At 41.7% G+C, this 956,341-nt stretch overlaps 70 protein-coding genes and 12 long non-coding RNA genes across 159 annotated transcripts; 39 read left to right on the plus strand and 43 right to left on the minus strand.

The window, feature by feature from the left end:
• Window positions 1–86,399: 86,399 nt before the first annotated feature.
• Window positions 86,400–94,538, minus strand: Limk1 (LIM domain kinase 1). 2 transcript variants are annotated; one of them, XM_070671145.1, is made up of 8 exons: window positions 94,463–94,538; window positions 93,640–93,751; window positions 93,103–93,543; window positions 92,712–92,804; window positions 91,822–91,954; window positions 91,505–91,737; window positions 91,199–91,427; window positions 86,400–90,995 (listed from the first exon to the last, which is right to left on the minus strand). In XM_070671145.1, exons 1-8 carry the CDS (start codon window positions 94,482–94,484, stop codon window positions 88,689–88,691), a joined length of 3,570 nt encoding a protein of 1,189 aa, XP_070527246.1. In that variant the 5' UTR covers window positions 94,485–94,538; the 3' UTR covers window positions 86,400–88,688. The 2 variants fall into 2 exon arrangements, with proteins under 2 accessions (XP_070527246.1, XP_070527247.1); XM_070671146.1 differs by lacking the exon at window positions 92,712–92,804.
• A 524-nt stretch (window positions 94,539–95,062) lies between these two features.
• Window positions 95,063–100,312, minus strand: LOC139111088 (acidic phospholipase A2 PA4). Of its 2 annotated transcripts, none has more exons than XM_070671159.1 (4): window positions 98,874–99,010; window positions 96,712–96,966; window positions 96,188–96,525; window positions 95,063–95,562 (listed from the first exon to the last, which is right to left on the minus strand). In XM_070671159.1, the coding sequence occupies exons 2-4, from the start codon at window positions 96,964–96,966 to the stop codon at window positions 95,466–95,468; spliced, it is 690 nt and encodes a 229-aa protein (XP_070527260.1). In that variant the 5' UTR covers window positions 98,874–99,010; the 3' UTR covers window positions 95,063–95,465. The 2 variants fall into 2 exon arrangements, with proteins under 2 accessions (XP_070527260.1, XP_070527259.1); XM_070671158.1 differs by lacking the exon at window positions 98,874–99,010 and adding an exon at window positions 99,828–100,312 and having other exon boundaries at window positions 95,065–95,562.
• Window positions 96,425–98,991, plus strand: LOC139111089 (uncharacterized). The gene is made up of 6 exons (XR_011547149.1): window positions 96,425–96,537; window positions 96,740–97,004; window positions 97,538–97,892; window positions 98,004–98,129; window positions 98,441–98,662; window positions 98,859–98,991. It is a non-coding gene; the product is annotated as an uncharacterized lncRNA (long non-coding RNA).
• A 113-nt stretch (window positions 100,313–100,425) lies between the features above and the next one.
• On the minus strand, window positions 100,426–103,181 carry LOC139111086 (apolipoprotein D). Its single transcript, XM_070671155.1, has 5 exons — window positions 103,027–103,181; window positions 101,935–102,059; window positions 101,742–101,868; window positions 101,483–101,578; window positions 100,426–101,213 (listed from the first exon to the last, which is right to left on the minus strand). The coding sequence occupies exons 1-5, from the start codon at window positions 103,157–103,159 to the stop codon at window positions 100,732–100,734; spliced, it is 963 nt and encodes a 320-aa protein (XP_070527256.1). The 5' UTR covers window positions 103,160–103,181; the 3' UTR covers window positions 100,426–100,731.
• Window positions 103,182–103,534: 353 nt separating this feature from the next.
• On the minus strand, window positions 103,535–106,153 carry Cdk1 (Cyclin-dependent kinase 1). 3 transcript variants are annotated; one of them, XR_011547148.1, is made up of 5 exons: window positions 105,691–106,153; window positions 105,055–105,347; window positions 104,634–104,953; window positions 104,250–104,554; window positions 103,535–103,674 (listed from the first exon to the last, which is right to left on the minus strand). XR_011547148.1 is itself a non-coding variant. In XM_070671156.1 (4 exons), the coding sequence occupies exons 1-4, from the start codon at window positions 105,725–105,727 to the stop codon at window positions 104,311–104,313; spliced, it is 894 nt and encodes a 297-aa protein (XP_070527257.1). In that variant the 5' UTR covers window positions 105,728–106,153; the 3' UTR covers window positions 103,535–104,310. The 3 variants fall into 3 exon arrangements, 1 of the variants encoding a protein (XP_070527257.1); XR_011547147.1 differs by having other exon boundaries at window positions 103,535–103,868; XM_070671156.1 differs by having other exon boundaries at window positions 103,535–104,554.
• A 117-nt stretch (window positions 106,154–106,270) lies between these two features.
• On the minus strand, window positions 106,271–109,573 carry LOC139111084 (arginine/serine-rich coiled-coil protein 2). 3 transcript variants are annotated; one of them, XM_070671152.1, is made up of 5 exons: window positions 109,378–109,573; window positions 109,036–109,116; window positions 107,788–107,912; window positions 106,935–107,601; window positions 106,271–106,842 (listed from the first exon to the last, which is right to left on the minus strand). In XM_070671152.1, exons 1-5 carry the CDS (start codon window positions 109,438–109,440, stop codon window positions 106,543–106,545), a joined length of 1,236 nt encoding a protein of 411 aa, XP_070527253.1. In that variant the 5' UTR covers window positions 109,441–109,573; the 3' UTR covers window positions 106,271–106,542. The 3 variants fall into 3 exon arrangements, with proteins under 3 accessions (XP_070527253.1, XP_070527255.1, XP_070527254.1); XM_070671154.1 differs by lacking the exon at window positions 109,378–109,573 and adding an exon at window positions 108,474–108,531; XM_070671153.1 differs by lacking the exons at window positions 109,036–109,116; window positions 109,378–109,573 and adding an exon at window positions 108,474–109,032.
• Window positions 109,574–111,702: 2,129 nt separating this feature from the next.
• On the plus strand, window positions 111,703–125,934 carry LOC139111116 (uncharacterized). Of its 2 annotated transcripts, XM_070671233.1 has the most exons (14): window positions 111,703–115,800; window positions 116,838–116,950; window positions 117,036–117,212; window positions 119,852–120,241; window positions 121,712–121,938; window positions 122,023–122,351; window positions 122,539–122,784; window positions 122,845–123,151; window positions 123,298–123,799; window positions 123,922–124,080; window positions 124,208–124,383; window positions 124,449–124,658; window positions 124,733–124,756; window positions 125,043–125,934. In XM_070671233.1, exons 5-14 carry the CDS (start codon window positions 121,824–121,826, stop codon window positions 125,120–125,122), a joined length of 2,148 nt encoding a protein of 715 aa, XP_070527334.1. In that variant the 5' UTR covers window positions 111,703–115,800; window positions 116,838–116,950; window positions 117,036–117,212; window positions 119,852–120,241; window positions 121,712–121,823; the 3' UTR covers window positions 125,123–125,934. The 2 variants fall into 2 exon arrangements, with proteins under 2 accessions (XP_070527334.1, XP_070527335.1); XM_070671234.1 differs by lacking the exon at window positions 124,733–124,756 and having other exon boundaries at window positions 111,707–115,800.
• Window positions 125,935–127,416: 1,482 nt separating this feature from the next.
• On the minus strand, window positions 127,417–131,065 carry LOC139111115 (uncharacterized). The gene is made up of 5 exons (XM_070671232.1): window positions 130,528–131,065; window positions 130,317–130,418; window positions 129,941–130,102; window positions 129,622–129,859; window positions 127,417–129,500 (listed from the first exon to the last, which is right to left on the minus strand). Exons 1-5 carry the CDS (start codon window positions 130,616–130,618, stop codon window positions 127,472–127,474), a joined length of 2,622 nt encoding a protein of 873 aa, XP_070527333.1. The 5' UTR covers window positions 130,619–131,065; the 3' UTR covers window positions 127,417–127,471.
• A 162-nt stretch (window positions 131,066–131,227) lies between these two features.
• LOC139111117 (fumarate hydratase, mitochondrial) lies at window positions 131,228–134,189 on the plus strand. 2 transcript variants are annotated; one of them, XM_070671235.1, is made up of 7 exons: window positions 131,228–131,458; window positions 132,251–132,385; window positions 132,475–132,675; window positions 132,755–133,037; window positions 133,126–133,388; window positions 133,478–133,867; window positions 133,988–134,189. In XM_070671235.1, the coding sequence occupies exons 1-7, from the start codon at window positions 131,342–131,344 to the stop codon at window positions 134,114–134,116; spliced, it is 1,518 nt and encodes a 505-aa protein (XP_070527336.1). In that variant the 5' UTR covers window positions 131,228–131,341; the 3' UTR covers window positions 134,117–134,189. The 2 variants fall into 2 exon arrangements, with proteins under 2 accessions (XP_070527336.1, XP_070527337.1); XM_070671236.1 differs by lacking the exon at window positions 131,228–131,458 and adding an exon at window positions 131,546–131,908.
• Arg (arginase) lies at window positions 134,161–136,090 on the plus strand. The gene is made up of 7 exons (XM_070671238.1): window positions 134,161–134,469; window positions 134,594–134,666; window positions 134,787–134,992; window positions 135,083–135,246; window positions 135,321–135,436; window positions 135,512–135,634; window positions 135,715–136,090. The coding sequence occupies exons 1-7, from the start codon at window positions 134,161–134,163 to the stop codon at window positions 135,948–135,950; spliced, it is 1,227 nt and encodes a 408-aa protein (XP_070527339.1). The 3' UTR covers window positions 135,951–136,090.
• A 2,429-nt stretch (window positions 136,091–138,519) lies between these two features.
• LOC139111120 (E3 ubiquitin-protein ligase TRIM9-like) lies at window positions 138,520–144,164 on the plus strand. Its single transcript, XM_070671239.1, has 2 exons — window positions 138,520–140,875; window positions 143,462–144,164. Exons 1-2 carry the CDS (start codon window positions 140,387–140,389, stop codon window positions 143,768–143,770), a joined length of 798 nt encoding a protein of 265 aa, XP_070527340.1. The 5' UTR covers window positions 138,520–140,386; the 3' UTR covers window positions 143,771–144,164.
• A 35,051-nt stretch (window positions 144,165–179,215) lies between these two features.
• On the minus strand, window positions 179,216–181,773 carry LOC139111123 (uncharacterized). Its single transcript, XR_011547155.1, has 3 exons — window positions 181,177–181,773; window positions 180,388–180,987; window positions 179,216–180,103 (listed from the first exon to the last, which is right to left on the minus strand). It is a non-coding gene; the product is annotated as an uncharacterized lncRNA (long non-coding RNA).
• Window positions 181,774–205,628: 23,855 nt separating this feature from the next.
• On the plus strand, window positions 205,629–209,252 carry LOC139111122 (E3 ubiquitin-protein ligase TRIM9-like). Its single transcript, XM_070671241.1, has 2 exons — window positions 205,629–205,814; window positions 206,565–209,252. Exons 1-2 carry the CDS (start codon window positions 205,797–205,799, stop codon window positions 207,036–207,038), a joined length of 492 nt encoding a protein of 163 aa, XP_070527342.1. The 5' UTR covers window positions 205,629–205,796; the 3' UTR covers window positions 207,039–209,252.
• A 6,303-nt stretch (window positions 209,253–215,555) lies between these two features.
• Window positions 215,556–224,760, plus strand: LOC139111121 (E3 ubiquitin-protein ligase TRIM9-like). The gene is made up of 4 exons (XM_070671240.1): window positions 215,556–216,430; window positions 219,615–219,753; window positions 220,752–220,982; window positions 221,773–224,760. The coding sequence occupies exons 1-4, from the start codon at window positions 216,350–216,352 to the stop codon at window positions 222,099–222,101; spliced, it is 780 nt and encodes a 259-aa protein (XP_070527341.1). The 5' UTR covers window positions 215,556–216,349; the 3' UTR covers window positions 222,102–224,760.
• Window positions 224,761–271,418: 46,658 nt separating this feature from the next.
• Window positions 271,419–276,244, minus strand: Vps28 (vacuolar protein sorting 28). 2 transcript variants are annotated; one of them, XM_070670897.1, is made up of 5 exons: window positions 274,092–276,244; window positions 273,833–274,032; window positions 273,731–273,790; window positions 272,079–272,308; window positions 271,419–271,965 (listed from the first exon to the last, which is right to left on the minus strand). In XM_070670897.1, exons 1-5 carry the CDS (start codon window positions 275,384–275,386, stop codon window positions 271,546–271,548), a joined length of 2,205 nt encoding a protein of 734 aa, XP_070526998.1. In that variant the 5' UTR covers window positions 275,387–276,244; the 3' UTR covers window positions 271,419–271,545. The 2 variants fall into 2 exon arrangements, with proteins under 2 accessions (XP_070526998.1, XP_070526997.1); XM_070670896.1 differs by lacking the exons at window positions 273,731–273,790; window positions 273,833–274,032; window positions 274,092–276,244 and adding an exon at window positions 272,615–273,432.
• Window positions 276,245–277,227: 983 nt separating this feature from the next.
• On the plus strand, window positions 277,228–279,758 carry LOC139110918 (uncharacterized). Its single transcript, XR_011547118.1, has 2 exons — window positions 277,228–278,132; window positions 278,660–279,758. It is a non-coding gene; the product is annotated as an uncharacterized lncRNA (long non-coding RNA).
• Window positions 279,759–283,202: 3,444 nt separating this feature from the next.
• LOC139110915 (organic cation transporter 1) lies at window positions 283,203–294,489 on the plus strand. 3 transcript variants are annotated; one of them, XM_070670877.1, is made up of 9 exons: window positions 283,203–283,577; window positions 283,964–284,332; window positions 290,724–290,982; window positions 291,295–291,386; window positions 291,825–292,028; window positions 292,190–292,427; window positions 292,546–292,677; window positions 293,309–293,666; window positions 293,788–294,489. In XM_070670877.1, exons 1-9 carry the CDS (start codon window positions 283,452–283,454, stop codon window positions 294,050–294,052), a joined length of 2,043 nt encoding a protein of 680 aa, XP_070526978.1. In that variant the 5' UTR covers window positions 283,203–283,451; the 3' UTR covers window positions 294,053–294,489. The 3 variants fall into 3 exon arrangements, with proteins under 3 accessions (XP_070526978.1, XP_070526979.1, XP_070526980.1); XM_070670878.1 differs by having other exon boundaries at window positions 283,204–283,577; window positions 293,312–293,666; XM_070670879.1 differs by having other exon boundaries at window positions 283,488–283,577; window positions 283,960–284,332.
• Window positions 294,490–294,612: 123 nt separating this feature from the next.
• On the plus strand, window positions 294,613–297,246 carry LOC139110917 (tubulin beta chain-like). Its single transcript, XM_070670882.1, has 3 exons — window positions 294,613–294,821; window positions 295,111–295,775; window positions 295,889–297,246. The coding sequence occupies exons 1-3, from the start codon at window positions 294,765–294,767 to the stop codon at window positions 296,496–296,498; spliced, it is 1,332 nt and encodes a 443-aa protein (XP_070526983.1). The 5' UTR covers window positions 294,613–294,764; the 3' UTR covers window positions 296,499–297,246.
• Window positions 297,247–297,250: 4 nt separating this feature from the next.
• LOC139110916 (tubulin beta-3 chain) lies at window positions 297,251–302,881 on the minus strand. The gene is made up of 4 exons (XM_070670881.1): window positions 302,563–302,881; window positions 299,674–299,782; window positions 298,477–299,050; window positions 297,251–298,359 (listed from the first exon to the last, which is right to left on the minus strand). The coding sequence occupies exons 1-4, from the start codon at window positions 302,617–302,619 to the stop codon at window positions 297,729–297,731; spliced, it is 1,371 nt and encodes a 456-aa protein (XP_070526982.1). The 5' UTR covers window positions 302,620–302,881; the 3' UTR covers window positions 297,251–297,728.
• A 3,128-nt stretch (window positions 302,882–306,009) lies between these two features.
• Window positions 306,010–313,954, minus strand: LOC139110913 (tubulin beta-1 chain). The gene is made up of 2 exons (XM_070670876.1): window positions 313,732–313,954; window positions 306,010–307,810 (listed from the first exon to the last, which is right to left on the minus strand). Exons 1-2 carry the CDS (start codon window positions 313,786–313,788, stop codon window positions 306,524–306,526), a joined length of 1,344 nt encoding a protein of 447 aa, XP_070526977.1. The 5' UTR covers window positions 313,789–313,954; the 3' UTR covers window positions 306,010–306,523.
• Window positions 313,955–314,186: 232 nt separating this feature from the next.
• LOC139110947 (uncharacterized) lies at window positions 314,187–315,752 on the plus strand. Its single transcript, XR_011547126.1, has 3 exons — window positions 314,187–314,759; window positions 315,098–315,220; window positions 315,631–315,752. It is a non-coding gene; the product is annotated as an uncharacterized lncRNA (long non-coding RNA).
• A 53-nt stretch (window positions 315,753–315,805) lies between these two features.
• On the plus strand, window positions 315,806–318,307 carry LOC139110946 (uncharacterized). Its single transcript, XR_011547125.1, has 3 exons — window positions 315,806–315,895; window positions 316,169–316,350; window positions 316,429–318,307. It is a non-coding gene; the product is annotated as an uncharacterized lncRNA (long non-coding RNA).
• Window positions 318,308–321,433: 3,126 nt separating this feature from the next.
• On the minus strand, window positions 321,434–323,505 carry LOC139111134 (valacyclovir hydrolase). The gene is made up of 5 exons (XM_070671255.1): window positions 323,036–323,505; window positions 322,828–322,918; window positions 322,105–322,425; window positions 321,753–322,008; window positions 321,434–321,650 (listed from the first exon to the last, which is right to left on the minus strand). The coding sequence occupies exons 1-5, from the start codon at window positions 323,135–323,137 to the stop codon at window positions 321,548–321,550; spliced, it is 873 nt and encodes a 290-aa protein (XP_070527356.1). The 5' UTR covers window positions 323,138–323,505; the 3' UTR covers window positions 321,434–321,547.
• A 278-nt stretch (window positions 323,506–323,783) lies between these two features.
• Vih (ubiquitin conjugating enzyme vih) lies at window positions 323,784–325,336 on the minus strand. Its single transcript, XM_070671256.1, has 4 exons — window positions 325,094–325,336; window positions 324,687–324,801; window positions 324,325–324,529; window positions 323,784–324,242 (listed from the first exon to the last, which is right to left on the minus strand). The coding sequence occupies exons 1-4, from the start codon at window positions 325,195–325,197 to the stop codon at window positions 324,103–324,105; spliced, it is 564 nt and encodes a 187-aa protein (XP_070527357.1). The 5' UTR covers window positions 325,198–325,336; the 3' UTR covers window positions 323,784–324,102.
• Window positions 325,337–325,418: 82 nt separating this feature from the next.
• On the plus strand, window positions 325,419–328,022 carry LOC139111136 (kxDL motif-containing protein CG10681). Its single transcript, XM_070671257.1, has 3 exons — window positions 325,419–326,053; window positions 326,147–326,346; window positions 326,453–328,022. Exons 1-3 carry the CDS (start codon window positions 325,905–325,907, stop codon window positions 326,626–326,628), a joined length of 525 nt encoding a protein of 174 aa, XP_070527358.1. The 5' UTR covers window positions 325,419–325,904; the 3' UTR covers window positions 326,629–328,022.
• On the plus strand, window positions 326,453–366,274 carry Nvy (CBFA2/RUNX1 partner transcriptional co-repressor nervy). Of its 2 annotated transcripts, none has more exons than XM_070671252.1 (8): window positions 326,453–326,584; window positions 347,153–347,540; window positions 355,880–356,301; window positions 357,096–357,242; window positions 361,053–361,327; window positions 362,953–363,608; window positions 363,683–363,981; window positions 364,166–366,274. In XM_070671252.1, exons 2-8 carry the CDS (start codon window positions 347,174–347,176, stop codon window positions 364,415–364,417), a joined length of 2,418 nt encoding a protein of 805 aa, XP_070527353.1. In that variant the 5' UTR covers window positions 326,453–326,584; window positions 347,153–347,173; the 3' UTR covers window positions 364,418–366,274. The 2 variants fall into 2 exon arrangements, with proteins under 2 accessions (XP_070527353.1, XP_070527352.1); XM_070671251.1 differs by lacking the exon at window positions 326,453–326,584 and adding an exon at window positions 333,828–336,283.
• A 137-nt stretch (window positions 366,275–366,411) lies between these two features.
• On the minus strand, window positions 366,412–368,850 carry LOC139111133 (nucleolar protein 9). The gene is made up of 2 exons (XM_070671254.1): window positions 368,407–368,850; window positions 366,412–368,343 (listed from the first exon to the last, which is right to left on the minus strand). Exon 2 carries the CDS (start codon window positions 368,331–368,333, stop codon window positions 366,510–366,512), a length of 1,824 nt encoding a protein of 607 aa, XP_070527355.1. The 5' UTR covers window positions 368,334–368,343; window positions 368,407–368,850; the 3' UTR covers window positions 366,412–366,509.
• Window positions 368,851–372,564: 3,714 nt separating this feature from the next.
• Window positions 372,565–376,686, minus strand: LOC139111029 (choline/ethanolamine transporter flvcr2b). Its single transcript, XM_070671064.1, has 7 exons — window positions 375,798–376,686; window positions 375,491–375,722; window positions 375,047–375,284; window positions 374,322–374,533; window positions 374,035–374,138; window positions 373,803–373,913; window positions 372,565–373,674 (listed from the first exon to the last, which is right to left on the minus strand). The coding sequence occupies exons 1-7, from the start codon at window positions 375,998–376,000 to the stop codon at window positions 373,329–373,331; spliced, it is 1,446 nt and encodes a 481-aa protein (XP_070527165.1). The 5' UTR covers window positions 376,001–376,686; the 3' UTR covers window positions 372,565–373,328.
• Window positions 376,687–377,111: 425 nt separating this feature from the next.
• LOC139111033 (uncharacterized) lies at window positions 377,112–434,063 on the plus strand. Of its 6 annotated transcripts, none has more exons than XR_011547136.1 (5): window positions 377,112–378,774; window positions 379,805–380,569; window positions 406,093–406,632; window positions 433,763–433,856; window positions 433,972–434,063. It is a non-coding gene; the product is annotated as an uncharacterized lncRNA (long non-coding RNA). The 6 variants fall into 6 exon arrangements; XR_011547138.1 differs by lacking the exon at window positions 377,112–378,774 and having other exon boundaries at window positions 379,465–380,569; window positions 406,093–406,409; window positions 406,589–406,632; XR_011547135.1 differs by lacking the exon at window positions 377,112–378,774 and having other exon boundaries at window positions 379,465–380,277; window positions 380,525–380,569.
• Nrm (neuromusculin) lies at window positions 385,458–507,500 on the minus strand. 7 transcript variants are annotated; one of them, XM_070671054.1, is made up of 23 exons: window positions 506,749–507,500; window positions 440,652–440,841; window positions 436,740–436,894; window positions 426,419–426,595; window positions 425,468–425,629; window positions 418,857–419,041; window positions 415,389–415,539; window positions 413,218–413,329; window positions 412,805–412,983; window positions 412,048–412,392; window positions 411,299–411,565; window positions 410,494–410,850; window positions 409,875–410,135; window positions 409,319–409,576; window positions 408,931–408,948; window positions 408,252–408,392; window positions 405,233–405,269; window positions 399,273–399,706; window positions 397,621–397,731; window positions 396,395–396,516; window positions 391,333–391,947; window positions 388,107–388,912; window positions 385,458–385,595 (listed from the first exon to the last, which is right to left on the minus strand). In XM_070671054.1, exons 1-22 carry the CDS (start codon window positions 506,846–506,848, stop codon window positions 388,109–388,111), a joined length of 5,181 nt encoding a protein of 1,726 aa, XP_070527155.1. In that variant the 5' UTR covers window positions 506,849–507,500; the 3' UTR covers window positions 385,458–385,595; window positions 388,107–388,108. The 7 variants fall into 7 exon arrangements, with proteins under 7 accessions (XP_070527155.1, XP_070527157.1, XP_070527160.1 ...); XM_070671055.1 differs by lacking the exon at window positions 385,458–385,595 and adding an exon at window positions 385,710–386,999; XM_070671058.1 differs by lacking the exon at window positions 385,458–385,595 and adding an exon at window positions 389,600–389,654 and having other exon boundaries at window positions 388,634–388,912; window positions 506,749–507,496.
• Window positions 507,501–508,272: 772 nt separating this feature from the next.
• LOC139111034 (uncharacterized) lies at window positions 508,273–509,446 on the minus strand. Of its 3 annotated transcripts, none has more exons than XR_011547141.1 (3): window positions 509,114–509,446; window positions 508,481–508,998; window positions 508,273–508,364 (listed from the first exon to the last, which is right to left on the minus strand). It is a non-coding gene; the product is annotated as an uncharacterized lncRNA (long non-coding RNA). The 3 variants fall into 3 exon arrangements; XR_011547140.1 differs by having other exon boundaries at window positions 508,289–508,788; window positions 508,904–508,998; XR_011547142.1 differs by having other exon boundaries at window positions 508,289–508,575; window positions 508,694–508,998.
• Window positions 509,447–514,275: 4,829 nt separating this feature from the next.
• LOC139111027 (SAFB-like transcription modulator) lies at window positions 514,276–522,482 on the plus strand. Of its 2 annotated transcripts, none has more exons than XM_070671062.1 (15): window positions 514,276–515,007; window positions 515,482–515,557; window positions 515,659–515,789; window positions 515,872–516,105; window positions 516,223–516,247; window positions 517,337–517,490; window positions 518,547–518,587; window positions 518,694–518,962; window positions 519,045–519,204; window positions 519,293–519,522; window positions 519,635–520,137; window positions 520,308–520,481; window positions 520,562–520,698; window positions 521,399–521,555; window positions 521,676–522,482. In XM_070671062.1, exons 1-15 carry the CDS (start codon window positions 514,885–514,887, stop codon window positions 521,836–521,838), a joined length of 2,577 nt encoding a protein of 858 aa, XP_070527163.1. In that variant the 5' UTR covers window positions 514,276–514,884; the 3' UTR covers window positions 521,839–522,482. The 2 variants fall into 2 exon arrangements, with proteins under 2 accessions (XP_070527163.1, XP_070527162.1); XM_070671061.1 differs by having other exon boundaries at window positions 514,279–515,007; window positions 519,293–519,546.
• Window positions 522,483–522,630: 148 nt separating this feature from the next.
• LOC139111028 (proclotting enzyme) lies at window positions 522,631–530,307 on the plus strand. The gene is made up of 8 exons (XM_070671063.1): window positions 522,631–523,390; window positions 526,698–526,772; window positions 526,859–527,161; window positions 527,287–527,608; window positions 527,736–527,959; window positions 528,040–528,232; window positions 528,423–528,694; window positions 528,818–530,307. The coding sequence occupies exons 1-8, from the start codon at window positions 523,369–523,371 to the stop codon at window positions 529,111–529,113; spliced, it is 1,707 nt and encodes a 568-aa protein (XP_070527164.1). The 5' UTR covers window positions 522,631–523,368; the 3' UTR covers window positions 529,114–530,307.
• On the plus strand, window positions 529,631–530,741 carry LOC139110907 (uncharacterized). The gene is made up of 5 exons (XM_070670869.1): window positions 529,631–529,709; window positions 529,779–529,897; window positions 530,070–530,263; window positions 530,345–530,504; window positions 530,580–530,741. Exons 1-5 carry the CDS (start codon window positions 529,631–529,633, stop codon window positions 530,739–530,741), a joined length of 714 nt encoding a protein of 237 aa, XP_070526970.1.
• Window positions 530,323–533,255, minus strand: LOC139111031 (coiled-coil domain-containing protein 149-like). The gene is made up of 5 exons (XM_070671066.1): window positions 533,184–533,255; window positions 532,953–533,122; window positions 532,627–532,870; window positions 532,271–532,437; window positions 530,323–532,198 (listed from the first exon to the last, which is right to left on the minus strand). The coding sequence occupies exons 1-5, from the start codon at window positions 533,241–533,243 to the stop codon at window positions 531,574–531,576; spliced, it is 1,266 nt and encodes a 421-aa protein (XP_070527167.1). The 5' UTR covers window positions 533,244–533,255; the 3' UTR covers window positions 530,323–531,573.
• On the plus strand, window positions 533,246–534,943 carry Trf (TBP-related factor). Its single transcript, XM_070671065.1, has 5 exons — window positions 533,246–533,665; window positions 533,739–533,845; window positions 533,973–534,216; window positions 534,302–534,500; window positions 534,586–534,943. The coding sequence occupies exons 1-5, from the start codon at window positions 533,567–533,569 to the stop codon at window positions 534,660–534,662; spliced, it is 726 nt and encodes a 241-aa protein (XP_070527166.1). The 5' UTR covers window positions 533,246–533,566; the 3' UTR covers window positions 534,663–534,943.
• Window positions 534,944–535,515: 572 nt separating this feature from the next.
• LOC139110972 (ubiquitin-fold modifier 1) lies at window positions 535,516–537,835 on the plus strand. Its single transcript, XM_070670976.1, has 4 exons — window positions 535,516–535,931; window positions 536,055–536,114; window positions 537,396–537,526; window positions 537,598–537,835. The coding sequence occupies exons 1-4, from the start codon at window positions 535,924–535,926 to the stop codon at window positions 537,666–537,668; spliced, it is 270 nt and encodes an 89-aa protein (XP_070527077.1). The 5' UTR covers window positions 535,516–535,923; the 3' UTR covers window positions 537,669–537,835.
• Window positions 536,124–537,219, plus strand: LOC139110967 (uncharacterized). The gene has a single exon (XM_070670970.1). The coding sequence runs from the start codon at window positions 536,164–536,166 to the stop codon at window positions 537,121–537,123; it is 960 nt and encodes a 319-aa protein (XP_070527071.1). The 5' UTR covers window positions 536,124–536,163; the 3' UTR covers window positions 537,124–537,219.
• Window positions 537,836–538,094: 259 nt separating the features above from the next.
• Pod1 (coronin pod1) lies at window positions 538,095–548,769 on the minus strand. Of its 3 annotated transcripts, none has more exons than XM_070670932.1 (18): window positions 548,639–548,769; window positions 547,824–548,038; window positions 547,590–547,738; window positions 547,290–547,476; window positions 546,926–547,220; window positions 546,576–546,831; window positions 546,319–546,471; window positions 544,595–544,975; window positions 543,757–544,384; window positions 543,546–543,659; window positions 543,301–543,471; window positions 542,768–543,206; window positions 541,558–541,696; window positions 541,245–541,451; window positions 541,028–541,163; window positions 540,823–540,959; window positions 540,350–540,439; window positions 538,095–540,109 (listed from the first exon to the last, which is right to left on the minus strand). In XM_070670932.1, the coding sequence occupies exons 2-18, from the start codon at window positions 547,981–547,983 to the stop codon at window positions 540,101–540,103; spliced, it is 3,651 nt and encodes a 1,216-aa protein (XP_070527033.1). In that variant the 5' UTR covers window positions 547,984–548,038; window positions 548,639–548,769; the 3' UTR covers window positions 538,095–540,100. The 3 variants fall into 3 exon arrangements, with proteins under 3 accessions (XP_070527033.1, XP_070527034.1, XP_070527035.1); XM_070670933.1 differs by lacking the exon at window positions 548,639–548,769 and adding an exon at window positions 548,223–548,241; XM_070670934.1 differs by lacking the exon at window positions 544,595–544,975.
• A 139-nt stretch (window positions 548,770–548,908) lies between these two features.
• On the minus strand, window positions 548,909–552,267 carry LOC139110957 (TBC1 domain family member 19). Its single transcript, XM_070670953.1, has 11 exons — window positions 551,425–552,267; window positions 551,216–551,338; window positions 550,925–551,132; window positions 550,762–550,849; window positions 550,630–550,690; window positions 550,325–550,555; window positions 550,167–550,241; window positions 549,843–550,077; window positions 549,541–549,742; window positions 549,281–549,467; window positions 548,909–549,197 (listed from the first exon to the last, which is right to left on the minus strand). The coding sequence occupies exons 1-11, from the start codon at window positions 551,674–551,676 to the stop codon at window positions 549,129–549,131; spliced, it is 1,731 nt and encodes a 576-aa protein (XP_070527054.1). The 5' UTR covers window positions 551,677–552,267; the 3' UTR covers window positions 548,909–549,128.
• An 85-nt stretch (window positions 552,268–552,352) lies between these two features.
• Window positions 552,353–558,017, plus strand: LOC139110966 (acyl-CoA:lysophosphatidylglycerol acyltransferase 1). Of its 2 annotated transcripts, none has more exons than XM_070670969.1 (6): window positions 552,353–552,841; window positions 555,044–555,305; window positions 555,407–555,621; window positions 555,772–556,045; window positions 556,283–556,434; window positions 556,525–558,017. In XM_070670969.1, the coding sequence occupies exons 2-6, from the start codon at window positions 555,185–555,187 to the stop codon at window positions 556,759–556,761; spliced, it is 999 nt and encodes a 332-aa protein (XP_070527070.1). In that variant the 5' UTR covers window positions 552,353–552,841; window positions 555,044–555,184; the 3' UTR covers window positions 556,762–558,017. The 2 variants fall into 2 exon arrangements, with proteins under 2 accessions (XP_070527070.1, XP_070527069.1); XM_070670968.1 differs by having other exon boundaries at window positions 555,088–555,305.
• Window positions 558,018–559,137: 1,120 nt separating this feature from the next.
• LOC139110949 (uncharacterized) lies at window positions 559,138–576,137 on the minus strand. 2 transcript variants are annotated; one of them, XM_070670930.1, is made up of 15 exons: window positions 575,858–576,137; window positions 575,050–575,161; window positions 574,624–574,785; window positions 569,257–571,719; window positions 568,478–568,572; window positions 567,913–568,042; window positions 567,617–567,720; window positions 567,316–567,493; window positions 566,920–567,163; window positions 566,660–566,837; window positions 566,450–566,576; window positions 566,102–566,275; window positions 565,793–565,875; window positions 565,444–565,482; window positions 564,876–565,016 (listed from the first exon to the last, which is right to left on the minus strand). In XM_070670930.1, the coding sequence occupies exons 4-14, from the start codon at window positions 571,453–571,455 to the stop codon at window positions 565,461–565,463; spliced, it is 3,534 nt and encodes a 1,177-aa protein (XP_070527031.1). In that variant the 5' UTR covers window positions 571,456–571,719; window positions 574,624–574,785; window positions 575,050–575,161; window positions 575,858–576,137; the 3' UTR covers window positions 564,876–565,016; window positions 565,444–565,460. The 2 variants fall into 2 exon arrangements, with proteins under 2 accessions (XP_070527030.1, XP_070527031.1); XM_070670929.1 differs by lacking the exon at window positions 565,444–565,482 and having other exon boundaries at window positions 559,138–565,016.
• A 174-nt stretch (window positions 576,138–576,311) lies between these two features.
• LOC139110953 (DNA helicase MCM8-like) lies at window positions 576,312–580,662 on the plus strand. Its single transcript, XM_070670939.1, has 14 exons — window positions 576,312–576,631; window positions 576,763–576,858; window positions 576,956–577,197; window positions 577,662–577,797; window positions 577,973–578,223; window positions 578,296–578,400; window positions 578,504–578,659; window positions 578,741–578,960; window positions 579,051–579,214; window positions 579,322–579,534; window positions 579,605–579,714; window positions 579,913–580,129; window positions 580,202–580,354; window positions 580,465–580,662. The coding sequence occupies exons 1-14, from the start codon at window positions 576,553–576,555 to the stop codon at window positions 580,660–580,662; spliced, it is 2,340 nt and encodes a 779-aa protein (XP_070527040.1). The 5' UTR covers window positions 576,312–576,552.
• A 544-nt stretch (window positions 580,663–581,206) lies between these two features.
• Window positions 581,207–582,275, plus strand: LOC139110971 (uncharacterized). Its single transcript, XM_070670974.1, has 3 exons — window positions 581,207–581,312; window positions 581,383–581,458; window positions 581,631–582,275. Exons 1-3 carry the CDS (start codon window positions 581,224–581,226, stop codon window positions 582,123–582,125), a joined length of 660 nt encoding a protein of 219 aa, XP_070527075.1. The 5' UTR covers window positions 581,207–581,223; the 3' UTR covers window positions 582,126–582,275.
• An 892-nt stretch (window positions 582,276–583,167) lies between these two features.
• Snx17 (sorting nexin 17) lies at window positions 583,168–586,570 on the plus strand. 2 transcript variants are annotated; one of them, XM_070670966.1, is made up of 8 exons: window positions 583,168–583,299; window positions 584,043–584,209; window positions 584,311–584,676; window positions 584,746–584,839; window positions 584,923–585,173; window positions 585,253–585,456; window positions 585,532–585,714; window positions 585,792–586,570. In XM_070670966.1, exons 2-8 carry the CDS (start codon window positions 584,150–584,152, stop codon window positions 586,047–586,049), a joined length of 1,416 nt encoding a protein of 471 aa, XP_070527067.1. In that variant the 5' UTR covers window positions 583,168–583,299; window positions 584,043–584,149; the 3' UTR covers window positions 586,050–586,570. The 2 variants fall into 2 exon arrangements, with proteins under 2 accessions (XP_070527067.1, XP_070527066.1); XM_070670965.1 differs by lacking the exon at window positions 583,168–583,299 and adding an exon at window positions 583,526–583,667.
• On the minus strand, window positions 586,505–592,681 carry Hpo (serine/threonine-protein kinase hippo). The gene is made up of 10 exons (XM_070670957.1): window positions 592,426–592,681; window positions 591,833–591,913; window positions 591,563–591,743; window positions 591,253–591,480; window positions 590,876–591,194; window positions 590,664–590,797; window positions 590,406–590,568; window positions 590,242–590,333; window positions 589,990–590,187; window positions 586,505–589,620 (listed from the first exon to the last, which is right to left on the minus strand). The coding sequence occupies exons 1-10, from the start codon at window positions 592,437–592,439 to the stop codon at window positions 589,462–589,464; spliced, it is 1,569 nt and encodes a 522-aa protein (XP_070527058.1). The 5' UTR covers window positions 592,440–592,681; the 3' UTR covers window positions 586,505–589,461.
• A 517-nt stretch (window positions 592,682–593,198) lies between these two features.
• Window positions 593,199–611,235, minus strand: Toc (toucan). Of its 2 annotated transcripts, XM_070670936.1 has the most exons (11): window positions 611,000–611,235; window positions 606,109–606,313; window positions 605,901–606,009; window positions 604,967–605,825; window positions 604,458–604,885; window positions 604,177–604,286; window positions 600,974–601,096; window positions 599,356–599,451; window positions 597,102–597,277; window positions 596,786–596,981; window positions 593,199–595,827 (listed from the first exon to the last, which is right to left on the minus strand). In XM_070670936.1, the coding sequence occupies exons 1-11, from the start codon at window positions 611,006–611,008 to the stop codon at window positions 594,611–594,613; spliced, it is 3,528 nt and encodes a 1,175-aa protein (XP_070527037.1). In that variant the 5' UTR covers window positions 611,009–611,235; the 3' UTR covers window positions 593,199–594,610. The 2 variants fall into 2 exon arrangements, with proteins under 2 accessions (XP_070527037.1, XP_070527036.1); XM_070670935.1 differs by lacking the exon at window positions 611,000–611,235 and having other exon boundaries at window positions 606,109–607,667.
• Window positions 611,236–612,598: 1,363 nt separating this feature from the next.
• Window positions 612,599–619,401, plus strand: Ttv (exostosin glycosyltransferase 1 ttv). Of its 8 annotated transcripts, XM_070670946.1 has the most exons (9): window positions 612,599–613,010; window positions 613,842–614,114; window positions 615,961–616,995; window positions 617,071–617,272; window positions 617,357–617,476; window positions 617,548–617,778; window positions 617,875–618,141; window positions 618,220–618,470; window positions 618,548–619,401. In XM_070670946.1, the coding sequence occupies exons 3-9, from the start codon at window positions 616,112–616,114 to the stop codon at window positions 618,726–618,728; spliced, it is 2,136 nt and encodes a 711-aa protein (XP_070527047.1). In that variant the 5' UTR covers window positions 612,599–613,010; window positions 613,842–614,114; window positions 615,961–616,111; the 3' UTR covers window positions 618,729–619,401. The 8 variants fall into 8 exon arrangements, with proteins under 8 accessions (XP_070527047.1, XP_070527045.1, XP_070527048.1 ...); XM_070670944.1 differs by lacking the exon at window positions 613,842–614,114; XM_070670947.1 differs by lacking the exon at window positions 613,842–614,114 and having other exon boundaries at window positions 615,964–616,995.
• Window positions 619,402–621,230: 1,829 nt separating this feature from the next.
• Cda5 (Chitin deacetylase-like 5) lies at window positions 621,231–680,383 on the plus strand. The gene is made up of 16 exons (XM_070670977.1): window positions 621,231–622,153; window positions 661,969–662,143; window positions 664,512–664,607; window positions 666,635–666,956; window positions 667,733–667,788; window positions 668,357–668,511; window positions 668,798–668,967; window positions 669,093–669,142; window positions 669,862–669,993; window positions 670,667–670,708; window positions 670,974–671,167; window positions 673,671–673,896; window positions 675,250–675,379; window positions 677,366–677,673; window positions 678,009–678,207; window positions 678,539–680,383. Exons 1-16 carry the CDS (start codon window positions 622,102–622,104, stop codon window positions 678,701–678,703), a joined length of 2,472 nt encoding a protein of 823 aa, XP_070527078.1. The 5' UTR covers window positions 621,231–622,101; the 3' UTR covers window positions 678,704–680,383.
• Window positions 655,493–676,656, minus strand: LOC139110975 (uncharacterized). 2 transcript variants are annotated; one of them, XR_011547128.1, is made up of 7 exons: window positions 676,576–676,656; window positions 676,139–676,335; window positions 675,937–676,044; window positions 675,784–675,824; window positions 660,113–660,251; window positions 659,304–659,938; window positions 655,493–659,009 (listed from the first exon to the last, which is right to left on the minus strand). It is a non-coding gene; the product is annotated as an uncharacterized lncRNA (long non-coding RNA). The 2 variants fall into 2 exon arrangements; XR_011547127.1 differs by having other exon boundaries at window positions 676,552–676,630.
• Window positions 676,654–682,633, minus strand: LOC139110970 (adenylate cyclase type 10-like). The gene is made up of 6 exons (XM_070670973.1): window positions 682,403–682,633; window positions 682,234–682,318; window positions 681,598–681,691; window positions 681,222–681,503; window positions 680,681–680,842; window positions 676,654–676,887 (listed from the first exon to the last, which is right to left on the minus strand). The coding sequence occupies exons 1-5, from the start codon at window positions 682,548–682,550 to the stop codon at window positions 680,687–680,689; spliced, it is 765 nt and encodes a 254-aa protein (XP_070527074.1). The 5' UTR covers window positions 682,551–682,633; the 3' UTR covers window positions 676,654–676,887; window positions 680,681–680,686.
• On the minus strand, window positions 682,498–686,286 carry LOC139110958 (adenylate cyclase type 10-like). 2 transcript variants are annotated; one of them, XM_070670955.1, is made up of 9 exons: window positions 686,054–686,286; window positions 685,812–685,964; window positions 684,571–684,800; window positions 684,264–684,459; window positions 683,981–684,181; window positions 683,685–683,876; window positions 683,372–683,607; window positions 683,196–683,283; window positions 682,498–682,586 (listed from the first exon to the last, which is right to left on the minus strand). In XM_070670955.1, the coding sequence occupies exons 1-9, from the start codon at window positions 686,187–686,189 to the stop codon at window positions 682,576–682,578; spliced, it is 1,443 nt and encodes a 480-aa protein (XP_070527056.1). In that variant the 5' UTR covers window positions 686,190–686,286; the 3' UTR covers window positions 682,498–682,575. The 2 variants fall into 2 exon arrangements, with proteins under 2 accessions (XP_070527056.1, XP_070527055.1); XM_070670954.1 differs by lacking the exon at window positions 682,498–682,586 and having other exon boundaries at window positions 682,982–683,283.
• On the minus strand, window positions 686,281–692,180 carry LOC139110954 (adenylate cyclase type 10-like). Its single transcript, XM_070670941.1, has 14 exons — window positions 691,548–692,180; window positions 690,624–690,807; window positions 689,863–690,074; window positions 689,504–689,702; window positions 689,283–689,362; window positions 689,044–689,180; window positions 688,623–688,837; window positions 688,290–688,396; window positions 688,046–688,170; window positions 687,664–687,799; window positions 687,372–687,515; window positions 687,069–687,275; window positions 686,690–686,964; window positions 686,281–686,621 (listed from the first exon to the last, which is right to left on the minus strand). Exons 2-14 carry the CDS (start codon window positions 690,751–690,753, stop codon window positions 686,321–686,323), a joined length of 2,268 nt encoding a protein of 755 aa, XP_070527042.1. The 5' UTR covers window positions 690,754–690,807; window positions 691,548–692,180; the 3' UTR covers window positions 686,281–686,320.
• A 590-nt stretch (window positions 692,181–692,770) lies between these two features.
• LOC139110976 (uncharacterized) lies at window positions 692,771–716,878 on the plus strand. Its single transcript, XR_011547129.1, has 3 exons — window positions 692,771–693,069; window positions 693,258–693,299; window positions 716,787–716,878. It is a non-coding gene; the product is annotated as an uncharacterized lncRNA (long non-coding RNA).
• On the minus strand, window positions 693,309–701,707 carry LOC139110956 (protein hunchback-like). Of its 2 annotated transcripts, XM_070670952.1 has the most exons (5): window positions 701,135–701,707; window positions 699,539–699,682; window positions 698,525–698,763; window positions 697,096–698,432; window positions 693,309–694,075 (listed from the first exon to the last, which is right to left on the minus strand). In XM_070670952.1, the coding sequence occupies exons 2-5, from the start codon at window positions 699,671–699,673 to the stop codon at window positions 693,960–693,962; spliced, it is 1,827 nt and encodes a 608-aa protein (XP_070527053.1). In that variant the 5' UTR covers window positions 699,674–699,682; window positions 701,135–701,707; the 3' UTR covers window positions 693,309–693,959. The 2 variants fall into 2 exon arrangements, with proteins under 2 accessions (XP_070527053.1, XP_070527052.1); XM_070670951.1 differs by lacking the exon at window positions 693,309–694,075 and having other exon boundaries at window positions 694,105–698,432.
• On the minus strand, window positions 710,402–729,345 carry Yki (Transcriptional coactivator yki). Of its 5 annotated transcripts, none has more exons than XM_070670959.1 (8): window positions 729,185–729,345; window positions 727,406–728,696; window positions 715,162–715,370; window positions 714,703–714,905; window positions 714,426–714,612; window positions 714,166–714,225; window positions 714,014–714,099; window positions 710,402–713,925 (listed from the first exon to the last, which is right to left on the minus strand). In XM_070670959.1, the coding sequence occupies exons 2-8, from the start codon at window positions 728,065–728,067 to the stop codon at window positions 713,827–713,829; spliced, it is 1,506 nt and encodes a 501-aa protein (XP_070527060.1). In that variant the 5' UTR covers window positions 728,068–728,696; window positions 729,185–729,345; the 3' UTR covers window positions 710,402–713,826. The 5 variants fall into 5 exon arrangements, with proteins under 5 accessions (XP_070527060.1, XP_070527059.1, XP_070527061.1 ...); XM_070670958.1 differs by having other exon boundaries at window positions 728,818–729,345; XM_070670960.1 differs by having other exon boundaries at window positions 714,703–714,890; window positions 728,818–729,344.
• A 304-nt stretch (window positions 729,346–729,649) lies between these two features.
• Spindly (spindle apparatus coiled-coil protein 1 spindly) lies at window positions 729,650–732,466 on the plus strand. The gene is made up of 6 exons (XM_070670964.1): window positions 729,650–730,642; window positions 730,753–731,044; window positions 731,118–731,247; window positions 731,312–731,624; window positions 731,710–731,866; window positions 731,950–732,466. The coding sequence occupies exons 1-6, from the start codon at window positions 730,377–730,379 to the stop codon at window positions 732,286–732,288; spliced, it is 1,497 nt and encodes a 498-aa protein (XP_070527065.1). The 5' UTR covers window positions 729,650–730,376; the 3' UTR covers window positions 732,289–732,466.
• A 26-nt stretch (window positions 732,467–732,492) lies between these two features.
• LOC139110959 (E3 ubiquitin-protein ligase RNF8) lies at window positions 732,493–735,974 on the plus strand. The gene is made up of 4 exons (XM_070670956.1): window positions 732,493–733,057; window positions 733,256–734,303; window positions 734,467–734,898; window positions 735,062–735,974. The coding sequence occupies exons 1-4, from the start codon at window positions 732,953–732,955 to the stop codon at window positions 735,091–735,093; spliced, it is 1,617 nt and encodes a 538-aa protein (XP_070527057.1). The 5' UTR covers window positions 732,493–732,952; the 3' UTR covers window positions 735,094–735,974.
• On the plus strand, window positions 735,842–743,701 carry Mcr (macroglobulin complement-related). Of its 2 annotated transcripts, XM_070670928.1 has the most exons (6): window positions 735,842–735,974; window positions 736,351–736,536; window positions 736,697–740,738; window positions 740,944–741,137; window positions 741,265–741,545; window positions 741,634–743,701. In XM_070670928.1, exons 2-6 carry the CDS (start codon window positions 736,358–736,360, stop codon window positions 741,834–741,836), a joined length of 4,899 nt encoding a protein of 1,632 aa, XP_070527029.1. In that variant the 5' UTR covers window positions 735,842–735,974; window positions 736,351–736,357; the 3' UTR covers window positions 741,837–743,701. The 2 variants fall into 2 exon arrangements, with proteins under 2 accessions (XP_070527029.1, XP_070527028.1); XM_070670927.1 differs by lacking the exon at window positions 735,842–735,974 and having other exon boundaries at window positions 735,999–736,536.
• A 111-nt stretch (window positions 743,702–743,812) lies between these two features.
• Morula (anaphase promoting complex subunit morula) lies at window positions 743,813–747,365 on the minus strand. Of its 2 annotated transcripts, none has more exons than XM_070670938.1 (8): window positions 747,172–747,365; window positions 746,459–746,903; window positions 745,998–746,233; window positions 745,742–745,922; window positions 745,443–745,668; window positions 745,160–745,344; window positions 744,437–744,982; window positions 743,813–744,358 (listed from the first exon to the last, which is right to left on the minus strand). In XM_070670938.1, the coding sequence occupies exons 1-8, from the start codon at window positions 747,250–747,252 to the stop codon at window positions 743,919–743,921; spliced, it is 2,340 nt and encodes a 779-aa protein (XP_070527039.1). In that variant the 5' UTR covers window positions 747,253–747,365; the 3' UTR covers window positions 743,813–743,918. The 2 variants fall into 2 exon arrangements, with proteins under 2 accessions (XP_070527039.1, XP_070527038.1); XM_070670937.1 differs by having other exon boundaries at window positions 745,998–746,236.
• On the plus strand, window positions 747,358–749,136 carry Alc (5'-AMP-activated protein kinase subunit beta-1). Of its 2 annotated transcripts, none has more exons than XM_070670971.1 (5): window positions 747,358–747,486; window positions 747,769–747,971; window positions 748,039–748,311; window positions 748,433–748,663; window positions 748,761–749,136. In XM_070670971.1, the coding sequence occupies exons 2-5, from the start codon at window positions 747,777–747,779 to the stop codon at window positions 748,905–748,907; spliced, it is 846 nt and encodes a 281-aa protein (XP_070527072.1). In that variant the 5' UTR covers window positions 747,358–747,486; window positions 747,769–747,776; the 3' UTR covers window positions 748,908–749,136. The 2 variants fall into 2 exon arrangements, with proteins under 2 accessions (XP_070527072.1, XP_070527073.1); XM_070670972.1 differs by having other exon boundaries at window positions 747,367–747,486; window positions 747,735–747,971.
• LOC139110974 (pancreatic triacylglycerol lipase-like) lies at window positions 749,055–750,601 on the minus strand. Its single transcript, XM_070670978.1, has 5 exons — window positions 750,354–750,601; window positions 750,134–750,282; window positions 749,882–750,058; window positions 749,538–749,813; window positions 749,055–749,464 (listed from the first exon to the last, which is right to left on the minus strand). Exons 1-5 carry the CDS (start codon window positions 750,581–750,583, stop codon window positions 749,220–749,222), a joined length of 1,077 nt encoding a protein of 358 aa, XP_070527079.1. The 5' UTR covers window positions 750,584–750,601; the 3' UTR covers window positions 749,055–749,219.
• Window positions 750,602–751,087: 486 nt separating this feature from the next.
• On the minus strand, window positions 751,088–753,235 carry LOC139110965 (F-box only protein 22-like). The gene is made up of 4 exons (XM_070670967.1): window positions 752,800–753,235; window positions 752,372–752,544; window positions 751,949–752,276; window positions 751,088–751,836 (listed from the first exon to the last, which is right to left on the minus strand). The coding sequence occupies exons 1-4, from the start codon at window positions 752,979–752,981 to the stop codon at window positions 751,383–751,385; spliced, it is 1,137 nt and encodes a 378-aa protein (XP_070527068.1). The 5' UTR covers window positions 752,982–753,235; the 3' UTR covers window positions 751,088–751,382.
• A 3,643-nt stretch (window positions 753,236–756,878) lies between these two features.
• Window positions 756,879–760,497, minus strand: Tsen54 (tRNA splicing endonuclease subunit 54). Its single transcript, XM_070670883.1, has 5 exons — window positions 760,356–760,497; window positions 759,827–760,166; window positions 758,971–759,738; window positions 757,768–758,867; window positions 756,879–757,653 (listed from the first exon to the last, which is right to left on the minus strand). Exons 1-5 carry the CDS (start codon window positions 760,394–760,396, stop codon window positions 757,512–757,514), a joined length of 2,391 nt encoding a protein of 796 aa, XP_070526984.1. The 5' UTR covers window positions 760,397–760,497; the 3' UTR covers window positions 756,879–757,511.
• Window positions 760,498–760,504: 7 nt separating this feature from the next.
• Window positions 760,505–762,064, plus strand: LOC139110921 (uncharacterized). Of its 4 annotated transcripts, XM_070670889.1 has the most exons (5): window positions 760,505–760,638; window positions 760,703–760,898; window positions 760,967–761,054; window positions 761,241–761,543; window positions 761,631–762,064. In XM_070670889.1, the coding sequence occupies exons 2-5, from the start codon at window positions 760,765–760,767 to the stop codon at window positions 761,961–761,963; spliced, it is 858 nt and encodes a 285-aa protein (XP_070526990.1). In that variant the 5' UTR covers window positions 760,505–760,638; window positions 760,703–760,764; the 3' UTR covers window positions 761,964–762,064. The 4 variants fall into 4 exon arrangements, with proteins under 4 accessions (XP_070526990.1, XP_070526987.1, XP_070526988.1 ...); XM_070670886.1 differs by having other exon boundaries at window positions 760,967–761,543; XM_070670887.1 differs by having other exon boundaries at window positions 760,546–760,638; window positions 760,690–760,898; window positions 760,967–761,543.
• On the minus strand, window positions 762,025–765,605 carry Puml (pummelig). Of its 2 annotated transcripts, none has more exons than XM_070670885.1 (7): window positions 765,429–765,605; window positions 764,904–764,980; window positions 764,583–764,789; window positions 763,741–764,070; window positions 763,524–763,641; window positions 763,236–763,422; window positions 762,025–763,137 (listed from the first exon to the last, which is right to left on the minus strand). In XM_070670885.1, exons 1-7 carry the CDS (start codon window positions 765,458–765,460, stop codon window positions 762,898–762,900), a joined length of 1,191 nt encoding a protein of 396 aa, XP_070526986.1. In that variant the 5' UTR covers window positions 765,461–765,605; the 3' UTR covers window positions 762,025–762,897. The 2 variants fall into 2 exon arrangements, with proteins under 2 accessions (XP_070526986.1, XP_070526985.1); XM_070670884.1 differs by having other exon boundaries at window positions 764,904–764,983.
• Window positions 765,606–765,859: 254 nt separating this feature from the next.
• Window positions 765,860–766,496, plus strand: LOC139111066 (uncharacterized). Its single transcript, XR_011547146.1, has 3 exons — window positions 765,860–765,986; window positions 766,066–766,234; window positions 766,305–766,496. It is a non-coding gene; the product is annotated as an uncharacterized lncRNA (long non-coding RNA).
• A 1,759-nt stretch (window positions 766,497–768,255) lies between these two features.
• LOC139111064 (synaptic vesicle membrane protein VAT-1 homolog-like) lies at window positions 768,256–792,654 on the plus strand. Its single transcript, XM_070671116.1, has 7 exons — window positions 768,256–768,864; window positions 781,537–781,666; window positions 783,421–783,636; window positions 787,311–787,459; window positions 787,608–787,767; window positions 788,013–788,439; window positions 788,578–792,654. The coding sequence occupies exons 1-7, from the start codon at window positions 768,554–768,556 to the stop codon at window positions 788,601–788,603; spliced, it is 1,419 nt and encodes a 472-aa protein (XP_070527217.1). The 5' UTR covers window positions 768,256–768,553; the 3' UTR covers window positions 788,604–792,654.
• A 249-nt stretch (window positions 792,655–792,903) lies between these two features.
• Window positions 792,904–830,136, minus strand: How (protein held out wings). 3 transcript variants are annotated; one of them, XM_070671117.1, is made up of 8 exons: window positions 828,955–830,136; window positions 812,388–812,521; window positions 809,927–810,043; window positions 808,828–808,971; window positions 808,106–808,208; window positions 806,663–806,965; window positions 800,517–800,764; window positions 792,904–795,935 (listed from the first exon to the last, which is right to left on the minus strand). In XM_070671117.1, exons 1-7 carry the CDS (start codon window positions 829,079–829,081, stop codon window positions 800,679–800,681), a joined length of 1,014 nt encoding a protein of 337 aa, XP_070527218.1. In that variant the 5' UTR covers window positions 829,082–830,136; the 3' UTR covers window positions 792,904–795,935; window positions 800,517–800,678. The 3 variants fall into 3 exon arrangements, with proteins under 3 accessions (XP_070527218.1, XP_070527220.1, XP_070527219.1); XM_070671119.1 differs by having other exon boundaries at window positions 808,106–808,205; window positions 808,831–808,971; window positions 828,955–830,122; XM_070671118.1 differs by having other exon boundaries at window positions 808,831–808,971; window positions 828,955–830,121.
• A 2,224-nt stretch (window positions 830,137–832,360) lies between these two features.
• On the minus strand, window positions 832,361–840,619 carry LOC139111063 (protein argonaute-4-like). Of its 4 annotated transcripts, none has more exons than XR_011547144.1 (19): window positions 840,318–840,619; window positions 840,205–840,247; window positions 839,881–840,011; window positions 838,524–839,727; window positions 837,730–837,812; window positions 837,041–837,439; window positions 836,715–836,906; window positions 836,328–836,463; window positions 835,783–836,153; window positions 835,588–835,704; window positions 835,242–835,515; window positions 834,960–835,109; window positions 834,710–834,881; window positions 834,523–834,613; window positions 834,287–834,450; window positions 833,849–834,116; window positions 833,413–833,597; window positions 832,577–833,324; window positions 832,361–832,393 (listed from the first exon to the last, which is right to left on the minus strand). XR_011547144.1 is itself a non-coding variant. In XM_070671113.1 (18 exons), the coding sequence occupies exons 2-18, from the start codon at window positions 840,215–840,217 to the stop codon at window positions 833,234–833,236; spliced, it is 4,041 nt and encodes a 1,346-aa protein (XP_070527214.1). In that variant the 5' UTR covers window positions 840,218–840,247; window positions 840,318–840,619; the 3' UTR covers window positions 832,361–833,233. The 4 variants fall into 4 exon arrangements, 2 of the variants coding, with proteins under 2 accessions (XP_070527214.1, XP_070527216.1); XR_011547145.1 differs by having other exon boundaries at window positions 832,361–832,440; XM_070671113.1 differs by having other exon boundaries at window positions 832,361–833,324.
• Window positions 840,620–840,812: 193 nt separating this feature from the next.
• Window positions 840,813–841,976, plus strand: Elob (elongin B). Its single transcript, XM_070671250.1, has 3 exons — window positions 840,813–841,009; window positions 841,090–841,183; window positions 841,389–841,976. Exons 1-3 carry the CDS (start codon window positions 841,007–841,009, stop codon window positions 841,643–841,645), a joined length of 354 nt encoding a protein of 117 aa, XP_070527351.1. The 5' UTR covers window positions 840,813–841,006; the 3' UTR covers window positions 841,646–841,976.
• A 677-nt stretch (window positions 841,977–842,653) lies between these two features.
• On the minus strand, window positions 842,654–843,957 carry LOC139111130 (esterase OVCA2). Its single transcript, XM_070671249.1, has 5 exons — window positions 843,693–843,957; window positions 843,468–843,630; window positions 843,187–843,381; window positions 842,927–843,067; window positions 842,654–842,796 (listed from the first exon to the last, which is right to left on the minus strand). The coding sequence occupies exons 1-5, from the start codon at window positions 843,717–843,719 to the stop codon at window positions 842,654–842,656; spliced, it is 669 nt and encodes a 222-aa protein (XP_070527350.1). The 5' UTR covers window positions 843,720–843,957.
• A 153-nt stretch (window positions 843,958–844,110) lies between these two features.
• Hspbap1 (HSPB1 associated protein 1) lies at window positions 844,111–846,023 on the minus strand. The gene is made up of 4 exons (XM_070671248.1): window positions 845,522–846,023; window positions 845,115–845,428; window positions 844,650–845,016; window positions 844,111–844,562 (listed from the first exon to the last, which is right to left on the minus strand). Exons 1-4 carry the CDS (start codon window positions 845,723–845,725, stop codon window positions 844,200–844,202), a joined length of 1,248 nt encoding a protein of 415 aa, XP_070527349.1. The 5' UTR covers window positions 845,726–846,023; the 3' UTR covers window positions 844,111–844,199.
• Window positions 846,024–846,163: 140 nt separating this feature from the next.
• Window positions 846,164–868,703, plus strand: Rat1 (5'-3' exoribonuclease 2 Rat1). The gene is made up of 17 exons (XM_070671247.1): window positions 846,164–846,381; window positions 846,577–846,704; window positions 846,929–847,040; window positions 847,117–847,290; window positions 847,495–847,657; window positions 847,741–848,201; window positions 848,539–848,745; window positions 848,830–848,970; window positions 849,098–849,267; window positions 849,390–849,558; window positions 849,636–849,725; window positions 849,824–849,980; window positions 850,543–850,771; window positions 850,854–851,060; window positions 851,256–851,335; window positions 867,132–867,343; window positions 867,646–868,703. The coding sequence occupies exons 1-17, from the start codon at window positions 846,307–846,309 to the stop codon at window positions 867,745–867,747; spliced, it is 2,877 nt and encodes a 958-aa protein (XP_070527348.1). The 5' UTR covers window positions 846,164–846,306; the 3' UTR covers window positions 867,748–868,703.
• A 7,367-nt stretch (window positions 868,704–876,070) lies between these two features.
• LOC139111093 (homeobox protein Nkx-2.4) lies at window positions 876,071–902,006 on the minus strand. Its single transcript, XM_070671179.1, has 4 exons — window positions 899,785–902,006; window positions 895,574–895,875; window positions 887,026–887,112; window positions 876,071–878,992 (listed from the first exon to the last, which is right to left on the minus strand). The coding sequence occupies exons 1-4, from the start codon at window positions 900,560–900,562 to the stop codon at window positions 878,645–878,647; spliced, it is 1,515 nt and encodes a 504-aa protein (XP_070527280.1). The 5' UTR covers window positions 900,563–902,006; the 3' UTR covers window positions 876,071–878,644.
• Window positions 902,007–902,622: 616 nt separating this feature from the next.
• LOC139111092 (luciferin 4-monooxygenase) lies at window positions 902,623–906,456 on the plus strand. Its single transcript, XM_070671178.1, has 5 exons — window positions 902,623–904,364; window positions 904,524–905,323; window positions 905,408–905,583; window positions 905,686–906,093; window positions 906,197–906,456. The coding sequence occupies exons 1-5, from the start codon at window positions 904,251–904,253 to the stop codon at window positions 906,316–906,318; spliced, it is 1,620 nt and encodes a 539-aa protein (XP_070527279.1). The 5' UTR covers window positions 902,623–904,250; the 3' UTR covers window positions 906,319–906,456.
• An 861-nt stretch (window positions 906,457–907,317) lies between these two features.
• Window positions 907,318–908,663, minus strand: Tbp (TATA binding protein). The gene is made up of 5 exons (XM_070670870.1): window positions 908,397–908,663; window positions 908,107–908,237; window positions 907,796–908,039; window positions 907,529–907,727; window positions 907,318–907,394 (listed from the first exon to the last, which is right to left on the minus strand). Exons 1-5 carry the CDS (start codon window positions 908,661–908,663, stop codon window positions 907,318–907,320), a joined length of 918 nt encoding a protein of 305 aa, XP_070526971.1.
• On the minus strand, window positions 908,584–925,796 carry Dap160 (dynamin associated protein 160). 10 transcript variants are annotated; one of them, XM_070671166.1, is made up of 36 exons: window positions 925,324–925,792; window positions 924,943–925,137; window positions 924,591–924,744; window positions 924,357–924,505; window positions 924,159–924,299; window positions 923,681–923,776; window positions 922,890–922,958; window positions 922,445–922,606; window positions 922,201–922,377; window positions 921,784–922,126; window positions 921,492–921,705; window positions 921,272–921,423; window positions 921,082–921,204; window positions 920,847–920,985; window positions 920,437–920,751; window positions 920,014–920,367; window positions 919,758–919,924; window positions 919,467–919,668; window positions 919,096–919,383; window positions 918,813–918,908; window positions 918,550–918,645; window positions 918,098–918,235; window positions 917,899–918,025; window positions 917,651–917,815; window positions 913,081–913,202; window positions 912,776–912,882; window positions 912,611–912,683; window positions 912,320–912,526; window positions 912,099–912,182; window positions 911,855–912,010; window positions 911,645–911,782; window positions 911,332–911,566; window positions 911,052–911,126; window positions 910,282–910,455; window positions 910,026–910,167; window positions 908,584–908,796 (listed from the first exon to the last, which is right to left on the minus strand). In XM_070671166.1, exons 2-36 carry the CDS (start codon window positions 924,962–924,964, stop codon window positions 908,718–908,720), a joined length of 5,481 nt encoding a protein of 1,826 aa, XP_070527267.1. In that variant the 5' UTR covers window positions 924,965–925,137; window positions 925,324–925,792; the 3' UTR covers window positions 908,584–908,717. The 10 variants fall into 10 exon arrangements, 8 of the variants coding, with proteins under 8 accessions (XP_070527267.1, XP_070527264.1, XP_070527263.1 ...); XR_011547150.1 differs by adding an exon at window positions 909,049–909,134 and having other exon boundaries at window positions 908,657–908,796; window positions 912,320–912,683; window positions 925,324–925,793; XR_011547151.1 differs by adding an exon at window positions 909,049–909,134 and having other exon boundaries at window positions 908,687–908,789; window positions 912,320–912,683; window positions 925,324–925,793.
• LOC139111094 (uncharacterized) lies at window positions 914,797–916,838 on the minus strand. The gene is made up of 2 exons (XR_011547152.1): window positions 916,564–916,838; window positions 914,797–916,100 (listed from the first exon to the last, which is right to left on the minus strand). It is a non-coding gene; the product is annotated as an uncharacterized lncRNA (long non-coding RNA).
• A 115-nt stretch (window positions 925,797–925,911) lies between the features above and the next one.
• Orct (Organic cation transporter) lies at window positions 925,912–938,769 on the plus strand. 8 transcript variants are annotated; one of them, XM_070671173.1, is made up of 13 exons: window positions 925,912–929,109; window positions 929,279–929,360; window positions 930,086–930,229; window positions 930,835–931,014; window positions 935,236–935,680; window positions 935,757–936,006; window positions 936,178–936,436; window positions 936,546–936,714; window positions 936,794–937,027; window positions 937,113–937,327; window positions 937,560–937,741; window positions 937,892–938,028; window positions 938,118–938,769. In XM_070671173.1, the coding sequence occupies exons 5-13, from the start codon at window positions 935,538–935,540 to the stop codon at window positions 938,236–938,238; spliced, it is 1,710 nt and encodes a 569-aa protein (XP_070527274.1). In that variant the 5' UTR covers window positions 925,912–929,109; window positions 929,279–929,360; window positions 930,086–930,229; window positions 930,835–931,014; window positions 935,236–935,537; the 3' UTR covers window positions 938,239–938,769. The 8 variants fall into 8 exon arrangements, with proteins under 8 accessions (XP_070527274.1, XP_070527275.1, XP_070527277.1 ...); XM_070671174.1 differs by lacking the exons at window positions 929,279–929,360; window positions 930,086–930,229; window positions 930,835–931,014; XM_070671176.1 differs by lacking the exons at window positions 929,279–929,360; window positions 930,086–930,229; window positions 930,835–931,014 and having other exon boundaries at window positions 925,912–927,265.
• A 973-nt stretch (window positions 938,770–939,742) lies between these two features.
• LOC139110945 (uncharacterized) lies at window positions 939,743–942,089 on the minus strand. 3 transcript variants are annotated; one of them, XR_011547123.1, is made up of 6 exons: window positions 941,837–942,089; window positions 941,139–941,305; window positions 940,800–940,956; window positions 940,488–940,683; window positions 940,134–940,330; window positions 939,743–939,979 (listed from the first exon to the last, which is right to left on the minus strand). It is a non-coding gene; the product is annotated as an uncharacterized lncRNA (long non-coding RNA). The 3 variants fall into 3 exon arrangements; XR_011547122.1 differs by lacking the exon at window positions 941,837–942,089 and adding an exon at window positions 941,488–941,756; XR_011547124.1 differs by lacking the exon at window positions 941,139–941,305 and having other exon boundaries at window positions 939,744–939,979.
• Window positions 942,090–947,173: 5,084 nt separating this feature from the next.
• LOC139110943 (uncharacterized) lies at window positions 947,174–948,640 on the minus strand. Of its 2 annotated transcripts, XM_070670925.1 has the most exons (3): window positions 947,955–948,519; window positions 947,731–947,878; window positions 947,174–947,548 (listed from the first exon to the last, which is right to left on the minus strand). In XM_070670925.1, exons 1-3 carry the CDS (start codon window positions 948,163–948,165, stop codon window positions 947,359–947,361), a joined length of 549 nt encoding a protein of 182 aa, XP_070527026.1. In that variant the 5' UTR covers window positions 948,166–948,519; the 3' UTR covers window positions 947,174–947,358. The 2 variants fall into 2 exon arrangements, 1 of the variants encoding a protein (XP_070527026.1); XR_011547120.1 differs by lacking the exon at window positions 947,174–947,548 and having other exon boundaries at window positions 947,559–947,894; window positions 947,955–948,640.
• Window positions 948,641–956,341: the final 7,701 nt, after the last annotated feature.

Consider the following 956,341-nt stretch of genomic DNA (forward strand, 5'->3'; position numbering starts at 1 on the left):
GGACGTGTATATCGCCAAGTTTTGACGGGGGAAAAAAGAAGAGGCGACGCGTGGCTGACTCGGCGATCGAAAATATACGCGAAAAAAAAGAGACAAAAAAAGAAAAAAAAAAAAAAAGAAAAAAGGAAAAAAATAATAAAAAAAAAAAGAAAGAAAGAAAAAAAAAAGCTTCTCGATATAGCGACTTGCCGAAGTTACTTTGCCTCGCGTGGCCAACAGTTTGCGGAACGCAAACGTCGTTCTAGCTATAGACGTGCTCTAGTTTAAGTCATGGAATTTGTGCAAGCGAACGAGGACACGGCGACTCCGGCCATCGGTGGTTTTCAGTCCGGGAGAACTGAACATGGCGAACAACCGGAATCGACGGACACGACCGGTTCATCGAATCGTCCGAATCTAGATCAGAAATTTGGCGTTCCGCGCATTACGAAAGTGAACGCGATCGCGCATTCCCGATTCGCGAAAGCCACCCGCGATAACAGCACCGCGGCGAGAATATTTATTGAATTATTCCAAAATGCGAAAATACTTGGAATAAGTAATATAGATACGCCCGATTGATTTTCTTTCTCCATTTTCGGCGAAACCATTCGCGCGTACATACAGCCGACTTTACTTCCCGCCGGCAATTTCTTATCGACGCACTTATCTGCGCGCATAAGACAGCAATATAAATATCATAAGTTACACAAAAGTTTCGCTCGGTAATTTCTCAGGTGGAGGTTTGCTCGCCGCGCGCGCGCGGGCGACTTTTTAACTTTTAAAGTGTGCAGTCCGATAGCGCGAAACCTGCAGTGCAAAGACGAGACAACGGACTGCCAGGGCGGCGAAGTTTTCACCCTCTCTTCCGCGATTTGGCGAGGCAAGACTGCCGGCACTTATAGTTGTCGCGAACAATTATTCCGCGTCCGAGTATCGAGGACGTAAGAGGGACGAAGGAGGCGTTTTGTTACCTCCTTTCGAGCTGTCTTTTAAATGACGTGTTTTCTAAGTTCGCCGAAGTTTAGCTTACCGCCGCCGGCGGTTTCGCAGCGGCGATTTGCCCGTCCATTTGCGGGGCTTGCGATGCACCCGTTTAAACCCTTTCCATTTATACGGCTAGAACCTTATCTATAGCCGCCGTATACGTACGGACGGCGATGCCGACGTGCGCTCTCGGCATCTAAATAAATTAAAGAGTCTCTCCATTCGCAGCGCTCTCCGCCAATCGAACCCGCGCATACTGTCACTGCGAGGAATTCCGTCCCTATACATACCGTGAGAGAAAATGCCAACGGTTGAAGTCACTGCGACGAGCACCGCGCGTCTCTTTCGAGTTCGTTTAATCATTTGATAACGGAGATGGAGAATATTCTTTCGCAATAAAAATATGTACATCTCGCCCGGCAAAGCAGCGGCTTTGCAAAATCTTTTTCACTCACACAATCTCACCTACATGCATATATAAAGTCCGAGGCTGAACCGCCGAAGCTCGTTATCGGTGTAAAAATTGAGGAGTCGCGTGGAAAGCGCGACGAGCCGCATCACAATGGGCCATTCAAACCGTCGCGCACTCGCGAGTCGCTCGGAAACGCGAACCTTGTCTACGATATTTTCCTTATTAAAAGGGTACCCCGAGATTTTTATCCCTATGCACACGTATTACCTCGCCCGCGGTCGGCCCCTCCTCTCCTCGCGTAGCGAAGAGAGGAAAATCACGCAGGAGAGAGCCGCGGGGGCACACGGCGTGTCGTAAAGAGAGAACCCCCGAAATACGATCTCCCTCGCGCCGCTTGTGAAAACGTAGGAAAAGATGGAGGAAACTATGAAATTCCGGCCATTCTTCGCCCGACAATGGGACGCACGGGGATATATATTTCGGAAATTCCCAATGGCACACGCGTGCACCGCCGTCCGTATGAAAAGGGGGGTCGCGAAAGGGCGGACGAAGGAGGGCAAAGAGGGGTGGCTCCGTTTCCATTATGAGCGACGCGTTTTTTTTTTTTTTTCCTCTCTTTCTCTTTTTCTTTTTTCCTTTTTTCTCCAAGGGTGGGTTTTCTAGCGTCGTGCCCAGCCGTACGTGTATTAGCGCGAGGCGCGTTTTGTGCCGCTCGTGTGCGAAGGGGCCCTTTTCTTCGGGGCAGCTCGGCCAAAAACCACCCCTGGCGGTAAGCACCAATGGAAATTCGGCCGACCGCCTCCCCGAGCCCGAGATATCCCCGGGATCGGTCGGGAACCCGACCTCTCGATTTATGTCGCGCCATGAAAGCGCCGCTGGCCGAACGCTGCACCGATGATGCGATCGATATCGTAAATATTTAATTAATAGATGCGAACGGTTACCGTTCTGAAAATATTCTACGCTCAAATTAGTGAGAGTTGTATCGCCACCGAGAGAAGACCCCTTTCCCATTCGCCGAACAATTTCTCTGTGTTAATTAAATTTTATTTAATACTTTATTTATCTCGTATTCTAAAACCACCGTTTCTTCCGAATTCGATAAAGGTTTATCTCGCGCAATTTTCCCGAATATTTTTCACGACGTGAGACAGATAATCGTAATGATCGTCGCGACGGCGTCACTGGTGTCGAATTTAATTATTCAATCGTCGCTTGCGTTTTTTTATTCGTTTGTTCATGTATTTCGCTGCGTTTGAATACGAATGTCTCCATGTCCCACAATTTTTTTGTAAGTGAATGATTTAATCGGTATTGACGTTGATCACGTCGCGAGATAAATTACGGACAGGAGTAATTAACCGGTGATAGTTCCATAAGGCAGTCGGGAACAATGTCCCGTCGTCAAAAGTACGCTTAGATGAACAATAAATTCCCGTGCCCACGAAAAACCTATCTACCATTTCATTGATACCATCGGGCGTATTCAAGCTGAGCCGTGAGAGGTGAGATTTGTGTACCGCGCTCGGATTTAATTAATAATGCCAAAAACTCCGCGGGGGCGCAGCGATTCTTTTTTTTCTTTTTTTTTTTTCCGCCGTAGTCGCGAGAATTCGCAAAGTTCCGCGAGTACCGCGGTTTTGCCGGCATTTGCGAGCGACGCGTGAATATTTCATGGAAATTATAAATTACACGGCACGCGCGGAATGCCCGAGTGGGAGGCCGGGGCCGCCCGCGGATCGCATCAAATTTCTGACGTACAATCGCTGTCAGTCGACATTTGCCCGCGGACCGCCACCGCGGAAAACGCGAAATTTCAATCGCATTCAAATAATTATTCGCGATCCATTTTCGACGCCCGGGACACCGTGAATTCGCGCGATAAAATTGTCGTTAATTGCCGTCAATGATCCGGTATAGCGAGGCGCGAGCCGGTGGTATTTTCATTCCGCGTTTTGTTACCTTCGCGTAATAAATGCGTGACGTCGGCGCGGCGAAACAGTTGACCATACCGCGCGCGGATCTTTTGTTTCGAGTATTTCGTGCGTATGCATGTATGCATGTGCATACTTTTTCCCAGGTATTTCCCTTGTTACCCGCTTCAAACGCGAAACCATGCTCGCCGAATGTAAACAGACGCGCCTTCGGGATTACTTTCAAGCCCTCCCCCCCGAAACCGCCGCTTTCGTCGGATTAATCTCGGATACATTTTAATTTTCCTGGGGTAATTACGTTTGAAATACGGGAAGCACGCACCCCACATGAATTTTTCACGCTCCAAATTAATCAACTTAACGCATGCGAATCGATTCATCAAAAAATCCCCCGTGTGACTTGATATTTTCTTTCACGATTTTTTTTTTTTTTTTCTATGTTTTACTTCTTTCTTATTTTTACTTCTTTTAACTTTCTTAATTCTTTTTACTTCTTTTAGCGATGCTTAATATACTAATCGCGTTTCTTTCTCTCATCCATCTGAGAAATACGAAATAGAAAATAAAAAAGTTGCGATATCGGTGACAAAAAAAAAAATAAAATAAAATAAAATAAAATTTTATCGATTTTCCTCCGCTGCTTTTAATTTCAGAGACACGACAGACGTACTTAGGGAACAGTTCTTCCATTCTCGTCGCGGCTAGGCTTCGCAGCGGCGTTTTAAGACTTCTCAGCGTTACGTTAATCTCGGCAAAGTAATTTTAAATTTCGAAAGTACGTTTATGTGCGGCAAATACATATCTGGGCCGTGTGCGTAGTGTCGCGTAGAATCTCTCCCCCTTTTACGTACATGCAACACCGCTACTGGCAACAACCCCTTATTATCCCGGGCACTCCTACCGCGATACATAACTGCCATTCGCATTATAACCTGCACCTCGGCCATTGTGAAACCGTAGCCTGTGTTTCCACGGCTCTTCTTCGACGTCTGTCATTAATTCAGCTTTACTCCGTTGACGTGTACCTCCGTATCATTATACCGCGCGCATACTCTCAAAGCAGGAAGGAGCACGGAACTGGCAATTCAGAATGTCGGAAAGAGCACGGGAAATCGGCACCGGGAATTTCATTAACCTTAGACCAGATCCGTATTAATTGGCGTGCAGCGCGAGATTTGCGCTCGCATTCAACATCCGCCGAGTGGTTTTTTCCCTGACACTGATATTAAACGTTTAAAAAAAAAAAGGAAAAGAAAGGTATTCAACCAGATCCACACATTTTCACGATTTAATCTTTTTGCGCGGATATTTCTCCCGAATTACGGTTATTCGCGTAAATTACACGATCTTTGACCAATTTCATGTCGAAGCCCACTTAAGTTTTGTCCCTTTTATTTTTCGTTTTCTCTTTTTTTTTTTTTTTAAACACACGATTGGGTTACTTCGCACAAATTACTATACATTTTGTCTGATAAACGAGAACGAGAAGTTCCGTTAATTTGGCAACGGCAACCGAGCTGCTTGGAGCGTCGACTAACGTTTTCTCGACGCCGATGGGGGAAGATTTAAACGGTAGGTTGTGTGGACAACCCAGAAAATTAGTCACATCCGCATTCAGCGCTAAATCGTTCCCGTGTTCTGCTCTTCCTATTGTCGCTGGCTCCTCGACTGTGAAACTTTTGTTGAGGTTTCGCCCGAGGGTTTTCCGCGGAATTCGTGGCCAGCAAAACGACGACGAGCGCCCGCCCGTCCGAGTTCTTGGTCCAATGAGATCTCGGCATTGAATAATACCACAAAACATCAAGTCGAGAGGATAAGAGTAATCGCGCGATCTAATTTCACATCGCACCCGATTTTTCGTCCGCGCGCAAAAATAGAAATTTAAAATGGAGGAACTTGCCAAAGTCGCTATTTATGTTCGTCTCGAGACAATGATTAATGGTCGCCGAAAAAAGGAAGAGGGAAGAAAAAAAAAAAGAAAAGAAATTAATGCTCGTTATCGAAACCACGTTGTAAATTGAGATCCATTTTTCCATCTGCTCTCGGGAAATTTTTCTCTCGCGGCACTACGAGCACGTACGAGGAACGGGATTTAGGTCACTATTTCTCCACTTCCGCTTGTAAAGCTCGAAGAAGCGCAACGTCAGGCGCAAAATCGTGGAAGCCGCGGTGGTCAGAGGAAAATGAAAAAATAAACCAGGAATTTTCTCCGCAGAATTTTCGTGGAGACGCTAAATTTTCGCGCGACAGAGTCCAAGAGAGTGAGAGAGAAAAGGGAAAAAAAAATGAAAAAAAGAAAAAAAAAAAATAAAAGCTACGCGAGCAGAACACGGAGAACGAAACGGAGAGCGAGGGGACAAGATCTTTGGGGTTGGTTTTTACGCACGAACTACATCCCGATACCGGGGATGAAGGAGGAAACATCGATCCCGGGGTAACCCATACGCGGCCGCACACAGCTACACGCACACACGCGAGTGCGCGTCGCGAGCGCTCCTTCGGGGGCGAGAACGTTCCGTATAAAAGGGGATGAAGTCTTATGGGGTTGCGTCTTTATGTGAAAGCATTCCGCAGGTTCTCATGCCGGTCTACGAATTCTAGTAAGCGCCCTTTCGCCGACGCCCGGAATTCTTTCTCGCTGTTCGGTTTTAAGTTTTGCGCGGCGACCGAAGCGCAAAATATAAAAAAGACGCGCGCAAATTATTTATACATTCTCGTAAAAACAAAGAGATATAAAAAAAAAATTATTTTTTAATTGTTCTCGGTGATACCGCACAATGTAAAAAAAAAAAAATTGCACACTAATGGAAAACGTCTTAAAGATTTCGGCAAGTTCGGTACTTGGAACTTCTCGACGCTGTCGGATTATATAATCATAAAATAAAAAAAATATAAAAAAAAGGAATATCCTTAAAAAAAGTTCATACTACCGCAAACGAAAGAGTTAGAAGGCAGCGCGTTTCTCACGGTTGTGTGTCGCGTATATTTCGCATAAAATACTATTAACGTTCCCGTCGCCGGCTCGCTCTCGTAGAATTCGGACGCGGATGTCTCAATCATCTTTGAGGAAATGAGTTTGGTCGTGGTCACGTGACTTCGTCCGCGAAACTAAAACCGCAGAGATTATTAATTCCCGTATAACAGTGATTACGGATCCAGAACCAATATCATTATGGCTCTCGTGGCCCTCCCTCTCTCTGGCTTTCTCGTTTCTCTTTCTCTCTCGCTCTCTCTCACCCTCGGCCACCTACGGTCAATCCTCTAATACTCGCTGACCACAGCTGCGCACGCACACTCGCCCTCACGAACACGCGCGCGCTGGTTTATTTATCCCTTTTACCGGGCCCAGCCTGGCCCTGGCGCCGGGATAGTAAGGGCTCGAGCCCGGTGAAACTCCCTCGAGAGAGTTTCAGCCCTGCGGAAAAGACGAGCCCGTTCGTGGCTGATATTCTTTCGCGTTTCTCCCGCCGCGCGCCCACGTCCCGTTTTTCCGCGTACCCTTCGTATTCCACGAGATTGGAAATTCCCGCGACGGTGCGTCACGCTCCAGCTCGCGCAAATGTATAAAACACGACTCGTTTCGTTGACTCCTGGCCGCGCGAAGACTAATGGCGATTAATCGATTTTCTGGTCTCCCAGCTTGCCAGCCGGAACTTCCGTAAAATTCCCGCGGCTTTTGTCACTGTCGCTTGGTACCTCCGCGAGACTTTCATCTCCGGCTCGATACCGTCGCGCTCGCGAAGAGGAAGGAAGCCAGTGCGAGGTCAAAGGTCGGGACCTCGTCAGACACTTCGAGAAAAGATACCGAGAGATAGAGAGAAAGAGAAAGAAAGGAGCGCATCGCGATAGAAGATGGCGTACACGGACGAGCGAAGTTTCACTCCGCGGAATCACCGTGCTATCTCTTACGAGACGCAGTCACGACAATTCGTACTTTTCTCGAGTTACTATTCTTCCCCGGGGAGTTATTAGAGCCATCGCTCATATACAGAGAGGGAGAGAAACGCGAGGGGTCAATCGAGGTAATTGCGCGTGGCGAAACAAACGGGACGCTTTGTTAATTTTCAACGACCGGCTGATTAATAAATAACCGGTGGTTAATTAAATCGCCGAGAAAGATATTCATATCGCAAAGTGCGTGCGACGTGCGAATAAAAAAGTAAGGAAACCGGCGATATAATACCTAACGTTCGACGTAATACTATAAAAGTCCAAGAATCAACGGTGAGATACGTTACTTTTGCGCGTCCATTATCTAATCATACGGCAATCGATGTCATTAGAAGCAGTGCACACGGTCGCTTCGAGGGTGTAGGAGGAAAGAGAAAGAGAGAGAGAGAGAAAAAAAAAGGGCAAATTGTCTCGACCTTAGCGGAGAGCTTTCACTACCTCGGGAACTATATAATGTACTCCCTAAAATAATGGAGCTCCGCAATAATTCAGCGTGGGCGATTACGTTCGCGCTACCACCGGCTACGGGCTTTCGCGATTATTACAGCGATCGCTGGCGCATCCCGCGCATGAAGTTGATATATCGTTCCCACGATTGCGCGGCCAATGGAAATATCGCAGAAGAATGTTTAATGCTTCAATGTGTTATAAGACGCGGGAGATAATCGATTTCAGATGGAGCCGCGCGCGGAGGTGATCGTTCTCTCCCGGTTTTTCGAAGCGTTCACCGGCGTCTGTTATCGCGCTAATTCCGCGCAATCAGCCGGCGAGTCATCAAGCCGGCGATCTCTCCTACGGCGATGATAGTGCCGTTGCGAGAGTGAATAGGATTTCCCGGGGCTTGATACGGCGCAGCATCCTTACGGCCCTTCGGCTTCTCTCTTTCCTATCTCTCTGTCTATATCGCTCTCTCCTTTTCCATTTCTTTTTTCTTTATTTTTTAATTTTTTTTTTTTCTCTCCCTCGCGCGCGGTTAAGAGCGCTGGCCATGGCGCCACTATACGCAGAAGAGAATCGAACCCCACGGTTGCACCGAGAATGAACGGACGAACGAAAGTGCGCTCGGCGGTCGTTTTTTAAAAATAAAATGGTGGCCGCGCCGGCCGACGTCGCACGGGGACGAAGAAGCGAGAGACGCGAGGGGCCCCCGGGGTCCAAGTGGGAGGAGGGACGCGGAGACGCGAAGGGAAACCGCTGCGGCGGTAGACGGAGTCGAGGAGGACCACCGGAGAGCCGTTCTGCGATTAGACTTACAAAACAAACGGCCCGGCGGTCCGGACCATGCAGACCAATGGCGTAGCACGCTGATCCCGACAAGGGACACGAGATAATTGGATCAAGACCCCGGCGAGCACGAGCCGCGCGAGAGCGGAGCGCCTCGTAATTTTCGATTGGCCGCGCGGGTCAACGACCTTGACTCTACCGATACGCCAACGCGGATTTTTCGCGTCGCAGTTATCATTCACGTCGCCGTAAAGGTGCAACGTTTCGTCGCCGGGCAGCTTGTTGTTCGAGAACGATAACGAGACTCGCCCGGGTCTTCGAGAAGGCCGCGGACAACGTTACCGAGACGAGAGAGCAAGAACAAATGTCGCTTTAAAAAAAAAAAAAAAAGAAAAAAAAAGAGAAGAAAAAAAAGAAGCACGCTATCGCGGTGAGCTCTTGAGAAACGCCAAGCGAAATTTTCAGATAACGATGCCTTGCAGGAACGCTCGGCAAGGGGGAGTCGGGGGAGAGGCACCGGCGGAAGAAATTGCGAGACAAGAGCGACGAAAGGCGGCGGTATCGCATGGAAGGTGGCACGGCGCGATCGTCGTCGATGGCATATGCGAGGGGCGGCAGAGAGCAGGGTGTCCACCTCCTAGAAACGTGTAGCCTCTACCCTCTATTGATCGAACTGCCCTGGGCTCCACTGGAGTGGACTGGACACACCAGCAACCCCTAACCGTCGCACCATCTCGCAGACCCCCACCTCCACCCTGCCTTATGTACGTAAGAATATATGTGTACGCGACTATATATATGCGCGAGCGGACGTGTGTGTACGCGCGCACGAGACGAGAGAGAACTCGGCAGCCAAAAGACGCCCCAAAATGCTGCGCCCAAGGGAGGATGGTCATCCCGGGGGTGGCTCGTACGATTTCGACGTATACTTCGAGAAGACTATCTCCGTGTGGGTGTTCCCCCGGCGTTGGTGTGCGTTCTGGCACGTACGAAGCCTTATTGGACACTGGATATTGAACGAAGGTGATCGTCCGGAAGGTGAACGGCTGGAGTGGCCACGAATATGAAATTTTCATACGCGATTTCGATTGCCAAGCGAACCGAGCACCGAATTCTGTCGCCCGTTAATTTTTCCTCCCTCCTCCCTCGCGGATAGACGGACAGATACGTGGAGCGAAGTTTGCATTTTGTGAAATAAAAGGTTAAAACAATGGGAAGAAGAAAAGAAAAAAAAAATGAAAAAGAAAGAAAAAAAAAAAGGGAACCAAGTATTTTTACACGTGGAATTAACCATTCGTCGAACATAGAATGCGGTAATATATTCCAATGAGAGACTTCCGCGACGTTATTTTTCCGCGCTTCCCTTTTTGCGCTCGACTTGCATTTATTAAAATGACATGTTCGCTCTTCGCGGGTATCGGAATCCGGGCTGGACGGTTTATTCGGCGAAATCCCGAGGACCCGAGGACTTGGCATTGTAGGACGAAACCCCTCCTCCACCCTCCCCCCTCCCGACTATGCTCAACGTGCTTGCGAAATTGCATCGCCCCGACATAGTTATTTCTACGTGCCGTGCTGCCGGTCGTTTCGAATAATTCCCGATTCGCTCGGCGGGATTCGTCCTCAAGATCGAAAGAATCTTCCGTGGAAGCGATCTCGAAGTACGACTTCCGGGAACCGTCTTTGCCGGTCAAGGCTGAGGGACGAGAGGATGATCGGGGACGTGGAGACGCGACGGCAAAAACGTCAACTGCCTCTATCACGGCAAGGCGGAATTTTTATAGGGCGCGTTTGCGAGCCGCCTTAACCGATTAATCGACTCGGTGATGCGCGTATCGTTGCCAACATATATCGTGGATCACGAAAATGATTTCGAGACTTCGACGACCGACAATAAATAACGTAGGAAAAATTAATCTCACCGAGGAAAAAACTACCCGGCATAAAATTCAATAAATCGATAATAATTTCCGATTTATAGTGCTCGCGTGATATCTCCTGTCCGGTTTAAATTATCGCAGCAAGTACCGACGCCGTTTAAAAGTCCACCGCCGCTGGACAGATGTATTCGATTTTGCATCGAGGCAATAGTAGCGTGACCGTTAATGAGCGTTTCTTCAAAATGCCTCCGCCGGGGTGTAGCCCGAGGCGATCGTTCGAGTATCTCGGTTCCCGCGCGCGACTTTCATCGACAGGAATTTGCATCCGCGATAGTCTCGCTCGAGCGGGAGCGTGCAAATCGCACGATTCGTAGGTAGCCCGTACACGCTGTGTGATGCAACCTCGGTGCATTAAAGCACTGCACGAGCGGGCATTCCGCTCTTATAAGCGAGTAATGCCGTGCGGGCGGGCGCAATCGCGCTGTCTGCCGAGTTCTTTATGATACCACTCCCGTTCTCGCCGTATTAAACAATAACGAGCCCAACGACAGCCGAGCACCCCGTTAATCCGCGCGGACACGTTCGCGATCGCGGCCGATTAGCCGCATCGTGAGACGCGATAATAACGAACCGGCAGCGGGCATGCGAGCAAGATTAATCTGACGCTATCGGGCGAGCGATATCTCCCGTTTCTTAGAAACCGATAACCATTCGATACGTTGATATTAATTAGATGCCTCGATAAAAAAAAAGAGGGGGGAAGAAGTATGTTGCTTATTTTCTGCCATTTAAATAAATTAATTCCCGAGTTTTGGAATTTTCCTACAAGCTTAATAGCTCCGTACTTCGTTAAGGCGTTCCGAATACGGGTCAAACTCTGGCCGCAAAATAAAGCAACGGTATTTCGGTAAGCATCCCTAGACGGTACTCGCGGGTAAATGGCTCCGGCTGTCTGCGGTGAGCCATTCGTGATACGGGTTGTCGTGACTGCGCTTGATAGCAGTTCGAGTGAAAAGCTATCCCGAATCCGCGGGGTCGTATTTACATGGTGGAGACCGAGGTTTCGTGTTCGGATTTAAGTAGCCGTTGAGTATCGATTACGGTGCCGCCCGTACACGTTTGTTTTAACGTCGTACGTAACGGCCGTTTAAAGTGAGGGTGCGCGGCGAAAAGCGCGCCCGCGCCGTAAAACCGCGGAGCCGATAGCTTCGTCGTCGTCGCCGTCGTCGTCGTCTCGAATCGATACCGCGTGCGGCGCGCTATTTTGTTTACAAAGCGGTCGAAATAGCTGTCTAATAATCTCGCGGTGGGTTCGCGAAAAGGCAAAAGTTTTCTTTTCGAGGAGCAAGCGCGCGGCATGGAGGACTTTTTATAGACCGTTCTCCGCGCGCACGTGAAACTACGAGTTTTCTCCGTGGATTTGCAAAGTTTAAAATTCAAGATTCTCGATGTTAGTTGTACTTTCTTTTTTTGCGAGTTTTTTTCTTTTTTTTTTTTTCCTTTTTTTTTTCGCAACCGTGCGGTTATAGATCGCGGTTATAGATCCTTCGCGCGCTGCGAAGGGCGCAGGTTAACATCCTCGGGGGCTTAATAGCTTCTATAGATTTGAACTTGTGCAAAGTTTTTTCTTTTTTGTTGGCTATACCAACGTCGGTCGACGCGCGGCATGATTTCGCCGCGGATATACGGACGAAGATCGACGACACGTGGCGCTCGAAAGAAGCGGAAAGATTGGATCAAATATTCATTCAAAATAGCATTATATTTCTCCGTGAAATTAAAGGGATATTAAGGATGGGGAGGAAAAAAAAAAACAGAAGAAAAAAAAAAGTTTCTGATCTTTACGGGGGTGTCGCGAGGGAAAACGTTTTACATCGAGCGGATCGATTCGCCAATGGCACGTTTAAATGATACGACGGAGAGAGAGACTGCCGGAAAGCCGCGGCTTAAAAGCGCTCGTAACCGATACGATGTAGATCGACACGCGCCCGCCGGACGTTTATCTCGCGGGCAAAGCGCGCGTGGCGAAACAGCGCCGGACACAATGTGTACCGCCGAGTGTACTCTAACGTATACGAAGTTACCGTCGCTATACGTTACATGGCCGGGTCCGGCCTAGCTCGCCATTAGAAGCAGACCATGCGCACCTAACCGATGCGAGCGCATTGTCCTGTGGGCGACACGGCCGTTATTGAATCGCCGTCGAGTTATGTGAGAGATCGTCGTCGTCTCTCTCTCTCTCTCTCGCGTTCCCGGGTTCCCGCGGCTCGCCTACCGGCGCTTGTGTTCGCGCGGTCGGCGCATAAAATACACACGCTCGCATAACCGCGTTACTACCGCTCGCGCGTGTAACTATGCACCGCATCGCTTGCTCCTCGCCCGGCTTTTGTGCCCCGAGGTGGACAGTAAAAAAAAAAAAAATTAGGCGAACGTTCGACGTCGCGGCGGACGATCGAGGCTTTTCTCGGACTTCGCGGAGGGTATACCTACCTCCTCCCCGGAATTAATGCGGAATATTGAACGCTGCGTGTAAAAACGTATCGCGGTTCATAATGCATGGCGACATTATCGCGGAAAGCCGACCTACCCAGCGCCGTCCGCCGATTTACAACCGTATTTGCCGAGCGATCAGTCGAATAGAACTCCAGTCTTTCCACCTTTACCCTCCTGCCACCACCCGATATCGTACGGACTATTCTCCTCGCGGCTAAAGATCGATGCGTGCCCATGTGCGTGAACGTCTATGAAGACGTTCCCTTTGAGGGGTGGAACAGCGTTCTCCCCCGTGTTTATGTGTGTCGGAGCAGACCGTAGCACTCTCCAATCCTCGGAATGGAAGATGCTAGGCGTCCCTCCGAGGCGCCTTTCCCGTCATCTATCACCCCCTAGTAGCCCACCCTCTTAATGTCGTGAACGAGGCCGCGGTTACAAGCGAGCGGGGCGGCCGAGGGGAAGAACTCCAACGGCGACTCCGCATCGTAAGTCGAAAGGGGGACTTATCAGAGCGTGGAGGATACGCGGGGCGCAGACATCGCGGAAAAAGAGTAATAATTCGGGGCTCCGCTACACGCTTTTCGCGCGTCGGCTTTTCTGCGCGAGTAAAGCTCGCGAGGCAAAATCACGGAGGATTAATTAACGCGCAGACTCGGTGATCTTGACCCTCTCAGCTGCGGGACGATATTCCTTTCGCCGCCGGTAAATGAACCAAGTCCGACGGCAATGCGTTAAATTTTCATCAACAAAGCGACACGTAGCTAGAGCGACAAAATGCACCATCAATTTCTTTTTTTTTTTTTCTTTTTTTTCTTTCCACTTATAAATACCCGTTTGAAATGTATCGCGTGACGGTTTCAACGGTTTTCCTGAAATATCATCCCGCGGAACATAATATCGGCCCCGAGTTTGCCTCGCCGGTCGATAGCCGATGCTTACCCCAAAGTCATTGTATCGCGGGTAAATATCGACGTTCGGTGCCCGCTCGCGGAGAATTGAAAGACAAATAGCGGTGCGCGAGGCCGGCCGATTCGCCATCGCATTCGACTTCTATCTAGCTCGCCGGTGCGATATCCCCAGCGTCGAAAAATAACGGCGGTAATCAGACGTCTTTCGCACCTCAAAGATTTTTGTTTAACATAAATCGTAATTATTCAACGCGGTGAAAAGCGCGCCGAAGATGCGATAGTTTCGGTGAGTTTCGCAATTTATTTTTCTATTAATTAATAGAAGAACGACCGATTAAATAAACTGGTTTAGAAATAATTTAATTTCACGAGCCGCTGCTATCGATTATAAGACGCGGGGTGCGCAACAACGTCGAGAGTTCGCGGATAGTCGCTACGTACGGTGTCACCCACAAAGCTCGCCGCAAGCATCCAACCGACTTTATTCCGACGCACGAAAACAACTCCCCCATCAACGTTTCTGTCACTCTCAGCCGTTTCATTACGGATTCGTACGTACGAACGCGTTTTCCGTAGTGAAGGACTCGTAACTCGTACAATTTCGAATCCCATCGCAATCCCCTGCAGCCGTGACTTTTAAACGGAGAGACGGCTCGCTCGAAATGCGTTCGCGGTCGGGATATTTTAGCGGTATCGCGTTAGACGCGTAAAGTAAATACTCTCAGCGCGTGCTTCTTAAGGGAAAAAAGGGACGCGATGTAGACAAAAAAAAAAAAAAAATTACACTCGTTATCTCCCTGTTCGCGCGAGTCAAAGTGTCAGCAAGGAGATTTGCATCTTTTGATTCCCTAATAAGCGTTACAGGCCCGTTTTCACGGGCGCTGCGAACCGGCGTGGAAGACGGCGAAACGCGGAGAAGGAACGGTCGGCCGTGCGTATGGGTGCCACGCTTACTCACACACGCGTAAAACCCGCGTGGCGAAAGGGAGCAAAAAGCCAGCGGGCTGTTCTCGGGCGGTCGGTCAAATGTTTAAACAAACGAGCAATTATCTTAACTCGATCTGGGATCTCTGGGGTGTTCCAGCCCTCGGAAAGTATCGCCCTCCTTCTCCCACCTGCGTCCCTTTAATCCGCAAGGCCCTTCTGGGCCCGCTAGCGTCCGTCTCTTTTCTTCGTTCGTTTTTGGGCTTCCCCGCCGAAGATGTCGCCGGTCGGGCTCCACGTAAAAAGCACAAGACGCGCATTTCATTCGCTGCTCGTGTTGAGTCCCAGTTCCCCTTTATGTCCCGCCGATCCCGACCGGCAACCCTTTCTGGCTTTCTCCCTAATACTCCCTTCCCCCTTTCTTCGTCTCTATCTTTCCCACAACTCTTTCGATCGTCGCGCAATTACGAAACGCGTTTAATAATTTCGCAAAAAATTGAGAAATAATTTTAGTAATTATACCGCCTTCAAAACTTTTACGGATATTTCTTTTTTTTTTTCTTTTTAATAAAAAAAGTTTTTTCTTTAGTAACACTTCTTTTTCTTACTCCCACCTGTATTATTTAATTGTAATTTAATCTCGATATTATGTACGTTCTTATCCGTTGTTGCCAGGAATTAGTTGCAAGTTTCCCGAGTGAATTTACAATATCGTATACAAAATTACAGTTGCAAAATGTTACGTACATAAACATTTGCAGTTTGCAAGATCGAATGTCGCCCACCTGAGCGGCGCTTCGTCCCAGTGAGTTTCGACCGCGGCAAATTAAAGGATAACTCGCGTAACTGGACTCGCAACCAACCGTCGTATCCTTTCGACGAGGTCCCAGATCAGGCGGCTGATCCTCACACGCCTCGCTACACCGGAGCGGTACCCCGGAGGATACCTAATGCGAGAACACAGGGAGCATACGCCCGAGTCCTAACAGTCCTAGAAACCATTTTGCGGACGGTTGATAATAATAAAAAAAAAAAAGAAATATAAAAAAAATAAAAAAAGACACGGAAGAAAAGGAGACGCCAAGAAGCGGGCGATGCGCACGGCTAAGAGGAGGGATCTGTTTAACCGGATGATCCGAGCGGAAAAGAAAGACATTTATACATACTCTCTTCAGCCGCGGAGTATTTCTGCCCGGCATTTCAGGCCTAATTTCTCGCGTACAAAGGGGCCCGCTGCCGATGCGCCTCCCTCGGCCTAAGGCCGGTTTTGCGCGTTTCTATTTTTGTTATATACGTCAAGCGTCGCGCCGCTTTTCCGACTAGACGGATCTCCGACCCGCGTAATCGCGTCGTGGTGCCCGGCTCCGAAATATCGCCCTCTGAAGTCGCAACGTTTCCCTCCCCGGGCGGCGTTGCACGCGCGCGTCACTCCTCCACGAGTTGTCTCGATGTCGGCGTGCAGCGATTCCCCTTTGATGTCCCCGTCCGCTTCTCTCTCTTCTCCGTGCGTTCTCCGACTTTCTTCCCATTCTCTTCTACTCCTCCGCGCTCGCTCTCGTTGCTCGTATAATGATTACGCCGCGCCGCGCCACGTCCCTACCGCGTGTGCGTTTCTTTACGACTGATAGGCCTGACGGCCGACATATATTGCGCAAAGGGCACCACGCGATAAACTATGCGCTTGAGAAGCGGCGGGAGCCATCCACCGCGGCCCGTGGTACATCGTTTACCTCGCGAATTTAAACGGCGGTAGCTCTTTATAATATCGTATGAAATATGTAATATAATTATAGATTTTTTTTTTCTTTTTTTTTTTTTTTTTTTTTTTTAATTAACAGAACTCGAGCCATAAATTTTTTGCAAATCGGAAAAACGGTACTCTATCATTCCCGTTCTTTGCGAGTCCATGCATAAATTTTCGCAAGACTTTCCCTCAATACTTAACAAAGACCTTATTTCGCCATCGTCGGCCATGCAGCGAACTTTTCGGGGACGGCGGGCCGAATAATTTCGGAGCGCCGCGTCGGGTCAGATAGAAGGCTCGTCGTTTTGTTTCGACGTACCGAAAACGTCCAACGCAGCGCTCCAGCGAGCCGGAAATCGGACGAGTTCGAAAACAGAGGCCGGAAAAGAAAGAAGATGTCCTACGTTTCGGCATTTCGCCTATGTGTCTTATACTAGCGGCGAAATCAAACGGTCGGGCCTCGAGCTGGATTGTCTGAGATTGCCTAATTCCACTCTAGAAAGTTATGCGGATAATCTGACCGAGGTAAAGGGCATTGTACCGAGATGAGAGAAAAATGAGTGACATCCGATGAAATCTGAATAACGAGCCCCGGCATCGAATAGGAGTCGTAGGAGGACTGCTCGAAGCGACAATAGTAATGGATACGTTTAATCCAATTGGTACGGAGGGGCTAGAAAGATCCTCCCGACAATAATCTGACCGTACCTGAGTTCTATCGCGACAATGTCGGGAAATATTGGATAGGCGTGGCGGGGGTCCGCTCGAAGCTCCAGATAAAAGCGACACGCTTAACCAATTTCGTGAAGAATGGTTCCTAAATTTGCTTAAAATTAGGCCTTTCTAAATCTCGCCGGGCTCCACCTTCGCTCGAAACTCCCTTTCGTACCGTGACGCAAACTTGGAGACTGAATTCGCCGAGTAACGTCTTACCTAGCGCGATAAACGGAAACGGTCTCGTTTGCGAATAGTTCTGTATTTGTCTACTAATAAGCGGCATTTATTATTTCAGAGATGAAGATTCGAATAAACGTAAGGTGTAACGCGTTACGACGGACCCCCATGGTGGTTCGATAAAAGCACCGCGATCGTAGGGAGACGCGATTCTCTCGCCGCACGTGTATGTGCACCGAAGTGCAGATATAGCGTGTTCTGCGGCGACAGCGGCTAGCGTACGCAATTCTAAGCGACAGAGACGGGGGATGAGAGAACGGGAAGAAATCAGTCATCGGCAATCCGGCCGGCGCGGTACATACATGCGGTACATGTGAAACGCGACGCACACGACGCTAAAATCACGTTCGCTAGCTGGCATCGCCATATCTGCCTTTCAGCGTACGTACCGTCGTTCCCGGCGCGTAACGGTGAAACCTACGATGATCGATCGCGCCGATTGATCGCGCCGGTGCCGATCGCGAGGGGGCTGCTCGCTTTGTTCTCCGTTACTTACATCGATAATCCTGACGCTCGAGCGCAATATCCCGGCTACGCGGAGGGCGATTGTTATAGAAGAAGGAAGTCAGAACGACTTCTCTCGCTGGCAGCAACGACGGCGCTGCCACTAAACACGGCGTTCGAGGGGCTCTATCGGGAAGGAAAGAGAGAACGGGCACTTCGCCATCCAGAAGATCCGCTATATATTTCTCTCTCTCTCTTTCTCTCTCTCTCTCTCTCTTTCTCTTTTCCTTCGAAGCTAACAAGAGGACTCACCATTCACCTGTCACCGGCTCGCGGAGGGCGGTTAGTTATAGTTTATTTATCGTTTCCACGTAGGCTGGTGTTTGAGATACGTTTACACCGGCCGCCGCTCGTATGTTCACCCTTTCTTTTGGTGTGGGTACGGCGCCGGCGTGTGTGGTCCGGCGCATACCGTGTGCCCGGGCAACTATAGTCCCGATCGGGCCGGTCCACGCAGAGTCGATCGCCGGACAATAGTTTGGCACGTAGACGCGGGACGCCCAGTAGATGTCTTAACCAGATCGCCTAACCGGCGCATGCGTTCGTCCGATGGCTCTTACGCACGATACCACCATGGAAACTTGGTAATTTTCGTAGATTTCAGGGTAGGCGTAACCACACGTACCCGCCACGCGTGTTTCATTTCCTTCCACCCTCCCCCCTGCCGACCCCTTGCTCGTCTAGCCCGCGTTAAAGCCCGGTTCTACGTTGCTTTCATCTAGTGCGGTTAGCGTTGTTATCTTTGTTCACCCTGGCGCTAACGGTGCCCGTTCCGTTGGTCACCCTCGAGCGTATCAACCTCACGAACGACGGTTATTGAGGTCGATTTACTCCATTCTCTCCTCGACTCATTGACGAATCTCATTTATTTCTCCGGGCGTAATGCGGCAGGGTAAAAAGCACGGGGATCGGAACATCGGCGGATGTCGGTGATATACGGTTTTTTTTTTTTTTACAAAATATTTTACCCCAACAATAAACGTCGACGTAAAAAAGAAATAAAAAAAAAAATAATAAAAACGTATTCAACGATACAAGATTATTTCTGTTAGAACGATCAATATTAAGATTCGACTTCGCGAAAAGGGATCGAGACGCGAGTTTTAATGGTACGTAAACGTTGAGATTTATCTAACGCGTAATCTCGAGAAGAATGACTGCCGAACGTCGAGTGGATTTGCGATATGCCGAGACGCATCACGAGGGAAAGAGTAGCCGCGCGATCGAACCCGGCCGGGGGTGAAGTTCGATTCTACCTGGATATCATAGCTAAGCATTTGACACGTGATGACAGCTTATGGCGCCACCAACCCCCCGGAGTTTTTTTTCGCGCTACGGGGGGTTTATCTTCGAGCCGAGGGATTCTTTTGTTTCAATCTCATTAACGTGTCGCCAAAACCCTCTTCCAACTGCCTGAGAACGTCGCCTGCCGTCACCGACTGACTGACCTGGTCAAGGCAGACCTTTCGCTATTGTCTGCCTTGACCATCTTACGTTCTGTTTGACTGTTTGTATTTCTAATAAACACGAGCTATTAAGGCCGACAACGCAGCTGTGCTTTGTCTTAGCACACCTAATGGTACCATTATCGCGTTTTACGTTAACGACGTTGCATTTTTTCTTTCTATTTTATTTTATTTTATTTTATTTTATTTTATTTTATTTTATTTTTATTTTATTTTATTTTTTTAATTTTGGAACGTACTATTTTGTTGCGGTATGTTTGAATTTTTTAAAAATTATTTACGTAATATAGAATTGTAATAATTGATAATTTATTTATTAGCCTCGTTATTAATTTTACGCATTCTATTCTGAAAGAATTTTAATTCCTATGCGAGTAATGAAAAATTAATAATGTGGAAAGTAAACACATGTAAAACATTTTGTAAGTTACATAAAATAAAGACAAAAAAAAAATTAAATTAATCAATCTATGTGAGAGAAATTTTTTTTATCCCATCCAATCTAATAATTCGTTTGACAGAGCGTCAATAAAATATTGCCGAGCATCGTTAGCTGAGCGTCACTGTCCCGAGACAGTCTTCGTTATCAAGAACCTTCTTATGTCCGGTCGGCGCTCAGCTTTTCTTCCACGATATCCGCAGAAGATACTTGCGGATATTTATCTACCGCGCGGGTTTTCAAAGAAGAACGGTGTCATTACGCGAGTGTTTCTTTTCCCGACGAGCCAGTCGGTGCTCTCTCATCGTCTCTTCACGGGGTTCATCAGCGTAATTTCGATTGTCAGTCCGGACGTCCTATCGATTCAAGTGTTTATCGGTACGACGAATGGTCGGGGTTCCAGCTTACAAGTCCGCGTTACAAGCGCCGGTGCTTGTACGTCGTGTCGTACCGGCAAATCACCGAATCTCCTCTCTCCGGCGGGACGTCGTGGAATCTGTACTATTCCCCGGCGGTTCGAGCTATACGCCGGCATTCGGAGGAATCTCTGTCGCGACTTCGATTCGATGCCGCCACGGCGCGGCGTGCGGCCTGTCTCCGAAAAGTGAAGGATTCTAGCGTGCCGCACGTACGGCCTCCGTAGTCCGGAATCGATCCGGCTTGACAAAACCACGGAGTGAAGACGCCCATCGAACGGAACCGTCCGTTTGTTGCACCTCCGAAATACGCGGTTCTACTTCGCCGGAGAAGGTCGCCGGCTCGAGCGAACCGGAGCAAGATTAAATACCGCGCCGTTCCGTACGCCCGCAATTTCGATTGATAAGAGACGGTCGGCTTTTTACCGCCGTACACGCGGCTTTCTCGCCGATCAAGGTCGATTCCGGGGCGGCGAGAAAAGTGCCGACGGCGTAGCAACGGCGATCGAGCTACGTTCTCTAGGTGGTCCAATAATAAGACAATAAGTTAGGCGCACTCGGATGAGACCGGCGATATCAGTGTGGGATCGAAATGCAGGACGAGAACGCGGGCGAGGGCGCGCGCGCGAGGGAACGAGGGAGAAGAGATCGTCCCGAGCCCATGCCGAAGCGAACGAAGCGAGTGAACGGTATGCCAAGAGTGGCGCCAGGATTTCTCCCTGCCCCTTGCCCCGGACCCTCCGCTCTCTTCTTTTCCTATTCGCCGTCCCTGTTCTCCGTTCGCGGCCTAGTATATTCTTCTCCGTCCCGCTGCCTTCGTCCATTATCCTGCGGTAACGGCCTAACGCTATCTTCCTCGTCGTCGCGCTCTCGGGGAGAAGAGCCGTCGATCCAATTCTCTCCGTAGCCTCTTGGGAGAGCCGTTTCGACCACGGGAACAGAAATTAATAATCTCGACGAAGAGGTGCACTCCTCTAACTGGCTGCATTCCTCTCGTTAAGGACGGGGAATCCGCGTGAACGCCGCCGTGGATTCCGATTCTTATGTAGCCGGCGTCAGTCCCTTTCAAGAGTGACTAATTAAAGAGGATTCGTCGTAAAGGGGACTTTTAACGATTGGACCTTCGAGCGGCGCTTCGCCGGGCATCGATGGAATATCGATGGCACCGTTCTCGCTTTTTAGAGACGCTGCGTCGAATTTTTCATCAATTCAAAGTCCTTCCTCTCCCTCCGCCGTCCCGTCGTTTGTTCCGCCGCGTTTATGAATCTCCTCTTTACGTATCCGGCGTGACGCTGTTGATCTGAATTCGCGCTCGACGGTCGACGATGAATTTGCAAAATCGCACGGATGCGCATTGAGAGCCAAAGGGTCTTTTTTTCTTTGTCTTTTGTCCTTTTTTCTTTTTTTTTTTTTTTTTTTTCTTCAACGCCTCCTCGTTTCTTTTTCGTAAATTAATTAAGCGTCCTGCTTTCGCACACACTTTCCGAGCGGCCTTGGAGCAATTAATAGCCAACCGGTGATCACGGACGATTTCTTCAACTCACCGCGGAAATCGGCCGGCGGAACGAAACTGAGAAGGAGAGACGGCGATGGAAAGAAAAAGAAAAAGGGAAAAAAAGAAAAAAAAAAAAAAAAAAAAAAAAAAGATGTTGCAACGAGGCCAGAAGAAGACCGGAGACGGTGTGTCGCGGGAGGAGAGACAAAGATGAAGAAAGAAACTGCCAGACAAGAAAGGGAAACGGGCTCCGAGGAGGAAAGACCGATCGAGCGAGAATTATACGACTGGACATTTCGGGCATTTTTACGAAAGGGACGCGCAGGAACGCGTGTTCTATTAGCTAAGACAAAAGAGCGGCGCCTAGGCGGAGGCCCGCCGAAAACGGGGCCCCCGAAACTGTCCGACGGCGTTTATTTATGCGCCGAACTGCGGAAAAAGATGTAAGTCCCCGGTGCCTGCTACATTCCTGCCTTCGATCCAGCACGCCCCGACAGGGATATTATCTCCCGAGGGATATATAATCGACGTGTCCTCGAGATCGTAAGGACGCATTTTTGTGCGGGCGGCGAAAGGGATGGGGTTTTAGCGCGTGCACTATTAACCCCCGCGATCGCTTATCTGGCCGCACGGGTGAAAAAGACATGCACGCGAAAACGGCACGGGAACGGTAACGGGATCGCGCCTGGGCGGATTAATCGCGATAAACCTGTTAATTATGAAGTATTAGCCCGGGGAAGAAAAAAAAAATGGAGTAAGGACAACGTACACCGGGGGGGAGAAAATAAATTTAGATCCGGTGTAACAAACATGATTTACCGCCGATGTTATTGAATCCCGTGAATTAATTACAGATCCGTCAAAGGAATCGCGACCAAAGAAACGTTCAGCGGAACGTGAGACAACGCGCGCGTTTCAACATTTGTGAAATTTCCATTTCAATGGCACGAGAAATGTAAAATAAATGGCTTGTTAATTACAACGTGAGATAATTGACTCTCGAGACATGAGGAATCACCGGCCACAAACGAAACTTCCGTCAGGTACGGCTGATCCCTTCAAGATACAATTTAATTTGAACGGTCCCTTCACGCTTATATTTTTTCGTGATACGCTTTTTCCGGCTTCATTAATACAAATCGGCCGTAGTTCGGAGTAAAAGCGAACGATGGGGGAAAAGAGGGGGCGAGAGGGGGAGGGAGAAGATTCCTTTCTGTCGTCGATCACGGGTGCACGGTGGCGTGCAACGACTTTCAATTCACGACTGCGCGACGGCACAACACGAACGTTACGTGCTTTCGCGCCAATTATAATTATCGGTGCTTCTACGGAGCGGCACGCAAAAATCGACTCGAAACGCGCCCGTTCAAACGCTCGCGGTGCATCGCTCGGTTCGCATTTAAAAGCCGAACAATGTCTCGTTAACAGTGGCAACGGCATAAACACTCGGCAATGTATACCGAATGGGTAATGAAAAAAAAAAAAGGAAAAACAAAAAGAAAAAAGAAAAAAAAAGAGAGAGAGAATCCCTCCCTCTCGTTTTGAATAACAAAAGAATCGTACACTTCACAATTACGTCTTTTCTTGAAAACGCACTTCAGCGTTAACCGCCAATATTCATCACAAGAAGTAAGTAAAGTTAAAGGAACTGCCGTAAAACTCACGCGAAAATCGACGTTTTCGTTTGTTTTCTTTTTTTCCCTTTTTTTTTTTACCGTTCTTTGAAGCTCTTACGTTTACGGAGTAAGGTTTTTACATTTTATTACCGCAGCGTTATTAATAGCAGAAGGTACACGCGAGTCAAGAAAAAGAGACAGAGAGAGAAAAAAAAAGAAAAAAAAAACTAGCGATTAAATTCAGACGTAACGTACAAATTACGAGGATATATTTAGAATGTTATAATCATTACGCACGTAAATCGCGTTAATACGTTAAGCGCAATAATCTAACAGGCGAAACATATGTTTCTCAATTTAAAACGCGTACCGAATACCACTCGTCTGGCCTTTAAATCTCGTCTCGCCCTGAGCTTATCAGCGATCACGGTGGTGCGAATGACAAATGTCCGGCGTGTTCCGTGCCACGCACGGTCGTCGTTATTCGATCAAAATGCAAAGCGCGGCATTGGCGAATGTCTTCTTCGCATCCGTACACGAAATCACCTCGCTCCGTTTCTCCGGTCGTCTATCACTCTTTTATTTTTTATATACGTTTCTTTTTCTTTATTTTCTGCTCTTTTTTTTTTTTTCTTTTCTTCTCTTTTATCGTGCAAACACCATCGTTCCGAGTGTCTCGCGACGGTATCGCACGGCTCGGACGGATGGAGCCAATTCGCTTATCTCGAGCGGGACTTGATAAATTAATCGGCATTAAGATAGATAAGGAGAAGAGGCGCTGCGCCATCTGATACGTCGGAATTGTGTCGATGTATCAGGCCTAAAAACGGCCTCGGTCGCCGACTAGAGCGGGTGAGCCCGGCGCGCTCGACTGCCGCGGCAGATCCGTCCCGGGGCACCGTGAGATCATCAATATCTATTCGCTCATCTACGCATACCGGCGCCGCGGTGCTGGAATTATCGGTTAATCTTCCCTACCTCGACAGATGATACGTCCACTTCGGGGGACCGGCGCGACTTCGCAGAAGCCCGAGGGACGGATTTAATTAGCGCGAAACGATAGCCACGCTGCTCTCGCGGCTTACGTGCCCCCGGAATCGGCGGGGCTAACCGCGAGCGTTGCCCAGGCGTCCTCGCTCTTAATCATAAATCTGGAGAATCGACGCTGTTACGTCGGTACTAAAATTTTACTTCCTCCTAACAGTTTTCCGTGGCTCTCGCGAAAGGGCATAAATCTCGCGGTGGTACGGATCCCGGGCGAAAGTAGCGCAGGCGCAATTAATTCTGTGCCTTCTACGCGGTTTACAACTCGCGCGATGATTTACCGCTCCGAGAGAGAGAAAGAGAGAGAGAGCGAGAGGGAGAGCGAAGCGTCGAGACGCTTATATATTCTCGCGGGACGTGAGACGTTTCGCCGATCGCAGCGAGGAAAATTTTAACGGCGCCGTAAACATCGCTCTCGCAATCTAGTTGCCGTCACGGGAAATACTTAGAAACGTAAAGTATAAAATATTACGATGCAGCCACACCGGGAGTTAAATTATGCGCGTTTGTCGTCGATGCGTTAAGCTCGACGAATTTAGTGCATCGATCTCGAAATGCTGCCGCGTACCTATACACGTATACAACACCGTAATAAGTAATAAAGAAGTTAATAATATCTCGAATTTCCCATTTATATTCTCTTGTTTCCCAATCGCTTTTTTTTTTTTTTCTTTTTCTTTTTTGTCCTCCCCCGCCTTGAATCTTTTCTGCTGCTGACTAAACAAAATCGTGCTCCGCTCGTGACGGACAGACATGCAATAAATGGATGCACCGGCGCGACGGAGAAGCTTTACGTCTCCATAATGCGAGCACGTTAAACGCGGGGAGCGGACGCGAAGCGACCCGCAGTCGCGATAGTCGAGTTTATAACGCAAAATTAATAGAGCTTATCCCGTGCCGCTCGTGCCGGCGCGGCCTTTTGGCAATTTATCATGGGATTACGGTGCAAATACGTCAACCAAGGGTCGAACCTTCCGAAGGCGCACCCTTCACCCCTCGTGTCGTAGGGCATGGCGCCGTTGCCGTGGCCTCCCCCCCCCCTCTCGCCCCCCCATCTGTCGACCCCGCGCGCGTCATGGGCGCAGCAATCACTTCCTGTGTCAATAAACACAGCTCTTCCCGTTGGCTCACCCCTAATTCGAGCCAGCACCCAAGGGGACCGGCGAAGCGACACCACCCTTTCTCCCTAATGTTCCTTCCTGAATTTTACAATCTTTCCTTTCTTTGATCCCGCGACATTGATTCTTTCTTGCCAATGTGTTATTCCCTCCCCGTTCTCTGGAACGGGGTCCGACGTTTCCCTTTCGAGCGCAACGTAATCGTACGTTTTTTGCTAAGAAAATCGAACCTATACACGCGCAACTTTTTTTTATATAATTTTTTTTCATTATTTGTTAAGCCAACAAAATGCGTGAATGTCTAACGTAATTCTGATTCTAATTTACCTTCGACTATGCCGCGAAATAAAACGGAACAAAAAAGAAAATAAAAAAAAAAAAATTAATAAATAAATCTCAACGTTCTCGTCGAGTTGGAAATTTATTTTGAACGTAATGTCGAATGCTCACCGGCGCCTATGACGAGTCGGCGGCGAATTGCGAGCCGGGGATGCGTTATACTGGCACGCGCACCACTTTCGCATTATCCATTATTCCCGTCGGCATTACAATGACAATGACCGCAATAACGATCGCGTCGAGATCGGAAGAGACGCGAGAGATGCAGAACCGACACGTGGGGTGGAGGGCACACGCGCACGTCGGCGGCGCGTCGCGCCGGCCGACAGCTCGGAAAATTGCTAACAAATAATACTCCCGGGGATAACGATACGGGGTGTCGTCGTCGACCCCCGCGGGGTAAGATCGTCCGTCCTTTTTTTTTCGACACAATCACCCGTGAGATTCCGGCCGATCCTTACTTCGGGACGTGCGCTCGGCTCGGAAACCGCACCGGCCCGTAGCGCGCGCGTGTCGGCGCGAAAAATGCGCGCGGGATGAGAAAGCGTCGGGGCTCGAACGTAACGACGTTATGTAATTAAACGTTTTTATATCGACAGATAATCGTGCACGCGGCATAAATTCGCAATTTATCGCCGTCAAGCCAATTTTGCAAAATACATATCGCGGTGAAAATTACGTCACGAGATGCGTGAGCGATAAAGCTCGACGTGTAAATGTCGCATTGTCGATAAATAATACGGTCTACACGCGCGTCGAAATTACACCGAGGTTTGGACGACGGGAGGAGAGGTAGGAGGTGGTGCGCGAACGTCTCGCTTCATAATTTCGATCGTTAAAACCATCGAGGGAATTATCCACGGCGTATCGGTCGACATGGGTAAGTACGAGCCGGCGTACGACAGGTATATAAAGATATAAGTGCAGTCCGGCTCACTTCCAGCCGTGCGAACTGCAATTCGATCCACTCTGGACGTATAATCAGGTATGCAAATGCCGGGATGCGTGCGTGTACGTGAACGCGCGCGCGCCCGCGTCGGCGTGTCCAAATAACGCGTAACTGTCAATATCGCGAGCAGCTTTTGCGACGAGTAATGCGCAACATTGAAAGAGAAACGACTTTGCAATTTTCAAGTACAAGTAGCTCGAGGTTCTTCAATCAGCGTCCATCTGGAGCGCATGCATCTACTCGCGGATCTCCCTAACGTCTACAGAGTATTCCAAACAACACGTCACTCTCGAAAACTGCCGGTAAAAATTCAGAATCGGAGACAAAAGTCATATATAATTTTACAAAATTATTCATCGATATTCAGAAAAAAAAAAAAAAGGAAAAAAAAATAAAAACGTTTTTCTTATCCAGTTTTCCGGAGCGACGTATCATACGAAACATTCCGTATAAAAAAACTTTCGTAACGCGATTTTTCATTCGATTAAATAGACTTAGTTCAATTGAACGGGATCAATTAAAGCCGGACGATAAGAAAAAATAATAATTTTTTTTCGCCGAGAGATTCATTACGCGATGTCAAACCGTACGATTACGCTTCAACCTGCCAGTTACAACATTCAGTTCCATAACAACGCTCGTAATCGAGCGCCTAATACGCGGTCTTGAAACCCGCGCGCGTTTCCGTGCGTCTCGCGCGAGTAATTTGCAACATCGTTACCACCCAGCATCTCCCGGGGAAGTTTCTCGTAATTTTGCAATGCCGCGGCAACGTGAGGCGCGGCGCGCGCGGCGTTTCCCCCGAGCTCCGCGCAACACTCGGCCGCGCGAGCCGCGCTTTATTAACGCCCCGGGCTGAACTTACCGCGAATTTAAACGTCGTCGCGCCGACAACTAATCTTCCACGGCGACAGCCCGCTCTCGCTTGAAACGAGAGCCGACAGTTTCGCGCTTAATGTAACCCGGGCACCTCGCCCTCCGACCATCGGCTCTCAATAGCGCGATAAAGACCGAACTCTGAATTAATCGCCTCGCTCGATTGCATTATCATAAAATAATAAGTTGGGAAATAATTGACCGAATCGTTGATCATCGTTACGTACGAAAATTATTACTGATACGCGCTCACTGTGCAATTTCGCTCGTCCACGCAAATATATCTTACACGTACGGCGTTATCATTTAGCATCGTGTATCATCGTGTTTGACCCCAGGCAACGTTTAATTCCCCCTTCACTTCCACGGACCGGTTGCGTCTGGTAAAGCCAATAATTCCTATCATCCGGAAGAAGCCGCTCTCGGCTGGTTCGGTCTCTTAACACGACGCTACCCCTATCGAGACAGTTGGGAGAGGGTTGGTCCACGTCCGATGGGAGCCACGTTTCGATACACGTATTCGAGAGAGAAAGAAAGAGAGAGAGAAATAAAGAGAGAGAGAGAGACAGAGAAAGAGAAGGGAAAGCGAACTATAGATCTGTCAGGAGGGCATAAATCAATGGACGGCTCCTGGATTGCCCTGGGAGAGAGCGTGTTGCGTTTCCACGGACAGATAGAGCCGATGTGCTTTATTATGCCGGACACAATTGCGTGTTGCCTAAGCCACGTGACCGGCAACTTCCGGCCGACGCTTGGGTTCCGCTTCGTGATGTCCTCGCGCGCACACGTCTCCCCTGGTCTCTCGCTATTCTTCCCCCCTCCCCCCTCGGCCCCACCTCCTCCCCCATTTTCGAGGTCCTGCTTCTTTTCGTCCCGGCGCTGATGACGCGATCAGTTACAATAATCATCGCGTGCCAGATCCGCGGCGACGATCCAACGCGACGGCATCGTGACATTTGTAAACCTCGACCGTGGCGCGCGAGGACCTCGATCTCACGGTACGCGACCGGTCGCCACGAATAAAAGTACAAACAATGAGATACGAGCGCGGCGGGCCGAATCTCTAATCGCTAATTAAAATATCACGATTTTCCATGGATTATCGTGCCTCTATATAAAATTCTCATAGATCGAGATTACCACGGGCCCATTGTCCGTGACTTCAACAATGGTGCGAGAACCGCGTGGCTTTTCAGCACACGGGCGAGCGCACGTAGGCGAGCAAAAAAGAAATTTCGCGTAATAAAGAGATCCGAGGGAGTATGGTGTGCCGAATCGATTGGCCACGGTGTTCTCATGTTAATGCCGGCGACGGTTCTGCTTCGGTTTTCCATTGGCGCGCGTTGGGGGAGCCGATCCGGGTCGTCGGCACCAGCCGTGGCGAATTCACGGGTTTATCGTCGGGGTGTGTAGCCACTGTGACCACTAAAACCGACGTCGGGTACCGGGGCGGGGAACGAAGACGACGCGCGAGACGCCGTAAGGGAGAAAAAAAAAAAAAAGATCCGCTCTCTCGCGCGTCATGGGAATCGTAAAACGTCCCGGGTAGATCTAACCCGGCGACGCACACGTGGACGATAATACGCGGATAGGTACGCGACAGCGCCGTTATTCCGTCCTCTCCAATTATATCTTCATTTTGCGTAGGCGTCGCCTGGCGACATGCGGGTCTATATGTCGAAGAGTATCGGAAACATTACGCTGAAGTAAGATGATAGCGAGGAAATGATATATCATTAAACGATTACGCGTGTAAGTATGATGAGCATCGTTCTTATCGGCGGTACTTGGCGAGATTGGCGCAGGCATATCCGCGTAACAAGACCGATTCGCGGCACCGGCCGTGCATTCGCGAAATCCAATCTCGACCGGTATATACGATTATAATTAGGTACGTATTACTAATTGGAGTTATTATCCCTCGTGTGTCGCTTGTTGCGCGCTCATGTATTATCGCGGAGACGGAGAACGCGGGACGAATCTTTGCACGCTAGCGTGATAAATTAAATAAAAAGTAATAATGAAAAAAAAGCGCGAGACACACCTTAATTGCAGCGGGTTTATTTTACAAGGCAGTTTATTTATTAATAATTGCTGTATGCTATATTTCTTCTGGAAATAATTATCGCAGGTGTTACGCTGATACCAATTTCGCATCGTACGTTTCAAATGGAGGTAAGGTAATCATATTGCTTTATCGCACGATATAAAATTATCAAAGAAAGTCTTGTAAATTAAATAAATCGCAAAAAGTTGTTTCATAATTTTTGTACAAATTGTGAATTTTAGATTCCACCGTGAAAATAAAATTGTCAATTTTATTAAAAATTCTCAAACTTGAAACAAATTATAATAATTATATATTTAAATTTAATATTTCTTAGATATCGTGTTTTAATTAAAATCAAAGAGTCAATTCGCGAATCGATCGAGTCGGGGCCAATTTCTTACGCGTTAACGCGCGATCGAGAATTATTTTAAATCTCACGCGACGCGTTTCCGCAATCGCAAGCGCGAGGGGCATTTCCGTCGCGTTGCCGCCGGCCGTGAACGGCCAGCGAGAGGAAGAATCACGGCTTCGCGGCTTCCATCCCCTCGATCTAAGATCTCGAGAATGCCGAGATCCGGCGTCGTACCCCGCGGTGGCCTGACTCCGACACGGTGGTCCAGGTCAACAAATCATAATCGTGCCCCGCGACCAGGTAACGAGGGAAGGTCTGAATGCCTACGCGAGGTTCGGCGCGGTTCGCGGCGGAGCATACGCGGTCAAAGCGATGCGAACGGCGAAGAAACGAGACGTCGGGGCGCCGTGCGGCGTCGAGGGCCCGCCGCGAGATCGGCGAGGTGCACCGCGAGCGCGAAGAGATGGAGGATACGTAGACGATGGGAGGAAAAAGACGAGGAGGGAAGTAAGAAGGGCGGTATGGGTGATGGCCGTGAGCGAGAACAAGAGCACGAACAAGAAAGGCAGTAGATTGTACCGGGTAACGTGGCGCACGGAGCGTCCGGGGCCGTACGCTCTGTCGCGCCGCGACAAGGTGGTCCGTGGACCCAACGTGTCCTGACTTACGAACGTCGTGCCCCGCACGAATACCCTCTTCCCGTTTACAAAACACCGAGTTAAACACCGCGGGTCCTAGAACACGGTCCTAGACGCGAAAGACATCGGCGGCTCTACGGGGTCGCGAGCTACTCGCGCGGCGTGTGTTTTAACACGGGCTCCGAGCGATTAAGCTAACAACGATTTTAATTTACAAGTGGATTATTTAGCTGGAAATTAGCTCATAGAATCGGAATTACAATCTAAACGGTCGAGCGTGGCGCATCAACCGTTCGCCCATTATCCCTATCAGGATATTCGACCATCTGCCGCGCTCCGGGGCACCTCGGTATCAGTCGGTCGCGCAGCATCTCTAACGAGCCGTAACGATATGCATTTTGAAAATCCGGAAGATCGATGAAAAGAGAGGGTCGTGTGTGAGTGCACTGTGCGCGCGCGTAAAAGATGCCCCGAAGGTCGGCGGGCAGCTGGCCCCCACGATGGAACGGGAGGACCTCCTCATTAGCCATGCATACGCCTAAAACCAATTCTAGTTCTCTCTCTCCGGTCTTCGTGTGCGAGGGTTAACGAGACGTCTATATTATTATACTACAGCTAAATGGAGAGAAAGAGAGAAAGGGAGCGAGCCAGTCGCGCAACGCGTCGGGGCCTTCGCTCGAAAACCGAATAGGATGGGTTACGTTGGATATTAGCCGCGGGGGCCCCTCTCTCTCTCCTGCGAGGGGGCCCTCACGGGAGATAAAGACGAGGAGAGCCACTCGGAGTTGCGGACCACCGTGAAAGAAGGGAGTACTCCCGGCCGGCAGCTCCTCCTCATCCTTCTTCTCTCGTGCTTACCTCTATCTCTTTCCCTCCCGGCCACTTTATCTCCCTCGCGCTTTCGCTCCTATCCCGCGTGGTGGCTTTTCTTGCCCTTCGAGGGCCCCGAACCGCCAATAACCGCAAACACCGTAATTCCCTACAGCACCTACCATACGCATTACGTCGGTTATTTGCCCCCTAACCAGGTGGAATTTATTGCGGGGAAATGTCAGTTCCGTGGCGCGGCCGCTCGCCACCCTGTGCGATCGACCGACGCGACTGCACGCTGCACACTGTTGCACGCTGCAACCTAGGCCGATCGTTAGATCCTCGCAGCAGAAGATGGCCGCTGACCCGACGACATCGCGGTGAGACCAGCCGGTCCCACGGAACTCCGCGCGAACTCTTGCCGCGAAAAACGTCACGTCAATTACGAACAAATCTGAGAAGAATTATTCATCGTTCTATGCAAATCAACGTATTTGGAAACGATCGAGAGATTTGTATGCGAGAGACTGTCCCCGGATTTCTTTGCGAACGCAAACCGCGTTAGAATATCAAGGCGAGATAAAGAGAAAAAAAGGAAAAAAAAAAAAACAGCGAACAAAGATGGCTGATTGACTTATTAATAATTAAGAAAGTGGCACGAGCGTTCGCGCTCAAGATGTCCCGGCGATGCATTCCCGTCCCAGATGTTTTATTACAACATCCGGTAATCAACTGCGGGCGCAGTTGCGCGAGATTAATGAACGATGGGGAACTAATGAAGCAATAATTCTCTTGGTGGCAAAAACGCGACCGTCTCGAAATCTGAATGTTCGATCCGTCGCAACGTATCACGACGCGGTGGACCAAGTGCGAAAAAACGTGGGACGCTATCGGCGCATTAACATCTCGATCGCGCGCACTTTCCGAACGACGACGGTGTTCCGGGAATCCCGTGATAGGCGCAATTCGTGAGTTCCTCGACGTGGGTTTTTGCCATATAGAAAAACAGGTTTCAATCCGGGCGGAAGGTGGCGTCATTCGTCGCGATTGCACCTGCACGGCAGGTGCTCGGCTGCGCTCACGAGCTACTCACGATGATTATTAAGCATCTAATCGCTAATCTTAGAGATTATCCTCGAAGCGCGGAGTGATGATCCTCGGACCGATTACCATAGCGCCGATCAATTTTCGAGTCGCGTGACGCTGTCGACACCATAACATCGATCGTTAATTTTTTCTCAAACTGTAATATGCCGTTTTTAATTTTTTTTAATATTTTTTTTTAATTTATTATACGGATTTGTAACTTTATACTAGAGATTAAGTTTATATTCGCAAGTTGTTGCGCGAAATCTTACCCCGCTCTCTGCTAATCTTGTCGTCTCTCGGACTCATTTATAATCAAACCCGAGTTTCCCACGATCAGATCACGAAGGCAGAAAATCTGATCGTCATCCTTTAAAAGGCTGACGAACATCGAGGGGAATCGCGCTCGGCGAGGAAGAGAGACAAGAGTGAGGCAAAAAATTTTATGAGGTTTACGTGTCCCATCACGAACCGTGTCGACGCAATGGCTTTCGTTTTAATAATTAAAATAAGCAATTGTCGCAAAAGCGAGCACAAAATTAATATTCGTCGTCACAATTTCATGCCGGGTTTTTTCTTATATCAACTTCACGATTATGTCAATTCGGCCGACTATCAATGGAAAAAAAAAAAAAAATTAATAATATTAAATAAAAAAAGTTTTTTTTTAATAAAAGAAAAAAGTGTAAATTAATTTCTACCCTTTACAATAATCCTTATTTCAAGCCTGCCACCCCGACACTCCACGAAGACTCTTAAAGCGCCTCCACCTTCTCCCTCTTTCTTTCTATTTATTTCTTTTCCGCCTAACATCCTCTTCTTCGGCTTTTTCACCCACTTGAAACTGCCACCGTTATCTTTCAAGTATCCGAATCTGCGGTCGCTTTAAATCTCCAGGTGTCTACCGTTTTCGCACTTTATTTCTTTATAAATTGCTATCGAGATAAAAGCCAATCCGCGCGTCGGCTAATTTTTTAATTACGACTAATTCGGCACCGACCGGCTACGGTACGACGAGCTTTCAGTCCTCGACTGCGCGCGGGACCGCTTAGCAGAAGCGCGTTTAACAGAGATATCGCTTAAATTCGCCCGGGATCAGGATGACTCTGCATTATCGCTGATTCCAAGCCAGCCACGGGATTTCCATGTCCGGACTTGGAACCCACTACCGCCATCAGCATCGGGATGAGACCCCACAGCTCGACTTAGCATAGATTAAAGTCGCGCATACGCTCTGCGAAGCGAGACCGCGAGCGTCTACGAGCGCCGGATGCGGGGAGAGAAGCGAAGATGGAAGAAGATTGGGTTAGATAAAAATCGAGTCGATCCACCACGAGTCTCCTCCACCTTTACGAGGTAAGGCACTAGAAGAGACACCGCGGGTAAAAGAAGGGGCGGGAGAGGGGACAGATGAGATCCTTCTGAATATAAACTGCCGCGAATGAAAGGAATCCGAATAGTTTCGTCATAATCTTTTATGAACTGATTGAAATTGGGCGATTTATTCGGCTAGCTTCGAAGTCGAAATTGCGAAGTCACAAATGAAGTGAACGAAGCGAATTACTCACGGAACCGTACGATTTCTCTTTTATTTCTTTCTACCGCGATGTCGTTTATTTTTTCTTTCTCTCTCTCTCTCTCTTTTTAAATAGTCTTCTATTTCATAAAAAATAAAAGAGGAAAAAAAAGAAGTTTGCGAAACAACGTAACGCGCTTGTCGTGTAGCGGTGCAAACAACGTTCGAAAATTCGCAGCCAATTCCAATTCCGCCCTTACACTGTGTCCAAGTGGTATAGCGAAGTGGCATTGCGGGCGAAGGTTGGCGGTGAATTTTGGCGCCCGGCCAGGTTCGTCGAGAGGATTTACGTCTATTTAATTTTATGGCGTTTGACGGTCGGTACCGGAGATAGAACTAGTCTACGAGATAGTCGACGTTATTCGTCTACAAAGAACGCTTTGTTCTTCAGGCGCATCTCTTTGTAATACAAATGCGTACAAATAGGTAGGACGACAATTGAAACGTTATTATTTATCAGTCTCGAGTAATTTAACGTGCGAGTATCTTCCGCATATACAACTTTAATTGCTAGAACGCCGAGTTTCGAGAGTTTAATATCGCGAGAAAGAAAGAAAAAAAAAAAGAAAAAAAAGAAGAAAAAAAATTGTAGTTCTATTTAAAATATATCGTAAAAAAAATGTCGTATGTTATTACATCGCTCAGTTATAAATTTATAACCTGATAATTGGCGATAAAAATAGTACGCCAATGTTTGCAGCTTATAGCACCAGCAAATTTGCTTTGACGGTGATTAATTCGAAAGTGCACCGTAGATTGCCGAGAGTACAATCTCGCAGCGCCTACGTGTTCCTCGTATATTAATCAAGCCGACTGTAATCCTAACGTGTCATCTACATCTCCTTTTGCGTGCATTTTCACTAGCGGCGGCCTTGTCATCATAATTAAGGATCGCTCCGTGCACTTAAGGTGTTATGGACCCGAGCACGATATTTATTACGAAAGTAAGCACGACGGTAACTTAAATATTCGCTATCGAAGACACGCGCGGTATTTTGGAAAATAATTGTCCTCCGCTTCGATATCAAAAGCTATTCTTTATTTTGCCGCAATATGCCACGTTAACGCCCAATCTACAACGCCTTTTCCACACCACAAAAAAACGTTCTCTTATTAAATCTACAACGTGAAAAAAATCGCGCGGAAATGTTCGGCGAAATAAAAGTTTTAAATCTCGAGTTAAACGAAAAAAAAAAAAAAATCCGTGTTTTTTTTTATTTAATTTTTTTTTTATTTTTAAATAAAATGGTATCGCGTTATCGCGATCATCCGTACCTACTGTAATTTACAAGGAGATGAGTAAGAAGCGGTTAGCTCATCTCGCCAGGTGTTACGCCGACGCGTATTCTCGAGCCATCGCGCTCGGCGGGCACGAAAGAGCCACCGCGAAAAGACATCTCAGCTAATTGCGGCATCGCTCACCGAGTTTATATCATATCCTTTTCTGCGTACCGCCATTCTTATCGCGCCGCGCGGCGAGAGGAAGGACACGGGGATCCTCTCCCGTGCTACTACAGCCCGCCGTTCTTGGTATGTGGTACCAAGAAGCGCGTCCTTAATTCACGACGATCGCTCAACGTTGCGACTCGCCGTCGAAATAATAAATAACGCGCGTATGCTGCGTGACGCAAAAATCTCCGCGGTGCTCGTTCCGTAACTTATTAAAGGCGCGCTCGCGGTTACGTTTCGACTTCGAGTCCTCTCAATTATTTTTTGATAATCTCGGATAGCGCGTCGCGCAAGAGGGAGCCCCGTGGCTCGACTTGTAGCGGGTAATATCTTCGCGGAATTGTCGCGATGGCGCAACGCAAACTTCGTTACCACCGGGGGAAAACGTAATGCAAAAAGCAAGCCGGGGAAGAAGATGACAGAAAATGACTCGCCGTATTACCGCGAAATAGGTCTTTAGAGTTCTTGCATCGCCGGGGATAAATTATCCAGGCGAACGCACGCGTAACGTCCGCGGATGCAGAAACGAGCGAACGAAGAGGGCACGGGATTCATTTTACGCGAATCGTCCCTCTGTGGGGACAGTAATACGTCGCCGGTCCTCCGTCGGAAGATTAAAAGTTTCCGAAGGTAGTGTTCACGCGCTATAATCAACCCCGAATTTCCGGGACGGTGCGCCTGGCCGGTCCAATTACTTTCATGCCCCCTCGCTCTCCTCGTCCCTCTTTATTTTCCCCGTTCTCTCCTCGCGCTCCCGGCGTTCTTCTTTTCGCAGCGAGCTGGCTGCTCCTTCACCGCGAGCTCACCTAGCCGCCTTTACCGAGCTCGTACCGAGCAACCCGACCGAAGATCCCTGACATCTTCCTCCGCGGGGTGTAATAAAAAGAAACCACCCACTGCGCGCTCACCGACGAGGCGTACGTACACCGACGCCGACGCGCGCGCACACGCGTGAGTGATATACCGGTGGCGCGCGCGTGCACGCACGAAGGGTATCGCCAAGATTGCCGCCGAGGCCGGGAACCACCCTCCGGACAAGTAACGAAATTAAATTCAAATATAATCAAATAAAATTTAAAATTTAAATCCTCCTCGCCCGCGCGCGCTGGTTACGTACAACATCTCCCTCTCGTTTCTTCCCTATATCTTTCCTCCTCCTCTGTTCTACGGAAAATTTAGTGGCTGCCACATCGCGTTCGTATTCCTCCTTTTCTCTTTCTCGCCGGTCTCCACCCCTACGGGGACCACCCCCTGAATTCGAGCCGAGATTTAACGGGTCAAACCGCGGGGGTTGATCCGCGAGGAGTCGAGAAAACGGCGCCGCCGCGCGAGGAAGGGTGGCCTGATTGAGAACACTGTTTTGTTTGTTCGGTCGACGCCGCTCCGCGACGCGACAGCTCTCGGATGAAAAAGGGACGGAAAAGATAGATGCGTTTTACACTGGCGCTACAACTCATCGCTCATCGTCCTTTACGGGACTCTCGAGACTTACCGAACGTTTAATCGGTAATCGTTCTAATCAAATTGTCTCGTTTCAAGTTTTTATTACAAGTTACTTTTTGCGCTTTGAGTTAATAGACGGAGTTTATCAAAGGCTCACCGACCGTTCCCGCGCATTCCTTACAAGAAGCAAATAATAGAACGCCGCTCGTAATTTAATTGCTATATAGTATTACGCGTAAATTTAAAATATTACTAAAATTTATCGAAAATTAATTATCTCTTTTACGTTTTTTTATATATTCTTTCGTCAGCTATTTCGCCGGTAAATGTCATATACTTATTCGAAATATCTTTCTCGCTTTATAAGTACCGGGGACGTGTTGTAGCTCTTAATTACATCGTTTCTGTGCTCAAGTATTAGACAATTCGCGTTTTACATTCTCTCCAAGCGATTTCTTGACTACGACAGAGACGAGAGAGAGAGAGAGACGCTAAACGCGATACGTGTCCTAAGTCCGCCCGATGTAAAGCAAGGGAATCAATTAGTCGCGCACGTAGCTCGGAGTGTTCGATCGATCGAAAGATTCTCATCTAGGATGCGTCTCCGTTCCTCTACACGTCCACCCCTGGTGGTGACGACTATTCCGCTACGGGGTAGCTCGGCTGTGTATACCGCCGTCGCCGCGCCGTTGGTTGGGGGAGGGTGTCATTCTGTGTCAACCACAGCGCCCTCTGACGATGACACCGCGGAACGCGAAAGGGGATGAAACTGGCTGCGTATAACTCGAGCTGGCCTCGGCAACCGAGCTAGTTGCAGGGTTTACTTTGCCCGTACACTCCTCCATTCTCCTTTATACATCGCGCGCGTGTGTGTGCACGGGAGGGCGAGCGAGCGAGCGAGCGAGCGAGCGTGCACGCGCGCGCGTTCCGGAACGGCCTTATACGAGTGTTGGGTGTATTTTCGAGCTTGCACGTGCACGCAAACGGCGACACACGTACGCGGCCCCGGCGATGTGGGAGACGCGCCTAAAACCTCCACCATCAGAGTCGTCGACTCAAAGCGAGGGGGCTGGTTGGTCTTATTTGGAGACAAAGTGGATCGGATTAGAGATACAGATTTCAATTTGTTTGCCCCTTTCGACCCGCGCGCGCAGACACACCCCTCCCGCGGAAGCGAAAAGTTATCGGGTATATATTCGGGTCCCCAACTTCCACCGAGGGTAAACGCACGGATTTCTGCCCCGGATGGACTCCACAGAGCGAACGGACGTTTGTCGTCAGTTAAGTCACTCCGCCCCGATGTAAACGTTCGCGACAAACGCCGATAACGTATCCCTCCACCTCGGAAAACGGCTTTTCCTCAGCAACGGCAATAGCATTCGATCGCAGGGCTATTTTATTTGCAGCTGTTCGCAAGAGTACTCTATTTGCGCGCGCGGCCGCACTTTCCGTCACTCTTCGCTCAAGGTGGCGAAGATATTTGATTACGTTATGTTAATTTATCCCCCATCATCAATCCCCCCCACCGGTTATTTAATATGAGCGTGATATATGATTACGTTGATAACGATTCATGTCAACCAACACTGCTAACTTTTTTTTTTTATATAAAGTAACTCATTAAACATTAATAGAAAAGCTCATTTTTATGCAATGCAACGTAAAGAAAAAGAAAAAAAAAATAAAATACGACAGAGATGAAAAGGAAGTGATTTCGTACATTTTAAGTTAGTGTTAATTTTGTGGGTCTCTCGCATGCTGGGTACGAATGACGAGAGTGCGCGAAGTAAAAGCGAGGAACGGAGACGAGATTACACACACCCCCGACGGAAGCATTGTCGGAAGTCAGATCTCCGCAGTCTGCGCTATTTCCTTTGAACTCTTTTTTTCGGCAACGCAAGAGCTAATTAATTTCTCTCTCTTCAGTCCCTCTCTCCTCCCTCCCTCCCCCCCATCGTTCCCGTTCCTCATCGCGGCACGACGCACCACCACCGCGTCGCCCGCACCCTCCGCGCTATTTATTTTTCTGGAAGCGTATAGACGGCAAGGGGCGGCCGGAAACAAAAAGAGGGACGCGACCGGTAAATACGGATGAAACGGTAGCATATTTCGGCCGTAAAAGAGTCGAGCGTGCGCGAGTTCGTATCGCGAGGAAATAAAGCGCCTCAACGTGTGCGACTCTCATTATCGGCTGTTTAATCTCGGCGTCGTAAAACGGACCAGCTAACGCGCCGAAGTTAATTCTCCGCATGCAGCACGCATATTGATTCCGGTAAAGATACAAGTGAGCAAGCACGTGGCGCCGCGCGGGCCAGCCGCCGATTCCTTATCGCCCACAGCGAAACGAAAAATGATAGTCCGCCAAAGTTTTGTATCTCATTCTTCGCACGACGTAACTTCATTACGTGCACGCGGCGCGGCCGGCTCTCGCGATTAAAGTAACTCGAAACTAATTGCGAACGCGACCAAAAGAAATTTTGTACGAAACCCGGCCCACGAACGCGCGCGCCTCTTATCGGCGCGAAGCCGCCGCGCCGCGACGTTTAGAGTTACGAACGGGCGATGCAGTTTTCCGCGCGCCGTGGCAACTTTACGTATCGCACGGAGACGCGGCGAGTGTATATACATCCGATATCACACATAATCGCGGTTTCCGCGAAGTCCGCGCTTCTCCTTCGGCCCTCTCCTCCCCTTCTTTGCCACCCCTCCTCCCTCCCTCCCACCCCCTGCCGGCGGTTTCCGCTCCGCGTTGCGCAATCGCGAATAGAAATTCGTGACGAGCTCCTCGGGCGCGCGGCACGAGTCGCAATTATCGGTGAGAAACACGAAGTGGATAATTGGAACGCTTGCTAATTAGAATACTCCCGCTATACGACCACCTGTGCAATAATGGGGCTTTGATACAAAACCGTGTGCTCGAGGAACGACAATCGGCCGCGGCGCGACGCATTCTACGCCGCCGGTCGAAATCTCAGCTGGCGACAATTTAGTTCCCGTTTCCTCGATACGTACTCGAATACCGCGGTCTGCATTTCGCGAGAGAGAAAAAAGAGAGAGAAAGACAGAGAGGAAAAGAAAAAAACGAGAACCGCTCGAATCGCTAATTGTACCGCGCATTAAATATTCACGCATCCGCGTAGCGCGTAAAAGAACTTACACACGTGTACGTTCTTCCGTGAGTTTTATAAAATTATATATTAATCGATTCCATTGAGAAATAGAGATAAATAATAGCTACGTATGTAATTCATTAATGTTTAATGTTGAGTGTGCCGTCTGAGACGCTGCCTGCGATACCCTACGGTAAGTCTACATTCGAGGCGCTTGCCGACGGAAAGATAAACTTCTCTCGGGCCAGATAAAAAGTGATTTTTCTGTTTCACAACCGGCGAGTTTAAGTATTGTTAAAATACTTTTTAATCGGCTCGTCCACAGTCCCGTTTAAATCAACATAAATCCATTAACAAGTGTCACGTGCGTCGTCAAATTAAGCATTAATAAAGAAAGAAACGACGGTCGGCGTAACAGACTGTCTTTTGCTCGATACTTATGCGATTTGTAATCATGTGCCTTCACTGACTGAAATCAGGGAGCAGCCGGACGATGAAAAAAAAAGAAAAAAGAAAAAAAAAAGAGAGACAGACTCTTCTGGAGCAAAGGGCGAAGAAGAAATCGCGAATCGAATTTTGAAGCCGCCGACAACTTGCCATGCGATCCCGCAGAGGGCTCCAGCTCTCATATCTGACGGTCGCGGAGCGCCGAAAAAAATCTTCGCGGAGTCTGGGCACGGTACGGCGGGCCGAGAGAGAAAGGTCGGTGGAAGCGCGACGGGTACGAGCGAGACGAGAAGACGAAGAAGCGCGCGAAGGGTACGGGGGCACTCGAGGGAGAAGAGGAATCAAGCTGGTTGCAGAGGTGTGGCTATGTGAACGTACCAGAGTGGTTCTTCTGGTTTCTGGTTGGCTCCAGGCCGACGGGAGGCCTAACCGACACTGGAAACCGGGCTCGGTCGCCGTGGTTCTTTCAGTACTTTTTGCCGTAGCGCGTCTCATGGCCAGTCGTAGGTGTCAGAATGCGCCTCGCTCGCCTCGGCCGAGTGACGTCGAAGGGGTTGGTAGGACGAAAGAGGGAAGGTAGGCCCCGTTGGGAGACCACACGCGGGGGTTAAGGGATCGGGGAAACGGAGTTACCGTGGAATTACTCGACTATTGAGATCGGCAGATAGTCCCGAAGAAATCATAGCGGCCACCCACGTCCTCCGATTATGGTTACCGTGCGCGTCCCCTCGTGCGCTCGCATCGATTCGCAAAGGTATACAGAGCGCGCGGCCGGAATCGTCGCGAAAGCACGGAAAGCACGAATTAATTGCCGGGCGGGAATGGATTTCCGACGCAGCCGAAGGCGTTTTTTCTCTATCGGCGATTGCCTACCGTCGATTCGCTCTCGAATGGCAGTCGTAATTGGTTTCGACGCCGAACGGATGTATCTACCCTTGCGATGAATTCCGAGTGCAAGGAGAAATTTCGATGAAGTGGAGCGTAATCGGTAGGGAAAATAATACTCGATGGATAGCTGCACGTTAACGACGCAATATTTTCTTTTTTTTTTTCTCTCTTTTTTTTTTCGACGATATACAATAGTTTGTCGCGTATAATGTATGTATGCGAAACTTTATAAGATGGTATAAAATAAAATAAAAAAATTAACCCTATACCGTAAAATTTACTCTTGTACTCTTTTTCCCTCATTGTGTCCGGCATACATGATAATATTTTAACGCGTATTATGTATGTCGTAATTTAAACATAATCGATATATATTTTGTCAGCTTCATTAAATCGCGGCAATAACGAGACATTATAATTTCATATTTGTCATGAATAAATATATAAAATTTACTCGTTAAAATATATCTCTCGATATTAATTTTATCACTTTAGCGTTTAAACTTCGTGTATTATTAAATATCGCGTTATAATATCCTCTTCATAAGTATATCTCACCTACGCGTTCTCACCTACGGCTTTTTATTTCGCGATACCTCTAATTGCGCGGCCGCTGATTTAGAAATAACTAACACGCGACTCGCTTCCGTACACCGCGAGAGATCCCAAGTGTTAACGGCCGCATTAATTACCTCTAAAATTGCCCCACATTCGCTATTTACGTCCGTTCTGACGCGGGATGCGTTGGAATTTATTAAACGTCGACACCGCGCCCGGATACGCTCCGCGGATGTACGAGAAACGAGGGTTCCTCCGCGCGAACTGACAGCTCGCCCATCAGAGATGACAGTCTAACCATACGCGAAATTATAGTGGCCCGACGGAAATTCACAGTTCAAATGAGAGACCCTCGCGAAAAGCGATCGTTTGCGACAGATTATTATTTCGGGCGAGTGCGCTTTGCCTCCTTTATCCGGTCTCCCTAATTCCATTAATTTTTAACACCGAATAAACTCGCGCTTACGCTCCCTCCGTCGAGCTCGCAGAAAAAAAAAATAAAAAAAATAAAAAAATGAAGAAAAAGAAACCGACTGCAAATCTCTCGAAAGAAGAAGCCAAGGCTCTGGGTGCGTTTCGTATATACTCCGATGCGAGCACGAGTAATGCTAACGACGCAGAAACGTAGACGCGGAAAAGAACGCACGGTAGTGTAAGAAAATTACAGCTTTCCGCAGGACGGGTCGCATCGCTGAGATTGATCTGATCGCGAAAGGGTTAACGCGCTTGCCGCACGGCGATCGAAACGGGGTTTAACTCCGTCGTATCTAGAAAAGCGTTTGACCATCGGCAAATTGAATCGATCCGTCACGCAAACGCGGAAGCGTGTGCCGAGAGAGCTTCGTTCCCGCCGCGCTTCTCGCAGGAGATGAAACATTATTTATTACCCCCCCGCCTGCCCTGATGACGTACGCGCGGTGCGGCCAACTATCGCCCGCGCAAACTTTTTTTCTTTTTTTTTTTTTCTTCGCCACCGGCCACCCCGGCGTATTTTCCCCACCCCGTCGTTTTCCGCGCGCACCCCCTTTCCTCTCCCCCGCCGGACATACAAGCGGATATACGTACGTAGCGCCGCGATACGCCGGGGATACTGATTTAAGTTTCTATAGTCAGGATCTTAATGCACATTACGCAAATCCCTCTATAAATTTCATGCGGCGCAAGTTTATTTTACTGCGTAAGAAAAGTTGGAACTATAATACACTCTTGCCTTCGATTTAAACGTAGAAGACAGAGAGAGAGAGAAAAAAAAAATAATTCAAAACGAATAACAATCTGAGGCAAATAACGGAGGCGAATTTGATCAAGAAAGCGAGCAAACTCTTTTCCTTGATCGATAATCATTAATAATTGCACCGGTCGCCGCACGTGCACGTGCGTGCACACGCAAACGGTAAAATTGCCCAACTATTATTGCTCATCTTGCTTGCGTTACGTTGACAGTCTGCTCCAGAATTCGATCGCTATGATTACGAAATTGCGGCTGAACGATAGCGCTTTGCGAAATAAAATTTCCACGTGATCCCGCCGTCCACGGTAATGTACCCCGACGATGACGAGTTTGTAGATCGTCGCGCGGAAAGAAGTCGGATTATTTCTATTTCTCAGCAGCGAGTCGAAAGAGCCTGAAACGCACAGCGCGAGATTGTTTCATGCGGCGATCGCCAATAATAATCCACCGTGACTCGCGCGTGTCAGCTGCACGAGGCGCAGGGTTTCGGGTATTAACATCTCGCCGCGGACATGAATTAAAGTTATCGCCCCGAGGCACCTGGAGCCGTGGATGCTCGCCCCGACGTGCAACGATACCCGATCGAGCGAATCGACTTTACTTAGTGCCTTAGCACCGAACTCAGACGGACGGCGAGCCGGACTCCGTATTTCAAAACGGCTATAAGAGGCAATAAGTGTAAATAACGCGCGTGTAATTTACTAGCCCGATGCGCGTTAATCGGCGGCCGTGAGCTTCGGTGCGAGAACTTCATAACTCGCGTGTAAACTCGAAAGGGAAACGAGGAACGCCAGTTAAGGTGATTTTTTTCGAGAATAATTGTCTCGCGCGTAAGTCGCTAATCGCGCACGGGAAAATTATCGCCACGATGAGAAACGTTCGCGAAAATCGCGTTCGGAAGATGAGTCCGGCTGAACTTTGAAAAGTCTAATTAAGTTGCGTTTAATCTAAATTATATACGATAAGTAAATGCGTAATTCCCACGTGCGATATAAGGTATTGATAAATTTAACAACGACAAGGATGATTTTTATATTAAAGGCGGGTACGGTCGTAGAATCTATCGTATATTAGTTTCGCACAAAAGCGTGCTTTGGTGATACTCGAATTCACGCGATGAAGTGATCGACACCGTCGGTTCGGTGTCCGATCCGGCCTCGCCACCGGAAACCGAGCGTGAACCGTATGAACGACCGAGTCGGCCATTAGCTTCGCGCCGCTCCACCTCGTGCGTGTGTCCACATGCGTTTATATTATACCCCGTGGTCTTATTGCCGACCGTACGTGACGAATAAACCTCGCGTTGCAAGGAGACTCGAGAAACGGAGAGTAGTTTCGCAGGAAGGCAGAGGGGTAGAGTGAGGCATGCATCGGGCATATTATAGTGTCGCGTTGTCATAATGTCCGGTAGCCGCGACGCGAACCCGGCCTACGCTATCGAAGGAAACAGGACTGTAAATCGCGACGTCAGCCAGCGAGCTCCCTGCTTTAGACGTTGCGAAACAGGCGGCGAGCCCCGCGGGAACATTATTTCCACGCTATCGGAATAAAAGTCGCCCGAACCGTCGTCCGGTGGAATTCTAATAAATTATAAGCGCGACACCGATCGCGAGGAGAGGACAAGATCTCGCGTGGCCTACCGTGCGATCAAAAGACTACGCAATATTAAATTTATACTCGAGAAAAGGAGACGTTACGGAAAGCTCGCCGGTAATAAGCTCGGGCTTTGCCCGAGAACGAATTTAGGGCAATGGAGCAACCGACAAGTATAATTGTACTACGAGGAACGATTGTCGAACTAACCGGGGCAGTGATCGACCCCTAGGCTTCCGTGCCGTGGTCGTCATTTACGAGGAAGTGTGGTTAGTCGCAGGCACCCTCTGATCGAAGTAGAGTATTCGTTATAGTTATAACAGGCCGGCTGCGTAATCGCGCGCGCGGTCGTGACGGCACGTCGAAAACGGAGAACGCGGAGGGCGGGCCGGGGGTGCGAGCCGCCAGGATGCTCGCCGATGGATAGTCGCACGGTTGTTGGCGGCGGTGGCCGCGCCGCGTTGCGTCGCGCGCGCGATGCGTCGCATCGCGTTGTTGTAGAACGATGCTTCGGCCGGTCGTTCATTCGTTCGGTCACGCGAGCTCGTTTCTCTATCCTCCTCTCTCCCTCGCCACTCTGTTTCGCGGGTCTCGCGCGGCTGCCCCCAAATTGCCCGAAATTATTGGCTTCTTTTGTTTTCCCGTCATACGCCGCATGGCTCGCTCGCTCGCTCGCCCGCTCGCCCGCTCGGCTCCGCCGTTCCATGTCATTTCTACCTGTCCTCGTGACGCTCTCCGCTTCCACATATACTCGTTTGTCGCTTTTCCTCTTTCTTTTCGCTCGTCCCCTCTTCAACCACCCTCCACCTTCCCCCCTGAGCCCCCCTTTTTCCCTCCGACAACGCCCCCGCGACTTCTGCCGCGACGTATTCCCTCCCGTCGGTTTTCCTCCGAGGAGAATGCTCGTCCGAGTTCAATATCCTGCGTCACACGCTGCGCCTATTTCCCTGCTTTTGTTAGCCCCGCGGTTTCTCGCCACAGAATACTGTTATTAACCCTGATATCGAGCAAAATGAAGAGGGCGACGAGGTGCACGACAACCGTATCCGCTAAGACGGGAACTCGCGAGAATCGCCGTGTCCCGATGGAAAATTATGCGCGCGCGTTGCGGTTAAAATTTTTCGACGCTCAACTTTAAGAACCGTAAGTGGAAAAGCGTCGGACCACGCGAATGTAAGTAACGGTAATATTCCACAAGACGATATTAAGTCCGGGTTACAATTTTTTGGCAGCGTTGCTTAAGGACTCCCGTATACGTATCCCTACCGTGCTTTTGCGCGCATCCGCAGCCCGTGACGAATTTAACGAGTTTCGGGAATCAAAAATTCACGGCGAATGCGCGCCGCGCTTTCGCGAAGTGAAGGAGGGTACCGGAGGCGCAGGTAGGAGTAGTTTCTTGGCCCGAAGCGCTCATTATTGCATCTATTGTCGTCGTTAACGTGCGGCATTGTGCCGCAAATGGCCTGTGAATATTACGTCCTTTCCGGGGGGAAGGGGAGGAGACCGGCACGGCTGTAGTTGCCTCCGTGCTTCGATCACGGACAGGCTTACGAAAAGGGCGAAGTAACGATCTGATTGTGAAAAATTCCGGACGAGTATTAGAAGTTTTCGAGATTTACGCGCTTCCGACTTCCGGGAATGCGTCGCGACGCCGTCGAATTTACGGCGGCTTTCCAGCGCCCGCCGCATTCTAAGGATGCCTACGCCGCGCCGCCGGGATAACGCCGCCGAGTCCCGTATAATACTTCGCATTTCGACGTCGCGGCGGCAGCCACTCGCGCTCGAAAATATCACCCGAGGTGGGAGGGGAGGGTAGAGAAATGACGGAAAAATTGAAATTCAACTAAAGCAATCGCGAGAGCACAGAGCCAAAAATATATTTATAGTCTATTATTTATGAAACGTAACGCGTACAACTCACGCAATAAATTTTTCGTTATTAACAAAAAATGAATTAAAAAATCTCTTGCCTCGCCTTTGACGCGCAACCCTTTTTTTTTTTTTCACGGAATCGCGCTTTTCCGTGGGCGCCAACCGTGCAAGCTGTCTATTGCCGCCGATGACTGTTCCGCCACGTATTAATATTCGATATCTCGGTCGAAGGATAATTAATAAATAACGTTAATCCGTAGATAAAACGGACGAGCGCGGCGGGAAGGGAGGGGGCGTGCGAACGAGCGGGCGAGCGCGAACGGAGGAACGAGATTACGAAAGATAGGGGGACGGTCAGAAAAAAGAAGCAGGACGAAGAGGCGGCAAAACGTTCGACGGAACGAAGATTGACTCGGTGCGTGTGGGCCGCTCTCCCGGCATCAATTAGACGGCATCTAAAGCGTGTGCGCGTGCACACGTGCGCATGCAAGCGGACGCGCACACGCATGCACATACACGCGCGCGAATGCAGCGAGATGAACGCGGATCGTCCATTGTGCTCCGCGTTCGCCAAGATGGCCGGTATCGGTTCGCCACTGCCTGCGAGCCATCGCCGGGCCACAACGGCGCAGGAAATGGACAAAAAGTGCACGATCGGGTTCCCTAAGTGTCTCCGAGTCGCGACAACCACGACAATTAATGATCCGCCGGGCGAAAATCATTTTATGTTTTCATCTTGGCCGAGCAAAACCCTTCGGCTTTCGCGCGACCGAAATTCCCGTCATGAAAATCCGCCGTCGCGACGTCCCGTCGATCGGGGAAAAAAAAAAAATCCAATTTGTATCGAATATTATAAGAATGTATAGCGTGATTAAGAAAGGTGCGTAATATTTTTTTTCAGAAATCTAACAATCTTTTATTTAAATTACTCCTAAACCGCTTAGAATGTCTAATAAAAATAAAATTGTTCGGCTACTGTGCTCTCACAAGTTTTTTTTATAAATGTATTCAGTTTCGCATACCTAGTACAATCACTAATTAACCGCAGAAATTAATTGAGTAATTAATTATTGTTCTTAAACCCTAAACCTGTCTACGAAAAAAAAAAAAAAAATATGTATATATATTATGCAGCTCTTTTTTCCCACCCTCAAATTCCACAGTCTTCTAATTTAAATTTAAACGGATGGTAATAGAGGCAAAAGACGTATACCATCCCGTCCGATTTGCAAGCTAACATTTCCGAATAAATTTAAGGCGATGCCCTTCATTTACTTACTAAGTACGTAACAGTGGCTCGCTAAAATGTGCGCGTGCTGTACAAAATAAAATAATAAAATGCAGTGGCGCGCGGAAGAATATAAATGGAAAAATTAGTCAGACCTGCCCTGCTTTAATACATTCCTAGGATGTGCAATAGTTTGCGGTAAATTAATTAACATTTGCCTGCTAGTGAAATCGATAATATTCCAAATTAGACTAATCAAGGAACGAAGGAAGATTGACACGTTGGCGAAGCACTCCGCGCGATATGATCTCTGCAGTGACTTTTTATGATTTAAAAGAACACTACATTAACAAATGCAATATGCATTAATTCACGTTAAAACCAAAAAAAGTTAAGTAAACGGTTAAATTTTAATTAATTTTTTAATACGTTTTTTTACTGAAAAATATACAAAAAACGTAAAAAAAAAAAGTATTATTTTAAAAAAATTTATTCTTTATGAGAAACATAATTAAAATATACATTTTGTATTTTATTTTTGATAGTCTGCTGTAATTATTATTTAATTTTAATTAGTTATGATAGTTTCGTTGGTATATAAATACATATATCATTTTAATTCGTGCATAAAAAGCAACACTGCAGTCACATCGCGTTTCTTTCCTATTACTTTTCTTACTGCAGGCGCCGTTTCCACGAAAATTTCTTTCGTTATGTTACCGGTGCCATTTCAAAGGCGCGACGATCCCGATTTCTACCCACCGCAGAGATCTAGCACGCCTAAAGACGCTTAAAAGCGCGTGAGTAGCGCGGCTCAATTCATTCCTTTTGGATTTCGCAGTAGTAAGGGGGACGCGAGGACACGAGTCTTTCTCTCATGGTCGAAAATAATACCGAGAACGGGTTCTTTGGCGGTGACGGTTTCTGCATAGCGCCGGCGCCTATGTTTTTGCTATGCGTCCCGTTTCCTGCACGCTTTCTGGTTCCCTTTCAACGCCGCGAACCTTTTCTGCGGACTAGATATAAGTACCTACTCTGCGCGACATATGAACATTGGTTCACGCGTGATTTTATGCAAGTGCAAGATAAGCACTCTCGCATGTCGTACATATCTCGTGCCGCAAGTGGCTGAGAAAGTCTCTTCACTTGCAGACTAACTACTTTTCTAGCAAAGCTACTTCTACTGTAAAAATCATAGGCAACATATCCACAATTTGTAATATATATTTTAATATTTAATATTTTTTTTATTATTTAATTTTAATATTTAATAATATATATTTTAATATATCAAAATACATTTTTTAAAACTGTAATATTTTCTTGTGGATTCGTTGCCTTTATGTAAAAAAAAAATGACTCACATTAGATGCGACGCGGGCGGAGTTCGGCAACGATGATGCCATGGGATGATGAAATCCTGTAACAAACAAGTAAAAACTACAATGAAAAATTTGCATCGAATAATAATTATTAATAAAAAAAATATTTTTTTTAATTTGTTATTTTAATATAATTAAAAAAAGAATATTTACCAAAACGTTGCTCCGCCGATGCCCGATGTCCATCCGGGACCTGCTCCTCCTCTCAGAATTCAGATCCACAGGTCACATCATCCACAGGTCACTCGCGACACTCGCGGATACGCGCGCGAATTGTTATATTATATAATATGCTTCTATTATTCGCGCGAAACTGGCGGCTCTCCCGTTTAAAAAGTTTAAATAATTTTCGGACGCCCGAATACTTTTGCGGTATTCGCGACGAACCCCGACCGTGGTTCGTTTATTCGATCGGCGACGAGCTGTAAGAAACTGTATGATATGGTTTTACCATTCATTGGGATTATTATTTTTTTTTACATATTTATATTACAATATTACATATATTGGGTTTGAACAAAATTTACTAATTCTACTGTTAATATTTCTAATATTTCTAATTTAATCTACAAGCGTTACGCGAAGTACGCGATTGCCGGGGAACACTCAATTTACGCGGAATATCGAATTTTTACGCGATTTTCCTAATATCCCGGTTTACGCGGATTTTTTTTATTGAAGTTAGTAAAAAAAAAGTCATGCGACCTACTATTTGATGCGCCGCAGCGGAGGTTATACCTAAAGATGATCCTGCAACAAAAAAATATAAAATTTAATTGTAGAGATGCTATATAAATTAATTTCTACTGTAAAAAAAAAAAGCAAAAAAGATTTCACGTGCCTTTAATTAATTTATTAATAAAATAATTAAAAATAAAAGTTTCTATCATTGAAATGACAAAACTATTAATATCGTGTAAAAAAAAGAAGTGATATTTACCTCTGGGTTGCTCCGCCGGTGCAGGATGCCCATCCTGGGCCTCCTCCTCCTCTCAGGATGTTCATCATGTAAGACTGATTCTCTTCCAACGTATGTAGGCCAGTCCCTCTTTGGATTTTTTACTAAAAAAGAAAATAAGAATTTATTTGGTTAATAACTTCTCAATATTAAATACAAAAATCAAATAAGAAAGTGATATTTACCTATGGGTTGCTCCGCCGGAGCAGAATGCTCATCCTGGACCTCCTCCTCCTCTCAGGATGTCCATCATGTAGAGCTGATCCTCTTCCGACAAACGTAGGCCAGTCCTCCTTTGGATTTTTGCCTGAAACAGAAAAAAGAATTTATTTGATTAATAACTTCTCAATATTAAATACGAAAATCAAATAAGAAGTGTTCGAAGTAACTACATTTATTCTGTATTAAATATCCGCTTCATAGATGCTTCTACGTGTATAGGTCATCGATCGCGAAAACGTATACAAATCAGACGATATTAGAGAATTGTTCAAGTGTTGTACAAGTGTTATGTTACGCGTACATAAACAACCTTGCGCTCGGTCACCGGCCGGGCGATCGGCCGGCGAAGCATTACAGCGCTATCACGTTAACACGCAACTTATACACGTAGCCTCTCACGCAAACGTTAGAGGTGACCGCTGTTCATCCCTCGCCCGCTACGCAGCAATATGTAGCACGTTGCACGAAGAAACCGTGGCCCTGATTATATTCAATGTACCCTCGATATACGTCTCCCGAACTCCTACTGTGCTAATCGACGGAAAATTTTCGGCGAGACGAAAGTCACGTATGATACCTTATGATACGCACTTACATACATACGTATAAGGACGGAACTTACTTTACGAGGAAAAGAGACGATCGCGGGTGCTCTTCGTGTATGGAGGATTGATGGGAGAAGGCATCTTGGGCGTCGGATTTTCCCTGTCCACCGTAATTACGCGTATTTCGGCGAGCACGTGCGGAGCGTGGCGTAGTGCGTGTGAGCTGCTCCAACGTTGGGACGGAATGGAAGGGGAAGGCTCTTGCGCTCGCTCGCTCGCGCGCAAGTCTCTGCCGCCCGCACCCCTCTTCCTCACCTGCCCTCTACTATTCAATTTAGCACGTTAGACGATTAGACAATAATTTATACGGCGAATATAATATTAGATATTAATTTAAACGTATTACAAAGAATATCACGACTGATGTACGTAACTGTACATTGTATATTACATTCGAAAGAATCAAAAAGTATTTAAAATGACACGCGAGGTATAAATATATAAATTTGCAGTTTTATTTCGTTAAAAATTGTTACGATAAATCAGTCTTTTATTTTTTTAACGTAGGAGAAGAGTAAATGTCGCGCGTGGAGTACGCGTTTTGTAATATCTAATATTCGAATAAAACGCGAACGGGGAAAATATACTTTTTTATTTTTTCTTTTCCGTTTTGTCTTGAGAAAAATTCTACTTTGCATAAAATATAACAAAATTTTATGTTTCAAAGAAAAAAAAAATGCTACTCTAGATTTAACTTGCTTAATATTATTTCTTAAGTAATATTTTCTTAATGTTGAGATCTCGCTTCTTCTTTCTCTCTCTCTCTCTCTCTTTCTCTCTCTCTTTTTCTCTTTCTCTCTCCCAGAGAAAAAGACGTATTACATCATTACACATCCATTTCTCAGAGAGCTATCTTTGAACACGTGAACAGAGTTTTGCGCAAACTTCTCCTTCATTTTATCATGAGAAACGCGTCGCGCTTGTGCGACAAATTGTCGCGCGACCCTTCGCCGACCCTTCGATGGGGGTGTAAAAGGAGGAGGAAACCACGATATTTCTAGCCGATAGCCTGAGAAGAAACAAGCTGCGAAGTTTAACTATTGTGTGCCTTTCTCGGGTCGTAGCGCGTCACAAAACACGGTTTCGAAATTATCTCGATGATATAATTATGGCTTGGCAGTTCTCTCTGCGGCGATGAACGTGAACGATGGATACCCAAACGAGGCCCGACGCGGGACTAAATTTCAAAAAGGTGTCCATCGGAAGACTTTAGCTGGCTGTTGTAATTATAGTTTCGTGAAATGAGGAGCGAAGTCTCGTCCTTCGCGAAGAAAATGCGTAAAATTACAGGGTAGGCGCGGCTTCTTTAACTTCGCGTACTACAATTTGGAAAATCGGTTGGAAACCAACTAAGCTGACCCTCGCCTTCCACAGGAAGTGGGCATAACGAGGCTGCACGAGCGTACAATTTTTGTATCAAGAATAGATCACACGCGCTTATTCTTATAACAAATAATTACAATGCTTACTTCGGGCTTCTCACGGGTTTAAAAAAAAAAAGAGACAAAGAAATTCGTAAATCTACTTAACGAAATGCACAAAAATCTCTAATTTCAAGTGTTTAAAGAATGTTTCGAGCCTTTCCACAATAATAGATTGCGCGACGACAGAACTTTTCATTAGCATTTGTTTCTTTTTTTTCTGCGCTTTCTCCTTCCTGTTAGGACGTAACCAGGACGAAATTAATAGTATCGGGTCACGGGGACGCGAGCAGGATAACGAGGAGACTCCGATCCTCTCCATGGGTCCTTAACGAGGAAATAAATGTCCGCCAATTTTTCACGAACGACAGCGGCACGCCCTTAAGCGAGACCACGCGAGGTAGATGAATTTTTAATTTCACGGCTCGAAGTTTTTCACCGGCAGGAAAAACCCGAAAAAGCCGGCCGTCGTCGTCACGGGACAAGATTACACGGCTTGCACTCCGACGCGAGATATTAATTCTTTCTTTCCACCCTTGTGTTTTTCAGCCATCGCGCGCCGTTTGTTACGCACGCTTAATACCTCGGGAAGGAAAAAACATTATTTTTCACCGACGAATTTTTGGTTTGCTTAATCTCACTTGGGGCAAACTTTTAACGAGACTGCAGACAGCGCGACAAAAAAGTCGCTTTTTTTCTTTTCTTTCTTTCTTTCTTTTTTTCTTTTCTATTGATTTTAATTTTCGCGATGATGTGAACGTTACGTCAGGGTTACACGAAGGTTTACACGTTCAAAAGAGATGACACCTCACCACAAAATTGACCGAATTGCGACAGTTACGAGCATATGCGGCGTTAAGAATCATGTTCCCAGAAGAAGTACCGCAGTATCCTTCCGGTATGTCGAGAGGGCATTCAATTCTTACCGACCAAATATTCGCCGACTGACCAATGACTCGAGGTTCGTAAAGCGAGGAATGGATCTGGTACCGGTGTACAGCAGACGTTACATTGCTCGAACGCGGATGGTTGGAACGTGCACGATTTAAAGACAAAAACACCGGGATGCCACCGGAAGCAACGGTAGTTTAATGCTCGATGCACGCGCTACATACTGAATTTCAGTTTCCTTTACACAAAATGCGATTTGATTAGGGTCGTAATTTACAATATTAAATCGCGCGAGCACATACTCGCCGTGCACTGTTATTTCACCGTGAGGCAAAATTAATCCTCATTTATTCATAATCGTAAAAATATCAACCGTGTAATTTTCGTGAAAATATTCACGGTGCGTTTAATTTACTTTTGCAACGAAGCGGGGTCAGATGTTGTGAGAGACAGCTTAAAGTGACGGATCCGCAGTTAGTGTCCCGTACCCTCCCCGTTCGCGGGAACCTCAAAATTTCGTGGCGCGCGTCTATGGACTGCTCGGCGCCCGCAAAACCGCAGAAACGACATGCCGGCCTTTTGTCATGCCGCGGCTGTCTGCGCAACGAAACTAGGACCATTATTATTACGTCACGCGAGCGTGTTGCGCTGCGGTGCCGTTTTTATTGACGAGGAAGTCGCAGATGGCGGGATATTGTACGCACCTTTCAGGTATCCGCCGGAGGCGATCGCCGAACAATTTTTCGCGCCAAAATCATCGCCTTCCGGATTCGGAAGCCAAATGGCTCACTCGGGGAAGAGAGATAAAAGAAAAGGATACTCAACCCGGAAGGAACGTCACGCAAGCCGCAATTGTTTGCCAGGAAGATACTTCGAACTCTGCTTTATTTAGGAGAATTGAAAAGGAATAACGTATGAATCTGAGCCACGAAGAGTGGCGACAGTTCCGGGGCAATCTGTGCGAAACGTTGGAGGCGTCTAGCCGGTGCCACCGACACTCTCGTATCGATCATCCTCGCGTCTCGCGCAATGGAGGTCTCTCGTACCGTGGAAATCTCTACAGCGAAAATTTTCGGCTCCCCGAAACGCTTTGCTCGTCGCAGAATCACGCTCTTTTTCGGTGACCTCTTCGTGGCCATCGATCACTGACAATTTCTTTGGGTTTCTTCCCAAGATCCTTGGCCCCTTTCTCTCGAGAAAGCGACTATAATAAAAAATAAAAAAAAAGCCCTCGGCCGGAGAGAGAAAAAAAAAGAGAAGCTTGAGAAGAAAGAAAAAGAGAGAGAAAGAGAGAGAAAAATAAAGAGAGAGAGAAAGATAAAGAAAAAGATAGTTCTGACCATGCCAAAGCACACAAGCTCCAGCGAGCCGTGAAACTCTCGTAAATTGTCGATTCATTAGCGGGGCTCGAAAAAAAGCTCCTCTCTGCGCGCTGCCTTTTTCGTAGCTCCACCCCCTTGGAATATCGAATTAAACGGGCCGTGGCCAGGTTATACCTCGCTCATTATACAAATATATATACATATATATGTATCCGCGTGCTTATACGCGTGTGCGTCACCTGCGCGCGTGTACACACGGTCATTTGGCGAGTACGCGACGAAAAATCTTCCCGGCGATTATAATGTCATTTGCGGACGACGCGAGGCGAGGCAACGCGACACGACGCGCCGTCACGCCCCTTCCTCCACGGTTTTCCGCATGTGAACAACTCGTGAAACAACCGCCGCCGCTATTCCATTATGCGACAGGATGGAGACGCCGACGACGCTGCCAGGAAGTGCCGCGGACACACGAGCGAAATCGTTTCGCGGATTCCGCGATTTGCGGAAACCGTCGCCTCCGCGCCGTCCACCCAGAGGTGTTCGCCGGTCGTTACCGTAGAAATCCGCTCGCGATTCATCGCGGTCTGAGAAAACAACGGTGAAATGCACCCCGCGAGCGTGCGATACAACCGTCGCGCCTCGTTTTCGCGCATCATTAAAATCCGACGCGATTAATTTAATTTCGATAGTCGAATAGAAAAGAAAAAAAATGGGAAGAAAAAGAGAAGAAAAAAAAAAAGGAGGGGGAGAAGAGAAGACGCCACTTCAACGAGGGCCTAATGATTTCGAGCTCAATAACGCGAGGCGTATCGGATGGCCCCGATTAAATGTAATTCTCGAACTAATTTAATTCCCGACCGCGAGCAAAAAGCACGCGAGGGGAAAGGTAGAGGCGGGAAAGGCGGCCGACCGAGGGGGAAATGAAACGGGAGACGTTCGTTAGGAGTCGCGCAGACCAGAATTTCACGGTCGGTGTCTGCCGATGTTCTTGGCGACCCGGGGGCAACGAGGAGCGGAGGAAGGCGATCGCGTAAGCACCCGGCTATCTCGAATTGGCGGACGGCCACGCATAGTTATTTTCACGACATCCGCGCGGCAAAAGAAGCGACTATTCGCCATGGTCCGGTGCGCGGCGATGACAGTGGTTCGGGTGAAATTGGTCACTATGCTGCCGCGACGAAGGCCGTCGCGGATCGACCGCAGTTACGGTTAAGCAGCGTCCGCGCGTAATTTCTATAGTTACCTGCCGTTCGTCCGTTCGTCGTGAAACCGTCGGCCGTCTTTCGGCCGCTTCGCGATCTCGGGTGTCTGCGGTCGTGCCGGCGCCGATTTCCGCGTTTTAATTCCGCGTTGCGCGGAACATTATCCTCCCCCAGGGGAAGGGGGAGGGAGGAGAGGGAGAGCAGATTAAAAGAACGCGGTGACGGACGGTAACGCGCGGCTAATTGAAAATTTCGCAATGACCCACGGGTGTCTCCTAACGGAGGTAGAAATAATTAGAAAGTAACGTTCGGCAAAGTTATGCCGGAATAATCCGCCTCATTATAACTGTGTTTTAACCACTGTATCCCGCGTATCTCGAGTTTTCCCCCCTCCCCCGGCGGGGATGTTCAGACACGTCGAGCAGCGCGGCGCGTCGCGAAACGCAGTTGCACGGCCGGAACGATTCGCGGTTAATTGATCGATCCGAGCGGAGGGCGAGTTATCAATACGACGGCCGGGAGGCCTCCGGGACGTTTCATTAAGCGATAACGATCTCTCCCTCTTCGGTGAGTTATGATCGCGAGACGACGATCGCGCCTGAGCGCGAGGCATTTACGTCGTTCGCGATTAACGGCGCGTTAATTACTGCCGCGCACGTGACAAAAATACATCCGCACGTCCGTCCGTTTACCGGCGTCGGCCGCACGAACGCGGCGGATCCCGAACGAGATCGACCCTCCCCGCGTTTTCGCCGGCGTGTGTCACACGTTTTCCCTCCACCCTCGCGCGCTTCCCATTTCCCGTGAAGGCTAGCAGCCGGCCGGCCGTAGTAGGGGGTGCTTTAAAATGAAAAGGTAATGACTTGTGACCGGAGATGATTTCGAGTGGCCGCGTATCGGCCGGACAATGGTCATTGTTGGCCAACACGGTTACGCTTCGCAGGGGGATGATCGCCGGCGGCCGCGCGAATGGCATGATTTATTTTTGGTCCGCTCTTAGCGCGCCGCCCGCGCACCACCGGCGCTAAACACAATCGACCCATCGTTCCGCCTCAATGAACTAACCGTAGTTACCGAAATCGAGTGTCCAGTCTACGTGACGGACGGCTTTAACGCTCCTCGACTCGGACCGATCTAACATAAACGGTAATTGCGATACGTAACGTTGTACTAAATTATTAATATCTATACGCATCAATTTATTCGTGCTATAATTACTGTGTCATTAAAATGTATATAATTTAGGAAAAAAAAAAAAAGAAAGAACGTCTAATTTTTTTTTTTTTTAACAGAATCTCGCTGCACACATTTAGCGACTAAATAAAACTATAAATTATGTCACGAAAGGTTCGCGCTATTCGCAATCTATGATATGTTTTACGTTTGATTCATCTCGCCACGACCGCGCCAGTCAACATCCCACGTATCACTTTCTATACGATGTTAGCAACGAGGACACGGGATCTACTTCACTGGTTTGATCAACATACATATTTTCGCATGTAATTGAAACCATGGACCGCGGCGAGAATGATCTCATCCGTAACAGATGTCGATCACCATAGCCGTTATGCGTTTAATTAGATAATTGCGAAACAACAAGGCGAACTATCTATTAATCTATTAATCTCAAGCTTGAGAGAAATTGTCTCGAGCAACTATTTTCAATAATGTCAATTGTTTTGCTAATAAACACTTTGCGAAATAATTGAAGCAATTTAATTTTTCTTTCTCTTTTAAATAAAATCAATTATTTTATAAAAGCTACGTTATTTTTCTTTTTTTTTTTCTTTTTATCGTCGGATTATCATTTTAAAAATAAAACAATTATTCCGCCTCGGCTAATTCAAGTCCTCTATCTCTTTATACAGTTCCTATAAAATTTCAAATCGTGAATCATGTCCTTTTGTGATCTCACCGACTCAATTGGTAGAAATGCTATTACGTTTCGCCGTGTAACTGCTCGCGGGGTTGACAGACACTCGCGTGTAAGCCTCCGGGAGAACTTGTCCCCGGTGCTCGCGAAGTAAATCTCCTATCTATCCCTACGGTCGCGGATGTCGGAGGAAAAAGAGGAGGCTGCATCTCGGTAAGATGCTGCCGCCTTTTCAGAGGACTTGTAAAAGGGTTCACGGCGCAGCGCTCGATCGCGTGATTTATGGGACTCGCGACGGAGACGGGGCAAGACGGACCACGCCACCGGCCGATGAGAACCACTGTCATGGAGGAGACAAAAGGACCTCCCGATACCAAGTACGGACGGACTGTCTGTCGTCGCGCTGTCAGTGAGAGTCTGCACCGCCGTTTTGTATATCCCACGAGCCCGAGTGGAGACGAAGAGAGAAAACGAGAACGGCGATCGGGACGGGAGAATGAGAAAGTGAGAGCGACGGACTCGGAGGCGCCATTTTAGTCTGCATTCCATTGTTTTAGATGATTCATACGCGGGCCCGGCCCCGGAGGGCCTCCTAATTTATTAGTTTGAATATCGAGCGTAGCCAGCGGGAGGAGGAATACGTGAGGGCAAGATGGGAAAGGAGGCGAAAGGGAGAGAGGAGATCGAGAAGGAAGAAGAGGAGAACGAAGAAGTCGGGCCAGAAGAACGACGGAGAGCGAGAGGAGGCTGCTAGCTGGGTGGCCGGGGACCATCTCTTGTTTATACTCTTACCTCCCCTCCTCCCTCCCTCCCCCACCGCCTCCGGGGGCCCATCTTCTGCCTCTCTCCTCTTCGTTCCATCGTTCGCCTCTTCTTTCTCTCCGCCACCATCATCTCATTTTCTACTCCACGCTTCTTCCTTCGCAACAGATTTCTCTACGGGCTATTCTCTCCTCTCGATTCAGGTGTCTAAACCTCGTTTATGACTAATCCGATGCTGACAGCGGAAACGTATCGCGCTGATTAAATACGTACACATATGCCACGGTTATAAAGACATCACGATATAACTGTCCGGGCACAATTAGCGGGGGAGATAAGATCGAGCCGGTGCACCTCTTCATAATGGACTTCAGACATTTGAGACTTTCGTCCCGCTGGTTATCGAAGGCGATAACATAATCGGCCCTAATCAACGTTCGTCACGGCGCTACTACGATTTTCCACGCCGCCGTAACGAGCCGCGCGCTTCTTTTTGCCCTCTCACCGGGTTTTGCTTTACTTTCTTAGTCACAGTCGATTGTCCCTTCCTCGCAATGATCCCGAGCGTTACAGAGGCGCATCACGTACTCCAGATGCGCCGCGGAACCGAAACCCGCCGCGTTTGAATGACGCTCCTTTCTTAGAATTTAGCGAGCAAATCGTGCGTCGTGGTAAACGTGATATGCCGCGCGTAGCACTCGAAGGGAATATCGAAATACCCTCGGTGAACCGAGACTCTCATTCTCGAAAAGTAACTTGCGCTGTCATTAAACCTCTTCCCTCCCCCCTCTTTTTTTTTCAAAGAGAAATTTTGACCATCTCTGGTCTTCGAGCGTTTGCCCCCTCAATCTCAGCGCTTCTACAGATAGAGCCGTTACGTCCGAACGCATTTTTCTCTTAATCGGATTCCCAAACTTTTCACGGACACGAATTTTAGTCATGCGCCGCGCCCGTTATTCTCGATAGAAGGCTATATTTTACGCGCCGCGCGGAACTTTTGAAGAATTCCGCGGAAGACGTCTTAGGGACATCGGCCGACGAGAATGGAAATAAAATGCAGCGACGTGCAACGCGAGACGCTGTCAAACGATTTAGCCCCGTGGCACGTATCCCGGTGCCTTAGATACGGATCTCTTCCCGGGAACGTTTCTTTCCGTCGCGCCTAGAAAAAAAAATTCGAAAAAAGATTCGTGCCCGCGGACGAGAGAAAGGAGGAGGAGATGAAAGGCGAGCGGGGGACCAGCGCGAAAGAAAGAGCGAGACGGAGGGCGAATGAAGGGCGTATTGCGGCGAACGTAATATTCATCTCGGGTCCACGTCGAGGTCAGCGAGGCCATCAGCAGACTGGAGATGAATGAAAACTAGGCCCGCGCGCGGCGAGCGAGAGAGAAAGAAAATAGTGGCAGAGGCGAAGCTGAATGGGGCCTCACGATAATGGGACTGACCGCTCGTAAACGCCCGCGTAAAAAGAAAAGGCGCGGACGAGAACGCTAATTTGGCGACAATGAGGCTTCTTGTTTGACAACGGGGCGAGTCAACGGTGTAAGATTATTTTTGCCGATATACTTCGCAAATAAGCGGCGCGTTTCTCGTAATTAATTACTTGAAATTAAATTCGAATAACGTTATTGCATTAAAAGAAAGAAAAAAAAAAACAAGAGATTCGTTATAATATACATCAAAGAATTATTTTCAAATTATCACAATATTTAATATAATTACATAATATTTTATTTAATTATGTGTATTTCCTCATATGCGTATTAATTTGCTCGATTATTTTAATGTTAATTTAGAAAAATTAAAGTGAATATTATTATAATATATACTTTTATAAAGCTTTACCGGGCTTGCGCGGTGACAGATAGTCGATAACGGATACGATGGCAGACCTTTCGGTGACTCGAGTTTGTCGGCCATGTTTTTTCATCGCGAGCTGGGGGATGCAGGTCTCGAGTGCATCGCTCTTTGGCGAACCTCTCAGCTTCCACCTCGCCTCCTAACGAGGGGTGCACTCTACTCCGACGTTCTGTCTCTTTCTTTTTCTTACTCTCCCTTACTCTCTTTCTCCCGAGCTCTTATTTCGCCTCTACCAGGCCGGTCTCTCGAAGAACATGGTCGCCAAAGACTTGTCTCATTCCATTCTCTCTTTACTATTTCCGCAAAACAAAGATGCTTACTTTATTCGCGTCTTTCGCCTCTAGCTAATTGTTAAATTTGAGAAGCGCGGTCTGAACGTAATCTGTTCTCTTTAACTAACATAAAAGAAGTGATTGACGCTAAGTATTATTAATTTCACGTTTCAGATACTTCAAGATACTCGATCGAAGCTCGAGATCACGCCGTAATAAAGTAACGATTTTAATTTACTTCGCTCGCGTTAGCATTCAAATTCATGGCGAGCCGGTAAAAACGTATGAAAAACTCAATTCATGCACGATGCGTCTTCGAAACGCTCTGCCTAACATCACCTGCGGGCCAGACCGCGGGTGCTTGCCGCAAATCATGCTCTCCGATGAAATAACGACTCTCTAGTGGCGCAGGGGTTACATCTCCGCGGTTAATCCTCGGTAGCGCGGGCACGGTGGCGAGCGTCGTTTATGGTCATTCGAGAGGAAGTATTGCCAATTAGTCAAGTCGGCCATCTCCGATAGTCCGGTATTGCGAACGGCGTCGCCGTTGGCAATCCGCTCACGTAGATAGCAGAGTATCGTATCGTTCGTGCTCCGCACCGGTACCGCGATAGGCGGAACGAAATCCGAAAACAACCGGTCGTGGTCACGACCACCCGACAAATCCCATTGATTCTCTCTTCCTCTCTATCTCTCCATTTCTATCTCTCCCGACCCCCGTCATCTTTCGTCTCTACCTTTTCCCTCCCTCCCCCTCTCCCCTCCCCCCTTCCTCTCCCTCTACATACGTACGCGACCGGACGCGACTCGATCCGTTCATCCTTGTTCCGCAATCAAGCTGCGTAGGCCGGTCAGTTTGTTCTAATCAGCGCTGACCGCGAGAGAGCGGGCTAACTCAATCAGCTAACGAACCTAGTTTTGCGCCGCCAAACTGACCAATTTCTACGTCAAACGTACCTCGGACGCAACCCTAACCAGTGCAAACACTTACCTCCCCGGCATATCGGAGGCCCGTGCGGCATCGGTATCACGATCACGTGAATAGCTTCCGCTAAGAAAGAATATCGTACCGACGATAAACCACAGCTACGATCCTCCGCGAAAGAGTTGCGAGCCCGAAAATTCAAGAAAACTCGCGATATACAGAGGATACGACAAAATCATCTACTCATATTTGAAATTCGTCCTCGATAGAAATTTTAATAAATATCTACGAATTAAAGACACCTTCTTACTCAAACTTTTTCTATAAAAAAAAAAAATTAAATTAAAAAATGCTGGATGTGTTTAATTTTCAAAATTTTACGAGTAGCGAGTAAATTTATTTTTCGAGAAACTTTAATTTCTAATTTAATAGAATTTTTCTTTTTTCTTACCTTCCGATTCGATGGTATTATTTAATTTTATTTATAATCCGTGGAATCTCTTTGCGTATAAAGAATAAGGTTTTATAGCGGCGCATCGAGCAATTTGCATGCGTGGCAAACGAGCAGACTTTGCCATGCATAAATCCAAATTTGAGTGCACCGAGGACAAATCCTGGCGGAGCAACGTAGCGGCGTTCTTTCATGTTGGATCATACTTCTGTTTGTCCCCCAGGGTCCTTTCGGACCGCGACTGCTTACGGATTGCGAGCATGGTAAAGAGGTGAAGAGGCGGTCGGAGCCAGAGCAAAGGAGCTGGCATTGTCCTACCGGATCTGTCAAGATCACCCGCCGGATGTGCGGCCCCGACAAACATGAAATTGTCCCCTACTCGGCCACCGATCCCTTCGAATCAACCACCCCGTCACTGTTTCATGAATAATCATGAAATCGTGACGTTCAAGCGAGCCATACGGCGCGGGGAAAAAAAAAAAAAAAAAAAAAAAGAAAGAAACTACATCTGTAATTACGTTATTACTCGGCGCTATTCATTTACAGAGAAATGCGTAAAAATAACTCCCACGTCGCAATAACTCTATCTGCCCTTCGGCAGCAAATTGGTTCGCCTATAACACGATAAATCGTTTACGTCTATCTAACACTCTAACAAATCCTTATGTGAATTTTCAGGCTCAAGCTGAAGCAATTACGAGCCGGTGGATCGACGCAGAAAACCGCGATCGATGACGATCAATAAATCAGTAGCTCTTTGACGGGCACGCTCGAGTGCACCGTCGTATCGCCGTGCGGTAGCTTTCGAAAAGCAGCGGCTAAACGATCTCGCGAGGCGCGCCGCTTTTCCAGCGCCGGGTACCGGGCGTAATGCAATCGGTTCCCATGCCCATCACGAAGCCGGGCGCAGCCCCGATGCGGCGGCGGCGGACGACGCGATGTGCGTAGGAGAGATGCGGTCCTTTGATCCGGCGCCGAACCTACCTGTGCGCGCGTGCACCAACTGAACTGACCGCGCCGGCTTGTAGAGACCGGTATTAAACACGCTCGTTTACGAGTTTACGCGCCACGCCGCCCGAATTTCAGCTCGGAAAGGTCGTTACCGGGAGTATTTGTCCCTCGCCGAACGCCACGGGAATACGCTACGACGGCCGATCGACCTGGGACAAGAGAGGAGACGAGGTGACGAGAACCAGCTCGATCGTGGATGTCATTCGATCGTGACTGACATTCCGAGATGGCCGAACGATGTCGAAACGACACGGGTCGGCAACGCTCCTGGCTCTCGCGGCTGTTGGCGTTTGGCCGACGACACGTTTTCGCTCGAATCATACTTCTGATTCATCGACAGTAACATCGCGTCAAAAAAAAAAAAAAAAAGAAAGAAAGAAAGAAAGAAAAAGAAGAAAAAAAAGAAAGACTCGATCGCTCGGGAGAAAATAAAATATAATAAAACACATTGTCAGGTAAAAGTAAAAATTAATTAAAAAGCGTGACGAACGGGCTTTGATGAAATAAACATTCCTTTCATAAACTCCGACGGGCCCTTATTAATAACCGGATGCTCCGATTCTCGTCAAACTCACGGGAGACGTATAAAAAGAAAATACTTGGACCAATCTGGCGACAATGGCAGCTCCAATTAGCGTTAATATCGGTAATGGGCCAGACTCGGGGCGCGCGGCGGAGAAACTTCACCGAGAACGGAGGGTAGCGATCGTAGAAGCGAAAACCAATCGGGATATATATCCGTCGTACGTGCGTGAGACCAGCCCCTTCTCTCTGCTGGCGTGACTGCTAAGAGATTACTTGACCTAATACCTTTTCGGTGGGATGCATCGTGATACCTCGTTCGGTTACACAAGAGCATTAATCCGCCGTACAATCGATCCCCGACGAAAGTTCTGCCCGGCAATGACACCTGCGACACATATCTCCGCGAAAGGCAGCGAGGGACGCCGACTCTTCGGTACAATTAAGGGAGAGGGGAGGAGAGCCAGAAAAGGAGACGAAACTTTTAACGACGTGAAACAGCCGCGACCGCAATCGCTCGTTGAATAATACCAGCGCGTTACAAAATCGCGACTTTCGTCGTGGCGAAACGTCGGGCACATTGCCGAAATCAGACCGGAGCGCGAACGAGGAACGAGATCTCTGCTCCGCGAGTACGCCGTTGGTAAGCGCGTCGCGGGTCGATCGCAAATCGCGATTAACGACCGCCATCGGCTTCTTCGGGCCAGAAAATGCGGCGGCGATCGGCACGGAGATAATTAGCGCGGCCACGGTGTTTCTAAGCTGCTATAATCGTACGCCAGGAAGCCGGCGGCACCCGCGCGAAAATGTACGCACGTGTTTCTCCCGGGACTGATTTCGGAGCAGCGCGGAACGATACGACGACGACGATGACGACGATAAGACCGCAAGATTTTCGCTGGCAAGGCGTCCGAGCAAGCCGCGCGACATAGATCATCGTATCTGCCCGAGCAATCGGCACGACGGCCACGTCGCCGACAAAACAGAGCTAACGTTGTCGCGCTGCTCGCTTCGTGGAGTGCGTAAGAATGAAAAGGCGCGAGAGCGCATTCATAGTACGAGCGGGCCCGGCCCGAGAGGAGGTGAGCTTTATCTTATCAGATCGAGGGCGGCTTCCGAGGCGAGCTCAAAGTGCTAAGCCAGCCGACCGACCGCGATTCTCTCTTTCTTTCCTTCGCTTCCTTTTCTCTCCTGGCGCAGGCCTATCCGATAACCTCCGCCTCTTACCTCTCCGGAATATCTCCGCGCTTATCTCGCGTCTTCGTCGCGCTCGCCGCGAGAACGGCTGATCTTCTAGCCCGCCTCATTATCGTAATTAGCCCCGGAACTCTCGCTGGCGATCTCGGCCTAGCATCTCCGCGCGAGTTCTCAGCGCGCGGGAAGAGGAGCCCGAAAAGAAGGACGCGGCGAGAGAGAAGTCGCGTGTCCGATAGAACGGGAGAAGGAGAAAAGACCAGAAAGAAGGCACGGCCGAGGGAAGAAACGCGCGCTAACCCAGAAAAAGAGTCGGCCACCTACCGACGCCTTTATTTATAAGACTTATCGCCTTTACGCGCATCGACTTCGTTCGCTGCTGGAAGCGTTTCCAGACTCGCCAGCGACTACGTTTTTTCTTTTTTTTTTTTCTTTTTTCTTTTCTTTTTCGCGAGTCCACTCGATCGATATGGAAGTTGCTTAATGTAACGCGTAATAATTAAAAGACTTCGAGCACCCCGCGGAGTGCTTTTTAGTCGGTCGAGTTCTATTTTAAGTTGTGTGTTACAGATCGACGCGGATCAAAGCCACACTGCTGCGCGCCGATTATCCGTGAGTTTAATAATTATATAAATAATTCGTACAAGTAAAAAGAAAATAAAACGATAAAGAAATAATATATTCTGCTTCGCCGACGCCTAATGCCCACCTCGTCCTCCCCCAACGTCGTTCCGTTTCTTCTTCACGCCACTCACTCACGTTAATTACGATCCGCGCGTGCTAATCGTCGGAATACGATAAACGGGTATTTTGTACCGCCGCTCCTGACGTTAATCGCACACGGATGCGCATTTTCCCACATCGTGATAGACAAATAACGCGAGAAAACGTAATCGCAGAAGCTACAAACTACTTGGCACTCAAAGCTAGTCAGGTAACAGCTCGCAAATTAGCGCCGAGGATCGAAGAATCTCGGACAGGGGGGGAGGGGAGATTACAACCACGTATTTTTAAATCGACGAAGCCATTTAAAGCGCGCCGCGAAATATATTCGGATCCAAGCGGATCGTTAAAGGGTCATTAAGAAGCCCGCGAATACCCGCGACAAAGCGATACCGGTTGAAATATTCCGTCATTCGAAGTGCCCGCAGCGACTGAATAAATTACACGAAATATACGCGGCGATAAATAATCACCGGGGCTGATAACGTTTCGCGGGGACCGAGGGAGTTGGTCAAATACGCGGGGCTGATAATCATTAAGTATTCGCGGCGGAACGATCGCGTTTCGCGTCTTTTAGTACTCGCTGCTATCGTGTCTCGCGAGATAATGATACAGAAGCGGCTCGTGCCGCCGCCAGCCGGCTCGCCTCTCACCGCGAATGACATCAAGGTGCCCGTGTATGTACCAGCCTGCCGTACGCGACAAAAAAAAAAAAACTAGCACCGAGAACCCCTTCTCCTCTACCCGCGTATTATTAAATTCGTTGCTTATTAATTAATCGCGAGAATACGTCATTAAAATAATTGTCGTAATGACTATTGTGGTACGTTCTCCGGCGATGTCGGAAGACGGGAATAAGTCTCCACAAATGATCAATCTTTCGTAAATCTAGTTAGCAAGAACGTACGTTTCGAACTATCGACGAGATGCATTTAAAATATTCCAAACGAAGAATAATCATTCTTGTCTTCGCGGTGCACTTAATTATTTGTAATGAAGCCAAATGCCCATCTATCCGAAGCTACGGGGGAGAAGCGGGGGTCGAGCCCGCTATACGAAGTAATCCATGTAATTAATGGCGTCTGAAAGAATTGCTCGGGGAATGGATACTTATGGCGAGGCGGCCACGGATCGAAGGCAATAAAAACTGCTAGTCTATCCACTCCGATCTGGCTTATCCGCGCTGATTTTAGGGAACACCGACGAAGTCCATTAACATGCAATAATGCGGACGTAAGCTGTTACTGACAAATGAGTTCCCGATAATTACATTGCGAAGGTTTTTACGAGCGATTGAAACTTCGACCGGTATACGGCAACCGCTTCGATCGAAGCGTAACAAAATGCCGCGCTAATAAATTTCGAGCCGGCGAGAAGTCCTCGGTGATAATTAATATATTACGCGCGGATTCTGACGTGTCTGCTTTACGATCGGCAGAAGTCGCGCGTATTAGCGACTGCATCTTCATCATTTCATCAAAACCGATATTGAAAAAAAAAAGAGGGGGGGGGGGAATAAAAATTCTCAGAACAGGGGGGGAGTAATTAATATAGAAGAGGATCGATAAATGCATGCGCGATGTAAATATATGAGCACGCGAGAGATATAAATACTATTCAGTACGAATGGCAAAAGCGACAAAAAATTGATACCAGTATGACAAAAAATAATGATATAGGTATCATTTGCGGTAAGTACGTTTCTGTTGAATAAATCGAAAAGGGGGAAGAGAGTGAGTGTGAGAGAGAGAGAGAAAGAAAGAGCGAGATAAAAAACGAAAAAAAAAAATACGCTTTTACTTCCCGCTGCGAAAAGGGAAACATATTTGTGATTAATATATTTCTCTGAATCATTCTCAGATCATCCCTTTCGCGATTCCGCGTATAATGTTGCATTTAATACGGTCGCTTAATTACAAGAAAATATTATTCGCATGTGAATTCCTGCTCCGGCTCCGTTATTCGGCGTTCACGCGCGCGGGGACTTGGAATAAGCGAGAGAGAGAGTCGGTCAATTCTATTTCTAGGCGGAACAGTCCTCACGGATCCGCGCATCTCGTGGTTGCATCACGCGCGGAATATAACGAACCGAGCCGGTGAAGGAGGATACGTCACGGCGAGCCTCGCGTACGCTATGGGCGCATCGGCAGATGCAAATAACGGCGATGACGATTGGCGTCCCGGCGACCCGGCGACCCCACGGTCGGTGGTCCAATTTGCGGCTAGCTTTGTCCAATTATCCGCCATTAGGCATTAGCCGAGCGCTGGCGCAAGACTCCTACACCACTTCCCTGTCGGCTAACCACCGTTCCTCGTCGACGACCGAATCGTCCGGCCCCCCTCCCCCCCTCCTTCCTGATAATCCGCGTCCCCTTCGTTCTCCTCGTATTCTGGGTCTCGGATCCGGGGATACTAACGCGTAATACCGGTTGTTCGCGAGGCATGGCCGATCGTACACGTCACTTTCCACGAGTCTGGAAAAAAAGCTACGAAGCCTCAGCGCCGAGAAAGTTGCCGGGCCCGATATTCAGCCGTATTCGCGAACACGAACGCGCGAACCGAATCGAATAATCACCCCGGGTACAGATTTTGGCTCGCTCCCGTGTTGCTTTCGCGAACGCTAACGAATATTAATGATCGAAATAATTATCTCATCGGAGGCGCCGTTCGCGTCACGACTGACGGCTATTGGCACGGCTAGACCGTAGGGTATTTATAGACGGAGATATCGAGAGCGTTCTCTACGTTCGCGCGTAAGACTCGCGGAAATTGTTCGTCAAGTGAACGGATGGCGGATACCGAGGAAGAAAATTTCTATTTAAAAGCACAGCGAGCAATAGCGCGCGAGAGAAGGCGAGCTTCCGCTTGTGTCGCGAGAGTGACTTGGCGCGCGCAGCCCTGACACGACCGCCGGAGGAAATAACTTTGTCAATCAACGAACAAGCGACCCTTATTTTCTTAAGTCCGCAAACGTAGTTTTTACGATCGCGCCATTATTTTGTGGAAGCGCGAGGGAAGAGGATCGCAGGTACGGGGGAGTGACGACAGTAATGGTGGTTGCGGGCATATACTGCATCGAGAGGTAAGAATTCCGGGAATTTCAGGCAATTTTAACGGCGTAGGCGCCAGGACTCCTCTGGGAGAGAAGAGAAGATCCTGAATGAGAGTGGCTGGATATGGTCATGGGGGCCCACTGGGCTAACAAGGTGGGCCCGCCTCGCGTAATGACGGGTTTCGCACGGGGCCCCCGCACTTATTGCCTTTTATTTATTTTTAATCTCCCGTACACCACACAGAGACCCGTACGTGAACGGATGGACGGACAGGCGGACAGACGTATCGCAGGAGGGCACATCCGGGCCCAAGGGCTTCACCGCGCGGGCCGCCTTCGCCGCGATTCATTAGTCTTATTGGAGCCCGCGACCGATTAACGGCCGATCTGCGCGATTCCGGCCGATTTACGAGCAGCTCTTCAGTCAGGACTACTTCATTCGTCGCTTTCTTCACGAGTCAATGGATCGATCGCCGTTCCTCCTCGCGACTTATTAACTCTTTGACTCCTTAATTCGATGATAATTATCTCGTCGGGCCGGCCAACAAAGAACAGCTATCGACGAATATAGACTTTTAACGACTATTTAATAACAATTCCGAGGCTTTATCATACAGCTTAATTTTCTTTTTTTTTTTTTTTTTTTTTTTTTCCCGAACGATCTGTCAATAAAGACTTGAGCTCTATCGTGAAGACATCATCGACAGAAGTGTTCAGGGAACTGCTTAGCAGGCAAAAACGTCAGTAATAAAATCTTTCATGTTTTACGGTTTAATAACTTCGCGAATTTCGTCGTTAATCAAGATAATAATTCCAGTCTCTTTAAGTTTAATTTCGACATAGTAATCGTAATCGCCGTAATTGTTTGCCATCGCGCTTGTCGTCGTGTCGTCACGGTGATGACACTCGGATGTGACGATTGTGTCTTTAATGATTCCGCGGGTAAGTCACTCATTCTCTCTCTCTCTTTCTCTCTCTCCCTTTCCCTCTTCCATCTCGTCTCTTCTTCAGTGTGTTTTCTTAACGACACCATGGGCCCGAGGATGCTCGGCAACGTATAATCAACACATTTTTATGTCCCGCAGCCAAACTCCTTTTCTGAATGGTCTGCACGCCCGGTGGTGAAGCGCGCGCCCTTCCTCCCTCCCCCGTCACAATTCTAGCTGCTCGTTTTTCTGAGCCTTTTTTCTTCCTGCCTTCCTGTCTCTTTCTCTTCCTCGTTCTTCTCGCCGTCCCTCCCGTTTCCTCAATTTCTTTTTTTTTTTATTTTTCTCTCTCTCTTTTCCACTCTCCGGACAGGGAAAGAGGGAGGCCACGCGAAATTACTCGACCACCTTGGGCGCCAGCGTGGCCGTCGCGCGCGCAGCGTAGCCTTCTCTCGCAATTTGCCAATCGGGCCCCGGGCCCACGGATCGTTCATTTGCATTTTACGATTTTTCGAAGTGAAATTAACACGGCGCCTTCCGCTCCCCACTACAACGTCCCTTCGTGCACAATCTCTCTCTCTCTCTCGCTCTCTCGCTCTCTCTCTTTTTTTTCTCTTTATTTCTCTCTCCTGTGCTCAGGCTGCGTGGATCTTTTCGTTTCGTGCCGGGCCGGCTTCTGGGCCAGTCCCCGCGGCACGGCCCACCGACCTAGAAAACCGACGACGCGGTCGCCGTCCTTGCGAAATATCGAGAAGCATGGAAATTGATGCGGACTCGCCTATCGGCCGATCGAACGATCGATCGCGACGACAGTTAATTATTAAGAAAGCGTAAGGATGTTTTTCTGTGCCCGAAGGGTAATCAAGTATTTTCACCGAGCAACTATAAGACCACCGTTGGCGAGAGAATTTCGATTCTACTCGTGCGGGCGAGAATGGGATCACGCTATTGCGAAACGTCGATGTAATGGTGATAATCACCGGCGAGGAACTCGTCGCTGGGAGACCGAATCTGCTAACGACATCCTCGTCAGCCGTGGGACGCGTCAGCGCGCGATGCAATAGAAAATAAACCCTAATCAAGGCACCATGAGCGACGAATTGCGGGACGAGGAGCGAGAGACCGCCGATTGGCAACTGGCAATTCGGGGCAATTTTTACGGGATACCTTCGACCATGGGGGCCCACCTCCTCGTTTTCTAAGGTAGCATTCCCGATAATTCCGCGGAAACAAGATAATCGGACTGTTAACCACGACCACGAGCAGTGACCCATCGTCGTAAAACGTTTAACCACGAGTTCCTCGGCGATTCGTTCGCGGAAGCGAAACGTCCGTTCGAGGCGAAGGGAGGGAGGGAAAGCAAAAAAAAAAAAAAAAGGAAAGAAAAAGGGAAAAAAATAGAGAGAGAACGGAGACGCCCTCCGGGCATTAGCTCGTTCGACGGAATTGTCGAAACCGTCGAAAACGGCTGTCTTCGGGCGACGTGCCGGATGACCGATCGAAAATTAATTTCTATGAACGTACCCGTCTACTTTTCGTATCTCCGGAAGCGACGGAACGAGTCGCCGTGGGCGCAATTTCGAGATAAAAAAGTAAAGAGACCGCTCGCGCACGCATGACAAAAATCCTTATGTCTGTCACAAATTTAATACCGACTACAATTCGCGTTACGTCCGACGTGAGAATTTAAAGTTAACGATTGGTATTTACCGCTAAATGTATAAGATTTCTAACGAGTGTGGATAACTTGCTCTTTTTCTTTCTTTTTTTTTGTTTAATTTCTTTTTTTATTACGTGCATATTAAATGCTGAACTTGAGTAAAATTGATAACCGGCACAAGAAGGATTTTATAAACGCGGTAATAAAGGCGTAGCCGAAGGAATTACGCGATATTGCAAAGGTTTCGTATTCTCACGATATATTAAGAAGGTCTTCGCCGAATGTTAAGGACGCGATTTGTCGCAGGGATGCGGAGCTATAATAGCACGACGCGGAATACGACAATAACGGTTTTCTGTAATAGCGGAGCATTCGAAGCGAGATAAGCGCATTCTGGTCGATTCCCCGCCTGCAATCTGGTGACGGTTACTGTCTGGCTTAACATCGCGGCCCGGTTAATAACGCCGATGGAACAAGGAGAACGTCTTTTCCGTGACGATGTGAGGTCCGGCGTTCGTGACCAGACGAGTCCGGGCGCCTCGCTACGGACGCGCTAGAACGAAGGACGCAGAAACGGATGGGAGAAGAGAAGAGAGAGAGCTGAGGAGCGCGAGTCAGCCTCGTTACGCGGTTGTTACCTGGCCATTGGCGTATTCATTTGCTCTGTCAATATTTTCGAAAATTAATTTAAAGCAAGACAAGTAAAAAAAAAAAAAAAAAAAAGCTTTGTCCTCTGATAAGCTCGACTTCTTACGTTGTATAACGATTTAAGATTGTTGTCTGACGTACGTCAAGTCCACAGGTATGTCACGATACGTAACTCGAGAGTTCCCAAGATCTCAATTCGATAGACGCGGGGATGCAGCCGTTGCGAATACTCCGAAGCAGCGAAGTAAACTACAGCCGCGGATACGCGAGATTAAAAAATTGTGCTAATTAAAAATGTATTTTTATATGCAGGGTAATAAAATATAATTTGTTATTACGCTGAATATCAGTGGATCTAGGCGGATCAAAGTGCTCGCGCACGAAAGCTTAATCAAAGTTCTCCACCTACGTAGCCGTTGCAGCCGTCGCGGATGCCTCGCCGCGCAATTCCACGTCGGGGAAAGCCGCGATTCTCTCTTTGTAATTGTATATCATATCTCAGACTTCGCGTGGTCACGACGCCAGAAGCTCGACGAAACCGTTTCATGCGCAGCAAACATGCCCGGCGCGATGCTCTGAAGGAGATTGAGATCTCCTTTCGCGTCCATCCGGAGCTGTGATTACTTACCAGCCGCGGATCACGATGGGGTATTAATAACGCGCATTTCGCTCGTCCACGTGAATAGAGCCGGCTCGCCTAATTGGTCGTAATGGCAGCTATTAGACCGCCGTTTCATATATATTTCTATGCGGTTTATGCGCGCCGGAATTTACTCTCCCTCTCGGTTTTTAACCTACGGATTTATTCGGAAATGCCGAATAACACGAACTATCTTTACGCGAGTTGACGCGTACAATAAACGAATACGGGAATCAAGACGTTTCCTCGCGATATAAACATTTCGCCGATTTAAAATCACTTCTTTTAATAATTATTAATTAAAACGTTTCCCAGGTGACGCGCACGATTTTCTCTGCTAAGTTTTAGACACCGGGCACGGTATTGAAATATGTCCGCGTATCTTGACTCCTCCTGTAACGGAGAAGACTCGCCATCGGGGCCTGTGCAGGGCCCTTCGGAAGGTACGAAACCCACGCCAGTGAGAGACCACCAGGGAGCCGCCACGCCCCCAGCAAACCGTGCTTACCTACGCGATCCCTTACACGCACGTTCGTTCGCGTGCACGTACGTATGTATGTGGTGGCAGCGTGCCCATATTGCCGGTCTCGTGCGCGTGCAAACGATTCGAATGTACCGAGAGACGGAAGGTGGCGGATCCAGGAGGACACGCGGCGCAATGGCAGTCCTCGGATATCGTTCCGTGAGTGGTGCACGCGTCCTTCCAACGCGAGGTCGAAACGAGAGAGGACAGGGCGAACGGGAGGGACGAAGAAGCAGTGTCGACAGCATAATCGTCGAGGGTCAGCGCCAAGATTTACCCCGTGCAAATATCCGCGCCAACGCGACCGAGCAAGACAGATCCTCTCGCGGCCCTCGGGCTACCGGAGGTCCAGGGATGGGACGATCTCTTCGCGTGCGCGAGGAATTTCGAACGAGAGCACGCCTCGCGCGAGGCTCTCCCTTTCTTTTTATCTTCGAACGGCGCGAGGAGACGAGTGCGATTATTTTAATTAATAATTAGCGCTCCCGAGCGCCGCGACGTAATCGAAACATTACGGCGACATATCAATTTATTCAGATAAGCGTTTTGAGTATTAATTTTTTTTTTCCGACCCTGATGGATCTCGCCGCAGCACAATAGAAAAGGTTCTTCACTTACCTTCTTCCGCTCCGGCCCGGTGATTCCATGCCGATGATTTATCGCCTCGACGATGATCCTGAGACCTCGATTATTCCGCAGGCAAATGTCTTTGTTACGCGAGCGCAGTCGACGTAGAGGCGTTACACCTGATCGGGTGATGCATCGCGGTGCGTGCTCGATATCTCACGGGAGCCTCGTGTGGGATGACGGCAGGTGGGAAGGTCAGGGGGTGTGGATCAAAACATATTCTTCTTACGAGCTCGCGGACCTGCAATTAGAACAGACGTACGGTGGGTGAGTGCGGTCCAGCAGTAAATCAGAATTCATTGCGCGCGATGACAGCCTCGTGAACGGAAAATAACATCTCTAAGCGTAACGTGGTGGTACGTTACATTTGCCAAATCGCAGACAGGCATATACATATATATATATACATATATATGTATATATACAAAATATGTACTACATCACCGAAAAAAAAAAAAGAAAAAAAAAAATTTTCATCGAGAAATTACTAACAGGCAAAAATGTTTACCTTGAAAATAAAAAATAATTAAAACATTTAAAAATAATTCAGAAAGGATAGGGCCACTTTATATAATAACAAAAATAATAAAATAGCAATGAAAAAAAGTGCTTTAAAAAATAACAGTTAAATAAATACTTTTTTTCCAATTTTTTTTTTTTTCAACTAAATTTTCAACGAGGCGTGCAATAACGCGTACCCGACTGCGTAAACAAGGGCTACGTCATATTACCCCGGTAACTTATCGTGATTCAGCGCCGAAGAGACAATGACATATCGAGGGAAATCGCACCGAAAATCAGCTGCTTTCCCGGATCGCGCGTCGAACGTGAAATCACGGACGGTGGATATTCGTCACGGTCGCGCCGATAATCTACGGCGCGAAAATTGGTGCCGGTCCCCTCGCGACAAAGAGAATAAAGCAGGATGATTCCTAGCGAATTCATAGGCGGATAGGAATGCAATATTGCCCGCAGTCTGTCACGCATTCGATCCGGTCGGACGATAGCGATAGCGCGCGAGCGAGCGAGCGGGCGAGCTCACGCAAGAACCCCAAACAACGGGATGCGATCTCCTCGTTTTATTACGCGGTGGCCCGCAGACGCATATCGGGCAATAAACTATGACTGTAGTTTGGGATTTGTGCGCCGCGTATTAATCTCGGGCATATTTATGTCACGGTGCGGAGGAGCGCGCTCGCTCTTCTCTTCGTGACCGGCAATTCAAGTGAAAATGTTTGTTTTGAGATAAAGCCGGTGTCCGTGCAGGCCCGTGAAAAATTTATTCCGTTTCATCAACGCGGTACAAATATATATATATATTTTTTTTAATAAATTCCTATTAATATCTCTCTCTAAAAAATTTACAAATTGTCCATGACAAGTATACGGATAATGCAAAACTGTACAAGTCTCAGATTTAATTGATTTAATTAATTTGAACGTCTCCAAAAAAAAAAAGAATTAGAAAACTCTGAATCAAAGACTGTCTCTCGATGAATTGAGACAAGTTATCGTGTTAGAGGAAACAATGGAGCTTAAGAAAGCTCTCACCCTAACGTTTTTCGTTCGTTTAACGTCTCTACCGAGCGGAGGAAGCGTTTAATACAGCACTTTTCTTTCCCCTGTGAAGGAACCTGATCGATCGTCGTCGTTAGAAATCGCGCAGGAGGGAAGAAAGTGTCGTGGAGAAAAGAGACGTGGTAACGACAGCCGTTCCGAGTTCTCGGGAGAGCAATCGACTTAGCTACCACCACGCCTCGTTCTTCTCTCGCGTTTTTCGTGAAGCAGGTGGAGATCGACGTTATGTTAATGGAGTTTCGAGAGATCTCAGCTAACCATATGTTATCCCGGGCTGCGGCTGCGGAGGTGGGCGGCAAGGCTTGCCCGAGCCAGAAGTACTAATAGGAGCCCTTCTTCGCAGAAGCAACCTTGTGGCGAACGAGACCCCTCACCCTCTCGGCTGCGCCGATCATCCCGAGCGGCAATCTCCCCACGGCCGGTAGGAACGGAAGCTAATTTGTAAATCATCTAGAAAAATCGCGCGTTTCGGCGCCGCCCCGAATTACGCGCGATTCCCAACGCCGGAGTTCCTGCCGAGCTGATGATACTTGTTACAACTGTTCCGGTCTCCGTTAAGAACGCGATCAGGATTAACCTGGGTCTGCGCGAGCACCTGCGCGAGCGCGCCCCGATAACAGGAATTTACGGGACGTAAAGACGGAAACGCGTACCATTACTAAATACGGCGCGAAAACACTGGGCTAACGAAACCTCCGGGACCGGCATACCATTTGCAATTAACCGTGATTAACTTAATCGTCCCTCCACCGTTGCATAATGCAACGAGCGGCGCCATTAAAACTGCCACGGCCGCGCAACGCGGCCGAAAATTAATCCCCTTGTCCGGTGGTAGGGGCTTGAGATAAAGGGTGCACAACCGGAGAGGAGTGATAGGACGTCGTGGAGTGAGAAAGGCGAAGTCGGCGTTTTTGACCGGGACACCCCGTGGCGCGCGACATGCCTGGTCTGACCGCCATTTAGCGTGAACCTGTCTCTGACTGGACCCGCTCGAGCCAAAGAGAGACTGCTTCTTCATTTTCAAAAAATAAATTCAAGTGTGTGCGTAGAGCGCGCGACCGCTCATTATATTTAACTCTTATAAAAGCTCGATCGACCTTCGGCTCGAGTTAACACTACCATTTGCATTTAACAAGATCTAATCTCGGAGCGTGAGCTGGAACGCTTTAAATATGCGAAACATATATACATATATATATATACGCACATGTAGATTGACTTTTTGCACGTCCGTGCCACCTTCGGCCAATCATATCGTCACGCGAGTCGAATTTTATTGAGCAGACGGCATCGGCTGTGGAACGCGCGACAATCGGTCCACTGCGCGACGGCCAAGCGACGATTGATAACGCTAACCGCGAGGAAAAGTCCGGCGGAAGTTGGGATTTTTACAATCGAAGACCTCCCGTCGTGTTCCGGACGATTTACGAGGAATACCGAGTACATCGCGTGTTCGTACCGCGCTTAAAACGCTTGCCGGGCGGACACCAGAGCCCGTTCCACCTACGCGAACTCGTCCCGCGTTGGTGATCGGCCACGAAGAGAGGAGAGGAGAAAAGTTAAAGCGGCTGCCGCGAGCGAGCCGCCTAGGGCTGTACTGGTGGCGGCAACGGTCGCTGGTAGTAGGTCCGGAGTTATGTTACGACCGGCCATAAACGAAATGAGAAAACTGTCCAGCCGCCGTTGAAAAATCTCCGCGGAATACAAATGCTTAATTTTTTGACTGGCCGACCGCGTTTCGTCGGTCGTGCCTAGTACGCGCCGCGGTGTCGTCTGCGGGAGGAAGATAACGCGCCTCGTCGCGACGCGCACTCGAAATCAGAGCATGCCGAAAAAAAACAAGTTAAATGAATAATAGAAATTTAAATAAGTAATTTTTTAAATGCACGTCAGCGAAATGATCTCGATATCGTGAAGATGCGTATACACTTGGCGTTAAAATTCATTTACTGATTTTATTAATTAATTTTTTTTTTTCTTTCGTTCCCGGGGCTTTGTTCGCGAAGAAGACGAAGAAAGAAAATTACGAAAGATCCGCAATATCGCGGCTAATTGCACCTATTAGGTGATAATATCTCTGGTATCCGAGCAAGTTAATCACATTCGTTGTATAATATTTCGATTAATAAACTCATTGTGCCGCGTCACGGGATGCGCTTTCAATTACGCGCCATTATCAGGCCATGTCAATTTCGCAGAGCCGAAACTCGGTAGAATACGAATCGCGAGCGTCGATTCTTAAAGGCCGCCAAAAAGGGCATCTTCCCTCTTCCTCGTCGCGGCTCGCAATTAATCTCGATCGTTCCGTAACTCCCGCCGGCCGTTGCGCGTACCGTGCTCTTCCGATCGTTAATTCGGCGCGCACGGAAAGGGGGTCTCGCGGAACGGGAGAAAGAGAGGACGGAGCCCTCCCCGGTTCCGCTCGTAAGAAGCGAACACGATGACATTCGTACCGGGCCCGAGAAAACGAGTCTGAGTACATGGAAGTCTGCACGAACGGACGAGGGAGCGAGCGGGCGAGCGAGCGAATGATTCGGAATCAGATATTATCTTTGACGAGGCCCACGACCCGCCGTTGGTGGAGAAGGGCCGACGAAGGAGCCCTTTCTCGGGGCCTCGCGCCAGATACGGATCTCCTTGGCGCCACCGTCTCGGAGCCCTTCGAGAGCAGGCCCTCTCGTAAGTCCTCTTCCGAGCCGGGGGCCCGCCGCCCGGCTCGCACGAAAAGCCGCGTTTCGAGAGCCTTATAAACGCGGTTTAAGCGTAACCGATACCCCAGCGGGGGGGCCCTAGCAGCCCGGGCCGTGGCCCCGTCCCGCTCGGTATCAACGAACGAAAATTTCCCCCGTGACGATTGACACGGGAATACCGGGATTTTCGTCTCGTGCGCGTGCTCACGCGGCGGAAATTTTAATTTTTGAAAGATGAAATATATCTAAACATCCGACAGCCGAAGGCATTCCCTCCCCAGACGGCGGTGAAAATATATTACACGTGAAACGTATAAATTCTTTATCGGGCTTCGATTACGGTCCGTGCGTTCCGTACGCGCTGCGTCGCTCGCGCGCGTGCACTTGGCGAATGTAAAAGATCATTTTATTTAACGAGGAAAAGAAAATGCGAGCGAGTGTGAACCGATTGAATTGCGCGCAACTAAATCAAGCACGCGAAATTAAGGCGAAAAATAATTACTATTATTACTCATGTTATGCCGAGTTATGTAATTTGAGATATATTATTAAAACATCGCGGTTACATTTTGTTTATCGATATGTACGACTAAACGCCCGAAAACAGAATACGGTTCGATTGGTTCAATTTATTGCATATTTAATCGCGTAACTATTAACTTGTTGATTGTAAATTAATATGTTAACAGAGAGCAGCCCGCAATTCATTAATTATTATATGAATTTCGTGGTAACAAGAGTATCAAAATATAGAATACATGGCGACCCATAATCAATCGGTACATATTTTTAAAGAACAAATTGATATAACGTAAATTTCTGTAATCATATATATAAAATCAGTTTCTCGTATCATTAAACATCGGTTGCCGGCCGAAAGCAAGATCTTCGGGCACCGGTATAATAATTCTCGTGCACGCGAATTACACGTATTATATAAATTAATGATAAATCTGCCCTCGCGAGGTTCTTGGAAACGCGACGCGAACGTTCGCCGAGGCGCGGGCATAATTGCCGACGGGTTAACCGAATTATTAATATGATCAAGCGGAAGCAGGGACAAGCGTCGCGCATTAAAACCGCGCACGGTCCCGAGATGGAGAAACCTCCGGCGCCGGTGAAGCGGCCGAAACACGCACGGGAGAACGCCCCGTCTAGGTAGCATGACGTAGTAAATATTTGCTGTCATCGGCGGGGCACTGTCGAGGGGCCCATCTTGTCCCCCCCCCTCCCCCTTCCACCTTAATAAGGGTACCTTTTCGGAAAGCGTGTCACCTGAGCCTAGTATCGGACACTGATGGTGCGGATAGCGGCGCTTTGTGTCTTTTCCGTGTACCTCACCCCGGCCCCGAAGATCAACCGCTCAAAAGACCTGCCCGGGCTATCCGTCACTTCCGTCCTTGCCTGCTTTCGAAGCCCCGAGACGAGTGACAAAGTCGATCCGCAAAATCCGCATTGTACGCGATTCGTATACCCCGGGCTAAAAGAAGTGGCGCCGGGGGCCGGTAATAAAGTAATAATCGCGTTTTTTCCCTTTCGAATGCCTCGTAAATGTGCCGGCTTGCGTCTTCACTTTTAAAGGAAAGTTATCTCTCTATCCCGCTAAAAGCACTTTTAAGAAAACGCACGTTTTATATACGCGAGGGGGAGAGAGCGAAGGGGAGGGAGGAGGGCCAAAAGTTCGTCCGCCGAGCGCCGCGTCGTTTCATTTTACGGTAACAATTACGACTGCTTTTGCCGTCCGCGGGAGGTGAATTCTCATGGAAATTTCAAGGCTGTTAGACGATACTATCGCGCGACCAGAAATGCAACGTTCGAAGCGAGAAAATTTCCCGGCGACTATCGGCCGTGGTCGAGGGCGATACATCAACCGGCGCGGAGATCACGTCTCCGAAGTCTCGTCACGAGAGACGCGTCAAAACGTCACCCCCGTCGCGTCTCCTTTCCGAGGAGAGGCGGGGCACTTCTTTCTTTTACCTGGTCCCGCGCGCCCGTGACACGCTTTGTCTCTGTGTGCGGAGGGTAAACCCGGGGAGATAATTAAAAACCGGATAAAGACGACAGGTCTAGCCAGCCGGAGAGATGTAGGAGTCGGTAGATCCAGCCGACGGAGGACAGTCGGAGATGCTATCTCGAGTTTACACCCATCAACCGCCACCTCCTCCCTTCTCCTAGCGGCCACCTTCATCCATCTACTTGCGTGTAAGCGAGCAGTCGCCCCCGGGCCCGGCGATACGCGCGCGTTTCTGATCCTACATATATGTTGTCCCCTGCGCTGTAAAACCCGCTGTTCGACAGCCGTCCAACCGTGGTACGGACACACGTAAATATCATCGAAAACGTGGATACGACGTGCTTCTTTTCCCTCCCCTCACCCTCCCCCTTAACGTCCCTCCTTCCTCCCCGTCCTTTCTCTCGAAACGATCGGAACGTACATCATCCTTCCCTGTCCGGGGGTATCCTTTTCTTTTAAAATCTCGCTGGAATTCGACGTGGCATCGAAGATACCTTCGAGATCCCTCGCGTCGATTGCGCGCGGTCTTCGGCGTGGTTAGCGGTAGTCGCCGGCGACGATATCGCGTCGATACCTCGCTATTTCGGGAATTCAAGCTCGAAGAGCACCGAGAATCGGGCGCGCTTAGGTCGCCAAGCGCGTGACGAGTTAATTAAAAATCGGGGAACGCGCCCGGGGGGGAGTGCGGATCGCGCTTATTTGTCTCCTCGTACCCGGCAATTTGTAGATCGAGAAATATATTGGGCTAGAGATTCGCGGGCCGGAATAATTACCGCCGAACGGCGGACGTGCACTCGTGTGCGCGGATCGAGTTCGCTGAAACTACGTGCGTAAGCACCGCCCGCGATAACAACTACAATACGATACCCAAACTGGTTGGTTTATCTCGCCGACCGTTCGTGATTTCGCCTAAGAATTTAGCTGCCCGAGCAAGAAACTACCCGCGCGTGCATAGGTTTTGATCTCCTTATCTTCGACAACAGGTTAGGGAAACGTGTATCGATCGCGGGTGGTCTTTACGTAACGGAGGTGTGCTCGGCGGCGCGGCTGGATGTGAAATCGATGCTGTTTGTCGTTTTCGCTGTGTTTCGCGTTATCGCACCGGCGCGGCGCGGCCCCGGCTATTTGTCATTAGACGAGCATTACGGGCGCGCGCGCGCGAGCGCGGACCTCATTATCCGAATAATTAAATCTTATTATATAATGCGACGAATGCGAGCGCGCGAGCGGCTCGTTATCTAACCGGTTTTCGTCGATGCGCGCCGGAGATAAACTTATCCGGCGTGTAGGAGCGCTTGTAACGTATCAATTATAATATGTTAGGCCGTCCGTTTCGCGCGCGCACTCCCGCGCCTCGCTTTATCGCGTCGTAAAAGGCGCCGCGAAAAACGCGTTCCGCCCGAGCGCCGATAAGCCGGCCGAGGATATTATTGGGAAAGAAACGAGGAAGCGTGTAAACGAGCCTGTTCAATTTTCCCTCCCCCGAATCGCGCGCGGGGAAAAAATAAAATAAAAGACAAATTGACGATTACTTGGCGCGAACAATTGCGTGACGTCGGAACCCCGCGTTGATTTCAGTTAATCGCTCGGAAAAAAAAAAAAAAGAAAATCTAAGCCCGGAATAAGCCCGCGTGCTCGAGAAGTAAAAATAAAAAAAAAGAGAAAAAAAGTGCCGGTGTCGTCGATTTATTTTAACTTCCACCGGCGATACGAACAATGCGATTGATCGCATCTTATACGCTTAACGAGCGATGTAGCGCAGTTTGTGCCGCCGACGGTTCCAACATGCTGAATATTAACGCGAGACAAAGGCGGGCTCGTATCGGAAACCGCGAATCGCATCAATCCGTCGCGCTATATGAGAGACCAGAGAGATGTTGACTCTTCTCTGGACTTCGTACGAGCGAGCAGCCGGCGAGGCGCGTCGTTTGAAGTCGCGGGAGAGCCGCGAGGTGAATTCAGCTATCTCGCCGTCGCCGCCGTCGTCGCCGGCATCCCACCGCGATAACGCCATTATGCGAATTCGCGCGATTTGCATATTTCAGAAAGCGCTGCACAGGAAAGCATAAACAACTCCGTTCGCAACGAGAGCGCCGCGCGCGGCTTCCTCGTCAGATGAGTTACACGCATGGAAGATTTACGAAGAGAAAAGAGGGTGGAAAGATGGGGGGAGGGGAAGGGGAGAAAGAAAGCCCACGCTTCCTTTTTCTTTTCCCTGCCTTTTTCGCGCTTTCTCCCTTTGCATCGGTGCATTTTGAATTCAAGCTCGCGTCATTTTAATCAATCGCAAAACGCTCGGCGGAGATACGTAAATATTTTAACGTTCCCTGCTTTATACGAACGAAACAATCGTTGGCGGATTATATCTGCGGATAATTAAAAAGTAAAATAAAAAAATTAATTTGTTGTATAGAGACAACGTAATGAATTATGCACCGAAATTAATAGCTCGTGAGACAAATAGAGTCGAAAATAAATACTGGCTCGGTTTTTAAGCGGCCGAACGAAACCGATTTGGCACAATTAACGTCAGAAGTTATTACCGAAGCCGTCCGCGCGGTCGGAGCTCCGCTCGAATTTTTTAAATCCGCCGCACTGCGTTTCTCCTTATTTCGTAAAATGCATTTTGTGCACTATGGTCCCTCCCCCTCCCGATCTTTTATAACGCCATCGTTTTACGGCGTTACGGCGCAGTCGAGCTCGATCCGGCGGCGAAATTACTTAAACTTTATTACACTATAACGCACCGCCGACGAACCACAAAAGTTTTAGATAAGCATCGGCTGTGCGACCGACCGTCCCGGAACATTTCCTCAACGATCAATCCCAGAAAAGAATCTTCGCTATACCCCGGTGTCTTCCTCCAAAATTGTTTACCAAAAAAAAAAAATTTACTTTCCCCGCTTTCATTACTACTTACAATACTATTTTCTCTTCATTTTTCTGTTTCATAATTATCTCTTAATTACAAACGACAGATAAAAGCCGTCCTGCTAAGCGACTAGCCGCCGTGTCGATAATTGACTCGAAAACGTACCGGCGCAAAATTGCAACGCGAGCCTGATTTTACGAGGATCATCGCGAACGGCAGTCTTGATCGTCGTCGTCGTCGACGTTGGCGTCACTGTGGGTGGCAATGGCGCAGCCTCGAGAATGGCCCGAAATACGGGAAGCCAGAACGCGACGAAACGCGTTCGCGTCGGCGGGACGCGGTTTATTATCATTTTATTCGCGGGTGCCCCGGCGCGGGCGAGAGCGAGACGGACGCCGCCGCGTTATAACCCGCCGCCGCCTTCCTTTCCGCCAACCTCTCTCTTCCCCTGTCCCCCCCTTTTCCCAACAGCGCGACGCGGCGCGCCCCCGGGATCGTAATCCCCCTTTTCTAGGTCCTTAAACCGAGCTCGGAGGGCCGGAGAGACCCCGACTGCGGATCGCTCTCTCGCGCGACACGGGGAACGTTAAAATTTAAGGTTTCCGTCGACACGTCGCGACTCATAAATTTCCGCGCTCGAATCCGATGTAGAGTTTTTTTCTTACCTTCTTACCGCCGCCGTCGCCGCCGTCATGTCTCCCGTCGCGATCCTCTCTCTCTCTCTCTCTCTCGTTCCTGCTGCTTTCGCCGCCGGCGCGATCATTCGCGCGTCGTCCCGCACTTTCCGCCGTCCCCCGACGTTTCCTCATGCTCGCGTCCTCGCCTCGTAGATAGAAACCGCCTCCGTCCTGTTCTCGAGCCACTTGTCACACGATTTTTTCCAAATTTTCACACGCGAACTTTCCCGTTCGCGACGAGTGCAACCGGCGCGTTCGAACCGCCAACGGTAATGAGCGCCACCGCCATCTGCAGAGTAATGAGATCAATGTCGATCAATCGATACAGGTCTGGTAACTTGACGCGCGACAAATTTCTCGAGCGTGCTGATCGACCGATAAGTTAAGACGGTTGAATTACCGAATTTTTTTTTTCAAGCTAGAACCGGCTATATTTCGTGGTCAATCAATGCACCGGAAAAAGGAAAAATAATTGCGCCGTTGCGGGAGATATTTTTCCGAAAAGCCTACGACCTCTTTCTCGCGGGTGATCCGCCAACGATTCGAGGGCGATCGACCATTTTCAATTTCGAAAAATCTAAATTGAATTTCGAATGTATGCCGTGCTGGTTGTTTCCTCGATCTCCTCAACATTGACGCTTTGAGCTCGGAGGTTTCGAGTTTGTGCATGCCCGCGATCGCGTTCAGGGCATACCCGCGAGTCACATGCTCGCGAATATCAGCTCTCGAACAAAAAAAAAAAGAAAAAAAAACGAGGCAAAAAAAATGTGCTACGCGCGGAGTTTTTGCTGTACCCGGTTTCCACCGGTTAAAACAATTCTGCCCACCAAAGAAAAAGCCCCTTACAAAGGGATTCTTTCGGACAAAGAACTTGCCTTTCCTCCGATAGCGAGAACGTTTTCTTGTCTTGAGCCAGTGGCCGTGGAGGGGTAGATTTTTCTCGTCGTTTCGCCCGGCTGCCTCAGGCCGATCGCCAATATAGCACTTACGCAATTTATCGTCGATGTAGACTCGTAAAATGTCCGAAGATTACTCCTCACGAAGTGCAGCGAGACGATGTGCGGTCGTTGCGAGCGCGGTGCGTGCAAGCGCGGTACGTGCTGCCACCATCCGGAAGTGGATTACATCACAGTCGAAGTTCGTATTAATCGATTGGTAACGCGCGTAACCACAAACAAATAAACTAGAACAAATACATACACTTTTACATTATTTTAAATATTTTATAACATCATGTAAACTTTAAATAATAAAAAAAAGAACATTTGAAAACTAACAAGCCTGATTTCTTGATTTCAATTCCTGTTAAAATAAATATTTCTCTTTTAAATAACATACATGTAATAAAATAAAATAGCGCTTCTCGTGCAATTACATTTTTTTTAAAAAAAGCATATACTTAAAAATAATTTCACAAATTTACGATCGTGCTAAATAAAAGACTCAAGAAAGGACCATTGTAAGGAGAATCATGTATACTGTCAACAGTATTTTATTTTATATTATTTTTTTTTTTTTTTCTTTTTTGTTTCGCTAAGTTATCGGAATGTGTTAAATGAAACGCATGTCTCATTACGTCGAACTCTGAAAACTTAAATATTCGTAGACTTACAGGAATGGGTATGCACTAAAAGTGGCATTAAAAAAGAAAAAAAGAAACCGTTTTTTTTTTTCTCTGACGTAGAAACAATTATCCTTCAAGTGATCGAGATCGTTTCGTCACAACGGCAAACAAACGTCTCGGAATCGCAATCTCGATCTCGCTCGCGAGCTTGCACGAAACAATATGTCATTCTCTGGAGATATAAATAACATACATAGACGATAACGTACATAATTATTGTTCCTGTTAGAAATTCGATGATTTCGAGGTGGTTGCGAATTTAAGTGCGCATCAGTGCGGATGCGATAATCGTCCTCTCGAGGCTGTTTTTCTATTTCCTTTTTTTTATTATCTTCTTTTTCTTTTTCCCTTTTTTTTTTTTTTTACTCTACCAACAGCCACGAATCTGGACAATATCCTCACATCGTGCTAAAATTTCCGACGTTTGCTCGCTCACAGCGATAAATATTAATTAGACGAGTATTTGCGTTAAATAGAGAGACCTAAAGTGTCACGCACGACGAGACTTTCGTTGTGCCTGGCCGCGCAACATTTAAATCGGGTCCACACATTCGTATAAAAAAATAACTCGTAATTTGATTGCTAAGTCGAAAGTTGCGTGGTGAAAAATTACCTCGGGGGGGGCTCTATGCAAAATTAGGCCAACAATAATTACAAGAATATCTTTTCCTTTACAAAATTATCTCGTCAATTAGATATTGGAGTTTCTCTCTAGGTGTCTATAAAAAATATCTGTTCGAGACTAAGTATCTGATCGTTAAACGAATAGATTTTACAGGTAAAGGTAGAGGTAAAGTGAGAGAGAATAAAAATATGTGATGATCGGGTATTATGCAGGATGCCCCCGTCATTACGGTTTTAATTAATTATCACGAATTAACGAGCCGCTAATGAGCCGGGCATCCTGCATATCAATCTGTCGATGGTCGTGGCTATCAAAAATTTACAGGGGCTATAAAAATAACGTTTACTCGTTCCAGATATCTCTTTGTAGGTCTTAACGCGATTTTTTGTGCCCGCTAAGTATTAAGGAGTTACGATAGCAAAACGTACACGTCACTACCAAGCAACAACATGTAGCGAGTAATGTTAATACTGTCATCCCCCGTTACGTTGCAATAAACGTCCGTTTCCTCGTCGCATTCCCGCATCGCCGAAAAAGTCCAAGCGATCAAATATGATCGCGTATATTTTCAGATTTACGTAGATTGCTTCCTTCGTCTCGCAGTTCGCAACCGACACAGTGATCCAAACGAGTTCGCGATTATCTTTCTTTCTTCTTCTTTTTTTTTATTCTTTCTTTCTTTTTTTTATTTTTTTCATCTCGCGTTTAATTAGAACATCGAACATGACCCATCGTCATCGCAGAACCGTCATCGGATGACCGCGTCTCGTTGGCGAACGCAAATCCTTTCCTTATCCTCGACTCCTTATCTCGTAATCTCGCAATTTCACGGAGCAGTCTATCCTAGGTCGCTAATTAGTTTACTCTCACCAACTAATGACAAGCCGTGAATAATCTCTTAGGCTAGCTCTACCGTGTACATATTTATAGCAAGCTGCATAATTATTGCACATAACGTCCGTCTTTAAGACTGGACTCGCGTTTAGTGATACTTCGGAATTCGCACTACGCTGATAACAGCTTGCGATATCGTCGAATAACATTTAGCGATAATATTCCCTCTATATATCACATACACGAGAAGAAAAAGTCGGGGTTGTTCGACTGGGCTCCTTTCATGCATTCAATTGTAGTTTCAAAGAAAAAAAAAAAAGAAAAAGAAAAGCGACCCCGGGACTAATAACAAAACCTGTTACGGAAACGCGTGTTATGCTAACAATTTAAGAATGCCTATTATTACATAAGTAATAAACGTTTATTTTAAAAACAATATATTAATCAAATGTTTAACTGCGTCCGAGAGAAACTTATTTTCCGGTGAAGAAAAACAGTCTTATTACTTGCATGCGATCTGACGTGAAATAATCTTGGTCGGCGACGAGATGAAAACAAACGTGACGAAATTATAAGTATTAAAATTGTTGCTCGAAGCATTCACGTCGAGCGTGTAATTTCGTCTAAACGTCATGAATTATGGTCGACATGCGATTTAAAAAAAAAAAAAAAAAAAAAAAGAAGAAGTACGGCATATATGTATTTCGGAATAGAGAGAATATTGAGAGGTAAACTAGTGGCGTATTTACGTCGCAAGTATAAAACTTATTGTTACGCAAATATCTCGATCGGTGTGTTCTGCAAATTACAAATATTTGAATATATACAAACTTATATACAAATTATTTGTTCTTTTATACACACGATATTCACTATTCTGCTATCGTTTATATCCTCGTTCAAACGTAAGCGCAATAATATCGATAGAAATATATAGAAAAGCGAATAAATATAATTTTTTTTTTTATGTAATATACACGTAATCTCGTCTTATTAAATTACACCGAAAATGGTCACACTAATGTAACGAAGATATAAACGTCGCATGTATATGTTCACATATATTTATACGCACGTATGTATACACACATATGTAATATACCAATGATCTGTACATATACAGCAGTATTACAAACGTATACAATATTTTACACTGTGATGTACATACATCCGTATGCCCTGAAACAAATATAACAATTTTTACATTCTCTATTCTACAAGAACGAAGTCTACATGGTGTATTCACAATTCAAGAGAAACGTACATAATCGTGCAGTCTCATGGGAAACTTATGTTGCACCAATTTACAAAGACAAGATATTTAACTTCTAATTCGTATTTTTTGACGGGCTTTTGATTCTGTAGTCGTGTGTGACTCGTAACTTGCAAAAATCGACGTATTCACAGTGCTGCGTTTTTTTTTCTTTTTTTTTTTCTCTTTTTTTTTCGAGCACACTAGTAATATCGTACTTATCAAAATCTCGGTTCTATAAGTATTTTGGATGGAATGGCCTTTGTTAGGGAGCCACATTTTTTATTGCCTAAGCTCCCACTTTTGAAAACCGCGTGGCAAGATTTTCTAGGAATGTAATAGAATCCTTATGGCTAATTATAGCTGACGTCATTACGACTTAAAATCTCGTACAAATCAGCAAATAAAATTCGTTAATACTGAGTATTGTGTCATCGTTACTTTCTTCAGCAAGATAACATTTTGATTTATATTTTATTGAAACGTCTTTAGCCCGAAGTTTTATGTTTCTCTTGCACATATAAAATCAGTTTAGAAAATTTCAACAATAACATGATATTACTTTTCTTTTTTACAAAGTTTTTCAAAATAAATATTGTGCTCAAAATTGCATTCGTTAAAATCAATACTTCATTTTTCCTTGCTCAGTGCACTAAAAATAATGGACGAAATAGACTCTGGCTAAAAAGTTAATACTGCAAACTAAGCACGTTACATATATTCGAGCCTTACTGAATATAATTTATGTATTATGAATAAAGAGATCAAATTAGTAGCAAATGAGATTCCACTCATCGTCGGGGATTACGCACATTATCTCGATTAAACCGTTATTCTCTTATATTGTACGCGCATTTTGATTTATAAAGCAGTGCTTTCTATAGGTGATGTCGGACGATTAGGCGTACAGCATCTTTCGGGTGTATGGCACAAGTCCGGCGTGTGCCGACCATCCCTTATCTGCGCGAAATCGACATCCGCGAAGAAATCGCTCTTCATAGTACCGAGTGCGCTATCGGAACCGAAACTGTCTTGTCTACAAATATCGACGCCCTTATAACATTCATTATACTCCGCCAGACAGTTCGGCGTCGCCTTTAAATCGCTGCCATATATAGACGAAGTCATCACCGGATCTTTTAAATCCTCTTTCATCGATTTCGTTCCTACGCCATCATTTTTATTCTGTCTATTGTTTATACTGAAAAGATCATCCTGTTTTGAAATACTGGAATTGGAATAAAGACTATCTGTATGATACAGACTTGAACTTTGCTTTCCAAAAGAATGACCGTCGCGAAAATCATCTTTTGTAAAGGTATTAAATGGCGAATAATCTTTGTATTTAGATGTGCAATCTAATACTGTGAGGCTTCCCTGTCTCGATAAAATACTGCCGATATCGGACACGTTACTCTCTTGTCTAGACAATTTATCTTTAATATTCTTTTCGTTTCCCACAACATTTTCTTGACTCGATGAGGTTTTCGTCTCTATGAATTTTTGTGGAGGCAAAATTCCATCAACTTTATCTTTGCCAGTTTCTTTATTAGAAAATGCGCTCTTCGATGTTTCTTTGGTCGGTGATATTTTTGTCCTTCGCAAATACAATCCATTAGAAGATTTCGTGTTTTCACCAACTACTTTTTTTGAATCGATATCACCGCAATTTGCTGTATTATTAATTGCTTTATTTTCCTTCTCCACAGCGCCGATAGATTTACCGATTTGCTTTAAATAAGAACCGACAGAGCTTGCAGCATCCGGTATTTTAAATTTATTCTCCGACTTTGTTTTGTGTCCACTTGTTTCATTACACTTCTCTGCTGATTTATGTTTCAAGCTTTTGACTTTGTACGAGCCTTTGCTATCAATTATATATTCTGGAGAGTCGGACACTACACACGGGCTCGCACTTCCCACATACTTAATTTTCTCTGTAGGTGCTCGAGTTAAAATATGTTCAATCGCATCGATCTGCTTCGGATACGTTTCTTGCTTCGAGTAAACGTAGGTATTTAAAATGTCGGGAGAGGTATCTTTCGATTTGATATTGTTATTCCTCAAATATCGTCCGCTAAAACCGCTGGAGTCAGGTGATATTACGATATCAGGTTTTTCCTTGTCGGACACAAAATCTTTTGACTTCGAATTTTGCCTCGAATAACGTCCCACGTTAGCCGAACTGTCGTTACTCTTGCTATTCTGTCGCATATATCTGTTGCGTGGACTCACAATTTCAGGCACGTGAAGTGTGTTATCTGACGGAGGTTCTATTTCACGTTCTAGAGTACTATCATTGCAACCACCTAATCGCTTTTTGTCTTGATGCACCTGGCCTTCTTTAATAGGCTTTAATTGCGGTGCCAAAGTTTCTGGAGTCGTGGATTCACTACTGCTTGGACTTGGTCCTTTGTAATTCCTGATGTCGAAGTCCAGATCTGCTGGTAATTCAGCACCTACTGACAAGTGCATTGCCAGACCCTCTAGCCAGACTTCCATAACTTCGAACGGTGGTCTCTTGTCAGGATTTAAATCGCAACAAAGAAACGCGATCATGTAAAAAGTCTCCGGGCAATTAGAACAGAATTTTTCCTTAAAAACATTTTGATTTAAACCGAAATCTGAAGATCTCGGTAAATAATCAGGATCTGCCTGAACTCGGCCTATAATCTCACAGACAACAATGCCAAAGCTGAATATGTCTACTTTTTCGTCGTATTTGTTGCCTTTCATCATTTCGGGAGCCATCCAATAAGGATTCCCTACCACTGTATATCGTTTCTTTCGTTCTTTTTTTGAAGTCTTCACCTCTCCATCAGAATGTCGATTATACTTGCGATTATCTGGCGAACTGCCGTTCTGAATAATCCTCGCAAGACCAAAATCAGCGACGACAACAGTCTTATCTTCGCGAACGAGACAATTGTGCGAATTTAAATCACGATGAATAATGTTCATAGAATGCAAATAGGCCATGCCGGCAGCGATGTCTTTCGCAAAAGACGTACGCTGTTCCCACGGCAATGGTTCGTTCGTATCGTGAAGCAGGGCCTTTAAAGTACCCCCTGCTATATATTCGGTAACCAAATGCAGTTTTTTGTCCTTATAAAGAACACCAATAAAACGAAGAACGTTGTTATGATGTAATGACCGCAATACCGCAACCTATTAAATTGTTATTAAAGAGAAGAATACGTAAGATCAATAAAATCTAAAAATTATTTAATATTAAAATGCTCAGAAAAAGCAAAATCTGAGCAAACAAGCATTAAATTATTCATATAAAATGTATTCACGTTTTTCACATTCTTTTATCACATATGTATATATTATATAGCTTGAACAATTTTAATATTAAAAAAATTTACCTCTTTTAGAAAGTTCTTTTGTGCGTCCTCGTCCACTCTGTACAATTCTTTGAGAACCATCACCTCGTTCGTATCGCGATGCGTAACTTTAAATACTTGTCCAAAGAATCCCTTCCCTAGAAGTTCACCCTTCACCAAATCGCTCGCTCGAAATATTCTCTGATTCTTTGGCTCTACACGGAAGGATCTGGTACGGCTTAAATCGTAAGTAGGATTCGTTGGAGATGATCTGTAATAATGTTCGATTCAGTAAATCACGTTGCAATTTATTAAGCGATTATTAAATATATTCTATATTAATCCTACCCATCGAGCAATCGCGACATAGAACTGCTCCGTTCTTTATGCATAGGATCTCTCGTTCTTCGTAATTGTCGGCTCCGCGCACCGCTAATGTAACCCTCGTCCCGGCGTTTAAATAATCGTTCTTTGCTCTCGGGACTTGTCCTAGGGCTGCCAACACATGTCAACATCGCCGAGGACGGCGAGGAAAACGTGGGCCGTCGTGACACCGCATCTGGATCGTGCTCGATAGTCAACTGAAACGACAAACGCATTTATCGTGAGTTTAATCCCTTTATGCAACATATAAAACAATATGTATTTTAAATCTTTCAGCTTACTTGTAAAACTGTGTCCGAATATTGTATGAGATTTTCGATACTTTCCACCGGCTGGTCTTTAACGGGAGTGCCATTTACTTCCAAAATTCGATCGCCAATATGTAACGATATCAGATCACTCGACATATTCAACCTGCAACATTAATTTCACAAATATTTTTAATATCATTGAGCTGCAAAGAGAAGACATGCAAACATTTGCATGCATTTTACTTTCTTTCACTGTAATACAATCACATAAAAACAGAAATAATAACTACCAGAATAACGAGATAACTTCAAACATCGATAATAAATATAATAAGCAAATGTAACTGAAAATTCTTAATAACAATTTTTTTATATAATATATAATTTGAAACCTCTCTCTCTCTCTCTCTTTCATACTAATTTATTATACATATAAAATAAAATATAAAAAATTATCGACATACCTACATACAAGGTAATGAGACGCGGTATTCAGAAATAATATTACTAACTATTAAATATTTATTTGTAGTTAAATCATAAAATAATCTCGCACCAAATCCGTTATATATTTATACACGATGTGCATAAAAGCAGTTTAATATTTGCATTACTTCAATAATTATCTAAATTTATTCTAGCATGAACTACATTTCGTGTTGAGCTACATTGAGCATGCACATGATAAAAAATTATAATTACAATTTAATCAAATATGAATTTGTTCAAATAATTATTAGTTATTAAATAATTATATTCTAATCAAAAAGTATATTAAAAATTACATTTATATATTACGGAAAATTGCACGAGAGTATTTTTAAATTGTTTTACGTGCAATTAACATAACTACTAAAATGGGAGCAAAGTTTGTAGAGTTAGCAATTTCTAGTGCATATTATTGATTTGTTATGCAATACCTATGATTAGAGAAGTGGCAGCATAGCCTAAATAGAACCTCCATCACAGAGGCTAGCAGCTTACTGATCTTTCCACGAATATTTCTCATTAACCTGCATTTTAGTTAAATGTTATTAGGCTAATATACATTTATACCGACTCTCTTAAATAATTAGAATTATCATGCGCAGTTAAATATTTAAAAAAAGCAACTGTTTTAGACATAATTATAAGGAGCAGAACAATCGAAATATTCACTTTTATCGTAAAAAATAATTACTGCTTGTACATAAAAATTTGAAACAAGTCTTAAGAAATTTCGCTTCCATGTATAGCGCATTTTAACTTAAAAATAACATACAAAATATAAAATACATTAACTCATGATTAAAATAAGTAAAATATACGTACTCTGATATGCGCAACAAAGCACCACAACTGCGGGGACTGGGAGCTGTATCTAGCGTGAGCTTAATTCCTCTCTGTTTATCTGGATCTGTCGTGCTGGGAGGTATTTCGACCAACCTGATGCTGTGTGGTTTTCTGGCGAAAGGATAATTTGCCGCCCTGTTGAGCGGCTGCATCTGCCGCTTGTAACAAACCCCGCAGTACAATTTGGACCGTTCGACAAGCGCGTAACTCTCGCCGTCTCCGATGAAAGCTCCGCACGAAGTGCAGGCGAAACACTCCGGATGAAACTTGTGATCGCCCGCCAGCATGACAGGGCCTGTGATGATTTGGCCGCAGTCCTGACACGCTTCGCCGTAAGCGGCCCAGTAATCATCTTTACAAAATAGCAAGCCATCTTTCTCAAAGTACCAGGAGGATAGGCCAACGTCGCATGCTGAACATCTGAAAGATGTTGTTATCAGTGCAATATATTGTATAAAAATATTATTAATCTTTTACTTCGAAATATTTTCATAAAACATATGTTAGCATTTTTACCGAAAGCAATCAATATGCCATTCTTGATTCAATGCCTGTATAAATTCATCGTCGATGGCGTTAAGACAGCCGGCGCATATTAACGTTCCTCTATTTTCCCCACCTCCTGGGTCTGAAAAATAATAAAATTATGTAATAAACGAGTATACATACAGTAAACCATAATAAATAAATTAATCTCGACTTTTAATCTTTTCTTTTTAAATGGAGTGACTTAAAAAAAAAAAAAGATTGTTTTAAATTTCGGCACAATAACATTTGTTGATCCTACGTTTTCGTAATCGTACCAAACATTATGCACACTCATGCGCAAAAATGTCCTTCGCAGGTTTATATCGACCGATGAATGCACGCGTGCGGTCATCCTAAGCGAAAAAACAGACGAGCTCCGAAAGGGACGTGCCTCGGGAGGGAAACATGAATCACGGTTGACATCGGGCTATCGGGCGGGCGGGCGAGCAGCTGACGGCGGAGACGAGAACTCCCGGGGTACGTCGCGAGGTTTTCGTGACGCGAGTCGTCGCGGATGGGAACTTGTCGCGGGCCAGTCGCGAAAGGATAACGCGACGGAACGCGCAAGTAAACTTATTAATTCGGGAGCGTGGGCAACGGGAAGAAAGATTGCGGAAGAGGAAAAGAGAGAGAGAATGCGTGAGACACACGCACACACGGAAGGTAGGACGCCCACGCGATGCGCGTCGCATTCAATCGTCGTCGTTTCGTCGACGGCGCGTCGCGCGAACGGCGGGCCGTTATTCGCAATGCCGCGTGCAATCGTCGCGATGTCACGGTGCCGTTTTCTCGTAGTGAAAAGAAACCTTACCGCTCGTCGTGACTTCGTCCATCACAGCACGCACGATTGACACATTCCCACTCCACTCCCGTTGCCATCTATTCGACCACTGGGCGCTAAACTCGCGTAGATTCGAATGGCCATGTCGGCCATTATAATCGCGATCGAGGCACCGCCGCCAGCAAGCGGCCGTATCGAAAGGCTTCAACAAGCGGGCGTTCAAGATGGTTCGAGTAACGAGATACTTGAATTTTAGACAAAATTAATCCTCTACAAGTAAAATATAATGACTTGTACTTAATATGCAGATAATGTACGATGGTAAGAAATCGGGTAAAGAACGTCATGCCCAACATTAGCCTGTTTCTATAAGTAAGTTATCGTGCTAGGTTAGGTTAAACCGTCGATTTAATTTTTCGACTATCCTAATTGTAATAGTTTTTTTCAGTTGTATTACCTGGAAAAAGAATCGCTTAAACATATAATAAATAGATTATGATGCGTAATTTCGCAATTTACGAGAGATTAAATGTATTTACCTTTGAATGAAGTACCAGTAAGTATAATTAAGAAATGTAAACAATGTATTCATACAATCATCCTATTAATTAAAAATATATTTTTTCAACAACTAGGCTATATAACTCAGTACAGTTATAGTAAATGAAAAATTAATTGTAATAAATTATGGCACTCCTACAATTAATATACTTATATGTATAGATGAGCTATGCAAAATACTATCACCTTTAAATATATTAATTAATACAATTAACTATCGTACAAATTACGTTCAACAGCAATAGCAAAGGAAAGGAATTAACATATCGTATCGTTACATTCCACCGTCCGTAAGCTCTGAATAATATTTGCAATAATCGTGAAGGATTTAACGTAACTTAATCTCTAATAAAATAAAATATTCACTAGCACGCGACAAGGACGGTAATTTTTGATATGAAATAAATGATATGATCGATACACCGCATACTAGTAATTAACTTTTCGCCAACTTTTCAGGAAGCTTCAGAACTTATTTATTCAAGGGCATCATGGGCACGTACTTGTCGCTGGGTCGGAACTTGTATTGAGAGCACAATCGATCGGAAACAGCTTCCGCATAACCGTTCCTGTAACAAAGTTCATCGATTAATATTAGTTCAATTTCATCGGTATGGTCCTTCAAATTAAAAGACTGCGTCAGGACGTTAAAACCAAGCGGAGTTAAGGACCCTTGACCACTAGCATTGATTAATTAATTAAATAAGTATTGGGAGATAATTATGAAACGTAGAACCATCACCAGAAGCAGCACATTAAAGTTAAAAACAATTTTTTTTAATGTTTACAATGAGATCCTTTTTTATATTTCGAAATATCTTCAAACAAACGGCATGACGTCTCGGAGGAAGTTTCTTCGCCTGGCCATGAAATCCCAGAATGCGAAGGAGACGGTCATCAATAGAGGTCTTCGCAATCCTCTACTCTCCGACACACCGTTTGGCAAATAATTCGACGGGGACCTCTCCCATTCTAAATCACAGCTAAAACGGTTCTACGCTGTAACTGCACGTATGCATACAAAATTGTTATATTTAAAAATGGATTTACTGAAATATCCGGCCTACTTCTCTTTAACCGCGTAATAGAACGTAAAAATATAAAACAGCTTTTTTATTATAGTATAAAAATTGTATGTGAAATATGTTAAGATAAATTAAATTTATACATTTTCAGAGATTAATTTTGGAATACCTTTGCCACTGCGAGCACGGCCGTCTCTCTTTGAAGCAGGTAACTTGAATCACATTGAAAAAAAGTGCACCGAGGGTATTGGCCACCTCGGTATTGAGATTCTGTAAACATCTGCGGAATTTGGCGTCGCAATCACAATGCGAGCGAGTAAATGGTGAGCTATTGCATATGCCATGTATGCATTGTTGCGGCGCTATCGTGAATGGGCAATGGTCATGTTCCCTGCAGCAAGCATCTTCGAGCGAATGTTGGCCCAAATCCTCGTAGGAATTGGCCACGTTACCTGGTCCGCACCACTTGGTCCCCGGATATATTAAACCACCGCCAGGCGCTTGATTCTGAAGAAAACGGTAGAAATAATTAATCTATGAATTATTTAAATAATTTTTAAAAGATTTTAAAAATACGGCATGCATGTTTTATTTCAAATATAATAATAATAAGTATTTAAAGTAGATAATTCATAATTACTATTACCAAAGAATAATTTAAACATATCATTAAAAGCGATCAATGAATTTCACCTTTCCTTTATCTCGTGACGCTTTGCAGGTCTCTTCCAGGTCGGCGACGAGGTTGCTGGAAATTTGTCGAACTTTTCTGGGATCAGCACCAAGAACCATCCTCTGAATGACTCCGCGATCATTGTAAAGAGCGCAAAAAGGTGCGTCAGCATTTAGCTCAACCATTCTCGACATGGTAGTGTCGGCAACCAGCACGCTTGCTTCAACTCTTTCGGTCCAGAGAATCGGCAAGACGCCGAGCAGAATAGCAAGCATCTACGAATAATGTGAAACCACAGATTAGACCACATAATGTAAGTCGTAAAAATAATTAATGTTTCGGCAGAGGTTTTGTTATGCACCAAACAAGAAAAATACATGAAAGTTAGCGGTTGACCTCCGTCTTGAGAGTCTGCGCTGCTGGGGATCCGTACTGACAAATGGCTTTTAAGAGAAAAATCAAGAAATCTATTCATACGTCTGTACGTCTGATCGAAATTAATTCTTGACCGCGATTTTAAAATAACACATTTCGTCAAGGCTACTATTGATCCAATCTTTTCGTAACAAACGAAACGAAAATATCTCTATACAATGCAGCTTGACTTAATTATGTAACATAAATTAACATAATTATACAACTTCTCGATTAAGCAACCATTTACGATTTTGTTTAGCATTCAGTGTGAATTTAAAATGACTTCTCATAGTGAAAGTCTTAACAGCTACGTGTGAATCGTTTACTTGTTATGTTGCTATTCAATACTGTAGAATCGGTAAGGTGGACAAAAGTGTATGTATCATTCATCACTTCAAGTGTGTATCATTCATGTATCATTCATTAAAGCGTAGAGAATGGGCACCGGCAGATGACAAAGAGTCCTCATCTTTGAGCGGATACATTTAACTCGGAGAATCGAACTAGCCTACGACCTCGGTTGGGTTTCGGTCGTTTCAATTCAGGCCGATCGCGAAAGCGAGAGTGCGCTCTGAAAAAGACTAAGCATCCGTAATGTGGGTCAACGAAGTTTATTGAAGAACTTGTCTCTCGAACCTGTCTTCCAGAATGCCAACAATAAGATCTCTTCGAAAATTAATTCCGGACCTAATGTATGTTACCAGCGGTCATTATTCATCATGAATCATCATTATCAACAAAACCGCTTGCCCACCCACTACACCTCGAAAGGGAAATACGCAAGGTAACATAGTTCTTTTGTGAATATGTATTAAACTTGAGTTTTCAATACTTTTTGATTCCAAAGAAATTATTTTAATTTAAATGATATAATAAACAAATTTTTCTTTTTTAGTTTTTAAATATGAAGATCAAATCTCTGCATTTCGAAACAATGTACATATTAACTAATTAAGCAACCGCTACTAATGGCTCGACAAATTGGAAGTTGCATCGTATTACGACATGAAGTTTTAAAGAAGTAAGTCGATTATCATTTAAATGATAAAATCACTCGTCTGTCTTTTTTTTTTCAGAGATAATTATATTCGAATGTGAAATAAAGTGCAATAAGTCATTTTACGTTGTACGAAATATTCGAAATCTTTTGCAAACGGGAGTTATTATCTTTGTATTATTTTTTATCAAGAAAAATGTTCTGCAGTAAAAGCTTTAAAATTTCATTTGTTTAAATTATACCTTTATTTTCGGTCGTAAATTTATCCATAACGAAAAATGTTTGTCATTGCACAACTATAATATAAGAAATATTACATTATTATCTTTTTACAGACTTTGATATAGCCTACATTACTGATATGGGTCAATGAAAATTATTATCGAACTTGTCTCTTGAACCTGCATACCGATGTATGTCACCAGGACAGCTCTATTATAATCGGATGCAGACTGAACGATTGTGACGTATCTATACCCCCAGCGGTCATCATTTATCGCGATTATTATCAAATCAGTTTGATCGACAGAAACCATCGTAGCGGATACTGCCATGACGTAAATCATAGAATATAAATAAAATATATATTTTATCACACTTTTTATATCACATTATTTATACTTTAATTTTATATACATATAATAAGTAAAAATATTGATGTGTCAGAAAATCTAGAAGTATAACGATGATTAATAATTTAACATTTTCACTACGTTTCAACAAAAGACAATAAAATGTCAAAATTTGTTATAGGTATTAAAAACTTACGTTACACAAAGCTTACAAAATAAATCAAGACACAATCACAGTTACGTGATAATGGATTGCCAAGGATGTGACTAAATCGTGATCGTAGATATGACTAAAAAAGGGGAGCAAAAAAGTGGTAAGCACGCGAAATCACCGGTGCAAATCTAAACTGCGCACCCTTGTAGAGTTCACTCCGCGAGTTTGCTGTGCTGATCGCACACTGCAGTGCGTAACGAACGAGAAGTAGGGAAGAAAGGGTATAGTTATAATCTTTAAGCCCATGCAAAACAATTTTACCAAAGAATTAAGATTAATTAATACCTAACTATTGTGCAAGCACGCAACAATATTTAATTCTAATTTAATTTAATTTTAAATTTAATTATTTTAATATTATGGATACTCTTTAATAAAAAAAATTAAGGTTGAAAAAAATAATTTCAAATAGTTCTTTGGGAAAAAGAAAATTATTTTATAAACTAAGTTAAGACTTTAGTGTAAAAAACATTGTATAGTTAATATCTTGGCAGCGTTATTGAACCGGAATGCTTAATGCCGTACCGCAGCAATAAGAACACGTCATTGCGTGAGGGTAGACCACCACACGAATGTATATCACGCAAATCTTTACAACAGTTTTTAATAAGCTTTGGATTATTTAACACAATGTTTTTTGTCTTATTAAGTGTTTGCAAAATTTTGCAACATATGAACGAAATAATTTTGAAATTAATGTGTAAAAGTATATTCGTAAATAAAATATCACTGCGCTTGTAAAAAGATTTAACAATAATATATCTATATTTTATAATCTTTTAATTTTTAAATATATTTAATCTTCTAACATAAAATATATATCAAAATCAGATACAAATAAAAAGTTTTACAATAAAAATTGTTAAGTGTCGTTTTACTAATGAGAGAAAAATATTGTTAAAATAATTGTAAACGTTTTAATGTGAGCGTACTTACGTTGAAATTTAATATTGAACTTCTTGAGATTTCTGTGAGACGCTGCGAAGTCACGTAAAAGTATTGAAGATAAAACGTGCTCTTTGGAACCACGAAATCCGCTTGTCCCTCCGCAGCAGTTACTATCAGACTGATGGTTCGTACGAGACGTCAGAATACTAATATTCACAGCCACGCATATACAAACGCGTGTAACGGTCGTATTATGCACCCGTTGGGGGAGATTCTAAATTATGCGATGGTGACTGTTTATATGGAACATCCCGCAATTGATTTTTTTCCATCGTGAAACGTGTTGTTGAGAGAAACTTGTTTCTACACCATTACGAATTCCAAGTAAACAAATATATATGGGTAATTTTAATATTAGAATAATTTTAATGGGTTTATATTATCACAATCACGTATCACATCATAAACCATCACGTTCTTTTAATAAAAATGAATTAGCATGACTGATATTTTATCACATTATACTGGATGTTTAAATGTAGGAGAGAATCGAACCAATAAGGTAAAAAGTTAATAATAATAGATTAAATAATTATGTTCTTATAAGATAAAATATTAAATATATAAATTTAAAAAAAAGTATGTATTATACTTTTATTTTTAAGTTTTATTTTATAGATTTAACCATACATATCATTAGTGCATTCTCATTTTTTAAATCACATTCATAATGTAGATTAAATCGGTCAATCAAATAATTAGTTAATGAATTTAATTCCTATCTTTTTAGTGTAATTTTATTTACGTTAAAAATTTATTATACGTCGTCGAGTGAAATTATATAAAATTGAACATGCGTTAAAAAGATTACTTTAATAAATCTATTAAACGAATAATAAGGACACCAAGTTTAAGAGTAATAATAAAAAGTGGTGACAAATTCACTTAGATCTTAAGGAATCCACTCCACCTCGTTGGTCTCTAATCTTTCGCCGTTATTCCTTGTCGAAACGCGGCTGTTACGTTCTGTCGTTGAAGTTATCTCTTCTGAATCTTTCCCGGCTATTTTGTGATAAACATTACTTCCGGTTTGAGCGATCCACTGGACACCGTCGCCGATCTTTTCGCCAGCTTTACGCACTACGCTGCCTAAGTTCTCAGACGTAAAGGTGTTGGGGTCGATGTTAATGTCTAGAGTATTGTTGCCGTGTGGGCATTCAGACTGAGAGATAATGCTCAAATCGTATGGATCGACGCCGAAAATACTCAATCGCTGGCGTATATTATCCACTTGTGACTGATCTAGAGTCTTGGTCCTCGAGAGGATCGTCGCGCTCTGTCGATGGGCGAACGCCAGCTTCTGGCAGGTGAATATGCCGGCGTAGGTGTCGTAATCCGTCATGAATACCACATGGGACGCGCTTCCGGCCACATCTAAATCACAAGTACGAATTTTAGTTGCACAATCCGATAGGTTGACTTGCAATTCGTAAATTATTAAGCAAGAACGCATTGTTTATCTCGAGATTAGTACGCAGCAAATTTATCTTTAATTTGTCTAATATCTCGTCATTGTAACAAATTGAAGAGGAGAAGCTGCAGCTATATTTAAGCTTAAAATTTGCAAATACATATTTTTCTATCATTTTAAATAAAGAACGTCTCTCCCTTTATTGAATATTATATTAACTGAAGACACTTACTGAGAGGAAAACGAACATCCATACGACCCGGAGTACTTGGTTCAGGTACAGTCAGCTGGCCAGTATAATGATACTCATGCTTCAATGGCGTAAGACCTGTACATAAGCATCAAGCAATTACGGATAATTCATCCCACTTGGTAGACATTTATCCCATTGACGGGCTTTTATAACTCGATGGAGCCCGATACGCGCTTCGTAAAAGCTCATGCATCGTCTCCTTTCTTTACCAATTGCGCTTGTTTTTTAATTGCCTCACCTAAGATTAGATGATCCGAGTCCTGCGTTATCACATACTCGCCCGGTTCCTCTCCTCGTGTATAATTGTAAGTGATGCACTTGCTACCCGTTGATGTTTTTTGGACGACGTACCACAGGCCCAGGAACTAAAATTTTAAACAATTATTTATTTCCGAAACAAATTAATGTAGTTCGTAAAATTTTCAACTTACTTTACTCATTTGGAAACCCTGCATAGGTTCCACAAGGGGACAGGCGCCCATATGATACGTATGAGCCTGAGCAAGAGCGAGGCATCCCGCCAATAACACGCACCAGGTCAAGGACTGCATCTTCTCTGAAAAAAAAGAAAAGAAAATGAATAACAGCATAAGTAATGAACTCCCAGATGATTATTACACATCAGGTTTTCCCGCAAATTTGATATAAGTTATCAATATCAAACAACTGTTTACGTATTTTCAATATTTGATAAAAAAAATTCGCTCATTAATCACTTATTTTAATTATTTAAAAAAAATTTTCTGATTATTATAATAATTATACAATAATAATATATTATTATAACTGCAATAATAGAAAAATAATAAAGGAACACGTTTATTAATAACAAGCGTGTTGTATAAGGGCTGTGAGCGACATAAATCGGATGTCATTTTCAACGCAATTACAAAGATTTCGACGGATGTGATGACGTCACGCATTTCTCAGTATTTTATTGCGACTTCCTGGTGTGCGTAACAATCTGTTTGTATATATAATTCGCGTTCAGGTAAAACGATTTTTAGATACGTGATACAGCCATGATCTAAAACTAAAAAGTACAATAAAAGTACCAAGTATGATTCATATGCATACCTTGAACATTACATAGCAAGGATAAACTTCCGATTTACGTTTTCATGTTATTAGAAAAAGACTGTACAAATTTCACATCCTTATACTTTACATGACAATAAGTGTGCAGTGATGACTGACGAATATATGATTAAAATCGACTCATGACGACCTTTCACTTCACAAAACAGCTGCTTTGTTACAAACGCCAAATCGGAACTTCATAAAAAAAAAAAAAAAAAAGATTGAAGTAATTTTTAATCACTGTCCCTTTCTTGTTTGTCTCACGTATAAAAAAAAAAATAATAAATGTAATTTTTCCAATTTACGCAAAGAATAAAGCAAAAAGTTTAGTGTGAACAAATAGAAATTTAAATAAAACTACAGTCGCTATAGAAACACATGATAAATAGTTAAAAACACGTTAAAAGGAAAAAAGATTAGAACTGGTTGGGAAATTTACTTACTCACTATGGAGGCTGCTGCCGATCTCTGCGTTGCACTATAAACACAAGTCTCATTGGAGAGATGGACTTTATGTGGCTGGTGCCCCACTCTCGGAATACTCCACAAGTCACACATACACATATACACCTTCATCAAATATAAAACACAGCCAGAATTCAGATACAAAATGTTTCTCTCTATAAATCGGTTTGTAATGATTCATCTTACATTTTTTGTGATAAACTTACTATCTTATACGGTCGTAGTTTTTTATTTTAAGTGGAATTATAATTTTTACTGACGTTCAATTACGTCCAATGATCACGATGACGCATCTAGTACATGAACACATGATGCTAAATACTTTCTGAGAATTACTAACTCCCCGCATATGACAACGTGCAAGTTCTTTCAGATTCTCTTTTAATAAAAAAAACAAATGTAATTTAAAACGAGCTTAATGTGACTACATATAATAATTAAATTAATAATTTTTATCTTTCTTATGCGATAAATTTATACGATGTGTTACCGAATAAAATATTATTTATTTGTTTAAAATACAAATTTTTACATTAAATTTTACATCAAATACTTAATGCGACCAACGTTCACATTACGTAAATTTTCTGCACGTTTTAAAGTACGTGCGTGCAGTACAACATATTCTGTAATAGATATTTATACATTAGATATCCTGTCTCTCATTAATAACCAGTTTATGATTTTATAGATTTTAGACCAAAAAGTAAGGCACAAAGACGACCAGAATTTTTTAACTTGTACACACACTTCATGTAAAATTTTTCTTCAATTAATTGTATTAAAATAACACTTATCAAAGACTTTATATTATATTATGCTGCAATAAATGAAACATAAGAGTAAATAAAAAAGTGGATAATATAGAACGTTTCAATACACTAGTAATATTAACATTTTTCGATCAAAGTTCAATGAAATGTTAAACACAGGAAAATATATAAAACTGGCATCATTAATTAAAATAATTACAAATGAACTATTACATAAAACTTATTTAAACGCAATACTGTTATTATATTCCAACAGTAACTTATGTATATATGAAATTTGTGTAATTTAATGAAAATTATACGTTTATTAACATACAAAATGAGTTTTACTAAGAAAATATAAATGTAAATTTCAATGACTAAATGATTGAAAAAAATGGTTGTTATTGAAATAAATTAATTTTTAATAAACCTTAAGAAATACATACTTTTCACGTAGACACACGATTAAAAATGCAAAGTCTCCTCCCTTTTTTTTCAGCTTACATTTTACGCAGCGGGTATTTTGCGTTTATCTAAATCACTGAAATAGGGATGTTCCATTGCCGCTCGTGCGGATATTCTGTACACAGGATCGTATGTAAGCATAGATTGCAACAAATCCAATCCATCTGCATTTAATGTTTTAACTTGAGACTCCAAATTGTTTGTCATCCAATTCGGAAATGTTGCTTTGTAATCCGACAATTGTGTTACACCTGGCCATATGTCTTCAGTGGGCGTTCTTAGTATTCTGCAACAAAAAAAAAAATTCTCAAAGTTAATTAATTTATTAACAAAAGAATCATTTTCCCTATGGTAATAAATTTTACCGGAATATCCTAAAAAGTTGATCAATCTCGCTGTCTCCTTGAAACAATGGTTTCTTGGTTGCCATTTCTGCAAAGATACATCCTATACTCCACATATCAATCGCGCATGAATATCTAGTAGCACCAAGAAGGATCTCAGGTGCCCTATACCACAGAGTTACAACTTCGTGCGTATATATTCTCACTGGGATTCCAAATGCTCTTCCAAGTCCAAAGTCTGCTACTTTGATTATTCCACTTTTATCAATCAATAAATTCTGTGGTTTTAAATCGCGATGTAGTATTCTACGTTTGTGGCAGAACAGAATTGCACGTGTAATCTGAAACAATGATCAATTGCATTAGTATACAATTGACTTTCATAAAAGAGAGAGAACAATATTTAATACTCAATAACAGAAAGTTGATTGAATAAACAAACCTGATACAAATATGACTTAACTACAGCTGGTTCTATCATTTTGGTACCCAAACTATCCATATATTTTTTAAGATCCATAGTAAGATACTCAAAAATAAGGTATAGTTTTGACTCTTCCATTAATACATCGATCAAGCTCACTATATTTGGATGAGTCAATTCCTTAAGCAATGAAATTTCCCTAATGGCAGTTGATGGTATTCCTTCATCATCACTTTCTAAGCGAATCTTCTTCATGGCTACAATTTCTCCAGTCTTCTTATGTTTTCCTTTATATACTACTCCATATGTACCTATAAGAAGTACAATGAGTAAAAGAACAAACTTTGTCATACCTACATTTGAGAAATATTAAAAAATATTTGTATATATTTCTGTTTGACTGGATATACAGATATTACATACAGATATTACATGTGCAAATATAACATATAAAACGTGCTTATTTCAAACATATTGTAAACAAAAAAAATAGATATTTATTAATACAATTAATACAATGCATATACGATTTCAGGACTGAAATGTGATACCCAAGAAATGCTCAAGAAATATTTATTAATTACTATCGCATGTTCCCGCGTGTCATAAGACACGCTTGGCAACAACAGCTTCCCGTACTTTCCATGCACTTACCTTCACCGATTTTTTCTATTTTTATGAAGTTATCCATTGTGGTCGAGAAAACACGAGTGCCGGTTCAACAGCAATCGCCAAGATTTCACGAGATTCTTCTTACGATTTAGATCGGGTACTCGGCCCTCGCAATCTCACACCACAGCAGCTTCGTCGTGTCTGGTCGTGTCGCCAATGACCTAACGAACAAATTCAAATCAAACAGCACGCCATTTTAGTAAACACTGAAATGTGTTACTGCACGATAGCGCTCCTATAGGATTTACAGCACACTTGTGCTTTGAGGATGCCGTCGACAGATGGCACATGTTTTAATAAAATTGTAACCCGCAAATATTCGAAACTTTAAATCGTCGGCAATAGAACTTTAATTTCTTTTTCTGTAATTAATACTGAATAATCGAGTAAATCCAATTAAAATATTTATGGAAAAAAAAAATTAAAGTTTATTTTTTTGTACAACATAACCATAAGTCAATTTATTATTATTCTTACTTCTATATTTGTATATAAACTTAAGCATACGTAGGGCCTAACAATAAAAAGAAATTTTGTATTTAGCTAAACGATATAACCCAGATTTTTAGATAATCTTAATAAATTTATTTTTAGTGTTTACAACGCGCAAATACATAACTTTATTGCAATCATACTGTGAACTCTGAACCTGAATTGGTTGTAACTATCATCTTTATCTTTATGACTCACAGGAAAGACTTAGAAATAATGCGATTCGGTTTAAGATAACCGAAACGACGTAAGGTCGCTGAACTGACGAACGTAACTCTATCCACATATTAATATCTACCAATATTAAATATAATTAAACAGTGGGAGCAAAATTGCAACACACTATCGTGGAAATTGATAGCCGCCAGTTGCGTAACCCAACCCTACGCCACGTTGTGTGTGCGTGGTGGCACGTGCTACTTCGTATTGTTGCTCCATATTATTAAACATCTCTTCTTGCTTTTTTAAAATATCTGGCTTGGCCCCTACTGTTGGCGCGCCAGGTAAATCGCCTTTAATACCCATCAGTCGTTTGAACTTGGCCGACACCTTTCCATCCTGATCATGAGTAAAAGTCGTGCCCATCCATGTGTTGGCCGTGCCAGCTGCAGTCGAAGTGCTTTTACTATCGTCTGGTTTCGACTACAAAAAAAAAAAAAAAAAATACATGTAATTCTAGAACAAGTTTATTAAACAAACGATTAAAGATATGATTATTGCTGGATAATTATCACCTTGTTCGCCCACAGCAGTTTCCGCTTTTGAATCTGCTCCGCGTACTTGCCCTGCGTCGCCGTCGCCAATGGATTGTAGTAATTCTGTTCACCTTGAATACTACCAGGAGTCATGATGTCGCCGCCTTCCGGTGGCTTCAGTTCTATACCTAATTTTTCCAACTGAGCCAATTTATTTCGGCCTTTTTCTTCCCGATAGCTCATCGCCCTGAATGGTACCTGCGGTGCACGATCCCTCGATCGCGATCTCGATCGCGTGCGATCTCTCTCCTTGTGATAGCCCGAACGCTCGTCACGATATCGATCCTTTGAACGGTCATCCCTGGAATGCCGTCGGTCCCGTTCACTGCGATCGCTACGATCTCTGCGTCTGTCCCTGTCGCTTCTATCGCGATTACGATCCCTACGATCATCCCTATAATGACGATCTTTGTCGCTTCTGTCTCTGTCTTCGCATTTTTCATCCTTCGGAGATCCAGCGGATGTTTTGCGCTTGTCGTCATCCCGACTCCTACGGTCTCTGCTTCGGTCTCTGTGACTGTTGCTACTATCACGTTGCCTCCTATCGTCATAACGACGATTTTTATCGGATGAGTGACGGCTTCGATCACGGTCTCCGCGCCTATGGTCATCTTTTGAACTCGTATGATTTTCATGATCAGTTCGCCTGTAAAACGATTACGTTCTGCAGGGGTATACCACACAGATTCGTATTATTATTCTGGACATTACAGGTGTATAATTTGATATAATTTTAATGAAACATAGCAATTTTACTGTTTTCAAAAAAAAATTTGATAAAGATAAATTATCATTAGCACCTGTACTATACGTAATTAGCAAACCAGCTTACCTCTGGTCTGACGGAGAAGAGAAAGCCCGGGAGGATTCTGTTCTCGAGGCAAAGACGGGTTGAGCCGTAGGACTGTTCGCACGTTCGCTACTGGATTCCCTTGACGAATTATTGTTGTTGCTTTCCTAGAGAAAAGAAAAATTATCAATTTTAGTATGGATCACTCTTACATATTCCACTAAAAAATAGCTCTTATTTTCTATGACAAAAGCTATTTTAGAATGTGTAACTTCAATACACGCAAAGTTGGATTATCTAACAACGAATAATATGTATTAGAAAAACCTATACTTTACAAAGAGAGAAAATGCTCTTACATGATGAATATAAAAAAGTAATATAAACTTGAAGACTTTCTCTCTAGAAAAAGTAAATATGCAATATTTTTCGCATTAGTTCTTCTTGGTTGTACTTGATACAAAAGTTTTTAGTGACACACGACTAATTTTTGTGTATCACTGTATTTAATAATATAATTTTTATACATTAATTATCGACAGATAAAGTAAAACCAATAATGTGAAATAACCATGTCACAAAAAGGAGAGATAGAGAGAGGAATATGAGGGCCCTTCATATCAATCTGCCTCCGCGGTTAGTTATCACCCGCGTATACTTATACACATGATTTTCTTTGATGATTGATGTTTTGTTAGTGTTACCTTCTGCCAGCTTCCTCTACTCACCTCTGTCTTCTGAATAGGACTTGGGGGTAGTCTTGAAAGACCCTCACACAGCATAGACCTTGCCGAGATGCGTAGATATTGTATCATGTATTACCAACAGAGCTACGTGTTAATATTGTCTCACGAAATGGCACTATTCCCATTTACTTATCATTTAAAATTTAATTATGTGAATGATAGCCTGATTATCCTGCATTCGGTAAGATTTCAAGGTCCTGTCTTTATTTATAATTAAGCTATGAGTGCTTACTGGATTTTGCTCAACTAATGCTTAATAACGAATACTGCAGTTTGTACTCAATCATATCCCAATTAGAACTATCATCAATACACCAATTGCTTCCATATCTCGTACATTGTAATTTGTCAAGGATAGCTATAATAGATTCGACAATGTGACCGTGCAAAACTGGATATAATCCTCTTTATCATTTCAGGTCTAAGACTTTGCATGTATATACAGCACCCATAAAGTCACTGAGGTATCCTCTTAGGCATTGTCCGAATATTTCATACTTAAAAACTACGAATTAAAAATTATCTACATGTGGTTTCACTATACCTCACTCATGTCCATTTGTACTGGGTCGTAGTTTGCATCGCTCGCCCTTCTATTTGCCTCTTCCTGTCCCCGAGGTGGTGTCTGCAAAACAAAAATTCGTTATTCTCAGCCGTTAAATAAATTCGCAAGTCGCATATTCGCAGACTGCACGCTAGTTCGTTAAGGAACGCGAAAAGTAGACTCGATCGTGTCGAATATAGGGCCGTGTGAATCGCGCTGGACGAGCAGGCATACGAAGCCATGTCGAGTGGTGTATGTGCCAATAATTCGAGGCGTCCTGACGACGACGACGACGACGACGTCGTCCATGGCAAACGGATACGACGGCGAGAGCTCGCTTACCTTAGCGTCGTCCGAATTGTTGCTGTTGTCGCCGTCACTGGCGTAATTCGCCAGCGAATCCATAATGGCGCAAGAAACGCTCAACTGTCCCGCTGAACTGTTGTTGCTTCCAATATTCCAATTGATTCCAATCGAGCCCGTGGTGGCGGCCGCAGCCGAGTGTCGCAGAGTCGCTTTATCTACCGTCCACGACGCGGCGCCACGTGCCGATCTTCTTTGGGTGAAACACGTTCGCGCATGTTCGCTATTCCTGGGTCGAAATGCCGCTGAACGGTCTGAAACGCTGCACCACGTCCTGAGACCGTTTCATTAGCCGCTGGTATTCCTCGTAGTCCGCCTTCGTGCATCGAAAACTTTTTCCGCTCTAAGGAAGATCCCTTCTTGTCGCGGAGAAAGAAGGTATAATCATTTTGAGAGATCTAAGCTACGTTCCGAAGCGTCCGCGAGGAAAATTTTACTCGATGTCCGTTACAAAATCATTTTTAAAATGGCTTCGTAACAGACGAGTAAAATTTTCCTCACAGAAGACGATTCGGAACGTAGATCTATTACATGAATCTGCCTCGACCCTTTTTCAAACTTTCTTTTATTGAAGCAAATTAATTAAGCTGCTCATTGTATCTCGAATTCACATTCGACACGGAAGCTGAACAAGAAAGGTGAAGTCTATATCTACTTGAAAAATTTCCATTGCTCTACTTAGTTTAAATATTTTTACACATGGTATGTATCGCGGTCTTATCGATTTTTATGCGAATACGCTATACTGGTTTTTATTCCCACAATTAAAATTATTTTCTTTTAGGCTTGCAAGTAACTATATTTTAACTGAAAGACACAATAAGAAAGTATTCTCGCCTCTCGAGTAAAGGAAACGCGTGATCAAGTTCCGTGAGTTCCTGCAGGAGCTAAGAGATATAATATCTGAAGGATCGCAATTTGTACGAGCAAAACATTCGCGAGAAGAAGCGGTAGCTGATCCTCGCGACCGTTCACGCTCGCACGTACCGGGTTCCCACCGTGCGTCAAAGTAAGTATGCCGAAGGGGTTAACGAGCGTTCCCCTCTCCGCCTACACCACTTGCAGGGAAAACTCGATCGACGGTGTAAAAATAACAAACTTTTTCCATATGACGTTGGCGGACGAAAGCGCAAGATGCGACGCGCTTTCTCGTCTCCGGCAATCTCGGTCGTTTACGCTATGATTGTAACTTACAATCGATAGCACGGGAAGAGCAAGGAGGATAGATAAGGAGAGAAGGGAGAAGAGATTAAGGAACAGCTTAATAGATATATACAGGTTGATACTCGAGTAGAAGATTAATCAACGGGCCGAAGTGTAAACACGCGATATTTCTCAGTTCTCATTTCCTCTCGGCACAATCGCCGAAGACGGAATTAATTGCAGCTTTCCTGTTTGCCTGATTTCTATTGCATTTTCTTTTTTTTTTTTTTCTTTTTCTTTTACGTCTTATCGTCAAACATTTATTTCTTACGCAATTTAATGTTCATTCAACACTTTAAACTTATTGCAGCTCGATCGACGCTCATTTATGATTCTAATGAATGAAACTGTTTACAGGTAATGAAAGAGTCAATCATCTCTAGAGGATGAAGGGCAGCCAATTCACCGAGCTGATTAATCGACGATATTGATTCTCCGTGAGGTCGCATCTCGGAATACCTCCATAAATCAGAGAACGCCCGATCACATGTCGTAAATCAAGAAAGATACGCATAATTAAGGACGCCGTGGGAAAGCGAAGAGGAGGAAGAGGATAGCCGAGGGTTGATAAACGAAGGTATGCGACTACAATGATTCGAAGGGTATATACGTCCTGAGCCGGAGAGTGCCGCGCCAAGATCAGCGAAAAATTTGCGGGAAAGGTGCGCGAGGGAGACACGGCGGAGGCGGCATACGCGATATGTATACATGTACGTAACCGTGGCGTGGGTACGATGCAACCCACCTCTCGCATTGACGAGACCCGAGTCGCGCCGAACCGGCGGCAGCGCGCCGCTTCGAGCGGCCGACAGGAGGCCAAGCCGAGCTGTGCCGCGCGCGGGGCAACAGAGTCGCCGGGACGCAACGCAACAGTCGCTCGTTGGACTTCGCGTTAGTAACGTTGTCGCGGCATGCGCGCCTCCGTGCACGCGTACGCGTCCGTGGTAAGGTCTCGTGATCCTCCGCCGTGTATCGTTGCTCTTCTCTTCTCCCCGTCTTTGCCTCCTCGCTCTCTCCCTCCCGCCTGGTCGTGAGAGTCCGCAGGACCCTTTGGTGCTTCCCCTTGGCGCGCACACCGTCGCTTCCGGATCGTAAGTACCTATAAATCATCTAATTACGCGTTGATTTCTGTCTCTTTCATTTGCGGAGCGTCGGGGATCATTCGTCGGAGGGATGATGCGATGCATCGCGCGCGCTGCCTCCCGGATTGCACCTATGACCCGGAGAGGGTTGGTTGCACTGTGCAATGTGGGTTACCGTTACACCCCGACTCGCTTATATACTTTCCACCGGTGTGACAGCGAGCCAGAGCAGCTTCTAGCTGATCGCCCGAAAGGAGAGGGATGAGACCTAGGCTTAATGAGAGAACAAGGTGGTAGAATAAACGGTGTAACTGACCTCAAAGGGTCCATGGTGCGATGTGGGTTAACGCTCACTAGCGATTAACTAATCTACCTCTTCTCTATTTATTACATGGGTACAGAAGCCGCGAGATAGAGAATGAGAGCGATATCGCCCAATCGCAATTGGATAACTATGTGTGTGACTGATCCGAAGGGCTGGTCACACTAATGTAACTTACCACCTAATCTCGGTTCAATCGATCTTCCTACTTTTGCATTGAAGCGCTTTAATGTCGCATAACGAATCGTGCGTGAAACACACAACGAGTTACAATAATTTAAGATAAGCAATCCGCACTAATGGCTTCATTCAAAAGCTGCGAACATCGTTCTGTCCACGTGCGAGATTTTTGGCAAAGCTCCAATTGTGCGATACACTTCCAAGATTACATTACGCCGTTCTGTTTTATACATATACATTTTATACATTAACAGTCAGTACTTTTGGCGAGATCAGCACGGCCGTATTTTCATAAAAGAGATTCGCGCAAACGATTTCTCACTGGAAGCTGCGTGCGCTGCCGTCTAAATCAATTTACCGTGGGAAAATCGGAATTTTGGAGGGTCAACGTTCCCTCGTTGATGAAATCCGTTGAAACTTAGTTTTCGCCGACGAGGCTGCTCTCGAACGGCGGACAGCTTCGATCGAACGGAACCCGGCAGTAAAACGACTGTTTGTCGATTCATTCTCGTTCATTCTCTCGTTCATTCATTCTACTCGCGGGATGACCCGCTTTTCGACCCGAATCCGAACCAATTGTTTTTACCGAACCCGCATCCTCCGAGCAGTTTCGACCCGTCCGTCCATCCGTCTGTTCGTTCGGCTGCGGTTTCCGGAATCTCTGCCGTGTTAATTAACTCCTAGTTCGGTGTTGCGAAGCCCGGGGGAACAGTTTATTTCGCCTTTCCTCTTTGAAGGAGTTTATTTAGGCTCTTAACTGTATAGTTTCGGAATATTTTTCAAATAACTCAGAATTTTTTATATATTAAATTACAAATTATCTTGTAATATTATAAAAAATGTATTAATATTTTGTATAAAAAAAATTGGCGTGCTAAAATTTTTTGCTAATTTTACGTTTTAACGTAATGCAAAAATATATTGAAAAAATCGAATAATTTATATATAACAAATATTCTAGTTTTGGTTAATAAAATTAACGCGATAATTAGGGATTGAAATTTGAGATGTTCAGCAAAATTCGATTAGACACTAAGTCTGCTAACGTCAAATGGAAACTTACGTTTTAATCTGCAAGATCGTATATGCTCGCGATATTTTCCTCTTGTATTGTCAATTGGTTTCGCCGAGATGGTGTCGAAAGACTAAATAACACTCGCGACAGCCTAATCAACGTTTGTAGCACGAAGATATCAAAGCTACATGCGATCACTGGTCTCTACCAGGGATATCGACACGCTTAATTTTAACGTCGCGTCAGCTCATTCCAACAAAGTCCTTGGATATTAATCGAAGCTTGTTCCATTGAATCTGGACCTTGCGAATGACATAATGTTTCTCTCATTTGCATCGTTTGCATCGTTTATCAATCTCCGTTATTGCAAAAGGCAGACTTATTAGACTCGAGTGAGACCCCCTAGTGAATGGAAAACCGTATATATTATTGTTGAAATAAAATACCGTATAGAGACTAGGTAACTCGCGTGGAAGCGACGACTTTAGAATCCAATTTGTCTCAACCACGCATTTAACGTTGGGGGGGGGGAGATTTCGCGATATTGGGCTGTAAGATATAAGAGTAGATTACGGAGGAATGATACACGAGTTTGTATCGATTGGCAAGCAGGTACCATCCAGTTCCATCGACGAAAGCAATTCGCGAGACATTTGTAGGATCATTAACATTTTCCTTGAAAATAGTTTGGGGAATAACTCGATTCGCCGCTTGCCAGGGAAATACGATATAGAAGCTAAGATTCATTATTATCATAATCGAAGCATATTGTGTTCTCAACATATTTTTTTAATTTAATATTATGAAAACTTTATTGTTAGAAAATGTAATGTATATTGATTGAGTATATTGATTGTCAGATATTTTTATATATGAATCAATGCTCTTTAATTTGAGTATATAACTTTTAATCTGATATTAATGTTAGTTTAAATATTTTTCAGTGTGCGTAACATCGTGTATGTGCAACGTCGTATTCGCAAGTTCAATCAGTCGATTCAAGTGTCACTCCTCCAGAAGTCTTGATCGAACCGACATCGGCGACGCGGGCATTATTGCGAGCCAGTTCGTAGGACTTCTATTATGCGCCGCCTCTCCTTATCACGCGAGATCTTCCCGGTCTAGCACATACGTGCCCATGGCGTGCGTATGGTGTGCCATTGTGCCAGCGAGCAAAAGTAACGCTCGTGTCATTCCGCGCGTAACGCGAGCGTTCGCCTCGCGACTCCGAGTATTCGCCTAGGTAGCCACTTAGCTAGTTGTACACCGGTGAACGCACTCACCGTGACTCGAAAATGACCATTTTTTCGACAAGTATCTGCTCGTACAAGCGGTAAAGCTTCCGTAAAACGTTTAAAAATAATCACTTATTAAAGAAAAAAAAAAAAATTATTAATTTAATATTTTACATTAAACGCAATTCTCGAGTTTGACGAACTCAACTAGACTCAAAGTTGTTAGAATAATTATATTAAAAAATAATTTACGTCTGCAACTTATAAAACATGTTTTAAGTACGAGACCGTGTTCAAAGCTGATTTTACAAATAGTAGACTCCATTCTGTACCGAATCGTTTAAATTGACTCTTCGTTGTTATATCTTTATCAATGTTAGAGCCAAGCATTGAAGTTACGTTTCTTTTATCGACGTAAAATCGGACATTGCGGCGTCTTGCTATACAAGTTCTTCGTTTCCTTCAAGTTTCTACCTACCTACCCACCTTCTTTCTATCGGTTGCTTTTCGCGTCGCTCGCACCTTCTCTCTCTCTTTTTCTCTTTCTGTTTCTCTTTCTCTCCTTCCGTTTCTCTTTTCGCTCTTCTCTTGCCTGTACTCCGACATCACCGCGGTTCCGTTATCCGTGGCAAATACATGCCGAGCATCCTGTACGCTTTACCTCTGAAGAAAATAAACAGCGCGCGGCATCGACCGTGCGTTATTGACACCCATGTATGCAATCGGGTTGAGAAATAGAGCGTCGAGACGAAATCAAGTATTTTAGGTTGCATTTAAATCAACAAAACTTTAGGCAAGAAAACATGACAAAATAATTGAAATTTAACTTTTTTTCTTCTTCTAGAGACTATATATTTTTATAAACTATATATTATATAATCGGTAATAAAGAGAAGTCAGAGTCATTTCACAAGTAGGTCATTTTTTCTGCCGGATTATCTTCTTTAATATCTAATTTTATTATCTACCACGTTCGTCTCTCTTTTTTTTTATCCGCGCGATGTAATTCTTTCATCGAAGCGCACAATAGAGTACCTTTTGGTGCATACCAAATATGTTTGAATTGCTAACTGTAGGATCGATCGTTTCCACAGGGGTTTCCGGAGGATGTCTTTGTATACTGAGGATCACAACGTCGGCGATGACGGTGGCGACGGTCTAGTCTTGCGATAGAATTGTTATTATGCTATGGAACTTGACGGAATGAACGTGAAATCGGTTATTGGAAAAGTACTACCGTCTTCGTAGTGGCCTTACGTACCGTGATACCACAAGAATTCTTCATTTATTTCACGAATCAAAACTTTCAATAATGTTCATCACGTTTCTGGATTTACGGAAGAGCGGGAGCGCCGACCGCTTCAAGTAAGCCCCATATTATTGTTTCGCATTTATCGCGAGGAACAACGCGCAACGTCGTCACCACAAAAGTTCTGAGACTGTAAGATAATTTCCTCTTTCTATGCTGAAAATTTCTTTCGATCGATCAAAGGTGACGCTTGCACTTGCGTAAAGGCGTCGACTTTTCGAGCTGCGTTCTGTTGCATCCGTATTGTTCCTCCGCGTTTGATTTAACGTCATATTGTGATTTAATTAATTTCAACGTCGTTAAGATCACTGGAATTGAATCTTAACAGCGTCAAGCTTTTAACTTTAATTAATTTATGTTTTGTAAATTAGTTTGACGGGCGTTCATGAAGAGACCTCAACAGGTCGAAACGCGCGTCGTTGAATCGCACGAGCGGAACTGCGCCACAGAATCAGACGATTATTCGGCGCGTCGTATTTACCATTTCTATAGAGGTGTGCTGGGGAAAGCGAGTTCCCCTGTTGGGATTCCACCCGGAGCACCATCATCCATGGGGTGCAGCCTGAAGGCATCGTGGCGAGGGGAGGGAGGGGTCGATAGGGCGGAATTTAGTTGCCTGGTCGTGCAACGGCCTGAACGAGTAATTCTCATCGATCGCGAGATCTGTCCCGTCATGTTCCCCCGCGTCTCACACGGCTGCTTCTCAATTGAATCACTGATTCGCAGTGGTGACAGGGGTGCAGGTCTACTTTTGGAGCCGGTGTTTAGCGTGCGCGCGAGAACAATGTTCCTACGTCTATGCGGCCTCTGCGTAAATCAGCGGATGATGCTTGGATAAAAATAGTCCCCGTGTATCTATAAGCCGTGAAAACTATCTATTTGCGCACGAAAGATCTATATGACATAATGTGCTTCGTAGATTTTGTAAAAATCTATTTTTGCTGGTTTCCTCACTGCTCCTTCTATGTAAACTTCTTATTTTCCACCCCGAAAGTTAATTTCGTATTAATTGCGAAGCTATCTCTCTCCTCTGTACAAATTACTTATATCGAAAACCCTCCTGTTTAAATATTGACCTTTTATCTTTTTCCAGATGAGTGAAAGAGATCCATCTACGTTTCTCCATAAGTTTCCGTTACACTGACGCGTTTCCTGTCTACATCCCAACGCAAACACACATATTTGCGCTTTATTCCGGCCGCTAATGTGAGTTTTCCATTATCACTCATCGTGTGACTTATAAAAAAAAAAGATAAAAAAAAACAATTATTCTGTTTCTTTTTCCTAAAAGACTCACGTTCATCATACGGAACGCGGAGGAAGAAGTTTGTCAAGCATGAAGAAGTATAGAAGAAGAAAAATGATGTCGACGTAATTTACCTATACTTCAAGATCGGTGCGCAAAAATCAACTCTCCGAACAAAGCGATTTCACGGAACCGTGGAAAAAGGGCGATCGCGATCGACGGGTGAGCTCACGCCGGTAGTTGCCTTCCCCCCGCTACGACTTCATTAACCCAATTTTGTTAGTTGTACGTTAAATTAATCCGCGGGAACGGCCAGAGGCTACACACGCGTGATGACACGGCGTGTTCCACGTAATAAGGGTAATAGCCATGCGGAACACGGTTGCGTGCCGCGCGACGACCCGAGAATGCGCGCAAGACAGCGGCAATTGTTTTGTAACGCGATGCACACAGCCGGAAGTAACATTGTAAAAGTTCGTCTCCGAAGCACAGCCACTCTAGGTCTTATCTTGTGACAAAGGCGATCGATTATTCGTAAGAGCGTCACTGGCATACTTCGGAATGCTCGAATTTGATAAACTAGTCGCTCGGATTTCGATATGCAAAAAAAAAGCGTTACTTGTAATGTTTGTTATATTAGTAAATTACCTTATTTTCTTTGGGAGGGTTATCGAACAACGGTTACGCGTCAATTTCTCACGCCTCATTTAGTCTCGCCACACGTGCGCGTAATTGAACCGTGAGCATAATAAAACGGGCTATATTTAGAGAATCGAAGCACGTCCAATCTCGTGTGCACACGCGAACTGCATGCTTTTGTAAAGGTTTAATCGCCGTTTTCGTAGACTGAGAGGTCGTCATTGAGGAAAAAGCTTTTTTGCCTACGAGAAGAGCGAACTATAATTTTTTTTTTCTTTTTTTTTTACACCGCGAAGCAAGACTGTGCCATTATCGGAATCAAGAAAATGAGAAGAAAAGATCGCGCGAATATCTATTGTCCAACCTTTCGTGTGAGGATGGATAATAACTCACTATGGAAGAGCTGACTGCTCCTTTTCGTTCGGTATCTTTCACTTCCCATTAAGGAAAAGTACTCTCGATTTGGGCAGTCGATGCATCCCCTCGAGAACCCGTCCATCAAAATTACGTTCATTCGCGTTCGATTTATAAAGTAAGATGAGCAATTATTGGCTCTTATCGTTATTGACGTCTCGCCAATTGAGATGTATTTTAACAAATTTAAAACTTACGGTATCGGACACTAAAATATTCTTCGTACCGAGCATACGAAGTAACGAGGAACGTTCTCTGTGCGGAAACCGGCAATTTTCACGATTGTTCATGCATCGCGTTTTAAAGAAGCAGTCGGAATATTAATTGAGATACACGTAAACTTTATCAAATGCGTAAGAATTATTTTTAGGAGCGTGTTTAAAAACCGTGCACCTGTATGCAATCATACGTGTAACCAAAACCTAAACTTATTCGATGTCTCGCGATACGGAGACTGGATATTGACGTAACCGGAAACCTGTTCTCGGTGACGCAACGTGACAGTCTTGCGGAGGATACCTAAATGTAAAACAAAAAAAGAACACCTAATTTTAGTCTGAAGTTGACGTGTTATACTCGCTCAAAAGTTATCGTTCGTGTTGAATTTCTTTCTAGTCCGATATCAGTTCCAAACAGATGTATCTGTTCAGCGATTGTTTCAATTTCATTTATAAAATGAAAACGTCAGTTAAATTATACATTAACATTCAAGGTATACTTTTTACAAGAACACAATTTTTTAGAATGAATGAAAAAGAAATTATCTGCAATTAGATTAAATTAAAAAGATATCGAACGTATTATCGTGCTTGATGCATACTTAATGATTTCCGTTTATTATATTAAGCTTTCCGTAACGTGAGATTGAATACAAAGTTACATTAGATGAATCCTGCTAAATCATCTATACACGCTTATTTATAGCTGCTAGTTATAATGTATGTAGAAAACGCGTGGAAATCCTTAAGCAGCTTTTTGTAGCGGCAAATTACGCCTCGTAAACTGCGTCAAGCAATCGCTCGGCGTTCAAGCGAAACGAACAGAGTTTGTGCTACTCGCTGATGAGATTAGATCGAGTAATCAATATATGGTATACGCATGTTGATAAATAGCTTGGACTTCTCAGAAGGGTGCTTATGTGTGTTCTGCACATGAGATTAGAATTTAGATTTTTTTTTTATAACGCGCTGCTGTGTGCGGATTTCGTGTCAGAATCACGTTTATGAGAAGCGAACACGACAGGCTCGCCTCTTTAAAACCGGGGAAACATTCGAGGCTTCCGTAACTTGTCGTTAACCCAGTTAGGAATGCCACCGTGCCAGTACATACGCACCGCCCGCTTTAGCCCGTTTCGCAATCGTACCAAGACCAGCGAATTGATTCCCCGGATAAGAGTGGCAATTAATGATCGCAATTGCAATCAATTGTGCCCATAACTTGCAGGATTGAGCGGGAAAAAAAAAGTGCTGTCGCTTACGCATCACGACATATATTAACGCGCGTACGAGCACGTGTGAACGAACTGTCTCTTCCGTAAAAAAATTAACAAATTACGCGTACAAAATTTATAATCAAGTATACGATAATTACTTAAAGTTTGTTTATTAGTTACCTTTTTTTTTTCATCGCCAGGAAAGATAATTATTCTTTTGACTTTTCGTGTAAGATGAAAGAAAAAGGTAATTGCCGAAGACTAAAAATTTGATTAATTTGATGTAATCTTTTCTCCTGAAAGATTGTTTTTTTTTCCAAAAATGCGCACGTGTTACTTTGCTTCCGCAATTGCTGACCGCGTAAAAATTTTGCAGGGCGGAAGGTGCTGATCGACCGAATGAAGAGGAGGCGGACGTTTAATTGTGAATCGGCGTAGGAGGAGAAACACGCGCGTGAAAGAACGGCGAGATAGCTTACGTAGCTAAACTACGTAACCGAGTTTGCCGCTTATACACGTAACGACGACAATTACGACGGCGACGTAATCAATCCGGAAAGACAAGGGGACACACGAAGATAAACTGTGACCGTTCAACTGCTTTCACTCCCCACCTCGCGCAGTTGCAGTTATTGAATGGAAGTAATACTGAATGAGAAATCATGTGAGAATCAGAAAGAAAGTATACGTTGAAGAGGAATTCGCTGAATGGCAAAGCTGAGAATCGACTTTTGAGCGAAATACTTCACGCCACTTATCAGAAATCGTAAGAAAACGCCATAATCATTTTTTTTAAATTTCTACGGTCGTCTGGAAAAGCTCGTCTGAGAATCGAAAGACCGCTGTCGCACTTCTGACGCGTATCGCTTTAATTAATTTAATGTAAATAGGGTAAAACTATATTGATCGTGCGGAAGGTACGAAATTGGATTTTGGCTTTGCAAAGGTCGGCCTTTAATGAAAGCGACACGGTCGCGAGGAAAATAGAACAGTTTGTTGTAATATAATTAGTATATCATCGGCTTCGCGCTTGGTGAAAATCGATTGTCACGGCAAGTACGCACGCTCACTCTCATAGAAATGACACGGGCTGCATTGCGCCTCGAATGCCCCGAATTCGTTGCATCTGGATCGGAAGATTGATATGGCAATACTTCAGAAGCACGTCCATGTAATCGTACGGGCGCCGTTCGCCTTGGCATGAATTCTCAACGCGCAAAATATACCTATATGCATTCATTCATGGATAAACGTCACGTTTCGAGTACGTGGTACTTGAATAGAACCGAATGCTTCAAGTATCACGAATAGCCTCTCCCTACGGATACAACGTTGGGGAAATTTTAGTGTCAGAAAAAAAAAAAAACGTCGCGTGTAGAATATTAATTGACGACCTACTGTCTTTCTCGTCGTCGACTGAATTACCATCTTTATTAATCCAGTAGACTTTTCCAATATGATATCTAATAATAAGCGCCAATTCTTGTCGAAGGACGAATCGAAATGCGTTTTAATCGGACGTTTCATCAACCTCATTAGTGTCACAATTACATCTCTTGTTCTAGATTATTTTTTTATAAGTTTTTTTTTTGTGCGCTTTAGAAAATATCTATGTTAGATTTCGTATACGTTTCGCGAAATATAGAAGAGAAAGGTTCTTTTTATACGATACCTTATACGATACATACCTTTTCGTGTCGGATCGATGTGTTCGATATACGCTGAACATTTTGCCTCTGAAGCACGTTCATCGACGGGCTGAGGTACAAATATGGTGCAATGATTCCGTTGTCGCGCTACGAACCCACGTGGCGTCGATATATCACATCCGTGCGGATTGCCTTTGATGTCTCGCACGCGCGTGCAGGTGCGATGCTCTTCCTGTCCGATTACACGTGGTCAATTCGCATGACGACCTCTTTTGGTTGACCGAGATGCCGTCACAAAGTTCACTCGTCAACGTGTTGAACGAATAATTAATTTATACAATTAACTCGATAGCAATTAAATCAACTTGATTCGACAATTAACGTTTTTATTTTATATTATTTTTAATTTGGAACGTTTGTAGAAGTAGCGTTTTAAAAAAATGTACTTAATTGTCGAAATATCGCTTTTCGTGACAAAGTAGGACAAGTAGCTTGCTCTTCACCCTATCGTGTTTGTTCATAAACATTTATAAATAGCCCTATTATCTGTAATTGTTCCTTTGAAGTAATCTTAAGCGCATCCGCAGGATGGACGCACCGTGATGGAGATAGGTGACCAGTCAACGTAGTAGACGACTACAGGTCGTTCCGGTACGCTCACGATCATCCCTAGTAAGAGAGACCGGCCATCCATTCGCGATGGCCACGACGGCGTCAACGGAGAAGATGGACTTGGAGAAGGATCTGCCGAAAAAGAAACTCATCAATACGAATCTGATATCTCTCAAGTTTCTTTTGTTCATTTTTTTCGGAGGTAAACGTGGATAAGTCTATCTTAATAATCATTTTAATTTGAGTGCTCGTGGATGTCGTAACTTACACTGTGCTTTCTTTTTAGGTGTCGGCTGTCTCTTCCCGTTTCTTCCATTGCACATGACAAAAGTGGGGCTGAGCATTGAGAATGTCAAGTTCGTGTCGATGGTCTCGCCGGCGATAGCGATACTGGGGCCGCTAATAGCGGGCCCGATCGCCGACAAGCTTGCCGCCCGTCAAAGTAACAATGATAAATCGTCAACCGGTCGTTACCTTCGCGTGATGATCGCCGTAGCCTGTATTTTCTCGGCACTTTTCTATTCGCTGCTGATGCTGGTGCCCACGGTGAGCCGTGCATTACCAGCTGGAAGGGGTCCAGGTCTTAAATTCAATTGCGATCGACACGGAGCGATGGTGCGTTTGACATAAAAAATAAAAGAAAGATTAAGAGATAAAAATGTTTGAAAAATATTGGAAATTTTTTTAATTTTAATTAGTATTTTTCTCTAATTATGATAGCGTTAGTTTGCGTTGCGTTTACTATATATTTTCACTGGCAATAAATATTAAAACGTAGCCTAAATCATATGACTTACATTAGGTGCGGCAAGAGAGATGCGAAGATCGTTTTGGTTGCCATCGCTGGATTGATGATGACAGTGGCGTGGGTGCTATGTTGTTGGAAAACTGTAATTATGCCTGCTACCCAACCAACTGGCGACGACGGCATTTATCAGAATTGGCACGCGCGACGACGTTTCGAAGTAACATTGAAGTAGAAGCCGATCTCTTCGACGGCAGTGGCGAAACCACCGTCGTACCGTTGGAGAGTGAGCTTTTCGCGCAGGTAAATCATTAATTTATTAAATACGTATGTGTGTAATTACATAAATTATTATCCCTGCAGGAAACTCGTGACGAGACCAAAAAAGCTCGTCGTTACGTCATGATGGAGAATGAGCCGCCACATCTGTGCTACAAGGACGAGAACGATAATGTTGTCTGTCACGTTTACACAGAGTATTCCGGCACGCTATCAGTGAACGGTAGTCTCGGACAGGCATTAAATCCTGAAAACGAGGACGAATGGTGTGCGTATCCCGTGGCGGAGTACTTTGCCTGTCGCGTACCATCCAAGCTGGAAATTGAACAGGCCGCGTTCAATCAGAGTTGCTCCATAGAATGTGACCTGGTCGATCCTTACACTCTTCCGGGTAACGACTTATTAAATATTAAAATTTAAATTTGCGATATTTCCTAAAATTTAACCTAAAACATAAAAAAATTAAATAATTAGAAATGCAATATTATAATATTATGATAATGTTATGATAATATGCTGATAATACCGGCGTTTCAGGCGGCGTGCTGGCAGAAAGCCAATGCCAACGTGTCGGAGATTGGACGGAAGCGGCATTCTGGATGTATCTGTTTGTGCGCTCGGTCGCAGATATTTTTCCGACAACCGCCGTTGCTTTACTCGACGCAGCGGTGGTGATTGCGACCAGGGAGACGTCGTGCGGTCGTGGCGACGTAGGACGCCAATTGGCTTTCGGATCCCTTGGTTTTGCCTTGTTTGGACCATTATCTGGCTATCTCAGCACTCTGACGAGGGATATTGGACCAGCTTATTGGCTGCCGCTTGTCCTGCACGCTGCATTAATGATCCTTTCGGCTATCATTGCTCTGTCAGCAAACGGCATGCCACTTAGTCCTCCAGAATGGTGGTGGCACACAAGAAGCGGCATGTTAGCGCTACCGATGAGCGCTGTCAAGAGATATGGCTGCGAGACTGCCGCTCTGGTTTTCGTCCTGTTAGTCATGGGAACATTTTGGAGCGCGATGGACAGCTTTCTGCCTTTGTACGAATTTATTTTAATTAAATTCGTCTTTCAAATTATTATAGAATTTATAAAATATAAAATACAGAAATAATTTAATAAAGATAACGCATTTGTGATAAAAATTTTTTTCTGCAATCTAGGTATCTACAGAAATTAGGAGGTGATGAACTTTCCATCGGTGTCGCTATGACAGTCGGAGCAGTACTTGCGTTTCTATTTCTCTGGAAGTCCGAGCATCTTGTAGATTATTGTGGACACAGTAATCTTCTCATCACTGCCTTCACGGTGTACATAATCAGGTAGGTAAGTTTTTCTAATCTGATAATTGCATGATAGCTGTCGATCTAATTAAAAATTGATTATTAAATTTTTAATTATCCATTTTTGCTTGTTTTAAAAAATGCTAAATGTTATTACTGATATCAGGTATACCGGACTGACTCTCGTATATGACCCTTGGTGGTCTCTAATCTCGGAAGCTTTAGAAGTATTCACCTTAGGAATAATGTGGGTTACTGCCATTCTCTATCTGAGACACTTGGTACCGCGTCATTTAACTGTGACTGCCCAAGCGCTACCTGTGATAGCTCACTTTTGCATCGGTACGTTTTCAAGTTAATCATTGTAATAATTAAAAGTAAAACTAAGTTTTTTCCTATTTACACAGGCCGGTGTCTCGGAGCCGTCATTGATGCTTATATCGATATCGGTGATCATCATGACATAATACAATCGCTAAGATTTGTGTATCATTGTATGGCGGTAGCAGCGGCCGTCATTGCTGGCTTGTATTTCGTACTATATCATGGTCTACTAAAGCCGAGATGTCACGCCCATACTATCCAGGGTCCTCGTCAACCTCTCACAATCGTGCAAGGTAAGCGGTATTTTAATGTACATATACTAATCAAGTCTTGACGTTTTCTCTAACTTTTACTTTAATTTTGCAAGCTGCTATAAGAGATTATGAACTGAGTAAGTGATCGAACACCCTCGAGATTTTCCAATTCAAGTTCTTCCTAACATAATTTACATATGTAATTTACATATTACATTAAATAATATTTTATTTACATGAGAGTCTTCAAAACTGGCTTTTTTTCGGTTTCACGATAAACTGAATTTTATTACTATTTAAAGAGATCAGTTTTTTCCTCAAAATTCTTCCCTTTTCTGCATGTATCATGCAAAATTGTGTTGTTTCCAAATGTGTGTTATTTTATAATTTCCATCGTTTTCATAATTTTTTTTACAAATGTAGCAATGAACGGAAATGGAAATTACACGCCGCTGAGAGTGTACCATAATGGAATGGGCAAAAAAGGTCAATTTCGGTACTGAGACGTTATCTATAAGAGTGAAAATGAAGAGTTCTAGGAACAACACTGCAACAATAATTCCACAATGCAAGTGCTGTCGTGTATTTTGCGTTGCATCGTATTTATCGTTAATTTGTTAATTTAAGCCGACTCGACATTATCGTTTTTGTTTCTAACATTATTTAAATAAACCATTATCGTAAAGATTATATCACTTGCTCAAATACGTTCTACGAGCTATATCATCAGTTTCTATATTTGTAACGAGTGTATCAATAACATTGAGCAACATAATGCGAATTTTTCGCAAGTAATGAAAAGATAGATAAACCTTTATGTACAAAACACGTCCATAAAAAATATTTTTTTAGTTATTTTTTTTCTAATATATTATATTAGGTATTCAGAAAAGTCCTTTCCTATTTTTTTGATAAGACATTGTTTTTATTTTCCAGAAATATTTTTATTAAATTAAGTTTTCCATTTATGATCTATGGTCTTTGGTCACCGATATAATTATTATATACAAGAATAAGCGCGGTGCCAAAAATCAGCAGTGGCTATCTATTGGAATAAAAGGAAGGGACTTCCGAGTATCTAACACAATCGCTATGTTTATAAAACTCTAAAATTATATACAATTAAAAAATGGATAATGTTCTTTGATGAAATTATTACAGCGAAAGTTACATGCGTCTCCACATGTAATATAAATCGAATAAGTATCAATAAAAATAAGATGTCTATTTAATTAGACGAATGTTATGTTTCTGTGAGTTGATATATATGTATACAAAAAATTAAATAAAAATACGTTGGAGAAAATTAATTATATATATTTGTCGTTATTGATCTTCAATTGACCGTTGTCCTCGCGCCTTTCACAATTCCGAGATCAACCGACACCTATTTTTTTTTAGATAGGATAATTATGCGTCGCTTAAATTGTATTCATTAAGTTTATTTAGAGGCAATGCTAAGCAAAATTTTAACAAAATTGAAATTTTAATAACTGTTCAACGAAAATATATACAATGATCTAATCGTCGAATTTTACATTCAATAAATTTTACTAAGTACTAAAGAAGCCTATCATATATAAAACAATTTAACTGCTCCGTACTTTCCTCTTTTTTATAAAATTTTAATGTATACACTGTTTGCATATATGCATTCGCGCACAGTTTGTAATTACAAATATTTCAAAGTATGAAAGATACGATATATTTGTAACTATTAAATAGCATATATGATATAATGGTAAAAATTATAAATATTTAATGACACGTTATACGTTACACAATGAAACTTATCAGGATAATATAGTACAAGATAAAACATAACATCTTATTTTTAAATTGCATGCATAAATTTTTTACATCGACTTAAAAACTCTTACATATGTACAACTTTATGCAAACTGCATAATTACGTAATATAGGTTATATATAATTTAATAAAAGTAATTTGTAAATTTTTAATGGAAAAAATTATATTTTATAATTTGTTTTACTTCAATTTTTTTACTACTTGTGAATTAAACAAAAAATACATTAATTTAATATTTTAATTTGTTTCGTATTAATTTTTAATTGATGTATTAATATTGTATATACAAAGTATTGTGAATTGATTATTACGGAAATTATAATAACATTATAATAGTCAATTATTACATGTATATACTAAATTAATACAGATATAATAGTTTACATATAAAAAATGTTGATTAATAATTTCTTTATGCTGTGAAATATTTAATAATAAAAAAATTAAAAATTAAAAAATGTATATATAACATAAAAAATATTAACCTGCTTATTAATATATTTTTTCACTAGAGTTTTAACTTTCAGTTTCAGACTCTTTTAAATAAATCTATTTTACTAAACAAACTTTACTTATTAATTGAAACATATATCGTCAATAAAGGTGATTTTAATTTTATTATTACATAGTAAAAACTTGTAAAAAAAAGTTGAAAAATGTGTATATTATTAATTTTTATAAGTTCCAAGAAATCGTATTGTTTAATTAATAATGCCCTAACTAGATACAATTTTAAAATTTTATTTTTTATTATTAAAGCTAATTCTTGAAAAAACTGTTGATTTATTTAAAATATCATACATATTAAAAAAATGTATTATATAAAACCAATATTTCTATATAAAGTATAAACAAAATTTTTTTTTACATTGGATTTGTATCAAATGTGAAAATAAACGTATAACTTTTATCAAATATTAATTGTCAGAGGTATTGCAATATCAAAAATTTAAGTCAAAATGCATTTCTGTCAATAATTAATTACAATTAGATCATAAGAGTATTTAATCACTAATTATATATTAATAAACAATATATTTCATTAATCGTCGATAATAGTACAATCTTCTTCACTTTCTGTGGAAGCAAGTTCTACATTTATTATATTAGCATTTTTATTTTTCAATTTTGTTTCATTATCTGACATTACCACTTTTTCATCTGTTGCATCTGGATGAGTTTTTTGTGATTCCATTTGTTGTAATTTATTATCTAACTGTATATTTATGTTTTGTGTGTTAGTATCGGAATTAACAATAATTTCTTCGTTACTTTTAATTGATGTATCATTTTTATCATTTTCAGTTACTGAATTAATGTTATCACTTAAATCTTTTTCTGGACTATTGTTTGATCGTTTTGTAGATATAAGAGATAAATCTTGGGACACTTGGGAAGTAAGTGGTGAACTTGTTTGTACCGTTTCTTGAAGTGACATTTCACCCGAGTCTGTTTCATTTGTAATTTCGTTATTAATATTATTTTCGGCATGTTGCAAATAAAAAATAAATTGTTCTTCATATTTGCCAAAATGTTTGTTAGATGCAGTTGGTAGATCTAACGTATTATCGTCTGTTTTTTTCACACTAGAATTAGTTTCCATGCATACTGAATAACTAATACATTTTTCGTAATCCCTTGAGACAGTATCATACACTTGAATTGCTTTGTCTATAGACAAATGCACACTATCGTCACCAACCGCACGATGCACAACACTCGGTCTACAAAATAAATCTTTAATAAAATTACTATCTTTAATTAAACCAGATGGCCCTATGACCTGATCCTCAAACTCGGATTCATTATCAGAATCGTTAACACAAACCATATCTAAAGAAACATCTGTTTTAGACATTTTGTTATTGATTGAAAATGGATCTCCTTCTCCCATTTCAATTTTTCGATATCTTGTCCATTCAGCAAATTGGCGTACTACTCTATCATAAATGTTAACTAATTGAAAAACTGTGTTACGCATATTACTGCGATATTGCTTAATTCTTTGTTTGACTTCCACTTCAGTGTTTCCATTATTTAAGTTAAGCAAATTACACATTTTTTCTTTCCTTTCACTTAAAAGTTTGTCGAGTTCTTGACTATGTGGTAACATCATTTCACTAATTGAAGTATTCTTTTGGATAGTACTGCAAATTTCTCTCAAAGGTTGCTCCTCCCATTTACCATCGTCATCGTTAATTCCCCAAGTGAGAGCGACAGGTACAACTTTATTAGAAGAAACATTAACGTCTATATTGTTACCTTTGTTGGCTATTAATTTATTTTGCTGGGCAACAATCCTTGGTTCATCATCCGAATCGCTATCAAGATCAATTATATTAGGAGTCAACGTCACATCTGATTCTTTTGGTTTTGGAAGAAGAAATACAGATCTTCCATGCTGATCTACTGGTTTCGGTATGGATACCATTGTGTTTGGCGTAGATTGCAGGGGCTGTGAAGACGGCGGTTGCTGAAACGAGCTCGCTGGTTGTGATGGACATGAATTTGCTTGATGAGATTGATACGGCGTTACCTGCGATTTCGACTGTGAAGGAACAATAATTCGAGTTGAAGAATTTACAGCAGCAACAGGTGTTTGAATGTAAGTACCAGCCCCTGGGGAATTCATTAGCGTGTGATACAAAGCGGACTGCTTTTTTAGCAAATTCGGGTCGACTCTCGAATGATTAGGCGAAGGTGAAATGACACTGTCAGGTTTAACTGCCTTTTCACTGGATGCTTTCTCAGATTCTTTACCAGGTGGTGGACGCGGTCTAATGGGAATTGGTGGTTTGTAGACGTATTCTTTTTTAACAATACCATTAGCAGGCTGGGTAGATGGTTTCACCTTCTTTCTTATATACTTTTTTTTTATAAACTGTCTTTTAAAAGGTGGTGGTACATATCGCCAATTAAGTTTATTTGATAATGGTTCGTCCTCTTCTTCGGAATTGGATTCTTGTCTTCGTCGTTTACGACTTCTTTTGCGCCCACAACAATGTGATTCGTCCAAATTCATTTTTTCCTCAACTTCTTCAGTAGACATTGTCTTATCATGTATAAGTATTCTAAAATATACACATGATAAATATGAACGTCAATATTTATAATTTTTATAATAAAGTGATATATTTATTTATTTAATTAAATAAAAATTAATACGTTTTTATATTTATATCTTTGTAATACCTTGTTACTGTTTGTACATGCTGAAGTAAAGCCCAGCATACACCCCTTGCACTATACAAAGCGCTTGGGTTACATACAAAACACTTCCATTTTTCATCTTCTTCAATATTTTTTCTTACTAGAGGAATAAAATTTCTTTTTATACATTTACTACAAAATGTATTGCTGCAATAAGAGCAACAGTATAGATTGCCACCATTGGCACACCATCTACAGAACATATCTGTAGCATCATCACCTAAATAATAATAAAAAAATTTAAATCTTTGTGCATTTACTGTATATTAATGTTGTGTGCAATATAAAGTTGCTACATTACCTTGTTCAAAAGTACCATCTCCATAAAAATCACGACATCTTGCACACAATAATGTACGCAGTACAGGATGTTGGTGCATATTATTAATTTGACCTGGAGCAGATCCAATGTGAGCATCACAGGCTGTACAATGAAGTTTACGAAATCTGACAGATGAGACATCTAAAAGCAAAAAATCAAGTCATTAATACTGTAATGCATAGATCTTACAGCTTTGGAAAAGCTACCTCCATCTTTCACATAATTTGTATCCTTTGTAACAAACCTCAGAGCGTTACAGCGTAATTAAAGAGCCAGGCTAAATTAAAAACTAAACAAACAACTACACACGATAAGCTAAAAAATATAAATTCTATAAAAAAAAAAAAAAACTCACCGTTGTCGAACATAAGTTTATAGAAATTCATCTCGTCTTGAGAAATCGGTGGTGCGGGTGTGCTGGTTCCTTCGCTGGGTGTTTGCTCGGTTGCTGGTGTTGCTGAACGACCGAGAACGGATAGGTATAGGTTAGAATAACTATTCATAAAAATCACAGATACGGATGCCATGCGTTACTACTGTCGCTCATTCTTTAATATTTTACTCACCGTTCCCCTTATTTTCCGTCTCCTCCTTCACTTGGACCTCGAGCATGCTCGAAATGTCCATATTGCTCGATTCTTGAGCTGGCTCACTCATCGCGAAGAATGTATCCGAACGCACCTTTCGAATCAACACACCGTGCACCGGGTTTACCGCACCGCCATTTTCCTACAGAAAAACGTAGCCGGCCACAGCCGCGAATCGACTGGAATCGACTGAGGAAAATGGGTTAGGTGGGTCACATTTTGAAGCAGCTGGAGTCTGCGAAATAATTTTTTCGCGCAGCTTCAAGTCTTCGGAAAGGAAGTTCCAACAAGTTCTAAGTATACATACGTGTCGTATCGAGAAAGAGATAGAACGAGCTAGCGATAAAGCGATTGACAGTAGCGGTCTTTAGAATGCGAAAACATGACGCTTTTCGATCGTGCTTGATTTTTTTGAGGCCAGTATCCGATTGATTAGCAATTCAGTCAACTTTTGATTAAGTCCTTTTATTTCTTTTTATTTGATTTAATTTGTTGTGTTTGAAATTAGAAATCTTGTCCGATTTATTAGGCGTACGTACTACTGATTGGTCTTCACTAAATATATGGCTGACTAGTCGTTGACTCGTACTAGTAAGGAGTCAAGACGGTGGCGGCTCGAAGCAGATTTCCTGAAAACTAAATTGTCGTCAGCCATTGAAACCACAGACTATAATATAGAAGTCTGTGATTTGCGCCAATTGCGCCTGCTGTTGTTATTCTAGTCTACTCTGTTGGTGTCTGCTCCGATTAATTGCCGGATAAAGTGCAGACTGTCAAAACTTTGCTTAAAAAAATGATGTCGAGCGTGTTGAAGTGGTATCTTTTTAATCATGGTTTGCGTCAACTGAAAAAATTGTCGGCTTATTCTTCACTAAAGTTGTACTTGTCCACTTCAACCATGGTCAACAAGGTACATTACACGATCACACACATTTTAACAAAAGTATTTTAATCCTATTTTATATATATATCTATATGTCTTTTATGTAACATTTAATTACTATGACAAATTTTTTTTGTTATATTTCTACCGGCATCTTACATTATCAATTGTATTTGACATTTAATTCAAGAATGCATTTTGAATTTTTTTTCTTTTTTTAATGAAGAAAGAGAATTATTTTATTGTAAACAAATTATTAAGAATATCTTTGAAAATATAACACTATTAAATGTGTAATAAACGAATAACTTTAAAATACAACTTTTTATCTGTATGTAAGATGCTTCCAAACAGGTTTCCTTATCAAGCTCCATAATCTATGCAGAGATTACAGCATTACAGAAACTCCTGTTTCTGTTGACTCTCAGTCTTCTTCATGCTAACGTGACACTCACTACTTATATAATCCCTATAATGGTGAACAGTTTTACAAGCTATTTTTTATTATATTTCTTTATAGGATAATAATTTATCAGCTGAATTATCATCTTTAATGTCTTCAAAACAGTGAAAATAATAAAAAAAATTTATTCAACAAATGTTGCATAGTAATACAAACAATCGCCATATGGCCATATTTGCTTTTAAGGTGGAGTCACTGTCAAGGTCTAAAAGCTACAAATTTGTTTCTTTAAATTTTGCATAGTGCAACTTTTGTTCAATACATTTTTTTTACATTACATTTTAATTAAATATATGTACTTAAATTATATCTTAATGTTAGGGGTAATGCTATAATTATTTGCTTTGTGTGTACAGGAGGAATCCAAAAATTACAGACTTGAAAGGGACACATTTGGAGAATTGAAAGTCCCCGCAGATAAATATTATGGGGCGCAAACTCTTCGAGCATTGATGAACTTTCCAATTGGAGATACGTTCGAACGTATGCCCGTAAGCAATAGTAATAAATTAATAAACCGAGTTATATTAACGCGCCTTTCTTTTTCTCACAATTTTGAATAAAATTATTTCTTTTACAGTGCAGGTTGATCATGGCTATGGGTATACTAAAAAAGGCTGCTGCTGAGGCGAATAAAGAATACAATTTAGATCCTAAAGTTGCCGATGCCATTAGCAAAGCAGCAGATGATGTGATAAGTGGCAAATTGTACAATGAACATTTTCCTTTAATTATCTGGCAAACTGGTTCGGGCACGCAAAGTAATATGAACGTCAACGAGGTTAATTAAATGCTATATAATTATTCTATGATACTCTTGTAGATATATTTCAATATTGAAATTTATTAAAAATGTTTAGGTCATTGCCAATCGCGCGATCGAGATACTCGGTGGCGAGCTAGGTTCAAAGAAACCTGTACACCCAAACGATCATGTTAACATGTCGCAGAGTAGCAACGATACGTTCCCAACTGCAATGCACATAGCCGTGGCTTTAGAAATTCACAAAGTATTAATCCCAGGCTTGGAAGAGTTGCATAAAGCACTAAAAGAAAAAGCAGACGAATGGAAAGATATAATTAAAATCGGTCGAACGCATACTCAGGACGCGGTACCGTTGACGTTGGGTCAAGAATTTTCAGGTTTTTATCCGCGTGAATTGTTTTGATTTCGAGAATGCAGCTCGTGAGGTATAGACATTAAAATAAATTTAATTCAAATGTTTTACAGGATATACTACGCAAATTGAATATGGTATTAAAAGAGTGAAAGATACACTCCCGAGATTGTATCAATTAGCTCTTGGCGGCACTGCAGTTGGAACTGGATTAAACACGCGGAAAGGCTTTTCGGAAAAGGCAGTAGCGAAAATTGCTCAAATCACTGGATTACCGTTTGTTCCCGCTCCAAATAAATTTGAAGCGTTGGCTGCACATGACGCAATTGTTGAAGTGCACGGTGCTTTTAATACATTAGCTGCATCTCTTATGAAAGTAAGTACTCGTGTATAAATTAACAATTTAAAAAATGTGCTTATACTCTACTGATTATTTGTGTCACGTTAATATTTTTATGTACATAGATCGCAAACGATATTAGATTTCTTGGAAGCGGACCTAGATGCGGTTTGGGAGAGTTATCTCTTCCAGAAAATGAGCCCGGGAGTTCTATTATGCCTGGTAAAGTAAATCCTACGCAGGCTGAGTCAATGACTATGGTGTGCTGTCAAGTGATAGGCAATCACGTAGCAATAACCGTCGGTGGTAGTAACGGCCACTTTGAACTCAATGTCTTTAAACCAGTTATTGCTGCAAATACTTTGAGATCCGCGAGATTATTAGGCGACGTCTGCTCTTCGTTTACGAAAAATTGTGTTGTAGGCATCAAACCAAATATTGATAATATAAACAGAAATTTGAATGAAAGTTTGATGCTCGTTACAGCGTTGAATCCACATATTGGTTATGACAAGGTATTTATAAGTTCTTAATTAAAAAAATTAATATAAAAATAAACATTATTATATTATAGTACATATAAAAGTTAATAATATTTTAGCGAATATTTATCTTTATGATTTTTATTTCTGCAGGCTGCTGCGATTGCGAAATATGCGCACAAGGAAAAACTTACGTTAAAAGAATCTGCAGTAAAACACGGAATAACAGCAGAACAGTTTGATCAATGGGTCAGACCTGACCAAATGCTCGGGCCGAAATAATTTGTACATTTAAATAATATTTAATAGAAATATAAAAAATAAATATGTACTGTTATGTACTTAATTTACAGAATTTTTATTGCTTTTGTATTCGATTCGAAATTTCCCTCCGTTTAAAATTTGTCATCCCAACCTGTAGAATTCAACGTTTATGGCGTAAGATTTCCATATCAGACTGCGGGTCAAAGAACATACTACTTTTTTATATAATACCAGATAACTTTGCAGCAAGAGAGAATTTAAGGTTCAAAATGAATATTCTAACTAAAATCCGTACACTTTCTAGTAAATTAGGCACTCGTCATTACAACGGAAAAGTTGGTATAATTGGAGTACCTTTTGACAAAGGGCAGGTAAATATAAAGTATGCGTATAATAAACTTTCGGTATTTAATACCGTATGCGTCTTAAATAAAGATTGATAGAAGTAACAGATAAAAGTAGATTTAAGTATTATAAAAACAATAAATTTTACAGGAAAAGGAAGGAGTAGCTCGTGGACCCGAGGTGATCAGAGCAGCAAAACTGATAGATGAATTGAAAATACTAGGTAAATCTATACAGTAAAAAAAAAAAAAAAAAAAAAGTGCGATATTTTTCTTGTTTTAGAATTTCCACATATATTACAACTACAAATTGATTTATATGCATTAATTTTTCTATTTTAAAGAGCTGGATGTGCGAGATTACGGTGATGTGTTATACAATCCAGATAATATAAACGATATAAAAAATATGTCACATTTGAATCATGTGGCCAGTTGTACGAGCAGTTTATCCGAACAAGTCCAGCAAGTGTTACGCGATGGCAGACAGGCGTTAATAATTGGTGGTGACCATAGCTTAAGCATCGGTTCAATCGACGGACATGTCAAGGTGCAAAAAAGAAATATTTTTTTTATAGAAAAATTAACGGTGTAATAAATCAATTCATTAAATTCGAATATTTTTTTTTTTTTTTTATAGGAAAGACAGGATGTGGCAGTAATATGGGTTGATGCTCACGCAGATTTGAACACTAACAAAACCAGTGAGAGCGGTAATGTGCATGGGATGCCCGTAGCATTACTGACTTCGGAACTAGCTGATTATTGGCCGTATTTGCCAGGCATGGACTGGCAAATACCTGTGTAAGAATATCACAGTATTTATGCAAATTAATTTCTTTTACAGTTAAACTAATATATACAATTTTTTTTTGTAGCTTATCCATCAGAAATGTAGCTTATATTGGTTTGAGATCCATAGATCGCTATGAAAGATTAGTAATCGAAAAGTTTGGCATTACTGCTTATGGCATGGAAGACATAGAACGCTATGGTTTGAGTATAAACTAAACAAATGTTGTCTAGCATACAAAAACGTTAAACGAATTTAATATCTATGTGATTTTAGGTATTCATGACGTGATACATATGACCCTCAATAAAATAGATCCTCATAACACGAAATCTCTACACGTCAGCTTCGATATCGACGTGTTAGATCCTCTTGAAGCACCTAGTACTGGAACGCCAGGTTTGTAAAATGTGACTAGTGCATGTAAACGATTTTTATCACAAATTTGTGTATAGATCTATATGTATGAATTTGTGTAGTGCGTGGAGGACTGTCACTTAGAGAAGCGATTCACCTAATGGAGGAGGTGCATAGAACGCAAAGACTGAGTGCTATCGACATAGTGGAAGTTAATCCGCAAATCGGCGACGAGCGAGACGTGAAGAAGACTGTGCAAGCAGCCATACACATTATTCAAGCAGCTCTGGGCTACACACGACGCGGCTTGAAAGTACCCAAAGATATCACCGACATGCCTTTACAAACGTTCCGTTAACAATAACTATTTTTATATGTAAATCAATAATCATTGTCTTCAACTTGTAGCTTTATATAAATATAAAATCTATTTTTCTCTTAATACAAATTTATTTTAATTTACTTCGTATTGTCTTATAATAAATGTTTTCCCAGGAATATTGTCAAACGTAATTTCAATCTTAGATGCCTCCGGTTTGTTTTCGAGCTTAGGATTCAGCGTTACCTCGTAATATAAAGTTCCTTTAGTGTTTTCACCTGTAAGTGGTATCTTGAACCACTTGTAATTTTGCGTAATCGTTGCGTCCTCGTATTCACGCGTGTGGCATCCGTCCCCATAAGCGATGCGGCCGATTTTTATGGGCTTCCCGAGATACGGCACGGCTTTCTTATGCGCGTGTACGGTATTAAGCACATCTTTGAACGTCTCGGTCTCTCTGATATCACGTTGTATGCGAAAATAAAAAGCGTAGCCTGTACCCGCTAATACGAATCCCCCCAGGCTCGCTATTTTTACGAGCGTTTGATTTGACACCATCTGCAAATTAACAAGCGTGATTCGGACTAAGAATAATTTATTTAATTGTATGCATTCGTAGACTAAGTCCTTTCGTTACCGTGCAACTTAACTTCGCGAAACTCCTTCGAGCACCGGCGATGTGATCACCTTTATCGTTAGCGGAAAGTTTAGGTTTAGTTAGGTTAGATTTATGATAAAGCAGCGATCGTGAACTTTTCTATTAGGACTGAAAATGAACTGAAACGCATGAAAAGTAAAAATAAAAATGCATAAATGTATTTCTCCTCATAAAAAGAGAGAGAAAGAGAGAGAGAGAGAAAGAAAGAGAGAAAGAAAGAGAGAGCGAGAAAGAGAGACAGAGAGAGAAAGAGAGAAGCAGAAAAAGAGAGAGAGAAAAGAGAGAAGAGAGAAAGAGAGAGAAAAGAATATACGATTCCTTGCTACACATGATATCGAGGAAGAAACGAAGGACTACGACGTCGATAAGGCAGATATTGTTTCGTCGAAGTTTCCTGCAGTGATAAATGATCACGTCCACGTTCCTCGGTTCCTCGTTGTACGAGGATGTATGATCTAGAATGAAGTCGGACGGTCGAATGGTCGAAGAGTAATTGGCAGTTACGCGGTGGACGTAAACCAATATATCATTTGACGAAGGAAAACGGGATATCTCCGTGGGAGATAACGCGGTACGAGCATTATGTTCAACTACGGTCGCTCGCACAGTTCGTACCTTTAACCTTTCAACGATGGCGCGGAGAGCTTTTTTTTATTATATCCCTAACTTCTGCACAGATTTTGAAGACCAGTTTCATCCGGCTCGATCAAGAAAACGTTCCAGCGAAAGGCTCGATTCGTTGTAAAAAAAATTGTACAGCGATGAATAAAAGAAAAAGGAATATACTTGATTTGTTATTTTAATAATATAGAATGTTACGCAAGTGGCTCGACTCGCCGTAGAGGAAAAAGTCTCTTCGATCACCCTGAGGGTGAAGGCTTATTAACGATCAAGCGGTTTCATCGGAGAAAAATAGATACCGCGCGAGTTATCCGGAGAATAATCTGCGGACCGTACGCGCGACAGGAGAGAGCAAGCGCGGCTGTTATTTGTATTCGCGCACGTATCAATATTTTATCGTTCTAAATGCAACTCCGCGCGCGCTTTCTAAGCAACGCCCTTAATCTCGCCTCTCTATAATCCGCGCGGCTGAGTATTGGGAGAGGCATTATTTTCAAGGCGGGTACGCCCGCGCCGTGGCCGAGCGGAGATATAAATAAATGATCGTTTAATAGCGCTGGCACGGCGCCCGGTGAACAATTTCGATGCCGCGGTGTGATCCGTGATGCGGTTTCGCGATTATTAGCGGCAAGTTTCGTTATCTCTGCTCTTCGCAACCGGGACCGCGAGAGAGCCCGTCGGGGGGGAGAGTCGATGGATGGTAGAAAAACGGAAAGGGGGTACACCGAAGAACAGATATGCATTTTCGCGATATAAAATTACGGCTGAATTTCACGGAAGTTTATCCGCGCTCTTCCCCCTCCCCGGGGTCGTTCACCCGTTCGCGAGCGGAGCTGCGCGTGTCCGACGGTTTGATTAAAAAGGATCGGGAAGCTTCAGGCGGAAAGCCCGCGTTTGAGCAATCCGCCGGGTGCAACGCGGAGCGCGGGACCGTGTCGCACCTGGCCGCGGTATTATATCGGGCCAAAATCTAGGATCCCAGGGATCCCCTGCCCTTTCCGAACCCTCCGCCCCATTATCCCCGGCGCTCTTAAATCCCCCTCGGAGAAACCGGAGAACCGGAATTCTCTTCGCCGCGCGAAACCGGGCTGTTTCATTATTTTATTATCTGGCACATTGTCCGAGCGCAATACTCTCGTCGAGACGGTATTGTCGCCGAGTTACTTACGCGGTTCGCAATAAGTTATCGCGGACGTATCCCGCTGGAAGTCCCAGTCCCTTCGCGATAAGGCTCGCAATACTTTCGTCGATGCGGGAACGTCTTAACTTTTATTCAAATAGCCGCGTCGCATTCTACTTTCCGCCGAGAGACGCCTGTCCCCTTTTGCTAACGGTTAACTAGCAGCTTGAACTTTTCTTAATTAGATGTTGAAATATTTTAAAGGTACGCGAGATAAAGATCGATACGAGAGGCGCGAGCGGCAGCCTTGCCTCTCCTGAAAGCGAATGCGCGTATAAAATAATTACGTATGTAATTAATATATTACGGTATCGGTCGCGGGCGTAATTAGCGAATGCCTTCGAGCATCCGTGAATTTATTTTCAACCAAGTCCACGCGCTTGATTCTCGAATGGCCTCGATATAACTGCTTCACGTAGGCGCGTCCCTGAAATATGCACTCGGAGCGTGAAACCGGTTCCACATGGCGAGTAATTTCACAATAATACAGTTGCGCGAAAATAAGGCTCGCGTTAAAAAGGAAACGGCCTCCCCGTTGGAAAACGAAGGCAAAGTGGATTTTATCAAAATAGACTGTCCTAAAACCGCGCTATTTATACTCAAGGTACACGAAAGTTTCTAAAACATCTCTCCCCATCAAACGAAACGGGCACCGCTGCCTCGAAGGGAACGGCGCGTTCGTTCCTTCCAGCTCCCTATTTTTTTTTTTTTTTCACCAAATCCATGTGGATTCGGTCTTTGATTTACGTTAAACGTACGGAACGTTCGGTTTAAACGGACGATTCGAAGGATGCAGTATTAGAGGTAGAAAAGAGACGGAGACGAAGACGAAGGTGCGGATGAAAAAGAAGAAAGAAATACTTGCGGCGTCGTACGATACCTCTCTCTCTCGTTTTCCCCCGCGCGATCACGCTCCTGGTGGAGTGTGCGTGGTCGTGGTGCGCGACGGTTCTTTGACTCTGTGCCGGGAGTCAGTCAACCCGGTGACGGCTCGCAGGCTGCGTGTGCTCCGTCTTTGCCAAGCAAGCGGCTGGCTCGAGCAAGGAACGGCGAGCGCGCGGTCACGTCGCGCGTGTGCAGAACCGTCGGGTCTCTAGCGCGCGCGGCGCGTGGATTCGACCGAAAGCAGACTCGGTCAGTGATTTCGCGGTCGTCGCACGTGAGAAAACCCCGGGAGTAAAGGTGGCATTTAAAAAGCCCGCAATGCGCGCGATCGACAGGTGACACGTACCCGTTGAAAATTCCCGTGAAAGAGCTCTCGCGCCTATCGCCCGTCAATTTATCGAAGTGCATTTCGCGGCGGTAGATCCGCGATGCATCGTCCACGGGCACGACAGTGAGAGAGCGATACGAGGGTTTTCTTTTCGGCGTGAATCGACGTATACGCGCGGTAGCCGTCGCGCGTGTCCCACGTGCAGCGGGGATTATTGTGAGAGCCGAACGAGGCCAGCGGCCGGTTTCGTTAATTCCGTGTGTGATGGTGCGCCGATGATGAAACAAAGAGGCCCGAGTGCGACGTTCGTGAGTTGAGATCGATCTAATGGTAATTACATATAATTGTACTACCGAGAAAGTGATTTTTTTCTACGGCGCGTTAGGTGGACTGAGAACAAAGGCCCTCGATTGATCTACGACCGACCGTTTTCGGAGGATCTACAGGACCACCTTTCCGTCGCGTTCGACGTGAACAACCTTCGAAAGCGGATTGGGAGAAAACGTTTACCGACCGATTGCCTCTCCGAGTGATCTCCGAGTAACCGTACCCGGTGGACCCCCGGAAAACTAGCGAGAAAACCCGCCGACGGATCCAGATTATTTTCTATCTATTCCGACGCGCTCGAGTCTCGGCCGATCTCGACGCCGGCAATCGCCACGTCGTGCCAGCGGCATTCTCAAGGAATCCTGCAGACCCGGACGCAGAGGCGGCCCGAGTTGCCGCGGCTCGAAAAGATACACGAGGAATCGGCCGCGGGGTCCAGGACGATCGGCAGACGACGCACCACCGGCGCATCCGCGATGGAGGACGAGCTACGGTGTCCCTGCTGCAAGGAGCTGTTCGCGGAGCCTGTGCTGCTGCCCTGCTGGCACACGCTGTGCTTAGGATGCGCGGTGAATCTTCAAGCGCCGCCGGACTCGCCGCCGGAGTCGACCGCCGACTCCGCGAACGCGCCCGGCTCCGATCAGGAAGCCGACAAACTCTCGATTCTATCGGAAACTGATTCCGGCGTGGTATGCAGCAGCACGTCGACCAGCTCGCGGCCGGGCAGCTACGTCGGCACCCCGGGGAACGGCGGCTTTCCGCCGTCCGGCGGCACTCTCTGCCTATCCTGCCCGGTATGCCAGAAGACCGTCTACTTCGACGAGGGCGGTGCCCACAACCTGCCGAAATACCGCGCCATGCAACACATCGTCGACAAGTATCAGGAGTCACGAAACTCGCGGCTGCAGTGCCAGATGTGCGAGGGAGAGCCGCGCGACGCGACCGTCGCGTGCGAACAGTGCGAGGTTAGCGCTAATCGCCACCTGAAATTTGATAAGCGGCGAATGCCTTCGAGATCGATTCGTTTACTTATTTCATAAGAAACGTCACTTTCCTACCGAACGCGCGAGATTAAACGTTCACGCGGCTGAGCCGGGCTCGAATAAAACAGCTTACGGACCAGGCGATCGAATAAAATCTGTAGCGCGTAGAATCGGGAAATTTCTGATTAAATAGTCGTTTGAATTAAGATCGCTGGGAGTAGTCGGAATTGTTGGCACGTTAATATTGATCTAAACCTTTGTTTGCAAGCACCGCGCGCCTGTTTAATCAGAATCGAGAACTTCGCGGGGGGTGGCTGAATAAAGTTATGCTCTAAGCAAAAATTCTATTAAAACTCGTTAATCCCGACATTTCACTGCGTTTCATTTTATTTTCAGCGGTATGTTGTAATTATGATTTGCTTTCCCTAAACATTTTTTTTTTAGAGAGATGTTTGATGCTACATTTTCTTGCAACAAGTTCTGTTTATACTTTTAAGTTAAGCAGCTCCTCCAAGTTTGATAAAATTAAAAGAGAAGTTTGGAGTAATTGAATAGTCTGCCTCCCCTCCTGTTTTTTAATTCACAATTCGATACGACTTTGATTTGTAATTAAAATAATAATTTTCGCCCTTCCCGCACGCTTGTTAATCTCTCCTTTTTACGTTTCTACGTTTCTTCCACTTGGTCTGCAAACATGTATAGAAATATCTGTACCTTGTAAAAGAAACTAAACAAAAGATCACGCAGTGTAATATCCGTGCGAGCTTTTCATTATTTTCATTTTTCCGCTTTCGGCTCTGCAGAAAGCTTTCCTCTCCTCGGTCAAAGAAAGGAAAAAGTTTCCGAGACACTCATCGGCTTTGCTTAAAAATATATATCCGTGAAAGCCGGTCTACCCTGAAAACGTCGCTAAAGTATTGTCGAAATTTAACAAACCGATATTTTTAATTAAAATCAAAGGGACGAAGCGAAAGTAAATATTTCGTACGACAATCATTTTTTTATAAATTTAACATTTTAGCGCGTTCTATCTCGTAACGATCGTTCGATACGGTTCGTACCGTTTTTACCGAATAACGTTATTTTCCTCCGGCAATGTCTAATCCGTCTTTTGTAATTTTTTTTTCCTCTTTCTTTTCGGTATTTCTATCCCGAAGCTTCGATTCGATCATATTCCCCGCGAGAACTTCCATCGCGCCGGCAAAGATCGGCAAAAGTTCTCAAGGCTACCATTCTTAACGACCGCGGCATCAACCGTGTTTATTTCTCTTGTGTGCTTTCCTCATCTAGAGGCTCGTTAACTCCCCCTCGTTCTTCCTCGAAGTCCACTTCATAACTTTTCTCTTCGCGTTATAAGCACACTAGAGCCCGCTCTCGGTTACAAGAGCCGCCTTCTATATCTTTATCGGTATTAATATCGAACGTCATGGGCGTGTCGTGCTCGAGAGATAGGAAATTTGGAATGGTTCAAGTCAAATGCGAAAGGACCCCTTTTTCGAACGGGGTGCAACGAATTTGTTCACTTAATTCCCGAGCAAACAGACGGGAGCTGGTGTTAATATCGCATCGAGCACACTTTTCGAATATCACAATTGTTATTACTACAAGAGATATCTCGTATTTAGCGCCTCTGGCTAGAAAACGGTAAAATATATCGTTGTTTGACAAACACCGTGCTCCAATGTATCTAGCGTTAAATCAAGCGTACTATTTTTTGTATTTTTGTACATATATATTTTTTTTTTTCTTTTTTGCAAATTTTTGATTGCGCTGTTATTGTAAATTTTTGGTTGTATTATTATAATGTGGCTGGAATAAATTTTCTTAATTTCAATCAACGGTTATTTTTTTTTTTTTCTGACGATTGTCAGTTTTGGCTCGTGCGAAGTGTTTGCGCGACATGTATACGCGCAAATCGTCACCACGTTGCATTCACACCTCGACAAAGAGAGCGATTTTATATTGTTCGGCGTTCTGTTTGAAAAGATCGAGTTACCGACGCTTCAGAGTTTCGCGTCGCATGAAATATCTCGTTGCGCGACAACGTACGCCAATCGCACGCTCCTCTCCCCCGTCTCGTCTCTTGCTCGCTTTCCTCCGAAGTGTTAAATTTCATTTTCAGCCCTCTCGTGGTGGTCCCTCCGGTACACCGCGTTGCGAGACAAGTGGCGGATATTTTTTTCTGTGATTTTACAGTCCGCGCCGGTCGTTCCTCGTTGCGCAAAAAAAAAAAAAAAAAATGGGAGGGAAAAAACGAAAAAAAAAAAGAAAAAAAAGAAAGAGAGAATCGACGGCGCCCTGCAATTTCATTCGTTGCTGGCAACATTTCCGCGCGACGACAATACCTCCGCTATCGATAATCGAAATGATATTATTTCCGAGAAGGAAGCACCGAGAGCGAACGAGGAATATTCCGATGGCACCGTGCAATATCGCCAAAAATTGCTTGCCGGGTGGAAAGTCACGATTTCTGAAATTAATTTACCTCTAATTAATACAAGACGGGCGCAGTTTAATTTCCGCGTGTTAATATTTCTCTGCAATATGCCCGGGACTATTTTCTTTCAGGTTTTGTACTGCGACGCCTGCAGGGAGTCTTGCCATCCGAAGAGGGGCCCGTTGGCAGCCCACAATCTGGGACCACCGAGGGGCAGCTGGCAATCAAGCGGGAACAAGGGAACCCGGCCCGAAGGCACACCGGTTTGCAACGATCACAATGGCGAAGCGGTGACCCTCTACTGCGCTCTTTGCAAAATCGCGATATGCGCCCTGTGTCTTCGCGATCGTCACGCAGCGCATCCCCACGACGTTCTACCGCTGGCCGCCGCTTGCAAGGCGCAAAAAGTAAATAAATTTATTTCCAAAGCTTTCAACTAGTATAGTAATGCATGAAAAGCGACGCGATCGATCAAAATCGTGCGAGAAAAAGGAGAGGGTTCCTTGAAGCACGAAGAACTTGAAAGAACGCGGAAAGAGTCGCTCGACCGCCGCCGCGAATTGTGCTATTTGCGGAGGTGACGTAATTCGTAATTAGATCAACGCAATCAACGATGACGCCGCGACGCGGATACGCGAGAGCGTTGGAATCAAAACCTCAAGCGATTAACGCCGGATATCGTGTTCGCCCGGTCGCGGGGGAGACGCAGGGGACCCAGGGGGATTACTATAGATTTTGTATATATACTAAAGAATGACGGCTACGCGGGCGAAATGCACGGCGCGATAATATATGTATATTTGATGATGAACTCCCAGGCGCGTAATTCATGTGCCTAGCCGCACACGGGGAAAATCCGAAAATAATGGATGATGCGGTGCCAAGCCCGTTAACACGACCAATAATTGAGTTTCAATCTACCCGGTTCGTACACATACTGCACGCACTTTCCGCGCGTTTCGAGCGAGACTCCAGTGTTGTTCTCCTATTCGCATTATTTTGCATGCCGCGCATTTCTGCACGCGAGTCATTAGCAGACTCGATAAAAAAAAAAAAAAAAGAACAAAAAAAGTACCCTGCTGTTTTACTAATCGCGCGTGTTCGCGCACAGCTCCCGCCGAAACGCGAGCGCAATTAAATCCGCGTAAGGGCCGATTTCACCAAGTTTAATTAACAATTTTAACCGTCGTTAAAGGACGGTTAACGCCAGTTAATTTATAATCAATTAAGGCCAGGAACGTGATCGAGTCTGGGGTATCGATTATAATGATTATTAATATTATTACCCGCGGTCCCTTCGCGGCCCACTCGGTCGTCAGTCGGCGGCGTTGTCCTCCGTTTAAAACCAATCGAGAACCATCGGCCGTAGTTATTAGCGTGTCGATTAAGCGCCAACGTGCAACTTACTCGAAGGACGCGATTCGATCGTAGGCAGGCGCGATACAAACGATAACGGCTACGGCAATTTTCCAGCGTCGCAATAAGAACGATCATTATCTGACTGATAAACAGTAGGTTTTCTTTTTTATTTCTTACACGACTCGCGTTCAGAGAAAACGTGTTATTACGCGGTGTAACGGGCTCCAATCTATTATTACGAAATCGCAAAATTATACAGATCGGAGCCTTGAACGTAGGCTGGAAGCTCGCGCGGAGGAAAACGGTGAGCACGGGTGTCGGAAAATAACTCTTTTTGACGCACCGCCGCGCGTGTGCGCTGAAAGAATGCCCGGCTGATCAGACGCAGATTATTACCTATTATTTGCGATCTCGAGTCCGACGAGTACCCGCTTACGCACGTACAATACACTCGCACGGCGGGGGAATTGCATTATCGTGATTGCGGACACGAACGCCCGTTGCCTCCGTGCATGTACACGGCATTCCTGTGATTAGCCGGTGAGCGGGGCGGACTAATTACCGAAATATCGGGCGCGACGCGCGAGTATTACCCCGTACGTCAACATTAATGTGTAATAATGGTCGGGGCATCGTTGCGCAAACCTCCCGACACACGTGCGCGCGCGATTCGTCGGAGGAGAAGCGGAGTGAAATAGAGAAGACAAAGTGACGGATGATTACGTGTCAAAACGCGACATAACGTTTCGCGACGGGGAAAGGGAGGCTGACATGATTGCGACCCGCACCCGGATCTACGGATCGGCTACGATCCCGCTTCCCGACCCCTAGGCCCCTCTTTCCCCCTCCCCCCTTCGTTCGCTATCTTCGCAGCCCCCGTTGATAAACGAGCCTGTTGCAAATTACTTTATCGCGAATGCACTTTCAGCGGGCCCCTCTCCCCCCTTCGCTCGGCCCTCGATAAACGCCCTCGGCGAGATGCATTATTCAGAAGACGCTATTCGGCTAAACTGCGTACCGACTAACCGGTGAAAGTGCTTAACGGCGAGATTGACAAATAATCGGATTACTCGTAATTGCGCGGGAATCGCGACTTTGTCCGCGTTAATGGCAGTAACTGCACGGGCAACACCGGCTTGCGTGATTTTCTAGCCGTTTAAAAGTGACGGGGGAGGAAATAAATAACGCGTGAATCAATATCGAATGGGTGGCGGAGTTGCAACGTTAACTTGCTTTCGAAACTACCGATGTTTCCGCGCGGTAGACAAAGCACGTGGAAAACGAACCGCTGTTCTCGTCCGCGGAGCCGGGCCACGCCGGAAGGTACGAACGGCCGGACGTCGGCAATTAATAGAGCGCGATTTTCACGCCGGTTTTACCTCGCGGCGCGAGGTATATCGATCTTAAGAACCACGGTCGGCCGTCTCGGGGTACAATAGGTGGCGAGTGCAATCAAAAGCGGTCCACGCGCCGGCCGATCCGACGGGCAATCAATTACGGAATTGCTGGGAGTCAGGCGGTTTTGACTGGACCGTGCGGGCAATTTATCAGATTAATCGCGGGAGGAAGTGATTCCCGGCGGATGATGGGACCAAACGCGGGCGGGCGAGCGAGCTCCATATGTCAGGAAGTGACCAGGTGTCGGCGTCCAGACCGGCCTGGAGAGCGAAACGCGACGGGGGCAACGTGCGTAGCGCATAGAGAGGGATAGAGGTGGGTGGCGCAGGCCACGCGGGACACGCGATATCGAAACCAGCTGTCGATCCCGACGTATCCACGAGTATCGCTCTTGCCCGTGCTCGTCCCGGTGTCGCGTCCTGCCGGTTATTCCCAATGCGAGGAAGGATGCAGACGAGAGGCGCGATTCAAAGGCGATACGTATCGCCGCGAGATCGCCGACCCTACGCCGGCGCAATTTGCGCGGGTGTTATCTCACCGCGGCGACAACGAGCGATACGATAACGCCCGGTTGGCGCTTTCAAGTAGGAAAAGCGCGACGGCGCTACGTTAATGCGACGTCGGAAAGACGTCGCCCATCCGCCACCGCGGTGTTATGAAATACGCTTCCCGACAAAGTGGATGCGCTAACGGTATCGCGCGCGATAACACGAGCGAGACGGGGGAATACCGCGTATCCAGTACACGACGGCGCGCGTATCCGATAACGTAGTCGTTGGTTCGTGCATTCTCGGCGACTCTAATTACTCGGGGTTGATATCTAATCGCGCAATTATATTATCATCGACCGCGCGATTTTATTACGCGTTTTATCTGAAAATTTCGCCCGCGGAAAAGCTACGGTTTTACCGGAAAAGCGCATCGGTGTTTGCTTTCATCGACGTATCTTTTCAGCGAAATGCATAAACTGGGAGATCCGTTTTAAAAATAAAATACGGGCCTTTTTTTTTTTTTATTCGAGTACTAATAAAGTTCGCAGCCGTAGAGTGTAAAAAAAGAAAACTCGCATATTTTGTCGGACAAGTGAGAGGATAATCTATACGTATAATGTTTTATTGTATATACGGGATTCTAATTTTAATCTTAACTCTCCCCTTATTAATGACGTGAGTTTCTGAAAAGACTACAGGACGTAGACTAAAAATATCAAAGATCGATTTCCTCTAATGTTAATACACTTATAACAAAGTTCTACCCCGGCAAATATATTTATATCGTACAACACCAATTTTTAAAGTCTCAACATTTCTAAAATAATCAATTCAACTCCGTGCTTGTATAAAATCGAACAATTAACATTTCTCTCTACATTTCTTGCTATCGGAGCTCAGTTATACGTATATTGCATCGTCAGCCAAATGGCAAACGAGTAATAAGATAGCGGTTGCCGTGGCTCGATTGCACAGCCAGTGTCGTTACAGTCAATAAAAGAAAAAGAGAGAGAGGGAGAGAGGGGTCGTTACTCCATGACGGTCTTTTACCGCATCTTTAAGACCGGCCACCGTATGCAATACACTCGAAAGAGCAGAGTGTGCACCTCGTGTCTGTATTTAAGTACGCGTTGCAAACGATCTGCCTCTCGGGTATGCACGAGAGAGACTCGAGTTCCCTACCGCGGCAAAAAGAAGACGAGCCGACCTTCCGCAGTGGTGGGTGGAGGGAGGACTCGGGGGGAGAGAGAGAGAGAGAGAAAGAGAAAGGAGAACGGGAGGACGAGGAGAGGAGGCAAAGGACCCGAAGAAGAAAAGAAAGAGAGAAAAAAAAGGAAAAAAAAAAAGAGAGAAAAAAGAAAATACTCAGAGCGGAGTATGTTGCGGCTGTCTCTCCTCGTGTCTGTAAGGGTGCCACGTACACGCGGTTAAACACACGTACACACCCGCCCGCGCGCGCAGGCATGTATCGAAGCCGTGATACGTAATACGTGATATCGGAGAATCATCGCGACCTGGGCCGGTTTGTGCTTCGGTTCTCACCCCCTCGTCCGGCTACGTCACCGCGAACCCCGGGTACCCCGCTCGTATTCTTCTCCCTTTCTTCCGCCCGGCGTGCCCCACGGCACTTTGAACCTTCCTGTGCCGCGCGATATCACGAGCCACGTCGTGGTATACGCTAGCAATCAACCGTGTGCACTACCTTCGCGTACTCCTCCCCGCCTCTCCACCCTCCCTCCCCCTGTGATCCCCCCGTCCTCCCCCATCGTGCACCTTCGCCCTTTCAGCTGCCGCGTCGACTTAAGGTCCGTTCAGACCTAACGACTATCGAAGGCTGCCGTGTGAGAGCAACCAGCGCGTGACATAGAAAAATTTACCGATTTTTAGGACGATATACGGTAACGAGATAATTTTGTTGAACTGCTAATTATTATCCGATAATGTTACGAGCGAATTTTCAGCGCGGCCGAGCGTTTTGTCTCTGTAGAGATTTTTTTTTCTTTTTTTTTTTTTTTGGGATCGTTAAATAAGTTTATATGTACACGCTAATTATGCTGCGGTATAATATCGATACAGAAACAAGACGCGAAATAAAATGCAACTTTTCTGCGGCGATGCATTTAATCGGTCGCAGCGTCCCGCGTATCGAGATACACCGCCGACGCGGAATATGAAATACATTTAATCGGGATATTTCCAATCACATTCTGCACATCTTTTTTTTTTTTTTTTGCAGCGCGCATTTTATTTCAATAAAATAAGAGATTTATCCAAACGAAAGGAATTAAAAATCAAATATAATTCCGCGTCGTTACTAGCACCGATATTTTAATCCTGCAAGATAATTAAAAGTGACGCTCGGGCTACCTTTATATGAAAGCTACTCACTTAACGGAGCGAAATTTCGAAAGGTATAAATGCGGCTCGTAGCTTCCTATGTTATGGAAATGATCGCATTGATTTCAGCTCGGCTTTCGCATTTTGAAAAGAGTTTAAGAAAAGAAAAACGAGAGAAAAAAAAAAAAAAAAAAAAAAATTAGAGAGAAGCGAGTCGTGGAATCTGTAAAGATCGTATTGTCTAAATGGGCCTTTACTTTCTCGCGCTCGCCTCGCTTATTCGTTCACTCCGTTTCCTCGCTCTCATCCTCGCTCGCACTCAACCTCCTTTACTCCCGCGCTACCTCGTCCAACTTTTCCGCCGCCTTAAGGGGCCACGGTGCGCGGATACGCTCTTTGTGACACGCGAATCGAGGCGTGGCTGTTTAAGGCAGGCGAGCAAGCAAGCCCGGGCGAGCAGACAAGGCAGACGCGGCTCCGTCAGCGCGGCGCGTTTTCCTCCCCTCGATCAGGAAATTGCGAACGTCGCGGCGCGCTTACCCGTACCTTGATTTTTCGACAGCGACTTTTCCTCCCCTTTCCCGTCGCGGCTTCCGGCATATCCTTTTTACCTGCCCGCCCGCCGCGTTGAAGAAAGAGCAGGCAGATTTCAGTCGCCTCGAGGACACTCCTCGACGGCGCCGTGCGCAAAAGAACCGAACGAGAACCGACTTCTTCCCTCGCTCGACGCTACACGTAACGATGTGGGGAAAAAAAAAAGAATAAAAAATAAAAAAAAAGGAAAGATTGAAACTCGAAAATTTCAGGGCGTGGAACGCGTATCTCGAAGAAGGGAACGGCGACTCGGTTCGTTTTAAAGAGGCATTCTAAGCGCAATCGAGATGGACGATTGTCAAACTAGAAGATCGAGGAGGTTGCAACGACGTCTGCGGAATACCCTTCGTAAATAATCGATTCCGCGCGAGTAGACTTGACGGTGAGGATCGGGATCAACCCTTGTCTATTTACCGCTAACTACTAAGTAATCGAATCTTGTAATACACCGCCGTAGACTTGGGCCATTAGGTACACAGCGATACGCATATTTATGCATATCTACGCAGGCTCATGCAAGATTCATCGAGCTCGCAAATGTGACATTCGACTGGGGGGGTACACGCACAGTTGGGTTTCTCATCCGCGAAATTCTAGCGAAACGAGCGGGTTCCCTGCATCTCGCAAAAGAAATTGTCTTACGATAAATCGTAACTCATTCGTCGTATACTTCTTTTGTTTTTTTTTTTTTCTTAATACTTTTAAAAAGTATAATTTAATAATTTTATTTAATGACTCGCGCAACTGTTTTTCGTAAATAAGACAAGCTTGTCTTTTTAATTACTATGCCTCTCAGGTATCTTCCGATGCTATTATTCTTATTACTGATGTACTTACAATATTAAAAGCAAGAATTTGCAATATCCTCGTGAAATTCAATAAAGACGTCGTTTGCAGGACTTTAAATGCCCAGAAAATTAATGGGAACGGAGAACGACGGGCGTTCCATCGTCACGCGTCAGACGTCTATTAAAACGTGGTTTATTATCGATTAAAACAGTGGTCTGTGGTTCTTTAAAGCTCCAAATACCGAATGCCGGGGTGGCTCGGGGTGAACCGTTGCCTATGCGTAAACGCGCGCAATACGACGTCGCGATCGGATATTCGCACGCGCGTGCATCGGTGAACGCACACGCGGGCATCGATGCCGCGTGGTCGAGTGCTTTGCCACGGGCGTGGTGCAGCGAACCGCGGAATCCCAGTTGGACGGGTCAGTGACAATTTTTGCCGGTAATATACGCGAAGAGAGACAGAGACAGGAGAGGAAAAACCTCCCCTCGGTACGCGGTACTCAAACGCAACACGGAAGCGAAGGATAATATCGCCGCGTGCTTCTTGTCGGTGTGCGTACCCTCCTTTTCCCCTCCTTTCCCCCCCTCCCCCTCCCCGTACCCTTTATTCCATTGCGCCCGCAATGTCGAGTGCCTTTATTGCGTTCCTTGGCCCTCGGTCTCGCTACCTTCTGCCCCTCGTCGTCGCGCGTTTAATGCGTTTTCGCGAAATTAACTCCTCACTCCTCGTCGTCACCGCGAATGCCCGGGTAATGTCTTTTACACGCGTCGGACTTTTCCGCGGTACTTGCGCGACTGTTTGCCCAGGATTTTACACTGGGCGAAGCCGTGCACTTGGAAATTTTTTCTTTTTTTTTTTTTTTTTACACACGCGCGCGTAACTACATGCATATGCAATCGGAGACAGTAGTGGATACGCTGGTAAATGCAAAAGCATGTTTTATGCAGGAGATGACGAGAGAATGCACCGTTTTTATTTCAATTTGCGACATCGATTTGTCGTCCCGCTCGCATTAAAAAAAAAAATTGTTCTTCTCTTTAATTTGATTACACTATTATGTTACGCGAAAAAATAGCCGGAAGAAGATGCGTCAATGATTCTCAAATAACAAATTCAATACTTTTCCTTCTTTTTTTCCCCTTTTCTTTTTACTACCAGTCCGTGTAATAAGATGTTCACTTTTAACGAAGAGTTCGCGTTTTATCGTGCGAAATAAACGCGCGCAAGATGGATTCGTCGGCACTTCACTCTCCCCGTGTTTGCCCTTTTATCTTGCCCAGTGGCGAGAACGATAGCGAACGATAGCGAACGATAGCACTCTCGAGCGCCGCAAACGTTTCGCCGAGAGTACCTTCAGATTGATGAAAACTAAGGGCGCGCGCGGAGGAGCGGGCGAGAGCGTAGGGACGGACATTTGTGCGCGTTTGCTGTTTATCGAAGGGAATTGTGGTGGCTTTCACGTGCGCGCTCGCCGTCCGAAACGGTCGAACGCACTTCGAAAGGGAAGCGGCTCGAACCGTCGAGAATAATCCGCCTCGGCGAACAAAGTGTCGAGGTCGGACGCGGGAGACACGTGCGACTGAACAGCGATGCAGTTTATCCGACTGCACTTTGCCAGAAGATGAGGCCCAAGTATTCCAAGGCGAGGAAAACAAAGAGTGGCAGAGAGGAGAAAAAGAGCGATCGAAAACTCGGATTAAAAAATAAAATAAATAAAAAACCTATTTTTATTCAAACGTTTTAATTGATTACTTGTGAAGCTGTCTTAAAATTCTCGGTGTACAAGCGAAAAGTATAAATTGCGTGCTCGAGCGATTGAGATTGTCTACATTTTTTATTTTATGAATAAAAAAATTAAGGAACAAAATGACGAGTCGAGTGAAATTTTATAGCTCGCGGAAGCGCGCGGTACCATTTTAGCTTTAATGCATTTAGGTTGTTTTAATCGCAGGCGTTTAATTAAAAGAAGACGGTGTTGTATTGCCGGTACGAAATTTGTGCTTGTGCGCTAAGAAATTTTGCGTTGCATTCTTGACATTACTTGCTCACCGGTATTCGAGTTCGTTGAACTGCGGAATGCTAGCGTATCATAAGTTTTCTCCCCTTACGTACATGGTGGCCTGTGCTTTCCTAACGGATTAATCAGCAAACACGTATCTTTAATGAAATATAATACGGCGCAAGCATTTATCATTTTCTTCTCTCTTTCTCTCTCTCTCGCTCTTTTTCTGCGGTGATAGTCTTTGAAAGAAGACACCGAAGAAAATATTCTAAGCATCAGCTAATAATATCCGAGAATTAGGTTGTCGGAAAGCATTGAGATCTTTATTGTCACCAAGCGTATGTTGATTTTAATACCTCACGTAAAAGTTAATGACGGAGCTCGACTCGTTAAAAAAAAAAAAAAAAAATCTTAAGCTTGCACTTTTAAGTCGGATCGAAACGGTGGTGTCGTATTACAACTCGCTGGTTCGTTCGCGACCGAGATGAAATCCTCCACGGAACTCGTCGTCGGTGCAATTTTTCTGGACGCGCTCTGGGGTTTTGCGCGTATTGCGTGAACGTTATGACGCGCGATATTTCGCCTTACCGGATTCGCCGCGAGTAAGTTCGGACGAATTTCTCTCCAGACCGTCTTTCCGCGGCCCTCGTCTCGACATAGCTGTCACGATTCGCAGCCTCGAAATACACTTCTCTCTTATTAGAGCTTAACGTTTCGTGGGGATGGTGTGCTTGCGGGATGTGTGACGCCCGAGGGATTTGTGCAGACGCGGTGTTATTCTCGGAAACTGTTGCAACGAGATGCGAAAGCTTTGACGTATTAATTCACCTGACAATCATAATGAGCGTAACATGTTTAGCGTAAGGTCTTATTAGAAAAATAGCAACATTGAAATTGCACTTGTACGTAACCACTTACACGGCGTTTTAACATTAATGCCTTTTTAGAATTTTAAATCCGACAGGTATTAAAAGATAACGACGGGAAGATTGCGCCTTATATTTTTATAGAAGTTTATGAGGCGCGTTCCGTCGGGACGGGTTTGTCAAAAAAAAAAAACCCGCTTAATTTTCATTCGTTGGCGGCTCGTTTACCTCGAGTAAAAGGCAGACAATATAGCACCGAGAAGAAAAGCTCCGTGAAAAGAAAATGCACGAGAGTGCATTTAAATCGTACATTTTAGCGCACATGCTAAGTACACCTTAGAAAAGTTCGTACAAAGGCGCGCATGTAGATTCATTCATTGGCAAGTCCGGGAAGCGGCACCTCGTTCTTTATTTCTTTTCCCCTTCCTTTTGCAAAAAAAAGGAAAGAAAAAAATAAAAAAAAAAAAAAGAAAAAAAATACGTGGCTTTTAAACTTCTATTAAAATTCATCATAAATTACGAGACCTTTCGCCGCTATTTTGTATCGTCAGTCGCGTCGTCGGTCTGTAAATTACTTTAACGGCGTACGTTGGAGACGTGATGACGACGAAATTTTATTTTCGGTCTGTCGCTCGCAAGAGCCGGGCGCTCGATTCCTGTCGGAAAGTTCGATCATTCAATTAATGTCCGGGGCGGATCTGGCGCGGTGAAATTGAATCATTTGGCCTCGCGCTAGGCAACGAGAAACGGGAGTTGGCCGCGGGATCGACGGGAGCCCGACGGAGAGACTTCCCCGGGTCTCAGAACTTCGTAATCAAATCACGGGCTATCGTTAATTGCTTCCGCGTGTTCGATCGTAAACAACCGCATCGGCGATCGAACCTCTTAGGTCACGACGCGAGGTCTCGGCGCGCTCCACCGTTCCCTCTCCCTCTCACCGTCGGGCTTATTAAACTTCTTGACGTTTATCCGAGCGCGAAGTTGCGCGTTTCCATTCCCGGGAACTTCTCACCTCGGACAGTAATAGGAAATATCTGCCGGCCCGATGAAAGTCGACGAACGAATTGCGGTTACTTTACCTCCCACGGGGTCTCACCACCGGCGACCCCTCTCACCCCACCTCCCGATCGAACTTAATTGCGCCGCCGTCGGCGGCCGCGTGCTATCCTCATTATCCGCGTCGAAACCTTTCTTAATAACGCGTCAACCGAGTTAACAACCCCCGTTGCGATAATTTGTAGAATCGGCAGCGGCAATTGGCGCCGGGCATTTCGAAATGAAAACGATATTTAAAACTTAATCGACGTGACGGGCCGCGGGGATTATTGACATATTGACAAGGAGCGATGTTCAGAGGGGGTGGGAAGGAGGAGGGAAAAAGGGCCACTTTATGCGACCCGATACGTCGCTAAAATATTTACGATCGTCTCTCGATGTCCGTTTTACTCGCATGTCTGCGTGCGGGATATTCGCGATAATTTCGCAATGACGGGTGATTTGCCATTCGGACATTTTGATATTTTTCCGAGCCGCGGGTTAACCGAGCTTATAATCGCGGATCAACGGCGGAGCCCGCCCGACGATCTCGCTCGTCGTCGTTCCGACGACGAATTCGTTCTCTTCTCCCGTTCTTTTTTTTTCCCCACCGTTTTCTATCGCACGCGCCCCTCGGCTACGTCGACTTCGGCGACACTCCCAGCGAGCGCAGTCTATCATTCCGCGTCCGTCGTCCGCATTTTCGCTTACTGACTGCCACTCTTATTTCGCTTAAACGCAATTAGTAGCGAAATAACGAGAAACTCGGAATTTGCCAAGTCTCCACCGCGATTTGCGAAACTGCGAAGCTTTAACGAGAGGTATCATCGAGAAAAAAAAATATCTCGTCATTAATCTCAACAGATCATTAAAATCCTAGACGTCGCATTTCAAACGACGTGAACACGATCAGCCGGATATCATCGAATCATTATTGACAAAAAGGGCAGAATTAACGAAGAATTAGCCTGGACCAAGTATTATCCCTCTGCGATAATTATAAACGGGTATGGAATTCGCGGTATCAGCCGTTACGCCACTGTTGCCCTGCGCAACCCTTTTCGCTTTCCCTTTCCACGATTTACTTTCATCTGACGAATTTACCTCGCGTCGAATCAGCCTCGATTACTCGCTACCGATTAAAACTACCCCTACACAACTCTCCCTTCATTCACCTCCGCCCCCTTCGTAGCCCTCGACACATGGTAGCTCGATAAACATTTTTGAACTCACTCCCCTGTAACAAGCAACGTCGGAAACGAGCACCCTGCCAAAAGCGGGGACATATTTCCCGATAAAGCAAGTAAAATATAAGGCGATCCACAAACGTGATTTCATATACTAGAAATATAGAGTTTTATTTCCGCCTTTATCGAAACGAAAAATAAAAAGTAAAAAATAAAAAGGCAAAGATGAGGAGGTGCGATAAAACGCGAGATCTATAATAACGTCCCTTGTATCGAAAAGAATCAAGATCGAGTCGACGTCCTCGCTCTTAAATCTCTATGGAGCCGATATTTTCTTTTCTTCCTAGCTTTATTATCGCTCGGACGATTTTTTATCACGCTCGCTGAAGTATATTAAAAATATTAATTTAATTCGATTTTTATAATTTTTTTAAATAATTCAAAATTACTTTTTAAAATATTGAGATATATTTATTTATATTTTAATGGACATCCGAGTGGAAATTAATTTGTCGTCGTAATTTAGATTTAACAGCTGGTGGCTAGATCGCGCAGATTAGGTATATTTCTCAGATAGTAAACAGCTAGGACTAGTCTACTGCGCGTGATGATCTATGTCAACGCGCGCTCGACTCCATCGCGCCGAGCCGCTGGACCGTCGCGGTCAACGCGAGCACGTGCGTGCTTACATCAGCTGGCAGTCGATATCTAACTTTTCCCGCTTGATATTAAACAGTAATAATTATTTAATATAATACCTAGACGTTTTGGGAGTTACATTTCTGGCTCAGTGCTGGACAGTTTCGTTAGACAAAGATAAACCACGGATTGGACGGCTGGTCATTGGATAACGATTAGGCTAAATTTCCCACTCGGGTTCTTTTACCCTTTCGTATAAATACGTTTAAACCTGATGAATTAAAATTTATTGAGGTAGAATTAAATAAAAATATCTCCCGTATGTCTCTCATTGCCGGGTGGAAAAGAAACTTGATCTCCTTCCTCTTAAAATACGTTTCTTTACACCCTGAAGAGATCGTCGTTTATATTCGCGGCTTTAATTTCCCGAAAACGATTACTTTAGACAGCTACGGCGCAAAAATAAGGATACATCGTCGGGTATCGTCTGTGCGCGGTCGGTCAACCGAGGGTTTAAATATTTAGAACTCTTCAAAGGAGTTTTCGAGGACGGCACCAAAGCGACTCTAACGTAGGGGGAGAATCAAGAAATTTCTTCTGGGCACTCTCTTCCCCGCGTAATTAAAAAATTCCGAACCGCGGCGGTTTTTATTGCGTTTTTACCTCGAGAGCTTGTTGTCTTCCAGCCGGGCGGAAAGAATTATTTAATTGCGACATTACTTGTAACGAAACGTGCGCGGAGAATAATTTTAATACCCCGTGCAGATCGCTCGTTCACGAAAACAGAAACATGCTTATTATAAAAGATTGACAGCGAACGCTTACTAGCTGAATAAAAATTCGGCATTATATTAAAATTCTTTTTTAAAAACAGGACGGTTATTTATTGCGAAAAACTGTCGAGTATCGAAAATAAATTAAAGAGAAGCCCGTTCAGTAATTCAGACAATTAAATATTTTTTTTTTTTTTTTTGATAATTGGAAACTATTTAACATAATTAATTGAAATAAAATCTAATTTTACGTATATGTATTTTTATATTCGCGGCACACGTTGTATTAATTATTCGTCACGATACGACGAAGGGAAATTTATCCGAAGGAGTCGGCGAGATCAACGGTGGAATAGTCAGCCGTTTGGCACGGAACAACCGTCCGATTCCTCGCAACTTTAATTCTTTTCACGCGTACAAATATTTTAGCCCTTTAATGCCCGTTTAAGGGAGCTGCGTTCCTAAAGTTTCCCGCGCGCGGCTCTTTAATTTTATTAGGGCCGAGCTTTCTTCTCTCGCACGGAAGGAGGACAACGACGTCGTCCTCGTAGCCGCCTTTTTAGCATCTCCCTCCGGAATTCTCCGAGCTTATTAAACGTTCGAGTAGGCAACGGCGGCGGTACCTAACCCCACGTTCCGCCTCCACTTACGACTTTTAATTAATGAGGCAATATCGATCGTCGATGGTCACAGGGGCTTCGATACCGGAGGTGCACTTCCAATTTGCAGAAGTACCTTCATAATGACGGCGATAACGTCCTTTTCGGAAATACGATCGAGGCATTTATTTTCCTAAAATCACAAAGCGAATTTTCCTTTCCGGCGCACGGCGCGATTCAACGGGTCTCTTTTCCCTTTTCCCTTCCTTTCGTCAAGTTTATAATGCTTTACATTAATGCTTTGTTTGAATTATCCCTATCTAAAGAACGAGATGTAGAGATCTAATTTTTGCCGCTTTATCGCGATGCTAATTTGTCCCACCCGCTTGTCTTACTTTGTGCCGCGAGAGAAATCTCCGGGAACATTTTTTTTTTGCACAACGCATTTCCTGGCGGACCAATTAATTGGTTTACGTATACGAGTTCTTTATATTCCGAATATTATACAATATGCCAAATATTTATTTTATCTGTCGCGAATCTGTGATTGATGAATACGTATCGGTATTTATTGTCACCACAACTTACGTATTACGAAAAGAATTACGACACCACAGCGAGTAGATGGAATGTTCCCCGTTGAAAACGTTTGAGACATTCGTATCGCAGTATTTTCTTTATTTTATTTTCTCAGAGTTGATCCCGTTGTTTCGGTGGCCGTCGATAATTCTCGCCGCATTGTTGATAATTTTCCAGTAAATTCAAGGAGTAGTAGGTAAGGTAGGAGGGTTTCGAGGTAAATACACGAAGTGGATAATCTCCTTTCAACGGTATTACTCAAGAGTGCTGGCAGGTTCCTTTAGACAGGATGGCCAAGAGGTCCTTCCAGACTGGCGGAGATTCTTTCAGCCACTGTTATTCGACTCGAGGTGAGTCGGGAGGATTTCCTACGGGAAATTACTTTTCCAGGAAATCGCGCCTAAGGAGGCGACTGCTTGCGCAATGTTCGGGAAATCGGTTTCCTCGGAGTTCGCAAAAACGACGAGTCCCGCCATCACGTCGAGATGAGCCCCCCTCGTCGTCTTTTTCTCATCAAAGCCCCGAGCATTTGCTCCCCGGCTTAGCGTCCACTAACGGAGCGTTATCGTTTGTCGATCTGATCGTTCGAATATCAGGTTAGCCTTTTGTGTTAATGTTCCTTCTTTCGATTATCAAAGAGAAAAAAAAAAAGAAAAAAAAACCCGATTATTGGAGGGAGAGAGAGAGAGAAGGAGAGAGAGGAAGAGAGAGAATTTCATTTGTATCGAGCTGAATTATACCCGCGGATTAAATTGGTCGCATCGGGAACGTACGGGGTACTTTTTGCCGACTGTTTCGGGGCTCGAGAAATATTTTTGGTCCAATTCCTCGGTAGCTAGCTTAGCTGTCGGCGCCGCGGACGCAGTCTCAAGTGGCCGGATCACTTGACCCAGCCCCGAACTCAAGCTGGCAAATGGAGCCAAGGAACGAACGAGAGTGGAAACTAGTACGATTTGGCAGGTGCTCTTAGAAAGAGCCTCGGCGCTAAACACGCATGTTTTGGCGCAACCGGGTGCAGCGCGTATCGATCGTTTGCGTGCGAGTGACTCGCGTGGGAAAAGCTGTCTTGTGCCAGGAAGGGGGCTTATTTTGCTCCGGATTCAGAAATACACGCTCCATCAGACTGTAATAATCACAGTAGAAAATCCGAAATAACATGGCGCTAATTAAAACCGCGCGGTCGATATCGTCATTCTCGCCTGTTCTTACTTTTCAAATTAGCTCTCTGACAAATTTTTTTTCCCCGTCTACTATTTTTTTAGTGACATTATCTAAAAATCGGACACGCTCGTCCTCCATCCGACTCAAGAGAAATTGATTAATAATTAAAAATAATGAAAATAATAATACGCGATATTCGATTTGTCTTATTGGATCAATTGGTATTTTCGTACACAAGCGAAACAGAATTTCACCCGCGTTCGATATTCTCGCGCCGATACAAATTAATTGCTAGTCGGCGTGCATAAATAATTTTCGTATTTTAATAATAGGTTCGCGCGCGCGTTGCAGATGCAGAATTCCGCGATTAGATCTCGTTGATCAAATATTAATCCGCGCCGGTTAGTGGAAATCTCTCCGTTTGTACGGATGCCGCGTGCTGACTTTGCTATTCTTACTTGTCTGCGTGCACGGCGCGTAATTAATTATCGGACTTTAATACGGACTATAGTCACTCCGAAAAACTTGGCTAAATTACCTGGCGAGCTTAATTGAGAATGACGCTCATCTCGTTAGACGACCGTCGTTCGTCGACCCTAGCTTCTGTCGATTCGCATGCGTTATTAACGGACAACGTTCGAAATAGCAAAGTTTTCCGAAAGAAGCCGCCGAGAGATCGACATTTCCGATCGTGCTATTCACTTTAATGTTACCTAATTAATTAATTAACGTATAGATTTTTTAAATATATTTTTCAATTGATAAAATTATTACTTTTAATATCATTTATAATTTTGCAATTAAGATTACATTTTACACTTGACGTTTACACATTATTATTTTTAAACGACTCGTAAGGGACGTGCTTAAAATTTTCGAGGAGACGTGCATGCGACGGGGCATATTTGAAATGTTATTCGAAGGCTCGAGGGCAAGGGTTAATTGTCATTGAGGTCGATATCACCGTGTGTTATTCGGGTAACCCGAGGGGTTAAACGAAACTGCAAGACTTTCTAGCGAGCTTGTACTATTAGATTCCGTAAATGGAAACCCGCCGGCAAATGGCACCGGACGCGACGCGGAATAAAGCACCTTTCACGTGCACGGTCATCACGCGGTGAGATAGAAGCCGCAGGGAAGATTAGGCGTGGAAAGATGGAAGTCAACTTTGCTCTTCATTAACCTTTTCCCGTTTTGTTTTGCAAATTAATTCAACGGCGTGTTCTCATCCCTTTTTCGCGCGGTGGCCCCGGTCGCCTAGCGGCGTACGGATATCGCCGGATATCACCGGTTGCACATTATGCAAATGCACGCGGACTCGTCACGATCGAGGAGAATTAATACGATTTCTCTTGTAGTTACGAGGCGTGGCTCGAATAGCTTGGAAATTATCCGCCGCTCAATATGTTTCACGAAAAAAAAAAAAAAATATTATAACTTCAACGACAAGATCATGCATTTATTACTGCGAGCAAAAAAAAAAAGGTCAAAGCGCGTGTATGTTTTATATCGCACGAGTACGTTTTTTTTTTTTTTTCAATTAGACGAGTTCATCAATCACGCTCACTCACTCGACAATAAGCGTTGTTAGGCCCTCGTTAGTCTCGTTAAAAATGGAGCCTCGCTCGCTCGCGGCCTTGCTCGGTGATTATTCACACTTTCTTCTCTCTCTTCTCTTCGAATAAGCGTGGTCGGGAACACTGCCGAGAGAGCATTAACCGTGCTTAACATGGAATAATAATGCTATGTTTGGCCGGCCCAGAGCTCGAACGCCGCAAAGAGGATGCTCTACGCACGAAAATCCTTACTCACCCGCGCCTCTCACGAAAGCATCTCTCTGCACCGTCTCGACGCGGTATTACGTTTAAAAATTCATCGGGGGATGAAGTTCGGTGCCAAGAAAACGCTCCTACTCATCTCTCTTATAACATGTACAGCTAGAAACGGTTTACCAACTGCAATTCCAATATTTTTAGACCTTTTCTCGCTCGGTTAAATTAACAGCATGTTACAAAAAAAAAAAAAAAAAAAGAAACACTCCAATTTCAAGAAATTTTTTAATTAATTAACGTTATGCTCTTTAGAGTTATACGGACGACAAAAAGAATTTAGCGGCACGCGTTTCTCTTTCCTGTTTTCTCGCACCGATGTTTGCCGCTCCGAACGACGACAAAATTGCACTCGTTCGCAAACAAGCCAGACGTAGGATCGGACGAGCCTTCAAAGGGAAAGGGGGAGAAAAAACAGAGAAATCAAGTTCGCCGAGCAGCGTCGCTTTAATAAAATTAGTTTGTCCTACGGATTGGCTTCGTTCAAGGAATATAGAAGCACACGGGGCACCGCGGAAATAGGCTCCCCGAGGGAGAAACCGACGGGCAAATATTTATCCCAAAACGATATCGCGTACGTAATAGCAAATATGACTATTCCGGCGTGGCCTATCGGATATTCGCGCTTGAACGATCCTGCCGATCAATTTTCGCTTATTATACCCGGCAGTATTGTTGATCCCTTTGTTTCGCGGATTTCATAGTGGGCGCGAGATCCAACATTGATTGCGCATTAAAGAGCGGGCTCTGCGATTCCGCAATCCGTTGCGAGCATAATGGCTTCCGATAATGGGGCCTGAGCCTCGACCGTTAAAAGTAACGCTTACGATACGTATATAATAATTTATCGTCAATCCGCATATACGTAATATTCGCCCATTAGGCTAACTGAATTTTCCTATTATCATACCCCGAACTTGTAAACGCGACCCCCCCGCTTATTGATTACTAATGAATAACGCTTCTTCGTCCATTCGTGGAAATAACGAATTACACATGTTGCGCGCATCGAAATATAATTTTCAACATTTTCGCGTGCTTCCCCCGAGTTATTAAAGGGCGACACGAACTTGATTCGCGTATCAGTTAGCTCGTTTTAGCTCGCATTTCGTTAATTTTTACGTAATTGCGTTCGCTAATTAGCGCGGGTTGATGAGTAACTTTCATACACGATATATTTCAATGTAAGTTGTAAAAAAATAAAATATTTCAAATACACCATAATATTTAGATTAACCCCGTTTCGCTTCATGCCGCGGTTGCAATAAAAAAAAAAAAGATCCCTCACCTCGAAAATACGAAATTCGACGTGAATACTAAAATATCGTCTCCCCGTAATTATGGTGTGCGATTTGAATGCAGGATAATTTTTTAATTGTGACAATAATTCGGACAGCGCCTCATCGCGGCTTTGAATACATGTATAATTAAACAAAGCGACTGCTAAGAAAAAAATATATAAAAATGATCGGGAGCTCGTCGGATCGGAATTTCGCAAAGCCGTTTCTTTTTTTTTTTTCCTCCCCCAGCCTCGCGTGGAATTCGTATCTCGAATTAATGAAAATCCTGCGCGTCTGCGGGATCGCGACGATATATAGGAACCTTCTGACGCCGAAACTTTTTATTCCGCGCGCGTCTAACTTGCGGGCGCACGCGGAAATTATTCGAAATACCGGTATAGTTACTATCCTTTGCGCCCACTAAGTTTCATAGCCCTTATGCCGAACATATACATATCCCAAGCTACTTCGCTCGCCAGGGCAAACGTTCACCATGCATGATGTAACGTGTCCTAAAATAGCTACTAAAATATATTACGCTGACGCTTAAATAAATCTCTATCTCGTTATTTGTGCAGAATTACATATATATATATTTTAGCATTTAACGTAAATCTTTACGAGAACGAAAAACGTGGAAAAATATTTGTCGAAGATATTAATATATTAAATATGCAGCTGCGAAAATTAATATTTTTAATGTAAGAAGCCTCGTTCAAAGGAGACATTAATTACCTCCCTGAATCGCAGCATCGGGATCACGACTCGATAACGGGACGTAATCGCGGCTGCGTAAAAGTCGCGACCGCTATGGTTTATCGCTCTTGTCAACCGACCACGTCACGGGCGCCGCATAAAGTATTTCCGCGTTTTGTCGATCCGCGCGAGATTGCGAGTTGATTTGCCGCCGGAGTGTGTCGGCCGGCACACCGTGGCGGGTTATATCAGCGAGATATCTTAGATATTTATAATGCATACGCGAGTGCACCTCGCCGCACGGGCGAAAGCCCCCGCGGGGGTCGGCCAGGATATATGTATAAGGACGAGAGAAGCGTGTTACATAGTGCCGCGGTGCACGACATATGCCGTGACGTTTCGCACACTCACCCTTGGCCTAGCAGTTAACCCACCCTTTTAGCCTCCTCTATCCTATTTCGACTCTCTTTCTTCTCTCCTATCCGGCCCTACCTGCCACCCCCTTGCCGATCTTTCTCTTTCCGAATTTAATGGCGGAAAATTCAGCCAGCCGGAGTCAATAAGTCGTCCCCTACGATTCTACGGGGCACCATTCCCGTCGCCTGGTATGTTGCCTGTCCTCGTACGCAATAGCGTAGCTAGATAATATGCGCGGAGGTGATTTATATTTAAATCCCCACGTGCGGTCCCTGTATCTTCTTGAGCGTTATTACACGAGCGCGATGAAAGGGTTATTGTTGTCTGGAGAGAATGGAGAAAGCCACGATTGTAACTGCTCTATTTATTTCCTTCGCTTGATCTCGTGCCTTTGAGATTTAATTTTTTTTCTTTTCTTTTTTTTTTTTTTTTATTTTTGAGGGGGAGGGAATTTGAAGGATAAATTGACTTCGCTTCGATTGACGTACGCGGATGAAAATAATGCAGTTCGTAATTTTCGCGCGTATCGCGCGCGTTAGAGGACTTTGTTTGCCGCGAAAGGGGGATGAAAAGAAAGAAAAAAAAAAAAAAGGGTCCGCTTTGTTCTCATTGAAAACACGATATGAATTACACTTTAATTGAAATTGGATGATTGTGACGTTGTCGCGTTTCCACGACGGAAGAATGTTGACGCGTATACAACGTGTTTTCGCAATGAAACTTTCTACGCCAGTGCGTTCGACACATTTGCAAAGAACGAGGGGAGACCGAAAGCAATTCGTGCCCTCATGCAGGTTTTACATTTCGCTTTTAGGCATATACATATATATATATATATATATGTATTATTGCACATATATATTGTGCAATATATTGTGAATAAGAATAGGCCCGTACTTGGCTACGCTTTGAATTGCCTCGAAAGAAACGCGGTTTTGCATAAAGACCATAAGTTCTTTTTCTTGTCTTCTTTTCCTTTTATTTTTTTCTTAAAAAATCGGAGAAGTCAGTATTCTCATTGTCAAAAAATTGCTTCTTGAAAATAATTTTATAAAATTTCTGTCGCGCGAACTAAAATCGTAAACTAATACTTTGTCCCTTTTTTTTAAGTCCCTCTCTTGTATACGTATATACTTTATTATAATATTAAAATGTTTATAATTGAGTTTTATGAAAAAGGTAGATAATTTTGATTAAAGTATACCTCCAAAAAAAAAGGAGTAAATAAAAAAATAAAAAGAACTCAGCCTTCTTCGCGTATATTCGATATTTACCGGAAAATAAAATTGAATTTCAGAGGTCGCGGATTTACAACCTGCGTATAAACACTCCGAGCCATCTCGCGTGTCGCTCGGTCGCTCTGGCTCTTCCCTTTCATCTTCTAAAAATAACGCGGTTGTGTTCGCGAATCCCTTGCCCATGGATTCGAAAATACCGGAGCACCGTGACACCGCTTTCGTTTTTACTCGGCTCCATGCGCGCGATGGATATGGTCGAGGCTAATCCCGTGCCAAAATCAAGCCGCCTTTCCACGTATCCGAAGAGCGGGCTCTGACAACCGTGGCCTGTGCGATTCAGATGCGATTCCAAGGAAACCGCGAGCAATCCGTTTGGCAACGGTCGTAATTGAGGCACCGAAAATATCGTAGAGCCGGCGGTGACGTTATTGCGCACGCTATTAAAAATATCGCGGGAGATAAATCAGCCGCTCTAATTAGCCTGTCTTACCGATTCGGAAAAAGAGCCGCCTGGTTCTCTTAGGAAAAACAAATATGCCCCCCTTTTACTGTTACGAGTTCGAGAACGAGGAGTAAAGGGCACGGCCGCGCACTTACTGAAGCAGAGGGAACGCGTGGACGAAGAAATAAAGAGTGGCGGGAGTGGCGGTTTTTTTTTTTTCTCTTTTTAATGCAATCGTGTCGGGCTATCATATCGGTGAGGTGGCTTTCGAAACCCCTTTGTGCAGTCGGTTTTACGCCGCCCGCGTTTATAAGGTCGCCAAAGTGCAAGAGTTCACGAGGAGTAAATCACGTGGCATTAAGATTAAAAACAGTGGGAGTTATCAACCACCTCGGCTCGGAGCGGCGTATATTTAGCACGTTTCATCGGGTAACCGTTTATATCACTTTGCAGCGGTTTTCCCTTTCCTTTTTTTACTTTTTTAAAATCTTTTATTTTATCGTTTTCACCGACCGCGCGAGAATCAGTATTTCAACACGGACCTATCATATATTTACCGTAACTGTAACTGCTTACCGTACAATTTTCAGTTTTCGTCGTTGGTCTCTCTTTTTTTTTTCTTTATTTTTTACGGAAAAACGCGACTCTTTATACGGCTCGTTTAATACCGTTTACTTTATTTTCCGCTTACTATTATTCTTTCCATTTCCGAATTCCATTTCCAATTCCAATGTTATTTCTTTTTTTTTTTCCCCTGTTTTCCCTACGCAGTGATATCTCTGTACATATCTCTTACACGCATATATTTTTTTCTGTTCTACATTTTCCGAGTTAAAAATACGATACTGTATTAAAGTGTACGTTATGCACATAGATACAATGCGCTTCTATTTGCCGTGCTTCTTTCGATCTCCAGCGTGGATCAGACACCGCGCAGCGCAGCCGTTCTGTAAAGTATACACGGTTGAATCCACGTGCTGCTATTGTCAGGCATGCATACAGCCACGGTAGATTTCTCTTTGAGCGCCGAAAGAACTCGGGCGTTTCGTCTGATTCGGATCGCATTGTTGCCTCTCGCTTACTCCGAATCTTTTCGAATTCAGCTCCGGCGACGGATATGTAAGAACATTCGAAATGCAGCTATTGTCGGCGCCATGAATAATCCTCCCTTTGCAGTTTAAGTACATGAACTAATACTTTGTGCATAACGGACCGCTCGCGAGAAAATCTAACTCGCGGCAATATATTTTTAAACAATTAATATTTATTTAATAACGCTCCACGCTCTTTTAAATATTATTTTCTGTTCTTTTTTTTTTTTTATTTTTCTAATTTATTTATTGACCTACTGCTTTTATCTTTACGAAGCTACTTTTTACGAGACTCTCTCGGTTTTCTTGCAAAAGCGTCGGGGACATTATTCAGCGTTAATTCTTAGTATTTCTTTTCTCGTACTAGATTAAATACTTCCACTTCCACGTTTATTAATTCATTATTATCCACGGATCTAAAGTATATACCATAAACCTTTAACGTTCGCGGAAGTACTTGAAATCGAGATTACCGCCGTCGCGCCCGTAAAATCGATCGGCGCTCGTTTTCGTCGTGATCGTATTATCTATCTTATTATGTCGTGGGGCGTCGTTATGATAACAGCACGGGTATTTTCCGCGGTTATCGGTCTCCAAGCGCGAAGGGGAAAGAAAAGGCGAAGAAAAAAAAAAAAAAAAAAAAATAAAAGGGGAAAAAAATCATGAATGAGGCTCGATGCGCGCAAAGGGATGACTCACTCCCTTTCGACCCGCTGCTCTCCCTCCGGTTTTTTACCGCGAGCCGCGTATTTATGTGCATATATATATCCCACCGGCTGCATCTCTTACGCGCGCGATGTTCGCAGGCAAAACACGTGCGCGACAGCGAAGAGCTTATACATCACCTCCTCGGCTCTCCAAATTTAACCGCGGCCGTCGAGTCCGCGGGCCCGCACGAAAACTTTACCCGTGAAAGCGGCCGCGCGTGGCAAGAAGGTAGGATGACAGGGCGCATCGTTCCAGATTCAACGTGATTTCGTAATGCGAGCCGAAGGAGAGAGGAGAAGAAAGGGCCGTCTCTCGCGCGCGTTCTCGTTTTCCTTTGCTCGTCACGCACGTGCGCCGATTGTCCTCGCGAGCCGTCGATCACTTTGACCGTGGACATTTATCATCGGTGCGTCGAAAGACGCTGCTCAAGGTCCACCCGGGGTACTCGACCGGTGAAACTTTGTGACGTGAAAATTTCAACCGTACGGAATTTTCAGCGCCGGTTCTTCGCGCGTATTTAGCGCGGTTTAATTACCGGAATCCGCGGATCGGTCTCGCTTTTCTTCAGCGTACAGTTTTGGCTGGTCTTTGAATACTTTCGTGTGCCACGTTACGAGTAATAACTCTCTGTCCGTCTGGTTAATTGTACGTTACCGCGGAACAAGTGTCGGAACGGTCGATTAATTTCTAAGTAATTCGACAGTCGGTGAGATTAATCGCCGAGACGACCGCGCTTTGAGGCAAAGAACGCAATACAGAGAAGAATGTCCTGACTTCCGTATAAATGGCACGGTTAATTTTTTTTCTTCTTTTTTTTTCTGCGGTATTGTATAGCGCACAAAGAATGCATTTTAGCATCGTTTGAATGAAAAATTTGCAGCAAAACGCGCGGGGAACAGTAACGAAGGGATACAAGCGCGAAACTGTCAACGCCGATAAATATCTCGGAATGAAATTGCGCGTTCGTTTGACGCTTTCATTAAAAAAAAAAAAAATAAAAATAAAAAAAGAGAAAGAGAGGGAACGGAGGAAAAGTTGCATGTACTAGCCATCGGGTGTTTGCATGAGAACGAGGAAGGAAATATCGTTCGCTCGCGACCGCGAAACGAATCTCATCGGCGCGCGGTCGGCCGCGCGAAACTTTTTCATTGCCGCGGCCGCGCGATTTACAATTTTCATTTCATACCACATTAACCCCTCCCCAAGTGAGTTTAATTTGAATCGAGCTCCTGGAAGTAAAGGTTTATTTTTCCTTTTCGCCGCGGGCGTACAATGCGTAAACGAACGTCCGGGCGATCCCGCGAACGCCGGCCGCGTTCTCGTCGCCGATTGCCGGCTGGCCGGAATTTTTTCAATTAATGGCCCACGCCGCCCACGAGAATATAACCGTTCGACGTTGGGAGTGACGGGCGCTCGCGGACACGGTCATAAAAATATCGCGAAATGCCGGGGCCAGCGATCGAAACGAACCGTTTGTTCGCAGTTGATGGAGGAAATTTACGCCGACACGGTCTACGACGAGAGCACGTCACCGCGTTCCCGTCTGGCTCTTTTCTCGTTTGAATTTCCCATACCGCGACGCTACCTTATTTTGCCGCGACGCTCCATAAATGCGGTCGTGCAAATATTCACGCTATGAGATCTCCTCGTTGCATGCGCATTAGTGCTGTTTCTCTCCCCTGGTATTTAATCCTTAATCGGACAGCCGTCACTTCTTTATCGCGGCACAACGCTTCGCGCTTTATTATACGTTTCGGGTTGCACGTCATAACGACTACGCGCTCCCGTTGGACAACGGCCGGGCGTCACGTATGACTTTTATACGCGGCCAGGCGCTTTAATTAACAAGCTCCGCGATCGGCGGTCGAAGAATGTCTGGGGTGTTCGAAAAAACGTATGAAAATATTCGAGCCCTGCTCCGGCGCGGCCGACACGCGAGGGTGGACTGTTTGGTCGATGAAAATCAACGCGTTTTATAACCCTACGCGGGGGTGCCAATTAGCGTTACAGGACGATTCACAAGTGAATCAACGTGAGATTGTAATATTTAATACGCTATCCGTTTCGCCAGGCGTTTATTCCGCCGCACGGCATGATAAAAAGTCTCTCGCAAAATATCAAATAAACGTGCGTTAATTGGCGTAACCGTCAAAGGAAAGAGATTTCTGGTAACGTCAAATTTTTAGGTTTGCAATTTGTATTTGAAGCAAAGTAAACAACTGGCAACGAAAATTGTACAGCAGGGAAAAAAGAAAAAAAAAAATATATATATAAAAGTAAAAAAATAACGTGGATAGAAATACGTGACGGTAAATGTCAAATTTATCTTGCGCCGATGAAAGACAGACTTTATCCGCGATTTATTTAATGTTCGACGCCGATCGTCGCCGACCGACGCTACTGCGGACGAATTTGCGGCGTACCGAAATGAAAGCCGGAAGTGATCGGTATATAAATAGATGGCCAAACACAAGGAAACACGTTGGTATGCACTTCGACCCCTTGACAAGCCCCTGAAGACCGATATTGCGTTATAGAATTGACCGGCCGGATCGCGTTAACGCTACGTCGGTTTGCTAAATTGCACTATTAATTCCGCGCCCGGAAACGAAACCTATATATCGACGAAATCGCATCTGCGCGCGGTAGTAATAGTAGTCGCGTCGGTTATGCGAAACTGGACAGTATTCCACGAGTAGAGACACAGCCTTGGCGCACCGAACGATACTGTTTATTCGAAATATTTTTCCATACCGCTCCAGTTTATTTTTACTACTTGCATGCAGTTTATTCCACGCAGATATGAATACGAAAAGAACGCCGGGAGCGAGAAGATTCTTTTTACATTTGTGCAGCGGGATATTTCGCATTGGAAACTGAAAACAATTGTTTTCTCGTTGCTAGAGCGAAACGTAAACTGCTTGCGAGGTATAATCGACTAAGATGAAAAACAATTTGTAGGATACGAAAAAGAAGAATTTAAAAAAAAATTTGATACACGCATACGCATCTGTAATTAATAATAAAAATAGTTATTTTATTTTATTCGCCGATCGCAAGACTAAACGGAACCGGCGCCGGAACTTAACATTTTGCTCTCGCGTGTCGCGTAACGCACGCAACAAGTAACTCAATCGACGACACATCGGGGAAAGTGTCAAAAGCCTCGCGTGAGCTGAAAAATTTCAGCGACGGGCTTTTCCTGGCACGACGGCGATAGAGGAGGACACTCCGGGCACGACCGGAAATCGAGCGGGGCGCCTATAGTTATTCTATTTCGACGTTCGCGCTTTAATTTCCCACGAGGAATCACCTTTTAAAATTGCTCCCACTCTCCTCCCCTTCAATGCGGGTATAACACGTGCCGCATATATTACGCGCGTGCAGCGTGCACGATGTAGCCGGCTAGATAAGCAATTGATGCCGCGGCGCGATAAAACCCACCCGCGAATCGCTGACGCTCGTATATTACCGTTGATTGCCGATAGAAAAGATGATAATAATGCACGTTGAAAGCGCAATAATTTACGTCAATATATCCCGTACATAATTCTGATCCTTAACTGATCCCAACGAAATGGAGTTTCCGTTCCGTTATTGACGAGGTCTCGACGGGGCCGGATATTATATATTGCGATAATGTTGCAAGTATTTTTTTTTTTTTTCGAAGATAAGATTTCGAAGATAAAGAATTTTGCCAAACTAATATTTGGCACTAACGCGGGTGGGAGCTACGAAGATTTTGAGCGCCTTCGTCCAGACTGACATACAAATTGGAAAATTATTTAAATTTCTATATGACGTAAAATTTTCCGGTGGATTCCAACGAGATTAATTAAAATATGAAAAGCTTGAAATTCTATATTAAGTATTCCAAGGAAAATCTTATCTTTCCCAAAGGCATTTCCCCCAGGCGGAGCATCCTTCGAGTAAAATCGAAAGCTTTACACAGCTTTCCGAATTTTCGGCCGGTCTTTTATCCTACCCTCGATCTAATATAGACAGCATATCTTTACCGAGACCCCCTTGTTGAGTCAACAAGAAACGATGGTTCCAGAAGGGCGCTTGCTCCTCGTTGGTACAGTGAACGTTATTTTAATGCTCGAGTCGTGATATTGAAAAATCGATGCTCGAACGCAACGCGTGCCTAACGCGCGACGACAATCCTATTATCCTTCCACGCATAATATCTTCATTCGAAATCCAATTTGGAACAGCGATCGAAATTTCATATATAAATACCAACGCGTGTGAATATAATTTAGCGATTACCATACGTACATATCTAAAATGCTTATCGCTCCTATATATCACTATTAAATACAAAAATTAATTTGGGACACTGATTGACGTTTCGTACACGATTTCGCATATTCTCGAGCGCAGTTAGTTTGCCCGTGAGAAAAATTGTCTCTTTGTCATTATTCTCGAGCGAAGACCCAACCCCCTTACGTGTCGATGTATAGAGCGCACCTCAAGCAAATGATTAATGCGATGCCGCTCCGCGTTACCAAACTTTACGTAGCAATTTATTCGCAGGAAGCTACTTCGTAGTTGATCTCACGGCGAGAATCGAGATAGACCCAAGTATCACGGCAGTGAATGCGAAAGTTCAATTGCCACGTACACGGCGTCGCGATGTATATAAAGTAGGTTTGCACGGCGTATACACGGGGTACACCGTCGGCGAAACCCTCCGTTGGATCAAGGGAAAATAATGGCTCGTGGGCCCGACTGATCCCTGGCCGTTACGGCGTACTTTATTCTCGTTTCCGTGACACGCTCGTCGACGAGTCGTACATACGTAGGATACGTGCATACGTGGGATACGTGCACCTCGTAGGCGACCCGAACGGGGTGGAAGTAAATTTCGCGCTGAATTAGCGATGACTCATTAATCGGGGACGGATAAAACCGGCGAGAGACACCGCGCTACGCGCCGCACCGTTTTCGTGGGGGCGAATTAATTAATTAATAATTTTTATTTTCTTCTTTTACGAAACGTCACCGTTTGTCGCACGGCGCGATAAATGCGATCGGCAAAACGGTTGCGCGCCGCGAAATCCATGCATTTTGTCGGAAATATAAATAACGCTAGCGCTGCATTTGCGACTTGATTCCCGCGAATTTATACATTCGCGTGGACCCCTGACGCACCCGATTATATTTTATCGAGCATATTTAAATAATAAAATGCGTAGCTAAAAAATTAAAAACTATTAGCTCTCCGAAACACGAACGTGCAGCGTAACTCAATTGCCATTTTTTTTTTCTTTTTTCATTACGTGAAAAATATTGCGTTACGACTTTTATAACGCGGCCGTTGTGTGCTTTACCATCGCCCAGGTATCGGCAGGTGAACAAGCCGTATACTTAGCAAAGTAAAAAGAAACACCGACGTTACGCAAACACATTTTCGAACACCCCGAGATCGGCCGGCGAGCGCGCACGGGGGATGATGCAGTCATGGGGAACGGCGGGATTGCTCGATGAAAAATTAAGCGGCGTGTATTAAAAAGGGGCTTTCGGGCACGAGGGGGTGCTTTTACCCCCCTCCTTCGCCGTTGTAAGCTACCGTAAGTTCGAGTGGCATCGCAGACTTGGACGAGGCGACGACATAAAGAAGGAAGCGAGCGGCGGGATGGGGTAATAATAATGGGAGAACAAACCTCCGCGCCGCGAGAGAAGGACGGGAGAAGCGAGAGGAGCATGGGCTCCATTCCGCGGGACGTAGGCAAGGCGAGGTATCCTCTCGAGGTACCGTGGGAACGGGATGGAAATATTCGCGGGAGGATCCGAGAGCGCCAGATGCCGGGAGAAAAGACATAATAAGGACACTCGTCGAACGGAACGGATGATTATGCGTTACGAAAGCGGGGCACGCGGGCGGTGTTAAGCCCCCACGTGTCTTTTTAACCCGTTTTATTGAACGCGGCGCCGAATGCTTTTCTACTTCGCAGACGCGGAACAATGCGGGATAAAAAAATGCCGCGCTCAAAAGATCCCCGGGGTCGCGGAGTGATCCACGTATCCGGAGCGGAACGTGAATTATGGGCTTGCAAATTGCGCCTTAAAGTGGTGGAAAATCGGCGAGCGAGCACGAGGGTGCACGACGAAATAAGTGAACCGTCTGACATTTATGGCTCGTCTCAGCAGGACGGGTGCATCTTCGATTTTGCCTTTCAATGCGAAAAGATATTTTAGTCGCGTGCGAATCGACGAGAAAGATTATCCGCGGTATTGTACAAAAATAAGAACTATTTCGAAACTTTATTTTACACGGTAATATTTTTTTATGCACGGCAAATAAAAAAAGGAAACAAAAAAAAAGAACAGGGAAAAAAATAGAAAAAAAAAAAGAGTACAAAATTGGATTAATTTCTGTTTAATCCATTTCGTTTAATTTCATGTCGAAACGTCGACCGTAATAGCAATTTTAGAAGATAAATTTACAATAAAATAGGAATTATAGATTCACCGCGCGCGCGTATATTTGTAAACCGCAAAACCATTACCCGACGCAACATTATCCGACGACTGAAGTTTACAATGGAACAACCAATTTGCAATATTTAAGCTCTGCTAATTTATACGGCCGGATGGTATCGCATATCTCGCCGTGGCATTTACGTTATTTGGAATTTCAAACGCAGGGCACTACTCTATTACAATACCGCGGACGAGATCGATTATACAGCTGGAAGTGAGAGAGCGTCTGGGTGCCCGGTTCCACGAGCCGGGAGGAATATTTCTATGTCATCGTAAAGAGAAGAGGGAAATGAAGGCGGCGCGGGTCCTCCGCGAGGCCGTGCGAGTGATTCGTGTTTTCTGTCCCGCATCGAGAGCTTTATAAGGGTTCTCCTTTCCTCGAGTGCGATTCTTGCGGTGCACATCGAGTGTTCGGACAGAAATAGGCAAGGGGGAGAGACGAAACGAAAGGGGGTTGCGGTGATTAAATACGAGAGCAAGAGAAAGACGACGATAAGTCAGACGAGCGTGAAAAAGAGAGCCGACGCGGGACGCCGATAAATTTACCCGGACGGAGGCAAATCGGCGTATGAAATGGTAATTTCGGTCGCGCGCGTTGTAAGGGAGACCAAAGAGGAGGTAGTTGATAAATCGCAACGCCACCGCCCTCAAAACGGAGACGTGCAGGGACACCGAGGTGAGGTAATCGCTGGTGGTCCCGAGCCCGTCGGAAATACTAGCTGCTGCCCGATTTCTGGTCAGATTGTCAGGGACAAAGATCCACCTCTCTTCGTCATTTCTAAAGATTTATCCGAGCCTTTCAAGCTTCTGACGCGTTTCAAACGCAGCACGGACCGTTGCGATACACCGCGCGATATTACGTCGCCTAGTCGCCGTAAAACGCCATTAATAACAAGATACAAATAATTGTTTTACATCTTGATCAAATTTCCACGCGCGCGGTTAATATTTTAAACGGAGAATATTAAATGTTTTCCTAGCTTTTGAACGTTAATGTTTTTTCAAGCAATCTGCAACTCCCTACGATTTCTCAAACCGTTTCTCGAAAGTTTAATAAAGCCATACGTAGCGTCGTGATTATGCGAGTGATCATGGTGCCGTTTCTTGTTTTCAAGAGTCAGAATTGACTTGTAATAGAAAGCAATTTCGCTTGCCGGCAAGTAAATTGACAAATTGCCAGTGGGCAATTATGAGGACCGTCGAATATAACCCGTGATTCACGCGGTTGTTATCCGCGATAAATCCATCAACGCGTCTCCCAGACCAGGAATCACATCCGAATAGAGCGATGTGTCTCGACATTGATTTCATTAAGTATTGATTTTCCGGAGGGTGCAGATTCGGGGACGAATATATGAATGCTGATGGCGAAACGTAGCTTCGCTTCTGTCGCATCGTGCCATACATTTCGTGCATAATGTAGCCTCAAACTTTCAAGTGCATTTTGTGCCTACTTATCGATGTCTTATCGCTATCGTGTTGGCGTTGCAAACAAAAAAAAAAAAAAAACCTCCGTTTCCAAATATTAGCTAAATGTCTTTACACGCCCGAGAAAAATATCGCGTATCTTAGACACGTCGAGATTACAGCGGACCTGCTAACTACCCGCCTGATATGTGCCGCCTTGCAAGGCGTCGCATTATTATATTTTATTTATTTTATCTCGCGGATTTTCAACTCTTTAAACGGCGCTTATCCGATAGTGCTCGAGTAATTTGCCCGGATTTGTAAAAATGGAATTTTAATCTATTCAAACGCGATAACAAAAGAATGTGTCATGAATATTCATCAAGCTTAATATTAATCATCTTTATAAAGATGACATAACGGGGACGCGCAGGAAAACGAAAATGCATAAAATATAAACGAAAAGGAGGCATGGCTTCGTAAAATTTGGCTTTTACTTGTCGGTTTAGCGAAGAGAAACTCTTACGAGCTTTTATACGATCTCGTAATCGTTTGAATACGTAAATATCACGACATCCGAGAGCTTTCCTTCGGGCGCAGCATCAACAGGAACTCGCGCAGGAAAAACGGCTGGGGCATTCTGTCGCTACCGGGGGTTAATAATTTATTCGGAACGCTGTTCGGCGCTCTCCAGGCATTTACCCGGCGATGGATGAGAACGCGTGTGCTTTTCGCACGCGCGGCGTTTATTTAGGAACGTGAGTATACACGCGGTATCAAAGGCTGGCGATGTTTCAAGAACTATTTTCGTTTTCAGGGGTGTCCCCCAAGCCCTGGCGCTTCCCTTTTACCGTAGTCGCATTCTCGCACGAAGATAAGATGCGAAGATACGCCACGTATCTCGTAACGCGTTTTCCGCGCAAGAGGCGACCCGCTAGCGTAAATTATTCCCTCGTGAAGAAAGAAAAGAAAAAAGGGGGAAAAAAAATAATAATGATCTCCCTCCTTCCTTCCGACGGCGAACGTGGAAGGTAGATTTGCAAAAGCTTCTTATCTACCGTAGTCTAACTTCGTCCTACACGATTTTAAAATTATAAATATGGATGAATCGAGAGTGGTTTTTACTCTTGATAATTAGGAATAATATTGGGCAAAGATAATTGGATATTTATACATTTAAATGTATAAATATCACGTTCTAGCAATGAAGCATGTCGAAATTATACCCTGGCGAGCGAAGTAGCCTGGGATATAGTATATATGTTCGGCATAAGGGCTATCAAACTTAGTGGGCGCAAAGGATAGTAACTACTCCGCGATAATATACACATACTCGACGTAATCTCTAGAATTAAACATTTAGAGGGCCGTGTGATAAAACGAACTAACGGAGTTTCTCCATCGCGTGCGTTTGCCGAAGAGAGCGTTTTCCCGGAATTTTTAACAACGGTGCTCGAGAGAAAGATAAAGAGAGAACTCATGTTTTAACAAGCCTAAGACTATACATCCGCGTAGCCACATTAAGCGTAACTATAATTGCATATACGCGCGATAACAATTCTCTCTCTTTCTGGCTGCGCGGCGCGCTGCCGGGTACAAAAAAAAAAAAAAAATGCGGGGACGCGAAGATGCGGCTGCAATATCGGGAGCCTCACGGTGCGCGTATGTGTTTTTCAAATGAGATGTTCCACCAATCTGCAAGGCTTATAAATATTTGAGGATACCGCAAGAGTATACTGCGCTCTTCTGGCAAACAGCAGCGTGCGCCGACAAGTCTACCCCATTTCTTTTTCTAAATAGAACGCCCCGACCCCTCACCCTCTCTCCTCCACGTCTCGCCGTATCATTCCAAGAGATTTACGTGCCTGCAAATTATAATTTTTCCCCCTCAATTTCTTTTTTTTTTCTACTCTGCCTGTTCTTCAACATTTATTCACCTGACTCCGTTATCGAATTGCCGGCTAATTGTCCTCAAATAATATAAAATTTTGTAAATTGACGCGATAATAGAGAGACGGGTTAAATGAATTAATTGGAAACACGTTTTTGATAAAGGGAGCGAAAGAGAAAAATCGTACAATTTTCTCAGTATTAAAAAAAAAAAAAATAAAACAAATTAAATTAAATTAAAAATTGCATATTGCCGTGGAAAAGAAATGTTATTTTCTTAGCGGTGTAAATGCTGCGTTCGTAGCGTGCGCGCAATTTCCGGAGTTAATTTCGACATGCCTATCGAATCCGCTTCATTGCTTCAAACGCGCTTTTTCAAACTAACTTTTGTTATAGCATTAGAATGGCGTTGACCAAGCAAATATTTGCCGTGCGAAAGTTAGCGACATGGTAAGGGTATTACGATACTTCGGCGCGGAACCCTTTGTGGCAGCAGCCGGGCCTCGGAACCCTATGCCTCCACCCGATTAATTAATCCACCTTAAATAATCAAGCCGTTTCATGGCGGAACGATAACAAGCGCGAAACTTCGTCTGTTTCTAACGTATGGGCAGAATTGGTACCGATCGCAAGATCCATGTCCGCGGAGAATGACGCGAGACCGGAAGACGACGAGAAATCGAAGCCGCGGATAGAGAACGGTGCATCTCGAACTGAAGAGTCGCGAGAAGGCGACGTGACAGGCGAAAGGAAAGCCCACAAATGAGGATAATTGCCAAACGCGAGTCAACAAAACTAAATTAATTATTATTATAAAAATTAAAATTTTTATAAATATATATATATTTTTTTTTCTTTTAATTTTAGTAACAGATAGGTGTATATTTATTTATCAAATAAAAAGAAAACGGCGGGAGAAAAATATGATAATAGCATGGTCGTGGTTAAACGTCCGGAAGAGTCGAGGGTGAAATATTTTTCGCTGACATTCGTGAAAAATTAAAGGGGTCCATTGCTCGAAAAACACAACGTGCCCGCGGTGTTCAGTGAAAAAAATTTCGACGCGCGTAAAAAATCGGCCGGGCGACGCACGCACGATTATCTTTTCGTTGCAAATTGCAGAGAATATTCGACTAATCTCACCAGAGACGACGTTACTTCGCGTTCCTGATATAATTATCAATTATTAATGTCCGTTAGCGCGGAACAGCTGTCCTTTATCGCGGCTCATTTGCCAAATTGGCCCTTTCCGACCCAAGAGGGAGGGTCAGCGAGACGGGGTTTAAAGAGCGAAGAGGATTACGCTCGCCGCGCGCTGAAAATTAAAACGCGAATGCATAATAGCCGACGTAACGTAACTGGGCTCCGTTGCGTTTATTAATTTCTTCCGCGCAATGAATAATTCGCTTGCTTTATTTTGCGATGCTTGAAAATATTTTTTACCGCGCCGCGGGTACCATCGGTGAGCGCGTTTATTGTTTCCACGGCGCACTCGCGGACTGGAAATATACCGAGCGATATCATTTGCATTAATAGAGATTCGAGGGAAGGTTTTTTCATAATTGTTGAACGTGTAATATTGGCGCGATACATAGCTACACTGGAATATTTTCTTGTAATTTAAACGGATGGTAATAGAGGCAAAAGACGTATACTATCCCGTCCGATTTGCGAGCTAACATTTCCAAATAAATATAAGGCGATGCCCTTCATTTACTTACTAAGTACGTAACAATGATTCGCTAAAATGTGCGCGTACTGTACAAAATAAAATAATAAAATGCAGTGGCGCGTGGAAGAATATAAATGGAAAAATTAATCAGACCTGCCCTGTTTTAATACATTCCTAAAATGTGCAATAGTTTGCGGTAAATTAATTAACGTTTGCCTGCTAGTGAAATCGATAATATTCCAAATTAGACTAATCAAGGAACGAAGGAAGATTGATACGTTGGCGAAGTACTTCGCGCGATATGATCTCTGCAGTGACTTTTTATCATTTAAAAGAATACTACATTAACAAATGCAATATGCATTAATTCACGTTAACATAAAAAAAAATTAAGTAATCGGTTAAATTTTAATTAATTTTTTTAATACGTTTTTTTTACTTAAAAATATACAAAAAACGTAAAGAAAAAAGTATTATTTTTTAAAAATTTATTCTTTATGAGAAACATAAATAAAATATACATTTTGTATTTTATTTTTGATAGTGTACTGTAATTATTATTAAATTTTAATTAGTTATAATAGTTTCGTTGGTATATAAAGACATATATCATTTTAATACGTTCATAAAAAGCAACACATAAAAATGCAGTCACATCGCGTTTCTTTCCTACTACTTTTCTTACTGCAAGTGCCGTTTCTACGAAAATTTCTTTCGTTATGTTACCGGTGCCATTTCAAAGGCGCGACAATCTCGATTTTTGTTCGCCGCAAAGATCTAGCACGCCTAAAGACGCTTAAAAGGTCTGCAAGTTTGACTTTAAAAAAACGATACATTTTACAGTTGTAAGCTGCATCCAAAAGCAATACATAGGAGCAGCATATGTCTTCCTCCAAATTGTAAATCTCCCCAAAAAATCTTGTATAATTTTATTCCCACCGACAAAGGATTAAAAGGAAAATTAAAACGTAGGAAAAGTGATTTGGTACATCAAAATAAAATAAATAACACAATCAATGACCGGATGGCAATAATTTAAAAAAAACAGAAAACCTTTATAGCAAGTAATGTATATTTACAAAAAGATATTTTTACAAATCGATTTTTATAAATAATAATTACAAATAATTTTATAAATAATAATAAAAATTTCAACTGCGCCATACATAGAGTATACATATGTCAGCAAGTTTTCCGCCAAATTGTTGATTATAAATTATTAAAAAAATGCGCTAAAAAAAATTTTGTCAAATTTTATTCCCACCCAAATTGTTAATTAAAATTCAATGTTTAAAAGACTGTTTTAAATTAAACCGAATATTTATTCCTATCTCGCATTGCTGACTGGGTTTCTCGTTTGGTCACTCCTTACAACGAGAGTGAATGTCAGCTTAGTTTATTACTATTTTGTAAATTTTTATTTTACGTTCGAGCTAAATTTTTATTATTAAAATTTAATTTATTATACGTATTGTAAACGAATTTTTTACGAAATGCTGAAAAATCGAAAACGTCGACTGCGGCGCAAGTAAACGAGAAAGACGAAAGAATACGTCCTTCTATTCTCAAGCTAATTACAAGCTGCTACGTTTCAAAACTACGCTACTACTACTACAAGGCTACAAACTTACAAGATGTAATTTATTTTTTAATTCTACAACGATCAATTAATATATTTCAATACATACAATAGACAATATACTTTCTTGTAAATTTGTCGCCTTGTTAAAAAAAAATCGACTTACATTCGATGCGATGCGGGCAGAGTTCAGCTACGAAGACCAAGGAAGAGCGATGATATTCTGTAACATAAATATAAAACTTACATGAAAAATATGCATAAATAAGTAATAATGGATTTTTAATTTAATTTTTATACTCAATTTTTATTTATTACTTCAAAAAATTAACTACTTTCCAGAAAAGATTTACAAAAAAATTTTTTTATTTTTAATCATTTTCTTTGTACAATTATTTCTCAAATTATTATCAGAGTGATAAATTGATTCAAATAAATAGAAAAAAATTTTATTTTAATTTAAATGAGGTAAGATTTATTTTAATTTAAATGAGGTAAGATATTTACCCCAACGTTGCTCTGCCGATGCCCGAAGTCCATCCAGGACCTGGTCCTCCTCTCAGCACTCAGTCAGTTCGTCATCATGCACCTCATCTCCAGGTCACATCATCCACAGGTCACTCGCGACACTCGCGAATACGCGCGCGAATTGTTATACTATTCGCGCGAAACTGGCGGGTCTCCCGTTTAAAAAGTTTAAATAATTTTCGGACGCCCGAATACTTTAGCGATATTCGCGACGAACCCCGACCGTGGTTCGTTTATTCGATCGGCGACGAGCTGTAAGAAACTGTATGATATGGTTTTACCATTCATTGAGATTATTAGTTCTTTTTTTTTACATATTTATATTACAATATCACATATATTGAGTTTGAAAAAATATTACTAATTATACTGTTAATATTTCTAATCTAATCTACAAGCGTTACGCGAAGTACGCGGTAGTCGCGGAACACCCGAATTACGCGGAATACCGAATTTTTACGCGATTTTCCTAATATCCCGGTTTATGTGGTTTTTTTTTTTTTATTGAAGTTAGTAAAAAAAAAGTCATGCGACCTACTATTTGATGCGCCGCAGCGGAGGTTATACCTAAAGATGAACCTGCAACAAAAAAATAGAAAATTTAATTGTAGAGATGCTATATAAATTAATTTCTACTGAAAAAAAAAATCAAAAAAGATTTAATGCGCCTTTAATTAATTTATCAATAAAATAATTAAAAATAAAAGTTTCTATCATTGAAAAATAACAAAACTATTAATATTGTGTAAAAAAAAAAGTAATAATTACCTCTGGGTTGCTCCGCCGGTGCAGGATACCCATCCTGGGCCTCCTCCTCCTCTCAGGATGTTCATCAGATAAGGGTTCTCTTCCGACAAACGTAACCCAGTCCTCCTTCAGATTTTTGCCTGAAAAAGAAAAAAAAATTTATTTCATTAATATCTTCACAATATTAAATACAAAAATGGTATACGAAGTGTTCAAGGTAACTACATTTATTCTTTATTAAGTATCATATAGTTAAGTATTATATTCGTATCGTATAATATGAGAATCATTAAATACAAGTGTTATGTTACGCGTACATGAATAACCTTGCGTTTGGTCACCGGCAGGTTGGTCGGTCGACAAAGAATCTCAGCGCAAACACGTGAACGTGCCGTGTATACATGTAGCCTCTCACGCAAGCATTGCGGGTGACCGCTGTTCGTTCCATGCCCCTTACGCAGCAATAGAGCACGTTGTGTAAAAGAACCGTGGCCCTGAATATACTCAATGTACTCCCGAAACACTTTTCCCGAGTTCCTCCTATGCTAATCAATGGAAAATTTTCGGTGAGACGAAGGTCACTGCTATGATACGTAGTCACGTACGTATAAGAACGAAACTTACTTTACGAGGGAAATAGGTGATTGCGGGTACTCTCCGTGTATGGAGGATTGATGGGAGAAGGCATCTTGGGCGTCGAATTATGTCTGTCCACCGTAATTACGCGTATTTCGGCGAGCACGTGCGGAGCGTGGGGTAGTGCGTGTGAGCTTCTCGAACGTTGGGACCGAATGGAAGGGGAAGGCTCCTGCGCTCGCTCGCGCGCATGCCACTGCCGCCCGCACCCCTCCTAACCCGCACCCACCGACCGATGGACCGACGAGGAATCCCAGCGCAATCACGTGAACATGCCGTGTATACATGTAGCCTCTCACGCAAGCATTGCGGGTGACCGCTGTTTGTTTCTTGCCCCTTACGCAGCAATAGAGCACGTTGTGTAAAAGAATCGTGGCCTTGAATATGCTCGAAGTACTCCCAACACACCTATGTTAATCGACGGAAGTTTTTGGTTAGACAAAGATCACGACTATGATACGCAATCACGTACGTACAAGGACGGAACTTACTTTACGAGGGAATGAGGCGATCGTGGGTGCTCTTCGTGTACGGAGGATTGATGGGAGAAGGCATCTTAGGTGTTGGATTATGTCTGTCCACCGTAATTACGCGTATTTCGGCGAGCACGTGCGGAGCGTGGGGTAGTGCGTGTGAGCTGCTCCAACGTTGGGACGGAATGGAAGGGGAAGGCTCCTGCGCTCGCTCGCGCGCACGCCTCTGCCGCCCGCACCCCCTTTCCTCACCTACCCTATGCTATTTAATTTAGCGCGTTAAACGATTAGACGATTATACGGCGAATATAATATCTAATATTCGAATAAAACGCGAACGGAAAAATGTACTTTTTTTTCTTTTCTATTTTGTCTTGAGAAAAATTCTACTTTGCATAAAATATGACGAAACGGCTTTGCAGTTCTTTCTGCGGCGTTGAACGTAAACGATGGACCCTTAAACGAGGTCCGGCACGGGACTAAATTCGAAAAAGGCGTCTATCGGAAGACTTTAGCTGGTTGTTGCAATTATGATTTCGTGAAATGAGGAGCAAAGTCTCGTCCTTCGCGAAGAAAATGCGTAAAATTACAGGGTAGGCGCGGCTTCTTTAACTTCGCGTACAATTCGGAAAATCGGTAGAAAACCAACTATGTAACGATTTACCCGACGACGAGGATATGTCGCGGCTGCTGAATTTTTACGAGCCCGCGCAATTGCCGAGGGAAAAGTCGGGAATTGTGCGCGACGTCGAACGGGCGCGCGAAAAGCTGGCAGGGAAAAGAAAAAATTACATGGTACCTGCGAGGTACGGATTATTCGAGAGCGATTGTCGCGCTTTTTCCTTCGCGAAGGAACGATAGAAAATCATTTTTCCCGCGGCGAAAGATCGAGAGATAAGAATCGCTTCGTGTTAGCAAGTAAAAATAAAAGATCGATTAAGCTTTAATTAACTTAATAGTTTTCCGCGAGCAGTCCCGTCATTCTTTCTCATCCTGCTCCTCTCCCCGTTAAAAGATTAGCTCGTAAACTTTAATTAATTTGCAGGAAATGAGAGAAACAAATTGAGAAGTTAATTTGGAATTAATACGGAAATATTTTTTCATACGCGATTATGTATTCAAGCTTCATAATCACGCTTGTAATAAAAATCATATACGACTTAATATTAAAAAAAAAAAAAAAAAAAGAAATACAATTATACTTTTATTTTAATAATTAAATTTCTTTTGCTTCTCGCAACAATTAACACGTGGGTTTTCCGCTCAAACTATAATTTATGCTTCCAATATCGCACTATATATTATATAGAACAAACTATTACAGGTGGGAGAGGGGGAGAGGAGTTAGATGTTGTTGCAAATTATTATCACCACAAATTCGCGTTTATATAGAAATACAAAGTTAACTCGATCCGCCGAGTAAATGTCATTAATTACGAAAATTAATCAAAGGGAGAAAGCGCGGTACCATTGCATCGCATGTATCGCGACCCGAACGGCCAATATAATATGCCGCGCGTGTTTTCCATCGGTCGCGTCTATTTAGTTTTCCCTTCCTGACTTCCACTCGGTGCCGCGTGCTCCGTTGTACATATATATATATATATATATATATATGTATATACGTAACGTGCAATTGCGAGTCAGCTTTGTACTATTTTACTCGCACGGAATTCTGCAAACAACCGCCGCACGGGGAGAATGGCCGGATATTTGCACGGTTTCCGTACGAATAAACTAGTCCGATGTGGATAATAACACGGGAGGTGTACCTAGATCGAGAAATTGCGTCGGCAAAAATCAACCGGGGGGCGGGAAGGACCAAGTAGTAAATAGGGAAACTTTCCCGGCGTGTAATCTCCGCGGGATTTAAAGGCTCGCGGCAACGCGCCTCGCGGTTGAGGCTAACTCGTACCGCGCGTAGGGTATCACTTTGCGTTACGGAAATCACGGAAACGCAACGCGGGAGGGGAGGGGGAAGGGGGATGGAAAATGAATGCCCGAACGAATGTTTTATCTTACGAATGGGTGGCGTTACCGTACTATCGCGCACTCCGTGCCGCTCGCGCCGCGGCGTTGGCGGACGATAAGAGGATACGAGGGTAGGGTGAACATTTTCATAACACGAGAACTTTTTTCCCGAGCGCTATCGAGAGCGTGGGCGGAAAGGGGGGAAGGGGGGGAGGAGGGGAGGGAAAGAAAAAGATCGGCGGCTGTCCGCTAGATGTTTGCCAAAGTTCGGCGCGTGTGTGCTCGGCGCTTTTTGCTCTCCCCTTTACCACCCCACCTCCCCTTTCGGCATCCGATTTCCCGTTGCCCTCGCAGCATCCTGGCTCCTGGTTACTCCCCCGCGCGCAAACAATGTGATGCGCGCAGCTGCGGCTCTCCCGACGGAGTGACTTTTTTCCGCAAACAAACCGCACTGCCACCCCCGCGCGCGCGTACCTCCCTTCGCGCCGGTACGAGGGCGAACCGGGGGCGAGGGCTGGGATACAGAGGAGAGTTAGTTTTCCTCTCGCTTAAATATTCGCCGGCGTAACGTCGGCCGGGGCCTCGCCAACCGGAAATGCTCTCCGCTGCCGCGGACGTGTTCTGTCGACGGGGCGAAATAAAAGAAGCTCAGGAAAAAAAGAAGGGAAAGATCGCCGCGGAAAAGGGAGAAAGAGAGAGTACCCGATGAAAATCGCGAGCGCGGAATTTCATTTGCGCGACCATTCTACCCCTTCGTTTTACCGTGATGTATCTCGCGACGCGCAACCCTCGCGTTTCCTAGATGAACGTGCGTTCCACGAGAATCGACTTGCTGATTCGCGATTTGCAGCGTGCCCCTTCGTTCGCATAGAGTTCACGGCCACTAAAGTGACATACATTCCCGATTTCATAAGCCATACACTAGCCCGATATCGCGGGTCCAATCATGTGAGTAAAATTGGTTGAGTTTTGTAGAGTCACAAGAGATCTCGGTCGCCCGGAGGGAAAAACTTGCTTAATGGTACTTCATTGTAATTTCATCATTCCGATACTCTGAAAATACACTTTTGCGAGGAAATTTCTGTCAAGTCGCGCGGCTTTCCGAGTTTTCAGACATTTCACCGTCGAAGAATTGGACGATCGCGCATACTACGGTCTCATCCATAAAAGTCGCCATGCTCCGATGTGACCTTTGAACTTCGTAGGGAATTCTGCGAGACACTTCGTGGAAACGCATTTCTTTTCCGCTTCTTTTTTCTTTTCTCTTTTTTTCTTTTTCACGAGAAAGAATATTCGTCAGGTCTCGGCGACTCCGGAAGTTTCCCGTCGTCTGAAATTTCGCGGCAAACGATCGTCCGATCGATCACGGTTCTCGCGAGTGTTCCCAACCTCGGATATAAAACTAAGACGATTCAACTGTTTCGTGATCGAACGAAGATCGGTCTAATAATCGGACGGGACGTCGTGCGCGAGGTAACGGAAATAACTGGCGTCGCGGTGGCGGAGAAGAAGATCCAGGACGTAAATGAAACGCGTCATACGTCCGGCATCGACGGATTCGATAGATCGCGCGTTTGCGAAACGAGGTCACGTCGTTCGCCGATGCTTTTACGCCTTCTCTCTCTTTCTCTCTCTCGCTTACGGAACTAACGGACGCGTTAAGAACGCGCGTCGCCGTTTACGACGTTTGCGCTTCCTTTTACGACGCTCATATCCCGCGTCGTTGATCGAGAAATAGAACAGCTACGTTTTCGCGAATCACGTTCCCTCCCGAAACACCGCGGCCCTGCACCGCAATCCAGAAAATCGACTCACGTCCGTTCATGACACTGGGTGCATAATGGGAGAAAGTCGGGCCGATTACACGCGGAATTGTAGAGACACGACACAATTTTAGTTCTTCGCTGTACGCCGCGATGGAAAAACGTTTTACGTCTTACGTGCGTAGTTTTCGAAAGAGATTGACGTAAAAAAAAAAAAAAAATGTTTTTGGTTAAATGCAAGTTACAAAGCTTACATAAAACTTGGACTATATGCGCGCTATTAAGATATACATTTTTTATTTCAAAAAGTTTTCAGATTTACGAACAAAGTTTTAAACAAACGCCTTGAAATAGATAATTTTATTTTTCTTTTTAATAAAAAATTAAAATAGACTTTATTGTTAAAATAACTTTTTTTTTTTAATTTTATTAAATGAGGACAAATTGAATATCCTCGGCTCGCTGCATGCACGGACACGCGGGCGGACTAATTATTGCGGAAATAAATGCAGCGATCTGAGTTCTCACCGCATCGATCGGTGCGCGAAGGGTACTTAACCGTGAAAAACGTGCTCGGTGCGCCAATGTCGAACTCGGAAGCTCGAAGGGCTCGCGAAAAGTGTTCTCTCTCTTTCTCTCTCTTTTTCTTCCTTTTTCTCCCTTCGTCGCTGCAGCAGGGCGGCGTCCCTTCCGCATCGGCGCGAAAAATACAAGCCGCAGCTGCGGATACACTTGTGCAATTACGTGTTACGGAACAGCCGTCCAAGTATTGGCCGGGGCCGAGCGTGTTGGAGCGTGGGGATGCATTAAAAATGCAATCGGCGGCCTCTCGTGACCGTCGTTGCACATGACACCCGCTTTTATGCACGCACGCGTCTGTTTATACGGCCGCGCGCCGTATTACGCACGCGGCCATTTGCGTTTACAGCCCCGGATCGGGGTTGGGCAGCGAGGGGACGAGGGGACAGGAGAAAACGCAATATTTTTACATCCACCGGAGGTCTCGGCGATACCGGCGGATTTGCGGCGCCCCGTCAAACGCGGACCGGTCGAAACGCCACGAGTGCGCTTGATGTATCGCCCCGTTACAATTATAAACGTTTTAAGCACATCTTGCTATGATAAATTGCCGCGATGAACAGATATGGCCGGCTCCGGAATATACACACCGGTGCTCTTCGCCCGCGCGGTTCGATGAGGGGGTGGCAAATATTTTTTCAAATGACACGCGAAATTTCTATTGGCGGCTCTTTATTTGGTATTTCGAATGCGCGCGGTAAATAATTGAGCCCGTGGCGCTTTTGAATGTTTATTTCGCAAATATATTTGTCGATGTTATACCACGTGCGAGCCTCCTCTTTCACTAGGCACTGTTTAAAATAAATGTCGGCCATTTGTTCGTGAAAGCTGCACGTTATTATCGCGATAAAATTCACGAGCGCGGACCCGTCAACCGTTAACCGGTATTAACGCGAGGAGTTATTTTATTTTCTATTAGAACGTAGCTGTCGGTAAACCGCGAAGCGCGTGGGCGAATAAAAAACAAAAGGAAAAAAAAAAACAATTTATAGTTGATTACTGTTCTATATATTTGCGTGGATTCTCTTGCGCAACGAGCGAATTGCATCCAAAGTCCCGGTCGGGTATCAGTTGAATACATATTCCGTTTGTTCGCGTTACACGTAGACGTAATCACAAGGACGCGTTTCAAAAAAAAAAAAAAAAAAGAAAAAAGAATTATTATATGTACCTACGGCTGACCGAAAAAATCCGCGTGGTCGTAAAAATGTTGTACCATCGGTTTGTTCGCTTTATATTCCTATCAGCCGTGTATAAATAATCTTGTGCGCAAAAGCAAAAATAAAAAAATAAAAAAAAATAAAAAAAAAAAGAGGGGAAAAAAAGCAGAAGGCGTAATGGATTTCAATTTTCTAGCGTGTAACGAGTTATTCCAATTTTTTTGTTAACGTTGAACGATTTGCCTCGGCCAATCGCCGCGAAATTGGATCTTCAATTTGACGGCTGAATAATTTGTAAGCTATCGCGGCGTGCTTCTTACGTGGGTAAACTTGAAATTTAAGAATTCGTCCGGGAGAAATCTCCACGAAGGATACCTTCCGACCGTTCCATATGTCTCGCGACGCGTCGGCAATAGGAAGGCTCTTCCATTGCATTTAATTTCGCATCACGCGCTCGACTTAGCGTCACGTAAATACCGAAACGGTCCGCGGCCCGATCCCTTTGCGTTTATTTGTTCTTAGTCCGGAGTTCACCGTCCTTGGCCGGTGCCGCTATCGGTCTGCCCTTAACTATGTAAGTTACGGGAATGTTTTACGACGGCGAGCGCGACTCTTGCGAGGGAAAATCGGGAGTATGGCGAGTAATGGCCGGTGTTCGATAAGCGCTGAGTAACGACTCGAGGGAAGGGTGCCCTCGTTGTCGCGTGCGCTGGCTGGGTGCACCGTTTGCAGTTTGCCTCGCGAATATCGCCGCGTGACTTCCTCGCGATTTTCTTCGGCGATCTGTCTTCTACGCTTTCGGGACTTCGGAGACAATGTGTCCCGGTGAAGGATTAATGTTCGCGCCGGTCTTATACGTATATTCCTGTTTCCTTACGGGACTGTCAGGTGTTGTCTCAAAATTTAAATAAGAGAGAAAGAGAGAAAGAGAGAGAGATAAAAAAAATGCAATATTTTGAAATAAACATCTTTTTCTCAAGACCGAAAAATTCCATTTGGTATTTCGGATAAGATTGATTAAATAAAAAATTTATTATTGTACCATTTAATTTCTTTTTTTTTAATATTATATTTTTATTATATGTATTATATTATTTTATTATATTTTAATACTATAACTGCGATCTGTGCGATAATTAAATCTAAAACGCGAAGAGTCTAACCCGCTGGGTGCGAGAACGAATCAATTTTTTGTCTGTCACGTGTAAAGAACGTTTCGAGCACGCAAAACGGCCAGCCGTCACGCTGACGTATCGTACAGGACGGTAACAAAGCAAAAATCTAATCTCCGTCGCGGAACCCTTTTCCCGAAGAGTTCAAAGGACGCGCGTCGTGTCGGGGCGGCGTAATAGCGCGAAGTAAATCACCCGACACAAACTTCGTTTGCGTGGGTAATTGGATAATGCGCCACGCGCGGACGCGTGATTTGCGGCCCGCGGCTCGCTCGCGTGACGGCGTACATTTATATGACACCGCGACGATCGGAGCGGCGAAAATTCTGCGCCGTGCAAACCGCTAATTGCGACCGTGGCCCTAATAATCGAAGACGAATCAGCAGGAGTGGCCGGCCGCGAATAAAAATCGAGACGCGAAAGCAAAAGGAACAAAGTAACGACTTGCGATGTACACGTTATACAGTCAATTACAGCTTAGCGTAATTATATCGACGATTAAAAAACCGAGAATAAACGTCGAACGTCGTATAAAACTAGCGCTCGTAAAAAGACAATTAATATTCATATATTAAACGATCGAGATTACATTTACGAGTGAACGCAGGCGTTGAAACATCGCGAAATAATCACCGCAACAGGATGAGAGGGTCTTGAATTAAAAAGGGTTCGCGTGAAATATTGTAAAACAAAAGAGAACAATGGATTCTTTTTTCGGGTAGTTTTCGCGGAGTAGTTTCTCTCCCGGCTTTAGGGTTGTTTCTTACTTCCCAGGGCGAGGAAGAATCTTTTTCGCGCACGTTCATGCAGCTTTTGTCGCTAAGAAGGCTTCACGTAGCAAGAATACGTGACGGACAAACGTTTAGGGTCGAGCACGCCGTGAAGAAGCGAGGGAAAAGCGGAAGAAGGAGCTCGAAACACTCGACGGAAACGGACACGGGCGCGTGTTGAAACGCGAAAATAAAAAATGCCGGGGGGTAACAACCTCTAATATTTCGATTATATCAATTTTCTTTTTTTTCTATTTTTCGTTATGTTCATTAACTAATTTCTTTCAAATCTCTTAACGAGAATATAAAAATTATAATACATTTATTTAATAGAATAAAATTGTTGTATAATATAAAGTGTAATTTTGTCGCGGGACGTAATTATATCCCGCCGTGATTTAGAATATTCTATCTGCTGCAAAGTGTAATAAAGCATCGGCCTATCAGCCTATCAGATTTGAAACGAGTCGAAGGACCAGGAAATTATCCAGACGAGGAACGAGCTGTCTGACGGCCTCAGGTTTTCGACTGGTCTCCCTGCGCGAACGAGGCTCCCTTGGCTCGTTACTTCCCAATCGCGATAATTACTCTAATACGTGTTAATAGGGCCAGGTACACCAGGTGCCTTTTATCACGTGCCATTTTCTAAATTATCTGACGAGGATACGACCCCGTCTGAAAATCCACCCGTCGCCAGGGGAGCATTTCATTTCAACCCTTTCGGCGTTGTAGCTCGCCGAGCGAACGTCTGCGCGTTTTGCGCCGCGCGAAAGGAGTCGTCGTGGGGCGCGTAGCGTTGCGACGTCGGAGGGTTAATTATATATTTGTTCTACCTATCTTGGGTAAGCCAGACACGAGGCTATTACCCCGTCCTCCTTTCACCCCCCCCTCCCCTCCCGTCGTCGAGCCCGAGAGTCGGAGTTAAGCAACGTGGTTACGCTCGCGCGAGCTTCTCTTTGATTTCGGCTGAAATGCCGACGTTCGTATCGCGAGCCGATTCGCAATGCGATATCGCGATTATTTGCAATCCTCAAACGGTTAAGCGACCATCCGCTCGAGCAGCGAACACGAACGGGATAATGAGAGCAATTAAGAGATAACTGTCCACCGGTGCAAAATAAAAAAAAAAGGATAAAAAAATTAAAAAAAAATATATTACTTTAGTTTCCCTCGGTAAATCTTTGCGCGACGAAAACGGTGGTTTTCATTCGCCGCGACAATTATCAGCGCGCTTAATTGCGTATACAGCGTCAGGTGTTTCTTATCCCAGCTCATTTTCCAAATTGTCCGAAGAACCGCGGGAGGATAAGTTCGGATAATGCCGGTAAGGCCGGTGCATTAAGGCCGCCGGATAAACTCGCGGCGAACAAGGGCGGACGAAAGTGCTTCGTTAACGGCGGTGAGGCAACTCACTTTAATTTCCACCGCTTTCCGTGGCCCCACCTGCTATTTGATTGAAATATGAATCCCTGAAGGAGGATATCGATCATTCCGCGTAGCGTATAAACGGCGAAATTTATTTGGGACGCGCAATCGGGAGAGATAATCCTTGCCTTATTGTTTCAAATATTCTTTCGTGGAAAACTCAAAGCGGTTTCGCGTGAGAAAAATCAGCGGAGCTTCGGCGATAGGAATTTATTTTCTTAATACGAGCGAATAAATTTCCTAGCGTAAAAAGAAGCTATACGGAGAATTGATAAAAGAGAAGAAAAAAAAAAAAGAAAAAAAAAAGAAAAAGAAAAGTCACATTAGAGCGATATGACGCTGCTGTCAGGGCGAGAATGAGCGATGGCGGGTCTCAATCAAGTTAAAACGTTGCCGGAGACAGCTCGTGTCCATAACAGGTGTGAGCTATCGAATTTCGTGATTATGCTCAAGTCAAAATTTGCCTCTCGCCGTAATTGTACATATTGCTGAAAATATCACGGCGCGAATGATAAATCGGGCAGGCGAAATACGCGACGTTCCTTTGTCATCGCGAGTGGAGATCTTTAACGGGATTTTATCGCGAAATAATGAAATTAGCTTTACAGCGCGGTAGTCGACGATATAAATGAAGACGTCGTAAAATCACTTCAATATCTCTGCGTTATTACACGGTAATTCTGGCCGAAATCATTTTCGAGAATGCCATTCGATTATCTCGAGGAGACGGCATAAAGATGCCCGTTGCAGGGAGAATTGCCCGCGTTTTCCAGCGTAACTTGGAGGAGTTCCCGGAGCACGAGTGCGCAATTGGTTCCTCGACTTTGTGGAACGAGAGGACGGAATGACCCTGCACGTCGTTATTTTATGACACGAACACGTGGAGACTGCGGGACACGGACGGGCCGGAATGATCCTCGGGAGCCACCGAGGGAGAGGCCGCGATGCATAACGATGGCGATATGAACGCGCGTAATGAGCGGTTTATAAAAATAAATTGGCGATCGGGAGCTCCCCCTCCTGTTTTGGGTACCACGGGCTATAAAACACCACGCTTGTAATTCCGCGAAACCTCCACGAAGAAATTTCCCTCGCGAGTCCTGGAAGGTTTTCAAACGCTGCACATAAATTGGCTATACATTTCTTGCGCAAACGACACGAGGACTTTTGTCCTATATCCCTTTAGTAAAAGAAAAAAAATAAAAATAAAAATTAAATTAAATTAATAAATACGTGATTTTCAAGACGTCGAAACGAGACGGCCGGCCACCGATTAAACTTACTCGCGCTCAATTTTTTCCGCAATCGATTCTTTACCGGGTCTTAAAGCTTATCCGGTTTTGTTTGAGGCCGTTGCTAGGGTCGCTATTTATTATGTCGGACGAAAAGCTGCACGGTAAACTTGCTAGGGAGACGAAATACTCAGGAGCCGCCGCCTCGCGTAGTGGCATTAGACGCCTGCGAGGCGGTAATTGGCTGTGTTACGACTGCGCTTCCGTCGTCGACGTAACGCGGGTGATGCCGCCGCGTCCGGAGCGGAATGATTTATGAGCGTCACGTCGAGGAGAAGTAAATTACGAACGTCGGATTGAAATCGCAATAATTCAAGAAATATCACGATGCCGCGCGGCTTGCAGGCTCGCCCATCTCGCACACGGGGGGGTCTGAGGCTCGTATCAGACGCGCATTCAACATGACGGAATACGTTGCTAATGAAAGCATCGAAGTCGAAGTAACGCGGAGAGTTAGGCTAGCGCGTCAACTGACCTACTTGAAAAAGTACCGCGTGGCCGGCGAGTCGGGGTATCACGCCCGATGTAAAAAACGCACCCGAGTCACATTGCCCGCTACGCGGCGGTAATAATATACAAATTAATGCGGCACGGCCTGATCGCGGAAACTCCGTTGGTGTTATAAAATATTAAAAACAAAACTGTTTTCTTTCACGTGGAAGAAACGGTATATATATATATATATATTTTATATAAATAACTAATTAATTGTAAATAAATAATTTCACGAGCGGCGGACGTTTTTACGAGTATACTTTTTTTTTTTTTTTAACTTAAAAGGATAAAAAGTTAAAAATGTATAAAAATATTTTATGCGGCAATTGCGAAATTTCGCGTTTTCTTATTGAACGAACAAATTGTAATTTGAGTAATAGGAACATCGCGAAGCGAAATATAATACGTGCAATGTGTGCAATTACATGTTTTTGTCCAAAACAGGTTTGCAGCTCGTAATCCAACGTCACACAGGGAATAAATTGAACTTGCGCGGGTGCGCGTATTTTATTTACATTTCGTTCGACACGATTTATATTCCGTAGTGTTACGAGCGCAATATCACATGCGGCGAGCTCTTTGATTCGAGCGTAATCAACGAGATGGTAATTTATATTTGCATTACATATAAAAACGATACGCCGCGATACTTTGTTGACCGCTTTAGCGACAGTTCGCCCGCGTTATTTATTAATAATTCCGCTCGGCGAAGTATTCCCAACGCAGAGGAGCTTTCACGGTTTAATACTTGCGCGTTAAGCGCGCATAACGCGCATATTACAACTATTTTCGAGAGCGATATCGCGCGGCATGCCGTCCTCCCGGTTACATTTACAAAGCTTGGCTTCTCCGGAGGGGTCGCATTATTTTTGCAAGCGCGAGGAAAGTGCCGCTCTAACATCACTGCTGTATTATTCAGACTTTCTAAGCGCGTGGGTCCACGTAAAACTTTTCAAAACCGGCTGATCGCCGCAATTTTAATACTCGCCACTAAACGCAGGTAGCTTACTATAAACGTGCGAAAGTCTTCGAGAGAGGCTGACGGAAAAACGGCGCGAGAAATTTATTTTCACCACGTACCGGCCGTAAACGTCCGGAATACATGCTCGCCAGGTGTACTTAACTCATGGTATTCCGCGGCCCGATCCTCAGATAATGTACCGCGTTCACCAGTCATCCCGAGAAAAATGATTATCCCACGGGTTTTCAATCCCCTGACGACGTCTGAGAAGCAAGTTGCTCAACGCGACGTGCATACCTCACGCGGTCCGAGATCAGATATCCCTTCACGCCGGCTAATGCAATTTATATTGCAGTTTGGCACGCGCGGAAATATTGCACGCTTTGCGGGAAATGATCATTGGAAGAGAATAAGGCAGTACGAACGGTACGAGAAATATTTTTCCTACGGAAAATTTAACTGGGCTCGCGCAACGCGAAATGTTCCAAGACGTTCCCCGCCGCGTGGAAAGTTGTAACGTATGCATCTGCATCTATTTGTCTCTTGATATAGCAATGAAATAACGTAGCGGCGGCGGTACCGGTTGGCTTGAAATTTTCATAAGAGACGCGGGCGGTGAATGTAACGTAAATAAAACTGATTGAGTTTTGCCCGTTGTTTCCTGAAAAATATTCGACGTGGAAAAAGCGTCACCGGAAAAATATCGGAAAACGCTGTTCGCATTTTCCTTCTGTTTTCGAGGCACAATGCTTGGTTTCTCCCCTCCCTCATTTATTTTTTTACGTTTTCTCGTACATACGTGCACTTTGTTTCTGTCTTTCTCGTTCGATCCGTATCTCTTTACGTCGTATTCGGCGGCAAGATGGAGGGAAACAAAGGGAATGGAAAGACGAGAGTGAGATGCCCCCCTCTGCGATACAAAAGCCACGCGTCGCGTCGTAATGAGCTTCTTGCACCCTTTCGTGCCATTCCATCCCTTCGTAGCTGGTTTCTGCGAGTGTTTCAACGCGACACGCTATCTGCGGCCGCGTCGAGAAAGCCGAGGCTTTCCGCGGCTTTCACGCGAATCAATTCTGTATGATTATTTCGCGGATGCCATATACAGGGTGTTTAAACAAGTTTGAAAATAGCAAAAGACGAAGTGAAATATTTAGGAAAACTTATTTAAAAACTTATTTAAAAACTTAATAATAAACATACGTAGCTTGTAATATTAAAATTTTTTTTTTTTACATGATGTATTTGTAAAGTTTTTAATTATTTTTTTTTTAATTTAAATTTTTGGACGGGTTGTTTTTTATTTTTAATTAAAATATTTAAAATATTTTACGAGAACCAGGAATTTTATGTTTTCCGAACAAATTATTCCGTTCGTTACATTACGTTAATTTACGCCCTGTGGATACTCCCGATTTTTCTCGAGGAAAATCTGGCAAGAAACACGGTAATTTCGTGAGCCGTAACGCAATTAATTCCGCACAGCTGCACTCGGCTGCACCTGGAGATGAACGCGTCGATCGTGATAATTTTCATCCCTTGGGAGAATATGCGACTTCTATTAGAGGCTGTTAATTGAACAATGTCTTTCTTCCTACCTTCAAGGAGTGAGGTTGAAGGAAATTTAACATTGCTCTTTACCCGAGATCGCAATGGCCTCGGTGGATGCGACTAATTAATGTACTAATTAAATGGCCCAAGTATATCGTCGCGTGTTTTTCAGCGTATTTATATATAGGAATAGTTTCTTTTATCTTTAGAACTATGTAAGTGCGGGTACACCACAAGCTCATAAAGTCGCGAACGTACGGTTACGATCGTTATTTTTTTTTTTTCCCTCGGTGCAAGTTGCAGGCGTTCGCATGTATGCAAAGCGGCGCTTCTTGAAAGAAATATGTTATCGGTCATGTTTCTCGGGATACGTTGGGCTTCTTTTATAACCGGTCGCTAAATCTCCGTTGTAAATCCCGGAGTTACGAGGCGATGAAATCGCGGCCGAAGACAGAAAAAAAGCTCAAAAATACGAAAAGAATTAGAAGAACTAGGCAATATCGCGACAGGATAAAAATTAATAATATTAAGATAATTGAAACGTCTGTCGCGTGCAAGTACCTACAATGTTATATTACTAATTACTTACGTAGCAATTATGCAATCGAGACGAGAGGGAATAGCGCGCAGCGTAATTATTCCAGCGATACAGTCGATATCAAATATTAATAGGCCTATTTCTCTAAACGTTGCCAATTTGCCGAGATTGTAATACGCGCGATACACAGGGGTATGATGCTAAAACACGTGGCCTGGGATAGCCGCGGTGCTCGACGGTAGAAAAATTCCGAAAGTACGACGAGATGTCGACAGCGGATTTTGAAAAATCCCGGTATCCGATTTGAAAGCTCGCAGTTTACGGACAGTAACCCCAGTTGAACGTTGCGGCTCTCACTTACGATTTGTAACCACGCTACCAGCACACGGCATATATATAGTATACAATTTTTTTTCTCTATTTTTTTTTTTTTTTTTTTTTGCGCTACTCGCGAAATGCAGAAACGGTTGTGATTTAGTGACAGCGCCCCGGCGAGATACCGTCGCTCCCAGCCGACATTGAGCGTCGGATTTATAAGTCGAAACGCGGGAACGTTCGCGAGCATCAAAGTTCACCAGCGCGTTCTCGTATCAGGCCGGCCGATATTTCGGATTTATCAATGCTCACCGGTATTTATGAGCGCGCTGTTTGCATCGTGATAGCGGCACGATATTGCGTATTTTACTGCGCAACGGCGTACACGGCGGCGCGATACGTTTGACCGAGATCTTCCTACTTATCGCGGCGCGTTTGATATGACGTCAGAATAATTGCGCGACGGAGAAGCGGAGCTTCAAGATCTCTCGCGAATTAAAAGTGCTCGCTCTCGTAATCGACGAGGAAAAGAAAAAAAGAAAAAAGAGGAGAGCAAACGCTTTCGAATCTCCCGTGTGCCAGGAAACTCTTTCCCAACTTCGCTCTTTTCCATAAATCTTGCCGAATGGACAACGCGAGTTTTGCTTCTGCATTCCTGAATCGCTGAGTGGTCGATATTTCCTTGTCGGCTATTCCGTTGACTGCCACGAGAATTGAAGTACGTATAAGGTACGGAGCCCATATACCCAGAAGTTCTTACGTTACTTTTACGTACGTGAATTGCAAGTTTCAATGGATCTCGGAGAAAAACTGATCGCGTGTATCAAGAACGTTTGAATAGATAATAATGTAACGATACTCTATGCTCGATTGCTTCGCTCGGAGGAAGAGTATCGTTTTCCGTAACCGGGATATTGAAAATTCATAGTCGTCCCGGAATCATAGTCATCCCTTACTCGAGTTCATATGTCACGATCGCGTACGAAACACGCTGAGACGTGACGATACGCAGTCGGCTAAAAAAAAAAATTCTCGCCTCGCGCAACGAGATACGCGGCACGATAAAGGGAAAACGGACGTTCGCGTGAACTCCGCTCTTGATCTAATCTGGCACCGGGGGATCGAAACACGACGTGTCGATGGCAGCAACATTTATTTCTCAACGATATAATCGTCGACATGTTTATTAGCGACCGCAATTTTCTACCCCGTGTTAATTTTATTCCGCAAGCTTTTAAATCGGAAATTAATGCTCGATTGTGCTCGCAATAAAAAAAGAGAGAAAAAAAAATGTAAATCGCGGGGAAAGCAGAACTTAGGCGTCTCGTCCGTGTTCGCAGACGCACTTTTACGCCGCCGAGGTCACGGCCAGTGCGAAATGCGGGTTTCACAATCGGCCGCGGTATGTCGCGGAAACGCAACAGTGAATTTAAAAGGGGTTTTCGTCGCGTACAACATTGCGGTCGGCCAGACACAGCAGATAGTGGATTGCATGGGGGTATTAGCCGTATTTCCCGGCGTTCCCCCTTGCATTTCGCTCATCCCGCTAAAAGAACACGACATTCCCTAATGGACGTAAATTGTCTCGTCGTCTCGCTATCGTGGATTCCTCTTTTATTCGTCCGATCCCGCATCATCATATTGTTACCTCTTTCTCTCTTCATCCTCCCCCTTCCCCACCTCCCCCATGGTCGCAGTATTGTTCGTGAGCGCGTTAGGTATATTTCAACATCTTGCACGTGATAGTAACGACATCTCGTAAAAACGTTTGCTGTCGCGATTCATTCTAGCGAGGGAGCAACCGCGTTTCGCGCTAAAATTGATATATTAATGTCCAAACGATAAAAAGAAAAAAAGAAAAAGAAAAAAAAAAATGTTTGCGGCAATAAAATTTACGCGGTTGACAATTTTTTAACCAATATGAGAAAAATATCTTTTACGCTTGTTTTTTTGTTTGTGACGTTATGATATATATATATATATATATATATATATATTTTTTTTTGTTAGGAAAAAACGCCAGAGTTTATACGCCATCATCACCATTTATGCGCTTCGACGCGCTGTTTGCGAGGAGGGACGAGGTTTTTGCCTCGCAGTTGATTAAAAAACGTAGATACCGTGACTGGGGAGGGAAGAGGGGACCCAGGTCTGACGAGGTCTCCCGATGGTGATCGTGAGGCAGTAATTCAGAGGGTGCTCTACTTGTATACCGAGGGTGCAACGTGCCCTGTGCAAGCGAAAGCAAGCAACGTTTTTGGCGCGGTTCGTAGGGAACATAATGGCGCTTTAACAGTCGACTCATGGTGAACTTGAAATTATCCGTGAATCCCGCAATCCATTTCTTGTTTTACCGTGCTACGCTTCATCGCGGAACGGCGCCGTAAAATACAAACTGCGCGAACGTAACGAAAGGAGAGCGAGAAGAAAAAAAAAAAGATATCTCCGTTAGGAAAATAAAATTGAAAACAATACCAGATAGTCGCGATGTAATAAAATAACGTTTAATTTTAATGCGGAACACTCCGTCAGAGTTATCAAGTATTAAAGAGGTTTTGTGTATAACGGGAGCATCTCTCTTTGAAAGCCACGTAATAAAGCATCAAAGCGATCTTCGTGCGGCCACCCTCGTGCAGGCTAAATCCGACGCATCGGTTTCTCTCAGATCTTCATTCAACGCGCGCGTTGCTTCGGTGTCGCGTGTGCATCGAATCGTTGCATTCATGCGAGCTCGCCATTCGGCGCATCTACGTGGCGATAGTGGCCCTATCGTGTTTACGCAGGATAGTATTCATCGCGAGCCCGCTCGTCCCTTACGGCGGGCACGAGCACGTTTTCGGTAAGGGATAAACGAGCCTCCGTGACGATAAATGGACGCGCGGGGGTAGCACCCTCTAGGTGGGACCCGGTGGTGCCCGGTGTATTATTTCGAAAATCGATACAAGAGAGCGCTCGTTATTTAGTCTATACGCCCGAATCGATATCGCTGTGCTACCAGATTATACGCGGACAAGCCTCGAGCGTGAAAACTTTTATTGAGATATCACCGCGCTGGATTTTTATTTATTAGGACACTTATCGCAACGGTCGCGTAAATGTTACCGGCAACATTTTCTGCTGGGAAATCTCTCTTGTACGTCGACTTGTCCCCTCCTCGTGTCCCGTTTTACTCTCGCGCTCGCTCTTTCGAAAATAATCTATTCCAACGTACCGCACTATTTCCGCCCCCAGGGTGAACAGCGAAAATCACTTCAGACAGATGACCTCGCACGAGGAGGGTGGCACTATCTTCGCCTTTCCTACCGCACCGTCCACCCTTCCCCTCCCCTTAAGTCGAGGGGTGAATCGCGTGGGCTGCGACTATATGATAACGGGCTCGCGCCGCGATCTTACGTCGGACGGCGAAATGTATATGCGCGCGAGAATGAATATCTCACCGTGAAACGGAAGGAACGGTAAGGGCGGTAAGGGAAAGCTGAAAATCAAGACTAACGGCGCGCGGGGATGGCGTTCGAGTGACCAATTATTCCGGCACACGAAACCGATTCTCCGACGACTGTCCGGCCACGCCTGGGGTGAATGAGGGACAACTGGGTGATAAAAGCAAACGTCCGGACTTTCATTACGATGGAATGACTCGAGACACGTGACGAAACGGCGCCGGTCACCGACACAGTCATCGAAAAAAAAAGAAGAAAAAAATGTATATTCTCGCGCGTCGCATGCCCTATTAACGCAACAACCCCCGAGATAAAATGTGCCCCGACACTTTTTTAACTTAATATCTCCCGCGCGCGCACTTGCCGGGCAACGCACTCCCGCGTTTTATATAGTAACTTCGTTTCGGCGTTAACTAACTTTGACTGCTACTTTGATGGATAATTCTTCAATATCTGACTCTGCCGAGAAGAGTGAATTTGCCTGATGCAATTAAATTTTCGTCATTATTGATAGAAAAAGAGTAGAAGGGGGAGAGGAGAGGGATATTTTTGTTAAAAGCATACTCGATCAACGCACCGAGTGTGACGCGTTAAATGAAACGTGCGATGTACCGCGGTAAAATAAATCTGGCAATCGTTGCGGCGAATAGTTACGTTATATCGCTCGAATCAGACAGAACCTAAATGTTTCGGGCCAAATCGCGATCGATCTGGGAAAACAATAGCGGGACTCTCGAGCTTAATAAGTGCAAGGAGGGTGCTTTCCGGTACGTTGCACCGGGTGAAAATCGCCTCGAGAGCCGCTCGAGTGCGCCCTCGACTTTTGTAATTATACTCGTGACCTCTTGCGGCTTTGATTGGCGGCCTTAATTAACGAGCACACTCGCGGCATTCTGTCGCGCAAACTAGACGTCCGCTGTGTCTCGATGGGAGAGTGGACTCGGTTCGCCAAGACCGTCCGCCCGATTCTCACCTTCTCGCGCGGAAACGAAATCCCATCCGATCGGCCGGACAAAATTTCCCGCTTCGCTTTCGCATCCGGGCCTCGATTTTGGGCAAAATCCCAGTATTAAACTCCCCGGGCAAAGGAAAAGTCATGAAAATTCATAGTACTTTGCGGGAAAACGTTATTTTCTGCAGGGAGGACCCGTATCGCGCAGGATTACACGACGGCCGAATAATTTAAGCCACAGAAAATGGAATATATCATCGCGTAATATTTGTTTATTAGCGACCCTCCGAGCGTGACTTCAAAAGATGAATTTTTATCATGCAAAGGGACAGCCGCGGCGCGAACGAATTGGAATAAATATTAAATTCCCGGCGTCATCTTTTACAGCTCTAATCGCGGCATAAATATTAATATTTCTTAGAGGATTATTAATCGTATAAATATATAAAAAAGAATGAATAAAAGAAAAAAAATAAATAAATAAATAAAAAATTAAATTAGAAAGTGACGACTTTGCTGCGCGTTGAATTTAATACGAGAAACGCGCGCGCGGAAAACGTCCCAATCCGTCGCCGTTAAATTAGATTTAGCACACCTAAATTTTCCCGAGTTTCTCCCCTCGTTTCTTTCCCGACCGCGGCTCAGCCGAAGTAACGGAAGTGCCGAGGAACCTTAGCGGACTTTAATGGAATTACGCGTGAACCGCGTGAAAGTATTAAGGATCGATTATTAAAGCGAGATCGCACCCTCCCCCCTCTCGAGTTCGCTGCGAATCTGACGAGGTCTCTCCCTCGCGGCTTCCCTTTATAGGTGTACAACGCGGTGACTGCGGTAATTAATATAACAAAGGGTTGGGGGAGGGCGTTAAAGGGACCGCATGTCGGGAACAATCTCGCGGCATTCTCTATCGGGGTGGCGCGGTCGCCTCTCGCGCGCGGCTCGAACTTGCGGCGGAAAGTTGCGCTGAAAACTGCGGAAATTACCGGGCGCGGCCGACGTTAACTCGAAAGGAGTAACTTAATTACGCTCGAGCACGAATCGCCGTTGGAAACTTTCCGTTTGTGTCGGTGCGCGCGGATCCGCGCCGTGTACGTGTACGCGGGACGCGGGCGGCAAAAGGACTCGGGCCGTAGAAAACGCCCGAGGCAACGGAGATACTTGCCGCGAACTTTACGGGCAAAAATTCATTTTAGTTCGCCATTACAGCAATAATGAGCTCTGACAAGCCCTTAATTCGTAGCTTTGTTGTTGCGAATTAAGACCCAGGACGTAAGATTATTATTTTCGTTATACCTGCCAGATATCTCCCGACGCCGTGCTCTTTTCCCGCGTCGCAGATATTTTTTAATTATTAATATACTCGGAGTGCGGACAATTAATCTGATATTAATACAGTGATATTTGCGAGGTAAATAGAGAAATGTGCGAGCCGCAGGGGAGGGGGGATTCTTTGCGTGTCCGAAACTGGGAAATCCGCCGATTACGTGGGCGCGGGTTTAATCGAAAATTAATCCAAGCCGCGCGCGGCGGTGCTCGAAACTTTGCGAAGGACACGATTCCATTATCACGACTGCTTTCGGGGCCATCTCCAGTACATGCCGTTCGGGAGACACGCTCGTTTCGATGTAAATTGAAAACGGTCAGGTGGCGATCACGGGTCGACGCGACCGCGGGAATAATTGCAAGATTAATCGAACCTCCGTTCGCTGGAGAGAGATATCGCAGAGTTTCGTGTTTAATTTTTCTGTATCTTTTTTTTTTTATTTTCTTTTTCTTTTTTTCTTGTTCCCTCGACAAAAGTTCTTCCGAACCGGTTGCACCGTTCGCTCGTACGCCCGTCGGGATTAATCGACACGAGAGCCCTTCCGGTAACGTCTTTCTACCTTTTCCGTTCGTTACCGTTAGCCCTGTAAATACGACGTTTTCTGAAAAGCGCTTGCTGAAAAGCATCGGCCAGATTTAATAAGCTTTTGCGTGCCGTTCGTTAGGATTTTAACGAAGCTTTCATTCGGCACGGCGAAATTCTTCGCCGTGCGATCTCCGCGAATTTGATAAATTCAAGCTGCTTTTTTTCTTTTTTTATTCTTTTGGGGAAGAGAAGGTTTTTTTAATTTTTTAATAGATGCCTCGATATTATATGATAGCGTTTGAAAAAAGTTAGCGGCTTCGCCGGGTTCTTGCCGACTTCTTCCGCTTATTATAACGAGCGTCACCAGCCGATGTTAACAAAGTCTTTGTGGATCGACTCTTGGCCAATTAACATCGTCGAGAAAGTCGTGCCGTAACCGAGACAATTCCTGAGGCGCGTTTCGCATTAGACTCGTCGAACGAGAAGTTTAAACAAATTATTCTTGAAAGTTACGACACAGGAAATGCTTTGCAAGTCCTGGAATTAGTGCGCGTGCTTGCAATGAGAGAAGAGCAACCCGACTGCATCAACATTAAAGAAACGTTCTCGCGTATAAGTCTTTGTGTTTATGGAAATTCCAGACGAGCTATTAGAACGACGGTTCTTTTAACCGTCTTTTGTTAAATTTCTGTTAAACTCTGCGAGTTTTGCATTATTATCGCGAGTGTATTTTACCAGATAACTATCGGCGGAAGTTTGAAAATAAAGTTACTAAACATTTTATTAAACCGTGACGCGACATATCCTCTCTTACCTTTTCACAATGGTATAATAATTTCCCAATAATTTCCCAATAACTTTGCGATATTTAAATTTACTCTGGGAGGCTGCGTGTTTGTTGATCGACTGACAATCCGCGGGGAATGTTCCGTAGATGTTCGCGGGATAATCGATCGAGGGAACATCTCGGAGCACGGGCGCGCACAGAGAGAGAGAGAAAGAGAGAGAGAGATAGAAAGAAAGAGAGAGAGAGGCGGCCGGATAGCTCGTCGCCCTGATGAAATCCCCGAGAGCTCTTTTCATGCTAATAAGATTTCGCCGGTCGCGCCCAATGGATACGCGCCAAAGCGCGAGGGAAAGACACCGCCACCGTCGCGTTCGGCGCGCCGGAGACACCGAGAGAAACGTACAAAGGGATACGCGCCGCTTCGACGAAGCCGAACGGGGAAAATCCCTCGACATGGTACTTTTGTCGGCGCTATAATTCGATATTTTGCGCGCGCGCGCGCGCGCTGCCGCCGCCGCCGCAGGTGAGAAAAGTAACGAGTTTCGGCGTAAATGGGACTCGAGGACGCCGTGGTCCGCCCGAAGGCATTAATTTTCAAGTCTACAAACCCCGCCGTCGGAGGAAAGGCGGAGCTAATCCTAAACAAATCCGCGCGTTCGGCTGATAAGACCGTGGCTGTCGACGGTTCGCAACGTACGCAAATATTACCTTGTGCAACGCGCGAGATATTTCCCCGCGCGTTATTCCCCCGCTAATCGTTTCGCGAAGAATGTAGGAAATGAATGGCATTCAACGTCGAACGTGCTCTGCACGTCGCCCGATATTTTCCTGCAATCCGTCGAGGCTTTATCGCGAACTCGCACGAGTAAATCCCCGCGTCTTCCCTTGATGAATGCCAGGCCCTGTTGTCGGTATCGCGCGTGCATACTGCATACGCGATCGCATCCCATTTCGACTAGCACACATTGTCGTGTTAAATGGAAACTGCCAACGACGCGCGTACGGTCTCCGGTGAATTCGACCAAGTATACACCGGTCCGCTCAACCCGCTCGATCGATCTGAAGGCATTGTCCGGCCGAGGAAAGTCGAGAAATGAGGAAAATGATAAACGAGAACTGTGGGAACGATTCGCGATATTGCGAGGCGATCCCGGGAGGCGGGAAGGGGGGGGGGGAAACATTCGCATTCTCGCTCACTGTAAAATGATAAATTATCGCGATTGTAAATGCGTGCCGGATTATAAGTTCCTCCATGTTCATCGCAAGACTATTAATCTCGAACAAAGTGTTTTACGTAAATATGTGGCAGAGCGGGTTGTATTCCGTCGAGGCAGCGGATGCAACTTCGAGTCGCTTCGAGATAAAGGTGGAAAGGATCGGTGAGAAATATAAGAAGTAGCGAAAAAGTAACTAATCTATCTGTACGAAACTCGAGCGGTTTCACTTAAGCGGTCGTTCTCGAAAATAATTTTTATCACTCGATTTAAATGATCGGAGTATCACGTTACGTATATCTAAATATATAGCCTGATTTTATCAATATTTCGGTAAATGATATCTAGAATCTTTCGTTTACGTTCTACAACTGCATCGAGGAGTTCAGAAAAATCAGATGTGTTTGTCTAGAATATATATCCCCACGAGTTTGGTGCCCCCGAGATTTTTATCTCGAAAGAAATAACGCCGGTTCCCTCTTTCCGCAACGAAAGAGGAGCACTTTATGTCGTTATTGAACAAACAACGATATGTACTTAATACGAGCTCGTTCACGAAAGCGTGACTGCGCCTATGTACCATAAGCTCAATGTACAAACTCTCTACATACGGGAGCTGTTTATCCATTGGAACCAGTGTGACATATCGATCCGGTATCGAGCGCTTACTGTACATAATTCGTCTTCATTAGTCACCTCTATCTGCCAGAACGCGGTTAATAGAGATATATTTTTATTTTATTTTGTATTGTCACGCTGGTAAAAATTATATATAATTAATATAATAAATTTATAAATACTAGAACAAACCATGCGCGCGCTATTTTTCAATATAATTTTAGTTTTATTTTTCAAAAGAAAACCAATCTAAAAGATGTTTTAATGAAATTAAAAAAAGAAACCAAAAAAAAGCCTGGTTTGTTTTAGTCTCCTATCTTAAAAAGTTGGTGCGTTACGCAACAATTAAGAAGTTAATTGATGCGTAACGCACCAACTTTTTAAGATAGGAAATAACATACGTGTATCCCGTATATATTTTAATTATTTAATTTTACGTTATATAATTTTTATTATATTCATGACGTGTTGCGCTTTTCTTTTTTTTTTTCTTTTTTTTGTCTTTCACCGTCTTCAGTTACGCAAACGTCCACGTATCACGTCCGCCGAATTTTTCCCCAAGTACCGCACGTTCCCTCACGTGTCGCGAATTTCTGCTGTTACAGACGGAGCTGTCGCAAAATCTGCAGCAGCTGTCGGAAAGGGCCCGGTCGACGACAGAGTTCATTCAAAGGCTCAAAGGAATGACGGATAAAGTACACGTGAGTATATACGTCGCCTTTGGCGCTTGCGTTTTAAATCCGGTGTCGACGGGAGTGTCAACGCGATATACGATGTCGTGAAATTGCGAAAAGATCCGCGTGTTAATTACATTAGCTCATCGCGGGATAAAACACCGATGCGAATTCATCTACGGGAATGCCCGAAGAATATTCAAATGTGGAAAGGGTACCCGAGTAACTTATACAATCAGTATTTGAACTCCAAACGTCGATTGATGAAATTTTCTTTTGAAAAAGTCCCTTTTTTTTATACACGGATCGCATATGAATGAATTTGATATTGGATTTTTCGTACAATATCTGCATGCATTGTCTTTTAGATTCGTATATCGACGTACGTGTGTATGTGTGTGCGTGCGCAATAGTACAAAGATTTATACGTGCAATATTTTTGAAAAAGTTATATGAACATTAATTTTATAAGAATACTAAAAAAATTTACATTGCTATAAAAATTATTTTACAAGCTTTCTTACGAATTCTAACTTTTCCAAAGAGATGGAAGATAAACTTTACAAAAACAAATTCAAATATACATATAATTAACTATAAATTATTTCTTCCACATTAAATGCAGAATTTAAATTTTTCGTATAAAAACAAAAGTAATAATAAAAAAATAAATAAAATCGTGTCGCGAAAAAAATTTCACGCGCGAAACGTAACGTCGAGAAAATGATTCCCTCAAAGGCGTAATTAAAAACGGATTAATCTCGCTGTCTATCCTAGGAGGAATGCGTGACGCTCGAAGAGGAGGTCGAAGATCGGGTGACGAACTTGGTGAGCCTGCTGCAGGCGAGGAAGTCCCGATTGATCGAGGCCGCTCGGCAGACCAGAGAAGCCAGAGTGCGCTCGTTGCGAGACCAAGTGGCCAGATGCGCCACGCATTTACAGACGACCACGGCATTGCTCACGTTCTGCATCGAGGCGCTGAAGGAGACCGACAGCGCGGCCTTCCTGCAGATCGGCGGTATGTTGTCGGTCCGAGCGGCAACGGCAGCCGGATCTTGGGGCGGCGCCGAGGGCGTGCAGGAGATCGCACGTCTGCCGTTGCTCGATCTGACCCTGGACGACAAACCGCTACGCCGTGCCATCGATCAGCTCACCTTCGTCCAGCTCAAACGTGAGTACGCCGTTCGTGATGGGCGGTGCGGTACACGCGGTTTACTGCAGCCGTGCGCGACGCCCGTAGACGAGCGTTAGATCAAACCCCGACTTGGTCGATCCGTTCGGCGATGATCGCGAATAAATTTCACGGACGGAGCCCGGGGCTTCCCGATAGTAACTACGTCGCATTAGGACGAAATGAGAAATGGCATGAATTTTTATTCACCGTGCATGCTGAAGTAAACGAGCTTCTTGCACGCCATACCATTCCCATTTGATAGATTAGACTTGCGCAACGCGGCAGTATATAAAATCCTCTTCCAAAAGAGAAAAAAAAAAGCAAAAAAGAGAGAGAGAGAGAGAGAAAAGGAATTGGATATCAAGTTTTAATTTATATTACACGTACTCGAACGAACGAAAAACTGCATATTTTTACAACGCGAGCTGAAAATGTTGCGGGAAAATAAATGCAACTTTGCTCTTAATATTATTGGTTTCGTTGCGCTTGCGAACTATCATTGAATTAATTGTCGCAGAACTCAGTCAAAGTATCGTAGATCTACGGTGTGTACTAGAGACGAAGTTAGGAGCCAACGATTAGAACTAACGGCAAATAATTTCATTGCAGAAATTTGTAGTCTGTATAGTTTACAATAAGACATTCGATTCCTTGATGTATGCTCAAATTAAATTGTAACAATAAAGTAAAGAGTTTAAAGGATTTTCTCCTTTCTCAAGCGGCCTTTATTTAACGTTAAAAAAATATTCAATAAATCACGCGTGTGTTTCAATAATGCGATAACTCGTTAATAATTTTCCAAGTCATTTTATAATCGCGCTTTCCGAATAATCGCCGTAACAATTAAGCCGCAATTTAATCAATTAGATATTTCTCAAGTGCAGCCTGAGATCACTCGCAAAAACATCTCGTTGGCTCCTTATCCTCGCCGGAAAACCATCCGTTTGGTTCGTTATGCTGACTGAATCGTTTGCCAAATCCTAGCTCGCTACATATAGCTCGATGTATATATGTATATGTACACACACACACATTCACACACACACACAAATGCATACAAATGCGCTCAGTAAAACAACGGGCGTAAAAGCGACGTAAACTCGTTCGAAAGACGCCTCCGTGCCACGCTTAATTGACTCGTAGCTCCTCGTTCCGCGACTATCGGGGATTTCGCGGGGAGATTTATCTTTACGTAGTCGTTGCTGATCGCGCAACTTCGTGCTAGTTTTACCCGTTGATAGTCGTTTACCGCTGAAATCGGTGAAAACGGCGGTTACGCACGCTAGCATAAGCATCGGCTTTCTCGTTATTGCGTAACTCCAGAAATGACAATTGCCCGAAACGACTTCCGAAACGACGGCAATTAGAGTTCTGTCATACAGACACTTAAATTGGCTCGCGGTTGCATCTTACGTGCGTTTCTTTTTCGAATTATTATTATTAATTAATTTTTACGATACATTCAATAGTAACGGCTATATAAAGGAAATAACTTTGATACGCGGAGTAATGAACTGTCGTAAATTAACGGAGAAAGAAGAAAAGAAAAAGTAAGGGATGCCGGACAAAAATAAGAGACGACTTTCGAACGAGTTTCACTCGACGTGTTGTGCTTGCATGCGATGTATATAAATGGTATGTGAATATTTTCATCGATTATAAATCATTCTACTGTTGGACGCAGCGTCGGAAGGTGAAGAACGATTTCCTACAGCAGGTAAAACCCAATACTAAATGCAGTTGTAGACGATATATTAGCGATAACGGAAAAAAAAAATAGCGATAAGAAAAATTAAAGAGAAATAAAATTTTTTTTTTTTTAACGAAAAGAACGTCATACACACAATCTCACTCGTTAAAGTCGTCTAGACAGTCGGGAGGGAGATGACGAGGGCGATGTGAATCGAAGAGAGGCGGGGGAGAGGGGGGGACTGCTTAATAATTTTACCTAGCCCCCGGGGGTGGCTCCTTTAAGCATGCTTCCTTGCTCGCGCCGCCATAGCTTTACCGTACGCTAAAACGTTTCAAAAGCGAATTAATTAGGTACCGGCTTTGCAGTAACTGCTGTAACGATCTGCAGGTATTAACTAGTTACAAGGAGACATCTCCTTACCGCTCTCTAGTAGTACAGGCGACTCTCCGTTACACGATCCCGGGTGTTACAGGCCCGAACGTCGGGTTGGGAAACGTTAATCACGTCTGATTAACGTGTTTACGGATGTATGGATAACTTAATAACGTACCGGGGCGGCAGCGCCAGGAGTCACGGTTAAGGCAGACGGTAGTTCGAAATTCGATTCGCTCGAGTGGTAAATAAAATTATCGATTTTGCCGATTCAATTTGACGACAGAATCAACTCAGAATTGGTCAGAGCATCTGCCGGTGTAATTAAGATACGTGAGGGGGGAGGAAAGGGGGATGAAGGTGGCACGCCGTAATTCGCTCGTTATTTCAACAAATTCCCAACCGCACACGTTTTGACGGAGAATTAGGGAGAGGCGACGGCTTCTAATGAAATATGAGTCTATATTTGATGAAATTCCAATAAACGGCTACCGTTCCCGTAGGTGCAAACTCGTTTCTTTCCGCCAGAGGTATTTCACTTTCGTGCAGTTTTGATACAAATCGCGGGATGATACCGGAAAAGTTTCTTCGTTACGCACAGTTTGCACGTCAAAGAGTGGCACGTCTCGGTTCGTTAAAATCTACGATTGGCAGTCATACGGAATTTCATTTACTTAACCCGGCTTTGCAAATAGCAGGAATGTACCTCGTGGAAACTTTCAAGTTCACGAGAATTCCGTGTAAAGTTTTAACCCTCCCGACAAAATCGCTCGAGCGCGTTTTCTATATTCTAACGAATATGATACATTTAGAAACCTATACATGTCGTTGTGTCACAAGACTTTTCGTTTCTTTAACTTTAAATAATATGTAATATTTTATAAAATTTAACAAGGACAATAATTTTCTTTTCTTTTTTTTTTTTTCTTTCCTCTTTAATTTCTTAAGAAACTTGATATTTTACATTATCTATTTTAAATTTAATATTTCGCTCCAAGTTCGACAAGAAATTTAAATATTGATGAATATCGAACTCCCGCGACAGAATGACGTAATTCATTATTAATTTTAAAATCTACTTTTCGCGCGGAGTTACGGCGGACGGAGATTGGTAAATCTGCGATCGTAATTGTAGCAGCTGTTTAACAGCTTACGGTTATGAACGGCGGGGCGGTGCGAAAATGGGAAATTTATTTTCGTATTTTACGAGGCCGTTACCGTGCGCGCGCCCGGCGCCGTTTCGATTCTCGGCAGCGCGGACTTAATTGAACATAAAAATTCCATCGCGTTGAGACGAGGGAGAGACAAGTGGTCGAAGATGAACGACGGGTGTTACCGAACAGGTGTTCTGCCGTCTTACGTTTCTAATTTTATTGCGCCGTGCGAATCGCCGGTGTTCCGCGTTTTACGGCACGAAAAATTTCTCGGTCCGCCAGTTAAATCTCGTTATTATCCGCCGGTGTGGTTTAAAGGTCGTGGCGTTCGAAAAAAATTAAAAGTTTGCTATCGCTGAATTTGTACGTCTTATCGTATTCGCTTTACAACGCGGTAATATCGGATTATGCGGGAGAAGGGTAAATTTTTATCGCCCGGTAAAACGTTACATTTACATCGAATGTCGTAAACGTAATAGGAATGTAAAATAAAAATTGCATTCCTTCGTTGGGATCGCCTTCGGGGGGGATTTTAACGCGGAGAATACCGATAAAGTTATTTCTTGTCGAGTTTAAAAGTCGGCGCATATTTCTGGAATACCGACGCCCCTCATTTTCGCGATTTGATCGATAGATTTCTTTTCGTGACCGTCATTAAGGACGGAAAAAAAAAAAAGAGAGAGAGAGAGCGCGGAATCAGTCTAGACGTCCGGGTGGAAAATTAAACGCGGGCTTGTCGCGGACGAGGCTGACGACCGTACAATGCGACGTTAATGTCCCGTACGTATGTCCCGCCGAGATAACATGGGTAAACGGGAATTCTACCTCCTCGACGCTGGCAGATTAATTCGCTCATTAATTTATGCGCCTGCGATGCCGCAATCGCTGCTCCATCGTCAACGACCGTTCTTTTAATAACAACGCGACGATTCTCTTAGCGAGCGAGTAGGTACTAGAGTTTCCATATATCGATCCAAGTGTCGCTTAAGCGAATATTTTATTCAGAAGAAGAATTTAATTGCATACCTTAATTACACGTCTATCTTAACATATATAGAAAATAATGAAATATGCCATTTAGAGTCGAAGCTTTTTGTATATTTAACGCAAGATAAATTAGAAAGTGTATACTATAATTTTTATTTAAATACAAAAAAGTAGTTTAATATTCTTTCACCAAAGCAAGGAAAAATTCCTTCTATTATATATAAATTATTAATATATTTTATATGTAATATAAATAAAAAAATTAATACATTAATTTTATTTAATTTAAACAGTCGGCTTTCTATCTTCAAAGTATTAAAAAAAAAAAAATGTACAAAGAAAATAATATCTGCGAATGTAATAAAGAAAAAAAAATTCTTTACGTACTTGCATTAAACTGAATCAATAGTCGAGGATTGTAAAGAGTTCGAAGGAAGTCGGAGTCGTATCTCGCGCGCAAACAGCTGTCTCGCGTTTCTAGAAACGAAAGTGCCGATGCGAACGTGATTGTTTCGAGGATGCCATCGCGTTTCGAGCGAAGCGTAAAAGATCGCCCACGGCGAACTTGATCGAGATTCACCGTCGAGTCTCGCGAGAAGACCATTTTTCGCCGAGAAGCCGAGAGGAGCCGTCCTGTTCTTCGCGAACTTTATTTTCACCTGTCGCTAAGTTTTATCAGCGAGATATATTTCGCGCGCGATACATTTTAACGGACTATCGGCGCATTCTTCGCTTCGTCATGCCGCGCTCTCACTCTCTGTGCAACCCTTATCGGTTCACTCTTTTTCCACGTTTTCCTCACAAAGCGAACAGAATGGACGGAAACGGGAGAGGAAGGAAAAGAGATAGAGAAAGAAGAGAGATAGAGAAGAAAAAAAAGAAAAAAAAAAAAGAGTACGTATCGGATATCGGTGCGGCGTGGCGCGACGCGCCTCGCGTCGTTCGATAAATCATTCCGATATGGGCATAAAGTTTCGCCGGTGTGTCGATTCGCGTCGAAGCCTATTGTAAAGCTGTAAAAAAAAAGAGCAGCCGTAACAGTTCTTCTGTGTTTTTTTTTTTGTTTTTTTTATTCGCGTACGTACCGTTGTTTCTACGCGTCTCTGTCACACGCGCCTCCTTCCGCGGCGATCTTCGACGAGTCACTCTCGCGTGCACCTGTCCTCTCCCATTAATTCCCCGCTTTTACGAGCACGCCCTCGTAAAATGCGAATGATCGATATTGCACGTGCTACCTCGCGACTTCTTTTTTAAGCTGGCTTTAATTGACGCCGCGACGTTACCGTTATGTCGTCTCATGGATTCCCGTCGTTGCTCGATCGAATCGTCAGCTTTACGAGCGCGGGTACAGGTGCTTTAAATTTGTTAGCCCGCGCCGTTCGGGAGCTCGGGTAAGCCGTCCCTTTAAATGATCTTTACCGACCCCGGAAAATGCGCTGGGACATATCACGCACGGCCGTTGGAGACAATATCGAAAGAAATAACCATCCACGTCCGGCTGTACAATACCGAAAGATTATGGACTCGCGCGCGTTGATATCGCCGACGGTGAAATCCGACGAAATCCGGGATAATCGATAGTAATGTCGACGACATAGAGCGACGGAGCGTGGCTGCAACGGAATTTATCGTGTGAACGGCTTCATCGACGCACCACGTCGGATTACATGAGTTTTTTGGATCGCGATAAGCGGTGAAACTGCGAGCGGGTTTATTCTACGCCACGTCGCTCTTTTTCTATTTGACATAAACGACTTTTCCGCCCTTCGATTTTCGCGTCACGTCGCGCGTCACGCAAAATTTACAGGACCTTGCCTAATATTTTTCCGCCCCGAAAGTTAAATCGTCAACTTCTACATCTTTCGTGTATCGAAATAACTTCTTATTTTACATTTTTCGCATTGTTCTTTCTTTCTTTTTTTTTATATTTTATCAGATAAAGTAACTTTCAAATCGCCGTGGAATATTAAAATAAATGTTTAGCGTCATTTACATTACCGCCTTCTCGTTCGACGTACATTTGAATGAAAAGTAACGCTGCTTGCCATTTGACCGGGAGTGAAATAGGAAATGATAAATGTCTCTCAAGATGATCTTAATTTGGATTAGAGCTCTTGCGGTTTGACGCGGAACATAGTTATGTAACGCTAGTGCCATTAGCCTAATTTCATAATGCGAATACCAAAGGGACCCGTAAAGTTCTCGTGCTACAGAACGAAACGGTTCTCTCCAAGGATACGCTGAACTCTCCGTGACGATTCGCTATTAAGCATCAAGTCAATTATTGTGCATACGCGTGTTAAATCTTCCGTGACGTTGTTAGAGGAAATATTATTTTCATGCCGCGTTTCTTCATATTAATACACATAAAATTAATAATTAACGTCAATTACACAAAGATTCGACAAACGTGAGTGAACAACACTCTTACAATATAATTTATTATTTAATATTTTTTTTTAATTATTGATCCGTGTTGTAATATATATCAAAATATATTTAATATTTGAAAATAAAATTGAATTTCTCTTATTGACGCAGCGTGAATCATTTTTTTATTTTTCTTTACATATCGCGGTATGTTTGCATCGAGTCCCCATAGGACGACGGAAAAATTGCATTTTTTTTTAATCCCACGTGTGAAATAATATTTCTCTATATAGAAGATTACGTCTTTTGTCCAGAAAAAATGTGATTTCTCCTACATCATGTGTATTGAAAAAACGTATTAAGTTTCGTACATCATTGAATTCACGAGTCAATTTTGCTCGGAATCGGAAAGATGATTAGTTTTCCGCGGAATCGCAATTTCTACCAGCTTTTATCCCTCCCCCCTCAAAAAAAAAAAAAAAAAATTATGGAAGAGAATACGTTTTCATTTGCGTGAAATGCATAGGACATCCATTGAAAAATTTCACCCGGCAAAATAACTGTATATTTCTCTTACCACGGTTCGCTAGTGATCAATGGTCGTTCATTAACCGATCCACTATTTCTACTTACGAGAAGAAATCACGCGCGCGTCATTATATTTGGGGACATTAATTAATTATAATAATTTCTTACGTTAACTAATCCATCTCGAATCGCCGTGACGACGAGCAGGGCTCGGGCTTGGAAAGAGCAACGCGGTAAGGATCGTCGACGCCACGTGCATACGTGCAATTTTATCAAAGCCGCGGCTTTTTGCGACCCGGCGATGTCCAGCGACGTCGGCGAAAAGAGCAGCGGTAACTTTCGGGACGCCACGTCTCTTTTTATCCGACCGCGCATCGCGACGTAACGTACGTGTGTGCCAAAGCCTCGAGGGGGGTCCTGCTCCGCCTTTTCGTCTTTTCGGCGCGTGTTTACTTCTCGGTCACGGCTGCGAGACCGTCCGATCGGATTATGCTGCCGGCGCATCCGGAATCGACGACCGAAACGGACAGGAAGTCGGACGGGCACACCGGCTGTCGAGCGCGCTTTCGAGAGATAAGTTTGCGCGAAACCGCACGCCGCCGGCGGACAGCGCGCCACCGAGAGGAAATGCTTTTGGTTTATTAGCATGCCAACAAGTTAACCGACGAGCCGACGACCCGCATCGCGACACGGCGGGCTTCCACTGAAAGCCAGATAATTGCATGTGGAAGCATCAACGGCCGCCTGCAGCGTTAACGCATCCAAAAGCGGACGATTCCTAACATTTGCGCAGTCTGTAACGAATTAGAACGACCCGGTCTAACGTGATCAATATCGCTCCCCGAACGATCGCTCCTTTATTTTTTATTTATTTCCTTTTATTAGTTTCCTTTTTTAGCGAGAGCAACGTGCGGATAACACTTTAGACTTCCCAAACAAATTAACGTAGTTATTCGTAAAAAGAAAGACGCGACGCATTTTATTTGATTTCTCTTTTGCTTTCTTAATAAATAGCTGTAATCCTTCTATTGTAATATCGCGTCTTGATGAGAAATTAATATCGGCTGTTAATTTCGGCGAGTTCCGGTAGGGAGGGATCAATTTGATTTTAACGTTCTGTCGGGAGAAGGTATATGTGCCTCGATCGATTTGGCAAATTGAGATATGGAGCCCTGCACCGGCAGCTCAATACATTTCTGCGGGACAGAAATCTGGATAGCGGCGCTGTAATTTCCGCGGCTTCAACTTCTACCTTAGGCAGTCAGAATCGAATAGAATCGTGCGGTCGCGCGGCAACGACCAAGTTCCCGTTCTGTCGTTAGGAAACTCTCGCAGCGAATTCGGTAGGTTCCCCCGAAACCTGTTTAAATCGTGAAATTATTGCCGCCGAAGGTCATCATCGGCGAGCCGGCTTCGTGGCAAATCGGATTCGTGCCAAATACCCAGTGCGGTTTCAAATCATATTATGCCCCAAAGTCGCCGGTAATTAAACCTGCCAACTGAAATCATCCACGCGCGAATTCGTTTTCTTTATCATGTTTCTAGTTCGCAATTTCGTCCGGGCTCGTCACGCATTGCGAATACGTGTTATCTCGGTCGAAAAAAGAAAAAAAAAAAAATGTATATCCCACCCTAAAATTCGTTTATCGCATTTTAATCTACTCGCATAACTTCCTACTTATTTATCAGCTTATTCACTTGCAAAATGATTTACAAGCAAACTTTATTGGCTTGAAATCTCCAAAGTTAAATGCCTTCACCTCAATCCTTTCGTTACGAAAATACGAAATGTTTAGTTACTTACCCGAGAAACTTCTTAAGTGTGTACAAAGTTTTACCGAAGTAGAAAATTTCAGTATTGGAAGCCTTCGTCCTTAAGCAAGTGCAACAACTAATTTATAGTCAGCTTATAACTTTATTTTTACGAGACAACTTTGACCTAGCCGTATCTACTTTTCCGTCACGCGAGGGAAATGTTCTTTCCGTTACCGTATCAGAAGAGAGAGTTTACTTCGACTTAGCGAAGAATCTAAAATTTTTCTTTAGATTCGTTATAACATTAATATCTCGAGCATCGTTGCGGAGGTTATCGTCTATAAATTTATTATCAAGTCCAAAATGTTTTTCTTTTTTCCTAAACCGGATGGGCATTAAGAAACGCTATTAAACCGTCTAAATATACGTATTTTTAGCACCCGGAGCGCCTTTACTGATCCCCGAAGAGTGTAGTGCCGAGAACAACAGTGTCACCGTTGCATGGCAGCCGCCACCTGGACACGGAATTATGGGCTGCGCCGGGCAGAGGGGTCCCGCTATCGAGGGATATCTACTGGAGCTGGACGACGGCTGCGGGGGAGAGTTCAGGGTGAGTAAACATCCCGAGTCCTTATATCTCCTCCCCAAGAGATTGTATTCCCTCGTACACGTCGCCGGGAGAAAGTGCTATCGCGCGCCCAAGCTCGGATTTTCAAGGTTTGTCCCCGGGATCGCCCGCGAATTTTTCGATGACACTTTTACCCGTCGCCGGAACCTCCTATCGCTTTCGTTTCTTTGCCGACGCGACGTCCGGTCTCGATGTTTCTTTATCGCGGGCCCTTTCGCCGGGCTGTATCATCTTCGCGACGTCGGCGACGCGACTTTACCCCAACAATGGGACACTTCGACGTTCTCACGATGTCTTCCGCGGAATTGTTCTCCGATCCGGCGCAGACGAGATGACATCGAGAGAGAGAAACCCATTGGCATTAAGCAATATTTGACGTCTGTTATTCTTCCCACGGAAATATTGAAAAGTAGCCATATTCGTACAATAATTCTTTATTATTATTATTATTATTATTATTTTATAACTTCTTTTTCAGGCACGATTCGCAAATGACATATATTTTTCTTTAAACGAGGGTGGAAAATATAAAATCTGCCTTTGAATTCATCGAAGGATAATACTGGTCATCGACGCGACATCAAAAGGGGATTGAGAAAAAAAAAAAAAAATTGACGGAATCATAAAACCCTCCCCTTTGTTGAGAATTTGTTCCTGCACGTCGCGAAATGAATATTGATGCCGATCGTCCGTAAGTTGATTTTTTTCGTGGAGATTTTTGTTACGGTACTTTGTGCCGGAACGAATCGCTCGCGCGCGAATATCGCTCTTCGTAAAGGGTCGGCCACGTATCAATTCGGGGCGCGTTTCCGGATCGGCGAGGTCGTTTGTCGCGTTTATTCTCGAACCAGTCTCCTCCCGGCCGGACTCGAAAGCCCCCCGCCCGTCTTTCGCGTTTTATTGATCGTAAACGCGGGTGGCAGCGGGCACCCTGAAACGCGATTACAGCTAATAATTCAGCCTAAGTAGCGCGCGTAAGCCGCGACATAAAAGTCGGGATTAAAAGGCGGCCTCGCGGCGCCGAGCTCGCGGGTTTAAAAAATTTGAAGATTATCCTGCCGAATAAAAGCAGTCTAACGCGTAACATTAATCTATTCGCAACACCAAATCGACGATAATATTCTTAATTATTTGCGGAAAAATTTTACGTTTCGTGCTTTTTCCTTTTTCTTTTCACTAACATGTCATACGCGAATTGAAAAACGCGGCTCGTGAACTAAGATTCCTCCTCTGGTAAATGAAGATTCGGTATTGAGAGCGTTAATTGAAGTCCATAACTTCGAGAGTCCGGGCTTACAATGAGAAATGACCGATCTTCTCGGGCGATGGCAATTATTAATTGCCCCCAGCGATATCGTCCCGTTCATTAGAAGTTTTTATCAAATGACGGCAGTTCGAACCGTCGTTTGCCACATAATCCACGAAATTAATGTGAGGCAATTTACCGGCGTTCGTAGAGTATCATAGGGTTTTGTCTTCCGCCGATGTAAGAGGAAATAAAATTGCACGAAGCGGAAAAGGTAATAGCGTCGTAAAGCCTCAGCATTTTTACACGAAATTATTTTTATACCATTGAATTTAATTCTTTTAAATATTAACGAGCAGTCGAAATTAGTTTTAAAGCGGCGCCGTTATTTGCCGTAATTGGTACCATTAATTAAAATACGAAAGTATCTCGTTCCTGGCTTTTACGTGACCAATATAATTTCATTTCACTGATTACACCGATTGATTTCGTCAAATTAAAATTTATATTTACAATACATTATTTTATTACAAGATTGCGTTAATCTTTCTCGTGTTTTTTTCTTTTTTTTTTTCTCTTTTTTAATTAAAATTTCAGACAGATGCGCGAGGAGGAATCTATACAAGTAAATCTACAATAAAATCAACGAAAGTAGCGTGTATCGCTGCGCCGCGAATAAATTCCTATTCACGCACACGTATTTCAGGTCGTTCTTGTAAATCACGCGTCTAAATTTTCATGCTTTGTTAATAATGCACCCACCGCGGCGGCGTTGCGATATGGCGCTCGTTAACGAACGGAGCGATACCGCGAATATAAATCGTCCTGGTTGCTCGACGCTCCTTTCCACCGCCTTTCGCCCGACCTATCAACCAGTCCTCTCGGCGGCCATCGGGATAGCACAGTCCATCCTCCTCCTTTTAATATTTAAATCGCGTTCGTTCTCGCGGCACGGGTTACCTTGGGTCTTTGGTTTCCGTTTCCTAGCTGTCGCTTTTCGAATCTCGCAGCGAAGGGAATCGCGAAGGCTAACGAATAGCGATTAAACTTACCGGAAGGCTCACGTTAATTTATAATTAATTCCTTTTGCCCTATGCAATTTTATGATTTTATTTTGAGAAAATACAAGATACGCAGAAATCTTCTTGCATTCAATGTAAAATGTATGCGGAGTTTAATAATCTTTTTTTTTTTTCACGTTTAACGTAAGTTAATAATTGGATGTTTTTGTCTTTATAATATTATCAAGATAATATTATATTGTAGAAGAAATATGTATAATGAGCGATAAAAGTTTTACCGAAAATTATATCGAAAGAAAAGGGTGACGTGTTGAAAAAAAAGGGCAAAAAAAAAAAAGATAAATCTAATAACGTATCCCGCTTGGGCTTATCCGTCGGTCCAATCGATGCTATCTTGACGGTTCTTTCAAGAAAGTCGACATGACAGGTAAACTCCGCTCTTTATCCACAATTTTCGTTTATCTACCACTCAAACTAGCAACGTCAATACTTGCCTCGGCACAGTGAACGAGAATGTTTGAACTGAGTTAGACATTTCAATTTGTGTTAGTTATTATTCAGTGCAAAAGCTGGAACGTTTAATTTTTTCCACGTATTTTTTTTGTACAAATTAATTAATTTTTTTTAAGGATCTTTAATTTATTAATTTACGTTAAAATAGTAATTTCGTAAATTTAACGATAAACTTTTTTTTTACACGGGCATTTATTTATGAAATAAATTTTGGGGAGAGACGAGAAAAAAAAAAAAAGAGTTTCGTAAAACAAACATTTCTTCTGATACCTACGATCCGTATTTTCGCGAAAATTGTTTGCCCCGTTAATTAATAGGATAGGTTATCCGGCTACAATTGCAGTACACGAATTCATGGATGCCCCGTTTGAAATCTGATTCGCAGGAGGTGTACTGTGGCCGCGAGACCATTTGCACGGTAGATGGGCTGCACTTCAACTCGCTCTACAACGCCAGGGTGCGAGCCTTTAACAGCGCTGGTGAGGGCGAGTACTCGGAGCTGATCGGCCTTCAGACCGCCGAGGGTGAGAAACTTTTCTTCTTTTTTTTTTTTTTTTTTTTTTTTTTACGGCTTTCCGAGCGCACCGCGGCGCGGAGGCCTCGGCCGGAAAATCGGCGTCGGTGTCGCGTGGAAGACGAACGATCGTAAGCGAAATCGATTTTCCAGTCGCGCGTATTTTTTCTTTTTTTTTTTTTCCTCTCTTTCCGTGGCACGATCGCGTGATCGATTAGATGGACGGTAGACGCACAGAAATAGTCGCGATAGAATGCCCATCCGTGTGGCGTTTGCGGAATAATGCGGGCGACAATTACAAATGACTCCGAAAAGACATTTTTACCTTCGCGATAATTCCCGCGAGGAAATGGATCTACCGAAAATTTCGTTTCATCAACGTTGTATGTACGTATAACTTCACGACGGAAGTGCTTGAATTATTGAGCACCACAGAAAATGTAGCACGAGTTTTAATTCTTAATGTAAACTGATCGACAAATTCGATAGATAAAATTACTTGTAACTTAAACAATTAAAAAAAAAAAAAACAATTTTTTTTCTTTTTAACACGTTCCCGGATCGTGGCTCGATATTCGCCGAGCGGTAGCTCGACGTTAAACCCGGACAATCGGTGTCGTGTAAGAAATTCCATATCGAGATTTTAAATTATTTAACGCAACCGCGAAAGATAAAACATCCCGGTTCCCTTTGCATGCGGCAGCTTTCGCAGTGGCGTCACGTCGACTTTCCATATCAAATTCTTAAATTATTTAACCGCATAGAAAATCAGATCCCCCCCTTCTCCTCCCTACCATTTTCCTTTCCCACATTAAGATTCTACAATCCTGTCACGTCGTTATTAACATCGAGCGCGGCGGCGACGTCGAATTCCCAATAACCCGGCACTCGATAACCCAATGCTCGTGCCTGAACGTGTAGTTCGTTAAGCGTGCTTGCGGATCCGAGTCAGCGGAATATTAATCGATGCTGGTATTACAAATCGCGTTCTCCTCTCTTGCCTGACAGTTGCGTGGTTTTCGTGGGCTACCGGCGCGACCGGCATACCGCAGGAAGTGTCCATATCCGAGGACGCGATGAGCGCGTCCTGCGAGGGCTACGAGCACCGAGTGGTCCTCTCGAGCGTTGGCTTTTCGCGGGGTGTGCACTACTGGGAGCTGACCATAGATCGATACCACAGTGACACCGATCCGGCCTTCGGCATCGCTCGGGCCGACGTGTCGCGCGATCAGATGTTGGGTAAGTTCTTTCTATCTTTCTCCATTCGCCCCTATTTTTCCTACGTTCCCTCCCCTCACGCGGAAAATATCGTGCGGTTTATCCGACCCCGATGAAATATTCATGCGCCCACCCAGCACGCCCCCGGAGATCCCCGGTTTGTTCGGAAATTCCGAACGGGAGAGACGTATGTACCCAGTTTTCTCCGCGGCTCTACTTTTTTCTTTTCTTTTTTTTTTTTTATCTTTCTTTTTCTCTGTCTTCTTCCCTTTGTCTCTACATCGCATCGAATGAGAGAAAACGACATTTAAGAGATTCGGTCGAGATCGCAAAGTGCGCGACCGCGGTTGTGCGACACGCTAGAGGAGGAGGACGCTTTAACCCTTGGGCGCACACGTGGAAATCGGGTCAACGCTCTTAGAACTGATGAAATCCGACAATCGATCGCACGCTTTCTTACAAGGACAAATAGAAATTTATGGGATAGATATTCTGCAATCATGTCGCGAATTCTTTTTCCTCTTCGTAATCGTCCCAGAATATTCTTCACGTTAACTAAATACGTTTATTAATGGCGCGATAATTATTTGTCTCTTAAAATATTAATACGATTTCAATTAGGCAAATAATTTCTAATATACTCCAAGCATATCCATTTCTATCTAAATCAATTTCTATTTAAATTTCTATCTAAATTAAACATATCTGAATATTTCGAGCAACGTGCAATGTGAAATGAATAAAATCTAGTCCGCCCAAAAAGCAATTAATCTCGTGTTCAATTTTACGAACTGTTTACCCTCGTTTTTAGGTAAGGACGACAAGGGCTGGAGCATGTACATAGATCGGCAGCGGTCGTGGTTCATGCACGGCGGCGGTCACGCGCAACGCACGGAGGGTGGCGTACAGCAAGGTTCGACCGTCGGCGTTCTTCTCGACCTCGACACCACGCACACGCTGCGCTTCTTCGTCAACGATCAGCCGCAAGGCGGCATCGCCTTCCGCGATCTCTACGGCGTCTTTTACCCGGCGATCAGCCTAAATCGCGGCGTAACCGTTACCCTACACACCGCCCTCGACGTACCGCGTCATCTCCTCGCGCTCCACGAGGAATACGTAAGCGATATGATTCAGAGCTAGGGGTACCTAAACGTCCTGAAGAAAGGCCTGCCGCAGGAGATCGGCTCGCCTTTAGGCCCGGCAACATTCACCGCGGACAGGTGCAGGGACTACGAGTCGGGTCAACTGCTGGAGAAAATTGTCGAGGAGAGCCCGGTCGATGTTAACTGATCGGTAGATACTTTAAATCTTCGACCACGAAGCGTTGTCTATGATCTCGCTTGGCAAAAAGCGTTACGTAATAACACACGTAAAAGTGTCTGAAAACGCTTCGTGGTGTCGGTGTTAACGAGAACACTCTGAACCCTCCGCAGTTTGTATTGGCGTGACGAAAGCGGTTTTAATGTCTTCAGGGGTTTAGCGCGATACTCTTTTTTTTTTTTTTTGAATATATTTGCTATTTACTTAGAAGTATATAAATATATATATATATATTTTTGCGAGATTTTTTCCACCTAATTGTAGCACGTATTTTATACCCTGCATTTGATATACTATTAATAAGACAGTGAGCTTTTATTTATAATAGAACGTACGCGATCCCTGGGGATGTTAATCCGGGCGAAATTCGCCTCGCGCCGTTTGTCTGAATATAAACGGGTTCCACGAGGAATAACGATTCAACAGGTCCAGAAACTTTGCCGAGGAGGTTTCCGTGGGAGGCGCTAACCCGGTGGACCCTTTTGAATCCGGCTTGTTTGAGAAACTAAAACTTAGAATCCGGACTCTAGCTAGGAAATCGGGATTTATACTTTCCTATCTCGTCCGCGCGATCGACGTTCGCGTTAAGCGTAACCAGCCAATATCAATCGAAGAGCGCCGTACGTACCGTAATGTCGAACGGCGGCGAGTCACTCGTGGGAGTGAACGGGATACTTTATTCCGAATAATTAACGAGACTGACGTAACTCACGCACACCTAATACAATCCATAAATAATACCTCCCCGTTTGAGAATAGGAGAACCACGTACACTTAAATAACGCTCCCTCCGCTGAGAATCAGTCCATTTTCTATTTATACCGCACTTTATATTAAAAGCGGAGAAGAAAAGAGAGTATTTTTTCCTACACGTTTCTTAAATTTATTTCACGAAAGAAATTGTCTCGATGTAAAAGAACTCGATATGCTTTTGAGGCTCGGCGTCCCCGACCTTCGGTCAATTAACTTGAGTCTCCTGTCTACGCTACAACCGACGCCGTGATCCAGAAAGAGATACAAGAGAAATTACCGAACACTCAGCCGAAGGTAGAACGGCCGACCCTCGTAAGTAAGGAGACGTCCATTAGCAAAGAGCCAAGTATCGTCGCCGACAAACTTTGTTGAAGACCGTGTCCGAGTGGAGACGATCAATCGGTTAGCTCGAGAGATCGTGCCGAGAGAGAGCCGCGGAATAAGAGAGAGCGTTCGAAATTCATCGCTCGACGGACAGAGAGATGCACGAGCGGGAAATAGCGCCCGGTATACGAGGCGACAATCTTTCTCGATGTTCCGCGACAAGATAGTGATTCCTGATAAGTTCTTTTGCCCCGGAAAAAAGTAATCGAGTCGCGCAAAGGACATACGGTATCGGGGAGGATCTCGGGGTAGTTTTTCTCGCGGCGTGTCTCTAGAATCTAAAGTCTAGATAGTCGGTAAAAAAAAAAGAAAAAAAAGAAAAAGAAAAGGAAAGAAAAGACGGTCGGTCCCATCGGGCGGCGTCCGGTTTCCATCGATCGCGTAATTAACTCTTTTCAGCACCTGCCGCCTTCCAACATACATCGATAGTCTTTTAAAGACGCAAGAGAACTCGGTCTACGAAGGTGAAACTTGGAAAAAATTTTTGACAATTTTTGCACTTTTTATAACGCAATAATCTGATAATAACAATAAAAAGAAAAAAAATAAATTAATAAAATTAGCGAATAATAAAACGCGTCTGTTTTAAATGAAATTAATCGAAAGAGGAGTTGACGATTCAACTCGGTTCGGTGCTGAAAGAGTTAATGAACGCGTAAAGCCGCGAGCTTGTCGAGTTTCCAATCGAGTGCTGATGAGGCGCGACAATGAGAAGACGAAAGATCGGCCGTGGTAAGACCAATAATTATCCTACAGGACCGAGAGACGAAATTTCGCGCCAGGACACGCTGATCGGACGAATATTTCGTCCTGCTGCTAGTGCGATCGACCGATCGCTCGATCGTCCACCCATTATCCATATCGAAACACGTATAAGTGTAATCGCGTTGTAGGCGTTAAGCTCCAATAAAGCGTATAAGTAAGGCGTATAAAATAATGCTGCCGCGGCTTTAGTGTACAATAACGAGTATACGTTTTCTAGTCCTCGATAGAGACCCAATCAACACATCCCTCCGTTTGCCACCCTCACTTCGTCCCATCTACCCACCCCCCTCCTGCCCTTCGCGTCGAAGCCCGCCGGTTCTTTTTTACGACTTTGTATCTCTCGACGGTCAGGAATTGTATAAGACGCACTTTTCGTGCTCGACCTCGCCCCGTTATACCTAACGATAACCCGGAAGCATTATTCTGCGCCGGGCGTCGTTTCTGCGAGCGCTCGCCTTTCGGCGCCGTGTACATAAGTGTATATATACATATAACTATATCGATTGTACCGCCGATGAATTTGCCGATTGTACCATTTACGACTGTATCGGATCAATAAAACGCAACGAAAACGCCATATTCGTGTGTGACCCCTTGATTCTCCCCTTCAAAGGACTTTCTCTCCCCTCGCAGCGGTGGATTGACGTACTTGGAGGATATTAGAGAAAATTTAGGACCGAAAAGATTTTTGTCGCAAGCGTTAAACGTCATATTTTATTTTTTTTTCTTTAATATTTAATATTTTTATATTTGACACGGAATTATTCAATTTACGTCGAGTTGAAATTCATACTTGGACTTTTTAGACTTCAAGAGAAGTCGAAAGACTCGCAAAATTGACGCTCCCGTGCTATAATCCACCGCTATTCTTCGCGTCGCCTCACTCCCCCTTTTCCGCCGTTTTTCATTCATTTGATCCGAAACTTTCGCAACACCTCTTCAGGAAGTTCTCTCGCCGTTGCGCCGGGCTCCCGCAAATTGCGACGAGTGGCTGAACGACGGTGGAAAAGACCGACGGAAAGCGCACTGCGTAGTCGGCGGGAGGGACGAAAGAAAAAAAAAAAAAAAAAAAAAAAAAAGGAAGCGGAGAAACGAGCGGCGCGAGAGAAGGACGTACTTTCCCCTCGGTGAAGAAAGCACTAACGCGGTCTAGGCGGGCCCCTTTAACGAATGCAATTAGTTGTCGCGGCTATGGCTGCGAGGTACGGGATCATTTTTCCCCCTTTGGGCGTTATTTTATATCGCCTGTGTCGTAAGCTCGTTCAAGCACGACGCTCGATTCGATTCGGAGATTGGAGGAAGAACGAAGTCGCGCGACCGCGCTTAAGGGCTAATCGATTTTCGTTCCCCCCCCTTCTTTTTTTTTTTTTTTTTTTTACTGGTTTGTCGTTTCGCACAGAATGCAGCAATCCTTTTGTCGCCAATGGCATTTCCCTGTTCGGACGAAAAAGGGACGAGACTACCGAGAAATGCTCTCGCATTTGTGTAATGATGTAACACGTGGGAGATTGTCGATATACTGTAGGGAAATCGAAATAAGACAATTCGGGCTTTTACGGAAATTATTCAAGACGATGAATAGAAGGATGAACGATTACTTGAATTGCCAAGTACTTGCAAAACGATGCTCTTTCTTTTTGCCTCTGCGCTTTATTTTATTTTATTTTATTATTATTTTTTTTTTGTTTAAATTGAGTTAAAAAAAGAATATTTCTAGTCATTTAAAAGTTTGTTCAGTAGCATCGCGAACAGTGACACGACGTTAAGACAGATAATTCCTGCTTATCTTTTTGTGTACCCATATAATCTTAAGAAAAGCGATAATATGAGAAAAAGTTAAGATCACATCGGTTTACGGCACGCAAAAAACATTATAAAAGTTGTTCAATGCCTCTCCGGGAAGTTCTTGTCCTCCACAAATTACAGCCGGCAGTGCTGTTAGGAAGAAAGATGGTCGTGGCTATAAGTCGGGGGTTAAAGTAGAAAGAAAAAAAAGAAAAGAAAAAAATAAAATAAAATAAAAGTATTAAATGTAGCGCGAAAAAGAGACCCCTCCAGAATATTGTTATTATTAAAATCGTTTGTTCCTAACATAAGAAATAAAAAAAAAAGGCGAAACAATGATAATGTGCTATCTATATTTTAGTATTAATTCGTTTTTATCTAATTATTTTTATTAAATATGTAACAAAAAAAGAGCCAAGCTTTTATAATATTCAAGCAATATAATATTCAAGCCAATCTAATTCTTTGAAAATTTCTTGAAAAAAATATCCATTTCTAAATTAAATTAGATAACGCACTTATAAAAATTGCTACGAAACTTTAATTCTAAGTGACCTTTTATGGAGACATTTGACAAGTCTGCGGAGGGATATCGAGTTCTATCCTAAGAAGCGGTAAGTAAGCCCATGTATTCTACTCTCTCGTTGACAATAACGATACCGGGGGATTTCAGAAGTATAAAAGTTTTGCTTTTTTACGTTCTTCTTTTGAGGAAAGTACACCGCGGCTTACGCGAGCTTAAAAGTTAGCCTCGAGGAGAATTGGCGGCTACATGCGTTGTATGACCGTGCAGATTTATGTAATGACTAGAAATCTTCTTATGCCGTTAAATAAAAGTATCTCGTTACGCATCGCCCGTTGTGTAAATTCGTGTTCTCTAAAATGTTCCGCGCGGAATCGGGGGAGGGAGTTCTGTGAAATGCCAGTAAAATTTTAGCGCTCCTTATCATCTGTATCCCACTGCAGTGTAAGTAACATGTACCGGGTTAAACTTTCCACTTCTACGTCTAATTACAAAGCCCTTTATTATACGACGCTAATAAGATATTCCAGGTACGGTGGAACTAGCCTGCCACGCGAAGAACATGATCGAGAATTATTAACTTAATAATAATATCATAAAAATTATAATTGAAACTACGAGTGTCGTAAAATATAAAAAAATTTATACTACTAAAGAATCTCTTTTTTTTATTTAAATATTTTGTTAGCGAGCTATGTGTCTAATAAGACACAAAATATTTTTTTACACATTTAAATTTATTGTAACATTATTAAAATTATTTTATTTCTTTTTTAGAAAAAAAAATGAAGCAAATAAAAAATTTTTCAAATAACTTTCTACAAATTACCGTCGCACTAGGTCTGAATTCAATTGTTAAAATTCTCGATCAGTTTCTTGTCACAGTTTCTATGGTCAGTAATCCAATGTGACCGGACGACAATAGTAAAAACAAGGGAAACGCGCGTTTCCGGTTGGTTTTATTCGCGGTAGGCCGGCCGGAAGGGAGAAAAAGGGTGGCCATCTGCTGGGGTGTAGTAAATCCAGCGTTCTTTTTGGCGGTCCTATCTCTGGCTGGTAATGGCCCGAATTCTCGGGACGTGGAGCGTGGAAACGTGACGCTCGTTTCGATCGGGGAGACGAAAAGGACTAAAGCACGTCGCCTAACTCCGCTGTTGGCGGCTTGTTCCTCTTCCGCGCACGATCTCTTATTTATCCCCGCGAGATTAAGCAAGACTATCGTCCGCGCGTGATCGCCGAAGCGTACAGAAGGGGTCGTCTGATCGCGTAGCCGTGCGTACTCTCCTTCGATCAGCGTATTAAAAAAAAAAAAGGAGGGACATAAAAAAAATGCAGAGAGAAACCTAGCGAGGGGTTCGTTAAGCCTGGGCCAAAGTGCCTTCTAGTATCAAAGCTGTCTTCGACAAAGATCCAATAAAAGTAAATAAAATAAACGTAACGAGTATCGTTAAGAACAAGTGCGGTCTATGTCAGTTCTATAATTAATTATTTTGCGAAATAATAAACTATCGAATTCATTAATCGTCGCGATAAGCGATGAATCAATTAAATTTTCCAAAATAATAAAAATGATTAAACTGACAATTGCCCTCGCGGCAAGACACGAGTCAAATAAAAGAATCAAAAGAATTAATCGGCATTGTGAAAAAGCAGGATGTGTTGTACGCGATAATAATAATTTTTTTTTAGTTTAATTTTTATTACACACAAAAACGTAGAAGCGAAATAGGTATAAGGGCTCCCTCGTAATTCTTTCGCGTGTCGCCATATTTCGCGCTAACTTGTAGAAATATTTCTAAAAGAAGACACATTTTCTCGTACCGAATCTTTCCTCGTGCCAGAAGGCCGTGTAACTTTTTGCCGTTTCTCTTTGGCGTTATTCGCCATTTTCCACGACACTTCTCTTTCGCGCCCGCGGTCGAAAACTCACCGTTTCCATCGCATGAGAAAACGTAACAGCAATTATTTTATGAGACCTCATTAGCGTACTCTCTGCGCAATCTTCTTCTGAATAAAATTATGGTTAATTGTGTCAAGTAATATCACGCTATTAACTTAACTTAAGGAAAAAATATCGCGGGCTAGAAATTGATAATTCTCGTAAATTCCCCCTACTCCCATATGAGAAATTTATTTTTGATTAGCAGCAGAATGTCGGGGGAAGGGGAGGGGGGGCTCGCCGCGTGATTACGATTACCCCATATAGTTCTCCAATAGAGAAATCGCAAACCTTCAAATTAATAACCCCTTCCTTCCTCGGTGACGTTGCCGACAATTGTCGTTCCGGCGCGGCGGAAAGGGGTAGGCAGAGGGATATTAGAGGAGCGCCGTGTTTCGAAACGCAATTTCCGGGTTAACGAGGCCCCGGCCAATGGAGCGAGCGTCATTTGTGGAAAGGGCCACGCGAGCGGAATTAGCGCGAATTTTCGTGCCGATAACCGGGTCGAGTGCGAAATAATTATCGGGCGCCGATGAGCCGCGTTATTATTCCAGAATCCGGGAAATCCCTGGAAAACACGGTAACACGCGTTTTCAATTAAAAGCCCCGATAACGCCGGGCGCGGCGTTATGCCGCGCGGAACGGCGCGTGCAGCGACCCGAATGATTTTTCGACCGCACCGCTGGTAAATCTTATTTAATCGTTCACACGTACGAGGATTAAATTCGATGCTTTTCGTGCGGCTTCTCACTCCGTCCGGCGCGCCGGCCACGTTGTTACAGCCGAAAAAAAAAAGGAAAAAAAAAAACAGCCGTACGACAGGGCGCATTATAATCATAATGCATTTCGTTAAAACTTAACGTCTGATAATACTACTCCCGTCGCTAAATATTCCCCAACTCCCTGATCTCGTCGGGGGCTTTTAAAATTCGACAAGCTGTAATTACGCACGATTACCGGAGGTAAAAGGTGAAAGAGCGTTTCGCGGAACGACGCGTCGAACGTTTCTTCGAGTGCCTTTGAAATTCAATGAAAAGGTTCTTCTACGGCTCTACTCAGACGTGTCTTTCTTCGATTCACGGGGTAGGATTTATTAACTGGGATTATTTTCGATGCATCCCCCGCGTTGTGGTAACCGCGCATTTTATTCACGATGTAAATTCTCCTCGATCTGACAAGCAATACGTTTTGAAGTTTGTAATTACGCGATCGAATGCGAGATATATACGCCGCGCCACACCGAGCGTGTATGTTACACGGATAGGGTTACAAATGGCCAGACGGCGTCGAATTCGTGTAGTGACCGTATCAAAGCACAAATGGGGAAATCGATGCTACGGCTTAAACTACGGCGTGTACTCGAAACTCGGAAGCTCCCGATAGGAACAAGAGGAACTTAGTGCCGCGCAACCGCCGTCGAATCCTCGGCGAACTTTTCCGGGAGTAATACATCGAAGAAAAAGAACGAAGATCGCGAACAAGTACCCTTGTTCGGCTCTCAGTGTCGAAAGCCCCGGCACGGCCGGAAGATAACAGCGACTGCCTTACTGCACGCGATACGCTTACTTTCATGCAGCGGGAATAAAAAGTACTTTAACATTTCTATTTAACGCGGAGAATATAAAATATTTCTACGGGGTATTTATAAAAGAAATAAGCGGTCGAGAAATATAAAAAAATTAAAGGAAAAATTATTCGCGGAACAAACGCGTCGGTTTGTAGCAAGATTTCTACATAGAATACTTTTTTCTTTTTTTTTTTTTTCTAATACGTTATTTTTTTGGTTGTTTTTTTTTCTGATGAGAGAAAATGCAGACGTTGAAATGGCAATGTCGACAAGACGTTACTCTGGAGAATGTCTCCCTAGGAAAAAACTATCCCCGTAATAATCTCCCGAGACTACACTGCCGGCATGTGAAGTTCGCCAAAGTTCTCTAAGTCCGCTTGGATAGCTAACGGAAATTTTTGATTGAGGCACGGAAAGTGGGTTTCAAACTTCGCTAAAATAACGCAAAAAAAAAAAAAAATAAAAGGGTATCTCTCCGAGGAATATTTTTTTTTTCTACGGGAGTCCTAACGTTCTTCTGGGAACACAATGAAAGGAACACGATTTTTCTTTGTAAGGAAACTTTATCTCGGAGCCGCTAAAGCGCGAACCGCGAGTTTTTAAACTGTCTCATTAATGAAAAGGAAAAAAAGAAAAAAAAAAGGGAGAGAGAAAAAGAAAAGAGAAACAAAAGGGTTTTATCCCGCGGGAACGTTTCTCTCGAGAATCCCCGTGGGACTCGAGATTGCCACGCATGGTGTATCCGATGTGTCCGCGTAAATAATAAATATGCAGAAGGCAAACATTCGAGCCGCGTGCTTGCGCCCGGATAAAATAAACTTTCCTTACGTTAAACGCAGTCACCGATGTTTGCGATTGAATGGCGAAATGCCGCTGCGAACTACAATTATACGCATTTAGCGCGCGGGGCAAAGAGCAACTTTGCCGTACCGTATTGGTTTGCGAAGGGAATTGTCCTGCTATGGTTAATCAGTATGTTTCCCCGTAAGTTCATTACTAAAGTGACTCTCGTGTCAATTGCACTCCGTCGACTCGAATCATCCCCCTACCAGGTTGTTCGCCTAACAGTGCGCTATTGCTTCCTAAAGACGTCGTCGCTTTCATTAAGCGTTTTGCATTTACATATCGATTATTGAAAGAAGGGACAATGCCCCCCTCCCCGTTGTCCCCTTCCCTCCCCCCCCCGCTCGGGACCGGTATTAAGTCACGGGATTCTAATTAAAATAATAATTTCTTTGTGCCACGTCGAACGAACCTGGGTGTTATATCCCGAACAAAGGTATAAAATATGATTTGTTATCATTAAGCCGCGAGCATTAAATATTATAAAAAGAAAATAAGAATGTATAATCCATAGATATATACAATTGCAGAGTTGTCATAGCCGTATTTTCCGTTGAGAAAATACAATTTGTTATTGCGGAATGCGAAAGCGGATTATGCATATGAATAATGTAATACGCGGCGCAAAAATCATTATTCATCCTACGCCAGATTAAGATTATGCACTCGGAATTAATGATATACATATACATTGGTTATGCCCGTTAGAAATATCACGCTGGGTTTAGCACACATACGAGGTGACCATTATCCTTGTAATATACGTTTTCATTTCATTAAGTGTAACCCGCCAAGTTACAGGTAGCAGTTTTCGAGAAAATTTGTAGCTCCCAAACGTACATTTCACTTCATAAGCTGTCCTACGTCTCACCGCGTATGTCGGATGTATATACGCGGTTTCCTGTTACAGAAACTGTTGTAGAAGCCCACCCTTTAACACGGCGCGATAAATTCTTCAACAAATTTGTAGCCGAGCTTCACTCGAGCTATGGGCGTTTGAAAAATATTTATCGAGAGCTTGAATAAAATATCGATAAAAACAGCTTTGCATAACGTGATTTTAATTAACAGTGTGTTATTAATCTAATTAAGCTCGTATTAAAGCTAAGTAGCAACCATTATCTCACTTTATTTCAAATTATTATCAATCGATTGTATTAATTTTAATTTATCATTTTTTTAATTTATAAAAATTATAAATCTAAAAGACAAAAAAAAAAAAAAACTACGGAACTAGGTGGTAAATAAATTTTGCTGTTAATTTTGCCATTTCCTTCGAAATTACACGATGTTTAGTTGGATTTAAAATGAAACGGGTGATTTAAATGTAAGAGAATGTAAATAAACTGCAACTTTTGCATGCCGAAATGGATCTTAAGCAAGAGTAGGTACTCTAGTTATTCTCTCTCGCAGTAAAGCGACTTTATGTCTTCCCGAGTTGAGCGATATTATAAAGTTGACACATTATTTATGGGCGGTAATGAAAATTTTTGAAAGGACGGACCGTAACGTCGCGCCGTTACGAAAGACACCTGAAACATTGAAGTTACAGACAGCCGGAGTTTCCGAGTCTACGTTTAACGACGTTAATGAAGTGCACTTAGACTCTGCGAATTACGTCGGACACGCACAGATATTCCCGCCGAGATACCTTTGCGACCTCGCCGTAGCTTTAAAAGCCACCGTAAGTTCGGCGTCGCGTCGCCGCCGAAAAGCGCTCCCCGTCGTTGCTTATTTAAATTTTCATGGTCCTAACTGCAGTAAAAATACTTCCTTACCAGCGGCTTAACTCTAGGAGATATGTACCCGACACTCCCCCGGATCGATACCGCCCCAGGTACATATTTATGAGCGTAATGCTGAATTATTGCGAGATTCCTCGAGAACTCAGTTAGGGGCTTTAAAGTCAGCGCGGCGGCGATGACTGAAATACTTGAAGTCGACTTACGAAAAAGGAAATAAAAAGGAAGAAAAAAAAAACCCAGCCAAGAAAAGTAAAATCCGCAGCAATAACCCTTTAATTTCTAATTGTCGCAATAAGCGATGAATAAATTATCATATCTAGATCATAACGCGCGACACAAGTCGCCGCTACATAAATCACGCGATCACTTGCCAAAGTTCGGCACATGCATTTAACTAATTAACGAGCAAACATCAACGACAACGTACATCCGCTATTACGCGCGAATTTTCGCGTTACTTCGCCGCATAAATACATTTCGTTAATAGTTGACGATGCCGCTGCCATACCTACTTCACAAGAGTCATTCGTGCAAAAGTTACACGAGTTTCCCCCCCTCATACGCTAAACGTCACGTTTTCCTTGCAGTTATCAAAGCGATCTTAGACTTAACTTAACCAAATTTATGCAGGAAAGGGTACTGCCGATTTAATTAGACACGCGAGAAATTTTGATAGATAAAATATGCGCGCGATTCAATAGATTATCCCTACCGAAGATCAAAGTTTTATGTGTACCCACCCGAATTTTGTCATTAAAAAATTGTTATTAAATAAGAAAGAACAGGACTCACCGATAGATGCGCAGCAGCGGAGATTCAGTTGCTGAATCTGTAACATAAAAAAAGAAAAGTAATGTAGAAGCGTCTTAAATGTTCATTGTTACAAAAAAAATAATTTTTGTACAGAAAATTTATTTAATAAAAATATAAAATAATTCTTACCACAGGGTTGCTCCGCCGATGCATGTTACCCTTCCTGGGCCTCCTCCTCCTCTCAGAATATACGTCCGGGTTGGATTTTTCTTCCAAGCACTCGTAAAAGCCACAGATTCATAAAAATCGGCGGGAACTTTTCACTTTTCACTTTCTTCTCCGAGTCCTAGCCTGAAATAAAAAAAAAGATTTTTTTTATTAGTGATAAATAAAATATTAATATGCTAGAATAATGATATTAATATGCCAGAATATAATTGATTTTGTACGGATTCTTTCAGAAAATAAATTTCACATAATAAATTTATTTAATAAAAATATAAAATAATTATTACCAAAGAAATGATCCGACGACGATTCATGTTACCCTTCCTGGGCCTTCTCCTCTCAGAATATACGTCCGGGTTGGATTTTTCTTCCAAGTACTCGCGAATGCCACGGATTTATAAAAATCGGCGGATACTACTTGCATCACTCCCAAGAAAAATCGACGAGCCGTTTTCGCTTCGTATATCACATTCCGGCGACGGAAACACTTTCCGCTTCTTCTCTGAATCCTAGCCTGAAACAGAAAAAAAGAATTTATTTATTAATCACCAATAAAGTATTAATTTGATGTAAAAAATGTATAATCAGTTCGTACGTATTCGTCGCGGAAAAATATTCAGTGCGAACAGATACTTACCAATGGCTCTTGCTACGTAATCAGCCATGAACGACGCAGTGATGTGAACGTCGTGCCCGAGTCTCGTACACCAAGAAAATGTCCTCCATGGCACGGTTGTTGCAAATTTCACGCGACATCATCGTCCGATCAGCCATCTTGTCTTGTAGCGATGGAAAATTACTGCGCGCGCGAGTCACGTATGCCGCAAGTACCATTAACCTTGTCCTTGACTGCCGGCTACACACCGATGCTGCGTTCCACAAAGAAATGTCTAATAAATATTACACTTCCGAACTTCTCACCGTGAATACGTCGCGATTCTAGTCGGTCTAATAGTCTTACTCCGCGCGAACTTCGACCGAACTGCACGACTAACTTTCAGGACAGCCAACAGCGTTTCTGTCGGTCGCGTTACGAAAATTCTACGCCCGGCGGAAACGCCGTCGGCGGAATTAGAATCAATTGTCGATCTGATTGCTCGTAGCGCGATTAAAGTGAGCCTGAAGTAACCTTTCGTGTGGGTTACGCGACCGGCGCGGAGAACAGAATAGAATTAATCGAGAGGCCAGACTCACCTCACGGGAAAGTAAGGTGATCTCGGGTGCTCCACGTACGGAGAGGATGGACAGGAGAAGGATATTTCGCCTGAATTGTACCGCGATCCGTCTGTTATGCGGGAGCCGCTCTTCCGCAGGTCCTTCGTCGACGCAGGCAGAGGCCAGAGTAACGAGAGGCCGTCTTGCAGCCGTACGTGCCGTGCTTTGGGTCGTACGACCGATCCTTGTCGAGCCCGTCCGAGCGCAACCGAGCTTTATTCACGTATTTTCCTTACCGTCCTAGCTAGGTCAACGCGTTTGCGAGGAAAATTCCAGGGTTATGCGACACTGACTCGAAGTACAAAATATAATTAATCGAGGAATAATCTCACCTCACGGGAAAGGAGGATGATTTCGGGTACTCTATACACGAAGAGGACAGACAAGAGACGGATATTTCGCTCGAATTGTACTGCAATCTGTTCGTTATGCGCGAGCCGCTCTTCCGCAGATCATTCCTCGACGCAGGCAGAGGCCAGAGTAACGAGAGGCCGTTCTGCAGCCGTACGTGCCGTGTTCCGGATCGTACGACCGATGCTGGTCGAGCGCGCCCGAACGCACCCGAGCCGTGTCGCTGCATATCGGCCTCTCGTTACTCTGGCTTCTGCCTGCGTCGACGAAGGACCTGCGGAAGAGCGGCTCCCGCATAATGGACGGATCGCGGTACAATTCGAGCGAAATATCCGTCTCCTGTCTATAGTACCGAGATCATCCTCCAGTAGTTATTTCTTGATTAATTATATTTTGTACTTCGAGTAATGTCGCATAACCTGAATTTTCCTCGCAAACGACAATGAAAAATACGTGAATAAAGCTCGGTTGCGCTCGGCTTCGATCTCGCATAAGTCGCACACTTTCCTGCTACAGGCTGCGTGGCTCCCTGCGACGGCTTTCCCGTCATCTCTCCATCCTCTCGAGCACCACTTTCCCGTGAGGTTGATCTCTCGATTAATTGTATTCTGTTCTCCGCGCCGTCACGTAACCACGCGAAATCGCTGAAAATGCGCGCGGCAATCAGATCGACAATATTCTAATTCCGACGGCATTTCCGCCGGGCGTACGTAACGCGACAGCCAGAATGTTGTGTCCTGAGATTGGTCGTGCAGTTCATTCGCGCCTAAGACTACTAGATCGACTAGAATCGCGACGTCACCGTGAGTTCGGAAGATATTTATTGACATTTTGTGGAACGCAGCATCGGTGCGCAACTGGCAGTCAGGGACAGGTTAATGGTACTCCGCGGCTGCGCGCGTAATTTCCATCGCTACAAGACTGATCCCGATGATGTCGTGTGAGTTTGCAACGTGCCATGGAAGACATTTTCTTGATTGTGACTGGCGACGTTCATCACTGCGTCGTTCATGGCTGATTAGCGAAGCCATTAATCTGTTCGCACTGAATATTTTTCATGAATACGGCCTGATTATACATTTTTACATCAAATTTACTTTGGTGATTAATAAATAAATTTTTCTGTTTCAGGCTTCAGAGAAAGTTTCCGTCGCGAAATAATAAACGAACCGAAAATGGGTCGTCGGTTTTTCTCGGGAGTGATGCGAGTAGTCTCGGGCGATTTTTATATATAAATCCGCGACTTACGCGAGTGACATGTGCCTGGAGGAGGGACTGCTTGACGTCTTGGACATCTTGCACCTTCCGGATATCTTGGACATCCCGGACATCCCGGACAACCTTGACGTCTCGGAAAAATCATTCTGCTTTACGGAAGCAATTACCAAGTAAGCACTCTTTTTTTTTTCTTTTTTGGTAAACGAGATACGCACGCAATATTCGCGCCTGAAATTATTAAATATAAAATTCTTCTTTTACGTAAAAAAAAACAAAAGTAAATATCGCGCTTTATAATATCTAGCAGCATATAAAATACGTTTATTATTCATATGCATGTAGCGAAATATATAAAACAAGCAAAGAGCAGTTTTCATTACGAAAAATCCAAACAAAACATACACGTCAGTGATACAACCAGATTATTGATCGACGATATTTTATCTTTCTGTAATTTAAGCTAAAACCAAGTTCAAGACCTTGTTCCGATTTGAATCCGAATATTATGATAAATGTATCCGGACTGTCGCGCGTTTCGCAGTTCGATTTTTCGCTTCTTCCGGAAAAGCTGAGTCCCGCCGATCTTTTTATCTTAATTATCGCGTATCGATTCGTACAGGAACGGCAGCAAGAGCAAAACGGTGCCGTGTCGAGGATCGGATAATGCAAATTTAAACGAGTAGTATAATTTAACGGTGATTGAGTTCCGTCGAGACCGTGCGAGTCCTCTTGTTCTCGGACAACATCCTCGTTTCGCAGTTGCCGATGACGTGGTACCACCGAGATCTTGTAACGCGATTCCCGACCCCGCCGAACGGCGTCCCGTTCTCGTTTCGTTGTTCGAGGGAGACGGGAAGTACGACACGGCGAAGTAGACACAGCGTGATATTGAGGAGACCGACATATATCGATAACGCACTCCATATGCAAAATAATGGCAAAGACCGAATACGGTATACGAGCGACGTGCTTCCGTTTTTCGTTTTACATGCAAAACATTGGATAGTGGATGAAGCATGAAATAATATCTGTTATTGCCGGAGACTCATCGTTTTTTTTTTTTTTCTTTTTTTACCAGACCAACGGGGAAATCCTTCGTCCCCTCCCCCTTTTTCCCCTTTCCCCTCGCCCGTTTTCAAACAAACTAGAAATTGAAAATATAAACACGAAATGAAGCTCGCGCGTGTTGAAAATTACATATAAATCAATCGGGCTTTGTTTCGGGATGGTAGAGTTTATTATCGCCATCGAGTCATTATTGTTACGATAATATTCAAGAGCTCTTAAAAATAATCCGTATAATACCGCGCTGAGAGAAACCTAATTCCGCTAATTTTTACAGACATTGCACATCCGCGAACGCTTGCAACAGCTATCGTATAATTTATTTCATAGTTTATTACGGCAGCTACCCCGCGGCTAATATTATCGTTTACTCGCTTTAGTCTTCGGTTTTTTTTTTTTTTTTTTTAATCCGATCATCTAAACGAATAAAGTCGAACGACGTACGGGTATATCGAGCGACATGACTCGGAGGCAGATAAAAATGAAGGTACGTGTCTTCCGGAAGACACGACAGCGCAGCGAGGCTCACATTATATTAGCGAGATGCAAAACCGGCAGACAGTGCCGGTCGCGAAAAAAGGAGCGGATCGTGCCTGATACACGGATAACGTGGGTATAAGGGAACAGGGAAAATCTAACGAGCTTCGAGTCGGCTGCGAGATCGAGGAAGGCGGCTGCTGCCGACTGTCGCTCCCTTTCTATCTGAAAATCGGGAACAGCCTCAGGGCCCTGGGGGTTGGCTTCATAGATGCCCCTTCGTGCCTGCCACCCCTAAACGTCGTAATTGGAGTCTACTCCCTTCTTGTACCAGACTCCGCTCTCCGTTTGTCGCGTCCAAGCCGCGCCATTCCGTTCTCCTCGTTCTGTTACGTATCGTGTACATACAGTTGGCGTCGGTATAACCGAAGCATTTTCTTCGTTAATGAATAGAGATACGGAAATTAATATCGGCACGATTATTTTTACAAATTACATGCAAATTAAAAGTAATAATTAATGATTGAGGTTGAAAATTATCTAATTAACGTGTTGAAACAATTTACCTTGCCATGGATAGTTTAGAAGTATTGAATATTTAAGCGCAAGCACAATATAACTGCAGCGTACGAAATATACAAATTTGACCGAACAAAAAATTAATTTGAATAATTCCGTATCGATTAAAGTTATATCGCGTAATGAAAAATTAATGTACCCTACGTCTCATTTATTTATCACAATGTCGAAATGTAGGAATATGTCACCCCGTATAAATATTTCAACGAATTATACAAACAAATCGCATTGATTTTAAATTTTAAACGGCACAGGCCGTATATTTGTCGGATAAGCGCGCGTAACGTTTCATAAAGGATCGCAGACAATCGATATGTAATTTACTCACTAATTCCATTTAATTCGTTGTCAATGTCGCGTCGTTTCTAGGGTATTAAGTTGGAATTACCTCCTGACCACCACGTGCGATAGTTCTCACAATCTTGATGATATAAACTTGCGCCGCAAACAGTGACAAACTTGGCGAATGCACAAGATTAGTTAATGCCCAAGTAAACCGTTAAAATCTCGCGAAAAGTCTCTGTTAAGACTGAAGGAAGTAAAAGCAATGGCAATTACTCGCCGAGTCAAAGAATATTGTTATTAAATTTGTTTCCCCAGCGCGTAGAAAAAAAACTAATTAAATGGCGAGGAATAATCGCGGCTCAACGTGTCTGTTCTGCAACGATTGCCATTGTCTCGCATACACGTCACGTACGACTACAAAGCTTGTTAGCTCCTATTTGTCACAATTAAAGGATTGATAGGTACACACGGTGGTACGTATTGTCTAATTTCATTACCGAATGTCGAATTGGAGCTTGCAAATTACACGAATTAATAAGTAATGCTTCGGGCCGCGCGATGCAATTATAATTGTCCTTCGTAATAGTTTAATTCCCGTAACGTGCGCGCGTAAATTAATATAAAATTAATACAATCGGCGCGATTATTAGAGTCAACGGTTTGATTGTTCGAAATGTAAAACTGTACGAATAGCGCGATGAATTTTGCGCGCTGGCGAAAAAAAAAAAAAGTTAACTGTTCGTTTGCGCACGATAGGGTGCCGTCGAAAATCTGGAAGAGTAACGCCTCGTTCGCGTTTTAACATTCAACAGGAGATGCATGTGAAGTATTCCGTACCCGGTATAAATTCTGATTTATCGCCATGGCGGACGGTACTTTATGGAACTACGTGCATGTGCGATCGCTGTTTTATAATCCACCCCCCTCCCCCTTCCCCTCGGTCGCTTCCTGCGGTAATGAGCAGATAACGATAATTGCGGTAATAAACGTAATGGTAAGAGGGCAACTTTCTCCTTTTCTCTCAAACTAACACGCCGCCGTCAGATGCTGTTATTATTTATGATGACGGTAATAAATGCCAATTGTATGGTAAAAAGGCACAGCGAGCGCGATACTTTAAAACGGTAACGAGGTCTGTCGCACGTTTAGTTAATTATCACGATTTAAGAATTATTGACTCAATTATTATAAATTTGCCACTAATTCGGCATTTATTCAACATAGGGGATAAACAAGCAAGACATTTCACAACGTGAATTTTCAACGTCGCAAAGTATCGCGACGCGATAATTAATATATTTATACGTAAATTTTCGCGAATGTAACGACAAATTATTTTTTAATCTAACGAAATAGAGAAAATAAAAAAAAGAATACTGAGTGGACGTATTTGTTTTAATACGTAACGCATTGTTGTGACATTTTACATTTTATGAAACGTAGCGTTTTTCGAATATATTACTTATTATTAATTAAATAATAAAAAATTAAAACTGAGGTAAAAATAAAACTGACAAACAAAGTGCCGACAGTTTTTAAAAGCGTCAGGCTTTTGTTTAATTTCATTTACGTCGTGTAATTTACATCTCGCACTGGTAAAGCTTGAAACGGAATTGAAATAAAATATTTATGTATGCGCGTGCAATAAAATTAATTAACGATAATTTGTAAACGTAGGAAAAATCTTCTTATATTTTATTAACTACAGAGTGTGTTCTCTATTTGTATTTTTTTTTTCCTGTTTCTCTTTTTAAATATCTCTCCAGTTTATATTCAACTGTTTTGCAATATTTTATACCACATTCACTCATATTTATTGATAATTGAATATGTTATATTGCGTTTGAAATGCAAGCTGATATGAAAAATTGAATATTTTATTTAAAACAAAAATTTTATATATGTATATATAAATTATCTCAAAGTGAATCATTTTATACATTTATATTAAAACGCTTACTGAAATATGTAATTACTCTCTTATTGTGGCGTGTATTAAAAATAATTCAGATAGCTTATATTGCAATATAATAAAATATTTGCATCGAAAACTCAGCTAAAAACGCATGCTGCAGAAATACATAAAATGTAACTGCAATATTTAATGCAGGAAAAGTGTCATTTACTTTAAATTTATATTATTTCTTGTTAACCAATCAGAAATAGTATTAAAGTAAATTTTAAACATTATGAATAATTTATCACAAATCCGTGTATATTTTGAAATACTTTTAGAATAATTAGTTTTAATAAATAAAAATAATTAATAAATAAAATTAATTATATTTTATAATTTTATACTTTACGCCGACGATTTCAGATATTTACTTTTCACTTATCGTTAATATTAGTCTCGTCTTATATCAATATTAAAATAAATGACACTAAATCATCCGACAAATACTTTAATTATAAACAAAAAAATATTTTATAGATTGTTTTATAAGCTATCGCAGTTTTAAATCCACAATTGATTCGCTGTGCATACATGGTTTACGAGTACCGTTCTTTAACTTTTTGCCGGATTAAAAGATTCGACTTTCTTAATGGTCATTAGATTAAATTAATATTAATTCAGTACTTGAATTTTTGATGTCTCAACGGTACGTGATTTCATTAGGGCATTGCTCGGTCATTACGATGTTCTCACGCCAAGTGCATTGGACACGAGGTGATGTCAGCCGCGAAATGTCACGTCACTCGCAATGTACATATCCATTGTTGTTGTAACTTGCCACTAAATCGGTTAATTGTGACCACAGCGGCAGTAGATTCCCTGTATCTTCTAAGAGACTAAACATTGATTTTGGCAAGTGCCGACATCTCGTCAAGCAAGACACTTGATAAATGCTGTTTAAAAAGTTACTGGTAATTATTAGTAATAAATAATTAATCAATTGCCAAATATTGGCCTCTCGCTAATAAAATTAAACGCCCGACGGAAATTTAATATTTTTAATATTACAAAATAGCGAGTGCATTATGAAAATTACTGCGAATTATTTGGAATTTGAAATTATCGACGGTAACTGCGAAATCAGAATTTGCAAAATCAGATGCTTTACCTCGTCCTCAATTCATATACCTATTCGTTTGATATTAAACATATTTCACAAATTTGAATTAAATGTCTACTCCGAAAAGTTTCTAAATTACATTCCGCGGTAAATAATTGCCAGAAACAATTACATTCACAGTATATTTGTATATACGATATATTTTTATTACGTCCATATTTTCATACCTTAATCATATTCCTTTATTTAAGTTCGTGTCAATTACAAGTGGTTGATTTAATTACCATGTACGGTCAACGCGTCCGTCTGTGAAAAACTCGCGATACATTGAGGTTAGATTAAATATAATATTCAACGTGTAAATTCTTTTGAGGTATGAATACCGTGTAGAGATGAGGTAGGTATGTGTGTATATAAACAAAGGCGGCAGGCGAGCGCGCTCGGCGTATGTGGCGAGCACGACTTAATAATAATGCTCGCATTCTTCGACTGAGCTACGTGGTTTGTAAAAGCAGAGCTTCACCCGTATGCGACCGACATGTAACTATATTTAATAATTAAGGTTATATTTTTTAACGCGAGTTAAATTCTCAATCACTGTGCCTTCTACGCGCACGGTATTTCCGAAGAGAATACTTTATTCTCACAAAATACACATGTAAATTAATTTATAACGTAGGATATTTTTAATTTGGTGCGTGCTCAATTTATGAACTTTTTTAAAAATGTTGATTACTTTTGTTTAGTATTGTAAAGTTTTTTTTTTTTTTTAATAAGTACGAATTTGTAGCGGTGGGTGAGGTTTCGAGAATATTATCTAATCACAATTGTTTTTTTCTCCTTTCTGTTTAGATTGAAAGTCCAGGAAAAGCTCACACATCCTCGTCGTTGATAATAGAAGAAGAAAGAACCGCAGCAAGTTCATAGATTTTTATGCTGAGTGCCGTAACTAGGTCGCGCAATTTTTATTAATTAAACGCCGCTTCAGCTTGGGAGAAGAATCCAACCCGGTTTACAACTCCGCTGAAGCTCATTGGTGAAGCAGATTGGTGAGTCACACGATTTTTTTTCGTAGTTTGGAATTGGGTTTTTTGAATCGGCAACAAATCGCCAATCATATATTACTCAATTGTAATTATTGTATAAAAATTATTATAATTAAATAATGTCCCCATTCACGATAACGCGCACGAATTAAGATAAGACTTTTCGAAAAATAGCGCGCGCGAAGCATCTTTGTGATTCTTCACGCGTTGAAGTTTCACACCAGGAAGTAATATAGTCCGCGTTAAAATGTAAAAAGTATAGTGAAAGACGAGAAAGAGGCAGGTGATGAAATTGCGTCATTCTAAGCGTGACACAAGCGTGACGAGACAGTAGGCCTCCCGTTATTTACTCTTTTGATGCAGCATGGAAGCCAGGAAAGTGGTGCAACAGTAGACTCGCCGCGGCGTTTCATCTTTCACCGCAAAACCACGTCGGCAGGAAGTAAAGCCCGGTCCCGTCTTTGTAGTGACTTTAGAAACCGGCCAAGTAGTTTTATTGTGATACGCCTGGCGTCCGGATATCTCTTGTTTTAATATGTCCCTCTTTTCTCCTTATCCCCTTATTAATATAAAACACTAAACCGCGATTTCATATTAATTATTTACGATTCCAAAAAAGTAAGAATAATAAAAAGGAAATAGCTTTTCGGAGGTGTACAATGGCGCGGATAAAATATTACAGACAAACGACAGGGTGATTCTTTCACGACTACCGTTGTAAAAAAATAGTTTGCGTGAAAAAAAAAGAAAAAAAAACAACGCGATTGTTCATTGAGCAGTAACAATAAAAAAAGACTCTATCGTTCTTTCTCGTTCTCTCTCACTCGTTTTCTCTCTTTTTTGGTTTACGAAATTAGAAGCGTAATTAACAAACGTGACCGGTAGCAACGAGAGCGCGAATCAAACATCACGAAGGACACCCATCGCAAATTGATTTCTCTTCAATCACGGAAAAAATTCTAAGCGAGATGAATGTTTTTCGCAATATCGCGAAAATCATTTTCCACTGTTGGAATTCGATTCGGTCATCCGCGGCGTTTTTTTTTTTTTTTTATGCCGTCTGCGCAAATATTTCGCGAGCGGAACGAGATAAAAGAGTGCGTGCATTCCATAATCCTTGCGATTTCAACAGCGGCCGGTGCCAATTCGCAGCAATATGACGGTAATGCACTTCATTCGGGATCCTCGAGGTATCATTTATCACCGCGTGTAGCGCAATAAAAAGTGGCGACGTGCACGAAATTGGGCTGTCGATCGGATTCAACGCCGGCGGTTTGCTGTCGCCATTACGAGATAACATCAGCTTTCGAATAAATGGAAAGAAATTAATCGGGAAATTAGGAGATTGCGGGGGCTAAACCGTCAATGGAAACCGATTCGTCGGTTACGATAGTTGACACGCGTGAGAAATGGCACTCTCGGTGTTTGATCACGCGATAATTGTTCACGACCGCTGAGCCAATAAAGCCACGATATTTAATAAAGCGGCGAGAGACTTTCAGACGCGTTCCTCCACTCTCTTATAATATTTTACCCAAACAAGCTAAACTGTTATTTGTCATAAAAAAAAAAAAAAAAAAAATACGATTGTTCGCTGGATATGCGTCCGCGTAAATGGGATTTGCAGTGTGGAGAGACTTTCTCAGCCATTTGCGGTACAGATAACGTTCTCAGTTACTTGCCGCACAGATAACGTTTTCGGCCACTCGCGGCACACACAATTAACATATTCGCGGAGTTAATATTCGTATTCCAACGTCTGTTCGGGGCGTTATCACGTGCCGTGCGATTACGCGGAACTCAATACTGTTCACCTTCGCTCTGCGTGCCGTCAGAAATTAGTTCTAATTATGCGGCTTTTATGCATTACTTCCTTGGCAGTTGCATCACGTTTTTCATCGGGGCTACGCACCGCGGAGCCCAGTGAGCGATCTAATTTATCACAGTGACCGGTCGGACAGTCGCGAAATTGCATTCTCGCGAATACCTGCCCGACATAACGTTCCTCTATCACCGTTGAAGCTTGCATTTATCACTTGCAGATCGCATTAATGTTACGCGTAATTATCATTGTTATTATCGCGCCGTTACCAGCGGTCCGCCAGTTTAATCAAGCTTTTATTATCGCAAAACGTTTTATCTGCGCGATGCGCGATTTTATGCGCCCCCGGAAATTCATTGCGTTTTGTTCTCTTTGTTCGCGAGCTCCCTGGAAAGCAAGAATAAAAAAGAAAAGAAGGGATAAAAAAAGAGGAAGAAGAAAAAAAACGAGCGGTCCCTTTAATCTAATGCCCGGCAAAATTAAACAGAGTAGGATAATGATTTTCTTAGAGCGGGCCGTAACTTTCGCTTCGGATAAAACACATTTTTCGTACACACCTTTGCGTTTGGCAGATTTGCATATCGTAACGAAGATTTATGGTCTCACTGCGATCTTGCTTCTGCGAGTTTATATTCATTAGCCGTCCCGCGAAATAAGACATGCAATAACTTAACGCGCTCTGTTTAGAGCGGCCTTCATAAAGGGAGGTCGGTTCGAGAGAATACGGTCGTATTTGACGGAAAAATGCCCTTACATCGCGAGTTAATGGCCCGACGTGGCGTGCTGCGAGGTCTACGAGCGCGATCTGATTTATTGCCGGCCGAATGCGGAGACCATTGAACGCGCGGGAACGCCCTCGATTTTGTCGCTTCGCGATAAGTTCGCGGGGCTTGCAGCTTAGCCGTTTCATAAATTGTATCACGCGACTCGCGAAATGTCATTTATATGGAAAACAGACTTCGACAGTTACCGTGATAAACTCGATTCGCGGGCGAATAGATTTCGATTCGATTGCGCACGAGCATGTCAGAATTCCGATGGAGCAATTACTCGTTAATACAGATAGCCGAGTTGCGTTATATGAATTTGGAACAGAGTGGGCATATTTAATTCATGCGGTTACCGCGAAGCGTGCAGCATAGTTTGTTCTAGTTACTCTAAATATCGCTATTAAATATTACTAGTTATTCTAAATATCTAAATATCAGTTCGGTTTTATGCCATTTTATCAGACACCTATCACCGTCGGATCTTTATATATTCGAATTTGAAATTGGAAATATCGCTTCGGGCTGCTGGGGGGGCTTCATCATTGTTTGCCGCGGAGCTCCGGCCGGCCACGGTATGCACATATGTGGATCGCGTACCAACGTACGAGACAATATGTAATACCGCGCGTCATACAGTTTAGCATATTGATCGCACAACACGGCAGTATAACGGACGAAATTATCTCCGCGATTCTGATACAATACCTGTCCCTAGGTGATCAAAATATTTGCAATCACAGCTTGTAGCGGCGACATTTTAGCAAGTACACCCGAGCAAGCACCGGACGATGTTATCGCGCCCGTACAATTTTCGCTTAATGAAACTTTCGAGGGGGCGAAATTACCCGCGATTCCACGGGCAGTCACCTGTCACCGGCCACGACGGGGGGGAGGGGTGGGTATTCGCAGCCGGTAGAATGCAATATTGACAAGTGTTCGTTATCAAGGATATTATTTTCCGCGCGATAGCTATCGAACGAAGTTACGCCAGACGGAAACGGCTCGTAACGCCGTACAATGCCTGCTCGCCCGGGTGATGAAAATATCGGCAGCTGTAGACTGTAATATTAACAAGTAGTCGACAGATCGCAGGACCCCCGTTATCAAGGATATTATTCTCCGTGCAGCGGGTATCGATCCAAGTTTCGGCAGGAGTTACTCCTGATATTGTACAATACCTGTCGCCGGATGATGAAAATATTGGCAGTCATAGGATGTAACGCCTCCCTCCCCCCCCCCTCCCCACTCTCTATCAACAACAGATATTGATTAAATTGATGAGTATTGAAATAACAATGCGTTACTCGGGAAGGTAACGTTAGATTCTACGAAAATTGAACGAAAGTTACGTACGCGCCGAGCGATTTGTTTTTTTTTTAATTATTTTTTTTTTTTTTACCGTTAAATAATAAAAATGTCTATAACGCGCTATCGTGTAATAAAAATGTTGGAGCTCGTAAAATTTAATTACAAACTTAAATGTATTCTACAAGTTGCGGGCAGGGAGTACTGGCATTGTTTTCCCGTATAATTTTTTGCGAAATGTTACATGTACCGCGAAAAAAATATTTGCTATCATAAATAAAAAATTAAAAAAAAAAAAATAAAAAAAAACTCCCGCAACGGATCAGAAGATTTATCAGCCATTTCTGCCTACAATTTTCGTCCATTTTTATATTATAAAATCCATTCGTCCGAATTAAATAGCCTCTCTATATCTGTCCGTACAAAATCCAATACTATTGAACCGTGAATTTTCAACGGGAAGAACGATTAGGGGATAGTTTTAAATCATGATTTATTCGCACTATATCTTCCAACGAAAATGTTATCTATCCGTGCCACGCTAGAGAAATTGAGCGTTTTGGATTTTTTAAAATATTACATCTCTTCCGAAAAGATTATGTCGTAAATTCTTTTCTTCGCTGATCCAACTTCCGTATGCGCCGCTCACGAACGAACACACGTGAGTTAAAATAACACAGATGAGCGTGTAATTTTAAAATTACACGAAAAAAAAAAAATATGTTAAATTAACGCATTTGGATTTGCAGCTCAGTTATTATCATTTATTCGCGCGATACGTTATACCGATGTGTTTCATCGGGGAGTTCACCGTTAGCAGCATATTTTGCTGCATTCGGGCCGTCTGATTTACGACCGTGACTGGCCATGCAGTTTATGAAACCGTACTCGCGCGAACATACTCCCGGTTAGATAATACCGTCGTCACTTCTGACTTCCCTCCGCACTGCACATTCCATCGTGAGTGTCAAAGCGATCGTCAAAGCGCGATCGGCGGACGATAATCAGCGATCGCGACGCGATTAAATTCTTTCCTTGTCCTCGAAACGCAACGAGACGAACGAGAGGTGATTCTTAAATTACGCGAAAGCTCCCGCGCGATTGCGCTCTCAAAGCGATTGACAGTTTATTGCCGGGCTTTTGCCACTAGATTGCCTCGGGAGTATCGCGACGGCAACGCGGTGAGTAAAATATGAATATGAATGCGGAACGGCGCGCTTGCTCTCGCACAGTTGATTCGGCCGTGTAACCGATTGTAAATAACTCGGAAATTATGGAAAGTATTCTGCATAATTTGCACAATAACGGCGATAATAACTGCCGGAAGCGAGCCTGATTAATTGCGCGCCGCGGATCGGCTCTCTCTTTCCCTCTCTCGCCCTCGATTTTCAGCGATTCGCCCTTTGCTCGCGTATTTTTTTTTTCCCTCCCCCTGTTATATTCCGCGATACCCATCGTTTGCTGTCGCGGACTCGCGGATGCGTCGTCGTTTCACGAGCTCGCACACGGCGTGCAAAACGTCCCCGTAATCTGATTTATCGTCACGGACGACGGAACAGTTTATAAAACTGGGCGCGCTCGAATACCTCCTATATCGTGCATAGGCTTATTCAGTTAGTATTACTATATCTCGACCAGCCCTTCGTGCCGGAAAACCTCGCGTCCGCGACTTTTCAAAATCTGCTGCCGCCAACGGAGACGCTGACAGTTGATATTTTAACACGAACGAATCACTTTACACGTTGCACTTTTGTAAAGACAATAAGAATTAAAAAGAAAATAGAAAAAAATAGCATTGCAATTGTCTGTGATATTATCCAACGCCAACGGGAAATTACGTACAATTTAGTAGATACACGGAGAATTTTTTTTTTTTATAACCATATAATTTAAATTAAAAATCTTTGTTGGTAATGTATATCGTGATTCGCGCACATCTCATGCAAATTTATCGTGCGTTGCGGTGCTATTTACTGCTCACTATTGAATATCCCGCTGTGTATACGTTATCTGTATATAATAACGATTATTATTCCCGTTGTAACATATTTGAATTACGGGGAAACAATCGTCTGCACATTAATACACGATGGAAATTGTTTTCGGCGTTTAACGACAGCTCGCGCTATTAGGGAGGGGTTTTTACGACCTTTCTCTCACTTTTTCGTGGCTCGTACTTCTTTTTTTTTTTTTCTCGCCGCTGACAATTATTTGCCTTTTCGCGAGTGCGGACTTCGCGATGGTATACGGCGCGAGAAATGTTGGCGTAATCTGATTTATCGTCGTGGTTAAGAAGAAAGAAGAGGCAGTTTATGGAGACGCGTCTCCTCCCGCGAATGCTCGCTTTATATCAGGCGGTCGCATGTTTTACCTTCTTTCGCAAAGGCAAACTCTTATTCTTCACGATCAAAGTCCAAGCACGATAAGAAATAATAAATTAAAAAATATAAAAAAAAAATTTTTAACTGCGTCAAAAATAAACGCGAAACAACGTAACGACGAAGCGCGGAAAAATTTAATCAACTCGCGCGAGGATCTCGCGTTAGGTTTCGTGTTTAAAGCTGGCTTTGCTTTCAAGCACTTTTCACGAGAAAGAAGATCGTCGATCACACAGGCTCGATTCCGTACATCTTTCGGAATGCGGTATTACCTACCGTGTACACTCGAAATTAATTTCGGAACTAAAACGGCATCCCGCTGCGCGATTCGACGTGCATGCCAATTAACGGGGGAGCGACTATAGCGGGCAAATTTGCCGGCGGACAGACCGGCCGGATATTTACGATCGATCGAATTACGAAACGCGAGTATCATAGAGTTCAGTTTAAATAACGCGACGCGGTGCTAAGTGAACGCGCCACATAAAACTCTGAATTTTCTACTTACGTATTGTTTATGCAGAGCTCACGACGCGCGACGAGAGAATTTTGCAATTCCGCGGCTGCGATTAGTTTCGCTTGTCGATAGATCGTTACACGTAATCATTATTAAATCATCGTATAATTAATTATATCGTTATGTATATACAATATATATTTCCTTTTCGTTTTTTTTTCTTCTTTTTTCTTTTTTCTAAACAATATTGAGTTGACGCAAATCCATAATGCGATAAATCCGATATCGGCGATATGATAAACAACGGGATAATCGCGCGTGCCACGAAATGTGGAGCATAATTTTATCGTCGTTTGTTAATCGCGGCGGAAACGACCGCGCGGAATTGATCGTCACGCGCGGATCGGATTCCTTCGATCGGTTCATGATTTTCGAGCCAGCGTAATGCGCGCGGGGGGGGTCCTTCTTTTTAAAGGCCGTAAGATACGAGCAATCTCGGTGTGATAATCGCGCGATTACGCAAAATCTCGCGATCTTTATCGCGGTCGTTTCCGCGATGAGGCACCAGCCGGTGACGGATATCGTGGATATTATGTCGAGACGGCTCGGCATCGTGGCACTTCTCCAGCCGGGGTAGGTGCCGATAAGGGGCCATTAGGAGACGCGTTTGGAATCTCGAGCACCTAGGGCTGATCACTAAGGAGCATTATCACTTGCGATCAAGTTCCCGCCGGGACGTGCCCGACCCCGGCGAATGCATACAGGGTCATGCATGCACGCCCGTCCCTTCTCACTTCGCCCTTCGACGATTCCACAACCCGGAATATGATCCCGTATCGTTCACTCACACGCGCAGAACTTACGCGATCGTTACTAACGAACTGGCATTTCTTGCGCGTTTCGGCTAGCTGCCGCGGGCTCGTGCCGGAATTCCGCGTAAACGAACATTCTCGCGTGGATAAAAGGGGGAATATCGCGCGAGATCATCAATTCAGCGCGATCTGAATTCGGCGAGGGAATTATTCAAACGTCCACGGAAACGTTAAATTAAAAGGAAGAAACGGGAGGGAAAAAATAAAATAAAATAAGCCGCTATGAAACAATTAATCGATTTTAAAATGTATTTAATTTATCCGAACGTGTAATGTTCTTTTAACGCACACGTATATTTTATGGTGCGATTTTTTAATTCGGAAATTACATGTTTGCGAGCTTTAAAACCCGGCGTAATGATAAATTATTAGCGTTTGGCCACGTTGTTAAGCACTCGCGACCCTGTCGGGGAAGAGATGGGTGACCCTAGGCGCGCCGACCAATCACAGCGCTCTATCGATCGCCTGATCCCGAAGGATCTACGCGAGCCGTCGCGCAGTTGAACAGATACGCCAGCCACGTGCTCCACGCGGAGAAATTTTCTAGACGGATATTAAAGTACCTGCGTATGTTTTACGCAGTCTTGTAGTCGGGCGACGATACGGCGAGTGCGGAATCTTTCTGTCTAACAACCGAGATCTCTGTCGATCAATCTAATTGCGGAGCTTCGAGCGCGAGCACGTGTTACTAATCGCTCCGCAATTTCGCGTATTCTCGAACGCAGTAAGGACAGTCTCGCGTACGAATAAGTGTCTACGTCGTCGACTCGGGTACGAACGATCTTTTTCGGTACTTCTGTGTTACTCCACTCGTCGTTCCGTGCTTCGTTTCGTGCCTCGAAAAAATGCTCCGGAACGACAAGGTTACGCATGAACGCAGCGTGCGCGGAGCGTTCGTGTATCATTTTATCTTGGGCATTTTCGACCGGCTCTCATTATAATTTTCTTTGGGAAGTTCCGGCAATCGCTATTGCACGGGAGGAGCGGGAAGACGTCCGCACCTCGCCCGTCTTCTTCGTCGTAGTCGAGATTTTCATCCCGTTCTGAGCAAGCGATTTTTGAGGAACTTTAGAAAGATAAAGTGCGCGGAGAACATTTAACGAGAGTGTCGCGAACCATCCCGCGAGCGTCCAGTGTGCGGGAAGGCTGCGGCGGAGCAGCCTCAAGGTGCACGGGGAAACGGGGAAAGGGGACGGGTGCTCGCCAGCGGCAGTAAGCCGGGTCGTATTGCGTAGGTTCGGGAGTCGACGGCAATAGGCGCGGGGAGCGCGGGGAGAAGGGGGGACGGTACGCGCTAGCTCTGCTAGCGCTGGATTTTGCGTTCGGTCACCCTCACCAAAACACGCACGCGGTACGATAAACAAGACGCGCTCAACAAGACCTTGAATAGAACAGAATATTAACAGTGATTTTTATGTTTCAGATAATATTCTATCTATTGAATAAGGACCAACTCGACATCCCGCAGACATTCTGAGAGGAGGAGGAGGTCCAGGATGGGCATCCTGCTCCGGCGGAGCAACCCATAGGTAAATATTACTTATTATTTGATTTTTGTATTTAATATTGAGAGGTTATTAACCAAATAAATTCTTTTTTTCTGTTTCAGTAAAAAATCCAAAGGGGGACTGGGTTACGTTTGTCGGAAGAGAATCCTTACCTGATGAACATCCTGAGAGGAGGAGGAGGTCCAGGATGGGCATCCTGCACCGGCGGAGCAACCCAGAGGTAATTATCACTTTTTTTTTTTACACAATATTAATAGTTTTGTTATTTTTCAATGATAGAAACTTTTATTTTTAATTATTTTATTGATAAATTAATTAAAGACGCATTAAATCTTTTGTGATTTTTTTTTTTAGTAGAAACTAATTTATATAGCATCTCTACAATTAAATTTTATATTTTTTTGTTGCAGGATCATCTTTAGGTATAACCTCCGCTGCGGCGCATCAAATAGTAGGTTGCATGACTTTTTTTTACTAACTTCAATAAAAAAAAAAAACCACATAAACCGGGATATTAGGAAAATCGCGTAAAAATTCGGTATTCCGCGTAATTCGGGTGTTCCGCGACTACCGCGTACTTCGCGTAACGCTTGTAGATTAAATTAGAAATATTAACAGTATAATTAGTAATATTTTTTCACACCCAATATATGTGATATTGTAATATAAATATGTAAAAAAAAAGAACTAATAATCTCAATGAATGGTAAAACCATATCATACAGTTTCTTACAGCTCGTCGCCGATCGAATAAACGAACCACGGTCGGGGTTCGTCGCGAATATCGCTAAAGTATTCGGGCGTCCGAAAATTATTTAAACTTTTTAAACGGGAGACCCGCCAGTTTCGCGCGAATAGTATAACAATTCGCGCGCGTATTCGCGAGTGTCGCGAGTGACCTGTGGATGATGTGACCTGGAGATGAGGTGCATGATGACGAACTGACAGTGCTGAGAGGAGGACCAGGTCCTGGATGGACTTCGGGCATCGGCAGAGCAACGTTGGGGTAAATATCTTACCTCATTTAAATTAAAATAAATCTTACCTCATTTAAATTAAAATAAAATTTTTTTCTATTTATTTGAATCAATTTATCACTCTGATAATAATTTGAGAAATAATTGTACAAAGAAAATGATTAAAAATAAAAAAAAAATTTTTTTTTGTAAATCTTTTTCTGGAAAGTAGTTAATTTTTTGAAGTAATAAATAAAAATTGAGTATAAAAATTAAATTAAAAATCCATTATTACTTATTTATGCATATTTTTCATGTAAGTTTTATATTTATGTTACAGAATATCATCGCTCTTCCTTGGTCTTCGTAGCTGAACTCTGCCCGCATCGCATCGAATGTAAGTCGATTTTTTTTTAACAAGGCGACAAATTTACAAGAAAGTATATTGTCTATTGTATGTATTGAAATATATTAATTGATCGTTGTAGAATTAAAAAATAAATTACATCTTGTAAGTTTGTAGCCTTGTAGTAGTAGTAGCGTAGTTTTGAAACGTAGCAGCTTGTAATTAGCTTGAGAATAGAAGGACGTATTCTTTCGTCTTTCTCGTTTACTTGCGCCTCAGTCGACGTTTTCGATTTTTCAGCATTTCGTAAAAAATTCGTTTACAATACGTATAATAAATTAAATTTTAATAATAAAAATTTAGCTCGAACGTAAAATAAAAATTTACAAAATAGTAATAAACTAAGCTGACATTCACTCTCGTTGTAAGGAGTGACCAAACGAGAAACCCAGTCAGCAATGCGAGATAGGAATAAATATTCGGTTTAATTTAAAACAGTCTTTTAAACATTGAATTTTAATTAACAATTTGGGTGGGAATAAAATTTGACAAAATTTTTTTTTAGCTTATTTTTTAAATAATTTATAATCAACAATTTGGCGGAAAACTTGCTGACATATGTATACTCTATGTATGGCGCAGTTGAAATTTTTGTTATTATTTATAAAATTATTTGTAATTATTATTTATAAAAATCGATTTGTAAAAATATCTTTTTGTAAATAGACATTACTTGCTATAAAGGTTTTCTGTTTTTTTTAATTATTGCTATCCGGTCCTTGATTGTGTTATTTATTTTATTTTGATGTACCAAATCACTTTTCCTACGTTTTAATTTTCCTTTTAATCCTTTGTCGGTGGGAATAAAATTATACAAGATTTTTTGGGGAGATTTACAATTTGGAGGAAGACATATGCTGCTCCTATGTATTGCTTTTGGATGCAGCTTACAACTGTAAAATGTATCATCTTTTAAAGTCAAACTTGCAGACCTTTTCAGCGTCTTTAGGCGTACTAGATCTCTGCGGCGAGTAGAAATCGAGATCATTGCGCCTTTGAAATGGCACCGGTAACATAACGATGTTAGATAAGTCGCATGATTGTTTTTCGTAGTTTGGAATTTGGTCTCTCGAATCGAGTACAAATTTCACGCACTCTGTAAAGCGGTCTCGAATTTCATTTCGTACAAGTGTCGCGCTCGTGTCGACACCCAATATCATGGGGAAAAGGTATCGATATCATCTATCGGCAGATTAGCGTCAACGGCAAAAACATCCACAACTGATGGCCGAAGCGATATCGATGTTGTCAAAGCGTCGACAATACGCGTCTCTAATCATTGCCGATGATTACAACGTCGAATCGAATTCGTTCCCTTCCGCGCCGTTCCTTTTCAGAACCGTTGAATTAACGGCGACGCTCTGTCGCCGATCCCGGCCGGAATTATCGGACCTACGTGCGCGAATATTCGAATATTCGGGCGACTGAATTCTCTGTGTGTTCGATTAAACGCGGCGACGCGATTGGCGGTAAATTCCGCAACGGAAGCGCAAAAGATCGTGCAATTTTGTTTCCTTCTTCCCTTTTGTCTTTTCCCTTTTTTTTTCTATCCGCATTAAAAATAGGCTTTCGTAATATATTTATATTTCGTCGTACTGCAATCTTGAAGCGACACCCGCAAGTTACGTTTGCTAAAATTACATCAGCTTTGAGAATCTCGGCGGCATTTGGTCGCTCTTTCCCCCCCCCCCTTTTTTTTTTAAACGATATTTTCGCGTTGGCGCTTGTTCTCCCCGAGGAATATCCCGGTGAATTTTCGGATTTGAAAGTTTGCGGCACCCGGGGTCGCGGAGGATCAGAGCGCGACGGCTTGGGACTGTCTTCCGCTTATCCTACGAATGGCGCTGTGAAATCAGCGTCGGCTATTCGAAGAGGGCAACCTCGTGCAAACCGACGAGAGTCCGTGTAGTAGTAGTTTGCCGTTGTAGGGATGCCAAACCGCCAAACTTCGCCTCGAAACCATTCTCGTCGGCCACCCTTCCTTCATCCGCACCCACTCGACTATACCGCTCGCTATCTTTCTCACCTTCTCTCGAAGTCTTTGCATTCTCTTTCTACCTCAGTTTCTGCTTCTTCTCTACTTCCCCTCCCCTCCCTCCCGGTCGCCCGTCTTCCTCCCTACATACAAAATAAATGTGTGGGAGTTAAAATATATACATGTATATACATATAGGTATCTTTGCTTCGCGGTCCCTCAAGCACCATCGTAAGGCTTTTCCTTTATTTGCATTTCCTTCCTGCGCGATATCTTCCTCCGCGCTTTTCCATCCCCCGCTTTCATCCGCATCCCTTTATCTGCAATCTTTCTTGATCCTCCGGTTGCCTCGTCCCCTTTTTGCGAGCCGGAGTCCGCAACACATTTCCTTCATCCGTTATTTCTTGCTACCCTCCCCACGTCATTTCCACTCTCTCTCCGGTTTATCCTATTCTCTTCATCTTGTTTACTCGCATTTTTTGGCCCGGAGTATTATTGCCGCGTCTCCACCCTTTTTCCTCCCCCTCCTCCCTCTCACCCGGCTCTACCCTCTACTTCGATTTTAATTAATTTAATGTGTCGGCATTTCTCATTTTTGTATCCCTTTTTTCCGCCCTCCTCCCTTCCCTCCGCTTTGTCGTATTTATACTTTTTCGTCTCCGTACCCGCCTTTACACGGTTTCTCATAAAGCGTTTGTTCCGAAAACTGACGAGGCGCCTCCCGATTTCTCGCTTCACTCCGCGCCCTTGATTTCCTGCCTGGTGGATTTTGCCGCGGGGCGCGTACGCGTAACGTATGTACGTACAACACCGTGTGTACCGAGGGCAACGAGCCCCGGCGTGAACGTATAAGCTATCGAAGGAGCTCCGAAACAGCTACGAGCCACGGTTCAGCTCCTCTCGTCAGACTTCCACTTAATACTAATGTAAGCATCGGCCAATTAACGTAATTGTGTTATGGCCCGCGTGGAACACGGATCTCCGAGCTGCCTGACGGCTTCTCAACCCGGTCGCTCCGCGGATCGATAACTCGCGCGCGTTATACATCGACGGCCGTCGTGCAGACATGCGATAGCGCGCGATAAACGGGAACCGTGAACGATATTAAAGTAACAGAGCGAATGGGATTGAACGATGAATCGAACTAAAGCTGGGGGGGGGAGAGGGGGTGTATTAATCGTGCCGAAAATCTAGAAATTTAGGGATAAAAAGTGTGAGCTTCTGCCGAACACGAAAGCCACTTAAATAAATTGGAGAAGTAAAAAGGAGATTCGTTTGAATTAATTAATAAAAGCTTTTTAACATCGTTAGTCATTTTTTTCCTTTTTTTTTTCTTTTTAATATACTAAAGGCAATTAATTTTTTTGCTTTAATTTCTATCTGCACTTCTAAGCAATTGCTGATGCAATCAAATTTAACAAACGGTTACTGCAATATTTATTATAATTACATTAATATCTTTCTGCAACGCGGCATTACTCTTTTTATGAATATTAATGTGAAACTCAATCTTATCCACCATTTTACTAATTTTCCTGCCCCGCGGTTTCTTGACTGAAGAAAACTCCGCGACGGAATATTCTCTCTTCTTATGCGCCTTAACAAGGTAAAAATACCCGTCAGGTTTTCTTGTCGTATAATATGTCCGCGCGGTAAAGTTCGCTCGCATTTCACTCCGTAATTCAATGACGCTGTCTCCTTCCTCAAATTAGTGCAAATATTTGTTTTTTTCTTCTTCCTTTTTTTTTTATTCCCTTTTTTTTTATTGCGTTTCGCAGCTTTACCGCGAGAAATAACACGAGAAGAATAATACCTGGGGGCGAGTTAATCTTGCTCGGTTCTTCGCCACCGCGACCGGTATTAGCGACAACTTATCGCGTCCATGCGACTAGCGATTTGCAACAAGAAGCGAATTAAATGCCGCTCAGTGAATTGCCACCGTTGGCGGATAAAGTCGAAGCCGTGAGATCACGGATGCCGGCGAGAAAAATTGCCACCGGATCTCTTTCTCTTTTTTTTTCTCTCTTTTTCTCCTCGACGACGGCGACGGATTTAATTTCCGATTAAAAAAGCATCAGCTCGCGTCGATACCCTCGAAATTGCTTACACAGCTCTTCGATCCGCTTGGCACTTTTTCTTTTTGGCGCGATTTTTATTTTTGGAAAAATCTCCTGCGAAAATATATAAATAAATAAATATTTAAATGCAAAATATGACGCGGCAATCTCTTTGCTCAATAGTCGAGGGAAAAATTGCGCAGCTCAAGCTTGAAAATCAACCTTATATTTACGTACATCTTCTCCTTTATTCGGCGATAAAATTTTATATTCGCGCGAAGTGACAGAAGGATTTGCTTATTTCTATTTGAGAAAGTAGTTGGAAGAATTCGGACAGGTAAAGTTGCGGAACAATCGATTTCTACGTGACCCAAAAGACACTCGATAAATTCGGTAGCAAACGGGGCACCGTCGCTGGATATCGTCCAAAGCTGCCATAAAAAAAATACGAGCGTCCTAGAACGAGTCCCTCGGCGCGCAGGAATTACGTTTCTCGGCGCCGTTTCGGCTTCCAAACCTCATTTTTCCGATCGGATCGAGAGCTTCTCGCCGCCGATATCTCGCTTTCTTCGACAAAAGCGGCAGCGCGATGTTGCCCTCGGTTCCTCTTCGCGCGCGACGTTATATGCGACACGAGACAGTAAAAGTGGCGCGTCTTCTCCCAGGTGCCAGGTACATAAATTCACCGGCGTGTCCTCCAGGATATTTGAAAACTTGGATAGACAATCGAGACACGCGACGCCGCCCTCCATCGTCTCGAAACTAACGGCAAGTCTCTTCTTCGCGCCCGGGTATCGCTCGAGTTTCTTATCATTTTCCCTCGGATCGAACAGGGATCCCGTCCGCGTTCGACAAAGTGCAGGTTTACGTCGCTTTCAGGCTCTCACAGCGGCGGATGCATATCGACAACACGGCTGCTCTTACAATCCATTTCCGAAGTTGCACGGCGCGATACGAAACGGTCGTTCCGTTCGTCAAACTTTAAAAATATGCCGGAGAAACTCGGGGTGGTATACACGCATGTATATATTTCGGGCGGTCGCCTTTGTCATCATATTCCCACGGCGATTATAACGAAAAATTAAATTTTACAACTTGCGAGAAGAGCGATACGCTGCCCTCCCTATCTGCGTATCTGTAATATTGTACCCTTTAACAGCACCGCGCTCGCGTAAAGGCCGACCGCGTTTTTATAGAGGCTCGCAACGAATGCAAATGTACGAAACGTTTTACTCGCGGGGAAAACTGTAATCAAGAGCACGTGCATAAACGCAGCGACACGGAAGCGATTTCACGGTAAAATCACGGCGCAGACTTTGCGCTCGCCGGCTAATTTCCCGACGTGAGCGAGCGTGAGACCGAAAGAGTTTTCGGGGCCGAAATTTAAAATTCATATCGAGCGTGTAAGAGTTCCGACGACGGGGCAGGGGGCTCGTTCGAAAGCAAAACAAGATAAAAATTCTGCGGGAGCCGTAAGTAAAATTTCCATTACACGGGGCAAGTTATTAACTCGATCCGTCCAATTTGTTCAATTACACGTTTCTCGTGTCATCAATTTACGGGAAATCGTCAGGGAAAAAAAAAAATATATATATATATTAATGCAATAGCAAAAGCGAAACATCGTCGGCCCGGAAATACGTATTATGATTGATTATCGAAGATCAGTGTTATATTGATATTGATCGCCGCAACTGCGTTTTACGATCGTGTCAAAGAATGAAGTATCGATAAATTTTTGCGCGAAATTGCGCCAATCAAATTTACATCGCGGCCCGATACGTCTACTGATACACATACCTCGCGGAAAATAATGAATAAATTCCGATGCGCTATTTCCATTTGCGGGGTTGATTTTGCAAATTGGCAGATTGCAGAAATTGCATGCAAAGAGGCAACATTGGCGTGATGAGCGCGAAACATAATTGACAGTTATTTAATCGAAATTATCACATCATTACTTAACAACAAGGGCATCGGGCGACGATCGCGAAATGTAATCGTACGATTAATTGAGCGCGGGGACGAATTGAAAAACATCTGCTTATAGACGTTTCTTTTTTCTTTTTTTTAATTAAGTGCGTAAACAAAGCACGTCGCGGCGCAAATTCGTGGTGTTGCCTGGGCACGTAGGCTATGAAAGCGGGAATTATTCACGAGCCTGACTCGCGGCGTATCCCGTATTCTATTGCGATTGGAAATTCTACGCGACTTAATGCCGAGAATATGGAATAACGGTGTCCACAATGCTGATATAATGAGCAGCGTGCCGGCGGTATAATGAAACGAACATCATGGCGCGCTCTCAGATTTATGGTAATGATCGAACGTGCCGCGTACGATTCCCTACCGTGGATACCCTGAATCGAAAACCTTATCGCGAGCGATTAAAATTCCTCGATAAAAAAGAAAAATTTCCCGCTCGCCGGGAAAGAGCGAGCGGCCGCGGATTGGAATGTTAATATTATCGCAATTGCACTTCGCGCTTCGAGGAGTAATTAAGGTAAACGAGATCCGGTATTGGAGGTTGCAGCGATAATGGGAGGGAATAGTTAGCGAAAGTTTGTCGTGACTTAGTCCGGCAATGATGGATAATCGCGTGAACTTTGTATGAAAAAGAAGGAAAGGAAAAAAAGAAGCATTTTTCTCTTTTCTCTTTACCGAAATAAGAAAACAAATTTTCGCAAATAATTAATTAATTACAGTTAAATAGCGCTTTGTGCCTCTCCGCGCGTGTAAAAGGCATTTGATTATGCAAAGCATATTTACATATCAAAAACAAGCTTAACCAGCAGCAGTAATTTCCGCAAATAGCGATAGAGCGCAATAACAATTGTAGACAAATGATATTGATACAGCGGCATTAATGCCAGAAATAATATTAATCCGTTGGATCGATCTGCCGCGCAAGCCCGTTCGTTACAAATCGCGGTCGTCATTTTCCACAGCGAAGCCTTTATGTATAAGCGGATATTTTCGAGGAGTCAAGAATCGCGAGGGCGCGGGATATGAAATGGGATAACTTGAAGAAGTGGTTGCCTGTCACGCTCACAAATGTCGGCGATTTGCGTGGCATTGAGAGCGGAGTTTCCACTTTGCGGGCCATCGATATTTGGATACAATGGCCGTCGGAAATTTCGTACGACCTGGCACGTAGAAAAATAACGCGGAGGAGAACAAGGGGGCGGAGGGGTGGAAGAGGGGGACGGGTTTGGGATACACAATACAGTCGCAATAAAGGCTGACTCGTCAAACAATGAGGTTGCATATTGCAAAAAAAAAGTGTAGGCGGGGGAGGGAAACAATCGCGGATACTGAATGTCAGGTATCAAAAAGTTTATTCTGGATGTTTGGAATGCTGAATTTCTAAAAAAAGGAAAAAAAAAAAATTACTGACCAATTTTTCTAAAACTTTACGTTTAATTAAAAACTTTGTTAGTATTTCGTTAAATCTACCTTTGCCATTTAAACCAACGTACGACGTTACTTTTATTAAAATATAAATTTAGTAAAAAAAGAAATTAGCGATTTAAAGAGAATTAATTATTAGGATTAACTCATCGTCGTATATGAAAATAGAATCAAAGGCAGACTTCAACTCTAAGTCGCGTAAAATCGTCCGTTCGCTCCAACGGAGGCATCTAACGACTTTCTCTTTTCTCAATCCGCTTCGCGTAATTTAACATTTCTCTCCAATTTATTCTTCTCGTCCCGAAACGCTTTGTCACTGACGCGTGTTTCGTTGATATATTATTTTTCTAGCAACTGATTTGCTTGGGGAATGTTCGCGTCCAGCTGTTCGCTCAACGTTACAAACGATATACACCTTTACGACCCCGCGATCGAAAAGCAAGACACGTTTACGTCCTTATTATATTTCCGAAAGTGTCGAGTATCGAGTTTTAGATAAACGTCGCGACGAACACGCTGATAATATCCTCCATCGGGGGAGAAAACCTCGACACCGAGGAGCAGTAATGAAGAGCGGTGGGAGGGGTGGTAGCGTAGTAGTGGCCCGCGGGGGAAAAACGCAAGGTATCTTTACACCCTCAATTCCGTCCCGATACGCGCCAACGGGCGTAGGAACGGCGCGGCGCGGCGCGTTTTAACTTCGTACGCTCCCTTCGTGCAAGAAACGTATAAGAAGCGTTTTACGGAAAGAACCGGAGCGACGGTACGGCGCCCATCTCGACCCACCCTTCCTCCTCCCCCAGCCCCGTTATATCAAGTTGCACAAAACTCGTTAAAATTCCGCCGGTCTGTCCGTCCTTACAGCCGGCACAATGCGGAAATCATTTGACGGGAAAAGAGGGTGAGGGAGGGAGGGGGAGAGAAATCGCGGCGCAGCCGCCCGATCCTCCTCTTTTTCCGCCACCCCGTTCTCTTTTTCCACCCTCGATAGGATACTACGGAACGGTGGCTCGCCGTCTGTCGGCCGTCTACCGTGCCGCGGAACGAAAAATTTTTCGCCCGTGTACAATGAGCTCGATACGTGTGGACACGCATAAGCGATTGCCCACGCCGCACGCTTTGATACCGGATATCATTCACGGACGATGCGGCGCGATAAAGCGTGGCGGGGAGCGCGCGGGTGCGTCACATGCGTGAGCGCGGAACGTGATCGAATTGCTCCCGCGCCTTTTAATCCTTTAAAAATGATAGGTATTACGAGGGCTGTATAAATATGTATCTACCTTCGGCAGCGGAGAAAAATAACAACTGGCGAGGTGAATAAATGTTAATAAAAGATACAGCGAAGGTATTATTTTTACGATTAAATAACGCGGTTGTAATTATCGATTTTTTTCGTAAATATGTTTTTATGAGAAGCATTATTCCGATGAGGTTACCAACAGTTTTCGTTCGGTGACGTTTAGCCGCGAGTACGCGGAACGTGAATAACCGGCGGTGCATTTGCAAGCTCGAAAATTGTAGTCGGAAACGTTTCCGCGCGCCCCGCCGCCGCCTCAACTCCGGGATAGCTGATAACGAGCGGATCTCGAGAGGCAAAGTAGCACCAGACGCGGTGATTAAGATGTTAAATACGCGTCATAAATTAACGGGCGCTCGCGCGCGCCGTCCGCCACGGGGCGACGAGGAGGAAATCATTACGAACGAGCAATTATCGCCGCAATCGGTTTTCCCGACGCGGGAAAACCGCGCCGGGGCGGATCTTCCTCCGGCGATTGGTCCGCGGCATCTCACAATGCCGCGGCACAGGCATGGCAATTTTCCAACCGCGGGAATTAATTTCCGCGTCCGTCTCGTCCGACTTGACGCGCGTATGCGGGCGTTAAACCGCCGTTCTCTTCCCTCCGTTCATTCCCGCGCCGATTATTTGCGAGGATAGAAGAAAAGGGACGTACGTCGCGCGAAGAGCGTGTTTCGAGAGAGAGACGACCCCTTTCCTCCCCCTCCCCTCTCTTCGTCGGTACCTCATGCACGAATTTTCGGCCGATTTCATCCTGTAACACCGAACGTGCTAAAAATTCCAACGGAGTACGATGGGAAAATTCCCTTCATCGCGTTAATCCATTTTGTTGGACGGCGCCGCCGCGATTTCGGAGTTACTCGAAAATTCCGGGCAGTCGTGAAATCCGCGAGATTTAACTTCTCGGTAAGAAAAAATCCAGACGTGAATAAAAAAAAAGAATCTTTTTAAAAATTGGAAATTGTCCTTCCGTTTAAAAAAAAATTTCTTTTTTTTTAAATTCTATTTGCAATGTATTATTTTTAGTTTTATTTGTATCGATACAAGTAGATCTTTGTGAAAAATGACAACGCGGAAGAGCGATAACAATCACGCAACAATGAAACATCTTTATAAATAGAAATCCTTTTTTTCTTTTTTTTTTTGTTAAAAGAGAGAGAGAGAGTTATTTTATATGCGCACGTAATTGTTATATTCGCATTTTCTTTTTTCTATCTGCTTTTGTTAGCATCGCAGTTTCTTTTTGACACAGTCAAAGTATTACATTGCAAAATAGATGACATTTGTTATTCATCGCATGTCACGTAGAAAAGCGCGGCATCCACGACACGTGCCGAACTGCCGACTCGAGCCTCGACTTTCATAGATATCCTTTTTCCTTCTTTACGTTTGCTGCCGGGAATATTGATCGAATTTATGTTAGAAATCTCACGTATTCAAAGAATCAATAAATCGTAACGCGAACTAAATTACATCCCGAGGTAGTTGTTAGAAAAAATTTATTCGCAATCAATACGAAACTAATAGCTGGGAAAGCGAGTGTTATTTTATAAATTACTGGATTTAAAGAAAAGAGATATCGTAGCTTTTAGTAAATAACTCTAAAAGTAAAAAAGACGAAAAAACATAGCTGTAGTATCACAAAAGTTATTATAAAATTATATTTTATTAATATTCTTTAGAGACGAATATTATGAAAAATGGTATTGCGCTTCGTTCGATTTAGCTCACGTAGCGCAGTTATTCCACTCGCGGGCGATATATTAATAAAAGAAAGAAAAGAAAAAAAAAAAACAGATTCGAATAATGTGAAATAAATATGAATTTAAATCCGTGGAAAAAAAATTTGTTATAATTCCCAGTCGCGATCGTATTTTTCGGGGAGAAGGAGAAGGTGAAATTCTCAACGGCCCGACATGCGACATATTTGCAATTTTAAAACGGTTTTATCCCGCGTCACGCACGAATGCCGTGCGAGGGCCATGATGCGTAGCGAGGACTCGCCGTGAATATCCCTTCCCGCCTTTTTTATTCGCTACCGGGAATATTGACGTTATATTAAATCTCGCGGAGTCGGGAAAGTGATTTATCGGTAGCTACGGCGAGAGGAAGCGACCGGGTGAGGTACAGGCGGAAGAGCGGGAGGCTCCAGACGGCAGAGAACCTCGTAAATTCTTCCAATCACCGACAAATGTTACCAATTCCAAGACGGCACGGTGCTGTTGGAAAGCCCGAGTGCCGACAGTGTATACTTCCGTCGTGCCTACGCTTTTACCAATAAAATAGTCCAAGTACAGAGCCCTGCACGGGATCAATCGATTGGCCGAGTCCGCGGAACATACGATTTGAGAAGTGATTATTTTCCAACCGACGCAATCCATTTTTTTTCTTTTTTTTTCTTTTTTTTCCAAATTTTCATGCGAGGCGAGAAATTTTTCCGAGAATATTTCGATATAAGCGCGAACAAATTTATGGTTTCTCGATAGCGAACGGGATAGATGTCTCGCGGCTTTCGCAGACGTATGGAGCCATTCTGATTGCGAGTATTATCGTTTCGTACATCAGAAAACGAAGAATTTCGCGATCGTATATTTTTGTATTCTCGGCAGCGCGTCGACGAAGTTACTTTCTGGTACGTTGTTGCGATAAACTGCATTGCTCGATACATCTTTAACGTATTTCGTTGTTAGGACCGCGGCGGCCCAACTGACGGAATAGAGAAAAAAAAAAAACTTGGTAGCGGCGATACGAAATATATATACCGAAACATTTTTCAAGCGAAAAGTTCTGTCGTCATACTGGCTATTTTGAATAATTTCACGTAAATTGTATTTTGTAACTTTTTACGAGATGACGCTCATAACTTTCCCTGCCGATATTACGCGCGAAATGGATTGCTGCGATGCTTTTACCGGCTTGCACTCGTATTCCGCTGATAGAAAACCATCTTCTTTTTTTTTTATCAACCTGAGATTGATGACCATCGAATCTGCAAAGGAATTTATAAGACTCGTAGCGGCTCTTGAAACTTGGCCTTTCTAAAAAAACAAGAAACGTAACTGTAACTCGTTTTCCCTATTTCCTTCTCTCTGCGCGCCGTATTCATCTTCCTCGGAAACGCACAAGTTACGCACATTATAAAAATTAGTTCCGCCGCGATTCTCGAAGATGACATTCCGGAGGTCGGGATTATCGCGTAAGATAATCTCTATTTTAATTCCTCGCAGATATATACACACATACTCGCGCGTCCCTATTTCAACTTAATAAATTGTTTCCCTCCCCGACCTTTTGTCGGCGAACTCGCGTGTACAAGTTAATTAGTCCGTGGAGACGGCCGCGGGACAAACGCGGGCATGCATGCGCCTCCTTGCATCCCCCTTCTGTTCTTCGGCCGTGTGGCTCACCTGTTTCTCCCCGCGTGCTGTCGGATTAATTCGCGCGGCCCGGCTTTGTATCTGCCCGACGGAATAGACGTACGACAACACAGCCCGGGGCAGGGCGTAAACTTTTATTGAACCGAGCGGAACCGGTACAGGAACCCAGGCGTTTTGCTATTGATCCTCCCCTCGGAAGCGCGTGCATCGGCACGGTATCAGCAAAGAACGCATTATTAAATCCCCCGAACTCTTTGTTTCGCGGCCGCGTACGCCGCCGCAACGGCGCGCTTACGTTTCTCTGATCGCGGCGCGCATCGCGCGACCGGGGTGCAATTTTTTCTTCTTCTTTTTTTTTTTTTTTTTTCTTTCCTTGTTTTTTCGGGGAGGGCTTTTAAAACGTTACCTGCCCGTCGGCGACGGCAGATACCTGTACTCGGCCGATTACAAAGGAATCAACAGCGAACAATTGGATTTCTCTGGCTGAGCAGCGCCGCATTCCCGAGGGCGAAGTTCACGGGCGCATCCAGAAATTCGATTGCCGCATGAAGGAGCAGCGCAGGCGGAGGACTGTATTGCGGCTTTCGTCGCGGCGCATTGTTCGGCAACATTCTGCGCAGCCGGATGTCACGGCGATAGTTTATGCGTTAACGCCGACGAATTTTTCCCGTATATACGATTCGCGAAAAGGTGCACGCGCCTCGCCAGCCTGTCCTCGAGTTAAATAAAGTAACAGCAAAGTCGATTAGCGGATCGGGCATCGGTAATGAAAAATCGACCGACGAGTTACGTAACGACGGTTTACTTAAGAATTTATCAAACGCTTTCGAAGTAGGACATTTTACATGCCTCGTCGTGTTGATCGATAAATATACACCGAGCGTTATCTACGTTTGGTGTTATTCGCTCGATACAAAGTCCGATGTAAAATTAGTTGTAGCGAGTATCTAGCTGCGTCATTAGCTTCGTCGCGTTACGAAATACTAATTGCCACGCGTTTCGTGGCGAGTTGTTGATAAGCGTGGCGCGTTGCCGCCGTCCGTAGATACATCGGCGCAATAATTGATTCGGGGCTCTTCGTTCGCGTGATGTTCGACGTTCGCGCGCCCAACGATGTTCGGTGACCGTCGCGCCAAACGGAAACGATTTCGATCTCGAATTCGTTCGGCCCGCAGGGGACGAATAGTCCTCCCCGGTTGAACATTAAAAGCTAGCGGTGGTGTGCGTCGCGACGATGGGCGATGGACCCCGCGGCACACAAATAGCTCCCTGGTGGCCCCGTTAGAACTGTATTCATTCCCCAGGAAGTGAGATTGCGCGGAAACCCCCGACGGGCGAACGGGCATTCGACCCCGCGTGTAATTTCGTCATTTGGGGGAGACTTTACGAAACGGCAGTTTTTCTTTCGCGCAGTTACGTCCGTTCGACGAAGCAGGAAGCGGCGTCAAATTAGTGTTTCTGGGGGAAACAAGAAAATTTAGCCGAGCGAGCAGCTCTCCGGGATTCCGTTGCTTCGTCTAAAAAGATATATAAATAAAAACGTATCTTACGTAACACGAATAAGAAATGAGTAGGTTTATTTTGAAAAATCGAGGTAGGGATTTTTTTTTTCTTTTTTTTTTTTAAACGTCCTTGCCTCGTCGCACTTAAATTCTCATTAGCACGTTAGACTCATTAGAGAACATCATTATGTATATCTGTATTTTTATCAGACTTTCACGTATTCGTTTCGTTATTAAATTAAAAAGTATATATATTTCTTTCGCGCCGTTCTACGTGGATGCGTATAATACTGTGGGAGGGTTTTTTTTTTCTCTTTTTCCGTGCGTGGCTAATAATGTCTCGAATGACTCGAATACATCTTCCAGGAAGGGTAAATATCACCGTTCCCGCTAGCGTGCCTGTGAGCGGAAGGCGGCGCGGTGTAATTTTGGTAATTGCCACGGTTCATTACACACGCGTACACAAAGGAGCCGACACGCGCGAACGCAATGATCGTACTTTGTACACAATTTTTCCCCGGTATTGGGTCGACCGGTCGCGTTGGGTGTGGCGTTCCAAGAGTGCATCTGCAGCACGCGAATGTGTCCCTTGAGGGCTCATTAAAGCGCCGCGTTAGCCCGATACTGCGGTGGCGCGAAAGCACACGTTGCGAATATACGCTGCTTTTTTTTTTTTTTTTTTTTTCTTTACTTTGCAATGTAGATTATTATCTGGGACAGCCGCCCGGATATCGCACCGAGATACGCTCTTTATTTCTTTATCAGCGGAGTCACGACCGCAAATTGTCCCGGGCAGCGGATAAAAATTCGACGTTTAATTTGCGATCACAACGTGTACGCGTACACGTTTACACGCGCATTTATTTATTCCCTCATTACACACACATACGCGGGACATACACGCGCGTTTATAACACTTGGACGATTTTCTTTGAAGTTAAAGTTCACATCCTGCCTCTTTCCTTCGCTTCTCCTAAATTCCGAGATTTAGTCACCGAGTAAAGGCGAGAGAATTTCATTTACGTCGTTCCGATCCGTTGCATATTCGAACGATGTAAGATTTTCGAGGAACGAGCCAATCGTGTATCCGCGTTCCGTGCAGGTGTGCGCAGTGGAAGGAAGAGAGGAAAAAAAGAAAAAGAAAAAAAAAAAATAAAAAAAAAGAGGATAGAATCGATATCAACGTCGTCTCGTGCAAAATCGGTAAAGGGTGATCGCGAGCCTCCCCCTTTTCGTGGTGACTCCCTTTGATGTCACCGGACGAAGTGGAGGATTTTGAAATTCCGACCGAGCTGTCGGAAAAAGCGAGAATTTCACTTACGTCGTCGATCTTCGCGCTTATCCGGAGCCGCGTAAAATTTTCGAAGGCGGGAGGGAGGGTAGGAGGAAATACACGAATGCAGGCGCATGCAGGAGTTGCCGGGCCGCATATTCGAGAGAGACCAGGTGCACCGTCGCCATCGGGGGACGATCGCGCGCGGCGAGAAAACCCCAAGCATTACCTACCCTCGGCAGCCCTCACGTGCCGTCCCTTTTTCTTCGTTCCGCCGGGCATATCGGCCACGATTTTTCAAAGCGACTCACGTCCTCTCAATGTGTGATATGCCTCTCAAGCGACACGAAAGCCGAGGGAGAGACACGCGAGCGCGCTGCGTGTGCGTATCTACGCCTCAGCCATATATTAATGCATATATGCGGGGGTATTCCGCTAAAAAGAATGGAAACGGGAGGGGGGGAAGGGGAGAAAAAAAAAGGGGAGGGAAAAGAAATGAAAGGATCCACCGAGTCACTTTTTACTCGCGGATTTTCAAAGCAAAAATATGGCACCGACCCTTTTCTTAGGTGGCCACCGAGGCCAAGAAGTAAGCCCGGAGCCGCTACGTGATCGAAGATAGGGAATTTTTTTCAAAGGCCAAGCTTTAAAGCGCAAACGGAATGAAACTCGCGTTACTTTAAGTCAAAAGACAAGTTTTACAACCGAAGCTAAAAGCATGGACGGTTCAGTTTCGAAAGATTTACACCGACTTTGAAGGGGGAGAAGAGGGTGGATGGAAAGAAGGACTTAGGTGTATATCTCACTTTCCATAATCCGGTGAGATCAGAGGGACGCGCGAGAAAGTTTCGGCATAACGACTTTTTGAATTTGTCTTGTTCGGAATTTAGCGTCGCCCGCGATCCGGTTCACTTGAATGTAGTTCTCGGCGTTTTTCCTCCGAGAGATCTAACGAGCGAGACGCGGCCGCGATTGCACAAAGCGATATGAATGGATATTAATTGACGTGATAATTCTACACGACGGCTACTAAATTGTTAGCCTGGCGCAAAAACGATTTTCCATGTAGACGCGAACGCCTCGTGGCTTCTTTCGTTGGGAAACAGCGATACGAAATGCTTTCGTCATACTCGCGCGATAATCGCGCTTGGCTTTTTTTTCTTCTTTCTTTTTCTTTTTTTTTTTTTCGGCACAATAACGAACGGCTACGACGATAAATCCGTTCTCGCGGATCTGGCATACGGATCTAGATGCGCGTTACAACGCCGAGGGAGACCGGTGCATATACATCAAAGTCTTTGATATTCCGCGGCTGCCGAATCGCTCCGCGAAATCTGAATTTTTATACGAAGGCAAAAGTGAAAGAGGCTAAAATCGGCCTGTCAAAGGCAAGCGTATTCGCTCTAGCGCGACCGGAGTGATTTATATTGAAATAACACCGTCAGGTAAACGAACAGATTGACGGATAAGCCGGTGAGCGAGTGCGCGTGTGTGACCGTGTGTATATTTTAGCATATGTGCGTATATACATACATGTTATATCGCCGAGACGTATGCGGGGAGGGAGGGTGCTATATCCCGGAATAAGAGTGGCTCCGGCAATGTTCGAGCTCGTTGAAATAACTCCAGGATTGCCTTGAGAGGATCATCCTTATTTGAAAGTTGAATGAAAATCTCATCGTCTTCGGGTCGCGCTAGTACGTTCCCGGAAGAATGACCCCGTAGATCCCCCCTGCTTTTGGCATTGATAAGACGCAATCGAGCCCGGATTTCGAGTAGATTCTAAAGCGGCATTTAAAGACACAGCTTGATTTATTTCGAACGCAGACCCTTGCGAAAACCGTGGCGGAGTTCTCGTATCACTTTAACGAAGATACACATGTATATAAAATTTACGCGGGTACGCAGAGTAATTTCTCCTCGTCGTAATAAGCCCGCGGTTAAGCTTGAAAGTAGAAAGAAATTATTTGCATGTCGAAAATAGTCCCAAAAAAAAAAAGAAAAAAAAAACACGGACTAGTCTCGCTTTTCCGCTCACTACAGGACAAAGAGATGCGACTAATTTTGCGACGCCTGGCTTCTTCGGGTGGAGAAACTCGTCCTTCGGTCTTGGCTCGCGAATAATAGCATTCCTATTGCATGTAAATTTTCCCGCTGCAAGCGCGTAGGGCTACGACGGCGAGGTCGGTTGCACCCATGCACACGGACGTCGAACGCGACGAACTGCCACGGCTGGCAGATACAACCTGGCTGTTAGTTTAGCTCAGTTTAATTTAGTTTAGTTTAGTTCAGTCAATAGTTCAGCCGTTATTGTACCCCGACGTGGCGGGACGGAGGACCGCCCCGCTTCATTTGCATACCGGGTGTTGCCCGCGTAAATACTCGGGCTCGGGGAAAAGTCTGCTCCTGGCACATCAAAGGGACGCGGCGCGAATTAACCCGCGCGTTACCATCCCGCCCGCAAACAGAACCAGCGGAATATCGGCTTTGAGCGCGGGGACGTTCATTGTTGCACGTTAAACGCGCCGCGCGCTCAGAGAGGCGAGTCGCGCCTTGGCGCGCGGCGATAAAGCACGCGTCTGTTGTCGCCGATGCCGTTGGAAAGTTTCGCGAATCTCTTGGCACGAAAGACAATTAACATTTCCCCTTTTCCCCCCCGATTAAATAGAGCGAATTTAATAAACAGCCGCTTGTAGGTAGACCGTCTGCGAGTAGTGAATATCACAGCTATTTAAAAGTATAGGTGTTTTTATTGGCTTAACTGGTAATATAATATACAAGCATCGCGTTCGGCGTTTCATCCGTCGGTGTTTACAAAGAATTGCATATAAAATAGTTTGTTGAACGCATCTATATATTTATTTATTTATTTAAACGTATATCTGATAGTTTTATTCATTAATAAAGATCGCAAGCACTGCGCTTTTCAAAGCACGTATACGCTTTGCGAACGGACACAGCGACCGCAAACATTCATCGGTAATTAGTATTGTTTAATTTATTTATTAATTTTTTTATCTGCGCTGTTTGTTCGATAAGTGTACGCACACCTTTATATACGATTCGAAGAACAATGCAAAGTGACATAGCATTTTATTACTTATTAAAAAAAAAACCGGTAATATTGCAAATATTTCACTCGAATGAACTAATACAATCTGCGGTAAAAAAAAAAAAAAATAAGCATTTTTTGATATTTTGTGGTAAAATTAATTAATGATAACAGTATGTACAAACAATTATACATTTTATATTATATTATAATTTCGTTCAAGTACTATATCTGATATATACATCAAAGCTTGTTATTAGACAACGCTAAATTAACTCAATTCGACAAAAAAATATAAAAAGAAATTAAGAGTTATGGAGTATCTTATTAAAAGCATTATAGGACGTTTCTAAATCAAATATTAACTGCCTGACTTGAGTATCCGACAATTCGTCAGAGGCGGACATATTATCAAGCGTCTGCAGCCACTCGGCAACTTTTTCTTTGCCATCAAAGTCACTCGGTAGTATACTCAGGCGATTCATGGTATCCATGAGATCTCTTAGATCCGGGTGCAGTTGATCCATGGCTTTTATTTCCAGTCGCAATTTATCCATAAGCGTGATAAACAGCGAAACGATATCGGCGATGCATTTGGAGGTGTTGCCTTTGTCGTCTTTAATTGTGATAGGTCTGTCTTCTTTGATTCTCTCGAGTGCAGCAGGGCAATCCAAACGGAATGCTCTGGTAAAAGAGTCAATTGTTGGAAACTGATCGCTTTGTACCTGTGACAAAAAACAAGGGAAAATTAACATTCTTTGTTACGTACATTAATTGCATCGCACGCGGCAGGCTGTGTTTTAATTTTATTTCTTTAATTATTCTTTTTTACGCTCACCTGCTTAAATGCCGCTCTGTATTGCACCAATAGTTTGCTACATGCTGCCGTGTATTCTTTTGGCGTGACGCAATCTCTGATATAAGCCTTTTCCAAATGTTGCAACGTATTTACCACGGCATAAAGATCCGCCTGGTTGTCATGCTTCTCTCTCTCCCTGGCGTTCTTATAGAGCTTAACTTCTTCGTATAATTCCGGTCGATCTTGAGTAATCGACATCGCTTGAGTACCTGCAAAGAAAAACTGATACTGAATGATGTGACACTAGAATTTTTTTTTTAATTTTGGTGTGCAATGTGACACTAGAATGTACTTTTGAGGTTAGGTTAACGCTCGCGCGATAAGAATTAAGTCGTCGTGTCTATCGTTGAGAGATTTCGCCCGCTTTGCTAGATTGTGGATGTTGCGCTAACATGTCAGAGTTGTAAATGTTATTTTTTGGAATTCTATAAACTTAATTACGGCAACTGAATGGGACTCGATTAATCTGACGCGATAACACGATGGTTTCGACAAATGTAGCTCTTTTTACGTACCTTTACGCTGCAGTATCGTTAATTTCACGTCTACTTGCAACGACAATTATTCTGCACTTTACTGAGACGTCGAACACGAGATCAAAGTAACTGACAGCTTATCACTGTACATTTGTACAACAATCAGATTATCAGAACACTGACAAATCAATGGGAGAGAACTCAGAGAACAGAGTGAAACAGAGCCACCTACTGCATGTGTGGCAGAATATAAGACTGAAAGCTAGCAGTGGTCGACTTTATCTGTTGCAAATTTATTTATTTATAATTTTAAAAGATCCGCATTTTATGTATTTTAATATTGATTCTCAACTACGTAATTTATTCTGTGGAATGCACTATCTTTGGTGAATAATATACATAAGTATTTTAATACAAATTTAATACAAACAACTTGGTAATTAATTCAAAAATATATTTATTAAATATAACAACATTATTATATATATTAATTTTCTTAATGATTTATGTAAATTTTTATTAAAAAACAGTAAAGTATATATACAAATTGCACAATTATATTTTTTTAGTAGATTACTGCAGCAATATTTTAACAAAAATGATCACAGTTATATACATATATCTAATTATAATCAGAGCTGTATAAGTAATGTTTACTTTGATAATGAATAATTGAACAATTTCAATTACAAGTAATTGTAATTGTGGTGATTACTTTTTTTTACAGCTCTGATTATAATCACTAACATTAAAAAAAAAAAAAAAACATAAGCGAAAAATGTGTTTTTGCTACAAGATGTTCTCCGTGAATATTAGAAAATCCTGAAATATATATATATACAATATCGTGAACATATGAAAGTAGATTGAAATCAAATTAAAAGTTAAATATCTGTCGCATCACGTCGGGTTTATTACTGCTAGGCTTTCTCGAGCAGAAAGGTAACTCTCTCTGCTCTTCTATACAGGGACAATTAAACTCTTTCAGAACTCGCGTTTTGCGCTCGCACAATTTTTTAACGTTATCAATATCGATCACCTTGCTATCGTCATTTATATCTACATACGATGCTTCCAGTACAAGATTATCTTTGTCTAAAATATTCCAGGGCGGATAAACATTTATCACAACGTCGGATATCATTTTTAATGTACCTACTATATCACAAACTAGCATAATTATTATGTTCTTGCGCGAAGGCTCCTTCGGTCGGGCTTGAACGTCAGCTGTTTCCGCCTCTTCGATCTGTAGATCACTTTGTAAGAGATTGTAAGGATCCTCGAGCAGCACACCTTCCAAAAATTGAGTACCGAATTGCTTCGTAGAACTACGTACAAATACGCTGATGTATCGTGATGATGTGGCGTCGCGGTTCTTGCTCATCCTGTGACGCCATATACGTATGTCGGATATTTGCGCGTTGATCAAAGACTGCAGTTTCGCAACCATACTGTTTCTGTAACAAGAGCATGACGTTAGAAATCACGTTTGTAAGAACGTACTATTGATACTTACTTCTTAGGTTTGCGACGTTTTTTCCCGGAGTCCAAGAGATGCGCGTGTATAATTCTATTCGGAGATTTTTTCGACGGTGTTGTTATTGTACTAATAATGACATCAGTTTGGGTTGACAGATGAGTCTTTTGCGTGGGTTTATTTAAAGACAGTACTTCAGAGATCTTTGCAGATGTATATGTACTTTGATCCTGCGCTATTTCTGCTTCCGGGCAAAAAGTTTCATTTATATCGTCGATAATTATTTGCCAGGCTGTGAAATGTTGCTTCAAAGGAGTCAGATTTTTATCCACCTTTGAAAGTGGTGGTGTTTTCATTGTTTCCTGGGTATCAGTGTCCTCTATAAAATTAGTCGAATTGTTTGTACTGCTAGGAGTTATTATAATCTTCTTATGTTTCTTATTTTTGCTGCTACTGCTTGTATCCGTTTCTATGTTGTCATTTTTATCAGTGACATCACTTGAACTGTCAGCAAAACTCAATCTATCCAGTGTTGGTGACAAAAGTGTCCCTTTGTATCCCTGACATTTATCTGCACTTTTCCTTACTGTTTCAGCTTTGGTATTTAATTTTTCTTCTAGTTTATCACGATCTACAGGTATTTCTCTCAGATTATTGAAATTATCATTGCATTCTGTCATCAATTCTATATTTTTTTCTGCGAGCTGGCAGTTGTGTAACTCTGAATACTTCAGAGAAACACTATTCTCTGGTTCATACTGCAATTTTCTTTTCTTTCTGTTAAAATTATATCGCGCATTGGTTTTAAAAACAGGAGATGTTTTCTCGATTGCATTTTGTATACTAAGTGGTGTGTGTTGCGTCTCGTTTTTACATCTCTGGGTCTCATTCTTATCTTCATGTCCACGATGCTCAAATGACGCACTGCTTGGAGAGTGCTCCAGGCGATCCGCATCACCCAGACCTTTCTTCGCAGCGTTTCTATTTATATAGATCTTTCCTCTAGGTCGTTTCCTACCACTGTAAAGTATAGGCGATTTCTGGGAGGTCGGAGATTTCGATGTCTCTAGAGGAGAGGACGATATAGGCGAGTCGTATCTGTCGTGAATTTCGAGCCACTTGCGCACGTAGTCTTCCTTTTCGGTGCACGGTATGCGGGAGACATTCTCGTTGACCAGGAGAACGCGATTCTGTGCCTGACGTTGCTCGATGGTGTCGAGATCAAGGATAGATCGCCCGAAATTTAACGATCTCACGTGCTTGGGCTTGTCGTCGTGATGCGCCGACGCGTCTTCGTGATAACGACTGCAGCTCGGCTTGTTGGAATCCGACATCGCGAACAAATTCGATTATTTATATACCCGGATGGCGCGGAATTGCACAATCGCACGTGTACGTACATCGCAGCGTCGAAATTGCACACACTGCTCGCCGCCATGTTGCTTCGTTACCGTGACGATCAGGCCTGTATCTTGAAGTTTGCTTCGAAACAAAGATAAACGCGCGAAAGAATAATACGAAATTTTATATATTGTACTTTACGCTTAAAACCGCAAAATTATACGTATCTTTTAATAATAATTTATTTCATGAAGAAATAAATTAATAAAACCCACGATTTCCAAAACAAATTAAAAAATTCTAATCTAATTTAATAAAAAATAAGATTATTATAATTTCGTACATTATACGTGTTGCAATAATTCGTATCCTCTAATTATTCTAATAACAGCAAAATTCCGTATTAAGATAAAATTATAAAAACAATATTTAGAAGAAATTAAAAACACAGAAGGTATCATAATTTAATCGAGAATGAGCAAAATGTTAATAAATCCAATTCTCCCCCAATCTTTTAAAAAGTAACGATACGAAATCGATCACTTGAAAAAAACAAGTTTACAATCTCGGTCACTTAGAACGCTCTGCTGTGTAATAATTTTATATTCGGTTCTCCGTGCCTTCGACGACCGGTTAAACGCACAAATGCGAGATTTAGTGCGATAATATCCTGTGCCCCGCAAACCTGCCTCAACAGCATCCGCTATAGCCCTGATTTGAGCATGCGGATGTGATGCTCGGACAACTATCTTACCCCGATGCCGAGTGCTCTTATTCAAATGGAGCGACAAGGTGTTCCTTCCGATCCCGTTCGGCCGTGATTGAACCCTTCGCGCTCGCGTAGAGTCATCATTGACCGCGTTCAGCAGAAAAAGCTCTTTTGCAACTGTTGCGAAAATCGCGAGTCTACTCCGCGATCGTGGATAAAACTTTCGGGCACAGGTTCATCCGTGGAAGTCGAGAAAATCTTTTCTTTCGCGAGTAAACAACGACGAGTAAGCGTTTGTAATTTATTGCTCTCGAAAATGGTATATATCCTCTAATTTGCGAATTATTTTATAATATTACCGACTCGTTCAGGCGAGAAATTGTTCTACCGAACGCTTCAGCGGTCCCACGTCGAACTGTCTTTTCTCTCGTTTTTAAATAAATTTACAGCGGCGCGTTATTGTCTGACCTCACGGTGAAGCTCCGCCAACGAAGCCGAGGCCGATTGATGCTTTTGCGGCACGTTTGGTGCCCAGGAAATTTAGTATATGCGAAAGCTAGGTGGGCAGATAGAAAATGAGAAAGAAAATGAGAGGGCGGGCGGAAAAAGAGGGCGAGGGAGAGAAAGAGAGACCGCGAGAAAGGGTTTAGGCCGGTGTGCAAATTTAAATCGGCGAGAGAGCACCGCGCTGTGCTGGCCGCGCGGTCACAATTACCGGGCGGCGAGTGTCGAGGAACCCCATTTTATATATTAATAGTCGAGATAGCCGCCTGTGTGTCACGTTACCGAGAGGGCCACCTCGGTTAGGACGGGGCGAGGGGGAGGGACGGGCGATCTCGGAGGATCGTTGTTGGGAAGTGGAAGAGGATCGGGAAGGGAGGATCGGCCGCGCGAGAGCGAGACGGCACGAGGGTCACCCACGATCGATCGAGGGAGATCGAACGATCGGATCCGCGGGACGGCAGAGGGGAGACCTCGAGGGGAGCCTCGAAATGATAGATACGAGGACGGTATAACGCGCGGACCCCTTGCATCTACATGCCTCAGTTCCAGTTCGTGACGGAGGCTACTTGCTCCTTCTGGCACTAGGTAGCTGTGGACTCCTTGCCGAGGGTGTGAGGGTAAAGCGTGCTCGGAGGCGAGAAGAAAACCGGAAGAGCGAGATAGGACGAGGGAGTCTAGGGGAATAGGGTGAAGGTAGTGGAGAGAAGAACGATACGAAAGGGGTAAAGAAAGAGAGAGAGAGAACTGGAAGTCGGAGGAGACAGGAAGAAAGCGAGAAACGAAACGGACGGCAACGGACGAAGGTACTGAGAACTTGTGACTGGGGGGATGAAAGAATAAAAAGGGATCACGAATCTCACGAAGTGGCGTCGATCCAGGTCTGTTCCATATTTCGGGGCGCGCCTCCTCGTGCTCGTCCCTCGGCGTCCCGTCGGCGGTGCGCACAAGGGATGACGACTCGCGGTCGCGGTCCAAGACGGGCGTCGCGAAGCCGCGTTATTTTGTCGCGGATGATCGCGCGCGCGTAATATTTCCATACACGTTGGCGTCGTGGCGGAACGGAGGTGACCGGATGCCGGGCGGTGCAGTGATTCGATTGATTCGCTGAAGAGTGTTCGTGGCTTCCACCGAACTTCCGAGTGCCGCGTTAAGTGAACGTACGTGTGCGTACGTTGCGTGCGTGGGCTGCGTGCGTGTGCGTGTCTATCGTCGCGCGAATATGTACGTGCGTGCTTGCGTACTTGCGAGCGGGCGATCGCCGATCGGGGGGCTTATACAGTGACGCCTTGGGCGCTCTTCTGTGTACGCGCGGATTCGCGAAGACGGCGGCGAGTCTCGACTGGCCGTCGAGGTGGTCCATCCGAGTGAGAGCGTCGTCAACGACCTCGCCATCAGACCCCATTCAACGCGCTGTCGCATTTCAATCAGCGCGACGCAGAGGAAGCGGCGGCCGGACGCGCGCGCCTTGTCGAGCTTTCTTCGTTTCTTCCGCGGTGGAGGTCCGCAGGACGTAAGATCGGCATCGGGTAAGATGGAATGGGAGGGGGGAAGACTTAGTTTACTGATAAAATCGGACCGCCAGGCTAATTCGCAGGTGTCCCTTCGCGAGATCTTATCTGGCGAATTTTTGATAAATCGAGGCGCTCCCTTTTAACGCGGCTCTATTAAATACTTATCTAAGTTCCAGTCCCGACGAAGATAAAGAAACTGTCGCGTTGAATCGAAACTGATTAATTTGATTAATTTGAAGTCTAATAAAATAACATAAACCGATAATCTTACTTCTAGATAATCATTCGTAAATACATTTGTAAAGATTAAAAATCGGTAATCAACCACAGCTATGTTGTTAACAAATAAATTACACGAAAAATTAAAAATTGTTACGCGTCGCGAAACGGTATTAGGCTCGTAAAAAAAATAATTAATAAATAAATAAGAAAAAAATAAAATAAAAGATAAATATTTTTAGAGTTTTTGCCAGTGGCATAAGCTGATATTTGAATTTTGTAATATATCTAATTAATTTCTGTTCGTATTTCGATGTGATTAGTCGGCTGGTATCTGCATTTGGAGACATGTCCGATTAGTTGACCGCGTCAGAGAATCCACGTCATAGTGAGGTACGTCATCCGCCATCATTTCTCTTATCAGGCGCAGCTATTATACTATCGTTCGAATAAACGTGACTACATCCTTAATTTTGCCAGGTGCAAAAGTACATAAGGAGGTCTCTCGGTATTTAAGGTTGATCCTTACATCAATCGGAATATACGAAAATTTCCTGTAACATATTGATTTTTCTTTCCACATTTATTATAACGATGTAAGATGTTCACGGACACCACAGTCGATTATATTTCTTTGCGCGTCTTACAATTAAAACAACGCAAGATGAATTATTTATTACGTCACATTAAACCGACGCGGAAACTTGAGCAGTTTCTATCGCGTCGAGAGAGGCATTTGGTAAAAAATCCACGAAGTAAACAATACTTTTTTATCCACCTTTAAATAAAAGTTTAATAATTATCGTTATTGATTATTGATTTTATCGGATGTTACGAATAATAATGTGAAAAAATTTTATAATAACGTCTTTATGAAAACAAGTTATTTTTAATCTCAATTGAAGCACGTGACAACTATTTTCTTCAGATATTTTTTCAGAGTGACTTTGAAAGAAAAAGAAAAAAAAAATAGATGTATAATTTTTTCACGTTCACGTAATTTAGACAATTTACGGAAAGGTGGAAGGGAGGAAGATCAAGTAAAAAAATTAAGGAACGTGTACTTGAAATTGGGGGGTTAAAAAGTAAAATTGCGAATGTCCTATATCAGGAGCGATGCGAATGTAAGATGAGTCGCGTAGGCGCGCGGATTCGCGTGCATCGCGAACGCGCAGATAATAGAAATAGCGAGGGGGACGCGCGGGGAATCGCGCCCAGGGAAGAAAGAGAGGGATAGGCAGAATGCGAAGGCGTGCGAAGCGGAATGACATTGTTTGCACCCGTGACGTCACTCGTAATTGTAATGAACAATGAGAGAGGCACGACTGTGCGCTCGCGAGCGGCATATGTCCCGAGGTCTAGGGTTACCTGACGTCAGTGACGGCAAGCTAGCTAAACAGGGGAAAAAAAAAAAAGAAAAAGCAGATCTCGCTTAAATTCTAAAGGACGAATCTTGCTTTAATCCAAGAACAGTAGAATTTATTTTAATCAATTTTCTCTATTTCGCCGTCTTTAAAACGAGATTTTTTTTTAATTAGAATAAAACGCGAAATGTAGAATAAAATATAATTTTTTAAATTAATAATTTAATAATTATATGTATTAGTTTTCTTGTTTTATTATAATTAAAAAAATTTCGAGAAAGAATATTGTGTATCGTTCACGATAAAGCTAAATGTGACGTTGCTTATAACTTGCTCGATTATCCTTGTAGTATTCCTATACATAGCTACAGTTATATCATTATCAAAACGGTATAAGCCGAGTACAATTTTGCAAATACGGAGGCACTGTTTCCTTATTCAAAAAAAAAAAAAATCCTTTATCAGTTTAATTGCAAAACTGTTGGTTCTGTCAGACAAATGTCAACGCATTCGTATCAACAAAAAATCTCCAATTAAATTGCATACACGTGATCACGCGACGTCTTAACAAAATCCTGGTAGATTTTTTTCTTAAGATTCCAGTAAATAACATCTTGGCGACATTCTAAGTTTGCGCGAGTCTTTATCGCTATTGTTTAGCGAGAAAAGATTACTTTAAGAAGAAGATGGGCACACTCTACGAGCTCGATAATCGACGATTTCGTGACAATATTAATTTATTGGCAAGCACGTAGGCACGTCATGGTCTTATCTAGCCGTAACTTGCATGTGCGATTATTTCGTCCACTTTACTACGTTTCACTATCTTCAAGAATGATTTCAACAACTCCTTAGAAAAAAAAAAAGAAAAAAAAGCCTTACAGATATTAAAAAAAAAATTATGTGATATATTATTATTATTTTTTTTACATATTGAGAGTCATTAAAATATTTGAAATTACGGCAAAAGCAAATTTTACATTTTTCGTGATAAGAAATCTGTAGCAAAAATATTATTTATCTTAATGTTAAAAATCAAAAATTACTGTGACATTTACGAAGCTTAACACACATTGTTAAATCGTATATATAGACAATTTCTTTACTTCATTAAGCGGTTTATGGCTGAACGTATCGTTTTAAGTACATAAGGAACTCTTAACAATGTCGCGCGTGAGTCTCGGAAATTTTTTTCTCCGCGAAGAAGTAATTACATATTGACGTAATTTACTTGCAATTATACCAATAATCTGGATCTATTTATAAACATACGGGAAACGAGCGACAAGATGTGTTTGCACCTGTATTCATCGTAACGTGTATCAAGTGACGTAAATTTCGAAACATTGTTATTATTCGCGTGGTCGCGTTTTTGCACCCGGAACGAACCGATTGCGGCAAGAATTTCCTTATTCTAGTTATCGCCACGTGCGCTTAATACGCATGACATTTCACCATTTAGAAAATTTGCGTGCACGCTGGATCCAATTTATACTAAATTGAATTTAAATTCGCGCTAACTGAATAAGGATTCAATCGAATCTCATTTCATTTTAATTAATTATTACGGGACCGGTTAAGACATAAATCTTTATAAACGTCGCCCTTTACTTTACGCAGCTACTTAATACGACAATCAAATCAATTCTATTCTAGTTCACAGTTACAGGTCAATCCCTTTTTTTTTTTTTGAAAATATATTTTATATAAAAAAAATTGTATTATTATACATTTTGTCTTCAGACAGCATTTGCACAAAGAAAATTGTAAGAATTATGTAAGGTTCTTTTTCTTTTTTTTTTTTTTTTAACTTACGAGTCAGCGAGATATTATCACTCAAGTTACATAATAGAAGATATGTAAAAATGATTTATTGAAAGGTGCAAATTTATATCTTCGTTATTGGTGTCTGTGAATATTTTGTCCCGCAGTTTCTTTGCGGAATATATTTTTTTTATTTTTTTTTATTTCTCGCGAAGACGCGGGAGAGATTCTAGTGTGAAATCCGCCGGCGCTATACGCTCGTGGTTGCTCGTGATCGCGCGCGCGTGACATACGGAAGCCACCAAACAGCGGAGTACTTACGATGGACAATAGCGTTCGCTAGAAGGGAATTTCATTTGCAGAAAGAGGAGGGAGTGAGGGAAGGACGGAGAAGTGGCGAGAGACGGACGAGCGTTTGGAGGCTGCGGCGACGGCGGCGGTTCTCGATCGGCCGCGAGAGAGGAGGCGGAGAGAGACACCGACGAAGATGATGTTCGGTAGGATTGGAAGAGAGGAGGTCTTCTCCGGCAATGGCTGATCGTCGTGGCCGCGATGCCCGCGGCGTATGAGCCCGCACTGTCGCGAGGACGACGGCGTTAACGCTTGCCGGTGGCAATCGGATCCGCGCGGGATCTACGCGCTCGTGATCGCGATCGTGACGTGGCGGGCGGACGCGGTGCGTGAAACGAGGATGAAGGGACGGTCCCTCGAGCCGCGAAACGAGGAGCCGCTGCGCTGTCGCGAGTGAGTCGCGAGCGGTGCCGAGGAGTGTTCAATTGCAGCGAGTTGCGGCGAGTGCAGGAGAACGCGCGCTCGTTAATAAAACCACGCACGTTAACAAAGAGAGAGAGAGAGAGAGAGAGAGAGAGGGAGAGAGGGAGGAAAAGAGACGGCGGGTCAATCAGACACTTCCGTAAACAGTCAAGAGCGAATGAGCACGGCGATGAGCGGTACGATCGAGTAAAATCGGGATCTCCAGTGAAAGAAGCCTCGCGCGAGATCGATCGTAAGAACATTTAAATCGCGAGTAGGCTTTCGATGACCGTTCCTCGAGGCCCCCGCCGAGATCATTCGAGATAATCTCCTTATTACCGCGAAGAGACGTGGCGAACGGTCCCGCCAAGCGATTTACCCCCCCGGGAAGGTTGTTGAGAAGCAGAGAGACCCTCTCGAGACGGCGGGGAGAGCGCGAGTAAGGAGCCACGCCAAGTGGAAAAGGTACGATTGAGATCAGACCCACTCGGGGATCAGAGCGAGCGCCGATCGCTTCCCTTCCGCTCGGCTTCTCGAGGACCTTCCGCTAAATTCAGGACGAGACCGATCGACGTTCGCGTCGCGATCGACGCTGGGCTCTCTCGACGAGAGCTTTTAGAGAAACCTCGTTGTTCGGGACTTAGACAGAACTCGCGCCTATAAACGATGAAAGATGGAGTGCAACGCGCTCGTTGCAGCCGGATGCAGACCTCGGACCCGATCAGCCGCGACTCGTTAGGTTCGACAGTGATCTGGTGGTACCGCGCGCGACCTTGAGCCCAGTTAACTTCCGGTGGCGTAGACGCGCGTTGCGGCTACGCGTGAATCGTGGTTGAAACCGCCGAATCTCTCCCACTTGAGAGAGAGTTCGATTTGGTGAGACCTCGGGGGGTACGTCGGAGGGAGACAGTGGGACAGCAAGAGGACGAGGGGACCGACGAGGAAGACGAAGAGAAAAAGGAGGAAGGAGGAGGAGGGGGAGGCGGGGGGTGGACGAGACGAGGGAGGGTGAGCAGTGCCAAGGAGGAGGAAACTTTCTCGGGTTTTCGGACGAAAGGGGCGCGAAACGTGCGTTCGTAATTCGGCGTGGCTGCCTTCGAGGATGAGCGACGGCGGTCATGCCGTGTAATTCGAAGGTGTACCACGCCAACGTCGCATCGTGCACGATCGTCGTCGTCCACATCGTCGTGGTCAAACTGTTGAGACACGGCAGAATCGCGGCACCGCCGAAAAGATGAGCTCGATCGACTTCGACGAGGTGCTGGTACACGTGGGTGAGAAGGGCCGATACCAAAACATCATGTACTACTTGCTGTGCATACCCGCCACCCTGCCGGCCGCCTTCCTGGCGTTCTCGCAAGTAAGCACGTTGTCTGAAATCAATTTCGCGGGGATGCTTCCACCGGGTTTGAGTACGGACGCCACGTGGACGAATTAGAATAAGAACGGCACCGGGTAACCCAACGTGTAACCCAATCTTATTAAATTACGCCCGCTATCTTCACACGTGCAGATAAAACTTAGTACCGAGTTGTTGTTACGTAAAAACGAGTTACGTAAAAACGAGTTACGTAAAAAGAATTTTGAGTAAAGGCAACACGAGCAAATTGTAAACTAATCGTCGCTGAAAAATTCATACGCGATCGTCATCGAGTGATAATTAAACGTCAGGCCTCGTGTGCATGCGAACGCGTTTCTGCGGGTCCGAATAATTAATCTTAATTGAGATTCGCGATTTCGAGATAGGTGTTCGTGAGCGCCTCGCCAGAGCACTGGTGCAAGGTGCCGGAGCTAGACAACTTCACGGATCTGATGTCGTTGGAGGAGAGGAAGGCGCTCTCGTTGCCCTATTCGATTAAGTCCGACGGCAAGAAGGTTTATTCTAAGTGTCATATGTACGACGTGAATTACACGGAGATAATCGACTCGTGGCTCGAAGGCGCCAATCTGTCCAACGCCACCGACAGCCCGTCATTGACCACGTCCCCGTCGTTTGACTTGCTCTCGACTCGGCTGCCATCGCCGCCGATCAGCGATCCCGACTGGCCGGTCGTCAAGTGCCGATACGGATGGAACTACGATACCAGGGACTACGATAGCACCCTCGTGACCGAGGTAAACTCGACTTTTTCTCTTTCACCGAAAAAAAAAAAGAAAAAAAAAATAGAAATGACCGCGTGCCGGCGTAACGAGGCCACTCGAGCCACGCATGTTTCGCACTGATTGCGAGTGGGCGAAAGTTATCCTTCTTTTTTTTTTTTTTTTCAGGGGAAAAATTGCATGAATGACTTCGATGTAGATTTAGAAAAATTTAGATAATGAAGTTCTGGCTGGAACAACTTCTATCGCTTATAATTCTTATTATTTCAATTTTTTTATATTTTTTTATTTAAAAAAACCTCAATTAAAACCCGATTAAATTTGTACTGCTCCGAGTACTTTTTCCCGGCACTCCGCGTAATTAACACTCAATGATGATGTCTCTATTGTTACCTGGCGTTATGTAATACTTATAACGCATTGTAAAAAAATTTAAATCATTGCAGTTAATGGTTTCGAGCAGTTCCCTGATATTCTCGCGTTCTCCTAAGTATCGCAACCAATTTGCAGAACAAAACGTAATTACGTCGCCATTAAAATTAATCTCGGCGCGAGATATACTTTGGCGATTTTTTTTTCCCCCGACATTCCTACGGCATTCTAGTCGGTGAAATTTTTCTCTCGCGTCGGATTTCACCCACGTCGCCTTGGCCTTTGGCTCCGCCGTGTACCCCAGCATCCGTGCCGCACGATCGCGACCTATCGCTCGACGAATTTTTTGCGGTCCCGTTCGCAGAACGAAGTTACGTGTCTCATCACGGTCCCGCTTTCCGTGAACTGTTTGACAATGACGAGCACGATCAGCGCGAACGAATTAAATCCTCGCTGCTCGGATTGCGCGTGATTAGTTCCGATTAAGCGGTACGTCGCGGAACGGCCGAACGTTGAGACGTAAAACTCCCGCGTACGTTATACTTCGCGTCGTGGCAATTTCACGATGTATTCAAATATTAAAGGGGAAAAAAGAAACGACTGGACTCGACGAATGAACTTGGCGATCACGTGCCGGTGGCCGTAAATGTTCATTAAGACGTTATTAAATTGCCACAATTAGACAACGCGGTGAACCGTAATAGGGAACCGCGATGTACGGGGTCGAGGATCTAGACCTGTGTTGTATTTTATTTTTACTCTTCTTTTTTTTTTAAATTAAAAAATTTTTTTATTTTATTTTATTAAAAAAAAATTATTTATTCTTTTATTCGATTCCAACGGTTCTGCTACTTAGAGACCGTAATGAGACGAAGCCGTGAAATAATTCTCGCGGAAACAATAAGTGTCTCCGTAGTTTTAAAGACTCGCAACACGGACGAAATTGTATTGCCAAAATGCGCGAGGTGATGCTTTCCAAGGTGAAGTACATTTGCGCATCGCGAAGTTTAGGAATCGCGTGAAATATTTATTTTTCATATCGCGATTGTTGATCCGCGAATATTCCGTTTTACGACCTAGCGTCTGATAAATCGTGAAATTGTATCACGTACTTCACGAAATATCTTTGATAAGCGCGACGTTAAACCTATCATCAGGCTAGCGTTTCATGCGCGCTAGGTTTATCGTTGTGTTTGCTCATTTTATTCCGGTTCTTCTCGATGTTTGCGCGCGTTTTTATGCAGCGCCACCCACGATTACGCGAGTTACGGTCAATTGCATTTCCGTTCCCCCCATCTCCCTCCCCCATCTCCACCAATTAATCATCCGCAAAATTTGTTTAACCGACGCGAAATACAACAACGGAATTCAGCTCCCTTTTCCACCTGGATTTAATTTAATGCGATAAACGTGGGAAATAAATCTCGTTGATTTGTATGCGCGTCACGTTTCGCTACACCATTATCGAGTTAGCGAATTAAATTATTACCGGAATTAATGTACCGGCCGTCGCTTCTAGGGGGTTTTTCTCCAAATTATTGCGTAACGAATCGCCGCGTATACTGATCGGGTACGGGCGGCATTAAAAATGTCTATAATCTTTAATTTAAATCGCGGTCCGTCAACGTCACCGGCGCGATCGGCGGAATCGTTGCGCGCCTCCCCGAAATTTCCGGGGACAACGTGGCGCGTTTCGCGTTAATCGCTTTCCGAGACTTCGTCCGAGGGGCTCTCCGGATACGCGGGAGTTCGAGCAACGAGAATCGTCAACAGGTGAACAAGGTTGCCGCGAGCGACCGAGTGACTGGCCGATATGTTGCAGCTCTGGTGGCGTCAGCAATTGCCGACCAATTTACCTACCCCCGCATCCGGTCATGTGATATGTCACATCAAACGCCTCGCGCAAACTGCTAGCTCTCTTCATGCAGAGGGTATATGTTCCTACGTACTTGGCTGCTGCCGGATTCAACGCGATCGACTTCCGCCCCGCGTTTTCTTCGTCCCGTTCCTCGAGCCTTCGCGGCACGATCGTTTTCACTTTTTTCGTTTTACACGCATTTTTTGTTTTTCTTTTTAATTTTTATTTTTAATTATTATTATTTTTTTTATTATTATTTTATTTTATTTTATTTTTTTGAAAGATATTTCGGGCGACAAACAGTAATTCTGAAGACTTATTTGGGTTGAAATTTTCTAATTATGTAACGCACGCGTTTGCTTGAGTAATACTACACGCGACACGGACTTCCTCGTTGCGAAACGACGAAATTATTCTCTCGGAGCGACGTTTGATCGGCTTAAAAAAGTGTTTGTTTCCTTTTTCCTTTTTTTTTTTTTTTTTTTTTCACAAACGTACGCTTTGACTAGGGAGAAACGCTGACAGAGCGTGTGTGGGCAGTCGCGCCTGTACGTTTTACTTCCGATCCGATGATTTATTGTGCCCGATTTAAGAGCTTTGCTCTAATGACACCACGCCGCGCGAGATCGTGGAACGGGTCGTTGTCTTTTCCGTGTCGACATGCGACGAGCAGGCTCGTCGAAGACGAATATTCCGCTGCTTTTTATTTAAACCGTAAAACTGTAGAAAAATTCAGACAAAAAAAAATTATTTTAATTAGTAATACTAATAATTTAATTGCCAAGGTAAAAAAAATCAATAAGCTTTACTATTAATTTTACTGCGTTTTTTTTTTTGCAAAACACTTTAGCTGATTCATTATAGGTAATATACAGCAACATAAATTAAATATGTTTTATGAAGTGATTGTTTCTTGCTTGTACCACTGCAGGTTCCTTGAGATGTCATCATTCTCAATATTATACGGTCCCAGCGAGCAGCTAAATGAACATATGAATATGTATAGTATGCATACACGAGAGCGCTTGAAAATCTCTTACTTTAGATTAACACTGGAATCAAATAGAAACCGGCGGAGTTTTCCACTTTAACTGCTAGGAGCATGCAAAGCATCTATCTTAAATCAATAGGTAGAACGACTCGAACGATAGGGATTGCGATCAGAGACACTGTGCAAAGTCATACGGAAATAATTCGTGATAAAATAATTTATATTAAAACAAAGAAAATTGTAATAGACGAGAAAAATGCATGTCCGTGTTTTAACGTGACTTTTTTTTTTCTTGCAACGAAACGATATACATATATATACGAGAAAAGGGGTGATTGAAGCATCAGCGCACGGTAGAAAGTGATAGCGATTAAGAACGGAAAACGGAAGGACAGGATTTGCCTCGATGGCTCTTTGCGTCACGTGTCTACGTAAATCCGGAGTGTGTAAATACGCTCACCCGAACGCGTAGACGAAACTAGCGCGCAGTCCCAGATAAATATCGCGCGGCGAGCAAAGCCTTTTGAATCCCGTGAAATATCGGCTTTCTTTCAAGAGCTTAAAAAAAAAAAAAAGAAGGAAAAAAAAGAATTAACTAATTACAATTATAAATCGCGTGTCTAATTAGTCGTCGATTCTCGGACCGCGTAACTAGCACCGGAGTGTTGTGTCCCTGCGTGTCCTCATCCAGCATTTGGTCCAGCTTATCCGCAAACGGCGCCGCCGTAATTGAGCCGCGGGTGCGCGAAATTTAATTTTGAATCTGCGCCGCAAACAATCGCGGTAACGAACGTCACTGCGGCCGGATTAATATTGATTTCGAACTGTGTCAGGGTGATGAAATGCATGCGTGTTATTAGTGTCCTTATGAACGCGTGCGTTGCCCTTGACAATAACTCGATAACTCCATCATCAGCGGGCGTACCTCTCCTGTCTTTCCGCGCAATTTATCTTTTGCGCGTTTCGCGCAGACCTCGAAAGTCCGTGAGTGGCAATTTGCTTAAATCAGACTTCATGTCAAAACTATTAACACTCACCGGCGGTGCTTTATTTGCCGAGGCTAATAGCCACTTCGATCGATATTTCGTTTGTGTTCGCGTGACATTAACTCGCCACGGCGCTTTCTGGCGTCGCGCGATTAATTGCATCCTCGTGTTAAATGGAAAGTCTTAAAGAGACGCGGATTCTAAGTACGTAAGATTCATCATCTCGAAGTTCACATCTCGAGACTCGCGATGCAGTCTCTCATCTTCATCGATATGATAAAACACGATAAGATAAAAATCAGTTAAAAAGTATTGGCGAGAATTTTTCTTTTCTCTTTATACAATTTGTCCAAGTTTGTCGAATGTCAAGAGGCGATTTTAATTTAAATTACAAACCGCGGGCGGCTCCTTTCACTTTTCAAAGGGAGATAACTTCCAAAAAGAAAAAAAAAAAAAAAAAAAAAAACAGAAAAAAATATACGTACGCTCACGCGCAATTCCCTACGGAGTATCAAAATTGCATATCCAGTTGCATGCGAAATGTGTCGCATTTATCATCATTTGCAGCAACAAACACACAGTCATTGAGGTGCCCGTGTCGGGTTCGCCGTGCGAGATCGTGCCGGAGAAGAACGAAAGAGACGAGGGGGAGTGGCACAGGGGGCCAGGGGGTTAAGAGGGAAGGGGGGGCTTTAAAGGGCGCGAGGGGAGAAGATCGTGTTCCTCCTGTCAAACGAGGGTGATGGACACCTCTCGCTGTGGGAAGCTCACCAATACACCTTGCCGTCTTTCGGACTACGCGCGCGTACGGATACGCGTACACACGCGCCGCGTATGCGAGAGCTGCCCTGGGCGAGCTCTTCGTGCTGAAAGCTCGCACACGTACATGCGCGTGCCTCCCACTCGCGATAAACACGTCGGCAGCCTCCTGCGTAAACGCAGCGAGATGAAACGCCTCCCCCGCCGTCACGCAGCTCGGCCGGTCCAGCAAACGTCCCTCCGCTCTCCTCCACCTCCCCCGCGATTCCTCCTCGCGCGTGTGTCACCGATGCTGAACCGACGAGCAAATGACGCTCGGCCGAGCGACGCGTGTGTTCACACGTGTGCAAGCACGCACTCCGGGTACGCTAATGCTGCTCGCACAGCTCTGCATTCTGCATACGCATTCTACAGACGCACCGGAACGCGCTCCGCGGTATTAAATAGCGCGTTCTCGACGATAAACTCGCGGGGCCGAGCTCCTCCCGACGAGGAACGACGGTTCGCGTAATATTCGACGTTTAATATCGAACAGAAATCGTCCAGTTTACGCTCGATGCTCGTAGCACACTTTCCACGTTCAATTGTTAATAATAGGAAATTTTAATTATATTCTAAAATGTGCTAATTATTTTTTTTTTACGTATCTGAAGCTATTAAAATAAATCTTGCGTATTGGATTTTCATACTTGAAGCTGCGAATGTAAGGGTTTCCATCAGTTTGAACTAGAGTTCACGCATTCTAGAATTACCGCATCTTATATTCTTAAACCATGATGTAAACCTTACGAAACGTGTCACGTTCTCTCGTGGTCGTGTTCATCAGAATCGCGACGGCCGCAATTGCATATGTCATGCGCGTTAGAAACGTACACATTCATGCGCTAATAGAAGGAAAAAAAAAAAGATTAATAACGATTTGATCTAATCACTTCTTCAAATTAATTAATTCTTTGATACCATTCGCTTTCCCCTCCTCGCGCACTTGTACTCTCGACGGTCGCGCGGAAATTTTCGTGCTTGTAAAATAATCTAATTCCGGTTTTCGCGTTCTGGTTTTAATTAAATCAGCGAAAAGAAATTTAAAAAGGGTTTAATTAATTAAAGCGTATACACTTTTAATTCTTTTCGAGTAGCTCTGTTATTAATTAACAAGACACATACATTTATCTTAAAAAAATATTCTCCACGTGCAACGTAATTAATTATATTATTATTATTATTCTTATTAATATTATGCTTTGTAAACAAAGTTTTCTGCCAGGATGACAGAGGTGATGATATCTTGTTGCGCCGAACGTTGTTTTTTTTTTCTTTTTTTTTATTATTTATTACTTCGGTTTCTCTCGTTTATTACTTTTAATCAATGGCTTGCACTTCCGTCGCGATATACAATTTCACGCTGGCAAAGTAATTTAATGGCGTTGTACATCCACATAGCTAGATCTGGTATGTGACAACAGCTGGTGGCCTTCCACGTCGACGACGTTTTTCTACGTGGGTAGCCTCTTCGGCAACGTCGTGTTCGGCTGGATCGCGGACAAATGGGGCAGAAGGACGGCCTTCTTCGCCATCCTCTTTCTCGAAGTGATATTCTCCATCGCCACGAGCTTCAGTCCGAACTACGTGGTCTACACCGCACTGAGGACCGTGAACGGTCTCTTTTTTCCTGCCATTTATCAGATACCTTTTATACTCGGTACGTTCGGTGCGCGTAACATCGCAGCCCTGATTAACTTTAAATTAAAAGAAAAATAAAAGAAAAAAAGCTTTGCGAAGTACGGGCCTTGGGGAGAATTTAAATACACGGAGAACATTTTATAATTGCGGATCTATCGCCGCGAGGTCGTGGTATATAATTCTTAATATAAAATGTTTTCCGTGCGTTGTGGATAAGGAATGATTTTTTTTTTTTTTTAGTCAAAACGTTATTACGCGAAACGTGATCGCGCGTAAATTAAAATTGACGCTACCGCGAAATGCAAAGCACAGTAAATGTCGTCGTTTGCAGCTCTCGAGCTGATGGGCCCGAGATACCGTACATTTGCTGGAATGGTGATCTCCATGTTCTTCGCCTCGGCGATGTCTCTCCTGGCGTTGCTGGTAAGTCGCCTGATTTATGAATACGATAGAGCGGAATAACGCGTACGTTATCCTCATCTCGAGAGAGAAGTATCGGTATATCTTAAAAACTTCGCGTTATCCCCGCGGATCTCGCGACGGAAGATTCAACGCGAGGGCATGCGACGCGGATTATTTTACGGGCGATCCATCGATGTACATCATACGGTGCAAGCGTATGCAAATACGAGTAGGTCGGTTGCATGCTAATGCGATAGAACATTATGCGTTCGGATGCTCGCGTCTACGCGCAGTAAATCTCACGAAACTTTAATTCAACTTTAGAAAAAAAAAAAAAAAAGAAAAAGAAAAAAAAAATACCGCGATTAAAACGAACGAAATTACGTTATTACTTCCATTTATTTTATTATTACTCTGTTATCATTACATGCTTTCGTTCTCTTCCTTTTGTCTTATTAGGGTTACTTGTTAAGAAACTGGTATACCCTATCGTTAGCCACATCGGTGCCTTTCATTCTTCTCTTCAGTTACTACTGGATCATCCCCGAGTCGCCGCGGTGGCTTCTCAGTAAAAATAGAATAGACGAGGCGGAAGTGATCGTCCAACAAATGGCGAAAGTCAACGGCAAAACAGTGCCGACGAATTTTCTCAGAAAGATGGAGGTAACTTTCAATCGCTTGATCGGCAAACTCCCACCGCTTAGTTACTTAGAAAGTCTCGGCCGAGCCGTTGCACGCTTTATAATTAACTCAGCAAGTCGAGAGGAGAAGACGGGGAGGGGAAAGGGAGCTGTATGTAAAATCATTAGCGACGTTACTTGCAGGTAGAAATATTAAAGAGGCAGGGGATATCGTGTAACGGTAGGAACGCCAACGACGTGGAGGGCGAGAACCGAACGCAGCCGCCGTCCGCGACGCCCATGGACCTGATAACAAATCCGAACATCAGGAAGAAGTTCTTCATCCTCGCGTTCGACTGGGTCGCGAACGCGGTGGTGTACAACGGGCTGTCTTACAACACGACTAACTTAGGTGTTTCCGACTACCTGGCGTTTTTCATTGGTAAAGGCTCCTTTACTCTCAACGGCTCACGGGCCCACGCCGTCGCGCTTCCGACGATGCGCTGAAGTAAAAAGGTATTAACGTGGCCCCACCGGAATAATATATCTCTTCTTTGCAGGAGGAATCGTGGAGATCCCGTCATACTTTATCACGTGGTACGCAATGGACAGATTGGGAAGGCGGTGGGTGTTGTGCGTGACCATGATGCTGGGCGGGCTTGCCTGCGTCTCCTGTATGTTCGTGCCCGAAGGTACTACTTCGTCGATTTACGTCTAATCGAAACGTACGGCACGGAGAAATAATTTCGCGCGATTTTAGGACCACTTGCGGTAAATTAAAATCAATCGTTTCGTTTCGTCGCGCTTCGCGTAACACACGACGGATAACGCGGAACGCCGGATATGATACCCTCCCTCCCCCCTTCCTCCCCTTAACATCGGCGGGAGAAAATGCATGATGACGACCATTCACCACGTTGCTCATCTTCGCGTTATCCGATTATCTTCGCGGGATAAAATTGAATAAAAGTATTAAGCCGAATCGCACGGCTTTGCGTCATGACGGCCTCAACGTCATTACCTTATTGAATTCGTCATGATATTATCGCGCACGTTCAACGGTGTGAGAGGCAATTACTGCTGCCGACGTCACGGCGTTTATGAATAAACGTTCGACCTGCTTATAAATTAGTTACCGTCACGCCGCGCGCATAGTTTTTCCCATCGGGAATCCCCCGCGGTATCCCGCGGTAAATAATACGTTTTTGCCGAAAGACGAGGCTAACGGGGTACCAAGGCGGAGCGGAGATAATATAAAGAATAAAGTCAGGACTTCGGATCCGCGGGGCGCGTTCTGTATTACATGATCGGCCTTTGTCGCAGCAGACGCGGTATGGGTGACTGTGAGCTTGGCGATGATCGGCAAATTCGGCATCGCCGCGTCCTTCGCCGTCTTCTACGTCTTCGTCGGCGAGCTGCTGCCGACCGTGCTAAGGTCTCAAGCTATGGGTATAGCCTCTTTCATCGCCGGTATCGGCCTCCTCACTTTCCCTTACATCATTCACTTAGCTGTCTACTCGAGAGTTTTACCCCTGATCGTGATGGGATCGCTGAGCGTCGCCGGCGCAGTCACGTCGATATTCCTGCCGGAGACGCTCAATATCCACCTGCCGCAGACGGTCGAGGAGGGTGAGCTCTTCGGGGCCGACTTCAAGCTGTGGTCCTGTCCGACGATACCAAAGTTAGTAATCCCCGCCGACGCGGCGGCGTTTTGTAGAAATTAACTCGCAAGAAACGATAGCATTGAGTTTTTACGTGTATGTATTAATAAACGTGGCGCCGGTGCTCGATAATGATTTTAGGAAAGGTTCAAGCAAGACCGAGTCCGTGCCGTTGAGGTACTTAGTGAACGGCGGACCGGGTAGCCGCTCGTCTACCTCGAAAGTCACGGCGCAGGAAGGCGCGACTACCTCCGGGGGCGAAAAGCCAGCTGCCGTGCTGCCCTCGAAGGAAGATGAGGCGAAGAACTTAAGCGCGAAGACGGGGGAGCTAACGAACGTCGAGGTTGTCGGGCCGAAGGCGGCCAGCGCGGTAATAGAAGTGACCATGTGCCGGAAGTCGCAGTGAGACGACACGGGATTAACAGTCTTATAATTAACTCTTTACAACGTTGTATCATAATTGCCAGTATAGACAAGCATTGTATTTATTTTTATTATAATGTACTTCCTTTGTAAAACCTGCCTGAGAGTTTGTTCGGCTAAGCACGACTCGATATCCCGGTCTCTTCTATTTCTTTTTTTTTTTTTTTTAAATCTCTTTTTCCTTTTTTTCTGTGCTGCTGAAAAGTGCCTCTAACTCGTCGCGGTGTGTGTGCGTGTACATTGCGTGTGATTAATACGCCGTGCGAGGATTAACGTTCCCGGGGATCCGCATGAACTCTAGTGTGTAACGCTATACTTTTTTATTTGTCCAGATAAACGTCGATTTTACATTGTGCCCTTATTGAGAGAGTCTTGTTGTGATTTTAATTAGTTTAAATAAAATATCTTAATATCCATCGAGACAGAACGTCCGCTTGAGAAACCTTGCACAATTTCGTCGATTGCGATACCGTTTAAATTAACGCGACGACGGAATAATAAGTGAAAAATTATACGAGCGATCGGACAGTCGCCAAGGTGAACTCCGCAGTCGCCTGTTTCTGTTTGAATGACGTTTTAAACAAGTCCGCGATCTCCCTGATTTTCTTTATCTTTGATTTTTAAAATTAATTTTTACGTGGAATTATTTTATTCTATAAAACTTTACGGTGACTAATAAAAATAAAAAATAAAAAATGCGTGAAATTGTTCATATCCAAGCCGGTCAATGCGGCAATCAAATTGGTGCCAAGGTTAGTGTTCCTAAAAAATATAATACGATAATATCAATATTAATCAATTAATTTGTCTGTTATCAATTATCTATATTATACTTGCGTTATGTTTTAAATGACAAACGTCTTTAAAATATTTCATTTTTTTAACGTTTAATTAAAATTGCTATTTTATCAAACATGTAACACTTACCGCAAATCCCCCCCTTTTTTTTTTAATTAATAATTGAAGTTATTATTTTTTTTTTCTCTGGCATCGTCTTTTCAGAATTTAACTTTTAATTATTTTTAATTATTTCATTTATAGTTTTGGGAAGTGATTTCAGACGAGCACGGCATTGATTCTACGGGTACCTATCACGGAGATTCAAATCTCCAGCTGGAACGAATCAACGTTTATTACAATGAAGCCTCCGGCCCGAAATATGTACCAAGGGCAATTTTGGTGGACCTTGAACCTGGGACGATGGATTCCGTGCGCTCAGGGCCCTTCGGGCAGATATTTCGGCCGGACAATTTCGTGTTCGGCCAGTCAGGGGCCGGTAACAATTGGGCTAAGGGTCATTACACCGAGGGTGCCGAGCTCGTCGACTCCGTGCTCGATGTAGTGAGAAAAGAGGCCGAGAACTGCGACTGCTTGCAAGGGTTCCAGCTTACGCACTCTCTGGGCGGCGGCACGGGATCCGGAATGGGCACCTTGCTCATCTCAAAGATTCGCGAGGAATATCCCGACAGAATCATGAGCACCTTCTCCGTCGTGCCGTCCCCGAAAGTATCCGATACCGTCGTCGAGCCATACAACGCGACTCTGTCGGTTCACCAATTAGTGGAGAACAGCGATCAAGCTTATTGCATCGACAACGAAGCACTCTACGATATCTGCTTTCGCACTTTGAAACTTACTACTCCTACGTACGGCGATTTAAATCATCTCGTGTCGGCGACCATGTCCGGTGTAACAACCTGTCTAAGGTCTATAACGTAAAAATGATGGTTATTAAATTGAAGTAAATTTGAGATAATAATAGAATTATCGGAAACAATTGATATAAATCGATGTGCTAATTTATCTTAAACGGCCGCAGATTTCCCGGGCAGTTGAACGCGGATTTGAGAAAGCTCGCGGTGAACATGGTACCGTTTCCGCGTCTCCACTTCTTTATGCCGGGCTTCGCGCCTCTTACGTCTCGAAAAAGTCAGCAGTACCGGGCGCTCACCGTGCCGGAGCTTACCCAGCAAATGTTCGACGCGAGGAACATGATGGCAGCTTGCGACCCGCGGCATGGCCGTTATCTCACCGTGGCGGCTATCTTTCGCGGCAGGATGTCGATGAAAGAGATCGACGAGCAGATGCTCAACATCCAAAACAAGAACAGCTCGTACTTCGTCGAGTGGATACCGAACAACGTGAAAACAGCGGTGTGCGACATCCCGCCGCGCGGCCTCAAGATGTCCGCGACCTTTATCGGCAACTCCACCGCGATTCAGGAACTGTTCAAACGCATCTCCGAGCAGTTCACTGCCATGTTTAGGAGGAAGGCCTTCCTTCACTGGTACACCGGCGAGGGCATGGACGAGATGGAGTTTAACGAGGCGGAATCGAACATGAACGATCTGGTGTCGGAGTACCAGCAGTACCAAGAAGCGATCGCGGACGATTACGAGGAATTAGACGAAGACGAAGTAGAAAACTAAAAGAAGGAGAGATTTATCACAGAAGATCGCGCGCACTTGCAAATATTTTCGATCAATTTTTTTTTGTCCACGTTTTTGTGTTTGTTACTTTTTTCTTTTTTTTTTTTTAGTATATTTTACATTATTTTTTATTATATACACGAATTATTTATATACTGATTTTAACGTATTTATATAAAAGACGATACGTACCGGTAGAAGTTTAATTTAATCTCTCGACTTAACGTCAGTAGATTTTCTTAAGCACGCGATAGTTTAATTCTTTGATATCTCACGCGAGTCAATTAACGCTTGTTCATTACGCCGACGTCGACATCGTTATCAGTTAATGATATTAGTAGTCCGATATAAATAAGACGAGTGGATGCAAGTCTCGTTATCGAACTCGCTGTCGTCCTTCTGGTCAACTGGCATTGATGAAGCCAAGGCCTCGGCAAAAATTGGCGATCGCGTATTATCTCATCGGTGCCCCGAGGGCAAACACTTTATTATTGCGTACAATAAAGGAGAACGCGTGTTATTGCGCGACAGTTTCGCACCGTCGCTGCATATCTTCAGAGGTGATTCTTTAAATAACGTAAAGAACGTAAGTGAGAAGATAAGGTAACCATTCAATTTTCAAGTATAGAAAATTCATAACGTATTAAACAAACATTGTTTAAAATTACACCGTAAATAATTGCTGCATATAAGACCGCGTATTATTTTCCCCCGCGTTTTATTACACCGTGGGGTATTAATGGAGGAAACGCTTGATTCGTCAATAATTTTTATTATAATCTAAATCCATGCCACATATTCCTTCGAATAACACGTCGAAATTCTTATTACTAATAAAGCTGAATATAACGTAGGCGTATCGCAGACACAATACAACAAGATCAACAAAAAAAAAAAAAAAAAAGAAGAAAAAATTCCGAGTAATTATTCTTTGCTCGTTATAGTTTACTACTCGTCGGAATTTTTATTTTGCCACCGGATATCAGTCGCGAATACTTGGGGTATCACACAATTCGTCAAAATGTACTCCCGATCGCCTATATTACGTCCGTCTCAATTATAAGGCGCGTCGTACGTTACGTAACTATATAAAAGTATCAAAAGGCGACTTTTTCGTGAGCTTTATACGATCGGTCACGCGGGATCCTATTACGATAGGACAGAGACAGAGGGTAGCTCTAGGTAGAAGGTAAACTCTAGTAGAAAAGAGAACGTCGCCGGGAGCTTGTCTCAGTTCTCCTGCTCGCAAGTTTCGAAGTCGTCGGCGCACTCCTCCGCCTCGAAGTCCTCCTCGGCCGTGGCCTCTTGATACTGCTGGTACTCAGACACTAGATCGTTCATGTTGGACTCGGCCTCGGTAAATTCCATCTCGTCCATGCCCTCGCCGGTGTACCAATGCAGGAAGGCCTTCCTCCTGAACATGGCGGTGAACTGCTCGGAGATCCTCTTGAAGAGCTCCTGAATGGCGGTGGTGTTGCCGATGAAAGTCGACGACATCTTTAGGCCCTTCGGCGGGATGTCGCACACCGCCGTTTTCACGTTGTTCGGTATCCACTCGACGAAGTACGAGCTGTTTTTGTTCTGGACGCTGAGCATCTGCTCGTCGACTTCCTTCATCGACATCCTGCCGCGGAAGACCGCCGCCACGGTGAGATATCGGCCGTGGCGCGGATCGCATGCCGCCATCATGTTCTTCGCGTCGAACATTTGTTGCGTGAGCTCCGGCACGGAGAGCGCGGAATATTGCTGCATGGACCGGGATGTCAGCGGCGCGAAACCCGGCATGAAGAAGTGCAAGCGCGGGAAGGGTACCATATTCACCGCGAGCTTTCGTAAATCGGCGTTCAGTTGGCCGGGAAACCTATAACAAGAAGAAAAAAAAAAAAAAAAAAATAGGTAAAAATTGCATTATGATTCTATAGTTAAAAAAATTGTATTTCTTTCGGCAAGTCTTTTATTTTCATTCACGGATGCCCACCTGAGACAAGTAGTCACCCCGGACATAGTAAGCGATACCAGGTGATTAAGATCGCCGTAGCTCGGGTTTGAAACCTTCAAAGTGCGGAAGCAGATGTCGTACAGGGCCTCGTTGTCAATACAATAAGTCTCGTCGGTGTTCTCCACCAGCTGGTGCACCGACAGAGTGGCGTTGTAGGGTTCGACGACGGTGTCGGACACCTTCGGCGACGGCATCACCGAGTAAGTGTTCATTATTCGGTCGGGATACTCTTCGCGGATTTTCGAGATTAACAAGGTGCCCATTCCAGATCCGGTGCCGCCGCCCAGCGAGTGAGTCAGCTGGAAGCCTTGCAGGCAGTCGCAGTTCTCGCACTCCTTGCGAACGACGTCGAGAACGGAGTCGACTAATTCGGCGCCTTCGGTGTAATGGCCTTTCGCCCAATTGTTACCAGCGCCGGACTGACCGAAAACGAAGTTGTCCGGTCTAAAGAGCTTGCCGTAAGCTCCGGAACGGACAGCGTCCATCGTTCCCGGCTCCAAATCCAGTAGAATCGCGCGCGGTACATATTTCCCCCCGTTCGTAGACGTCGCGACTGTAATACGAAAAAAAAAAAAAAAAAGAGTCCAGTAACTTAATAATCAATACAATTTTAAAATAAGATATTTAAAACTCTGTGTTTAATCGCGTACATTTTTATTTGTTCTTAGCAACAAATCTCGCGCGACGACGAGCGCGTACATTTTGCTCGTTAGTTAATTAAGCTGTTTCTATCGCGGAGCACGTGCCAGATGCAACGTTCTCGGAAATAATCATGTTCTCGCGACTCGAACGAGAAAGGTCTTGAAATCGCGTTAGAGTTGGAAACTCAAGACCGCGGCGAGCGGTCTATTTTCAGCGTAAAATTCGCTCTTCACTCATCGTTTTACAGAAATTGAACGCATACTTTTCTATTTTTTTTTTTATTATTACTTTTAACGCGAAAGCAGAAGTCGCCAAAACATTTTCAGTTAAAAAAAATAAAAGAATTATCTTTAACATTATTTTAATTAATCTTAATAAAGATACCATACTCAGTATTTCTCTCGTTAAAATAATTATTAAAAAGTACTCGTCGCAAATATAAAAAAAAATTTCTTTTAATTTATCTAAAAAATCCTAAGTAACCGAAACTTAAAATAAATTATATTCCGCTTTTCTGTAATATTCGCGACTTACCAGACGCTTCGTTGTAGTAAACGGAGATTCGTTCGAGCTGCAGATCGCTGTCACCGTGATAAATGCCCGACTGGTCGATGCCGTGCTCCTCAGAAATAACTTCCCAGAACTGCAACGTGATTCATTAACATTTAACGCCCTGGAGACCAACTGTTTAAACAGCCCGCGCGCGTTTTTTTCTTTATTTTTTTCTGAATAACTAATAACCCAGCTGGGAAGAATAGCCCGATGCGAAAATAGAGCGGGGGCGCCTCCTTAACGTTTTGTAAAGAGAGGCCGTTTATTTTACTTCGCTTTTACCCGCGGGCCACTTTACGCGGCCGAAAGGGTGCTTCGTCTCGAAGCCGGGCGCCCCGAACTCCGACCGCGAGGACAAGGATAACTCGCGCGACATCCAAAAATAGAACCGCACGAAATTAAACGCGGCCTGTGCCCCCTCGCCCTGGCTCACGTCCACCCTTCCTGTTAAACATTTCTTCTCTCTCCATTTGTCTTATCTTCGCTATTTTCTCTTCCTATTAATAGCGGAGTCGCGGTGTGCCGGTCGCCACGGACGCCGCCTCGGCAAAACGAAACTCCCCCGATTATTTCGAATGCATCCCCGTCGCACTTGGGTGCGTCGCGTACGCGACGTTATCATCTCGGGTGTAAATAGGAACTGGTTATCATTCCTCGCGCGGAAGCAAGTCTAGGTTTGAACGATCTCGGGGAGAAAATTCGAGGATGTATTTGTTTTATTAATTGGTACACTTTGTTGGGAACACGTGCGTTGTCGCGCATGGAAAAGAAAAAGAAAAAAAAATATTGTTAGGTAAACTGACACTCGGAATCGCGTAAGACACGAAACTATGACGCAATTATTTATTTATTGTCCCACCGCGAAATTATCTCGGAACACGTGGTGTTTCTCGACGATCAAACGAGAAGCGTCGTTCTACTATTGTGCGAATCACAACTGTGGAATACAGGAACTTCGGTTTCGCTCGGTGCGATCGTTAAATTCTTTCGAGCGGAAAACAACACCGTAAAACTGACGATAGACAGGTGAAGAGAAAGGAAGACTCCTTTCGAGAAGGTAATTGTTCGGGAGCGGAATACTTTTTGGATCGACAAAAAAAAAAACGGCGTGATGATTCCGAACAGTAGAAAAGATAAATCGACTTTGTACACTACTTTATGAATTTTCTTTGTTAACATTTTATTCGTTATTTTTCAACGATACATTTTTCATAAAGTAAAATACTTAATGAACAAGATATTCACGTTTCAGAAATTAATTCACTCGGGTTTTATCACTCTGTGTAATTTGCTTGCATACCGTACTCTTGTTATAAAAAAAGGTCTCTGACTCATTGAGTACTCCATATACCAAATCACAATCTGGGTGTGTCACCGCCTGATGAGCAAGACCACACGAACTGTCGAGAAATGTCTCTTAATTCGTGGACGGAGTTACGCGGAAATTTGATAAGGCATTATTTGTCGACGATAAAGCTCGAACAGAGCGGCCGACTTTGTCGATTAAAATTAAAAGTACATTCCAGAGCGATTTCTTTTATTGCATGTACTTAATTTTAATCGACAGCTTAAACTGTTTAATCACGTTTTATCACGGCGATGCGCAAAAAAATGTTTTATTAAAGCACAAATAAATTAAAAAAAAAAATTCTTAAATAAATAAATTAATAAATAAAAAAAAAATTAATTTAAAAAAAAAAAAAAAAAGAAGAAGATATTTAGAACGTGCAAACTCATGTCCACTTATTTTCACGCCAATGGACATTGGACGAGGTTGCTGCGGAATCTTAAGTGTCTCTCCAAGATCGTCGTTTCCTGCCGGCGCGATTAAAACTTGGATCACTTCGTGCACTCCGGCCGCGGCGCGAAATAGAAAGAGAAGGGGCCTCCTCCTGTCGAGACGAGTGCAGTTCTTTAAATTCCATTCGTTCCGCACCTCCTTATCTCTCATTCGATTAAAGCCGTGGTCAAACGATATCATTAAATATGATTGCCTTTTTTTATGAGACGCAGTAACGCTCGTGGTTTCTCTCCCTCGCTTCACGAATTTGCTAATCGACTTCTACGGAAGGAATTCACAGGGATAGCAGAATATTATTATCGCCGTGCGTTTTATTATTAAAATAATGGAAAACGTTGGACGGAATTACGTTTGTGAAATTTTATTTGAAGAGGGCCAAGTGTCTTTTGATAAATCTCGGCTGCGTGTGCGATTAGAATTCGATACGCGCTTCCTTCCTCATCTTTCGCCGATTCAGGCAGGCGTGCTAAAAGAACCCGAAGAATTTCCCGGAAACCATGAGAGTGCCCCCAAGCGAGTTTCCGATCGATACCCCGAAGACGATGAATCACAATACTCGTCTTGGTCGCGTTTTAATTGACAGTCGTCTATCGCCTTCGCGCAACGTGTAATGGATTTACAGTTAATTTCCGGACATCGCGTATCTTTCGACAGATAATTTATTCTTGTCCGATCGCCTCCACAATGCCCCGCACACGTCCCGGAAACTATGCGCCCGAATAAATCGCTTCCACTGATGCTCCCGAGCTTAAACGTTAAGTCAATTAGCTGTTCGTACGCTTAATTGGATCCCCATATTAAACATTCAGATTTAAAACTGTTCCGTCGAGTATCGCGCCACTCATCCGGATTAATAAAACCTCTCCAATTGCCATAAAAAAAAAATATTAAAAAAAATATTTAAAAAATAAAAAAAATAGTAATTAACTCTAAAATTAGATGACGCGTTTTGCGAAAATATCTCCAGACATCTTCGTGCATTTTATTGAAATTCTTTTCAGCGCTTGAAAGTATAGTACAAAGACTACAAACCGCAGGAAAGCGTCTTTCTAAAAATTATACTGACTTACCTTTGCGCCGATCTGGTTGCCGCATTGTCCAGCTTGTAGATGCACAATTTCCCTCATCCTGGCGTTCCTCTCGGCGCGGAAAAACGACGCGGAAACGGTGGGAGGGTGAAAGGGAAAGCAGGCTGATCTCTCCTCCTGGATCCGCCCGGGAATTCTCTGTCCTGCCGTGCGGTACGCGGCTCGGCGTGTCGGAACGGAGTGCGTGTGCGGCCGAATGCAGCCGTGCCGAGAAGTGCAGCCAGCCGAGTCGCGAGTCGAGCCTGAGAATGAGCCGGCGAGGCGGTATTCGTGAGGGAAACGCACTCGTGCCGGCGTCCTGAACTCCACTCTCCCGAGGCGAAGCTTCACTCGACGACATCGGGATTAAGAGGAGAGGGTGGGCAGGGGGACGAGGGGGAATCCGTCGCCGCGACGGAGAAAGGAAAAAAAAAAAGGAAGGCGGGAGAAGAGAAAGGAAAGAGGCCGAGAGAACGAACGAGCGTTCGGGTGATAAACGGTGCGAGGGCAGCGAATAAAGAAAAAAAAATTTAAGGGGGTTTGTTCTAGAGTTCAGGGGGGGCTACATCCCCCGAAAAAGGGTAGGAGGCGCGTGCGAACCCCGGTGGTTGCTCGCGGCAAAGCCGGTCAAGCCGCTTCCAGTTGGATTGCCTCCTCTCGTCAAACGCACTCCTAGTCATCAGGACAAATGGTCCTTTCTTTTCTTTTTTTTTTTTTTCTAATCGGCGTAATTAATCACCGTCCAAAATTAATTCCCGGAAGCTAACTGTGATTGCGTGCAAAATACTGTTCGATACGTCGCGACGGTATGATTGTTCTTTCGATCGAATTACCTTGAAGTTCAGTCACCGGAACCGTAACAGGAGATAGAACTGTCTTTTTTTTCCCATATTTATTTTTTTTTTCTTTTTTATTTTATTCTTTTTTTTGGAAAGTACTTCCTCCTGGTTGAATGCTGGCGACGGTATCACGTTTAACGGAAGCGTTTCGGTCACATGAATTCTGGGGCAACGCACACGCGTGTCCCGGTAATGTCTATAATTACCACCAACGCATGCAAACGTCGGGATGAATAAATGAAATAATAAGATCAAATGTGAAAGAGTATACTTAATTATTATTTTATTCATCGACTCTACTGTTTAACAATTTAAAACTTGCCTCTTGTTTTCTGTTCAAAATCATATATAAAATTATATAAAATCCGAAGTAGACAGCCGGCGAATTAAATCGAGATTAAAGTTAATCAGCGCTGATGGAAGTGGTCCATCGCGCACCGTCTCCAGTTTCGAACTTCTCTCACGTCGCTTTCCTCGACGTCGCGAGAACAGACGTCTCCGTCTATTATTGCAGCCTCCGTCCTCAGCTCCCGTTATTAACGTCCGTGTTTGTCGCCGACATGTGCGCGGTCGTGAAAGAAACGGCGATGGTTCCTCATCCAAAAATCCCGGCCGACGTCAAACGAAACGGCGAGCCTTGCCGTCGATCTCCTGCCAGAACGATTAAAGGGAAACGCGCTCTGCTTTTAGGGAACACGCCGATAAACGTTCAAACACCTTCGGAACAAATCGACACGCGTCGCTTTCCATTTAGAATTTTATTTGACAGACTTGGACTCTGCTCGGAGGAGAGTTGGAGGGAAATTTATTATTTTTGTTTATTTTTATTTTTTAATTAATTCTGAAATAATTCTAAGACACTCTTGCCGAAAGTTTTGAATAGAACGACTTTTAGAGGGAGAAGTTCTATGATGTTAAATGAAGTTTTGCGGAGAAACTACGCGACTACGGTATTTGGCACAGTAGGCAGGAAACGCCGCGTGTCCTCTTATTTCTTAATGAGTTAGGCACGTACGCGACGCATATATACTTTGCCATTGCGTGCGGCGCCTGAGCGATGGATCGAATTCGTAAGACGAGACGGTCAACATACAGCGAGACATCGTGTGAGTCACAACGTAGCCTCTATTAAGGTCGACGGCTGCTTTTTATCCAAGGCGAACGGCTAGAATCAAAGCTGACCATTTTCCTTATCTACAGGTCGTTTCAATAGTTACAATAATTATAATTATAAAATAATTTACATACAATTACATATCGCGTTACTAAACTAATTATTTAATTTAAATCTCTTTTCTCTCTTTGCTCAACGAAGTGCGAGCGAGGAATCGCGGAGAGAGAGTCAATCGTGAAGCTGGACCGATCGTGAAACGACAGAGTTAATTTAAGGGAACCGAAGGTCGTGGGAGAGTGTCACGCGGGCCACGGAGGCGGTGGTCAATTGCGCGAAATTAGGGGAACGGGATAAGGTAATGGTCTCGGTAGGGGCGAAGGAGGCGCGACCGGAAGCGCAGGGTCGCAACGCGGTCGCGGTTATTTCCAACTCGTAAAGCCGGCTCGAGTTTCTCGCACGCCCGAGCGTCATTCCCGAAAGCGCGACGGCGTACGTTACCGCGGAATCCCGGCGGGTTTGGCCCACGGTACGCGCGTATCGATCCCCGGGCTCGAAACGCGCTGATTCCACCGGCTTAACTGTATCTCTCGTTAATCCGTTATCTTCCTAGCCGGAGCTATGTGCTCGACATTCCTCGGTTACCGCATCGCGGATGCTGAGATCCTGCTGGGAACGTTGGGATACCCCGCGGACGCTATCGCCGTTCACCTTGGGTGCTTATTAAAACGAAAGACGGTAAACGAAATTAGCGGGTCTCGGGATTAACATACGTAAATAAGTAGGGTGGTCTGTAAACGTTGTACCTGGAGTTTACAAAATTGGCCTGTAACTTCTGTTGGTAAGACGCATTGCGGGCCGATACTTCCCATTTTTGCTAGGACTGATAATTACGTTTGCAGCTAATGAGATTCTTAATTATGTTGCTCGACGAAATCATAGATGTCTATGTAGAACGTATAAAATACAGATATTATTGGCCTGTTTTAGTATTAGGATTTTTACCACAGTCTTGGAAACAGTCATTAACGAGTAGCATATCATATTATCAAATCGAAAACATTCTGTCTAAATTAATTATACATATAGTGGTTCGTACATGATTTCTAATCTTTCGTGACAAATATTAAAAAATTAATCTTAATCAATTGTCAAAGTAAATATAGATATCACGAGTTAATTAGTAATTTATCAGAAATTTGTAAAAAGCTGATGTATGAAATTGATATACTTTCTTACATTAGTGACTTATCAAAAATGAGAAAAATAAAAGAAAAAAAGAAATGCCGCACATTACAATGTTTAATACGAAAATATACAATTAAAAAAAATGTAATATTAAGTTTAATCGACTTATTTCTATTGATCCAAGTATCAAATCATTCCATGCAGTTACTGGTCGTACATATATTCAAATTACTTTTCTTTTCTTTTTTTTCTTTTACAGACAACTTTAAATTCGTTTTAAAATAACTGAATGTCTAATCAATACTCTCGTCGTATATTTCATGAATATTTATTCACATCTATTTTATCATGGTATATAAAACTGCGTATGACAACAGACAAATATAAATATATATGAAGTCTCCGAAAATACAAAACTCAATAGCACTAGTCTAAAGGTCTGTGTAATAATCAGGGGATAGTGCGAGTGACCACAGATTTATATGATAATAATTTATTCAAGTATGCAGCGACCGCACTCAGCGGTTGTACAGTGGATGATGATAGGGGCGCGCAAAAATTGATAACCAAAATAACGAATTTAGTAGAAAGACGTATTCAAAAATAAGAAAATTATTCCTCGCATTATCGCACTGAGTACGATGCTGATAAAGAAAAGCGCGCGCACTTTGCAAAAATTCGAAACAAAGTCCATAAAAAAAAAAGAAGATACAAAAGAGAGATAACGAGTTAAGAAGCATAGGTGAAGTATTGCGTTATCGCTCGATCGAGAAAGAGAAAGTAAGGGGAGGGTGAGAAAATTTCGCTTTCGTCGCGAGGGGTTTTCTTAGTTTTCGTCAACCTCGGCTTCCTGCTCCTCGTCGAACTCCGCATCCTCATCAGCGGTGGCTTCCTGGTACTGCTGGTACTCGGACACCAGGTCATTCATGTTGGACTCGGCCTCGGTGAATTCCATCTCGTCCATACCTTCGCCGGTGTACCAATGGAGGAAAGCCTTTCTCCTGAACATAGCAGTGAACTGTTCGGAAATGCGCTTGAACAGTTCCTGAATGGCGGTGGAGTTGCCAATGAACGTGGCAGACATCTTCAGACCGCGTGGTGGGATATCGCACACGGCGGTCTTCACGTTGTTCGGTATCCATTCGACGAAGTATGAGCTGTTCTTGTTCTGAATGTTCAACATTTGTTCGTCGACCTCCTTCATCGACATTCTACCGCGGAAAATGGCAGCAACTGTAAGGTACCTGCCGTGCCTGGGGTCACACGCAGCCATCATGTTCTTCGCGTCGAACATCTGTTGAGTGAGCTCCGGTACGGAAAGCGCTCTGTATTGTTGGCTGCCGCGAGATGTGAGAGGAGCAAAGCCAGGCATGAAGAAATGAAGACGAGGGAAGGGTACCATGTTTACGGCAAGTTTTCTAAGATCGGCGTTCAACTGGCCAGGGAACCTCAAACAGGTAGTGACACCGGACATCGTAAGAGAGACGAGATGATTTAGATCACCATACGTTGGCGTTGACAATTTCAGCGTGCGGAAACAGATATCGTAGAGTGCCTCGTTGTCGATACAGTAAGTCTCGTCGGTGTTTTCAACGAGCTGGTGCACGGATAGAGTTGCGTTATACGGCTCGACGACTGTGTCGGAGACCTTCGGCGACGGCACGACGGAATACGTGTTCATGATTCTGTCGGGATATTCCTCGCGAATCTTTGAGATGAGCAAGGTGCCCATACCGGAGCCAGTACCACCGCCCAAGGAATGCGTAAGCTGGAATCCCTGCAAGCAGTCGCAGCTTTCGGCCTCTTTTCTCACGACATCGAGGACAGAGTCGACCAATTCGGCGCCCTCGGTGTAATGGCCCTTGGCCCAGTTATTTCCAGCGCCGCTTTGACCGAATACGAAATTATCCGGTCGGAAGATCTGGCCAAACGGTCCCGAGCGTACAGAGTCCATCGTGCCAGGTTCCAAATCAACCAGGATGGCACGCGGCACATATTTTCCACCGGACGCCTCATTGTAATAGACGTTGATTCTTTCCAGCTGAAGATCGGAGTCACCATGGTAAGTACCAGTCGGATCAATGCCATGTTCGTCGCTGATGATCTCCCAAAACTGAAATATACAAAAATTTCGTTAGAAAATTTTGCCACTAGAAAAAGTAATATTTTTATATTATAATATATATCGTCTTTCATGATCAATGAAAAATTTATCGCGCAATTTTTCGATAGAGTAAACAGGAGTGCATATTTCCGACGTACTCCTTCGTCTAGCAAACCTTATCTGTGCCGTAACGAATCGGCGTTGGCACAAAACTTAGATACGCATTCTGAACCACGCATCATCCGCGCGCGTGTACACGTAGGAAGGAAGTCTCGCGCATCAGCTCGCTTTCTCCCTGCAATTATCCTCGCATCCGTTTTCCAGCCTTCCATTGTATCGAGCGCGAACGAAGCTGCCGTTCAACGACCTCGCGCGCACCGTGTACCTCGCGTGTAATTAATCGTAATATCCCGAGTCCCGTGTATCGAATTACGTTTCTCTCTCTTTTTTTTTTTTTCGCTTTTGCATCTTTCAAATCAAACTCGCCTCGACGTTGTAACCGAATCGCCTGAGCGATAATCGCGATTAATTAGTCCCGTAAGCTCGGTCACGTTCTCGTCTCGGAACGGCCGGTTGGTCGGTTCGACGAAGCGGATCGCGATGCAACGAGATACGATGATACTCGAAGCCATGGACCATCGCTGTATAATCTTCCGGAAGCGCTCGTTTTATCGCGTTTAATCGTAATCGGTACTTCAGACTGAAATGTCAATCACTCGGTAAATGTCTTTCAATTTAACGTCGCTACGGAGAGTATAATTTTCAAATTAAATGCTCGTGCAAGGCAACTACGAGCAATCGTGAAAAGCGCGAGTTTTCGGAAACGTTTTAACGCGCGTAAATTATTAATTAACACCGACAAAACAATTTTCTTATCGGCTTAAACGCACAAAAGGAAAAGAGTGTTTTTGAGATCCTTTCTCCTTCTTGATTAGCAATTCAAAGTACGACCGCGCGTGTCTGATGCAACTCCTAATTTGCAAACAAAAGGACAAGTTAATTACGAAACCGTCGGCGCGCCGCGTGCGCGGTCCATCGTGCATCTCCATTTCATCTCGGGGGAAACGTGGTTCAAAGACCCCGCGGTATATTTCTGGAAATCGACGTGCAAGAGACACGCGCGTCTTATTGTTGGAGCACAAAGGCGCGCAAATAGAGCGGCTAGACTAATGCAATTATACCGCCTTGATAGTTAAACCGTCTTTATCGCGAAGAGTCCGATTACGTCCGAGCGCGGTAAAATACTAAATTACACGTCACTTGGCAAAATTACTGGTTTCTCTAGACACGTTACGCAATCAAGACATTTCGGAAGTATGCCTCAGATTCGTTCACCTCTAATTATAAATTCGCAAATTATCTCAATCGTAATCTTTAGCTCATGCTAATCGCACTTGATAACTATCCATCATTACAACCCAAAAGTCTAATTAAAGGTACATTTTACTATTGCCACGTTTTAAAAAAAGACGACTTTAATTTGTTCTCGCTTTATATCCGATTGAATTTAAAATTAAATACAGTCTCCACGAATTCGGTCAGAGTTTCCCTTTTTTTTTTTTTTTCTTTTTTTCTTTTAAGGAGCTAAATAATTTCCAAGTTTAATATACCAGCCTGCGTGAAAGTAAGTCGTCGCAAGAATAAAATAAAATAAAAAAAGAACCGTCCGCCTATCGTTCGGTACATACGTCCCACATGGGAACGATGGGTGAATTAACCAGTGACCATATATGATCATCGTCGTTCGAAAGCTAAGATCACCCAACCCTATCTTGCCCTCCCCCCACGCAAGCCTGTCCACCTCCTTTTCCTTCACGCAAGTTGTCCGGCCTGATTGCAATGTATATGTTACAGTCAGATATGAGTCACCAATGTCACCGCTATATATAGAGATGATTGTAAAACGACTGTGCGATTAACATGAACGGGCGATCAACGGCGACACGGTTTGTCCATTTACGTTTACGAATCTTTCCCTTCGTTTTTCCCGAAAGTCGGTTCCTCGCGGCCGGGACTTCTTTCTCCTCTCTTAAGTCTTCGGCATCTCCCCGAGTCGACAGCTGACGGACGGACGAACCCGTCTGTCGTCCGCTAGACCGGAAGGAGTGCGAAAGGTCGCACCGTTATTCTAAATGCAGCCCGGCGCTGCGCTTACGGATTGCGTAACCGAGCGAGCGGATACGCGATGCAATTGGTTCACGAGGGTTCCCGCACAAGACTTTAATAGATCGCCGCTTATGACAGATGAGAGATGTAAGAGGGTCAATTCGCCCAAGGGCTGGTCTACCTAGACTGCGCAGAAATACCGATCCCGGCGAGTGAAGCCGGAGGAAACGTTACGGTGCACGTCGAGTATTAAAAGTCCAAGTATCATTCGAGTTGTCGTACCGCAAACTGCCGATAAACGCCTTGAAACGAGATAACACAATCTAGCTAATAATTAACGAGAAATATTAAGGACCAGTATTTTTTCTTCTTTGTTGCAAAATTATTTTACGGGCAGCGATCGATCGAGCAAAATGAAATGTATTACAGCTGCGTGGAATAAGTAAAAAATCACGAGGTAAACAAAAGTAATAAACTACAAGAGATCTTGTTTCGTGTAATCTATGTAAAGTGAATCATATGGGAAAAAAAAAAATAATAACTATAATTACTGATCCCGCGTTCTATTTAAGTGCAAACCGAGAACGGATTTTTCTTGTAAATTAAAGTTAATATAAACGTCATAGAATCCTGTAAATGAGAACAGATAATCGCGAGAAGTCTCGGTTATAAATTCATCTTGATAGCGAGTAAATATCTTCTTTTAAAATATTGGAAAATAAAATTACATATTTCCAAGATAGCTTCAAGCCGCATTTAATTTCTAATAAAGTTATTAATAGCTAGATTGTCGTTTGTAGATAGCGTCAACAGACGACGGGACATATTATTAATAGCCGTCAATTACGCCTATCTCGCGGTGAAATCTATTTCGAAGCTGGATAAAGGGGAGAAAATAAAAAAAAAAAAAAATATATACTGGAAATAGTAAAATGGCAATCGTCATCGAGTCGGCGGCAGTAGGCGAAACCCAGCCTGCGACTCGACGCGATCGATACAGCTGGCTATATCCAGAGAGGAATAGAGAGGGCCGCCGACTCGTCGGCAACGCGAGAGAAACGATTCGAAGCGGGGCCGGGGTGATGCGAGGGAAAATGGCGAGAGGATATCGCGGGGCCTCCTTTATTTGGGAGCACGTTGCCGCGCTACGCCGAGACTCGGTGTCCTTGGACTGGAAGGCGTCGCTGAACAGACACATTCATATACCCAGGCAAGCGAACGCCAAGGGACTCAATGTGGTCGGCTGAAAGGTATACCTCTGCCGCTCTACGCCAATTTTTACCTGCAATTCGCCATCGATTTTCTTTAATCGCATTTTGGAGAGGAAGGGGAGTTAGGTTCTTTCTCGGTACGTTTGCATTTTTCAATAAAAAAAATTTCCCATTTCCTTCGGTACGCGTTGGGAAAAGAATATTGAACGAAGTCTTGAATTAATTTTTGTTTATTAGATTTATGTAATATAGATGAATTTAATTATTGGCGCGAGGATTTTTTTTATTTTTTTATTTTAGGAAGAAATTCTAAAGTTTAAAGGTATTTGTTTTGCAAAAAATAAAAGAGACTTTTGAACCGATTTCTTTCATATTGATTTGCGAATCTTTTGCGATAGCTCGGATATCAATAAATTTTATCAGAGATTCTAGATAACTTGCAATTTAACGAAGTGCTGGAAAGTTGAACGCGGCAGCGCCCAGTGCTTAGGTAAAAAATTTTCTGCTTAATCGATACGTTCTCGTTTACTAGAAGACTGTTAAAAAAAAAGAGAGAGGGAGGGAGGAAGGTAAAGAAAAATAGCCTTTGATATTAACGCTACCATGACGTCGAATCGAATAAGATAGACAGTTCGAGAAACGGGGCATTGACTTGGTGCAGCAGCCTTAAAAATTACGGAAGCGTGACGGCGAACGTCTCGATCAGTTTTTGCTTCGATCTTTACTCGCTTTCATGCAAATCTATACAGCCGATTATTCAGATAAGATTAACAATTGGTAACAACGACCAATAAACGCGATTGCGTCGTCTTACGTAATTCTCGCGTTAAAAATTTAAGCGTAAAAAAAATTTGTTCTTCCAAGACAACTCATTAAAAGAAAAAAAAAAATTAATAAATAAAATAAAACAATAAATCCGCCAAAAATCATAAATAAAGTTTCTGTGAAAAGGTTCTCGAATAAATTAACGAAAAAGTTAATAAAAAACGCAGAGATTGATAAGTTAAACAGAAATGCGCGTGGCGGAAAAAAAAAAAATTAAAAATAATAAAAATAAAGGGAGCGGTGCGGTGTGTCCGCATGCGAAAAACCGAGACGCCGGTTCCTACGATTAGCAGCCGAGGCTGCAAGCGTCCGAGCGTGTCCGCTGGCGATAACGCGGCGTCGTCTGTCGACCGTTAACGATGCGAGAATTTCAAAACGCACCCGCGATGCGTCCGGCGAATGGACGCTGGCTTGGCCGTTAAAACGATTGCGACGCCACGCCGCGCGGCCTAACGGACGCGGCGGAATTCCAGCTGCCTCAAGGAACGTCCACACGGAACGATCGTGAAAACGCGCGCGACTGTTCCCGTCCGCGTCGCGTTTCGGAACCGCTTTGTCGAAAGAATAAACTTGAGCTCTGGAAGGTTCAATAAATTTGTAAACCGCGAGAACGCGAAAATTAGTAATATTTAATATTATTATTTAGTCGGGATTAGTACCAGCGTCGGTGTGAACGCGTCTTTAATTCACATCGGTCTGAACAGAGCGCGGGAGAGGAACGAGAGGGAAGACGACCCTAAAGGGAAAAAAAAAAAAGAACGACAAAAACAAGTGCATTTCATTTGCGACCGACTGGCGTGGCTAAAGCGTTCCATATTTCTTTTTTTTACTGCACGCGAATATATCTCTCTTTCTATCTTCCGCATATTGCGCGAACAAACGTCAGGTAGACCGAAGCGGCATTTGCACACGGCCGGGATTGTTACGGGATGGAAAAGAAGAGAACGTCAGGAGAATGAAAAAAGAGAAAGAGATGCGCGCGCAGTTGGTCGATGCCGTCGACCGTCGCGTGAGTGACGATCTCTCTTTGCCCTCGCCCTCTCTCTCCCTCCCATCATCTCTCTCTCTCTCTCTCTCTCTTTCGTCGCAGAGAGATATGCCACACCCAACGTCATTCCACGACCAGGACAGATAAATCAGATAAATTCTAAAGACGTTCGCGAAGGAATCCGTCCGCTCGTCTTCGTTTCGCGGTCGGTCGGCCGACGGCGTGCCGCGAAATCTACATGGTATAGAGGCGACGGGAGAAGATGGCCGACGTAACATGTTCACACGGGAACACGCAGAGGAAGAGACTAGGGAGAGAAAAAAAAAAGAAGCGAGGGGAGAGGGGAAAAAAAAAACCGTTAAGCAGCGCCGGCCGGCCGGCGAGGTTCTGTCGCCATGACAGGTCTTCGACCGGGCGAGGCCCGTCGTTTCCGCGGGCTCGCCAGCGTGCCCGTCGGGTAGGTCACCGGGAAAACGCCAGCGCGAACGTCCCCGTTACGCCGCGCGAGTTCTCGGCTTCGCACGGCGGGTATCGAGCGGCGCGAGGAAACATGGCGAACGAGGTCGAGAACGACGCCCTCCATCGACTACCCGACGCCTCGTCGTCGACGGCCCGGTGCCGTGTCTAGGTGATGCGAGAGCACTCGAACGAGGTACCGCGGCGCGAGACGGAATACCCGGTGGACGAGCGTCCACGTCGACGAGGAGCACCCGGTCGCGAACAAAGGACAACGCGAGCCGCGCGCGAGATCTCGCCACCGATCGCGATCTCTTTCAACGAGGCGTAGGCAACTTTCCTACCTTCGCTCCAATTTGGTTGCCGCACTGGCCGGCCTGGATGTGGACGATTTCCCTCATGTTGCTCGTGCGGAGTTTGGCTTTGTAACCTCACGGGATTGAGACCCTCGGAATTATATCGTGATGCGAGGGCGGCGACTAAACGGCGATCGCTGATCGGAACTCGAGAACAGACTAGCGCGTCGCGAGAGCCCAGAGACGAGTATGCGACGGTTGCGGTGTCCGTTACAGATTTTCAAGCCTGCACTGGAGCGCCCGAGGGGAATCGCGGGGAAAGGAAACGGAGGGCATACGATTGGTGGAGGCGCCGCGGTCGCGCCGCGACGATTGGCGAACGCGGCGACGCGAGCGCAGCGCTGCCAACCGTTGAGTTGCTAACTCGTTGTCGCAGTCGTCTCATCTCACATCGTACGGCGTCGGCGACGCAGGCGGTCCACGGTCCACTCTTCGTTGAAAGGAGATACTCGGATTTCTCCGAATTTTTTACAGAGAAAATCACAGCGTAGCATTATTATCCTACCGGCCGTCCGGGACATCGGAATCCCGTACCGCGAGCGATCCTTCGATATGGTAAAAATACGAAACAATTGCAAATTTATTTCCGATTCGATTACTTTCACGAAAAAAATTGGAGGGAGGGGAGGAGGAGGGAGGAAATTCACCTCTCTATTCACAAAATTTACAACAATTCGGCTTAGTTTTTACTACCAAATGCGATTAAACGATCTACTGTATCCCAGGCTGCGAAGTTTTTAGTATCACGACGCGATTCACGTACGTGGAATATGATATTAATTTAATATTAGACTTCAACCGTTGATTTCAAAAATTAACCGTCCCTTGGCGATGACCCCGTGATGCCGTGAAATGAAAGGGCACCCGGCCCAGCGACAGTCTGGCAGACACGGGTGAGGCTAGGTTTGCCCGCGAAAAGGCCTATCGTCCCTATTGTAAAGGAGCATTGTAAAGGAGTAGGGTACATACGTTCGATCGGTTGATGAAGAGGCGCGCGGGAGAAATGCTTTCTCAGGGTACGCGTATGTATTGTACATTTCCGTTTCTCCTAGCATCTCGAGCGTGCATCTCGCGGGAGATGCAGCCACCGCTTATCGATTCGCAGGCGTGGCCGGTAACGCCAAGCTGTGCCACAGAATCACAATTGCAGATGCGAATTGCGACACGTAATTGTCGTCAACGGCAATCTTTTCGCGAGACAAGTAACGCTCGCTAGGCGTTTATCATCGAATTAGAGATTAAGATTGAGATCGAATTGGAATTCAATTACATGAAGTAGAGACAACTAATATCTGGTTTACTAAACTGTACTATGATTCGTTAAACTTGAGTCTAATCTAAAATTTTTTTTTAGGACTTTAGGCGCTAATTCGATTAATTGGAGCCGTGGCTTAATTAATTCAGCGAGCGGACGCCAGCTGCATCGAGCAGAGTAACTCGACGTATCGAGCTTGACCGCGGCCTACTCAAGATTCAAGTAAAAAAAATTATATGATTTAATTAAGCGATTGAAGGAGACTGGGAGATTTTGCTCGATTTTCGCATTCAGTTCATTAGCACGTCCTGTTAATAGATTTTCTTTCACTTCTGGCGTTTTGCCAAAAAAAACTTGCAGCGAACGAACATCTTGCAAGAATCTATTCCTGATACACTTGAATGTTTACTCTAATGCCCGTGGATACCCAAAAAATATTTCTAGTTACATGATTAGAAAATTAAATTTTATTATATGAAAAAAATATTTTTTTTTTAATTAATAGTATTCTGGTTTTATTTAAAGTTCTTAAAATAATTTTTAAATGAACGCATGTATATCATCTGTAATTATTTCATTGTTATCTTATTGAGAAAATAACGTTATGCTCATACTTCATATTTCTTTTTCAGCTGTATCGATGGCGCAAGAAGTTTACAGTTAAAAGCGTTTGTCGAGGAATCTTCGCGAGATGCTGGTTCTTCGCGAAGCAGGCAGTACCGTATTCGTACACAGTTACATATCCGTGCGACGTTACGTTGCTTTAACGACGGCCTTCCGTCTTGCTTCTCCATGAGATGTGGCGACGCGCCATATGTAACGCCTCTGCAAAAACGCGTGAAATACGAATCCTGTTAAGAAGTTTTATGCGGGACGAGCATTTACATCCGTATGCCAGTACGTAGCTTGAGTATGTATATATTCGTTCACAAACTGCGGGAAAAAGCTATTGTTTCTGTACGGTCCTGTACTTCGTGACCCACATTATATCAGATAAATACGAGTAAAGTATAATATTGAAAACGAAATGTTATAGTTAAACGTTTAGAATAATTTTGTCCAGCTGAATTATTATTTGAGTTTAAAATATTATTTTTTAAATATATATTTACAGTCTTTTCATTTTGATTTATTGTAGCATTTGTAGTTTACATTATTGATAATTTACAGGACAGCTTGGGCGTGGTAAAAAAATTTTGGCACGCTGATGTAACTCCTACACGTGAGGTCTACTCACGTTTGGACGGACGGTAATGGTTCATTCATTAAAAGCGATGAGTCAACTGACCTGCACACGACGTCTTTCTAATTATCCTGCTAAAACATGCACGCCGTGGATAGAAATTACACAAGTATGGCAGTAGTAAGAACTGCGTATAAAAATTGTTGTTTTTTTTCCTTTTTCTAATTAATCTTTTTTTTTTTTTTAGCTTTAAATTTACAACACCAAGTGTTCACGTGAGTCTAGGACGGAGGAAACGCTAATAGGATTGGCGGACTATCGCGTGGCTTTAATGCAAGCAGAAACAAGCCATTTGGGAAACAAGATCGAACAGCCTTCCACCCTTAGGATGGATTGGAACACCTGTAAAGTAGCACAGTACGGTAAGTGATTAGTTCTGACCCGCTCCACCCTTACCTAGTAGTCGCCTTAGACTCGTCCTGGCTACCGAACGCAGGAGAAAGTCGATAAGTGACTCATGGGTGTGTATGTACACACCCGCAGCGACCTGGCAGGCTTAATTAATGAACAAGCAGCGTATTATGTGTGTACACTATTACGCTGTTCATCCCGAGCTACCGAGGCTTCCGTTCGCGTAACATAGCTCGTCGAGTTAATTCGTATCGTCATTCGACTTAATACATGCACGGAGAAAATTTTATACTGAGTTACTGTGATGTCACAGTAGTTGCGGGCCATCTACTAGATTAAGTACTAGTGCAAAAAATTTATTTTATAACTCGGTGATGGTTCACAATTACTGTGACATCATAGTATGTATCAATATAAAATTGTCTCTGTAAAGGCGTGATCGGCGACGGCGACGACGACAACGGGGTGTAGCCGGTCCTGCCTCGCTCGTTGCCTTGTATGGATCAACCTCGGGCGCCGTCGTCATCTCGGAGAAAAGAAAATGAAGAAAAAAAAGGTCGCGCACGCATAATCGTTCGACCCGCGCACGCGTGCGACAACGTGGCCTCGCGATAACGCGGTTTCGTCGGCATCGATCACGGGCGTATCTGGCAGTTTTTATCGTAATTATGTGGCCGGTACGATTTCCTTGTCCGCGCGTGCCAAGATCATCCGTTAGCCTTTTTTCCCTTCGTCTCGATCGTAATTTGACACGTACAATTACGCCCGATCATCCTCGACGCTTCCGCAGAAATTTTTTCGATCCTAATCGATTATTGATTGACAGTTTTACCGCGAAAAATTGTCGAATATTTTTTATAGACTTGTTAGGACATCATACTTTTGATAGATTGTATTTTTCAAGTTTTAATTAAAAAATTAATATTACACATTGCTTGCACAAGTGTTTGTTTTATAAAATCTATTCGTTTGTTATTTTTATAGTTTAGGCGAGGCGAAAAGATTTACTGCGGCGCGTCAGAGGTTTGACGTAAGTCGAAAAGCCTTTCGTCAATCTTACCACGAGAGATTGCGCAATATCCGACCGAAGAACAATTCATGTGGATACGCTCGGCTTAATATCTCGCGTGTATTGTCCTTCGTTGGCTTTGCTATTAAGCAGCGAGTCCGCGAAACGTAAACGCCGGGTGACATCACGTCCTCTTTAAAACCAGATTCGAGCATCGGCGGGAGGTGTCTTAATGAATACTCGTGGCTAGAAATATCATAGAATTATGGTCGAGGCTTCTGAATTTTTTTTATCCGGCGCGTACACCCCCCAGCCTTTTAATGTCAACCCTATATAGTTGATTACGCTTGAGTGTCGCGAATGCCGAATTTGCACCTGGCAACAGACGGACATGACGTTTCGTACGCATGTCACAGTGCGGGGGTGAACGTGAGTCATGGTTATCGACCTTGATGGGTGGCGGGTGCCTAGCCCGACACAGGTACCTCGGAATTTCCGCGAGCGAGGAACGCACCTCGCGATAAACCGGTGAGGGAACTGTTGCAGGAAACTACCCCCTGAGTTAGAAGCGGCGTTGAGTCATCGCCAAAACGATCGATTGTCGTCTATATATACGTTCCGAGGGTGAATCGCGTGCAGTTTCCACTTTTGCGGATGATATCGAAGCGGTTAAAATCTACAAATAATCCTGCATTCGGTCGTACTTAAATATCGTAGCCTGGCGTTCCTCGCCGATTAATCTCGTTCTATTAAATTTCCTCGAAATTTGTATCGATACAAAACTTTGCTAATGAATCGTTAATCTTAAGGCAAAAGATGTACACTTTGAATCAAATGTCGAGCAGCTCTAGCGGCTCCGTTCTCCTTCGTCGCGACCTATACATGCTGGCGACCTCAGCGATGGAAAACGAAGCCATTTACGGCAAGCACGTGGACGTTGTCCGTTTGTTTTCGGACTCCCGTGTCGTTCGATCCTACGAGAAAGTGACCGTGTGACAAAATCTTGGCCTGGATATGAACGGCGTCTCCAGAAAAACGCAAAATACAATAGATACAATGTATACGTTATATTAAAATATTATTATTGATAGATTTATTTTTAAAGGAACATGTATAATTAAGCATTCGCAGGTATTGATCATTTTAATTGTGATTTATCATGCAAAGCATATGTTTGCAGGGTGTCTACAATTTTTTTCAGTTTAGTTAATAGAATAATAATGTGTTGGTTCTTCATGTACTTCTCATCGATCGTTGAACAGGTAAAAAAATGGATAATACAGCACTACCGACATATGGAACACAATAAATATCGCGAGAGCATCACAAAGCAGATTAATTGTTTATGCAATAAAACGGAATTATTCCGTATTTTTCTGGAGACGCCGTTGATATCCAGGCCAAGATTTTGACATACGGCCACTTTCTCGTTGGATCGGACGACACGGGAGTCCGAAAACAAACGGACAACGTCCACATGTTTGCCGTAAATGGCTTCGTTTTCCATCGCGGAGGTCGCCAACATGTATAGGTCGAGACGAAGGAGAACGGAGCCGATAAGAGTTGCGCGACAATTGATTCATAAGATTATACGACATGAGATTACATCTCATGTTTTAAGACTGATGATTCATTAGCGAGATTTTGTATCGATACAAATTTCTAGAAAACGATAAAGTGGCAAAGACAGTTACATGCGGAGAGAAAAAATTAAAAGGTCTGAAAATAAATCAATTTCACGTCGCGAATTGAGCAATCGATATAAATAAGCGGTGACTTAAAAATCTTTGAATTGAACGGAGTCCACTATTTTATCAGATAATTGTGATTAAGTCAAAGTTAGTTTCTTAAATAACGTCCCTCTGTTACTTCCCGCTGTCATTTATCGCCTTCGTATGCGGACTTAACGCCGACATTAAGTGTACGTTATGACAATCGCTATTCGATCGCTAACGCGTCATTGCGTAACGCGTCGCAAAACCACTTTGATGCCATTTAAAGGCAATAAAAGCACCCCACTTAATGAAGAAAGGATCGAGAGCCGGGAGCATTCGCCTAAAACGAAGCGCGTGGGCCGTACAAGGAGATCTCGTTAGTCGCTTTTGTATACTGCCACGTCGTCGGTGGAATGCATCATCCGCGTACCAAATTCAGAACGATTCGGGACGTCCGATATCGTCGAGCATTAAAAATTAATTTTACAATCGCATTAAAATTATAAATACAGCGCTCGAACGTGCCGCTTACCGCGTGAAATATTAATTGTCTATCACGAGCTGTTTGTTGCAAGTTACATTTTGGTTTGACTTGTTTCTTACGAGCACGAATGATGCTCTCTTCGCGACGACGAGAGGAGAAAAATAACGGAAGCTTTTGCTCGAAGAGCAAGAGATCTCTCGGCCGTATTTGGCTACACCCGCATGCAGTTTGCATGCTTTTTATTTTTTTTTTTTTTTTTTTTTGTTGCCCTCTTTCGATTGCCCGGCCTATGCCGCGCCTCCGTTACATCGGCTGAACATGTCTCTGCGATTTTGCACGTACCGTCTTCCCCGTGTACTTTTATCACGCCGGTGAACGTGACTTCAGCGTTCCCGAAGACCGCGGCATAATCTTCGCGTCGCGTTTGGTAGATTACAACTGTCAATAATACAAAATCCATTTGTTGTTCCGTCGATTAGATATCTATGAGGAAAATCTGAAGTAGAGGTAGGTCACTGTTAGCGCGCAGTTTCATTATCGTCATTTTCTTTTTCATCAAGTCGGAGCAGATTGATTAGATTCGCGAGATGACGATCTTACAGTTTAGTCGGATGTTTCGTTGATATTTCCAGGGAACGTTCCCGTTGATTAAAATGACTCGGCGGGTTAAACAATTTATGCTTTCAATTACTGCTTTCGGTCTGTGCTGTCGATTTATGCTAAGTTATGAGATCTCTAGAACGTTATTCGGGGTCGCGTGCTGTTTGGTCAATTCCTGTTCGATACACCGGCCGCATTTAATAAATCGAACGAAAGAACGCCCCGTGCTTGGCTCTCTTTCGGCATAAAAGCACTTGTATTATAATAAGTGGCACACCGCTTTCTATAGCGAAGGATTTCTCAGCACATATCTCGAATGCTGCGAGCAGCAAAAGATTCGTAGGTGAAAATGCGATATAATATTTGACATACAAAAGAACTCGGGTGATAAATTATTTCAGTCATTAAAAATATGTATTTCTTGAATAAATTCGGTGCAATAAAAAATACATAAAAAAAAAAACATTAAGGAAATAACGTGAGGTATTAAATAATTATGGTAATTAAAATGTCGATTCAGTACTCCTTAAACGTAACGTGTGACTGTCGAGATATATTTCCTCGCGGTTGATGTCATCGATATATCCAGCTGAAATTAAATGTGAATGCATCACTTCAAACACCGGTGCACTTTGCGCCTCGCGAGCATACGATTCAAAGATTAAATCACACGTATTAAATAATTTTACGCAGTTAACGTGTATGTAATTTTACGTGGTATGCATAACAAGAAGAATAACAGCCTTGCCTGCGATATTGCGCAATAACTGGATCATTTACCACGGTATATCATTATCTAGAAGTGGGATTTCAATATTTCGAATGCTGTGTATTAGTAATCGTGAGCTTGGGATCTCAGATATATTTTAACTTGTTTTTGATCGACCGATAGATTATTTAATTTACTTAATTAAGTAATTGGCAACAGGAGCTTTAAATTTCTTTTTTTTTTTATTTTTTCGACGATGTATAATTCATCAGAGATGTTATAACAAATTATCAAATCTAAAGATAAAGTATAACTGCACGGGAGTACAAAAATAATTTTATTTTATTAAAAAATTGTATAAAATAATGCGCGATACAGAGTAAAATACCATTACGTGTCATCACATAAAATGATAAATCATTGCGTGTTATCAAGTTATCACATTTTCGATTGATTGTCAAGAAAATCCATAACTAGGTTGTTAAATTCCTCAGGGTATCTCAAGTGAAGATTGTGTGCGCCTTTTTCGAAGATGTGCAGTCTGTAAAAAAACAGAAAAAAAGAAAAGGTGTAGATATTGGCAAAAAAAGATTTTCCAAACTACTTTGAATTTCTTTTTTAAAAAATCTATAAAGGCACGAACTTTGAGTTGGCGATATGTTGCTTCAGATACGTTGGATGTTCCGGGAGGACCATCGCGTCTTTAGCTCCGTGGATGATTAAAGTCGGACACTTTATCTTCGATAAAGACTCCTTGCACAAATTGCCGTTTTGCTTCTCGTACAATCTCACTACGCCGTCCACCCAATCCGACCATGTCTTTTGAAAGTAATCTCTGCCGTAAACTTGAATCATAGACGCTTTCATTCTTTCCGACCACTTGTCGATGTCCCTGATACCTAGACAGTAAAACATGTTCGATTAATTGTTGCACAAGCAGATCAAATGCTTAACGTATTCTCAATAGCAATAATATCGTTTCAGGAGAGTCATACTTTCATATATTTTCGTCTCGTCCGGATGTATGTACGAATTTGCCCCAAAGACGACCATTTTACGGACGTTGTCGGGATACATAGCTGCGAGTAAAAGCGAGGTAATGCCGCCGTCGCTCCAGCCGATCAGGGAAAAGTTCGTGTAGCCGAGGGTCTTCATTAAATTGCGAGCGTACGTGGCATCGCGCTGGAAGAAGTCGTCCGGGAAAGTTCTGTCGGGCGGCCGCGACTTTCCGTAACCGGGTGGATCCCACGCGACTATGGTCAGCTTGTCCGCGTTCAGGTTCTCCATTTGCGGCTTGAAATCGGTCCATATCGTCCCTGAAACCATTTCGTTTACAGTCTTTTTTTCTTCACAAGTTTAATTTCGGACTTTGTATACAAATATCATTCGGATGTTCGTTACAAAGCAAATATTATGATTAGCAAAATAGCAGAGAACGCTAACGGCAATGGAGAGAGAGAAAGAGAGCGATTAAGCCGCGATAATTAAATAGAAGTTATCGTAAAAAAATTGTTATAAAAATTCGATATATTTTTTTAAACGATCCAACGTTGAAGAAAACAACGTTATCTCGCTCTTCATCAAACAGTTCAAACACCATATTCGTGCTAGCAGCCCCGGTAGATGGCGGCAAGTACTGATTACGTGAACATGCGAATTATCACTGTTTTAATACATACAAAAAAAAAATACAGATTGTTGCACAATTTGTTTTTTACCTAGGGCACCAGGTAACAGCAAGACCGGGTGATCGCCTCTCCCGACTCTGGCGTAATTGATTTCCGCGTCGTCCACTTTGACCTTCCGTTCCTGTTAGGGAAAAATACATTCCTTTTACCAAGAGTAACAATGGTTCGTGGCAGGATCGACCGAGTAAAAGGCAAGTAGCGGTCGCTTTTCGCTTTACGCTCGCGTCTCTCTACGTACCTCCATCTCACGAGTTTTACTCGATGCAGTCGACAGCTGCCGGCTTCGCACGGATCCGGATTTCACGATTCTGCATAACGCACTCGCGAAGCGTACGTACATCTTGCACGTGCCAAGTGTGCACTTTGGCAGCTTGTGATCGGCTGATGAACAGTGAATGGTGTGCTGCAGGGTCCGCAAGCAGCGCGCATCAGTATAGCATTAGTATCGTCGTTACAGCATGCGTGTAGTTTAAATTTAAATTTCTGTGCCGCGATAATAACGGTGATGCGATAACGCGCTGTTGATAAGGCGAAGGAGCCTTCGCCTTTTTTTTATTTCTTAATATTTGTTTCTCGTCGTTAAAAAAGTCGTCAATCATCGTAAATAAATAATTTTTCCCCATTTATCTTCTTCTATCTCATATTTATCGGTTTTTAAAAATAAAACTCGTTTGCGCTTTGTTTGTTTAATTCCATATGGCGCGACTGCTTGTGAAACGAAAGCGATGCACTTGGGCGCAGAATTGAAATTAATATCGATCGAAGCGAACGTGTATTACAGAAATGATAAGCCATGCTTCGAAGAAAGTTGGAAATTAGATTTTTAACAGCCGTGTGATCATTAAAATATTTATTTTAGAACTATACAGTAATAGTAAAAATGCAAACAAATATCAAATGTAGATATAATATACAGTCGATGGCGATAATGATTGAAAAAACCAACGCACAGACTATTGTGTGATAAATAAATAAATGTAGTGCGGTTTTCGGTGATTACATAAATTTATAATTGTTCTTACAAAAGTTACTACAAAAGTCTTGCGGCAGCAAGAATTTACAAGCTAAATGCAATGTAGCATATATATATATATATTTGTATATGATTTTTAGATTTTTATCATTGTCATTTCAAAAGGAAAAAAATATAAAAAAAAAAAAATAAAGAGATCTAGTTCAAACTTGATATCACTCAAATGCGTTGTTGAGAGAAATGCAGATAGTTCTGATTAATCATACACTTAATTATAATCCTATCACTGATAAAAAATAATGTTAAATGATTCGAAATGAGGTCATGGCTTATCATGAATCCTGTTGATTGCGATTGCTCTGCGTTCGATCGAGCGCTCTGTGATATTCTTCCATGAGATACTTTTTGTATCTTGTCTGATTGTTCCAAAGCTCTGCCGCTTCATGATTTAGTGGGCTCTCGTTGTTAGGCTCTGTATAATAAAATGCAATTTGCGAATTAGTGTCTTGCACCGAAGGCCGATTTGTCGTGCGGTTATTCGACTTGTTACTTACCACCAAGAAGAGATTGTATAGAGAGTAAAATTGTACGAACGTCGTACAATGCGCTCCATTTGTCTTTCAATATATCTAGACAGATGTTCCCACCGTTATCTACGTTCGGGTGAAAGCAAGGTGTGGCAAAACGTACTATTGGAGCGCTATACGGATAGCTGTGTGGAAATTCTAAGGTCAGCTTAAAGGTGAGACCGTCGTATACCTACAACATAAAGGAAATATAGAATCTTCGTCAACTTCTTATATTGAAAATATTAACATGATCAAACTTTTTATCGATAACAATATTTCTCAACAAAAAAAAAAAAAAAAAAAAAAAAACAGAATAGTCCAAGGAAACCTGTGTCAGGCAACCCTACCGTATCTCTTGGTCCTGTGATAGTCCCGATCCATTTGAACAAGTTTTCTCCTTCTGGGAAAGCAGATACTCCTTGCTCAGTGCTCATCATCAGTACCATGAGTTCCTTTTGCAACCTGAACATTCAACACGAAAGAAATAAACGCAGGTCGATTCCCTATGAGATAAATTAAAAATATCAACGACGGAAACGTTGTAGAATATCGCAAACTAGAGTCTCGTCAAGAATTGTTGACGGAACGCGTTGAGTCCGAAACAACTCGCTAGGTTATGTGACCCGAGGTGACGTCGATCGCGTCGCGAATTCTTGGATAGGGAAACCAGAGAGGTTGGGAACGGGTCGCGAATGGCACGGCCAGGTCGTACGATTCGCGATCGACGCCTGAACGGCCTTGGAATCACTCGTACCGTTTGCTAACTGCATGATTGTCCTTCGGCAGGCTCTGCTTCTCCTCGGCGGCCTTGGTCGGCGTGTTCTGCATCGAGCTGAACGGGTTGACGTTCTGTGCCATCCTGGTGGCACCGGGTGTTCCTTGGCGTGAGTCGATCGGGCAAGAAGTATCGTCTTCGAAGCGAGGGTCCCCTCTCTCTTTCCGTCTCTCTCTCTCTCGCGCTGATTCCAGCTCCGATTGACGGCCACAACAGCACAGCGGAAATTTGAATGCTGCCACGCGTTCTACTGTCAGGTCTGAAAACATCGGGCGACAAAACAGCTGTTGTTTCGTCGGGTGGCGGCGCGCCGCGCGGACTTGCGTCGCTCTCGCGAGTCTTCGTTCGAGGCGTTCGAGCCTAGCTTCAGGATTCTCGCGGGCCAACCGTCGCGAGATCGCGCGGATCGACTTGACGACCGCGTTCCGGGAAATTGCCAGTGGCCGAGCGGTGCGATCGATACCCTCGCCGTGGCCAGCATTCGGTCCGGGAGCCCAAGTCGTCGTCCGAGACACGAGAAGGTGAGAGGGTACTGAAGTGGTCGTCGAGGGGTCGAACCTGGGGTTTTAGTACGGGGTATATCGATCGAGAGTAAAACGTCTTACCTCCCATCGACGTGATGACCAAGGTGACGCGCCGTGAGTCGGCACGAACGGACAGTTGCGGTCCGGACTCCCGCGACACGTAGCGCTCAGGGTGCGTTTCTCGGCGGACGAAGGGAGCTGTTGGCGATGGCCTCGATCGAGAATGATTGCTGATTTGCGGCCCGATCCCGAGGTGGTGCGAAAATATGGCAGCGGCGCAGAGCACACCGGAGTCGGACACCGGCAGCTTCGAGTGTTTCAGAAATTACACGGCGCCGGAGGTGTTCGTGCAGGGCCTGGCCGGCATCGTCGATCAGCAGGATGTCGAGTCGATGATACGCGCTCAGAAACAGATGTAAGTCCTCGACCTTGAAAAGATACTGGTACTTGGTAGCTTTCTTTCGGTTCGTCATTTATATCGTTTACTCTTTATCTTGCGCGTTTTTAGGTTACAAAGGTTTGAGAAAACCAACGAGATGCTGACTAACTGCAACCAGCTGTCGGTGAACAGGCTGAAAACCGCCGGCACGGAGTTCAAGAAGCACACGGCTCTTCTAGTCGAGATGAAGAGGGACCTAGATTATATCTTTAAGAGAATCCGCCTGATAAAGAACAAGTTGAGTCAGCAGTACCCGCAGGCGTTCAATGGTAATTAATTATGTGATAAAATAAAAAAAAAAAAAAATAAGAAATGAGAATATATAATATAATTAATTATTATCTATTAGTAACATTATTTATTTCGAATATGCAGAAGCAGTGAGAAGCAGCTTGGCGGAGGAGGTTATTGTGGAGGACGTCGATTGCCCAGTGAAACCCCTCGAGCCGGAAGTCGTGCCACTGCCGTCTGGGCCGGCTCACGCCGATCAAGATCCCGATTCAGACGGTAATGAAACCTCCATTAAAAATAGTCATACCGCTAAGGAATGAGCTGCCGGCGACGGTTCAAGTGTAAAACAATTTGAGAATGAACGTGTGGAACGAACGGCCGATTAATTCAGGTAACGCGCGCTAGGCTTCTATCAGACTAGAGATTGAGATCAAGATTGAATTTAATCTCAATCATAATCTCCAGTCCGATGCGGGCTTTATATTTCTACACCGGCGGAGACGAATTGCGGTACGAGAGTACGTCCGCGCTTTGTTGCGAGAGACCAGAGTGACCTATTTAGTCTGAACCAATTGTTTCGAGATATTCAAATGATTTTATTGTTGCAAGTTGTATATGTGAACTACATTAGCTATATGTGAATGCATAAGAGACTATTTTAGAAAGGGAGAGAGAGAAAGAGAGTATTTCTACTAGAAATCGATGTTAAAGGGAAGCGACGTGTTGATCGTTTCTTGAAATTGCGCCCTACCTGACGCTCTACGCCCCTCCCCCCTCCCGTCGAGAATGGGCTACTAGTACAAATCCGCTGTAAGGAGTACCAGTCGCGAAACCGACATTTTCCGACTGTTTGCGCATATTTTCGTTAGCACTCGCATGTGTAAAACTGAATCGCATCGCTGACAAGTATAAGCTCGCAATACGGAGATGGTACAAAGTAAATTTCCTTACTAGCTTAGCTTAGTTTAGTTTAGGGAGGAGATTAATAACTAACATATTGTGCTGATACCTTTTCTATCTCGAGTAAGTAGCGACGTGTCGCGCTTGATTTTCCGACACGCCGCGTAGATATCAGAAGACGTTGAGTACGGAAGTTTACTCTTTTGAGTGTCTTGAATGTTCTCTCTTTATTACGTAACTTTCACCTCGACTCGCCGAGTAGGTGTGTACATATCGTGGAACAACGGACGCTTTCGATGTACGATTTATCGCTTCACCCGGCGTTCGGCAAGGAAGCTTATTCATGTTACGTAGTGGATTATTGTAAATAAAGATCGTCTACCTCGTCGCACACAGAGTCGTCTATTTCACGCTACTCCGATAGGTATGTCTACGATTTATAGTTTTGGTCGAAACCCTTTTTGAAAGAGAAATATATCCTCGCGACTCTTGAGTTGAAGTTCGGTAACGTGCCTGCGAGGACGTGTAAGCCTTAGGGGTGTGATACGCGTTGCTACATCGACAGTCTAAAAAGTCGTTTCTAGCGTTTATGTCTCTTAGAACGTACGCACAGAGCACGTCAATTCTGCACTCTGCGAGCTAGAGTCGTTCTCAAGGTGCTCAAGTAGATCTGTTACATGCGCACATTTCACTGTAATGTTAAGCGTTTCGGTCAGTCGAGAGGAATAGAGAAAGAAAAGAGAGAAAGAGCGAAAGAAAGAGAGCGACTGAGAGAGAAAGAGAGAGAGAGAGAAATATACGAGTGTTCTTTGTTCGTTCTCGTTTTCCTGCGGTTTGACTCATCCTTCGATCAAGCTATCCTTGTCCTTTCTGCGAGGTGGATTAAAAGGCCACAGTAAAGTAAAAACATAAAGAACTTAAAAAAAAAAACAAAAACGGCGATAATTAGCTAGAGAATTAATAATATAACTTCCATTGTTGGTGTACAGTGCCGGTCGAGGAGTTTCAGTTTGCGAAGCTGCGCAAACGGCGAATAAAGAGTAACGACAGCTCGTCGACGGAGAGCAACAACGATCAGAGTAACGCCGACACGTCGTCCTGCACGTCCGACACCGGCTGAACGTAAGCCGGGGCAGTAATGAGAGTATGTGGGGAGGGAGACCGAGAAACGCTCGTCGTAATAATTGTCCTCGGCCGTCTCGAGGGTTGCTCGAGAGCGCCGTGGGCTAATCGATCGGCCGGATCAATCGGTCAGGCGATAAGGGCCGTCGGGGATCGCCCGTGCACAGCAGCCTATCTTCGATATCTCGCTGTGCGAGCTGCGAGTTTGTGAACACTGTGAATGTTGAGGATAAATAAATTCTTTGTACATGGTAGAAGCGGTGTTGGTCAATTTCGTGCGACTGTTTCTGGTGACAGGGCGGAGGGAAAAAGAAATGGATCAGTGCACTTGCGGACACTCGGGAATCTTTAATTCGGGATCGGGAGGATCGCCGCCACCTGGGGCGTTTCATTAGGGAGGACGCGGCCGTCGACGTCGTGAAATATGTCTCTTCCTCCGGCCGGCAAAGGTGGCGCCGAGATTAATGCGGGCGCTCTTCACGGCTGCATCCGCGCCTCCGGGCTCGCTATACTTAGCCGGCGCGGCTCACGTCTGGGAAAGATTCACGTGACTTCTTTCGCCGCGTTAATTCAGGAAGAAAGACATTTCAAGTGTCCGCCGCACGTGTTCGGCGCAACGAGGGTACGTAGTGAGGCGACGTCGATGTCCTCGCGGCACTTTGGAATGCGAGGCGGCGTCGTGAACCGCCGCCTTCCCTTTCGCTTATCGACGTCAAACCCCCCTTCTCCCCCCTAAAAAAAAAAAGACAATATACCGCGAGACCGAAAAGGACGATGCGAATTTAATTGCCAACATCTTACCGAAATACGAACAAGAGGACTGAGAACAGAATTGTACAAATAATTTTGTAAAAACGAAATCCTTCGTTTCCGTCTCTCTCCTTTTTTTTTTTTTTCTCTTTCCTCAATTCAAAGTTTATTTGCTAGTCTTTCCGCGGATTTCAGATATTTGCTCCGCGACCTCCGGCTTTCCAGATTCCCCTGCGTAATCGCGCTGTAACCGGCGGCTGTAATTATTTACGGATTAACGGGATCCGCTGCAAGCTGCTGCCGGGAAATCGCGCGGCCGGTCGCGAATGTTAATTTTTCTTTTGCGGTTTGTTATCGTCCGCCGTGAAATATTGTCGGGCGATCGATTTCTAAGCTCTGTTTTCTGCCATCGATGGGCCCGCACCGCGTGCGGACGTGTGCGTCGCACGTGTGCGTGTACACGCTCGCGCGAGTGCGATGCTCTCTCTTCGCGCGCGCCGGGGAAGAGACGCCAGCCGTCGCGATGCCAGAAACCAGCTGCGCCTCAGCTGTTTTCTATCCATTTCGCCTTCGCTTCCTTTCTCCCGGCAGCGATTGGGCACTCCGAAATAAAATCCTAGATAGACGCGACACGTGGGGCGCGTATTCGCGCTGCGCGGAATTCATCCTGACGATTCGTGTATGTATAATTAAACCGCGCGGCGTATTCCGCGCGAAAACTCCGCTCTGGGCAGTGCCGGTTTCAAAGATTATTATTATTTAATTTTTTTTTTATTCTTACAAAGCGTATTTAGAGCAATTTATTTATTACATTTTTTTATTCAGACACTCGTGAATATAGTTATTCGAGATTTTAAATTCCCGCCGTATATACGTTTAATGTAACGCACGCGGGAGTATGCGAAACGACATGCAAACCATCCGAGAGGCATTTCGCGTAGAGTTTATTCGCGTTATTGGACTATCTTCCTCTCTTAAAGTCCGCGGTCCCAACTGCTTGCGCGGGGCGCAATTCATTTGCGCGGGCCGCTGTTGCGGATATTGCACGCGCGTGCTAACGCACCCGAGAAGAATGCATTTCGGCGAGGGGCTCGCGAGGGAAGGAGGGAGGGCGGGCGGCCGCGGCGGTTAACTACACTCCCGATAAAACGCGGAAACAGCTGTTTAATCTTATCCGGTCCACCTGCGCCGCGCGCTCGATATTTACTTTCATTCTTCTAGCGCGTCGCGTGCAGCACGCGCCTCTGAAAACACACGTCTTCTGTTGACATAAGCATAACAAAGCTCGTTTCCACCCGTCTTAGCGCACGTGTGCCCCGCTGATAGCCCCGGTGCGCAAATTTGACAATATCACAACGCGTCCGTTTCCCGGCGAGCCGCGGAAAAACTCTCGAGACGCCTTTTTTTCCCCGTGCACAAGTCCAGATATTTTCGATTTAAAGCCGAAGACTTTTTTTTTTTTTTTTTTTTTTTTTAATTAAGACAGTAAATCTCGGGAATGTTTAACATCCGATTAATTACAACGATCGTGTTTTACTGTTCCGCGTTTCGGTGGGGAAAAAGTGTGTCGCGTTGAACGCGACCGCGGATTACGGCGAAGCTCGATGGAAGTAAAGAGACGCGGCGGAAGCTACGGGCGCGCGAAGCAGCCGGAGAAAGACCGACGGTGTTTTTGAAAGCTGCGATATTTCCCTCTCCCCCCTCCCCCCCGGTTCCCCCTGTGCACCCGCGTGCCGTTGCCCGGATTACGTCTAGTTGACGCGGGCACAACGGCGACCGATGCAAAGTAATACAAAAGCGCGCTCGCTAACTCGTCGGAGAGTGTCACTGGCAGCACTTCGGATTGAACTTTTCCAAGAGCCTCGGATGAGCTAAAGAAAACGCGCGGGACGAGAACGGCGACCGGAAGATGCGGCTTACTCGGGAGAGCAAAACTCTCTCCGGGAACGATTAAAACCTCCGGGGTCTCCCTCCCGCGGATATCTACGAGATAAGAGACAGGCACCCTGCCTTTTCAGTCTTTTTTTTCTTCTTTTTTTTTTTTTTATATTTTTTAATAACGCCGACTGATGATCCGCGGATGCGATTCCCGAGAAGCTCTCGATCCATCACATTTACATGTCGGAAAATTTAATTTCCATCGTACATACTCTTTTTTGTTGTTGCTCTTCGTTGACGAGGCGTCAACTACTGGTTTCTCCGAACTGACCGTGCAAAAGTTATAAATGTAAGTTATTCTTAGAGGGTGAACGGGGTTTTTCACGCAAGTATGCACTATCTCCGGGGGACCAATTAAGGCATACGTTTTGCAAGTCTTGTTAGTCACATCGACCGAAAGGAGCGTCTTCCAATAGAGTGTCTGCAATAAAACCTACTCGCTGAATTCGCTCTCTATCTCCCAAGGCAAAGGACCTTTCAGTCGCTCTCTCGGCTAAACGCAGGATTTATTTATTTTTTTTTTTTTACTTTTTCTCTTTTTTTTTTCCGCCAGCGCGTACGGGCGACAGAGCGGGCGGGAGCTTTGTAAAATCGGCGGATGCGGCGGCCTCTCCCTCGCCGGAGGAGTGACTTCGTGCTATTGACATCCGCTTCTCGTGGTATCGACATCCCGGTACATGCCCGCCCGTGCCGGGAGCACGATCTCGCGTCACTTCCAGAGAGCGAGAACGCGCGCGAGAGAGAGAAAGAGAGCGCGGCAGGAAGGGCGAGGAAGGGGTGGGCGCGGGGGTGCGTTCGCTGACTCTGCGTCGGTGTAATTTTCGCACTCGTGCAAAATTACACCGTGCCGCGGTGCCGATAAGTCGTAAATTACGGGCACCGTAGGTGGATCGTGTAAAACGCGGCCGCGGTCAGACCTGCGATTGACGCCATCACTGCGCTTAAACTTACGGCCGTACGTCGAATAAATCGGAATTAGCGTTTAATCACACACGTCCGTTCGATACGCGCCGGCAGAGTTGGTAATTGGGTCTCCGAAAATTCCCGTAACAGCACGTCTTCACCGTTTGCCTCTCCATTGTTTTACCGGCGGTTTTTATCGTCTTCTCTTCTCGTTTTTTCTCCCTCCGCGTTCGAACTCGTGTACCTCCCTCCCCGCGGCGTATAAAAAAATCCCTTTTATTTTATCTCTTTCCTTCCTCGGCGCTTCTTTGTGCGTTAGGCTCCATTCTACATGTTAGCTTTTGTTCCATATCTGGTTATTTTCGAGGGACTGTTACTTACAGAATGGCTTCGAGGACTGCTTTACGCGTGACGAATATCGAGTCGCGCTTGACGCTTCTTTTGTATGCGCCGCGGCTGTTTATAATAATATATATCAAAATTAATTGACGCCGTGATTTATAGACGGCACGTATATCTATTTACATTGTCGCGTCGTTCGTGTTCCATATTCGTGTTAGGAATTGATGAATATCAATCAGGTGCGGTACAATAGGACTTTTGTCCCGGCGTAATGCTCTTCGGAGGGCTCGGTCCGACGTAAAAAATATAATTGAATCGCCTACATATATATATATATATATGTTCTGTTAGAAATATAATAATGTAGCTCGAGCAAAATATAATTTTCTTTTTCTCTCCGCGCGACGACGCGCGAATTTCCGCTTCGCCGTCAGCCACCGTGAGGGTGATCGGTGACCACGCGCGAAAGGGGGTGAATTTACCGTCGCGGGCGCAAGACTTGGTCCGCGTAACCGTTGCACCGAGTCGTCGAATGATTTGCTATTCGCGCCCGGCTCCGGCCGCCGAGGGAAACTTAGATTGCTTCGCCGACTAATTCCTATCCGAGCGGCCGCGTTAATTCGACGTCGAAACTCGCGGCGCGTCATACCTGAAGCGGCTCGATAAATTACTCCGCCCGTCCATCCAATTACCTGCAGCCCCGCTCCGTCATTCACGGTGACTGCGGCCCGAACTCTCGTTATCTGTTTTGTCGCTTCTTAACCGCGACGAATAAGCCGGACGAGCCGTTTCTACCGTCGTAGATTAATTTTAATCGCGGTTTAACTTACCCTTCGCCTTTGCTCCGATACTTGGAATTAAAAAGAGATAAAAAAGAAAGATAAAAAAAAAAACATTGGCTAGTTAAACCGAGATTAAAATTAATTCCGCGTTGACGGGAATTATATTTATTATTAAGAGTATCATAGAATTAGGAATAAGGTATTCTTTTCTCAGGTTGTCGTTTAATGTTTTTAACTTTTACGCTCGATTATTATTATATTTTTTTTCTTAATTAAACAGTATTCTGTCGGGCTCGGTCTTTGACCACGGCGACAGGCCCCGAGGTAAGCTCCGACGTCCTGGCATCCGATCGCGTGCAGACGGGATCCCGGGATCTCGCGTCAGAGCGCGTACGCACGAGTGTGTACGTGGCGATGACAGGGTGGCGTGACGGAGTGCTAATAATACGTATAATGGGTCGGCGGCGTGGTGTGTGCGCGCGAATTCGTGCCGATAAACGCGCGCGTCCACTCCGGTCCGCAATCTCGGCGTGTACACACGTGTCATCCTGAGCAACGGGCCACGAGTGCACGCACGTGTCCGCGCATTCGGAGACGTTAATTCCGCCGCGCGACAGGCTTAGATCGGATATCCGAGAAATTCTAAAACGGGATCCTTAAATTAATTCTTACGACGCCGGACGGCGCTAACGAGATCCCCCTGAGCGGCGTGTTCGATTTTTAAGTCAACCGCGCGTTTGAGTTTGCACGTAAAATAAACGCTTTTATCTTCTTTCTCTTTTTTTTTTTTTTTGTTTTACATTTTTGGACGGAAGGTTTGTAAATGAAATTTACTTCGCGGTTCGAAGGAAAGAGATAATTTATTTTGAATACAATGGAGCTTTGAGATTTTTGTAATCGCGAACTTTTCTCGGCACGGTGCGTTTTTTTATAATTATTATATTAAAGTGTGTATGCACTTGGTGAACGAACACCGAACGAACACAGCGACCGGAACATTCGCCGGTGATGTGTGCCGTTATCGTCGGTGGGGTGTTATTTTTGTATTGATTGATTTGTTTTTGAATGTTCGCGTTTGCTGTTCGTTCGGTGTTTATTTGCTAAGTGCACACACACCTTTACAAGTCGCGAATTATGTAATCCCGTGCGAAACTATGCCGGTTGGACGGCGAGTTTCGAGGATCTCGCGATCGATCTATCAATGCCGGAACGTCGGCGCGTCTTCCTGCGTCCTCCAGGAAGACAGCTGGCGCGATCGTGGGTCGTCGAGCATTCCTCGTCAACGGCCGAGTTTGGAAATCGGGTCTGTACTCTCGAGTGCCTGACGAGATCCTCTCGAAATCGAAATGAACGTGCCTCGCTCGAGCAGTAAGAACGATGAGAAATATCGCCGCTCGGGCCAAGTTTCTTAAGCTCGCTTTTTCGCAACTCGAACACGTGCGGGACGTAATTACAATTTTCATTATTTCCGCGATTAGACTCTTAGGCTACCTTGCGGAAACCCTTGCAGGAACCCTCGCCAGAAACCCTCGCAGAGTCCTCGCGTCTGATTTGTAAAAAGGCGGCCGTATTTTTCCACTTCCGCGTGTAAATTACGGCAGTATTGTCTAGCTCGACTGCGCCGATTTGCGCGTGTAGTTTTTTATTATTTTTTTTTTTATATATATATATTTTTTTTCCCCCCATACCTTCGTGATCTCGCGCCGAGATTTCGGTGCACAGCACCGGTGATCGATGTCGCGCGTCGCTGAAAACGGAGCGGCAAAGGAGCGTGGCGCAGGATTCAAAGTGCCGAGGTGAGGTGAGGCTGCACCACTCGCCGGTGTCGGGGCCGAGGGGGGGGGCACGGGAGGACCAAGCTATTTCTCAGCTTCAGCGGCAGAGCCTTTCTTCGCGGGAATATATCGACACGTCAGGAGCACACTGGCCCGTTTACAATATCGCGTATAGGAACGTGCGCGCGCCTAGATTTCGACCGTCTCGCACCTCGTCGTGCGAGGAACCATCTCCTCGAAACGATTCCCGCATCGATCGCCCTCCTGGATCGTCATCAAAAATTATCGGGAAGCTCTCGAAAGGTTATTTTCTATAGCGCGACGTAACGGCGCAGGGCGAATATTTCAAGTGACGTTATTTCCAAAGAGTAAAATTTTGAAACGTTATTTATGATTGTTAAATCACTCGCGGGAACTAATTTTGAAGTATAAACGCCGCGTTGAAATAAAAGAATACTTTACAGGTCGAGAATTTTGATAAGAAGCGGAGAGCGCAATAAAGCGGACCGCGGTGCGTCCGCTCGAGATCGTTCTTTCAAATCTAAGTTCACCGAAGTTTCCTATAGTCTTCGGAGCGTTATCAAAATCCTGCTTGATCGTCTCGATCGCGTAATCCGCGGAAATCCCCATATCGCCGGGGCTCGTTCCGGGGATCTACGTAGAGCGCGTAAACGGTCCGAAATAACTCTTGCCAGGTGTCTCGCGAATTGTTACCATCGCTGCACTTCGGGAAGTCATCGCCGGATATCATAATCATCGCGCCCGGAGATAGAGGCGTCGCGGGTTAAGGCTGGCCGGAGGTTGCGTGGTGGATTCACCACCTCCGCCACCGGCTGGCTGGCTGCCTGGCGTCATCCTTTCCGTTCTCCAGCGAGACTCTCAGTTGGCCGCCGACTGCCGTCCGTGCGTCGCGCACGCTCGCGCCGCTTTGCCGTAGTGTCGGGACCTCTCGCGTCGTCGCATCCCGTCGTCCTCGACTCCTCTTTCGCTTTACCGCGCGGATCCAAGTATCTTCGAAGACGTATCTTCTCTCATTTCGCATCGGAATTTCTTTCCCCCTTTCTCCCTTTCTACTTCCGCGGGTTTTTCAAGATTGACTCCGATCTCGATAACGTTTGGAAACTTCTGTTTTCTCGATACTTCGAAACTTTTTCCCTCTCGAGATATAGGATCCTTCTTCTCTTTCCCCCGTTTTGCATTTGGATCGCACGGACGGGACGTCCTCGCTTGTCTATTGACCGGTGCCGAAAATCGGAGAAAGAGTGCCAATCCCGCGCACGATGAAGCGTATCGTCGACGCTCGCTCGCAGGAGCATCTACGGCGCTCGTGAAAAAAACCCGCGTACGCGAAACTGTGACTGATCGACAACCCGCCGCCTTCCCTGGATATTTTTTTTTTTTTTATTTCGTTCTTTTTTTGCGGTTTAATCTGGCACGCCGATTGATCGTCGATCAGGCAGGAGGTGAGAATCCGCTTAAGTTATATGACACTCAAGTTCTATCGAGCAAGTATTTTTTTTTTTCTTCTTTCTTTCTTTCTCTAGCGCTTGCGATAATTATTGTGCGACTTCGCGAAGGAAACGAAGATAAAACTCGATACGTGACACTTGGCGCGTCGAGTACAAAGGCGTTACATTATTTTTCAAATTAAAGTACTCGCGTCTTTTGAAATTTAATTCCCTTTGTGCTCTCGCACAAAGAGCAGTCGTTTCCCTCGATCGTTTCCGTCTCGATAATTAGAAACGAATTATCTTAATATTATTCATAAAACGAAGTGGGAATGTGATTTTAATAATTAAATGAAGAACCTACGTACGCGATGGGTTGCTGTCGCATTTGTAACATAAGCTGCATGCTCGCATATGCTTACTGGCTCGCTAGATCTTGCACATGCACATGAGGCGATATTAAAAATGGCTGGCATGCGGCCGTACGTGCACCGCGGGCATTAATTTGTACGCCGGTATTCTCGCGACGTGAGAAATAATTGCTTGATTATACGTAGCGGCCGCGAGGGGCCCAGCGTGTAACACGACGGGCGGGCGCGGGAGGGGTTTTGAATATTGAAACAAATTTTTTAAGTACATAATCGCACGTGGCCATATGCTCGCAAAATTCGCGCCGCAAGGTTCGTGGATTCCCCGACAGCACCGAGATAACTAGGATATCGCGTGCCGCGTACGAAGCCGCTGTCGTTTTCGCCGACACTGCCGACGATTACGATTGCACCGCAATTTTTACGAAAGTAACTCCACGTGCATGACACTCGTATCGATTCCGTTATTAATGAGAAATGCCACATTTTGACCTTTTCCTTCGCGTACAACTGCAGCGCGGGGGTAGCTCTGCCGCGCACGAGTATCATAAAATCGTGGAATTAAAACGGACGCGAGATTATATAATATAAAAAAAAAAAAAATATATATATATATATATATAAATTAGTTATTGTTAAAGGGGAAAAATGTAACGATTTAACAATAAGATTTCTACATAAATAATCCCCCTCGAGCTTGCTCGAGGCAAAAAGTATTCGTTCCGTTGACGAAGTCGGACGAACCGTAAGAAGTAATCGCTCGTAATACCTTCGCAGAGAATTGTATATCTATATACCGCGCCGAAGGGGGAGGGGAGGGGGAGGGAACTTATCGCACCAAACACCGGAGGAATCAAGCCGCCGGGGTGCAAAGAGTACGTATGTAATGCCGGTAGACTGCGGGGGGTGCGGATGAGTCGCCGCGGGGCAAAGACTACCCGAGGGGAAACTTGAAGTTTTCTTCGACAGCGGCACGGAAGATAAGGACCGAACAGCGCGCGACGAAAACCCCTGTCAGGTGCACCCTTTCGCACGGTGTTTGCCAATAATCGGTTCCCCGGCGGCGTATAGCGCGATTAACCGTGGCGGAAGCGCCGCGGCGGGTACGAATTCGCAGCCGCGCTTCCGCAATGTTCGCGCGAAGCCGCGCTTGTCGATCTTTACGCTCTCATCCCTCTCCGGCCCGCTCATCCCTTAGCATGCACCGTCGTTCTCCCTCGATGTGCGTCACTTACAGCGTTTCGAATCGCGCAGTTCCTCTCTCCGGTGCTCGCGTCCCTCGACGATTACACGAGGCTGCGATTACGAGACGCGGATACCACGCGTATATCGTAATATCTATTTATTTTTATTTTTCGTTTCTTTTTTATTCTTTTTCTTTTTTTTTTTAAGTTAGACTTTTATAGAAGACTTTCGAGGCGCTCGCTTTATAAATCGTTAACGAATCGGTCGCGGCCGAGATACCGCGGGAAGGAAGCTCGTTAAGCTGCGGGCACCGCTCGCGGGGCGCAGCGCCGGTGCAGGTACCCCCGTGGTCCATGGGGTGCCTCGCGCGTGTGTACACGCGTGCTGCAAGGAGCGCGTACCGCGCGTGCACGTACACTCTCGCCGGTGCGGCGTGTTATACCGAAGTATTATATCGATTAACTGTTGGCAACAGAAGAGAGGCGGAGGAAAGCTTGTCAGGGGCTGCGGCGTGGCTTTGGCTTTCCTATATTATTAATCTTTCTCTTTCTGCCTCCCTTCCACTTCCTCGCGCTCTCGTTCTCTTTCTCTCTCTCTCGCTCTCTCTCGTTTTCGCCCTCTGTCTCTCGCTCTCCCGCGGCCCACCCTGGTGGCTGCCTTCCGCTTTTGCCCGTCGTCTCACCCCTCGCCCACCTCACCCCCCCTCGAGCGAGCTCTGTCTGCCGCTGCTGCTCCGCTCGACCTGCCATATACGCGTCCGTCGAGTCAGTCAGGTGTTGCGGGCAGCTTCCGCGCTTCAAAGAGAATCAAGAGTTACGGCCGGAGAGAGACTCGACCTCGCCGCTTGCTCTCGTGGTCTCCCGACGGTGCCTTCCGGTCTTTCCCTGGTATCTCCGGTTTCGTTGCGTTGCGTTGCGTAGCGCAACTCACAGCGGTACCAAATCCGAATCGCCTTTTCCGGCTAGCATGCAATTAACCCGCGTTAACAGTGGCACGTAAGTTCCACAAACTTGACGTTTACATCACAGATCGCTTTGTGGAATAACGGCGCAATCTGTGGACGTACAATCGTATAATTTTTGTTTCTTGTAAAGAGATATTAAACGAAGCGGAGATTAATTAATGGCGGATGACGTTGAAGCGGTGTTCTTTAATCTTTATTCGCTCCTTTTTTTTTTTTTTTTTTTTTTTCCTGTAGTTTCTTTAAGAAGTAATCGGCCGAGTCCGAGCCAAGTGACGCAGGGTTTTTAAATTGAAAAGCCACGTATACAGAAAATGTTATCTATTCGCGGATGATCGAACGGTATCGTGTCGTCGGTTACAGAACGCAGCGGCAAAATAGATTCATACCTCACTAGCCCATAGAAGTGCCGGCAATTGCGTCGGTATACTGTTACTACCTATCCGCGTATCTAAACGTTCACCAGCCCCCGCATAGTTAACCACGTGTCCGACAATTTTCGCTGACACTGACGAACCGGCCGCACCATCGGCACACCTGCGAACGCCATCCGATATTTCCGTGGATATATTAAGTGCCGATCGATCGGTAGTTGCATCGTTTACCTGAACGGAACACTTAGAACGAGGGAATAATTCGCGTGTAAATAATATCCTTCAATTATATACTTTAGGCAAGTCTATTTAATCAATTTCGTAATTTCTTAAATCTGAAAAATTAACTCGACAACTGGTATTTTTTTTTTTTTTTTTAATAAACTTTGTAATCGAAAAATAGATTAGCAGTTAATAATGAAATTTGTCGTGCACATTAAATGTATATAAAACTATCATCCGGAGCCGCGAAATCGTATTTATGATAATTCCCTGGCATGGCCGTGACGGCCACGAAACCGAAATTGTCAAAATTTGGGCTTAATTATCAGCGAGAAATGACGTGCAATTACATGCACCCTGTAATTCGTTGACTGTTATTACTAATATTGAACAACGCGGTCATCCAATTAAGCTACAATATTATTTTGTCCCGAAAAAGAAATACCCGCGTTTTTTTATATATTTTATTTTCGACGTTAACTAAAAGCCAACTTTTGTTTCGCTCCAAAAATTTCCGCAGAAATTTCTTTTTTTCTTTTTTGAGAAATTTATATTCGATCGCGAACTTTTGTTTAACACGCGCGCGCGTCTTTTTTTTTTTTCATTTCTTTCTTGTTTTCTGGTGCTCTTACCAATACCGCGCGTAATCCCGCGCCGGCATTAGTCACGGGTTTCGTCTTATCCGCGTGACAGACCGTTTAAAAGATAAAACTGCGTGTAGAAAACGCGGGGTGACGAATGTTGATGGACCGGGCGCGGTGATTAATTATCCGTGCACGCGATGACGACGTCCCCCGATTATCTTCTCGTTAGCCCCGTGGAAAAAGTTGGTTCGTTTAACACGCTTGTGCCCCGCTAACCCGATACACCCGCGTAAATGGGACAAATCGTTTCGTTAATTGAAAACGCGGAGGGGGTGGCTTTTTTCCTCCCTACCTCCCCCCCCCCCGCTCTCTCGCCGCGCCGGGATTAGGCGGACGCAGTTGAGAAAAGTTATCGATATTTTCGATCACGGGGAGCGCTATCGGCCGCGCGTGTCGCCCGCGAAATAAAAGAGTTAATTGCGAATATCGGAGCGACATTCGGCGTCGTGAAATTTGTTTCCGTTTTAGCATTTCATAATTTTCCCCGGCGTGCACCGTGGCCGTTCCGGTTTAACGCCAAGTGTGTATACAACGCGGGCGGGGACGTCAAAAGCGGGTATAACTGCGACGTACCTGCGCATGACATCTTTGTAATGAAACCAAGCAGAACCTTCGCGGGGTAAAGCTTCGATACCATTAACGATGTAACGGTTTCACGTCGACTCCAAAGAGCGAAGTATTTACCGTTCGGTCGTTTTTCTCTCTTTTTTTTCCCCTCTTTCACTCTTCCACTTTTGTTCTTTCTTCGTCTGTTAAAAATTTCATAATGTGCAAAGTCGATCGACCAGCCCGCGTGCTTTCGCGGAGGTGAAAATCGCAACGAAGTATCCACGTTGACCGACGCGTTTATCATTCTACCTCTCGTTAAAAATTAATTGGCATCGCGTATCTAGTCGACGCGCACGAGTTTTAAATATATTTGTCACGCGAGCTGACGCGATAAAAAGAGAAGAGAGGAAAATAAAAAGGGGAACTTTGGCGGATACCGGGTGCGCAATAGGGCGTCATTCGCACGCGATCGTCCCGAAGATATCCCACCCTTCAAACGCGGCCGATGATCTCGTGGAGGATTTCACGCGGACGGTTCTGCCGAGCGCGTTAATTGGCGGCGGCTGCTGGGTCGCCGTTCCAAGATCAGGTCGACAGCTTTCGCGATGACGGCGACAACGAAAACGGCGAGCGAGAGATCGGGGTGGAGAGGAAAAATAGACGGAGAGGGAACAGCGGGCGAACGCATCGTCGAGAGGTCGACGACGACGCGGTGCGAGAGCGGAACGGGGCTCGCGCGGCGCGGAGCGGAACCGGAGCGGCGCGGCGCGTCGCGGCGCGGGCTCTGTGCGTGACATTTTTGTAATGAAACCATGCTAAACGCACGTCGCCCGCGCTCTCTCGGCAGTCAGTACGGTAGACATCTGGCCTGCCTCTCGCCCGGCCGTTCTAATATTGGAAATTTCAGAGTACGTCTCTACCCGCCCGCGCCTCTTCTCTTCGGGGGCGCCGTACCATGTGCGGGACATATGTATAAACATAAGCCCGCGAGACGCCGTAGGCCCCCGGTCTCTGCCAAAATGTGGCCGCGATCGATCCGCCGATTATTCGCCCGCCATCAGATTTCCGGCCGCTTCCGCTTTCGCCTTCTCTTTCTTATCGCGCGGGGCACCCTCGGCGGGACACCCCCAAAGACGTTCGCGCCGGGACGCTCCGCTACGTCTAATTTGCATTTCTTATTATGCTAATTCCGCCGTGGATTCTTTCGCAGCGAGAGCTTGTTTTCACCCTGTAAAATGAAAAAAAGATATATATATATATATATATATGATAGGATTTGAGATAGCAACGAATGTTTCACCGAGATGAAACAATCGGCTGACCACCTTGCGATAAGTAACGTTCCTTTTTCGCGAGTTCTTTTTGCCCGCTGGAAATATAAATCTATCTATTTATCTATCTATCTATCTATCTATCTATCTACGGCGCTTATCTTTCTCTCGTTCTCTCTCATCCCGAGCTGCTTTTTTCCCCACCGGCCGTTCTGGCCTCTGTCCGGCGCCTTTTTCCACCGTTCTTGCGCCGCGTCGCCGCTGAAAGTGCAGAGCGAGTTCAAGCGAAAACGCTTGATAGAGTCGCCGTCGTCGTCCCCGATGGGTCCTCCGCTTTATTTCGAAATTCCGCGAACGACAAATAATTGGACCGCCGAGGGAAACACTAGGGTGGGAGGGGGAGGGCGGCGGGCTGTGTGTTCTTGCTTATTACGGGCCAGTCGTTGCAATTATAATAATATAACGATTAATTAAATACTGCCCACAATCATTGTAATATTATTCGCGACAATAAATGCCGGCAATAATTACATTGATTGCAAATATAATTATTAAAATTAATTCGGTACCGCCGACATTATTTGCAACCTATCCTCGGCACTCGTCTTCCCTCCCTCCCGCCCCCCCCCCTTCGTCGCCTGGCTCTTTTAAAGAGACCGAGGAATTGATCGTCGGCGCATCCCGGCTGCAAAAGAGAACGAAGAATAAAAAGGAAGACAAGTCGGGCGGAGGGAGGGGGGGTACGGTGGAGGGATGGCCTCGCGCCCTTAACGTCCAGGCCGGGATCTCGCGTTCGCGCGCGAATTGCATTACCGCGCGCGCGGCGCCCGAGGCTCTTTACATCCGCGCGGCGCGTAACCGCAGCTGCGCGCAATTACGTGCGGCAGAGCCGCGGATTTTCTGCCGCGGCACGTATATCACTTTGCCGAGCGGCGCCGCTCTTGTTTGCTTAACTAAGCGTCTTAACGAATTGCCGGAGACGCGCGTCTCCGGCAAGTCGGAGGCGGGGGGGTGGAGGGCCAAAGCTCACCTTAACGACAACGAGGGGCGGCAGGGGGGAGGGACAGTGGGTGGTAAAAGCGGGACACCTCGCGGCGGCGATCGATCGCAGGTGACATCCGAGTTAATTGCGCCCCCGACGTTGGGCGCGCAACGATATAACCGCCGGCGGAAACGTTTTCGCGGACGCGCGGCAATTGATCCCGGGCGATTCTCGGCCCGGCGCAGTTTCCGTTCGATTACTCGCGACGCGAAATTTTCAAGTGACCGGACCGGAACGATTAGACACCGTCGCCCTAAAAAAAAAAAAATCTCCCACGTGCTTAACTTCGACCTACGTATTTTTTAATAAAACCCGATCAATTGCGCCGGAGCCGCGTATCAACGTGATACGGCAATGTTATCTCGCAGTAACGAACTTTTAATTACAGTTCGCATTTAACCGAAGTCTCGTGTAACAGACGGCCGGGGCGGGTTGGTTATAAACAAAGGAAAAATAAATATCCTTTTGCACAAACAAATGGCGAAAATCAAATTATTTCAAGCGTTAAGCCAGGCAATTAAGCGAGACGCTGGCCGCTGTTATAGGAACGTTTTATGTTTTATTTAAAGCACGGCGGCTTTCAGTCGATCTCGCGACCGAATTATTTTACTGAATCTTTCAAGGATCCATTATGTGCTTCTATTATTATTATTATTATTATTTTTTTTTTGAACAGTACAAAAGCGAGCTTAGCCTCTCCCCCTATTTGTTTGACGGTATAAATTAATATGTCGATTTAATTTTAGATAAACGTCGCGATTGAAATTTTCGAAACTCTTCAGTGAACGATAATCACTGTTTTATCAATCAAACGGGTTGCACTCGTTTCTATCGCAGCGGTACGTACCATCGAGTGTGACGCAAGATCGCGAATAACACTTGCGTGTATGCAGCGAGCGATTTGCGGACAACTGTAACAACAGAAGAAGGCGTCAATTAAAATTATGGTGGCCATCTGTCACAATAAAGACCGACACGTCGCGACCGCGAATTGTTCCGTGCCGAAATCCGGCGAAACTGCGTAACGCAACCTTTTTTTTTTCTCTCTCTCTTTCTCTCTCTCTCCCTCGTCGTCCGCGCGAAACGCGGAGGGTGGATTGATTGATGAACGACCATAGAAGAATCGGAGAGCGTTGTTACGTGACCAGAATATGGGCTGTTGACGTTTTTATTGATAGTAATCGCGGGTGGTGTAATAACGGCATTTGTTATTATTTCCCACCCTCCGCCCCCCTCCTCGATCAGATAATTGAATCGTTCGTAATTAGAGCAAGTCCGGTGCCGCCGGTTCCCTTTCCCGATCGCGCGCTGTGAAAATTTCAACATCGCGGCTTGTCGCCGTGCAGAAGTGAAAAGTTAATTGGGTACTTTTCCCTTGTAAAAAAAAAAAATTTTTTAGAGCCGGAAAAACCGTTTTTACATCTAGACAAAAATTATTTCACCACTTTGTTGTTATTGCACCGGACCTTTTTATTGCACCGCGGGCTTACATCCCGGCCCTCCCTCCGCTTTATACTCCATTGCGAACTTAAACAATTATTCACCCGGGCGTAAAAATTATACGAGCGGATTTACGCCGGGCGATGAAATTGTGCGCGATAGTTACGAATTTGTTATTAGCCCCGGACTTTGTTTTTTTCTTTCTTTCTTTCTTTCTTTTTTTTTTTTCCGTTTGCGAAGTGCGAACCGGGATTTCGCGAAGCGCGAGAACCGAACGGCGCCGGCGGGCTCGCGCCGAATTTTTTCACCGCGTGTCGAAAAGTCCGGGCGACGCAGCTTCCGCGCGGAAAAATTATAGCGAGTCATCCGCGCGGCCGTTCCTTGGACGCAACGAAGGGCTCGTTTGCATTTCACGTTAATAACGGGACCATGTGGCACCGAAGGCAGCCTGCTGCCAGAGCGCGCGCGTCAATAAAATAAAATTCTATCCGGAAGGGAACGGGCGCGACGGCGGTGCGCCACGTGGATCTTAAAGATTACTCCCGTTTCCGCATTCGTGCCATTTAATTTCCCTCTCCCCCTTCCTCCTCGTCCCTTCTGCGTAATTTTGCCCGCGTCAAACCGAAAATATTACCGCGGCCATGCAAATCGATTTATACATACGCGACGTTATAAATCGCGGAATCGCATAACTTTTTTCATAAATCACGGGTACGGTTGCGCGAACGTCTACCAATCTAATATCATCCATTAAATATTGGTTCGGATCCGTTCGATATATAATATTTGCCCTCGGACTAAGAGATATTTTTATAATTGTATTTATTTAAATTTTATCGTATTGATCAAACTTTATTCAGTTGATCATACTGAGACGTTTTTAATTTCTTTCTCTCTTCTGTATTTTTTTTTTCTTTTTTTTGGGGGGGAGAGACAGGAGCGAAAAACCGATTTTCGCGTATGTGCACCGAAAACGTGACGCGCAAGGAGAAAGGCTGATTACTATAATCCAACGTATGCGGCCAGTAAAAATGGCGCAGCTGTTGGATTGCTCGTTATGATTATTTCATTCAATGAAACGCTATTCAATTTCCTTACAGCCGTGCTCTTTCCGGTGACATGGTTTTGTCTTCGGGCATTGAGTGGCGCGTGCACGAAACGCAGTATCGACGCACGTGATTCCGTTTCGGATAATATCGCCGTTGCATCCGGCGTAACGTTCCATGTGCGCGAGTAGATTAATCCGTTTATCAGAAAGACTCCTTCGCCGAAGCCGGATATAAAAATGTCGGTCGAAAAGAGTCCATTTACCTTCGTAACGATAATATCTCCGATAAGAATCCATTTTACGTAAGAAAAAAAAATAAATAAATTTACACATACAGGGCGTATATTTTTATTAATGAAAAGTTAGCTGTACATTTTGTAGAAAATCGGAGTATAATTAACGGCCTAAAATTGTGACGATAATCTGTGGGAAAATTTATTCGCGAATTCACTTGCGCGCAGCTCTCGCGAAATTATATATAAAAAAAAAAGAAATAATAATAGAAAAAGAAAAAGGAGCTGAACACGTTCGACTACTTTTAATGCCGAGAGTAGCAGTCGGCGCGGAGCACCGCGCTCGTAAAAGTCCCGGCATCGCGATTACCGTAATAAATATGAAACGAGATCCTGCAGTGTAAGCACGGGCCAAAGAAGAAGAACCGCGGGGGCGCGAGCGTAAACGGAGAAAAGAAGCTAAGTGCGCGGCATTGCGTACAAAACGCGAGATGCTTACGCGGCGCGATATTACTCTGCGGTACCACCTGTCAACCCGATGTAAATCTTTATATCTAATGTTTACGGCTCCTTGCGCGTGTTCGCGGCCAGCAAACGTCACACAGTAGAGAAAAAAGAATTGCAATGAAAGAAATTAAAAAAAAAAGAAAAAAAATGCAGCTTGCGCGAAATTAATATTCGTACGAATTGCCGGTCTTTTCAATGACGTAATCACAGATGCATTGGGTGTACGCTTTGTAATGAGAGAATGCTTCAAAAGTGTTTTCCAATAACTTATAACATTGCAAGCCCACAGTCGACAGTAAACGACGTTCCATTTTACCGCGCTGTCTGAAGATTTATTTCAATACGGCTTTGAGGGATTTAAAATCTCGCGCGTTGAAATTTCTTGGTTGTAGAAGCTTTAATGCGTCGAAGAGTTTAAGTTTTTTTCTTAGTGGAATTACTTCTTTTTTTTTTATTTTTTCTTTTTTTTTATATTTAAAAAATTTTTTTATAGTGAAGGTTTTGATAGAGAAAAATCACGCGCGGCACGACGTGTACGTATTTACTCCAATCGGGCGGACATACGCCGGAGGTTTTGGTCCATTTGTAGGCTGCGCGCCGAGCGCTGCCAAAAACGACGCGATCAGTTATGGACGGCAGCGTCCGTGGATCCCCAATAATTCCCCGCGCCGTGGCGGATCTTTGTTGGTTTGTAAAACTAACGTCCGCGCATTCCATTAAAACGGCCATCGGTATGCGCGGCAACGATCCCGTCTCGCCGGGCACGTAGACGAAACATGGGGCCGGGCGACGCGACGCTCTCATGAAATGGAATCAATCAAATATGAATCGGATGCACGCGCGATGACGTGCGTACAGACGCTTCTATCCTTGCTCGGGTTTTTTTTTTTTCTTTCTTTCTTTCTTTCGCATGGCGAAAGCAGGCAGCTTTCTCGATCCTAATTAATTTCTCAGTTTAAGGTCTTCAAATTACGTCGTCCACCTTATCACCCGTCCTCGTTACTATCAGTTTGTACTAATTCACGGTGCATTGTTCGCAGGTGAGACAGCGGCTCGCGAGCATGAAAGTAGAGGGCGGAGTGGCAACGACGACGGTCCTCCACAAGGTCAAAGTCAAGGAAGAGACGAAGGAATGCTGCGGCTACCAGCAGCCCTCGCCGTCGTCTACGTCGACGGCCACCACCGCGACCGTCGCGACGCTCACCGTCTCGGCCGTCTCGACGGCCACGGCGATCACCACGACTGTCACCAACAGCAACGGGGTCTCCACCGTGAACGCGAGCCCTTCGGCGACCACCACGGTCGTTGTCACCGCCGCTGCCACCCCCGCTCTACAATCTTCCAGTATTATTTGCCACCCGCCGACGACCGTCTCCAACGCCGTGGATTCCTTTCCGGTTGACCTCGACCTGAAGACCAAGAGCAAAGGTGAGTACCCTTAACTCTAAAAGAAATTTTACCCGCGTGGCGTTAATCTTGACCTCAGCCAAGATCGAAAATTAATTGTCTCGAAGGAGAAGCACTCGATCGTTGACAGTCGTTGTCGTTCTGAAAGACAATCTTTATTAAAAAAAAAAAAAAAAAAAAAAAAGGGTAAAAAATAAAAAGCGTTCGTTGAACGTTTACGGATGAGATTTCTTCGAAAATAAGTATTTCTAATTCTTAAGAAGACTGACGGATCGGTCGGTCAGGCCGACCCCATTTGCCAATGTGCAAATATCATTTGTATTGACCCATCGATTCCTCACCGCGGACTAGTTTCGCGTAATGTCATGCCTTGCAAAATGTAAACTGACGTATTGACAGATCCTCGACATGACATAGTGGAATTAAGTAGACTGTTGTTTCGCGGTACGCGGTTATTGCGGCGAATCCTTTCGGTCCGCGTTAAAAGGCGCAAAAATAGGTTTCGCGATATTGAAATACATGAAACTTTAATCGGCGATGTTAACCCCCGAACAATCGGTATCATTATTGCTTCGCGTTTAATTATTATGACGCCGCGAATATCTCTCGTTGCGCGCGATATGCCGACGTTGAGTTGTTAATATCCTCTTCACTTCCATCACAGTCGGCAATATGTTGTAATAACACGACGACGGAGTGACACGTGTCGTTTAAAAATTAACAACGTGGCCACTCTAGTCCATTTGATCTATCGCGCGGGCCGTAAAAAACCAAACCGTTCGATACCCGGTGCGATTCGTCGCGCAATTGCGAGCTCGGTGTTACCGTTAATTCAGAACTCGACTTATCGTTCGCGGCCGCTGCGCTGGACGGTGCAGGTAGCCGAGAGTCCCGGCAAAGTGCAGTTTATCTAATTTCAGATTCGTATCAGGGTACATTACCATTTTTCTTCTACGCTTAACGCGGATTGCAGCACTCGACGCAGCCGTCAGTCGTCACGCTGTCGTTTACGATCTGTCACTCGGCCAAGATCGCACTGCGCGACAGCCAATTTTAAATCGCTGACGAAATTATTAAGTTTTCTTTTTTTTTCTTTTTTTTTTTTCTTTTTTTTATCGAAAGTAAAACAGGCGCGGAGAGCGGCGGAAATCGTGGAGCTTAATATAATTTTAATTGAAATTGAACAAGACTGCTCCGTAAACAGTTTCAACGCTTCACGGCAATGTTAAATTTATAAGCGTGATAGAAAAGAGAAAAAGAGAAGAAAAAAAAAAAAAAAGAAAGAGAGAAGGTTCTAATTTTGAAATATATAATTCTTTTTCAACGTTTCGCCGCTTGTCGGTTTCAATCAAAGAATCGGGTCAAGTGACTGGTGGGGTCAGTTCTAATTTAATCATTTCGAAGGCACTTCAAAGATCGGATCCCGGCGGAAGCGCTCTTTTCGGGTCTCCGGAAGTTGACCCCGATCCTCGAAACTGAAAATTAAAAGGAACGACCTCGCCGATGTCCGCGCGAGAGCCCACGCTGTGGGCGCGTCGTACATTAGTTCGGAATATTGCATGGCGGTACCCGTATATCCAGTCCACGCGCTCTCGCTCGAATCGTACATTCAGCCCGAGCCGGTTATCTAGACGAGCGGCGAGCCCGCAGCTAACTTGGAAACCGGGGCTCAGGAAAAAAGCCCCTTCTGGCACATCAAAGCCCGTCATCGCGTCGTCCGAGCCCGCGGGTACTTCCCCTCCCTCCCTCCCTCTCCCTCCCCCCCCCGCTTTACCTCCTTTCCTCGTCTCGGAATCGGTTTTTGTTGATATAACATTACCTAAAATCGTCATGGAAGCGTTCGGCGCGAGGTGCGACGGCGATCGATATGAAAAATCCCTCGGAAAATGTTGACGGACGTTTTCCCGACCTCTCGCGCGGATGCGCCGGTGATTTCCCAATTAAGAGGAAATTAGAAGGAGAACTATGTATTTTACATTAATTATTATGTACCCCGTTGACAGCTAATAGAGCGGCTTGGCGGCTCCGTGCACGTCTATCACGGTCTTTAATACGCTTTTGGGTGCACGGGGGCATACGTGGGGATACGTGTGTGTACGTGTGCGAAAACGCGATACAAGAGATTGCCGACGAGAGTGGAAAAGAGAGAGCGCAGGGAGTGGCGAGAGGGAGAGGCAGGCGGGTGGAAGAGAGATAGGATGTGTTCCGTGGGGGATGATGGCGAAACTCCTGCGAGCAGTCAGTCAACTTGGTTGGCTTGGCCCGGTGTGTGTCGGTTAGGTTCGCTGCCTGACTGCCTGGTCCAGACGCGATAAGGCACGTCCGACACTTCCACTGGGATTCTGCTCGGGGCTGATATCATATCCGCCCCGCGCTACCGAGCCATCCCCGACGCTACGCCGTTCGAGGCGTATTTCGCGATAGTCACCCGCACACCTCGCGCGCTCGCGGGAACTTGCGGCTTACGACCTGGAGTTCGTCCCCGATCTAGGTCCGTCCTTCGACCTCGCGACCGAAGATTTTGGAGGAAAATTAACGGGGCTCGACGGTACCAGGTTACCGATGCCTGGTTATCGGGATAATAAAGTCAAAAGAGAAAGAGAGAGAGAGAGAGAGCTTTATTTAAAGCAGAATTTTTTTTTTTTTTTTTTTTTCTTTTTTTAGTTTTAGGGAACCAGCCTGCGTACGCGTTCTTTTCTGCGCTTATTCGAGTTTGAAGACATTTAAAAAAAGCGGCATTAGGCATCGTGACGCGGTGACTTTCAAGTATGCAACCGATCAGACGGGTGACCGGGCTGAAATCCGAGGATGACGTCCTCGGTTCTTAAGTAGCGCGCTTGCCTGCGAGATGAAATTGAACACATGGAGTCGCGGAGACGTCGGGATCGAGTCGGGGGGAGGGAGAGGAGGTCCCGCGAAGAAAGACGCGAGAAAAACGTCGGCGGCACCGAGGAAACGGCGTTCTCGGCGCGCGAGGGAGAGGAGGAGGAGAGAGAGAGAAAGAGAGAGGACGAAGGAGAATTCGAGAGCGGGAAGAGACCCGGTAGGGTAGGGATTGCGATCAAAGCCATCTGTTGCATTGTCCCGGCAATTAGGAGGCGACAGCTGAGTCCCACCGTACTTACTTCCAGCCAGGGACTCTCAGCCGCGTGGAGCACGTGCGCTTTATCGATCTCGCTCTCTTCGTACCCCCGTCGAACATCGCCCACGAAGACCACCTTGCCCCGTGCGGTTATACCTTGCGTACGGCTTGGGTGCGTAAGCCCGGATGCTAATCCGAGCGCAGTTGCAGTCGGCAGTTTGCGATTAGTACGCTCGCGTGTTCTTCTGTAAGCGAGTACACTCAACGTATCAGCGAGTCAAATAATTTTCGAGTTAACGTTACCCGAGCGATTTCAGGATTAATCGATAACGTTGATTGCGAGGATTACTCGCTCATTTAATATTTTCTTATATCCAGATAATCCAGAACTTGAGATAATATCAGAAATTTATTAATCTCGTCCTTTCGTTCTCTCTCTTTTTTTCTTTTTAATTTTTTATTTTTTATTTTTTTTTTTTTTATTAGGAGAGTTAAAACTTTATTATTTTTTTCTTTTTTTAATATTAGAACTCCGCGAGACTATTTGATGAAGGATAAAGATTGCTCGCGTTAACAATCGTTATAGTTTCGTAAAGTCATAGGAGTAAGAATCGCTGTAAGCGCTGCTAATTGCACGAACGGCTTACGTCAGCAGCAGCGAAAGTAACTCGGGAGAAGGTACGGTTGATTGACGTAACAGTTTGCGGCGAACTTCTTTATCGTTGCGGAATGCCTTAGCCGTAATGCGTGCCGCGAAGAACTTTAGATTCTCGAGGAACAGTCTGACGAGCGGGAAGGGCCCATTCGGCGCGTTCAAAGCGCGAGCATGAAGATGCACTTTTTATAATTCATACTTAGCGTAAAAAACAATCGTACCTAACAATTATACGTCGTTTATCGCGGCTCGAATCCTGTTTGTGCAAGCTAAAGCTGCGGGACGCTGGACACTCCGTTGGAAACGTGGCCGCGACGTCGAGTTTTAAGCGTAAGAAAAAAGAAAAATAGAAAATTCGGATTTGCGCGACGCGGATTTACGGGCGAAATCGTGCATCGCTCGAATATGCAGATATTATCACGAATAACGGATATCTTCGAGAACTCAAAGTAAAGTTTGGCATCGGGCGGTCGTGACGCTTCAGACGCCGCCTCGGGTTTCGCACGTATGCACGTATGTGTGTGTTTGTGTGCGCGCATATGGTCCGCAGGACCAGCCCACATGGGTAAACTTTGATTTTCTACTGCCGACGAAGACAAACGGGGCCGCGCGGAAAAATGGCTCGCGGCTACCGGTCACAATTTTCCACGGCATAGGATTCGTTTATGCGCATAGAGATATTCCATGACGGCCCGTGCTGTAAAAACCCCGAGGAGACGCCTGCACGTTTAACAATTATCAATTTCCACGTGCACTCGAAGTGGGAGGAGCTGTTTGAAATAAATTTGCACCAGGAGCCAAGCCCCGCGGAGCCGGTTCGAATATGCCCGGAATGTAGATTCGCTTTTTTTGACATTTAGGTTTTTTTTTTTTCCTCCCTTCGGAACGGCCGCGGCTAATCGCTGTATCTCCCGCGGTTCGCCAAGTTCTCAACCTTCCGGCTCAGCTTCCGTAATCGGGACGCGGTAGCACAGGTGACCCGGGTGAACGCTGCGCCGATCTGCTCGGCGGCGTCGGCCGCGACGGCGAGGGTGCTCGTCGCGATCAAACGAAATCGGGTGAAGAGACCGTTTCTCCCGATAAGCCTTCCGGGGGAGGATGGAGCACCGGGCGGGGAGATAAGGACGGAGAACCGCTGCAGGAAGTAACAGCTGGCCGAAGGGATAGCAACATCAGCAACAGCAGCGGCAGCGGTGGAGGCGGCGGTGGTAGCAGCCAGTACCATTACCATCACCCGGCTAGATACCTTCTCTCCTGGTTTCTTGTACATACGTGCACATAGGCGTGCACCGCGGCGCGCACACAAACGCGAAAGACGCGCGCGGCTGCACCGGCGCGCCCGAGGAAGATTGCACTCGTCACAGGGAAGTTGAGTGACAGTCGTGCGCAATCACAACGCGACGCTGATTAAACATTCGCGTGTCGCGCACATGCTCTCGCACGCCGACGGTCTTTAACCTTGGTGCACACGCACGTAGAGAGAACTTTGATAAACGTTACGGCGATGCCCGGCGCGGCATCTGCATCCAATAGGACGGTCCAATCCCGTACGTCTTTCTCTCGGCGCGCGGCTGATCCCTCCCGTTATTTACTTCCTCGGCTATTCCACTCGGTTATCCCGAGGGACTTTTCTTCTTCTTTTTTTTTTTTTTTTAACGATTCAGAGAGACCAAAACGATGATACGCCATCGGGCGCGTACGACAATTGATATTACAATTATTTATCTGCTTCGGTAACGAAATGATAATACCGCGGTATCGTTCCACGCGATAATCATGTTTGTTAATTACTTCATTACAATCTATTTACATAATTACATCGTTCACGTATTATTTGTTCCCGTATTATTATAAACACCGCGTGCATAATTGTAACTATAATTTTGTTTGGCGAATCCATTTAGCGCCGGCGCGCGTGCGAATTTTTTCAGATATAGGAGAGAGGAGCCGCTGGTCCGGCGAGAGTACGAGCTCTCCTCGCACCGGACCGTGATCAATCTTTGTTTTAATCGTGTGGACCATCCACTTAATCGGCGCATCGAGGCGTTCGCGATGCGAAAACGAGCGGGCTCCCGAATCCCCGCGCCCGCATAGATGCCATCGTTATGCCGCGGAGATGCACCGTCGGCTGATCTCGTATTGTATATAAAGTAATCGTCATTAGCGGTGCGTCCTATCGGCCCCGGCTAATTAAATCGTCCCGAATGGAAGCGTAACGGGAAAATCGTCGGGCGTACAGCGACAAATTCGGCGCAGTTCGTTACCGAAAAGGGGGGGGGGGAAAGGGAGGAGGATGTGCGAAGAAAAGCCTCGCAGCGGGTGTAATTAATTAAATCCGCGTCTGGCGTTTTACTTTGACTTTGCGCGCGGCTGTCGGGACGTAAAGCGACATCAACGTTAATAAATCGTGGGCGAGTAAACATTCGAAGTGCAGCGGGGGGAGGAGAGGCAACGTTTATCACATATTTACGGCGCGTCGCGATCGAATATTATTATTCCAAATGTTACGCCCGAATTTCGCCAGGTCGCAATTAACAAACGTTTCTATCGCGCGTCAGCGAATTAAATTCGCCGACAGATAACGGAAAGGAGCGCGCGACAGGCCGAACAAATCGACGGGGCCGCGGAGGGGGAGTGTACGGGATTTATTTGCACGTTACACGGTGAGATTCGCGTAGAGGCTGAACAAAAGAGCGGTACGCTGGCCGAAAGGGCCGTAGGTAATTTTCCCCTCTGCGATAATAATTCGCGTCGAATCGACCACTTCTTCCCGGCTCCGTGTCCTCGGGTATCGTCGGTGTGCAAACGCTATTTTCGCAATCGCCCTTTCCCGATCTTCGCCGCAGCCTCGCGTTTTCTGGGCTCGCCGAGACGATTTTTTCCGTGGGATATCACGGCGACGCGATTCGTTTAACTATCTCGCTTTTACGCTAAGCGGCGGAAGGCGACTGTGTGTACTCAGGCTCCTCGTCATATCGCATAAGCCGTGAGGTAGTTTAGTTTGTCGAGAGTTCAGGTACAGGTAATTACCTACTGGCTACCGGCGTCAGGTGGTAGTGACACGGTAGCGTCGACCTCCTCCTCGTTCTCCTTCTTACTTGCTCGCACCATCTTCTCTTCTCTCGTCTCTTTCTTTCTCTTTCTCTCTCTCTCGCGTTTTCTCTTCCTCCGACACGCCTCGGCTACGTATCTGCACGTACTTGCGCAAAAATAATTTGCGAGAATCAATTCCATTAGCTTAATGAGACCCGCCGCCGATAGATCGACCGTCTTATTTGACAGCTCTCACGCGCGCAGAGTTCCGCATTAATTATTCGGCCGTCTCGTTCGATGTCGCTCGCAATCTGAGGGTTAATTATTTCAACGACGGCAGGGGGAAGAGAGGACGAGAGAGAAAGAAAGGACGCGAGTTAGTTTTCAGGCAAACCAATAATTAGTTGCAGAAAAAAAAAATAAATTGTTTATTACCTATAAGCCCGATAGCTCGCGCTGAATTAATTACCAGCGTCGACTCGTAACATGTTTCATTGCGTCGACTCGTGTAGCCTTACGTTGTACGTTTCGCGAGATACCCGGCACTTTGATTATGAGTAAATTATACGGCCTTGTATAAACGCTGCGGCCAGTAAAAAAAAAAAAGTTCCTTAACGCGCGAATTTATTACGGTAATAATGCTTCGCGGAAGGGCAGCGGTCTTACTTCGATAACGCTGTCATATCGCGCGGTACACTTAAAAAAAAAAAAAACGAAATATACTCAAGTGGCAATTTCGGTTTAAATTTCGCCGAGGAATTTTACGCGCGCGTGGGAAACCTCGAGGACGGTTTTCCTCCGGATCAGTCTCGGACGGAGCGGAATTGAAAGAGCAGCTCGCCGGCGAGAAACCCTTCGTCGGGATCCGTCGATCGGCGTTGTTTGTGCGAGCGTCACAGGGAACCCGGTGCGCCTGTAACGTTTCGTTATCGGGGTGCTCGGCTTGCTCTCGCCGTTTTCGCCACGCATGCCGCAAGCGTTCCACGGGAGATAACGCGCCGCGCGCGCCGCACAGAACCGGGACAAGACAAGGCGGATGACACGGCCCGTAATTGCATGTTATCCGCTGCGTCCACGCGCGGGCGTGTCCGCGTGCATACGAGACGTGTATACAGAACGTCGTGCGCGGGTATGCACGGTTGTACGTACGCGCGCGCTTGTTCGGAAGAGTGTTTGCGCTACCGGATCCCCGGTCTGCCCGTTCCACGTGCCCTCGGTGCTTGACGTTCCACGGATACGCGACACAAAGGCCGCCTGTGGCACCGCCGCGCTTTTCCGACCTCGGACTAACTTTTTTTTTTTTTTTTTTCCCTGACCCTTCGAATGTAAATGATACTTTGCGCGCTGGTGCCCGCCCCGCGGCTCCGCCGAATGCATTGGACCCAAGCGCGATGGGTCAGCTTCACTCTTTGGTACCGGTCGGAATAATGTTGAACCCTGGCAAAGTCTCTTACTCGAAAACGTTAATCGCGAACGCTTCACGTCCTGGAATTCTTAATCGGGATGAAAATAGTTTGATTAACGATCGAAAAACGAAAAAAAAAAAAATAAAGAACCAAAATGCCTGAGGGATGGTGATTCTCGTTGCAGCGTCTACTGCAACGCGAGAGAAGTCTTCGCGGGAGGAAACGGCTCAGCCGGAGGCGCATTCGCCTTCCTCTCAGCATCAAAGGGCCGGTCAGCAGAAGCAAACAAACGGCCCTCGATCGGAGTACAAAGGCGCGTCCGGTTGCTCTAGGTCTTCTGACAACGACAGCCCTTTACCTTCGCAACCGCTCAAGCCCGAGGTGGTCGAAGAAGGTGCGCCAGGTGCCGCGAACGTCGGGCCTAGGACGACGGACGAGCAGAGCGATGGGGTTGCCCTGGCGAACGGCACCGCGTCCAGATGCGTTAGCGGGATTTTTGCTGGCCACAGCAAGCTCAAGAGGCTGCTGGGCACTCTGGTGCAATTTGCCACCGACATCTCCGCCGACACGGGCGACACGGTGCGCACGCTGGTGCTCGCGCTTCTGGTAGGTGCACATTAAATTATCCGCGCTTTATTATTATAAATTTATTGTAAATTTATTATAAATTTATTATAAAATTATTAATTAATTTTTCTTTCATTCGATTCGCGTATTACACCGCGCTCGCGAAACTATATTCCAGGATAATTTTTTTTTTCTTTTTATAACGATCAATAACAGGATTGAAATTTTTTTTTCCCCAGATACCAGTTTTATATTACCAAGGTTGATTAAGAATTTTTATTTTACTGTCGGACGTAATATTAATTTGATAGTTTGATATCGATGAAGATCTCATCGTGACCAATTCGACACTACCGGTAACACCGCCGCCGCGAGAAATGCAATGCGTGGCAGCTTTTTAACGGCATTTCCCCGGTCACATTTCGGCGATGATAACGTCACGAAAATCCGCGGTCCAATTGTAACAAGCGTCAGATAAAACAATTCCGGTGCAGTGTGCATGGGTGCATGCGGCGGCGGGATGAAAAAAAGCATAGTTAATCGATGCCGGCCGTACCGTGTCGTTAAACAGCTCGTAAATATTCAAAGTACGTACATAATGCATAATGTCGTCGTGTGTACCGAGCGTGCATACGTCCCGGAAACGTGACATCTGGTGACCGTGCTTAACTGTAAAACGATCGCGGCACGTGACAAACGCAAAACCAAATCCAACCCGAAGCCGAGCGCGGCGCCCGCGCAACTCGTTCCGGAAACGCGTTACGCTTCGGGATCCGTTCTTTTTGCCGAGGATTGAATTACAACGCGGCACCCGCCGTTGTCGTTAATTGCAGAGCGGCAGCATGACCGCGGAGGAGTTCCACTCGGCGTTGCAGGAGGCTACCAACTTCCCGCTGCGAAGCTTCGTCCTGCCGTACCTCAAGCACACCCTGCCCTCCCTGCAGAGGGATTTGAATAATGCGGCCAGAGCGAGCAATCAGGTAAAGTCAATTTGCTACATTTTTACTTTATCTATTAAAAAAAAAAATAAATAAAATAAGAGAACAAAAAAAAAATACTAAATGGTTAAAAATCGTCTTGAGTCACCGGGGCCAAGTGTTCCATTTCAAGATCAATGATATACGAGCGACGTAACGCGATGCGAGCATTACGAAATAGGGAGAGACGGACGGGATATCCCAGCGCGACATTACGCCGACGTCCTAAGATATGCGGTCGCGATCTTGAGCAAAGGAGGATCACCGCAGTTTGTTATGCAGAAACCGGCTCATACTCTCCCGAAGATGCCGCACGTGCCTGATGTCTCTCTCGCTTTCCATCTCGGCCCCTTTTTCCTTCGCTCGCTTAGGTCGCGCGCCGGACCATAAATTTGTATGCACTACTGCGCTCGGGCGAGTGCAACCGCCCTGAATTCTTTCGCGCGTCCGTTTTCCCGCGACATCGCGGCCACGAAGCACGCCGTTGAAAATAATAGACGGGCGGATTCATCCGAGGGGACTAGGGGTATCTTTATTTCTCTTTGTCCTTTCACGTTCTTGAGAACGAGCCGTTTCTTCAATTTTTCTTTTTTTTTTTTCCTTTTTTTTTTCTTTAACGTCCGCGAAATAAATTATCGTGAATATTAACGTGGACGCCGTTCAAATTCCGAACTATCGTCGATTTCGTTACCGCGATTTCGAAATGTCACGCAACGTAATGCTTGAATTTAGACTTCGTTTGTAATGAAGTTAATGTATTAATTAATAATTCATTAGTTAAATTTTAAACCGAGCTCGGAGCGCCGGCACGTCAGATGTCAGTTTCCCAGATTATAAAATTCATTTTCCAAACCGGCTATCACGACGGTGAGCGCGCCGTCCGCCGCTTTATTTCTTTGCGCCGGTTTCAGATTTCAGTCTCCGATTGCGAAATAATTAATCCCAACGACGTTCGAGAATTTTACAAAACACGTGCGGGTTTCGAACTTACAAATGACGCCGGCAGCGTCTCTATTTTTTTTTTCCCTCTCCCCCTCGTTTTATCAATCGCCAATCGTGTCGCCAAGTGCCGAATAATGCAAGAATTACAAACTGCCGCCGCGAGCGGCGAATCGATTTTAAATACATTCCGGAATCTGCGTGAGAAATTGCGTGTCAGGCTCGGGATACTTGTAACGAGCGCGACGCGAGCGGCGCGGGAGGACACGGTAAAATCAACAGAGGCAAGGCTGACCGGCTGGCAGATTGTTTTAATTTCCCAGGCTACTTTCCGATCGTCGGGTGGGAGCACGCAGCTCGGTTCCAAGATGGATGGACGGATGAACAGGCTCGATGTGTAGCGCGAAAAGGGACGGAGGACGCGGCGGGCGAGGGGTGAACAAAAAAAAAAAAAGAGAGCGCTACGATTTCCCACCCTTCATCTCGAATCTTTCGCCGACCCTCCCTCGTCGCGAGCGCACGCGAGATGCGGGGCCTCGATAATTCGCGCGACATCACGCGTGACACGCGATGGCTTTCAGCGAATTACATCTGATTACCTCCGATAGCATGAAAAATAGCACGTCCGGCCTTCTCGTTGATCCTCGCCTCGGCGAAGCGTTTTTCTGCGCGGCGAATTACGAAAACTTACGGGAAGAAAAAAAACGCGAACGACGTCACTTTTCTTTCTTTTTTTTTTTTTTCCTTTTTTTGTGTCGTGCGAAGTAATAACTTAGGCTTTGGAAAGAATCGCGGTCGGGGAGGAACCGATTAAATAACGTTGCATTTTGGAGAATTATAAGGGAGCTCGGAACTGTTCGTCTGTAATGTATATAATCTCGTCCTTAAAATTACCCCTCGCATACAATTTCTCGCGCTGAATCCGTGGATGTACGATTTAATCCGGTATACCTTGGCCATCCGTGCACGCATCGGCTGGTCTGAATCTGGTACTTGCAATTATTTATCTGTTAGAAAAAAAGAGAAAGAGAGAGAGAGAGAGAAGGGGCTTCTATGTCGTATTTTATATCGGGCGTTTATGCAAATTTACGGGGAATTAACGTGAGAGAAAATGCATTAACGCTTTTATATGCGTTTCCACCGCGGTTATCACAATCCGCGGCGTATATTAAAATTAAAACTATTTGCGAAAAAGTATCCCTTCGACTTGTATATTTTCACCGTGCACTCGAACGTGCACGAATATCTGCAGCCAGGTGAACTCGGGCTATTTTTTAGAATAAAAAAAAAAAAAAACAATCTACAGCAATAATTTATTCGCGCAATCGTCAATCGTGAGAATAATAAAATATTAAAATTATATGACACTATTTAAAAAATAATAATAATTACTTTCGCAAATAATAAATTGCGATTAGATGAGCTTTGGGCGATCAAGCTTGCAATCGATTGATTTGCGGAGCATTGTTGGGGTTGAATTTCGTCGTGCAACGCGAGCCGTGTGAAGCTCATTGCATTCGATCGATTGATACACATCGCCACCTTTAATTTCCACGACGCCGCGAAATTCGAGCCCGGTTGAGGATTAATGAGAGTCTTCTCTCGCTTACGCCGCTGCCCGCAGCTGTTGCCCGTCTCGAAGGCGAGCGAGAAGCGGAAAGAGCGAGACGCGTCGCGCCGGGCGACAGAGAGCTCTCTCCGGTGGAGTAACGAATTGCAAATTAATAGCGAGCATTTACATTTCTGCCGGCGGGATGAAGGCGCACGTGAGGATCGAAAGTCGCAGGCGCAGCGGCTTGCTTTTCCGGTTTCCACTCTCTCTTTCTCTCTTTCTCCCATCGCGATATCTTCCCCGACGCATCCTCGGTCTCATATACATGTAAATCGTCGAGATTTTGTCAGACCCGTTCTTTAAAAAGTCACCGAAACTATTAGGAGTTTGTATCTAGTAGATCAGGACTTTAATACGTGGCGCGCATTAAAATTGATACTTAAAAATTTCCTTTCTTTTTAATTTTTTTTTTTTTTTGCTGGTATTTTTATTATCGCGAGCTTGGCGAGGTACATGAAAGTGAAGCCTCTTGGTTCTCGTTGCCTCCCAGACGGAAACTTAGGTCCTCCGGCGAACCTTCCTCGGCTGCGAATATTTTCGCGCACGGTACAGCGCGAATGGTCATCACGTCTACCTGGGGGCGTCGATCGATGATCGTTAATTGCGAGCCGTGAAAACGAAAGAGCTCCCGAAAGTAAAGGAGGGAAAAGTGGCGAGGGGGTGACGAAGGGTTCGGAGGAGAGAGAGCGGGTCGAAAGGTACCGATATTGAATTAGAAGCGATAAATCCCACCCTGCCGTGCCGACTTCGGTATTGGGGCAAAGAGGAGGGCATGGAATAAGGGGCTCGACGAGAACTTCGGGCCGGGTGGTCGCGAGTGGCGGGAACGGCGATAAAGAAAGCAGTGAAACGAATATTAAAAGTCAAAACCGATGTGATCGGACGGGCCGATCGGTCTCACCAGCCCGTGCAACCTGATTCAGGGAAAAAACTTAGCACCCCGTCTCTCCTTGATCTATTAAAACTTATTCGATAATAAATAATTGAGCTCCCTGTTCCCTTCGGACGGTATTACTTGCGTAACATTAATGCGCCTCGAAGACATTTATACCAGCGTTTTACAAGGAAAATAAAAATGTAAACCAGAGTTCTATTCAGAATCAAATCGTCGTGCTACCGAGCAAACTTTATATTCACAAAACATTTGCGTATTATATATATATATATTAAAAAAAAAAATTAAATTATAGAATTACGTATCCATTTAGTGAGAGGAGATAGCTAAAGGATTAATGAGATCACGGTCCTTTTTGTGTTCGCAGAGCTGCGTGCAGTTTCTACGGTCCAACGAGTCCACCGTTCTCGAGGCCGTAGGGCTGGCGCCGTCCGGCGAGTCTGTCGAGGCCTTCGGCGAGCACGGGGGTGCGAACGGGATCGGCGGTGGTAATCAGTGCTCTGCTCATTACGCCATGCGCTCAAATTCTAATCCCGGCGTCGGCGCCATTCAACATGCGGTGGGCAGCAGCAATGCCGCGGGCGCGCTGCACCATTATCCTGGCGCTACTCATGCTCCAAAACGCCGTGCCTCCGACACCCCGTGAGTGTGAACACGCATCGCCTTGTATTCCCAGATGCACGCAGGAGGGTGGCTTTCGCTCGAATTAATTGCCTCGGGCTCAAGATGACGATTAACAGAACTTTTTTTTTAATTCTTGATCGGCGAATCCGTCACTAATTGCGCAATGATTACCGAGATACTGGATCCGGCGTGGTCTTAGGCCAGCATTGAGAAAACAAACGCGGATTGTTTCCTCACCGCGCGATCGACGTAGAAGATTATCGATAAACAGATACGTGCATAAATTATGACGAAAATTGTTCCTCTCATGTGGCAAGATCGCGCGGAATCTTCCCCCGTCCATAACGGTAATTCACACGATAATAAACGCCGTGCAGCTGCGGCTTGTGCGTATATACGTACGTGTAATACGTTTGCCAAACCGCAAATGCCGTAATTTCGGAAAAATCTTGGCCGCCGGCCTGAATACCTCGCCGATATTTATCGCGATCGAATACCCATTAATGCGAAACCTAATCCGCTTCATTTAACTCGCCGCTAATACTGAAAGTGTCCCTAAATGTTAAAAGGAACGACACAGTAATTTAAACGGAAGCTCACAATTTATGTAGATTATTAATTAATTTTTAATATGCAGATACACGAGGGAGAGAATTTTTCTTCAACCAAGTAAATATATTTTCTTGAAATTTCGCTAACGAAAAAAATGCACCTCGGTAAATATTTCATAAAATCGAAGTATAACAATAGATATTCGATTTGAAACAGCGTAAAAATATTTTTTACACATACGTAAATAAATGTTTAAATCAAAGCATACACACGTTAAAAAAAAAAAAAAATACGTGATCAGAATTCCGCGAAATAAACTCTTCCCGAATTAAATAAAAGAATTTTTTTTTTGTTCTAAGCCGTCTTTCTCCCTCGGCGATTAATATTTACGAGTTCCGAGCCGTTCGGTGCGACCGGTGGGTGATTTCGAATCGGGATTTCTTAACGCGCCCTCGTTGTTTCCCGCCGACGAACCGAGGCGTTGATGAAATCAACGCCGGACAGCCTGGGATTTCCGGTCAGGATGATATGCGCGCGAACGGAGAACGGGAGAGAAAGGGGGCCGCCGCGAAGCGAATACGAAGGCGACAAAACGCGGTGCGCGTCCTGGCCTCCTCTCGATATGTCTGCCGGTGACGTTTCCATATATCATCGGGGCACCACCTTTCCCGAACACCCCGTCTCGCCCTGCCGCGCACCCCTTCGCCCACGAGCGCGGACGAACTTGCCTCGAGTGCCTATTGGCATCCGGCTAATACATACCGCATCGTAGCGCACACGTGTCGGCGACCGTAGGTGTACACGTAGACGTCGTCTTTAATTCCCAGGCAATCCCCCGAACCTCCGAACGTCCAAACAATTCGTTGTACAAAAGCGAAAGCGTTCCGTGTATTTCGTACTGAGCAATACCGGGCTGCGCATGTTGAAGAATGTGCTCCGATGATCGAGAAACGGTTGTAAAGCTCGGAATAACAGCCTGTGCGGAATATTAATTCTGTTAGATTTTAACGCTTTTTATTTTTCCGCACGTATATCAATAATTTCTACCTGTTTCATTTTGCTAACGTTAACCAATCTGTATCTTTATTTAGATACTACGAGAATGGCGTTCTCTTGGACGATATGCCGGTGTACGGTAAAAGATCCGTCAATCCGTGGAGCCATCATCATCAACCGCAGCAGCAGCAGCAGCAACAGCAGCCGTCGACGGATCCGTCCTATTGCTGGTATCATCCGTTGCACTCCTCTGGTGGATCGATTCAAGGTCACGCGCACGGTCATGGCCACGGGCCGAGTCCGGTACCACCTAGCCTCGTGCAAATTAATCAGATAAACGCGTTCTCCGCGCCGCATCATCTGACCCAGCAGCCGCAGCCGTCAATGGGTCACGGCTTGCAAACGCCGAACGGCGGCAGCCTCGACGACGAGTGGAAGAACATCCACGTGATGCTCAACTGCATCCTCGGCATGGTCGAGAAAACGAAAAGGGCACTGGCGATCCTTCAGCGGCGGGGATGTTCTAGCCCGGCGGCGGCGGCTCCTCCGCCGAACGTGGTCGCAACGCAAAACGGCACCGGCACTAACGGCGGCGGCGGTAACGGTAATAATCCCACGTCGACTAACGGTGTACAGGTCGAGTCGTCCACCGGAGACCGAGACGGCAGCCTGAAGCGATTGTCCGGCGAGATTGTCGCGCAAACGATTAGGGTAACCGAGGACAGAGTGGCCGAAGTGAAGCGGAGAGCTGGTAAGCTTAATCATCGTTCGAAGCATCGACGGTAGGCATGTTAACCGAGAATTAATTTATTTGGATTTTTCCAGAGGAAGCCGTGCTGGAAGTGAAAAGGGCTGCAGTAGCAGAAGTGCAACGCGCCGTAGCGGTTGCGGTTGCGGAGTCGAGGGCGAACGAGCGCTTGAGGGTCCATCGATTGTTAGATCTCCCGCTGTCTCAAAGAAATCCGAGCAGTCTTCGCCAGGGTCCTTTTCTGAGACTTCACGGGAGTTCCGGCGCGGTCGAAACCGGCGCTAGAAGCGTTACGACGCCGACAACGACGCCGAACTCGGTGCCGTCGACCACTGACGACGAAAAGGATATCCATCTCACGAGCATGATGGGATCTGTAAGTGAAGCGGTTGAATGATACTATTGAAAATATTTTAAAATGCCGCGTATACATTTTTTACATTATTATATTTCTCTTCCCACAGGAGAAAAATCAAATTTTGTATTAACGATAAATTTCTACACATTGTGGAATTAATTCTATCGTGACATGTGAATAATCTTCTCACTCGTTATTTCAGAGCTGTTGGAATTGCGGCAGGCCCGCCCTGGAGACCTGCGGTGGCTGCGGAATCGCCCGGTATTGCGGATCCTTTTGCCAGCATCGCGATTGGGAAGCCGGTCACCATACGACATGTAACAATCTGCCGCCGCGCGAACCGCGAAGATCGGCGTCGCGTAGTCCGCCAAGGGTCGCCGCAAATCTCTCGACGAATGTTAATGAGGTTGAGGCCGCGCCGGTGCCGTCCGCCGGGGTAACAAAAGGAAAGTGACGTCGCGGTCCTAGAAACAGCCAGCGATTAATAAGATCGATCGACTACGAGTCTCGCTGATCGCTCATTTCCCGCAAAGATTCTCCTCTGTAAAGAATGTATGAATTGAAATGAGCAGAGAGGAACTCGTCCCTGTGAAACTGAATGCCTGATCCTCGAAATCGACGATTGACTTGCAATACCGGATGTTCGTTTGTCCGCTACGCTTTCTGATTGTCTCCCCACGAATTAAGACAAAAGAAGAAGAAGAAGAAGAAGAAGAACGAAGGAAAAAGAGTCAATATTTAATTTGGATAATTAGGTATTCATATATTCACAAGATTTCCGCGGCCATTCCCTTTATTCATTCATCACAGCGTTTTCACCGATCATACATCTTCCGCGTACACTTATCGCTGTGTCCTTTCCTTTCCCACGAAACTGACCGGAAATTTGTCTTTTAATATAATGCTTGAATACGTGGAATAATCAAATAGTCCATCAATAATTTGATACATTAATCCCTTGATTATATTAAAACATAATTTAAATAGTACGTGTACGAGAGTTCAAGGCTAAAGGATTGGAGCATTTTAAAAAAGTTTATGTTGCTCAAGTGCAATTAAAATAATAATAATTTTAATGATTTAACGTTATACATAATAATCAGCTAATAACCAAAACAATAAAAAAAGAAAAGCATGATAGTGAGAAGTGAGTTTCAGTTCCATGTTTCAAATAAAAAAGAATGTAACTAAATTCATAACGAGCGTTTGCGTTTTCCGAAATGAATTTATAACGTCGGCGAGATACTTACGCATAATGTTATAGTGAATGTATACGTTTATCAGCACCGTGCCAGAAGCCGTTCTCTCCTTCTTCTCTTCCGAGAATCGCAGATTTTCAATCCATTTATTATATAGGATTAAACCGAACAATAGAAATAATGAGTGTCTCAAACGATTTCTGCAATTGAACGAGTAATAGATAACCGTGAATCCGATCGATGAAACGCGGATGTGCGTTTCGCCATGTTCTGAATCGATATTAGCGGTAAATGTAGCTTTACGAAAAATAACTCCCCTTATTAGTGTAGACGTTTCTTCATTTCGCAGCTAACAAGGTTGAACTCCTTCGACGTAGGCAGTGCCGGAGAAAACGCGCTCGTCCAAGTAGGGGACTTCATCTGGACGTAACTTAGAAAACGCACCTCTTCCCTCGCTTTATCCGAAGCTAATTAACGGAACGCAAAACTCTTACAGTTTCTCGATACCGGTCGAATCTACGATGCATGCGGAATTACGACGTTGCGCGAGTTAGTTTCTCCTCTCCTCCTCGAACGATTGAATGGTATATGTTCTCTCACATCGATGTAACTTTTCGCTATTATCTCGATATTACGCCGTCAGGATGTCGTCGTGAAAATATGTACCGCAAATAAGGTTGATACGTGCATGCACAACAGCGACACATAGCCCCCACAGTATACGCGAGGTGTTTTGATTTGACTGCATGTTGAAACTCATGTCTCGATGTTTCGTGTGTGAACGAACGGCGTACATCGATTTTTATCCTAGTCAATTGATAGGTTTAAACGACCGTAACGTAACTCGAGAATTCTCGAGTGCCCTTTACTTTGCGCGCACGCATCTCAGGATATGATTGTCACGTACATTTAAGGTCTAGTCAACACGGGAAAACGAAGCGGAATGGTGTCGATCACACGCGCGTTAGGGAACTTTGCTCAAATTTAGACTTACGAATTATTGTAATTTTTCCTAGGCACGTTGCGTTGCGGGGATGTATGATGGATCCTATAAATTGTATTTATAAACTAACGAAATACATGATTATTCTATGTCAGAATGTAAGAAGCAATACCGGCGTACTTACTTTTAATCGTACCCTGTATTGTATTAAGAGATGGTACGTACACACATTCGACAGACGAACTCAATCATACAATCTCACAGGCTTAATTATTTTCTGACAATATATAAAATACACAATTAGCATTCGAGATCTCGATAATGAAACATATATGTCATATACAGATATAACAGATTTTTCTCATATTATAACGTGGCGATTATTATACACATTTTACAGACTTTTATTTCGCAGGTTTTGCAATAATGTCTTCAAACAATTCTTTCGTTTTATTTTTTTTCTCTTCAAACGTCATCCACTTCTTCTGATTGAACGCGAACAGGGGGAGATTTAGCTTTGCACAAATATACTTGCTCGGGTGCTTCAATCGCAAGGAATACTCGGACTTGACGAGCTCATTCATAATGGCAATTTTTTGATTCATATTCGCCCGTGCCCACATTTTATCCACGCATCTAGAGCCGTATACGTTACACACCAATGTCACCCACGTGCCTTGTAATCTTTTAAATAATTTCTCTCTGCTTTTCTCACCAACGTACGCGCTGTCCATGAAAGCATCCACGACCCGGCTGCCTTTCGGATCTTGACACAGTTGCAATAAATGTTTCTCGTTCATCTCCAGCAAAGAATTTACGGCTATAATAGGCTTGTTGAATTTTAATATAGCTTGTGTTATCAAACTTCCGTGTAAATGAAAAGGTGGAAGCGGATCTGCTTCGGACAGTTGAGATACCGGCTTCAAGGTAATTAAACATTGTACAATCTGCTTTTGGTTCTCTGACGACAAGGACGCTAGCTTCATCATCGCGTAGACAAATGGACCTTGCTCTGTCTGCAATCTCAAGCAGGCATTCGCGGTGCTGAGTAATATCCCGGTAAAGCCTTGCTCGAGAATCTTTGAAAAGTGTGGCGTCAATTGGGCGAATATTTCTTGGAAGATTTTCGTATCGTTGCAGTTATCCAACAATTTCTGCACACCGAAATTAGTACTGTGCGTCAAGCACAAATATTCTAAATTGTCAGCGAATAAAGTTTTGTATACTTTCTTGAAGGTTTTCGGCTGGGCTATCGTCAGGCAAGCTTCTACTACTCTGTTGGAACACTCTGCGTTAAATATATTCGACAGCTTACTTTTTTCATCTGTTTTAAAACTTTGCTTAATGATCTTCTTGACAATAGTCTTCGTTAAATCTGGATCGACATCTTTCAGCGAGTATAAGATACACTGTAGTACGCCAGAAGTCATTTGATCGTGGCCGAACTGACAGAATTGTGGCCACTTCTGTAATCGATCGCAGCTTTGCACCAGCAAATCTTTATACTCCTGTATTACAGAACGTCTTTTTGTGAGATCAGGTACGATAAACTTCTTGTTCCATTCGTTCGGACTCTCTATCAGTCCTCCCAGGCATTGTATGGCTGTTCGCATTATATAATTTGCATAAGCGTCAAATATGAATTCTTCTCCGTTGTTGAGGACAAATTTGCTCAATTTTAAAACAATCTCGTTGTAAGATTGTACCTCGAATGGCTGAACTTCCACGACGCTGTCAGCCGAGTCTTTTGATTTCGCGTTGGTCTTCTCGTCAAGGGAGTTCGAACTGTCCGGTGTCGAGACTCTGTTGCCTCGGTCGGCGCAAACTATTATTACTTTCTGCAAAACGTAGCTGGCGAATCTCTCGCTGACCAGGCGCCTTAAAGACGTCTCGAATGTTTGAACCAGATTCTGAATTGTCTCCAAGTTGACGTAGTTTAACATACGGTCTATGACGAGAGATCCAATTCTATTACAGGCGCATTCGATCTCGTGTCCAGATATCTCCCCATAAACATTCTGCATGAGCATTGTTTTCTCTTCCAACTCCAACGAATCGTCGCGTATCACGTCGAGAATACGAATCAGGTACTGATAAGTGTCCTGGTCCAGGCCTGCGCTGTAGCTTTCTCGACGAGCGAATTTCTTCAACGTCTGCCCGTAAGAAAGTTTCTTCTTACGTTTCCTATTATTCGAGATAATCTCGTTGGTGTTTACCGCTTTCTCCATTGTGTCTGATCTATTTGATTAATAATTAAATTACTTCTCGGTTAACCTCCAACTTTATCTAATTAATAAATACCTTTAATAAGTCAATAAGCTTCTCTTATTTCCACGCCGTGAGTTCTTGTTCGTGGCCAGGCCAAGTCAAATAAATGAAAAAATAAATGCATGTAAATACATTTAAATACATGCGGCGATTGGTACGGGCACGTGGGGTACGTGCAAAAGATGCTGACAAGTTTAGAACAGAGTGGACTGAACGGTCTGAACCTGCATCAGCTGCTTCACCTGCATGGGCATACTTCACATGTTAGGTTAGGTGCGCGTCTCGGACGTCTCGGATGAAACTCGACGCATCTGTGTAACCGTTCGCAAACTACCTAGTGACGTTCTCGAAGATTCAACAGGTAATGGACTTTGTTTCGCCGACGGGATGTGCCTTGATGTGCCTCGCCGACGATCTGACGCCGATATTGACGAGACGCTACAGCGCGGTGCGAAAATTGGCAGAAACGAGGATCCTCCTTCGATGGAAGTACATCTCTGTAACCGGTAAGTTCGTATCTACACCTGTTTAAATTTTATCTTTTCGATGCGCGTCTTTCGAATACGCGATGCGAACTGTAGGCTCCTGACGAGGCTATTTTTTAATATAAACCGAGCGCGCGGTAAAAGGGACCTTTGCTTTCGTGCTTTATTACATTTATTTCGTCCACTGTCGATAAAGTGACCGAGTACAGTAAAACTCCCAGCCTGCTAGGTTAGGTCATAGCAGCGGCTTAACTTACCGGTACGATTTGCACGCGTGAAAAAAATTTCACCCGCGACCGTAAAGCTGACGAGAAACGTTTAATTACTCCATACGCAATTAATGCATCACGATTGAAACGAATGAGACACCGCAGGGTAAAGTAGAAAATAATTTTTAATTATCGAACATATCAATTCTTCCGCATACATACATATAATATACATATACAAACATATTGTACCAACATTTATTTTTCTCACAAATTTGTAAATGATTTAACGCTCGATCGCAAAAAAAAAAAAAAAAGCTCGAGGGATTTTTCTCATCTTCGTATAATCGCACGCGTTTCTTTCCTCTATATAATTAAATCTTTAATTCTTTCGTCGTTCGGTATTCGCGTGGCGAGCGACATTCCTCTCGTTTTGCACGGCCGCTTTACGCGATAAATTGCGCCGGCAGAAACGGGAAGGTGTTGTAGACGTATACTGGTCGATTGAACGCGAAAGAATTCGCAATCGCCAGCGCTGGATTCGCCTCGAAATTGTCCTCGGGCTGCTCGCTCGGCGCCGTGGTCGGCTCCCGGGTGCGGGGTGTCGTCGTCGCTTTCACGGCGGCGGTGGTGGTGCGCATTGTCGTGGTCGTGGTAAATAACGGGTCGCGATAGGCAGCCGCGGTGTCCGGTGGTCCGTAGCTTTGTAATCCTGGAGCACGGTAATACGCGTGCAATCGATTGTTGTTGGGATTAAAACGCCGGCCATTAGGACGCCAGCCCCTGGGCTCGTATCCCGATAAATCTGACGTCACCGCCAGCCCGATATAAAGAAAGACGAGGATGAGCTGGGAATAAAAAAAAAAAATAAAAAAAAAATGCGGAATCGATTTAAATAGCGACAGAGGCTACCACGCGCGAAAGGGCAGCGCGGTTCGAGCGAGTTTGAGGGAGAGAGACCTCCGCGTTTATTTACTGACCGGCGGTTCGGGTACCGTCAAGAGTTCCCGTCGGCCTTTTTGTCCCGCGATCTTTATTTTATACCCTGTCGCGCGCGCGTACCCGCAGGTTTTAAATAAACCGTCGGATTAATAGTCGTCCGGAGCTCCAGGTTGCGTTTTTCTTGATCGAGCGGATTTTCGTTAATGCGGTGCCACTCGGTTCCGGTAAAAATGCACGCGAGCTTAAAAACGATCCCGATGAAAGAAAGAAAGAAAAAAAAAAACAAAGGAGGGGGGGAAAACAAAAGCAAAAAAAAAGGAGAATAAATTATTTTATCGCGAACCTTTTTTTGCCCATTAAAACGCCGAGATATCTCGTCCGATAATAATTCGTCGCTCCGAACGTTTCGTTTACAATATAAAGGAATTATTATCTCGAGTTCCGTTTCGCCAACGGCGGATCTAAACTCTAGGCGGAAGTACTTTGAGCACTATCGTTGCATTACTATCGTTATCCCTCGATCGGATTGTTCGCGATGTCCCCCTCCTTCCCCCCTTCGTCGCCACGGTAGATCCGCCGTTAACGAGGCCGGATAGTTTCTTCGACAACGAGGTGCGCAGTGCCACCCTGCCCGCTCGAACACGGAGGGAAAATGAAACAAAGTGCCGCTTTTACCGTCTCCCTCATTCCGACGTTAATTCCACTGTCAAACACGCGTCGAAAAACCGCGGACTGGTTCTCGCCGCGACGTCGATCCCGCCTTTATATGCGACAGCACCGATATACGAGATCGCGCGGCTAAGCCCCGTGAATGCGAAACAAGGTGAAGACGAAAACGATTTCGTTTCTTTTTTTCCTTCCCTTTTTTTCTTTTTTATTTCGTTACCGTTTCGCAACGTTACCCATATTACGTGTTAAGAATTGTACGCAGCGGCGAAGCGAAGTCCGTCGTTACGCGCGAATCAGCCGCGTAATTTCTAATTGCGGTAATTATCGGCGCGCTTATCATTGACATGCCCGGAGCGGCGCCTCGCTAATTCAATTCTTAGTTGGCAAATTTTTTTTCCCCGCGTAAGTCTCGACGCTTTTCCCTCGGTGGGATAAAAAAGGAAAAATTTAAAGAAAAGAATAGAAATAATGAAAAATATCTATGTAATTTCTTGATAAAAAAAATTGAATAAATGTTTTTTCATTGCGCGGTTTAAGCCGAGAACGCGCTCATTGTAGTAACGGGTGTTGTAATGGCTTGCGTGAATTAAGGACGTGTCTGGAATCTAAAATCGCTAGCAGCTGTAATGCATACCTTATGAATTCGCAAGAATCGGCGGGTCGTTGCACACCCCGCCGGTGCGAAATTCGTTCGAGGCGATTTAGAAACGTGGCGCGGGAATTAATTATCGGTTCGGCAACCGGGACGCCGCGTGACGTTGATTAAAATTTCGTTGTATCGCGATTAGAAGCCTTCGACCGATCGTCACCTGTCGATTTAGTATTAGAACGCGAGATTTAAATAGATGTCAATCGATAGGCAGATCCCTTCGATTATAAAGATTACAAAGTTAAAAAGAATCATTCAGGTCTCTTATCCAATTTTCGCGGAGAAAAAGAGAGACGGAAACGGAGATAGAGACAGAGAAGCGCTTCCTTACTTTCTTAAAACGGTAAAAATATTTTCGCGCAAGCTTCACGATCTAACTCGCCCTCGCGTGCAAATATTTACTGCAAATAAGGGAGGGAGAAACAATGGGAATAATTTCAGTCGGGAAAAATTCCGACGGGCACGACTTACGTGCACGCTCGGCAAGAAAGATAAATAGAAAAGACGAGCGGGCGTCGTGCTATCGTGCGAAATCGCGATAACAACGCTGTCGCAGACAGACGACATGAGTGTCGGGTTGATCGAAAGCATGCGATATAATAGCCCCCGCGCGTTGAGAGAACTTTTGTCCTCTGATTGAGTATATCAAGTATTCTGGTCGAGTAACAAGTGGTGGACGCGTTCGTCATGTCACGCGTCAAACGCAGCGTATTATGCGGCGTTCATTTCCATGGCTTTGTGTTATCTAAAAACAACGCTGAGATTGTCCTCCTCCCCGTCGATAAAAGCTCCAACGTTGGCGCTCGGAAATGGCTTTTCTCCTCCTTCCTCCCTCTCCCCTGATTTTATTCGGGTCCGCGGTGAAATTCGACATTAAAGCGACACTTTTGCGCGCCGATGTTTTTGACGAGCCGCGTTGTTTGAAGGTAATTATCGGAGCGACATGGATTTGTCGTCTGGATAAATTGTAATTGGCGGTGCAGTTTACACGTTTAGCGAGGAAGAAAAGGGATCGGGGGGAAAACCTCGCCAAAGGAAAAACGTATCACGTTGCGATTATATTTGCAGTGGGAAAGTAATATTTATCGTTAATAAGCGTAATATTTATTCTCTCGCGATCCACGATTACCGATAAGCTTTACACGACATGTTTTAACGTTGCGTAAAATATGAGAAATTTATACAGTGTTTTGTGACCGTATATTTACCCGGATTTTAATATAAATTTATTCACGTATTTAAATTGCTTAAAAATATATTTTCAATTTTAGCGAAATACATCTGTCGCAATCGTCATTAATTTGTATTCATATCTTTCTTTTTTCTCTTTTTTTCTCTCTCTTTTTTATGTATAATTTTATATTGGTTTTTAAACATTTATGCGTAAAAATAAACGAAAATTTTGTGGCGTTAAAACTAGCAAACTTTTTCGGGTATCAATTAATTTTACATAATCAATTATCTAACGTATATGTATAATTTATATCAGAATGTTAAAGCTAGTTAAAGTAGAAATTAAATCAGATTGATGATCATTTGCAATTTTTAAGATTAAGTTTTAATTTTAATATTACGCAAAATTCTTTTTTTTTTTAGAAGCGCTATGTGGTCTTAAGTTTGTTTTTTCTTTTTTTTTGTACTATATTGTAAAATTAATCTTGTTGGAGTAATCTTCGTTCCATTTTATGGTAGAAGTAATATCATTGTGTATTACATTACTTGTTGGTAAGAACTCCTCTTGTAAAAAAAAAAGAACACTAAAAAAAAAACATTTTAATATACTTACGTTTCTATGTTTTCATAAAAAGCAACGTACAATTTGTATCCGCGCGCCACGCGAGATTAATTTTTTCTTTTTTTTTTTTTACCAGGCATTTATTGAAATACATATGATTGAGATGAAAATATTTCCAATGATGAATTAAAATATGAGCTCACTAAAAGATATTTGAAAACTTATCAACTAATACATTCGATATTACTTGTCTATCTATCTAATAATTAATTAATGTTGTAAGTTAATTGATTAGTTTCTGGAACGCCGTCAATGTTTTTCTCGATCCTCGCTATTCCCTCGTACTGTGCCTTCTTCCTCGCATCCTGTCGTCTCTGCTCGTCTTTCGTAACAGCGGTCAGAATTAAACCGATTAATAAAGTCAGGCAGAGGCCAACGTGCACCGGAATGTCGCCATATGCGTTCAACAATAATCCAAATATTATAATAAGTATAATGCCGTATATGCTGGTCGTAACATTGAGCAGTCCGGCAGGTATATTCTCCGATTCTGGGTACGTGTATTCGGTGCACAATTCATATCCCAGTGCCAAATATCCAGACATAAAGAATCTAAAATTACGATCAGAAATGACAATTTAAAATATGAATTATATTAAATCGATTTGACATAATAGAGAAGACAAATAATATATAATTTCCCATTATGCGCAATTAAGTAAAAACGGTATGAGCGTTACCCTAAGAAAATCGCTGACACGTATACCATCCATTTAATGCCCATGCAAGTAAACACTGCGAATAGTATTTGACCACATAACGTAAGAAAATATACAGTTACAGCAGTTTCTCTGGAAAAAAAAAAAAAGGAAAAAGGAGGGAAAAAAAGAGAGAGGAAAAAAAAGATTAGTTGATGCGACAACTGCAAGATTCTAGTTTATCTTTCAACACAATTGTAAATGTCTCTCTTACTTGAACTTATGCGTTTTATCAAGAATGATACCGAAGCTAACAGAACCGGCCATGCCGGTTAGAATTATAGCTAAGCCAATTCTGCCTGCATCTTGTTCTCCGTTCTAAAATACACGCGCAAATGTACGTCTTTATTTTAGATATACGTGGAAAATAATTATATATGTATATAACTACGTGTGGATAAGATTTTTTTTTTTTTAACGTAAATTCATAAGTATTTGCCGAAATCTCTTTTTTTTTTTTTTTTACGTTTGATCTCTCCGCATCGAGATTCGCCGGCTTACCTCGAAGTGTGCCAGGAATATCTGATTGAGTAACGTGGACACGGCATTCAGCACGCCGACGTTTAAACCATAGGAATTACAAAGTATGATATAGTTTTTGTTTTTACAAAGCCTTTTAATCGGCGCCACGAATTCCTCCTTTTTCTTCATCCGATTCATTTTTTGCAGCGCTCGCGTCTCGCTCGGCGGTAGTTTCGGCTCGTTCTGAAAAACTGATGCGAGAGAGCACATTGAGCAGATTAAAACGTGATAATCTTTCCCCGGAACGCGGCGTTCTTTAATTAATTAACGGCTCGTCCTCCCGCGGTCGACTAAGATAAATAAAAATAAACTTGGATAAAGAGACTGAGATTAAAGTGGATTATCGGCTGTATTGGAAAATTTAGTTACGTCGAAAATTTGACGGCCACGTTGGAGAAACCTCTTTTAATTAATATCTATAAAAGATTACGCTGGGCTCTTTCAGCAGATATCAATTATCAGTTTGAAAATATGCATTTAAATCGGATATTTAAGTTAATTTTAATTATTTATTATTTTACTTAATTAAGAAAAGTTCTTTCACACGTGGGCGATTATAAAGTAAAAAAGCTTGAAAATAATTTTTACATTAAATCTTTGTTCGTAAGCAGTTATTTGTTATTATAATATCACATTAACTGAGTATTGCTTGCTTACGCGATTGGTGAATTACTCGTTCTATTTCTGACGTATTGCGAACTTACATATTAATGCCACGGCGAAGACGATCGTGCCTAAAATCGCGACGATCCAGCATAAACGTGACAAATCTTTGCCGACGTCATCCAAGCTCTCGTGATTTTTCACTATTATAGGCCCTAAGAGAAAGCCGAGCGATACTCCCAATTGATTGCCGAAAATACCCAAGGAAGTGGCGGTCGAGAGTTGGGTGGAGGGAAACCATTGCGCGGCTATGCGTCCTGGTAACGGCAGGACCATAGTCTGATAAAAGAAATCAAATAATTACTATTCCCCAAGGATGCACAGAGAAGCAGAGTAAAGTAATAGGACGGCGAAATAAAAAAAAGAAAAAGAAAATTAAAAAAAAAAAGAGAAAAAAAAAGAAAAAATAAAGAAAAGAAAAAGGAACTGTAACGGTGCCGAGACTTTTAAAGAGTTTCATAATAGAATTAATTAAGGGATGTAACCTGTGCGAGCGCGACGACCGAATGACCGATGAAAGCGACGTAAAACCTGTCGGGGTGAATGGAAAAAGTTTTTATCCAACCGCCCAGGCAATTTAAACCGCTGCCTATGATGGTGATCCGTCGCAGGCCGACCCTGTCCGTCACATATGACACGGGGAATATAAACGCCGCGTAAAACACCATGAACGACATCGAGGTCCAATCAACCATTAACGAAGACACCCCGTAGTACCTGAATATCATACGGGGAAGGTGCTGATGTGTTCACGTGCGAGACATGATACGTATTTCGAATGGTGTGCCATACCTGGTGACCACGTTTGTTATAATCGAGTACTGTATCCATTGAGCTGAGTTCGCTCCGGCGTAAATCATGTAGATGACCAGCATCAGCCATCTCTTTTTGTACACTTTTAACTTAAACGGTCCGACGTCGACCGGTGTGTCCGATCTCGTTATTTTCGCCGGGTCCCTCGTCGCGAGCGCCTCGCTTAAACTCTTATCTTCCATTACCGTTATATTTACGTACACTTTCGCATTAATTGTTGCGAAAAGAAAAAAAAAAGAAAAGAAAGCCCGCTCGCCGAGCTCGAGATCGGTACGGCGCGAATTTAGAATCGTTTTTTCCAAAGCTGTTCACATTTCGTGAATTAACTTCACAATGTCGCGGTGATGAAAAAGGTTGATGCTAATTGATATTGAAGTAAAATGCAACTGCATGACGTTATCGTTATTAAGTCAGCCCTGAGTTAGTATCAAGCGAGTTTACCTTATCTATATGTGAGCAAATATAGCATGAAATAATTAGCTTGAAGGTTTGAGAAACCTGCCAGTCTTATCAGACTTTTTTTTTTTTTATCAGCCGCTGAATGCATCGTAGCTCAGCTCTAAAACAAATATGTGACAGTAAGCTCGTACGCTTTATTCTTGCACAATTGAGCGACTTACGTACGCGATGGTACAGTATTGTATTACATTGCGACATGAAATGTGTGTTATTGTGTTTCCGTTCGAGCAATTGAGAATATTAAAGGCCACGAAAGTTTGATATAAATTACGTGAAGACTTGTTGGATCTAATAGGATTATACGAGCGATGATAAAACGTCTAATTTATACGACGGTGACATTTTCTAATACGTAAATTCTCAAAGATAAGATTCGTATATTATACGTCATTTTATTGAATTCTGATATGCTAAAAAAAAAAAAAGAGAGAGAGAAACGACTGATTATCATATTAACTACTTTATAAATAAATTTACACGTGACTTTAAGTATCATTAATTATGATTTAATAATGTATAACGTAAGGTGAATATATATTCGGTAATGTGACGTTAAAATGTATCGTGCAAAATTGTATATGATAATGTTATCACAAGGTGCCTGTATTTCGCACTTTAACATACGAAATACGTATAAATATTACGATACACCCGGCGAATAGCCCCGTGGAGAGTTAATTAGTATCAAAACTAGAAAATTTGGTACAATCGTCGTGAAGTACGGCTTATCGCGCGCTTAATTGTAACGCAATACGTTATATCGCTTCGGGAATTTGCGAGGAGAGAGAAGAAAAAAAAGAACAAAAAAAATAAAAAAGAAAAAAAAAGGGAAACGGGACGCAGAGGGAATTACGAGAATATTGCGGTACTCACTTTTCGTTGGAGAGCACACGTCGTTCTGGAATAAGCATGAAAATATATCTTACTTCGCGCGCGAGGTAAGCTACTAAATTGAACTTTATGCATTGTACAACGGGGGATTTCGGTATCGCGATATCGGTCTTGCCCCGCGGGCTCCTGTGAGGAAAAGGATGCGCGAGCAACACGCGTAATACGTTTTCCATCGACGTGAGAATTTTCACGTGTCAGAATATTGTGACACTGGAAAACCCGACGCGCCGCATTCCTCCAGAGCCGTTTTTCGGGAGATGAAACCGTGAGCGTTGTTCGCAATCGGTTTAATGACTTTAATGGATGAGGGATCGGAGAGGCGCGGCAGATTCAAGTGTACTCGTCAAGTAAGCATGAGGACGTGAATTGTTGTATATGTATATTTTATATAGTATTTTAAACGATTATCGACGCTTTGAATGTATTATACGCAGATAGATATTAATTATATTAGTTGCTTTAAAACTCATTATGTGAATTAGAGATAGTTGATTTAATTGACAAATACGGCAACGCGTTTGCCTGTTGAGAAGTCATGATACATTCAAGTTAATATTAATTATAATATTCAGCGTGTGAATTGTTTTAAGGTATTAATACTGTGTGGAGATGAGATTGGTATATATGTGTGTATGTGTGTAAAACAAAGACGGCAGAGAGAACGCGCTCGGGGCAAATGGCTCGCTCGACCTGATAATAGAGCTTGCATTTCTCAGTCGAAAGTCGAGATAGGCGGTTCGTAATATAGCAGAGCTTTCAGCCGTAGGCGGCCGACAAGTAAATAGATTTTATGATTAAAGCTGTATCGGTTTTAACGCAAGGTAGATTCTCAAATCCCTGCGCGCGAGATGTTTGCGCAAAGAATATCTCGCATAGCAAATATTAATTAATTTGTATATAACGCAGCGGTTTTAGATCGATGTGTACTTAATCTATGCATTCTTTTGGACCGCTCATTACTTTTATTCATTTCCTGAATAAGTATGAATTTCTCGCGGACGCGTGATCTTGCCGAGAAAATGAGGGAGATGCGCGAATAAAGGTCGGGCGTGCTCGGGCGCGCTCGGACGGGATCGGTCGGCACGTACGGCTGCATTACCGCTTCATCTCATTCTGCCCTCAGCGGTCGCCGACGTAGGATCTGCGGAAGATCGGCTCACGCATTTCGGACGAATGGCGGTACAATTTGGGCGAAACATCCTTCTCTTGTCCATCCTCTTTGCACGTGGAGCACCCGAGATTATCCTACTTTCCCGTGAGGTAAATTTGTTCCTCAATTAATTATATTTGTTCTCCGAATTTATTGCGTAACCTACGAATTTCTCACGAACGCGTTAATTTACTTAAAGGGTCAGTGGAGTACACGAAGAGAGTTCAGGAATGCTTCGTCGGGATCGGTCGTATGATTCCAAGCTCAGCACGTAGACACGTAGGACAACGCAGCCGCCTCATCCGTACTCTGTCCTCTGCAGGCGCCGACGTAAAATCTGCGGAAGATAGACTCGTGCATAACGGGAGGATTGAAATAAAATTCGAGTGAAATATCGTTCTCCTGTGCATCCTCTTTGTACATAGAGTACCCGAGATCATCCTCCTTTCCCGGGAGGTAAGATTATTTCTCGATTAGTTATATTTTGTACTCCGAGTCAGTGTCGCATAACCCTGGAATTTTCCTCGCGAGCGCGTTGACCTAAGCTAGGACGGTAAAAAAAATACGCGAATAAAGCTCGAGCGCGCTCGGGCGAGCTCGACAAGGATCGGTCGTACGATCCAGAGCACGGCACGTACGGCTGCGAGACGGCCTCTCGTTACTCTGTCCTCTGCTTGCGTCGACGAAGGATCTGCGGAAGAGCGGCTCGCGCATAACGAACGGATTGCGGTACAATTCTGGCGCGATATTCTTCCCCTGTCCATCCTCTCCGTACGTGGAGCACCCGAGATCACCTTACTTTTCCGTGAAGTGAGTCTGGCCTCTCGATTAATTCTATTCTGTTCTCCGCGCCGGTTGCGTAACCCACGAAAGATCGTTTCAGGCTCGCTTCAATCGTGCTCCAAGCAAGCTGATCGACAATTGACTTTAATCCCGCCGGCGGCGTTTCCGCCGGGCGCGGAATTTCCGTAACGCGACCGATAGAAATGCCGTTGGCTGTCCTGAAAGTTAATCATCGTGCGGTACGGTCGGAGCTCGCTCGGAGCTCACTCGGAGGTAGGATTTAATCGACGAGAACCGCGACGTATTCACGGTGAGAAGTTCGGAAGTATAATATTCGCTGGGCATATTTGCGTGGAACGTAGTATCGGTGTGTAGCGGGCGGGCAAGGACAAGGTCAACGGTACAGGCGGCGTACATAGCTCGCGCTCGCAGTAGTTTTCTATTGCTATATCGGATAAGATGGCTGATTCGGCGTCTACGTTGCGTGAATTTTGCAACAACCGTGCAACGTAGGATAATTTCGTGGCGTACGAGACTCGCGCGCAACGTTCACATCACTGCTTCGTGCAAAACGGCCGGACTTAGATAACGAGCTCCGTTAGCGGGTTTCTGTTCGACGACTACGTACGGACTAATTATACGTTTTTACAACAAATGAATATTTAAGTGTCCTTAATTAATAAAGTATGTTCTTCTGTTTCAGATTAGGACCCGGACCCAAACGTATATTCTGAGAGGGGGAGGAGGCTCAGGATGGACAACGTGCATCGTTGGATTAACCCTTTGGTGAGATATATTTTATATTTTCGTTAAATTAATTTTTCATGTTAAAATTATTGTTTGAAAGAATTTGTACGACACCAATTATACATTATTCTAGCATTATTAATATTTTATTTATCACTAATGAACAAAATCTTTTTTTCTGTTTCAGGCTAGGACTCGGAGAACAAAGTAAAAGTGTTCTCGTCGCCGGAATGTAATGAACGAACCGAAAACGGTTCGTCGGTTTTTTTCGGGAGTGGCGTAAAGTAGTGTCGCACGTTTTTTTTTTTTATTAAAATCCCCGGCTTTCGCGAGTTTCCAGTGCGCGGAAGGACGACTCGTCACGACATCCAAACTGAGAGGAGGACGAGGCTCAGGAAGGGCAACATGCATCAGCGGAGCAACCCTTTGGTAAGAGTCATTTTTACTCCCCAAAAAATTACCAATTTTGCGCTATCAAGATCGCTTCAATAATAAAATAACAGAGTTCAATAAATTAGTAACGAGAAAAATTTAATCTCTTAGAAATTTTATTCAAATAAATATCTTTAATTTTTTTTAATTGAAAAATTTATTAGAGACGCGTAAAATATTTTTTAATATCATGAACATTATTTTGCTCTCTCTATAATGTAATTTTTATATTTTTTTGTTACAGAATCGTCGTTGCTGTTGCTACAACTCCGCTGCTGCGCATCGTCCGGTAAGTCGTACAATTTTTTTCTACAATATTCAGCAGCGATTAGGTTTTCTTTATGAAATAAACGAGCGCACACGTAAACGTAAATAATTTTTTTTTAATAAGAATTTAAATAATCCTATTTAAAACTTAAAAAAACGCAATTATTTTTAACGGGAAGCAGGGAAAGTTTTCAAACATAATAAAGTTAATCTGGAATCAGGCGCCTTGCGAACGAAACGTTATAGCAGCCTAGCCGATGTAGTAACGAATCACGGTTAACGTACAGAAATCGCGCGTTGAAATTATGAAAAGTGAATTACTTTATCACTTTATTATCTCGGAATTACTACAGCTCTTTTTATTAAAATAATTAATTATTTATTGTCTCCGTTTCAATGATAAAGACCAAATTCCGCCGGAAGAACTTGAACATTACTGTTCCAAAAAGAAATCAATTTTCTCAGTTCAACGCAAACACGAAGCAAAAGCGTGTATAGAGTAACGAAGAAAATAACGAGCTTAAAAAAATGTCTTAATTGCCAGTTAACAGTAGCGACGCCTAATAAAGATACCTAAATCTCTCTCGGCGCGCGACGAACGGCATGTAATGAGGCGTTCTTTAAGTTAAACCAACATTTACTCTCGTAACTCGAAGCGAGCCAAACGAGAGGAATTAATCGGCATCGCGTCGAACAGCGGCGGATTTCGCGGATAGCAATGAAATGTCTACATTTTTATTTTAAACCGAGATGATACAAGTATTCACACGCCACTTGAATTTTTATAGACGCTTTAAAATTATATTAATTAAATTAATTTCATATTACATTTATAATAACGATGATTGATTTTTGAAATAATATATACGAAGTAAATTTAATGCTTTGCATATAACAGAATTTTATTGGACGTTACATGTTAACAGTAAAGGCGACGCAAATGTAATCCTCTTAATCTTACATAAAGCTAAAATTTATTACAAAATTGAACATCTCTAATGCAACTTTCTCATTTTAATCCGATCAATTTCCTTTAAATGCATTAATATTACATTAGTACTTTGTATGTGATGATGTGTATCACGGAAAATGGCTGAGGCTTGAGAGAACAAAAAAAAAAAAAAAGAAGTCGCAATAAAAATGTGTAATTTCATTGTAAAAATATGTGATTCGTGCTCGTTGCTTCCGTGTAAAACTGAACGTCGCGCATACGTTTAATATATTTAGCTCGACAAAACTTTATCACTATCTATACCTTTCGTTTACCGCACGTCCCCCGATTATCTCGTTCTCGATCGGAGTCCGGGCGAATATGTTTTAAACGATTGATTATTGTTTCGGCTCTCAGTTAAATGAACGTTCGTTTGGAGTTATATAAATGTTTGGTTTAATCTATACACATACTCTAAGAATTATTTGACTCTTATTACGGCTTAGTGTTCTTAAACGCTTGAGATCGCGACACGCGGTCTTACAATTAGTATTAAAGTATGTATACAGTATTCGTTACAAACTATTCAATTCACCGAGCAACAGTTCACAGGGCGATGTTTCGAATATAAAAATTAGTGAAAAATCACTTTACATTCTTACGCGTTAAGTTATTACACAGATACGTTCATACAAGTTTATGCGTACATTAGGTGGCTAGTTTTCGAGGGTGTATAATTGTCGTCAGTCGGACGTTTCGCGGTGCTTAAATTAATTTTAAAAATTAGCTGTTTGCATTAAAGAGGAAAGAAAAAAAAAAAAAGAAACTCCGCGAAAGAGATGTTGTACATTTTGTATAGAAATGCTGCCTCTCAGGCTTTGCAGTTTCGGGTAAATATTAATTTGCTAAATTAATAATTTAGGCCGCAGTGATTAACAAATATTTGAAAATATCGAGTAAATTAAATAGTGTCGTATTAACCATAAAATCGATTTGCACTTTAATAAAGAGGTCCGAATCAATATCGTGTTTACGAGAGCGAAGCCTTTTATAAAATTGGCAGACTCTATACTGGTAGTTTACTCTTAATATCGGTCAAATTAATCAGATTTAATTTTTCACAAATTGTGCGCTTTAGTGGCATATTATATTGCACTCGCGTCGGCGATAATAAAGCTTTGTAAACACATCTGTATTTGAACGCTGAGTGAATGCATCACATGATAATTGGATATCGATGCAAAACAGATTTCCGTGTTCAATCGTTCCATTTATTTAATTTTTTATGCACCTTCGAAAGTCTGTGTCTCCCAGATGATGATACGTATCGCCCGTACTTTTTAGATCGATGTAAAATATTTTACATTAATCTTTTTTTATTTTTTATTTTCGGGAGGGAATTTATTGTTACATATTTTTGGAATATGTAACTCGTCCGAAAGCAATAAAAGTGTAAAAGTACAATATTTTACGCATTGCTCGTACAGAATGAAGCCCCGGCGCGTTATGAACACATTTTCGAACGCGTTTTATCTGCTTCGGAAAGAAAAAAAATTATACCTTGTGTACATGTCGTTCGTAAAAGTTACTCGATCGTGAGGTAAAACCCTGTAGAAACACTTGATATATAGAGATACCGAGATTTATCGCTAAACCTTTGGCTTTAGAATCGTTTCACGAATTTTCAAATCGATTACTTTGCAAAAAAATTTTTATAAATCCCCAATCCCGAACAATTCCTCGCGCAGCTAGGTACAAATCTTGATAAAAGTGCGAATAATAAAAATTCGTTGAAATAACAAAAATTCTAATTAAATTGTCTTTTAAAAGAAATCCAAAACGTTTCGTTGAAACTTTGCAGAGATTGAATATTTAATAAAAAGAAAAAAAGGAAAAAAAAGAAAGAAAAAGAAAAATAGATGTAGAAGAGAGATTGGCGATCAATTGAATTTTCACCGCGATAAAATCGACTTTAAGTTGATCAAAGTGAAGGGAAGGGGGAAAGGGAGAGGGAGGGGCATTAAGATTCTCAAAGGAATCTATGGCACCTGACGTATATATCGATGAATAGAACCGAATCGTGGTCCGAACGCAAAGTGACGCGATTGAATTGATCGGAATACGCGGGCGGTAAAAGAAAAGCGCTTCGCAATGGACCGTGGAGGGATGAATAAAAAAGACACGATAAGACGTATCACCGTGGAAGCGCGATAGAGTCTCGTTCCATTTAGTTCTACTTAACATTTACGCCGTAGCGAGAGGAGAATCACGATTAAAATCGTAGGCGCGATCGAATTTATCAGATTGAAGTTTTATTATAACATCGAACGTTTATCTAATAGACGTATATTTATTTATATATATATATATATTTTTTTTTTTAATTTTTTTTCTTTCACGTAGCTTATGCTCTCGCGTAAAGTAACTGAACACCATTCTACAATCGCAGAGTTAGTTAACTGTAAACGAGAAAACGTTCCGTTATAAATTATTCGCGAGCGACGAAAAATCGATGACGTTAATTACTAGTCGTAAGAATATATTATTTACAAGATGAGAGACGCGCGATGAAACGTACTTACTGGACTGTGATCCGCGATTAAGCGGTTTAGTTCGGAGTTAATCTGTACAAATAACTACTCGTCATTCTCGTAACGTACAAATTTACAAACGTATATACGAAGACTAATACGCATCAACAGAATTATATATTCTAACGCCGCTTAGCAATAATTATATAACAGTAATCCGCGGAACAAATAAATGGGAATTACACTTTTCGACTGCGATATGTTCTTCTTTTTTTTTTCTTCTTTTTTCTTTTATCTTAATTCAATATTTAACAAGATTTCCTTTTCTACCGTCACGGTTCGTGCGTTACTTCCATAATTTGATCCCGGAGCACATGCCGATATAGCTTATACAAAGGTACATTATATCAATAATCTTGTATAAAGGCGTTTACAAATTTACAGATATTCAAAAACCTCTTTTCTTTTCCTTTTTTTCTTCTTTTTTATTTTTCTTTTAATTTTGCCATACGTTCTACTAAATTCGTACATTCTCGTGTCCGGTGCGAGAGAACGAGTGATTTTCAACCCTCAAACGTTTGAATATGTAACCGAACTTCTAACTCCGTCCGAGAAGGGTCTAATTTGTAATATATAGACGTGGCATACGAAATGCTACGGAATATTGAAAGCAGCGTAATAACATAAATAATCGTCGCGCGTGGAAAGGGAATATATTAAACGTACATTTATCCGAACAGACGCTTCTGGATTTTCCTTTAAAGCATTGAACATTGCACATTATAATGCGATGGAAATCTAGCTTCTTTTTTTTTTTATTTCTGTTTTTTGCGTATCGAGCAAATCCAAATCGTGCTCGCTTTAATTATGCAAATACGCGTAATGGAACCATAAGTGGTAAAAATTGGATTTCGAGTTGCGGCAAAATATAAATGAAATATTGTTTCCGGCAGGAAACTGCCGAGTCCCGATGTTTTTAGACGCTGCCGGGACACAAGCGTTTCTTCGTTCCGCGTTTTAGAACTATCCGGTTGAAGTGCGGGCTATTTAATTAATCGGCAAAAGGAGGGCGGGGAGCGGAAAAAATAGGCTTTTTTCGCACGCGTCGAATAACGCTCGGCGCGAGATAAACGCATTATGCGCGTCGCAGAGTCGCAATAGTAACTCGTTAAATTCGTTCCGCCGTGAAGGATCACAATCCTAGAAATTTATTATGGCAACGTGTCCCAGGGAAATCGAATTTAACGGGTTTTAACGAGCCAATCGAGATTATTACTCGCGAATGTGCCTTATCGTTGCATCTCCCCGGGCAAGCTGAAATAGGATCGGTTCAAATGAAAAATGAACGGGAAAGAGGGTTAAAGCAGTTCCTCGTTATCGTCCGTAACACCGTACATCTGCGGCCGCCTCTCGAAAAGTCGTTGCTGTTGAGCTTGTTGTTGTTGTTGTTGCTGCTGCTGCTGCTGGTGTTGCTGCTGCTGCTGTTTTTGAAGGAGCGCAATACTGGCGGCTTTATAGTTAATCGGCCCGTACGACTTGTAGTCCACGTCCGCATAATCGAGATCCGAGAATTCCGGCTTGAACGGCTGCATAAACAGAAAAGCGTGACGAATATGACGAAATGAAAACGACTCAAACAATACAAATGTCTAAAAGACATTCCAATTTTTTTTTTTTTTTAATTTTTTTAAATTTAAATTTGTTTCTTTTTTTTTTTTAAACACTTTTGGCCTTTTAATGTCACAGCAAAGGAACGATTCCTCTTTAGAATTAAATTTTATTTCAATAAAATTTCTCGATACGTCATTTTTAATTATTGCAAAGCATAGAGAGCATACAAATTGGAGCAAAGTAAATAAAAAATTTTTTTATATCAAAGACCTGTGCAAAATGACTTCATCTTATTAATAAAGAACTTAAAGGCTCCTTGAACTTTCGTATTGTTTGAGTTCCAATTGCGCCGCGCGGACGATTGCGCACGTAAGTGTTTTATGGAGGACTGTTTGTGAAGTCCCGTAACAGGCCCGCCGTGTAAGCGATCGACAAACGACCAGCCGGCATCGCGGATATTAGCCCTCCTCGCTCCGCGATCGAAGTCAGTCAATTAGACAGCGACGCGCGCTCAAGGCGAGTAACGTCGCGAGTTTAAAGCGGGAGGACCATTGAACGGGTGGGAGAATTGTACGTATAAACCCAGGCTATTCATCGCTAAGCTAATCCGACAGATAATCCTCTTATTATCAGCTTATCAATTGTTAAGACTAATCGTGGCCGTAATGAGTGTTATCGTGCTGCATGCCGACTAGCTCTATACATATACAATTAATTGATATGCGTTGGAAACTGAGAGGGATTCGTTGGTCGGACCGTTACACTCGATACCGTCTAATTGGTTCGAAGCTCTTATTGTTGCCCGTAGCAAGAGCGACGATTGTTGCAACGTATAACGGTAATCTACAGCCCGCGAAATAAGTCACACGGCGAGCGAACGATTATCTCGAGGAAGAGCGGTGCAAAAGCCCATGCGTCACAATAAATTGCAATCTCGATTAGTCGAAAATTATTTACTTAGCGGGAGCTGCGCCACGCAACTTCTTTATTAACGAGGCGAACTCGCGGGGCGAAGTGGTATGCGCTGATGGAGATATCGCGGTATTCGCCTCCAATAGAGAGCTCGAGTAATTTCGGTGAACGCACTCGGAGAGATAGAGGAGAGCTATGCGTAAGCGGGAATTGAAAACAATTTGCAAGGGAACGGCGTGTAAACAGTATGTTAATACGAAGATATTGAGATCGTTTACTTTACGAGTAAAGCTACGAGAGCTCGAGTTCGGCATCCCTTGCGCGCGACATTTCGTATTTGCAGTATCTCGAATTACGTTATGTGTGTAAGCAGCGTGACATACTCCGTACAATGTACCTACGGGGTTTTGTCGGACGCCAAATTGTCCTTAGTAAATGTATGTATCGCTCTTTGTCAGCGGACCCTCCTACGAACAAACATTGAGATATACAGCAATTGGTATGATACGGCATGCAGGCGATTCTTTTTCATATATTTCGCTGCCCCGCGAGGGCGGTGCGCGGTGCCCGCGGTACAGGTAGAGATACATGCAAGATGTACGGGGGAGTCGAAAATTGTTTCGACGATTAACTCGTTTCGTATGCGGTCAAAAATAACACAAAGTTATTGGCAGTTCGTACGAGAAAATAAAAAAAAAAAAAAAAAAAGAGAGCGCGAGAGAGAGAGAGAGAAATAGTTAATTTTTAATAGAACGAAGCTACCGCGAAATGAAATGTTCGACTGAAATCGATATTGCATTTTATCAAATAAATTTCTTTCGACTTCAGACAATATTACGTCGTTCTTCGCTGCTTAAAAGAATGAAGGGAGGGTCGAAAAATAAAAAAAAATAAAATAATTCAACATCACTCGTAGAAGTTTCGCAGAGTCGAAACGCAATAAAATAAAGCGGGGCAAACTGCATCAAGTAGTCTAGACTGTATACATTGTGCATTCGGATCTAGAATAGTCTCGAAGTTCCGTTAGCTTGAAACTTGATAGAAAATACTAACTTGATATTATTGCTCGAGTCTTTTGGGATATTCCGCGTACGTATTTCGGGCCGCATTTGTTAATCCAACTTGCCTGCTGTAAACGAAGTCGACGTAATACACGTCAATATATTATCTCGATATATCAGCGAGCGGTATCGCTTCGCAATCTCGCGAAGTTTCTCTACGACGGGGATGCCCAAACCGACGCGATTTTAATCGAAAAGCAACGGGGGGAGGAGCGGCTGAGGATCGAATTTAAAAGTCAAAGATTAGACATAGGAACGCATGGAACGATTCGGCGTAGAATAGAAAAGAAAAGTACATTAGTCTGTCGTCCCTACCTTTGAATACGAAGTGCGTGGAGTGCATCTCGGGCGAGATCCGTACGTGGGTGGGTGCGTTACCTTTAACACGTGCCACGGAGCCTTAAACAAATTGCCTCGGCATTCCTTGGAAGCGGGTAGGAGGAGGGGGGAAAAAAAATGCGATCGCGTTCTTCGGGAGCGCACGCTCCCGTACCATAGCTGCGATTCACTAACCTTTAGACATCGATCTCCTGACCGACATCCCGGAAGTGAAACTCGGCGTACTGCATTATCGTGGGCGCGGACGGTATGCTGCGGGTGTCGCCGGGTCTCGCCTTCGACGTTTTGCTGCGACTTTTCGCGTCGCCCGCGTCCGCCGCGAACTGGGGCGCGTTATTGCCGCGGTTAGGCTGGTGCTCCCACGGGGGCTGCTGCTGCTGGCGCACCACCGAGTCCGGCTCGTGGTACTCGTTAGAGCACTCCGCGATGTCGTCTTCGTAGTAATGCGGGTACGAGATCTTGTACGTCGTTTCGGGCAGGCCCAGATCCGAGATCTGGTGGAAGCTGCTCTCGCAGCCGGGCGCCTCGGCGAAAGAGGCGTTGCCGCGACGCGAGGACACGTCTCTGTCCCTTTGCCGGTTCTGCTTCGGCGGCTTGCTCCGCTCGCTCGACGTTCGCTCGTGCTTCCGATACTTCCGATTGCGCTCGTTCCGACGATTCGTCGAGTGTCGGCGCGACGACGATTGCCTCGCGTCGTGATTGCCGTAATTCGGTTGCTGCTCCTCCTCGTTCCGATGCACCGCGGGCAAGTGATTGCCTAGGGTGGCGGCCTCGTGGTGCATCAGGGTGGACGGCCGGCTGTTGTTAGTGTGGACGAGGGAGGTCTGCAGGGGACTAACTATCGAGGAATGGTAGAGGCTGCGCGTTAGTGGCAGTGTTAGTTGATTCGAACTGTTGCTCGGTAAGGGGTAGCTGTACTGCTGCATCTCCTGCCGATGCTGCTGCTGGTAGTGTTCTTTGTAGTTGTATAGGCTGTCGGTCTGCAACAGGCACGGTTAGTAGTTGGAACCAGGCGATTCGGGGGGCTGCGAGTGGTTAACGCGACGCAGTGTGCACGAAAAAATCGGACGGCTGGAGACGTTACTTCTCGGTTTTTACATTACGCGATAAGGGCGGCGGGGGAGGGGTGGAGAAACATGCGTGTCATCGCGTTGCGTAAGAATTTCACGATGTAACTACACAGTCAGGGTAACGCGCTTGAAATCACACAGATTGGGGACTTTATCGAGTAGCGGCTTGGCACGAGAATTTTTTTTTTTTTCTTTTTTTTTGTTTTTTTTTTTTTACTTTAAAAATTTCGAGCTGCGAAGAACGTAATGGGAACGAATGAGATAAAATCGAACTTTTTTTTGCATTCACATTTTATTTTACAAATTCTTAGCACGACGCCGGTTTTAAGTATCGCACGCTCGAAAGATTCTCGTTGCTCCGTCTGTATTCGATACGGCATGCGGGACGTGCGGAAACTTATGCCGCAGGTCGTGAGATGCGAGACGTGGGAGAGTGAGCGTTGATTCATCGCGTCGCGATTTTTTTTTCTTTTTTTTCCGTTCCTTGCGAAGCGGATCCGCGGAGTAAACCTCGAAGTAACATCCCAGGCTGATCGGCGTTCGAAATAATAAAGAGCACGTGTTACTGGTTAAGCGTGTGTGACAGTGGAAACTTACTTGACGCGCGGCCAACATGCACAAGGGCGGTCGCTACATAGATGCCCGGATCCAGCTTAGCAGGGAAAATATGATTTCCGATTATAACTCGGCTTCCAGCAACGCTATCTCCTACTTGCTCGAGAAGCTGCTGTTTTATATCTATTACGGACACGTAAATCGTACTCATGCAGTAGGCGCGAGACGCTAAACGTTACTCGGTGCTTAAAAAAATAAGAGGGGGGAGATGGATTGACGCGATCGCTCGGCGGACGTTGTCACTTCGATCGCGCAATTTACGCGATCAGTTGCAAGCAGTTTGATTAAGAAAGTTACACGGGGAGGGTGGAGGGAGGTAATCACGTTTCTGACGTGAGAATCGGGCGAAGCGCCGATAACGCGGCGTTCGCAAACGTTCGTAAAGTCGCCGCGAGAGTTCACGGATGATCAGATTACAATCAGGCCGGTGTAATAAAGATTACGGTGATAAAGGGGGACAACTACGCAGGGAAAATACTTTCGCGGATTACGTATGTACAGCTTGGCTACGATTCGAATTGCGGCGAGCGATGTAAGAAATAATTAATAAAACGGTAGCGCATAAAAGCTAGAAGCTTTCGCAAACAAAACGAACAGCGGGATATTAATTGGAATTTTAAATAAAATTGTAAAAGTTGCTGAAATTACGGGAATGATTGTCGGCGCTGTTAAAATACCGAAAAGAGAAGTAAAAGAAAGAGAGATATTATTTTTTAAACTTTTCCCGGGAAACAAGTTAACGCGGAGTGATATCGTTTGAAGACTAAATTCACTATAGATAGATATTGCCTATGTGGCTATAACATTGCGTAATTGGACGTAGCCTGCCATTGAATTTTGTATTCTACTTATAATTAGTTCATGGCAATTATTATTAATTTTAACAATCCGTTTTGTTGCACTGCCCCGAATTTAATGTGTTTCTAATTAATTAGATATTAATACGCGATGTACTAACGACGACTTAGGTAATAAATATCGAAGGAAGCAACTTTTATATCAAGTTATATTATAACTGATGCAGGAAGTTAAATTAGAGGTCTAGCTAATTCACGTTACCGTGCGATGTCAATCAAATTGTGTGACATAAATGAAATCGAATTTAATATTTCTTGCAGCATCGCAGTTTGCGCCTCAAATTAAAATCAATTTACAGCCAATCTTTATTTATTTATTTGTATATATATATTTTTAAATTTTCTTAAACGTATTTTCCCGTTATTTTATATATTATTATATCCTCCCAAGTTCTGAAGTAACATCCTTATTCCGCGTCGCCATAAAAAGCATTGTGTCGCGACCGCAATTCAACATCACAGAAAACCCCGTGTATAAAGCAACTTCGATCAAAGCTGTTGGAAATATTGAATTCTACACATCTTCTTTCCAGACTTTCTACACATAACTTTCCGTTCAATTCTATCCGTTACACGTCACATTTCTTACCCGACGATAAATATTCGGGGCGCAGGGGGTTGTAACGTAGACGTGCGTGTTTAACAACGATCCGGAAGTGACGCGGAGTCGGATCAAAGAGGCGGCGATCGGTCTTAAATCTCCGCGCGACAAGTAACGGCAACGATCGCCGAGATTAGAATTAGGAAAGGGATAGGCGACGGTACGAACGAACGGCGAGGGGATCTTGGTTCGCGGCAACGTCCACGAGCGCCGTCGGATGCAGGGGGGTCGTTGTAAATTATTAATAGTCGACAAACCTTAAGCTTAGGCAACGAAGCGTTTTTCGGCGGAAAAACCGGGGGAGGGACGTTTTGGTAGGTGTGTTTGGACGGATCGGTTTTTTTCGACGTCCTCGGCGCTGGCACCGGCGGCGTCGGCGTCGGCGTCGGCGTCGTTGGCGACGGCGGTATCGGCGTCGACGGCGCCGAACGGCTGATCAGGCTGATCGACGCTGAGCCCTGGCTAAGGGTCAGGGATGGTGCGTCCTCCATCGACCGTACGATCGTCGCGATAGTCGCCGTGCTGTCGCTTCTATGCGGGCACGTCTTATAGATCGGTATCGCGTAAAGCTCGTACTTCCTGCGGATGTTCTCGTGCCGGCGGCAGAGCCGCAGCGAGTAGAACTGCTGCGAATGCTTCTGCTTGCGCCGCCGCGGCTTTAGGGTGTTGTACTTGAGCACCGGCGAGTTGCTCCTGGGCACGTTGTAGATGTTGTAGTGCGGTCCTAAGTGGCTCATGGTCGACTCGTACCCGGAACTGCCGTCGCATAGACTGACAGCGCGGCTGGGCGGCCGCGAGGAGCACGGCGAGGTCGTGACGGAATGCAACGTGCCATGCAAAGCCGAAACTCGGGCAAACTTAGGAGTAACCAACTAAAACAAAACGCAGCCAGCGGCCATTCGCATATATATACACACACACGGTCCCTTTAACTCCCCCCCGTCAGTTTGGTATGTTTTGCTTTGGATATGGTGTTAATTAACGTTCGATTATCGCGCATCGTCGGCACTGCCGGGTCCCCTTATCCCCGAGGGTAATAGCGTTTCGGCCATCGCGATAATTTAATTAGCTACGTTGAAGTCGGCCTCTCGTGCGCCAGATTGGCTGGAACGACGCTTAGCCGCCGTAGGATATAAGGAGGGCAATTTACGCCAATTTCTGAGCTGCTATTGGCATGCTCGACGAGTACCACTGATACAGTTACATCACTTCCTTGTTGCTGATTAAGAGGAAGTTATTCTAACGTTGTGCACTTGGTAACGACATTTCGACGGGGCCGGCGCGATTGTAACGGTATTACGCTTTTACCGTCATCGTCGATTACAACCGACAGACGTTACGTCATAAATATCGAAGGGAAATTTTTTAGAACGGCATTGTAGACACATCGATTGCTCCTTAAATAATCTCAGATTTCTGTCGCGCAGAAGATATTAGATTATATGATTTATTAGATTACCGATTGAGAATCGTATATTTATCTCCCACTGTCTTTATTTAATAACAATTTGAGAGCCAGGCTCTTCTCTCGCGGGAGGTTACTGCAAGTAGAAATTAAAAAATTTATACGTATCTTTGTTTATTAACAATTCCGAAGTCGAATATTTTCTCCCGCTTGGTAGTTACTATAATAGAAAATTAAAAATTATACGTACGCGTGCACGTGAGAATAGCGATATAAATGAATTTAATATTTATCGTTTCCGAGGGAAAATATATTTGTTTCCGGGTTCGGCAATAATTCCAAATTAAAATTTCACCGGATCGATAAATATTGACGCGCGGTTGAAATTTCACGAGTGTATCCGAAATAATGTTGTCGAATAATTACAATTAATTGAAATATGGCGTGGCGACGCAGTTGGAAAATGATGCCCGTACGTAGGACAATTCCTCGATTGGGCATCGCCCTTGATTATCGAGTGGTCCGTGCCAGCAACAGTGCTTATTGCCTCTCATTGAATTATACGTTGATTGATTCGGATTGCGCGCGGATTGTGAATACTAGCGAATTAGGTAAACCGATTCGGCTAATTTCGCTCGGGCGCGCCTGCCAAAATGAGCTTTGCGCTTCGTGAATGTTTGTGATATCAAACTGGAGAGATTTTCCGTCAAACAAAGTTAGTACAATCGAGAGTTACAGGATGGTCCATTAAACGGCAAAGTTCGAAGTTCGATTTAGGAATTTGCAGCGCGAGCAACGATTTTAGAAAGCCACGTGTAACTGTATCAGGGAACGATCGGCATTTATAAATAATTTTCTCGGAATTCGAGAATCGCGTCGCAGCACTTTGCTTACGGCTTATATCTCGTAATTAATTCGATTTGTCTAGCGGCGTGAAATTACTCGTTGTAATTTCAGCCGAACTTTTAACGAATCTAGATAAATTTCTTTGTTTTTTTTTTTACGCAATCCGTACAAAAGGCCGATTTAACGTTGCTAAATTATTTTCCCTGCTCAATGGATGTTTAACGAAATAAATTGAAATAAATTCACCGCGGACTTTTAAAAAACAGGTACCGAACGCGATGCGACGAAATGCACCAGGGTATATCTCATTACATTCTCGAGCGAAGAGTGCAAGTGGCGTTAACATTTATTTTTCATTTGAACGATGACAAACAATTTCGAACGTTAATTGACACAAAGCCGTAGATATCGGCTTTGAAAATAAAATCGCTCAAGTCAATCGTGGTACTTTTATCGTAAAATGCAAATTATTGATAACTTCGTCACCACAATTGGTCCTTTTAGATAACTTTAGTGCGAGCACGAACAAAAGTTAAAAAAAAAAAAAAAAAAAAAAAAGAAAACACGTACGGTGCATTTATTTCTGCCAAAGTAGCAATGCTTGTTACAATCGCACAGCACTGAATTACCTGTCCACGACGATGCCTTTCTTTTATTCTCCCCCGGCTATTGATTGGGCTATGAGACTTCCTATAGCTAAATGATTTGTCCGGGAGCTTTCGCAAAATAATATATGTAGGCAACGCAAAGAATTAATAGCATAGCCACTTACTTGCTAAGAATTAATACAATTTCGTTTACTTCTCATTGGCAAATTATCCCCGCAATTTTATCAAACTGTTAAATTATCGTTTTGCGATTATCTGTAAGACAATCGACAGAATGTTATTGCACAATTTACGGATATCGCACGAAATTACGTAAGAAGCAGTAAAAGAAAACGGCGGTCAGTGCGAGGTGCAAAATATTTCAATAATTAATAGAAACAAAAAAGACTCATACGTTAGACGAACAAAAAAAAAAAAAAAATTTTTTTTTAATCGGAAAAAGAAATCAACTCAATGCGTCAACGTAAAACATTTCAGAGAAGCGTGTGTATCTAATTTTTAATAAAAACATTCTGGTTTTGATCCGCAGTTATTTTGCTGCGTGCAGAATATATATATCGCTATAAAGTTTCACACGAATGAAACGCTTTGATAATATACTGAACGATTCAATGTTTCGGCATGCCATTTCAGCAACATCGGTTTCGTACGATTATTGCTAAAAGCGGTGCGATTACGAACCTCAAATTTGCAACTAGATTGACGAACGACGAGTGTTATGTATATTTATTACCGCGAGATAATGACGGCGAATTGTGTGTCAGTCGCCTGGCATTGATTATTTTTTATCCGTCTGCTAATTCGTCTCAATCGAAAACGCTGCGGGTTGAAATTTTGCGCGTGCATCAAACGTTGCGGATAAAATTTAAAAGGCCCTGAGAAATAAAAAAAATAGATATACATAAGCTTATAAAATATAATTACGTATTACAAGCATATTTTATATCGTTTCTCTCCCCCTTTTGTCGGGGTCATATCGATTCTGCATTTCCATCACGGTAAATCCGGGTACAAAGAATTTATAGTGTTCGTTCAGTCGGCTTGGTGCTACGGGAAGTAGAATATCCTTTTGTAGAATACCTGACGATTCAAGAGAACGATATATTTATGCGCTCAATGGGAACGCGATGCGCTGAGGTTGCTCGAGATGGTTCAAATTTGCATTGTAAGAGATCTGTACAACGTAATCGAGTACGTTTGTAAGGCAGAAGGAGCTTATGTGTTAGACAATAATAGATATAATATTAAGAGTATTTCGGTACATAAAAATATAGCGCTTTATAAAAAGCTTGCGTTCCACGCAATATCTATTATTTATTATTATTATTATTTTTTTTTTTATTATTGGACGGGCCAGAGGAATTAAAAATCCGCGGCTGCGTTTTAATTTACGAGACACTTTTCCGTATAATCGCACCGAGTGCATAATTTGCAAATAACTTATCTATTATCTCGGAAGATTTCACGGCACTTCTGGCACGGAAAAGCCTTAGTTCCGATTCCAATTATTCACACGCAAAGAAAAGGAAGTCAGTTGTGAAATGGTGAAATTAATTATTTAAACGTCTGCTCGGCGAATCAATTAACCGCGATAACGGGTCGGGGCGCGGCGGAGCGAACGAGAGCGCGCTCCTTCGAGAAGGGGGCGGCGGAAAGAGAGGGCGGGTAAGGGGATGACAGATGCGTTTGTGCGACGGCTCGATAAGGCGAATATCATGAGCGCGGAGGAGGCTGACTGTGACCTCTTAATTGCGAAATAATGCCCCGGGAAAGTCACCGAGAAGTAATAGCGCTTGCTGTTTAAAGGGTTGAAAGGGGTTTCGGTAGCGTAGTTCGGTAATAACTCTTATAACGTGAAGCACGAGTGATACCGAGTATGTGGGAGAGAGAGAGAAATGTAAGGCACTCCTAAGTGCCGTGGGTCTTCGAAGCGCTGAAGGGGATGCACGGTCGAAGGGTCGCGCTAATATCTACCCTCTTGGCCTTCCACCGCATTTCACTTGCTATCACCTCTCGAACGTATTTGATCAGAAAGGGATACCGTTAATCGACGAACTGTTCACGAAACTTGGCTAGACTAACTGGGAAATGCATCGAGTAGAGCATCGGTCCTCCGGAGGTCGAGCTCCTTTAATAGGGTTCTCTCGAATCGCTCCTCCGGCACGACTCCGAACGGAAGTCAAATATCGATGTACTCTCGATTTGAATTTTCTTCTCTCGCGGGTTAAATTTCAAGAATTACTTGGAATATCTTCGCTCCTAGCGTCTACGCGACGCGGATTGATCTTTCGTGACTTTCGCACATTCGCCGTCATTATTCTTATTATTATTATTAATCTTTTTTTTTTTTTTGCGACAGTCGCGGTGATACGCAGTTGCAAATCGAGTCTGACTCATGCATGGTTTGATAAAATGCCGTCTGTTTTTAATATTTATATCCTTTTATGAACTCGTACCAACCTTGTTAGGCGGAGCTTGGATCCCGTGGAAAGGTAAATTTTCGTAGAACGTCTTTGTCCCGGAGTCGGGTAGGACTTCCGACACGCTGTTCACGTGATTGTTATTCGCGGCTTGATTGGGATCTGCAATTGCAAAAAGAGATTGTTAGTAACGTTGCATTAATTTTCGCGAGGTAAATTGACGACGATGGTTAACCCCCGGCGATCCATAGAAACTGTTCCACTCAGCCACATTCCGACTTAATTTAATAAAACGATGAGCTTTTACTATGACAAAAAAAGAAATACATATACATATATATACATATATATATGTACGAAAGATTGAAAAGTGTAACGAGATAATCGTGAAACTCCAAACATATTGCAATTTCGAATTGGTTTCCACAACGTGGAACACGAGGCCAACGAAATCTGTTCGAAAGTAATTAGTCCAACGTCTGTATACATATATTCCAATCTCGAACGCATGAAATGCACATTTTACTTTCGAGACGCTCCGATTTATTTCCCTTCGTTTTCTTACGACGTATTATATAAAATAATTTTTACCCGTAATATCAGGGTCGGGAGGGAAGGAAAGGAACGTAACAGAGTAATAATATCGTATAACGTGTACGGTTGATCATTATCATAATCCATTCGGCAGCGGTATCCTCTTCAAAGGATTTTGACGTTGCGCACGGTAAGAGGATTTATATGGTTTTGATAATGTGAAAAAGATCGAGGGGAGGAAAAAAAAAAAATATCGCGATGAATGTTACAGAAGGTACCCGCGGAATTATAGCCGCGGTATAAATCAGAAAATCGATAACATCTGTGATTAATAGTTGTTGTGTGATAAGTGAAATTTATGTCGGCCGGATTTGCCGTGTGTGTTTTATGCGGAACTATGAATTCTTGCGTGCGGGCGTACGTTATCACCCATACGGCTAAATATTTCCCTCCATTGCGCTAACGATTGCGCCGTTCTGCGCGTACGGGTATTATCTCCGTTTGCCGCGTTACACTCTTTCGCGCGGCGATAAATATGTACTTCGCGCAGTGTACGGTCGTAAAGTGGCGGAATTTTTTTTTTTTCTTTCTTTTTTTTTTCAAAACGTAACCTGCCGAAGGGAAAGAGGATGGGTTTTCCGGGAAAGGTTTTAATTTTCAGGTACATGTATGCGAGCAAACGAAGTCGCGGGTCATGCGGTCCGCGCGTATAAAAATTCCTTTCATACGTACCTGCACCGGGTTTTTTTCGCTTACGAGACATATTGCCGCGATTCGGCTCGCAGGACGGTTCCACGGTGTGCAATATCCGCTGCCGGGGCACAATTCTCTTGTAAGTCACAGCTACAGAACATACAATTAACAAGAAGCGATATCACGAACACATAAAGCCACCCTCTCATGCGACAAGTTTAAGCGAATGTGAATTACACTGACGAATACATTTAAGAATAAATGGAATGAATGTTTTACGTCGGGTCCTAAGAGGTCCTCTCGTAAAATCGCGGACGAAAATAATATCAAGCGCGACTTAAATGTGCGCCGATGTTTTTCTTTTTCTTTTTTATTTTTTTTTATATTTTTTTAAGCTGAGGTTTACTTCGTATTTAAAAAGTAACGTTGGAACATGAAGTAGGAAGTGTACGAATACTTTTTGCGTTAATGGAAAGTACATGAGAATATTTTTGTGTTAAATGTAGAACGAAAGGTTTTAGTTTTTTGAAGCTTTCGCGCTTACTGGCTTCAACGGAATTCTGAAAGCCTTTATTTTTATATACACATATATATATGGAAATATTTAATGAGTATTTTCTAATTAAAATTTCTTTATTATGTTCGCGTACTTGATAGCAGAATAAATTAAATTTTAACACGCGTCCTCTGCTAAATACTCTATTTTCGAATATAATAAATATTCTCGACTTTTAATTTGTGACCTAAGCGAATAATAAAATTCTTAAGTATAAGTGTCGCTTAAAGTAGAGTTTAACTAAGGTTGAGTATTTCCCGGGATGGTGAAGCTCCCGCCGGAATCACCGTGGAAAAGTTGGAATTAATTACATGCCACATACGCAACTGTATGCTTAATGAGGCTTCAAAGTCGCCCCGCGACGTGTGTAGAAAACACGCACCATGTACTTTCCAGCAACGCTGCGATGTTTTCATTAACTGAAACGTTAACGTTAACGTTCGCGTAAAAGGGCGTAAAAAAAAAAATTGTAGGGGAAAAGTTGCAAATAATTATCAAACGTCAAGGTTCTATTATTACGTAACGACAGTCGGGGGAGAGAGAAAAAAAAAAGAAATTAAAAAAAATAAAGAAAAAAAAAAGAGATGCAGGAAGTAACGCGAAACGAGGTTCGACTAAGACACGGTAAACATTATATTGAAGTAGCATCGGTTATATGTAACAAAAAGATAACTTATTTGCGGCGATAATAAACCGAAAAGAAACCGCGGTAACTTTTCTCCGAGTCTGGCGCAATAAGACGCGCTTATCCGACTTACTGTGCTAGGAAAATCCGGCGTCTCGCAGAGCGCGAATACGGGCTAGGAGTACATTCGGCTGACTCTCGATGCGCTCGTTCGTCCAATTCATTTAGGTATACGCAAATATTTGCGTCGGTTAGCGCGAGACCGAAACGTTTACGCCACCGCGAACCGTTTAGGCGTCGCGTAACTTTTTACGATTATATATAAAATCGGAATCCCAGCGGCTTTCAAGCGCGGGGGTTTGAAAGAAGTGACGGCGAAACACCGTCAAGCTTCCTCGCGTGCAAGGGGGAAGTAAAGTCGCGAATACAAACGGTTCCAGTCGTCGAGAAACCGGCAACTCGGCAAAGTCGTGAGTAAACAGTCCGTCTCCTTTCCCGTTTAGCTCTTACCTGTCTTTTCCCTGGATATACCGGGCAGGGTGGCCTGCTCTTTGAGCTGTACGCCAAACATGGCTTTTATCTTGTTAGCCCGCGCGAGCATACCGTCTTCGCTCAGACTGATCATGCTGGTCGTCCTCTGCGCGGCCGCCTGGTCTTTCCTACCGCGGCGGAAAACCGTCCGCGCCGGGTTACGGGCAATCGACGACAGCGACGTCTCGTCGAGGAACCTTTGCCTGAGCGGTTCGTCGTTATGTTTGCCCACCAGCTCGTTACGCAGATTAGCCTCGTTCGCGCGAACGCTCAGGCCGGATCGCAGGCTGTGAGCTCGATTGATGTGCACCAGCACGCCCGGCTTCAAGGGCCACCTTGGCGCCGGGGTTGGCTGCGCCGGGGTTTGCACAGAGTGCGAGGACACCGTCGGACTGGGCGGCCCACCGTCTGGACTGTATAACGATTCAGGTCATATAGGATAATTGAGCCGGGGCGAGCTCAAATGGGAGGGACGGCAGTGAGTTCTCAGTGATAAAATTAGAGGGAAGATAGATATCCATTATAGGCGACCTTATAATGATAAATGAGACGTCCGTTATAACCGTTGACCTGGGGGAGGGTTTTAAAGTGGGTGCGATGCGTACAATTGAGCGCGCGAGAAAGAGAGAATTTATCATGCATCGCGCGTCGATATGAATAAATTGTGCAGGCGAGTGTTGAAAATTTTTTTACGTACTTCTTCTATTGGAAACTAATCTCTTTTATGCAAGTTTTATTCAAGTTTCTTTTTTTTTTAATTATTTTATTATTATTATTATTTTTTTTTCACTGTTAGAAATTCTGAGTGATTCATAGCCAAATCTTTCGAGCATTACATCTACTAGGTTTATCGTCGGAAAATCATTGCATTGTCCCGTTTACTCAAGTGTCTCAATTATCCTCCACTTGACCCGAGAGTTGTCGAGTGAAGCTGACTGCACGGACGGCGGAGACGAGAGATTAAATAAGCGAGGGAGCGGATAGAAAGATAAATCAGTTGCCGAGCGGTCAGGCGTATTGCATTTGGCAAGATAATGAATAATGCTCTTTTAACAATTTTTTTGAAACAAGCAAACCGGTCCGGTATACCGAACAAAATGCTATAAAGTTGTGATAAACGAGCATCTCTTTTTTTTTTTTCTCCCCTCTTTTTTTTGTGTCAAAATAATCCATCTGCGAAATAAAAATTCTCGTCGAGCGTCTCGGTGATGTTTTATTTTTAAGAAAAACAGCGCCCCGCGTTTTTTGCATTCAGCTATCATACGTCCCGAATTGCATTATCTAAATGGGAGAACATCGTGCGGCACACGTCGTGTCTCCGGCGGGATCAGAGGACCTAAAGACGGAAATAAATCTCGCCGCGAGAGAAATCCCCGCTGTAGTTCCGCAAAGGCGGTTTGTCTTTCGTTTCCATTTCGTAAGATAAAGAAATTCTGATAAAGCGTAAGTTTGATCGATATCGAATCCCGCGAATAAATTCATCCGCGGGTGAAACAAAGCCGCCGGGCGATTAAACGAAAGTTCGTCCCCGGGCGAATCTTGAGGGATAGAAGTGGACCCGCGAGCTTTAATAGATCGTACTCTTTATTTCATTATACGCCTCCCCCTAAACTTGGCCTAATGAATATAATTAATGCAACTAAGCAAAGCTAATTACGCTAATTGTAAGAAGCGCGTCGTAACAATTACGCGCACTTTAACCCGATTATAAATCACCTCGAATAAGTTGGGATGATCTTCGCAGTTAATCTCCGCGGGAATAATTTCAAGAATGCCGTTGAAAAAAAAAAGAAAAAAAAAAAAAATTACTTTGACGTTTAGGCTCGTTAAGCTCGGCGGAGGAGCGCGAGCAGCGATATTGAAAATGACACCGCTGGCCGGGGGAGAAAGTTATCGGGAATATTTCGCGAAATTATATATAATTAGTACCACGAGCAATCCCCGCGCGGCAGTACGTCGTAAAAATCGAAGCGGCTTTTAAAGTCGAACTCGAATTGCCGTTTGAATTGTACGGCGAGCTTTATCGCACGAAATTTCGTGAGCCACGCGGAACGAAGTTCTCTGGGGGAATGGCGGAAAAATGTCGAGAATACGAGTCGGAAAAGCGTCGTCGAGTATCGCCGTCAAGCGCGCGTAAGGTATAAAAGATTGCATCGCGAGGAGCTTGCGATTGCTCCGGCACGATTCGTCGTCGTACAGCGTTTTCCATTCGGTATATTTCCACCGGCATTGACGTAGCCCCCCCACGGTTTACGAAGTTCTTCCGGTAGATGAACTTAAAGAAAATCCTTTTCACCCATCATTTCGAACAATGTCGATCTTCGCCACCATCCTTTCCTCCGCCTTTTTAGTTCTCCCGTTTCTTTTATTTTTCCTGTCGCTTTGTCTCCTATCTTTTTTTTTTTTCCTTTCTTTTTTTAAATGTATTTTTCTCCTTTTGCGCCTCTTACATTTTTCCCGTCCTCTTTTCTGCTTTATTATTTTTTTTTTCTTCTTCTTTTTTAATATCTTTCTTTTTATTTCCGTCATCTGTATCTCGTTTCATTACTCTTCGCTTTTTCCTTCGAAATCTTTGGTTACGCCCTTGCTTTTTTTTCCCCCCCTTTTTGTTTTGAAGATTTCTCAGCATTTAAGTTTTATTTATCGTACCAACTCGTTTAAAGCTTGTCGTTAGGAATAAGCCGTGTTACGTCTCTCGAAATCCGATCGAACTTCTCTCGGCGCTTAACTCTCGGCGCGTGCGATAATTATCGATGCGCGCGGCGCGTGCACGTGCTCGCTCGCAGGTACTAATTTAATGAACCCCGTATCAGGTAAATCGGCACGGCACAAAGGGGGAGTCTTTAGAGCCTATCTGGAAATAAAATAATTTGTCGAATGCGAGGGACGTGCGGCGGCGACGTGCTTTCCGAGATTCCGCGCACGTGTATCAAATGCACTGATACGAGAGTGCGGCTGCAATCCATCAAAAAGGACTTATCGCGATGTCATACGCGGGCATATTTCTTGTTCGATTTATCACAGGGGCAGTGACAAATGAATGCCGCGGGAAGAAGTTACGGCGCGCGATTGCGAAATTGCGCGCTTCCAGAGATCGGGCTGATACCCGACGAAGGCAAGCATACGCACGTTAAACCGTGAAATCGAGCTAATTTAGAAAATGGAACAATTATCGCCCGCTCGTTATGCGAAATAGAGTTACGCGCTCGGCGGTTTAATGTTTGCTTCGTTTACGCAACCGTGTAATTCAGCACGTGTTACAAGCCGGGCTATATATATAAATCTGGCACAGTCAATTTAGAGATATTTTCCAAAATTACATTTTCTTTTCCGATAAAAAAAAAAAAAAAAAAGCGCGGAAGGATCGATCCTTTTCTTTTTGACAAGCGTCTTATCGTCAATCTATTCGCTCATAATCACGATCACGTTTTAATCAAACTTTGCTCGAATTTTGTGATTCAATATTTTTTTTTCTTTTTTTCCTTCCTTTCTTTTTTTCCAATTTTAATATCGATTGACCATTTTTCATTACACTAATACTTGCTGCCGGAGAAAATCTATTCCGCTCCAGCGTTCTGTCTCGCCCTTGTGCAATTTCGATTTACCGTGAACAGATTTCTCTCCTACGTCCTTAAATGCCGCGCAGGAGTGAGTGCATCGTTCTACGTCCCGCTTAGAAACCCAGGGAAACAATTTGCAGTCCCTTTTGTCACGGCATTTCTCCGTCGCGTGAAGTACGCGATTGTTGAATAATGCCGTAATCAATATTTCAACAATAAAACATCACCGACGTGTCGCACGCTCGCGGGCCGATCACGGCGGCAGAATAAACACGTGTATTTTTTTTTCACGAACCGAAACATTTTCTACGGCGCGTTATTTTTTTAAAATCACGCCAGCATCGTCTGGTTGGGCGTAAGACCGGCAGGCATTACGTGTTTATTGAACACGCAACCGGAGGGGAAAAGGGAGGCTCCCCGTTATGCATTTGTTATGAACTGTTTCTTGCAAACTTCCGCGGAAATGCAACAATATTTCGAAGTAGAACCAACATCGATAAGAGAAAAGACTAAATTAAATGTAAACTCGGCGCGCAGCTCGTAGACTTGCGCGATAAGGTGCGCTGCCGTATCACCATGTGCATCGGAAAGGTTGCGGCGTGCGATAGGAGATAGAGAGAAAAAGGAGGAAAGAAAAGAGGGAGATATGGCAAAAATGCGGATGCATTCTTTCTAAAAATATCGCAGCAAAGAGGCCTCAAGCGTCGGCGTTTAAAAATATTTTCCAAGCGCTCCTTTGTAGTAACGTAACTCGTAACATTGCAAGAAGGTTACAGCGCAATTTTCCAAACAATAAAAGGTTATACTCCTAGAATAATAATCTATAGATAGGTTGAAAAATAAGATAATTTTAATCGCGATAAATGCTCGCGGGGAAAACTTTTTGCGCGGTCGAACTTTAATTACGCTTTTTCCCTCGCGCACGTTATGAATTACAACGACTTGATCGTTCTTGTCATTTTTTTTAATTCTTCTTTTTTCTCCTTTTCAATATCGTTTAATATTACTGAATATATTTATTTAAACGCCTCGGCTGATGGCATTCGAGATCGGCAGGCTCGGTAAGCGTTCATCTTGATCCGTGCAACCCCTCACCTACCTTGTATTTCCCCGGCAACATCGCGTGGTCATTACAAGCGGTATTAACAATTACAAGCTCTCTTTGCTGAATTATGCAAGAAGTTACATCCCGCGCCGCGGTAACTGCGCCACGGTGAAAGAGGCAACCCCCGTGTAGAACACCCCGTTCGTTCTCTCGCGAACAACTAAACTACCTACCTTGCTCGTACCAAGTTGACAGTGCGCTATTGTAAGCCGGAAGTAGCCGTTAAATAATGCAATGGGATATGTATTCAGGTGTGCTGAGAGAGAATCGCTTCCACCGAGATTTCAGATCGTGGGTGGAAGGGGGAAGGGGGGGAGGGGGAGAGAGACAAACTTGCATGCTTGCAGCGTACACCGGGGCCGCCAATGGGACCCGGTTGTTCCACGGGCAAATCCTCCCTTTATGCTTTCCATTGATCACCGCGAGCTATTTAACGCGCGAGATATTAGCGTTATTAGTTAATGCGAAAAGTTGATGTATGACACAAAAGGGGTAACATCGTAGTAAAGCCGATAATCAAAATGATAAAGCAAATGAGATATCGAATGGTGATTACATTCCCAACGAGTGCACGACTCTACGTGTGTGTCGGAACGGATCGTGCTCGCGATCGTGATTATCGAATTATTTCTGCAAACACTTTGTTAATCCGCAAACCGCATATTTAATCTAATTAATTTAAATGGCACGACTGTTTTTATTAATCGGTACCTGAATGAAGTTTACTCGAGGGTCATTAATTGCATGCATCCGCGTGAAAAAAATCTTTGGCGACGTGCTATAGCGACGATGCACAAGATCGTATGTAATTCTTACATTTTGTGCATCTTCTAATTATATTCTCTACATAATGCAAGTAAAAAGTATTAGTTGTTAATTTTTCTAAAGCGTATTTACTGAGGAAATTTATTTTAAAAGTTGTTGGAAGATTTTTCTTTTCTTTTCTTTTTTTTTTTTTTTTTTTGTTCAGTTACGATTAAATGTATCTAATTATTTTGAAGAATATGCAGAAATAATAATTAACAAATTATCTATATACACGGGCAATGTACAAATACATATAACAAAGCATGCATCCTACTTTAATTACGGGAAGCTTTGTGTTATATAAATTAAAAAACGCAATTAATCTTTAGCGGGTTAATAGAACTTCTTTTTTTTTTCCCTCGTATGTATAAACGAGAGAATCTAATAAGCTGAATGATAGTGAATTAGAAAACTGGCTTTAACTAAAAAGAACATAAAAAACGCAGTGTGCTGCGGTTTGTACTTACTGTTCGCGTTCCTCCAGATGGACCACCCGAGTACTGTCTGTGTTTTGTTTAGCAAGTCCAAATTAAAAAGTAGAGCAGAAACGAATCAGTTTCGTGTTAGTGAAAACTACTGAGCGAACACATGCTAGGCTGCTATGACGTTACGACGATTATCTTACGACCCATTCGAGTAGAAATTAATCCTATGCGTTATCTAATAAGACTAGTTAGTCAAAAAAAAAAAAACTGTTCAACGCTGAGCCCAGAAATTTAACGTTTAAAACGTCTAATAATAAAATATACTCGACAATTATTTCTGCCTAATAACGAGCTGGAAAGTTTAAGATTTCGATGTTTTTCGTCGCGTACTAGTCTATCGGGCATATTGACCTTTGTTAAAGTGCTCTCGATCGCCGAGTTTGTTGAGTCAGCCGAGTTTCGCAACCCTCCCCCGCCCCCTCCACCCACGCGGCCCGCGCCACGTGCACCTTGCCGCGCGCGCGGTAGCTGCCGGCAGGTGTACACGTGATCGGAGTCGTCCGCGGTGGTGGGGCATGCGCGACGGAGTGAGACGGGCCCACCGCTGGCTTCCGGCACTCGGCAGTCGAGCACGTGTTGGTTAAGGTTAGAATACGTAGTAGCCTAATACGCAAGGAGAGCATTGACCTCTAGCGTCTCCAGCTTCGTTACCACGGCTAATATCGAACTGTTCGCTTGCTAAGGAATGTATCTAATCTGCGCGATCGAATTATTAACTGCAAATTCAGCCGAATAGCTGGATGAACTTCCACTCGGGTAATTTGTGACGATATATGTATAATTATTTTCAGCGAGTTTTCGAAAAATCCGTCTGATCTTGTTCTTGTTCTGTCTTTGTTTAGGTGGATACACGGATTGGCCAACGTGCGTTCGTCGTCGATATTGAAGAATATACGAACCCGTGGACCGGTTCGTCGGGTTTGTTTCGGGAGTGCCGATTAAATAATGGGCAAGTTAATTTGTCGAATAGTTTTCCTGAACAGGACTGCCGAATAATACTGCGCGAAAGTTATTTTAATTAATAAATTAGCCCACGCGCGATTATAGCTTATTCGCGATCTTCACAAGTGTCTAGTGCGCGGAAGGATGGCTTCACGTCCCATCTGAGTGGAGGAGCAGGCCTCGGATAGGCATCCTGCTTCGGCGGAGCAACCCCAGGGTAAGCATCGCTTTTCCATTACATAAAATTAATACCGTTGCTCTTTGTACAATAAAACTTTTTATTTTTAATTGTTTGATCAATTGAAATTACTTAGAAACGCGTAAAATATTTTTTTTCTCAAATACTAAATATTTTCAGCACGTCTACAATTTAAATTTTATTTTTCTTTGTTACAGATCGTCGTAGCTGTGTCGTCAACTCCGCTGCACAGTACCAGTCGGTGAGTCCCATACCTTTTTTTTCTTTTTTTCTAACATGAAAACCTCGGGTGGGCAAATAATTCCGAATACGGGAAAAGTATTTGAAAAAAAGAATCGCGTTATCGGTACTTCGCCTAATTCGGTACGTGCGATTAATTAAAATAATTGCGGAAAAGTTAGAGAAATGAGGTAAAAAAGAAAAACTCCGGCAATTAATTAGTACCGCGGATGCGAACGTACTTTTTGCCTCAATTATTATGGCACAATCGACTCGAACTAAAACTGTGTTGAGGAAAAAAAAAATAAAAGAGCAGAGTAGATTTCATTGTACTTTATAACTCTTTCTGTTGTTAATTATATTGCACTTGTTATAAATTTAATCCGCGAAATAATATTTAGTGAAAATATTATTACGTCTCTTGACAAGCTGAAACTTGGCGTGTATATTGATCGTCGTCGTCAGTTTTTATTCTCCTTTGTTCCCCCGTTAATATTTAAAATTATTGATAACGAGTCTGTCCTACATCGGAGATGTGACACTAATCTGTGTTAAATGAGTATCAACGTCATAGCAGAGTAGCATGTATTTCGTCTTAATTCTTCATATATGTTTCCATCTAAATGGAATTATTTTTTTTAACTACTTTATACGAAAATGTCAAATAGTGAGCATGCTTTTATTCTACTTAGCATAAACTATAAGATAATATAATACTGATTACACAATGTGTAATATATCTACACATTGATTTGCGCGAACGGAATTAACAAAACTTTATTTAAAAAAAAAAAATTTCTCCGAGCAATACACTTGCTTCTTTTTATTAACAAATAATTATTACATGAATAAATCAAATTAATGACTTGTATCACGTGATAAAAAAAACTTTGAAACTTCCTAACGAATCAAGCCTAAAAGCTTTACGACATTTAATTAATTAAATTCTCAAAAAATAATATAAATATATATATATATATAAAGTGAATGTAAAACTTTGAAAGCTCAAAAAGAGAATTGGTGTGTTAACTACAGAGGTAAAATACTTTTTACATTAACAAAGACAATGCCAAATAAACTAGGAACGTGAACACAGAAATTACAGTACGTTTTACTGGAATGAAATCGTCAGGGCGCACGAAAGAAACATTATTGTTTCCGCGCGATATTATCGTCTGCGTTCGATCGTAGTAATTATGGATTTAGAATATAATAAGTATGCTTTGAGGCACAGACGTATCGATCGCGTTTAGGTGCTATTTTAAATATATGTATATACAGATGAAACATATAAATATATATTTCAGTCATATTAGACCGTTTTATCATAAAATATTAAATCGGTGCTGTTAGGTTGGATTTCCTCGAATACTTATCGAACACATATGTTACGAAATTAAGTATATCGGAGATTTCGATTGTTTGAAATAACTCGTTTCTTGAAAACGTAATAAAATAAATTATTCACGCGTAACTAAATTTCAAATTTATACTATTTTCACGTTCGTTAAAATAACCGCGTTGGGTATCGATCCGTAATTAAGTGGACTCGAAGAAATCCCATTTTACGATCTACGCCATGCAAATCGCTGCGACGAGAACGATCGCAGATAGCGACGTAATGTATCAGAGATAACTTACATTTCATTTGACTGCGTTTCCGTCGGCACACGATGTAAATGGTCACACAGATTAGTATTAGGACCAGTATCATGACCACCGCTACTATGATAATAATCAGTAGCAGATTACCCTCCAATTGATGCCACCAAGGTATATAACCTGTAACGCGATAGGTTGCAATGAAAATTAATAATCGATAACGGTACGTAAGGATAATAATTCATAAAAGGTTCTCTTTTGTTTTTTACTCAAATATATAACAAGCATTTTTCTTTTCTTTTTTTTTTTAATAGTACGTTTAATTTATGACGATTTTTGTTGCAAGTGAATATGTTAAATAATATGAAATATTTATCGTTGAGACGTAAAGGATTTTTAAAACTTAGTATTAAAATATAAATATAATGAAAAAGACTAGAGATGATAAAAAAGTGATTAAATTTTAAGTTCATGTAGCTTATTTGTTGTCTATCACGATGCAAGATTTTATAAAGCATCTTTTTTTTTTTTATTTTTTTTATTTGATTATTCTTTTGTAGCGCCGTGGTATATTACGTTTAAAACTGCAATTAAATTTTTATTAAGAATAAGAAAAATATATATTTATTATCCTTAATTAACTATATTAAATTTCGTGTAATTATAATAAAATGTGTCAAATTAAAATATAAAAATTGAAGTAACGTAGGCGACTTACTTTTAGTCCCATGGTGGGCTGCAAAGCGATAAATTGTACTGAATATCTCTGATCACACCCATTCTCATTACAAGTTAAACAAATAATTATATAAATGTATTACAATCATATTAATGCATTAAAAATAGTTATTGGATATAAGTAAAGAGTTATCCAGGAGTAAAAACTTAAATATTACGTTACCGTTATTAGAAGAAATTTTTGTATTTTGCTATTATTAAAATTAATATTTTTGTTTATCCGCGGTTTTTGCAAACTAAAAAAAGAATTTCTCGAGCGCAATAATATTTTCTAATAAGTCAATCTAAAACGCGGAAAAATACTGCTGTTATTTCTGCAAATATAAATTGCGGTATTAGCAAATCAATGAAAAGTTCGTTGTACCAACCAGGTATGTCGCGCTCGCACGATGCGGAATAGCCGATTGTGTTGTTCGCCACGCACACATACGTCCGGAAGTAAGTAACCGAGGTATCCAGTAGCATGTAACTTTTTCCGTTTCGCATTTCCGCGACTTGCTCCAACGTGTCGTTTTCGTTCTTCAATGACCAGGTGAAATCCGTCTCTTTCGGGTTGGCAACAGCTGAGCAAACGACGTAATCCTGGCCCTCGAATCGTTCTTTCTCTATGTGACACTCCGGTTTAACTAAATAAAAAATATAGCATCGCTTTTAGAAATGTAAAGGGAGGGAAAAAAAGATTGAAACTACTTTTCGAAAAACGTACGATTAATAATTCGATAAGAAAAAAAAAAAAAAAAAGAGAGATGTAAAATTTTGTTTCAACAAAATTTCCCGAAGCTCGGATGCATTTAGAGAAATTAGAAAATAGAATTGTACCATTTTAAATATTCAGTATATTGTTACTTTTCATAAGTTGCATAATAATAGATTGGAGGTTTTTCAATTATTCATATAAAAATCTAAAAATGTTTCAAAACGTACATTGTACATTCATGACCATTGAAATATTTAAGAAGCCATGACGATTCGATGCTTCGCAGTAGTAAGTGCCACTACTTCGTCGTGGTACCGTCGTTTTCAAGTCAAACACGTGCCCATCTATAATGGTATCGGTGGATCCTTCGCGGAACCATCGGAAGTTCGGTTTCGGTCGTGCTTTTGCGTTGCACTCGACGGTTTCTGGTATCGTGTCCACTATTACATTAATTATCTTCCTCGATATCGTGATATCCTCTGGCGGAACTTGAATAAATAATTAAAATACACTTAGCTACATGTCGGATGTACAAAAATACCTCTAAGAAATTTTACATATATCTTACATATATTTTTACCAACAGACATACATATATATATAAAAAAAAAAAAAACGTTAAGTTAAACGTCTTGTGTATTTGTACAACATTATAGTTCTTAAAAAAAAAACTCTCTTGAACAACAAGAGAAGAAGATCTTTGTTCCTTCCGCAATCTCGTAAGATAAATGTACCGTTATAAAATCGAATGTAAGCAAGTAGAGATATTCTCGCGCAAAAAAAAAAAAAGAAAAGAAAAGGGAAAAAAAAAAAAGAAATAGAGAAAAGATTCGAATGGGAACGTACACTCGACATGAAAGTGAGTACTGCTCTCCACGCCCGCGCCGATCTCGTTGGCGCTGCTCTTGCAGGTGAATTTGACGTTATCCTCGGCACGGTCGAGCTGGCCGTTTGGCCATACCGGGAGATTCCATACAAGGGTCGATTGGATGCTCTCGAAGTCGTTCGTCCTCGGGTCGGGCGGATGATAAACGTTCGACACGTAGTATCGATTCGTTTTCGTGAAGTCCATGGGAATGTCATCCCTCAGCCAGGAAATATTGCAGATCGGGGCGCATTCGACCCAGCACATGATGCTTACGTTAGGCGAGTTGTAGACGTAGCCGCGATACGAGTGTAGCTTCTTAATGAACGTCGGGGCAGCTAATGAAAGGCGATAGCTCACAGTTAAGCGTAATGGGATTTGCTTTAAATAATTATGAGAGAAAATTCGGAACGATCCGCCGTTGTCGCGTACAAAAATAAAATAGCCCTGCTTAATACCAAACCTTTACCAGTTATATCAAATTCATCGCGTGTATGCTCCGGGCTCTATATCCGGCGGTCTTAATGAAAATAAGAAATAAAACAGTCCCGGGGTAGCTCGCGATTTCGCTCAGCGATTTTCTGGAGTTGCAGTTTTGACCGAAATAAACGATTTAATATTGAGGGCCAGGGGGAGGAGGGGGAGGTGTACCCGCGCGAGAGGTAAACTAAATTATTCGGAGCTTTAAATATGTCATCGGTTTGACCGGCTTCCTAAAACCGACCGCCGTTCGTCCCGTAATTTGTTGGATATACAATTTTCGATGTATTGACACGTGTCACTCACCGGATACATCGATAAACGTTGTGGCCGGCTCTCCGTCGCCGGCCTCGTTGTAAGCCAGACACGTGAAATTCGCCTCGGTTTCCAAATTAACCGACTCGATGAAGAGCGTCGCTTCGTTCTCGTCTGGAAGTCGGTGCCAGCCGCGCAGCCACTTGAAGCCCGACACTCTCGGTCGGCCGGGGTCCAAAACGAAGCAGGTGATGGATAACGCTTGTTTCTTCACCACTTGCCGCGGCTCGTACGTTATCGACGCCGGGCCGGGCTTATCTGCGAAAATGTTTCGGGGATGGAGATAGGCGCCGTGGGATAATTAGTATCCGCGCCGAATATAATCCGATTAATGTAATAAGATATCGGCCGCGTACGCAAGATAAAGTCCGCAATTTATCGTCACCGGTAATTAGTATCGAACGCAAATGACCGTTTTCGCGATACGTTGTTTAATAATACGTTGCAGGTGCTCTTGAGATTATTTGTTAATAACTATATGCATATATCGTATTACGAATGTATGTTTGTAAATTTTTATTAATATGACGGTTAATGTAAGATCCAGCTTTCGGATACGTGCGTATATGCGTACATAAATTTGGACATATAAAACGGTAAACGTTTTCGTATGAAACTCGAAACAGGCGTAATGGATGCGGTGTATTATATTTGGAAACGTAATAGGTATACCCCCGATTTATCTTCCGTCGTCGCGTAAACGCGAGCGAGTGACAGGTGACGGGGTTGGGCGGACTTACAATAAACAATGACAGGGGTGCTCGGAGATACCGGTCCCCAACCGGCCTCGTTTTTCCCCTCGCAGGAGTAGTTGCCGTGGAAAGTGCGACCGACAGATTCCAGGAGTAGCTTGCTCGGGTCGATGTCGCAGAACGCCGACGACTCCTCGGAGCTCGACGGCGTTGCGGTGCCGTTCCTCGTGCAGTCCGGAAGTTCTTTCAATAGATCCCCGTCCAAATACCAACGCACGGCTGTCAATATCGCCGGATTACCCGCGTCGACCTCGCACGTTAACGACACGTTCTGACGATCCGCCTCGTTTACGGGTGTTTCCGGGTCCATTATCACCTCCACCACCGGCTTATCTACATCATGAAACGGAATATATGACGCCGGTGTAAATCTCGTGCGAATTCGCGGGTACGTTGCTCGTTTGCAAACTTTTTCTTTTTTCTCTTTTCCCACCCCGAACTTTAATCCCGTAATCGCATAGCTTTCAATGAAGCCGTCGTTTTCTAATATAAAAGGATAAACCGCGCCTCGCTGAAAGTTACCGCCGCGAGAAATAAGAAGGTAAGGGGGAGGCATCGTCGAAAGGGTTTCAACGGATTCCTTTGGATTTGGATTTATTACTATCGAAGCTTTATAATCCGCGCGAGATCGCAGCAATTTCCAGTTTTTTTTTTTCTTTTTTTTTGTACTTTTTTTTTTATCGATCGTTCTACATTAAGCTCGGCGATTGACTGGGGTTACTGTCTGCGCCTATGCGATACGTACAAAAGACCGATACTTGCACGGCGTCATCGGATACGGTTGAACCGGCGCTGTTCTCCAGGATGCATTTGTAAGAACCCATATCGCTGGGGGTTGCGTTTTTAATCATGAGCCCGGCTTGTTCTGTGGTTCCACCCTCGTAATGCTCTTCGTTTAACGCCAACTCGTCGTCGTCTCGTAACCTGCGTCACGCGATTAGAAAAAAGAAATTAATTGGGCGGAGTAGAGTAACAGTAATTAATTTTTTTTTTTTTTCTTTTTAAGATGTAGAAGTAGCGATAATTAAAAAAAAAAATGCCTGTAAATTTTTGCCGCTAATTCATCTAACGCAAACAACTTTAATTCTTAGAGGAATAATTTCAAAATGTTAATTCTGTATTATTTTTTTTATAACGAGATTAATGCACGTTACTTACCACGTCACCTTTATCAGCGTGGCTGGATTTGCCTCGTAATTGCAGAATATTAAAAAGTCATCGGTGTCATTAACAGTTATGTTGTTTGGCTTCATTCTAATTATCGGCGGATCTATAATGAAGAAAGATAAATATTACAAACGAAGCGAATGTGAATTTAATCGCGCGAAAACGGCAGCTTTAAGAAAAAGGAAAAAGAAATGCGATAACACCTAAATGAATCTTTGATTAATTAAAGACAAATAATCCTTATCATTTTCGAACGTTAGTAAGTTCACAATTTTTATTAGCGTATATTAATTTACGTTTATAGAGTCAATATTAAAAGTCGATTTTTTTAATTAAAAAAAAATAAAATAAAATAAAATAAATAAATAAAAAATTAATTAAATCCACATCTCGCTGTTGATTCGAACAAATAATCCTATTAGCGGAGGAATAAATTGCAAAGTGACAGTTCAATCTCTCCTCGAATCGTGTCTTATTTCAAGAATTAAAGCTTCACTCTTTCTAACGCGAAGATCCTTCTTCTCGTAGCGCCTATAAAAAGCCCCTTCGTCATTCCAATTGCTCACCAAGATGGATAACGCGAAACTTAAATTGAATGTAAAATTTAGATGCACTCTGGTCACAATATTATGCACTTAGCGGGTCCTAGAAAACGGTACCGGGGATATATAAAACAAAATTCTCGTAAATACGTAGACGCGGGAGAGTTGCTGTCACGATGCAAGCTGGAGAGTTGGAAACGTGCCAAACTCGATGTCTGGAGTTTCTCGTTTCCAATCCATGGGTAGTCCTCGTTCTGGCAGCAAAACGAAAGTTTCTCTGCCATTTCGCACTGTAACTGGAAACATCAGGGAGATACACAGCCGTCCGTCCCTTTTTGTCTGCCCCCGTTACTCGCGTAATCAAGACATCACGTTCTCGATGAAAAAAAGAAAATAAATAAATAAAGTTTACGTTCTTGATTTTGAAATTACACAAGTTGTAAATCTATAGGGACTAATTTCGAAAAAGGTGAGCTGCGTGTAAAGAAATTACGGGATCCTAGCCAACGGATAATATAATACTTTCAGTTATGCGACATGTAAGATAATTGTTTTTAATTCTTTTAACTGAGAGTTTTTCGAATAATCAATGTCTTAATAAAATCAAATTTTTATATAAATGTACACAAAAAAAATAGGAAACTAAAATTGTAAAAGCATTCGCAAGCATATGTCAATATAAGTTGTCCGTTTATAACGTATCGACGTTGATTTATCGAAGCATGCAACCGGAAAATTGTATAAACGTTGCGCGACTTATACGAGCCAACCTCCGAAAAAAAAAAAGAAAAAAAAAATACAAGACAAATGTTTATCAAACGGGCAAAAGCAAGAATAATATTAAATTAAAAAATTTTTTTAACTTCCACCGATACAAAAATTTAAAATCGTTCCTTTGAACACGCTCGCTTTGATTTTTGTACCGTAATTCGAAGCATAAAAGCTTCTCATTTATAGCTCCGTTCCCCATTTCTCTGGCAAAATTTGCGATTTACTTTCGGAAAATTGTCTTTGGGTCGACAAAAATACAGACCGCTGTGGGGAAGTTTTGAAAAAGGGGTAATAAAATAAGAGATAGTTAAAAATTGCAGTTTCGCCGCCGCTTCACTAGAAACGTCGAGTGATCGCCTCTGAAAATGTCGGTTTATTCCGTCACGAATATGCGAGGGTTCAACATTTTATTACGGCGTAGGGGTGAGAAATAAGTTTCTTTTTAATTTGACGGGCGAGTTAAGATTCCACCGATTGCTCACGTTTGCCAACGTTATTTTGCATAGCATTATGCTGATGAATAGCGCACGGGGTACGTATAGAGTTATTTATTTAAAGGATTTAGTTCATAAGGGGTAAGTGTATGCAAATGTTAATAACCGCTCTTGTAGCTAACAGTTTCCCGTGGATGCACAATATGCCGGCTCGCTGCGGCACGGAAATGTGTGAGTTTCGGGTTACAATGCAATCTTATTGCAACAGTCGTTGGTTTAACACCATTACACCGCGAGGTAATTCTAATTAGTAAAAATTTTACGAGCGATAAATTTATGGGCCTTTATTATTACTTATAAAATAGACGATGGTTTACCGTTACAATTCGGCTTATTCGTCTCGATTCATACTTACATAATACTTCGATCGTCGTTGCTTCTTTCATCGGTTTCAGATCTTCGGTACGGGTAACTGAATTCTCGGCGTAGCACTTGAACGTTTTGCCATTATCGTATACCGATGCTGTAAACGCGAGATAACTTGTCGTCTGGAATGTACCGTCCTCCTACAAGTAGATAGTTTTTTAACGATTAGCGCCAAACATATCTATCTAACTTAAAATATATTTGTACTGTTAAATTTGAACAGCAAACGCTAGGTTAAATACTCGAGCTTTATCAAACGCTTTTCTTTTTTTTTTCCCCTCTTTTTTTGTGGTAAAATAATGTTTACAAAAGCAAGCACGACAGTTTAGAAATTTATAAATTGCTTTATTTTAAAGTCATAAAACTCACGATAAATAATAAACGTCGTGCAATTATTTTTCAAGCTTCAGAAAATTTAAATCCCCGGGACTGACAAATGGAAAACAAAAAGAAAAATTGAGTTTAATTAATTTTTATCTGTTTTCGCGTGTATTAATTAATCGCATCGTGTATTGAGAATATTCACGTTATCAGATTTCTATGATACGTTTTGATCGATGTCGAATATCCACTGATTCATCGAAAAAAAAAAAAGAGAAAAAAAAAAAATGTTGGATCTCTATATCAATCTTCAATTTACGTAGAGAATAAAAATAATACAATACCGCAAACGCGCGTTTAAAGCTCCGCGTAACTTTAATAAATCTGTAATTGCATGGTGAAATTGAAAATGCACTAACAAGCCGATGTATGTAACGAGAATGTATACCTTGTTACATATTCACGATAAAATTAATTACTTTCTTTCGGATGAGTGTACATTTCATCCGTATTGCATATATGCTAATTTAAAGTATCGCAAAGTAAGTGATTACACAAATATTCAACTTATATACATATATATACATTCTGTCGCAGGAATATTTATTAATTATTTTTACAAAACTTTATTGAACTTTATCAATAATATAAAATCCTTATTAAGAAAGAATTTTTTTTTAATTATAAAAATTATAAAAAAATTATATATACGTAGTATTAAATTTTAGCTTCGTACTTTTTTCTATCTTTCTTTTTTTTCGGTAATTCTTATCTCTCTTCGGTATCTTATCAATTAAAAATCTGACGGAGAGCGCCATATATTACCGTAGACGGCGCGGATCGATTTACTCGAAGAATACATGAAAGTGTACAGGAGAGCCTGAGATAACGCTTGTCGAGGAATTATTGCAAAGCCATTTCCCGCCGAGCGTGTAATATCCTCCCCAGGGCGAAAGAGTGTACTCGAGCTTAAAAATTGTGATCCTCTTAATCCCGTTATGACGGCGCCGCTCATGCCCGGCCGGAATTCGCGGCGTGTAATTGCTCGGCCGTATCTACGGCTAGCGTGTGGCAATGTCCCATATTAGATTTAATCATATCGTCGCCCGTTTCATAATCAGGCTCACTTGGTAAACAATGCTAATTGTGACGGTTCCAATCATATGGAATTGCAAATAAAGGAATACGCGGTCGCAATTATGCGGACGGGGCGGATCAATTAACAGCGATTAACTATGCTAACAGCGTGTCGAGATGCGACAGTTCGTCTACAAATATTGTTACTTAACGTCGCATTAACTTCGCGCTACCAAACGATGTGTTCTTCGCGAGAACGTTATTTGATTAAATATTTTTTTTTCTCTTTCTTTCTTTCTTTCTTTTTTTTTTTTGTTCTTCTTTTTTTTCTTTTTATTTGCGAAAGTAGATACTACGGCGCAAGGTCGTTAGGTTCGCGCGCGAGATAACAAAGGATCACGCCTGATATGCAAATAGACTTGATACAATAGCGATTACGAATGTTGGTTTGGGAATTCGACTAATTTAGTTTCGATTTAATGGCGTTTCGTAATATCAGTCCACCGTTTATGCATGCGTTATAAACAAAGAGAGCGGAAAAAAAAAGAGAGAAAATTGATTAGACGTGAATGTTTCTGTGCCGCTAGGCAACACTTTTCGCGCATAAAGAACCCTTTGTTATCAAGGCATAACGGTGTTTTATCTTCCTTACTTTTAACTATGACGGTTTTTTTTCCCCCCCCCTTTTTTTTTTTTTTTCTTTTCCACTAATTGCATCACGTAGGCGCGAGCTCGTATACAGTCATTTTGCGTGCACGCGACTTTATAGCTTTAGATACTTCCGTAATGGATTTATGATAGCTGCGTGACGCCTACGACTTCTGCATGCATATACGTATACGCGATAGCGCAGCGACACGATATGTAGTGGGGTCTAATGATTTTTCGATGCCGCCGCTGCCGCGCAGCCACTCGTTCGAGCATGAAATTGATTTTTTACAAGTCGAGAATAAAACAGTGCCACGTGACTCGAAAGTAAATGACGATTCCTTGACGTTAATATCTACAAACGGTCTCGCTTTGTTCCGCGTAGATTATTTTACAAATAAAAATCAACTCGACGCGTACGCGAATTAGCGAAGAATCTTTGTAACTGAGATACTTGGGAATTTTTTTTTTTTTTTTTCGCGGTCTCTTTTCGTTGTACCAGCGCCAAGAATTTTTTTGTTTTACACGAAACAAATTATAAAACGAAGAGAAATCGTGCGCGCTCGATCATTCTCATCCCGCGGCGGAGAGGATTAGTTTCAAGTGATAGGGTTTTTCTTTTCCGCCCGAAATTCCGTTTTTAAACAAACCTAAATCGTGCCTGATAAAAACCGGGATATAATTTAAAACAAAGTTTCCCCGGGAGGGTACATCGATCGATAAACTGTCGAACTTCCTGGATTCTAAATTCGTTTCGACTCCACCGCGCTCTTTTCGGGTCGAACACGAAAATTTGTTGGCCCGCAAAAACGTTAAATGGGAATTAAAATATACGGTGGGCGCTGTACCGATCGACTTAAAATTTCCACCGGTAGGTAGTTTTGAGGAAGTTTACCGTGCCACTTGCGAGTCGGTGGCGCTTTCGCCAGGAGTAAGTAACTGAATCAAAACTTTCGCAGGGCGCTCCTCTCATTCATTGTCGCGTACCACCGAACATGCTTACCCTCCGCATTTATTTAGATGCAAATGACGGTGAGGTGGGTGCGAATTGAATCCTATTAAGAATCTATTGTGGAAAATCCATGTCATAGTATTGAACGCGTTCGGTGAATAGGAAAAACTATTTAAAAATTAAATCTCTTTTTTGTTTTATTTATGAAAAAAGGAAAAAAAAAAAAGAGCTCTGACGATTTCGCCAGATTTTAATTGTATTTTTAATATCCAAGCTTCAAACAAAAATGCCAAAATTGTCTCGTTATTGATCGACGGTTAAATACATAAAATTCTTTTCTTTAATTCCACGTGGCTTAATCTGAGAAAGCGATGACTGGATCTCTTTTAACGCAGATTGAAATATGATCTGACGTTTCGCCTGAGGTATAGCTTTTACAAAGTCGTCGCGTTTACTCACGTTTTCCTGCATCTTCGTTTCAAACATTTCGAATCTCTCGTCGTTCTCGTTTAAGTAGTGAGTCCCGTTTTTCCACGTCACATTGGCCGCCGGTCGCGCGGCGTGCACCGTACACTGCAATAAAATCTTTGTCCCCTGTACGACGTGACCAACCACTCCGTCCAAGTCCATCTTCAACGGGCGTACTGGAAAAAAAGAAAGAAAGAGAGAGAAATAAAAAAAAGAACGGAATAAAAAAAGAAGAAGAGAAATAGGCAAATGTTAGAATAATGGGTAAAAGAAAAGAAAAAAAAAAAAAAAAAGGGCGTAGTATTACTGAGCGAAGTTGAGCTGATCGCGACAAGCGCTCCATTATTTACTGATTATTGTTTACGATTACTCGATCGTGTGAATCGATCATTTGGCGGCGGCCCTTTGTACTTTGTGGTAAAGCACGCGGGTCGCATTTAACGATTTCCATACTTGTCCGACTAATACTAAACGCCGCCCGTCGTTCCTGTGTATCGACCGCACGAAACACAGCCATTAACAGTCAGTCATAGGCGCCGTGTAATGATGATCGCGTGGTATCTAGGCTTCGCATGGTACCGAAGCGACATTAGCGTTGGCATGTGTAATTGAGGATAGATCGACATGATTGTGGACACACGTGTGAGACGCGCGAAATGTCAATTTTGACTATTCATATCGGAGCTTCCGTTGCCTTTCGGTGTGCATTCGAGCTTGCGTAATCTAAAATTTTAATTAAAATACACGAAAGTCGACGCGCGTTAGCAGTTTGGATAGTTGAAGTATTTTTTTTAAGTTACACGGGAAAATAGACAATTAGAAATTAAAGAAAAAAGTATGTCGCAAAGTGTGAGAAAGCTCTGAAAGCTTGACGATGATATTGGCCTCTTAATTGTATATAAATCATTTCAGCCATGATAAGAACAACAATCTGATAACGGCTAAATACACAGGATTCGCTGTTTGCTCAACTAATTACAATTCAATTGTTTATATAATATTGTTTGTCCAGCGAGCGCGGCGAAATAATTGTTTTGGCCGATAACCGTTTATTTAACATTTGGCCGAGAATGTTTGTATGCCCGTCCTGGCGACAGGGATAGCGGATAGACAAGCCGGTGATAGACAACTTTTCAGCGCTCTCGCCGCCGCTTACTCCGGAAACTCACGGTTAATGGAATATTCGAAAACTGTCATTTCGATATCGTTAAATCGATCCGGAAGCTCTCCTACGGGGGACACGCGCAGCTTACGATAAAAATGGCTTATAGAACCGTGTTAATCGGTGACGATGCATATCCACCCCGTTGTATATCCATGTAGGTATATCCATTAGCGCCGATAGATTTCGCAACGGGTAGCGGTCCGTCACGTAGATCACCCCGTGCGCACCCGTGAATCCCGCTCGAGCTTTCCACCCCACGCCCCCTCCCCCCCGTCGAGCTATTATCGCGTACTTGGATTTTTGTACGCGCATTAACCAGAACTTGGGCAAAAATATCTTGCGAGCGAGCTATTTTCCATTTAAATAGAATTTACAAGCACCGGCAAATAATTACACGCGTACCTATGAATAAATTAAGCCGGTATCGTTTCCAATTAATGTTTTGCCAATGTTCTTGTAAGTGAGCTTGGAGCTGCTCGTAAAGGGTTTTTTTTTTTTTTTTTTTTATTAGAAGAATTTGACAGATGCTCCGCGGGCTTCTATAGGTTCGCGCGGGATAGGAATTTATTTTAATTACGCGTGTTAGGTTTAACTTGACTGACGTCGCGATATTTCTTAGAGAAGTTTGTAATGATTATTGAAATTAATGTTAGGCGGTCGCGTATTATAGGGTGTCTTGATGTTAGCGCGTTATTAGTCATTGATGGCACTGGCGTAAAGTCATGCAGAAAACATCGTACGATAATTCACCGGCCAAACTCGGTGAACGGTATTCAATACAAGAAGAATACGGGAAGAAAAGGCGCAGGATCCGAATAGTGAACGAATGGCGAATCTAATATCGGGAATTGCATTTGCCTTCAATTGCACTCCCCCTGCCTGACGGCACAACGGATGTAGAGAAACGAAGAACGAAAGAGAGAGAGAGAGAGAGCATGATGATAAAAACGTTAGAACAAAAAGTGGTAATGTATTTTAGTTTTTAAACTAAATAATATAATTTTTTTAATTTTAATCAGAAATAAAATTGCTGGCGCTTTTGGCTTCGAAACGGGTTCATTTAGTAAAACTAACTTGCTTCAAAAGTTCACAAGAAAGTTCTTTTTTATAACCAAATTAAAATAAAATTATCGGTACTACGTTATTGATACTTGTAATTAATGAATATTAATAGCTATTTAAATTTAACACATTAAAAAAAAAAGAAGAATAGTAAATAAACGGAGGATTAAATTTTCTGGTACAAAAAAGACTTGAGGTATTTCAAGAGCTTAAATAATTTCTAATGGATATAAATTTTTACTTAAATATCAATTACGCCCGTCAGGAAACACGAATGCAAAATAAAAAACAATTAAAATAATTAATTGAAATATCGGATTATCTGTAAAAGCGGATAAGATGAATATAAATTCTTGAAGAATAGTTTTATCTGCGACTCTCTCTCTCTCTCTCTCTTTTCTTTCACGACGGGAGCTTTCAAATTTTCAGGAATGTTCTTTAATAACAGCCATTTTCGAGATACGTTTAACATGACAAGGGATAGAGATTCCACGTCCATTCTCATGTAATTTTACCGTAACCGCCGGTTTCCCCGTCCAAAAATGTCTGAGTGCTCGCGACCCGATAAGCTAGCTGGCGAGACTTTTTAAGTCCCGCACCCAATGGCAATGCGATTTCCTGGTTTTTGTTTGCTTATAAGAAAACGCCGTGGCTGAAAACTCTGTCAGGTGCTCGCGAGTTCTTGTCACTTCCGCAACCTTCCACGACTTTCAACGAGCAGCTGCGGGGGCCGTGAGATTTTTCGCAGATATCCCGCGGGCATTCGCGCGACATTTCCTCTTTAAATTCACCGCAGATCGTTAGAAACGATTCACTCGCGGAATTTATTTATATTTTCTATACCAAAACCGATCGCGCTGAAGAAATTCAACTTGCCGTTTCCCGGTTGAAGCCCCGACGATTGTTATCCTCTCGAATCTTTAGAATTTTACGCGATGCTCGCTAAGATTTCCTATCTAGTCTCTTATTCTGCTGGGATACCTTATATTTATATCTATATATATATATATTTTTTAATACGGAATGGAAATGACTGGCGCCGTCACATTAATAAAACCTTTCGCTTACGTTTTATAATTTCGATAAAAATGATTTTAATTCTATGTACTTGTCTGCTCAAGTACTTTAAAGTTTAATGAAACAAATAATCCCCGTAGCATGTAATCTAATTCTGGGTAGATAATTTGCAACCATACGATCCGTTGACCTATAATTGAAGAATTCATGCCGTCGAAATGGATACTTTTCACGACATAAAACGGATTTAACTATATCAATGCACTTTCTGCAATCTCTCTCTATCTAAATAATATGTTATTAACCCCATTAACTATATTTTTATCTCTTTAATTGCACTTTTATCGGTTATCACGAAAAGCACGCAACGCGTTTTCTAGCTTATTGTTTTCTTTTTTTTTAGCGCGTAATAACTTTTCGTTCACCTATACGCCGCCGCCGTTTTTATATTATTAAAGGAATCTATTATACAAAATTTATTATTTAATGAAAATTAAAACGGTTAGTATTTAGGAATTAATTAGTACAATTATGGAGTGTTTATCAAACGTCGGGAGAGAGTCCCCATTTTATTCTCATTATATTCATTATGAACATGCACGTCAGCGAAAGGAAGGAAATTAATTTCGATTTCACAGTCGGTAACGCGTTTAGATATATCGATACCGCTGAAAATTATCCAGCATTCGTTTATTTATCTACGACATTAATATTTATTTGAAAAATTTGATTAACAATTTTTGTAATCGGTGAAACAGGCACCGGCCTTATGCATATGTGACACGCGAGTTTCGTAAATTCGTCCAGTGATTTTACACGCGCGCGGGATGCGCGGATATCTCGCCCCGGCACAAAGTGATGGGCATTTAATTACTTACACCATGGAAAATTCGCCCGCGTAGGTGGATGCACGCTTAAATAATGTTCAAATAACGGATATGGCGTGCCGTAATTACAAATACCGCTGTAATGGCGAGGGTGTACTTTAATCGGTGTGCTCATGCCACGGCGACGCACGCACCTCGCAAAGTCATATCTCGGTAAAATATAAAATTTTACTTCTCGATGTTAAAAGAAGTGCGAGCGTGCTTCGTTATTATAGTTTGTTAAAATTTCAAGGAATACGTACAGCCGAGGAAAGGGTTTTTTTTCATTTTTTTTTTTCTTTCGTCATTTTCGTATTACTTCAATCCGATTTAGATAAACGAAAGGAAAAGGAAGCGTATTAAAAATTGCTTCATGATGACGGTAAATGACGGAGTGGCGACGCGGAGTTCAAAATTCTACGTTAAATTTCACGTCGCTGCATTACGTGCGAAATTAGTTTTATCTGGATATGAAAAAGTGCGCGCGAGTTACGCTCCATATAAAATTCTGTAGCGAAGTTTAAAAATATGTTCCGCCAGTTTTTATCCCCCTTCTCCCCCACCCTTCTCTTGTTTGAAAAAAAAAAAAAAATAAAATAAAAATTCGGCGGCGATTTCAGAACTGTAGGCGCGCCGCTGCCCCGCGCGGAAATTCAAATTCGAGATGCAAAACCACTTTTTCGCGTGCGAAATCGAATTCCGGCGTGCTCTCGTTTTACAGAAGGGGGGTGGGACCTTTCAAAGCACGGTGTCTCTGCGTGCGCTCGCGTACTCTCCTCGTGCGATTTTTAGGGATTTTAAGCGCCGACCCGTCTCTCAAAGCGAATTCCGAATCCCGCGTTCTATAGATCGTCCGAATTGCATTATTGTGCGGTGAAATATGGAAGCGCCGCGGTACGGCCGCTCTTTCCTTTTTCAGATGTTTCTTACGGGTAAAATTTCCGAGGACGCGGCGTGTATATATATATATATACTCGGAGCGGAACTGTGAAATTCAGCTTCAGCCCGGGCGTTATCTCACGTGTTAAATAATTTGAATGAGTAACGTCGGTGGGTAGTGCCTTCACTTTAACTACGTTATTCCACCGAACGGTACGACCGGTTGACATCTGAATTCCACGTACTGAGAACACTTAACGATACATGGACCCCCGTGAATATAATATACTTAGCTTGTTTTACAGTGCATAATAGTAACGTCGGCATAATACGAACGTTGAGTTAGTTCAGCGCGCATGTAACACACCGCTGAATCAGTTTATTGCGAATGTAGCATACGTTATCGAAGGTGTTGGAGAACACAGGAAATATCGATCGTCAGCAAACTGCATTCCGCGCGCTGTATGCACACGTTAAATACATGTGTGTGTGTATATATATATATAAAAGATAGAAACTATTACTGAATACTTAATATACATGAGGATTTTAGCGGCGAATTTTTGGTTATTACTGGCAAATTTACTGGCCGCTCTGTTTTAAAACTAACTAGACTTGAAATTGCGCGTCGAAAAGTGCCGCCAGACGTTATTAACTAAAGGAAACAAATTTCTTTTCGCCCGATTAAGAAATAAAATTAATAAAATTTCCGTCCTTAACATTTTTTTTTTTTTTTGGGGGGGGAGATCTCAAACTCGCTCGAACTTTTTAATCTTCCGGCTATTACGCAACTTACTCCCGACTCTATTAGGAAATGCTAATTGACATTGAAAGTTGGATCTATTTCGTATTCTACGGCGAGGAATACACTCTGCGCAAAAATTTCCCCACCCGGTTTTCGCCGCGTTCATATAGTGCCCAGCTCGCGGTGTCATTCATATTCATACCCCAACGACGAGTTTATGATGTTACCCGTGTTTTGATTTAATGAATAAACGATACCCAGCGGAATTGTTCCAAATTTAGGTCGAAATACCCACATTCGTTCATTCTGTTACTATGCTCTCGCGCCGAGTTTACAGCGGCCGGTTATCGAATTGCATACTATCGTGTGCAAATTATATCGCGCGATCGAAATTGCGAGCGATCCCGACATATAAGATACGCCCTCCCGATCGATGATGAATTATGCGATAATCGATTCACGTATAATCAATATTCCGCGCGATGATCAATGTACGATTTCTTTTTTCTTCTCTTTTTTTTTTTTTAATTGACAACACGTATATTGGAAAGTTTCAGCGTTGATAGCCTACCATATTGAAAGGTTTGCTATTACGTAATGATAGACTATAGTAATTGAAAAAAAAAAAAAGATTGTCAGATTGTTCATCTGATAACTTTCGAATGCAATTAAAAATGAAGCATGTAGAGAGCCTCGGGCGCTCGTGTAAGTTAATAAAAATCAGCGAATAAAAGCGCTTTCCGTTATAAAAGGTATTTAAATAATTCCGCGTACCTGTAACTCGCGAATATCTTTCGCTTGATGGCTCGTAATTATCTTATTATTATTATCATTTTTTCCCCTTTTTTAAACGTGTCTATCTACTCACCGTACACGTCTAGTTTAATATCAACTGTCAGTGGTTCCACGAGGGCAACGCTGTTGACTTTACACGTGAATGTTACTCCTAACTCTTCTCGTGTAATTTGCATCTCCAGTAAACTGCTGCCGGTACCAACTCCGGTGTCGGTAATAGTTGACGAGCTCGTTGCTGGAATAAAATACTTCTTAATTATTTTATAAAATTATTCTTAAATATTCTATTTAATAAAAGGATGGTATCGTTATGTATTTTGGGAACGAGCAGCATTTAGAATAAAATGTATAATTGAAATACGCGAAAAGTAATGTAAATACCATTTAAATTCAGTTCACGTAAAATGATTGATGCGTTGAAAAAAAAAAGAAAAAGATAGAAAAAAGAAGAGAAATTCTTGATCGAATAACCGATTAATGAAACAAGAGCTAAGGCTTCTTTTATCCATCAATATCTGCGTTTGAATAATGATTCAGTGGTAATGGTTACCTCCTATTTTAATTCAGACGCAATTCTGCTAAAGCGCGGAAATAAAATTACACATTAACAGCGTTTCATTAATTTTATTTAGTTTAGCACGTTATTATGTAGATACAAGATAAAATTTTACTAAATTATTATGTAGATAAAATTGCGCTCGGTTCAATTATATTTCATTTCGCATAACTAGATTATAATTGCATGCACCGAGGTATTAGATCGATATCATGAATTTATTATTACGCAACGTATTTATTGGAAGAGCGATTATTAATTCAAGAGGGATAAAAAAAATATGGACTTTCCTATCGAATTATTTACCAAAACTGTATGTAGGAAGTGTTAATTAAAAAGAAAACCACAATTTATCATAAATATTACAATTTTTTTTTTTAATATGCGAGAAAATGATATAATAGGAGAAGAAAAAAAAAAAAAATAAATAAGTATCGATTTTAACGTAAGCGTATTGAAAAATCTTACCTTCGAGTGGCTGGTCCACTCCATCTCTAAACCACTCGACCGCGGGTACAGGTTTGCCCTCGCCGCTCTCGCAGTACAAAGATATCGTCGTGCCCTCGTTCATTGGGCCTAGAGTAGCCCCGGTGCTCAAGGTGTTCTTTGAATTTTCATCGATGACACGTACGAACGCTGGTTGCACTGGAACACATACGAACCCCCGTGGCGGATCATTTATTCCGTAACGATTGCTTTCATTAGCTCCCCCGCGGGCGTATCGCGTAAATTAAATGAGACTATCCGCGATTCTCGTCTCCACGGGAAGTACGATGCTTATTGAGTTAGCTCACGAGATTGTGCCATATTATTTCTTCCCCCTTCGTCGTTTCTCCTTTAATATGTATTTTCGCGGCAAAATGGCGTGTTTCTTTATGTCTCTTATTTCCTGCTCGAATAAATGCATTCTTTATATAAACCCTCTGAGAAAATGACGTTTATTATGGAATTTCTTAACAAGAATGCGCGCCGCTACACTCACTATTATGCACAAAGATAGCGGGAAAACTATTCATTTTACTTTGACGTTCGCGGCAACAGTGAGAATGTTTCGGGAGGGGAGAATAAAAAACCTCTTTTCCAAAAAAAAAAAAAAAAGAATTTTTATCCGCGATACCTTGGTGATAAAACGTTGGTTTCGTTTAAAGTTATATGGGAATCAATCGTTTCACGTAAATGTCAACGTTTAAAAGTTAATCCGTTGTTTTGCGTTTGTGTGTTATAAATAACGGTATACTGAACAATGGGATCGCAGACGTACGTTATTTCAAGCGTATCGACATTTTCGAGCGTTTCGTTTTACGCAAATCGATGAACAGATCCGATATATTGCTCCATCGGTTTCAGCGTAAGCAAATTTTATCCTCGACGATTTATATTTGTTCTATATATTCTCCAGCAGGAAAAAAAAAATAAAAAGAAAAAAAAAAGGAGAGAGATAATAAAATAAATAAACTCCATTATCTTTTGTATCTGTCGCGTCGATATTACTTTGATGCTATCGGGTTAGACAATTCCCGGAGCTCTCCGTCTCCTTTTCCAATTAAAACGGCACGTTACCAACAGCATACGTTAAAACAGCGCTTATAAACGGCAATGTATATTAATTTTACGGTAACACGGGCTCTTTTATCAATTCAAAAAGGCTTCTCTCTCTTTTTTCTTTTTTTTTTTTTTTTTTTTTTTTCGACAATAACTTTCCCGCGGCGATTGAATTTAATCGCGCGAATGCTTAGAAGTCGTCAGCGCCTCGGCTCTTTTTCCCCGGCACGTTCGATCTGATAAATCTTTGTCTTCTTCGCGGAGGCGAATGAAAGTAAACCCGCGTGCCCTGAAATTCTCTCAACTATCGATTTTCTCGGCGCGAGGTGGTCTCGTAACTTTCAACAATTTCTGCGAGGCCAAAGTGACTTCCACTTATCGAATAGGCGGCATGTTCTTAGGACACTATAAATCAGATCCGCGGGTAACAGCGGAGTGAATGCGCTCGGGCCGTAGTGTTCTATTACGCTAACTGTCGGCGGTACAAGTATACGCACACGTGAACGCAAACGGCGCCCACGGTATATCGCATGCATGCACGTGTAGCCACGCGGGTGTGGCATTAAGGGTGCTTAAGCGCAAATACTGTTTTTAAGGGTAATCATACGGCAAAAGTGATTCAAAGAATATCTAATGACGGAAAGTACATTCACGTGCATAGAAATTGCTTTTTACGGAACGGGGTTTTGGTTATATATTTATCATCTTTTGATATTCAGGGCTCAAAAATATTTTATTCATATGAAAAGACGTCGGGGCAGACTTTGCAACACTGGCAATACATTTTTGCAGGATTAACTATCGTTCGTGCAGATAGGCTTGCTTGTGAAAATAGATTTAATGTTATTCAGATGTTGATATTATATATGCATGATTTTATGAATCGTATGGATGTAAAAGAAAGTGTCAGATTCTGTTTTATTATAGTTTTATAAAAATGTCGATTTAAATATGGCAGGTGCAAATTTTTACTTTTAATTTATGATAATTAATTTAGCATTTTCTGCACCGTTTATCAAATTATACGATTTATAAGTGATTGAAAATGGGAATTTTATTAAAAAAAAAAAGGATCTTATTTGGAAAATCCATTAGTTATTAAAGTCGTTAAATAACTCACGGTAAAATTATTCGATTTGTGTTTAAAAAAAGAAATCACGGTGTAATATGGAATTAGTACAGTGTAGAAATGATATCGATGCATTAAATGTAAGTCTGGATTAAAATATAACTGATGTTATAATTTCTGTCAGCTGGAATAGATTTTTTTTTTTTTTATTGAACGTTAGAAGCGTAGAAAATTTTTAAGTAAAATTTTAATTTCCACCAAGAATTATTCTACTTATTATTCTACTTTTAATAGGATGTCTTTACTTTGCTGCAGTTAATTATATCGAATTCGCACTGCTACGGAGAGTGCAATTTAACTTTATGTCATGTGCGAATATTCTAAAATGTATAAAAGCTTTTTTTCCCCCTTTTTTTCATAATAAATGTGAAAAGCTTTTGCAAAAGTAGACTGAAATTCACGCTCGCTCTAGAATATTAATATGAGTTTAACATTTATTTAATCAATATATTTTTTTTCAAAGTTCTGCATCTTAATTTCAAATTTGTCATATCTTATATATTTCTTTATAATTATAATCTTTTATAAAAAAAAGCATTAACAAAATACGAATGTAACATTTAATATTAAATGTCCGGGTAGTTCAAAATAAATTGTCTTTTATTTTTCAAATATTTTTTATAGGATTAACCGATAAGTTAATTATTTTTGTGAAATAAACCGAAACAATGTATGCCCTGCAGCGTAATATAAAAATCTGCCTACAGTGTGAATTTAAATCCGTCAATCGAATTGCTCAGTGTAATCTTTTAATACTAGAAAGAGAGCGTGCGACTGTTGTCGATTAAAAATCTACCGCCATTCCGGTCAGTACGAGAAACGAGATTGAACGGAAACTGCTACAGTGGGCAAACGAAAAAAAAAAGAAAATAGGAAAAAAAAAAAATTTCCGTACCCTTACACGAAACACTCTCGGAGCGAACCGAATTCGATAGAGAAATTGAAGGGAAATTTTTATATACGGCAACGAAACAATGGTTTCGTTGCCGTATGACCGAAAATAACTCGAGTAATTATACAACCGATTGTTCTTACGGGATTATTTTAAGTGATTCAAAGCGGTGAGCCACGGCTACTACCCCATTCAATAAATATCGGAAAACGCGTTTGCGACGCATTATTTCTTACTCTACGGAAAACAGATGCGATCCGCGATATTAATCGCGAAATTTGATACCTTTTAATTGTTAAAAAAAAAATTGCGGAAAAAAATTTTTGAACAAAAAGAAAAAATTCTTTTTTTTTTTTTTGCATTTCGTCGGTATGCAGCTGATTTGTCATTGTCAAACCCCGGCATTCCCAGAAAATTACGACGTAAAGCGATCCGGCTTGTGAACATTCCAACGGCGCGTTTTAACAGCGATAAAGTTTATGAATAATATACTTGAAAACGACTTTTAAAGTCCCTCCGAACGACCCGCAGCTACGACAGCAACTTTGTACGACTATAAAGAGAGAGATTACTTCTAAAGTAGAAGGCGGTGTCATTAGATCGTAAGTAGCTTTCGTGATTTTTTATAAGACGGTTTCCGGACTTTTTTTTTTTTTCTTTCTTTCTTTTTTTTTCTCCGGCGCGTCTTCGATATTTTTCACCCGGACATCGGCGTGACTTACGTAGCGAGGCGTTTATGAAGCTTGCCGATCTCTCGCGCTGGTCTTCGGTCCTGACGATCGAAATGAAATGATATTTCCGTTGGTTGCGCCAGGAAAAGCACAGAGGAGCCCTTTCTTCAGCGTACGTCGAATAACAGAGTGGAATTCATTGGTATTGTAATGCCGAGCGCTAATGCACATGCAGTACGCGCAGCAATCCTCGCAGTAGTTTCGCTCAATAAACTTGGATACATGCATTGTCCGATTGTCGCGATCTTTTGTGTGTATCGGAAAAGGACGGTTGCGCAGATATATCCTATTGTTCTACCAAATAATAGCTTACATTATCGCATTGTAGATCCGCAAGTCCCATCCTTTAGTTCTACATAAATTCATGTAATTTACCGGATTTGAGGTGTAATTCGAATTATAACAACTAAGAAAATTATACCGGGCCTGGAAAATTAATAACTCGCAATTAATATCGAAGTGATCGAAAGGTTTCTCCGGATTAAAAGCAATTATTTGGCAATCGGCTACGAATTCTCTTCGGCGATATTACTTTTTTTTTTTTTTTTTTTATTTATTTAATAACGGCACACATTGCGATACGTTAAAGTGCAAAGTAAACGGTGTTCCTCTTCCGTGTAAATACAAATTTTCAAGCGAAAGAGATTCCACTCAGAAAGAAAAATTGCGAGCCAGAGGACGAAATTGCGCGATTTAAAGAGCAGAACGAAACAAAGTCGGACGTTCTACGTCTTGTAGAGTTCGCGAAAGTGATTCTGATAGGGCCTTTGGTGATTTCAGACATTGAATCCGAGCATCTGCGACGCGCCCCGGCTTCACCGTCGCCACTTTGAGAAAAGCTATCGCGATTGTCTCGTAATTTCGCCCGGCAAAACGTTAGAACGTTTCGCAAAACGAAAGGCACACACACACACGTATATCGCGAAATAAGAAACAACGCTTCGCGTGCCCGTGTACCTTTAGCCTCGCTATCTAATCTCGTATAAAAGCATACCCCATGCGCCGTCGAGTTAAAACTGTATGGCGTTCGCTAACAGTTATTCTGCAGAGCTTTACCGCGAGTTCGCAATGGCACAATCTAGCGAGTGAGCGACTGGACAGAAGAACACAAAGCGTTACGTCTGCGATGTCCGACGTAAAAATTAATGGCGCTATTATTTTCGTAATACAGCTGTAATTCTCATGCACAGCGCAAAAACTTTTGCGTGATATAAATTCATTTATTTTTATATAAATATATATATATTATTTTTTTTTTTTTTTTTTTTCGCTTTCTGTTCTCCCGTCTGCGGGCATATAATCTCATGAGCTAGAAATATATTAAAGCCGAGGGGTGGGATGGGCTTCTTAAACTTCCGTCCGTTACTTCTTCCCGGTAAAAAGTAATCGAATCTGAAATTCGTTACTCTCCCTCGTCACCGTGATCCTGTTTGCGCGCGTTCTACTTTCCTGACAATATTATCTATTTGACGATAAATCTGCAGGCTTGATGTCCTACCTAGAATGAGGCGTTCGGATAATCCAGGCGGCGCGCAGCGCCTGTGTACGTAAGTACAGATATGGGTGTGATACGTGATACCGTTTCGCGCACAGCTTCGTCCTGCGCTCTCCTCTATGTAGATTAATGTCGACGCCTGTCGCAAGAGAGCTCGCAAGCTACTTTTACGTTGTCGCTTCACCACGCCGCGGTATAATGGGTACGACGTGTATCTCGTATTTTATCGAAATTGGCGCTGCTTTAGTCGGCGAATATTTTTTATAAATTCTTTAATCCCGCGAATTGAGATAAATTAACAATTTAGCCGCGCAATTTTTTACAATTATCCCTTTACGCAAACCGTATTTTTCAGCGGAGGGAAGAGGGGGCGATATTTTTATCTTTCCCTTTATTAAGTCCATTATTTCCGAATTTTTTTCGGCGTGTATTCTTTTTTTCTGAGCGCAAAAACAAATTGCGCTGATGTTAAATGTTTCGTTGATAAATTTATTATTATTTCTTTTTTATTTCCGTACATCTCGTTCGTTCGCTGGTGACTTGTAATTGTAAAAAGTATTTTTTTTCCCGTAACTGACACGTTGAATACTGAATATTTTCAGTAGGTACTTGATAAGTATTAGGCGACGTAATTTGTAAGGCACTACAGATTCGACAAATTGAGGCCACCATCAGCTATACGTCGAGAACAACTTTTCCTCCCGAGTTTTTCGTTTCGTTTTGTATTCCAATTGGTTTCGCGATCAAAATGATAAAAGTTGGCGAATCTCTTAAAACAACCGCACGGGAAAGAGCAATCCTATCTAAAATCCGGCAAAGCTCTTATTTCATTGTTGAAAGAATAATACAACTTCCTTCCTCGGCGTGCTCGTAATAACAAACATAATAATATTAAATGATAATAAAAACTATCGTGTGGAATTAATAAACGACTTTCTTTTTTTTTTCTTCTTCCGTATAATTTCCGCTCTTGAAAAAATTTTTCGGGAAGCGGGGGAGGGTTAGTGCTCGGCTTTGTGTTTTTAATTAGACCGCAAAATTAATTTCCCGGGCAGCCTTTGCTTCTGAAACTTTAAGAATACGATCCCCCTATTGTGAAGGACGGAAAGTTTTTGAATGTTGCTTACGCGTTATTATGTACCTAAGAGCATACTGTCACGATTATGTACTTGAAAACTCCTCTTCTCTCGTTTAACTCGCGCACGATGTTACGAGGCATGGCGCACGACAGCGAAGAAGACAGATCAACAGCCAGAATATCGTATACCCTATTCCGTTCACGTCCGTCGCGATGAAGACTCCCGCATATGTGTACGCGGAAAATCGCTACGTTCGCTGAATAAACCACTCGAGGGGGAGGATGGAGGATTATTTCATTCTTCATAAATTTTCCAAAACTAACGCACGATATTTAAAAGGCATGCCTCGCAAGGAGCTTACGGCGGGCAAAATCCTCTCTGTCAAGTTGAATTTGGAGATCTTCTTATATCTAAAATTCAAGTGCAAATCCTGCTACGAAATTACTTAATAACGCAATTAAGCCGTAATTCCCCGCCGCATAATTAGAAACCGCTAATGTTCCTCGCGATTTCAATGTAGCTTTCACTGTCTACTTTAAGAAGCTTTCTTAAGAAAATATCTGATTTTTAAAAAAATTTATATATATATATATTTTTTTCCCTTCAATGTGAAAACGATTTCAGACGTTACGTGCATGTTTTTGTAGTCTGTTAAATTCCAGAGCGATGATAAAGTCGGTGGCCTTTGGTCAGGCGGCAGAGGTTCGCGTGATAAACGTACACATGTGGTGGAAAAGTAAGCCGCGTAAGGATGAGAGGGGTAGGTAACGCGAGTTTCATTGTCCTGGCGCTCTTTCGTACGAGACGTTCGGTTTATAAATGATACGCATAGTAATAAGTAATATTTGCGATTCTTTAATGATTAGTAATTTATACATATATGTATATCATATGTATATCATACATACGTATGATACTAACCACGTATACTTTTTCTGTTTCAGATCGATCCTGGGGAGGAAAGAAATATCCCACTGACATCCTGAGAGGAGGAGGAGGCCTCGGAGAGGCATCATGCTTCAGCGGAGCAACCTCGGGGTAAGAATCATTTCTTTTTTTACTTAACAGATTTATTCTTTTGATATCAGAAAACGTTTTTATTAAATATATTCGCAGTATCTCTACAATTAAATTTCGTATTTTCTTGTTACAGAATCATCCCCCAACTCCGCTGCTGCGCATCTGTACCGTGAGTCGCATGCCTTTATTTATTTAAATAGTTTAAGATTTTCGGGTGGGAAATACACTGCTTTTAATAAAATAATATACAATAAATTGTGTAATAAAACAATACGCGTCGTATAGGAAATAATAAAATACACGAAAGAGGAACAATAATTTGAAAAAGATACACCTCATTTATATAACATGTTTAATTATGAATTTTTACAGCTTGCTCCTAGGATTTTATCGAAGCAATACTCTCTTGTTTTGCTTGGATCAAAGTCCGAAGGATAGTACCGTCACCGCCGATATTAATAATGAAACGAACTGCAGCCAGTTCGTCGGTCGTTTTCTTCGGGAGTGCCGTTAAAGTACTCGGACGTCTAGATTTATTATACAATTTTTTTTTTTTTTTTAACGGGAGTGCCGTACTTCATCGCGCGAGAGAAGTGTTGAACAATTAGCTGTCGCGTAAATAGTAAATTCACCCGGTCGCGAGTTTCGCGAGTATCCGGTGCGCGGAAGGATGACTCGGCACGTCCCAACTGAGAGGAAGGAGCAGGCCTGAGACGGCATCCTGCATCGGCGGAGCAACTTTTAGGTAAGGATTAATTTTATTCTTCAATAAAAAAAATCGTTAGCTTCGTTTCACCAACAAATAACTTAATTTTTATTAATTTTTTATCATCGAAGTATAAATTAGAGACGCGTAAAGTTTTTTTTTCCCTTCTTTTCAAACTGAATACATTAATCTACATTAATTGTTTTTATATTTTATGTTACAGTCACCGGCAGAAATCAACAACTCCGCTGATGCTCATGCAGATCGGTGAGTCGCATGCTTTTTTTTTCATTTCTTTTTTTTTTCTTTTTTTTTTTAATATAGTTGGGGAAAAAATAAAATACATGCTTAAAAACAATAATAGAAATTTATAATAAACTAGTAAAATAATAAATCTTGAAAATAATAAAAATTAAATTGAGATTTACTCTCGCGGCACGAGTTGAGCCCGAGCGAGAGGATAAATTAGCATCGCGTATTTACCGCTTAATAATCATTAAGTTTAAGATACTAAATTTAATATTAATATTCGTTGAAAAATTCAACACCGATGTTTATTACGTTTTGGATAGTACATATATTATTCCAAGATTTTTGACGTCTCGTAATTTTCGCGGCTTCTACTAATTTCCAAGGATCTCATATGAATTTGATATGAGATAAGTTTAAGCGAGTGAACTATGATACACCGTGATAACGATAAAGCGTTAACATAATTAAATAACATCGCGTAGCAATGAGACTATTTAGCTGTTAAACGGTTCCATAATACGTTTACGAGATTAATGTAAACGTTAAATCAAGAATTATGAAATTAACTTTGCGTATTCGAGGTACGTGTGATATCGTATCGGCGAGAGCCTAACTTAAGCCCAACTTGTCTATATTAACTCTTCGGAGAGTTAGGAGTCATCCGGTATAACTCGAACTATCGATGTATAATTTGACATGGATTTAACCCAGATCACTGTTCGCGGTTATCAAGAGCTTCCGCGAAAATTAAGTGCCTAATGCATAGAGAAGTACACACATTTGGACGTTTCAATCCCGTTCGATTTTCAATTGCGATCAATTTAGTGCATATAATCGCGGACAAGTATTTTGTAACGAGGTAGAAAGAGAATTTAACGTAAAAATATATTACAGCTAAATTAAAAAAGAAATTTTAAGATCGTTAATTGTTATTATTAATTTTTTCTGTTCCCTCATTAAATTTTTTTCTTCGTTCACAACTGTCTTCCCACGAGTTTGAAACGTTTAAAATGCGTGTTTTGACGCACAACTTGAGGAGGAAAAATACAAATAGTATAATTACTGACGTTGAACATAGGTAGCCGCGAAATAGTGGCAAAGGGTTTTTATTCTCGCGAGGTGTTCCGAAAGTAAACACGTCGTTACTTTCCGATCTTGCGGAAAAAGGCCGCTCGTAACGAGGAAGTCGGTCGTTCCAGCGCGTCTCGCAAAATTGAAGCATTTATGAGAAAACGGTCAGGTGTAACCATTAGTTTAAAATAATCATCGCCCCCGACACATGGAATATGAGTTCTGCGATATATTCTGATTTTCGCGCGGTGTTTTCGCCCTTACGGATACAGTGCAGGCGTCATAAATACGTTTCATTCGTAATGTCGCAGTGGGTTGCCATTGTATTGCCGCATTACTTCCGCAAAATGTCGAGCGAAATTTTTTATTCTTCCCCCACACCCCTAAAGGGTAATAGAAATTTTCCGCAATCGGGAGAAAGGGAACGCAAGTGCACAAACAGATTTCCGTATGAATGATGAAACGCGCTACTTCGTATCCTGTATTGCCTTTTCAATAACGCGGGCTACTTTCGCGGCCACGTTTTTGACGTATGGACGTAATGCACCGCTGGAGAGGTTGCATAACAAACAGAGGTCTTACGGCTAAAAATATCGCGTGCAATTTATGGAGGGAAGTTAGGCGAGAAGTTTTAAAATAGTTTCCGTAAATCTTTCGGTATCTCTCTATGAACTATCCAGGCAAATCCCTTTTATGCCCCGTACAAAGCGTTGAAAACGGTCGCATTATTACCGCATTGTATTTTTAAGGGGGACAAACTTTTACGCCGCGCGCTCACTCACTCTTCTCCGCATCCGGTGTTTAATAAAAATTTAATTTCGTCCCCGGGAATGATAATCCGCGGTAATAATGCATAATGTAATACAACGCACCTGTGACGTTAAGAATAATGTGCTGCACGTTGTTACACTCGCGGTTGACGCGAATGTACGTAGCCTCGCACCTGTACAGACCCTCGTCCTCCAGCTGAACCTCGGGTATCTTCAAATACGTTTTCGATGAGTTCGACGAGTATTCAATATCCGCCCTGAAACATTCACACACGTAGCATATTAGATAAGAAGGTTTATTAAAAGAGGAAAAAAAAGAAAAAAAAAAATAGAATTGAAAATAAAAATACGACCCAGTAATATTTCAAAACTATTACTTTAATTAATCCGCAAGGTTGCCTCGTTTAATTTAACATGCAAGATTCGTTGGCATTAAAATTATAATTAGGCGACGACAATAGGACGGGGAACGTTTTAATGAATATTTTTAATCGGCGCACCCGCGAGATGACAAATATTCCTTTGGGATAAATTTCGTTTAGCCCACTGCCCCCGTCAATTTTATTTTCGTATAAGCCGGTTCGCGGGCGTGCGGGTTTCATTAATCGTAAATACGTTGATTGTTTATGCACTTTATTAATGACGATCGCGCCGTATTATCCTATTATGCGGTTCATGCCGACGCAAATGTAATGACCTCACGTAATGTCAATCTCACATTGCGATTAACACCGGGCAATGAATCGGACAATCAATGAAATTAATCTCCTCGTTATCCTGCCTGAGTAGCATAATCCATTTACGACGATAAGGCGGCGATATTATCGTCACACATGTTACTCGATCACATCCTATTCGTAACCGTTTCTATTTACACGTGCCGTACGCATATCGGATGCACCTGCGCGTCTATATTTCAGAGGTATTAACGCATTCGCGTTGAAAGAAAACAAAAAAAAAATAGTTTATCTATCTTAATTATCATTCCCAGGCACTTTTAACGAGTAGTAAATATTAATCAACTCGATGATTACGACTGTGGAATTATATATGGTATATTTATTTCTAAAATTATAGCTGAGGGAGTCAAAAGTAATTATATTTCTCTCTCTCAGTGCGCGAAATCTTTCGAGACAATTATATTCATTATTAATTGATAACGGGAATGAATTGCGCGAAGCAAGCTTTCGCGGAAGTATCAGAAAAAGAATTTTCCAATGCTCGTAATTGAATCATAAATCCTTTGCAAGGTCATTAATGCGCGATAAAGTGTGAAGCAGACGTCGAGCGAAGGTCTCGCCATTTATATCAGTGAATAGCGAGCAAACGCACAGTCAAGGTATGTAGGTCGCGTTCGATACTCCGTCAATAGAGGCCGAGTATGTTCATCGACATATAAATGGAATAGCTGGTACACATCTTTATTAAATGCGCCAGTTTCGTTACAAATTTGCGTCATCAAATTAACTACTTGCCATCTAAAAATAAAAAGAAATGTGTCCGCACTAAAACGCGAAAAAAAAAAGAAACAGACATAATAAATTAAACATTTATTTTTTTTTTTTTTTTACTTAATCGTATTTATTTAATTTATTTATTAATAAAATTATCGCGTGCATTTGTTAAAAATGTAACGGTAAAATGTCGAACGCGCTTCCACACGTATGTATATACGCGTACGTAGACGCAGTACGTGTATAATTATTCAACGTTTCGAAATCCGCTTTTATTAACCAGGTTAAACATTGACACGAACAATTTTCAACAATTTCCGAAAGGGAACCTACTGGTTTTATTCCCGCTTTCCTCGTTTAAACGTACGGCGGTGTGACGAATCATTTGTTTTTGCTGGCCGCGAATTCAGCGTTAGTATGAAACGCGGGTGATCGCGGTCAACCGACATTTCGGCGTGTTGTTTGATCGACGAACCGTTTACGGCGTCATTAGCGCATTGTTGATACAACGATGCGCCGCACCGCTAATCAGCGACATCGTGCTACATGAAACTATGTATCTTTTCCGTTCACTTGCAATTAGATCATCAACGATACAAATTGCGTGCGTTCACATTGAAATATGCAATAATCATATTATTAAAATGTTCTCAACGTCGCCTGAGTCGCTTCTTTCACATTTCGACTGAAAGTGTCCGGTAGGAATAATACAATCGCGCGAACATATTTAAATGAGAGGAAAGAAGTCGTTCCAAGCCAAGATTTTAAGAGCGTCATAAAAGAAAATATTCTTTTTAATAATAACGTTGCGAAAGACGTTCCTCGCAGCGTCCATAAACTAATAAAATGTAATTTTTTTTTTTTATAACATTGTTAAGATACTTATTGTTTGTAACGTCCCAAAGTAATGATATAATGTACATGTACGATGACACGGCATACACAACGTTACTTTATATTTTCTGAGTTTTAAATCCGGATTTTAACTAATCCGGATAATAGCATATTGTATTATAAAATTCTAGAAATAAGGGGCATATTTTGCGTTATTATTATAAAAACTGTAATGTCCCTTGAAGCTTTTTACTTAAATAATACATTAGTATATTATATTCTTACATTAATAACATATGTTATTTTCAACACCGCGGATTTACGTTATTATATTTTTTCATGCTTATACATAAAATAACGAGTTAATAAAAAACACCCTTTTCTTTTTGTCTTTTTTTGTCTTTTCTAAGATTAAATATTTCGTACCGTTACTTTCATTTTTAAGAATTTATTATCGAAGGAAATTCTCACGAACAAAGTTCAACGTAGGTACTTCCCGTACCAATGTAATGCGAATATATCGTATGTAATTCATGAGCGTATATTATTCACGATATAATTATCGAATATTGCATTGCTATGCGCAACGCACGCAAATAACGCGTAAAAGTAGATTGTACCTATTAATTTGCCTTTAATCCGCGGAGAAAGAGCAAATTTCATTAAAAAAAAAGGGGGGGATGTTTCACTCACAAGAACACAAAGTGTTATTATATTTTATAGTATCCGCTACACTGTTTCTAAACAATACTGTTAAACAGTAATTAATAATAATAAAGTTTTCCATCTAATTATTATTATTATTATTTTTTTTTTTTTTACATAGCAACTCTTCTTCATGTTGCATAAAAAAATAGAATCAGGCTGTAACAGCTTTCACGTTCAATATATATTTTATATTAAATAATTTAAATGTTTATATTGCTAATTGCTTTATCATTTACTTGTTTATTCGTAATTATATAATTATTTTAAAAAGTCTGACACATATCGGTTTGAATTAATGATTTTGCACGCAAATAACAATAGTCCGTACCGAATCGACTAAGAATAAATAGAATATTGTTAAAACAATCAGATACTACGGTAATTACCAATTGGAAGTTTTATGCTCGAAATATTCACGTGTACATGTTCACCTGCGCATTTAACGCATTTGACGTATTCGCAGCTACACGGTTTCTAAATATAGACCGCGAAACCACAAAACGCAATTACAGGGTGATGATCCTAAAATGAGCATAATTGCGATAGTTAGAAATCGCGGAAACAGTTAATTACCGAAACCAAAAATGGTTAAAGAAAATTTTTTAATACCTAACGATAATTTAATGTTTCTTGAACAAAACACGGAGATACTAAAAGCGTTAATTATGAATAACAAAATCGGAAAATTTTAATGATTTATAAAATACAAATATAATACGTAAAACTTACCCGATTATTATAATTAAGTTAATAATTATTACGGAGTAGAAAATAACAGGATTTCTTTAGCCGGCAAATAAATCATTTAATATAATAGTATTTTAGTTAATCAAAATTAAGTAAGTTTCTTGGACTTGAATTAATATCGCCAAATACGTCGCGGTAATAATGAAATTTAGCTTAGTTGGTCAAGAGAAAAGAAAGAAAAGTCCAAACGAGGCGGCCTAATTAAGCCGAGGCACGAGCTTGAACCCCACTAGCATTATGCATTCAAGTCTCAATATAATACTTTAATTACCTGGCAGCGATGTCGTTATTGCCGCGTATAATCCCGGCGTCCTCGCTGAAAATGAAAATCCTCCTGGGTCCGTGGTACCACTTGATGCTGTGCAGACCCTCGCATTGCGGTGATTTCAGGACACAGGGCAGTAAAATCTCCGTACCGAGTTCGGCGTGCTTCTCGCTGCTCAGCCACGGCTCGCCGCTCCCTGGGAACAAACATACATTAGCGGCGATTCGTGTGAAATTGAGTCCGTAATTGGGATTCTAAATATCGATTGCGCCCGACAAAACATAATCGGCGGGGCAGAAATTGTTTTATCGCGCGATTTTCCAGCGCGTAGCGATCGCGTTAGCGAGCTTATGCATATCCTATGTCCCCGCGCGCCGTAAATATGAAGATTTTATGCTCGATGGGAAATACTCGCGAGTTGTTGCAGCGATATTTCCCATTACTCGCTTGCATATAAATGCGATTTACGTTTTATTATTATCCCGGCGGAAATTATTGTAGGTATCCTTTACGCTGGCAAAGGGATCGCGTTAACTAGCAGAATAATATCGATGTCGCGGAGTGAGGAGTCGTACCGAGAAGGAATTGGATTTCTGCATCGTACGGCGCGGTAAACATTGCGTACAGAAGAAGTAATGGGGATTTGCCGTAGCGAAGCGCGTTACGATTTCTTCTCGTCTCGTCGCGCGTGTGAAAAAGTTACCTCCAGGCTTGGACGTCACGGGATAACTCTTCATTCGCTCACTTCGCTTCGAAGCGTTCCCTCGAAGAGAAAAATTTATCTCGGCCTTTTCGCACTCTGCGCAAAGATCATAAATAATGGGTTGCTTTTCTTTCTCGCGAAATTCATCCACGGCGCTCCATCCCGGGACTTTAGCTTCGCAAGCGGCCGCGATTAACATTGTCGAGATACTGAACTGAGTTTTTAAAAGCGTCGCGGAGGTGAGGGGAAAAGACTTCTACATTAACGACATTACACGATTCTCGTAATCACGAGCTTTTTTATTATTATTATTATCTTTCGCGACGTAAAAAAAAAAGAAGCAACCGCGGGATAAAAAAAGAAATAAGCTTTATTTCTTGCTATTATTCTTGACAAATTGATTGCGCCAGTCAATCATTTGCGATCGTAATTATAAGATATGATACGAGAAGTGCAGTTATTGACTTATTTATTATATTTATTAACATGTACAAAGCATTTTAAAATTTATTATTTGTAATTTACGATTTAATATCTTTTACACTATTGCATTAATTCCGCGAGTTTAACCTGCAAAAGTTTAAATGACAAGAAAAAAAAAAAAAAATATATATATATGAAATAAAATAAAATAAAAGGAATAGTAACCGAGATATATTTATGATAGCTTTTCGTACCAACTGTCACTTGCGAAATTGAGAGAACATATGGCGCATGAACATTCGAATACGGAAGGATTACGATTTATGGGTTTTGCACGAATATCTACAAACATTGATTTATTCGCCGAATATGGATGTCCATCACCGCGATTGAATTTCTGGCCTTAGCGCAGTTTAAGTGATTTCGATTTTACGCCCTGGGGTGGCTCCGCTGAGATTCGTCGAAAAAGAAAAATCGATTAGGAAATTCGCGCGCAGATTAATCCAGCGTGTTGTCGTTTATATTCCGTCATTATCACGCCGTGGCAATTCCCGCGTAACTTTTTGCATCGGCATCTCACGGAGGTGGCTGTGCAAATTTATGAATATTACATAAAGAGATTGATTGCGTATGCGTGAAGTTGTCCTCGTGGATATTACGAAATTATTGGGTTAGTTAAAGGCGAAAGGTAAAGTAATAAAACTTAAGTACGTGTGCCTTCAGCGCGCCGCTGAAAACTTTAAATTAGACGTTAATTTGACGAAGTCAAATAATTTTGTTAAAGATAATATCCACCGCGGGAGTAATAAATATTTTAACGAATCGCAAATCGAGCGTCAATTTTCGCAAGCCATTTGTCTGGAAATTTAAATGATAACTAAATATTATATCAATTAACCCGCCGGAAAATATTGGACTTTATGATTTTGAAAACATTTTTTTTAATACTATTTTTTTTTTTCTTTCCACAAAGAGACGGCGATATTGTGTCACATTTAACGAGCGTCGCGAAAACTGCTTCAAGTATTATGTGGAAGCGCTGTTTGCGTTTGTGAGCATCCGTTGCATTTAACGCCGCTAATTAGTAGCGCTCGCAGTTAAATTTTGCTGCGTATGCATAAAGTTTTTATGAGCGCAGAAACGGGCTGTAACAATGATAATTATTGCACTTGGTGGCACTTATAGCCCCCCACGTCGGTTTTCGTCGGCTAGAAACTTCTTGCGGGGAAGGAGGCCACGCAAGTACGACAGTCCAAAATACCATATGTGTAGTTAGTCGTCTTTCAAGCTCGTAATAATAATTCGACAATTATACGCGTAATTTGCAACGTAGCGTATTACCATAAATTAAAATACTTCAATCATGTTAATGCATTCGAATACATGCTCGAAAAAATAAATTTAAAATAAAAAAAAAATAAAATAAAATAAAATAAAATAAAAAGAAATTAATGTAGGGTCGTACGACGTGAAATAAAATTTTTGTCTCCTACGTTTTAAGGAACCCTTCCCTTAAGAGGGATATAAAATAATTATTATTAGGCAATATAGTATCGATCATCGCAGCGTCTTAACGCATCAGCAATCACGATTAAAGCCGTTAATACAATGCTTCCTGACTGACGTCATTATCCATTCAAAACCACTCGATTGGAATTGCTATTGTATCTTGACGGTTTAGCTATCCCCGTGCAATTATGGTTGCAACCAATATATGTCAAAGGATGCGCGGCAAGACCGAGGCGATTACCATAATTTTTTTTTTTTTTGGCGTAAATTGACGGCCGGCTCGTATTTTACCCGGACGGCGTGTACAGCTAAGAAGGCGTGATCGGCGAGTTTACAGTTAAAGGTCCGTGAAATTAGTAGCACTTCGAGATGTCGACGTGACTCCGGAGACATTAAAATGTAAAGTAAGCACTATGCTTTGGAACGAGCGCCGTTGCGGAAGAGCACGTGCAGATAACGACGTTCTATCGCGGAGGTAGAAAAAGTTATCGACCTCGGGATGCTCCGACGCGTGCTTAACCCATTTCGAAATTATACAAATTGCAGCCTGCATTAGCATGGAACCCGGTCTGAGAGACAGAGTAGGCCGAGACGGGCGGACGGGAATTAACCGTGAGGGAGATTTAGTGCCGAGACAAACAAAACGATACGCGTGTAAATATCGGAAGCGGAAAATTTATGACGCGCGAGGCTGTGTGTCGCAATTAAAATATGCATATATAGGGCCGCACACTGAAACGATACGTAATAATCTCCACGGTCTTGATTTAATTTGCTTTATATATATATATATATATATTTTTTTTTTTTTTATTTAAAAATTACTCTCGCTTATTCTACGAGAATTAGACTTTGCAGCGGATAAAATCGCACGTCCACTTAGTTTGTTGCGGTAAGCCGCAAATGTACGTAAGCATACAATAGCACTTGATGTATATACGAAGTGCTATTGTAACAGTTCTGAGGATTACCGGGATTAACATTCAGAAACCTTCTTGAATTCTATGAGCTGGAATGGCAAGACGAAAGTTTTGATTCGAAACGTGATGGAGGTGAATCTTTTTCGCGATATAATACTTCGAGAGGGAGAAAGAGGGAGAAAAAGTTCAAGTGGTTGTCAGAACGAAAGTTTCTTTTACTTATTTCCTAAGTACGAGATGTATATTTGAAACGGTAATTGATTGAATCGGTCTTGATTTCTTAATTATTATTCATCGACTAGTTCATTTATTAATATCTGGACGTTCGATAGGACTTAGACCTAGTGCTGCCTTTTTTTTTATATTTTTTTTTTTATTATTGATTATTTCACGCATGGTCAAGGGTGTAACTTTAAAGTGACTTTATATCGCGTGCATATGCTACCACCTTTCGCTATAACTTTTTTTTTTCTTTTTTCGCATAAAAAGGCTAATGAGACACCCTTTGACTGTGATGCCGTAGGCTTTTCCCCTCCCCTTGTCTTTAATCATTGAACTTTTGTGAAGGCACATAAGAGTCTATTATTGTGTTATATATATTAAGTAGCTGTCACACGTGCGTATACGATGGAGTGGCGTCAGAAATTAAGTGGCTGCGCATACTTTTGCAAAAAGAGTTTATTGGTGTCATAATGGAAATTAATGGTAAAATTGCTGTTCAAAGGGGCGACATTATGGTCTATTCTGAAATAAATTGGCTTGCATTCTCTGTGAAAGGTGGCGACATAAAAGCTTTATTAATACAGATATTTCTATGTGGCGGTGAGATAAAATTGCGAAACCCGTGATAGACGTTAAAGAAAAAAGAAAAAAAAAAAAAAGAGAATGAATAAAAGTTTGCTGTTTACAATGCTGTTTATAATCAATGCACTTTTGTCAAATATATATATGTACGACCATGTTCTGCATTTTGCATTATACAATTTAGAACAAAATACTGTACAAGGGTTTTTTTTTTTTTTTAATAATTTCTTTTTTGACGCCACGACATTCTTTAAATTCTTTATATTTTTATACGTTAATAGTTAAGATAAAACATTTTTATTCTGGTAGAGAAAGGTACAGCTCAAAGCTCTTAAAATAACAATTTCGGCATAAATCGAAATTGAACATTTAAATTTGATGACGCGTGAATATTTCGTTTTGTTTTGCCATCACAGTGCATTATGGTTTTAGAGTAGATTGTTCCACTTGTGATGAAATTAACACACCCAATAATATGTAATAGAATTAAAATTGCTGACGTGATCAATTTAATCGCATTTATGATCATAAAGTGAGACAGCTATTAAATAGCGTTTCACATTTATATGAATATTAATTTATAGTAGATAATGCGTACGATAATTGCCGTATAAATGTATGGTATATTAACTTATATTAACACTTACAAACGTTAATCTTTGTTACAGAATTGTTTATTAAAGTACGTAATATTAAAATACCCTTTAGCTTTTGCTCTTTTTTTTTTTTTTAATTCGTTTTTCTTCTCCTATCCGTGTAAAACAAAGACAATAATAATTTTAATATATTATTACATAAAAATTATATTTTATAATTTTAACAATATTTTCTGCAGCGCGTTAACATTGCCAATTATTCTTAACTGCATCTTTATAACCGTTGGTGATAACGTGAGTTGTTCAAGAAACGCGGAAATGTAGGCGGAAACGTTAGAAGTTCCTGTTTATCGCGCCTTGTAATTGAGACCATTTAACAAAGCGACGCAATTATAGTTTGTCAGAATAACCTATTTTTTTTTTTTTCTTTAGTCATTTTTACTGTAAGCAAAAAGTAATCTAACTCTTATCAAGAAACATAAATGTTTCGTATCAATTATTTATGCATCTTCTTAATTACCTGTCAACTATAAAACTGTACTTGTAGTTATGTTTTTAACGCACGTTATACGCTCGTTATTCTTTTTATTATGATTCAGATTTTTCTTACGTTTCATATCGTCTTGTTTTTTTTTTTTTTTTTTTTTTTTCCGTGTCAAGACTTTTATTACGTTGTTTTTCATATCTTCGCGAAAGATATTGTTCCCAAAAGACCGCCGTGTGTTACGAAAAGTTGCACCGTGTTCGATTATCGATTTGCGAGGACATCAGTTCCCCGCCATTTTAAAAGTAAAGGCTTAACGCATACTAGCCCACGTGTCTCAAACAATGGCACGTTATATGTATACGCTCGAACTGAAAGTCCCTTAAGCTTAGACTTAAGCTCCAGCGGAAAATCCGGTTTTCAGAGACCCGATCAGTGGCTTAGACGATGTTCCTTTCTTTACCAGAACGGGTTAGATATGACAAAAGAGATAAGACTTTAAGAGCGATATACTTTTTATAATAATTCCCATATATTTTAATGCTACATAAAAAAAAATATATATATATATTTATATATAGTATAATTGCACGACGCGTACGTAGTTAGAATATATAAAAAGCACCTCTTTAAATATCCAGTACAGAACATTGAACACGGATATAATTTAATCGTGAATGAAGTATAGTATTGTAAAACGTGACGTAATGCTGAATGAATGCTTATAAAATAAATTCTGTACTAGCGATGACAGCATACGACATTTCTCTTTAAATGGATCGCACGTGTGGTGCCTTCTGTAAATATCGCCTTTGCAGAACGTGACACAGAGCGTGAATTATTAATTCAACGACCCAGTTTTAAGTCGCGAATGCCGGCTCATTTTACGTTTAATTTGCATCGTTCATAAGTGGCACGCCTTTACGGCAAGGGCTGCAGTTCGTAGAGCATTCTCGCTGCTAGGGTTTCCCCCAGTGACATTGCAATGTCCATATCAATCCTTTGAAGACTTCTGAGATAACGTGCTCGAACTATAAGTCGTAATGCCTCGCACCTCGATCGATTCCCTTGGTGTATGTCGGTTGGTGAATTCGTAATCTTTTCCTGTTGCAACTTTTATGAGAGCGATACAGTTATTTCCAACTGACTAAAACGTTAAAATTTTGACAAGAATCTGGAAGATACATATCGCAGAAGAAAATTTTCCAATTATATGAATAATGCGTTAACCTCTTTTTGATTTAAATTTTAAGCAGCAGATTATAATGTCAAAATAAATTATATGTGTAATAAGAGCTCATGTACTAAATTTATATTTAATCTGATTTTTAAAGTAACCAAATGTTACGGAATGCGCGGTATTAAATATATTAATTTTTTTAGGGCACTTAAAGTAAACTGAACGAGAAAACAAATTAGGAGTTTTTTTTTTTTTTTTTTTTTTTTGTAAGATAGAATTAAAAATTTAACGGCATTTATTTTGCTTTCTGACTGTTTCACTTAAAAAAAAAGTTAAAAAAAAAATGTTGATTGTTGTTTTCGCTTACGGGCGATTAAATATTGGAAATATCAATCAAATTATTATCGAGATAACGCAAGTTGCGTTTCAAGTATTTACGCCAATCTAGATTCTGCCACGTGACAATTAGCATTTCCAGATTTTATAAAATATTGGTCTTGTCAAAATATTCACCGACGCGAATTGACGTGTGTTCACGGGTGGCACTTGTACAACATGGTATATTCGCTCGAACCGTGCGCCCGTACCGTATTCACATCGATACATATGCATCGCCATAAATCGATTTCAGTATACGTATAGAACCGTCGATTACGTATGGCTATTAAAATTGGTTCTATTTATTACTCTTCGATCACTGAAACGTCCGACACATGGCGCACCACTTTCAGAAATAAAGTTCATCAATTAATTAACACTGTTTCACGACCAAGCATTTCGCCGATGCCTTTACCCATTGCAACTTTAATTTTTACCGTACCTTGCATATCGAAAAACTTATAACGAACGATAGCCGAACGGGAATATTTGAGCGGTAGCTTTTTTTAGACCTTCAAACTAAGACTCGAATACTTTCTAATTTCGAGCGTTTCGGCCGAAAATTTGGGTGGAGAAAAAAAATAAGGGAGGGAAAAAAAAAAAAAATATACGTTGTATTCCGAAGAAAGGCAAACTTTGTTCCGTCTTTCTGCTAATTATATGCATCTCGGAAAGTTTACGAAGGTGCACCGTTGTATAAAGAAAGCGGACCGTTCTGAGGAACATGCGCGTAAACAACTGGCTTGTAGTGCTGAAGTCGAAGGAACTTTTGCCGACGGAAAGTCCCAGGCAGTGTAATATATGCCCTCGGAATTAATTAAGATTTGAAGATAGCCGGGACTTGGATTCTTAACTAAGAAAAAGTTTATGAACATGGTTTGAAAAATTATTTTCGAAAAAAAGAAAGAAAAACTCTCTTGAGGCAGAGACATATATACCTTTAAGCTAATGAGATACCAGCCGATACCGTGAGTTTTCATTGAGAAAAGAAAAACGGTGTTCGTTATTTCGAACTAGGATTAAAGTTTTATTTTTAACTCGTTTCGTTAATGTTAAATATTAAATTTTACAATAATTACAAAAAAAAAAGGAAAGTAAATTTATAACTGCTAGATATATATTTTTTTTACTTCGCAAATATGTGCAATAACTTACTGATTATAGTGTTATTTGTGCAATAAAGTGCTCATTTAAGTTTACTCCTTTTTCGAGTTAGCGCATCTACGTGACACTCCGAGGGTGGATTAAGATCGCTTTAAACGCGGAATTACATCTTGTAGTGGGGCAAGAGAAGTCAAAACTTTATTTAGAGAGTAAAATTAGCATTTCAACAAACGAAATTGCAGGGCTAAATAACATAACGTCGTCATCTTAAATGTAAAACGTTACACTATGAAAAATTGAAGCGGCACGTCGCAAGTTGCGTTCTTACAAAATATCAGACAGTTTATTATTTTTTAATTGCGAATTTAACAAAAGGTGAAAAAAATAAAAATTTTATATTGAATATTTATTTGTTTAATAAATTGCGGTATGTATTTTTACGATATATATTTCAATTTAATAAAGAGTGTTTAAACAGTAAACGTTACTCGGTAATCGATACTGTCCACAGTAGGTGATTCTGTCGGTGCAATATTGACCTTTTCTACTTGCCGCTTCAATTTCTCCTCTTAAGAACCAACCGCACGAGCGGAAATGCGTGAGTTGCATTCGCATCGGGGCTTGAGGGATTCAACTCGAAGATATATAGCGGGTGGACTTATGCAGATATCTCTGACGAGCGTATCAAGTAGATATTTTAGCGCCTTCGGGCTTGCGGAGCAATGCCTTTCGTAGCGTACGACTTTCAACCATCCAATACCACGCCGGCTTTCGTGTTCTTGCAGTCAAGCCATGAGTGAAGAACGGCTTTACTCGAGTGATCGGATTAACTTACGATAGAATATAGGTATTACGGTACTATATTTAAATGCACGTTGCAAAAAAAAGAAAATAGATTAACAAAAGGAAAAGCTTTTCGACTGTATTACCGCCTCCCCCTCTCCCCCCTCCCTCCCAAATATACTCGCGTTAACGAATAATTATTTAATGCATAATTGGCTAAAAGCCCGGCTAAAAAGCGAACGTAGAAAGAGCTTATCAGATCTTAACGCTGAGGAGGAATAAAAGAAATAGCGCGGCGCGGCAAATTTGTATTTATTTTTTTTTTTTTTTTTTTCTTTGCACAAAATTCGTTATACCTGCATATTTGAACTTATCGTCAACTGTAATAAGGAGATTACGATCTCAATTCGGTTTTCTTTATTAAAAGTCATGCGGATGAAAAGTACTCGGATTATACCGGATCATAACTTTACCAGAGCTCATATTAATTATGCAAATGACGTTCCATTAAGGGCGTGACAATTCACTAAGCGTTCTCGCTGTTTCGTCGTGCCTGATATTACGATTTTCATATCTCGGGGAAACCCATTTCCCTCGCTATTACGGTTGCCGAGAGGTGCACCCCGGCGCAGCTGCCGAAGGCTTTTGCATTGTACTTTCTCTCGCATTTTCGACTTTCAAATACGTGTTCGTATCCAGCTACGTAAGCTGCCGGGACAACGTTTCATCCTTGAAATAGCCGCGAGAAAGCAAATCCACGTTGACGTCGCCCGATCGAATTGCATTCCTGTCTTGGAATTCCGTTTGTATGGTGTTTCAGGACTCGGCGAATATTCGGAGCGTTCATATTTTTATCTTCCATTCCCTTGCTTTTATCGTTACCCGAACACTTATGCTTGTCAAAACGGCGTGCGCGTGTATGCGTGTATGGTTCTAAAAGTAATGCCTCATCAAAATTCAATTTTAACGCTTCGTTCGTGTCAATACTGCTTATTTTATACGTATCGATACGTTACCTACACGATCATAATGTAAAGTAAAAATAAACGTGTTTGTTAGCCATATTTAAACCGAGGAAAAAAAAAAAAAAAGGTCGTCTCCCTATATCAACGTCATAATTGACTTCGCTATTCGCCGTGCAGCGAACTCTTGTCAGCGATATTAGTTTCGCGAGTAATTTTCATGTAAATTATGTATTTAAACATTGTCGAAAATTATGCGAACGATGTATTAAGTTCGCCGTCTGAAATGTCGTTTTATGTATAGCTCTCGCACCTCGTTCCTTTGTCCTTCGGCCGCATATCTTCGACGATATTAATGTGAAATTTCTTATTCAACGCGAGAGCCCAACTTGCGCGGCACTTCCTCCCTCTCTGAAATACATCGCGTTCTTGCGGGAATCTGTGCGAGGATCTTGGAAAACAAAGGTGCATTGCGGGTTCTAATGAAAGCCCTCATCGTTATGTGAGGTCGCTGAAGGAGAATTAAAGCGCGATATAATATGTTGCCGGTCGCAGCCTAATGTTAATTCGCGAATTGTCTTTAATGAACGCGGCTCGTGCACGGTGCAATTTGCTAGTGAATTATCGTAACTTCAACGAACGAAATTCAATCGATACGAGTCATTGTACGTTACGTGCTTTCTATAAAACGAATACGCGGCGTATCGATCTCTTTCGCCGTAAAATCGAGTTGCAATATCTGTTAGGGCAAATCTAAAGCATTGAATCCCGGGAGCTCAATTACGCGTCTTCGTTATTCTTTAATGCCGAACGTGATATTTTATCCGCGCGGGTTTAAATAATACGCGTAACGAAACAAATTATCTCCAGATGTTAAATTTTTGTTTGGCATATTTTCTATTTTGCTAAATATATAATTCTTCCTTTTTCTTTTTCTTTTTTTTTTTAAATTGTTTTATTTAGTTATTTTCACTGAGTTACTTTTACCATGGAAATGTTGAAAACGTTAAGACTGGCTCATTGTGTCATATATTTTTGTATCAAATACTTACGCACTAATAAGCAGTAATTAAAATTTCTTCATGAAGAAACGAACAATTACGTGTGATATGTGTATCATGTGATATCATGTAGATCGCTTTTTATTTAACTTATATAATGCACGCTCTAGATATGCACAGCACGAACGAAAGGAAACGTTACAAAGTTGTATTATCAATATTATAAATGAATTAAATGGAGATAATTGTAACAATTTAGATTTTAAATTTTAATTAAAATTTGATTAAAAAAAAAACTTAATTATTGAAGATTGAAAATTACTATAATAATAATAAAAAAATTAATTATTTTGAAACGCATGTCTCTCTTTTATTATTAACACGGTCGAAATAAATTTTTATAATTATTTCATTATAACGATGGTCAGCAACAAATATTTTACAGTAATATTTATTTAAATTTAAATGGTAATGAAACGTGCCAATAGTTGAAAAAATCGTACAGGTGGATGTTTCTAACGCGCGGATAGAAAATTGACTTTTTTAAATTAAAAAAAGAAAAAAGAAAAAGAAATATGTTATATATAAATTGACTTCTTTTGCCATATAGTACCATATCCGTGTTGGAAAAGTTTTTAACTCTTTATACAACTGCGCAGATTGCTAGTGATTCTTTCATATTTGGTCCATACGTTCTAGAAGCGAACCGGAGTCACATCGATCGTTCAGAGTGGAATCCTTTCAAAGGCTTCCCAACCACGTGGTATTCGAGTTTCGCTACAATCCAATTTCGCTCTCGTACGAAAGGGCTGGACATGAAAGATTCCTACACAGTCGCGCGCGTTCTCCGCATGTAACTAAAACAAAACCAACGACGCGATTCGATTGATAAGGCATCGATACAATATCGGGAAACCGACTCGCCCGCAGACCGAGCGACAGACATGTCGTCGGAAATGTCAATTTACTTTTGTACGAATTAATCACTTTAACTAATATATGGCTCGTTCCGCCATCAATTAAGAGAAGTCCAGGTCTCTTCCGAGATTCAACGCAGAAAGGTAATCTTCGTGCACTTTAACGTAAACATCAAAAGAATATTAAATCGAATAGATAACGTGGCCTCTTGCTTTTTAAAAATAAGAAATAAATGAAAATATTTTTTTAAAAAATTACATAAATCTCGTAAGATATAAATTTTTATAAAACTGGTCGATAATATTTTAGCGCGAGCGCACCGTGAAAGGACTTAAAATTAATTTGTTATCGGACTGCAAACTGTTTACAACAAACTTTTGTAATTAGAAAATTTATTGACGTACTCGAACGTTGCTTTTTTTTTTTTCGTTTTTTTTTTTATTTACTGGATTAAGACACGTTGCGCCATGTAGACTCACATGATCTACATGTATGTGTAAAATTTAATCATGCCGAAAGGGCATGTATGCGCGGATTACATAAGCTATTTGCGTGTATGAAATAGGACGGTGCAAAGATTCGACTCGGCTTTCTGAAACCACAAATATTTCACTAGTCTGCTATCAGGTAATAAGCTCTCTCTGAAGGCTTTGAGCCACGACTGTTATTCGGGGGGGGAGTTAAAGGGAGATTCGAGCGAATTGCGTCGCTCGGCCAATTTCAAACACAAGCAGTTCTACAGAAAATTAATCATCGCCTCAATGTATGCGCTCGCTTCTTTTATGCTATTCCACGTGCGTTCGGGTAAAATATGCCGGGGCATCGCCCGCCCGTTCTCACTCCGTCAATTAATCTCGAAGTTAAAATATTCGCGAGATCTCATTGTATCGGTCAATAAATCGACTTAATCGCCCTTATAAACTTTTAAATAAGGTTGAAATTTTTAATTGCTTATTGAAGCGAGAGTTAGCAGTAAGGTTGAGAATATTGATGACTTTGAACTCCTCGCTCCTTACGATAATAAAATAGTCAGTTACTCATAAAAGAAAATAGAAAGAAAAATAAATTAATGAAAAAAAGTTTTTTTAATAATTTTTAATGAAAAAGAAAAGAAGAAGACTATCTAAATTAATAATAATTAGAAAGTAAACGTCACTTCAGACGTCATGTTGATAATTACAAAATTACTGCTATTAAATTAGTCTTGTGCTTGTAATTAGTCGTGCTTTGCGGTTCTCTTATACGACATAGAAAGCAACTAATTAACATGTTAGATGTTTAATTAAATTTAATTACTGAAGGTAATCTCCTTGTACGTTGTAGACTCGATATCGCAAGTTGCATGTAAATTCCAATAATATTTAAAATATGACCTTTTCAAGAAAATGGAAACTGGAATATGAATTTATACGTACGTTTTACACACGCGTGTACAATTTTTTATCGACCGTTCCGACCGTATTGCACTGAATTCTTAATTTGCGGCTGTTTTCCCCCCTCCGCTCGAACGTTTTAGTAACACTTCTTTACGTGACTACGTACTTTGTGATTAATAGCGATTTCCAAGTATCCATCTAACTCATCGCGTTCTTCACGCAAAGACCCCCTTCTCTCTCCCCGCTCCTCGTAGAAAAGAACGCTGCAGGAGGTGCAAATCGATTTCCCATCCTTCGAACGACGCGAGATCGAAGCAATTTCTCATATCAAACGAGCAATTTCCATCTTGTTTTGATTAGCAGCCGAACGGAAACGCGATGCAATTTTCGCGACGTTTTGTCTGATGCGTCTAATAATAGCAGCGGATGTCCAATTACTCGCATTGTTTGCTTAATTGTAACGGAATAAATTAATGACGAGAAAGGAGGCGTTAAAAAATAAAAAAAAAAAGTAATAATAAAAAAGGGAGACCTGGCAGACAAGCAGATAGACATTACTTTTTAAACAGTTCTCTTGATAACCGTAAAACGTACACGAAGACAATTTACACCAAGCGATTAAGTGGAAAAAGGAATGGCAAAAAAAAAAAAGAAAAAAGAAAGGGGGAGGAAAGCCAATGAAACATTTACAAAGATGAGAAAACTCAAAGCTATTGCCGCTGCGCTGGGAAGATTAAGCGCAAAAACTGACAAGTGGAACAGATCTGCTTTAAATTTTCAACGTCACGTTGAGCCTCGATCGGGCTTAGCATTGCGGACGGAACACGGCCGTGTCGCAATAAATTTCTCTCCTTGGAGGAAGGTTGCTAGCACCGTAATCCGCACCTCGATCTTCGCGTCCTACATTACTACAATACCAGTTGAAATTACCGATTATATGTAGATATAAATTCGCCGAAAAAAAAATAATGGAAAAAAAAGGAATTCAAATCGGATAAAGTATATACGTAATAATCCCACCCTCTCAATGTCGCGATAATATTTCGCGTGCGCGTGTAATTCGTGGAAAAGGCGAGTCGATGCGAAATTAATTTGCGTGCATAAAAAAAAGAAAATTTCATTCCGCGCAAATAATATTCGATACGCGAGTGTGTCGCGACGTCGCGAACAATTTCTGGGCGCCGCGGCGTCGTATAGAATTATTATCTGCCAGGCTTTTCACCCCGGGGTGACGCTAAGATTCTGCAATTCTACGCGGGGCATTCTTACCCGGCGTTGCCACTGACAATGGCAGTATCCAACGTAAAGTTCGTTTGCATGCGATTGAAAGTTCGTGGGAGGGGAAAATAGCGTCGCCGAAGATGATATTTCAGAATATCGAGCGTTACTTCTGAGGAAATTCATTGCTTCGATTTCGAGACGCAGCGTCTTTGAGAAATATCGCCTTTTATATAGCAAAATCTGACGTAACTCCTCTCCGCGACTGTTGCAGCGGCTCATAAATCACAGAGTACGATTCAAATTATTTTCTACGTGCTTCGCGGTTGATCTCTCCCCGTTCTCTCTTTTATTCCCTGCCTGTTGCTCGCGGTTTAAATGAGTGCGTGTTCAGCATATTTTTCGACAAGGAAGAATCGCAGGAGTCGAGCTTCCCGCGACGTCGCTATGCCGCATTTAATTTATACCGAACGTTATAAATTAATTGATCCGTCGCGACGCCACGATATTAAAAATATACGCGTAAAAAAAAAAAAAAAAAAAGAAAAAATACTCGCGCGTACGCTTCGTTTTGATTAGATACTAATCGAATGCTTTTCGATTGCCTGCATTTATATTATCCCGCCTTTTCAAATAAATCCGATAATCGGATCGTCGGCGTTCAACTTTTCACAATATAAAATATTAAAGTTGCATACATTATTTCTTTATCAGATCGTTACCGCTATTACACTTATCGCGTATTGAATCGGTAGATTATAAATTTATTGGTAATAAAAAAAATTAATAACCAATTTAAAATTTATTATATCTATATATCCGATAAAACAAAAGGCAATTATTTTAAATATATTGGGGCACAATTATGGGCTGCGTGAAATATTCATAGATCACACAGAGTGCAAAGTTATTTAACGTATCAAAATATATTATATAACTGAAATAATGCTTATTTCTTTAAGAGACTCGGTGCTCGGCCTCTTTAAAGAACAAAGTTATTCCACCTCATGGCGGAAGTCGTCTTTCATAGTCGCGAGAAGTAATTTCGAACTTTTCGCGGAACTGAAATAAGAACGTATTTTCTTATATTACTATTCGTGAAAATCGTATTTTATTACATTCACGTGAACCGTGTGCATCCCTCGCGATAATCCCGCTTACTTTTGATTTAAGAAGTTACTTATTATTATAATAATAATATAATAACACCGTCGCGCAATTAAAGAAAGAAATAAAAAAGAAAAACCATTTTTTTATTTAAACCACATCGCTGAAGATACTTATTGAAATAACGAGTGGAACGCTTGCGCGAAAATTGCGCACTCACCCATAGATTGGAAATTAAAATTAAATGAGAATGCGAAGCACACTTGTTACAATATGATCGGACCGTATCGTATTATATCGCGTTCGAGCGTTTAATGAGTGAAACTCATCGGGAATAAAATGATAAAGGACTGCTGTACGCACCTGCGAGTGCTATAAAATACTTTTTCGCGATGAGGAATTTTTGTACGGAAGATATTTCATGTAACGCGCAACCGCGCCCCTGAGGCGGTAAATTAAAAGATATAAGTATGTAAAAATCTCAATTTCGCGACATCTGCGAAAACGGATAAAGGGATGTCTCCGGCGATACGGCGGTAGACGATTTTCATTCGCGAAACGTGTACGCGGAAAGATGCGACGGAGTTAAAAATTGGGAAAATTCGAAAAGATATCGCGAAATCCCGTGCAGAGAAATCACGCGAATGTATCGAGTTGAGATTTTCCGTTCCAAGAAAGCGCGCTCATTTCCTTTTACCATCGCGTCCCCACATCGCTCTTATGGCGCCGTGTTTTTCGTCACTTAATACAAGAGCCAGGATACAATAGCACTGATAATATATCGTTCTTTTTACGGTACTACTTGATAAGTCCGGCATTGCAGATTCCGGAGGGAAAAAGCTCACTTTTATACAAATGCAAATCGCGCTCAGCAGATGCCGACGCGATTAACTCGGGTGCTCCGAATTTGAAAGAATCGATCTTGGAAACGCCAAGTGGCGCTTTAAAGCTGCACGGTGTAGAAATAAATTCTTATTGAGAGAATAAAATGACGAAAAAGGTGAAAAAGAAAAGGAGTTAATTGTCCGGAATTTTAATTCATCGCCTACATAATTCTGATATTATATATACATATACATATATACATATATATGTATATCTTTTCTTATTTTTTACTCTCTTGTATGATTTGCTTTAATATATCAGTACCGTATTAAAACAGGCATATTTACGTTCTCATTTATAACCTGGAAATAGGAACACGCGTAACACGTCAAAGTAAAATTACTGTATAATGAGAGCATCAATCAACAAGTTCCTCGCAAATATAGCATGGTTGCCTAAGTCAATAACGTTATTAACCGTACATGAAACGCGATCGAAGCCCTCTCCCCTCTCCCCCCCCCTCTCTCCCCAACACGACAATGAGTGAGATGCCAATTAATCGATGCAGGCTCTGCAGGAGATAAGATCATCCTGCGATAAATCTTCGCGTTATCGCATCACGGAGGGCTTTAGCCAGAATTCAAATTACATCTGATAGGTCGTAGTCAAGTATAACCCGATTAAATCGTTATCCTATTGCACGGAGTACTGTCGAAATATCGACGCAGGTACGCTTTGCTTTCATTAGTTTAACTGGCGTAACTAACCGACGGAGATGTCAAAGAAACGGAAGACTTTAGCGCGCGTATTAGATAATACCCCTCGCATCGATCGTATAGATCGGCATCGTTTGAAGTTTTAATATGCTTATCCATTCGCGGCGATTATTCGCGACTTCCTGCTTTCATTAACTATTTCCTGCCCTCCCGGTTAATGGCAAAAGACAAAGTGAAATCACACAGTCGCTACGGGCGAGCGCACACAGCTTGATTAATCCTGTAAGAGGAAGTAATTACCGGGAAGAAGTACCGGCCCCGCGTCTAATACTTTCTGCGGTAAAAGTAACTTTGAATTACATCGGGCGTGTACGTCGATAGAATTCACAAGCATTTACGTTGCAGATAACAATTTTTCACTGTCGCATGGCGAATTGCGTGATTTACAGTAGTTTAATTATGTTTGATAATTAATACCCTACGGTAATCGCCGGATCGTTATGTAGTCACCATTATCACTGTGTACTTAAGCTGCGGTGAATATGTATATGCATGTTTATACTAAAATAATCGTATAATTGTTAAATATGGATTTCCATATTTATTATTTAAATTTATTGGAAATCGTTCACTAGTATTGATAAAACATCGATAAAAGTTCCTCCCTTCGTTTTTTTTTTGCCGACTATGTTATTTTTGGTACCAAATAACGGATCGCGTAATCGTAATTAAATGCGTTTCATCAACACATACGTTTACTTTATTCTTTCATTCTGCAGCATTCAGTCGCGAAAAATTGATATCGCTATGCAGCAATTTTTGATTTTCGTTTGATTTACATAATAATATGTCGCAAATATTTGGTAGAGGCTGAAAAATATTTATGTTATCGGCGGTTTTCATAGCAAACATTGGGTAGGATTATTTTATTTTTAACGACAGAATGTCGAGTATCGTTTGGCATATCGAGAACACACGCATGTCAGGAATTTAAACAGATAGGGAGCTTACGTTACGTTTCTGCTTCCGCTGAAAACTTTTCGCAGCGGAATGTTTTTAACATTTTCTTTTCCTTTTCTTTTTTTTTTTCCTTTTTCAAGAAACAATTACATTATTATAAAATAACTATTAGGGGCGTACTTTTTGCTTTCATCAATTACAGAAATCGTTACGTGCATCAGTAATGTGGGTTAATTCGCGTTCGGTGATTTTGTAATCGTTTCCCTAAATCACGGCGTCGCGTCCCCCATAACGCCCGCGCGGAACAAAACGCGATTAATCCTAATTAGTGCTGACCTCACATTGGTCACATCCGATGCCAAGTAGGGGCCGCACTCGATCCGGCGGGAAAATGCTTTCGGATACGCCCCATCGCGAATAATACGTACCGTGCGTGCTCGGACACGCGTTAGATCCCGGCACGCTATATCCCGGTCGAGGTGGGCGAGGGGTTTTATTATATTTAGTCGACGCCGGGGTTTCCGCGATGTTGCTACGAATGAACCTCTGCGGCGGCTTTATGGAACAATATTCGGTGTCGTAGCAAAATATTAGCGCGCGCGAGAACGGCATCGCGGGCTGTTGGGTCAATGCACTTTTGGCACAACCGCGCACGGTCCTCTCCCCGTGGGAGATCGTTATATAGCACGTACCCTCTATATGTACCCACATGTACGAGCTAGAAAAAGGGGAAAGAGAGAGTAAAAAAAAAAAAAGAATAAAGAAAGAGATCAACGAGGGTTGACAATGAATAAGTGCGCCCACGTTTGGCGGTGGTGCAATGTTTGCTGTACATTTGTCCTGAAAGCGACATCGACACCATCTTACGTTGGCAATCTCGATGAGACGGCGAACCGGTGTGTGCTTTATCTTGCCTGCGAGAATCTTCATTTCGCGAAACGACCGTTCTGCCGGCGAAATCATTTAAACCCTCTCCCCGTCACCTTTCCGCGATACAGATAGCGGAGTCGCGCGATACTTATGTGCTCTATCGCCACGCGTAAGGATACTCACTTACGTTCCGCTAATATCTACAACTTGGCTAGATTTTTATTTTTTTTTTTAATTTTTTTATTATCTTCTTTTTTTCTTCTTTATAATAATAAAATTATAGAAAAGCCGCGTTCGCGCTCGATCGCGTTTAAAGCGCAAACCCGCCGGCTGACGCGAACGACGGAATGAAGATTGCCGTATATAATTTGAAAGTAAATATCGTTTCTATTTTGTAACAGCTCGATCACACAAGTTATCGATGCTGACGCGATGGAAATCCCATTGGTCCCACGGGATAGCGTTTTCCGTTGAACTATTTCATCACAGTCGTGTTGCTTCGAGCAAGTATTAACGTGGAAAAAAAATTTTTTCCAGCAAAAATCGAGCCCGTTCGCCGTTATAAAAAAAAAAAAAAAAAATGAATGGGATAGTACAGATAATACATACTTGCATGCGATGCAAAACCAATGTTGGAACAATCGTTGTTCTTCGCAATTTACCTTAGTCTATTTGCTCGATAAGGGACGCAGCGTAGCTTACAATGTCGTATTGAATTACTTCCTGTATATACGCTTCGGTGATTCGACTTCGATCACTTCTTATTTAAATAGAATCGGGTTTAATCAGTCGGGATCGCTTTGAAAACTCGGCAGTATTTTAAAAGCACCATCAACGGTTTTCTTTAAAGATTTGACATTAATAGAAGTGGTGAGCTCTTTGTTCTAACAGCGTGAATTATGAATATTTCAATGCAAATGGCACTTTTATTAAAGCTATGAAAAGTATCAGGCAAAAAGATACTCCCTAATATTTTACGCGGAAGAAACGTAAAAGTTTAGAAATTAAATGTCAAAAAACGGAATATAAAATATCGATTATAAAATAGAGAAATATTTTTTGCACTTCGTGTCATATTTTTTTTTTTTGTAATAAATCAAAATCTGTTATATTTGTAAATCAATATTGTTACGCATTAGTATATCAAATATGTTTAATCACGGACAATGAGTTAATTCTATATCTTTCGTAAATTAATTAAATTCATCTGATTATTCTTAATACACCATGTAACCAATGATGCAACTTTTACTAATGACGGAGTGTAAACAACAGGTAGATTATTAAAGCTGGATTATGATTCTGTTAAGCATCGCACGCAGACGATTCGGTTTGTAATTATATAATGTTTTTCAGACACGGTACCGTAATAAAGCTTTCATTAGCAATAAAATATACATTTTATTGTTGCACCGTTGACCGCTTATCATCGCGGACGTGCATTGTTACAAAGAAACGCACCGAAATCTGTAACGTTACGACCGATTGGAGAACTGTCGGAATTTGCAAAATATATTTTTATTAAATCGAGATGAAATTAATTACACGGGAAAGAACGTAATAAACTAAATGCAATTTTATTACTATATTAATTTTTCTAAACGCTTTATGAAACTCGTGATTTAAAACGTTTAAAGAGCACGGGTGCTTTGTCAAGAAGCTCGCGCGGATTCTCGCTTTTTTTTGTATAATTGTTTATTTATTATATTATGCGACATAGGTAACTACTGATTACCTGTGGCTAGCAATGTGGACAGCCATGCGGCAAATTCCCCCACAATATTTACCTCGCTGTTTAATCCATTTTCATAAAGTTCAGTATTATTTCAACATTTATTCGAATCGGGGTTACCTGTTAGCCATGAGTTTTCGGGCAAACACACATCGCAAAATTATCGCGTGAAACATTAAAAAAGCACGCACAAAATTAAATAGCCAAATACTACAAGCCGGGACTTTGACAAATTAATAACTTTTTATTCTATATTAGAAATACATTTTCTACTTGTCTTTTTCAATTCAGATCAATTTAGCACATTAATAGCGCGAGATATGTTTTTTTTTTATCGTATTGATCCTTAGCACGTTTTAAAGTTTTTTTTTTTTTTTCTTGTTCTATCTTTTTCCGTCTTCAATTCATCGAATATTATTTTTGTTACAATGACCTCTCATTAATTTCAACCGCTTTCGACACCGTCTATCCGATCGCATCAACTTGAAACTTATTGCAAAAACATCAGCGATTCGCTCAGAGACGTGATACCGACAGACACTCGACTCTCTCTCTCTCTCTTTCTTTTTCTCTCGTCAGTTCACCCTCGAACAAGTCTATCGGGTAGCCGAGAAAAATGTCCGCGCTCATCGATCATCGTTGAATAACGGCGTTTGCATCAAGAACATCTCTTTGCGTTACCAAGAACCAATAGGTTTGGTCAATAGCCCCGTCGCTCCTCTGTAACCCGACAAGCCGCCGTAACCCGTCGAGTCACTGCTTTCGTAACTTTTCCTCCCCGCGGAGGAAATAGGAATTCATCTCGGGAGAGATGACAACATGACAACAGTACGTACTCGTGTCTTGTTACGAGTTGTTAGAACACGTCTGAAATCTGCAGTAACCCTTCGATCTGGCAACTCGAAACGTTCACGACGCGAGGAACTTTTCCACTCTAACTTGTCGGTTAAGCACCACTCAACGACGCCGAGCAAACACGGAGACTGTCAGCGAGATATCGTACGCTTTTCCGAGGCCGAACAAAAATGCGGGTTTCTCTCCCACATTGATAAATAGAAGACTTAATGCGGCGAGAATAACGATCATGATCGATGGCGCGATATGATAGAAAAAAAAAAAAAAAAAAAAAAATATTTGAATTTCCGATAACTGATATTTTCGCGGTTAATTTGCTTTTTGCGAGATAACTGCTGGATAGGTCATGAATGAGATGGAGTATTCCGCGTATTAATTTCAACGATTACTACCGTTCCATATTGATAAAGACAAAAAGAAAACAGAATCGAAGGAATAATAACACCCTACACGTGAAATCGTTGCGGTTTAATTACTTTGCGATGCATTTTCCTGCGATAATGAAACGCTCGGTTAAAGAACTATATCAATATTTAAAAGGTCGTCTCATTTTAAGAATGTAAAGAGTAGAACTGAGAAAGAATAAAATGTGTATTCCTGCGTTAACATACGTCGCGTAAAGTATGTTCGCACAGGAAATGGGCAATTAAATTTGATCAAGCCGGATGACGTACGCATTTTGCTCGGATAAGTTTCTAAACTGGAAAATATACGCGTTGCTGGCCAATCTTTTTTTTTTTTTCTTTTCTAAATTAGCTACTGTACAGCAATTATTACACTGTGCATATCGCTGTTTTTATAAATGCACGTATCTGACCAAAAAAAAATAGTTTTTATGATTGGCAACAGACAAAATATTCGACCACTTTCTGCGTTCTTACGCGCACATCAGCGCAAATCATGAAATATAGTCGCAGTTCAAAACTAATATTAATAGCTTCTCGGGGAAATAGAGTAATATAAGAACAAGATTCTTGAAAATGTTCGTGTACTCCATTAAAAATTTTTCTCGCCGCCTTATTACAGACCCCAGACAATAGTCGTGTAATATAGAAACTCAATGAATAATAAATGATATTCGGTCCCGTTTCGCGTCTCGCAAATTATACATTGAAATTGAATACGGCCATTCTCCTTGGGGAAAATAAAACCTCGCGGAGAGATAAGTTGATTTTCTAAATAATATCAATTGCTCTTATTACCGAAGGAACCGAACTGCATCGAATTATAGTAAATTGGATATACATTCATCGTAATAAGGCGTTTGGAACAATGGCTGGTTTAGAAATGTCAAAGGCTGCCTGTCAGCTACGATGTTGACGATTGGGACGATTCAAAACGTTAGAATAGAACGCGCTTCGCGCCGTAATAAACGAGTAATAACAATAAAGTACTTTTTGTTTCACCGGCAAATAAATTAAACAGCGCTATCGATCGCGCCCGCTTGCATCGTTATGAAGAAAAATGGGCATGGCTTTTTACACTTCCATCTCCGCATGAAGCGGCGCGCATTAGAGAATGGCTGTTAGATAAGTGAGGACGCGGACCGTCGAGAGAACATCTCGTTGAATAAAAACAATCTCGCGTACCGTCTGTTCTTTTAACATAATCTCAGGCACACTTATCTTTTATTAAGAAAACGTTGTAATTCTAATGCTAGAAAAATAACAAGTGTATTTCTCGACTCAAGTCTTCGATATTTAGAATTCGATACCATTCAGCATTTTCCAGCGAGATTAATTTCGTTCTCGTAATAAATATCGCATAGTTAATCGACGTTAATTACTTTAACCATATTTTTTTTATGTGCACATACTTTGTCGTATTTATTGTAAAAAATAATTATTTGCTGCTGCAAATTATATAATTCTTATCGTTTCTTGTCTTCAGCTACTTATACTCTAAATTTCTGCTTTCAAATTTTGCTTCAATTGTAAATCTAAAATTTTAATACAGTGATTCTACTTTCTTTGCCTCGGCTATTACAAAAGTTAATATTTTTCTTCTATCATCTCTCGTCTTTTTTTTTTTTTTTTTTTCTTTCTTTCTTTCTTTCTTTCTTTTATTCACGAAACTATCGTCACATTTTCTGTCGCGCGCTGTCTGTATTACTGTTAAAATATTAAAGTCGGCCGTTACATTTGTTTTCGAAAAAGAATCCTGCAGCTCTCAGCTCGATCTTACCTTAAAAGCATCTAGATCAGATAATATTACCCGTTAATAAAGATGTAAAGATATAACACGACGCGCGAAAAACCGTCACTAGTTGTTTGCTGAAATTTCAGATTAAATTGGTTCGCTGTCAGATTGAGCTGACAGGCACACGCTTAGATCCATATATAATAAATCACAGTTGCCAATATAAAACGCGCTGGACATACCTACAATGTTTTTTTTTTCTTCTTTTTTTTTATTCTTTTTTTTTTATTCCATATGCGGTTATCAACGCAGAGAATGACTAATAGGTTGCTTTGTTTCATCCATTTTATGTTTATACTGTGGAATAATGAAACATAAAACAACTATAAAATAAAATTTACATATGAACTAAAATAATTCCCAAATATACTGCTGCGCCGTTATAAATGTGTTTTACAATAAACAGAAATTTATTTGACAAAATGCTAGTAGGTTCCGCGACTATTTTTTATTTAATACAGTTTACTCTTCGCAATTTATAGAAAAGTTTACATTTATGGCGAACTTTATATAGATTTTTTAATCGCGGCATTTTACGTATATTACTTTTATTTATTTTTATCACAAATATACATTGCGCGAATCAGTTTATTTGCGCGTAAAACTGTAGAGATAAAAATACAAATGTGGGTAATGTGGAAAATTGTCTGCGAGCGTCATTTTTTATTTTTTTTTTCTTTTTCTCTTTTTTTTCCGAAATCGGATCTATGGATTCGCCAAGTTCAAATGACTGCGCGGCAGATAAGCCGTTTATGCGGAAGGGGGGAAAATCATCGTTCTAGGGTAACGCTATACCTCACGATGGAGGAAGGAAGCGGTTAAAAAAGATACACAAGAGAATTCTGTCAGAAACCCGTATTTCGCCGCAGCTCCGGTTGAACTCGCGCCGCTGCGATATATCAAATTTCTTCCGCGGATCGACTGTGCATATGATGCGTGAAGCCGTAACGGTGCGAGTTACACTACGCGGGGGTGAAACGGGCGGGCAGGGTGGATACGCGACGACTAGTTTACCCGTGGGAACAACCGCGGTAGTGGAAGCCAAATGCTATTTGCCGTAATGGAGCAGAGACTCCGCTTTATTTCAGAGTCAACCAGCAGTTATTGCTTCACCACTTACCGCCGATGAACCGCTATTAGAAACCGGAATGATACTCGAGGTTTCGAAATTCCTTACGTGCCGCGCTCTTGTTTTATAGTAATAAATCGCGTGACGTGCGTAAATGTAATTTCTCCCCACGTAAAAACAAAAGGAACAAAAAATAAAAGAAAAAGAAAGAAACGAAAGAAAGGATTGGCCACTGCTTCATCCATACGTCGATATGACTCGTATATGCATTTATATTCGAAAATTTTGTTAAAATAACATGTGACACCGTCCGATAATTACTTTTGTATCTAATTTCCGGTTTAGATTGTCGATTTCCAATTCCATAGAGTTATTATCGGAGTCTTGACGGGGTCGCGTACAATCTTACTAATCCTGGAATATGGTACACCGGGAATATAGTAATCTCCAAGTTCTATCGGTTGTTTCACAGGGAGAGTGACCGGAATAAGATATTACAGAGAAAATCATGCACGTGTAGCAACGCGTGACTCGAATGGGCGTTCGATCTTTCCTCATCCAAGACGTTATTACGAAACTTTCGTATGTTGTTCGCGAGTAGTGTGGCGACACTAAAGAGCTCCTTTGCGCCGTGATTCGTTGTACATTTTGCAAGCACGCATACACGCATCGTGAGCCAATACAGGCAATCGCTCTTAAAAACAAATATGCGAGGAATATATATATATACATTGTCAAATGATGCGGTCTATTGATTCATGTGGAAACTTTGCTCTCGAATGGGTAAAACGATCGGAGGAATATGCTTCCGTAGTTTCTTGCGCCTGCTCAACTCATGCATATCTAATGTTTTGGAAATCTAAGCCAACGCTCGGTCATTCCTATATTTCTTTCCGTCCAGTTGTAAATCCTTTCGATTGCAAATGGCAGAGCCCGGCGACATCCGAGAAGTCGGTTGCCAAGTCGCGATTGTATCAAATCGCTGGGTGGCCACCGGGGTTTTTCTGGAGTATGAAAACCGGGAATGGCGATCGCCGTTAATGGTTGAGATAGAATAAATTAAGTTACGGAAGGCACGATATGCCCCCCGGGGGCACCTCGCGCTGTCAAATATTCCCGCGGATAACGCGATCGATTGAAAGTGAGTTTTATTAAAAGCAACATCTCGACGAAGGCAGAACTCTCGCCTAAAAGCTTCGGAACGTTAAATCCGACCGCAATAGTCAGACGGTACACGCGAAACCTTTTTGCAACGTGTAAATTCCATTGCACGGGAATATTCAGGGAAAATGACATATGCACGGGGGCTGGGAAGGCGAGCATTCAGTTAAGTTCTAAATAAGTTAGCGCGATGTGGTCTTTCGTACAATAATTTGCTTACGTATATTCGCCGGTCGCTAATGTTTTAATGAATCGCTTGAAAATTTAATCGAGCCTGTTGGTAATCTATTTATTATCGCTATGCGGCCAGGCTATTCCTGGGGTTTTGTTATTCGTTCTCTTTTTCCCTCGATTCTAATTAAATTATATAATTTTGTTTTTTAAGTACGTATTAAAGAAACTCTTTTTTTATATTTTTATTTTTTTTTTTTTTTTTTTTTTATCGAACCTATAAATTTTCCAATAATTTACACAAAGCGATTTAATTTTGTTCAACTTGTCTCTGAATTGCGAAAGTCTTGTTTTCGTAATCGATGGCTCCGCGAGCCACCATCATTGCTGACCGCAAATATTTTATTGAACCAGTCACGTCTCTTTGTTAGAGAAATCAGTATGTTACGTTTAATTATACGATCAACGAAATAATTCAAATGATTTACTTTAAATGTACATTGTATAGAAAATCTTCATAGATCTCCGATGCCTTTCATATCTCGTCAGAATTATTTCGGCCTTCCATTCCGAATCCGAAACGTAACAAATCATTCGCTTCGACTCCAATTGCGATAAATGTCACGGGGAAATGTCATTCTGCTTCCGATTAGGAAAACGTTGCGTGGTTCGCGATGGTTCGAGCGAGCACTAAGCAGATCAGTACAAATTAGCGGGGCTATGCTATTTTCGTGTTCACGATATGCAGATGTGGCGTCACGCAGGTTGGCCCGCGTCCAAATCATTCGCCCGGTCGCGGCCGGACGGTCGATCGTCCGTGTGCATTCGCGAAGTTGGAATACTGAGTGCTCATTGCTTCGAGAACTTGAGCACGGCGGAGGAGATCTATATCCTGTCAGTAGCAGAAGGAAAACGGATGAAGTCGTACGCCCGTGATTGCCGCAACTATGATTATTCGCTCGAGCACCTGCGTTCGCGGCAATAAACTTAATCAAAATCAAAAGAAAAGAAAAAAAAATACACATAAAAATAAATTTTAATTCAAGTCCGTCATAAGAAATTAATATTGAAAAAAAAAACAAAAAAAAAAAAATTAATTAAGCCGCGAGTTTAATCCTGTGCATTTTTTTCGAACGCGATTATTTAATTTCTAGATAATTGATCAGAACTATTTAGAATTCTCGTTTGTATATTTAATGTATACTTAAATACTTAAGTTTCAATTTTATTTTAATTCTAAGTAACTCTTGATTAATTTCTGTTTTATTAATATTTAATGCCGGTTAAAAATCTAAAAATGAGGCGAAAAGGCACTCGGGCTTACGTAATCCCTTACTTGGGAAATCGAAATAATATTGAAGTTTAATGATATTCTGTACTATGTATAATACATTAATAATTCAATCAATATTATTAATGTAAGCTTAGCTACACATAAATTAATTTAATTAATTAATGTTTACGCCATGCAAGACAAAACAAAATCACTTCTATTACGCGGAATATTTCATAGGACAATAAACGTTTCGATAATGTAACCGATATACATATTATGCATAATAAATATTTGTGAGGGTTACCATGTTTTATGTAGAAAATGAATATGTATTTTAGTATTAACGGATTTTGTATGTAATAAAGAAACAAAATATACGTAATCAGATATCGGTCAAAAATAGAAATAAAATGTAATGTAGTGCACCAATTATCTGTATTGGCAAATATTACGTATAACTAATTAAATCAAGATAATATAAATATATTTAATTTAATACTTTAAACACGGAGCTAATTTTATTTTAAGCGGTTCGTAGGTATTGTATTTATAAAACTGTGGCTTTCTAATACTTGCAAAAGGAAAATCATTTTTAATTTAATTTTTATTTAAAATATTTTGATAAATTAAGTAATCTTGCTTCGTGTGAAAAGACAAAGAGAGAGAGAGAAGACAAAGCTAACTATTTTCTAGTATGCATTACATTTATGAAAACTCTGATGGACTCTTATTGACGACATAGATAACGTTGCACGCGAATTACACTTATGATAATTCTCACGCGATTTCGCTATTCGTGGTAACGAGTTTGATAATCGCGGCAAAGGCGGAGAAACTTTGCTGCCAATGAAAAAATCATTAATGAACATATTTAAGAACACGTGGGCATCGATTATGCGGTGGCTGACCTATGCCGTGTTGCGAACAGTGTATAGAAATTGGAATTCAGAAGTCTGTCTTGTCGATATATCAGCGTTACATGAATTACATATTAGACTTGCCGTGCACAAACTCATATGATCGATACAAATAACATGAGCAATATTGGAAGAGCGGAAATTGTTTCGAATCAAATTTGCTCAAGACAAATAGTTGCATGCAAGATTTTTTATTAATTTTTGTGAGAGCTACATCCAAACGCATCTTTGTTTTGGCGATTAAAAAAAAAAGAATCCCTTGCATACAGACTTTTTGTATAAAAAAAAAAAAAATTAATTAAAAAATCAAACTATTTTTGCAAAAAATATATTCACGTTTCAGAAGTTGCTCGACAAAACTTATCGACGCGTAGTTACTTTTTTTTACGCGCGTTGCGCAAGAATCGAAATACTCGGAAGATGGTTGCGACGTGAGGATTGCTAATTACATTTGCAGATTAATGTAGTACTATATATGTACGTGCTATATTCACGCGTGTATATTTTATCAGAGCTTTCACTTGCCGCAAATGCCACGTAATGATTATTTCGTTCAATATTAATTTCATCTGCAAATGAAAAGCGCGTAATCATTTTGTTTGACCCGAGTGCCGAATAATTTCATCAGAAAGAGATTTTCTCATCTAGCGGACTATTCGGTAATATGTAAAATCTATGGAAAAGTTGAAAAGAACAAAATGGTCCGTGAAGATATGTTTAAAAATTTTAAAATATCTATACTTTAGGGTAGCGTAATTAATTAATTAAAAAATATATTTTTTAATGTGCCATAATTAAAACGACAGTATTATATATATTATATGTATATATATATAAATTAAGTTTATTATTGTCGTGAATGTAAACCGTATCTCAATATGCATATGGCAATGGATTATATGGATTACATAGAAAGCTTACGAACGTGAGTAATATTTGGATAAATAGTAGATTATAAATTTTAGAGAATATAACTGTATTGTGTTTACTTCCAACGTAAATTACTCATTACATTTAGTTCACTTTATGCTCAGTCGGCCGCTATTAATCATGATTAATTTTGTAAGAAGTAGAAATAGAAAACAAACATGTTTCTAACAAAATCATATGCATTAACTTAAAAAAAAAAAAAAAAAAAGTAATATTGTTTAATGTATCATCGAAGTTACACCTTTCTGCATGTTACAAAGCTGAAATAATATTATATTTATAGGTATTTTCCAATGTAACATGAGAAAAAAAAATAAACTATAATTTTATTCTATGAATATAATTTGTATGCTGTGCGAGTATATTTTTTAAAACAAAATGATTTATCAGCAAACATTTTTTCAATATATCGAGAAAAGATAACTACGAGAATAATAATGCGTATTTTATATTTTTTAGTATCGCTGGTAATAAATAATTCGTGTATTTATAAAAATTATTCAACTGTATATAACTGCTTGATTTTAATGTCTTTAATAACTAACGAATTAATTATCATATTTAATAATGTACAATAATTCTAACATGTGCGTTTAACTTATAATGAAATTATCCATGAAATTATCCTGAAATCACAATCATGAACCCGAGCATAAAGCGAACTCTTTGGAATGAAGCCCAAGTAAATCTCCTCGAATTTCCAGCGTTTGCCGACCTGGAACCACGAGAGATGGGCAGGCAAGAGTATCGATCCTCGGCAGTCGAAACCGTTCTTACGGAAAAGTAGTTTACGATCTATGCGAATTTCGGTGGCGGGCGAGAATCCGACGTCGTTCCCCGAGACTTCGCGATTGTGCAAATAGAAACGCTCACGGTCTTCCGCGAAATTGTCTCGTGAAATCGTGCGACAAGAATACGTATTTTCATGACCGGCGGGATGAAAGACACATGATGTAATCGACGTAATCGGCGGCGGATGACAGCGACGGTGGTTTTGTTGAACGATCGGGAGGCATAACGGCCATGGCGGCGTGCCAATTTCTTGCTATACGAAAATAGGTGGAGGTCGCGGACCCAGAGACAGATACAAAGAGAAAAATAGAGAGAGAGAGAAAGAGAGAGAAAGGGGAAAAAAAAACCTTAGCATTTAAAAAGAACAAAGGAAGAGAAACGGAGACTTAAATGTCGTACGGCTACTGCGAAACCGCATAAGTGAACAATCGATACGTTCAACTAATTTGCTTGCGTTTCTATTCCTTTACTTCGACAAAGGCAGCAAAGCGTCGACGGGATCTATTTGTATTTCGTACCGCGAATATTCCCCGTGATATTTCGCGATTAATGCTTCAGTGAAATATTTTAATCAATCAATAATTGACTGTTTGAAAACGTATTAATTCACCGGCCGACATTAATTACATTATAACGAAATTCTTTTAAAAGGATAAAACTTTTTTTTTATTTATTTTTATATATTTTTTTTTTTTTACAATTGCTTTGATGTATGTGTGTGTGTTCATGTGTGTAAAAAAACGTAGTACTCTATAACTTTAATCTCAATTTCAAATGCACGTTCTATTTTTGTCTTTTTTTTTTTTTTTTTCAAGAAGTTTTTCGAACTCACAGAATACTGGCAAAAGGCAGGTTTCGTCAAAGCAATTGCAAATTTCCTAAACGAAATACATCACTCTACTGTACCGATATCGAGGATTCATATTAAAAAGTAGATACGTCGGGCCTTGACTTTGCACTTTATACCGAGATCAAATTTATTGGCAGTTAGTTTCAGCATCGTTATAAAACGATGTGCATCCATATATCCATCTGTTATTGACGTTTAAAACTTTTTATTGTTATTCGATCAATAATCTTGTGTATTACAAAGTAAATAGGATACCGGCGTAAAAAAAAACACACACACACACACGCACATACAGTTTAAAACAATTATTTCTGACAGTTTTGACTTTAAATGTGTTTGATTTTATATTTAAATAATAAATATAACATCGCTCTCGTTTCATCAAATATCTGGCTTTTAGAACTCGTACTGTGACGAAAATAATTTCTCGATACATCAAAATATCAAAATAGATACATGCAGGTATGTAATAGGTCGTTTTATCAATCGTATAAAGTTTTATTTATAACTCGTCATGTTAAAATACTAAATTAAATTCTCTTTTATTTAGAATTTTGATATTTAAACGATATTAAATATAATTTAGACTGGCACTAAAATTCCCAAAAGCATACACGATCATAGGACTATCGCTATATTCGCTTAATGCTCGAAGGTGAAAACGAAATTACCACATTGTTACTATACTTAGACGATAGTCGAGTACTAAGAGCCTTTTGTGCGACGAGAAACTCCTATTATCGGTTTTTCAATTAAACTCAATTATACGTGGCTTGATTAATGAAATATGGAAGTTCGTACACTACAGAAAATGGAACGATAGTTTTTGACAAATAAAACATTATTTTCTGCAACTTTACATATAAATAATCGTTGCATTCCTAATAAAATGGTAGGTACGTTATTCGCGGGTTTGTAGAAGCCATCAAAATTTTCGAGCAACGAAAACAAAATTAAATTTTTAAAAAGATTGATTAAAACCTTAATTCCAATTAAAGAACTACATTTCTAGGTTTTTCGATTAATTTAGAATGTATGTGGTACTCTCTTTCTTTTTTTTTCTTTTTTCCCCTAAGTGATCATGGCTCAGACTGATACTTAACATCGTACGATGGCCAGTCTGACAGCCTCATTACGATGCGAATTGGACGAGATGTAGTCGCGAAACTTTCCCAAGAAACTTCCTAGGAAAGTACCCCGGAAGTATTACCGGGTGGCAAAAGTCATTTTCTTCAGGCATAAAATATCCATTTATGGTCGCGGGAATGTTTGAAAAAATTTTTCGGGGTAGCCAAATATAAAGAAACCAACTTCTAATTTAGTCGTTATCCGCCAAGCCTTAATCACGAGAACGTTGACACTAATTCCTCGCGCGGTTCGGGACGTTATTATGTTCATTAACTTATACTAATCCACGAGTTTGCGTATCAGCATTGTTATAATAGTAAATGGACCGTTACTTTGCTTGCTCACGATTGAGGTAAGGGGGAAGGATGGACGGCGGAGGATATACGCAACAATAACAGATTGCACTTCGCACGTTCCCGATTTAAATTAAATTCAAAGCTACATCCTGCTACGCCTGGTATCGTGAGAAAATCTACGCCATTGTTTCTCCTGCGGAAATCATTCTGAGATCAACACCGAGTACGTTTTTCAACTCGAATCAGTTCGCTTCGAATGAAAAAAACCTTTTTTTTTTTTTTTTTTTTTCTTTCCCTTATCAATTATAAATGTAATAAGTGTTTCAGCAATTTAATCGCTGTCTTGACAAAGTGCATTTTGCATTTTTAACATACGATGTGATTTAAAATAGATTTAAATTATATTTAAATCTGTGTATGTAATTTTGTATTTTTCTTTCTTTTTTTTTTTAAATTTTTATTTTTAATTAATTATTTCCAGTTTCTAACAAATTATCGTGTGGTGCTCTGACGATATTGCGAAACATAGATGTAAAAATTATGGCGAAGTTATTATTGTTCGGGATATGACTTCAATTCTCTCGATATTAGAAAACTTTTCACCGCATTATGACGGCGCAACGTGTGCATTTGCATACGTTCGTGCGCATTGCTACAAAAATTGTCTTTGTCAAGTCACGCGAATTCATTTGAAACAGAAATTACTCTTACATTGTTTTATTACCACGAAGTATAAAACTACGATTACTACGGCTTGAGACGCGGATATTGGCAGCAGTGTTAATCAAAGTCTTTTGCGTTTTAATAAGGCGCGGCGCACGCCTCCGCGATTCAAATTTTTAACAAGTTTGTTTCCGTCGGATTTATACTTTCTTGACAAAAAAAAAAAAAGAAAGAAAGAAAGAAAGAAAAAAAAACCAACCCAGCTTCGCGATTTTACGCTTTGTTGAAATGGCAAAGTTTCAGTAATTGTGAAATAGTTAATTTCAAAGATAATATTCTTTTTAATGAGTAATCTTTGTTTCTCATTACAAGAATATTTTTTTTTTATTTGTGATAAAATCGCTTGTAACGAGTATTTAAACTGCAAAGACAAATATTTCGCAGTTCTTGTCTCGTCATTGCTTTGATCATCGATAATATGGGGAAATTACTTAATATACAAAGGTCTACTATGTCCGTAATACTATTTTCTCCAACAGGGAGCACGGCTTTTATCAGAGTCCTATCTCCAATTTGCATAAATTTCTTACGTAATCAAGGCCATATAAATTTCCCACGAATGTCCCGCGAGTAATTTAGGTCCCTTCTCTAGCTCTTACCCTTTTCACGCCTCGGCGATGCGGCGTGGTCTAATTCCCGAAAAGGACAAGAAACGAAGAAACGACGCTATTAGTGACATAGGATAAAATAGATAGGAATGGAACGCAGAAAGTTGGAGCCAATTGGGACAATCTTCTCTAATCGTATAATAGTCGTTTTCTACCGCATTATCCTTACATTCTGATTCAGCAAAATTAATCACAGAGCCTATGGCCTCTTTCCATATTTAAAACGTAACGAAAACTTTATTTTCCGAATTTTAAAGCGTTCGGGTTTGCGCGCCATCGAAAGGGATTAAAATCTTTAAATTTATAATCGTCGTTCCACGACATTAAACGTAAAAAAAAAAAAAAAAAAAGAAAGTAATTTCAAAAATATGCTTAATCGCATTGAAAAAGAAATAACGTCTGATTCCAATATTTCTCTATCCACCGTCTTCTTATCTCCGTTATCAGTGCGCAGTCGAAGGCAAACTCCACAAATTGCATTTGTACAATTGGATAATACGCAATCTCGAAATCTTACGTGTGCGTCGTAGCATCAACCCGGTTTAAAGTTTCAGCGCGGATGTTTGAGGTCGTCCGCTCGCACGTAGTCATGGCGCGGTATAGGATGCGCCGGTCGATGAGAACCGAGTCGAAGGAACCACGCTCGAGGGAACGTCGGCCTGACCCTAGACGCGCGACTTTACGTGTCGTTGACTGCGCCCCAATATACAGGAAGCCTGTACGTGGGAATCTCGCCCGCCGCGCGTCTCCTCTTGCTCAAGGAGGTTTGTTGCGTCGGAACAATTACTCTCATCGCTGCTTCGTATGGTATCGTGCACCGCGCCGGTAATGAAATGGAAGGTATAAGTAGTAACCTTACGAGGCATCAGATTTTTTTTAAAGCCGCGACGCGCCGGTCTACAAAGTCACCTGTATCCTTTGATATTTTTTTTCCCCTTTTTATTTTATTTTATTTTATTTTATTAATTTTTTATTTTATCGTTATACGTCGCCTATCGTATTTCTCGCGCGCGTAAAAAAAAAAAAAAAAAAAAAAAAAAGAAATGGTAAACGATAATGAATAATGTGAAGATGTCGGTGAAAATGTGCCGTGAACGGAAGATTAATCCAAGAACGCAGATTCTATTCGGCACCGACGTGACAAGAAAAAATTGATCCCTAGGGGAGCGCACGAATTCTGAATGGCACTTTTAATATTCAGTGGCTATCTAATGAATCGCGTTTTCTTTAATCGACGAAAGTTCAAGAAACTCGCGAGAAAACAGTAGCTTGTTCCGCGTTATTTGAATAATGAAGCATTTATAGGATCATTAAACGCGCGCGTTCGTCGGGTCAACAAGTAAAAATTTTTCTGGTCCACGGGAGAAAAATATGCTGAAGAAATGTGAAAATATAAATGTTTCCTATCCGTCCATTACAACGGTGCGCAAATTGCGGGTAATTTATAAACTGGCCCGCGTTTTCGGCGCATAACTGCGTAAGGTAACGTTAATTTCATATTGGCGCGGTTGCATTTTTTAAATACACGATATTGCTGAATACGTTGTTTATCAGTACATTTTTTTCCAAAAATTGCATTTTCCCCGTAGTCTTTCGCTTTGATCATTAATAAATGTAACAATTAATTTTAATTGAAGCATATTTCATGTGTATAATGCATATGAAGGGCGATAGACCAGAACGTGGAACAAATTTAATTGACGAATAATTACTGTAAATTATATAATGCAAAATTGTTTGGCACAACACTATGTATATATTTTACGTGCCCGTTGTGATTAATTTAATTCATTAGCGCCGCGAGAATTTTACTTACTTGACGGAAATATTGGTTTAGAGGGAATCCGAAAGAAGTAGCTCGCGGAATGAATGTCTAGTTCGTATTTCTCACATTGACTTGGTAATTTAGAGTTAATGAGATGTAGTATTCTTCTCAGGAACTTTCGTGTTCGTTTCTACTATTCTGGACTCGTAAATTAAAGTAAAGTAAGAGTTTCGCACGGCTTTCCTTCACGTGGTTAGCGTGTTACTGCCCGGAGGCAGTACCCGGCCCTCGCCGGTGGAATATATTCGTATATCGCGAAGAGAGATGATCTCCTAGCGTTTCATAAGCGTATGCCGAGTTTATGATTCATGCCGGCCAACAAAGCGTAACTTGTCACTTAAATAAATTAACTTCGTACCGATAAATAACGTCGTTCGAAATACTGCGACGTGTAATACAAAAGGCATTCGAAGAATGTTTAAATTATAAATATATTTGTTATTAAAAAGTAGCATATTACATTTTTACAGAGGTGATCAAATTAAGAGTCTTTTTTGTTATTTACTTGAATTAATTTACATTTAATAAAGTTTCTTTCCCTCTATAATAAAAAAGAATTAAAAAATTTAAAAAAAAAAATAAAAATTCGATGAAATGTAAAAGTTTCTAGATGTAATCACTATTTAATTAAAATTTTCATTATACGAAGAATGTACTTTCATTGAGGTGAATTAAATCACAGTGATTGATTGAATATATCAGGAATTTTTTATAGAGGTGAATTCTAGGATTATAAAAGTTTTTTATTTTTTATTTTTTTTTTTATATAAATATAAAAATAAAATAAAATAAAAAGGGAGTATTATAATTATTGTACGATATTGTATCAGCGCTTATAACTTATCAGTTAAGCATTCAAATTATCTTGCGACTGCCCGCGGCAATTTAATAAGAGGTAATGATAAATACATTGCAGTTTCTCTATATCGCGATATTCATTGATAAATTTCTCTCTAAACTTGCCAAAGTGGTGTAATTAGCGACGATCCACCGCGGATGGTGAACTGGAAAAGCGATCGGGGAAATTATTTCACGTATTCGGGCTATTTCTTGGTCGTACTTCGGCAAGTATTCGACTTCGGTACCTTTCGATGTTACCGCGATATAGAACGGCATGCCGCGAATTAATCGCGCGAGATCTCCGCTCTCTCTCTCTCTCTCTCTCTCTCTCTCTTTCTCTCTCTCTGTACGTATCTATTCCTTGAAATCGACTCGTTAGTCCACACGGTTTATCAGGGACACGCAAAGTAAAATGTATCATGGAATTCAGGGAATGGGGAAGCACCTCGCACAGGCCGCGAATACAAATCTTCTCGAAAGTGGTGAAGGTAGTACAAGAGAGGCTGGCGGAGGCAGAAACCGCGAGGATATCCCTCAACGAGAGCGCACGATCTCCCGGAATGTTTTCCTGCACGAAGTTCCGCAAACAGCAGGGTGAACGAGTTTCCGCGAGGCAAAAGACAGACGCAAAAGAAACGAGAGATTGATTTACAGGATGTCAACGTTTCCTGACGACAACTGCGCGAGGGTTTGCCTCCGAGCTTTTGTCGCATGTACGGTAGTTTGATTTAGAAAGGGTCCGGCGAAAGTTCCGCACGTGCTTTTAAAGATAAAAACGTTTGCGTTTTAATATAATCTATTACGTGCGGCGCGCGGAAAAACAAAAGCTGTTAATACTTGAGTATTTACGCTTTATACGCTGGAGAATTTTTATCGGACCGCACGTCACAACGGTCGGTATAATATACACGTCCGCGTTACGAAACTTGCAATTAATGTGGATAAAATTCTGTAGTGAGATTTAAAGACGCGGGGCGAGCCGACGGGGTTTCTGGAGCGAGAACAATGGCAGTAACGCCAGTAATGCCGGGCAACGACGGCGGCGGAGGATTTATTGAAACATTTTGGGACACGTTACCGGGGTAGTCCAATCGCGGAACTTGCGCGGTTTCGGTGTGTGCTTGACTGATGAATTATTCATCAAGATGGAGTACAATCGTCCTCCAGAGGACTGTAACAAATCACAGCAGCACGACAACCGCGCGGCGCACAAGGCGTGCATGTACCCCCTTTCATAGATCTATCCTTAGTTTTTTCTTTTTTTTTTTTTTTTTTTATTATTTCGATTCTTTCGCTTCGTTTTTGGGATCCATCCGCTGTCGCTCGTGTAATCTCACTTTTAATATTAAAACTAGAATCAGAAACGTCCTTGCGTAATCGACGTAACGTTGCGCAGCGTATATAAAACCGACGCCACATGCACATTTGCCAATCAGAACGAGTCGTTAACGTAACTAAATTTTTTTTTTATCCGAGTTCCCGTTTTCGTTATCGCGGCGTAAGTTCGCTCCAGGCCGGTGCCTAGATATTGAAATATGTCGAGAATTTTTTTTATACGTTTGGTCATACTATTCATAGTTGAAAGGACATCTAACACTGTCGGAAAATCCTGTATTTTGAAGAGAATCCTTGCAACAGCAGTCACGTAGAGCTCGTACATAAAGCGCGTCTGGCGCAAGCCCACGGTATCAAAAATGTTACGAACCATGGAAAAGGAAGTGAGGATTTATGCGCGTAAATATGAAAACGCCCTCAAAGTTATCGCGGGCCCGCTTGCGCGGATGCGCTTAAATAAATAATCGAGTTGAGCGAGAAGTATCGGAGCCAGTAAAGCGTTGTGCAAGACGGGAATACGCGCCAAGATCTTTCGTATCGCGATCGTTTAGTATCATCGACGTAAAGGCAAATTGGTTAAAGCTGCCCGGGATAGTCCACGACGGATTTTGCCTCGTAACTAATCGCATTAACATTACCTAAGCCGGTTTGAACAAACGATTACACGAAATCGGAATCGTACAATTAATGAATTGGAAAAGCGCGCTAACGTTAATTCCGTGATTCCCGTTATCGGCCCTTATACGCAATTGGGATATCTTCAGATAATTAATTAATGATCTATTCAGTGATACGTAAATAATACTTTTATATGGACAAGCTTAAAAACGAAATATCAGAAATATGATAATTAAATTCTTTTATTTTGCTGACACACGTGCACGAACATTCGTCGATGTGGGTTGATGCGTTATTTTTTTTTTTTTATGTAATTTATTTGTTTGAGAATATCCGCCGTTCGTTCGCTAATTATATACACAACTTAATTCAAATGTTCTCTTAATGTGAAAAACGTTCCGGGCGTAGCTCGCTTTCCGAAAAACTTCTTTTTTATTATTTCGGTTTTCGTAGTCATAAATTTTCAAATAAAATGAATTTATCATAGAGTTACTTTTTTAATGCAATATGGCAGAAAAGTTTTTTCTCAACCCGTTTAAGGGGTTGAAACTTTGCCAGACAGAGTGGCGCCAAACGGGCTGTGCACTCAGGAAATCTATCCCGGGAGATCCGCCTTTTCTACTCCGCAATAACAAATGACTCCGGCTTGAGTCTCATAAGAACCTAATTGAATTAGTGAAAACCGTCGGCTAATCGCGCGAGATATTGCCTCGATTTGTTTGAGAACGAACGAACGTACAGATTACGAATAATAGAGGTATGCAAATGTTAAAATTGCAAGAAAAATCCTTATATTTTGGAAGAAAAACTATTAATAATCGTTCATATCACTGATATTACTTTTATGTAATTAACGATAATAAATTTACGTTAATTAATAACCAAAAATACAATTTTATGACATAAAACCGTAGGTATATGCGAGGCATATGCACATGAGATAGCTTGTGTTTGCTTTTCGGATAATATTAACCACACTTGGATGATCTCGGAAGCTCGAGGCGCGATAGCGTGAATGAAGATAATTTTAGACATAAGAAAATGAATATTTCTAATTTTTTTTTCTTTTTTTTTTTAAGTGGCTCTATTGATATATTATACTAATATTATTTTAGTTTTTAACGCAATGTTATTATTTGAAGCGCAATTAAGTTTTTGGAAGCGACAAATATGTCTCTTCGTGCATATTTGCACGAATTTCTAAATAATTATTAATATAGTAATATATGTACGTGAACTGTATTACTTTGCGCTCTCCTATTAACAATATTAATTAATTTTTACGATTGTGTAAAACGTTACATTATTGAGAATAACAAATAACCAAATGTATGTTACTGAAAGTAATGAGTATAACATGTCCGGCACAATGTCTGAGTGAACCGTTTTGTGTTTTAAATTAAATAAAATAATTATTCTTGTTACTAAACGTTTTCCGTGCAATTTATTCGTAATTTTAATTATGAACAAATTAAATAAAACAATAAAGAAAACAATTTGATTAAATGCGTTAAACAGTCGACAATGCGATCGTAAAACGTATACCTTTATAGGCTTTGTCGATTAATGAGAAAGCCTAAAATGTATCCTCCGCATCATATTGCGTTACGCGTTTGAATAAATATTATGCACCGTTGTTGTAATATAAATTAATATTTACGGGTTTGCGATACATTAATATTATTGAAAAAAGAAAGTAAAAAAAAGAAAAAGAACAAAAAAACGAGATAATTTTGCCGTTCTAAAATATTATATATATATATAAATATAATAATATTTAATCAAAAGCTACCAAAGTAAGAGGAAAATAAACAGGGACGAATAAATCCTGCTTACAACAGGAGAGCGCATTTTGTATTTCAAACAGCTACTCTTTCGATTTCATCCAAGTGACAAAGGAATCCGATTTAATGCTATTTTACTTTGATACATCGGAGAGAGCAATCACCGTTCCGATACCTATTCGCATGCACGCGGCATAATGCGAGGAAAGTTCCAAGACTGTGGAATCCCCAGCTGTGATGTACATCGGTTCACTGCGGATGTACTGCAGTGAGACGATATGTCACCGTAACAATTCCCTCCTCTCGAGACACTGACCTCGCACAATTGACCAGACATTTCCGATAGCACTGAGAGAGATTGACCGCAAATAGAGAAATCGTTTGTTTCCCTTCTTTCTTAACAAATCCACCAATTTTAAGGCACTTCATCACGGGGGCGACGGGCGGATTTTTACGAGCCCGCCTATAGTTTTAATATGAACCGAAAGGATCTGATAGGAATTGCACGGTTTTTATCTTATTGGAGGATAGACCGTGTTCTTTTCGATCGCACATAGAGAATTTAATAACGCCCGGGCGATCCTTGCGTTCTGTAACAATGGTTGCGCCGTGAGTAACATTGATCTAAAGGAATCTGCAATTTCGTCCGTTCGGTAAAGAGAGATTTATTGCTGACAGGGTGATATTTAGGGTACTAAATCGTTTTTAGGATTCTTGGTCGGTATTGCAATAAATCAGTATGTCAAACAAAGATTCCTTCGCACTCGATTCGTCTTGAAGTATCGTCTGTGTAATAATTGACTCATTTTTTTTTTTCTTTTTTTTTTGTTTCTTTTTTTTCCCTTTCTTTTTCAACTTCCAAATTACACAATAATGTTTAAAAAGCATCCGTTTCAACTATTTCAGTTTTATAAAATTGTTTCGTATTAAAATCAATATTAAACTCCGATAAAAATCACGATTTGTAAAAGATTAATATGATTATACTCGTATTCAATTTCAACTTTATTCGCCTCTGAGCTTTAAGGTGTAATTTGCATTTCTACACAATTGCGGTATCGCTATATGCCATTCGAATTAAAATTGAAATTGAATTAAAACTCCCGACAGTGAAAAATTTGATTCGCGACACGTCAGATATGGCAGAAAATTAACATATCCGGGTGGAAAATACGCGTAGCTGTAATTGTATAAAACCTTCGCGCCAAGTATTACGCGCGTTGTACGGCCGAGCAACGGATGCAACGATACGTATCTGAAGTTAATTATTTTTATTTTATTCTGTAGCAAGAATTAAATAAAGAAATGAAACTTGGAGAACTACCGTAAACTGCCGCGAAACGTACTTATGCCGCGCTATTCACGTTTCGTGTAATAGGTGCCAGTGCGATCGGAGATGCATATTCGCGCCAAGTTGCACCAACAACTGCGGATGACACTTGTATTCATGAGGCGAGTATGGCTGTGTCGTGAAATGTAAGTGAGTGACGTGTAGGCAAGGATCTTGAAAATGTAAGGAAATATTTATTGACATCTGTATTATCCGCATTTGATTTTTTTTTTGTCCAGAATAATTTAACATTAAATTTTAACGCTCTTCATAATTGACGTATCGGAATAATGAGCTCTTTGTGATTTCATTATTACACATGTACCTATGCATAATAAATTGATAGATGATTTCGGTACATATATATATTCGTATATAACGTTGTCATTCTATTATAAAGTTAATCCATTTTCAAGCAATAAATTTATAATTATTTTAATTAGCAATAATAATTTTTTTTTTTTTTTGCTACTTTGAAATGTAACATATTACATAATTTTATAATTCATTGAACGACCGTCTTGAAAGTTCTATTCCGGTGTAAATCGAAAGCAGTAGCGAATTGGAGAAGAGTACATTTACATTTTCCGTCCCAGACATCGTGTTTAACAACCCCTTTGCTGGATGACTCTAGCTTTTGAGTTACCAGTATACACGAGAGTTCCCTATCCTTCGGGAATAGCTTCTATGTACTTGTTGGATAATTAAGCTGGCTTTGCTTTTAGGTTGTTAGGTATAGATAGGCCAGTCGTGAGAATTGTAAAAGCCGATTAAAAGAAAAGATACGTTTTGCTATTAATTAGCACCGCTATTGAATGTCCCGAAAATTATAATTAAATCTTTATGCCAATAATACAGATAACGTATCAAGTTGTTCGTACTTGAAAAGTTTCACGTCAGCTTTGATTCGGAATAAACTTTCGCTTCTGGTTTCGGGATCAACGTTACCGAGTATACCGTCTTGATGCGTCGCGGTTCAGCGTCACGTCATAGGTCAGCCTCATTACTCATAATTGGACGAGATACATTCGAGACACCGGATGCTCGTAATTCTAAATCGAACGCGTTAGATAACATCAACGCGTTAATTTTCCGATTTCTGGCTTCGGTCTCTCTACCTATGACTTAGCCGGTCCACTAATTTGTCATTGTATCTACGTCAGCGCATATCAGATGAATTAAAGCGAGATTAGTCGCGCGTACCGATGCCATTAATGACGTATTCGTCAGTCGTGGGGTGACGCATTTACTTCCTGACGGGAAGGGAAAAATGAATGGCCGCGAAAAGGGGTGAAGCGCTAATACGTTAAGAAAAATTGTAAATTTAAATTGATCACGGTAATCCAGCTGGATCGATTAAAGTCACGACGCGAAATTATAACGAGGTCGTATTAAAAAAATCTCCTAAAAGAAAGTTTACTTCTTTCTTCGGTTCAGCTATTCTATTTCATTTCGCGGTCTAAACCTGGTCGGGATAATTGGATAGAAACGTTTCATCCGGATTGGCACATTTCTGCTCTTTTCACTCGATGTCAGATTGGCTGGCGAAAAAGGAAAACTAAGAGTTTATTTTGGGGAGAGAGGGAAAGAGAGAGAGAGAGAGAGAGAAATTAATTCCAACTCGATTTTTCCATACAGGCGCTGCGTAATACTCAAAAACTGGTTGATACGCGTGCACGTGATAGAATATTTTGCACAACGTACAATTTTATTTAGATTTGCGGTATCGGAAAACAGTGATATCTGTTTGCAATTGATATGCCGTATTGACGTGTACAACGTGAGGGCGCAAAAAAAAAAAAAAAAAAAAAGCCAAACATATATATATATTTTACATCGTACTTCCATTTTGCATTCGCAATCAACATAATCACGTATATGCAACAAGAGAGTAGTATGTTTAGTCGGATTAGAGCTGTTGAATTGGATACGCCGCTAAATCGGAGACTATCGAAGAGAGGCTTTGTACAACGGTAATCGTCAACATGGGTTAACCGTCAAATGACGATTGATCTTTCGATCGGACTGTTTCGCTGCTAACAATTTACTCCGATGACATGCGGTCGTTACAGTGCATTATAGAAAGGAATACGACAGCGGTAAACGGGTGCGTGAAAACGCGCCGCGTCGAAGCTGAATTCAACGTTACGTGCACTTCGACAGAACGGATATATGTGCTCGTAGCTTAACGTCGTGTGCGAATCGCTAATTCATAGGTGGAACGTTTGGGTAACGCCGCGACGCATTCTAGTCAGACGTGAGTAACGCGACGGTTAACAGTTTGCGTCAATAAAACGTATGTTAACGAGTTTCTCGCAAACTTCGCAAACTGTTGACGGTTAAAGACGGTAATTTACCGTAGACCGGCGGAGTGAAATCTACCTAAACTCCTTAAAGAACTTATCACGCACCGCGATTACTCAATTTGACTTACATCCCCGATTCGAAATCAACGTAGACGCGTATTCTCGCGGATCGAGAGAGAGAAAAAAAGAAGTTTTGACGTAAAATTCGTAAAATACGTAGAAATTTATTTTATATATGTACGTCATAATTTTGCACGTTCCGTGGCGATCGTGATAGCTTACACGTAATGGTCAGTTACTTTCGGAAAGAACCTAGGTCATAATTCTCTGGAAAACTTTTGCATCTGGAAAGATTATAAACTTTTTAGAGAGTTATTTAGTTAAAAAAAAAAAAAGAAACGAAAAAAAAAAACTAAGAAGAAAGCAGTGGAGCCGAAAGGTTTATTTTTTACGTTGGAAGGGAAAGAGCAATTCTTTAAATGACCACGAGAGGAATGTATTTTCACGAAAAATAAAAGCCCGCGCACACAGAATTTTAACGCGTTGCTTTCCTTCGAAATAACTAAACCTATTAAATATGCATTAGTATTGCGGTATCATGAATTCGCCATACTTCTCTACATTTCTCTCTCTCTCTCTCTCTCTTTTTTTATTTTTCATCGTTACTTAAACAATTATACATTATTATTTCGTATTTATACGGACCGAAGCGAGAATTCTGAATTTTCTTTGTTTTTTTTCCGCGATACCGCAAACTAGCAACAAATTAACAAAACTTTAACTTTCCCAACGGATATAAGAATAGCTAGTTGTAGCTAAAAAAGAAATGTGACAGCAGGTACGTGCCTTGGGAATTAGAAAAGGAGAAACTTCGGACAAAGCATTACCTAAAATTGCCAGTAAGCAAACCGCTGCGTTAGGGAAACCCTAAACCTATAAATGGCGCGACTTCGCGTCCGGTGAACGATACATCTCTTCCACTGCGATGCTCGTAGACATATCGACGCATCGCGTCACGTTGCGTCGGCTAAAAGCGAATTCTCGCCGCGCCGCGCCACGGCGGACAGCAGGGACTGCTTTTACGTATTACGTCACTTGCACCTGGTATTAGCTAAAAATTGAATCCCTCCCTCCCCCCATCCTCCCCGGGAGCAATCCCGAGATTTATTGGCTCGATATATTATTCTTAAAATACAATCTCTATAATATTTCTTCTACAAAGCACAAACGCCGGGATTATCTCGCTCCCGCGTTCTATTTTGCGGACGCGCATTGAACAACGATACATCTGAAAATAAAATTTTCCTACGCGAATGATTGATGTAATTCAACAAGAAAATCCGGCTTTTCAATAACCATTATTCCCCCCGGAGTCTTTGGCAGCCGGCGAAATTCAAACTCGTTTGCGAGATCTATTTACGCCGAATGGTTTTTGGTCGCGCGCAAAATATAGCAAAACTCTATGAATGAGGCGCGCTTCCCTCCGTTGGAAAAAGCCCGTTTACGAAGTTTCCTTGTTAGCGATTCCTTAGGCGCTTATAACAAAAGTGGATAGAGAGGAATATCGCATCTCCTTCGAATGTAGATATGCATTATTGCTGTTGTGGTAGACTTTAGATTCCCGGGCAGCCCGATCGAAGATACAAGACCCGATGTACACGTGAATGCACTTTGATTCAGCTACATCATCGTCTTTGAATAAACTAAAGCCGAAGGAAACGCGAGGAAAGTTTATGCAACGCGATCGGAGTTGATAATGAATAACTGCTATCTGTTTACGAATTTTTCCAAACTCGTACGGTGGATACTTTTCAAGAGTGATGCTTTTAAATTAGTACACGTATACACCGTGACGTTCGCGTTTCGTTGGATTTATTATCTATCCGGGATTATTATCTTCAATGGGAATCTTATGTGCATTACTGGCAAAAAGGAGCTTTGAGAAAAATGAGAGACATCTCACATTTTTCTTAAGATTCACAGAAAGAATGCTAGATATTCTATGATAAAAATATCACTTGCCAAGATAACTATACGATGCACTCGCTCGAAAGAGCGACGAGAGACAGTGAAAAATATTCAACGGTACGGAATGCTTTGAACCATTTGTTTGATCCGCGCGGAAATGCATTGTCTACTAAGCATAGATTGTTCATAAAAAAGTATACGCATTATACGCATAAAAGAATATGCGTGCCGTAATGGAAACGTGTTCCTTTGTAAATCAACCGAAATCAACAGGCCACTTTAATCAAACGTTTTATCGAGATTTAAATTAGAACCGAGAGATACCTTGCTCTTAATTTAATTGAAACAATTCTAATTTCCCGAGCGGAAATTGATTCCCACCGTTACCTAATAATTAGCTGGCCAATTCGTGGTTCATCTCGTGGCTGTCTAGCAAAACTGTCCAGCGCCGAGCCAGAAATGTAAAACTCAAAACGTACTAGGTACTATCTAGTACGTTTAATAATTATCGTAATAATTATCTAATTTAAATATTAAACGTAAGAAGTTAAATATTAAACATAATAATTATCTCATTATTACTAGCTAATGAGCTAGAAAAGCTAGATGTCTATATGTTTTTTTTTTTTTTTTTCAAAAGTATATCTTGTAAATTTCTTTTTCCTCACGTTGAGATAAAATCTAAAAGTCGAGCAATTGTATCCTTAATTACAGCGAGACAGATTCCGACTTTCTAAAAATCGCGTCAAATTGGCTCTTAATTAAATTTAATCAATCTCGCCGCATCGCCGACAGATTTTCTTCTGAATCGTATGTATTCGAAATAGATTTAACAGAATGGTAGCAAGTTTCCTTTTTACAAGACTACATTAAGCACGTATAAAAAAAACGTAATCCCATGCTGTGTGAGCGATTAAAATTCTATGTCTGTTAAAGGTCATTAGTGAAAATTCGTTTAAATCTTAATCGCGTGCACATTTGCCGAGCGAACTATTTTCGTGAGAGTCATTTTGACCATGAATAAATCAACTCTGTAAACGGCACGTTCGGGAACGATTATTTTGTACTACGGCGATACGTTCGCTTTCGTGTACAATGCGGGCTCTACCGTGCAATTAGAAATTTTCGCATCGTATCTCTTTCTAGTGCGGCACGCGAAGACAATTTCTTAGAATGAAATAATCTTGTGGCACTTGAATTGTAACCAGACGTGATTTAGGCACAGCGTGCTCCCGATATAGCCTCGGCGCGGTGAAAATAAATCTACGCAACCGTAGACCCACCCCTTGTTGCGGATCTCTATTCATTGCGATTTATGAATTCCACGTTGGTCATAAATGTAATCAAAGGGAATTTTAATGGCGCGATAACGCGATGAAGTTCTAATTACTGTGTCCGCGAAACACTTATAATTTCAAGCTTATTAATATTAATCTTGTACGTACAATATTACCGAAAGTTATATGTACATATATATATATATATATAATGTTTAGCTCGAAACGAAACACGTAATACTGGGGAAACGCACATATCTTGTGCATGTATTTCTCAACCGGATCAGCTGCAATGTAGTCCATTTCCCACCATTTCCTAACGGAAGTAACAAAAGCAAGTTACATTTACCGGCCGGAATTGTGAGTAAATTTTATACCTCCCCGTTGTTTTAATTAATGTTTCGATATCGCGTTATATGCCGTAATATCCGCTAAGTATTAATTTCATCAGCATGTAATTATAATAATATTAATATTTTTTTTTAATGGTGGAAATTTCGAACGCGATGCGAGTCCGATGTAAAATAGGAATCACAAATCGAAATTGCATTCATGTAAATCATCAATGAAATTGAAATGGAAATCGAAATTATTTGAGCAGTTCTATTCAATATTGTGCAACCGTAATTTATATTCGAAAAATGAATTTACGAGCGCGCGAGTGCATGTATGTTATAAAATAATTTATATGGAATAGTCATATCTACATATAATACAAAAAGCGTAGCAAAGGATAAATTAAATGCTAATAACTCAAACAAGGATGTAAAAAATTTAATATAAGCAATTTATCGAAAGAAACACACCGTGAATATTCAGGCCACGATACAAAGTCTATTTTATGAATATAACAGGGACTGTATTAAAGCATTGCCATTTTTATTTTCTTCATCGGCAGAGTTTCAAATGTTTTTACTTATGTTAGGTTTCAAAATATATGTTTTTTTTTTTTTTTAATAAACGAGGATTTTAACTATGTACGAATACACCGCGTTACGCGTTAATTAAGACGTGGATACATTTAGCGAACGAACATCGAACGGAACACAGCAACCGCGGACATTCATTGATAACGTGTATTGTTGGAGTTTTATTTTTTTATTGATTGATTTGTTTATGAATGTTCGCGTTCGCTGCTCGCTCGGTGTTCGTTCGCTAAGTGTGTGCACACCTTTAGATAGTAAATGTGCGCATAATTCATGAACAGGTCGGGTGTAATTTTGCAGAAATCGAGCGCAGATTGTAACAACATTGCCCCCCTTTTTTTTTTTTTTCTTTTGGTTTTTACATTCGTTAAAATATTTCTATATTCAACATCGCATCCTGATAACGTACCGTTACTACTTTCGTGCGCTGTTGCATTTTTTACTAAATCACTTTGCACAAGTGCACGAGATCATTGACTTTTGCAGGAAAATTTGCATCACTTTTAAAAAGCATTAGGGAATGATGTTAACCTTTGCTACACCAAAGAACGTATGTGAAATATAAATGTCGGTCCACGCAAAGTATGCTTTTATATTGAAAGTTCTTTTCATATCTGCTGAATTAATTTGTAAAGGAAAGATTAATAATAATATGAACGGTAACGTAAAATAAAATAAATATTAACCGTGTCTTTTATTTCTTATATTTAAACGATTCAACGAAACGCAGTAATGTACAGCAAATACGTACTTTGCAACGTACGGTCGAAAATAATCCTTTGGGCACATGAACTTCGTAAACAAAAAAAAGAGAACAAAAAATGGTAGGATTTGATAAAAAAAATATTTTAAAAAATCTGACGTGAAAAGCGTGGATATATCAAAATAAAAAAAAAAGTATATTTAGATGTATTTGTTTTTTTGTATTAATCTATAAAAAAATAGATATCAATTCTTTACAAATAATATAATTTGCTCTACAATCAATTAGAATACATAAGTCAACTATGACGCGATAAGCGTGATCGAAGCCCGAGAAAAAAAAAAAAAAAACACGTGATATATCGAAATTAAAAAATTTAATCAAAATTCGTACTATTATATATATATATAATTTAAACATTGCCATAATTTATTTCGAAACAGAAATTCTGTTTTAAAATTCTTTGAAGCTTCCCATTGAAAGAAAAAAAAAAAAAAAAAATAATAATAATCTATGCGCAAAGTTGATTTTAGTTTTTAGTTTCCCGTGATCTCTCGGAGATAAAACAAAGCGTGAGAGTTAATAATAATTTCCATATGGAAACCTTTCTCGATTACATTGTACAGTTTGCGCCGAATTGTACATAGAGGAATAAATGGACTTGTTCCGTTTACATTCGAGTGACAGCGCTTTCGTACTTCTATTTCCCGAGGTTACGCAGATTGATCTGGGCGTACCGATGCGGTAGCGAATAGCACTTTTGTCGATCACCGCCCAGACAGTCGAGCAAATGCGATTATGTTTCGTGATAGCTAGGACTGGGAGTGCCCAGTTAAAATTCCATCGCGTGCGAACTGTGAAACCCGCTCTTCCCATTCCGCATCGTTCACAGATTATAAAGGCGCGAACAACTACTACGCGCAGTTTTACCAGATTGACCCGAAGCAAAATATGGCCCGAAAATAATTTTATAAAGTGCACGACGTTCAGCCTTGCATTTATTCGCGCGCCTACATGTGTAATTTTTAACCAAATTTATGTCTACGCTCATGTTCTAAATTAATGTTGCGTTTCTTTTTTTTTTGTTTTTCTTTCTTTTTTTTTCTTTCGTATTTCTGAAATAATTATATTCAGCGTCATTATGATATGAGGATTATGCAATTACATATAATGAATACCGCGGGATGTGAATACGGGCCTTTGTCAATCTATGCAAGCGAAATTGTCGTGAGAAGTTGTAATATAGAATAGTTGTATACCCCGGCTGCGACGAGTCTGAATTGAAATTACAAGTTCGCGCTGATTAGAGAACTTGATTTGCCGTTGAATATCTGATTAATATAAATTGCTTAATGACATTAAAGTAGTAAATATCGATGCTGAAGAAATAACTATCGTTAGCACGTAGTTTCGAACTTTAATTAACCGTCCTTAAATATCGCGAGGAAATTTCCCCTTTATTCAAAACGCCTGATAATGTAATTAGCTTGTTCTTATTAGTGATTACTTCGCCTCCAAGCTTATGCATTTTCATGCTGTTTCCTATCTACTTGCACCTACTGCGTGGCCTGTCACTTGATATTATGCATGGTGTGTGAATTCATCGTGAATGCGTCTTTATAGTATCAAAGTTTAAGTCCTCGTTCAGGTTTATTAGAAAGTTTTCTGGAGCGAGACGTAATTTCCATAATTGCACTGACACAGGTATAAAGCGCTAGGTAAATCACTCGTCTATATTTTCTCCTAAATCAAATTTTTATCGTCAAATTTATGAGGTATTGATTCTCAAAAATAAAAAAATAATGCACATGTGTCTCCAGCCACTACTAAAACGTAGGCACGTATGTGTTACGTATCTAACTGAGCCGTGATGGAAGGCTATGTTTTTTTTTTATTTTTCTTTTTTTTTTAACACACGTTCTATTGGTTGTAAACAAAATAATTTAAAAAAAAAGAGAGAGAAATAAACTGCACGATGTTTATTGGCCTACAGTACATCACAAATAATAGGCTAGAAATCAATTTTTTGTGCAATTCGCATATAAAAATTTCTTTCCTTCAAAATTTGTTTTAGAATTGCAAAACGGGAAAAAAATATTTACTTGAAATATATATTTTTTTTCCTTTTTTTTTTTTTTTGTTTAAACTTTTTGTTATAATAATTAGGTTTTGAAAAATATTTTTACCGTATGTCTCTTTAACCAAGCGCAGCACGTATTTTTGCTATCTAAAAATTAATGAAGCTTGGATATATTTCAGTAATTATGTTCAATGTGCGTTGAGTACAGCGCACTGATTTCATCGATAATTTATTAGTTGAAAATTAGCAGATATACATCTGCATGTGACAAGTTTAGGAAATAATGATCACGCATTATACAATCATTTATAATAATTACGCTGCATGGATAATTACTCTTTTACAATAACTTACTCATCTTACAATATTTTATACGTACGTAATTTTGTTAATAACATTACGCCCTTTCAGATTTTCTATGTAGGAAATATGTGGCAAATTTTGAGTCAACTAATATCCCTTTTTATTAATTAGAAAAGAAATTTTTTATGCCTCAGGTCAATAAACAGCAGAAAATATTTCTATTTTATAGCTCTTTTTTTTTAATATCAATATTTAAGCTCAAACGAATTTTTTTGTAAATGTAGACTGAATTAATTAAATGTATTCAAGTATTACTCTAAAATTCCCAATAATATTATTCAAATATAATTAAAATTTTAACTGAATAAATGTACAAACGAATTTTTTGACCAAAGATTTAACATTTTTGATAAAACATTATTCTTTCAAATTACGATCAACGAACTCGCGATTGGCGAGTAACTGGAAATTTAAAAGTTGAGTGAAAAGACACGAAAAATTAGATAAAAGGAAAATTAAATGACTCGACCAAAGTTTACCTTTGTTAAAGCGGTTTCTGAACCTTTTACTGCCGGAAATCTTACGGGAAAGGTATGTGACATTTTTATCATGATAAAAATCGTAAAGTTGTGAAAATGGTGACAGAGTGTTTGAAGTATAAGAGCATGAGAGATGATTTAAAGCGATTATAAAACACGTTGATTTAAATGGAAAATAGTTTATACGACATAAAGAGAGCATTCGTCCTTGTTTATCTCACCGTGCGTTTTATATCGAAATAGAGGATTGTGCGTATCCCCGAATTATAACTGTAATTAATGTCTGTACTTAAAAATGTATAAATCCGTGAAACTTGGAATGCGACTGGAAATCTATAAAATTACGTTTAAGTTTCTGCTGAACGAGATCGCAGAAAAAGTTGAGTAAAGTGAGGTCGACTAAAAGATGTTTAATGAGCCTGTGAGTGCGCGAAGCATTTTACCTCTTGAAGCATTTTATACTTCTTTTGCGGACTGGTAAAGAGAAATCAAGTGGCATTAAAAGCAACATAAAAAGCTATCAAGTATGAGCGCGCCGCGCGAGTTTATCTTCAGCGGACTGTCATTTAATTGTAATAAGTTAGGAAAATATTCTAATCGTTCTAGTTATTCGAATATTATTAATTAACGAAATTATATACTAAAGTTCATGTTTGCGCGTAAATCATTACATGAAGTTTAGTTAAACAAATAACAATTATTAGCTGTTAGTCAAATGTAGTACTAGCTTCATATTTCGTATAAATAAATCAATTACACGAGTATATGGTCATTGATCATCAAATGCCACTCATATATCAGAAATAATTTTTCTTATAATCGGATAAATAGTCGATGATTCCGTTCGATATTTTACTTGTTACTTTTTTTTTAATAATTTATTAGAAATTACAGAGCGCGCGCCACGCGCGTCTCATTATATTCGAACATAAGTTAATTAAATAAATTAAGTTTTTTTAAGACTATTACGAAAATTATTAATCAGTCATTTAATCGACGAATGTCGCGATAAATCGAGGTGTATAAATGTTGTAATAAAATTGTAATAAATTAATGATCCCAGTTTTAAATTGAACTAAACGTCAAAGCGTCATCCTTGATAGCTGATATTTGCTTTTGTTTTGCACGAAGCGAGCCAAGCGAGATATTTAATCGGCGTCGCGTAAAAAGACAATAAAAAGGATTATTTTCTTGACATCAATTTTTTTTTTTAACGGGATGTAACACGTCGGCTATTCCTTACGAAGACATTTATTCCAACATATGGAAGATATATGCGAGTCATTATCATAACTTCGCGCAGATATCTACTGACATTTCTAAGATAGGTAACGGATATTACATTTCCGATTCGTCAGATTGATATTCAAGAACGCTGATTCTGCGGCCTTTCTAGAGAAGGGCATTTCGAAAATCAACGGATCAAGCGCGAAGCGAGGAAGAAACTTTCGGTACGCGTGTAACAGCCAACATGTCGGCAAAACTAACGCTATTTTTGGTACTGGAAATGTTGTAACAAACGCGTTTCCACTAACTGGTTCGATTGTACGCAGCGGAATATAGGATTTCGCTTTCACACGTCACGTCACTTTTCGAACGTTTTTGTAGTGAAATGGATAAAGTTGGCGCAGGAATGTTCGCACTGATTATTTGCCTACGTAAGCAGTATTATTAAAAAAAAAACTAACTTATGTTAAACGAGGAACGTTCTTTAAAAAAAAAAAAAGAAAGAAAGAAAGAAAGGAGAGGAAAAAATTGTATCCTATCTTAAAAAATTGATGTGACGCGTAAATAAGCTATTAATTGTCATCGCTTAAAACCGACGCTGATTCTCTCTCGCTTGGCTTGCTTCACGCCAAGCGAGAGTCAACGTCGGCTGTTAAGTCGGCGATTTTGAGGTTTGATGTAATTTTAATATTTAATTAATATGTCCAGGCAAAGACGGTCTTCGCGATTTTCAAGATCGAGGACGACCCGATTTTTAATTGGGGTCTCTTAAAAAATAGCGCGCGCGTAGCGTGATTTCTTTTAGTGTTTTAAATTTTTATATTTCAATTGCTATGCACGGTAGAAAATATTATTTTCACGCTCGAAATGGCTTATTCATTGTTAGCGAAATCTTTCAGCGATGTGTTTTTCACTTAACCTTCTTCACATTTTAAATACATGAATCACACTTAAAACTCCATTGTTTTTGACAATGAGAAAAATCGATTTCAAACCATTGCTTCTCGTTTATCATTTGTTTTCGTATTCAATTCGCTAACTTAGTTCAACGAGAGAAGCATAGTTACGGGTAATAAATCCTTTCATGTTCATTATTAAAGCATTGCGAAGTTTGTTATTAGCAGAAAGTTTAATGCACAAATTTGAAAAAAAAAAAAAAGAAAATTGCTGAAAGGAAGAAGCTTAATGGAACTCCATTAGAGAGCTCTGAAACTGTGAGATATTCAAGGAAAACAAGACATTTCTTTCGAATAGAAATTCAGCTACATAAGCCGAAGGCGAATTACGATCAGTCGATGATGAAAAAGTATTATACGGTCACCATTAAATTTATATTAAAATATAAACATAATAGCTTATATTAATATGAGCTTCGGATATCGCGCGGCAGATGTTTGCGTAAGAATTTTTATTACGCTAATTAATTTTTCGCGTGACTTAGCGATGAGCGGGGCTTGACAATAGGTCGTTGAAAAGAAATGAAAATCACGTTCAAACATTTCCTCCGCCAAGTATACTTGAAATTAAATTAAAATATGATTAAAAATTTAATTTAGGACGAATGTACGTTTGCGCACGGTCGTGAAAAGTGACGTAAACGAATTAGCGTTTTTGTTTGCGGAGCCATTCATCAATCGACTTACACGATGCAGGATAAAGTGCGAAAGAACTGTGGAAAAAGCGTGTAAAAACTTTGTGATCGATATATATTGCGTCCGCACAATCGACGAAGTTACACACTCCACGGGGAGCATTTTAATTCACAGTGGTCTTGATTAGAAAATTTACTCGTATAGGAATAAACGTACGACGTACAGCGAACGGCGAGTTAAAGACGGGGGGGAAATATATCTACCATTGAGCGTAAGGTCTCCACGTTCTCGCGAACGAAACTTTCTAATTGTGGGAACTTTGTTTTTTGTTAAGGCAAACGTTTGCTCGTTACTGCTGAATTTTCTGAGCAAGCTGCACGAAATTACGACATTCGATTTCCAATAAACGTGTAATGTTTATTATTTTCTCATTTGTTCCGTTCAATATCTAATTTAATAAAGGCTTAAAATTATTTTATCACACGGATATAAATTATTATATAGATATAGATTAGTTCGCTAAAAAGAAAATTAATATAAAAAAAAATATCAATAAATATGAAATGTATTTAATGTAATTGAAAATATGTAGCGGTAGTGTCGATTTAAATGCTTTTTTAAATTGCGGTGATTTATTTTTCATAAAATTACACGCGAGGAACACGAATACACGAAAACCGACTCTTCGCATTTGAAAGCCCATCAGATACGACGGTACGACGTACGATCATGATTCAATCATTTCTCGCGATGCTATGCACGTGCATCTGCACGATCGTACTTTAAATTGTATCCGAAGCGTTGAATCGATTGCGATGAAATCCGAATAAAATGTTACGCGTATCGCGGCTGAGAAGCAAAAATTTGATGACAAAACTTCTTTATCTCGTTTCTCGTAAGTCGATATTTTTGGTTTAAAAAAATACTCAAACATTTCTGCGTAATAATCTAAAAAATATATAGATGCAGATATATCGCGTGCATGTTCTCAACATGATTTTAATACCCGACGCTTTATCCTTTATGGATCAGGCCGGCCTTTTCCATACTTCAAAGTACCAAACCTGACAATCGATATCGGATATTTTTCACGTTATCATCGACTATTTATCTCAGTTTACATGAGTTAAGAAAACGAAGGGGAAAATACATTCGAGTAGCGACCAACGTACCAGCGTAATGATGTAACAACTTCTTTTACTCTTCGCGAACCTAATTCCAACTGCGATAAGCTCCCGTTTTAGCCGACATACATGGTGTTCTAAAATTCTCATCACGTTCCGCGTATACGTCTCTTAATATTTTAATTCTCTTCTTAACAAAGATATTTCTGGCGAGTCTCGCCGTGATTCTTTTAAGTCTTAAAAGCAAAACCTGACGTAAAACGAGACGATTATCCGTATTTAAATAAACCTTTCCTAAATCATAAGTCCCGGATTTCTACGCGTGTTTAAATAAAAAAAAAAATGTTTTCTTGCCTCTATTATAAGTAATTTAAAATCGAGTAAATTCTGACGACTTTCGCCGAGAAAAATGAAATCTAAACTCGATGAAAAGTACTAAATAAAGAACGGGATTTCTAAGACACTCTATATGGGGTTCGGTGAAGTCGACACGATTGAGTGCGGCCGTTGTTCCTAAATGGGTGGAGTGCTCGCAGCGATCCAGAATTGAGTTCGTGTCTTGAGTCTCAACCAACCGAGAATTTAGCTGTCGGCCGATAGCTACGAAGGGGTGGCGGGCTACAAAGAGGGTTATAACGTATCCACCGCGCACGCAGAAGTCTATCGATGATCCACCAAATATTTAGATTTCCGTTATCGCGCTGGGATCCATCGCGCGTGGTTGGTCGGAAAAAGAAAAAAAAAAAAGTAAGCCGTGTTGCTCGGACGAGATGAGCAACCCGGAGTTTCATTATACGTCACGGGTGCGTTATTGCCCGGGCTTCAAATCGCCGTAAATAAAGATGCACTTACGGTAAACGACCATTTACGATACTTAGGCACTTGTTAGGAAGCGTTTTATAAAATAAGGAGCGATGCGGCGGTGGGAAAGCGCAATAATGTCGGATAGCTTAACTTAAAGCTTCGAAGTATTTCGCCGCGTCGTTCTACAACTTAACTTATTTCCAGATTTCTAGCATAGTGAACATACTGTTCCATGCTTCTAGCGAAAATAAGACGGCCGCGTAGAATAATTATGAAAATACTTGGGGAAATATCTACGCGTTTTGAACGGCATAATTTGATGATGTACCTTTAATTTTGTTTCCCTTCGATGTTCCTAGCTCTCGCGCCGTGCTTTTAGCAGAATTATAAACTCCTATTTTCTGTAATTTTGGTATTACGGTTTACTTTGGGATTTGAATTTATTTGTGCACATAACAAATATTTAAAGTCTCAGCAGTATCCTGAATTCTCCGTGCTGCCTCGCGGAATAAATGGCACTAAACGAGAAGAGGACAGTCCCGGATTTCATTAAAGCGTTGCACGATAGCATGATTCATGTTGAGATTGTGTTAGATATCCAACCGCATGGTATTTACGTATTTTCGTTTAAATAACATAGAGACGGTTGGGGAAAGAGCAATATAATTATACTTGCGAAATTGTACATTATTGCCGATATAATTATATTAAAAGAGAAATATCCTGTTCTCGTTTTCCTTCTTAAATGTAACTCAAAAATCGGTAATTGCGGCACGGGAACGGTTACGACTTTTAATTTGTATTTTCATTTAAGATAATATTATTCTTTTCAATCAGTTGAAGTAAATTTTTTAATCTACCTTTCGCCGGAAACGGAAGTTCAAATAAGTTCTTATATTTTTATGTAATCAAGTATTACAGGGCGCGCGTTATTTGCTTTTTCCTTCCGCCGGTTACGGATTCGTGATAAATACTTTAAAACAAATATTCGATATTATATTTGATGTAATGTTCGGCATATAAATTTCTTTATATCGCGTTAAGCTGCGCGGTGGTAGCGGGCGAGATGTACAAATAAACGTCAGCGCGCGGCCGGCCCATTGTCTCGCGCGAACGTTAACGTTACCACTGCGGCATTCTTCAGCCGAATGTCGACGAACAGGTACCACGCGGGTGGCGGAGTTTCATACGTGCCAAAAAAATATAGTTATATGTTTGACAAATAAAGTTACCGGCTAACGCGAATTATTTATCTCCTGCGATCAACCGGTCAGCAATAAAATTTCAACTTTTTTTTTTTGTATATGTAAAATTAAATATCTAAACTATAAATTTTTATTATGTGCAATGAATATTTAAATTTATTATGTAAACGATAGAAAAATATTAATATTGTTATTAAAGTAACGGGGGAGGATAAGTATGTTGAATGCACACGGTACACTCGATTTCGTTATAAACCTGTAATGGATTATTCGCACCACACATTTAGTCGTTAAAATCGATGTTTTCCGTTTCGTCGCCGAGAGATATAATAGTAATTATACGATGAATAAATCACTGAAAATTAAACTGACAAATTTTCGATATATGAGATTCGATGTCCGATATGGAAAGTTATATGGTGCAAAAATAATCTGTCATAGAAGCGCCGTAACAAAAATTAAATGTAATTTAAAAAGTGTTTCAAAGAATTCAATTTGTCCATTAAAAACAGCATTTTACTTTAATATGGCTTTTAAATTAATGTTCAAAATGTGTATTTAAAAACTAAAAGTTGGAAAAAAAAATTACATTTTTATGTAATTAAACAATACACGGTATTATCTTATTTTTCGGGAGGGAGGAAAACGTTGAAATTAAACGTACGTATGAATATTATATTAATTTAAACAACATTTGCATTTGTAAAATTTTAACTTTCCGGCTGAAATTGATACGTCAAAGCGCGAATATTTTTATTTGTTTCGCCGATCTAATAAAGAAATATACCTACAAAGGCAAGGTAATAGAATTGTATACGGCAAAGTGGTTGACTAGCGAATCTCGTATCTCTTGTGTAAGCTAGCGAACCGTAGCACTAACTATCTGGACTTTCGTTACACGCAGGCGGGTTCGCCGCGTTTGAGATTCATCGCTTTTCCAATGTCTCATCATTCCTGCGTCTATCTCCTGCAGGCCAGCGTGTACAAGTAACCAATTAAATTCGCCAAAGTTACTAATGGATAGACGTTACTAATAGAATAGTAACCGTAGAATGAAAATCTTCTAACGCGAACTTGTTGTTCCCCTAATGCGAGCCAATAAAGATCAAAGTTTCAAATCGCGCAAACGGTGGCCGATGAACAAAATGCATTGCATTCCTGCGGTTATGAATTGATACGATCGTTTCAATTCACGGGCTATCCTCCCTTGTACTCTAACGGCTCCTTCTCGTTTCGCTATCTCTCCATCGAGCCTAAGCAAACTTCCCGTAACGAAGTTCGGCTGAATCTAAACTAGCGTAAGTTATGTGACCTCATATCGGTCACTATTGGAAACTCGGTTATGCGTTCAACTTCGCGGTAGTTGCGTTCTCAGTAACTTATATCCGAAATAACTTCTCGTAATATAATTGCGCGAACGATTTACTACGAATATACGTTTTAAACAATAGATTACGTTCGTCGGGCTAACTAGTAGGCTTGTCAAAAATTACAAGTCCGTAAGTTGCAAATAAAATTTTAATTACTCTTTTATTTTATTTTTTTTTATATATTTTTTTTTTCTTTTTTCTCTCTGCTCTGATATTTCTACGAGGTAGCTATGAAGTAAAGCTTCCCGATTAAATTTGTACTTTGAAAAATGTTTTATTATATCTGTGCTACGTACATTAAAGCGATATCGGATTTACAGCTAATTTTAGAATCTTTCGATTACTGTCCAGTTTATGAAAATGTTTTTTAAACTGACAGTGCTGACGATGAGATTCTTTGAAAAATACATTTTACATTTCTATCTACATGTCGAATACGTTAGCCGATATAGTGTAATGTATCACGTGAACATTTTATGCCTGAATTCATTTTTAATGCGTTAAATTAAACGTGCCGTGCGATAAAAAAAAAATTATTTAACAAAAAGATGCTTCTACTTTTAGAATCGACACTTGACTCTGCATCGTAAACGTGTCTGGTGCAATAATAAAGTAATTACTCGTTTACGGGTCAACAATTTTTATCCACGTGGCGGACGTGTACGATTAGCTCTCTGCTCGATGCGGAATCATCTAATGAACAGGTTCGATCGTCCTGCATGATTAATTTTGAGCAATTTCGTTCAACTTCGCTGAGAATGTCCAATCCATTAATATAATCATTAAGCAGGCTGTTCAGCACACTTGACAGTGCCACGAGCTCGCAATTAACAGCATGCACGAGACAAACGGGGCCGCGGTTGACACGCTTACAAATTAACGTGTCAGCCGGGTGCCGAGAAATGCAGCCCGGGCATAAGCAAAATGGGATCGTATGCATGGCACGTGACATACAAAAATTTTCACCGGCACCGGTTACGAATATTGTAAATTTTAAGACACACGAGAGACTACAGTGACGTTTTATATCCGAGGATATGAGTATTTCGAGGGCAATACGTCGCCATGGTTATAGCCGTAGTTTCGAAACTTTCAGGAATTACAGCGCATACGATTGAATATGAACAGTTCGCGTATAGATATTCGATAGCGATACCCGATTTTGTTTTCTAACATAAATAACGCGAGCGAGATTGATCCTCCTAAATTAAGTCTTCGCATGTGACGGTAATATAAATAAAATAACGCCCGTGGAATTGAATTCAAAAACCCCGTAGAAGTCGAGGAAAGTCTAAACAGGTCATCGCCGCCGATGGAAATAGCGCAATCAGGTGAAAACAGCTTTGATTATGCGCCGGCGTTAAAATCTTTTTCGCGCATAAATGTTGCGACGTTGAATGCCGTGACGTGAAGGAAGTATATTACGATTGAATTATGACAGCGCGTTAATTCAACGTGCGTAAATCACCGTCGCGCGATCGTAAATAGCGGAGAAAAATTCCAGCCGTCAAGTGTCTCGATTTACAACGGATTGTATTGCGTTAATTAAAATATAATGATACAACGCGCGATTGAATGCGTGTAGTGACTTCTGCGCAAAGTTCATGAGTTTATTCCCGGCTGTAATCAGTATCTTCGTCACAACATAATCAATAGGTATTCGCGCATAATAATATACGATGCATGTGTTGCAATCTGCACACCTAATTCATAGTTATGTGTCACCGCGGCACTGATAAATACAACATTATGATATATAATATCGAATTCCACCAGGATGCACGATAATTTCTGCGTGTAGAAATACACGATTTCCCTTTCACGTTAATTTAGAGCAAGTATTATTTAAATAATACGTGCAAAAGTTTCGCCGTTTATTTAACCGTATCGCCGTTGTATACGTAGCGTATCGTGAGTGTCATTAAAAAAAAATTATTTTTAATTAAATTTGATATACCCTTTAATGGAATCACCGATTTTTCAGTATTTAGAGTAATTATGTAAAATTAAACTACGTTTAGTTATTTGTTCCGTTTAACACGTATATAATTGTTATCAAAGCACAGTGATCTATATAATTTGCTAATATAATATTTATGACGAAATAATGATATTTTATCAGGTGATTAAATATTATTTATGCTTCAGTTTCTACAAAACAACGTCAAATATTTTCACGTTGTAATCGTAAACAATCGTCATCTCAGAATTAAAATGCATGTCTAAAAATATTGATATATCATAATAAATTCGAATAAGATGATTATTCGAATTCGATCTATATACGTTGAACTTTCCGCACGACGAGATGCCGCGAAGCGGACGTTATTCCGTTAAAAAGTTACGCTTCTTCCAACTTTCGCCGCCGTCGACAAAGAAACCGTAATCGATTAATTGACTTCAAAATTGTATAACAGTAATATTGTTCGCGCAAATAAATCCGTAAAGCGAAAGCAGCTCCGTGACATTTTTAACAGTTAATTATAATATTTAATTAAGTGATTTTGTATCTCCGTAAACTAACTTTACTTTTCATTTTGCTAGGTGTTGTACTGGAATAGTTTATGTTGTTAAAATGCGAAAAGTTGCTTGTAATGCCAAGAGTTACTTAACCGAGTAAAGTAGACGAGTTTAGTGTGTTCTGCATACTTCAGAGAAACAAATGTTCTCAGGTGCAACTGAAGCTTTCATGTAACAGTATGTAAAGTCTTTTGGAACGAGTCAGTAAATTTGTAAATATCTAAAAAAAAAAGAAAAAAAGAAAAAAAAAATATTTCGCTGTTCAAGTATTTATCTATTCGTATGATTATTTTATTGCATTTTAATTTATCACTTACGCCTTTTCTCAAGAGTAAAATATATGTATATATACGGCTTAAAGTTTATATATGTATGTGTGCATTTGAGCGTCTCACAAATCCGTAGGACTTTACGATAGTATATCCATCGAACAAAATACACATGCATATGTCGATATAATCTTCTTACTCTAGAATAGACATGCGCGGCAAGACTATTCATCGTATCCACAAACTAACCCGCCGTGTATCGATGTTTTACCTAAAATTTGCATCGACCGGAATTGATATCGGTCGATACGTCTCGATAAGGATTATCCTTCTAAGTGTAAATTTACACGGGAAACCAAAAGACCGCAACCGTTCGCGTGAGTTGCGCCGTTGTAAGCGAAGGTAAACGTATTTCCCATTAAACTGCACGACTCGCAATCCGGGTATCGTCAGAGATTTCGTGTACATCGCGTAAGGAATAAAACATATCTTTTTGCTACATAAATCTCGCGTAAAATAACAAAAGGTATGTATTTTACGACTGTGTTTTACGCGAGTCGTCTGACGCGTGGTAAAAAAAAAAAAAAAAAAAAAAAAAAGAACGTATACGATGCGAAATATTGGGAGCGAAGAGTATGGATCTAAATATTATTATCGTGTGAACTTGTGATGAGGGTAATTATTTCCGTCTGCAGCACACTTCCCGTGAAATGAGCCGGCGCCAGCGGGGATGACGCCAAAGTTATGTAAGGCATATATATACATATATACATTACACCTATATCCAAAAACTTATTTCATTTAAACTTCCCAAGCTAGCGGAATTGATAAGCGTGAAACGGAGTCGCGATGTTTTCGTGCGTTTCCACTGTTATGTAAAGATATGAGCGATTAACACGAAACTTGAGATTCGCCAACTATAATTATCTCGTTCGAGTGCTCTCACGGTCAATTTGTTTAATACGAATGCGTTTTGCGTGTAATTAATTTTTTATTTCTGCACGTGCCATCTTAAACATCCAATTGAAAAAAGTGGAATCAATAAAATAGCGATAATTAAATTTTTTTTTCTATTTCCATAGATTCAATTTTTTAATTTAAAAAAAAAAAAAAAAAAAAAAAAAAACAGTTAATATTGATGTAATTTAATTATTTGAACAAAGCATAGATTTTTATTAAATTTTGTTGTAATAGAAAATAAATTATAATTCTACGTATTTGGGCGCACGACTAAAACAATACGTTTGGAACGCCACATGGAGAAGTAGCTATTATTTCTGGAGTCCGTTCATGTTCACGGCTCGTTGATTCACGTAATTATCCCGAATAATTATGCCGCTACTTTCTCAAGAGTGGAAATACTGTCCACTCTTAAGTCAAGTAGCTTATTAAAGGAATATTTAGAAAAAAAAGAAAAAAAAAAAAACGCAAGCACCGGAGAATATTACGGGAAGGGAATTCGTACTTTACTTCTGCTTACCTTTATGCAAAAGTTTCGGCGAGAAGTAAGCATTTACAGGTACAGACTTCTATTCATGGCGCGACTGTTATTAATATCTCCCGACAGTATCCTCCTGAATGTAAATTGATAAAACTTTGCAAAAGTTAACGAAAGTTCTGATTACCGCGAAACAAAGTCCAAAACGAAATTAGTGACAAACTATTTCCGTAACAAAAGCCTCCCCTACATTATAGTTCCCTTTTACGTTAGGCGAAACAATACACGAGCGAGGAGTGATAGTCGTGGAAAATACGTGATTTCGCAATTTGCGAATTTGAACGTTAATTCTTACGAAGCGTCAAATAATTTAACGTTAATTTTTATCGCGACGTTACTTAAGCCGGAGGCACGTTCAGGTTAATAATTCGAATTAAAACGATAAGAAGCGTTACTTTCGTAGCCCGCGCCGTTCTATATGTGCGCTATTGCTATGCGGATACGACATGACTCGTTCCAAATGACCGTCGCCGCTTTTAGAAAGCTCCTATTGCACTTGCTCCCTAGTGCGTTTACCACATGCGAACGCGCTTCACGGCCTACCGTATTATATTTGTTAGTTTCCGAGCAAGCGACCACACAGATTTAGAACTTGCTTGGGACTTGGCCAACACGTGACGTGCTTCCAGATTACTAGAATTTGAAGCATTTCCGACGTAATTGCGCGCACGATGTGCAAACGCAATAGGCATTATATTATATAAGGCATGTAAAACTTTGATGCAAAATTCCATCGCGTTATAATACAGCTTCGGAATACAATTGTTAAAACGTCGAATAAACTTTGAATACTTCACGTGCTCATTAATTAAAAAAAATTTGTAAAAAAAAAAACGTTTGCGCCGTACAAAAAACAAAATGTTTTCGAATTAATTAAATAGCCACTCGTCGAAGTACAATACTTTTTGCATTACGACTTTTTCTTTTACGACTGGCGGCTACGTTATTACTTCGCTTGATTATTTTCAGTTTGTGTTTTAATATCCTATACATGTAATCTTTTTCCTGAACATATCAATGACACGCGATGATATATCGCGCGCGCACAGTACCAAATTGTTTCGTGCGACGAAAGTTATGGCACTAACGCCGCAAAACGGCGCTAAGTGATTTTCAGGATGTCGTTTATATGCAAAGATACACATCAGCGACGAAAGCAGCTCGCGACGATTTATACATTTTTTTTTTTTTCTCCTTTTTTTTACATGAGATAACATCTATGTATGCATCGTGTATAATAGCGTAGATAGGGTCAGCGTAAATTTATTCTCGACGGATATTTAAAGAGCCCCGCGCGCTCATCGTCATGCAACATATCGATGCACTGACTGCGTATCGCTATTTTTAAATTCTGATAAGATTCTCTATATATTATGAACAAAACAATTGATTTTTAATAAAAATAGATAATTTATCTCGGCGCGGTTAGCCAGCAATGCGCAACATCGTATTATACGCTGCAGAGGAATAATGGATTGGACTGCGCGAGATCTCGGGTGGGATGGGATTTAGCTTGCAAAAGGGTAATTCGATGTGTTCGCGAAATCTGTTATCTCAGTCTGCATTTTCGCGTGGCGCAAGGGGGCAACAACTTCGCATTGCATCCGAAAAAAATAGAAAAACAACTAGGATACCTTTTGTTCTTTTTTTTTTCTCTCTCTCTCTCTTTCTCTCTCTCGAAATGTGAGACACAATCGAGGACAGCCTTTTTTTCACTCGATACGGGAGTTTGAGTAGAAACGCGGCGCTGAATACGATACATCAAATGAACGGGATCGCGTACACAACGCGATCGCCGGTGTATGCGTGCGGCTTGAATTTTTCTCGCAACCCCTCAAGATGTGCAAGATACCGACGTCTGTTTCTTTCCCTTTCATCTGATTTTCAATGGCCGTGCACACATCCGGGGGCTGTGCGCGACGGCTATTATTCCGCGGCCTTGAACACGCGAGGCACCGTCTCCTCGTATAGGTTCGCGCTAGGAAATGCAACGACGGCGAGCGCGAATGTTCGCCACGTTCGTGCAACATTAAAATCTCGTTTCGCTGAATCGCAGGTGGGACAGCCGGACGTTGCTTTTCCACGGGGGAAATTATACTCGCGTATAAAAGCATTTTTCTCTGAATTTCTGGTCGCTGAGCATTATTGTTTTCCCAACCCGTCGGCCGGCTTCCTTCCTTCGAGCTTTTCAACTTTTCAGACAAGCATTAAGAAGTCTGAAGGCTGTTGTACATTTTCTTAGCTTATTGTACATTTTCTCCTATCCCCATTCTAGTCATTTTCGCGAACAATTTTGATGTCATATGTAAATTGACTTTTGCTTCTATTTTCGCGCTTTCTATTAATAGACGAAAATACGTAATTTAATCATTTATAATTCGCGGAGGTATAATAATAAAAATAATAATAAGTAAAGTTACGTGATGGATTATCTCGTTAAAAATACCGTCGGACAAAATTATTAAAATATAGACGGCTGTAGTTACATCGCGAATAAGGATTTTATATAAAATATGAAATATCTTATTATTTCAACGTAACGTTATATGATTTAATTTTCTTTCTGATATTTTTGGGCGTTACTATTATTTTGTTGTTACGCAAATGTTATTTCACGCATATGCGTAATACAACGGCCTTCGATAATCAAAACTGTGTCACTGATGGCGAGCAAGAGCCACCAAGAAAACTCTGCCCCGCGAACAGCATCATATCCATTTAAATCCGTTTATTTATGGATGAAAAAACAACTTCGAGATAGCAAGTTAAATAGATTTTGACGGTGGAATTTATTTCTATATTGTGGCAGACGCCTCGTTTCTCACATTGAGAAATGCAACGGCCGATTGTTTTATTGCGATTCTTAAAAGACGCATTCTTCAAATTTTTTTTTTATCCCTCCGGGTTTTCCTACGCTGCCTTCATATCTGTTTATTAAATTGCGCGTTGAATCTATATTTTTCGCGGCGTTCGGCCGCGGTTCCGTGCATCTTGTTTAGACAAGCACCTGTCAGACTGCATATGATGCATCACACGTGCAGATAGAACTCTTAACGATAATCCGAGATTTATTCGCGGAACCGATCTCGAGGGAGAAATTTAGGTCGCTGACTCACCCTCGGCACCGCGTAGGAGGACGAATCCGTTGAGAAACAGGAAGGAGACCACCGCTCGCATTCCCACACTTATACGGAAGAGATTCTGTCGTCGGTGCATGATCGAGAGTGGGATCCACCTGGGATGTCGACGTGTCTAAACTTTCCTAGAGCATCACATTCATCAAAAGCACCGGACGCGCTCACCAAGATAATCACAGTAATCCACAATCACCGTCGAATTAGCAAAATCGGCGAGAATTCACCGTTTTATCTTCACAATCGCGAGGTATATTTTTCAGCGATCGTAAGATGAAAATCGCGTTTCATTGAAAGCGGTAAATCGGAGTAAAAATCACGCGCGAATGTCCGGATGAGAGGTAAAATTGGATAAACACGTTCAGCACCTGCGACCGGGGAAATTGTATCTGTCTTACGAGATTTTTCGTAAGGAGGAAGACAGGTAGGAAGAAAAACAAAAGGAAGAACACGTGCATTCGACGGACGTTGATAGGTCTTCCAGGGCGTTGACGACACCCGATAGGATCTAGCGGATGATCCTCTTTACGGGGAATTCCGCGATCAGCACCGACGGACGATCTCCTCCGATTATTAATGATTTTTTTAAGCGAGCCAGAAGAAAGTCGACGGTAATAAAATTAGCGAGAGCGGACAACCGAATCAGAGTCGGAGTCGCGAGCGACTGGCGGGTCGGCTCGTCCCGAAGCGAGAACAGAGCGGTGGAGGCGAATCGTGCGCTTACCCGAAACTAAGCGATTCGCGGTCGTCAGCGCGGCGCGCACCTGTCGTTCCGCGGGTCGCTGCGCATGTCCCTGGTTGAGAGAAGCCGACAACCGACTGCCAGAGGAGCTCCTCCGTTTCTGATAGGGGTGCGGGTAGCTATACCAGGTGGGAGAGATGCGAGGAGGAAGGTCGATGGGGGCGGTTGTACGGCATAGTAGGCCGCAAGAGGAAAGAAGGGACGGAAGCAGGGCAAAGACCCGCACGGGGACTCAAGGTGCTGGTGTGCGGATGTCAAATTAAGATTTTCCGTGCGATCCAGTTCCGCCCGAGTGCGCGGGAGTCTCCCCCCGGTTTCTCTCCCTTCTTGTTCCTATCTCCATGCGAAGCCGGATTCAAGCCGCAAGCCGACTTGGGGTAGATCATGTTCGCGCGAATTTCGTTAACGAGTGCATAGGTATGCGATAGGAGAATGCGATACGAAATATGCGGACGAAAACCGAATACTTCCTTTTATATACGTAAAATATCTTTTTCTTTCTTTTTTATTTGTAAAATATAAATCCTACTTTAAGAAGAAGATGCGACGATTCAGCAGTATTTCAAGAAATAATTAATACTATTATACTTTCACGCGTTATTCCCTCCCTATATAGCTCGAAACTTTCATTCATTTTTTCTATTTTTAGTGATTATCCAAAATTAATACACAATTAAACAGAAAATTCTTTTATCCAGCAAATTATTTTATGAAATTTAAAAAATGTAAAATTCTTTAAAAAATAACGTTTGGTTACTCACTCAGTAGATGATTCACTATTACCCGATGCCTTCCAGGTTGTCTCCTTCTCTCAGAGTCCTCTCCTCTCCAGAACTTTTGTCGATTTGCTCCATTTCTAGAAATTATTTAAAGACAATGCATTATTACGTAGAAAATTTTTTTTATTGATCGTATATTTTTATGAAACTTTACAAATGTAAATTGTTAAAAAAATATTGTTCGGCTACTTACTCCGTGGACGATTCACTGTCGCCCGATACCTCCCAGGTCGCATCCTCCTCTCAGCATCCTCTCCTTTCCGAAACTTTCGTTGGCTCGTTCCATTTCTAGTAATTATTCAAAAACAATATACATTATTACATAGAAAATTGTTTTATCGATCGTATATCTTTATGAAACTTTACAAATGTAAAATTCTTCAAAAGGTAGTATTCGGTTCCTTACTTCGTAGATGATTCACTGTCGCTGGGTGCTTTCCAGGTCGTCTCTTTCCCTCAACATCCTCTCCTCTCCGAAACTTTTGTTGGTTTGTTCTATTTCTAGTAATTATTCAAAGACAATACATCATTAAACAGAAAATCCTTTTATCCATCGTATATTTCTATGAAGCTTTATAAATATAAAATTTTCAAAAAGTAGCATTCGGTTCCTTACTTCGTGGATGATTCACTGTCGCTCGGTGCTTTCCAGGTCGTCTCTTTCTCGTAACATTCTCTCCTCTCCGAAACTTTGGTTGGTTCGTTCTATTTCTAGTAATTATTCAAAGAATGTGCGTGATTAAATAGGAAATAATTTTTATCCATCGTATATTTTTACGAAAGTACAAATGTTAAATTCTTCAAAAAGTATCGTTCAACTACTTACTCCGTGGATTCACTGTCGCCAGATACCTCCCAAGTCGCATTCTTCACCTCTCAGGCTCCTTCCTTTGTTCTTTACTTGGCAATTGCGGTTAGTTCGTCGTTCACGCGATAACTGCAAGTAAACGAACGTTTCAGCGAGCGCGTCTCGCGGTTTATCGGCTCAAGACGACGAATTCGCGCCGCGCAATTGCAGTGCGGAATCTGTCGCAGCACTTCGCTAATTAATCGGGCGTTGACGACGTTGATCCGTTCGCGACGCGACGCGCTACTCATCGCACGAAAAATTCGAATGATCCAACCGGTGCGTGGCAACTTCATACCGACGCCGTGCGGCAAGTTCATACCGACGCCGCGCGGTGAATTCACACCGATGCGGCGCGACAAATTCACACCGATGCCGCGAGGCACTGCTCAACCGTACTAATTAAAGCGCGATATTCCGATACCCAATATGCGTGCAGACAGAAACTCGATATTTAACTCTAAAATGCAGTCATAGAGAACTTCAAAATCATATAAAATATAATTACCTAAACGGACGACGCGAGACTGGCGAGGCGATCTCCTTTCGTTTCGTCGCCCGGTGTTTCTTCGCTCTCGGCTCGAAAATGCCCTGTCGTCGTCGACGCGAGATACGTCCGAGCAGCAGCGTTGCCGTTTAAGAACGATCGAGCGATTATCGCAGCGCAATCGTACCTTCGTCGCGTTCCTTTTCATTTTCCACGGCAGCGAGTCCCACGAAGAGCACATCCGAACTTCCGGTGAGCGAGGAGGGGAATGAGGAGAGGCGCTGACTGTGCTGATCAAGTGATACGTTGAAGCGCGGACGCGCGGTGCATTACGCGCCTTCGCGGTTGTCAGCACTTGTTTACTTTCGCAACGCAGTTCAGCGTAATCCGGAAAAACTAGTCAGAGCGTGGAATACGATTTTATTCATTCGGTCTTATAAATCGTTTTGATCTGCATCGCTGAACCAGCTCCTGCAGGAACTGAGTCCCGAGGGACAATTTAGCACGTAAGTTAATATAAGATACGTCTGCGTACTCGTTTCTTGATATCTTTTTAACCTACATGCAAACGGCCTAACCTAAATGTTGTGATGAACGTAATTAACGATGCACTTCTGTTTCCTCAGAATTTAGATTAAATTTTAATATCGTACGATATAAATTCTGTACTGTGGAAAAATGTATCTCGGCTTGAATACAATGGTATCCTTTACTTTGCCTGACACGCTTTGTGACACTGAAAAATATTGTTAAAGCGAAAGAAGATCAAGGAGTAGCCACATATAAAAGTGTATCCAGCCCTTGGATATTCTCTTTCTCGACTGTTGCGCAAAATAGCATCTCCATTCTTGCGACACTAAATGTTATCTGTATTTCAAATGCTTTCATGAAGACACATAAACTGCTGAGGCACTGTTTGGATGTTTAAAACAGAAATACCCAGGGTAAGAAAATAAACTTTTCATAATTTTTATAAAATATAAATCATAATAATTACTCGTTATATTTTTTAGACATTTTTTTTAACAAGCTTTGCACTGATAGTGTAAAACATTATTTTACAAAATTTAAAATCCTGCGTTTATATTGGTATTAAATCAATCATTCACAAGGTTTCAACATATGACATTCGTTTTATTTTTGAAATGATTATCCGATCAGGTCATGATTAAATTTAACTCAGAAAAAGATGAAGACAGGATATCAGATTAAAAGAATATACGAAATCTTGAGAGAAAAGTTTTTAATGCATCTATAGATAAATTTAATCAATAGTTTGCATTAAATTTATTTGTTATTTACATTCTTATATTTTATAATTAAATTTTCATGCACATTGGAATTCAATATGTACGATAGAATTTTTAAAAAGAGTTTTATAATTTTTTTAAATTATTTTATCATGCTAATTCTAGTTATGCTTATTTATAATAAGAATACAAATATTTTAAGACGCAAATAATTATATTTATTTGAGAGAAAATATTTTTTACGTAGAACATTTGATATTAATATATAATGCAATAACAAACTATATTCTAAGAGAAAATAGACAAGAAAGAACAGAGTGAAAAAGGTTAATTAAAGATTAAACTTTTTTTACGTAAAAAAACTCAATAGCGTCACAAAAATCGATATGATTACCTATTTTGCTTTTAGAGAGAAAAAATTGCAGCACGAGATATTTTTATACATAAGAAATATAAAAAGAAACATCGAACGAATAGTAAAACAATTTTCAAATCCATTGTTGCGGTTCTTCTTATCGTTTTATCTTTTACTTTTTATAATAAAAGATCAAACGACGAATGGAATTGATTTTATATAAACTTCTTTAAACATGTAATAGGTAACAGTATTTGCATTCTTATCATAAGTGAAAATTGAAATTATTTTTAGCTCCCATACTTTTTATTATTTCCAACTTTTGCTGATATTTTTTTAAAATTCTGAATCGCAAAAGAATCTGTTTTTCTTGTATGTCGTTATTCAAACAAAGCTAAAAAGTATTGAAACGACGTTTCCCTAAAATAGTTTGGCCCAGTCTCTTGGCAATGTCTGGTGCGTTTCCGCTTGTTCACCTCCGTTTAAAAACAGTCAGCATTCACGGTCGAGTGATAAAATTTATATAAAGAAAATAGCGTGAAACATTTTATTTGCAATATGGCTATAAAAAATTTATTCTGCCTATATATATATATTTTTTTTTTTACTATATTTGAAATATATTAGTAGATATTTTTAAAAACTCGTTAATTATAACAGTCTACTAAATAATACCGCTTTGTTTAACGTGAGTTCTCATAACGTGTATCTATTTCAGGATAATCGTGCGTATCAAGAGAAAAACGAAAGCACCGAGACGACAACATCAAGATTTCTTTTATAATAATTAATCAAGTGACTTCAAGTGAACAAGGTACATATATCACGGCACCCTTTACTTCGGTCGGATGCAATCTTATCGGGGTTCCCGTTTTTCACCACGGCGAGAACGATTCCATCGAAATACTGTAGTACGTCGACCGTAATCTTTCGAACCGGAGAATCCTTAGGGATCTAGAATGGTAGTGGTGCAATTGTCGTCGCCATAACGAAGAAATGCTTCTGAAAATGTTCCAATATTCCAATCTCACTGCCAGCAATCAGGGCCGGTGATAAAAAGTTCCGACTGTTCATTTGAGTGATTCGAATTACCGACGGCATAATGTGGTTTGCCCATGTAATTTACATTCATTCGTTAGGCGTTATTCGCTGTGAACATTCGTGTACCTCGCCTAAGGCTTGAAAAAATAATTATTTACCAAGATTGTGAGAAATGTATAGCGTACACGGTTGCAAAAAACGTGAACAATCAACGATATATTAATTAATTTTATCAGAAATGATATTTCCTTTGAAAATATTTAAATCAAATACTATATAAAGTTTTATATCGTAACAAAATAATTGAAAGCTTGATAATGCTTTTTAAAGTAAATGCACAGGACTATGCATAGAACTAAATAACGCTGATAAAAACACTTAACATTGTCTTTTAATGATTTCCGCCAGTTTGAATGACGATAATAGCATGGCGTGTTTTACTTTCGTGACTTACTCTCTAATGCTATCATACTCTAGGCCGCACGTTTGCGTGACATTGTCGCATAATCCATTAAATATTACACGGAAGTAGGATACAAATAATTTGCTCTAAACGTGTAATCTTTAGAAAAAATATTCACTTCGGAAAACCTTCAGAAAATGTGTCGCAACCGTTTCTAAAGGTTGATTTGCACCTTTTTGCTGTTAATTGCGTTTCGCACTTATTACGGTACTACAAGAGATGGAATAATTTTATTTTTGCATATACTCTACTATTGCTTCATTTTAATTTAAAAAGAAAAACAATAATAAGATAATAGTAGCGCTGGTATTTTATAGGATAAAAATATAATGTATGAAATAATTTATTTTTTTTTTTTAGATCTAAAAAGCAATGTGAAAAACTGATGAAGAAATATTCGTCAACGAGAGTAGAACATTCAGGTTTTGTCTCGAATCTAAGTATCTACCCCTGAAATTGTCAGCTTTTGTCGATCTGAATCAGTCAGCTAACAAGTTTCTACCCTCTTAACCATTCACACGACCGATTCGACGGAGTTGCGAGAAAAAGCTTTAGCGTCAGCTTTTTACGGGCATGGCCAAGCTTTTGCGTGAAGCATATTTTACCATTTTCTTGAAGTTTGGAATTTTTATTAAAACTATTCATTGGCGAACCAATAACTTTTTATGTTAAATTGTAACGCAATTCTCTCGTGCAAAAAATGTCGCGATAAAAAAAAAACTTATGAATGTTATTGAAATTAATGGCATGCCTCTGGTCATGGAATTGCCGCTACGCCGTAACGAATGAAAAATGCGAAATGCAAATGGAACATGTCACGCCATTATTTGATCCGAATACTCATAGAGAGTTTCTTTTTCAGGAGAATGGCGCGTCAGAGTTCTTGCGATAGCAGGAGAATTTAATATCACGCGTCCTAGTTTGCTAAAGACAAAGCGAATACTTTTTATATATAAGAATTATCCAACTATGCATGTGTATATTTAGCTTTTGTTACGTAGGGAAGTCAAACCGATTATGTAAGTTGTCACGTAGATTTAACGTTAATATACTTGATGAAAGAAGTTTTGATATGTATTATAATCACATTAGGTGATTAATAGTTTAATATGAGTTTTGCAAAATTTAAATTTTAATGTAAAATACTACGGGCACTTTTATAAAATATTTTAATTCATATAACAAGTTTAGAAATACATATTAAAGCGAATGAATTTGCACATACGCATAAACCAAATGATATTATGCATGGGAAAACAATTCGAGATAATCTATTTTATTTTATCTTTTATATACAATTAAAATTATTTTGCATTTTAAATCATGATGAATTATTGACTTTAATTTATAAAAGAGATTAATTTTTTAATCAACTGGGAGTGGATGTACAATTCATGAATTAATTTTCTTTGTAATTGCGTATAAGGCGATTATCTTTCCGTTATGATAACCACGCAATGATCAATTACTATAATGAAATGTGTATTATAGTATAGTCGCCATTATTTTTAATCACTCTTAAAGAAAAATATATCTAAAATAGACAAAATAGAATTGTTTTTTCATCTGTAAAATCAATTGACAAAATACAATTTAGACTATAACTGAATTTATAGCCATAGCATTGCCATCTGTTAAAAGTTCTACGTATTCGCTCATGTAACTTGCGATGATAATTCTACAGTTTATACTTCTCACCACGACTGTCGACGTAATTACGTTTATTCGACGCTTTTTTGCACCAAACAATAGGAATCTGGCAAAAAAATAATTATCGTTTTTTTTACAGATTTCTTATTTTTGGCGTCATTGCCTTTTCTCACTTTGAAAATTCCCGCGGAACGAACTCCATCGCACTACTCGATGCGACTCTACTCACTTCGATATTCGATGGTGGACGCAATCAAACGCAATATGGCTGCAATGGCCTTCTGTTCCACTCGGTACGGTGATTCAACGATATCAGCAACGAGAGTTTCGTAACGTGTTGTTACCTAGTGTCGCCAAATTTCTCACTTGGGTGAAGTTTTATCGCAAATCACGCGTGCATCTAATCCTCGAACTTGAACGTAATCCGTCGACGTCGATTCGCGTAGGTTGCTACCTACGCCGTGCTCTGTTCCGCACACAATTGGCACATACGTTACGGGTACAATGGCCGATGTCGAAGGGAAAAAGCTGATCGAGCTTCGTGTTATAGACCTGAAAATGGAGTTGGAACGCCGCGGGCTGGACAAGACCGGTAACAAAGCGGCGCTTCTTGAACGCCTTTCTAAGGTAAGCGAAACCGCCCTTCGTCCCTTTCGTCAAGCCCCTCGCTCAAGTCCAACGGCAGTTTATCGCCCTATCGATCTCATTGATTCAGCGAGCTTGTCGCGTATTCGTCTCGGTTGAAAGAAGCATCGAATTTGTCGCGCATTGGGGCTTGACTAAGAATTCAATTATCTCGGCAGTCAATGTGCTCGCCAAAAAAACGTGCTGGAGAACTTGATGAAAGATTGCGCAACCTAACCATATCTTCTGGAGTGGGAGAAGGATAATTTATTTTATTGGTGTGTTCAAATAAACGATTGTTTTCTCCTCGACTGTATTTTAGCATGCCAAGCGTTGGTAAAAAGAGTGTTACGTAAATAATGCTATGAGTGGAAGGGAGAGTCGAAGTAATAAACGACAAATTCTAGACGTATATTAATTTTTCGCCGATAATAATGATTTGCATTTTCAATCTTACTAATAAATTATTATTTTTAGGCAATACTGGATGAAGGAAAAAATCCTGACGAGTATCTTATCGTACCATCAGGTAAAATTCCGAAAAAATATGCAGGTACATATATTTTTTTTTTTTTTATATAATTTTTTATATGTGAAATTAAAATATAAAAATTATATTTATTGTTTAATTTCTTGTTAAATTATCACATCAAGATGACTGGATGGTATTTCGAGTTATTAAAGAAGTAGAAAATGAACAGGAAAATGTAGATAAGTCTAAGATTGAAATAAAGACAGATGCCCATGATGAAAAAGATACTTCTACCAAGGAAGAAGTGAAAGAGGTATTGCATACAGATTAATGTTAATATCTTGATTAAAATTTAAATTTATGCAAATTAATAATTTATTTTTATTTTTTAAAAGTTTGAATCTGAAATTAAAAATACTACAAAGGAGGAAAAACAAGAAGATAAAGTGCAAGAAGTTAAAACTTTGAGTGAAAATACACAGAGCAATAAGAAGAATGAGGCAGAAAAGATTATTTCGAATCAAGCCTCAGAGACACCGTCTGCTACTGTCGAAGCTAATGGCATAGACAATGAGGACTCTATCAACTTAACTATTGGAGAAGATGAAGAGAATCTCCTAGCTGAAGAGGTATAATTTAAGAAAAAATTTCTCTAAGAAATTTCATATAAATAATTTCTGAAAAATTCTAGGTTAAACATTTTTCTGGAATTATTTTTAATCTATGTCTTTTTTTTTTTATTACAGACAGAGTCTCATGATAGGCACAAAGGTAAGTTCACCATTATTTATTATTTTTTAAATTTTGTTGTAAGTATTCCAAGTATCAAGGCTAGCGATATTTGTATCTGCGGCATCCCGAGTAAGTTAGAGAAACTAGCATCAAGAACACGCGTCTCTTCAAGAACGTACTCGCGTAATTTATTTGGAACAAGGGCAACGTCGGAATCATCTGCAACCAACTTCTTCCTCACCCTATGAGTTCCGGTCTTCAAGCCTCATCGTGAACGTCATTTCAACCGGATGCGATATAGTCCAGTCACAATAGACGTGGCGTACTATCAATGAAGTGCAAGTCGGAGTTTCAACCGGGATAAACACATGGTGATGATAAGGTTTTTCACCGAGATAAACAGTGTACATCCCGACATTCCCGTGCTACTGTTCGAGCAAACAAGCCATATCCCATAGTCTTTAAGTTAGTTAACGCTATAATTTGATATGCAATTACATTAATTATACCTACCACATAGAGCATCGTTGGATTTCTCATATCATCGAATTACATGGATACAGCAAGATTCAAGTATACGCCAGCAAATATTTGCCGCAAAATAGAAATTTCGTGCGACACAAGGTTTGACCAGTATCTTCGAATCGTTCGTGCAAACGGTCACCTCTTCACGCGAGATTAGTAAAATCTATCGCAGAAGTTATTTTATCAACATAGAGCAGTACAATTTCACGAAATTGATAAGCATTTCTGCGACACATTTATCGTTATTTTTTTCTTTTCTTTTCTTTTCTTTTTTTTTCTTTTTCTTTTTTAATTCGACTCTTAATTCGAAGTTTCGTGAAAAAGAGATGCGAAGATTGCTTTATGCGCAAGCACGCGCGCGTGTAACTGGTATAAACACGACGGAAAAACTTTAGGTTCCCTGGATCAAACCGATGCTATCGAAGATCGGTGACTCGTAATCTCGTGCAAGTCACGTTGTTGCTTGCTGTGTGAATTTATTAGTGACTTGGCCAAAATTCCTGACTGGAAGTCACAAGCCACTAAAGCAGGAGATGTTAGGAGGGAGGGAGAAGAATCTGGGCTTCGCAGAAAGTGACTATGCTACCTTGATTGTCCCCGCAGATGGTGGAGAGAAGAAGAAAATAGAAGAGAACAAGAAGGGAGACTCTAAAGGCAGCGGTAGAGCGGAACCTGGCGCTGGCGGCAAGGAAGGGACGACGTCTGGCGCGAACGGGATGAAGATCAAGCAGGAGGGTGGAGATGGAGGAAGCAAGAGGTTGGTCTCTCTCATAGAGCTAAAAAATACGGTTCGCAGTACTGTGGTACAGCAAACTGGAAATATGTCGCTCACAACTCTGCTAGGGATGTTCTACTGCTGCATAACCGTATCATCGGGATGATCTCTCTCTCTCTATCTCTCTCTCTGTACCGTCAGGACAATGGATTTCCAAGATGAGATCACTCACATCACATGCAAGATTATGTTCAATTCCCTTTTTTTAAATCGAATCTCGGAAGTTAATCTTCCAATTTGTGTCCTCCCTTTAGGTCATAATTCTTAACTCTGGAAAGTATGTTAAGAAATCAATAACTTGGCTAGCAAACTTAAACTCAGTTGAATGTTGCTTATATTTTTCTTCGCATATTCAATAAAAACGATTACACGTATTTTATAAACCAAGACAAAAAAAAAAAAAAAACTTGGACAAGTTCTATGTGTTGTGTTTCTTACACGACGAGGACATTTATTCGTTTTATTGAATGGCAGCAATTTCATCGTACATCGCTAAAGGACATTAATGTCTCATGGTAAATTATATTCGGCAAAGCGTGCTAAAAGTTCTCGTACTACCAAGAAGCGATCCTATTGCTGAAGATACTACTACCCCCCCAAAAAAAAGAGAGAAAAACGTAAAAAAAAAAAAAAATAAACTCCCGATTGCGGCAAGAAGTATCCTGTCAGAAGAACTATACAGCAGATGACCTTTTCGTGGATACTTAGCTGATAAATGTTGCCGCATGGACACGATTTCTTTATGCATGAGTGATAAAAGTGGATAAACCAAGGACATAGTGATTATACGTTCAATAATCTAAATAGAACCGACGACGTACGAGATGGTGTACGAGTGAAACCTTCCACCCCCCCTCAAAAAAAAAGAAAGAAAAAAGTATTTAGGTCATATCATTAAAAAATAAGTTGCTAGCCAAATTTATATCCTTAACATAGTTACAGAGATTTATTAAGCACATTGTAGTCCTAATTTGTTACTTGTAATCAGAATTATTGAATTTTTATTTTCTGATATAATGGCAATATTATCTCTTTCAGCGCGGAATCTACTAATAAGAATCAGAAGAGAGAAGAGAAAGGTAAACTATACGTATTGAATCTAATATTTTTTATCTACAATTTAAAAGAAATTATAAATTCTATAGAATCATATTTAAATGTAATGTGTTTTACAATAACTTGCAGATAAAAAGACGTCTCAAATCAATCCAACAAACGCAAGCAGTCGCAACTTATGGGTATCCGGTTTATCATCCAGTACTCGAGCGACCGATTTGAAGCAAATCTTCTCGAAGTATGGTAAAGTCATTGGCGCAAAAGTAGTGACAAATGCAAGAACGCCTGGAGCAAGATGTTACGGTTACGTTACCATGTCTTCGAGCGAAGATGCTGCGAAATGTATACAGCACTTGCATAGAACCGAACTTCATGGACGTGTCATATCCGTTGAAAAAGTAAATTATGATCGTTTAAATCTTTGCTTGAAAGTTTATTTTTATACTTGCTTAACATTAAAAAAATTTTTTTATGTTACAGGCAAAGGGTGATACACAACAAAGTCACGTACGTAAACGTGATGCAGTTAATGGTAAATCAGAAAAGAAAGAGGAGAAAGAAAAAGCGAAAGATCATGATATAATTGATAGAAAAGAAAAGGAAGTAAAGAAAGAATTGGAAGAAAAAGGATCAGACCCTGGTAAATATATATATATATATATATTTTTTTTACGAGTTTTATTATAACTTATGATAATAGACATTAAATAATTTTTGTATTTATTTAGTAAAAAAATCTGATGACAAAATTGAAAGCGCTGAACCGAAGATAAAAAACGAGATGCAAGATAAGAAGGAAGATCTAGCTAAAGAGTCCGATTCGCGATCTACAAAATCTACCAGCAAAAAGCCGGAGAGTGAAAGAGGAAGGCGAGAAGAAAAACGGATTCGTACCTGGGATAAAGATCACCGCTCTCATAGTCGATCCCGAAGCCGTGAACGACGCAAGCGCGATGATGTACTGACATTTGCTAAAATTAGAGTAAATACTTTTGTTTACTTTAATTTTACATAAAATTGACAATAGCAAAAATAAGAATAACGTTTAATAAATAATTTTAACTTTTTAGGAAGAACGTGAACGACAAAGATTACGCGAAAGGGAACGGATGCTGAGGGAAGAAGAACGAAGACGAAGGGAAGATATGGAACGTCAACGAGAGATTGAGCGTAGACACCGAGAAGAAGCTGCACGTTTGGAGAGAGAACGAGAGAAATTGAGACGAGAAAGAGAACGAATCGAGCAAGAAAAAGCTGAGTTACTACGACTTGAGCGTGAACGACAGAAGGTCGAGAGAGAGAAACTCGAGCGCGAGAGAATGGAATTGAAAAGACAGCAGATGCGTTTAGAGGAAAGTCGACGTGTACCACCTCCACCGTCCATAAAAAGAACGTCTAGTGATAGAAGAGATCCACGAGATTTGTACGTGGAATCTGATAGAAAACGAATAGCTACAGAACACAGTCGTAGACATAGCCCGGACAGAATAGTGGACAGACGAAATGAAATGCTAGAACGAGTGTCAGATAGACGATTGGACCCTTCACCACCGTCTCGATATGAATCCAGCAGGTACACTTAATTCAATTGCTTTAATATTTATTTCATTTAAATATCAATCAAGATCGTCACAAAGTTTTAACGCGTAAAAATGAATAGTATATATGTATTTCTAACCTAATCTAACAGTTCGATATTTGCATTAATGAATAAAATTATACAACAATTAAAATTTGTTATAGATCTACTCAAGAATTGGGACTAAAAAAAGAATTTAAGAGAAGTAGCGATTTCTCTTCAAGAAATAGTCGACCAGATAGCTTCTCTGATGTTTCTCGAGGAAGGGAAGTTATCGTTCGACGAGAGAGTCTATCTACTACATCTTCATCTTTAGATCCTCGACAAGTTAAAGAGAGGTACGTGTTGTATTCTCAAGGTAAATAAAATAATAATTATATTTTAAATTTAATTTTATTTTTTGTTTAAATTTTTACAGATATGATCGTTCAAATGCCACATCTTACACTCGTGAACGCGAAGTACGACGTTCTGATCCTGAGACACATCGAAGCTCTAGAGATACTCATACGCGTTACAGTGATAGTTTCAAACCTCCGACATCTAGCGCACCACGTAAGTACGATAAATCGTATATGTATGAGAGGTGGTTTTAGATGTACAACATTCAGAATTTACATTACTTTCATAATTCACGTTACATTTATTCATTTTTAAATAATAATTTTTTTATTTTGTACACAAGATGTAAGCATAAGGTAGTAACTTTAGGTAAAGCTGCAATATAATAATCAAATTATCCTTTAAAGTGCCAAACATTTTTAAAAACAAGAATAGTTTCTATTGTAACTTAAATACACATTTATAATTAGGTTATAAAATAGATGAAGTTAAAACTATTTGAATATAACGTAGATTTTGGTTACTTAAAAGTTATTATTAATTTTTGATACATACACATAAATTTATTATCTTATTCCAAATCTAATCTGTATTTTCTTTTACAAATGTGTATGCTTCATAATAAAAATTTATATACTTTGTATCGAGCATTTATTGTAGTCAGTTGAACCTTTTAATTCAATGAACGAAATCGAACAATAAAAATATAGAAACTTTTTATTTAATAAATGCAGTACAAATATTTGATGCTAATATTGTTACATTAATTGTCGTCTTGGTGTAAGCGCAATTAACACTTTTATCATAAAACATGCCATATATTACAAATGCGGAGTTACATAAATATATATTTAATAATTACAGCAAATTTATAAAAATTTTTTTTTTTATTGCATATTATTGTTATATACAGGTGAAAGTCGTTACGTGGAAAGCAATCGTACACCCAGCGGTTGGCACTCAGGACCTACGTCCTCAAAATCTTTCAATTCCGTAACGAGCAGCGGATCTCGCGATCCTCGCAACGAACCTTCCAGTTGGAGTTCTAGATCCTCCGATAACGTTAACAGGTACTTGATTCACAGGAGTAACTTTCAGCACGTGTGATTTTCTTACACTTTGTTCGCGATACAATCGCAAAATTACTCGGCGAGACATTAGATGTTTATCCAAGTGCGTCCTTGTTACAGATGGAGCAACTCAAGTAGCATGGGAAATACATTGCGGCATCCGATCCCACCAACGTATCAAAGTGGACCGATGCAATCTATGGGATTGGCTGCACCTGGAACAGCACCGTCATACGAACGGTTTGAAGCGTACAAATCGTCGATGCCTATGAGAAAATATTGATCATCGAATTATGCGAGTTTTCGCCAACATTCATTCAAGTAACCAGAAATTACTCGCAAAAATCTAACAATTTCTTGGCGACTGCAAGATACTAGTAGTTTAATGTGCGAATAAATTACGATAGATTAATTATTAATTGCGTGAATTGCAGCGTCCGATTTTGAAAGTATAGAAATTTCAACTATTAGAAAAGCATTTTCCGTGTTCACTTATTTAAAAAAAAAAAAAAAAAAAATATTTTACTGGCATCATGTTTTATTGCAATATGAATATTAGTTTTATATAAAATTGTGCATAACAAGATTTGAGTAACGCTCATAATTTGCAATTATGCGTTTCTTATTGCATATATCGTTTCTTCTATATAACTCTGATTTTCACGATAACTATTTGCATCTAACAGATTTTTGTACATGTGTTGATAGATTCCACTGAACTGTCCCTATAAGATAAAATACGATTTATTTTGCTATTGATTTGTAAATTGCGCACCATCCATTTGTTTTACGAACACCGATTGATTTGAATGGCTGTTGCCATTTGAAAAGTGATCGACTTTAATGGAAGGGACGTAGAGGCTATAAATGCATGTGTTAATCTAAATAAGTTTGTCTTAATAAAATGTAATATTAACGAACAAATAATGTACAATGTTACGCCGTACAATTTTCTTGTATTCTTCGAAGAACAGTTCTCTATCAGAGTATAACAGAGTAATGGGGATCTATATCTATTAAATTGCGGGAAAACAAGAGACCAATTATACGTGTTGAATAACGCGGTAGCTATGCCTACTTTATACAGCGAATTCAGAAAATCGATGTAGCGGCAACTATCGTAGCGGCGTAAATAAATTTAGGCAACATTACGGATCGTGCTTGGCTCACTCCTTTCTTCAGCGTCCAGAAACGAAGACTCACGTCATGAACGAAGGATCTCCAACATCACGCATCTAAAAGAAGACTCGCCAGTTCCCCAGGAACATTCCTCCGTGTCGCTGTGACGAATCATCATCGAAAGGCGGAGTATCGACGACGTAGAAGGAGCACCACTTTCCCTTGAAGAGACTAGGGATGGCGCCTCGAAGAAAGAAGGAGGAAGAACGGGAGAGAGTGAGCGAGAGCGAGTCGATCGGTCGGTCGCGATCTTCCGTCGAGAGTAAAGTGTGTCGAGGTCTTTTCACGGACAGTCGTTGTGACCGGGTCTGTCCGTCCGTCTGTTCCGTGCAGCCGCGATTGCACACTTCCTTCCTTTACCAATCTCTTCTTTCTCTTCTTTTTTTTTCTTTTTTTTTTTTACTGCCGGTCTCGTGCCTTCTCCCCGCCACGATTATCACTCTCGTTCTCTCTCTGTTTCTCTTGCCGCTCGCGACGCACCATGCATAACTCGCCGGCGCTCTCTCACACGACAATTCTTAGCTAAAATAGTTCGGCGCCGCGTCTCTCGTGCCCCGGGTGTCACGGATGCCATCCGCGACGCTGTGACAAAACGCTGGGGATGTCCGCGAGATAAGTTTTCCCTCAAACGGAGATGTCTTCGTCAACAATTCTGAGTAAGTGAGATCTCCTTTCTGTGACCTAAGGGAAAACGTTAGGATTTTCGTGGATGCAAGTATGTGCGAGAACGCGATTGTTAGTGCCAATGGATCGTCTTTGATTTGTTTATCGTTCAGTTTCGCTCGAACGAATTAGATACAGATCGTCACGCAACAGTGACAGCGAATATTATTAACGTCAAAGTGTGATTGCTGACACGTATTAGATTTCAAAAGTGAAACCTCAGTGAATCGGCATGTCGATGCATCAATAAGTAAGAAAGCGATTTATTTGCATATCTCAGTGGCACGCGTCTTCTAAGGGATTGCTTTCTAAGATTCATCCGTTGCCTCGTGATCTCGCGAAAAAAAAAAACACGTGCGCTTGTAACACACATGTGAATATATTTACGAGAGTAATATAATATAATATGTAATATTAAAATTACTCGAACATAAAATGTAAAAGCTGTGAAACGCGCCAGAATCTCTGACATAAGAAAGATCCATTAGAAGGTGAAAAAGAAAAACTAATATCTTACGCGTTTATTTGAAATTAATTTTTGTTTTAAGATACGATCATTCTTGTGCATCCTCTCTTTTACCGTTCAGTTTAACGATCACGGTTTTGCTTTAATTTGTCTTAATAAGGCGGACGTGTCCCGCGGGGAGGTCGAAGGTGGCCTCAATTACACCGTCATTTGTAAATTTCCCCGTATCTTGCGCATAGTCCGATTCTCACTTTCTCGGATTAGAGTTTGCTGTCGCTGCGAATTGTCTAACGATATACCGGGATTCCGGTGACCTACTGGCAAAACGAAACTTCACACGGCATTGGTTTTCTCATTAATGTCCCATGAATTAATTGCTACTTGCCGCGCAGCTATCCGCTTTTACGCGCCCGTGTATCGCTGTATCGGAATTTAGATTAACGTGGAATCTGTCGCATCGACATCGCCGATCTCAGTCTACTAACGACGTTAATAATAGTAGAGCGATTCCCATCTCATTAGTTAGTAGCACACACTTGCGGATTCACGAAAATGTTAACGAATTCCGTCCAGCCGGTCGCACGAAAGTTACATTGTTTAAAGCGTTGTAAGCGTTAATTAATCCCAATGTAGGTATATCGTTAATTGAACGTATCTCTAATCGTCTAAGAAAATGTATTTTACTAAATGACACGTTTGTAAAAGAGGATTGTGCGCGGTTTTATAGGCCGATCGTCCGATATCGGGAGTCATAAAATCGTCGCGCGGCGAACGCGGTGCGCGCATCATTCGGAGATTTAAACGCCGGCACACATCCGGACGCGTTCTCCTTTTTTCCTTCTTACGACACGTGATGTCGCAAATAAAATCGCGACGATCGTATAGCGTATGCGTCACACACGACGTTCGACATATCTGGGTTACTATACGTGGGCACATGTATATTGTTCGCAATGTAAAGCATATATAAATATGTATAACAAAAGTCCGGACTTATAACGCGCACGTACGATTTGCCAGATGTGGCTTGGGCATGCTATTTTTTTTTTTTTCTTTTTTATTTTTTTCTTTTCGTGTTTTCACATTTTCACTACTGGTTGACCGGCGAAACGGTCGTGAAAAGTTAGCGAAGATGCAAATCAGAATTGCGGCAGCGCGTTGATGGCCTGTGAAACCGCCGAGGGAGCTTATCGCGTTCGAATGATGTCAGAATTTGTATTCGCCGATGTAGCGTTTGTTGTAAAAATGCGGGAGATTGAAAAATTATTTTAAAATCGCCGACGCGAAAGACGATGCAATTGTATTAGCAACGTGACTTATAGCTGCGGCGTAATCCAGACGGCGCGATGCAACTTTGACCCGCATGTCGGCGGAAAGAAAAAAAAAACGATCCTGATTCATGTAATCGCGGCGTCCTTGTAACTCTTGTAGCCGATGATAAAAGTACGTCGATCCCATATGCGGTAATGTAAGTTGCCCGTGGATTTATCGCGCGTATAGTTTCGGAAACTTAGCGGGCTCCGTGCGCGGCGACTTTTCTCTCCCTGACTTTTCTAATTTCCGGCGAGATAGGCGAAAGCAAACGTTACAAACGAATGTCACCGATTTCGTTGGTGGAACGGCGAAGTGAAAATTTAATCAGGGATTCAAAGAACGGGCCGCCGCGGGCTTACGAGAGCGGGGAAGGGGAATTTCCCCGATGAAGACCCTGAAAGACCGTTCTCGCCGTCCCTATCTCCGACTCGCGGAGGGATAAATAATCGTCGCCGTCCTCTTCTCGACGTATCGGGCGACGTGAATCAGTGAACGGAAGAAGAAAGGCACACTTTCACGCCGGGCAACTTTCACCGTCGATGAGAGAAGCGTGCGTGTATAGTGCCCGGCGTGACCAGTTCCGAAAAATCCTTACTTCCACGCGCGTAGAGTCACGTAATTTTGTAATTATACACGGGACACCCCGCGGCTGGCCCTGCCATCAGAATCCCGGAACCTCGGGACCTTCGACGGCCAAAGAAAACCGCGTATCCGCTTAGCATTCTACGAAAAAGGCTTGTTTCACAATTGGGTCACGCGATTCTGACACAAAGACTGATTTGCATTTCTTTCGAGGCTCTAACAGCATCTTTTGTCTCCTTTTTTTTTTTCTTTTCTTTTCTTTTCTCTTTAGTTATTCCTCTTTTCGTGCAGGAGGAATCCGGCTTTTTATTGCCGCGGTCGATTAGAGGCAGAGCTCTCGAAATTCTTTCTCCTCGCGTTAAAGAGATTTCGAATCGAGTTCAAAAGCCCGGGACTATATCCGGATCGCGAGGTACCGGCGGGTTCTCGGGTTCGTTTAAAAGTATTTCCCGGACGCGATTTATTAAGCCGTGACTTGTATGACGATATGAAAAGAGCAACGCGCGATATGCCAGCCACGCACTTTTTGTAATTGTCTTTTCCTTCGTTTTAGAGAGAAAGTAACGGCGCGCATTTTCTCTTGTTTTATCTTCGAGGACCAAATGACGCAGGTGCGGTGCGTCACATCCGCGTGTGAAATTTCGATAAATTTCTGGGAAGATTGGAAAGTTCAGAAGTACACCGACGTGCGTTTTCACATTATGTAACGCGAAACGCGCCTGTTTATTATGGACGAGGCGCGTGTTACGGTATTCCCGATGACAGATGACTTCATAATTGTCATGAATAAACATCGAGTTCATTTCCACGTATTTATCCAATTAAAATTAATGCAAACGGCGAACGATGATATCTCTTTAGTTACGTATAATTTTCGCAACGAAATTAATGACTCTAATTTTATTATCATATAATTTACACGTGTTAACGTTTTGCAGGTTTGTGCATAATATGGAGTTTACTTGGCGGTTCTCTCTCGTACACCGAAGAAGTCGTGCACTATCGCACTTATCGTAAGTCAGCTTTTTGCCTACAGAAACATTAGACTCGTCACTTCGATCCCGTGCTTTTTGTTAACGCAAAATAAAAAATTTCACAGCGTACGGATACAGGAACTCGTATGTCTCGCCGACGAGAGGGTGGCTGCATTCCTGGGATGCTGGACCGAGCAGATCGGACAGGCCAGCTTTCGCTCGCAGAGACACGCAGGTGCGCCCTTACACGCAGCTGGTGAAGGTGGAACACGAGCAGAGCGATCCTTTGGCGACCATCAGCGAGACCCTGGGTGCCTTGAACACCGTTGGCAACTACATCGTCAATATGACGAGGGGCGTTGAGATCTCGGATTATCCGCCGAAGGAACTGCCCTCGGCGTTGTACACTCTGTCCAAGAATATTTTAGGTAACATAAAATAAAATCACTCTATTAAGGTAATTAATTATTACAATGAATAAGTGCGTTGTACGTGTTTTATTATATATATATATTTTTTTTATTTTAATGTAATTATTCGCTAATTTTTTCAGGTCGCAACGTAACGGACAGCATAGCGCCTTTGGTACGCGGTGTCGCGCTACCATTAAGACAAACGATCGTGTCTTCCACGCAAGCCCCGTTGACCCAGCAGCAAGAACAGCCCGCTGAGGAACTTACCAATAGAGACAAGGAGTCTGGGTCATCTGCGTGCACGACGGCCGAAGGTGGGCCTGGAAAATGCCAGGACCTCAGCAATTGCCCGCAATTGCTACTCGACCTCAATAAACTGAAAAACTCGTTCTGCTTCAAGAGTCTGTTTGTGCCGGGGGTTTGCTGCCCAGTGGACAAAGTTAACAGTCCGTCTATTCCCATGTAAGCTTCTTATTATTTCTCTCCTGGCCAAAATTATTCATTGATCTCTTATACTTTAAGAAAATCTTGAGACATTAACGTACCTTTCTTATCTTATGAAAAAGATTACAATGAACGAATGTTACAGCATTACTGGAGGTGTATCCTCTGAAATCAACGTTGAACAGCCTCCACGACCAACGGCTCGACCCACGAGAGTTCCCACACCGCGTCCAATACCGCTGTTTCCGGTGACTACTTTGACGACGAGGCCTACGTACACCGTTCCATCAACGGATTCGTTTGTCAACGGTACTAATGGCTTTGAAACAATAGCGACGATCGACAACAATTTTATTCAAGACGACGAGGGTACTTATACATTTCTTTGTAACTCATTAAAAATACTTTCTTTAAAAGACTTGAGATAAAAGATATATTAATCTGTCTAGAATGCGGAGTAATAAATTCAGGTAAATACCGAGTGGTCGGAGGTGAAGAAGCACTACCAGGTCGTTGGCCCTGGATGGCGGCGATCTTCCTTCATAGCGCTAGGCGAACGGAATTCTGGTGCGGAGGATCTTTGATAGGACCACGTCACATCCTTACTGCTGCTCATTGCACACGGGATCAACGACAGCGTCCGTGAGTAACATTTGACCCTTGTCTTTCTTGAGCGAAGTTCCAAGCGAGAGAATTAATTGGCGTCACGGAAAAACACGGCCAAAATATTTCGAGATAAGAGGCAATAAAAGCGATTTTATTCTTAATACTAATTATTGTTTCTTTTAGACAGAATTATTTTATTATGTAATATTTTTTTAATGAATTACAGTTTTGCCGCTCGTCAATTTACTGTACGTCTTGGTGATATCGATTTGGAAAGAGATGACGAGCCTTCATCACCAGAGACTTATACAGTGAAGGAAATACACGCGCATCCAGATTTCTCACGCGTTGGTTTTTATAACGATATCGCCATCCTCGAGCTTACTAGAACTGTAAGAAGATCGCCGTACGTAATACCTATTTGCTTGCCACAAACGCGTGGGAAACCGTTTGCTGGTGCCAGACCGACAGTGGTCGGCTGGGGTACTACTTATTACGGTAATTAACACCTTCGTCGTTACATTTGATAAACTGCAATTTAATATTCTCGCTTTTTTTTCTTTATATTTACATATTCTTAATTGTAATAAATGTTCTAACGAGGTAATATTGATATTACAGGTGGAAAAGAGAGCACCGTTCAACGACAGGCGGTTCTACCCGTGTGGAGAAATGAAGATTGCAATGCGGCTTATTTTCAGCCGATCACCAGCAAATTTTTATGCGCCGGTTACAGCCAGGGCGGTAAGGATGCATGTCAAGGTGATTCAGGTGGACCGCTGATGTTGCAAATCAAAGGTCACTGGACGCAGATCGGTATTGTTTCGTTTGGTAACAAATGCGGTGAACCAGGCTATCCTGGCGTGTACACGCGCGTTTCCGAGTTCATTGACTGGATTAAAAATAACACGAAGTGATAATAGAGTCATACGACGTGATTGTCTTTATGTGGTTTTTGAAAGTGGCACATATGCATGCATAAATTCGGACTAACATATTTTATTGCATTGATAAATGTACAGCTGTATTATCTAAGAATAGAAATATCTATCCATATTTTTGCATAAACGCACAAGTGTGGTTACACGTATATTCATTGAATAATATACTAAGTAAGTATATAAATAAATTATTATCGTTTTGTATTATCGGATTGTAAAATAGCACCGATTATAGCTATTTCTTTTTACATGTAAATATATTTAGCAATTGGAAATGTCCCTGTTTTAAAAATAAAATGTAGATGTAGGTTTTATTGTTGTCCGAATATTGCCGCTTTTCCGCGATTTATTCCTTGCTCGTAGTAAATTTTCCGAGTGTCAAAACAATATAGCATTAAAACTTCAAATTCGTAGTATCTTACGTCAACATTATTTTATGAAAAATTAAATTACAAATTAAAATATAGTACTACAATCTTCTAAAGTTGTCAAAATGAAAATGAAAAGTGTTTCTGTTGAAAATTTAGGAAATATCTTAAAACAAATGGTTAACACAGCGCTCAAAGATTCCAGTTAGTTAATTATATTTCTAAATTTCTTATAATGCATCGCGTTATTAATTAAACAATAATATTTATTAGATCAAATAGCAAAATTATATCAAGCTATTTATGAAGACTGGTATTTAAAAAAAATGATAGAATTAGAAGACGCAACAAGTAAAATAAATAATGTAAAAGTTAATAAAAAAATCGAACAGGTTATAAATCGGAATAAAAAACAGGATATTATATTAATCAAACAAAAAATAAATAAGCGATATTTATTATATTCTATTTTATTTTATACTAGTAAACTGTTGTATTACACAGCTATTAAAGTAACATAATTATTTTACTTCATAAATAATAAGTTTTTTTCCATATTCATAGACAATCATAGGTGCTAAAAATGGCGAAAAAACTTGTTTAAAAGTTTCTGAAGATGAGAAATATATTAATAACGATAGTAATTTACCGAATCAAGTTGTAATCGAAATTTGTAATAGTACAATAACGCAGAAAGCAAAGATTAAGAAAAAGCTGCAGTACAACACCACCAATCAAAATAGGAATCAAAATAAAGAGTTATATTTTTATATATAATAAAAATTAATCATACAATTAAAAATGTGTTCAATAAACTAACAAAGTTTTTTATCATTCAGGAAATTATTTAAACCAGTAAAAAGAAGATTGTCCTTCGAGTCTTGGAAGAAGGAAAAAAGTCTTACGTACAGAAAATCATTGAAAGAAACGGAAGAAAAAAAACAACAAGAGTTGCAAAAGAAGTTGAAGAATACTGAATATAGAAAAGCTTCTCAAAAAGTAAGTTTAATTTCATAAAAATCCATCAATTACAGATTGATAATAGTAATTAAAATTTACAAAATTCAAATTAAGCCAACACTTACTCTCGTGGCACGAAATGAGTCAAACGAGAAAACCAATCTGCAGAAAAAAATCAATGAGAGACTCATTACCAACGATCACGCGTTTAATGATTGGAAAAAACAGAGGGAAATGAAACAAAAACCGAATTCATTAACTTATATGCAAAAGTAACACGTTTGGAATGTAATTTTATATATTTAGCAGAATAACAATTATATACATATCTATAGGAAAAATAAATCTCATCATCAACTAAAAAGATCGGCGGAACCATTGATAACACTTGCAGACAGATCTAATTCGCAGTTTAATTCCTGGTTAGATCAGATAGATAATGTCTTGCACCAAAAATATTTGCGAGAACATCGTCGCTTGGTACGATCATTCTACTGTCAACCTACTTATTACGGTAGTACATTTTTTAATTTTAATAAAGGCAGATATGGCATTTGCCGCGACGAGCGGCGACGGCGGCTGGCGTACGTGACTTCCCCCTCTCTCGGCCGCCGAGGGCGGGGAGATGTAGTAGGCCGCGTTCCGTCAGTCCTCTGTGACCGGTGCTCCGCATCACATCTACGCGCGCGCTTCGTGTGAGATTCGACGCACCCCACGCCAAGATCACGTACGCTAGCCGCCGTCGCAGCACCACGAATGCCATTCCTGACGGTGGTGAGTGTACAACTGCATGCTACACATTAATGATATGTCTTACTATTAATTGCAGACATATTTTTACATAATAAGTTTTTAATAAATTTATTAAATTTTCAGATTATTAAATATTAAATGCTGGTTTGATATATTGACTAGCACTTTAAATTGCTAGCTTATGTAATAAGCTAATTAATTAAATTTGTCATTGATAAACAAATATAATTTATAACGACTAGATTTTTTTCAAGAATTAATACATTGTTTAACGTACTGTCTATACTAGAGCACTCCATCGTCTATTTAAATATACATATAAAATGCAGATTCTCTGTAGCATATATTTTCAATTTCATATTTTCTGCTTATCGTTATCTTTTAAATTATTTAATGCCTTTTGAACCAATACTCCTAAGTTCTTTGGAAGACTCATTTGTATCGACTGCAATTGTTGCATGACTTGACTTTCGGGAAAAGTGTTACATTGTATATTATTCTCGCTTGTTATATTACTTTCTTCAATATTATCTACACTACCGTCAGCCGTATGTTCTAAATCATCGAAATCGTTATCGCACCTCAAATCAACATTAGCGTTTGTGTATCCTTCCAAGAGCTTCGTAGTTGGTGACTGTACAGTACTTTCCAATTCACAAATTCTCAATGCTAATATTTTGTTGGCTTTTTTCTGATGCGCCAAAGCTAAAGTTTTGTCATTTAAAGCCTCGAGCAAGGCAGTGCAAAGACATCGTAAATCGGTAACGGCAGCAGCAGATTTTTGTGGCGGTATATAAGAACTTTCTTGAAGAAGTTGTTCAACTTGTTTGTGAGTCATTACTGTACCAGCTGCAGAATTTACTCCCAATTTAATAGCTCCTTTAGCTCTTTTACTATCCAACATGCTTTTGTATTTTGACAGAGATTGCCGCGTAAGTTCCTTTTCTTCGAGCAATTGCTGCAATCTTTCCTGCAGGTACCTAGAATATTTTAAATATATATAAAAATCAAATCTATAAAGATTACAATTACAATTAAATTTTTTTAATTACCTGTTTTCGTTAATAAGAGCATCCAAGTCAACTGGTTTGGTAGCATTCAGAGCTTTAGACAATTCATGATTCAAACGATGTGCCTTACATTTGAAGGCATCTCTTTCCATCTCCAACTCGTGTTTTTCATCTAATACTGTTTGTAAATCCGTTTGCAACTGTGAACACTATAGCAGAAATTAATTTACGAAGTATTAAATTATTCTATTATAAATTAATTTAAAGACTTAAAAATCAATAACAAACATAAAGTAAATTAATGATTAATAAATAAAAAATTAAAAGACGCGGATATCAAATAATAGCGTCAAAACGGCAAAATATAATTATTTAAAAAGTTACATATTTGTGCTTGCCTTTAAATTTAACTTCTCTAACTGTTCTATCATTTCCTCCCTTTGGTGTATAGCTGGCGCTAATTGAGTTTCTTGCTGTTCAATCGGTGTACGATTATTATTTATACGTAACACCTTAATATCGCCCTCGGCTTCCACTAGCTTCTGCCTTAAAGTATCAACCTGTAGTCTCAGGCACTTATTTTGCTCTCGCGCTTCAGTCAATAAATCTAAGGTTTTTAAATCGTCATCTAAACTGTAACATCTGCAAATAAAAATATATTAATTAAATTAACGAAAGAATGACGAATCTTAAAACGATGCCACCGTAGGCCGGAATAAATCACCTGTTCAAATCTTTCATGTCGCACATCTGTTTCTTTAAGTGCAGAAACCTTTCTTGAATTTGTTCGGCCATCAGTTTAAATTGATCGCGTTGCGTCCTACACTGATCCATTTCTTGGCTCAACAACATCAACGCTTCTGATTTCATTTGCAATTTTCTCTTCATGATTGCCTGCGATACGTGAATTAGCGATTTTCAGTAAAGCATTTTAAACGAAGGTTAATTAACTTACGTTCGACTCCACGTCGACATCGTGGACGTCGTTCTTTAAAGGGCCCGTCTTTGCTTGCATTGTATCGTTGCTGATTAAAAGCTATTGTCTCACGGTGCAGCTTGCGTTATACCACTTTTGACGGTGAAATTTGTGCTCCGATTTCATAGATTCGCGCGAACGATGAGGTTATGTTGAAGTTTATGCTCCAGTCTAGTGCAATCGCTGCAGAGGCATACGGAAAATATAAATCTGTCTATGGCCGCAAGGCCGTCGAACGCGCGTCGTGTTGTTGAATTTATTGAACGTAGCGCTGGTGAGGTTAGGTCGTCATGTGCACTCCATGATTTCCATGAGCTCCATGCGTGCTCGCGGCGTCCACTTGGCACCGGTATCTTGATAAAATGACGCAGGTTGCGCAGGAGGATAACGAATTAAAGAGATTGCTCAATAATCCTGCAAAAAATGCAATCGAAGATGGGTCCATGGCACCGCCGCTCTCGGTAAGTTTTTCGCTGAAATATGTTGAGCTTTCCGATTTGTTTTCTCTGAAATATTGTATTATTTCGTGTCTAGACGAGCGTGCCGAGGCCTAGCACGTCGCAAAATGTTATTCCGCAATCGTCGATGATCCCAATAACGCCGGCTAATAGCACGAAAGAAGTCCTGGAGCCTTGTTTGCAGTGAGTGTACGCTAATATGTTTGTTATGTAATGAGATCTGTTTGTTGACTCGTTACTATACAATAGATGATGTAGTATTCTGTATTTAAATTCTTACTAGGTTTACCTTTTTTTCTCTCTCTTGCAGAAATGTAGTCTCTACAGTCAACTTGCAAACGGAACTGAAGCTCATGTATATAAATGTAAGAACTAGGAATTCAGAGTATAATCCGGCGAGATTTACGGGATTGATAATGAGAATACAGAATCCTAGAGCGACGGCGCTGATCTTTCGATCCGGCAAGTTAGTGTGCACGGGCACGAGGAGCGAAGAAGATTCACTTTTAGCAGCGAGAAAGTTCGCCAGGATAATCCAGAAACTCGGTTTTCCTGTAATCATCACCTCGTATAGAAATTTTAATGTACCTGATTAATATATTTTCTAATGCTTTTTTATTTTATATTTTTTTTTTGTAGGTAAAGTTTTCCTGCTTTAAAATACAAAACATAGTCGCAACGTGCGACTTAAAATTTCCAATCAAGTTAGAAAATCTGAATCACATGCATGGCCAGTTCTCTAGTTATGAACCAGAGTTATATCCTGGCCTGACATATAGAATGGTAGTACCTAGGGTAGTGTTATTAATATTTGTGAATGGTAAAGTTGTATTAACAGGTATGTTTTAATGCTTTAATGCTTTTGCAGATATTGCAACAAATAATTCTATAGCAAAATATTAAGTTTATTTGATAATTTTTAGGAGCAAAAAACAGGACTGAACTACAAGATGCATTAACTAATATATATCCAATATTAAAGAGTTTTAGAAAGCAATGATATTATTTGTTATAAAATAATATAAGTAACATGTAAATATGAAAAACGTCGTATTCTCATAACTTATAAGTTTTTGAAACTTTATATAAGGAAATATAATTTTATATTTATGCATTGTATACATTAATTATATATTATATATATATATATATATAATATTATTTTGTTGTTTAAATTGACTAAGTTTTTATCAAGAAAATCGGAACAGACTGTAGTCAGAGTTGAGATAAATTGTACACTTTGGTACATATTATTTAATAAATTTTATTTATTTTCCTATATTTTATATTATTTTATTCTTATAATGTCGTATTTTACATTATTTTATTTTATTTTGCTTTATTTTATCTAGTTTTTATTTTATTTTGTCGCATTTCATCTTATTTTATTAAAAAGTGTCTGATTTATTGTTATTTATTCCGACATTTTGCAGTACTGAATCATCCGAAATTCGCCAGAAAAGTGTCAGGAAGCATTAGGAATATAGAAGGAGTAAGTTGGTGTACGGCGAGAGCCAGTTTCCGCTAGTTTCCGCCAATTTTGCTCGCTCGTGATTGGCCCATATTAGCCAGCCAAATAATTTCTATTTAAATTTAATTTTTTTTATTGGTCAATATGGGCCAATCACGAGCGAGCAAAACTGGCGGAAACTGGCTCTCGCCGTGCACCAACTTACTCCTTCTGTCTTTCTAATACCTTTTGATACTTTTTAGACGATTTCATACGATTCGGCGTCGTCAAATACTGACATGGCTGAGATGGATAACGACAAATCAGACATATTTAAATAAAATAAAATAGAGTTAAATAAGATAAAATACGGCAAAATAAAATAAAAATAAGACAAAATAATGCAAAATAAAACAAAATTACGTAAAATACGGCATAATAACAATAAAATAAAGTAACATATGGCAAAATAAAAAGCAATTTATTAAATTGATCCGCTTGCTTCCTCTAAAGGCAACAGGTAAAAATAAAATAGTACGTACTAGGATATTACAAATCATCTTTATTTCATTTGTAAAAATTTATTTACAATTCTTTTGATACAAAAGTTAAATAATTTTTAGTTCCGAACAATCTCAAATCGCGACGTTACTATCGCCGAGTCAGTTTTATCCGTAATTCTACTTCGAGTAAAGGTTAGGATATAAGTTTCGCAGAGCATATTGCACTCAATCGCAAATTGTTTACATCTTGGGGCGATTATTACTATTTGTCGTATTTGATAGAGTATTGATTTCACGTGCAAGCGATTATGGCATCGTACGTATCTTTTTTTTAACAGTTTGATGTGATTATGATTATGTGGATACGAGGGAACCATATGTTCGACAGTTTAGTACATTGTTGTACAACACATTGATACAAAACTTAATAATGTTACAGATCCAACAAAGTTACGTTCAGAATAACTCTCACGTCTGATCCTAACCTGCCATACAAAGTGTAAGTGGCTGCTTAAAAATAAAAAATTGAGTCTTAATTATAAAATAACATGCAATCAGCCGGCTCTGACATTTTTAAAACTATCGATACATTTATCGCGCTGCTGCAGAGCCCAACTGTTAGCGAAGAAATGACCGTAGAAAATGCAACGCAAGCTTTTAATTGCGCTCATTTCGTGGAACGTACTGTCGAGAAGCTGCAGGCGGAAGATAACGAACTGCCTTTTGAGAAATGCTTAAGTCGGAAGCTGGAGCGAAAGTTATTTTTACAAAATCGCAATGTCGCATGCTCGGATCTCGAGAAAGCTTGCGATAAATTGTTAGAATGTTACTTGAAAGACAGTCGTATTCCTATAGAGGTATTAGACGAATATTTGAAGCTCTATGCCCAAAATATTGGACAGGATAGATTAACTATTTTTCTAAATGAAACAATAAGCAATTCTATTGCCACAAACATGATAATAGAATCTTTAGAAGAATTAGGAGTACCACTGTCTTATATGGAAAATGAAGCATTAATTATATCATGGCAAATAGCGATAGCTAACGGTGAACGAGACGATGTAATAGAATGTATAAATAAGATGTTAAATGATGGCTACATTCCGAGATTAGTACATTTAACGGTTGAATCACATGACGACACGATTAAAAATTTAGTTGTACAAAACTTTACCCCAAAACTAAATGACTATGATCCAGAAATATGCGTTGCTTTAATAGAAAAAACTGAAAAGAAAGCACTTTTAAAATTACTTCAAGAAAGCATTCAGTTTTATGTAGATTTTGTTGATGCAGTATTCTACTTTGGCCGGAACATGTATCTTACAGAAGGAGAGTGGTGTTCAGACTTTAAATTCGAATATAAACATCTTTGTCGGATAATAAAAGTCTTATTAAATGGCCCTCGTGTGATTCGCGAGAAAGTACACAGTAGAATATCTGCTGTTAAAACTCAGCCAAACAATGAAATTTGGAGTAACGTTGAATCAGATATTACGAATTAATTTCTCAAATTCGACATATCTTTTAATACTAATTATACTTTGTATTATTACTTAATGTAATTTTTGCAAGAAAATAAATTTTTTTACGCATTTTTATTATTGTATCGATAAAATAATTGCCAGTCCTATGCACAAATTTTTAAAGTATATTATTAAAAAATTACGTATTTACTTTTATACAGCAGCGTTTTCTTCAGCTAATTTTCTTAACTTAAATGCCGTAACATTTTTTTTTTGCGTAAAGTAAAGGACATGCATTTATTTTATTGCAGACTTAGTGTACCGGAAAATACTCCGTTTACTGCTGTGTTAAAGTTTGCTGCTGAGGAATTTAGAGTACCACCAGCTACATCGGCTATAATTACAGATGATGGCATAGGAATTAATCCTCAACAAACTGCGGGTATATCTTATAACTACAACCGCGTTATTTCTTAAATATATGAATATTGATTATACAATTTATGATTTCAGGAAATATATTTCTAAAACATGGATCGGAGCTTAGATTGATTCCCAGAGATCGTGTTGGATATACTAGATAATGTATATAAATATTGTATTAATTTTAATTTTTTTGCGTATATTACGTTAAACTTTAAAAAAAAAATTATCGCTGGCAAAATATTATAAAGCATATATACACATATACGCATAAAGTATATTAAAATACTATAAAAAGTTATTCCCAATAAAAAAAACATTCCACATTCTTTCTGATCCAATTGTTTGAACCTTCATAAGACATATAGAGATTCCAATACGATCATACTTGTTAAAACAATACTTGAAGGAAGACGGGAATCAGGTATGTGATTAATATTTTTGATAAAAAGATTTTTTTATAGCTGAAATACATGAACGTTATAAGATTGAGATATAAAGGTACATTACTATATGATAAAATTATTTTGATGGCAATGATTTACAGATCACGAGATCGAGTGGCATGAAACAATTAATGTCTCGTGTTTCTTTTTTTTTTTTCTGTTATGCATTTTTATCTCGAATCTCGTGCTATAAAACATTGCGCTTCATTATTCATAATCTGGTCGTAAACTGATAGAGCTTGTTTAAAAACTGCGAAATGGTTACAAATCTGAATTTTAATTGTGCGCATTTATGCATAACATATACGAGTAATTAGATAAAGAAATAACTGCATTAAGATATGCAAGACTATCATATCTCCTTCATTTAATAATATATAAAATCAATAATAGTATACGAACATAAATGGCAGCAACGAATCAAATTTTGTCTTATTCTTTACTTTTGATACGTATAGAAAATTTCTTAGTACTTTCGAATATTTTAGAACATCTTACAGCTCTAAAATGTGATACAAAAAATACTATTGATGATAATGAATTTTGGCACTATGCTGATGTCAAATGGATTTGCGTGCCAAGATACAAAGAATAATGAAAAAGTTATATATACATATAATATTCGTTATTAAATTTTTTATAAAGAAAAAATTGGTATTCTATCGTCTATTACAAAATTTTCTTTTGGATGACAGTACCATTTTTTATAACAATTAGCTCGTAAAGATATATGAAAAACGAGATATTCTGATCTAAATATTTGTATGAAAAGATTATCACTTAATAAATCGTTAGATATTACATTATTTTGATAAGAAAAGGTAAAAAAGATCAGTCATCTTTTTCCGATTAATCGTTTGAATCTTACATAGTGCTCAATTCTCATTGATCGAGATGTAAATTGATACCTCGCCTTACAATTAAATTACTGGCTTACAATTATTTATTTCCGCGCATTGCATTTTGCATGTCTTTTTTTTTTATGTGCGTGTACAGATACCGTAACAAAACATTCGCTCCACAATTCTGCGATCAGACTGTCATTTGCTCTATTATCACATATATACGATGATAGATTATATGACATATACATTGAGACCATTATTGACACCTGGTATAATCGAAATAAAGATAAATCTGGCACTGGCGTGGCAGTTAAACAAGGAATGTTAACTTTATCGCGAAATAAATATTCTGAAAGACCTAACAATATTAATCAGAATACTTTTTTTTTTTTTTTTTTTTTTTTTTTTTAATCTTTATCTTATGCATAACAGATATGTCATGTCTGTCGCTTCACAAATGGCACATATTACGAATTATTTTTTGCTTACATAGAAAATTGGTCATAAAAATGCTCTATATTTAGTAAATAGTTAAATACTCGTCAATAATTGTCTCTGACACAATTGGTGTTCACACTCGGTACTGAAAAGCATAATAAATATACCATATTTGCTTTAAAAAGAATTACTTATTCACTGAATTTTCAAACTGATATTCATTAAATAGATGGATGAAAGTATTGTTAATTATAAGTTTCTCGAATCAATTCTCTTGACAGTAATTAAGCATATCCTATATCTAATATAATCTCTACATGATATACTATAGAATATTATAGAATTATTTGTAATTAGAAATATATAGATGAAACAAATTCGCGATAAAAAAAAAAATGATTTGAGACTAGAGCTATAATCACGCATTTTGGTTTTGTAAGAACAGTGTTATCATATCGACATTGCGCTATATGAAATATTGCATTGATTATATCAGATTAAAAAATCTCTCATTCTATTTTATTTACCTTTTTATTTTAAATTAATGTTGTTGAAAAAGGCCTAAATTCTTAATTCTATGCATTAAAAAATGCGCTTACAAAATTCTCAGCTAGAAAAAATGAGTAATATTTGTTGTAAATTGATATAAAACACTGTACTTATCTCTCACTTCCGTCGCGAAGAAAATCGTTGGAAGTATATTTCTCCGACAACTGCCTCTCACTCTATACACAGTAACACTGCGATATTCGTGCCATTCGCGCGATATATAATTCTAAGTTATAAATAATTTACGCGGCTCGAACAATATTACGTTTAGATTTTCATCTTACCAGTTTGTATCTATCCACAAATCTTCAATTTTTACTCGTCCTAAAATAAATAAGTTTTAATTAATTATTATTAATTTCTGCAAGTAATTTTATCTAATTTTTTAAAACTTATTTTCTTGTCATTTAAAAAGAAAATATAAAAAATGGTGTATTATGTAGAAAAAGATATTGTACACTTACATATATATAAATAACGACTACGAATGCAAAGTTAAACTACTACACAATAATAATACAACTACGTAAGAATCTAAACTGTGACACAGCAAATGAGACCTACCCATTCGTGTTCTTCAACACCTTCCATGTGATCCTGTTCTAATGAACACTGGATGACATCTCCCACAAAATGGCTCATAGTTTTCTGGATCTGATGCATACATACCACACAATATATACTCAAACATAATATGAAATATGATATTCCATAAAAATAAAAATATTTTAAAATGCTACATAAATTTTAATAGTATAAAAAAATTGTTTTCTATAGTTTTAAAGCACTTTTTTCAAATAATGTTTCATATTATTGAATAATATTATTTGTCGCAAAATAATTTAAGTAACTCAAGCTTGTCACACTTTAAAATATTGCAAGCGTTTAAAAACTACATATCAATCGAAGCTTATACATGCATCCGTCTAATTGTGATTTTTTTTTTCTTCGTTAAAATGTGGTATTACAGATACATCTTATAAGAAATAATTTCTACATTTATTAATACATGCAAAATGCATAAATTTAATTATTACCTCTTCTTGTTTTGCTTTAATGTCCGGGTTCCATCCTAATCTGTTAAAAGACTGTGCTGCAATACCAAAAGGAGTCGGCGATGGTTTGTTTGCAATTTGAGGAGGTGTAACTGCACTTTGGGATTGATTCTCAGTTACTGTGAATTAAAACTTGCATGTAATAAATATTTCCTCTCATTTTTACAGTATAGCATTTTATACTTACAATTATCCATACCAGGTGGTTTAAGACTCATTCTAGTTGGCTGTTTATTGCCACCGTTAAACCATTCTGTTGCGGATAAAGTTGATTTCCAGATAACTTTAGTAGGAGGAAAGAGATCATCTTGGAATAGTTCGGTCTAATCGAAACAATCGAATAAATCACTTTTATGTCGATAACTTTATACTCTATATGTATATTAATTTTGCATAATATATACCTTTATACGCGGCACAGTAAAACTTAAAGGTTCTATTGTATTATTTGTTAGCCTCAAAGCAGAGGCAAATTCTACGCTGGCCACGTCACATTTAATTTTTGGAAGGAATGATAATCCTTGATGTAAGCTACTGCATCTGTGGTGACTTAATGGGCAGCAATAGGGGGCTTCTTCAGTTACTTCAAACGCGTATATTGTAGAATCACCCTAAAAGTAATGTTTCAAAAGATGAAATAAAATTATAACAAACATCTGCAATTAAACTAAAGTCCCATCTTAAAAGTTCTTTTTTCTAGTATAAAAAAAAACTTACCCGTCCAGTTAAGAAAAGCGTGGAGCTGTCTTCATCATAATATGGCATTAGTATGGCAGGCGAGACATCCAATCCAACGGTATTCAAAGGAGTATTTAAATTGTCCACTTTAAATATATAAATCTGTCTTTCAGAAACTCTAAAAGATATAAAATTTCAATTATTACTTTTTTGTTTCTTTTTTTATTATATTCCTATCTATATAAAATTAGCGTGACGCTTAAATTAGCGGATAATCAATTCTATTGTTACCATTTACTAATTTATATATATATTTTTTTGTTACAGATCGACGCAGTTGCATTCACTGCTGTAAACGAAAGTGTCGTCACCGCCGATATTATTAGTTATACGAACCGCAGCCGGTTCGTCGGTCGTTTCGGGAGTGCCGCTAGTTTTCGGACGTTTTTTTTTACGATTATCTTTTTACGAGACTGCGTTCGCGAGTTTCTAGTGCGCGGAGGGATGGCTCGTCACGTCCCATCTGAGAGGAGGAGCAGGCCCGGCGGGCATCATGCATCGGCGGAGCAACTTTTAGGTAAATATTAATTTTCTTTTCATAGAAAATCTTTATAAAAATAAAGCTTTACCTTTACTTTAATTTAAATACTAACGTGTCTACATTAATATGTTTTATTTTATGTTACAGACACCGGCAGAAATCTACAACTCCGCTGAATGCAGATTGGTAAGTCTACTAATTTTTTTCTTTTACAGGATTTACTTTTTTCAGGAGCGCCGAAAAATTACGCGCGTAAGTGTTAACTAATTGTCGCGATATTAATTAATCCGGTCGCGTTCGCGAGTGACCAGTGCGCGGAAGGATGACTCGTCACGTCCCATCTGAGAGGAGGAGCAGGCCCGGGGGGCATCGTGCATCGGCGGAGCAACTTTTAGGTAAGAATTAATTCTTTTTTTTTAATTTGTTATTTTATTAACTTGATTTTTATTAATTTTTATTAAAGAATTAAATTCAAACGCGTAATTCTTTCTTTTGTTTAAACATTAACTGTTTTCAGCACGTCTACATTAATATTTTCCATTTTATGTTACAGTCACCGGCAGAACTTTACAACTCCGCTGAAGCACGTGCAGATTGGTAAGTCGCATGATTTTTTTTTCGTAGTTTGTAATTAGGGTTTTTTAAAAAATAGCGCGCGCGTACGGTTTCTTATAGTACTAATAAAATGTGATTCTTCATTATGCTTACTTGTCAAAACCCATTACAACGAGATATCTGCCTTCGAGTGCCCATACAACTCTCGCTCCTCTTGTTCCGACAGGTCCTTTTCCCTCTTTTACAGGAACATCGCTCGATCGAGGTTTATAGATTCGTAGTTTACCATCTTTGCATGCGCTAGCAAGATATTGACCACACGGTGACCATGCCAAACTAAATATCTGATCAGTATGACCGGTCAACGTAATTTTCGCAAATGCCGTTTCAGTAGATGATAAAAGTGACAAATCCCAGATTTTAACAGTCATATCATACGAAGCGGATGCAAGAACATTTGACGCTAACGGATGAAATTTGATCAAATAAATCTTATCGGTATGGGCTTCTATGATGTATTTCGGTGCATTTGTTGGTTCAGTTAAACCAGACTCGGGTATTTCCCATAAACGAATTATTCCATCGTCACAAGCTAGTAAAAGTAAATTCTATTATTCTTAAATCTGACGGAATATATATTCACGTATTTTTTTTTATCATAATTTGCAAATACTTCTATACTTTACCAACTGCTAATCGTTGATTATTAAACGGATCCCATTGAAAATCCATTACAGTCGCGCCGTGCACTAACGCAGGCATAACTCCATCAGGTAGTCTCCCAGTTTTCTTTAATTCTAATACGGCTATCTTTCCACCTGGACCACTCAAAGGTACAGCCACTCGATCAGGATTAGCTACAAATTTAGTCACCACATTTATTGCATTTAAAAATATATTATTTGATATATTAAAAAAGTAATAATTGTACCGTGAAAACCATCGCACTCGCCGGATATTTGACGACTGATATTGCGAATATTTTCAATATGTGTAGATTTGTGTCCCGGAGTTCCTTTCAAATGGCGAAATTTGGATACTCTTCCTATATAACAATTAAGAATTTACATTAAGCATTACAGTAAAAAAAAAAAATAAATAAAAATAAAAAAAAACTAACTTTGAAAATGTGTAACTCTTACCGAAAACTGTCGACGTTCTTTTTGAAGCCGGTGTTACAACAGGCTCCACTTTTTCTAATTTAGGATCCATACTTTGCTGTCGCAACATAGGAATATTCTTTTTCTCTTCTTCTTTAATTACCTCGCTTTTCGCTTTAAAAGAATCTCTTCGTCTTAGCATAGTTGGAGAACCCATTGCCTTTTCTGCCAAATTCCCATCGGTGACAGACACAGATCGACTCTCGTAAAGGCGCCGCCTTTCGGCGATTGAATTTCTATTCGCCCCGCGTTCGAAATTCCCAACATCCTCATTTTCAGGAGATTCGTCCTTCACTTTCGTCTCGAATACTTTACGTCTTTCTGCAGTGCTTGGTGTCTTCGGCTTGTAACCAGAATCGCTTGAATTAGCATCTTCCTCGATAGAACTCGAATCACTCTTGCCATTTTCCGTATCTTTTGTACGCTCATTAGGTGTTAAAGTGGGTGATTTATCTGCTTCTGTATTGTGCTCTACAGTATTATTAATTTCATTTTGATAACCATTAGTGTTGCTGTCATTATTCGGTGCAATTGGAACCGAAAAGACTTTATCAAATGAAAATTCTTGGCTGCTCGATTTTGCTTGAAATGGTTTAGGGCCAAGTCGGGGCTAAAATTAAAAGAAAAAGAACAAATAAGAAAACTTATTTTTCTCTATATCCATTCAAAACTGTTATATTAAGTATTAGTAATGATATGACAATGATGCTATGAAAGTGATATGGAAGGAAACTAGGTTGCATGCAAGTATCATGCATTATCGCAATAATCAGCTACCCGTTATGTAATATTAATTTTTTTTTTTTAAGTTAATTATAACCTTATATCCGCCGATAGCGTTAGGATTCACTGATGTAACTACTGATCCCGGATTTGGTGATGTACGGGGACGTGCCACTGGTTTTGGTTCTTCATCGGAGATACTGTTGGTTCTTGATGCTCTCGGCAAAGGTTTTGGTGGTACGGTTTGTCCTCCATTTTGTATCTTGGTCTTTTCTTCTTCTGCCTCGTGTGGTTTTTTCACATCTTCAATCTTCTCGGTATCGTTTTCTATATTGTTGTCATTTTCATTCACGATGCTCTGAACTTTTGAGAATCCTTTCGGTCCCGTAATGACCAACGGTTTTGGCGGCCGATTCGTTTGTTCTATTTTATTTTCACGATGATTTTCTTTGAGCACCGCTAAGTTCCCTTTGTGTACCTGGAGGTACGTAAATTCCTTAATGACCGCAAACCGCATGCAAACCAAACTACACCGCCCGATACTTTGCACTTTTAAAATAAAGGCATAATCGATGCAATAACTTAACAACATCCAACAATTTAGCTACATTCACATTATTTTTACACATATATGTATACACATGACTCGCATTTTTGTATACAATAAATAGTAATAACAGAAAAAGATAAGCTTTTATTACAGCTTAAAGTAACTCATCATAATTAAGATTTTTGAGAGTAAATTTATAGAAAAAAATTATCTCATTGCCATGTAGACAAGACAAGTGTTTTTACGTTTCGTACTATTACTTACACTGTATAATAAGCTCTACAACATCAATTGCCACTTATATTACACGTGCCAGGAATAATAGTTTGAATGGTGCTAATGTATAAATTATAAAACATACATTGGATATCTGAAATGTGAAAAAAATATACACAAAATATAAAGAAAGAAACTAAATAGCGCAAAATAATTGTGTGCGTAATTAGTAATCAAATAATTTAATAAATGAATATTTAAGTCTCTGCAAATATTTATATGTGCACAGAAATAAAAAAAAATAAGATATAAAATATCAAAATACAACTAATTCTTATATTCTATTCATTTCTTATACTTATATCGAATCAACAACCACTAAAAAATTTCGAAATTAATCTATTATAAAAAATTATATTGCGAACATTTATTACATAAAATCAACTTGTACAGTTAGCAAGCAATTTTTATACATAAAGTTATATTATGATACACTTCTATAAACAAAATAACTGTTTCGAATAAAATGTATAATATCATAAATTTGCTACCGAGTCAGATTAGTTACTTTTTTATTTCAAGTTTAAAATAATCTATTTATAATTATAGTGTTACATAGTAAACGGTCACTTTTTCGGGAGTAGATAGAACTTATCGAGATAAGAAAATTTAAACGTTTTACATTTTTCGCGATAACAACCGAGATATAAATTTAAAAAATAGTACTCAATAAATTCTACTTACTCCCATAAAAGTGTCCATTTACCATGAGACACTGTATATCGAAATAAGTATTGTAGCAAAAATACACAAATAACTTCATACTCATTCAATATTTGCTCTTAAAATCCAGTTATTTTGGAATAAATGGAATGACAATGCGAGAAAACATGATAATGAAAAGCATGCCAGTGATTGATGATATAAATTTAAGCAATCAGTAACTGATATTTACAAACCAAACCAATATTTTTTAACGATTAAAGCTAATTTACGCATATTACATTAAAAGCAATATGGAAACTTAAATAGCACGTATTAAAATATTTACTCACAGTAATTGGTTCCTCGTCTTTGTTTCGTTTAGCAGGATCTAACGATATCTTTGGCACAGGCGCATTATGACCCTTAATCCATGCTGTTGCATTATTTTGAGCAACAGGACCAGCTGTGTCCGGATAAATGTCTGCATGAAAGTCTCTGTACGTCTAAAATTTAATATTTTACATTAATTAGTCAAAATGTATAAAAATATAAATATACATATAATATGTTGTACACGATAGATCAGATAGTATTTAATATAGCTTACTTTTCGTGGAACTTGATACATAATAGGAATCACCATATTAGAAGTGAGTTGTAACAATCTGTTAACTTCAGCCTGCATTACGTTTAATGCTCGTTTAGGAACCAAGCATACTCCTTTAGTTTGCTCACCGCTATGACGAATTCCTTCTACTAGATAAGGATCTCTATCTGTCACTTCCATGTACATAATAGTGGTGTCTCCTTTGCCAGCGAGAAATAGCATATTTGTGTCAGAATCGAAAAGCGGCATCAAAATTCTAAAAAAATATTTAGTATCACAATCATGTATAAAAATAATTATTTTGATAATTATACTTAATAATATACTGATTAAATTCAATGCATATTTACCCAGTACTACAATCTAATTCTAATGTTTTCACTGGTTCATTTAAATGCCTCAAGTCTCTAATGTAAACTTGACGAAGTCTTGCCGCGTCAAATCCTGTAGTGAGTATTCTATCGTTATTTAACCAGACTAGTCTGGAATCTTTAATACTTTGGTGGCTCGAGCACGAATTAACGATACACGTTGATGCGCGCGGATCTATAATCCTCATTTGTTTGTCCTTGCAAGACGTTGCTAAAATGGTGCCATCTTCTTTCCAACTTACAGATTGTATTACTTCGGTATGATCGCTATTAGCTGCAACATAAATTTTTTTAATAAGAATAAAATAATAAATAATGCTGTATAAAGGTAAAAAATATTTACAAAATAATTCCTGTTGAGAGAGAACATCCCAAAGCGAAAGATTAGTGAACGATGTAGTGGTCAAAAAATGTTCGGCAGTAGGATGCCAACATACTGTTTCCACTCTTCGTTGACGATGTGAGAACGTACATTCAGGATTGCACAAAGATTCTTCCAAGCCACTTTCTGGGATGTGCCATAGCTTTACCTAATTGTACAAATACAGTTAACATAATTTATAGAACAATGTATATGTGTAAAAATAGTATTTCATACTTTTTTATTTAATGTTTATTGAAAATTAAGTTTGAAAATACTTACTAGACAGTCCTGAGACCCAGTTGCAAGTAAGCCATCATGAAATGGAGAAAAATCCATATCTGTTACAGTATCCGCGTGTGCATGAAGCAATGGCATAGTCTTGCTCTTTCTACCACAATCCTCCAATGGCAATACTGCCAAACTAGATCCTTCGAAATATATAAACAAATTTAATAAAAAATAATTTATAAATTAAAATTCAGGAGATAAGTAGATATTAGATAAAAAGTATACCGTTATGATCAACATTAAATGCCATGAAAGCTGCAGACGCCGTTATATTATTCCCATAGGTTTGATATGATCCTACAGAGATATCTCGAATACAAGCCTCTGGCTTGGGAACGATCGGTGCTGCATTTTTATATTTGGATGCTTTGAAACGCCAAGCCATTTTGACACTGCTGACTCAGTTCAAATGTCCAAGCAGTTTACTTAAATCATATAATCTAAAAAATATAAAAACATCAAATTATACCGTAGAATTTCAATGTGTAAAACTTGGAAAAACTAGATGTAATCAAATGATCAGTCACATTACGTGCTGCCTTGATTACTTTTCAAAAAGTACGATTATTGAAAAATGTAAAATATTTGCCGAGCATATGTACTATAATCTTTAAAAGAACATACGGTAGAATTTGAAGACGAGACAAAGGCGAGCGTCCGCGGAAACCTTTACGGTGGCAATTCTCGCGATAAAATTCAATCGAGATTTCACGTAAGAACACTTGAACACATGCGAATAGTTCGCTGGGCGTTGCTCTCCGCGCGAATAATGGTAGGGAGAGGATCGACGGCCGAGTCTCTCTTTCTCTCGAGAATCAACCGAACGGCGTCGGTGACAACAAGCAAACGACGCCGACGCGATTCGTTCGAAGCCGCTTGAGCAAAGCTGTGCGTAAGTAATAATTTGGGGGTGGAGAACCACCCAACCCCCTTCGTGCGAAGTATGGGGGTCGTAAATTGCCGCTTGGCGTTGCCGCAATGACGCTCGCAACAGCGACACGTAAATTGGCAAACGAAAGATTAAACCATAAGATACTTACGACACGTAAATTGTTCACACGTTTCTCGTTTTCTAACGCACTCCCACGGCAAGAGGATGTAGCCGGCAATAAATACGAGACGTTCTCAACGAGAGCCAGGCGTCACCGGTCTGTTACTCCACAGAGCTCTGACCAAACTCTACAGTTGACAGCCGGAAGCAGGAAAATCCCCTCCATTTACTTTCAGGGCGCCGCACTTTATCCCTCCCGCTCGACAACTGTTCGAAGTTTCTTATAGATATATCGACGCTTGCAACTTCCTTACATTTGCATCATTAGTTCAATATATATTTCAAAATCGCGTCTGTATTCGTTTTTGTGATCATTTATTTATATGAGTTTATATATATATATTTTTTCAATATTAATTTTTCCACAAATACAGTTACACTACAAAAATATGTAAAATTAAAGCTGTCATATAAATCTAAAAAAAGGAAAAAAGAAAAAAAAATTACCTCGAATGATTCTATGTAAAGTATAAGTAATATTATTCTTTTAAAAGAGCTAGCTGCAGTAAAGGCATTACTTTTAAAGAAGATAAATCTGCTAATACAGCCTGAAATTAAAAACGTGTACATGTTATAATAATAGTAGTATAAGAATTTAAATATATAAAAATTATTTAAATTATTTCTATACCTCTACATTCTGTTGAGTATTAACTTGCATTAAATTTTCTTTTCGAAAACTTAATATCGTCACAGCTAATAAAGAAATAATTTCTAAAGAGTCGTAACCTAGTATCAGATCCCAAAGATACAATAATTGTTCAGGTGGTAAATGACCACTGAAGCCTCTCATGAGCCATTTAAAAACTATTTTTATTCTGAAAAAAAAAAATATATATGTGTCATATTAATAAATTTCACAAATAATACTGTAAAAAACGAAAAACTTACGGTTGAATATGTATATTTTTTAAATGGGCCCACAATTGCGGCTCGTGGCATTGCAATAGTCGTTCGAAAAGTAGGCAAAGAGCAACTATACCTTGCTCATGACTCGATACAGTATGCAAACGAAACCAATATCTTAAGTAGAATGCGCGGAAAGTATAGTACATAGCGCAGGGATCATCATATAAATAACAAAATGGTGTAGCTAGCATAAAAAAAATCATAAATTAATTAATTAATTAAGTTGAAAGAGTATACATGTCATATATATTTAAAATATAGATATATCTTTTATAATTCCTTACCATACATTGTAAATCCATGAAACGGAATAACGCCACTTGGTGGAAAGACTAAAGTATTTTCTAATGTTGCTGGTTTGCCCTGCAAAACCGCATGAATAACTTGGCCTCCCGCACTTCTGTCAGTTGTGACTGGTGCAAGTATTTCGGAATCTCTTGAAAAGCACAACATCGTTTTATATAAAACGTCTTCAAATACAAAATACTGATCATCGTTTCTCGCTGTTAATTGCACGTCCTATAAGATTTGCATTAATATATATTTCGTTTTTTTTTTTTTTTTTAACTGAAAAACAATTAACATAATTTAAAAAACATAAAAATTACCATTATTATCAGCTTGTCTACTACAATATCATATTGCAAAAACATATTTTTCAGTTCCTCGTAGTATTCTATATCCTAAAAAAAATTATCTGATAACCAGAGATATCAGTTTTTAATATATCAATATACAATAAAGATCGTGAAAATTCCAATCATACGTTATCTTTGATAACAGATCCGAGTACGAGTGACCAAATACGACCGCGTAATGCACGAGGGGATCCTCTTTTAAGAAATTCTTGAGCAATCGGGGCATGATTTGAATGCAATACTTTTTCGCCGATGTGCGTTCGCTCGGCTTCTAAATTTGGGAAGTTCTCCGTTGCCGGTATGTCGGGATTTACTCCCAACAATGACATTCCCTGTGCTAGCTCTCGATACATACGTCTCTAGCCAAAGAAATATTCGTTACATACATATACATAAATTATAAATGACGAAAACGATCAAATAGAATTCGTACCAATTGCGCAAGTGTTTTCACACTAATTTGTATGTGACTAAAATCCCAATTCAATTCGTCTCTGAAAGATATCATGAGCTTGACAAATATATATCTATAATTACACATAAAAATCTATATATAATTACACACGGTTGTTTCTTGAACGATGGATCGCGTATAGAGAATAATACATCTAGGAAGTCTTTTGGTGCGTATAACGGCCGGTATTGCGACAGATCTGAAAATCATATCCTGATAAGATTAATCTTAAGCAAAATTTTAATTATACCTTTAAATTTTCTATAAAATTTACCAATGTCGTAAGTACTCAATTCGTTCCACTTTTCAGCTAACTCATCTCTATCGGTAGTAGGTCTTATGCGTGCAAGGGGAATGTTCAATTCGCCGCATATCGAGTTCAACGATTTCTGTATACGTCGTTCCCATTGAATTTGAGTCTTCTTTAAATAACTCAGATCAGCCGTCTGTATGTGAGAAACTGAACGAGAATGCAGGGAACCCTAGAGAGAAAGGGGGAAAATAAAAAAGCAATTTATTTAAACGGATTATATACTTTCACAATTGCTGGAATCTGCCGAGATACCCGCGATCGCGCCCAGTGAAACACGGTATTTCGAATTTCCGTTTCCAGCCCGTTATCCTTAAGTGCCGTGATCAGCGAGTTCTTGAAGTCGTTTTTGTCCACGGCGGGCGACGCGACAAGTTTCTGCGAAGATAACAGAATAGAGCAATAAAGGATGCAATGCCGCGGCTTTCGACAGGTGTTCGACGACAATTGTATCAACCACTCACCTGTATCTCGCTATAAAGCGCTCTGTAGTTTGACATACTTCGAATATCATCGGTGAGCTTCCGCGCCGTCTTGTCGAGCGAACTCGCGCTCTCCGCGATTTTCTCGTCCATTTTTTCTCGCGAGATTCGAGGTCCCACAATGTCGCACAAAGCGAGGTGCACCTGGAGAAAAATTAAAAATATACGCCATTTTTCAATAAGCACGGTCTCCAAGGCAACAACCGTCGAGCGCGCAGCGATCTCGTCGTGCATTTTTCCAACAAAATGACACAACACATTAGCGTAAAAAAAAATTAATAAATAATTAAATAAAAATTAATTTAATTAATAAAACTTATTGTACGTACGATAACTTGAAATAATTTATAATAACTGTAACGACTTCAGTAGTATGTACGCTGGAATGCAGACATAGCGTTTGCTGCGCCGACGACAGCTAGCGAACGCGACTTTAGAGTCGTGTACGTCGAGTTTCACATATGCCGCATGTATGTACCGCGCCGGCCGGATTGCCGATGACCGATTTCCCATCCCTTTTCTCATCCCTTGCCTCTGCCTTCTAGGGTTACGTACGCTAGCCCCTGTCGCCGCAGAAAGCGCCATATCTGAGCTTCGGTGTACTGTTCGATATGAGTAAAAAATTATTAATTAAATTGAATTGAATTAAATTAAATTGCAACAGGCGGATACGGCGTTAATAATTTTAAGGCCGGCATCGCGCGGCGAATGAAAATGTAGAAATCGTGCATTAAGGCGCATCTTAACTGTGTCACCGTGAGCGTAGTCTATGGCCGTCGAGTTGAGCCGAGCGCGGCCAAGCGGCGATTGCGAACGGCGTCGAGCGGAGACGAGCGAACAGAGTCAGAGTGTCAGGCCACCGGACCGACCGGATCGCCATTCCGCTTCCAGTAAGTTATGTACACCAGGGTGATATCGCACGTTGTACGACAGAGGACAAGAAAAAGCGCAATGAATAACGACAAACTGTCCGCAAGCGGGATCTTGTTCGGCGACGAACGGCGCGGCGGATACGGTTCTCGTTGACGGCCACGTTGGCGCATTTTCACGGCACGCTCTCGTACGCGCGAAGCGTCGGATGGACAACACGCTCGCACGGTGGGAGAGTAGTGACTCTGGAGCCGAGCGTGACTATTGAATGCGAGAATCCCGCGAAGATATCCATCTACGCCGACGTCGCGGTGATTCCACGTAGCTCCCGTGCGAAGCGCGGCCGTCGATCGCCCGCGTGTGTCATCTGGGACACCGCGAGCTCCCCGAGACGATTTCCTCCGCGTGAATTGGACACAGGGGAGTGCTATGGTGCAGAAAAAGTGTATGAAATCGTCTCGGCCCTCTGCAACGGATGGTGGTGCTCGAAAATGACTGACCCTACCTCCGCCTCTTCTACCTTTGTCAGGTAATGTCTATCCTACAATTTTCTTCTCTATCTCTCTCTCTCTCTCTCTCTCTCTTTCTCGTGACTGCGATTTTTCTCATCTGCACACTTTTACGAGCGACACGCGCGCGAGATCGGACGAGATTTACGAAGAACGTGGCGATGCGCAATGAGACGCGCGTGGAGGATGCATACGCGCTTAACCTTAACGCGTAGAGAGAACGAGGAAGAAAGAGAGAGAGAGGAAGAGAAATGGAAGCAGAGATGCAAATGCCGGTTAACGCTTAATCGTTCCCGAGTGTCGCCGCGGAGAAAGGAGGGCGATTTCTATAGAAACAGATATCTAAGGAAAACGGGAATAAAAATTTCAAAGACCTCCATCGTTCCCGCGGGTCTTTCTATTACGTTTCATATCCATTCCTTCCCAGCTCTGTCTACGTCTGTCCCTCCCTCGCTGCAATTTCCTTGGGGTGTTAACGAGAGGATCTCCGGTCCCTGCGATTAAAAACCACGTACCTCTGATGTACGAACTCTCTTGATTGCCTATTCATTGGGAATCCCTTCGCGGAATCTCAATAAAAAGTTTTGGGAACAACGAGAGACCGTAATGAATAGGCAATTGCGTCGCGTTCTAACTTGGAAATGGCTTGCACTGTATGTACAACGATAAAAAAAAAAAAAAGGGAAAAAGATAAACAGAACAAAAATTACATGTTTGCGAACCTTGGCGCAGTATTAATTACGACTCCGTTTTTATTCATTCGATTGCTGCCACAAACCTCGGGATTGATCACTGGGCTGGCAGAGAAATCCGCAAACGTCTGTCGGCAAATTTTAAACAACTTTGTACCGGGCGACGTCACTGTCGTGGGAAAATATCGCTGACATTCAAAGTCGAAATTTAATTAGAACGAAAAAGGGAATCAAGTGTTTTCTATTTTTAATTAAGAGCGGAGAGAAATATAAAGTCTAAATATCCTTTTCGAAGAATCGCGTTTATTATACGATAATCTTATCTACTTTTTACAAGGGATTATCGCTTAATAAGCAGTTGCTCATGTTTTTAGTTGTGGTCTGCGCCAAGCTGTGACGATTCAAACGCTTGAATATTATATTTATATTGTGTAGGATTATAAATTTCTTTTTTTTTTTTCTTTTTTAATTAATTCTTAATTTCTCGTAAAATGTTGATGCCGAGTCGTCTCTAAATCGTAGCACGCAATGCCGCTGATAAGGAGTTATACTGCGAAATTATATACAATTTTGTCTGATTGTTCAATGCCAAGTTCGCTGTAATAAATTACACGGAAATGTCTCGCTAAATGGGATTATTTAATTTTTTATTAAAAATAATTTGGTCATTTATTAAACGCAAAAGCGGCGTTTAGTTTTCTGACGAAAGGGAGAATTCAAATTAGCGTATTACGATAGTTTATAAAAGATTACACAGCGTTTTCTTTTCGCGCATACCTTTTAAATACATTAATATTAATAGCTTCTTATTAATCAAGTTTATAAATAAGTTTATATACATATTAATTAACTCTAAATATGTGTAAGCTTATATACATTTGCATTTAAATATGTGGGACGATAGTTTTACGTGAGATGTGTGCATTCGCGTTTTTTCCCCGTTTGAAAATAACAACGTGGTCGTATAAATTTTATAGTCTGATTTTATATTTATTTATCTTTTTTTTTTTTTTTTTTTTTTATTCTAATTTCAATTTTGCAAAACCAATTGTTAGTGAGCTTATTTGGACTTACCGCGACATTTATCAATAATACATTTAATCATAAATTTAATAATAAACTTAATAATACATTTAAAAATGTGTGACATATATTACAACTTACAGTTGTGTGCCATTTCCATCGTACATTAACACCGCTTTTATTTAAGCAATCTTCCAACAAAATGTTCTTTAGATGGAATATTATTACATTCTTTTTCGGGCTAATAATATCCCATCGTAATAATATGTTCCCGGGGACGTTCCCGTTTTCTTTATGCTCCACTTACACGCCACTTACAATGTAATAAAAGTCTTCGGCAATTGTAACGTGCGGCAATTGCGCTTTGATAAAAGTATACGCCACCCGGCCGCGTTTGCCCCACGCCACAGTTGCACGGAGGAATAATTAATTTGCTAATTACGAAAGAACAATTGCAAAGTAGCTTGACGAAAGGAATCGCTCTTAGAACTCATAAACTCCTTTCAGAGCGACAGGAAACTAATTCTGATCAGTGCACGTACATCTTACAGAATAATCAGCAATATAGTGACTTTACTGAAATGTGTCGCACGCACGGCATTTGTGATATTAAACAATGTCTATTGCATACCCACGTACGTGGTATGGATGATGTTGCTGTTCCCTGTAAAAATATATCAGCCGCAAGTGTACTGGCGAATCGAAGGCCTATTTTTCCACTGGCTGTTGGCGATGGTGTCGATGTGGACCTGGTCTGCAGGCTACGACAGTGAGTACAAACAATTAAAATGCAAATTACCTAAGTTCAAGATCAGTTGAATCTAATAACACATTTTTCTTTTTTTTTTTTTCTTTTCTTTTCCTCATCAGTAATAGAACAAGGTGATGACATCCAGAAGATAATAAGCGAGAAAACGTTAGTCATAGCGAATCATCAGAGCACTGGTGATGTTCCTATATTAATGACTACATTTAACGCCAAACCAAATGTTCTACCTAATTTAATGTGGATAATGGATAGAGTGTTCAAATTTACGAATTTCGGAGTAGTTTCTGTACTGCATCAAGATTTCTTCATTGTGTCGGTAAGTGTCGAGGTTCACCTTCAAGTTCACAAGATCTTTTGAGTCTACATTGAACTTGGAATTCGTTGTCATTACCGTTTTGCCTTTCATGCCGTAATGCAATGAAACGCGATTTTGTTCATTACCTTCAGCCAATGTATGTAACTGTAGGGTCGTAAACGAAGGGAAGAAAGTTTAAAACAATTAGAAAAACATCTCAAAGAATCTTATATACCGCGAGATAGGAAATGGATGGTACTCTTCCCAGAAGGTGGTTTTCTGTGCAAGAGGAGGGAGACGTCGCAAAAGTACGCTAAGAAGAACAACCTGCCTATTCTTGAAAATGTGACTCTACCTAGAGTAGGAGCTATGCAAACAATTTTTGATACCCTTGGGCCAGCGAGTAGTAAAGACACAGAGAATCAACACTTGAACAGCCGACCAAGTAATTCCACTTTTTTATTCAGATTATTTTATAATTATTTATATTATTATTAATATATATATTTAAGTACACGATATAAATGTTTTTTGTCGTGTCGTTTTTGCCGCTTTCCGTTTAGGCAGGCATACATTTTGAATAGGTTAAATAAATATGCCAGCACGTGCATGCGGCTCTTATCGCAGTGCGTTTTGAAATGTGTTAAATTATCATATTGGCTAATATAATTATTATTTGCAGATATGGTGGTAGTTAAGCCAGAAATTAGTTGGGTTCTCGATATAACAATAGCGTATCCTCAAGGTAAGCCGCTCGACTTACCTACTATTATAACTGGTTCGAGACCTCCGTGCGAGACTGTATTATTTTATCGACTTTTCCCTAGCTCAGTGGTGAGTAACGTGACGTGACATGAAATATAATTTATACGAATGCGCATAGCGATGTATTACATAATATCTTGTGCAATGTGCCGATTGCAGGTACCTCGTGAACCAGAACAATTGTCTAAATGGTTGTACGATAGGTGGGTGGAGAAAGAGGTACTCCTGGAACATTTTTATAAGCACGGAACGTTTCTCGATCCAAATGGACCGCACCGGGGAAGTTCCAAAGTAAATCAGGATCCATTAAGATTCCTAGTCCTTCATTTATTCTTTATAACGTCTAGTTATATACATTATAGCGTGCTTACGTACGTGCTATCTTGCTTTTGGTAAGATGTTTTTATATCATGTGCAACGCACGACGGTCCAGTTTAAAGAAGAAAAAAAAACATAGTAACGAAGTAAGATATCCTTGCCTTAAACAACTATTTCAACGTTTACGAGAATAATTCTAATGAATGTACAGATTATAAAATTCGGCAAGTACGCTCACGCCATAAGTCAGTTGTAACAGTTTACTTTTATTTAATGCAACAATTGCAAACAATAACGGTACTTTGTACGATTGGTATCATGTAAATAATGATTTCGTTTTCTATTTGAAAGTTAACATAAAATTAACAAGTTTCCAAATATAATTTCTAATTAGGAATACATTTTAATACGTTTAGCATGGTAACAGTCGAAATGTAACTTGTTTTTTCATAATTGTTGTATAGCGTTAAAACTGTTTTTATCGTACTACACACATTCTATGCTATATAAAGTATAGATTGCGTAACAAACCTGTTTTTGTAAATCGACATTTGTATATTCATCCTTCGAACTAGATGATAAAATGTTCTTAGAATGAAACGTCGTTGGTAACGCCAATAGATTTATTTTTCTTCACTTTGGATATTGTAGGATATAAAAAGATTTAATTATAAATTTATATATAAAATACGCGCGGAAATATTGATAACTCATTTGTAATATCGTTTGTTATGTGATCTTTTTTTTTTTTTTCCTTTTCTTTTTGGGAACATAAGCTTTACGCTACAACTTTTTCTCAGTGCATAAAACTACGGCATTTAAACGTTTTATCAAATCAATTTCACAGCTTTTAATTTACACGATCTTATTATATATTACATAATAAATACTATCTAGTTTGACAGATAGATTTAAATTTATGTATAATAGTTAATGTTGACTTCTTCACAATTAATGTGCGAATATGTTTACACACAGTGGCGTTTTAAAAAAATTTTTGTATAACGTAGCATCAGATATGTGTTTTATATATATTAATTATAAATTATGGCATTCTACATTGGCACAAAAGAGGAAGATTTATGTGAAGCAATAACAGTCTAAATCTTTTTAAAAAGTATCCACTTATTTTTTATATAACGATAAAAATATTTTTTAAGGAAAACACCATTTTGTCTTGCAAACATAATTTTTTTTTTTTTTTTAAACATATTAGGAATTTTGTAATAATAAGTTTGTAATTGTAGCGACGTATGAATTAGAATTAGATTAATGCGCAGGTATGATTGTTGAAAAACTGAAAGCAAATAAAAAAAAAAAAAAAAAAAGAAAAAGGTATTGCACGGACGTGTATGACAAAATAGGATGAGATTCTTTTCGTATCCAGAAACTATTAAATTTAAATTTTATCTTATTTTCGAGAGCTTGACTTTCTTCTTAGCTTGTTTCTGGTAATTTATTGCAAGATATAGATAATAATTATATCTGCTGCATTTTAAGAACTTTTTAAAGAAAAATTGTTAGCATTGAAAACCGTGGATTAAAGATATCGAGGTTAATTGATTAACGACATTGCACATAACTTTGTGTACTCGTCCTTGTAATTATACCTCTCGACTGCAAGTAGGCGTATCGATCTGTCGTTCATTGATTCTCAGCTCGTCTGATATTGATTTCTATATTGAGTAGCTCGTTTTCTTTTTAGAAGTAAAGTAATGATAAGTAAGTATATATTTTTGTTATTCTCGTTATTCACTTTTTGTAATGCTGTACAATAAATAGAACATAGTGGTTGAATCGCTTGAAAGATATGGCGATTTTGTTTCATCTTCTCGAAGTCGAGTTTCATTCGTTTCAAAATGTACAAAAGTGAGAAAATAATAAATTATTATATTTGCATAAATACACATATCATCGGCCTTTTTTCGAAGTATTAAGTACCTTTTTTTTTTCAGTTGAATAATTACAAGAAAGTAATGTATAGGGAAAAATAGTTTAACACATCAATCAAATTGATATAAATGTACGTTTATTATTTTCAACACATCTCTCATTTATTTTTATGAATTTGTAAAACTCGAAATATTTTTCTCACGCACAGAAAATATATATAAATAAATTATGTCAATATGTGATAAAAGAATGTTGTTATAAATCTAATAAAAACACATAAATGTAATTTGATTGTATTTATATATATTAAGTCGTACTCGTTAGCTTTAAATTGTTCTCGTTTAAAGACTATCGCTAAGATACAATTTTACCAAAAATCGACGGTCGTTCTTTCCGTATGCACATTCATATATGTTTAATACGTTTAATATACGAATGTGTATACACTGTACATATGTATATACGTATGATATACTATTCAAATAATACAATGTGCGAGAAATTAATTTAAATAGAATCTACGAACGAAATATGCGAAAAAAAAATTATTGAAACAATATATTTAAATTATTAAAATAATATATTAAATGAATAAATACAACGAACGAAGAAGTGGCCACATAACGTCGACAATTAAAGTCTACTCGTTATTATTCATTTTTAATTTTTACAAAAACGTAATACTGCAAAGAAATACAGTAGTGTACAATAAGTCTATAATAAAGAACGTTAATATATTCCCAGCAAACGCAATACCACAGTAACGTTAGGATATCGCCGTAACGTTATTGTAATATTTCGTGTTTGCTGGGTTATCTATTTATTATTAAAAAAAAAATATATATATATATATCTTGTAAGAGGAAGAAGAAGGAAGAATTACATCTTTGGACATTTAACGAAATTATTTCGCTGCATCATGTATTTTGGCGTATAAGACATTATAGTTTCGCGATAAGAAGCTTCAATAAAATCAGCTATGATTGGCATTATTCAACGGCATTTAATAAGTTATAAAAAAAGCAAGTTTTGTGACAGAGAAATGACTACAATTCTTATTTTTGTTGTTGGTTTTTTTTTTTTTTTATAAAATAATTCATAGTATATCAAAATTTACTCGACAGTCGTAGCTATTTTACAAGCTTGCCGAAATCTTAAACCGCCTAAATGTCTAGAGAGCTTAAGGAACGAAGAAATTATCTACCGTCATGGCGCAATGTGAATAAATAACGAAGGATCTTTATCGCTACGTAACGCTATATAGCGATTTAAAGCTCCTGGCAAAAAAAAAATATATATATATATATATGTATATATATATACATATTTTTTTTCCACTAATTTACATTATTCTAATAAATGAATTGTCAACAGTTTATCAACAAATACAGTCGGGCAAAAGCTGCAACAACCCCAGCAAATAGAATATCACAGCAATATTGCAATAATATTACTGTAATACGTAATAAATTTATTCTAAGTGTTCTATCAACAAAATTTGCAAATGTAACGTATTGCGGCATAACTGCGGAATCATATAAAATTTATCGAACAATAAAAAAGAGCCAGGAACTTTGGATAACGTCGGGTCGTGGTCTTATATATATAAGTACGGTCGAATCGCTGTGTATTCTTGACTTTCAACGTCGGGGCCAGATTAAATCTTTTCCTTCCAACTACCATTTCTCTTCGGCCGCATAAAAATATATCCAACAATGTCAAATAAATTTGAATAAATTTGACAACTTATCGCCGTGAAACCCGAGCTCTCGACAAGCAAACGCTGTGTGTGAGTATGGGTGTGGGTGTTGCTTGTGTGTGTCTACGTAAATAATTTACGTATCATCTTTTTTACAACAATGACACATATAATAACAAGTGCAATAATATATTCAATTTTTATACGACAAGTCAATTTTATAAGGATTATCAATCAAACACATCTACTAGAACAATTAAACGTTACATCCCAGCAAACGCAGAACGTTGCTGGCCAATATTCTGCGTTTGCAGAGATGTGCACATGTCGTACTTTGTACGTTAGGTCCATCCCGTGAAATTAAAAGAGACACTTCACTCGATCCAATTACTTTGACTGCTTGCTCCGATTTATCGCGAAGTACATATTTGGATTAGATAAAAATATGTGGTGACCTTTTACTCACTTCTAAGAGATGTAAGTTAATACATACAGCGGTTTTTAAAGTGAGATATAAGAAGAACAGAAAATTAAACACGAATCGATATATAACGCAGAAAAATGTTCCATTAAAATGATTACAATATCGCGTACAAAATTGCATTGTACTGATAAAGAAATAATTATTATTATCCGGCCAAACGTCGGCATGACTCACGCGCTCACATTTCATCGCATCTTTATCGTTTACAATTTATCATTTAAATAAATTATTATATATAACACTATATGTATACATATATTTATCTAGTCCATTAAGAGAACGAGAAAACATTTCGTTTCTTTGGCTTATACATGTAATAATTCTTTATAAAGATATTTCAAGATATTCAAGATAAAACGGTACGGTGTAACAATACAATATAATATTTATCGATAAAAAAAAGAAAAAAGAAACTTTAAAATATAATCCTTAATATAACAAAAAAAAAAACAACGAAGAGAATATATCGAATATTATTAATATTATTATTTGCTAACGATTTTCATGTTATTCCGTGTTCGTGAACTTAAGACTATCGTCATGTGTCAGAGATCATTTGCACGCCTGTTAATCTTGGTTATTAAAGCTATGGGACATTTTCTAATAAAGCGCTGATACGTTTACGAATAGCTTGAACACTTGGCTCTGAGATAAAAGTGATTCGGAGCCAGAAATGTACAACGTATATAATAAAAGTATAACAAACTGATATTCTATAATATTCGTGTCTATATATACGAACTTATGAAATAGATTTACGCATTATATAATATATAATATATTCTGTTTTACGCAATAATTCTAACTGACTCTCGGTTAATCACTGGAAGAAGACCGTTTAACTTAAATCGGACATTTACGTCGGTTTACATAAAATATATACACAATTCGAAACATGAAGTTCTACGTTCACGTAGATATTTCGTGTACCCATTAATCGTAATTAAGCACATGACTAGGAAACAGAAGCATTTTATGATCTTTCTATTATTAAATACATAGAAATTGTCATATTATAGCTCGGTAGATAGCTACACAGTAGAATAGAGCAAAGTACAACCAAAGAAAAAGAAAAAAAACAGTAATTTCTTCGTGGCAATTCGAAAAAGTAGCACTACTTTCTATATAAAATTACTTTCGAGAGAATCGCATTCAAAATTACACCAAGTACGTGCATTTTGCTGCTTTCCATTAATACCAGAGCTCAGATAATTATCATTTGCGACGCCGTTCCATCTTTGGTGTTTAATAAATTTTGAAAGAAGACGGAACGTCGCAAGTGAAAATTACCTCGACGTATGCAAATGGGAAGCAAGTATTTTCTATTGGCTAACGTATCTCTTCATTATTCACTCTTGTTCGATTAATGCTGCACATCGATATGACGTAATATAATTATATTAATATAATTAATCTTTTTTCACATTCTACCATTACATTTTATTTTCTATCAAATTATCACAGTGGCATGCAAGGTGTAAGATAAGAAAAAGAGAGAAAGGGGAAGTAGCATGCAGTGGAAATTTTATGAGTTTTCTATTTCGTAATAGAAGTACACTACGGAGAATGGTTTTCTAAGCGTTATCTTTGGATATAAACTAAACGGTACGAAAAGTAGAACATAAATGCAATTTTAAATATTACTTTTCTCTTGTTTTATCGCGTCAGTAATGTGTAATAAATAGAAGTACATACACATACACACACATGTACATTAAAGTTTGTTGTATTACTTTCAACCATACCGTTATACGTATTTTGTTTGTCTGCTAATACGAGTGGAAATAATGGGATACATTAGCCACAAGACATCTGCACGTATACTTGACAAGCTTATTAAATTAAATAATATAAAAAAAGACACTCTTACAAAAATAATATAAATAAACTCTTTGTTTCTAAAGCATATTTTTGATAAACTCTTTTAGATTAATTATTATATATTATTCCCTCTTTCTTTCTTTGTGTATTGCTTGAGTTGTGTGTGATTGTGTGTGTGTGTCTCCTAACAAATTTGATGTGATAATAGCACAATATAAAAAGAAAGTAAAAGACTTACGGAAAAATTCTTTTTCTTTTTTTGTTGCAAAATTACGTTGAGTTATATATAGTACATGCTAATTTACGAAATTTATACTATATATTTTTAATTTTAATTAATTGAAAAAGTTTTCACGAGGTACAGTATAACAGTAAATAAATATCCCTTATCCTATACAGGACATTTTTATTTGTTATGTATAGCTTAATGAGATTTCTCTTTTACAATAGAGAATACATTATTGTATAAAATAATTATCGACCTCTCTTTATTTTTTCTTTGTTCAATTTTCTCTTTTTCTTTTTGTATGAATTATCAATGGTTTTTATTCCATATATGCAATGTATTTACAAAGTGCACGTTGATATTATTTTATTGAGTATGTCGTTAAGAAACTTGTTGCGATTACGTTACTGTACAAAAGTTGTTAGTTACAGATTTTTTTCCAAGTTAATACTGCAAACGCGCACGATTATTCATACAATTTCAGCTAATGAGACTTCTATTCTTCTAATGACTGTCATTGTAATAAAAAAAAAGAGAATGACCATTGATATAATGTTCTATTTACAATCTGGTATATGCAATGTATGCCGAGTACATATTAAACTCTGCGTATCACATGATTGGGGCAGCAACGGTCAAACTCCTAGCGAATTATGCCTCCTTAAAAACGTTCATGTATGTGTATGTGTACGTATATGTATAAAATTTATATATTAATATATTAATTATATATATATAAATTTATATATGTATATGTATGTTACCAGAAACATGTTTTTTTTTTTTTTAGTTTGTACAATATATCATGTAACATTTTGTAATTTGGTACATACATACAGTAAAATATACCTGATCGAGCATCTATCTGTTTAAAAGTGTCTAATGTGTTTGTGTGCATGTATATAAAGTTTTGGTGAACGAAGATACAAATACTAATTTAAAAAATAGCACGTTTGACTAAAAAGACAGCTGTCAAGGTTTCCTTTTAAAGATTATTAAAAAGTACAAATTTAAGATAGAAATAATAATAATAATAATAAAATGAAAAAGATATTAGGTAACAATAAAGAGAGTTTAAACATAATGCATGCATAAAGCTATATCAATTTAACAAATGCTAATTCAGTGACTTGGTAACATTAGTTACATTCCGTTAATCTTTTAATGTAACCTGGTTATTTCTTTCAGGTGAGCTAATTATAATCAGAATTTAGAGGCGCTATTGATTAATTTCATAAATTAATTTTTAAAGCATCTTTCGGCCATCGAGATTGAAGCGATGATACATTTAACGTCACGCTCGCGTTATTATTATCGCAGCAAACGTTTATGAGTACTTACGTGCATTTACGAGTGCCATATAAAATGTGACGATTGCGAAAATTGGAATGAATAAATATTTGTCGAACTTTCAGACATTCCAGTGATACGGCGTTTCATGGTAGCGTCATTATTAGAAGATTGTATCAGCGGTTTCTGCCGCAAAATTACTTCGTGATTAATCTTGATAAACGCGAGCATGATTTGTTATTATTGCAACTTCTTAATCATGATTTATAATACAACTGGAGAGTTAATAATTCGCCTGCTGACTGGCCGTTAAATATATATGATTTCGTTGACATTAATGACATGTTATTACGTCGCTTACAGCAAAGTTATCGTCAGCTGATGATCGCTGGGAGAAAAACACTATGTCCAGTTAAGTTAAGTTCCAATTGCAATGCGAGCGTCTTTTCTTTTAAATTGTTCCTGTTTGTATTATTTTAAATATATATTTGAACATCGAGGAAGACGTCTTTTTCTCAAGCAGTTGAGCGACATTGTTCTTTGATGAATAAATTATCTATCAGAAGTATCTTGCGAAAATCCATAAAATCGGAAACTGTATATCTTGATATCTTGATATGCACAATATATTGCAGCATTTCTGTGAGTGATGGAAGAAAACCGGAATAAAAGCAAATTTATCATCCGATTATTTTATCCTTTTTCCTCAGCTATGTGCAGCAAGTGTATTTGTCGACAATTAATTATCGCTGTCAGCATAATCGTCAGTGTCGGTATCAGCGTTATCATCGTACTTCGATGGTTGCATATGAATATCCAGTGAATTCATTAAAGAATTTGCATTGGCGGCTATGTCCACTGAATTGTCTATTAAAATATCCACATTTGGTGATAATTTCCATGATACGACATTGTGCAACCTACAAAGAAAGCAAATTTTTAATTATATATTAAAAATACATCTTTATTCCTGAAAATAATCTCTAGTCGTAATTATTAAAAAAATCTTTACACAATTTCTAAGGTTTCTAAGGTATTAGAAATTATTATAAAAGCCAACGTGCTAAAAAATTTCATAAAATTAGTTAATTAATATTTACAAGTGTACAGAATTAATAAAAATCTGACTAATCAAAATGAGAATCGCTATGTGTGTGTCAGAAATATTTACAGTGCAAATGTGTTTAGGAATTACATCACAAAATCTCGACGGAAAAGTAAAATTTGCACAATACACATTTTGCTAAATAAGCCATAAGATAGAAAAGAAAATTAAACTATAATTTAACATGTTAATTTCTATAAATACGTGCATCTTTTCACCATGCTATTTTATACTTTACTTACTGAGCTGTAGATGATGGTTACATTTCATCATCACACAGCCTGCAAGAAACGTATTATTATCGTTATGATCATGGTGGAAAGGAAGAATATATGTTATTAGTTGGAACGTAGTAGAACTACGCACTTTCTCTACGAAACATGCAATAGACACGAATAATTATCCGAATTACATATAATATATATATAAATATATATATATAATTTAGAACAATACAATATTGACAAAGATATATAACATTACACGAATAACTGATCGGATATATTATACAAGTGTAAAAATTGAATCAAGATGCGCGACTTATAACTTAGCGATTGATTTGTAATTTTGTATTTAAAGCTCAGTACTTACATTTGATCTTGCTGGTCATTGCCACTTTCTTCGGCAACCAATAGTTCATATTCTTCTGCGGCAAATCGATCCCAATCCGAAAGCTGCAATAAAAATATATCATATTCGCGTTAATAAAATGTAAAAGTATTTTATTATAACTGATGCATTATTAACATTATTTTATTCACTTTACATTACAATTTTAAAAGCAATCGCAATTGCTTTAAATAATTATAATAGTTTAAATGCTTTGAAGATAGAACAAAAGTTATATAATACGATTAAAATATAAACTTGAATAATATAAACATAAAAACGATTACATACTTCGTGACCATCAGCATCATGATCTCTCGTCGAGGCGAAAGGATCCCGTTGTTCGTGATCAAGATATTTTTCCAAATTAAAGAAAGTGTCAAAGAAGATGGATGTCATTTTACATTTTTTCAAATCGTTCAATGATATTTTTCCTGGTATCACCGGATGAATCATATCCAGCATCTATGACATATTAAATATATTTTTAAAATACTTTTACAGTTTCTGATTACGCTTTATTCAATTAATTATCTTTTTTATATTTTTATATTACTATGTTTAGTGTTATTTCATAAACTTACATTAAAAAAATTTTTTTAATTATAAAAAATATATAAATTTAAATTTATATATTACCTGACAAAGACAATCTTCGAAAGGTAATGTTTCCAAGCCAATCGCTTCCATTCGACGTAATTGCTCTTCATAAAAGTATTCCAACTCGTACATTGACAAATAACCATCACCATCAAGATCCATACATCTATTTAATAAAAAAAAAAAGTAGAAAAAGCAGATAAATACAATGCAAACTATAACTTCTTATAACCGACATAAAATAATTACCTAAACCAGTATTCAATGGCAGTCGGATGATTTTTGTCTTCCTCACTAAGAAGGAACCACACAAATTCCGTGTAACTCATCTTATCTTCTGGTTGTTGAGTGTTATTATTATTTTTTGTTCTACCACCTCTTGTCACAGCGCCGCTGAATATTCTTTCGATCATTCGAGTAGATAACGCTGAAAATTTTAACAAATTAATGAGAGACTTATTTAAGATCGGCACATATTTCATATTAAATGGCGAAATATGATCTCTCACCGTGATCGTTATGTCTTGTCAAATCTACTTTATCTATAAAGAGATCATGATCACGATCCAGCTCCCAAAATTTGCAATATATCACATAAAAGTGTTCGTAACTGAAATATGCTGTGACTTGATTAATGTCTTCCTCGTGTTCAAGTATGGCAATCACTGCTAATAGATTACTTCTTCTTAATTCGGCGATTGTAATTTTTCCACTCCAACTTCGGTTCACGCAATAAAATATCCTAGCGATCACCTGTAATTATTTTCATAAGTATTTACGAACGCGTAATGCTGTGGCTTATATTAATAGTTATACGATCTTATTAAATTATTAATAAAATATACAATTTATTGATACGTTTGACAGAATTGAGTTTAAAAAAAAGAGAATTATTTTGCACAAACCGTGTGTACGTAGCGGGAATGAAATTCCGTAGCTTCTTTTAAGAATGTCAATCCTGGATGTGTTTCTACTACATCTTGTACGAGCGGGATTAGATCCTCCGGGAGTATACTGTTCCGAAGTCCTCGAGTGACAATATTAATAAATTTACTAGCTGCGTCATGATGGGTAGCTGTTAATCTATAAAAAAAAAAAAAAACAACATCGTTTTATATCGTTTTCGATAAAATATAACAAATTTAGAAATTTTTTTTACAGCTTTGCTCAGTATTATAAAAAAAAAAGTTATGTTTTACATCTTACTTTTTCCAATATTCTAGAAAGACATTCATCTCAACGAATCCTTTTTGTTCACCGCCTGCTGCCAGAAAAAGTGGTACTTTCCAATATAAAGGTAAGTCGCAAGCCTACGGAGTAGAAATATATTTATGTTACTTTAAAATATACTATATAAAATGTATATAACATAATTAATATTATATTTACGAAGAATGATGCGTTTAATTATTAAAAATATACATAAAATAAAATGTTAAACTTATACTTTTTTTTATTTTAATAAAAGAAAAGTTTTATACAAAATATTCATAAATTCGAACCTTTGTGATAATATGAAATTGCGTACGAGAAGCACGATAATTTGGTAAGCTTTGAAAGGCCGCAGTGATCTTCGTAATGATTGTTTCCGTTTGCGAGAGAGGAAGTGGTTTTCCCCCTGGAAAATAAAATCTGCAAAAAAAAAAAAAATAAATGAATAAATAAATAAATAAAATAAAATAACATTATTTTTTAATTATTCAAGTAGAATAATTATCGATTATTCATTAATCAGATCAAGTGATGACAAGAATAAATGCTCGTAAACTTTCCAACGTGTCACAAGATGTTTAATTTTGGATCAAACTTAAAAAAAAAAAAAAATAATAATAATTAGCAAGATATAATCAAAAGAAATAAAAAAAAATTAAAAAGTAATTTCTTTTGTGTGTTTTTATGTAACAATTTTTATGCATTGCATTATATTTTAATAAATTAATAAAATATGCAACCCATAAGTAATTTAGAATTTTTTTTATTTTAGAAATTGATATTAAACATTTAACGTTTGTTTCTTTTTCTTTCTTTTATATAATTTTTGTTGAAAATTTGATCTTGCATACGAACCTCGGTATGTGAACATTTCTATTGCCTTTCACCTGCCTTTGTAAAGTTGTATGTGGCGGCAAACTTTTGTGTTGGGTTTTCTCTTTCGAGTAAGTCTAGAGAAAAAGATGTGAGTTGTAAATTAAAGAAAAAAGATTTGTGTTCATGAACAAATATTAATTAGAGATTTATCTACGTGAATATTTGGTATCGTTAAAAAAATGTCAACTCAAATAATAAAGAGAGCGTAGCACATTGTTTCTTTCGAAACGTACGTTCTGTGAGTTCGTTATAACTCGTTGGTGTCGATCAAGGACACGCCGACATCCTGTTACGAGATAACTTAAGAAGATTTCGAGGAATGCAAAGAGGTGATCAATGCATTGCCGCACCTCGCAGTGCCGTTGGTTACATCACAGTCATTATATGACTGCTCTCACTTACTTTGCATAGCACAATAACGGCAATTGCGAGTGATGAGCTTAAGATTGAATTGTTTCGAATGCGATAATTTTAACTTTGAGTTTTTGAATTTGTCGCCTAATATTAGGCAATTGAATTTCAGAAAATTCTCGGCAACTTTAGAAATCAGTAATAAATTTTAACAATAATAAATATTAAAAAAAAAATTTCTTATATAATTTAATTCATTTTCTATTTTATACACGGTAAATTTAATAAGATTATTAAATATACTGCTTGTACTTTACAACTTTTTCTAATACGTACTTTAACATCGTTTGTTCTAGAGAAATATCCATACAAAGAAACTAAATGTTTAATGTAAGAGAAACAATTACCTGAGCCTTGTTCTGCACTTCATGGCCACCTCGCCACGTATTGATGGCCGGTTGTCGCGGGCCACGCTTATCTAAAAGCAGCTCACTTGGGCATTTCTCGAAGATGAGTACACGCTCGGCTACGGAACCTCTGGTAAGGAACGGCCGGACGGGATTGTTTCCCGTTCCCGTCGCGGCGGCTGTCCTTATATGCTGCTTTTGCTGACTGGTCAGCTCCGGATGAGGCACAGCCTGCTCCAAACGCGGTCGCGGCGAAGTGACTCTCGGGCCCCATCTGGACGTCACCGGGTCTTTGTCTGTGTTCTTATTATCCTTGTCCTTCCGTATTTCCATCTCGAACTTCGTCCTAGCGTTGGAAACTAGTTGCTCGGTAGTAGAATTATTGTACGGACTGTTCGATGCTCGTTGCTCCTCGAGTCGCTGCTGAGTCGGTGGATTTTGTTGAGCGGCTTGGTACCTAACTTTGGCATAATCAACCGTCGACATGGCGGTCAGGTCATCCTTGCTGAGCGACTTCGTATCGTTAGCTAAAGCGTTAGCTAAAGCGGGGTGATCAGTAGACCCAGCAGCGGCAGTAACTACATTGCCAATATTAGATACACCTGCCGCGGCACTGGAAGCTCCTGAGCCAGACACCGCCGAGCTGTTCGCATGATAACTGTGTCCTCCGATGATGATTTGCTTGACCGGCTCAACTTTTGGCTTCTCTTGCTTAACGGCTGGCTTCTGTCGGCTGCGTAAACTCGCCATCGTTCTCTCTGGCTCCTCGGTAATCACGGCACCCGTTTTCAAAGCATTTATCAGTCTTTCCTCCTCACGCGCGACCTCGTCGAGATACGCGCAACGAGAGTTTATTCCTGTCGCAACCGATCTCTTCTCATCCGAAGCCGGCAGTACTTTTGTCACACTTTCCTGCTCAGGTATTTTGGTATGAGACACATCTGCGGTTCTCTTAGCGTCGTTCAGTTTGTTCTTCAATGGCCAAGTCGTTAGACCTGTGCCGGCCGTCGAATTAGCATTCAGCGAGGAATCGGCGGGCAATGACGTAATCAACGTACTCGCCGGCCTCTTTTGAACCTGAACCGTTTTACTGGAAGTTGTTAGATCGACTGGGAAAGTAGTCTCGATAGTCTCCAGAAAGACTTCGCAATGATGAGCGCCGGGCGTTTTTGCGGGGACCTGGGGCTTCACTATTTGTGACGGTTTATTCAAAAACGATGAGGTAGGAGATAGTAAGACACTCGTCAGCTTCTTGTCGGCGATTACATTATTCTTCGCGGTAGCAGCTGCCGTCTGCTGCTGTGTGGAGTTCCTTTCAAATTTCTGTAGGGCAAACTGTATGGAAGACGGCAGCGGTTTAGAAGGCGATCTCTGCTTGGAAGCGGCTATTCTAGCTTTATCCTCGACTACGAAATTGTTGACTAGCTTTTCGAGATTGCCGTTGTCCAAGCTCGGCGTCAGTATATCCACCGTCGTTGGGGACGAGTGCTCGGTCGACGGCGACGTCTTACCGCCGATATTATTTCCAGTCACGGCGTTTCCGATGCCGGGTGAAGTGCAGGGGGTCAGCGCGCTGCCAAACTTGTCGGCGGCGGTCGTGTTGCTGTGGCAAGTTAGAATCTCCGTGGGCGCCAATCCGCGGCTCTTCCACGTCTGGTAAATCGCCTCGGCGTGGTCGCTAATTTGCTTCGCAATTGCGGCGATGTCCTCCTCGCCAGAGGCGGACGTGTCTGCGGGAAACTTCCGGCGCAGATCATGCTTGGCCGTGGCAGCCATGTCATAGGAGGCCCGCCTCGCTCGGCGCAGCTGAGGATGATGCTCGATTAGGAAATTCACCACTCGACTGCTCAATTCGGCGGACTGGTCCAATACTAACTCGACCAGCTCAGGATCTCTCTGAACGGGCACGATGTCGATTGGAATCGCGTACCCGAAGTGAACCGTTTGGCAGTTTACTTGTACATACTGAGAACAAGATTCGTTCACTAAACAAGCGTTCAGATTAGGACAGTGCACCGCGTTACTCGGGCGGGAGTCGACAACCGCTGATACGAAGAGATTGCGTCGTGTCGCGTAGACCTGGCAGCCCCAGGACGACGACGACGGCGACGATGACGATGGATGCAGTCCCGCTGCTTCGCCTGGTGACAAAGATGAAGACGGCCTCGCAGACTGATACTTTAGTGTTACCGCTGGCATATCTCAGGCCGGTTGGCCCAAGACTTCCATTTGCCACAGCCACCGCGCTGCTATCTCGCAGTTTTTTTCCATGTAATCCATCACCGCTTTAGTTTTTTTCGTCCAAAATCACTTTTTGTTTATTACTTTCAATTTTTTTCCTTGTGACTACGTGCAATCGTGAAGATTAATCGAGACGTTTTTCCTTAACGTTGGCGATTAATGGATACAGTTGAAATAATAGCCAAATTTGAGATGTGTTCAGTCCGCACAATGAGTGGTGACCTGAAAACATAAAATAGCTTTAATATATAAATACTTAATATAATAATTAAAAAAAAAAAGAGAGAAAAAAAGCGGAACAATGAAAAATATTTGTGCACAACAAAACATTCTGTGTTAACATTAACATAAAATGTTTTATTGCGCACGTGAATGTTAGTCCTAAATAGATCATTTCGCCGTGTAATCTTTCTGGCTTTATCCTCTTTCCTATATAAGCACCAATCCCTACTTCCAATATTAGAACGTATCGCATTATTGATTATCGTTTCAACGAAAACTCTACCTAGTTTGAGCAAAGACATTTTTCTTCTGCTATAAAAGAGGCTCTGAAGTATCTCTCAAAGTAAAAGTCTCACGTTCGCATTACTTGTTCTCTGCCAAATTAAGCCCCAATAAAAAGACGACATTTTATTTTATTTCATGGAAATATTATGTCGCATTTCATAACAGAATCATTACGTGCACGTCACATTTTTTCAATTAAAAATTGGAATATAATTTTATCATTATTCAAATCAATCTAGATCGACTTATCCACCAGATTAACAGACTTACGTAAAAAAAAAAAAAAAATGTAGACAGTACATTATTATAAATTTTGTTTAATTGCGAAATTGCAATATGATAAAAGATTCTCCGTAAAGATATTGCACACCGACTGCGACAGCGTGGCTCTATGGGTCGACTACCGACTGACCTTAATAACCTCGTTGGTCGTTCTCGGCGATCAATTAATTATGGCCTAATTGGCGTTAAAGGGCTGATATTGCAATAACAAACCGGCCACGGTCCGTTCCCCAGCTTAGTAAACTATATCCGCCGCGATCGCACGTAAAACGAGAAAAATTATTGATAGCTCTCTCTTGCCGTGTCGTCAATCAATAAAATATAGATATAAAAAACATTGCTTATTATACATCGCCGGCAGAAATGAAAAAAAAAAGTCCTATAATCGTTTGAGTCTCGCCGCGATAAAATCTCGACGCGCCTTTTCACGTAAGATTTCATTCCTCTACTCGACGAACGCTTTATTTTATGCATTTTATTTGCGATCTCCTCCGCGATATCTTCCTCTTGTCGTATACATTTTTTTTTTTCGTTTCCAACATTCTACGTTTTATCGCGTGTTCAACTTCGCGAGTTTAACTCAAAGAGACACGTGGAGCTGCCGGTTTTCATTTCGCACGTTCCCCGGCGCTCCCACTTTTTCATGCGCCGAGAGAAAAGTATAGTTACTTTCAAGCCAAGTCATATATTTATATTATTTCTACCGGTGAGTATGACTGAGTCGATGAATATAATCAAGTCGATTATATTTATCAGTAGAGATGTTATAAAATTATGTCATAAGATAACTATACTCTTCTTTCAGTGTGCGTGCGCTTTTACCAAGAAACAGATAACGGTGAGATAATTAAGAGGCAGAGGAAGGTAACGCGGAGGCGGACGGAGACGTAGACGTAGAGTTGTAGAGGACGATAGGTATGCCTTGTCGGGCGGCTCCGTCGAGTGTCGTACGTTGCACGAGCAGTGCTAAGAATACCGCGGCCAGCCATATTTGGCAATGAGACCGCGTGACCGCGGTATGTAACCCGCGAGCGTGGACACCGAAAGAGTCTTTCTTTTCGCTTTCCCATCTCGAAAGGAAAAGCGAAGGGAAAGACGACAGGAAAGGGAGCCGCATTGACCGGAAGTTGGAGTAAATCACGCGCGGTCGTGCGATTGAAATACATTACGATTAGACTGAGAGGAAAGTATAGACACTTTTATGATGTATATAATGATAAATGTGATTGGCTCGATTACGTTTATCGTCGACACATTTGTCGTTAAACGTACCATAAAATTATGGCCGATTCTAAAAATGAAATATACTTTTCTCTCAGTGTACAATAAGATATATTATATATATATTATATAATATTTAATGAGATTTGCCCGAGGGACCGACGAGAATATGACGTTGGAACGAAACACTGCGAAGCAATAGCTGTTCGTTTCGTCAAACTACGGCGAATCCGTGTTATTTCTGCCGCTTTGCAGCCGCACGCACGTGCGAGCAAGTAAAAAGTCTCGTGTGTAGGGTGATCCGTCGTGATAGGCCGACCTTCATATCACTCTCGCCATAACTAACGATTGCCGGAAGTAACGCGATGTAAGGAAGTTCAAAGGGGATCCAGCACGCCGCGCCCATCTTTTGGATTCTAGGTCGCCTCGAAAGGGTGTGGTGAAAGATTCGAATACTGATCGCTAAACAATTTATCGGAACGGCTATTCTGGTGATTTAGGTTGTCGAATTTCGTGGTGCATCGTGGTGCTACGTTTAGCAGAGGTGCCGTTTTTGTGGCTGTTGTAGAATTTTCCGATTTTGATTAGGATGCGCTTTTAGATTTAGCCGAGATCAGGAAAACCTGCCAATCAAATTTGCGATTTTTTTACAAAGCAGTTTCTTCTGCACTAAGAGAAAAGTATAACTGTTTTTGGATCTAACTAAAATTTTATAATACTTCTAATGATAAGTACGACAAACTCAATTCTATTTATAAATGGCTCAATCTCATTTATCTTAGAAGTGTCATAAAGTTATAGTCGAGTCCAAAAGTAACTTATAGTTTCCTCTCAGTATGCAATGAACTTAAAGCCGTGAGAAATTAATCAATCCTAATCAATTATTTTCTTCAAATTTTAATTTTCTCTTTTTTTTTTTTTCAAGTTTTACGTAATTATTTTCTTTAAATATAATTGTTTAATTTCTCACGGCTCAAAGTTTACTGCTTTTACTGTAAACTCAGTCTTATATGTCCCCAAGGGCTGAAGTGCCTGCAGGATTAAAAAAGTCTCAGAAACGGCCGGGAAATGATTGAGTTTTTAATAGGATTAATCAATAGCTTGGGTCTTACTTACGCGGAGAAAGTGTTCTCTGTTATATTTCCACATGCTCTCTACATTATTTACAACGCAAGGTCCTCGCGTAAGTGTTTATTTGAGAAGCGGTCGTCGCCATCGACGACGTGCCGGTGCAAGTTTCGACAAGTCGCGAACGATTTCTCGCCAACGTCGCCAGAACTACGCCAAAAGAAATTATTAAAAATATCTCCGATTAAATACCTAATATCTTAAATGTATCGATATACATAAAAATATGAATAAGAATTGATACAATATTTTAATAATACAATGTAATTAATAAAATGATAGAGTATCTCACTACTACTACTACTGCATGTGCTTCACGTATTTTATATGCAGTTCACTCGGCGTAACAAATTAGTTGAGAAATATAGGTAAATGTATAATATTAATCAAGCTATAATTAACATGTGGACTTACTTTCTAATGATTTTTCAAGATTACACTTGATACATTATAGTTCCACTGGTACAGTACTTTATAATTCTTAGCTCAACTTCTTTCATTCATTTTCAAATTTTTTTTAATCCAGCTGCAAGAGAAGAAAATTTTGTAATTTTTTGTAAATTTACATATCCAACTTGTGGTTTTTATAGTAATTATTATTTTGCTTCAAAGGCAGTAATAGGTTTACTTTAGTGACCGGTTAATTATGTAAATTTAAGGAGTTTATTTCCCAACAAACTTTTAACTCTTTTAATTTGAAAATTGAGTGAAATATTTTATTTAATTTAATATTTAATATTAATAAAGTTCAATTATTTTAGATTCTTAAAATTATTTTAAAGCAATAAAACTCTTAAAGCAGTGTGAATGGCATTTACAGCTTTCTTTTACAATTTTATACTATAAATTGTTGCTCAGGAAATATAAATATTTGGACACATAAACGAGATAGGGCAATCTGAAATACTTGACGCAAGTTTCTACTGATAATAAATGATTTCCTAGGATGCAGAGGAAAGTCAAAGGAAGAAGGCCAAGAAAGAGGAGGTTAAAACGAGAAGAAAAATAAGGAGAGACGAAAAGGGAGGGAGGATAAAAGGAGGAGAGGAGAGAATAAGAGACCATCGGCACGCATGTGTGTGCGTGTGTGTGTATAGGAACTCACGATGTGGCTGGGGACAGAAAAAGAAATGTAAGAATCCTAGAAGAATTTAATAAGATAATACAGAATTAAAAAAGAAAAAAAAACGAAATTAATAGTAATAAAATAAAAACAACTAACCTGAACACTGCGGCAGTTCCGCGTGCTGCAAAACTATCCACCCTTTCGGCCGCACGTTCCTGTTACATTTTGCGATCGCCTAACGCTGACAGCGAGAAGCATAAATAGTAACACCGACCACTTGGAGTAGAATTCCTGACCGCCTCGTACTCAAGTCGCAGCGAAGGTTGCGCTTCGGAAGGTATACCATTATAGGCACATAATCAGACTATCTAAACGTAATGGAACCAAAACGCGATACGATATTCGCATTATTTCGCGACACTTCCACTTTTGTCAGTTGCTACTTGCCGCACCGCACCACACCATCACACCAAACCATATCGAACATCGAACTGACGAAAAGCACGCTCTCCTTCTTCTTCCTCTCGATCAGTACCACCTGGCGGTGAAGGCCACGTAAGTTGGCACGTCTGACGCTAAATCCCGATTCCCTAAGCGAGCTTAGCCAGGCCTGTCCGAGTCTACACTCTACAATGATAGTATCGATGCTCAATTTTGCCGTGCATACCGCCACCAGTACAGTTGGTTCAGCTCAGTTCAGCTAGAAAAAAAAGCGAATTAAATAGATTTTAATTTTTATTTTAATTGTGGCATTGGATTTCAACTTTATTCATCGAAGAAACCCGACTATTTGGATTCGTTTGTCAAGAAGACACATGTGGTTTAAATGTGCGTCGGTGTTGTAAATTAGAATGAGCGACAAGTCGAAATTTTATAAAAAAAGACGGAAAACAAAAAAAGCCACCGGCAACTGTAATGAATCGTCATCACGTAAGAGACTTTCAGCTTATTATATTAAATATTGAATGTTAAATTTTACATTATAATTAGGCACATTATATTAGTAAAGAATACAAAGTATTTTGTATATCTTTAAAATATATAATGTTATGTTACTTTAGACCAAGATGAGATAAATTATAATCCAGATGATCTTGACATTGGTCGAAATACAGACATTCCATATTATGCATGGAGATTGTTTTTTTCTGATAAAGGTAAGCATATTTTGTTCACACATGTGTGCATATCCATATAGATGTGCTTTTAAAAATTACTATATTTTATATATTAAAAATTATATTTTTTACACAGAATATAAAACCACCAGTGCTATTATAAAGCATACTAAAGCCATAGAGGCCTTTATTGAAAGACATGAAGCATTATCTACATTACTCAACATGGCAAACTTTGAAGTGGGACTGTCTTTTGATATTGATATTTATGAATTGTATAATGATGATGAATTTATGGAACAATGGCCTGATTTTAAGGATGATCTATATGAGAATCCAGCAGATACATTAAATTGTATAAAACTTGGCATTTACCAGGTATTTTTTAAGTTATGATTTATTATTATTTATTACATTTATTGTATAGATAATTTGTAGTTAGTTAATCATGAATATTATGTGCATGCTGTGGTTTTTATGAAAATAGAACTCTAACAATCTAAACAAAATGTCTTTTTAAGATACATTAAAGATTATACTTATCATTTTTAAATATATTAATAATAAATTATTCTACAGATTTTTCTTGTTACAATATAAATTTTCTTAATACTTTAAAATTTAAATCTAGAATATTTCAACATTAAAAACAATTAAATGATAAATTCCTTTTTTTCTTTCTTATTAATAAATGTTTTAATAGAAACCTAATTTGTATTATAAAGTTCTAATTTTGTAGGTAAAAGATAATGTAGATTAAGATATAAATTATAGATTATTATTTTCTTCTTTGTTGTAATTATTCTTTTTATTTTTTTATAAATTTTATATCACATTTTTAGAAAATCTTTGAAACAGTACCAGATGACACTTTGCAATATGTTTTAAAATCCATTAGCAATTTGCCAACCCTTAAATTAAGTTTATTAAATTATCAACCAATCACATCTTTGCGAGATCTTAAATTAAATTGCTATGGTAAGTACATGTACATGCACAAACACATACATGTGAGCATTATTACTCATACTTTTTATACATGCATATAAAACCTTTAAACTATGCATCAATAAGTATGTCTAATGATAATCTTACAGCTTAATTTTTTTTTAACAGTAAAATACTATTTGTTATATTATGGGAATTGTTGCAGGAAAATTGGTGTCCACTAAAGGCTGTGTAATAAGAGTTAATAGAGCGAAATATTTGGCACAGTGGATAGTATTTGCCTGTTCTAAATGTCGTTTGCAAAAATTAATCAGGCAAAAACAAGAAACCTATACACTACCAAAGAGGTGTGATGTCTGTGGCACATCAAAATTTTATCCAGTTTTAGATTCGCCCTATACAAAGACTGTCTTATGCCAAATAATTAGAGTACAAGAACTGTTGAATGATGAACAGGTAATAGTTTTATTATTAAATATATAATAAGAAATAATGTACAAATAAAATAACGATAATATTATCTTGCAGGAAAATAAAGGTAGAGTGCCTAAAGTACTTGATGTAGAACTTTTGGATGATTTAGTGAATGTGTGTATGCCTGGCGATGATATAACACTTACCGGCATTATTAAGGTATAATAATGGAAAAAAAAATTTGCACATATTTTTTATCTGAAGAAAAATAACAAGGAATATAATTATTACGTACTAATTTATTTTTTTTTTCTTTTTTTAGATTCAAGGAGTCGATGATGGTACAACAAAGGTACAAGCCGAGACTCCTTTTTCGTTGTACATGAAAGCGATAACGGTTATCAATAACAAACACAGATATCAAAATAAAAGTTCTATAACTACTGAAATTTCTATAAAAAATCAATTAGCTATACAGGTATCTTTGGTTACTAAATATAAAGTAAACCTCTGATTTTTTAATCTTGAAACAAATTTAATTTTCTTTTGTTACATTCAGGATATACATAAAGAATCAAATGTTTTTGCATTGCTGGTTCATTCATTATGCCCTAGTATTTATGGACACGAAATAGTTAAAGCTGGACTGATATTGAGTTTATTTGGAGGTAACGTAAAGCATACGCAATTACGAGACGACATACATATCTTGCTAGTCGGAGATCCTGGTCTTGGCAAGTCGCAGATGTTACAAGCGTGTACCCGAATAGCTGCAAAAAGTATGTATGAGAAATTTTTAAGTTTCTTTATGAAATATACAAATTTATATAACATATAAAATTTTATATGAATATTATTGCTGTTATAAGGTGTGTATATTTGTGGCAACTCGAGCACTTCTTCAGGATTAACGGTCACGCTTACGAAGGAATCGGGATCGAACGATTTTGCTTTAGAACCCGGTGCTTTAGTTTTAGCAGATCAAGGTTGTTGCTGCATTGACGAATTCGATAAAATGCTTTCTCATCATCAGGTAAAATAATATCGATGTTTTTTTATAATGTAACAAACGTGGTAATAGATTGCTATAGGAATTTTTAACTCGCAGACATTCTACATTACTTTACATGTATGTTTTAGGCATTATTAGAAGCGATGGAACAACAAAGCGTCACTGTTGCGAAGTCGGGTGTAATATGTTCTCTTCCTGCACGAATATCAATTCTTGCGGCGGCTAATCCCATTGGAGGACAATACGATAAAAGCAAAACGTTAACTGAAAATTTACATATTAGTCAGCCTGTTCTCTCGCGATTTGATTTAATTTTTTTGTTATTAGACAAACCAAATGAGGTAAATAATTATTTGTAAATTAATTATTAGTGTTGCTATGTACAAAATAATTGTGATATTTTATTTACAGCATTTTGATAATTTATTATGTAACCATATCATGACTGTTCATACAAATTCACATGTGAATTCCAATGAAGAAGTTATGAAATCATTATCCTACGATGAATGTACTTTAAGGTAAGAAAGCTTTATTAAAAAATTATTACAATTAATTTTGCATTATTTAGAAAGCTCAAAATGTTAACATATATATTCTTGTCTGAAATTATTAATTTTTTTTTTAATTATAGTTATTTGAAATCTGTAATGTGACAGAGTATTATTCCCCCAAAAAAATTAAAATAAAGTCAATTGCGTACAAAATATATATTTCAGGAAGAAGCTAAGATTGCCGTTATCCTCGAAAATAATTTCGCAGTCTGTTCTTCGTACTTACATTTCTTACGCTCGAGAATACGTGAAACCAAAATTATCTGTTGAAGCTGCAACAGTATTACAGAATTATTATTTAGAGCTTCGATCGAAAAATAAACAATTTGGAAGCACACCAATATTCAACAGACAATTAGAAGCGATGATTCGGTTAACTGAGGTTAGACTCCTTCGTTGCATAATAAAAAATTTATAAAAAGATGAAATATTTTATATAGGCGTTTTGTTACAGGCTAGAGCAAAATTAGAATTACGTACGAAAGCAACTGAATCGGACGCACTGGATGTAATAGATATATTACGATATGCAACGATGAATACAATAGAAGATGACGATTTTGTAATACCAAAATTAAATTCTGATGGTAAATTAACAAGTAAGAAGGTATATATCCATATATTCTTATTATTAATTTTTATAAATTTACACTTACATAAAAAGATGTTTAAATATTTATAGCAATTAATCTTTTTTGTTTCTAATTTTTTTTCTAGATAAAAACGTTTATAAAAATACTGGAAAAAAAGGTCAAGGCAGATAAGGTACGAACATTTACGATTAAAGATTTAGAAACGCTTTTGGCAGTCGAAAATATTATGATAGATGATTTTACTCGTTTAATTTCAAAATTAAACGAAGAAGGCATTTTATTAAAAATTAAAAAAGATACATATAAATTTATTTCTACCTAATGCATATAATGTGATATTTATAAAATCAGGTTTATAATAATTCAGTAATATGTCTTCAATAATTATTACCTTGAAGAATACAAAATAGGCATAATTAAATAATATATCTTTACTAGATACCACACAGCGCGGGCTTCGCGAACGTTATTTCTCATTTATTCTTTTTTAAAGAAAGCTGATTTAACATGGCTTTTTTAAGATAAGATTTTAAATGGATCTATTTCAAATAATTTACATATCTAATCTTTACTTATCTTATTTTAATATTTTGTTAAACTACTCACGTTTTTACGCGACACAACGAATTATTGCGATATTAGTACATACGCACATACATAAGTACAGTTGCTAGGAAACTGGATGTTTACAATAAATTAACAATTATGTTTCTGGAAAAAGCCTTTCGCCGACACTACTAAATTTATGTATAACTGCTAAATTTGCCGTATAATTTACTGTACATTGATACAAAATGAAAATATCAATGTAAAAAAAAAAAGAGGAAAAAACGCAGAAGAAAATTTTCCAATATTAAGTGCCACAGAATTTGAAGAACACAACATGCCTTGCGATGGTGATAATCCAAATTGCGATAGAAGACGGGAGTTACTAGCGCAATTAAAATGTTTAATCAGTTCAATGGATCAAAAGTAAGATTATATTTTTTTACTCGATAATAAATTATAACAAATAAATTTTTATCGAATGCATATGTTACAGGAAACCCTGCGAATGGGACGAAACACCTCGTGCACCTACAGTATGCTGCGTTACAGAATATACGCCACCTTGCTGCGTGAGTATTTAGTATTAATTTGTATTACACATATTCAGTAATACTTATTACTCTACTAATAGCCTAATTTAAATTTATTTAAACTTTATAACTTATTATAAATCATCGAAAATTTCGTGTTATATGTTTAACTTAAGAAGTACATTGTAAATTAAATGACCGAATGTTGCAGGTGCCTGTTAAACCGTGCAAATCTTTCGAATTTCGTGCGAGTGTGATGCACAGATGCATATGTATCAAGAGGAATGGCTTGCAGGATAGATGCATGATGTGGGATTGCATGGGTAGACCAGAATGTATGACGAAACTGTATCCAGTTTGTGGACCGGGTCGCGCCGCATTAATGAAACTGACCGATTTGGGCGATGAGGAGATTGCCCTTCAAAAATTCTACTGCGCGGACCGTGCAAGGGAGGCAGCTCTGGCCGCTTACTGTAGATTAGTTTCCAACAAAACTTACCAAAAGGAATTTTCTCCGTGCAATAAAAGCAACGAGGCCTTCTGCGGCTCCATAACGCCTGTCGCAAGAAACAACATGCTAAACGCCACAAATTATAATTTAGACTCTGGCGATAGGCGTTCTGTTGATTGCTCATCTTTGTATCGACTTAATACACCGCCATCATATGTATTACAGTCTTGCAACGTATGTCCACCTTGCTATTAATGTGCTCGTCCATCTGTTAAACTTATTCATTCTCTGTACTCGATTATTTGGCAATTTAATTCTCAATTATTACTTACTTATTATTTGCTTCTTTGATTTTCTGTACTTTTGTAGAATGCTCTATTTGGAAATATACTACGTCATTATATACTACGTATTTTATAAAGCTTATCGCGTCATGCAACAATGCAATATAAAAATTGCGTTATTGCGAACAGTAATAAAACTTAATCAATAAACGGTAATATTAATATAGAAAAATACATTATTTTAACGTAATATTTAATTTTATATTAAATTTTTATAACAGTGCAATGTAATATTCAACAAAGTTCCATATTTTTTTTATTTTTCTTTTTTCAATTTTTTTTATAATTTTGTTTTAGATACGATGTCATTTTGCAGTACAATCTGCACGGGATTCCGACGGATATATTTCTGGAAAGCGAGATCTAACAAATTTTGCTGGTGGACAGATAGCCCACGGTTTAACTAAGCACTTTGGTTGTCCTAGACATTGCGATAAGCGACAATCATCTTGTAAACCATTTCTGTACAAGCAATCACATTTGGAGTACAGTTTGCTTCCTCGCAGCTCGGGAAATATCAAACGTGTCTTCTGTATTAAATAATACAATTAATATAAGTTTAAACAATAGAAAAAAAAGGATTATTTTACACAAGGTAATTACAAGAACTTTATATTACTGACCTCATATCGATCAGGTTTTTTATCTTTTTCTTGAATATGTCTCGAAGAGATATTTTTTGCACAAGGAACATCAATCGCCTTACTTTTTGATTTCTTTTCTTTAATTTTTGGAGTTTTATCCTGTACGGTGTTTATTGTTATATGTATAACGGGTATTATTTTATCTGAACTTCTTTTTTGTTCCCTTAGTGCTTGAGCATCGCGGCTATAAGAAATTAAATTTAAAAAATTAAATTTTAAAGCGCAAACGATACAGTCGACACAGTGACTTAAATTAAACTAACTATTTCGATGTAATCGTCGCAGTTGCTGTTCGACGAACGTTTAACTTGGTAACATTTTGTGTTGCAGGCATCGCGTCAATTTTTAATAAGCAACGAGATAAATTTGTGATTATATACAGACAGAAATTTTGATGAAGGCCCAAAGTATTGAGAAGGAAATAATATACTTAAAATTTAGGTAATTTACATTTTGACATTTTGATCTACATTGCTCTTTTTTTTTTTGTAATCCCTTTTTTGTTTCTTATCGATAATTGTGCGCTACAAATTTCATACTTCTCTTACGAAACATTTTCAAAATCGTGATAGGGTTTACCGCTTTCGCCACTCGCGCAAGTCACACATGCGCGTTTATAGTGACTCCAGTGGCGCCGTCACCGCGCGTTCCCTCGTTTCGTTGCGTTTCGCTCGCGGCGATCGCGGGATTCAAATGCGTGTCAGTAGTGATAATCTCGTGAAACGTGAGGCGCGAGTGGGCGTAAGCGACCGATTAGGCTCGCTGTCACGTATGCGGTCCCGCAAACGACGAAAGTCACGCAGCAACATGTGAGTATTACCGCGATGCAACGCGGGTTTCGGCGATATGTCGAGCAAAGAGGGGTGGGGGAGGGAGGGCTTCGGGGATTCAGGACGTCGCTTTCTATGATTTTTCCGCCGCGATCCGGATCTCGGCCCCTTCACGGGGAAAATATGGGGAGAGACGCGTGTCGACCTGTGGGCGGGCTGACCCGACGCTTCCTCGCCTAAAACGAGAACGTCGCACGGTAAACGAACATTGTGACTCATCGCCACAGGAGCTGCCAGCAGCCCACGTGTTGATTTCATCAAATCATCCTTCGGACGCAGTTCCGACTTGGAGAGATTTGAAAGTGCGAAGACGACGTTTTTCTCACGCTCTAATACCTTGTTTCTTCTTCACAGATGCTGCTGTGCCAATGAAACTGTCGGAAAGACAAACCGACTTCGTGGTGGATAATGTGATTTTATAACAATACTTTTACCTTCCAAGATATTCGTGTATCGCCGAGATGCACTTTTCTATACCGGATACTCAGGAATTTACAGATGGAGCCGGGAATGCATACATCGTAAGTACAAACGCATATTTTATTATTAATTATTGTATATCGCGTCATGCGGTAATAATAATCAAAATTGTTGTATAGTAATTTAACATGCTGAATTATAGGGGTATAACATACATATCAATGGATTATTTCACTGCACTGCGAGATACAAACAGCTGCACAATTTGCACGTGCAACTGTCGAAGGATCCCGATAGATTGCTACCTATTTTCCCTCCAAAGAAGCTCTTCCCTTTGACGGCTAATCAACAGGAAGAACGGCGGCTGGCTTTGGAGAAATACATTCAATTTATTGGTCAAAACGTAACTATAAATAACTCGGAAATACTGAATGGATTTTTATTGACTGCTCAGTATGAAACTGCGGATGGTTTGTCCGAGCATGAAACTCTAGATGTGTTTCTTATGAATGGATCCAAAATCTTGTTAAGTATCTCGCCGGGTGAACATTCCGGGGAAGTTTTAAAGGTAAATGTTGTTAAAAAAATAATTTTATGTGCAACACTTATTAAAGTGCTTTTGTTTTTCGCCTTTTAGAAAGTATATGACCATTTGAAATTGGCAGAAAAGTATTATTTTCATTTTGCACTATTTATTGTGATGCAAGATGAACTATCTGGTGACATCAAGAGTAAGTTTCGTTACAATTTATCTATAAATTTATTTATTACTTTATATACATTTTTTTTAATATGCTCATTTTTTTTGTTTCAGTATTACGAAGATTACAAGAGTTTGAGTCACCATTTATAACTTATAAGTATATGAATTCCGAGGCCGCACGGATTATTCTCAGAAAAAGTTACTGGGACTCGACGTACGACGTTGAGTTACTGAATGATCCGGTAACGTTGAATTTACTGTACATTCAGGCAGCTGCGGAAATTCGCAGCGGCTGGATTTTGGTTACGAAGGAAGTGCACTGTCAACTGAAGAATTTGGAGAAGTCCGGAAACAAAAAAGAGGTACGTTAGCCGCGATAAACATATTTTCGAATATATAAATTTTTATTTTAATAAAAATTAATTTAATTGTTTATTTCAGTACCTGAATATAGCTCGTCATTTAAAATACTATGGCTACATACAGTTTGCGCCATGTTACTGCGATTATCCCGAGCGTAACTCCAGAGTGTTGCTTGCTATAGGCGGAAACGAATTGAATTTACGCGTATTGTCGCCTGAAGAACACGAAGTCGTGTTTAAAGTATCGCGAATGCGATGCTGGCGCATTACTACGACACAGAACGTAAGTATTACTAGATATTTCAATAAAAAAAATTTATTTAAATCGCCGATATAATTTATTAATGAATGCGTCTAGGGAACGGACCATTATGAAGATAATAACGAGTGCAATTTGGAGCTATCTTTCGAATATCTAATTGCCAGGAATGAGTTGCAATGGATTACGATTGCGTCTGAGCAAGCAATTTTAATATCTGTTTGTCTGCAAGCCATGATTGACGAGTTGTTGCAGAAGTGTGTGGTGGGGAGCAAAAGTCAGGTTGTTACATAAATTGTTTTAGATTACTTGAATGGCTAAATCAAACCTTCTCATTCACAATTGCATGATGTTTGCAGGCAGAACCTGGGAAATCCTGGACGTACATTATGAGGGATGGCCAAAGTCGTATCGTTACAGGTTCACCGCTGCGCGAATGTGCCAATAACAATCACACGAAATCGGGGCCAATTATTAAAAAACTTGCTAACAAGTGGTCGGCTGTGACGTCGAAAAAGTCGACCGACTCGAGAGTCGTGGCTGAAAAGAGTCAGACGACAAATCTTGACGTTATGGAAAATAATGTTTTTTGCATGATAGGAGATGACGATTTATGATGAGACACGAATTGGGGAATTACTTGTACGAGTATAGCGATAACAAAGTGACAATATGCCTTATCAGTTTTTACAAGGTATGTAATCGAGATGATTAAAATCTGTATTCGTAGTTTATTCTTACCGATTTCAGAACCATTACAAGTTTTTAAAACTATTTTAATTTTTAATTGACGATAGATAGCTCTCAAAACTCTGCTAAATAATGCATAATATCTTTTACATGTGATTAAAATGCATTTATATTTATTGATAACTTTTTATAAAACATTCTTTATACACAATTTTATATACCGTCCAATTCCAATGATAACCAATTTGGTTTAACCCAGAAATTAACTTTGATCAGAACTTTGTATTAATGTACAAAAAAAGAATTACTTTATGCCCAATGTACTTAAGTAGCACTAGTAATAGTAACATTCTCGTATTTTTAGTAAAAAATGAAACGTGCGTAGTTTGTATAATGTTTTATTGTTATGATATTGAACAAAATAGTTAAAAAGGCAACATTAATAATTGCTTTTGTTATTATTTTAAACGAAACTGTTAATAACTCGCTTTAATATATTAAATAGCCATCGTTCTATTATGTACGTTCTATTATCAGGCTATAGTTTTCGTTAAATTATTCACTCGAAAAACATGCTTGTGCCTTCAGTCTCTATTGCTGCTTTACACTTACACCAAAGGTCAGATAATTCTCACTTGGGATGTCATATTATCTCAGTTGTTTAATAAATGTTGAAGGAAAATAAAATGACATCGTAAGTGAAAATCGTCGGAATTTTTATGTAAATGGGAAACAGCTTATATCTCAGCCAAACACTGTAATGCATTATACAGTGCACAATACGAATTTAAAATAATGTTATAAAACTGTCACGATTAGATATGAAAACTGATTATTAGCTAAGCATGAATGGCTGATAATCGTGTAAAAAATGTATTTAATATACTTCGTGACATTTTTATATGAACTTTTGTGCTGTTCTTACTTTGTTTTTAAAACATCTTACAACAGATAGCGCAGAACATTAATGGAGTCAGGTCATAAATTTAAGAAGGAAAACTTTATAGCAGTATATAAATTGTAAAAATATAAAATTTGTAAATCTATAATTTTATATAAAAATGCAATTTACAAACATCTCCGTGTTCTGACATGTGAATCATAGAACGAGAGGGTACAATAAAATAATTACATTTTTAATACATATGATTAAATGTATAACTTTTGAAATTATTTAAAAGAATTTCTAAAAGATTTTATACAATTATATTGCATTCCGTATAATGAAATATAGTCATGCCGGGAAAGCGATTCTGTTTCGATTGGAAATCTTATTAGTACACTTCTATTTAAGAGTATCTGGATTTTGGATAATATACGCTTAAAGTTCGGGTCTCGTGTGCACATTCTCTATATCAAAAATATGTTATTATTCTGTATTAATTGCTGCTTTTATCATCAAAACTTAGATAATTCTCACTCGGAACGTTATTCTCTTATATTTTGCTGTTCAGAACACCCCGCAAGTGAGTATTATTTAAGTTATGATACAAATGGGAAGCAACTATTTTCTAAAAGAAAATTGAAGATCAGTTCTGGCTATAGCGCATTTAAGTATAGCTCTATTTCCACTATTTGCAGAATAGCCCAAACGTCAGCAAGGATTTATTCTTTTTACTATGATTATTTGCCATGTGTATGGCACGTACAAATATATTTATTTTCGTAACGATCACAAAAAAATATGCGGTCAAAAATTTGCAATGTTTTTATACACAAGATGATTATCATAAGGCATTATCATATTCTTTATATTATTCTAAAAATACCGTTATCATTGGAATCTGAGAGATTTCAGGTTCAACAATTTCCGACAAGGTAAATTAGATTGGAAAATACTTTCTAATACGGCGCGCGGAAGACTAATACTAGTAAGTTCGTTCGTGAAATATTTTATTAGAATGCGGCATCGTTATTTATTATGATACTGCATGGTGAAGAACACTATTTGTTACTTTAGAATGCCGTGATCTTATTGGTGTTGAATGTGTTTGCATTTAAAAATCAATTTTCGCCGATTATGCCCATTTCTGCCTACCCAATGCAGATTGACTTTAATTCCAGTTTAACTGTCTACCTGGAGCGTTAAAAATTGGAAAGAAACGAAAAGTAGATTAAACCGAGATTAAGTCGTCAGTCTTATCTACGTCGATAGAAATGGGCTGTACAGTATCAAACGTAAAGTAGAGTTAATCGTTATTAGTAAATATAAAATGAATGAATAGAGAGTCTATTTATGGCAGTAGAATAGAAGGTAAATTAAATCTTACAGCCTTGTTTGCTTATTCCCAAACTGTCATGATTAAACGGAGCGTTTGCGCTCGAGAACTGTTCAAATGCTTAATCGCTTAAGTGGCATTTCGCATGAATCAATGATCCTTTTCATATCCTGGATAAAATGGCATTGTAAATGACTAGCGTAACATGACGATACGAAATACCGATTTCTTTCCAAGCAATTATAAAATTTCTCCTCGATGGAAAACAACCATGTCATATAATCACGCAATGCATTTGTTTTTGCATTCCTATTGCATTACTTTTTTTTTTTCTTTTTGTTTTTAACAACCCCGGAAGAGTCTCAGGATATTTCTACAAGAATAGGATATATTTCAGGCTCTTGCAGATCTATTCTGTAACTTCTGACATCTTCGTAATTACGTTATCGACATTATCGGATGTAATATACGGTAAAAAAAGTCGCGCAGCGTCAATAACGTGATAATAAAGTTGTAAAAGTTACAGAGTAGGCTTGCCGGTCACTTACCATTATTAGTATCTCAGATTACGACGTCAGAAATGAGAAAACGTGTCAAATTTCTTGTTCATGTAGCACATGATAAAACATAATCATGCAGAAATACTTTTTGATAAATTTGTGATTGATAGAATAGATTCCTAATATATACTGACTTTTTGTTTCGAAGAAAACCTAAATCGTATTCATCCCATCGTAATCTGAGAGTGGTGGCGAAGAACCAAGAGCCCTAACAGTAAATATAGATAAAGGTAATACAAAAATTAAGTATAGTGATTGTTTTTTCACCTAAATCACGTGTAAAATAATTTACATTGATGACGTGAGGCTATTAGCTATCACTAGCTAATTGTAGTACCCTGGGATTCATAAAGAAAAGCAACATTGTGGTTTGCGAGTAAACGAGAAAGATTCACTGTCGCTACACGTTTTGTTCGTTAATGAGGTAAGGTATTCACGGTGTCGGGGCCAATGTACTTCTCTTTGATGAAACCAGGGATGACGCGAATAAAATCTATTCATTTATACAACTGTACACCCTTTGTCTATTCGCCGTCGTTTGTACGCGTGAAGGAGGACTGTTAGAAGTTCTGCTGGCGTTTACGCTTAGTATCCATGGCATCCAGTATGGGCTGCCTCTTCGTCTGATACCTTTTTCTTAACTCGTCGATCTCCCGTTCCATTTCCGCATCCAGTGTCGCCATTCGTTGTTGCAGTTCCTCGTAGGAGAGAAACTTCAACTGCAAAATATGACTTTTCTAGTATGCAAATTATTTTTCTTCATATAATAATTAGAAATATTGTACATTAAAAGACAGATATGGCATTTGCCGCGACGAGCGGCGACGGCGGTTAGCGTACGTGACATCCTTTTCTCTCGGCCGCCGTGTGCGGGGAGGTGTAGTAGGCCGCGTTTCCTTTCAGTCCTATGTGACCGGTGCTCCGCAACACATCTACGCGCGCGCTTCGTGTGAGATTCGACGCACCCCACGCCAAGATCACGTACGCTAGCCGCCGTCGCAGTACTAAGAACGCCATTCTTGACGGTAAGTACCTCGCATTATGCATATTAGATGCTTAAAGTAAATGTCGATAAGTATTTCACTCACAAACTCGAAGTCACGTTCTGTGAAGACATTCTGAAATTTCGATATATTGTTGTACGGCTGCTCTGGCACGGGATGAGAGATCTGACTTTGCAGCTGTAGTTGCAAATGACTTTGAAACCTATGAGATTCGGTTGGACTTTGTTGCTCCAATTTGTTCGCATTTTCAATGTTGTGCGCTCCCAGCATTTGTCCATTACCCTAGAAAGTAACAGTTTTCAATGCAAATCTAAATAAAAAATAATATAAGATTACCTTGCCGATTTCCGGCGCTTCCTTCTTGTCAAAATGATCCAAGAATAACGGTCGATATTTCTTGCCGGATTCTACAGAACCAGTATTATGTCCTGAAAAGAATGTAGACATTAGTGGTGATTATTTTTTTATTGCAATTTGGACATTGCTTGAAATTTACTGACTTTTCATAGTAGCTTCGGTATCGGTATCGCTATTGATGACCATTGTACCAAGGTCCAACATTGCCGAAACTAAAGTACCCGTGTCTGGAAGATCGTGGCTCGGCACTAAAGTTCTACTATCTTCTGGCAGTGGTTTCATAGTTCCACTACAGTCGTCCTCATCCTTATGACAGAGACAGTGTTACGTATATAGTCTAATTACATATAAAAATTATTCGTACGTGGATTAGTTTTCAATTTAATAATAATAAAATTTACCGAATCCTCCGCTTGATTTTGACTTTTGATCGCCACGTTGTTTATAACATGAGCTCGATGCGCGCTTTGCTTTTCCCGTATTTCGTGAGCTTCGGCGATCATTTGGCTCAAGATACTCGGCTGTTTGGCATTACCTGCAATTACACGTTAATTATTAATAAAAAGAAAAAGGAAACTAAAATATAATATAGATTAATTAAATTATCACTCGCCTATGAATTCGTGCTGTAGAAGCTCAGTTGCGGTAGCTCTTTCCTCGGGATTTTTTACAAGGCACCCACTGACGAAGTCGATAAATTCCGGACTCCACTGGTCGGGCTCTCTAAAGCTAGGCGGCGGTTTAGTTGGAATCATAAATATTGCTCTCATCGGGTGTATGTCGCCGTACGGCGGTTTGCCTTCGGCCATCTCTAGAGCCGTTATTCCCAGAGACCATATATCGGCCACGCAATCGTAGCCAATCTCCTGTATCACTTCAGGTGCCATCCAGAACGGCGTGCCGATGACTGTATTACGTTTCGCCATAGTATCCTAATGCAGGGAATCAGTTTAGATTCTTATCTCTGCCCAAAATCTCTTTGTAACTCACCGTTAATTGACCTGCCACGCCAAAGTCGGCCAGTTTCGCGTGGCCTTCGTTATTAAGAAGGATATTTCCAGCCTTAATGTCCCTGTGAATTTTCCTTCTCAGGTGAAGGTACTCCAATCCTTTCAGAGTATCACTAAGGATCGTGGCAATTTCGTCTTCCTGGAGGGTCTTCTTCCTTAACCTCATGATATCACTAACTGACCCAGCTCCACAGTATTCCATCACAATCTGTATGTTACAGTTGCATGGGTGAATTATTCAAGTTAATAATTAAATATTAAAATTGCCTCAATTTGTGTGTGTGACTTACCCATAAATCGGTATTCTTAAAGTAGCTTCCATAATATTTAACAACATATGGAGAGTCACATTGTTGCATAATAGATATTTCTTTGATAATTTCTTGTAAATCAGTGTCCACTGGCACCTGCTTGATAGCGAGCACCTGCCCGCTTTCCTTGTGCAACGCTTTATAAACTGATCCATAGGATCTGCACATTAATACATATTTATAATGCAATAAAAAAAAAAATCTTTTATCATTATTAAACATTAGCAAGAACAAATATAAAAAATTTACCCTTCTCCCAGTTTGCATATAATATCAAAGACTTCCTCTGGCTGTCTCGTCAGACTTTCCTCCGATAACTTTTTCAGCTCGCTGCAAATAATAAAAAAAAGGTATACAATTCTGAAAGAAACGTCGCGCTCGCGGTGCAAGATGCTGCGAGGTAAAATTTTGCACGGGATTTATTCTTAGCCGAAAGGACCGAGAACTGCGGTCTTACGTTCATTGAAATGAAAAATTTATGGGATACGGCGAGGCCGTTTCGCCGGACGGGATTTTCAAAAGGCGACGTAATAAACTATAGTAAATAACTGTGGTGAGAAAAGAATCAGTTCGGAGGGAGACTAATCGAGGAGACGTTCGTCGGAGGTTCGACGCTCCGTTTCCACGCCGCTATAAATAATTTCCCGAAGGAAGTTTAGCACGGTCGGCCAGCGCGTGACAAAAACAAAGGAGCAAGAGAGGGAGAGAGGGGGAGGAGGGAAAAAAAAAGAGAGAGAAATAAAAAGAGAAAAACTAAAGTAAGAAGGAGCGGAAGAAAGCGTTAGAAAGGAAGAGAGAGGAGAAAAAAAAAGAGGATGCAAAGTAAAAACAGTCAAGTATACCTCTTAGAAGACATCTTCGCGTCAACGTCGGACCCGGAGGTCCCGAATGAGGAGTACACACGCGGGTATTTATAGAAACGAGAGTAACATAAAGACGGCTGGGGCAATTGTCATGCCTTGCGCGGCGGTAACATGGCCAATTAAAATTAGAGGCGTTACATTTTTGTCAATAAACTAAGGTAACCACACGCGAGGTGTATCGGAACCATCGACTGTCGGCCATCGCAGATCGTGCGGTTGACGGCGCGTCCGGCAATCCATCGCGGCTTGGCCGCCACAGGCCTCCGGTTTTGTACGCGCGCCAACTTCGAAAACTGCCCGCGACTATGAACAGGGACAGTTTATTATTTTATTAATTTTTTAACTATTAAAGATCGTCTTTTAAGTAAGCTAGAAGTCTCTCCTATGCCGCCAGGGAAAGTTATAAACGTTTTAATTTTGTTTTTTAATGCAAAGAGCTTTGCATTTAATTTTTAGAAGAAACGTTAATAAATATCTCGCATTCTGTAGGAGATAGGAACTTGTGGGTAGGCAGGTATTTAGAGCTAAGTTCCCTCTAACATTACGCCAAACCGCAAGCCCTTAGCTTGCCGTGTGAAAAATAGGCAAAATATATTTTTTTTTAAATCAGAGTAATTTTTTTTTGTAGTGTCGAGAGAATCCGCTGCAAGCCGCCATCGTCGAATCGAACAAGTAGTATGGTTCGAACGCGCGGCATTCCGCGCTTCCTGCATAAAAGATATCTGGGACAGAGTGTGGAGATTGTTCTGCAATTCATATGGTACTCTTATTTATTCGAGAAGTATATAATACATCGATCTTATCAGCACACATGAGAAAAGAAAACATACTTTCTCGGTGAGTAATACTTGGCTTCCGTGCGTGTGTCGGCCGCGCGCGCGATGCTCTCCTCCCCTCATTTGTATTCTAAGCTACCACTCGCCTATGGAACGGACTGTGAAATTAACGCTCTCGTCCTGAACGTGCTACAGGTTGTCGTTAACGGTTATCACTGCTTTGCTGCGTTTACCAGGTGAATCGGTTCCGCGGCGCTCGCCATCGCGCGCGAAGACGCGCTACGGACAAACGCCGCGCCAGCGAAGTCCGGCAGTTAGATCTTCCTTTCTATCTCTCGTTTCCGAAGAACGCAACAAACGGAAAAAAAACGAGACGAACGTCGTGAGAGACTACACAAATCTAGAAAAAAAAAAGGTATGTTCGCAATATACGCATATAAATATTTTCAGCCTGCGCTGCGTGGTCTTCGCAAAAAAAGAAAACGGATGACGCTTATAAAATATATTCATTCATTATTAACGAGCTATAAAAGTGCGCGGATAATTAAACGTCCGGTAAAACTCTCGAAAGGAACCGCAGTAAAAGTTTGTTAAATTAAACACGACATTGAACACCGCTTCCTTTCAATGTTAGTCACAAGAAAAATAACAATTAAAAAAAAAACATTTAAAAAAATAAAAAAGAAAAAAAAAAAAGACTTTTAGCAAAATGATAATGAAAAAGAGAAAACTTTCGCATGATTCTGCGCGATCGCGAAACTTTGCTGGTGAAAACTGCCCGAAAGGAAGGCACGGCCGTCTCGGTAACAGCAGACAAAGCAATTTCGTTGTACGCATACCGGAAAAATCATAACGCGATGGATTACGAAGATTCTAGTCTTGAATCCACATGGTATACCGCCGCCGTAGATCGCAATAATCGTGCGTCGGGGAAGATAAAACGTCTTCGTAATTGAGAAAACCACGAAAACAATCGCACTAGTCTACTTTATACAGTCGTTAACATTAAAATACATCGTGGAATTCATCTCTTGAATATCTCACTAACGTTATACTTCGGAATCGTGTGAATCGTATGAATCGCGCGGCACATCTGCTTGAAAACGTAAACGCCGCCTTTCTCGCCGCCGAGCCTCGACCGAACGCGTCCGGTTTGCAGGGAGAAAAGTTGAAGAGGCGCGGTACGGCGTTACAATACGAAACGTAAACGTATTTGCAAACGGACGAGAGGGAATGATCAACGAAGATCCGCAGTAAGTCGACTCCGCTGTAGGCGAGAGAACAGGGACAGCGGCCGTGCGGTGATTTTGCGACTCGAAAGAGCACTGTTACGCGGGAGAAAAAACGCGTAGACAGAGTATGGGAGGCCGCGACGGTTCGCTCGAGTGTTACTTGATCGGTTTTCCCCAAGCGAATTGTATTCCCAGTCGGGGAATATCGCTACCGGTGGACGACTCGTCCTCGCTGCTGGATGCAGACGTTTCTTCAGATATCATCGCCTCGCCGCCAGCTTCCTGGGGTCTCTGACCGCCGCCGACGTTGCAGTCGTCCGCCGCAGCCGCTGCTGCGGCGGCTGCCACCGCGGCCGCGACCGCGGAATTCACGGCTGGTGCCGTGGACGACGTGGAAGACGACGAAGAAGATGACGAGGAAGGCGACGATTGATCCTTTCTGGGACACCGTCGTGGCACCGGCGTCGAGATGAACGAAGGCGCCCACGTGGCCTCCTCCTCCTCCTCCACCGTTGGAGTCCGCGCCGAGTCGCACGTATTAGAAATGCTCTTCGATCTCGCTCTGGTATCCATGACGGGTCTCGGGTTCGGCGTCAGCCTGAGCGATCCCTGCCTAGAAACGGTTGTCGCGCTCTCCGAGGACCTGGCCACTTTCGGCAGCGTGTTCAGCGAGTCCGACGATCCCCCCTTCGATAGGTCGTCGATTTCTAGAGTCCAGGAAACAGAGGCACCTTTCTCGACCATAAACTTCATTGTAGACGAGTGGGCGCCGTTTTTGTCGGATGAATAATTGTGCTCCATCTGCTCCGTGCCTGTGGTGCGATTCAGCCGCGGTGTCAACTGATTCGCGAGCACGCTCACCCAGTCGTTCTTGTTACGCAGCTTCCACTGCAGCTCCTCGTTACGCTGCGACAGGCGCTTGTTGTGCTTCGACACCTGGTGAATCGACTCGTGGAGCATCTCATTTTCGTGCGAGATCTGCCGCTCGAAGGATTCTTTCCGCTGAAGCTGCGCCTTCAAATCCTCGCATCTCGCCTCCGCCATGTCGAGTCGTATCTGTAGAGCGTCCTTTTCCTCAATGTCACGCCTGTAGCTGTCCAGTTCGGACCGCAGGGCCGTGTTCTCCTGACTTTTGAGCTCCAGCACGGATCGTAGAGATTCGATCTCCGCCATCAGCGCGGCGCCCTGATCGTGAACCACGGATCGTCTCATCTCCTCTTTCCGCGCTAGCTCGTTGATTTGGTCGGCGCGCAATTTTGCAATTGTCGCGCGATGCTCCCTCGTAGTTTCGTCCAATCGAACGTCGTATTTGTGTCGCTCGTCTTTCAAAGTTTCGACGAGCGTGGCAACCTGCTTCGTCCTGTGATCCTCCACTGAAAACCGGAATGTCGACTTTAGTTTTTTCACTTTCACGCGAATGACAAATTGGCACAGTAATCTTAATCGTCGTACTTCATTTAAATGCGTTTATCGGAAAGCCGTTTTTAATATACTATATCAAATAACTTGTTTCGATACAGTTAATTATTTTTCTTTTTGAAAGGTATATTTAAATGTATAGCTTTATAATATTATTTGGGTAATTTTTAAAATTCTATTTGTACATTTGTACTTTCACTTCCTTGTTTTTTTTTTCTTTTCTATTTTAATTTATGTATTTAGATTTCACATATTTCTTTGTAAATTAATAATATTCAGCGCGGTAATTAAGAAAGTAGAATTTTTATCTGAATAAATAAATATAGATAATTATTTAATCTTTCGACGAAAGTCTGATTTTACGGGCCAATAAAATATTTTGTTGCGGCTCACGTTGAGAAGCAAAAGTGTATACAAAGTTAAATGGATAGCACACATTGAATCTATAATTAGCGGCTATCGAAACGTCGAACGTTACGTGAGAACTAAATTAAGAACCAAATCCTTCGACGAGGAGTTCGAAATATCTTGACGCGAAAAAAGAAAATTGCGAGAGGCCACTTTATCAGGAATAATCGCGAAGAGACGAGCTGCGCGTAGGCACCGCTGAATCGTTCGCTTTAATTAATAATTGTTCCACTTCGTGACCGCGTCGTTACAACATTAGGACGATTCTGCTCGTTGCCACATACAAGTAAAAATTATCCGGCCTTTAATGTAAATGAGAATCAGCTTATTATCCGCTGGCAACAATTTTATATTTGCTGAACAACGCATTTTCTCGTTTGCTTTGCGACCACACACGAGCTACTTTTCTTTTTTATTTGCCAATTGCGTCATCGCGAATTTCCAACGTGTTTATATTCGCGACAAGCCCGAGGAAAATCATCGGGCGTGTTACGTAACACTCACGTTCATCGCGTAGCTGATCCAGAGCTTTGCGATGATCTTCCCTCTCCTCCTCGAGCCTCTCTTCCATGCTAACGCATCTCGCGCGCAAGACATCGATCTCCGAAAGCAAGGCCGACCGTTCGTTCTTCATTTCCTCGCAATCGGCCTTCAGCTTCTCGAAGTCCTTTTTCAATTTAGGAGTGGCGAACGCATCCAGCTAAAAAATATGATTCAGTTACTCTACAAATAATTAAAAAAATAATTTTTTTTTGTAATTTTAAATTAAGTTTTAAATTCAATTTTAAATTAAGTTAATAGCAGCTAAACACGAAAGTACCTCGAACGCTAGATAATGTACGCTCACTGCAAGTGCCTGAACGGCTCGTTCCGCTTGTTCCATGCGGAAATCCGCGAAGGGCACGGTGGTCTGCGCGGCCTGGTCCCGCGTTTCCGGCGACGTTCTCGCTGTGATCGTGTACGTGCTGTTGTGGTGAGCCTCTTTAGACTCGCGATCTGTAATCAGTGTCATCACCGAAGGTGCATCAGTCAAACAGTCATTCTCAATAATCGCGACGCGAGCGCGAGCACCGCCGGCCGAACTAGCTCACTATCAATGAACCAGCCCACGTGCCAATTTACGCAAGTGTCTTGATCACGTGCAATGTATATGAACACCCCGTATTCGCTTTATTATCATCCGCTACCACCCAAATTATCACGGGGAGATCAACGCTTAATCCCGAAGGCAATAAATCGTTTGCGCTCGTTTGTTCGACACTGCCTGGGGCTCTGAAGCACGGACGACATCTCGCATCGGCGAAAACACAGGAAGAAAGTCGACGAGACGAATGAACTTGGAAAGTTACGAAACTCACTCCGTCTCCGTCCGTCTCGCTCAGCGTCAACTCGGCGTCGACTTGACACATGACACGCACACGGACGTTTACACTAGAAAGCCAGGACTCATTCAACGACTAGATAACAACAACGACGTCTGAGCGATAGAAGTCCCACGCTCACGTCTTGAAAACTACGCAAATCTCATTCTCTTTCGTCCTCAGCAATCGGGCCGATTATTGTTCAAGTTCGCCGCTCAATGAAGGAGCAGCGGGTTAAGGTCAGACATGCGACGCGCAGTTTCAATTGCGAAAGCTTGCCAAGAGGCCCTCGCGCCAAAAAGATTCGCTTCCTACACGCTCTCTCGCTTTTCTGGCACCTGCCGTCCCCTCCGTCACGTCATCCGTCGGAAAAACTCAAGTATTTTAGGAGCGTATTCGACGTAGCACATTCAAGATTGCTGTTCCCGCGGGAGACGCGAAGTAAACAGGACCGATCGTCGGCCCGACGAGTATCCTCGATTCTATGACAGTCAGTCGACTCTGCGATGGCCGGGACACCCGTCGACCACCTTCTGTACTCGAGGAGGCTCGGGCTGGCTAACGGGATCGACGGCTTATGATTGATTCCGACCTGGACCGCCATTCGTAACAATCTGCCGGCCGAGTTCGCGCCTCGACTGAATTAGCACGAGCCACGGGCCACTTTGAAGAGCTATCGGCCTCCCACTCCACGTCCATTCTCGCCTCGCCGTCCTCCTAGACGCTTTTCTACCGACAAAGTGGAATTGCCAAGGACGTACCGAAGATGACGGACCATTCTTTTATTCGACGAGTCCTCCTTGGACGAAAATGCGGCGCTCGATCAAATAAAAAAAGCTGAAGCATTAGCTCTCTTCGATTTTTCGACTGAGAAGTGCTAATTGCTCACCAGAGTCCGTGACGACTGCGCTGCACGTCCGGTCGTGATCCGGACGCCAAAAGCGAGTGGTTTTCTGATTTGGTATCGAGCGTCCTTAGATGGAAGAAGAGACGCGCGTGCTTACTTACGGCCGCCGAGCACCGCAAACTGCAACGCTGATGATCGCATATAGCGAACCCTTGTGTTCGGAATACCACGGCGAGTGTCGAACGCGAGAGCGAGTGTGCAATTGATTATTTCTCGAAACAACGCGCCTTTTCAGGCTACTTCTGGGAACAAGTTCTAAGCGAAATGCTCGCTTTCGCTATTTCATTGCTATTTAGGACAATCTCGAGAGACCCAGCGTGCCTTCCCTCTTTCTAATCCCGGCGATAAGCTGGGTCGTGATTTTGTTTTAAGAAAGGCAATCACGTCGCCAGGTAAACAGGTTGACTTCTGGTGCTCCAGACTGTCGGGTGAAAGCCGGGACTTTCTTCGAAACGCGGAGGGATTTTACAATGCGCGACCGAGGACGATGCGTTTTCCTGCACCGAACGAATTAACGCGCCTGGCTGTATATATGTATGTGCGCGTGTGTCGCAGAATAGACGTGGGAACTTTTTTAGAAACCGGCTGCCATTAAAGTGGCACGGCTAATGGATTGGAAAGCACACTGTGACTTGTGAATTTTCACTCGTCCTTTTGCGAAAAGATGTCATTTTCGTTGATCGTTTCTCGAGGAACGAGCGGGTGCCAATTAAACGTCCCGGTGAAATTCGACGCCGAACAAGAAATTCACTTCCTCGGGGCTGTGACAAGCTCCACCCGTGCCGACGTACGTGGCCGAAACGTACCTTTTATCGAGGCAGCGGAGGATTTCTGCTTCGCGCTGGCATTGCCCGTCAATCTCCTGGTTGTCGCTGGTTTTCGCGCCAACGGCGGACTCTTCTCTGGAAAGGTAATACGTTGCGTTAACGAGAGCATGTTAAATACTAAATGGCAGGGATTGCCGAGCCGGGAGCCCGCGTACCGGCGAGCGTGCCCGGGTACCGTACGTCGAGAAACCGTTTTATCGCGCGAGATTGAAGTTCAAGTGTAAAGTACGCACGCTTACGCTTGTTCTATCCGAGGAGTTTCTTACGTATTATTATTGCGCCTTGCTGACATTATTTATTAAGTCTCAAGTCTCTGGATTATCGAGTTATAATATTAAACGTCATTTTTAAACGTTAAAATATTTTAAAACTTTTTTTTAATATTACTAATATATGTATATATATTTTTTTTTTTTTGCAGTTTATTAAATTATATATATATATTTTGTAATTGAAGTCTCTAAAAAAATAGCGCGCGCATTAACTCTACCCATTTAAACGAAATGATGCAGGCGTCAGTCGGGGTGTTAATCGTAAATTTAGTTCGGTATCATCTTCGTGCTCGAATCTAGGCGAAAAAGTGGCCTCGAAACGTCGGTGTGAATATTCATCGCGATTCTCGGCAAGCGTTAAGTCTTTCGGAGAATTTCTCCCGGTCTTTGGTGCGCTTTGAGGGGGAAAGTAGCGAGGTGAAAAGCCACAATCGAACTATGTCAACGTAAGCAACGGTGGTCAGCCGGCCTTCCTATCGACCGAACAAGAGGAAAAGGACCTAGGAGAGAAATTTGCGAAATTATTATTTCAATATGTGCCCCGTTTATCTCGACTCGATCGGTTCGCGAACCGGTAAACGTAGTCAGCCAAGTCGGAAAGAGACGCACTCCCTTCTCACCCCCTCGCCCTTTTATCACCGCTCGTCACGGTAGCGGTGCCCCAGCCGGAAGCACGCGACGGTGCTCCCGTTCCTCGCCGCGTTTCTCCCTCCTTGCCCACCTGATTATCATACCGAGACGTACACGCGTACACTGGCGCGGCGTTATCTAATAATGGGTACTTTCCATTTAGGGCCGATTGTTCCAACTTCTCTGCAAGTTTACATGATAGATAAATCATTGTTTCTTCAGAAAAAAAAAGAAGAAAAAAAAGAAAAAAAAAAAATACAGGTGTATATTTTAGTCGATAGGAAAAATTAACAAGGGAAGAGAGAGAGAAAAAGAGAAAGATTGAAACAATCGGCCCAATTGTGCCAATTGTTTCAATTTCCTCGTGAAATTACTTATCAGATAAACACGCGTCTATCTTTATTTAATCTGAACAGGTTGCTCCAGCTTCCTGGCAAATTTATCTATCAGCTGATATCTTTTTTTTTATCTTTATCTTCTTTTTTAAATAGATACATGGAGATAGACGTGTTTACTTGATAAGTAATCGAACTTTTTCGTAAATTTGTATATCAGGTATTCATATTTTGCTGCAATGTTCTGTGTGGGCTGAGAAATGTAATTACTGGAGATTAATTTACCGAGAAGTTGGAACAGCCTACTCTAAATGGTAGGCACTTAATCTCGGATGATAGGACGAGGTGTCCGACACTCACCGAGTTCCACGGTCGCCACATCGATGCAATTCTTCTTCGCGTCGAAGCTGTTCCCGCGAACTTGACCGGTGTGGCCGTTCGAAACAAACCTTCGGGGCGGGTTCGCGGACGTCGACGATCTCTCTGAAAACAAACGTGAACATTACGACGTGAAGCATGGCTTGGGACCGGAATCTAGGGAACGGCGGATTGACAACATCCGTGAGGCACGAGATCAAGTGACTGTAGGGAACAATGAAACAATCGTCAAAGGGGCCGAATCAGGCACTTTTAGACTCGACTATAATTTCAAAATATTTTTAAGAACAAATATAATAAGCCTAATTATATTTTTAATTGACACAACTATAATTTCATAATATTTTTCACGACAAAATTGATTTTGTTAATTAAAGTTAAATTAAATTCAAATATAATAAATTAAATTTATAATTAACTCAGCTATATAATATTTTTAGAATAATAAATTTAACTCGGCCCTTTTCATGAAATTAATTTTATTTATTGTCAGACATATGAAATTACAGTCGATTTAAAAAGTGAATATCTTCCTCTCGGTTTATATTACGAGCGCTGGCGCACCGGAAGTTATCGCGTCACGCAATCACCGAAAAATCACCCTCGTCTACCTCGTTTGAAACTGCCTAGTCGCATCCCCGTCGAGTCTCGTGCAAAGTCCGTCCTCCTCGGGACGGTCCTGTCCTTCGAGCCTTGCTGGCCCATCGTCATTCAGTTAGTTCTTTCCATTACAATTCACACCGTAAAACCGCTCGTGATCCTCGGTTGTGCGGTCGCGACTGGTCCCGCGCGTGCCACCATCATCCCGCCGTATCTTGCGAGCGTGAGAATCTCCTCGCCACATACATGCTCAAGTATACCGTATCATGCGGCCGTCGTTCATCAGCATATGCAACGGTATACAGCGGGCATCTTCCGCCTCTCGAGTGCCGGCGGCACCGATCGATCGCGACGCCGTTCTCCTTCGAGACCCAGCCGCCGCGATTACGTTGCAGTTGTCAATCGTGGACTGCGGTATATCCAGCGTAGATTTCGCCCGGTCCCCAGAAGAACCGAGTCGCGCCAAGTTGTTACGTTCCCAGGTGATCGTAAGTCGCCTACGCGCTTATCCGCTGCAGGTTCCACGGCGATTTTCCACCCCCGGTTCTTTGGAGGCCGCGTGGGCTCAGCGCCCGGCGATTCCAACGATTGCGTAAGGCCGCGCGGGGCGGACCGAGGGACCGGTAGCCGAGCACCGACAGTCGTCGACCTTGGCGACGCACGTGGTCGTCGGTCGGCCGGGTACACCTGCCGCAGCCGCTGACGAAGGTGGGGATGGAACGGGCGACGAAGGGCGGCGGGCATCCTCGCCGCGCGACGGAGGTGCGCGACGACCGGGCATCGCGAAAAGGTGCAAAGAAACCACGGCGATAGAAGCCCGCCGGAAATAACGCCGCGAGTGGCGTTGACCCGCGCGAGCTGACTATGGTTCGAGTCGAGCCGGTGCGAGGACCGGGTGCTGGTTGACCGGTAATCGTAGGGCCCACAATTCGGATTAGACAGATCGAAATCTATTCGGAATGAAAAAAAGGATGCCTGGTTTAATCAACTTCGTTTCGAATCGTCAGATTTTCGATATAAATTTGATCTTGAATTCTATGCTGGTACGAACTTAAAATCCGCATAATATTCGATGTTAATCTCCGGTTTGATACGAGCCTAGCACGCGGCTTACATTGCACCTTACGCGTTACCGTTCGCGGCGGGCCCACTGCGAGACACGGTCCCTCTTTCTCGAATAACGGGGACGTGCAATTCCGGTACGACAAGTGGGGGACGCGTTGGAGAACGTCGATCGTCTCCGCAGGCAAACGGTGAACCGAACTTTTTAGAGATTCGCTAAACAATTTTGCAAATACTCGGACCTGTCTCACGCACGTGTTCGCGCACGCACACGCGTGCGCGCAACAGAGAGAAGGGCGACGAGAATGTAACGGGAAAATAGGTCAGAGGCGAGGCTTCGAAAAAAAAAAAAAGAAAACTGAACCGTCGTATTCTCCTCTTTTCGCGCACAACCACGTCGTTGGAGAACGGCAACGGGAATCACAGTCTCAGGTCTTCGGCACGGGTTTGAACTTCGTAAACGCGAGTAACAATCTCGAGAGTCCGGTCCAGCGGTAGAATATACCGAGCGCACACGGGCAACTCGTTAACGAGACGTCGGCTGTCAGCAGCTTGCTCGTTCTTTTTCCCGTCCTCCTCGGCCCCGCGTTATGGGTTTCTCACGCACCGCCACGCACTATCCGGTGACCCGATTTTGCGCGAACGAGGTGCGATAGGTGCACGTCTCACGAGAGAGGGACGACGATAGACGGCTCTAATGCAACGGGGATACACATGCGCGTACACACGTATCAATTGCATGCATGTGTATGTCACACGTGCACATCACATCGTACGGCGACCTGGCACGAGATCCACCGAGGACTGCCGACCGGACGCTGGATGCGACTGCGGCGAAGCTGGCCGACGCGCGCCGGCTTAACGCAGCTTCCTCTTACTTTACAATAGAAGCAAAACGACGCCTCGTGCTCCCCATTGGCGCCGGCTGCAGGGGCGATAAAGTTCCTTCTCGGCATCCTCGAGCTTTTACTCTCGGGTCGATAAGAAAACCTTGTCTCTCTCTATCTCTCTCTCTCCCCAGTAGGTAAACGCTCCGTGAACTCCAAGATTTCTTGTCGAGAATTATTGATCCATGCATCTTCGAGTTGTTGAGATATCGCTTCTTGAATTCGTTCGAATATATTCCGTGGAACAGCATTGGTTGATTAATCGTTTGCGGAAAATCCGAGACTAAATCAATCTCGTTTTCGTATTTATTCGAACTACGTTTCACTTTTAAAGGTCAGTTTTAAAGATCACAGGGATTATAATGATTAATCTTGAAATTATCCGACGGCGTCGAGAATATTTTTTTACAAGTCCGCACAAGTTTTTTTTTTTTTTTGGAATGTATGTAAAGTGTATGACAATATGATAAATCACATACAATAACATTTCATATATAATTACATATTAATTATATTAATTAATATTTAAATATGTTTATTCAAAAAATATAATTTTTATTTTTAATCTCAATTTATCTACGTGATTTAGCATATTCTTGTAAAGTTTTCAAATATGTGGATATCGATGTTACTTACTTAGCAAGTCTTTGCTTGGACCACTGCTGAGGTCGCTCATAGAACTGCGAACCGAACTTCTGGCCGTTTCCTGCGTTGGCGATTTCATCTCCTGCCAGCCACGCAGTCTCCTAAAATTTAATATTCTCAATATAACTAGAAAAAATACGCTTTTACCGTCGCAATTATATACATTTGAAATAAATCGTCGACGTCATTTTAGCTCATTAGTAAATGAAAAAATATTTTGTATATTAATGTAAAAGTAATGGCTGCAATTCATTAGAAAGTTCAAGCCTTGCCTTTTATCTTTATTACTGTTGTTATTCGTATCGCCAGCTTTCTTTGACATCGGCCTCGTGGAGGGTGACAGAGACAGATTTTGCAGCACTCTCGATTTTACTTCTTTCCTCACCGATCTTGTCCTCTGTTCATTTTTACCGGCCTCTATCTTATTCATCACAGCATCCCAGCGACCGCCTTTTCTAGTCGACCTCTGACGCCTCGCCTCCTTTTCGTCGTCCTTCGAAGAAGATTCGATCATCGCTTTGATTTTCGAGACGACGTTTCTTTTCGGCATCTTGTACTTCTTTAAAGCCACTGTGTCAGTTTTGCCTTGCTGTTTCAACCTGATACTTTCGTTTTTCTCCATCTTCTCGATTACAGTAACTTCGACAGTAGCGGTAGAATTGTTTGTGCTGTTTAATTCGTCCAGAGGCTTTGCGGGAATCTACGTTAAATAAAAAAAATAATTAATACATTTTTTTCTTAATTCTTTGAAAAACTGAGCTGAACTTTCGCGTTAGTATACCTGAAAGTAATCCATGACAACGTTTGCCACGACAGGCGAGGGCTGACTCCTCTGAGAGAGCTCGGTATCTCCGGTATCAGGCGTATGGTCGTCGTTTTCTTCCGGCGCTTGTTCACCTGACACCTGCAGCTTATCCAGGTCCGAGTAGATTCCGCTCGAGTCCATCTCTTCTCCGGTAAAGGTAGGGCAAACGCGTTCGCCCGGTGCGCAAAACAGGGTGCCGTCGATCACCTGCGCTTTCCTATCGCCCCGCACGATTTCCTCGTGAGCGTCCGCGTCACTCTCGGTGAAGAAGTCCGAGTCGGTCATCGGATCCTGGCGGCAGGGCGCAGGAAGATTGACCGGCGGAACTGCCATGGACGGTGGATCCGCGCCGCGACTCGCCGGCCTCGAGTTTTCGCCGTCTCCCTGGTAACCCGCTTCAAGACTAGTGATACTCGTGACCGAAGTAACGAAGCTCACCGGCACGGTGTTGCCTCTGATGGGCTCTACGGGTTTAGGATCGAGCGGCAACTCCTCTGGTGAGGGAGTTCTCTCGGTGCAGCCTTCTTCCGCGGGTTCCACGTCCACCAGTGGCCTCGTCGAGGCGGACGCTCGGGTCAGTGCCAACTTCGAGCCGGCCGATCCAGTGAGGTTCTCGCAGGATGGTGTCCTGGAGCATTCCAACGCCACCGTGAAATCGGTCATCTGGTCCGGCGTCAGAATACCAAGACTTTCGTCGTGCTCGAAGGAGTTTTGTTTGTTCAGCATCAAATAGTGCGGCGCTGGGCTCGCATCATTATAATTAGTCAGGGCTGTTTCTACGAGACAAGTGTCACCGACATCCTCGATCATGCTCAACTGAGTATCTTCAAGTAACCTGCAATGCAACAGGCAGCATGAAATATTGGTAGGTCTTAGGATAAAATACGAGACGTTATATACGATTCCATACCTGAATAGGCTGCTCTTCTCCTCGCTAAAGTGCACCAACTGCTGCACATCGTTCTTTTCAATGTCCCACACGGGCGATATCGTGAACGTCTGATCTCCTGCTGAATTAGCTGTAAAAATACACTCACATTAGCGTACGTTACACGTTTTTAATTAATTATAAATTGAGTTAGAAATTAATTAATGTTACACGTAGAAGTAATTTTTACCTTTGCTGGTGGGCGAAGACGTCGCAAAGCTCGAGAACTCCCGCGGAGTGGGCGACTCGTTCTCGGTGTTAAATTGAAAGCATCCCGAGAAGATCGTTGATCGACGACTTCCCGTAAGACGCCTCGACGCCTCGATTACTCTCGATTTAGGGAAGAACGACGGCCGTGCTGGCCGTGGCACAGGTATCCGGCTCTCACCTACGTTCTGTAGACAAAAGAACATTAACGTATGACCGTGCAATTATCTCGAGTCACGCAAAGATCATTCTGCTACAGTGATAAAAAAAAAATTTCTCTCTAATTGCAATCATTTACCGCCTAATTGTAACAATAGTACCTTATATGTATATGTATTCATATAATTTTTTTTTTCTTTTTTTTTTTTTCAATTTTTCAAGGCCAGATCCGATTTGACGAACAAGAGTAGAGTCCAATGCCCTTGGCCTACCTCCAAATAATAGCCCCACCCCTCGTACAGATGAATCAGAAATGCCTCTGTCAGTTGGTTAATTTAATTTTAGTTTGCGTGACGACGTCTCTCTCTTTCTCTCTTCTCTTTTCCTCTCACCTGAGCCTGCTAAACGTCGCAGTTTACCACGCGATTTCGTACGGTTCCTCCTTTTCGCCACGTAACAAACGTATCTACATAACGTCCGAGCCGGCGATGAGCACGAGACAATTACGGCTAATTGTCGTGCTCGTTTTCTTTCCTCCGCGAGACGCGAGGTGTATATTAATACACCGCCGTTTTAAACGCCCGGCAACTCGGCGTCGGATCTTCTTTTCTCTTCTCTTTCTACCTCTATCTCTACGTATCTCCGTTTTTTTTTTTTTTTTATCTTTCTTTTCCCCGCTCGCGGGCAATCCGCCGAAGTGTACCGGCGGAACGGAGGCAGAACTGTGCTAGCGTGTCTACGGATAATAGCCGGTATCGCCGATGCTCTCCCCGAACCGAGAAACGGGACAGCACGTAGCCGACGTGTGCGTGCGTGAGCTGATCGACGATAGAGCGAACGCCGCGCGCGTGTATACGCGGGGCTTGAGAACTAGGTTACTGCGAACCGCTACGCGGTTCGGGCCCGCCGACCGTAAATTATCAACGAAACCTCTTTTTTTTTTTCTCCCAATTGCCGAACTCGCGCGTACGGGAGGCTAGTCGCCGTCGCGGGGTTCAAAACCAAAGGGAGAGTACGAAACGCGGATTAACGACGGCGGTAACAGCACCCGCTCGCCGCGTCGCGCGAATCTGGCCAATTAATCTGCCGCAATCGGGCCAATTTATCTCGAGCCGCGGACGTGTAAACAAGGCGCGGAACTATGCATTTATCCGGGGAAGCGACGGGTGTCCGTCGCGCGACATTTTCACCGCGCCGCCGGCCTCGCGGTTTCCACAGAATCAACAGAAGCCCGCGCGCGAGAAGCGGCGGCGTAATGGGTCAGCAATCATCACGGCCACACCGGTTTCCACGCCGCCTTTCACGTCCCGCGATTTTTATTCCGTCGTAATCAAAATCCGTTTTCTCGCGCGGGGTGCGCCTAGGCACGCGGATGCGGTAAAATGCCAAAGGTAAGAAAAAAAAAAAAGAGATAAAAAAAATATAAAAAAAATTAAGAAGAAGAAGAGACGTAAGCGCGGCATCGCGGGGAAAAGGCGAGCGCGCTTGGCCGCGAATTAGGCAATCGCGGATGAAATTTGCATGCCGGGCGCCGCAAAGCGCCGTGCAAGAGGCCGGGGGATCGCGCGCCAGATCTATCTCGGAGACTTAATTCGTGCTAATTCGCGCCGACGCGTGTTCAACAGTCGCGGTTCGTTACTTTCCGAGATACATTAGACGAGGAGGCCCGTCTCAGCGGCGTCGCGCATCCGCGCGCTTCTTCGACGAATTTTACGAGGCTGATTCCGATTCCTCGGCGTGACGGTGACCGCCTGCTAAAAGTCGCCCGAGTGAAATACGTTCCGCCTCCTTTCGCGCCCGAAGGTGAAATCGCGGGCAGCGCGGGAGGCAACGCCGCGCGTTTTCCATTCAGGTGGAAACCCAGAAGGCCTCGCAATGCTTCATCGTCGGCAGAATTCCCGCGGCGCAATTATCGACTTGCGTATCGCGCAATTAAGATAATGCCGCGCGACGGCGGCGGCCCGTAAGCGCTCGCCGTATCGGCGGCGCAGTTCGCCGGCGTGCAATTGATTATAATTCCAAGCGATATACGTGCATTCCCGCGCCTGTGGCACGCGATCGACCGCCGAGCGTCCGCGTCGCCCACGGAATCAACCGTCCACGAGTGGACGGCGATACAGCGATATCGGGACCAACCCCAATCTCCTCTTTTTTTTCTCTCTCTTCACTTCCTCATTTAATTTACAAATTTGTCTACACACCTGGCACGGGCTCGCATCCGCAATCGTTTCCCAGAACCGAGGACTGCGTTCACGCGCGCTTGGCGACTACACTTATCCGACGCGTTACGTAAAGCGGCGGAGTATCGGGCGTTATCGGTGTCAATGTCAGCGATGCGCCGAGTATTGTCGCATCGTCATTGTCCGCGCGAACGTCGGCGAAGTTACTGCACGAGCAGAACGTAACACAACCATCCCCTTTAGGCTGGACGCGAGCAAGCTACCGTCGCACGCTGGCCGACGTTCCATCGCGGATGCTCGCGGGCCTCGGTGCGGCCGTCCGGCCGAGCTTCGACTGCGCCTCGAGTCTGCCCGGGCTCTCTCCTCCACCAGCTCCGTTAATAAGCACGCGCGTCGCGGGGCCGTAATTAATTTCAATGGAACCCATTGAAGCCGTCTTGCCCGACGAGGCGGCCATACGCGCGGCGGCCGCTTTCATTGACCAGACAATCGCAACAAGTTACACCGCGCCTCGAGTATCCCGAAGCCGAGAAACGCACCTCCGTGTCATTGGCATCTCCCGCGCGGCACTGACCGGACCCTCGCGTTCTCCGCGCTCCCGTGCCGTGGTTTTTCCGCGGGATCGCCTGGGAGAGGAAAGAGATAAAAAGATAGAGAGAGAAAGGCAAGGTGAGAAGAGGAGGGGAAGAGGAAAAAAATGAGGAGCGCAACAATTTCGCGCCCGCGGCGCGTCGGTGGGATCGATAGCGACTAACGACGAAAGCCGCGGATCGCGGAGTACGACAATGAGCGTTCCTCCCGGTTACACCTGCCGCTGTGACGTCTCCGCCGCGACTGCCAGGCGCGTAGCGAGCGACGACGACGACGGCGATCGCTGTACGCTATCCCGCTGGCATTCACACGCACCGGCCCGTGAATCCGCGCGTCCCCGCCGACGATTGCACGTGCGTCGAAAAACGGCGCTTTCCGCTCGGGATCGTCAAACGTTTCGGCTTTTTCCTTTTTTTTTTTTTTTTCTTTTTTTCGGACGATTTTAGATCCGAAGCTCGGGTAATCAATCTTCACTTGCGTCATTCTCAACTCCTTCGATCGTTAGATAACGAAGATTCCTATTTACATAATTGTTATCAGATAGTAGTGGAAGACGTTGGAATTCTCGGCGACGCAAGCTTGAGCGTCAGTCTGTCGGCTTTAATATTCCGTAACCGGTACAGGCAAAACATGACTGCGTCCGAAGTTGGGTCACCGAATGGAAAGCACCCGTTGCTTGAACGCGCGTGCACGAGGCGACGTGTCGCTGAATTGTTATTATCATTATGCGCGACGCGGCTCGATCGCTCGATACCGCGGCCGTAAACTCGAGGCCTCTCGAGAGACACGTTTTCCCTCCTAACTCGGGTTCTGGGATACGATTGTCGTCGTTTATTACCCGGCGACTGTTACTTGCAAAATACGCGGCCTAGGAGTATCGCGATATCGCGGTTATTGTGGACCACAGCGCGGAGAAAGTCGCGGGTATCTTCGCGACCTTCCCACGCTGGGAATTTGACGTCAACTCTGAAACTAATCTGCGGAAGAGATCTTTCGAAATCGATCTCCGACCGAATGCAAAGAAAGGAGGAAAGAAGAGGAAAAAAAAACAGAAAAAAAAAAAAAGAAAAGGAAAAAAAAAAGAAGAAATAACAGGAAAAGATAAACGGAGAAAGAAAAAGAAGAAAAAATTAGTAAAAAGTAAACACAGGATCACCCAAGACTCCCGACCGGCTTTTGTTTTTCAGGCCTGCCTACTATCACGCTGGCGGATCGCTAGCCCGCCGTATTCTCGCGCGCGGTAAATAGAGCACTGGGAAATTCGCCAATGTCCAGATTATCTGTCCCGCGTCTGCGCCGTCGGCCACGCTCTAAATTATGCAAAAGTAGCATCGCGGCCGCGGCCGATCCAGCTGTGATACTATTTCGCCGACGTTATCGCCGCGTCACCCCTCACTTCCCCCTAAACCCCCTCGATCGCGAGTAGACGCGGATTACGCGGGATTCCCGGCCCGACCGACCGCCTTCTCGCGACGACCGACGTGGCGGCACAGTTCGCGTCCTTCTGCCAAACAATCTCGCGGAACCGCGGAACACCCAACGAGAGCGTACAGATAAATATCACCCGCGCGTTTACTCGAGCCGCCTGTCCTATTTATCGTCCCCGTTGGGCTGTTAATACGAACCGCGAGCTGGCTCGCGGCGACTATTTCGCCACCGACGTTTTCTCTTTCCGAGCCGCGGATTCTGGGAAAACGTCGGCTCGGCGAGAACGACCGTTTACCGCGCTTAGAAACTCGACGCCGAGAGAGATCGGCCGACGAGAAGAAAGAGAGATAGATAGAAAGACAGAAAGAGAAAGAGAGAGATCAATCAAAGAGAAGAAACAAAAAGAGAAACGCGCGTTTTTCCGTCCACTCGCTTCTCTACCCCCCCCCTCCCCCTCTTCCCACCCCCCAACTTCTTCTTGCTGCCGTCATCCCCTGTGCGTTTCAGGCGGCTTACCTTGGCCATGTCGTGGGTGGGACCTCGGCGACGTTTATTCGCGGCTCGGCCGACCTCCGCTGTTCCCGGATGCGCGTTCCTCGCACGCGACAAGTGCCGACGAGAGTGCCCCGGGTCGAAGCATGCCCGCTGAGCCCGCACGTAACGATATCACCGAGACGAGAAGCTCGCACCGGAATCGCCGCTGCGCCGCCGAACCGCCGTGGACTCCCGTCGCGCCACCGTTCCCTCGCGACGCCGACGACGGTGTTATTGATCGACGCCGTGCAGAGGCGTCGCTGTCCGGCGCTGATGCCCCGGCGCTGTGCCGCGGCGCTGCCGCGGCCCGGGGGTGGAATCACGCCAACGAGATACTTTTTCTTCAGTAGGGCGATACGGCGGGACGAAAGCGCCGAATTGTTGATGCCTCGCTACTGCCGGCGGATGTTTCGCGATCACTGAGCGACCCCGCTCGTTTCAAGATCGCTCGGAAGCCCTGAAATGCCGAAAACACATGTTACTCGACTCTTTCCTTTTTTTTCTGCTGGTTCTACCTTTTTCCCCTTTCGTCTCTTTCTTCCACCGCCTTTGAATAACAGGAGGACGAACGCGAGACGTGTATACTCGACGCGAGATTGTTTTGACAGATCTGACAGCTCGCGTCCGTTGTCGAGGAACTAACGGCAAAGGCGCTGAAACGTAGGGCGGAAGTTTCGGAACTACCCTTCCGCTCCGCGACCTTGGGAGGGTGTTCTTTTTTCCCCCTGAGTCACGAGCCTATGACGACGTAGGTGAGACGTCCTCGTTCTTCGATCGCGCGCCGGCCGGTATTTTATTCTTTAATGTCTTACTTGCCGCACGAGCACGCATTCGCGTGACTGAGTTCCCGTGAGGGAAATTCCAAATCCATCCGAAGTCGGATTAATTAGCCAATAGATATGCTCGTTAAAACGGAATTAGTCTCGTTACTGGATAATATTAGCTGCGAATTGGTCGTTCGACTTTGGCTCGACGTGAACCAACGGTGGAAACGGCGAAGATCGTGAACTCCGTAAAGTTGCCGCGCGTCGCCATTGAGAAGCGCGGGAAATGCGAATTGCGATTTGATTCCGGCGCTGCTCGTCGGCAACGCCGGTCCCCTTCTTACCTCGAAAAGTAAGTTTATCAGGGAGAAATCGCGAGCTGCCGCTTTCCATTTATGCTTTCCGAGCATGTCGCAATCGCCTCCGCGTCCCCGCCACGAGTATCGACACGGTTTTAAATTCGTGGAAGCCGCATGGAAGTTCCGCGCCTATCTGACTTCTGACACGAGCGTACTTTTTCCGCCGACGCTACGTCGGATAATTACATCGAACTGTTGATCATTAACAGTAACGATCTTTTTTTTTTTTCCATCGACTTTTTTTTATTCATAAACGCCTTCCAAAGCGGCTGCTTCGGCTGAATGCTCTCTGACGCGCGTTAGATAACCGCGACAAGACTCGGCAGATCCAGATGCGGGACCTTTTATCACGGCAATTAAGAGTCTCGATAAACGAAATCAATGGCGTTTATTATTTATTACTTAAAACCGTTTGAATCCCGGGACTAACGCGCACTCGCCGATTCGACCGGCGAGCACTCGCGAGCGCGAGGCAGACGTATACGCGTCTGCATGACAATAGGGTACAAATTCCTCACGCGAACCGTGACAAAAAGAGTTTACCTTGCAGGTGTTGAGTAACCGGCGTGTGCATACACACGCGCGCCGAGAAACTCGCGTCGGGTGGTCAAGGTAAGGATTTCATAACTCGCCGCTGCGGCGGCGACGTCCGTCTCGTTAAGGAGAGCGCCGGATTCAGTCGATCGGCACCGGGAAGACGCGACTTTCCGGGTGGTACTCGGAGGCTCGAGAACCGGAAGTGCTCGGAGAAAGACCCTTGCACTCGTACGACACCGCGGAGCTGCATCGAGAACGAGGCCACGGACCGAGGGAAAAGGTATTCTCGTGTGCGCCCGTACAATATTGGCTCGTCAAATCTGTCTATCCGAAGTAAGTAACCTTTCGTACCTTCGAAGTCGAATCGGTCCCGAAATCAATTCTCCGCGCTCGTTCGCGATTCGCTCCAAGCGCGCTAACGAGAAACGGTTATTAAATTGCAAATCGTCCGCATCCGCCTTTCAGACGTCACTGCGACATCACCATGGTGCATTGAGTTAACGCGGATACTCGCGGGAATAATTTTCTGTCTATGCAAGAAAGTATAAGAGACGGAACGGGAGACAAGTATTAGAGTTGCTTTCCGGACCGGCGTAAGTTTCTTTTTTTTTTTTTTCTTTTTAATTTCCAACGATAAATGTGATCGGATGGATTGTACGTATCGTGCGTAATCGTGTTCGTCACATTTATTGTTAGAGATATCAAATTATGGCTAGTTTCAAAAAGTAATAGAACTTTTCTTTGAAAAGTATTGGCGATTTCTCCCAGCGAGAGATGATTGATTAAAAAGACTTGAATCGGACGTCGATTAGACGTTGAATGACGTTGATACCTCTTCAATCATTTTGTCACGCTAATTATTAATAGAACTATGCTAAAAAAAAACGCAGTAATTGATCGACAAATCTACTTCGGATTACTGTGTTAAAAATTTAATTAACCCCAAGCTCTTCACGTCGAAATTTTTTAACGTCGCCGCGAAAACCTATTATTAATATTATTATTATATTTATACGGCGAAAAAAAAAAAAAAAATAGGCCAGACTGTAAGCTGACGCATCTTCTGTTTATTGTTACGGTAAAACGATCGTACGGTGATTCACTTGTGATTGACGAATATTAAATATAACGTGCGTCCGCAGTTATTTCGTTCTCTCGTTTCAGCCAACGTCGTGCGATTTCTGTCCGTCGTGCACCGTCGACTCGGCTCGAAAGCTCCTTTGAGAGACCCACGCTAGTGTTACATTCTTGTCAGTTTCAAGAAACGTCCGCGGGCTTTTGCGAAAGTTCTCCGGTCGTCGCTGCAAGCCCCACGTGTCGCTCGAGTTTATAAAGTTCGCAGAGTCGGCCTGAAATTAGTTGTCGATCGACGGGCCTCCGAATGTTCCGGCTTGGACACGGTATACGTCGATTTGCATGCACTTGATTATTAATAAGGTATTGTGCATCTAATTTTACGAGCATGGTAGTTTTATTTTTAACGTCAAAAAGTTCCACACGAGCGATTCGAAAAGCTTATATAAATAAATTAAAAGAGAAAAAAAAAAAAAAAGAAAGAAAGGAGGAAGCAAACCTCTGTTTATTAAAATTAATAATATTTGTCGGGTGTGCGTGCTGCATTTTTTTTCTCTTTGTTCTGAAATTAAATTAAACTTAAAGAATGTAATTTTTTTATCAATCTTTATTAATTCTCTCGGTAGTTATTATCAATCTCTCGCGGAACACGTTTGCTATTTAAATTTCTCATACATTGTACAAGCGACTTTACTATCGACATTATTCATAACGCATTCGCAGAAGTAAAGTTTCCCATTTGGTATTTAAATACATTCATAAACTCGTTCAGAAAGAAATAAAAAGTTACAATCGATTTGTTCACGATCGCAGTTGATGCCCACGCATAATCGTTAATTAATCTACATATACAGGATGTCGCAGATCGAACAAGTGATACTTCGAGGATAGGTCCGTCTTCTTAAAGACGAGTAAAAAAATCCCATACCATTTTCTAAAATTGTCGACTGTTATCGAGAAAGAAAGAAAAAATTAAAATGTTCAGACGTAAGAGTGACGAGGAAGCTACGGGTGAGTGAGCGAGACGGACGACGAGTGTTCCCGCTCGCCGCGCACCCTCGTCGACTCCGCCTATTCCCTTCAGACCTTACTTCACGCCGTCTATCGCGCGCTCACTCAGCCCGCGGTTTCTTCCTCGCTCTCACGCCTGGACATTTAAATTTCTTTTTCTCATCGGCGCTCGACGATTTATCTTTCCTCGCTCGTCTCCGACAGGCGCCTACCTACCCTCGAAAGTATCACCTGTTTTCGGTCCGGGACACCCTGTATATCGAAGTGAAGTTGCGGCGCAGGACGGCAGCGTAGGCGGTGCGCGTCCGATTGCTCCAACGTCACGTCGCCGTTTCGCATCTCGGATTCTATCAATCGCTGGCCCGCGGCCCCGCGCGCGGCGTGCGATGATCCTGTATTCGCGGCCGCTCGCCGATCGATGCCACGCGTGCATTCCGTCCACCGCGGCGAGATGCGAGTGGGCGTAAGGCCGCCGCCGGGCCCGACGGGATTCCAGTGCGCCGCAGCTAACCTACAAGGATGATGGTGATGTCGTCGCGTCGGCGGTGCGCGGCCGTGTCGTAAGAGCGAGTGCGGGCGTTATCGCGTTTAAAACAACGTCATGATCGGTCGCGTTCTGACAACGTGGAACTGCCGGATCGGCTTGCTCGCCGATTGCCTGGAGTACGACCCGCGACGCTTATAGGTTATCTTCGACCAGGAGAGATGATCGTCACGTCACGCGCGCCTCGCGTACCACCGATGGATTGTGGCCGGGTCTGTGCATCGTGCGATCCGTCGTGCATCTCGCGACGACCGAGCCGCTCGAATCTTATCAGTCAGTAGCCACCTTCTTCTGTCTTAGTTCGAAAGGTAACGACGTCTACCCCCCCGATTGCCCGAGCGTTCCAATTTCGTAACTTGCGTTTCACATTTTCTCGCTCACATCCGATCGGAAGAAAATGTAAAAATAGCTGTTATGTGTGTTATGAATGCTCCCTGTGATAAGCGTATCGCGCGTTATCACGGTGAACATTGTTACCAATATGTATATAATTGTTTTATTTTATTATTATTAGCTAGTCCGATTAATTTTTTTTATTCTTGTATACCATGTAGTAAACTTTTTTCATTTTTTTTTTTTTTTTTTTTTTTTCTTCGATTACCAAAGGTTGTTTTGACATATGGGACGTATATGACATATCTTGTTTTGTTACAGCAGCACGGAGGAGCAGAAGTGATTGCATCCTGGAGGTTCTACTAAGCCATAAGTAACGATGTGCTTGTGACTAATTACCGACCTTTCATGTCAGAGAGAGAATAATGCTTAGAACTATCATATATCTTTATACAACTTGACTGCGTTGACCATGCAAGCCAAGAAGCGCTATCTCCTATTGTTCGTGACATGCGCGTTTCTTGGTTACTGTTACTTCGGCGGATACCGTTTAAAAAGTGAGAAATGGACAGGCAGATCTCAGTTGCCTTACGAGCGATTGCCTTCATATTTAAGTCTAAATGAAGAGTTCTATGACAAAGATTTAAAGACATCCGGCGGGTCATTGGCTACGTCTCAGCGTACCAGGCACTGTCGCATGGAGACCTGCTTCGACTTCACCAGATGCAAGCAAGGCTTCACCGTGTACGTATACCCGGTCGAGGATGTAATAAGTCCACTATACCAAAAAATATTAAATGTTATCACGGAGTCGAGGTATTACACGTCAGACCCGGCGCGGGCATGTATATTTGTCTTAGCTCTGGATACGTTAGATAGAGATCCCCTGTCCACTGAGTTTGTACACAATCTACCCTCAAAACTACTGCATCTACCGTACTGGAACAACGGAAGGAATCATCTGATATTTAACTTATACTCTGGCACGTGGCCCGATTACGTGGAGGAGTCACTGGCTTTCGACGTGGGCTACGCTATTCTCGCTAAGGCCAGCATGTCCATCTTCCGACACAGACCGGATTTTGACATTTCGATACCCCTGTTTGGCAAACAACATCCGGAACGTGGCGGCGAGCCTGGCCAAGCGTTAGAAAATAATTTTCCTAACAATAAGAAATATCTAGCTGCTTTTAAAGGTAAACGATATGTCCACGGTATCGGATCCGAGACGAGAAACGCACTTTATCATCTACATAACGGTAAAGATTTGGTGTTCGTTACGACTTGCCGTCACGGAAAAGCCTGGAGGGAGTTGCAAGACGAACACTGTCAACAAGATAATCAAGAATACGATACGTAAGTAGCGAAAATTATTTCAGGTGTTGTACGTAAATGTTATTCGAAATATCGCTCACATTTTTCACTTTGCAGGTATGACTATGAAATTTTGTTAATGAACGCTACGTTTTGTCTGGTTCCGCGAGGACGACGGCTAGGTAGCTTCCGGTTTTTAGAAGCTTTGAGATCAGGATGCATTCCGGTCATTTTGAGTAACGGTTGGGCGCTTCCTTTTCACGAACGTATCGATTGGACTCAATCCGTAATATTTTCCGACGAGAGATTGTTACTCCAAGTAAGTTAAAATATAAATGTATACTTAATCAAAATGTTACTTTACTTTTTCAAGCAGACGACTAAAATTCGATCAATTTTGCAGATTACAGACATATTACGATCTGTGTCCAACGTACAAATTCTTAAATTGCGTCAGCAAACACAATTTTTGTGGGAAAGATACTTTTCTTCTATTGAAAAAATTGTATTCACCGTGTTTGAGGTAACGATCGATTTTTATTGTGGCTTAGAGTCCCGTCTGCGGTCTGTCGTTAATTATAATTATGATTTTAGAATATTCGCGAGCGTTTGCCGTGGGAAGGTGTGCGAGAAAGAATTGTCTGGAATACCAGTCCTGGCGCGCTCGCGATTTTGCCGCAGTTCGCTGACAGTCAGCAGGAACTTCCTTTTTCGAACAGTAATCCTGGTAACACTTTCACTGCCATAATCTATTCGCAATTGGGATCCACCGCCGTACTTTATCGTTTACTTAGGAGTCTCGCAAAAAGCAAATATCTAGATAAGGTAGCTCAATTTATTGCTAACTTATTAATTATAAATTTCGCGATATCTGTGATATGCCTTAATGAATTATTTATTAATTATTATTATTATTTTCAGATAATACTTATGTGGAACTCGGACATTCCGGTACCAAGAAAACCACGTTGGCAAGGTATCAGAGCGTCGATCCATGTGGTCGCGGTCGACGGCATATCCCAGCGTTTTTACCCTCATCCGTTAATCAAAACTAGTGCCATATTGTCGCTCGACGAGGATGCCACGCTAAATACCGACGAGATCGACTTTGCTTTTACGGTCTGGCGATCGTTTCCCGATCGAATAGTCGGATATCCAGCGAGATCTCATTATTGGGATGACTCGAAGGTAGACATTGTACAGTCGCCGCTAAATGACTTCCGTCCGGATTTCGTAATCTGGGTAATCTGGTTTTTATGCTCGTAGCGTTCCTGGGGCTACACTAGCAAGTGGACGAACGATTATAGTATCATTCTCACCGGCGCCGCTTTTTACCACCGTTATTATAATACTCTCTACACCGAGCTGTTGAGCTCGACTCTCCATAAAACCGTGGAGCAGTCGCAGAATTGCGAGGACATACTCATGAATTTTTTGGTGAGTCACGTAACTCGAAGACCACCCATTAAAGTGACGCAGCGCAAGCTGTACAAAGATACCACAGTAGCGGGAATTAGGTTCGTATTATCGATACACGAGATTAACACGGTATCGTTATCGCGCTATTTAACTACTTGTGTCGTTGAATTTTCAGATCGCCGTGGAACGATCCCGATCACTTCATACAGCGGCAAACGTGCATGAATACGTTCGTCGCTGTGTTCGGATACATGCCACTGCTGCGGTCGAACATGCGACTGGACCCCGTTCTGTTCAAAGATTCCGTGAGCAATTTGCGCAAGAAATATAGGCAAATTGAATTAGTTAGTAATTAGAATTGTACACCGAAAAACAGATATGGCGTTTGCTACGGCGACGGCGGCTGGCGTACGTGACTTCCTCCTTTCTCGGCCGCCGAGTGCGGGGAGTCTAGTCGCCGTCGCAGCACCACGAACGCCATTCCTGATGATGAGTGTACACTCTGCTCGATTACGCGTGACTATTTAACTAATCAAGCATGCCAGGCAATGCGAGATTTCCACGTACTGGATCTGTTTCTTTTAGCGCACTTATTTCTTTTGCACTTAAGGGTGAAAATAGAATTTAAACAAATGTACAGTATTGTCGAGGATAAAAAAAAGAAGGGAAGGGAGAATGAAGACTTGTGAATAAGTGCAATAAGTGTGGCTAAAAAAAAAAGGTCCGCTATCGTTGCCATGTTAATGCGCATGTATAGATATACGGGAAACATATTCGCGTACGCGTGCTACGCCATATTAGACTATCGGTGTTGTCGGGCAGCAAATCAAAGTCCGTTATTCAGCAAGGACGCACGGTGATATCCATGCGATTTATTTGCAAGTAATTTTGTACAAATTGTAGAGTCGTAACGACGCCATTTCTATTTAACAATGTCTCGCGCAGCTTCTCACTAACTGCGGGTCGGCATTTAATTAATGTACATACAAATTATTTCGTAATTATTAATAAAGGGAGTTATTTAAGGAAGACACTTGAACTTTTTACGTACTGGCCATTAACGTTTGATAAATAATAAAAAAAAAAAATCAAACTTTTGCTGCGCACGTTTTTTGTAAAATTAGCCTGCAGCCGAAAAGGAGAAGTGAAACGAAAATAAAAAGTACGTCGCGTTTATATGTATAACGATATTTTTAATCATAGAAGTTTGCGAATGTTTTTTGTATTCAAATAAATGTATTTCGTGTAATTTCTTCTTAGATTCGGAATACGTAAGAGAAATATTGCAACGGGCAAGATTTTGTCAAGTGCTTTGATAACGAGTGACGTGGAAGTCGACATTTGTATCGAGGCGTGGTGCGAGGATCTGTTTATATTTAAAACAATCGTAAAGTTGTTAAGATTCAATGCAATCATATTGATTTTTCTTACTGTCCGATTATTTTTATACGATATGGTTTTAAGCGTCGCCTTACCAGCCTTCACTTTTTCCTCTTTCCAAAGTATATACTTCGTACAAAGTGTATCCTGGATCGAAATTGACTAGAAATTTTCTAATCGAAGATATTCTGTCAATTATTAATATGCACAATTATTTGTGTGCGTACTATTGAATGTGCTGCACCGTTTACTTTATAAAATATAAATGTGAATCACGTTCTATCGATCGCGTTAGTTCACGAGCGAATTAACGAGTCCAATTATTCAGCTTATCTATTTGAATGTACTGCCGAGTTCTCAGGAACATGCTTGAGTCAAAATGAAAAAAATGAAAAAAAAAGAAAAAAAAATGGAAAAAAAAGAAAAAGATAAATTTTCTTTATCAAGGCGTCGCAACATTATCTAGTCGTTTACACTGATATACGTTGTTACACGATGAGAGAAATAACAAGCGGTCCCTCACTGCGAGAAAAATATAGTTTCTTTTCGAGCCACTTATAATTATAACATTTCTAACGGTGAATATGATCAATTATATTATAATTATATTTGTAATTGACTCTCAATCATATTTATCATTAGAAGTATCGCAAAATTATGGTTGGGTTTAAAAGTAAACTGTATCTCTCTCATTGTCAGCCTCACGATTGAAGGGATCGCGCCGTACCGTGGTATCTGCATGCGTCTTAAAGACGGGAAGCTAATTGTATGTGATATGTTTTCTTCATTACTGTGCGTTTCGTAAATGTTCGAAGGAAAATGAGCTCTATCATTTTTTGCGTATAATATATTTCTGCAACTTAAGGAGATGTGCACTGAAAATCCAAAGCGGCCGCTCAATTAGAGCCTCCGTTGTTGTATCTGGAATTTTTTTATTTTTTATTTCTTATTTTTTTTTTTTAATCGCGAATTTCGGCTGCCACACGTTTGCCTTGCGATTGTCCTTAAGTTGCGTCAATTGATAAATGTAAATTAGTGTTTGGGTGTATATAGAAACTGGTAGGGTAATTTCTATCTTTTCACCGCATGACGAACAATCCTAATCAAATATGTTCCAATTGTTACCCGGCCACTGAGGGACAGGCGGTAAATCTTCGTACAAAGGAGAGAAGATTCTTATGGTGGCCGTAAAATATTTTGATTCTATCCGAAGCGATGGTTCCGATTTGTTAAACATTTTCCATGTAATCGTATTGCGAAGGAAAAATTATGTAAGGTTAATAAGACATAGCGTTAGTCATTTTATATGGGGAAAAAAAAAAAAAAAAAAAATAAACTGTTTTGTACAAAATGTACTGTTTGCAAGTGGCAGCAATTTTTGCCGATCACTCTACGGCAGAGTCCTGCGATAGTGCGACTGTAGGTTTCGAATTAGCTTGTACGTTTAGGAATAGCTCCAAGAAGTCTTCCAAGACAAAGACGTAAATAATAACTTACATTTATACCGCAATAACGACCATATGACTTTATAATAACTTAATTTATAATTATCCAGATTACCGTTACGTTACGATTGTTAATCTTTTCTGTAATTTTTTTTTATACTTTTTCTAATCATTAACGATTTGCTATTTATTTTATAAAAATAGGTTTTCTTTCCCAAGAAGATCAAGAGTGAAGAAGTCTGGATTCACACGGATTCGAAACGCACCCCCTTCGCGACCGCGCAACCCTCGCTAGTACTTGGACCGTGGGGCAACCGAGATTTCAGGGTTAATAACGTGGAGCGACGAGGGGAACTCAAATGACGCGAATTTCGAACGTCCCCACTCCGTTCCTGGTGATCGCGAATGTCCAGCGAGGTGGTGGGTATACCACCGAGGCTCCCTTCTTTGTTGCCCGGCTAGAAAGGTGACTATGCCATGAAGACAGGCGGCATCGTGCACGCCTCGCGTACGTACCCGCAGTCACCTTTCTCTCTTCGTGACCGTAGTATACGCTCTGCGACGTCCATGGCGTACTCGCGGCTCTGAACAACGCGCTGCATAGGCTGCTGCGGCTACTCGTACGCTCGCTCACTCAAGGGAGCATACCGAGGCAGGGTAAAGGGAACGTCCCGGGAATCCGGCCGCGATCGACCCGCGAGATCAACCCGCGGACTAAGTCCCGGGGATCGCCGAGGACTCGTCGAGCGTACTTAAAATCCTCGCGCCGGTTTCGCCGCCCTTCGGCGCGCTCGGGGGTGGGTGAGAATCCGCGCGCGACGAGAAAGAGGATCGCGCCCTTCAACCACCGTGCCACCGGTACCGACCACCTCGTAATTCCTGCGCCAGCTACCAAGTTGAGAAGATGATCATCGTGAGCAGCGTGTTGCTGATTTTGGCGGTGGTGTCCAGAGTGGGTAAGTCTTTTTGCCAGCTTGTTACTTATCTTGCATTTACTTTTTACGTACGGAGGTGATACGTGTGAATTTTCAAGTGGTACTTGAACTGGGTTAACCCAGGGCGATTGTCTCGAGTTTGGAATTTTTAAAAGCTTTACTTTGTTAAATTTTTTTAACATTAGTATTTTTCTTTTTCTGACGGTTCGACGTGTGGAATTAAAAAAAAAAAAAAAGAGGTGCGCTGGAATTGTTACGTTAAATCCTAAAATATAATTAATTAATATGTCTATTTATAAATTAATTTTTAAATTATTTTATTAAAAAGAAATTTTAATGTTTGATTTTTTGAAAAGAGAAAAAAGTTTAAAAATAATTCTAACGTTTGAAAGTCGCCTTAAGTTAACGTAGCTCAGTATCCCATTTAAAGAGAACTAGAATTAGGCAAGGTCGGTGGAATTCCTCGGTCAACGCGATGACAAAATATTAAATCGATCGTGCAGCCTCACGTGGCAGGACAATTTATCGAAGTCTTTTTTTATATCTTTCCTTTTTTTTTCTATCGTGAAACGGCGCGGGAAAGGCTATTGCGGAGCCCGGGTTGGAATCGCTCGCTCGCATTAGCTGTGAAAATGTCAGTTTACGTAATGTCCGCGCCGTTGGATAACTGGCACACGCGGAAATCAAACTAGCGCGCGCCCGGCGATCCCCCGGGGTGCGCCCGAGGGTAGATCTATATTTCACGGGGCTCGTTTCCCGTGGCGCCTTGATCTGGCAGGAATGTGTCTCCGAAACGCAACGAGCCCACTTTTCTTTTCGACGCGCGCCGTTACATCGAAGAGAAAGTCTTTAAAAGTCTGTTGTTTAAAAAAAAAATATTTTTTAATTAAATATATATATATATATATTATATATACTTTTTTTTTTAATTACAATTAACATTTGAACTAAAATTTGTTAATTAAATGTCCATGAGGAAAAAGACGTTTCCCTGACTGATTATTTAAACTAACAAGTGCAGCTCGCGAAACCGTAAATCCTCACCGAGTCTGAGGAGAGTAGTAAGAGCGTACCAGCCGATTATCTTGTTTACGAGATTTACATGCAATATCTGACTTAGGGATCTCGAGTAGGACGAGTGCGTGCGTGCGTGAGCCGCTTTGTTTATGTGTCGCGACTGCAATTGAACACGCGTTTACATAATACATAATTATCCGCGGGTAGAGATTCCCGTCCCCGACGCGTTCCCGCGACACGGCGGCGGTTCTAACGTTCCCAAATGCAGGAATTCTCCCGCGGGCGGTTCTGCACATTCGTCTCCCCTCGCGGGAAAAAAAAAAGAGGGGGCCTTTTGCAATCCGGTAGCACGGTAGGTCGGTTTCGCATGCGAAACGACCGATTTGCGAAACCGCGGCGCGCGGTGGCCGAGCTTGGATAGAGCCGAGCACGCCGGCGAACATTTCGTCGAAAAGCCTTGCAAAACGGCGAGTCTCTCAGGAAATTCGCGGCGCGTTCGAAGAAAATTTTCTCACCGCGGGAGACCGGTCTCTGAGCGGCGGCCGACTTGGTCCCGTTATTAAAAGCGAGTATCAGTCAAAAAATATCGATCGGTTAAATAAAGAAGTCGATCAGCTAATTGACATCGTTGCAAAAAAAAAAAATTAATAATAATCTAAATATTAAAACGACTGTATTAAATATTCATGATTGCCGCGCTACTCGCAGGCAAAATGAAAGATCCCTCCGGTAAAGTCGCGTGTAACAGTAAACGGAATTGACAGCATATTTTCACGTTTCGATTATTCGAAGTTTTGCTCCGCGCGGTATAAAAATAATAAAAAAAGAATTTTGCTACCACTTTTTTAATGATTAAATCACAGCAGCAAAGCGATACATTTACGAAGTAAAATAAACTTGCTTTCCTTCGAATAAAGTACAAAACGATATTTCCCGCTCCCTAACTAGACATACACGCGAGTGATAAATACAATCGAATCCAAATACTTTGAGTTTATAAGACTGATAATTGGGAAATTATTAAACAATCACGCTTACTCGATGGCCGATTACGATCCCAATTGCTCGGCAATTATTTGTTTACGCGTAGTACATAATTAACAACTTCGCTACGAGAACGAGTACGAGTTGACAAAACAATTAGGAGCCTCTCAAGTAGCAAACTGCTTCCCCGCAGCGGCCGATTACCGTTGCCTCGCAAATCCGCTTAGGCCTGTCGATTTGCTTTACGTAACAACATTACAAGCGACAGCCGCCGAGAATATTACCGCGGATCCCATCAGGCCTCGTCTTCGCTCACGCGCGTTTCTACGGAATCGCGCCGCCCGATCTCGCGCCGGCGAGCGCGATTCTACGGTCGCACGGAGCTACCTCGTGAGCTTCTCGCGCGCGCGACAAAATCAAAGCGGCGCGGCTCTTGCGAAATCAGAAAGTGACCGTTTACCGGCACCGCTCGTGATCCCGCGATCGCGTATCTGCCCGAATCGGATTCATCGCGAAATCGTCGCGTCGCCGAGCCGAACAAAGAGAAATGCTTTAACGGTATTGTTGCCGTATATTTCGGCATAACACGCCGGCCGAGACTCTAGAGCCGTGGAAGTGGCCCGTTTGCGAAACCCGCCCGGAGGTGCTGGTTGCACCGTGTGCACCGCCGGCGTTCGGGAAGGGGACGCAATCAGAAATCTGTTCCCATCGGTTAACGAGGCGGCTAAGAGAGCGAGAGGGACGGGGGGGGAGGAGGCCTGTCTCGTCTCGCTTGCGAGACGTGTATCCGCCGCGAGAGAGGGAGATCGACGCCGCCGTTAAGATGGTAGATAACGAAAGAGAGAGAGAGAAGAAATCTCGATCTCCTCTCGCGGGAGATCACGCGGATGCCCTCGTGGTCCGAGCGTTAACCAGGATTTGAATCGAACCCGTCCGTTTTTCCGGGCGTTCGCCGCCGGATTACCTGGATTGACGATTAATCACGCGATCGAGACGATGATTCTCTTTTTTTTTTTCTTTCTTTTTCTCGCGTGAAGAGTTCTGATCCGCATCACGTACCGTATGAAAGAGAAGATAAGTCTATATTGAACCGCGAGAGATCGATGATTGGCGACTCAACCTTTGCACATTACCAGTTTTTTTTTTTTTTTTAATTTACTTTTCCTTTTTTAAATTCTTTTTGACAAGATAAGAGACATCTTTAGCGACGTCTCTCACGCATGGGAACAACCGCACCCGGGCCACGTGCTAACGGGACCGGTATTCAAATCGAATAGCTGCGTTACTTTTCGTCGTAAATCACGGATTAATTAAAATGCCCGCTGAGGAGTTCTCGCTTAATCGCATTCGCGAACGGTGATTTCGCGATCCGTAAATAAGTTGCAGAAATAATCACCCGGTGACGACATCTTATTTGCATTATCGGCTGTGTTAGAAATTCGGCAGGCGTTTGACGAAGGTCAGTTACTTTCTTGTTGAAAGTCCGGAGCGCTGGACTGCTGTTTCATGATCACGCGTTTGTATTGTGTATTTATTTTATTATTTTTTTCTCCCCTAGATTTATTGCTGTCGCAATTATAGTATTAGAACTGATTGAAAAATACTCTCAATCTTCATTTCTCTCCTGGTGAATTAAATCGATTTGTAAGAGGCACGTTGATTGATCGATTGAAATACGTTCGAAGGAGTTGATTGCTACTTTACGGCCTGATTTCTGTTTATTTTTAGACTTATTTCGACGTTTATATTTAGACGGCTGGTATTTATAGGCGTTTATTCACCTTTAGGCTTAACTTTTAACGATTAAATGGTATCGATTGAGTAATAAAGACCGTTTTTAAATCTAATCGATCGAATCTTTGTCAAAAGAAGGTATATTTACAGCCAAATCTTTGCGCTAAATTATATTATACAAAAATAGTTCTTATTACTCGCTACGGTTCACATACTTAACTCAATCATTTAACAAAAAAATAAAATAAAATAATTCGCATTTAAACAATTACTTAATAAAGCATTTAAGACAAGATTGCAGAACGACGTATGTCTAATAGCACCCAGCGATAGAATTATTGAGTCCGCCGTAACAATGAGGAATTGTGCGGAGCTCGGCGCGAGTCATTGGTAACGACAGGACTCTTTTATGCAAAACGTATTATATAAAACACGACAAGCTACGCGAAGATACACGACAATGCAATGTTTAATTCGTTATTTCGGTGTTATTGCATAATGACGCGTCCGTTTGTAATATTCATGAAGTCCGCGTGCAATAAATCCCGTATTCTTGTACGGCGTCCTACACAGTTCTGTTGTATAATCATACGGTTTCATTAGTTTTCATTGTAAACATTAGAAATATATTTTAAACTTTACTTCTAAAAAAAAAATTATTAATTTTCTTTTTTTTTTTCTAATAGAAAATTATTTCATTTCCCAATAAATTAATTAATTAATTAATTACCTTTCGTCGAATACAAAATTACTTTTTTTTTTAAAGAAAATTGACATGTCTTTTATTCAAATGGATTAAGATCGTAGCTGCGAAGTGATGATGCGTTTATTTGACATTTTGTTTGCGAATTTGCACATCTCCGTGCTCGACGGCTCCATGCAGAGGAGCATATAATTTCGCCAGCGCGGTTTGTAAAGATTGTTTTGCGTACCGTACTTGTCTTTTCGCACGCAATATATGGCATCAAGATCCTCTCCGCGGGACATCCTGACACTGTTTGGGAGACGCATTCAATGTCTCCCGCTTACGCAACTCCCCCGATTTTAATCTGCCCCCGTGTCCGAGATGCTCAAGCGACTCTCGAGGAGTGAACCTTAACAGATTTCGATACGCAGACGCTCGCAACCAGCGTGACTCGACCTCGCCGGGATTACGTCACACGGCATTCGCATAAATCATTTTTCCAGGCCGATCATTACAGAATCCTCGCGAATATTTCGCACCGCGGGACGAGGAGACAATCGCGAGGAGGGGTAACGTTCGATAAGACGACATTTGCAACGCGGTAATAGCCGACAGCGAAACCGAGGGTCTCTGCAAATCGTTTATTATTGGGACTGGTAATTAGTCGAGATAAAAATATTAATGACGGTCAGGAAAGTTTCGTAAGTTGAGACGAGGATCGAAGGAGGGCCGCAAAAAAAAAAAAAAAAAAAGTCCTCGAAAAGTTAAAGTTAACAACTATGATGGTCGCACATTTCGCTCATTAATTATAACCCATCGCCAATTAATCGCGTGAAATCACCTAATACTTTCGTTCCATTTTCCGTATTTTTTTTTTTCCGAAAAGAAAAGAAGAAAAAAAAATACTATACCGAGTTCGTCTTTATAATTTAAACTGTCAAGACTAGCCGCAAAGTTTAAATTAATTTAATTGAAATACCTATTAGTAAATAACCGCAAGTTAGTTTGCTATTAAATATTCATTATCCAAATGGGTTCGCGCGAAATCGCGCACACGTGACGGCCGTCGAAGTGTTAATCGTGTCGGCGCCTCCGCCGATTGTGAGGCGCGAATGTGTGAGCGCGTAACGGCACTCGGACGCAACCGGCGGCCTTAAGAAGTGAAAAGATGTCCGGCCGGTGAAAGAGAGAGAATTTACGGGGCTCTCAGACGCGGTGACGCGGTCGGATGAGCCCGCGACTTCGCGATCGCACGGCGAGGTCGTCCGTGATATAATAAAGCGCCGATCTCGCGAAGAAAGCCAAAGGAAACGCGTAAAGGCGACGTGTAGGGACGCGATCGAGAGCCTTTGCGAAACCATGATTAGCTTAATTGCAAGCTGGACTCAAAAAAAAAAAAAAAATATATAGATACAACATGCAGTTCGAACGAATTATAAAGCGAATTGTTAACGATTTTCACATGCCGTTTCTCGATACATTGTCGCTGATAACAAAGCGCTTAAACGCTAGACGGTCTAAAATTATTATCCACCCCGTAAAAATGACAAGACGCAAATCAAGAGCGAAAGGATTATCGACTCTCCGGGTCAAAACGTACAGCGGGCGCGTGTAATACCCGTTATTTCTGGAACACACGGGCACTTATCTCCTCGTTTCAAATGTCTTCATAGCGCCGTGAGTTAAACGTTCGCGTAATAGAACGTAATAGAACGTGCACGAGATTAAATCGCCGAGAGTGAAGCCGGGGCCTCCTTTTCGCGTCGGGCGAAGCGTATAGGAATCACGGGCGATAACCGGCGGCGTTGAAATCGCACGGCATTGAAATCCCGGGCGCGTTAAAACCCCGCAGCATTGAAGTCGCCGGCGTTGAAATCCGCGGTATTGTAATCGCCGACGTCGAGGGCCCCCTCGAACATTGTAATCGGCGTCGTAACAATCGCGATTGTGCAACGCGGTATCAATTTCGTATTTTATTCGCGAGAGAGAAGAAAGGAACGAAAAAAAAAAAAACAAACGAGAGAAAAAAAAAATCCTTGATCCGACACGGATAGGTTTGGGGGCGATTCCGCGGTTCGTGAGCCAGAAATCGGCGCTCTCTCGCACGTCTGAATGTACCTATAATGTCGGGGATATTGCTACAACCGTGGCGGCATTATCGCGGTGAAATATGACTCCGTATGACGTGTACGCCGTGTCGGATGTGCGACGAACGAACGTGAGAGCGCGAGGCCTCGCCTCGTAGGATTAACGGCGGCGCAAAAGTGCTCCGAAATGCCAAAGTTTACACGTTCGACCCGTTATCCACGATGCAACGGACTAATTAATGCGCCGCTGCATGGAATCAGAATGTGCGAGAGCGAGAACGCCCGCCTGCAGAGGATTCCGTGAGACAGGATTCCCCCGGTTGCCCTTTCGGTCGGGCTAATCACTTGGATTCGCGAGAAAGGCGCGAGGGAGATGAGCGCGAAGGTAGAAGCCTGTTAATTTTATTTTTATATTTAAAGAAAAAAAAAAAAAAAAAAGAAAGAAAAAAGTCTTTAGGGTAATTCGCGCGGAAACTTTGCGTAACTCGCCTCGGAGAATTGGACACGCGGAGCTTATGACTTTTCCAATATAACGTCTAATGACAAAAAGGAAAGTTAAATCTTCCGTCGTTCCATCAATCTTACCGCGTCTAACAACGTCGGCAACCTTTGCGGTTGGCCCCGCGAACGAACACGTGGAGTAACAAGAAAAAAGCGAAGAAAGAGGGAGAGAAAAAAGAAGAAAAAAAAAAAAAAAATTTAATAATAAAAAAATAAAAAAAAGAGAGAAAAAAAATAAAGACAGAGATAAAGAGAGGAAGAGAGTATTTCCACCTTCGGTCATATGCAACGGTAAACGCCCCGATATTTTGCACCCTGCGGACCAGCTGGGAACACCCACTCACGACCGGCCAGGTCTCTGAAGATTACTAAAGACAGCTCGCGACCTGTCTGGCATTCGTTTCACGATCCCACGATCCTCTCCGCCGCGTACACGTAAGCGAGGGCTTCTCGTTAGGCCCCCGAGATGAAAATATCAGAAAGAGCGTTCTGCCTGGGATAGTATCCGCGGTGTCGATTATCTCTCTCGGCATCGATTATCTCGGACGGATCCTTAAGGACGCGCCATCCTTAACCCTCGCGAACTCTCGCGCGGGCTCGATCGAGCGGAAAGCAACGCGAGGTTCGTTAACACTAATTGAAGGGTCCGGAAGTTAAGCCGCGGGAAGAGTCCGCGGTAGTATTTCCTTCTTTTTTTTTTTTCGGTAAATATTGAAATTTTTTTAATGAAGAAAAGAAAAAAAAGAAATTTAATAAGCGCTACTTAAGTTGTTTAGGGAGATACCTGAATTATACTAGGTATAAAGATCTTGCGATCGGTGTAAGGTGCAAAAATCTATACGGAAATGCACAGAACTATTCGCGAAAGTAACGAGCTATTACGTGATTGGTCATAAATACCGCGTTTTAAATATTTTGTCGGAAATACACGAAGATAATCAATTAATTGAATCTATTAATGTTACACAAATATATAAATTTCTTAAAATAAAACGAAGCAATAAATAATAACGATAATGTTGGTCTTTTTAAATTTCAATTATAATTTAAATTAAATTCAAATCCAATTTAAATTAAATTAAATTAAAATAAATACATTATTCATCATTGATAATTATAAATTAGAAATATTATCAATCATTAGCAAACGGTATATTTATATATATAGTAACATAGTTTAATTTCATTCAATAGTTTCAAAAAGGAGACGATTTTTATTCATCGCTATACAGTCGCTCTGCGTCGTGCTGTTACATTCCCGATGGAAAGTCGCATTGCGATACACGCAGAGAGGCTAATTTGATCCGAAAGTAATTTCGCAAGCGGTTATGTAATTCATTAATTAGGTATTCTTGATATAACAGTCGCACAACTATGTCGAGAATGGACGAGGGGGAGGAGAGGGGAGGGAATTGATACAACTAAAGAGACTGGTGGTTACTGGTGTGCATTTTAAAATTTGCGAAACGCAAGCCGTGATCGATAACCAACCGCGCTATCGGCCGTGAAGGCTATCGATACGGTTGCAATAATGCGCTAGTAACGCGCGCGACCTTTGCTATTTTCCATGTGCGATTGCATAAAAGATCGATGCAAAAATAAGAAAAAAAAAAAAAAAAAAAACACGTGGGACATTGATGAAATTTTGATATTATTTCAAATCTCGCGACTGACTCCTCACGGCTTCTCCTGTTCTTTAATTAAATTCCCAAGGAAATAAGAATAAAGAAATAAAATAAAATGTTTTTGAATAATAAAAAGTAAGTTCATACATATAAATCTCTTACGTCAAGTTTGAGAAAGAGAAAGAGAGCGAGAGAGAAAGATGGTAAAAATAAAATTTGTTAATTTATGTAAAAATAAAAATTCAACTATATCGACTTTATTTAGACTTGGAAAAATTATTCATTATATTGGTATAAATCTTTACATTTATTTATATAAAATGATACGACTGTCGGGCACAATTATCGAGCACCTGCGAGCATTTGCATCCCCCTCGAGTTGATCAATTCTTACGCAAGCGTAATATCTAAATAAAGCAATTTCAAAAGTGACATTAAAACACGTCTCCGCGCGCTCAGGATAATTTTAGACTCTTAGGCTCGAGCGGGCATTATCTCGGCAACGAGCACGCGTTATGTTAATGTGCAATTGACTCGAGATTCCACGTAGACAATCCGTTCGAAGGGGCGGAGGGGAGAGACGGGCGCGGATAAATTTAACGCGACGATCCCTTCTCGGCGACAAGCCGATCTCGCGAGAGCAGCGACGGGATCGGAATCGCGAAGGCTACGCGTTCTCGGGGGGTGTGAGCGAACAGCGCGTGCTAACCTTTGCCGGACGTTTGCTTTAGAAAGGCGGAATATTGAATATTCGCGGGGAGCCAAGGTGCTCCCCGCTCGCGAGGAGGAGTTTCACGACGGACCGTGAAATTTTATACGTAATCTTGAAGGAAGGAGAGCGCGAATCGGCGCGGGCACCCAGGGGATTCTCTTATCCAGAGCTCGTGGCATAAATCCCGCAGTTTATACGGGCGCGGGACAGGCCGCGTGAAAATATAGTAGCGTGCGATCAGATTACCGTGCATCTTATTCTATTTCTCCGTTGCGCTATGAAAGTCGTTCTCGCGTCGGTGGAAGTTTAAGTTCGCGAACGGCGATCGGCCGTGAAGGCTACGTAAAGGGGTGTGTACCGTGAGTGTAACCTTTTAGCGGCTCCTTCGCACGTGGAGAGGTGTGGCAATCGGTGCACCAGAGAGACTGAGAACTATAATATCCTCGGACCGAGACGTACTCGGTTCACCAAGCTTATACACTTTTTTTTATTTCTCTCTCTCCTTACCTCGAGCTTTCTTTGATAAAACGAACGTCGGATCTTTAATAGAGAGCGGGCGATAATAAGGGCTGCTTCGAGAATTGAAAAGCGTATGCGGGCAAATAATATTAAATCCCGTTCGTATAAATTTAATTTTTAACGAAGCACAGAAATATAATACGTTAAAGATCGCACTTATTAATTGCTTAATTTATTTATTTTGATTTGTATTAAAAATGTCATATTGTCAAATATTAAACTAAAGTATTTTAATAAAAAATAGCCTGATAAATTTCCAAATTGACGGTCAAATAAAAAAAAAAAAAAAAAAAAAAGAAATTAAAAATTTAAAAAAAAATTAAAAATCGTGAACGATAGCTTGCTGGGCCTGAAGTACCTTGGGTAGGGCATATTACATTGCTGAAGAGCGGACAGTGGCATATAAGAATGGCGTGGTCGGTAGGTGTAAGTAGAAGCGGGAGATGTTGTTCAGACACAATGGAGCTGGGGCAATCGCGCTCTCGTTGCGTCACGTCACGACCTAGGCGGCTTTCCTTCTCTCTTTTACTCGTTAATCACGGCGATGAGCGGCGGATGCCAAGGCGGACGAATTAGGAAACTTGACGTGACAAATCCCTGGCAAATAAAAAAAAAAAAAAAAAACACGACGAGAATTGACTTATACGCGCGTAAACGAAAGATCACTTGGACTTTTCTGAACTTTGATATTTTTCACGGAACTGTCCGTCGCCGTCTCCCTCATTTCTTTCTCCTAATTAAACCCCCAATTAGAACCGATGTAAATTGCAGCTTGTCTAGTCCGCAGGAAAGTTACCGCCAGAGGTAGTTAAGAAAATGTAAATGCAAGTTAAATACGCCAATTTTCCTTCTCTCCTTTTTTTTTCTTTTTTAATAAAACCATGGTTTATTATTAATTTACTAAAGTTACGTTTGAAGCGTGATTAAAACACGTTTTCGAAGACCTCCTGCATAAATTGTTGTAAATTATCTTCTAATAAATATGAAGTAATATATTTTTAGCTTGCTTGCAACTATGAATTAAAGTGAATATCTACAATTCGCTCTCACGTTCCGCTTCTCTATGGAAGGGGGTGGGTATATAATTTACGATCGGGAGTCAGCTCAGTTAGATTAATGAACGAGACATGGCCCCAAGTTCTGACAGTTGAAACGGGGCAGCGTGGGCTCGCTAATTCCGCCCTTCTGATCCGGATGTAATCGAAACGTGACCCGCCGACACGGCGAGGGGGAGGAACGAGCGTGTTTCGTCACAAAAGCCGGGGAGTAGCCCCGCTCGTGGAAAATTCTCAAACGAAAGTGGAGAACGGGATTTCCGATCGCGAGTGCGCCGCTCGATCGAAAGGTCACTGTTAAACAATGATAATCGCACTTTCGACGGCCGCCTCGCGAATGATACCGCGAGGCTTCTAGTATCGACGGCCGCGAAGGCTTCCCATGCCGCGGAGGATCGCGGCGAACGAACGAGAGGCGGGAGCGACGCCTCGTTCGTAAAGATCACGCTGGTTATAAATGACATAAGTATACATGGTTAATTGAGGAGTACCGGAGGATGTTTACAATGCGTTACGATCGGGGGAGAGTGATATTAATCTTCTCGGTAATTAGCGTCTTCCATCTTTCTGATGGACGTCCGCCGTCGCTTCTGAGGACGCCGATGCGGTCCGGGCGCGCGTCGTTAATAAACAAAGAATCATTAATAGCTTTTTTTTTTTTTTTCTTTTTCTGATGAATATATCGCGCGTGTTCAAGAAGCGTGCATTGATATCTTCACGGTTGGAGCGCTCAGATTCGCGAATCCACGTTTGGCGCGCGGTTCCCCCCGCATCTCTCGGCCGGGTGTCGATATCTTTCGCGTATCTCGGCGCGGTACGATCGCACGAAGCACGCCTGACGAGTGTGAAGGCTACGAGGGGGCGTGTAGCAATCGCAGCTCCGTTATCCTCGCGTACGGAGCAACGGGCAACGAGGTGCCCGGCACCAACACGATGCCACGGATATAGAAACGCATAGATACCCCGCGTGCGTGTGTGCGTGCGCGTGTGGGCCGCCGCGACACGTTGTCCGGCGCGTAAGTGTCCCGTCGTCGGATTTCGTTCCCCCCTTCGCGACAGAACTCGCTCCTCGTTGCGAGTCGACGCTGGAAAAGCAAACGCGGCCACGTAATCACCCGAACGCATACACGTCCGCGATTCGCGCGAATACAGTCGCACGGCGCGCAAATCGCGACGCGTTCCCGTGCCGGAGCGCCGCGTGTAAACCGGGCGCGAGAGAGTTCTCGCATCTCTCCGCCGTGCCTCTCTCCTCCACCGGGAGCGGGCGAATAAATCGATCGGCCGGGGCTTGGAAAGCCTGAGCTCTCGATATTTTGTAGCTCGCGAACACGGCCAGCTGCCTCGCCGACCGTGGTGTCAACGGAAAATAACGAGCCCGTGCCAACCGGCCGGCAACTACGGTGAAATTGTTACTCCGCCGTGCAAAAAAGCGCCGTCGCTTCGACCGCGGGTTATTCTCGCACATTTTACTCCGACGGAAAATTAAGAGACACGGAGCTTGATCGAATTGCTATAAATGTAGACGAGCGAACCTCGGATCAGCGAGACCTAATCAGAATCACGAATCTACAACGCAGTTGCAAAAAGTAGCGTTTTTATTCTTAACGCAGCCGAATACTTCACCTTTGAATCTCTTCGTAAGACAAGAAACTTTGACACGGGAATAACTCGCGGGCGATCAAATAAATCCTTTAAAAAAAATGACGAGTCCTTAAAAAGTCGCGGAAGAATCCGGCCTTCGGAGAATCGAACGTACAACCTCCGGCCACGCGTTCGCAAGGACGACGGTGATCCGGGAAGCGGCGATTAATTCGTCAACGCGGTTCGAGACTTTCGCAAGAGCCCGCCGTGCGTTTTTCCCCCGCCCGGCGACGCGTAGCGGGGGAGATTAATGAGCATTTTCAATATTAAACCCAAGAACAATGGTCGATTCGACGTTTCGCAAGGGACGCTTGCGACAGCCCTCGCCTAGATTTTCCGCAAACCCCGTATCCTTGCTGCGCGAGCGACAAACACGCTAGCCGAACGGCCGCGCGAAAGGAGCGAATTATATTTTAATAATTATCGGCGTGAAGGACGTTCGTAAGCGCGCACACATGCACACGCATGGGAAAAAACGAGCGCCCGTTCCTCCCTCTCGGTACCTTCTCCCTCCCCCCCCTCCCACCCTTAGAAAGGTTACGCGCTCTCTCTTGCACGTAACGCGAACGCGATTACGCAAGTCGACGCGTGTGCGTTAGCCGCCGCCGCCGCGGCTGTCCCGGAGCAAGGGAACGCCGGCCAGATATCGCCGTTGTATCGATTATCCCCCCGGTGTAAGACGAGCGGCCACCGTGCGGTCGTAGCCCAATCAAAGGTATACCGCTTTCTCCGCGACCTGCGCACGCCGGCAATTCGGTACTTCAATTCCCGCGCTTCGGTGCTCGTAAATTTCGCGATCTGATTTTATTAGGCCGTAAACGTTATATCATACCGGCGAGCGTCGGCGAGCGTGACACCCCTCGCGTTCCTTCGCGTGCGCGGGTCACGCAACGGATTTCGCACGGCACACGCGCCGCGCTCCACCGCCACGCGAAACATCCGTCTCCCCGTTGGGCCCTTTTGGAATCGAGAACTTAAACGGCGCTGAAAATTCCTGCCGCGGTCCTAAACTTCTCGAAGCGGATATTCACCACGCGTTTCTTTATCGCTGGATCGCACGCGAGTTCCAAACGTTTTCGCGGCGCCCGATCGCTACTGTTATCCCAATGAAAATCCCTTTTCCTTTCATTTGCGAAACGAGGCCGTCCGGATAAGAATTGTATCACGGGTGCAGCGCGTCGGGAGAGGGAAAGAAAAGAAAGAGAAGAAAAAAAAAAATAAAAAAATAAAATAAAATACGCGTACCCGCGGTTGTTATATGCCGCCGCGCGCGTTTCGTTTTTCTTTTCATTTTTAACGCACGGCTTTCCGTGGGAGTGCTCGCGATCGGGTCCCACGGCGCGATCAAGGTTTTGCATTACCGATCGCGAGCGAGAAAGGAGCGCTCGCGGCCGGGGCGAACGCAGGCACCGTTTCTCGGTCTCATAATCCTTTTTTTTTTCTCCCTTTTTTTATTTCTCTGGTCGCGAAACTATCGCCGATCCCGCGGAGATAAGATCGTGATCTTGGCGGCTCTTTACGAGAGCGTAAGAAAGTATACGGCTCGTGACGTCGATTATTTACCGGAACGTGTGAATCGCACGGGCGCGTGAGAGAGCTTAAACACCGCCGATTCTAATCGATCGCGTATGCGCGATCGATGAGCGGCCCGTTAACGGTCCCGATTAATTGTGCTCGCCCGATATCGCGAAAGTGAGTCATAAAATCAATCGGCACGAGGGTTAAACGTAGTCGCGCCCGCCGTTGGCCGACCGTCGGGTCGGGTTGGTCCATTGAGGTCTCGAACGGTATGCGAGGTCTGCCTCGTTGTAAATCTTATTTCACGGATATCGCGCGAGTCGCTTGAAAAGTAAAGTGAGTAAATAACGGCTGTGAGACGGCGAGAACGTCGTAGCTCGGACCGAGGACGTGGGTGGTTCCGGATACGCTGGTCGATCGCGATCACCGATGGCGAAACGATCGCGTTCGTAGCGAAGGTCGCGTCTTCGGCGTGGTCGAGAGGAATAAAGAAACGAGCGACGCTTGCATGTACGCTGGAAAGCAGATATGACGTTTGCTGCGCCGACGACAGTTAGCGAACGTAACTTTAGAGTCGTGTGCGTCGAGTTTCACATGTGCTGCCGCATGTGTGTACCGCGCCGGCCGGATTACCGATGACCCGATATCCCATCCCTTTTCTCATCCCTTGCCTCTGCCTTCTAGGGTTACGTACGCTAGCCCTTATCGCCGCAGAAAACGCCATATCTGAGCTTCGGTGTACTGTTCGATATGAATAAAAAATTATTAATTTAATTAAATTGAATTGAATTAAATTAAATTGCGATAAATTTACGTTATTCGTTTGCCATTATTTTGGCCAATATAACGTCAATGGTATTTCAACTTTCTGTTCTCTTCTTGGATATGCGTACACTTGCGATTTCATATTACGACTCGTTATTCATATTACGGCGCGCTTTGCGCTCGTTTTTTGCACATTACACGAGCATCGAGGTCACGAAAAGAAGAAATGTAGAACGGATGATGGACGAAAGGGAAAAAAAAATGAGAGCACGAGTAGGTAGTCATGTAAAGACCTTACTTTGGATCTCGCCTGGCATTAAACTAATTAAAGTTTGGTCAAAGTGTGACTCGGCGGAAGAATATATCAAAATAATTGCTAATAAAAAATTAAATTAATTAATTTAGTTTTTTGACGTCGTATTAACCGAATTCTGACGAATTTATGTCGTTGCTTTTTTTTCAGAATTATTAAATTGATGCTATTTTAATTTTCTCTTCTCTTCGGGACAATTTTGTGATCTTCTCAACGATAAATATAAGTGACTTGATTTTATTTGTGATTAACTCGATCGCATTTATCGTTAGAAATATTTTAAAATTATAACTGGCTCCAGGAGTAATTGTATTTGTCTCTCAGTAAAATTTTTGTGTTATATTTACCGCGTTTTTACCTTAACAAAAGGTTACAAAGCTTCTGCGTTACGCGACTCACATACAAGCCGTATAATTAGAAACGAGGCTTCGCCTCTTCTATCACGCTTCATCGATCGAATTAATTTTGCAACCTCGGTTCATTGCATCATCCAATTCCCACGTCATGCGAAGGCAGTTGTGCATCGCGCGCAGTGCCTAGATTTTCAAATTGGCATTTTTACATTACCAAAATTACACGTCGAGACGTTTGAAGCCAAATAACGCGTCCCGAGATCGGGTTCAAATAAATTTCGGAACTATTTCAGCTACGAGCTACTCGAAATTTCAAACACAAAGTACAATTGCAAAAAAAAATATATATTAAAATCATACGTTAATTTTTTCTTTTCTTTTTTTTTTTTAATAATTTTTTAAACTATCTTCGACTCTTTTTAAAAATGTATCGAACCCGAACAATCAGGGTTTATATCATTAACGATTCAACATCTCTCGACTTTCTTCGCTACACATGTATTTACGCGGATTAACGATCCGTCGGATCGTTTCAGAACATTAATTTCCAAGTAAATAGGATTTTGCGACGATAGTCTAAATTCTTTTTAACTTTTTATTTCGATTGATCGGCGATCGGCGCGCTTGACGGGTAAACAAAACGTCCGCGTGCCCTCGAAATTGTCGGCGTAGTCGAGAAACGAGGTTTCACCTTTCCCGTAGGCCTACCTCGCGTCCAACCAAGTCCACCTCCACCGAGAAACAGCTGGAGCGAAATCCGGCTTACGCGACTTTCGCACGTGCGAACGATTACAGGTACGTCGACGGCGAGCGGACAATTTTATACAGTGTTATAAATGTATAACATCTACGGTGTTGAAATATTATCTAAACACTGTAGATTAATTTTATTAATTACCTAATATAAAAATATTCTAATTAAAAAAACAAATTAAATTAATTGCAGCATTTAAACTTGATTAATTAAAATACAATTGTCTAATTTATTTAAAAAAAATCTCTTTTAAATTAATTTTTATATTTAACATACTGTATTTTTTAATATTAATTTATGGTATTTATATTTATATCATACAATTTTATTTTAAATTATTATAATGTAAACGATATTGTTCTGTACAATAGCTAGATAATTTTTAAAAGATTCAAAGTGTTGTCCGTTTTAATATTTGCAATGCAAGAGATGGAAAATTACTAAATAGCGAATAATTATTTATAAATATAGTTAATGTCATGCTGGCGAGTAGTCAAGTAACACGACCAGTCTGCGTGATACAGCTACCAGCTATAAAATTAGATTGGCTAGTGTAATTGTCCATATCATTCTGCCCATGTCCATAATATTAGTCTGCTTTTGCAGCTGAATAAATTGTAAAGAAATCAGCTCAAATAATTAAAAAAATATGTTTAAACATTAAACCTCGCTATTCTAATCAATTTTTTAAATGTATTAATTTTCTTTTAAGGCCAATTTAAATAGAGAAAAGAAAAAAAAACCCCAATACAGACATAATGATATAAACAATTATATTTTAGATCAATTTTTTTCTCGAGTTATAGTGCAATAATGTCTCAATACTTTTAGAAATTTAGAATCCCAGACAAATCAGAAAAATATATTTAAAAAACCTAGAAATATAGAGATAAACATCGGCACTTTTATCCGTGAAAAAGCTCGCTGACGAAACTTTGCTTCTGGGTCGCGCGGGTGGAAAATGGATCTTTGCGTGCCGGTTATTAGCCGCGTAATCAAACGTCTCGGGGCCCACGAGAAGAACATAATACAGACGCGAAAGGTTGCCGCGGAGGTAATTGGTAAAGATTGCTAGTTGCAAAATGGATTGCATTGCCTAAGAAATCACTGGGCGAAGACGAATCGTGCGGATTATCCGAAACGTACAGAAGCCGTTTGTGGATCTTTTCGCCTCGATTGGAAAGAACGCGGACGGGGTTTCGCGCGATTGCGAAACGGGATGCCGCCTCGCGAAATCCATATAATTAAAAAAGTACGCCGCCGCCGTCTGCGTTTGTGTCTGTTCGATTATTAAATATTGCGATCCGCGTGAAAAGTACTACCCCGAAGTGTCGAAACGGCGTATTATTATTATATTATTACGGTGAGAATTAATTCGGGTCCATCCGGCGATCGTTCGCCGTATAAGTTAATAGTTTCTTAACCATCAATTAATTTAATTAATTAATTTCCAATTTATTATTTCGACAATTATTTCTTCCTGTGTTTTCTCGCGAATTTCGACGTTCTCATCCCGCCGGAGTATCCTCGTCGAGAGAAACGTGCGAGTCCGTTCTGCGCGGCGCGAAGAAAAGTCGGCTATCAAACGGGTTGGGTAACCTTCGTCGGCGGACTTTCGAAATCAAAATAAGAAACGGGGAGCCTTACGATATACTTTCCCTCTCGGGTGCTCCAAAATGCGCGGTGACGCATATTTAGGCACGTAGCCCGATTTAATGGAGCGGGACGACGAGGAAAAGCGCGGGAGGCTAGCTGGCGGACCGACGAGAAGAGATTCCCGCCGATCGACGATCGAATAACGGAAATGTAAATCGCCCGCCTCGTCACGCGAGGTATCCGCTCTGTTAATTCGCGTTTGATCGCTCGATCTCGTTTAAAGAGAGTATCAATTAATCGATGCGATACGAGGAAAACCGGAAGGCCCGGCGGGCCGGCTAATTTTAGATGTACGGAGATCGTATCGCCAGCCGGCTCGAAATCGTTGAGAAACTTCCAGCGCAAGTGCGATAAAATACTTCTCTCGTGCGGAAAATCGCGAATGAAAATGGAAGCGCCGTAATCTGATTCACGTTCGCGATAGGGGAACGAAAGTCTCGATAATAATAGTGAAAGCGAACTGTCGCACACGAGTACGCGGAACGGACGAATATTTGCGCGAAATTCAGAAACGTTTACCGCGACATTGATGCGTTCCGATACGTTTCATCCGCTTCCTCCTCCCCCGCCCTTCTCTTCCACGTATCTTTTGAACCATGTGACACGCTCTGTTAACTTCGAGATCGAGAATGGATGCACGGATCGGCGGACGATCGATCGGCTAAAATGTAAAAAAAAAAACTCCCCGGTAAGTTTTTCTTTTTTTTTTTACTGAAATGCTTGCACTCGAACGTATATATATTTTAAACATTCGCGAGACTTTCTTTCTTTCTTAATTAAACGAAAATAAAAATCCAAAATAGCGAATCCACACCGTGAAAAAAGAAAACGTTGAAACCGAATTAATTTTCGTGAGTCGCGCCGACTCGAGCATGCGATACCAGATAATTCCTCGAGTATCAAAAATAAATGTATTCGAATGGCGATGCAGGTAATATCGCGAGCTCGCGTTCGCCAAACGCTCCGGGACAAAGGGAAAGGGACCAGTGATAGGTACATACGATTTACGTAATTACGTGAACATTGTGTGCGTCCCGATGATCGATCTAGCCCGAAAAAAACGAGAACAAAAGGGAGAGACTTGGTTTTTTTTTTTAATTAAGTACATCCGCGTGGGGACAAAAAGAATACCGAACGTAGTCTGAGTTGCTTCGGAAATTAACAATTACATTAAAAAAGATTTTTAACAAATAAAAAATAAAAGAATAATAAATTAAAAAGAAAAAAAAAATTAATCCTGCAGGTGCAGTCAAAATTAATTGGAATATAGTTAGTTTTTTAATTTTTTTTTTCTTACTTGTTCTTGGTAGTTATTTAGTTATTTTCGAACGAACGCGGCTGTGAAAGTTGTTAAAATCTGTAGACGTTCAAAGTATCACGTTTGTTGTCCCGCGAAAAGAAACGTGTCGCCACTTCTTCTCCAGGCAGCCTTTTAATTTAAGTCGATGACGTAAAACGATATGGAAACGAATTTATGTCTCGCATCTCTTCTTTTATTTTCTAATATACTGTTAGTTGTGCTATAAATCTTTAATATCGCAATCATCCAAGTCGCGGCGCATGTTCATCTTGAAAAGAGGCGTTACGTAAGCTCTCGCGTGATTCTGATGCTTATAAGAATGATAGTTGTCGAGGGTTCACCGAACCGTTTGCAGTTTATTATGCGCAGTAGCTCGAACAAAACTATAATAATTATGTTTAAGGCAGATTAGTGGGTTGCTTAAGTAAAGTACGAGAATAAACTGCTCTAAGTAAAGCTGTTTTGCCCGTCGGAACGTAAGTCGCAACGTATGCGATAACTGTTAACTTTTATTTACGTAAAAGGAATTTCAAACACTTACGCAATTATTTGAGCTAACAACGCGAGGCATTAAATTCGCCATACCCTTCGCACATTATTGAAATATTATATTACACTCCGTAACATTATTTATATTTCAAGCAACCAAGGAAAAAGAAAAAAGAAAAAGAAAAAAAAAAGAAAAAAAGTCGCTACTTTACAAATAGAAAATTTTTGTTAAAAGTACATTGTAAATGTCATATCGCTGTGAAAATCCTGCTATTACTAGTTCTTTAAATCCCTGTCTCTTTTATTATCGACGTGCGTTTCTTCCCGGGTCTCTCGTCTTCCCGCCTATAAATTCATCAGACAGCCCGTGAGAATCTCGCGCCTTCGCTGCCGCGCGGGCCGAACGTGGCAGCGAGAAGTCAGCCGGATGCGAAGGGCATTCGCGAAGGCCCTCGGCCTCCGAGATGACCCGGAGGCTCCGTCCCGGGAGGTATGGATGTTAAATCAGTTCCGGCCCGCGGGAGAGATAAAGCAGAAAACACGTACGCGATCGTATCTCTCTCTCTCTGGGCGCTTGTACAAAGTGTTAACGCGGAGGAATGGTAACCGAGCGTGTTACAGCGACGTCTTATCGATCCCTATCCCTTGTAGGTCCGTGTACCGACGCCCCGGGGGGGCCCTGCGCTTCTGAGATCTCTTGGGGGGGAGGGAGGAGTAATGCGGATGCACGTGAAAAAATACGGAGCGGCCGCGCAATCCCGTGGCGGATAATTGACCTTAAACTTGGCAATGCATCTTGCGGGATGCCCCTTTTATTCTTCGTCTCGAAAAACCGGACCCTTTTCCCAGGGGCCTTCATCACTTACTGTTGGATACATAATTCTGTGTATCTCATACGTTATTTTAAGTATTTAAATCTTTTTTTTTTCTTTGCTTCTATTTTTTTTTTATTTTTTAATCTTTTATTTTAGAGAAAAGAAGGCTGAGATATAAATGTATTTATTTGTATTTCTGCTCCACTTTTAACATCTTTTTGTTTAAATTTGAATTAAATTTAATTAGTGACAAATTTAAACGTTTATCAATTATCTTACAATAAAAGTGTAACGCCGCATGGATTTTTTGTTATAAAAATAAGGGAAAGAAAAGGATTTTAGTATCGCAGTTATTCGTTCAACGTTTCGAGACTCGCGATGACGTCTAATAATACCGTTATGTAGAATAATGCGATTGTATTTGCACTCGAAAGTGCTACCGCAGCACAACGCGATCGAAAGTGATCGGACTGCTAAAGAAATCCGGTCACGATTTTCAACTGGCCAGCTCGACGATACGAACGATAAATTTCGGTAGCAGCACCTACAAGTAAGTTCCTTCGCGTGCTATCTCCTTCATAATTCCAGTCGCCGTAAATGGTTCGAAGGTCGCGACCGATTTGACGACCTGGTGCAGGGATTGCATACTCGCGATCGCGGTCGTGATTTCGATCGCGCCTGCCGACCGGAACGACGTCGTTGCGTAATTGGAGCATTTCTCCTGTCGAACCGGCCGGCCAAAAAAAGCACCTCTCCCCGCGTAACATAATTCAGCCGGTCGGCTTTAGAAAGAGGGACGTGTCATAACGCGGAGAAATTGCACCATTCGAGCGCGATGAAAACGATTCCGGTTCGCCGCCGGGTCCTCGTTTACACTTGCGATCCGAGAAGCGTTAATTTTTTTTTTTTTTTTTTATTCTCGAGCTGCACGGCGCCTTAACTGGACCTTAGCGTTTACAACGCGGTAGTCCTCTACTCGCGGCGCAAATCGGTATATGTATATTCAGGGAAACGATCGCGCGAGTGGTTCCCTTAACGGCATCGGAATCGGCGCGGGCCGATCGAGCTTTAATGCGATCGAAATTGCGCCATATCGAAAATATGGCGCATTATTCCGCGGAGAAAGTCGGCGAACGCGAGCGGCGCCTGAGATACCCGATCGCACGCCGTGTTTTCACAAAATGAGTTCCTCGATCGCGAAAACGCACGGGCGGAATTGATTTTACATGGATGAATGATCTCCCCGCGGGACTCCCCCTCCCATAAAGTTAGCGCACGAGATACGAGATCAACGAGCCTTCCCCGTTAATTATTACCGCCGCGGCCGCGGCATTGCGCAACTTATTTTCGTGCCGGATAAAATTGATTCTGGAGCGACGGTTTTTTCTATCGCGTAAACGAGGAGCGATTGTGCTTCGCGGGCGGCGAGCTTATTAGAACCGATTAAACGCCGCGAGATTACGATTGTGATTAGCGCGGCGAGTGTCGTCCGAGCAAATTTCATAACGCGACACTTTACATAATTCCTTGATTCCCCGCTGCGATATTCATTCCGTGGCTTCGATTCGTTTTCAAAACATGCTCGATTTTGTTCCTTTCCCGAAGTAGATTGAGATATAATTCCGACTCGCACCGACTCTCTTTTTTCCTTCGCGCTATTTTCGCGATAAAGAGAAAGAAAAAAAGAAAAAAAAAAGAAAAAAAAAAAAAACGTGCCATCAAGGTCGACGTCTCATGAACGGCCTTCGCTTTCTCCGTAAACGTTCTATTCGAAACGAGAAGACTAGCCAAGTGCTCCGGCACTTTTCAGATCTCTCTGATAATCGTCGGGCACTATTCGGATCTCGACGTTTGATCGGGTTTCTTGTTCTTATTCGAAGTCAGATCTAGTGATCGTCGATCGATAATGATTTTCTTGTTGTTCTCTCGACTCCCGGATTAATCTTTGTCTGTCGGCGAACAGCCGAGTCCGGCCGACCTTCGTCGACGAAATGAAACCCGGGCGATCGACCCAGCTTCCGGATGTTTGTAGGCGCGCCCGCTGACAATTCCGTCATTGCGTAAGAGAGTGTTACGATTCGCGGCCTCGATCGGATCCAAAGTTCGCGTAAGACTCGAAATCGAGCTCGGGATCGAACGGGAACACGACCGATTCCCGTTCTCTTTCGCGACGCTCGGAGTTGAAACGAAACTATATTATTTTCTCTCGGTGTACATCTCTCGTAATTATTATCCAGCCACCTGACGTATCCTATCGATAACTCATACGCCGTAATACACGCGCGCGGGATTAAAAAAAAAAATTCTCGGATCCGGTACACCGGTGAAAGAGTCGTAATATCTCGCGTCTCGGTTTCGCTGCCGTTTATATCGAATCCCCGAGTGGAGCACGTCGGCGTAGCCTCCTTTTCATTTTCCGCGAAACGTTTCGCGCAAGCTGGATACTTTAATGCGCGTTTGGCAAGCGTAGAAAATAAGCATACATCATAATTTCGCCTCAGTCGACGGCGGTATGCAAAGGAGAAGAGTTCCCGTCGAAGGAGAGTGTGAAACCTCGTTTCCCGGCGCAACGTTTCGGTTTCGAGGGCAGTGGGGAACGCAGCTCTGCTGTTTTTATTCATGAGCCGCACGCAAAACAAAGTATCTCTGGAAACTTCATGTTATAGCCGAGTAAAAGTGGCGGAGAAAAAAAAAATAAAAAAAAAGAGATAATAGAATCAATTTAGTATGTTTATATCGATAAATGCAGGGAATTTAGCGCTTTCATTAATAAAAGATCGATTACAAATCCCTTCCTTTCTCTCTCCGCAAAGTTTAATCTGCAATTTCTCTATTGCACGCACGTTTCTACCATTCAAATGCGTTTTTTTTTTTTTTTTAAACAAACAAAATGCCGCTTTTTCTATTTCAAAACAGACATTTTACGCAATTTATATGCTTCGAAGAACGCGCGGTATTAAAAAAAAAAAAATAGACTGTTGCCAGCGCTAGGAAACGTTACGCAATTAAATTTATACCGAGAACAGTTTGCGTAATTAAATAATGCCTGGCTGGCGCTTTCAAAGATCGAAAGCACAAGTCGTTTGCAGGTGAAACCCATCTTGAGAAAAAGAAATAAAATTAAAAAAAATATAATAAAAACATAGTTGCTTCTGAACAAAGTCATCGACATTTAAATTGTGAAAATTCCATCGACGTACGCGACAAAACTCGATGAATTAAAATTATAACATTTCTGATTTCATATCTATAATTGACTTCGATCACGTTTATCACTGAAAATATTGCGAAATGATGGCTGGGATCAAAAGCAACGAGACTTATATCGCGGCGCATGTTCAACAGCGCGCCAGGATCGCGATGGTTGGATATTAAATCATTACGGCGTCCCGAGCGTAGGAGGCGGCCCCGCTTTAAAAGGATTCCTGACCTACGACACGAAGAAGTCCGCTTCGCGAGGATCGCCGAGGGCAGTAAACTCTCCTCGGTAACCCTCTTTGAGTCGGGCACTTTAACGGAAGAGCACCGCGCGCAATCACTCTCTTTCTCTCTCTCTCTCTCTTTCTCTCTTGCCGGCCGTCTAATTTATGGTAAATGAAAACACGGTCGGCGGGCACGCACGTCAGACCGACACGGCCCCGCGCGTGTTCGCGATATGATCTATGCGTTTTCAATTAAGGAGGAACGACACTTTCAAATCCCCAAACAGATGCGCGGCTTCGCGAGGTAAAATAATCCTGAGGCAACGAGTATTGTTTCATTTCGTTTTATGCAGTTTTAGTTAAACGTTCGGAAAAAAAAAAAAATTTTAAAAACGATATAAATTCTTCTTTCTCACGATATTATATCACGCTCCTCCTCGTCGAGGTTTGAAAACTTCAATTTCGTAGCCTTATCATTTTTACAAAAGCGAACGTGGCGGTTCTGCTTCCGCTTCTGCTAAACGCAATCGTTGAACAATCTTCTCTCGATTTTCACGGTTCGCGTACTTTCCCGCGCGGCTAGATCACGAATCTTAGCATTCGCCAAAAATCCGCTCGCAGCCTCGCGGGTAACATAGTGCAACGCGGAAAGATATAGAGAAAGAGTGTTATTATTTCGCCAGCAAGAACGTTGAGAGCCGCAGGGGTAATGCGCTCGGCGTATCGGGCATTGTAAACTCTTAAGGATAACGACCGCGCAAACTCCGCGTTATTACCACATTCGGTATTAACAATTAGCCGTTTCCCAGAGAGTAATGATCGTTCCGAATAGTTTACGATGTGGGCAGAGAAGTATATCGCCTCGCAACCCGGCACTCTCGCGTACGTATACCAGCGGCAAGAAACGATTGATTATCCGCGTATTCGCAACGCGGTCGTAATGGGTGTTAATACGTTATCGGCGCGCCGTCATTCATTGCCTCACTAAAATTACACACGCCGGGTCCTATAGTGAGGCTATAAACAGTCCTTTTATTCATCTCATTAAACGCAAAAGTACCACGAAATGAGAGCGAGACGGAAATAAAAAGGAGACAGATAAACGGCTAGGCGAGATACCACGAGCAGAGAAAGAGAAAGAAGGAAAACGAAAAGAAAAAAAAAAAGATATTAAAAAAATGGGCACAAGCTTCGGTTTCTCATGACCTAGATAAATAATATCTCTCGTGGTTCGACAATAACGCCGCGTAATATGTTCATTAACGCGCGGGGGACGGGGGACAAGGGGGGAGGGGAGAGGAAACGATTGCAATTTCGTAACGTTCCGCGGTCAGTTCCGCGGTTTTGAACCGTAACGTTTCTTCCCGGGGATTTTTCCGCGAAGCGCGATCTCGTTCGGCGTCGCGCCCGATACTCTCTCGCGGCGAGCGTAAAACCGTGCGCCGCCTCGCTGGGTTTTCACGAGCGGGACTTAACATTTTTCTCTCTCTCCTTCGCATACCGGGAATGTTTCTCGTCGTCGGCGTCGGCGTTCACCGGGGTGGGAAGTAGCCAGTCGCCGGCCAAGGATAATGGACGGGCGAGCGGAGGGACCCCGATATCGGCCGCATTGGCCACGGTAAATCCTCCGGGTAATTGCCGGCGGATAGCCGCTGGTCGCAGGAGGAACATAATAGGCGACGCGTACGGCGTAAATCTAATTGCGATGCCGCGTATAGAAAAGGCCACCCTAGGCGCCGACGTTCGCGATCCCGCGCGGATCTCCGCTTCTCGATGAAGAACATGCACCAAAAGGAGCGATTGAAATCAGCGGGAGTGATATATAAAAACGCCGATGTGTTTTAACGGCTGAAATTTCTCTTTTATTCGACAATAAAAAAAAAACGTCAATAATCAATAATTATTTATTTGTAAATAATTTTTTAATAATTTTATTATTGATAATTTACTTGTTAGTAATTTATTAAATTGTTTGATAAATGTATTAAGCTTCATCTCGCGGGGAATTTACTCGCGTTCTTCTACGCGAGAGTTTAGTGAAGGTTCGAGGAGGAAAAAAAAGGGTCAAAGTGAAGAAAGAGACCATTGATGAGTTACGATCTCTTTATCCGCCGGGCGATTGCCGGTCGATTTCGCGCGGCGCGTTCGCGGCCCGGGAACGCGACAAAGGAGACGGCCCGCGATATAAAGTGTACGCGCACCCCGCGGTAAATTCTCCGGGTGATTGCAACGCGCGTACACGCGCGCGCGTCCGCCGGCGGTATATCCCCGGTAATAATAATCGAGGGGCGCCCTTTCAGCGACATAAACGGATAAAAGGTCGGATGAAACGCGCCGCCGCGGTGATTCTGACTTTTTCCATGCCGCGCCGCATCTGTTTTCTTAGACAACTCGCGCCGGCCCGCAGCAGAAAAAGAGGAACGGGGAAAGGGGAAAAAAAAAAAAAAATAACTTAATTCCGCAACGCAGTCTTGTTTCTACGCAGTCGTCGCGGCCGCCGTTGCGTCACCGCGCGCCGCAGCTCATCTCCGCGACTGCTATTTTAATAATATATTACCGTCTAATCGAGCAGAAAATAGCCGGGTAAATAGGTAATAATACATCTCCAACGATTAAACCCCTGGGCTTAGAATCGATTTCACGTGTATGAACTAAACGCAAGGAGCTACTAGGTTTCTACGCTGTATACGGGAAGAAACCGATGCCTCGTTTCGTATATCCCCCGGCCCCTCGTTAATTAATTACGTTTGAGAGAAAAATATATATAGTTACTTACGGAGCCAATCATAATTTTGCAACATTTCTAACGATAAATCTGACAAACTTAATTATATTAATTTCTAACTAACTCAATCGTATTTATAGTCAGAAATATCATAAAATTATTAGCCTCGAAAGTAAAACCATATTACTTTCTCAATGTAAATAAAATTCGTATAAAATGTTTTAATTCAACAGAAGCTGCGATTTATGGAGAAAAAAACAAAGAAAAAAAAAAAAAAAGCTTAAGTCGTAAAAGCAAAATTAGTCGGTTGAGTCGAGGATGTTCGTCGAGAAATTCATCGAGGCTATTAAGCCGGGCTGCGCAAGCGAGGGTGTGTCCCGGCAAAGATACACCGGGGGAAATATCGTGTCTTACGAATATTACGCTCGTGCTCGATAAGCCGTGTCCAGCATCGTGTTCCGCGGGCTAGACGCTTATGGGATCGCGGGAACCTGAGATACTCGCAGTAAATTTCCCTGGTAATTGCGCGGCGCTCGCGTGGGTGCTGACGGAATCCCGGGCAATGAAACGGAGCATATTTCCAAGGAGATAAAGCTGTAAAAGGCAGACCTGTCTGACTGTCCTTCTCCTTTTTTTTTACTTTTTATTTTACTAAACTCTTTTTGCTCTTTCGCGCTGAGAGAAAAATATTAGTTACTTTCGGAGTCAATTATGATTTTGTGATATTTTTTTTTTGATGATATTTAATTAATTATGAATATAATTAAACTTATTATATTGTCGTTGGGAATATTATAAGGTCACGGTTAAATCTGAAAGTAGATTCTTCTTGCGATTAAACCCTCCATTTTGCGCAAATTGTCATTTAATAATTTTCTACACCGCGCGATTTTTCACGGCTTATTACGGGGATATTATACCAAGCCCTTTGATCGAGAACGTTTAAATCGCAACGTAATATATCTTTCTAAGGTAGATCTAAGATAATCTCAAGCGAAACGTCGCAAGCCATGAACAATTTTTTTTTTTTTTATTTCTTTTTCTTCTTCGTTCAAAGGAAAGCGCCATGTGGGATAATTATAGCCGACTCAAGGGGGGATTTTTCTTTCTCGGGACCGGCATTCGTCTCTCGCTTTCGATTGTACGTGAGAGCACTTGGCGAGTTTACGTGCGGGGGACACGAAGGATAAGCCGCTTATCCTATCCTTTCTCATTCCGCGCTGCGGAATATTTCCACCTCGTCACGAGCGCGAACTTAGAGCGCGACGGTTTTTACGCGTCGACGGGAAAAACAGCCGAGGGGTTGACCGTAATGCGAGGTACGTACGCTGCCAGTAAATTCTCCCGATAATTGCGCGGGTGCTCTCGAGATCCTGGGGAAAGGATAATGGTCGAAAGAGGCGGATTTCAAACGCTACGCAAGTTCATATTCGTGTGTGTTTGCGTATACGTGCACAGTGAGGAGAAAATATAATTTTTGGCCTCAAAAATAAATAATAATAATTATTAAATAATATATATATTAAAAAAAAAACATAATCAAATTTATAATTGACCCAATCATATTTATCTTTAAATGTATTATAAAATTATGGGTTCAAAAGTTACTATATTTCTCTCTAGCTGTGTATGTGTTTGCGGGTGTTACATGCATCGTGCCACGAGATTACGAGTTCCCGGGCCCAAGAACTATCGACTTTATTGCCGCTGTCGCGGCTACGTCCTAGGACGCACGCGGTGCCCCGCGCGGATAACGTTAAAGGGCGTAAATTCAACCGGCTCCGTAATACCGGTGATTTACGCGCGTGCGGTGGGCGTGCAAACGTTTACGGATCGATCGGACGCGGTTTGCGTAAATTACACCGATTCTATTCGCCGGCACCGCCTGCTGGAAACGAGAGAAAGAGAGAGAGACTCCCGTCCTTTGAGGTTTGAAAAAACGCCGATAGCCCGCGATCAGAACGCCGATCGACCCGCTCGAGGAGCGACAATCTCAAGGCTTCTTTTATATACGCGTGACGAAGAGCGGCACTTGCGGTGGAGCCGCGCTGATCCGCAATATCGCTCGAGATATCCCGGAGCCGAGAGGAATCGATTCACGTTCGCGGCGCCGTAACTCACGGGCACTCTCGGGAAGGATAACGCGAGGCACTTAAGGAGGCCGGCCGCGAATCGCGGGCCGCGGCCCTTGACGTCGAGATATCCCGGCGACGTGTAAATCACGGGGCAAACGGCATTCCGGCTGCTAAATTACCTCGGCGATGCGAGGAACGGCGGTATCGCGAAACCGTCCGCCTACGCGCCCGTCTCGCGTACGCGTACGCGCGCACGTAAGCGCGTATATCCTCCTAATGGCGATACGTAACGCTGCGTGATTTCGACATATCCCCGGGACCGACCCGCGGATATGGTTGACAAAAGATTACGGGAGCCATTAATCTATATCGACGTGGCCTCGGGTAATAAGGTACAATTGCGCGGGGCAACGTATAATTTGGGGCGCGTTGACTTCTGCCGATCTTTTCAACGGCGGACCCCCCGGTGACCTTTCACGGACGAGAGAGAAAACGAGCCCGCTGCGCCCGGGATGCATCTCCGCGAACGATAATCGACGTAATCCCGCGTGACGTAATGCCCGCGTGGGCGACGATTGAAAGCATTGCCCTCGGAGTAACGCGACGCCGACGGTGTGTACGCGAAAATATTACGCGATTACATCCTGTCGTCGCCGTCCGCGTTCATTGGGGACATAAAGTAAAAGTAATTGTCGTACCGTCGCCCATTACCGCCGGTAGTTTGTATCAATTTTGTAAAGATATATGAAAGTTACGCGGCGAAGGCGTGGATGAAATCCGGAATCGTCGATGAGTCATCGATTATCGATAAATGGCCAATAAATTAATCGCGGCTATTAACGTCTCTTAATAATTTTATATTTAATCCGTAAAAGCATTAAATATATATTGTTTTTTTTTTTTTAAAGAAATTTTTATTTTTACTTTTATTTTGTTCCGTTTAGAAAGGATTTTTTTCTTTTCTTTTCTTTCTCTCTTTCTGGCGAACTCGGAAGAGCGATTTACTTTATGTTCGAGATTGCCGGAACGTTAAAGGCGAAAGATAGGGATTTTAGTTACGGTTGCGGTTACGATTCGGTGCTCCACTTAAAGAAGGAATTGGCTTTGAAGTCACGCGAAGAAAGTTTAGATCGCCAAGAACGGCCGGTGGCCGAGCGAACTTCCGAGTCCGTGGGCGCTGAAAAATCCACGAAATCGATACGCGATGGATATAAATTTCTTTCTATTATCGCTGCGTCCGCCCGTTTTAATCCTTGAATTTAACGGGCGATTTTACGTAACGCGTATAATATTTCACATTCGATCGCAATCGTCGTTCCCGGCGAGCGTAACGAGCGATATTTGGCCGGCTGCTCTTTAACATTTACAGGCGTAACTATTAAAATACGCCGAGATAAAACGTTAACGCGCATTTTTGTAATCCGCAAATTTCTCGGGAACTCTCTCATTTTGGTATGCGCGGCTCTTGCAGAGATTCATTCCGTTTAACATTTAATTTTACATTTTACGATCCATTAACTTTATTGTCCTAATTGATACTTATAATAGTCGTTACTGTCGCGTCATAAATATGTTTCGCGGATCTAATGCTCTCGCAGTTTCCGTTAGCGAGGCGTATATGCGTTCCCCGTTATTCAAGGTATGCCGTTTTTGTAAAAGACATTAGAATCGCTCCGCGCTTACGCGTAACCGCTAACAGTCTCATTAATCGCGGACACAAAAAAAAGAAAAAAAACGAGGTAAATTGTACTACCGCTATTTTCACGGATTAGAATCTGCGAGACGTAATATCGATTCGATAATTTGATAAAGAGGAGGGTACATATGAGAGTCGGATGCTAATCGATAAAAAATTTTAATTTAAGTAATTAATAAAAATTAGAAAAAAAAAATTAATCCCCCCAAAAAATCGGCTTTTCAAGAGAGAACAATATAACAGCAGAAGAATATTAAAGCTTCAATTAACGACAACTTTCGTCGTTTTTTATGCAAGTTTCAACTTAGCCCGAAACTTTTCAAGGACCTAAATTAAAAAAAAAAAAAAAAAAAAAAAAGAAGGAAAGAGAAACAGAAACAGATTTCAGAACTGGCGAAAAGTCCAGAACCGCTGAACGACCACCGCACTTCTCAATTCTGATTGCCTACTTTTACCGCTGTAATAAGACGCGTGACCGGACTCCGGAGTGGACCAAATCTCCTTTACAATCGAGAGGCCCGCCCGAATAGGCAGCGGGGCGATCAAGTCGTTCCGGCGCGGTTCTCGCGGACCTCGAAACCGCGGTGCCCGCCTCGCCGCACGTGCGTGCCTCGACGATGAAAACGCAACCGGAGAGATCACATAATTTCACGGCGGCGCGATAATGATCGCTTTTTAGGTCGCGAGTACCGATCCGATCGAAGATCGGCGACGCTCTCGCGGGACCGATTCTCCCGAGGCCGTCTCGAAACGGATCCACGAGCACGTCGATCACGTGCCCGTTAATCCGCCTCCGAGCTCCACGTGATAGCGAGCATGTGTACCGCCACCATTAATGGGACCCCGAGCGCTGCCCATGTTCGACCGCTCTAATCGCCGACTCGCCATAGACAGACGGGTCATTTTTTTTTTTTCTCCCCCCTCGCCTCGGCAATCCGGGTAACTACAAAGTGACGACTATATAATGGGATAAAGAGTTAAATCGCCGTCGAGCGATACTTCTCCTTAACCGCTCGCCGCTCCTTTCCCGAGCAAGCAGGAGGATCGCGCAAAAAAAGCTCCGCGAATATAATTAATAGCGTCCAGGAGGGCGTTAAAAGGTAATCGTTTCTATGCAAGAAGCGTTATTTTATAACTTACGGAAAATTGAAAATTACGTGTGTGGCACGGTTATTATTAAATGTAAATATCGGGGGGCTTCTTGTCGCAAAACTTGGGGCAAAACAACCGGGAAAGCGGCTCTCGTCGACGCGGTTCGCCACGGAAACCGCGAAAGTTTGCGCGCGAATATTGTTTCCCTTTTTTTTTTCTCTCCCTCTCTCTCTCTCTCTCTCTCCGTCTGTCTGTCTCCTGTTTTTCGACGATAATTACGAATTATCGTCGCGCCGTCACGTACACGATGATTTATCGGTCCGAGCCGCGGGTATGTACGCGCGACGTCGGGCGGGCGGCCGTGCAACACGGAACGCTTTAAGCCGTATAAACTGGCCGATATTATGCAAGCGGCGCTCCAGTTTCAGCGCGCCGCCTCGGTATTCCAGCTCACTTTCACTCATTCACTCGCCGAAGTCTTATCCTGCACCGGGAGTTCCCTTCTCTCTCCGTCTCTCTCTCCCTCGCGATTTATTCTCCGTCGCTCCTTCGAACCGGCGCGACTCGCGTCTCCCCAGTTTCGCATGACTTTCACTTCTCTCGGGCCCCCGGGTCCTTCTTTTCCGCCGCGCGTCTGGTTCTGTCGCCGCGCGGACTTCCACCGCGATCGATCGCCCGAGGAAAAGCCGCGGAAAAAGCCGCCTTTATATTCATATTGGTCATACGGCGCGGCATAATCGCACGTACGGGGAAACGTTACGAGGTGGTTTCATACGGCGGTATGTAAAAGAGAGCGTGTATACGCGACGCCAGAACATTAATTTCCTGACGGCCGCTTCCGGCCGCGGCGGAACGTCACGCGCGTCCCGATTTGTCGTTCTTATATATTTGTCGATATTATAAATTTGGACCCAGCCGTAAAATAATCAAAATAAATAATTTTCAAACTTTTTTAATATTTAAAATAATTAATTTTCAGTATATTTTTATTTTTTTTTTTATTTGTCAATTGTATTAAATTGAGAGCTTCTGGTGAGAATAAACGCACGGCGAATACGAGACGCTGATAAATTACGTTCCGAGGCACCGAGGGACCGGAGATACGAAGACCGTGTTGCGGTGAAATAAATAATCGCACGCACAGGTGCGCGAGATCCCCCGATCAATTTTCGCAACGTCTTTTCATCGGGAGCTACCTCTGCGGTCGCGATATCGCCTCTCGCGTTTCTCCCCCCATCACCCCTCCCCCCGGTTCAGCGAAAAAAAAAAATTGTTATACAAATAATGCCTCGCTCGCAATATGACTTGCGCAAAAAATTCTTACGAGAGAGCTTTGATTCTTTAGCGAACGATTGCCTGTCATTTCTTTGTCGCAGAGTTGCAGTCGGCCTCGCGATTTCGTGCCGTTCGGTGGTGCAACGCTCGCACCTACATTCTATCCACACCTCTGGGAACATTATTGAAACGTCTTTCTTTCTTTCTTTCTCTGTCCCCCTTGCAAAAAAAGCGGCATTGGAAACCGCAGTTTCTTGCGGGTGGGTTGCAAAAAAAAAGGAAAAAAAAAGTTCGATTTGTTATTACAACCTGCCCGGCACTTCTCGTTTATTTATTTTCTATTATCGAGAATTAATGTAAGATGTTTAGCTTTAGCTCCGTTAACAAACCGCTTGTAACTCAAATGATATCAAAGAGAGGAAATCTCGTGTAAGACCTAAGCTGAGAGAAGAATATAGTCACTTTTGGATCCAATTATAATTTTATGATATTATTTGATATATTTAATATTATACAAAATTTGGAATTAAAATTAAATTTTAAATTGAAGGCAAAGTTTCTCAAATTAGACGCCGGTTTTCTATCTTTTAATTAATTAAAGTCTCAATCTCGACCCAAATCTCCAGTTCGATACGAACTCTCGGGCCGTCACGCGTTCCGCGTCACTTTTGGCAATCGCGACGCATCGTTCGAGAATTTCTAGGTCGACGCGCGTCTGTGAGACGTTCTGCTTTGACATTTAGGTGCCCTGTGTGTCGGGTGCAACGTTCCCGCGCTAACGTCGCGTTCTCCAAGTCGCCGTGCTCCTAGAACGTATCATTTGCGGACGATACGACGTACCGTATGACGCACTAGAATGTCGCCGGCCGTGGATACCCGATTGCATTACATTTCGCAGGCGATTCCACTTCCACCGTCAAATGTCAGCGATGGAAAATTGCGTCACTATGCATGTGAATCTCTTATGTAAGACCGAGATGCGTACACGAGATAGATAAAAAATAAGGAAAAAAAAAAAAAAATACGCGCGCGCCAGAACAAACTCACCGTGTAAGAATTTATAACCGCGGATTCAACTCGCAATCCTAAACAATTATACGTCGTTAAAAGTCAATCGATTTTTAATTAATTATTACACGAATTACGAAAGTATTTCACGTCAATAAATACCTAAAGCGTCAAAATGATTGGGAAACTCGGCGCCGAAGGCTGGTTACGAAAAGCTGTCGAAAAGCAACGAAGAACCGTCTTATATTAAATATTCATGAACTCTCTTTTTAAATTCCTCGAAAAGCGAAGTCGCTCTAATTGGACCCACCCAAAGAGGTCGGATCGGACGGGAGCTGGAACGGCGGCTGAAAGTAAAATTTCGGACCGCCCCGCGGGCAAGGACGGCGACCTTCGTCGTCGCACTCAGGGCCGCGGGTTGCGGGAGAGCTCGAGGCCGACCGCGGCAGACCGAGAGAGAAAGAGAGAGAGAAAAAGAGAAACGGGATCGGGATACCTCCGCGTTGAAATTAATTCCTCTGACGTCAATCGCCGCGCGCGTCCTTCCAGGTCGAGGACGTTCGTATCCCCGGCCGGCTCTCTTTCCCTCGTTCCGGCGTTTCCCGGCGACCTTCGCGACCGAATCGCTCTCCGGCCGATGGCTTCAATGTCGCCAGGAAGACGACGTTGCCTTTACCCTCCCCCTACCGGTGAACGCGCGATTGCAGCCGCGTCGCGTACAAATTGCAACCTATACCTCTTCTTGCCGTGCAATTTCGTTCGGGCGCAACTTCCACCTGCGGGTCTGAATAATGAACGTCCTTCGCGTATCCGCAATGCGCCCGTACCGAGGGGGGGATTACGTATGAGGGAATTCAGTAAAACGTACCACACTTTCCTGCGAGAAGAAACTAAATTGCACGGGGAGCTGAGCGAATAGCTGTCGCGTGTTTTTAGTCTCGTAAAACTCGCGAGTACATTAGCTCGCCGGGTAAAACTCCATCGCGCCATCACGCCGTCGCGAATTAACAGGGCGGGGGGAGGGAGAGAGAAGAGGGAAAGGGTAATTAATTTCCTTGCTCATTCCGCGCGACCGCGCGCGGGCACTTAATTAACCGCATTCTCTGGAAATCAATCCTGCAATGCCGATCTCTCCTTCCTAGTCGAGGCGGCGAGATCTCCTAAACCTTTTTTTTTTTCTTCGCTTCAGTCGTTTAATTTTAATTCTTAAATAGCACCCCGACTTAATTTCGGGTGTTTACTTTTTAAATTGCAAATGAGTATTTCATTTTTCTTTTACTGATGTACCTTATTTTATTTTCTATTTCGTGAACGTTAAGGAATATTAAGACGCGTCGCGACCCGGCTTCTCGAAAGCGAAAATCCGTCGGGAAAATTATAATAACGCTGTTATTTTGCTCACGTGTAACGAAAAAAAAAATCCAGGCTCGCGTCCCATCGAGAGACATTGAAAAAGTCGCGGACGCGCATCTTCGAGCGCTTATTTCACCTCGCTTTCACGACCGCGCCGGCTTCCGGTCCCCCAGTCGGCCCCTTTTCCCTTTTCATTTTTTTCTTTCCTCTTTCCGCCTCATTTTCCGCCGATGATTGTAGCAACGGAATACGCGAACGCGTTTCCGACCTAACACCGATACGCCCGGTTCTTCGGCCGCGCTCTCTCGCGTAGCCGCAATTATCTCGGATTCCGGGGGCGCTTATTAATCAGCCCGGCCTCTGTAATCAAAGGGGAAAACCTCGTCGTGAAAGACCCTCGAACGCTTCCTCTTGCGAGAATGCTAAACCCTAACGAAACTCAGGATTGAAACGCGAGATCCACGTATGCATATCCGCGCGCGGAGCACGTTTTTCCTCTCGCGTGTCTCTCACGTGTCTGCGTGCCACGTCGACGGTCGGGAAAATTAATGTTCCGCGAGTTGTCTTCTTCGCGGACAAGAAGTTTTCTATGTCCCGCACGTTCCGCGATACCGAGCGCTTTCTACTCGACGACGACAAGTCAACGCGAAGGAGCTTCAGTCCGGCATTTTTTTTTTCTCTCAACGTCCACAGCGAACGCAGTGGCAAAACACGGCTGTGGTCAGCTCGCGTCGTTAAGAACATGCTATTTCAACCAGCAGAGATTAACTTCAGTCTCGATTTAATCGACTGAAAATATCCCTAAATCACGACAGAATCCGGAAATAATAACTAAGAAGAGAAAAAGATAGATTTTTCTCGCCGCGGGTACGAGATCGTTTCTCAGGCCACGTATCTCGAACTTGGAGCGGTCCAGCAGGCTCGGACTTAACTCGACGTGGGTAGTCGACACGTGAGCGGCAAGGTCGACCAAAAATCCGGCTACTTTTCCATTGCACAACCCGGCCGGCGCATTTATCGCGCTCGCGTTTCAACATGAAAGCAACGACAAGCGGCGCGAGATGATATACGGTGGGCAATCACGTTACGCTCGTACGAAACCGTAAATGTTTACGACACACCGCGGCTCGACTTGCCCCCGCATCCGAATAAATAGATTGTGAGCATAATTCACGGCAACGTCGACATGCGCTTTGTTCGCGTAATTAATGGACCCGCTATTTATCGGGGCACCCAGGTGAAATTATTAGCTCCTCTATCTTTCTTTCTCGCGAGCAGCGTGGACTTAAATTCTCGGGGATGAAGCCTCGAGTTGGAACGCGAAGCGTTCCAGGCGTGAGACCGCGATAAATTATTTAATTTGTGTCGCATATATTACGTACTTAGTCGAAATTAGCTAAGGTTTATTTATTTTACTTGACGTGTGTATTTATTTTAATTTAGAATTTTAATTATATATATTTATATAAAAAAAAAAATGTCAAATTGAATCGAATTAATTGTTGATGACGCGCTTTGCCGCCGATGCAAATTGGCTCGGGGCATACTTTTTGTGCCACGAGATTAAGCGTCTGGTTCTCTCGCTCGGGGCATACTTTCGTGCCACGAGAGTAAGTGATATATTTTTCCTAAAACGCATTGTAAAAAATAACATGCGACTCACCGGTCGATGCGCAGCAGCGGAGTTACGGCAACAGTATTGATGATACTGTAAAAAACAAACGTAAAATTAAATTGTAGAGAGATTAATATAGATATTTATCGTATAAAAACAAAGATAAAATATACGCGCCTTTAATCAATTTTTCAATTAAACGATTAAAAAAAAAAAAAAAAAAATTTTAACTATTATCTAAATTTCTCAAACGTTAAATTTTTCTAGAATTTCAAATATCTTTTTCTTTATTAATTACTGAGCTATTATTTTGATATTAAAGGCTATCTCAAAAACGCAAAATTTTAAGCTTTTGAAAATTAAAAAAAAGAATAAAATGATTCTTACCGAAACGTTGCTCCGCCAAAGCATGATGCCCATATCCCGGGACTGGTCCTCCTCTCAGTCATCTGGGCCGGATCTCTCTTCCGCGCACAAGACACTCGCGGCACTCGCGAACGCGCGCGTTAATTGTGACTCTAATTATTCGCACGGCAATGTTCGTAATGGCGACATTCTCGTTTAAAAGATTTAAATAATCAATTTCGAACGCCCGATTACTTTGCTCGGTGTTCGCGACAAACCCCGACCGTGGTTCGTTCATTCGATTAATCGGCAACGGACGATACATGAAATTTTCCATCGGATTTTTATCTAAGCAGAACAAAAGTTTTGCTTAGATAACATCCTTGAAGTACAGCATACAGGAATGATACAGAATTAAATATTATACAACAAACTACAACAATTGGTGTTAATTTTTCTACGATACGCGAAGCTATTTTGTTTCATATTGTTTCATTATATAATTTTATATTTTATATTTATATTGCACGTAATGTATTTAACGTTTTAAGTTAGAATATTATTATTACCGATATTTTTTCGCGAGGGGGAGGAAAAGGGTACCGTATATTTTTTTACGTATAACGTGTTAGTAAAATAAAACACATGCGACCTACCACTGCAGTGGAGCAACGATCCTGTAACAAATAAATAAAATTTAAATTGTAGATATTAAAATAATACTATCAAAGTTATCAATTATTTAGATCATATTAATAAAATATGATATCTGATTGTTACGAAAACGATAAAAGGTTTCGATAAATATTAAACGAATCTTAATTTTATTAAAATAAAAACTGATTGATTACCTTGGGGTTGCTCCACCGATGCCTGATGCCTCCCTAGACCTGCTCCTCCTCTCAGATCGAAGATGTCCAGCCAAGGATGACTCCATCCTTCCACATTGCACATGCAGTTAGCCATTCGCAAAGACCACGACCGGATAAACTGTAATCACGAGAACAGACTATTAATTAAAATATATCGCGCGTCCTTAGGCAGCACTCGCGTTCATTAAATTCACGCAAAAAAAGCCTCCGCCCGATTTTACTAACAATTCTCGCGAAGTAACACGACCGACATGACCGAGAACTTACCTATAATACAAACTGTAAGTAAGCGACGAAGTAGAAGACTGTACGAGCACGTGTCGAATTAACAACTACGACGCTGTGGGCAATTGCACGTGGCCACGCGAAGTGTTCACCTCGCGAACGTTTCACGCATAAAAATGTGCGACTGCGGAAGCTAATTCGCGTCAACGGATACCTTTAATTACGCAAACGTAGCCACTTTTTGGGGACACGTGGTAAGAGCTCTGCTTCCTGCGTAGACTACGTGCCGCGTGACTTTGACCTCTGCACGTGTGACGAGCACCCACGCGAGCTACATACGACGCCCCAACATCCCCTAGCGCCGAGTGTTGACGAACGCGCTCGATTACGTCCGACTCTCGTTGCATATTTCACCCTTGGGTAATCTTTCGCGTTACAAAGGAGTTTAGACTCCAACAATTATTTCCAATGTTACGACGACGTTAAATGAACTATTTATACTTCATCGATGTCTTATTTTATATGAAATTGGGAGAGAGAAAATTTTATCAACGATATCTTGCATAGTTACTCACGAGATCGATAAATTTGTATATTAATGTTTTGTGAAGTTAATTTATTTGGAAATTTATAAACGACGGTATCTGCGGCACGATCGTAAATCTTTGATTACGTATCACGTGCGATATTAAAAAACTTACTTCAGCTGCCTATTATTTTATATCGACAATAATGAATGAGATAGAGCCGCGAGAAAATAAATCTAACAGTTAATTAAAAATAAATCTAGATCGAGATGCAGATACATTTTCTGTATTAATTTACTTTCGACTCTAATTAAATTACGCACCGTGCATTCGCCGGGGTGTTTAATTAAACTATTAATATTATTACTCCACCGAAGACGACTTGTTTTACATTAATTTTAGTCTTCTTCTTCTTTTTTAAATTAATTAATGACGGATAATTACAATGTGGCACGTTTATGATCAGTTTCGCGAGTCATTATGTGCTCTAACTATCCCGCGAAATTAATGTGAGTTTATCTCGCGCGGATAATCCGATCTAGAGATGCAATAATGATCTTTACCAGGTCTTATAACAAAACGTTTTATATATCCGCACAATGCCCATTAATCCGCGCTATAACTTTCTTTGTTCCACCATTTCGCAACGCGGGCTGCATAAAAGTTTTATTTCGCAATTCCGCGGAGATCTAGGATCGGATAGGCCTGTGCAAGAGGCCATATGAGCTATCCGATAGGATCAGACGCATGTCCGATTCGGATATGTATTGTATCGTAATCGGATGGATGCCCGCGGGGGAATTAAAACGCGAATTTTAGATTTGACGATAGCTCAGTTGCGTCTCGGGGAGGGAAAAAAAAAAAAGAAAAACCCTGACTAGCTTTTCCTTTTAAAATAAATCCCCTTAAATTAACGCCACAAAATAAATATAAAAACTTACAATTATTTCGAATATTTATAACACTGAAAATTTAATCGCGATATTAATTTAGGAAGTTCTACGATTTATGGGTAAATTAATTAAGTTAATTTCGCACGCCGGCGGAATGAATTGATGACAAAAAATTCTTTTTTTGCTACAGGATGTCAGCGGAATACTCCGAGAAGCGCAAGAGCCAGCAGAAACGAGGCAGTCCTAGAGTTCGAGTGCCCCGAGGAATTCGGATATTATCCTCATCCGCGTGACTGCACGCAGTACTATGTGTGCGTTTTCGGCGGCGCTCTGCTGGAGTCCTGCACAGGAGGCCTCATGTACAGGTACGCGCGAGAAGCGCAAGACGTAACGTAACGCATAACGACATAACAATCTAATAAAGTGCAATGCTTAAGACGTCGAGCAAAGCGGCGAAAGCGAAAAAGAGCCGAGATCCGGAAAAGCGGTGTCGATATCTCATCGCTGTAAGAACCGTCTTTCAAAATGAATATTCAGCGAGGAGAAATCGAACGCGTCTCACCTTTGTTCCGCTCCGATTTGCGAAGGGAAATCTCGTGGAAAATCTGCGACTCGACAAGAAACGTCGGCCCTCGGTATCTCGCCGCCAGCGATTTAGCGTTTAACGTTCGGTAGCTATCGAGACGCTTGAAAAATCCACCGCGCGTAAGCGCGCTCGCGAGCGTCTAAGATTACGCGCGAGATAATGGGAGATGGTTGACGTGAAGAATTCTTCTGCTCGTTACCGGAGTTTCTGCCGCGCTCGGGGTCGACGACCGCGTTCGCGATCACCGTCGCGGAGCGAGAAGAGACCGAGGTGGGGAAAGAAGAATACCGTGGAAGCGATTCCGCGCCGCGCTTCTGACGACCGATCGGCTAATATGGATTGGCAGCCAGGTGAAATTGGGCCAGCGGTAATAAATAATGAACGTGCCGAATGAAGCGTAGACGCGTGCGATCGTGGTTAAAAAAAAAAAAAAAAAAAGATGTAGCTACGGCAAACATTGAATGAAAAAAATTAAGATTTGAAGAAGATGAATAAATTAGCGCGCCGTGATATCGCATATTTTGGGGCTTAATTAATTTTGGTAGAAATTTCTAAATTAATATTGTTTAATAAATATACTGAAAGTAATTGATCTTGAGCATTAAAAGTATTCTCGTTCAGTGTTTTAGTATTCGAAATAAATGATTTTGAGTGGTCGCTTGATAGGATTATTAATTTGGAAATTTTTATAAGAGAAATCTAAACGACAGGGACGAGATTTATAATTGTATAATTTACGGTGCTACAAATTGTACGTCTACCAGGTAATATTTCAACGAACGGGAGAATTAACGATAAATTTCGGTTGGAGGCACCTAGAAGTGTTTTTCACGTGGAAAAAGGCCGGATGCGCGCGCTCCCACCGTTGCATTACGAGATTCGTGAGAGATTTCGCGTCGGCGCGCGAACAGAGTCGCGCTTTCCCGCGGATCGAAAGACGACTCGTACTCGATTACCGAAAGCGATTACCTCGGAAAGAAAACGTATTCCTCCAAAAATTCGGAACGATTCAAACGCGACGCGATCGTCCGTCTTGACAAGAATTCGAATGTCTCGTCGGCGGCTCTTTGTCTCGCGAAACGAACTCGACAGCCTCGTTTGGCGCTCGGCTTACGCGACGAATTACTTTCAATCGACAACCTGGACTCGCGCGGTAAAAGGGGGTCGAACGCGTAACCCTGGAAGAAAGGAAAAAAAAAAAAAAATGGATTGGCCACACCTCGCTGGATACGAGCGAACGTGAACATGTTCGCCACGTTGCAGCCGGTTGACACGGCCCAAGGTGTTTAATGGCAACGCGACACCCAAGTACGGGAGAGATAGAGGCGGTTTTAAGAGCAGCGGACCAAACGTGGCTCTTGATGACAGACAGGTCTGCCCGGAGTTATCGGGAAACGTTATACTTTATAAACAATTTTTAGAGAAATTTTTTTTTAATTAACACTGTAACCGAATTATAAATAATTTATTTGGAGTATTAAAATCCCTGTCGTACAGTATTTTAATACTTGAAATTAATTATTTTCAGTGCCTTCGACAAAATAAATTTTTTTTTTTATGTATTTATAATATACTTAATATAATTATAATTTTCAATAATACTTTGACGGTATTAACTTTTCTTAAGAATATCTATAAAAACGTTCGGACGATGCTATTTATTTTAATATATGTTGCCGGTTGATTGCATGTAGAAAGGCTTAAGATAATCGGATGATCGGCTCAAGTGGACGACTCTCAGGTGTCACAGTGCTATTAAAATATCATTTATATCGCTGGATTATTCTCGTTGATTCGAAAATAAAAGCCCTGCACTTTACGCCGTATGTATGTCGCACGCGCGTTTACTCACGGCGAGGCAAAGGCCTTAATTGCCATGACGCGTAAGTGGCGGAAGAGAGCCGCGCGGGATAATTTTCGCGTAACCGAGGGAAAAATGCACCGTCGCGCCGTATATAAAGGCGCGTAATGCAAAATAAACGAAATGGGAAGCGATACGTCGTGCAAATGTAATTTTAATGACACAACAGGCGCGAGAAACTCGCGTGTTCGCGGACGGGTCTGCGTTAGCGAGTGTCTAATGAACGTTAACGATTCGATGCTGAGAAACTTGACGTGTTTGCCTCATTTTTCCTTTTTTTTTTCAGCCACGACCTGCAGACGTGCGACTGGCCGCGAAACGTAGGCTGCCCGGAAGGAGATTCGTCCAACAAAGAGGTCGAGGATGATCCCTTACTCGATAGGTGAGTTGCAATTATATATATATACTTCTGCATCTCGTTTAAATAATTAAAAAAAAAATTTTTACAGCGCAGTTTGTTAAATTACCCATGTACGAATGTCGCTCTTTTGCCAGAATAGTCCACGTGGCCCAGAAGCGGCATAATATTAACTGTCAAGGCTTGTTAATTGCTACTATCCCAAGAGTAAGACTCGTATTATTATTACGACATTGTCTCAATCTTGGCTTATACTGACCCAGAATATTAACCTCTGCTGGCAATTCTGATATCAATACTAGGCCAGCACTGAACCGTTATGAAATTCGTACATGGGTAATTATTAAAAAAAATTACTCTAGAGGCAAACCTGAAAATTCTTCCGACTTTCCGAGCTTTTTTATTTATTCACCTACAAAGCCATACTTCTAACAATGCATTTTGCTACGAAATCATCTATGAACCATCGTTTCTCCTCGTTCACATGACGCAACGATGGTGCATGGAAAACGATAGCTCCTTCGCAAAACGCACCTCGCGCGCAAAAACGTCGCGTCGCATACCGCACGTGAGATTGGGTTTTCGACGCGATTGCAGAACAATAGCCCACGTATGCGGGGCTTCACCCACGCTCGGGCGGCGGGATAAAAAGGCGAGAGTGAGAGTGAAAAGAAAGAGAAACAGCGGCGGGATCGGCGGGGGGGCTCGCAGGGAGAGGCAACGCCATTAGTCTCGATAGACCAGCCGCACGATCTCGTTTTCACGACGGCAAACGTGTCAAATCAGCATCCCGCGCGCGACTTCGCTCTCGAGCAGAAGGAAGAATATCGGCGCGATCCAACCCGCGGATGGAAAGATATCGGCGATATTACGCGCCGATAGATAGAAAAAAAAAAGAAAAAAAAAGAACGTACGGTCGAGCAACAGGCCTCGCTCCATTGTTGGAGGCCACTTCGTTCCGCCTGTAAACCCTCGCTTTCGTTTCTTATTATTATTACTCCCCCACCGACGTAAATCGCTCTAATTTGAAATCTAATTGTTGCCGGTAAAAAAAAACACCGCCAGCTCGTTTCAACGGCCCCGCTGCATTTCGGAGAATAGTATCGCGGAGGCGTTATTTTTTCGCCATTGTTAACTACTGTTATTGAGACGCGTGTGAAAATTAAAGAAAGAGAAATGAGACAAATGGTATTTTTATTGCGGCTGTCCGAGGATTAAAGAAAAAGAAAAAAAGAAAAAAAAATTGCGGGGAAAGCAAAAAAACGGACCGAGCAAAATTCAAGACGCACGTGCTGGAATTAATTAATTTGTCCCGTTTGTTACGTGAATAAATAAAAAACGTGTACAGAATTTGTACGGGAGATCGGATCTTTTTCAGCGAGCGGCCGGTAGTCTGTCGTTACGTAAATACGAAGTTGGGCAACGCGCTGGCTGGATACTCATTAATTGGATTGTGCGCGAGTAATCGGAAAGTCGGGGTTTTTTTTAGCTCGCTCTTTTTGAATTCTGCGTGACCTTGCAATTTTCAAATTTAAACCCTTAAGTTTGCGTCGGACCTGAGATCGAGATTGAATTAATCTAGTCAGTTAGAGAAGAGAAAACCAGCACTCGATTTCGGCGAACTAACTTCGCTCGGGCTCGTCTAATTTCAATTAAATCTCAATCTTAATCTCTAATCCGGCACGGGCTTTAAAAAGACAATTTCGCGGACTAAATACGATCGTCGATGCTCGACGTCACTCCGGGAAATTTTTAGGAACCGTCTCGGTCTACGAACTGCATAGAAACGAAGACGGCCACTTGAAATTCCGATCGCTCCTTCCTCGGCCGGGTATATTTATTATACATATTCTCCCGTCTTGTTTTCTACGCGACTCTTGTGGGAAATGTAGGCTCGTCGCTTGCCGCATATTTGCATGCAACCGCCGGCATTAACATTACATACGATACCGCGTTGAGTCGACATTTGTCGGAACATTCGGGGAAAAAGTCAGCTACCGGTCTCGCGATCGTGTCGAGGACGACGATTATATAATTCGCAAAATCCGCAGGTCCGCGAAAATCGAGACGCTGCAAGATCAGGCGCAGCAGCAGCGGCAACAGCAGCAGCAATTGCGAGACCAGCAGCAACAGCAGCAGCAGCAGCGACCGATTCAAAGGCAGCCGATCGCGGTGACAACCGTGTCGCCGCCGGTCTCGCAGATCACTGAACGGCAGCTGCGACAGCGGCAGAGGACGAGCTACCACGAGGACGAGTACGGACCGGCTTCGGAAGTCGAGAACGACAGACAGCAACGGGTCTACCGGGGACAACCCTCGACAATCGGCCAGGTTCAACGCGATCGCGACGGTCTGCGCCGGAACATAATATCGGTAAGTCGGGGTACGCTTACTATATTGAACGGAGAAAACTGGACCGAGAGAAAAATTCAATTAATTTCGACCCCAATTATAATTTAAATAGTTGATCTAATTATTTTTATTAGCAAGATTTTTTTCCTTTGAATTTAATCTTTTTTTTTTCTCTTCTCGAAGCTGAAAAGACAATACCACGGTTCCGTACTAATCGAGTCATTAATTTAAGTATCTTAAGTAATATTAATTGCGTCGATAAATTTTTCTTTTTCAACCACCGATTGTTTGCGGATTTGAAAAATTTTTAGATACCCAAGAATTTTATTTTATAATATTACAGCCAACTACCGAGCGTGGAAAATTACTTTGAAACAACCTAATTACATCTTAAACGACATTCTACGTAATTCAACAACTTATTAATAATATGCATAAATTCTCCCTTTAATATAAATAATTGTCGACAAATAATCCGATCGTTGAAAAATATGTTTTCTACTCGGCCAGAATGTAGACCGAAGTAATTATAGATGATTAGACAAATGTATGCGATTTTATTAATAACAAACGTGTCATAACGCCATTCAGTGCCGCAGCGGTCCGCGTCAATGATTGCGGTGATGTTGACGGTTCCTTTTTAGTGAAAACGCAAATAGAAAGTTGCATTGACTAGGCGACGGACGCGTCCGTTAACCGTCGAGCGTGAATTTTATCAATTAACGATGAGTACGCCAATTCAGAGATACATCTACGGAGGAGACCCGTTGAATTTATTATGTCGCGTGTGTTTCTAGGAGAGGGAGAAGGATAGCCTGGTGAGCGCACGTGCCCAAGCCGAATCTCATTACAGGTAAAATAAACTCACGATTCCCTTTACGTTCGCACCCTTAAAAGCCGCCACACCGAGAATTGCGTAAACAGTAAAATTTTAATTTTAAATTAAAATTGAAACAATAGAAATATTTGGTTAAATTTCAATTCTACTTTAACATTCAATACAATGATTTCTGTTATTTATTGCAGCGAGACTTATTTGCCTACGTTACGAAATATAAGTGCTCAAGTTTAGTGATCGATCCTCGTATTTTTTCTTTTTTTTTTTACGTCTGCCTTTGTGACTTTTATGCATACATGAATTTCGTGCGTGACGGTCTTTGGAAAAGAAAAATTGTTTTCGTTCGAGATTAAGTAAGACCTCTCGGTTTGGCCGTGATTTCTCCTCGCGAAACTTCAATACGCGTTAACGCAGAAATCGGCCGTCTTCGCGATGGTATCTCTCTCTTTCTTGATTGAAATTTACGTAATGTAAAATGATATTCCCGACACGCCGCGCATTTTCATCGTGAAAGCAACGCAACTGAGAGCAGAATTACGTTGCGTTATCCCTTTCGCCACGCTAATTTCTTTTCGCACTTCAGAACACCCGTACCGACCACCGAGTCGTCGAGGCTCTCTAAAACCCTGGCCTCGACCGTGGCACCGGTGCTGTCCAAGGCTTACTACAATGATCCCGATCAGAGCTATCCGTACTACACGATCTACGACGACGACGTTTCCATTTACAAAGACGACGGTAGGCAATCTTCCGAGTTACTATTAAAATTCGCGAACAGCCGCCGCGCTCGATAGAAGTGCTACTTTTGCAACTGTTGTAAAGTTTCTCATTCTTATTCTGAGCATATACCAATCAGATTCGCGATTTTTGCAGCAGTCGCAAAGTTATCTTTAGTAATAATAAAAGATAACGATAATTAGGTAATTAACTAATATTAATATTATTAAAATTTATTATTACTATTCTTTTTTTTTTTTTTAATTGACGGTGCGATTTTCATTAACCTTGCATTATTTTCGTACAGATTACAATCAATATACCATCAATCAGTCAGTGCCAGTGCAACAACCGAACGTGAAAATTAGCGAGGTGAACACGAAGCAATATCAGAAGCCTAAGAAGGTCGCCGTGAACGAGGCGGACAAGTACAATCTGAATCACGATGTGCAGGACTACGATATCTACGAGAATCAAGTACGAATACACGTTTCACGCACGTCTCCGTGCGATAACCGATCGAACAAGATTGATGAAATTGTTTTTCTCCCAATCAAAAAAAAAAAAAATTGTATTTACCCTGTTTCTTTTTTACATTTCAGGCTCAGCTGAACAAGAACAAGTACCGCATTTCTGACGGTCAACAATACAGGTAAGAAAATCGTTTTATTATCTGTTACGAATTTAAAACGAAGCTTTCTCAAACCACAAAGAATCGAACTTAAGCAATTCTTTTGTTATAATTGACTTTTGTGTAGCAATTGATTTTTCTTCGGCAAAACAACGTGTTATTGAATAATTAATTAAAAAAAAAATGTACGCGTTGTCCCTCAAGCTCTGTTATTTTAAAAGATTATTTCTCTCGTGCCTGTCGCGTCTTCGCTAATGGATTGATGCACCTCTCATCCGCGATTTGTCATTTAAAAGTGTCGATGTTTACACGAGCGCGCGATGTTCACGAGGCTGTCGCGTCTAATCACCATTTAAAAATAGTCGATGCGATGTCATTAAGTCGATTCAAGAGTCGTCCCGCCGGTTTTCATCCAGAATGCGATACGAATGTATACAAGAAACAACAAATCCGTGATTTCGCGACGTTGCGACTCCATTTTCTTTTACAAAAACTCTCAAATTAATACCGCCAAATATATATTAACAATTACAATTGTTAAAAAAGATATCGGAATTTTTTTTAGCATTAAAAGCACTAAAGTAAATTTCTTTTTTTAGTATAAAAAAAATTACTTATTTCGATTATTAAAAGCAAGCAAAAATTATTTTTGACGTTGAATGCGCCAAGAGTTATTTATTTGTCGGTACGAATTAAATTTCTACAAAGGGTTCTCGTTAATAATCCGTTCGGAAATGCAGGACGAACGTGCTTAGCCATCCCGTGGTCCACGTAACCACGCCGAACGTCATCGTGGACACCTTCATCCCACTGACCACGAGCACGCAGACTCCCAGCACGAGCAGCAGGCCTTACACCATCAACGCGCCAAGGTATAACGCACCTAATTAACCTTTCCCCCGCGATAAACGCGGCTTTAAATGCCGTGAAACATGCCCGACTTCGTTGCATTTACATCCGCGACGTGGAAGGACGAGGCGATCGGTAAAGCTTCGTTAATTTATCACGGCCTTCGATGCCAACTCGTAAATGATTTATTTCTATTCAAGACCGAATTTATCTCGCGCGTGATATTTTCAACGAAACCCACAGCCTCGCCTTTATTGTTTAAATCTTTTTTTTTTTTCTTTAATTTAAATCGCGCGGACTTCGAGAGGACGTAAGTTATACATATCCGAGACAGGTCGAGGAGTCATCGCGAAGCGCGACGGATAATTCTTGTTAATTAGTACTTAATACGAATTACCCTCCTGGATGGAAACTTAAACATAGATTTTTTTTTTATATATTAATTGCGATCGGGTGGCTTAACGAACGTGCTTTTCACCGTGCCAGGCATGCACACGGCGCGAAACGCGAGAATACACGTCCCTGTGCCGATTTCCGTCGGCCGAGACCCGATTTCGCCCGGCAAAACGTAGGCCCCTCGCTTTCTCCGCGACGCGGTAAACGAGCGTTTTCCTTATTTCGCCGGCAGCCGGAAGTCCCCCCTCGGATTCTTATCTCGCTCCAATTTTCCTCCCGTCTGCTTCTTTCTTTTTCCAGCCGAGGCCGTCCGCAGCAGATCCACCGAGGCACGGTGCCGCCGTAAGTTCATTGTCAATTCACTTTCATCAACGGGGCATGATTTGCCCGAGGAATGCACCGCTCATAAATCCGCGCCGAGCGTTTCCATGACGATGGAACGTGCTACCGAACGCGGCTCACTTTCAATCGGTTTCTCGAACGCGGAACAACGCGCGTGTAATATATGCCGATTTGCATTATATACCGAACTTCCGCGGAGCAGAGCTCAGCCGATTTTAACGCCTTTTTTTTGGGATAGGTTCGTTTCTAAATCGATCTCTTTCAGACGATCCCGACCCACCCTGAAGCCGTCCACCGAGATAGTCTCGAAAGCGCAGGAGTTCGTTGACATCTACAGGTACCCGCCGGTCAGACCGGCGACTATCTACCCCACGCCCCAGGTGGACAAGCCGGCGGCAAAGTGCCGAAGGGACGTCTGCTTACTTCCGGATTGCAGCTGCGGAGGCCCCGATATCCCAGGTAATTTAACGACGAGGTGATGATCAGCTGGGCAGACCACGCGGTCCGCCCACTCGCGTAGCCTTTGCCAGAAAATCGCCGGAAGTAAAGGCCGAATTACGTGATTAAAGTCGCGGCCGAAGTGACTGCGAAACTGCAGGAGCGTTTCCGGCGAACGGCACGAATTAACTCGAGCTCGCGATTCCCAAAACGATCGGTTCGGTTATTACTGTTCACTTATTATGTAGACCGGAAACGGAGGTTCCGCGAGAGTCAGAGTAATACGCGAACGGAAAAGATTCGAATTCCACGTGCCGGAAGTCCGGGTCGTCTGTCGGGTGAATGAAAATGAGGAAACGGGGACGTTTCGACGTCTTTCGAAAAACAGACGAAGGTCGTCGATTTTTAGATCTCCGATCGACGTGTCGCTGCAGATGATTTAAGACTTTTTTCTTCCTCCCTATTTTTTTCTTAATTAAAAAATAAAAAAAAAAAGGGGGGGGAATACGTCGAATAATTTACAACGACACGTTGAACGAATCTTCGATTGCCTCGCCGACGAAACCGGATGGGATTGTCCAGCAAAGGGAAACGGGAACGTGATAAAGCGGGATCTGATATCGCGGCCGAAACGTTCGGCGAAAGATCCGATTGCGCAAGCGGTCGCGCGCCGCGAATGTTAAGTTTGACGAACGGTTTAGACGGCCTCGCCGTGACTTTCTCCGATTCTCTAATGTTACATATGTACGTACCGTCCGTTACATAGTACGCTCGAAAGTGAAACAGATCTACGGCCGACACGCTCGCGGCGGCGCGTGTCGCCCTTCGAAATCGAAAGCAATTTGCATTACCGGAAAGGCGCGGATTTGAACGGACGATCGGTGCGCGATTCAGGACCGGTTCCGAATTATAGTCAAACATAAATTTGCTACGCTGTCACAATATCGCTACGATAATCTGTTTGCTGGGTCGCTTTTTTTTTTTATTTTAATTAATATAAAAATTGTCGCTTATTGATTGCGATTTAAAAAACGACGCGTGCCCGGCGATCGCATCCCTAGCTAAACGAGACAACTATGACGCACAGGTGGTATTCCGCACGAGCAGACGCCGCAGATCGTTCTGCTAACTTTCGACGACGCCGTAAACGACCTTAACAAACCCTTGTACAGCGAGCTGTTCGAAAACGGCCGCAAGAATCCGAACGGCTGCCCGATCGCGGCTACTTTTTACGTCTCGCACGAATGGACAGACTATAGCCAGGTGCAAAATCTCTATGCAGACGGCCACGAAATGGCGTCTCACACCGTCTCGTAAGTCGTAGAAACGAAAGCAAGAGCGGAGGCTCATTAACGCCGGTGATATCACACGCCAGAGCGCTGATTTAACAAAAATAAATCAACACCAGCGGAGCATCGTACGTCATCATCGTGTGCGATTAATGTACTGATTTCTACTTGTCGCGGCCGTTCAACCGCACTTTTCGACAACGCTTCGAACGGCTGTTGAACTGGGAAGGGTTTCATTACCGTGGAGGATTCTCTAATGCGGCGTATATTAATTAGATCCGTTGAACTGATAAAAAAATTAATTCTGCCATTGCTATTCAGATTAAATAAAAAAAAAAAACAGATATAACAGTGCTTGCTAATTATTTATCTACTTCGGTTAATTTGTCATCATATTCAGAAAATTTTCACCGTAGCTACAAGATAATTTTTTTCTTTTTCTTTTCGTCTAATTAGTTCCTCTAATAGAAAGTTAAATTTTTTAATGAATTTAGGTATTAGAAATGCTTGAGAAACCTTTTTCTCAGACTTCCTTGAATTTCAAATTCCAGAATTCACGAGCTCTTTAAAGTTTGATTTGATATACGAATTACCGTTACGGAGAAAGGAAAGATTTTTCTTTTCGAGTTCTCCGACCTTCGAGTGCTTTGGCTCGGTAAATTTCTGTCTCGAGTACCTCGGGCACTTCTCGATGATCGGTTGTAAATCGCTCGCAAACGTCCGCCGGCTACTTTAACAACGCTTGCACCTTCGAAAGTGGCGTCAGCAATTAGAGAATCCTCCGTGGGGACGATGAAAACGCATATTATCGCGCGTAGCCGGTGAAACCGTAAGCGCACCTACGTCAAACGGGAGATCGCCGATCTCTCGAACGAGGACCGGGGGTTCGACAGTAACACGTCATAAAACCGTTGCGGTTTCACCGGCACGACACACCTGTGTCGCGTATACTAATGATGTGTCGCGTGTACTAACTCCTCTTGTGTTCTTTCTTTTCACGCCTCCTCATTCCTATCACGCGCTAACCGATCACACATCCTCACACGTGTCATCGAAAAAAAAAACCATCCCATTCACGTAAAAAAAAAAAACAAAAAAAACAAAAAAAAAATCTTAAAAAAACATCTGCGACACCCATTACAACACAATCTCGAAATCGCGTCCCAATTCTTTCGCTCCCCCCCTACCCTTTACCCCGAATTCCGGTCCTGAAAACGGGATCCTGGAACAAACAGGTGACTACCTACCGGAGGAGATACCGCAGATCGTCCTCCTGACTTTCGACGATTCCGTGAACGACCTGAATAAGGGCCTGTATACCGATCTGTTTGAGAAGGGCCGGAAGAACCCCAACGGCTGCCCGATCTCCGCCACGTTCTACGTGTCCCACGAGTGGACCGACTACAGCCAGGTTCAGAATCTCTATGCCTCGGGCCACGAGATTGCCTCCCACACGGTCTCGTAAGTAACCGGAGTCGTCATTACGGCGATACGCGAAGAGAGGTTGCGCGCAAATTTTTATTTCGATTTAATTAAACGTGCCGGGAGATAAATCACGCAATCCCGCGGCGTTGATAATCCCGCCCCAACAATTTGTTTCGTCTATCAGAATCGTGGATCGGACAATTTTTTACACCTTTCCACGGCTCGTGTTTGTTTACCGTAATTAATTATATTTCCGTGTCAGTTGTTGAGCAATCGGGAAGAAAAAAAAAAAAGAAATCTCTCGAGTCAAACTCGTTGATTGTACATTAATTATGTAATTAAATATCAGTTTCGGAGTACTATCCGCAATCTATGTTGGCGGTAATAACGGTAATTATAAGCAAAAATATGCAGCGTTAATTAGTGGTGTTGTCAAATTGCTTTCGTGCGATTAAACGCTGCTCGGTTTTAAGCAATCCTACTCATTCGACGATCACGTCATCACGTTACTAACATCACGTGAAGCAATGCAAATTAATTGTCATCATTAAAAGCGTCGAATAATTATCGCCTTTTTTACACGTTTCGGCGTTAATACCAATCTCTTTCATTAATTAAAAACTCAGCCTCGCCGCTTGCTGGACCAATCGCTTTTGCTTTAAACGTTAGATAGTTCAAACGATAGCTCCACACGTTCGGAAATTCTTTAATTTTGTTTCGTTATCGTTTTCTGCGTTTACATACAATTTACAAGAGACGTGTAAGCGTAAAAAGCACGTAATGCACGTAATGCACGTAATATCGTGATATAATATGCGCTCGTTTGGCTCTTACGAAATCATCGTCATCTTTCGTACATCAGCTGTCGATATCGCCGTTTTGTAGTCGCCAAACGAGTCATGCTTACGTAATTGAGATATACAGGGTGTCTCAGCCCATGTGTAAAATCCTATACAGATAGGTAGGTCTTAGGGAGATAAATAAAAAAGTTCTGTAACATTTTGTAAAATTCTCAACCGTTATTGAGAAAAAAATTAATTTGTCTAGCGCAAGAGCGACAAGGAAGCTGCGGGCGAGTGAGCGCGACAGGCGATTGGCGCCGTCGCCTATCGCGCTCACTCACCTATAGCTTCCTTGTCCTCTTGCGCTAGACAAATTAATTTTTTTTTTAATAAGTATTGAGAATTTTTCAAAACGTTAAAGAACTTTTTTTATTTATCTCCCTAAGACCTACCTATCTGTATAGGATTTTACACATGGGCTGAGACACCCTGTATATATGTATATATATATATAAATGAAAGGAAAGAAAAAAAGAGTTTCCGACGTGTGAGAGAGCCGACTCCTCGTAACCCGAGTGACCGACACGACGATAAATCCTTTTAACAGGCACAGTTTCGGCGAACAGTTTTCGGCGCGAAAGTGGGCGCGAGAGGTTGCTGGGCAGCGCGAAATTCTAGCTGCATACGGAGGTGTCAAGCTGGAGGATGTTCGAGGAATGAGGGCGCCGTTCTTATCGGTAATAATTTTCTACCTCTTATCGCTCCTACTTTTTTTACTTTTCTTCTTCTTAATTTTAATTAAATATTATTTATTTCTTTTGCGTTAAGTTCGTATCGGACTAGATTGAAATTGACTGAGCTCGACAGAAGTGCTACTCTCGCAAATGTTGAAAAACTTCTGTCCCTGACTAGAGTACGCTTTTAAAATGCGAAATTAAAATCTTAATTTATTTTATTTTTTTTTTAAACGGCGTTAAATTGAATCTAATTTATTATTGTCGTTTGTCTCTCGCTTAATTTTATCCCGTGAGAATAAGTGTTACTTAATTTTTATTAAGTTGTGAATTTTAATTATTACTCTTTCACAAATAGTACATTTTTTCCCTAAACGCAATATTAAAAAAATATGTGACTGACTCACCGATTGATGTTTAGCAGCGGAGTTATTCTGCTATAATAATCCTGCAACAAACAAATACAAAATTTAAATTGTAGAGAGATCCAAAATTTGTACGAAAACAAATTCGATAATGCAAAACTGTTAATTTGTTTAAAAGTAAAAAATTATATTTACCACGGGGTTGCTCCGCCGGTGTATGATGCCCTTCCCTTCCTGGGCCTCCTCCTCCTCTCAGAATAGAGTATCGGATATCTTGCCTTCGCGCACAGGACACTTTCTTCACTGCAAAAACAGAACTCGTGTTAATAAAAAGTCGTGAGAACTAATTATTGAACATAGCATTAATGTTTATAAAATTTACGTAGCAAAATCTTACATGTAATTACTCGGATGCTTCTCCCGGAAAAAGACGGTCGACAATTTGACCTGCGATCGTTTGTCCACTTGTCGACGACCAGACCACGTTAACTTTTCCATCGGATTTCGATCTAAGCAGAATAAGTTTTGCTTAGATAAGATCCTTCGGATGCTAGAACCCGCCTCGACACGATCGTATCTGTGGTCCGAATTAATCTGTAACATAAAATTAATTGATCATCATACGATAAAAATATACGGACGGCGTATGAAAAGCTAAATTGTCGCGTTATAAATAACAAAAAGTAAGTGTTCGCTTTACAAATACTCTCCACATAAAGATTATTATACGCAGCATCTAGTTCGCGGTGGCCGAAAATTTTATTCGTCGAATATACATGACAAATTAACCTAACATTTTTAGTTACGTACTTAACACCGTTCTGTGCGACGTACTTTATTCAATCCTCGGCTTCCAGGCTCTCTGCCGACCCTGTTGACTCTCCTTCTCCCTCTCTGGCTGTCCTTGATCGTAAAAAGCAACATTCCCCGAGGAACGTACTAGCTACGAGCTAGCTCAGTGAGCACTGCTCGGATTTGTTTGGTATCTGACCTCTGCGTGTTTAGCGAGCTGCAGAAAGATTTGTACGCCAAATATTATATTGAATACTATGTCGAATATTTACGCTGATGTATATTACGAACCTGCAAATGGTCGATATGCCGCGGTACTCATCGAGTCTATGATTTACACTTTCCGTAACCAACCTAGAAAAATTAATACAATTAGTGTCAAAATTTATATGTGTATGTTAAGTTCGAAAGAACAAAAGGCATTTAAAGTGCCGTAAAACAGTTTAAATGTACAACAGAAGGAGATGCGCTTACTTAAATATTGCTTAGCCATCGTCCGGCGGGGGAATGGAAGAAGAATGATCGCAGCGGCGCAGCACACCGGCGCGCGTGCGCCGTCCGCGCTTGCAAGCGCGGAGCGCGCACTTTACAAATATCTAGAGTACAATTTTTACAAATCGAAACGAAGCTCGCTGAAGCAGGTATCGGTTATTTCTCTTCTAGTTTGCTGAATTCCAGTTCAATTTCAGTCTTGATCTCTAGTCTGATCTAAGAAGAACGCGACGACAGCCCTGAAATTATCCACCTCAACAAAAACCCCTTTGTAAGATCGCGAATGATTTCGCCAGCGTTCAGGGTAGCAATTAACGAGTGTGTAACGATGTCTACACAGGTCGGAGGGAACAATATGTTCAAAATGCTCTGGGACACGAATTTCACGTACGACTCTTCCATGCCCATCTATGAGAACCGGCCGCCCAGTTGGCCGTACACGCTGGATTACAAGCTCTTCCACGACTGCATGATACCGCCTTGTCCCACGAGATCCTATCCAGGATTGTGGGAAGTTCCTATGGTAATGTGGCAAGATCTCAATGGAGGTAGATGCTCCATGGGAGACGCCTGCAGTAACCCACCGACTCCGGACGGCGTATACAAGATGCTCATTAAGAACTTCGAGAGGCATTACACGACTAACAGGTCAGTAAGATGATTCGCGCGTGCGATTGTTAGACAATCGAGATTAATTCGCGGAGAAAATTTCTCCGTTCGACGCTCGTATTATTTACAATCGTTACTTTTACATAAATTTCTAATTTTGTTTCACAAAACTGCCATAAAGCTACACAGAATAATTATTTAACTAAAAAAAAAAAAAAGGTTCTTTTTCTTGTATTTCAGAATTGAAAACTTAAGAATTAATTTGTGAGAAATATTTGTAGTTAAATAATGATAAATAATTAAAAATAAAGTAACAAAATTATAGACACTTAAGAAATAACTGACGCTAATATTTTTACAATTTGTGACTGCAGGGCGCCTTTCGGTTTGTTTTACCACGCCGCTTGGTTCACTCAACCACATCATAAAGAAGGTTTTATATCGTTCCTCGATACCATTGTCGCGATGGACGATGTGTGGGTAATTACTAATTGGCAGGCCATACAATGGATTAGGAATCCGACGCCTTTGGCGCTTTTGCACACATTCGAGCCCTTTGGATGCCATTATCCGGTAAAAATCGCAGTCTTTCAACTTTTAAAACACCACACGTTTTCCTTTTTTCCAAGCAAATTGTAAAAAAAATTTCTAATAACACTATTTCTTATTTAAACAAAAAATTAAAATACGAAATCGTTTAAACGTTAACTTTCAGTGAATGTAATTAAAACATATGCAGATAATTGATAATTACGTAATATTTTAAAATAATTCAAGCTTAAAATTGCTTTTCATAACTAATAATATTTCTAAAATCCGTCGTTTTTAATTTACAATTATTAAAAGCTACTTTGATTGCGTTTACTTTTGCACAGCCTTTTATTTTATAACAAATGTAATTTAGGACCGACCCAAGAAATGTAACAACGCGAAAGTCTGCAATCTTTGGCACAAGAGTGGCGTGAGGTATATGAAGACTTGCCAGGCGTGTCCGGATATCTATCCCTGGACAGGTAAAACCGGCATACGTAGTAGTCGCATCGACAACGAAGTCGACGCCCACGAATAAGCCACCGAGGGAAGCTCCGAATCTCGTTGCGACCGGGAAGGGTCCCGTCGAACGATCAGCGAACTTTCAGACAATGCGAATATCTAAAAGACGCGATCGACGTGTTTAATCGTGACTTTCATCCCTTAGGATGTCTGGGAGTCGCCCGAACATCCGAGGAAAGCTTCCAGCGTTCCCGGCGTTCGGAAACCATTCGAATCTATCTGACGCTGTAGCCTTTTGAATTTAGACGTAGGCATCTTTTGGACTTTCGCATTGTTTGAGCAGGCACCAGCTGCTTCCAATTTACACCAAAACTCGGATAGTTTTCATTTGTGACGTCGTTCTACCTTCTCTTCAACATTTGCTAAACAAAAAAGATACAGTGACATTACGGGTTCGAATTATCTGAGCTTTGGGGTAAGTGGAGAACAGCAATTTGTACGGGCGTGTGCGAAGGGGGAGGCACTCTTCTGTTCGGGTAGGTAACTTCAAGTATTACACGCGAGTGTCCGAAGGGACACATTCAGGCCGAGTACGCCGATGCAAGTTTTACGCCGAGATCCTGCAACTGCAGTAGATCTCTGAACGAAACGAGATACTGCCTTATCAATAAACGTCTTCGTAATTAAATAAAGACTTTGTAAGCAAAACTCATCTCGAGAAAACAATAATTAGTACGCAAATTGACACACAGATTGTTTACAAAACCAGAATCTTTAATCTTTTAAACACCCATAGTTAGATTATTAAATAAATAAGTAAAATAATTAAAAGTAAGATTGAAGCAGAAAAGAAACCATTTTTAATATTAAAAATGCATTACAAGAATTAATTTTTTTTCTGAACTCTGTTAAAAAAGTTTAATTTTTTATTTTATAAAATTAAAACATAATTAATTTTTTTGTCAATTAATATTCAACAATTTGTTGCAAAATTAATTTTTATAACGTCCTTTTTATGACAAGAATAGGTTTTTACGTTTCAATCCCATTTCTAATTATTTTTTTCTGGCTATTTTTTGCCTAATGTTTGTGTCATGAGCTTTAATAAATTAATATTAAGTGATTATTAATCGATTAATAAGTTATATTCATATTAAAAATTAAGCGATTAGATCGAAGAGTTAAATATATATATATTAAATAAATTTAAATTAAATTAAAGATATTGTTTCGATAAAACAAAGCGAAAGAAATCGTGTGTAAGATTGCGCGGAATAAACCTAAAATCCATCTTTCTTCCTTTATCTCTTTAAATCCCAACGGAAAGAAAGCCTATCAAAGAATTTCTTGAATTTATTTTTTTATCGCTTCTTATCTCTTTAGTTTTTTCCCCCACCACTTTTCTCTTTGTTCCTCTTTTTCTCTATTCGTTTCCCTACGTCTTTCCTTTCTCGAATTCGCAAATATCCTTGGCGTACTCGGCCAAATTCGGCCAAATAGAGCAATTAATTAAATCGCAATACGTAATAATTAATCGTCGAGATGTGAAAGTAAACGTAGGTCGCCGGAGACGTTCGTATTTAAGCGGGGTTTAATCGAGATCGAGACTCGCCATGGTAACTCTGTAGAGAACAGGACGAAAGCCGAGAAAATACCATTTCGACGAGGTATCGCGCACACGAAGAGATCGTCGTGTTTACTTTCTAGAACGTAAAGATGTAATATGCCTTTAATAAATAAATATTTCGCTAGAAAACTTTTCTTTTCCCGTTTTTGACCAGCAGACGTAACTGCGAATCGCGATAAATTAATACTATAATAAATAGATAGGAGATAATAGTATGCTACATTAAGAGAAAAATATAGTTACTTTTGGACCCAATCATTTATAATATTATAAATAAATATAATAATAACTCAATTATAGGTATAATTGACTCAATCATATTTATCGTTAATTATAATAACGCATTATATAATTATAAAATTATAATTGGGTTCAAAAATAACTGTACTCTTCTCTCAATGCAAATAAGAGAATGCGTTTTCATACTTATAGTTATAAATGTGCATCCGGCGTTGGTAGGGGATAAAGAATGGTGGACCAGGTGTCGGCGTTAAAGTTAGAGATACATTGCCAAGCCAAGACGTCCTTCGATTCGATATGCTCTAGCCAGCGTTGCGATATACTATCGTAAATTTTCTCCCGCCACATCTGCGAAAAAAAGTTTAGAACTTTTTTATTCATTACTTAGATCTTAATTATTTGTTAATCATCAATAATCGCCGGCATTGCCATTAAAAACTAATTATTTGAAAATTAATTTAATCAGTTATGTACTTAATTAGTTTTGCCAAGAGACGAGTGTTAAGTTCGAAGCAGCTGAGATTATCGGATCTCAATGCAATAATTATAAAAAGAATATTTTAAGAAAAAAGATTTTTTTTTAATTATATATAACATTATATACAATATTAATACATTAATTTATAATTAATGAAATAAAAAAATATTTTTTAGATAATGTTTTAATTTTAAAAAGTAATTTTTTAGACAAGTAAATTATTTTTTATTTAATAATTAAGTTTACTACCTTTCTGTTTTGTATGATCCATGCCATTGTTAATTGGTTTCCCTGCGAGATTGCGCATTTCTGTGCTTTGTTCAAATAAAATCGTACGCTCGACTTGCAGCCTCGAAGAACATTCAAGTACGCCATCAACAGATAAAATCGTGGCTTTATGACTTTTGCGTGCTTGGACACGTTCTTAAGACATTTGATATTGTTGAAAATGTTTTGTCTTAAGATCTGCAGCTCGTTAGAACGTTTTATATTGAGGCAGTGTAACAGCATCAATAAATAACACTCGAATTCCTGCAACATTTCAGTTTAGCAAAGCGCTCTATTAATTCAACATTATGCATTTTATTGCTTACGTTAGACAAGAACTTTTGTCGTGTAAAATTACCTTGCTGCAAGTAAGAAGTTGAGAAAACTTATACCAGGCGATGTCTTTCGTGTATTTTTCTGTGTTATACGGAAAATTATTTACCGTATGTCTCCTAGTACAAAAAAATTATCTATATATTTTGGTATCAATTAAGATGTAACCTAATCTAACAGTTTAAATAATAGTTATTCAGTCAAGTAAAATATCAAGTTAAAAAAGAATGCAGTTTAAAGTGATTGATGAATTTTTAGGAAGCGTACAGTAAGTAGCTTTTGTACACTAAAATAAAAAGCAGATAAAACATTTGCTGCGAGAACGGTGGCTAGCGTACGTGACTCCTTACTTCTTGATCCCCTCTCCCCGCGGCCCCCGAGGACGGGAGAAGTAGTGGGGCGCGTTCTCTCCCACATCAGTCCTCAATCCTGTACTCACTCAGTCCTCGGTAGCCGACGTCCCACGGTATGTTTACGCGCGCGCTAGGCAAGACTCGACGCACACCACCACGCAGAGGTCACGTACGCTAGCCGCCTTCGCCATAGAAAAGCCACACGTGCCTTCCAGTGTACAATAGCTGCTGCTTAAGATAGAAAAGTAATGAGAGTGTAGTTGTGATTTATGACGGAGAATTGAGATAGAAGGTAAATGAATACTTACATTCTAAGCTGATATATCCGTAAATTTGTCAATAAGTGACAAAGACTTTGTGGATCGCGGCATATAGAAAATTTCGATTTTTTAGCTGCAATAATATTTATGACAAAATAAAATGCGCAATGTAAAAATGATAATACTTAAACTGTTTTATAATTGCAATGTAATTTACCGATAATTTTCTTGTAATATGAATAAGATGTATCATATGATTCCAACACTATTCCTGCATCCAACATGAGATCTAATGAAAGAGCGTAATACCACGTTTTGGCTGATAAATCCACGTCTTCGTCCGCCAAAAAGTACAGCTCTTGCATTAAATCGACAGCTTCACTGACACGTTTAGTCCATAGCTAAATCGATAAAAAAATATTATACGAATAGCAATAAAATAACATTTATCTTAAATAATTTCAAATCTAAGATCCCTTAAAAATAAAATTTTAAATAAAATAAAATATTAATATTAAACAATATTAAAATACACGTTAAAAATTAATTTGCTTTCTTTTCAGCTTTGAATTTATGTATTGCAAAAAATTAATACGAATAGCAGAATTTAGCAAACAAAATTAATTTTAAATACCATTATTTGAACTAAAGAGGGCATAATGGTCAGCATAAGTTCATTAAGATGTAATACTTCAGATATTTTCAGGACTTTTATACCCATATCTATCGCTTCTTCCAATTCACCTTTTAATACTCTTTATTTTTTTTATCACAAAAGTAAATTAATTAATTTTCGAACCACACAAATTTAATTTTCTACGTAAAACTTAAAACAATATACCTATTTTGATAAAGTGTTAAATAAATATTTGCCACCATGACAATTTCCTCGGAATCGTTCCAACTAGTTTTTGTCTCCATTACTGTTATCATTGATTTTTCGATACGTCGTATTAGTTTAACATTTCTCATGCAATAAAAAACTCGCAATGTTGCAAGATATATCTCACCCTTCTCTTGAAAACTGTTGGCGTTTAAAAATACGAGTTTGAATCCTCTCAAGGCATACGACTGGGCCGCTTTCAGTTTATTATTCAACTGTAAAAAAAATCGTATAAATTGTAACATATTTGTCACTTTCCATTATTTTAATTTTTAAAATTTAAATTAATAAATCGTTATGTACCATGAATACCACGCAAAGACGTCTAAGGTAAGATCCCAGCTCGTATCTTTCCACGATAAGTCGCCTAGATTCCTCATCGGCCATATGGAGAGGAGACTCTTGCACTTTACAAAACATCTGTACTACGTACGAATAAATACCCTTTTCTAATCTGGGCTGGGCACCTCGCAGCTTCACCGCCGAGAGATAATACTTTTTAGCTCGATCATAATTTCCAAGAGCAATGTGGGCATCACCTGAGTAATTTGTATAATATACATGACAAATAGTATTACACTTTTTTAAAAAGTTTTCTTCGTGAAATTTTACACACCCATTAAAGCTAAGATAATTCCTCTATTCGTGACATTATCTTTTGCATTCTCGTCGATCACTTCGTTCGCTTCCAGAATTATACTTTTTTCAGCAGCGATCGTAAGCAGCTTGAGGGCGTAAAGAGGCTGCGCGATCTGGATCACTCCGGCGCTGTACTCGATAAAGAACTTTAATGCCTTTCCAGTTTCTCCTAAAACAGAAATAATTAACAAAGTCAGCTAATAATTAGAATTTGATTTGACAATGTTAATGTGCATGTAAATAAATGAATAAAAATTAAATATCTTAGTTTACCACTATTTTCAATGTGCTGCTGCAGTATCCAGAAAAGTTGGCTGATGATGTTGTCACATTGACAGTTGCGGTAATCTATATGGCTGAACTTCTCCAGGTAACATGGACGAAAAAAATCTTCTGTTTCTGGAGAAATGCTCGCGGATCGGCGTCGGAATCTCGACGATTGATGTATCGTTTCATTTTCTTCATATCTCGGAACTAATGTAAATACGCGATATTTAAATTTAACTAAACAGTTTCGAGGTAATTTAAGATAATTAAACACGCTTGGTAACTTTACCTTCATCATCTTCGTTATCAAAGTTCGTAGGCATAATGGACACTCTGTGAAAAGTAGAATTTTCTTTCTTCGCCACATTAATTGTCTTTGCCGAAAGAAAATTTGGTTTCGAAACGGCCCATTTGCCTTCGACAACCGTACGACGACGAGTTATCGAGACTCTGGGTGATTGTAACATATTTTTCATGTCGTTTTTCTAAAAAAGAAATTATTTTTTTTTATCAAAATAATAATTAAACTTTAACTTACGTAGATCTTGAAAAAATATTTTGATTTAAACTAAATTATAAATTATACTTGTAATTACCTTAAACTCTTTAAGTACATCCTCGCTGAGAATTCTCAAAAAACGATAATTACCGCAAGAATCACATTTTCGAGCGTCCAAACTATATATTTTCGCCGCTCTTGTGTGATGCTCGTGCTTTTTTTCACTCGTTTGAATATTGTACACCATCTTCCAGAAAAAATCTACTCTGAATTCTAGCATTTTACAGTAAGCATAAAGAGGCGGGACGTAACGGCTAAGAATATCATCTAAAAAATCGTACAGTCAATATTACTGCAAATCCTTTTCTTCATAATTTTGTCCAATCTTAAAAAAGTCGTATGAAACTAAATTAAATTCGTTCTCACCACTTTTCTGCGATGCCGATTAGTTCGCTTCTTGCCGCGTTAGTTGACTCCCAACGCTGTCTCGATTCGTCGGTGACGAAGGTGAATGATTAATTCCGATTCGGGCCCAAACGTTCGAGAAGTAACGAGATTAACAGGAGTTTAGAATAACCAAGAAATTGGTCGACGTCGGGAACTGTGCCGCGATAAAATTCGAAAGCACATTCACTGGCGACTGAGTTTAACGGCCCATCCACGAGAGGTCAAGATTAAACGCGAGACAACCGAACGAATAACTTTATCGCGAAGTAGCGCATCCGTTCCGTACAAAGTAAACGTCGATCTGTAAACGAGTTCGTTAAAATAATTTTAAATGCAAGTATGAGGTAGTTGGAACCACTGCATCCTCTAAACTCCTCCCACACACCGGCCCGTCAGCGCCATCTCCGATCAACAGCGGCGACTTAAAGTTGCATATTACCCGATAATAAAAATCTGTTTTACCATTTCTATTACCATCGTAACATGCAACTCGAACTTCGCTGTCGATCAAGAATTGCACCGACGACGAGCGGGAATTATGCCCAGACTTCAACCACCTCGTAGCTCGTTCTAATTTCCCGTTACTTTTCAAGCGTCTTGACCCGAATCGGAATTAATCATTCACCCTCGCCACCGGCAAATCGAGGTAGCGATGGGAGTCAACCGACGCGGCACGAAATGAGCGAAGCGAAAGAAATAGCGGCATCGCGGAAAAGCAATTACAATTAGGATATAATGGCATTTTTTTATCTCTTTTTTTTTTTAATATAAAGTAATATATTAAATCCCGATATGCACAGAAAGAAATCAAGCGACTAAAATAATGTTCTATTCGATAATTAATATTAGTTTCGTAAAATAATTCGAATACTTTGACAAAACTAAACTAACGTGAGTGATGACAGCTGCAAGAGAGCAAGTGGTGCATATCGGAAAACGTTTGCCGCTTCTTGTCTATGCAGAAAATGAGATCTTCGGTATAGAAATCCCGTCGCTGCAGCGACGCGCATTCCAGTATCCGCATTCGAATCATCTCCGAAACGGCTGTAGAGTTATGCGAAGTTTATCTGACCCAGCGTGCAATTCGATTATAAATAATAAGATGCCCGAGAGCTGCTTATCATCGTGCTTACTTTTAATAGTGTGTAGCGGAATTGAATTCACCATCACTTTCTCTATCACGCTCCGTTTAAACACTTTGCCCAGCGTGGCGGCGCACTTGATAAAGTCTTGCTCGTAAAAATTCATTTTGTCGTAGATCTTGCCCATCAGTTCTAAACTAAGATAATTCGCAATAATGTAATTATTTCGTACAACAGCAAAAGAATGTTTAATATATTGCAAAGTATTATCTCGATTATTTATTCTACTTAGGTCTAAAAAAAAAAATTTTTTATATTTCAAAATAAAACATATTTGCCTGTCATGTCGCGATCCTTGTCGGTAATCGTATCATAATTTTCGTTCGTGATACAAATATCCACGAGACTCATCTGTGTCCAAGGCAAAGGCGGCGGTAATTCCTCCGGTGTCAAATCAATCGGTATTTTCGTCACCAGCGTGTTATTCGGAAAAACTAGATCGTGTTCCGTTGCTTCACTGGGCGATATCTTAATGAAATCTAGACCGTTACTTTGAAGAATTAGCATCAGAAGTGTCTCGCACCATCCGATATGACCGTCTTTACGCTTTAGCAGATATCTAACAGAAATCATGTTGCATGATGAAAATATGATGCGACTTCGTGTTAAACAAACGATGGTATATACCTGTTCAATTTTTTGGGTATAGCACGAACATTCAGAAATTGGCACGCAAACGCCGGGAGTAGATTTACGTTTAGACCGAGAAGTAAATGCTTCATTAGCCTTTTATCTTTATAAAACTCTGCTTCTACTTGAGATAAATCTTCCCGAGATTCCGATTTCAATATCGTCATCGCCACGACGACGTCATAGTTATCGAGTGCCAATGACAAAAATTGCCAGGACTCGTAGTCCATGTATTGAACGTCATCGAGTAAAATGCAGATTTTAGTCTTCAGCTGTAAGCAATAAATAAGTGTCAGTTTACAATGATTTTAGAATAATGGCACAATGCCTTTGCTAAAATAAAATGTGCTATTTAATAATTCAGATAAGACATTACCTGCGTTAATATTAACTCGAAGATGTCGAGGGTTTTTGTGTGACGTTCTTGATCAGTGTCTAAGCAGTAAGCGTTAGAAAGAGGAAAACGAACTCTCATCAGAACATTCAGGTAACAGTAATTTTCGAACGCGAGTATGTCGCTTAATTTATTATGTAACGTTTTTTCACGATCCTCGACCGTCTCGCAATCTTCAGCGTCAAGTATCTGTAACAAACTATTCTTTTAGCTTAACTAATTATTAAAAAATCAGTTTTTATTAAAAAGAAAACTTATAGAATTAAAAAGATTAATATGTTATACCTGCATAATAATGTGATATATAACTGAATAAGCCTTCTCCGCGTAAGTTACGTGAAGAGAAAGTTTAATTGGTTTTATTTGTTTGTTGCTAACGCATGTCACGAAAGCATCTAAAAGTCTGGATTTTCCTGATCTCTCGATTCCCTAAGCGTATAATTAAACAGTTTTGTAAAGTACGAAATAATTACAATTAAAACGAACGGTAGTATTACATTTGTTAAATAAATTATTTCAATTGTGATATAATAGATAATGCAAACGCCTCTTTGGTTTTAAAAGTTTAAAATCAAACCTTGATTAACAATCCTGAATATTTTCGATCTAGTATTCCGATCTCGTTTAAGATATCGTCAAAATATTCCAATTCGTACAGTCTACCCAAAATAGGATAGCAATAGTCTAAAGTTGTATCTAAATTTTTCTTTACCCTATTCAAATATTAAAAAACGCAATTTATGTATTTCATTACCTTCATAATATACAATTTTTATTTTTACTTTATAATTTAATAATTTAGTTTTAATTTATTTTTTAATAAATATATAAAAATTCACAGATAAAAATAAAGTAAATGCAAATAACTAGTTTCTACTACATTAACGTAATATTTTTAATAATTGCTATTATTTACCAAATATTACGCATTGTTTAAGATAATGCTTAAAAATGTTTACCATAATTCTCCAAGATATTCGTAGATGTGATGTTTCTCTAATCGCTGCAACGTTTTCACCCCTCGAGAGCGAAATTTACTTTTACTAATATGACTGTGCAACACGGTATCGTAGTCACAGGAAACCTGAAATTATTATACAATATTCGACTCAATTTAACAGACCAATAATTATTTTTAATAAACAAACTAATCTTAAAACCGAATTTCTGAGATTTAAGACATCCTAATACTATGCTAATTACTTTATCATAGGAAATATCCATTATTCTTATAGCTTTGTTAACGGGCGGTCCAACAACTGCGTAATATTTTCTAGCAGTAGACCCAATCACACCGCAATAAGCTATTCCTAAATATAAATTGACAAAACAATATTTAGCAACTAATGCCGTAATATTGAAATCATATCATAAATTTGTATTAATCTAATAATATGTAATATAAAATATAAAATCGTAATATAAGTCCGTTGAAGCGTATAATATTAATATTATTGTTAAATTCAGTCCAAGAAAAGATTCAAAAAAAGATATTAATTTATCTAACACAAAGAAATAATTCTGTTTGTTTCCCACCTGTGGACATGCCGATAAAGGCGCTTTGAATACCAGCGACAGTTTTTACTGATCGTAATATATCTGTTGCGCATATAATTCCGTTTTTACAAGCTTCATCGGCTGAAAACTGAACTTCACTAGTATATCCAGGTAAGCCAAATACAATAAAGAAAAAGATGTTCTTCTCATACAAATTTATCCCGTTGATACAGCCCCCGCACGGTGTAACTATGCTAAACAAATATTAAAGTAATTAATTTTTATATTTTATTTCTAAACTAAGATTATTTAATAAATATAAATATATTATAGAAATAAAATTAAACTGATAATCATAAAAAAAAAATTTTACACAATGTTATTTTAATTATTTATAAAATAGCAATAATAATCTTTTTATTAATATTAATTTATTATTAATAAAGTCGGGAGATAGTACCTATGCAAAAGTAGGAAACATTTGTCGGCTAAAAAAATTAATTCGTTATTCGAATGCTTATTGGGAACGATATCAATGAATATTATTGTAATTCGTCTAATCTCCGCCAAGAAATTTAGTGATTCAGCCTTTTCAATCTATAAAAAGTAAAACATATTTTACAAAGAATTTTGACAAGATGCGATACTCGTAAATTCTCCAATTTCATTAAAGATAAAATAAATTACAATAAACGATACCTGCTGCATTACCGGCTTTATCAAATAGCTTTTTATTTGAGCACTGAAATTTGGATTTGTCGCTGATATTGCAGAAATCGCTGAAAGAAATATTTTTTATAAAAAATCTGTTGCATAAAAATAGTATAATTTAACTTCTACAAATAAAATTAATTATTCTTTCACAATAATAAAAAATAAGAGATGTAGAAGTGAGTTCACATATTATTGATTTATTTTACCTGTAAAAGCTATGTCTTTTTTATTATCGACTTGAGTTCCAGAATATAATTCCCCATTAATAGATATCAAGTGTATTCTGTAAGATGGCAATGGTTTAACAGCTTGTCCGTTTATTTCATAATTTGTAGCGATACAGTCATTAGACGTCGACGTCGTATGTGCTGATCTTGCGTTCGACTGCTTCAACACTTTTACTATCTAAATAAAGTAAAAATAAATTTATAAATTAAAATATTTCTGTATTACTGCTTTAAAACTAAGACGTTTCGAATTAAACACAAATTAAACGTGGACGTAGCTAAGTAAGCCACATTAAAGTTATTTAACAAATAATTATATAATTGACGTGTCATCATACCTTTACATTGTACGAATCCTTAATTACGTATTCGTAATGACTTGGCGTACAATGCTGCCATGCGCTCAGTGACAGTACCAAGTCATTCGGTAGAGAAACTCTTTTCGCGCTTTTCAATTCTTCGACCGGCAGACCGAATATCACAAAATGCCGAGCCTCTTTGCTGCCTATCACGGAAAATGTTACATCCCCGGCCGAGATGGCTACGTTTGCTGTTAATTAAATTTCACAATTACCATATAAAATGACATTTAAAAATCCATCTCGCGCATAAAGTAAATTACAAATAAACGTTTAGTTTTCTTATTTTAAATTTATATAATAATACTTTTTATAAATGTAATTGTATTTTAATATTTGTCTCTACTTTCTCTTTTTTATTATTTCTTGTACAAAACTTAAATGTTCTTTTACACATGTCAAAGTACTTTTTAAAACATTGCTGACGTTCCTTAGAACTGCTATAGAATTTTGTATATTCATAGCACATACAATTGCACTATGCACGACGTCAAATATGAACTTGTCATTGTATACTTTCCATACTGCCAGTAACCCTTCAGCTATATTTTTAACAAGACATTTTATTTTAGTAAAATCTCATTTAATAAAATTAAATTTAAATATTTCTTGGCAAATAAAAATGTTTCATAACAGCTGTAATTGTCATTAAATATCCAAATACCAAAATCATTATTTGGCAAGAAATATTTTAAATATCTTTAAATCTATCAATGCTTTTTATGTCAACGTTTTCTTACCGGAAAATTTTAATATGTCTCCGTCGCTGCTATATATTTCGCGAGCTGCGATGTCGATGTAATCGTTTAACTTTCTGCTGAAGCCCAAACTTCCTCCGTTCTTGTCGTGAATATATTTTTTAAACAGCATCGATAAGCCTGGTGTTGTATCAAATAATTTTTTATTTTTCTATTTACATTTAATCTGTAAAAAGAAATTAGAAGCCTGTACAAGTTCAGAAAGTTAACCTGAGATATTTAACATCATCAAAACAGCCTGGAAGCTTTGCAGGTTTTTCTTAGACAAATCTGTTGCGTATATTATTTCGTCAGGAACGAAAGTCGCCATGCGGCATATTTGTGCATTTACGTCACGCGAATCTAATGCCTGAGTAAAATTCTAATTAAGATTGACACACGCCAAGCATATGAATTTAATAAATCGGAAATCAAATATTTTTATACAATCAAAAACAAAAATTACAATAATGTAATAAGGTAAAGAAAGGGGGGACAACGAGAATTAGAATATATAACCTGTTTTACTGTCAAATTATGCTTTTTAAAAATCGGGCCAAAGAAATCGGGCGTCCAAGCTGCGGTGCTTTCTTCATTTATCGGATTTCGTGACATTGTTCAATTAACAATCGAAATATTATCCTGATGACAAGAATATATTTCCCTTTAATAATAAGACTGAAACTTAATCAGGGTATCTTCACTTTATTTAACACTACTGAACTTGTCTTTAAATACTTGAAATATTTCGAAACAAATGCAAGAAAGAAAATTAATAATAATAAAGAAAGTTATCAAGTTATTGCATTTTTACATTGCGTATTTTACAACGAGCGAGATATTCAATTATTCAATACCATTGCAAACTATGACGCGAACTCTCTGTATCAAATCTACTTATACATTTTTATATCGCGGGTGACTAACCTTAAAAAAAAACTAATCCCACGGTGAGACGTTGACAATGATCAATCTGATTTCGAACTACGACGTGAGTTATCCTTATCGTTCATAATATATTTTTATATTACTAGCGATTCACCTTAAAGCGACAGGTAGCATAATGAAATGTATCTATCCCGGCTTCTTTTTCACTCTGGCACCTGTCTATTTATCTTGACAAATTGCGAATCATGATATGACCGTTGTTCCTTAATCTTCTTACAGTTTCTGCATACGAGATATAGGAGAGGACAGTGATAGCGGTGAGGCAAGCAAGGTGGGCAGGCAGTCCTTACAAGGACTACGCGACTTGCAAACAACAAGAGATGTTCACGCCACCCGAGTTGATCTCAAACTGCGATGCTTGGCGTAAAAAATGGCTTGTTTATATACAAATCCGTCACGGCAACCAGTGCACCAATCATAGCTATGAATTGGTAATGACACTGCATTGGCTGTGTCTCCTCAAAAAATGCAAAAGATTGACTCAATCAAATTCGCGATATATATGCATCCGTAACAGATTCGTGATACATTAATTTAACATTTAATTAATTTTTTACATAATATTTAACGTACACTTTCTTTCTTAACGCGTTCCATTTCGTTATAGAGATGTAATTTAATAAAATAAAATCGCGAGCTCGAATGCGCATGCGCGCCGTTGCGACTAGTTGCGCACGGACGGTCGGCCAACCATTCCCCCCCGGACTCCCGACCAGGCAGCATCGATGCAAGAGCAAGTCTCCTTACTCTCCTACTTACCGGAGGTTTTCTGCAATCTCGGCCAACGGCAGTGCCATCGCAGTGCAAAATCAGCTTCTTCTATCCATACTCTGCTTGCGGAGAGTGCACGAAATAAACTTTCCTTCCCGTAATGTAAGTTTGTACGCAAGTTATATTCGCGTCTCTCCGTGCCTTTCGCGTAACCGCGGAGTGATCGATTCGGACTTACGTCGATCTAGATCCAAGTGGGCTGTTGGACGATTAATTGTATTGCCGCCGATATCGTTTCCGCCACGGAACTCTATACGTAACGCGTAGGGCGGAGAACGTAGTTAGAAGTGAAGCTGGCGACTCGCGCGGTTCACGTCGTTGCAGCTCGCGCGCGGCGTTCATGTCGTTATTGTGCACGCAATGGCTGCCGAATACACAGCTTGCGCCGCCAGCCGGTTATCGACACGCACTAAAAAATAATTTGCTCATCTTGATACTTAGTTCGCCATTAATGATTAATGATTAATCACCCTGAACTTTTATTCGGTTTCAGTTGAAGTTCGTGAGGAGAAGTCAAGTGCGTGTACGTCGCCGGCATTTAGTAAACGAACCGCAGCCGGTTCGTCGGTTTTTTTTCGGGAGTGTCGAACGTAGTCGCGCGTATTTATTTCAATATTCGGGATTTTCGCGAGTGTGTGTATGTGCAAGGAGGATCTAGGCCGACGTCCGACCGCCTGAGAGGAGGAGGAGGCCTCGGAAAGGCATCTTGCTTCAGCGGAACATCCCGAAGGTAAAAATTACTTTTTACTTTACACAGAATTACTAGCTTGGTCACTTTGCTAATAAATGTCTTTATTCTTAATTATTTTATTGAGAAAATAATTGAAGACGCTTATAAACTTTTTCTTTTTTTTCTTTTTTTATAGTACAAATTATTTTTAGCATATTTACATTTATATTTTTATTTTTGTGTTACAGAATCGTCATGGTTGCACAATTCCGCTGCTGCGCATCGAATCGGTAAGTCTGTAATATTTTTTTATTGCGATGAAACCTCTGCGTCTTTTTAATGTTAAATCGATAATTAAATCAGACTTTTCTGAAGTCAAAAATTGCACCTTAAATTTATTTAAAATTTATTTAAAATAGATTTATTAATAATTTGTTTAAAAAATATTAGACTAGACTTCTTAAAATATATTTTCCGTAAAAGACAATTTACATTTTTTTAATATATTAAATGTCGTACACAATCAATTAAATAAATAAATTAGCATTTGACTTTGAATATAAATATATTTTTAAATACACTTTGCTAATAAAACTCGATTGAAATATAAAACACTATAAATTTATTATAATACAGATATCTATATTTGATAGAATTAATCAATTACTTATGACACGGCAAGACGATCACAATGTCACACGAATATATACAGTACCAAAATTAATCCACGATAGTTCGTCATCTAAAAGTAATTATTTGCAATTTCTGCATAAGGTACCTTCCAGTTGTACTTACTTTTGAACACTTATTCTAAGTCACTCATACGAGAGAACTTTGGTCCGCTTTTGCATTTAATATCGATGGCTTTCTTTTTATTAAATCGAGATTTTCAATATTGACTCGTTCGAACATTGACTGACACGACTGGACGCACTTCGAAGACACTCTCGCTATTCCCATTTCATTTTCCCATTTCTCTTGAAGGGGAAATACGAGGTAGGCCACAATCGGCGTTGCACAGGAAACTGGTAGAGACTTGTTAAATAAGGCATACGGCATTTGGAATCTAAACAGGAAACGTTGAAAAATCTATTAAAAATACCGCATGTTATGCGTTTAATTTTATTGAAAGAAAATTATTTTAACACTTTATTCGATAATTGAAATTGCAATTGTAAATTAAATTTTTGTCTCTAATTTTTATTAAAAAGTTTAAGAAATTAATTTTGGCTATAATTATATTTCAAGCTTAGAATCAAATATTATTTATCGACAATACATTTTTATTTTTATACAACAATGAAACAAAATTAAAAATAATTGTTGGTTTTATATTCTTTGTTCTGTAATTAAAACAGTCTTGGGAAAAATTCGTTTTATGGCATCAATAACATTCAATTATAAGATTCTCAAAGTTTACGTGACGTTATTAGTATTTTTTAAACAATGCACAGAAATATTTAAGTTAATCGTTTAATTTATAATGAGCTCAAACTTTAGGAAAACGTTCACAAAAGAAAAAGATACAATATAAATAATTTTTTTTATATATATTAAATTATTTATTTTATTGAAATCTCTTTTTAACAAAACATATAGACATTACAATAAAAAAGAAAGTGTCTCAAGCGACAAAAATATAATTTGTAAATAATTATTTTTTATATGCGTATAATGCATGTTTCATCTATGTCTACCACATAAAGAAAACTGAAGTATGATTAAAAACAAACTGAAATCGAAAATTGTTTTAATAGTATAATATAATCCATCGTACATATAAACCGAAAATTATGATACACATTTTTGACATTAAATTTACAAATTTTATAAACTTTAATAGAACTTTGTCCATAAAAAAAAATAGTGCGATTACATTTTTAAATTAATGCAAAGTGGAAATTCTTCGGAATTGCAAGTTTAAGTACGATTATACGTATCCGATGCATTTGCCGAAAATCCTCAGCTGTAAAAGATTGAGATAATATTTGAAATTATTCTCGAAATCATTGATATACTTCGGTATGTCGATACGCGCATATGCATAAAGAACCAAAAATGCGTCAAAGGGGGTTACGTTACAATTTCTCTAAACGTTAATTTTTTTTTCACTTTTTTTTTTTTACAAACGCGATGTTCGGTCATGATCTTCATTTTCTATTACATCCCGATATATTGCGAGCAGCGGTATGAAATTATCGTTATGATAGTTTTACAGCGAGCCCGAATAATTCAAAATGTTCAAGTAATATAAGAAAATTAGTTCAAATGAAAGAAAGTATGAAAAATAATAGAAATTACTTTGCAATTCAACCATATTCGTTTCTCTGGTATTAAAATGTTAGGTACGGATATTAGAAATTATTTAAACCAATTACGTGGTTAAATACACGAAGAAAATTTTATATTAAGAATTAATACGTCGCCATAGTAACCGTTAACCATCAAGGAATTATAAGATTTTAATTACAGTAATTATATTTTAAGATTTTAATTTAGTGAATAAATAACAATTTATTATGTACGAAATTATAATTATTATAAATTAAATAATGTAGATAGCTAGTGCCTGTCGCAGCATTTAATTATAATTCCAAGACGGTTCACAACCACTATAACATAATAATTCCCAGCATAAAATTTTCTCTGTGCATGCGTATGCATTTCGCATCATTAAAATCAAAAATATAATTATAAAAAAAAGTCTTTTTTTTTTTTTAAAGCGGTTGAAATGCCTTTAGATAACTCACACATGCAATCTCATATTTGATGACGGGCATTGCTGCAAAAAGAAAAAAGAAAAAATAATAGTAAATAAAAAGAGATGCAGTAAGACTTAAAATCCACGCACGTGGCGTAGATTTTAAGTACTGCCGGATAACGAATCGAATGCTCGAAACAAGCGGCCAAAATAAAAATGAGACAGTATACAGAAAATAAAAGAAATTGAATAACCCAACCCAAAAGATAACGCAAAGTGCGAGAAAGATTTTTTACAGAAATTCGTTAGAGTTATTTCTTAAAAAAAAAAAAGAACCTGATACTTTTAACGAAGTAATATAGTAAAAATTAAATCGACCGAATTTAATTGTAACGCTTCTCTCGAATATCAGCAACCCGTACTAACGCGAGTCTTCACTCGGATTATTCTGAACTTAAAGAGAAAATAAGCATCAAGAGAAAGGGATACCAGCTCCTTTTTTCTTTCCTTGTCACTACTGAGCTCGAAACTTACGTCAAAATTAAATACGCGCTTATCGCAATTAAATACACTCCTCAAAATATTCTATAATATTTCTACATATATAATAATCTTTATCTCTTTCTCCCTCTCTCTCTCTCTCTTATTATCGTAATAAAAATATCAGTTAATTAAATAAGTTGGTAATAATTAATCTTCGGTATTTACCCGTTATAATTACCGACTAATAATTTAAATTGAAGCCATTACGGTCATAGAAACGTGCGGATTCGCTTCTCGACGTGACATTCACCCTTAGAAATTTACGAGTTTAATATCAAATAATATATGTTCGACATTTAGTATTTTCGAAAGAAAATTGACTAGATTAAAACACACCGATTTTTCTTTCCTCCCCCCTCTGCATCCCCCGGTCGCGACTAATCGTTGCTCTATGTTCAAACTAAGTCGGAAATAATTCTTTCCCGTGACATCATTCTATGGTTTTGTTTTCCAATAAAACGTGAGAAAAAAAAAAAATTAAATTTGAATCCTGATACAAATAGAAAGCAACTAATGTTTTATCCGAATGAGATGCAAGAAGAACGCTATCGTGTTCGGGGACTTGTGGTCGCAAAGGGCGCATATGAGCGGGTTCTTCGCGTTGTGGAAGCTCATGTGCATCACGTACATGATCTCGTGCGCAAATATAATATGACAATACTGGCAGACGAACTGCGAAGTGTACGCGTTCGCGTTAATCGGTCCGTTCTTCCGCAAATCGGACTGACTCTCCGTGGAAAGTGGCGGAGTACAAGGCTCCGCGTGCCCTCGATTCGCGTTACGTGCCTCGTCGCCGCTCTCGTTCGAAACGGGATACTCTAGCTTGGTTGCTTTGCGCTTACGTTTGTTGCGTCTCGTGGACGAGCGCGCGATCAGCTCCTGAAGCTGCGGCCGTCGCTCCGTCTTCGTCATCGACGACATGCTAAGGTCCAGCGGCTCGTCTGGAACGGTCTCGTCCTGCTCCGGCTTAGAGAAAAGCGTGAATATCGAAGTCTCGTCGGCCGTGGACGTTGAGGGCTCGTCGGCCGTGGATGTCGAGGGATCGTCGACCAGCATAGACGACTCCTCGGGGGACCTTACGCCGTAGAGAGAATCTCCGTTCGCAATGTCGGACGCCTTGATCATCTCCACGCTCGACTCCGGTTCCGAAGAGGACAGGATCTTCTGGGAATTTCGTATCAGCCGGAACACTCGGGCGAGCTCCTCGTCGTCTACGTCTCGACGGGTTTCTATGTCGCTCAGCAAGTGGCACAGCATGACGAACACCGGACTCGGTAACGGGGTATGGTCCTTAGCGCGTGGACTCGCGATCGGATTAACAATCGGACAGCTTCTCTCGTTCTCGCTTTCGGGCTTATTGAACGTCGTCACGTTCGCGACGACGTTGGATCGCGGCACCGGAATCCGAGCCGGCGACACTTTCCTCGGTGACAGCTGAATCGGCGACGGCACTTTCGGAGAGCCCGGCGAGCTTGAGATTCCCGACATCGTGGACGACATCGAAGTGGATAAAGTAGAGACCGGAAAGATAAAACCCGAGGTCGACGGCTTTTCCTCCGTAACGTCCGGTTTCTCTTCCGAGTACGGTTTCCGTCTAGGACCCCGCTTGTTTCCGTATACGTCAATGGTGGCCGACGGATTCGGCGTGCCGTCTGGATTCAGCATCGTGCCCGCCTCGTGCAGCGTATCCTTGAGGTGCTTCTTCATCGCGTTGCAGAACTTGGTTCTGTAGCTGCAGCTGCCGCAGTTGTACTGGTACACCTCCGAGTGCGTCTTCATGTGGCTGGTCAGCATGGACTTGCTCACGCACGTATACTCGCACTCGGTGCACGTAAACGCCTTGAAATCGTCGTGAGAACTGAACCAGTGGAACCTCATGTGATGCTTGAACGTCGTGGCGAACGGACACTTTACGCAGACGTAACCGGAGCAATCCTGGCGCACAAAGTGCTCGCGTAAGTGCAACCACAAGGACAGCTTCGTCGTCGCCATGAAGTCGCACTTGCTGCAGTACTTCGGCTTGGAGATCTTGGACCGCTTTTTGCCTTTGCCCTTGTCCACTTCATTACCGAAATCGGAGAGCTCTTCGTCAGCGTACCCGTTTAAGTGATAATTAATCTCGACGTATGAAGATTTGTTGAAGGTACAGTGAGCGATTATGTGGTCGACGTAATCCGTTCTAAAAAAAATAAAAAAATAAAAAAATTAATGCAACTCGAATAAAAACGAATTAACGAATTTATTGGAAAACAAAATATAAAAATATTGTACCTTTTTGTTGAGACGTAATTGGAACATAGTTTACATTTCCTATATAATTCTGTAGCATCCATGGACGATTCATTATCCGCCGGACTATCAATCGAACTGTATATCGATGTTAAACCGACATTTCCCGAAAACTTATTTGTTGAAGACTCTAATTTGAATGCCGCTGGAAATGCGCTTGAAAACAAATAGCTGGGCGAGAAACTGAAATTGTTATTCGTTTCTTCCGCCGTTTGTTCGTTCTGCAAAAAAAAAATATAATAAAGACTAAAAAAAAAGTCCCTTTGCAAAAAGAAATTAATATACAATCGAATTAAAATTAAAAAAATTTGGGTGGGAATTTATTATTAATTATTATTAATAATATTAATAATAATAATAATTTTTATTTATCTATTTTCTCTCTGTCGTTGTAGAAGAAGTCCGCAATATATCCCGCAAGAGAAGTAAATATTCTGTATTCTAATAATTTATCTATTTACTATTTTTACGTGTTTAAAAAAAAAAATTTTTTTAATAATTAAAATTTAAAAAAAGAACAAATCAGTAGGACAAAAATGAATATTAAAAGCCATGCAAAAGCGCATATAAATTCGCAAAAGCGGATAAATAATTTTAGCAGTCAAAGGGTTAGCCAAAGAATAATCGACTGGACGAACCTTAGACCCGTTTTAAAACTTAAAGAATTAACAAAATAGATTAAATTTTTTCTTTCTATTTACGTGATTATTCGTCGATCTTAGAACCGGCATTCTTACATCTGCTCGCGATATAATATACATACATTTCGCGTATATTTAGCGAGATACAATACGAACGGCAGGTACAAAGGAAAATGCGCTCTCGGACCCGAAGGGCTTCGGTATCGATGCGACTTCCATCGCATTTCCACGCCATTTTGTTGAGCATAAAGGGGAAAGGGTCTAGAAAATGAATAAAGTGCACGATGCGTATTGCAGGGGGATGGTAAAAGAGAGAGATGGGGCTCGATCGGAGAGGGGTTGTGCGATTACTCACCGCGTTTCTATCACCCCAAGCAGGCGTGGTTGGCGAAAGGAAGGGACACCGATCCTCCTTGACGGTAGTCTGTTGTAGTGGATGATGTTGTTGATTCGAATCGTGTCCCAGAGATTCTTTCTCACATCCTTCCATTTTGGCGGCCTTCAAAATACGAAAAAGCGTCAATCGCGTTGTAAATAAGAACGTATACCTACAAAATTGCTACTCTGCTATTTTAAACGTACAAAAACGGTTAACAAATTTAATTATATTCGTAAATGAATTGAGGTTTTTTTTCTATTTTGTTTTATAAATTCTTTTTGCTTCTTTCTTTGAAACTTCGTATGCCAGATCAAGTAAAAAAAAAAAAAAAAGAAGAAGCATGATTTATGTATTTTTTTTCATCACTTATCCTAACTAGTCAGAATTACTTATTTAACTGGAGCAGATCCGTAGGGTAGCATTGTAAAATGTTTAAAACAAGACGTCCTACTGCGTTATACTCTGAGGAGAATCTCATTTAAATCGGGTTTCAGTCAGTTGTACCTGACTTGACTTAACTTTTGGCCATACATAAAAAATGACAGCTCGAAAGTCCTGTCAAAAAAACCTTACACGGGTTGAATAAATTACTCCTTTTTTTTTTTTTTTTTTTTTGTAGAAAGAAAGTATTTCAATTATTAGAATAATAGTGATGCAATAAAATGTAAAACAATCCTCATTTTAACGTGGCATGAAAAATATGTATTTGTTCATTTGATAAGTATTTATATTTAATATTGTTTGTTAAAAAATATATTTTTTACAGTCATACTTAAAAAAAGAAGTACATTTTTTGCAAGTAAATTGTAAACGCTAGCTGACGAAAACTTTTATCGGGATAATCAATTATTTTGATACTTTCCGCGTGCGTGCGTGTGAAATTCCGAGGAAATAGCATTATTCCCTAAAGGTCAGAACGACGTTAATGGTATTTCAAAATTCCAATCGAAAGTACGCCAAGATCAAAATAATAAATAAAAACGATAGACCAACAAAGACCGTACACTTGAAATTTCAATTGATATACATTGCAATAGAATAGAATAGAGCCCGCATAGCGTGGAACATTCATGAAAAATCACTGAGAAAATGAATATAAATTTATAATTAAAAAAATTGCGAATTCGACAATGTTTAATGCAAAAAGTTGATGCAATCGGATAATCTCATTTAAAAATAAATAGAATAACATTTTTATAAATTGTAAAAAAAAAAAAAAATAGAAAACAAATATAATAAATTTTGCCTTAAATTCGAACAAAATTAATACAAAAACAGCTGACCAGTCTCTAGATTTACCGTGAAATAGTTGAAAACTTTGTGCCTCTTCTCTCTCTTTAAATAAAAGAAAAAAAACTGTTCAATAAGTAGATATTAAATTTCTATAGAAAAACTAATTAAAATAAAATAAAAATTATTGTATTTGCATGTGACATTATTACGCCTGTCAAGTTGAGTGATAATTTTCGTTTTCTACCCTATTTCGGCATTCTTTATCGTTCTTTCTTTAGCTTTAAAAACTTCAAGCGTATTATATTTTTTTATTACATTATTATCTTTTGTACTACGTACCTTTGAAAGAATTCCTATTCAGCACTGCTAAAGCCACCACGTAACGTACATGTTACCGCCGTATATATCTCGTCGCCTTCCAAAAGGATCTCCTCCGGTTCTTCAAACGTTCCGTTTTTTAATATCCTTTTTATTGCCTCAATATACAAACGATAAATTACGGTTAATCAAACGCACAGATAGTCTTGATAAATCCAATATTAATGACCCCGAGTACGATCTCGACGCCGAGCGGACGTCGAGGTGGACGCTGAACCGGCTTCGCGACTTTGCGGCGATGCAAATACGGGACGTCATGTGCGACAACTCGGGCGATCGGTACCGTAAGTCATCCCGGGGATCAGGAATTCCAACTGTGTGCGAGCGGACGCGAAAAAATTCGGGATATCTCGGGAGAGCGATAACCGAACGAAATCGAAGTGAACGAACACTGACTTCGAAGCCCAAACCGGTAGATCCCATCGTAGGGCGTACCCTCTCTCCCGGGGCCGTCTGCCCAATAGCAAGGACCTTTACGATTTTTCGCAGCCCCTATTCCCTACCCTGACTCACGTCTCTCGCAAACACCTTTTAGTGGCAAAAACTTGCCAATGAAAGTTTCTTTCGGAAGCTGAAAAAAAAAAAAAAAAAAACGCAAACCCGTTATGCGTTCCGGCATTCCCGATATACTGTTACGAACCCGTTAGCTTTCAACCCTTCTGTCACATAAATATTGCTTTACCGTACGATTTTTTTCCTAATAGTTTTAAATCGCAGCGCAAGCCTATAGCTCGCTCCGTGAAACAAAAAATTGCGGCGCGACGTTATCGTGAATAAAATTAAAAATTAATAGGCGGAATAAGCGTGTTCTCCCGTAGTGGCAATTAGAACTTTCGTCGACAAGTACCGAGTCAGAGTTTAGTTGATTGTTTTAAATTTTCTTATTTGCTTTCAATTAATTCGATCTGCTGTCAGAGAAACGTAAAACTCACAGGGCACACCATCGCGCTATTATTCGGAGATTCTTTTTCCGGCGAGCGCAGTCTGTTTTCTTTCCAATGCGGACAGCTTGCACCCTTTCCCCGATTCTGAAAACGAAGGAAGAAACTCCTATTAAAACGTGATATTTTAAAACGTAAGCTTTTTCTATAATAAGAACACTACAATCTGCAGGAGGTACGCGAACAAATATGCATTGCAATAAATAAAGAAAGTAGGTAAATAAAAAATCTTGAGAAAAATTATTAGGAAAAAACCCCCGCAGGTATAATTATGATTATTCCTTTAAGTTTTAGGTGACGTGTAAATGTGTTATTGAAGGAAATATTATCTTTTAGCCAAATGGTTTGTTTTCTGAACCCATTTTTATGTCTGTTACTCCTTTTACGTTCTTATTTTAGTACGACACCTTGCAATGATTTAAAGGTCTTTTCAAATTTGAACAAATTACGATATTTAAGTGCAATTCTCGTTTTAAATAATTATTCTATTTGATCTTGGATTATTTTCCGGAGAAAGCTGTTTAACCTTTTTTTTTTTTATGCAGCTTGACGCGTGTTTAATATTTTGAAGGCGGGCCAGGTAGTTATTTTTTCATTTATCTTTCAACCGAGAAAGTGAAAAATGATATACTACTACGAAACTCTTTCTCTCAAGTATGTTTTGCACTCGATGAGTTCGGATAGCATTCAAAATCGAAATTTATTTCATTATTTCATTTTTTGTTTGGTCATCTGAAATTGAAAGAAATAACCGTAACAATATTTCACGTTTCTTTAATTTTTTTATACGGCTAAACAAAAAAATCTACTTCAACGGTATCTTTTTTTTTTTTTTTTTATAAATGCAGAAAAATGACGAAAGGATCTTATGGGCCTGTTTTTTTTTTTTTTTCCTTTTCTTTTCTTTTTGTTTCTTTTGTAAAAATTTATGTAATGTAAAAATTCTGTTTATGCCGTATTTGATTGCATTGTATTTTTAATTTAATATTAACTTTTTTAATTTTATTATTAAAATATAATATATCTATGAAAGTGCACGACGCACAACGGATAACTCATAAATTATAATTTTTCTTTAAACACTTATAATATTTTCGAACAGCAACAGCTTGTCTCAACCTCAGTCGTGATTTCGAACTTTTACACAACAAAGTGCCGTCTTTTTCTTTGATATAATATGTGTAAAATTAAAAAGTAAGTTCGTACAATTTTTTTCCCTTTCGGCAAAATCCTTTGCGCAAATTCTTTTAAAAATAGAGTATTGTGATCTTCCAAACTTTAATGTGACCGTCATTAACTTCCTTTAGAAATATGCAGAACTGGAACACGTAACAAAATTTACGACAAGCGGCATAGATCTTTTTTCCTCAACATTACTCTTTTTTTTTTTTTTCCTCCATTGATTTGCAAGGCCACGTATTGTTCAAGTCAAAACACGGATTGCTAAATGAAAAATTACTTTTTTTTTTTTTCAATTCATCATAGTACGCAGATTTCGCTGTAATTTTTCCCGGAGAAATTCTGTCAAGCCTAATGTACCTAATCAACGAAAATAAATAGCAAGATTTCTTAGTTTCATATAAAATATTTTTGTATAGAATTTTTCTTTTTAATTATTTAGATATCATAAAATCGTAGCCGTGGCTGAGTGCAATTACATTCTTTTCTCTGTGCACGTGATTTTCCTCAAAAAATAAAATCTTAAAAAGTAAAAAGAAGCAGAAGACCTAAAAGGAGAAACAGATCTTGCTCTATGTCACCGCATTTTGAATTATGTCCCGCACAGTAGTGAAAGTACTAATGCGAAAGTGTCAATTGTTACACTTTTCCTAACAATCGCCACTTCTGCATTTGTACATGGAAGCGATATATTTGTGTCAGTTATGGGTTAAATTGAAAAATGTTCTCTGCAAGTACCGACGCCGGAGTCTCTTGTGTCGGCTTCATAAAGGTACTACCGCTACGCGTGACCCCTTTTTTAAACTCAGGTAATATTGCTTGCCGCATTGTCTTTTAGACTAGACGCACAACACTTGGCGTATGAATGGCGAACACGAGTTGTCATCAGCTGTCTAATTTTATTAATCAAACCTAAGGTCAAGATTCTTTTGTTTCCCTTTCTCTATCAATTTCTCCCGATTAATTATATTTTTTTTTATTAATTAAAACTTCTTTAAATTCTCGATATCGGGGATGCGATCCGTGACGCGCGCGCGACTTGCCGGGACGTTGCGAGGGCTCGGGGTATCTTGATTTGTGAACGTTTGCGACCGTTGCGACGAAAAATTCGACCGAATTCAGAGAAAACGATATTCTTGATGTTTTTCGGGGAGCAGTAAAGGGGAGGAGGGCATCGATGATCGGCGACCAGCCATCGTGCAGGCTGCAGCGCGCAAATGGTGCCCCTGTCTGAGGACAAACAACTGACAGCTGACCCACGCTCGTGCTGGATTGACCATACTTATGGTTCATCTGCTGACGCTGCGGACTTTGCGGCGCGCGTCCGTTCCGCGCGAGAGTTTTTAACGTGGACCAACCTCGCCGCGTCGCCCTTTTCCCCGGTATTCTAACGGACTTTAGTCGCTTTAATAAGGGCTCGTTATAGCGGAAAAGAATGGAGCGTTCTATGTCCGAACATTTGTTTGATTCCCTATCATAAAAAAGAGAGAGAGAGAGAGAGAAATAAAGAAAAAGATTTTAATGTTACGTATACGTAACACAAATCATGAACCGCGTAAATATTTAATTCACAACTTATTTTTATAAAAAAAAAAAAAATTACATCTAACTTTTTATAATATTACATAACATTAATAATTTATAAAACTCATATGCGAGTTTTTTATTTTTATATTTAACAGCGATACAAGTTAATCAACGCCGATAAATTATCTTAACAATTTCCTGTCGTCGGCGTTCGGTTTCGATAGTCACTTTGTTAAAGGAATGAAAAATTTTGGGCGGGAAAGAAAGCACAAGAGAGATCGCGATAAACTTCAAAAAATAGAAACCCAGAGAAAATGAAAGAGAGAGAGAGAGACGCGAATTTAACCCAAGTGACAATTTAGCCAGGCCCTCAACTGCTTCGAGATTTTTTCTCCTGACCCCTGTCACCCTCTCCCTCCCTCGTTGCCCTCATCTTTCGCCATCCGGGGCCAGTATTCTGCACGGATTGAAGAGCTCTCGTGGTTGATTCATTCTTTTTCGTTATATCCACAATTCCCCGCTTTCTCCCTTTTTTTCCCCCCCTCGCCCCCTCTTCCTTTTCGCGGTCCACGACCTTTTCTTCCCTTACCTGGCTTTTTATACCGGTGTGGAAAAGTCCGGGAGGGTTACGCACCCTCTCTCTGTCTTTCTCTCCTTCGACCGATTCCTGCGCTTTTTGTGAGCGCGTGCCGCGTTCGGTCTCATACATACATAATAAACGCACATGTGGATGGCTAGCAAAGGGCGCGCAAACGGGACGAGAGCCCTACAAGATCGACGAGATGTTAACAGAAAAAAAAAAAATCTCCCGAAAAAAAAAGAAAAAAAAAAGGTGAAAGAAAAGTGTCGAAAGTCGCATGGTGCGTCGGACGCAACAGGTTTATAAAAAAATTCTCGATACTCGGATCACGTGTACCTCGCGGAGTCAAGGGAAGGTGCTCCCCTTTTTTTTTTTTTTTTGTAAGTTAACATTGTCATATCTGACGCCAACGTCGATGAGTGGACTTTAATATTTGAATACTTATTTCCTTGCTTTCGCTTTCTTCTTCAGTGGAAGTAATTTTCCCTGAACTCGTATCAATTTTTTAATCAATTTACGGCTTCCGCTTCCCGATTTCTGTGATCTCTGGTTTATTCGTTTCTCCCGTGACTTCTTTCTTTCTTTTTTTTTTTTTTTCCTTGGTTGATTTCGCTGTTATTATTTTTTTTCTTCCTTTTTTTTCTTGATTTCCTTTGGGAATCTGGCGAGCTCATCACTCGGATATATCAGATAACGTATATGAATTCATCATTCGTATCGATTGCGACCGTAAAGTACTTGATAAAATTAGAGAATAATTAGAGAAATAAATAATTAGAAAAGAGGTGTTATTATATACATACTAATAAATCCGTGTAGTATTTATTTAAAAAAATCAAAGATATATTACACCGAGAGGAAAGTACATTTTCTTCTAAACTTAATCACAATTTTACGGTACCTATTTTACAACTTTGTCGCACCATTGCCGCAATATTCTGCGTTTGCAAAGGCCCTATATAAAATTATACTGGCCGGGTTCGAAAGCAGCCGGGCATCTCAATCTCTAAAGCCTTCGGGCAACAAATCTGCGAATTTCGAATCTCTTGCATCGTGCCACGTGAGACCGGTCGCAAAACGCATCGCGCACTCGTAACCTGATAAATAAGATTGGGGGTCACGCTGCCACGAGAGGGGTCAGCCGTTGAACAATGGCCGGGTGCACGGCCTTCTCACCCCCGGGGTTAATATGCGGACGGCTAAACATTGGCGGCCGGACAATGCGAGATTTATAGGTCGACACATACGCGACCATTGTCCATCCCAGATCTCAATGGACGTCGCGTTGAGAAGAGGAGACAGATCTTTCGGAAAACGACCGGCCGGCCCGAAAGCCGCGCCGTACCGTCGCGCTCGGTGAGAAAAATCGGAGGAGAGGGTAAAATCGCGTTTCCGACCCCAGAAAATTTCGCCGTTTAATCTCCGCCCCTGCATTCGCGCCGCCACCCCTGCGAAGCGATAGTAATGATCGCGGAGGGTTAATAATGAAGCGTATCGATCTCTTTGTCGGCCTTTCTTCCGCACAGCATCCCCGGCCGTCTCGCTTTCTCGCGTGTAATTATATATATTTCGGCTCCGCGTGCGTTTCGGTTTGTCCCGATGTGTCCTAATTAATCCATCGCGCCGGTAATCTGCATCCCCAATTTTTATTGAGACAACAATCTCGTATCTTTCGCGCGCTTTTCCGTATAATCGGATCCGCAGCTTCGTGGACCGCCCCGTCCGATCGTTCTCGCTTATAGACTTTTTTTTTTTTTTTTTCGGGATTCTAAAGGGCTCTAAAGAACGGACTTGGTTCTCCGAGGGAGAGAACGGACATTGCACTCTCCCTTTTTTGTGCGAGCCCTGCGGAAGAAAGGGACGCGAGGAGCAAGCAGGGCACAAAGTGACCAAACGCATGCGACGGTAATTCCGAGACCAAAGTGACCCTGGTCGGGAAATTTTTTTTCTCTACTTCACCTCCGCGACGTCCGTCTCCCTCGGTTTCCCTCCTCCTTTCAGGGCTCGGCTTCCATCTCGCCGTCTGTCGAGATACACGATACGGTGTTAACGAAAGCACGCATCGAGGAAAAAAAAAAAAAAAAAAAGAAAGAAAGAAGGAGAAATTTCCGCTTTTCCGCCTCAGCTGTGCGCTGCCTTATTCTATTTATAGAGCGGCATGGACTCCCGCGTACGTACATGGGGAATCGTTGGGGTGGCCGAGAGAAAATGGGGGGAGAATGCGGAATCGCGAGACCCTCCCTCGAAGGCAGGCGAGCGAGGGATGAGACGGCACGCGCTCACCACGCGCCGCACGCGAGCGTCCTTAAAAAACATCCTGTAAAGACAGTAAAATTAGATCGGGAAGAGGAGATAATCAGATTGCCTTCCATTTAAAATCTGACTTCGTCTAGAACGCGAAAGAAGCTTTAGGTTTTTTTTTCTTAGGTTTTTTTTTCTTCTTTTATTTTATTTTTTTTATTCTACAAATTAATTTAATACTGTAATGGAATATAAAACAAAATTGATATTTTTTTAATTAATTACTTTATTATTATATTTTATTTTACATTTTATTTATATGATTATTAGTTATTAGTATTCTAAATTAGTATTCTAGATTATTAATGGTGTAGTAATTTCGAGGTAAAAAAAAATTATTAAGTAGTTTTAAAGTGAATTCGCCGTTTAGCGATTATGAGTTTCTAGACTTAATAAAGAATTTTTGAAATGCGACTTTTTCGCTCGGAATTTTTGCAAATCACTTCGTCGAATGTACGAAATGGCATTTAAATGGAAGGGCCTGACAAAGGGCCCAAGTCTATGTATCATAAGAATAAGATTTAATTCACTACATCCGGGTCTGAAAAACTCCAAATTCATGCCAAGCAGAACGTCGAAAAAAATCCCCCCGTCGTAAAAATCCCTCGCTTTTAGGCGAATGATCGATCTAAAACGTCGTGTTGTTGAAGATTTATTGATAGTGCCATATGGACGATGAAAACGACATGACAATTGTGTAGATTTTTAACAGGAAAATTAATGGTTTCAAAAAAACATTTTTTTATGTACGACAATCGCTCTGCATTTAATAAATTGTTAATTATCAAGAAAAATCTTTAAAAAAATTAAAAAATTCTACTATTTACAATTTAAGGAAATTTCGTACATCAATGAGATACTAAATTTAAAATTGCAATTTATTTTGTTAAAAAGAAACTTCAGTTCTTCTAAATATAATAGTATTCTTATTTATAATTTTTGTAACAATATTTTAATATAAATTAATTCATTTTTTATATCTTACCGAGCAACTTTATTATTTTATTACTATCACATCGTGTTTTATGTTACTTTATCATCGTTACAATTTTCTTTAATTTTTCCTGTACATTATAAAATTATCTAAAAATAACACAGAAAGAGAAACAAGACGTCGTAAGATATAATTTTTTAATCGGGGTTAAATGTCAATGCGGAGCGATAAAATCGTACAACGCGTACACGTGACGCGATTTAAACCGACGGAAGGGTAACTTCGAATACCGGTCCCCTCTTGAATGAATACAACCTGTTGAACGTGAAGAGGGATTTTAATTTTTTTATGCGCTCATATTACCAGTCGCTCGTATAATAGGTATCAACCTGTCGAGAGAAGGGGAGTTTTTTTCTCGCGCCGCTCGTATTAGACACGGCCTTGTTCGTGGAGGGGAAGAGTATCAAGTGTGGGATTTTTTTTTATCGGCTTTTAATTCGAATAAAAGAACCCCCTTCGCCAAGCCCCGAGGAACAAGTGCGATAATCTGCCTTGTATTCGGTATAAAAGAAATGCGTGAAAATATAATTTCGAATAATTATTTGAGGTATTATTTTTTAATTAATTATTTGATTAATTTTTGTCAAAGGTTTATTAATTTATTTTCTATACGTGAGAAATCAAATTTAAGTGTTTTTTATATTTTTTTCTGCTCTTACATATTCACCAGAAACTTCAAGAAGCGCGTAGATTTTTTTTTCCCCTTTTTTTTTTTTAACATTTCTGACATTTAGCACTTTAAAATAAATTATCTATATAAATGACTAAGCGAAAGAAAAACTCCTCTTTATAAACTGTTAAAGAGACCTTTCTTTTCACTTCACTTCAAAACTTTATAAAGTTCCTTAGGATTATACTATTCATGCTCCAAATCTTTTTAAAAAGAAAAAGTAGGATAATAGGGCTTTGCCTGATGCCTGAATGATTTGAAATCTTTTCAGAAAAAGAACCTTTTGGTCTTTTACACTATTCTAATGATACCGAATTTTAACCTGAAAGATGAGTAGATTAAGAATATCAGTCTTAAGGTTCGCGAGAGCGTTTTCTTAAGAATTTTTTTTTTTTTATTTAATTTAAACGCTTTTTTACTATATCGTCAAGCATTAAATTGCGACAAGATTTCAATATTCCTGTGCAAAGTTCTTTGCAAGCCTGTGACACGTTTGAAAGTAAAATAAATCGAGCAAAGGCAAATTAAATCGAGATTTAAAGTTAATCTGCGCTTGTAAAAATAGTCCGAATGTGGTCCAGGAATAAAAAGCGAATCTTAAGTCAGCGTTAAGGATCTATCCCGACAAATTTGCATCGGTGCACAAACATATAATACATTAAGAAATTAATTGCGACAGGGTATAAATAAAAAATTAACCAATGAACCAATTTTTTATATTTAGTTATAAGTGAAAAGGACTCTAATTAATTTTCTTATCGCAATAACAAATTAATGTCAACTTGACGTCATATTGGCCAACTTCTTATTCTCCTTTGCATTTAAAAGCGCGTGTCTCGAGCTTAACATTTCACCAGCGACACTTTTAAAAATTACGAACTACAAAATAAAAAAATAAAATAAAATAAAATCTGTCTTTTATAATTAATTAATAAGCTAGAAACTTCGCCCGACAGCAGTGTCACTTTATAACGATAATTAATGAAAGTCTAAACGGGTGAAGGGGGGAAAAAAAAATTAATTAATGCTACGTTGATACGTAAGTAAATAATATTTATTGTTATCGTTATTACTAAGGCACTTGTTATCGATATAAAAATGTATCTCACAAAATTATTGCCAATGAGCATATTTAAATACTGACATTAAACAACTAATTGCTTTTGTGTATAATCTCAGAAATGATGGAGGCGAACGCGCACCTTACAAGCAAGGATCTCTTGATCCAAAGATCAATGTCCTATCGAAGGAACCAATTGTTCACCTCCCGATAGCGTAAAGGCACTTGCGTGAATTTCATCGTCGCTCTCCAAAACGTAATCTACACTGAGTTTAGACTAAAAGCAAGATACAATATGGTAATATTAATCGTTAAGTTGCAATTAAAATAATACAATTAAACGCGCTTGATTTGTATGACGTTCCTGGAAGACTGCCCGGTCGAGTCGATCTCGACGCTAACGCCGAAACGGAGAGGGACGTCGGCGCCGATCACATCGGCGATATAATCGAATAAAACAAAACTCAAAGAGTACGTGAATAAAATTGAAAAAGTCTGTGACAGGATAAAGCGCGAATAAAAAGGAGGAACTCAAAAGCTGAATAAAACTCAACACGCGTATCCTTAATCCGGCTGTTAAAATGGCGTTTAAAATGTCCTGAGCGCAGTCGATCGCAGGACGATCGAGCTTTACGTGTGCGTAAAATAAGAAAAAACCGTTCTCTCGCGCCTATGTTCAAACACGCGACGTCCCGCCTTCCAGAGTATCGGCTCCAAAGATACAGCGAATGACACAAATGTTAAATCAACGTTTTACACAATCGCCCGTTCTTCTTACTATAATATACGAAAAGAAAAAAAAATGGGGGATCGAGTGATCGAAGATTCGGCATTCGCACGGCAAACCGGTTGAATGAGAAAGACATCAATGCGGGAGCGTGCGAACAGCGAAACGCAAAATTTCTCTCGTTTCTCCGAGGCTTTTCCCAGCTACGGGAAAAGGTCAGAGAACCGATATTACAAAAAGTTTTACACGATAAGATTGTCAATGTCCTTAATATACAAAAAAAAAAAAAAAGACGAGAGTTCCACGTGACTATCTTTCGATTCCGTAGCAAGGATCGATACTTTCAAGTGCGTTCAATAGACACTTTTCGCGAAACCTTCGGTTTCATTATTTTTTTTTTTTTACATATACACTGTCCATTCCTTGCAAACTTAAATGATTTATTATTTAACGTTTTACGTTAATATTTATTACGTATCGATTTCGATAGACATTGTCACTTGTTTAAGTGGCGAAAATAGTCACGTGCAAATCTCCTCGCATATATTCCAGCTGCCACTAATTGCATACATATGTTACTTTCTTTTATCGAAAACTATAGTTTCCGATAATAAATAGGCCGTAAGTTAATCCGCGATAACAAAAAGTTCAGTGTCGACGGCCTCTTCCTTTTTTTTTCTTTTTTTTCTTTTTCCTTTTGCACCACTTCGGCACCCAGTTTGTAGGGACTCGGAGGGCGAACATCTTTACAGATAAAAGATATATAGATAAATCTATAAACGCCAGACACACCTCACGCTCTGGCAATCTCCATTACAATTGTATGATAGTATAAAACGTATATGAGAAGTTTACAATCTAACAGCATTTCTCGAAAAATATCAATATAATTGCAATTCGTAACAAGAGTATAGACTTTACATATAAAAAAAATATATATATTCTCATCTTGCATTTATCCGCGGCGGAATCATCCGGCCGGCGGTCTAAAATATTGTCGCTCGCTTTTAATAACTACATTTCACATAGTGTTTTATATGGACGGTTAATACAGCAAAAAACGATGAGTAAAGTTGTTACGTTATGTGATTACAAAGACAAGGCACTCCGCTTTGAAGCATATCGTTCGTAAAAAATTATACTACAAACAGGATCGCAGATGATACATGTTTTCAATATACATGTGTATGCCATTACATGTATACATCCCGCGACGTAAAGACCCGATTAAACATTGTACAATTCCGTATATCACATTCGATATATTGACAAATAGACGGTGTATCTATAACTGTGCCGTAATAAAAATCTTCGATCTTCATTCTGTGAACATTGCTACTGTTCCGCAACTTTTAAAATCGATGATCTTCGAGATAGCAATATAAATACGACGAAAAAGCATCGCCGGTATTTATGAATTTATGTCCCCAGATTGCCACCATATCACCTACAATACACTTATATTAGTATTAAGAATTAAAGAGCCAATGATAAAAAGTAATAATTCGTCAATAATTATTTATAATAATTGATAACACTTGATTAACAATTTTTAGTGGTATGCACTCGATCACTAAGTCACTCGCGTAAAATATCGCAAATCGACTCGCGTTAGAAAATGTTAAAGTGGCGAAACGTCAATTCGTACGTCAAGCACTTCGTCTCGAAAATTTTTTATGACCCATTCGTAATTTTTCTATAACTTTACTACAACAAATTAAATTATATTTTCCATGTAAAAATCACAGGAAGATACAAGCTGGGAGCATAAATTTCATGACGCTAAACTCTCGATACTATCATTTATAAGTAAGATCGCGATTAACAAGACGTGATCAAGATCAACGAATATGAATACGGAATAGAAAATTTCGTTTCATATATAAAATATAATATTGCTTAACGAAGGAAGAAATAAAGGGGAAAAAAAAGTGAAAGACCAGATATTGGCGGGTGAAGCAAGTTTGCATGTAGTCTTTCACTTTTTCCTTGTTTCTTTCCTTTTTCAGACGGTATATAATAAAGTATAAATGTCGTTCTATTTAGATTTTCGCAAAGAAAAATGCAACATCTCGATACGTTGCAATCACCTAATTTAACCTAGATTTGTTTCTGGCACAAGAAAATATTTTTTCATTTTTTAATTTTTATAACATGTGCGAAATATCAGAAGAAAATTTTATTTCACAAACGGGTTTATATATCGTACTGTATATCCAATACTTTTCGAAATAATGTATTAAAACGTTACGGATAACTTAAGGATGAAATTATCGTGTCGAGAAACAAAGTCTGAACTTAATTCCCGAGCTCATCACGTCGCTCGTTATTAAAAATGTAAAATAATGAAAAATATGTTCCAACGATGTCGATGACTGTTATCGCGATAGTATGTCTCCGCGAAAATCTAAATAGAAAGAAACCAAAAGACAGGTGTTCAGGTTTGAGGTGAAAAGTTTAATCTCGACCTTATAATCTGGTATAGTTCGCAGTACAAGATTATAAAGGAATAAAAACTGCATCAATAATTAGAGATATTGTAAATAAGACTGATCAGTGATGCAATTTATGAACCGCAAGTTAATATCTAGATCTGAATAAAGTTTCCACTTCAAAGATCTGAATACCTGTACTTTTAAACAGACTGACACCCGTCGCAGTATCACTTCTAATCCTATAGCCAAGTCAGCACGTTCTCCGGCTTGGTCGTGTTAGGATTATTTATAAGTGACTGCACGTCGTCCAAAATATCGGTACTGAACTCCTCGTTCAGCTGAAACAATAACAATTGGAGGTACAAAACCGCATTCAGTGACTTTGAACTAAGTTTATAACAATTATCAGTATGTTATAAACTCTACCTGAAGCGACGGTAGGAGATCGTCTGTCGAGTCGATATTGTCGCTCAATGTCGAGAGATCTGGCGTGTCCATCGGCGCGCCTCCGTCTGAAAAAGAATTCGTCGAATTCAAAGTACGGCTGCACGAATTGCGATACTACGGCAAATACGTACTTATGTATTTATGGCTTCGGTATAATCGTTTCGTAAGATCATTCAACGCACAGTGCCTTTCTGCAATCGGAACAATCGCGCAGAACCATTATTCATTAATCGAGATTTGATTTGATGGCACAGCAAAGCAAGCGAGTAAAACATTCTTTTTACAGCCTAGAGTCTCATAAGCGTAAATGGCGATGGACTTTAGGTATTGCGTTAAAAAAAATGACTTGACATTCCGAAAGGATCAGGGAACTCGTACGGGCCTCCCTTACCGCTCGTGCTGTCCATGTTTTCGTCTATGTTGAGAAAGTCGTCGGAGGTTTGAGGTAAAGAATACGCGGAGCCGAGTCCTAGGCCGCTGTCCGCACTTTCCTGGCGCGCGTGTTGCTCGTTGATACCCGATAGAAACGGATCCATGGCTGCTTCCGTGGTGGTCTGTCGCATCATCAAGAGATCTTGCTGCAGTGATAAAAAAAAAAGCGAGTTAAGATCGAAGAAGCTTATAAATGTTATGCGATGCATGCTTTCAAATCGAATCACGGTTATTACCTGGCGTATGATTTCTTGCTGCCGCTGTTTCAAACGTTCACGTTCCATTTGCAAGGATTGAAGGCGAATCTTTTGCTGGCATGCCGCTTGCAGGCTCTGATTACTTTGAATTCCGCCGGTGGGTGGCTGGAGCTGCCAGTTTTGCGGCAGCATCGCGCCGGACGCCGGAGTTCTTTGGAGATGCGATGCTGAAGGAACGATATCTTTTAGGAATATACGATAAGAAACGAGCATTAGACAACGATTGAGAAGTGTTAATAAAGGTAAATCACGTAGCCGGGAAAGATCTCTTTTTCTTTCTCTCTTTCTCTCGCCAAGTGAATTAATCTTTCACTTCCCTAACGTAAAATCGAGCTTTAGTGCCACATAAAAGTGTTGTCTTTTCAATTTCTACTTGAAAACTTCGAAAATTATATGCCCAGAATTTAATTACGTTTTAATTGAGATTAAATCACTTACGAATTCGTGGATCGAACCAGGAGGTCGTGCGGGTCTGGTGATTGATGAAGTAGATTTCGCCTTCGGCGGTACGCGCCTGTTCCCAGCCATCGGGCAATGGTCCGAGCGGATTAGACTTGCTGCTCTCGACCGCTGCAGCCACCGCGGCTACACTCGCGGCTGCGGCTGTTTTCCGCGGGTCCTCCCATGTCGTAGTGCGCGTGAGGTGACTAGAAAAAATGTATTTAACGTCAGTAGGATATTTTAAACACGGCATGATTTATGTAACGCAAGACCGATTCTTTCCCAACTTTCTTAATGGTTTTACCTATCAAGCGAACAATAGCTGCGCTCGGCAGAAAATGCTGCGTCTAATCTTTACTTTTCTTTGTAAAGGCTGGTCGGTCCGGCTTTCCGGTGAATTTACCTATCGACTAGATACGCGTCCACCTTTATCTCTTGGAAAAGAAATATGAAGATAGATTTGTGATCGTCCGATAGACAAGTTTACCAGAAAGCTGAAGCAACATGGCCTGGGTAAACGAAAATATATCTATCGGGTGAAGTAAAGACAAAAAAAAGTCGGGACGAGTTACTTGTAATTTTTTTCATTTCTGCTTTTTTTAGTAGGCGCATAGAATGTAAATTACTTTTTTCTAAGTCTGGGGAATAAAAAAAAAAAAAACTTTTCGCGTCCACTGAAGGGCTCAATTATCACGTTTGATGATAGTATATCAAAAAATCTGTTCAGAATTCTTTTTCTAAATTTTCTTTTTCTACAAGTATAACTCTACATAATAAATCAACGCTGATGCGAACTAAGTAATCATCTTGGGTGAATATATTTTATGATATACTGTCCCAAGGAAGATAGAAAGTCAAAATAGTATCGATTTGACGGCATATTAATTAAATTATGACCAAAAAATAAACTTGTCATAATCTGATTAATTTCACATCAAGTTGATATCATTTTGGCTGTCTTCTTCTTATTGTTAGTGTGCCTTCTATCGAATTGTTCGATATTTGGCTCCCGTTTGATGTATCGAAAGCTGGTGCCCGCTCGAAGTCCGCTCGATCCGCGGAAACTAAATACGCGACGCGGCGCGTACAGTTATCCACATATAGTAGGCGCGTGCTAAAAATACTCCCATTCAAAAGACCGAGGAAAAGCGGCAAGGCGACGTGGGCTAGAGCGTAGGCTTTAACGCCCAAAATAAAGGCGATCTTTTAATATTGCCGATCTGCTATTGCGCGGAAAGGCCACGCGATCATTCTATACCATCTAATACCCTACCAATATACGTACATATATGTACACATGTATCTCCGGATTAATTGAAAATAATATTAGCCTTTTGTACTTTTCTGCGACAAATTTAAAGATTTACGAACGTCAAGTCGCAATTCGATGCGCTAATCATAAAATAAAAAATAATAAATAAAACAATATTTATAGAAATTCTAAAAGAATTAAAAAAGAAAAGTTTAATTTAAATTAAAAAAATTCTTTAATCTAAAATTCGTCCTGAATCACTGGAATTTTTATTCTATATAAAAATAATTGGTGTTACGCATAAATTAGCTAATTAATCGATTCTATTATTGCCGTTTATTAAATTATATATATTTTTTTTTTGTTACAGATCGACGCAGTTGCATCCATCGTCGTCTATAAAAGTATCGTCACCGCCGATTAATAAATATACAAACCGCAGTCGGTTCGTCGGTCGTACAGTATTCGGACGGTTTTATTCTAAACGCGAGTGCCGAACAGTAACGCGCGAAGGTGATTAATAATTTTCGCGATTGTAAAATCACGGTCGGGGTGTTCGCGAGTGACTTGTGCGCGGAAGGATGACTCGACACGTCCCATCTGAGAGGAGGAGCAGGCCCGGGAAGGGCATCATGCCTCGGCGGAGCAACTTATAGGTAAATATAAATTTTTTTAAATAAAATCTTTAGAAAAAATCTTTACTTTTTTTTTTTTTATTAAATTTATTAACTGATATATTGTCATGTCTACAATAATATTTTTCATTTTATGTTACAGTCACCGGCAGAACTCAACAACTCCGCTGAAGCTCATGCAGATCGGTGAGTCGCATGATTTTTTTTTCGTAGTTTGAAACTGGGGGTCTCTTAAAAAATAGAGCATGCATGGTTTCTTCTAGTTTCTTAGGTAAAGGACTGTGTTACCTAGGACGATTTTCTAGCGTTAGAACTTTTTTAAGTTCTGTTATTATTTTTTTAAATGTCTCTTATCGCTCGCTTCTTAATAAGTTTCGTGTTTATGGTTTCGTAATTTTTTATCACGCTTTATCGTTCGAATAAAAAGAAAATAAACTGCCTCTTCTTCTTTTTATTATTTTTTTTTCTTTTTTTTACTATCTATTAGGTCTTGAGATTAGATAGGCGCGAACGTGATTAATAAAACACGATGTTACTCGTCACGACAACGTGGCTCGGCGCGATTTTTGCCGCGGCTCAACGGCAAAGGAACGGGAAGGTCTGTTTTGCACAGCACGCGCACGTGACGTCACAGCGCGATTATATTTCTGCACATACGCGATCGCGAGCGAATCGCGTACCTGGCTCTTGATTCGTACCTGCCCTGCAACGGGCACGCGTGTGTAAACATAAAACCAACGCGCTCGTTCAAGCCAATCTCTTGCCTAGATTATTGAGCGAAACGATTCAGCGTTCTCCTTTTTATTTTTAAATAAATAAAGATTAAAATTTGAGTCGTCAAAAAAAGAAAAAAAAAATAAAAAAAAACGCTGAGCCTTTATACTTCAATTTCTCATTCTACTCATCCATTTAGAATATTAAGTTCCTTTTTTTATTAAAGTATAATCTATTTCGCGGGAGAAAAAAAAACGTGCGTTTCTTATCTCCCTCCCGCGTGCACATAATTAATATATTAAAATATGACTGCGTTGCGATCGAATAAATCATCCTTTATCGAGGATTTATACTTCTAAAAATAAAAAAAAAAATAAAAAATTTAAAAAGAAACAAAGAAACTAAGCGCTTCACGCAATGATTGCGCTTCGGTGCCCTAGCTGCGCTCTACGAAGTCTACGAGCTCTCGATCGCTCTCTGCCGTTCTCGGAGACGATTGGCCGCGGTCCAACAAGAGGAGCGGAACTGCGCCGTGCCGCTTGTCCCCCCCCCCTCACCCTCCCTCTTCGGCCCCCTTCGCCTTAACCCCGGTGGTTGTTGCGGGCCGCTAAGGGCGCCGTGGAGGGAATGCGGCGGGAGGGAAAAGAGGAGGAACGACGCGGGGCCCCGAGCGATCGAGAGACCCCGCGAGAGCGCGTCAGCGCGCTCGGGGAATTACAAGGGGGGCTCTCTCTCTTTCTCGCGCGCAGCGGTTGCGCACGGCATACGGATTCTCTACGCGGTGTGTATTTTTACTCCGGACATCGCGGCGCCGGACAACTCGTAAATAGACACTCTGGTATCGACGCTCTCGCCCGAGTCCGCTCTGCCCGGCCCCCGCGAGTCCCTTGCGCCCTCCCGCTTTTGTCCTTCACCGGCCCGAGATGCCCGCGAAATCACCGCCGCCTCCCTCCGCCCTCCCCCCCCCTCTCGTTATCGATCACGGTCCAAAGACCCGAGACTCTAATGTCCTAATAATACGACGACGTCGCCGTCGCCGGAGTTTTACGCCACGGTGAGATCAGACGAATGGCGACGCCCTTGCGATTAATAAGGGCGCAGAAAATTACTTCAGGTCGTAAAAAGCTCGGGGGGAGGGCTCGAAACTTACCGCCGCGCGGAACTTTCTGTGCCGCTTGCGTTTCGAGATAGCCGCTGGAGTTCTTCGTCACGATTAGTAAGCCTCTCCTTAAGTCTTATTGTCGTATGCGTGCGTGTGTGCGTGTGTCCTAAATCTCATGGGTGGTCGCTTTAAAAATAATCACCAAACAGTCGGTAATTAAATTGTCCTCCCCAGGATAAGTCTCGATTTCAGAACCGGGTGTTGGAGGCGTCTTAAAATCGTAGTTGGACCAAAAATTATTCTAATTTTCTATTAGGGTACTGTCGAAGTTGACGAGACTCGGAATAGATGATAGATCGACCGCTTGACTCCCCATTGCATTGACGCTAATTAGTTTCAGACTATTTAATCGTCTACGATAACGATAAACTGATCAAATGTTTATTTTGAAGACGACGTAGCCGACACATTCTCCCTCTCTTTCTGTTCTTAGATAAGTTTGTTAAGCTGTCACTTCAATCTGTACCAATATTTATAACGTAACTCATGCTCCTTATTCTAATCAGACCGACGACGACGATAAGGAAATTATATGTCGATTACATATTAAGAAAATCAAGAAAAATGCCGTACGAAAATAAAGCAATCTCTTGAGAAGACCAAAAAGTATTAAAGTAATTAAAAAAAAAATTTTAATCTAAGTAATAAAAATTAAATATGCGATATATAAATTCTGAAGATTGAAAAATAAATAAATCTTTTTTTAAAAAAAATTTCTTTAAAAATAAAAGTATCCAATGTACAATAGTCCGCGTATCGCTTGAAAACGTATCTTGCGGCTGCGAGCCAGCGAGATTCATCTCAATAGAATCATCGAGATTAGGATTAACGGTAGAACATGCCCGGCGCGATTAAAATGTCGCACGCGATATTTGCGATGCCACTCGGACGCGGGGCGTAAAACTTTGCGATAAAAAGCACTTCAACGCTACTCGGATTCATAAACCGAACCCAGCCATTTCTCCGGTTTATCTCCACGTGAGATCGCTGATGCCACGGTCTTCACGAAAATGAGTAACGCATGTCGGTATTTAACGCTTTCAATTAATGGGATCCTTATGAGGATGATAATAAACGAGCTGCACGTGGAGATCGTCGGAGTTAAGCGCCTACCTTGATTACGGTATTACATACAATAAAAGCGTTTCTCACGTTTGCGGTGCACCTGTAACTTTTTCACATTGCCCTATCACTGAAAAAGAGAATACAATTACTTTCAAATCTAGAATTTTATAATATTCCCAACGACGAAATGTGATTGAATCAATTATAAATATAATCAATTCGAGCACGTTTTAAATTAGAAATATTATAAAATTGTAATTCAGTCCAAAAGTAACTATATTTATTTTCCCTCAAAGTTTAACAAAAAATATCCGACTGAAATATTTTACATTTAAATAATATAAAAAAATTCATACAAAATAAAATTTAATTTAATTTAAAGTATTGAATTTTATTTATTTTTTACATTTATTGAAGCTAATTATTAAAATTAATTTACTCGAATGTAACACTTTGCGTTAGTTTTCTAATATATTTTTTTTTGCCTTAAATTAACAAAGAGTTTTATTCTTAGTTAGAGCCAGAACGTTTCCGTTCGTTTCTCTAGATCGAAGAAATTTCACACAGCGCGTGTTGCCCACGTCGCCTTGAACTTTCGATACGTTCGCCCTATACTCTCGACGATCTGTCCACGTATCTGGCATTCGCATTTGTCGTCGTCTAAGCTCTCTCGCGTACAGGTGTGTCGGGGTCTTTAGCCTCGGTGCAGCGCGGCATGCCACGCGACAATGTAGTCTCTGCCAACGGCGGCGCATCAGCCCGGATCTATCATGTGGCAAGTCCTCTCACACTCGCAAGAAAATCGCATCAAAATTTAAAGAAAAGCAAATAAAAGTCAATTTCTCACGTCCGAAAGCTCGTTACGACGCACTGAGAAAAAAATATAATTACTTTTGCCCATTAATTATAATTTCAGTTAATTAAAAATATTATAAAATTTTAATTAACATCAAGAGCATCTATATTTTTCTCTAATTGCATCATAGACCCAGTCTCGTGGTGAATTCTGTTCAAAAAGTCTGCCGTCAGTCGGACGTTGTTCTCGGGGAAAAAAAAAAAATTAACTTAATTAAATTTAATATAAAAAATTAATATAAAAAAAAAATTAATAAAATCAAATTAAGTTAAATAATCGTAATCCAGCGAAGACAATATAATTTACTGCCCGGCGTATTAATACTTTCACATCCCGGAACCTCGCTGCGTTATTCCGACGTGACGTCGCTCGCAATATTTTTTATTATACTTATTTGTAGTCCGGGATCTCGCGCCGCAGCATCCTCGTATCGCGAACAGGACAGGTGTGCGCAGGTTGACTCGACCTTGGCGACAGGTCTGTTGCCGGAGCTTTCACCAAACGCACGGAAATGTCAACGTAACTAAGTGCTCCCTGATTTACGACGCTAAACACATCAGTTGTCCGTGAACTCTGACGAATTTTCCATTTTCTTTTTTCTTTTTTTTCTGTTTGATGATCGAAAGAACGCTTCTGATAAACACCACTAGGAGAGAATCCCGTTTTTAGCGCCGATTTAGATAGCGTCAGCTGTTAAAGTTTGCGTACCGAATGCAGAAACTTAATGGCTTTCCTTAATCCTCAAGTAAACCATTGGGTTACGATAACGCGGGGCAACTTTCGTGCGTTAGAATTTCTTAAAACCGACCCCTTTAACGTCTCGCGTGTCGACTAAAAGCAATCGCAATTCGATTGATCCGAAATCAAGTAAGACTGTACTCAAGTACGCCTCAAGACGATATCAAATATGAGAATGAATTACGCTGGCAATGAAAGAAAAAAAATATGATTGCCTCTGGATTCAATTAAAATTTTAAAATATTTCTAATGCAAAATATAAGTGACTGGATCACATTTGTTATAGACTCAATCACGTTTATCGTTGAAAATATTATAAAATTGTGGTTGGACCCGAAAGTAACTGTCTTCTTGTTCCTTCGTCGTGTCCGTTCGGGGGGTTAATCGGTCCGTTACTTTCCGAGTTCTTTTGAACGTTCGGCCGAGTGTCGCGTATTCCATTCCGATAAGACGTGACTCGGTCGTACCTGCCTTCACAAATTGGCGCAAACATCGGGGAAACCTTGAACGGAACACTCGCGTCTTCTGGCCGGCGAAAGACGAGCGTGTCGTGATAAGAACCCGTGTGCTAAATCATGAAACCATTGTCTCACCCATGCCCAGCGCGCGGAAAAAAATTCCCAAGTGTCACGGCTAAAATTTATTATCATTTGTTTATCGTTAATTTTTGTACTCGTTAGAATGTCACTTGCCGCGCACGGCTGCGAAGAGAAAGAAGCTACGTGTAAATTATTTGCTTGGAAAAATGTTAAGTTACACTGTAAAAAAAAAAAAAAAAAAATTATATATGATGAACTTCGACAAATATCGTCAAATAAATTAAAAGAAATTTATTATTGATAGCATGAATAAAATAAAATTTAAAAAAATTCTGTAACTTGCACGTAATATATAAAAACTAGAAAACGGAATTTTTTTTTTATATTCACGCAATTAACAATAAAACTTTTACAAATAATGCTTCTGTAAATTCGCAAAATTTTCTATAGCGTAATTTTACTTCTTTTTTTTTTCTCTCTCTTTTTCTTTTTCTTTGTTTGCCGCTACGTGACAGTAAAAAAAGTTAAGAAGATTGTTTTCCTCGCGCATTTCTCGCCACGAGTATGACGCTAAACCGAAGCACAAAGTTTTTTGTTAGGTAACCGCGGACGCTTTCTCGTTTTCGTGACTTTAAAAAAACCATTAAAAAGAACAGAGGATTAAAAAAAAATACATATATACTTTCTTTCGCTTTCTCGGGTAAAGACACAAAGCGAATGCGCGGATATTAATACGCAACGGCGATCGAGCAGGCGCTCGGCACACTCGCGGCTGAAATCACGTTTCAATTATGCAAATCGGATTCTAATAAGCCTCGGCACTGGACAAGATCCAAAAGCTCGGAAAGATCGACGGTAATTGGACAAACGTGTCCGGAAAGGAAGAATGGGGAAAGGCGAAAACAGTTAGTCTTCGTGGAAGAAAAAAAAAAAAAAATGTGGAAAAATTCGGCGGTACTAAACATTGCATTAAAATTTAAAATAAAGTACTTAGTAATTCACCAATGTTTCTAAAATTAATTAACTCACACGCGGGAATATAAGCCTTTCGAAGAACGTAACTTGGAACTATTTTCTCATTTCTTTTGTTACCATTTTAAATAATTAAATTACGACGAAATATTCTATTCGCACATATTTTTTTTCTTTTTTAAGACAATTCATATAATTACGTACACAGCAAAAAAAATAAATAAATAATAATACTCGTCTTCTGTAAATACTTTAATTTGGTCAAAATATTGAAAAATATTGAATTCAGCAGAAAATTCTCTACCGCGTACTGTATTTCTGTTCACGTTGCATTTTCATTCAGTCCACCCGAGGGCGATTGACTTCGGAATAACGGCATTTAACGCGAGACACAGAAAACGTAAATCTCACAACAATTTAAGCCCGATTGAATACGTCAATGAGAAATGTAAGCGAACGGAGGGACTAGCCGTAGCGTCAATGAGAACGAGCAATAAATGCACGTGCAACGCGCACCGAGACGTACGCAATACCGTTGTTTACACCGCGGGTATTACTATATTGTTAGACAGAACGAAAAGGGACGGTCTTCCCGCGGTTATTACCGCATAATGCGGCGAGCGTGCGGCTCGCTTCGCTGCATCTTGCCGCCGCGTTTTACCGACGAGCTCGCGCGCGCTCGTATTACGCCGACCGAAAAGAAAAAAAAAAAAAAAAAAGAGCTGCCGCGCGCTATCATAAACTTCGCATACGTTCCGTAGAAAATGTAGATGACTCGAAAAGCTAAGTGCCCTCACCAGAGGAAAAAGAAAGAGGGAAGAGCGATCCGCGGCTTTTCCGAAGAGAGCCTTCGACGCGGCGGTTTCGGCCAACGCGATAATATAATTTTTTAATCCGAAATTAATTGCTCGCGAATTTAAAAGTAATCAGTTTGGTATTCGCGATCGAGTTTTTTTTTTCGTACTCGAGAACGACGAAATGGGCCCAAGGAAGCGGGGATTTTACTTTCAACTGGCGCGTAAATTAACGATAGAAAACCTGGTGGCGTAATATGCAATAGAACGCCGACGTAACGCCGACACGTCGAAGAACCTTCTCATTTCCTGTATGCAAAGTACTCGTCTGCCGATAATCAGCCTCTCCGATAATTCCGCCTCGTTCCGATAATTCGTTTTTTTCAACCGCTAGCGATCCGGATCACTTTTCGCGCGAGGTTAAAATTAAAATGGGAAAGGTGCGACTCTTGTTTGAGGCGCAGCTTTCGGCCGCTCCGCAGGTGTCACGCGAAAATTTTATTAAAGAACGTCATTACCCGACATATTTACAAACGAACGTCCTCGTAAAAGTGATTCACCCGAGCCACTCGATCGCCTGTCGTTGATCCTCCACGCGATAATGTATCAGCGAATTTCGATAAAAAGCGATACGCAAAAAAACGCGGCGCGTAATTGGAGCACAAACAAGCCATTAGCGCCGTTTTCCTTTAAATTGCTGCTTTTATGTCTGAATGATAAGGCCTCAATAATTCTCACGGTGTTCGGCGCGCTTCTTTAAAATATTAAAACGTAATAAGACGCAGAGGAAAACATATAGTTACTTTCGAGCCCAGGCATGATTTTATATTTCCAATAAATAATGATTAATACGTATAATTAACTTCACTATATTCACCGTTAGAAATGTTATAAAATTGTGGCTGGCTCCGAAAATAAATGTATTCTTCCCGCGGCGTTATTTCGACGTCTTCGTTTGATCCCAAAGAAGCTAAAATGGGCTTCGAACGAAACTCGTGAGAAAGACAAATAAAAAAGGGACGAGAAAATCGAAATTAAAAATAATGTCCTGCGAAAAGGATCAAAGATGCACCGCTCTATATCGCCGAATCATTTCGCTACAACGATTTTTCTCATTTTCCGCCCGCCCCTTCTTTTTTTTTTTTTCTCGAAGAAAACTGTATTAGCTGCCAATCGTTTGCAGGTAGAATAGATGTGTGTTCTTTGGAGGAGGCACGTCCTTTCACGATTTTTCTATGCCAGGTAGAACCGAAATGTATTCGTGGACGAGAAACGGTCGGCCAGGTAAAATTTCTGAATGAGACGATCAGGTAAAGGGGCTACCACCTTCCTCCAGTGATCTTGAACATGTTTCTACAAAGTTACAAAGACGAAAAAGTGCAGATGGAAATATTCCCCTTTATTTTTCTAAGCCGACGGTTTAAGTCATTTAGTTCGCGAAAGAAAACTGATCGAATTTTGCGAAAATGAAATAAATAAAGACGTTCTCTCGGATTTAAATCGTCGCTTTAAGTACCGAAGAATCGGGTAAATTAACAAATCGGTCGAAGCAATCTAAAAATAATTTTCTTAAATGAAAAGAACCAAAATATCTAAAGAAAAATAATATAATTATAATAAAACATCAGAGATAAAAAAAACAAGAAAAAAAAAGAACATTTATTTCCGTATAACGTAACTTCTTTAAAGTACTATGTTCTCGCAGCAAGACGCAATTATAATAACAAATGGAAAGGAATATGCAAACGCCGGGGACTATGCAAATCCAAGAATCCAAATGTAGAAATATAAATGTTTTATCATTCGAATCTTTATTTAGAGGTATAATTTAACGGAGAAAAAGAAATACGGTTTGACAATCAGAAGTAGGGAACGTGTTCCGCCAGTATTTTGCCAATTTTAAAGGTAAACGCGATGCCCGTGAAGATAATCCCATGATTTAAACGCGGCGTGCCGACCACGGTAGTGCCCCAGGTGAGCAAGACGAAGAGAGGAGGAGCGGGGGGGGAGAGAGAGAGCAGAGGGATTATTGGAATAGGGAAGGGACGAGGCGAGGTGCGACCGGAGTTTCCCACGACAGGTGACATGTGAGGACTCGGCAGTCACGGAGGCGCAGGTGGATCAGGTTGGCAAGCAGAGAAGCGTGGTGGGAGGCCCAGGCATACCACCTGAGGCATCCGAGAGTCTCGGGAGGGCCTACGCCACCAGAGGTGAGTCCAAAGGGGTCCCCGCTTCTCGGGACCCTCTTGGACTCTTCCTCTCCCCCTCCCCCTCGTCCTGTGCTTCGAAACCGCGAGCGCTTCTAATTATTATCGCGACATGAACAATCGTGTGATTTAGTACTTTCTTTTTTCTTGGCAGTCTTATTGGCAGAATAAAACATTTCTTAAGAGGGTGAGGGGGAGGGAAATTATTCGGACAATCGTTCGCGAGATGCGTGACGAGATCACTTTGCGAGTCTTAATTTTTTTTCTGCTGACGTTCGGAATTGCTTTTGTATTTGTAAAAAAAAAAATCGCAATTGGGAAAATTAAGTTAGAAGAGACTTTAATGTTTAAGATATTACGTGCAAAAAGTCTAAATTAAAGACATGAAATTGTATAGGTGATAAATGAAGTAGTTTCGTATGCTTTTCCTCCTCTCTTTTATTACAAAGTTGACTTGTGAACAATTTTTTTTTTCTTTTTTTTTCCTTTTTTTATTATTATTATTTTTTTTTCTTTTTTCGTCTTGCAATACGAAGCGCAGGACGAGAGTCGCAGTGCGCTGTTTACGCGGCACCTCTTTCCACCGAAATACTTAAAATTTCTGCTTCAATAACGACGGAGTCGTCCATTTACCTGAATATGCTAATTAACGCATTCACGGCAGTTATGTACGCTGTATAACCGAGCACCGTGACGGTCCCTGCTTAGGTCTGAGGGCAAGGGACTAACGGGGAGACGCGTCTTTCTTTCTCGTTCCCTCCCCCTCGTTCTCCCCCGTTCGTGATGAGAAACGGCGGGGGTCTCGGAGCAACGAGAAAGGAGTCTGAGAAGCCCGACCAAAGAGCCGGCACGGCGCGAGATAAAGACAATTTCGGCGTACGAGACGTACGAAGGCTTGAACAAAAGGTGCGTCGCGATCGGCGGCGGCGAGTCGCAAACCGATCAGAAGTTTACTTAATCTCGAGAGAACGAAGATGATTCTACCTGCCGGTGCCCCGGGACTACCTGTTCTAAATTAGGGACGGATCCTATTGTCCGAGGCAAGGACGAGACACTTCCGCGCATAACGTAGCCTTTTATCTGTCGCTCAAAGTAGATCAGGATGATAAGCGGATATCCCGTTAGACGCATGGGATCGATCTCTCCTTTTTACAATACGATTTCAAGGATGCGCGCTCGAAGGAAGAGTAAGATAAGATGGTCGGTTCGTCTCCCTTGGTATCTTTCTCGCCGCACGGCGTGGAGTCGCGGATGACGAGCGGCGCGGTGACGCACGACGCGAGTCGCGGAGGGGAGAAGTCACTTACTTGAGGAAGTAGATCTGGCCCTCGGGGGTGCGCGCCTGCTCCCATCCGTGCGGCAGCGGGCCCAGGTCGTCGACCGTGCTGATGACGTCGTAGCTCCGCTGCTTCTGGTGATGGTGGTGACGCGCGTGCGGCTGCGGTGCGTGCTGTTGCGCCTGCTGGGCCGACGCGTACGTTTGCTGAAGGGAAGCCGGGCTGCTGTGGGCGCGGGGATGCGACACGGTGAGACCGGCCGCGGCGGCGACCGCCGCGGCCGCCGCAATCGCGCTCGCGGTACCGTTCGCGCCGCCGCCACCGCCGCCGCTTCCGCCCCCGCCCGCGCTACCGGAACCCGCGGCACCTGCGGCGCTAGCGCTACCCTTGCCGCCGCCTCCGGCCCCGCTGGGGGCACCGCCGTTTGGCGTTGCGGCGACCGCGACGCCGAACGCGGAATCCGCAGAGTTCTCGCGCGAGTGCGAAATCGACGGGCTCTTGCTGCCGGTGGACGGTGGGTTGAAGAAGGAGTCCGGCAGGTTACGCATGCGCAACGGCACGGCGAGCGGCCGCGTGGAGTCGGGCTTCAGGACGGTGTCGAAGAGCGCCTGGAGATCGGACTCGGAGTTTTGGTCGACCCGGACGACGGGGTTGCTCTTAGCCAACTGGTCCACGTCTTGATTCAGCGCCATTTTGGATCACGCACGCACAGCACGGCGGCCTCGGCACTCGCTCTCTTCCTTCTCGCCTGTTGCTCCGGCGGCGCCCCCTCGTCCGCCCCGCGCCGTCCCGCGTCGCCGCGTCCTCGTCGCACCTTCTGCGCCGCCCGACCGCTCTCCGCGACTTTTTCCTCTTCCACGGCGCGCGTTACCTATTTACGCGTCCGCGTATGTGCGCACGACGCAGCGGCCCGACCTCGTCCCCCGTCCCTGCTTGCCGTCTTCTTCTGTTCTCTCTACGACCGTCTCATTCCCGCAAAATCACCGCAGGCCTCTTCCACCTGTGCGCGCCGCCGTCGAGCGAAACGATCGGATGAACGCCGTCTTGGCTGCCGTTACCGCCACGATTGTTGTTTCTTCTCGAAGCACCAGCGAGCGACGATCCTTTAGGTTCCTTTTCGTCGATCTTCACTCCACCCCGGCGACTCCGTCCGCACACGTACAAGCGCTCGTCCCGCTTCCTCGATCTCCGTCTTACGGGTGGCCCGCGCCGCTCGAGACTGCGAGACTCGCTCCTCTCGTCGATCCCACCTCTCCGGCCTACCGGGGCTCGCCCTACCTGCGTGGACTCGTGACGAGTGCGAGAGCACAGGAAACGAGACCTGAGAGAAAAAAAGAGTGAGAGAAACGGAGAGAAGGCGGGCGGGGAGGGAGGGAGGAACGAGCGTTCTCTCGATCTTCCAGCGATCCCGCCTGAGCCGCGACTCGCGAATGATAACGTACCCGCGGTTCTACGATCGGCGCCTCGGCGAGGTCCGCGGTCGTTCCCCAAGAGTTCCCCGCAGGAAGTTCCGGACGAAAAGGTCACTGTCGTCGCCCGGGAAGCCCGCTCGACGCTCCGGGTTCCGGGAGAACGGCGACGAGGTACATGATACGCCGAACAACGGGCCACGGCGACGACGTTTCTGGCGCCGAGCTACGTCGGGCATCAGCGGGAGCGCACCGTCGAAGGAGGAAGTCGCGATCACGAGCCGACGCGGGCGCGAGGAGGGAAAGAGAGAGAGAGACGCGGACGACTCGGCCGTCCCGATCTCCGTGCGAGCACTGCCTGCGCTGCGATCGCTTCGAACTGAACGGCGCCGATAGATACCTCGCTCGTCGCTGGGTTACGTTGACTCGGCGGTGATCTGGCAACAACCTGCGTCGCACTAATGATGCCGCAGCTTTGGCAACTCCGCGTCCCGCCGCAAGCCTTAGCTCGGGAAAAAGCGGTATCTCCTTTCCTCTCTCGCTCGCTCTCTCTTTCTCTCCTTCCCTGTCACCGCGCGGTGTCGGATCTCGTTCCGAAGCCAAGCCAAACTGAGGCGAGTGGCGTCAGTCTGTTGCTCCTTCTTGGCGAGCCACTGCTCGGAAGTTGGCGCCGCTAGTGGGAGCAATGCCGCCAAGCGGCGCGAGAGGAGAAGAGAAAACCGAAAGAGGCGCGCTTAGGCGAATGCTTAACTAAACGCGTCGTTTCTTTGCAAACAAGGTGTTTTTTTTTTCTTTTTTCTTTTTGCTTTTTTTCTAAGGGCCTCTTGTTTCTTCTTGGTAATTTTACCTTATCAAGTGGACACGCGCTTATCTCTGGGCCGATTACTTCAGCTTCTGGATAAGTTTGCCTGATAAAGTATCGCGTATGTTTATTTGTTTGAAAAGCCAGATAAAGACAAATGCCTGTTTAGGCGATAAGTAAAATTACCTGGATAATGAAATAGATATAGATTGATCGTCGTCGTATTTAAACAAGAAATCATCGATGATTTTATCCATTATCAAAAACACACGATCGATTTGTTGCTCGATAAAAGTTTGAAAGTCACTTCGCGCAAAAATTTCGAACTTACTTTTTGAAAACTTTAAATGATACTTACGTAAACTTTATTTAAGTAATATTCAACTTGAAATCATAAGACAAATTCAAGTATAATATAGTTCAAAACTTCGCGATTACTCGTCTAACACATACATCGAGCGATTGATCGAAATTCAATCATCAAAAATAAGGAATAAAGAATAACACGCTGCTGTAGAAAGTGAACGCCACGTGCCATGTTGCGTCATCCAATGGCATCGACGCTTCAATTGAAACAGTCAATGGCGGGGCTGTATATGACATAGCCAATCTCTGTTCGGATTTTTTTCCGCCGCGCTGCTCTCTGCCGGGCGATAAACGCATTCTTGACGCAGCCATGCTTCAAACCCGTTAGAGAATAAACTGGAAAGATCGTCGAGGTTCAAACTGTCGTTTGACAGATAGAGGCGAGGCCGAACTCTGACGAAGAAAAATAAAGGAATCCTTCAGGATGGCCGAGACGTCGGAATTGTACGGTGAGAACGCAAATGACACGAAAGGCGAAGAGTCGCAGGATAGCTCGATAAATCCAGACGAGTATAAAAGGCTGAAACAGGAAAACGAATACTACCGTCAGGAGCTGCATGTCCTACGTCTCAAGGTACAGGCTAGCGACGCGGTTACAAGGGATCTTCAGGATTCTAACGAGGCTTTGGAGAAAAAATTCGAGGAATACGTTAAGATAGCAGTGGCAACACACGCCACCACAATTGATAAGTAAGTCAAAAGAACCTTGGATTTGAAATATTTAAAAGAAGATATTTTTTAAGTAACTTTCTTTGAGATAAAATTTTACATTACATTAATTTTATTTTTTAACGAAACAGGCACAGAGCTGATAGAGCAGAATATGAAAATCAAATTGCAAATTTAAAATCAAATCTAGTGGAAAATCAGGAGGAAATTGAGAGGTTGCACAAAGAGATAAAAAGGTATACTAATTTGCTGAATGAAAAACAGTGTTATCAGAGTGCCAACAAAGAAAATGTAGTAGCATTTGAGGAGAAAATTGTGGAATTGACTGAACTTCTTCAGAATGAAAAGAGAATTGTTAAAGAATTAAAGGATAATCTGGTAAATGTAGAAGATCTGTATGAGACTCTTCATAAAAATTATCAGGTAAAATGTTGCACTGTGATTTAAAAATGAACATAAATTAGAAAACATGTATTAATTCAGAATATATTTTTAGCTCTTGCAAAAGCAGCTGGCAGAAAAAGAAGAAGAACTAGAAGATGCACAGCAGTCTCATAGAGATTTAGCTGCAAATTTTAGGGAATTGGAGAAGCCAGAAGTGACTCCTGCCAGTGATACATGCAAGGGTAAAGTATTTTAGATGCAATTATTAGTTTTTAATAAATTTTCTAATATTGAATAATATTCCAGGAAATTCCTTATTTGCCGAGGTTGAGGATCGTCGGCAGATGTTACTGGATAAAATGAAAGTAATTACAAACAAATACAATGAGGCAAAGAGAGCATTAAACACGAAACTGGCCGAAATCAAGCTTTTAAAAGAAGAAAAGCATGCTATGGCTAAGAAATGGGAAAGTAACATGATCGATACGTTGCAAGAGAACGCGGATCTTCTAAATGAATACAAGAAAAGAATTTTTGAACTCGAGAACAAGCTAAAAGATGAAATAAAAAAGAATCAAGTAGAGGAAATTCAATCAGTAGATAACGCAAATGACTATAAGTAAAATAAAAAAAAATATTTTTATTTAAATAACTCAAATTATCGTATGATATATGTAACAATAAATCACATATTTAATTTTTAGTTACATTCAATCGTTGATAATCGAAAAGGGGAAAAAGATCAGGGAATTGAATGAACAAATTGAGGACCGAGCCAGGCAGATATTAATGCAAAAAGAATTGAATCATAACATTTCGTTGAAGCTCCGTTATTGGGAATGTAAAGCGATGTCTTTGGAGGTAAGTATAAATTAAAAAAAAAAAAAAAAAAAATACTATATTTAAGATTTTTTTTTTAATAAATACTCTTTTATATTTTTTAGACTGAAATTCTGGCTACAAAAACGCGGTTGACGACGGAAACAAATAATGAAAACCCGTTTGAGACGATTGAAAATTGCAAAACGTCTGATAACATGAAGTTTAAAGAAACTTCTGATAATTTAAACCTTATATTTGATAAATCGGAGAATAATACGTGTCCAGGAAAATCAACGGAGATATCAGAGAAGCAGGTAGCGGCATCCAAAAACGAACAAAAAGAATCTAAGAGATCTGTATGTTTTACTAAGGACACTAAAGACACCAGTAGCAAATGTTTGAAAAAGCAGACGAAACCACGCGAATATCCTGTCGTAGTTTATACTGAAGACGACAGATAAAAATTCTGTTTCAATAATTTAAGTTTACTTTTTACTCAGGAGCACTATACATATATCGCCTAAACGTTTCATTGAATAATATGAAGCAGCTCTTGAAGAATACTCTAAAAATAAAGTAGAATAGTTAACGACTAAGCCAGAGATGTATTTTTGAAATAATTTAATAAAAAATGTAGGAACTATTTTTTTTTTTTTTTTTTTTTTTTTTACCGCGTTATCTTTGACTGCACGTGAAAAATAAAATTTAATTCTCCACTGGTTTTGCTTTTGTTTCCCTAGGGGACTCTTCCATCGACATTAGTTCGATTTCTACAAAATGTGTGCATGCACACGTTTGGCATTTTTCGGCAAAAAAAAGGACACGAGCACTCGGTTTGTTCTTGTTGCTCCGTGTTCACTACACTTTACACGTTGAAGGTTAAAGGCTGAACGCAGTTTATTTCGACACTCCCAACTCGTGTCACTTATTTGTTGCGACAGATTTTTCCTTTTATGAATTAAATTCGATAACTGAAAAAATTATTAAGCCTTCAAAGGGATCGAAAAATTACTTGACAACGTTTAAATAAGTAATTTATGTTACAAAGCACAGGAAGAGTTAAATTATGCTGCTTGCACCTCGGAATTTGACATCGAAATTAAAGTATTTGTGAGGAACCGAATAATGGAAAGTTTGAAAAGAACCAGGTCTGACGAGAATTTAACGATCCTCGAACCAGTTTTGATAAAAACCGACACAAATGAATATATACGTATCGATAAAAACGAGGTAAGAAAATAGCGTGAAATAAATATAAAGAATGAGTCCCGTGCCTCTTATACGTGCGTCAAATATCTTTGGAATTAAAAAAATTAAAAAAAAATATATATATAGATATTTTTTATTTATTATATTTATTAATTTAATATATTTATTCCGGAGTAATTTAAAAATATGCAAGACATAATTTTTGTCGTTTTTTTACAGTTTAGAATTGGACGTGCGAAGGAGAATGACGAGATAATATTGGATCTCAATATATCGAGAAAGCACTGTCTTTTTAAATGCGAACCTCCAGATAGCTGGACAATTAAAGATTTGAGTTCTTCTACGACGTTTGTTAACGACGTCGCTATTTCTCCCGGAGGAGTACAACGTATACATGCAGGTGATATTATACAATTTAGTGTTAAGCAAGAGTTCAGATATGTATTTACGTTTGCTGAAAGGGACTGCTGTGCCAAAAAATTACGTATAGATGAAAAAATTCTTGACACTGTTCTTGAGAAGCAGAAGACATTTGCCGAGACTCAGGAATGCCAGCGGAAGGAATTAAAGGAGAAGCTTGAAATGAAGCAACAAGAGCTTGGTTGTTTGCATCAGCAACTCAAGGATTTACATGCTCAACAACTAGTGCCCAAAGATGACAAAGAAATTTTGTTGCAGCAAGTTACAGTACTAGAAAATAAAATAAAGGCGTGCAACTCTCAGGAAAAACATTTGAACAACATGTACTCCCAATTGCTGGAAAAATTGGAGAATGAGAGAAAACAGTTTGAAGTAAGGCTGAACGAAGAAAAACAAAAGTGGCAGGAAGCGTTAGAATTGAGTAATCAAGAGAAAGATTTAATTGAGTTGAAAATAAAAAATCAAATGGAGAAGTGGAGACAAGAGCAGCAAGCAGAATGGAAGAAAATGCTGGAAAACAAGGTCAAGGAAGAGAAAAATATACAGGAGCAATTATTGAACGAAAAAAATATGCTGGAAAATAAAGTTAAAGAAGAGAAGAATATACAGGCGCAATTATTGAACGAGAAGAATATGCTGAAAAATAAAGTTAAAGAAGAGAAGAATATACAGGCGCAATTATTGAACGAGAAGAATATGCTGAAAAATAAAGTTGAAGAAGAGAAGAATATACAGGCGCAATTATTGAACGAGAAAAATAGACTTGAAGCTAAATTGAAAGAAACTGAAAAAGCCTTGAAGGAGGAACAGGAGGCAAAAGCAGAAACTTCTCAGATAATATTAAATGGTATATTTTAATGTTTTTTATGTAAATATACAGAAAAAATCAGACAGATTGATTCAGATTTTTTCACACTTACATAATCTTTTAGTTATTTTTTAGCGATGTAATTTTTAGTATAAACTTTGAAACATTTTTGTATGCATTACTAAATTGCTTTCTTTTTTAGCAAGCACATCAAGTGAAATTATCCCGAGCACATCGAATTGTATGCTCTTCAACTTTGACACTAACCAATATGAAACTACGGAATATGAAATAATCGATACCATAGATCTCACTACGTTAAATGAAAACATTTTAAAGGCTAACATTAAAGAAGACGTTCTTGAAAAAGTGAATGACATTATGGATGAACAATTGACGTGTAACATATGCTCGGAATTATTTGTGAAACCGATGTTGTTAAGTTGCTCGCATACGTTTTGCTATCACTGCATAAAAATGTGGAACAAGAAGAAAAAGGAGTGCCCTATCTGCAGGAAACCAGTAACATCGATGACTAAATCGTTAGTTTTAGATAATTTTATTGAAAGTATGGTCGAAAATTTACCTATTGAACTTAAAAATAGAAGACAAGAAATAATACGAGAAAGAGAAGGTAAGGAAATTTTAATAATTATATAGATATAACTGTTGATTGATAACATATATCAAAAATATTGGTGCTGACTCCTTATTTTTATATAATTGCCCACATTATTTAATTGTAATAATATTCTTTTTATCATTTTCTAATTTATGTAATTTATATTTTATTACAGTTTCGGTGGCGGGATATAAGAGACGGTATTAAAACGCATACTGGATAAAGCACAAAAATATAAGTATATTTAAATTTTTACATTAATTGTATCTTAAGGAGAATATTTATTATATAATTAATTGACAGTGCCGAACGTTGTCAATCTTGGTCTCTAAGTTTTTTCAGTATTCTAAAAATTGGTCTTGTATAAAAAAGATGTTTGAAAAAAAAAATCATCTTTTTTTTACGAAACTATTTAGTTAATTTGTCATATTATTACAGCTATAAAATATGTTGTACGTGATTAATGCAGTATTTTTCTAAAACATTCGTGTATTTATTAATTTATATCTTGTAAAACTTAAACAAATTAGAAAAAGCAAGCTAGGGTTGAAGAGATTCCATTTGCGTCTACGGAAATAGTGAGGAAAGGGAGGAGAAGTAAGGAACGTGCAGTCTTTATTATATGTCTATAATTTGCAGATAAATCATTTGGTAGTTAATTCGTAATTAAAACTTAAAAGAAAAAAAAATTATTGGCGCGTTGATTCATATTACTGATCGTCGAAGCGACGGCGGTGCTTGTAGTTAATTCACTCGAAACTAACAAAATTTTCTCTCACTTGATTGGCCCGTAAAGAACCAATCAAAATAAATTTTTATCGTTACGATAAATGTTCGCTACGTAACGCCACCGTCGCCACCCACAATCAAGGTAGCGATGGGAGTCTACCTTTGCCGTGTTTACGGCTTCGCGCAAGGGTTTGTAACGGGCCACTCCTCTTGGTCGCGCGAATTTCCGCGCGATGCGCGCAACCGACGCCCAGCTCTGAGCGTTCTACGTCCAAAGGCGCGGCGCGCATGAATTGGTGATGCTGATCGCGCCTTGACCGCGGCGGCTTCTACTCGACCAGGAAATCGTCGATCTCGAGGTAAGCGCCGATGACACGCTGTTCCAGGAATGCGCCGTTGGGCGTTGACCGCCGTCTAACCCCCGCGGCGGGAGCGGGGAGCTAAGCAGCCAACGCGTGATTTTTGACACCCCCGAGTGTCGCGGCGGCCAAAGAGAGGTGATTGCCGTCTCGTTGACTCGCCCGGAAGATCGACCGCGCCCAACGAGTCACGCGTGTCATTAGTAGAATCAATTGAAGACACCCGCGGTATCTGTGTCAAAATAATTTATTTGTTTGTATATTGATTTTTGTAATTATTCTCGTATTTATTGGTCGATTTATTCGTACGTACACGACGTTTATTCGTCGTGCCGTTTTTAATTCTTATAAATGAATAACGAGTTACATATTTCAGAAAAAAAATGTTGGTTTGGATTTTACTATCGCTCCTGGCTTCTGGATGTGGCCAGTTCACCCAGGAGTTTACCACAGAGTCCACCCCGAGGCTTCCATGGAATCGTTACGAAGATAGAGATCAGAATCCAGGCTTTGGATATCGAAATTCTCAAAGTCAAAATGAAAATGTCATATTTAAGGAGTCGTAAGTATTTTTCTGTTAATTCTAGCTAATGTAAAAAAAGAAAAAAAAAATTACATAAAGCAATTTATATATAAAAAAAAAAAAAAAAATTAATTTACGTAAAAAAAATTACGTAAAAATTTACGTGGCTCGGCAGCTAATAATTTTAATTTATTTGCAGTACATATTTCGTGGTTGCATCACGTATGGTTAGACCGGGTCAAGTGTATAGAGTTGCCGTGAATATTCTTCACAGCCCACTGCCTATGACGGTGCGCACATCAATTCAGCGAAATGGCGTGGAAATAGCGGCAGATTTTCAAGAGGTGAAGGAGGGTATTCCTGAAACCTTAATGATGCGTATGCCACCTACTTCCGTAGGTGGCGATTACAAGCTGCGCGTAGAAGGAATGTACAACAGCTTAACAGGCGGCCAAGCTTTTCTCAACGAGACGAAATTGGTATTCTCTCAACGCTCCATGACTATTTTTATACAGCTGGACAAGCCTATGTACATGCAGGGCGAAACCGTGCGATTCAGAACGATTCCAATAGACACGGAGTTGAAAGCCTACAACAATCCTGTGGACGTGTACATGCTGGACCCAAATAGAAGAATTATGAGAAGATGGCTCAGCAGACAGAGCAATTTGGGCACTGTATCGCTGTCGTATCAACTTTCCGATCAGCCGGTCTTCGGAGAGTGGATTGTGCAAGTCATAGCACAAAACCAAGTGGAAGAAAAGACGTTCCTTGTGGAAGAATACTATCAAACTCGTTTCGAAGTCAACGTCACGATGCCGGCGTTCTTCTTCGACAACGATCCTTACATTTATGGCATTGTTCAAGCTAATTACACATCGGGCGCGCCAGTGAGGGGTAATCTGACGTTGAAAGCGAGTTTCAGGCCACTAGAGAGACTTCGTAACCCGTCCGCATTACCAATTGACGCAGTCGAAAGATATTTTAATTTTAACGAATATTATCCGTCGTGGTTCAGAATACTCGATGTGTTCGAGCAAAGAGTACCAGTGTTGAGATTTTTCAATGGAACGTATCACTTTCAATATCCTATGCAAGAATTATTAGGTTTCGTTTCATCGACCGATGGACTGGAAGTCACGGTGGTTGCAACGGTGGGCGAGAGATTTCTGGACGAAGTGATTGTCGGCTATTCTACAGCGAGGATCTTCAATTCTACCACGAAGATCCGCTTTCTAGGCGGCACTCCGCAGGTCTTCAAGCCGGCGATGCCTTTTACTTTGAATTTGGTGGCGTCCTTCCACGACAACTCGCCGTTACGGCCTACGCAACTCAGAGACGCTATGATGGAGGTCCGCGCGGACGTTGAGATGCGAACTGGCGGACGTCGCAGCATCGACACTCAGTATCTGAGAGCGACGCCGGAGCACGCGGACGTGTGGACCATGAAGGTGGACCTCAGGAAGCAGCTTGGACTCGAGCACGACGTCGATCGCGCTAATCAGATTCTAAATGACGTCTCCTCCATGCGGGTTTATGCGCACATCACGGACGGCGAGGGCTTCAGAGCGCAGACCGAACTGTTGCTGCTCGTTCACGAATCTCCAAATCTCAAGCACATCAAGATATCGACGTCCACGGAGAAGCCCAAAGTCGGCGAGTACATGGTGTTCCACGTGCAGACTAATTTCTACATCGACTCGTTTAACTATCTCATTATGGCCAAAGGTATAATACTTCTGAGCGGCGACGACAACATGCAACATAATATAAAAACTTTCGCGATACCTCTCAGCCCCGAGATGGCTCCCGTTGCAACAGCCGTGGTGTACTACGTCGGCCGCTACGGCGAAGTTATCGCAGACTCGCTGACCTTCCCGGTAAATGGTATCTCGCGCAATAATTTTACCGTATTTATTAACAATAAAAAAGCGAGAACGGGGGAACGCGTGGAAGTGGCGATTTACGGTGAGCCGGGGGCTTATGTCGCTTTGTCAGGCATCGATCGATCGTTTTATACCATGCAGGCGGGCAATGAGCTGTCGTATGCGAACGTCATTATGAAGATGGCTCACTTTGACGAGGACACCAACGGAACGCACACGCACATCTGGCAATATCACGATGGCGATCCAGACGAGATGGTTTACTTTCCATCGTCGACTTTCGGCATCGACGTCAACCGCACGTTCGAGTACATCGGCTTAGTCGTTTTCACGGACGCCGTGATGCATCGGCGACCGGATCTCTGCAACCGGACTCAAGGATACGGCGAGTGCCTGACCGGTCGGTGCTACAGACTGGACAAGAAGTGCGACGGCGTTTTCGACTGCGAGGACGGCACAGACGAAGCGCGATGCATCGAGCGAAACGCGACCGATTTGGCGCAGTTCCGCAAGTGGCGGTTTAACCGAATTCAGAGGCATTACGAGAACGTTTGGCTGTGGAAGGACATTAACATCGGCCCGCACGGTCGGCAGATCTTCAACCTAGACGTGCCGCGGAGGCCGGTACATTGGATGGTCACCGTGTTTAGTATGTCGCCGAGTATGGGCTTTGGTATGCTGCCGAAAGCCTTGGAGTACACCGGCGTTCTGCCGTTTTACATAAACGTGGAGATGCCGAGTCACAGCAGGCAGGGCGAGCAAATCGGCATCCGTGTGTCCGTCTTTAACTATATGCGTTACAACATCGAAGCAACGGTGGTTTTAAGTGGTTCTAAAGACTACAAATTCGTCCATGTCGAGGACAACGGCATCGTCCAGTCGTACAAACCGCGCACTTCTTTCGGCGAGCATCAATTTTTCATTTGGATCCCGGCTCAAGACGCGAGTATAGTTTATCTGCCCATCGTGCCGGTGAGACTTGGCGACATCAAGGTTCACGTATACGCGACTACTTTGATTGGCAGAGATTCAGTCACCCGCACTCTGCACGTCGAGGCGGACGGTTTGCCGCAATATCGCCATCAGTCGATTCTTCTGGATCTCAGCAATCGTGCCTACGTATTCCAGTACATGCACGTGAACATCACCGAGACGCCGATTATTTCGTCGTACAACGAAGACCGTTACTACGTCTTTGGATCTAACAAGGCGACTATCAGTCTTGTGGGCGACGTGGTAGGACCGATCTTTCCAACGATGCCAGTTAACGCGACGAGCCTCATGAATCTGCCCATGGACTGCGCCGAGCAAAACATGTTTAGCTTTGCCGCCAACATGTACACCACCCTCTACATGCGGCTGATTAATCAACGCAACCGTACGCAGGAAAAAGAAAGCTTCTACTATATGAACATTGGTTATCAACGGCAGCTGTCGTTTATGAACCCCGACGGATCCTTCAGCTTCTTCCGCACCGATTGGAATCAGTCGACGCCGAGTGTCTGGCTGACAGCGTTCTGCGCACGAATATTTCAAGAGGCCAGCTTCTACGAGTGGGAAAACTACTTGTATATCGATCCTGAAGTAATCGCTCAGGCAGTTTCTTGGATTTTGAAGCACCAAACGCCCGAAGGCGCGTTTTACGAGGTGACCTGGCTGCCGGACCGGAAGATGAATAGCTCTCTGAATTATAGAAACGATATTATCACCCATCGAAATATTAGTCTGACCGCTCACGTACTCATTACCCTGGAGAGCGTAAAAGATCTCACGGGTGGCCTGGGTTCTCAAGTGGCTCTAAGCGCGGCTAATGCCATCAAATGGCTGGAAAGAAATCTGAAATTGTTGGAGGAGCGCGGCAAGCCTTACGAGATAGCAATAGTGGCGTACGCGCTTTTGGTGGCTAAGGCTTCAACCGCCGAACAAGCCTTTAATATCTTGGCGAGGCACGCGCGAAGAGAAGGAGGACTAACTTATTGGGGCAGAGAACAAGTACCACTTCCTCCGTACAAAATGGAGAACCAGAAGCCCTTCCTGCTGCCGCGTTTACCTTATAAGTACGACTCTGAGAATATCGAAACGACCGCATACGCGCTGCTGGTCCACGTCGCCCGGCAAGAGATCTTTATAGAACCGATAGTTAAGTGGCTGAATGCGCAGAGATTGACGGACGGTGGATGGGCTTCGACTCAGGATACCGTTTGGGCGATGAAAGCTCTAATGGAGTATACAGTGAGGTCGAGAATCAGGGACGTCAGTTCTCTCACGGTAACGGTGGAAGCCACCGCGTTGCCGGGGAAAACCAAGACGCTGAGCGTGAACGATAAAAATCTAGCAAGGCTACAAACTATTGAGGTATGTAACACTTTGAAATAAATATTCTTTTATAGAGCATAATTGAATAAATTAAAATTCGAAATATCAGTTTCAGATAAGAAATATTTAAAATTAAAAAAAAAAAAAAAAAAAAAAAAAACAATAATTAAAATAATCGAAAAATTAAAGGGACGAATTTTACTTTATTTGCACGATTTTCTATTTTTTAAATATTTTTTTTTAGATTCCAGAAGCGTGGGGAACCGTAAAAGTGCAAGCGAAAGGTGCGGGCTACGCTATTCTACAGATGCACGTGCAATATAACGTGGATATAAAAAGATTCCAGATACAGCCGCCGATTAAAGCCTTCGATTTAATTACCAGAGCGAACTTCCACGGCAGAAATCAGTCTCACATCTCGTACCTTAGCTGTCAAAGGTGAGACTGTAATTGTAATATCTTTATTAATAATTATTTTTGACTCCTAAAATCTTGTACAATTTAAATGAAGACTTTATAATATTTTTATTAATTTTATGCATGAAAACGCGGTACTTTTCCACAGATGGACGAACCTTAACGAATCTGCGCGCTCCGGCATGGCCGTACTAGACGTGGGCATACCGACTGGCTATATAATTCAACAGCAAACTTTGGACAAGTACATTTTATCAAGGCAAGTGAGGAATCTTCAGAGAGCACGTTTTCAGGAAAGAAAGGTGCTTTTCTACTTTGATTATCTGGACAACGAAGAGACATGCGTAAACTTCACGGTAGAACGCTGGTATCCGGTCGCAAATATGTCGCGATACCTTTCTATTCGAGTTTACGATTATTATTCGCCAGGTATTTACAGATACATCTTGTTACAAATTGCTTGTTCATTATATCATATTGATATACGTATTAATAAAAATATCCGCTTTATTTTCAGAACGTTTCAACGAATCTATATTCGATGCACTGCCTACTTATACGTTAAATATATGCGAGGTCTGCGGCAGCTCTCAATGCCCTTACTGCCCGATTTACAACGCCGCTACGCTTTTAGCTACGCCAGGAGGTTTTCTGCTAATTGCGTCATTTATTGTAACAATAATGAGGTATTTCCGAACACAGCAGTTTAATGACGGCTAGCAATAATCCAAAGTATGCGGTTTGTATCCATTTCTATTGCCATGATTTGCCTCTGTTGATAGAGCACAAATATGGAAAGATACAATAATTAGAGCATAGTATTATGCTTACGAATCTCATTTTTTAATACATTCGAAGGATCGTTTTATAGATTTTTACAAATATGACACGAGTATGCGATGTAAAATGACTAATTTTAAACGTTATTTCTCTTTTCCAGTGAAGCTAATTACTTTTAGTGATTTTAATCATTAATTTTATTTGCAGCTTCCATGTTGAAAATCTTTTTGCTGCACATTACGATTTATGTAGCGCAGTATATATTTCGTAGATTGTGAAAGATATTAAGATCTTTTCATATACTTATTTTTACATATTTTTGCGTTCACAAACGACACGGTGTTTTGTCAGAAGTCAAGTAAAATCTTTAAGAAATTTATATTTTATTATACTCGCGCGCGAAAAGGCCTATTATACATATCTGTAGAAAGTATATTTTTTATTTATATTTTTGAGTTATAGCACACAATACTGATCATAAATCATAAGATTGCACGATCAAAAATAATATTTCTGATAACATTCTGTTAACACATTGCTATTACGGTTGCATTATTTAAGATTCATTATTCTAAATATTCTCCTATTTTTTTTTTTTTTTTTTCAAATCTTAAAGTGCCTAAAAAGTTTACTTCTTACGTCGTACTTTTTACATCATTAGGGCATTGTACTTTTTTTGGGAACAAAGCATCTGAAGTACAAATTAAGTGTAATAGTCATAGCTGGCGGTTTTCGTCTGTTATGCTATTAACTATAATTACCAAAAGAAGAGTTACGACGAAAGTGTTTATAGCGATTAAACAAGTATACCGAAAGGAATGTATTACGTTTTTAATAATCCGTAAATGGTGCAGATCATAATCTTTGGATATCTTTCATTTTCACGAAGTTAAAGATTATTAAAAAAGAAATTTAACTTTTAATTTTAAACGTTTAAAAATGTTTTAGTTTTAAACAATTATTCGCAGATCGTGCTTTCGTAGTACTCCACTAATACTCCCGACTTTAGAGACCAAGATCTGTTTTATATTGCTTTGATCCTCGAAAAGATTAATATCAAAGAAGTATACAAGACGTTAGTGTGATCGGCAAAATCTGTAAATAGTAGTAGGATAGGAGAGACAGATTCCAGCTCGATTTTCAAAATCGAACAAGTGACATTGATACCGTCCTGTTAATAGTATATACATACTTGCGCGGAGGAGAGATTTCTTATGCCGTCCCTTAAGAATTAGTGCCTCGAGAATTATACAATTACGTGTATAAATATCTGTTTTCAGACGAACATCAAAGATCTATTTTAATAACATAGCACTTTAGATATGTATATTACAAGATATATGTATATTAATGTTAAGGTTTTAGTTAATGTAATTAGTGTAATTACGCGTCATACGGGTGTTTTAAGGATTTATCTTGAATTTCAAAGATCACTTATTGTAATTCGCGACGTACTTCTAATCGTAGAAGATATTTATTGCATGCAGCATTTATACTGCATGTAAAAAATATTTACACGGGTAAAAAGATGAATAAATCTTTAAAATGCACCCGCGTGCACGTAACACTTCGAGATACCGTCCATGAAGAAGTCTGCTTCACATGAAACAAATTTTTTAAAATTATATATACAAAAGTATTTGAGTAACGATTCAGTCAAATCGCGAAAAAAGGCTTTGCACGATGTATCGCGCGATAGACGCTTCTTTTTATATTAACAAAATCAACATTTAACACGTTGGTTATACATATTTTTAAGTTTTATAATCTTTATACGAATAAATAATAAAAATGATAAGTTCTAATTGACTTCGTCAATATTTGTGCATATTTATATATTTGTCAGTAAGTGAACGAAATATCGAAATAAGTACATTAGAAATAGGTATACTATGCTACTATTAAAAAAGACGAGGTTTTTTTATATACAAAAAATATTTATTATGTTATTTTAATTATTAAAATTACTCTTATTTTTACAGCATTAGTACAAACGATATAAAACGAAATTTTTTTATCGTCTTATGACTTTGGTAGCCGATAATAACTACCGGAGAGTAGCAGTTGATGTTCTCTGACTTTTCTGTCCAGAAACTGCCTCAATTCCGGTAAGCCACATTCCACAGCGCCCGGTCCTTGCGAAGCGAACATTTTCAGCATCTGATGAATTCTTTCGATTGGCAATGAATCCAGGTTCGTCAGCATGCCGACAATGTACGACCAAAATACTTGTAATTCTTCCTCTCTTTGATCACTGGCTGAAGCCATTGCGCTTTCAGTCTCTTCCTCTTCAACAATGTCTGACGGTAAACGGTTCTTAGACGTGCTCTCTTCCTGTAGAACGAACACATCGGTAGACGTCTCTTTCAGAAGACCCTGCGATACCCAGAATGCCATCTTGCGCCGCAAAACCGTCGGTGGCGCGTGCATTACTTCTGCGAGATCTTTCAAAGTCCATTCATCTGCAAATTAAATCGATTTAAGAACAATTGGCTTTATTAATGCGTTTATACGCGATATAATAAATTAATATGTTATACTTTTATCCTGAAAGTGCAAGATAATCGTCGCGTGCACTGGCGTGACATTTATATCCAGTTTTCTGTCTTTTAATTCGATTTCCAAGCTCACATTTCCCAAGTGCGGCTTCCAGCAGAGCGTTCTGTTTCCTTTTAACGCCTCGAACGCCTTCACATACTTGTTTAGTTGGTTTTGCACGAGACTCGGCAACTTTAACTTCCAATCCTCCTTAAACGGCGGCCAGAACTGCGCCGACAGTATGAGCGCGGAAGTGGGAAAGAGTTCTCTCTGCAAGTTGTAAGTGGTGTCGGAGTGAATATTACCATCTATCCTTTTCGAGTCGTAAACGTCTTTGAGCATAACTTCGCAATAGTGCAGTTGGTTCTCGCCGAATCGTCTTTTCAGCAACTCCAAGTGACGTATCTCGCGTTCGGTGTGGTAATTAAGTTGCGAAAGCAATCTGTCCGCCAGTAACGTGCGATACTCGTTGACGAACAAATCCTGGCTCCCGTAAACGTTTACCAGCGTAGAGATTATGTCAGACACTTTACGCTGCGTCGACTTAGCTGGAAAGAAGAATTCCTCATTGAGAAGAAGCTTAATATAAAAAAAATTTAATAATTCAATAAATAAAAAATTTACTGAAATATAAAAAATATTTTAATATATTATATTAAATTCGAAAGTCATCGAGTCAACTAAAAAAGAAAATTTCGGTGTTGTAATAAAGCCTCGCGGTTTACCAGGATCAGCATCGACCGGATCCGGCATCCACTTTTCCCAGTCTTCAGTCTCGTCGTCTGCTGAGCCATCATCCAGTTGCAAGCATTCGCCTTTTACTAATTCATCCGCTAACTCGCTGGGTGAGTCATCAAGCAAACTGTTAACAACAGAACGTACAGTATCTTCTCTGCTCCTCAAATAGCATCTAAAAAATAAATTACATTTGATTAAGAAAAAAAAAAAAACTTTGAAATTTGTACCAAATTTTGTATCTCGATTTTGTGGTACGATAAGAAAACTCACTTGATAGGTTCTGTTACAGCTTCCAGAAGTACGCCGGTCGGATCGAGGTGTTTGAGCGCCTTGATCGCGGCGATGTAAGCAGTCACTATATCCGGAGTGTTGACACCGGCATGTAGGAGCCTCGTTTTAATCGCCTCTTGCAAGTTCTTAACTAAAACCTTCCTCTTATCGGTTCTCTCTAAACAAATTCGAAGATCGTCTACAGCGGGCTGTGATTCGGGATATTCTGCAAAAGAATGTACCGCATAATAATATTAATTTGAAATAAACGTAACAAAACTTTTTAGACCTTTACGCACCTATAATTATATTAAAAAGGTGGTCGATTCTTATGTTGGTGTACGTTTCGTATAAAAAATGAGATAATTTTTGTTTGAATTTGTTTATGGCTTGGCGAACTTCGTCGCTAAGCGTTACAGTCTTTGAGAAACCACCAGAGTAAACCCTTATCAGCCAGTTCATAACGACAGTTTCGAGCCACTAAAAATAGAACGCAAATCATTATTGTGCTGTAATATCTAGAAGGATTAACATTTTGCAACAAAATATATATACATTTTCCAATAAAATCAGCTGTGACACATCGAACGATTTGTCGCACGTTAGAATTACGTGATTCTCGATGCGAATGTGTATCAATGACGTCAGTACATTTCCTACGAGCCTCTCCAATAATTCTAAGGTGATTAATTTTCTGTTTGTCTCGTGGAACATGTAGACAATCACTTGGCACCGACAGTTTTCTATTTCCTGACCACATCCTGAACACTGGACCTCGTTGATCGATATATCTGCTTTAAAATACAGTTTCTTTTCTTTCTTTTTCTTTTTCTTTTAATTAAAAAATTCTTTTAATACAAAAATTCTTTAATTTAATTATTTTATTTAATTAATTAAAATTAATAAATAATTTAATTAATTAATTTAATTAATTATTTATTTAATTAATTCTTTTAATATTTGCAGTAATTTATAAAAAGATCTAAACAATAAAAGTGAGTGTATAAATATTGTACCTTGAGACGTATTGTCTGAATTACAAAATACGTTAAACGCTATTTTATAGAAGTGTTCTATAATGCATTCGTGGCACAGAGGTAATTGACTTAACAAAGTCGCTCTTACGATGAGCTTGAATTGTGCCTCTACATCAGTATCATTTTTAGTGGTGGTCAAAGACGTCTCCCCCGTGTTTTGTTTCAGATATTCCAGCTTCTTTAGGATCGGCAGAAACTCCGTGAGGTTAGAATACAAATCGTCAACAGCTGATTTGAATAATTCAAAGCCCCGCTGACTATCTGCCGTGTATTCGAATTTTTTCCAGAATCCTGGCGCTACGTGACAACGAATGTACTGCTCTATATGGTGAATTACGATGTCTATGACATATTCTGTTGACTTGAGGTATTGCAGAGTCTCTACTAAACTCGTAAATTCCTCCTCCACGCATTCCTCTTGAAGCTGAAAGAAACAGAGCAGCTTGATAAATTCGGATCTTGATATTACATCGCAATTGCAAAAGATAAAAGTGAGTTAATTCAAATAATAATATTAATAATAAATTAGAAATAATACTTTTTCATTATTTTAACAAATTCACTTGACATTCTTTATACATGTACCGGGTTACTAAGGTTACGGTATTCTAAACTTCGTCATAAAATATTAGAAAAGATTCCACTGGTGAAAAATCAAATGTATGATAATTAACACGACTTATCGTACACACCTTTCCTTTAATTATCGGAAATACGCGTTCTAACTGATCGAAGAGCTCATTCGAGTTCTTTTCCACCTTCGCCATGTCCATGTCACAGACGGACACCCTGTAAACAACAGCTGCGGTTGGTAACTGGTCTATACTCCATTCGTCTATTAACACTGACTCCACCTGCTCCACCTACCCGCTCTCCCCCGGCAAGAACAGCTGGCTCATCCGCGATTACGGGCCATTCTGTATAATTAAGTTCGTCGTTGATGGTCGTTGACGCGCAGTGAGATTGCTGTAAACAGGTGAACAACGACGTTACACTTGTTGGATGCGGTGAGTTTGATTTATATCGTTCGTATTGTGGAGCGCCTGGACTTCTGAGCTCTTTCCAATGCGATTATTTTCTCGCCTCGCCCTGAAAAGAACGTCGTTGTTCTTGAATAACGTTCGGCATAACGTCAGTTTACTCCGCACTGACCATCTCGTTTCATCCCACTTTACCGCGCATCTTCGTGATATCTATTTTCTATTTTTTTTTTTTTTTTTTTTTTTTTTCAATTTATTTGCCTGGTAAAAAGTAGAGCTGAGTTTCTGACGTACGTATCGAACACTCAGTTGCAAGAATGGGTAATGCCAGCAGCAACCAGCCTGTCGGCCATCACCACAGTGCTGTAATAAACAGAGAGCATCGACACAGCAAGGAACACCCGCCGCCGTCGCCAGGGAAAGAGGGTCAGGCGTTCGTTTTCGACAAGAAGCCCAACCAGAAACTCGTGTTTCAATCCTCGCACGAAGAAGAAGAACCATACTTTGCAAAAGTAGCATATAAATATATCGTAATTACGTTGTAAATTACATTGTAATTATACATGAATGTGTTGACAGACTAGCCAGCAAGATGGAGAGGACTTTGGACAGCGACCAAGGTCTAATACAGTGTCCGAGGGAACAAAAGTTGCAGACAGCAAGGTGTTACCAACTGTTTTTAAATGGGAGGGAGGCGGAAAGCAGGTTTACATCAGTGGGACGTTCACTGGCTGGAAAACGTTGCCGATGGTGAAGAGCCATGGAGATTTCGTCACAATAATCGATCTGCCAGAAGGAGAGCATCAGTACAAGTTCTTTGTCGATGGAGAATGGAGACATGATCCTGGTTTGGTAAGCATTGAGTTTGTAAATTTAGATCGAGATTTTTAAATTAAGACATTTTTTTCTTTTTTTTTTTTTTTTTTTTTTTTTAACGTACTGCAATATAAAAAATGCTGGTTTAATGTTGTAGAAAATTGTGGACAATGGGATGGGCTCCAAAAACAATTTAGTTTCCGTGAGGAAGTCTGATTTTGAAGTATTTCAAGCTCTCGCGAAGGACAGCGAGGGTGTTAGCAGTAGTACTCAAACTGAATACGGACAAGAGATACCGCCACATAAACCTTGGGAGAAGATAACAGGACCGCCTATCTTGCCGCCACATCTGCTACAAGTTATTCTTAACAAAGACACGCCGCTATCCGTAAGTTAAAAAATAAAAAAAATAAAAACTGCCCGTAAAAACGTAATCATTTCTACAGTAAATTATTATTATTCTACAGTAAATTATTAATTTTCAGTGCGAGCCTACTCTTCTACCCGAGCCAAATCACGTTATGCTAAACCATCTTTACGCCTTGAGTATTAAAGACAGTGTGATGGTTCTGTCGGCTACGCATCGTTACCGCAAAAAATATGTCACAACGTTGCTTTACAAACCGATTTAAGTATTAAGCCATTCCCACATTCGTTGTTGGTGCTGTATATTTTTTAACTATCAACGTGAAATAACAAGTGCCCGAGCTACGCGATATTGGTGCGTAAAATTTTTACGACCTCGTTGAGGCAAAGTAGATTAAAATATCCAAAAGTGGTTGATTCGTCACTATTGTTTATTATACCTCAGGCATATGTATGATAATGTAATTACTATTTATTAAAGCCAAATATTTTATATTTCTTGATATTGCTGTATCGGTAAACGAAATTTCAAATAACAGGAATTGCTTCGAAGTGCGCATCTTGGGAGTGTGATCGCGTCATTTAGACACACTATTGTCGGTTACTTCCTGTATGTACGCGTAAGGCGGGTCCGATCTCGTTCTAAGAAAGAAGAGACCCTCGACGTTACGATCAACGTGCTCTCCCATAAGTACCACTTGCGAACCGGCGCACTGGCCGTTCATATAAGAGTTCCAGCTGTCGCATTTCGTGGCTGGCAGTCCCGTTTTCGAATTTATACTCTCCGTAAAGTACACGTACGATCGTCCGTGGCTGCAGGCCTCTGAAATAAATAGGTAAAAATTAATTAAATATTTATGTTGTAAGGATCTACGCTGACGACATAAATTTTTTACCCATTATCTCAGGGGCGCAACAGCATCCGGGCTGAATCGCCGTGCCGGCGTTCGGATAAAAGTCAGCTTTTCCCAGCGGCTGGAGGAAGCCCAGCACACCACCGCAAGAGTGTATGACGTCGACAAATGCCGCGTCCGTGGGGTCTAGTCGAGTTTTTTCAGAGGAGAGCATGTGAAATCCCGGCAGAGCAGGATCCAGCCCCGTCACTCTGCTCAATTTCCCGGAAGTCGTCGCACTACCCGCGTTTCCAGCCACGTGCGCCCCGAGAGAATGGCCTTACAAGTGAAAACAAAATTATAATTATGAATAACGATATCGTTAACACAAAGTAATATTCATTTACCGATAAAGTGTACGTCTTCCGTTTTCAATCCGGTCTCTTTCACTAAGAAGTCTATGAAGCTGGCGGCGTCGGTCCCGACTCTGACAGTATTGTGCATCGGGCCCAAGTAGAATGTGCTCGCAGCCAGAGGCTCCCAATCCACGAGGATGACGTTGTAGTCGTTGTGAGTGAGAAAAGCTACACGAGACAACGCACGTCTCACAAAAACCGTGGCGTAATTCGCAAATTAATTAAACTAACGGAGAGTCGTACCTTCTTTCATGCTCAGGAGTCCGGTGCTCATGGCGCTCGACTTCCACCCGTGCGTGATGAATTTCGTTTTCCTCGAGGGCTTGAAGTCGGACCCAGCGAGGTTCGCGGTATCGTTTAAAGTCACCCGCGTGCCTTTCTCCGGATTAGATCTTAAAAAACGTTACGAGAAGGTACATTGAACGAATAACGAAACAATATAATAGAACTTGCAATGGAATACCGAGTGTATATCACGTAGGCTATTTCCGGGTCTTCTAATACACCTTTCCTTTCGCTCTCTGGCATTTTGAGTACTGCTACTTGGGGCTGCCCGTTGCCGTCGGGTATGAACATCCAGTCTTCGCCGTAACCGTCGTATCTCTGGCGCAAACCGTTTTCCCAATACGAGTGCACGTAATATCGCAGCATAACGAGAAGGAAGATTTGTCTCGATACTAAACTCGGCAACATCTTGATATTTAATTAATATTTTATCGTTACAAAGCAAGGGAAATCGAGTTGCGTAGTCCTCGCGATCGCAGAATTAAATCACTGACGCCCCGAAGAAGGAACACCTTTTTAAATTCTGGCGGTATCGTGATAAGACGTTGGTTCTACCTCACCTGGCCTATTTTTCGCCGCTTTATCTGGCACGTTGCGCGGAAGTAGTATCAAACGGGAGATTATAATTACATTCAAAAGGAGGGTGCGGGCTTGCGCCCAACCGACTTGGTGCGCGCGTATCGCGACCAGCATTAAATCAGCGCTGGAACCGGCCGGCCACCAGATAATTTTACAAGCGTCGTAAAGCAACACGGTATCGTGGATTATTTGCATCACAATTTCTGATACGCGTGTTTTAAACTGCGAGTCGCGCTGAATGGATGATTACTCGCTCGAAATAATTCGCATTATTTAAAACGGGCGCGTCGAAGCAGCAACGAGCACGTAAGAAAAGTGAAAAGCACATGCACATAATGCAAACATAATATATTATAATAATTTGTTTTCTCATAACTTGTCCACTGCGATAACGTCGTTCGTACAAAATATTCATAGATTACGTCTAAGAATAAGGTACAATTTCTGCAGTTGAATTTATTGCTACGACGCTTGTCCGTCGTACGTTTTCGTCCTTTAAACGCTAAAACATAACTATTCTCATGGCCTATTAATGAAGATAAAGGTCAGTGAATACAAAACCTAAAACTAGCAATGCGCGAGTAAAGTATATCCGTAGCACAGCACTCGCGCGACTCCATCCGAGATATCAGCCGTACGTGAGTATCATAAACACAGTAGAAAATTCATTGTACCAAGAATTGTCCGCCGAAAAATCGTACTTGGACGAGGATTTGCCAAACTCACCGTAGCCAAAGCAGCCCACTAGAGGTACCTTGGGGAACAATTTCTTAAATATCGTCGATTCCACGTTGGTTTCCTTGTGCATGTTACTGCCGCGAGCCTTACACACAAACATAAACCCTACGGAATGCTTTTTTAATCGCACTGTTTTTTTAAACTGCTCTAATTTTGTTTTGACTAGTTCCTTCGTGTTGAACCTGTTGTCCACGACCGTAGACCACGTCTGAATGGGACCGGTAATGAGAACAGCAATACACTTCGGCCTCTCGTTTCTTATCGAATAGATTTTTTTGTACGTGCATCGATATGCATAAATGTCCTGCAGCACCCCACCCCACACGGAATCGACGTTTTTCGATCTATAAAATACATGCAAAAAAAAAAAAGATAATTAAACATATTTAAATTATAAACTTAAATGTATTAAATTAAATGTATCTGAATTAACTGTAATTTAAATGTAAGTTGTACCTCTGTTTAACAGCTGAAGCCCAATGTTTCGCTAAATTATGTCCCAAATCATTACAGAACAACATAAAACATGTGGACGACTCTCCACGCGCCCAAGCTATCTCCTGATTAGCAATTATACTCATTATTTCTTCAAATTCGGCAGACCTTTCTATAGCTTTTCGTACTATTTTAAACGATTTTATTTTTACGTTTGGGATTTGTGGTAAAAACGCACATACTATATTTGGACGCGTATGTTTTTCCATTTCATTATTTTCCACAATAATACCGTTACTATATAACATTACAGTCTCGCAATCCTCAGGTAGTAATTTCCATATACAAACTGGAAAAGAAATAAAAGATATTAAAACACTTTAAAGTCACAAATGGCTTAAAGAAATCCAGTAAAAATAAAAAAAGAACCAAAGTAATATATACCTTCTATAATGCGTGGCGTGTATTCAGGAATAAAAAAGAATCCTACTGATGGTTTAATTCTGATATTTGCGATACAACTTAACAGATCGCTGTCATTTTGCTTTCTATAGCACTGAAAGAAGCAGCAGGGTCCCCTTGTGCATCTCTCGTCGTTTGCTGCCTCCAACCAGGATCTGTAAAGAAAGACAATAATAATTTCACACTAATTGTAAGCTCAATCTCTTAACTTGCCGCCCTGTCTATGTAAAAATAAACGAAATAATTGCCACTTTCCATTTACATCCAAGATAAGTCCCACTCGGTGACGTCGTTCTGCCCGCCTTCTACATTTTTGAAACAAAGGCAGAATGACGTCACGGCTGTAGATTATCTGATCTGTGGTGTAAATCAATCTAATGGAAATTATTCACTCTTTTTCGGATAATCACCTGCAGACCACCGCGGCATTCGCCAAGTTCCGGGCGCTCAAATACTGAAAAACAATCCTCAGGACGTCGTAGGTTAGGTAAGTACTTGAGTCCAGCGTGCTTTCGTCGCTCGACGTCGCCCCGTCGTTCCTGGCCGCACCGGGCTTCTCCGTGCGAGTCCTTTTCTGCGACGTGCCCTCCATGTGCTTCTCTCGGTAAATCCGAACTTTGTCACTTGTTAATTATTGTGGTATCATAACGCAGCACCACACAATACCAATCCTGACTTCCTAACTAATTCGAGAGTGGCCCAGTGGTCGCAGATTTTAGACGGGCAACATACGCACACTAGGCACAATGCCGTGTCCGTGTATGCCCGTAGCGCCTGCTAATGCCTCGGACGCAGAGAACTCAACTCGGAATCGCGGCTTCCACGCATGCAGATACAGAGGCTCGTCCGCGTGAAGCCAGCGTTTCAGCTGCCGTCGGATAGAAGAACAGGCCAGACCTATACACTGTCTGTCCTGTTCTTTCGTGGCGTCGCCGGCAGATATCTCAGATCCGCTTCTCGGTAACATCGCGGAGTCTTAAATAATTTTAAATAATACGAAATCCGAGTCACCGAATTGTGTACGGTCCGATATTTTTAAAGTATAATGTAATATAAGTTTTTAATGTACAATGCAACAAAAATTTTCCGTCCCACTTAAACAGACTGCGGACTGTCGGTTGTATATACTTTTCATATTTTCTGCAAGTACAACCGGTGTGGTTAAAAATTTTTGATGCATCCTACACATCATTTCTCCTAAAGCAATATAATATTATTGCAAATAAATATATGTAATATATGTATACAGGCGCGCGCCTGTATTTTAATTCAAGGAAATAAGACAGCTGTCTTATTTAATTCATTAAATAAAAAAATTGTAAAAAAAAGCATTATTTCTCTGAAAGTAATATATATTAAAGTATATGCATATAAAAATATATAAGTATACATAAAACATATGTAATATAACAATTAAAATAAAAAGAAATAAAGCCAATTAAATAAAGAATTTGTAAAAAAAGCATCATTTCTCTGAAAGTAATATATATTAAAGCATATGCATATAAAAATATATAAGTATACATAAAACATATGTAATATAACAATTAAAATAAAAAGAAATAAAGCCAATTAAATAAAGAATTTGTAAAAAAAAGCATTATTTCTCTGAAAGTAATATATATTAAAGCATATGCATATAAAAATATATAAGTATACATAAAACATATGTAATATAACAATTAAAATAAAAAGAAATAAAGCCAATTAAATAAAGAATTTGTAAAAAAAAAGCATTATTTCTCTGAAAGTAATATATATTAAAGCATATGCATATAAAAATATATAAGTATACATAAAACATATGTAATATAACAATTAAAATAAAAAGAAATAAAGACAATTAAATAAGAAATTTGTAAAAAAAAAAAAAAAAAAAAGCATGCGACTCACGAATCTGCATGAGCTTCAGCGGAGTTGTTGCCGGTGACTGTAACATAAATAGGAAAATATTAATTCAGACATGTTAGTTTCTTTTTAATAAAGATTTTGATTTAAAAATTAATGCTTACCTTAAAGTTGCTCCGCCGATGCAGGATACCCCCCGGGCCTGCTCCTCCTCTCAGATGGGAGGTCATCGTCGTCGAGTCATCTTTTCGCGCATTGGAAACTCTCGCGAAATACTGTCATTAACCCCTAACGCTATCACTCATAATTTAAATTATCACTCGTTAGTTTACATTATCACTCACAGTTTAAATTATTATTAAAACACGGCACCCCGTATTATAAACAAAAACGCGAAACTGTACACTCACACTCACTCACATTAACTCACATAATATTCACCGCGCACTTCATAACACTTCATAACACTTCATAACACTTCATAACACTATGACTCATATTCACCGCGCACTTTATTACATTATCACTCGTACCTAGTTTAAATTATTATAAAACAAGAAAAAATTGTTCGAATAGGACTTTAAAACTACTAAAATACGCGTCGCACAATCCGGCGTAACGCGAATCTCTCAAGCAGCAGATGCCAATTTCCCGAATTGCGTGCAGTAGCGCACGCACTATCAGTCACGTCTAACGAAACAGAAAACGACACTCCGCGAGGGACCGACGAATACTCCGGGCTATACGACGATCCATTAAAAAATAAATTAAAAACGCGAATTACTACATCCCGAAAGCGCGAAACAATATTTCGATTACGAGAAAAGCGACCTTGTTTTGTAATAACTTAAACACGGCACCCCGTATTATAAACGAAAACGCGACACTATACACTCACACTCACACTCACTCACTCACATAATATTCACCGCGCACTTCATAACACTATGACTCATTACATAATAACTTAAACACGGCACCCCGTATAATATACAAAAACGCAAAACTGTACACTCACACTCACTCACATAATATTCACCGCGCACTTTATTACATTGTCACTTAGAGCGTAATTTATCATAAAACAAGGAAAAATTGTTCAAATAGAAATTAAAAAATACTAAAATACGCATCGCACAATCCGGCGTAACGCAAATCTCTCAAGCAGAAGATGCCGTTTCCCGAATTGCATGTAATAGTAGTGACCTTTAATAACGGCATGACTCATTGCGGCAACGGCGACTAACGCGCGTAAACTAGGGTAAAGTGCGTCACCGCGGATCGCGTACGTGAGTCCTGAAGTACCGAAAGAAACGAGAAACGAGGGAAAAGTTGAAGAAAGGCATCTTCATGCTCTGCATGAGAGAGAACGCACGAGTGATCGCTAAGAAATCATTAGAGGCGCCTATAATGATTTCTTAGCGATCACTCATGCGTTCTCTCACACGCACGGTCGCGAACAGAACAGAACATGAAGATGCCTTCCTCCAACTTTTCCCTCGTTCTCTCGCTTCTCTCGATACTCCAAGATTCACGTACACGATCCGCGGTAAGGCCTAACGCACTCCACCCTAACTCACGCGCGTAAGCCGCTGTCACCACAGTAAGTCAGGTCATCATTGCCGGTCACTATACACTATTAGCACGTCTTACCAGACAGAAAATCGACACTCCGAGAGAGATAACGCGTACTCTGGCTGTACGACGATTAATTAAAAAATAAATTGAAACGCGAATTATTATATCCCGAAAGCGCGAAACAATATTCCGATCACGAAAAAGCATCCTTGTTTTATGATAAAATAACGTTCTCCGCGCACTAGATCACTCGCGGGATATTCACGACACTTCCGTTAAATCTTTAAACACGACCCTGAGACGTAAACGCGGTCTAACTGTCACTTTAATCCTTCGGTCGGTGTAACGAACGACACAAAACTTGCACGAAGCACCGGTATAAAACGCGCCGCGATATAAAATATTCCTACCGCGGTAGACACTCGCGGGATAATCTACGACACTTCCTATTAACCTTGGATCCCGACACAAAAATCTAACTGTCACTTCAAGCGAGGTCCACGTCACCTTGTTGCGCGGTCAAAAGTCGTCGGTAGAATGACCGCGAAAACTTCCCCCAACCCCTTCAATGTTTTCCCTACTATCGCGCGGGATATTCTCTACCCCCTTGTGTTACCCCCACCGGGGGGTATTCACTATCCCGCTTTTTACCTTTACCGTTATTCAAAACACGCAACCACCTTTTTCGTTAAATTTTAAATTTCGACTCGAGAAATCAATAGCTCAATAATTATCGAATAGAACAGAATATTAATTATAATTTCATTATCCCGCGGATATTCACTATCCCGCGTTGTATTTCTACCGCGCTTTAGAACGCGTTACCGCCTTTTCTTGTTAAATTTTTGATTTTGATTCAAGAAATCGATAGCTCAATAAGACATCGAACAGAACAGAATATTAATTGTAATTTTTTTGTTTCAGATAGTACTCCAGCATTGAAGGAAGGACCGACCCGACATTCCGCAGACATCCTGAGAAGAGGAGGAGGACCAAGAAGGGTATCATGCATCGGTGGAATAACTTTTAGGTGAGAATTAATTCTTTTTTATAAAATCTTTATTAAAATAAAGCTTTATCTTTACATTAATTTAAATGCTAACATATCTACAATAATATGTTTTATTTTATGTTACAGTCACCGGCAGAACTTTAGAACTCCGCTGAAGCTCATGCAGATTGGTGAGACGTATAATTTTTTTTTCGTAGTTTGTAATTGGGGTTTTTAAAAAAATACCGCGCGCATGGTTTCTTCTAGTATATAAAAATTAACATAATCAAGATAGAATAATGTCATAAGTGAGAATCACTTAAGCTTTGGTGTAGATGGTAACTAAGTTTTCATTCAAATAGCTTGTGCTTTAAATTTAATTTAATAATTGAATAATTAGGTGAATAATTAATTAATTTCATTTAGATAGCTGAGTAATTATTAATCACCGTGACCAGTTATAATTATTAAAGAACTGACCCGCCGTTTCAAACTGAGATGACACAGTTCATCTTGATAAATTTCTTTTTTTATTTTTTATTAAAATTGAAGAAAGTATTGTTCACACTCTTTACAAGTATATCAAAGTTTATTAATGTGGCAAAAAAAAAACAGGATTTAGATCCCTTACAAAATAATCTTTCGTAAAGATATATTGCTTGCTTCGACACGCTTTCCGACAGTTAAGTATGCTCAAATAAAAAATTAAATTATGTTTGGCGTCGTAATAATACCCGGCTGTATATACGATATCGACATCGACACGTATGCTAATATTATCTGAGAACCTTTTGCGTCCTGCTGTAAGCGATTCAACTCGACCGGCTGGAGAATCGAGTCTTCTTTCCTGCAATTTAATTAAAAATTACTTTAAAATAATAATTAAAATAAAATAAACTATAATAATTGAACATCATTTAATTATTATATTTAGTATAGTTTTAATTGTAGCAGATAATACCTTATCACTACCAGGCTGTACAACGGCTGACCAGGATTCGCTTTTCTATAATGATGCACGCAGGAATATACGTTGTACGATATCTTATATTTGCTTTTCTTCCTTCTGACGCTTCTTTCTGGCGCTGATTTTATTATAGCGAGCTTATTAAACACTTCTGCCAGAGAAAACGCGTTCCTTGGACCGACTAAAGGATGCAGAAGCTTTACAACCCGCACTTCCGTGCAGTCTTCTTCGTTTTCACTTTTGTTTTTATAATCCTCGTCGTCGATAGTAATGGTTTTCTCTTCGGACCACTTTTTCTTCAACTCCACCCACGAAGCGGCTCCTAGACGTGTCGTGAACGAAGGCCGATTAATGGTCTCGTGGCCGACTAGACTGTTAGCATCGTCGTATCGTCGTCGTACAACGGAATGCGCATTGCCGTGCACAAACGTATTTTCTCTTTCTATCGTTCTCCTCTGGCAAAATCTCTGCTGCCACACGTCATTGTGATAGAAATTGTGCCGCAGTTGATTCTCTATGAACAAATTCCTCGTCCGAAATCCGTCCACGATCGGCATCATAAAATTGTTCATCTGTATAGTGAGGCTTCTCTGCTGAACGGCGTTCCCGTGATTTCCGAAAGCAACGTACGTGTTTTGAAACACGTTCTGCGTGTGCATGAGTCTATTCTGCAGGTAAACGTCCGAGGTAAGGTAATTGACCGCGTAAGGTAGGCCAATGTTAGTCCCGTGCATTTGGTCTAGAGAATAGAACGATCGCGACGAGCTGCGCAGGATTGAGCGTTGATTCTGAAAGAAAGCGTTCCTATTGTTGACGGCGAGCGGGCTTCTGGAGTGAAATGCAATTTGCCTTCTAATCCTATTCTCTTTGCAGTTCTGTCGCGCTCGTTTGTCATTCTCCTGCATGTTTAAAATCATCGTTCGATTGTATTGGTACAAGCTCCTTTGAGGTCTTACGTTTTGCGGTATATATCGCTTGGATATTTTCTCATTGATCTCCGACTGGAGAGCGATATTCGGCAGCAAATTCAGCATTTCCATTCTCGTCATGCAGCGCGGTAATTCCTGAATCTCGTCGTCTGACAACTCGATCACCTAATTAAAAAAATTAAGTTATTTTCATTGATCTTTTTTTTTAAGCTGAGAAATTATTTATTTTCAGTTAATAGCTTGCGGTGGGCGTCTGAAAATATTTTACCTCGTGCTTGGGTGGTTTTTTTTCGTGCGAATCGTCAGTTTGCGTGAACATCTTTCGTTTCTCCGGGTATTTTGCACTTTTGTCTGTAAAATTAGTATCGATTATAGAAATATCCGGGTGTGATAATTTATCGTTTCTCTTAGGCAGCTGCTTAACGTTACGCTGAATGCGGGAACCTGGCCACTTCGACGGTTTGTCTCGAAGGATCTTGATATTGCCTAACAAAGTTTCGTCTGCAATTATCTCTGGTTTAGAATTTCGATTTTTTTCTTCGGCATTCGTATTACTTTCCTCGTTGCTCTCTCCTCGGGAAGTAGCCGGTTTGTTTCCACATTCCTGACTTTCTACGCTATTTACAACCTGATCTACTAGACTGCACACTATTTGCTCCACGGATTCTTGTAGGCCTGCCTTTTCATGGTGCTTTGTGCTATGATTAACATGGGATTTACTTAAAGTTTCTGGAATATCCTGCACTAATATTAGCTGCGGTTTCTGTACACTCTGCTTATTCTGCGATTGATTGTCGGACATTCTCAATCCAGTCTCAGGTTCGACAATAATTTTCCGCTTGACGGTAGTGAGCTCGTCCGATCTGCTACACTTATCTGACTCCTCGTAAATGTAGCGCTGTATGTGATAACCGTAACGTATCAATTGACTGTAGACTCTGTATTCTTCCAAAGTACACGTCAAGTTGTCGATCAAGATTTCATATGCCTGCTGAATCGAGCATGACAAATCGTTCCAAAAGAGTTCAAGGCAATTCTGAAGCAAACGATAAAAAATATATAATTAAACTTGACTTAATTAGAAAGGCATCGGCGGAGAAAACGAGATGCAAACGAAAACGTACGGTCTCTAGGAGAAACAGCGCTTCTTCCGGCAATAAATACAAGGAACCGTTTTTCTCCAAGCCAAAATTACTCCAATCCTGCCCGGATCTCTTTGTAACGAGAGCCTTCTTCTGAGCGGGCAGCCACTCGGCGCTGGCCAGCTCCGAAATACGTTCGACCCTTTCGATATTCAACAGGTCTCTGCGATTCTTAAGTCCCTTCTCTATCTGAATATTCTGAAGCCAGGAGTTATCAGGCTCGAAGTGTTTCTTTCCATTTCTGGGCAATGTTTTCAGGGATCTCTCCCATTCCTCTAGCACACAGTTGTTAATGCCCTTGCTGCGTAATAATTCTTTGGCCCTGCAAAGGAGATATCAGTTCTCTTTAATCATGAAACAAACAACGCGATTCCTAATTAAGTGACCGTCTAACGTCGCAAGTAACCTGTTAATTAATTAAACCAAAATTAAAATACAATCGCTGACGATTAATTAAATTTTGCGAATTATTGCAGCGAGATATCGGCAAGGTTGGTGGATTGAAACTCACGTTAGCTTGTTGCACGGTAGTTTTTTAGGCGGCTCGTCCATGACGGTAAATAAGCATCTACGGGGGATACTGCTGCGGAACGTGACTCGTGACGTCGCGGCTACAGCTGGTTATGGCAGCAAATACAGTTTGTGCCACCTTGTATAACCTATTACCACGTTTGGCTTTATACTCCATTCGCCGGTGACGAGATGGCAGCTCGCAGCAGAGTTCTTTAACGCTACGAAATATTCGTACAAACGGGAGTCAACTCCAATTTAATCAGACTATTCTTTTCCTCAAGGTACGTCGTTGCATTGTAATTTTTGCACGTTTATTCTAGTAAAAGACACAGTGTTTTGGTATAGTTTGGTAATGCGCGATCGCCGAAGCACGCTGAAACCGGTAGAACATCGCCGCGGTGGTCAAGATGCAAAATTCACGTTCTTTCATCGTGTGTCACCAAGTATCCAGGTGCATCAGCTCGTCCAGCGTGTGTTCAGATATCAATAGAGAAGGTAAATTTATGAAAAAGTTAATGAACGGAGGTCGCAAATCGAAAAAGTAAGTGACTGCTTTACGTAACCTAAAATGTGCAATATTTTTTTACTAACGTTGTTTTTACTTTGCAGGAAATGGTACGACATTAACACAGAATTACGCGATTCGAGTTTTAGTCTGACTGAAAAGTCTCCTTCCATGCGGACCCAGCGTAGAATGGTAATTCGAGATAAACTTTTCATGGAGCATATAACGGACATACTTTCTATGGGACAATTATCCAACATTTTAAATAGAGATATCGAGGTCACTAATGTAAAGATAACTCGAGATTTTAAGTACGTCAATGTGTTTTATGCACCTAGCAAGGACGAAGATTCGTTAAATCCAGAAATATTACGAAAGTGTGCAGGGATTATTCGGCATGAGCTGTCGCAACTTCACGTCATAGGGATAGTTCCACCTATCCAGTTTGTTCCAGACAAGGATTATTTCATACAGAAAAGTGTTGAGAAACGACTAGCGATGCTCGATTTCGAGGATAGTAAAATCTCGTCTTCAGAGCAACTGCAGCTTGACGATTACAACACCGATAAAACTTTGTACAAAGAATCAAGTGGAAATGACAATCCTGAGGAATTTCACTTGCAATTGCCGATAATGAGACATGACGTATTGGGATTAGATCATCACAAAATCATGTCGCGGGTAATCCAGCTTATGTTCTTATCGATAAAAGATACATGTATTAAATATAAAAGTAAAAAAAAAATAATTTTGTTAAATTTATTACAGATTACTAGTGCAATAACAAAATCGAAAAAGACTGCTCAAAAACGAGCGTTAAATATGGATACTATAAATGATTTAGATGAAAGTCCCGACGACTCAAACTTAAAAAAACCGGGAAAGTTCCTAACTCGGAAAGAGCAACAAGATATCTTTTCCGATTTTCTAAGGAAAAGACAAAAGGAGAACAAACGAAATTATAAATTAAGACAAAAATCGTTGAATGGCTTTGAAGAAGTAGATAACGAAGAATTTAATTACGAAGATGATATCGAAGATGATATCGAAGATGATATCGACACCTATGTCAATGAGTTTGAGGATGAGACGCAAAAATAATTTGGATACAATTAATTTTAGAACAATTTTTATTCAATAGAAATATAATACTAATGCTTGATTTTCTGTACATGTGTGTTACAATAAATAATTTATTAGTATACTTGTATTATATAATGTACATAAAATGTTATCACGAGATAATACAACTGTACTCTATTATACAATATGTAAAATATTGTTAGAAAACAATGCAACTGTACAACATATAATCTGTTGTAAGATAATGTAATTAATAACAAGAACAATAACGCTCACTCTTTATTAGATTATTATGGCCTGTGTTAGTAAAGCTACGTCTGTACACAATGTACAAATTTTTATTACAGCTACGTTCAAGCATTTTGATCCCTTCCGACTTGTGTGAATTTTTTACGACACGCTGTGTAAAAAACACTTAACTGATAACACATCATATCAATTAAAAACAATAGTTGCTTAAAAACAAAAGCTGTTTCCCATTGACATAAAACTCAGGTAATTTTCACTCGCGATGTCCATCTATTTTCCTTCAACATTTATTAAATAATCAAAATAGAACGACGTCGCAAGTGAGAGTTACGAGCTTGTGTTTAAATGAAAGGCAGCGATTATTTTAGGACAAGATTACACTATTCTAATATCCTCGCGCGTTCGCAGTATTGCATTGTCACTTTCAAAACCGAAAATAGAATATATTAAAGATTTCGTACTTTTTTTTATAATATACACGTATCGATATATTTATAATTTAGCGTTTAATCGATGTCCGTCAGTTTCCACTCTTTGCGTTACTATATCTACAATTATATAAAGTTTGTGTCACGGCACAAATTTACTATCGTATGTTTAATACATCCTTCGTGCGAGTCTTTACCTCACGTATGTTACATCGTACCAGTTAGCAAAACCGGAATGTCTTTTCTATAAAAAGTTTCTCACTAACAAGTTTTGATTAAACCTTCGATTCTGTCGACTCTGACGAATTCAGGTTCTTTTCCTCTGATTGTCGTTCTTGAACCGCCTCGTCGGGTAAATTTATGTCTATTTCTTGATCGCTTACGAGATTAGATGGATACAAATTAGACGATGTCAAGTGAGGTATCGAATCGCTTAAAGCGCACGCTTCCAATATATGTTTGTTAAAAGTGTCGCTCTTATCCGCGTAAACGTGATGGCCAGCTCCAGTAATCACCTGCGATTTATTTAACGTGGATAAGTTACATTGTAAATTAATACTTTTTTTTTTTAATGTCATTTATTTGCGTGATTATACGTGATGTATTTTCTCACCTGAACGTTAACATACGACGAGGCTCGATGTTGTTTAATTGTTTCCCCAGCTGAATTGTCAACCCACGATCTGCTACCGTAAAGTAACGTTATAGGAATATCCTCGTTCAACTTATCCATTCGTTTAACAATCGGATTTTTTGCCCAGCCAAAGCCATGCATCATTGCATGAAACGCGCTCTCACCTCTGTGAATCGAACACATCACGCAATCGTAGCGCGGTTTAGAAATTTACGTATGTTAATTATATACTTTATGTTACATATAGGCGGGTGACTTGTAACTTACGAAGGTGTCTGCGCATTGCATTGATGTATATATTGTGAAATCACAGCGGTGTCATCCTTTAGTAAAGGAGTGAACTTCTTCACGATATCAGGTCTCGTCTTCTCGATAAGCCATTGTCCTACAGATAAGTACTTTTGTTTAATAATGTGAAAAACGTATAATGAGTAGCTATTGTATTCATGTTAAAATATTGCGTATGCTTCACAGTAACACTTACCGAATGGCCCGGCGACTCTGACCGCCCACAGAGGATTCAAAGGCTGGACTGCGAACGCCAAGGCTTTGACCCAGAACGGTATGTTCGTCTTCGTTGTAACATCACTCGGCCTCTCCGGAAAGCCCCAGGGATCGGCTAATATGAGATGCTTCACCCTTTCGGGATGGTGCATGGTGTAAGATGCCGCGAGAAAGCCACCCATCGAATGGCCTAGTAATACAAATTTTTCCAGCTGCATTTCTCGTCTCCATTCCTCCACGGAACGTACTAGCTGCTCCTCGGCTTTCTGCGCCTCATTACTGAAAACAGGTCTGCTACTTCTGCCGAATCCTAGAAAAAAAAAATAAATAAATAAAAAAGCGTACCATACGTGAATGCAATCTTTTTATTTAATAATGAAAACTATTAAACGTATTTGTGTTGCATTTAGTTGTGAAAAAAACTCACAGATTTATGTATCAAGCAACGTGTCTGTAATAGCTACAAAGTTCAGTGATTTGATTAGTCATGTAGATGAGTCACGTATTTGTGGAGTGGCTAATGATAAAATAACAAAAGCAGAAAAAAAATCGAATTATTAGATTGCGTTGCATTCTAGCGTTGTTACTTGGCATAGAAATTGAAACGCAGGCAGTTTTACAGATTGACGTCAAAATGGGATGCAAAAATAAAGAGAATAAAATCGATTACGTCCCAGTATGTTATTAATACCGAATTAACGATGTAAGTCATCGATTTCATTCTCCTTATTTTTGCCATTGCGACGCTAATCATTAAATCAGGCCAGATGCCGTTCAATGCATTATTTCAAAGTTGTTGCTTTCAGACATTTCTTCATTTACCCAATATGTCTATGGCGTACACTGGCCTCTGAGACGCAAGCGCATCCAAGTTCAAGCACCACAACGCTACCCCGGCTCCCAAGCCGTGTAGCAGTACAATGGGCACCTTCGGCGACTCTTCGTTCAGCGAAATGGTCCAGATTTTGTCCGCTGGGCCCACCACCGGCCCGATGTCAACGAACCATCCGCGATACGCCGTCTTCAAGCCTGGAATGGTCAATACTTTTGCGATTAATCGGCACGCAATCGGCCTACCTCCGATCGTTGACGTTTAAGTATTCATATTTATCTCATTATTATCTCATAATCCGTCTCACTTACACGACAAAATTTTCTTTTCAGCGGCGCGCAGCATGGTGGAAGACGAGCCGGACCAGCTAAGCCATCCCCAGATCCAGCTGCTAGATAAAGAAGATTTTTATTACTTCCTCGGTATCATTAGATGACTCGTCGCCGCAATTACGCGGTGTCAATGTAATTGGGATAAATCGGAGGCGGGCGAGCGCGATTTCTGCCGAGTCACGCTTCTACGCCGGGACAGGTACACATAATCAATGCGTATTAATAGCCGTTATGTCACGAATGTCAAATTATTGCGCTCGCGGCCGCCACGTGAGCCGCTGCAGAGCGATGGCCTTGAGGTGGCCGACAAACCCGGAACCGTACGCGCTACGAGGGTCCGAATTTGTTGCTCGCCTGGCCCCGGTCCCTTTTCGCGTTTTTCGCCGCGTGACGTAACGCCGCGATACGATCGCGATTCAAAATCGCGACGCAGTCGACGCCGCCGGGCACGGCGTTGCGCGCTGGGGTACTCTTCCTTTTTTTTTTTCTCATCTCGCGTCTTACCTTTTCGCCTGGACGACCTCATGGTCTGCCATGGGTGACGACGACGAACGACGGTGGGCCCTCGCCCTCGCCGCGAGCCCCTTTGCTGCCGACGAATGCGGAAAAACACGCAGCCTGTGCTGTAACGCGCGCGATACTATTATCTGCTAGAAGCGACCGAGTCTGAATGGATAGCTCCTCGCCGCGCTCGGGCGGACGCCGTGACTTCACGATGACGCGCGCGGCGCGGCGCGGCGCGGGAACGCTCGCAGGAAGGCCGGGAGGAATCAGCTGATACCGAGCGTGCACGGGCGCGCACGCGTGACGCCATTTCTGGAGCGTGCTCGGTCCTCCGGCTGCGGAGGTGCTGTCGAGGTCGGTGGAAAAAAGAGTTCGAAATTACCGAGCCAAGCGAGTTTCCCTCCTCATATTTGAATTTACCTGTTTGTTTTAGAGGTGGAGCTACGTTCCTGGAGAAGAAGAAACGCGATAAACCGACTGCCCGGGCTGATTCTGCTGATAACCGTGACTTTGTCCACTTTGAAAGGCAGTTAGGAAATTACAGAGGCGGCGAAAAGGGTGAGAAACAGAAAGACAGGGAGAGAGAGAGAGAGAGAGTAGTGGGAAAAAATAAATTAAGTTGATTGAACGTCGGCAGGACTTTCGCTACGTCCGGTACGATTCGCTACGATGAATTAAATCGGACCGGATGCAACGCGACTCTTGAATCTGGAGCGAGCGACGTGACCTGCCAGGCTCGTGGCGTCAACGGCGAGAATCGCGCCATTTCCGGTTGCAACATTTCCTTCCGCGCGGCTCGGCGTTTGGTACGTATTAGTGCACGGTATACTATATGTATAGTATAATCATCTAATTTATGATTTTATTTTATTTCAGATAGAGCCGCGTTAGCGTCTTTCGAAGAACATTACTCGACCCATAAATGGACCAGTGGAATCGCCGCATGCCAGGATCACGGTAAATTAAAAGTTTCAAACATTTCTCTTTCTTTTTTGCTACTCGAGGACTGAGGTAATCTCGAGATAAAATATTTTTTCCCCCCTGAAATTCCAACCTCAGACCTATCATCTCACCATTCTTTCAGATCCGGGTTAAAAGAAAGAAGAAAAAAAAAGAGAACCTCGCGACCTGGAGGCCGTCGTCATTTGGAAATCACTCGACGACGCGGGAAGACGAGGCTTCGGTTCAAGGGTCACGCAGCCGATATATCGATGCAGGATAAAAAAGGTAGCGCGCCGATAACGCGAGCCAGCGGCAACGCGCGTTTTCTCCCCGCTGGGTTTAATTTCACGAAAATTACAGGCGGCACCCCGTGCCGTCTAGGCAGGGAATTATGTGGAACATATGGCAAATGTCGAAAGGGACGGGCTCGGGCGAAAGGGATAGACGCGCTTTACAATCTCTCACCGGCGCCACGAAATTTACAACCCGTCGGACAACGCGGGACGATTCCTTTCACGCCGAGGAAGAAAAATGCAGTTGCTTTTTGCCCTCGACGAGAACCTCGTAATAATTCTAATCGCAATGTAATTAAAATCAGCCGCGTTTAAATCAACGGGAAATTTACGGCCGAGGTCACGAGCAGACTGCATCTTTCCCTCGTTGCGACAGGAAAGCTTTGGAGAGTACTTTTTGTCCTCCGACAGTGCGAGCCATTCATCCCAATCAGCACATCCTCTTCGCCGCGCTCGCGCATGATTCTCATTACCGAGTCCAATTGTTTCGCGAGCCGTCGCGCGGCTCGCCGCGGACGACGGCGTACGCTATCGCGCAATAAAACGGCGCGCGGTTGCTCTAATCGCGCATCAATTATCATAATTATGAAAATGACGCATGGAAATGTCGTAGGAAAAATAGCTCGATATCCAGATAGTCGTCGATTCTACCGACGCGGGGGCCTTGGCGCGGAAATAGCGGCGCCTTTGCGAGGCCGATCGCGAATCGTTCCGATTGGGAGCCGAGATAGTGGACGCTCGCTCGACGATAGCCAGCCGCCGTCACACCCACGAGATACAGCGGCCGCTTTCCATTTACCGGCAAGTTGACGCAATTGTATTTCGCCCGCTCCGTTCATTAGACGTTGGAAAAAAAAAAGATAAAAAACGACAGACGACTCGCTACATCGAATGGAAAGCACCTAGGGTGCTAAATCGCAGCCGCGAAAATGCCAGGAGTTTTGGCTCGCAGGCCGTGCAAATCGGCCGGTGAATTTGTCGAGAAAGAGCCGCGAAGGGGGCCCCGGACGCCCCCGACGCGCACACGCCCCCCGGTCCCTCTTTTCCTTCGATTATTCATAGGAACAATTACGTGGCCGCGTCATCAAGATCGGACGGCGGCGGCGCTCCATGCGATTTTTGTAATTACGGAGCGCGTACGTACACGCCTCCGCCGAGGATCGATCGATCGGCCGCCGCCGCGGAGTAGGGAATTTTCAAATTTTTAGGTTATAGCCACGCGGCTGCCGCAGGACGAGCCGGCGAAGCGTACGGTTAAGAGGGGTAGCGGGGTAGGGTCGCGCAGCGCGGGGAAAGGGGAGCATAGAACGGGGACTACTTCGCCGCGGCGGAGCGAACGACGCGACGTCTGCCGGACTGCGCGCGCATCTAGCGGCGACGCGACGAACATGGCAGGTGGAGGCGCAGAAGACGGAGGGGAACCGGCGGCGTGCGAGTCGCCGTCCGGCGGGGGCGCGCAGTTGCTAGGCAACGGCAAACACCATCGTTGGCGTTACCGGCCGGCACCGTGAGTGCGAGGAAGAGAAGAAACGCTTTCGCACAGTGGCGCAGAAATTTGCAACAGAACGACTGTGGCTTTCGTGGAGCGCGTACGCGGCGGATCGTGAGCGTTAATATCGTGCGAAACCGAGCGGACCACTCACACGTACGATCGCGGACTCGCGCGCGCGCGCGCTTTCTCTCCCTCCTTTTTCTCTTTCTCTCTCTTTATCTCCCTTTTGCCTTCCTTCTCCTCCGTTCGTCGCTTCGCGGACGGTACGACGCACGCTCCCTTTTCTTGACGTATCCCCGCCGCGGCCGGTGGAGATCCTCAGTCTCGCGGTAAAGGACGTCGCGCGAGTTTCAGAGTACCAGTAAGAAGGCCGTCTGAGAGGTAGGAGACGCAGAAAGATGGCAGAGGACAAGAACGAGACCAGCCCGGGCGCGGAGGGCGAGAAGCCGCCGCAGGAGACGGCGGCGGCGTCGCCGCAGGCGAAGGACGAGCCGGCGAAGGATCGCAAGGAGGACGAGAAGAAGATCGAGGAGAATGGCGAGGGCGAGAAGCCGAAGGAAAACGGCGAGGAGAAGGCCACGCCGGAGCCGCCCAAGGACATGCGGGCGATCGTGCTCAACGGCTTCGGTGGCCTCAAGAGCGTCAAGGTCCTCAAGAAGCCGGAGCCAACCCTCGGCGAGGGAGAGCTTCTCATCCGCGTCAAGGCCTGGTGAGTCTTTTTACATTTCTTTCTTTCTCTCTTTCTCTCTCTCTCTCTCGTCCTTTCTTCCGCCCTTTTTTCTGCTCGCTCGCTCGCTCGCGCAACGATGCCCTGGTCCATGTTCCCTGCGCGTTCGCGCTGCACCGAGCCGTTAGAAGCCATATTTTCCCCGTTGCACCGCCGGCGCGTCTCGCATTTCGCAGGCCGACCGCCGCGAATGTTCGCCGGGGAGCGAGCCATTGTCTGCGCGCGTACCGCCGGTGTTTTCGACATTTTTCGAAGGGATCTACGTCGACCGGAGTAATCTACCTGTTCGATCGGTCGTTCTCTGTTTTTTCCCGGCGGGTCCGGGTTTCCACGCGTCGGCGTCACCGGCGTGCATGATCGACGGTGGACTTTTTTTCCCTCGTTTTTTTTTTTTTCTCCTTTCTTTTTCGTTTTCTTTTATTTTCTCGTCACGCGTTGTTTCGCGGAATTTCGTAGAATCGCGCACGGGCGCACGAGACCGGGAGAGGTCACGGCGAGACGACGAGCGGGCCACCCGCCATATGGACGGCCGACCTTCGTCGGCGATCTTTGTCGCGGGATTACGCGGGCAGGGTGCGGCACGGCGCGATGCACATTTCGCCGCACTTGGTCGCGAGGTTCGGGTGTCGCTTTCGGCATTTCGGGTATTTAAGAAGTCCCATTCTTTCCCGTCTACGTGCAGCGGCGTGCCTGATTTTTCCAGGCTGTTCCTAGCGAGGACCCTCTCTCTTCGCTTTCCCACGAAAACTCGGGGCGCGCGATATGCGGGTCGCCGGTTGAATAATTACGCTCCTAATCGCCTAAACGAGTAGAATAGAAAAAAAAAAAAAAGATAAAGAAAGAAAAACAAAAGGGAAAGAAAAAAAAGACTTGGAACGACGAAAGACTCGCCTCCACAGGATTTTTTTCCAGTCGATCGTTTATTTTCCTTCTTCCCCTTTCGGAGGGGCGGCGTTTCCGAAGGCCGTTTATTTTCCTTCTCATTTCGAAGGGCAGCGTAGGAGACGAGCGTCGTTCGACGGGCGTGTTGAACAGTCGAAAGATACGATTGATATTATAGGTGACACTTGATGCCCGCTATATCCGTTTAATGACGATACCAAACTCGGGACGAAAAAAAAAAAAGGGGGAGGGGAAGAAAAGAAAAAGAAACGCGCAATTGAATGACGATTTAACGCCTGCAGACGCATTCTTGCGTCGGAATTTATTGACGCGCCTCGCCGAGAGCTTCGTTTCACTGCCGATCGATGATTGACGCTCGATCATCGATGATCCATTGACCAGCTTCCGAATCGCGGGCGTTGTCCGCGCGATCTCGAGGTTCACGGTCTTCCGTCTGCTTCTGGGTTGTGGCTGTTTAATCAGTTTAATGCGTTAAGTCTGTATCGGACTGGAGATTGAGATTAAGATTAGATAGCTGTTCGACGACTCGTGCCCGACTTTTGGTAAAAATGAAAAGCACCCGGGGTATTCTCTTTCGATTAATTAAAACTCGAGTTTAATCCCTGTCTTAATTTCCAGCTCGGTGCGAGGCTCAAGCTGGGCTCTGTAATATACTGGGGAAATCGGTACTTTTCGGTCTCGATTACAATTTTGTGATATCTTTCCTTTTTTTTTTAATCGGAATACACAGCCGGATCAAGTATAAATTTTTTTATCAATGTAGGCGCGGCGAATTTAAAGACGAAAGGAAATTAAACTCGGTACCTTTAGACTCTGTTCTCTTCAAGTTCTAACGTGAATTTCTGATTGAATTTCTCATTAAATTTCTCATTGGATTTCTCATTAAATTTTTCATTACAAGTATCACAGAACTATGGTTCGGGTTCAGAAAAATGATTTTTTTTTTTTCCTCTCTCTCTCTCAGCGAGAGCTTTATCTCGCGCGGCCAGAGCCGGCCGCGACAATGATGGGGGCGCAAAGGGGGGGAGTCGACGGCGGGCATCGGATTCGCCAAAGGCTGCGCGCGCGGACCTTTTCACGCGTGAGTCACGTTTTATAAAAGCTATTGGGATTGATGAGAAAATAGCCCCCATAGAAAGACATCACGATGCGAATGCCGGGGCGAACAAATTTGTCTGCCCCGTCGTAGACGCGTTCGTTAAGTCGCGGAGCGCATCCCCGTCGTCGTCGAACGGCTAAACAAAGCGTCGTTTAGTTTGTCGTTTCGATAAAAACGCTGATAACCTAACCCGTATCTATCCTTTTCCTTTTTCGCGTGTCGCGTGAGCCGCGTCTTTCGAGGAGCACGAAGGCGCGAACGAAGGCGCGAGGCTTTTCGAGAGATAAAAATCTAGGGACGAAAATCATGTGCGAGCGATTTAGCGGCTTTTGTTAGCGGGATTTGATAATTTGCGCGAGCGGATTCTTACGTCGTTTACTTTTTTTTTTTTTTTTTTTAATTTGTTTTCGCGGGTCATTCTTCCGTTTCGGCCGAGCGGGGTCCGCACGGCGTGCGAGCGCGGACTCCATTTGGGCGTGCACGCGCGCCCTTTGGAGCGAAAGGGTTATTCGTCGCAGGAAATGTCGAATTTAAGATGTCGCGACTGAAAGTGCAAGCGATATTAGAGGCGCGCGTCGTCACGAGGATATTTATAGATTAACATTCTTTCTTTCTTTCTTTCTTTCTCCCTCTCTTTCTTTCTTTTTTTTTTACGACTACGTTTTAAAGACGATTATTATACTTATTTTTTACGAGAACCATTTTACGTTGCAAACGTTTTAAAAAATAATTAAAAAAAATTAATTGGCGACCTCGCGTTCGAAAAATTGACCGCGTGACTCGACTCAGAAGTTCGTCGTCTCCCAAATAATAATTAACGACTTAATCCGAAGACCAAGCTGGAAGGTTAAGATCCGAATGTTCCGAAAGGGGGATTGCGCGCCTCCCCTCTCGTCATTGAATTTTTATCGCTCGCGATAGCGGGTGGTTTCCCGTATTCCACGTATCTCGTTCCTCATTACTCGCGCTGGATCCGCTCGCCGAAGGAAATGGGCGATTACTCCTGAATAAAACAGTCCTTCCGCCCGCGTCGTAGACGCGAGAGACGGCATCGAGTCCAATGAACCACCTTGTTTCATGTATAATATATACCCCTCAGCGACGTAGGACAGCTGACTTTCTTCTGAGCACCCGAGTTTCGGACCACGGCTCCATATTCTCGTCCTCGTCATCCCGTTAATTTTTTTTTTAAACACGGAAACGTAATATATACCGTATACATATCCATATATATAAACATTAATCTCATTTCGAAACGGAGTCCGTCTTATATTCCGTAATCTCCATTTACATTCCGCAAGTACGCCGTGCACTTTCTCCCTTCGTGGCGACCCTCGTAAGAAATTGGAGGCGACGGGGGGGGGGAGGTAGAAAAAAAAGGCATGCGTGCGATGAAAGGCGAGTGCTGGAAACGCCTTAAAGCACGGGAAGAGAAAGAGAGCGAGACGGTGGAAAAGGAGGAGAGGAGAGAAGAGAGACGAATGCGCAAATCGCGGCGGCGTATCGCCGGCCCGCTGAATGGTATCCGTACAAAGTTTCCCATAACGCGATATTAAGACCTCATTAGCGTGATAAACTCGCCGGGACAGATACAATGGCGCCTTTCATCGACGTAGCGCTTCCACGAAAGCGCGCGGCCGCGCGAAGCTTTCGCCCCGCGTGAATTCCAAGCGCGCCGGGAATTTGCGTAAGCGACGCCCGTCTACGCGTTATTCGCGCGTGCTGGTCGCGACGGGCGTAAGTAAGGGCCGCAAGGGCCGCGGCGCGTCGTAGCATTTGGGCCGGGAAGCCCGAGAACGTGAGAAAACGCGACACCGACGCCCACGAGATAAAGGATACAAGTCACCGTCGACCTCGACCATAATTTTACGACATCTCTGATTACAAGTACGGTTGAATAAACTGATTGAAAATATAGAATTCTTAGCCGAACCCTAAAAAGTAAACTGTTACTTTTCTCTGATAGCAACCGAGAGCTCGAGTCATCTCGAAACGTAAGCAGCGTTGAAAATCCCGTACGAGGCAGATTTCGTGTCTTAAGTTTCACTGCTAGGTACTCGTGCCTTTGACCCACAGCTTCCGTTCTCCACGAAGACCAGGCCTCGATGCCTGGGACCAATTTCGTCTAGTTCCCCCGACATCTCTTCGAGCTCGCGCGACCGAAGCTTTTCTAGATTTCCGCCCTGTGTAGATCTCCGATTCTCGCGTTTCGATTCCGTTGAGATCATCCCTGACTCTCGGTCTTATCGCCGACTCGATCTCGGCAGCGCCACGATATTATGTCACTCGTGGAGTAATCGCGCAAGTGCCCGTTGCAGCTGCCCGACGTCAAGTTCAATCCCGAAGTGGACGCGCTTTTATGGGTATCAGCTATCCGCTCGACGATTGTCGCCAATAAGCCCGAGTCTACAATGTGCAGCAGGCTTCGAGGAAGGGTCGCTCGAGCCGCGAGGAATTACTTAGCCGTGTACGCTCATTCGTTCGATTGTTCTTCTCAAATCTCGACGCAGCTGATCAGCTTCTCGCCGGTCAATTTTCTTGACGCTTATTAGAATCGTCTATTATGACTCTTCGAGCTTCAGCCTCGCGTCTCAAAATCGTTGTCCCGAGCATTTCTGCGTCTCCGATCACTCCGTCTCTTTTCCGAAACGCTTCTCGGCTTTTCCCCGGAGGGGGGGATTTAAACCGTGGATAAATCAATGCGTGATTCGCAGCTTTTGAGACACGAGCGATTACGTCGATTTTCTGTGCGCACGCATTTACGTTGACATCCGCGTGCGTGTCGGGGCTGGCGGGGGGTGGAAGGGCGGAAGGGTGGCAGCGAGGCAGGCAGAGGGTGCAGGAAATACGGGTGTGGTTCGATCAATACGGACATCCCATAGATCTATCGGTGCGTACCGCACGCTCGGCTGAATCACGGAAATTATTGCCCGAGTCATCATCGAGCGCGGAAAGTATTACGCCCGAAAACTTTTGAGAGAGATCCAGCCGCGCGCTATCGCTTTTATCTCCGCGCGCGGCGCGAGTAATCGGCTTCTGTTTTCGACTTCTTTGCGCGCGTCGTACGCTGAGCCGATATCATATGCGAGTGGCATCGTAAAAAAATATAATAAAAAAATCAGCAGACTGTTTTTTAAAGGAATTTTTGTGGAAATAAGAAATAAGAAGTTTTTTAATTTAATTTTATATTATTTTATTTTATATTCTACGTCACTAGTTTTTACATTGTTTTATGTATTTTTTTTTATTTTATTAATTTGGAGGATATTGCAATAGCAGATATAATTGAAGGTTTACCGAATTACCGCTTTTTTTTTTCTTCCCCGCACGTACCGCATTGTAAAAAATACAACACCCGTATAACAGATATAAAATTACACGGTGAAGAATTTAGTAAATTCACACAAGTAATAATCGTGCTAATTTCATCATTAATTGCCTGGATGTAAAAAAAAAAAAAAAATCTTGTAACCACGTATTAAAAAAAAAAAAAAGAAAACTTAGCTTTAACTGTTGCTCAGTTGTCGTCGCTTTTCCGCGATGATTTTTATTACTCTGTCGAGTTTTAATAACTATTATTTTTCCGCGTGTAATAATACCTCCCTCTGAATGTAACGTAAGTACTTCACGGACACGCCGTGTATACGGAAGCTTCTCTTCCCGTGTATTATTTACTCGACCGCCGGCAAAGAAATGCGGGCGATTTACGTGCGACCTGTTTTTTTCTTTCAACAGTCCTCGCGAATTTTTTACCACGTCGCTAGATGCATCATACGCGTCTCGTAATCGCGCTCTCTCGCGTGGCGCGTGCGATTTCGCGTGATAAGCGGACAACAAAGGGGCGCGTATCACCCAGAGAACCTCGCTTCTCCGCGACTGATTCATTCGAGCGAGTCTACAAAGTGTGCAGACGCGGTCGGAATTTTTCGCATGATTCACGCGGGTATATCGCTGGCGCGGCAAGAACGGCCGGAGTCGATCGGCTAATCGGCCGCGTCTCGGGTTATCGTCATTGCTGGCCAAGTATTTTCTGTTCCTCGCCGGTCAATAAGCGTGATCAACAGCGGGCGAGTCATCCTCCGGCGCCTTCGCGAATCGCCCGCGTAGATTTGCCGTATTCGCCGGGAACGGGCAACCGTTCTCCTCTCTTGCCGCACAAAGGCGGCTATTTTCGCCCACCGACGTCGAATCTGAAACTGGAGAACTGAAAAAGACCGGAGGGAAGCCTATATCGCGCGGAGCCGGGGCTCATTAAAATCATAACGCCGTGCCCATCGGGCCGCGAGAGCTCACACGTGACTTGAGAGATGCCGGGCGATCGACGGTACCGGGTCGGCGGGAATTATTCACACCGGAGAGATAACGTTGCGCAAGGCGGTACGCGATCGCGGAGGGAAACGACACTTATGTCAACGTATTCATCGCACGCCGCTCTCCCCGTGACTCACGAAAGACGATTATGACGCGGTACGCTTTCGCGTCCGCAGCTGCCGTCACCTCGGATCTGTTTTTCGCGCCCGGAGAGCATTCCGCTAATCCGATACGCGCGTTATGATCGCCGGCGACGTTTTATCGGCCCGCAGATATGTCGAAGTGGCTTGTTTCTCATCCCCGAGCTCTCTCTATCTCTCTTTCTCTTTCTCTTTCTTACCGCGCGATGCCGGTGATCCGAGGATCCGAGACGCATGTTGCTGGATGAGATTAGACGTTCGCGTAGCGGATCGCACTTTATCCTCGCATGCGTAACTAATCCGCGCCCCAGCCTCCGTCGGCTCCGGCGAGTTCTCTCACCGTTACATCCGCCCGATCGCGATCCGCTTCGCGCGCACATTAATCGAGCCGATCGACCGATCATCGGAAAAGTGCAGCGTCCTCTCCGTCTCTCTTTCTCTCTCTCTCTCTCTCTATCTGTCTTTCTTTTTTTTTTTTCGTTTTTTTTTTCTTATTTTTTTTTTCTTTTTTTTATTCTTCATCGGAACGCCGTAAAAAGGCAACAAAGAGGAACTTCCATATCGTATCTTCGCGTAGGTCTCTTCCCCCATTGAAAACAGCGATAACTTCGGGGTCATCTGTCGCGCGTGTTGCACTGTAATTGGTACCGCGCGTTTTTCTCCTCGCGGCACGTTTCTGTATCTTTCCGCTTCTCCGAGCCGACTCCGAGCCCTCGCGGTCGCTTTCCGAGAGAAACAGCCGTCGCAATTGTCGCTCAAGTGCCGGCGACGAAATTCCTCGGCTCGACTCCGTTCTCCTACTCTCTCTCTCTATCCGTCTTTCTTTCCGTTGCCTCCGATCGTTCGATGATGCAACGATAAGTAATTTGCTGAGCGTGGCCCGTATCGTCGCATTAACTCGCTCGGTATCTCGATCGCTGACTTCATCCGCGCGCCGATTTTACTTGCAATCGGCCCGCTAAGGCAAGATCGCCGATTTCTCTTATCCACCGTGTCAGCCCTGATCCCTCCCCCCGCGCGCCTCTTTCCCCACGTGGAAGATTTGGGTTAATGAAATCAGCGCGCCCCGGCTTATCTCGAATAAGGTACTCGGGCCGCGGGAGAGATATCGACGCCGTCCCGGCGACTTCGCCGAGTAAATCGCGAACCGGCCGTAATATCCCGTCCGCTATTTATAACTCGACCCTTTCCGCTCCCTTCGCAATTCGCGTCAATTCGTTCTCCGCGAAACGCGCTTCGCTCGGGTTTCCCCCTTTTTTTTTCCTCGTTTTTTTTTATTTTTTTTTTCAAGGTGAGAAAACGAGATACGGACTTGGGAACTTGGTCTTTCCTCGCGATAAGGCGTCATCGGCCGTGTCGATATCGGCCTAATGACCGCGCAAATTGTTTGTACGACGCGTTCACAACGCGTCGTCCACGTTCGTCGTACTTTTCCGACGCGAAAACGCGGCCCGGGCGCACTTTCACTCGGCCGGATGTCAGCTGCGATCGGCGAGTCACGCGAGATTCGTGCGTCTGATTTCGCCGCGCGATTACGTCGGCTCGGGTAGGCGCCTCGGTGTCTTCCACGGCGATCGATCGGCGGCACGTCCGCGGAAAAACGCACATCAGGGGGCGACGGCCTGGCTTCACGTTCGCGAAGATGGTCCCCAATCTTTTAAATTTCAAGAGAAAAAAAAAAAGAAGAATAAAATTAGAACTTTGACAGCCTCCGCAAAAGTTCTGTCCTTTAAAGAGCTCGAGATACCATCTGAAAGGGGAGGCCAACTTTACGCAGTTTCTCATTTTCGAGGGCTTTTCTACTCAAAACACCGAAACGCGCTTCCGATCGGGGGCGTTTTCTCTTTAACGCTTCACGTCCCTCGACCGCCGGCGTCTGGAAATAATTAGGCGCTCGACCGTTCATTCCGGGATGAAAATCTCTTTGACAGGAGATCGGGATTCTCGCCGGCTCGAATATATATATATATATATTTCTCTTCCTTCTCGCGCGAATCGCCAGGGACACCCTGTATAGCGTGCGTGTCTCCGTGTCGGATCTCTGCGGTCTTTGTATGACCCAGGGGTGCGTTGCATGTCGCCGGTCCGGTCCGGACCCGTTCAATTGCCTTCTTGCCAAGAATGGAGAAAATTATTCCCTTCAATTCGACGCAATTTAGAGGAATTAAGCGATTGCGAGCCGCGAGGAGCGGCCTCATCTTCGGCACCGCCGTCCCCTCGCCCTTTTCAGAATCCTGAAATAACAGCGGGTCGGTCAAATCATGGTTACCCATTCTGGTTCCCACGGCGAAACCGTCAGGTAAAAATCGTCGGGGCGGGCGAAGAAAGAGGGGAGGCGCGTTACTTAAACAACGTCTTCAGAACACGGTCTCGTTGCGTAATTAGTTCAGCTTATCCGCGTACACGTTCGACATAAAACTCGATGATGTTTGATCAGCTTCCCGCGTGTTAATCGAGCAACAGAATGTCGCGAGATTAAATTAGTGGAATTTTAATTTCATTAGCTGCCCGCGCGTTATTAGCTTTATCGCGTAACCGATCGCTTTTTCCTTGATTATCGCTCCATTATTCGCTAATTACGCCCGCGGTGAGGACGTTATTAGCCGGATACTGCGAGGGGGTTAATAAGGGCCGCGCAGAAATTTTGTCCGGCCGGAACGGACCGTTTTTCTGCCGGCGCGCCGGAAGGGACCGGAAGCGGCCCTAAGTACGACAAATTGCGAAAGTGACGGGGTGGATGGGCCTCGGCACGCAAACGGCAGGAACTTTCGAAAGCTCAAAATTTCAACCGTACGAAAATTTCACCGTCCCTTGCGTCTTAGAAATAGCATCTCAAGTCCTCGGCTGCGTCAAGAGAAAAGTGTAAAAAAAAAAAAAAAGTTTTACGCGAAACAGCTTCTTGCTTTCGTATTCTCTGTTCTCCGATCAAATTAATTCGGGTCGGACCTTGCGAGGCGAACGGAAAGCGTCTCGCGTTCCTTCTCGCAATCGGCTCTAAATCACGCGCGTTATCCGCAGTTAACTGCGACGACAACGCGAGCTGAATTTCATTACGCGGGCACGTCGGGGCCTTCGCCGCCGCGGTTGTTTTATCTTTGTAGGACGGAATTTGTTTTCGTCCGCAGTTGCGTCCGCGCTTTATTGCGTTTAACTGTCGCATTTGCGCTCAACGAGTTTGTATTAGCGGCTGATAGAACGATGGGTGGTCGCGGTAAATGGTTAAAAGCTCGCGTCCTCGCCGTCGAGCTTGTTATACGCGCCGCGAAATGCCGACGCTTCCAGCATGGAATTTCTGCGTGAAAGCGCCCCTGCGAGAACGTCGATAGTACGCGTAACATGTCACGTATTTTTCTTCTACTTTTTTTTTTTTTTTTACACGTAGATTTATGTTCAATTTTATTGCACTTTTTTTTCTCTTTTTTTTAATCGCGCAAACAAGTTTCTGGCCGCCTGGAAATAGAATTTGCAGCAGTATAAGTTATAATATATAAATTAAACCATCCCTTAAATTAATTAAGCGCAACATTTGCTAATTATTCATCAATCTCGGTTAATTTTCTACACTCAAAATATTATTCGTTGCACAAGATCTTTTTTTTTTTTTCTTTTTTTTCTTTCGAAGTCATACGTTAAACCGCGCGAGAACCAGGAACAATGTTCCGCGTTTTTTTGTGCCGTGGTCAGGACGCTCCGCGACTCTTGGCTACTTTTTTTACAGTCGTTTAAAGTCTCTAATCTTAGAAGCAATAGACCTGAACCGCCACGCCCTACGCGCGGGGAAATTTAATCCTGACGCTTCCGCGCGCGAACGCTCAGGGGATTTAACAGGCTCGAGGAACTTAATCTAATACTTCGAATTGGCGGAGGGACGCCTCTGCCTGTCAATAAGCCGCGGAATGGAATCATTGTTTCGCCGTTCGTTTCTCTTCAATTCGCTCTTCGGCGTGCAACATAGAACGCCGGGAGGGGAAAGGGGACAGAGAGAGAGAGAGAAAGGAAAACGCGAAAATAACCGCGTATGTTTCCCACGTGTTTCCCCTTCGTCCCACCCACGCTTTTTCTCTCCCCCGGTCTTTTGCCGTCCGTCAAGCTGCCGGACGCGTGAATAATAAATGCGTGCCGTTCGATCCGCGCGATTTATTACGAGTTATTATCCCTCGAACGCGAAGCTCCTCGCTCGCGATACGCGCGAGTTTGCGAGCCGCGTCCCGTCGCTTTCGAACCCATCGCGGCGAAACGATTTCGATCGCGCGCGCTTCGTCAACGAAAGTCCGCTCCTTTCCCCCTTGTTTTCCTTCCCCTCGCTTCCTTCCATCCGCTCTGTGAAACTCGTGGAACCGGTGGACAATGCGCGGCCGGTGCATGCGGATGCAGTCATCGTCACGTGAATCGTGACGGAGCTCCATTTACTTGGGCGGCGTGCCGTTTCACGGCCGCAAAACTTGCGTTATCGGCGAAATGCGTACGATAGCAGTAGGAAGGCCGCGAAACGCGTCTATTGAACTAACTGCCTGCGGAATGAAAGAAGAATACCAGGTTCCTTCTGGACCGAGCCGTAGTTTTGCGAAATGTCAAGCGACAAAGCGTGATCGAATCAATTTAACTGACAAAGACGTAATTAATATATATATATATTATATATAATTATACCTTATGCTGCTACAAATTCCACGAACGACAATCGACATTCAGATATAAAGATTAACGAGAAATTTTATTCCTATTTTATCCGCGTGATGCATCGAGAAGCTCCGCAAGCTCGAGCCGAAATTACGTCACTCGCCGCGAATAATTCACTCCCTTCATCTGTCGGAAATATCGTCGTCCTTCCTCTCGCTTTTGGTTTTTACTTTTCCGTTTGTTTCCTCCTTTTTCTTACTTCTTAACGCAGCGCGGCGGCACGTGCGGAAAAGCGCGAATCCCAGCGAGATGTAAAAACTAAGTAACGCGCGATAAACGGCCGCGTGGGCACTTCTGATACGTTCGCCAACCTTGGACGAGATTTCATCGGGCACACGCGGTGATTCATCGCGCTGTGCTTCAGGAAATTACGCGCGGTATCGTGCGCGAAATTGATAACAATTCACGACGTATCTCGCGAAAGGCGCCCCGTGCGATCGAGGTCCACGGAAAGCGAAAACAATCGCGTTTCTCGAGCCGGCAAAAGAACCCTTTTCCTCCTGATCTCCATTGCCGCACCGAGAGAAAAAGGAACTTAATTCTGGACTCGACTATAACTTCGCGATACTCCCAACAATAAATATCAATCAAACAACTAATTGTACTTGTAATTGATTTAATAAAAAAAAAAAAAAAAAAATTAAAGATATAAAACCACGGCCGAGTCGAAAAGATCGAAATATATCTCTCCCGGGTATTTTTTTCTCGTTGTGTGTTAGATCGCGCGATGGCATGTCGACACGCGAATTGCCCCGATAATTTCGACGGCCGGGCATTTACCGTCGAAGTGCCGTCGAACTTTTCGCCGACGATGGTAAATATTTCCCGATGCCGATGAGCCACGTCGCCCGCCACGGACCCGTCGCGCTTGGCATTGCGTGCGACGCCAGGTCTAGGCGTCGCGGCGCCTTCGGCTCACCCTTCGCCTCGGACCCTTGCTAACCGGCGAAGGTAGCCCCCGCACGTAGAACGCTTTACTTATACCGGGAATCCGCCGCGCCGGCAGAAAAATATAGCCGCTTTCGGTCCCCGAGCGTGTTTTTATCCTACTTGCAACGATAAATATTAATAAGCTCAATTATATTTCTAATTAAAAGTATCAAAATAGTCGCGGTGGAAGTCCAGAAGCAACTATGTCTCTCTCCCGGAGCACGAGTCGCAGCAGTTGCGGATCATCGAGGAATTACGAGATTAAATTATTACGTTGTTATTTAATCCATCTGCGACAGCCATTGTATGCCGTGGCGTTTGAACTTTAATTCCGAGTACACCGAGTGACACCGTAGTAATTCTTGGTATAAATTATCTCTCGGAACAGATAGTCGAGGTAATCTCAGATTTGACGTCACATTCATCAAACCGTTGTGAGCCTGCGTCGTGTATTTATTAGAAAAATTGTTTCGAATTGTTATCGTTTTGTCTTATCGAGCTTCTCGGTAACAAGATCGTCTTTCCTTCTTTGAACTAATATGGTACGGGCCGCGACATTTCTAATTCCCTTTTCTTCTTTCTCTCTTACAGCGGCCTGAACTTCCAGGACCTGATGGCCAGGCAGGGCGCGATCGACTCGCCACCCAAGACTCCGTTTATCATGGGCTCGGAGTGCGCGGGTGACATCGAGCAGGTCGGCGAGGGCGTCGAGAACTTCAAAGTGAGTACCGGGTACCCGGAACTTTTAATGAATCTGCTTACAAGCGCGCAAACTTCAATTGTAAACAAGCCCGCCTCCGACTCCAAGTTTCCACCGTGTATTTGGAAATTTTATTACCGGCTGAAAATAAAACGCGCGACTTCAAGCCGCGGAGGGCCAGAGTATCGCGCACCTTCTCCGCGGCTTTTCTCAAGATTAACGGCCGCTCGTCGTCGTAAACGGCGAAACAGTTCCCGACGGCAAATGTCGAAAGCGCACGCGAGCGGAAGCGCGGATCTGCTACGCGCCGGAAACTTTGCCCGCCGGCGGAAGTGCGCGTAACTGAGTCGCAAGGCGCTGCCTTTCTCCTTCACAATAGCGAGGCGAAGTCGGCTCCTCTCGACACGACGAGGGATTAGAAGTTCGATTTGTAACGCCGGCGAGGCTCTAATTCGATTCTGGCTTTAATCGCGCGCGCGAAAACGTCGGTTCCGTAACGTACAGAGTCTAGCTATGATTTTTAGATCCCCGTCGTTGACTTTCGCCATTGACGTCACGAGCCCGGTAGGCGTTAAATTATTTTCGGGCCTCTTGAAGACGCCTTCCTTCAATCTGATCGCCGTAAATAATATAAAACATCCCGCGCGCTTTCCCTCGTCTTTATTATTAAACGCCTTTACGTCAGGGGAAGAAAAATGAACCGCACGAGTATCCCGCGCGATAAAGCGCGTCGGGAGGGCCCGTATTTAACGTCTCGGACACCGCCGGCGCCGCGCTCCCGTTATTATGCCTAACGTTATTCGCGAAAGAATCGCGGCGGCTCGAAGGCCCGTGGAATCTCTTCGCGGCGGGTCTTTTTTAACCGGCTGGCGCCGGTCGTTCGGGAGAGGAACACAGTTGAGATAATAGTCCTGGCCCGCGACCAGAATTTTATGATTTATATCATATTTCCAACGATAAGGAGCGTGGATCGACTCGGTCGTATTTATCGTTGGAAATATCGTGAAATTAATTTGCGATTAAATCGAGAAAGTGACGTTACTTTTCTCTTAACGCGCGCGTGGGAACTTTTGTGCTCGGGGTGGTCTATTTTCGCGACTCCTCGAAGTCTCCGAGATCAGGAGCGAGCCCAAGCTCAGATATCCGGCCACGTGTAGAGTCGGTCTCGCCTGAAAGGGGAAATAGAGGTGAGGGAGCGAGTGCTCCTCTCGAGCACATGGGTCGGAAGTAATGCTCCTGCTTCGTCCTGCCTATCAAGATGGTTTACAGCGGGAGGCCTAATTCGATAAGAAGGGCTCCCGCCGTTCCCGAGAAGGGCGCTAGGTGTAAAATCGTCGAGCCCCATCCGGCAAATACGCTACCAAAGTTTGCCGTGTAATCCGGAAGCTGGGTGTCGCGCGTCTCGCGAGGAAAGGAGTTCTAGCGGGAGCGCGATCGAATTATTTTAATTTAATACGAAAAACGTTCAAAGCACCCTGGGAGAAAATGTAACAGTCATTTCCGGACTCAGTCACAATTTTATACTATTTTTTATTTCAACTCTATAATAATCGATAATAAATAATTAAATAAAATCAAATTATGATTACGTCCAGAAGATGTGCTCTTCTCTCGGTTCACGTCTGAAGATCAAAAGAGGTTCTACGGATCGAATCATCAAAATGTTCCTATTTCACGAATCGATCTTTGTAATGGTCCGGGAACGTCGGTCTCTCCCGATCTTCAGGATGCATCTCGCGTGTTCGACTACATCTTGGTCTTGTTTCTTTTCGCAGGTGGGCGATAGGGTGGTCGCCCTTCCCGATCACAAGGCCTGGGCGGAGCTGGTCGCCGTGCCGGCAACGTCCGTTTTCGCGCTGCCGTCCGGGATGAGCTACCTCGACGCCGCCGCCATCACCATGAACTACACCGTGGCTTACATCCTGCTTTTCGAGCTGGCCCATCTTACGCCCGGCAAGAGCCTGCTACTTCACAGCGCCGGCGGCGGGGTGGTAAGTCTCCAGAGGAGTCTCCTCGATCTTTTTGTATTTACACTCTTTTTCCCGAGGGAGCGCCGGGGCACTCCGTTCCCCCTTTTCCTCTCGCCTTTATCTTCTCGACGGATATGAGGAGAAAGGAATGACGAGTTGGACTTTTTAATTGCACCCTCTCACTCGCGTATTCTTCGTCGAGGAATCAATGTTCACGGGTGCATTATGATCGTTGTGTTAGTTTATATTGTGTATAATTCGAAATAGTTTTTCTTTTTTCTCCTTTTTTTTCTTTTTATTTTTTTTAATTAATTTTTTGTTAAAATTATAACAAATAAATTAAATTTTTTTTTTTTTTAATTGCCTCTCGTCCTTTTCTCGTTTACAAACGCATATTAACACTAAAGGTGGCGATTTATCCGCAGTGTCCCTTTCACAAAGCAAACTCATTATTATAAATGATTCCGCTCGTCTCGATCCATCGGCAGATAATTTTATAATTACACGGCGGGATCGGGCTCATTTTAACAGCGCGCGACATGTAAAATCGACTACCTCGCCGGGATTGAATCAGCCCAATGATATTACCTGCCTACGCGTTTGTGAAATAATATTTCATTGTGCGCGCGTGATTGTATTAAGTTCCATGGTACAGCGCTCGGCACGATAATGACTTTGAATTTTCCAGCGGTTATTGTCAAAGCGACAAGATACAAGAGAAATAAAAAAAGAAAAAAAGGAGCACCGCCTCCGACGTGCGAGAATGCTTGGCGGAAAAGCGGTGAAGAGCGAAGGGTGCTCTTGCGAGCTTTCGACAGCTTTATCGCGGCATAAGCAAGACGATGCCTCGCGCAAATATGCTCCGCTCGTAAACGCAAACAGCCGGTGTGCATACACGTTTCTCGGAGCGGCGCGAATCCGATAAATAGCGGCGTTACGACCGCAGCATCCAAAATGATCCAAATGGCCGGGAAGCGGCCGTCATTAACTTTGCTGCTAACACATCGCCGGAATCCTTTTACGAGAAGCGAGCGACGGGCGCGAGTAATCGAGCGTGTTCTTCCGCAAGCTTACCAAGTTGCCTTTCGTAAGACAGCGTAGACGCGACGAGCGAACGTGAACGTGAACGTGTCATAAAGGGGTTGTCGAGCGAGATGCTTGGGCGTTCGTGATATATTAATATATTAATTACACGCCGATTTTTCCATCGCCGAGAGTATCGAAATAAGTTTTCATCCCCCGTGGATCTTCGCGAAATAAAATTCTTCACCGGCTTCGTGTCCTACTCGCCCGCGGTGATCGATTTTTGTCCGAGCTGTTCATGGATTCGCGAACGCTGAAAAAGAAAAGAATTCCGCGACGGTCGGTTCGCCAGCGCCGACGAGGAGAATCGAGAGGGTTTAAGTACCGAGAGGTATTTCCGGGTTCCTCGGCCACGCGGGGTAGGTTCTTCCTCTCTCTCTCTCTCTCTCTCTTCTTCTGGTTCTCTCGCTGTCTCGGCGACGAAAGGAGAAAAAAAGAGAGAGAAAGGGCGGAAGGAAGAAGATAAGACGGAGATGGTGAAGCCGTCGGGATCAATACGACTCAACAGGTTACACCCGAAGCCAGTTCGACCCCCGCCGCTTCCCGGCGGTTGAGACGGAAGGCGAAATCTGCCGGGGGATGCCGGTGCACGGATCGCACGGGGTGTGAGGGTTGCCAGGCAACCTTTCGCTCTCTCATCGACCACCGTCATGGACCGCACCCGTCTGAGACCATACCACCGCCCTGCCGTCGCCGGCACGTTACCACCACGTGGCGCGGTCTTAGGCTACCCTCCACACCAGCGTGCCTTGCCACGTGTGCTCCCTGCTGACTTGTGCCGAGAGAAAAGTAAAATCATTCTTGGAGCCGGGCACAATTTTATCAAATGTATTTGCACAGTTGAGTCAATCATTTACTCTCGGAAGTATCACAAAATTATAACTGGCTCCAAAAATGACTGTATTTTTTATCTTAGTCTAATCGGCCGCTTTTCCCGAGCTTTAAAATTTTACGTTTTACCGTTTGGTGAGCCGCGACCCTAACGCTCTTCCTTCTTTCGTCCCTACGTCCCCCCTCCCCCGCGGTTAGGGATGACTGCAGAGAGAGATGGGTTTAAACACAGCCGATTTCCCGCAGCAACACCGATACTTCCCAGGGTTTATATATTTAAAGAGAGATTTTTAACTGAAATTTTACAACACTTTCTGTCTGCATTCTTATGTATCCGTGCCAAGTTAAATAATTAGCTCCGGGTGCTGATAACGACTTATATATCTTTTGTACGTAATTCGAAGAGCTTCGCAAGCTGCTCGCGCAACGTTATATAACGTTAGAATATTATTATACATCTCGTGAAACGGAACGAGCGTACGATGGGCTTCTCCCTTCCAGCAGTCGGAGAAGAAATCAATTAAACGGCGATCAGTCGCGTTTCTGAAATCGATCCGGCTGTTTGCCCGTGCTATAAATAGCCACCGAGTGGCGATCATCAGCCGTTCCCGTGGAACGCATGGTAAACCCGGCCCCGTTGTACATCTTGTGTACACTCCCCATGTCGGGCGCGTCTGCTTCGAAGGGATAAGCCCTTTCGAATACCGGGGACGGCACTCAGACGTTGTTCACGGAAGAAAGACGGACGGGCGGAAGAGATATGACACGATCCCGTCTGAGGGAGCAGCGCGAGAGGGGAAAGGTCCTCCGACGTGATCGGGAAACCGGGGTATTTTTCACGAGCCTCTCGCGGAGCTTTATCGCCGCGCGTGACCAGCTTTTCTCGCGGTTAAACGCGCAAAGGATCGCCTTCCGCTCCCGCTTTCCTTGGCGCTCATTGTCGTTTGCAAGCGTGAATTATTGTCACCCCTGCGGTTCCTCCTTCGTAGCCCTTCCTCGAGATGACTTTATCCGCTCAGTAATCGCTTGAGTCGATTAATTTATTACTTTAATGTGTAAATTAAAAAAAAGAAATTTTTATTTTCCTTTATTCTATTTTTTTTTTTTTTTTTTCTATTTGTTTTATATATTGCATAGTGATTTCTGGATTAACAAGTATAGGGATGGGAAAAAGACAGCGGAATAAGTCGAAGAACCAAAATCTGTCTCTTATGATTATTTGAGGATTCTAAATGGAGCTTTCTGTTCTCTGGTTTTAATATTTCTCTCTCTTTCTCTCTTTCTTTCTTTCTTTCTGTTTTTTTCTTTTCTTTTTTTTTATTTAAGTCGGTCTTAGAATCGGCTGCTGAGTTCCCTGGTATCGAATTCTCGGCGAGAAGAGAGACGGAAAGCAGCGAGCGCAATTCCTGGAAATAATGTATGCCGCTTCTGTTGAAAATCTCGAGCAGCGGCCACGCTCTTTTTTTTTTTTTTTTTCTCTGTTAATCCCATCTCATCCTTTCTCAAGACGCGGCGTTACGAGCAGAGCAAGCGGGGGCCTCGACGCCGCCCGTCCGATTCAGCGCGCAACTGGATTTTCTCGGCAAAAAGTAGCGCGCTGCAAAAAGGAGAGACTTGGGAGAGAAGGTGGCGATGTATAACGTTCTCGCATACTCTTAGCGAAGACCCGTCAAAAAAAAAAAAAAAAAAATGGAAGAAGCTTCCACCGATCTCCTTGATCCTCTTTCCGATGATAAATTGACTTCCGCCACTAATGGAAAATATAATTTTCTGCATTTTAGGGCCAAGCGGTGGTGCAGCTCGCGAAAACCGTAAAAGACGTGACCATCTTCGGCGTGTGCAGCAAATCTAAGCACGAGGCTCTTAAAAACGCGGGGACCATCGATCATCTTCTGGAACGCGGCGCGGACTACAGCAACGAAGTGAGAAAGTGCGTGAGAGAAAACGACGTCAGCAATTAACTTTTATTCTTCAATGTTAATTACTTTAATTCATTATTAAATATTAGTTTTAATTAACAGCGTGTAAGGTATGGAGAACGTTTTACATGTTTCTCATGCGACTTTTCCCTTGTTTAGAATTTCACCGGAAGGCGTGGACATCGTCCTGGATTGCTTATGCGGCGAGGAGTGTAATAAGGGTTACGCCCTATTGAAGCCGATGGGCAAGTACATCCTTTACGGGTCCAGCAATGTCGTCACCGGCGAAACCAAGAGCTTCTTTTCCGCAGCGCGATCAGTACGTAGCTCAATAAATTAATTTACTTCTCGATCGCCGTCTTCAGGATTTATTCGTGCAAAAGTACAGCTCAACGAAATGTCATTTACGTATTTAAAAAAAAAAAAAAAAAAAAAAGAAATGCCTTACTGTAAGATTTTATAAGTATTTGTGTTCTTCTTTAAGTTATCTTTTCCAAGGATTTTCTCCCGGTATACTTCTCGCCTTATAATTATGACATTTTAATTTCATTATCTGTTGCTTAGTGGTGGCAAGTCGACAAGGTGTCGCCCATAAAGCTGTTCGATGAAAACAAGACGTTGTCCGGGCTGAATCTGCGCCACTTGATGTATCAGCACGGCAGCCACGCGTTCGTCCGACGAGCGGTGAACCAAGTATACAAGCTCTGGAGCGAGGGCAAGATCAAGCCACTGGTGGACTCGACATGGGCGCTGGAAGATGTGCCCGAGGCAATGCAAAAAATGCACGATCGCAAGAACATCGGCAAGATTGTGCTGGATCCGAGCCTGGAGCCGAAGCCGAAACCAGCCACGCCGGCTAAGGGCAAAGCGAAAGACAAGAAGGCCGCGAACCAGGAGGAGAAAAAGACGTCTAGCGTAGAGTCGGAAGAGGGGGAGAAGAAGAAAGAGCCAGAGTTGACAAACGGTACCTCAGAAGACAAATCTGATAGTGGTAAGAAAGCAAAGTCTGATAAATTTCTTATCAAACTATTTATTAAAGCGTGAATACAGAAATATCGTATTACCTCGTGAAGCTTTTTTTTCCTTTAAAAATCAAATATCTAATGTTAATTTGTATCTTTTATTTTAGATTCGAAAGAGAAGGAATCTAGCTGAATTAGCGATAGTAACTAATCATATAAGAACAAAAAATTACGCCCATAAAACATCAAGAATTCCCGGGAAAATACTATTGCTAAGAGATCCATCGCCGTTATTCGAGAGATCGACAAACTGATTTGAGTAATCCATGAATGGTATTGCGTAGAATTTATACATGCAAATGATCTAGAACGGGTGAGCCATAATTCATATCGTACTATCTATATAATATTAACGAGAGAATGTAATATATCTTTTTCGTTATCCGGGCAAACTTCAGGCTTCGGTTTAACAAGCGATCGATTGCTTGCATCGTAAGCTACATATTTTTTTTCCGCATTAACAAATTCCACTATTTGTCATATTATCTGCATGTATCGGTTCTACTCGCGTTTACACCGAGATTAAGAGATCGAAAGGGAGTAAATCAACCAGAATATTGCATAAGAATGAGAGAATCAACCAAATAGAAATAACAATCTTGATGCGGTCCACAGTAGTTTACAGAATATAAGAACGTTATGTTTATTTTTTCACACCGACCAAATGGTTAATTTTGCGAGGAGTTAAGTAAACGACTGTTGGATACCCTGGAGTTATTAAATCGCCCTTTTTTTTTCTTTTTTTTATATATATATTATTGTTATCGTCATTATTTGGGAAATGGTAGATACCTTTCCGTACTTATTAAATAATCGCGAAGGCAACATAATAATAGAAATGCACTTTAATAAGCAGTTTAATAATTGTATGCTGTCCAACAGCCGCCTACTCGGCTCTATCTATTGTATCGAATATTATCGCTGCTATTATGATATATACTAACAATCTCTTACATTAATATAATATTACCTCTATTTGTAATTTAATGGGATAAAATAACATATTGCGCTAGAGTTTCCGTGGAAGAGTGCTGAAACGCGGGGCTACATTACTTTCGTATGTAAATTTTATGTATTAAAGATGTTTTTACGCCACCTTATTATTCATCGTGATGCTTTTGTCACGGTGAAATATCCTTTTAAATTTTAACGACATAGTCATGAAAGTCAAGAGTAATATTTAGCATTACACATTGCGGGGCATTTCGCTGAAATTTAGACACTTTTTTCATACACCTTCGCATTTTGTAATCGTCACGTAACATTAATTATAGATTTCCAGATTTTCCTACGTAAAACCTGAAAAGTAAAAAAAAAAAAAAAAGAAAAAAAGGGGGAGGAATTAAAGTGTCTAAATATAACTGCCTGACAAAGCTTATCGCGGCCGATATTTTTCTATTTGTCGGAGTTTTACATCCTTTTTAAATTACCGATATGTACTGATCTTTGCAACGATACATCAACGAAACGCTTTCAAGATATTTTGACTAAGTTTTTGAGATCCGACGAAATGCAAAATTATTTGACATACATTCGTTGATGTTTATCACACGCCAAAAAGTCTGGATAGCTATCACATGTAATATCTAATTTGAATGTAAGAACCAACCGATCTACCGTACGAGCTAATTATGCGAAAATGTAATTAGACTGAGTAATCGTAGCTTGAAATTGTAAAACCCTAGCCGAGTGACGTTCGGAAAGAAGACCGCTCCGAGAGAGTTGTCTTGGCGTATTATCATTTCCGACGAAAGAGTTAATTACTTTTGCGGAAGGGAGACTTTCGAATCAGTTTTGACGAGAGTATTTTGACAATGTATTTTAAAGATTCCGAGTAACTTTTTATCGTTTAAATGAAATTTTATAAACATTTTAACGACGTTGCACCAACGTGTGTACATGAAGAGTAATTTAACGAATTAGCGTCGTAGAGTATATCGCTTTTTCTTTCTTTTCTTATAAAGATGGTAACTGTCTGACGTATGTAAGGGCCTCAATTTTTTATTGCCGCGTGAATGCAAGCTGTGTCGCTTGGACACCGTACGGCATAATTGCAGTCCGATAAGTTACATTGAGATCCGCATTTGCGGATTTCTTCTCGACTATCGAACCGTTCGAGCTACTACTTTCCGACCGGCCGTGATATATTGCGCGATATATTCGGCTGATTCTGCGTGTGCGAAGGGACACATTACTAGCGGCGATCTGTTGAGCGAGGTATCGTATTAGTATAAATGAGAGATTGATTAGAGATCCTCGCGAGTCTCGAGGAGACGGAGGGAAGAGAACGGGATAAGAGAGGCCGTGTCCTCGGAACGCGGCTGAATAAGCCGACTGACGCGGAATGAAGTGTGCATATCTCCGGAACGTTGGAACAATTTTGATGTAGCCGATTTCGTTAGAATTTGATACTAGCTCTGTATACCGATATCTATATTATACAAATCACTATGCGGAAGGGAAAAGTCGGATGAGATGAGAGATGCGCGTCGACGGTGTAACGTCGCGAATTAACTGCTGCGTCGAATCTCTCGGCCCAAGGATGCACTATCCTCGCTCGTCGAGATAAAGAAAAAAAAAAGAAAAAAAAAGGAAAAACGTATCATTCTGAAAAAGAAAAAAAAAATAACTGCGAAAAATATAGTAAATGTGGCTGCATATTTTGAGACAACTTTTAAACACCGAACGGTAACACACGATCCCACACAAGGCGGACAAGAAAGAAAGAGAGAGAGTACACGAATAACACGCTCACACATGGGAGTGAACACACGGAACACCACACACCATACTGTATATTTTATTGTAAGGCTTTAAATGTTTCATCAAATAACTCTATTATATTATAGTATATCTATATATTTGTATCGGTCGTTTCCTCCCGATTACTTTTCGTTCACTTGGGTCCGAGTGTCGGGCATGAGAATCCGAGGGAATCCCGATTCTGTGCGAGATAATGTTGCGCGGGATGCGAGAGCTTCGGAATGGAAGCGCGAATCGAAAAGAAAGGGAATGCCATTACAGAATGACTAGTGTAATATTAATCAAACAACCAAATCTTATACATACGACTGCCGTGAGAAATTGCGTTTCCAGAGAACTGCGGTCCCTTGCGGGGACGACCTCGTGAATGCGTTTGTAGCCCATAGGTTTCTGAGTAACCAGCTCTTGCGTTCTCGATCGTCGGATACTTAACGATAACGAGAAAAAAGCGCGATACAACTCGGACGTAAGGCCGAGAGCGTAGTAGCGAGCTCGTTACGACGACTTGTATTAATCACGAGTGCAACATTTAACCGCCGCACTCTGGAAATATTTTTCCAAAGCGAGAGTCCGAAGATGGAAAAAAAAAAGAAAAAAATATCGTGCGCTATCCTTCCTTCGACGTCGCAGCGCTGTTTTGTATATCTGCCACATGTTTTAACCGTAATTCCAACGGGACATCCTAATTATAAGATACGTGAGAGCCCACGTGGACCTTGCGAGAATGTTTCTACCAATTTCTATTTTGTAAAGCCAGGCGTTTAGCGCGTTCGCACTTTTGCGACTCGGGTCGTCCGACTGAATCAATTTTATATATCGCATTTTAATCGAGTTTTTAACCCGCGAGACAATCCGCATATCGTCGCTCCCGAAACCCCCATGCGCTTCAGTAATTTTTTGATAAATTTAAACGCCACCGGAATGAATCCTCCGAACTGTATTGCGTCTACATTGCAAACTCATCGCCGAGAATCGCAAATGGATAAGGAGATACGCAACGAGGATCAATTTTCCAGGCTTCGAAGAGGATTTCTGTCGTTATGGAAATAGCATCAGTCTCATCTCATGGTCACCACTTCGTCTGGCACGGGAAAATTGGAGGAGAAGTTGCAGGATGTTGCGCGTCTTGATTGAAGGAAATTGCACCGTTGGAGAGCAAGACCTAGTTTCGCGAAAACGTGATACATTATGATTGTGTAAAATTGTAAAATTTGCCGAGGGGCCCGGGCGAAAGCAACGCGCATTTTCCGGCTGTGAGACTTGGGTCGCGGACCGGCTACGCCGAAGACACTCGCGAATAAAAGAAAGGAATATTACCCTCGCCCGTTCCCCGTTCAAGCTTGATATATAGATTGTATTTTTGGCTTATTATTGTAAGACTGACTATGTTGCTATATTAAAGATTGCTTCAAAAAAAAAAATATTTTTTCTTTCGGCGAGATCTCTGCTTTCCGTTAATTTGTAGAAGGCCTGTCAATTCCGAGGTTCTGCGGCTCTGAATACTCGAAAACGCTCGCGGAGTAGTAGGAAAATAGAAGGAGTAAGTAGATAACACGGCGAGATCCCTGTTTCCCATCAATTTGTAGAGGAATTTGTCATTTTTAAGGTTTTGAGTAAAATAAAAGGCTCTTTTTTGAGTAAAATAAAAATAAAATGAAGCAAAACCAGTGTCAGATATTGAAAAAATATTTTTTTTACCGTTTAATATTTATACATAATTTGTATAAACTATTTTATTTGCACTTTCATTGTAAATTGTAAATTTTTTTCCCACAAGTAGCGTGGAGTACACTATGGTTCGTAATCAGATCTTTCCGAGATTTCAAAATACAGAATTGCTTTTCATTGTCGCTTACATATTAATATTGCCACGTATCCTGCACATATATCAACATTAAAATAAAATATGAAACTAAAAAATTATCATATACAATAAATTTCGGCAAAAAAAAAAGAAATCTATATAACTATATAGAATAATAAATGTAAATTCGCATGCTGTAAGATCTAACAAGATTGCTTGCTTGCACATACGCATTTTCTTATCTGTATACATTTATAAATACGATAACAGGGTGCAAACTAATCGCATCGGCGTTTACTTCTGCGGCAATAATTAGAATTACTAAAAATAATAAGAGATCAAATGTTTGCTGGATGGTGATGTAATAATTATTATTTTTGAAACTGATAAAGTAGTGAGCGCTACGAGATAATATTGTTACAAATATATATATGTATATAAATTATTTATCCCTTTTTAACTTAGATATTAAAATGGATTTCAGAAATTATATTAGAAATAAATTATCACGGTTTAACGCAGAAGTAAACGGCGGTATTTGTTCGCACCGTTCGGATGTTCAACTGAGTCAGTGCATATGTATAATACATTATGTGTATACATGCGTAATAATTTACGTTTTTACGCGCATTCATATATTAGACAGCATATACATAAAGAGAATACATATATGTTCTGTGTAATAATCACGCTTGCGAGTGCGTGTATATAATTCGTACATTATAATCGCACTTAATAAAAGACAATAATATTCAAGATATTCCGATAAATCAATTATTTACGTACAATAATTAAATATAAATATATATATATATATATATTTATATATATATATATTGGATAGACCTTTTTTTTATGTTGATAAACTTAAGTAGATTTCAGATCACTCTTAAACGTGTGCGTGTATAATTTCCAACGCCTATTATATACACGAAGGACCAAGCTGTCGGTATACACCTGGGAGATACACTCCTCGAACAAAAATTCAAAAGAAAAAAAGAAAAAAAAAATATATATATATATATATATCTGTCGAAAGAGAACGAGTATAATATTTGACACATGAATGACTATACAGAAATATTATATAACGCGTGCAACTTGATATCGTTCCTAATCGTTACATGTACAATATGGCAGACCTAAAAAGTGGTGCAACTCTCTAATATAATGATAAAGGTCGATATTAAGTAAGTCACTCTCTCACGCAAACACTCTTTTGCACGTATGCAGACAGAGAATACACTTTCCTTCCTTTATATCCGTATGATTATAATATCTCGCAGGCGATTTCTGCGGTGTAAAATAAAAATTATAACAATTGAATATCGATGATTTCACCGTTTCAGCCGGCGTCGTTTCGTGACCGCCCGGCTTCATTCAACGTACTTATCCTGCGATTTGAATTGCGAGGCCCTCGCAAAATCTGCAATTAATCCAAACGAGCCTTGGCAGCGCGTTCGCTCTACCTTGGGCGCCCTGCCGCGTTTCTATCATCAACGTATTGCACATTGACGTCTTAGAATATTCTCAGCACTTCTCTTAATACTTTCAGCTGAAACAATATGTACACGCGGCTCTCCCGTGCGTCCGCACGCGATGCGTACCTCTTAAAGCCTTCTCTTCGGGATAATCGTGATTCTAAACTACAGACTGTGTTCTCAACGGTCCTCCTCGCGGTGTGACGAGGAAGATCGTTGGGAGAGCGACTCACCCGCGGCGCAGGCTTTTCTCTATCTAGAGATACACGTGCCGTGAGAAAGTTACAATTTTGATTGCACAGTTCTAACGCTACTACATAGGGCCTATCGATAACAAAGCTTTATCTAAAACGGTAACGCGGCTACACCGCACTACGTTAATATTACAATAAGGCACATTTATGCGAGAGAGTTGTATAGAATTTGGACTTGTTCCTCCGACGTGTGTCGCGCGAGAAAAAAAAAAAAGAGGACGCATTGGCATTTCGACGAGATCTTCGAGGTGTGCCTTGCAAGCTCTCGCGAGGCTCCTCTTGTCTTTTTTTTTATCCTTTTTCTTTTTCTTCATCTTTTTTTTTCTCGCGCGACACTCTCATCAAGTTAGCTCTAAAAATGCGCGTAAATCTATCGATTGCGTTTAAGTTAATGTTGTCACATTCTCGCGCTGCCACCTCCAGAGACGGGGGAGGTGCCAGCGGTAGTCGTAAGTACTGGGGAAAAAAAAAACGCGAACAACAACGATATCGCCGCCGCGAGAAGAGAGAGAAATTAAAATACTTTGGAGACACTGCGCGCGCGTGTTGCAACAAAAATTCCCCTCCCGGTGGAGAAGCCAAAATAAATCGAGTCCGTACTAAAAACTACCGCCACTATTGCTACCGTCGCTAGCGTTGCACTCGAGCTGCGCATACCTGACTCGCGTCCAAGACAAAATTCTGCTTTAGATTCGTAAAAAAAAATTAAAAAAAAAAAAAAAGATTGCACGAGGATTCTATATAAAATATTTAAAATATATATATATATATCTTCGCGCGTAAATGTTGTATATATAAAATATATGCATATAGCGTTCCCCCAGCTTCTGTACGTTGCTAATGATACCTCGCAGAGTTTCTTTTCCCCTTTGCGAGGATAATTCGCGCCGCCGATGGACTGTGATGGCGCGAAGCGGCTACGATCGCACGAAGCGGCTGACGACGGCTCCGCCGGGTCGCCGTCGACGACGCGCGAGAGAAATTAGCGCTCCCGAACATTAAGAGGATACAGGATGATGGATAAGCTTGACGAACGGGGCTGGTGACGCGGACGGACGGCGAAGGTGGTCGGCTGGTTGGTGAACCGATCGAACGCGGGATGCTGTTCCAGAGTCCAGGTGTTAGCACGGGGCGAGTGGATATCCATTGTTAGCACTCCAAGCCTACAGGCCACGGGCAACCGGGGTTAACAAGAAAGAAAAGAAAAAACAGTTTGTTAGTAATCTGATTATGACTGACCGACGTTAACATTAAGTTCTAGTAGCTCGCCAGCTGAGAGAAATATAAGTTAGTGGCGGAAAGCAACGCTCGGCCCGGGGCGTTAGAATCGAGGTACCATCATTTTGTGGCCGCGACGGGACGGGACTGCCGTCTGCCGGTCGCCGAGACGTTGCTTTGCACCCGGCTACTTGTAACATTATTAGTGTGAAAGCATTCGACTTGTACGCGTTCATGTGATAACGCAACCCCGGTGGAATTCGCGCGGAACAGCCGTGCACGGTATCTGGGCACCGGCTTCCTTATCTCGGTGAACGTCCATGACAACTGGACCCCGAGTCGCTTCTGCCCCGAGATACGATAGCCTTCCTCCTCCTCCTCCCCCCTTCCCCCCTTTTGAACGCGAAACTCGTACAAATCGATGGATTACACATCGCATGTAACAACTCGTCAGGCTGGATGCACCGGCGGGTGGCTGGGCGACACGATACTCCGGTTTCCGATTACACGCAGCGATCGCGGTTGGATCGATTGCCCCGACGCTTCGATCCTTGCTTTTGACTCTCGAAGGGCACGTGAATAATTTTTTTTTTTTTAATATTCGGAATCTCGATCGTCGATCGACAAACACGGGGAACCGTTCGCTGGTGCATCTACCTGACGGCGGTCTTGAAAAGAATGCTGCATATAGCTGCCTGTATGTGTCAGATGTCAGTAAAAAAAAAAACCAGGAAAAAAAAGTAAAATAAAAACAATTAAACAAAACCGGGAAAAAAAGAAACGGTCGAGTAGAAAGAATCTGTGACTATATGTTAATTACTACCGTTTCACGTATGCGTTATTTCTGAATTTCTAAGTGACATTACAGCGACTTGATTTTGCTCAGACAGGCAGCTTGGGTGTGCACCTGCCACCACATTAGCACCGGTAAAACGAGGAAAAAAAAAAAAATTTACGAAATTCCCGATCACGCAGTTACGGTGGTATTATTGTACCGATTACTATTAATCTTTAGTGATTAATGTCCCATCAGCAAGCAGGTGTCAGAGGCTCATGAGTGTTGCATGTGCCATAACATAGGACGGATAATCTGTAGTACAAGTCCAGGCATTCCTTCTCGATTTAAAAGCGGTATTATTATTAAATTAATGGACGCCGTTAAACAGATTCTCTATTTATACAGTATGTATTATAACGTGGCTCGTGTAGAATTGAGCAATGACTGGAGGTTCGACGACAAGTCGTTCCGTCTTCCTTTAACATTTATTAAACGGAAGAGATGGAAGCCTACATCGCGAGTGTGAATTATCTGGACTTAAGTGTAAATGAAAAACAATTATAATCGCGCGACCGATGCATACATTTCTTGATAAATGATTAATTTTAAGACCGCTGGTCGGGCGATGTGACCGGCGACAATGATAAACGTTTCGTTTTATTGATAGGAAAATAGGAAGACAGATATTTTCTTTTCAGCCGAATGAAATTTAAGTTTGCGCCATTTAGTTACTCAAGAGATGCTTTAAAAAGGATAAAGCTGCGATGTTATGTGTCCAAAAAAAGCGTTTAACATTGAACTTGAAATTAAATAAAATAACTAAATTATGACAACTAAATTAATTATTAAATAGAATTAATTATTTCAATTTCTGGTTATCCATCGATAAAAGATAGCTTCATCGTAAAACCTTCCAGTATCGATTAGCCCGAAACTTGTGGAATGTCCTTTATGTACATGCGAATTTTTGTGTGTGCTTATATATGTGTGTGTGTGTGTGTAAGTTCGAATAAAATATATAAATAAATTTTTTTTTAATCGAAAAGCAAAATAATTTTAATAATTACGTCGATTAAATAAAATTCTAAAATATGACAAATGTACAATATTAAATTCTTTAAAATGTAAAATATTATGAATAGTATACAAAATTTAATTCTTTAATATCTAAAATATTAGAAAAAAAAATATATACAATTCTGTAAAGTATTAAGTTATTTTTAATTAGTAGAATAAAATCAGAGATTAAAAAAGAAACTTCGCGCAAAGATATTTAATTCAGCTACATTACGTTTCCCTTCTGTGGGTGTTTGTGAGCTTGTACGTACAAGAGAACGTGAACGTGTATACGAATTGGCACGAAAACAACTCGTCACGGGAAAGGAATGTTCTGCATAAAAATTGCAATAGACAGACAACTTTTATTCAGAACAAACACTCCGCTTGAGGAACGGCTTTTCGCATCTCCGGCCCGTTGTGCGTGTGTTTCTGTGTTACGTGTGGTGTCGCTTGTTAGTTAATTTCTTTTATAAATAAAGACGGTGCAGTTGTGCGTCCTACGTAATGGATGAAGTTGCGTCTATGACGAGGAATGTCAATTATGTAAAAAAATTAAAAAAAATTACTTGTTAGTGAGATAAAATATGTAAAAAGGACGGGAGAGATGCCATCTCCGGCAGCATTGTCCGCACTTTCGCGGCGTGCTTTACTTTCTTTTCGAACACTAACTCCGCGGCTACGATCGCACGAAAGAACGTCAGAAATCAGGCGCGAAAGGCGACGAAGTCGCGGTACGGAAAATCGACTGTCAAAGGCGAATCAATTTTTGCTCGCGCTTAGACTCTCTTAGACTGAAAAATCGAAATAAAAATCTGTCCGCGACAGCGATAATGACTTAACGCGGTCCAGGTCGCGTCAACGCGTTGCGTAAACCTTCGCGTCGTGCCGCGTTACCACCCCTTGACTTCTCGCGCGACGGAAAAGTATACCTCTCGGCGGCGAAGTCATCTATTAATGTCGGACGTTTTCTGGACGGAAGCCCCGAATCTTTTGTAACAAAGACGAGTATAAATAAAATCGCTGCGGGAACCTTCGCGGCAGCGCGACGTTCTGGAGCTCTTAAAGAAGCCGCGTCCGAGATCGCGTTATCGACATCGACCGAAATCCTTGCGATGGCATCCGGGACCACCGCCACGATCTTACGGAACAATATTCGAGGCCGATAAACGAGATTGAACGATCGAGAACAATTTTACGGACGAGCGAGCGTATTAAATCTTTCGCGGATCACGCTTACGTGGTCTTCGAGGGTCCACGCAGCCATCCGTATTTTACAATTTTCCTCTCGGCCGCGAATCTAATTATAGGCCCCGGCCTGACGCAAGGTGTTGTTCGCGTACTCTATTTCCACCCGAGTAATCCCGCGTCGCGGCCGCGGCTAAACGGTAACCGAAGACACATGTGGAAACCCGCCGGTGGTGCACCAACGGTTTGCATTCGCGATTCACGACGAAGGAGCTCTCGATCGTAGAAAACCGACTCTGAGAGTCTCTCGCGATTCCGAGTGGCTTCCGCGCCCGAAGTCGGTTCCCTATCAACGCGAATTAACGTCAATCTCGGCCCCGCTGCTCCCGCACCTTCCCCAAGTTCGCAGAAGTCTTCTGCGAACTGCAGGGAGATAAGAGGCGAGCTAAACCGAGACCGAGACCGAGACGGTTCGATTTTAGATGCGAGAAACGCCAGACGCGTCTTTGGCATTCCGCACGCCCTAGGCCGCGAGAAGAAACGAGTCTTCTTGGTCCCTTTCCCTCCGACTCGCTGCGAGCGCGAGATCTCTCTCTCTCTCTCTTTCTTTCTTTATCTCAACCCGCGGTAATCGAAAGGCACGCGAATAATCAGAAAGACCCGAGGGAGATTCGACCTCTGGTCTCCGCTTTCTTTTAGGCAAAGGGATGTATGTATATACTGCAACATTAATCAGCTCTTCCGTCGCGGCCGCTGAAAGTCCACCCGCGTGAGTATACGTGCGTGTAAACGAGAAGTGCTACTTCTACCGATGAGACACAGCCGATGTCGATCGGTGCGGCGTCAGGTACACAGCACGAGACTCACGCGCGCACACATTATCATAGGCCGCTCTCTCGCTCCGGACGCTCGCGAGTGAAAGCCTCCCGAGCGGCAGCAGAACTTGGAGAACACGTGTGAAAGGCCAGTGTTCTCTTGCCACGGCTTCGGCCGAGCCTAAGACACGGGGGCCCCGAGATGTGTGTGCCGCGTGGGTCTCGTCACATTAATAATATAAGAAGCTCTATGTATACATGTACAGAAAAAAAAAAAAAATTGGCCCCTGGCAGGAATGACACAGACGCTTTTCTCGACGACTCGCTATCGTTCAAACGTAATTGTTAAATGTTCTAACAAATGATTTTTATAACGTATAATAAAAATAAAATAGCAAGATTATCAGAACAGATTCGCGGCTCTGATTTTTCTGATACAAAGATGGATAACTGTAGAATTAATCTTCCGCATGAATTTTCTAGTCTCGAAGATCGCTGTTGCGATTTATTTTGTTTAAAAAAATAAGATGGAAGGCTTCTTAGCGCGGCGAGAAGAGCGTCTCGGTCATTCCGGCGTGGGGACGTCGCAAGATGATGAAGACGTTGATAAAAAAAAAAAAAAAATAAAAAGAAAAAAAATTAGAGAACAAGAGAGAATTTAATGGAGAACTGCCTGTGCAGACACTAACCTTGCCGCAGTGGCGCGGGGAGCAGTACTCTGTTTCTCTCTCTTTTTCGCTCTTTTTCGGTCTCTGTCTATATCTCTCTCTCTCGCTTTTTTTCTCTCTCTCTTTCTCTCGCTCTCTCTCTCGCTCTCTCGCTCTCTCTGTGTACTCGCGTCGTCTCTGTGTTCACGAGAGAGCGTTGGCCCTTTGATAAGGGTGCTCGCGGATCTGACCCAGGTGCCTACGCTGCTTGGCGGCGGCCGCCGCTGCGCCTGTCGCCAACATACACACAGCAATGAGTATGGTCACAGGACCGGTCACTTCCGGCGTACTTTGCGCCGCGCGGGCCTGCAGGGGACCCGCGCCCGTCCCGTCCGTCTCGGCCCGCTACAAAAATCTAGAACTCTGCCGCCATTATCAGTGCAAAAAAAACACGACACATATCGGGAGACTCGTTTCACAGAGAAATCGTGCGCCGACGAGGCCCAGGCCGCTCCCTGGGGTCCAACGGACTCCAGCGAGCAGCGTGGACGACATCAGCTTGCGTTTCTGACTACGGTAAATACTTTGCTACTTTATGATACACCACAGGAGGGTCCTCCTTTTCTGGTTTTCTCTGTGCAACGGGTTCCGGGGACGACGCCGCCGTAGCGGCAGCCAGGCAGGAAGACGTCATTGCCAAATGACGCAAACGGCATCTTCCTGAGCTTAGCTCTCGCAATAGCGCTGTCGTCCCATCATTAATTATTGTTACCTCCAGTCTGCGACCGATGCGCGAGCTCACGATGCGTTTCCCCGGACTCTAGCGGAAATACTGCGGATACGGTAGAAATACTGCGGTAATATGGTAACGTGCGACACATGGCTCATGCACTGGTCCTTTAATTCTTCGCCCGATGAGAAAGGCACATGTTGCCCTGACTCAATCTCGAGATTATAGCTCTTTCTCCGGTAACGAGACCTGCGATTTTCCCTTCGAAAGGTACGGCTTGCCGATCTCGCGCCGTTTATCAGTGTCACCACCGAACATCTCGAGATTACTTTATTCAAAGACGTTCTCGCGAAGGCAACGACTCGCGTGACGCCTTTAAACACGCGATCGCGCGTGCTCGCTCCGGTCCCTCGTGAGCTCACGTTCGGTCGCAGTCTTTAGGCCTGTAGCGGGGCAAGTTTGCCTACCAGAACACTGTAAGAATACTGTAAATCATCAGTGAAATTGCGCGTCCCTGGTTGAGATAAGAATACAGTTACCATCAGATCTAATCACAGTATTTATAATACTTTTAACGACAAAATGTGATTCAGTTAGTTGTAAAAGAATATCAATTGTAAAAAAAAAATAATATCATTGTCTAATTCGTATTATTTTGACTTTGTGCTCTTGGACGAACTCCAAAAGTAACTGTGTCCTTCTCCCAGCGCCGGGTTTCCCCGGTCCAAGTGAAAACCGGGTCCCCGAGATTTTCCCGCGAGAAGTGGGACGCGACTTCGTCGAAGAGGCACACATACTTACTTACTTATTTCCTACTAAACGAGCCTACCATACACCTGCCCTTTCGCTCGCGTCGGCGCTTGTTTCTAGGTACATCGGCGAGATTTTTGCGCGTGCATGTGTATACATATATATATATGAATTCGATAAATATAGACTTGAGAAAAGCTATTGTTTGACAACCGAACAACCTCTCGCTCCTACGCGCGCGACTCGACATTACACTTTTGATTTTCGTCAGTGACATCAGGTAAGTCTTTGTCATGTAAGCTAAAAAACCGCATTCTGCCATTCTACTCGATCCTAACAACGATGAGTATTCAGATTAACATCTACCCGTTGCTTCGGCCCTCAACCTCGTATAAATATATATATATATATATATATATATATATATATCTATACATATATATATATATATCTATATAACGGCTAAATCTTTATAAAAATAAATTTAAATAAACGTATAAAATAATATATGTATATGTATATATAATATATAGCTCGTACGATAATGATATATGTGTGTATACATATATATACACGATTTGCATATTTAAATATTCCTTAAAGACTATGCTATCAAAAAGAGTATTGCGTGTCTATAAAATAAATCCGTATAAATATGTGCGCGCTAAAGTCACCATTCAATTCTCCTTTGTTTGCTCCTTTGCGAATGGGGTGAGAGGGCGGGAAGAAAAAATGACGGGGGGAGTACGCGTTGAGAAAACAAAAAAAAGAGAAAAAGTACTTTTTCGACGCATAGTCTTATCCGTATCGTCTGGATTCGCTAAGTAAACGCTAGAACCATCAGTCCTCAAAATATTGTTTGGTCCCTGGGTAATAATGTTCTCCCTCCACCTACGCATGACACTGTCTGCCTATAAAGAAGAAGAGGAGATCCTACGTACGTTACATCACGGGCTACCTATTCACCGGCCATCGAGTGGCGTGTCGCGCGGTAGATCCAATTTGTATTTATTACCGATGAGCCCTCCGCTAAATTGCTCGCTAATCCAATTGCAATAGTCGCTCCAGCCGATTGAAGCTGCGAAAAGTCACTGATCACGTCTCGTTTTTATCTCTTTCTCTCTCTCTCTCTCGCCTTATCGCGAAAAAGAGCACACGGCCGCGTTCGAGTGACACGACTGATCACTATTCACCGATTCTGTAATATAATTCGATCTTTCCTCAGATTCTGCTTACAATCTCAGTTTAGAAACTAATTATAATAAAGACTCGCTGAGCGTTTAGTGACCTGTTGTGTCTCCGGAACGCAATCAATGATAGAACTGCTCTACTCTTGAAAGTCTCGCAGGCGAGCGCTCCTTTTTCTCTCTCGGCTCTTTCAGATAACTATCGCCGAGCTACTCGCGTAATTACCTCGCCCGAGTCGTCAAGGAGTTACGTAATTAAGAGGCACGGTGGCTCATCCGGATGCAGGCGGGATAGAGAGAGAGAGAAGACAATGGGGAAAACTGAGCGTACGCAACGTAGAGTGAGTTCTCGTAGGAGAGGTGGACGGATCGAGGTGTTAGTTGCTTGGTCGCGTGCTAGGTCAGACCCGAGGGATTCGATTGGGTTTCTAGTGGTACTCTTTTAACAGTTATAAAGCGTGACAAGCGGAGAAAAACCGTGTTCGCGAAAAAGGTAGGCGAAAAAACCGCGCAAAGTGAAAGAAGGAATAAAAAGAGAACGCGGGCTAAAATTTGATTAATAATGTACCATCACCACCCTGTCGACAGATTGTCGATTAAAATGATTGATTGTCCTCCTAAGCGAGAAAAAGGAGCGTCCCGAGGCTCCGAAATCGAACTCCAAGCTTAGAGAGGAAAAAAAAAAAAATAATAAAAAATAAAAAATAAAAGAAACTTATACTATGCGCAATATGCTAATACCGTCTACGTCAATAAATACGTAATATACTCTCTGCGAAATCTACTTATCTATGCACATGTCCGTAAAAAATAAAATAAAAATTAAAAAAAAAAAAAACCAGCTACAACAAGAATGGCCTTTGATCATTGTATTCGAGTAATGCGCGGCCGCGCGTTACGGATTCCTTATCAATCGTAAGAGACAAATCTACCGTAAAACGTAACGCGATGTACGTACAGGTATATACAAATGTGAGAGTTTATCTAGACAAACTCGCATACACCGAAAGATAAGTATAGTTACTTCTAGGCCGAATAATAATTTTGTGACATTTCCAGCGACAAACATAATAAATTCAATTAAATAAAATTATATTATATTATAATTATATTTATAATTGACTCAATCATATTCATCGTTAAAAATTTCGTAAAGGTATGATTCGATTTAAAAGTAATTACAGTCTCCTCTGAGTGCAGATGGTTAACATCTGCGTAAAGAAATAAGATCGGCTCTTTTCCTCACGAATTTGCTGATAAATTAATTAATTTCTTTATCTTTTCTGCTTTAGTTATTATTCGAGTTTATCTAGATAGATCCTAAAAGATGTACCGAGATATACCAGGCACTCTCCTAGGTATTAAGTATCAGATTGGAAGTCAAGATCGAGATTGAACTGGAGTTCGGTTAATCAGAGAAAAGAAAACCAATATTTCTCGAGTATTTTACTCCAATTTGCCGAGCTACAATCTAATTTCAATCTCAATTTCCAATCTGATTACGAGCTTATACGTCAAAAGACGCGCGAATGCGCGAAACATTCACCGGGTAACTGGGATGCCTTCTCAAACGTCTTTCGTGTCGAAGAAAATACGCGAAGAGGAGCGCGCATTCGAGGACGCACTCCGCGATGCAAGTCTCGTTCTTAGCTTTCGAACGCGGTCCTGGACGTCGTGTGCGTCAGTGAAAAGTTAGTACCACTCGACGGGGAAGTGCTTTGGACGCTGGTGAGGAGGGAAGCTAAACGGTAAGATTTCTCGCGTACCCGAAATACCTCGACGCGCTGCTTTTTTTTTTCTTTTTTCTTCTTCTTCTCCCCTCCTGTCCCTATCTTTTTTTTCTCGAAGACGACACTCCGCGGAGATTGTCCTGGCTAACTTTCGACGCTAGACTCCCACGATCTCCTTGGATCAGTTGGATTTCTACGTCGCACGGTGCGAGATCTGCCCGATCGGTGAGAGGAGGCGCTCGGCTGATGAGATGCTAATGTAAATATGGCATTCCGAAAGAACGTACCACTCGAGATATTCCAAGCGACATTTCCCGTTAAGGGAACCGGCGACAAAATCATAAACACAACGAAAACAATTCCCGCCCGCTGCCAAAATCGGTTTCGAGTGGCGAAAGCGGACATCTCTCGCGCACGGGAAGTTAATCTATTCCCCGTTTTCACCGGACGCTTTCTCTACATCGAGATACGCGTGCGTCTCTTAAAATCCTGCGCGTCTGAATTTCAGATTAATCCTCGATAGTAGCGCGCAATTGAAGAAAGAAAAAAAAAAAGAAAAAAAAAAAGATATATATGAAATCTCTCTAACGAGCGAGATATCTGTCCTCCTTCGTCGGGCAAAAACCGCACCGTGCGATCGCCTCAGAGGCGTTTCAAGGAGAAAAGAAACACTTCGGACGCGTGGCTGCTGGTGAACGGCGCTAAATCGGTAAAAAAGAAAAAAAAAAACGAAAAAAGAATGAAAGAAGAGCTTTCAGACTAGTATAGCTACGCGACGAGTACGCACGTCTATCCGGTTTCCTCTTATATGCCTAACACCTAAACCGTTACTGATAGAAGAGTCCTGCCGAAGCAGTCCAGCCGTTTCGCTCGCGTCCCTGCGGCTTTTCTACCCTGAATCCTCGTGACGCGGTCACTCCGAAGGCGGCGCATACAGTATTACACGCTAAGGGTTTCAAGTACTAATATAACATCTGAACTCTGACGCGACTAGTAAATGACTGATTTCGGTTTGTGTCCTATAATCCTAAGCTATCCTCGCAGAAAAATAGATCCTCGCTGGCCGCTACGATGATAGCGGTGACAATGGCGATGACGATGATAAGGGAAATAACGACGCGGTGGCGGAAGGCGTAATGATAATTAACGACTACGGTAGCGATCGGCTCGCAATTAATAATTATCGTTTTACGGGCTTACGCGCTCGCGTGTCAATTGGCGACCACCCTCAGTCGAAGCGAGATTCCGAACGTTCTAACGTTGCCCTCCATCTCGTCTCGTTTAATTAAACAAATAATTGTTTTTTTTTTTTTTTTTTCTTTTAATTTCCAAAATCGCGTAATGTGTTAAAAATTGGCACTGAGGCTGAGATTAGACGGGCAGAAGTATTTTTCGCCGGTCAGCAAGTAATTACGTGCAAGAATAATAAAATACACGGCGGTCAACTTTCACGACAGATCTCCTTCCCGTTAACCATGCGCCGCTCGCCTAATCTCTCAATAATTTCACGTGGGAGGCGGAAAGGCTAAGCGCTAGAAACCGAGAGGGTCACCAATCACCAGCGACGTGCCGCATTAATAATAATAACCATAAAGTAATAATAATATCAATAAAAGTAACAAAAAAAAAATCTCCTTCCGTCATGCGCGTCTCCCTTTAAAAATTAAGAAAAAAAAAGCGTTTCCGCGTAGAAAAAGCCCCGTTTCTCGTGAAGAGGAGAGGCGTTCGTTCACCGTCTCTCACGCCGCGGGGGGGAAGGACACGGGAGCGATCAACGAGCAAACAACCCACCAGAATGATCAGCAGTGGCGTACTCGGTGAGCAGCGGCGAAGCGGCCAGGGCGGCGTAGTTGGCGTAGTCTGCGTACGGCGTGTAGATAAGCCCATGGGGATCACCGGCGGATAGAAGCGAGCCGGGCGGCCCGGAGCCGTTCAGCAGGGAAGCCGCGGTCGTTGGAACCGACATTCGCGGTGACAGGATCAAAGGCGCACCCAAGGGTGCGCTCGGAGTCCGCATCGGTGTCGCTAGACCCGGCAGCAGACGCTGTGTCTCCGCCGCGGCGGCGGCCACCCGCCGCCACTCCTCGTCGCAGGCTGCAACAAATCATAATTCCATGACTATGGATTCAACAAAAGAAAAAAAAAAAAAAAGAAAAAAATAACTGTCTTACAGCTATTATAAAATTTTTTATCTGTTTCAAAAGTAACATTTCTAATGCTAAACGTAGCTATCGCCACATTTAACTTTGATAAAAAATTTAGAGTACAGATATGAGTGCGGAATAATCTGACAGGCTAATAGAAAAAGATTAAGACCCCGGTAGAAAGATTTTGCCTTCTCGGATGTCGACCTTGATTTCAATAACTGTCAGCATAATCTAGATATGTATCTTAAGTCGGGCTTCTCCGAAATCTTTCAGACGCATTCCACCTCTATCTAATGCGATTCAAACAGTCTAGCAAAACTAGTTTCAAAAAAATCATGAAATAATATTAATTGATCGGTTCACGCTAATTAAATAACATTTATTGAAAAAAATATTACGAATAAATCGATCTAACATTCTCCTACGATAGTTACAACATTTTTATTTCTTTATGTCACGACTACCGATATTTATTGCTGGTTAAAGTATGAATTTTTCCGACGATCGGGTACGAGGAGTTTCGGATTTCAAAGATGCGTTATTGCGCGAGAATTTATAGATTAGTCACAACGTGCGAGACGGTGACCAACGTTAATCTTTCACGCTGTCGTTATCTTCACATGCGTCACACGTCGATTATTGCACGCTTCTCTAATGCGACGAGGTACATTGCGAGTGCGATGAAGTAACGTCGCAAATGGACCTTCCGTTAGAAAGATGTTACTTAGCCCGAGCCCGCAGTAGATGCAGCGAGCCTTAAGAAACTTGGTCACGTCACGTTAAAATTAAAAAAAAAAAAAATAATTTAATACAGCTGGTTAACTTCTTAAAGCGTATCACACCATTATAAACTTGATTTTAAAACCGTGGCACAAAAAACGGTAAAGCTAAAATCTTAAAATCTCAATCCCATGCAATTCCCAGCGCTGCCCGTGTTTCTAAAATTCATTCTCCAAGTTAGATTAGTCGCTTTTTTTACGCCTATGTTTTATCGAAAGGGGATTTTCACGTGCCACGGCCCTCGCGAACGAAGGTACTTTCGAGACTTTCAGGCGCGCATAATAAGACAAGCTCTGCGAAACGGTACCTGCCGCGGCGGCAACCTTTGTGTTCGAGTCCCGGTAAGTCCCATTGATAATGGCGAGTTCCATTAGCTGCCTCTTCTTCAGCTCATCCTCGCCGTCAGCCTGCTAACAATCGACATTACCGTCAGAACCCACCACCGGAGGTGCAGCGATAATTATCCGGAGATACATGGGGGAGCGCGGCATTGTACAGATCTTTTCCATTTACATATGAAAGCGCTGGTTGTACAGTTATCGTCGCGGGGCCCGCTCACTTCGGAAGTGGCATTCCACCGTTTCGAGTTTTTCCGTGCTTGGCAGCACAGCCACGGCACGCGGTGTCGAAACAAACGTTGTCGCGACTTTCTTGTGTTTCCTCTTCAACGTTAATAAAATCTAAGGCCTACTTGGACCAGCCTCGAATTAATTTGATAGACATTAGATTCGGTGGAAGTCTTATTAAAGAGCCTCGCACGTAGTTCCTCTTTCGTTGAACGTAAAAAAAAGTTAATCGTCAAATTAATCCGAGCCTGGTCCAAGTTCGCCTGAGGCTGTTCCTTCCCCGCGCACACCTCGCTTCATCGGGCCTGATTCGAAATCACGGGAAATACAAGCGGGGGAAAAAAAAAGAAAGAAAACACGTGGGAAAGTCTCCGGCTTGGATATCTCCTCTCGTATTTAACGCGCGCGCGGAGGGAGCTATTACGTCTAAGTAGGGAAGGGTGTACAGTTGGAACTTTCTCACCACGGGCACGAGCAGCTTCTTGACTTCCTCGACTGCGCGAGCGAGCTTCAGCGTGGCACGATTCTCGGTGTCTTCGACTGTGAGCAGCACGTGCAGTTCGTCCGTCAGGTGTTCCCAATTCGGCTTGCCCCGATTTTGTTCCTCCTGGTCAAGCAATACGTCACGCAATTGATTATATGCACGCACACGGTCGTCGCACACGTACACACAAACAGGACACGTACACGTGCACATTCGCGACGCTACAGTCGCACAATTACGTAAAGTTACTATTCATACTGTTCTAAAAATATATTAAATAATAATGTACAGTAATACGTAAATTATATAAAATATAAATAATATAAAGATATACGATAAAAGATATAAAAAAATATATTCTATAAAATCTATGTAAAATATTTTCTGTATCCGACAACTCTTTAATTGACGGATTATTAAATGTACCAAAGGGGAAGAATCTATCTCGCGAGCTACCATGAAATAAATAAAATAGACCGACGAATAAATCGGCGTTGGGAAAAATAATAGATGCACATATAAAATTCACATCGAGCTGAGTTTCGTTTCTACATATGTATACTTACGAGAAAGCATTTCGCTCGCGTGCCACTTGCAGCTTGAAAAATAATACGACGCTTGGTTTAGTACTCTACATGAACCACTCACGGTTAATTCCAAACTCATTTATCAGGGTCTCTGATTCGCTCCTTCGATTACACAGCAAGCATTTCTTTTTATTTAGTCCATTAACTCTCAGTTATTGATTAAAAAAATGTATTAACATTACTACATTAATATCTTCTTTTTTTTTTTTATTATTTCTTTTTTTATTTTATTAAGAAATGAAACGAAGCGCGGTTAAAAAGAGCAAGTCTGTGATTAGCAAAATCAGCCGTTATTGTAACAGCTGCCGCAGTTATTAATTTTAGACTCCTCGTTAACGAGCGCAAGTCACGTGTCTTCCCGCGATACTTAACGCATCGACAAAAATTTCGAGAGCGGCTGGAGAGCCTGAAGTCCCGCCTCAAAGAGACTCCGCGAGCAACTAGGCAAAGAGCCTTTTTAATTAGTTTTACGACACTTGGACGACTCTTACCTTCTTCTTGTCCCTCATCGATCCTTTACCGCGGACCATAATTTTGCATCCGGTCTCCTGCTCCAGTTGCTTCGCTGTCATGCCTCGTGGACCCAGAATCCTTCCGACGAAATTGAACTGCAATCACACAAAACAGCCGACTGAATAATCTTCCCCCATTTAATTGAAATTTACTTCTCAAAATTACAAGGGCTGCCTAAATTTATCTGTTTTAAAATTATTATTTAACAACTTGTATAAAAGTATTTACATTCGCAGACACCTCGTAATTGTACTTGAAATTAAGAATTGTAAGAGATATCACTTTTTTTTTTCCTTTTTTATACCCGCGAAATGCCGACGAGCTAAATTTGGCTCGCACGATCGCGTGAAGAAAAAAAAAGAAAAAAAAAAGAAAAGAAAAAAAAGACCTGTTCCGCGAGATATCCAGTTTCATTGTTGGATCCCGGTAAATAAAGGCGGATAAGTTTAGACGGTGAATCATTCGCGCTTCTTCGCCGCTGGCCCATTTCTTTTTCCCTCAAAAACGATCTCGAAAGATTTAATATATGCGATCGAGGCGTGACTGAATGTTGAAGTGCAGCGAGATGAAATAAATCCCGGGCGCTGCTAGCACGAAAGGCCACAGTTTCTCCCGGAGGAGTACGATATCTCGCGTACAATAATCGCAAATAAACACGTGCGACAAATAGCGATCTCGACAATTTATGCTAATTTCGCGCGATCGCTTATACTGCGAGAGATAAGATGACGAGTGCCGGCGTATCGCGGGAGCCTCTTCTTTGATGGCGATAATAAAAAAAAAAAAAAAAAACTACACGGCGATAACGCGTGCGGCGTTATCAGAAACAATCAATCGACGATAAATCGACGATAATCACATAATCCGAGCGGACAAAGCGAGACCGCACGTCGCGCGATAATGAACTAATCAGTCGATCAGAATTCACCGGGAGAAAAATGTAGTCACCTCTGAAGCCAGCCATAATTATATTTCTAACGATAAATATGATTGTGACTCAATTACATATCTAATCAACTAGTATTTCGAATTAATTATGTAATTAATGTAATTAATTTATTTTCAAGTAACTTAATCATATTCACCGTTAAAAGTATAATCATGAAAATCATAACTGGCTGCAGAAGTAACTATGTTCTTCCTCCTGGTGCTCGCGAGAGATCGTGATGAGCCAACAATCGCCGATATCTGACCACCGATCGTCCTCGCGTCGACGTAATTTTTCTCTCGTTTATTATTACCGCGTCCGGCGGCAATTCGTCTTTTAAACAAACCGAGCCTCTCGACGCGACTCGAGCGCGAAAGACAAAACCCGAGGAAAAATAAAAGGAGGAAAAAGCATCGAGAGATTTAAAGGGTTAATAAGCCTATGACCCGGCTATTACGTCTCAATGAGAGTCGGCCGCGCAGAAGTGCGCAAGCGAGACGAGGAAACGGAGCGTGGAGAAGCGAAGGGAACCCCGTCTCTCTTTGCGGCGAGCCCTATTTCGGGCGTTACAGAAATAACGTTCAGCGTTCGATGTTCGGTGCACGCGCGCCCGATCTCATGCTCCGCGAAGATCGGCGGGCGATACTTCTCGCATACCCGCGACGAAAATCAGCCTCCGTCGACGCGACAGAGAGGCGGCGAGATCTTTCAACGGGGACTTTCAATCGGGCGAATAAACATAAGTAAGTTCGTTCAACGGGCGTGGAATAAAAGTCGCTTTCCGGTTAAAAAAAAAAAAGAAAAAAGAAAAAAAGAAAAGAAAAAATAATAATAATTACCGAGCAACGCAATTTTCGATTTTTTAATTTTTTCATAAACAAGGGAATACTCTTGCAGAGGAATCTTGCAATTTGCGCGAATAAAAGTAATGAATCTTTCCCGAGGAACGGTTAATTATTTCACTCCGGCCACTCGTCGCAAAATAACAGATATTTAGTTTTAACGACGTCACGATTATCGTTCATTATCTGAAGCATTGTACACCGAGAGGCAGATATGGCATTACTCGCGGCGACGGCAGTTAGCGTATGATACCATCGTGACGTGGGTCGATCCTCACGCGAAACCCATAGTTAATATTTCGCGAAGCGCCAGCCGCTAAGAACCACCGAGAACTAAAGGAGAAAACAGTTCCACTGCTTCTTCCACCGTCCTCTCGATCACCGATCACACCTGAGCTGGGCTCGAAATATTAACTATTCGTTAATTTTCGTACGAGAATCAACGCACGTTACGATAGTGTCATACGCTAGTCGTCGCCGCGGCAAATGCCATATCTATCTCTCAGTGTACACATCAGCTAATTAATATAAACTCTCCCACAAAAGAAGTGCTGATTAAACGAGTGACAATAATTGACGCGCTTTCGCATCTCGGAGAGAATTTCTTGACCGTGTCGTCAGAAAGATATACGGCAATTTTAATTATTCGTGCAAGTCAAATTTACTTACGTCTGGGTGTTCCTTAACAGGCACATAGACCTTCTCCGTGAGCGTCGTGATGTCGCCCTCGGGTTCCGGCAAGATGAGCGGCTCCTTTTTCACTCCGCTGATTTGAAAGAGGCTCGCCCGCACCTTCGCGATCTCTGCAACATAAAAATAAAATTGTCCCTTAATAAAATTAAATCGGTAATAAAAATACTTATTTACTATACAGTTGTTACAAGAAATTAAAAAAAAAAAATGTATATATATATTATAAAATTAAAGTTAAAGCCAAAAGTAATTATAATTTTCTTTTTCTTGGTGCGCTTTTTCTTCGCGCGAACGAACCGCGATTTCCTTTCGTTACCGGCAGAATCGATTCGGTCTCTCCGATACTTTCGACGAGGAGATTTCTCGAGACGCGCGGACGAATTCTTAACGTTAATTATGCCGAATGAGCCAATCTGCGAAGAATGTAGGGTGACCGTTATATTAACGAGGAAAACGAAACGAAGCGCGAGCGGAATGGAACCGCGCGTATGTAATATCCTTTATTCGATAATACGTCACGCGATTAGTCTTTACACGCGGGGTCTCCTCGTATGGGCGATAATGCTTAAGCGTGGTGCTGCATACCTATGCTCGCACGCATACTCGCACTCGCTCGACTTATTCGTGCGTTAAATGTATATGTGTTAATAACGGCGTTGCGAATCTAACAGCTGGGGCGTGGCTCTCCTCTTAAATAATAGAAAAGAACGAAATTTTTCCACATCTCGTCTCGATTTCTCGCACCGAAGAAAGAATTATTTTAACAGAGATAAAAAGAAAAAAAAAATAGAAAAAAATATAATTTAAATTTAATTAATAATAATAATTTTGATTATCAAGTTTTCATTACGTTAGTGCCGAGAAAAATGTTTCCTTTAAATTGTACTTAATTCAAAGTAATTGATAAGCTCAATCAAAATCAATTTTACCGGGCGCAACGTAAAAGTCGCGCTTTTAATTCGATGTAAGAGCGTTCGGCCACCGAGAGATAACTTGGTTTACTCTGCGGTTTCGGTAGGCACGCACCGATCATCACGTTGCATCGCCACAAAGGTTCATGGGGCCCCGCCGTGCAACCCGGTCGCGCTCTTACAACGCATGTACATCCGCCGTAACCGTAAAGGTCAACGTTCCGCGTGTGCCCCACTTTCTCGCATGCCTGACCTCTTCGGCTCTCGGTCGTCCTCCCGGTAACGCCGATGGTCCCCGTGACAACGACCGATCCTCAACACGGTGACCGCAAACCCGGCCGCGCTTTTCACGCGAACCCCGTCCGCAAAATCGCGGACGCAGTCTCATCGGCGAGATTCGTCTCGCCTCGAAGACGAGGGCCTCCCGATAATTTGCGAGAGCGACCCACGTCTCGCACTTGTCTCGCGAGAATCCCGTTCGGCCCCGATAATTCGGGCGCCGATAAAGTCGTGACGCTAACCCGAAGTCGGCCCCTCGTTTTTGCCAAATGGAATTTTCAAGATTCATAATCGCTGCCCGGGATTCTTTTTCAAATTATTTTTTTATTAACGGGAACTTTTGCGGAAAGTTTTTTTTTTTTTCTTTAATTAGAACAATGGGGACCATATTTAGAGACGTGATAAATTAATCCGAAAACGCAGGCTTCGATCTGACATTTTATTTCTTTCATTTTAAATAATAATGTCTGTCTTCTAATTTTTTTTTTTTTTAACTACGCGCTTATTTTTAATTAAAGTAGTTTTCTCGGAGCGGTTAAAAAACCGCTCAATTAAATTAAATAAGTACGGCTTACGGCGCACATAAAATAGATACCGCGCGAAACAAACGCGTTCCTCCGCGGAAACTTCGCGCGAGGAAACTCGCGGGGTAATATAATTACGAATGTGTTTCTATCGTTAAACGTGTCCTTACGGTCGCAAATGAATCGATCGGTGGCTGCGCAGTTAATCGCTCATAGCAGCTAATGACTGCGTGCCGGGCTCGCTTCCTCTAATGATCTTAAGGAGCCGATTATTAGTCTCTCAATGAGCGCGCTGTTTTTATTCAACGAGGAACTGCAGGTGGATCGTCGCGGGTGGGAGGCTCTGTGATTAAGAAATCTTTTACAGCTCGCGGAATCTCACGGCGCGGCTGCCCGGAGGGCCTAGTCCGCGGCAAAAGGAATTTTATCGCCGGGAAAAATCTCGGGAGCGAATTGATTGCGGCTCTGCGCGCGGACAACAAATCGCCGCTTTGTCGGCGCGATTTCTCGGCCACGGGGCCCCGCGCCGCTACTCGTCACACTTATTCCGAACGGAAAACGTCACGATCTCTTAACGCGTACACACGCGCGGCCGAGTCCCCCCCGGAGTCATCTCAGCCCGCGATTTTCTCGAGGAAGTCGCGAAGAGGGAGAATGCGTCACGGCGGCTCGCGGTATGCCTCTCCTCTTCTCTTTTTCCCTCTCAGAAATTTCGCGCGAGAGGGAAACGCAGATACGTGAATTACAGCGGATAGATGGACGCAGATAGAAAAACACAGTCGCGCGAGGAAGGGAGAGAGGAGAACGGGGAAGATAGGAGAACGAGAGGGGAAATAAAGGAGGGCATCATAGCCACTTTTAGCACGACGCAGCTTACCAGCCCATCTGCGTGACATCAGCTGACCGTCACTCTTGGCTCTCTCTCTCTCTTTTTCTCTTTATTACTCTATCTACCTATCTCTTTTTTTCTTTCTCTATTTCTCTGTCTATCCATCTGTCTCTCCCTCTTTTGCACCAGTTCCCAACTCCTCGAATCTTACGTGCTACCCGAAATATGACGTGCGTGTGGAACACACGAATGACTGAAAAAGCAGACACGACGGAGAGGAAGAGAGGAAGAGAAAAGGACGGCGATAGCCTCTGTATATATCTTTGTTCAATGTCAGCGCAGCACATTTACGTCGCAGGAAGCGAGTAGCAATAAGGGGAGTCTTTCCGCGGAGGCAAAAAAATAAAAATAAAAAAAAGAAGAAAAAAAAAGAAAAAAAAATCCCTTCAAATGATGTCTTGATATCGCGTGATGCGTGCGTGCACGTGGGTGCACGTCGGGGCGCGGGTATCATTGCGCGTCGCAGCAAAAGAGACGCCGTGAGATCACCGATGTCGTAATCGGGTGAGACACCGCGATTCGCGACCGCGTATCACTCACGAGCGAAGCGATCGTTCCCCGAAGTCGCCGACTTCGATGCCGATTCCCTCGCGTGAATCACGACGGCGATTGTTTCTCGATTCATCGTCCCGGCTGGGCTTTTGCAAATTAATCCGGGCGGGAATCGGTCCCCGCTTACGGAAAAGCGTCTCTCTTCTTCGCGAGAATAACTCGAGCCTCGCGTTTCTCGACGGCCACTTGGACTCCGCCGTCTAGTCGGCGACAAAAGGCGACCCGATAAAACGGCCGTTAACTGGATCTCCTCGCGCGAGCGCAAGAAGAAATGCCGTTACGATGAGAATGCGAACTGCCGGGTGTATCGCCGATGCGTTACGTGATCTCCATTTTTAGCACGAGTACCGGCGAACTCCGGCTTTCCGGCGCGGCCTCAAGTGGCGAAAAGCGCGCTCGCGCTATGCATAAATGCAAATAGAGCCGCCGCGCGATTAAACTATCGTTACCTCGAATAATTGCACGTCGTTACGCGATTACGTCTGCCAACGTCCCGTAATGAAATAATAAACGAGGACATGCACGCGCCGGTTTGCAGTACCTACGGCGATTAATTGCGCGAGAGAGAAAGAGAGCGCGATGGGTGGGAAGGAAAGGAGGGACGATGCTGCGCCGGAGCGACTACATCAGCTATCAGCGCGACTTCGGAGATAAATTCGCCTCGATATCACCGCCGACCGTCGCGACGATGAAGATTACAAGCGGCGCGGAGAGCTCGTAACTGGCTCCGTCCATCTCCAACCGCTCCGCGCCCTTAGGCAATTCCCAAGCTTATTTTCGCGCGCTGAGGCAAGCGCGCCTATTTATACGTGCTCCAGAAATTTTGCGACAAATGCAAAATCCGCCGCGGATAAACGGACTCGCGGGGAGTCCGTGAATCGAGGACGCGAAAGGCGGAGGATCCGCGGGTAGGCGAGTCCAGCGCAACACGCGACGCGTTGGACTGTTGTGGAAGTCTTAGCTGCCCCGAGGCACGTTACACGGAAAACTGAGGACGCGAGAGAAGCGGCCGATTAAGGCCCTGGGACACAAGTGGCGACAACGAACGTTTCCATCGTGTAATATAAAATTTTCAACGCTCATCCGAGCCTCGAGAATTAAGCACCGTCGAAATTTCGGACCCTCGAGCTTTACCGCTCGAGTACTTTTGTGTGCCACGCCGAGTGCAACATCCAACCGCGTCTAGGAAAGGCCGGCCTGGCTTGGCTCTCTCGTTCGTTATCGCAATGCTATCGCGTCTCGGTTTCCTGATTCCGACGCATTAAAAAAAAAAAAAAAAAAAACGCCCAGTTATCTCCACCGTGGTATTTAATGTTTATCGCGCACCGTGCGAAAACTCGATCGGCTTATCCCCCCAGCGTGAGAGATCCCGTTAACTTCGGGCTGCCGCCCCGGAGATTTCAATCGGCCCGATCGCAGCCCGGTCCTTTTTGCAACCCGAGCAACTTTACTCCGAGACGGCGCGCACACGTGTTTTAATTCGGCTGCTTCCGTCCGGGAAGAACGGATTATCGCACAATCTCACGTTTCTTTTTTTTTTTTCTCTCTCCTTCCCCTCTTTTTATTTTTCTTTCCGTCGAAAACTGAGGAGGCATGTATCGTTAATGACGGGAAGTCATAATACCGGTTATACGATAACCCGCTTTGCCGTTCCGAGTAAAAAACCTCAAGTCCAAATCGCGATTTCGTACGATTATAAATATCGTAACGCGCGTGTAATTCGAGGCAAAAGTTACTCGGAAAATAATTCGGAACGTTGAATTTTTACTCGACTATCTATTTTACCTAACGTTCTTTCTTTTTCTGTCTAGGCTTAAACGCGAAAATGTAACGAGATAAACGACGGACGCGATAACTGAAACAACAAACGCGTAACAAACTCTCCGATTAAACGCCCGTGCACTTCTGTGAATCTTAAGCAGCGAAGAGCGCCTCGGAAAGGTTAACGAGGCGAAAGGAAGATGCAAGTGCGCGAAATGACAGTTATAAAGAACGGAGGGAAAGCGAAGCGGCGAAGGGAGAGGCGGAGGAAAGTGCACGAAGCACGCGAGAAGATCGCGACGGATAGCATTCAACGATGTCGCAATGACGAAATAGAAGCTGTAATCAGAAGAGCGTATTTCAAATACGAGCTCGCGAATTCGAGGATATCTTATTTCATCGTTAATTAACCCCGGCCGAAAGGCACGTTGTCGAGCCTTACTTTCTTCGTCGTAACATAAATCATTTACTTAATCGTTTCGATCGTTAATTAAACCCAATCGAATCCAGCCGGCCTTCGTCTCGTCTTTTCCACAGCGTAAGAAGAAGAAGAAACGTTTTTCCCCCGAGAACACCCCGCGCGTCCAATAAAGAAATTACATCGTCACGAAATTCCAGGCGACGGAATCGTTAAACTGGGACACGCCGGAGGGGGGCCGGTTTTCGATTAATTCAGCACACTAAACGGAGCGGGGGGGAAACGCGAGTCGCGCGGGAAAGATCAATTATACGTGTCCGCTTATAGGCCATCGGGGAAACTATTTCCGTGCGGCGATTCAAATTCGCGGCGTCCGCCCGAAATCGCGGGCTAAATAAACACGGGCCGGTGCCTGTGTTTTTGCACTTGGCCCAGTCCGCCTTACCGTAACGCGAGAATGCAACGGAGAACGCCGCGGCAACAGCTGCGCCCGTTCGCGCGCGCGCGCGCCGCGGACCAGAGCCGCGAGGAGGCACGAGCGCGAATCTCGTCCGGCAAAACGGCCGGGTCCCCGATCCGGTTCGGTCATCGGCCCCGCCAGCCAGGCCCTTAAGGGCCCCGAGTTAAAGACCGCGCCGCATAGGACGCGTTCCCTCCCTCTTCTCCCCCCGTTCCTCGAAAGCCGCGGTGGGTAAGAGAAGAAGAGAGCGAGAAGCAGAGAGGAGCATCTCGGAGTTTCAGTTTTACCGCGTCTGGAAACGCTCGGCTTCGAGAGACTCGCGAGCGGAGAAGCAAATTTCCGTTCTTCCGTAACGTTATATGATTGTATGTATGTATGTACGCATGCGATTGGAGATTTTTTTTTTTTTTTTCTTTTCCCTTTTTCTTTTTGTAAATAAAGACTTTGAAGAGAAGGAGGATGATGTTTGAAATCGAGCGGTAAATCTTCGAAACGGCCGAGATGCGACGGGCGCTCTTAGCCGCGTTTCCCACTTCCACCCGGGTCAATCATGCCCGCCGCTCCAAAAATGGAACTGTGGGGGATTAAATGGGTTAAGAGAGTCGCGTGCGTGTGCGTGTGAGCGCGAGGAGCCCGCGCCGCGACAATCGGCGACGGCGGAGGCGGAGGTGAAGCGTAGGCATTTCCTTATTTAGAAGCGGAGAAACGCCGTTGCGGCCGCGAACCCGCGAGGGAGGGCCGCCTTTCTTCGGAAGGAGGAGAGAAGAAGAAGAAGAAGAAGAAGCCACTCACGAAAAGAGAGCCGACGCCGAAAAAAGACCCGGGCCGTTTCGTTCTCAATGACTGCTGGAGTCACCGTATCTCCTTCCCGCTGAGAAACCCGCCGGAGATTCCGGTCCCCGGACCGCCAAGCGCCTCCGATTTCGACTGCCGACCCTCGACTCCTCGCTCGGTCCCTTCGCTACCGAATTTTACTTCTTCACGACCCGCAGTATGAAGAAAAAATAAACTAATAATAATTACGATCAACAATATAAATAAGATATTAATTAAATTTTGCCAAATCCTGTCATCTCGTAACGAAGGTCCCAAAATTATTTCCAATTTCTACAAACTCCTAAGAATTTCTTCGGCGCGATGAAACATCGTCGCGACAACCGAAATAGACGGCTGCGATTTCACAGCGAAATTCGATTACTTTCGCGAGGGACTATGTTTCTCGAGAGGAGAGAAGCTCTTCCTCTCCGTGTAAGCTTATCCCAGTTGGTGGTCGGTAGTAAACAGTGAGCGCGGCACCGCGCTTCTATAGGCACGCCTCCACATTTCAGAAATAATCGCGGCTTCCGTTCGACGGGATTTCGCGGGTGCCTGGCGACGCGGCCGGATTACGGGTGTACGCGGGGCGCGTTTGGCACGGAAGCGGAGCCTATATTCGCTCGATGGATCCGAAACGCGTTATTTCGGTTGCGGCGCGCAAATATTGGGTTGCCGACCGCGATTCTTCCGGATGAGAGGATCACGCGACTGTGACTCTGGCTCACTTTTGCGCCCGCCAAACCCGATAGCAACGTCGAGCCGCCCGCGCTGACGGACGAAACGCAAGCTGCAGAAATTCAGCGAAGCAAGCTCCGCTCCGCCTCCTCCTCCTCCTCCTCCCCCGCGATCCGTTAGTAAAAATCTAACCGGCGTATGCTCTCGATCTCGGAGTCTAAAAGCACACGCCGACCGTAATCACGAATTTTATAACAGCCGCGAGCGGCGTCTGTGCCGAAACGGAAAGCAAACCCCTTCCGTAAATAGTCCCGTAACAAATGAAATGTTTTACCGAGCGAGTTCCTGGGACCGTCGATTCGCGACATCGGGCGAAACGCAATTGGCGTGCCTTCTCGTTGCGCTCTTTAACGAGACTTAACGGTTCAAAGGGAGAGCGAGGGAAAGAGAGAACGAGAGGACGGACCGATATCGTCGCCGAGTAGGATAGCGATGCCCCAAGAAGGTGCGCGTTGCGAAAGTTCCTCGACAGAATGCCTTTTTTTTTTCTTCTTCTTCTTCTCTCTCTTTTCTTTTTCCCTACCCCGCCGTTTTTTTTTTTTTCTGTACCGTCATAGAAGGTTGTGTTTTTCAGACGCTGCGATTGCTCGTGAGAGCGAAATCGCTTCGCTCATACCTACGCCCTGAACACGGTCCATCGGCCAACGGTGTCGCGCGCTCACGATCTAGAAAATCGCCTCGTAACTTGACGCACGTCCTTCTCTTTCCAGTCACGTAACTTGGAAACGCGTAGCGTATATTCCCTATCTCGTCATTGAGACGCGGGACAAACTCCTTTTTTATACCCCGGCTATTTCGAACGGCTTCGCGAGTTTTTACGCGCGATTTGAAACACCCAAACGACCTTTCACTGCGCGATTTAGTAATGATATTACACATATTAAATGTATGTTTTTTTTTTTTTTTTTTAATATAGCGTATATTTTATAACCGGAACTTATCAATTTTTGTAACGATACTTTGCTACGAAATGTCAAAATAATTAAAAAAAAAAATTAACTTTTTGCGTAATTAATGCAATATTATTTTCGTGCACAAAGAAGCGAAGTCGCTGTCTTTCGCGTTGCGAGATTAGGAAAAAAAAAAAAAAAAAGAAAAGAAGAAGAAAAAAGTGCCGTGAAGGAGACACGGCACTCATTGAACGTTATAACAGTCCTGCTTCATTCTCTCGACCCACCTATTCGATACGACCACGCGGTTTTCTTATGCAACAAACCGTAGGCGACGGACCCGGATACGTTCGCGCCTCTGGCGCACGAAATATGCCGCGCAACGATAATTAGACTGGAGTCCGGTCTCACGGTTGTGATGCGTAAGGGCCGCGGCGCACGAAAGTGCTCAAGCTGTAAACCGAGAACGTAAGAAAAACGACCAATTAGCGCCGTGGGACGAAAGCGATAAACCATAAGGCCCGTAATTTCGAACTGTACGAAATTTTCGACGCATGCTCGCGTCTCGAGACGCTTGCTCAAGTTCCCTCGAATTACTCGCTCGCTTTTCCTAAGTCTTCGGGTTTCATTGCTTAAATGCTGTTTTTTTTTCCTTTTTTTTTCTTTCGCCACGATCCTATTTCACCTGCGTTTCTCGCGCCGCGGCGGGAAGTCGAGGCAACGACGCATTGTCGATTCAGCGTACGTTTTAACGTCGCGACTCCAGACCTTCGCGCGAAAAAGGAAATCTCGTTAGGTGCGGCACGCAGATCTGCCGATCTGCGACGCACGTCCAATGTAACCTTTGCCTCGATCCCTCCGTGGACGATACGTAAATTCATTCTCATTGCTGTCACGAGTGCTGCGCGGCCACGTCGATCCGCATCGCGGCCGATATCTCGGGACTTTACGATCGCCCGGAGTCGTTCTCGCTGGACATTCATTAACTCGATCGCGGGCTCGGGAGCTCGTCGAGATGAATCTCGCGTAGAAAAATTTATACCGGGAATTACGTGCACGTCTCTACGTCCGCGGACCGTGGAATTATAAATTAATATTCTTTGACAAGACAGTGAATAATATTTAATCTGTAATTTATTATTGCATTAGGAATTATTTACTTAATTTCTAATTCCTTAATGGTCCGCGATTTCTGCGACATAATTATAATTAACAATTCTTAGTATATAAAATTTTCTACGCATGCTTGATAACGTCAGCCTCGTGTATCTAACAGTAAAAAAAAAAAAAAAAAATTTAAAAAATAAGTAAAAACAGAGATAAAATCTCGAATTTTCACATTGCTGCGTTAAATGATACTTCAACGCGTATCTTGTAATTAGCAAAGGAAGTACAAATATGATAAATCTGATATTTCCTTATTATTCCTCAACTAAAACAATTTTTTTTCTTTCTTTATTTTTTATTTCAACGAATATCACGCGTTCATAATTCTTGGGCGAACGGCGAATAAAGGCAAGGGCTAGGCTAAAAGGTCGAAGGGACTTTTCGCTGGTCGAGGAAGTTCAACGATTGTTCCACATGTGTGGACGGTCCCGAATGCTGTTCAATGACGTAGATCAGACCGGAGTGTCATCCCGATTCATCGAGAGCCAGGGAGAACGATCTAAGCGGGTGCAAGCCGCAATCCTCCGGCTCGCAAACTCTCGAGAGGCGAGGCGAGGCGAGGAGGGCAAGACGGAACGGAACGCAGCGGAGTCGAGTGGAGTCGAGTCGAGTCGAGAAGCAAGGCAAGGCAAGGCAAGGCAAAGGAAGGCGAGGCGAAGCGAGGCGAGGCGAGGCGAGGCGAGGTAAGTTGAAGTTGCCGGCTTCACCGTTCGAGAGAAGGAATGCGGCCGCCACGGCGCGATGAAGATACGAGGAGGGGGCGAGCAAGGACGAGAGTGGCACGGAGGGAGCAGGGACGGGGGGCAGGGAAGAGAGAAGGGGGTCGAAGACCGAGTCCGGTTAGCGATAGCTCCGATCCCGGCGGGCATCGTCGGGAGAACAAGGCTCCTTCATTAACATGAAAATCGGTCAGCTGTTTCCCTAGAGCGGAATTCCGCCGAAGTTGCTCTAGGTTCTTAGATTGCGTAAGGGAGGATCGTCAACCCCTGAGACGAGTTCTCGCGGCCTTACGAAATTACGGGTATAACACGGAGCGTAATGCTCGAGTGAACGTTTACGGAGGGATGTCGCGAGTCAAGTCCATTTTTGTTTTCTTTCTCGACGACGCGGTGCCTTTTGCAGCGCGGCTAATTGAGCTAGCTTTATGCCGCCGCGATAATGGCCGTCATTAACGTCGGTGTCCGCTCGCGCTTCGCTGCCTTTTCCCATAAGCAGTCCTTGCCTACGCGAGGAGTGGCAATTAACGAATGGAAAACGTTAGTCGTGTCGCGATTGCGTATGTTTACGAGTGCGCTCGCGAGGGACCGCGTACCCTCGAACGGAGCCCGGCTGCCGAAATTATTTCCCTCCGCGTTTTGTTTCAACGCAGATTAAGCCTTTGGACGCGAACGTTAATCGCTCCGGACGTGAGGAGTTTGTCACCGGTCCAATTAGCGATCGCGCTTCATTACCTCGGGGGCGGAGTAACATTCGCGAATAAGGCCGCTCCGAATTTAAGTCGCGGCGATTCGACTTTCCTCCTTTTCCGCGAAACAAAAATAAATAAATTGGATTTTTTAAAAATGGAAGAAAGGAAAAAATAAAAAGGGGCTAGACGCGAATTCCTGTAACGACGGACGGCCGATACGCGTCACGTCGAGACACGTCCGTTGAAGGTTGCGGCGATTAGTCACGTCGACCCACTGGCTCTGAAAATCGAGCGCGGCACCCGGCGCGCCCCGCTTTCGGTATCCAAGTTTCGGCCGGACAATTTCGAAAGGACGCGCACTTGGCGACGAGATCTATTCGCGCTACTAGGTCACCGAGAGAACCCGCTGCACGCACGATCCGGCGGAAATAGAGCGCTTGAACAGGCCGGCCGCCCTCTCGAGGGCATCGCTATGTGGCGGAGGATCGCCACGGGAGGGCAACAGGCTCCCGCGTGTCCTTTCCCTTCGCCTCGCCCTTACTCCCGCTGCGGGTATCCCCGCCCGTACAACAAATGTAAAAAAAAAAAAACCCCCCGACGTGCCTTTCCGAAGCTAGATTAGAATTAACGCGTAATATATTAATAAAAAAAAAAAAAAAAAATTGATAAAGCTAAATGGCAGAAGCTGCTTCGCGACGGTTGTAAAAAATAAATTAATTTTTTTTGGAACGAATTTAGAAGCGCCTTTTGATTTACAGCCAAACTTTATTTCGAGCTATTTATGCCTCTGATGTATAATAAAATATATTTGTAAGGGAATTAATTATTCCACGATCAATGTATTCGAGGGAAAATCACGTCGATCCTGTTTGTGAAATTGATAGGTATTAATTTTTGAATATTTTTTGTGCGATGGAGGAAGACGTAGATTAGACGTAGGGGATAGAGTCTCGGTGACTTTAAAGTCCCGCAGTTCACGAAGGGTTAATTAGACGATTACTCACGTAGTCGGTTGGATAGTTTTTACTTTTCAACGCCGCCAAGTTTTACGGTGATTACCGCTGAAGCGGCCTTGTAATCAATATTTAAGACTCCGAGAAAAAAAAAAAAAAAAGAAAAAAAATCTCGGAAAATGTCAGCGTGTAAATAAAAAATAAAAATTCGATTCCCTTCAGGCAAAATTAATTTTCTTCGGGCGGCTTTTACCTCGCGTGGAAAGTTTAGTTTCCGAGATAATCTGAACGTTTTCTATTTAGCAGAACTATATATTACGTATAGTTCAAAGATAAACGAGACCTTTAAATCCCGTTCAATGAGCGCTTGAAACGGAGAGATGATTGCGGCAAATTATTGCCCTCGGCCCTACCTAATACGGGACAAGTCAAATTCCTTCGTTGCAGCGGAGAGGCTCATTACAAGCACGAGCGAGCTAATAGGTATCGCCGTGCAGGTATTGCGCAACCGAATTTATCCCCCAAGCTTCTCAAAGTAAACGAAAGAAACGTGATCGGCGAAAGACCAACGAGCTTTCGAAGACGCGGCAAAAGCGCATACGAATTGGGAGAAGGAAAGTGGAAAACAAATACGAGAAGCGGCGGCGGCGGTATTTCGTCGAGTTATTTCGTGGGTTCTTTGGGGTGAGAATCAGTCGTGAGATTCGGTTTAAAATTTAGGAATTTATTTCCTTAAAAAAAAACCACGATTCGCGCGGAGGGAAAGAAATAATCTCGCAGCCGCTATCGAACGCTATAATAATTGCACATTTTTGCACTTAATCGATCTAAGCGACGGAGGAATTAATAATTATAATATTTCCGGCAAAAATTTTACGTGAAACAATCAGTCTTTCAAGAAGTACCGAAACCGTCGATTAATTTTCAGTTGCGGTAGTTAGAAAATCTTTCACGCGGCCTGGACAAGTAATTTCAAGTTTCCGGACATTCTTTTTTTTTTTTGCCACGTTAACTTCTCCAACTGAGCGTTCGAGTCCTATTTCCGGGCCGAGAAAGGGCCGAGGAGACCCCATGGCATTCCAGAAAAGAAACCGCCCACGAGCGAGGCACTTTTCCACGCGATAGCGACGAGAGAAAGGTCTCGGAAATGCCGGATCGGGGAGAGTTTCCGCGGGGGAAAAAAAAAAGAAAAAAAAAGAAAAGAGAACTGTCTTTTTTCACGGGTCTCTTTCATGAACGATTTTCATTCTTTCGCGTGACGGCGATTTTTCGGCGTGCACCGGGAATATTAAGCGTTCGACGCCGCTTTCCAGCGCGTTGAAACAAAACGAGCGTGGCCGCAGCGCGGCAGCTTTCTCTCCGACTTTCCAAAGGCGAGCGGGCCGCGTCCTTAGGCGGCGGAGCCCCGCGCGTGTAATTCGCGCGCTAAATCGACGCGGCAAATCGCCGATCGGAAATCGGGAACTCGTCCCGACGCGGAGAAAGGGAACCCGAATGGGCGAACTGGAGGAATGTTGCGCGTCACTCCCCGCTTGCGGAGGGAATTAATTATCGGAGCGAGAGTTCGTGCGGATTTGTGAGAAAAAGGAACTTCGGGAGGAGAGAAAAAGAGAGAGACGAGACTGACCAAGAACCGCCTAAGAAAAAAAAAAAAATCTACCCACGGCGAAATTTGTACGGCATTTTAACATCGCGATTAATTCATACTCGATCTCAACAATGAGAACGGAACGGTAAAAATTATTTGTATAAATAAGTTGTGAAATATTTCGTTATTAAATTGTGTAAACCCAAACGAAAAGCTTTGCGTGTTAATTTAATAAAACTGTATGCCGACCCTTTCGCATTCACGCGAGTAACTTAATGCAGCTTGCGACAATTCGAAATAACAATTCCCGTCAGTTTCCTCGTTTTCTAACAGCGCGGCTTTACGTCGGGGGGTATTTTTTACAGTCCAGAAGAGCCCGCCGGCGTAATTATAGGCGTCGAAGTGGCGGGCGACGACGGTGGGCCGCGGCGATTCCGCGGGGGCCGCAATTTCGGCGGAAGCGGGGCGCTCGCGCGCGCCCCGGCCTCGTTAGCGCAGGTGCGCGGCGCGAGAAGACACACGTGCGGTTGAAAAAAAGCGCCGAGAGGAGAAAAAGGGTCTTGGAATCCCGGGACTTCTCAACCGCGAGCCCGAGCATTCAACGTGGGCCCGTTCGCCGAGAACGGATCTCGGTGAGCGGTGTATCGAGTGTTGCCGGGGGAGAAAGGGGGACCCGGGGGGGAGCGAGAGACGGGGACCCGGGGGGAGGGGGGCGACGAACGAGTCCGCGCGTAGGGAAAGGAGCGCGGGGGACGTCGAGAACGCGGCTCTACGGCGAGGTCAGCGTCTTTTCCCGCGCGGCGTACGGTGGATATCCCGGGCGCTAATCTCGCCGATTTCGACGGATGTTCTTGCCCGGGCCGGTATCATCCCACACCGGCTATCGCGCCCGAGAAAACGGCGAATACGAGCCGGACGAGTGCTGCCGTCGGGACGATGCAATGAGAGCGTATAAATAAATATTTACCCGCGCGCGTTCCTTTCACTCGCCCGAGCGTTATATCGCTTCGAGCCGATCGGTATCGATTCCCGGCGCGGACCGCGTGCGGCAATTTTCAGATCCGCGCGGCGCAGAAGATCGCCCGGCTGTGGAGGGAATCGCGGGAGGATGGGGCAACGCGAAGTGAGATGGGGGAAAGGAGAGATGCTTATTACGACGGAAATTTATTTATAAAAAAAAAAAAAAAAATATTCGCATTGCGTCACACTCCGTGCCCCGCTGTCATAAACGCCGGGCGCGAATAACTCGCGTGTTCCTCCACGTGATATTAACGGGGAACTGCTAATGCCAGCGATTGAATTACTTACTTGGCGGCACTCGCGCGTAATAATCGGCGCTAGTTCGCGAAAAATAAAGGCACGACCGCTCGCTGGACGTATTTATTTGATTATTTTTTTACGCGCGGTTCAGAGAGGTCTCCGCGACGCGGAATTTAAAGCGAATCGGTGGACCGAGATTTAGACGAACGAGGAACTCTGTATTTTTACTTATCATCGCGCTTCCGGTCATCTATCATCGGCGGCCGAGACTTGACAATAAGGAGTACACGCTTTTTATCAAACTGGAGTCGTTGTTTTGTCTCGAAGCGGAGTACGATTTAGCGCGAAACCGTCAGCTTTTTACTCGTAAATCCATCGTATCAACCATGTAGTTCGAGGCAAATAATTGATCCATAAAAAAAAAAAAAAGAAAAAGTAAAAAATCAACGGCGATAATATTGTTGCTTCGTCAAACTCTCAGAAGCATATCTATCAGGGTTTCGGTAAAAAAAAAAAAAAAATAAAACGTCTTCCTAAGAACGCGTCTTTATCTCCCGAAGAGTTGACGAAAAATATCAAGCTAAGCATCTTGCATTTCTAGTCGCTAAAAATTTATCATATTTATTTTACGAAAGGGCACGGGATGCCGGGAAACGGTTGTCGCTTTAAAGCAAGGAATTTTGTGGGCACCTGATAATATCTGTCGTTCAAAAGTGACGCAACCCAGATTGGGCTTTCCTAACCAAACGCAAGCGTGAAAAAAAATAATACATCGATTTAAAGCGGATCTTTAAAGCGAAATCATCGCGTTTCGGGTCGTTCGCGTCAAGTTTGCGTCTGCGAAGTGCCCGTAAAATTTATTGTGGAATAATAGTTCGATCCGGCAGGCCTGATCGCGAAACTCGGGCCGATTCCTCGGGCTAGCACGCCGCCCATCGCCGTCGTCGCGCCGGGCCACGTGACACACACGCGCCGCGAGTCGCGATAGCGAAAGGAGCGGATAACGCGCACACGCGGGGGGTACGCGACACCTGTGCACAGGGTGTTCCACGTCTTACGCGCGCGTTAGATAGTAAGAGAAGAATTTTTTTTTTTTTTTTCTGCGGAACGTCGTGTGCCGCAATCCCGATCCGCGGGACTCGGGCGGCGCGACGAGAGGAAAGAAACGACCGAAGAAGGGAAGAAGGGGAGGGAGGAAGTGTCATTTTTCCGCGATATGCGTACCGCGAGACGGGAATGAGGTCGGTCACTCGGTGCACGTTGTCTCGGAGACCCCGTGCGCTCTAATTTTTCGTCTACTCTCCTCCTCCTCCTGTTTGCTATTTCTATGAGAACACGAAGGGACGTACAGTGATCACGAGAGAGAAGAAAAAAGCGACACGGAGGCCCGCCGTATAATCCCCGGGTTGGAGAAAAGGCCGAAACGAGAGTCGGACTGTTATTTTCGGACACCCTGTATACGCTCGCAGTCGCGGGAGTTCGCCGATAGCATATTCGCGAGGCCGATCGACGTATTTCGCGAGAAAAGTCAGCGCGGATCGAGCGACGTTCGGCTGCCGAGGAGGAAGAAAAACACGCGATCTCCGTGGGCATTACGTCACGCGGCGAAAAATTCGCTCGCCGAGCGCTACTCGGTGGCGCGTTAAGTGCGCAAAATGGCGATTCTCTCGCGGTCCGCGGAGACAGAGGCGGCCAATCGTCAAATTCAAGCGCGCGCGCACGATTTCGGTACAGCTGCACTTATTTTTGGACTTCCCGGAAGCCTTACCTTCGGCCCTTTCCACCCGTCTCGCCTCGCGCGGGAACCGAGAGCATCGCGAACGAAATGGGGAGACGCAGAGAAAGAGACAGAAGCAAGAAGATGCAAGAAATGAAAGAGATAAAAAAAAAAAAAAAAAAAAAAAAATTAGAGGAAAAGCAGTTGTCACTTACCCTCGTCCAGCAGCCGTTCCACGTGCATGAAGACATTTGGGAAGGCAGCTAGCTGCTTCCGGTCCTTCAGCAACTGTGACAGGTAGTCCGCTATGCTCTGCGTCGTCGTGTTGGTATTATCACACATCGCAACTAGTCCTCGGCAGCTTCGATGGTGAATGTTCGTGGCGCGTGTTGGGCGCGCGCGGCCACGCTTGATGCGAACACCCGTGGGGCGGCGAGGGCGAGCGGACCCGCGACGGCGGTGTCGTCGGACGGAGGAACGGCGGAGTTGTTCTCTCTCTCCGGCTGGCACGAGAGAGTACCAAACGCGCGGACGGGTGGAGACGTACTGGCGAAACGGCGTTTGAAGAAAAGGAGCAGAGGCGCCTCCTGGAGGGGAAAATGGGAAGGGGAGGCGCGCGGCGCGGGTGGCGCGGAGGGCGAGCAGGCGCACAAGAAGCCGACGGGTAACACTCCTTCGAGAGAGTCGTAAAGTCGCCGCGTCGACGTGCCTCTTCTCGTTTTCCTTCCTTCTTCTCCGATTTGTTTTTTCCTCGGGACGGCTGCGAGCGCCGCACAAATGCCCTCTTCCTCGATCTCTTCTCGATCAGCAGCTCCGGCGATTCTCCTTTCAGTTTCCTCTACTTCTTCTCCGCCTGAGTCGTTCAGCTTCTCGGCGATTTTTCTTTCTCTCTCTCTCTCTCTTCTTTTTCTCTTCCACCGGTCGAGAGAACGCGCGTCTCTCACACACTCGCGTCGTCACAGTCTACTATTACGCCTTCAGGAATGATCCCACTAGTAAACGCGCGCCGCAACACATCGCGAGAAGCGACGTGGGAGCGGAATGGTAGGACGGAAGGCGGGCGGGGCAGGAGACGCGTAACGGAGAGAGGGAGGAAGAGCGTAGGAAGGCGAAGAAACGAGAGGGACGAAGCGCGGAGATAAATAGAACGATTGACGAACTTTCGTATAGGAAAAAACAGAAAGAACGGAGGGAAACAAATAGAAAGGGGAGAAGTTAGATGAACGTAGAGATAGTACCGTATTGTCTTTTTCTCTCTCTCTCTCTCTCTCCCGCTCGGCTTGCGCGCTCTGCCTGAGGTCGAATCGGTATGCGGATCGCGGGAATTCAGGAGTAAGTACACACGCTTTGGAACTCTCGGCTCTACTGGATTTGCCCTGCCCGTGCATGCGCGGCGCGCCTCCGAACGCGGTCGAACTTGCTCGAGCGCGTCCGAAGCTCGGACGGCACGTCGCGCAATCGCGCTTCTTCTCTCCGCGCCGCAAACTTCACTCCACTCCCTCCTGCTCGCTGCCCGTCGCCGTCGTCGTCTCATGCGTCTACCGCCCACTACCATATACGGCCTCCACGTACGCGTCAGCGTGCGTCGCGAGAGCGAGAGAGAAAGATAAATGCTATGCCGTCATGTCGCAGAGCCGCCGGATAATTCAGGCCCGTTCGCGGGCCAACGCACCATTTCGTTTCTCTCGACGCGACGCTGGGCGTGAGGCAAATTTATTCCGTCCCTTTTTCTTCTTTTTTTTTCCTCGTTTTTTTTTTTTTTTTTTTTTTTTTTACGTGGTCCTTCTCGAGGCCGAGAATAAGCGGAGGGATTCCGTATTCTTACACTTGATCGAAATATGTGGGCTTCTCTTCCTTTCCTTTAGTTTTTTAGTTGCTTGGAGCACCTCACAAAACTCCCAGTGGAAGGACGCTTCCTCCAAACCCTTCCCGGCGAGCCCCCCAACCGCGAGTTTCCAATTACAATTTTTAATCTTAGCTTCGGATCTCGCACGCGACGACGTGCGCGCGCATAGGCCAGCTACCTTCTCGTCAAACTTCTTCGGGAGGAAGATTTGAAAGTTTTCGCGACTGGAGAAATAAAATTGAAATATGACACTGTAACAAATATGCTGTGTAAAGTATTTGTAAATTGATCTCTGCGTATTGCGAAATACACACAAAAAAAAAAGTATCTCGCAAGCAATTTTTAATGCAAGATTTAACATAGCAATTGTAAAAAAAAAAGAACAGCAAAATATTACGTTGCAATGATAAATTGCACGTTTTAAAGTTTACAGAATGTAGATCCAGCTCGCAAAACTTTCGAATCTGTACCACGTCCATCATGATCAAGCGTCTCGGGCTTCATTTGTCGTATTTTCTACTCTTTCAAATACATTAAAATACGCACGCGATTCCGTCTCTGGACAGAGAGACGCGCGAAGGAGCTTCGGTGTGAATGAGTAACAAGCCGATTGACAAGACGGCAGCGAGTCACGGCTTCGCGGAAAGGTGGGGATGAAAAAATGGGCCGCGAGGAACGTATCCTGCGCAACCGGCCTCTCTCAACGGTGATCGGTGCGTTACATCAACGGTGCGCAACGTCGTTACAATCTCGGAGCCCCGGCGTACCTTAGAATGCATAATTAATAATGCGGCCTACCCATTTGCGAGATACGCGCGCCGACCAAGGCGTGAACGTACAAGGTGATACCTGCGAGCGTGTCGTCGATTCATATATTACCGATGCACGTGTACTAACGAAAGAACGAGAGAGAGAGAGAGAGAGAGCAAGAATATTTAACTATGCACGAAGAAAACAACGCTTATTTTTCTTCTCTCTTTCTCGTTGCTCAAGCTGCACGAGATACAAATCGGAAACTCCCTGCCGTCTACTTCATTACAAAAGACTACAAAAATTGATTGCGTCGAACGATGGTAAACCAATTACAATTCAAATTCTAAATAATGATTGTCTAAAAGATTGAAAATATTAATTTTGCGCTATATATATATATATATATATATAATAAAAAATATAATTGTAACAATTATAATGCGATTAATCGGTCCATACGCTTAAAACTCTCAAATAATCTAATCCAGCGTGGATTCGAGTCGCTAACGAGCCGGAGAAACATCTCTTCACTCTCGGACGCTGTGCGTTCGTAATTCCGGAAATGGACAGGTCGCTCAGGAGGAATCCAAGGTGCGATCGATCGGCTGCGTCGATTACGCCGCCTCTTTAACGATCTCCCACGGACTTTACCTTCTATGCCGCGCGCCCAGCGCCTACACGCACGCACGCACACACCGGCGAGCACAGAAGTGACGTTGACGTCACGCGTCCGTACATGGCCTCACGGTGAAACCCGTGTGGGTGTCGCACGTTATAAATTGCTTCGTCTTGAGGTTTTTTTTTTCCTCTCCCTCCATCTCTTTATTTCACATCCTTCCTTCCATTCTGGGTCCTGATCGCCTCCGCGATCTTCGAATCTCCGAATAAAGAAGAAAAAAAAAAAAAAAAAAGAAGTTGTTCATAGCTCTCGACTAGCTTGGCACAGGAATTTGGGAAAAATGGAACAGGGCGATCTGTCATCGTTGAGAATGGAAATAATTGACTGAGGCGAGAACAGTAACTCGGATGCAGACATTTCTAATCTGATGTTAAATCTAAAACATAACATTGCTAGGATTCACAGTATCTTAAATTCTTCAAGCTACAATTAAAAAATTCTTATAAAAGATTATATATGTTTTTTTTTCTTTTGACTTCATAAGAAAAAGAAACACGAGTAAAAATATTTTAACATAATAATTAAGAATGTAATAATAGTGTTTCGTCTTCTCACTTACGAGTTGCTGATGCGGTAAGATTATTTTCTAGCGATTAAGCCAGAATCGTTGCGCTGCCAATCCTTAAGTTATCACATCGAGATGTATTAATATCGTTAAATTGATCCCTAATGACGCGCCGCCATCATATGCTATTGTCTGCCGCTACGCCTATAAGGCATGGACACGGGATAACTGTTATATCTGCTAAATTGTCGATTGTCCTGCCCACATTTGCTCATTCGGCAAAAGGCTTCAGTGCGCTTCGGTTTTGTCAAACTGGAACCGTTTATGTTTTCCAGCACAGCGTCTGCATTTTTTATTATATCAATAACTTTCCTATAAACTTTAAATTGTTATAAGATTATACAATACACAAGAAATTTTAATTTTACTTCTATAAATGCTATTTAATTTTATTGTTTAACTAATATATAACCCAAACCTTTTAATTTTATCTCATATATAAAGAATTATATCGTAAAAATCGTAGTATTACATTTTGAAAACAAACCAGTACTGTAGTCATACATGTATATGAATACCAATTGCGTGATTGGCATTTTATAATAATGACGTCTTCATATGATTATTCTATATACTAGTCTTTTATATTATATTATATAATGTCGGTATATTTTTTCACGTACGTGTGGTAATAATTTTTTTTTATCAACTTTAAACAAAAAACATAGGAGAATTATTTGTGAGTCTTATAACGAAATTCCGTTGCTCGTTTGCCAAATTTTCCAAGTTAAAGTCTCTTTTCCTGAAAAAAAAATAATAATAATATTTTACAGATCATGATTGTAATTAATATTCAAGTTATATTATAATACTTATTAATGCTTATTTACCCTTGTATGTAAGCTCTTCCGCGATAAGCTGCTAAATGAGCGTAATAAGTTGGAGCTGGGTAGCTCACAGATCTTGCACAGCGAGCATATATATGACAAAGATAATAAGTCATTTGTTCAAGTTGATCTTCAGTGAAATTAGACTCGTTAATGATGCACCTATATTTTGTCGGTCTTGCAGTACCCTGTATTTATAGTATAAATATTACTATTACGTATTAAATAATTTGTTTACGTGGAAAAATTCACTTTTATATAATTAACAAATTTAATAAGGTTAATTTTAAATTATTTAAAGTAAATTATAGTGAATATAAATTATTCCGATAATTACTTTCAACTTCTAATTCTTATCGCAAAAATTTTATAATTGATACATTTAATATTTAATAATAACATTCAGTTACATAAATGTGTTTAAGAAAAGCTGGCTTACCTGAATACTCGCGTGTGATACGAGATAAAAGTCAATATGTTCGGGATGAGTGATATTCGTATCGACTATTGTACCCGCCTGTACGTTTTTAGTTCTCCGGTCAACTCCGCGGTCCTCATAAGAATGCGGGAAAAAACGCACATGATGCCTCTTCTGAACGACTAAGCTAGTGACTTCAATAGATTGACCGATGCTTTTTATCGCGTTTTTAATTGCGTTTATTTCAAAATACATAACTTGTGGAAGTTGCCCTTCGCTAACTCCGTCTCTGGATATTAATATAAATAAAACTAATGTATTAAAATATAAATATGTAAAAACTAAAACGATAGAGATTTTAATCAATATATTTTATCTTTAAAACTAAGGTTTTTTTATTTATTTAAAAAATTGTTAAAAAAATTTTTTTATACAGTATTGAACGTTGCGAATACGTACCGGAAATAGATTATTCTTTTCGGATAATTCTTGGTTTGTTGACGATAAGTACGTAGATGCAATTCTACTATATTCTGGAGATCCAAAATCATTTCTTCCTTAGGTGGTTGAAGTCTAAGCGTAGGAGTATATCGGAAAGCCGATCCATCTGTGCTTGAGGCCACCTAAATTTAAAGGCAATTACTATTAATATATATTCATATAAAAGAAAAGTTATACTAATAATTTATACGAACTGCTGCTATGGATGGTATATCTTTAGAATCTGGAGATGGATGAGTTACGTCGGCACCAATAAGCATACATGGTTCTTCTAAACATCGTGGCCTTAAAAAAAAAAAAAAAAAAAAATTTTTTATTATTGAAAAATTTCTTTATCTTAAAATAGGATTTTATAATAAATAACGTATAAATATTACTCACATTTTACTAAATGTATGATTAATACCATTTAATTTTGAGTTAATTTTTAATAATATGTTTTTTACAGTTGTTCCTGCCATTTGTTGGTTGTCTTCTAATTTTCTTAAGGTTTGCATTTTTACACATTGTGTTAAAACACCCACCTCCATTTCCGCAATTTTTTTTACATCAGCTAAAGCAATGACAAATATTATCAGATTGATTTGTATTTCAAGTGAAAAAAGCATAATAAACCGAGTTATATACTTACCATAGGTATCGAATCTAGGATTTATAACAACAATTATTAAATGTAATTGCTTATTAGTATGAAAATATTGTCTGATGTTCTTGAAATCTCTAGGACTATAAGATTGACATGCGACTCCAGGTCGATCAATCCGCATACCAACTTCAGGTGCTAAAATAAAAAAGAAAAATTAATTACGTAAATGTGATACTCTTTTCTTTAAATCAAAAATTAACAAATGCACTATATTTATTAAAAAAAAAATAATAATAATAATAAAATACATTTTTTAAATCTTAATACCAAATCTTTGCAACAATTGCACGAATACATTCACTGTAGAATCCATTGCTTGGTCACTCAAATTTAAAATAGCCCAAGAATTGTTTGATAAACTTTTTGCCAGAATAAAGTGATCCAATTGCCATGTTCCTCGGTTTACATGTATATTTTTTTGATTGTATCTCAGTTCGGGAGCAGTTAAAACTCTGGCCGCCACTTCTTCCATTTTATCGCTGACAGATAAATGAAACTCTTTTGTCATGACAGGACTGCTATTAACTTGTATTGCGTTAAACTGCAAATATATATAATATGATAAATAAGAACAAAATATGTTCATTCGATGTACGAATATAAAATGTCTTACCGCTCGTTTTATTCTTTCTTCTCGGCTGTCTGCAGGTAATGCTGCCTTTTTAATCATACTTGCAGTTTGTTTTTCATCCAGCTTTCTAATAGGCTGATTAGGTATAATCGTGCACAACTATAAATAAGGAAATAAGAAAACTTTTTTATTTATCGTATATTATTACTTGTAATAAATGTAAAACAGCTTACTCACTTCAAGAGGTAACAAAATTTCGTGCCCAGGGCCTTTTGTGCTTACATTAAGAGTAGGCAGATCAGGCTTTTGTATTCTATAACTTTTAAATTTACTAAAGTAATCTACTATCGTTGTAGATTGTTTTTTTCCTTCAATATCTTGCATAAACGTTGAATACGATGTCTTCTGAGAAAAATCAGCTATTCGATGTGTTCGCTTTACTGATGAATTCGGTATTTGATAAATGATTTTTAAACCTTTCAAAAAACTTCGTATCTTAGTTTCGTTGCGCATTATATCGTTGAAAGTAACACTGTTCACATTCCTTTGTGCAACATCAGCTACATAATCAAGGACGTTATACTCGTAAGTAAATCCTTTATGAGAAACTAAATAAGACAAAAGAGAAAGGGTTATGTTAAAATTATAATTATAAAAATAGTATAACATAATACAAGAATATTTATTGCTTTTTTATTAGTCGTTAGAAAAAGTATTATTTTAATTTTCTTTACAACTAAAATTATAAATTGTTTAATGTATTATAGATGTAGATACTTTACCGTCTACATTTAGATATGGTTGCCAGCCAAGTACACCAGACATAAATCCACCACGCGATAGAAACAAACCACCACCTAAATCAAACTTTTCTTCCCTTAATTCAGGTTTATCTGGCCAGTACAGTGATCTTCCGACCTGTAGTGACGTATATTTTATATTATGCATTATGTATATTTTACTTTAAATATCATATATATTTATTCTATTTTTATAAATTTTTAATTGCAATAAATTATAAAATAGAAATAAATGTGTAAATTTATAAGTTTATGTTCAAACAGTACTACAAAAAAAAATTTTATTTAATATGCGATTTTTTAAACAATATTATTTATTAGTTAAAAAAATCAGTATTAATTATAAAGTTATTTATGTTAATTACTTACGTTCATAAATCTCGATTCCGGCGCATGACGCATAATTATGTCCAAAGTTTGGACAGCTGTCTGATCTCTTATTTCATGACCAGGTCTCAAATTTTTTATCCAGCTGAGGTCAATATTAGCTACTTTCTTAATAGAAATTTCATATTTATTAACTCGCCCCTCTTTATTTTTAAAATCAATAACTTCTATCATCTATATAAAAATGTAAAAAATTTCTCTTTATAATTACAGTTTATCTCTAATTTAGATTTCAGTAAAACAATACTATAAAACATGTTCCAGCTGTAATACAACTGTATTATAATCAATATGCATGTATTACTTACATCATCAGCGACCGGAAGATCATGTGCGCTGAATGCATTTTTTTTCCCGTCAAATGCTGGATATCTGTTATTAAAATATTTACTTCTAAATACTTCAAAAATATCTCTACATAAACTTTTAGGAAGCTGAATTGCTTTTTTATCTCCTTTATTTCCTGCAGATTGTTTGCTCGGAGTAATGGAAATGTCGTAATGAACAGCATTAGTTATAAATTTATCGTCAAACAAAATTTTAAACATATTTGTTCGCACTTGAATTTTTAATCCTGCTGTTCCACCACGATCAGGATGTGCCCTCTTTGGTATTGTTCTATAATATGCTGCTATTTGAGCAGACGACATTTTTCCTTTTTCAGTAACTTGCGAGGTAAACGGATCTGTCAATGAAACCTTAGACATCTAAAAAAAATTAATAATCTTATAAAAACTGAAAAAATTAAGAGTACAATGTTTATCTTTTAAGTAATTGTATAAAAAAAAGCCTCTGTCTCTCTCGCTTGGCTCGATTTGTAATGCGAGTAAATATGAACCACCAAAGAATTGCATTTTACAACTTTTAAATAACATGTTATCGCAATTTTGATTATTTCAATATATAAAAATTAATATGTAATTGAAATTAAAAATAAATAATGCAAACAAAGTGCACACTTTATAATATCTAGTTATATAGAAAAAAAATAACGTACATCAAGAGCTGTGCTTGTTGATGGTTGTTGTTGCCCACCACTAACTGGCTGTAATTGTTGAGTATCACCACCTACTCTAGAATCTATAAAAAAAAAAATATTGTATTTTATCTGAAGCTCAAATTTACAAACATTAAATCTGTTTCAAATAAATTTGTTTCAAAAGATAAAAAAATTATTTTTTTAACTTATACATTTTTAAATATAATTTTATTTTTTAATATTAAAATTTTTTATTTAAAAAATAAACAAAACAAATTATCTGTATAAATATTATTTACGTTTAGCATCTCAATGCATAAATATAATTTTAATTCTTTTTATTTTGTAGGCATATTGAAAAAAAAAACTGTATATTCGGCTGTTAATGCCGAGATAAATACATATTGTTATCGCGAAAACATCTTTAGTCATCGCGTATTATAATTCCCGGTAAAAACAACGAGACTCGCGGAAGGATCGATGACTTGCTGAGCAATCGTTAGAATTCGAAGTTCTCGTATCGATAGAACGATTGACCAGAATAAAAAAAAAATAAGAAAGACGACGTTCCTGCATAAAAAGATCGACTCAGTGCGAAACGGAGCTCTCTCTCGGAAATAAAGACACGCTTGACAGTACACTCTAAAAATCCTGATTATTCATCCAAGCTAATTCTGCCTACAATTTTTTTTTTTTTTTTTTCAATGACAGTATTTTTTTATGATTAATTTTTTTTTAATATAAAAACATTTTTTATAATAAACAAACTATTCTAGTGCTATTTTAATTATTTAAGTGTTAGTTAATCATACCTTTTTGCTGATGCAATGCTTTTTGTTGTGGCTGGCTTTGAAGTTGTTTTTGGCCCCAAGCTCCTTGCAATTGCTGTTGACCTTGATCTTGAGGTACATGCTGTCGCTGTTGAGACGGAACTTGTTGCGGTACATGCTGTCGCTGTTGAGACGGAACTTGTTGCGGTACTTGCTGTCGTTGTTGAGACGGAACTTGTTGCGGTACTTGCTGTCGCTGTTGACCCCAAGCTCCTTGCAATTGCTGTTTACCTTGATCTTGAGGTACATGCTGTCGCTGTTGAGACGGAACTTGTTGCGGTACTTGCTGTCGTTGTTGAGACGGAACTTGTTGCGGTACTTGCTGTCGCTGTTGACCCCAAGCTCCTTGCAATTGCTGTTGACCTTGATCTTGAGGTACATGCTGTCGCTGTTGAGACGGAACTTGTTGCGGTACCTGCTGTCGCTGTTGACTCCAAGCTCCTTGCAATTGCTGTTGACCTTGATCTTGAGGTACATGCTGTTGCTGTTGAGACGGAACTTGTTGCGGAACTTGCTGTCGCTGTTGACCCCAAGCTCCTTGCAATTGATGTTGAGGTGAACCTTGTGGTATTATCGGTTGTGGTTGTGCAGGTCCTTGTGGTGCTTGCTGTTGCTGTTGTGGCCAACCTTGAGGTACCTGCTGCTGCTGCTGCTGTTGTCGCCAATCTTGAGGCATTTGCTGTTGCTGTTGTGGCCAACCTTGAGGCACTTGCTGTTGCTGTTGTGGCCAACCTTGAGGCACTTGCTGTTGTGGCCAACCTTGAGGCACTTGCTGTTGTGGCCAACTTTGAGGCACATTTTGCTGCTGTTGTAACCAGCCTTGTGGTATCTGCTGTCTCTGTTGAGGAGTACCTTGTGGTACCTGCTGTCTCTGTTGAGGAAGACCTTGTGGTACCTGTTGAGGACCTTGTGGTACCTGCTGTTTCTGTTGAGGAGTACCTTGTGATACCTGCTGTCTCTGCTGGGGACCTTGTGGTACCTGCTGAGGAGGACCTTGTGGTACCTGCTGTCTCTCTTGAGGAGGACCTTGTGGTACCTGCTGTCTCTGCTGAGGAGGACCTTGTGGTACCTGCTGTCTCTGTTGAGGAGAACCTTGTGGTGCCTGTGGTTGATGTTGTGGTCCACTTGGTGCTTGAGATTGAACCTTTCGTTGAGCCCAAGCTCCTTGTAATTGTGGTACTTCCAACTATTACACAAAATTTTATCATTATAACACCTTATAATACAGGGTTTATGGTTACTTATTATTTGCTATGGCTTTTATATTACTTGTTATAATTGTTGAGTTTATAATACTCGAGAAAAATGCTGTTATATCTGTTTGTAATTCTTTACTTACTTTTGCTTGCTCTGATATTCCTGGTGCTTGTGATGTTTGCCCCTGTTCCTTTTGCTGCTCCTGCTGTGATGTCTCACCAGAAGTAGCTTCTTTTGAGGTTGAAGCAGATGCTGCATTCTTCTTCTTCTTTCCTATGTTTCATACAGCATTACAAAAAAATGTTAATTTTTCTTATTTGTAAAATAACTGTTTTCTATTTAAGACCATAGCTATAATATTTTTGTATTGTAATTTTTGCTTGTCAAACATTTACAAAAGTATTCAATTATCGAATGATGAAATTTCTAGAAGAATGACGTCATTACCGTCAACTGTAACACGTACCTTTTTTCGTCATCCTGTCGTTCTAGTCAATCGGATTAAGTACCTGAAACAAATTTTATGATGTAAAATCAACTTGCTGACATATTAAACCAAAGAAATACCGAATACGTTACTCGAGATCCTCCTTCAGACTCGGGTAAACGACCCTCGGGCAGGCAACAGTACGATTCCTCGAATGGTCGCTCGAAAGTGCTCCGAAACGTCAAAGGAATCCCTGCTCACACGACTGACCTCTCACGAGAACACGAACAAAGAAAATTAATCAATTAGAACGATGTAAATTCTCGGATTCTGCAGAATTAAACTTTCAACAACTTCACGTTATCAAGAAACTGAGCTACGCAAAGTAACACCAGACACCGAATGCTAATGAAATAGTATTATTAAATATATACTCTCTGCAAATGGCGTCTTTCAATTAAAGCGACATCTACAATGAGACCTTAAGCCTTAAGCCATAAGAGATTAGCCAATCATATTAGATTATTCTCTTGGAATTTTGATATAATTGGTTAGTTTCTTATTACTCCATTGTAGACGGGGCGTTAGACCTGATATGCAATGAAAAGAAGCTCCGATGGAAATAAAGATAACAATTGGGCCCCTGGTGTTCGGAACTTCGGAGTCGGAGTAGCTGCAAATATTTCATGCGGCCTGGTGGGTCCGGTACCCCTGACCCGAAGGTCCGCTGATAAACACAAGGTGCGGGAGACGTGAAAAAAAAAATCCAGCTCCCGTATCGGCATTGTATATTAACGTTGCCGTGATACCATACGATTAGGTGTATATAATTAGGCTCACAATGGTGAGGATTCGCGTGCGATTGACGACCACGTCTTCGGGTCGGCTAACCTTTAAGCGCGCTCAATTTTTCTCCTTTTGCAGGACGTATTTCTAATGATCAGGCGGAAAAAGCTGACGATATTCACCGACGCTAAAGATGATACCACGGTCCTCGAACTGAAAAAGATGATTGAAGGTGAGACATGCATATCCCAGGTATCACCTTCTCCCTTTTGTTCTCTTTTTTTCTGTTGACATGTCGTTTAGCGATTGGCGATAAAATTATTATTATTTCAGTTTTATTTTTAATTAAGTTTAATTTATTACTAAAAACATCATAATATTAAATCGGAAATAAACACGATTCCAATATCGCAATTAATATATTCTTTCCCTTGAAGGTATAATGAAAGTCCCGCCGGCAAATCAACAGCTTTTTAATAAAGACAACCTTCTAATGTCAGACAACAAGACTTTACAGGATTACGGACTGACATCGTCTACTGCAAAAGCGCAGTGTCCCGCGTTAGTCGGCTTAGCACTTCGTCAGCCAGATGGCCAGTTTGAACCCCTCGAAATGACGCCATTCTCATTACCTCCCGATCTTCCTGACGTTATGAAGTCCCAGGAAAATAACGGTCAGGAGCAGTCGCCTTGAAATAAAGTGGATAATATTGCGCCAGTCGACGATGAGATTTTGTGCTCTGCGCAATCTGATAATCGTCAGAACAGCTCTGGATGGTAAACGAAATCAGAAACCAAGGCAAAGGGAAAACCTTACGTATCACATATGTGAATATTAGTGTGAATATTATGGTAATGAAGGCTGCATGACTATTAGACACATGACACTTTTACACGAGCGTTCAGAGCTGCAGGAAATTTTTCAATAACCTATTAAACAAGGATGCTATATAATCATGCAATCGTCAGTTTTGTACGGACATGTGATGAGTACTGATTCGTACTTGATTTTAGACTGAAAGTGATAATAAAGGTAAAAAAAAATTCTGCTCATTGTTGCGCATCAAACCAAATTATATAGCTATAAAATTAACGTAAGTGTTTTGTTATGGTCAAAATGCAAGATAAAAATACCTCGACTTACGTTTAAGTTAGGTATAGCTTAATTATTTAAAAGTATCTTTTTAATATCTTCAAATTAAATACACCTGCCTCGGCTTCGCGTTTTATTTCTCCCTATGCCGCGAGGCGCAACCAAATTAGATGCAATATTTTGTAAAGTACCTATTACACTTTTGTATTTAAGGTGTATAACTAACGAGTGTCGGAATTATAATTACACGTTGTATTGGCATATCAGGCAGACTGGATCTGAGCTAATATACAATACATCATAAATGTAAAATACAATGCTCGAATGATCTTTAGTTCTAACAGTGTATCCTATTAATTACCGTCTAACTTATACAGTTTTATAATACTATTAACGGTATGTTATGATAGGATTTGTAACAACACGCGCTAGTAATATCTGCTACGTAACGGCAAAAATATGTAAGAAAACAAATATTGCATAATTTTATTTACTATTTTTTAAAAAAGCCATTTTGGCGTTTTCTTTATTTATTCACGTACACAGTTACATTATCTCCGATAGGATTGGATCAATGGAATAAAATTCAGTAATAAAATAAGATTATTGTTAATTGCTTAAATTATTATATTTTTTAAACATTTCAAGTACAAAATCCCTGTAAATATCTTTTTTACTCGGCACGTAATGACCTCCTTCGTGCCGCACTTCTCTTTTATTCGGAAAGAGACAACTAATTTGCTCTGCCATTACTGAAAAAAATAATAATTTAATTAAACATTGAATAAGCAACATTAAATGTGATTATTTAACATTGCTATTATATTAATAAATCAAATTTCTTGTGGTAAAAGTATAATATTAAATCCGTTGATTATACACCTGTTGGAATGACTTGATCATTCTCTCCGTAAATATGCAAGGAAGGTACATCGATTTCGTCATCATAATACTGTGCATGTGACGCACACAGTGACTTAAACCCAGATATTATAATAGCAAAGTTGAATTCGATCTGTAATACTGTAAAAATAAATTTTAATTGCATATTTCTTTTGTATAATATGTGTATTAAAATTTGTTTATACATATTTTTTATTTTTTTAATATGTCTTATTAATATGTATTATTTTGTAGACTACCTCTCTTCTTTTTCATTGCGCATAATATACTAACGAAAGCAGCTCCTTGGGAGAAGCCTAATATACCGTCAAAAGGACCTTCTTCCAAAAATATCTTTTTAATCGCGGCTACACTTTCGTCGAAACCCACACACAAGTCGCTAGGTACTGTAGCTTTGAATACATGATCCTCCGTGTTGAACCACCATCCGTATTCTGCAGTTATTAGTTTATCAGATAAACAGAATTGATACCGAGAATAACAGTACGAGATTATAATTTTTGTAATATTTCTTTCACACCATTTTCATCCGCGTCCTCCTGATCAGTCTTATCCTGAGCCGGGACTTTGTGCGGTGCTCTAATAAAAGTAAAATCTATTTCTTTCTTGAATCCTTTCCTCAATGATCCGAGTTTAGCGCTGAAAATTACATCTGACTGCCTGTATCCGTGAAGGGCTAGAATCTACATGGGAAGCATGTTATTCTACAAATTTAATATGTAATAAATTAATAATATATTGTTACCCGTAACTTCGACTTGGCAGTTAGCATCGTTCGGCTTTAAAAATAATCAGCTGATACGCGTAACCTTTATGATAAAAGAGGTTAGTTCCTCTTGTGTACATGACAGACATAACACTTTAATTACAATGTGGAGGAATATAATAATGCAATGATACCTTAATTATTCTTTTCAAAATATTTATTTGCTAGAATCTTATCTAAAATATTATAATAATTTAATCGTAATTTTTTAGTTTATTAGAATTTTTTTATTCTTATCCTGAAATAGAATACTTTCCAAATTTCTTTCCTAATATTTAACACTCATTTCTATCCCTAACATTTTCTCTGTTGAGCTTAGGGCCTCAGAACTAAGTTTTTTATAATTACAAAATACCAACATGATTGATTTGCATGTAATAAAAAAGAATTAAAAAAATTTATATATATATATATAATTTCACATTAAATGTCACATTTACATACTAGAAAATCAATCACTTAAACAAATGATCTTCAGTCAAATTATTAATAATGTCTCTCTAGCAATATTTTCGCTGCTTTACCAATAACCTCTGGATGACATAAAGCATTAATGAGAGATTCAAAAAATGAATCATATTGAGGGTTAGGTACATAATCTCCAGATGCGCTTGTTTCTTCCGACGGATATTTCTCCTTGTCTCTTTTTCGCCTTTCTTCAATAAATTCTTTAAACTCGGATTCCTTTGCATCAGGTAATAATTTGACATAATAAGGATATTCCTCAGCTAATTCAGCTGCAGTTCGCGGTTTAGGTTTCGCTCTTTTTGCAGGTATTTTTACAGGAACTAATTTTGCTTTTTTTTCCTGTTCTTCTTCTTGAGTGCGTTCAACAACAGCACATTCAACCTATTAAAAATAATAACATAAATTAAACAAATTCTATCTACATTTAATTAATTTTTATTAATGTTTCTTAAAATAAAAAGAAATTACTTCTGTTGTATAAAATGTAGTTAATTTATTAGGGAATTGATTATAATCTCCCATTTTGGCTATAATCAATTTAACCAGAGCTTCCTCAACTCGTGCTCTACTATCTGTTTTCAATTTTCCCCATATATTGACGCTCACATTGACCTGGTCTAAAGATTCCACATAATGCCACCAGCCATTAGGTACAAACAAAACATCTCCAGGTTCTAGAGTTATCAATTTTGGTTTATCTGGTATATCTAACAAACAATCTTTTTCCTCTTCACTTAGGCAATAAATATTAAATCTGCTATATACAGTTGATTCCTCATAAGGAAGTCTTACTGGTATTAAAGGAGCATTAGGTGGATAAAGCAACCACTGTTTCCTAAAAACACAGCAGATGCAATAAAAAATAAAGAAATAAAAAACATCATTAAAACAAAGCAAGCAGTTAAAGAAATACAAACTATTAAAAAAACAAACCTGCCATGTATCTGTGCTACTAAATTATAGCCATAGGTATCCCAATGGCAATCTGTATGTGAACCTTTGCTTCCAATCCAAATAGTTGAATGCATTCCATCTTTTCCAAGCTCATTATCAATTCCAAACTTAAGCCAATTAAAAGAATCTATAATTTCTGTGTTGTCACCAAGCCATTCCTTTATATGCTTGTAGTCACAATAATACCACATGTTATTCGGCTTGGTTTCTTGCAAGTCAATAAATTCTTGCAGTGTTAACTGTACAGGTTTCAAAGGAGGACTCACACACCAGTGATGATGCTGAAGAACACACTGGTAAAAATAGATTGATCAAAATTATTAATAAAATCATTGATAAATAGAATTGTCAAATAGAAATATAACAAATGTGTCATTACAACTCACTGTGCGTTTATTATGATTTCCAACACGAAATGGTAACTTTTTGTCACCGAACTTTTCGACCAAATCTTTCAAACTCCATTGAAGTAATTTCCAGTCGCAGGAGCCGTCATAATTTCGCAACATATTCTGAAATAATGTAGGTTCTTGGAGGTCCGGTAGAACCTCCCGCAGAATCTCCTCCAACGGCTGTAAGTGGTGACTCATATTTTTCACTATTTTCTAAGATGCAAGTGTGAAAATTAATCACGTATTTCAGCTCGATTGAGTTTCGATGGTCGGTGCTTCGAAATCATCGACTGAAATTACACGCAATATCTCGAACTGCACAGAAACACCATATCTACTGATTCTGATTTATTTTCCAGAGATAATTTTGTTTGTAAATTTTGATCTTATCTCGTTCGTAATATAATATATGTAATAACCTCAACGATACTCTAATTAAAGGTGCGATTTCACGCAGCTAAGCAAAGCTGGAATTGTACCCCCACTCTACCGCAACGCAAAGCTAACGCCTGCTATGTTTTCATCGCTTGTTTTGATCGCTTAGTGAACTCTTGCATCTGATTGGTAGATACAATTTGTGTGCTAGGCTTTAGTGTACGTGCACTTCTTGCACTAGTTCATTCGTCACTCCCGCTCTCCTCCTAGAGTGCAAGTATCCATTTTGTTCGTACAGGTTAGGTGGTGTATGTACGCATTAATGCAGCTGATTTAATATGCCACGATAGTGTTGCGATTATTAAACATTTTTGTACCATTATCAAGTGAACTTTGAACAAAATATGGGTGTCCCAGCATTTTTTCGTTGGCTAAGCCGAAAATATCCCTCCGTAATCGTCGAGTGCGTCGAGCAAAAGGTAGGTTAGATTTCCTTAGTTCCCGTTTGCTTTACGTATTTTTCTTAAGTTACATCTCGTTCTTTGGAATTTATTATTGATAAACTTACATTTATAGATAATTTTATTGCCCAAGTTTAACAGTTTATTTTAGTGATATTCTTCCAATCCAGTGGTTTAGAAGATTTATAAAATTTTGGTATTTTGTGTTCATAGTCAATATCCTCAGATGGAACATGCATTCCTGTAAATTCGGCAGAACCAAATCCCAATGGGGTGGAATTTGATAATTTATATCTTGACATGAACGGTATAATACACCCTTGTACACATCCTGAGGATAAGTAAGTATAAACAAAATGTTGCAAAGACTGATTGACGTATAGCACAAATAATAATTCTATTAAATATAATGTCTTTAATTTCGAGAAAAAATTACAAAATGTTGCAAAGATTGATTGACATATAATACAAATAATAATTCTATTAAATATAATGTCTTTAATTTCGAAAAAAAATTAATCTATAAATAAGTGTTAATGAGATTTTATGCTTGAATAAAATATAGACCAGCTCCTAAGGATGAGGATGAAATGATGGAAGCTATTTTTGAATGTATTGATCGATTATTTCGTATTGTTAGACCAAGGAAATTGCTTTATATGGCAATTGATGGAGTTGTAAGTATTTATATGAATATATGAAAATCAAACTTTTAATGAAATTTTAATGCACATGCATCACATTGTTGTATAGGCTCCCAGAGCTAAAATGAATCAACAAAGATCTCGAAGATTTCGAGCATCTAAAGAAACATCAGAAAAAATCAATGAAATAGAAAGGATACGTTCAGAGTTGGTTCTCAAAGGAGCATCCTTACCACCAGAAAAACCAAAAGAAGCACATTTTGATAGCAATTGTATTACACCGGTTTGTAACAATAAAGCTTAATAAATTAATATAAAATGTGTATTAACCAATTTAAATTATTTGTTAATTTTAATTATAATTGTTTGTACTTTTTAATAAATAAAATTTTATTACAGCTTATGATTAAAAAAATATTGATTTGTGTATTTAATTGTACAGTTGCATAATGTACTATACTATACTAACACAAGTTTTATATTTTAGGGCACACCGTTTATGGCAAGATTATCAGCATGCTTACATTATTACATTCATGAGCGTTTAAATAATGACCCAGGTTGGAGGAATATTAAAGTAATATTAAGTGATGCTAATGTTCCTGGTGAAGGAGAACATAAAATAATGGATTTTATACGGCGACAAAGAGGTGAGTTTGTATATAAAATTACTTTATATGTATCGCCAACACAGTTTTTTTTTAATACGAAATTAATATTTTTTATGTTATAGCACAACCCGATCATGATCCTAATACGCAACACGTTTTATGTGGAGCGGATGCTGATTTAATTATGTTAGGCCTCGCTACGCACGAACCTAATTTTACTATTATTCGTGAAGAATTTAAACCAAACAAGCCAAAGCCATGCGATATATGTGGTCAGTTAGGGCATGAAATGCGTGATTGTACGGGCGCGGAACCAAATCAGAAATCAGAGGAAAATACATACGGATCCGAATGCCAGTTTATATTCGTACGATTAAACGTTCTCCGAGAATACTTAGAAAGAGAATTGTATATGCCAAACCTACCATTCAAATATGATTTTGATCGAGCTCTCGATGATTGGGTGTTTATGTGTTTCTTCGTAGGAAATGATTTTTTACCGCATCTTCCCTCTTTGGAAATTAGAGAAAACGCAATTGACAGACTTGTTGCTTTATATAAAAAAGCAGTGTATAAAACAGGGGTATGTAACATTTTTTATAAAATTATTAATACAAAATTATATCTCTATTAACTTTGATAAAAAAAATTTAATTCTTTTAACATATTTTGTATAACTATTAAATAATTATGTTTAAAGCAGAGTTAAAAGATACATTTTACAAATTCTTTATTTGTATAATATATAATAAAGTGTTAAATTTTCTGTGTTAATTATTTTTGGACTATTGAAAATACTAAAAATATTAGTAATTATATGTAATATTTAATTCGATTAATATGAAAATAATTTTATTAAATATTAATTTAATTTAATAAAAAATGTTCTTTACAGAAAGTAATTTTCTTTTAATTTGCAGGGTTTCTTGACAGATAGCGGTGATGTTAATTTAGATCGCGTACAATTAATAATGTCAGATCTCGGTGATGTAGAAGATGAAATCTTTAAAAAGAGGCAACAAAATGAATTGGCTTTTAAACAACGCGAGAAAGATAAAAAGAAAAGAAATGAAATTGTTAGTAATTTTAAACCAATGTGGATTCCTGCAGGCCAATTTGCACCCACTGTAAGATTTAATTAAAATTTTTTTAAACAAAATTTTATTGATATTGTGAGCTTTATCTTTCAATACTTATTTTTATTTATACAGGTTCCTGGAAAAAAAGTAAAACCCATAGAGAATGCTCGTTATGAAGCTTTCAAAATGCGTGTACTAGGTAGAAACTATAATACGAATGCTGCTGAAAAAACGAACGCTAATCAAGCCTTAGAAAGCATGCTAACACCCGAGGTAATTATATTTCATTTATTAAACATCAATGGATACAATTACATTTTTGTATTTTTCAAGTCTTTTTATTGCATTCGCGTCTATATGTAGTACAATGGTTATTTCACGTTTTTAAATTTGTTATTAGGATAAGGGGAACACAAGTAAAGGACAGAAACGTAAAATCGATGAAGTTTCAGCGACTGATGATTCAGACGATGATCAGGCGCACGATGAAGTGCGGCTTTGGGAAGATGGTTTTAAAGATCGATATTATGAATCTAAATTCGACGTATCTCCTGATAATCTTGCATTTAGGTAATATAATATAAGAAATAAAACTATAATTATTTTTATAATTTTTTATTTCGATAACAAAACTTTTACAGGAAATTTTACACGATCTTATATTAATATTAGTTTTACTTGTATGCTTGCAGAAATAATGTCGCGTTGCAATACGTTCGAGGCTTATGTTGGGTTTTACGATATTATTATCAAGGTTGTGCATCATGGCGATGGTATTTTCCATATCATTATGCACCATTTGCAAGCGATTTTATTAATATCGGTGGTCTTTCTACAGAGTTTGAAAAGGACACTGAACCAGTAAGTATTGCAAATTTTCTACACAAAATATGAACATTATTTAAATCTGTGTTTATAACAATGATATTTTGTTACAGTTTCGTCCATTAGAACAATTGATGGGTGTTTTTCCTGCTGCTAGCAGAAAGCATGTACCAGAGCCGTGGGCGAAATTAATGACAGATCCAGTGCGTTACACTTATTACAATTAGAAAAAAAAAGAGAGGAAGAATGGTATGTAAATTTATTTTAGTAATTTTTTTAACATTTCTATATTTATTTACAGAAATCACAAATCATTGACTTTTATCCGGAAGATTTTAAAATTGATTTGAATGGAAAGAAGTTTGCTTGGCAAGGTGTAGCTTTGCTTCCATTTGTCGACGAGAAAAGATTATTTAAAGCTTTGGCATCTTATTACGACTGTTTAACAGAAGCAGAAAGTAAGTGATACAAACGTTTCTTTAATAAAAATTAATTCTATCATGCGAATTAAATAATTAGCGATATTTTGAGGATTAACTGCAAACATATGCATAGGTATATGATATTTCATTACTGAGACATTAAATAGATAATTTATATATGCTGCCCAATATTATTATACTATACATATCAAGATATGTAATATATTATTATATATAAATTTTATTTGTCGCTCGCCTGAAGTAACCTGTAAATTCGAGCTTCACTTGTTAATATCACAATGTTACCAAGGCGCGAAATCGAATCATGTGACACTCGATTGGACTTGAAGAACCAATCAGAGCGAAGAATATGAATTAACCAATTAGAGGTGCAGATCATCGTGATCTGCATCGCAGTCTCGCAGGAGCCTTTGTAACATCGTGAGCTTGTGCAACGAATCTTTATCCAAGGTTTTTGCAGTAATTATTACGAAAAAAGGATTAGTTTTAAGTTAAAATCGAGGTGCGAGATAATATAACCAACATTCACTTTTATATGTGTTTGTAGTTGTGTCGTAAATTGCACTTTTTCTTCTAGAAAAAAGAAACGTTCGCGGCAACGATAGATTGTACGTCGGAATAGAGAATGAGGGTTATGACTTCATAAAAGGTCTATATACGAATCGCGTAGAGTCCGACAAGGAAGTAGAAATAAGTATCGAAGGAATGCGAGGCACTGTGCTCTTGTCAGATGATTGTATAAGCGACGGAGGTACGCTACCGTCACCGGTGAGAGGTCTGCCGGTTAGGAACAACAAAGTATACTGGTTCGTACACGTTACTTTCCTAAATTAAACTGATAAAATAAAAGACATAATTTTTTTAATGTATCTTTTCCTTTATTTCCAGTATCAAGTTCAAGGATCCAATGTACGGCAGCAATCATATTTTCCTTGCTCGCAAGCTAAAGGGAGCCAAAGAGCCTCCGCGTGTCTTGAAACCACAAGACTTTGAAGCAATGAATCGCAAAAACGGAAGTCAATGGGTACCGCAAACTGGTTTTACTCGATCTACGCAGTCGGCTTCTCTAGGACAAGCAGGACACAGAATGCTCGAGTAAGTATAATTAATTATTCATTTACATTTGTCACTTTTAGTGACAAATTGTAACTTACTACATCTAAAATCTTTTCTTTTTTTATGTTCTAATAAATTAATATTTAATATACGTACTCGTAATAAAAGATATTATTGTACAAATGTAGAATTTAAGTAATATAAAAAAATTTTAAACAAATTTCTCTTTTTCAGTCATCATATGAACCACAATAGCAGATCAGGATCATTTGCAAACGTTCCTCCACCTGTCAATTTATACCAGCCGTATCATGGTGAGTCATTTCATTTTTATATGCATGCGTCTTGTATTTTATATCACACATAAAATGTAATCATTGAAGACGAAAGAAATAATGAAAAGTATATTTGACAATAAATTCTTTAGTAGGTGATCTCGCGATAAATATTTTTTAACGTTTTTTATCGCGACAGATATCTCGTCTAGGATTTTTTTTTTATGTTAGGCGGTGCATGAGACGTGTTTACGTAGAATGCAAAGGAAGGAATTAAATTGAAGGGTTAGGTAGGGCTGGCGTTGCGACCCTAACGAAAGAGCGTTTCGCAATCAGTTAGTCAATCGTTTTCTAACTGGGAGCAGAGTTTCTCCTACTTGTTTTACCCCTTGTTCTTCTGACAATACCGAGATTAAAAGAGTCGAATTAAAAATGCACGCACGCGACTTTTTTCTTCGGGCTTGGCGTTCCCGATCAAAGTTGAGCATAATTTTCATTGCTCCTCTTATTCATATTTGAATTTTATTTTTTATTTAATTAAAGTTAACTGAAATATACGGCTAACAAAATTACTTGATATAGATCGCTGATATTAGCTTCTTTATCAAATTTTTTTCTTTCATCAATTACTTTCAAGTTTATTTCTCCGTTTATTGTAAATAAAACTTAATTTTTTTCTTAAAATACTAATGTAGAAAAATGTCTTTAAAATAATATCTAAAGGAATATCGATTGATCGGGATCTAAATTACGTTCCGCTTTGTTTCTTCGTAAAATCGGAAAAGAGGAAAGCGCGATGAGTTGCCCCACGTCGCGCAGTTCGTGTCACGAAGGTGGGCGGTGGTGGTGAACCGTTGGTAGGTGGACAAACGATGAATCGGCGGCGAGTCAGAGGGTGGTTGACGTTTGTTGGAGCGGAGGGCTCGAAAGGCACGAACCGGCGAGGGTGGGATGAGCGCAGGGGGATGCAGGGGCCTCGAAGCCGAGAGACCCTCGGGTCCCTGGATTAGCTTCGAGGGTAGTTCGTCACGTAGAGCGTGACTCCGGCCGTTTTGTTGTTTGGCACGTCGAGGCAGCGACGGTTCCCCGGTTTCGCCCAATTATAAAACAAACGCGACGCACTCCGTAATTATCCAATTAGCGGACGTGCCCTACCATCGTGCCGCCTCCTCCCCTTCTCCCGTGCATCGCGTTCTCTCCGATTTTCTCTCGTCTTTGCCGCGTTCCCCGATACGTCCGCTTACAAAAGCTGCTGTAATATCCAAGATTCTCACAGGAACGACGGAAAATATTCCTCGTTATAATCCTACGATTGAACATGTTATTATTAAACCGTCGTTAAACTTTTTATAACAATTATTTTATTCGCGGTATCACGTATAGGATTTTCTTACACGCTGTTCTCTATTTTTGTGTTTCATTACGCCTTGATTCTACCGCCGATCGTCGTCCCACGCGTAAACATAAAAACAAAACGTTATATATAGGGTAAGAACGTGTGTGATTGATTTACCGAGGGGAGTAAATGCCACGCACAGGCAGAAGCGCGAACCCTCGAGATAGTAAGTGTCTAGGATAGGAAATGGGCTTTTCCGCGAAAAACGCAAGAAGCTAGAGTCTTTTTCCTCGCAGACTTTCGTTACTTTAATAGTTTATATTAATATATCTCAAGCTTACTAACTTTAAAATAGCTTCCAAAATATTAAACAGCTAAATATAAAAGATTTTTAATTAGAAATTAATTAAAAGAAGATTAAGTAGAATATTAAAACAGGTATCAGTGTCTCGAACATTGAGGGATGTAGGTTGAAAAAATATAATAAATTTTGTAAAGGCATCTTTTTAATTATCACATCGTTAATATGAAATATGATCAACTGTAATTCCAAGATTTATTTATTAATAGTAACGTATCAGTCTTAATCGCTACGTAGCTTCCAGTCGGCGTTCTTATACTTGAACTTTTTGTTGCACGTTGGGCGTAAACATGTTGTGCATTATTAACCCGGTATGCGCAATCCGACGATGTTGAAGTAGCGAAACGACGTAGGCGAGCGAATAAACAAGTAAACGGTATCTTCCCGGGGAAGGACGGGGCTCAGTCGATTGGGGATGGTCGTACTTTGTCCGCTCGTCCATCTCCGTGTCCAGATGACAGGTGCAGGGAGCCCTCGTTAGACAAATTAAGCAACCTTTCTGGTCTCGCAATGCTGTCGGTGCTATATCTTCGTCTACTTTCATCTCCCATCCATTTTCTCTCTCCGCACGCACGCACGCACATTCGTACGCACACACACGCGCGACTGTTCGTCTGGGACTGGTTTCGAGTGGACTGCAAACACTCGTGTAGCAGCAGCAGCAGCAGCCAGCAGCAGAGGCTCGAATTGTGTAGAGACTGGGCATAAGACAAGTCTCCGGATCTGTACAGCTACCGCGACAGAAACGCTGATGATACTGTCCATCTTGAACCAGTAAAGTTCTCGAAAATTATTCCTTAGCCCTATTGATACATCGCTTCCTTATATTTCGCGACGTATGCGTAATGAATCCGCGAGATCTTAAGATCTTTTAAAGCGAAATTAATCGATATTTATTATGTATTAAATTTTTCACCAACGAATCAATGATTACATATTTATGTGTGATTAGAATATGTATATTGAAAAATATTGGAAAATCTGTCGAAAAAAAAAAAAAACCCTTTGATAAATTATTCAATAACGTATAACTTTTGATAAATATTACATTTTTTAAATGATATTTTATACACGAAAAAAAGAATCAACTTTTTATACATATACTTACGTTTTATGCAACTATTCGGTGTTGGGCGTTTTCATATGAATCTGTATTTTTACGAGACCGGGAAAGCTGGGGCGAAAATTAGTTATTGCAGCGTAGCTTTTAGCGTTAACTTGCCGGAAAACGGATATATCAAACGCGTAAGTGCAGTGCACGCGTGAAAAATTCCTAAAGAAAAGAGACGCGAGCTGAAGAGAGACAGAGCGAAAGGTGCGCGTCTTCTCTTCTGCCGTTTCTTTAACCATTCATTCAGTCCCGCGGCCTATTCACGGTACGTTTATCTACCTGCGCATCATGGGATCCCCATTAAAGACGGGTTCCATTCACCTACGCGTGCAATGACGAACTTATCCCTCGAATCTTGGCAGACAGTCAATGTCCACGGTTCTCTTTTGACCCTCACTTCGAGACGGCGATGAGAGGAACATTTAATAATCCTTGACGCCAAAAGACAGGCGGAAATTTAATCGCCATTGACTTGGTTTTTTTTTTTTTTTATTTAAAGAGAAAGACGTACGCTTCGCGATAGCATTGGATTCGCATTTTGATTACTAATTACGCACGATTTCACGGCTAATAAATACTTGACCAACATTATCGATATCTCCAATCTCTCATTGCGTGTCTCATCTCGCACAGTTATTCTCTTCAGATGTGTAATTATGTCACGTACAATATTTTAGTATCTTTCGATTCAATGCTTTTTAATTTCGATTACGTGCATGAGTTTCTCTTTTCGACTTTTGGATTTTTCTTTGCCTTTTACATTTTTTTATTGGAATATTTTTGTTATACATTAGAAAAAAATATTAGGGCACTCTCTTTATCGAAAATTTAAATAACGAAAGGGTGGCTTAGATCAGCTGAAATGTGACGTATCTCGGCAATCACGCATCGCTTATTGGCGATGATATTTAACGCGATATAAATTAGTCGATAGGGGGTGATAATATCGGAGTGTGCTTCTACGGGACATAAGGCATGAAGCTTGTTTTCTGTGGTGTGGGGGTGACGGGCGTCACCGGCAGCGCCGCGGCTAATTTCCTCGGCATTGAGCCGCATTGTGCTCTAAATCGGCCTTCCCGCCCCTTTCGCAAAACTCACCACCGTCGGAAACGCGAACCCTCGGTGAAATTCGTCAGAGTTTATCGAGAGCTGAGGGTCAGCTATTTTGTTTGCGCGATAGCCGTATCAATTAATGATTTTAATTTAAAAAAAAAACTAGCACTTTCGATTTTAACTCTTTGCGCGCGATTTATGTGCAAGGATTAATCGTAGAACGCCAAGATACTCATTATGTTGAAATCTGTTTTATTTCAAAAGTCTAAAATATGTCTGGAATTTTTTCATTTTTTTTTTTTTTTTTTTTTTTGTGAGAAAACATTTTTATCTTTGTTAACTGATAATGAATTCCCTTCTCTGGAAGACATCGCGGTGCGGGTCGAGGATGCGTGACGAACGAAAGGGTGAGTGAGCGACTCAGGGCGTTGAGAGGGATCTGCCCTCTTGTGAAGACTCCACCCGGTAGACAGTCTCACTAATTACGCCGCGCCTCATTAGTATAGAAGCACCGTTGTCACTTAAGGATACGTGCGACTACTTCTATTCTGCTCCGTCAAAGATGACATTTTTTTTTTTTTTTTTTTATCTTTAAGAGTGCGACAGGGTCACAATGAGGGGAAGAGAGTATCCGTGACTTCATCGCGATTCGAAATCTGCATGAAAACGTTCTAGAGAAGCAACTAAATTTCTATTCAAACTCACGCTTTCATAAATTAGTTACCTTTACCGACGCCCAACGGCAGAATTTTACGCAGGACCCTCGCGAAAATCTTGTCGAGTTAAAATAATTTTTTTTTAACGTAAAAACAAAAGTAAACGACGCGCCTTCTATAACGTTTAGTTCTTATAAATTAGAGAAATAATTTGTATGCGTAGCAATATCGATAAAATTGACGCAGTGCGACTGACTTGCGCGTTAAAAAGATATGAAGTAGCTGTCATAGAAATTTGTATATCGCATTAAAGTTATACGGGGTAAAATGGAGTTTATTTTAAAACCGCAATTGTAAAAAAATATATTTCTCTTTTTAAATTCTCAACTATTTAGCCGAGATAATGATATCTAACTATATCGTATGGAATGCTGTTCGAACTTAACAGACTACTCCAATTGATCTTTAGCGGGGTTGCTTTGATTATCAATTCCACGCCTGACTGAACTTTGCGTCCGGCAGAAAAGACCCCCTCCATTCGGTTCCCTTGACACGTTCAATTCTCGATAAGCATGAAATTCTATTAGAACGTCCCAATATCGGAGCACAATTTCGATTTGTATACCGTGACGGGTCAGTTTCAGCGGCTAATCGGAAATTAAAGCCTTTAAAGTTTTGTCCTGTCTTTGAATTACGTCCCGTTATCTAACTCGTATGCTTTTGACAATTAATTGACTGTTTACCATAGTTTGAGATGAGAGACGGCAGGTTGTAGTTTCGAAGATGAAAAACAGAAGGAGGGAGAGGATCGAGATTGCGTTTCGTTTAGCCGGTTTACGTGAATGGGCCTTTCCTCTCGATTCTTCGCGCGTAATACCGCATAAAAGTAAATGGTCCGTATATCCGAGAGACTATGAAAGGACAACCCTGCTTCTAGATCAAGCGGTACACCTGTTCCGCACCCTAATTTCCTTCTCTTTATTCTCTCGCGACCCTCGCCTCCTCGTGATATCCCGAGGCTTCGGCACCGGACAAACGTCGCGATACTACAATCACTGTGAGGACGAACTGAATGTGACAATCGTTTTCTGCTTTAACCTGGCTATTTCAATTTATTTTGTCTTTTACCTGTTATTGTGTGAACGCGATCGGAAAAATCTTTCTCACACAGTCGTTCGTGACTTATTATTTTTATTTTAGATAACAATTTTTTTTTTTTTTTTTTTTATTAACGTTAGAAAATCTCAAGTTTTACACGTTGATTTGCGATATAGATAAAAAATTCGCCGATCGCAAGAAAAAGTCGTTATCGTTGTCTGTTAACTCGTTTCTTTAGATATTCTCTTTTTCCTTTGGACGTCCTCTTTCCTTTTTCGTTTTCGTTTCAATTAACCTTGGAGCCACGAAGCGGCTAGGAACGACTCGCCACGGGATATATGAGGGAGAGCTACCGCATAAAGGGAGCAGTCGAATGAGATTAATTCAAAAATGTCGACGAGCTCTCGCGCCCCTCGTGGTACGCGCACTCGTTTCCACGATAAAAACTCTACAGGGTACTAACCAAACGAGAGGACTCTAGCTTGAAATCGAATAGGAAATTTCATTTTCAGTAAAAACATTTTGCGGCCATACGTCCGAAAATGCTTCCCTCGGAAAATTAAAAGGCTCTCTTCTCTTAAAACTTTTTTAAATTTAATTTTTACTTTTTATGGAAAAAAAAAAGTTTACACGCTATTGAACGTTTAATTGCTAATTTATCGCGGTTTGTATGTACATTTTCCATTCATATAAAAAAAACTACGACATTTTCCCTTAAAAAAAATACGGTTTCTCGTAATATTTTATCTTCCATTCTCGCGTTCTTCATTTTTCTTGCAAGCGGAATCTCAGTTCCGTGAACGTTCCTTTTTCATTTGTAGTTTGGTACAATTTTCTCGCGCTCGGTTGCCTCGAGAACCCGCTCCGTGATTCGGACACGTTTGAAATATCGGGGAACCGCAGTAGTGCTCGAAATTCGACGTTGGTATCCTCCTGAAAAGTAAAGAAAAGGTGAGTCGAGCCCAGGAGGGTGCGGTTTTCCACCTCATTTCCGCGCGAAGTGAGGGAACAAGGATTGTGGATAAGAATTCGGGACTTCTTTTCCTTTTCTCCCGCCCGCTCTTCAGTTTTCACCACTCTCTCAATCTCCTCTATTGTGCCTTCTCGTAGCCAACGGCGAGGATCATCCGGCGAATCGGATTTTTATTGGCGCCGCCACGGTGAGCGATTTTTTTACGTGTAAACTGTCTGAACAATGCCATTTCCCTCAATGGTTTTAAAATTCATTTTTTATCATAAAAATGCACGTACAGTGACTCAAAAGTCGCGCTTTGCTACACAAAAAAAAAAAAAAAAAGTAAATAATTTTTACGTCAAATTATTTTTAAGAGATATTTTAAATAACTTGTTAATTTTTTGTCTACATTTTTTTATGATACTTTCATGATTTTTGGCCTCTTTTGCTATTAGAAGTGTGAAATACCGCATAAATACACACTTGAAAAAATTTGAGATCTATGATACGGTTCGGAATCTCGCAAATCGTATCGGATTTCTTCAAGTCTATGGCTAGGTGAAGGCCTCTTCAGTTTGGTTTGAACTTCGGTCTTTTCGACTTGTTGACCTATCGTCCCATTCCCGAAGGATCCAGTTTCGTGTCTTCAAGAACCTGACTAACGATCGTGTGTGACGGGCCGCATTTTATTGGCCGAACGCGGAATCCTCGAAAGTAGATTCCTTTTCCTTCCACCTACATTTCCGACATTTCTACCGCGGTTCGCTATCTACGTTCTCTCTTAAATGACGACGAGGAGAGAAACGAAACGTGACTTTTTTTTTTTTTTCCAACGAAAAACGATATTTCGCGCGGATGAAGCCGAGACCTCTGCACGCACCTACTCGTCAACTACTTTAGACTTTTCGGAGAGCCCTTGATTTCGCAATCCGTACCAAAGTCTTGCGGCGCATAAAACGAGGGTGGAAGAGAAGGGAAAAAGAAACGCGCCGCGCCTAAGTCCGCTCGAGATAGAGAGAGAGAGAGAGAGAGAGAACGTCCCCGATGCCGGTACCCCATCGCGATGTAGCGTTTATAAGAGACGACGATTCCTTTTGCGAGGAATAAATCCTGATGGGACAGAGTAAGGCATATTTACAATCTGAGAAGAGAGAGGGAACGGGGAACCGTAGAAGGGCACGAAAAAGAGGGCGATGGGAGTGAAGTATTCTCGACAATTCTAGGATACTCTTTGCTGGTATCCCGGGGTCCTTGCTGCACAAGGACCATTCTCTTCCTCTTCCTCTTCTTCAATGTACTCGGGCCTGTACGGACGTCTTGTCTTTCCACTACTTCTCTTCTTTCTCTTCTCGTCCATTCCATCGGCTTTCTCTCTTTTTATCGTTCGCCCTCTTTTTCGTTTCCTTCTTCCTCGGTTTCTCCTCTTTTGTCGGACAGCCACCTTTGCGACGCTCTTCTTGCTTCTTCGGGATCCTCCGCGCCGTCCCCGCGACTCTTCAGCCTCGTTCCGTCCGCGTGCCCTTCTCGTTTACTTTACGAAGTGATCATGTATAGGATCAGATATCACCTAATCGCGATCCTCGGGATAGAGAAGTCTCTTGTAGTAACTGTACCCAATACGGGCTACTTCAGGTGCGAGAACTTTCACATTTTTTTCTTTAATGAAGATATTTGCCTGACCGTTCTTCGAAACGTTTGCTCAACATTGTTGGGACTTGAAAAAGTTTGCTTTAGAAATTTCGGAATTAAAAAAAAATTAACGAATAATAGAAACGAGAAAGATATCAATCGGAATTATTTTGCAGCTTACTTATCTCAAAATTAATTAATTAATTGCGCATTTTCTTTATCACGTTTGTTACGATAGATTCTAATATTCGTGAAATGTAGGGGCGCGTCGTATTTTTTTTTTTTCCTGGACGCCATTACGTTAAAAACCGATACAACGACAGCGAGATTTGAACGGCGCAATCGGCTTGATCTGGAGAGCGGGCAAGTAGCTAACTACGGGAATATATTTCTCCCTTTTCCTCCCCCAATGCTTCCGCATTTTCCGGATTTTTCCGATATTCGCTTTGCTCTGTCATAAACAACAAAAATATTGGCTCCGTGGTAATAAATGCGCGAAGCATAAATTGACAGCCGCCGTCTCGCGTAATTTTACGCATAAATATTAAGCGAAAAATCGTTGAAAAGCTACGTCGCGTAATATTTGTTATTTCACAGATTATCGGAATAAAATTTCTCACGAGATACTCACTTTTTAATGAAACATTTTCTAATTTTTATTGACATGGAAAAAATTTCTATCGCTAAATATCATTTAACGTTAACGTTTAGCGAGAAAACGTACTCCGCAATCATCCGAAGTCTGTTATAAATCTTTTAAAGTAAGCTTAATCTTGTTTTCAGTTTACTTTATATAGTTTTAGTTTAGTTTAGAGTTTTAGTTTATTTTATTTTAGTCTGATTTTCACTGCCCGTCTCTCTCGAATTTTACGAGACTTCTCTTGTTTTATAAAATAATATTATTCCGGGCTGTTTTGAAGTCTATGCCGATCCTATCGTAATTCGAACTATCGAAATATTATCATGATTATGTCTCAAAGTTTAGGAGAGAAAATTATCTGCGAACTAATCAACTGTTGAATAATTTCTTGACTAATATTCGTTAAGCATTTGGCGTAAGATACTTATATTTTGTTCTTTAAATTGCTGCTCGGACTGCCGTTGAATTTCACGGTTTATGAGCTTGTTACTTGTAATTATGCAGGCAAACTAAAAATTATTCGCTTAACGCTAAATGGGACGTGTCACGTCACCGCCGGGAGATAAGTTATAACGCGGGCGAAGGCGCCAGATAAGGCGCCATCGTTGATTGGATCACCGCGAGGAATCGATATCCTTCCTTCTCTTCTTCTTCGTCCCACTTCCGCTCGGGCCCACCGTCTCCCTTCCGCACACCTACGTACAGTTTACCTTCGAACACGTTTCCTCCTCCCTCCGTCCCATCTCCTAGGCCATGGGTGCCGTGGCTGCCTCCAATTTCTCCGTGACGGTCTCATGGAGGATTCTCGAGTGCCCTCTCATCGCCCTCCGGGCCATCCAACCGAGCTCTGTCCGGCAGTCTCCATGCCAACACCCGCTCGATAAATTTATTGGTCGCCTCTGACACGGCTGCCACCGAGTTGTGTCTCTTTCGCGTTCGCCAGCGAGCATTCGCAGCTCGCCCTCGTTCGGCCGCGAGAGATAAGCGAATCGAGTCGGAGATAGCAATCAGCTGCGGAATATTTTGCAGATCCAGCCATTTTCGAAAAAAAAGTCAAGATCGCGCGGGAGTTGAAATTAAAATCGGTCATTCTTTATTTGTCCACGCTAACGCAATTGACCATTCGTTCGTAATAATCGTTGAAAGAAATAGTAGCGCTAGATGAAATTCGAGCGGTCTCTGATATTTAAAAGCCAGGATCGTCGTGATTGACGATCGGAAAAAAATCCGACTCCCCCCCTCCTGTAAAATGGTAAATAAATTAGGAGCACGATCGCGAAAGTCAACACGTTACTCGCGCGTCGCCTGCCCCATTCTCGCAACTCTCCCCTATAAATGTGCGTCGATTACGAGATTGTGTGGGTGTTCGCGTACATATCTAGCTGTGTACTCGCATAATATATTCCGGGGTTACATGCGCATACAGCGCGAGATGAAACGAGAGAGCGGTCGGAAGGACCGCGCGAAACTCGAGGGTGACTGTTTTTTTTTTGTTTTTATTTTGTTTACAATATTTCAGTAAAAATTGTCACGCATTTGTAATAAAGTCTTCCGAGATTTAATCACTTGTCGCGTTACATACAATCTAAATAAAAACGTGTCAATCACGTTAATCTCTGCGCAATCAGAGTTTCTCAGAGCAGGCAACGAATCGCGAACACACGTGGGCGTTACAGCATTCCGAATTGGTTGTTGAATTCGAAACGAAGACGAGAGCTTAGGATTTACCTAACGACAGATAGAAAGGCAGAACAAAATTGGAAAAGATGAGCCGGGTGAATCGACGATCGTGGAGAACTTTGAGTACGAGTATAAGAATACTTGCAGAGAGACAGAGCGGAAAACTGTTGGCGAGAGACGGCGAGAAGGGAGGCGGGGAGTGATAAGGAGGAAGGAATTAGTTGGAGAGAAGTAAAGCGGAAAGGAAGAGAAACTGGAAGAGGGCACGGACGATCAAGTTACCAACACACTCTCGATACGTTTATTAACGCACGTCGCGCGACGGCGGGATTCGCTGGCGCAGCATCGGGATCAGCTGTGTGCGGCAGGCAGCCAAGCAGAGGGTCAAGTGTTCCTCCTTCTCTGATCTTCCCTCTTTTTGTCTCGCTCTCTTCTGCCGTCTTTCGGCCTCTCGCATCCCTTTGCTCTCCATCTCGAATGTCTCGCGTCGCGGAGGTAAAAACGTTTCGAGCAGAAATGCTCGCGCTTGCAAAACCGCGTCGCGTCGGCGTCGGCGTCGGCGTCGGCGTCGCTGAGGCGAATCGACGAAATTTCCAAGTTGAAAGTTCGGTATCTTTAATAATACATAGACTCGTTAATACACGTGTATCTACGTGCACTTGATTGTTGAGACTTGGAAAGATTATTCGATTCGATCTTTTACGATTAAAGAGATTTTGTCGGGCAGAAGCATCGGAGAAACGAGGCTTTAGCGATCTAGCTTTCCTAAACGATTTTTAGCCGTTTCACCTAAATAGATACAAAATATATAATTCGGATCTGAACTCGGACATAATAATTATGCGTATTTCCGCTTTAACGGACGCCTGCAGCAAAGCGTATACGCTAAATGTGGATAGAATCGGTCACACAGAAACGAACGGGAACGAGTGGTTTCTCCGTCCGTCTCTTTCGTGCCACCGCGGGACTCGTCTAGTCATCGATATCGAAACGCCAATTGGAAAGCTCTGCTGAATACTCACGAGCCGGTTGGAAATCGGAGCTTTTCCGCACTCGAGTTTCGGTTTCGCTGATTCCCAAAGCTCATCGAGGCGTAGATTGAATTGTTTCGACAAACGGCCGAACATTTAGCAGATACAGGGTTTTGAAATTGTTATCGTCGGATTGTCGTCTATCGAAATAAACATGCACCCATAGGATACCTCGATCAACGTAATTTCAATATATTCCGGCTCTTCGTGATTCCATTCGAAAATTGACACGTAATTTTTAACGAGGGGATCAATAAATTTGTGGCCGAAGCATACGGTAACATTTTCACGCTCTGTCTTTGCGAAATAAAATTTTTTTTCGCTAAAGAAAAGCTGCTCTTAATAAATTAAATAAATAGTCTAAAAGAGAACACGCATGTGCATTATTCCGGGTTATATTTTTATCTGAAGCAAATAAACGTGCGAGGAAAAGGGAGAAGATAATAAGAAAGTGAAGAGAAACCTTGCGAATTGCTGGGAGTAAATGCCGCCTTGGTTCTCGTTTCGTTTCGTTGAGGCGCTAGAGGAACTGCTCTTTCGAGAGGGCCTCCATTACCCCGGCCGTTGCTGAGAGAGAAGGGTGGAAGAAATAAAAAAAGTAAGAATCTCAGAGTCATAGCCGGATAGTTTCTTTCCTACGACGAACACTTGTACGAAAAAATTTGGAGAAAACAGTGACAATAAAATGTAAAATGAAGAACGAGCGAAAATGAAGCGGAAAATCAGGAGGAATAGGACAGGCTTTTGTCGCGAGGCAGGGAGCGATTCGGGCGGGAGGGGTGGAGATGCATTAAGAAGCGCAGTGGAAAAATCACTGCCTATTTGACTAACTGGCTTTATAAAGAAAAAAGCCTTTTTTATATTTTGCGCACACGCATCGCGAGCACGCGGTTGCTTCAAAGGCGCGCCTTCAGTACGTGTTTCATCGATCATTCCCCTTCCTCTTCGTCTTCTCCCGCTTCGTGCTCTGCAAGAGTGGTGGGCGGAACAAAGCCACCGGAAATCGCCCGAGTGGTACTTTGGCCTGGTGGTGGCGCCATCTTGTACCATTGGGTGCTGAGTTTTATGGGGGAGAAACGTGCACGCATTGTTCTTACAGCCAGGTAGCTCGTACATGCGGGTTTCCTCCCCCTTCGCTCTCCTCCCGTCACCCCTTTTACTTTCTTCTTGCGAACAAGCGTCACCGGTCGAATTCCGTCGTGTGAAATTAGTGAGTAGATAATTATTATGCGCGATAAGCAGCGTAATTACCGCAAATGCGTCGCATTCCAACGATTTTTGCGACCAACTGTAAGAAATTGCAATTAATAATTTGTTCATCGCGTACGATAGAGAATAAAAAAAAAAAAGAAAAAAATATATATCAACTTGTCTTCCGTCTCCCACGTCTCTCGTTGATAAGAGATGTTTCTGCTTAAAAAGAGGACAAGGTGGAGAGAAAGAAGAGACCGTTTATGTAGCCTACGCCTTTTACTTACACATGTTGTACAATATTTACTTACACCCACCATAAGCATATAAGATCGGGAGGGAATTGCTTTCATAGGAATAATGTGTACATAAAAGGAAAAGGTTGGCGATTTCTAAAAAAAAAAAAAAAAAACGGAGGTCAAGGTTTAGATCTTCTTTTTTTTCCGTGTCTTTTTCGTATTAATTATTGAGAATAAGTCTCTTCTACGCGATTAATTTGTTAGAATATTTATTGCGGGGGTTTAATTCTAATTTTTATTCCAGATAAAAGTAAAAGATATATTCTCGCATATAGTATTATATTATACTTTTGTTGTAAATTGACAAATTGATTTATATGTAGAAGCAGGAATATATTTTTTAAGTTTCGAATTTTTCGTTTCACATCCGTTTCTTTTCAAACGCCGTTTATTTTTGTCGATCCAATCGAGAAATCGTGAAATAAAAATATGGCTTTATTTATAAAGAGGATAAAAATTCGTAAACCTGAAGTAGAAATCGTACAATAAAATAAACGCTTGAAAAAACTGTGCGCAAAGACAAGTTCATTATTGGAGAAACGGGAGACTCGCGAATGCCATTTATAAGCTCGATATGGACAAAAGATGCAGCCAAGGGGGAAAACACCAGCTATATATTGTGGCAGGTCGAACGTGGTGGACGGGAAAGTGTAATTTCAGTTTGAAACAGGAACGGGAGAGGCCGACCCACATCGAGGTTTTGAGTGTTTGTACTGCTGACGCGGCAATCCAATCCAATCCAATACCCATAGCGAGTAGCGAGGTACCCACTGTAGCACGTCACGTATACGTACATATGAACGAATCGTCTTTCTTTCTCGGGCGCGATACCTTTCCGTCTGGTTTCCAATATAATTTCGAGCTTCCAGCTCAAACCGGGCGGAAGTTCCGCGTCTCGTAACTGCCCGCGCCCTGTTTTCTTCATTTCTAATAATTCTCGAGAGTCGTAGGCACACCGATTATTTATTTTGGACAAACGTCTATTTTCTTATCTCTGAATATCGTTAATTATATTTATGTAGGACACGGAAAAATAGTCTCCCCTCGACTTTGATCGAATTAGATAGTAGTCTGCAACGTATCGCGTAAATATATTTGATTTTGCGCCTCGATAAAGAATCTTGAAAAAAATTTTTTTTTTTTATATATTTAAGAGATTTTGGCGAATGTTAGAGATCTAATTAATTACGTATCTGAGGTTCGCGATGGGGTGAAACGAATGGAGCAACCGAACGCGAACCGGCTGCAGCGGTGCGTTATTATCATAAACGCAACAATAACTAGGGATGATCCGACGTGTAAACTGTTAAACCCTCCTTCCTTTCCCCTATCGGAGGCTGTGGGGGAGGATTATCGTTGGGGGTCGGAATCGTTAGGCACGGGCCGTCTAGAATCTACGGGGATGTTATTGTTGCCGCGAAAGAATGAGAGGAAAGGATGGAAGGTGGAAGCGAAAGGGTAACATATTTTCTCTTCCTCTCGTCGTCGTCGTCGCGTCTTTCGCTCTTTCTCTCTTGAATAGACACGGCCGGAGTCTACAACTGGTATTCAAACGCGTGAGATTGCCCCTCCGATGATATCGGTGTTTGCCGACTCCTATTACGAGCTCGATTGCGCCAAACTATGCGATTATCGTGCGTCAGTGATAGCCTTTGTACGCACGGCCACTGAATCCCGAGGGTTAAAGAGTTACGCCACTTCGCGCGGATGCTGCTGGCATCGAAGCACATAGTACGGTGACAAAGCGACGAAGCAGAAATTGCCGGACAATACGCGTAAAGTGTTCCTCGGCTGGCGGTGCCTCCTCGCGAGCCCTCCGGTCAATCTTTACATTTTCGCAATCGATTTTCACGTTCTCCATCGTCGCTCTCTGATTTTACACGTTTGCGTTACCACGTAATCGAATAACCGAAAGTTAAGTCAGAGTGAGCTCCGCTTATTAATCAATTCAAGCACGTATGTGCCTCGTGCGCGCAGTCCATTCAATTAAAACTCGATTTCCACCGGTAGCGACACATCAAACAAACGCGATGCTTTCTCTTATTTCAGATTCCCCCTTGCTGGCGTAACCATAAAGCAGCGATCATCTCGCAATTCGAATCTCGTTCGAGAGCTATGAATATTCAAGGTCCCGAATCGGCCCGACGACGCGCGCTGTTTTGTTCTTTTGTCAGCGCGATTATTACATCTCGTTACCAATTTTTTTTTTTTTTTTTTTTTTTTTTTTTATCAACTCGCGAGAGGAGAGAGAGTGCGCGAAGTGATCCGACATTTCGAGGACGGCGATATTGGAAATGTTTAAATCGAAAACGATAAGCACTGACGAGGCATGCATACCGCGTTTCCTGCCCCCTTCCCCGAAGTGCGCTTTCGAAAATCCCTTATTAACGACGGGTCTGGTAGCGCTATTATGACGTTTCACGGCGCGGGCGAGTGCTTATCCAGTGACGTTGCCAAGTCCTACGCACGCTGCATATTATTTGGGAACTAGGGACACGCGCCGGCACGCTCCCATTCATCTGGGCGGCTATATTGCGTCCGTCAACCCCCTTTTCCCTACCCCTTTGCGTGCCCCGTGTTAATTATTGAGAATAACTGCTCGTTCTCGAAGCAACTAATTCGTGGCAATATTTATTAAGGGATTAAATCCTAAGCCGGATATACTTTTCGGGGGCCTTTATTGCCGATCGGCCTGTTTTCATATGCACAAATATATTTAGTAAAAATAATTTACGCACGATTCTCCCCCTCCCGTTGATACTTAACGTACCGTACTAATGTACATTTGTTTTCAGGTTATCGGAGCGATTATCAATCGGGGTACGGTTACAGCAGCGCTGGGTCTAGCCAAATGCGTGGGCCGTGGGGATCTGGTTATGGTATGCGCCAATCGAATTATCCATCCTCGGAGTATCAACATTATCGTAATCAATACGATAATCGCCAGCAATCTCAACGGAGCGGTGCCAATTACCAGAGTGCACAGCATGGCTACCATAGTCCACGGGTATGTTCCATTTTCATTACAACTAATATTATTATTAGAGGTTTGATACTATATTTATTAAATAAAAAAATATTAAATTAACATACATTTAAAAAACTTTAATTAAAAGTGATAAAATCAGGGAAAATGTGACGAATGTCAAACGCTACCCGTTTAATCTAAATAGAATTTTTAATTAATTTTATTTGCCAATTAAAAGTGACTTAAATTGCGGTATAAAAAAAAAAAAAAAAAAAAAAAAAATAGCATTATTCAAATAGAACGATAAATTTAATCGAGATGTTGTCTATCTCATGTTATAGAATTACTCCTCGTCTCGAGGAGGAGGTAGTGGAGGAGGTGGTGGTGGAGGTGGAGGTGGGGGTGGAGGAGGCCACCGAGATGGATGGCGACGGACGATGTAAACGTTTAAGTAAGTGGCCGACTAATTTTGTCGTACATCACGTAATAGTTAAGAACGATTTCTGCTAAGAATCGCCACGCATAATAATTGTCTAGGTAAGATTTAAGAATAATTGTCAAAGTACGCGTTCTAAGAGAGTGCGTTAATTCGAAAGCAGTTTAGCGAGGCAAGTTGGAGTACTCGGTGCAATAAAAGCGTGACTATCGGTGTTCAATCACTGCGTTTTTTGAGTGCTACATTCCAAATTCTGCAACAGACGTTTTTTTTTTAATACAATTTTATTTGAGAAATAAAATTAGTTTATTACAGAGTCTTTTAAAATATTAATTTGAAATAGTACGACTACGTTAACAAACTTTGATTAAATTCTGAAAGTTTGTATCAACGACTAACGTCGTTAATTTAAAATATTAATTTTTTTAAGATAGTAGAACGATAATTTCATTAAAGTACATTTTACTTAAACCTTATTCATTTGAAAATTAATATTTATATTCTTAAACTTTTTATTCTAAAACATTCCAATTTATCGGAAAATTCGAATATACGCGTAATACTCCTATCAGATCACTTTTGTTTTTGTATTTAGATATAGGAGCCTATTTCGTTTAATTCTAACTTAAACGAACATTTTTGGCACTTGATCACTGAATGTAATCGTGTAATCACTATAATTGTAGTCAATAGGATCATTGAATCTGATAATTAGAACGGGTACGTTGACGAATATATAATTTGTGGATTATATATTAATGGCTAATGCAGTGAAATATTGGTTGAATTAGATCTACAAGCGTCATTGCATCGAGTTTGGTATACGAAGCTGCAGTGCGCGGTGACGTATACTAAACCCAATGCTAGAATGTAACGATATATCAATGTGAAAGCGAATGACCAAACAGACGTTTGGAATTTCTCACTCTGTATTGAAATATATATGATATTTCCTTAATGAAAGTTGCTTAACGATTATTAAGCATCCATTAATTTTCACACTTGTTCTTACATTCCTTGACCTAGTTACAACCATCTCAATATATCATCCATCTTTTTCTTTACAATTAATATACCTTGATTAAAAATTTCTTTTCTTTTTATAATTTGCAGGTGAATAAAAAAAATTCTTGCCATCTGTTTTTAAGTTATGTATAATTTTAACTTTAATTCTTTTTAGTTTAATAAGATTTTTCAGATCGATTAAGTGTTAAATCAAGACAACAATTGTAAATCGCCATGTACCAGTACAAAGACAAAAAAAAAACGCGTCTCGCCACTCTTTAGACATTATCGCGGTTTCGTTATTGTCCCTTTGATGAAATAAAGTCTTATCTGTACCAAGATCTACCCTAAGCTAAGTAGTTGCGGTCACTTATCAGGCGTATCGCTCTCCCGATTTCTCTCCCTATTGTTCGAAACTTTTTAAACGCAGCACGATTGGCATTAATAATCGCTCTGCTGTTTGCCGATCAAATTCGAATAGAGATCGTCGAGAACAAATTTATCTTTAATGTTTTATAAAGTTTAAAAGTGTGTCCCGAATATTTCGATATTCTTAAATTTCGATGGCGCGCCACGAGCGGGAGAGAAAGATGGAAAGGAGAGACGTACTTAACTAGAGGCGGTCTGTGTTAAACGATTGAATCGCGAAGTAGAAGGCTGCAGTGAGGACTCTTGGAGGCACACGGAAAAGAAGGTCCAGGTGCGCCCTCGCCTCACGCGATCGCGTATGACCGCACATCGAAGTTCTCTTCTACCTTTTGTCTCTTTCTCTCTCTCTTTCTCTTCCTCGTTCCCTTCGTCTTTTTTTTTTTTTTTTCTTCCTTCCTCCCCCCGCGTCTCGTTTCACATACGCACTCGCGAGAAACGTGCGTAACGCGCTATGCCGACTGACGTAAAAACGCGCGTGCACGGACGCAGGCATCTAAAGCCTGAAGAACCTAAAGAGAGGAGGGAAGGCTTGCTTCAAGAGCCGTTGCGCGAAATGGATGGTGGATGTAAATGCCAAGTAGCCAAGTGCACGCCGCCTGTGGCTTTCTTCTACCTTCCCTCTATCCGAGAATAACGCTACCACCGTTTAATAAGCAGCCATTGCCCGAGAATCGTTTGTAAGACGGCATGCGAGACCGCGCGGAAAGATCAAGCAGCTGCCGATAATTTTTTTTATTTCTTTCCGTTTCTCTCTCTCTCTCTCTCTTTTTTGTTTTTTTGTTGTTTTAGTGGTACGCTGCAACGATACGACGAAAGCGCTCCTTCTTACGATACGAGCCCCTGAGGCTCGATTGCGTTCCTTATTCCGAAGACATAGTTCCCGTCGAGAGAATTTCTCTTATCGCGGTCCTCGATTGAGCATAAATCATTTTCGAGACGCGATATTTAATACGAGTGCGAAGATGTGTTGATAATCAAAACCGTCAATTATTATTTAAATGTCGAAAATTTTTTTCCACAATCTTGATCGTATTTTTAATAAGTGAGTGATTTTAATTAACAGATCGTAACAGGCGGAAATGGAATTTTCGGATTTAGTTCTACTCACGTGTAAGAGCGAGTCAAGATGAAGGAAAGAGAAGAGCACTCGCTGGTAAAAAGACGCGCTAGCGGTGGTTTTACCGTCGAACAGAAACGAGAGGAACGTTACACGTGATATTTAATATCGCCGTCAACGTTAATACGACGACCGTCAGACGCAACGCTGAAGAAGACGAGCCTCGCGCCGAGAAGTCGGTGGGTGGTCGATCCGCATGACGGGTCACGGAAAGGTGAGTGAGCCCTTCGTAAGCGCATCTCGTTACCGGGGACGGGGTTCCAAGCACCGCGATGACGCAGCACCAGCTCCCGGTTACCTCTGTCCATTGTTCTCCCCGCATTTCTTCTCAGCTCGTGTTCAAGTGCTCGAGAGCTCAATCGCTACCCACCCTCGAAGCCCGGATCCCTCAGCGTCGTACTTTTAAACGTACCCTCGCGCCGCGCGTATCGTATACAAATGTCGGCTCCTATTCGATTTCGCGCACAAAGCGCGGTCGGTTTAAGCACAGTCACCGCAACAGATTCGTCAGACTCGCTATTGCGAACCGTCCTGAAATTTTTCGTAATAATTTTTCAATGAACGCTCGAATTTTAGAACGCGCCAGAGTCGTGCAATTTTGTTCTTTTTCTTCTTCTCTAACGTTACACATAGTTGCTAAATTGCACGAACAGCTCTCCCCGAAGGCACCCAAGGCATAACAAAAAAATCAGGCGTATGCGGAATGCGATGGACTCTACCTCCGCGACGCAGGGCACCGTCTCTGACTCTGATCTCGCAAGCCCCCCGCGACGTTTCCCGCGCAGGGCATCCGCCCGTCGCTAATGTCCCGCACCGAGTTACAGGACAGGGCCTCACCTGCGAACCCGCGGTTTCACTCGGCCCCCCGTGCGAAATGGAGGCCCCACCGCGTCGCGCTCCTTGACTCTAGCGTCCAGTCTCGCGGAAATAACGACACTCTCGTTCACGGAAAACGCCTCCGAATGCCTTCGCTACTCGTCTTCGTCGATGGGGTCCGGCGTCACCCCTGGTGGGCCGCAGGCGCTCCGTGTGTGGGAACCGCACGATATTATTCTCTCCGTGCATTCGTCGCACGTTCGTCGAGTGGCCTCTCGCGTCTCTCTTGCTCTCCGGATGGGTCCGACACGTTGATGGGTGCATACGCGTCCTACGTTCGAGCGCGAGCATTGGCATAATTTGACAAAAGCCGCGAGTGCGCAACGCGCTTCTGTGCCAGCCGCTCGATAAACAATGTGCCATCGTGTACGCGCCAATGGAGCGACGAGTGCCACGCCGTGCACAATGCCATCTTATGACATTTTTCGAGCCAACCGTCTTCGTCCTCGTCCTCGTCCTCGTCCTCGTCGACGTTGCCGTCAACGTGGAGCTTAATCGCTCGTTAGACAGGCGACGGGCTTTTGTGCTCTCGCAACTGTTTTCCCGACTGCCGCCTGCTGGCTGCTGCGTCTCGCTTCAATCGTCAGAAAGGGAAGGTCCTCGATTCCGCGGGAGATTTCTGCACGTTCGTTGAATTTAGATCCCTTCAATGCGAGATCTGATCGCTATAACGTTTATTCTCTCGTTTATGAAAGAGAGGGAGGGAGGGAGGGAGGGAAAGGCTAAATAAAAATGCGAAAGCATCGCACGTAAAATTACCAAGACTTTGCGTTTAAATACTCGCGGTTTATTTTTCCACAATTCTTTTATCACATGTCATATACATGTGTATAATCGTAATATAACAATATGATTACAACGCGCAATCTCTGCAAGAGTGCAGCATAAAAATAAGTTCCGGGCGTAGTGTCCCCTTACAAAGATGATTGTACTTTGGACGAGCACAAGTGCGCCGATTCAGCTTCCGCGTGGAGAGAAAAACGAGTTTGTCATCGCCGTAGACGCGTCACGGTGGCGCAAGATTTTTTTTTTTTTTTTTTTTTTACAATAAATCGGCAATCGTTCCTCCGGCTTGCTTGTTTGACGTTGCTATTTTCGGCAGTCTCAAATTTAAAAACGGACCGCGTGGAGCATTCTCTCGCCTCAAAGAGTCTCGGTCAGTAGGTGGAATGTCCCGAGATGACTTTGCTCGGAGAAAGAGACGGCACCTCTGCCGCCCACGTCGGGCTCGTTTCCGGGGCGTATCCGTAGGGCGTTTACCCTCGTTCGGAGTAGGGGTTGCATCATAGGCGGAGGATCTGCCCACCAACGCGTTCCCTTCCTCGCGGTCCACGCGGCCGGATGCTGCGCTCCCGCGCATATTCGATCGCGAGAATATGCGGACATTAACGCTCTCCTCCCGCGAAAAACGGCAACTCCCTGACCGGGCTATATATGTGCTCGACGTCTTCGTTTTTCCTTATGACCATACGTCACCGCGCCGTCCGCCGTCGTCAAAAAAAGTTACGCGACCGTGAAGCGCCATGGATTTTTCTTTTTCCGAGATCTCTATTTTCTTAGCATTTAAGAAATATCTTGAGAGCCGGAAAATGTGTATAGTGATAAATTTGAGAGATATATTCAATTTTTAGATTTCAGTATTCGAGACGAAGATTAAAAATTTGTTTCTACTATTTTTTAGTCACTCGCGAAAATTAACGTTATGGAAAAGTGCAGGAAATGTTAAAAAAAAAATTTCTTAATTAATGAGATTACTATATGCGAGGCAGATCTCTTTACGCGTTGCCTTTTGATGAAATCAATTTTGTTCGGAATCGTATGCCGCGTAACGAGTTCGAAATTTATTTGAGATAATGCAAAATTTATGGCGCGGACATTTTACAGACGTTCGTTTATACAGATGGAAATGCAGCGAGCCGGCGACACAAAGCATTCCAGTCGGGATAACCGAACTGAATAACGGGTCCAGATATTGCTACTCGACTCCCTTGTGCCGTAGGTAATTGCTATGGTAGGATGCCTTTGCTATGGAGGACGCGGGAATTCACGATATTCGCTCTTCGCAGCCGTATCGTCGTGGTGTAACGTTACCTCTGCTAAGACAGAAATTTACTTTAGTTCCGTCCCGTCCTGTTCTCTTCCTCGCAAAAAAAAAAAAATTAAAAGCAACGTGGAAACTACGATATTCCTGATATTTTAAAAACTAGTTTTTGCAAAAGAAAATAAAAGTTTTCCGGCGTTACACTCGCGAAAATTCCGCGGGAACGTTTGGCAGAGAAGCTGCGGAGAGAGGGCTATTCTCGCGGTAATTAATAAGCATTCGAGGCGGTATTTCCCTGTAATAACAGTTTGACAGGAATCTAATTGAGTCCCACGCGACCGCGCCGGGGGTAGGCTCCGCTCCGATATAATCTACGGTCCCATGAATTACGAGTGCCCGCTCCTACGGCAAACCCTTTGCAAAGGCGAGGGAGGCAGCGACGACCCGGCGGGCATTAGCATCCTCGGCAAGATCGTGGCACCGTCATTGCCGTCGCCGTTGCTCCTGCGAGACATCTTAGATCGAGAGACAACCCCATGATTTTGTCTCCTCGGTATTCATGAACGGGGTAGGGTGACGACGTCGCTTCCTTTTCCTTCATGAATTTACAATCGGCGCAACCGATCGAGAGCCTCGGCGAAATACCGGCGAGTGCTGCTTCCATACGATTGACAGGAATATCGTTCGCACGTTTTATTAGCGATTTGTTAAGCCTCGTTCAGCGTAAAGAGGTGTATTTCGAAGCGTCAAACTTGTGCCGTGCTTTTTTTTTTTTTTTTTTTTTTTTGCACCGCTGTAGCTGTCTACTCGAAATATTTCACGAGGACGAATCGTCGTTTACTAGATATTAGACATTAAAAATTTTCGACTCGTGTCCATTGCACGCGCGGTACTTTATAGCTAGTTTCATTGCCTCGTTGTCGCGATATTGTGCGGTACGCTATCGCGTAGAGAAACAGGTCTCGCTGCGGGAGACAAGCCCGTATAACACGATTGATTTAAAATCACCATGGAGATCATAGCGAGCATGCTACTTGTACGCAGCAAAACACGTAGAGAGGACGGCGTGGAATTTATCATCGGAAATAGGTAACAAAGCAGACAAAGCCGCCTGCAACCAGCATCGCGCCAATTAGTATAGCTCGCGTAATAGACCGCGAGCTCTGACTCAACAATGGAACATGTATAAAAATGCAGATAAACTCTATCATAGATTTTCTTTTTTTTAAATATTTTACTTTTCCCAGAAAGAAAATTCGAAATTAATAGAAATCTAGATATGCTCGAAAAGATCGAAATTTTGCAAGTTGCAGAGTCCTCCGAATTTCGAGCATTTTAGTTTATTTAATCCAAGTTAAACTTACGTGCGCGTGACACCTTTTTACAATCCCCTTCACGTTCGCCACAGAGACCGCGTCGCCGTCCAGTCTGAACTTTCGGCGGTCCCGGTATAATCGCATCAAACGACAAATCTGCAGCCACCGGAACATAAGGGCGCGAACTGCGGACGGAGAGTTGGGAAAGGGGATCACCCGGTGCAGCAAGCGAGACAGCGAAGAAGAGAGAGAGAGGTTTGGGGGTCGGGAGATGATCGTAGGCAGGGTCACGTGCTGCTGTCACTAGCACGGATTATATTATATAGGAATGGCAGCGAATAGGTGTAGATATAAGCACCGAGCGGCAGTTAATAAATATGATAATGGCGGGCGGAATGAGAGAAAGAGGGGGATATGTGGGGTACGATATGGGATACCACTGTATAAGAGTGACCACCAGAAGCGGAGGCCTGTCATCGTCAGAACCTCTCGTCGTATGTCACACGGCACGTATAAGCGCGCGGGTCACGCACACGCGTTGGCTCGGCAACACGTGTGAGTAAGTTATTTCCGTGATTGCGTTTTTCTTTCGCGTGTTTCTCGTCGTTGAAAGTTGAAACCGCTTCTCGTTCCGTTTAGCTCTCGCCCGTTATCGCCCCGACGTCCGTTTGAGTTAATAACAATCGTCGCAACAATGATTCGCTCGCCCTCTTCCTATCTCTTGACCCGACCCGGGGTAATTTGCATTCTAAGCGCGCCGGCGTTATTCCGGGGTCGCGAATATGCGTAAACGCGCGGAACACGACGCTAAGCGTCACCCAGCCCCGCTCCTCTCCGCGCCGCGCCGGAGCAATTAGTCACGGTGCATTTAATAAATCGCCAGCTCCCGCGCTTAGCTCTGGGAGGGTTAAAGTCTTGCCGCTTTCTCCCCCTTGGAAAATATCCAATAACGACCGGCTGACTCCACTCGGCTTCTTTCCTCTTCTCTCCGCGTCCGGCATTAAACCTTCACCTATCCGTTGAGATCGGCTTACCTTAATAATTGTAGGTACACGTCGCGCTTCGAGGGGGTTAGGACGTTACCGGGCCAGCCGCTGCTACCGTGCCCTCGATCTCGGGGGGGGTTCGCCCTTCGCGCAAGGGTGTTACCATGGCGTTCATTTCGCCGACGCTGGCGAGCGCGTTGTCAAGGTAAAGTGATCGAAAGTCGCGAGAGATGTAATGAAACATTCTTAGCACGACGAGGGCGCTCGTATTTTCATTGGGGAATAGCACTCCTCGCTCAGGTGAGATAAAGACTAATGCAGCTCCGGGTCGTAATGCATTTTTCTGTCGGTGAACGCACGGTTTCCGACGAGACAGACGTAAAGCCCGGCTGGAAAATAATCTAATTTAATTACTATTTAATGTCAATTCTATTCTAAAGAGGCGCAGGACCAATGGAAGAGGAGTATTATACGAGAATCATTGCGACATTTGTGTGCTAATCGACTCGCGTCAAACAGCACTCGGGATCGCGCAAATTATCAAGAACGAAATTCATTGGTGTTTGAATAAGTATCGTTTTATTAATATTTCTCTCTTATTATTTACAAAACTTTATAATAATCTCTAGCTGATTTTCTCACCACGACACACTACTCGCTATCGTCGATCCTATACTTTTTTTTTTTTTTTCTTCTTTTTTGTTTTGCGTAATCGTTATACTGTAATGCTCGATAATGCTCGTCCTCTAAATCGTTTATGTATAATGAACGTCTCGTCGCTCGATTTAGAAATTCGTTGTCGACATGCGCGCGATACATTTCCGTCTCCCTTTCGCACCGCGCAACGTCGCTTATAACAAACGTGTATTTACAGGGTAAGTGCCATTTTACAATTGAACGTGTGAAATCGTAAACTTGTTCCAAGATCCTTACTTGCGACGCAAACGCGCGGAACGCTCGTTGAATTTCAAAAAAACGCATCGATCCGTCCCTCGCGTTTCCTCGCATCTTTCACCGTCCTATCTGGTTTTCTTTTCGCGGAGAAAGAAAGTCTCGAGAGCTCTCTCTTTCGCGTTCCTGATCTGCAGAGGTGAAGTCGTTTCGACGAATTGCACGACGTTTCGCGAGTCTCACAGAAAAAGCAAATGGATTTCGCCGCTCGCTTAAACCCCTCTATAAAGAAATTTTCTTATTTATTACATGTATGTGGATAAAAGAAAAAGATTGATTACAGAATCCGTGAAATAAGTTAAGTTGTTGAGCCAGGGCGAAATATGTATATAAATAGATTGCGCGAGGTGCGGCAACATTTTTGTTTCGGCGGAAAGTACCTAATAACGTTACGCGAGCGTACAGATCGGCGAAGCTCTGGCAATAACTGATAAAAATGTCATATGTACATGACGCGGAACGAAATAATATACGTTGACGCGGCGATATCTACATACGCGGGTATATTGCATTTGCGCGCGACACAATGCAGCAAAATCTGTCGCGTAAATACGCGCTGGACGCGCAGGGAATTCGCCAAACGTTTGACGAACGCGGGCATTGTCTGGAAGCGACTTTCCGCGCGAACAATGTTCGCTCGCGAGCCCGAGTCTCGGATGTCGCGCTGTCGGTGAAATCGAGTCACAATCACGCGACGCGGTGTACTATTTCGTAATTCGAATCGACGGGTTTCCAATCCATCGAGTGGACCCCGGGGCAACGATAATTCGCGAGCAGAACAATCCGTTTCGCCCGTGCTCGATTGTAGCTGGGCGGCTGTTTTGTTTCCGGCGCCGCCCGGCGTTTTACAATGTCGTTTATTTCGCCCGCGCACACATTGCGAGAGCCCTGTACCTCCGGAAATCACCGAAATTCGGATATACGAGCCTCGACCGATCTGCAAAAGCTCCCCCGTCCCCTCTTTCGCCTTGCCCAAACAATTTTTCCATACCTTCTAATGAAAAATAGACGCGCGCTTTAACAATAGCGTTGACGTTAATGAAATCGATTATCTTTACATGCAGAAACCGGGTGAATTTATAACAACTTTATATACTTTTATTTTAATTTCAATACGCTCAAGCTTGAACGTATGTACGTATGTGTATAATATTTCTCATTAAACGCCGAAACGCAACGTAGTTAAATAGAAGAGATCCGATTATTATTTAACGTTGATTCGAACGAGTCGTCGCTGAAATGCCATTACGTTTTTACAATTTAGCTCGCGCGTTCGTGCATTTATTTATTCATCGAATATAAAGAAAACCAGCCGTTCGGAAATGTGTCATCTCGATCGCGAGACGCTTGAAATCTCGTACGTGATAAGATTAGTTAAAAACTGATAATTTTCGGACGCAATCGAGAAGAAGGCGGGTTACTTGAATCGATTCGTAATTCGGCTGACGTGGACCGTGTCGCGAGCGTTGTCATTGATCGAGAAATACGAGGAAAATGAACGTCTCCCGTTAATCCGCAAAAAGAATGCGCAATCCGCTTTTCTAGTGGGAAAACACGGTTCGTCGCCCGAAACCGCGAGGCTCTCGTTCGATCCGACAAGCGTTCGCGATCGATTTACGGGATGACGGATGTAAAATCACGGTGGCGGTTACTATAGCGATGCACGATGATCCCGACTCGAGGGTTCTCGTCGTAATATCGTCATCGGTTGGCCCATTTCCAACCGCGGGAGCGCATATTCGTCGACCATAGGCGGTCGCTAATTATCACGCTAATCGTCGTCCCTACAGTCACCGAGCGTCGATTGTCGATTGCCGCATTCGTTACCGATCCGGGTAAGAGTCGGTCGGCAAGCGGCGTTATTCCGGTAACCGGACGCGTCGCGACGGAACGGAAAAAGAACGACTGTCTTTTCAGGAGCCGTGAGGACAGGACACGGCCACGACAGAGATATCCTTCCCGAAAGATACGTAAAGAGACGGAGGAAGCGGCCGCGTGAGCCGTCCGGGTTCATCCCGGGAGCGTTTCCGCGAACGCGGCCAGTTTCGACTCCGTTTCCCTTCCCTCCCTTAAGGACTATCGTCGGGTATAGCGTACCAGGCAGCTGGATCCGCGGCGAGGGCCCATGGGCCCGCGACGGAGGGATTGGCGTAGGCCGCGGCCCCCGCCGCGGATGGCGCGCACTACCAAGCGCGGCCTTGCAAGGGTAGATACGCGCCGCATTGCGGCTGTTGCTGCTGCTGCATGCCTTGCTGTCCCGCAGACCGCGTGTACGAGCAGTGCTGCAGACTCTGGCTCGAGCTCATGACGTGACTGACGCCGGCGACGACCGAGTGATGGCTGACCGAGGATGTGGCCGCGTGATGGGTGCCGTGAGGACTCGAGGCCGCCGTCATGTGCGGCGCCGGACTCGCCAGGGCTGCGCTGGGTCCTCCGCGACTGCCCTCGTTCCCGCCGCCACCGCCGCTCCCGCAAGGTTTCCCGTCCTTCACCAGCACCGGGACTGCCACCCGCCGCGGCGAGCTCGCACTCTGGAACAGACGTATCATTGCTCCTTGATGCGACGTTTTTGCTCTTGATGCTCGATCGTTTCGTGAGATCCAGGTAATTGGGAATTGCCGTGCCATTTCTCGCGGCGAAGTAAAATTCGACCGAAAAAAATATCAACTTAACCTAATATCTATTTGCGGCTATAACTTGATCGTTAATAAAAGATTGTTCCCCATCTACGAGAAGTAGCACGATAATTACCACACATTTGCTTACAGATTTTGTACATATAGCATGTATACTTTGATAATTTTATTTCAATTCGTATCTACCATGGACGTAAGAATATAGATAAGGCGTTTGCTGCGAAAACAGCTGACGGCTGCAGGCTAGCGTACGTGTTTTCCACCCGCTCAATCCCCCCTCTCTCTCTCTCTCTCTCTCTCTACCGCCGTGGACTTGGGTGGGGGAAGAAGGGCGCGTTCCCCTTACCTCACATCCTCGACTACCGGCGCACCGCAGCAGCACATGTACGTACGCGTTTCGTGTGAGACTCGCATCCCACGACGAGAAGACACGTACGCTAGCCGCCGTCGCCGAAACAAACAAATGCCATATCAAACTTTTACGGTACATCTTCATCTTTGGTTTGATCTTAAGAATCGATTAGTTGCAACATGAATCCGCCTCACGTCGTCACGATCATTCTGAAGCTGTTCTCTTTTTCAGTTGCTCATTGAACGCCGGGGGATGCGGAAGCGATACGAGCCGAGCGGTGTCGCCATCCTTTTCGTTTATACGATTATTCGTCCCAGCCTCGTATGTTTACGATATCAACGTAAGGCGTAAAGTATCGGTTGTTCCGAGACGCGCAGAATATTTTCGTGTCGTGTAACGTCTTTCATTTAACGTGCACGCAAGTGCAGCCGCGAGCAACAGGTGTAGCGTCGCCGAGTCTAGTAGCCGCGTCAAGTTGCCGAACGACATTTTCGTGACGCGCCTTACGTCATTAGCGTCGCCTCCGCGTCCATTTTGCGTTGTTCCCGCGGGATGACAATCGGCTAACGCGGCTTCGCGCGGGTGTTGTTCTTTCCGCGGAACAAAGTGCGCGTCGTGTAAGATTCAACGGTCGGGAATATCGATTGGAGTGCCTCGCGATCGTCGGATATCTCAGTGCGCGACCACGATGACGAGGGTGTCAATTGCCAGGCGTCGGTGGCCAGCGGCTAACAAGTCTCGACCCTACGGTAAGATATTAACCTAAAAATACATATAACCTTTCGCGTTAATGTTACGCCAGCATTATTTTACTATTGTGTCTTTTTGTTTTTGTTTTGATAACAGGAACTTTGCCCGGCGATCAGAGTGCCAACCTAACCTAATCTCCGTGAGTGTTGTCTGGTGCACAAGTGCAACGGTTCGCAAGGTGTCAATCGAGAAAGAAAACCTTTAGAGGACCAAAGTGACGGAAAACCACGGAGAAGCTGAGAGGAGGCGGAGGCCAGGAGGCGTCGGGCAACAGCGGGGCAACCCCAGGGTAAGCCTTAAACATTTTGCTTGTTCGATCGATAAAAGTTTATATTTGAAATTAATTATATTTAATTAATTTATTAAACATGATTTAAAACGCAAATAAAGATACATTTACAAAATATTTCGCGTAAATCCGAGTCGAAAACAAATTATCTCTAATTGGAATATATCTGTTTTCTTTGCAGATTATTATAAATACTCCGCTGCCATCGTATACCGGTGAGTACAAATACTTGGCTTCAATTTAAGGGGGTAAATAGGAACCGTAAAAAACTCTATTTCGCCGATCCGTCGCCTCGAAAACTGGTATTTACAGCTACTCGGCTAAAGGTTTCTTTAAACGAACACTCGCGTGTATGCCCGCGCTACCGATTCTCGTCGATTATCGAAACGCCACCGTTTGTCAAAGTTCCTTAGTACAAGTGTACGCACTTTGGGCGCGCACACACGTGCCGTGCAATTTCCCGGCTCGACGAACGCTGCTGTGAACAAACGCGGGATACGTGGGCTTGGCAAGGACTTGAGCTAAGCGCTTCTGTGTTCCGAGCAAACACGCGCAGCGCGGTAGGCCCGGTAAGACACTTAACCCGCACGATATCCCGCGATCAGCATTCTGCTAGACGTAGCGCGGTGAACACGATAGACTCTCTCTCTCTCTTTCTCGTTACGAATAAACAGTACCGGCTACCGTAGACTCGGACGACTCCAATAGTGTAAAATCTAGAAATACACGCTTTTCGCGTCTTCTTAAAAGCCACTTGCGATTGTGCGCCGAGTACAACCGAAAACGTTATTTTAATAATGGCACAACATTTTTATTTATTTCAGACTTTGAAATTAAATGGAGAAAAATTAAGAGTTGAATTAGTTGGAAAAATTATTTAGCACCATTATACATATCTTTTAAAATATTTTACAACTTTACAAAGGCGTTTGCCTTTTGTTATTTAATTAGAAAACCTAACGAATCAATGAACGGAACAGAGCTGTACTATTAAAATAACGTTTTTAATCAATACATTCAGAATATTTAGCGAATCATGAATTCCATATTTACGTTCTCTTTCTTGCCTTCGTTAATTAGATAGCTTTCAAATGAGTTTATAATCTTTCTCGTCATTCGTTACGTTAATTAACAGTCCTTCCTTCTATTAATTAACATTTTCCCGCGGTTTATCGAAACGACAAGTGTTTGCAGCTGTGCTGGGTATGCGAATTTGTCTGTCGGCTGAAAATTCAAGATCGCGTCCGGTTAATTCGAGGGAGACTAGGTTTTCTATTCGCACAAGAGATCCGTGGGCGTAGAGACAGCCCGGTTCTGTACATCTACCCCACGGACCTCACGGCATACCAAACAGAAGCCGGAGCAAGCAGACCGAATACCTGCCAGAACGACCACTCAGCTGTATCAACATTCGGTACACGACATTCCTCTTCGATCTCTTCGCAGTGAGACTTTAATAATACGATCGCGCGCTGAAAAATAACGTCCTTCGATTGCTCGACGCTCGTGATTCACGGTAATCAGGGTCATTTTTTCCGAATTTCGTTTATCCAATCATCCCCATTACCTCATTCGCCTTCGCGGTGAGATTAAGGTCTCTTAGTAGACATTCGAGAATCCTGGCTTCTCTATTTTTTTTTTTTTTACGTCGGAAAGGGAACACGTTGTCAAATAGAATAGATGATTCCAATTTTTTCTCTTTTCTTTTTTTCTTTCTTTCGCTAAAAAAAACTGGAATTTATTTCCGCGTTTATTTTCAAAACTGTTGCGATGAATTTTGTGTATAAAAAAAAAAAAAAAAAAAGAGGAGGAAGGGGGCGGAGAGAGTTACTAAACCGACCGATGGAACGCGGCGAAAAGGTTTATGCGGGCAATGAATTTTTTTTGCCGCGCGAGCAGATACTTTTATGCAAATCCGGGCAGCGTCGAGTGCCCGGGAGGTATACGACCGATTTGATTCGAGTGGCCGGTACGAACTTACGTTTCGCGTTGCCGTTTGCCGAGGGCATAAGTGCAGGCATGCCGTGCACTTCAAGCTGACAAAGTGACGATTACGCTAAACGCATGACGGTCCGCGCGCGCGTCACGCGTCACGCCACTTTAGCCACTTTAACGCGCGTTAAACGATTTCCGGCGAAAATGCCTACGTTGCTGGAGTAGTATACCTTTACGAAGGCCAGGCCTCCCCCGGGTTCCGCTACCGAGTCCGACGCGACCCGTGCTGATCGCGGCGAGATCAATCTTACTGAATATTTGCACTTAAACTTTGTGGCGGATAATTCCTTCTCTCAATAACTCGAGTGGCAGGAACGACGAAGCTTTTAGTTTACTTAATTTCCCAGAACGAGAAAAATTGAAAAATCACATTCGTCGTTTTTGTACTAATAAAATAAGAATGGCTCGCTTCGACAAAAAGTAAAGCCGGCCTGGTTCTTGGATCCAATTCTCCGTGACATTTCGTGATGAGATTTGAGCAAAAAAAAAAAAAAAAAAAAAAAAAAGAGGCAGCATCTTTGACTTCTCTCGCGTGAAAATAATAGCTTCGTCGATGTATATTTTATATCGATTTCAATTCGTTTATTGACACATTAGCGCGTCCCATAATCAACGTAACACGATTAACAAATCATTAGTAAACAGAGTCGAGTCAGCCTTGGCTACCTCGATGGGACGCGTAATGCAATTACGTACGCGCGCGTAATGACGTAACGATCGCTATTAGATTTAAAAAACAAGCAGCGCGTTTGCCAGACTCATTGAATTCCGGCCCTCGCGGAAACGAGAGGTCCCGGCGGAAATCTTTTAATGTCTCTCCTTTGTTCGGCGGGAGGCCGCGGGAAAGAAAAAGGCGGCGCAGGGTGGCTTTCTGGTTAATTACATCGCCTCCCCCGTTCGCGATACGTTTCATCCGCACGTCGTCAGGTATGTTCATAGGCTCCGATCTTTCCACTCTTTCTCTCTCTCTCTCTCTCTCTCTCTCTTTAACGTTAGTCTCGTGAGAAGAAAGACCGAGGGTTTCTTTAGCGAAGGGCGCGCTATCGGGTAGATATTTTTTTCCGCGAATCTCCCCGCCGCGAGAATAAAGATTTACGGCTCGCAGACAACGATAGACCGACGACGAAACTGAAAGTTAAGCAGCAGGTAATCTCGATTTGCGTCCAGGTATTGCGCGTGACTGTACTCACGACAAGATGGCGACCGGTCCTCGAGAGCCTGTTTCGGTGCTCCCCTGCAGAATCTCTCACCCTCTGTCCCTCTTCTCCTTCTTTCCTTTCTACTTTCCTTGTTTTCCTCTCGGTCGCTTTCATCCTTCCGTCCCCTTCTCTTCCCCATCGGCTCCGCATTCTCCTTCGCTCTTCGTTTTTCCCTCCTCGTCTCTTCACCCCCCGTCCCTTTCTCGTTCGCTCTGCTCGCTCGCTCGCTCACGCCGATACTTGAATTTTTTTACCTCCACGAAGGGGGGAAATGAAATAAAATGAAGAAAAAAAAAAGGGGGAAAATCTGAGCGTAGGCTACGCGGCGCGTCGGAGAAGTTGTCCCTTCGCCGACGTTGCCTTTGCGCGACGAAAGGACGACTTCTCTCTTTCGCGCGACGGTCGAGCTATACAACATTTCATACTTCTCGATGTTTAATAAATTTGTTTGCCTTTTAAATAATTATGAATCTACATATAATATGTAATTAATAATTGACGAGATTATGAACCAGACGTGTATCGCTTTAATTCATTATAATTGCATAAAAATATTTTCAGTTTTAAAACGCGAGTCAGAAAAATAATTAAAAAAGTATGCGCGGATATATTACAATTCGGAAAAATAACCAAGATGATCTAGCAAAGTAAGAGCGTGCGAAAAGACCGTCCGCGATTATTTTTCACCGGGGAAACCGAAAAGCAAGCGATAGTTTCTTCGAAACAGCGATACGACAATTGTACAATAATAAAACGGCTAATCGCGTTATTGGCGGCGACAACGCGGGTAAAAGATTGCGCCGGGAGGGAAAAAGAGGAGGGTAATGAAAACGTGTCCACGGAAGCACGGCGAACTAACGAGTAAATTATAGGGCGGCTGATGGCGCGGCCACCGGGCGGAAGAATCGCTTGCTCTCCACAGATCGGTCCGTCAGATAACTTTCAGCTTCCATTAATGTTACACGGCTGTTTACGAGGCAACGCGACGCAACGTTGAGCCCATTGTATCGCGAAAACGGTCCCGATCGCGACTATCTTTAGCATCCATCGATATTTTCGCGGCTCTGGCATCGTCCGAGTCTCGTTTAAGTCGAATTGAGAAGGAAACAAATTTGCTCTCCTCTTAGGCGAAAGAGAAAAAGAAAACATTTTGTTGCAGGGAAAAATAGATTATTTCGCTTTATATCAACGAATTAAATTTTCTATAACGACAGTTCGTCTTTCTGCAAATAAAGTACTACCGAAGCGCTGAAATTTTCCGACAATAAAAGCGGCTGCAGCGTCGTCGAATTATCGGTCGTGCCGGTGAAATTTCATCGCGACAGCAAAATTCCTTTTCTTCGGAGGCACGTTTCTGAATAATCGATAAACGCGTTGGAGCTTGCGCTGATTCTCGGGAGCGAAAAACACCACGCGTATCATTTGCGAGGACGCTTCGTGAACTATATTTTCATCGAATTTCAATGTGCGACGTTATACGCGCGCGTCGTTGCACGAAAAGTGCGAAAGTGCGCTACGTAAATCCGCTTATACCGTCGCGCTGCATCGCGCGACACTTGTCCGCGTATTTCGCGAAAATATCATCTGCCTAAAGCGATAACGAAGTGGCGAGTTTCACTTTAGTACGAAAAGCGCACGTATGCGTGAGACTTTACGCCCAACTCTTACGTCAATTAATACACCCGCGGATCTTGACTGACAATGATAATGCGTGAATCGTTTGATTAATTTTGTCAAGAATCTTTTAATTTAGAAAATAAGAAGGCGAGAAAGAATATAAAAGTCAGAGCTTAGTTAGTTGATCGAATCCTTTTCTTCTCGATCCGCGTGCTTGCAAATTTTGCATTCAACGATCGTTTAAAAATTACGCAGTCGTATTTGCCGTAGGTAGCGAATTCGTCGCGTTAAACGCGAACCGGCATTCGTGACGACGCATACGTAACGCGTAATATATTCTTAAAAAATCCGTGTATCGCGACGATCGTTCTGACGTCTCTTTTGAATAACATCTTTTGAATCAGGGACGACGCGAGGCGGCACCAATTCGATTATAGAGAATATCTGGTAAAAGATCCGAGAGATACGGCACGTTTCGAAGTAGCGGCCACGTTATCTCTGCGATCGCGTCTGTTGCCATTAGAAATGCTCGTGAGACCCTCGAGCATATTCAAGTGCTCGATCACTATTTAGAGTAATGTATCGATCGGTAGTCATCGAGACCGAATTTTTTAGTCTGTTTGTTAATTTTCTTTGACGTCACGGTTCCCGCATTTCCGTGCCGGCGGGACGAATCGATCATCGCGGAAAAGTGGCTGCGATCCCGGGAACAATAAAATCTCTAAGGTAGGTTAGGTTACATCGTCTTTTTAAATAGGGAATATCTGCTAAAAGTATTTTATTCATTACGCGTTCCTCGTTAGTGCTTCGCTTCTTCCGAATGGCAAAGCCAAGTATTTCATACTCGACGCGCGACGCAGTTATATCCCGATTAATGTCCGTCGGCGTTCCATCGCGCATTTTTAACTGGGATTATAACGAATATTGAATTTCATCGGGCGCGCAAATTCGCTATTTTACCCGACTCTGTAATCTCGCGCTATATTTTTGAGCCACGTGAAACGCGACGGGCGCGTGATTACGTGCTCAACGCGAGCAATTTTATCGTTCTGTTCACGACGGGCGGCGCGAATCCCTCGGAAATCCCAAATGACATAACAAAATAAATGCAAAATCGCTTCGCGCAGTCGAGTGGCACTCTCGAAACGAAATATGATGCGGATGCGAGGATTTATGCGGCTTCCGCGATATTTCTCATTTAAAGCCATTTCATTTCGGATTGGCCGGGCACACCACTACGCGACGCGACATTTTCGCCGGGGACTGTCATTGTTTTAAAATCGCTCGGTCCCGAGCGCGAAGACGCGACGGCGAATGCGTGGAATAACATTGATCGCAGCCGCGAAAATTTTCTGTGACTTTCAACTAAAAAACAGCCCAAACACTTTTGCTAGATGTTACATAACATACTTTATTACCCTCGATATCACCTATAATAACAATACATAGCGCATTATTATTCAACAATTAAATTTCTTGACCAGTTCTCGAATCAGTTTCTTAATAATAATAATTTCATGACAATAAATAAATTGGAAAATTTACGTAAACTATGCGGTATGCACACATCACTTAACGTACTACAGACGAGAAGCGTTTATTCGATTTCTTACACGTAGTAATAGTCATCGAAATGGTGCGTCTTCGCGAAATTCGTAATATTATATTCAACAAACGTTTCACTTTCGAAGCGGTTTACACATGACTTCGAAATTTGCGTAATTACCTGATTTTGGGCGTTTTGCTCGGCCATGGCTTTTTCCTTCGCTTGCCTCTTGCATTTATACCGGTGATTCTGGAACCATATCTTCACCTGTAAGACACACAAGCACATAGTTACAGTCAAATTCTTTCTATCAAGTATTATTTATTTTTACGTTCAATATTTTATCGAATTTAATTAAAGTCGGAAAAAAATATTAAATTTGGTTAGGTGAAATATAATAAAGGGGATATATTTCTAAAAATAAGATGATAAATAAGTCAAGTTGTTCGTTATGTAGAGCATACGTATATGCGGCGCAGGACGTAGGAAGAAGGAGAAGAAGCGCGATGTTTAGGACACTCTACGAACAGCTCTTTCGAGCAAAGCCTAAAATCGACCACGTTCAGTCGCTCTTTATGTCGGAATAAAACGGACGACATATCTTCTCGTACGCCAACTATCGCCAGGTAGACCTTTGAATGTTTTTTCAGAGACGAAGGCACGCGCTTTTGTCAGGCGCACTTTGAATCGGCCTCTAGCTGCTATTCCCTATCCTCTAAGTCTGTAATCCACGGTTAGAGGACTGTGTTATTTCTTCGAGGGGAATTTAACGCCTCGTTCACTTCACGCGGATACAACGAGAAGGGAAATAGTACGAATTTTATATATATTATTTTTGCTAAAAGAATTATCGAGAGTCTCAATTCTCAAATAAACTCCTTATTATGAAAAGCTTGAGTTTCTTTTAATATTTCAACGAATAATATTAAAGGAATATAAAAGCGATAAAATAATGAAAGATATTTTTAAACTTAAATTGACGCGTCAAACCTGTTAAAAAAATTAATCGCGAATGCAATCAGGCCGTCTTTGTAAGCCGCGCGTATATAATGCACACAGCGCGGATTATAACGCGCTTCTATCGTAAGCAGATGTCGATCTCGATTCTGTTCAGGCGGCTGAGCAGCATCCACGATCGCTTAGTTCAATTGCCGTAAAAGCAGTCTCGAGCGATCCTAATCGCACGCGACTGTTCTTCCTACTAAAAAATCAAAAGCTACTTTTCTTTTTCTTTATTTCTTTTATTTTGATCAGACCGAGCAACAAAATTCATTGTCAAACCAACCTTGTTACGTTAATCAAATTAATAATCAAGTAACTTAAATTTACTTGAAATTAATCAAGAAATATAATTCTATCTTTCTGTTGTACGTCTCGTTTTCCATAAATTATCGGGTTGCTCAAGCTCTTTTCATAAGTTTAGGTTTGTTCATGTCAGGTGTCTTGATCGTCGATAGGGTGTAAGCTCAATCTATCCTGCGTTTTGCAGTAGCTGATTTTTATCGTCCCGAGCCATAGAGCGCATATGTTGCCGCGTGTAACCTCGTCGAGTGGCTGTTGTACGCTGCAACCTCGTTCCCGATATAACCCCCATTATACATCGGAGTTGCGTGTGTCGGGAATGCAACGAAAGCACTTTAAGGGGTCCGTCCAGCCGACCGCGTCTCGAGGACCCGCCACCGTCTGTCTAATTCTTTGAATATTAGCGGGATCGGCCGCCCTCGAAAATTCCTTTCACCCTCTCGGGTGTCGCCTTCGAGCGTGTCCGGAATACCGGTGGTTGTACCGCGGGTGGTGCACGACTACCTTTCTCTATTGTCCAGTTTCTATTTTCCAGCTCGTGCTACTTTGCAGGAAATTCAATTTTGTAAAGCGATAAAAAGAACGCAGCGATCTATGCTGTAAAGAATTTATATATATATATAAAAAAAAAAAACACGAAAATTAACTATTAACGCGCTTTAATCGCTTTTGTAAATAGTGCGCAAGAAGTTTATTTGCACCTTGAAATAACTCTTAACGAGTCCTAGAAATGATACGCGACGTTACGCGCGATATTTGCTCGTTCGAGACGATTTTTCAAAACGGCTCATTATTACAGGGAGCCGTGTATGTAAATTCATCTTAAGGAGCATTACCGCGAAAGAAAGTAATACCCGCCGCCCTCGCCGTTGCGTGAGTTTTTACGTACGCTTTGTGGCACGGCCGGTTTTGCGTAGGGGTGAGAGACCTTATCTAAAAGCCACGAAGAGGCACTAGACGAGGGAAGTACCTCTTTCGCTGCTCCCGTTCGTTAATTCCTTTTCTACCGATAATCCACTCGAAGCTCGTCGAGTTTTCGGCTACGTACGCCGCACGCTGACTTGAAGAGATCTACAAACAGCCATTTACTTCTACGCGAACTTACGTAGAATGCACGACGGAACTGCGCGCGACATGGAGATCTAGATCCGCGGGATTTTAATTCTTGGTACAAATCGGTCCTTTCTTTTTCATTCGACACCCCCGGCCGAGTCCGACTGCCACGAGGGGAGATTTTTAAACAACCGGCATTGGGAGGTAGCTTGAAATTTTTTTTTCATTTTTATCGGCGTAACGATTATAAAGGGCGAACCCGTGTGCATTTACGATTCGCGCTCACATCGTGCTTCGCCGTACCTAAACTCGCGCGAGTAAATCCAGAGGCTGCGCTCCGTGAAAGATCCGACGATGAAAACGGGACGAGCGCGGCGAGAGCGGACGCGCAGCGAATTGTTATTTCAAGAGAACTGCCGTCCGTCAGTTCGTTTGTCCATCGCTCCCGCCGCGATGCGGTGTGTAAACAGGGAAAGTTAAACAAGATAGGGATATATAACTGGTGTGTACGTAAGAACACGGCGCGCAGGCATGAAATTCAAGGCTAACAATGTCGACCTCGAGCGACAAGCGCTTCTGATGTGTGAATTTTGTCCATTGAGTCCCGGCGTGTCTTGCATCCGCAACGAGGAGAGTTCGACACCGTGAAATCAATCTTATTTTAATGCGCGCTGATCCGCGAACTCTTCCATAGCATCGCGAAATATCTCCGTTTATTTTCACTTGGGAAAATTTATCGAACGTGTCGCGAAGATCTAAACGGAATAAGACGTGGGACGATTTTAAATCTCTGAATATTATCCGCGAAATTCTGCAGTTTTTAATTGTAAGAATACTCAACTCTCAGGCGGAACGTCGGCTTATATTTACTTTTGGGCGGTAAGCTGGTCTGGTCTCCTTTGCGAAAAGGCCACAGAGGTCGAGCGAAAATTTACTTAACGCGAGACTTTAATTTCCGATTAACTTGCAGTTTACTCTTGTTCTGACAAATAAAAAAATGTCAAGTGGGCTTCTTCGAGAATCGACTAATCGTAAAGACACCTGTCGTCATGCTTCATCGAACTAATTGGCGATCACAAATCTATATAATTTAATTCTCCTCTCTACCCTCTCATCGATCAACGTTTGAGGCGCGTGCAGATTACATCGCTTCACTTGTTAATTGTTTTACCAATAGCCTTGTATTAACACAACGCTTTTTTAAATATAATTCTCCGGGAAGAAAATTGCAAAAAAAAGATCAAACTTTAATTTAATTAGATAATAGGTTTCGAAATAATTGTAAACTCTAATTTGTAGGATTTTTTATTTCGTTTTTATCATCGTTCAAGTATTTTGTCGTCATTACTGTTTCATCGCGAAAACAAAAGCAACGATTTTGGAACTTTGAAAACGGGGTCCGTGTACGACTGTGCGAAATTTCCGAGTGTTACATAAAACAGATCCCCGGTATCTTTTTACACGTAGGACAAATGTACGAAAGGGTCAAACGTAATTCGAGCTTCTTTTCGCTCATTCCACTTTACGATTAAAAATCTACTCGGCTCTTTTTCTCTCTCTTTCACTCTCATTCACGCGTTGTAGCGATCTCTCCTATTCAGGTAACGCGTGTCGCCGTTTGACATTAGTTGGCCCATTAAATGCCGATAAATCTGGCGGGTGGCACGCAAAGTCAAAGGGAGGCACGATTATATCGCGCGTGTGCTACGAACACGTCGACACGCGTTCGGGAGGCATCGAGTATCTGTTAGCCTCTGCTCGAACAGAGCTACCGTAGATAGGTAGGCGGCCAGGACGAGGTCGATCGGTCGAAAGAGAAAGAGATAGCGAGAGCGAGAGCGAGAGAGAGGAAGGGAGAGAAGGCGGATAGAGTGGACGATTGATCAAGTTAGCGTAACGTCATTACGTCGCGAGTACATCGGGGGTTGACGTAAAACGACGACCACCGGGCTGCCCCTCGCTAGGTACAACAGCCTCCTCGGGCAATTTGACTCGACGCCAACCTTCGCCCGGATTATCCGGCTGGTGGCCGGCCTACAGCCTCGGGCCGCCGTGCCGCGCGCCGGGTCATTCTCTCAGTCGGGGTTCGTTACGACGTTTCGCACAAACGAACCGCTGTTTACACATTTTTTTTCTTCAGGCTGAACTGCCTGATCGCGATAATACAGCGATACCGGTAGCCACGTTGTAAACTTAAAGTCACGATAAAATAAATAAAGAAAATAGGGGACAGAGGAAGATTTTTCATTTATGTTAGGCGAGTAAAATATTTGTTGGAAAATTAATTTGGATAACGATCGCATTATTCAGCTAGGAATGTACGTTTGACGAAAGCGTAATGTCCATTAATAACAGAGTTTCGTAGCCCGCTTCGACGGAGGATTAAATGCGCGCGGATGTCTGCGTGCGTGCGTGCGAACAACTCTTCGCACGACGATGAACCTGCGAATACCGGGATCAACTAACGTCAAATTATGATTAGGGCTGTTAATTGTCCCGTGTTGACCCTGCTGAGTGGTAGCCCGAGGACAAACACGATTCTGCCTCCCTTTTGTTGTTTTAACTCAATGCCGTCGGCCGGAGATGACTTACCGATTACCCAGCGTGATGTCTGAAAACCAGGGGTCTTCCAACCCCTAAATAGAAATGACTTTCTGGTTACCGCGAAGCGATGCGTGCATATCGCAGTAATTTCGTGTGGTCGAAGATAGACGCGACGGATTTTACCCCTTTTTTTTTTTGTCTTACTTTGTTCTATTTTTATGTACGAATAAATTAAAAAATTATCAGTTTTATTCAATGCAAAACCTTTTAAACATCTTGAAAAAAAAACAATATAATTCTTTAAATTTTTTTAATTATCATGAGAATCGCTCTGTAATTACTCGAAAGAACGAAGCGAGACAAATTTCTATCGACGCGTAGATCGTGCCGTGCCTCTTCGTTAGCTCAGGCTTTTAATTTTAGCGTCTTTTCAGAATCGACAGCCGAGGGGATTGATGCGATAAAGCGTTGTTAAGGGATGCCGATATTTGCAGCCCGAATATATGCACCCTCAGCGCGAGCGCCGCGAATGCATTACAAAGAACTGTAGCTCGCGCTACAGGATGAGGCACAAAAAATCGTTTTATCTGATTTGATGAGCCGATAACTTAATCTTTTATAAAAATAGAATTATCTATCAATAAATATTTTCACGTTCAACATAGTATCGATCTGGCGAAAAGAAAAACTGACTCAAACTATTAAATGACATAATATTTAAAGATTAATTTATGTCGTGTTACATTTATTTCATATAATTTTTATATATTTTTTTTTTTTTTATTTAAATGTAAGTATAGAGAATTGTAAAAGGTTATGAAGAAGAAGAAGAAGGAGAATAAAAATATAAAAACTTTTGGAAGCGAATCTCGATAACTTTTGCGCTGATCTATATTGAGATGCAACATTGGCGCCGGGGCAACTCGTATGCATCACCGGGCAGAGATACCTTCCGCCCAAGCGGCATAAAAGTGCAAAAAGGGCTGCAATTATGTCGGCATTCCGTCCGTGCAGACATCGCGACGTAACGTGGACTGCAAAAGCCAGCGACATATTCATATGTGCATTATTACGCGAGGGAGGGTGCTGAGAGTGCACTTGAGAGATGCGAGCACGCGTTGCGGAACGTTCGATCAACCTCATACATTTGACAAGACGTCGCCAATCTGTTGTAGGTAGTTCAAGACGTATCTAGTTCTTGAATTTTTAATTACTTAAGAATTTACTTAGAGAATTAATCTGCGGACGAAATGTATGCAGGATTTGACGTATTTTAGAAATTCAGAGCTAAAGATACGTCGAATATATTATGATCAGGATTCAAGGGGGGGTTAATGCTAATGTCGAAGGCGCACATCCATGAATTAATGGCGCCGTTTTCCCCGTTGTCGTGTCAAAGAGCTACGACGGGGTAGTACCGCCGTGCCATCGCGCCGTCGATCGTTTCGTCTCTCCTCTCGTCTGTGCCGATAGATCTCGAAAACGGTGGTAGCGACGTGTTTGCACGGCATTGAGCTCGCCCTCTGCTCCATAGGATTCGATCCCTCTCCTGACGCGTACGCCATGGGGTTGCCGACCACAGCGCAAGGGGATGAGTGCTCGGTGGTACGCAAACCCATTATTATTATGATTATTATTCGCGTAGCTGATCGTGCGCGATCTTTTTCTTCTTCCTTCCTCTCTCTCTCTCTCTCTCTCTCTCTCTCTCTCTCTCTCTCTCTCTTTTTCTGGTCTTGCCCTCTCATTCTCTTTGATATTATTCCACGATTGGAAGATTTCTCGTATACATACTATCGCATGCTGTCTTCGTAATCAGACTGTATTCATATACATATATTACATCTTGATAATACTTTTAATTACTTTTACTATTTGCGTCAATGGTTCGGATGTGACGCGCAATTAATATTCATTCCGCAAGGAAAAAATAATTAACGGCGTTTTGGGCGATAAAGATTTGATATCGCCGATAGGTTTTCACGGATAAGTCCAATAGATAGATGGAAAGTTTTCGGAAAAACGGCGTGAAATGAAGAGGCAGGATAAAAGCTGCGATAGAGGCGGACCAGAGAGACCAGAGAGAGGGGAGGGAGAGTGTAATTTGCCTCTAATGCGACACTCGACGTAGCAGCTGGCTTCACCGGCCCTCTGCTTTTCCATTCGCCACTCGGCCGCAACCGGCAACAGTAGCGATAATAATAACAATACTGGTAACAATGCCCAGGAGTGGCTAGGCATTGTAACGCTGCATCGCGCGAAGGAGAGGGAAGGGGGGCCGGGTACTTGGAGTAACAATGCAAGCGCAAAATGGAGGGACCCATCTGCGTGTGCCCCGTGCCAAGGGGACAAGAAGCGGGAAAGAGGGAGGGACGAGCTCCAGAGGGAATGAGTCGAGAAATCGGCAAAATGCTCTCGCGCGCGAACCCAGAAAAGATATGCCGGTGAGATAAATGCAGGGCGTCTTCGTGCGTGTTCCTCCGTCGCTATTTTTTGCAGGTTGCACTCGCGATAGAAAGTTTCTTTCCAAGATTATCGGTGTTTGCCACAGACTTGTATATTAATATACAAGTCTGTGGTGTTAACCCGCGATTCGACAAATAATGACCAACGATTGCTAAATGTGCAGCGCTGTATTCATATTTTACGAAACGTTTCTAAGTATATGCACGATTTTCAAAACGTAGACGAAGCTACGTAATTTGTGTTTCACAAAATATTACGCGATGATGTACGGGGGGAGAAACGTAAATCGTCCGCAATTTCCTTCCCTCTTCCGATCACGTGGCGGCCGCAATAGCTACAATCTACCGTGAAACTCGTCGAAACTTATGTACCGATTGTGCCCGTTCGCCTCGGGCGCGTATGAAAATCCCGGCTGATTGCAATCAGGCCTCTTTGCCGACTTCCGTGCTTGACGTGGAATCGACTCGTCACCGCCGCTCGAAGGGCTTCGCTCGACTCTTCCGGTTTAAGGAAGCGCTCTATTTCCACTTTGAGAAATCTCTCGCCCGTTTCTCTTTAAACTCGCAATTGCTTGCTACCTAGACATTTTTATTTCGCCTATTTCTTCTCCGGAAATAGCGTAAATAATTGCAAATATTTGCTATTCGTATTCTAAATTAAATAACGATCAAATATTGTCTTGTCAATTTTGTTTTCAAGTTTGTCTAATGTGAATAAAATAATTTATATGAAATAAATCTTTTGAGGCAGTTTGTAAAAATCTTGAAAATATAACTCATTAATTATAATCGAATACGAATATTTGAAAATTAAATTAATTCGATATAAAAATTTTAAAAGAGAAATTCAAGATGTATATTATATCGATAAGTAGACGTCTTCTGGAGCAGAGACGAACGCCGCGATGACAAACGGACAATTCGACGCGCTTGTTTTCAAAGGGCTGATAAGTGAATTGAACCAGACGGAGAGACAAACGGTAGACGGAACGATAGACCGAACGAGGGGGAGACCCGCGCTACATGCGTGAACGCAGGATGCGGCCAATGAGCTACGTAACAATTATTTATTGTTGCCAGACCGCTATACCGCAATCTCGTGCCGGCCAGACCTGTCTGCGTCCAATGAAAATGAATACGCTCGTTAAAATCGGTGTATGCCGGAACCAGCTATCTTGCCCGCTTGATAAACGATAAACCTTGGTGGATAATCTTTATTCAATACACGTAACCCCGGAACGATTGCACGCAACATCTGCCGCCCTGCGATTTGATCCCGCGATTAATTTGCGATCCTGAACTTGAGCCACGGTTAAAAATCGCGATCGGCGATTACTTTGGAATACGGGATATGAGGAATTACATACCTGCGTGGGCGTTAGATGAATTAAAGACGCTAGGTGCTCCCGTTCGGGCGCGCTGAGGTACTTTTGCTGCTTGAATCGCCTTTCGAGCTCGTAGACCTGGGCCTGGGTGAACAGCACGCGTCTCTTCCGTCTCTGCGCGAGGGGAAACTGCATCGCGCCGACGCCCATGCCGACGCCGACTCCGACGCCGACGCCCACCCCCATTCCCGACGACTTTGTCACGTCGCCCATCGACTGGCCCACCGAGCAACCGGCCATGTTGGTCCCGGCGCCCGCCGCCGCGGCACCCATCAGCCGCGAGACTGCAAAACATATTGAACAAACCGGGAATTATCTTTGTGAGTGTCCTCTTTCACTTTTTTTTTTTTTTTTTTTCCAACAATAACTAGAGGTCTACAACTTGGCAAAGCAAATTTTATTTTTAAATTAAATGTATTTAAAGTCTGCATATGTATAATATGTACTAAGCAGTTTGCGTCATCCTCGCGTGAAACATAGCGAGAGTTGAGTAATTAATTCAAAAAGTAGTCACCGAAGACTCCGCTAGCGACAGAGATTATAATAATTATGACATATTCATATTTTCATAAGTACACGTCTAAGCGTGCACGGTTGAACGAATCTCTCTCTAAATTTAAGCTACCGAAGGCTACCCAGACGAGCGAGCGAGCGAGCGAGCGAGCGGTCGTCTATCCCTTGTCAGTTGGCGAAGAGCTGTCAGAAATGAACGCGCCTGGGCGCGGACAAAGGGAACGATTTAGGCGCTACGAAGTGCTACGTCACCGGAGCACGGGAGGTCCCGAGATGAAGCTCCGAATTATTATGCCTGTGAGAACCGTATTCTCGAGCCGTCAGGAAAGTCGAGGGCGAGAAAGAAATACCACTTGAGCGCAGGAACAAACACCGTCAAATTTGTTTACCTCGGCGCGGCCGTACCGAGAGAAATCGCGGATGCCCCGCGGCTCAAAATCCGGAGCGTTGTGTTTTTTAGACGGCTAGCCGGCGGAAGAAGGCGACGGAATTTTCGTCGGGCAGGCCTCTCCTCATTACGCGGATATCCGGGCCGCTCGCATTCGATAGCCCATATATTCGGGTTCGAATTGATGGAAACTGACTCGCCCATCGTTATGCATGCCGCCCACTTGATAAGCCTACGATCGCTCGAGATCACCTCGACAGGTTTCACGACAATTTCTTTCCAATTAAATTTGCAAACCGCGCGAAAGACATCTCTCTCTCTGTCTCTTGCCGATGTTGACGCGCGATTATCTCTCGCGCTGTTAATCTGGCGCCGCGAGAGGAATTTTTCGTAAATCACGCTGGCGATGTAAATTATCGTGTTTCTCGTACGGTGCTATCCTTTTTAAACCGGCCGTCAGCAGTCACCGAGAACAATGCGCCGTGGGTATACGGCTGACGGGGCCGGGATGTTTCGATGTAACTTCTGCCAATACACGAAGGCAGATCCCCGATGATGGGCGAACAACGCGCGTGCAGGAACTCGTTAAGTAAATTGACGTTTCTCCAACGTCTACCTGACCACCGGCGTCGCACTCTGCCTCACGTCGAACATCCCCATTTCGAAACGTAATTATGTGGCATAGCGACCGTCCGGGGGAGAGGGGAATCTTCTCCACCTCGACTCCTTCACCTTCCAATTAGGTGACAAAAGCCCAAAGATTTCTCGCTCCGAATCACAAACGGCTTCGCGTACCGCCCACAGGGTGAAAGTCGTCCAATCCGGCTGGATAAAAAATATCTGATGGAACGTAGATTTAGGTGTAACGTTTAATGTCACGCGTCGATTGTATAATTTTGCTCGTTACGCAATTCCGCGAGTCACTTTAATCTCGTTTTCGATCTTGTTTAAAACGTTGAAGAGAATCATAACGCTTGGGAATTTTAATAATAATAATAATAATTTTTATTATATCAGGTACATAAAATTAGAAAGAGAAACGGAGTCATCGTTAATTCACAATGTAATACCGTCCGGGTCGTAAAGAATCGCAAAAGAACTTGACGCAAATAACACTCGCGGAAGCAGACGTTTCTAATCGAACATTATTATAATGCAAATTGCAAACGTCACAATCGGTAATATATCGTCGGAAACCGTCAAACCGCAAATAGCAGAATAATATGAAAATGCATATATCGGGGAGATTTTCAAACACGGGGCGATGCGCGGAAATTTATTAATAACTAAGTTTCTCGTAAAATGATAAGAAAATTCATTATCACTCCCTTTGACAATTTTGAAAAAGAGCTCTTTCGCGATTCGCCCCGTCACCTCCTCGCGCGGGGCGGTGCATGCGCTATACAATTTTGCATAATCGCAATTCGAGATGACGAATTCAAACGATCGGGGAGCGACTCGTTTGCCGGGCTTTCCCTGCGCTCTGTTTATTCTGCAAGGGGCGACGATAAGTCCCGCGAAATCGAATTCGTATGGTGGCGGATGGTGGACGGGGCGTCCGCGTCTCAGGCCTTTAACTCGAGGACCAGTCCCTCTTATTTGTTTAACTAAAATCCTCAGCGCCGTCCACTAGTCGCGCGCTTTCTCGAATTCTGGATCGATAGCGACGAACGAGGAGCGAGATCGGCTCGCTAAAGTGGCGCGTGCGATGGACGAAAATCCACAGCGGAGACGAACGCCTTGTTGACACAAGTCGCATGAAAGATGCGCGGCATTGTTGGCCGACGGTGGTATGCGCGACGTTTCCTTTTGTGGACACTGAAACGCGAAACTTATGCGGCGCCCTGGACATCCAAATGGATCTCCTTCCAAGTGTCAAAGCTCCTACACTTCCCGATGACGCTTTTACGCCAATCCTTTTAAACTGTTGAGCTCGACTACAAATCGCTGGCTACTCTATCTCCATTTCTTTACCCCGCGCGGATAATTGGACTTGAAAATTTTATTTTAAAGATGCAAAATTAGACTTCTGAGTCTTCCGTAGCGATATCTAAAATCGAGCGAGAAAAATCGGTCCGGAAAAAATTAACTCATTACTCTCTCTTTTTTTTTTTATTTTATTTTAAATTATAGCATCGCAATTTTTTCAGTCTAGGAAACTTTTATTTTCTTAATTTCTTGTTTGTAGAAAGTCCGTACGCGCTTTCGGGGATAAAAATAAAAGTTTTCTCACTTGGAGACGGTTGTAAATTGAGAAATGCCGACGGGTTCTCCTTACCAATTAACGGCGGCGCATTTTCGTCAACTTTGTAACGCGAGACCGACAATCTCTCGACGATCCCTAAATGGAGCTAAAATATCCATGGTCTTGTCGTTACAAGGCCGATAAAAGCCTGACGGACGTGACTCTTAGAAGGCGGAAGGAATAGCTCGTCGTGAGATAGGTTTTTATCCGAGTACAACATACAGCATCTCCCTCTCTCTCTCTCTTCGGACTCTCGCTTCCGGCATTTACACACAAAACGCGAAACATAAGGATTTTGATGAATATCCGATAACGTTGACTCTCGCGCGTGATCCTTCAACGTTCCTACCGATTTCACTCGCCGATTTTTCTATCGGTGATTAAATAACAGGTGTAGATCGTTGATGCGCTGTCGTTTTCACGCTGACGATTGTCAGGGAGAACGCGTCTTTGAAAGTATGAGCGTCAGATTCTACGAGATATTACGCCGAGACTTTCTGATAAATACAGACCCCTCGAAACTCATTTAACAAGCTGACGGAATGACTGTTTGCATTCGATAACTCGGTAACGTTTAGCGGACAGACTAACTGTCCGAGGCGTAATTCATCGAACCAGTCGTTGAATTAATCAATATGTAGACGAAGTCCGCGGAGGCTTTTTGCTCGTCTGACATGTAAATGTGTGTGGATATACCTGACAAAATAGTCCTTCCATTAGCGAGCGTAAGTCGTTTCGAATTTCGGTAAAAATTATTTCTACGCTTATCTACGTCTACGATCGACGCAACTGCATTTTTCCACGTCTGTTAAATCGCGCGGTGCTTTAAGAACTTTGCAAACAAAATCACGATAAAGAAAAATGGAAAGAAAATAATTTTTAAAAAAATTTTGATAAGATTGTATGAAACTGCGCGATTACGCTTTACTTCGAGTCTCTCTCTCTCTCTCTCTCTCTCTCTCTCTCTCTCTCTTTATTTTTTTATTATTAGAATTTTTTTTTTTTTTATATATTTTCTTTTTTGTTAATAAAAGACAAGCTACTCACTGGCAAAGCGAGGATCGTTTGTGGTCGGGGGCGCTGGGGCGTACCACGGATGATGGTGCGACGATACCGCGTGGGACCTCATGGGGTCCGTGGCTGTGGCCGTGGCGCCCACGCCGGGCCCGGCGTGATGGTACGGCGACAATTCCGCGGCGCAGTATTGATATTGCGACGTGAGCTGCATAGTTGCGTAAGGATTACCCATGGCACTCATACCTCCACCGGCACCGCCGGCACTACCGGCGCCGCCGCCGCCGCCACCGGGGGCGGCCCCGTTGGCAACGGAAACCGGTCCGGGGGTGCTGCCGCCGGGCGTCGAACCGCCGTGCAGCGGCGGGCTGCCGCTGCTCGCGCTCGAGCTACCGGTGTTACCACCCACCCGTGCACCGCATGCGTTCCCGTAAGGTGAGCCCTGGGAATGCGTCACGACGCCGACACCGACCCCGACGGCAGCGGCAGCAGCGGCGAGCTCGAGCTTCCGGTAAGACTCCTCGATCGGCGACAGGATATCAGTGACGCTGAAGGGCGTAGTATGGGCACCACCGGCAGCTTGCACGTGCGACGAGTGCTGCTTCGGCGATAGGCTCATCGCCAGGTCAATGCCATTGAGGTCCGACAGCAGGCCGGCCTGCTCCAGCGACTGCTGTTGTTGCTGCTGCTGCTGCTGCTGCTGCTGCTGCTGTTGCTGCTGCTGCTGTTGATGCTGATGATAAGTCGTGGCGTTGCCATTACCACCTTGATTGCCACCGCCGTTTCCGCCGCCGCCGCTGCCACCGCTCATCTCGGCCAGCCCGACGCCGTCGAAGTACTTGAAGCTCGCGCTTCGCGGAATGATGAGGCCGGCGCTAGCCGTAACAACGGCGCATTATGACGCTACTGCCCTTGGCCCTTCTCTCTTTTTCTAGTCCGGAAAGTACCGATGGCCAGGCGCCGAGACTCACGTTGCCAACGCCGCTTCGATCCCACTGTGTCGGGCGTTTATCTTCCGATGGAAGATCGCAATTCGGTCCGCGAAATTTCGAAAGTCACTCGAAAACCGAAATCGGGATCCCCGATTAGTTAATTTCACAATGGCACAAGTCACTCGTCCTACGCCAACGCGCTTCACTCGTTCCTATGACTGAATATCACGGGCGCACAATATAAAAAATAAAAAAATAAAAAAAAAAAAAATAGAGATTCCGTTTTCACCAACACCGAGGTCGTTTGACCCCGAAATCAACGTCGAGCCCGAAATCGTTCGCCGTAACCCGTTGTTCATCTCCTGCTCCGTGGTCGCGATCACATTTAAACGCACGCATAGTAGCGACGAAAATTAATTGCTGCACTACTCACGTATAGAAAGCTGTCTCTCTGAAAGCTCGAAGAAAAATCTGATTTTGCCTAGATTTTTATCGACCTTCGACAAAAGTTTTATCCATTTTTTTTGTCTCTATAAACTCGCCGCGTCGTTTCTCCCTCGGCGTATTCAGCGGAAACAGTTTGGACCCACGAGAGTTGCGTTAAGAAACGAAGAAACGAGATGTCACGTGGCGCACGGCAAACTGTCACACATAACCCGGGAAAATCGAGGCCGCGGTCGGCCGGCGGCCGACTCGGATGGCTCTCGCGGGTTTACCGTCGGCGAGGACCGTTCGCTTCTCGAGACCACGAAACGGACCAAGGATACGCGGTGACGCGGCGAGCCTGCACACGTGGTCGAGGATAGTGGCCGGCCAGAGCCGGCCGGCGGCCGACTGAAATCACACGGGGGTCTTCGAGTCCTTGGATTCCGCCGATAGAGAGACGATGGTAGATGTACCACTCTACGCTTCGCCTCCACCTTCGTCGAGGATACACTCTCCGTAGGAGAAGAGCCGCTCTATGGATGGATGGATGGATGGCTGGCTGGCTGGCTGGCTGGCTGGGTGGCTGCCTGCCTGCCTGGCTGGCTTGGCTGGCTGGCTGGCTTGCTTGCTGGCTTGGCTGGCTGGCTGGCTGGCTGGCTGGATGGATGGATGAATGAATGGAGAGGACTTCTGTCGGGTACTCCTGGAGAGGTCCTCACGGCCGCTTAGACCCACTCGACCAGCGCTCGTCCGCTCGCGCTCGCGCTCGTTCGCTCGCTCGCTTGCTCGCCCGCCCGGGCACAGGCCCCACAGCCTCTCGCGGAGAACCCGTACGACGACACGATGAGTGGAGTGCCCACTACGGAGAAGTGCCTGCTACCAAGAGTCGTGATGAGATGTCCCCTTTTGCGTGTGAGAGAAGGGTTTCCATACGCCGTAGAGAGGCGCGGAGAGGCCGCGTCGGTAGAAGTGGATGCTGAGGATCTCGCCGTACAATCATTGGACGAGCGCCGTCGTTCGGGCGGTGCGACCGTACCGTTTCGTCGTTCATTGGATCTTGCTGGTCACCGCCGCTACCCAGGACAGGACGAACTCTCTGGGTTAGCTGGCAAATCGTCGGTGCCATGCCTGAACCAGCCTGAATGTCTACCTATCGTAACGCTCGCGCGAGCCTGCGCCCGACATTGTGGCGGCTGGGGCGAGCAATGCCGTGCGATCTCCCAAATGTAGGGCGGTCATCCCTTCGACACCGCCTCCACGACGACAAAAGGGCGGGGAAAAACCGATGACGGAAAAATGTTCCTGGCACACGCGCCGAAATCCTCGTCGGGGCTCAGCAACCGACGGTACTTTTCGATCTTCGTCGGCCGTCACGCATCGCTTTCAAGCGCATAAATCCGGACTCCCTCGCCGAGAGAAAGCCCAAATTCCACGTCGCTACTAAGATTCTTTCGTGCGTTTTTTTCTCTTTCTTTCTTTCTTTCTTTCTTTTTTTTTTTTTAAATTTTTTTATTTTTATTTTTATTTTTTATCTTTCGAACAAAACGCGCCCGGTGGTTTTTTCGCCGTTCTACTATCGTGGCTGTTGGCGCAAGCGTGGTAATCAGGCCTCGCGTTCAGTGGTGTTGATCCGATTGTGAGAAATCTCACGCGGGTGATAACGGCGAGGTTCGCCTTTGTCTTGTGCGTCCGATGACAATTTGATGCAACGGTGCATGCTGGAGCAAGCTACAAGGCTGTTGTACACAAATTTACCTGATTGCTAAAGTATTAGCAGACGTTTCGATCAAGAATTAACAGATATCTCGTCGAACTATGTGATAATTCGTGCTGAATCTTTATACGCGTAATTTTTCGTGCTACTTTGCGTATGACAGCCTTCAGTGAACACCCTAAGCGCACTAGTGTATCTAATTTATCATGAAAGATCATCGGTAGCTTAACTTAAATTAAAAAATTGCAGATGTGCAATTATTTATGTAAAGGAAAAAAAAAAAAAAAAAAGATATATTTGAGTACTAAGGTACGTTATAGAAGCACGTAGTGCGTACTTGATTATACATATATTTAACGTAACGAACGTAGACTGATAAAAATTAATGTCAATTTTTAAAAACAAGTTTTTTATTGTATGAAGCCATAAAATGGATTTGCATAATGTCGCGTAATGCGTGCGCACAAAAAGAATTAGTTATTTACGTGACTAATATAAAAAAATGCAACAACACGCCACTTCTCATCGTATACATACGATTTCTCTATTCATATGACGCAAGAGATTAAAAAAAATTCCAGTTTGGAGCAAAGGACTAAAAAATAAAGAATAGATTTACATGTCTATCTATATTTCATTTTTTTTATTTATTTATTTATTTATTTATGCAGGATGTAAAAAATTGTATAGCGTTAGGGTGGGTGTGATCAAACATCAATTAAACGACAAATAGCTTATTCTTATTCAAACACTTATAGTGCTTTGTTGTCACGAATAATTATTATCTTTTTCTCGCTTGAGAAAATGGAAAAAAAGTATATTATTATTATCATTGTCTTTTAATTTAAATTAAAAAAATTAATAACGATAGTTGTATCAATTATAAGACTTGTGTAATTCTGCCTGGTGAATTTAATCACCGATTAATTTAGCAAGCTCATCGTTCTTATTACTTTACATGTATAAATACATTTTTTAATTTTTTAAATTGAAAACGATAAACTATACAATTTTTTTAAAATGAATTAAATTATTTTGTCCACCAACAGTACGGCGTTGCGGTTGAATTTAGTGTTCGATCAAGTTCTCTTGAAAAACAATTAGAATCAGCTGATGACTTACCCAACGTAATCTTTTCGATCTAATATAATACGCGTGCCGACATCTAACGGCGAGTCGATAGAAGTACCGGCTTTTTTTTTTTTTTTGAACGTCTAATTATCTCGTCTCCAGGAGGCGCAAGATGTATGTTTATCGATTAAAACGTATTAAAAGATGAAAATAATTGCTGAGTGCACTTATCATTGTGCTAAATCATTATATAAACGCCTGACTTGACGTCCATGATAACGTCCTCTTTTTAACGTTTCATTGAAAAAAGCTCATCATTTTACGTGAAACAAATCGGCGTTTCCCTAGTGTTCATTATGCAACAATCAAATATTTTGCATGGCGAGGGTGAAGTGATTGCAGAACTCAATTTTTCCGTGGGAGAATTGTTATTAATGCAACTAGCAACGCATGGCACTCGCGTGGCACAGGTCAATCTGTAATATGACTTATAATACTTTGCATTATTGCATTAATATTGCATATTAATTAAATCAGGGTTATACATTAATTTCAAATAATATTTGTTGTGGGAAATAATTTCCTATGAATTTTTATATTAATTTTTACAATAAGAATTTTTTCAACAGATAAACCCTCACACTGCCAAGGAGCAAACGTTTCAACATATTTTAGATGCTAGCAGGAAATTGGCAAGTTATTTAAAGAGGAAAGGAGTGAAAACAAATGATGCTATAGCTGTATGCAGTGAAAACAATCTGGAGTTTTGTATTCCAGTATGCGCTGCATTTTTTCTGGGAGCTGTTGCCTGCCCATTGAATCCATTGTATTCTGAAAGAGAGTTAAAACATGCGCTATTCATTTCAAAGCCAAAGTTTATTTTTATTTCATCGGTAGCATTTAATAGCATGAGAAAAGTGTTTAAAGAGTTACATTGGTTGCCTAGAGTATTAATGCTAAACGAACATAGTAGCGGTAATGTAGCATGGCCCAGCATATATGAAATAATATCAAACATCTCTGAGGATAATGCAAATGCTCTTCAAGCCACTTCTGTCGATGTAGATAATCATGTAGCAGCTATTTTATGCTCGAGCGGAACTACAGGACTGCCAAAAGGTGTCATGTTGACTGATAAAAATATCACTACAGTCATACGCATGTATATCAATAATAGTGCAATTACTGAAAATGGTATAGTTCTGGCATTGCTCCCATTCTTTCACGCATATTCTTTTGTATTGATGGTAATCAGTTTGTTAAGGGGAACTTCTACTGTTGTACTTTCACATTTTGAAGAAAAGATGTTTCTTCAATTTGTAGAGAAATATAAAATTGAATACTTGCCTGTGGTGCCATCCCTTATGGTATTTTTGGCTAAACATCCTCTTGTGGATAAATATGATCTGTCTTCTATTAAAGGTGTATGGTAAGCAATACTACAAATTAGATATAAGTAATTAAAAAAAAAAAATCTGGAAAAAAACTGCAACTTACAAAAATATTTAATTAGGAGTGGAGCAGCTCCATTGTCGAAGGAAATTCAAAAGGCGGTTGCTAAACGATTAAATATTACTGAAGTTAAACAAGGTTACGGATTAACAGAAACTACTTTAGCTGTTTTAAGAACCCCAGATAACAGTATAGTAAAACCAGGGAGCGTTGGCACGGTAGTTCCAGGCATATCAGGTAGTAGTCTCTTCATTATACTGTATTTTTTAATAAATATATTTTATAAAATATTGTTGTAAATTTGAACAATATGTAACTCTAAGACTGATATTCTTTTAGCAAAAGTAATACCAATCGGAGAATACGAAACGGATAAAGCTTTAGGGCCAAATTGCGAAGGAGAATTATGTTTTAAAGGAGATTTGATAATGAAAGGCTATTATAACGACGAAAAATCTACTAGACTAACAATTGATAAGGATGGCTGGTTGCACACAGGAGATGTAGGATATTACGATGAAGATGGATACTTTTATATTGTAGATCGGATAAAAGAACTTATCAAATACAAAGGCTATCAAGTTCCACCAGCTGAGCTTGAAGCGATTTTGTTAACTTATCCGGGAATACTAGATGCTGCCGTAATTGGCATACCAAATGATACAGCTGGAGAGTTGCCAATGGCATTTATTGTAAAAGAAAATAATTCTAACATTTGTGAAAAAGATATAATTCAATATGTTAATGGTAAAAATATGCTACATTATGTGTAAAATAAATTTAATATTATCTATTTTATTTAGCTATATTTTAAATATATTTATATGTATTTATGCATTTTTTGTTTCAGATCGTGTATCAAATCCTAAACGACTTAGAGGCGGTGTCAGATTTGTCGATAGCATTCCAAAGACTCCATCTGGGAAAATATTGCGTCGAATATTGCGAGATAGTGTGAAATCAAAATTATAAACCAATTAGTTTTTTTCAATTTATGTATTATAATCATGTGTATTCTTGTGAGACTGTTTAATGATACTTATTATTTGTACAATATTAAATATGCATAAAAAATTAATACTAATATAATTTATATATTTATTAGATATATTTAAACGTTTTTTACCAATTAATCATTTAAGACCATTTTAACATCTGTTAAGTGACAAACAATAAGCTTTTTCCATTGTAGATAATTTTATTAGGTTTGAACATGTGCTATGAGTAACAAATAATACATTTCTAAATTTCTAAATACAATATTATTAATCATACAAAATGTATGTATTTGAAAAATTAATATATCAGGTTGGTCAAAAAGTTTTTTCGTATTTTAAGACACTTTATTTTACGAAAATATGAAAAGATTTCAAGTTGAAAGACTTCAAGACAAAGAAAGTTGGTAAAGCCTATATGTTGATTACTTGTATCATTTTAATTGAGGCACTGCATTACTAGAAGACTATTTTATAAATACAAAATTATATGCACCATTATCTATCTTTAAGGAAGGCAAAAAGGGAAGAAACTTTTGGTTACAGTGTACGTGTAATTTATACATACACCTTTTTAGAATTTTTGTTGTCATTAATTAATTGATTTAATAAGTTTAAACAAAATTATTACAAGCTTGCGCAAATTGTACCTTCGCAGTGTATGCTTTTTCCCGAAAATATTATTATTTCCCGATAAAATTGAATTATTTTATTACTCAATCTATGTGAAACAAATTGTATATATATATATATATTATATTACAAAATGACTGGATATTCTTCGATCTGAAAATAATATTCCTATCATTTTGAAATATCTTAAATATGCAGTTAAAGAAATGTTTAACAACACTGTGCAATTCAACAGTATTAAATAACAGTTTGCTCATTTATGTAATTTTATATTACAGAATAGAAAGGAAATCTATTAAATAAAAGTAAATCATTATATTAAATTAAAATTAAATGCTACAAATCACTGCTTTTTGAAATTCTTTAGTATTGGATAAATGTTGTCAAAGGCTTCATAAATTTCCTTACGTACTTTTGCACCTGGTGACATATATTAATATATAATAAATTATATTTAAACACAAACATCCAATTTTTTATCTTTTATGCATGTCTGAATATTTTATATGTATAATTTTATTATAAAATAATTGTACAGTAGCATTAATACTCACCTGTTAATACTACTTTCCCAGAGACGAATATTAGTAGCACAATTCGAGGCTTGACCATTCTATATATTAAACCTGGAAATAGCTCTGGTTCATACGATGAGAAGTTTCCATGAGAGAGCACTAAACCCTCTAATCTAATTGGAAACTTAACGTCACAGCTCCCAACCATGTTTTGGATTTTAAAATCTAGGAACTTTGCCTAATTTAAATGAAATTGTAATATTAATTGCTAAAAAAAAAAACATTTTAAAAAATAACGATACTTACAGGAAAACCTAACTTTTGGATAATTCTTGCATACTTTCTGGCTGCAAGACGTGAATCTTCTTCACTTTTAGCGCCTGTACAAACCATTTTACCACTACTGAATATTAGTGCGGTAGTTCTTGGTTCTCTGATTCGCATAATAACAGCCGCGAATCTTTTTGGATTATATTCAGCATTTCTAGCATGAAGCGCTATTTTCTTCAAGTCAAGCTTACAATTTAAATTGACAGTGGATACAATGTTCCTAAATAAAATGAAAAATGTGAAACAAGATAAATAAAATATTATATCAATTTTTTAAATAAACTGACTGTAATTGTGGTAATATTCCAGGATCTGCTGAAGCTGGAGTCATAGGTGTCATTGGACCTGGAGTTGCAGGACCTATTGATGGTGGTGCTATTTGATTATTTTGTGGTACTATTGGAGACATCATATTTTGCTAAAAATAAATCAGAGGAAACATTAAAACAATGATATAAATATTTTCAGTTATGACTTTTTAGCATTTAAAAATTAATAGCATATCTTTGATTAAAAAAATTTTATTGCAAAGTCACAAGTTAACACATAAAATATTAATGTATCAACAATAAATTACCGGTGTTTGTGGCTGCATTAGACTCTGTGGTGTTGCAAAAGTTGGAGTTGGAGCATATGTATGCATGTTCTTTTGAGGTGTTATCATCAACATACCACTCTGCATATTTGGACTCATTGAATGTAATTGTTGCAGTTGTTGAAACTGTTGGGATTGTTGCTGCTGTTGTAAAGCATTTGGCAGAATCTGTTGATCCTCTTCAGGTTGATGCAGAGGTGTACCAATGCTAGGTATACTGAAGCCAGGACTTGGAAGCATCTGATCCATTTTTAATTCTTAGCAAATATACACTCGACTGATGATGTTAACGATAAATTGATTTTATTTGGAAGAATACGAAAGATATGGTATCTTTGAGGTTATACTTGCATCTTCTTGAAGTACAGTTTTAACCTGAAATCTTAATACATTATTAATTAAATATTTTAATCTTTTGTGCAAAGCGATGTCGTGCAAATATTAATTAAAAAAAAATCCTATTTAACTAAAAAGTTAATTGAATATTTTGGTCCTGATGCCTATTGTAATTCTACCCTAAATCATATTAGCACTGTTTATCCGGCAAAATATTATATATATATATATATATATATATTCTTCTTGACTTAATTGATTTTAGCTAATTTTATTTGATTACACTCTGAATATTTACCTTGTTACGATATTGTCTCGACGTCACTTAAAGTTTTAACGCGCGATTTCGCGCTTGTGTTATGCTTCTGATTCTACCGGGTTAAGCTGAATACATGCAAAAAAATCAATCAAATCACGAGAAAACTATCTCGAAAGGACAGCATCACAAATTAAACTCAAGCTATTCACTAATTACTTTGAACTATTCTTTCTTCTGCCCTACATGTGTGAGGGAAAGGATCACTACGTTTGTTTATTATAACAATCACCACTCTAAATTACGTGTGCTGGCCACACGTAATTTTCGCGATACGTAAGATTTCAATCAATCGCGTTGCAATTTATTTTAGAAAATATTTTATATTGGACGTCAAAGCAGTCCTAACACTACGGCCCGATCTACATTAGGTGTAGTAAGCCTTAAGCTTTGTGCTGTAGGCTTTAATGTATGACGTATTTCCGATGAAAACTGTTTCCCGTATTCGTATGCGAGACCAGAGAGCCCAACTCGGAATCGCGGCTTCCACGCGTACAGATAGCTAACGTTTACTATAGCTTAGCACGAAGCGAGTAAGGCCAGAACACCAATCAACGTCGCGAAAAAAAGTAACAATTAACAGTTACTTAACGCGTAATACCAATCTAGTATATATAAGGAGGAAAGGAGATATAAATTTAATATAAATTTTTATTTAACATACGTACACTGAAAAGCAAATATAGCATTTGCTGCAACGAGCGGCGACGGCGGCTGGCGTACGTGACTTCCCCCACTCTCGGCCGCCGAGTACGGGGGGGGTGTAGTAGGCCGCGTTCTCCCTCAGTCCTCTGTGACCGGTACTCCATAACACATCACGCGCGCGCGCCTTTGTTGTGAGATTTGACGCACATCACACCAAGATCACGTACGCTAGCCGCCGTCGTAGCACCGTGAATGCCATTTCTGACTGTGAGTGTACTTCTATAAATTAGAAATTCTTATCATATATGCCTTACTCAAATAGTCGTAGATCAAGCTTGAGAACAACGTCACCGCTTTCGACTTCACGCAATTTGATTTTCTTTTGGATTGGCCCACAAGAGTTTTTGCTGTCTCTCATTACGTCGGCCACTCTGATCTCAGCGCGACCAAGAAATTCTGCAACATTAAATATTGCAAATATTACAAAGAGTATAATGTAATGATTTAATTATATTTTTTGTATATATAAAATTGTTCAATTTGTTAAGATAAAAAAAAAAAAAACCTTACCGTCAGGACTATAATATCCTTTATCAAAGACAGTGATGCAAAGCGTATCCTCGAGCAAATCTTTTACTTGGAATTGCATTGAAGAATCCCACAAAGGACAATCACTTCCTGAAATGATACTCGTTCTTTCTTCTTGAGAGCCCATAGACACTTTGCAGAATGCATTACACTTCCCTAAGAAAAAAAAGTGTATATTGATACGAATAGTATATCATTTTTAACAAACGGCAAACTAACATACAAAAACATATATATTTTTTCCCCTTCAAGTATTAGTAAGTAATTTTGTCTTCATGCAACAATTAATTTTCAAGTTTTCTAAGGGCCAATTTCTTTTCAAGAAATATATACTCAAAAACTTAATTTATAGTACGGCAGAGAAGACATTTATACAATAAAATCATGAAATTTTCAGAATTAGCAATAAGTCTACGAATTAACATTCTACGTTAAATATAGTGTTATTTCGAAATATAGAATCTCGACATTCTACCTTTCCTATCAACAGCAAGATCTTCTGCCTCCACAACTACTAGTATCAGCCTACCTTGTGGAAATCCCCTGGAAACTACATGCCAGATGTTTGTTAATAAAGCGTTGCATGCAGTATCGTAACGTTAGAATTGATACAAATATTTTCTACGTTAGTTTTTTACCAATACCCTAACCCTTGATATTGCAAACGCATGAAGCACAAGAAAGTATTAACGAGCACATCAAACTACAAAAAAAAAAAAACCACCAAGCAACCTAAACCAATTGAGCCTTACCGGATGGAGCTTTCAAGTTGAAACCTTCGAGCACAGTGACGAGAATTCTGCCGCACGCCCCAAATTGCGCCTGTTCTGTTTACCCATATAAACCATGACTTAATGAATATTAAATTAATCAAATGACTCATTTATCTACACAAACGTATAAGCTCGACATTCATGTTCATTAATATATGAACATTATATGCTTACAAATTATGTTGGAAAGCAATTTGCAAAAGTACAAAAACATAATGTTGAATAAGCTTAATGTTTGATTAATTATCATGATACTCACTTGACCGTTGTCTCTGCAAACAGTTCTTTTCATTTTCTAAAAATTTTTTACGTGCCTCCACAATTCGTTTCGACCACAATGAACATTCATTCGCAGACGGTGCTATTAGTATTATTGGCTTCTTTTGATCTTTCAGTCTTAAAACTTTTGATGAATTGTCCGTTGCGTCACTTCCACTCAAGCTACTGTTTCCGTCATTTTCTCCGCATAAAGACAATTCGTTGAGAAATATTGGCTACAAAAGAAGTTAATTTTTTAATACCAGCATTCTAATTTATTTATTAATATTCTTTTTTAAATTTTGAGCACATACTTTCCTGTACATTTTAAATTTTTGATTTTTATTACGTTCAAATGAAAATTGTTGACAATTCAAAGAGAACTTCAACGGTTGAACAAACAATAAGAAGTCATTCGTAAGGAAGCCAACGAGCTCTTTGCCACTTTTTGACTGTAACAAAACGACAATGGAATCATATGAAAAAAAAAACTTTTAGTATGTTTGAAAAGATATATACGTTACCTTATGAAGTATACCGAAATGTAACAGTTTTCGCGGTCCTAAAGAATTCGTTAAGGAATTAAAAATAAGCTGTTCTTCTAAACCATCACATGTAACGTGAGTTTGTAGCCATTCCAATCGATCACTATTTTCTTTCTCTCTAACGCCTTCGTTTACCTACATCACATATAATATTAAACAGCATAAATTTGTAAATTACTCTAGTCTTTTAAAAGACTATATATATTTTTTTAATTAGTTTTACCTGAGTGCAAAACTCTTCGGATTTAGCCAAAGCTTCCTGTAGGTATTGCCTATCGGGATGATCAAACGGCGTGTATTCTAAGATCTATAATTATTATATTACATATATTACAATATATAGCCATAATTATATAGAATGAATACTATGTACGGAGCGCTCGGTCGTTAACGATTTACTTCCGTTCATTACGATTCATCCTGTATATGAATAAAAGAAGGTACCTTGTTAATGATGAGCGGATACTTTGTTATCCTTTGCATTGGCTTAATTAAAAAAGAGCTTAACGGCATTCCTTTCGTCCGCGGATCTTGTTGACACGTTTGTGCGACTTGAACAAACTCCGGCGAAGTTTCCGTTAAACGCTGGAGATACGTTGCAGCAGATATTTGGCAGCTACAGAACCTTATGTAAGCTGACATCCTAGGAATCTGCACAAAATACATACATCGTATATAGATATATTCCAATAATAAAATACTATTTTCATGTCGTGCATATAAAATTGCATTTACATTTTCACATAATATATCACCAATCATTCGTACTATTCCATTATAGCTATTATCCCTTCGTATTCTCAGAGTCCTGTAAAAAAAAAAAAAAATTCGTGTTTCTTGAGTGATTTTGGTGATACAGAAAGTACATTCTATCATAATATATCAATGAATTCTAATTACCTTAAGAAATTATCGTTACATGCGATAATATCTCTCCAATTGATAAATATCCTCTCGATTTCAACGACACTTAGAACTAAACTTTCGAGTAATGGTTTTTCAAACACCTAAAACATGCATATATACATATACACCTTATATTGCAGATTTTCTAATTTTTAATCTTCATTAATCTTCTAATCAATATGGAATCACGTTTCATCTTTAAAAAAAAATACTCCAAATTGACATAAAGAATCTATAAATTGAAAGATTATGCGCTACAATAATCCAAAATTTAGAAAAGAAAATGAAAAAAAGAATACCTCGTGTACTAATCGCATGTCTTCTATGTAAGCTTGTTCGGTCACGATTAATTCTTTGATATGTTCCTGGCGTTTTCTCTCCATAGGATTGTGATACATTGTATCGATCGTCAATTCATTTGCTACACATAAAATATATACAAAAAGATGTTTTTTCCATATAAAATTATCATTAAATATGTTTTAGCTTGAATTATCTACTTTTACAAAATACAGTTTTGTCTAAGCAAAAACAATAATTATTCTCGAAACTAATAGAAATAATATTTTGATAAAAATATTTCTTGTCGCCTTAAAACATTACAAAAAGGAAAAAGATTAATGAAATAAAATTATTAAATGTCGTTGCCATTACAAGCGATAGTGCCGAGTAACACATAATCCGTAAGAATAATTTTACAACAGACAGATATTTTATTTCGATCAGCGGTGAGATGCGAACGTATTCGTATATGCACATATGGATATGTTTACATATGTATAAGAACATCGGCGTACATATGTGTGATAGCACAATATTATATATATATATATATATATATATATATATATATATATATATATATATATATATATATATGTATATAAAGTGTGAACAAGATTCGTAATCACACAAAATTGTTCATACTGTCTTACAACATTCTTCACTACACGCCCGATTACACCATATTGTGAAACTTTAGATGAGATTCGATATTAGAATAAACAAACAACTTGCAAATAGTAACAATCTTAGGAGTATAACGCACTACATGGCTACATCGACTAAGGGGTAACCAGTTGCACAACTTGCTTTAAACATCCCATCATCATCATCTAAATAACGTTATGCTGGACTGGTTATCTGGAATACCTAATTATTAAGCACACAATTATTGCCACTGTGACATAACGTATTTACTCGCTTTTGTCGTAGAGGATTACATAGAATGCGTAAAAGTTCTCGCAATAGCAATGAATAAATACGTTGTGCGCTTGATTTCTCGCCGAATCAGCTGTATCATCCTCGTTTCTCTAAATAACTTTGTGGTTGGAGCCTCAAGAAATCTCTAAGAAAGCCAGATCGGTCATACTTTTGCGAACATTCATAAAAATGTCATTGTTATATTAAAGCTTCGTAATTGTATGTACGCCGAATTCGGTGCAAAATGTAGGCTCTAATGCGGCTCTCAAGAATCGTGTTTGTCTCGAAAACAATAAACATTTAAATATATCTTTTAATATAATAAACTTTTTGTAACGAAGCACTGTATATCAACGAGATAATAGCACGATACACATTATATGAATAAGACGCTGACCGTTAATTACGACTTAAGAAATGAAGTCATTTAATACACATATAGGAATGCGATTTCGATGGAAAAACTGATTTACAATAACATTACTTATTGAATCACATGGTCAACACTATCATTTATTTATAGTTCATTATTAGTGATTCTCGGCAATTATTGTTCACGTATAAGTGCTAATTTATTTAGGCTCTATCATAAAAGGCTGTGAAGAAGGAGCACATTACTTTTTATCTTTTCTCTGTTATTTACATCAATAGAGTACTCGTTACTTGTGCGAAATAAGAGACTAAAGATCGAACAATCAGCTTCATAAATTATGTCAAATCTACAGCGAGCAATCGAGTCATATATTGTTTTGCTTCATTTGGTTTCTCTTTTCGTAAAATTTCCACGCGAATAAATAAATCAACTTTGCGCATTTCGTTTTTTTTTTTTTTACTTGACATAATAAGCCGCACACGTCAAGCATCGAATAATATTGTGTACATTTCTGAGCTCCTTCTTCTTTTACACTTCGTGGCAGCTAATCATCGGCTGTTCGATTATGAGATCGTCACACATCCTCTAGGCCTCAGCAAGAGACAACCGTGATTTCTAACGGTCCGTAATGCGCACCATATAATGTCAACGAAAGATAAAATATAACGCACTGTTACTTTTCTAACGACTATTTATATTTTACACAATTTAACGCAGACATTATATTAAAGACGAAAGAAATAATCAGAACACACAGCGATGAATCTTACTTCCTAAGGGACATATAAAATAAAACACTGTAAATTTTGATCGACCACCAAAATGTTCCAAAGTGAAAATAGACAAGGTAGCGATTTTACAAGGGCTCGCTTTTTTTCTTTTCAAAAAACATTTTTTTACTTTAATATACTCCAAAGATCAAATTCAAATAAAGCTCTTAAACATAAACATGAATTAAATCCGCACGTGAAAGTGGATATTGTCATGAGATGCAGGATGCATTCAACATGAACTTAACAAATCGCTTAAACATTAAGTAACAATATATTATTCGTACCGTGACATAATGTTAAATATTTCTAACGTGAATAAGCTAAAAATTTAATATTATTGTTTTTCTTAATTGTACGTCAGCATAGATAGAGAACTGAGGTAGACCTTTGGTGTTGGTGCAGATATATATCAGGTGGTCGTAACACTAATGAAACGATTTGACTTGGTATATGTCCGCGTTGTTTTCATGCAACGAACATAATACTAGGATGGAAATTTGTTTAAGGATGTAAAATGGTTAAATGTCGTGACTTATGTTAACAATCCAATTGATAATACATATTAATGAAAGAAATGAGTGCAACCCCGCACCAGAGGGAAAGGCTTGTATAATATGTATAAGTAGAGGCTGTATTTATAGAGACGAAGAGTTACCCCGGAGTCTTTCTCCCTGTCCTTTTTGTATTAATTTCTTTTTTCGATTTTTCTCTTGCTTTTTCTCACGCACACACACTTTCTTCCCTCTTTATCCCCCCCCCTTTTTTTGTTACGCTAACACTTGTCTCACTTTTTTGTTTCTTTTTTTTTTTTTTTTTTTTGTTCTTTTTTCATGCATAGTGTCTCCAACGATGAGACTTCTGCTGTCCTAGCACGCCGTGCCGAGTGTAGGAGCTGCTATTGTTCTTATTACACTTCAGGTGCTTTAATTTTAATCAGCATTGCTGTTCTGCTGCTCGGCTACCTTTTATGCTGCGTGTTAAGCAAAAGCGAAAGATAATTAATAAAAAGGAGATTAAAAAATTCACGTATTATAGATTAAGAATAAAAAAAAAAACTGAGGCAGCTGTTTTCTTTAAAGCGTCTTTTCTAATTTTACATTAAAATTGTCGTTAAAGAATCGTAAAAGCAAAGAATTATATAACGTGTTTTGCTAAATAAAATTCTTCTATTCTAAATCTATTCCTTTCCTATAAAACTTTTCGTATTCAAAATTTTTGCAATTAAATGTACATAAAATAGCAAAGTTTACTAATTTCATCAAAATTATATAATAAATTCTTGTTAATTTTATTAATCACTGTAGAATCTTTAAAGAAGAATGCGCCCATATTATAATCTAGATATTTTTACAAAATTATAGATCGTTTAAAATTGTTAACTGTTAGTTGTTACTCATTATGACAAAAAAAAAAAAAAAAAAAAAAAAAACTACCTCTGACGGAGAGACGGACGGACGAACGAATGGGCAGACATGCAAAGCAGACAAGCAGGCTGTTTCATAAATTAATAATGACATTTGATCTGTCGCATCCGTTTCTATTTTCATTTCTAATGTAAACCACAGGCGATAAGTGTGTGAGCGATCTCTTTATGCTTGCGATATACCAGTAACCAGTGCCATACACAACGCATATTCTTAAAAAATGAAAATGTTAATTACCACAAAATGCAAGCGGATTTCGAAGACAAAGAATACATTATTTTCACACAAATATATACTTACATAAAAAAAAGAGCCTTCCAACGATATTATTAATTTAGACAAGGTTTAACTGATGGAGAAAATATATTCTTCGATATATTATAATCTACATTGAAGTTAGGTAACACTCCATTTATAACAATATATATTAATCTAGAAGAAAATGTAGGGAATACGCTACATACTTTTAGCTTTACTCTCTTACAAGCTATTAACTTATAATATAATGCTAAAATTACGTATATTCGATAATTATTGCAACAACACATTCCATCTTTACTCATTCTGCAAGTCAAAATTTAAATAAAGGAGCAAAATAAGTAAAGGTAAAGCCTAACTTAATAAAATCATATATAATAATAACAATTTTACATTAATGTAATAAAAAAATATATAATTAAATAATTAATAATAATTATAACAACAATGATAATAATGATGGTTGATGAAAGTAATAATGGCAATAGTGTTGATAATGAAAATAATAAAACAATGATAACAATGATTAAAATATAAATAAATAATCGTTTTAATTGGAACTTGTTACACCTAACGATCGTCCGCCTATCTGTAGCCAGAAGTTATATATTTTCTGCATTTCTATAGTTTTACTTTATCTACTAGTTATAAAAAAAAAAATCTAATTGCTTCAATCAGTCTCTCTAATATTTCTATTTGTGTAATCCGTGTAGAAATTTAATATAAGTTAACGTTATATAATTTTTTTTTTTCTGCTCACTCTGTACTTGTAATATTAAAAAGTATAAGATATTTCTAACGTTTAATTTCATCAATTACGTACGAAAAGAATACTCACACATAGGCGATACGTAGTTGCTCGGAAAAACACCAGATACACCGTTCAATTCACCTCTCCACCAAGATGCTTCTTCCTTAGCAAGTACCGATATAACATCACCTTTTTCAAAGCTTAATTCATCTTCGTTTTGAGCTTGATAAGGATACAGAGCCATAACGCGTTCTACAATTAAAGAGGACACTTATGATATATAAATATATACCCGAGAAAATTGTTTTAAGATAATAATTGTATAACTTATTTACCAATATTCGGATCTGTTGGAGAATCTTGATATCCATGAGAAACAGGTGTGCTTCTGTTACTGCTACTGGTTAACGGTTTAACGTAAGTTGCTGGGAACCAACCAATTTGCCTCTTTTTGCCGCGCGCCTAAATAAATAATGTTCGTTATTGCTCAACAGTATGATATTAAATATAAAAAAAAAAAAAATTTTTTTCTACCTGAAGTTCTCCTTCCCACCAACCACTGTCAGTCTTTTTACGAATCATTATTAATTGTCCTCTTTGCAAATTAAGCTGTTCTGCACTTGTTGCTTGATAGGGTGCAATAACTTGAACAATTTCTGGTTTCCTTCCTCTCTGTAAAAAGAAAAAAAAAAGTTTTTTTTTTTTTTTTAAACAAAATTAACCTTTTGATGTATTAAAGAAAATTTAGTTTAAAAAAAATGAAAGAAAAATTGTATATTTTAAATTGTAATAACAATTAAAATCGGCATAACATAATAAATTAAATACCTTGTAATACTGGATTATCAGGATATCGGATGCATAAAAGAAGTAGTAAGCAATTACATTTTCATAGAAAAAATGTTAATTATATCAGTCTGTGTCTTTATATCAGGAAAGTGTCTGTATACTATAGAACACTCTGTACATTAAAGTTTTAGTTTTACCTGTTGAGCCGCCATAGCAGTAAAGTCTGGTAATTCTGCCCTATCCTCAGCAGCTGCTCTTTCGTCTTCTAACTGCTCTGCTGTTTTCTCTACCTGCTAAATACGTGCACGTTTTATGTCATTTAAGTTTTATCACTACAAGCTTTGGTTTATTATTTGTGATTAATAACAAATAAGTAGATTATTGACTAACGTTTGACAGTTTAAGTTTTATAATTAAATGTGAGACATATTCTCAATTTTAAATAAAAACAAATACATACTCGAGATTCTGCGGTCGCTGTGATATCAGCTTCGTTATTTGTTCCCGTAGTTGCAACAATAGCAGTAGATTGAACGTTAGTAGGCACAGACACACCCTACACACAAACTCTTATTAGAAATTTTCCGAGTTTTTGTTTATCCTATTTTCAATTGTCAATTCAAACATTTATATTTAAATTTTAAATAAATTAATGAGATTTAGTTTAAAACAAGTTAATAAGTAGTTTAAAATACATTAATGAGAATTAGTTTAAAGGAAAATGTAAAAAATTTTTAACGTACTTGACTGGGAGCGTCGCATTTTTCTACATAATTAGATGGAAAGATTCCACTTTTGTTCCCTATACAGCCGGTCCACCATTCGCCTTCTTTCTTTACAACTAATATAACTTCCCCTTGATTGAAATTAAGATCACCGGATTCGGCCGATTCATATCGGTAAAGAGCAACGTAATATTCATTAAGACCATCAACCGCGGCATCTTTGTTGCTTAAGACTATTTCTTTTACATATGACTTAGGGAACCAACCCTTATTTCCAGTGTTAGCTGAACCATACCACCAATCGTTCTAAATAAAACAAATGCGTTACAAAATATATATAGATTATCGTGTATGCATTACCTTCTTCATATAATTAATATAATAGTAACCTGTTGTTCAGAAACATTGATAGTTTCTCCTTTTTCAAAAGCAAGATGTTGCTCCATAGTAGGTCGGTAAGGAAACAAAGTGGTGACTTGTATGTTGCAAGATGTGCCTAATCCTAAAGTAGGTATAATAGCTTCCACTACTGGGGCTTCTCCCCCTAATGATCCTGCATCAGATACGTTCTCGGGCACTTCCGCTATTCCTCTGCACAGTTACAATAAAAAATCCAACACTTGATGATATATGGAATGACACACTCTTGACTCTTAACAACATAAATAAAAATAACTAACTCTAACGTTCTCTTCTCTACACTGTCTTGTTGTACGAAAGTATGTTCGTTGTCTAAATCAGCTGTACCAGTATCCACTGGTTCTACATAAGATTCAGGAAACCAGCCAGTGTGACCACGAATTTCCCCTGCCATCCATCCTGGTTCAGGATTTTGCACAGGCGGCACCTATAAAATAAGTATTGTATTAACTATCTATGTAATGAATTCATTTTCTTTTCAAGAGTGACAATTTATATTTTACTTATTATATCTACCAATATAATATCACCAGGTTGAAACGATATTTCATCTTGATTTCGCGCCACAAATTCATAAAGAGCTCTATATTTGCGAACGCCTACAACGACTGCTTCATTTGCAGTGGTATCGTTGACAGGCCAAGCTGTGTCACTGGTAGGTCCATCTCCCCATCCGCTATCGCCCCATGCAGATGTGGCAAAGTCAGCAGCTGAGGCATTACCACCTGATCGAAGTTCAATTACCTTCTTCTTTTTTTCATCAAAAGTAACATAAAGCTGTTTGCAATCCATTACTAAATTCTTGATTTGTGTCTTAATATCTTCGAGCTGAGAGTTATTATTTTCAATATCCGACATTTTAGAATCAATCTGTTAAAAAATACAAAAGGTAAAATATATTGCTGCAGTTTGTATTTGCAATTTATAAATGTTGCATACCTGCTGTTGTAAGTCTGCTATTTTATCTTTCATTTGCTTAAGAGTTATTTGTTTATTGTCAAAAGCCATTTTGATAGCCTCTTGTCCGGCTGCATCTTGCGCCGCATTAAGTTTATTTCTCGCCTCGATACGTGCTTTCTCTTGACTCAACGCTAACAATCTTTGATTTTGTTCCCGAAGTTTATTTTTTAACGCAGTCATCTCTTGTAACTGTGTGTCTCTCGTTGACCTCATTCCATCGATAGTCGTTTTGATGCCTGATACTCCTACTCGAGTATCACAAATTTTTTGTGACAATTCTTTAACTTTGTCATTCTAAAAGATATTAAACGATAACTTAAAGATTACTTGATAAAAATATTACTATTTAAATAAAATAGACTAAAATAAAATGTTCTTCTAATACTTACAAGTGTTCCAAGTTCGATGGTTAAAGTCTGATTCTTTGCTTTTAATTTAAGAAGAACATCTTGCTCTTTTTGTCTTTGTGCTTGCAATTCCTGTGACTTTTGTCGTTCCCACTCCAATTGTCGTTGTCTCTCCATTTCTCTAAATATCGCAAGATATAGTAAATAGTTGCTTTTAAATCCATTTCAACTAAAGATATAATTTTGTCTAATATATTGTATAATATGACACACTTACTTGCGTGCCGCTTCTTTTTGTTCTTGCGCGCGTTTTCGTTGTTCTTCTTTCTCTTGTTCAATTTCCTTTTGCCTCTGCATTTGTTTTTCGATTTCTGCTTGTCTACGCCTCTCTTGTTCTAGTCTGCATTATAAAACACAAAGTTCTTTTACATTACGTTTAATTAATAAGCAATTATATCTATACTTGCCTTATTTTTTCCTGTTTCTCGGCTTCTTCCCTCTCTTTGCGTTCTCGTTCTTCCTGTTCCTTTCGCTGAATCTCTAATAACGCTTTACGCCTACGATCTAATTCCGCTTGACCTTTTTCAAAATTTTCTTTACGTTTATCTTCAAATGATGTCTGTAAAAAGACATTTTTTCCTTTCGTTTCTTTTTGCTTTAAATGATATTTTTATATTAGATATGTACCTGTGGCATGCCCGCTAATGGGTCAATATTTTCTGTTGCATTCTGAGATAGTGTTAAACTACTTTGACGTTGCCGTCTAAATGTGGGTGGGATAAGTTCTGGTGGGAGTGTCGTAGGTATTTTTTCACCAGCTTTAGCGATATCGCAAAGATGCATTGCAAGCACAAATTCCTCAGAACCTAGACGTCCATCCGAATCCATATCAGCTAGAGCCCTGTTAACATACATTTTCAAAATATCTTTTCTACTATTTTATAAATTAATAAATAACATTATAATTTTGTTACTATACCATATTTGAGCAAGTATCGGTTGTGGCAACTGTGACTGCACCATAATATTTCTTGCTTGAGGCCCAGATAAAAAACCAGATCTCGTTCTGTCCCAAGTATTAAATAATTGAGTATATTTTAATTTAGTCTGATGTGGTACCGCCCATTCTATAGACTGTGGAGAGCCAACTGAATGCTGCGAATCCACAGAGCCTACTCTGTCTATACTTGGTGGACGTGCCGTTGTACTTAAAGGTGTATTCGTGGAGACTGGCGTTTGTGAAATTGCGCCATTAACCAACGCACCATTTGAAGTTGTTGAGGATACTAACGGTAACGCTACCGATGAAGCAACTCCAGTACCTAGAACACAAAATTAAAATTAATATTTATTGCAATAAATATATCAAATGTACAAAGTAGTTTTTTATATATACCAGTATTTATTGATCCAATAGATGATGGTACCATACTAGGAATGCCGGTTATAGGAGCAATCATACCTGCATTGACCATGCCTAATGATTGTGTCGGTATTGGTTGTGTCATATTAAAGGCAGCCATTGGTATAGGAGTTGTATTTAAAGGGGCGATTGGTGCCACTGACGAGATACCTAATTAAAAATTGATAAGTATGTAAAAATAAATTATTTGTTTTTATATTCACGAACTATTTGTTACCTATTCCAGGAGCGGGTATAGACGGAGGGGAAGAAACTACTGAAGAACCAATAACGGGAGATGCAATTTTCATCGGTGAGATTCCTGCAACAGGACTACTCGGAAACGAAGGTGGTGCTGGTTTAGGTGGTGGGCCACCTGTCGTTGCCGTAAAATTACTTCCTAAAATAATAACGTGTGACTATTAGATGTCTTAGATTATTATTATATTTAATTATTTAAAACTAAGCAATACTCATTACTTTTCTTCAATTAATTGCATAGTAAACATTAAAAAAAAAAAAAAAAAGAGCTGAACACGAAAAAATTGTGGCAGTACACTATAACATATATACTTTTTTTTTTTTATGTCAATAATCAAATAATATAATCAACTTTAACAATTATTATTTCAACTATAACTAATATATATTGGGTTTGCGACAACGTGTTTACTTAAACATACCGATATTTGCAGGTGGTGCAGGTCTTTGTGGGGGAGCACCGGTCATAGTATTGAGAGAAGATGCAACTCCTTTTTTTTTTTTTTTTTTTTTTTTTGCCGCGTTAAGTGAAAAGCATTATTAACGATATATTATCAAAAATTACAAAATGCAAATATAATTATAAAAGAATATAAACAGTATTTAATTGTAAACACTTAAAGTAACAGATTATCAACATATAAAAATTTAAATTCTACGATTAGAAAATAACATTACGATCTTTCTTATTTTTTTTATATAATAATGTCCAAATTGTTATTGCAATCACTTGTATCTCTACGTTTAGGCATTGTAAAACTTTTTTTTATGATAACTTTGTTAAAAAGTCTATCATAGTAAAGTCCAGCACATACTTACATATGTAACAAATATTGATAAAAAATTTTTTTTTAAACTTTTAGGTTAAGCAAAGATTGAATTGTACTATCGTAGCGAAATAAATTCAAATAGCCAACATCAAAAATATAAGCTGTACATTCGTATATTAAGATGTAATAATCTCATAAAGTTGTACTATAAAGAAAAATAATATGCTGGAGAGGTATAATTATTCTCTTTCCAAAACTATAATATAATATATTTAAAACATAATGTGCAATAATTAGAGAATAAAATATGTAAAAAGAAAAAAAAAAAAAAAAAAAAATGTTTTAACTAAGAATATTGTCAGGCGATTGAATAAAAGCTTGCTTCAGATAAAAATATAAATTTGTTCATGAAATACACAATGAATCCAGTACGATTAACATACCCACAGAAGGTGGCGCGGGTCGAGCAGGTGGCTTAGACGGTATATGAGTTGTAGCATGTGTGCTTGAAGCCACATTCTGTCTATTTTGTTGTAATGCTGTGTAGTATGATGAATTATGAATAATACATTACTACGTTTGTTAAATAACGGTTTTTAAATAAAAGTAATAATAGCGACATGTCGAATCAAATTTATGAAAATGATAGATAGGATCGATAGACATGATATTGTAATATATTTGTTGAATATCAGTGGTACTGTATTCACATTTGACATATCTAAGTGAATTTAATAAGCAGAATATATTTAAACGACAGTGTACTTTTAGGTACTTGTAAATGCTGTTACAAGCCTCTTATAAACCAAGATCTTTCTTCAATTTATAACATATTACACAAGCATCTAGTCGACCATCGTCGACTGAGAAATAAAGAAGACTGAAGAACACAAAAATGAATCAAAATGTAATAATATATACCTATGAGAGTATTTCCAGTCGTGGGTACTGCACTTGCCACAGTTTGAGATACCATTGGTTGGTGTCCGCTTAAATTTACTAGAGAGCTAACATTACTTGAAGCGGTAGAACCATTTGGTAATCCAGCCAGGCTAGCGTCACCTAAAATACCTTGCAATGTAATTTATATTTCTTCAGCAGATGGAATTATTTGCTTACCAGTCGAGAAAGACTTTAAACTTTGTATAAGAATGGGTGGCAGTACTTTAGGAATTTCGAAACCACGTAGTTTTAAATTGATCAACTTGCACGCGATACTGAATTCGTTTATATCCATTTTTCCATCTGCATCTGTATCTGATAATGCCCTATGTACAAAAGAAGACATAAAATAATTAAAAAATGTCTATGTTACAAAGAAGATTTAAGAAAATTGTTTGGTAGAATCTGTACCATATCTGTCCAAGAATGGGAGGTGGAAGTTGCGATCTAAGAAGGAATCCTTTTGCCTGCTCACCAGTGACAATTCCATTGATTGGGTTCAACGAGTCAAATTGTTCTTGATATCTCATTCTTTCTCTAGGCTGGATCACCCAGGGGTCCATACCTGTGTATTAAATACATTTAAAATAAGTGCACTGTAATTTGTGACATAATCATCCATTTGCAAAGATGATTGCGCCCCAGGTACTTATTCGAGGCTGTCCATACTGAGAAATGTTAACGTTACAAAACAAATTGCTAACAGTAATAAACATGTAAAGTGTCAATGCAACAGTAGCATAAGAGTAAAAGCGAGATTCACCTGGAGTCTGAGGGGTGACCATTTTGTAGAGTGATCAACGTCAGCAGCTTCGGCACTCAAGGCGGTATCGCGTCAAAATTTCGCGTCTCTCGCGATCTTGATCAGTTACAGGCGATAGTTTACGCCTTCGAAGGTTAGCATAGGTTAGGTAACGGTGATCGATTCTCGCCTCAACGACTTGACGGCAGGATCTATCTATTAATGGAAAAAAAGTCAAGTTAAAGAGTTATCGTGGTCAAGGAAGTGCGTCGCGTAATTCTTACTCGATATCGCATAAGGTAAAACCATGGACCCTAGATATCGAGCATCAGTTGACGCATAAATAGTAAAGAAAATAAGTGATTTTTCTCACGGGGACTCTCGCTCGTGAAAAAACGTTACCGTAAGTAAGCAGTTTTCAAGATAGCCGCGTGCGTAATTCGTTCCTGTGATAATCGCTGCAACGCCCACCGTAACTGTCATCGTCCGTCACAGTCTCGTCGTCATCGCGCGACTACACGCCCGCGCGCCGTCCTAGCCGCTCTCTACCTGAATGTTAGTTAGTCCACCTGCTCGTCCTTCCTTGCATTCGCCGAACTGTCAATCGCGCCTTCGTCCGCCGCGTGTGCAATTCCCAAGTTGAAGTAACGGTGGAATCGATCTTCCCGTCCCGCGCAGGAAAGAGAGTGAGGGACGGGGAGAATTTGAGATTAGCTGTCTCGACGCAGGGCGATCTGGTCGATCGGGGGTGAGCGAAAACCCGAGCCGATCCACGACGAGATGACCACCGTTGACCACCGCCAAACTCACCCAGCTCACAACGACCGCTCGTGCAACTATTCGCGCACGTCACTTTCACGTACGCTCGGCCGCTCTCGGGGCTCTTCGGCGAGAATCGATAGCCCGTCTCCGAGACTGATTCTTGTGATCCGCGATGAAGATCGTTTAGTTGCCCGCATGAGAGAGAGAGGGAGGATGGGAGGGAAGGAGGGAGGGAGAGAGAGAGAGAGAGAGAAAGGAAGAGAGGAAGCGAGAGATTCGGGTGGCGCGATACTCCCTCAAACAATGCAAGTACGTATGTATGTACACCGAAAGGCAGATAAGGCGTTTGCTGCGGAGACGGCAACTAGCCCTTAGTGTATACGTGACTCTTTCCCTCTCGCCGCCGAGAACGACCGGCGCTCCGCGGCATATTAACGATATTTACGCGCGTACTTTGCGTGAGACTTGACTCGCACCCCACGCGCTAACCGTCGTCGCCGCAGCAAACGTCATATTTGCCTTTCAATGTGTAGTACATGCTGCCGGAAGTGCGGTTTTTCCATTAAATTGCGAGATTGTCGCAAGCGAGTCTCGTAAACCGCAGCGATCGAGCGGTCAGGAGCGCACTTGAGGCTGCAAAAAGTGCATGGGGATTCGATCGCGAGCGAAATGGGCGGTATATCAACGATATACCGAGATGTACCGAGGTGCCTCTCGCGAAGAAGTGACTATCACCACCGCTTGCTCGCAGCAAGCCGATATCCCGTTGTACGCGCGGCTAGCGCGTACAGCGATCGCACCGAATTATCCGATGTATCCGTCCGCGGCCTTGGCGGTAATAGATATCTCTTCTTCCACGCGTGCACCCGCGTACGTGGCATGTACGTGGTATGTACATACACGTAGCTAGAAATTACCGGAGCGGGCGGATCGACAGTCAAGCCGGAAGCATTGAGCGTTCGCGAATCGGGCTGATCTGCTTTTCGACGCGTTGCGCGTGTCTTCGCGATTTTTGCCGAACCACGAGATGATTATTTTCTCAAATAATAACCGTCTCTCTTTCTTGTGTGCCGTGAAAAAGGCACACGAGTCTCGAAGGAATACCTCGTTCCACTTCTCTTTACCGTTTCTTGCATGCTGATGACACACAGATAGCCCTTGTTATCGCGGGTGTCCGTTTTTATCGTTTTCCTAACGAAAAGTGCCAGTCGAGTCGATAAGTGCGCGCGGTTTATTGTATCGAAATTCTCTCGTCTTACCGATAAACTTGCCGACCCGAAAGGTTGCAGTTGATAAATGCATTCTAATAGCCATTAGAAACGTTTATTGGAAGCGTTTCGCAATTGAGTGGCGGCCACTTCCATAATCTTTCTCGGCGACAGTGGACGACGCGTCTTCGTTTTCAGAGATTGCATGAGCTCATCGTCTGGAGCTTCAAAGGCCCGAGAAAACCACAAGTATCGCTGATTGCGGTGAGATATCAATCGGTCGAGATGATCGTGCCCTTTTACCGCTTCTCGCACGTGGGTTTATTTAGCGCCGGACAGACGTAAAGTTGCGCGCGTATCAGGGCATTTTTGAGGTACGTTATTTCGTGTTTATTTAAATATTCGTGCGTCGTAACTAAAAGTTAAAAATTTAATGATATAATAAAATTATTATTAAAAACTAATTAATAATTAAATCATTATATAATCTATGTGTATTATTTTATATTAATGTAGCTATACTGTTTTTCTAAATTAAAATTTTTATTATAAAAATTGGCAGAACGTGCAACTATTTAGATTATTTAAGATGCAAACCCACGCTCTGCTTCGTTGATATTTTTTTTTTTCGCGCCGAAGAAGTGGTACTCTGTTTCAGCATCCCGGTCTCTGAATTGACCTAACCTCTTAGATCAATTGTAATGTTTAGTCGGAGCACTCGGAGCCTTTTATTAGTATTATTCCATTTCATTTTGCGCACAGTCTTCTTGATCTGCCGAAACAGAGATTGTCTTTTATTTCTTGTTTTTTGATAAATTTATACCATCCCCACGGCATGCGAGATGAAATAACGCTCTGTGTTTGAATGAGATCGAGTAAGAAGCATGCAAAGAAAATATTTAGAGTTGCGTGAATTTTATTGCACCGCGTAACGCGCCTGTATGTACATAGTATTATAATTAAGTGAGTTGAAACGGAACTGCTTAATGAACGAGCGATAACGAACAAATTACTGTAATATCTATAGATATGTGTAAGCGCGTACACAACAAACCAATTATAGCGGCAAACGATAAAAACATTTAGTTTTTTACAAGACTAAGCGGGAACATGGTTGCACTTTTTCACGATCTCTTGTCGATTTAATTAGAGCACGTCGAATAGACGCGTAATCACGCAGCGTAAAAATAATGCAATTTCGTTGATTACAGCGCTAAAAAACTTGACGATTCTAGACGGAATAAAGTCAATACAGTCATCTTTTTTTCAATTAATTGAAAGTTAATTGTCGATTGAGATTAATTATGGTTAAAATTACCTTAAGAATTTGTTGCGACGTAACAATTTGAGCGATCCGTGTTGTGACAGAAAGTAATCCTTACATAGTTAGTTACATAGTTAATTAAACAACTGTAAATAGAATTGATGTTATTCGTTGTCGACGTCTTCTCGACGTCTCAGATGTTGAATGACTTTTGAATTTCGTAGGAAGACAGCGATCTTTCTCCAAGAAAGTTTATATATATATATATATATATATATATATTTATTTATATATATTTATATATTTAGTGAGTTTAGCGGTGAAGGCGCAGGCGAAATGCCGCCGTCACGTCACGGTTTCCGGCGCCGGCGTCAAGTGCCTTCTTCACCTCCCCGTCGGGATATCGATAGTTGATGAGTGTCGCGTGCTCACCCTGAGTCGCGCTAAACTGGCCAACTTCGCGGTGTCGCCTCATTGGCATTGGTTGTGTGCGTACGCTCGCGTCAGTCCGTAGTACGTATCTATGTATGTATGTATGTATGTACATGCGTGCATGTACGCGTCGGTTCAACGAGTATCGAGCAGAGTATCCCGCGCGTCTCTTTCTACTCCCCAAAGAAATTCAGAATTTAATGGCAGAAGAAGGTGGACGAGTGAAACGATCAAAGTGCGTACGGATGCGCTAGGTGTGTGTGTGTGTGTGTGTGTGTGTGTGTGTGTGCTCGTTATCCTGCGGCAGCTGCTTCCCTTCAACGGCTATCGATCGGCAAAAGAGACCGTCGACCGACCACCGGGCAGCGTTAGCACGACGCGCGGTATTCTACCGGCTTGCCGGAACGAGCTAGAGGCTTCGTTCGTTCAGTCCCGCCGGGAAGGATTACGTCGTTTATGGCGCGATCTCGACGTCGCGAGGTCGGCCGTGGAAACCCCGTAGCACGTTCACTGGAGGAAACGGTAATTACATCAGCATCATTTTTCTGAATGGGAAATCAACGTGAGCGAGTCATCGGCAAGTGGCGCCGACGCCGCTCGCGGCCTCGCGCATCACGCGGCCGTCAAACAATCCCACCTCCCCCTCGTCCCTTACCGAGCCTCTTTGTACAGTCTAACACTTTTCTTTTAGCACAAGAACGTGAAAATCATTTCCCGTGGATTTTTAGATTCGATGCTCAACCGCTTTGTCACAGAAATTTAGGCAAATTGAGGTAAAAAAAAAAATAAGAGTTAATATTTCAATATTTACTCTTTCTAATTTTTAAAGAATTTATTGATTAATTATTTAGTTTGAAAGATATTGATGATTAATCAAAATTACGATTTATGTACATGTACTATGAAAGGTGTATAAAATGTTATTTTTATTCGTTGCATCATTAAAATTTCAAGATTTTTTGGGTTAGGCTAAACCCTACCTAATGTTGTAATGTGAATTTAAATTGAAGGAACCAAATAGTTGAAGACGGACAAACTTTTCTTTTTATTGTGTAAAATTGAGCGATTACAAAAAAAAAAAAAAAAAAAAAAATTAATGACTGGTGGAATGTCAGGTAATCGTTCCAGAATGAGAAAATGCATGCGACATACTTGTATCGCATATCACTTATCTATTTGTTTCGACGGAAGTCACTCTATTGTGCACACAATAATGCATATATTCACCAGAATAATTTGATTTCAAGGATTCTTATTATAAAGAAAAAATACGGAAACTTGCGAGTAATTGGATGTAACTCCGATGTTCGCGAATATGTATCAGCCATACGTTGCATATATCCGTTTGCACCCCACGTTTACCGAGGTATTCTCTGCCCACGTTACCACGTGATCTTTATAGAATATTTATTTTCCATAGTATCGCTTCATGCCTAAGAATTAGGCGTCGGAATAAGGTCTCTTTGATTGTTAATTTTAAACTTTGTATCTTTGTTAGGTTCTCAAGAACAGAAGCTTACTTTTTCAAAGCTGGCTAAAGCGCCTTGTTGGACCGAGGATGGCAATTAGTCGATCAAAAATTATTTTCAAGAAAAAAAAAGACTTGGAAAAGATGTTAATCCTCGCCTAAGAAAATTTCCTGGTATATGATGATGATATTGAACGATATTTTATGAGATGGAAAAAGACATGTGTTTACCATGCGGAGCAAATAATTAAGTGTTTAAATTCTCACGCTTGAAACTTTTAAAATGCGAAACATAAATCGCTGTAACATAGCGGAATGTGCCATTTATTTGTTTGCAAATTAGTGATATCTTTGCAGTAACTTTATACTGGAAGACTAGTTTGTAATACGCGTGCAAAACCTTGTCTAAGAATAGTCATTAACGTGAGAATTTTATATAAATTGATAGAAAAAAAATGTCCAATGAAGTTAACGCCCAAGATGGTATAGTGTTTTAAACTCCTTTCTCCTCAGCAAATTTCTTGCATTCTTAGAATATTCTTGTATGTATCTCAAGATCTTGATAAAACTTGAGAATATGCAAATATTGAAAATTTCTCATATATTCTCATGGACACACATATATACTTTTTCTCTTCAACTGTTTTCCTTTTTTTTTTTTTTCATTTTTTGCATCTTTCAAAATCATCTGTCTCTTATTATTTTTTTTACGTGTGATATAATAGAATAAATAAGAGACAATAAAGAAATATGTCATTTTCTCTTTCGTTGGTCCACAGGTTCTAAAAATGACATACCCAATAGCGTTCAATTTGAATGAAAAACAGAAACAAGTTGGACAGGGGCAAATACCTTTCCCGTCTTTGAGACTACGAGGGAACTGAGGGAACGAGGCGAGGTGTGTAACGCGGCACAGCCTGGCGCCCTTGCAAGGACAGCAACCTTTTCAATGTATTCCAGTTCGTAATTTTCTCTCATTCCTATGTTACGCGTTTCACCAAGTCAGATACGGTTACTTGGACGCTTTAAATATCGCCTGTGTAACGAATTCGTCTTTACGACTGCTAAAACGCTTCAGGCAGAATCTGATCGAGTCTTCAAATGCTGGCAAATGTCAGAGTAACATCTATTTCTCTTGAGAATGAATTTTTCGCCCATCTCGGAGATATAGAAATGCCTTGTGATTTTAAATATGCAATTAATGAACATTTAATGAAATAAATAAGAGGGCACACGACATCTTTTTTTAGAAGAATGCCAGAAAAACCTCAAAGTCTGATTCTTCTTCGTCACTTTTCTTTTTGGAACGCGGTTTTCTTCATCAATAGCGTTCAGCAGAAAAGGCAATCGTTAAGATTTGTTCGGATGGATTTGCATAAAGCGTAGGCACGCAGAAGGAGAAAGGAGCAGTACGTGCGTGAACGCAACTGGCATCCTTTGCGTTAAGCAAAACTCGACCTAGATCGGTCGATTCTTTTTTTTTTTATTTCTTCACGAGAATGCGTGTTACGCTGTTGTGCAAATCTACTTGTAGGCAGGCAAACCTTTGGGCGATTTTTGCGTGAAACGAGACGCGTTACGCATTTATCAAGCGCATATCTATAATTGGTTGATAAAAGAAAAGAAAAATACTGGCAAGCACGCTAAAAGTTGGCGAGCTGCTGAGACAGGCGTTTTTTCATGCAATCATTGCGTTACAGCTTATATGCTCTTTTCTGGCGAACGTAAATATCGAGCAATGTACATTTGTAACTTCTTCATTGCCACGTTCTTTGTCAAAAAGTGGAAATAATTGATGCGATAATTAATCAGGATAGTATACATTTTTTTATGTTTACAATAGGCTTCTTGACTTATTTGTCTGTAAATTATTTCTTATTTTATAACTTGTATTTTTTTTTTTTTATCATCAGGTGTGCTTTCCCGAGAATTTTCGACAGGGAATCATCAGACTGTTTGCTCATTAGCGGAGCGTCTAATGCAAAGCGACAACTAAAACCGCGACAACCAAAGCCATTCTTCTCTCTTTCTCTTCTCATTCCATTCGCACTCACGTGAAACCAGTTGCGATTTTTCACGCGATGGGAACTAGAAGCTGTTCCCTACTATAAATAGCCTTCGTCTTTTGCACCGGGACCGCCGATGTCGATGTCGGCCTCAGGCACCGCGACAACGGCGGTGACAAAGATGATGATGATGATGATGATGATGATGATGATGATAGCGGTGGCAATGTACGTCTGAGCTGATATCGCTAACATATGCCTAATAAGCATCTCTGTCGCGTGCGAATATAAATCGGCCACCTATCTTACAGTTAAAGCCTCAGTCCTTCTTATACGGCATATTAATGCTTACAGAAATAGAGGGTGAGTCGAGAGGGATCGTAGGATATTAATGTGTGCGTACACACACACACACACACAAACACACACACAGACAGAGGTATACGCTTAAAATAGGAGTGCAATGGAGGAAGCGAACAAAATAAGAGGCCTGTGCCGCGACCTGCATTGGAATTTTTATGAGACGAAAAGAGAGGGAGAATTCTGGCGGCCGATTGTTTCTGATTAAAATGAAAGTATGAGGTAATGGCCAAATTTAGAGGGTACACATTAATAAACGGTCAATTATCGAAACAATATTTTGCATATAATCTATTTTTTGCGAGAAAAGATATAGGGTACGTCTCCTCGAACGCTCTCGTAGTGGAACTGCATGCAGTTCTCAAGTGTTTCACTTTCTTTGCAAGAAAATTCACGCTTGTTGAAAAATATTTCAATGGATTCGTTGGTGGATATATACATACATACATACATACATACATACATACATACATGTATTTATAAAGATTGCTCAAGTTGTACTTATTTGATTGAATTCTCAAGATGACGTGATTTTATCGGAGTAAGTACTTCTGTTATACTTAAACAAGTTTCCGTTTTTTATTTTATCTATGCTTACGATATATTATTCAATCGTATTTTATTTACGTGATTTATATGTTATCTGTTAGATTATCACAGACAATTATATGAAAAAATATTACAGAAAGCTGTGATAACATCACAAGGGAGAGTGACTCGAGGAAAGGGCGACGTGTTGGAAAAACCGTGTAAAATTGAGTATTTTTCCATCAGTTTCCTTGCACCATTGTTTTTATAAATTATGACGTGTCTTATTTCTTGCATCGTCCAAAATAAACACGTTCCACTGCAGGTTGGATAAGGCGTCGCTGCGCACGTGGCGTGAATGATTTAGGATCATCTTTGTAAAGGATAAAGCCGAAAAAATAAGCAGACCAACTACAAATAGTGCTAATTTTAGTGAATTGGCTCACGTTCATTAACCGCATACAGCAAAAACGCAGACGGACAAATACAGGCTTATAAGGATACGCCGTAACGAGCGTTACGAGACGGCGGCACGCGTGACGGACCGATCAGTCCGCGCGTCTCCTGATTCTCAAGAGGGGATACGAATTCAAGTGTGATTGACCTGAAAGAGAGAGAGAAAGAACCGCGCGCCCGGTCGGTCTTATTTTTTATTTTACATCCATTTTCGCCTTGGTTAAGACTCCTCGCCGTCCGCCGCAACAAAGGGGAGAGCGTGCCGCTTCACGGTCTGATTCTGATTTTGACAAATCAAGACCCCCGTCTCCATTGAAAGAAGAACGGAAAGACTAAAAGGGAAAAAAAAAAAAAAACATTGGTTTGAACTATTCAAGGCATTAATTGTAAGCCGAATCTAATCGTCGTCGCATTGAAACGCAAACTGTGGTCTCTTGGGGAGCCGAGTCGAGTCGCGTCGCGTCGCGTCGAGTCGAGTCGAGTCAAGGCGAGTTCAGCCGAGTTGCGCTGAATCGCGTCTTGTTGCGACAAGCCACGCCGCCGGAGTACCGAGTAGGCGAGTACCGGACCACGCTGCGGCCTGCCTGCGCCGGCTGCCGCTGAAGCATGTGGTCAGTTTCCGTCCGTCCTTGATACGTGCAGGGTTGTGCTCCATTGACAAGTGCATTTATCGCGTGCGCCGTACGATAACGTCCTCGTTTTGCATTTTCGGAAAGTCTGCTCAGTCGGAAGCTCAACTGTTGGTTGTCTGGGTGCGATCGGTGCGGTATCCTCGTATGCAAACACGTAAAACTAAATGTGTAAATAATATAAACGATGTATTTCGTACACTCGTATCTTGTGCCATATCGCGAATTTAGATCAACACGGATAGACTGAAAATATACTTTTATCGATACATCAAAGTGCAGTTGATGAAAAGTTTTACTTAATAATCTCAAAGCTATTGCAGTCGGCATACTTATTAATCTAACGATTCATTCATGTTTTAGAGGAAATCTAACCCTGACGTAAAAATTATTAAAAAAATGTTTACTTATTACACGTATATGTTACTTGTGTTAAGATTATAGCCAATTGTAATATTTAATTTTGACTTGTGTCACTAAATCAAAGAATTTGCACGAATAACTTAACAAAATAAATAAAAAAAAAAAGAAATGGGGAGTATATAGTAATAAAATTATTAGTTGATCAATAATTGACTAATATTATCAATTTAATGCCTTTTTTTCGAGTTCTAATCCAAAGACAATTGTATCAATTGCATCAATGATGATCTGTGCGGATCGTCAGTTCGCGAGTCTAATTAGTCTGAACGGGTCCCGAGCATTAAAGTGCTACGCACCACAGGCATACATAATGTTCGGTTGGGTTTGGTATTAAACCTTGCGACTTGTCAAACCTCTCCCTTTCTCTCTCTTTTGCATATCATTGTTACGCAATACGTACGTAATACGTGAACAATGTTATAAACATCATTACCATGTGTGCTCGCAAGACTGCTTTTGTAGATATAAACAGCAAATTATCAGCCTTCAATGACGAACTTATCGATAAAAAATTATTAGTTAAAAAAAATTGTGGGAGGCGGTTAAAAGCGCGCTGGTCTTAGATAATTGTATATAGAAAGTTATGTATGTACATACATAATTAGTCTATTGCATCTTTAATTGGCGCGCTATCTTAAAAAAAGAAAAGAAGAAGAAAAAAAAAGAAAAAAAAATATATACATATATATATATATATATATATATATATATATATATATATATATATATATACGTGTGTGTAATTTAAAAGTAATGTAATTTATTATTTTTTTTTAAGGTGCTACAGTTTTATCCGGAACGCAACTTAAAGGAACGCCTGATGTGTTCGAAAATCGAATAAACGGTTTTGATCATCTCTATTCCATTCCTGGAACAACGAAAATAATTCTGGTAGTACGAGATAACGACGTTAGAATCGTAATTAAAGTGTCATTACAACAATTTGTTGAAAGCCAAGCCGTTAATCGTGTGTAATGATTAAAATCCAGTAGACGGCGGATATCTTTTTACAAGGATTTTCTCTGGTATACATTGAAAAGTATTGTGAATACATAAATATAGAATAAATATTGAGAAAAAATGGCATACGACGACGTTATCCTTCGTATGGGCGAGTTTGGCCGCTACCAACGCAGAGTCTATCTTCTACTCTGTCTTCCAGCAATATCGTGCGCTTTTCATAAACTAGCCGGGGTATTTCTCGGAGCTAAAATGAACTCGAGGTACAATTCGAATAAACGAAACGAAACGATGATTACAAAGTAAATTACGAAAAATAAAAAATTCTTTTGCCCTTAGGTGTTTACTTCCACATGAACGTGCAGAGAACGCCACGTTTTATTTGCCTCAGGATGTATTGAACGCGAGTTATCCGTGGGATTATGAACTCCAAGGGTGGTCTCAATGCATGAGCCGTGACAATATCGGCCTTGCAAATGGCACGATCATTGAAAAAGCAATTGGTAACGGCACCGAAGGGGGAGGCATCGGTAGTTGTCAGCAGTATGTGTATGACAGAAGCGTGTACAAAAGTACAACCACTTCCGAGGTAAAGAACAACATTTATTTAGTCATATTAATTTTGCAAACTAAAGTTTTCTTATCAAATTTTTTGTTAATTTTTATATAAATAGGAAATAAGATATTGAGACGAATAAAAATTTAATCTAATAAATGCATATATGATAACAAATTTTTTTTTTTTTTTTTTTTTTTGCAGTGGGACTTGGTCTGCGACAAGGCATGGCTGAGAGCAACAGGGGACTCGTTGTTCATGGTAGGAGTCATGCTTGGCTCAATGTTATTTGGCGGTTTGTCCGATAGATATGGTCGTAGACCAATTTTCTTCCTGTCTTTAGTCATACAGTTGATTGGCGGTATACTGGTCGCTGTCGCGCCTGAATTTATTTCCTACGTAATCTTCAGACTAATTGTTGGATCAACCACCAGTGGAGTGTTCTTAGTAGCTTACGTCATAGGTATTTAAATTTGATTATCAATTTATTTATAATATTTCATTGTGTCAAATGAAAACTTGTGTACTATAATATCAAGCAGTATATATATGTAGGCATTTATCTTTTTTAGCTTTGGAGATGGTCGGCCCGAAAAAGCGATTAATAGCCGGTGTCGGTTGCCAATTATTTTTTACAACTGGATACATTCTCACCGCCGGTTTCGCATATTTTATTACTGATTGGAGAATGTTACAAGTAGCCATCACGGTGCCGAGCATAGCATTTCTACTTTACTGGTGGTACGACGTGTAATAGATATATTCCAAGTAACGGGTTCAATTTTGGAATTGCAATTTACAAGATTCCTATTTCTGGCAGGTTTATTCCTGAGTCAGCGCGATGGCTTTTAACGAAAGGTCGCAATCAAGAAGCGAAAGATTTGTTGCAACGTGCTTCTCTAGAAAATGGCGTAGAGATGCCGAGTGAAGTTCTAGACACGCTTCTTAATAATAACAGTGAAGATAGTACACCTGACACGAGAAAGCCTTCACTCTTTGACTTATTCCGTTATCCGAACTTGAGACGGAAAAGCATCGTTTTGTTTTTTAACTGGTACGATAATAATTTTAATTATTTTGTACAATTTTTTTTGTTGCTTGATATTGCTATACTAATTTTGATTTTCTTGTTTATATAGGCTCGTTAATAGTGGCACATACTACGGACTGTCTTGGCACGCGTCCAATCTTGGCGGTAACGATTACGTTAATTTTGTAATATCTGGAGTGGTAGAAGTACCGGCGTATACATTCTTAATTTTCACCCTAAATCGATGGGGTAGAAAGATTATTCTTTGTAGTTGTATGATGTTATCCGGATTAGCATTACTTGCCACATTATTTGTACCTGCCAGTAAGTATGAATAATTGTTAATAATTTCATTATCAATTAATTATCTGTCGTATCGTAGTATTTTATCTTTTTAATCATATAGTTAAGTAAAACGTCTTTGCACGTACACTGAAAGCTTCTGCCTTCCAGGGTGCAAAAGAATATTTAAAATAGATTTAATGTTTATATTTGACTAGACTTTAAAAGTAATATATCCTGTTAATAATGTATAAACGGTTTTATTTGTTTTTAGATATGCCGTGGTTAATCGTTTGTTTAGCAATGATAGGAAAACTTGCTATTACTTCTTCCTACGGTGCAATTTATGTGTTTACTGCCGAACAGTTTCCTACCGTTATTCGAAACGTCGGCTTAGGTGCAAGTTCCACTTTCGCGCGAATTGGCGGAGTTATCGCGCCATATGTTAATCACTTGGTATGTAATATTTAATGCTTTTAATTATCATGCTTTTTTTTATATCTTCAGGTTTAGTAATACTCGAAGCAAAAATTTTGAGATCCTATTACTTATTATAGATCAAGTAAAATTATTTAACTCATCACTTTATCTATCTAACCATTTCAGTCGGAAATATGGATGCCATTACCACTTGTTATATTCGGTTCTTGCGCTTTATTTGGAGGTCTAATGTCTCTTCTTTTGCCAGAGACATTGAATAAAAAACTTCCTGAATCGATTCAAGACGGAGAGCTCTTTGGAAAGTAAGTCTTTGTTTTAACTTTATTATTTTATGTAACTTATTATTATCGCAGATACAACATAGATAACACATTCTTGAATACATTTTTAGAAAAACGAAAAAAAAGAAGAAGCAACAGTTGGTACTCGAGCAATTGAACGATGTAGAAATAATAAAACCGTTAAAAACGCAAGAAAAACAGAATGGGGTACATGAAAAACAAAACGGATGACATTAATTTACAAAAGTTAATGTCGGTATTAAAAAAATACGTACTCAATTTCCGTCTGACCGTACTTTAGATATCTGCTATGTGCAGTGCCTACGAAGAACTTGGCGTAACGCAATGTTTTCGGTCTGAACTTCTATATCTACGATTAATTAACATCTATTTGTCAAGCTGCCGTGTCTCAATTGAGTTGTGTCGTTGAATGTAAATTAATTATTTACACAAAAATAAGTTATTAACTGTCACAAAAAACGTTTGTATATTTTACGTTTTAATATTCTGAAAGTATGTGGTGATTATGTTAATTCAAGTATCATGTGTTGCAATAGTCCATAGATTAAGAATTCTGCCGATAAACATATTACTACTCAAACATCTAATTGTCTTTTTTTTTTATTTTTTTTTTTTAAACAAAATATGTATTAAAAAGACATTGCAACTTATTAATATAAAAACTTTTGCTTAAACCATCTGTTCTCTCTGCTAATCTCTTTTGATCCAGTTTAATAATAATAAAAACGTTTTTTTATATCACATGCTTTTATATCTCTTTTATTATATCGCCACGTTTATTATCAATATATATATATATATAATATATATATATATATATATATATATATATAAAAGCCGGGGTGCCCTGCAACTTAAAATTTTGATAATGAATTTCATAACAATAAAAATAGAAAATAATTACAGCCATACAATGAATAACCAATACAACAATAATTAAAAATTTTGCAGTAAAGTAATACCAGAATATTTCAAATTGAAATACTAATCGAATATCGAAATAATTATAGTCCAAGTCTATTAAAGACATTCTAACTACGTAAAAATTGTTATTCTTTACAATCATAATTTATATCTTGCAATTCAATCTAAATCAATGTGCTTAAATCGATTAATGATAATAGTTCAAATTGGTAAAAAGAAAATTAAATAAATGTTAATGAAATAATATATCAGCATCGATTTTGGTAGTTCCAAAATTCTCCGTCTACCAAATGCTCCCGGCGCTAACATCGCCGCAAATACATCGAAAAAGGTTAGAAAGATCGATGTATTCGCGACGGTAGCGCCGGGAGCGTTTGGTAAGCGGAATTTTTCAAAACTACCAAAATCGATGGTGACATATATATATCAATATCGATTTTGGTAGTTCCAAAATTATCCGTCTACCAAATGCTCCCGGCGCTAACGTCGCCGCAAATACATCGAAAAAGGTTAGAAAGATCGATGTATTCGCGACGGTAGCGCCGGGAGCGTAGGCTAAAACTACCAAAATCGATGGTGACATATATATATCAATATCGATTTTGGTAGTTCCAAAATTATCCGTCTACCAAACGCTCCCGGCGCTACCGTCGCCAAAATACATCGATCTTTCTAACCTGTATCGATGTATTTCAAAATTAAAATAATTATTTAAATAAAACGTGGGCACTCTACTAGCTTTAATAAAATCGAATTAGAATAAAAAATTTAACTTAGAACATTCAGAATCATAAACTTTATTAGATTTTTATTTTAATTTATAAAACATACATGTCACTTTTTATAAGTAAATTATTAATATTTTCCGTAGACTTACAAGCTTAAAACTTTGTGGAACGAAAATAGAATGAAGAAACTGTAATGGAATGCCAACAAGACTCTTGAAAAAGCAGCAGAAATTCCCCTCACCAAGTACAGATCACAGTAAAAATTCTGCGGCCTTCCAGATACTCCAATCACAAGATAACTGAAATATATATTTTAGAGTTAAAAAAATTATTGAAATGTAATGTGAGCACTCTACTACACATAAATAAACCAAATTTAAATCAAAAATTTATCATAAAAACCTGAAAATAATTCATTTAACAATATTTGAATTTTTAACCTACAACACATACCTGTCACTTTTTATAAGTTTTATAACAAATAAATCCCGACGATGTACAGGCTTGGTACTGTTTGTAAAGCAAGAAAGAGTTTCAAATTATATAAAAAATCCAACAGGATGGCCGAGGAAGCAGCAGAACTTTCTTGACAATGTGTAGAAGCACAGGAAAATTTTTCTGACCCACGCAACTCTCCAGTCACCAGCAAACTAAAATATAAATTCATTCACAGTTAAAACACATATCAAATTGTAATTAAAACATTCTAATACACTTAAATAAACCGAATTTTAGTCTGAAATTTAACTCAGAAGCCTGAAAAAAATTTATTTAGATGTAACTTTACTATTAACCTAAAACACATACCTGTCACTTTTCAAACACTTAAAAAAAATAGTTCCCGTCGATGTAGAGCCTTGGAACTTTTTGGGCAGCAACAGGGAGGTTTAAATTTAATGAAAAATCCAACCAAACACTCGAGGAAAACGCAGAACTATTTTCACAACTTGTTCAAGTGCAGTGAAACTTCTGTGACCCTCGCAGAACACCAATCACCAAGAATCTGAAATAAATAATTATTTACAGTTAACAGAATAATTCAATTGTATTTAAAACACTCTACAACACTTAAATAAACCAAATTTTAGTCTGAAATTTAACTTAGAAGCCTGAACTCACTCTGCAATGTGTTAGTGCTATCTGAAGTACTGGGTAAGTCGAGGATTTTTCTCTTGCACCAAAAATGGTCAGAGGGACTTCTGCAGCTTTCCCAGATCTCCGGACGGTTTTCTTGGTTAGTTTGCGTCGCGAACCTTTCGTCCCCAAAGCGCCAAACCTGTAAATAAAGCAGAAGTATTTTTAAATTAAAACTAAAAATCTCATAAGTGACACATTGAGGTTAAAGTTATATTTTGACAATTTTCTCACTTTTTAATTAACTGAAACTTTCGAGCAATCTAAAATCGGTCCCTCACGATAGATGAGGGTGCTCTAATTAAATTCTAACGCATGACATACCTGAATTCACTCTGCAAAGTGTTAGTGCTATCTGGAGTACTGGGTAAGTCGAGGAATTTTCTCTTGTACCAGGAATGGTCAGAGGGACTTCTGCGGCTTATACGAGTCTCCGGACGGTTTCTTTGGTTAGTTTTCGTCGCGAACCTTTCGTCCCCAAAGCGCCAAACCTGTAAATAAAGCACAAGTATTTTTAAATTAAAACTAAATATCTCATAAGTGACACATTGAATTTAAAGTTATATTTTGACTATTTTCTCACTTTTTTATTAAGTGAGGCTCTCGAACAATCTAAAATCGGTCCCTCACGATAGAGGAAAGTACTTTAATTAAATTCTAACGCATGACATACCTGAATTCACTCTGCAAAGTGTTAGTGCTATCTGGAGTACTGGGTAAGTCGAGGAATTTTCTCTTGCACCAGGAATGGTCAGAGAGACTTTTGCGACTTCCCCGGGTCTCCGGACGATTTCCTTGGTTAGTTTCCGTCGCGAACCTTTCGTCCCCAAAGCGCCAAACCTGTAAATAAAGCAGAAGTATTTTTAAATTAAAACTAAAAATCTCATAAGTGACACATTGAGGTTAAAGTTATATTTTGACAATTTTCTCACTTTTTAATTAACTGAGGCTCTCGAGCAATCTAAAATCAGTCCCTCACGATAGAGGAGGGTACTCTAATTAAATTCTAACGCATGACACACCTGAATTAACTCTGCAAAGTGTTAGTGCTATCTGGAGTACTGAGTAAGTCGAGGAATTTTCTCTTGTACCAGAAATAGTCAGAGGGACTTCTGCAGCTTCCCCGGGTCTCCGGACGGTTTCCTTGGTTAGTTTTCGTCGCGAACCTTTCGTCCCCAAAGCGCCAAACCTGTAAATAAAGCAGAAGTATTTTTAAATTAAAACTAAAAATCTCATAAGTGACACATTGAGGTTAAAGTTATATTTTGACAATTTTCTCACTTTTTAATTAACTGAGGCTCTCGAGCAATCTAAAATCGGTCCCTCACGATAGAAAAGGGTACTCTAATTAAATTCTAACGCATGACATACCTGAATTATCTCTGCAAAGTGTTAGTGCTATCTGGAGTACTGGGTAAGTCGAGGAATTTTCTCTTGTACCAGGAATGGTCAGAGGGACTTCTGCAGCTTCCCCGGGTCTCCGGACGGTTTCCTTGGTTAGTTTTCGTCGCGAACCTTTCGTCCCCAAAGCGCCAAACCTGTAAATAAAGCAGAAGTATTTTTAAATTAAAACTAAAAATCTCATAAGTGACACATTGAGGTTAAAGTTATATTTTGACAATTTTCTCACTTTTTAATTAACTGAGGCTCTCGGGCAATCTAAAATCGGTCCCTCACAATGAAGGAGAGTATTTTAATTAAATTCTAATGCATGACATACCTGAATTCACTCTGCAAAGTGTCAGTGCTATCTGGAGTACTGGGTACGAGGATTTTTCTCTTGCACCAGGAATGGTCAGAGAGACTTCTGCGGCTTCCCCGGAACTCCGGATGGTCTCGTTGGTTAGCTGCCGTCACGTATCTTTTGCCCATAAAGTTTAAAGCCTGTAAAACAAATAGAAATATTTGTTTTTCTGACTTTAAACTTTAATCAATAACACATACCTGTCACTTTTAAAACTTTTATAAAAATTAGTTTCCGTTGATGCACAGTCTTGGCACTTTGTGGGAATAAAAAAGACGGTTTAAATTTGTTAAAAAATCCAACCGGACACTCGAGGAAACAGTTGATCTTCCACAAACGAATAAAATAAGCATAAAATATTTTGCGTAAAATATTCACCAATGGAGACACAGCATTAATACTGGCATTCATGAAACAACTCGATTAATAAAATAATGTAAAAATACTTAATAAATAGCATTAAATTGTTGAAAATTAACGAGCAAAATACGATTAAGTTTAAAAACTTATAAATAACGCAAAAAACAAACGTAAAATGTCAATCGATTAATTTCAACCAATAGGAACACAGCATTAATACTGACATTCATGAATCGATTCAAACAATAAACTATTGTAAAATTACTTAATAAATATCATTAAAGTGTTGTAAATTAACGTGCAAAATACGATTCAGTTTAGAAACTTATAAATAACGCAAAAAAGAAGTGTAAAATGTTATTCGATTAATTTGAACCAATAGGAACACAGTATTAGTACTGACATTCATGAAACGACTCGATTAATAAAATATGGTAAAAATAATTAATAAATAGCATTAAATTGTTGTAAACTAACTTGCAAAATACGATTTAGTATAAAAACTTATAAATAACGCCAAAAACACGTGCAAAATGTCACTCGATTATTTTCAACCAATAGGAACACAGCATTAGTACTGACATTCATGAATCGATTCAAATAATAAACTATTGTAAAATTACTTAATAAATATCATTAAATTGTTGTAAATTAACGTGCAAAATACGATTCAGTTTAGAAACTTATAAATAACGCAAAAAAAAAGTGTAAAATGTCATTCGATTAATTTCAACCAATAGGAACACAGCATAGTACTGACATTCATGAAACGACTCGATTAATAAAATATGGTAAAAATAATTAATAAATAGCATTAAATTGTTGTAAACTAACTTGCAAAATACGATTTAGTATAAAAACTTATAAATAACGCCAAAAACACGTGCAAAATGTCACTCGATAAATTTCAACCAATAGAAACACAGCATTAGTACTGACATTCATGAAACGATTCAATTAATAAAATATTGTAAAAATAATTAATAAATAGCATTAAATTGTTGTAAACTAACTTGCATAATACGATTTAGTATAAAAACTTATAAATAACGCCAAAAACACGTGCAAAATGTCACTCGATTATTTTCAACCAATAGGAACACAGCATTAGTACTGACATTCATGAAACGATTCGATTAATAAAATATTGTAAAAATAATGAATAAATATCATTAAATTGTTGTAAATTGACGTGAAAAATATAATTTAATACAAAAATTTATAAATAACGCAAGAAAAAAGTGTAAAATGTCATTCGATCAATTTCAACCAATAGGAACACAGCATCAGTACTGACATTCATGAAACGATTCGATTAATAAAATATTGTAAAAATAATTAATAAATAGCATTAATTGTTGTAAACTAAGTTGCAAATGGAATTTTCTCTTGCACCAGAAATGGTCACAAAGACTTTTGCGGCTTCCCCGGGTCTCCGGACGGTTTCCTTGGTTAGTTTCCGTCGCGAACCTTTCGTCCCCAAAGCGCCAAACCTGTAAATAAAGCAGAAGTATTTTTAAATTAAAACTAAAAATCTCATAAGTGACACATTGAGGTTAAAGTTATATTTTGACAATTTTCTCACTTTTTAATTAACTGAGGCTCTCGAGCAATCTAAAATCGGTCCCTCACGATAGAGGAGGGTACTCTAATTAAATTCTAACGCATGACATACCTGAATTATCTCTGCAAAGTGTTAGTGCTATCTGGAGTACTGGGTAAGTCGAGGAATTTTTTCTTGTACCAGGAATGGTCAGAGGGACTTCTGCAGCTTCCCCGGGTCTCCGGACGGTTTCCTTGGTTAGTTTCCGTCGCGAACCTTTCGTCCCCAAAGCGCCAAACCTGTAAATAAAGCAGAAGTATTTTTAAATTAAAACTAAAAATCTCATAAGTGACACATTGAGGTTAAAGTTATATTTTGACAATTTTCTCACTTTTTAATTAACTGAGGCTCTCGAGCAATCTAAAATCGGTCCCTCACGATAGAGGAGGGTACTCTAATTAAATTCTAACGCATGACATACCTGAATTCACTCTGCAAAGTGTTAGTGCTATCTGGAGTACTGGGTAAGTCGAGGAATTTTCTCTTGTACCAGGAATGGTCAGAGGGACTTCTGCAGCTTCCCCGGGTCTCCGGACGGTTTCCTTGGTTAGTTTTCGTCGCGAACCTTTCGTCCCCAAAGCGCCAAACCTGTAAATAAAGCAGAAGTATTTTTAAATTAAAACTAAAAATCTCATAAGTGACACATTGAGGTTAAAGTTATATTTTGACAATTTTCTCACTTTTTAATTAACTGAGGCTCTCGAGCAATCTAAAATCGGTCCCTCACGATAGAGGAGGGTACTCTAATTAAATTCTAACGCATGACATACCTGAATTCACTCTGCAAAGTGTTAGTGCTATCTGGAGTACTGGGTAAGTCGAGGAATTTTCTCTTGTACCAGGAATGGTCAGAGGGACTTCTGCAGCTTCCCCGGGTCTCCGGACGGTTTCCTTGGTTAGTTTTCGTCGCGAACCTTTCGTCCCCAAAGCGCCAAACCTGTAAATAAAGCAGAAGTATTTTTAAATTAAAACTAAAAATCTCATAAGTGACACATTGAGGTTAAAGTTATATTTTGACAATTTTCTCACTTTTTAATTAACTGAGGCTCTCGAGCAATCTAAAATCGGTCCCTCACGATAGAGGAGGGTACTCTAATTAAATTCTAACGCATGACATACCTGAATTCACTCTGCAAAGTGTTAGTGCTATCTGGAGTACTGGGTAAGTCGAGGAATTTTCTCTTGTACCAGGAATGGTCAGAGGGACTTCTGCAGCTTCCCCGGGTCTCCGGACGGTTTCCTTGGTTAGTTTTCGTCGCGAACCTTTCGTCCCCAAAGCGCCAAACCTGTAAATAAAGCAGAAGTATTTTTAAATTAAAACTAAAAATCTCATAAGTGACACATTGAGGTTAAAGTTATATTTTGACAATTTTCTCACTTTTTAATTAACTGAGGCTCTCGAGCAATCTAAAATCGGTCCCTCACGATAGAGGAGGGTACTCTAATTAAATTCTAACGCATGACATACCTGAATTCACTCTGCAAAGTGTTAGTGCTATCTGGAGTACTGGGTAAGTCGAGGAATTTTCTCTTGTACCAGGAATGGTCAGAGGGACTTCTGCAGCTTCCCCGGGTCTCCGGACGGTTTCCTTGGTTAGTTTTCGTCGCGAACCTTTCGTCCCCAAAGCGCCAAACCTGTAAATAAAGCAGAAGTATTTTTAAATTAAAACTAAAAATCTCATAAGTGACACATTGAGGTTAAAGTTATATTTTGACAATTTTCTCACTTTTTAATTAACTGAGGCTCTCGAGCAATCTAAAATCGGTCCCTCACGATAGAGGAGGGTACTCTAATTAAATTCTAACGCATGACATACCTGAATTCACTCTGCAAAGTGTTAGTGCTATCTGGAGTACTGGGTAAGTCGAGGAATTTTCTCTTGTACCAGGAATGGTCAGAGGACTTCTGCAGCTTCCCGGGTCTCCGGACGGTTTCCTTGGTTAGTTTCCGTCGCGAACCTTTCGTCCCCAAAGCGCCAAACCTGTAAATAAAGCAGAAGTATTTTTAAATTAAAACTAAAAATCTCATAAGTGACACATTGAGGTTAAAGTTATATTTTGACAATTTTCTCACTTTTTAATTAACTGAGGCTCTCGAGCAATCTAAAATCGGTCCCTCACGATAGAGGAGGGTGCTCTAATTAAATTCTAACGCATGACATACCTGAATTCACTCTGCAAAGTGTTAGTGCTATCTGGAGTACTGGGTAAGTCGAGGAATTTTCTCTTGCACCAGGAATGGTCAGAGAGACTTCTGCAGCTTCCCCGGGTCTCCGGACGGTTTCCTTGGTTAGTTTTCGTCGCGAACCTTTCGTCCCCAAAGCGCCAAACCTGTAAATAAAGCAGAAGTATTTTTAAATTAAAACTAAAAATCTCATAAGTGACACATTGAGGTTAAAGTTATATTTTGACAATTTTCTCACTTTTTAATTAACTGAGGCTCTCGAGCAATCTAAAATCGGTCCCTCACGATAGAGGAGGGTACTCTAATTAAATTCTAACGCATGACATACCTGAATTCACTCTGCAAAGTGTTAGTGCTATCTGGAGTACTGGGTAAGTCGAGGAATTTTCTCTTGTACCAGGAATGGTCAGAGGACTTCTGCAGCTTCCCGGGTCTCCGGACGGTTTCCTTGGTTAGTTTTCGTCGCGAACCTTTCGTCCCCAAAGCGCCAAACCTGTAAATAAAGCAGAAGTATTTTTAAATTAAAACTAAAAATCTCATAAGTGACACATTGAGGTTAAAGTTATATTTTGACAATTTTCTCACTTTTTAATTAACTGAGGCTCTCGAGCAATCTAAAATCGGTCCCTCACGATAGAGGAGGGTACTCTAATTAAATTCTAACGCATGACATACCTGAATTCACTCTGCAAAGTGTTAGTGCTATCTGGAGTACTGGGTAAGTCGAGGAATTTTCTCTTGTACCAGGAATGGTCAGAGGGACTTCTGCAGCTTCCCCGGATCTCCGGACGGTTTCCTTGGTTAGTTTTCGTCGCGAACCTTTCGTCCCCAAAGCGCCAAACCTGTAAATAAAGCAGAAGTATTTTTAAATTAAAACTAAAAATCTCATAAGTGACACATTGAGGTTAAAGTTATATTTTGACAATTTTCTCACTTTTTAATTAACTGAGGCTCTCGGGCAATCTAAAATCGGTCCCTCACAATGAAGGAGAGTATTTTAATTAAATTCTAATGCATGACATACCTGAATTCACTCTGCAAAGTGTCAGTGCTATCTGGAGTACTGGGTACGAGGATTTTTCTCTTGCACCAGGAATGGTCAGAGAGACTTCTGCGGCTTCCCCGGAACTCCGGATGGTCTCGTTGGTTAGCTGCCGTCACGTATCTTTTGCCTATAAAGTTTAAAGCCTGTAAAACAAATAGAAATATTTGTTTTTCTGACTTTAAACTTTAATCAATAACACATACCTGTCACTTTTAAAACTTTTATAAAAATTAGTTTCCGTTGATGCACAGTCTTGGCACTTTGTGGGAATAAAAAAGACGGTTTAAATTTGTTAAAAAATCCAACCGGACACTCGAGGAAACAGTTGATCTTCCACAAACGAATAAAATAAGCATAAAATATTTTGCGTAAAATATTCACCAATGGAGACACAGCATTAATACTGGCATTCATGAAACGACTCGATTAATAAAATAATGTAAAAATACTTAATAAATAGTATTAAATTGTTGTAAATTAACGAGCAAAATACGATTAAGTATAAAAACTTATAAATAACGCAAAAAACAAACGTAAAATGTCAATCGATTAATTTCAACCAATAGGAACACAGCATTAATACTGACATTCATGAATCGATTCAAACAATAAACTATTGTAAAATTACTTAATAAATATCATTAAATTGTTGTAAATTAACGTGCAAAATACGATTCAGTTTAGAAACTTATAAATAACGCAAAAAAGAAGTGTAAAATGTCATTCGATTAATTTGAACCAATAGGAACACAGCATTAGTACTGACATTCATGAAACGATTCGATTAATAAAATATTGTAAAAATAATTAATAAATAGCATTAAATTGTTGTAAACTAACTTGCAAAATACGATTTAGTATAAAAACTTATAAATAACGCCAAAAACACGTGCAAAATGTCACTCAATTATTTTCAACCAATAGGAACACAGCATTAGTACTGACATTCATAAAACGATTCGATTAATAAAATATTGTAAAAATAATAAATAAATAGCATTAAATTGTTGTAAACTAACTTGCAAAATACGATTTAGTAAAAAAACTTATAAATAACGCCAAAAACACGTGCAAAATGTCACTCAATAAATTTCAACCAATAGGAACACAGCATTAGTACTGACATTCATGAAACGACTTGATTAATAAAATATTGTAAGAATAATTAATAAATAGCATTAAATTGTTGTAAACTAACTTGTAAAATACAATTTAATATAAAAATTTATAGATAACGCAAAAAACAAGTTTAAAATGTCATTCGTTTAATTTGAACCAATAGGAACACAGCATTAATACTGACATTCATGAAACGACTCAATTAATAAAATATTGTAAATATACTTAATAAATAGCATTAAATTGTTGAAAATTGACGTGCAAAATAGCTTAGCTCTTCTGGGTCGCGAGATATTTCAAATTTTCTAAAAAAAGGTGGCACGAACTGACCGTGCCACCTCCTTTTAGAAAATTTGAAATATCTTGTGACTCAGAAAAGCTAAGCTATTGCGCTTTTTTTTTGTTCGATGCGGGCTTTCAAGCCCTTCAAAACGAGCTTTCGATCAGACCCCTACGACGCCTGTGGACCGAGATATTAACGATCAAAGTTTTTCGGTAAATGTGAAATATCTCGCGAACCAGAAGGGCTAGGCTATTGCGCTTTTCTTTGTTCGACGCGGGCTTTCAAGCCCTTCAAAACGAGCTTTCGATCAGACCCCTACGACGCCTGTGGACCGAGATATTAACGATCAAAGTTTTTCGGAAAATGTGAAATATCTCGCGAATCAGAAGGGCTAGGCTATTGCGCTTTTTTGTGTTCGACGCGGGCTTTCAAGCCCTTCAAAACGAGCTTTCGATCAGACCCCTACGACGCCTGTGGACCGAGATATTAACGATCAAAGTTTTTCGGAAAATGTGAAATATCTCGCGAACCAGAAGGGCTAGGCTATTGCGCTTTTTTTTTCGACGCGGGCTTTCAAGCCCTTCAAAACGAGCTTTCGATCAGACCCCTACGACGCCTGTGGACCGAGATATTAACGATCAAAGTTTTTCGGAAAATGTGAAATATCTCGCGAACCAGAAGAGCTAGGCTATTGCGCTTTTTTTGTTCGACGCGGGCTTTCAAGCCCTTCAAAACGAGCTTTCGATCAGACCCCTACGACGCCTGTGGACCGAGATATTAACGATCAAAGTTTTTCGGAAAATGTGAAATATCTCGCGAACCAGAAGGGCTAGGCTATTGCGCTTTTTTTTTCGACGCGGGCTTTCAAGCCCTTCAAAACGAGCTTTCGATCAGACCCCTACGACGCCTGTGGACCGAGATATTAACGATCAAAGTTTTTCGGAAAATGTGAAATATCTCGCGAACCAGAAGGGCTAGGCTATTGCGCTTTTTTTTTCGACGCGGGCTTTCAAGCCCTTCAAAACGAGCTTTCGATCAGACCCCTACGACGCCTGTGGACCGAGATATTAACGATCAAAGTTTTTCGGAAAATGTGAAATATCTCGCGAACCAGAAGAGCTAGGCTATTGCGCTTTTTTTGTTCGACGCGGGCTTTCAAGCCCTTCAAAACGAGCTTTCGATCAGACCCCTACGACGCCTGTGGACCGAGATATTAACGATCAAAGTTTTTCGGAAAATGTGAAATATCTCGCGAACCAGAAGAGCTAGGCTATTGCGCTTTTTTTGTTCGACGCGGGCTTTCAAGCCCTTCAAAACGAGCTTTCGATCAGACCCCTACGACGCCTGTGGACCGAGATATTAACGATCAAAGTTTTTCGGAAAATGTGAAATATCTCGCGAACCAGAAGAGCTAGGCTATTGCGCTTTTTTTGTTCGACGCGGGCTTTCAAGCCCTTCAAAACGAGCTTTCGATCAGACCCCTACGACGCCTGTGGACCGAGATATTAACGATCAAAGTTTTTCGGAAAATGTGAAATATCTCGCGAACCAGAAGAGCTAGGCTATTGCGCTTTTTTTGTTCGACGCGGGCTTTCAAGCCCTTCAAAACGAGCTTTCGATCAGACCCCTACGACGCCTGTGGACCGAGATATTAACGATCAAAGTTTTTCGGAAAATGTGAAATATCTCGCGAACCAGAAAAGCTAGGCTATTGCGCTTTTTTTGTTCGACGCGGGCTTTCAAGCCCTTCAAAACGAGCTTTCGATCAGACCCCTACGACGCCTGTGGACCGAGATATTAACGATCAAAGTTTTTCGGAAAATGTGAAATATCTCGCGAACCAGAAGAGCTAGGCTATTGCGCTTTTTTTGTTCGACGCGGGCTTTCAAGCCCTTCAAAACGAGCTTTCGATCAGACCCCTACGACGCCTGTGGACCGAGATATTAACGATCAAAGTTTTTCAAAAAATGTGAAATATCTCGCGAACCAGAAGAGCTAGGCTATTGCGCTTTTTTTTGTTCGACGCGGGCTTTCAAGCCCTTCAAAACGAGCTTTCGATCAGACCCCTACGACGCCTGTGGACCGAGATATTAACGATCAAAGTTTTTCGGAAAATGTGAAATATCTCGCGAACCAGAAGAGCTAGGCTATTGCGCTTTTTTTGTTCGACGCGGGCTTTCAAGCCCTTCAAAACGAGCTTTCGATCAGACCCCTACGACGCCTGTGGACCGAGATATTAACGATCAAAGTTTTTCGGAAAATGTGAAATATCTCGCGAACCAGAAAAGCTAGGCTATTGCGCTTTTTTTGTTCGACGCGGGCTTTCAAGCCCTTCAAAACGAGCTTTCGATCAGACCCCTACGACGCCTGTGGACCGAGATATTAACGATCAAAGTTTTTCGGAAAATGTGAAATATCTCGCGAACCAGAAGAGCTAGGCTATTGCGCTTTTTTTGTTCGACGCGGGCTTTCAAGCCCTTCAAAACGAGCTTTCGATCAGACCCCTACGACGCCTGTGGACCGAGATATTAACGATCAAAGTTTTTCGGAAAATGTGAAATATCTCGCGAACCAGAAGAGCTAGGCTATTGCGCTTTTTTTGTTCGACGCGGGCTTTCAAGCCCTTCAAAACGAGCTTTCGATCAGACCCCTACGACGCCTGTGGACCGAGATATTAACGATCAAAGTTTTTCGGAAAATGTGAAATATCTCGCGAACCAGAAGAGCTAGGCTATTGCGCTTTTTTTGTTCGACGCGGGCTTTCAAGCCCTTCAAAACGAGCTTTCGATCAGACCCCTACGACGCCTGTGGACCGAGATATTAACGATCAAAGTTTTTCGGAAAATGTGAAATATCTCGCGAACCAGAAAAGCTAGGCTATTGCGCTTTTTTTGTTCGACGCGGGCTTTCAAGCCCTTCAAAACGAGCTTTCGATCAGACCCCTACGACGCCTGTGGACCGAGATATTAACGATCAAAGTTTTTCGGAAAATGTGAAATATCTCGCGAACCAGAAGAGCTAGGCTATTGCGCTTTTTTTGTTCGACGCGGGCTTTCAAGCCCTTCAAAACGAGCTTTCGATCAGACCCCTACGACGCCTGTGGACCGAGATATTAACGATCAAAGTTTTTCGGAAAATGTGAAATATCTCGCGAACCAGAAGAGCTAGGCTATTGCGCTTTTTTTGTTCGACGCGGGCTTTCAAGCCCTTCAAAACGAGCTTTCGATCAGACCCCTACGACGCCTGTGGACCGAGATATTAACGATCAAAGTTTTTCGGAAAATGTGAAATATCTCGCGAACCAGAAGAGCTAGGCTATTGCGCTTTTTTTGTTCGACGCGGGCTTTCAAGCCCTTCAAAACGAGCTTTCGATCAGACCCCTACGACGCCTGTGGACCGAGATATTAACGATCAAAGTTTTTCGGAAAATGTGAAATATCTCGCGAACCAGAAAAGCTAGGCTATTGCGCTTTTTTTGTTCGACGCGGGCTTTCAAGCCCTTCAAAACGAGCTTTCGATCAGACCCCTACGACGCCTGTGGACCGAGATATTAACGATCAAAGTTTTTCGGAAAATGTGAAATATCTCGCGAACCAGAAGAGCTAGGCTATTGCGCTTTTTTTGTTCGACGCGGGCTTTCAAGCCCTTCAAAACGAGCTTTCGATCAGACCCCTACGACGCCTGTGGACCGAGATATTAACGATCAAAGTTTTTCGGAAAATGTGAAATATCTCGCGAACCAGAAGAGCTAGGCTATTGCGCTTTTTTTGTTCGACGCGGGCTTTCAAGCCCTTCAAAACGAGCTTTCGATCAGACCCCTACGACGCCTGTGGACCGAGATATTAACGATCAAAGTTTTTCGGAAAATGTGAAATATCTCGCGATCCAGAAGAGCTAGGCTATTGCGCTTTTTTTTGTTCGACGCGGGCTTTCAAGCCCTTCAAAACGAGCTTTCGATCAGACCCTTACGACGCCTGTGGACTGAGATATTAACGATCAAAGTTTTTCGGAAAATGTGAAATATCTCGCGAACCAGAAGAGCTAGGCTATTGCGCTTTTTTTTGTTCGACGCGGGCTTTTCAAGCCCTTTTTTGGTTTTTGCCCTCGTGCGCGCAGGGGGGGAGAGATAGAACAAAATTTTATTAACAAAAAATGTTTCTACTGATTCCCCCCACCTTTCTACCTGCGCAGAATTTTTTTTTTTTTTTTTGCTTTCGTGCGCGCAGGGGAGAGATAGAACAAAATTTTATTAACAAAAAATGTTTCTACTGATTCCCCCATCTTTCTACCTGCGCAGATTTTTTTTTTTTTTTTTGGTTTTTGCCCTCGTGCGCGCAGGGGGGGAAAGATAGAACAAAATTTTATTAACAAAAAATGTTTCTACTGATTCCCCCCATCTTTCTACCTGCGCAGATTTTTTTTTTTTTTGGTTTTTGCCCTCGTGCGCGCAGGGGGGGAGAGATAGAACAAAATTTTATTAACAAAAAATGTTTCTACTGATTCCCCCCATCTTTCTACCTGCGCAGATTTTTTTTTTTTTTTTGGTTTTTGCTTTCGTGCGCGCAGGGGGGGAGAGATAGAACAAAATTTTATTAACAAAAAATGTTTCTATTGATTCCCCCATCTTTCTACCTGCGCAGAATTTTTTTTTTTTTTGGTTTTTGCCCTCGTGCGCGCAGGGGGAGAGATAGAACAAAATTTTATTAACAAAAATGTTTCTACTGATTCCCCCATCTTTCTACCTGCGCAGATTTTTTTTTTTTTTGGTTTTTGCCCTCGTGCGCGCAGGGGGGGAGAGATAGAACAAAATTTTATTAACAAAAAATGTTTCTACTGATTCCCCCATCTTTCTACCTGCGCAGATTTTTTTTTTTTTTTTTGGTTTTGCTTTCGTGCGCGCAGGGGAGAGATAGAACAAAATTTTATTAACAAAAAATGTTTCTACTGATTCCCCCATCTTTCTACCTGCGCAGAATTTTTTTTTTTTTTGGTTTTTGCCCTCGTGCGCGCAGGGGGAGAGATAGAACAAAATTTTATTAACAAAAATGTTTCTACTGATTCCCCCATTTTTCTACCTGCGCAGATTTTTTTTTTTTTTTTGGTTTTGCCCTCGTGCGCGCAGGGGGAGAGATAGAACAAAATTTTATTAACAAAAAATGTTTCTACTGATTTCCCCCATCTTTCTACCTGCGCAGATTTTTTTTTTTTTTTTTTGGTTTTGCCCTCGTGCGCGCAGGGGAGAGATAGAACAAAATTTTATTAACAAAAATGTTTCTACTGATTCCCCCATCTTTCTACCTGCGCAGAATTTTTTTTTTTTTTTGGTTTTTGCTTTCGTGCGCGCAGGGGAGAGATAGAACAAAATTTTTTAACAAAAAATGTTTCTACTGATTCCCCCATCTTTCTACCTGCGCAGATTTTTTTTTTTTTTTGGTTTTTGCCCTCGTGCGCGCAGGGGGAAAAGATAGAACAAAATTTTATTAACAAAAAATGTTTCTACTGATTCCCCCATCTTTCTACCTGCGCAGATTTTTTTTTTTTTTGGTTTTTGCCCTCGTGCGCGCAGGGGGAAAAAATAAAACAAAATTTTATTAACAAAAAATGTTTCTACTGATTCCCCCATCTTTCTACCTGCGCAGATTTTTTTTTTTTAAATCTGCTTTACCGACCAATTTTAAATTAAAAAATCTGTTTTACCGACCGATTATATGTCGGTAAAACAAAAATCTGCATTACCGACAGTCGGTAAAAAATTTTCGCGCAGGCCTTCGGCCGGCGGCAAAAACGATAATTTTTAGCCTCTTGGCGCAAGAAATTTTGATCAAAAAAAAAAAAATTTTTTTTTTTTTTTTTAAATCTGCTTTACCGACCAATTTTAAATTAAAAAATCTGTTTTACCGACCGATTATATGTCGGTAAAACAAAAATCTGCATTACCGACAGTCGGTAAAAAATTTTCGCGCCAGCTTTTGGCCGGCAGCAAAAACGATAATTTTTAGCCTCTTGGCGCAAGAAATTTTGATCAAAAAAAAAAATTTTTTTTTTTAATCTGCTTTACCGACCAATTTTAAATTAAAAATTCTGTTTTACCGACCGATTATATGTCGGTAAAACAAAAATCTGCATTACCGACAGTCGGTAAAAAATTTTCGCGCAAGCCTTCGGCCGGCGGCAAAAACGATAATTTTTAGCCTCTTGGCGCAAGAAATTTTGATCAAAAAAAAAAAAAAATTTTTTTTTTTTTTTTTAAATCTGCTTTACCGACCAATTTTAAATTAAAAAATCTGTTTTACCGACCGATTATATGTCGGTAAAACAAAAATCTGCATTACCGACAGTCGGTAAAAAATTTTCGCGCAGGCCTTCGGCCGGCGGCAAAAACGATAATTTTTAGCCTTTTGGCGCAAGAAATTTTGATCGTCAAAAAAAAAAAATTTTTTTTTTTTTTTTAAAATCTGCTTTACCGACCAATTTTAAATTAAAAAATCTGTTTTACCGACCGATTATATGTCGGTAAAACAAAAATCTGCATTACCGACGGTCGGTAAAAAATTTTCGCGCCGGCCTTCGGCCGGCAACAAACTAAAATTTTTAGCCTTTTGGCGCGAAAAATTTTGGTCCGCCAAAAAAAAAAAAATTTTTTTTAAATTCTGTTTTACCGACCCATATAAAATTGAAAAATCTGTTTTACCGACCGATACTATGTCGGTAAAACAAAAATCTGCATTACCGACGGTCGGTAAAAAATTTTCGCGCCGGCCTTCGGCCGGCAAAAAATTTTTAGCCTTTTGGCGCGAAAAATTTTGGTCCGCCAAAAAAAAAAAAATTTTTTTTTTTAATTCTGTTTTACCGACCCATATAAAATTGAAAAATCTGTTTTACCGACCGATACTATGTCGGTAAAACAGAAATCTGCATTACCGACGGTCGGTAAAAAATTTTCGCGCCGGCCTTCGGCCGGCAACAAAAACAAAAATTTTTAGCCTTTTGGCGCAAAAAATTTTGGTCCGTCAAAAAAAAAAAAAAAAAAACCCAAAAATAAAAAAAAACCAAAAAAAAAAAAAAAAATTCAAAAAACAAAAAAAACAAAAAGTCAAAAAACAAAAAAAAAAAATTAAAAAACAAAAAAATCAAAAAACAAAAAAAAACAAAAAAACCAAACAAACAAAAATAAAAAAAAAACAAAAA

Source organism: Cardiocondyla obscurior, linkage group LG22, assembly GCF_019399895.1.
Source record: "Cardiocondyla obscurior isolate alpha-2009 linkage group LG22, Cobs3.1, whole genome shotgun sequence".
Lineage (NCBI taxonomy): Eukaryota > Metazoa > Arthropoda > Insecta > Hymenoptera > Formicidae > Cardiocondyla > Cardiocondyla obscurior.

Excerpts from the sequence above, each read along its gene's own strand:
- Limk1 (XM_070671145.1), bottom strand. The coding sequence starts at position 94,484 with ATGGACGAAGTCACGACGAGCG. Across the intron at positions 93,752-94,462 it reads GGACGAAGTCACGACGAGCG|ACCCAGGAGGTGGGGAAAAT; the intron begins GTAAGGTTTCTT and ends ATTATTTTTCAG. Across the intron at positions 92,805-93,102 it reads GCTTTGTTGCGCATATCAGA|GTTAATGAGAAATATTCGTG; the intron begins GTACGTATATTT and ends ACTAAAATGCAG.
- LOC139111088 (XM_070671159.1), bottom strand. The coding sequence starts at position 96,966 with ATGCTTGCTATTCTGCTCGGCGTCTTGCCGATTCTCTGGACCGAAAGA. Across the intron at positions 96,526-96,711 it reads CGTCACGAGATAAAGGAAAG|AATCAAGCGCCTGGCGGTGG; the intron begins GTGAAATTCATT and ends CGTTTTCTTCAG. Across the intron at positions 95,563-96,187 it reads CCGTGCTCGCAGTGGCAAAG|GAACGGTTATGCGGAAGCTG; the intron begins GTATTCCAAAAT and ends ACTTTGTTACAG.
- LOC139111086 (XM_070671155.1), bottom strand. The coding sequence starts at position 103,159 with ATGAAGGTGTATATGTGTATGTGTGACTTGTGGAGTATTCCGAGAGTG. Across the intron at positions 102,060-103,026 it reads GGCAGCAGCCTCCATAGTGA|AGAAGATGCAGTCCTTGACC; the intron begins GTAAGTAAATTT and ends CTTTTTTTTCAG. Across the intron at positions 101,214-101,482 it reads GGATGTTCGTTTTCCTCTCA|ATGTGGCCGGAAGCGCGTCC; the intron begins GTAAGTGTCTTC and ends CTTGTGATTTAG.
- Cdk1 (XM_070671156.1), bottom strand. The coding sequence starts at position 105,727 with ATGGATAACTTCATAAAAATAGAAAAAATCGGTGAAG. Across the intron at positions 105,348-105,690 it reads AATAGAAAAAATCGGTGAAG|GTACATATGGAGTAGTATAT; the intron begins GTAAGTGCATGG and ends TACTTCTTATAG. Across the intron at positions 104,954-105,054 it reads TTAAGTCATATTTGTATCAG|ATTACACGTGCAATTCTGTT; the intron begins GTTTGTTTATTC and ends TCATTGTTTCAG.
- LOC139111084 (XM_070671152.1), bottom strand. The coding sequence starts at position 109,440 with ATGGATTCGCTGGCGAATTACGCCAGTGACGGCGACAACAGCAACAAT. Across the intron at positions 107,913-109,035 it reads TACAAATGGACATGAGTGAG|GAAAGCAACAACAATAATTC; the intron begins GTATAGTGAAAC and ends TCTTTTCTCTAG. Across the intron at positions 106,843-106,934 it reads AACTGCTGTGGGCGAACAAG|TCGAAACCAGACGATAGTAA; the intron begins GTGATAATTATC and ends TTTTTTTTGTAG.
- LOC139111116 (XM_070671233.1), top strand. The coding sequence starts at position 121,824 with ATGGCCACGACGGCGTCAACGGAGAAGATGGACTTGGAGAAGGATCTG. Across the intron at positions 121,939-122,022 it reads TTTGTTCATTTTTTTCGGAG|GTGTCGGCTGTCTCTTCCCG; the intron begins GTAAACGTGGAT and ends CTTTCTTTTTAG. Across the intron at positions 124,384-124,448 it reads GATAGCTCACTTTTGCATCG|GCCGGTGTCTCGGAGCCGTC; the intron begins GTACGTTTTCAA and ends CTATTTACACAG.
- LOC139111115 (XM_070671232.1), bottom strand. The coding sequence starts at position 130,618 with ATGAGTGAGCCAGCTCAAGAATCGAGCAATATGGACATTTCGAGCATG. Across the intron at positions 130,419-130,527 it reads GACGGAAAATAAGGGGAACG|CAACACCAGCAACCGAGCAA; the intron begins GTGAGTAAAATA and ends TCGGTCGTTCAG. Across the intron at positions 130,103-130,316 it reads TAAACTTATGTTCGACAACG|ATGTCTCATCTGTCAGATTT; the intron begins GTGAGTTTTTTT and ends TTTTGCTTTTAG.
- LOC139111117 (XM_070671235.1), top strand. The coding sequence starts at position 131,342 with ATGATGTCGAGCGTGTTGAAGTGGTATCTTTTTAATCATGGTTTGCGT. Across the intron at positions 131,459-132,250 it reads CTTCAACCATGGTCAACAAG|GAGGAATCCAAAAATTACAG; the intron begins GTACATTACACG and ends TTGTGTGTACAG. Across the intron at positions 133,868-133,987 it reads CACATATTGGTTATGACAAG|GCTGCTGCGATTGCGAAATA; the intron begins GTATTTATAAGT and ends TTATTTCTGCAG.
- Arg (XM_070671238.1), top strand. The coding sequence starts at position 134,161 with ATGTACTGTTATGTACTTAATTTACAGAATTTTTATTGCTTTTGTATT. Across the intron at positions 134,667-134,786 it reads AGATGAATTGAAAATACTAG|AGCTGGATGTGCGAGATTAC; the intron begins GTAAATCTATAC and ends TCTATTTTAAAG. Across the intron at positions 135,247-135,320 it reads ATGGACTGGCAAATACCTGT|CTTATCCATCAGAAATGTAG; the intron begins GTAAGAATATCA and ends TTTTTTTTGTAG.
- LOC139111120 (XM_070671239.1), top strand. The coding sequence starts at position 140,387 with ATGGAGGACGAGCTACGGTGTCCCTGCTGCAAGGAGCTGTTCGCGGAG. Across the intron at positions 140,876-143,461 it reads TCGCGTGCGAACAGTGCGAG|GTTTTGTACTGCGACGCCTG; the intron begins GTTAGCGCTAAT and ends ATTTTCTTTCAG.
- LOC139111121 (XM_070671240.1), top strand. The coding sequence starts at position 216,350 with ATGGGCTGCGCCGGGCAGAGGGGTCCCGCTATCGAGGGATATCTACTG. Across the intron at positions 216,431-219,614 it reads GCTGCGGGGGAGAGTTCAGG|GAGGTGTACTGTGGCCGCGA; the intron begins GTGAGTAAACAT and ends TCTGATTCGCAG. Across the intron at positions 219,754-220,751 it reads CGGCCTTCAGACCGCCGAGG|TTGCGTGGTTTTCGTGGGCT; the intron begins GTGAGAAACTTT and ends CTTGCCTGACAG.
- Vps28 (XM_070670897.1), bottom strand. The coding sequence starts at position 275,386 with ATGTCGGATTCCAACAAGCCGAGCTGCAGTCGTTATCACGAAGACGCG. Across the intron at positions 272,309-273,730 it reads GCTAGTTTGTGATATAGTAG|GTACTCAAGCGATGTCGATT; the intron begins GTACATTAAAAA and ends TTTTCTTTGCAG. Across the intron at positions 271,966-272,078 it reads ACAGAGCGGCATTTAAGCAG|GTACAAAGCGATCAGTTTCC; the intron begins GTGAGCGTAAAA and ends TTTTTGTCACAG.
- LOC139110915 (XM_070670877.1), top strand. The coding sequence starts at position 283,452 with ATGAGCTCGATCGACTTCGACGAGGTGCTGGTACACGTGGGTGAGAAG. Across the intron at positions 284,333-290,723 it reads ATAGCACCCTCGTGACCGAG|CTAGATCTGGTATGTGACAA; the intron begins GTAAACTCGACT and ends ACATCCACATAG. Across the intron at positions 292,428-292,545 it reads CTACCTGGCGTTTTTCATTG|GAGGAATCGTGGAGATCCCG; the intron begins GTAAAGGCTCCT and ends TCTTCTTTGCAG.
- LOC139110917 (XM_070670882.1), top strand. The coding sequence starts at position 294,765 with ATGCGTGAAATTGTTCATATCCAAGCCGGTCAATGCGGCAATCAAATT. Across the intron at positions 294,822-295,110 it reads GCAATCAAATTGGTGCCAAG|TTTTGGGAAGTGATTTCAGA; the intron begins GTTAGTGTTCCT and ends TTTCATTTATAG. Across the intron at positions 295,776-295,888 it reads GGTGTAACAACCTGTCTAAG|ATTTCCCGGGCAGTTGAACG; the intron begins GTCTATAACGTA and ends AAACGGCCGCAG.
- LOC139110916 (XM_070670881.1), bottom strand. The coding sequence starts at position 302,619 with ATGAGGGAAATTGTGCATCTACAAGCTGGACAATGCGGCAACCAGATC. Across the intron at positions 299,783-302,562 it reads GCAACCAGATCGGCGCAAAG|TTCTGGGAAGTTATTTCTGA; the intron begins GTAAGTCAGTAT and ends ATCACGTTGCAG. Across the intron at positions 298,360-298,476 it reads GGGGTGACTACTTGTCTCAG|GTTTCCCGGCCAACTGAACG; the intron begins GTGGGCATCCGT and ends TTCTTGTTATAG.
- LOC139110913 (XM_070670876.1), bottom strand. The coding sequence starts at position 313,788 with ATGAGGGAAATCGTCCACATCCAGGCCGGCCAGTGCGGCAACCAAATT. Across the intron at positions 307,811-313,731 it reads GCAACCAAATTGGAGCGAAG|TTTTGGGAGATCATCAGCGA; the intron begins GTAGGAAAGTTG and ends TGTATATTTCAG.
- LOC139111134 (XM_070671255.1), bottom strand. The coding sequence starts at position 323,137 with ATGTACGTACGCTTCGCGAGTGCGTTATGCAGAATCGTGAAATCCGGA. Across the intron at positions 322,009-322,104 it reads CGAGACGAAAATATATGAAA|GTATCAGGGACATCGACAAG; the intron begins GTATGACTCTCC and ends TTTACTGTCTAG. Across the intron at positions 321,651-321,752 it reads CAACATATCGCCAACTCAAA|ACTGCACATCTTCGAAAAAG; the intron begins GTTCGTGCCTTT and ends GTTTTTTTACAG.
- Vih (XM_070671256.1), bottom strand. The coding sequence starts at position 325,197 with ATGGCACAGAACGTCAACCCGTTCAGCTCGATGCAGAACACGCCGACC. Across the intron at positions 324,802-325,093 it reads AATCATGCAGTTAGCAAACG|GTTGCAAAAGGAACTCATGG; the intron begins GTACGAGTGATT and ends TTGAATGTTCAG. Across the intron at positions 324,530-324,686 it reads TCACAGGACCAAGAGATACG|GTATACGACGGTCTCACCTT; the intron begins GTAGGGTTGCCT and ends TTTATGTTGTAG.
- LOC139111136 (XM_070671257.1), top strand. The coding sequence starts at position 325,905 with ATGGCAGCGGCGCAGAGCACACCGGAGTCGGACACCGGCAGCTTCGAG. Across the intron at positions 326,054-326,146 it reads ATACGCGCTCAGAAACAGAT|GTTACAAAGGTTTGAGAAAA; the intron begins GTAAGTCCTCGA and ends GCGCGTTTTTAG. Across the intron at positions 326,347-326,452 it reads GTACCCGCAGGCGTTCAATG|AAGCAGTGAGAAGCAGCTTG; the intron begins GTAATTAATTAT and ends TCGAATATGCAG.
- Nvy (XM_070671252.1), top strand. The coding sequence starts at position 347,174 with ATGAAAGTAGAGGGCGGAGTGGCAACGACGACGGTCCTCCACAAGGTC. Across the intron at positions 347,541-355,879 it reads CCTGAAGACCAAGAGCAAAG|CGTCTACTGCAACGCGAGAG; the intron begins GTGAGTACCCTT and ends TTCTCGTTGCAG. Across the intron at positions 361,328-362,952 it reads CGCCGTGCCTCCGACACCCC|ATACTACGAGAATGGCGTTC; the intron begins GTGAGTGTGAAC and ends ATCTTTATTTAG.
- LOC139111133 (XM_070671254.1), bottom strand. The coding sequence starts at position 368,333 with ATGGAGAAAGCGGTAAACACCAACGAGATTATCTCGAATAATAGGAAA.
- LOC139111029 (XM_070671064.1), bottom strand. The coding sequence starts at position 376,000 with ATGGAAGATAAGAGTTTAAGCGAGGCGCTCGCGACGAGGGACCCGGCG. Across the intron at positions 375,723-375,797 it reads ATAACAAACGTGGTCACCAG|GTACTACGGGGTGTCTTCGT; the intron begins GTATGGCACACC and ends TATGATATTCAG. Across the intron at positions 373,914-374,034 it reads GATAAAACGCATAAGTTCAA|AGAAACTGCTGTAACTGTAT; the intron begins GTAAGAGAGACA and ends TTTTTTTTCCAG.
- Nrm (XM_070671054.1), bottom strand. The coding sequence starts at position 506,848 with ATGCACCGACGACAGAATCTCTTCCGTATAAGTGTGGGAATGCGAGCG. Across the intron at positions 412,984-413,217 it reads ACGCTGATAAAGGTGACGTG|GTTACGAGACGACGACGAGT; the intron begins GTAAGTAACGTG and ends CGCGTGACGCAG. Across the intron at positions 391,948-396,394 it reads TCCAAGCTCCGCCTAACAAG|TTGGTTACTCCTAAGTTTGC; the intron begins GTTGGTACGAGT and ends GTTTTGTTTTAG.
- LOC139111027 (XM_070671061.1), top strand. The coding sequence starts at position 514,885 with ATGGCCGATGTCGAAGGGAAAAAGCTGATCGAGCTTCGTGTTATAGAC. Across the intron at positions 515,558-515,658 it reads AATTCCGAAAAAATATGCAG|ATGACTGGATGGTATTTCGA; the intron begins GTACATATATTT and ends TATCACATCAAG. Across the intron at positions 516,248-517,336 it reads GTCTCATGATAGGCACAAAG|ATGGTGGAGAGAAGAAGAAA; the intron begins GTAAGTTCACCA and ends TTGTCCCCGCAG.
- LOC139111028 (XM_070671063.1), top strand. The coding sequence starts at position 523,369 with ATGTCTTCGTCAACAATTCTGA. Across the intron at positions 523,391-526,697 it reads GTCTTCGTCAACAATTCTGA|GTTTGTGCATAATATGGAGT; the intron begins GTAAGTGAGATC and ends AACGTTTTGCAG. Across the intron at positions 528,233-528,422 it reads CGGGATCAACGACAGCGTCC|TTTTGCCGCTCGTCAATTTA; the intron begins GTGAGTAACATT and ends AATGAATTACAG.
- LOC139110907 (XM_070670869.1), top strand. The coding sequence starts at position 529,631 with ATGAAAATGAAAAGTGTTTCTGTTGAAAATTTAGGAAATATCTTAAAA. Across the intron at positions 529,898-530,069 it reads TTAATAAAAAAATCGAACAG|ACAATCATAGGTGCTAAAAA; the intron begins GTTATAAATCGG and ends CCATATTCATAG. Across the intron at positions 530,505-530,579 it reads ATAGAAAAGCTTCTCAAAAA|CCAACACTTACTCTCGTGGC; the intron begins GTAAGTTTAATT and ends ATTCAAATTAAG.
- LOC139111031 (XM_070671066.1), bottom strand. The coding sequence starts at position 533,243 with ATGCAAGCAAAGACGGGCCCTTTAAAGAACGACGTCCACGATGTCGAC. Across the intron at positions 533,123-533,183 it reads ATGTCGACGTGGAGTCGAAC|GCAATCATGAAGAGAAAATT; the intron begins GTAAGTTAATTA and ends CACGTATCGCAG. Across the intron at positions 532,438-532,626 it reads TAGAGAAGTTAAATTTAAAG|TGTTCACAGTTGCAAACGGA; the intron begins GCAAGCACAAAT and ends TTTCTGCTATAG.
- Trf (XM_070671065.1), top strand. The coding sequence starts at position 533,567 with ATGACGCAGGTTGCGCAGGAGGATAACGAATTAAAGAGATTGCTCAAT. Across the intron at positions 533,666-533,738 it reads CCATGGCACCGCCGCTCTCG|ACGAGCGTGCCGAGGCCTAG; the intron begins GTAAGTTTTTCG and ends TTTCGTGTCTAG. Across the intron at positions 533,846-533,972 it reads GTCCTGGAGCCTTGTTTGCA|AAATGTAGTCTCTACAGTCA; the intron begins GTGAGTGTACGC and ends TCTCTCTTGCAG.
- LOC139110972 (XM_070670976.1), top strand. Across the intron at positions 536,115-537,395 it reads CCTAACCTGCCATACAAAGT|ACTTAGTGTACCGGAAAATA; the intron begins GTAAGTGGCTGC and ends ATTTTATTGCAG. Across the intron at positions 537,527-537,597 it reads TAATCCTCAACAAACTGCGG|GAAATATATTTCTAAAACAT; the intron begins GTATATCTTATA and ends TTATGATTTCAG.
- LOC139110967 (XM_070670970.1), top strand. The coding sequence starts at position 536,164 with ATGCAATCAGCCGGCTCTGACATTTTTAAAACTATCGATACATTTATC.
- Pod1 (XM_070670932.1), bottom strand. The coding sequence starts at position 547,983 with ATGGCTTGGCGTTTCAAAGCATCCAAATATAAAAATGCAGCACCGATC. Across the intron at positions 543,207-543,300 it reads TAATCAACGATTAGCAGTTG|CTTGTGACGATGGAATAATT; the intron begins GTAAAGTATAGA and ends TACTTTTACTAG. Across the intron at positions 541,697-542,767 it reads GTTGTAATGGGTTTTGACAA|AGTTTCTGAAAGACAGATTT; the intron begins GTAAGCATAATG and ends TATATCTTTTAG.
- LOC139110957 (XM_070670953.1), bottom strand. The coding sequence starts at position 551,676 with ATGCACGACGAGATCGCTGCGCGCTCGACGGTTGTTGCCTTGGAGACC. Across the intron at positions 550,556-550,629 it reads TGAAAACACTTGCGCAATTG|AGACGTATGTATCGAGAGCT; the intron begins GTACGAATTCTA and ends TTCTTTGGCTAG. Across the intron at positions 549,198-549,280 it reads ATACTCAACAGAATGTAGAG|GCTGTATTAGCAGATTTATC; the intron begins GTATAGAAATAA and ends TTTTAATTTCAG.
- LOC139110966 (XM_070670968.1), top strand. The coding sequence starts at position 552,804 with ATGACTGACCCTACCTCCGCCTCTTCTACCTTTGTCAG. Across the intron at positions 555,622-555,771 it reads AAGATTTCTTCATTGTGTCG|GGTCGTAAACGAAGGGAAGA; the intron begins GTAAGTGTCGAG and ends ATGTAACTGTAG. Across the intron at positions 556,046-556,282 it reads ACACTTGAACAGCCGACCAA|ATATGGTGGTAGTTAAGCCA; the intron begins GTAATTCCACTT and ends TATTATTTGCAG.
- LOC139110949 (XM_070670929.1), bottom strand. The coding sequence starts at position 571,455 with ATGCCAGCGGTAACACTAAAGTATCAGTCTGCGAGGCCGTCTTCATCT. Across the intron at positions 568,043-568,477 it reads AGAAATGTTCACATACCGAG|ATTTTATTTTCCAGGGGGAA; the intron begins GTTCGTATGCAA and ends TTTTTTTTGCAG. Across the intron at positions 566,577-566,659 it reads GCCATTGAATACTGGTTTAG|ATGTATGGATCTTGATGGTG; the intron begins GTAATTATTTTA and ends TTTATTAAATAG.
- LOC139110953 (XM_070670939.1), top strand. The coding sequence starts at position 576,553 with ATGAGCGACAAGTCGAAATTTTATAAAAAAAGACGGAAAACAAAAAAA. Across the intron at positions 577,798-577,972 it reads TCTTAAATTAAATTGCTATG|GAAAATTGGTGTCCACTAAA; the intron begins GTAAGTACATGT and ends GAATTGTTGCAG. Across the intron at positions 580,355-580,464 it reads GTAAATTAACAAGTAAGAAG|ATAAAAACGTTTATAAAAAT; the intron begins GTATATATCCAT and ends TTTTTTTTCTAG.
- LOC139110971 (XM_070670974.1), top strand. The coding sequence starts at position 581,224 with ATGCCTTGCGATGGTGATAATCCAAATTGCGATAGAAGACGGGAGTTA. Across the intron at positions 581,313-581,382 it reads ATCAGTTCAATGGATCAAAA|GAAACCCTGCGAATGGGACG; the intron begins GTAAGATTATAT and ends CATATGTTACAG. Across the intron at positions 581,459-581,630 it reads AATATACGCCACCTTGCTGC|GTGCCTGTTAAACCGTGCAA; the intron begins GTGAGTATTTAG and ends CGAATGTTGCAG.
- Snx17 (XM_070670966.1), top strand. The coding sequence starts at position 584,150 with ATGCACTTTTCTATACCGGATACTCAGGAATTTACAGATGGAGCCGGG. Across the intron at positions 584,210-584,310 it reads GAGCCGGGAATGCATACATC|GGGTATAACATACATATCAA; the intron begins GTAAGTACAAAC and ends GCTGAATTATAG. Across the intron at positions 585,715-585,791 it reads TGGTGGGGAGCAAAAGTCAG|GCAGAACCTGGGAAATCCTG; the intron begins GTTGTTACATAA and ends TGATGTTTGCAG.
- Hpo (XM_070670957.1), bottom strand. Across the intron at positions 590,798-590,875 it reads TCTACAGCACGAATTCATAG|GTAATGCCAAACAGCCGAGT; the intron begins GCGAGTGATAAT and ends GTGTAATTGCAG. Across the intron at positions 590,334-590,405 it reads TACCGAAGCTACTATGAAAA|GACATAATACTGGTTCTGTA; the intron begins GTCAGTAAATTT and ends CATTCTTTTCAG.
- Toc (XM_070670935.1), bottom strand. The coding sequence starts at position 606,331 with ATGTTCTTTTGTCTACAGAACGTAGGTGAGAGCCGGATACCTGTGCCA. Across the intron at positions 605,826-605,900 it reads GAGAAGAGCAGCCTATTCAG|GTTACTTGAAGATACTCAGT; the intron begins GTATGGAATCGT and ends GTTGCATTGCAG. Across the intron at positions 597,278-599,355 it reads CTCCGCTGCCTCGATAAAAG|ATCGCGAGTCTAAAGAGGCT; the intron begins GTACGTTTCGGC and ends CACTGATTACAG.
- Ttv (XM_070670946.1), top strand. The coding sequence starts at position 616,112 with ATGCAAGCCAAGAAGCGCTATCTCCTATTGTTCGTGACATGCGCGTTT. Across the intron at positions 617,273-617,356 it reads ACGAGAGATTGTTACTCCAA|ATTACAGACATATTACGATC; the intron begins GTAAGTTAAAAT and ends TCAATTTTGCAG. Across the intron at positions 617,779-617,874 it reads AAAGCAAATATCTAGATAAG|ATAATACTTATGTGGAACTC; the intron begins GTAGCTCAATTT and ends TATTATTTTCAG.
- Cda5 (XM_070670977.1), top strand. The coding sequence starts at position 622,102 with ATGATCATCGTGAGCAGCGTGTTGCTGATTTTGGCGGTGGTGTCCAGA. Across the intron at positions 666,957-667,732 it reads TGCGCCGGAACATAATATCG|GAGAGGGAGAAGGATAGCCT; the intron begins GTAAGTCGGGGT and ends GTGTGTTTCTAG. Across the intron at positions 669,994-670,666 it reads TACACCATCAACGCGCCAAG|CCGAGGCCGTCCGCAGCAGA; the intron begins GTATAACGCACC and ends TTCTTTTTCCAG.
- LOC139110970 (XM_070670973.1), bottom strand. The coding sequence starts at position 682,550 with ATGCAAGAGCTGTACTTTTTGGCGGACGAAGACGTGGATTTATCAGCC. Across the intron at positions 682,319-682,402 it reads ATATTACAAGAAAATTATCG|CTAAAAAATCGAAATTTTCT; the intron begins GTAAATTACATT and ends ATATTATTGCAG. Across the intron at positions 681,692-682,233 it reads CGGATATATCAGCTTAGAAT|GAGACATACGGTAAATAATT; the intron begins GTAAGTATTCAT and ends TTTTTGTACTAG.
- LOC139110958 (XM_070670954.1), bottom strand. The coding sequence starts at position 686,189 with ATGGGCAAGATCTACGACAAAATGAATTTTTACGAGCAAGACTTTATC. Across the intron at positions 684,801-685,811 it reads TTGCAGCTGTCATCACTCAC|ATGATATTCTTAGCCGTTAC; the intron begins GTTAGTTTAGTT and ends ACGATTTTTTAG. Across the intron at positions 683,608-683,684 it reads AATTATCTTAGCTTTAATGG|GTGATGCCCACATTGCTCTT; the intron begins GTGTGTAAAATT and ends CAAATTACTCAG.
- LOC139110954 (XM_070670941.1), bottom strand. The coding sequence starts at position 690,753 with ATGCTGTTTAAAAAATATATTCACGACAAGAACGGAGGAAGTTTGGGC. Across the intron at positions 689,181-689,282 it reads TAAAGCCGGTAATGCAGCAG|ATTGAAAAGGCTGAATCACT; the intron begins GTATCGTTTATT and ends TACTTTTTATAG. Across the intron at positions 686,965-687,068 it reads TCGAGTTAATATTAACGCAG|CTGAAGACTAAAATCTGCAT; the intron begins GTAATGTCTTAT and ends TATTGCTTACAG.
- LOC139110956 (XM_070670951.1), bottom strand. The coding sequence starts at position 699,673 with ATGGAAGGATGTGAGAAAGAATCTCTGGGACACGATTCGAATCAACAA. Across the intron at positions 698,764-699,538 it reads CTTGGGGTGATAGAAACGCG|AACGAACAAACGGCGGAAGA; the intron begins GTGAGTAATCGC and ends TTTTTTTTGCAG. Across the intron at positions 698,433-698,524 it reads AATTACGTCTCAACAAAAAG|AACGGATTACGTCGACCACA; the intron begins GTACAATATTTT and ends TATTTTTTTTAG.
- Yki (XM_070670959.1), bottom strand. The coding sequence starts at position 728,067 with ATGGCGCTGAATCAAGACGTGGACCAGTTGGCTAAGAGCAACCCCGTC. Across the intron at positions 714,613-714,702 it reads AGCAAGAAATCATACGCCAG|CAAGATCTCTTGATGATGCG; the intron begins GTAATAACCGTG and ends TTATCACTGCAG. Across the intron at positions 714,100-714,165 it reads CCGAAGCCATAAATACATAA|ACGGAGGCGCGCCGATGGAC; the intron begins GTACGTATTTGC and ends ATTCTTTTTCAG.
- Spindly (XM_070670964.1), top strand. The coding sequence starts at position 730,377 with ATGGCCGAGACGTCGGAATTGTACGGTGAGAACGCAAATGACACGAAA. Across the intron at positions 731,045-731,117 it reads CTCTTCATAAAAATTATCAG|CTCTTGCAAAAGCAGCTGGC; the intron begins GTAAAATGTTGC and ends ATATATTTTTAG. Across the intron at positions 731,867-731,949 it reads GTAAAGCGATGTCTTTGGAG|ACTGAAATTCTGGCTACAAA; the intron begins GTAAGTATAAAT and ends TATATTTTTTAG.
- LOC139110959 (XM_070670956.1), top strand. The coding sequence starts at position 732,953 with ATGGAAAGTTTGAAAAGAACCAGGTCTGACGAGAATTTAACGATCCTC. Across the intron at positions 734,304-734,466 it reads TTCTCAGATAATATTAAATG|CAAGCACATCAAGTGAAATT; the intron begins GTATATTTTAAT and ends TTTCTTTTTTAG. Across the intron at positions 734,899-735,061 it reads AATAATACGAGAAAGAGAAG|TTTCGGTGGCGGGATATAAG; the intron begins GTAAGGAAATTT and ends ATTTTATTACAG.
- Mcr (XM_070670928.1), top strand. The coding sequence starts at position 736,358 with ATGTTGGTTTGGATTTTACTATCGCTCCTGGCTTCTGGATGTGGCCAG. Across the intron at positions 741,138-741,264 it reads TCGTACCTTAGCTGTCAAAG|ATGGACGAACCTTAACGAAT; the intron begins GTGAGACTGTAA and ends ACTTTTCCACAG. Across the intron at positions 741,546-741,633 it reads TTACGATTATTATTCGCCAG|AACGTTTCAACGAATCTATA; the intron begins GTATTTACAGAT and ends CTTTATTTTCAG.
- Morula (XM_070670937.1), bottom strand. The coding sequence starts at position 747,252 with ATGGACATGGCGAAGGTGGAAAAGAACTCGAATGAGCTCTTCGATCAG. Across the intron at positions 746,237-746,458 it reads TTCAGACAATACGTCTCAAG|CAGATATATCGATCAACGAG; the intron begins GTACAATATTTA and ends TGTATTTTAAAG. Across the intron at positions 745,923-745,997 it reads AGCTGATTTTATTGGAAAAT|TGGCTCGAAACTGTCGTTAT; the intron begins GTATATATATTT and ends TTCTATTTTTAG.
- Alc (XM_070670971.1), top strand. The coding sequence starts at position 747,777 with ATGGGTAATGCCAGCAGCAACCAGCCTGTCGGCCATCACCACAGTGCT. Across the intron at positions 748,312-748,432 it reads GGAGACATGATCCTGGTTTG|AAAATTGTGGACAATGGGAT; the intron begins GTAAGCATTGAG and ends TTAATGTTGTAG. Across the intron at positions 748,664-748,760 it reads ACAAAGACACGCCGCTATCC|TGCGAGCCTACTCTTCTACC; the intron begins GTAAGTTAAAAA and ends ATTAATTTTCAG.
- LOC139110974 (XM_070670978.1), bottom strand. The coding sequence starts at position 750,583 with ATGTTGCCGAGTTTAGTATCGAGACAAATCTTCCTTCTCGTTATGCTG. Across the intron at positions 750,059-750,133 it reads ACTCCTGAGCATGAAAGAAG|CTTTTCTCACTCACAACGAC; the intron begins GTACGACTCTCC and ends TGTCTCGTGTAG. Across the intron at positions 749,814-749,881 it reads GGAAGACGTACACTTTATCG|GCCATTCTCTCGGGGCGCAC; the intron begins GTAAATGAATAT and ends TTCACTTGTAAG.
- LOC139110965 (XM_070670967.1), bottom strand. The coding sequence starts at position 752,981 with ATGGAGGGCACGTCGCAGAAAAGGACTCGCACGGAGAAGCCCGGTGCG. Across the intron at positions 752,277-752,371 it reads CACGCCACGCATTATAGAAG|TTTGTATATGGAAATTACTA; the intron begins GTATATATTACT and ends TTTCTTTTCCAG. Across the intron at positions 751,837-751,948 it reads GCTTCAGCTGTTAAACAGAG|ATCGAAAAACGTCGATTCCG; the intron begins GTACAACTTACA and ends TGTATTTTATAG.
- Tsen54 (XM_070670883.1), bottom strand. The coding sequence starts at position 760,396 with ATGGACGAGCCGCCTAAAAAACTACCGTGCAACAAGCTAAC. Across the intron at positions 759,739-759,826 it reads CGCTGTTTCTCCTAGAGACC|AATTGCCTTGAACTCTTTTG; the intron begins GTACGTTTTCGT and ends CGTTTGCTTCAG. Across the intron at positions 758,868-758,970 it reads AAAAACCACCCAAGCACGAG|GTGATCGAGTTGTCAGACGA; the intron begins GTAAAATATTTT and ends TTTTTTAATTAG.
- LOC139110921 (XM_070670886.1), top strand. The coding sequence starts at position 760,765 with ATGCAAAATTCACGTTCTTTCATCGTGTGTCACCAAGTATCCAGGTGC. Across the intron at positions 760,899-760,966 it reads GGAGGTCGCAAATCGAAAAA|GAAATGGTACGACATTAACA; the intron begins GTAAGTGACTGC and ends TTTACTTTGCAG. Across the intron at positions 761,544-761,630 it reads ATCACAAAATCATGTCGCGG|ATTACTAGTGCAATAACAAA; the intron begins GTAATCCAGCTT and ends AATTTATTACAG.
- Puml (XM_070670884.1), bottom strand. The coding sequence starts at position 765,460 with ATGGCAGACCATGAGGTCGTCCAGGCGAAAAG. Across the intron at positions 764,071-764,582 it reads GTACGCCATAGACATATTGG|GATTCGGCAGAAGTAGCAGA; the intron begins GTAAATGAAGAA and ends TTTTTTTTCTAG. Across the intron at positions 763,642-763,740 it reads CAGAGTCGCCGGGCCATTCG|GACAATGGCTTATCGAGAAG; the intron begins GTAAGTGTTACT and ends ACTTATCTGTAG.
- LOC139111064 (XM_070671116.1), top strand. The coding sequence starts at position 768,554 with ATGGCAGAGGACAAGAACGAGACCAGCCCGGGCGCGGAGGGCGAGAAG. Across the intron at positions 783,637-787,310 it reads ACAGCGCCGGCGGCGGGGTG|GGCCAAGCGGTGGTGCAGCT; the intron begins GTAAGTCTCCAG and ends TCTGCATTTTAG. Across the intron at positions 788,440-788,577 it reads AGAAGACAAATCTGATAGTG|ATTCGAAAGAGAAGGAATCT; the intron begins GTAAGAAAGCAA and ends CTTTTATTTTAG.
- How (XM_070671117.1), bottom strand. The coding sequence starts at position 829,081 with ATGTGTGATAATACCAACACGACGACGCAGAGCATAGCGGACTACCTG. Across the intron at positions 810,044-812,387 it reads CTGTTAAGGAACACCCAGAC|TTCAATTTCGTCGGAAGGAT; the intron begins GTAAGTAAATTT and ends GTGTGATTGCAG. Across the intron at positions 808,972-809,926 it reads CGATGAGGGACAAGAAGAAG|GAGGAACAAAATCGGGGCAA; the intron begins GTAAGAGTCGTC and ends TTGCTTGACCAG.
- LOC139111063 (XM_070671113.1), bottom strand. Across the intron at positions 839,728-839,880 it reads GAATATCAGAGCAAGCAAAA|TTGGAAGTACCACAATTACA; the intron begins GTAAGTAAAGAA and ends TTTGTGTAATAG. Across the intron at positions 835,705-835,782 it reads AAATTTTGTTACCTCTTGAA|TTGTGCACGATTATACCTAA; the intron begins GTGAGTAAGCTG and ends CCTTATTTATAG.
- Elob (XM_070671250.1), top strand. Across the intron at positions 841,184-841,388 it reads ACTGAAAAAGATGATTGAAG|GTATAATGAAAGTCCCGCCG; the intron begins GTGAGACATGCA and ends TTTCCCTTGAAG.
- LOC139111130 (XM_070671249.1), bottom strand. The coding sequence starts at position 843,719 with ATGCTAACTGCCAAGTCGAAGTTACGG. Across the intron at positions 843,631-843,692 it reads CTGCCAAGTCGAAGTTACGG|ATTCTAGCCCTTCACGGATA; the intron begins GTAACAATATAT and ends CTTCCCATGTAG. Across the intron at positions 843,382-843,467 it reads GGAGGACGCGGATGAAAATG|AATACGGATGGTGGTTCAAC; the intron begins GTGTGAAAGAAA and ends TAATAACTGCAG.
- Hspbap1 (XM_070671248.1), bottom strand. The coding sequence starts at position 845,725 with ATGAGTCACCACTTACAGCCGTTGGAGGAGATTCTGCGGGAGGTTCTA. Across the intron at positions 845,017-845,114 it reads GTAGCACAGATACATGGCAG|GAAACAGTGGTTGCTTTATC; the intron begins GTTTGTTTTTTT and ends CTGTGTTTTTAG. Across the intron at positions 844,563-844,649 it reads CTACATTTTATACAACAGAA|GTTGAATGTGCTGTTGTTGA; the intron begins GTAATTTCTTTT and ends TATTTTTAATAG.
- Rat1 (XM_070671247.1), top strand. The coding sequence starts at position 846,307 with ATGGGTGTCCCAGCATTTTTTCGTTGGCTAAGCCGAAAATATCCCTCC. Across the intron at positions 848,202-848,538 it reads AAGCAGTGTATAAAACAGGG|GGTTTCTTGACAGATAGCGG; the intron begins GTATGTAACATT and ends TTTAATTTGCAG. Across the intron at positions 849,268-849,389 it reads CCTGATAATCTTGCATTTAG|AAATAATGTCGCGTTGCAAT; the intron begins GTAATATAATAT and ends GTATGCTTGCAG.
- LOC139111093 (XM_070671179.1), bottom strand. The coding sequence starts at position 900,562 with ATGAGCGGTGGCAGCGGCGGCGGCGGAAACGGCGGTGGCAATCAAGGT. Across the intron at positions 887,113-895,573 it reads TTCATCTAACGCCCACGCAG|GTGAAGATATGGTTCCAGAA; the intron begins GTATGTAATTCC and ends TGTGTCTTACAG. Across the intron at positions 878,993-887,025 it reads AGCAAAACGCCCAAAATCAG|AGTGCGAGCTCGCCGCGGCG; the intron begins GTAATTACGCAA and ends CGTCTGTTCCAG.
- LOC139111092 (XM_070671178.1), top strand. The coding sequence starts at position 904,251 with ATGCAACAATCAAATATTTTGCATGGCGAGGGTGAAGTGATTGCAGAA. Across the intron at positions 905,324-905,407 it reads TCTTCTATTAAAGGTGTATG|GAGTGGAGCAGCTCCATTGT; the intron begins GTAAGCAATACT and ends ATATTTAATTAG. Across the intron at positions 906,094-906,196 it reads TATAATTCAATATGTTAATG|ATCGTGTATCAAATCCTAAA; the intron begins GTAAAAATATGC and ends TTTTTGTTTCAG.
- Tbp (XM_070670870.1), bottom strand. The coding sequence starts at position 908,663 with ATGGATCAGATGCTTCCAAGTCCTGGCTTCAGTATACCTAGCATTGGT. Across the intron at positions 908,238-908,396 it reads TAATGCAGCCACAAACACCG|CAAAATATGATGTCTCCAAT; the intron begins GTAATTTATTGT and ends ATTTATTTTTAG. Across the intron at positions 907,728-907,795 it reads TCCAAAAGTTAGGTTTTCCT|GCAAAGTTCCTAGATTTTAA; the intron begins GTAAGTATCGTT and ends CATTTAAATTAG.
- Dap160 (XM_070671162.1), bottom strand. The coding sequence starts at position 924,964 with ATGGTCACCCCTCAGACTCCAG. Across the intron at positions 919,669-919,757 it reads GTAGAGAAGAGAACGTTAGA|AGGAATAGCGGAAGTGCCCG; the intron begins GTTAGTTATTTT and ends GTAACTGTGCAG. Across the intron at positions 911,783-911,854 it reads ATTTCGGTATACTTCATAAG|TCAAAAAGTGGCAAAGAGCT; the intron begins GTAACGTATATA and ends GTTTTGTTACAG.
- Orct (XM_070671173.1), top strand. The coding sequence starts at position 935,538 with ATGGCATACGACGACGTTATCCTTCGTATGGGCGAGTTTGGCCGCTAC. Across the intron at positions 936,007-936,177 it reads AAAGTACAACCACTTCCGAG|TGGGACTTGGTCTGCGACAA; the intron begins GTAAAGAACAAC and ends TTTTTTTTGCAG. Across the intron at positions 936,715-936,793 it reads GCATTTCTACTTTACTGGTG|GTTTATTCCTGAGTCAGCGC; the intron begins GTACGACGTGTA and ends TATTTCTGGCAG.
- LOC139110943 (XM_070670925.1), bottom strand. The coding sequence starts at position 948,165 with ATGAATGCCAGTATTAATGCTGTGTCTCCATTGGTGAATATTTTACGC. Across the intron at positions 947,879-947,954 it reads AAAAGTTTTAAAAGTGACAG|GCAAAAGATACGTGACGGCA; the intron begins GTATGTGTTATT and ends TAAACTTTATAG. Across the intron at positions 947,549-947,730 it reads ACTTTGCAGAGTGAATTCAG|GTTTGGCGCTTTGGGGACGA; the intron begins GTATGTCATGCA and ends CTTTATTTACAG.